The sequence below is a fragment of the Crotalus tigris genome, unplaced genomic scaffold (genome assembly GCF_016545835.1).
Source record: "Crotalus tigris isolate CLP2741 ecotype Arizona unplaced genomic scaffold, ASM1654583v1 scf7180000017614.5298720, whole genome shotgun sequence".
Classification (NCBI taxonomy): domain Eukaryota; kingdom Metazoa; phylum Chordata; class Lepidosauria; order Squamata; family Viperidae; genus Crotalus; species Crotalus tigris.
In genome coordinates, this window is record NW_024096513.1 from 3451775 (window position 1) to 4605207 (window position 1153433).

At 42.5% G+C, this 1153433-nt stretch overlaps 9 protein-coding genes across 32 annotated transcripts; 5 read left to right on the plus strand and 4 right to left on the minus strand.

The window, feature by feature from the left end:
- The first annotated feature begins 226931 nt into the window (after positions 1-226931).
- ADGRB2 (adhesion G protein-coupled receptor B2) lies at positions 226932-429642 on the plus strand. 8 transcript variants are annotated; one of them, XM_039329614.1, is made up of 30 exons: positions 226932-226950; positions 275261-276074; positions 301490-301573; positions 314189-314353; positions 336438-336602; positions 347084-347248; positions 348250-348351; positions 351850-351956; positions 356325-356519; positions 358332-358400; positions 358522-358630; positions 359341-359487; positions 360994-361069; positions 361166-361292; positions 363254-363297; positions 382166-382292; positions 384266-384369; positions 385679-385781; positions 393329-393479; positions 395067-395136; positions 395678-395744; positions 397974-398059; positions 406781-406952; positions 409673-409768; positions 412066-412105; positions 413356-414020; positions 417957-417992; positions 425530-425634; positions 427470-427523; positions 429376-429642. In XM_039329614.1, exons 2-30 carry the CDS (start codon positions 275276-275278, stop codon positions 429556-429558), a joined length of 4413 nt encoding a protein of 1470 aa, XP_039185548.1. In that variant the 5' UTR covers positions 226932-226950; positions 275261-275275; the 3' UTR covers positions 429559-429642. The 8 variants fall into 8 exon arrangements, with proteins under 8 accessions (XP_039185548.1, XP_039185542.1, XP_039185568.1 ...); XM_039329608.1 differs by lacking the exon at positions 226932-226950 and having other exon boundaries at positions 275211-276074; XM_039329634.1 differs by lacking the exon at positions 226932-226950 and having other exon boundaries at positions 275211-276074; positions 361190-361292.
- A 10136-nt stretch (positions 429643-439778) lies between these two features.
- COL16A1 (collagen type XVI alpha 1 chain) lies at positions 439779-732581 on the plus strand. 6 transcript variants are annotated; one of them, XM_039329689.1, is made up of 72 exons: positions 439779-439895; positions 480515-480648; positions 547167-547281; positions 565759-565833; positions 568324-568441; positions 585574-585697; positions 588009-588284; positions 595186-595266; positions 597019-597153; positions 610279-610329; positions 615489-615524; positions 625591-625617; positions 627534-627596; positions 630550-630591; positions 630706-630750; positions 635003-635038; positions 635485-635547; positions 636354-636398; positions 636539-636634; positions 639185-639223; positions 639359-639403; positions 642789-642824; positions 643323-643433; positions 643582-643617; positions 658433-658468; positions 659583-659678; positions 660840-660884; positions 661518-661553; positions 662484-662537; positions 662645-662764; positions 665431-665466; positions 668337-668444; positions 669368-669490; positions 672257-672310; positions 673367-673408; positions 673504-673539; positions 675301-675354; positions 678404-678472; positions 679758-679811; positions 682224-682250; positions 682472-682534; positions 682718-682771; positions 682905-682958; positions 686448-686501; positions 686804-686839; positions 688768-688872; positions 691787-691819; positions 693639-693713; positions 693801-693845; positions 694322-694366; positions 698255-698308; positions 700382-700435; positions 702166-702219; positions 706515-706559; positions 707664-707717; positions 709489-709524; positions 710468-710530; positions 713307-713378; positions 714982-715035; positions 715666-715710; positions 716047-716091; positions 719185-719238; positions 720777-720830; positions 723220-723270; positions 724120-724209; positions 724439-724474; positions 726036-726080; positions 726164-726352; positions 727255-727321; positions 728697-728873; positions 730146-730223; positions 731277-732581. In XM_039329689.1, exons 3-72 carry the CDS (start codon positions 547194-547196, stop codon positions 731477-731479), a joined length of 4842 nt encoding a protein of 1613 aa, XP_039185623.1. In that variant the 5' UTR covers positions 439779-439895; positions 480515-480648; positions 547167-547193; the 3' UTR covers positions 731480-732581. The 6 variants fall into 6 exon arrangements, with proteins under 6 accessions (XP_039185623.1, XP_039185613.1, XP_039185631.1 ...); XM_039329679.1 differs by lacking the exons at positions 439779-439895; positions 480515-480648 and adding an exon at positions 534511-534792; XM_039329697.1 differs by lacking the exons at positions 439779-439895; positions 480515-480648; positions 694322-694366 and adding an exon at positions 534511-534792.
- Positions 732582-739694: 7113 nt separating this feature from the next.
- Positions 739695-749414, plus strand: PEF1 (penta-EF-hand domain containing 1). 2 transcript variants are annotated; one of them, XM_039329752.1, is made up of 5 exons: positions 739695-739780; positions 741596-741878; positions 743166-743321; positions 746145-746288; positions 748251-749414. In XM_039329752.1, the coding sequence occupies exons 1-5, from the start codon at positions 739754-739756 to the stop codon at positions 748478-748480; spliced, it is 840 nt and encodes a 279-aa protein (XP_039185686.1). In that variant the 5' UTR covers positions 739695-739753; the 3' UTR covers positions 748481-749414. The 2 variants fall into 2 exon arrangements, with proteins under 2 accessions (XP_039185686.1, XP_039185677.1); XM_039329743.1 differs by having other exon boundaries at positions 739737-739780; positions 741569-741878.
- A 19666-nt stretch (positions 749415-769080) lies between these two features.
- Positions 769081-799939, minus strand: TINAGL1 (tubulointerstitial nephritis antigen like 1). 2 transcript variants are annotated; one of them, XM_039329763.1, is made up of 12 exons: positions 799728-799939; positions 795005-795338; positions 791081-791144; positions 784195-784287; positions 783416-783530; positions 779281-779404; positions 778552-778702; positions 777649-777832; positions 777485-777530; positions 774476-774599; positions 772567-772612; positions 769081-771556 (listed from the first exon to the last, which is right to left on the minus strand). In XM_039329763.1, exons 2-12 carry the CDS (start codon positions 795303-795305, stop codon positions 771410-771412), a joined length of 1395 nt encoding a protein of 464 aa, XP_039185697.1. In that variant the 5' UTR covers positions 795306-795338; positions 799728-799939; the 3' UTR covers positions 769081-771409. The 2 variants fall into 2 exon arrangements, with proteins under 2 accessions (XP_039185697.1, XP_039185706.1); XM_039329772.1 differs by lacking the exon at positions 799728-799939 and adding an exon at positions 797540-797688.
- Positions 799940-817522: 17583 nt separating this feature from the next.
- KCNQ4 (potassium voltage-gated channel subfamily Q member 4) lies at positions 817523-906753 on the minus strand. The gene is made up of 14 exons (XM_039329784.1): positions 905790-906753; positions 859778-859868; positions 851807-851933; positions 850036-850211; positions 847794-847919; positions 846048-846158; positions 844387-844482; positions 840760-840848; positions 835368-835523; positions 823912-824129; positions 823439-823541; positions 822096-822227; positions 821221-821356; positions 817523-820667 (listed from the first exon to the last, which is right to left on the minus strand). The coding sequence occupies exons 1-14, from the start codon at positions 906131-906133 to the stop codon at positions 820449-820451; spliced, it is 2124 nt and encodes a 707-aa protein (XP_039185718.1). The 5' UTR covers positions 906134-906753; the 3' UTR covers positions 817523-820448.
- Positions 906754-934815: 28062 nt separating this feature from the next.
- Positions 934816-984945, minus strand: NFYC (nuclear transcription factor Y subunit gamma). The gene is made up of 10 exons (XM_039329799.1): positions 984793-984945; positions 962895-963004; positions 958091-958162; positions 954376-954489; positions 949945-950040; positions 941748-941921; positions 940251-940409; positions 937942-938049; positions 936406-936465; positions 934816-935727 (listed from the first exon to the last, which is right to left on the minus strand). Exons 2-10 carry the CDS (start codon positions 962994-962996, stop codon positions 935608-935610), a joined length of 1005 nt encoding a protein of 334 aa, XP_039185733.1. The 5' UTR covers positions 962997-963004; positions 984793-984945; the 3' UTR covers positions 934816-935607.
- A 10273-nt stretch (positions 984946-995218) lies between these two features.
- RIMS3 (regulating synaptic membrane exocytosis 3) lies at positions 995219-1059194 on the plus strand. Of its 6 annotated transcripts, XM_039329893.1 has the most exons (8): positions 995219-995618; positions 1022435-1022699; positions 1038128-1038269; positions 1038569-1038681; positions 1040411-1040512; positions 1041339-1041478; positions 1044193-1044292; positions 1059132-1059194. In XM_039329893.1, the coding sequence occupies exons 1-8, from the start codon at positions 995550-995552 to the stop codon at positions 1059158-1059160; spliced, it is 960 nt and encodes a 319-aa protein (XP_039185827.1). In that variant the 5' UTR covers positions 995219-995549; the 3' UTR covers positions 1059161-1059194. The 6 variants fall into 6 exon arrangements, with proteins under 6 accessions (XP_039185827.1, XP_039185806.1, XP_039185845.1 ...); XM_039329872.1 differs by lacking the exon at positions 1059132-1059194 and having other exon boundaries at positions 995220-995618; positions 1044193-1048344; XM_039329911.1 differs by lacking the exon at positions 1059132-1059194 and having other exon boundaries at positions 995220-995618; positions 1041339-1041504; positions 1044193-1044323.
- SMAP2 (small ArfGAP2) lies at positions 1054811-1085082 on the minus strand. Of its 3 annotated transcripts, none has more exons than XM_039329858.1 (12): positions 1084981-1085082; positions 1083837-1083951; positions 1067588-1067721; positions 1065920-1066005; positions 1064700-1064778; positions 1063659-1063739; positions 1063136-1063214; positions 1060854-1060945; positions 1059482-1059647; positions 1058042-1058352; positions 1055932-1056045; positions 1054811-1055840 (listed from the first exon to the last, which is right to left on the minus strand). In XM_039329858.1, exons 2-12 carry the CDS (start codon positions 1083937-1083939, stop codon positions 1055445-1055447), a joined length of 1641 nt encoding a protein of 546 aa, XP_039185792.1. In that variant the 5' UTR covers positions 1083940-1083951; positions 1084981-1085082; the 3' UTR covers positions 1054811-1055444. The 3 variants fall into 3 exon arrangements, with proteins under 3 accessions (XP_039185792.1, XP_039185774.1, XP_039185784.1); XM_039329840.1 differs by lacking the exon at positions 1084981-1085082 and adding an exon at positions 1084783-1084932; XM_039329850.1 differs by lacking the exon at positions 1084981-1085082 and adding an exon at positions 1084156-1084437.
- On the plus strand, positions 1083944-1136083 carry COL9A2 (collagen type IX alpha 2 chain). Of its 3 annotated transcripts, none has more exons than XM_039329821.1 (33): positions 1083944-1084318; positions 1087411-1087518; positions 1090809-1090883; positions 1092612-1092647; positions 1094440-1094502; positions 1094685-1094738; positions 1095495-1095530; positions 1096944-1096967; positions 1098486-1098539; positions 1100485-1100538; positions 1101620-1101667; positions 1103213-1103269; positions 1105549-1105602; positions 1106253-1106306; positions 1108090-1108143; positions 1108425-1108478; positions 1109813-1109866; positions 1111904-1111957; positions 1112075-1112128; positions 1113160-1113213; positions 1114734-1114778; positions 1114900-1114953; positions 1117397-1117450; positions 1118654-1118707; positions 1120911-1120982; positions 1122803-1122838; positions 1124592-1124636; positions 1125651-1125683; positions 1127249-1127395; positions 1129491-1129545; positions 1131642-1131830; positions 1133397-1133474; positions 1134678-1136083. In XM_039329821.1, exons 2-33 carry the CDS (start codon positions 1087459-1087461, stop codon positions 1134875-1134877), a joined length of 2055 nt encoding a protein of 684 aa, XP_039185755.1. In that variant the 5' UTR covers positions 1083944-1084318; positions 1087411-1087458; the 3' UTR covers positions 1134878-1136083. The 3 variants fall into 3 exon arrangements, with proteins under 3 accessions (XP_039185755.1, XP_039185746.1, XP_039185761.1); XM_039329812.1 differs by lacking the exon at positions 1083944-1084318 and adding an exon at positions 1085420-1085514; XM_039329827.1 differs by lacking the exons at positions 1083944-1084318; positions 1087411-1087518 and adding an exon at positions 1087582-1087654.
- Positions 1136084-1153433: the final 17350 nt, after the last annotated feature.

Below are 1153433 nucleotides of genomic sequence, written 5' to 3' on the forward strand. Positions count from 1 at the left end.
AAAAGTTAGTGCCCTCCTAACCATATCCAAGCACTCCGAATTTATTGGCGAAGTCCATTTTGCTCTATGAGTTTAAGGTGACCTAACCCTAACCCTAAGTGGAATTTTCCCCCAATGGGATTTTCCCATGTATTTTACCAGGAAACATAGATAGGACAGGCTAGAAAAGTTAGTGCCCTCCTAACCATATCCAAGCACTCTGAATTTATTGGTGAAGTCCATTTTGCTCTATGAGTTTAAGGTGACCTAACCCTAACCCTAAGTGGAATTTTCCCCCAATGGGATTTTCCCATGTATTTTACCAGGAAACATAGATAGGGCAGGCTAGAAAAGTCAGTGCCCTCCTAACCATATCCAAGCACTCCGAATTTATTGGTGAAGTCCATTTTGCTATACGAGTTCATGGTGACCTAACCCTAACCCTAAGTGGAATTTTCCTCCAGTGGGATTTTCCTATGTATTTTACCAGGAAACATAGATAGGGCAGGCTAGAAAAGTCAGTGCCTTCCTAACCACACCAAGCATTTCAAATTTGTTGGTGATGTCCATTTTGCTCTGCGAGTTGATGGTGACCGAACCCTAACCCAAAGTGGAATTTTCCTCCAATGGGATTTTCCCATGTATTTTACCAGGAAACATAGATAGGGCAGCCTAGAAAAGTCAGTGCCCTCCTAACCATACCCAAGCACTCTGAATTTGTTGGCGATGCCCATTTTGCTCACCGACACATACTTACTGACACATACTTTTTAAGTGTATGACAAAAATCCAGGAAATGTGGGCTTCTGATTATTAAACAAATGAACTTGTTCATTCCTACAGTGTGGTTTCTTATTTATTCAGAAGGCAACATGCAGCAATAAAACATCAAAAATATCCAAGCCTCTGTAGGCAATGCGTACTGCAATCTCCTACCAGCTGCATCTTCTCTAGAGCTTTCGCCCACAGCTCTGTAGAGATTGCCAGCCCAGTCTCAAGCTCACAATCTATTTTAAGGGGAGGTGTGCCACCAAGCCCCCTGTGCAACATCCTCAAATTATAGTCTTGAGTTCTGATGGCGGCCCCATATCTACTTGACCCAACCCCCTAATTACCTTCAGTTTCTGCAGCTTTCAGGCCTTTCAAATACACACTAAAATGATGTTCTCTCTCTGACAGGATGAAATTAAGTTTTCTAGGGCCTACCTCATCCAGTAGGGATGCAGAAGGGATATCGTCCATCTTCGCTGGAAAAGGGCTTATTATTCTACAAAGCAGCGTTCCCTATATTTTTCTGTAGAGCCATTTTTATTCTTTAGCAATTCAACCTCACGGTTCATTTTCTTTGGGTTGTCATTTGTTAAGGTTGGTCCACTTAATTCCACATGTTTGAATAAACCTTGAAGTTGCCGTTGTTTTTTCCCCTTTCTGCTCCCCCCCCCAAGTTGGAAACAGCCTTAATAAAATGCCTGATATATTTTTTTTAGTACAAATGAAGGAAGAATTTGGGCTTAGCATGGAGACTGGTCCAAGATTTTCTTGGCTAATGTGCTTCATATAACTTGGATTTCATTGCGCAATTTCCTTGGATAGCCAGGGATGATGGCAGCCAGATATCTATCCTACTAAACAAGACAATTCCAAACTCTGACTTGTTTAGTTGGCTTTTAAAAACCAACTATGGCCTGTCTTAAATAACAATTCCTAACTTGTACAGAAGATTATAAATCAGTTCCTGTTGGCAAAGATGTCAGTGTACTCTCTGAAAGCTTCTGCCAGAAAACCCATCAGGTTTTACTGCAGGCTTTTGTGTGTAAAGCTGTAAGGACTTCCCTGAAATCTTCCAACCCATTTTAGGAGATGCGGCAGCTTCCATAGTAATGGTGTGTGTGTGTGTGTGTGTGTGTGTGTGACAGAAGCAAGGCAGTTTTTCTAACCACAAACAACAGCATTTGGGTTTCACCGAAACCAAATCAAGCTTTATGTCTGTCCGCTTCCCTAACTTCTTTTGAAATGCATAAAGCTAGACTCCCTACCAGCAACTGCCATGAACATTAAAAAAAAAAAAAGGAAAAAAGCCCCTATATAAAGAGAAGAAAAACGAAACAAAAGGAAAAGAGAAAGAGAAAGGGGAAATTGAAAACTGCATCTTGGGGAATGAGTTGGAGGAGATAATGCATATGTATCATTTTGCAAGTGATGAAAGAGAAGGGGAAGGGGGAGAGAGAGAGAGAGAGAGAGGAAGGGAGAAAGGGAGGAAGAGAGGAAGGAAGGATGGAAAGAGAAAGAAAGAAAGAAAGAAAGAGAAGGAAGGAAGGAAGGAAGGAAGGAAAAAAGAAGGGAAGGGAGGGAGAGAGGAAGGAAGAAAGGAGGGAAGGAAGGAAGAAAGGAAAGAAGGAAAGAAAGAAGGAAGGAAGGAAGGAAGGAAAGAAAGAAGGAAGGAAGGAAGGAAAACCCCATTTTGAAAGGAGGTTGAAAGAAAGAAAGGGAGATTATATTCAGCAAATATGCAAAATCATAAAATAAGAGAAGGACAACAAGACCAGAATTTGCTCCCCTGCCATGAAAGAGCAGTTCTGCCAAGAATTTTCATGCTTGTGCTTCAGCGCCATGAAATTAACATTTCATTCGGATGGATGTGCCCATTCCGTGGCATTCATTCTGTAACTGCCATTTTCCAAGATGACTGACCTGTAAATAAGATTGAATGCCTCTAGAAAGATTTTTCTGAAGGCCCCATGCAGTGGTTTATTACAGTCTATTCTTATCAGCAGAATGATCGAGTGGCACCAACTACAAATATCTTTTGCTGTACAGACCATCTTTCAGGTCTGTAGAATGACACAATGCTTGTAAGAAAGTCTAGACATTGTTGATGGATAGAATGTGTGGGAATCATAGTATTAGTGAATCTGCAAGGAATAAACTGGAATGAGACCGATTAGTGAAGGGAAAAACAAACTGGGTTGGGAGAGGGGAGTTAGGGATAGGAAGACCAGAGTTCATATTCTTGCTCAGCTATGAAACTTGCACCCAAATGGCAGTTTTTTTCTCTTCACCTATCCTACCTCAACAGGGTTATAATGTTGATAAGGAGATAAGGTGACTTAGAAGGTAGCAACATATGCTCAGTCTTGTCTGCTCAGAAACTAAGTAGGGTTGAGTCTAGTTAATGTGTTGCTGGCGTCTTCATGGAACTGAGAAATTATCAACTAACTTTGGAAGATGAAGAAAACTTCCTGGAAGAAAAAAAAATGGAAAATTGCATCATTATTGTTATTGCTAAAATATCTGATTCCCTAATCATGAGCGTAAATCTGAATTCACAGGAAACTTTAGGAGAAGGAGAAAAATATGGGCGTGCTGGACACACAATTACTGGAACTCAATTTGAGGGCATGGCATGGCACTCTACAATATATAGGCTTTCCCGAGTAGGATGCCAGTTACAACACACCCATTTACCAAAATATAGATTGGTAAGGTTCTTCTTCACCATCTCTTCTGATCTCCCAAGATGCTGTTTCATAATCCCTTCCCTTTGTCATTTTTTTTCTGGGCAACAGGGGGTACTTTAAAGAAACCATTGGATTGTAGCCCTGCATTATTTTGATTTTTAAAATAAAGGTGACAATGGAGACCGGTGGTTTAGTCTGGAACCTATCAGCTTCCCATTGAGTACTTTAAATAGAGCTTTTCAAAATATTAAACAGGATGGAGCAGCTAACCTTATGGAGCTAAAAATGATGCAGACGGGAATCCTATGGTCCATATCACTCTGAATTTCTTAAAGAAGTAATACACAGGTATATTTCTATAATATGAATTGAAATTAGGCATGATGTCCAAAGTGGCACATTCATATTGGGATGTGATTTAAGACACATGTGGACATTGTTTTACAGGTGCATAATATAGGCTGGTTTGGAGAAGTTGCAACTCCTTATATTTTCATGTTTCTATAGAACTGTTTGCACTCCTGAAGATCTAGCATTCTTCTAAAAAGCTATAAGGTCTTTGGAATTGGGACAGGAAACTAAGGTAGACCTCCAGGAAGTTCTCCAAGTGGACACAGACAAGGCTTTGTGCTTCAGAGATGGTGACTTTCAAAGAAGATTATAAATTTCTTTAGTCTTCCTAGTCATGTTATGCTTCCTTAATGGCTTCAGTTACAGCATTTATTGGCTTCCCACTCAACAAGTTGGGAAATTACTGGAAAGTGCAGTGATTTGGGTTGGAGGGTGTCTCATCAAAAAAGGGGCCTCAAATCACTCAGCTTGACTTCCACACTTGCAAAAAACCCCCTCCCTTCTGGGTAGCTGATCAATAAAGGAAAATAGAATTTTCTGCTCCTATCAACCCTCAGCCTGCCAATAGTATCAATTCCTGCAAATCTTGGTCATACTCTCAGCAGAAATCATTCAGCATTCCCTGACTCTTTTTCCTAATAGGGGGGGTCTGTCTCTTTGGGGCACTGTTTCTTTCTCCACCTTGGCAGCTTTAAGATGTTGGACTTCAACTCCCAGAATTCCCCACCCCACATGTGGGAGTTGGTGTCCATGTCCCAGGTTGAGAAACAGGGCTCCAGAGAGGGACAAATTGTACTATCAGTACAAACTACCATTCCTGCTCCAATAAAAACGTGAGCTGTTACTCAAACAATGCACAATTCAACTCAGAGCACCAGAGGCAAAGCACCAAATCGAAACATCTTTATAGCTCATTTCCACACTGAGCCCAAGATACACACACAGACTTCAAGATCCTTGGGTGCGTGAATGTCCCACGCAGGCATGCACGTACACACACAGACTGAGAGGGATCCAGAAAAGATCGAAAACGAATAAGATTCTCTTGTTATTTTAATTGCTTCTCATAAATCAAGAGTCAGGCAGCCGAGTGAGAGGGAATCAATGTGGTTTTCAGATCCAGTTATTATTATTTTTTTTTGCTTTCGGCCACAAGTTCAGGGCTAATTATATATAAGGGCTCTCATTTCTTTGTGTATGAAGCTGAGTGTAGCTACTTCAAATCTGCTTGTGTAGGTACAATACTTAGCAGGAATCAAGGCTTTTCATGAACTTGAGGAACCCTGTGGGCTCAGATGTTTTAAATCCTGTTTTTCAGAAGGTGGACATCTCCAACTTGTTATGCATACTTTGTTTTACTTGTCTATTCCAGGTTGGGGCCCATCAGACTGCAGGTGCTCTCCCTAAACCCCAATGACTCATTGGGTGGGGGAAGAGTTTAGGAATAAAATCCCAAAACAGAAGGACATTTCCCACACTCAAAGGGGGAAATTCTACGACTGGTTCTTGATCAGGTTGGAGAAATGGGCTAAAAAAAATAGCAATGGCTTTTATGAGAAGCACCAGAAAATTCTTCATTTAGGAAAAAGAAATGAAATGCATAGACTTACATGGTAAGGAATACTTGGTTTGGTAACCATACATGTGAATAGACCATTGATTGCAAACTGAACGTGAATCAATAGGGTTAACAAGGCTGCCAAAAAGGCAAATATAATTTCAGGCAGCATTAATAGAAGAAGAGTTTCCAAATTCTAGAAAAACAATCCTCTAAATTCTGCATTGATTAGATGCTGCCTGGAGTACTACATCCAGTTTTGGTCATGATGCATTTAAAAAAAAATATTCCTGCAGCAGAAATTTTGTCAGCCACACGTATCCATGGCCCCCACCACTTTGCCTAACTCTTTGTTTATACGTGCTGGAAAATAGAATTATTTTTCTCCCCCCCTGAGTTGAGAATTTCATGCTGGGAGTAATGGGAACATGTATTTTCTCTTATGTGAACAGAATGTCCTACATCTAGTAAATCAGCACGTGAAGGAGGAGAGTTTTGACCTTGTTTATTTTCCTGACAAGCTAGTTTTGAATGCTCATGCGGCTTGTCTTTTGTTTTCTTTTTAAAATACAAGCAGGGTATTTAGATGAATCTGGGAAGATTTCAGCGTTTCAGCCTAAAGGAATTGAGTCTGGGAAAGCTTAACACTCAATTTTGCTGATTGCTTCTTTAATTTAATTTAACTAGTTAGAGTTGTCAAAGGGCTGTGCAGAAACCATTGGATCCCTTTCAAGGGTCGGCTCTGAGGCTCTGAAAAACCTTGAGTTTTGTACTGAAGGAGCATTTCTGGAGCGGTCAAAAAAGTCATAATAGAGGCTGCAACAATGCAACTCAAACTGAAATCCTTCTTATCTGTGTTACGGATGCATTCCATATAAAAAAATGGGGTGGATTTTCGTAGCCACCATGCTGGCTTTTTAAATTTCCTTTGCAGATGCCCCTTTTGTTCCAAATTGGTCCAGAAAAAGCTGGTTCTCTTTTTTGGGGGGGCTGCGAGATTTCAAATTAAGTTTGATCTTGGGAATATTCTCCTGACAGTATTCTTTTCAGAACTTTCTCCCAAATTCCTGTCCTTTGACTGAGAAAGTAGTCCTTGAACCTGCCATCTATGATGCAGTCCCACCTACTCTTTTAAGCCTCTTCTTCCTAAACATTCTGCACTGAGCCCATTTATACAACGGACTGAACGAACACATCCTGAAGTCTCTCTAGACCTGAACCATCAAACAGATTAACTAACCATCAAGCAGATTAACTCATTGGGATTCACCCAATAGGCTAAGCCATATACCCACCTTGTAACCAAGATTAGCCTAAGCAAGCTTAACAGTTAGAACAATTAATCAGTGGAACAACTTGCCTTCAGACATTGTGTGTCCTTGTTGCTCTCTGAGCTTGGTTGGTTTTCGGCAGATATTTCATTACTCAAAATAGATAACATAATCACTACAATGTAAAAGATGTAAAAAAGATGTTGAGACTCTAGAAAGAGTGCAGAGAAGAGCACAATGAGGATTAGGGGACTGGAGGCTAAAACATATGAAGAATGGTTGCAGGAATTGGCTATATCTAGTTTAATGAAAAGAAAGACTAGCGGTGACCATGATAACACTATTCCAATATCTAAGGGGCTGCTACAAAGAAGAGGGGGTCAAGCTATTCTCCAAAGCACCTGAAAGCAGGACAAGAAGTAGTGAATGGAAACTAATCAAGGAGACAAGCAACCTAGAACTAAGGAGAAATTTTCTGGCAGAACAATCAGTGGAAGGACTTGCCTTCAGAAGTTGTGGATGCTCCAACGCTAAAGGTTTTTAAGAAGAGACTGGACAGCCATTTGTCTGAAATGGTGTAGGGTTTCCTGCCTGAGCAGGGGGTTGGACTAGATGACCTCCAAGGTCCCTTCCAACTTTATTATTATTATTATTTTTTGGCAACCACTTGAAGTTACAACAGTACTGAAAAACATGACTTATGATTGGTTCTCACACTTACAACTGTAGTAGATGCCCTATTGACTTACAACAGTTTGTTTAGTGACTACTCAAAGTTACAACAGCACTGAAAAAGTGATCTATGACTGTTTCTCACCCTTATGACTGTTGCAGCGTCCGCATGGTCATATGATCAAAACTCAGACGCTTGGCACCTGACTCAATTTATGACCTCCAAGATCCCTTCCAACTCTGTTATTCAGTTATTCTATAAACTTAATATATTCTGTAGAGGTGGAATCTAGGGCACTACTGCTACCGTATTATTGAACACTGGCTTATTGCCAAGAGAGATTTGCTTGCATTTGCCCCTAAAAGAGTATGCAACCCTCTCTTTCTCTCTTCTAGAAAGTGGGAGAAGGAAGATCCCTCATTCCAAGACAAGTTGAAGTCCACCCATCTTAGATTGCTAAGGTTGAGAAACACCGGTGTAGAGCATGGATATATATTCAGAAAGGAGTAACTTAATAGGAACTCATTCTGAGTGGAGATTGGATTCCACTAGACCTCAGAGGGTCTGTTATCAACCATATTTTGGTTTGGATTCTTACACTTTACAGTAGACTTTGGACTTTAATCAAGACTTAGGAAAGTAGTATGACCTGAAGTGATTTCTGCATCCAGGGCAAATGTCCTTCTCCATTTTCCATTGTGCCATTTTCACAACTCTTATCCCATCTCCTCCTCCTCCTCCTCCTCCTCCTCCTCCTCCTCCTCCTCCTCCTCCTCCTCCTCCTCCTCCTCCTCCTCCCCCCCCCCCGGGCTTCTCTTTTGCCAACCTTTGAGAGCAACAGATTGGGAATACAACTTCACAAAGGGTTTTGATTTTCACCAAGCCTGCCAAGAAGACCCACAGTGTTCTCATGTACATGGCAATCTGTTCCTAATTATCCTGAACCATCTTGAGCTTTGCATTTGGAATGCAAACCATATTTTGTAACCTTCTCTAATTGGGTGCTGGGAAGGGGAACAGCGCCCAAACTAAATCTAGTCCTGCTAAGTTTACAGAGAGTTTCTCTCCCTGTTTTCAGAGTTCTGAGGTTGGAGATTGTTCTGAGATGCCCAAAGGTAACACAGGCTTGGCCTAAGTAGCCAGAAGAACGGGCAAATCTGTCATTTTGGGTTGCACCACTTGGTCATTTTTAGGAATCTATTGATGTCCAGCCATTTATTTATTTATTTATTTATTTATTTATTTATTTATTTTTGCTGATCAGTTCATCCTGTTTGCATACAGGTAGTCTTCAGCTGACAACCAAAATGGAGACCAGAATTTCCATTGCTAAGCAAGGTGGTTGTTAAGTGAATCATGCCTCATTTTACCACCTTTTTTTCCCCCCCATGGTTGTTAAGCTGCACTTCACTGAATTTATTAAGTGATTCTGGCTTTCCCCATTGACTCTGCTTGTCGGAATCTGGCTGGGAAGGTGGCCAATGGACCCAGAACATCCGAACTATCCTAAATACAGGTAGTCCTTGACTTAGGACCACAATTGAGCTCAAAATTTCTGTTGCTAAGTGAGCAATTATTACCGTAAATGCCGGCGTATAAGACGACTTCCGCGAGCGCTGAAATCGGCGCCAAAGAAGGGGGTCGTCTTATACGCCGAGTCGTCTTATACGCCGGAAATACTGGTAGTTTCTGGCGTATAAGACGACGTTCTAGGAATGCGGCCCGGCTATAAAGACGGGGGTCGTCTTATACGCTGGGTCGCCTTGTACACCGGCATTTACGGTAAGTGAGTTTTCCCCCATTTTACGACTTCTCTTGCCAGTGTGTTAAGTGAATCACGGCAGTTGGTAATAACGAAACTGACTTCTCCGTTGATTTTGCTTGTCGGAAGGTCGCAAAAGGGGGTCACTTGACCCCAGGACACTGCAACCGTCATAAATTGAGTCAGGTGCCAAGCAGACGCTTGATCATATGACCATAGGGATGCTGCAACGGTCATAAAGGTGAGAAACAGTCACAGGTCATTTTTTCAGTGCTGTTGTAACTTTGAGTAGTCACTAAACAAACTGTTGTAAGTCAGTGGGGTATCGACTACAGTTGTAAGTGTGAGAACCAATCATAAGTCACTTTTTTCAGTGCTGTTGTAACTTCATGTGGTTGCCAAAAAATGGTTGTAAACCGAGGACTATCTGCGTTAACTTTAAGTCCAAACTACAATTTGCAGATATTCTGTATATATTTTTCTGATTGTGCACTTTCATTTATAATTTTGTCTAAATGCCTCTTTCTGTAAAGGGTTTTCAATGCTCAAATGCTTTTTTAAAACATTACTTCCAAGGATAAACGCTTCTTTGTGCAGACATTCCTCTGATGTTGTATTTTTGACTGGTAAAGCATACTGCGACATAGAGAAAACAAAAATCAAGCTCAAGAGATCATTGAATTTCACTTTTTCCCAAGGTTTAAAAGTTGCATGAGGCCACATTCAGAGAATTAAGAAAAGGGGATTTTTTTCCTTGCATTTTTTGTATGTTTATTTGGCAAGGCAGTTCCCTGACTGGGAACCTAATGCCCCTCATTATTTTTCTACTTTGCTATCTCAGATTTACCTTGAGGAAGATTACCCAGAGCCATGGAGGACCAAAGTTCATAGAATCATCGAAACAATGGCTGGAAGGGACCTTGGAGGTCTCCTAGTCTAAACCCCTATCCAAGTCAGGAGTCCTTATATCATCTCAGACAAATGGTTGTCCAATCTTTCCTTGAAAACCTCCAGCCATAGAGTACCCACAATTTTGGGACACAAGCTGTTCCATTGATTAATTGTTCTCACTGTCAGAAAATTCCTTCTTATTTCTAGACTGGATCTCCCTCTGACGAGCTTCTGCCCATCGCTTCTTGTCCTGCCCTCAGGTGCTTTGGAGAACAAATTGAGGTCCTCTTCTCTGTGGCAGCCCTTCACACATTGGAAGACTGCTATCATGTCTCCCCTAAGCCTTCTCCTTGTTGGGCTAAACACACCAAGTTCCCTGAGCCATTTGTTGTATGGCGTAGCCACTAGTCCCTTTATCATCTTTCCCTGCATTCTTTCTAGGGTCTCGTGGTGACCAGAAATGGACACAACATTCCCAATGTGGCCTCACTAGTGCAGTACAAAGCATTTAACCCTTCAGACCAAAGAAAAATACTTGGCCAGCAAATAAGCAAAATTTGTTTTCAATATTGGCACTAGCTGAAAACAAAATCGCCTGAGCATTCAGGCTTTGCGTATGCAGCCTGGACTGATTTAAGTACCAATGGATTAAACCTTCAAAAGAGATTGTCTTTATCCAAACAGATGATCTTTTCTGTTCCTTGATGCATTTTAGGCAATTCGTCTGCTATGTATCTCCTTGTCCTGATGACCCGGCTTAGAATTTACCCAGAAACTCTTTAACTGTTAGCTACTCATCCTTTGGCGTTTCCAGCTCCCTGTTAGAAATGTCATTCTTCAACCTGTTTGATAAGTCCAAGACCTTGGGATCAATGAAAGAGCATCAACAAAGGCAGTGAGGAGATAGAAAAAGAACAGGCTGTGATCAAAATGCCAGTTACGCTCTCCATCCTTCACAGTGACAGTAATTTTAAGCAGAACAAATAGAGTGATCATTTTTCCCTGATGGGGGAGGGGAGAAGTAGGGTATTGGAAGAATGGATATCTAAAGGGACTTGGAAAAAAAGAGGAAGTCTAAGAAAAAGACAGCTGAGAAAAAGTGAGGACTCCGGAAGGCGCTCTGTGTTCAAGTGAAAGGTTTTTTCTTTCTTTTTTTAGCACTCCACAGCCGCCCGGGCTGCATTTGCAACCAAAGCTTGCCAGATCTTTCAGTTAATTGCAGCAATAATTCATGCTCTAATCACCAGCAAAAGCACGAACAAAGCATCAACAGGCAAAACAAGCCTCATCTCCCGTCAACAAAGCATCTGTCAGATTCTCATCAATGGCTTGGTGATGAATTGATGCCTCAGAAGGGAAGAACCGTGTGGTGGACACTTTCCTGCTGTGATGACCAGAGGCAAGTCCCAGCTGAGGTTCAGGATGGTGGCTAAGGGGACCGAGGGAATAGCTGGATCAACGGATTTCAAATCAGCTCTTGGAGGAGGGTCATTTTATGCAATGCACAGACATGTGCAGTGCAGCTGCGTTCTTGAAATATATTTTGCCTGCTTATGGAATTTTCTGAATTGGCACAAGGCTCTCATCGATCATAACCGTACCAAGTGGGAGGAATTCACACCACATGCTAAGGTCCTGAAAAACCCTAAACAAATTGAAAACTAACCAAGCACTGCATTTGGATGAATGAGAGAGTTGAATTTGAACTGCTTTGAGGAATTATGGTGTCTGAGTGCAGCTAGTAGAGGGGAGGACTCCAGGATTCATTAGGTGGCAGTAACTGCTCAGCTTTGCTAGGACGAAGTCCTGTAGAGTCAGATATGGCTAATGTATAGATGGGAGCTAACCAGGGAGTCTCAGGACTCTAGATGATGACATTAAAATAAAATGTAATAAAAAGAAGAGAATGACAAACCACTTCCGTGCTGTTCCCAAGAAAACCACAAAGATGTATCCATGGAGTTACCAGGAATTGAATCTGACCCAACATCAAAAAGATGTTGAGACTCTAGAAAGAGTACAGAGAAGAGCAACAAAGATGATTAGGGCACTGGAGGTTAAAACATACAAAGAACAGTTGCTGGAATTGGGTATGTCAAGTTTAATGAAAAGAAGGACGAAGGGTGACATGATACACAGTCTTCCACTTCTAAAGGGCTGCCCCAAAGAAGAGGGAGTCAAGCCAAAGCACCTGAAGGCAAGACAAGAAGCAACGGATGGAAATTAATCAGGGAGAGAAGCAACCTAGAACTAAGGAGAAATTTCCTGACAGAAAATTAATCAGTGGAACAACCTGCCTCCAGAAGCGGTGAATGCTCCAACACTGGAAGTTTTTAAGAAGACTGCCTGAGTCTTTAGGGTTTCCTGCCTAAGCAGGGGATTGGACTATCTGACTTCTAAAGTCCCTTTCTACTACTACTACTACTACTACTACTACTACTACTACTACTACTATCATCATCATCATCATCATCATCATCATCATCATCATCATCATCATCATCATCATCATCTCTGTAGCCTGGAGGACCTATTTTGGTGGCAGTGAGAAAGAGAGGAGATTGAGAAGGATGCTGACCAGCAGCCAGATTAATCAGAAAATGCATTAAAATCAGCAGATGGAACCTTTGCATGAAAATGGTTACAGAACCTTCAAATCTGAGCTAGAGCATCATGGTGAGGAAAGAAATGCATTGAAACAAAAAACAAACTGATTTGGAAATGTTGTTGAAAACCTCTTGGGCTGTTCTTTTTGTCTGACTGAAACTTCTTCAAATATCCTATATCAAAGGCTGACTTTAATCCATGTGTTTCTTGTGTCCTGGATCTTGTGCTGTTAGATAGGTAGGTGGTCTGGTGGTCTGGAAGCTGAAAGAGCAAAAATGTGGCAGAGGAATAGTGCTCCAAGGGAAGGGAGGACTAGGCAGATAAGGCTGGTGTCAAAGAAGTAAGGGGCTATGAAATGGCCAAGGAGAAAATGCTCAGAACCTCCATACTGGATGTGGGTGGGGTTACTGAGCAAGATCATGCATTTCTTTGGACAAGAAACTCATGTGTGAGTGCCCTACGGACTACCCATAAAGTAGCCCTTGTCCCATGACACAATTGGGACTGAAACTTCTATCGCTAAGTCTTTGAGACTAGTTAGAATCTTGTTCTTTCCTTATTCCACCTTGCTCTTTTTGATATATCAGAAAATCTTTTGATAACAAGTCCATTTCCAAGGCATCATTTACTGATAACACGTGTATCTATAGCAGTATTTCTCAACCTTGGGGATTTGAAGATGTGTGGACCTCAACTCCCAGAATTCCCCAGTCAGCTTGCTGACTGAGGAATTTGGGGAGCTGAAGTCCACATATCTTCAAGCTCCCAAGATTGAGAAACACTGCTATAGATGCACATGTTATCAGAAAATGATGATGTTGACAATGTTGTAAGCCAATCATTCCCAACCATCCTACATACAACATAGAATAATAGGGATGTTGGAAATGTAATTTGACAAGTGGAACTTACTATCATATGTGGTGGGAATGCACGCGAGCTCATGATTTTTGGAACAGGATTAAAGTATGGTTGGAAGAAATATTAGAGCAAGTGGTAGAACCAAAACCAGAACTCTTTCTATTAGGTTTAACTACGCAAAAGCATGACAAAGGCATACTTTATTTAAGGCTACACATTTTAACGGCTTCCAGACTGGTTTTTGCTCAAAATTGGAGGAATAAGGAAACTCCAACGGAAGAAGAGATCCTGCATAAAATTTTATCATGTGCTGAGATGGACAGGCTTTCAATGATTATGAAAGACAAGACAGAACACGAATACTTCGAAATCTGAGGCAAATTTTACCGTTGGTATGAATTAAGGAGATCTGCTTGGACTTCAAGTTAATGGTAGAATTAAAAGATATATATAACTGTACATATAATTGTATATATAATTGTATTGTATAGAAGATGAGGCTTATATAGAGGTTAAGAACGATGTATTAAGCTTTTGTACCATGACAGGAACTGATAGGAAAATTCATTCTGGAATGTCATGTTTGTCCATTGTTGTTTTAATTGTGTTATGAATAAAAATATTTTTTAAAAAAAGAATAATAGGGATGGAAGAGACCTTGGAGATCTCCTAGTCCAATCCCTTGCTCAAGCAGAAGATGTTATACCATTTTGGACTGTTCAGTCCAATCTCTTCTTGAAAGCTTCCAGTGATGGAGCATACACAATCTCTTGAGGTAAGCCATATTTGTTAGATTTCAGTGCCTACAGAACCTGAGAAACTGAAGGGATTTGATCTAATGAATGCTCTTCATCTGCATGGAAAGTGGCCTTAAGCCCACAAGACACAGAACCTAGAACAGGGGTTCTCAACCTTGGCAACTTTAAGACTTGGGGACTTCAACTCCCAGAATGCCTCAGCCAGTTGCTGGCTGAGGAATTCTGGGAGTTGAAGTCCACAAGTCTTAAAGTTGCCAAGGTTGAGAACCCCTGACCTAGAACAACAGAGTTGGAAGACGCTGGAACAAGAGACCTTATACCATTCTGTACAAATGGTTGTCTAATCTCCTCTTGAAAACCTCCACTGATGGACAGGGCACACTCTGTCCCAGTGGTTATTCCCCAAAGAACTGTGTTTGTCCTTCAAGCATCTGGCAGCAATGCTTTTGTGAACAACACAGGTTGGGTGGAGTGTCAGAATTCCACTCTACCCTCACATCCCGATGCATCCAATTCTAATGGCTTGGCATTTTGAACATGACAAGCTGCGAGAACATTTTAACAGGAAGTCATTTATAAATTCCCCCAAGATTTCTGGCATACAATTGCTTTTAAAAAAGATGGAGAGAAAAAAAGAGTAGCACCCATCTCATACATATGCATTTTTCTGAGTTTCTCTCTCTTTCTCTCTCCCTTCCCTTCCTCCTATTTCCAACAAATCTATTATTGTTTTTAGCAGCAATGGGAGATCATGAGTAGCATTTTTAAGAGTACATCATTTATCACTAACACTGTAATTTATAATGTATGCAACCGGTTGTAATAGTTGTAATGAAAACCTGGAATTGGGTGATAGATGGCTTGGGGGGAGGTGTATTTAAAAGGTATCGTGTTTATATTCTTGTAAGTATATCACCAGAAAGGAGCACACAATTGTTTGAATAGAATTACCGCTCTACCTTCAATTATCTTTTTCTTCACAACTCTTCTCATCTCAGCCTTTGTGCTTTCAGAGCCTTGGGAAGACAGGAAGAATAACCTATTGATTCTACTTTCTGCATATTAATAACCCTCTAAACACCTCCTCTTAGAAATTTTGTTCAACTGGGGGCAAGCATGCAAGCGTACAAGCCTGTTTAATATAAGTTATGTGTGGTATCCAGGAAATTATTTGGCTGCTGGTGGTATGATCATTCTCCCATTCTTCCAAGTCAGTTCAAAACAGGTTCAGCTAAAAGAATATATATATATATTTTGAAAAAAACAAAAAATGGCCCTGTCCTGCCATTTTTCCTGATATACAATCACCTGCCTTGAGTTTTATTACCAAACAGTTTCTGTCCCCACCGTTTATCAGCAAAAGCCATTTCTCTTGGGAATCTATTTCTCAGTGAGTCCATTGTCTGTCATGTCTGCAGAAGGAACCTCAGTGTTACCCCTTATTGCCATAGAGGACCTCAAAGGCATCCCCATGCAAAATAGAATGGTCTTGGGTACCAAGTGAGTCCATGGGGACCCAGAGCCCTGTCTTGAAGAATGATTGTCCCAAAGGATAAGAAGCAAAATGTCTTCAAGGGAAAACAAAGTCCAGTTGTCTTTTGAAAAAAAGCACCTTTGGGACAACCTTGATCTGAATGCCTGAGCATCTCCATAGACGTGAAGAAAGGCTAGGTTCAACTTCTCACAGACAAGGATTTATGGGCAGAATTGGTGATTTTGAGGGAACCTGACCTTTGTTGCCATTAATAATGATGATCCAGCACTGACTGGGTGTACTGCGTAAATGGTCTCCTCCTTAACCTTCTCCCCAAGTGTCAATTGAGGAGTCTTCAAAGATGGCAAAAACAGTGAATATTCATAAGGAAATGTCTGAAGCTTTGGGAAACATCTTCTCCATCATGTTATTAGGATGGAGTACCCACTATCTCCTAGATGTGTTTGGTTCTCAGAGACCCTGAGCAGTGGGAGGATAGAGGAATAGAGAAGTGCAGAAGTTTGGAAGAACAAAGAGATAGTGGAAGTGTGAGCAGAGATGGGTTGAAACCAGTGGAGATTGGTGAGAGTTGCATTCCTTGGAGGACTGATACAACGCATGTGGGTGGAGTAAGGCCCATCACTTCATTACACGTGCCATCTTTTATCTTTATTTTTGTTCTTACTTTGCTTTTTTCTTTCTCAAAGAGGCATTAGAAAAACACCAACAATCTCCTGTGCTTGAGGAAACTGTTCATAAAGGAGGTCCATCTTGGATACTTGTAACATATGGAGAACTATGATGTGATCTTCCCTAATCCCCTCGTAACAATATAAATATCTTAAGACAAAAAACAACAACAAAAAATGATCAGAATGAAAGGGAGTGAATGAGTAAAACGGTAGAAAAATAAATAAATCAAGTTTTGTTCAGAAGCTTTTAGGCTGATACAGCAGTCTCACAAAGTGGCAGCTTAGGTACTCTATTCCTTAGGCAATATGGCAATTTGTATATGATTACCCATCATTCTCCCTGATTGCCTCTAACTGGAGAGAATATTGTAATTGGCAAAGTCTCAGAGAAAAAAAGGTGCTTACTGCTACTTTTGATAGGAGTAAAACAGGTTATATACATGATCTCCATGATTTTCCAAGATTACTTGCCATGCTTCCATGCCTAAGCAAGGCCACATCCACAGGAATAGAAATAATTTGTCATTTAAAAATATCTCGTTAGATCATTGGTGTGGCCACCCTATATGCAGTTATACGTAAGCCTTGAAGAAGTCTGCAATTGAAATTTATTTCTGAGAAACACAGAAATTGATGAGGTTAAAATATTAGGTTTTTTTAAAGTGGGCGGAATGTTTAGATTTTCATTTCATGCACAAATTCTTATATTATGGACAGCAAAGTTGAATTTCCCATCCTCAGCCATGTTTCTATGGAAATGAGACATGTAAAAAGGGTGGGGCTTCCATTGTATGGAATTATAGGGCTGGAAAGAACCTTGGATGTCTTCTTGTTCAACCTCCCCTCACCTGTTCAAAGCAGGAGACCTTATGCCATCTTAGACAAATAGTTATCCAATCTATTCTTGAAAAGGACCAGTGATGGAGCACCCACAATTCTGGGAACCAGGTTCCATTCTTTAATTGTTCTCACTGTCAGGAAATTTCTCCTCAAATCTAGGTTGGATTTCCATTGTTTCTTATCCTAGTTTGGAGAATAAGTTGACCCCCTCTTCTCTGTGATATCCCCTCAGGTATTGGAAGACAGCTATCTTGTCCCCCCTAACCTTTATCTTTGGTAGGCTAGACAAATGTAGCTCCCTCAACCATTCATCATAAGATTTAGCCTCCAGACCCTTTATCATCTTCGTTGCTTTTCTCTGCAGACTTTCTAAGGTCTCTTTTGTATTGTATGTAGTATTCCAAGTGTGGCTTCACTAATGTGGTATATCACTTCTCATGATCTTGATGCTATCCCACTGTTGATGCAACCCAGGACCGCAATCGCTTTTTTGACAGCTGCAGCACACTGCTGGCTCATATTTAAGTGGTTGTGCACTAGGACACCTGGAACCCTCTCACAGTTATTATTGTTGAATCAAGTAGTGCCTATTGTATATCTATGCATTTGGTTTTCCCTGCCTGAATGAGTCATTGTGTCATTGTGGCTATGAATATGGTCACCATCTTGAATTTTTAACCATTACTATTTGTGATCTTCCTCCAAGGTGCTAAGTCTCAGTGTTTGACAAACTGTGGACTAGCCCAGCCAAAACCCGAATTTGTTTTCCCTAGTGTGAAATAGTCAATTATCGTACAAAGTGTGATACTGCAACCTGCTTTTTCCATACAGCCCAAAGAAGTATGCTCACAGGACTAAAGCAGAAATTGAGAGGATTGCTGATACACAAATTAGCATACTTTTTATACTAGTCTATACTAGTCTCCCTTTAACTCTTTGTTGGCAATCCAAATTTAATATAGATACTTTTTATATACTTTAGGAAAACAAAGGCAAATGACCATACTTACACCCATGGTGTAAATCACATATTTCCACCCCTGGTTAGCCCTTCCAGAGGTAGGTTCATTCCTAAAATACTCCATTTCTCATCCTTTCATCCCTAACTGATAACATTGATCAATAACTATGCAAAAGTTTCTAGCTAGTTTATCTGTAACAGAAAAGTGGAGTTAAGCATGATTCGACTGCTAGCCTGGTTTGAGTTCTTTAATAAGGCTATAAAGTAGCCTTCCAGGAATTTTGGAGGGGATATGAATTCCAAGAGGAAAACATTGAAGAATAGAAGTGAACAAAATGAAGGTTGTTTTCAACAAAAACTGAGTTCCTGTGGCTAAAACTAATTATACCAGTCCTACATCAGGATCCCTCTGAACTCAGAAAATTGGATTTCTTAGGATGGGCAGATTAAATGGGTATTGATTAGGGATTGGTAATTATAAATTAGCTTATTAATCTTCATCTACTCAGACTCCATCTTTTCTTCATCAAATACTCTTCAGATATATGGTTGACCAACTCCCATAATTCCCAGCCAGCATCCTAAACACTGAGGTCCAGCATACACAGGGAACATGAGAAGGAGAAGATTGTCCTATTCCTTGACTGATGATAGAAGTTTCATTTTATGTTAATTCACCCATAAATCTTAAATTCATATCTTCCTGGATATTTTTCATTTGTCAACTTCATTCTGCTTTTCCTTTCAGATAACTAACCCTTAAATATTAAAAGTAGAAAGAAATACTGCTTCCAGGCAGCTGGCTGCCAACATTTAGAGTGCAAATTACATCACCATTGATTTTGGGGGCAAGAAATGAGAAGAAGTCAGCAGAGACACACTAAAAACTTCAAGCGTGTGTGCGTGTTGGGGAGAACAATAGACCAAGGTTATGAGTTTCCCACTCATGAGCTAAAGCAGATGTGGACTATCTTGCTTCTGTTATGACCGTATTTCATCACAATTAGTCAGGTGGGAGGGAGAGATGGCTGATGGGATTGAAACCAACGTTTTTTCTGTTTTTTCCCTCTTCCTCAAGTACTAAGCTAAAGGAATGTGATCAAGAGTTTTCCCAAAAGTTTGTTCTGATATCTAGCCTTGGGGGGGGGGTGTTATGTGCTGAAATTGAACCATATGTAGAAGGACAAGGGGGCGACATGATAGCAGTATTCCAATATCTCAGGGGCTGCCATAAAGAAGAGGGAATTAAGCTATTTTCCAAAGCACCTGAAGGCAGGACAAGAAGCAACGGGTGGAAACTAATCAAGGAGAGAAGCAACCTAGAACTAAGGAGAAACTTCCTGACAGTGAGAACAATTAATCAGTGGAACAGCTTGCCTCCAGAAGCAGTAAATGCTCCAACACTGGAAGTTTTTAAGAAGAGACTGGACAGCCATTTGTCCGAAATGGTGTAGGGTTTCCTGCCTGAGCAGGGGGTTGGACTAGAAGACGTCCAAGGTCCCTTCCAACTTTACTACTACTACTACTACTACTACTACTACTACTACTACTACTACTACTACTATTATTATTCCGGTCTCTGAATAAAACTTGAAAACGACATCCAAAAGCAGCAACAGAAAGATGTAGTTTAATACAATGGAAGTCAGTTGCTGGATCAAATCAAATAATTGGATCGGGTTAGCCAAACCATTGCAACAGACTTCAATGCAATGTCTAAAAATGTTTCAGCCATACAACATTTTTTTCTTTTCCTACCTGCCTACCAACTGTTCATGCCAACCTTTAGCTGGAAAGACCGGGCTCCTGTTCATCTGACATAATGTATATATTTAATTTAAACATCTCTATTCTGTTTTTATTAAAAGCACTCTCAGAATGGTTTACAATTTTTAATTAAATAAAGCAGGAGGTTTAAAACACTTAATGACATGTTATAAAAATATGGTACAAGCACGCAAAATAAAATTAGCACAGATTAACATAAAATAATTGCAAACATTTAAATAATTTTAGGATCACTGCAGGATTTAACCCTTTAGTCAGTGAAAGAAGGACTGAGAAAAGTTAAAAGTAGATGGCCTTAAGGTTTCTTAAAGATGTGTAGAATTCCCAGAATTCCGCACCAGCATGAATTCTGGGAGTTGAAGTCCACACATCTTTAAGTTGCCAAGGTTGAAAAACACTTTCATAAGATATTGGTAGAGTTATAAGACCTAAAATGTTGGGAGAATTAGATGAAACAGAATGACCCAAATTTGCTCCTACAGAAGAAGCCAGGTATATCTACCATCTAGCCAGTTGAAGAAATAAGGATGTCAACTTTGATATTTGACAAGGACTGGATGTCACTACACAGAAATCACATGCAGCAAATCACATTTGACCTAATCAACAAAAGGATGGCTGAGCTGATGCATAAAGAAGTGCATGATGGGATGCAATTGGCAAAAGCTAAAAATTATAGATGGACAGGAGATTAGTCAGAAGACTCCCAATTCACAACTATGATCTACAGAGTGCTTCTGAAATGAAAGAGAATCAAACATTCAGAACTAGCATTGGAAAAATGGGCAGGGCACAGAAAGTTTTGAAATAAAGTATGTGAAATTCTGGTCTCTCAGTTGCACTCTGAAGTTGGGGAGAGGATAGAAAGAACTAACTGGATATCATTTTTCAGCCCGCATCTCTTCTTCTCCAACCTTGCTTTCCTTATGTCATGGTTCCGACTAATGAAACACTTCAAAGAACTTCCAGGCATGTTTATCCTAAAGCCTTTATTAACAGTGTTACAAATTGACGGCACATCATGGAGGTTTATGCCAGAATCTGAATTCCTCTTGCTGGCATCTAACTTTTCTTGCTAAACCCCTCCCTTATCTTGCAGTCACAAGTCACATCTTCCAATTAGCCCAGAGGGCAGAGATTCACTTCCATTCCTTTTCCCGGGCTTTTGTTATTTCCTCTCCCTTTTCTCTGTCATCTGAATTAACTCTAAAAATACCAGACAGTTCTGCATATTTTGTCAAAGCAAGAATATTCAATATTAGCAGCATTGACACCTTAATAAATAGGGCTCGCATTTGATACATAGCAGTCTCTCGAATTCTTTTACAGTATAATAGCTTCATTAATTTAGTTCTTGCAGTATACTCACTTATTTTTTACTTATGCATCCTTGAATTTCTGGCTGTGATTCATTATGATGAATTTGTGGCCCAGCTGGTTGGGAAAGAGGGAAGTTGTAGTCCATAGATCTGCAAGGTGAACAACTGGACAATTTTTTTTAAAAAAAAAAATCTTCCCATTCCATAGCTTTAATATTTCTTGACCATTTCAAGATTATCCTTGAAAACTTGATTTGTTACATAAACCTGCCCTCTGCCAGGACAGTGCTTTTTTCAGACTACGATAACAATTTGGTAAACCTATGCCAGCCCATTGTTGATTCCTTGTAATATTCTCACAAGCAATTTCAAACTCAGCAAGCAGAGATCATTGCTTTGTAAAATCAGTGTGACTGCATTAGTCATGGATATCTTCTTTTGAAAAAGAGAAATACTCAAATCTGTTTAAAATATATTCCCCTCTTTTTTTGCATCTGAATGTGCCTTGTATTGTTCCGGGAAGCCTACTTCATCTCATGTCAGCTCTAATGTGTGTGCATCTTTCACAATGCCAACTAGAATCTGAAAGGGAGATTTGTGTGCCCAAATCTGGAAAGCTGGATTCTGGATGGGTTGTAAAATTCATACCAAGGAAATGAGATGCGATCTACTATCTCACCCGTATTTAAAATGTTTGTAATCCACACATTTAGTAGCTGGTCTAGATAGAAGACCTCCAGGGTCGCTTCCAACTCTGTGATTCAGTATAGGTCTCAATTCTGAAGATGATTCTTTGTCATTTGCATTGAATCAAGTGATTGCAGCAAAAGTAAAGCTAGATCTGTGTATTCCCATGCAAAAGTTACACTTTTCTCCTTTCCCTGGCCCTCCCCTCCTGACCAGTCCATCAGTGTCCCATAGTATGCCTTTTTGATGTTTTGGGAGCTGCTTGGATGTTTGGCCCTTCTCTATGCAGTTTTGCATTCTTCTGCTTCCCATGCCTGAACTTTACTACTCCGAATTCCTTCCCTGCTCCCCTGCATTTTATGGCAGGATGCCAGCAAAGCAAAAAGCTGAAGATGGCAGACCTGACAGCCACTCTCCTACTTTAGCCTCCCAGAGTCTCCCTGGCTAGTTTCTGGGAGGGGTTGGGTGGATGGGCTGTCCTAAGTAATTTTCCTCCACCCAGATCCAAAGGAGCCTTTAATTTCTATTCCAATCAAACTCTTTCTTCAGCAGCCAGACCAAAGGTGGATAGGAGGAGCTGGCTTCTCCAGGAACTCCATTTTGGTTTTAGTATTCAGTGAGAGTTGCTTCTGCTTTTGATATATTGTAATTCAAGCAGAGACAGAGAGACCAGTGAGAGCTTTCCATTTCCAGGTGCCAGAGCAAAGAATACACATATTTATAGGCAGAAAAGAAGACCTGAAAATGGGAGCTGTCACATCGCTGACAGCATCAAAGGACCATACTTGAAAAACTGAAGGGATGGGGGCGAAAGTGAAGCCAGGCAGCCAGGCTGTGGATGCAGATAGGGAGGTACCATGACAGGTCTGCCTTTTGTGGGACTCTTGAATGAAGTTGGAGTCAGTGGAGCATTGTCAGAGTGGAAACAGATGTATTTTCTACATTTCTTTGTGACTTGTATAGATGAAAAGGGGGAAAAGCAACAGAAAACACTTTGGTTGCACTTTAAACTCCTTACCTCTCATTATCCAGGAGATGCCCACCCAAGGCAGCAATATTATTTCTCAATCACATTCTATAAAATGTTTTTGTTGTTAGTGGCGAAGTCATGTCCAACCCATCATGGCCCCATGGACAACGTTCCTCCAGACCTTCCTGTCCTCTACCATTTTCCAGAGTCCATCTCAGCTCACACCTCCTGCTTCAGTGACTCCATCCAGCCACCTCCTTCTCTGTCATCCCCTTTTTCTCTTGCCCTCCATCTTTCCCAGCATCAGGCTCTTCTCCAGTGAGTCCTTCCTTCTCACTAGGCCAAAGTATTTGAGTTTCATCTTCAGGATCTGGCCTTCTAAAGAGCGGTCGGGGTTTGATCGCCTTGCAGTCCAGGGGACTCACAGGAGTCTTTTCCAGCACTAGAGTTCAAAGGCCTCAATTCTTTGGCGCTCAGCCATTCTTATGGTCCAGCTTTGTTCTTTACCATATTGGAAGTCACTACTCAATGTTCTTCCAGCAGGAAAAAGACTCTCTCATCTCCAACTTCTTGTAATGGGCAGCAGAGTTTTGTCTTCCCAGTTTGAGGGGATTTTGAAGTGGGCTTTTCCCTCCACATGTGCACAAAAGGGGTGCTGGACTCCCTAGCAATCTGGGAAGGAGAATATCAAGTAGATACCACCTCATGTGAAGCCAATGTCTGATTCAAATAGTTGGACCCAGGACATTGGACAACTCCCCAGAACCTTGGATAGTTCCTCGTCAGAGAAAATATTGCTGAGAAAGTCCAACAAATCTATCAGGTCCAAACTACTCCAAATAAACTGCTCAAGACGGTAACAACAAAGAGATGGAAGCAACCTGTGATCTGAGTTGGATATGTTTATGGGATCATGGCATGAGCTCTTTACCAAAAAGCTTATAAATAAAAAGCCAACCCTTCTCTTAGAAGGCCCAACAATTCCAGTTTAAGCTAAAACCACTGGATTCATGTGTGGCTGCTGGTGTACTTTGCTCTCCTATCACATGGCATCATATGATAAGGGCCTTTCTGCTGTTTTTCTCTATCTAGCTCAATGCACGCCCCTGTCTTTTCAAATCAGCAGAGGTCAGGCCACTGCACACTGAATGGGGCCATAAATGGCAGCAGGAGATATTGGCATTGAATTTGCAGCCAGAAATGAGTGTCAGGGCTCAGTAATGCTTCCTCCAAAACAGAGCCAGGCTTGATGAGCCCCCAAAGTCTTCTCTGACTCCAATTAAAAGGGAACATTCCAGCTTTCTCCCACTCAGGCTGGCTCTGAACAGCCTTTGGTGAGAGGTACTAACTCATAGCTAAAGACCTTTGGGAGCAGACTGGTGAGGTTGGGCCTGATGCAAATGACCTGGCCTGCATTCCATTAGCCAGCTTGCCCATCTTTTGGGCCCATTTTTCCTGCTCTAATTATTTTGCTCTCCTTTTAAGTGGAGTTCGCTTTTCCCAGCAAACTCCACTGCAGGCGCCATTGATCAACTTGTCAAAGGTTTCCCCACCCCATTGGAGAGAGCTGCCCTCCCTTTTTCTGTTTCCCTACCTTTTCAACAGAGCAGGGTAAGGAAGGGAGTGAAAGCCACCACAGAAGAGAACAAAATGTAATTACTCTCTCTAAACAATCCCAAGATTTCCAAGGCTGGTGAATGATTAATTACAGCCACAGCACAGGCAGGAGCTTGAGCAAATGGATGGGTTTTCTGCCTGGTTTGGAAGAGGTGGGGGCAGCAGTCCTCTGCAGGAATCAACAAGCAACTGGTAGGGAAACCTGAGATCCAGCAACTCTTTAAGAAGAAAACACAGAAGGAAGAGCTTTACCCAGAAATAATCAATAAAATATGTGTAACCCTTAATCAATGAGGGTTGGATTTCTTACATAGCTACAAAAAAACTATGCCAAGCCAGACCTTCCTGTTGTGTTTGTTGATCAATGTAAAGAGAAAAAAAATCTTCCCAAATAAATAAGTGTATATGGCCAGGGGTGGCGTGGGAGGTAATGAAAGATCATCATTTCACCTCGAATTAGGTTCATTTTCTTGGTTTTGTCACTTTAAAAAATAATAATAACAAAATCTTAACCATTGTTGATAAGAAAGACAAAAAAAAAAAAAAAATCTGGATAGTAGATGTGGCAGAACCTGGAGGCAGCAGAATAGAAGGTGAAGAATTGGAGAAAATGATCAAATACAAAACCATGCAAATAGAAACGGAATGACAGTGGCAAAAAAAGCAAAGGTAGCACCAAATAGGGATAGGTGCCTTGGGTGCAATCCCCAAACAACTGGATGTCAAGAATGAAACTTTGGCAGCTAGGTGCCTCTTTGTTGCAACTTGCCATTAGTGTAATGGGGGGGGGAGAGGTGTTGCTTTAGAATGGGTTAGATGGAGAAATGAAACTTCTACAACTCTGCTGAAGACTGTGAGAGCCTGAAACCTTTTCAAGGACACTGTAACAGGTGTATAGAGGAAGCAGATGGTACCCATAACAAAGTGAAATTGTTTATATGGACTACGTGAGAGATTGGGGATTTGGCTGGGGAAATTGTTGTTTAATTCTATGAACTGGTGTCTGGGAACCTCAGAGTTAGTTTTGCCTGGAGATTACCATGCAGTGTATTCAATAAACAGTAAGATTTTAGGAAATGGAATGAACCTGGATTTTTATTTGGATTTTCAAGCTGGATGTTGATATTGGAGCATCACTGGAACACCATCAGCATTGACAAAATTGCAAAAGGCAGGTTTACTTGGAACAGCTTAAATCCTCTCATGATACCTTTAAAACCATCACACATCAACATCTCCCTATCCTGGGTCCTTGGGAAGGACTGAATAGGTGAATAAAAATGCCATTTTGATCTTTTTATTTCAGTCAGTTAAAACAGCACAGAAATAAATCAAACACCCAAAGTACTCTGCTTCAACCATCTATTTTCCCCACCAGCTATGATTTGTGAGCAAATATCTTTGCTATTTCCTTAAGATTCTGCTAATATTAACTTATCCAAAGATCTACCAAAGTGAGTTGGCTAATTGCTCCAGTCAATAGTACTTGCCTTGCCATTTCTACTTAATCGGTTGCTCTGGGAGTGGCTGGATTTGATCAGAATCTTCCCACTCCCAGTCCAGCACCTTTACCACTACAACATCCTGGTTGTAGATGGCCAGAAGAGATACATAAATTTTCCAAGCCAATCTTATTCCCCTGGACCAGGGGTAGGCAACCTTGGCTCTTTTATGATTTGTGGACTTCAACTCCCAGAATTCCTGAGTCAGCATGGCTGGTTCAGGAATTCTGGGTATTGAAGTCCACAAGTCATAAAAAAGCCAAGGTTGCCTACCCCTGTCCTGGACCTTCAGAAAGCACTCATAGTCATTACGGTAGTCTTGAAAAGCTTATTTTTTCCATATATTTTTCCTGAGCAGTGATAAAAGTAGGGGTGGAAAGACCTCTGAATCTCATTGAGAAATTTGGTTAGCCTGCCTCCCTACAACATGACCCCCCCACCTTGTTTTCTTTGGGGAAGAATGTCCTATTCCAAAAGTGCTGTGGGAAACACCCTTGTAGCCCCAAGAATAAAAGGGCAGCATCTCAAGTCAGACTCAACTTCAGGTGATCACATAGATTTATTTGTGTCATTTTTGTGGCGCCACTGCAGTTGGCTATTACCGTCTTCTGGCATGTTTCTTTTGAGCCCCTCAGACTAATTTACTATCCAGAGATTTATTGAGGAATGTCCCATTCAAATATTAACGAGGTCCAACATTTTCAGCTTCTTTGAAATTAGCCAACATTAGCTAAATGTTTCCATCTAGCTGGGCAAAGGCCAGCTCTTCTCCAAGCTGAGCTAAACTTCAAGTTGAGACCAACACATGCTGGATTCTTTCTGAGAAGGGCTAGGTTCAGTTATATCCTCAGTTCCCTAGGTGACTTCGGGCTAGTCCTTCTCCATCAGCGGTGTTGCTCTGGACAAAAATGAGAGGAGAGGATAGGACATCTACCATCTTGAGCTATAAACAAACAAATGGAAAAAAACAATAGTAATTTTATTACTATGTCCATAGTAACACTGCTTGTCATGCCTCCATCTGAGCCTGACTCCGAGGAGGACATGGAGTTCCCTGTTGAGGCCCAGGAGGTGGTGTCTGTGGGTTCGGAGGACTGTGGGGAGAAACAGGCTGAAGCAGGCCAGGGCTCTTCAAGTTTGGAACAGAGAAGGCAGAGCTCAGGCGAGGAGCAAGGCCCCTCCCCACCAGATCCCAGAGCAAGGAGAGCAGAGAGGAGGAGGGAACAACGGAGGCAGGCTCACTTGCTCGGGAGGAGAGCGTCCCGCCCCACTCCACAAGGCACACCTGGGGAGTAGGTATTTAAGGAGATGCTGTGAGGTAGGGCATTTGCTGGGAACAAGCGTGACCTCTTGTGATGTGAGCTCTTGTACCTGGACTCTTTGCATTTTGGATCAAGTTTGTTTCCTGCTGAGTTTTCCTTGCTGTCTTCAGTTTTGCAGTTTGCAGGTTACAGGCAAGCTGGGCGTTGAAAAGATCATACTTTGTTTGTTATCTGTTTTACTTTAAAGACTGTTTAATTCCAGTGACTGTTTTATTGAACTTGTGCCAGCATATGTGGGGGCTGTTGGGTGAACGTTGGCAGTGCTTACAAAGACAATTGTTCTGACCAGCTAATTGCTTTGCCTCCGTTCGGGGCCCTGGGTCATCACAATGCTCAACTTACAACCATTCATTTAGCGACTGTTCAAAAATACACTAGCACTGAAAAAGGTGACTTACGATTGGTCCTCACACTTACAGCCTTTGCCAGTGGTCCTTTCACACTTATGGCCACAGTCATGTGATCAGAATTCAAGCCCTTGGCAACTGTCATGTATTTACAACAGTTGCAGCATCCTGGGGTCATGTGACCACCCTCTGTGACCTTCCCAGGCAGCTTCCTCACATGCTGTTGTTTTGAGGAAACTAGGAGGAAGGAGGAGTATCTGGTAGGTTCAATGCCTTGAGTCAGACATGTCAAACTCGCGACATCACATGACGTCGCGCAACGTATCTGAGCTTTTTCACCATTGCCGGCAATGGGGTGGGCGCGGCTCCAGTATGATGAAACTGGCCCAAGGGCCAGCAGTGTGACATCCCTGCCTTGAGTTATTTGTAAAGTAATAAAAAGTTGTGATAAAAAAATCTAATAAATAAATAAATAGCCAGGTGAGTTGTAATAATACCACTAATGGTGCCCTCTTTTTTTTTAACCCATTACATTAGCAGAATTCCTTCTCTGACTGACTGTAAAGGTTTATGGAGATGCAGTTGTATGACATGCTGAGCAGAGGTCTGCACAGATGTGGGGATTCAAAAAAGCTAAGATGGAGGCTGTTCCTCCCAAGAATTAGCGCTTCAGTCACTCAGTTTATTTATTTATTTATTTATGAGACTTATATACCACTTTAAGTGCAAGCACTCTCTAAGCGGTGTACACCAGTAAGCAATGTATGTATATATATATATATATATATATATATATATATATATATATATATATATATATTTACATTGCCCCCAACAATCTGGGTCCTCATTTTACCTACCTCGGAAGGATGGAAGGCTGAGTCAACCTTGAGCTGGTGAGATTTGAACCGCTGACCTGCTGAACACAGTCAGCTAAAGTGCCTGCAGTTCTGCACTCTAACTGCTGCGTCACCAGTTGTGACTGATGCCTCCATTTTTTTAAATCCCTCCCTACAGAAAGCCTAAGGCTAAGTTTAATTATCTGGAGGGCAATGAGTTTGCAAAGGTTGGCAGCTTAGCTTTGCTTTCAGATCCTTCCTTGGTCTTCTGCTGATGGTCTGCTCCACGTAGCAGCTCTTCCTTTGGTATCCTCTTTCTCTTGGCATCTCTCTCCGTTCTCTGCCTCCACTCCCCACCTCTTTCAACTCCTTCTCTTTGCAATCGAATTTCTACTTTCTATATATGCTGTCCCTGATGGTATCTCCTTCCGTCCTTTCCTTTGCCTCTTCCTAATCTTACTATTTCTGCTCAGATCATTATCACGAGTTCAATACACAGAGAGCAGGATGTATCGTTCTTCTGACACCCTTCCCACCCTTAAAACATTACTTTCTATCTCAATTGGTAACCTCGGTCCTCAGTATTGGTAGCATTTTAAGAGCTTGGATATTACCGTTGATCTTCCCCTCTCTTTTTCTCTGCTAACATTACTGCTGGAGTTAAGGACTGGTAGTTTCTGAATGGCCTCTCTAAAATCCATCTTTTCTTATCTGCTGATTCCACCAAACCCTTATTTAGACTCACATCATATCCTGCGTTGATTATTGCAATGTTTTGCCTCCTGTCTCTCAGTTGAGTCCTATTATTATCTCTGTTCCTGACTTATTTTGCTCACTTAAGTTTTCTTCCTTCATGCTTTAATTGTATGTACATCACTGTGCTTTGTTGCATTGCCTTTTTAAAAAAAATTACCCTTAATAACTTTTAAATGTCTTTCTGTAAGCTCAGTTGATCATATTTTTATCTCTGCTGTCTTCATTGGTTTCTCTCTGTACTCCTCCTGGCTCTCCTCATTCATCAAATGCCCATGGTTCTTTGGAAGTCTGAGAATAATTCTGACTTTGCTTGTGAGAAAGTACTTTTCTATCCCAGAAACTCACATGAAAGACAGAAGAAATAACCTCACAAGTCAATGAGAAAAAGATCTTCTCTGCATGCAAGAACATTTCCCATTGGGCTCTGAAAACCTGAACTGCCAGCATCTTTCTGGAAAATGTTGACCCAATCAGAAAAACACAACCTCTAATTTTTCCCTGGCCACAAAAGCCTTGTGAACCCACGAAAGCCACCTGAACTCTTCTCTTTCAAAGGATTTCCACTGATTAACTTGAAAAAGTTAACCAATGCAGTCCTTGGTTGCATCAACAGAGGGATAGCATCAGGATCACAAGAAGTGACAATATTGCTTTGTACCACAGTAGTGGGGCTACACTTGGAGTATTGCATGCTATTCTGCACCTAGAGCAAGAGCAAGCAAAATCCTACCCTGAGAAGCAATGCCGAGTTGTCTATTTTATGCATTGTTTCTTTTAATGAGATACGCTGAGTTCAAACCTGTCTGGAAATGATTCTTTTTTCCATATCTTTTAACATTAGTCTTCAATGCATGAAGTCTGCGGCAGTTGACTATGGCATGCAAATGTCTCTAGATGTGCTAAAAAGGCCCTTTTCTGAAGGAGAGGCATCCATTCATTTGTTTATTTGTTGCATCACACAGACTTAAGACAGGGAACAAATAACAACCTCATTCTTAAAGATCTCTTTCCAAACCAAATTCCTTTTGCCTGGTTCCTAAAAACAACTCTGGAAAATGCTTCTTCTGGAAGATTCTTTGCCACCTACTTTGGGGGGTATTCATGTGAAAGAATGCCATAGTGGAGATAGTCCCCATGGACAATTATCTTTACAGTTGTGATTTTTTTGCAGTGGACAAATGATAGACTCTATAGAATGCTAAGGGCAGCTTCTTTGGTAGTCTTCTTTAAAAGTTGAGGAAATAACTTCTGAAGTTGGCTTGGCTGGTCTTGGAAAATCAGCCAAGGGCTTTCTCTGCTTTAAGGGAAGGACATGATGGAAACTCTATAGGAGCATCCCTTTTGACTCAACCTGTCTTTATTGGCAGACATGAGAAAATCAGTGCTAGCTCTTTGTGTTGTCATTTGAAGATCTGTGTTGCTTTCTGGTGCATCTTCTTCCACCATCCAATGTTCTTTCTTAATCTGGGACTCCAACAAAGACATCTGAGAATGCTAGCAGGACACTTCCCTTTCCCATTGGCAGGAGTGGAATGAGACAACTTGCTCTCTCACCACAGCGAACTCACTGCTGCCATCTTTTTGCTGTTAACTCATTGTGTGAGAACGCACTGTGGGTCAGTTCCATGTTAGATAACTCAATGTAATAAATTTTATCTGCCACTATTTCTTCGACATTATTTCCATTGACAAAAATGGAAATACTGTAGAAGAAACAGTGGTGGATAACATTTACCATGTTGAGTTATCTCACGTCAATTGTCCCATGGTGAGTTTTCCTGAAGCAAGTTGGCCATGGCAAGATGGCCATGGCAAGTTGTCCCAGGCTCTGGAAGGAGTAACTATGACTCTCTTAAAAGAGCCAATTTACATGGCCTGGGTGCCTCCTCATGGCAACCAGTGGGGAAGACGTGAGAGGAGTCATTGCTCCCCTTATGCCTGAGCAGGCCACTCCCTTGCTGGGCCAATCACCTTTCAGGGGGTAAATTTCTGGTTATGTCAAAACAGAAGAAAAAGGCATCTTGGTCCCTGTGGATCCCAAGACCTCAGTAGTAAAGACTGCAATGCAAGAGGCATAGATGTTCCCTTAGTTCAGGTGTAGGTAATCTTGGCTCTTTTATGACTTGTGGACTTCAACTCCCAGAATTCCTGAGCCAGCATGGCTCAGCTTGGAAACCTCTCCCTTTCCCCTCAGTGTGGCTGGCTCAGGAATTCTGGGAGTTGAAGTCCACGAGTCATAAAAGAGCCAAGGTTGCCTAGCCCTGCCTTAGTTCGTCCATTCCAGTCAGTTCCTATGTTCTAAATGGACCTCTTTCCTAAACTTGGACTTCAACCAGACAACCTGGGACATACAGCAGGACATTCCCCTTTCCCACAACAAACCAAATCTAGTTAAGTTGGAATATGTGCTGATAATAGTCCCAAGCCCTAATATTTTTTCCTCCGAATAAATTGGATTACCACCACACCAATCATTTTCAGCAAACTTGGTCAGTTGCCATGCTGGAGGGGAAGTGGGTGGGAATTGTGTTCCGATCCATCTGAAAGGCAAAAATAATAATAATAATAATAAAAAAAATTGTGTAAGCCTACCATAACGTAAACCTGTTGTATAGTATTATGTGGTAGTATGTTCTAACTTTAATGCTATTCAATAACATTACATTACATTGATTGTTATTTCAAACTTCCCCATTGTTTCCCATTGTTGTTGTTGTTTTGTTCAGGGAAAGAAAACACGTAGCTTATTTCTGTCACAGAAGGTTCTTGGCCTCCTTTCAGAAGTTCTCAATAGATCTATTCCCGGACAAAAAAATTGTGTAAAAACTTGTTTTTCATTTTTTTTAAAGGACAAAATGTACGAGCATGGTTAAGAGCAATGGTTTTTGTATTATTTTTCTTTTACTATTGTTGTAACCCACTCTAATCCAAAGACTCTTGGTGGCATATTACAAAGGAAACATAAAAAATTAACCTATTAAAACTAATATCCTAAAAATAAAAGCCCTTCACAATTAAAAAGGGATCAAAGAATAATAGAATGAAATTGTTTTAACCAGTGTACAGAAAGCCGATTGTATGTTGTAAAGATGCATGAAGTCATTAGGGAGTGGGGAGGAATCGGCTAGCTTTCATTTTGTTTTCTGGGCCAAAATGCCCAGTATGGTCATAAAAGACTGGAGCTCTTGAAAGTTTCAGGTTCTTTATGGTATTTCTTGGTTGATCACCCAGCCCTTCTGGGAGGTTTTAGAAAGGAGAATTCTCTTCTAAGATGTGCCCTGTGAATCTGTGAGGGCAAACCCATTTGGTGGCACCTGTGCTGCAAAGATATCCTGATCCAGACATTCTCAGCCAGGTTATTTCCAGAGACATTGAAATGCAACTTCTATAACTCTGAACCAGCAATCCCATGTATCTGGAGAATCTCAACTAGGGTTGACCAAGAAGCTAGGAACAAATCACATAGCTTTAACTAAGCCAGACCACAGATATGTTGTGAAGTTGAAATGGGCAAAGAGAAGAACCATCAATACGTTTGGATGGGAGGAATGTGGGGCAGAAAAAAAATGTGCAGAATGGTCTCTCCTCTCCCCTCTCCCCTCTCCTATCCCCTCCCCTTCTGTCCTATCTCTTCTCCTGCCTTTCCCCTTCTATATCTTTTCCTGCATTTTATCATAACTACAGGAATGGGTGGAAATAAAACTATTCAGTTTCCCATTATGTAAATTAACAGTATGCTCAGGGAATGAACTCTGGCCAAGCTTTCTCCCCAAACCATTAGTTTTCAAAACCATTAGTTTTCAGTCTCTCTCCCTCCCTCCCTCCCTCCCTCCCTCTCTCCCTCTCTCCCTCTCTCCCTCTCTGTCTCTGTCTCTCCCCTCCCTCCCTCCACTTCCCCCAGGGGGGTCTGTCACCAGAAAGGTGATGCTACCTTAGGAGGTATAGCAGCAACAGGTTTCCTCTGCTGAGCCTGTTTATGCCAATTTCGAAGCTCCAGATCTTCCAGTAGCTCATTAGAAGTTCTGGAAGATGCTTCTGGACATACACATGCAGAAATGCCACTGTGGAGCCACAGCAGTTCTGTTGATAGTAATGAATCTCAGCCTGCACTTTTTCTTAACAGTTCAGAGCATTAGCTTTCCACAAATATTCCAAAAGAGAAGAGAATGCTGCACATCTATCTGGACGTCATGTTGAAATAGACAAGGAGCATGCATACAAGTCCTGCATTGGATTGCGCCATGACTTTGTCAGGGGTGTCCAGTCCCGCTGGCATCTCAGCCTTCCACTGGATAATCCCAAAGGATGAGGATGACCCAAAATATGGCCAGTGAGAGGCGAGCTTCAGAGTCCTAGAAAGGCATGCAGCAAAAAGCAACAATATCAGCAGCTGCATCTTCAGCCTCCTCCAACAGTTTTTTTTTAAAAAACCCTTTTCAAGAGAAAACCATTCATACATTCTCAGGCATGCTGAGATAGAGTAGAAAAACAAAACACTTGCCCTGAATCAGAGGGAAGAGCACTTCTGAGAAATTGCAAGAGTGATTTCAGAACAGCATCAATCCTCTTTCTCTAGAACACACTTGCTTCCAATTGTCACGACAGGATGGGCAGGACTCCAAAGCCAAGGGGAAGTCTGGAATTGCCACTAGCTGTCAGCAGACTCCAGCCAAAGGGTCGCCAATGTCCTTGACTGCTGCTTCCATCTCTAACAGCTTCGGCTCTGTCATGCTATTGTTAGGAATGTCTAATGAATCACCCAATGACGAGATTATCATGGTTCCGATTGTCATGGTTCCAGTAAAAGCAGAACTCCAAGGCAAGAGGTTTCCTTAAAGAACACGTTTATTGACTACAAAATATCGGAACAGTCAAAAGTGAAACCAAGTCTGGAGTTCCCTGCCAAGCATTACAATGTTACAAAGCTGAATTTCCCACCCCAGCACTATGCAATCAACTATGTTCCCCAACAGAATACTTTGGCGGGTTTTCTAACGGAAAGTTGCAGTGTTGAATAATCAGAACAGTGTTCTGTTAAATCGAAGACTTAGTTTACATTTCTCCCTCCTTATTTTTTTTATTTTATTAAAAAGGAGTTTTATTAGGTTGTTTACACTGCTGAATTAGATTAACTCCTTTTGAAACCAAGGCACTGGAGGATGGAAAATTTTATCTGTCACAGATGGGGAAAAAAAATCTGGAGTAAGGGGTGAAATCAACAGCAACATTACGTTAGGGTGAGTTGAAGACAGTGGTGGGATTCATTTATCCCCTATGGTTCTCTTCAGTTATAAATTTCCTTTCAATATTCCTCTTAAAGGGAAGGAGAATTAAGAAAAACATTCCTTGCAAGCGTGTGCGCCTCTTGTAATTCTTTACTTACTTAGTGACGAGCAGCCTGCCTGCATGCTTGTTCTGTCTTTCAACATGTCTCTGTAGCCTTGCAGTGTCCTCAACTTAACTTGCACTAATTAAATCCCCAGGGAAGACCTCAAGAGTGAATTTGTCCCAAGGCGCTCTTCAGACTGGATAGCGTAAACAGGCAGGAAGATTCACAAGGAATGAAGGATGCTGAGTAGAAAACAACTGGCAGTGTGTGTGTGTGTGTGTGTGTTCAGTGGGATTTAAAAAGCAGACGTGACAGCCATCACTATAAGAACAAAGGCTCAACCCAATCTTGACTTTTTGGACTGCTCTGTAGATAGCCCTGCCATATGCCGCTTCCAACAATAAAGAAAGGTCAAAAAACCCCCAGAGGTAAGGAGTAGAAGCAATTTTCAGACACCCAAAGAATAATATTGCAAAACACGAGAGTCTTTTGCAGAGGGGAAGAAAAGGTCTAAGTACCTGTGAGATGAATTTTGGTAGGCTGTTAAATCAAGGAACCTTGTATTATAGGAAGCATCTCCCTTTCTCTCTTCTGACTCTTAGAAAAAAGCTGGGTCTCGTGAGGAAAGAAGCAGCCTTACTTCTAGAGCAGTGTTTCCCAACTTCATAAACTTTAAAAAGGGTGAATGTCTATGGTGATTCTCAATCATCCAGGTCATGGTCGTCCCAAAGGTGCTTTTTCAAAAGGCAACAGGACTTTCTTGGTTATTTTTCCTTGAAAATATTTCCCTTCTCATCCAAGACGTTTCTTCAGTTCTGACTGAATGGTGGGGAATAGAAAGATTTATATGCTTTGCAGTCAAGCTGGCTGAGGGATTCTAGGAGTTGGAAGTCCACTCATGCTGGTTGAGCAATTCCAGGACTTGAAATCCACACATCCTGGTTGAGGAATTCTGGGAGTTGAAAGTTCACCCATCTTAAAGTGGCTGAAACTAAGCACAGTGGTCTAGCCTGTTAAACCACTCAAGAGAGAGTCCTGGAGGTTGAATAGGTGCCTTAGGTCAAATCACACCATTGCTTTATGCTGCCCAGTATTATCAACATCAGACTTCGAGAACCAGATGATTTGCAGATACACTGGGACTGCAATTCCCAGGATCCTCCATGAGTCTGATTAAAATACAAATCCTGGAAGACAACAAAGAATTCTAACATCCCTCCATCTCCTTCAAGATGCTATGATCGGGATGATGGACGATGGTTTGAACAAAATGATTCAAGGACAGAGTAACCCATTATAAATCTGATGCTTTCCCCTCCCTCGTTTCCCCTCCATGGCAATGTAATGCAAGCAACACTTGAAAAAATATATATTTGCTAGGGGTACTTTAATTTATGGTGCCTGGGAATAAAATCTCATGAAGGATTTTGATTTGTTATTGGATAGGTAAGAGACATTAATTTTTCATGGCCCTAAAGCAGTAGATTAGGTGGATCTTGGTTGCTTAAAAGAAGACCTTGTGAAGAAATTTCCAGCCAGGTCAGGAAAAGAGATCAACTGGGGAGTTAGCCTTGAGTCTTTGCACACTTGCAAGAGACCTAAGACTGACACCCTCTCCACCCAGTTCCATGGAGCCTTATCTGCCTGTTCCCAAAGGAAGGCAAGTAATCTGGGGTGATCTTGTAATCTCCATAAAGTCGCCAACTGGAATCTTTTACAAGTGAATTGGGTTTCTTGTTCCTGACAGATCCTTAGCAATGGACAGCAAAGCAGAAGGAGTTAAAAGACAGTCTTCTCTGAAATGTATTTTAGCCCAACCATGTGCAAAGAAGACAACTAAGAGGAGAAGACCGGGTAAAACATGGAAAGACAGTTGTTCTGCGTGTATCATTAAAATTTTCAAAGGCAAACCACGCTGTGCTAACAGAATTGGAATTTCCCATTAGTCAAACAAGCAGCTGTGAACATTAATAAGATATGTGCTTAACAAAATCTCTAGCCCCCCCCCTCTTGCTCCATCCTTTCCCTTCCCTGTTACAGAACCCGCTGCAATTACAGCCCTGTTCTTTCAGTGAGATTAGAGGAGGGGGAAAAAATTGTGTAAAAAAACCAAAAACGCCTGGCTTCCCTATAAGAGTCACGGTAATGAGGTATGCTTAATTGAACATTTTACAAGGGCATCCTTATTTCTCTTTTTAATTAGGTCCTTCTTCCCAAACAACATGGGACCGGAGGATGCATGCCGTTTATTAATGAAAGCGCCACCCATGAAAAGCAGCAAGGGGTTAAGGAAGCACCAAAGCAGGACTTTATTAGAGGATTTAGGAACCCATTAAAACTGAAGGGCAGGGCAAGGAAGAGGGGCGTCTTCATTTGGGGAGAAAGATCATCATCAGTAGCACTGGGAACGTAGAGATTGCGGTGAGGAATCAAGAAGGTGTTTCAAATAGGAGAGGTGGAATTGTGTTATTTATTATGTAGCACAATTATTTATATTCACTCTTAGGGTGACAAACTTTCCAAAGTGGCACCTAAAACAATGGAGACCACAAAACACAATCTATGATATTATCATGGGCATATGATATGAGGAATATATGGAGGGATTGGGGACTGAGAAGACAATTTTAGTCCACCCTCAGCTATCCTTATCCCCTGGGTGATTTGAGTCAGTCACTTTCTCTAAACTTGTAAAACTATATGGAGAAAGACTTTGAGAAATGCGACAAAGGAATGTTGCCTAAAGAATGGCTAAAACTGGAGCATGGCAATTGGAATCCACACACCTTAAAGTTGTGGAGGTTGAGTAACACTGCCTTACAATAAAGTAGAATTGGTTGTATTTCCTGTCTGGTCTACTTAGAAAGGCCAACAAAATCCCATCTACCACATAGGATTGCTGCTGAAGGAATAAAATTTGTATTAGCCACTACTATTTGGCAACACTGGGTGGTGTACCACAAAATGAAACAAAGGACAATTAATACAAAAATAAAACAATGCATTAGAAGGAACACAGAAAAATGTACATATATGGAGGAATACCCTCTGGACCAATCAGCTAGAACTGAAATCAATTGAAAATAAAGAGAGGGCATCATCCAAACTTATTATCGGATGCCCTGATGGCACAGTGGTTAGAATACAGTATTCTCTGTCCACAGCCTGGAGTTTGATCCTGACTGCCTCAAAGTTGACTCAGCTTTCCGTCCTTCTGAGGTTGCTAAAATGAGGACCTAGATTGTTGGGGTCAATATGCTGACTCTGTGAACCACTTAGAGAGGGCTGAAAAGCCCTGTGAAGTGGTATATAAGTCTAAATGCCATTGCTATTGCTATTATTATTCCACAATAAGAAAGAAGGCCTGCTACCTGCTACTGTCCAAGCCCCATGAAACTCTGAAGGAATTGTTAGCAGACCTTCATGACCTGACTGAAGCAAATTGGGTAGAGTTTGTGGAATCACAGAATAAAAAGGGATTTCAAGCATTACTTAATGCCACCCTCTGCAATGTGCAGGAAAAGCAACTAAGCCATAAATGAGAGCTAGATGAAGGTGTAACTGTGTCAAGGGCATGGTGGAACCCTACTGCTTCATTACTCCGAAACTAGACTACTCATCATTTTGAGTTATCATTGGAAGGGCAGGTTATAACTGCTCAATCAATCGATCGATCAATCAATCAATCTCATTCTGGGATCTTTTCAGAAGGATGTTGATGGTAATCCTGGTGAGAATGGGTAGGCAGACTAGAGCAGTCTTTCCACATGATTTTCCCCTGCTTTTCTTCCTTGATACTACCCACATTGGGCTTATGATGCTGGCAAGGGATGAGTCAGAATTTCTTCCAGGAATCAGGACTGGAAATAAATATTCAGGGGAAAAAACCCTTTTGATTAATAAGACATATTAAATAAGAGGTTAAGTTGAATTGCAACATGTCCTTTCATTTTCAGTGATGAATCTTACAACAGGAAGTTCAAAGCCATGCTCTTCTTGTTTTCTTTCTCCTACATTTTTGGTGAGAACCAAACATCAAATTCTCTTTGGAGAAGGTGGGCCGATCTGCACCTGTATATTGTTTACACAACTGCTGCTAGCCTCATTAACCGTATGTGAATTTACTGTCACAAGATGTAAATATTTTGCAGATTTAGCTTCCTAAAATGAAACCTGCATGGTTCCTAATGTGGGTGTATATTTCCTCCAGGAGATAGTTTGAAACACAAAAATCAGAAGCACTGGAAAACCTTTTCCTAAACTGGTGGGCTACAGTTTCCACCATCCTTTGCCAGCATGACCAAAGGCATCATCATTCAACACAGGAGGAGTGGGGGGGGGGCAATGCCATGTCAGGTGAGACTGTATTTAAAGTCCAATAATAATGGGAATCAGTCTACACAATGGGATAGTGGGCTGAGTGGCCTAGAAATTTAATAAATAAATAAACTCATAAATATTGCCATTTTTTTTTAGTCCAGGAAATGGAGGCAGAACATATTATTTCTGGTCTATAAAATGCATTGCAAACTTGCATTATAGTTTACATAAACTTACACAAAGCTTACATATAGACACAAAGCTTACACGATGACATAAATTTTACATCAATACAATGTAGCTGGGTGGAAAATTGCATCTTCCCAAAACATATCTTCTGTATATTTGGGGGGGGGGGGATATTTCCTGTGGAATACAAAAACCCTTGCTGTATCCTATTAGTTTACAGATGTCTTGTGGGACTATGTTAGTAATGTCACATTTGTGATTTCTAATATCAGCTTCAAGACTGCAACATATACAATCCACAGAGAGCCAACCATGAAAATCTAGTGCCATTGAATGGGTACACAAAATTTAGTTGGATCCTAAGCAGATTGTGAGGAGCAGTAAACACTTGTCAGCTTTAAAGACCACTTTTGGTACGATGCTATTAAAAGTGGATAGATTTTTTCCCCCAGATTTTTGTAAACAGTCTGAATAATTTATGTTTACACTATCTCTTAATATACAAAGCCTCTATCCACATCTGTTAATGCATATCATATATGAATCATCTCTTTGGTATAGTCCAAGAGCCCTGATTTGATTTATCATGATATGAATTCCCTGGTTGTTTTAAGAAATAATTTTGGAAACCAAACCTTCCATTCAGATGTTGATTAGTATTGACACACATCGAAAGGACTTAGGGAGTTAATTGTGCAATCACAACTGCTATCTTCATGTGTGTACCACACCCTGCAGAACACCCCTGAGCTAACTGGACATTCTCAAAAGCTCCAAAGAAAAATATCCCCATTTTCCAGTAGTGAAAACAAAATGGAAATTGTTGAAGCCTATTTTGTAATTCTACCTTTATTTTCTTTCTGATTCTGCTCTGACAGATACAGAAGAAACAGTCTGGAAAAGTGAAAGGTGTGCATTATCCCATAAAAGGCAGAGGAGTTAAAATTTAAAATTCAGCCCCAGGAAAAATTGACTTGTGCTAATTTTCACACATAGATTCATTCCTAGCTGTTTACATGCAAGTCCCTAAGAGAAAGAAGGGAGCTGAATGGGTCTTTTATGCTTTCATCTGCAGATTTGTCATATGATAGTATAAACATTTATGAGATGGTTACTAATGCAACAAATTAAGCTCCATTTAAGGTATGTATATTAATCGCAGCAGAATGGAATGCTGTGCATAGTCACAATCAGGAGCTCTGCTATTCTCAGTTGTCTTCCTATCTTCACTGACGTTTCAAGGACCGCTTCTCTGATCAGGCTACCAGCTGGAGACCTTCCTACCTTTTGGTGGGTAGGACATCCTGAGCATCTCTGAGGAGCACAATTCCATAAAAATGTGGAAGTCTGGGATCTTCTTCAACTGTAATGTACAACAGATACCAAAACTCATGTCCTTTCTCTGGGTATTGTAAAGAATAGGAAGTGGAAACCCATCATGGTCAAAAGAAGAGATATAAGAAAGGAGTTCATGCATGCTTAGAATAGGCCAAAGTACTAGTCTAATCCAACCCTACAAATACCTTTAAAATATAGATAGTCCTCCACTGCCAGCTTTAAAGACCACTTTTGGTACGATGCTATTAAAAGTGGATTGATTTCTTAGTGAGCTTTTGAAGTTATAGCAGACCTTCACAAAGCTACTTTTCACCCTGTTTCAAAGTTTCTGTGACTGCCACCTCCCTCTCCATGGTCACGTGATTGCATTTTAGGTACTTGGCAACTTGCCAGCACATACAACTGTTTGGAGCATCCTGTGGTCACTTGACCCTGTTTTATGAGTTCCTGCTGGAAACCATGTTTATTTCCAGTTTCCTGCAAAAATACCTATTGGGTACGATGAGTTCACTTAACAACTGTCATATCTGCTTAACAACTATGGCATTCAGTTAATGATCATGGCAAAAAAAAGTTATAACAACTTATAACCATAATTCCGGGCTCAATTACAGGTTGAGAACTGCCTGTAATTAAAATCCAGGGGTCTATTTCTCCTATCTTCAGGTCCGTTCCAGCCAATGTCCTTTGGCTACCCCTACTCCTCTGCTTTCACAATAACGTGACCTGCACACAAATTCAATAAATGGAAATGTCCCATAACCTGCTAAGAAAACTTTCAACAGTAAAAATGCTCCATAAGATTAAGTTGACATTCAAAGTTCAAGAAGAGTTGAGTCAATAAGAAGAGTTCTTAACACACTGAAGCCTGGGATTAAACACTCATTGAAGGCAACAGAGTCCATGTGTATTTAGGAGAAGTGCAGGGAGATTCACCCACAGAGCAAGGAAGGGCACATAACTGAATATTTGGTTAAGCGGAGTTCATGCATAGTACAAGTGTGCAAAAAACAAACAAACAAAAAAAAAACACCCAACACCCCTACTTGTATAAGAGATATATATTTGGGGGGAAAAGGGGGAAGTGAAGCGACAACAGCTATTTATTTCAGAGGTATAAAAAGGCAGGGCAAGTGTGCAGCATCTGGGTTTTTGCCATTCTTTCTCCCCCTTTCTTTCTGCATCTGGTTATATTTGCCATTTCTGCTGTCCTTTCTATTATGCCCAAGTGCACGTGGCTAGATTCTGCGCAGCAGCACTGGGGATTCGTTGGAAACACGTGATTAATCCGTCACTCCTATTTTACACAGTTTTACACAATTAATGCAGCAAACCCTTTTGCATTATTGCTCTTTTGCAATATAGTATTTAATGACCATGGGCCTCACCGTTTAAGGAGTGATGTTACTTATAAAAATAATAAAGATGGGAAATAAAATAAAGTAAAATAAAATAATAAATAAATAAAAAAATACAAAGAGTCAGGTGGTGAATTTCCATGTTCACCTCTTCAAACTATATTCTAAAATTGAACAATTTTTCACGACAAGGTTAATGCAAATCTGCTGATCAGAGTCCATCGCTTTTAGGTTATAAAAGAGCAGGTGAGGAAGAGTCCCATGTGTGACCTGAGAGAAACGACATCATGTAGCATATCAGAGTGTTTCTATTCCACAGAGTGTCTCTATTCTGCAGTTTGCTATTTTATTTGTTGCTTTTGACCCACTACTTCTCTTTACACGCTAGAATTTATTTTTTTTCTAGAATCAAGGAACTACAAGACAACTTTCAGTAACTCTCTGATTACTGATTTAGACAACCTCTCTGCTTCCATTAGTTGTAATCAAATCATGATGATCAGCGATGTGCACCTTTAATTAGTTGTGCTGGAATTGAGACATGTACTTAAGGGACAACTGGATTCAAGTGCAGATTCAATAAACCAATGCAAGTGTTGCATTGAGTCCTGATGCTTTTGTGCTGATTGTGCCCACTGGGGACAATGATCCAGAGAGGGGAGGAAATAAGTTCTCTCTATTTTTTTGGGGGGGGGGGTCCTCTTCAAATGGGATGAAGGGAGGAGAGCTGAGAGCGGAGGAATTAGTAGCATTTTGAGTCATTCCCTTTGGAAAGCCAAGGAAATTTTTTTTCTTGATGTTTCTCCCCTTCTCCACAGTCCCTGTCATGATCCAGTCCATTGACCATCTCAGCCTCTCTTTTGCCAGCTTCTTCCCCCTCCACACCAAATGGTCTCCTTCAGTTTTTTTTTTTAGAGAGTTACCTTATTGATAGACAATGTCCTGACCCCCTTTATATAATTTTTTTCCCATGTCCCCATGAGTTGGAAAGCATAAAAAGTGCTCCATTTGTCGTTTAGAAGCGGAATGCCTTTGCATATCCATTATCGTGATAGCGTTGAGCATCTGCATTTTAGTGAAGGTTGTGCATAGATGTTCACATCTATAGAAGAGTGACTAGAAACACATTGTGCTGGGGAAAGAGGAGAAATGAACAACTAAAATGATGACAGCAGATTGATGGAGCCTCTGTTTTGCAAGGAGTCGGTCTTACAGTTACGCCTTTACAATTTTAAAACAAATAAAATGGCCTGAGGAGAAGATATTTCTGGAGCAAATATGAAGATCTTGCATTGTTGACAAATTCACACAAACCGCAATTCTCTCTCTAACCTGTTTTTTTTATTTTATTTTTTTTAAAAAAACCTTGCAATTTGCTATGCCTACGTAACATGCTACACTATATGTTATGGTTGAAACTGGTGGCATACTTCATTTGTCTTATCAAGATCAAGGTTGGGTTTCCAACAGTCAGCTGAACCCCCAAGCCAACCACTCTCATTTTCATCTAACATGTTGTGTGAGTCCAGCCACCAGTAATGAGGTAGTAAGCGCTGTATGAATGTAAACAACCTATTTTTCAGGGAACCCAGAGCTTCATCTGAATGACTGCTAGCTTGGCTTAGGGCACAATAAACAAAGTCTTGAAAAAACCAGAAGATTGAGAAGGTTGAAAACCACAATGACAATGATCAAGACTGGACTAATGTGCAATTATCCTTTTAATATCTTTTTTTTCCCTTTTACAGGGAATTCTATACATGTTTTGCATTGGACCTAAGTCGAAATACTTTACTGTTTTCATGTATTTTTTTCTCTCAGAATAACAGGAGAGGAACCAAAACAGAGATTCAGTTGTCACAAGACCTCTGTAGATTATCCACCTTTTAATTAGGGCACTCTTCTCCAGCCTGAGCATCTTCTAGATCAGTGGTTCTCAACCTGTGGGTCGGGACCCCATTTGGGGTCGAACAACCATTTCATGGGGGTCGCCAAACAACGCAGTCCGCCAATTTTTTCCCCTTTTCCTTAGCTGTGCTACTCCCTTTGAAAGCCAATAGAGTCTAATTCTATTGGCTTTCAAAAGCCAATAGGAATTGTCCAGGCTGTCTCTGCCCTGCTGAGGCCGCCAAAAGTCCCCTTCTGCAAACGGTGCTGCACCAGTTGAGTAGTCCTCGACTTATGACTGGTTGAGTCTGCAGCGAAGGTGAGCTGTCTGGAAGTTTCCACCCCTCCCTGCTGAGCAACTACTAAAAATGTAAGTAAAAGAGGGCCAGGGGTGGGAGGTGGGAGGCCGGTGGGTGCAGGGAGGGTTGCTGGCACACGTGGGGCCCGGCGGGTGCCTTACCTCCCTTGGGCTGGGCCAGCTGGTGGCCCAGCCGGTGGTCAGCCTCCACCATCTCTGCCGCTTGCCAGCTATGCCTCGGCTGGCGCAGGGGGTGGCACCACGCATGCGCGGTGCTCCCGGGCAGGGAAAGTCCTCGACTTACAACCAGTTGGGTAGTCCTCGACTTACGACCAGTTGGGAGTCGCGGCATTAAAAAGGTTGAGAGCCACTGCTCTAGATAAAAGGGTGACTCCAAAAATTCACAACAGTAGTTGGTCAATCTACAAATTCTGGAAGTGACACCTGGAAGCTGCCACCTATATTCCCTGTTTTCATTTCATTTTGATATTAGGATGATAAGGCTGGTTTCCATGGGGATGGAGAGAGACATTTGAAGTCCAAGCTCTGTCTCCAACCTCAGATCTAATGACTCATTTTAGAACCAGTTAAAGCATTTTTTAATTTGTGTCTAGTCTTCCTAAAATACCAGCACACAATGCTTTGGAATTAGGTCATTCTGGAGTTTCCTAATGCCCAATTGGATCACCAGGAGCTTTGAAATCAGTATCAAAGGCCCTATAATGACCTAAAATCTGATACGAAGGAACTAGGACAATAGAACTTCTTCCCCACGGAGAGGTGTCTGGTCCCATTTTGTTCTTCTTTTTAAAGCATGAACTATAAGCTTCCCTGCTTTACAAATCTTGTTTGAAAAGTAAAATATTCCTAGCCTAATTAACAACCCTGGTTTTTGCTAATGACCTTCCTTCAACACATGAACCAGATACAATTCTGCTTAACGGTTCAAGATCAGTCAAGACTGGCTAGGTCAGTAGACATAGTTAGCTACAGATATTTTGGGATTGCAAGTCATGGTATTCATAGCAAGTCTGGATTTTGCCTACTCTGGGTGGCAACTTGGGAATTTCAGTTCCAAAACATCTGGAACACAGGTGTTTTGGGAGGACTCACCTGTAAAGCAAGCTTTTACACCTGGGCAGGAAAAGCCAAAGGTACAAGTACAGATTAGGTGAAACGTGGCTCAAAAAGAGTAACTGTGAGAAGGACTTTGGAGTCCTAGTGGACGATCACTTAAACATGAGCCAGCAGTGTGTGGAAGCAGCCAAAAAAGCTAATACAATCCTTGGTTGTATAAACAGAGACATAGAATCAAAATCACACAAAGTATTAGTACCACATTATAAAGCCTTAGTAAGGCACATCTGGAATACTGCATCCAGTTTTGGTCACCATATTACAAAAAAGATGTAGAGATTTTAGAAAAAGTGCGAAGAAGAACAGCTAAGATGATTAAAGGCTTGAAGACTAAAACATATGAAAAACAGTTGCAAGGTTTGGGAATGGCCAGTCTGGAGAAAAGAAGGACTATGAGAGACATAATAGCAGTATTCCAGTATTTGCGAGGCTGCCACCACAGCTTTAAGCTCCAGCTTTAAGTTCCACTTTGGATGTCTGTTTTGTCAGAATCAGTGCAGAAAGTAAAAGCAGCTATGCTGCATCTACTAAATAGCAGCACTCCACCTAGCCAAACCTCCTTGAAATAGGATATTAAACAGGATCAGGCCTCATGGGTACTTGAATTGGATTTATCCAAGGAATAGCAGGCCTGTAAGCTAGAGAAAGAAGCGTGAAAGTCCTTGAAGAAAGCAATGGCAAACCATTTCCCTAATGTTGTCAAGTAAATTACATGTCCATCAACTTTTTACTTTTACATAATAGTATAGCCCAGCGTTTCTCAACGTTTGTGTGACGGCGACCCCCGTCACACAAATGTGCTGCGCATGCGCACCGCGCATGCGCGGCACCGCCCCCTGAGGGGGGAAAATGGCGGATCACCTTGTTTGGTGACCCCCGTAAAATGGTCGATCGACCCCAAATGGGGTCGCGACCCATAGGTTGAGAACCGCTGGTATAGCCAATAGTATATTTTTCCTATATTATTTGTTTAAGTATTTTTCTATTTTACATTATAAATAATAAAAAGGACAATCTGAATTATAAAAAAAAGTAAATTACATATCCATGTAGTCACCTGGAGCTTTGATGTAATTGCTACAGAATGGCACATGTGTGGGGAAAATCAGATTTCAGATGATTGGGATTGTTTCATAGACCCATAAGGAATGTGGCCTTGCAGCTAATAGGGCCTGTGGTAAATGTTATAAGAACATTCCCATAGCAACCCCTGAACTCAAGATGCAAATGTTTCTTCTAAGACCATTGTTCTCTGCAGATAACAGAAGGGCAAGAAGTAACCTGAGATGTATTATGTTATTACTTATAAATATGCATGCATGCATGCATCATTTTTACCTCATTTCTGAAATGTATAAATATGAGTGCATCTCTTTATCTGCAGGGCTGTTTCTCCTTCTCTTATTCTGGAGCAGATCACCTCCAGTATGTATTGTCTAATAAACATTAAACTGAGCCTTGATTGTTTGCTTTGGCTCCCGAGTTTTGATTTCACAAATGCTAAGCCCAGGTTTTTGGAATAATAATAATAATAATAATAATAATAATAATAATAATAATAATAATAATAATAATAATAATGATGATGATGATGATGATGATGATGATGATGGAAGGGACCTTGGAGGTTATCTAGTCCAACCCCCTGCTCAGGCAGGAAACCCTATACCATTTCAGACAAATGGCTGTCCAGTTTCTTCTTAAAAACTTCCAGTGTTGGAGCATTCACCGTTTCTGGAGGCAGCTTGTTCCATTGGTTAATTGTTCTAATAGAATAGAATAGAATAGAATAGAATAGAATAGAATAGAATAGAATAGAATACAGAATACTGTAGAATAGAATAGAATAGAACAAAATAGAATAGAATAGAACAGAACAGAACAAAACAGAATAGAATGCAGAATACTGTAGAATAGAATAGAATAGAATAGAATACAGAATACTGTAGAATAGAATAGAATAGAATAGAATAGAATACAGAATACTGTAGAATAGAATAGAACAGAATACAGAATACTGTAGAATAGAATAGAATAGAATAGAATACAGAATACTGTAGAATAGAATAGAATAGAATGTAAAATACTGTAGAATAAAATAGAATAGAATAGAATGCAGAATACTGTAGAATAGAATAGAATGCAGAATACTGTAGAATAAAATAGAATGCAGAATACTGTAGAATAGAATAGAATAGAATAGAATAAAACAGAATAGAATGCAGAATACTGTAAAATAGAATAGAATAGAATAGAATAGAATAGAATAGAATAGAATAGAATAGAATAGAATACTGTAGGATAAGATAGGATAGGATAGTCATAGGGTTGGAAGGGACCTTGGAGGTCTTCTAGTCCAGCCCCTGTGCAAGGTAGGAGACTTTATATCATTCTGGACAAGCACAACACAATTGCTGAGTTGGTATGCTATGCGATGCTGAAGCAAGCAAACCATTCCTTGTGTGAAATAATAGACCACTTCATCTAATGACTGATCTTCCACTCTGCTGAACCATCCTTTGTCCAACCCCATTTTAGGCAACTCTTTTGTGTTGTGCGAATCCAACCAACGGGGGGGGGGGGGGAGGAGGGCTTTGATCTTGGGCCCGTCTCCCAACTCCGTTCTCCTCTCCATCACATCTTCTACTTTTGTCACCAAGATGGTGTCAGACCTGATTCCATGGTGCCATTGGTGCCAACAGCAGCCTGATTCCTTGGCAGAGGGCTTCACGTGGAACGTACCTGGAATAAAGTGGCTTGCAAAGAGAGACATTCTATCTCAGCCCACCCTTTGAAAAATTCAGATGCTAGCAGATTGCGATCAATTAAGAGAGAAAGGTGCACTTTCGGGCAGCCTCTCACCTAGATAACACTTGAACAGATGGAAGCTGATAAAAGCTTTTGGTAATGGAGGACATGACCAAAATGAGAATGTGGAAATGAAGTATTTCTCCCACTGAGAGCATAATAAAACAATGATGCCTATCCACTGACCCAGATCTGGGAAGCAATAAAATTTTCTCTGAGTCTGTGGAAATAGTTCAAATGTCTTTCGAGGTTCATTAGGGCTCTGACAGTTGAACAGGAGGCCAAGAGGTATTTTGCTCCCCTCCCCACATTTATTTATGATCTCTCCTCCCTTGCAGGAAGACAGATCTGCTTGCTACTTTTTTGTGCAGTGTGTGTGTGTGTTTTTTTAAAATAGTGCAGCCGAAGCACAAAGAAGTGATGTCCAGCGGCTTGGCTGTGGCAGGGTCAGGGTCATCTGTCATTGAGTGGAGGGGTCAAAAAAGGTAAGATGGGTGGGATTGAAGCCCTATCACTTTTTGATGTCTATTCTCTTTTCAAAAATATTTCCCACTTTTTCCGGGGAGCTGTGAGAACCTTAGCACCACATTGCACAAAGCAGCTGCTTTATGCAACCATTGGCCAGCCTTGCAAAATATTGCCTTAATTTTTTAATTAGGGGAGAGGCAAATGTTCCCCATGATGTGTTCACTGGTTTATTAGAACGATCTTTCAAAAATCACATTATTAATGGGGCATCTGTTGGAAAGGCATGTTTGAGAAAGATGTTTCGGAATGGTTGGAATTGGGCAACGTTTGGGAAGGGCAGAGACGGCTTTGCGATAAGTGATACCAAGTGTGTCGTAGGGATGATGAAAGGACAACATTGTGATGGGGCAAAAGAGCTGTGTGAATTGGGATTAGTGATTTTTAAGCCGTAGTTATATGGTAGTTTTCACTGTTCTTTTTTAATTTCTTTTTTTTTAATTTGATGATTGTTTTGTGCCATGGAGAGTTTAGTGTAAATTGATGAGGTTGTAACTGGCCAAGTGTCTTTTGCCTGCAGTTGGAAGAAAGGATATAAATAAATGAATAAGCAGAACAACCAATCAGCTTCATAGTGTTGTAGCTGTCTGGAGCTTTTCAGCCTAGGTCTGGCAGAACTACCGTACTCCAGATGTTTTTTCTTGAGGCCTCCGATGGTATATTCTAATTTGACTTCTCTTGCTTAATCTCTTAAACACCAAACATATTATTGTTTCCCTTTTTTTCTGAGGTTCAATATTTACGATCCTCTGTCTCTGGATTACACTCGGTTTTTAAAGGGTGTCTTTGTGCTGTCTTAGATAAGATTAATGGAATTATTTATTAAATGGTTAATTATTAACAACTGAAGGAGAGTGATGCACCCCATCAGGCAAAATACGTGAAGTCTGGCCTTAGTAGCTGGGTTCCCGAGACGTGCATTCCACTCTCAAAATCAATATCATACTTCAAATGTCCTCAGGCTTTCCTGTCCATTTTTTTTTCTTTTCTGTTCTTCTTCTTTTCACTAGGACAATCTCCTGCAGAGTCTCTCTTGCCTTCCTGAAGCTCATGTCTTCTGTAAGTCCAACAAGGGCTTCTTCACTGCTGCTGCCCTCTGAAATTCTCTTCTGGAGCCCTGCCATTCTGATGGAGGGGGAACATTCTTTGCATACTTTCACTTTTGTTGTAACCACATGGAAATTAGGGAGGGGGATCATTTTGGGAGACGAGATGGACTCCCTCTCAGCTGGTTCCAGCCTGACTCCAAGGTTGCTGGGCCCTGTGGATGACCCATTATCAAGCTTGTACCTCAGCGCTCTCAAAACAACCTTGTGGCCCTGTATGGGTTATCAGTGAACTGGTCAATGGGGTTTAGGGCTAAATTAGGATGAATAGCTTTGTGCTTTGCTTGGGGCCATCAGATTCTGTCTGTCTTTATACTGCAAACATTTTCTCTCTGTAAAAGTTCTTTTGATAACCACACGAAGTCAAGAGCAGACTCTCTCAAAAGTGGGCTCTCCTATATGTGGTTCCTCACTTCATTGGAAAAGCATAGTTCTGCTCTGCAAGAGGTATTTTCAAGCAGCCCAGAGAGTTTCTGATCAGTATTTCTTGCTCTTCAAACACCTCTTCCTCTGCCTGGGAGATTCTAGTAGGAATAGGATTTTAACAAAAGCTGGAAGAGGAGGGTTAAGAAATAACTGACTCTCCAAAACAGAAGGAATTAAAAAGTCCAATCTGCATATACACTGCCTTGCATATCATTTTGGGGCCTTTATTTTCTCTCTGAACACTCTCCCTAGTAGCTGTAACCCAACATGGTGTAGTGGTTAAGGCACCAAGGCTAGAAACCAGGAGACCATGAGTTCTAGTCACCAGCTGGGTGATTTTAAGCCAATCGATCTAGCTCAGCTCTATCTCAGGAAGGAGGAAGTAGCAAACCATTTCCAAAATCTTACCAAGACAACTGCTGGGACAGTCCAGGAAGTTGCCAGAGGGTCAACACTGACTCTAACACACCTTAAATAAATAAATAAAATTAAGCAGTAGGGCTGTGCATAGTTCCCGATTTCCTCTTTAGAGGAAAAAGTGATCCAGATAACAGGTGGGCAACACACTTAGCATTTGTCACCACTTCTTTAAAGCATCAATGTTTTCTTGAGATGGTGTGACTGTTGCCCTGACAGCTTAAAGCTCAGAGCTCAGAAGAGTTCAAAAAAGGCTAAATTTTCTTAAAAGCTGCTGTGAGGTGCGATGTGCACCATGTGACACTTAGATGACTTTGCCTGACTCTGAGAAACTCAAATAGGGTCCGACACTTTTTAGGTATTGGATGGGAGACGGCTAAGAAATGGAGAAGCTATAGGCTAGAGGTGGTAGTTGAGAAAACATTCCAAAAGAAGACAATGCTGAAGCCACTTCTCTATTGCTATCAAGGTCACTGAGTTTTTCTGAATACATTCAGTACCACGGACAGCTCACCAGAATGTTTTATTGTGCTGTTAACATGAAAGTTGTCACTCCAAACCCAAGGAGCTGAACTGCAGAAAAGCATTAACTACTAGAGCTTGGCAGAAGCAGCAGTGACAGGAACAAGGCTATTAAAAAGGATCCAGGGAAGAAGTTGATAGTGTTACAAGACCTTGGTAACCAAGAAGGCTGCAGGATAAAACAAGGCTTTAAAATGTTGGGCAACCAGTCATATCCTGTTCTCAGGATTTTGTTCTTTCTAGGATTTTGTTCTTTCTAAGGTGATCTTTCTTGAGGAGATTTTTTGTCTTCCAGGCCCATCTCGCCTACCTTTTCATTCCCCTTTCTCAGCCTCAGTGAGGAACTGGCACAGGGATAATCTCCAGATAAGAAAGCCTCATGAAAAGTGACTATTGTACATGCTCCACACCTATACAGAAGCTGTACCTGCCAAGAAAACCAAAGTGTCTGAATGGGGATAAGTGATGTTCATCTCATGGAGGACATCCAAGGGTCTTTTCCTTCAATCTTGGTTGAATAAAAGTGTCTTTCTGCATTTCAACAATGGTACAACAATTCAGAAATACTTTTTTGTACCTGTTCTCCAGAATTCTGCACTGAACCTATTGTGTAGGAGACAAAGCTAGACCTCAACTGTTCTCTGCTACCACATGTTCTTTGTTTATCATCAGGTGAGAAGTTTTATCATACGAAGGAAGCTGGCAAGGCAGCTGACAGAATTTCTCTGGAGGAATCATATTGAGTGAGTGAATCACATAAGATGGCCACATTTCCTAATCATTGTAGAAATGAAGACTAACAACTCCTTAAAACTCCTACTCCAAATTTGGACCAGCTTCAGATATAATTCCTCTTCCTTGAAATGGAAGGAAAGGCAGCCAAAAGCTCATCCTATTCTAGCGATGCAGAAATTAGGAGGTTCAAGTCCAAAGATTGCGTCCATCTCTAAAGATTGAGATTTCTCAAAGGCAAAGGGATAGGCAGAAAAAGAACTCAATCTTTATGGAGGCATTTTTTTTTTTTTGAGAAAGATTGATGTATTGGCTTTCATGATGTGTTCCTCTCTTTTGAAAGAAACCAAGGAAGCAAATTCTCTTTCATCAAATTGAATGTGGAAGAGTTGGGGAAAAATGCAAGAGAATTAAATGCATAGTGTTCAGCTATCCTTCTGGGATTTCAAACATTTATTTATGCTGCTGTAAGCATGCGGTAGCCTAATCCTGATTAAAAACATCATTCATGGGTGTTTTAAAAAGAAGATTTGGCTTAAAGTGCTTCTGTCACTCATAGACCCTGGTGCAGAGGCTTTAAAAAGGATGGGGGGAAGCCTTCTCCATTTGGAAAAAAAAGAGAAAACCTTCTCTTCGTGAGTATGTGTGTTTGTGTGGGTGTGTATGTGGGTGTAAGAGAAATGTTTAAAAGGAAAGTTTCAGCTCTCCCTTTCTGACTGCAGGAGAATAAGTCTGAATCATCCCCTTTCTATGCTTATAATCATGTAAACAAAAAACAAAACACACACAAAAAAACAGCTTTCTGATATACTTTTAATAGGGAGCTGTTAATGTCAAGGATGGGACTAAATGTCTCCATTTCTCCTGCTCTGCCACACAATTTTTGCATAAAAATGCTTGGCTCTTTTTCTGAGAAAAGAACAGCTCACCACTGAAAATGGTTCATTTGTTGCAGGACCTGGATAATCCTGTAAACTGCATCGTAGGGGGCTGGGCCTGAAGAGGGACTGTGGAGTCTGTGGGCTCGCCATCCCTGCTAGAGTGCAAAAAAGAAAAAACAAATGCATCCAGCTCCTTCCAAAATTCCTTTTTATGGGCATGCATGACACACAGATAAGGGGACACATGGGTGCCTCTGCCATCATGGCATTTTTTGAGCCCCTGGTGGATGCCTCCGATCACCAGCCTGGGGGAACAACTGGGCAGACCTGGTTGGGGACAGAGCAATAGTGGAATCTGGCAATGGAAGCCAAGAGATAAAGTGAAAAGACTTGGAACTGTTGACTAAGGATGTGCAATTTCTCATAAGGACCATATTTGGACATGGAGTGGTCTGCTGGGAGGGAGGCATACATTTTGGAAATGGGATTTGCCTAAGACATCAAAGTGGGCTGGGTTGGGTTACAAACTCCTTTGGGTATAATATAATCTAAACTTTATTTTCATCCATTTACTATTATCATTCCCCAGGGATATGAGAATTCTTTCCTTGCTGGCAAACTGGAAATGACTAGCTGGCATTGCTTTTAAATAGGGCTACCTCAAAGACTTCTGGGGTCTTATAGACCTTGTCTTATAGAGCTGCACTTTCATTTAGGCATACATATCCAAAGCATAAGCCATGATAGTTGATATACTGTATGTGTGATACTCTTTAAATGCCATAAAACCCAGGGGTGTCACCACAACACATCAGCATGGTTATGGGATCTCCCCTCCCCATTCTCCTCCTCCCCCCTCTTCCTCTTCCTCATCATAAGAAAACTAAATTAGAATTTGATACTCACGCTTGTATTTCCACCTCCCCCCCCTTTTTTTTGGTTCTAGGTCAGTCAAGCTGGTTCATGAAACCTGGAATGTGTTCTTTTATATCTGCCTCTCCCCATTTATTGCCTGTTATCTCTCTCACTCTAGCCTTCAGCAAGGTCACCAAAGCGTCCAAATGCCTGTTGACCATATTGCTTCAGCTTCAGCAGACTTAGTCCCCATTTCCAGGCCTTTCACCAGATGGGAAAGGATCCATGAGATCGCTCTCCATTCTGGCAAGCTCATTCCAGAAGTGTCCGGTATTTCTCTGGAGCAGATATCCTTTTTCTCAGGGTCCTGCAACTGCCTGCAGCTGTTCCAAGCTGTCTTGAGCAGGTTTACTTTTGATTTCTCTGGGTTGTCTCTGCACTACTTTCCATCTGCTGTATTACTTCCACATTTAATTATTTACCATGGTCTGTGTGGGTGGTGGCACAGAGGCAATTATCCCTCTATTGAGCTACTTGACTCCAAAACTGACACAATTAAAAAAGGGGAGGGGAGGGAAGAAATCCCTCAGATGACATCTGCCTTGCCAGCAGCAAAGCTCAGAGACTTTGAGGGCAACGACGGAAGGTTGAGTTGGCAGAATATTTTCCAGCAGGGCCAGCCCTACCAGTGGGCAAAATGAAGCAGCTGCTTACGTGGGTGTCCGTAGTGAGAACCAAAGTCAGATAATTTGCATCAGGGCCTTTTTTGTCACAGAACACCCAGAACGGAGTTCCGACACCTTTTTTAGATGGAACCTTGTAGGGTAGGCAAGGCAGGTTGTATGACGTGTGTGAGTTCCGGCACTTTTTTTTTTAAAGAAAAAAAAAGCACTGATTTGCATAATGACAAATGCCTATGATTCCTGTGAAAGGTAGATGAGGATAAGTAGTGAACTGGGCCATTACTCTCGTAATTCTGCATCTGCATGTACACTTTTTGTTATCCCATCAAGTGCTGGAAAACCTTTGCTTGCAGAACCATTTGTCCAGGATAGTATAAGGCAGTGTTTCTCAACCTTGACAATTTTAAGGCATGTGGACTTCATCTCCCAGAATTCCACAGCCAGCATTGCTGGCTGTGGAATTCTGGGAGTTGAAGTCCACATGCCTTAAAATTGTCAAGGTTGAGAAACACTGGTATAAGGACTCCTGCCTTGGGCAGGGGCTTTGACTAGAAGTCCTCCAAGATCTGTTCCAGCTTTATGATTCATTGGAGAAACCTAGAAACCCAGGTGGGATTCCTGGAAAACACTGCAAACCTGCCACTGGTTGAATGATTCATCAGTCAATGTCATCTCTTAGCAACCACATATAGATTTTTTTTTGCAGGTTATTCTTACATTAAGATGACCCAAGGATGCTCCCATCGTCATTTTAATGGTCCATCTACTTTGTTATTGGTTCCTATCAGCTCAGAGATCTGCCAAGCATTGGGAGCACAGCATGTTGATGGCTACATTTATATATTAGACAAGACCAGGTCCTGTTCCTGGAGGGAGAGACAGAAGTTTTAAGGGTGTGCAAGACACGAAGTGCCCACTTTGCCTCTTACAATCCCACCCTATTGCACTATGCAAAAACAGCTAAATGTTGACTCCTCTGTTTGGGAGGGGGAGAAATCTCCTATGAGGGAGAACCTTTGTAGCTCAGGGTTGAACTGAGGGGTCCTTGGTGCTCTCTGAGCTTGCTTGTTTTCTTGCAGACATTTCATTACCCTACCTAGGTAACACCATCAATGCTAGTAAGGAGTGCTGTTTGCTGTCAGTTTATATTCTGATGTCTTGCCTGTCTGGATGAGTGGGGGCAGTCTTAGGCCCCAAAGAGATAAAGACTCCAGCATCTGTCCACCAGTAATCAGCACTCATCAACATAGATTAGCTCCAAGGTCAACTTTAGACCAACAATCAAGTAAGCAATATTCCAATCAAGAAACTGCCAAAGAGCCATTAGTAAACAGCCCAACCAAAGAATCCCCACCTACCCAGACAGGGAAGACATCAGAATATAAACTGACAGCAAACAGCACTCCTTACTATGGTAGCACTGATGATGATGTTACCCAGGTAGGGTAATTTGCAAGAAAAAAAGCAAGCTCAGAGAGCACTAAGGACCTCTCAAATCTATGTATGGAGAGCTCTGGGGGCCAGAAAAAGAGAAGCCACAGTTTTGGCATCCCTTTCCTACCTACTCAAGCTACAGATTTACCCAGTTTCCCCTGTCCTGCACAGAACTACACGTCAGCTTATGGCTGGAGTGGGAAGACCAGAAGTTCACATTTCAGGTTGTTAAGAAGATTTGAAAGAATGGGGCTATAACCACCAAGTTCTTAATCTTGACCCTCTTTGATCCAGCAAACCTTTATCTGTTGATGCAGCAAGAGATGGGAGTTGGGGAAAATGTGGAGTTTATTACCATGCCTGCCATCTTGGCTTTTTGAACCATACCCTGCAGACACCTCTGACAATGGCCAATGCAAGCACCACCTTCATCTCCTCCCCACTCATCTTGAAATTGGGTGGTAGAGATGGCCACCAGATTCTGGAGAACATCATGAGGATGAATAAGGATGATAGGCAGGAAGAAAGCCTTGCCTTAGCTGCATTGCACTCAACTGAACATGGAAACATTTCCTTAGATCTTCATCATGGCTTATTCATGCGCACCGCCTAAGAGATAGCCAGAACTCTCCTCCTCAACCTGCCACTCTGCTTCTTATTGCCCTGAATCTTCTCCTTGTTCAGTTATCAGATCTGGATGGAAGAGATTTATTGAGCTATTAGACTCTCTGGGCAGTGTATGCCTTAGGTAACAACTCAGAGTGTATAAAGAATGGTAGTCATAAATATAGTCCTGGGATGTGATGACATGAGGATCTTTATCTTTATACTTGAGATCACTTACTTGACTCATGGGATCTGCCTGCCTCATCTACCTTGGGGCCAAGAGGCTGTTTTATTCCAAAGGCTGCTTGTTTTGTAGATTTCTCTGACTGTGCAGATACAGTCTCTTCCTTGCGTTACAAACCACTTTTTGGAAAAAAATTGGCTATCATTTTACTCTTCATACAACCAGTGACTTGAGCACAACACATGCCAGAGGCAAGGGAAGGTTGGTAGGTCTGGAAGCAGCTGAGAAACGCTCATCTCCTTCCCATCTCCATTTCTTGAAGTTTTTGTCAGCTCAGCAACTGAGGAGTGTTCAACAAGTCTTGGATAATACCATGTCTAAAACCTACTCCAGAGAGCAGTCTAATTGTCCCAGTCTGCACCATGGGTAGTTTCCAATGTGCAGGCCCACAGATGGCAAAAGCAGCAGTCTAGGCGAAAATATATTGCATGGGCTAGATAGTTTCCCACAGGTTTCGGCTCAGCTGGAAAACTAGCCAAAGGTGGGCAAATGGCATGTTGCTTCTTTCAGAAGAAGTAACACTCAACCTTGTGTGTCAGGTTGTCTTCTGTCCATGAGAAGGACTGTTTTGTCCAGGGATGCTGCAGGGCATGGACCAAAAAAGTTAAAATAGCAGCCACAATAGTGCAATCACACATAAAAGAATAGGCAAAGTTTTGATTGCATCTTTGAGCTGCCAGTGTGACTTTGGACCACACCTTGTGAACATTAACTGGATGAGAATTTGTTGAATACATCTAATCCATAACTGCAACCAAATGCATGTTCTGGATTTTCTCACACGGCTTGGTTTATGTAAAAAAATAAAAAAATAAAAAAAGGGAGGCAGAGTGAAACTTTATATCATGATGAAACTCCCTCCCAAACACTTAAACAATCATTCTGGAAGATTTATGCAGCTGCTGAAAAAGGAAAAGGGATAGAATAGAGTGAAGGATGAAAAGAAAAGGTCTTGGCTGGGGTCAAGACAAGAACTACACTTAAGATTTATGCGGAAGTACAAATTAAATATAATGAATATGATTACTTTCTAGTTATCTATAATAGGTTTTCCCTTGAAAGCATTTGGGGGAAAGCTTTTAGGGAGAAGTATGTGTTGTGGGAAACCAGATTCTACTCCCTACCATAGCCAGGGATCTCATTATAAGTTCTGAAGATTGCATTCTCATTTGTTGGAAGTCTTTTGATCATTGCATGGCACTATCAGATACACTAGTGCTTAACTGGATAGAAAGGGATTATCAGTGCCAGAGATTGGATATCTGTGCCCCAGGTAACATGGGAAGTCTCTATTTTTACCTGGACTAAAGGCATCCAAAGTTAAAATGGAGAGAGAAAGGAAATATTAAAGGGTGAATAAGTAGGGACAAAAATAAATGTGACTGGACAGGGAAGTTAATAAGGACTATTCCTATTTGTTCTTGGTGTCATCTGCTGAATCTGACACTCGAGAAGAAGCTCCAGATGAACCTGTGGTATGTCAGCCTCGGGAGAATTACATGAGGCTGATCAAACACAGGCAACACCTGAGCAGCTGGAAGACTCAGAGGAAGAGGGAAAAAAAATCTCCCAGCCCACGCATCTGACAAATAATGAGGAGAGCAGAACAGAGAAGGTCTATTAGGCTCCTTGCCAAACAGAGAAGTAACCCTCCTGATTAGGGGCAGCTGGCTGGAGTTTATAAAATGTTTATGCTGTGCCACTGCTCTCTTTGCTGGAAACAGTGTTTGACATCTTGAGTGTATGTGACAATCATGTGTGGATTCTGCTTCTTGGACCTCTGATCTTTGGACTGACCAACAACCTTGAAATCTTCAATTGATTCAAGATGATTCTTCAGCATGCTTCACTTCTCAAAGCAAACCTTGTAGGTTAGCTTTGCTTCATTTACATTCCCTGTTTTACTGTAAATTCTTCATCCTAGTAGTAAACTGATAATCTCTTGAAAAACTGTGTCTGCATGTGTTTGGCTGATGTTTGCACCAGGACACCTTGCAAGGAAAGTGATGATTAGTTTGCTTGATGCTCTACATCAGTGGTGTCGAACATATGGCACGGGTGCCAGAGGCGGCACTCAGAGCCCTCTCTGTGTGGGAGTTGCTCAGACATTACCCCTGACTTGTATCTGAAGAGGGATGAGAGGGAGGAAAGGAGAAGAGAGAGAAAAGAGTAAAGGAGGGGAGAAAGAAGTAGGAAGGTTGGAGGAGAAGAGAAGTGGGAAGGAAAGAGAAGAGGAGAGGAAGAAGAGGGAAGTAGGGAAGAGAAGAAAGGGAGAAAGAAGGTAGAGAAGAAGGAGTGTGGATACAGTGAAGGGGGAAATGGGCGAGCAACACCAAAAGTCATGTGTATGTATTTATTTCATTTTATCAAAAGTATCTTATATATGAATGTCAAAAGAATGTATGTTAACATCTGATAAATATCACGGTATATGTATGGGGGAGAGTTTGGAAAAATAAAAAAATATTTTAAAAAAAGAGCTCTCTCTGTGGGCATGTGCGCCGTCTCCCCAGTCCTCGGCCTTCAGCTGGGTTTTATAAAACCTTTTCACTTTAGGCCTCCGCCGCCGTGTGCAAAAAAAAAAAAAAAAAAGGTTCAATTTTGCAAAGTTGGAATTGATTGATTGAACTTTTTAGTCCCACCCAGTCTGCCGTTACCACCGCAGCCACGCCCACCCAATGGGCCACGCCCACTCAATGAGCCACACCCAGTCAATGGGCCACACCCACCCGGCACTTGACAATGCATGTGGGTTTTGGGTTGCAGTTTGGGCACTCGGTCTCTAAAAGGTTCACCATCACTGCTCTACATACTCATTCTCCCTGGGATAGCAATGTCCCATCGAAAATAATCTCAGGGAGACTTTTGAAACAGCCTAAGGGTTATTTCTGAATCTACTGTTAACATCGATTTATTTCACATATTTGTGCCCATTCTCAATAACTCTAAGCAGCTTAAAAGTTCAAGTCTTCAAGTTGGGCTTGTCCCTGTGGTTTTCTTAGAAACAGCATGGTGGGGTTTTAATCCACTCTTATTTAAGCAAAAAGATGACTTTCCTGCTGGGCAATCCAGACTTTTACCAGTCAGTCTAGCCAGCCTGCCCTTCAAAAGATGCTTTCCCCCTCCAGTTAAGGTCACTGATTTCTCCTCACAAAGGATTAGAAAAGCAGAAGTGGGGGGACTCCTGACGCCGCACAAGCACTCCTGCAATGCCCGCCATTCCTCTGTTCACCCAAACAAAGGTGTTTTTCCCACCCAGAAAATAAACTTTGCTTTTCTTTTCCTGAAATTCAAGGAGAAATACTGGTATGGGGAAATTCTCCAGTGATGTAAAAGTACTGATCATCTTGAACATTCCTGATGGATACATAAACTGTTCACCACCCTCCCTTCCAACAACAGAAATCCTGAAGCGAAACAGAAAAAAAAATCAGAACATAGAGAGGTTTATTCTATATAAATGATAGCTATGTGCCCTGAATTTCCCCCCCCTTTTGTATAAGGCTTGGTAGTATTTATGGGTTGAAAGCAAGCAGGTCTTTGGGATGGTGTGTGCTTAGTTGCTAAACACTAAGCAACTCCTATAAAGTTAATTATTTTGTTTTTACTGCGTGTGCTAATCCAGGCATATCTCAAAGCTTTAGTAAGACCACACTTGGATTACTGTCTCCAGATTTGGTCACCATAATATAAAAAAGATGTTGAGATTCTGGAAGGGTGCACAGAAGAGCAGCAAAAATGATTAGGGATCTGGAGGCCAAAACATATGAAGCATGGTTGAAGGAATTGGGTACGTCTAGTCTAGTGAAAAGAAGGACCGGGTGACATGAGAACAGTCTTCCAATATTTAAGGGGCTGCCACAAAGACGAGGGGGTCAACCTATTTTCCAGGACAAGAAACAATAGATGGAAACTTATCAAGCAGAGAAGCTACCTAGAACTAAGAAGAAATTTCCTAACAGTGAGAATGGCTTGTCTCCGAAGCTGTGGGTGCTCCATCACTGGAGGTTTTTAAGGACAACCATTTGTCTGATATGGTATCGGGTCTCTTGTTTGAGCAGAGAGTTGGGCTAGATGACCGCCAAGATCCCTTCCAATTCTCTTATCCTATTATCTTTCTTGCTTAGGGCCAGTCTCTAACTGGCACAAAATACAGGTCAGAGACTGTAACTGGAAATTTTCCTCTTGCGACATGAAAATGTTAAGCACTTGCCCGTATAAACCATGAAGCAGTAATGACAGCATTTATGTTACATAAATATCAAGCAGTAACAGCTAAGCCTCCTCCTTCCACTAGCTTCCTTGATAAAGCACAAAGGTTGCATTGTCTAATTATCTGACAGCTTTGGAAGTCCAATCCCTCCAAAGATTCTTGCTCTTTCTATTCAGTGGAACAGATGAGCTTCTCGCTATGCTTTAATTGCCCCATATGTTGTCAAAAGCAAAGGTGGGGTGTGGAATTCAGCTCGGGTCTTTTCCGGCAGAATTCCCATTGCCCAGAACTGGTAGAGTGAACAAGTTTTATTTTCAAGGTCCCGTATTTGGCCATAAGCGATGAACTTGTAGAAGAACTGTGGCACACACCTCTTCATTGGTTGCACCTTAGGGAGTGCTGAACCACACACTTTCAAGGTTTTCTCTAAGAATTATGTTGCAAGGGGGGGGGATCCCCCAAAGTTTTCAATTTGACTGTTTTTTAGGGGGGAGAATAAGAATAGAAATTTTACTGCTGCACTATTCTTTCGTTCCCCTCTTTGTTTCCTACACAAAGTCCCAAAAGTGTTTTTTCAAGAGGCAACTGGACTTTCTTTTTTCTCTTTGAAGACATTTTGCTTCTCACCCAAGAAGTACTTTGGGGTACCATGCCCACCCCCGAGGATTGAAAACAGCTCCCCACTTGACTTTCTTTTCACATCTTCTTGCTTACATTGTGGGCAGCCTGTGAAATGTACCTGGAAATGAAGCTTGTCATTCAATTTGGCATTTCAGAGACCCCTGCTGTCTGCAGCAGACGTCTTGTTCATGTTTCCGGAGTGGCTGAAGAAATAATATAATTTATTGATGCCTTTTATTTCCCTGCTGGTGCTGCATAAACATAAATCTGCATGTGTCTGTTTTTCTCCCTTTCAGTTTCTTTTTGTCTCTGCTCTGGCTTGCCCTGTCTCCCTCTTTTTGGTTTCTATTACCTGGTTTCCTGTATCTCCCTGCTCACCTACTCTTTCTCTCTCTCTTTCACATACACACTTATAGAAGGAGAAATGCTGCACGTGTGAGCCTGTGGCTTGCAGATGTATCTTTCTTTCCTCAATTTGGAGCTACGAAGGGCAATTGCAACCTGGATCTTCCTCTTTATGGAGGCGTCAGAGGGGAGAGAGGAAACTTACATTAGGAACATGGAACAGCTTAGACTGAAGGCTGAACTCAAAGCCCGGAAGTGACTTTGATAAGATTATAGTAATGGCCCATCCTTTATGAGAAAGAGTTCGCCAAGGAATCCTTGTGGAGAAAAAGAGAGAAAGCTTTAGTCCCCCTGGCATCATGGAAACTCATCTCAGAAGTAAAAGAGGTCCCCAGAAGAACTCAAAAATGAAAGTAGATTCTTTCACATAAGCATCTGCTGGTGAAGGAGTCATAAAAGTCAAGATGGCCACTACTAGCAAGTGATCAAAGACTGCACCTTTGATATATAGATTATATGCAGAACCCCCACACTCTCCTTCCTTCCTTCCTTCCTTCCTTCCTTCCTTCCTTCCTTCCTTCCTTCCTTCCTTCCTTCCTTCCTTCCTTCCTTCCTTCCTTCCTTTCCTTCTTTCCTTTCCTTCCTTCCTTCCTTCCTTCCTTCCTTCCTTCCTTCCTTCCTTCCTTCCTTCCTTCCTTCCTCCCTTCCTTCCTTTCCTTCTTTCCTTTCCTTCCTTCCTTCCTCCCTTCCTCTTCTTTCTTTCTTTCTTTCTTTCTTTCTTTCTTTCTTTCTTTCTTTCTTTCTTTCTTTCTTTCTTTCTTTCTTTCTTTCTTTCTTTCCTTCCTTCCTTCCTTCCTTCCTTCCTTCCTTCCTTTCTCCCTCTCCTTCTCCCTCTCCCTCTCCCTCCCCCCCCTCTCTTTCTCTCCCCCAGCTCTCAGTCCAAAGATGTGCCCTTTCACAGGTCACATGCATTTTCCAGGATTATTAGTCAGTCTATTCTTACATGCTCAGCCCTCGAGATCATTTATACAAGGTAAGCCATGTGGCAACTCCTGGAAGAAGAAACAGCTTTTTTGACAAGAACAAAGGCGGCAAAAATAGCCTTCTGTTCTTTTTGTTAAAGACATTGTGTGAAACTCTGATTGACACCCATAAGATGTAAGCGGTGACTAAGATGCTCAGCGAGAAGCGTCAAAGTGCACTGAAGTGCATGATGCTGTCATTCCGCTGGCTGTCACCAGAGGGGGCCATTACCGCAAGACAGAAAAGAATTGCCTGGAGGAAGACCTTGACGGGCAAAGAAAACACAAGTATTCCTCAGCTCAAGACCACCATTGGGACTCAAAGTTCCATTGCTAAGCGAAGTGGTTGTTAAGTGAGTCACGCCCCATTGCACGGCCTGTTTGCCACTGCTGTGAAATGAATTACAGCAGCTGTTAAGGGAATCTTGTGCTTGTCAAGTGAACCCAGCTCCTCCCATTGAATCTGCTTATCAGAGGTCATCTGGGATGGTCACAAATGGCAAACAGCTGACCCTGAGACAAGGCAACCATCATAAATGCCTGTGTCCAAATTTGGGTCATGTGACTGTGGGGGATGCTGCAATGTTCATAAGTGTGAGGATCACACTTTTTTTCAGGGCTGTTGTAAGTGCAAATAGTTGCTAAATGAATGGACTCCTTACAGAGCCATGGAAGCAACTATTGTACTCTGACTTATTTCTGCCTTTCCTGTCCGGCCTACTTGACCCTTCTTCGTCCTGACGTGAGTAGTAGATGTGATAGTTCCACCTGCACTGAATAAAACTTTTGTACAGGAAGAACAAAGTATGCAACAATTCTCAAAAGCAGATCTCTCTCTCTCTCTCTTTCTCTCTATTGAACCACTAGTGCTGTGGCCGAAAGAGCTGCAGGGGATGAGGTTCCTCACAATTTGATACCATTAATTTAATTGGGATTAAAGTAAAAGAGGCTGCAGCCCGCTGAAGAGAGGATTATGAAAATAAGGACAGTTCACACACACCTTTGGCTGCCTTGTCTTTAAATAAGCAGAAGCCAGACCTCTTCCTCAAATGCCGCTTTTGCTGGGAAAGAAACGTCAGAAAAAATACACATTCTATGAACTTTTAGGAGGAAAAAAGCATAGGCCCTGTTTCTTTTTGACCAGGGATTGGTCTTAAAGCAGAGAAAGTTCCCTTTAGAAATCTGTCCACTAGACAAATGTAGAAATTTTTTTTATAATATATTTTATTCATTTTTTAACAAGCATAAGTCACTCAATAATTGGTAAACAGTGTGTTGTCTGAGTTACATTTGTAGAGACACTCCTTAACAATTGATTGGTATAATCTGTATTCCATATATTAATTTTAGTTGATTTCCTCTTTCCTCAAAACATCCTTTTTTTGCAAACATTGAATTAATACAATTCTTATTGTTTTAGTAAATGACAATTAGGTATATACTTTTTCCAACATGCCTAAAAATAATCATCATATTAGTATATTTCTTTTCTTTTCAGTCATTTGGGTTGCCTTATCATCAATCCTGTTACAATCCTTATTTTAGACAAACGTAGAAATTAACTACAGGTTTTCCTTGTCTTAAGAGCACAACTGGGGACCAGAATTTCCACTGCTCCTCAAAGTGATTATTAAGTGAGTCTCTCCTGATTTCATGACCTTTTCCCCCCATGGTTGTTAAGCAAACCACGGTAGCTGTTAAGAAAATCACACTGTGCTCCAGCTTCCCCTTTGACTTTGTTTCTCGGAAACTGTCGATGAAGGTCACAAATTGCAATTGGGACCCAGGGCACTGCAGCTGTTGTGAGTACATATTGGTTGCCGAGTACCTGAACATTGACCACGCGGCCGTTGGGATGCTGCAACAGTTGTAAGTGCAGATCTGGTCATGAGTCACTTTTTTCAGTGCCACTGTGATTTTGAATGGTCACTAAATGAATGCAAGCATGAAATCAAATTTGGGTCAGTCACTGGGACTGGAGATTGACTCTTCCGAGCTTTTGGACGCTGGAGCCCATCCACAGGGAATTTCTCTACTGGAATACATGATTTGGGCTGTTCTGTGAGTCTTGTTTATGGGGTGCCTTCCTATTGGCTCATTGGTGTGTTAATGACTGGCGATTGGCTGTCATTTCTTTGGGCTGCCAAGCCTTTGGCTCCTAAGTATTTGATAGGCTTGTCAGATGCTATATTTTTCCTATCCTGCTCTATGGAGGGAGTAGAGAGTCGGTCTCTGACAGAAGGCCACCTGAAGAGACTAGAAGCATTTGAAATGTGGATTTACAGGCGGCTGTTACATATAAGCTGGGTTGACGAGATCAGAAATGAGGAGGTAATAAACCACCTGGGAAAGCCAAGGGAAATCATCAAAACAATTAAAAAACGCAAGTTAGAAATTTCGGACATGTGATGCGACGCCTAGAAAAATACGGCATACTCCATTTAATCCTCCAGGGAAAGATGGAAAGCAAACGAGGTCCAGGCAGAAGAAGAACATCGTGGCTTCAAAATCTAAGGGACTGGTTTGGACAAAACTCAGCAGCACTTTTTCGTGCGGCTGCTGATGAAAACAAGATTGCTAACATGATCGCCAACGTCCGATAACGGATATGGCAGAAGAAGAAGAAGAAGAAGAAGAAGAAGAAGAAGAAGAAGAAGAAGAAGAAGAAGAAGAAGAAGAAGAAGAAGAAGAAGAAGAAGAAGAAGAAGAAGAAGGTGATAATTCAGCACTCCTGTTAACTGACAAGGGGCCCATTTCCCAGGCTTCCATCATTTCCCTGGCCATCTTTGTACCTGCATGGCCAATGTCTTAGTTGCTGCAAAATTAAATGTGTGTCCTTGTTCATCGCACTAGGAGGCTACCAATGAGTTCAGGTCTCCTTGTCTGACTGCCCTATTGTTGCTTTTTCAGAAATTCAGCACTGTGTTTGTCCACGGTATGCAGGACTCTCCTTTTAATAATAATAATAAGGCACATTTCTTAAGACACACACACACACACACACACGCACACACACACACACACACACACACACACACACCAATTTCCCCAGGAAGAAATGGAGTATTAGTACTTCTGGCAAATCAGCCACTTGCTGTCTCTTCTTCTTCTACCTGTCCCTGCTTGTGAGTGCTTCTAATTCTGCTTTATGCTGCAGCCGAGAAGCAAGTTTATTTAGCCACCCCACGTAAAGAGGAATGAAATCAAAATGAAGTCCTGGAGATCTCTGCTTAATATTGTGTGGTTCAGGGAAGGCAATCTCCTTGTTTTATCTGGAGGGAAATAAAAGGCACTGCCAGGAAGTTCATAAGAGAGGATTGATGGTGCTGTGACTTATTGTCTCAGATAGAACTAAAACCCAGGCAGGCGAAGCAACGACTTATAGGCAAGCAGTAACCGAGTTAAAAAAGGAAGGGAAAAAAAAACCCAAAATATTTTGTTCCAGGGAAGAACCCATGTTGGTTTGAGAGGCCCTCCAATGTGAAGATCCATCTGGACAGAACACAATGGAGAATTCAGAGATTTGCATCTCTCCCACATCTCACAATACTATTTTTTTTCTGAATTAAAATTGGGCTGCCCTTTGCCTTGAGCAGAAGGGGGTTGTTCCTTCATGAACAGCTTCTGTAACAATGAGCAGGCATCGTCTTTGCATCCTCTGGAGAACTTAATTAACACCTAATAGAAGAGAAATGTCAACTGTCTGAATAGCAGATCCAAAAAAAGGAATCTTCAAGGCTTTGAAAGCCATAAAAGATAATTTATTGAATGCACATCTTGGAACTGAGAAAGCAAAACCAGCTCTGGTTTTCCCATGTGAAAATCTACCTACGCCCTCCCACCGGGTGTTCATGTTGTCCAATTATAGCTTTTCAGCTTGTTATGAGAACAGTCCACTTCTCTGTCAGACACCTGCGTTAGTGACCTTGGGAGTAAAATCCGCAGGGACAGCTTTACCTTTACCAGGAGATGGTAGGTTCTAATCCCACCTTAGATATGAAAACTACCCTGGGTGACTAACAGCCTCAGTGACTGATCTACAATTCTGGAAGATGCTGGATGCATGTTGGACTATTGGGCAAGAAAGACCTCTGGTCTCAATTGTATATGGATCTTTCAAAGTATTTGAATCAGTGTATGCATTTCAATCCAATTTTTTCTATCTTTTTTACATATTCTCTAAGCACGATAAAATGTCCTTCTTGTTCACATTGTCATCATGAATTTAAAGTGTCTTTATACATTCTAGACAGTTTCTCTGGTGACCTATATCAACAGTGCATTATTTTGCAAGAGGCCTGGTGGTGGAGTGGTTAGAACGCAGCACTGCAGGCTACTTTTGTTGACTGCCAGCTGCCAGCAGTTTGGCAGTTTGAGTCTCACCGCCTCAAGGTTGACTCAGCCTTCCATCCTTCTGAGGTTGGTAAAATGAGGACCCAGATTGCTCGCTGAGAGAGGACTGCAAAGCACTGTGAAGCGGTATATAAGTCTAAGTGCTATTGCTATATTTTATAAACATTCTCTTTAAGATCACAATATAGTGTAAATTTTAGTCCTGACAACCACCTATTTTCTCATTGTTCCAGGTGTAACCCAAATTTTTATCCCACATTCTTTTTTAGCTTTACATTCTTTCATTCTTCTTCTGTTTCAAATTTTGCACATTCATCCTTTCTACATCATGCCATTTCAAACTCTGTCTTACAGTGTTGAAAATTAAGGACTGTTTTTGCTTGCTTTGAATCTTAGTAATAACTGTGAAGAGGAAAACCTTTGGAAAAGATGTCCCACTGCCATGAAGTTTTTTCTCTTGATTTTATTTTGCACTCCTGTTGGCATGACTTCTAATTATGACATCATCAATCTAGGACAGAGGTCCCCAACCTGTGGGCCACAGTCCACTACCAGGCAATGGGCTGTTGGTTACTGGGCGGCATGAGTGGCTGGCCAGTGCATGCATGTATGTGTGTGCATGCATCCCCCCCACTCGCATTAGCGTCACGGTATCATGTGGGTGCTAGTCATACCATGAGCGTCGTACAGGCGCTAGTGTCACCATGAGCATTGTGCCAGTGCTATTGTTGCTGGGAGCGCACACTGTCCCTACTCACGCTAGTGTCGCGGCATCACATGGGCGCTAGCATCTCCCGAGCATTTTGTGAGCACTTGTGGCCCCGTTTGCATCACACGTGCAATCGTGTTCCTGTTTGTGTGTGTGCTTGCAGCCCTATTCGTGCACACATGCATGCACACGTAATGGCACCTCCACCCCCCCTGTACCGGGCCACAGGGGACCCTTGTTCTAGGATGTCACAATAAGCCATTTGTTTTTGCCTATTATTTCTTATCTATAAAATGTTTCTTGGGCTGAAATCCAGGAAGATGTTTTGGGGCAGAATCTGGATTTCTATCTGTTCATCTTACCAATATGGCACATCTAACATAACAATTCTTAAAACCCATATTAACCTTGATTCTGTCATACCGTAGATACCCAGGCCACTGAAGAATGGACTGTTTTTGAAAAGCACTGCATTTGCAGAGACTTGAAATTTCTCTCTGCAATCCTAGAACAGGGACCGCTGATTTGTTCGCACAAGCTATCACTCATAATTTGGGTGTGAGAAATGTACTGGGGCAGGTCACTTTACCCAGTGGAAAGATTGCATGTAGAGAGAAACAATAAAGTCAGAAAATTATATTTGTACAAACAATTCTGGAGCCTGGTGGCTATGCAAAAAAAGAAGCACAATATATTCTTTATTCAGGATATTGTGATAAGAAAGTCTAAGTAACCTAGTCTATCTATAGCTTAGAGGTGGGATGCTGCAGCCTCCATTATGAGACAGAGAGAAAGAGAGAGAGAAAGAGAAAGAAAAAGGAAGGGGGAGAGAGAGCGAAGGAGGGAAGAAGGAGGAGGAGGAGGAAGAGGAGGAGGAGGAGATGATTGAGAGAGAGGACTAGGATCAGAAATTGGAACATATCTCTAGGAACCTCATTCTAACTAGTAGTAAGCATATTATGTTCCTTAGGCAAAGAAAGAAGACAGAAATGCAGAATCTCTCTTGCCTTTGTGATGCAGACAGTTAATGCAAGCAAAGTTGAATCTTCCAATGACAGACATGTGTGATGGGTAAAATATGTTGTAGAAAGAAAAATCTTCATCAGGGTCCAGTCCAAGCCGGGAATAAACAAAATGGAGACTGCTTTAGAAAGAAGGTTGTAGTTTATTGAAGAGGAGAGCCAGACAGAAAGATGGCTATGAAAAAAAAATGACCACATGTAGCAGGGAGTGGTGGGTTTTTATACCTTCTTGGACTTTTGTTTGGAGTTGTTCCTGTGGCATGAACGTTGACCTAAATCTGAGTGTGCCTTTCTGATATTTGGATGGTGGTGGGTTAATCCTATTATGTCCCAAAGGTCACATCCTGCTTCCCTGTGGCTGGGGCTGATGACTGTTGGATTTTTGGTATGAGGGATTGTTGATTCTAGAGATCTTTGTCTTTCTAATCCAAGCTTCCTGGCTCCAATCTTTCTGACAAGATTATCATATCTGCATTTCTGCAGACCTGGTTTCTGTCTGGGGCAGAGAGATTTGTTGTGTGTGTGTGTGTGTGTGTGTGTGTGTGTGTGTGTGTGTGGTGTTGGTTTCTGCCTTTAAGAACCTTTGGGGTAATATAATATTCTGCCTTTTAATATTCCCAAAAATATTTCTTTCTCTGGGGGGGGGGGGCTGACTTTCCACAATGTCTAAGACACATATGTCTAAGATAAATGCGAGCTGCATTATATATTGATGCAGGCTTTCACAGTCAGCATCAATGCAATACTGTTGAGCTTCTGGGCTAATAGGCCATGCTCTAATTATTTGGTATTCTGACATTTGCTAGCAACCGTGGCTGACATCTTCAGAGGTGAAAATTGTCTGTTCTGTAGCCCACTACTTGACAGGTTATAGTCAATATATACACGATTTGCTGGTGAAAAGTCGGGAGAGAAAATAATTAGATCATGACCTATCAGCCTGGATGTTCATCTCTTAACTTTCCTTCCTTCCTTCCTTCCTTCCTTCCTTCCTTCCTTCCTTCCTTCCTTCCTTCCTTCCTTCCTTCCTTCCACTGTAAGAGAATACAAAAGATCATAGATCAAAATCAAATAATTACACAATAATCAATCTGTCCTCTGCAGTGTTCATTCTTTATTTTATTTTTTTTTGCATGAGTTTAGGCTGCATTTTTTTTTTTAAAAAAAAAGTTTTGTTACTTTCAGTAATCATGATAGGGTGAGTATTCATTTTTGCTGTGAATTGCAATATGGAGATTGCATGTAGGGACCCCTCTGGGTCGCACAGTGGAAAAGGCACTTTGTGTGGTTATTGTTTGCAGTAGTGTACCATCTGTGGAATTCTCTTCCTTTTGGGAGGGCTAGATGGGTACTGATCTCATCTGCCTTTCAAGGGCGGGAGAAGTTCTCTTCACAAATTTGCCCCATTCCGGATTCAGCCTTTTGCTTCTCTGCGAATGCAATTTGCTTATTCTACTCTCCGTTCTTTTCAGCTGTGCATCTTAAATGAACAAATCATTCATCTGATTTGATTTTTATTAGTTTATGTTGGTTTTTATAGATCATAACCCTCCATGAATTTTCTGGATGGTAGGCAGGCAAGAAATATTTCCAATAAGTAAATTAATTAATACCCAGCATTCTTTGCTCCCTTAGAGTTGTAATTCTAGTAGTAACAATACTGCAAGTTAAATCAGCCTAGCAGAGAAGTCTGATTTGTAACAGTCTATAGACAAGAGATTTCTTTTCTGCCAAAATTGATCCATGGATCATGAGTTTCAACTCTCAGTCAGGCCCGGTTGGGTCAACATAATCAAAAGGGATACATCAACATGAGATTTCTTAGACAGGGCCTTGTCTTAATTTGTCTGTGTTAGTTCCTCTCCCTTTTTTGATTGGAAATGTGGCTTTATGAAAAATGAAAATAAAAAAACAAACCAGAAGCTCCAGCAGCTGCTGTGTATTTGTGCAAGAGAGAAGGAGCAGAAACTTTGCAAATCCCGCCGATAGAAGTCTTGTGGAATTGGGATCCCATGACAAGAGGCGAATCCGATGCATTTCATATTTATGAAAAGAGGATCTAAACACAGAGCTACGTCTCCAGGCAAAATATTTCATTCTGTAATGGTGACAAGATGCTGTTAAGGCAGGATGACACTGATGAATTCTGAGGAACTGGTGGATTTGTAAGAAGGATAATTGTTTTCTGCATCTTCCTTTGGTGCATCAAACAGATGCTCAGAGTGGGGGGGGGGACGAGGAAGGGATACGGTCTACTGACATTAACTTTTTTCAGTACAACAGCCTGGCAGATCCTACCAAAGTTTAGCCCAATCAAGATTCTTTGCTGTTAGGTTAAAAGAAGCAAATATGGATTTTTTCTCTCTTCTTTCAGGGCATCCTCGAGGCAAAGGTATCCAAAAAGTCAAGATGGCCTCAGCGATTGTACGTTTGCAGTGGCCATCTTGACTTTTTTGACCACCTCCCATGCAGAAGCCTTGTTTCTTCTACATTTGACCTCCTAACCCAGCCTTCTTCCCCTATTTGGCATCTAAACTCTGGGGATTCCTAGCTACCCCGTGAATGGATTTGAGAGGACTGCATGACATCGATCACCCTTGACTGTGACTGACATCAGGTCTGCTTTTAGCCTTCTTAATGCTTTGCACAATATAGTAATGCTAGCTTATTTACTTAAAGCATTTTTATCCTGGTTTGCAATCACCAAGCCTCTATGAGCAGGCGAATAGAATAGAATAGAATAGAATGGAATGGAATGGAATGGAATGGAATAGAATAGAATAGAATAGAATAATTGGAAGGGATCTTAGAGGTCTTCTAGTCCAGCCTCCCGCTCAAGCAGGAGAACCTATACCATCTCAGACAAGTGACTGTCCAGTCTCTTCTTAAAAATCTACAGTGATGGAGCACCCATGATTTCTGGTGGCAAGCTGTTCCACTGGTTGATTGTCCTCACTGTCAGGAAATTTCTCCTTAATTCCAGGTTGCTTCTCTCTTTGACCAGTTTCCAACCAGTGTTTCTTGTCCTGCCCTCTGGTGCTTTGGACAATAGTTTGCCCCCCCTCTTCTTTGTGGCAGACCCTCAAATACTGGAAGACTGGAATTAACAACGTCACCCGAATCTGTAATCGAAGCCACTTGTCACCTGGGCCTGGTTCTCAACCACGGCTGCATTCAAAGGTCCTTTTGAAATGCTCAACCATTTCTTGTTGCAATCAGCCAGGTGCCAAGGCTAAGGTGGTCAATGGGCACTGGGGAAAGCCCCAGTCAAGTTTTTCAACTTAAGATGCAGGTTCCTTGGGTGTCTTTGGAGATTGTCTGAGCCCAGCCTACATGATATGATTGTTGTGGTTGGAGGAAAGTGGGGAGAGAGGACCCCTGAATGTGAGGTGCAGCATAAATCGAACAGAAGAATAACCAGGCTGAGGAGTTGCTTGAATTTCTGTAAGGGAAGAAGAAATTCTCCAGTCCTTTCTTCCAAGGCGAGTCTGCCTCCAGAGCCTTTCTATTATTTACTAGTATTTATTATTTAAATTACTTAAATAATTATTTAATAATAAAGGCGGGATATAAATCAATAAAATGTAAGGGAAGAGAAGTTGCTAGAGGAGTAGCGTACTGCAATGAACAGCATTTGCATACCCAGTACACACAAACACACATGCACACAAACACACACACACACACACACACACACACACACACCTGGCCAAAATGCAAGGATTCCACACACTTCCTCCAAAATTCTCCTGTCTTTTGCAAGAAATCTCAAAGGCAAGTTCTGCTTCATTCAACTGAATGAGAACTAGAAGTGATTTTTAAAAAAGCAGAATTTCAGACCTGGCTTTGTTTTCAGCAGCTATTCTCTTGTATAGATTGTAAACTCAATTTGAGAATTAGTCTTCCTTTTCCATCTATCCCACTCACTCATTTCTCTGCTCCAGGGAATGCTTCCCACCCCTTCCCCCCCCTCTCTCTGGCTGTTTTTTTTTTTAAATTTCTCTGTCTCAAATATAGGGTTATCTGTTGACTGACATAAAACAAAAGGGAGAGATATTTATTTTCTTCCTCTCTTCCCCCCTCCCCCCGAGATTTCCTAATCCAGCATTCCAGTTCTTAGAGACCTTGGGGAAAGATCACCCCCAGTATGGTTTCTGAAGTCCTCAAATGGGCAAACAGCTTAATTTAAGGACTTGATTTTGATCTCTCTGCGTTGCCACAACATTGTTCCCAATTTCCAGTAGGGAGAGAAGAGGATTGAACTGTGGGATCCTTGGTGCTCTTTGGGTGTGATTGTTTTCTTGCAAGTATTTCATTACCACACTAGATAGCAACATCAGTGCTAGCAGTGTTGGGTAATGAAACATCTGCAAGAGATCAACCAAGCTCAGAGAGCACCCAAGGATTCTACCTAAGGATTCCTTTCTTGCCTGTAGCAGCCACAGGAACAGAAAGAAATGGGGAGTGGGGGTGGGGATCACGCTGCAGAAGGCTCAGAAAGTATTACTCCAATATGATCCATAGTTTCCCAGTCAATTGGATTAGATTGAATACGATTTCCATTTAAAAAAAATACAATTGTGTCTCCGTGGGTTTGTACTACATGAATTGCGGGTTGAGTATAAGACTCACCTCCTTAATGCCACTGCTATTTGAAGTCCATAGTCATTGTCTTTTTAAAATATTTTGCATTGAAAGTTTTATGAAGAACATAAAAACTAACATAAACCAATAAACAGTAAAAGCAGGAGAGAGAGAGAAAGAGAGAGAGAGAGAGAGAGAGAGAGAGAGAGAGAGAGAGAGAGAGAGAGAGAGAGAGAGAGAGAGAGAAAATCTTGCGGGTCCCATGGTCTAAGGCAACCTTGGCTCTTTCACGACTTGTGGACTTCAATACCCATAATTCCTGAACCAGCCATGCTGACTCAGGAATTCTGGGAGTTGAAGTCCACATTATAAAAGAGCCAAGGTTGCCTGCTCTTGGTCTAAGGAGATATATCTGGTAGGACCCAGAAAAAAGGCCTTCTTTGTGGTGACTCCTCCCTCTGGAATATTAGGCTGGGCCCCACTCTAACACTCTTTTGGAAGGCCCTGAAGACGTGGTTCTGCCAGTGGGCCTGGGAAACCCAGAGCAAGATGGAGCCCATTAAATGGCTGGTATGAATGTGTATTCTCACCGGGGTGGGTGTGGGTTTAATTTATTATGTTTATTTCTTTTATATTGTGTTTTTATGTCCTGTAAGCTGCCTTGAGTCACCATATGAGAGTAGGCAGAAATATAAGTTATCTAAATAAACAAACAAACATATAAACAAATAAATAAATAGAAAGAAGCTTTGGATTTCCTTTGCAGCAAAATAATAATAATAAGTACAATTACAAAATTATCTTTTACTCTGTGATTACAAAAGAAAGCACACTCTTTTCTATTATCCAGTGTTTTTTTTTTTTGCTAATCATCAAACCCACAAATCATAAGTGAATTCTTTCCGTTTTATGAAAAAAAAAGTTTCTCGTCAGGCGAAAATGTAGATATTGTTTTTTCTCTAATCAAAGAGAAAAATCTGCCCCTAGTCATTCCCCAAGATTACACAAGGCTGATGAACACATGAACCAAACTGTGAAGACAAGCAACAACCAAATGTCGTAAGAGCCAGGAATGTCTATGCAATTGAGAACTAGATTTCATTTGGAGAAATGGCACTGAAGACATGAGAAGGGGAGCTGCAGATAAAGTGGAAGATGTTCTAATCTTCAAAGTCATCATTTTTTCTCCGTATGGTGCTTGGAGCAAGCAATGAAAAGATCCCATTAAGCTGGGAAGATTTCTTACTGTGGTTTCCCAGCTATTATAAGACAGCTTTGGAACATCATACAGAAAAACAGGCGGTTGAGTTTCTCCTCCAGAGCTTCCTGACAGTTTCCATCCTGGTTGTAACGGGGGAGCAAGCTGCTGCAGATCAGCTTGTGATGCTTCCATTTTCATTTCCTTGAAGACAAGTTAAATGAATTAATCGAGTCACACAAATGAAGGCAAATTACTCAAAAGATAGCAAATTTCATAACCTCAAACTGAGAACAGATGAGCCGAATTAAGGGAAATTGGATTATGAGGAAGAAGCAGGGATATTATTTTGGGTTTTAAACACCCGAGGTATGTCACAACTCGTTAAGAAAAAAAAAGGCATCATAACCTCATGAGATTAACTAGCATAATTTGAACCTAAATCTCAGTATTTAGATGGCTCGAAGGAAAGGATTTTGAAAAATTCATGGAGGATCAAGTTGTCAGTGGATATTAGTCATGAGAATTAAATAGCACCTCTGTTTTCAAAGGTCCTAACAAATGTGAAGGAGCTGTCATTCCCATTCTTCCACTTCTTTTGGTTTTCCTTGAACACATTTAGCAAGGAAGAGCTGATGACCTCCATGATTTATTGATTCTACTGTTGAAAACAGCTACCTTGCTTCATTTCACCCCACTTCAGAGACAGCTCAGCTTCTTTAACAGAGTTCGTGCCTCAAGAGAACACTGAGGAAACTTTATTCAAACTGGTTGGAAGAAACTAGAATTTAAGGCAGATCCTGGTCTTGGTGCCTTCAACACAGGCTGGAGTTAGGATCCCACAGTGTGTGCTGAAGGGGCTTCTGGATTTTTGGCATGGGGCGCTATTCACACACAACATACTGTATATCAGCCCTGGAGGTCTCTCAGCGTACACCAAGGAGATTGCAGGGCTTTGGGCCTCTCTGGTCCAGAGTTCTACATGCCTTCACCATAAATCCTCCGGGAAGATGGATTGATAGATGGTTGGATAGATGGATGGAGGGATTGAATTTCTAGTCCACTCTAGTCCAACATGATTCTGGGGGGGGGCTTACAGTTAAAAGAAATAATTGTTTAAAAAACAACCACTCTCCAAGTGACAACTTAACTTACAACTACATTGCCCCCAATTCAAAGTTGCCCTCCCAAGCCCCTAACGCAAAGCTTTGGGAAAACCTGAGTTTGTAAAGATTACTTGAAGAAGGACAAGGTAACGGTTGTATGAATACTGCTGTCCCAAACTGCAGGTGCTGCAATAGAAGAGACCCCTTTCCTGAATCCTACTAGATTAGTGATGGCGAACCTACGACACACATGTCAAAGATGACATACCATGATGTTTTGGGTGACATACCAGCATTCACCAACAACTATTCTTGAAAGCATGTTCCATTCTTAGGTGATTATTGGAGGCTGCACTCACACACTTTGGGGAATGGTGCAAGGTGTCCATTTTGAGTGGCGGTGGTGGCAGTAGGGCTGAAAGTGAGGTCCTGGGCTGTACTTCAGGCCCAGCTTTCGAACTGCTGCTGCATGATGCTGTTCAGGGTGGCTTAGATTGGGGTGGACGGGTGATATAGAGACTTGTTTTCTCTTTTGTTTGGTGTGTGTGTGTGTGTGTGTGTGACATGCCAGCAGAATCAAGTTAGGCATTTTCTGAATTTTTGACATTGCAAATTCAAAAGGTTCGCCATCACAGCACTAGATGTTATTGCTTTATTGACAGGACCTGAATCAAGTCAACCCTGTTAGAAAAGGGTGGGAGACTGCAAGAGTGTGCTAACATAGGAGAAGCTCCTTTTCATAACAGAGAGAAAGACAGGGAGAGAGAATGTGTGAGAGAGAATGAGAGAAAGAGAAAGAGAAAATGGAATCCATCCATAATGCCCCATTAGCTTAAGTTGATACCATTCTTTCCACTCTGGTTCCAACAAAATCATACAAGTAAATATATCGTGTCCTTCTGCAACTCTTGGGAGCCTCATTTAGAGCAGAAAAGGCCATTTGAATACTGACTCCATGTGCCCAGAGTCAGCTGCCAAGAGCAGGGAGCAATATCACCTGTGCTGGAAGCTGCTGATAGGTGCCAACCATGTGGACAGCTGCTGATCTGATTAAGATGGCCTCTAGGGGGATGGAGCTGTCTTCCATTGGCTTTCAGAGATGGACTTCAGATGTCCTTCTCTGTCTGCCTGGCAGGACCTTTGGTGGAAGCTCTGTAGAGTCACCCCCGGTTCAGCACCAAGGACAGTGCACACAGGCGATCAAAGAAGGAGACCAACTGGGGCCAAATTGATTGTCGTTCTCCGAAATTCCATCTGAAATATTTGGTTGTCTGACAGATATTCCAGCTGCAAATAGCTGGCAGCAGGAAAAGCAAAGAAAAATGTTTTAAAAGCATTGAATGATTCATCACAGGGACGTCTTTCATGGAAGCTTTGACTTTGAAGCAAGGATGGCTTTGAAGCTCAGGCCTTCTGCAGAGCTGGAAAAAAAAAAAGGATCCGTTTTAAATTCACGAGTATAATTTCTGGTTAATTGCCATCTTCATGAAAATGAACACCCAGCTTCACATCCAACCATCCATATGGAATGTTATTTCTTTCATTTGTTTGTGGTCGTCCAGAATCTTTTACAAGGGTTTCCATTTCTCAATGGAGGAAGTCTTGATTTGGCTTTTGCGCTGTGCTTAGTGAGCGGCTTACTGGCCACTGTGGAGAAGAGAGACAGAAAATGAAATGTTTAAACAAGCTTCACTCCCACTAAAATGGGAATCTTAGATAGCAGAAGAGCATGCAAGTTTCTAGAAATAGAAGGATGACATTCCCAAGTTCATTGGAAGAGCTAGAATATGTGGGCTGATTTACACACATTAAATATTAAACCTGTATTAACAAAACATGCTTGTTGGCCACCAGAAAATTCAGTCTAGGTAGAAGTCCCTTAATTATCTTAATCTGAGAGTCAGACCAGATTTGCATTTAAGTAGGAGACCATCAGAAAATATTAGCCTTTAGGTGAGGCAAAGCAATTGAAAAACATCTCAGAAAAAAGCAAATGTCAACACACTTTTCTACTGTTGCTCAGAAAATGTCAAAGATGTATCCATGAAGTTATCAAGACTTGAATGAGACATTAGCTTTATTAGACTTCAGAGAAACTTATTTTGAAGGGAGGAGATCTATCAGATACTTGAGAATCAAATATATAATCCTTGGAACAGATTGATACCAGTGTTTATTTATCTGATGTTTATGCCAGTTTATGACAGGCTCCAAATACCAAAAAAGACACATTGAGATTCTTGTAAGTCTTTATTTATTTCTCACCTAAAGATAGAAATCTTGCTGTAAAGTACACTACCAACACATAAAGAATATACTTTGGAAACTATTAGGGAGGAGCTGTCTTCACTCTCTTTCTCTCACACAAGCTATCTGAACTGCGTTGTCTCTTGCTTTCTGGAATGCATTCCCTTCTCTTCTCGTAATCCAGACAGCATTCCCCATTACAGTTTTGAATGCAACTGTTTTTCAATTTGAGTTTTATTTTTCAAAAAAGCGAAACCCGCAAAGTCAAGCAAAGACCATGAGGAATGGAAAGCTTTTCAGTTGCATGTGTATATCATTGACATCTTCAGATGATGACCCTCAGTGGCTTTCTGTTGATATTAAACAGTAGAAGAGAAAGAACTATGGAGCCATGGTTACTATAGGTATGAACAGAACCTTCATTTAAATGATTTAATTTATTATTTCAGCTTCAAGGCTGCCTGACTCCATAGCAACACTAGGTAGCTTACAATTAAAAGGTTAAAAAGAAAGCAACCAATGTCAAGGAAATCAAATATAATTAATCAGAAAGAAGATCCAGAAACCAAAGGGGCTCAATCATCATCCCAACCCCAGGCCTGGGAGAATCTCTGAGGGCAGGAGACATCAATGAGAAGGCATGCTTCTTGGCTTCCACAAGACGCTAGTGCTTAATTGGCAGAGATTCAGAGTTTTCTCACTCTCATTCATCTGAATGGAAAGGTAGAAATATATGAAAACAGGCTGTCCTCCAGGTAGCCAGGCTTCATGATAATGAGGGACTTTATAGGTGATCTCCCTGGTTACATCTACTTTTCCCACCAGAGTGGGTAGACAGTTATCTGGTGGATCCCATCCATTAAGGAAGTACACCTATGACCCTCGCACAGACGCAATGAAGTTGGAGAAATAATGTGATTTTGCTACCCTTATCCCCACCATGTAAACCTGTCCTTTAAATTCCAGCCCACAAGATATCCACCCATATCCACAATCAATTACATCACTGGCTACCGAGAGATCCACCAGCTCCCAGGTCTCTTTCCTGGAAGAGATCATTGATCAGGGCGATCAAATCATCATCAAGTTTGGAGAAGGATGGTCTTCTGCCTATGAGCTTGGGAAGAGCAGATCTGGTCACTGAGATATAATTTCATCAAGAATGAATTCACCAGCATTCCTAGCTATGAAACCCCAACAACAATTCTCGTCCTTAAAATAGTTCAGGATTCCACCCAGAAATATTTTCTCAAATAACTGATTCATCACATCCAGCACCACTGTGAGCTAATCTTGCCTGAACTGGAGACAAAACCCTTGATGCTTCATATACATTTGAATAGGTTCATTCAGACTTAATTTGGATTCACACTTGAATGCCCCCAACATTTTAGCCTTATGGCATTGTATACTCCCTTGTTTATTTTATTCTCGCCCCCTTTGCAAGTTGAAATATTTTCACACTCAAATCACCAGCACAGTATTTTACATCGTTCACATCTTACTTTGCTTTCCCCCCTCCCAACACAATTGGATTGCAAATTGCTTGTTTGCAGTTATTGTTGAAGTGTCTTGTTTACTAAAACCGGTGTGGTTTTTTTTTTTTTTTGGTTATTGTTTTCGATTTTTTTTTATTTTTGCAACTGATTGAAAATGCAGCTCAACATTTCATATGCAAAGTTTACTCTGAGGTTCCATGTTAAATATAACCCAAATAAGATGAAGTTTTTTTTCCCCCAGACAGGCTGAAAATGACATACCAGAAAATGGCTTTTTTTTTTCTCTTTTGAGTAATAAAAGATGCTTGTTTGTCGCAGCTAAATTAAATGCAATTTGTCCACGTAATTGCATTTTAATTGTAATGGGGCTGCAGTTGGTTGTAATTCAATTAGTGGCACACCTTCTTGGAAGACAGGTGAGCTGCCCTGGGGGAGATTTCACCAGATGTCACTTGTCTATAATCAGGGACCAACGTCTGGTTCTGAGTCCTAGTATCCAGTAATTCCTGGGTGACCTTAGAGATAAGGACTATAGAGATCAACATAGTAGATAGGTAGTTTATTAATTGACTGATCTTATGGCCATATAAAAAAGAACAAAAATAAAATAAGAGATCTAATTACAGGGTGGCAAAGGGGGATCGCCCCAGGATGCCTGCAACTGTCATAAATATGAGTTGCCAAGTGTCTGAATTTTGATCACTTGACCATGGAGATGTTGTAACAGTCATAAGTCGCTTTCTTCAATGCCCTAACTTTGACTGGTCACTAAATGAACTGTTCAAAGTCTAGGACTACCTGTAACAGGTTCTTAGATCAACTGCTTTATCTATAAACTTAGCAGCTCTGCTCACGATGTACAGATTAGAGTCCAAGCTGAAATAAAACAATTTGAGATTCAGATCCCGGTGAGCTGTTCTTTCAAGTAGGGATGTGAAGTATTTAAGCCTAACAGAGGCCTATAGTTGATAATCAAAGAAACAGGACAATGTGCTCAATGGCTGGGACAATGCATAATATACACACCCTCTCATGATATGGCAAGGGATGAAAGGGCCCATATTTAGCCATAGAATCCAGCTCTAGAATGGCTCCTTCTTATTTGCAACCTTCCCAGTCAGCTTCCAACAAAATCAATTCATTGACAGGTATAGTATTTTTCAAATTGGAAATGGAGATCAACATCTGAAGCTGGCAGATGCATATACATACATGCATATACAGATAGGCATATAAACATGTGAGAAATCTGATGATGAGAAGAAAGAAGGAGGAAGGCTTAGAATGGAGGACTTGATGGCTTCCTAAGCTGCTGTCCAGCTTCAGTCTTCTCTCAGAAGAATACGTCAGTATGTCTGTGGATTTTTCTCATTTTTTTTCCTGCTCCCCTAGCTACATCCAGATCACTTGTAAATTGAGGTTCTCCCTTCCACCTCCACCTCCAATCCTACATTGGCTGTTCAACCAGTGAGATTTTGAAGAGTTAACTTGCCGAGAGTGAAGATTCGTTCTCTGAGTTAAGTTAACCAGCTGGACAGACTTGAGCATCTTTATATGACTTCAGTCCAACTTTCTGTTGGGCTGGAAAACAAGGAAAAGCATTAAGAAGACAACAACTACTATGACAGACATCTTTCTACTTTTCTTTCCTTTTGTTTTGATATTTTTTTAACCATTTTTGCATTTTCTGAATGCTGCTTTGAGTGAATTTAATTATGAATCCCTGACTTGAGCTATGTTGAAAGTGGTGTCTTTCTACTTTTGTAAACTCAACAAGTCGTAAATAGTGCTTTCTTAAGCCTTACACCCTGATGTAGAGGTAGACTTCAGCATTTTTACTGTCCACAGGGAAGGGAAAGATTGTTGCTATGCATCTCACGAAAGAGTAAATAATTTGTATTTGCTGCTCCCATTATAAATAGCACTTCTCCTTTGAAATCTTGTAATATTCAAAAACTCCTGGGCATCTTCAGAGATTGCTACTAGGTTTGCATGATTGGAAATGTCAAGGAGAACATTTATAAATGAATGTATGGTCTCTAGAAATGCATTGTTCCCATTCCTATCGCAACAACAACAAAAAACCAAACATCTATTGAGAAGCAAAGATACGTCTGCAAAGGCAGCATTCATTTTCCATCCTCTCTCCCCACCTTTTCCATCAATAAATGTTTACAGCAAATGATCCATATTTTATTTTTGTAGCTACCTTGGCTGGAAAGAGATATCAGCTTAATGTGAGAACAAAGCAGAGAAGAGAAATGGGTTCAAAAGATGAAAGTATCAGGGGTCATCAATCAAATGTTTGATTCACCATTAACTGGGTAATCTCATGGGAACTGACGGATGGCTGAATGGATTCATCGGGCTTTCAGGAAATGTCAGAGAGGAAATGGAAATGGGATGAGAAGTTCCCTGGATGTGGTGGAATGTAGTCTGGATTCCCAGGAGGGAGGGGCTGCACTCCAGAGGGCAAAGAGATAATGAAGCTTAGATAGTTTGCTTGGGAGAAAGAGAGTTAAGAAGGCTCCTCTCTAGCAATGCTCAGTGTATATGACGCCAGTAATTGCTTTAATTTGGCAAGATTCTGTCTGTATGTGTGGAACAATAAAGTACTCAGAAGTAAATCTACTTGTCTTTCTTGGTTCTTGGACAACTGACACTAGGACGGACTCAGAAGCTTGGGACACCCTTGCTAAGGCCCATTAAGGTTCTCAGCAGGTCTCCTTAGCTGAGACCAGAAACACCAGGGATTAAATCTGTGCTTGGTTTTCCCCTGGTGGGAAGGAGACATTTTGTAAAGCCCTTTTATTCATTTTTTTGTGGTCTCCAAAGGGGCTTAGAACAGCAGTGGAATGAAATAAATTTCCCCACTTTATTGCATTGGGAGTTGGAAAAATAATCAGCCCAGTGAGAGACCCATCAATAGATTTATTTTAAAGAAATAAGTAGAAAGGGCACTACTGTAAATTAGAAGATCCCTTTTGAGTTTTGGTAGCTTGACTTTGATAGAACAGTTTTCCCAAAAGAGGGCATAGCCACATATCAAAGTATTTGAAGACGTTTTCCAATATTTCACTGGCAATCCCAATGGGAATGTTGTTTGGACATGCACACACACACACACACACACACACGCAGAGAGAGAGAGAGAGAGAGAGAGAGAGAGAGAGAGAGAGAGAGAGAGAGAGAGAGCAGCGAGCAACTTTTGAAGCAGCAGCTCCAAAAATGAACAAAGACACACAGAATTACTACTAAACAATTTCCTTTATTGTTCCTCACCTATAGGCAGAAATTTTGCCAAACTAAAGCTACTACTTGCATCATTAAAAACAGGCTCGGAGAACTTATAGGGAGCAGCTGTCTTGACCTTAGTTCTCCCAACCAAACTATCTGAACTTTGCTGATTCTTGGTCCTCTGGAATGCAGCCCCTCCCTCCTAGGAATCCAGACTACATTCTACCACACTGCCTGGCTTTGGAACAAGCATGGTTGCTTCGACAACTCAAAGATAGATGCTCTTTCACACTTCTGAGCATTGCTTTCAAGCTTTCTGCCCAGTCTTATCAAAACCTGCCAAAGTACATAGAATAATAGAGCTGAAAGGGACCTTGGAGGACATTTAGTTCATCCCCCTGTTCAAGATGCATATCCTAAGCCATTCTGGATAAATGGCGGTCTAATGATGGAGCACGCACAATTTCCAGAGGCAAGCCATTTCACTGATTAATTGTCCTCACAGTTAGGAAAATTCTCTTTAGTTCTAGGTTGGATCTCTCTTCAATGAAATAGTTTGGACAATAGGTTGACCCTTTCTCCTCGGTGGCAGCCCCTCAATATTATTAATAATATTAATCATTATTAAAATTAATAAGAAAGTCTTCTGTTTTTTGGGTGTAATCTCCATGCTCTATCACAAATAATGGCCCTTCCCAAATTGAGCCTGTGTATCCTGCAGACAGAAAATGCAGAGATCTACTCCAAGTAGGAGAGATTTGTCCATGTAGCAGAGAACGAGCATGGAAGAAATCTGATGTTCTAGTCAGCTTTCTCCAGTCTGGCACCATCCCCAGCATCAGCAAGGAAGGAGGACAATAGCTTGCAAATCCTCTACAGGGCATGGAGTGGAGGAGGAGGGCATCAACTCTTCAACCCTTCCCTTGCCAGAAGGAAACTTCCAAAACACAACCCAAATTTCCCTAACCCTGAACTCAGAATCTTTGGAACAGAAAAGTGGGGAAATGACTGGTGAGATGTACATCTCAATTTTTAAAGCAACTCCTCCCTTCTCCAACGCTGCAAATGGTTTTGGCTGCACAATTCCTGAGCAATTCCAAGACCCCTGAGAACAAAAGGCCAGAACTTTGATGAAATTCAAACCTTGAAAGAGAATTAAGAAGCTGGGAGGATTTCAGCCTGCCTGCCAACGAGGCTGATTTAGCTGCCTTAATTGTACCAAGCACAATGACAGTAGATCAGAGAGAGGAGAAAGAAGAGAGGAGAGAACAAAAGACATGGAGACAACTGGAGGAGATGCGTAAAGAAATAATGAAGCCAATAATGGGGCAGAGAAACGGGACCAAGAGATCACAAACACAGCCTTTTCTCTCCTAGGAGTTGAATATGTGAAGGAGTATTGTCCAACTCCATCACAGACAGCAAAGCAAAGTATAGAATACAAACCATCAGAATCCTTTCCAGCTTTGTGTTTTTCAAAGTTGAACTTCTCATCTGGGCATGGTGCAAACCACCTCCTCAAAGTGATGGAGTAGAAGCAGTGTACCAGTACTTAGGGCAAAGTGCTGGAATCAGACCAGGCAAGGCTGACTTCAGCCCAACCTTTTAGTAATGGAAGTTTTCTTGTAATTCTGAAAGATGGTTGGAAGATTACAACGGCTCAGGAGCATCATGAGCCGTGTTTTGCATCTAGGCTGCTTTAGAAGTCTACGTATATGTATACATACCATGTTTTCCCCCAAATAAGACCCACCCTGAAAATAAGGCCTATCCTGATTTTTTTAGAATAAAAAAGCCATGGGGGTGGGCATAGCCAACACAGGAAGTGTAGGGGGCCAACAGTGTCCAGCAACAGCATGACACAGCTGTGGGCAAGCCAAGGGACAGTGGGACAGAGGTTGAGAAGGAGAAAAATAGGAGGCAGCACAATGTCTTGAACTCCTAAAGGAATAACCAGGATAATAAATAAATAACCAAGTAAGTCCTGGTTTATAAATTGCTGTGTCTGTTCGTATCATGCACTTAGCCCAAGTACCAAGACATCCGTGTGGACTGTTCTGGTCCCGTTCTTAGAAGGGTAAGAACTCTGCTTTTTCTTCAAACAATGCCCAGGCATTCACATCGTTTGAAGGAGTGTCTCCCCACCAGTTTCCTCATTATGTCCTCTCTTCCTTTTGTTTACTTCTTAGCATTACAAAAACGGTTTGCCATTATCTTCTTCGGAGATGTTTCTTCAGCTTCCAAATTTAGCTCCAAACCTTGGGATTTCCTGGTTGTCTTCCATTCAAGTACAAATCAGGAGAAACTCTATTTGGCTTTTTTTTGGTGATCAGTCAGGGTGAACTTAGTGGGTGGCCACCAAGCAGTAAATGCTCCAACACTGAAAGTTTTTGAGAAGAGACTGGACAGCCATTTGTCCGAAATGGTGTAGGGTTTCCTGCCTGAGCAGGGGGTTGGACTAGATGACCTCCAAGGTCCCTTCCAACTTTACTACTACTACTACTACTATTATTATCGATCATCGCACAGTCAGCCAGATGTTCAGACTGGATTTGGCATTTTGTCTACCTATCGAGTCCTTACCCAGGACCTGGGATAGGCAGATGTGGATGTTTGATGGTATTACAGATATCGTCGCAGGATGGAAGCAGTTCCTAATAAGGCTGCCTTTTGCAATTGACTAATAGCAATTTGTCAATGCCAATGGTGTTCAAGTGGTGCTCCAGTTGTTTTGGGATTGCACCCAAGGAGCCTATACTATTGGTACTACCCTTGCTTGCTTTTGCCACAGTCTTTCTATTTCTATTTGTAGGTCTTTGTATTTTGTTATCTTCTCCAGTTCTTTCTCTTCTATTCTGCTATCTCCAGGCACTGCCACATCCACTATCCAGACTTTTTTGTCTTTCTTATCGACAATTGTTAAGTCTGGGGTGTTATGTTGCAGGTGCTTGTCTGTTTGAATTCTGAAGTCCCAGAGCAGTTTAATTTTATCATTTTCTATGACTTTCTCTATTTTATGATCCCACCAGTTTTTGCTTACAGGCAAATGATATTTTTTGCAGATCTTCCAATGCACCATTGTTGCTAATTTGTCATGCCGCTGCTTGTAGTCAGTCTGTGCAATCTTCTTGCAACAGCTTACCAGGTGGTCCACTGTTTCTTCAGCTTCTTTGCATAGGCGGCACTTACTGTCTGTTGCTGTCTTCTCAATTTTGACTTTGTATGCATTTGTCCTTAAGGCTTGGTCTTGTGCAGCCAGAATTAGTCCCTCGGTCTCTTTCTTCAATTTTCCTGCTCTTAGCCATTGCCAGGTTTTATTATTATCTGCTTTCCCAGCTATTTTTTTCATGTATTGGCCATGTAGTGCTTTGTCTTCCCATGCCTCTATTCTGTTCTTCATTTGGTCTTTCTTGTAGGCCAGTTTGGTCTCTCCAGTAGTTAGTAAGCCTTCCTGATATACTAATTTCAGTGCATCTTCATCATTGTTCTTCAGATATTCTTCCAAAGCCATTTTTTCTTCTTCAACCATCTGATGTACTTGTAGCATTCCACGCCCACCTATTTGCCTTGGTAGATAAAGTCTATCAATGTCACTGCGTGAATGAAGGGCATGATTCATTGTCATTATTTTTCTGGTCTGCCTATCCATTGCTTTTAGTTCTGCTTGAGTCCAGTCACTATTCCAGCTGTGTACCTAATGACTGGGATTGCCCAGGTGTTGATTGCCTTTATGGTATTTCCTCCATTGAGTTTGGATTTTAAGATCTTCTTCACTCTCTTGATGTATTCACCTCTAATCTTTTTCTTGACTTCAGTGTGCTTGATGTTGTCAGCTTGAAGGATACCCAAGTATTTGTAGTACTCTTCCTCATCCAGACTCTTAATGTTATTTTCGTGGGGCATCTTGATTCCTTCAGTTTTCATTATTTTTCCTTGTTTGATAGTAAGTGTGGCACATTTGTCCAAGCCAAACTCCATTACAATATCTTGGCTATATATACGGACAGTGTTGAGCAGCGATTCTATTTCAGATGATGTTTTTCCATACAGCTTCAGATCATCCATATAAAGGAGGTGGGATAGTCTGGCAGATGTTTTTGATGTTTGATAGCCATGTCCTGAGTTATTCAGTATTGTTGACAGAGGAAACAGTGCAATAACAAATAGTAATGGTGATAATGAATCTCCTTGAAATATTCCTCTCTTGATATTAACCTCTCCCAGCCTCTCACCATTGATCTGCAACTGTGTCTTCCATTGTGCCATCGATCTTTGCACAAATTTTCTGATGTTTCTACTGACTCCTGTTATTTCTAGGCACTTTATTATCCAATCATGTGGCAGAGAGTCAAATGCCTTTTTGTAGTCAATCCATGCCACATTCAGGTTGGTCTTCCTTCTCTTGCAGTTTTCCAAGATCATTTTGTCTATTAGGAGTTGATCTTTTGTTCCTCTGCTATTGGGGCGGTTTCCTTTCTGCTCAGGTGGAAAGAGATTGTTTTCAACTAGATGCTGTTGTACTGCATCAGCTACCACACCAGTTAGTAATTTGAAAGTTGTTGGTAAGCAGGTAATTGGCCTGTAGTTGCCTGGTGTTGCCCCTTTTGCTGGATTTTTCATTATTAGGTAGGTTTTCCCAGTTGTTAGCCACTTTTCAATTTCTCCTCCTTGTAGTATATTGTTGAACTGTTTGGCAATGAGTGGGTGTATAACAGTTAGATGTTTCAACCAAAACCCATGCAGTTCATCTTCACCTGGTGCTGACCAATTTTTGATTTTCTTTGCTCTTTTTTCTACCATTTTTGTTGTTATTACTAGTTCTTTCATTTCAACTTCTGTTTTATTTGCATCCACCTCTTTTAACCAAGCCGCATCCTTGTTGTATTTCTTTGGGTTATCCCATATCTGCTTCCAGAACTGCACTGTTTCTTCCTTGTCAGGTACTGACTGATTCCTTGCAGTTTCTCCATTGATGGATTGGTAGAAACGTTTCTGATTGGATTGAAATTGGAGGTTCTGCCTATAGTTTGCAATTCGAGCTTCATATCTACTGATTTTCCTGGCTATAGCTGTTATTTGTTGCTTTATTATTTCCAGTGCTTCCTTGATCTTCCTTGTTTCTAAGTGGTATTTCTTGATTAGGTATTCTTTGGTCTTCTTGTTCTTCAGCTTCTTTTCTTTCATCTGTTCTAGCTTGCTTGCATGTGATCTTAACTTGCTGATCTTATTTTCTAGTCTAACCTTCCATTTTTCTGGTGCACTGTTTGTTTGTTTTTCTTTTTTGTTGATTTTGCATCCCAGGTATTCTGTTATAACTGCAGCTGTGCTGTACATTAGTTGGTTTGTTTCTTGCAATGAATTGGTGCTTATACTTGATATTGCAATATTTGCATCTTTTAATGCTTGTGCTAGCTGTTTCTTTGGAACAAGCTTCAATGCAGGTAGCCTTATTCTGTTGTTTTTGTGCTGTTCTAGATGCTCAGTTATTCTTTGTTTCAATTCTTTTATTTCTTTAGTTAGAGGGTTTTGTTCTTCCTGAGGAAGAGGTGCCTGGTTTCCAAATGAGAACAGTTGTATATCTCTGCTAGATTCCTTCACTGCCAACTCCCCCTGGTTTGCCTCTACATTCTGAATTACTTCTGGTAAGGCTTTGATTTCTTTGCCCTGGGTAAACCTTTGCAGTTCGTCCAATTCTGTTTCTGTGAATATTTATTTCGTGTTATAAATCGGCGTTGATCTGCTAGTCTCTGTTCTGTTATTTCTGATTCTGGATGTTGTTCTTTCCAGAACTGGTGCATTCGTTTTAGATATCCTCTTCTTGTTGGACTTGATCTGTAGTAACAGATCATTATTTCTTTGTTTTCCATCACTGTGTATCTGCGACGGGTAAACACCTTTTCTTCCAGTAGTTCTGCAGCTGCTGGCCCTGGTTGCTCAGCCAACAGTCCTGAGTCCTGTAACCCATTTTTCACCAGATATCCAGGAACTCCAATATCTAGTGCGGACCTTGTTAACCCGGGCGACGTCCGAGCCGGTATGGCATTCTGAAATTTACGTCTCACCATATTTTTTATGGGAGAGACACTCTTTGTCTGACTCCTCTGATGAGACCTGTCCAGTATGGTTGAACCTCTAGCATAGCTCTCATCTTCCTCAGAGTACACAAGCCCCACAACCACGTCAAGGTAGTGCCTCACTTATTATTATTATTATTATTATTATTATTATTATTATTATTATTGAAATCTCCCTTATGCTGAATTTGGACCTTGGCGATGTAGTTGTCTTGGCAGTATTGCAGACATGGAATGCTTTTACCTTCTTCTAAGATGGTTTTGGGTATTCTTTTATTTATTTATTTAGAAAAATCCAGTCTACCTAGACAACAGTCCTGAAATAATAGAATCATAGATTCATAGGAACCTTGGAGGTCTTCTACTCTAACCTCTGCCCATGGCAGGAGACCTTATATCACCCTGGACGAATCTTTTCTTGAAGACCTCCAGCAATGGAGCACCCATATCTCTGGGAGGCAATCTCCCGATGACTCCCATCAATGTGCTAACCAAGAATAGTCCTGCTTAGCTTTGTGAACTCAACAAGGCCAGCCATCTGCTGCCACCTGCTGGCCCTTGTGAGTCTCCGAATCACTTCACTTTGTTGTGTTTAACCAAGCTGAGTGAAACAAACGTGCATGAGCACCTGGGGTGGGAGCACTGGAAGCCAATGTTAAGCCCATTGTGATGTCATGGCATATAGTTAATCATTTACACCACAAGGTCCTGACCCATGTGGGTCATTGTGGTTTCTAATGGACCCTTATGCCAAATTTGAACGAATGTTTTGGTGGCCCTGGAATGTATCTTCCACTAAGACTTTAGCTCCTGTTTAATATACACTGACCTAATTTGCATCTCTTAAATAACTGGACAAGCCAGTACGCAATTTCCCTTTGGTTTTTATACTTGTTTGGTTCTGGAAGGTAGTTTTTCCAATCAGAAATGGTGTGTGAAAAAAAGGGAAATTGCTCGTAAAATATGTATGGTAGGAGGAATGTATTCAAAAATAAGTACCGTCAGAGAAATGTTTAAAAACATAAATATCTGGAGAAATGAATAGAAAAAAAAAGAATAGAAATGTTCCAGCAGATTTGTTACCCGTCTCTACTCCAGCGTAAACCAAGGATAAAATAAGATGGGATGGTTGTGTGTGTCTACTAATGCTTAAAAAAACAAAGCCATAGAAGAAAAAACAAAAAAACAAAGTATTTATGACATAGGTTCAATTAAGATGATAGTAATCATACAAGGACAAAGCAGGGAACTGGCAGATTTAACTAAATATTCATGCCTTGATGGGCTTTCATTGTGCAGGGCTTTGTTTGAAATTAGTTCCAAAACTATACAGCAGTCAGGTGCTGTGGAGAAGAAGGTGGCTTAGACCAAACTAGAAACAAGGAAGCCGTGAGTTCTAGTCCCATCTTAGGCAAGAAAGCCAGATGTGTGACTTTGAGCAAATCACCAGGAGGCTTTGGGTTCTGGTTTTGCCTTAGGCATAAAAATCAACTGGCTGATTTTGGGCTAGTCCTCTCTCTCTCTGCCCAACTCTGTTCCAGAGGTTTGTGGTTGTGGTGGAAATATGAGGACGCAGGCATTTGTGTGTATTTGTGTTTTGTTGAGCTGCTTATAAAAACAATAAAGGCAGGCTATATAGATAAGTAAATACATAAATAACTATTTTAAAAAGCAAACCTTTATACCTTCCCTATGAATAAATGGTAGAAAGGGTAGCTCTCTTTGTTCTTTGAAAGAAAAGTGATTGAGAGGAGATATGATCAATGGGATATAAAATCATGCATGACGGAGATAAAGTGGACAGGGACAAGTTTCCCTCTCTCGGGATCAGCTGCTGGAGAAGATTGGAAGGAGATTTCCAACAGGAAAAAAATGAAGTACTTCTTCACGTCGTTCATAATGAACCTTTCAAATTTCATTAGGGTGAGAGGTGTTATAATAACAATAATAATAAAGTTGGAAAGGACCTTGGAGGTCACTGAGTCCAACCCCCTGCTCAGGCAGGAAACCCTACACCATTTCGGACAAATGGCTGTCCAGTCTCTTCTTAAAAACTTCCAGTGTTGGAGCATTCACCACTTCTGGAGGCAGGTTGTTCCACTCGTTAATTGTTCTCATTGTCAGGAAGTTTCTCCTGAGTTCTAGGTTGCTTCTCTCTTTGGTTAGTTTCCAACTGTTGCTTCTCGTCCTGCCTTCAGGCGCTTTGGAAAATAGCTTGACTCTCTCTTCTTTGTGGCAGCTCCTGAGATACTGGAACACTGCTATCATGTCCTCCCTCGTCCTTCTCTTCATTAAACTAGACATACCCAATTCCAGCAACTGTTCCTTATATGCTTTAGCCTCCAGTCCGCTAATCATCTTTGTTGCTTTGTTGCTTTGTTGTGTTGATGGCACCAACTGACCTGGATGTCTCAAAAATGGATGGGATGAATTCACAGAAGTCAGTTAGCTGCTTGTTCTTGAAGACTCTTGCTCTTGAAAATCCTGCCTCTCTTGATGGCGGAAACCAGGCCAGCAAAGTTTGGTTGTGGAGGAACAACAGTAGGGAAGTGATACGGATGGTCCTCGGCTTACAATCAGAATTCAGCCCATAATCACAGTCGTAAGTTGTGATAGTTATCAAATGGGTAATCACATGACCGATGTGACTGATTTCGCAACTGTTTTTGCTGCAGTGATTAAGTAAATGCTGCAAGTCATAAAGTGGACATTGTGGTTGGTAAGCAAACCCATAAACTTGCTATGGGGCATTTTTTTTTTTGCTGGAAAGCAGACATAAATGCCAGTTTCCAGCAAAACCATCATAAATTGAAATCATGTGACCATCAATGCAGCTGTGCCCTGAGCACCCAAACTGCAGTCACATGACTGGGGAGGGATGGGGAGGGTCTGGCCTGGTCATTGGAACTTTGAAACTGGGTCGTAAGTAGCTTTTGGGGGGGGGGTTGTCTTAATCTGGAATGGCTGCTAAGCAACCAGCCATAAGTCAAGGACTTCTTATATGTCTCTACCCAGTGGTGGGATTCAGCTAGTTTGCCCCACTTCAGCCGAACTGGTAGCTAATTTTTTGTTGCCCAGGCCCAGAATGGACTTCCAGAAGCGGCATCCACACAGAGAACCGGTTGTTCCCATATTTGAATCCCACCACTTTTTTTTACCTCCTGCTTGCAAGCAACCCATAAAAATCTGATAAAGAACGAAGGGATGGGCTAAGATAATCCTTGGGTGATCTATAGCTTCTTAGATTCATTTTTTTTATTGAAAGAGAATTTAACATAAGGTTAAAGAACTACAGAAATGTAAAAAGAAAACTGAAAAAGAAGAAAGAGATATAAAAGAATAAAAGAACAAGTGAAGGATGTGAAAAGACAGAGAAAAGGAAAAAATGTCTAAAGAAATCACTTCCCATCTTCATTGCAGCGGTTACAAACACAGTAATTGTCATCTCCACCCTCTGAAATTACATATCATCTGCTTCCAATAAACACATCTTTTAAATTCTGACATCACCTATTCAATGTCGTCCATTTTCAGCAAGAAGTCCATAAAGGGTTTTCAGTCTTTTATAAAGATAATTGTTAATTATCTTTATAAAAGATAATTAATCACACAAGTCAATTTAGCCATTTCTGCAAGCTTTGCCTTCTTTATGATCCATCCTTCCATTATGGTTCTTTCTGTGCTCTTTTATATTTATTCATATAATAACCTTGCTGAAGTTACCATGTATAAAATCAAATGCCTACAAGCCTTTTCTAATTGATTGCCCATTAGTTCTAATAAGAAAAAAAATCCATTTTCATCTGAATATCAATCAGTCTAAGTATTTGTGTCCAGTATCTTCTGCACAAGTCCACTATGGATGATAAAAATGTCCCTTTGTGTTTTTCACATTTCCAATATTGATTAGAAGTACCTTAGACAAGGTATCTTAGACAAATTTGCTGGTGTCATATACCAATAGTACATCGTTACTTTAAAAAATAAACAACAAAAAGCCCTCTTTTAAATTATAGGACGTGAATTTCAAATCTTTTAACCATGTTCTCTCTATTGATCCATCTGAATATTATAGTTAAAATTCTTAGCCCATTTTACCATACATTCTTTAACTTGTTCTTCTTGCTGTTCAGTTTTTTTTTCTGAGAATGGAAATCCTGTTACAGGAAGGAAGGAAGAAAGAAAGAAAGGAAGGAAGGAAGGAAGGAAGGAAGGAAGGAAGGAAGGAAGGAAGGAAGGAAGACCCTTAAAGTGACAACTATAGGAGAGGTTCTTATGGATTCTGATATATAACAACTAGCTTAAAAACATTTTTTGCCTAAAAAAAACACACTAACAATAATTCCTATCTGGGTTTACAAGTGTCTCTTTAATGGGAACTGGTTTAACATGACAATGAAAAAGGAGAAAGAGGGAAATCAACGACTAGAATCCTCAAATGGTATTGTTGAAACAGTTTAAATACCAGAGGGCAATTTGGATGAATACCATCATGGATAATGCCAGCTAAGTTCTTGTTCTTGGCATGTTCTTCCTAAAGAGCAAATCTGTGACTTGGAAGATGTTAGAGATGAGCAGGCAGAGCCTGAGGGAGGGGATAAATGCGTCATCAGTTTGGAGTCATTGCGCAGCCACAAGAAAGCGAAGTCCAGCCCTCCATGAATTCTGCTGAGCCTGAACTAGAGCCAATTTAGCCTGCACGGTTAATGGATCAGGTTCATGGGTACAGGTGGCAAGAATAAACTCTTAGTGCTTTGAACTCAACTCCTGTTCCTGGTTATTTGCATCTGACAGAAGGAATCTGGGCATCCATCTATCTCCAAGATGAAAGGGAGGCACTATCTGTTTCAGCATGACTCAATGGTGGAGGCTGCTGAGTGGAACAGCCTTGTTATGGGAACACCCAACACAGGAGCACTGCAGGTAGTCCTCAATTTACAGCCCCAAATGGGGCTAGAATTTCTGTTGCTAGGCAAGGTGATTGTTAAGTGAGTCACACCCAATTTTATGATAATTTTTTTTTTGCCATAACTATTTAAGTGAGTCAGTTTGGTCTATTGAGAGCCAGTTTGGTCTAGTGCAGGGATAGGCAACCTTGGCTCTTTTATGACTCGTGGACTTCAACCCCCAGAATTCCTGAGCCAGAATGGCTCAGTTTGGAAACCTCTCCCTTTCCCTTCAGCATGGCTGGCTCAGGAATTCTGGGAGTTGAAGTCCATCAGTCATAAAAGAGCCAAGGTTGCCTACCCCTGGTCTAGTGGTTAGGACACCAAGTTAGAAAGCATGAGCCTGTGAGTTCAAGTCCCGCCTTCACCAGAGAAACCAGGGAGTTAAACTCAATTATCTCATCTTATCTTATTCTTATCCTTTCCATCTCTTCCATTCAGTAATTCTAAACTGCCCGTCTGATGAAGTGACCCCACCTAGCTGGATGGATGGATGGATGGATGGATGGATGGATGGATGGATGGATAGATAGATAGATAGATAGATAGATATAATGGATGGATGGATGGATGGATGGATGGATGGATAGATAGATAATGTTTCTGTGCCTGTTTGAAGAACTTAATAGTTGTCCAAATCAATTCAGGTTAATTCAGTGATTTGAACTGAACTGCCACTCTGGGCATTTGCTTAAGTTCCTTTCAGATGAAATCAAGAAGTCAAGTAGCATCATTTTAGAATCTTACAGAATGTTACAGATTACAACTCCAAAACATTTCATTGCTTGAAGGGGAATCTAAGTAGTAGCTCACCATCACTTGGTCCATTCAGACACACTCAGGCTCTGAATCATCCTCTCTCAAACATAATTGTTTTACTCTGCTGGGTGGCAGAGGAAGTCCTGCCTTAGCGTTGCCTTGAAACTCAGGCACCCCAAGTTTGGCATGGAGCTGATAAGACCTTGATCCCCGAATTTGAGAGAGACCCTTTTACCTTTGCAAAGAGGCGTCTTTGCCCACCCAAAAATACAAATCACCAAGTAATTGGCAAAGCAAAATGTTTTTATTAAGGGGGGAGGAAGTCTTTTTATGGGGTACAGAAACAAATGATATATACAATGAGGACACATAACATATCAGAAGCAAGCGATCAAACAATAAAAGACATTGATTACAAGTGAGACTTGAACAATAGGAAACACTGATTCAAGATAGCATTCTACAAGCTGCAAATTTATGGGTTACATTACTCTTTCCCACCTGGGTTTGTTTCTTAATACTTGCCAGCACATTCAAGGACTTTCAGAATACCTTCTCTATTGTTTAGTGCCGAAAGGACAAGTTCTTGCATACCAAATGAAGTGGTCAAATGAAGTAGGCAAAAAACATGTTTTCCTGAAGTTAAAAAAGAAGTCTAGACAGCCACGTTAAAAATGCTAATATAAATCTTTTAAAAGGATGATGATGGTGAAGCCTAAAAATGCAGACAAACTCCAGGACTGAGTTTTGGTCCATTTTGGCTGAATATTATTTACTTTGATATCCGGTGCCTCCTTAGGGCATTAGCAGAGAATGAGAAAACTTTCTTATTCAGGTCCTTTTCTGGAGATAAGAGTGCAATAGCATAATCCTTGCTACCTCTTCCCTCCTCCTCATTACAAGAGAGAATTGAAACACTCAAACTAGTGGCTCAACCACCTTTCTACAAAACATCTCCTTAATTTCCAGGGTATCTCCTATGCCTCCTCCCAATATATCCTATTCTCCATAAGGTTCCCTCAAATATTGACTTTTGTTCCAGTTCAGGATATAATCCTTTTTGTGTGTGTGAGGTTAAATGGATGCTTAGCTGGATTTCTGACCACCGGAAAAATATCACATCAGAAGAATCTGGCTATAGATCTCTACGTGCAATTGTGTCGTCATTGGTCTCTCTGCAATGTACAGGACTCAACACAACATTCAGAAGTGACTGTTGCATTCCCATTGCATCAGTCCACCCTGGAAATAAAGAGGCTGGATAACTTTGGAATGCTAAGTTTGATGCCAAAGAGAAGGAGGAGGAGAGAATAAGGATGTCAGAAATGTTCATATCTCATACTAATTTTATACCAATCTAATTAAGGTTTTAGGCAACATCCACATTAATTAGCATTAGCATGAGGAAGACAAAAAGGCAATGACAGGTCCAGGGGAAAAATTGTGGTAAACCTTCTCATTTGGCTAGCGATGTATCAGGATGTTGACCCTATGAGACTAGGCTGAAGTGCCATACCTAAAGATGAAGCAGGCATGTAAGCAGGGTGGATAAAAGGCAGGAATCTGGTCAAAAAGATCCTTTCAGGAGACAGATAAGAAGGACTTAAGTCATTATGGAAAAAATGTCACCTAGGTCCTTTAGGTCAACCCTCTGCCCAAGGCAGGTCCTTCTACCATCCCAGACAAATGGGTGCTCAATCTTTCCTGAAAACCTCCATTGATAGAGGACCCACAACTCCAGGAGGCAAGCTATTCCACTGATTAATTGCTCTCATTGTCAGGAAATTTCTCCTTAGTTCCAGGTGGGAGCTATCTTTAAGGAGCTTCTACCTTATGCTCCCACCCTGGCTCAAGGCAAGAGGCCTTATACCATCCTGGTCAAATGGTTGTCCTGTCGATTTTTAATCACCTCCAATAATGAGGCACCTACAACTTCAGGAGGCAAACTGTTCTGTTGATTAATGGTCTCAAAAAATTTTTTCCCCCTTACTTCTAGGTTGAATCTGTCCTTAATAAGCTTCCACCTATTGCTTCTTGTCTTGTTCTCTGATGCTTTGGAAAATAAGTCAATTGTCTCTTCTCTGTGACAGTTCCTCAAGCACTGAAAGATAGTTATGATGTCCCATAATCCTTCGATAGGCTAGATAAAGCCAGCTCACCCAACCATTCACTGTATGTTTTAGTCTCCATAACGTTTATCATCTATGTTGTCTTCTCCGCTCTTTCACAACCCTTTTTCCCTGAGGGTCATATAATCTGCTTGCACACCTCTTTATATAGGGGAGATCTTTACCTGGGAAGATTAACTTGCTTAATGTTCACATTTATTTAGGATTTGGGTGTGTGGGAGAGAGTATGCAATTCAACATAATGTACACATTCGGTCTGTTTTGTTAGCTTATGGGTCACATTGTACAAACTTAGACAACTGGTTAATTCAGTAAGAAGATTAAAGGTGTTGTAAAAACATCACCCCTTCTCCTTATATGTGGATTCTGGGGGCTCAGATTGCATTTTGTGGGCTCTTGGGGATTTTTTCCTTCCAAGTTAAAGCCATCCCTTTCAAAGATAAGAATGAGAAGGAGGTTAATTAATTCCTATTTCTGGCTGAAAGCAGTGTGGATTTAGCTAAGAATTAGCCCCACTAAACGTAATTTGATTTAGTTTAGAACTCACATGCATAGAATTTAACTTACTCTTATGAAAATGTGACTTACCATGGGCATCTTTTGGGAACATCCTTCCTTATTTAACCAGCAAATAATTTAAACTTCTTTCCCTGTGTAACAGTAACAGCAGCATATGTTGATTTGAAATCTACATCCATTTGCTTCAAGAACCAGAGCAGAAAACAAATGTCATCTCCTCCCCCATTTTGTCTTTGTCTTCATGACCTTCAGTGAAGCATTATATTTCTAGCAGTTTTTAGCCGTGCCGGAAACAACATGAGGTGGGGAAGCATTAAACAAAATAACAGCAACAATGTACGGTAGCTAATTTGCTTCACTCATTGAATTTTATTCTACAAGATCAAATATCATCAATCCTTTGCGATTCTGGTTCTTTGCATGCACAATGGAATGATTATGAGTTCTTCAAAATAAGAAATATTTTTTTCTGGAGTATGTTTATGGAGAGAAATTGTTCCGGGAAGCCATAAACTTGGATTAAAAACCCAATTGTATAAATGTTTTATTTTGTTAAGGGCAGAGCTGCACATACATACAATTCAGCCTTGGAGAATCCCAGTATGACCTGGTTGAACTGTCCTAACAAACTCACCATGAGGCACTTCCTAAAGACTCATTTTTAAATTTTATTTATATTCATTTTTTTAAAAAAACACATGAAGTAAAAGACAAATCTAAAGAAAAAAGGAAGAAAAAAGAAAAAAAAAGATGTATGAAAAAAGAAACAAAAGTTATGAAATATAATCACTTCTGACCTTTCCCTCAACAGGTACATTAATTAAAATGTTATATCCTTCTCTTCTTCTTAGTGTTATACAAATCCCTTCAGCCCCTAACTTAGTCCACATCTTTTAAATCCTCAGACCCATAAATTATCACATCAGTTTTTTTCTTCTTTCAGCAAAAAGCCTATATAAGATTTTCACGCTTCCTGAGGATTCCAATGCAATTTAATTCCAATGCAGTTTAAAACTATGGAAGAAGATTTCTAAAGAAACTAATTTATTAAAATATTAATAAAGTGTTCTTTATAATTCAATCTCAAAGCATGGTATCAGTGAATACAAATGAGACAACTAGATGAAGCTAAAAACTATTGAAGGAACAAAGTGCATTTGGGAAAACATTACACATTTAAATGTGTGTTTTAACAACTACATGCATATCAATATTTGTGCTGACTTTGTTAAACCTAAATGCACAGCTTCCAGTGAATATAAGGGGTAAAATATGTACAAACAGGTTAAAAAGAGAAATATGGGTTGAAAAGGTGTCAATTTATTGATCATTATTTTCACCAGTTATGGCCCTTTTCCTAAAAATTTCCATTCCTTTGCATGATTTATTCATAAATTTCTGGTTTGCTAAATATGACGCTGATCAGGACAAAAATTAAAATGGTTAGGTCTTTTATGCATCTGACCATAAAATAGTCTTTCTCAATCTTGACAAATTTAAAATGTGTGGACTTCAATTCCCCAAATTTCTGAGCTAATCATAGGGATGGAAAGGACCTCTGAGGTCCTCCAGTTTAACCTCTTGCTCAAGGAAGGAGCCTTATACCATCCCAGTCAAACAGTTGTCCACTCTAGTTTTGAAAAACTCAAGATCAACCCGCATCGTTGCTTCTGTGGGTTTTGATAATCCCCAGATATTCACTGCAGCAGCTCCTTCAAAGACCTAATTTCAGAGAGTCGATTGAGCACTGACTAATAAAGCCAATTGTCATATTTCTTATTTCCTTCTTATTGGGAACTCAGATTTACTGTATGTCACCTTTCTGGCATATCCACCCATCCACAGTCCCACATAAAATGCATCAGACATCCAAACTCTGATTTAGTTTGGGTTAAGGTAGAACTATTGGGGATCTTCGTAAGAAACAGAGAGAATAGCTTGCTTCGCTCTCCACCAAAAATGAAACATAAAATTTCCATTCACTTAATTCCGAGGGCCATGCCTGTCTCTTGAGTGGCATGCTGCTTCATGAATTCCAAAAAGGAGAGGAGAGGAACAAAAATAATTTTGATTTCATTTAAATGCAACAGAAGTTCCATTCTGTAGGCTTACGTTGTCGGATCTGTTGTTCTATGGCGTGCATTATTTTATAAACTGCCCTAGATGAGGGCAGCATGTCAACTTTGTCAACAAACAAATAAATAAGTAGTAAATATGATTACACTATGTGTCATTGTTCCCCCCCCCCATTCGATCACATTAGAGGTGATGATTTCACAGCCGTTTTCATGGGCTTATTGCCAAGATTTGAAAGCCTCCAGGTTGTGAACCATCAAATTTTGCATTCATTGATTTAACACAAGCTTCCTTCCTTTCCTGCCCCAAATATACTTTCAGTCCTTGTTGAAGAGCACATGCTTGGTTTAATTTATTGGAAACAGGAATTATCCACGCTGATTATTCCTGGACTTGCTGACTGAAGAGAGAATCGTATTGATGCAGTGGTTAATTTCCAAGACTGAAACCTTTCACTAGCTTAATTGGCAGATTAACAAACTAAGGCCTTAGTTAATCAAATGGCGAAGGCAAATTTTACTCAGTGTATTTATGACTCAAAAGACCCACCTGCTTATTTGTAGGAATGTTTCTATCCCAGTGTGTTAATATTGTAAAGAACAAAACAGAAAATGTTAAATATTGCTTTACTAAAAATGAGTGGTAGCTGTTACTGTTCCCACGCTCCCACTGTCATCTCAAAAAAGCTGTTGACACTTTTACAACATTGAGATGTAGCGAAATGTGGGCGTCTTCGCACCTACATTTTAGGGAGGAACCATCTGAAATTTGAGAAGAACAGATAGAAAAATGTGATCGCAACCCCGAGAACGCCATTCCCCCCCAGCCTTCAGAACCCAAAATAAAAATTAGGGCACATAAAAAATCTTCCCCATCATTACTTGCTGAGGTTTAACCTGGAAATAAGTAAAAAAAGTTTTATTGTTGTTAATCCATGTCTGATCTTTTGTGACTTTTGGGACCTTCAATTGGCAGGACTGTTCTCTTTGGAAGGAGCTGTTTTTTGGTGTCTTTGTAAAATCACACTTGTATCATGAGTCAGAGCATTAAGTTACCTTGTGGGTCTCTTTTTCGATAACCTTCTACAATATTCTTTGAAGGTTGGTCCAATGACCCTTGCTTTCACACTATATGTCCAAAATTGTTAAGCTTTGGTTTTTGACAGTAATGTGGTCTGTTCTTCCTGCAGTCCAAATTATTCTCAATTATTTTCTGCAGCACCTCCACACATGGACATCACTTCATTCAGTTACTTTCGGATGGTTCAACTTTCACAGGCATATTTTCTAACAGGGAAAACCACCTCTTTCACATACCTTCGTTATCATCGTGATTCTATCTTGCAATCAGAATCAGAATAACAGAGTTGGAAGAGACCTTGTAGGTCATCTAGTCCAATCTCCCGCCCATGTAGGAGACTCTGCCTACACCATTTCTGACAAATGACTGTCCAGTCTGCTCTTGAAAGCTTCCAGTGATGAAACTCCCACAACTTCTGAAGGCAAGCTGTTCCATTGTTTGATTGTTCTCACTGTCAGAATATTTCTTCTTATTTCTAGGTAGAATCTCTCCTTGATCACTTTCCATCCGTTATTCCTTATCTGGTCTTCAGGTGTTTTGGAAAATAGGTTGACCCGCTCCTCTCTGTGACAGTCCCTCAAATATTGGAACACCGCTATCATGTCTCCCCTGGTCCTTCTCTTCACTAGACTAGCCATGCCCAGTTCCTGTAACCGTTATTCATATGTTTCAGTCTCCAGTCCCCTAATCATCTTAGTTGCTCTTCTCTGCACTTTTTCTAGAGTTTCAACATCCTTTGTATAGTGTGGAGACAAAAGACTCGTTGCCCTTCATTTAATCATTCATAGTTTTCCTTCCATGAAGCAGACATTCCTTTAAATTTCTGACCCAAGAAGATAAAGTCTGTTGCTGTTTCAGCATCTTAGCTGCCTATTTTCATTGGTCTGACATTTCCTGTTGACATAAACTTTTCTATAGGTTTGCTATAAGATAAAGCAGAAGAAGCCTTGGCAGTCTCTCTCTTTTTATTTTCACATTCAACTAGACATTTTTAAAGTCTTCATCATTTCCAGGCTTTTGAACATTATCATCTGACATTCTTGCTGTTTCTTCCAGCAATGTTAATTCCAATCTATTTCTTCTAGTCCAGCATTTCTCATTATATATCCAGCTGTTAAATTAATACCTCAATTAAATTAATTAGGTGGAATTCCTTTGGTGTCCTGCCTTTCCAATTCTGTATCATTTTGTAGCTTCATCTTCTTATTCTAACTTTTGTTTTTTGGCCATCACAGCAACTGTTTGATTGGCAGATGAGTTGGCCTACAATCTTCATGGTTTTAAGAACTATTCACAATTCGTTGCAGTATACTCAGCCAAAGCATTTATATAATCAGTAAAGTATACACACCTCACATTTTCCTCTGCATCTTCTTAATCAAAGTTTAATCAAAGTACTGATTCTGACAAAAGTAATCCTGGTTATGAATTCTGGAATTGCAATTCCAGTCCAGATTAGGCTGGTCAAAGGCCTTCATTTCTGCCTTACTGGTTAATGACTGAAATAAAATGGCCAGCTGATGGGTTCAGTAGGACTCTCATCGTTCTATTACTTTCTCTCTCAAGTCTTTCCAAGTTAGATTAATCAGTGGAACAACTTACCTCCAGACATTGTGATTGCTCTAACACTGGAAGTATTTAAGAAGAGATTAGACAACTGTTTGTCTGAGATGGTGTAGGGTTTTCTTCCTGGGCAGGGGGTTGGACTGGAGGACCTCCAATGTCCCTTCCAACTCTGTCATTCTGTTCTGTTCTGTTCTGTTCTGTTCTGTATCAAAGCTTCAAACTGAGGCCATAGGTGGTACATGAAGAAAAGGGAAGAATTCATAAACACAGAAGATGATTCATATTTAATAGTTGCATTGCTTCAAATGACTAAGCTATGGTTAGTTTCATAATGAATATTCATAAACCAAAGGTGATTGGGGTCACACAAATGAACTCACAAAAATTTTGCAAGGGAAAAAGGTGTTGAAGAAAAGTGAGACAAGCTTCAGCAGAAAGATCTAAACAAGTAAGATTGACTGTAGAAGGACATGATAGAAAATGTCTTGGGCTGAGTTGTAGTTACATGGCAAGACTCAGAGCAGCTGAAGGATGGAACTGACCTTGGGAAGAGGCAATTTTTATAGATTTCTGAGCAAGAAGACCCAGTCTGCATTATGACAGAAAAGAAGAAATGTTATTCTTCAGCCCAGTAGGGAAGCAAATAAGGGAATTTAGAGACTTATCCAGGTGAGAAAAAGACCAAAAGGACATTTCTCAAATTCAGCTCAGCAGCACTCTCTCCCTAGATATTACTGTGGCTTTTGATCAGTTATAATGCAATTAATTTGAGAGGAAGATTCTTCCCCCGGTGCTTCTTTCTCAGAAATTGAATTTCCCCCTTTTTTTTCTAAAAGAAAGCACACCAGAGATGATGCACAAATGGCAGACAAAAATACAATTTGGTATACGAAGTGGTAACTTCACCCACAGTGCCCTACAAAAAATGAAAGAAAGAAAAAGAACATCCAGGGACATTAAGTAGTTGCACGCACCGATAAAGCAAAGGGAAGGGAATGAGGAGCTATTTTCTGAAACGTGATTCTACATTCTTACACTTATCAGAGAATAAGCTGCACTGAATCAATATTTTAAACCCAGATTGCAAATACAAGACCCGAACCCCTTTACTTTCAATAATTCCCTTTGGCTTCTCATACAAACGAGCACTACCTGTAGGTTTATTTTAATGGTATCATGTGAAACTGCAGCTCTAGTTTGCATATCTTGGAATGAGCTAGAGTCAGAAGGCAGAGTTTGCTGTTATGCTAGAAATAAATCAGAGTGGTTCAAACACAGTGACAGACAAATTGCAGATGGCACCTTATGTGTTGCTTAATTATCCCAAGAAGAATGAGGCACAGTCCAACAGGAGTGTGCAAGCAGAAGGCTCTAAAGTGTTGAATATGGTGTGCTAAGTAAGTATTCTGCTTTGCCCAGGGCTGTGGGCACAGTCAGGCTGATGCAGGCACTGATTACTATACACCCAAATTCAGCTTTGCTCAAATGTTGCTCATAAACCAAGAATCCATTGCCATAGCACATGGAGGTAGATTATGTGCAATAGCACTGAAGATCCATCAAACCCCGATCGGCCAATATTCTATAATGCATCCTTTGTAACTATAATTCATTGAAATGTTAGAAATCATTACTTTGTTGATATTAATAGTTTTAGATACTTTTATTTTGTTGTAATTTTAGATGTTATCATATTTAATATAATTTTAGTGTTTACATTATATCTGTAGAAGAAGAGGCTGAGCTGGAAGGTGGGGTTAAATGTGTTATAAGTTTGGAGTCATTGCATTGTCACAAAAGACCTAAATGCAATCCCCAGTGAATTCCGTTGTCTCTTATCAAGTGCCAAATTAATTTTGACTGTTAGTTGACTGGATTCTTGCACTAGAGGTAGCAACAATAAACTCTTCTGTGCTTTGAACTCAACAAATCTCCTGGCTATTTGTGCCCGACAATAATTTAATGCAGGCTGTTTCCTGGATTTCAGCTACAGTTATTCGTTAGGTGGTCTAACACATTTATTTTAATTCTGTCTAGACTAGCACTGATGATGTTACCTAGATTGGGTAAAGAAAACAGCCAAGCTCAGAGACCACCAATGACTCCTCAATTCTCTTTTAATTTTTATTTTGTTTCTTATTTGTACTGGTCTATATTGAAATTAATTGAATCAATTGAATATTTACCAGAGATTGCCCCAAGCAATGATCACAGTGAGCACACCTGGCATGGAGGTCAAGAAGACTCTGCTTAGGAGTTAGAAGTACATTTTCCTGTTGGGGAAAGACAGATGCCCATGACCAGGTGCAGATCCCACCATTTCCAGGTAGGGCTGGGGAAGATGCCAGGCACAGAAATGAAGCACAAAACAGCTGCTCTATCATGGTTAACAAACCCAGGAATGCACTTCATCTGCTATGATCGTCTTGAATAATTAAGCAATTCTCAATGAGCAAAATGAAACTCTCAGATGAAATTGGTGTGATGATGAAACAGGCCTCTCCAGAGGCACTCAGACAGGACCGAAGAATCATGGAAAGAGATGAGGTAGACTCTTGAAGCATTCTTTAAAATGATAGAGTGCCTAACTGTCAATTTGCATGGTTCCAAGTGACCCAAAGATGGTTATCGGGCCCTAGCTGAGCTGATAAACTAGCAAAACATTCTTAGATGCATAAACCAACACACTTGAATTCAGGCCTATTTGGAGGACAGGAAAATGAACTGCCCTCCCAGATGCTGCACTGGGGGATGAGAAAAGCAGTTGGAAAAAAACAACAGCTGCTTCGAGAGTAGGCTGGAAACAGAGAGTTCAAAAAAAAGACCCTACACTATTGTTCCAACATTAATGGACCTGGATGACCCCATATCCTGATCTCCTTTCATTGAAAACAGCTGATTTCTCCTTAAAATTCCATAGAAAAACTACTTGCTTGGTTGAGGAATCTTGTCTGTTTCCTTACCGTTAAGAAAGGTTTTACAACTTTGCTGTACTACCAAGGGTGTTGAAAAGAAGGTTCCTGTGACCGTTCTAGAAAACATTGAAAAAGAAACTGCTGTTCCCTTTTTCTAGAGCTCTTCATAGCTTCCAGTAGAGAAAATATCAGGAGGTGCTTGATTAAAGCCATTGATATACTAAATTGCAATATACCTGGGCTTGCTGTTAGTACAGTGAAACTCAGCTAATCAGGGATTCCTGGCAAGTGTTCCTCTATGATGCAAGTGCTTGCAAACATCCATTTGTAGCATTTGCTAAGGATTTGCATGGTGAAGTGGTCCTTCAATTGAAGAGGCTCATGCAAGCTGTGGGCCTTTTCCTCAGAATGGTAGAGCTCAAGAGAACCTGAAGCTATGCTGATGAAATATGGCAAGGGTCTTCAAATTTGGCCCTTTTATGACTTGTGGACTTCAACTCCCAGAATTGGGAGTTGCCTGGCTGAGGAATTCTGGGAATTGAAGTCTACAAGTCATAAAAGGGCCAAGTTTGAAGACCCCTGAAATATGGGTACCTCAACCAGGAAGAGGCAACTTTTCTGCTGTTAGGACTCCAAGGGCCAAAGAGTGTATTATGATAATCCAGTGATGTTACTAGACAATGAGGGCCAGAAAGCTGGTGGTCCTCAGTTACTTTTTGACAAGGATTTGTGATGATCTCAAAAGAAAATGGAAGTGTTAAGTTACAGAAAGTCTAATCCAACTACTTAATTTGCTGGGTTTTTTGAAACACATTTAACATTTAATCTGTATTTTATTTAATATTTTAATGTTTTGTATCTTGGGGCTTGTTTGTTTAGTATGTTTGTAAACTAGCCAGAGTTCACAGTGAATGCGAGGCATATATTTTTAGGTGAAACCGGGCTCAGAAACAGTAACCGTAAGTGGCACTTTGGGGTCCTAGTGGACAATCACTTAAACATGATCCAGCAGTGTGGGCTTTGAACTCCAGATCCCATCTTCACCATCTTTCTCATCTTTTCCCTTGGATTCATTGCTTGTTTATCCATTTCCTGTTCTGAGCCTTGTCTCTGTTATGGATGCTGCCTTTAGCTCTAGGTAAAAAGGATCCTTTACTTCTCAAAGTTCTGCCGGAGTTTGCATATTTCTGGATGGTGGCAGGCAGGCAGCCAGCCAGCCAGCTATCTTGTGGGCTGGCAGCCAGCAGTTGCCTGCACAGAAAATCTGCTTTTGAAGTGGTTTTGGAAATCTGCAATTTCACTTCCTAATATGGAGAAAGCTGGGTGGGAGGGTTGAGGGGGGTGAATGGTGTGAACACTAACAGAGGCAGTAGTCAAAGGCAGTTACTACATCATTCGATTCTCTACCTATCAGAGCTCTTTGGAGTGGCTTTGTCTTTTTTCTCAATTCAGCCAGAGGTCTTCTCTTTACTCACTTTTGTGCTTATGGACTCTCTTATGCTCAGCTGCCCTCTCTGCAATCTGAGTAGGGCCCAAGGCAATCTTTGTGTTTATATTCTGCATGATTGAGGCTATCCTGCTCTATTCTGCTCTTTGGAGTAGAGAGTTGGTCTGACAGAAGGTCACCTAAAGAGACTAGAAGCATTTGAAATGTGGATTTACAGGCGGCTGCTACGTCTAAGCTGGGTTGACGAGATCAGAAATGAGGAGGTGATAAGCTGCCTGGGAAAGCCAAGGGAAATCATGAAAACAATTAAAAAACGAACATTAGAATATTTCGGACACGTGATGCAACACCCAGAAAAATACGGCATACGCCATTTAATCCTCCAGGGAAAGATTGAAGGCGAACAAGGTCCAGGCAGAAGAAGAACATCGTGGCTTCAAAATCTAAGGGACTGGTTTGGGCAAAACTCAGCAGCACTTTTTCACGTGGCTGCTGATAAAAACAGGATCGCCAACATGATCGCCAACGTCCGATAACGGATAGGGCACAAGAAGAAGAAGATTGAGGCAGGTTAAGGTGCTTGAAAATGAGTGTCATCCAACACATATAGGTAGTCCTCAATTTATAACTTGTCACAATGACTGTTCAAAGTTACGATAAATTCTGTGGGAAGAATCCAGACAAAGAAATATTTTGGGAAATATTAAAAAGGCAGAATATATTTCCCCAAAGGAATAATGGATAAGATCTTTAAGAAAGACAGAAACCAGCCCCCAGAAATCAGCCCTGGCTCCTAGGGTCGAGGCCAGCTTTTAGAAATGCAAATTCAATAATCCATTCAGGAAGGTTGGAGCCAGGAAGCTAGAAATTAGGAAGACAAAGACACCTGGTCATCTATGCCTCTGAGTCGTTTGATAATTCATTTGTTTGTCTTCTTGTCTACCCATGGTATTCTCAGGGGTCTTCTTCAAGAGTCAATTCTCCTTCTCTCCTGCTTCTTCTGCAAACTATATTCAGCATTAATTATGCATCATTAGTAGATAACTTCCACGTCTGATAGGATAGAATTGATCAGGGTCTTTGGGAATTTACTTCCTGGCTGTAGCTTCACTTACCAATATCTGCTAATACTGAGCCATCTGTTGAGTAATAGACAACGTGCAGATGCTGGGATACGACTCAAACACCAGATGCAGTATATTGTAATAAAGACCATCTTCTGCCAGAGAGACGTTTATCATGCACATAAGCAGGCCAAAATCAATCCTCAATTCATTGAGAGGTGCATCATACAAAAACCAATTATAAATGCAATAACAATTTCACTACATATGTCATCCGCCTATAATAGATGACTGCCTGCATGCAGAGTCAAAAATAAATATAATGTTGCAATTGTAATCTCTCTCGTCCACTATAAAAGAAATGAACATGAAAGAAAATAGGAACATGATGGAAATTCTGAGAACTTTCTGACTTCTAAACTTTCAAGATAAGGGATGAATTCTGTCTGGGATGAAAAACTGGAGGTGAACTTTTGGAATTCAATTCCTTTTGATATTCACAGGGAAAAAATTAAAGTAAAATGGAGTCCTCTACCTTTTTTTTTTTTTAAGAATAAAAGGAATTCTCAAATAATTTCTCAAGGACAGGACCTTTCCATAGTGAGGACAAATACAACACTGATAGTCCTCAACTTATAATGGTTCTTTTAACAATAGTTCAAAGTTACAGAACAAGTGACTTATGATCTGTACTCACACTTACAACTGTTGCATCATCTCTCCAGTGACTGCAATTTGGGTGCTTGGCAACGTGCTTGATTACGACCAATTACAGTGTCCTGCAGTCAAGTGATCATGGTGGGCAACTTTTTTTTTGCTTATTTTTGGCAAAAAACCCCCCACCCCTTGGTGTTTTTTCAAGTGACATCTGAACTCTCTTTGTTTTTTCCTTGAAGACATTTTGCTTCTCATCCAAGAAGCTTCTTTAGAATTGATGTTTTAATGTTTTTATTGTTTTAAAATGTTTAAAACTGTAATATATGTTTCTGAATTGTGAGTGGCTATAGAAATCAAATAAAGAAAGAAGTAATAAATTATTAGATAGATAGATAGATGATAGATGATAGATGATAGATAGATAGACAGACAGACAGATAGATGATAAATACATAGATAGATGACAGATAGATGATAAATGATAGATAGACAGACAGATAGATGATAGATAGATGATAGATAGATAAATAGATAGAGATAGATAGACAGACAGACATAGATGATAGATAGATGATAGATGATAGATAGATAGATAGATAGATAGATAGATAGATAGACAGACACAGATGATAGATGATAGATAGATGGATAGATAGATAGATAGATAGATAGATAGATAGATAGATAGATAGATAGATTTCACAATCTCTATTTTGAGGAAAGGGCATTTTCAATGAAAGGAGAGCATTTAGAGCAGAGGGTCACAGTGAGTCACAACAAACATCCTTTCATACCATCAAATTGGGAAAAATTATATAGGAAACGAGGTAGTCATTTTGGTGTCACACACGTACTTAACTGGTGTACCAAACTGACCTATTTCTTCAGCTTCCATAGTGGGCAGTCCTTGGTGCTCTCTGAGCTTGTTTTTTTTTTTGTTGCAGACATTTCATTGCCCCAATTAGATAACATCATTATCATCTTCTGATGTTGAGCACTGATGATGTTCCCTAGTTTAGGTAATGAAACATCTGCAAGAAAACAACCAAGCTCAGAGAGCACCAAGGACCCCTCAGTTCAGCCCTGAGCTACAAATATTTATTAGTTTTCATAGTATTGTATGTTGAATATAAAACAGCACACCAATCCATCTTTTCCTCCTACGTCCCAGGTACACATCACTAGGCAAGATATCATGTAGTACAAACACTGCTATTCTTTTTTCCCCCCTTCTGTTTTGTGAACTGAGCTGTTAATTCCTTCTCACAGTGGGCAAGCATGAGTAATGATCCCACCCCCATATAATCTGTGAGCCAGTATTGCAACTTGAATCTTCTGCCTTCCAAAATCATGACTCAGGCAGATCCTGAGAAAGGGAGGGGGGCTAGGACATGATGAATCACAATATCTGAGGAGTAAAGAACAATGTGAAGGATGGGAGTGAAAAGAATGCTTGGACGAGAAGCAAAAACTAAAGACAAAGTCTTAACAGCATATTTTCCCCTCTTTTTTTCCAGGGTTATCCACACATCCCATTACCATCCCTGTTTGACTTAGCTGATGGAAAGTTCTAATGCTTCATTTGGGCATCTCAGTCAGTATGACTCACAGACTTGGAGTTAACATCCTCATCATTCATTTATATTCTCTAGCATTGATGAAGAAAGAAGGAACACGCCTGCAACATAAAATATATCTCTACACTGTCTGGATTCATACACACATCCCATATAACCACATCCATTAGAATGCAATATTGCAGGCTAATTCTGCCAACTGCCAGCAGTTTGATTCTCATCTGCTCAAGGTTGACTCAACCTTCCATTTTTCTGAGGTCAGTAAAATGAGGACCCAGATTGTTTGGGGGCATTATGTCGATTCTGTAAATCCCTTAGAGAGAGCTATAAAGCATTATGAAGCTGTATATAAGTCTAAGTTCTAGTGTTATTACTACCAGCTAAAAACCAGGGAACTGAAATTCACACAAGCTTGGTTCATTTTAACTTTGGGTATTTCTTCCTTTTGTAATTGTGTGAGCAACTCAACTGTTTGGGTTTGTTTATAGTTCAGATTTGGTGTAAACCCTGAAAATAAATTGATTCAAGAACCAAGTTAAATGTCTTGTGTGAATCTAGCTAACAAGTGCTTTATGCTCTTCTGGCTGTGGAGAGGTCTTACTCACAGAGATCATGTTGCTTTTTAGGGAACAGTTGCTTTGCAGAGAGCCATATCAGCCAGCTACCACCGTCCATCATGATTACTTCCTTTATGAAGATACTCTTGGAGTGTACCTTCAGTGAGATGAAACAAAGTGTGCAAAACCGGCCCCATTTATTCCAATTAAATGCATGCTTTCCCATATCTATGAATAGCTTTTGACCTTGCAACTGCTTTTCATGGTTGATTGTAAGCTTTTATGATTTTATGTAGCTTTTCCTTCAGACCAGCAAGAGAAAGAGATTGACTTTTGAAGAGTTTTCTCACAAGAAGTCATTTTAGGAGCGGCTCTTGGCTGTTTACACATTGAGAGAGTATTATTTGAATATAGCATTCCTGGTAGTTGGTGTCTAGCAGAAGAAAAGTACTCTGTTGTTGTTCAGTTGCTAAGTTGGGTCCAATTCTTCACACTTCCATGGACCATAGCATGCCAGGCCCCTTTGTCTTCCACTGTCTCCTGGTTCTTGTCCAAATTCATGTTGCTTGTGTTGATGACACTATCTAACCCTCTCATCTTCTATCATTCCCTTCTCTTTCCCAACATCAGGGTCTTTTCCAAGGAGTCCTCTCTAATCATTAGGTGGCCAAAGTATTTGAGCTTCAGCTTCAATAACTGTTCTGCCCAAGAATAGTCAGGTTTGATTTCCTTTAGGAAATTACTGAGGAAAGTACTACTACATGCATTTGCGCATGTGTGGGGATGCTAGCACTGCCATCAGCATCACACAACCCATTTATGTATGCACATGCACGCTAGCATGGCCATTGGGAGTGCACACCTTTGCACATGCATGTGCCATGCACATGGACATTTCCCTACTGCTCCCTTACCTCTTCCTGACAGCCTTGAGTAGAACACAGTTCTAATCTCTGCAGCAAGGAGGCCATGCAGAAAATGTTTCCAAGTGGCTGAGCTAACAGTGGTACAAGTCGATGGTTTTATGCATCTTGTACATTTGTATTCAGGCCAGTGTTAATAACAGACAAGTTTTTTCATTACATATATTGAAACCTCATCTCTTTGTTTCTGGCTGCCTTGCTGAACTATGAGAACAATTTAAGGGCCAGAGTTCTACAGATGAATTCTGCGTTTTACGTAAGAGGAGTGTTGTAAGCTCATGTTTATTTTTAATTCATCTATTCATTACATTTCCTTTCTCTCCCAACCTGAGACCTTACTTCTTAATCCAAAGAGTTTTGAACATTGCACGAATAAACATAGGGAGGAAGAGGAGGAGGAGGAAAGAAGGGAGGAAGGAAGGAAGGAAGGAAGGAGGAAGGAAGGAAGGAAGGAAGGAAGGAAGGAGGAAGGAAGGAAGGAAGGAAGGAAGGAAGGAAGGAAGGAAGGAAGGAAGGAAGGAAGGAAAGAAAACCTTGGGTGTTCACAGGATTATACTGTCATCAACAAACAAATGTTGCCCATCTTGGACATGCAGGCAACATGACAATCCATGTACAAAAGAGGTGTTTCAGATCAAGGCAATATACCTTTTGTCAGTTGGAGTTGTGTGTCACCTGGTGAATGGTGTTGGTAATTTTTGATTAATGCATCCTATGATGCATTGCTTCTGTCCTTGATTAATTTCCAACAGTTGCTTCTTGTCCTGTTTTCTGGTATTTGGACAGGTTGACCCCCCCCTTTTTTTGTGGCAGCTCCTCAAATATTGGAATGCTGCAATCATGTCACTCCTAATCGTTCTCTTCATAAGATCAGATAGATCCAATTTTCTGCATCCGTTCTTCATATGTTTTAGTCTCCAGTTCCCTAACCATCTTTGTTGCTCTTCTCTGCATTCTTTCCAGAGTCTCAACATTTTTTTTATGTTGTCCTGGAATATTTATCTGGGGACTGCATAACTGAAAATTATGTTTTTCGAAGTTGAATTTAGAGTTTAGTTGGGTGAATGAAGTCTTAGAATGGAAAATGGGGGGTGGGGAATGAAAAACCCTCATCTTCAATATTGTGGCCACTTTCATTATTTTTATTATCATACTCTACAGACCCCCCCCCTTGCCCTCCTCAAACCATTTTAGGCTCCCAAAAATCAAGCCAATGTTTGGTAGTGGAGATGCTGCTGCTGGTGATGGTGATTGTTGTGGTGTGAATGTGTGTGTTGGTTGATGGCTGCTGTGACCAATATTTTGACTTTTTCTAACCTAATTTTAGTCCTGTATGAAGCCAATCTAAAACTAAAACTCTGGAATTATAGCTATTGTTCCCAATACCGACAGAGGCAAAAAAGGTGATTTTTCTATCTGAAGTTTGGAGAGAAAGAAAGAAAGAAAGAAAGAAAGAAAAGGAAAGAAAGAAAGAAAGAAAGAAAGAGAAAGAAAAAGAAAAAGAAAGGCAGCAGGGGATTTGATTGTTCAGATTTGAAATCTTTGCAAGTCCTTGGTGTTACTTTATTTCAATCAGGTCTTATGTAAATATTTCATTTTTGAAGTACATTCTCCAGGGTATTTGAGAAAATGAGCCCATTCTAGACAATATATTGGATGAGATTTCTGCCTAGTCTTTTACAATTATATTTGAGTGTGAGGGGAGAGTGGACATAGTATTAGGGCATTTGTGGCATCAGGTTTGGAGATCCTTAGAAATGTGAATCCTGCAAGATGGTGGTATTGTTCAAATGCTGATGGTTGGCATTCTCCAGCGTTCAGTTGTTTTAGCTGTTTCAACTGTTTTTAATGGCTTTTGATATTGTTGGTTTTGGTTATCTATAGGTGTTTTGGGGATTTTTTTTGTTTTTGTTTTTTGTTTTTTTTTTCATTTCTGGGAGCCACCAAGAGTCACACGTGTGAGATGGGCAGCTATATAAATTGAATAATAAATAAATAGTCATTGTACCACTTCTGGTAAATTGGGCTTTTGTGACTGTGGCTAATTAGTAGATTAGATAAGAACTAATTAGTAGTTGAATTTTAATAATTTTGCCATAATACTATACTACTTTATATTCTCTTTTACTTCCATTTCTTAGTTAATAAGCTTAGTCTAGATATTAAGAAAATTATATTAAGATCTGTCTGTGATATTATAGCAGTTTTGGCAATGCTAGCATATGTGTGTGTATGCATATGTGTGTATATATATATACACACATATATACTTTATATATATATCCTGTATATGGGTATGTGTGTGTATATATATATATATATATATTTATCAGTTTATATGGCTGCCCCTCTCCCAAGAAGCTACTGTGGGTGGCATACAATGATCAAGTAAAACAAATCTTGTAGATTTCAGTATTATTATTGTAAGGTTGTAATTCTTATTTTATTCCGGCCTACGACTGAAAGATTTAACTCAATAACTATTTCATGAAAAGGTCAGGCACTTATTTTTTTTGCAGAGCTGACTTTTTTCTATTTTCATTTTACATAAAAAGTCTTGTGTGCCCCCCCCCACCCCATCTGACCAATAATTATCAAATGTTGGAGTTGTGATTGTCTACTGTTCAGAGAAAACATGTAGGTGTAAGATGCAACTGAAAGATGCAACAATTTAGCTGGGGACAACTAAAAAAGATCTAGCCTCATCTATTTCATATCTCCCAAGCTTTGTCTCTTGACGAAATGACTCCTAATTCCTAAAAGTACTTGAGGGGCTGTCACAGAGAAGACGGGGTCAACTGAGGGCAGGACAAGAAGTAAGTAGTAGAAAATCATTAAAGAGACATCCAACCTAGAACTAAGGAGAAATTTCCTGGCAGTGCGAACAATCAGTCAGTGGAGTGGCTTGCCTCTGGAGGCTGTGGATGCTCCATCACTGGAGATTTTCCAGAGATTGGACAACCATTTGTCTGGAATGATATAGGGTCAATGAGCCATATCTTAACCCAAAGCACCAATGTAGATGTGGATCCCTGGCCCTCACAGAGAGGCAATGTCTAGCATTGATTTCTCCCTTTTGCTACTTCGAGTGGAACTGAAGCTTCTTGAATGCTAATGTGACAGAAGGTGGATTTAGCTTAGAATACTTATCTTGCCAAGATCTGATGGATTTCAAATGCAAAATTCGTTCCGGCGATAATAGAAGAGCAAACCAGCCAGGGAATCTGATTAAAGAATAAGTAGATAGCGCCTTTCGTAGCATTTGTTCTGCACTTATTTATCTGTAATTCACCCGCCTTAGTTCAAGTGTTAACTTACAAGCTCTGTCATTCATCCAAGCAGCTTCTCTGTGGGATCAGTTGTATTTGGGGCTCTCTTGGCCAGCTCTTTCCCTGAAGCCCTCAAAGGCTAGCAATGGCTAGCCCCTCTGCTCCCTACATATAAGCACCCCACTGCATGGTTCCCCCCCCCCCACACACAAACACTTGTATCAGGAGAATCCCACAAAAACTATATGAAGAGGGAGAAGATATATTTCAATGGCAGAAAGAGGAGCACTGTTTATATCTGCAAACCTGCGACGGTATAAATATTTATAGGCTGCATTATAGCCGAGACATTCAGCTACAATTGCCAGGATGGGATGCGTATCGCGGAGCATCCAGGGGGCTTATATTGTGAAGTTTTATAGCTCTGCTTTCAGATTGGGGTTATTGTTTTCCTTTTAAACAAAGACAGAGGCAAACCAGCACTTAAGAGGCGTTTGTTCCGATCGTAATCTCCAAAGGCCATTCTGGATCCTGTATTTTTCATGCAAGTGGCTGTAAAGAGAGAGAAACTGGCGGCAACCCATTGCACTTGCTCTTTAATGTTATGATAATTTTGAAATTTATGTTCCTCGCTTAACTGATTCTCTCTCTCCCACCCCACCCACCTCCACCGCCTTTTGCATGGCAATATTTTCTGGAATGCCGATGTCTTTCCATTCTTGCCTTAATTTCCATGAGTCTAGAATCAAAGAAAGGCAAGGAGTCTGGTCCTGCCAAATGGAAGAGCTTGAAATCTAGCTCAGGAGGGTGGCATCTGAGGGATTCTGCTAAGGTCAACTAAACATGCAATCCCGCTGATTTTAATGAGTCCTGATCCCCTTGGGCAGGGGTAGGCAAACTTGGCTCTTTTAGGATTTGTGGAATTCAACTCCCAGAATTCCTGAGCCAGCATGGAGGAACATTGGCCCCTTCATGACTTCTGGACTTCAACTCCCAGAATTCCTGAGCCAGCATGGCTCAGCTTGGAAACCTCTCCCTTTCTCCTCAGCATGGCTGGCTCAGGAATTCTGGGAGTTGAAGTCCACAACTCATGAAGGGTCCATAGTTTCCCCGTGCTGGCTCAGGAATTCTGGGAGTTGAAGTCCATGAGTCATAAAAGAGCCAAGGTTGCCTACCCCTGGCCTTGGGGAAATGCTTAGAATACAGACAAGGGAAGAAGGAAACATTGCTACATTTGTTGTCATAAATAACTCTCAGGAGAGGGCTTTTAGTAAAGATCTCCAGATCTTTTTCTTCAAATAAGATAGATAGACAGGTACTGGGCAAGAAAGGGCAGTTTTGAAAGTATTTCTGTTGAATATTCTCCTGATGCCATACTCAGGGATCACAGTCCCTGAGTATGCGCTCTAGACTGGGGCTTTGAAAAAATAAATTCCCGTACCATAAATAATCTCCAGGAAACATCTGGCAAAGAGAGCAGACCTTTCAACCTGGGAAGCATTCAACTGCAATCTTGTGTGCTAGTTAGCAACCTCATGGCTGCCTTTTGGCATAATTCTCAATTTCCAGGCTCATCTTGAGGAGAACTCCAGCTACAGTGCATTCAAATTAAGTACTGTTAACAGGATTAGTCTCCAAGCATGTGTTTAATAAGAGCCCTTTTTTGGCACATTAAAAATTCCAATTTGTAAGAACTTTTTGAGATCTCTGAAGAAAATATCCAAGGTTTAATTATCCAAATATCCAAGGTTTAAATATCAAAGATTTAATCCAATGCCTCAGGATGTGCATATCTGTCTGTCTGTCTATCTACTGTATCTATCTATCTATCTATCTATCTATCTATCTATCTATCTATCTATCTATCTATCTATCTATCTCTTATCATCTGTATTATTTTTATAAATACCTCAAGGCCGCAAGCATTGAGTAATACTCCTCCCTCGTCCTATTTTCCCGACCACAACAACTATGTGAGTTTGTTGTTTACTGGCCTGAAGGAGAAGAACTGGCCCAAAGTCACCCAGCCAATTGTTGTGCTTAATGCTGGACTAGAACTCACAATCTCCCACTTTCTAGCCTGGTGCCAAACTGGCTCTCTATTGGAAAGACGTTCGGCCCAACTTGAGCTTAATTTAAAAAAAAACAATGAACCAGAAATACAAGCAAGAAAATCAAATTTGAAGCTGCTCCTCTTCACACTGGTTACATCACTAGGTAAACGTTCCTTCTGTCGAGTTTAATGAAAAGAATGATTAGGATTACATGATAGCAAGATTCCAATATCTACAGAAAGAAGGAGGGTCAACTCCTGTTCAAAGCACTTGAAGACAGAACAAGAAGCAATGGATGGAAACTTACCAAGGAGAGAACCAACATACAAGTAAGGAGAAATTTCTGATAGTTAGAAGAATCAGTGGAACGGCTTGTCTCAGGAAGCTGTGGGTGCTCCATTACAGGAGGTTTTTAATAAGAGATTGAATGGCCATTTGTCTAAAATGGTATCGGGTCTCCTGCTTGAGCAGGGGATTGGACTAGAAGACCTCCAAGGTCCCTTCCAATTCTGACATTCGGTTACTAAGGAGGTAAAAAAGTACAAGATGGCAGCCATGACTGTGGGACGACATGGCCCCCATTTTTACTTCTAGGGGCATGGCTTCTGTCACATGGACAAGGCCACAATCTTCACTTTTTTGACAGCCCCACTTGCCTTAAGGCAGTGTTTCTCAACCTTGACAATTTTAAGGCATGTGGACTTCAACTCCCAGAATTCCACAGCCAGCAATGCCTTAAAATTGTCAAGGTTGAGAAACACTGCCTTAAGGCAAGCTCAAACCATAGGACATTTGATGGAGTCATATTCCTCTTCCTTAAAATTATACGTATGCTGCTTACTGCTTCTTGGGGTTTAGCAATAGAGTAGAAAATAGCATGTCATGGCTTCTTCCAAGTTCTGTTTAATTTCTCATTCTAACTTGCACTCCTGAGATGTCCTGAGGTCTTCCATCTCCAAAACAAAACAAAACAAAACAAAGAACATCTAATAATGTTTATGGCCTGCTTTGTTTTTTCAAGATCAATCAAAGTTGGCTAAAGGCTGTTAACCGGATGGTCTCTTCCAAAAGGCCCTCAATCACTCGGTACAATGGTGCTGCATATTTATTTAAAAAGGAGTCCTTATTTCTTAAATTTGCAATTTAAGTTTAAAATAGGAGAAAGGGGCTCCTTCCCTGAGGGCAAAGAGACTGCAAAGCTTGGAATGTCTGGTGGGCATGAAGAGAACAAGGTTGGATCCCCCCCCCCAAGTAACTTGCAGAATATATCCATAGCTATGCATATAATTGCTTTAGTCAGGCAAGATTCTGTTTGTAGGTGAACAACAATAAGGAATTTACTCAGAAGTAACTCCTCATGTTGTTCTTGGTTCACAAACAGTCGGGGGGGGGGGCAGGCAATTGCAGCAAGCCTGTCAGCCTGTTTGGGCTGCAAGGGAGAAGACTATCCACAGCAAGGTTTTCAGGAAGCAAACTATAGAAGGTCAAGTAAATGGAGTCGTTCTTCTCAATGAAAGATTGATGGGCGGCAATGTTTTTTTAAATAGAGCTTGCTGTCAGTGCAGACAATCAAGGGCAGAAATACCCTTGATGGGTGAGAAGCCATGCAGAATGCTTTTGCAGTCCACTGCATACTGTATGATGCACTGCCCAATTGGGAGGGGTCCTGGATCCGATCCCTTGTCACCTGATGCTACCAGGTACCTGTAGGCTCCCTGACTTTGTCATCCTTGGGTGCCTGGTAGCTAGGCTCTTCTTGAGACTAGCGCTTATCTGGGCTTCCGGAATGGTGTCTTTCAGCTTATCTTGGCATTCATTCATTGATTCATTGATTGATTGATTGATTGATTGATTGATTCACTCATTCATTCATTCATTCATTCATTCTAGGTTTTGTTGCAAGCATCCTCTATGCCCAAGCAATCTAACAAGGTTACAGGTAGTTCTCAACTTATGATCACATTTAAGTCAAAAATTTATGTAGCTAAGTGAGACATTTGTTAAATGAATTTTGCCCTGTTTTACAACCTTTCTTGCCACAGTTGCTAAGTGAATCACTGCGGTTGTTGAGCTGGTAACATGGTTATTAGGCAAATCTGGCTTCTCCATTGACTTGGCTTGTCAGAAGGTTACAAAAGGGGATCATGTGACCCCAGGACATGGCAACTGTCACAAATATGAGTCAGTTGCAAAGTGTCTGATGTCATGGTTCCGACAGATGGAACTCTTCAAAGAACTTCGAGGCATTGTTTACCTTAAAGAATCTTTATTCGAGTAGCATAGCATCAGCACATACATAGGCAAAGCCAAAATCTGAATTCCCCTCCCCTGAGCACATAGCATCAAAGCACAATTCCCTCTTCTAATTAAAAGTCATAAATCACATTCTTCAATTAGTTTGAATTGCAGGCTTTCCCTCCTATTCTTCAATCTGCCATTTCTTATCATCTCTTATTTCAAAAAACCTTGGTTACAGTATTGTTAAGTCTAACTAAACTCCCATGCACATTCCTCCTCCTCCACCCAGTATCATCTAATTCTAACTCTAATTCTAAGAGTAAAACCAACACTGCTAACATCGGATGTTCTTGCTTTGACATCTGAATTTTGATCACATGACCATGGGGATATTGCAATGGTTGTAAGTGTGAGAAATGGTCATAAGTCGCTTTTTTGGGTGCCATTTGTAACTTTGAACGGTTCACTAAATGAACTGTTGTAAGTCAAGGACTGCCTGAACTGTGCAGAAATCGAGGAGGAGAAAGGACTGTTAGGTACATTTGCTACCTTGAGTTATTTATCTTCTAATCAAGGTGGAATAAAATCTAATAAATAAATAAATGCACTGGTGCAGGAAGCAGACTTTTCCAAAGCTGAGCTGGCCGTGACACTTTCTTTCATTGTATTCCAGAAAAAAGTTCCCGTCTGCACAAATTTAATTTGCAACTAGTCAGGCAGCACCTCCCGTGTCTTCCCTTAGTAGGTCAGCCTATTAGGAAATGTGTTAAAGTTAAAATCCTTTTCAGAATGAGTGGGCTGATTCAATAAAGAACTTAAGTATTTTGTTATGTATATCAAGGATAATGAATTAACAGGAGAGAGAGAGAGAAGAAATGGGAACAAAGAACAAAAAGGAGAAATAGGCTCTCTTAATCAAGTATCTCTCCAGTCAGGAACATCCTCATCCACCTACCCCAAACCAGGGCAGAGAACAATAGGATGCAGAATAACAAATGGAAATAATGGCGAGGAAAGGTAAGCAGCAGTTCCGATAATTAAATCTAATCTAACTCGACTTAAAAGTTATGTATCTATTCTGCAATAGGAACATGGGGGAGAGGTCAAAGAGTCAAGATGCTGCTGCTGGTGGTGATAGCGCCCTGTCTCTTTTTTGAGATATGTTATGCTAAACATTATTGAGCTAGTTTGGTCTAGTGGTGAAGGCACCTGGCTAGAAGCTGGGAGACTGTGAGTTCTAACTTTTCCTTAGCCATGAAAGCTAACTGGGTGTTGTGATTCCTTGCCAGCCAGTGGACCCGGCAGCTAAGTCTGGGGAATCAGAGGAGGAGGAGGAGGGGCCTGAAGTGACATCAGAGTCAGAGGAAGGCTCTGAGGAGCTCCAAGACTTACAGTCGGACGAAGAGCCTGGCCCCTCCACTTGTGCTCAGGCTGAGACACAGTTGTGCTAGGAGCCTGAGCTGGACAGTGATGAAGAACAGCTGGGACAAATTCAGGATGTACAGAAGCACAGGCAAGAGAAGCGAGTAGGACAGAGGAATGCAATGGTGTGGTTCCAAAGGCAAAGGAGGAGGCATTAGGAAGCCATACCTTGGCTGCATAATAAAGGGGAAGGTGTGGGAGGTGCTTGTTTCTGAAGGCAACCATTTGCGTTAAGGAATCAAGTTTCACTGAATTGTGTTTTGTTTGCCTTTGGGCATTTTACTCAGGTCTGTAAATAATAAAAGGTTTTTTTTTCCTGTGGTTCCAGCCTGCTTGTTGGAAGAGGGGTTTCTCCTTGTGAGCTTAACATGGACTCATGCAGGCTGGGACAGAACACTGGGTGACTGTGGGCCAATCACCAGGAGACTGTTACTTTTAGTCCCAGTTTAGGCATGAAAGCTGGCTGGATGACTTTGGTTCAATAATCAGGCCACGGTGAGTTCTAGTCCCAGTTTAGGCATAAAGCCGGCTGGGTGACTTTGGACCAATCACCAAGAAACTGGGAATTCTAATCCCGCCTTAGGCACAAAAGCCAGCTGGGGTGACCTTGGGCCAGTCTCCCTCTCTCAGCCCAACCCACCTCACAGAGCTGTTGTTATTGTTGGGAAACTAGGAGGAGGAAGGAATATTAGATATCTTCACTGCCGTGAGTTGTTTATAAAAATAACAAAGGCGGGATTCGTAATAAATAAATAGTCAAGGCCATGGTTTTCCCAGTTGCATTGTATGGCTGTGAAAGCTGGACCCTAAGAAAGGCTGAGCATCAAAGAATTGAGGCCTTTGAACTATGGTGCTAGAGAAGACTCCTGCGAGTCCCCTGGACTGCAAGGCGATCCAACTGGTCAGTCCTAGAGGAGATCAACCCTGACTGCTCTTTAGAAGGCCAGATCCTGAAGTTGAAACTCAAGCACTTTGGCCACCTAATGAGAAGGAAGGACTCACTGGAGAAGAGCCTGATGCTGGGAAAGATGGAGGGCAAGAGAAGAAGGGGACAATGACAGAGAATGAGGTGGCTGGATGGAGTCACTGAAGCAGTAAGCGTGAGCTTAAATGGACTCCAGAAGATGATAGAGGACAGGAAGGCCTGGAGGAACGTTGTCCATGAGGTTGCAATGGGTCGGACACGACTTCGCAACTAACAACAACAACAAATGTTTTATTTTTGAGAATCACCTAAAAAGAGTGGAGCTCGCATTGCCCAGTCAGGACCACCATCTTGACCGGTTGGACCATCCACCGAGCATCATTCCTTAAAATTTCTGGAGTTTTATGACTTGGAGCTTTGCTCACCTGGGTCTGAATCAACCAAGAAAGAGCTGCTGGGCTTCTCCCGTGAGGAAGAAGCCTTCAACAAAGGCAAACTCGACTCCCCTCCCCCTTTTTCATCTCATGGGAGGGGAATTTTCTCGCTCCTGATTAATTCTTCAGAGTTTGATTTTCCTGTGCTCTGATCACGTCTGCCCACTCTCTAGATTGACAGGATTACTTTTTTTTCTTTCCCTCTTTCATGTTCAAACCTCTTGAGGTGGGATTTCTCTGCATCCCTACCGAAGCAACATACAGAAGAGCCCGCAATAAAACCTACAATAAAATACAATAAAAAAACGCGGCAGCTCGTCTTACTTATGCTTTATTGTTCTGCTGCAGATAATACAGAGAAATGACTAGAGAACTTTCTCCGTGAATATGTCAGTTTTCTTGCCACGAAATCCCAGCTTGTTCTCTTGAGGCGCTGGTGGGCTTTATTTTATTCTCCTTTAACCTCATGCTTCTTTAGTAAATCTCAATAAATGTGATTTCATGTGTTTTTAAAGAGAACGTCCAAAGGAGTGGGAGGGAAAAATGTGCATTTCTTCCCTGAACCTTCTTGCGCGGAAAATATATGCGAAGGAATTCCGCAGGGTCCCCCATTCGGCAGCAAGATTTTTAAAACCTGGGCAAAATCCAGAAAACCCAAACCTTTGAGCCATTTGTCTCATTTAGTAAGTCGTCCCACTTCAATTAAATTTTCAGTAAATTTCTACAATAGCCAACCTTCAAGAGTGTCCCATTTCTAGATTATAGTTTCTAATTATCAGCAGCAGGCAGGATCCAAGACATCTGAACATTCCTGTAGAAGGCTGATCTAAGGAATTAAACAGCATGAGCTATGCTGGAGGAGGAGGAATTGCACTGAATTTCCTGGTGCAATTCAAGTGCTGGTTGTTGTTATTAGAGGGATAGAAACAAGATCACGAGAAGTGATACCACCACTTTATAATGCCTTGGTAAGACCACACTTGCAGTACTGCATCCAATTTAGGTCATCACAATATTAAAAGAAAGATGTTGAGACTCTGAAAAGAACACAGAGAAGAGCGACAAAGATGATCAGGGGACTGGAGGCTAAAACATATGAAGAACAGTTACAGGAACTGGGCATGGCTAGTTTAACAAAGAGAAGGATGAGGGGGGGATATGATAGTAGTGTTCCAATATCTCAAGGGCTGCCCCAAAGAAGAGAGAGTCAAGCTATTCTCCAGGGCATCTGAAGGCAGGACAAGAAGCAACAGATGGAAACTAATCAAGGAGAGAAGCAACCTAGAACTAATGAGAAATTACCCGACAGTAAGAACAATCAACCAGCAGAATGGCTTGCCTTCAAAGGTTGTTGGTGCTCCAAAGCTGGAGACTTTTAAAAAGGGACTGGACAACCATTTGGCTAAAATGGTATAGGATCTCCTGCTTGAGCAGGGGGTCAGACTAGAAGTCATCCAAGGTCCCTTCCAACTCTGATATTCTGTTACCTAGAAAGCCGCACATAGCACAAGGCTTGGTAATCTGTGGGATCACTTGTCTCCCATAGTATCTGCCCAGCCAATCAATCCTGTAGGGTTGGTCCTCTCTGGGTTCCTTCAATTAAACAATGCTATCTATCAGATCTTTGAACCATCTTCTCTGTAGTAGTTCCCCTTGAGATTTAAATTCCCGTCCCACTGTGATGGGATGTAGTGAGGAGGTGGATCCCCAGGAGAGAGGGGGTGCATCCCAGAGGACTAAGGGGCAACTCAGCCCAGATATCATGTGTGAGAGAAAGAGGGTGAGGACAGCCTCTCCCCAATAGTTCCCAGAGTATATTGTAGATGCAGATGGTAGAGTACTCAGTCTGGCAATTTTTTTGTTTATAGGTGTGAAACAACAAAGAATTCAGCTTGGAAGAATCATCACACGTCATTCTTGGGCTTGACACCACTCGGGTAAGATTCCAACGGCCTTGAGAACCTGGCTTTTTTCCTAGAGTTAAAGTTAGGATCTCCTGTTTAAGATTGAAATGTTGTCTGGATTGCCGTTTTGCAACCATTTTGTAATGGGAGGAGGATTGATTTTATCGTATCCTTATTAACCTGCTGTTTTTTAAGTTGTTCTTTATGAGACACACAAAATCTTTTGCAGTTGGGCAGCATCTCCATCCCAATTTCCAGTGAGAACAGAAAACATTGTGTGTGTGTGTGTGTGTTTGTGTGTGTGTATCCTTCAGTATCTTGGCCCTTTGCTGCATATGTGTCCTCCTTGTCTTCCGATGTATTTACAGCTACAGAAAATTTCACATAGAGGAACATTTACATTAAGTTGGAGAGGGGGACAGTGTTGAGCTGATAGATCTGAAGGAACTTCAAGGCAGTAAACTCTCTTTCAACCACACAAGCAAATGCATTGAGGGAATTGTGTGCTTATCTCGATGTTCTCCCACTCAACCAAGAAGCCAATCAGTGACTTACAGGTCCTACAATGTATGACTATATAGCCGATCATTCTTAGGGCATGGATCAATTACCACTGGGGGGGGGGGGAAATGGTGCGTAGACACCACCTTCAACTGGATCACAGACACACACACACACACACACACACACACACACACACACACACACCGCTTGGCAAAGGAAAAAGGAAAGGCTGGCCAGAGATAGAATGTACTTTCCTGCTTTTCACTGGATATCAATTTCCCCTCTGTTGATTCAGAAAATAGCTTGCCTTTGAAATTCAAATTTGACCTGTCCTTCTTTCCTCCCAGCTTGCTTCTGAGATCTCTCTCTTTTTTTAATGTAACCATGATTAACAAATGAACCTCATGTCTGCGAGCACAAATTAAAATTCACAGCCAGAGATGACCTTTGAAATTCCTGCTTGAACATGTTTGTTCCTTTAACGCTTCCTTCTTCCAACTTTGTTGCAGAACAGGCTTCTTCCCATGTGGTTTTGGGGAAATGATCTCGCTCTGGAGAAAGTTTTTCTTCAGGCCTGAGATAAACCATAGATGTCTTTCTACCCGCCAGAACGCTATTTTTCCTTTATTCATGTTTATTTATAAAATTTGTATCCTGCGTTTTATATCGTGCATGTCTTCAAGGTGATATTTCGTCTGCCAATTTTATCCATTTACAGACGGAGCTAAAAATCTGTGTAACATTCAAATGTGGACTTGCTTAGGGTTTTTTTTACTTCTTTTTTTTCTTGAATCCAAAATGTGATTGTTCTTTTGATCTGTCACTCTTCTGAGTTTTAATTGTACTTTGCCAATTAAAAAAAAGTCGTTCATTGAGGAAAAACCTGGTGAGACATGCGAATATTCATGAAAGTATGGTACAGAATGCATTATAGTGGTAAACTTGGAAAAATGGGGCATATGGGGCAACATTTGCAGGCCTGGAAAAACCTGCCGCCAAAAGATACAAACAAAATGAAAACGTAAAAAAAACAAAAAAATCTCAAGTTTAATGATGTAAACTTGACAACTTTAGAAAAGTTCTGGCAAAATCCGCAATTGACTTAGTCCAGGGGTCTTCAAGCTTGGCCCTTTTATGACTTGTGGAATTCAGCTTCCAGAATTCCTCAGCCAGCCATGCATGGCTGGCTGAGGAATTCTGGGAGTTGAAGTCCACAAGTCATAAAAGGGCCAAGCTTGAAGACCCCTGATATAGTGGTCTTATTATCCACTAAGATCCTCCACAGGAGCCTATTGGTTTTACATTTGGGCGTTCCAACCTATTTCAACCTAGTCAGGGTCTTCCAGGCAGGTTAAGGGAGGTCAGATCCTTCGGCTATATGCTGCTTTAATGTTATTCCTTACTCAGTGGACTCCTTCCTCCATCTTTTCATTCAGTTTTGTTCTTATGTACCCTCAAGAATATTGTTCTTGCCATAAAGCTGTCCCTAGATCTGAGTAGGCAGGCTTGGGGCATATGTCCTTTCAAGGGATGTTAAGGATCATCTAAATGACATGCCACCATTTTTCCCATTCAAGAAGGTTTGGAGAGGTATCTTCTCCCATGGATACCATCAAACTCATAGCAAAGTTCTACAACGTCTGGCCAAACTCTTACTCGAAGGAAAACTGATCTAATGATGGGGGGAGATCCCTAGAATCAATAGCCCTGTCTTAAGTGCTGCAATATTCCCTTTTGCCTTGGAGGGCAAAGAGGTATGGTTCTCCAAGCCTCTTTAATGGACGGGTGGGTCAATGGAAGGTGAGTGAAATCAAGAATGAGGTAAGGCATATTTTCACCGATATGAACCCAGGTAAACTTGTTTCTAGCTCATTAGCAGGGTTCACTCGTCACCTGTTTGTGGCTGTTTGGTTGATGAAGCAGATGGCAGGTGGAACTTTAAAACTGATGGATGGCCCGGAAAGACAAAATATTTTGGCTTTTACTCATTATCAGAGCCACAGGGGGCAATCTTTCAAAAGGGAATGGTGAGGGGAATGAAGGCTGAGAATTGCTCGGTGCCAATTATATCGGTTACAGTGGGGTAGACATCTCTGCAAAGGGGCTCTTTTAAATTGGGTTGCCAACCTATTCCTCATCATCCTGCTTTTCTGCTTTCCCAAGAAGGTGTAGAAAGGAGAGAGAGAGATCCAGGTTCAAGCCACTGTATGGATATGACATCGTGAGGTGATTAAAGCAGAACCAAGGCAATTCAGGGACACAGAAGGTCAGATGCTGGTACTAAAACATTGGCTATACTCATGCTACATCTAACTGTAAAGTCCAGTTAAAGCACAACCGTGCAGAAGCAAGTTATTCCTCCTCCATTCACACTTCCCTAGGGCTATTAGGACTTTGACTTATCCTTCTAAGTCTGGCAACTAAGATGTGTGGAAGAATTCCCAGAATTCTCCAGCCAGCTTGGAAGATGAAATCCATACACCTTAAAGTTGCCGACACTTTAATAAATGATGGCATCTCTAAGTCCTGAATCTTTGCTTTCTGAGCTTCATTTCAAATCAAGTAGGATCTCCAACCTGCCTGGCGGATCGTCTTTGTCTTTAGATGAAGATTTGGTTAGAAGAACTTGGCCAAACGTAGCCATTAACACCCCTCTCAAATTTAATGTCCTTAGAATGCTGCAAAAGAACTGTAGAAGTTAGGATCAGGAGACCTGAAAAGCATAGCCACATCAGTCTGTGCCACTTATTTTGCGGTTCATTCTCCTTTTATGTATTTGTTTCTTTGTATGCTTGATTTAAGCACTGTCCAGCTCCAGATGGACTCTGGACATGACAAAGAGCCATAAAAATAATAGTCCATATAAAACAGCAAAAAAAATAAAACAAAATAAATCAATACCTAAACAAATAGCATGAATTTATGCGTACCCCTCTCTTAGGACTGAGTAAAGGATTTTCACAAAATCCTCCTTAAATGTTCCTCGATCCTTCCCCAATCTCAAGGTTACAAATCAGTTGGGGAAAGATGGTTGATACAGTCCAATTATAATCACCTCTGAATCTGCAAAAAGTCCTCATTTAAAGACTCTATGGCAATGGCCTGACCTTCATATCCCAGAGCACAGCCATCAAGTGACCTTCAGCAACAGCGGATGCCACCCAACCATATTCTGGCCTTCATCTGTTGCTATTCAGCCTGGCTGGGTTGGCAATTCCACTTCCTTCCACTGAACTTTGTTTAACCTCTGTTAGCAACACCTAAATAGTTTGCAATAGACAGGGAGGAGGCACGTTAATAAATGATAGTTTAATGAAGTGCAGATGAACCAACTGGGGAAGTAATAGAGTGCAAAGGCAAGAGAACCGGCATCAGAAGAAAATTCCTTGAAACAAACTCAACACCATCAGATGAAAGAGCTCTCTGGGGAAATTTCTATGGAGGATTTGTCAATAAAAGAATTAGAGGTGCCTGAAAGACTTCAGGCCACAGAATGAATCTCGTCGAGATTCCTGGGAGACTGCATAAAGGGAGAACTTGAACGTTATGAAAATCTCTCCTCTGCTTATTTATGAGTCTAGAGCAGCTGGCTGGGGCTTCACCAAACATCTCTTGCAGAGTGCATCCAGGCCAAACTATCAGATATTCTTTGGGCAGTTGGTATTAGGATTCTTAATGTTGGGAAACTGCCAGCTAAGCAGGAAGGAGGAGTCAAGTGGGGACTTAGCTTAAAGTTCTTGCGTAGCCACAAAAGGCATAGGTTTTTACCTCCCCCAGATTCCATGAAGCCTTGTCTGGTCATTCCCAGGGAAAAGGCAAGCAGTCTGGGGAGATTCTTGTAACTTGGAGAACAATAAAGTGGCTCACTAGATATTTCCACTCAGCTTGCATGGCTGGTGAACTTCGGGATCTGTTTCTTATCAAGATAGATTTGCAGGGCACCAAGCCAGGAAAGTCATTCCAAAACAGGGTTTCACTTTTAGCATTAACGCACCAGGAGAGGGTGCAATTGATTCTTTTTGGAAGCCAACAAGACAACCAGTATAAGGAAATGCTGTGACTTACAAAGCAGCTATTGGTGATGCAACAGGTCAACTGAGTTTCCCTTGGCTTCATAAGCTACTGTTGGTTCAAATTATGGTTTTGGGGGAAACTGCTGAGAACATCTTGCTGAAAGTAATGAACTCACAACTTCACCAGGATGGTACTGTAACCATGAAACAGTACCATTGTTACTGTTACAATTGTCCATGGTTACCACTTGGGAGAAAGATAATGACAGATCAAGACAAAATATTGCAGAGACATCACACTGGCCATAAAGACATGTATTGTAAAATCAATGCTTTTGAACTGTGGTGCTAGAGAAATGATTGAGAATACCATGGGCTACGAGAAGAACAAATCATTCATTGTAGATTAAAGAAAACCACCCTGCCCTCTGGAGGCACTAATGATGGAACTAAAGTTTAAATATTTTGGACACATAATGAGAAGGGAAGACTCGCTGGAGGAAAAAAATGGCAGTGCTTAAAGAAATCAAAGGCAGCTAAAATAAAAGCTGATAGAAGCCAAGGTAGCCAGAGATTATCACTGTTGGCACAAACATGAGCTTGTAGAAATTTAAAGAAGCAGTTCCTATCAGATAGTTGGGTGAAATGATACCATTGTATTATGAACCACAGTCAAGTTTCAGGTGGCGACGTCAAAACCAGGAAAGCTGCATTTTGACTCGATGAGATGTATAAAGCCAGTTGTCTCTGATTCCTACATGATCACCATCAGTAGTATGTCTGTTTGCTCACCCATTTCTGAATCCATTTCACATTCATCTGGCCTTTGACACAATTCAACCTATTGGGATGAGTCCACAATTCTTTCAGACTACCAAAATGCATTGTTTGGCAAGCTGAAGTGCTAAATATCTCAGCTCAGAAAGTTATTCACGTTGATTGCTAAGACCATCAAACATGTTTACACCTAGTTTACGTTTCTTGTGGCAGTGATGATTGTACGTGTGTGTGTGTGTGTGTGTGTGTGTATGTGTGCATGCTTGGTGTACATAACTCTGTGTTGTCCAAGATCATTTACCATTTCATAGCCCATTCAAAGCCAACAAGTTTCTGAATGATGAATCAGAAGAAGAAGAAGAAAACACAGCCAGGACATATCTCATTTCCTTTTGATGAATTGTCCATTATTAGCAATCTTGCAGAAGGATTAAGAGGGGAAGAGGAGAATGACTTCCCTTTAAGGCCTTGGCACTAACAAGTAAACTACGTGTCTTCTGTTTGCTGAAGGAAATGGGTCCCTGGGTGGTTGAAAAATAGCTTCTTAAAGGACTGCTTGAAAATTGCAGCATAAGGTTAAATCCTCCACAAATGCAATTAAGTTTTCAAATTAATGATTTTGGAGCCAAAAGCTTTCCCCACCCGTGAGGTGCCTGGTTTACAAATAAAAAGAAGGCCCAGACCTCTCTCCCACCCCCATTCTGAGTGCCGAGAAGACTTCCAGAAATAAGCAGATGAGTTAACCGCTAATGACTTCATGCAATTAACTTTTAAAGATGCTAACCCGCTTTCCCCATGTTTTCATAATATATTTCCCCCCCCCCTTTATGTAAGCCTCGTGATGGGCTCTGAAGAACAGACAGAACTGGCTCTGCATCCTTGTTTGATCATTTAATATAGGTATTGATTGAGCGAGGGCATAAAAAGCACTTGTGTTTTCTGCTAAGCCTAACAGGTAATTAAGTTTTACCATCTGAGGAAAAAATGTTTTCTCATTCAGCATTGCACAAGGTTCACTCTGCCATTGATTCCTTGGCAGTGATTCCAGATGTTCAATCACTCCCTTCTTGCTTCCAGTCCCAGGACAGCAGCTGCCAACATGGTGTCAATCTGCTGATAGAATCCTGGGTTGGTGATTTTTTTGTTTCTTCCTGTCTCACGGGAAAGATTGCCAGCTTTCAGTCCAAACAAAAACTAAGTTGCTACGTGTATGGAGATGCTGAAAAGTTGTACTTGTTTTTTTTCCCCCTTGAGCTGTTGTGTCACTCTCATTGCCAACACTTGGAGTATTAACTCCTTGGTCCTGGACCTGCCCTGTTGCTTATGAGGAATGCTTTGCATTAAATAAGGCAAAGATGATGATGGTGATGATGAGTCTATTGTTTTTAATGCTTGGGAAAGTTGAGACAGTTTGACCTAGTTGAGTCAACCTGTGCCAGTTTGGTCTAGTGCAAGAGTAGGCAACCTTGGCTCTTTTATGACTCGTGGACTTCAACTCCCAGAATTTCTGAGCCAGCCATGCTGAGGGGAAAGGGAGAGGTTTCCAAGCTGAGCCATGCTGGCTCAGGAATTCTGGGAGTTGAAGTCCACGAGTCATAAAAGAGCCAAGGTTGCCTACCTCTGGTCAGTGGACTAGCAGTTGGGGACCCCTGGCATAGTGGATAGCAGTGGGATGGACTGAATTTAGTTATCCATCCTTTTCTTTTTCTTATCTCATGTTTTAATTCCTTTGCCTTAAGATTTATTTCCATTGTGATGCTTGGTGTCTTTAGGTACCCTATGCAGTTTTATCTTCTGTTAACGTTGATGGTTGGTATTGTAGCAGTCTGTCTCAAACTGAGCATACATTTCTGAACAAAAAAGAGGTATCCAGCACCAAATAAATATATTTTTTGATTCTTTCTCATGATTCTTTCCCCCCTATATCATCAGTCATTTGACCTTGGGGAACCTTCACTGTACATGACGGTCTTACAGATATTCTGAACTGTAAATCCAGCTCCAGACGTCAAGTGGTCCCTTGAGGGAACGTCATCAGTGAGCTGAGCTTTTTCTGTCTCTTTTGATGGTGTAGAGAGAAAGTGATCCGGCAACACTTCTGTGGTTCTTTGGTAGCTTCTGTTGCTTGCTGGGACTTCATCCTTTGTGGGTAAGGGTATGCCAATTACAAAAGAAGGATGCCCATCTCTATGTGTAGCACATAGGTCCTACAGATATTCCAGAAGTCAGGGTTGTGTCCAGTACTAAGTTGTAAGATGCCTTCTAATTCCAACCCCTTACGCTGTCTTGTAACCAGTTCCAACAGTGGTTACACATCTATTGTAGACACTGAAAAGCTAGAGATGATTATTTAAAAATTAAAAAGGACAGACAATGTATCGGAGAGAATGATGTGGATTACCCTTTTAAAGTGGAGATCTTCTTGAGTTACTCCATGGAAATTACAGATGGACTTGGATAAAGAAGGCAAGAATTCTGAGACAAGAGATAAAGAGAGTAGAAGGAAATAGGATTTAGAACTATATGTATGGGACTTAAGGATGATTGGAAGGAAGAAGGAAAAAATACAAAATTGGTTTATTAGATTATGGTTAAATAATGAGTTGCAATTTCTGGTGATGCTTAACAGTTATCTTGACTGGAAAGAGGTTTTTTTTTTAGAAATGTTTAATTGGGTGTAATGGATTAGTTTGCAATATCTACATTATTATTTTTGATATGTAAATAAGGTAAAGTTTAATAATGTCTAATTTTTATAATGTTTAATTGTTAATTGGGATTAGATTTGGACTGTTAAAGAGAGGGGGATTTAAATTAAATGGAAAGAGGATTATAGACGTACGTTGTTAGGTATTTCAGTTATTTTTTTCACTGGATCATTGCTGATTAATAAGGAGAACTGACAATTTAGGGATGTGTTTTTAGAAAATGGGGTGAGATACGGAATGAAGATGTATATAGTCGTATTTTAACAGACAGTGATAAATTATTAATTTTGAAAATACCTCCTGGGATAAAGAGAGAAGCTTCTTTTTCTTACTACTTCCTTTTTTTGGGCAGGATATTTTAAAAATATTTTTAATACTAGTTTTTTCTTTTCTTACTTCTTTAAAATATACTTTTATATTAGGTTTCCTGTATTAGTTTTATCTGTTTAATATGATTCTTAATGAAATCCCTGGGGAAAAAAACCCCTAAGAGCCATAATCAATTGGCCACTATTGTAACTTTGTTCCACAATGACCAGCTTTATTAATTTTACAACAGTTCCTATTCAACACCATCAAAAAGAGAAAGAAAGCCATTGCAATGTACAGCAAAAGCATGTTTTTGGAAGGCATTACAAAGACTAAGGTTAATAAACAAAAAACAAAAAAAAACAGCTGTTTCCTCCCATAGAATGACATAATAAGGAATGAAGCTGTAGCCAGGCCAAAAACTAGAAACTCCACCCATCAGTTGACTTCAAGGCCACCAAATATCTGTGGACCCATAAAAGTAGGAGAAAAAAGCCTAGGATTTAAAGCCAGATCTATATAAAGGTTTTATCTTCTGTGGACCGCATTGGACATGTTTTCTGTGCAAATATGACTGGTCAGTCACTTGTCTGAAATGCTACAGAGCAGTGGTGGCGAATTTATGGCACGGGTGCCAGAGGCGGCACTCAGAGCCCTCTCTGTGGGCACACACACCATTGCTCCAGCCCTGCCTCCTCCCACAGCCCCCTCCTCACCAGCAGCCCCCTTGGAGGAGAGTTGCCCCCGGGCACAGCCCATATGAAGCAGCGCAGCCAAGAACATGGTAGCCGGGCAGTGGGGACAAGACTCTGCCCTTACGTCCCATCGCACACAGATGATGCTATGGGGCATGGGTGGAGGGCGTGGCCACCGTGGCGCTGCTGGGCTGCCTGGGTGATCTGTGGTGGGCCGTGGAGATGGTGGGTGGTCCAGCGAGCAGGGCGGAGCGGGGATGGGTGTGGAGGGGCGGTTTTGGGGCACTCGGTCTCTAAAAGGTTCGCCATCACTGATATAGAGTCTCCTACTTGAGCAGAGGGCTGCATTAGAAGACGTACAAAGTTCCTTCCAGCTCTATTCTGATTGTTTCTTTCTGCAGCCAGGTCCTTGACTCCTTGGTATCTGATAAGCTGATGGTAAATCAGTTCCCCTGTTGACTGACAAGGGGTCAGTCATTTCCCTGGCTATTGAAACCTGGGAAACAGGCCCCTTGTCAATCAACAGGCGTGCTGATTTACCACCAGCTTATCAGGCTGGTGACCAATCCAGACTGGAGCCTTCAAATTCTTGTATGTAACTGAGAGTCTGTTTAGCCCAGTGGTGTCTTTCAGCTTTCTGACAATTAAGCAAGTCCTCTGTATGTGTTTGAAAAATCAATATTTATATTTGAGCCTGGTGGTGAAGCTTGATAGTCACTATGCAGTGATTATAGCCACTGTATAGCGTTCTCATCTGGCTAATAATAGGGTAATATCAAATCATAACTGACTTCAATTTACAGGCTGCACAACTGCAGTTTTCACAAAGTATTGAATATTCTTCTTCTTAATTGTTGTATTTAAAAAACAGCCTTCTGTTTTGTGCCATGTGTTTAGAATTTATTGAAAAATTGTCATGCCATAAAGATTTTATTTTATTGGTAAGTTTAATACCTTGTGATATTGTGTAACTACTCTGCTTAGTCACAATCATTATGGTCGGCAATGATTATGCACAATGAGATGGATGAAGGCAACCTGGAACAAGTGAGAACAAGGGCTGCTGAAAAGAATAAAGAATGTTTCATTGCAAAATGTTTAATGTCCCAATTTGTAAACCTGTACTTTACTCTCCCATAGACATTAGGAGAACTTAAACAGTACCCTTCTCTCCATATTTACCTAAAAGTAAGTCACACTAAGCTTAACATCGAGGTAAGGAGATTAAATCTAGTAGTTTATATTTAGCAAACCAAATACAGCATCGTAGTCCTGTGTGTTTAATTGCTCATTGCTATGCTGTTTCTTACATAAAGATCATTATGATAATAATGAGTAATTAATTACTGCCATCTCAGTTTCTCAGTTGAATCATCAAAGTGAGTTCAAACAAAAAGGGAAAAATGCTAAGATGATGAACATTTGAACAACCCTCTGGGTTGAATTAAAGTAAGACAATTTCCATTGTTTCGAAGGTAATAGCTTCTGGTGTTTGATACAGCCCTGTGATTTGAGGTTTGTGTACCAGAGGTTTTTTTTTTATTATTATTTTTGCCAAGACATCTTTTACAATTTTTGACATTAATCCATTTGCAGAAAGTACTACAGGGATAATTTCAACTTCAGATAATTTATATGTAGATATTTTAATTTCCTTTGCTAGAGTTCCTTGTAGTTTTATATATATTAAAAAAACGCTCTGCAGAGCTCATTTTTATATTGACTTATTGCTCGTGTATTAACAGTCCTTCTTTCCTTCGTTTTTCTGAGAAGCCTTAATAAAACCAATTCTTAAAGAAAGATAGCATAAGCAACTTCTCCATGTCTCAGACCCCACCTGTGCTTGGACTGTCCTATTGTGGGCAAGTGATACAAGGAACGAGAATTCAAAATTTGAAGATAACTTAAGAGTTGCCCACAGACCTAGGCTTCTGCTGATTCAGGAATTCTGCAATCACAGCTTCCTTGACACCTTCTACTTATGACATCTTCTACTTAAAACCCAACAGTGAAGGAGAGACCTGTTCATCATTCAACTGCTCTTTTGTTGCTCCAAATTCATAATCTTAATTAAGTTAACCACGGTCTCAGTTTGTCTAACTGAATAACTATCTGATGATTCTGATTGGAGATATCTTCTGCTTGAAGGACTGTCAGCTCCAGAACTATTTAAAAATAGACATCTTAGAGAAAATAGCAGCTTTTAAAATGTACAGAGTTATCGTCCTAGAATAGTTCACTTTCTCTGAAATTTGATACTCCCTTGAAACATCTGGAGTCACATCTTTTAAAACTTAGGAAGACCCTTAATTCAGTTCTTTTCTCGTTATAAAATGGAAGAATCTCCTTTTTTCTACACTGTTAGAGTGTGCTTGTGTTAATATTAAGAAATGTTAACACTTATTAGGAAATACTGATTATTTTGTTGTTTTGTTGTCAATATCGGTGATATTGTAGATTTAACCTCCTTTAACTTCCAACAAATTTTTTTATGGAGGTTAGGCTGAATAATATTAGTTGGATTAAAATTATTAAATGTTCTATAATGTTCTAAACTATAAACCATGGTGAAATGTGACAGTGGCCAGACCCTGGAGCCTATCCCATCAGGTGGAGTATGTTGCAGCTCCATCTGCTAAAGAGTTCCATCTGATGGGACCCAAATAGCATGCCCTTTCTACTGTGGCTCCTGCCCTCTAGAACAGTGGTTCTCAACCTTTTTAATGCCGCGACCGCCAACCGGTCGTAAGTCGAGGACTACTCAACTGGTCGTAAGTCGAGGACTACTCAACTGGTGCAGCACCATTTGCAGAATGGGACTTTTGGCGGGCTCAGCAGGGCAGAGACAGCCTGGACAATTCCTATTGGCTTTTGAAAGCCAATCGAATTAGACTCTATTCAAGAGAGTCTATTCTATTGGCTTTCAAAAGCCAATAGAATAAAAGGGAGTAGCACAGCTAAGGAAAAGGGGGGAAAAATGGTGCATTGCGTTGTTTGGCGACCCCCGTGAAATGGTCGTTCGACCCCAAATGGGGTCCCAACCCACAGGTTGAGAACCACTGATCTAGAACATCATCCCTTCAAGGTGAAATTATCTTTTCAGAACTCAGTGAAAACTTGGTTTTCCCAGCAAACTTGGGGATCGCACGTGGAACACCCCCAATGGTTATACTGTGTTTAGATCAATGTTCTTCTCCCTCAATCTTGTTTTTATTTATTTCATCCATTGCTCTTTGTCCTGCCTTCAGGTGCTTTGGAAAATAAGTTGATCCTCACCTCATCCAAAAATGGCAGACCTTTACTCTGAAAGTGATACAACTTAATTCAGATATGCTTTAATTAAATCAAATGGGCTCTAGATGCCTAAGCGATCAGTGAGTACATTTTTTTTAATTTACATCTCAATCAGCAGCTTTAATTTATCCTCTTTAAGCGAAGCACATATACCTCTCTCTATATTCATTCTTAAGCACACAAAAAAGAGATAGCTGTTAGCTATTGACCAATCTCATATATTTTTACAACTTTCACCATCTCTCAGCCTCACGATAACACTAAGTATTCTTTTACATGAGATGAAACTGTAGAACATGCTTAGGCAATGTAGAAATTAAGTGCTTATTTTGCATCATTTCCATACATATTACTATCTTATCAGTTATCATTATCATATCATCATCAAACTGGGAATTTTTAACCTTGGAACATCACCTTAGACAACAGCAAAAAGAAAGGTGACTATGACCTGGATTCGTAGTGACGTTGTTTTAAATGCTGGTTGTATGTCACCCAGTGAGATGGGCAGTCATATACATTTGCTAAACAAATAAAACATTACTCTTCAATGTTCCTTCCAAGATCTGCATTTATGATAATTCCATCCATTGGTTCTAGTTCTGTTCTTTTTGTTGCAACAGAAAAAGATTCTGCATTGTTTTGCATAGCATGGATGGAAAAGCAATAATGTTACATATGTTACTGGACTATAACTTGTATCAGATCATTGGCCACGCTGCCACCCTAGCAAATTTGGTGGTCTACCAATCTCACATGTCCTGCTTATTGGAAGCCATGCCATTGCTTACCTAGTGATAAGCACAATAAAATTTGAAGCACATTGTTTGTTGTTGGATTAAAGAAGAATCAAATATTCTCATGCACATTTTGCATTATGAATTGTAGGGACAAATGTTCTCTGAATATTCTAGCATTTAGCAAATGCATTACATTTAACCTTACTATTTTCTGTTCACATCATCTATAATTCTTTTATCCTCATTCTTTAATGCATTCCTAGAGTAATATATTACCATGGCAATAAAATATGTTTTTAAAATGGCACAGAAAAAGACTAAAGTTCCACAGTATAAAACAAGTTGGTATATATGTGAAGCAAGAAATCAAAGGCAATGCCGTGCAATGTAGAAAATATTGTATAAGAAGTTGGGGAGATGAAGATATAATAATAATAATAAATTAAATTCATATTCCATATTTTTAACCAAACAAATACATATTAAAAACAAATGCATATATATGTATTGCAGACAACCATTTGTCTGGAATGGTATAGGGCCATGGTGGTGAACCTATGGCATGTATGCCAGAGGTGGCACTCAGAGTCCTATCTGAGGGCACGTGCACTGTCGCCCCAGTCCTAGGCCCTCAGCTGGGTATTATAAAACCTTTAGGCCTCCGCTGCCATGTGCAAAAAAAAAAAAAGGTTCAATCAATCAATCAGTTTCAACTTCTCACAGGGAGAAAAAGATCTCGCAAAGTTGAAATTGATTGATTGAACTTTTTAGTCTCACCCAGTCTGCTATTACCACCGCAGCCACGCCCACCCAATGGGCCACACCCACCCAATGGGCCATGCCCACCCAGCACCCGACGATACATAAGTGGGTTTTGGGTTGCAGTTTGGACTGTGGACTTTAATCCATACTGGCTGGGGAATTCTGGGAGTTGAAGACTGAAGTCTTAAATTTGCCAAGGTAGGACACCCCCGATTTAGAATTTTATATGTCTACTTTCTGAATCGGCATCTCCTGACTTGTTTTCATTTTTTGCCCTTTCCATTCTGCACATGCTTGTGGACTCTCTCTGGAACAACCAACCCTCCGAGTATCATACATCTTTTTCTTCAGGAACGCTTCAGAATTCTCTATCTCCTCTGTAAACAACCTCAGGCACAGCAAGGTCCTTGATGACTCCAGGCCTGCTTTTAATGTGTGCAGTAAAGTATATTAAAGAAATTAATTAGTCACTAACAGGGCACCTGCCTGGCTATTAGCAATCGAAAGTTCTCATGGTTAAAGAGAGACAAGTAATGGATAATGATTATTTCTCTTGAAAAGAAATGCAATGTCAGCAATATAAGGATTGCAGGGAACAAATACCCCAATTTTTTTTTTTTTTTTAGTAAGATAGACTGCCTGACATCTGGTTGGTGGATTGGGCTACATGTTTCAGACAAACGTATTTCCCCTCTTTGGTTTCTTATATCTCTGCCTGTTGAGGTCCCATCTGTGCAATAGCTATAGTAATAGCACTTAGACTTATATACCACTTCATAGTGCTTCACAGCCCGCTCTAAGCAGTTTACAGAGTCAGCTTGTTGCCCCCAACAATCTGGGTCCTCATTTTACCAACCTCGGAAGGATGGAAGGCTGAGTCAACCTTGAACCGATGAGAATCGAACTGCTGAACTCCTAGCAGCCAGCAGTCAGCAGAAATAACCAACCCCCTGCTCAGGCAGGAAACCCTACACCATTTCAGACAAATGGCTGTCCAGTCTCTTCTTAAAAACTTCCAGTGTTGGAGCATTCACCGCTTCTGGAGGCAGGTTGCTCCACTGGTTAATTGTTCTCTCTGTCAGGAAGTTTCTCCTTAGTTCTAGGTTGCTTCTCTCCTTGATTCGTTTCTGTCCGTTGCTTCTTGTCCTGCCTTCAGGTGCTTTGGAGAATAGCTTGACTCCCTCTTCTTTGGGGCAGCCCCTGAGATACTGGAACACTGCTATCATGTCTCCCCTTAGTTCTAGTTGGATCACTCTTTAATGATCTTCTACCTGTTATGTCTTGTCTTGCCAATTTGGTCAACAAAACTTTCTCACTAATCCATCATGCCAATCCAGCCACTGCTGTTGGAATTTGTGGCTTAATAGACTGTGTGAACCAGGTCACTATGACTTACTTGGCAAATTATGGCTAAACAAACCGTGCCTTAGCATGATACTATGTCTTTTTCAAAGCCTCTCCAGTGCGCATTGCAACGTGTTGTTAGAGAGCAGAGGGAATTGTTATCTTGCTATTGTAGCTGGAAGATGTTTTGTCCCACAAGCTTTGGTGCTTTGTTGCAGTCTGTGCAATCTCCTGGGTGTTGTCTGTAGACAAACACACACATCAGAAGCCAAACATCCAAGCTGTTGGAAAAAAAGCTGCTAATAAGCAGACACAGATGCTTCTTATTTCTGTTCCTCAAACATGTAGAAGTCTTATAGTTGTGTCTGTGAACAAGTCTTCCCTTACTTTGGTGTAAGAAATACTGAATAAAAGAGTGTGTGTGTGTGTGTGGGGGGGGAAATCTGGAAATAGTTGTGTGTTTGTGAAAGTCTTTTGGTTCCCATTGCAGACTCATGTTACTGACCATAACAGGGCCATGAAGTCCCAATGCCAGGTTTTGATTAAAACCTTGTGATTGTTTGTGGGTAGCTTCTGTGTAGACTGCAGTACTGGGGACTGTGGCCACCCTTGGAGAAACTCTGCTTTTGTTATTAAGGAGCTTGTGACAGCTTCTAAGAGATTTGAGTATTATCAAATCTTTTTATGTTCTGCTTTTAAATCTGTTTGCTTGAGTTAATAATCAAGCTTAAAAACTCTTCATGTGCTGGGCTGAGGTCCCTCTTGGAAGCCGCAGCTGCCCGCTGGCACAGGGGTATTTGGAACTGAATCTTTTGAAAGCTCCTTCACCAGGTTGACCAGCATCCTTTCAAGCGGCCTTGGGACTTCAACTCTTGAAAGCAGGGTGGAATCGCTTTCCTTCAGCTAGTAATAAAAGAAATTACCAGAGTGGAGGAGAAACCACACATGACCAATCTTTATCGGAGAGCTCCTGCGAAGCTTTGCAGAAGAGGTCAAAGAACATTTGCTGATGATGGTTGGGAATACATTTCCAGTGTAGCATCTTCTGTTCCCAAACAGAGAAGGTGTCTGCTCCTAAGGAGCCTTGGGCAAACTCTTTGTCCTGACCGATCCACAGAGGCCAGCTGTGCATACCTTTGTAGCACAACTGCCAGTAATTATTATTAATAACATTAAATTAAGATATTAATTCATCAGAGCCTCGGTGGACAGTTCCCATCCATTCTGAGCGAGCCCAGCTTGGACTGATTTTCCTTTCCTGTCAAATGTCTTGTCAAACGTCAACCTGCTCAGATGCTGTAGAATCCAGTTCAGCTCATTTTTATTTAGAAAAAAGAAGGGTGCTTAGCTTCTTGCCCAGAGCTCCACGCAGCTACATTAACCCCTTGGCAGAGAATGCCTTGGATTCCTACTCTTTCCTTGACATGACATCAAAGGATGGAACTGAAACAATAGAGAGAGCAGATGTCTTGGAAAGAGAGTAAAGCGGGGTAAGCCATTTTCCCGGCTTGCTGGAATGTGTTCCAATAAATCTGTGGCATGCAGAGTCTTTCACACCCAGTTTAAAATCATTAGCAACGGTTCAAAAAATATGGTTTCAATTAGCTACCCAGTGGCCTTTCTTGTCCCCTTCCAGGATGCTGTGACATCAAGGCTTAACTGGGACTCAAGGGCCAGCCCAGAAAAATTGCAGATTCTTAGAGGGGTGATACGATCAATTATAGATGGGCTTTGCTTCTGGGGACAGGGAGACTGATACCACCCATTAGTTCTCTTTTTATATCATATTTTTATTGAAGTTTAAAAATGTGAAAATAAAAAAAAAATGCAAACTAAGGAAAGTATATAAAAAAAGAAAAAATACTAGAAAGTGCAAAGACTAAAAAAAAGGAGGGAGGGGAAAAGAGGGAAATATATAAAAAGGGGGAAAAACAAAAGAAAAGAAGAATAGAAGAAATGAATTTCTTTCTCTAATATTTTAACCAACAATCTCTTCATCCCATATCTCATCTTTTATTCTTTGGTAAATCATAAAGCCTTGTATTTTCATCTTAATCCGCAAAGTCCATTAAATGCTCCCCGAAATAGCAATAGATATGCTTTAACTTTAAACAGGTAAAACAACTTCATATTTCTTTCTTTTACTTTACACAGTACCTTGTTATTTTCTCTAAAACATACAAAGGTAAAAAACATTTCTTCTTCCTAGGTCTTATATCAATAAACAAATATTTAAAAACTCATCGTTCAAATTTAAGAAAAAAATCTATTAGGAGCTACTAGAAACAATAACATATTAAAAATATTAATCTTTAATCCTTTCAAATTATTTCCCACGCCATTAATTATCTCTCTAATAACAGCTGACCAGATATGTATGCCATCTACTGTTGGGGAACAGAACATTCCAGGGAACTTCAAAACATCTCATTGGGTGTTGCTTAGCTATTATGTATGTTGCATACATAATATGGGGTAGGAATAGGACTTCATTCATTCATGACCACTCAGTTGACTTTTTTTGACACACATACATGTACAAACACACCCACACATTGTTGATGTCTCAGTTGACAGCACTGAAAGATGCTCTAGCTGGCCCAAAGCCAGAAGACTGTCACCCCACAACAGATCCAACACTAAAATAAGAAATCTGTTTCAACTGAGATCAATGGAAGGATTTATACTGAAAGGGGATGCAGGTGGTCAGACTGGCAAACAATTGGTGAAGGTAGCAATTCAGCTAAGCTTTATAACCCCCAACTGGCTGGATTTGCATCATGCTAAGTTATAAATCATGATTTGCAAAGCATTAGGGCTGAGTCACACAGAACAGAACAATTTTACTTTATTTCAATATGTAAATCCCATCTTTGAAGGGACCAGGATGTTGAAGAGGCAGGTAGAGATAATTGTAGTAAGAATAGAAAGGTGATCAGACACGGGCAAACTGTGACTGCAGCCTACTTAAAAATATTGATTCTTCTGACTTACAGCGATTATCAGTAAATAGCAGTCTTGGAAATCTTTCTTCCATGGTGCAACCCTTGCTCCTTTTTTCTGAGCTCATTATGACAGTTATGCAATCACAACCCTTCAGTTATTGACTAAAGTCTCTCAAGGCTCAATTTATGCTTATTCAGAACTCAATTTCCTTAAGATCAATAGAATTGACTGAAACGAAAACCTATTAAGACATTCCAAAGAACATGTGAATTTACAAATTGTTTAGAGAATATGGGGTGTGTCTACTATGACTCTGCTTTCCGTGACCAATACAGTCAGCTTCACCCCTTCCACTCTGACATTTTTTGCATTAACAATGTGCACACCTGGCATCCTTTGGTGGGCTCATACAACATTCTGAAACCTATATAGGGATTAACAAATCTTAATTGTTGAGTTCGTGTAACAGGCTCAAAGGATGGAAGCATAAATATAACTCCGTTTGAGATTCCGGTTAGTGTTTCTCAACCTTGGCAAATTACAATGGAAGAACTTCAACTCAGGAATTCTGGGGATTGAAGTCTACCCATCTTAAACTTGCTAAGATTGAGAAACACTGGTTCAGACAACAGCTAGGTTTCCATAGTAAAAAGGGAAACTACTCAAAAGCTATCCTATCTAATTTTAGCAAATTGTACTCACCCACCCTTGGAACTCTTCTCATGATCAGCAATCCATGAGTTCTATCTTGCAGGAAGAGATTTAAGTGCATAAAATGGAGCTCACTTAGAAACTCCTTCCAGATCTTTGTCTTTTGTTCCTTTGTTTACTACATAAACTTGCATGCTGCCCAATTCATTCCTCATCTAGGTAGTTATTAATTAACAGGATAAAACACAAATTGGAAACAGTCTCCAGATAACTGATATCTTTATTTCTGTTCACGGAGAGCATCACACATCCTATGCTTTCCTATTATGAATGATCCCATGTTGCAACAGATACCTACTGGGGTTGGTAGTCTGAGAACAGGCAGGTTAAAAAAAAGGTGAGCAGTTTAATTTGAATTAGCCAAATAAAGGAGTATCCATGAGACCATTATGGGATTCTACTTCACATGCACTAACTTTCTGGTTTTGTAAACCTGTTTTCCACGTTTCCTCTAAGTTAGACAGATAGCGTCAAGGTTTTTATCATTTTCTTCGCCTCTCAATTCAGCTCTCCTTTGCTTCTCACTGATTTTGCAGTTTGGGTTTGACTCTTGATTGAAGATAGACGTAAGTAATTCAAGCTTTCTTATCACTCTATTATTTCTTACATGAAGTTTATGTGTATCAGGCTCCAACATACTCTCTTGCAAAACTTTATACCCAATGCTGTTTCTCTTTCTAGATATTTTCCCCACATTGTGAAGCTGACAGTAGGCCAAAGATCACCATTATTGCATAAAAAACAAGGTAATTTCTCCTAGATTGGAAACAGCAGTTTGCTTTGAAGTGGATTAGTATCATAAGTTCAGGCAAACAGAATCCCTGCTTGCAGCTTGCCAGAATGGGTAGATTAATAGTCTCAAGCTTTATTCCCTATGAATGGGCAACAAGAGCCTTTTGGAAGCAGTGAAGGTCAGGAAATTCATCCCCTTTAGATCACCGATAAGTCAAGAGAGCTACATCCTGAACTTAAATATTTAAATGGAATTCTCTGCTCCTCTGAAAGGAACGTCTTGATGGTGGGAAATGCAGGAGGGTCTGCCTGAAGCCACTGCTCTTGAAATCCTTGGTAATGACCTGTAAGACCTTTTAGGTTTGGGGAACCTTGATGACCAAGGAAAGATGTCCATGTTTGGAGACCAGATGGTATCTTTGAGTTGATGCATTCCCCTTTACTGAAGCCCTTCCTCCTCCTTCCTGCAGCTCCTCCTCCTCCTCCTCTGATCAAAGAAGAAACGATCTCTTCTGCTGGACCTCCAAATGTTTCTCCACATAGAGAAAGTGTCTATTTTGTTATGCATGGAGAGTCACAGAACATCTTGAGTGTCAGAACGTGGAAGACGAATTTCAGGAAGGGAAATTGATGGGCTGGATGAGAAATCCTTATACAGGCAATCTTCAAATTGCTACCATTCATTCAACAACCATTTGAAATTACATGGCACTGAATGGTCTTTGGCGTTCTTTTCTCGACTGCACACCCTTTATGACTGCATCACACAGTGACAGAAAATCTGTCCCAGTCATTGTTATAAGTTGAGGGTCATGGTTCCGATAGAGGAAACTCTTCAAAGAACTTTGAGGCATTGTTTACCTTAAAGAATCTTTATTCAAGTTGCATGGCATCGGCACATACACGGTCAAAGCCGAAATCTGAATTCCCCTCCCCTGAGCATATAGTATCAAAGCACAATTCCCTCCTCCAATTAACAGTCATAAATCACATTCTCCAATTAGTTTGAATTGCAGGCTTTCCCTCCTGTTCTCTAACCCGCAAATTCTTATCATCACTTCTTTCAAGCTCTGAATTCACACACTAGTACAATATTGTTATGTCTAACTAACTCCCACCGCATTCCGCCTCCTCCCCCAGCATCATCTAATTCTGAGAGTAAAGCATAAGAAAGAAAAAGGCTGCATCTTCATATGTTGTCAAAGCAAGAACCTCCAATGTAAGCCGCGTTGACACAAATCTTAAATCAGCCAATATCCAGAGGTGTGGACACTCAATCTAACATTGCAACTCAACAGGAAGGCAATATGTTGGAAATGTCTGCTTTGGAACTTTTCCCTTCCTTTCCAAAAGTCTTATAAAGAGCTTTCCAAAGACTCCAATACATCAGCTACAAACAGGGAATGCAATATGGCTGAAATGTCATGGAGGGTTTCAAGCATTTGCAAATACAATCCAGGAGCAATTCTGCTCTTAGCGAGCTCAGAAGCTGTCCGAGTTGTAAAACAGTGATTGGCTGTGTTATAAATATAAATTGCTGTTTTAGCCAATCTCCAGGAATTCTCTACCATTGGTTCAACTGCCTACATAACTAACAAACCTGTGACCTTTATTAGTGTGTTTCCATTCCTTATTCTAAATCAGATCACTAAGAAGATAAAATAGAGTGGCCAGTGCAATATATTTCTCACTCTTCAAGTGAAATAATATTGCTTGGGGGGCGAATTTAATTCACAGTGCATGGCAATCCTTTTTCTGCTCACCTGACCAATGAATTTCTTTGCTTTCTGGTGCAGACTAGAGATTTCTATTTTTAGGAATGCAGCCAACAGCTCAGGAGAAAATTCATCTTTAATCATGATCATCCGGCATAAATTTGGCAATTGTTCTGTTTTGTTAGGATAACCCCAATTTGTCTCAATCAAAATAGACCTTTCAATAAAGATAGTTTAACAGGGGAACTGTCCAGGGTCAAGGGTCTGAGTGACTTTGCCTGGGCTGGGAAGCTAATAAAGGTTAATGCTTTGAAGGAAGATCTCTACTAAATCCCAAAGCTGAAGACTTAGAAGATAGAAGACATCCTGGAAGAAGGTGTGATAATTCATTTTCATACTATAATCACAAATTGTGTTCATTTATCAAATGTCTATTTTACTGCAACCAGATGATCCTTGGTGGCTTACACATAGGATAACAATTTTATGTCAAGTTAAAATATCCACAGTCTGATGAAACCCTTAGCTATAACTTAGCTTCCTCCATCTTCACAACCTTAAGACACGTGGACCTCATCTCCCAGAAATCTCTAGCCAGCATGTGTCTGGCTAGACACATGCTAGAATCTCTTATGTCTATAGAGATTCTCAGTCATCCAGGTTGTCATGGTTGTCCCAAAAGTGTTTTCCAAAAGGCAACTGGACTACCGGTTCTGCCGAAGGGGTGCGAACCGGCTGAATCCCACCACTGGTCTAAATGCATGATTAACTCTCCATCTTTCTCTGCCCATAATGAAATGAATGGGAAAGAACTTTGACCTGGATTTGAGGGCAAGAATGAGCAATTATACTTTTGCCTCCATAAGGGTGCAAAACTAGCAGAGTATGTGTGTTTGTATGTGTAGATATACATACATAGACACCCATACATATACACACCCTCCCCCAAAGTCTGAGTTATATTCTGCCTCCCTTTGTTCTAATGTGTAGCATATAATCACCCCAGAATTTCCACCTGCTCATTTTACTACCATAATCATAAGAATAAGAGAGGAAAGGAATTTATAGATTCAATTTCTCTGTTGAAAATATGCCTTTTTTTTTGGGTTGGCAGCATAGGGCTTCTTGGAGCAATGGGGGATAATGTTTGGGGGGGATACTGTCTGACTGAGGAATTCTGGGAATTGAAGTCCACAAGTCATAAAAGGGCCACGTTTGAAGACCCCTGCTCAAGAGCCTCACTTCTCCATCAGCCCCCTTTTGCACTCCATTGCATGTCTCTGCATCCTTTGTATCTCGCAAATCCGGGTGATATCATCCTCCTACTAATATGTAAGCCAACATATGGCTCTCCTACTAAGGATCAGATTCCTGCCCAACCTTTCCTTTAAATAGCTATGCTCAAATGGAGACTTCCTTGCTCATTCTGGTGGCTGCTTGCCAAGTTGAAGCAAAGCAAGGGAGAAAGAGCTGGGTTATCGGCCGTGGGTAGTGAAGAAGATAGATGAAGAATTCAGCCCTAATGGAATAACAAAATAGCAGGTGGACTAACTCTATCCTTGCAATTTCCCCTCCAGCAAATTCCAAGGGGATTTGGATAAGGAGTGGTCCTCTTCAAGGCAAACTCTACAGCAGTGGTTCTCAACCTTTTTTAATGCCGCGACCCCCAACCGGTCGTAAGTCGAGGACTACTCAACCGGTCGTAAGTCAAGGACTACTCAACTAGTGCAGCACCGTTTGCAGAATGGGACTTTTGGCGGGCTCAGCAGGGCAGAGACAGCCTGGACAATTCCTATTGGCTTTTGAAAGCCAATAGAATTAGACTCGATTCAAGAGAGTCTCTTCTATTGGCTTTCGAAAGCCAATAGAATAAAAGGGAGTAGCACAGCTAAGGAAAAGGGGGAAAAAAATGGCGGACTGCGTTGTTTGGTGACCCCCGTGAAATGGTCGTTCGACCCCAAATGGGGTCCCTACCCACAGGTTGAGAACCACTGCTCTACAGCTCCTTCCAAGAAACTCAGTTTAGCTTTGATGGGGGTTCATGAACTTTCTTGATGGGCTTCTACGTGGTTTGAGGTTAATCCCAGAGATACCTAGGTCAGAATTCAGAATGAATTCAAAAGGAAGCAGAATATTAGAAAACCTAGATGAAATTAAAAAAAGACACCTTCAGGTGATGACAGTTCTAAGCAAGGGGTTGTGGTGTGTATGGCTTGGTTTGCCCCATATCCTGGCAAGATTAAGATAGGATTGGCATGTAGTTCTATGTGTTGTGAGAATGGAGTACAGTTGACTTACAACTGTTCCTATATAATTTATTTAGTTATATGTATATCAAATTTAGAAACTGCCCAATCTTCCTTACAGGGCAACTTTGGGTGCTGTACAAGTAAAACATAAAAGCATAAAAACTGTTTATGATATTAAAAGGCAATTAAATCCTAAGTTAAAAAGGCAGCGGGAGGGACTTCAAGGCACTAACCAGCCCCATGGCTGCATGCTCTTCTATGGGCCCCAGCAGAGCCAGGCTTTCAGACATTTCTGGAAGACCAAGAGAGTGGGGAGCCCACCTGACCCGATGGAGAGAATGTTTCAAAGGGTGGGAGGCCACAGCAGAGAAGGCTCTCTTTCTGAACACTGGCAGTTAAAATTATTTGACTGACAGGTTCTGCAACATGCCCTCCCTGCCTGCCTGGATGGGCCAGGTCAATACAACAGGGCAAGGGGTGTGAATGTGAATGACCCTTCCCCAAACAGCGGGACCTCCCTTGCTTCTGAAAACAAAGCAAAACAGCTCCATTGCTTTGCTTCCTTCAGCCTCCCTAATCTCCTCCACAACTCCTTCCTGTGTTTATAGTCCTGGACAGGGCTTTCTTTTGTCATAGGATGCACAGAACAGAGTTCCGGCACCTTTTTTGGATGGAACCTTGTAGGGTAGGCAAGGAACCTTGTAGGGTTGTACGATGTGTGTGAGTTCCGGCATCTTTTTTTTTTTTTTTTTTTTACAAAAAAAGCAGAGTTTTCTCTGGAAGAGTTTTCTGCTGCAAGCTCTCTGTTTATGCAGAAGCCTTTTCCAGCTTCTGCAAGTGACAAAGCAGGCAGTGTGGAGCTGTTGAGCAACAATAAAAACCCAGCGGCGAGGTGATGTGTGGTTGCCCTGCCTCCAGGAAGCGAGCGGTGTTGTCTCTACAGCACGCACCCTTTTGTGGAGGCACATCTAAGCCATCTCCCAGAAGACTAGATGAGGTTGGGAAAAGAAGTAGATCTTCCTGGCTAATTTTAGATGACACAGAAGGGGAGGGAAGCACAAGGAAAAGGTAGAGAAGATGAATCATGCTGGTAATGCCAGATTAAATATTGTCAGTTATAAGTAGGTTCTGAGAGGCACTTGGCTACAGTTGATCTTTCTCTTGAGACATTTGTGATTCAACAGGGGGGCTGCAACTGGCCAAGACACCCTTTCTTTGGCCAAGGGGGAGAGAGAGAGAGAGAGAGAGAGGGAGGGAGGGAGGGAGGGAGGGAGGGAGGGAGAGAGGGAGGGAGGGAGGGAGGGAGGGAGGGAGAGAGAGAGAGAGAGAGAGAGAGAGAGAGAGAGAGAGAGAGAGAGAGAGAGAGAGAGAGAGAGAGAAGGGAAAATGCAGCCTTTGAGATTCAGGCTGGACCTGGGAACTGGGAAGATCCAAGCTGAAGTCAGCCATGAAAGCTTAGCAGATGATAGAATAGAGTAAAATAATAGAATGATTATTTTAGAATAGATGATAGAATAGAAAAAAATAATAGAATGATTATAGAGAGAGCAAAGCATGCATACTTGTTGGGGCCAAATAATTTCCCCCTGGGAAATATAGGGTGTGTACAGTGCCTTATAATTGGCAGAGAGCCTCTGAAGATGTTTTCCACCCGAGATGAAGCCGAGCTGAAAAAAAACAGCCAATTAAACTCCACTAGGTAGCTCAGTGATGGAGAACCTTTTAGAGACTGAGTGCCCAAACTGCAACCCCAAACCCACTTATGCATCGTTGAGTGCTGGGTGGGCGTGGTCCATTGGCTGGGCGTGGCCCATTGGCTGGGCGTGGCCCATTGGCTGGGCGTGGCTGTGGTGGTAACGGCAGACTGGGTGGGACTAAAAAGTTCAATCAATCAATTCCAACTTTGCGAGATCTTTTTTTCCCGTGAGAAGTTGAAATTGATTGATTGAACCTTTTTTTTTTTTTGCACATGGTGGCGGAGGCCTAAAGCAAAAAGGTTTTATAAAACCCAACTGAAGGCCTAGGACTGGGGCAACAGCGTGCGTGCCCACAGAGAGGGCTCTGAGTGCCGCCTCTGGCACCCATGCCATAAGTTCGCCACCTCTGAGGTAGCTAATCGTATGGTTCCCCTTACCAGCACCAGGAGAACCAATCCAAATTTAGAATTTGACGTCTCTAAGAACGCAAAGATATAAACAGTTCAGAGTTAAATGTCTGGCAGATACAGGAGTATTGTGGATCACAGGAAAATCTCAGAAGGAACCAGACTAATTTGAGAATAGTCCCTAATGCCAAATAGCCTTCCAAATTATCTAGTGCTTAATGATTAGAAAAATTTTATTGCGATTTCACAGCCAGACCTTTTTTTAAAAAATAAATTTTCTCTCCTCCATCTCCCCCTGGGTTAGTTTGATTGTTATTATTTCTATTGTTAACTGTTTTAAATATGAATGATGAAGGTAGGAATTGCTATCACTCAGCTTCCAGGGACGCAATTTATAACACACGTAAGATAAAATAAATAGTATAGATCCAAGGCTTCTGAAAGTATGCCTCATTTCCAACTCATTCTGAGTTCATTAGCATGAACTGAGAATCTCACTGCAGGTAGTCCTCAAGTTATGACCGAAATGGAGCCTGCCCCCCCTCACTGGTGGCAACTCATGATGATTGTAAAGTGGGTCAGTCATGTGACCGAACTGATGTTTACAACCTTTTTTATGGTGATTTGTTATAAGCACGGTTTTGTTGAAAGTAAAAATGAAAAATCCTTGTAAGAAGTGGTCATGTGCCCGTAGGACACTGCAAACATGCCTGGTTGTCAAACACCCAAAGTGTGGTCACATGACATTATGGGGGGGGAAGGAATCATTGAATCTGAGGTCGTCAGTACCTACCTAGTAAGTCCATCAGAACTTTGTATGGTTGCTAAGCAATTGGTCACAAAGTAGAGGACTACCTGTATTAGCATTTGAAAATAACCATCATCCTTAGGGATGTGTTTTCCCACTTCCCTCTGTTCTTTAACTGAGACAGGGGTCTTTTTATCTATCCCTTCCCCAGGCATCATAAGTATCCTTAGGGATACTTGACTCCCAGACCTGCCAGCACTCTAAGTAGAAGTGATCCTTGGCTCCATTTGCTGGGAAAGGTATATTTTTATTAGAAGTCAAGTGTATTGCAGTGCTGTGTAGCCAGAACTGAGAATCATGCACCAAAATCCCTACGTTCAATTTTTCCCTCTCTTAACTGCCTCCCATTGCTGATCCCCCCACCCCATGACCAATCAGGTTCAAGCAAGATCTTTTCAGAACGGTCACTTCAAGCATAGATTGGTATGCAGCTGCTTCTTCTCCCAACCAGGGTGACCTTGAAGCAGTATCTCAGGGAAATACAGCTGTTACTTTAATTTTCCCCAAGCATTCCTCCTTCCATCTACCCTCCCCAGAGTTCATGGCAGACTATCACCCCGTGGTAGTGAAGCACACAAGCAAGCATAAAGTGGCAGCTGACATGTGACACAGACAGCGACTGCCCAAGGCCTTTGTTTGTTTGTTTCCAAAAGGTCATTTTCCCCAAAACAATGAAATTTTCTGAACTGATTCCAACGTTTCAATTGGACATGCTGACTTTATATAGATGATTAAAAAGGTGTGTAACAATGCTGCCTCTGGCTAGTGCCTCACCTGATGATGCTAAAGGGGAATCAGGGATTACAGAAGGAAGACAACATCAAAAGGGCACTGTGTGCTCCATGAGCGAGACAGTTGTCATGCTAATAAGCTTTCTTGTTTATGTAAGTCCACTCTGGTCACCCAATTTTGTCTCTACAGATCGACACATTTTTGTGGGTTCATCCTGATGGTGAAATTGTCCTTTAGTGTTGCCATAGCTAGGGGTGGGGTCAGAAAAGATGGTGGGCACAAGCATGGGATCAAAGGTGACCAATTATGTGATTGAGGCCACCAACATGTCTTTTTGATGCCACCTCTGCAGACACCACAGCGCTTTTGCTGCTACTACTGCAGGCCTCTTCATATCCAGCTTGGCTTCTTTCCTTCAGCATTTCATGACAACACCCAAAGAAGCTTTGGGACACTGCAAAAAGTCCTCATCATTTGCTTCCTCTGCTCATTGCTCATCCTTGATCAAGCAAAGTGGATTTTAATGTTTCTTATTCAGAGCCCCTTGCCTCTAGCCAGAAAAGCAAGCTAAGTATCCAGGCAACCAGCACGGATGTTGGAACTAATGCCATTGTTTGCAGCAGGCGCTTGCAAATGACTTTGCACATACCAGCATGCCAGAAAAGGCTTCTGAGTATGACTAGACAATGCACCCTCTTGACACCACGTGCCACCGGCAATTATTTTTAAGTCATCAGCATCCTTCTACCATAACAGAGGAAAATAAACCCTTCAGGCTTGCAGCATTTGTTATGGTTCCGGCTAATGAAACACTTCAAAGAACTTCCAGGCATTGATTTTCCTAAAAGTTATTTATTGTTACAAAATGTTGGCACAGGCATAATGAAGGTGTGCCAAGATCTAAATTCTCTTCCCCTGAGCAATTAAATTATCAGCATGTTCCCTCCCTAAATTAGCTGTCATATATCACATTATCCAATTAGTGTGAAGGTCAAAGGTTTCCTTCCTCTCTCTTTCCTAAGCTTTTCCTTCCACCCTCTTCTGCTCTTCATTAACTCTAAAAATACCAGACAGTTCTGCATATTGTCAAAGCAAGAATATACAGTATTTGCAGCGTTGACAGCATTATTATCAAGGAGATCACAAACAACAATGCTCGATCTGACCTAGCGAATGGTGGATGGAGAAGATAAAGGCCAGGGTGGCTACATTTTTGTTTAGAGGGTGGCTTTTTGTGGCCTGGAGCAAGGACAACACATATAAAAGGGCATAGCTTCAATCATAGGATGGGATGGTCATCTTGCCTTTTTGACTTCTACCTACATGAAGATGGTCCAGCTGACATTTGCAGTTACAGCAGTGTTTCTCAAACTTTTCTTTACCACGGATCCCTTTGGAATACCTTTTGTGGCCATATACCATGGCTATGGACCCCTAAGAAGAATAGAATAGAATAGAATAGAATAGAATAGAATAGAATAGAATAGAATAGAATAGAATAGAATAGAATAGAATAGAATAGAATCTGGAAGGGTCCTTGGAGGTCTTCTAGTCCATCCCCCCTGCTCAAGCAGGAGAACCTATACCAACTCATAGGTGAATGTCTAGTCTCCTCTTAAAAATCTCCAGTGATGGAGCTCCCACAATTTCTGGGGGTAAGCTGTTCCACTGGTTTATTGTCCTCACTGTCAGGAAGTTTCTCCTTAATTCCAGGTTGCTTCTCTCTCTGATCTATTTCCAACCATTGTTTCTTGTCCTGCCTCTGGTGCTTTGGAGAATAATTTGACCCCCTCTTCTTTGTGGCAGCCCCTCAAATAGTGGAATACGGCTATCATGTCACCCCTATTTCTTCTTTTCTTTAGACTAGCCAAACCCAAGTCCCGTAGCCGTTCTTCGTATGTTTTAGTCTCCAGGTCTTTGATCATCTTAATTGCTCTTCTCTGAACTTTTTCCAAGGTCTCAACACCTTTTTTGTAGTGTGGTGACCAAAATTGGCTGCAGTATTCCAGGTGTGGTCTTATTAGGGTTTTATAAAGCGGTACTAATACCTTGCGTGCTCTTGATTCTATGCCTCTGTTTATAGAACCCAGAATTGTATTATCTTTTTTGGCGGCTGCTGCATATTGCTGGCTCATAGTCCCAGTCATGGTCACTAAATGAGGACTACTTCTACTAGTTCTGGAAGCCAGGATCTGCAACAAGAAGGGAGAAGGGAAAACAAGGCAGAAACGGAGGTCTTGCCAGTGAAGAATGACAATTCTTCAAATCACAGTTTTAACATTTAATGGAAGTCAGGGGGGTGAAGAGATATGTGTGTGTGTGTGTGTGTGTGTGTGTGTAAACACATTTAATTCTATTTCTCTTGTTGGCTTTCCATCTCTCTCTGGATCAGCTGGGAGGGTAAGAGCAATTTTTAAAAAAGCCCCCTTTTCTTCGGAGGTAAAAGAAGCTGTGCTTGCACTGCTAACATGCGTTTTCCTTCTCCCCCTCCACTGCCTTAAATTTAATGGATCCCAACTGTGATCTGCCTGGTTACCATCTAAATTCCCCATGCTGTAATGATCCAGATTATTTCCTTTGCTTTAAATTAAAGGTCAGGGGAGGAAAGATAAAGCCACTGCTGGATTTCATAAAAACCACGCAGCTGAGTCCTTCCCTCCCACCCCCCCCACCCCCCAGGGTAAATGGACAAAGCCGCTCAGACCATATTTACTCCCTGGCAAAAGGGATATTAACTTTCCCTAGAATACTTTGTCATGAGCTCTAGTTGTGATATTGGTTACATGCACAGGAGAAGGGACCCCGTGAAAAATGAGGCACTTTGCTCTTTATGGCCTCCACTCAAAATCCAATAATTCAAAACTCACCGAAGGAAGCCGAAGAGACAGGATTCATCTATATAACTCAAACCTCAAACTGGCAACAGTTCTACAAATGGAGAATGTCGTTAGAGCCCCCCAAAGGTAAGTAAGTAGATTTGTAGGAAGTTTCAGGGTGTGCGTTTGGGGCTGCTCCTGAGAAGTCTCCAGCGAACGTTTGAATGGAATCCAATTTCCAAACTGAACCCCTGAGTCTGTTCAAATCACTGGATTAAATTGGGGGTGGGGTGGGGTGGGGGAGGGCTCACTGGATGCTGATGATTCGGTAGTGGCTGCACGTGTACAGAAACATTTTTTCCCCATGAATTATTTCACATGACTAAATTGATTCAACAAATCACTTTGGAGGATCCAATCCAAACAAAAGGTCATTTTGAATTAGATCGCAAACCTTATTCAGATCAGATTTTTTTTCCTTATTTTACATATACCTAGATACAGAGAGACATTCATAATTGGGAAGTGGCTTCAGATTCTATCCCCATGCATAGCAACTATCTACTATATTTTAATATATATTTTTCCGACGGATTACTTGGTAGGAATCCCTTCCCCAATTATTTAAATACTTCCAAATTATAAAGTGTCTAGTCTGAAAAGAAACATGAATCTCCTTAGCATCTATAGATTCTCCTTCTTAATGTGAGTTCTGGTCCTATCTTAGCCATGAAAGCCAGCTGGGTGACTTTGGACCAATCAGCAGGAGATAGTGAAGATAGTGGAATCAAAGCTCAGTCTGAGCCTTTTTGTGCATTGCATCATCAATTGCTCTATCAAATATGCCATCTTGGCTTTTTAGACCACAATCTGTGGTGGAATGTAGTCTGGATTCCAAGAAGGGAAGTGCTGCCTTCCAAAGAGGCAGAGAAGTTATGAAAGTTTGATCAGAAGAGAGTTAAGCTGGCTCCTCCCCAACAATTCCCAAAGTGTATCTATAGTGATGCAAATAAATTTCTGTCTATAGGTGAAGAACAATAACAGTAAAGTAACTTCAGTGTCTTTTTTGGTTGTTGGAGCCTGATGGAGACTGATGGATCCAGACACACATCGTACTTGTTTGGAAACTTGGATTCACCGTGTTTCCATCTGTGATGATCAGCTGATTTCATTTGGTAAAAGCTGGAGCCACTGGAGTTGCCATAAGGTCTAGAGCAGGGGTCTTCAAACTTGGCCCTTTTAGGACTTGTGGACTTCAACTCCCAGAATTCCTCAGCCAGGCACGAATTCTGGGAGTTGAAGTCCACAAGTCCTAAAAGGGCCAAGTTTGAAGACCTCTACTCTAGAGTCTGTTAAAGTTACAAGCTTCTTTTATGGCAATTTTCCACAGAGGTATAAGCTACACACAGGAACTACCTTTGTCATTGAGAAGGAAGGAGTATAAAGGTCTTCTGGAAAACTGGTCTGAATCTGTTATCTGCCTGGCTACTTCAACTACATGTCAAGCAAAGATCATAAAATAAGGGTTAACAATCTAAATTCATCACTAAAGAATAATGTTTAAAATCTTCTCCATAGGCTTATTGATCTTAAAGAATGTTGAAGGAATGTGGCCTTGAAAAAACACCTGACATCAAATAGCCTATGGCAGGGGTCTTCAAACTTGGCCCCATGTGTGCCTGGCTGAGGAATTCTGGGAGTTGAAGTCCACAAGTCATAAAAGGGCCATGTTTGAAGACCCCTGGCCTTCCTCACCAAACTGGCTATGGCAGTACTTTCTCACACATTGGTGCTAAAGGCAACCTCTCTTCCAACAATTCTGGATACGAGCCCTCCAACAAAACCTCCCTGGAAACTTTTGAAAAGTTTTCTTCTTACAGGAAGGCTGAGTAGAGCTTTCACAGTTAGAAAATGGAGAATTTGGATCAAATCTGTAAAAGAGAACAGTAAGCAGAGATCTGCTCACTAAGATTGCTTTTATTGAGATTCCAGCATTTAGCTGGCTGGTTTAAACATTCCCTTTTAATATTATAATTTTAGGGGGCTGAGATGTAACTCCCCAAAGCCATATGGTTTTGCAAGAATCAAATGTTTGCTGTGAATTAAAGTCTCCAGTCTGGTGGGCAAAAATTGGGATGTGTGGATAGGGACTGGGAACAGAAGAGTTGTTGTTGACTGGATTTCCACCAAAGGCTATCATTGTCTTACAAATGTGAATTGTGCAATTAGTGCCAAGCTGAAAATGGATTTACTGTTTTTTCAAAGATTCTCAAAGCTTTCTGGCAGTGAAACAGAAAGACTTTATCATCCGCCTCTGAGTTTCTATGGCAAGAAGAGAACACTGATGACCCACTCCTGGGCAATTAACCAAGCTGATCAAAGCTCATGATTTGTTCCACAGCTTCTATTTCTTCCACCCATCCCATATTCACACAGAGTGTTTTGACCCAAGTTTGCCAGGGCCTGTTGCTTGGCCTTACTTGCCACTTCAATACAGAAGCAGAAGCAATCCCGACCCCTCCCCCCTGCATCTAAATGTTTAGCATGACTGTATTGTCATGCTAAACACTGGGTATAGCTTCTTGTTCAGCATTAGAAGTTGCACCCAGCTTTGGGCTAATCTACAGAAGGTGACCAAAATCTGGGCCCTATGATTCTCAAGGGAATGAAATTTGGGGTGTCACGGTTCCGCTGCTAACATTGGATGTTCTTGCTTTGACATGGGGAGGTTGTGGCTGCTTCAGCTGCAGAGTTGCTGTGGCCACATGATCCTCATTTTCAATGTTCTATGACAGTTTCCCAGCCACTCTCACAATCCCTCAATTCCCCATCCAGCAGCTGCCACTTACCTGTCAGAAGGGAAGGGAAAGAAAGGGAGGGGAGGGGAGGGAGGGAAGGAGGGAGGGAGGGAGGGAGGGAGGGAGAAAGGAAGGAAACCTCACACATCCTTCCTGATCTGTGCCATCCTTGCCCCATGTAGCACTTCTTGCATACCTACATGCATCCTTCCCAACCACCCCCACCCTCACCTACAGTGCCCAGATACTCATAGCACTTCTGGCACACTCCCAAGCAACACCAGGCATCCTTTCCTGCTCAACACTGCTACCCTCCCCAATTTGTGTGGCACTTCTCATACATTCCTGCAACCCCTTAGTGGTTCACGTTGCCCCACCCCCATGCCCTACCCAAACTCTGTGATATTTCTCATGCATCCTTGTGTACCATTACTGATCTGCACCCCACTGTTTCCTCCCCTACCTGGTATCAACCACCATTTTCCACATATTTCATTCCCTTGGCCATCATGGTTTCCAGATTTTGGACACATTCTGTAGGTTAACCCATGTGAGGTTTCTTGGTTCAAACATCATGATGTATCATCCAGTTAGAAGTCGTAGCAATGAGAGTTTAGTAACGTATGGATAATAACTATCATTTCTTGTCCTTCAGGGAGCTCCAGTAATAAAAGGGAGGATTGCATATATAAGTCTAGGGAAAAATAAATAAACAACTCCATCACAAGACATCTGTGGTGTCATTATTTGGGGAACATGTTCCACCCACGGTCCTCCTCTCCCAAAAGCTATTTTCAGTCTGAAAGTTCAAAGCAAGGAACATTTGGCTCAGCCCTATTACCTCACACTATGGATGGATCAGATCTGTCATTTCCAATTTCTTTAATTTCCTGATTTAAAAAAAATACTCAGAAACCAACATTTCCATCTCATTCATATGAAAAGATGTGTACACTGGAATAAGTGTTACCAAAACAAACAAACTAACTAACTAAATCCATTTTCACATTATCTGTGCCAGGCAATTTGGGTGGGAGTAGGGGGTGACTATAACTGGTCTTAATCCACCCTTCAAATACTACAAAAACCTCCAACCTCAGCACACTCCAGATGTGTAAGGGCCTATGGGGGTGTAAGGACCCACCCCACTTTGCATCTTAAGAAGACAGAACTCTTGGAATATTTCTTCCATCCTTTATTAAGAGAAAATGGTTGCAGGCGTTCTAGACAGGACCTGGGGCCCAAGGTTTTAAGGGGTCCCCAGCAGCCCCACCCCACCTCACCATCTTTCTAGCGACAATCCCAGGCATTACATTTCCACCCCCTTTTTCCTCACTGCTGGTGGAAGGGAGACTTCAGAGAGGAGTAGATGAAAGCTGATGGCCCCATTGTTATGCTTTAGTTCTTTTGGCATTATCCACATTCAATCCCTTTGAAGTTATACCAAAGGAAGTGAGAGCCATAAAACCCCTTTGCTCATCCCCCTTCCCCTTCGTAGTATGACAGAATCCAGAGAGGGCAGAAATGGGGTTTTCCATAGTTGATAACTAGAGATGAAATATAATTGGATTCTGACAGGGGGTGACCTTGGGAGATAGGAGGAAGATCTACAGTCCAGACAACAGTCAGACCTGTGGCAGCTGAGTCCATAGAAGTAATGAGAGTCTGGCAAACATCAAAGAGGAAATCATCCCTACATTTATTTTGGGCTGTAAAGATTGGGAAAGTTGTCATAGCTATGAAATACCAGGAACTTTTTTTTTTTTAAAGGAACAAGTTGAATTGAGATTGGCCCATCAATATTTGGGCAGATCATATGGAGCAGATGATAGAAAGCAAGCAAAGATCCTGATGCACATCTTTTTATCTTAGGTAGTTTTATTGCATTTTGAAAAATAATTAGAGATTTATGTATTTTATTATGGTGCTCTCTCACCTAAAAGATGTATTGAAAGTTTAATGATGGTACAACAACACCTTTGGGGAACGTCAATATTTAAGACGTGCAAGAATTGCATGCTCTGACCATGAAGATATGCATCGCGTAAGAAAAAAGAAAAAGCAAAGCAGCAGAACTTTCCTGCACATGACTAGCTCAGAACAAGTCCAGTTGGACAATCAAGAGCTGTAAGGAAAGACAGTAGCCTCAGAGTTCCTCTTCCACACTTAACAACAGAGCCGGGTGAAGCTTTGATTTAAAGATTCAAGTCAACAGCGATTCGATCAAATCATCCTTTTGAATCACATCTTCAAATTGAATTGTCAAATCGACTCAATGCATGAAATTGAATCAGGTACCTCTGAAATGAAGCACACGTTCAATAGACTTTCATGCATGTGTTGACACACTTTTCAGCTCAAATCTGATCACATTGAACCACACATTTCAATCGGACCTTGAATGAATCCCACACCTCTTGTTCATTTCTGGATGCAGCTATGAATTGGGCGCTCTGATTAATTGGTGGGTGTCTCCCCCTGTAGGGTGAGTTGCTTTGAATTTCTATTGAGTAGAGAAAGAAATTCCTTCTAAATTTATATCCAAATATATCGACACGTATTGGGGTATGCAAATATAATGCAAATTGGTGTCCTCTGTCGTGCTCCTATTTTGCTGGCATATATTTTCCTTTTTCAGAATGAAGGATGAGCCACTTCAATCCTGGAGCTTAATATTCCTTGGCAGCAATTCAAGGCTATGCTGGACCTCAGGGAATAAGAGAGTACCATATTATCGTATGTTTGGGAGGGACTTTGCAGGTCTTTTGGTTCAATCTTCTGTCCAGCGCAGGAATCCTCATACATCCTGGACAAATGGTTGTCTAGTTTTTTTCCTTGAAGACTTGCAATGATGAGCACTCAGGGGTTCAGGAAGCCAATGGTTCAATTGCTGAATACGTCTCCCATCAAGAAATTCCCCCTTAGTTTAAGTTTGGATCTCACACTATTAATCTTCAAACTATGAGTCCTTGCCTTATTCTCAGGTCCTTGGGAAATTAAACCATCTCCCTCTTCTCTGTATGGGAAGACTGATGGCCCTTGAAGACCTAAAGGTACTTCTTTTTCTCACAAGGCAACTGGACTTTCTTGTTTTTCTTTGAAGATGTTTTGCTTTTCATCCAAGAAGCTTCTTCAGCTCTGACTGAATGGTGGAGAATGGCAGGATTTATACTCCTTTCAGACAGCTGGTCAGAAGCTTGTCCACGCCAAGGATAAAACAACCAGACACAAATTGAGCAATGTGGTATATGCAGTTCAACGCAGTGAGCCATGCACCATCGATTGAAAATCCATGCATCCCACCAGTATCTGCTGATGAAGGAGGATTCTGTTTTCCTGAGGACCCTCAAATGTGGATTTGGAAATTTTGTGGTAGGAAGGATCAACTAAGAATTCAGCAAAGGTTAAAGTCATTTGTTTGAGATCTCTTATGCTTCAGATGCTGGCTTCCCCTAATGCCCTCATACTTTTAAATGTACCTTTTCATTTCCTTGGTTGATTTATTGATCCATCAACAGAACCCTGGCAAGCGAATGCATGCCTTTTAGAACTGCATCCCAAGCTGTAATGAAATGTGAGAATGGCCTTGGAAGGGTGGAGGGAAGGAAGAGATGCTGCTGTCAGATGCAAACAACCAGATCCATTTATGAAGGATCTAAGTCAACAATTTTATCATGTTCTACCTACATACCTTACAAGAATCTCCCCAGACTGATTGCCTTCCCTTGGGAACAATCAGATAAGGTCTCATGGAACTTAGGAGGGGTCAGGTTTATGGCACTTGTGACTCTGCAGGGACCCAAGACTAGTTCCCTGCTTGACATCTCCTCCCTGCCTGGCTAGGAGTTTCCCAATAACTGCCTAGAGAATGATCAGAGAAACGGGGGAGGAGTTCACAGTGGAGTAAAGGGCAAAAAAAGCTTAAAAAGGTGGAGTACTTGTGCTTTCTGAGATTGATGGTTTTCTTGCAGAGGTTTCATTGTCAAACTGGGTAACATGTGCTGATGATGTTATCTAGTTTGCTAAATAAAAGTCTGCAACAAAACCACCAAGCTCAGAGAGCACCAAGGACCCCCACAATTCAACTCTGAGCTGCAAACATTCTCTTCTATCAGTATTTAGAAAGGCTCCACTTGAATGTATAGGGTGATATAAAGAGATGGTGGAAGATTTGGACTTTGGGATTTGCAAGATTCTGGACCTTCTGTCATAATAATAATAATAATAGTTCAAAGGGATCTTGGAGGTCATCTAGTCCAACCCCCTGCTCAGCAGGAGACCCTATACCATTTCAGACAAATGGCTGTCCAGTCTCTCCTTAAAAACTTCCAGTGTTGGAGCATTCACAGCTTCTGGAGGCAGGTTGTTCCACTGGTTAATTATTCTAACTGTCAGGAAATTTCTCCTTAGTTCTAGGTTGCTTCTCTCTTTGGTTAGTTTCCAACTGTTGCTTCTCGTCCTGCCTTCAGGCGCTTTGGAAAATAGCTTGACTCTCTCTTCTTTGTGGCAGCTCCTGAGATACTGGAACACTGCTATCATGTCCCCCCTCATCCTTCCCTTCATTAAACTAGACAAACCCAATTCCAGCAACTGCTCCTTGTATGTTTTTGCCTCCAGTCTCCTGATCATCTTTGTTGCTCTTCTCTGCACTCGTTCTAGAGTCTCAACATCTTTTTTACATCATGGTGACCAAAACTGGATGCAATATTCCAAGTGTGGCCTTACCAAGGCATTGTAGAGTGGTATTAGTCTTACAATAAAGTAGAATTAACTGATCTGGTGAGGTTTCCTCTCTGGACTACTGACCCAACCCTTTGGAATGTTCCTTCAAAAAGGTTTGGTTGGTTGGCCTACTGATTCTTTGCCGCCTGCACTATGCTTGCTTTGCTTAATAAAGCATTTTAGAAATGATGTTGCTAATTAGGCCAAACTGATTTTAATGGCATGCTCAGTTGCTCCTGGCTTTTTCATTTGCCTTAAATTTGGAACATTTGAACTAATGGAAAAATGATGCTTTCCTTTTATATATGACTGAATATCCTTTCTTCCTCTCTCTGGATTTCCACCAGCCTTGAATTTGCCGTGAATGAGGTCAAAGGATACAGACCTTCACTGGCACACAGAGACCCAGGGCGACTACTTGGGAAATTATTTCGCTGCATTTTTCAGATATGGCAGGTCAGTTAACACCACAAACCAATATGGATCGTATGTTTTCTGAGGCAAAAGCAAGAAATGAATATCACAGAAGCGCAAAGGGCAGATAAGGCTTTAGTTAGCTTCTGGTCCTTTCTGTGTTTCCTGGGTTTGGATCCTGACCTCTGTCATGCCAAGGTCACGAGGTCATCAGACTTTTGCATTGAAGTTAGATGCTCAGGGATGGGAATTGCACCAGAGATGAGATGAAGCAGAGAGATTGGACTCAGCACTGGGAAGAGTCAAGCCAAGTCCAGCTACACTACATGGTGGAGTCAAACGAGCAGATCTTATCCTGGCAATCTCTGTGCCAACCTGGTTTACGGAAATCTTTTACGTTATCATGACTTTCCCAATAGAGCTGCAGCACATAAACTGAAACTGGGCCAGTGAGCAAAGCACTTTTGACTCTCGCCTTTTTGATGCTGTACATGTTCTTAATTTGCAACTGGACGCTTAGCAATTATCTGAATATAGTGGACCCCCCCTCCAAAAAAAAGCTAATTATGATCCAGTTTCAAATTTCTGACAGCCACCCCCATGTCATATAACTGCACTATGGATGCCTGGCAACTGGCCAACATTTACAATCATTTGCAATGCCCCACAGTCGTGTGACCACAATTTACCATGATTTTATGATGTTTAACTTTTAGTTTCCGGCAAAGAAATATCCCATAGTGAACAATGGGTTTGCTTAATGACCGTCATATTTGCTTAACAATTGCTATGAAACAGATAGTAAAATTGGATCTGGTCAGCTGGTGACCTGCTTTACAACAGTTATAACCTACAATCATAATTGCCAGGCTCAGTTACACTTGTAACATGACAACCTGCAGTTGTGGCATGCTTTTCTTCACGCTCCATGGTTCCACCCCAAAAAAGAGTCTTCTGCAGTTGGAGATCGGATTTTGGACTTTATTCCTTGATTGGTTACAATATTCCAGCAAGGGCTTTACTTTCCAATGAGATGCCCTTATATAGCTTATTTCAAAGTGGCAAAACACCTGTTTGTTTTTCTATGCAGAATTACTTCTTCTGAAGGAGGGACAGTCAGCAGCTGCTCCCTTTTTTGATAGCTATCATGCCCACCAGTGTGAGAAGTAATTCACATGCTGGACAAAACCCAAAGCTTCCTGAGAAAGGTTGACATGGCAGAAGTGGTTAGCACTTGGACTGTCAGGCTTGAAAGACCTAGAGCCCACATGAAGTTTTGATTAAACTGATCTATTGCTCATGCGTCCATTCAACTAGTGGTTAGTATTATTTTTGTGCTAGAGTTAACTGAATTCAAGAGAGGTTAGACTTAGTCTCTTTGTGACTACGTAGAGACTCTAGGCTGATTCCTCTTTTGACTCCACCCCCAGGCTTTGCCAATCCTTCTCCTATGGACACAAATAATGTCCAGTACTTGGAGTGCTTACTAATATTAAGAAGAGAGATGGAAAGAGGAGCACCCATACTGATCAGCCAGTTGGTTTGAAAATCTTTGGTTTAGCATAGGAGCTAATATAGTTAATTTGGGGGGATTATTCTCAACCTGCCCTCCCCATCTCCACCACCACCATACCCCACCCTCAGATTTGGATCTTATTACCCACTCAGGATCAGGCATTACAAAGGAAGTGCCTGAGGAATGAACAAAGGTAACAGGTCTGGTCCTTAAAAAGGCAATGGACAAATGTTTAACCGTTGAACAGGATCCAGAGAGAGAGAGAGAGAGAGAGAGAGAGTTACCGAATCTGCATTGTAAGATTCCAGAATATCCTAGGATGCGCTCTAGCTCTGCCTTAGACATGAAAGCCAACTGGGTGACTTTGGGCCAATCACCAGGAGGCTGTGAATTCTAGTCCCACTTGGCCTGAAAGCCAGCTGCATGATTTTGGGCCAAAATATTCTCTCTGCCCAACTCACACCTCACAGGATTGATGTTGTGGGGAAAATAGGCGGAAGGACTATTAGGTACGTTCACCACCTTAAGTTACTTATAAAAATAATACAGGTGGGATAAAGAAAACCCCAAAATTAAATCTAAACCACATTGGAATGAAAAATGGGGTCTCATTCTCTCCAGTAAAATCAAGATATTATAACCATGCTCCCTTGGCTTCCCGGAAGCCCAGATTTTAAGCATTATCTGATCCGTAGCCAAAATATAAATTGTACACACCTGCTGCAACATGAGAGCTCTTGACTATGGCATAATAAGCTTTATAGGTGGTTCAGTAGGGGGTAAATCTGAATCAGTGCTGCATCATTCTAGCCTTCATTAGAACCAAGCTGATATCTCACGGGCTGACATTCTGAAGAGATACATAACAATCGACTGCTCTCACTAATGGAACAGATGTGTGACCTCCATACAATTTGAAAGTGTCTTCTTTTAGAGGAGGAAAGTGGCTTTCTTTGTACTCACAACTAATTAAAGAGTGAATTCCAAGCTGTTCTAATGTACAAGTCACTGTCATCTTATGGCTTAGATTCTGCCTCTGTGCCAGCTCTCATTTAGAAATGAAAACACTTATTTAGCCCTCCACTATACCTTCCACTTTCACATATTCATCCCTTTGCTTTTCTCTCTCATCGGGCCTTGAATCCCTTGTCCCCCAATTCCCCACCCCTCTCGCTGCAGTGATAATTCTACCTATCACTGCCTCCATGTGACAACCCTGAGCTATAAAATCTTGGATTCTGTTTGATGATTAATTTACTAATTGCCTGCTCTTCTCCCTAGGCTGGCTGAAAATTAAGAAGAAAGGCAGGCAACCTACATCTGATGCAGTCAAAGCTAAAATCTTGCAGAGCCAAAGTCCAACCCAGAAGACTTCTTTGAGGTCACCTGTAGGAAAGAGAAAGCACATTTGGAGAGGAAAGGAAGACAAGAGGAAGCACAGCCCAGAGCTAAAGCAGAGAGGAGACAGAAGAAGAGAGCTGGGTTGCTACTCCCTAGAATCTCTCAGGGTATATCTGTCAGAGTAGTAAAGGTTTAGTCTGGCAAGATTCTATCTATCGGACGTAAGTAAACAACTGAATGTTGGCTGGATTGCTCTATGTTGTTCTTGGGCTAGTCCTGACACTTGTCCTTTTTCTGGCCTGTTCAGAGGTTGAGGATAAGCTGTCTGGTCTCCAAGTAGTCCCAGCTTGAGCCAAGTTAAAGAGTAGTCCAAATTATGATTTCTAGTCTCCTATTTTTAGGGCAATGAGTGTGAGATTTGTTCTGGACAGGCTCTAGTCTTGACATTCCACACATATTCTCTATTTTGCAGCATGCTATTTTCTCAAATATTAAAAAAACCCACAATACTAATATCCTTTCTTTGAAGAACAGAGTGATTTATCCTCAGAGGCATCTCTAAGCAAAATTCAAAGCAGATCTTCAGTTCCCAATTGGACTGAACTGGACTGTTTAAGGAAAACTAAACCAACGATAGATTTTAATTCAAGCAGTATTTAATTTGGTGTTTCTCAAAGAATAGCCTTGCAGATGTCTGAGAGAACTTCCAGGAAAAGCATTGGCCTTTTTCAGAGGTTGAGTTTGCATTTCCTAAATTATTCCACATGTATAGTGTGGGAAGTCAGCACCGCCCCCGAGAGAAGGAAATATTTTGGGGAATATTAAAAAAGCAGAATATTATATTTCCCCAAAGGCTCTTAAAAGACAGAAACCAGCCCTAGTCTCTCTCCCCCAGGCAGAGGCCAGCTCTGTAGAAATGCAGATTTGATAATCCTATTCAGAAAGACTGGAGCCAGGAAGCTTGGAGCTGATGGGATTAGAAAGACAAAGATCCCTAGAACCAGGGATCACAGGATCCCATCCAACACAGGACATAGTCATCAACCACAGCCCCAGGGAAGCAGGACATGACCTTTAGAACATAATAGGATTAACCCACCACCATCAGAATACAAAAAGGGCACACTGAACCTCAGGTCAAAGTTCATGCCACAGGAACAAGAACAACTCCAAACCCAAAAGCCCAAGAAGATATAAAAACCCACCACTCCCAGCACCATGTGGTCAACCACCCCCAAAACATGCTGCTGTCACTGAAGTTTCTGGCAGCTACAATAAATAAGAATCTTCTTTCCTAAAGCAGTCTCCATTTTATTTATTCCCAGATTGGACTAGACCCTGATGAAGACTTTTCTTTCAACAATGGTAAGAGATGAGAGGGAGAAAGAAATTTCAAGGATGAAATAGAATCGAACCAAGTCAAACTGGTTGACTTTGTCCCAGTCACTGTCTCTCAGCCCAACCCAGGATTACTTTTCTTGTACTGCAAGAGGACACAACCACATACCAAACAAAGACATTAACTTCAGCTCTCGTGACCTCTGCACACTTTCAGTTTTCTCATGCTGCAATATTTTGGGTTTCTGGTTCAGATCAAAACCGTTTCCTCTTAAAACTGACTGCTTTCAACGCATTTGGCAGTAAGCAAAAAGCAAATTCCTGAGACAAGGACGTTTTCTGTGGTCGTGTTGCTGGGTAATAAGGTTATATTATTTTTTATGGTAAAACCAATACAAAGTCAATTAAAAGCAAAGAGGTGGATGGGAACAAGGGCCCAGGAGGATTGAAGCTGCAAGCCAAGAAAAGCTTTCAGAAAGCGGAATGCAGTGTTGTTTTTTTTTGCAGGGATGATTTATGAGCATTCCCATCACACCTCCTCAGAAATCCCAGTGGGTTGTAGGAGAGAGATAAGGGTTCTATTGCATCCCAATTCTGCAGGCCAGCTGCTTAAACATCTTTCTGTTCAGCAGCAGCAGCAGCACCACAAGCAGGAATAAAAAGGATAGCTGATCCCAGCTGAGGATATGGCCCAAAGAATGTAAATAAGAAGAGCTAATTGGAAGAAAGAGAGTTTATTGCATATTTTATTTTAAATCCCATTATCTGGATAAGAGAACCGGAATTGTAATCCTGGTTTGGGGAACAGGAGCATCGTAGGCAGGGCTGTACAAAAAGGTTGAGATAGCAGTCAACGAGACTTTTTACATAAAACAGAAAAAAAGAAATTATGATGTGTGGAATTGACGATTAGAAGAAATGGCAGAAGATAGAAAAGAAATGAAAGTTAGGCTGTAACCTTAGAGTAAGAGGTTAAATTTAAACTTCAGACTGTTGTAAAAGAAAATCAGAACTACTTCCTTTCTTTTTCTTTTTCTTTTTCTTTTGGCTTTGTTCTTTCTTTACTATTTCTCTTTTTCCCTGTCTTAATTATTAGTTTCTCTCCGTTTTTATCTTTCCTGTTTAAAAATTCAATAAGGTTATCATTTTTAAAAAAGTTGAGATAATGGGCACAAGGGCAGAATCAAAACCCTGCTCTTTTTTTCTTCGTGCATTGTGGAAAGATGTTTGGTCATGTGGCTGAGGATGGCATGTTGAATTTTTTTTTAGTCCTGCTCTGGATTCCCTTTCATACGGAGGGCCTTGTTTTAATATTGTTCCTGTAATTGCTCCAGGAGGAAAAGTCTGTCTTTAGATGCTTGAAGACTAACAAAGATGATTAGGGGACTGGAAGCCAAAACATATAAGGAACGGTTGCTGGAACTGGGTATGTCTAGTTTAACGAAGAGAAGGACGAGAGGGGACATGATAGCAGCCTTCCAGTATCTCAGGGGCTGCCCCAAAGAAGAGGGAGCCAAGCAATTCTCCAAGGTGCCTGAAGGCAGGAAGAGAAGCAATGGACGGAAATTCATCAAGGAGAGAAGCAACCCAGAACTAAGGAGAAACTTCCTGACAGTTAGAACACTTAACCAGTGGAACAACCTGCCTCCAGAAGCGGTGAATGCTCCAACACTGAAAGTTTTTAAGAAGAAACTGGACAGCCATTTGTCCAAAATGGTATAGGGTTACCTGTCTGAACAGGGGCTTGGACTTGATGACTTCCAAGGTCCCTTCCAACTTTATTATTATTATTATTATTATTATTATTATTATTATTATTATTATTATTATTATTATTATTATTATTATTATTATTATTAATGGATGCACCAGGCCTCCAGTATTGTCTAAGAATGGAGACCAAACATGGAGGACATTAAATTTTCCAAGGAAAGGAAAACAGGATTAAATGCGATAACTCCACCTCACTGCAACTTTGCCTCATCCTAAGCTAATTTGGGATTTCATCATCGACAGCCCAACTGCCCTTGGATAACTTCTTTCTCTTTCAGTCCTTGGGTCTCTTGTCAGTTGCAAAATGGGGGGAAAGGGCCTTTTGAGGGTTTTAGAGAAAGGAATGTAAAAAGAAGCCAGTCTCCTGGTATTATACTTCCTGCCCCTTACAACTGTTCTTGGGAGCAAGAAGAAGTTGCTGCCGTGAAGCAATTCTAGGTGCACTTCAAAAATGAAAAATAAAAGTGCAATCCTTGCCTGTTCTTTGGAGAACTCCAAGAGAAGGAACACGATGTGAGATGGTTAGAGAGGATGTGCCAGAACGGGAACACAATGTGCTGGCCTTTGCGGTTTTGACTTTGTGGGAAGCGGAACAACTTTTTAATACCCAAGAAAGAAGCTTTGGAACAGAAACACTGGGTGATAATTTCCAACGATTTCCAAGGAGGAGAAATAACTGATAAACGTGCAATGGGGGATGAGATACAAATGATCCTCCACTTATGACATTGCTAAGCAGGGTGGTTGGTTAAGTGTGTCATGCTCATAGTATGTTCCTTGCACAACGCCCCAACTGGACATTTATTCTCAAGAGCAAATGTGCAAATATGGCACCACAGCTGGGAGAAGAGAAACCAAGAATCTTTCAAGCAAGTGTGTCTTTTCCCAGCAGTGTCCATGAAGTGAAGGTGGGTGGGGGTCCAAAAAGTTAAGATGGCCTTCCCCGTGGAAGTCCCACCAAAAGATAATTGAAAATTTTCCACACATAAATTATGTGCTCAGACTCTTCCGGTGCCCTGGTTTAAAATCTTCCCATGTTCTTGTTTTTTTTTCTAATATTTTAATTCATTTTGATTGATCTGACCACCCCTATTGCTACAGAGAAACCAGCAGAAATGGAAATCACACTATAAAAACATAAAACATGCAGTAGTAAATCTATAATTTTTCCCCCTAGCAATTCTCGCTCGGTTGGATGAAAGAAAATTGGCTTTCAGCATTTCTTTCAAAGGGGAAGATAATTTCAGAGAAATTTCTATTAGTTGAGCATGGATTCCAAAGAGTGCAGGTGAAAGAGACAAGGAGTATATGCAGGGAGTCAAACAAATCAAAATGGTGGCCACAATCATAGGATTGATGCCCTGCTCCAAAAGGACACAGCTTCAATCGCCTGATTGTTGCTCTCATTTGTTTGGCCTTTAGGGACAAGAAGTACAATAATGAGATCTACCTTTGTTGGGTCCAAGCCCAAAGATGACACAGAGAGATCCAGCCGAGTCCAGTTCTTTACTTCTTGAGTCCAGTTCTTTACTTCCTGTCCTTAACAGACAGAATCTTGCCAGAATCAAGCTTACAAACCTCTAGCGCTTACATATTCAGATAGAGAGAAGAGAGAATCTTGGAAGACTAACCTCTGGTTCCAGTGACCGATCCAGATTTGATCCTTCTAATCCAAGGGTCTTCAAACTTGGCCCTTTTATGACTTGTGGACTTCACTTGTGGACTTCACACTGGCTGAGGAACTCTGGGAGTTGAAATCCACAAGTCATAAAAGGGCCAAGTTTGAAGACCCTTGTTCTAATCTAATAGATATATCTGGGAGATTCCATGATATGGTTACCCTGAACTTCTTTTTCTCTCACCCATTCAATTCAAGACTGGACAGTCTCTTTCTTAAGACCCCTTCCTGGAATCTGCTGTCTCCTGCTCCTCCTTCAGCTGCAACTTCCATCACAATGTTTATTGTAAAGTTACATCAGGGGTCTTCAAACTTGGCCCTTTTATGACTTGTGGACTTCAACTTTCAGAATTCCTCAGCCAGGCACACTGGCCAAGGAATTCTGGGAGTTGAAGTCCACAAGTCATAAAAGGGCCCAGTTTGAAGACCCCTGGGTTACATTAACAGAATCCTGCAAATCTGAAAACAGCTCTCCTTTCTTCTCCTTTTACTCTCCAAAAAACTAGGGAGGTCCCCTTGAAATGCTTTCTATTCCTCTGTCCAAGGGCTGCGATATCTTTTGTATAATAATTGTCTCTTCTGCGGCTCTTCTGCCTGTCTCCCAAGGTCATTTGCACCTATCACTACACATCTTCACTTTTTAAATGATTTTGACCTGTGGACACTTCCGGAATGAGAAAAGACGTCAGCACAGAAAGCATTTGCATTGGTCCCCTCCAGCCACTCAGAAACACCGTCAAAATTCAAAATCAAGAATGTTGAAAGCATTAATCAAGTGCCCTTAGCATGAGACGTCAAAACAGAAAACTCTCCCGCGCTGCCACAGATTTTTTTTTGTTTTTCTGTTTGAGAGACTTCATAGCACACTTCAGCACAGCAGTGGCCCTTTCGGCCTTTGAAATATCTCAGGTGTTTTTCACCTGCTGGTAGAGTCACGTAAAAGACATCTTCCTTGATTGATCTTAAGTCTTGTAGCCAATTGGGTAATTGAGTAAATGGATTTACCTATGGATAAAAGCAATGATCCCGAAACCAACATCTCCTTTCTCTGCTTTCAGAGAAAGCAAAATCTGGTTTAAGGATTGCATCTCATTTGAAATCCTGTCCACTTTGCTTTCTATATACTATTAGCAAGGCAATCTTCCAACTGTGGCTTATTATCTGTAGATTGAAGAAAAATTGGAAAGTTTTGTAACTATTTACATTCAAGCTGTTTCACAACATATGGAGGCTTTGTATGCATTTCCCCCTAATTGATGTATCTTTTAATATAATTTGCTCACAAATTCCTATATTATTTTTTTTTAAATGTAAATCATTCTGCTCTCCTTCTCCCATACATGAGTTTCCTTGATTCAGGCATTTCAAATGCAAATGACTCCGCTGTAGTAAAATCTCTTCACTGCCACTTTTTGCACGCAGTTTTCAGGAGGGTAATCTTTTTTCTTTTCAACACGGGAAAGTTTGCAGCTGATTTTTTGACCCAGGGAAAAATGAACGTTAGTCAATGAATGGCTTTGCTGATGTTAACATTTTTCCCAGTGTAAAGTCTGGCGTAAGAACTCACAAATTCACAGCTGGAGGGATTGGTAGAACCTGTTTTAAGCAGGCATCTCTTGTATGGGAGAAAATGGCTCTTCTAGGGTAAAGCTAATGAGAAGCTGATCTTCATTATAAAGTATAGCATACATAAGTCTTTCGGAGTCTGGTGAAGTCTATCTGCCTTGAGATGGAAACTGTCTGGGAATTCTTCAGAGACCAGACTGGAAAAGGTTGGAATTTGTCATTAGAGAATCTTACATTCCACAGCCCTATATTCAATTTTATACCAGCTTTGCCCACTGCAATATTCTTCACCAGTTCCAGAGTCAAAACATAGCATGTCCCAATAAGAAGGAAGTTGAAATTCACATTGCAGTTGGGCTAATATCCGGATGGACCAAACTTCTTGTGGAATTTGTTTCTATATGGCTTTCTGCATTGACTGATGGATCACCACTTTGTTCCTTATCTTTCTTTTGTTCTGCACTTGGGTGATGCATACATTCAATAAATTAAACTGAAAATTGTCTTTATTAATTCTCTGAATCTGAATTTCTGCTAACAATGTGTGGACAACAGAGGAGGGGAACGGGGGAGGGGAGAAGAGGAAGAAGAAGACAGAGAATGAGAAATATATTTTTTCCACAATAATTGAGGAGGAAGAGAAGGAAAAGGAGGAAGGGTGAATTATCTTTGTGAAAGATCAGATTCAAGCCTGCACTCAGAAATGAAGTGGAAATGAAATGGCCTGTAACCCAAAGGAACAAAGATAGGAAGGAATCAATTAATTAATAACTGTCCAGGCTCACGTAGCACATGCTAAAAAAACCCAAACAGCTAAGAATCTATTTAAATGTGAAATTAAATTATACTCCCTTTCAAGAGTTTTGCATTCTCTTTTTGTTTGTCAGAGCAAAGTGGAAGGATTCTATTTAGTTAAGATTTAAATGCATTTGATGCTCGGTAATGGCTCTTGTTAAAAAATAAATATCAACTTAACAATTGGATTCAGAAGTGGCACATTATGTAAATACCAAGAAGGGATAAAGGAAAGAAAAAGAGAGAGAAAACTGTGTTGAAAATGATTGTCAAATTCTGTTTTCATCTGGAAGCATCAGGTTTAGCCAGACTTTTATTAAGCTTATTAAGTAATATATTATGATTACTATATATGTACAACAATGTGAAATCACAGCTGGCAGTTCTCTAGCTGATGTTGGCCTTCATTTGCATTGAGTTCTTCCCAAGAACCTAGGATATTGTGATGTGTTGGCATAGTATATGTGTGGATCCAAGCAGTGTGACCTTTTGTAATTGAGAGAAGGAAAAATTGTCAGTACCAATTTTCTAAGTGTCCTGTGGGACCATCATGGCTAGCTTAGGCCATAGGCTTTCAAGATCAGTTTTCAGATCTTGATACTTAGTGATCTTTGCAGTTCTTTGTCTTTTATTCTACTACCTCCTAGTATTGCCAGAGCAATTATCCATTATTATTATGGTTCCCCACACAGTCAGCTAGATGCTTAGAATGGATAGGGTACATTTATCCACCTACTGGACAAAGTTACAACAGACCTACCTACTTATCCCCCAGATTCAAAGTTCTGATGGTCACACAAACACACACACCCCGTCATCTAATCACCCTTCGGGCATTCAAAAACTGGGGTGCATTTATGGCTATTTGTAGTGTCTCCCAGTCACATGACTGCATTTTATGATGGCTTTGCTGAAAACCAGCATTTATTTCCAGCAAAACCGATCCATAACAAACCATGAGTTCATTAACAACTATGTCATTCTCTTAATAATAATAATGATGATGATGATGATGATGATGATGATGATGACAAAGTTGGAAGGGACCTTGGAGGTCATCGAGTCCAACCTCCTGCTCAGGCAGGTAACCCTATACCGTTTCGGAGAAATGGCTGTCCAGTTTCTTCTTAAAAACTTCCATTCACCACTTCTGAAGGCAGGTTGTTCCACTGGTTAATTGTTCTCACTGTCAGGAAGTTTCTCCTTAGTTCTAGGTTGCTTCTCTCCTTCTGTTCTCAACTCTATTTTCTTTGACAAGTTCTCAGCACAAGTCCAAAAGCTTGGAAGACAAAACCTCTGGTCCCAGTGACCAATCCAGATTGGATCCTGCAACATCATCCTGGGACACGTATATATGCCTTCATTCTATTTTCTTCAGGCTTTGTTGGCTTTTCCTATTGTTACTTCAGCATTTCTTAGTCTTAGCAAATTTAAGATGCACAAACTTCAATTCCCCAAAATCCCCAGCCATCAAGCTGGCGGGAGAATTCTGGGAGTTGAAGTCCATGCACCTTAAAGTTGCCAAGGTTGAGAAACACAGCTTTAGCTGACCTAAATGGTAGTACAGATGAGTTGCATGCCAGAGGTCCAATACAATTCCCAGCAACGTCACTGCACAAAATATTGAACTGTAAACATACAGAAATGGGCTCCAGATTAAACCACCAGAATCTAACCAACATGAAAATCTCTGTATTAGATGAATGCAACTGCTAGCTTGGTGACCAACTGGGTCATTCAGGTTGGGTAAACGGAGGCAGAAGAAGTCATTTCCTTCTGTTGTCCTATTCACCATTGAGTTTTGGGATTCTTAGCCACCCAGAGTCACTTCAGAATGAGATGGGAGGCAAAAAATAATAATAAATAAATTAAAATATTCTTAAGGGGCATCTACTTGAGGATCCACAAAAATGCAAGAATTCAGGAACAGAGAGGAGGGGATCACAATGGCTGAGGAACATGGTTGTCATGTCTGCATGTGTCAATAATACCAAGATTGTGGCTAGGACTATGTGACTGAAGAGCCATCCTGTTTACCTCTGTCAATTCAGTTCAGACTGAATTGTGGTTAAAGTGCCAGGCTAGAAACCAAGAGATGGTGAGTTCTAGCCCTGCCTTAAGCATGAAAGGTGGATGGGTGATTTTGAACCAGTTGCTCTCTCTCTCTCTCTCAGCTCAGTATTGTGTGTATTTTCTGCCTGATTTGTTGTAAAAATAATAAAGTCAGGTTACAAACAAACAAACACAGTTGCAACCATCACCTTGATTTGTTTTTATCATCTTAGACAGCCCTACTGGGGAGGGCAACACTGGCATCTTCTAAATTAAGTGGTGGGGAAAAGAAAAACAAATAACCCACCAATAGCATTAATTCTGAATTGAACAGAACAAACATTGAAAAGCAGAGCCCCCCCCACTCCCAATTTTAGAGGGAACCAGGCACAATTGAGTGAAAGAAGCCACAAGTTGAGAAAGGTCAATAAAAGAGCCAGCCCCCCTCCCGTTGAGCTTTCTGCATTTCCACATTAATATATTGCCTGTTTTGAAATGTCAGCTGTTGTTTCTCCTCATCTTTTGTTAAAGCTTGGCATCACCTGATTGGATGATCCAGATGATTTATTGGCTTGTCTTGGGATTATTAGGAAATGACACGGCTACTCAGGTGTAACACAGTTGGTTAGACAATCTTAATAGAGCTGTGAAGATGTTTGGGGACCAGAATCCTTAGCAATGGACCGTGGGTTCCCCCCCCCTTCATTCAAACAAGAAGATTTATTCTTTTTTTTTAAAAAAAAAAATAAGATCATTATTTGAGAGAAGATGAGAAGTGACAGGGGGAAGAAAAGTAACCTGCTGCTTTTGCAGTTAAAAACGGAGCTAGAAATCTATCAACAGGAGAATGGAATTCATTTCATTTACATTAATAATCCAAGCTATACAATATGCAATCCCAAAAATGTGATTGAAGCCCCACCCAGGGCAGGACTTTAATCATAGGATTATGGCCGTCATCTTGATATTTCCCACTCCTGTGGATATCCCTGCTGTGGATCGATCTTATTGATCAGGTCTTGCCAATGTCCAACATCTTGGGAATGTGGCAAGGATAAACCATCTCAAAACTGTTGAGATTTCCTTCCTAGTCCCCATCAACCACAATCCCATCTACAAAAGTAATTTGGTGTAGGGGTCATTTGAATGGCTTTTTCAGGAGAGGACTTGTAAGTTACAGGGTCATTTGCAGCAGGGATGGGCAAAAAATAAAAATGGTGGCCAAACCCATATGACTGAATTCCAATTCTCTTTTTGCATGTGTTACAATGTATGAATATATTTTTTTAAAAAAGGAAGAGCTTTGCTGACATGGTTGTGTCCACTATCTTAATTCCCTCATACATCTGACTAGGTCAGGGGTAGGCCACCTTGGCTCTTTTAGGACTGGTGGACTTCAACTCCCAGAATTCCTGAGCCAGCATGGCTCAGCTTGGAAACCGCTCTCTTTCCCCTCAGCATGGCTGGCTCAGGAATTCTGGGAGTTGAAGTCCACCAGTCCTAAAAGAGCCACGGTTGCCTATCCCTGGACTAGGTCATAACAAGGGCTGAGATGTCCACATGATTTTACACTCAGTGATTGTGACATTTAGCAATGGTGTTGTGATAGGTAAGTGAGGATTACTTGTGGTTAATCCTTGTAACTGCCTATGCTTTAACTAAATGCAAAATGAGACATATGCCAGTCCGGAAACATTCTTGCAAAGAAAGCTTTGTTGGAACCTGTTTTTTATTTTTTTTTTTGCTCTATGTTATACCAGTTCCCTGTTTAATTTGATTTTTTTTAATTAAAAATGTAAACAGCAGATGCAAAAGAAGACAGGAATAAACAGCACGCCAGCTGATGGCAGAGTTGATAGAAAAGGGGTAGAAGACAAGAAGGAGCTCTTCCCAGCTCCCAGGTGGTGTACAGGAAGTCCCCCTTTTTTTTCATCTTCCTGAGATGCAAAGCTGTTTGTTTTGTAGGAAGGGAAGTGGGAGCTGCTGGAGTCACAGCTGATCGCAGAGATATTTGTTCACCCCCCCAAATTTGGCTCAGAGAGCAAAGAAGGAGAAGGAAGCTGATCTAGAGGCAGAACGCTGTGAAAAATCAGAACGTGTTGCTAACCTCGCCGAAGAAGCAAAAACAGGAAGATGACGAGCCAAGGATTAAAGATTACTAATGAGCAAGCAGTAAAAAAAAATGTCGTTGGGCTGGTAATACAATGGAGTTTCTGGGCTTCAGCAAGCAAGAAGCAGATGAATAAAAGAGAGATTGGAAGGGGAAAGAAACTGAAAGCAGCCCCTGGGAATGGGAAGGTCATCCAAGCTACAGATGGGACCTAGGATCATTCTGAATTGAATCTGACCCTCCAATTCAGCATGAACATCAGGTGCTCAATACAGAGATGTGGTATCCAAAGTGCATCTGGAGCCATCCATCTCAACTCTGATTCATGGAAGCTTCTTTCTTCACTGAGAAGATGGAGGAGCTCCCAGCTGAATGAGGATAGGAAAATAGCAGTTGTTATTCCTCACCAGCCAGTGGATCTGGCAGCTGAGTCTGAAGAATCAGATGGGGAGGAGAGGCCTGGAGTGACATCAGAGTCAGAGGAAGGCTCTGAGGAGCTCCAAGACTTATAGTCGGACGAAGAGCCTGGCCCCTCCACTTACGCTCAGGCTGAGACACAGCTGTGCTGGGAGCCTGAGCTGGACAGTGATGAAGAACAGCTGGGACAAATCCAGGATGCACAAAAGCACAGGCAAGAGAAGCGAGTAGGACAGAGGAATGCAATGGGGCAGCTCCAAAGGCAAAGGAGAAGGCTGAATTATAAAAGGGAAGGTGTGGGAGGTGCTGGTTGCTGAAGGCAACTGTTCGTGTTGGGGATCGAGTTTCTCTGGACTGTGTTTGTTTGCCTTGGACATTGACTCAGGTCTGTGAGAATAAAAGGGGTTGGTTTTTTCTTGTGGTTCCTACCTGTTTCTTGGAAGAGGGGTTTCTCCTTATGAGCATAACAAGGACTCACGTAGGCTGGGGCAGAACAGCAGTTGTGCCATGCCTCCATCCGAGCCTGACTGAGGACAACATGGAGTTCCCTGTTGAGGCCCAGGAGGGGGTGTCTGTGGCTTCGGAGGACTATGGGGAGGAACAGGCTGAAGCAGGCCAGGGCCCTTCAAGTTTGGAAAAGGGAAGGCAGAGCTCAGGCGAGGAGCAAGGCCCCTCCCCACCAGATCCCAGAGCAAGGAGAGCAGAGAGGAGGAGGGAACAACGGAGGCAGGCTCACTTGCTCGGGAGGAGAGCGTCCCGCCCCACTCCACAAGGCACACCTGGGGAGTAGGTATTTAAGGAGATGCTGTGGGGTAGGGCATTTGCCGGGGACAATCGTGAACTCTTGTGAAGTGAGCTCTTGTACCTGGACTCTTTGCATTTTGGATCAAGTTTGTTTCCTGCTGAGGTTTCCTTGCTGTCTTCAGTTTTGCAGTTTGCAGGTTACAGGCAAGCTGGGCGTTGAAAAGATCATACTTTGTTTGTTATCTGTTTTACTTTAAAGAACTGTTTAACTCCAGTGACTGTTTTATTGAACTTGTGCCAGCATATGTGGGGGCTGTTGGGTGAACGTTGGCAGTGCTTACAAAGACAATTATTCTGACCAGCTAATTGCTTTGCCTCCGTTCGGGGCCCTGGGTCATCACAAGTTGTGCAGACCAGCATAATGGAATAGTGGGACAAATAAATCCAAACACAATCTAGATTATTCAGAATGATCAGACTTGGACAGTGAAAGAAGCAACTTGGTCCAAAATTAAGGACATGATCATCGGTAGAAATCAATGTTGTTCCCCAGATATGCAGAGCAGAAGAACAGATACATCAAACCAGTTCATGGAAAAGCAGACTGGAATAGATTTCTCCAAATCAAAACTCCACTAATACAATTATCTCCTTTTCTGTTTCCTTGCAGTCACATTTAAAATTCAAAATAATTAAACACCTGAAAGATAGATTTCAGTTTGTGTACAGAATCATGTCATATAAAGTGGATGATGCCGATTGGCTTTATATCTGCTATACTTCTGTCACTCTGTGCAACCTAGTTCTGAATATCCAAATTAGGTTGAGTTAGTCTACCATTGTCAATTCAATGAATGTCAAATCAACTACAAATTGACATTGCAATACTTGGTGTAGCTGATTTTTTGAAAAGCCAATTATCCTTGCATGTTTTAAGTTGCCAGCTGTTTATTGCTGGCTCCCAAATGAGTGCATTACAAGTTTTCCACTGCTTCTGTTGACAAAGGCTTTTTTCACGCTTCAGTTCACAACCTTCCACTGTGAACGCAATTTGTCAACAAGGCAATTTTTGGACACGGGCTTAGCCCATCTTCAAAAGAGGGTTCAACATATATTTAAATAAACAGGACTGGTAGCCTTCCAACTTGTTCAGAAATAGCCTGAATTTCAGGATGTTTGGTAGCTGCCTAAAACCCAAAGGGATTCTTTTTACCCACACTTCTTTCAGAGTTGTCTTTAGCAAGATTTATTGAGAAGGGGTTGCATTAGTATGGGAAATGGGAATTCAATACAACTCCAAAATTCAATTCCTCATGACCTTTGAGCACAAAGGGGCAGGAATAGTCTGCCTGCTTTTTATCTAAGTCTAAGACGTTGCTAATTTCAGATTACGTTCCTCTGTCTTCCCAGACACATTCGCTTGGAGGACGTGCTTTTTAATACTTCCTGGTAGGATGTAATTAGTTAGGTTTCTTAGTTAGCGTTGCTAGTTCCTGAAACACCATTATTTTAGTTAGGGAACTTGCTTTGTGAATGATTGCTCAAGTTAGTTTCCTATTAGAAAAATTCATCTGCATATCACACTTCAACTATGAACAATTGCCTATCAATTCATCTGCCTGCCTGCCAGCCCCCCCCCTCTGTCTATCTCTATCTCTGTCTATCTATCTATCTATCTATCTATCTATCTATCTATCTATCTATCTATCTATCTATCTATCTATCTATCTATCTATCTATCTATCTCTCTATCTATCTATCTAATCTCCTCAGATTGCCATTCAAAGGTAATACAAGAAAGAGGGTTGGGAAAGAGAACAGTCCATAATATTATTAGGAGACAGCGTTCAGATAATTTTGTTGGGAATCCTCCAGTTCCTGAACTTTTTTTTTACTAGATATAATTCCAGAAAAGATAGATAAACAAAGTATATACTTGATTTTACATGCGATAACAGCAGCAAGAATCATATTCGCACAATATTGGAAAAATGAAGAAATACCACCAGAGGAAGAAATAATTAAAAAAAATACTAGAATGTACAGAAATGGACAGACTTACCATGAGGTTGAAAAAAAAAGAAGAAACAGAATATTTTCAAACTTGGGACTTATTTGATCAAGGGTTGGAGAAAAGAATAAAGGATTAGGAACGAAATTTGTATTAGTGAATGATAAACCCAGACAACACGTTTGTTGAATAAATACTACTGAATTGTATGAAAAAAATTAACAAAAACTTTACAAAAAAAGTAATACAAGAAAGAGGGTTGGGAAAGAGAACAGTCCCTAATATTATTAGGAGACAGTGTTTAGATCAGGAGTCTTCAAACCTGGCCCTTTTATGACTTGTGGACTTCAACTCCCACAATTCCTCAGCCAGGGTTAGGGTTAGGGACCTTGGAGGTCATCTAGTCCAACCCCCTGCTCAGGCAGGAAACCCTATACCATTTTGGACAAATGGCTGCCCAGTCTCTTCTTAAAAACTTCCAGTGTTGGAGCATTCACCACTTCTGGAGGCAGGTTGTTCCACTGGTAATTGTTCTCACTGTCAGGAAGTTTCTCCTTAGTTCTAGGTTTCTTCTCTCTTTGGTTAGTTTCCATCCATTGCTTCTTGTCCTGCCTTCAGGTGCTTTGGAAAATAGCTTTATTCTCTCTTCTTTGGGGCAGCCCCTGAGATACTGGAACACTGCTATCATGTCCCCCCTCGTCCTTCTCTTCATTAAACTAGACATACCCAATCCCAGCAACCGTTCCTTATATGTTTTAGCCTCCAGTGCCCTAATCATCTTTGTTGTTCTTCTCTGTACTCTTTCTAGTGTCTCAACATCAGATAACAAGAGTTATCTGATCTGATAGTCCAAATGACCATTAGATAACATGTAGGGCTTCCCCATTGACTTTGCTTGTTAGAACATCATAAAAGGGATTACATGACCTCTGCAATGGTCATAAAGAGGAGCCAGTTGCCAAGCATTGAGGTTTTGACCCTGGGGAGGCTGCAATGGTCCTAAGTGTGAAAAATGTCATAAGTCACTTTTCTCAGAACCATTGTAACTTTGAATGGTCACTAAATGAACGGTTGTAAGTCGAGGACCACCTGTAAAAGGAATGGCTTGTAGAAGTCATTAATTGGCCAACAAAGCAGTTAAGCTACAGAACTGAGTTGGGCGGTCTGTGAATCCCTTTTAGGCTCCAGCACCACAACTGTGGACCTGGGAACAAGCCAGGATCCCAGACTGCAAAAATCTGTCATTTTTGGATCTCTTCCAGTCCAACCACCCACACCTCTTTGAAACTTTATGGAAGGTTTCAAAGGAAAGCAGACTATCATTTAATTAATCGGGTAATTTTCCCTTGGGGTGTGGGATGTTAAGAAGCCGGAGGACTGTTTTTAAAATGGTGCAATGCTTTCAGCTTCGGTGATGTCACAGAGGGGCAATGGGACACATTTTGCCCCCTCCTAGCCGAAATCCTTTATCAGAATCTCTGAAGTTTCTCCCATCATTCTTCTTCACTATGTTTGAAGTTCTTCCCACCAAACAGTCTACCAGGTGGGAAAAGATGCATCTTCAGTTGACAGTCTGTGAAGGACAGTCCAAATCCGTAATTCTAACTATTTTAAGAAAATAATTATGGCTTACCGCTTTCCTTTTGGCTGGAGATGACAAAACATTGGAAATCAAATGATATACTTCAGAAAGGGAAGTGGAAAATTGCATCAGATGAGAGAGGCTGATTGGAGATGATCAAAGCGTTCCTAACGCTGGTCCAATTTACAGGTATATCTCAAATACATGCAAAGAACATTTATCAAATCGGCCTTTAGCTCATCAAATTATACCACAGAAAGATTTCTTCGGAGATTGAAATCCATTATTTGTATGAAGAGTAGCGATTTCTTTTCTTCTTCTTCTTTTCTTCCTTGGGTTCCATTGCATGTTATATTTATTGAGATTTAAAAGAAGAAAAACCACTTCTGTCAAATTGTCATAAAGGGCCGCTTTTTGCCTCCAGAGGTATGTTCCTTTCTTTCAGAAGAAAAAGAAACAAAGGTCAGATTAAAAGAACTGCCACGTAAATTTTACAAAGAGGCAGCACTCAGAAAGAGAGCAAGGCCTGGCCCCCGCCTCTTATATTTCAGGCACCCGAGCCGAGGTTTTGAAAGGTACAGCCACTGATCCAATCAAGGCCGCTTTCTCCTGGCCATTCGTCTCCTCGATATGGCGAACTGCTTGCTTGTTCCAGCAATGCATGAATGGCGGAAGGTGGGCAGCGATTGGCAGCTGAGAAGGCAAAGCGTTAAGAGCAGAAATAATTTTACAGCCAGGAGCTTTAACAGAAAGGGAGATGAATCAGCCCTCCATTTCTCCAGGGGAAATAACCAAACCAGTTCAGTTAATCCAACATGTTTGTACTTCCACAAATGTTTTGTTACTAATAATATTTCAGCAGGACTCATCCATCTTGCAGATGTCTACAGGCTCCTGATAGACGGGTATGCTTCAAATTCGGGAACACGCTAACGAGAGAGTCACATATAATGTCAGAATGGTAAGAGGCAGGATCCAGATTCTCTGATTTTTTTTTTCTTCCCACTTTCATCCTGTCCCTGCAGGGGTTCTCAACCTTGGCAACTTTAAGACTTGTGGACTTCAACTCCCAGAATTCCTCAGCCAGCTGGGGAGTTGAAGTCCACAAGTCTTAAAGTTGCCAAGGTTGAGAACCTCTGCATTAAAGGCTGAATCCAAATAGCCCCTAACCTAGGTCAAACCAAACCAAATCAAATCTTGATTACTGTCATAGACCAAAATAACAGAATAACAGAGCTGGAGTAGACCTTGGAGGTCTTCAAGTCCAGCCCCATGCTCAATAGGAGACTTTATAACAGGGGTCTTCAAACGTGGCCCTTTTATGACTTGTGGACTTTAACTCCCAGAATTCTGGGAGTTGAAGCCCACAAGTCATAAAAGGGCCACGTTTGAAGACCCCTGCTTTATACCATCTCAAACCAATGGTTGCCCAATCTCCTTTTAAAAACCTCCAGGGATGGAACACTGACAAGTGCTGAGGGCAAGCCGTTCCACTGGTTAATTATTCTCACTGTCAGGAAATTTCTCCTTTTTTTCTAGGCTAGTTCTCTCCTTGCTTAGTTTCTATCCATTACTATAGGTTAGAACAGTGGTTCTCAACCTGTGGGTCGGGACCCCATTTGGGGTCAAATGACCATTTCACGGGGGTCGCCAAACAATGCAGTCCACCATTTCCCCCCCCTTTTCCTTAGCTGTGCTACTCCCTTTTATTCTATTGGCTTTTGAAAGCCAATAAAATAGACTCTCTTGAATAGAGTCTAATTCTATTGGCTTTCAAAAGCCAATAGGAATTGTCCAGGCTGTCTCTGCCCTGCTGAGCCCGCCAAAAGTCCCATTCTGCAAACGGTGCTGCACCAGTTGAGTAGTCCTCGTCTTACGACTAGTTGAGTAGTCCTCGACTTACGACCGATTGGGGGTCGCGGCATTAAAAAAGTTAAGAACCACTGGGTTAGAATACAGAACAGGTTGACACTCCCCCCTCTTCTTTGTAGTAGCCCTTAGATTGTTTTGAATTACTGTAAGATTTGGAGCCATTAATTAAAACGGTTCCATTTTATTTTGTTTTTTTTAAAAAAAAAAACTGGGGGAAGGAGGAATCAGAGATAAAATCAAGAGCAGTTTTATTAATTGGGAAGATAAGTAGCAGTAATTACAAAAATATAACATCTTCAGAAAGACAACGGATATTTGAAGCACATTCAGTGCCTCGATCAAAAGCGCTTTTGCACTGCTGACAGTTATTAAGACAAATATTTTTAATACAACTAATGTGTTGATCAGATCTGACTGAATTTGCCTTCTGTGATAGACATTGTAGGAGGAGACTCATGCTAGTCTGTGTTAGCCAAAAATCACAGAGTTTAATAGCAAAAGTGATGCAGGATTTAAACTGAGATTTAAATTTAAATCATCCCAATTTAAACCCTAGCCTAGATCAACTTAACTCTCCACACAATTAATGCAATCTGCTGCAGCTCATGAAATGTATGCTTTTCATATAATTTGTTACGTTAATCAGAAAAGCTGCTACTGGACTCCTTTTCTTTCACCATAGATGGTTGAAAAACTCTTCACTGTTATTTTAATTTTTCAATCCAAATATATCCCTGTCCCAAAAGCACATGCTGAGAATTGTACATATGGCAACACATGGACGTGGCAGGCAGTGTTTGAGCAGCTGGAGGAAACTTGCCATTGGTTTGCAATCCTGGGGAGGCTGGGAGAGGCTGGAACCAGGATGTGACAGCTCAGGAGCATACATGACTGGATTAAAGAAGAACCAACACAACAATGCCTCTCTCCATAAAAACAAGTGAACTACAGAAAGTGAACTTCATCACAAAAAGTTGTTTGAAAAAGTCATGAATATGAAGCAAAACTGCATACATAAATGTGTAAGTTTTTATTTGTTTAGTTAGTCAGCTATAAAATGTATATAGTCACTCATCTTCTGAATGTGATTTTGGATGGCGTACAACAAACAAAACAATGAAAAACAGACTTAAATGCATTAAAAAAACATTGAAACATAAACTAAACCACAGGACAGCATGTTCAAGATCCCATTTACAGTTCAGCCATTCTGTTGGCTCCCTATTTCCATGGGATCCCTAAGCCTGTGGACAAAACCATTTTTCAGGGGATTTCCAATAAAGTTGGAGCCAGTCTCAATTTGGGGAAATGGGGGTTTCATAGGGCAGATGCCATGGCAGAAAAACCACATCTCCTGGGACGTAGATGGAGCTTCTTAGCAGATGGAAACCTAATAACATGCCCCCCAACCCTGCCAGATCTGATGGGATGGTAAATGTAATTGGGGAGAGACGGTCACTCAGATAACTTGGTGCCAGGTTCAAGAACCAAGAACAACATCTGGAGTTACTTCCAAGTAATTTCTACTTTCTGGTTCACTTACAGACAGAACCTTGCCAGTTGATCAGATTCTGGTGTGGAGATTTGACTAAATCTTCTAGTGTATATTGCAGTTTTACAAATGATCTGATTCTTTGCACCTAACAGTCATCTGTTCTTCAAGGGAAATCTTTTTGGGATCATAAACAGAAATAAATAATTCAAATTTCAATGCAAAGTTGTTGTTGTTTTTAAAGTACTGCACATTGAACCAAATTTGATAGATTCACAAGATTGAGCAACTGAAGAAAATAGAAGTGATTGAATTGCCCATCCCAAGTGAGAATATTTAACAGAATAACAGAATTGGAAGAGGCTTTGGAGATCTTCCAGTCTAACCTCCTGTTGAAGCAAGAGACCCTATTCCAGGGATAAGCAACCTTGGCTCTTTTATGACTCGTGGACTTCAACTCCCAGAATTCCATGGCTGACTCGGGAATTCTTGAAGTTGAAGTCCACGAGTCATAAAAGAGACAAGGTTGCCTGCTCCTGCCCTATACCATTCCAGATAAGTGGCTGTACAGACTCTTGTTAAAAGCCTCCAGTGATGATCTGAAGGCAAGCCATTCCATTGGTTGATTGTTCTCATTGCTAGGAAATTTCTCCTTAGTTCTAGCTTGCTTCTGTCCTTGAATAGTTTCCATCCATTGTTTCTTGTCTTGCCTTCTGGTGCTTTGGAAAATAGGTTGACTCCCTCTTCTTTGGGGCAGCTTCTCAAATATTGGAACACTGCTATCATGTCACCCCCTAGTCCTTCTTTTCACTAGACTTGTTGTTGTTGTTGTTAATTGCGAAGTCGTGTCCGACCCATCGCGACCCCATGGACAATGTTCCTCCAGGTCTTCCTGTCCTCTACCATCTTCTGGAGTCCACTTAATTTCACACCTACTGCTTCGGTGACTCCATCCAGCCATCTCATTCTCTGTTGTCCCTTTCTTCTATTGCCCTCAATCTTTCCCAGCATTAGGCCCTTCTCCAGTGAGTCCTTCCTTCTCGTTAGGTGGCCAAAGTATTTTTCACTAGACTAGCCATACCCAATTCCAGCAACCGTTCTTCGTAGGTTTTAGCCTCCAGCCCCCCTAATCATTTTTGTTGCTCTTCTCTGGACTATTTCCAGAGTCTCTACATCTTTTTTATAATGTGGTGATCAAAACTGGATGCAATATTCTAGGTGTGGTCATACCAAGGTCTTAGAAAGCAGTGCTAATGCTTCACATGATCTTGATTCTGTCCCTCTATTAATGCAGCCGAGGATTGTGTTGGCTGTTTTGGCAGCTGCAGCACACTGTGTTTCTTGGGAAGAAATGGGTGCCTAGGAAAGAAAGACTTCCAAGGTCAGCCAAAGCAAAATAAATAAATAATAAATAAAATAAAATTCAGAAGCAAGGTGAAATTTACACGGAGGAGGGGACAAACAGCTGAAATGAAGCAAAATGACAGGCTAGGAAAATGACATCCATTTGCACTGTGTTCAGATTTCTTTTGCAACCATTAAGGCTTCGTGATCCAAGAGATTACATTTGCATTACAGATGATTTTCATGGATTGAACTGCCAGTCCTGTTGCTTTGGAAAGGGATGAAAAAATGGGTCAAGAAAGTAGACCGTCCCCTTTTCCTTTTCTTTCTTTTTTCTTTTTTCTTTTGCTTTTTATAGGAAATATTCAGTAGCAAAAAGACAAGGCAGGTCTGAGGACGTGATGGAATGCTTCTGCAAATAGGGGACGGTCTCATTGTGGCTTGCAAACAACACCCGCAGACACCAGAAGAAAGAGAATTGCAGGCCGGAATGAATCAGAAGCAGAGAGGGAAGCTCTGATAAACAATGGGACTTTTTTAAAAAATAAAAATCTGATCACTAGAGACTTTGAGCGAAGAGAAACATTCTTGATGGGGAGGGCAGGTGGATGTCATTAATATGAGCAATTCTGTTCACAGTTTTCTGCAATTTCCTTTAGTGCCACAGTAAAGACAACACCTGCTTAGTTACAGGTGCCCTGTAGCTGTCCATTCCCAGAACACAGCACAAATGAACTGTCACGCAGGCAAAGAGAAAGGCAGCTCCAGGCTATTCTGTTCCGGAGAACATATCTTCTCTTTATGTTGTTTTCCATTTGGGTACATCCTTACATTCCATTAAGAATGAATCCATAAGTGGTAGGGGAAAAAAAAAAATCTCTCTCTCTCTCTCTCTCTCTCTCTCTCTTTTTCTCTTTTTCTCCCTCTACCAGCTCTCATCTGATGGGATGAATGGGAATTTGCTTTGGAAAATCTTTTGGAGGAAAAGAAGATTTCAGAGAAATTCTTATGGCTGGGGTGAGAGATTTCTGCCCTTTAGAAAGAAGAGATACGGGGACTTTTCCCATATTCCAGTCCGGAGATTAGCCCCGCCAGGTAAACTAGACAGAAAATTAAGCCAGGTGAGCTAACTCTATTTTACCATAAAGTTACTTTAACACAGTGTTTCTCAACCTTGACAATTTTAAGGCATGTGGACTTCAACTCCCAGAATTGCACAGCCAGCATTGCTGGCTGTGGAATTCTGGGAGTTGAAGTCCACATGCCTTAAAATTGTCAAGGTTGAGAAACACTGCTTTAACACAAGGTACAGAAGATTGCAAGTCTGAATGTATGAACTTCCAGCTGCTACTTTTAACCACCTGGTCAGATTGAATGGGTCCTTCCTAAGTTTCTTCCTCTGACTGTTAAGCCATTGGGGGCTTCTGCCTCTCTTGTTTGATGGTTCCCTGGTCAGTATCACTTGCCCTTGTCCCCAAAATCATTTTCACATATCATTACATGAAGGAACCACCTCGGGATGGAGCTCCTCCTAAGCATATAGATATTTGCTAGAAAACATGGTGCAGTTACATGCACCGTGAGATCATTGTCCAAAGGTGCAACTGCTGTCAATTGCTTGAAATTTGGAGAGGTAAACCACCAGGAAGATTTCAGGTAGATAGAAAAAAAAGGCACGGCCCTTTTCTGCAACCTATAGGAATGTCTTTTGGATGTGTGTGTCAGAATCCAATTATATTTCATCTCTAGTTATCGACTATGGAAAACCCCATATCTGCCCTCTTTGGATTCAGTCTGGCCCAGCCTATCCCCTTAATGGCCTATCCCCTTTGCTCCCAATTAGAACTTCCTCCTCTGTGACCAGTGACTGGAAAGTCCTTGTTGTGAGTTTACGGTATGCAGCAAGAATTTTTCACCCCAACGTCTAGCATCTAACATGCTTCAAGGATTTTTCAGCATTCTTTACCATGCAGGACAGGTGACACCAAGGCATAGGTGAGGTGTTTAGATATATATTGTCCATAAACCACGTACCAAGATTGGCCTACAATGGACGTGCAAAGGTTCCTTTGGGATGGGAAACTATGTGAGAGTGCCTGCTCTCTCTGCCTGGGAAACAATGTGAGTGAGCCTGCATTCTCTGACTAAAATTGCTGATATCTGGACGTTTCTGATTGGAACTGGTATGCTTCAGTTTTATGAGGTAGGCCCCAGCCTCAGGTGGTCTCGTGTTCCATCCTTGGAAATTTTCACCAAAGTGTGCATTGGAGAGAGAGAGTGCATTGACCAAAATTTGCATTGTTGGGAACATGTTGTTAGAAGTTCTGTTTATATAAAGTATCCCAAAGCAAACAAAGGGTACTGTCACCATGTGCTTTACTGCTCAGCTATATATCTGTAACAGGAAACAGGAAACTCTCCTTTGAACAAAGAGCATAGAGTATGTACCATAGATCCAAACTTATATATATTGCCATCTATTGGCTGAATACCACTGTAAGTCGTTGCATAAAAATAGATGAGCCGAGGTGGCGCAGCAGTTAGAGTGCAGTACTGCAGGCCACTTTAGCTGACTGTGTTCAGCAGGTCAGCGGTTCAAATCTCACCGGCTCACGGTTGACTCAGCCTTCCATCCTTCCGGGGTAGGTAAAATGAGGACCCAGATTGTTGGGGGCAATGTAAATATATATATATATATATATATATATATATATATATATATATATATATATACACATTGCTTACTGGTGTACACCGCTTAGAGAGTGCTTGCACTTAAAGCGGTATATAAGTCTCATAAATAAATAAATAAATAAATAAAAATACATTCCAACATGCATTGGCCAAAGGGAGCCCTGACAAAAGTGTGAATTGGTGAGAGTGTATGCACTGACCAAAGTGCATTGGTGGCGTTGTGTGCCTTGATGAGAATATGTGTTTCACTGTATCATATTTTTGCATCCACTTTAATTCCAAGGCATTCTGAAGAAGGAAAAAGGGAGGATAGGAAAAGATCACATTATCCAAATTAATTTGGCTGCCTGGCTCTGAACTGGATCTGTTTCTGCCTCCCACATTCCAGATGGAGGCTTTGAAAGGAGCCCAGCCGAGCAAATGCACCAGGGCCCAGAGGCACCCTGTGAGAACAGGAGAGCCAGACAGGAAATATGCGTGCTGAGAAATTGTATTTTTATCGGTTCCTCTGTAGATGGTGTTTATTCATATGCTAGCTATTCGTTGTCTAATTTCTCTTTACAAAATGGCTTTCTTCCTTTGCCTTAAATTTGCTTACATAGATAGAAGCTGCTTTTTCTTGCTTTCAGCATTTCTTCTTCTAAAGAGCCATTTTCTTTGCTTTTTTAACAATAGTTTATTTTTTTTTATAATCACAAATCCTTAATATTTTATTGGCAACAAGTTGTCTGGGTTCCAATATTTAGCTTACTAATGCATGTTAAACTCCCTTCTCTCTGCCTCGTTTTTCTAGCCATTGATAAAATGTATCCCATGTTCTAAAGCAGTGGTTCTCAACCTGTGGGTCGGGACCCCATTTGGGGTCGAATGACCATTTCACGGGGGTCACCAAACAAGGCTGTCCGCCATTTTTTTTCTCTTTTCCCTAGCTGTCCTACTCTCTCTTATTGGTGGCCACACCCACTTGGGGGTCACCACAACATGGGGAACTGTATTATAGGGTCACGGCATTAGAAAGGTTGAGAATCACTGTTCTAAAGTATTGTGAATCTTCTTTCTCTTTCATTTTCTTCTGCACAGTCCAAGATTTTCTTAATTATCTCTTCCTCCACTGGTAATTCTTCATCTTTCCAGTGTTGAGCAAATACAATTCTCATTGCAGTTAGTACATGTAACATCAAATATACACATTCTTTCTCATAATTTCCTACAATTGTGCCTAACAAAAGTAATTCTGGCTTAAAGTCTACATGTTTTTTTATCATTTTCCCTAACCATATAAGTATTCTTGACCAAAATCTTTTGGCTTTAGGGCATGTCCACCAAAGATGATAGTATGTGCCTGTTTTTTGTCTACATTTCCAACAATTGCTAGACATATTTTTGAACATTTTTGCTAATCTCATAGGTGTTAAATACATCTGTAAAACATTTTATATAGGTTTTCTTTGTAAGCCACAGCCTTTGTTAGTGGCTTTGCCAGTTTTCTAACTAAAGAGCCATTTTCAATGATGCTCTGTATTTCCCAGTTAGACCTCTGAGCTGTTTGCATGATTCATATTAGCATGTTTCTCCAGTCTGGATTATTTTTCATCCCAAACATCTAAATGTGGTGGTTGGGAGCATCTGCTGTTCTCAAAAACTCAAGAGGTATGAAAGGTGTCAATCACTCTGGCTTCCCTTTTGTCCTTATTATTGAACCTGGTTGTAAAAAGGTGGGTGAAACAATCTGGGGTCTACAGGGAGGGCCAGCTATAAACCTAGAGAATTTCTAAGCCTTGGAAAGCTGCAGAGGGTCTATTTGGCAAAGGCTTATTAACAGGGAGGAAGGCTGTGTGCAAGTGAATGTTTTATTTATTTTTATTTTAATAGCCAGTATCACGGGCAGTTTGCAGTAGAGTACTCTAAGAAATACAATTTCAGTTAAAACCTATGCAATCAAATCACATACAAAATAAAGTAGGCATATCAAATCACGCAAGGCTCGGCAGCAGCAAGATGGCCTTTCAAAATCAAAGCAATATGAATTAAAATAGGATTAGGCTATAGTTCAAAATACAATTAAACATTCAAAACCCTGGGAAAATAGGAAGAGCTTCATCTGGCAACAAAACGATGCTAAGGCGGGCACTTTCAAGTCTGTGGGGAAAAGACCACAGTTCTCTCGTTTGATCCAAGATCACAAGATCTGGGTAGGTACTGATGGAGAATGTGCTCCTTCAAGTTACCTGGTTCACGATCATTTAGGAAGTCAAACCAGCAGCTGGACCCAACTGTCAGCCATGGTGGCACAGTGGTTAGAATGCAGTACTGCAGGCTCTTTCTGCTGACTGCCGCCTGTCTGCAGTTCGACAGTTCGATTCCCACGGGCTCAAGGTTGACTCAGCCTTCCATCCTTCCGAAGTCGGTAAAATGAGGAGCCAAATTGTTGGGGCAATGTGCTGACTCTGTAAATCACTGAGAGAGGGCTGTAAAGCACTGTGAAGTGGTATATAAGTCTAAATACTGTTGCTATTGCTATTTGTTTATCAAATTTATATGCTGCTCACCGTGCAATGTGAAATGACACTGAATGGCTGGATGAAGAAAAACATCATAATATGTTTGTATCCACCAGTCCCAGTAAGCAGAGCTAGCCGCTCTATTTTGAAGTATCTGAAGTTTCAGAATTGTTTTCAAAGAAAGTCCCATGTTGCAATAAGTCAACTGGGAATTTACCGGAACATGAATCGTGTTGCAAGTTTCTCTCTGTCCTGCTAAGGTTACCATTAATAAATCAGCCAGAGATGATCAAATGCACCCCATGCCACCAAGGTCACATGTCCCTCTACTGTTAGTGATGGATGTAGGATCACTTCCAAGCTTCTTCTAGATCAGTGGTTCTCAACCTGTGGGTCGGGACCTCATTTGGGGTCGAACGACGATTTCACGGGGGTCGCCAAACAACGCAGTCCGCCATTTTTCCCCCTTTTCCTTAGCTGTGCTATTCCCTTTTATTCTATTGGCTTTCGAAAGCCAATAGGAATTGTCCAGGCTGTCTCTGCCCTGCTGAGCCCGCCAAAAGTCCCATTCTGCAAACGGTGCTGCACCAGTTGAGTAGTCCTCGACTTACGACCAGTTGAGTAGTCCTCGACTTACGACCGGTTGGGGGGTCACAGCATTAAAAAGGTTGAGAACCACTGGTCTAGATGTACCACCCACAAACCGTAACTCCAACTTGTTGCTCTTAATCTCACTTTGCTGGCCTTCAACCAGTTTATTTCTCTGCTCAAACATTGGTTCAAAACATCAACCTGGCAGGAATGTGGCCAAGATGTACCCCAAAGTCCCAATTGGGTGGGGAAGGCTTACCTTTGGACAAAAGCCAGGAATCCAATAAGAAGAAAGCTTCTTTTAATCCAAAAATGAAGGATTGTGAACTTTGGGGCTCTTTGAGTCCCACTTTTATTCTGTGCACAAGAATTTACAAAGGTGAGAAGTTGCAGCTGATGGCTGATGTGAGCACTTGTTCCCAGTTTTGGAAAAGTCTTCCTAGCCCAGCCTCCTCATTGTTCCTCCTGCTTTTCTGGGAAGGTATTTGCAAATGAAATTGTGCTGACGGATCCTGTATCGCCCCCCCCCCCACCTTCCTCTTTATCCTTCTCTTCTGGGAGAGAATCTATACGAAGCAACATTGCCAGGATTAATGTTCCTCTACTTTAAAATAATAATAATATGGCAGATAAAAAGTCTGCAGGATTCCACTGACAGCAATTTCTTTTTCTTTTCTCTTGGTTGTAATTATATTTGTATTTTGCAGAAATGCAAAACACTTGAATAGCTGTCCCACAAGAATGAACGAGAGAAGCTAGACTCCATGAACAAGAAGGACAAATGGATTTAGACACACAGACACAGACACACACACACACACACACACACACACACACACACAGAGAGAGAGAGAGAGAGAGAGAGAGAGAGAGAGAGAGAGCAACCTTTGAGCCCAGATCCATCACCCAATTCCAATTTGCCTTCTGCAAAAGGGCTGTAAATCAGTTGATTGAGAATCTATTTTGCATGCAAAAAATTCAGCCTGAACTTTCCTTTTTCCTTAAGATTATGAAAGACTTTGGATTGTTCTCAATTGACAACATTTTTTTTCATCTCTCCCTCCCTCCCTCCCTCCCCCCCCCTCTCTCTCTGGCCCCAGTACAGTAACATTACTTCTAAAAATAATTACTTCTACCAAATGGGCAACATTTACGATGAACCTGGGCTGGATCAGTGGACCCACAGATGGCCAGCTGAATTCTGATTTTGATGGAGATTGTAAGATAGGCAACGAAGGTTGTGAGCGTTTTGACCAAGAGATTCCACACACGTCATTTGTTTCAGTGGAGACACTGGTGATTTCTGAGCTTGGTTGTTTCCTTGCACACATTTCAGTATCTGACTAAATAGCATCCTCAATAGTTTAGTAATGAAACCTCTGCAAGGAGACAGACAAGCTCAGAAAGCACCAAGGACTCCACAATTCAGAGCTGAGCTAGATATACCGGCAGTCCTCAGCTTACATCCATTGGTTTAGCTGTTTACAACAGCACTGAAAGGGGGGGCTTACAAGTTCATCCCAACCACATCTTATTATAGAACTTTTCCCTTCAGTGGTGGCAACATCTAGCTAACTTTGGCCACTCTCAGACAAGCTAAGCAAGGTTGGAGCTAGGAAAAGCTTGATGGGTGAGAGAGGGACTATCAGGAAGAAGGAGATGGCACATAGCTTTCATATGGCTGCCAAAAAAATCGCCAAGCATCACCCACCAAAATCGGAAGAAGATGTTACTTTTGCACGGCTGAAGTTTGGAGTAGTGCAGTGTTTCCCAAACTTGACAATTTTAAGGCATGTGGACTTCAACTCCCAGAATTCCACAGCCAGCGTTGCTGGCTGTGGAATTCTGGGAGTTGAAGTCCTCATGCCTTAAAATTGTCAAGTTTGGGAAACACTGGAGTAGTGGTTAAAGTCCTGGCCTAAAAACCAGGAGACTGAAAGTTCTAGTCTCGCCTCAAACACGAAAGCCGGCTGAGTGACTTTGGACCAGTCACCAGGAGACAGTGAGTTCTAGTCCCCCCCCCCCTTAAGCATGAAAGCCAGCTGGGTGACTTTGTGACAATCATTCTCTCTCAGCCCAACTCACATCCCAGTGTTGCTGTGGGGAAAAAGAGGAGAAGGGACGGGTTGTTATGTATATTCGCCACTTTGAGTTACTTATAAAGTAATAAAAGTAGGATAAAAATGTAATAAATGAATAGTAGTGAAATAAACGACCCTGTTATTTTCTGAGACTGAATTCCCTCCCCCATGGAGCTTTCCTAGGCTGTCTCTTCGGGGCAATTAATAAGACCCAATTGGAGAAGATCTCCCTTTGGGATTTAATGGGTATCTGAGGGGCCTGGAGTCATTTTTCATTAGGCAGCCTTATAAATTAAATAAATGAAGGGGTGGAGAGTATTGTTGGTGAGCTACAATCTGCTAGAGAGAACTTGGTGCAGTGAACAGCTCACCAGTTAATACAGTACACACATTTGCCACCCTGTAGCTAAAAATGGCACACACACACACACACACACACACACACACACACACACATTGCACTCCTGGGAACTTATTTGAAATTCTCTTCTCCTTTGAAAGGAAATTTGAAAAATCATTTCTCACCAAATTGAATAAGAATTCATGGGGGAAAAAATGCAGATTATTTTTACAATTCCCGTTTTGTTGCTAGTTCCCATTCCTGGCAGGTGTGCTCTTTCTTTCTCTCTCCATTCTTTATCCCCTCCTCTCGGCTTATCGCTGATTGCGTATGTGCGTGTGCATTTTAAAGACACAGCCTTGTGGAGATTTACAAAGCAGTGGGGAGCTGGGTTGCTGTGCATGGCCCAGATATAACTTGAGCTGACAGATTATTAGCTGGCTGAAAAATAAAGGGGAAAGGAGAAATGGAGGGGAGAACAAGCCATTTTTTCTAATTGTAAAGAAGGCCTGCATTAGTTCAACTGAACAAACAATAGAGAAGCTTTTAAGCATCCAAAAATCCTGCATCTGGCATGTTGGTTAAAACTCCTGGCGGTAGAACCTGACAGGGGACACAGGAGAGGGGACAGAATGGCAAAAGTTGCATCACAATAGCGTTCCACCTATTTTGCGAGTATTTATTTATTTATTTTATTTTTATTTTTAAAATTTATAAGCCGCCCCACTCCCGCAGGAGTCTGGGCAGCTAACAATAAAAACACCATAAAACATAACAAAACAAACAGTACAATAACAGTCATCCAGGGGTCAGATTTTATAAACCCCAGGCCTGCCGGAAAAGCCAGGTCTTAAGCAGCTTACGGAAAGCCAACAGGGTGGGAGTGGTCCTAATCTCCGGGGGGAGCTGGTTCCAAAATGTGGGTGCCATCACAGAGAAAGCCCTCCTCCGCGGCCCCGCCAAATGGCACTGCTTGGCCGACGGGACCTGAAGGAGGCCCAGCCTGTGGGATCTAACTGGATGAAGGGAACTATGAGGTAGTAGGCGGTCTCGCAAATAGCCTGGCCCTGAGCCATATAGGGCTTTAAAGTATGGGGCTTTAGAATATGCCCTAATAAAGCCCATATAGGGCTTTAGAGTATGCCTAATGTTGCATGTACAAAAAGAACAGACTTGGTGGCATGACTATCCAATGCCTTTGGACAATGGTCAGTTGTGTGCCAGTTATGACCATGCCTGGACTTCTCACAGTCACCCACACCCTGCTCACCTCAGGCTGCGCTATTGTAATGTGCTCTACATGGGGTTGCCCTTGAAGAGTATTTGGAAGCTTCAACAAGTTCAGCATGCACCACGGTCTGAACAGTTGTGTGCAAGCAAAGACTGGCGCATGTGTCACCAATTTTGTGGCACTTGCAATGACTGCCAATCTGCTTCTGGGTACAACTCAAGGTCTAGTTATCATCTTTAAAGCCTTACATGGCTTGGGCCAGGCTGTTTGAAAGATCACCTCTTCCCTATTACTTCCACTCAGCCAGTGGTGGGATTCAGCCGGTTCACACCACTTCGGCAGAACTGGTAGCTAATTTTTTGTTGCCGGGGTCCAGAATGGACCTCCGGAAGCGGCATCCACGCAGAGAACCGGTTGTTCACATATTTGAATCCCACCACTGCACTCGACCCACCAGAAAAGGTGGGCTGTTGCAGCTCCCACCTATTAGACTTGTACATCTGGTGGGATCATCATGAAGGGCCTTTTCCAGTGGTGGGATTCAATGTCTGAGAGGCCTGGGGCCAGCATCATTCTCAGCCCTTGGCCTCTTCAAACATTCCAGGGAAGACATACCATCCCCATTGGATGGCCCGGTTCTAACTCCTCCTCCGACCCGGGTTTCAATGGAGCCGTGACATAACTTGTGATTATAATATGGATAGAAATAAGAGGGCAAATTAAATTTGGGGGCTTATTGCAAAGTATAGTTTCCCATAGTTCTCCTGTTTTTTTTCTTGCATGTCAGAATGTGTTTCCCATAGTTCTCCTGTTTTTTTTCTTGCATGTCAGAATGTGTTTCCCATAGTTCTCCTGTTTTTTTTTCTTGCATGTCAGAATGTGCTCCAGGTTTTACAATGCTCCTAATTTATGCAAGACCTATTTCGGTGGCAGTTCTTTCCACAAGAGGAGCAGAATAACATTGCTTCTTTATCAGATGCGATTATAACAAGCACACACAGATCACATTCCAGTGTTGCTAAAGCCTAAATAATCTTTCTTAAAATAAGATCCAACATGTTTCTCACCTGTTCTATTTTAAATGGTTCTAGCTTAACAGTCCATATGCTGCTTGATAAAAATTAATAGCAAAAATTAAGTTTGGCTCTTGGTCACTTGTTGATTTGAAGGCTCTGTATTCCCTTTTCATACCGTAGTTCAAAAACAACAGACTTCATCCTGGGAGGCTGGAATTTGAATTTTTTTAAATTCAGGCTGGAAAATCTCCACCAAAAGTGTCCATAGGATATGGTAACAGAGTTGTTTATTTATTTCTACTTATTCATTAGATTGTTTCCTGCCTTTATTACTTTATAAGTAACTCAAGTCAGCAAGCATGAGAAAGGCTGAGAAAGTGTGACTGGCCCAAAGTACCCCAGCTGGCATTTATGCCTAAGGCAGGACAAGAATTCACTGTCTCCTGGTGATTGGCCCAATGTGAGCCAGTTGACTGTCATGTCTAATGTGGGAATGGAATGGAATGGAATGGAATGGAATAGAATAGAATAGAATAGAATAGAATAGAATAGAATAGAATAGAATAGAAAATATGGAATGGAATGGAATGAAATAGAATATAAAATATGGAATGGAATGGAATGGAATAGAATAGAATAGAATAGAATAGAACAATGAAAGAACAGAACAGAACAGAACAGAATAGAAAAGAACAGAATAGAAAAGAACAGAATAGAATAGAAGCTGGAAGGGACCTTGGAGGTCTTCTAGTCCAGCCCCCTGCTCGAGTAGGAGAACCCATACCATCTCGGACAAGCGACTGTCTAGCCTCTTCTTAAAAACCTCCAGTGATGGAGCATTTCTGGAGGCAAGCTGTTCCACTGGTTAATTGTCCTCACTGTTAGGAAGTTTCTCCTTAATTCCAGGTTGTTTCTGTCTTTGGTCAGTTTCCAACCTGTTGGACTACAACTCACTTTCTCCTGCTGATTGGCCCAAAGTCAGCCAGCTGGCTTTCAAGCCTAAGGCAGGACTAGCACTTCTAGCTCTAGTTGTGAAGATAATCGGTGGAAGTGCTTCTGATTTTCACCTCCGCCCCTCTGGCTCATGAATCCATTTTCACTTATCATGATCTGCTTTCTCCTCTCTCTCTCCCAAAGCTGTCTGCCTTTTAACCTGCTCCCCCCCTGCCCCCCATCCTCCTCCCTTGCAAACGAACACGTCATTGAATTAAGATTAGTTTATTCTGCCACTAAGAACTCTGCAATGTGTTAATTCTCTTACAAGCAATTAAAGGGAACTATTCCCCACCATCAGCTCCATTTGGATATGGAAATGATTTTTAATTACTTGGAGCTGGTATCATTTTATCACCCAAATGTGTTTGAACTAAGTTTACCCATATTTGTAGGATGTTCTAATAAGCTTCATGCAAATTTTCAATCTGATTCATTGATGTGTTTTTTTTTCCCTGCTATCTTTCACTGGCAACCGTGTTGTCCTTTAGTGGTGGCAGGACTATTTAATTTATGTGTTTCTTAATGAAGCATAAAATTCTGGGCTGGCAAGCCTTTTTCAGCTGAGGGGAGAAAGTACCTGATCATCTAAAGGAAAAAGGCACTTACACCTTTCTGATAAAAAGGCCGCTTAGACACTGCATCTCCACCACTGCTTTTCTTTTCTCATCCCACTTCATCAACTAAGTGGCTTAAGATCTAATAAGCATAAATTTGTCTTAATTAATGCCATTTAGATATATTTTGACTAGCATAGGTAAATATACATGGATGACCGATTTGGACTTGGTTTTTAAATAGGAAAGGTATGGATTCATTCCCTGAAGATTCAGAACATTTATAATGCTGGGACTGCATTCGTGCAGCAAGCAAAACTATGGCTTTTAATCACAATTTGTTGATTAGGGCATAACTAGATGAGTATATTCCAGTAAGGTCACAAAGAATGGCTTGGAAATCACCACAGTTGGCTTCACGCAATATATTAAATCAAAACCCAATAAATGGTGTTGGAGCATAGTGGGATGTGTGAATTAGGTCACTGAATGCTTTCCTCCAGAATCATGAAAACCAGTTTAGGGACACGTGTTCTCTGAGATGCCAAATTTCGTATCTGTCACCTATTGTGTTTTCCCAGTGATTCTGGAAGTAGATGAAATTTCCACACAGGTAAACAATTACCTTGCCTTGCCTTGCCTTACTTTATTTTATCTAATTCTGGCCACAATTATGATCATAAGTTGAGGGCTACTTGTACTTCTTGGGGATATCTATATCCACTTAGTAACGAAATTTTGTTCCAGCTATTAATGCCTGATATTTTCTGAGTTTGTAAGCTATCCATAGGATTGGTTAATGTGAAGGGTGGAGGATATATCTAGATAAAGAATTCCATGTCCTATTTATTATGATTAAGAAGAAGCAATGTCATTTGAATTAGGAAATGTGGAGTAAGGATGGATCTGTCAAATTAATTTTTCTACTATTATTTTTATGGGTTTATCAGACTGTTGACCAGATGTTTGACTTGGATGTGGCATTCACCTGTCACGTTCTCCCAAAGGATCTGAGATAGGCAAATGTTGTTGTTTGATGGCGTTAAAGATATCACCACAGGATGAAAGCTGTTCCAAGTAAAGCTGCCATTTGCAATTGACTGGTGGAAATTATGTCACTGCCAATGACATTCCAGTGGTGCTCCAGATGTTTTGGATTGTACCCAAGGCCCTTGTTACTATTGGTGCTTCTTTTGCTTTCTTCCGTTTGCAGGTCTGTTTTGTGATTTCCTCCCAGTTCTTTCTCTTCTGTCTCTAGGAAGTGCCACATCCACTAGCCAGACTTTTTTTTTTTTTTTGTCATTCCTATGGACAGTTGTTAAGTCTGGCTTGTTATGTGGCAAGTGCTTGTCTATTTGAATTCTAAAATCCCATAGCACTTAAACTTTTCCATTACTTGGTCTATTTTGGGTCCACCAGTTCTTGCTTGCAGGCAAATGGTACTTCTTGCAGATCTTCCAATGCACCATTGTTGTTACTTTGCTGTTTGTTTGCTTGCTTGTTGTTTGTAGTCAGTCTCTGTGATCTTCTTGCAGCAGCTCATTATTATTATTTGGCTGACCTGACAATGTTTCCTTAAAATTAGTTAGTTCACATTAAAATATGTCTTTATTTTGGTGAACATTTCTCCAAACACATGGATGTTTCTTTGCAGTCTGGTCTAGTGTAGAAAATTATGCAAATCCCTTTCTCTGATGTAATCTTTGGGGAGTTTCCTTTTGATGAGTATATATATGCTTGTGGATACTTTTTTTTTTTTAAAAAAAAGTCATAAATAATAAACAGCCCGGCGACATTCCAAGAATGGCAAATGTTGGCATTTCTAAGCCTACGCAATAAAATAACTCTGATCTCTTTGGCTGCAAATGCTGATCTGCTTTGGTTTGTTTCTGATTTTAAAAACGCAGAATTAAGCAAGTGGCTATTCTTTCCAATTCCTTAAGTAGAGATGGACACATTTCCACTGTCTACCCAACTGACTGTAACTCTGGGGCTCAGATCAAGATGTCATGGAGGCAAGTTCTGAGCTTGCTGAGGACACCTCACGTAAGTCCTAACTCAGTTTTTTCCTAACCTGTCACCTTATTTGGGATGAGTTCAGTGCGGTTTTCAAAATTCCACAAAGCAGAAGAACTGGGAGTTTCTTCTCCTTCTTCTTCTTGTGTCCTATCCATTATCGGACGTTGGCGATCATGTTGGCAATCCTGTTTTTATCAGCAGCCACGTGAAAAAGTGCTGCTGAGTTTTGTACAAACCAGTCCCTTAGATTTTGAAGCCACGATGTTCTTCTTCTGCTTGGATCTCATTTGCCTTCCATCTTTCCCTGGAGGATTAAATGAAGTATGCCGTATCTTTCTGGGTGTTGCATCACATGTCCGAAATATTCTAATTTTCATTTTTTAATTGTTTTGATGATTTCCCTTGGCTTTCCCGGGTGGCTTATCCCCTCCTCATTTCTGATCTCGTCAACCCAGTTTCTACGTAACAGCCGCCTGTAAATCCACATTTCAAATGCTTCTAGTTTCTTCAGGTGGCCTTCTGAATTAGCATCCTTGCACCTCTGGATGGAGAGGCCGGGCTGGGAAAGGCATTGCTAAACCTTCCCGTGAAATAATTCTGATCTCTTTGGTTACAAAATGCCTCCACACCTGCCTGAGGGCACTGCAATGCCTTTTGCAATATTTTGTAATGACAAAGCTACGGGGAGGCCCTGAGGAGGCAAATGTCAACAATGACTTTTGAAAGCTCATTCTGTTCTTCAGCAGTTGTGAGCATCTGCGGGGACTCCGTAGGGATGTGGCTGAGTTGGACTAAGAGCTCAGTCACATTAAAGCAACTGTTGGCTACGATGACAGGGTGCCATCACACCTCTGCAACCTTCTGCTCTCCTTCAGCTTCTCGTCATGTTTTGTTAGACAGAAGCTGTCATTCCAGATTTACAATCCGGTAGTCTTTTTTTTTTTTAAAATATCAGGATCTCTCTCCTTTTGAACCAGCTCAGTAGGGCTGGCCAGCTTCCTGCTAAATATGGAAAAGCTGTAAGTTTTGTAATAATACACAAACAAATTGTATTCTGCAAAAGGCAAAAGGAGTACTGGGCACAAATGAATAGCCTTTTAAGCAGGTCAACTTATATAGGAAACAAAAGGGGGGGGGGGGAGGAGAAAAGCCATGATGCTTCTAGGTGTCATGATTAGGCCAGTGCAGAAGCTGGAAGCCTGATGTTCTTATCATACTTCAGCCACAAAGGCAAAGAAATCTTCTGTCCCCAAACTGGCTCATTTCTATGGTCCATAGAAACAAGACAGGCAAACTTCTTATGATCCTTCTTTTGATGGGGAAAAGCACATCCCTATCAACGTCAGCCAGGATCCTGTGTGGAAGAGATTGTGGAAGTCTACCTTGATGGGTAACTTTGGGGTGGCCTATTCTTGGTGTGGCTCTGTCTGCACTTCTCTCCCCCACTTCCAAGGTATAAGGCAGGGATAGGCAACCTTGGCTCTTTTATGACTCGTGGACTTCAACTCCCAGAATTCCTGAGCCAGCATGGCTGAGCTTGAAACCTCTCCCTTTCCCCTCAGCATGGCTGGCTCAGGAATTCTGGGAGTTGAAGTCCACAAGTCATGAAGGTGGCCATAGTTCCCCCATGCTGGCTCAGGAATTCTGGGAGTTGAAGTCCACGAGTCATAAAAGAGCCCAGGTTTCCTACCCCTGGTATAAGGTCTCCCACCTTGAGCAGGGGTTGGTCTAGAAAACTTGTGAGGTTCCTTCCAGTCCTACAATTCTATAAGCCCACTTTCATTCTCTACGTGAGAACGGATGCAGGCAAGCCACAAAGATTGTCCTAGCATTTCACAGGGAAACGTAGGCAAGTCATGCAAATATCCATTTAGAGGCCTAGACCTCCAGTATCTACTTCTTTTTTCTTGATTAATCTGCTAATTAGGCTCTCCTTTCAGGGGAGACTGTCTCTGGAGGCTGGCGGCTTTTATTGATATTTTCTGTACAGGGGGAAGAGGCACTGTTAGCCTCATTCCTGCAAGGCACCCTTTCTCCCTGTCAAGCCAGCTGAGATGCACCACTATTGCATGCAAGCACGTACGTACACGTATACCCACACACATGCCTTTCCCCACCCAAGCTTAATAATACTAATAATAAAGTTGGAAGGGACCTTGGAGGTCCTCTAGTCCAACCTCCTGCTCAGGCAGGAAACCCTACACCATTTCGGACAAATGGCTGTCCAGTCTCTTCTTAAAAACTTCCAGTGTTGGAGCATTCACCACTTCTGGAGGCAGGTTGTTCCACTGGTAAATTGTTCTAACTGTCAGGAAGTTTCTCCGTAGTTCTAGGTTGCTTCTCTCTTTGGTTAGTTTCCAACTGTTGCTTCTCGTCCTGCCTTCAGGCGCCTTGGAGAATAGCTTGACTCCCTCGTCTTTGGGGTAGCATGACTTGACTTCACTTTAAAACTTTAAAATAATAAAGGTTACTTTATTATATAGTTAATAAAGTTAAAACAAAAACGTAGTGTAAAAAAGTATACAACGTAAACAATCAAAATGATACTACAACTACATAACAAAATGATCTGTTACTTTAAGTTTAAACAGGGTATAAATTTATAGGGTATAAATATCTAATGGGGTGAAATAATTTTTTCTCAGATTCTGACAATTTACACATAAATCAAGTTTGATTGTTTGAGTTACTGATACATTTTTTTTAAAAAAAGGTTTATACTAAATGGGCTTTGATTTTCGATCCATATTCCTGCAAATAATAAATATATTTATAAGCAATCTTGCTTAATGCATCCCACTTTTGCGATTGTCCCAAATATAATGCGCTGTGCATTTTTTTGTGAACATGTATATTTCTGGATTCTTTTACTTATTTTTGCTTTGTTGTTAACAGTGAGGACTTGATCGATAGGCCATTTGTGGGGAAGGGGTTTTATTCTTCCCTAATGTCCATTAAATATGAAATCACATTGCATAATGACATCATTGTGCAAATTGCCATTCTATGCATATGATGCAAATTTGATGCACAGGAGGTAATTTGCATGATTTACATAATAGCACCATTATGCAAATGATGTATATCATTGTGAATAAGGTATGTTGTACTTTTTTTCCCAGAAGTGACTCATCTGGACTACTTGACATGCAATGGATACATCTGATATTTCAGGGATTGTCCGAGAAGACACGCCGTCCGTTGCTTCCAGTTGGTTAAAACGAAGACATTTATGCATTACAATATTTGTGGAATTGGAAATTGTTGAATAATAGCTAGTTTTGGTCCTCCCATTCAAATATGAAGTAAATATACAGGTAGTCCTCACTTCATGACCATAACCAGGGCCAGAATTTTGGTCGTTGTCACTGCAGCCATTAAGTGGGTTACTACTACCACTATTACTACTACTACTAATAATAATAAAGTTGGAAGGGACCTTGGAGGTCATCTAGTCCAACCCCCTGCTCAGGCAGGAAACTCTATACCATTTCAGACAAATGGCTGTCCAGTCTCTTCTTAAAAACTTCCAGTGTTGGAGCATTCACCCTTCTGGAGGCAGGTTGTTCCACTGGTTAATTGTTCTCACGGTCAGGAAGTTTCTCCTCAGTTCTAGGTTGCTTCTCTCCTTGATCAGTTTCCATCCGTTGCTTCTTGTCCTGCCCTCTGGTGCTTTGGAGAATAGCTTGACTCCCTCTTCTTTGGGGCAGCCTGACTTGACTTCACTGTTTTTAGGACAGTTATGATCCTTAAGCGAATCCATTCTCAAGCATTGCAAATTGCAGTCATATGACTATGGGTTGCTGCCACCGGTCATAAATGTGAGCCAGTTGCCAGACCTGCAACGACATCATGATTGGTTGTGTTTGCAAGTCATAACTTTGAGATTGAACCATAAATAATTTTGGGCCGGGCGGGATCTGTCATAACGTAGAAGAGTTAGATGAGGACTACCTGTATTTCTTTCCCAGCTTGTTCCAGATTCTGTTTCAAAAGTTAGGGCTTCTGGATTGCTGGAGAGATGACTCAGCTTCTAGAAATGTATTTTAATGTTGATTCAGAAGGAATCTGTCCTTTGAATGTTGATTCCCTTGGATGAGACTTGTTCAACTCTTTCAATGCAATGAGTTTCCTCTACTTCTTCTAGTTCAAATAGGGTTTTGTTTCTACAACATGCAAACTCAGATGAATCACAATTCAAAATTGTGGGAACAGGAGACAATGCTTTGCTCTCAGCACACAAAGGACTGTTGTGACCCTCCTCTTGCTGAAGAACAATGATCAGCCTTCTGACTGGCTTGAGGGCTTGGACATTCATTTATATGTGACTAATGCATGAAGTGGTGTTCTTGGCTGAAAATTTAGTGCATACGTTACATCCCAAGGTGCGATTCAGGTTTGAGATGAGCGACTGAACAATGTCCAAAGCTACCCTTACCTACATGGCAATGTAACCAAACTCACTGTGAAGTGTAACTTTAACACTGATGATAAGGTCCTCTGTACTGTACATCCCAGCACAATGGCCTCCTCAAAATATTGCCAAATGGGAAACACCTCCAATATCTTACCTTATCCATATTGCTTCTTTCTACCAGCCGTCTGTTGGTCATTCAAACACCCCACATAGATGTGGTGGAATGTAGTCTGGATTTCCAAGAGGGAGGGCCAAGAGGCAGCGAAGCTTGGAAACTGTGATAGGGAGGAAATCTAGAGTGAAATGGAATAACTCAAGTTGTATTTTTAACCTACTCAGAGAGGGATGTGTGCATGTTACTTGATTCAAAGTCTTCACCTTTCAGAAATTGCTTGGGAATTCAGCTTGCTATATATAGAGGAAAATCAATTAAGAAGAGTGAAAAAATAAAGTAAGAACACGGTGGCAGATGCTATTAAAAACAACACCACCATCATACCCAAGTTCAACTTTTCTATTTAGTGTGTCCTTTTCCCTTATGTTCTACATTTCCTGCACCTTTTATCCCAAACTCATGAAGCACAATGTGCCAGATACTCCTCCCCCATGCTGATTTTCCAAAATAATGTTGCAGCATATTCACCAGTTGGAACAAGACCACTCTAGATAGTAAGGTGGACATCATGAGAGTTTCCAAACTATAGATCTGGGGAAGGAAGGAAGGAAGGAAGGAAGGAAGGAAGGAAGGAAGGAAGGAAGGAAGGAAGGAAGGAAGGAAGGAAAACATTTCAATGCTGGAAAAAGGAAGGAAGAAGATAGTTGGGTGAGTGCATGGATGAATGGGTGGATGGAAGAAGAGAAGAAGGAATTAATTTACCATGATGTTTCAAGATGCTCCACCATTAGCCAACCATGAGGCCAAACTGGGCTTCCCAGTTATGTGGGTGAGGTCAGAACCTTCTAAAGACTAGAAGCAGAAGCTTATTGGAATAATCACAATACAGTATCCTACCCATAAAAAATTTTTCCAGCGAAGGAGGAGGAGGAGGAGGAGGAGGAGGAGGAGGAGGAGGAGGAGGAGGAGAAGGAGGAGGAGGCGGCAGCAAGAAAATAGTAAAACTACACCTACACTCTAGAGACAAGTTCAAATCACCAGGACCAGATGGATTACATCCCAGAGTTCTGAAGCAACTGGCAGATGTGATCTTGGAAACACTGAACCTTTCAAAGTCCCTGGAGCACTGGGGAACTACCAGAGGGCTAGAAAAGAGCTGATATGGTTACCATATTTTTTTAAAAAGGGGGGAAATGGTCCTAGCCTAACATCAATACCTGTGAAGATCCTGGATAAAATATTGAAGCAACAGATCTGTAAATACCTAGAAACAAGCAATGTTATTACTAGAAGCCAACGTAAGTTTGTATGCCATATAAATCGTATTGCATTCTTCTTTTACAATGTGACTAAATTAGTGGACCAGAGAAATTCTATGGACACAATCTATTGGGACTTCAGTAAGGCATTTGACAAAGTAGACCACAGTATACTACTTGGTTTAGACAGCATCACCACCAGAACATATGAACTGGGAACGTTTGGTTTAACAAAGAGAAGGCGTGACGCGACAGTGGTTTTCCAATATTTAAGAGATTGTCACAGAGAAAAAGGGGTCAACTATTCGCCAAGGTACCTGAGGGCAGGACAAGAAGTAACGTGTAGAAGCTTATCAAAGAGGGTCCAACCTAGAATTCAGGAGAAATTTCCTGACTCTGAGAACAAATAATCAGTGCAACAGCTTGTCTTCAGATGTTGTGGGTCCTCCGTCACTGGAGGTTTTTAAGAAGAGACTAGACAACCATTTGTCTGGAATGGTGTAGGGTCTCCTGCTTGGGCACGGGAGGTTGACTAGAAGACCTCCAAGGTCCCTTCCAACAATTATTCTACAATTCTGAAAGATGCACAAAAGTTCCTACTCCCTCAGAAAACTTAAGCCATGTTTTTCTAGCTCTCATGTATATTAATTGCCATGAATATTTATGACAAACGTCCCTGCTCCAGAGCACTTTCCACACTTGTAAGAGCTTTTAATTTCTAGCCTTATCTTGGAAAGCAATGAAAAGCATGATATATTTTTTTTCATTATTAGAAAGTAGGCTTGATATGGTTCCTTGCTGAGGCATTCACACTATCAAGATTTGGATGGATATCATACAATAATGTATACAATTCAGGTATGCATTCTCTCGTTGTCTGTTCTGAAGATTTTAAGCTGGTTTGACACTAGGTTGTCTGAAGCCACTTTCTAACTGTTTTTATTCTGTCTAGTCCAGACATGTCAAACACAAGGCCCGGGGCCCAGATGCGGCCCGTGAAGTGGTTTCATGTGGCCCGCAAAACCATCCTGGAAACAGTGAGGGAATGGCCCCCCGCTGCCTTGGCCCCAGCCCAGGCTACCCGGGAGCCAATGTACAATTTTGTAGTGGCCATCTATGCTGAAACACATTCAATCTTAGCTCCACAAGGCTGTCTGGAAACAGCGAGGAACCAGGAGAACCATGAGCAGCAGCCTTGAGGAAGTGGGGCTCAGCTTGGTGCTCAAGGGCCAGGCTGGGCATTTGACCTCTGCTGCCCAGGCTCCGGGCAGCCCGCACCACCATCCAGCTCCCCCCCCCCGTATGGCATGAGAGGAACAGTGAGGTTCCTCCAGTGGACCATGCCTTGGCACTTGCCCTGGTCCCACCCCCTTCTGACAGAGACCCTCAGATCTGTCCCACTCCTGCCCAGGCCCCCACAGGCACCCTTGACACAAACGATGTAGGGCTGGCCACACCCACCAGTAGGCCACACTCACTCTATCCATGCCCACCCAGTAGGCTGCACCCACCCTGACCACACCCATCTGGCCCCCTGAGGGCAACCGCAATGTTGATGCGGCCCTCAATGAAATTGAGTTTGACACCTCTGGTCTGATCCAATGGAATCTCGGAAAGTATAGACTTTTTTTTCAACCTTCTGTTATTTTCCACAGAAGTTTAAAAAGAGTCTGGGGGCTGGGTCTGCAGGATAGCTCTCCAAAACCTCCAGAATGATGAGACCAAATGTGGTGTGGATGGAGAAGCCAGCAAAAGAAAGACTGAATTTAAAATCTGACTGGATAGTTGACCTATTTTCCAAAGGGCCTGAGGGCAGGGCAAGACGTAACAGATGGAAGATCATTAGAGAGAGATCTAACCTAGAACTAGAAGACATTGAACAGGGAGTTGGACTAGAAGACCTCCAAGGTCCCTTTCAACACTTGTTACTTTGTATTCTGGATCTGACCAGGGCTGTGGAAGAAACATCACCGCAAATTTCTCCCATGCATTCCTTTGAGAGTAGCTACAATTCTAGGAATTGGGGAAAAATTCAGAAGCTCCGCACGTGTTATCTACTTAGTATGACTGAGCCACTTCCAGCTAGGTTTCCAATTACACCAAACCATAAGTGATGCTTTGTGAATTACTATGGTTGCATTTGCACTTCAGTGGTAGAATTCGCTTGCCTTTTCTTAGTTTTCATTCAATGGATGATCATTTGCTTTTAAAATGTCTTTCAAAGCAGAGTAGAATTTTGGAAAATCTTCCTGGGTAGAATAGTATGCCCGTAGATCCTCCAAAGTTACAATGATACTGAAAAAAGAAGACTTACAGCTGCTCCTTGTACTTACCATGGCCACATCGTTCCCATAGTCATGTGATCATAATAGGGGCACTTGGCAATGTGTATATCTTTACAACAGTTGCATTAGGATGGGGGTCATGTGATCACTATTTGCAACCTCCCAGCCAGCTTCTGATGAGCAAGTCAATGGTGGAAGCCACCTTTGCTTATTAACCAGAAGATTCAGTTAAGAGTTGCAGAGATTTGCTTAACCATAACAAAAAAAGTCCTAAAATGAGACACACAGTAATGGAAATTCTGGTCCCATTTCTGATTGTAAGTTGAAGACCACCTGTATATTTTTGGTGCTGATGGCACAAAAGTACTTGTGAGTGTGCTTCCCCCCCTTTCAATTCTAAAGGGAAGCCCCCAGTAGGAAATGCCTCCTGATAGGGTGGGTTAGTTGTCAAGAACGGTTCTCTTGAAGAGCAGTTGGTGATTTTTTTCCTTTCACAGAAGAAATCTGGAGAAGCTATTTATTCACTTCTCTTGATTACAGACTTAGTGGATAATTTCAAAACACTTTTGCATTAGGCTGAAACTAAACAGACCAAATTATATCTTGATACATCCTCCAAGATAAAGAATGGTTGAATTAAGCAGTTTAGTGAATATGGCACCATTGTCTGAGGTCTTCCAATAAACTAAATTAGGCACCCTGGTTTGTTAACAGCAATAGCTGTGTTCATCTAATGTATGTGAACTGTTTTAATTCAGTCATGCTTTGCTTGGTCTGAGCTGTGTTGTGTAGTTTCTCCTCCCCACTTCTTCCCCCCCCAAGCTAAACTCAGGTGTATTGTCAATCAGGGTTTGTTTAATCACATTCACTTACTAAAGCACAACTATATTTATAACATATTAAGCTGAGGCCAAGAATCATCTATTGTTAATTAATCAATTAAATTTCTAAGCCACCCATCTCACTTTGCAAAGTGACCCTGGGTGGCTTACAGTTAAAACCTTTGTTTTGATTAAACCAAGATCAAATAAGTCACCTTATGACTACGTGAAACTTTGAGTACTTTTTTTCTCTTTTTTATACATTCAGGCTCAGCTCCCAAGCACCATTTGACCAGTTCATTTGCAGCTGATTTAGTACAACACATTACACTTACATAATGCTAAGCTTGTTTCTCTGTGTGTGTTTGGTTTCTGGCTGGTTTTCTGTGCTGTGTGAATGCGACTAACTCGGTTAGCTTCTGGCTCTGTGTCAGCTACTGCCTCGCCACCTTCCATCTGCTGGTTGCTTGGGCTGGAAGTGCTGCAAATCTGTCTTCTCTTTCCTTATCACTTCATGGCTTTCCTATCAGGGATGCCTGCAAGGTATGTCCAAGAAAGACAAGATGGCAGCTCCGATGGTGCAAAGAAAGCTCTAGTTTTTTTTATATATGTATCATGAGGTACATAATATAAAATGGCCAGAGGATTGATCCAACTGTCACAGCTGCCATCTTGAATTTTGGACCAAACCCCGCCGATGTCCCAGTCTCCTGTCTCTGCAGACTTTTCTTTGTCTGAACAAAATGGATTCCTGGTGTGAAAAGACACCTTTTCCCACCATTGCATAATCCCAGAGCCCTTTGTGAAACTACAGACATGTTTTCATTCAGCTCATCCTGTTAGTGATAGAAGGATGTGTACGTATTGGTTGCTACAGTAACCAGAGCTGGAGAATATAAAACTCACTACGATCAGCCAGCAGGAGAGATCTACTCACAACTTCTGTGGACCTGCAGTGGCAGTGATGCTGGCAGGCTGGAGGTCAGCTGGAGAATAGAGAGACATTGCTGTTTCTGCCCTCCTCCTTTTTTTCTCCTAGTTGGATTCATGCAACAGACTAAGCTTAGAGTTTCCCACAAGCCAAAGTGTGACCTCTTCAGTCCAGAATCTCCATGCCACCCTTGAACAGAGAATTGGGGAGTCCAGTTTGCCAGTCCTGAACTAACTAAACGAGTTAAGTCATTTCTACTCCTAAATGAGTCTGTCATTTGTACCTTGATAAACTGCCTCGTTTGGAACAGCAACCAAAGGGGACAGGTAGAGACTTCGACGTTAGGATTGCAGGAAAAAAACAATCTCAACCTGCCTGCCTCCCATTGAGGACCTCTCTACTGCATGAGCCAGAAAGAAGGCTGAGAAAATATCTACAGACCCCTCACCTCCTGGACATAATCTATTTCAACTCCTCCCCTCAGGACACCGCGATGGAGCATTGCATGCCAGAACAACCAAACATATAGTTTTTTCCCCCATGACATCACTCTGCTGAACACTTAATTCCCACAGCACTGTCTCATTTCTCATCTTTTCTCATCTTCTCATCTTTCCTACTGTCTTCTCCTGTTGGGTTCCTAAGATTTATCCGTTGTTGCCTGTAACTTACGATTAATGATTGTAATGATGATTATGACCTATTACTAAGGTAAGGTAAGGTAAGGTAAGGTAAGGTAAGGTAAGGTAAGATAAGATAATCTTTATTGTCATTTTTTTTTACTGTGGGCACAACGGCACACATCAAAAATGAAATTTAGTTGCCTGCTGTCAAAGTGAAACACATACATGACACACACCTAAACATACTATGTACAACATATGTATAGACCCACACTCCTACATGTACGTAGCAAATAAATATTAAATACTGTCCATCTTGAATATATAAAGGAAGGAAAAAGCTTAAGATTTCACAAAGCTGTATGGAATGAAACTCTGGCTGAATCTGGATGTTCTGCTGTGGATACCATGACGCCCCCCCCCCTCAGAAGGTAACAAGGAAAACAGATCGTGAAGAGGATGTGTGGTGTCCCAGATGATCTTACGGACCCTGCTCAAGCAACGCTTCTGTGCCGTGTCCTGGATGGGAGGGAGGGAACTGACAATGATCTTCTTGGCCGTCTTCACCACTCTCTGCACCGCCTTCCTGTCTGAAGCAGGGATGCTTCCAAACCAGACTGTGATGCTGTATGATGTTGTTTATATGTGAATTTATGCACCGGAGGCAAATTCCTTGTGTGTTCAATCACATTTGGTTAATAAAGTATTATTTCTCTTTTATTCCCCTTCCCATTCCATTCTATTCCCTATTCTGACCACAAAGATGCCTAGAAAAGGTGGACCATCTTTTTAAAGCTTCCATCCAATACAGCTGTTGGGATTTTGTAGATAGTCCTTAGCATCCCACCAGAGTTAGGACCAGAATTTTCATTGCTAAGGAAGCTGGTCGTTAAGTGAGACATGCCCAATTTTACTATCCGTTTTTTCCACTGCAATTGTGAAGTGACTCTCACAGCCCGTTTAGTGAATCCAGCTTCTCCCTTTGACTTTGCTTGCTAGAGGCCAGCTGGGAAAGTTGCAAATGGTAATCACATGACCCAGGAGGTTACAACTATTGTAGATGCAAGCACCTGAATTTTGATCACACGACTATGGGAGAATGCTGCAGCAGATCATATGTGCAAGGATCAGTTGTAAATCACTTTTTTCCCCCAATGTGGTTGTAAAAAGTCAATAAATGAACGGTCATAAGCCAAGGACTATCTATAATCATCATGTTGGAGAGTGACTATTTCTGAATTTTGGCTGGGAGGGTTTTAAACACAAAGGGAAGGCCAAGCATTGCCTTAAGCCTCTGCAAGTCTTGAAAATTATTTTGCTTCTTTCTGGGGCTTTTTCCCCCAGAAAAGGAGAACTGAAGGATGATATTAAGAGTGTGTCTGAAGTATTGCTTGAAGATGAAGCTTGCTCTAAGGGGCCTCATCACACTGTTGAAATGATAAACTCTTCAACCATCGACCCTCATTTTTATCTACCAGCATATTAATTAAAATTCAGCTCTTTTTTAAAAAAAAAATAATCAACAAAATGGAAAACTGCTCTGTCAGCCTGGGTAAGAAAGCAATCTATTTGTAGTGAGAGCACACCCTTATTTTCTTGAGGTGATGAAGGAGCCTCTGGCTGTTTTTGCAGGGGGGGGGGGGGGAGGCAGGTTTCATTTGCAGAAATTTACTCACACTCATCAAAACTAGCAAGTAGCTGACAAATGTTGTGATTTGGAACAGGGGAATCACCTTTCGGGAAGGGAAAAGGACAACACAACAACAAGCCCAAACAGTTATAGCTGGCTTGCAACTATCTTGTGCACAACAATGTCACAATTGCCCAGGTGTTATTTGAGTTTCTAAAATGCAGGAAAAAACTTGGAATATTTCATTTTCAGGCAGAGAACAGCTTTTGCTCTCTCTGAGTTTATAGAGCATCTTAATTTAGGCTATTGAATTATCTCATGGTCTGGGTTGGGAGAGTACTGTGAATCATCAATTAGCCAGGGTTTATGCAAACCTTCAGTTTGCAGATTGGGCTGATGGAGGAAGACATATGTCAACTAATCATGGCTAAGCCATTGTCTCCTCTTGCAGTCCTTGACCAGCCTTGCTGAAACTAAGCCCAAAGCCATTCTTTTAGGACAGGGATGTCAAACTCACAATGTCACCTGACGTGTTGCGACGTATTGCGACTTTTTCTCCATTACTGGCAATGGGGAGGGTGCAGTTTTGGCATGACGCATCTGGCCCGCGGTCCGGCAGTTTGATCAGCAACTGATGTATGTATGTGTATACACAGCCCTCACTTGACACATTTTTCACTCCTGATCCACCAACCAACTTTGAGGTAACTGCTAAACCCACCCTTTCGTTATTTGTCTCTCCCTCCAAAGCTTACTTCTTTGATGAAGCTCAAGACTCCATGATTTCAACTTCATTGCAGAGAAAAGAAGCATGAGGACAAGTCACTGCAATTAAACTGACATTTACCTGTCAGCCTGTGTTCTCTCCCTGTCCCCCACTGATGTTTGTAAGAGTCTGTGAATTCAGGTGGATGGGAAATTCTCAGAGGCGGGAACCTGTGCTTGTTCAATGCTGATGGCTGATCTGGATCTGAGAAACAATGTTGATACTCGTGGTGTCATGCAAGCATCACCTCCAGGTAAGCTATTTCAACCCACTATTTTCAGGATGTCACCATGAAAAAGCTGAGTCATCCCCTTCCACACACACACACACACACACACTCTGTCAAGAGAGGAGCAAAGTTGAGTCTTTTCTAATGCAATTCGGCAATCTTGCAGAGTTCATTTCCTTACTGGCAAAAACTCTGTTCTCCCACTGCTGTCTGCCATGGTTGGAGGTCCAGGAAAAGAGGCTGGCAAATTTGCCAGACTCTCTTTTACCCTCCACCATTTGCAAGGTTTCAAAGCAGGGAGAGATGTAGCTCTGTAGCCAGAAACCTTGTCCTCAAAGCCCTGCAAACACACACACACACCACACACACACACACACACAGGCTATAAGTAAATACAATTACTGTGTTCTGCAAATTCAACCCAGGTATTCCTTTTGTTCTGGATTATTGATCTGTCCTACCTTCCCCTCCTCAATAATGCCACGCCCCTCACATTTTTTTTCCTAAAGTGTGTTCATCCACATACAAAAAAGTTTCCCCTGAACGCTTTTTCCTTCAGCCCTTTGGATTAGGTTTCCAATCTCCCTATCCCCGCTTTGTAGCACAATAAGGCTAGAGCTACCATTTCTAAACTGTGAAAATATGGAATGCCACCAGAGGGCGAAAGAGCCTAGCATTTTTTTCTGCATCCTTCGCTGACATCTAGTGGTCATCTGAAGTTCTGACGTCCAGATATGGTAAGCATATTAGATGCCTACTGAACTTCCCATGAAAAGGTGACCAGGTTTTTCTCTGAAAGGATAATGGAATCACTCTATTTTCTTAGACTAATCTATTTTTCCCAACTGCAGCTGCCATCCTAATTACAACCTGTGTGTTTGGCCAGAGTTAAATCTGAGCCAGAGGAAAATCGAAATTTGTATTAATTGCTTTATAATGCTCTAATGGAATCTTTTAATTTCTCTATGTGCAATAAGAAGCATTCCTCGATAAAGGACACGGTCCCTCCGGCCTAACTTAAATATTTTTAAAAGGGAACTGTTTGTTTTGCAGAGGACAAGAATATTCTGGAAACAACCACCAGGGGTCATGTTCTAAGCATCTAGGAAACGTGTGCCTTCAAGTCAGTTTTGACTCCCAGCAAAAACAGCCAAACATAGCATTTCCTAACCCTTCCAAAAAGGGCAACTTAATGTAAATTGTCAAATCTTTTCAAGAAACTTACCCTTAAGGAAAAGCAACACACTGCTGCCTTATTCTTTAAGAACTAGTCTTGGCTAGGATATTTTCAAATCTTATTTAATAGTGTTAGCTTCTACAATCCGTACAAAATTTAATTTAGGCTGTTGTATGAAACCAGGAAGCTTCTCCAATAAGCATCAAGGAAGATTTAACTTTACGCAAGACTTTAAACACATTGCAAATCTTTCTAAGTGCTACAGTTACGGATGGACGTGCCCACTTTGCTTCCCACGGTGTTTAATATTTGGTTTTAAATAAAGTTGCTCTCACTGCCCTTACGAAAGAACGAGTACGGTTTGCTAACGCCTTTTTGGAATGTGTTTTGTTTGTGTCAAAAAAAAGAAAGCAAAGGGTTTTCCTCCATCCATTCCTTCAAATTCAATAGGCAGGGATCATTCCTATACAGAAAATATGGGTGCAATTTATAGCTTGATTTTGGGCAGCCCCCTCACACACCCCAGTTGCATACACTAAAAACATTGTTAATCCTTGCCAGTGTTAGCAGTACGTGTTAGGTTCATTTAGGAGGCCATTTTGAAAAGCTTCTGAGCGGCTTGAATAAGGAAACAGTTTCCTGGTCCTCAAGATGGGATTATCCATGTCCACATGTGCACTAATGCCATGGAGCACCAACTGCAGGGAACACCAGCTACCCATTGGCCACAGTAATGTGGATCATCAGCTGCCTGGTGAACTGTGATAAGAACGACATGGTTCGGGGTGAGGAAAAGTGATGTAGAAAGCCTTAAAAATCAACTTCACCATTTTGGGAAGTAAGTTGGAATGCCAACTAAAGTCACATGGCACCTCTATTGCCAGCACTTCAGTTCCATCTACCCCAACTGGATCAAAGCCAGATACGTTGGGACTAAAAAAAAAATCTAAGAATTGCCAACCAACTGTGGACAATTTTATAACAAATTGGCAGCCATAGGGGACCTCCCTTTGAACAGATCCCCCCCAAAATAGCTGTCAATGTATGAGATATAGACATCTATATTTTTTTTAAAGAATAGATCGCCGTTGGTCCTTCAATGCATGCAGCTCTTTTCCTGTAACCGTGTTCACACAGCTAACAAATGAGCCAACCAGAATTTATTTCAGTGTGCTGTGAGAACTTAACCACATTTGCTTAGTGCAGAGTTTTCTTAGCCAAGGGAGCCAGCATCGTCTGAAGACTCTTCCATGGTCACGTGGCTGGCATGACTGTACACCAAGGTGCATGGATTGTTACTATCTTCCCATTGAAGTGGTACTTATTTATCTACTCGCATTTACGTGCTTTTGAAATGCTAGATTGGCAAGATCTGGGGCAAGTAACGGTAGTTCAAACCGTCTTGTGGTGCTCAGGTCTTGAACACGGGGTGTCAGCTTTCCAGCTGACAAGCTCAGCATCTTTAACCGCTGAGCCATCTCACCCCACCCCCACATTAGTGATCATGGTTTATATAACCCTGGACGTGAGTGTAACCCTAATTAATTAAAATTCCCAAAGGTCATATTCTTCTCTTTGACCAGCTGAGGAGCCCCTTTCTAAGTGATGGTGGTGATGGTGGAATAGGGGAGAACTAGTGTCATCCAGCTGTTCCCCCCTTCCTTGTTTTGGGAAATCTCCTCCCTCCTCTTCTTTAGCAAGGATTTTGTTTTTATTAGCCTCTGTTCTCCGTTGTTCTGATTATTTTCTGTTTGTTCCCTGTGATGTATGGTTCTATTGATTGCCACAGCATTCTAGCTTTTGTGATTATTTTCTCCCCGTCGATGTAACTTGTCTTAAGCAGAGTGTGTCGAAGAAAAAAAACAGGGCAACATTTTTCTGCCACAGGTCAATCATGCCCTTTTGCTAATCAAATTGCTTTTGGAGTCGGTCTGAAAATTAAAAGGCTATGTCAGCGAGACAAAGCCGGAAGACGCAAAGTCGCATCAGTTACGAAGTCATGTTTGCATCTCAGAACTCCCACCATAACCGAGCCTGGTTGTCGCTTACCCGCAGAGTTATTATGGGATGTTTTATCCCTAATGCAGCTGCAGAATTTCAGCATTTGCATAGCATATTAATCCCCGGGTAGTGCCCATATTGGACACTTATTAATTGCATTTATGAGAATATAGCTGTATTATTGTATTTCTCTGCTAATTGCTTTTAATTACAGTTTCTTTCTTCCTGCTTATTATCACATAGACACTAATTTGCCATAATTGGTAGAATGCACTTAAGGAAGGGTGGCAGCTCAACTAATGGTGATCTCTCACTCGCAGTCATCAATGACAAAAAAAAAAAAAAAGTATTCCTCTTATAATGAACAGAGCCTTCAAAGCCAATAAATCTCACAGAAGCTATTCCAGATGTGCTGGGCTTTCAACCTTCCCAGCCAGACCTGGAAGGTTGGGAACTGAAATCCAGAACATCTGGTGGAATACGAAAAAAACAGCTCTCATGTGATCCACTAGAGGGCAGCAGTGCCTGGTTAGCCCAGCCTCCTGTTCCAAGCATAGCAAACTGCTCTTGTGGGGAGACTCACAAACAGGGCAGGACTGCAGATGTATTTATCTTTCTTTTTCTTTTGTGTTTGGCCTTTGTTACACCGTCTCTTAACGTGGGGGCTCCATTTATCTACAGCAGCAATTGGATCTGCTCACAGTGCATAAATAAGTTCAGTTTTTTGATCTGATAGGAATAAGCTGCTTCTGCTTACATCAAAGCAAGGCAACAGTAGTCTTACATAAGCACGGTGTGGTTTTTGTGTCTAGCAAACACACTGGACCCCTGACTAAGGTAAAGCCTGATGGCATGGCTCTTGACTTAATGTGTCGTGTCAATTTAATCACTGGACTTAGTTCATGTACTGCAGGGAGGGCAACTATGAACCCTTTACGACCTGTGGACTTCAACTCCCAGAATTCCTGAGCCAGCATTATCCCACCACCAAGAGCAGGGGTCTTCAAACTTGGTCCTTTGATGACTTGTGGACTTCAATTCCCAGAACTCCTGAGCCAGCATTATCCCACCACCAAGAGCAGGGGTCTTCAAACTTGGTCCTTTGATGACTTGTGGACTTCAACTCCCAGAACTCCTGAGCCAGCATTATCCCACCACCAAGGGCAGGGGTCTTCAAACTTGGCCCTTTGATGACTTGTGGACTTCAACTCCCAGAATTCCTGAGCCAGGCGTGCCTGAAGACCCCTGACCAAGAGGGTATCTTTTCCCTATCCCAAGAGACAATTTATTCCCCTTGCATCAGCTGTCCTGGTGGTCCATGTTTGACTTTTGGACCATTTCTTTCCATTTTCAGAGGAAGAGGTTTCTCTCCCCCATTCAAATGTTTCAGGAACATTCTCTGACATCACAGTAGCTTAGCCCAGGCGTCCCCAACCTTTTGGGCATCAGGGACTGGTTAAGTGGAGAGAGGTTTTCCCGTGGACCAGAGGGTGCGTGGTTTTGTATGCTGCCAGCATCCCACGGATGGGTCTTTGCTTGTTTGTGCGGACCGGTTGCTGACATGCCACAGCCCGGCGCTGGTCCATGGGCAAGGGGTTGGGGACCCCTTGCTTAGCCAATTGGCATAAATGATGGGAGGCAAGAGCTACCTGGGCATCTCTGGACGACATCATAGTCTGTGTGGGTGATGCCTCCCATGCCAAAAGATACTTGGCTTCAAGAAGGACACAAGAACCTTCACATCCTTTGCCTAGGCAGAGGTTTCTCATTTGAAAGTTGAGTCCTTGCTGGAATTTTGGCATTTTTAATTTAATCTTCTGAATAGTCTTACTAACCAAAGCTCTGTGAGATTGGCTCTTGAGATTAACAGGTTTCACTCTAGGCTGCCACTGGAGAAGACCAAATTCAGACTACGGATTTACCCGAGAAAACCTCCATAGGCTTGTCACAATTATCTAATCATATTAGTATTATTGATTATGCATTGGTCTCCAAAAATTGATACTGATGGAATCGGAGCGTAACAAACATTTATGAGAAGGAGGTGGCTGGATGGAGTCACTGAAGCAGTAGGCATGAGCTTAAATGGACTTCAGAAGATGGTAGAGGACAGGAAGGCCTGGAGGAACATTGTCCATGGGGTCGCGATGGGTCGGACACAACTTACAACATGGTCTTTAATTTCTAATCCATCCAATCATTTTTAGAGTGAATAAATACACAGCGCATGAAGGATTTGTTGCAACTGAAAAACTGCTTCTTGTTTTCTAGAGTCTGTGTTCATGGAACGTGCCTGAAGTTGGCCCAACTATGACTTAATGTGGTATCTATGTTTTACACAGTATTCTAGGACCATAGCTATGTTCTTAAAGCACATGGACACAACTTAAAGTCCTTGACCTATGTTTGTTTAGCAACCATTCAAAGTTACGACAGCTCTGGAAAAAAAAGTGACCTATGACTGGGCCTCACAGAGTCATGTGATTAAAATTTGGGTGTTGGCAACTGGCATGTATTTATGACAGTTGCGGCACAGCAGGGCCGTGGGATTACCATTTGTAACCTTCCCAGGGGGCTTCCAACAAGCAAAGTTAATGGGTTGAAGCCAGACTTGCTTAATCATCACCTGATTCATTCATTTAACCACGTGGTGATTTGCTTAACAGCCATGGCAAAAAAATGTTGTAAAATTGGGCGCAATTCGCTTAGCCATCACTTGGCTTCACAATGGAAATTGTGGTTGTGCCTTCAAGCACAACCTGTGCCCAAGCCCATTTTCACACTGGCTTGTCTGTTGTGCGGCTCCAGTATTAACAAATGCCCGAAGAAATCAAATGCAAAGAACGATGACCTTTAAAAGATGTAGAAAGGAAATATTGGTCATTTATGATAGAGAAGCAGGTGACATTTCCTCGACGTACCTCCTGCTTTTACCAAAGTAATTACGGCAATCATGGTCTTGATCAGTTGTCCCTTCTGCTCAGAAGCTCTAGGTTTAATCCCGCTCTCTCTTGTCTTGAATTTGCTTGGCCTTTCTCCTGGATGTTGTGGAAATGTAACTCCCACGTTCCACTTTAGCTACATCGACACTTGTAATTCCAACAGATTACAAAAGCAACAGACTGGAAAAGGACACTCCAGCTAAGCGGTGGAACGCCGGGTCAAAAAGATACAAGGCTGTGTTCACCCATCAAACTACAGATAGTCCTCCACTTACAACAATTTGTTTAGTGACCATTCAAAGTTACAACAGCATCTTACGACCACTGCAGCATCCCCAGGGTCACGTGATCAAAATTCGGGCACTTGGACACTGATTCATATTTATGAATTGCAGTGTCCCGGGTTCATGTGATCCCCTTTTGTGGCTTTCTGACAAGCAAAGTCAATGGGGAAGCCAGATTCACTTAACAAACGTGTTTTTGTTAGTTGCAAAGTCGTGTCCGACCCATCGCAACCCCATGGGCAACATTCCTCCAGGCCTTCCTGTCCTCTACCATCTTCTGGAGTCCATTTAAGCTCACGCCTACTGTTTCAGGGACTCCCTCCAGCCACCTCATTCTCTGTCGTCCCCTTCTTCTCTTGCCCTCCATCTTTCCCAGCATCAGGCTCTTCTCCAGTGAGTCCTTCCTTCTCATTAGGTGGCCAAAGGACTTGAGTTTCAACTTCAGGATCTGGCCTTCTAAAGAGCAGTCGGGGTTGATCTCCTCCAGGACTGACCAGTTTGATCGCCTTGCAGTCCAGGGGACTCGCAGGAGTCTTCTCCAGCACCAGAGTTCAAAGGCCTCCATTCTAACAAACGTCTTGCTAACTTAACAACTGCAGTGATTCACTTAACAATTGTGGCAAGAAAGGTTGCGAAATGAGGCAACAGAAATTTTGGGCTTAATTGTGGTTGTAAATTGAGGACTACCTGTTAGCCAAGGTTTGCTCAACCAGCTTCCTATCAGATTCCAGTTATGATTCACAGGGCTGCTTGCCAACTAAAAGAGCCTACACTGTTTGACGCTAAGGTTCTTTCAGGGCCAACTCCTCCAACAGAACTTGGCTAGCCCACCCCTTTTCTCCTTTTCTCAACAGTCACACTTATTTTATGGAGCAATGTCTGCTTAGAAATTAGCTTAGCCCTTACTTGTTTTCACTTTCTGCAAACTCCCGAAAACTAAGTTATTCCGGAGAACTGTGAGGAGTGGCACAGCACCCAGTTTGATGGTGTTAATGCTTTGGGAATTTTTCTGCAAGCTTCTCCCAAAGAGATTTTCTTTACATGCTAGTTTTGCCTGTAATTACTGTAAACTGCCAAGTGTCTTGTGATCATGGTGGTAAATAAAATAAATTGAACAAGCCACTCTCTGGCTGTGTACAAACCAGGGGTGTGCAAAATTCTTTAAATCACTCACAACATGAGTGGCGAGTTGAAGGCTGTGCAATAAGACTTGAGAAATAGGACACAGGAACAGGAGGGACGGGGGGGAAAACCCTATGACTGCTTTGGTTTGGTTGAAATTAATTAACCAGGATTTATTTCCTAAGTATTTCTTAATCTTCCTTTTATGACACAGTAAAAGTTATAATTTGCTGGCCATTTTCAAAGCAGCTTGAGGGCTTGGTTATATGTCTATGTCTCATATGGTGTTCATACAAGACATTTCACTGTTTCCTGAATACCCATTTTCTGGTGTTGTGCAATATATATAGGACCATCAACTAATCAACTGTCTGGATGTTCACACAACAAATTAAGTCACCAAGCAGTAAACCAAGTTACAAACAATTCAGCTTAGCAAATTATGCAAATGCAATTCCCAGCTGGGGAACTGATCTTGAATGGGTTGTATGAACTGGATTTCCATGGAGAGATTGGGGATTAACCTGGAGGATTTATCCTCTGCAGGCAAAGCTTACCCTTGCTAGCTTAGCTCTCACCTTGGTTCCCACAAGGTTTCCTAAAGAATGGTTGAGTTCCCACAACAAGCTTACTAATATCAGGTAGACTCAGCATTCTCACAACAGGTTAATTTTGGTTAGGTTAGATGTGGGAAAGTTTAGCATGTTATACACACCTTACCTCCATCTTTAAAGGGTGGAGATATGGAGTGAGGTTGACTCCAAATTTATTCAGAAGCAAGGCTACCTCACCCTTTGATTAGGATGGCAAAGGGAAATTCTGGAATGCCTGTCTACAACAGGGGTTCCCAACCAGGGGTGCGAGATGATATTCCAGGGGGTGCGAAAACTTGGGTTTTCAAAATTATAGTGTTTATGCATAATTCATTGCCATTATTTCGAACTTTCGTAAGGGGTGTGAGAATATATCAGAAGCATTCTAGGGGTGCAGGGTATAGAAAAGGTTGGGAACCACTGATCTACGAGGAAGAGATACTGGACAATTGGGGTTTTCATTTCTGCAACCGAATGCCCCAAAGAGTTTGGGGTTTCCTGCCAATCCTTTAGACCATGAGTCTTCAAACTGGGCAACTTTAAGACTTGTGGACTGACTGGCTGGCTGTGGAATTCTGGGTGTTGAAATCCACAAGTCTTAAAGTTGCCAAGATTGGAGACCCCTGCTTTATACCAGGATTTCTCAAACTTGGCAACTTTAAAATTTGTGGACTTGACGTGGATTAGGGATTGGATTACTTTGGAAAACAAAAGATGCTTATATTTAGAGGGCCATGACCTCCAGCAGTGCTGGCATGCCCATCTATGGACAGGAAAAAGTAGGAACCATCAATACTTCCTGAGACATAACGTTCAGGAAGAACTTATAAAAAGTTGGAGTATAATTAAATGCCAATACTATATAGAAGCTCCAGGTTGGCTCTCACCATTAGAAGTAGTTACATACCCCAACTTATACAGGCAAGATAAGGTTATTACATATAAAGATATCCTGTCAGAGGAAGGCCATCTAAAGCAAAGACAAGAGTTGAGACAACAGGGAATAGTTTTGGAATGGTGGTCCTATCTTCAGATGCAAGTGAGACACGTGAAAGATAAGAAAGAGTGGGGAATTAATAGACAAGATACAAGATTGACAAAATATTACTAGGTTCGGTGAGAAAACAAATTATATATATATATATATATATATATATATATATATATATATATATATATATATATATATATATATATATATATGTTAGAATATAAATTATATGAGGAACAAGTCAAAGAAACGATGGTTACCTGGGCAATAGATTTGGGACACGCTATAAATTTGGACCAATAGCAGCAAATTTGGGAACGTAACAATAAAATCACGTTGGCGACAACTTATAAGGAAAATCTTTATAAGATGCTTTATAGATGGCATCTGCCACCGGCTAGACTCGCAAAAGTGTGTGGTGGTTACTCAACACTCTGCTGGAAGTGCAAAAGGGAAAAGGGTACTTTTTTCCACGTTTGGTGGGCTTGTAAAAAAGTAGAGGTTTATTGGCTTAGGGTTTGGAAATGGATAACAGAAATGACGGGTCAAAAAAATCCCATATAAACCAGAGATGCTACTACTAGGAATATTAGAAAAAAATATAAACAAAGATGATATACAGTATACTGCTCAAAAAAAATAAAGGGAACACAAACATATAGGATACTATGTTTGTGTTCCTTTTATTTTTGTGAGCAGTATATTTAATTATACATGTGATAACGGTGGCAAGAATTTTGTTTGCCCAAAATTGGAAAGCAACTGAAGTGCCTAGCAGAGATGCGCTAATAAGAAAAATTTTGTATTGCGCAGAATTGGATAAGATGACTAAAGAATTAAAAAACCAAAAGGAAACAGAATACTACCTAATTTGGAATAAATTTTACAAATGGAGGGAAAAAAGTAGGAAGTCGATAGAAGGGATATAAATAGAGGAAGATTATCAGAAATGTATAGCTGCTTATAAATATATAATATTTACTCTTATATGTACAGTATGGAATGATTAGACAAAGATATATGTCAAGGATGATACACTATGTTCAATGTTTTTTAATTTCTTTTTCCTTTTGTACTTCATAATTTTTTTTAAAAAAACAAAAACTTGTGGACTTCAGCTCCCAGAATGACCCAGGAGAAAAACCCAAACCAGATTCTTCCAACCTGGCATGCTTTCTACAGGTCTCTGGGGGCATGAAGTTCCCAGGGATGAGACAGGGAGCTGCCCACTTGCCTCCTTTCTCAAAATCCATAGAATCTGTTTTTGTCCCACACCTGAAATCAGAAACCATACTAGATTGAAAGCTTAAAGTTACTTGTAATGGAGCAGTTGCTTATAGACACAGATTATTATTATTTGTATTTATTAATCAGGTAAGACTTTTCCTCAGGCATTTCACATGGACCCACAGCACACGTGGGTTCCAACTGGGAACAAATCCAAGCAACTTTGTTAACAAATAAAAGAAAAAACGAACACCAGGATATAATAAACCAGCCTGTTTAATATAAACAGGCCTGTGGTTAAGAAGACCTCACTAAGCTTTCGTCCGGCCAAAAAACTGCCGGCGTCATTAGAATTAGAATAGCAGGAGATTGGGAAGGCAGCTCATATAGCCTCCTGCCTCTGCGCCCGGCTCCTTGAGCACGTCATCGGCCCATTGATCATCAGATGTCATCGGCAACTTTGTCTGTCAGATGTTCCACAAATTCTTCTGCATGGCCCTGAAGACAATCACCCAAGCCCCCCATCCCAGGAGGGACGAAGTGATCCTAAACAAGGCCTCTGTCGACGCAATAAGGGCAGAGAAATAACAGTGTTTGACTGCTCTTACCGGGGTAGGCCTTAGTAGCAGCTCTTGAGTTGTGTCCAGTCGGCTTCTTTCGTTGTTTTCCTCCTGTGGTGCTCTTAGTCCTTTTCAGAACCTGCAGCTCCTATGTGAATCGTAGAGAGAGTCAGGGATGATGGGGGATGATGGGGGATTACAGCTATCCTTTACAGCAGGGGTCTCCAACCTTGGCAACTTTAAGATTGGCGGACTTCAACTCCCAGAATTGAAGACCACCAGTCCTAAAGTTACCAAGGTTGATGACCCCTGCTTTACAGAAACTGTGTGCAAAGCTGTAGGGGTGTATAGTGACTACACAGGCACACTGGGAAAGTGCTGGATTGATGAGGGAAGATTCCAGTTCTATTCCTCCTTTAGACACCAAAGCTGGCTGGGGGACTTTCGGCCATACTCAGTGTGCAAAACTGAAGTCAGAACAATCTGTTTTTACTACACACTCTGGATCAGCCTGGGAGATTATAGTCCCTAGTCTTCAGCGAAGGGGCCATAAAGCAGAGTGATACAGGCAGATATTGATCATTGTACGTACCACCCCTTCATAGTTCCAATTAATGTGGAATAATGAACAATCACTGGAATAATGATGTGTCTGCATAATTACTGAAATAGTGCTGTGTGACTAACCTAACACTCATTACACTTGGATACAATGTATGTAGCAAACTCTCCATTGTATACCCGTGAGAAACAAACCTAATGTATTACAATGTGTATTACAATGTGTATTCCTTTGTTCCTGAGAAAAGGAAAGTATAAAACTGAAGTCTGAACCCGCCCTCGGGGTTCAGAATTGCTTGTTGTTATTGCTTCTGAACCTGTGCAATAAATCTCTCTGCTAAAACCCTCTGGAATTCGTAAGAGTCCTTTCGTTTTCCAGAAAACAATGGTACCTCAGTACTCGGCGTTCATTGGTTCCCGGGAGATGCGACAAGCACTAAAAAGGATGAGTCCCCAAACAAAGCACGTGACTTAGTGTGTGACCCTTTGTTTTGGCCAGGAAGGACTTTCTGTCTGTCCTTTTGCCTATGTCCGCAGCCTTCCCAGAATGGCCGACTTCCTGTCCATCTTCTCTGGCCGTCCCTTCCTTTTGCTGTGGTCTTCCCAGCATGGCTGACTTCCTGTCCATCCTCCACAGCTGTCCCACTCTTCCTGTCACAGCGTGTCAAGTACTAAATGCACGCCAAGGACAACATTTCCCTGTCAAAATGCGTCTGGTCCCAAATTCGACGAGGTTTGAAGTCACCAAGTACTGAGGTACCATTATAATTTCCTCTCCCCCCCCCCCGTCAGAAAAATCTATTTTTACCACACAGTCTGGATCAGCATGGGAGATTATAGTCCAGGGGTCTTCAAACTTGGCCCTTTTATGACTTGTGGACTTCAACTCCCAGAATTCCTCAGCCAGCCAAGGAATTCTGGGAAATGACGTCCACAAGTCTTAAAGCGGCCGAGTTTGCAGACCCGTTATAGTCCCTAGTCTTCAGTGAAGGGGCCATAACTCCCTTCACCCCCCCCCTCAACAGCAGAGTGATTCAGGCATATATTGGTCACCGTACACACCTCACGTTATTTAAAATTGCCACTCGTGGCGTTTGTGATCTCTTGTCTGGGCTACTGCGAGTGCTTTACAGGGGACTGCCCTTGAAAAGCACTCAGAAGCTTCAAAGTGCTTCCTCATGCGCAGTAAAGGGTGTCAGATAATTGTCGTGTTAACACACTACCGTTGTGAGCTGCATTAGTTGCCTGTGTGCTTCTGGGTGCAATTCAAGGGGTTGGTTGTCATCTTTAAAGCCCTTCATGGCTTGGGATGAGGTTCTCCCGGTGACTTCTGCCCAATTTTGTCCTGGGGGCTAGGCATGTTACGGCCCCGTTCAGTCAAGGAATAATGGCTGGAGGGGCCATGAGATGTCCTTCCTTTGCTGTAGCCCCCCATCTTCTGGAAAATTCTCCCTTCAAAGCTTAACCTTGACCTATTGGCCTTGAAGACCTGGCTTTGTGCCTGTTTCCTGGCTACTTTGACATCTACGATGACCTTTTTTTTTCTTTGCTGCACATATATATTTAGATTTCTACTATACTATAATTGTTTTTGGATTGATCACTACGTTTGTTTGAAATGGGTGGCTGTAGAAATGGGATAAATAAATAAAGGCAAAAGGCTATGAAATCATATCAGCCATGATTTATATGCCACAGTGGGTTACAGTTGGCTAAGCCAAAACAAAATACCTTAGAGCTTAGAAAGATGGTGTGATTCACACAACAAAGCCGTAATATGGTTTGTTTGGTCTCAGCTTAGCCATCGTGGCTTATTAAGCATGTTTGGCAGCAATCTTCCTGAACATGGTGTGCTCCAGATGTGCTGGGACTCCCAGAATTCTCCAGCCAGCTCTGTGTGTGCAAACACAGCCTCTGATTTAACCGACTTTCCATTTTCTGTATAATCCAATTTTATGTATCTATCACTTTCATCTCCTTTTGGATTTTCATTTCCTACACCCTACAGTTTATTTGTAAAAGGAAATTTCTCCAATATATAAGTAAAGGCAGTCCTCAAGTTACGTCCACAACTGAGCTCAAAATTTATGTTGCTAAGCATTTGTTAAGTGAGTTTTGCCCCATTTTAGGACTTTTCCTGCCACAGTTGTTAAGTGAGTCATTGCAGTTATTAAGTTAATAATATGGTTGTTAAGTGAATCTGGCTTTGCTTGTCAGAAGGTCACAAAACGGGACATTGCAACCGTCATAAATATGATGTCAACTGCCAAGAGTCTGTATTTTGATCTCGTGACCATGGGGATGCTGCAGCAGTTGTAAGGATCATAAGTCACTTTTTTCAGTGCCCTTGTAACTTTGAACGGTCACTAAGTGAACTGTTGTAAGTCGAGGACTACCTGTAATGCTATCCAGGAGCAGCTCCAGGGGCCCTGTGGCCCTCCAGAGGTGCAGGGTTCCAGCTGTTGGGAGTCTTCTTCTCAAACACCTGTTTTTATCCTTTTGTGAGCTTAATGTCTGACATGTGGGCTGGGGTCATGCAACACACTAAACCAAGGTTAACAAAACAGAACATAAGAAAGAAGGCTAAAACAGATAAATCAGGTTATTCACATCTCATTTCATCCTAGTCTAGCAGGTTCCGTGAAAGCAGCAGTAACTTCTGAATGCAGTCATCTTGCTTGCTTGCAGCACGAGCAAACCTTTGCATAACAAGTGACCTGATCCTCGCTGACGCCTAGTTAACCTAGTGCGCCGATTCTTCGCAAAGGATCTCCCGCATCTTCCTGAGCCTTAATCAGCGCCCGACCAGCCATCCGTCCCTTACTAAACAAGCCACGATTCGAGGCTTAGGGCGATACGCCGGCCACCTTAAGAGCGAGTTTGGCCGGGCTGCCTTTCCCGCATCCCCGACCCGGAGAGCCCAGCTTCCTTGGGAAAAAAAGGGAAAACCGGGATTAAGAGCCGCGGGAGGCCTCCCTCCGAGCCAGGCAAAGGTCGCCTCGGACGCAGCTCCCGCCCCGCGTCTGAACGGTCCCGGCGCCGGCTTCCCTCCCCGCAGGTGGCGACTTTGATCTAAGCGGGGCTACCTTAAAGGCCGGGGAGTCCTTCCCGCGTCTCCCGCCCGCGCGGGCTCCTTCCGCGCAAACTCTTCGCCATGCCTGCCGCCGCCGCCGCCGCTCTCACGCGCAGCCGGGCGCCGACCCTGCAGGAGCCCAAGCAGCGCCAGGGCCGGCCTTGCTGCAAGCGGTTGCGGCGGTGGCGGCGGCGAGAGCGAGCGAGCGAGCGAGCGAGACGGCAGCCCGGGTCGGGCGCGCGTGCCTGCCTGCCTGCTTTCTGCCTGCAGGATGCAAGCCGGTAGCCGCTGGGCGCTCTCCACGGCAGCTCCGCGCTTTCAGCCCCAGCGTCCCAGCAGCTGCCGCCACCGTCCGAACTGGGAGACGCTGGTGCAATAGTTCGAGCGACGCACCGAGGGAGTAGGGAGGGGGGAGCTTCCCCCCCCTCCTCCCTATTTTTCCCCCTGGAGGGAGGAGGAGGAGGAGGAGAAGGTGGAGACTTTGCTCCCTTGCCTTTCGCTTCTCTCTCGCTTTCTCGCTTTCTCTCGCCCCCCCCCCCGAAATTAAGGCAAGAGCTTGGCGGGCGCCGCAACTTCTAAAGGAGCTTTAATATTAAAGGGCTGGCATCAACGCCTCCCCTCCCCCCACCGCCGCCCCCCCCCCCAGCCAGCCCCAAGGGATGGCCAACTTCAACTCTCTCGCTGCCTCGCCCGGGAAGATCTCCAAGTCCTGCTGAATGAAGATCAGGTAAGGAGCGGCGGCGGGAAGACTTTTCCCCGGGAAACGGGGGGATGGAGGGGCAGCAAGCCGGGCGGGGCGGGGGGGTCCAGGCGGTAGGAATCGCCTCTGGGTAACCAACCCAGCCTCCCTGCCCTTCCCCCGCGCCATCGCTCCCCGCTCGCCCGGCAGAGAAAGAGGCATTTTTTGGGGATGTAAAACAGGTGCACGGCAAGTTGTTCTGGCAGAAGAGGGGATCTTTTGCCATCCGTTCCCCCCCTCCTCCTCCTCACCATGTCAGCAACCTTTCCTTCTCGGTTCCCCCCCCTTCCTCCTACCCCCCTCCCCGTTTTCCTCCGGTTCGCCTTCCGACGACCCAGTCCTGGTGCCCAGAGAGAGAGAGAGAGAGAGAGAGAGAAAACGGGGCGTCGCGCCTGGCTGCAAAATCCCGGGCACTCAATCCGCCCCTCCCCCAAGAAAACGACCCCCCCTTTTACACATTCTTTCAGCGTTGGAAGTTTGGCTGCGCTTAAAGCGGAAAAAAAGGGGGGGGATGAAAGTCTCTCTCTTTCCCCCCCTCCCTTCCCCGGTCTTTTTGCTGTTTCCAATCTATTTTATGAATGAGTCACCCCTCCCCCCCCGTTCTCCCACGGATGAGTGGGACTGGGAAGTTTTCGCTTGGCTTCGGGATTTGGGGTAGCGGGGGGAGGCGGGGTGGGGGTGGGTTCCTCTCGGTCCGGTAAATACCTTCTTCTGCTTCCCCCCTTTTCGCTGGGGGAGAACCAGCTGGACAAGGGTCCGTTTCATCTCCCCCCCTCCCAACCAGCCCTCTTCCTCCCCCCCTGCCCCCCCCTCCCCTCCTGCCTCCTCCTTCCTTCCTTCCTTCCTTCCTTTGCTGCATTTTTGATTGTATCCGTGGCTGAGGGTTCTGTCTTTTGCACGCCTCCCCGCCTAATCCGAGCCCCCCCCCCCGCGCTTACTGGCATTTTTCAGGCGACGCAAAAGATCCCCAATAAAGTGGGGGGGGGCTTCGAAAGGAGAACGGTTGAAGAGGGTGGTGTTCTCCCTCCCTCTCTCCCACTCTCCCTCTCTCTATCTCTCCCTCTCTCCCTCTTTCTCTTTCTCTCTCTCCCTCCCCCTTTCCTCCCTCCCTCCCTCCATCTCTATCTCTCCCTTTCTCCCCCTCTCCCCTCCCTCCCTCCTTCTCTCTCTCTCCCTCCCTCTTTCTCTCTCTCTCCTTCCCTCCCTCTCTCTCTCCTTTGCATGTGTGGATTTATGGATGCCCAAACCGTGGGATGGGGAGGGGGCGAGGTGGATTTTCCCAGCCGTTGCCTTCCTCCGCGGGCATGCGACGCCTCCGATCTGTTGGCAGCCGGCGTGGGTGCGTTTTGACCACATTCTGTGTTCTGCCGAAATGATGGAGGGGGGGGGTATCTTAATCGGTCTTTGCGGGAGGGAGGAGGGGATGCCTGCGAAAGGAAGCAAGGAAGGAGGGACGGAGACCGGTGGGGGGGTGGGTTTGGCTTTACCCGGGCCAGGTGCCTCATTTTTGCCCTCCGCGGAAAGCGGCGAAGTGCCATTCGAGTCGGATAAGTAGGCGTTGGATTAGCCGCCTTGGACAGTTTAATTACTGTGTCTCTTTCGCCATCCTGTATCTTTTTACCGAGGGGAGGGTGAAGTCCCTTTCCCCACGCCCCGCCCGGGGCGGGTTAAAGCCGTGCCAGCCATCTGCTCTGAAAGGCTAGAATGGACCGTTTCTTGGAAACCTCACTACCAACTACTGATTTTTGTTTATTTATTTTTTTAGTATTTTCTCCCTTCCTCCCCCCCCCGCAGGTGTTCTGTGTTCTTTGGCGCCTGCTAGAGGAAAAGAGAGGAACTGCACCTTGTGCTCCTGTCCGAAACTCTGGTTCTGAAACGCCTGTAACCATTTACATCAGGGGTTCTCAACCTTGGCAACTTTAAGACTTGTGGACTTCAATTCCCAGAATTCCTCAGCCAGCAAAGCTAAGGTTGAGAACCCCTGATTTAGATTCTCTTGCGGTAGTAGACTATCCAATGTGTCAGCTTAGTCCGTCTATTTAAAGTGGTGTTAAAGGAGGGGGATGGTGGGAAATGACCTGTTGCCACCTGGAGTTGCAAAAGCATCGCCTTATGCTATATGCTAGTATTTTAGTTAAACGGTTTTGGAGATGTTGGGGGGAAAAGGTGAGGCTTGGTTGGTTGGCTGTCTTCTTCTTACCTGCCTTAAGTTTGGCCCGGGTGTCAATTTAGCAGCTTCTCCCATAGCCCCCCAAGTAATGGTGTGCCTGTGTGCCTGGCTGACATCTCAGAAGCCCTCAAATGAGGTCTTCAGACTGTATCTGGGGCTTAACTACAACCTTTGTCTCTTCCCATTGGAGAATCTGCAAGATCAAAGATTCAGCATTGTTGGTTTTTTTTAAATCCCATCTCTGATATTCCTATCTTTCTGTCGACTTTCAGAAGCCGTTCCCTGGAAAGGGAATCGGTAGGATTTGCTGTTGCTTCTCTTCCTATTTCAATACAAGGCGTTGCATGGAACTTCTTTGATGGATGCGCTGGTGGTTCACAGAGATTCTGGAGGAATAGGAAAAGGAGTTTTTTCCTGGGCACCCCGCCTTCGGCAGCTGTTAGCTAGAGAGGTGAGCAGCGTCGGCCGAGAGTCTGCGAATGTGTAAATAATCCAGCAAAAATGAAGATTTGGCTGCGGGCAAAGAAGGGTCGCGAGGAGTCATTTGTATGCAAGCTTTTGTCTCCCTTCCCCTGTTTGCACTCTTGGTTGTCATGCTGCTCCGGTTCTTTGCACACTCGCCTCTCTGCATACAAAGGTTTGGATCTGGCCGAGGCTTCTGGACACACTTCGGCAGCACCCAGGCGGTCTGGCTTTGGCTCGATTTGAGAAGCTGGAGGCACACTCTACTGAATTTTGTGATTACCCAGATGAATCGGAAGGAATGCCTCTTGCCATAACTATCTGGTTTGCTCTGTAGATATTTGGAGCAGCATTTGAGCTTAGAAGCAGGAGCCAAGCATCCTGCCCCCCCTCCCCCATTCAGATGACCTCTTGGCCAGGAGATAGTCCCTGTTGGTGGAGAGGACCCTGTCTCAGGTTAGCCTCAGCCCCTCTGCACTCCCGTTAAAAAAGGGGTTGTAATAACATTTTGGAGGATCGTTGGAAGAGCTGCTAAGACACGTGTCCATTTTGCATTCTCAGAGGTACTGCAGTATGGATGATGATGGTGAGGATGATGATGATCACAAGGGATTGATCACACAGCCAGCCAGAGGTTGAGATTGGATTTGGCATTTTTAAGCAACTATCCAGTTCGGGAAGCAGAGTTGTAGCTGAACGGATATAGAGCTGTTGCGTTGTCAGAGAACTTGGAAGCCTGAATGCTTTCAAGCTTAACTCTTTACTGACCTGAGGGTGTCACTACCTATGTAAGATATGGGAAGGGCTCTCATCGTGGGATAGCCTCCCCCCTTCCAAGCGTGTCCCTCAGCTGAATCGGTTTAGTGTCACTCTTTGTAGCTTTGCAGTGTGAGACATGCTGTGAGTGCAAGGCAGGGACAATATTGTGTGTTGAGAGAAGGGACGGAGCTTGGTAGACATCTGAAGTGGGGCCATGAGTCTGCGCTCCAACTTGATGGTGGTTGAAGCTGCCGGTGAAGCCCTAAACACATGCAGAGAGCCCTTGGCATTGCCATGGTTACTCATGAAGATGGAGAGGGGGAGAGAGATGGGAGAGAAAGGGAGCTTAGTATATTTTATGCAGCAGATTATGGGATGGCATTGGATGGTGTGGAAGGTTTTCAACCAAGGTTTTATTCCTGGAAGCTTTTCTTTCTGTATTTGAAGTCCTGGAGGTGGAACCAAGCTTTGGGTAGGTTTTGAGCATCAAAGGTGCTCAGATATACCAAGACTGCTTTCTCCAATATGGTGCTCTCTTGATAGGTCGGCTTGTGGTACCCAGCATCTCCCAGCTGGACTGGCTGGCTGTGCAAAGGGATTTGGGGCTGCTCTTGAAATCTCAGACCGTAATTGGTAGCTCTGTCTTGAATGTCGGAGAAAGGTACTGTGCAGTTACTTTTGGCTGAAGCCATGAAGAAGGGCAGAGGAGGCAGAGAGCAGAAAAAATATCCTTATTATGAGAGCTTAGGAAAATAATAAGTCTAGGAAACAACCATGGAAAGTAACATGATTTGGAAAATGAGAAAGTTCGTGTAGCCAGTAGCTGGGGAAACTGAAAGAAGGCATATATTGATTTGGAAAGAAATGCCCAAGACAGCTGTGTGTGTGTGTGTGTGTGTGTGTGTGTGTGTGTGTGTGTGAAATCTTTTTTTCCCATCCTACATAAAAAATAAGAACGCACAATACCCATTCTTGTCTCCTGGTTTTGTAGCCAGGAACTGAACTCTGCTATACAATTTCTCCAATGTTTGTTTTATTTAGACATATTTGTTTTATTTCTTGGAGGCTATTGGGAATCTTTCCTCCCTAGTTTCCCATAGGGGATGCTGTGATGCCTCTTTGATTGTTAGAGCTGGTGGGAGATCTACCGTGGCTTGGTACTCTGCTTTCTGCGATGCCTCTCTTGATGTCTCTGGAGCCTCTCTGGTGGTGCATATCCCATCCAGTCTAAAAGAGAGGCCCTCTTCCCCCCCCCCTCGCCAGCAATGCATTTCTCCTGATGACATGAGTGAAGGGTGGAAAGCCAAGAAGGAAGCTGTGCGCTGGAGGAGAGAGGAATTTATACAGTAATGAAAGACAGGATGTTCCCCAGCAATTCTCAGCCAACTACTCAATAAGTTTAAGAACACCATATTCAGCCAGGACAATTTCTCCTCAATTCTCTTCCCCGGTGACTGGAATGAGAATTGATGGAGAAAAATGCAGGTTGCCTTTCAGTCATGGCATTACGTTAAACCCAGGAATGTCTGCCTTAAATCCTTGGGTTGGAGGCCTCCAGTAGACGATATCATATGGTTAGTTTTTATAGGATTAGGAACAGGGTGGGGTCAGGAATTGGGGTTGGGATTTGGGTTAGGGTTAGGTTTGGGGTTGAGGTTGGGTTTTTTCCAAATAACATTCTCAATATTTAGCAACTAGTCCAGTGGTTCTCAACCTGTGGGTCGGGACCCCATTTGGGGTCGAATGACCATTTCATGGGGGTCGCCAAACAACGCAGTCTGCCATTTTTTTCCCCTTTTCCTTAGCTGTGCTACTCCCTTTTATTCTATTGGCTTTTGAAAGCCAATAGAATAGACTCTCTTGAATAGAGTCTAATTCTATTGGCTTTCAAAAGCCAATAGGAATTGTACAGGCTGTCTCTGCCCTGCTGAGCCCGCCAAAAGTCCCATTCTGCAAACGGTGCTGCACCAGTTGAGTAGTCCTTGACTTACGACCGGTTGAGTAGTCCTCGACTTATGACCGGTTGGGGGTTGCGGCATTAAAAAGGTTGAGAACCACTGAACTAGCATAATGTCTGGGTTCATGTGTTTAAAAAACCCCAATGAGTAATAGTTGATTGTCATGAACAATATGTTAATTAATCGCTCGATGGCCTTCTTCTTGCTAATATATATTCAAAATTACCTACCACATTCCTTTCTCTCTAAGTCATTTTTCTAGCCTTGATAAAAATTATCCTATGACCATTTGTTTAATGACTATTTGAAGTTACAATAGTGCTGAACAAAGTGACTTACAACGAGTCCTTACCGGCTGCACTGTCCTCATGGTCATGTGATCAAAATTCGGGTGCCGGGCAACTGGCATCCATCACAGCTTACAGTGTCATGTGATTTCCATTTACAATCTTCCCAGGGATCTTCTGACAGTCAAACTGTGTGTGGGGAAGCTGGATTGGCCTAACAGCCCCATGATTCTCTTAACAACCACAGGGAACAGGTCATAAAATTGGATGTGGCTCACTTAATGATGGATGTTAGAGACCCAATTATCACCATAGGACCTGTGTTGGCACAGTGGTTAGAATGTTGTATTGCAGGCTTATTCTGCCAACTGCCAGCAGTTTGATCCCAACCAGCTCAAGGTTGACTCAGCCTTCCATCCTTCCAAGGTGGGTAAAATGAGGATCCAGATTGTTGTAGGCAATGTGCTGACATTGTAAACCACCCAGAGAGTGCTGTAAAGTATATATAAGTATATACAAGTCTAAGTGCTATTGCTAAATCAAGGACTTTGTATGCTTGACTAAGGTGGGAGAGAGTCTGTGCAGCCTTAGTCTTGAGGTCTCCAGTGCTGCCCTTTGTCTTCTTATGAGTTATGGAGTCCCAGCAGTAATTTGACAAAATGGTCTGTTTTATCCAACTCCTGTAATTGCTCCTGGTGTGACAACTATTACAGAGAGCGTGAGGGATAAGATAAGAACACCCTAGTCACCTTATTTTGACCTAGACGTGAACCCAGCTGTAGAGTTGGCTAGGCTAGAATTGCGGAGACCTTGATTAAATTCACTTCTGATGTGAATTAAACCAATTTGCCCCAGGGTCCCAGGTGTCATCTCCACACAACCCTAACCTGGTGGCTCTAGAAGTGTGGAATATCAACTCCCATAATACTATTTCAATCTGATAGGCTTTGCCTCTGGATATGCCAGAGCCTCATTGCCACCTAGGCTCCTAGTTTCCACATCACTCTTTCTCATGGTGTAACTCTGATTTATAACCATGGTTGCTTTTGCATGACTCGCCACCATAACCTTGGTTTATGAACCACATCATCCTGAAAATGCAGTGTAGCTCGTCTTAGTTGTCCCTCCCAAAATGTTGGAAGACCACCCCTTCTGATTTTATAACCTCACCGCCCAAATGTAAATGAAATAATTATTTGTGTAACGTCTTGATGTGTTTGATGTCACTTGCCTCGATTTGAAGAAAAAATATATAACTCTATTACTGCATAGTGATATAATGATGTATCTCATGTCACCTGCTTGCCCCCCATCCAGTGAATACCCATGAGGTTTAGCAGGATGTGCGAACTCATCTCTGCCTTAGGAACAATAAAGCATCCCCTGCCATTCGTCTGGCAGCTACACAGAACTATTGAAATCGTTTTATCGAAATGTACAGTAGCGTTGTTTAATCTAACTTGCAGTGGAATTTTGGATCCAGGTCCAAAATCTTGGAGACAGATCTTTCACAGATATGCATCCCTAAATCCTTTCCCTTTTCTTTTTTGAACAAACATGGTTGGCTTTTGATTGGATTTCTTTGAAGAGTGTCCTATAATTCCCAATAAATAAGGATGCTTCATTTTCCTTGGACTGTGTACAGAAAGACAGTGATGTATTTTCAAGGCTGTTGCATCTCTGGCCAGCTGCCCTTTCTAAACCTCACTCTGACTTGTCATCTGCATCTTGAAAAACAGGTTTAATTGTTCTAATAACTGCACTAAATTTGCATAATTCAAGATAGTGTAATCATTTGCAGATAAGCCCATGAAATTGGAATTGATGCTTTTTTATACAGTTTTATGCATATCATGGTTGGTTGCTTCTCTCTGTTTAAAAGATGAAAAACAACCTTGGTGCCCTTTTCCTGCAGGCCCCTATTCTTGGAATCTACAATTAGGATACACCCTCCATTCTCCCCCCCCATCCCCTTAATTCTATCACTTGAGGCTTCGGATCTTGAAAAAGGTTTACGCCTGATATGTGCTACTTGTGAACAATGGAGTCACCTTAGTTGGTTGAGTAACATGCAGTTTCTTAGTGGACCCAGGAACACAAAAACCCAGGGGTTAATTTTCTCATGCTGTCCAGTCACTATCTAGGAGTCAAGTTTAATATTCCTTTATTATAGAAAATGTGAGGATGTGATGTCAAGGTGAACTTGCATAGCAAGCAGTTTCTTTACTTGAAATTTGCAAGGTTTGAGAATTCAGAGGAGTTTGGGAAACTAAGAAGGTAAGGAACAAAGCTGAAAAAGTGTGTGTGTGTCTTTCTCTGCATGTGTGTGTATAGATGATAGAGTAGATAGATAGACATAATGTAGATAGATACATATATTAGATAGTTTACAGATAGATACATAGATTAGATAAATAGAGAGATAGAATATGATAGGATAAATAGACACAGACAGACAGATAGATGATAGATGGATAGATGATAGATAGATAGATGATGGATGGATGGATGGATGGATGGATAGATAGATAGATAGATAGATAGATACTGTAAGATAGATAGAAAACATACTGTAGATATATAGATGTAGGTTGGTTTGTATGTGAATGTGTGTGTGTATATATAACAAAAAGATTGTTTTCAAAACATAAGGATAACTAGCTTCTATGACACTGGAAAGTCTAGCCAAGACCAATAATAATAGTAGTAGTAAAAGTAGTAGAAGGCACAAATGGGACATTGAGATAATAGCCTTGCTCTGTTTAGTCTTCTCTTACTAAGAACAATCTTTCCTGGGTTTATTTAATCCATCTTTCCTATCCACCTGCAAATGGAATCAGGGATGAGAGGGGAATCTAAGCAGTTGCCTTCCAACCACTTTAGAGAGTTGGTTTAAGCCAGGGGTCTTCAAACTTGGCCCTTTTATGACTTGTGGACTTCAACTCCCAGAATTCCTCAGCCAGGCACGATGGCTGAGGAATTCTGGGAGTTGAAGTCCACAAGTCATAAAAGGGCCAAGTTTGAAGACCCCTAGTTTAAGCCCTTGATTATAAACAAGTAAGCCATCAGAATGTAGCATCTCCTTAGGAAAGCCAGAATGTGGACAGCTAATGGATTTTCTGGCTGAGTCAGCCCAGGGGAGACTCAAAAACCATGGGAGGAGTAAAGGAGCAGAGGGGTGGACAGATGAAGTTTTGGGGCTATGGTTGCCTCTCTCCCCAGTCTATGAAACCTGTTGATAGGCAGAATTGAGTCACTTCGGGGTAGAACATTGGCTAACCTTGGATTGATCCAAAGCAGGACATGTTTCATGATTAGTGGCCCTCCGAATGGATTTCAATAACAATTTAACTCCTTAGTTGTGGAAACTGCTTATAGACAATTTTATAATGCACATTATAGAAATACTCTGTAGCCGAAGTAACAGTGTAAACAGCAGGCTGGTGGTATGGGATTCAACAGGTTTTAATATTTTACTCCTTGCTGTGATTCAGGTCTAGAGCAGGCAGTCCAACTTCTCTTAATAGTTAAGGGGTACTGCCTACTTTGAACCACAGTGCCAGGGGCATATGAATACTTTTCTAATACTTTTTAGGACCCTGTACTGGAGCATCCTTGCCACCCATGCAGATGTTAATTAAAGACACCGTTGGCGGTTGTTGGGCTCCAAGGGGGGCATTTGGGGATACGTGCAGGGGACAAATCTTCCAACAACCTTGAGGAACCATGGAGAATTCTAGAGTTCCAGAGATGAAAGGGAACCATGAGGCTCTCCAACTTTCTTGGTGTTTGAGTGAATGTAGAGAGCCAGTTTTTTTTTTTTTTTAGCAAGATTACTAGGAATGGGGTCGGAAAAACCATCCTTCCAGTTATTCCCTAAAACATGTCTGGTTTGTTGCTGTGCTCAGTGAGAAGCTAGTGATCATGTACAAGAACATTGCGAGAAAAAAGGAAGCCCCACGACTTCCTTTCAAACAGCCCAGGCAGTTTACTTCTTTCCCACTGTGATCAGAAGCTGGAAATCAGGCTTCTGTTTCCATTGACCAGCAAATGAGCTCACTGGAGGAAAACTGTGTTTATGTGTGGGGGAGTGTGTGTGTAACAATTGTTTGTGTGACTGAAGACCATGGATGGGCCACTTCTGTGTGAAGATTACAGGCTGAGGAGAGCCCTGCACCCTTATGATCTCTTATTAAGAGGGCCATCTTTATTTTTGAAGATCTCCAGTGGGGAGCTGGGGGGTTCAAGAAAAGCAATTTTTATTATGATCCCTAGCCAGAATAGCAAACTAAAACCCACCCATTGTAAGAGCCGAGGTGGTGCAGCAGTTAGAGTGCAGTACTGCAGGCCACTTTAGCTGACTGTGTTCAGCAGGTCAGCGGTTCAAATCTCACCGGCTCAAGGTTGACTCAACCTTCCATCCTTCCGGGGTAGGTAAAATGAGGACCCAGATTGTTGGGGGCAATGTAAATATATATATATATATATATATATATATACACATTGCTTACTGGTGTACACCGCTTAGAGAGTGCTTGCACTTAAAGCGGTATATAAGTCTCATAAAATAAATAAATTAATTAAAACTAAAAATGAAATGAAACCAAAACAAGATTAAATATGACCACTGAGGATGGGTTCATCGGTGGACAAGACAGGGTCTGCCCAATTTGACAGGCAGTGTAACCGTACCTCCCTACGATCTGGGAGACTAAAATGTATGATTTGATGACAACAGAAAAGCTCGTCAGCTTAACCACGCAGTCAAAATATCCATCAGACCAAATGCAGCCGTATTTATTTACTTCCTGCTTTTATTATTTATTGACATAAATGACTCAAGGTGGTGAACATACCTAATACTCCTCGTTTTCCTCACAGCAACCCTGTGAGGTGGCTTGGGCTGAGAGGGTGTGGCTGGGTCCAAGTCACCCAGCTGGCTTTGTGCCCAAGGCAGGACTAGAACTCGCCATATCCTTGTTTCTAGCCTGGCGCCTTAGCCACTCAAACAAACTGGCTCACTATAATAATATTTATACTCTATAACAATTCTATCAGTGCAGAGCAAATCCAGAAAGTGAGGGATTCAAAGTTTATTCAAGGGCAACAACTGTGAATGTAAGACGATTCTTTCTCCTAATCTTCCTCTATTATCATAATTTCACTAACTCTTAAGATGAACCTTCCATTATAAAGGTAAATTATTTAGAAGAGGGAAAAAAATGTAGTTCTACTTTCATTTAAAAGCAGTATGATTTAGCGGTAAAAATGACTTATGAATAGGTTAAACCTCTGCTCCGTCTTGCTTCTCCTATGAATTCATTATAATTTTCTTAGATGAATGTTTTCCTGTGCAGGGCTGTTGAGAGGGTACCAAGTGAATGTATGTGAGCTGCTTGAGCATTAAATGACTTGATTGTTTGATTATGTGCCATCAGGTTAGTGTTGACTCTTATCAAACACGTAGACCTCAATTATGATCTGTCCCTAACCTAGTGTTTTGAGTCTTCCATCACCACTCTAATTAACTCCATTCCACTTCCTGCTGGTCAGAACACTCCTCCTTTTTTTTTTCCTCCCACCCTTCCCAGCATTAGAGTTTTCTCCATAGAGCTGAGTCTTCACATAATGTGTCCAAAGTAGAGTAATTTGAGTGTGGTCATTTGTGCATTGAGTAACAATTCTGGGTTGGTTTATTTGATGATCCCTCTTTTGTTTTTTTGGCTGTCCAAAACTTTTAAGTATTCTCAGAAATACTTAATTCTTTGTCAAGCCCAAAAAAACAGGAACTGAGATGTGGAGTAGCTTCCTTTATTGCTTCAAAGATAAAGTCTCGTCTCCAGTTGCATATGGGTGGCTGGGTTAGGTGGGTCAGCCTGCAATCCCAGTTGGATTACAACAGGGTTTCCGCTGTTCTTCTTTTCCCACTCATAAACAGATTAGAAGCTAAACCAGGGGTAGTCAACCTTGGCTCTTTTATGATTCGTGGACTTCAATTCCCAGAATTCCTGAGCCAGCTTAGCTGGCTCAAGAATTCTGGGAGTTGAAGTCCACCAGTCATAAAAGAGCCAAGGTTGACTACCCCTGAGATAAACTTAGGTTTAAATCACAATTTGAGGGTCTGCTGTAGCCCCCATCTACGAAACTTCATGACAACATCTTGATACTCCTGGAAAGCCTTGGGTTTTATTCTTTCTTGGTTTTTAAAATTCTTGAGTTGGAGAATGCAAACTTCTGAATGCGGAGACAAATTTCCACGATATGCTTGTATTCCGTTATGCTATTATTTTTAATAATAATACTCAGCAGCAGTAGGAGTAATGATGGGGATAGTCAAGTCATAATATTTAGCTAGAGAGGAGAAAAGATATTATGTGGACTCCAGAGGCAATAGTGAAACCAAAATGAACGTTCAATTGCTAACAAAATTTAAACTGTTGACATGAATAGAAATGGCAAAGAGTTTTCTCGAATGATTCGGCTGGGCTTCTGTAATGTCATAGAATAAGGGGCATAGTGACCTAGTGGTTAAGACGTCAAGTGTTGTCATCCAGAAGATTGCCAGTTCGAGACCCAAGCACTACATGACAAGGTGAACTCCTTTTCTTGTCCCAGTTCTCTGCCAACCTAGCAGTTTAAAAACAGGCAAACACAAGTAGATAAATAGGTACCTCTTCGATGGGAAGGTCAGAATGTTCCGTGTGCCAGTCACATGACCATGGAAATGTCTTCAGACAATGATGGCTTCCTCAGCTAAGAAATGGAGATGAGCACAACTGGACAGGGGAAATCTTTTACCTTTACCTTTGATGTTATCGAAGTCTCGAGGTTCAAAGCAGGAAAGCAAATTTGGCATGTTCCAAATTGAAGGGAAGAATACAGCGGAAAGAGTTCATCTTGTAAGAAGTGCCTGCATCTGTTTGATGAGAAATCAATATCTGATTTGGGCCTAAAATAAGGATTGAAAGGATGAAAGCTGAATACAGGGAACCATTCATGGTTCAGCTGTCTTTGTGATTGCGCAAACATCAGATGTGGATATACTGTATGTAATCAAATCAGGTTTCTAAAGTAGCTCAAACCTTCTTAGGAATCTCAGAGAGTCAGAATGTGTCCCAGATCACACCCACACCTCACACTATTACTTTGTTGTGATCAGTGCTTCATCAGGGTAGTTTTCTTCCATTCCTTTTTATCCATGGAAGTCAATAGCTCATTAATTGGGTGTGCATAAGGAAACCTGCTTAAACAAAATAATTTTCTCATCATATTTAACTGATTACTTTTGCTGCCTTGATTGAAAAACATTGATTCCTCTGATTCGTGGTCCTCCTTTAAAAGGCCCCTCAGGGATTATGATAGCCTGTTTTCACCTCCAGAGACAATGTTTTAGGTGCACACGCTCAGAATATCAGTGAATAACATGGCGTGTTTGGTTGAACTGGCTCCTAAAAATGTCCACGGGTCAGTCTCTCTAGGGCAGGGTTTCTCAGTCTTGGCAATTTGAAGATGTGTGGATTTGAATTCCCAGCCAGCCTGGGGAATTCTGGGAGTTGAAGTCCACAAATCTTCAAGTTGATAAGGTTATGAAACATTGCCCCGGGGCAGCGGTAGGCAACCTTGGCTCTTTTATGTCTCGTGGACTTCAATTCCCAGAATTCCTGAAGTCCACGAGTCATAAAAGAGCCAAGGTTGCCTACCCCTGCCCTGGGGTATATATTTGCAAAGCTGAGATAAATGGCAGTTTAGCTTAGAGATCCCTTTGGTGAAGAGTGTGGGAATTCAGCTTCACCAAGAGGTTGGCAGCCTTTGCAGGCATGGAGGTCACTAGGTCACCGTCTCCCATCAAATTAAAAAAAAAGATTGGCAGAAATCTGCCAAAATCTTGCCAAGGCTTCAGTGATCATCCTTTTGCAAGCTTTTGCTTCTTCGTAGGAAAGCATTCTGAAATTCCAGAGAATATCACATAAGGCAGTGGTTCTCCACCTGTGGGTCGGGACCCCATTTGGGGTCGAACGACCATTTCACGGGGGTCGCCAAACAACACAGTCCACCATTTTTTTCCCCTTTTCCTTAGCTGTGCTACTCCCTTTTATTCTATTGGCTTTTGAAAGCCAATAGAATAGACTCTCTTGAATAGAGTCTAAATCTATTGGCTTTCAAAAGCCAATAGGAATTGTCCAGGCTGTCTGTGCACTGCTGAGCCTGCCAAAAGTCCCATTCTGCAAACGGTGCTGCACCAATTGAGTAGTCCTCGACTTACGACCGGTTGAGTAGTCCTCGACTTACGACCGGTTGGGGGTCGCGTCATTAAAAAGGTTGAGAACCACTGACATAAGGGAATCAAAATCTTGGGAGATTTGGATTTTTTTTTCATTCTTAAAGGAAATCACTAAATACTGAGGTTCTGTGGACTCCGTTTAAGGGTGCTTGGGGCATTGTGAAGGCTGATTTTTCAGTACCTTCCTTAGGCACTTAGTAACTCTTTCATTCTTCTGCCTTCCAGGTAATAACAGAGAGTCTCTCTCTCTCTCTCTCTCTCTCTCTCTCTCTCTCTCTCTCTCTCTCTCTCTCTCTCTCTGTCTTTCTGTCTGTCACACACACACACACCCAAGAGACCCACAAAAATTCCTGCAACTTCCTTTTGCCCCTAATTGATATTCTGCATCGTCTTGGCAAATTATAATAAAGTCATTGGAGAATGCTCCTTGTTTCCAGTTGCTGATATGCCTATATCAGGAAAATATCTACACGCTTTGAAAGAAATCTGTCCTGGGACAGCGAACCGATGGGGCTGTTTTCTCTGACATTGTGTAGTGCAAATCTGCTTTCAAAGTAGGGTTTTTTTTTTTGAAATGCAAAAGTGCATATATCATCAAAACCCTAGAACATTTTTCTCTCCTTGCCTGTCAAGTGGAACCCTTGGTAATTTGTAAATGGAGGATGAAAAAAGGGAATCCCAGAAAAATGTAATCTGTTGAGTACCTATTTTAAGGCTTGCATGTTTTGGTATTTCTTTTTCCCAAACCACTAGTCTGTTTTTTTTTTTTTTTAAGGGTGAAAGATATAATTAAAAGACTATAGTAGTTCTAATGCTTTCCTTGACATTTCTCGGGTGTTTTGCAACCCAAGTAGGCACCTTAAAATGGGTCTGAAGGTGAGCTTTATTTTGTTGCAGCTAGTTAAGGAGGGAAAAAATATTTAATATGAGTTGACCTCCAAAACATGTATAAAAGCTGGAATACTATTTATTGTCCTAATTCCTACAGTCCTGGGAAATAATTATTGAGTGTCTCCCATGTAGCTTTCCTTTGTTTATCATTCCTTCTTTCAGCCTTCTCTTCTCCAAACTGAATAGCCCCCATTTCCTCAGCCTATCCATTTTTAAACAAACAATTTGGATAAAGAGCATTAAGAGCAACAATAAAAGTCCAATACAAACTAAATTAAAACAGATTAGAATAAAGGGAAATAAGATAAAAAGCAAAGGGTGCAACAAGGAATGAAGAGAGGAATAAGTAGGAAAAATGGGCAAGACACAACAAAAGATACAAAGGTATAGAATCACATGACAGTGAGATGGGTGACTGATAAATATAAAATTGATTTAAATTTATAAAATATAACAAAGAAATAGAAAAAAATAAAGAAGTAGCTTCCAAGTATTCTTTGCAGCACTTACTGTATTTTAACCTCTTTCTCTAAACTTGCAACATGACTTTCTTTGATCTACAATCTATCCTATCTAGCCATCAAAACCATAAAGTACAAACTGATTTTTTTTCATTTTTATGCAAAAAGTCCTTTTCCAGTCATCAATACATTTTATCAGCCTATTCCCCCCCCTCTCCCCCAGGGCATATCCTCTTGCCCCTGTATCAGCTTTGTCCCTTTCCTCTAAATCCTCTCTAACTTTTTGAAATGGTCTTGGAAACATGGATCTCAAGGTACGGCTTCACCAGTTCAGAGTATAAGGACTTGAGACGTCTTTGGCAGAAGATCATGAAATTGGTTTTGATCTCTTGGGGCCCCCGAATGCATTTAGCTCCTTCATTCTTTATTTTGTTATGACTATCAGCACTTACGATCTGGAAAAGATGCTTGAAAAGGGTTGCCTTTATGGAACATGTATATCTGTGTATCATGTTAGCTCCTCTTGGGATTGTACGGTTGCAAGTTGAGGGCTATCTGCAGTTAGAAAAAGAGCTAGCACAGAGGTCCCCAACCTTTTGGGCACCAGGGACCATTTCCCTGGAGAGAGGTTTTTCCGTGGACTGGAGAGTGCGTGGTTTTGTGTGCTGCCTGCATCCCGCAGATGGGGCTTTGCTTGTTTGTGCGGACCGGTTGCTGGTATGCAATGGCCCTGTACCGATCCACAGACCGGGGGTTGGGGACCCCTGAGCTAGCAGATTTTCTGATTTTCAACAAAAGAAAGTAAGCTAAAAGCTTCCCTGAAAACATTCTAATAGAAGGGTAGAAAAAAAAGAAGCAACTTTTGCAAAAAAAACCCACTTTGGTGTAGCATTAGGAAAATCTTTGGTCCCAGGAACATCATGCTTACGACAGCTATTTCAGGACTCTTTCAGAGGAATCTGTTCCCTTCCACACAGCCAGGAAAGTATATCTAATTTGTTTTTGGAATTAATAGTTTGAAATGAATTGGACAAATTGAAGTGGCTCTCTGCTGCAAAAATCTTTGCTGCTTTTCTTTTTTAGCACGGTTGCTGCTGAGCAAGATAATGACAATTCTAAACAAAAGCTAATTTTGTGGGAGGCTGTTGGAGAGCTAATAGACTCTCTCTTGGCTCTGGAGAGATCTAGCTCGGTTTACTCTTGTCCTGCTAAGAGCGTGGCTTAGAGATCCAAAATAACCAGAGAGGGTATCTTCAGAAAGTCAAATAATAGTAATAGTAATAGTAATGATAATAATGATAATAATGATAATAATAATAATAATAATAATAATAATAATAATAATAATAATAATAATAATAATAAAAAAGTTGGAAGGGACCTTGGAGGTCATCAAGTCCAACCCTCTGCTCAGGCAGGAAACCCTATACCACTTCAGAAAAAATGGCTGTCTAGTCTCTTCTTAAAAACTTCCAGTGTTGGAGCATTCACCGCTTCTGGAGGCAGGTTGTTCCACTGGTTAATTGTTCTAACTGTCAGGAAGTTTCTCCTTAGTTCTAGGTTGCTTCTCTCCTTGATTAGTTTCCACCCGTTGCTCCTTGTCCTGCTTTCAGGCGCTTTGGAAAATAGCTTGACTCCCTCTTCTTTGGGACAGCCCCTGAGATATTGGAAGACTGCTATCATGTCCCTCCTCGTCCTTCTCTTTGTTAAACTAGACATTTGGGGGGCATGAAGATAGGACTCAACATAGAAGAGATCAGCATCTGCTCACATTGCCAATTATATGACAGTGGCTGGGGCCCACTTAGACCAAGAGTCCCCAAACACTTCAGATTTTTTATTGTCTCCTAAACATTTATTATATGAAAATAATTTAATGACCACTACCATAATTAATAGTGCCACGAATAATAATAACAACATCTGACTGACTGTGTGACCAAACGTAATACTAACAATATAGCAAAAGAAAGCAAAGCTAGTACTAATAGTAATAAGCGCCTTGCCTGCAATCCCAAAACAACTGGAGCACCATTTGAACATCATTGGCATTGACAAATTCGCTATTAGTCAATTGCAAAAGGCGGCCTTACTAGGAACTGCTTCCATCCTGTGACAATGCCTTTAATCCATCAAACATGCCCATCTGCTTATCCCAGGTCCTTGGGAAGGATTTGATAGGTGGATAAAAATGCCAAATCCAGTCTGAACATCTGGCTGACTGTGCAGTGAACCATAATAGATAAAAGAGGGCAGTAATAACTCAACAGCTGATGAGACAACTGAAGTCTACTCTTGCTGGTAGCTGGACATCCAAATGTAGGTAACACTGTTTGGCATGGAGTCTACAGAGACCCCAAAAGATTAATTGATCTCACTCAACCTTCCCTCATTTATCAACCACATATTGACCTCCAGCCATTTATCAACTCCTTAGATAGTCCACTAACCCATGGAGGTCAGTATTAATCACTTTGGGGAACCCTGACATAGACAGAACTTGAGGAGACCCACCACAGAAAATGGGAAGGTGGATGATATTCTCTCAGGCGTGCCTTTAGCACAATTTCCCCTAATTGTAGATGCCATCACCCACCTTGGTCTGGGGTGGTTGATGAGGGCAACGAGATGTTCTTCAGATCAGCCTTAGCAAAAGTCTCCCTCATTTGCTGGTCTGAAAGCGCATCAGCCCTTGAACAGGATGTTGGGGTCATTTCTGCAAACAGGGGTGGGTCAAGCAGAAGGAGATTTAAAAGGATGGGTGAGTAAAATCATCCAAATAAATATTACGGTATTGTTTTGATGATGTTATCTTGGCTGATAGCAAAACATCGGCAGGAAAACAACTATATTAAGAGAGCACGAAGAACCTACCGTAATAATTCAACCCTAGGCTTCATATCTTCTCAACTTGTGCAGCATTCCTTTAATTAGCACAATTATTTAATTGTTAACTCCTAATACATATTTATAGCAATCTCCACCCCTTTGTATCTCAGTTGATTCCCTTGTCTAAAACAAACACAAGATGCATGTAAGGAAAAAACCCATCCATTTTCCTGCCTTGCACGTGCATTCTGCAGATAGAGGAGCCGAGAGAGTTATAAATGGGCAGTGCCAATGGGAGAGTGGTTGTTGGCCCCACAGGATGCCAAAACAGCATTGTGACATCATGACAGAAGTCCCACTCCTTTTGAAATCAAAAGTCCCCAAGCGTTTTGGCACCAGGGACTAGTTACGTGGAAGACAATTTTTCCACAGACTGGGGGGGGGAGAAGGAGGAGGACGCAATCTAGATCCTGTGCACATGTGGTTTTGCTCACCTGCCACTCACCTTCAGCCGCGTGGCCCGGTTCCTAACAGACCATGAACCGGTACCGGTCCTTGGCCCAAGAGTTGGGAACCCCTGCTGTAAATGGCCCTGGGGTCCCACCTTATTGCCTGCATCAGCAAACCCTTGGCACAAAACTGACCCTGTTTGCCTTAGTTAAAAGCATCTGCTTCTACTCGAGGCTCGGGAAAAATTTTTTGATGTTACTTACCTATCATTTACTCCAGGGCTTTTCAACCAGTGGTACGGGTACCACCTGTGGTACATTGGCATCTGGCAGGTGATATGCAACCTTCCTAGAAAAGTGATAGTGGGGGAGGGGAATGAGCTGAACTAGGGACAGCACCGCACAAGCCTGAGCGAGAGATGTCTGGAGCTGCAGGGCTGTCAGGGCTCAGCGGAAGCGCCAGGATCAGTGCCAGGCTCCACCTGGAGCTTGGCGCTGATCCTGGCGCTTCTGCGGAGCCCAGAAGAAGCGCAATCAGTTGGAAAGCAGCACTGATTCTGGCGCTTCTGCTGAGCTCAGAAGCAGCACCGATCAGCTGGAATGTTGCAGCCTCTCCAAGGTCTTGTGATTTGCATTCAGATACTTGGCAATTGATTCATATTTATGACGGTCACAGTGTCCCAGGGTCATGTGAAGTGACCAAAACCTGCTGCAACCACCCAGCAGATGGGTGGAATAAAAACCAAATACCCACCACCCCACCCCACCTGCCAATCCTCAACAGAAATGCTCACAACAATGAAAACCTCGGATAGGAGGAAGAGCATGGCCGGGCAGGCAGGCAGGCTCGGCTGTGGCTTGGGGGGCACTTTTTTCAATGCCATTGTAACTTTGAACAGTCACTAAGTGAAATGTTGTAAGTCGAGGACTACCTGTACTTCATCACTTTTTTCTTTTTTTTTTTTGGTCATCAAATTTTTGACATCTTGCTAGGCGACTGGTGGTACTCAGATGTTGCCATATCCTAAAAGTGGTACAATGGGTGAAAAGGTTGAAAAGCCTTGATTTACTCCACTTCATTCCACCTATTGGTTGAGCTGGTCCTGCGTCCTGCCCTTGTTTCTAGAGCTTGCACCACTGTGAGGTGGTATCTGGCAATGTAGATTCTTTCCTCTTTGACCCAGTGCTTTCTGCTAAGGTAGGCAGAACCAGCAGCTTCGGGTCTGCTGTTGGGACAAGTTCACAATGGGGGGGGGGGCAAGAGCGCATCAAACAGTTTATATAGCATCTTATTTGGTAGTATTGCCTTTAAAGCAGAGATGGAGGTAGTCTTTTGATGGGGGCAAGAGTCAAAGAATCGGAGGGAATGGACAGATTTTGGCAAGAATGCCGTTTGGGAGAAAATCCATAGCATTGCAAAATCCTGAGAAGGGTGATGCCACCATTGGTTTGAAGAACATGGGCAAAGAGGGCTTGCTTCTCAATCATTAAAGCTACGCACAGCCCTTGGTGAGTATATTTAAGTCTGAAATAAATATGTAATCTTTCCTGGAGCAGCGAAGCAGCAGGGCTGTCGTGGCTGTTGATATACTTGTAAGATCCAGTCTCCTTGGTGACATCTTCTGTCAGGTGGAATATTTTCTTGTGGTGACTTCTGAAATCTTCCAGGGTGCAAGTAAGAGAGAGGATAAAGGAAAACAAAGCAATTTTTAGCCCGAGGAAGACTAGAGTCCTGTTTTTTTTTTCCATCTGACATAGGACCCGCTGATTGTGAGATTAATTTCTGTTGGCTCCTGTAATCTTCCAGGGAGAGACCTTAGCCGTGCTTCAAATACGTGGCTAAAAACTAAGGGACAGCCAATGTGCCGCTTGTGTATATTCAGAGCATAAAAATAACTTTGTATGAGTTATGCAAATTATACCAATTTACATAACTGCCATCTTGACTGTTCTAACATTATCATTTGGTTGGTTTTTTTTTTTTTGCTGGCTCTGGCTTCTCCAGATAGCATCAAGCCTAAATTTCTTCTGTAAGTAGTCCATTTAGGTGTTTTTTTTTTTAAACAACCCTTTGAAGCTACAACTGCACCCACAAAAGTGACTTAGAACTGGTATTCACACTTACAACCATTGCAGCATCCCCATGATCATGTGATCAACGTTCCAATGCTTAGCAATTGGCAGGCATTTACGATGGTTGCAGCATCCCAAGGTCACATGACTGCTGTTGATGACCTACCCAGCCAGCTTCCGACAAGATAAGTCAGGGATCTTCAAACTTGGCCTTTTTAGGACTTGTGGACTTCAGAAACATCATCCTCATAGAGCTGTTTCTGAGGGACATTTAATGAAGATCTGTCATCTCAATCTATAGAAATAAAAATGTAAATGTTCGTTTGTTCACAATCTTAAATCTCCGAAAGTTCTTCACCGATTGCTTTGAAATTTTGACACAACGTTGCATTCGAATGCACGCGTGTTTTTATATACCTGTATTATATAGATGTCACACCTGTGACAGATAAAAACATGCTGTTTTCCAAAAACAGCACCATCTGTTGGACGTAAAAGCAACACACGCTCTGTGCACTTTCTCTTTTCTTTCTTTTCCATTTAGCCAGACTGAGCCACAGCAACGCTTGGCCAGGTACAGCTAGTCTTTAATATTTTTTATCTGAGTGAATTATTAAGTGGATTACTGGTTTTCATGTATCGTGACACTTCTGTTTCTTTTGAGAGGATGACAGTTAAAATTGCCTGGCATTTTTCAATTGTCTATGGAGCTCCATGGATAAATGAGGCAGTGGGAGTGCTTTGGCACGAGGGGGCAGTGTGCTGCAAAGTCAGGATGAGGAATAACCGCTTGAGATGACACTTCCATGGAAGAAATGCAGCCTCAAAGCGGACGAGCTGCCCCTTCATTTCTTCTCCTTCAGCTTGGATCCTTTGGTCTTGGAGAGCTAGTGAGAGGGATTTAAAGACTGATTCTCTGATTCTTCCTCATAACATCTTTGCTCCTATCTTGCATTTCAGTCACTGTGAGTAGAACTTTCTGGAAACCGTCCAGCTATTCCCAGAACTGCTTCAGCTGGTGACTTGGCTGTTCCTCCTATTCTTCAAGGCCATTCCCTAGGCCAAGGGTAGGCAACCTTGGCTCTTTTATGACTCAGGATTGGCTCAGGAATTCTGGGAGTTGAAGTCCACGAGTCATAAAAGAACCAAGGTTGCCTACCCCAGGCCTAGGCCCTTTGTGATCATTAGTGTAGAAGATAGGGCCTTACAGAAGAGATTCTAATAATCCAGGAGAATGGAAGGATGAGAAAGAATCGAACACTAAGTCTAAGTTGTGCAGAAGAATTACCTTGGGAGGCTTTCAAGATTCTGTTACATTAGCTTTCCAAAAATCTAAGAGATCAGAGGTGTCCACAATGGGTGGTCAAGAAAGTCAAGATGGTGGGCACAGTGATGCAATCAAAACTCCACCTATTTTTAATGGGTGTTGCACATTTTTTGTGTCTGTGTGTATGTGTGCCATAGCATGCATAAATAAAAACGGTGAGTGCACCATCATGCCCACCATCTTGGCTATCTTAACCCTCCCCAAGGGCATTCATGCAACTGGTTCTTCCTTCTTGAGCTTGCCCCTCTGACAGACACATTCACCTGTCCAACATTTTGCATCATTGTGTCTTTCACTTCAATCTCTCACATGCCCCCAAAGTGAATATGACCTTCAGCCATCAAAATATTGCCTACTACTGGGATTGAAGAATGATATCTACTCTTGCGAATAAGATTATGCCAGGGCATCCCCTTCTATTGCATCATTGTTTGGCCATGAAGCTATGTTTGAATGAGAACATGGAGTCTCTCAGAGCTGGCACGAGGCGTTGCACCTCCGTTTCCCATTTCTTTTAAAAAATAAATGTAGACAATTACACTTTTCTAAGCAGGGAAAAATATGGACACTTTGACAGGCTCAAACTTAAACTAAGGTTAAATTCTGAAATACACTTTTTTTAAAAAAGTGTGTTTATTTATATATATATATATATTAAGCTATACACACATTCACACATACATATATGCTTATACATATTCCCTTCTCACATTTATGAGTGATCTGTGTCTTCCTGGTAGTCTGAGGGATCAGAGCAGCAACTTGGGTGATCCTAACACTCTACTCTTAGAAGGAGAGCTTTGATGTTCTTCCTGGAACCTGTTGGAGTCCCTCTCCCAGCCCCAAGTGTTCCTACCATCACTAGGACCACTTTGATTCTGACTTTCCCCATCTTCTCCAGTTCCTCCTTCAGGCCTTGGCACTCCAGCTTCTCATACACCTTCTTCCTAACGTTGCTGTCACTTGGCACTGCCACATCTATCACCACCACTTCTTCTGATTCTAGTCTACTACCAGGAAGACTGGTTGATTGGTCAGTAGCTGCCCATCTGTCTGATCTGGAAGTCTCCCAGGATCTTAACCTTGTTATTCACCCCACCCTTCTGTGGAATTTCCCATCTGGACTTGGGTGGCTCTCTAGCCTGTACACTGTGCAGATGTTCCTGTACTTATATGGCCAGCTGTGCCACTCATTGTATGCTGTTCCTGCCTGCATCTTATACTCTACCCCTATGTGTTACATCGTCTCTGAGGCCTCCCAGCATAGTCTGCACCTCAGGTGCTATCTAGTGTGGTAGATCCCAGCTTCTGTGGATCTGGTGCTTAGTGTCTGCTTTTCTGCCACTTTGATCAGTGCCTGGATGGAGTCTTTTAATCCAGCCCTTTACAGCCATTGGTAGGATTTCTCAATGTCTATGTGTTAATGGTGGTATATTCCAGGTATATTCCAGGCAAGGTCTTGCTGTGGTATTTCCTCTGCTAGATCTTCTTCCCAGGTCTGGTGCTGCCTCTGATATTCTCTCAGCAGCTCATTTATATACAGCCTACTTAACCAGCTCTAGGCAACTGAAAATTTTTTTAAAAAATGCCTAACAATATTCTACTGTAAGATAAACATATTTGAAAATGTTATCCTTAGATTTTATATATTGTGATTTTATAGAGATAGTTGGGTTTAAATACGTTCTTGGAATTCTATCAAAATTTACAAGCCATTTGGATCAGTTTTATCCTTTTCTGCTCTTATCACTAAGAAGGAATAAGTTGCTTTGCCCTCAGTGCAGTAAAATCTGTTTAATAACTTACAGCCTCTGATAGGAGATTGCAAGAAGTCTGCATGCCATCGTTTCTTGCAGGTTGGTGGAATATATTTAAAGTTTAATAGGACTATATTAATTTGTGATGAGGCATTTTATTTTGCTGGTTAACAGTTAATACAGCTGGCCTTTGGGCTGTAATAAAGATGAGCGTGTCTTGATAAAAAAATATAAATAGATTGCTGCCTTATTAAAACCCCTGAATCTAAAAGAGAACAAACTTCACCAGTTTTCCACAACTTCAGGGGTAAAGCTGACCTGATCTTAAGAGCCTGTTTTTCCTGAAAGAAAGATCCCAAACCCCCAGCTCCCACAGGATAGGTGCCCAAAGCACCCTGATTTGGTTAGAAATGTTGGATAGTAGAATCTACTTGGAGAAGATTGTTCCAGAGGTTGCCAGGATTGTTTGTTTATTTGTTTGATATTTAACATGTCACCCTTCTTGCTATACAATATAACATGTGTGACCACAAAGTAGGTATTGCTAAGTGTTGGACTGGACCTTGGTACTTACTATCCAAACATATACATGCTCTCCAGTGATGGTTTCTGGAGTTGTCCAGGAAGAATGCTTGAGAAGCAGCAGTTGTGTGGTTCACACCCTCATGCCACACATCTTTTGTTCAGCCATGTAGTTGAATAGGTGATTGCCACTGCACAAAAGCCTTTTGAGGAGGTAAACTAAAAAAGTACCATTAGCAGGTTGCAAATCAGCTTTGGCCTAGGTTGAATTGCTGGTTCCATGTGGATCATCAATCCAATGTGATTGAGAAATAGGGTTGGTTTGCTTCTGTTTTCCAAACTGATTGAGGGAGCTTTGGCATCATTACGTTCAGTTGCATTTGACGGTTTGATTCGAATCTCCCAGCTGAAAGATTTGTTGACAGGAGGAAAAGAACGAGGACTAGTGTTGTATTGGTTAAGGCGTAAGACCCAGTCCAAGGAGAACTTTCTCAGCTGACTCTAGCTTGGAGTGTTGTGAGGAGAAGACGGAGACCAGTCCCCATGTGAGCGACCTGGACCACCTGAGGAAGAGAGAGGATATTAATCAGATCCATCCATCCATCCATCCATCCATCCATCCATCCATCCATCCATCCATCCATCCTATTATGTTCATAATGCTGCCAGGGAAATTACATGGACATAACTCAAATTGTGGTTTGACATGCAGATGTTATTTTTTTTTTTGTCTTCATTGAGATACCTATTTCTGCCCCCCCCCATGATTCTTGAGTGATTTCAGAGTGGGAAGAAGAGCCAGCTTTAAATAATAATAATAATCATCATCATCATCACTACTTGGGACATCTTATATTTTAAGGAGGTACCTAGTTGACACCTAGGATGCTGGTAGCAACCCGTGTCAACCATCAGCGCCAGCCAATTTGAATGTTCAGTTGACTGAGGTTCATGTCTAATGATTAAAAGATAATAATAATAAAGTTGGAAGGGGCCTTGGAGTTCATCTAGTCCAACCCCCTGCTGAGGCAGGAAACCCTGTACCATTTCAGACAAATGGCTATCCATTCACAGCTTCTGGAGGCAGGTTGTTCCACTGATTAATTGTTCTGTCAGGAAGTTTCTCCTTAGTTCTAGATTGCTTCTCTCTTTGATTAGTTTCCATCCGTTGCTTCTTGTCCTGCCTTCAGGTGCTTTGGAGAATAGCTTGACTCCCTCTTCTTTGGGGCAGCCCCTGAGATACTGGAACACTGCTATCCTGTCCCCCCTCGTCCTTCTCTTCATTAAACTGGACATACCCAATTCCAGCAACCGTTCCTTGTAAGTTTTAGCCTCTAGTCCCCTGATCATCTTAGTTGCTCTTCTCTGTACTCTTTCTAGAGTCTCACAGCTGGTTTGGCTGCAGAAGGGACATCAGCCAAGACGCTGGAAAGCTCCTTCTCACCCTATCTAGCGAATTGTGAGTTCTGCAAGTCAGATGTCCTCATTTGACATACCTCCTTGTTTTTCTGGAAGTGGGGGATGAGGGGAGAGAGATTTATTTGGGGAAATTGAGTTTTTAATAGCACCTTTTTAAAAAATCCATGGGGAATTTAGCCTTGCATGCCTTCCATGGTTATTCTTGATGCTTCATTATCGCAACAAAACAGGCACAGGGGTTGGAGGTGGAGCTGGGCTGGGCTCCGTTTCCTCTCCCTTTTCTTTGCCTCTGGCTCTCAGAGGGGGTAGGAATTAATGGGAAGGGAGCTGGTGGGGGTCCACAGCCTGAGCCCCTGGCTGTTTCCAGCAGGGAGATCTGACGTGACTGTCTCCACCAGGTCTGGTGCTGCACATTGCCCGCCATTGTGAAGGAGCTTGGCGTTAAAGGGACTTCATCTCTATGTGGAGAAAATAAGAAATGCATATTTTTTTTTGTAGAAAAAAAAAGACTGCAAATATGGGTGATGTAATCTCTTATTTTAATAAGAGGAAGAAAAATGGAGGGGGGGAAGTACAATAGTCCATAAGTCATGCTTGTTCCAGTCTCTCAGTTTTACTGCTTTAATATAACTACGGCAGAGAAGAAAAACAAAATGGAAAACGCACGACACAAGAATATATGATACAAATAAACCAACCGAAGATGCAGACAAAACAACAACAACAACTAAGTGACAATAATTACAGCAGTGTGAACATTACTGGAGTTCATTTTTTTATATATATAACAAATCAAACCTTGTCTTCATGGAGAAGGCTTTCCTTAATGCTGATAGAGAGACAATGCAAAGACTGAGTTTTGACAACTTGAGCAAATCAACTTTTAGATCTGGTACACAACTGTCTTTCTAATAACACAGTGATCTTATTAGCAATAATCCAGGCATAGTAGCTTCAATTGTATGTAGTAGATTCCAGTTTCGTGGTATATATAATTCAGTAACACATTAGAGATAGTCCTTGAGATAGTCCTTTGCTTAGCAACCATTTGAAGTTAGGAAAGCAATGAAAAAAGTGACTTAAGACTAGTCCTCACACTTATGACCATTACAGCATCCCAGGGTCAATCCTTGGCAGCTGATTCGCATTTACAGCATTTGTAGCATTCTTGGGTCACGTGACTGCTATTTGCTGACTTCTGACAAATAAGTTAATAGGAAAAAACAGATTTGGTTAACAACCAAGGCAAAAAAAGTTCATAAAATTGGGTGCAGTCACATGATGACTGAATGGTCATATCACTCAGGAATGGAAGATCCAGTTCCAATTGTGCTTGTAAATCGAGAACTGTCTCTACTGCAGGACTTTTAAGTCTCGGCTTTCTTACAAGAACCTGTTTCACCATAATAAAAATGTCCAGTTAATGAAAGGACATGATTAAAGCATGTGTATTAATGCACCTTCTGGAACTTTTGGCTTGTACTACTATTACTACTACTACTACTACTACTACTACTACTAATAATAATAATAATAATAATAATAATAATAATATAATGGTATATGCAGTAAGTGTCTAAGGTATACAGACACTTACTGCATATTTACGTTCAAGCAGAGACCCTAAGTGGAATTTTCCCCCAATGGGATTTTCCCATGTATTTTACCAGGAACCATAGATAGGGCAGCCTAGAAAAGTCAGTGCCCTCCTAACCAAACCCAAGCACTCTGAATTTGTTGGCGATGTCCATTTTGCTCTATGACTTCATGGTGACCTAACCCTAACCCTAACTGGAATTTTTCTCCAATGAGATTTTCCCATGTATTTTACCACGAAACATAGATAGGGCAGGCTAGAAAAGTCAGCACCCTCCTAACCATACCCAAGCACTCTGAGTTTGTTGGCGATGTCCATTTTGCTCTATGAGTTCATGGTGACCTAACCCTAACCCTAAGTGGAATTTTCCTCCTATGGGATTTTCCCATGTTTTTTACCAGGAACCCTAGATAGGGCAGGCTAGAAAAGGCAGTACCTTCCTAACCATGCCCAAGCACTCCAAATTTGTTGACGATGTCCATTTTGCTCTATGACTTCATGGTGACCTAACCCTAACCCTAAGTGGAATTTTCCTCCAATGGGATTTTCCCATGTATTTTACCAGGAACCATAGATAGGGCAGGCTAGAAAAATCAGTGCCCTTCTAACCATACCCAAGCACTCTGAATTTGTTGGCGATGTCCATTTTGCTCTATGAGTTCATGGTGACCTAACCCTAACCCTAAGTGGAATTTTCCTCCAATGGGATTTTCCCATGTATTTTACCAGGAAACATAGATAGGGCAGGCTAGAAAGGTCAGTGCCCTCCTAAACATACCCAAGCACTCCGAATTTGTTGACAATGACCATTTTTCTCTCTGAGTTCATGGTGATGTAACCCTAATCCTTTAAGATCATTAGATCCAATCTAGAACTAAAGAGAAATTTTTCTAATAATGAGGGCAATTAATCAATGGAACCGTTTTCCTCCTGGAATTGTGAATGCTCCATCATTGGAGGTTTCAAGAAGACACTGGATAGCCATTTGTCTATAACGGTATAGATTCTCCTGCTTGAGCAGGGGGTTGGACTAGAAGACCTCCAAGATCCCTTCTAATCCTATTGCATTCTATGTTCTACTGAATGAGAACTGAAGTTTTGCTCTTGTCCTCATGAAAAAGTGATTTGTTGGAATTAACCTAATTTAAAAAATGCCGGGTCACCATCTTTTGGGGGAGGAGTGGATTGGGTATCCTGGATCTGCTACACGTTCATTTACCCATTACATTTCAACCTTTTCAATAGTTATTGCAAAAGGTTTAAGTTGACAAAAATAGGTGAAGAGCACTATATTAAATTAAAACATTTGTAGCGTTCTCTGTCTGGAATAGGAGTTTTGGCTGCCTCTGAAATCTCAGGGGAAATAGACAAAGTTTCCTTTAGAAGCCAAACAAGCATTTCAGCTGCTTAAACAGAATACTAAAATGGTTATAACAGAAACATGGCTAATTTACACGGAGAAGTGGAGTTTCACATTCTACAAACTTGGCATTTAAAGATATGTTCCCTGTGATCTTAAAATGAGGTTATTAATCCATCAAAACATTATTTGGGAGTTTTACTGAAACTCTGCAATAGACATTCAAACAGGTTGGTTTTTCTGGCTTCTGCTAAACCCCATAATTTGCATCACCGTGCAGCCCTCCATCTCTTCCTCTCCAAAGATTGTAACCCAATGTTGTTGTTTTTTAAGCTCTGGATTCAGAGAACCCAACAGGTCTTGCTACTATACTTTTCCTGACTTCCATGACAGCTAGGAAGAAAAGTTGATGAGGAAGCAAAATGTTGTCTTCTATGCCTTATTTTGTGGATGGAATGGTGGAATGGTGATATGCCTGAGCTACAGCACCAGCAGTTCCAGAACAGTGGTGGGATTCAGCTGGTTTGCACCAATTCGGCAGAACCAGTAGCTAAATTTTGCTGAGTTTGGAGAACCGTCTAAATGCACACTGCTTCCGGAAGTCCGTTCTAGGCCTGGGAGGCCTCCTCCAGGCCTCCCAGGCCTAGAACAGCCCACCGGAATTGTATGGGTGTCACTTCCGGAAGTCCATTCCGGAAGTGCTGAGGTTTCATTTGCAAAATCTTGTGATATATACATATACATATACATATACATATACATATACATATACATATAAATATACATATACATATACATATATACATACATACATACATGAGAACAACCAGGGAGATAGGGAGTTTGTCCCACCTATCCTAGAATCCAAGAAAAAGAAGACAAGCGATGACATACATGTAGATAAGGGGTGCAGGAAGAAACGGATCACCGGAGTGCAATCTACCCAATTAGGTCCGATAACAAGATCAAGGAGCTGGGCGCAGACTTTAGCTTGCTTATAAGAGACTCTCTCACTTTCTAGCATTTTAAGCCCTGATGATGCTGGCAGGTGACAGCGAAAGCTTGGCGTTTTTTAATTAAACTTTTATAGTTTTTAACTACCCTGGTGCTCATTTTATTTTATTTTAAACATGAATATAACCAGGGTTCATATTTTTAATGTTATTACACATACATACATACATACATACATACATACATACATACATACATATGTTATTTATAAAAGTTGGTTCTCTCACTCCTCCATTTTCTTCACCACATCCTTATGAGGTACTTCGTGTTGAGAGTTTTTTTTTTAAAAAAAATAGAGAGCTAAAATCTAACAAGTACTAATCATTTAGAAAGAAGAGAGAAGAATGAATAAAGAAAGCAAAGCCAAATCTGCAGAATGAAAAAAATACAAAGAAATGACATTTGACTTTTTTTTATAATAGACATCAGTATAAATTTACAATATAATTTTCATTTTTTTTCTATTATCTACTATTTTTCTGATCGACAAATCCATATCATAAGGGACTTTCAATGAGCATTAAAATTAGTCAGCATCTTTTGTTTGAATGAAGATGTCAAGTTTCACCATCTCAGCCAGCTCCATCAATTTCACCATCCAATCTGGCTTGATACCTATGCTGATAATGGTCAGTAAGGTAAAAAGTCATACCATCAACCACTCCCAAAAGTTTTGAAATAACCTTTTAAGGAATACGCCTCTTAAAAAGAGACCAAATGGGTTTCCATGGGGAAGATATTCCAGTGTTAGTACTTGTGATGGAAGAACATATAATTTCCATCCATACCCAGTTTTTCACTTTTCAGCATTACATTCATTTTGGTCTTTTTATGGATTCATTGGCCATGTCATTTTTTAAAAACTGCATTAAGTTCAATTTATACCTATTGTATGTGTTTATTTTGCTCACACTTTCTGTATGAGCCTTCTTATTTATTCTACACTGGAAAATTTGGAAAAATACACATTTTAGTTGATAGAATAATCAGCCTATTAGGAAAGTAGAATACATTTGTTTGGCATGCATTTTCATGAAAACATAGTTACTGTTGCTTTTCAAGAACAAAATATGGTTATCCTTCACAGTTCTTACTTCTCTAAATATCATGATGCTGTTCTGCCATTTTTTTTTAAAAAAAGGTTAATATTAGGGGGAAATGCACGACAAATGTATAAGAAGAAAAATAATACTAACATCTACTGTATTCAGAAACATTGCTCACCAGGAAAAGGAATATGAATTTTCATGTGGTGAAAGATAACAGATCGTTCCACCCTTAGTTATATATACTTTTGCCTGTCATTTTTATAAAGCTGATACCGTCTCAAAATGTTTCAATTTTTCAACATTTGGATGCCTGCAGGCAAGTAGCCATAGTGGTTATTTATAAACCAGCAGCCACTGATAATAGGGAACTGTTTAAAACCATATATAGCACTCTTAGAAAAAAAAACATGTGCAGTGTTGCCACAGTGAAATCATACCAGGAAGATCAATAGGTTTCCTTGCCCTTCATTGATTATATTAAAGTCTGAATATCACTGGGTTTCTATACAGACAGTCCTCAGCTAATGATTGTAATCAAGCCTGGAATTGTGATTCTTAAGTCATGCCAATAGTTAAATGGGTCCTCACGTGACCATGCCCAGTTTTATGATCTTTTTTGCAGTGGTCACTAAACCTGGTCATTAAGTGAATTCATAATAATGGAGGAGGAAAGAGAGGATAAAATTGTGAAGAATGCGTGCACTTCTTTAAGGAAAGGCACGAATGGGGTTTTGTCAGGATGAATTGTGCTGGCAGAGGTGCTGGTCATCTATCAAGTAGTTGCAGATTTTATTTATTTATTTATATCTCACCTTGATTACTTTATAGATTACTTAAGGGGGCAAATACACACAGTACTCCTTCCTTCTATATTGCCCAGAACAACAAAACCTGTAAGGTGGGATAGGCTGAGAAAGAGTGACTGGCTCAAAGTCATTCAACTAGCTTTTATGCCTAAGGCAGGACTAGAACTCACTGTCTCCTGGTGATTGGCCCAAAGTCACCCAGACAAGTTTCATGCGTAAGGCGGGACTAGAACTCACTGTCTCCTGGTGATTGGCCCAAAGTCACCTACCTGGCTTTCATCTCCAAGGTGAGACGAGAACTCGCCATCTCCTGGCTTCTAGTTTGATGCTTTCATTACTTAAGCAAACTGGCTTTAAATTCTTGCAAAAGGCAGAGGTTGGACTAGGTGAGGGATGGGCAATTAATTTTCCCAAGGGGGCAGCATGAGTAACTGGGTCTGTTGTGGAGGGCTATCGCCCATCCTGCTGCCACCCTGCTACTGACCCCATACCCCGTCTGCTCACAGGAATAGTCAAAGGGCGGGACGTGGCCCTTGGGCTGTGAAGTCCCCAGGTCTGGACTAGGTGACGTCCACAGTCCATCCAGCTCTTTACTTCCCATGATTCTGCTGCTCAGATTTAGGGAGGCACTTGGCCAGCGTACCTGGCTGTGTGTTCTCTTGAGCAGTGAGATCAATGTAGTCTCGGTACATTCACTCTCATTTTTCATAACCTATCCTATGACTCAGCCTCGGTATTAAATCAAATTTCTTGGCCGAGCCCTGGCACAAAGGAAGCCCTGGGCAATGTCCTATTTCACATCCTGACTGCAAATGATCACCCATGGCAGATCTACATAGGAGTCGGGTCGTTGCGGCATGATGTCGGTCACCGTTGGGGAGAGCACACAAGGCAGACGTCAACACCTACGCTGATGCTGTTTTCCTTCAAATCACCTGGGGTCCCCATTTTTATAGGAGGCCTTTCAATTAAGAGCAGCCTCTGTGTGCTGCCAGGGACGGTGTGTTCCAAAATTGCAGTGCTATTAATTTCACTTGTTTGATATTGCGAGGCACAGGTACACACTGTTAATATAACGAGGAAGATCAAGCCAGGGAATTATTGATGGGCACACAAAACTCTACCCCGGAGGCAGTGGTGGGATTCAGCCGGTTCGCACCACTTCGGCAGAACCGGTAGCTAATTTTTTGTTACCCAGGCCCAGAATGGACTTCCGGAAATGGCATCCACACATAGAACCAGTTGTTCACCTATTTGAATCCCACCACTGCCCGGACGTACTTCAATGTGCAGCTTGCCCTAGAGCAGGAGATCCCGACCCCTGGTCTATGGACCGCTAATGGGTTGCAGCCCATTGGCAACCAGGCTGTGCAAATGGCAGGCGAGCATGGAAAGCTCCATTTGCTCAAGTGGTGTGAGCACACATGAAACCATCCCCTCTTCCGCCACTGCCACTGACAGTCTACGGAGCCGGAAAAGTTGGGGATTGGTGCCCTGGAGAATATTTTTGGACCTGCTTTTGAGAACCACATGATCAGGGTGGGCTGAACAGAGAACTATGCTAATGAAAAAATGGAGAACAGCTTCTGCACAATAGCAATAGCATTTAGACTTATATAATGCTTCACATGCTTTACAGCCCTCTTTAAGCGGTTTACAAAGTCAGACTATTGCCCCCAACAATCCAGGTCCTCATTTTACCGACCTCGGAAGGATGGGAGGCTGAGTCAACCTTGAGCTGCTCAGAATCCAACTCCTGGCAGTGAGCACTGCCCCACCAAGGCTCTTAATTTTCACACGTTCGTGCTCCAGTGTGGTTGTGCTGCTTCTGCCCCTCAGACGGAAGCCTAAACGTTTATTTTTGGCTCCTTCTCTCTGACCTGTAATGAAGGCTTGTGAAAATGCTTTCTTTCTTCACCCATCAGCTTGTTATCTTGATGGGAGTCAAATTTCTGACTGGGGTCATGGAAGTCTCCTAGTATCTGGTTCTTGCATCAGTGGTGCTAATAGGCCTGTCATTCAGGTGTGGGTTGCCAAGAGAAATCTGAGCATCGTCCTTCCTGGTCCATGGAAGGTAAAATGCAGAATTCAGCACCATGTACACGTACCTCTGGAAAACACCACCGCCTGCCTCTTTTTTCACTGCTGCTTTTCCCTGCTTTTGCAGCAATTTATATGGAAAGAATTTCTGGGATTTGCCAGGGCAGATGCAGAATTTGGGGACTGGGTGTTATTTATTTATGCTATTTATTTGCTTCTGTCCCACTTTTATTATTTTTATAGGTCACTCAAGGTGGTGAATGCACCTAATACTCCTTCACCCTCCTATTTTCCCAACAATAACAATCCTATGAGGTTAGTTGGGCTGAAAGAGAGTTAATTGTCCAGGGTCATCCAGTAGGCTTTCGTGCTTAAGGCAGGACTAGAATTCACAGTCTCCTGGTGATGGGCCCAAAATTACTCAGTCTTTCATGCCTAAGGGAAGACTTTTCTTTTAAAAGCAATTCCTCCCTTGACCTCTCAATCACCTCTCTATCCTACAAACTTGGGTTTGTAGGAACCGACTTGGAGGTCTACAACTGTCTGTAATACATATGAATCAAAGTTGGAGAAAGTTTACAAAATGCTATGAATGTGAAATGGATGGCTTTTATTTTGAATTTGCAAACTGTTCCCATTTCCCAACCGGGGAGCTGAGTCTGGAAGGGAGGCCTTCAAAACCCAAAAGAGATGTTCGTGCAAAGCTTCTTATATGCTTGATCTTTCAGAGTCACAAAATGTGCTCCACGGTGTGCCTTTTAAAGCCCCTAAGTTACCAGCCACCAGGGATCTGAGTGTATGAAACAGTGTGCCCAGATGCATATACTGACACAAAGTTCACTCTTTATTTATTTCCCCTCCTATTGCTACAATTCATCTGAAATAAAAAAAACCCACTATTGATTTTTTTTCTCTTTGACAGTTGCTCTACATTTATCTTTTATAGCAGCAAATTGGCTCTGGGACCAGTACAATACTTGCAAATGTTTCCACTCAACTTGGTCGCTGAGTCCTACTTGCTGTGTGTCTCCTTCCTTCCTTCCTTCCTTCCTTCCTTCCTTCCTTCCTTCCTTCCTTCCTTCCTTCCTTCCTTCCATTTACTATTCGGAAACTGAAGAGACAGAAGTGCAGAAGAAATAAGATATCTTCTTCAAAATGTTCAGAGTCATCAAATGGGCACCATATTTGAAATCATGTACTCCCTAACTAATCAGGACACACAGGATTTGTCAACCCCAGTAGATAGATCAGATTGGGAAATCAACTCTGCAGGAAGGCTAAAATTATTATTTTTTATTAAGATTGACTAAAATAACAAAATCTTGCAAGTCTGATTATCCTCCTGCCCCTCCTCCTCCCTCCCCCTCCTCATCCTCCTCATTGGGGAGGCCTCTGTCTGAGCTGCTTCCACGTGTTATTTACTTCTAAGGACCTAAATATGTTTCAGCCCATTTTGAATAAGTGATGGTTCTCTCATAATTCTGTCATCTCCCTTACTCTCTTCACCAACTTGAAGAGGGGAAAATACCTGGCACACTGATCAGTTGTTCTACGGCTGGCAACATGGAGTTGTTGTCAATGGTGGTTCTAGGCACAATGCTGCTTGGTGGGCCACACATGATCTGCATGTCCGTTCTAAGTCATGGCCATGACCTACACATCAGCCTTATCCGAACTAAATCATAAGGTGGTTTGTCTGCTTTTGCCATAGTATGATCTTGGGACACAGCAACAGTCATGAATATGAGTCAGTTGCCAAGCATCTGTGTTTTGTTCACATGATCATGGAAATGCTGGAAAGGTCATAACTGTGAGAAACGGTCATAAGTCATTTTTTTTCAGTGCTGTGGTAAGTTTGAACTGTCCCTAAATGAACTGTTGTAAGTTGAGGACTATCTGTATATGATTTTAATCTCAGCTATATATATGGGAGTTTGTGGTTTGGAGCAACCCGTAAGCATCATCCAACAGTTCTACTTAAACCTGAAGGTAGTGGTGGGATTCAGCCGGTTCGCACCGGTTCAGCAAAACCAGTAGCTAAATTTTGCTGAGTTCAGAGAACCAGCTGAATGCACATTGCTTCTGGAAGTCCGTTCTAGGCCTACAACGGCCCGCCGGAAGTGCGTGGATGCCACTTCCGGAAGTCCATTCTAAGCCGCAGAGGCCTGGAGGAGGCCTCCCAGGCCTAGAACAGCCCATTGGAAATGCATGGATGCCACTTCCGGAAGTCCGTTCTAGGCCTCAGAGGACCAGGCCTGCATCCAATAAGAGAACCGGTTGTTCAGGTATTTGAATCCCACCACTGCCTGAAGGGAAAGGATTGGGGCATCGGAAAGGCACGGTCTCACATTCACTTTTCACTTAGTTCATAGTGCTGTTAGGAGCCTATCAGCCTCCCATGTTTCCTGCCTTGAACACTTTGGAGAAAGTGCTGGATATAAATCTGGCAATGTCTATGGGAACAATTATTTTTCTCTGGCAACTGGAACCAAAGGACTGCAAGTCCTGAGCTTCTACCCAGCTATTCCTCTGTAAATCCAGTAGAATCGAGCAGTGAATCTCTTCTCGGATTCCAGCAGTCCAAGGTGCCAATAGAAGAAGGTTTCTTTTAAGTTTAAATGCAGGCAGGTGCATAAATACAAGCAGGTTGTATTTGAAGCCCACTCTTAGAGAGCCAGCATCTCCGGCTGAAGATTGCCTGAACTTTGCAATATTATATAAGGTGACCAACCGTCCTCCTTTTTTGAGTTCTGTCCTCTCTCAAAAAGTGTCCTCCTTCATGTCCTCCTTTTTGATATTTGAAGATTAATCTGCAGGGCTTTTTTTTTCTCATAGAACGCTCAGAATGGCGTTCCGGCACCTTTTTTTGATGAGGTTTTTTTCAAATTTTGCATGAGCTGTGCTACTCCCCCTATTGGCTTTCGAAAGCCAATAGGAATTGCTGCTGAGCGCGCCAAAACACCCGGCCGGCAAACTTTGCATATATAAGTTGTCTGCAGCGAAGGCGAATTGGCAGGAACTTTGCACCCCTCCCTGCTACCCAACTACACCATCTCCTAGTTAGTCCCAAAGATGCCTGGAGGAGACTGGAGCGGCAACACCACGGTAACTTTCTCTTTATCTTCCGCCCTGCTACGGCAATAAGGACTGCGGGCGCAAGAGGCAGGGGCGGCAGGGCTGCTGCGGGCAGGGGTGTGAGGGGCGGTGGTGGCCGGCTGCCCCCCGTGCTGTGGGAGTCGCGGGGCCTGCTCTATATGGGGCTGTGCAGGGTGGGCGGTGGTGCTGGCGGGGCGGCTGCAGGCAGGGTGTGTTGACGGCAGGCTACCCCCTGGGGCCAGAGCCAGCACAGCTGGTGCTTTGGGAGCCGCGGGGCCCTCTCTACACGGCGGGGTAGCAGTGATGGCGGGGCGGCTGCGGGCAGGGGCATGGTATGTAAGCATAATTACAATATAAAATGTTATTGTTACAAATGTTTTTATTATGCATTTATCATATTATAGTGTATTCTGTATTATTGTTGCAATGAATAAAATGTTTCTTTTATTTACGATATGTTTTTCTTCAATTTATTTGTGTCCTCCTTTTCATTGTAAAAAAGTTGGTCACCTTACAATATAGGATGTTTGCTGGTATGGGGTGGTAACGGGTGGTGCTCAATTGCAACTTCATTTATGCCAGGTGAATTTTCTCCACATGACCTTACTAATTGAATAAGTCTTTCCCAAATTTTAAAAGTTGTAATCTGCGTGCTGCTTAGGGACATGAGGTGGAAGAAGGCTTCAAAAGAGTTAACTTCCAGGAAAGCAATACAGGTAGTTCTCAACTTTTTCTTTTTTTTTTTTTGCATGGGCTAAGCAGGCCTGAATGGAGGAAAACAATTTGTTTTAATCACTCAGGTTCATCTTCCTCTTCCTCACTGTGAACGTTCAGCCTCTCCTTGGCCTGGTTTCAGTTTTTTTTCACACAACAGCTTGGCTTCAAGGTGATCTTAAACCTATTCAGGATGTAGAGTTGTGATTTAATAAGGCAACTTCACTCCCATTATTTTATTACTGAATTACCAGACATCTCTTTGAAAACTTCACATCTTTCTGGGTTGAGTTATTCCTTAAAGACCCAATATTCTTTGCCCTAGATATCTTTTGTTTGATGTCTGTTGTAAAATAGTTGGTAGCAATTTCTGAACCATACATGCATATGCATACTATAGCATACATAGACCCTAGACCAGAATGTTGGGAACTGGTTTGCGTAAGCGATGGGCAAGCATGTGTAGCTTATTTGCACATGTGTGGGATTAGGTTGCATGCACAAAATCATCTCTCCCCACCCCCCGCTTGTCTGCCACTGCTGCCGGTGTATGGAGCCAGAAAGATTGGGGACTACTGCCCTAGACCAAGGTTTTTCAACCTTGGCAATATTTAGATGTATGGACTTCAAATCCCAAAATTGTGGACTTCAACTCCCAAAATTCCTTAGCCAGCAGGCTAGCTGAAGAATTCTGGAGGTTGAAGTCCACCCATTTTAACATCGCCAAGATTGAAAAACCCTGTCCCAGACCTTGTAAACTGGGATTCTTTTTAGTTATTCTTTTCTCTAATCCAGAAATGTAGAACTTCTCTGTTCAGGACTATAAGCAGCTTCTAGAAGTCTTTCTGTTTTCCCAATTATGATTTTAATGCTTCAGAAATGAAAAAGCAATCAATACATCCCTAGAGATAAACGCCGTGAACTTTATTTCATTTTAACCAATTTAAAAGCAAATGAACTGAAATCAGATTTCATTTTTATCCTGTTTTCACACGTTTAGTGGGCAGCATGGGTGGCCCCTGGCCTGTCATTCAAAGATCAAATTTGACTTTCTATTTCCCCTCCTCTATTTAAAAAACAAAAAAACATTTCCTTGTTTTAGTCTAAGGGGACATGATCAGCTAATTTGAGAGGAGCATCCTGGGTCCTTGCTAAATCAGCAAAGAGCTCTTCATTTATTCAAGGATTGCTGATTATATTTTACACATTTTTAATTTATTTAATTAGTGAGTTTCCCTGGTAGACAGCGGATTAGGCTTAGTCCCGTATCTGCACCAGTCTAGATCTCAATTGCATTTAAATCTTTGACTTTGATATTATTAGTATTAAAAGTAATCTTGGCTGCTTTGGCTCACTGTTGAATTAAAATAAATTTGCTCTCCAAAATATCCCTCTAAATGTTGTCTGCTCTTGGCAGTCTTGAATAGGAGACAGCTAGTAAATATTTCATATTCCATAATACACAGCACCTGGCATCCTGTATCCCTTAATGCTTGATAGTTGGCAATGTGACAGATTCAGATACCATGCCTTTTTGTTTAAAGTTAACATGTGAGAATGATTGCCTGTATCTGAAGAATGCATCTGTTTAACTGAAGAATATACTGAAGAAAAGGTGTAGGACAAGATTCTTGATTGGGATGTGAGGACATGCCCTCCTCTTGACAGCAACACAAGGATGAAACAGGTGGGCCATTTTGGATACGCTTCTGACATTTCCCAACCTTGTGGCGTTCAAATAATTCCTAGAGCTGTTTGAAAAATCAGCTTAGTGTTGATAAGAGTGAATCTCTAAACTGAATCGGCTTTTTGAAGTGGATTGATAGAGCAGGTAGAATTAAATCTCTTCGAATTGATTGTGTGATTTGAAGGCCTTTTGCAATTACATTTCCCCCCCCTCCAGATTGATTCAGAGTCCTGAATCAAACTGTCCTGATTTAATTGACCCCCCAGACTTGATTTTCAGAATCAAATTGATGCCTCAAATCAAGTCAGTCCTTTGAATCAAATAGACAGGATGATTTTTAATCACCACGTAATTTGTTTACAACTGTATGATTAGAAGTGGGTGACAATTTTGGAGGGAAGGGGAGCACAGTAAGCAGCTTGGGTGTATCTTGGCTAAGTTCACACAATACGTTAAACAGTGGTGGTTTGTTTGTTTGTTTTGCCTTTGAGTCACTGTTCACACCTGGCGATTCCCTGGATAAATCCCTGAAGTTTTATTGTCAAGCATTTTCAGGAGGGGCATGCCATTGCCTTCCTTCCAGGGCTGAGTAAGAGTGACCGACTCAAGGTCATCCAGCTTGAAACTAAGGTGGAACTACAACTCACGGGTCTCCCGGTTCCTAGCCTGATGCTTTCACCACTATTTCAAACTGGCTCTCAAATTCTAGTTAGCCCACCGTAAACTATGTTGTGAGGTTTTGGTCTCTTGCAATGACTTCTGGAATATAACGCAAGCATGTCCTATCAAATATGTCGCTTGTACAGTATTCACACCTACCATAGAGGTGAATACAAGCTGGATAAACATACCCCCCCACACACATATCTATATGGGAGACGCTCATTAAAAAAAGATCACAGCTGCCACATTATGCAGATGTGAATTGTTTTCATCTGCATAATGCATAATCCCTTCATCTGCATAAGTATATTCAGGGTTTTGTCTCCCGGTCACACAGTACTAAGCAAGATTTTGGGAACTTAGAATAGAATAGAATAGAGCTGGAAGGAATCTTGGAGGAGAATCTATACCATCTCAGACAAGTGACTGTCCAGTCTCTCCCTAAAAACCTCCAGTGATGGAGCATCCACAATTTCTGGAGGCAAGCTGTTCTACTGGTTAATTGTCCTCACTGTTAGGAACTTTCTCCTTAATTCCAGGTTGCTTCTCTCTCTGATCTATTTCCAACCATTGTTTCTTGTCCTGCCCTCTGGTGCTTTGGAGAATAATTTGACCCCCTCATCTTTGTTGCAGCCCCTCAAATACTGGAACACTGCTATCATGTCACCCCTATTTCTTCTTTTCTTTAGACTAGCCAAACCCAAGTCCTGCAGCCATTCTTCATATGTTTTAGTCTCCAGGTCTTTGATCATCTTAGTTGCTCTTCTCTGAACTTTTTTTCAAGGTCTCAACATCTTTTTTGTAATATGGTGACCAAAATTGGTTGCAGTATTCCAGGTGTGGTCTCACTAGGGTTTTATAAAGCGGTACTAATACTTCATGTGATCTTGATTCTATGCCTCTGTTTATGCAACCCAAGATTGTATTAGCTTTTTTGGCTGCTGCTGCATATTGCTGGTTCCTGGTCAAGGTCCCTCTCACAGTTACTGTTTTTGAGCCAGGTCTCACCAAACCTGTACTTATATCTTTGATTTTTCCTGCCTAAATGTAAAACTTTGCTTTTCTTTACATTAAAACTCATTTTGTTGGATAGGGCTCATTGTTCCAGTTTGTCAAGATTTTTTTGAATCCTGAGCTTGTCTTCTGGGTGTTGGCTACTGCTGCCAGTTTAGTGTCATCTGCAAATTTGATGAGTTCCCCTTCTATTCCTCATCTAAGTCATTGATGAAGATATTGAGAAGTACTGGGCCTATGATGGAGCCTTGTGGTACCCGTGCTTACTTCTTTCCATGTGGATGTAGTACCATTGAGGACTGCTTGCTGAGTATGGTTTGTCAGCCAGCTATAAATCCATCTGGTGGTGATGTTGTCTATTCCATCTTTTTCTAGCTTATCAAGCAGTAGATTGTGGTCTACTTTGTCGGATGCTTTCCTGAAATCTAAGTATACTATGTCCACAGCGTTTTGCTATTGTGCTAAATTGGTCACTTTATCAAAGAATGAAATAAGATTGGTTTGGCATGATCTGTTTTTAACAAACCCGTGCTGACTACCAGTTATAACTTTGTTTGCTTCTAGTTGTTCGCAGATCTGTTTTTTGATGATCTTTTCCAGGATCTTCCCAGATATTTATGTTAGTCTGATTGGTCTGTAGTTTCCTGGGTCTGTTTTTTTTCCCTTTCTTGAAGATGAAAACCACATCAGCCCTTTTCCAATCCTCAGGTTGTTCCATGGTGCTCCAGGATTTTTGAAAGATATGGATGGTGCAATGGTTCTGAGATAACATCTGCCAGCTCCTTCAGAACTCTGGGATGTAATCTGTTGGGTCCTGGTGATTTATATTTGTCAAGCTTGGATAGGTGTTCTCTTACCATTTTCTTGCTTATTTTAATTTTTGTTTCTAGTTTGTTTTTTGCAGTATGTTTTTTTTTGGTATATTGCGCTATAATTTCTTTTTGTGTGAAGACTGTTGCAAAGAATGAGTTAAGCAGCTCTGCTTTCTCCCTATTGCTTGTTACTTCCTTGCCGTCTTCTCTCTTAGTTTAGTGGACCTACAGATTAGGTTGGGGGTGGGGAAGGCTCCAACAGCACCAGTGAATGTTTATTTTGTTGAGATTTATGAATGTTCATTTGAAAATCCGAATGAATTTAAAAGCAATTTCAGCAAGTATCAATCCACAACTAGATTGTATCATTAAACGACTGTTGTCACAGCAAAAATAAACCTGCTATTTGCTGGGAAAGGAAGCGGCTTGTATAAAAAGGGCAATTGTAGACTCTCGCAAAATCTTTTTTTCAACTGGTGGTACAAAGATCCTTAGAAATTTAGATTTCTCAAGAATGAATCTTGACAGGTAGCATCCCACAGTTATCAGAATCGCTGATTGTGACCTAATACACAGCTTGTGTGTCGCCATGGCTGTTTAACCACAGCCGATTCACCAACTCCAATTAACTGTGTTCCTGCAATACATAAAAATATAAATTTCCAGCTTTTTCTTTCATCTGGACCATTTCATTGTCCTGAAAACCATTTTTATTGTAGATGATGACTGATGAAAGTTACATTTGTATAAGAAAGGAGAAATAAAAACAGAACTGTTTCCAGTTGTTTATTGTGCTCACTCATAAAACATTTCACTGATCACAGCAAATTTATCTGCATTGTTGTAAATTAGGTGAATATGGCATGGAAGATCATATCAATAACAATGATCACAATATGTTCCCCCCACTGCAGAACCCTTCTGGACCCCCCTGAGGTCCCTAAAGCCCAGATTCAGAGCCTCCCATAAATCATGGTTTAGAAGCCAGGGGATGTTTTGCAAAATGAGTGAAACATTAATGAAATTAGTTTGGGTTTTACCTCTCCTCTGACCTCACCTTTAGATCCATTCTGATGACCCCCTGCAATCCAATTCAGTGCCCTATGTGAACAGTGCCCTATGCCCCAACTCTTCCCACAATCCTTTGCCACCTGATATGTTGTTTCAGTGGAAGGCTGTATCCTTCTGGATGATTTGTGTTTTCTTATTGCCCGGGTTATTAATTGTTCTGAAATTTGGCTGTGGTTAACGAGACTTTCAAAACTCTTTGACCCCAGGGCCAAAGTCAAGATGTTAATTAAAGGCTGTCCTTCTTCCGGAGAAGCAGTAAAGGGCTGGATCGATAGAGCGGAGCGGCCATCACCTTGTGTCCTTGAAGGAACCCACAACTGCATTCTCCTCACGGAGAGAGGGAGGGGATGAACCTGGTAGTTTAATTAGGAATCTCCCCAGCCAACGGGTCCTCTGTGCAATTTCTACGGCTCTCTGAAATGTGAATGAGGTGGGGGAAGCAAGGCAGGGCTGCCGTTGTGACAAACAGAGTGTGTGAACCGTGACCTGGTGCTCTCTGGGTCTGCCAGGCCTTCCCCCCCCCTGAACTCTCAGCCCAGAGGTGGGAATTGTACTCCTTCCATTTCTAAAAGGGATCAGGCAGGAGGAAAAAACAAATGTTTGATTTATGAGATGTTCGACAACTTTGGGGAGGATCCTGGTTTAACCTCTTTTTAAACTGTGGAAAGTATTTAATGATGATCCAGAGGATTTAATTTAGGAGGGTGCCTTTCTTGACATCCCCAGTTGACCCTGGCACCCTTTTATGGGTCCATAGCATCCCCCCAATTACTTATTGGGGGGGATAGGAAGGGAGCTGGGACCCTGATTGCTCTCATCTACCCATTGTGCATGATCTACCTGGGATTTTGAAATCAGAAAGAAGAAGCTCTTGGCCCATGCTCAGTAGCACTTCTCCTTTTGTGGTAGCTGAATTGGGGGATTTTGTGCCTCCATCTTTTCTGGGATGGGCATTGTAGTTTCTAGCTTTCTCAGCAAGGTTTCATCCCAGGATGCCAGTGGGCATCGGATTGGGCAAGGCAGCTGTTTACAAGTAGTCCTTGATTGACAACCATTTAGTGACCATTCCAAGTTAAAATGGGCCAGTCCTTGGTTGCTTCCTTTTGCTGCTGTATCCTCCCCTCCTAAGTATCTGGTAAACTGGTGATAAACGAGCACTCCTGTTGACTGACTAGGGGCCTCCAGCCCCCCAATCAGCAACTCAAAGCCACACACCACCAGGCACCGCATAAGTGCTACTCATAGTACAGTCCAGTTCCCTCAGGATGGGCTCCAGCACATGTCCAAAAGCTTGGAAGAACAAACCCGTGGTTCCGGAGACTGACTCAGATTGCATCCTGCAACATTATCCTGGGACACATACGTTCGCCTTCATTTCCACACTAGCTTTTGTTTTACTTGCACCCCTTTCTCCAGCCCTCTGAGGTTGTTCCCACCTGCCCTTTGAGAACCATCCAGAAAAATCCATGCATGCAGCTCTTTGGGGAACAGCCTTGCTTTGTGGGTTCCTTCCTATTTAGCCTTAATGTCTGCAAATATCCTGAATCAGGCAGGAACTGTTGTTCCACTGTGAAAATTTGCTAGCTTTGTCTCCCCCCCCCCCTATTTCTGGTTGTTTATTCTCCTATGTATATGCAGATCTTTCCAGGCAGTTCTCTTTGTAAGAATGGGTCATTTGTCTTAGTGTGTGTGTGGGGGGCTGCCTTTCTGGCTCTGGAGAGAGAGTGGAAGGGGGGAAGGTTGGTGGGACACTGAACAGATCTGCACAGGTGATATTTTCCACACTCTAGCCATATTACACTTTCAGCCCCCAGCCATGTATGACAGCCACTGACAGCCTGTGACAGCTCATCAGGAGTCAGAAAGTCCCTGTGGGCCAACACCTGCCACCGTCCCCAGTTCCAAGCCAGCTTGGTTTTGCAAATGGCAAGGGGAGGGCTGGCTGAAGCTTTTCCTTATTTTTGATTCCTATGACTTGCTTTACAAAAATACACAAGAGTGGCATCCTTCAGTTCTTGATAGCGAGCCTGCTTGGATTAGAAGCTTGACCAAGAACTGGTCCACCTTGCAAAGGGCAGTCATCAATGCTGGGAACTAACCGCCTTTTGAAAAAAAATCTCCATTAGGGTTGTGGACCAAGAAAGTCTCAAATAACCCTGTCAATGATCCCACCTCTTCCCAAAGATGCTTTTCCAAAAAGCAACTGGACTTCCTTAGTTTTTTTTTTTCCTTGAAAATGTTTCACTTGAATCAAGAAAGTCCACTTGCTTTTTGGAAAAGCATCTTTCGGATAACCATGACCTGGATGATTGAGAACCTCCATGACATCCCAAGTCTTCCTTCTTTCTTCCTGGAAAGTCTAGTCTAATCTTTCATTCAAGGGTCCCATTTAGTTGATCAGCACCTCCAGCTGCTGATCCCATTTGCTTGGTAGCACAGTCCAGGTCAACATCTGTTGGAGGAGATTTAGTTGAGGGTTAGGATGTGGCTCTAGATTTATCTTCTGGCATGGTGACATCCTTGTTCACTTATCGTTGGAAGGAGGTTGGCTATAACAGGGCAGGGTGGGCCATAATCCAGTTCCCCAAGTGATTTCTCTGTAAGTGCAAGCTTCTGTGTCAGCTGATAAGTATTTACAATAGCTGGTAGGCAGCAGCCACCCAAAGAAACAGTGAAAAAGCCTCATTATGCCATTCGTGTATATTGGGAACACTTTCAGCCTTCAGCCAAAGCAATGTTTTTCAAGCTTGGTAACTTTAAGATGCATGGATGTCAATTCCCAGAATTCTCCAGCCTGCATTCTGGAAATTGACATGTTGCCATTCGTGTTACCTTAAAGTTGCTAAGCTTGAAAAGCACTGAGCTAAAGCCTGAAACCACAAAAGCTTTGTTAAAGCAAAAATGCCATAAATAAATAAAAAAAGGGCTAAGATTCTTTATCTTATAGACAGTTTTACGCTGGTGTCTCGGAATTTGTTCTATTTCTTTGTACAGCTGGCAATTCTGCTTGGGTTTCCACTCCCTTGTCAGGTTGGAAAATTGCCCAGTTCTTCAACTGTGTATCCTGTGGGGTTTATGAGGCCAAGGCCGGACTCTTTATGACTCTATAAACAGCACTTACCCGTGTCCAGGATGTTTGTGCTTAACGGCTTGGTAGATTAAAAAGAAAATGCAGCATGCAGGATTGGTGGGTGGAAATCTGAGCTTCCTGCAAGTCAAGCTTTTGCACCTTTAAGACGTATACTGCTTTTTAAGAACTCGGAGACAATATGTTTTCTCCCAGCGGGTTGAAATTCCTACCTTGCAGTCTCCCAGTTCACCCCGATTACCCCCCTCTTTAAGAGTCTTCTGTCGCTGAGACTGCAGGCAAACAACAAAAACTTGAGAACATCCACCGGGTAGTTAATAAAATGAGAATATCAAACCAGAACCGGTCCGTTGCACTTAATTTTCCATTTTGGAGAGCAGACGTCCAATATTTTGGGATCTGATTGGTAATTAAAATCTGCAGAAAATCTGGCATTGCAGAACATTTGCCCAACAACTTTAACATTGATTCCCACTAGAAAACCAAATGGGTCGCTTGAACAACCAGTCATAGGAAGACATAAAAATGACCCCACAGGGAAAGCGGCCATGCTTTGAACTCCAGTGTCAGTAATGCACAATCCTGAATAGGATTTGCATCTCACACAGTGTCTGCCGGGACTCTCTTTATAAATGGGGCCCACGTCAAACTGAAGGTCACATAGTAACTGACTGTAAGCTGAGGGCATATACTGGTCCAGTGTCTATTTATTTTTTAATATAAACAATGCTGTGCTTCAAATTCTGATCTCTATTGTGGTTATAAATCGGGGACTGCCTGCATTTCTAACCTGGTTCTTCTTTAGATGGGGAAGATCCAATCCTTCCATCTCCCCCCTGTTTTTCAGCAGGGTCACAATCCCTTCCAAAGCTGTACTGCATGACTTTTACCTGAATATAGGTATCTTCTCCTGCTCAGAATCAGGTATACTGGTTGTTATTTCAACCCTCTGGGCATCATTTCTATGCAGTACCTGTCTCAGTGTTTGGGAAAAAAAACGATATGGGCAAAGTCACCTTCTTTATAATAATTTCTCCGTTGCCGTGGGCTCTTCATGGATAATCTTTGATGATAGAACAGAAATTTTTAATTTAGGCAAAATGAGACAACTAATCTTCTAAGACTGTTGGCCAGTTGCTTTCATGGCACTCTTTGAGGTATGGTTTTTTTTCAGGTTTCAAGTTCTCAATAAGTTAGAATCAGACCATCAGAGGACAGACCGGTCGTAAATCTGAACTTCTCTGGGATCTGAGACCTACAGCAGTTCTTCTAGGAATGTCCGCTGGTTGGTCAGAAGGCCCTTCTGCATTGCTTTCAAGTTAGGACCATCCTCAGGGTTTTTATTTATTTATTTTATTTTTTTATTTTATGAGACTTATATACCACTTTAAGTGCAAGCACTCTCTAAGCGGTGTACACCAGTAAGCAATGTATATATATATATATATTACATTGCCCCCAACAATCTGGGTCCTCATTTTACCTACCTCGGAAGGATGGAAGGCTGAGTCAACCTTGAGCCGGTGAGATTTGAACCGCTGACCTGCTGAACACAGTCAGCTAAAGTGGCCTGCAGTACTGCACTCTAACAGCTGCGCCACCTCGGCTCTTTACCTCGGTTTGGTAAAGAAAAGTCAAGTTGTTGACCGCAACACTGTGATCGAAGCTCTTCACTTTTTTATGTGCACCAAGAGCTTGATGCATGTCACAGGGAGAGGTTCAATCACAGCCTCACAGCATATTTTGTTTTGGCTTATTTTATTTTTTTTACTGTCATGGAAGTATGATGAGTTGAGAAGTGAGATCATTGAAATAATACATCTGTATGTATTATTAAGAGCTGGGTGTGGAACTGTCCTTTGGGAAAATCAAGTCAGACTTACTTTCTTTATCTCTTTAAGGATGTAAGTGGGGTGGGAGGAACAAGAGGGACCCTGGAAAGCAAAGACATTGTTGAGTCTAATGTTCATGTAAGAAGGTCATGCTTTGCGTGTGGATCTCCAAACAGCCTCTAGACATGATCTGTCTTGCTTCTCCTGTGGGATCCATTGGTCTAGTTTTTGTTTTTTTTAATGAAAATAGAATGTCCCAAATTTGGAGGAAAATCTAGAGAAGCTGAAATGGTTTCAGAAGACTCCTCCTCCGAATTAGGGAGGCATCTGTCTGAGCTGCTTCCAAATGAAGAACCTCTGGGAGGTGAAGCATGGGGAAGCAAAGTATGTGGCAACCCCAGTAGATAAACCAGATTGGGAAATCAACTCCGCAGGAAGGCTAAAACTGTTTTTTATTAAGATTGACTAAAATAACAAAATCTCACAAGTCTGATTATGCTGTCCTCCTCCTCCCCCTCCTCCTCCTCCTCCTAGAATTAAAAAATAGAGGTAATGTCCTGATTTTTTTTAATGCAAACTTTAAAAAGCTTTGCTCACTCCGTTACAGAGGGAGTATTACGTACGCTTGCCACCTTGAGCTACTGTATTTATAAAGTAATAAAGGCAGGATAAAAACCTAATAAATAAAATAAACACACAAGTCCTACCTTTACACCTTGCAGGGCTGCGTTGCAGTGAGGAAAACGGGTCCTGCGGCAGCTTCTCCCCATCCTCTGGCGTAACCGTTTTCTCTCTCTTTCTCTCCCAAAGGGCAAATGTCATAGGATGAACCCTGCTGGACCATTCTTACTGTCTGTGATATCGTGTCTGGTGTGGCTCTCCTGGGGCTTTGATCCGGCTCCAAGTGCTTGCTCCGCCTTGGCCTCCGGGGTCCTCTACGGATCTTTTTCCTTGAAGGACCTCTTCCCCACCGTCTCCACCGGCTGCTCATGGACCCTGGAGAACCCGGATCCAACCAAATACTCTCTGTATCTCAAGTTCAACCGGGAGGAGCAGGTCTGCACCCACTACTCGCCCATGGTGCTTCCGCTGGACCATTACCTCTCCAATGACACCTGCAGCCAGCCCAGAGCCACCGCCCTGCCCCAGGAGGGGAGAGAGGAAGAGGAGGAGGAGGAGGAAGTGGGCTTGGAGCTTTGCCAAGGTGGGGGGCCCTTTGCCTTTTTTCATTTCGACAAGAACTTTGTGCAGCTCTGCCTGGCGGAAGAGCCCGAAGCGGCCAGCCGCTTGCTGCCCCCCGAAGCTGTGGAGTTCCGCTTTGTCGAAGTCCTCCTGATCAACAACAACAACTCCAGCCAGTTCACCTGCAGCGTGCTCTGCCGGTGGCTGGAGGACTGCCTTCGCCCGGGGGCCAGCCAGCCCTGCAGTCTCTCACAAACGGGCTGCACTTGCCAGACACCCCGAACCTTGCCGGCTCCTCCAGTGGTCAACCAGACACTTTCCAATGCCCTGACGCCCCCTGTGGCCCCCACCACCACCACCACCAGCAGCAGAAACAACTGCTGTGTGACCCAATTGCATTCTGGGAATGCGAATGATGTATATTCTCCAGAGATTAAGCACGGTAAGGACAGGCGGGGAGAGGAAGGGGACGGTTGACTCTCTGCTCTGGCCCTTTGGCTGTGGTGACTACAGATAGTCCTCACCGTATGACCACAAGTGAGCCCAACCTTTAGGTCAGGGGTCTTCAAACTAGGCTCTTTGGACTTGTGGACTTCAACTCCCAGAATTCCTCAGCCAGCATGGGGGAACTATGGCCCCTTCATGACTTATGGACTTCAACTCCCAGAATTCCTTAGCCAGCGTGCCTGGCTGAGGAATTCTGGGAGTTGAAGTCCACAAGTCATAAAAGGGCCAGGTTTGAAGACCCCTGAATTAGAGAGTGCTGACTCGTGCATGAGACAATCTATACTCTGATTGGTTGCTGTGGGTACGAAGGGGGCGTTTCCCTTTTCCCCCGCCTTTTTTCCTCTGTGTGTTCTATATACTGTTTGATTTACCTCAGGATATTCCTATGTGCCTGACTATCTTGTGTGTTTCCTTTCTGGATGATGATAAAAATGTAAATTTAATGTGCCTGGCTGAGGAATTCTGGGAGTTGAAGTCAACAAGTCATAAAAGGGCCAAGTTTGAAGACCCCTGCTTTAGGTTGTTAAGGGAAAAATTGGTTAAGTAAGTTTCGCCCCACGTTATGTCTCCTCTTGCCACGTTTGTTAAGCGAATCACCGAAGTTGTTGAATGAGTCACACGGTTCTGAAGTGAATCTGGCTTCCCCATTGACTTGGCTTGTCGGAAGGTCGCAAAATGGGGATTGCCTGACCCCGGGGCCCTGCGACCGTCATAGATATGAACCAGTGGTCAAGCATCCAAATGTAAATCATGTGACCGTGGGGATGCTGCAACGGTTACAAGTGCGAAAAATCATAAATCACTTTTTTTCAGTGCCATTGTAACTTTAAATGGTCACTAAAGGAGCTGTTGTAAAACGAGGACTATCTGTATTCCTAGCAAACATTGCTTGCTAAATACCAAAGGTGCTTTTTCATGAGGCAACTGGCCTTGCCTCCTGGAAAAGTCCAGTTGCCTCGTGAAAAAGCACTTTTAGGTTAACTATGACCTGGATGGCTGAGAATCTCCACAGACCACGGGTTCTCAACCTTGGCAACTTTAAGACTTGTGGACTTCAACTGCCAGAATTCCTCAGCCAGCAAAGCTGGCTGAGGAATTCTGGGAATTGAAGTCCACAAGTCTTAAAGTTGCCAAGGTTGAGAACCCCTTCCATAGACGTTTAGCTATGCACGTTGCTGGCTAAATACTCCAATGTAGGGGTCTCCTTTAGCTGAGGGGCATAGTTCATTAGCACGGTTATTTTTTCATGGAGACAATGTGCGTTGGCGTCACCTTATTCAAAGGATTTCCTAGGGAATCCTCTCCTCTATTTTTCCTTCTGCAGCCTCCTCTGTTTTATGCCTCTCATATCATTTGGTCTTGTCCTCCTCAACCAGCTCTTTTGCTCTAGGCCAGGTTTCACCAATTTCACATCCTAAAAAAATCATGGATTTTTTTGCATTCTCTTGCCTAGAAAACTGTGGAACTGGTCCTAGACAGAGGCTGGAGTCAACACTGACTCCGACACAATAAAAAAACGTATGATTAAAAAGACAGGGGGGAAAGGTCGGGAGGAAGACCCACAACTTCTGGAAGCAGGTTGTTCCACTGATTAATTGTTCTCACTGTCAGGAAATTTTTCCTTAGTTCTAGGTTGCTTCTCTTCTTGGTTAGTTTCCATCTGTTGCTTCTTGTCCTGCCTTCAAGTGCTCTGGAGAATAAGATTGACTCTCTCTTTTTTGTGACAACCCCTCAGATATTGGAACACTGCTATCATGTCATTCCCAAGTCCTTCTTTTCATTAAACTAGACATACCCAATTGCAGCAACCGTTCTTCAAATGTTTTCACTTATGGTCTCTTGAGTTTCCAGCCTGCTGTCTTAACCAGTACTCCGAAAATACCTCTCATGTGCTCTGTTAGCTTTATTATTTGTTTTATTTTATTGTTTTACTGATTTGGTGTTCTTTATTATAGTAGGTTAATCACTTTTATTTTATTTGCTACTTTGGCATCACCCTGGAATGGTTATGTGGAACATGGTCCAGAATATATCTTATCTAAATAATAACAATAATAAAAAATGAAGGCTACATTTAGGGATGCAAAACAATGCTGCCCCATATTTCCATGGAAACAGAGTTGGAAGTCACAGTCTCCAAGGAATTTAGGATGGGACAACTGCCTGCCAAAAAGACTGGCTGGTATTTTCCCAGTCAGCAAGCAAATCTACCGAGTGGTTTATTATTTTTGTTTTGTTGTGTTTTGTTTGCTTTCTTAAAAATGTACGCTGTGACTAAGGGACCTCATTTCAGTTTTGTTGAACTTTTATGAGTGTTTACAACACCAGCAGGCCAAGATTATTTTCCACAGCGCTGCCTGGAAAGACTTATTTCAGAGGAATTCCCTAGAGGTCCAAAGAAGAAAAAGACTAGCATAATCTGTGATACTCTTGTAAGCAATTCTGATTTTTTAAAAAAACAAAGGAAGAGATTCATTGTAAACAGTCAGGGAAACCTCTTCACGGAAAGAGAAGCTGTGTAGAGTACTAATACCTTGAAAGCTGGAGGATGGCCATGTTAGGTATAAGTTGGGAGTCTGATAGCACCATTTCTGGCAAACAAATTTTATTAAAAGGCATCAGCTTTTGTGAGCTTCAGCTGAAGACAAAATAGCTCATAAAAGCTTAAGCATGGAACAAAACTCATTCATCTGAAAAAAATGCTCTGGAATCTTTCTGGTCCTTCACTTGCAAGTACTGAAGCCAAGAGCTGGACTACAATCCAGGAGGGCATCTTGCATTGCAGATCCTTCAATGAACTACAGCAGGGGTCTTCAAACCTGGCCCTTTTATGACTTGTGGACTTCAACTCCCAGAATTCCTCAGCCAGGCATGTGTGCCTGGTTGAGGAATTCTGGGAGTTGAAGTCCACAAGTCATAAAAGGGCCAAGTTTGAAGACCCCTGAACTACAGTGAGGATTGACCAGTCCCTCATGGTCCCTTTCTAAAAATATTAAGAGTCCTGTTCCTGACGTTGCTTTGTGTTGACCGTCCTTGAATATGAGTTCATTTTTCAAGTAAGAAGCTGGTGCTTCTTGAAATAGTTATGGACTGAGTCGCTCCTAGGTTTTTCCCTGTGGATTGTCTTCCCAGTGAAGAATCAGTGAGCATAAGACTTTTCCTTGCTCTGCATTGGTAGAGAAGAAAACAATTTATGAAGCACTGCTCAGAGAGTGCTGTAAAGCACTTTGAGGCGGTATATACATGCTGTTGCTATTGCTATTGAGAATAGAAGTTACAGGTCCTGAAAGAAGGGTGTGAGAGAGACAACTGTGACCCAGTTGGATGACCAACTTTCCATGTTTTTCTGACCTTCTCAAGATGCCTTTGGCTGGCTGACTTTGAGACCATCCTCTTTCCAGGTAGAAAAATACCATCTATGATGAGTATTCTACTGGAGTCCATCTGAGAAGAATGACATGAAATTAATTTCCGTTGGGAAAGACAACTCATACGAGATGTTATCCTTGATGGACAGATGGAAGGAAGTTACAATTCATGCGTAGAAGAAGTGAAGTCTGCCCAGCTTCCATTGCCGACAACACTGTGCTCTCTCTATGGTGAGAGTGTCCTGTCATTCTGGTGAATGGCATGAGAAGGCGAAGGGTGAAATTTCTCATCCTTCTTTGCTACAAGCCTGCAAGTAATTTGCAACCACTGAATTGCTTTCTAAGGGCAGTATCTCAAACTCTCCGTTACCTTCTTCAAATTATGTTTGACATTCAATTAAAACCCCAAGGCACCTAGACATAAAATGTTAGTGTAGCTGGGTGGTTAAGAGGGTAATGTGTTTTTTCATTTGCAGAGTCATCACGCGCCGGGGCCCTGAGGGAGGGGATTGGACTCATCCATGAAAACTCATTGACCACAACCAAGGAAGGGCATTGGAGGGGGCAGATGGTATCTAAGCAGCATGGGAAAAAGTTGCCTGAGTTCTAAGAAAGAACTTTCGGCTTTCCAGTAACGTTAGAAGAATGTTGATGATCATATATTTTTTTTCTTGAAGTGGTGTAGCCGTATTCTCTTTTGAGAGGCCATGGTGGCTTAGATCAGGGATTCTCAACCTTGGCAACTTTAAGACTTGTGGACTTCAACTCCCAGAATTCCTCAGTCAGCTTTGCTGGCTGAGGAATTCTGGGAGTTGAAGTCCACAAGTCTTAAAATTGCCAAGGTTGAGAACCCCTGGGTTAGATAATCTAGAGATGGGATAAGAGCAGTCAGAGCTGGGGGACAGAGTGAAGAGCATCATCAGTTTAGAATCCTTGCATTATCAAAAGAGACCCAAATCCAGCCACTCCTGAATTCCATGGACCCTTATTTGGCACCAATTTATTGTTAAATTTTAGTTGACCATAATCTTGTTGTATAGGCTTGAGTAAATCTTCTATGCTGTAGCCTTATGAATGGTCCCGATTCTTTGTGCCTGACATTGAGGAAAAGTATGGTTTCAAAATAAGTTCCTATGTTAGCTACCACCTCATGCTTGCGCTTCGCAACCATTCACTATCAGCTGCCATGAACACTGGGGGGGAGGAGAGGAGGGCTGGATAGGAGAGGGGGATGCTTTGAGGGGAACGAAACTTTACTGTATCTCTCCGAGACGGGCTTCAAGGATGACCGGCTGGGAACGTTGTGCAGCTGCACACCAAACCTACACCTGAAATGACCATTATAAAAGCAACTTGTTTGAATTTGATTGAAGATTGGGGGCCCAATGATTGGAGGCAACTAAGGGAGGGAAAGGTTAAGCGTGTGCTTTCTCAGTTCTGCCTGTGCATTAGTGTAATTCACTTGACTTCTAATGTGCCATACTTTTCTCAATAAATGGAGTTAAGGATTGTTCTTACTTAGGAGTGCAAGCTGAGGCAGATCTGACATCCTAGACCAGTGGTTCTCAACCTTTTTAATGCTGTGACCCCCAACCGGTAGTAAGTCGAGGACTACTCAACCGGTCGTAAGTCAAGGACTACTCAACTGGTGCAGCACCGTTTGCAGAATGGGACTTTTGGCGGGCTCAGCAGGGCAGAGACAGCTTGGACAATTCCTATTGGCTTTTGAAAGCCAATAGAATGAGACTCTATTCAAGAGAGTCTCTTCTATTGACTTTCAAAAGCCAATAGAATAAAAGGGAGTAGCACAGCTAAGGAAAAGGGGGAAAAAATGGCGGACTGCGTTGTTAGGCGACCCCCATGAAATGGTCGACCCCAAATGGGGTCCCGACCCACAGGTTGAGAACGGCTGTCCTAGACCTAGATGGTATGTGCAGAGATGGGAGTACTTACATATGTCGTCAGTGCGAGAATCGATGGCGAAATTAATGGAGTTGGGCAGAGGTGGTGAAATCGACTGTTTTGATTCAAGAGGGGACTTCATCTAGCTTTGTTTCTACTTGGGAACCACTTCTGGATTTCTGCCCCTCCCCCCCTGGAATTGAAAGAAATGAACATTAGGTTTTGATGTTTAATGATTGGCTTGTGATTATAGAAGTACTGTTTGCTATAATTTAGTCTAGTTCAAAGGGCCATTGATTTTTTTTAGGGTTTTATCAGAATTAAAGCCAGAAATTACTTTTTTTCTACAGTTTTTTCCCCTCTTTCTGTTTGTTGTGTTTTTTTCAAGCCTTATTATTGCTGAACTGTACTCAGAATCATTTGAAGGATGGAGAGGGATAGATGGAGATAGATAGATAGATAGATAGATAGATAGATAGATGGATGGATGGATGGATGGATGGATGGATGGATGGATGGATGGATGGAGGGAGGGAGGGAGGGAGAGGGAGGGAGGGAGAGAGACTCTGAGAGCCTATAGTAAGGGTCTTCAAACTTGGCTCTTTTATGACTTGTGGGCTTCAACTCCCAGAATTCCTCAGCCAGGCACGCTGGCTGAGGAATTCTGGGAGTTGAGGTCCACAAGTCATAAAAGGGCCACCCCCTGGCCTACAGTTTTGCTGGCTTAAGTACCAGCTGATAGCAGATAGAAGCTTCTCCCAGGAGGCTGTAGAACAACAGAGATAAGAATTAGAAAGCAGGGAGGGAACAACAACAAGCATTCTCTACAGCACCTTGTGAGGTTGTCTAGACAAGAAGCAGAACCAGGAAAATTATCTCTATCTGTGCCCTATGTTTACATTGACAGACTCTTGCAAGACTGAAATTATTTCTCACCCCCCCCTCCTCTCTTTTGCTCTCCAGAAAATGAGGAAAGGCCCTTTCTGAGGTGCTTCCCATGTCCCCTCCGTTCTAATGGACTGAGATACTTTTTACCTGAGGTTTTTCCATCAGTGGTGTCTCCCAAGGTCTTCCCCACATACCATCATGCATAGATATGAAAGCTACCCAAAGTTTGGAGGTCTTGTATGTTTTGTTAATCTTGAGCCCTCCCTCTGAGTTTTGCAAAGGAGCCAAATTCTCCCCTGGTACATCTACCATTTCCAAGATTTTGCACAGAGAGGTCTTTTCTAGTAAGCAGAACTGCTGGAGAAGGAGGAGGCCTTGGAGGGACACAGAGTCTCGGATGAAGTAACCTGCAATAGGCTCAGAGCCTCCAGTTGTGTTGCCTGTACAATGCAGAGGGCCTCACTGAAGCCTCACAAGCCTCACCTTGTGTTGGTTTATTTGTTATCTCACGTTAATGAGATAAGCTAAAGGCCTCATTCTCAGGGGAGAGAAATTTATAGGAACCAGGAGAACTGATTACTGCATTACCCTCCAGGACTTGCTTGTATGCTAATATCCCGTAATGGCCAGGAGCCCAAGATACGATCTGGACTGTCACCGAGTCACATTTCCCCTTTGTTGTGAATTGATGAAGTTGACTTTGGAGATCTCCAAGCCCTTTGCTCCGGTCCTCCCCAGTGTGTAACCTGGAGACAGTCCTACTGAATCTTCTTTGCAAGGCTTCGGCACAGCTTATTTAACAGAAGACGTGCTGTGGAAGTGAGAAGCATTATTGTTTTAATCAAATCAATATCTCCACTCAAAGGAAAATGTAGAAAGTCTGAAGCCCAGCCAGGCCTTAAGAAAAGCTTTCTCTGTTGAGATAAGCGCCCCCCCCCAATCTTCTTGCTCATTGTACAAGAAACCAAGAGTCCATACAGGTAGACTTTGACTTAACAGCCATTTGTTTAGCGACCATTCAAAGCTACAACGACCCCGAAGAAAATTATTTTGTCATGGGCCAGGAGTCTGACTCTGAAGAAATTACTCCAACTCAGTGGTTCTCAATCTGTGGGTTGGGACCCCATTTGGGATCGAACGACCATTTCACGGGGGTCGCCAAACAACGCAGTCCGCCATTTTTCCCCCCTTTTCCTTAGCTGTGCTACTCCCTTTTATTCTATTGGCTTTTGAAAGCCAATAGAATAGACTCTCTTGAATAGAGTCTAATTCTATTGGCTTTCAAAAGCCAATAGGAATTGCCCAGGCTGTCTCTGCCCTGCTGAGCCCACCAAAAGTCCCATTCTGCAAACGGTGCTGCACCAGTTGAGTAGTCCTCGACTTACGACCGGTTGAGTAGTCCTCGACTTACGACCGGTTGGGGGTCGTGGCATTAAAAAGGTTGAGAACCACTGCTCCAACTGAACACAGGTGATGTCAGCTTCAAGAGACTCCAAGCCAGGAATTACCTAAGGTTTATCAAGTACAAGCACCATCAGAACAGGTGGAACACTCCGATGATGATATACCACTTCCAAGCCCTCATATTTGGAGAGCAGAGCAAAGATGCTCAATGAGGCTTCTTGCCAAGCAGGAGAGTAACTCGCTTGCTTAAACAGAGCTGGCTACAGCTTGATTTAAGAGACAGCCCTGGCCCACGTTACTCCATTTCAAACAAGCATCTGATCTTCTGTTCTGGTGTGTTGCTCATGTGAGTCTTGTTTGTGCAACGCTGACCTTGGGCTGGCTGACAAACCGGACTTTGGTCTCTGAACTTTGGACTGGGTTTTGCCTACAACATCTGCATACACCTATTGAAAGTGAAACTATCAAGCAAACTTTGTTTCTCAAGAGATTTTGGTTTACATTTCTTCCCTTGTCTGCTATTAGCTGTTCAGCCTTGAGTAAATTCCTTTCCTCGCCTAGCAACTATGGGTGAGAGAGTTTGAGATCTCAAAACGGACAAGTTTGGGATAGCACATTCTGAAAAAAACGGATCAAATCCTATCTAATCCTCCTCTCCCTATTTTTCATAGGCTGTATACATCTATCTTGATCAGGGCTACCTGGACACTTTCCCACCATAACTTGTAGCCCAGTAGAAATGATAGATGTCATCTATCATTCCTGGGATTCTGATCATTCAAAAATAGCACATTAGGATGACATCCAATGGGGGGAATCTGTTGTGAAGTTCCAAGCAAAGTTTCATGTTTACCCAGGGCATATGAGTGAAATAAATGGCAGGGGAACATGTTTCCAAGACAGATCCTTTGGGAATCAAGAAATGATGGACTCCAGTATTGTCTGGCTGCTGTTACTTGCTGGTATGCTGGGTTCCAAGCTGGCTGAGCCAGCATCTTCATACCCTTAATTCTGTAATCCTGTCACGGTTTCCAGTCACTGTTCCTCCAAGCTCTGGATATAACGTTGGCATTTCTTCTGGTTCATTTATCACTGCTACTTGCAGCTGTCACACAGTGCCTTCTCCAGCAGGACCCAGATCGCGCGAATGGAGCATTGTTTTCTTGATGCCCAAGTGAGTCTTTGGGAGGCCCTGCTGCCTTCTGTGGCTCTCAGATATACGTAGACTTATCGAAATGACTCTCAGGATCGTTGGAAACAAGAGAAATGAAAGGCAGTGTGAATTCTCTTTCAGTCACCAGCTTTGGAGATGGCAGCTCACTGAAGAGGTTAAAATGGAGGTAGGGGAAAAAAACAGCAGGTAGCTATAGCAACTGACAGCTGAAGGAAGTTGCCTTTAGCAAGGCTGACTAGGATATATTTGTGTATTTGCATGCATGTGTGTATGTGTGTGTATATACACAGACCCACACACAAATATAAATGTGTCTTTAGAAAAAATTTATCAAAAATATAGAAAGATAAAGCTAACAAATCTCATATACGTAGACTAATGAAAAGGAAATTATCTTTATAGATAATCACCATTTTGGTTATTAGCTTGCTGTTCTCTTTTCTTTGTCTTAGGGTTTTTAACCTATTGGACTTTGCCCAGAATTACTTGGGCAGTGGAGTGTCTAAATTGGTTTAAATAAATAAATAAACAGATGCTATTTCCCGGCTGGGCATCTTTGGTGTGTTTAAAGCACAGCAGGAAAAGGATCATGATCCCTAAGTAAGATAGGTCAGGGTTGAATGTAGAATCTTGAAGTTGGATCCTGGATTAACAGTGCTGGTGAGTTCACCATATACCTATGCCTAACAATATTTGATTTACCTGGCTGTTCTATTGCAAGCATCTATCTACTTGCCCATGCCTGAGTTCATACGACACACCTGCTCATTTACAAACCAAGTAACAGCATTCATACAGCAAAGGATAGTTTTTCTCCTGGTTTTTCTGAAGGTTTACTAGATTGTTTGAGTACAGGCCATTTAGCTAATTACAATTCAGTCTATTTTTGGGAATCCAAAATAGTAACCAGTTTCAGTAGAAGCTGACTTTGAAATTCTGACCTTGAAGTTTGCCCAAGTCTAGTGTGGTTCTGAGACTGGGGCAGCCAACTTTGCTTACAGTGACATTTTCTGTTTTGAGTGAGGAAAAAGGACAAATACTTTGACTTACCTTGATAGCAGTAATAAGCAAATGAAGGACAAAATAATCTATAGAAAATGAAATGCCATATAGACATTATATTTGGTTTGCAGCCAAAGTAGGTTGCCGTTGACTAGTTTAATATGGTAGAAGATGTGTGTTGAGCATAATGTCCAGTAAGAAGGCAGAAGAACTGGGAATAAAAAGCCATCCCTATGAAAGTCTATAGCTGTGGGTCCTCAATCTTGGCAACTTTAAGATGCATGGACTTCAGCTCCCAGTATTCTTCAGCTAGCATGCTGTCAGAGGAATTCTGGGAGTTGAAGTCCACACATCTTAAATTTGTCAAGATTGAAACACTGATCTATAGGTATGTAATAAATACTCCTCTGATCTCTGTTTTTGCTATCATCAAACTTCCCAGTCAGTCAAGTATGAATCGTTACCGTCTTTTCACCATCGCAAATCTGACAAAAAAAATATATGCTTACTATTAAAAAGTTGAACAACAGTTTTGGAAAGAGAATTTTATGCACATGGGCTGACCAAATGTTCAGAAAAAGTTGACGTTTCCACTGATATTGGGGGAAAGATTACAGGGGATACTAGGAAAAAAGAAAATGGTAAAATCAGTGGAGATATAAAGCATTGGATTTGGGTAAAAGGTGATAGTTATAGCAGAGATAAAAGTCCAACTAACATTTTACCACCCAAAGAATTGGTGAGTATTGTTTTTTTTAAAAAAAATATATATGAAATGAGCAGGACTTTCTGCCCACATGTGCAATGCATATTTTTTTGTTTTGTTTTTGCAGCACTTCCTGGAATCACCATGTAATTAGGCAGCAATGGTGCTTACATGGTCATTCCAGGCAGCATTGCTGAGAAGCAGCTTTTGGGGATATCTGAGTCATAAAAAGAAAGAAATCCAAAGCTTTGGGCACCTTGTACATTTTCAAAGGTAAGTAAAAACCTTCTCCATCCCTAAAAGACTAGTGAATTTATGTCTAGATATTTTATTCAAAATCTGGATATAAATCTCCTGGAATAGAATTCTGCCTTGCAAAATGAGCAGTTAAACAGATCTGATTTACAACAATCTATATATCTTTTGATACCTGCCAAGGAGCTAGGATTAGTAATGATGAGTTTCATCTGAACATTGCCAATACGTCTCTCCCCCCCCCCCACTCTTTATGGAGTCACAAAATTGGTATGGTGTAAATTTCGATTCAGCACTCAACTTTTACCAGTCTTCTCTCCAGGCCTGTAGCAAGGATTCCCTTTCCATGAGTGTCTATGGCAGTGTTTCTCAACCTTGACAATTTTAAGGCATGTGGACTTCAACTCCCAGAATTCCACAGCCAACGTTGCTGGCTGTGGAATTCTGGGAGTTGAAGTCCACATGCCTTTAAATTGTCAAGGTTGAGAAACACTGGTCTACAGAGATTCTTAGTCATCCAGGTCATGGTTGTCCCAAAGGTGCTTTTTCCAATTTTGTTTTTCCTGGAAGACATTTTGCTTCTCATCCAAGAAGCTCCTTCAGCTCTGAATGAATGTTGGAGAATGGAAGGAGAATGACTTCTGTCTTCACAACAAGGAAAAACAAAGTTCCAGTTGCCTTTTGATAAAGCCCCTTTGGGATCTTTCCAAGAGTGCAGAAATTTCAACCGTGGGATTTTTTTTTTCCCAGTGGCTAGTGCATCTTGGTTAAGTTATGGTGGAAAGGATGTGGATCTCTTAGCCTTGCTAGCACAGAGGTGCAAGGAAGCCCTTCCTCTTGACAAACTAGACTTCTGGGAGGTCAACCCAGCAGTCTGCTGGGGCTGTGGAATCTCAATTTAATCTTCCCTTCCTCCTGTGCTTCATCTAGGACTGCTGCGGCTGATAAGCATGTTTGCTTTTTTATTTCTTGCCATTTGTTTTCTTCTGATGTGAAGGACATGCTAAGTAAATGGCAGCTTCTGTTTGCAGCTTTTGGCAAGCCAAAAAAAACTCACAAGGAATGGGTAGTCAGTAACTGCCCATATCTACTCTAAGACAGTGGGAGATTTTGGGTACAGGAAGCAAAATTGCTGTGTGTAATTGTTAGACAGTTTAGCAGCAGTACTTTGGGGGGTGGTGGTGGTGGTGGTGATGATAATGATAATGATAATGATACAAGGAAGAAAAGGTATCACATTTTCTTTGATGGCTAAATAGAGCTAAAAGGAAGCCAAGGTTTGATGGATGGTTGAAAGATGGTTGATTGGGTTTGAGGAACAATTAAGGACAATTGGAGCAGAATCCCAGTTGATACCATGGATCTCTGCAAGGGAAGGGATATTATTTGCATCATGGTGTATCTGACATCATTGTGATTTGAAGCAAGACATTTGTGATTGATATGAAAGGCCTTTAGCTGTATTTTTCTTTCGTTTGCTTGCAAAGAAAATGCTCTGGATTTATCAGACTGAACGAGAGTCAAGGAGGAACGGGGAGTGTACTGTATATGCCTGATATTTCTTTCACCTTCCTTGTTCAATGCAGCTTAAGTGCGTTCTTATTGCACATCATTAGATCCTAGCAAAAAAATCAAGACCAGTGAAACACGCCAGTCTGAAAGCCAATACAAATTTCACTTTTCCATCAGAGCCTAGATTTGGAAGGGACCAATTTGATCCTAAAGTCCCATGCCCTACTTATTGCAGAAACTGGAATTAAAACACCCCAGACAAAGGGCTGTTTAGTCTCCTGTATATTTCCAATGAAGGACAGCCCGTCACTGTCAATGAGAGATGCCTCTGTTGAACTGTTACTACCATTAGAACATTCTTCCAGGATAATCATGACCTCATGACAAAAATGACTACAGATAATCCTTGATTTATGACTACAACTGGGACCAAAATTTCCACCGCTGAGCAAAGTGGTTGTTAAGTAAAATATGACTGATTTTACCACCTTTTTTTAACCATGGCTATTAAGTGAAACTTCCCCCATTGTTGGTAGCCAGCTGGGAAGGTCATATATGTGGTCAGATGACAATGGGACACTGCTACTATGGTAGATATATGTCAAGCATCTGAATTTTGATCCCCTGACTGTGGGGATGGTGCAATGGTTGTAAGTGTGAAGAGTTGTCATAAGTGACTCTTTTCAGTGCTATTGTAACTTCAAGGAGTGGATAAATGAATGGTTGTAACCATGAAGACCACATGTATCTTCTTGGATCTATATTACCAGCAGAGTTCTGAAGGGCGCAAACTCTAACTGTATATATTCCTGGCTATAAATACAGCACCGACAGAAGTATAAAAACGTCCTTAATAAGTCTGTGTAGATCTGTAAGTGGGTGCTTTGCCTCGTCAAAGATTTGAAATAAGCACTAGAGGTGTATAAAAGTGTTTGAATTAGAAAGACAGTTTTGAGTTTGAAACAGCTGGTCCAGCCCTCCTGGAAGCGCCTTGTGATTAAACTGTTCAGCTCAAACCCAAAACACCTGTTTCCAATTGAAAGATATGTCATTTTGAGCTTGGGACGGTTCCAAGATGCTCGGAGCAATTTTGGAAAATCTTGATAAGGTTAGAACAACCCATTTCGGACTCAGGACTGTTTAAGATTTGAGTCATATGAAGCTCTTCTTTAAAAGAATTCCATGAAATAGAGCAGGGTCCATTTATTGATCAAATGTCTGTTCTTCTGGAATTGTCATTAGCCTCTTGGCAGCTGACAAAAAGGCACTATCACCTATAATAAAAAATGTATATACTGCACACAATCCTCAAACAATCCCCAAACAGCCTGTGGAAAACTCCATCTTCAACTGTTTCTGGAAAGTGGATAACATTGAAACCAACTTAGCTGCCTGCAGGAGGCTACTGCATAGGTCCAGCCACATCACAGAGAAGCAATGCTTCTGGGCATCACCCCCCCCAAACTTCTCATAAATGTATCCCATGTCACGTCAAAACAGCCAAATTTCTTCCTGTACTCAATCCCAGAAGCTTCTGAAGATACACAGAACAGCCACTGGTTTGGCCAAGTGAAGTAAATCTTCCCTCCTTCTATTCATTGTCAAGGTGTTTGGTTGATCACTTAGAATACCTAGCCTTCCCCCCCCTTCTCAAGAATACCTTGACCACCTCCATTTTCTGAATGTTGCCCTTATGACTGGATGATCTCTGAAGTTTTCAGGCCTATTTTATTGATCTGGGAAGACTGAAGAATCTTCATTGGACTCCAGTCTGCACTCCAGAAACAGCTGGACCCAGTACAAACAAAGACAAAGATGAAACACAGACCCAAATGTAATAGTCATGTTTGAGGAAGGAAGACCTTGCTAGTCTCTAGGTAAATAGAGCATCTGGGAAGCTATAAAAGTTATTTCCAGCCCTAATTTTCAGAGAGTTCATCCAGGTCGAATCTCTCCAACGGATTTGAAGTTTTTCTTCCCAGGTTTCTTATTATCTGTGATGAGTTGCCATTTATGAGATAAATACCAACACATTTGCCCTCTGTCACTTCAGTGTTTATATCTGATCTTCCTGCCTTTCCTTTCTCAGCCTCTTCGTGATCTCTCCTACTAAGCCTAATTAATAAGAATCCTTTTGCTGGATTTAGTCATTGTCTCCTTCCATTGTCATATTAATTACAATTGGCAGCCAGTTCTGAGAACCTTGGAGGCCACATCCGATGTTCTGGAGGCCCACTTGACTTCTGTTAATGTAACCTTAAAATAAAATGAGCTCATCTGGCTGTCCTTCCTGTCGGATCTACCTTGCAAGGTTGACATCAGTCTTGCAAGTCTGAAATTACATCCCTCTCCTCCCCCCATATCCTTTACAGCCCAAGAAAATGAGGAGGTGTCAGGCCAAAACAAGAATGACATGGGACAGATTTTCCAAGCTGAGTTCTTTACTGTTTCACACATAGAAAAAAATCTTACAGACTGAAAACTCTGCTATCTGTATCTACAATATACTCTGTGAACTATTATGGAAGGGCTGTCTTCACCTCTTTCTCTTAGACATGCTGTCTGGGCTGAGTTATTCTTCCTCCTCTGGAATACACCCCATCCCTCCTGGGGGTCCTCCTCCTCCCTAGATGACATCTTCTGAGCCTCTTGTCCCACCTGCATTCCTGCTGCAAGTTAAGCTGCCTTTTATCTGACCATTTGCATGACTGCATCTTGTTGTTGTCCTGTTTCCCAAGGTCTGTCTCACATACCATTACATTTCCTCTTGGGAACCGGACTTTCTGGAGAACATCTCCATTTATATGTTATCCCCAGGTTCCAAAGGCATCAAGAGAGATCCCTCAGTTCTTGGCAAACAGCCTTGGAGCTGGGTGTTTTGCTTGCTGGTTTTCCATCTTTTTAAATACCCATATTTGGGACATTTAAGAGACTCATGTATGGCTTGGCTCCTAGCTGCATCCAACCATTTCCTGTAAAATTCAAGCATTATTAACTGCACCAACTCCACTTGTCTTGCAAACAGAGGAGGCTATTTTGAGCATGCAGTAGAGATTCAAGTCCATCTGGAAACTTACCATGTTACATGCAGACTTTCTTAAACACGACACCACAGGGCGCTCAATTCTTCAGCCGTCATATTTTATTTTGCTATTTATTGCAAATGGTCTTTAAAGTAGGTCAGTCTTGCAGGAGGGTATAGGAAATACCAAGAAATAATATTCACTGTTAAGCTGTCTCCAGTTGTCTAATTACACCAGAGATTCTTCTTCGGTACCTTCCCCAAATTGGTGTCCCGTGGGCATGCTAGGGCTTCAGCTTCCAGAATTCCTAGCCATCAAACTTAGGATTCTGAGAACTTCAACCCAATACAGAAGGCACCAGGTTGGAGAAAACTATTGCTCCTTGGACTTGACCACTGCCCTCATGCTTCAGTCTTCCTGAAGCTAAATTCATTTAAGATGAAGGTATTATGTGGAACAAATGGAATCATTTTTGTGGGGTGGCAAAGAGGGTCAACCATGTAACTTCTGGTGTGGATTCCTTACCTAGGTATTGATGGGCAAGTATGGAAAGTGTATTTGATTTAATTGAAGTAGGCAGATGGCAGAAGTTGGGTGGGAATAGTGTCTGCTCGATTACTCTCTCTCTCTCTCCCCCCCCCCTCTCTCAGTACTGTTGAGAGTTTCAGGAACACTTAGAGGGTTGACAGGGACCAGGACATCTATTCTGGAAGTAGTCCAGGAGCCTTTGAACCAACTAAACTCCATCTCAGCTAGTTGCTGTCATGGAGCTGAAACTGACAGAGGTAACGTCCACGTAGTAGGCGTCTCCTTAGCCATTGGAGAAAAGACAGGATCAAGATAGAATGCCAATAAATGTCCTAAATGCATTGACACTGTGGTTCATCTCTTCAGTAGATCTCATGCAGAATGCAATGCCTGTCATGGTTCCACAGATAGAGACAAATAAAGCAGAACTCTGAGGCTTGGAAATTCCTCAAAGAACATATTTATTGATGCAAAGTATCGGCAGGTCAAAAATGAAACCAAGTCTAAATAGACATGTAACAATCCCCAACACAAAGTTAAGAAATCCTACCCCTAAAGCTATGCAAGCTACTACGTTCCCAATACATCTTCTTCGCAGGCTTTTCACAAAACGCCCAGCCTGCAGTCCCGGGAGCAGCCGATGACCTTGGTTCCCATGGGAGAAAATCTGTTTCATCTAGCGAAGCACCTGGTAAACCCCCCTTCCTCCATGCTATGTGTCAGCCGAAAATGAGTAGGGAAAATGGCTGTAGCCACGCTCATTTTCAAAGTTGACAATATCCTTTAGAGGATGACATTTTGACCACCTCCCTTTAGATACCCTGATTGGCCATACATTTATCCCATTCTTTTATAGGAGAAGACCAGACTGAGCCCGAGAGAGGGGTCAAATACACCATAAGCCATGAGTCCCTGTGCCCCCGCAAGAGATCTGAGCCCAGCCCACCTTGCATGCCTTCTTAACTCCTGCATATTTCCCTTGACTGTTAGTAGCTCAGATTTTTGTAGAACGCTGAAGCTTGCAATAAATCTTTATGCTCATTTGAGCTGCCTGAATCTCCTGATTTCCTTGTCACTTGACACCTTTCTTGAAAACAGGGCGGGCATTTGTCAACATAATTCTGTTAGGTAGATTATTCAGGAGTTCCGATTCTCTTAAGTTGGGTCAGCAGTTTTGGGCAAAGTTGTAAAGCTATGTTACATTCTTCCTGTTGGTTTTATTCTTTGCTATCAACATTCCCTGATTAAGTTATTGTGGCCCAACGCTACTCCCTTGGCGCTTTGTTCCCTTCCTAATAGATCCTTCAGCTTCTGGGATGACCCTCTGTTGCTCTTTTCCTGGCTCATTTCCTTTCATCACTGCTCATTTTTGCTTCTGTCGATCATTGGGTGACACTGTATGGCCCCCATTACCTCTGCAGAGAGAGTCACATGGCTCTTCCAGTATTTACAGTTACAATCACCCTGTAGAAGCCAGGACCACATTACAGTGTTTCTCGAATAGAAAGTCAAAGGATGACTCCCGTTCTGTGAACTGGACTTTTCTTTTTTAACATGTCTGTTTATTATTCTGGCCAGAGATGGATTATTACAGATTTTTGAAGCCAGGAGTTTTGAACTTCTGGGATGGCAATGTGGTGTTCCTGAAATGGAATCGCTGCCAAGGTCCCTGCCTTTTATCCTCCAAATCTATCTCTGCTCCTCTTTGACCCAGCCAAGTTTCTGCTTAGAGATCCTTCTTCAAGAGCTTTATCAACTGGTTACAACACTTTTTTTCTCCATCTGGATGGGTCATTGTCTAGCAGCTGCAGAAATAGAGAGCAAAATTTTTGCTGCTTTTTTGGGCTGTGTTGGAAGATGGCATGCTTGCTTGCTTGATTTATTCTTCCAGATGTATTCATTTTAGTTAGATCTGGGAGGGTTTCTTGAGACCATCAAATCCAGCTTCTTACTCCCTTTTAACACTCCCTTTTGTACGACCCTGTAGTTCCTGTTTGGGGTAACATCAGGGCAACTGGATGAAGCTGAACATTGACTAGCTGGATGTCCTTCCTGACGCTTCTGTGGAGTTCACAGCAGAGAGGGTTTTTTTTCTTTGTGCCCTAGAAAAGAAACATCTGCCATTACCTAGGATTAAACTCTCAACCTTTCGAGAGGGAAGTGAACGTCTTCACCACTAGGCCACCATGCCACTCCAAATCCAGCCTCTTACTCTACAAAGGAATCCACATGAAACATCCCAGAGAGATGCCTGCACATATCTTGCAAAAGAGAGACCAACACTTCTCCGGGTGATTGGTTTCACCACCAGCCTGCTGTTCAAAACTGTTTTCCGCTATGCAGCCGGAATGCCCTTCCTTTCATTTAAACCCATTATTCTGGGTTTACACTCCGGAAGGATGGAAAACAGATCTGGAATGTCTTCTCTGTGACACTTTTCTACTCAGGTACTTGGAAGGAGCTGCCATAACCCTAGTCCCAGTTTGATCTTCTCAAGGCGAGTTTCCTTATTTATTTTTTTCAGTTTCTTGTCAAAACTCAGTACACTAGACTAGGGGCTCCTCAGTGCATGTTTGTTTGTTAGTTTTGGAAAATCAGTGAGAAATCACACAGCTGCTCTTTGGCAGTTTGCCAGCCAGTTTTAGTGGCAACAATTTTAGGAGGGCTCCCTGAGTGGCCAAATACGGTTTGAGCAGCTGCCTGTCTATCCCAGTTTTCTATGCAAAGCATCCTGGAATTTGTTTGCCATTTACTAAGGTCACACCTTGCCCTTGCATTAGAAAAAAAGAGCACTCAAGAGAGTGAACAATAAAAGCCTGATAAAGTAGCGAGGCTATCGTGAAAAGTTCGCCAATAAAGCACAACACATAAAATCTTAATGGTACCTGCCTCCACCAGCTTAAAGCACACAGGAGCAGCAGGACTGTTGAAATACCAGAGCTGTGTCTAAATAAAAATACTTTTATACTGCTGGCAGCAAACTGGAAATGGAGCTCCCTAGATCTCAGTGGGTGGACGTTTCAAAGATTTGGTTTGGAGCACCTATCAAGAAGGCCCTGTCTCATACTGCTGCATTGTACTGAATGGACCAATAGGCAAAGAAGCTGTGATAGTTGATAGAAGAGAATATTTGTAACTAAGGGTTGGATTTTGGGCTCCTTGGTGCTCTCTGAGCTTGGTGGTTTTCTTTCAGATGTTTCGTTAACCAACTCTCTTCAGTGCTAGAAGAGAGTGGGATCATTATAGCTGTTATAAGAAAGGAATCATGGCCTGTCCACATCAAATCCTTGTTAGGCTAAATATACTTTGTTTCCTTATATGTTCATTGCATGATTGAGCCTCCAGACCCCGTATCATCTTTGTTGCTCTTCTCTGCACTCTTTCTAGGATCTTCTATCTGTCTTTCTCTTGTCTTTCCTTGACTGATTCAGAATTAGAGATCTGGGTGGAATATAACACCAGATTCGGCTCCATTGTGCTCCAACACATCTGCACATGTACATTTTTTATGGGCAGTTGCTTCATCCACAAGATTGTTTCCCAAATGAAATTCAATGGTGAAAAAAGTAAGGTTCTACATTTAGGCAAGAAAAAACAAATTCACAGGTGTAGTATAAGGAGTACCTTTCTCAATAATAGTAACTGTGAGAGGGATCTCAGAGTCCTAGTGGACAATCCCTTCAATATGAGCCAGGAGTGTGCTGCAGCTGCCAAAAAAGCCAACACAGTGCTGGGCTGCATTAACAGAGGGATAGAATCAAGATCACGTGAAGTATTAATACCACTTTACAATGCCTTGGTAAGGCCACACTTGGAATCCTGCATCCAGTTTTGGTCACCGCGATGTAAAAAAGATGTTGAGACTCTAGAGTACAGAGAAGAGCAACAAAGATGATTAGGGGACTGGAGGCTAAAGCATATAAGGAAAGGCTGCTGGAATTGGGTATGTCTAGAGAAGGACGAGGGGGGACATGATAGCAGTCTTCCAATATCTGAGGGGCTGCTCCAAAGAAGAGGGAGTCAAGCTATTTTCCAAGGCACCTGAAGGCAAGACAAGAAGCAATTGATGGAAACTAATCAAGGAGAGAAGCAACCTAGAACTAAGGAGAAACTTCCTGACAGTTAGAACAATTAGCCAGTGGAACAACCTGCCTCCAGAAGCGGTGAATGGAAGTTTTTAAGAAGAGACTGGATAGCCATTTGTCCGAAATGGTGTAGGGTTTCCTGCCTGAGCAGGGGGTTGGAGTCGATGATCTCCAAAGTCCCTTCCAACTTTATTATTTATTTATTTATTATTATTTTTCCCCTCTGAAAGATGTTTCTAAAGCACATAAAGACATTTCTCTTTCATCCTGATGAATAAGCACCAATAGGTAAAAGTGCAGGGGAGTTTTTATCTGTGGAGCCATACACAATGCTGAAAGCACTTCAGGTATCTCTGGGATAGTTTAGCCTGAAGCCCTTTCAAGCTCCATAAACACGTAATAGTGCTGACACCTTTTGAACAGGAGCAAAGCAATCAACAGACTTTCACAGAGTAAGTAGTCCGAGATGTGTGGAAATAGTTTGGTGGCTTTAACCATGCCCAGAAGTGACAGTTCATTTCTGTAAAAAGCAGAAATATAATTTTCAACTTGATAGGGTTTTGTAAGTGGTTAGAATCTAACAAATAGCCATTAGAAAAAGCCCATTTGGCCATCCCGCAGAGACTCTTTTCAAAGGGGTGACGGGATCATCATAGAATTGTAGAATTGGGAGGCACCCTAAGCATCATTTAGTCCAGTGATGGTGAACCTTTTAGAAACCGAGTGCCCAAACTGCAACCCAAAACCCACTTATGCATAATCGAGTGCCGGGTGGGTGTGGTCTATTGGGTGGGCGTGGCTGCCATGGTAACGGCAGACTGGGTGGGACTAAAAAGTTCAATCAATCAATTCCAACTTTGCAAGATCTTTTTTTTCCCTCAAGAAGTTGAAATTGACTAATTGATTGAACCTTTTTTTTTGCACACGGTGGCAGAAGCCTAAAGCGAAAAGGTTTTATAAAACCCAGCTGAAGGCCTAGGACTGGGGCGACGACGCACGTGCCCACAGAGAGGACTCTGAGTGCCGCCTCTGGCACCCGTGCCATAGGTTCGCCACCACTGATTTAGTCCAACTCTTGCAATGAGTAAACTGGTACAGGAGTCTCTGTGGGTTTGCTAGTCCTAGCAAAGTCTGTGGAGGTGGTGCTTGTCTCCCTTTCTAGTAGGACCGTTGCAGGTAAAAAATGGAACATTCCAAACAACACTGAAATAACCTTTCCTTGAAATGGTGAGATTTTTTTTTTCCATCTCTAATCCTAACTATAGGAAGTTGCTGGCCAGAGAACTTGAGCAAAGAGAACTTCTTCTCCTACCGTAGACTCCATAAACTGGGAAAAGCGTCAAGGCTCTTCTTTCCCCTCCCCCCTTCTAGGCTTACAGCTGAGTGTGCATCTTTGTCGTGCTCTTAGATTTTCCTGTTAATTTCACGCAAAGTGCTCTTGATGGATCTCTTGTTATTTTTTTGTGAGCTATGCCATAAATTTGTGACATCTCACTGTAGCAATCTGTTAAGTGCATGTTAGAGATGGGGGGGGGGGAATGAAGAAGGACACGCTGCTGCTGAGCTAGACAGCCATATGCGGGCGAAGGAGTGTAACTCTGCTTTATGATGTGGTGAGCAGGTTCCTGTTTGTAGGTTGTGTTTCCATCTTATGCTAATTACCTATGGAGAGGAAGCCAAGAAAGAGGTTATACGCTGCTTGACACTCCACCAACTTGTGTTGATTTAATTTGCACATGTCTTTTTGCTGGCAGAGAGTGGCTGGTGGAGTGACAGTAGGGACAGCAAATGTCTACCTAGCCGGCTACTGTATTCAGATATAGCCAAGTCAGTTAAAGGTTGGCCATATTTACACAACAGACTCAACATGGTTAGATTTTTACCTTGATGTCTGCCCCCAAATAGGGGGCAAGATCAAAAGATGAAGAACTTCTCCAGTGTGTTTGTATAGAATCTTGTAACCTATCCAAGGAATTTCGCAAGCTAATTTTTAGTAATTGGATTAAGGTGGAATCTCTTTGAATCATCTGAAATGCTTCCTTAGATATTTCTGAGTTAAAGCATCAGCTTCCTGATTGCTTCTGTCTAATCTTCCTTCCATTTCTTTCCATCCTCCCCAGGATCACATGTGGTTAGTTATCTTGTAATGTAGGTTGTTGCGTGAACGCTGGCCAGTTGGTGACTTTGTGATTTAACTTCTTGTGCGAAACCGGAAAATGAATTAATTCAGTGACCAGGTTAAATATATTGTCTGAAACCAGTCTTTCTCTCTCTTTCTCTTATTCTGGTTTATTGTTTACTCTGCTGGTTGAATTAACTTTAGGAGGATGAGGGTGCTTTAATTCAATACTTCTTAAGAAATGATATGCAACTATCTAAGGGAGCTTTTTTCACAGTTGAAAGCTTTTTTCTCTCCCTTGAAAAGGAGAGGAACTGCTTTGGTGTGGTCTTCTGCCTCAACTAGTTCTGAATTTAGAATTGAACTAGGATCAATATAAGTTGAGGCTTTCCAAACTAGGAGAGTTTGTATTCTAGATCCTTCCATTTACTAGTTTCAGCTTATTGTTTATTGATCAGTCAAATAAACATATCAAATCATAATGTGCTATCAGATAGCAAAATAAGGCAAAACTAATATAGAGTATTACAGTACCCAAATATTTGACAAAATAATCATCCCCTTTGTCCGCAATCTGATCTACCCCCACAACATTCATTCAGCTATAAATTCTACTCTGGGCTGCAACCTTGAACGTCTTATCCAAGGTTGCATTATACAAGTTGATTGATATTCTCCCACAATCTTGGGTTTTCTATTTTTTAAAAAATTCTTCTTTGTGTTTTTATTATTGTTATGCTGTTTAATACTCAATATTGCACATTCTGTGAGATGGTCAGCTGTGTAAATCTGTCAAATAAATAAAATGGGCGTCCCAGTGCCTGAAGGGAGGGGGAACCCCAGCTCTTTCCCAAAAGCTAGGAGAGTGGGGGCCTGCCAGATCTTCCCTTTTGTGAGAGAGGAAGAAATTGCTGACTGTCCAAGGGCTGGGACCCCGAAGGAGGTAGGTTAGCCCAGAGGTCCCCAACCTTTTGGGCACCAGGGACCAGTGGAGAGAGGTTTTTTCCGCGGACCGGAGGGAACATGGTTTTGTGGACTGCCTGGGTCCCACGGATGGATCTTTGCTTGTTTGTGTGGACCGGTTGCTGGCGTGCTGTGGCCCAGTACCGGTCCACAGATGGGGGGTTGGGGACCCCCGGATTAACCTATTGAGGGCGTCCCAGTGAGCTTGTCTCTCACGGTCCAATCAATTTTAAAAGAGACGGAAACAGTCACTCTGCCTGACCACATTCTTCTCCCAGGGCAATGACCTTGAAGACTTGGTTGGTTCTCACAGAGAGCCACCGTTCAGTTTCACGTTCCCCCAGGCAGTGTTTCTCAACCTTGTCAATTTTAAGGCATGTGGACTTCAACTCCCAGAATTCCACAGCCAGCAATGCTGGCTGTGGAATTCTGGGAGTTGAAGTCCACATGCCTTAAAATTGACAAGGTTGAGAAACACTGCCCCAGGCCCTCATCCTCCCTCCCAGGCTCCCCCCAGGGTTCATGGCAGACTGGCAGTGAGTTGGCGGTTCTGACCGTTGGAAAAAGCAATGCAGTAGAACTGCAAAGCTCCCCTTACTGGCCTTTGGCTCCTCTGCCCATCATCCTGAGCTAGCTGGGGATTCTGGGAGGTAACGGGAACCCTGGCAATGAGTTTGCGGAAGGTTTTCCAAGGCTGGGCTATAAATACCTTGCAGCAAAATTATATTTTTGTGGTAGATTTGGCAGAGGTCCTTTTTCAAGTTCACCCGCAGCTGGCTTCCTCCAGGAAGGCAAGTGAGACTGGCGGGGGACTAATGGCATTATGAATAATTAATTATTAGTAATTAATCGTGGCAGGGAAAATTCCTGCATGGAGTGAAAAGTGGAACAAAATGGCCCCTTCCCAGCTCATCTTCCCACCGTAGGAATCAACGTGTCGGTTTTGTACTGTCCTGCGTGGAGCTCCTTGACATATTGCCTAAGCTGGACGTTTTCCTTGCTAGGTTTTGATTCAGAATTGAGACCCTGTATAATAACAACAATAATAAAGTTGGAAGGGACCTTGGAGGTCATCCAGTCCAACCCCCTGCCCAGGCAGGAAACCCTATAACCAGGGGTAGGCAACCTCGGCTCTTTTAGGACTCATGGACTTCAACTCCCAGAATTCCTGAGTCAGCATGGCTCAGCTTGGAAACCTCTCCCTTTCCCCTCAGCATGGCTGACTCAGGAATTCTGGGAGTTGAAGTCCATGAGTCGTAAAAGAGCCGAGGTTGCCTACCCCTGACCAAGACCATTTTAGACAAATGGCTGTCCAGTCTCTTCTTAAAAACTTCAGAGTTTTTAAGGAAACTGCACGTTCATCGTGGCCTCTGTTTTATGGCACACAACTCAGGGTTCCATTCTGTCCTTGCTGTGATGCTGAATGGACGAATGCTGCACAGCTTTCATTATATTTATATATGTCTTCATGTCCTGCTGTCTTATTTTTAAAAACAATTCAAGGGGTGGAAATTTCTAATGCTCCTCCCATTTTTTTTCCTCAACAACAGCCCTGTGAGGTGGGTTGAGCTCAGAAAGAGTGACTGGCCCAAAGTCACCCAGTCAGCTTTCCCGCCTAAAGTGGGACAACAACTCACAGTCTCCTTGTTCCTAGGCCAGCATCCTAACCATTGGTCGGTCCAAATGGTCTCTCAAACGGGCATTTTTGTAAACTTACTTTTTTCAGGCTACAGTGACCGAAGGAGTCTGCCTTGGGAGGTCCAGAAAGTCAAGATGGTTGCTGTGGTGACACATTTGATCAGTTCCACATGGAAATTGACTCTAACTAACACATCACTGTGAAATAAGGAATGCTTTCTGCAGCTGCATTCCTTTTCATTCCCCTTTCTCTTCCTCCTGCCATTTTGAGGACCCTCTCGGTTTAAAGATTGTTGCACTGAATAGCTTGGGCAGTGTCTTGTTTCATGTTTCAAAGAGCCGAGGTGGCGCAGCAGTTAGAGTGCAGTACTGCAGGCCACTTTAGCTGACTGTGTTCAGCAGGTCAGCGGTTCAAATCTCACCGGCTCAAGGTTGACTCAGCCTTCCATCCTTCCGGGGTAGGTAATATGAGGACCCAGATTGTTGGGGGCAATGTAAATATATATATATACATTGCTTACTGGTGTACACCGCTTAGAGAGTGCTTGCACTTAAAGCGGTATATAAGTCTCATAAATAAATAAATAAATGTGCCTTTTGCTAAAGTGCATGGACATTGCTGTGGCTGATGCGGATATCCTGATTAAATGCTAGTAGAACCGGAAGTATTTTGTGCCCCGAGAAGACATTTGCACAGACCCTCTCCCTGGTGAGAAAGTCTCCACTCGCTCCCGAAGCTCTGAGGCTTGCACACCCGCTCACAGTTCTCTTCCATCTTTTTAGGTAACGGTGTGCAAGAGGATCAGAAGGTGAAAACCCAGTGGCCACGATCTGCAGATGAACCAGGAGTGTACATGGCACAAACAGGTAATAAAAATCTTTCGTCAAGTCATGGTTGAAAATCTCACCAAATTTTTCCTGCGGAACTTGTAACACTTTGCATATTTTTGAACAAGGGGGGGGGGGAAATAACCCTACGGCATAATCTTAAAGAGAGGATTAAGAAAATAAAAGGAGCCTTCCTGAGTAATTACTGAGTAATTCCTTGCAGGGACTGGCTGTTTCCCTCTTCTAAAGTGCTTCCTCACCTTTCCAGTCTTGCCTACAGCATGGGGATTGCCTAACAGAGTTCCACGCGAGAGCCGACTAGCTCAGAGCAGTGGCTTAGGTGGTTTGAGAAGTAGCCAGCCTTCCCAATCCAACAGGTTAATCAAATGAAAATAAGTGAATCAGTCTGCTGAGGGCTGCTACATGCCTGAGTTGAAGAAAGGCGGGAAGGGAGGAAGAAAGGGAAGGAAGAGTGAAAGAGAATGAAATAGGAAGGAAACAGAAAGAGGAAGGAAGGAAAGAAGGGAGGGAGGGGAGGGAGGGAGGAAATTGAGTGATGGTATGGGAGAGATGGAGAGAGAAGAAGGAAGGAAGAAAGGAAGGAATGGAGAGAATTGAGAGATGGTATGGGAGAGATGGAGAGAGAAGAAAGGAAGGAAGGAAGGAAGGAAGGAAGGAAGGAAGGAAGGAAGGAAGGAAGGAAGGAAGGAAGGAAGGGAGAGAATTGAGAGATGGTATGGGAGAGATGGAGAGAGAAGGAAGGAAGGAAGGAAGGAAGGAAGGAAGGAAGGAAGGAAGGAAGGAAGAAAGGTGCAACTGCAATGTCATCCCACACAATTTTCATCTTCTCCCCACCCATTTCAGGCCTCACCGCCATCCCAAAAGGTCTGGAGCCATGAAAGTTGTTGTCTATGCTGGCCTGAACAATATGCAATACACATTTGAGGCAAAACATACTAAGAATTTTAAAGAACATGATGATGTAAAGATGAACACCATAATATTTCAGGCTTCTAATTGATCCAGCACATAGATATCCTGGATCTAATTACATTGAATAGCTCTACTAAGAGAGACTTAAATAGGGAAGAAACTTTTTGGAGCTCCCAAAGTGCCAGCGTGTTCAATTATATTATGATTCATATTTATGCTTATTTAATAACCTATTTCTGTATCAGAAATTGCCCTGACAATGACCACCTCTTATTAATCCGGTGGGTGAATCCTAAAGTGGTTGTAGTTGTAGTTCATTTGTCCCGTTAGGACAGTGGTTCTCAACCTTTTTAATGCCGCGACCCCCAACCGGTCGTAAGTCAAGGACTACTCAACTGGTGCAGCACCGTTTGCAGAATGGGACTTTTGGCAGGCTCAGCAGGGCAGAGACAGCCTGGACAATTCCTATTGGCTTTTGAAAGCCAATAGAATTAGACTCTATTCAAGAGAGTCTATTCTATTGGCTTTCAAAAGCCAATAGAATAAAAGGGAGTAGCACAGCTAAGGAAAAGGGGAAAAAAATGGCGGACTGCGTTGTTTGGCGACCCCCGTGAAATGGTCGTTCGACCCCAAATGGGGTCCCGACCCACAGGTTGAGAACCACTGCGTTAGGATCATAACAGAAGTACGGCTTTTGAAGAAATCTTTCTTCTAAACATTCATCAGAATTTTGGTTTGCTTTGAAAGAAATTTCCAAGGCTTCAGTGAGTAAACTTCCATCAGCCCAAGTTAGAACCAAGTCAGGAATTGTAATCATTTCTGGAAAACAGCTTGAATCCCAGCCAGAATTCTAATGGAATTTTAATCCTGATTGTTAATAGATTGTTCTGGTTTGACAGCTAATGTTAGGCAGAGAAATTCTCCATTGATCTCTACCAGATTTCTCTTCTCTTCTCTTCTCTTCTCTTCTCTTCTCTTCTCTTCTCTTCTCTTCTCTTCTCTTCTCTTCTCTTCTCTTCTCTTCTCTTCTCTTCTCTTCTCCTTCCCTTCCCTCTCCCCTCTCTTCCCCTCTTCTCCTATTCTCACATCCTATCCTATCCCATCCCATCCCAGCCCAGCCCAGCCCAGCCCAGCCCAGCCCAGCCCAGCCCAGCCCATCCCCTTCCGTCCCTCTATAAAACTATTTGATCTAAAAATGACATGTACAATTAAAGAGTTTCAAAGACATTCTGGGGACTGGAGCATAATTATCTTGTACTTATTTAGTCATAAAAGGATGTGCCTGACTGTCATGTCATTCACACTTTTTCTACACTTGTTCTCATAGCTTATCATTCCTTTCAAGATGTATTGAGACTGACTAGGTGAAATTCTGGGATTTGTCCAGATATATGTGGAAGGCAACAGAGGGGGAAGTAGTGGGAAGCATGCACTATTTTTTTTTCTTTTTTTTTTTTTTACTTTTTTACTCTTTCATTCCTAATGAATCCTAGAAACCTTTTAGAAGCATCAGCATTGTGAAATGCAGATTAGAGCATTTGCATTGCTAAGAAAATTAGTTTCCGATTCAGACAATTATGGAGTCTAGCAATTTCACTTGCTTTGATGAAACTGGTGACCTTTTTTTCAGATTGGTTGTCTCAATTTCAGGACCACTTTTTGTGGGCTCAGGACAGCTAGATGAATCCTCATTGCTCTGAGACCTGCTAGATGCAACATGCCTGGGTTTGAGGACTCAAAGAAAGATCTAATATTTCAGATGTTGGATTTTATCTTCTCAGGTCCTAAACAGGTGTGTGGATGGAGAAGTCCACCGGGGTGACTAAGGAGGTCAATTTGTATTAAACACAATCCCAAAGTTGCTTCGTCAAAAAGCAGCCTGGACTTCCCTTGTTTTTGCTTGAAGACATTTCGCCTCTCTTCCAAGCAATCTTCTTCAGTTCTGGCTGAATGGTGGAGAAGGGAAAAAGATCCATCATTCAGTCAGAAGTGAAGAAGCTGCTTGGATGAGAAGTGAAACGTCCTCAAGCAAAAACAAAGAAAATCCAGTTGCTTTCTAAAAAAAAAAAAAAAAAGAACCTTTGGGACAACCATGACCTGGATGACTGAGCATCTCCATGGACATTAGACTCAGTCAGACTCAAGCAGAGATGCTTAAAGTGAAGCTGCCCAATCTCACCTCTTCTTATGCATTGGATCACATTTTCTGTCGTGGAATTTAGCACGCGTTTCAAATTTAAAAAAAGGCATAAATTGGCATAGTCCAGGGGTAGGCAACCTTGGCTCTTTTATGACTCGTGCATTTCAACTCCCAGAATTCCTGAGCCAGCATGGCTGGCTCAGGAATTCTGGGAGTTGAAGTCCACGAGTCATAAAAGAGCCAAGATTGCCTACCCTTGGCATAGTCCATCCCCACCCCCCAAAAAAAGACAGGGAGAAGAGGTAAACTGGCTCTCTTGTAACTCTTCTAGCAACTCAGAGTTGTCCAAAGGTGACCACTTTGGGAGACAAGAAGAACGCCAACTCTTTAGCCTAGTAGCTTGCTTAGCCCTGGAAGATGCTCTTATGTCTCAGCGCCTCTTTGAGCTTTAATAATCAGACACAATTTAATTAAGAAGCAGCCTCCAATGGCTGAGAAGCTGCGTCTCATCTTCAATTCCGGTCGGTCCCCGGGGGACCATGATTTTCATGGCGACAGCAGATTGAGGAGAGGCGCTATCGCCTTTCTCCCTCGTTCTCCAACCCGCCTCTCCCTGGTGCAGCCGAGTTTAATTTGCTGCATTTATGCGCTCTCTTAGTGCCTTCCTCGGAGACCTATAAAGAAAACAAATGTATTAATTGTTTAGCTGCTATGTATTTATTTAGCAAATTCGTCTGGGTAATGTGAACGCCAGTCATTCTGCCTCTCCCCTATCCTTCTCCTTGTCTTTGATTTATAGTTTCCAAGGCATTGTGTGCCTTGCATTGGAAGACAAATGGAGCAGGGGGGGGGGAATCCAGGAGTTTAGCAAGATGGGCTAGGCCAGATGTGCAAATACAGATAGGGGCCGTTTTTTAAACCTTGCTATCTGAGCTAGCAGGATGTCCACGTTGACAGAAAGGTCAGACATCAGCTTAGCACACAGTAGCTCTGGATGAGGGATAGCTCTGTGGTTTTTCTGTGAGGGAGGGGGATAGCAAGGAGAGGATTTTGGGTTTTTGTTGTTGTTTTTTGTCCTCCTTATCAGTATAACAACAATTCTCCCCCCTTATCAGTACCAACACCAATTTCTAGTGTGTTTGGCTGCATTTTAGAATAAGGCAGAATAACAATCGTGAATAATTAAACCTGATTCAGGACGAGAATGATAATGAAATAAAGAAAAAATAGTTTTTTCCCCCCTGGACTATCCCAGCTGCATAGTAGAATCAGGACCCGATTTTCTATTTAGGGGGCCATGGAATTTGATGACGAATGCTTCATTATGCACCCTTCAAGACTACAGAAACTGATTTTAGAAAGAAGGCATGTGAGGAAATGAAGGCGAGCTGAATGTCTCAAGGTCTTGCTTAAACCAGGAGGTCTTTCTTTTTCATTCTTTCTTTCTGTAGAACTGTTCATGATTATAGAAATATTGTATATTATTGTTAATTTTACAGTAAAATTGCAGAGGTTAATGTATTTTATATTTGCATCTTACCCAAGAAAGTTGGAAACTTTTCTTTCCTTCCTTCCTTCCTTCCTTCCTTCCTTCCTTCCTTCCTTCCTTCCTTCCTTCCTTCCTTCCTCTTTCTTTCTTTCTTTCTTTCTTTCTTTCTTTCTTTCTTTCTTTCTTTCCTTTCTTCCTTCCTTCCTTTCTCTTTCTTTCTTTCTTTCTTTTTTTCTTTCTTTCCTTCCTTCCTTCCTCTCTCTCTCTCTTTCTTTCTTTCTTTCTTTCTTTCCCTCCTTCCTTCCTTCCTTTCTCTTTCTTTCTTTCTTTCTTTCTTTCTTTCCTTCCTTCCTTCCTTCCTCTCTTTCTTTCTTTCTTCCTTCCCTCCCTCTTTCTTTCTTTCTTTCTTTCTTTCTTTCTTTCTTTCTTTCTTTCTTTCTTTCTTTCTTTCTTTCTTTCTTTCTTTCTTTCTTTCTTTCTTTCTTGCAGAGGAGTGTTCTATTTTATGATACATATGAACTACCTCTCCCTTACCACACTGAGTTCAGCTTTCTTGATATTCTTTAAAATAAACTGTATTGTATCCACCCACAGGATTTGGGCATGTTATTTTCTGTGGCGTTCTGAATTTTGCCTTTCCTGGCCATATTCTGGCAAAAGAAGGCCTCCTTTCCTTAATAGTCATTTTGCCCTCCTATCTGAAGGTCAGCTTTCTGCTGGAATGGCTTCCTCACATAGATTTCCTTTCGGCTATTTGCTAATTCATTCTCCCTCTCTTTCGCTTTCTTTCTTGAGTTCTTTGGAAAATATTAGCCACCCACATCCCCTCCTCCTTCCTCCATCTGTTCCTCCATAATTTAAATGGACGTCCTTTACTATAGGCCTGTCCAATAACTTCAGATAGATCATCAAGTCTCATCAAGAAGCAGATTGTTGTAAATGACCTGTCTGCCCAAGGTGGACGGAAAGTAAAGACTGTCTGACTGAGATCCCCATTTGAGACTGGGGGCTGCCACAGCTGGAAATGTGGAGTGTAAATGTGGAGTGTATCTGTGACTGAGAATGTGAGAGCCCCCTTAGGATATCAGTGTACAGTATTACCAGTTTGTTTTGGAATCTGCCAGAACTCTTCTTAATGTTGTAAAAATGATTTAGAAGCCCCAGTGAAGGTATAGGAACGAGGCACAAAGAAAAAGCCCACACAGGAATCTCATTTCCCATAAAACCTCTCGTGGAAGGTGTCCAAAACTATCTGGCTGTTTTGTCTATCGGGAATTGAACTCTGGATCTCAGGGCACAGTGGCCTAGCAGTTGATACGCTGGACTTGTTGACCAGCCCCAAGCACTGCATAATAGGGTGAGCTCCTGTTCTTGCCCCAGATCCCACCAACCTAGCAGTTCAAAAACGAACAAACGCAAGTAGATAAACAGGTACCACTTTGAGAGGTCAGTCACAGCAGTCAGTGTGTCACAACGTAGAGTCATGCCATGCCAGTCACGGAAGCATTTTCAGACCACACGGTCTACGTTGGCTAGGAAACAGATGAGAACTTCTCCCCGCTAGAGACAGACACGACTGGGCAGGGAAACCCTTATCTTTTGCCTTTTTATTCTGGATCTATGCAGGTTGTATAGAAAACTGTGAAGTGGCTCCAATTTAATTTAGTTGTGTTTGTGGGAAGAAGAGGAAAACTATTCAACATTTGGAGATCACCCCAGCAGCAAAATTCATATTTGACACTGGGGCAGTCTCCAAGTTCACTCGGGATGTTGTGTTAGTGAAAATTCAGCCACAGGAAAAATAAAAGCCACCTTGAGTGTACCTGTCATTCAAAGAGCTGTCCATCATTGTGGTGCTGAAACTAGTAGTCTCCTTGCAGGGAATCCTCAATCTACGGTCGTAATTATCAAAGTAAGTCGTGCTGGTTGTTAAGTGGGTCATCAAAGGATCACATTCTATTTTACAACCTTTGTTTGTGATGGTTGTTAAGTGAATGCTGCAGTCATTAAGTACACCCATTGTTCATTATGGGGCACTTTTTCCGGAAATCGGAAGTCCATGCTGACTTCCAGCATCATGACCACGTGACCGAAGGACACTGCAAAAAGCTGAAATACGGGATGGTTGCTGAGTGCCCCAAATGAGGTCATGTTGCTCCAGGGGAAGGCAGCTGTTGGAACTTTGAATCCGGCTCATAAGTAGATTTTTGGGGTCCATCATAATTTCAAATGGTCACTAAGTAACCAGTCATAAGACAAGGACTACCTGTACTAGCCTTTCTCAATTCAGTGTTCTTTGCTGGACCACAATGTCCACAATACCAATAGCAGAGGATATTTATAACTATGTAGTCCTTGATGCTCCCTGAATTTGATTGTTTGTTTGCAGATGTTTCATTACCCAATTAGGTAACAAGTAGGTAGGTTGAGTGCACTGATGATATTATCTACTGAAGGAATAAATAATAATAATAATAATAATAATAATAATAATAATAATAATAATAATAATAATAATAGTTGGAAGGTACCTTAGAGGTCATCTAGTCCAACCCCCTGCTCAGGCAGGAAACCCTATACCATTTCGGACAAATCGCTGTCCGGTCTCTTCTTAAAAACTTCCAGTGTTGGCGCATTCACCGCTTCTGGAGGCAGGTTGTTCCACTGGTTAATTGTTCTAACTGTCAGGAAGTTTCTCCTTAGTTCTAGGTTGCTTCTCTCCTTGATTAGTTTCCATCCGTTGCTTCTTGTCCTGCCTTTAAGTGCTTTGGAGAATAGCTTGACTCCCTCTTCTTTGGGGCAGCCCCTGAGATATTGGAAGACTGCTATCATGTCCCCCCTTGTCCTTCTCTTCATTAAACTAGACATATCCAATCCCAGCAACCGTTCCTTATATGTGTTAGCCTCCAGACCTCTAATCATCTTTGTTGCTCTTCTCTGTACTCTTTAGGCAAATAGCCAAGCTCAGAGAGCACCAAGAATTCCACAAAATCCATAATTCTCAGACAGCAGACCCACTGAACATATTGAGAGGATACTAATTGTTTTTATGGCTGCAGAGTATAGTAGTTTAAACTCTCCCTGGGTGTCTTCGTCCCATGATTGTTCTGTTTGCATTCTTAAAATGCTCTCTAGTTAATGCCAAAATGCATTTAGCATCACACTAAATGTGTGACCTTTCCAACAAATTAATACCCCAAATGCCTTTTTTGCCACTTGAAAAATGTACATTTAAAAAGAAAAATCCAATTTGAGCCAACAGGCAATAGCGGTGTCTGTGTCACCGATCCTCAGAATGATATACAGGGCAGCGTGAGTTCAACAGTCTCGGACAAGATAAGTTGCAGATATGTGTGAAAATTCCAGGAAGTGCTTTTCTTCTGTGAAGTTTCAGTCAAAACACTTAAAAGCACTTCCAAAACTTCAGGGTTGTGAGGCCACACTCCTTTGGCAAACGACAGGGCTGGGCCTGCTCTGGAAAGCCAGAAGATCTCTTCACTGAGGTAAAATAGTCAACTGAGGTAGTGAGACTGATGCGCTGAATCAAAATTCAGCAATTGTTAAATGGTGGTTGGAAGGCAAACTGTTGCCCCCCCAATTCAAATCTGCATTATGAAGTAAAGTATAGAAAAAGCAATAGGACTTAGAGTTATATACTGCTTCACAGTACTTTATGGCCCTCTCTAAGCGGTTTACAGAATCAGCACATTGCCCTGTACAATCTGGGTCCTCATTTTAGCGACCTCGGAAGGATGGGAGGCTGAGTCAACCTTGAGCCAGTCAGGATCAAACTCCTGTCAGTGGGCAGAGTTAGCCTGCAATGCTGCATTATGACCACTGCGCCAGCACAGCTCTGAGTGAATTTCTCCATGGCTTCCTTAAGAGAAGAATGGCGGTGGCAGTGATAAGCCCAGATGCTATTCTGAGGGGAAATAGTAATTTCATAAATATACAGGTAGTCCTTGACTTATGACCAGCCGTTAAGTGACTGTTTGAAGTTCTGACAGACCTACTTAGAGATTACTTACAATCCAGATTTGAAATCTTGACAGTTGTCCCCCCCCATGGTCTTATGACTGCAATTCAGTTGCTTGGCAACTGGCCATTTGCAGTTAACAACCACCTGCAGAAAAAGGTCACAAAATAGAATTGGTTACATGATGACTTGCTTTACGACCAACATGACTTGCAACTATAATGGGCAGGCTCCATTACGGTCATAACTCAAGGACTCCCTGTATCTCGTTGGGTTAATGCCCTTGTGTTTGTGATTATCATTCTCAGACTCAGGCAGAAGGCTGAAAAAGTTGTTCTGCATCAGGCAGGCTGAAAAATATCTGCAAAATAAACATTTTTGTGTTTTTTTCCCCACATTTTGAGAGGTGAATTAAAATAAATTGTTTGTGGTTTATCACGCTTTGGGATTCAAACACCAGAACAACCGGTTCTCATATTTGATGCAGGCCTGGGCCTCCGAGGCCTAGAACAGACTTCCGGAAGTGGCATCATGCACTTCCGGTAGGCTGTTCTAGGTCTGGGAGGCCTCCTCCAAGCCTCCGATGCTTAGAACAGACTTCCGGAAGTGGCATCCGCACACTTCTGTTGGGCTGTTCTAGGCCTGGGAGGACTCCTCTAGGCCTCCGAGGCCTAGACTGGACTTCTGGAAGTCAGCCGGTTCTCCGAATTCAGATAAATTTAGCTACCGGTTCTCCCACCACTGGATTCTGTGCTTTGCGTGATCCAGGTCATTACATGATGCTAGAGTATGTTTTAATGCAGGGATGGGCAACTATGGCCCGTTTACGACTTTTGGGCTGCGAATCCCAGAATTCCTGTGCCAGCCATAGTAGGCCACCCCTGGTTTATTAGTATGAGTATAGTATATTATGTGGAGACAACTTTTGGCTTTGATTTTCCCATTTGCAGAATTTACTATTTTGTGGGAATTCAGCTCCTGTGTTATGATGTCCAGTGGTACCTCTGCCAAGAAAAAGCATAATAAAGTACTGTAATAAAACTGCCGAGTCATAAGCCATGATTAAAAGCCAAGCTGGCTGAGTGCATACCATGCACTGCTTCTGAAGAGGCAGGGTAAAAAAAAAATGGTGCTTGCAGCCACATGATTTGATCCCCACCTTTTTTTATATGTATTATTCATAACAGGCAAAGAAGAGACAGAGCTTCAAAAATGGCATAGCCACCATCTTGACCGACCCCCTCCCCCAATGCATGACCCTACAAAGCAAGCCAACATATATTTTATCCTATTGCATTAAAGCAGACCTTTCCTAGTTACTTCTATGGGGCTGTTTCTGCTTCTCATTGCTTGTGGCTGGCTAATAGTTTAGCAGAAAGGAGAATGTACAGTGATGGAAATCTAGTTTTTACCAGTTCAGTTGTGTTATAACACCACTTTATAGCTTTTTCTGTTAGAAAAATGGCAAAACCAAGAGAATTTGCACATAGAAAACTACCATATCAAATGAAACCAATTATAGCATAATTTTCACCTAGATAACCTAATTGGTTTCATTCCAGGGATCTCTCTCTCTCTCTCTCTCTCTCTCTCTCTCTCTCTCTCTCTCTCTCTCTCTCTCTCTCTCTCTCTCTCTCTCTCTCTCTCACACACACACACACACACACACACACACACACACACACACACACACAACTGGGACCAGAATTTCCATTGTTAAGACAGCCAGTTGTTAAATGAGAAATGCCCAATTTTAAGACCTCCGTTTGCCATAGTTGTTAAGAAAATCACTGCAGTTGTAAATGACTAATGCAATCATTAAGCAAATTCAGCTTCCCCCATTGATTGTGCTTGTTGGAAAGTGGCTGGAAAGATCACAAATGGTGATGACATAGACCAGCAAGGCTGCAACTATTGTAAATATTATCTACCTCAAAGCCATTTTAGAACTACCAAAAAACGTTGTCATCTCATTGGAATTTATAAAGCAAAATGTTGCAGTTCACACGATACAGGGTTGTGTCCACAATGACTGATCAATTTCTGTCGGTTTCACACATGCAGGCTTGTTTGGTTTCCACAGCAAAGACTTGGTTCTAATTTTTCATATATCAGGATTATTAAAGGCTAACATTTGTAGTCCAAACTTGCTCAGTCTTCTCGATAAACATTCCAGATCTAAAGTATAGATGGAGTTTTATCTTAAGAATCCCTGATTTAAAGCAATTTCTACAAATTCTAGTGTAAATGGAACTGACTGTCTGTGAATCAATCTTTAATTGCCCAAAGTCTTTTGCTATTTACACACTCAGTCTGACAAAATTCCTAGCTCCAACAATAGATCAAAGTACATTTAAAATGTATATTTTAGGGAGAAGGAAATTAATTTAGAAATATATTTACTTTTCTTTGGTAAGGCATTTTTTTTATTATGCCTTTCCCTTTGGAGGTTCAAAGGCAGGATAAAGAGGGTTTTTCACTTATTTCAACACATACCCGTACACATCAGCAATCTAGCAGGGTAGCTGAGTTGGAAGAAAGAGACTGGCCTGTGTCATCTTAGTCACGTCCATCGTTGACTTGAACCTGGCCTTCAATGAATCAAAGCAAACACACCTTTAAATGCTGTACTATAAAAGGGGACATTTTAATTCAGATTGAAAGAAAAACTCAAAACCACACACAGTCTTGGTGCAACTGACTACTTAATTGATCCACCTGTCTGCAGGGTCCAAGATAAAATTTTTCTTTTTGGGAGATGGCTGAATAAAATAGTAGAGTGTTGCATATAGCTCAAGGTTGAAAGGTTGGGTTCTTGATGTTTTCTGAGCTTGACTTTTTTTTCTGCAGATGTTCATATACCAGGCTATGTAATATCATCAGCGCATGGGTGCATAATTCAACTAGTTCAAAATGCAGTGGTTTTGTGTAGGCCTAGGTGTGCATATGTGTTATCTCTCCTGTAGGAACTGCATTGACTGCTGATTTGTTTCAGGATCCAATTCAAAGTGCTGGTTGTCACCTTTAAAACCCTACATGGCTTGCGACCAGGTTATTTGAAGGACTGTCTCCTCCTGGTTACGTCTACCTGAGCCATCAGAGAAGGGAGGCAAGGAATGCTAAGGGTCTCCTCTTCTAAAGGAGCTATATCTGGAGGGACCCAGAAGAAGGGTCTTCTCTGTGGTGGCTCCCTCCCTGTGGAATTATCATCCTTGCAGAAATAAGATTGGCCTCCACTTTGACACTCTTTGGCAAGACCCTGAAGATCTGGCTTTGCCAACCGGCCTGGGGAACCCAGAATGGGACGGAGCCCATCAAGTGGCTTATTCAATTGATTGTTGTCACCAAAGGGGTGGAGGAATTATCGCTTTCTATCATCTTATATTAGGTTTTTATCTTTATAGGTTGCCCAGAGTCACCGCAAGTGAGTTGGGTGGCCATATAAATTTTCATTAATAAATAAAGAGTTCCAGTCTTGTTAGGAATGTGGCTTCCTTGAATGTCCCTTGATTGGGTTATTATTTTTCTGATGCTATTTCATGCTTACTGTATCTGTGTGTTGGCTTCTAGGTAGGTTTTTTTTAAACTTTTGGTTGTACCTTTTTAAAAATTGTATGTAGATGGGTTTTAGCCATAGCAATAGCATTTTAGGCTTATATACCACCTTTGAGTGCTTAGAGCAGGGGTCCCCAACCCCCGGTCTGTGGACAGGTACCGGCTGTGGCATGCCCTCAACCGGTTTGCACAAACAAGCAAAGCCCCATTTACAGGATGCAGGCAGCACACAAAACCACGCCCAGTCCGGTCCAAAGAAAAACCTCTCTCCACTGAACTGGTGCCTGGTGCCCAAAAGATTGGGGACTTCTGGCTTAAGCACTCTCTGGGTAGTTTACAGTGTAGAAGCATTTTTTGCCTATGGCTCCAACAGTCCAGGTCCTCATTTTACAGACCTTGGAAGGATGGAAGGCTGAATCGACCTTAAGCCACATCAAGATCGAACGCCAGGCTACGGGCAGAATTTGCCTGCAGTACTGCACTTTAACCACTTTGCCACTTGCGTATCCATTTTTCTTTCTCTTTGTATGCTTGGACATACACGTCTCTCTTTCTCCCCAGGAGATCCAGCTGCAGAAGAATGGTCACAATGGAGTGTCTGCTCCCTGACCTGTGGGCAAGGCACCCAGGTGCGAACTCGCTCCTGTGTCTCCTCACCCTACGGGACTCTGTGTAGTGGCTTGCTGCGGGAGACCAGGATGTGCAACAACACCGCCACTTGCCCAGGTAGGTGAAGGGAAAACAGAGAATGGATCTCTTTCCTTCCTTCTTGCTTTCTTGCTGTTTCTTTCCTTCATTGTCTTGGGTCACTTCCCCCAGAGTTGTCGGTTGATCATGATTACAGGCACTTTTTGACTTTATAACCATTCCTTTAATGACTGTTCAAAATTACAACAGCACAGGAAAAAAAATGGAGCTATACCTGTCCTCACTCTTATGACTGCTGAAGCGGGCCCAGAGTCACATGATCAAAATTCAGGCCCTTGGCAACCGGCATATATTTTCAATAGTTGTAGCATCCCAGAGTCACGTCTTTCCCATTTGCAATCGTTGCTTGCCAGCCTGACAAGCAAAGTCAACGGGGGGAATCTGGATTCGTTTAATGACTATGTGATTAGTGAATCACTGCAGTGGTATGCTTAACAATTGGGGCAAACAAGACCTTAAAAATCAGGCATGACTCACTCAAATAATTGCCTTTCTTAACAATGGAAAATCTAGTCCCAGTCATGGTTCAAAGTCAAGGACTACCTGTGTTAGGGTAGAGTAAGGACTCGTGACTCCTGGCCAAGGAGCAGGAGGCAGTTGGGGCTAGGAGACCCCTTGCTCCACTTCACCTTATGCACCCGTTATGTCCTCTCCTGGATTGAGAAGCCCTTCTTACAATCACTCATACCCTTATTGTCTCTCATGTGGACTATCGCAATTCAGTCATGGGGCTATTTTTGAAGAGTATCCAGAAGCTGAAGCTGGTGCAGAATGTGACTGCATAGACCAGTGGTTCTCAACCTTTTTAATGCCACGACCCCCCCAACCGGTCGTAAGTTGAGGACTACTCAACTGGTCATAAGTTGAAGACTACTCAACTGGTGCAGCACTGTTTGCAGAATGGGATTTTTGGTGGGCTCAGCAGGGCAGAGACAGCCTGAAGAGTGATATGCACCTTTGTGGATGGCTTATGACTTCAGAAGGTGTCTCCACCTTTTTTATACCTCTTTACCTCTTAATATTTTAACCCTAACCTTTACAATTCTGTTTTGTTAACTTTTATATTACGATACCTTTTTTTATTACAAATTGCCCAGAGACACCTAGATAAGATGGGCGGGTATAGAAACATGAAGAATAAAGAAATAAAATAAGTCCTACTCACATGTTCGTATTAAGTCCTCTCGAAGCAGGAGATTGTCCATAAAACCCATGGCTTGCTTCCCGTTTTGATGTAGCTTTGTGCTGGCTTTGGACTAGCCCCAGAAACTGCCCTACCATAATTCACTCCTCCACTTAGCCTGTCCTTTGTCTTCCCCCTTCCTCCGCTAGTTCAGACCTTGTTCACAAATGGAAGGAAGTCAATAGGTCTGATTACAGGCCACGACCTGTGCTTACTATGGAGAATTAATGAAATAGTAAGCCCAAGGACTCTTAACAGTAAGCATGTTTCTAATCGGTGCTATTTCGTTAAGGAGTTTTCCACCCTTCATCTTCTAAGTTCAGAGCCTGCTGGGTGACAGACAAGAATTGTCCCCATCTCATTCTCTTTCACCTCCCGCTCCTCCAGAACTCTGGATGTTTATTGCATTTTTTTTATTGAAAAGTTTTATAAAAGTTACAATATACACCCCAAAGCCCACCCACCCTAACTCCCCCTCTCCTTCCCCCACTTCCCAGAGCTGAGTACAGGGTTACAAATATAATAATCATACTCTAAAAAACATTAACCAACTGTATAAATAACCAAGTCCATAATGCGCTTTAACTCCCCTTTAACATAAATATAAACAAATTAAAAGTAAACATAATAATATAAACAAGTTAATATCCTAATTATTAAACAATACAATATCCAAATTGTTAAACAATACTAATACTAGAAATAATAATAAAACTAATAAAAATTCTACTATAATAAACTATTATTAATAATAATAATACTCTAAAATTTACTCATAAACTAAATGGAACTTTTTAGTCCCATATTTATTCTGAATATAATCTATCCATCTTCTCCAGACCGAAATGTATCTTTCTTGTGAATGATCCTTCAGATAAGCAGAAATCTTAGCCATTTCTGCTAAATTTGACACTTTAAGCGTCCATTCTTCTATAGCAGGCAAGCAATCCTTCTTCCAATATTGCCCTACCAATAACCTTGCAGCTGTTACCAAATTCAACATCAAGTTAGTTTCTTTAGTATCACAATCTACAATAACACCCAATAAAAATAATTGTGGAGTAAACTTTATCTTTCTCCTGAAAATCTTTTGAATGTTCCACCAAATCTTAATCCAGAAAGCTTTTATATTTCTACATGTCCACCAGATATGAAAACAAGTAGCATCCAAGCTACCACATCTCCAATATTTGGGCTGTAAATTAGGATACATACAAGTCAACTTTTTAGGATCCAGACGCCATCTATAAAACATTTTATACAAATTTTCTCTTAAATTTTGGGATGTTTATTGCATTTTTAACTTAAAGCAAACTTTGCTTTGCTGTCTGTTTGGATAAGATGCTGGTCCTCTAAATTCCAATCTTGCTTTCTCCACCTGGGCTCCGCAGCACGTGCCAACTAATTTCTGCCTTGTGATCTCTCAGCTAGGCTGGGCTTTTTTCAAAGGTTCTTTTAATAAAAGATAAATGAGAAAATTGGACTGTTCCAAAAACAAGTGCCAAACTCCAGCACCGCCTTTGTTTCCAAGAATGTTCTGAGCCACATCAGCCCCTCAGACAATGTAAATGGCGCTTCAATGAATGAATGGATATTTTTTATTACAGGCACTGTCCTGAATTGCATACAAAAAATGCGTTAAAAACTAAATAAAAACAAAACAATACAAAATGTTACAACTGGTATTGAATGCATCGGTGGATAATCAAAGTCTGCCTAATTTTATAGGCTGTATAACAACTACATTCAAGGAAATGGAACGGATCACAGCACATGTATATAAAAAAGATCAGAATTTCCCAGATATTTTACCAGGTAAGGACTTGCAAGGTGAGCCCTGGAGTCTTTACACAGATAGTCCTTGATGTATGACCAGAATTTCCATTATTAAGCAAGGCAGTTGTTAAGTGAGACATGCCCAGTTTTACAACTTTGTTTAAAACATCTACCTGGAAAAAAAAATCAATCACAATAGAGCTGGAAGGGACCTTGGAGGTCTTCTAGTCCAACCCCTTGCTCAAGCAGGAGACCCTAGACCAGGGGTTCTCAACCTTGGCAACTTTAAAACTTGTGGACTTCAATTCCCAGAATTCCTCGGCCAGCAAAGCTTTGCTGGCCGAGGAATTCTGGGAACTGAAGTCCACAAGTCTTAAAGTTGCCAAGGTTGAGAACCCCTGCCCTAGACCATCTCAGACAGGTGACTGTCTAGTCTCTTCTTAAAAGCTTCCAGTGACGAAGCACCTACAACCTCTGAAGGCAAGCCGTTCCACGGGTTAATTGTCCTGACTGTGACGAACTTTCTCCTTAGTTCCACGTTGCTTCTCTCCTTGAGTAGAGATAGTGGATTGGAAAAATTCTGGGAAGCTAAAAAAAAAAAAGAAAAAGGTCACAGGGAGCAATCTTCCCAGTTTCCTTTCTGGGAAATGAGTGATTTGTGATTGACTACACCAGTGGTTCTCCACCTGTGGGTCGGGACCCCATTTGGGGTCGAACGACCATTTCACGGGGGTCGCCAAACCACGCTGTCCGCCATTTTTTCCCCCTTTTCCCTAGCTGTCCTACTCCCTCTTATTGGTGGCCACACCCACTTGGGGGTCACCACAACATGGGGAACTGTATTATGGGGTCACGGCATTAGAAAGGTTGAGAACCACTGGACTACACAGAGGCAGTTCTTGACTGACAACCATTTGTTTAGTGACCGTCCCAAGTTACAGGAGCACTGAAAATCGTAATGGTCCATCGGTCCTTGCCTTGAACAACCACTGCAGTATCCCCATGGCTATGTGATCAGAATGCAGGCAACATGTACAGGTAGTCCTCAATTTACAACAGTTCATTTAGTGACCATTCAAAGTTACCACTTATGACCATTTTTTCACGACCCATGGAGCATCCCCACGGTCACGTGATCAGAATTCAGACGCTTGCCAACTGGCATGTGTTTACAACAGTTGCAGCATCCCAGATTCATGTGATTGTCATTTGGGACCTTCCCAGCTGGCTTCTGACAAACAAAATTGGGGGGCACGATGGGGGGGAGAGCCAGATTTGCTTAACGGCCATATGATTTACTTAACAACCTGAAATAATTAACAATTTGTTTAACAACTATGGCAAAAAAGGGGGGGGACAAAATTGGGTGCAACTCACTTAACATGCTTAACAACACAAAACCTGGCTGTAAGCTGAGGACTTGTGTGTACCGAAATAATCTGCTTTCCACAGATTGGGCTTCTAGTTTTAAAAGGCCAGGGACACTGAGACAGAAGATCAAGGACACTTTCCTTCCATTGAGATAAGATGAAATTTCTACCCCACTTACCTTGTACAATATTTATTGCTCATTAATTGATAAGTGAGAACTTTAGGTGCACTGTTGACCTTCAGTAATAGAGTTGTACCAGACTTCATTCTCCATCCAACCTCTTTTATCTTGCCCGGAGAGCTTTAATTCAATTCTTCTCCTGTAGCTATTGTGGAGGCACGCCTGAAATTTTCTGTCGCTATTGTTTTGCCGAGATTTCATTAGGAATTCTTCGTGTCACCCTTCCCAGCGGAGAAGCCTCCTGAAAGCTGGGAACAGAAGTTCTCAAAGCCACTTTCTTCCTATTGCTTCGCTCACCTCTACATTCCACCCCCCATGCACACCCTGTCTTGTTTTTTGTCAATTGAAATCAGTGGTGCAGTAAACTAGAGTGTGAGCAGACGCCTCCAATACATGGAGAACACCGCAGCTGACATTTCAACAGATTAGTTGTCCTCAAAAGGAAAATACTAAACCAAAAGGGAAGCATGGGAAAGGCCTCTGCACAAAACAAAACATGGCAGCTTTGCCTGCACAACACACCAGAATCCGTGGCTTTTCACCTTGGCTAGGACCGTGGTTCTGTTGTCGTCGTTGTTTGAGTTGACTAGGATGTTGCATCAAGCAGCCTCTCTTGGAAGAATTCGTGATTAAATGCAGTGGGCAAAATCAACCGAAGGGTTTGGTTGACCAGCCAGGTGAAGTGGCCTGAGTTCCCACAGTACTTTCCTCACTTAATCATATTCTTCTGATTTTTTTGGGGGGGGGAAGAGGGGGGATAGGAGAGGTATTATTCTCACTGTGCACGAGAATTTCTTTTAGACAGCCTTTCGGAGTTTGCTTTATCGTTGGAGGTGGGGGAGGGCACACTGTGCAGTGAAAGAGAAGACCTTCAGCTACTTTCACAGCTTTAATTCCAATTTAATTTCTGTGTGGACCTCATCCCGTGTTTAAGAGGTTCCTAAGAGGGCCTGCATAAGCGCACTAACGCGCCTATTGTCCCTGTCACATTTTAGTTTTTTCTGTTTTGTTCATTTGAATTTGTAATTTTTGTTTGATGAATTAATAAAACAATAAAATAAACATAGCACAGTGCAACGCAGCATAGCACAGCACAGCACAGCATAGCACAGCACAGCATAGCATAGCATAACTACACGTCCCCTGGACTCCTTGTAACTAAACCAGTACAGAAACAGCGTATAGATAGTCCTCAATGTATGGCCACAGTGGGGACTGGAATTTCAGCCACTAATTCATAGGGTCATTAAGTGAGTTATCATGTCTACAGCCATTTTTACCATGGTGGGGAATCCAGCTTCCCCATGGATTTCTCTTTTGGGGAACTATTTGGGAAGGTTGCAAATTGTAATCAAGTGATTGCAAGATGCTGCAGTCATCTTAAATGCAAGCCGGTTGCCAAGCACCCAAATTGCAGTCATGTGACCACAGGGGCGGTGTGACAGTTGTAAGTCACTTTTTTCCAAGGCTGTCATAACTTCAAACTGTCATTAAATGAATGGTCATTACGTTGAGTCCTAGGGGAATTCTACCCCGAAGAATTTCTCCTTTGAAGGACATCTTGAAAGCTTTCTTTCCCCTGAAATTATTTCCTCCTTTAAAAGAAAATTATAAAATAAATTCTCAGGTAAAAAGGGAAAATGCTGGCTACTATTTTAATTGTTCTGATGGTCTTACTTTCAATTGCTCTTCAGTTGTGACAAGAATCCTGAGCAAGGTAAATCAGCAATCTCTCTGCAGCCTTCTTAGCAAATTAATGATTCTCGTGGAATGAACAGCACGGGGTAAATCCTACTTGTTCCCCCAGAGGTATTCTTAGGACTGTAGCTTTCAACCAAGATAGGAAAACTAAAAGAGTGGGGCTAAATGAGAGGGATGCTTGATCCCTCCTTATTTTTTTTTTCTAATCAAACTCCTGATAAATGAGCAGAGAAGCTTAATTCATGATTAATTCAATTACCTTCATTCAAGATAAACTGATCCTAGGGAAGAGTTTGAAGTTGAGTACATGGGCATAATGAAAGAAGTAAATATTCATTTCCTGCCTGGTTGTTCCCAGACCACAGCTTTTTATTTCTAGCAATAAACCACGCACCTACCTCTTAGTTATCGGTCTCCTGCAGAAATGTAGTGTGGCTGGCATTGGCATCTTCCTGTTTACCTGGGGAAAATGGGCTGCAAGGATTGACTTCCCACCGAATCCCCCACACAGAGCAAACGTGCCTAGCATTGCATTGTTCAGCTTGATTAGATTAGGTTCAAAAGAGAATGTCAAGGCAATTTATCAGATTTATCAGACTTCTACTGTAGCTAGCTTGGAAACCCAAACAATCTAGGAATTACAGATCTCATGATTTCCTTAAGGCATTTCCTTGGCATCTTTAAGAAAGGTGGACTTCAACTCCCCAATGCCCCTATCTGGTTGAAAAACGTTGCCTTAGAGAAAAGAGGATTCTCTTCTCTAGATTTGTGATTGGGGTGGTGGGACCTTAGCTCTTAAAGACCACATTCAGAGCTGCAGCCACCACAGCTAGGACCACAGCTCTTAAAGACCACATTTAGGGCTCCAGTCCCAAGACTACTGGAGGGACACCTGGTTGAAGATGGCGTTGTTGTTAGTTGCGAAGTCATGTCCAACCCATCGTGACCCCATGGACAACGTTCCTCCAGGCCTTCCTATCCTCTACCATCTTCTGGAGTCCATTTAAGCGCACGCCTACTGCTTCCGTGACTCCATCCAGCCACCTCCTTCTCTGTCGTCCCCTTCTTCTCTTGCCCTCCATCTTTCCCAGCATTAGGCTCTTCTCCAGTGAGTCCTTCCTTGAATTTTCCTCCTTAGGATTATGGCTTTGAAATCTGCTTTGTTGTGTAATACTTAATGCTCATCACTCTTTAACCATCCAAATCACGCAAAATGATTTAAGGAGAAGCAGTATCTAGTTATTTGCCAGTAGCAAGGTCAAAGCTCCTTCATATTGGCCTGTATTCATCCCAGAGATGGGATAATATAGAAGGGGATCCCTTTGCCATCTTCTGGGGCAGATACGATTGAATTAAGTATGTGTGTGGGAAGGGAGGGTTGTACCTATTTATTAAAATGTATTAACCTGCTGCCTATTGAGGTTTTTCAGCAATATGTAATTAAAAAACCAACATTAAAGGCAGCAATTTAAATGAAATATTTTTGAAAGGTGCATTTTTAGGTTGTGCGGTTGTTAAGGGACATTGTCAGGGAGAAGATTTATCAGAGTGGTTGCTAAGAGATGATATCAACTTGACGTTGCATAAATATTGGACTAGCACACAGAAGGAGGACTACATAGATATGTAGATAGATACGTTCACAAAGTCCTTAGAAATTAAGTTGCATTGGTGGAAATATTTTTAAAACGCACACAACTGCGAGAGGAAATAGTACAGGTTGCCCAGAATCATTATAGCGAAATGCGTAGTTATGTAAATTAAGCAAATATATAAATATGGCCATAATTCATTGTGCATCAACTGTGGCATCCTAATATATATTTTCTCACCGAGAAAGTCATCCAAGGTATCACATTGTGTCTCTGAGGATTTTGTAATTGAACTCTGGGAGAACGGAGGTGCTATGCATCAGCCTCTTCAGACTCAAAACAACTCAGCAGGCCATGAGTTTGCAGATGCAATACATGCTGGAAAAATGGCTTTTTTACTGCCTGTTGTTTCCACAGTGTAAGCCTTCAAATGGGCTTCATGCTGTGCCTTATCAGATTTGAGTTGATCTTCCTCTATCTGCTCCCTCATCATCCCTCTCACCTCTGCAGCTCCCATCCTTTGCGCATTACCAGTCCTCTTTCATCAAATAATGAAGGACCATTAAAGTCAGCGTTCAATCTCCTGAGGTAGGGACTTTGGGGTTTTAGGTCAAGGAGATCAAACCGGTCAGTCCTAGAAGAAATCAACCCCGACTGCTCTTTAGAAGACCAGATCCTGAAGATGAAACTCAAATACTTTGGCCACCTAATGAGAAGGAAAGACTCACTGGAGAAGGGCCTAATCCTGGGAAAGATTGAGGGCAAGAGAAGAAGGGGACGACAGAGAATGAGGTGGCTGGATGGAGTCACTGAAGCAGGAGGCGTGAACTTAAATGGACTTCAGAAGATGGTAGAGGACAGGAAGGCCTAGAGAAACGTTGTCCATGGGGTCACGATGGGTCAGACACAACTTCGCAATTAACAACAACAACAACTTGATGGGGTGGGGGAACCATCTTTGAAATGAGTTTAAGAGGACACCAAGGAAGAATTGCAGGGCTGTGTAGAAAGTTTTTAATGCCCTGTATCAACCAGGGCATCAGACTCACATAGAAAAGTAACAAGGACTTTTCCCAAATCCTTTTAGAATTCAAGTAGCATTTTGCAGGAGCCACCCTCATTGGTTCAGTGTCCCCAAAAAGAAAACATGTACCTAGTGATTCAACCCTCACTAGTGATGGTTCACCTTGAAGAGAACAATTGTCAACACTGCTAACATCGGATGTTTTTGTATTGACAACAGAGGGAAATGTGGCCATCTTTTACTTTTTGCTTTTAGAGTTAGATGATGCTGGGAGGGGGTGTGTGAACAAGAGTCCAGCTAGAGATAACAACACTAGACCTAGCGTGAGAAACAAGGTTATTGCAACCAGAGCTGATAAGGAATTGGTGGGTTGGAGAACTGGAGAGGAAGCTGCTTCAAGCTAATTGGGGGATGTGATTTATGACTATTAATTGAAGGAGGGAATTGTGCTTTGATACTATGTGCTCAGGGGAGGGGAATTTAGTGAGAAGAGAACAATTAACCAGTGGAACTGCTTGCCTCCAGTAGTTGTGGGCGCTCCATCACTGGAGGTTTTCAAGAAGAGACTGAACAATCATTTGTCTGGATGATACAAGTTCTCCTGTTCAAGCAGGGAATTGGACTAGAAGACCTCCATGGTCCAATCTTGTTATCTATGTTCTAAACCAGTCCCAAAGTGGTTATTAAAACCCCCCATAACCATCATCTCTCACATCAGCTAACAATTCCATGGGGAGACAGCTGGACACCCTTTAAGACTCCCACCATGTTACTGATTCCAAGACTGAGCAACGTTGTTCAACAGAGCTGATTCTCAGATATCTTGGTTGAGAAAGGATGGGTGATATGTGTGAAATGAACAACTTCCTAAAGAGGAGGAAAGCTTTAATCAGCTGGTGAGGCGGGAAAAAAAATACATCTACTGTATTTTTTCCCCACTTATTTTTAAGCACTTATACAGGGTTCTTTTTTCTTTTGATAACGTATTTTTGTGTTGGGTTCTTTTTTTCTGTTATCATTTTGAACACAATAATTTTTATTTTAAAAAGTTGGAGAAGTGGCCTCTTGAGACGGAGAGTTCAGAGTTTTAGGTTATGTCACTGAGAAGGCCATGTTCATCTCCCTCTTTGGGTAAAGTCATATGATCCCTGCAAGTCCTGAAAAGCTTTTTGTAGCTTGATCTTTAAAAAATATATATATATGGAAGAGTTTACCACTGATTAGTAGTCTGCGCTCACGATGGTGAATCCGTGTTAGAACACCAATGGATTGCCAAGCCTGAAAACATCAAATGGAGCTGATTTTGCAGGCATCCATCAGGGCTTTGTGAGAGACCTGGATTTTTGACACCATCTTGTTACTGGGATGCATCAAAGGCTACGTTTCTTCCATTTTCTCATCGGGCGTGCGCTGAGCAAATTATTCTTTTTGAACCCAGTTTTCAGTTTCATTTCATGTACAGATGAATAACAAATCGTGGAGCCTTGTTTGGAAGAACGGTTTGCTGAGGATTTGGAGGGAAAAGTGATTCACTACAGCATGCAATTGGCATGTCAAAAAGAGAACTCTGCATAAGAAACGGGAGGCTTCTGTAGGTATAATGATACCTTACCTTTATTAGACCTGATTGGAAATCAGGAAATAGCAAACTGGCATGCACGGTTTCGTGACACGTGGCTCGGCCAATGCTGTCAAAGCCAAAAGGTGTTCGGTTTGATTTAGAATAGTGCGAACTGCAGCGTGTAGCGCAAGCCAGCTGGCTGTGGCTTAGTGAACCATACTGAAGCAAACTGTGGCTTAGCTCAGTTGGAACACAAGCCACAGAATCTATCTTTGGACATGCTGTTAAAAATAGCCACAAATGGAGGAAAGAAGACCAGATTGTTGTGTGGTAAGCATTGTGGTACGTGCCAAATCCGCAGCATTCTTAATCATATTGTATTCTTCATGGAGTAATTATCCTGCCTTGGACTCAGTGCAAGTTCCACTTAGCATCCCGAAATGAGGAAGTTATGACCACTCTCAAGCCAGCAATTATTCAGGTGTGTTTCAACCATTAATCTGCCAACGTCTGGGTCTCTAGAGAGGAATTGAGAGATCAGAATTTAAAAAAACAAAGCAAGAGCAGAACGGAACAGAACAGGATAATCCTCGAGCAAAGCTGGAGTAATTTTAGAAGATAAGCAGTTATTGTCAAATTTCAGGAAAGCCAAAGTATTTATTTCTTTGTTTGTAAAGTTTATTGGCCGCCCATCTTACCACAGGATAACTCTGGGCGGCTTACAATATTAAAAAGACCCAACTATGAACACCTATAGACAATATAAAATGTTATAAAGACAAATACTAATTAAAATACTTCTAATTAAAATAACAGAATTGGAAGGGCCCCTGGAGATCATCTAGTCCAGTGGTTCTCAACCTGTGGGTCGGGACCCCATTTGGGGTCGAACGACCATTTCACGGGGGTCGCCAAACAACACAGTCGGCCATTTTTTCCCCCTTTTCCTTAGCTGTGCTACTTCCTTTTATTCTATTGGCTTTCGAAAGCCAATAGAATAGACTCTCTTGAATAGAGTCTAATTCTATTGGCTTTCCAAAGCCAATAGGAATTGTCCAGGCTGTCTCTGCCCTGCTGAGCCCGCCAAAAGTCCCATTCTGCAAACGGTGCTGCACCAGTTGAGTAGTCCTTGACTTACGACCGGTTGAGTAGTCCTCGACTTACGACTGGTTGGGGGGTCGCGGCATTAAAAAGGATGAGAACCACTGATCTAGTCAATGCCCTGCTCAGGCAAGAGGCCCTATCCACTCCAGACAAGTGGCTGTCCAGTCTCTTAAAAGCCACCAGTGATGGAGCACCCACAATTTCTGGAGGCAAACCATTCCACTGGTTTATTGTTCTGTCAAGAAATTTCTCCTTAGTTCTACATACATACATACATACATACATACATACATACATACATACATACATGCATACTAGAACATCCTCTACTTTCAGATTAGACCAATACACAAAAATCTAAATTTCATACATACATGCATGCATACTGAGTGCAATGAATGTCAGTAAACGAGCCACATCAATCCTTTGCACAATTGTGTCATATAGTTATATCAGTCTGATGTCATTGTAACTTCTAACAGATGTTACTACTGGTCAGTCACAGGACTGTGGGATTCTGAGTTAGGGTATGGAAAGTTGCTAATGCTGGCTAAGAACCCTTGACTGCTGGGTGTTGCCAAAATGATAAACGATTGACTGGACTTTGACAGATGTTTCTGGAAATTGAACCAGAGGCCTTGTGCATGCAATACACATGGTCTCTCCATGTGCATCTGGTTACCCTTTCACAATCTTTGAGAAGAATATAAAAGGCTGCAGATGTGAATGATGTTTGAGCGTTGTTTATGCCACTGATTTAATTTCACATCATGTTTTATCTTCATCCAGTGATATGGGTTTCAGAATACACATTTCACTAGGCTGGATAATTGTTGCACATTGCACGCACAATTGGCTTAATTGCACCACAATCTAGTTTGCCATAGACTGGTCTGTGTGTGTGTGTGTATGTGAGTGGGGGAGGAAGTTTTCTTTAAATTTGTTGTTGTTATGTTTCATCCAATTATACTCAAGCAAGATTTAATTTCACTGGTTTTTTCCCCCCAAAAAATAATGCTATGCTGTTCTAAGGTCCTTGAAAAATACTGTATGCTACTGCAGAACATGATTTTGATTTCATTTTGAAAAAGGAAAATTGTCTCTAGCAAAGCTTAACGCAAAGCTTTGCATGTTTGTCATGCTTTGTGCTATAGTTTTCCGATTGTTTTCTTATTCTTGGCAACCCAGTCTGCTTTCTTTCTACCCAGGGTTGAATTTACCTATAAAATCCCAAAGGGTAGGCCTGAGAAAGTGCTTATCTTTGAAAGCTGTGTTCATGTAAATGTTTTTTTTTTTTTTTTTCATAGCTAGAGGAAAATGGAAAAAGAAGAACTGCAAAGTAGGTTTTGGTTTTCAGGAATAGGAATGTTCTATTCTCTTTAAATGGCAATTGTAAATCCTTTAAATTTATAGATCCTCTAAATAAATATATAAATAAAATTGTACTTCCAAAACAGCTGGAAAGCAGAAGGTTTTTGAAAGGTTGGTCTAAATTGCTGGAGAGAGTCCCTTGCTGGCTTCCATTTATAAGACTTTTAGGGATTCAATCTGGGGACGTTGCTATGTATGCTTTGATGTTATTAATGTACAGTAGCTGTTGCTACCATTTTTTTTAATTCACATTAATTTGGGGGTCACTTTGGTCTCCCAAGCATGATGCTAAGAGAAACTTTAATTCTGCATCCATATCCAGCTAAGTCACAATTTTGCAATTTGTGGAAGAGCTGATGGAAAAGGAAAAATAATTGGTTCTGGGCAGAAGAAAGAAAGTTGATGTTGAGCATATAACTGCAGGATGGATATTAGGAGGGCTTTTTTTCTCATAAAATGCCCAGAACGGAGTTCCGGCACCTTTTTTGGATGGAACCTTGTAGGGTAGGCAAGGAGCATTGTATGACATGTGTGAGTTCCGGCACCTTTTTTTTTTTTTTTTTTAAGAAAAAAAGCACTGGATATTAGGATAGAACTATATTGGATTGACTCGAGAAAGAGCGTAAATAATTTACTGCCAATCTGCACTCAGCTGGATTTTTTTCCCAACATATCACCTATTTATTTATTAGATTTTTATCCACCTTTATTACTTTACGTATAAGTAACTCAAGACATCAAACATATCTAATAGTCCTTCCTCCTCCTATTTTCCTCACAGCAACCAGCTTGTGAGATGTGTTGGGCTGAAAGAGAGTGACAGGCCACACTGAATACAGATATTTCATTCAGCTAACAGGTATCCCTTGTCAAGTCCAGCTCAAGAATGACAGAGAACAATCCAGACAAAGTTCAATTCTTTATCTGCTTATACCCAATAGACAGAATCTTGCCACACTAAAGCCTTACTACTGTCAACCCAATGGATATAATTTAAGAGATTCTAGGGAGTGACTAACATAACTCTCTTTCTCTATGTCTTCCTATCCAACTCTGGGATATGCTGTCTTCTCTCCATCCCCCACCCCTTGGATTGTGTTTGTTCCTGAGAAACAGCAACTTCATTGTAGTCCAGTGGCTGTCCTCCAGCGGATGAGGAATTCTGGGAGTTGAAGTCCCTGAGTCATAAAAGAGCCAAGGTTGCCTACCTCTGGGCTAGACATACCTGGTTCCCTCAACCTTTCATCACATGCTTTAGATACCAGACCCTTTATCAACTTTGTTGCTGTTCTCTGCACACTTTCTAGAGTTTCAGCATCTTTTTTGTATCGTGGTGACCCGAACTTTGAAGTGTGGTTTCACTTGTGTGGTATAAAGTGGTATTATCACTTCTTGTGATCTTGGAACTTTCCCTCTATTGATGCAGCTTAGGACTGCATTGGGTTTTTTTGGCAGTTGCAGCACATTGCTGGCTCATACTTGAGTGATGGTCCACTACTAAGGTACCAAGATCCCTCTCACGGGCACCACCTTTGAGCCAGGCACCTCTATTCTATACCCATGAATTTGGTTTTTCCTGCTTGTGTGCAGGACCTTACTTTTCTCACCACTGAATTACATCTTGTTGGGTATCTAAACCTTGGGAAATAGAGCTTATCTTGCAAAAGGAAACTCTCAAAGGAGTGTTCAGAAATTGATCTTGGAGAAATGATAAAAGGTAGAAAATGGCCAACGCACATCATCTTGCGTCTTTCTTCTAAGGCACTGAAAGAGATACAATGTAAAATACTCATTTAACAACATAGTTGTTTAACAACATCAGTTTGGGTCTTTCTGCTAGAGCACTGAAGGAGATAAAATGTGTAATACTCATTGAACAACATAGTTAAATGTTATCAAGTTGGGTTCCATTCTTGACAATCTTTGGACAAATGCTTCTCATTTCAACTTGACTTCAACGGTAACTTATAGTTTTTCCAAGGACGTCACAGTGATCTTCATCTTCTCCATCCACCTCCTCTTTCTGCTCCCTTCAATCTTGCCAAGGATAGTTATCCATCATCTCATGTGTCCAAACTATGTGAGGTTCTGCTTACTGTTTGTTACCTCCAGAGAGTAGCCAGTTTTTATTTGCTTCAGGATTGATTGACTAGTTCTTCTTGCAGTCTATGGTGCTCCTAGGAACCATCTCCACATCCACAATTAAAAGGAGTTTATTCTCTTTCTCTTGCTCTTTCTCAGTGTCAGACTTTCGCGGCCATACGTTATCACTGTAAAGATCATTGTTTTAACTATTCTTGTCTTTTTTGTCATAGAACTATCTTTATCCTTCACGACTGTGTCTACATTTGTCATTGCCCTGAGAGTAATCTCCTCTTTACTTCTCCATCAAACTGTCCACTTTTAATTATTTTTGAGTACATGAAAACAAAGAGGCTAAATCAGCTTCTTTTCTCCACTGTCAACTGTAAGTTCACTAATCAAGTGGCTGATACTACCTTTGTTTGCTACCGTATAGTATTAACACAGATGTATTTATTTATTTATTTGATTTCTTTTAGTCGCCCATCTCAGGAAACGAGTCTGGGCGGCTTAATACAGATGTTCCACTTTCATAACGTTGTACTACTAGTAGTAGTTTATTAATTGATTAATCTTGTGACCTTAGCAATAAAATAAGGTAAAATAAAATGTAGCACATACATTCCGTAACAAAGTAAGTAGGAGGAAATAGAATGATAAAATACATATGTGGTAACATAAGAAGTCAGTAATCAGATAAATGACTCTCCCTTACAGGGTATCCCAATTTGTTCAATGTATCTCGTTCTTAGGATCACTGCCTTAGTTATAAACTTAGCATTCTGCATACAATATGAACATTTGAGCTTAGGAGGAAATACGACAGTCTGTGCTTCAGATCCCAATGGGCTGTTCTTCCCAACAGCTCAAAGCTGAAGAAGCTTCTTGGATAAGAAGCAAAACATCATCAAAGAAAAACAAGAAAGTCCAGTTGCCTCATGAAAAAACATCTTTGGGATAACTATGGCCTGGATGACTGAGAATCTCCCTAGACATTTATACCTCCCTGTCATTATTTTTCCATGTTTTGAATACTCTGTTTCTCCAAATTTACTACTAAGGATCATTTCTCATTCATTGTAAAAGTTTCTCAATTATTTTGACACACCGGAACTCAGGCTAGTTAGGAGAATGTAGTAGCAGCACTCACATAAGACAAAGAAATAATTGCTGGGCTTCTACAAAGTACCCAGCCCATTTGGCTCTCCTTTTGCGTATTGTACAAATGCGATCATTGGACTAAATTATATACAGCAATGTTAGATTAAGGGATGAGAACCAATTTAAACATTTCAGCGTGAGATGATGCATGAATACTTATTAAAAATTCATAATGAATATTCCATTTCCATCTTGAATTAATATTCCAAAGGATTTTGATAGGCTGGAACGCAACTGAAGCCAATGCAAGGGAAGTCAACCAAGATAAATGAAGGCCTTGCAATTCTGGTATAGATATAGATGGGAGAGATCAGACTTGGCAGCAGAAAATGCGAAGAAGATCCAACTGCTTCAGTGGATAAACTGAATATAAGCCAGCACCGTGATGCATCTGTTAAAAAAAAAGAAGAAGAAAAGAAACATTTTAGGCTGCATTAAAAGAGATGGCATCCAGTCTATTTCGAAACTTAAAAACCTACAAGAAATGTTTGAAGCAGCCAAATGTTTTAAGCCCAGAAAAGTGAAAATTTGGGAGAGATCTCCTCCAGGCAGAAGACGGAGCAACATTATTTTTGGAGTAGAAATGTCAGTCACACAGATTTGGGTTGAACGTTAAAAAAAAGCTTTCCAACCGAGGAAATTTTTCAGCAGTGAAACAGCCTGCCTGGAGAGCTGGCAGGGCTATGAGATGGATGGTCACTTGCCAGCAATACTGCAGTTTCATCCTTCATTGAAGATCCTGCAGTGTGCAAGAGGCTGGACTAAATCACCTCCAAGGCCCCATTATGATTTAATGAGGCATCTTTATCGGTTCCTACCGATAGTAGCAGAAGCAGATGATGGCAGACAGCAGCTTTTGCACAGCTTCAGTGAGGAGAGGCCACCATCCTCACCAGCTGCTGCAAACGGCTTGATAGATACTATCCTGAGCTTTACTTTCCCTCTGTTTTTGTCAACACTCATCTCGTCCTTTGGGTACTGGTGCTGTTCAAAAGAAGATGGCAGGCGAGGTTTGTGCAAGATTCACCAGCTCTGTTGACTACATGCAACTCACAGCCATTTACTTTGAGCTGCCAGACCTCTAAGGGAGGCCAAGCGGCACCATCTGGTCTACTGGAAAGGCTGTTTTTTCTTAGCTACTGATTTTAGATTTTTGTGCGTTAGGATTTGGGGCTTATAAGAGGATTCCAGATCTCTGGCTAATGAGAAGCTCAGGTCTTACCACCAAGGGTGACTAACTATGGGGAGGTCGTCTCAACAGCTGGCAGGACCTCATCCACCTTCTCTGGATTCAGAAGCTTGGGGATGAGTAGAGGGGTGCCAAAGCTCTAAGCTAAACAGAGAAGGGGGGGGGGAAACACCTTGGAAGAAGATAATGCCAACCATTTCACAATATTGCTGAAAAAGTTATAGTTCTGTGCAGGACATTGCCAGAAGTCGACGTAGGTTTGTTTTTAAGAACTGGCAGAGACAAATATAAAGGAGTCCAGATTAAGGAAACATCCTGACCGGTAAGGGGAGAAAAACATCATGAGTTAGACAGGGAAACCAATCTAAGTTGCCACATGTTGTTCTTCAAAAGTTTACTTTTCTACTTTCTTGGTCTAAAGTTGATTTTCATCGGAAACCTAATGTTGACATTCAGCCTACTACTTCACCAAATCCACCATCTCTCATTTATATCTAGGCTGAGCAAGACTCATGATCCTTTAGGTTTATAAAATCAAGAATAAAATGGAATCTTACTGGGAAAAAAATGTTCAAGCCTAAACCTGTTGGGGAGAAGGAATTAGTCAAAGTGATGAAGAAGAATGGGAAAGGGTAATGGATCTGTATTATCGTTGATGATGCTGTATTCCAATTTTTGGGGGGACCACTGAGGCTAAATCTAATCATCATAGGTCACCAATATACCGACAGCATCTTCTCTAAGATGAAGAGGAGAAGAAGGAGAAGCTGCAACTGCTTTCCAGACCCTTAATTTATCTCCTAGCATTGGGTTACAAAAGATTTTTCCCAGACCCACCACACTTTCCCCTCTGCTTGTCTTTCCCTCTTTCCAGATAACACAGGAAAAGGGAGAATTGAGGACATCCCAGATAAGTAACAGCTTTTGGACACCACAGATTGGAGGATTCTACAAGCAAGGAATACACAGCCTAGAATTGCTCTTAGCAGACTTAAAAAAAACAACTCCCCGGAAGACAGACTTTTTTAAAGACTTCTCTGAGTTTCAAAGCCTCTTCCAGACTCTCCTCCAGATTCTCCTCCTTTTCAGATATTTTCCTATGATGAGGTGGCATCAAGGCTTGCTTTTCTCCTTTGTCCGGTACTTGTTAAGTAGTACTTAGACTTAGATAAATGCATGAGAGAGTCCGTGTGTAGCTCTGGAACTGAAATGTCATCTTGTGCTTTGTTGCTGGCTTCATCTGAAACAACTTGTTCCATTACATTTGCTGCTTCTGCTGGCAAAAACAGCAGCCATGCAGTTCAGTGTCATAGAGCTGAATAGCAATTCTTCTTCAGAGCTGCTGTCCACAATGGCTTATTGCTCCATACGTTTTTGGCCTGTGGAGAGATGAAAAAGGATATTAAATTTGATCCCGAGGTTTCACTGCTGGATCTGTGTTCCTGAGCAATGAATTCATACTCCAATATTTTTTTTAAAATGTTAAAGTTTATTATAAATTAAAATACAAATGCGAACAAAATTTTAACGCAGGCAGGCAGGAAGGAAGGAAGGAAGGAAGGAGAAATAGTGATTTTTTTCATTGCAGTAGAATACAAAAAAAGTTACAACCTGCAATCTTTGTATAACAACACAAAATCATTGCAATCGTCAAAACCCAAAATTAGAATTTTATATTTTTCATTTTTGAGTACAAAACCCAGAAGTGGTTTCCCAATAGAAACAAAATTAGATTTTTTTTTCTCTTTTAATTAGCATAGTCAATTTTGCCCTCTCTGCCAATCTATCACCTTTACTGCCACCATCCATTGTACAAATTAGGATGCCTTTCTATATTTGTGCATATAAATTTTTTTGCTGCTGTTAACATACATAGTAAGTTCCAAATTTTTGTTCAAACTCTTTGTCCATCAAACCTAAGAGGAAAAAATAGGGGTTTGTTTTTATATTTAAAAATCTTCTGAATTAGTATAAAAATCGGATCCCAATATTTCTTTGTTTGTCACAACTCCAGCAGAGATGATAGACAGAACAGAACTTCACTAGAAAAAAAAAAACCTGCAGACAAACAGATTTAAGTTCACATTGATTTACACTCATGCCCCAATCTTGTTATAATTTGGGATTTTCCTTCTCACAACATTGGCTGCTACTGATAGGACCTGCTAGTGAGGAAATGCACAATGTTGTTGCCTTGGACTATCGCAAAATGTGGCTAGGAGAAGAATAGGAGATGCAGTTATCATTTCTGCATTAATGTCTTGCCCTTATAAAGGTTGCATTAAAGTAACTTTAATGCTTTTTTGGGAGAAATACAGTATATTTGCGTTGGTTTTTTTTTTTTTTTTTTTGTATTTAAATATTTGCAACCATAGGTTTTAGCAAACGACATCAAAAATTACAGCAATCATGTTAGTTCAATACATCCCCTCTAATGTTAACAGCTGCTATTTGTCAGTGTGTTCTTTCATATCTTCCTTACAGCCACTGCAAACAATGCAACTTGTTTTGTTACCTGTTCATCTCCATCAGGCAACAGAAAATAGATTTTTTTTTCTTCCAAACTGAAACTAATATAATTGAAGTAACAAGGGCGTAATGAATCTAGCTCTAAGTTCCCGATAAAGTTTGTTATGAAATAAGCAATGGGTCAAATCTTCCACTTGTAAGTTATTACAAATGAATAAAAGGTGTGCAATGCTCTATCCTTTGTAACTTCGATCCAGAGAGACTGTCGGCAATGCAGAACCCTAGAACCAAATTCTAAGGAATCCTCAGACTCCTTTATAACGAGTTAAGTCCATTAAGGCAGAGATTCTTTTGAATCCTTCGAAAAGCCTCTTAGCAGATTTCTTCCCGCTTGGGCTGAGCAGCCATTTATGAGATAAGCCCTCAATTGTGTTGTCTGCTGTTCTCTGTTCTCTCTTCCGTTCCTTTCCAGCCTTCCTGTAATCTCTCACCATCAGCTGCTTATTTTATTCAGTAGATACTTTCAGTTTGCATGCACCCTAATTTTATCTGTCAGTCTTTTGCATCTTGTCTGAAAAACCTGTCCGTGAAACCCCCCCCCCTTCCAAAAGGGACCTTCAGAGACCAACGTAGAGAAGGAGAGCCTGGGGTGGAGTCAAAAGAGGAATCAGCACAGAGTCTCTATGTAGCCACAAACAGACTAAATCCAACCCCTCTTGAATTCTGTTAATCCTTACTTAGTGCCAAAATACTGTTATCCATCAACTGAGTAGATTCTTGTACATACGTAGGCATAAGCAGTAAATCAGTTTAGTTGGAACCTCACACGTGGTCCTGGTCTTTTGCACCTGGCAACTGTTATTAAAGTTGAAACATTAACAAATGCGATAAAACACGGGAGGGGGGGATTTATTTATTTATTTATTTATTTATGAGACTTATATACCGCTTTAAGTGCAAGCACTCTCTAAGCGGTGTACACCAGTAAGCAATGTATATATATATATATTTACATTGCCCCCAACAATCTGGGTCCTTATTTTACCTACCCCGGAAGGATGGAAGGCTCAGTCAACCTTGAGCCGGTGAGATTTGAACTGCTGACCTGCTGAACACAGTCAGCTAAAGTGGCTTGCAGTACTGCACTCTAACTGCTGCGCCACCTCGGCTCATTAACAAGGTTAGGCAGAACTTGCTACCACAGCCCTCCCCATATATAAACAGTGAGGATTAGTTACTTTTAAATATTTATTTTATTTTATATATTTTATATATTTTTATATTTCTCCTATGCTCAAACATTTCAGAGATTGCTGTCCTTACGAAGTAGGTTTCACTCGTAACTCTGTCCTCTCTTCATTTCAATCTCTCTCTTCTATGTGAAGCTGGAAACTATGACCTAACCAGCATTTTTCAGGCTCGGCCACTTTAAAATGTGTGGACTTCAACTCCGAGAATTTCTCCAGCCACCATGCATCTTAAAACTGCTGAGGTTGAGAAGCACTACTGTAAACTACGGTGTACCATGAATCGAAAAGTCTGGTTTACATCATGTTGGTCACTGGATTTTTCTGCCTATTTTTCACCCCTTCTCATGGTGCGTGATGTGGTTGTTGGTAGGAGCCTGCTCAGTTGCATCGTTCTTCTTTGAAGGAAAATACATTGTAGAACTCAGACAGTGGTTCATCAAGACCAGGGGTAGGCCACCTTGGCTCTTTTATGACTGGTGGACTTCAACTCCCAGAATTCCTGAGCCAGCTTGGAAACATCTCCCTTTCCCCTCAGCATGGCTGGCTCAGGAATTCTGGGAGTTGAAGTCCACCAGTCATAAAAGAGCCAAGGTCGCCTACCCCTGGCCTAGGGCCTAGGCCACTGTTTCTCAATCTTGGCAGCCTGAAGATGTGTGGACTTCAACTCCCAGAATTCCTCAGTCCGCATGGGGAACTATGGCCATGACTCATGGACTTCAACTCCCAGAATTCCTGAGCCAGCATGGGGGAATATGGCCCCTTCATGACTTGTGGACTTCAACTCCCAGAATTCCTGAGCCAGCATGGCTCAGCTTGGAAACCTCTCCATTTCCCCTCAGCATGGCTGCCTCAGGAATTCTGGGAGTTGAAGTCCACGAGTCATAAAAGAGCCAAGGTGGCCTACCCCTGATCTCGACCACCTTGTTGTTCATTCTGCTCAAGATAGGTTTGAGGAGAAGGTTCATGAGGGATTCCTACTTTGGGAACTAAAGGGGATGGAGATGATGATGGTCTGAACTGAAAGAAGAACATCTTGAATTACTCAATCCTTCATTAAAGGACTTTTGCTTGTGCTTTTTTGTGACAGTGGAAGGCCAATGGCTGGACTGGGGATCCTGGAGCCGGTGCTCAGTGACATGTTCCAATGGGACTCAGCAGCGAACCCGCAAATGCAGTGTCTTGGCTCATGGCTTGGCAGAGTGCAAAGGAGCTCATGCTGATGCCAGGGAGTGTCACAATCCAGAATGTTCAGGTAAGGGAGCTACCTTTATTCACTGTCTTTAAAAAAAATCAGGCAAAGGCCTGGGATAAACCCAGCACAATGGCAGACGGGTGTGACCAGTTTGGCTATGCATATCATCCCCCACGCAGCCCAGCAAGGTTGAGGAAGCGTGAATTACAGGCTGCAGAAAGGTATCGCTAATGATTTTTTGGGTTTTTCATTCTGTTCTGTTGGGTCCACTTCTTGGAGACAGGTCCAGGATAACTCACCACGGCCAACTTGTCATAGCATCTCACCATGGTTGACTCACCCTTGATGACTCGCCACGGCCAACTTGCTGCGGAACAATTCAATGCGAGATAACTCAAGAGAGGGACAAGTGAATTACAGCAAACCTTGCTTTAGGTTTGAACCTTCTCAAGTTACAAGTGTTCAAGGCTGGGGTGAGCCAGAGCACGGAGTCACTTGTCCCTCCCGTCCCTCTATTGAGTTATCTCGCATTGAATTGTCCCACGATAAGTTGGCCATGGCGAGTTGCCCTGAAGCAAAACGGCTGGGATGAGTCAGCTACAGCGAGTTGTCCCGTTCCATTTGGAGATTGCCTGGGGAAGCCCCTGCAGTTCTCTTGACTTTTCAGGGCTGAGAGAAAACAACTGGCCTAAAAAGCATTCAGCAGGCTTCATGCTTATGGTAGATTTGGAAGTCATGATCTCCTAGTTCAGGGGTAGGCAACCTTGGCTCTTTTATGACTCATGGACTTCAACTCCCAGAATTCCTGAGTCAGCTATGCTATGCTGACTCAGGAATTCTGGGAGTTGAAGTCCATGAGTCATAAAAGAGCCAAGGTTGCCTACCCCTGTTCTAGATTCTAGCCTAATAACTCACTGCGATACCAAACTGGCTCTCATGTCTGATGCTAGTCTTGGATAAATACAGCTTCTTGGAAACTGCAAGAGGGCTTTGTAGCCCTCATTTATTGTCAGGTGGAATTTCTTTCACTGATTTTGAAAAGTTTCTTCCATCTGGGCCAAGTTGCCTCTTATGACAGGGTTTCCCAGCTTGTGGGCCATAGCCCACTACCGGGCCACTGCCTACTGGCCACCTGGCCACATGAGTGGCTGGTCAGTGCAGGCGTGTGCACAGCCCCTCGCACGAGCGTTGCAGGCATTCGCAGCCCCATTTGCGCAAATGTCACTGGTGTTTGTAGCTGCAACTGCATGAGCGTCGCAGGTGTTTGTGGCCCCATTCACACAGCTGTTGCATGCATTTGCTGCCCCTCTCATCCGAGCATTGCGGGTGTTTGCAGCCCCATTTGCGCGAGCGTCATCGATGCTTGCTGCCCTACTTGCATGAGCACTCACGGCCCCACACACGCGAACAACAGGTGTTCATTCACGTGCACGTGAGCATACATTCACACATCCCCAACGAAACCATCCCTTCTTTCCTCCCTGCCCCCCAATCCCCAAAGGTTGTGGAACTCTGTCTTTATGAGCCAGGTGACCAATGGATGTTCCATCTCCCTTTCGCTCCTTTTTCAGCCTGTTCCTAATTTCTCACGGGAAGAATCATTCAGTCAATTTGTTATTCAGGAAGTGCTACTAGGCATAAACTCTCAAGTGTTTGAAATCAACACCTCACGGTTTGTCCCATGTCAAAGCGGTAACCAGGAGTCATCTGGGTAAGGTCCTCAGTACCCTTTTAAACAGGAAGGAAGTTGGTGGTTCATACCACCAATATAGGCAATTGGCAAACGCTGACCATACGAAACCATTCTCCAGCTTTGATTGACCAGCACGTTGAAGATTTTGACTCACCCCTTCCTTCTAAGACTAAGCATCTGATAAATATTTGATTTCCATTTCCTGAAGTTGTTGCTCTCTCACTACAACTTTACCGTTTCTTCTTCACTGCCCAAGGTGATATATCTCTTAAAGGAGTCTGAGGTTGCTGAATTCAACAAATAATTTTTGAACAGCTTTTCCCCACTGTCTCATTGATCTCAGGACCTTGATGAGGAAAATGAAGTCTCCAGTCAAGCAAAAGCAGGGATTTATTTAGAGGTTTTTGTTGTTGTTTTTTTTTTTAAATACTACCAAGCTGATTTGCCAGTTTGGCCTACAGGCATTTTTAAAAACAAACAAACAAAGCAACTGAGATGAAACAGCAGAAAAAGAGATAGCATTTAGCTAGCATTTTAAATTCACCCAGGATGAGAGATGAATAGAATTTAATTTATTTATTTCACTTTCATCAAGCATTTGTTTTAATGAGCTCAAGTAAGCATGGGGCACCAGTTCTTGTTTTATTCTCCCAACCACAGGTGTGAGATAAGTTTGTGTGACCAAAAAAAAAAAAAAAAAACATTTGGCCCAAAGACATTCACTGGTTGAGTTTAGAGACGAGCCATATGCAAAATGTCAAATCTGAATTGTTTGACGTCCCAAACCACCTTGTTTTGACCTCAGAATAGTCGTTTCAGTGGCAAATGATCTCTTTGCAATTTAAAACAAGTTCATTTGATTAGTCTGAAGGTGTTTTGTGATAGGAATAGAGCTATTTCTTAATTGGCCCTGGCTACTTTGAACCTGAGGGAAAACATCTTTTGAATATGGAACACTTACTGATGGGCTCAAAATAACTCTTTCAATGCTCAGTCCAAAATGTTCCAAATTCAAGATATTTTGTGCCGTTATATTAACCCCTAAATCTCTCTGGCTCCATCCAAGTCCAGTTGTTGCCAAAAATATACAGGTAGTCCTCAAATTATGACCTCAGTTGAACCCAAAATTTCTGTTGCTAATCAAGACAGCTGATAAGTGAGTTTTGCTCCATTTTACAACCTCTCTTCCACAGTTGTTAAGTGAGTCAGTGCAGTTTTTAAATTAGTGACACGGTTAAGCTTCCCCATCGACGTTGCTCGACAAAAAGTCTCAGAAGGGGATCACATGACCCCGGAACACTGCAACCGTCATAAGTACATGCCAGTTGCCACGGGTTTGAATTTTGATCCTGTGATCAGGGGGAGGCTGCCACAGTTGTGAGTGTGAAAAATGGTTGTGAGTCGCTTTTTCGGTGGTATTCTAACTTTGGTCACTAAATGAACTATTGTAAGTTGAGGACTTACAACTGCATTAAGCAGAAGTAAGCTTTGCTAAATGCTGCATCTGAAGGCAGAACAGCAGCTTTGCAGTGAGAAAGATTTTTAACCAGGGGTCTTCAAACTTGGCCTTTTTATGACTTGTGGACTTCAGTTCCCAGAATTCCTCAGCCAGCCATGCTGAGGGGAAAGGGAGAGGTTTCCAAGCTGAGCCATGCTGGCTCAGGAATTCTGGGAGTCATAAAAGGGCCAAGTTTGAAGACCCCTGATTTTAACTCTGTCATGAAATGTTTTCATGAGGACTGAAACTCAGCCATGCTTTGATCTTGGAAAGTCTTCTGCTAAGGAGTGGCCATGATGTGGGACCCAAAGTCTTCCTTGCTACATCAGGAATGCCTGGAGAATGATTGCTGACCTAGATGGCAGCAAATGGGAAGAAGATAGCCTGTAAGGATTTCAAAATCCTGACTCCTTTCCTTGGCAAATAGTACACCTCTCAGTTTTTATGAGCCCGATTTCAAACTATGCCCCAGAATCCTGGCATAATATTGTCCAAACCCTGGGCTACAGGCTTAGCAAGTCCTGGTTAACAATTAGTTTGGAGCAACAGCTGTTCTTTGTAAAATCACAAGTCTTAATGCAGCAAGTTTGGAGATGACAGCCATCAGGCAGGAATGACAGATGGCTTTGAGCTGCTTCTGGCAGATTCTTCCCTCAGAATCAAGTTTCATTTGCCAGTTTTTACTGAAGAGTGACAGCTGGGTTTGGAGATGGCCACAGCATTTTAGTCAGCGTTTCTCAATATCCACCTCTTTAAGATGTGTGGCTGGGGAATTCTGGGAGTTGAAGTCCACACAGTGGTGGGAGGTTGAGAAATACTCCCTTACGTTCTTCCTCTCTGATTAATGTTATTCGTCTTTTTCTTTTCTTTCTTTCTTTCTTTCTTTCTTTCTTTCTTTCTTTCTTTCTTTCTTTCTTTCTTTTTTGGAGATTATTTGGTGTGTTTGTGTAGGCTGTCCTTAATCCTGCAAGGTAAATCATTGTCTCTTCCTGTTTCCAGTGATTGGATGGTCACCTCGTTCCTTTCTCAGATTATGTGAGGTCTGCATCTGAAATAAGACCAGAATCCAGATTTTTAAAGATTTGATTTTAGCTGGGAACAGAGTTGCTTTGGGGCACCTTTATCATAATTGCAGAACATTAATAGAAAGATGGTCTGCAAGCGGAAAGTCAAGAAGTGGAGTGTCTTGTCAAAAAGAGCTTATAATAGAATTAGCCTGGGAAAAGGAAGGGATGTATTCAGATATTGCAAAAGAAGAAAGGATGGATATTCCTTTTGTATCTTCTAAATCAGTGGTTCTCAACCTTTCTAATGCCGCGACCCCATAATACAGTTCCCCATGTTGTGGTGACCCCCCCAACCACTTATACATCACTGGGTGCCAGGGGCATGGCCAAAGAAAAGGGGGAAAAAATGGCGGACAGCCTTGTTTGGCGACCCCCGTGAAATGGTCGTTTGACCCCAAATGGGGTCCCGACCCACAGGTTGAGAACCACTGTTCTAAATAGAAAGCAACCTCCTCACACTTCCAGTCAACAAACTCTTAGAAAAAGAATCAAAGGCAGCAGGGAGGTTTTGTCTTCATATGCTCAATAATAAATGGGAGTAAAGTACATATATCCAGCTATCAAATCCCCTTTTCCTTGCAAGAAACCCACCTAATGAGATTGAGAATTTAACAGCTTTGGTTGTGAATTGCTTGATAGGTTGTGCCTAGACACAGAGCCAAGATGTGGGTGAGAATTCAATTTTGATCCTGTGCATCAAGGAGAAACTGTCTCCGTCAATGCCTGAATCCATTATTCTATAGAGGACTATTGAGGTTTCCTGTAGGTAGCCTTCTTAAAATCATTTGGCACTTATTATGGCTTATATGTCCTTGTAATGATCAGGACAGGGGATGTAGTGGCCAAGCTTACAACTTTCTGAGCCCCTTTGGCATATAGTCACGCTGGCCACATGACCATGGTGTCATGGTTCCGACAGATGAAACTCTTCAAAGAACTTCGAGGCATTGTTTACCTTAAAGAATCTTTATTGGAGTAGCATAGCTTCGGCACTAACATAGCTGAAGCCGAAATATTGAATTCTCCTCCCCTGAACACATAGTATCAAAGCACAATTCCCTCCTCTAATTTACAGTCATAAATCACATTCTCCAATTAGTTTGAAATGCAGACTTTCCCTCCATTACTCCATCCCGCCATTTCTTATCATCTCTTATTTCAAAAGCCCTGAATTCACACAGTATTACAATATTGTTATGTCTAACTAACTCCCATCACATTCCTCCTCCTCCCCCTGTATTATCTAATTCTAAGAGTTAGGCATAAGAAAGGAAAAAGCTGCATCTCCATATATTGTCAAAGCAAGAACATCCAATGTTAGCATCATTGACACACGGAAGCATCTTTGGACAATGCTGCCTCACTTGACTAGGAAACGGAGATGGGCACTGCCCCTTAGAGTCAGACATTGACTGCCAGGGGAAACCTTTACCATTTAAATGCCCAGGAAGGCTACTTTTTCTTGAGAGGCCAAAACTGAACCTCTTGCACCGGGAAATCCAAGGCTCATATGCCTCCTTGCGCCAGCATGAAAAGGACTAGTTGCCGGATCAAAATTGTAGCTATTTATGATTTTGAGTCCAGGAGACGATGATGATGATGATGGTTGACAGATTTTCCTATGGGAGGACTTTGCATCTGCTTAAAAGTTTTGTGAAGCAGGAGATTGGGCAATGGGAATTTCCCAAGGACCACTGAAGCAAAACTATTTCCAGGACCAAGAAGTTCACATTCTAAAGGAATCGGGACTTATTATACCTTCAGCAAAATCAGATGGTAGGATATTTCCTAGAAGATGTTTTCCAGACTGCTATGGACTGAAGGGCTTGTTATGAAACCCGCCAAATTCCCAATGATCATTGAAGAGACCCACCTTCCTACAAAGAAAAAATTCCTGACGGTGAGAAAAAAATAACCAGTGGAACGATTTACCTCCAGAAGTTATGGGTGCTTCAACACTGGAGGTTTTTAAGAAGAGTCTGGACAGACATTGGTCTGAAATTGTATAGGGTTTCCTGTCTGAGCAGGGGGCTGAACTAGATGACCTCCAAAGTTCCTTCCAACTCTGTTCTATTATTGCTGGATCATCAGGAGACTGTTTGAAAGAAAATCAAAGAGTCTTTACAGCCTAACTGGAGATAGATTGATTCTAAATGGGAAATGGTTCAGTTGCTGGGAATTCTTGTAACTCCATCTAGTTTTTCTCAATAAATCTTGCTAAATGCTCCCCAGGAAATCCTGCTTGGAATAAAAAAGTTTTAAGCAGTTGCTGAAAACCTGATGTCAACCCTAGGCTGTTCCCAGCCCCAACATCCATTCAACATGCATTCACAGCTGCCAAAAGCCCAAGGATTTTGCATTTTGAGTGGTCTAGTTAAGGACTGGAATGAGTGCCTGTATATTTGCCCAGAGTCAATACTCTTGACCACTTTAAAAATTTAAACCCCCATAAAAAAGAGATCCCCCCCTTTCTTTAGTATCTTATGCTGCATGAGATCTTTGTCATTACAAAAAGCAACTTGTAGCTCCCATTCTGAGTAAGCTGCCCCTTCCTCTCCTAGACCTTTGCAGCAAGAGATGATGAGATGATGTCACGGCAAGACCCCTACATTTTTAAAGCTAGCACTCCAAAAAGAAGACAGGAAAGCACGGGCTTTCTCCCCGGTGTGTTATCATTTTTGCACGATGACTTTTGTTGAATGCTTATTGGGGAGCATTAAAAAAATATAATTTCCTGGCTGGAACATGCAATGTTTCAGTCGAGCAAAATGTTAAGAGATCAGGTAAGGAAAGTGTGGAGCAGTCCTTTGCAATTTTTGCCGAGAAAAAGATAGTGGTGTGTCATAATAAATGTAATTAACAAAGGCTCCTTTGCGCACAAGGTATCTACCCATGAAGGATGTTTCCTCTTGTGTATCTGAATGATTCTCGGCATTAAACTGAGCCGCTTCTAAGCATTGGAATGGAAGCAGACCATATTTTTGCATTAGATGTCCATTGGATTGTTCCTGAGGCGAAAAGATAACTGAATAGTTGCTTGCGGTATTCCCTTACCAGTAGGCAAAGAGACCACAGTCAACTGCCAGAGAAACAAATCAATCAGTCATTCCTGGAATAAAGGAATTTGGAGTTGACCTTAAAGGCATAAAAAAGATGATAGAGATGGGTGAAAGAAACTCAAAATAGCCTGGCCTTGGTTTTGTGTAGTAAAAGATTTCATGATTCCATTATCCTACCCCAGTGGTGGCGAACCTATAGCACGCGTGCCAGAGGTGGCACTCGGAGCCCTCTCTGTGGGCACACCCACCGTCGCCCCAGCCCTGCCTCCTCCCACAGCCCCCTCCTCACCAGCAGCCCTCCGGAGGAGAGTCGCCTCCGGGCACGGCCCACGCAATGCTGTGCAGCCAAGGACATGGTAGCCGGGCAGTAGGGACAAGACTCCACCCTTGCACCCCATCACGTGCAGATGATGCTGTAGGGTGCGGGTGGAGGACGTGGCCACCATGGAGCTTCTGGCTGCTTGGGTGATCTGTGGTGGGCCGTGGAAGTGGTGGGTGGTCCAGCGGGGATGGGGTGGTGGTGGTTTTTGGGCATTCAATCTCTAAAAGATTCGCCATCACTGTCCTACCCTATAACCAGGGTCAGATTAAGGCCCACTGATGTGGGGTCCTTGATGCTCTCTGAGCTTGATTGTATTCTTGTAGATGTTTCATTACCCAACCAAGTAACATCATCAGTGCTAGAAGCGAGCAGGGTTTGTTCTCTGTGTACAAGTGGCTTGCCTTGACAGTGTTTGTGGGAATGGTCTTGGTCAGGGGTAGGCAACCTTGGCTCTTTTATGACTCGTGGACTTCAACTCAGAATTCCTGAGCCAGCCATGCTGAGGGGAAAGGGAGCGGTTTCCAAGCTGAGCCATGCTAGCTCAGGAATTCTGGGAGTTGAAGTCCACAAGCCATAAAAGAGGCAAGGTTGCCTATCCCTGGTCTTGGTGATTCCTTGATTAGAAGTTGTTTATTGTTAGCTTGTATGTGTAAATTGGTAGTTCCTTGCCTGTTGCTGCTTGATTGTTGTTCCAGTGTTAATCTTGATGTTAATCCCTCCTTATCACGGTGCTGATAGTCAATGAGGGGTATTTTGGTCCTTTTGTTTTCTTTTTAGTTTTTTGATTGTATCTCTTGAATGGTATTTAGATGTTTTTTATATCCATACTTTAAGCCCAGCCTATCACTGGTGCCTGTCATCCCTTCCATAGCCTAACTGACAAGACATTAAGACTCATTCAGTAATGAAAACTAAAGTTGAGTATGGTAGTGAAAGATAAGGTTCACAGAAGCATAGGGACCTTGGAGGTCTTCTAGTCCAACCCCCTGTCCAAGGCAGGAATTTTTATACCATCCTGGATTAATGGTTGTCCAATAAAAGCTTCAGTGATGGAGCATCCACAGTTCTGGGAGGCAAGCTGTTCCATTGATTAATTGTTCTCACTGCCTCTTTATTTCTAGGTTGGATCTCTCTCTGATGAGCTTCAACCAGTTAAGAGGAACTAGTGGTCTTTTCCCCCTCCAGTCCCTTGGTATCCTACTCACAACCTTATTCTGCTTAATGGTTAATCCATGGCTGCCTACACAAAGAAGCTACAATAATAGAGTAGCATCTCTATGGTGTCTGTTTCTTGACTTGGCCAACCTCAAAAGGGTGACACCCAGTGAAGAAAACCAATGACCCTTCTTCAGGGGCAGGACACTTCCTATGGTGTCATCTAGAGGAACTCTGGCTATGGATCACCTTCCTCCAAAGAAGATTAATTTTGGTACATTCTTCATGTACCAGGACATGAGGGATGATGTATACTTCCAAAACAAAATCTGAGACAAAAAAAGTGGTCCACTGCCATAAGAAATTTGGGGAGACTATAGTATTTGCCTATGTGAGAGACTCAAGCCCAACTCTTGTCTTGAGAAATAGCCAAACGTTCATGGGCGATTGTATTCTAAAATTTCTTGCTGTTGCATTTTTTTTTATTTTTGGGGGGCAATTGCCCTATACTTCAAGATCCTCTGGCTCTGATAAAGGTGTATCCAGGAAAACAGAATACCACCTGAGGGATAGGAAATAAATTCCATTTGTTAAGTTACCCCTTGTGATCAGAACCGCAGGTGAGAAGAGAGACCCCTGTAGTTTAAACGCGATCTGAATTATTGATAAATGGATTTCATCTTTTGTGGTCTATTTAATTAAAGCAATTATCAGCCAGCCCCGTTGCACCCCTCTGATCCAAAAGGTGTCCTTCTGTCTTCCTGGCCTTTCTAGCTGGTCCTCCAGCTAAGAGGAAAGCAAATTAAGAGAATATCTCTGCACACGTGTGAATAATCTCTACTTCACACCAAGCTGACATCTAGGGAACTGGTTTGGGGTAACTTACCACAATCTTATGATCTAGACAAAGAATGGCAATTAAAATGGGTCAGCTTTAATAACTATAACCAATCAGATCATGCAGATCCAAGGAAACCACTTCCAGAAATGCAGCTACCCCCAAATATATGGACCTGCCTGAATAGAATCAGGGCAGGCCATGCCAGAACTAGGTCAAAGCTCTTTAAGTGGGCAATGGTTGAAAGTCTGCAATGTGACTGTGGTGCACATACTGTATAATTTGAGAATCTCTCCTCAGGAAATTTCAGGGCACCTGGGATAGTCTCATCACAGCCACACCAGAAGCAGTTAGATGGTTAGCTTCCTTAGTTATTGAATTATAGCATCTGCCCTACTGTGACTTTATGGTGCCATATTTAGCAACAGCAATAGCACTTAAACCCATATAATGCTTCACAGTGCTTTATAGCCCTCTCTAAGTGTTTTACAGTGCCAGCATATTGCCCCCCCCCAATAATCTCATTTTACCGACCTTGGAAGGATGGAAGGCTGAGTCAACCTTGAGCCAGTCAGGATCGAACTGCCAAAGTGCAGAAATAGCCTGCAGTACTGCATTCTTACCACTGCGCCACCAAGGCTCATAGTTTTTATCATGGTTTTACCTTAATATTTTATCCTGTATATTGTAATGTCTATACATTACACACACACACACACACACACACACACACACGCACACTTGCTGATGCTCTACTTAAACTTATATTGTATTGTATATATAATGTGTATTATTAGTGATGTATGTTGTGTGACCTCTGTAGATGCCATTTGCTACACAAATAAATGTGTGAATAACAGGGGTTGAGACGCTCCTAATCCTCTCCACCTTCCACTCCTTTGTCTGCAGCTGCGAGCAAATGGGGTCCATGGAGTGAATGGAATCTCTGCTCCAAGACTTGTGACGCCGGTTGGCAGAAACGTTTCCGGATGTGCCAGGGGACAGGCGCACAAGACTACCCCTGTGAGGGCAGTGGGGAAGAAGTGAAGACCTGCAATGAGAAAAAATGCCCAGGTATTTGGAAGATAGCAGGCCAGCCCTCCCGGAGAGAGGGATGGGCAGAAGAATTGTCCCGCATCGTGTTCTACTGGTTTGTGTTCAGTTTAATGTGGGGTTTCCTAACCTTGGCAAATGGAAGATGTGTGGACTTCAACTCCCAGAATTCCCCAGCCAGTCATGCTCACTGGGGAATGCTGGGAGTTGAAGTCCATACATCTGAAATGCCCGAGGAGTAGAAATTGCAAATTGCGCAGAATTGAAAGAGGACCGTCCAGTGAAGGACTGAAATCAGGAGGTGTCTGGTAGCACCTGTTCTACCTTAATTTTTATTAAAATCTGAACAGATGCTATGAGACTCCTATTCCCCCTCCCCTCCTGCAATCTTATGCTAACACAGCTTTCCTCCTACGAGATGCGTGAGTGGGCATTCATTAGTGTCTGTGGCCATTTGGTCATCTCATAGAGGCAAGTTGATGCAGGTTGTCAATCTTGCGAGGTACTTCAGATAAGAGGCAGATCCGGACGTTTTAGCTTTATCTTTATTGTAAGATTACATCAACAGAATCTTGCAAGTCTGAAAATACATCAATACATCTCTCCCACTTCGCCTTTATGGTCCAAGATACTAGGGAGGGTCCATTCTGAGACAATTGCCCCACCCACTTTTATTCTGTGGGTTCAGCTGTCTCTTATCTGACCGTTGCTTAGTCTGCACCCCTTCCACCTGTTTTCCAAGATCTTTCTCAGGTACCTTACACAGCTTCATCCTTGGGGATATATTCTAAATCTCTTCCCTTTGAAAATAAATTTAAAAGCATATTTTGCTCCCTCCAATGATATGAGAATTGGTAGGAAAAAATATGAGATAATTCATCTGCACATCCTTAATTTGGTGATAGACCATCACATCTGCTGTGTCTGTTCTCCTTTTCCCCACCATCGTATCTTTGGACTAACTTTGCTAGGTGACTGTATTTGTTCTGCTGCCACACCTGTTCCCTCTTCTCTCCTCCCAGCCTTTCATGAGATGTGTAAGGATGAGTCCATTGCCCTGATGACTTGGAAGAAAGCTTCAGCTGGTGAAACAGTCTACAACAAATGCCCCTCCAATGCTACAGGTAGGTAGATATCTGGGTAGAGATTGACTATGTAGGTTCCCCAAACTGGAGCTTAAAACACTACAGAGGACAACTGAAAAAGGAGAGGTAGATTTATGAATGACAGACCTTTTCCAAATTGGATTTCACTCTGAAAACAGAGGACTATTTTAGTTGACATTGATAGCAACCAACCTTATGACCTCTGGATCTGTTGGACTGCTGGTCCCATCAATGCCAAGGCGACTGGGTTAGATGGAAGTTGGAGTGCAACATCAGAATTTGTTTCCTTCATTGAATACTTCAAAGAAAATTACATATGCAAGAGGAAATATAAAAAAAGTAAAACAATATAATACAGATAAATGAACTGGGGACTTTAAAATGTCAGGGAGGTCTTAAAAACCATTAACATTGTGAATAATTAAATATACCACATAAATCATTTTAAGAGACTAAAATTAGGATTAAACCTAAGCTAAAAATGATTAGCAAAGACCATAATCAACATAACATAACGTGAATAAAATTGCACATTGTAGTAAATTCAAATCCATCTTAGTAAAAATCAGTTTGGAATTAGATGAATTATACAATTGAAATGCAGATTCCATGCATAAATAAACCCCAAAATTGGATGTAGTACTACCCTTTCTTTTAAATCAAAGCCTCAGAATGCTTCCCACTCCTAACCATACTCAAGAACTCTGAGGTTTCTGGCGATTTCCATTTTGCTCTCCAAGTTCATGGTGATCTAACCCTAACCCTTAGTGGAATTTTCCCCCAATGGGATTTTCCCATGTATTTTATCAGAAAACATAGGGCAGCCTAGAAATGTCAGTGCCCTCCTAACTGTACCCAAGCACTCCGAATTTGTTGGCGGTGTCCATTTTGCTCTATGAGTTCATGGAGACCTAACCCTAACCCTAAGTGGAATTTTCCCCCAATGGGATTTTCCCATGTATTTTACGAGGAAACATAGATAGGGCAGCCTAGAAAAGTCAGTGCCCTCCTAACGATACCCAAGCACTCTGAATTTGTTGGTGGTGTCCATTTTGCTCTATGAGTTCATGGAGACCTAACCCTAACCCTAAGTGGAATTTTCCCCCAATGGGATTTTCCCATGTATTTTACCAGGAAACATAGATAGGGCAGCCTAGAAAAGTCAGTGCCCTCCTAACCATACCCAAGCACTCCGAATTTGTTGGCGATCTCCATTTTGCTCTCCGAGTTCATGGTGACCTAACCCTAACCCTAAGTGGAATTTTCCTCCAATGGGATTTTCCCATGTATTTTACCAGGAAACATAGATGGGGCAGGCTAGAAAAGTCAGTGCTCTTCTAACCATACCCAAGCACTCCGAGTTTTTTGGCGATGTCCATTTTGCTCTATGAGTTCATGGTGACCTAACCCTAACCCTAAGTGGAATTTTCCCCCAATGGGATTTTCCCATGTATTTTACCAGGAAACATAGATAGGGCAGCCTAGAAAAGTCAGTGCTGTCCTAACCATACCCAAGCACTCCGAATTTGTTGGCGATGTCCATTTGTTTTATCTCCATTTGCTGTTTGGAGTTTTCCTCATATCGATGGAAAAACTTTACAAATCTATTAAATAAAGAAACAGAAATATTCATGCTTCAGCTAAAAAGGAATAGGTTGGTTTCTATTTTCTAAGAGGGGAAAAAAACAGGGCATAATCAAATGTTCGGAGACAGTACTATAAATAAGGAACCTTGATCTGCCGTGTGGTAAGACGGTGATGCAATAAATTTAATAAATAAAAGAAAAACAAATGTGATATGAAATATAGGTAGTCTCCAGCAGTTCATTTAGTGAGCATTCAAAGTTACAATGGCAGTGAAAAATGTGACTGATGACCATTTTCCCACACTTATTGCTCTTACAGCATCCCCATGGTCACATGATCAAAATTCAGATACTTGGCAATTGACTCATACTTATGACAACTGAAGTGTCCTGGGGTCATGTCACCTTCTGACAAGCAAAGTCAATGGGGAAGCCAGATCCACATGTCAATAACTTAACAACTGCAGTGATTCACTTAACAATTGTGACAAGAAAGGTCATAAAAATGGGGTAAAACTCACTTAAACCTTGTGCTCAGTTGTGGTCAGTGCTGGAAAAATGAGAATATACCATCAGAGGAAGAAGTGATAAGAAAAATCCTGGACTGTGCTAAGATGGACAAATTAACAAAAGAGATAAAAGAAAAGGAAGACACGGAGTATTATATAACATGGAACAAGTGGTATATCTGGTTGGAGACTAGAAATAATAGAAGAGAATAAATATGGAAAGGTCAAAAGTAAAAATATGTGTATAATAATGTATAATAATAATATAATATGAATTATTCTTAGTAAGAAGTAGAACATGAAAGAAGAAAAATGTAAATAAGAAATAATGGGGCAATAAGGACAAATATTCTAAAGAAGAATAAGGGGGGAAATGTAAATAATAGATTACCGTTACGTAATCGCTGTAAAAAAAAGGGAGAGGAGTATATATATTGTGTGTATGTGTGTTATGTTTTGCTTTGTTTTGATTTGTTGATTAAAAATAAAAAAAAGTAAACAAAAAAAAACCAATTGTGACAAATTGGAGCAAAACTCACTTAAATCTGGTGCTCAGTTGTGGTCATAAATTGAGGTCACAATCTGCTCATTTTCAAACTCTCGCACTCTCCAGCGCCATAAACAGAATAAATAATAAACACTTTAAGAAAGCAAAGTTGGAAAAGATATTTTTGTTACCGTTACTGACACAGTAATGTGTCAGAATGGGGATGATGATTTAGAAAGGCAACAGACGTGTTAGCACAGAAGCTGGAAGTGGCCGGGGATTCGAAAGCTGTTGGGTTAGATTCTCATTTCCACCATTCCCTATTCTATACTTGAAGTTGAAAAGCTTCCCCCCCCCCCAAATAAAATGCTACACGTTGGGTCCAAAGAATTTAGATTGTCTCAGTGGCATTTCTTCCATTCACTTCCAAGAGGTTTGGGTTGAAAATGTAAGGCAATAGTGTGTTTTATTTTGTTATTTGTGGCCAGAAATGCTTTAATAAGGCAATTCCGGCAGAGAAAGGCATGCTAAACCTATCTGCCATAAAAGCAAAAGAATGTGCCCAATTTAAAACTGAGGAACATAAAACAGCTTTGGTCTGTTGCTAAGCCTTCTTCGTAAATGCCCACTAATGATCTGCAGGAGTCAAAGAGGTCCTCAGGGATTCAGAAGAAGTCAAGATGGTGGGTGCCATATAAAGTTGTGGCTGTTGTCTTGACATTTCTGATTTCCACACCTCCCTGCTGGGAGTCAGTGTTTCTTAATTCGTTGACATCTGGATTGCAGGGGAGGTGATAACCCATAAGGGTCCCTTCAAAGGCCTTGCTCCAGAAGCTAACCATGGAGGAATAAGTGACTGAATTCGGTGAGGCCAGATGTTCTGGCCTCTTGAGTGATGGGCACTAACCAATGACTTGCTTCTTTTTTTTTTTAGGATCTGCCAGCCGACAGTGCCTGCTCAACAACCACGGTGTGGCTTACTGGAGCCTGCCCAGCTTCGCCCGCTGCATTTCCCACGAGTACCGATATTTACATCTTTCAGTAGGTGCAAATTTTTGGCAAGGCAACTTGGAAATCTTCTGTGCCACCTGACCCACCCTCCTGTCTGGTTCAGAGAAGGGCTGGAGGAGGAACAGGACTGTGGGCAAGAGACATAAAATATGTAACAGCCAGCTGTTCTTTTCTTTTGCAGTAGTGCCAACATCCAATGTGAACTGAGTCGAGATGTGAACTGGAAGGAGCAAAGAATTTTTTCCCCTCCTGGGATCCAGGGTTTGGGGGCTACCTAGAAAGGAGGGCTAAAACAGCCACACGGCTATATTGGAAAGAGGGTTTTGTTGTTGTTGTTGTTATATTAAAAGAGAACTGAAAGTAAGCACATATGTTCGTATGTCAAAAAGAAATTAAGCCAGGAAGACTGCAGAGTCTCTGGAAGGAGAAATCTCCAAATCATAGGCAAGAACTTCCCCCAGCCACACTGATAATCTTTGACATGACCATGATTGAACCCACCATTTTGGTTATAAATAGTGATGGCCATAACGTTATTTTGCCTGATTTTGTGACCTTTTTCGTGTTGGCTGTAAAGCAAACAGCATTGTTGCTAACAATTAAGAGAAGAGCAACAAAGATGATTAGGGGACTGGAGGCTAAAGCATATAAGGAACGGTTGCTGGAATTGGGTATGTCGAGTTTAATGAAGAGAAGGACAAGGGGGGGACATGACAGAGTGTTCCAATATCTCAGGGGCTGCCCCAAAGAAGAGGGAGTCAAGCTATTTTCCAAAGCGCCTGAAGGCAGGACAAGAAGCAACGGATGGAAACTAATCAAGGAGAGAAGCAACCTAGAACTAAGGAGTAATTTCCTGACAGTTAGAACAATTAACCAGTGGAACAACTTGCCTCCAGAAGTGGTGAATGCTCCAACACTGGAAGTTTTTAAGAAGAGACTGGACAGCCATTTGTCCGAAATGGTGTAGGGTTTCCTGCCTGAGCAGGGGGTTGGACTTGATGACCTCCAAGGTCCTTCCAACTTTACTATTATTATTATTATTAATATCACGGTCATTAAATAAACACCACGGTCATGAAGCAAATATCATGGTTGTTAAATGAATCCATTATTCACTATGGGCGTGCTTTTTTTGTTTTTTGTTTTGCCGGAAACAAGTAAATGCTGTTTTCTGGCAAAAACAATGTAAAGTGCAGTCACATGGCTGTTGGGAGGGGGCAGATGTCAGAACTTCAAAACTTGGGCAGTTGTGACTTTGAACAGCCACTACGACCGTCCATAAGTGGAGGACTATCTGTAGCCTTCAGGCAACGAGAAAAAAATCATCAAGTCCTGGAGCTGTAAAACCACTCAGAGCTGAGGGATGGAGGAGGAAGGGAGGCGACTCTAGCTTCCTGTTGCTATCAGCTTACAGCTATTTCTATTCATATTTAATCTCTAAATCTCTTTCTCTATGTTCTGTTTCAGTGTTCCTATTCCCAGGCTTGTAGCAGCATGTTTCCTTATCTTAACTCTTTCTTTGCTCTTTAAATGTTTCCTTTTCCCTACAGAATCTTCAGCTCTTGTAGCCAGTCTCGGTCCCTTTGCACACGGAAACCCCTTTTCATTCCTTTATAGGTAGCCTTTTGTCCTCCCCCCCCCCTCCATCACTCCTAGTTTTTGGAGCTATGTCAGGTCCAAGGAACCTGGATGGGCACACAGAGTTACTTCTGTCTACTTTCTATATTGCGTTTGCCTATAGACGGAAATCTGGCAGGAGCAAAGCATTTATCTGCATAACTATTGTCTCCTGTGAATTGCTAGGGAGGGCCCGCCTTCCCCCTCTTTCTGCATTCCAGAGATTCCAAGTTTCTTTGTCTCTTTGCTCTCTTGGGAAAGACCCCCCCCCTCCTGCGACTCTGGACTACATCCCCCCCCCCATGCTAGTTTTTAGAGCTCTGGGCTTGATTGGGCTTTCAGGCTTTTGTGGGTTTCCAGGTCCCAGTTGGACTCTCTTCCTTCCCCGTCACTCAGTTCTGCCTCTCCATGGTCTCGCAGCTCCAAGACTTGACAGAATACCTAATAACAAGAGTTGGAAGGGATCTGGGAGGACTTCTAGTCAAACCCCCTCCTGAAATAGGAGACCCCCTACCATTCCAGACAAATGGCTGTCCAGTCTCTTCTTGAAAACATCCCGTGATGGAGCACCTACAATTTCTGGAGGCAAGCAGTTCCACTGGTTAATTGTTCTCACAGATAGGAAATTTCTCCTTAGTCCTGGGTTGGATCTCTCTTTGATAAGCTTCCATCCATTGCTTCTTGCCCTGCCCTCTGGTGCTTTGGAGAATAGGTGGACCCTCCCCCCCCCAGTCTTCTGTATGACAGCCCCTCAAATATGAGATGTTTTTTCTCTTCCTGCCTGAAGACCACCGAAGCCTGCTGAAATGTCTGATGTTGGGTTGGAGTTTCTCTGCTGTCTTTTTGGCTGCTGTCTTCTCTCTGCCATCTTCCTAGCTTAACTCCTTTCTCTACACACCCATAAACATGCTTGCTTTCGGTTCACTTTTTGTAAAACCAGCTTTACAGTGAATGGGGGGGGGGGGCGGCAGTGTTTAAGCCTCCAGATAGTACCAAAATCCTGGATCTCGGGAAGGAGAAAAAATACTTGCTAATTCCAAGCACAAGTCGACTCTTCCACAGATGTTCAAGACCAGAATTCCCTGAGCAGGGAGAGTTACCCCTTCCCGCCATTTCCCTCAAAATTCCACACGGATGCTCTGTCTTTCATGCACACTCTCACCCACAGCCACACCCCAAACTTTAAAAACAGGCAGAGGGTCAGGTTTGTCCCCCTCTTTCAAATCCTCACATGAAACCTAGGTCAATCAGTCACTGGTAGTTGGTGTTGAGATTGATTTTTGTGAGGTTTATAGCTTGCCTTTTCATTTAGAATCAAAACAGTGTATATAGTACTTCCTCCTTCCATTTCCCCCCACAACAGCCCTGTGAGGGAGGCTGGGTTGAAAGAGAGACACTTGTTCAAAGTCACCCAGGAAGTTCCATAGATGAGGGAAGACTTGAACCTGCCCCCCCCCCTCTCTCAGTTCAGCACCTCTCAGTCCATTTTACTGGCTCTCCTTCAGGCTTTGATAGAAAATAAGAATACCTTGGGGTCGTGATGGGTCGGACACCACTTCACAATTAACAACAACAACAAGAATATCTACAAATATTCTGGCAATAAAGATGAAGGAAAGGGTGTAAGGAATTATTTCATCAAATTAACATTGGCTGAGCAGTATAATCCTATGGGTGTTGATTCCTCAGTACATTCTCACAAGGGGAAAATTGAGGTTTGTGTTAATCTGGCTGAGCATGGAAGCTTGTGCTCCTTAGCTGAGTTGCCAAAAGTTGCTTACCTGGACAATCTTACTAATTCAGGTCTTAAAAAGTAGGGAGAAAAATAAAGATCTTGCCTTAGGGCAGTGGTTCTCAACCTGTGGGTCGGGACCCCATTTGGGGTCGAACGACCATTTCATGGGGGTCGCCAAACAACGCAGTCCGCCATTTTTCCCCCCCTTTTCCTTAGCTGTGCTACTCCCTTTTATTCTATTGGCTTTTGAAAGCCAATAGAATAGACTCGCTTGAATAGAGTCTAATTCTATTGGCTTTCAAAAGCCAATAGGAATTGTCCAGGTTGTCTCTGCCCTGCTGAGCCCACCAAAAGTCCCATTCTGCAAACGGTGCTGCACCAGTTGAGTAGTCCTCGACTTACGACTGGTTGAGTAGTCCTCGACTTACGACCGGTTGGGGGTCGCGGCATTAAAAAGGTTGAGAACCACTGCCTTAGGGAGAAAATGGAAGAGATCCAGAAACCTTGTATTTCTCTGTTTCTGCTGAATTATTTCCTTGGATTTTCTCTCCGTTATTTGTGGCTAGAATTTAAGAAGAGTTGCTTAAGCTTTCCTAGAAGCTCTTCTCTATGATCTTGAAAGTTTTAACCCCTGACCTATGAAGGTGTTCATAGAGATTTGAGGTTTTGGTATGGAGAAGTTAAGCCTGGCTCTTTCTCCTAAATGGTGCAAGGACCCAAATCAACCAAACAACTTTCAGGACATTAGGCTCAGCTCCTGCTGGAATCCAGTTCTCTTTATGGGCTTCTGTGGAGGGCCTCTTCTCAAAGCTGAGGAGAAAGAGCATCTGGTGCTAATCAGTTGGTGCAGAATCAGTTGGCTACAGAAGGAGCAAAAGTCCTGACTACCTTAGCAGAAATCACTCAGATCTTCATCATTATATTTGAGGAGCAAGTAGAAGTCCCAGGATGCTTGCAATGCTTTTTTTTCACGAGCAAAATATCTTTGGTGGTAATCCATGATCTGACCTTGTTCCCTTTCTCTCCCTTTCCATCTCATCCTTAAGCTCCGTGAGCACCTGGCTAAGGGCCAGCGTATGCTGGCAGGTGAGGGCATGTCTCAGGTGGTCCGTAGCCTGCTGGAACTTGTTGCCCGCCGGAGCTATTACAGTGGGGACCTGCTCTTCTCAGTGGAGATCCTGCGCAATGTCACAGATACTTACAAAAGAGCCACCTATATTCCTTCCTCAGATGATGTGCAGGTATTATGTTGACATCCAAAGGAGAAGAAACCACTCTTTGTCTCTACGTTCATGAGGTCATTGGAGCTGAAGAGACTGGTCACATTGCATAGGCTAAGATTGGGAGCATGGTGTCCAAAAAGCCACATGCTTGCTGACATCATTATGCAAAAACTATGACTCACATGCTTGCTTGTAATTGCAGCATGTGCATGATAATGTCATCAAGCACATTTTGTTACCGTATGTTGACATCAGAATATGTGACAACTACTGCTGCTGGATGGGCTTCCTAATATACCCCAACAACTTCATCTACTGATTCAGGTTTTCAGGAACCATGCTGTCCTTTACACACAGACACAGAAATATTCTCCATAAAGCAGGGATCTCCAAACTTGGCAACTTTTAAGAGTTGTGGATTTCAGTGCCCAGAATTCCATGGCTGGCTGAGGAATTCTGGGTGTTGAAGTCCACAAGTCTTAAAGTTGCCAAGTTTGAAGAGCCCTGCTGTAAAGGGAGAGCAGATCATTACCATTGGTGGCACCACTTTTTAAGATGAAGATTATTATGATTATTTATCCATCTAGCACGGCTTTATGTGTTCTGGGTATGGGGAGTTCCATTCCATGGAGTCTGTAATGAAGCCCGTTCTGCAGACTCTCTTCTGCTTTGCTGATTGGGCTCCAAAGCACTGGCCCAATTGAAGAAAGTGGGAGGTTACCAATTCCAGAATCACCTACTGCTTTCCCAGAGGTGGGAAGAACCAGGACCGTTTCTCTTGGTTGAGACATCACATCTCTTCTTTCCTCCATTGGGAAGATATGATGGCTGGAGTACTCCATGCAGGCTGAAGCAAGGCAAAATATATGATGTCTTCTGTACAAAGTGTTCTCCCCACCAAGCCCCAGCCCTATGTGGTCATCCAGTCCACTGAGATAATTAGGACGATGCCACTGAATGCCCTTACTCAGCCATGCAACATGCTTGACCAGATCAAAAAGAGATTGGGAAGATTGTGGGTTATGAAGCTGAGTTGTGGAGCCCAACCCCTTTCTATACGAGTTGAATGAACTAGGCCATCATAGGCAGACATTATATATTTATTTGTTTAGGCACCATGTGATAACAAGAACACATCAAATGGGCTTTTTAAGCCCAACCACCCAGTTCCCATTTGGCTTACAATGGCTAATGAGCAGTTGGTTTGCAAGAGTTTCTTCAGCTAAATCTGGACATGTTAGGGCTGAACTTGTATGCAAAGCAGTTTTTCTACTTCTCATCTATGCCTCACCAGGAGGCATTTTTAGAGAAATGCAAAAGAAACACATTACGATGTCTAGTGGAATATCTCAGGTGGGTTCTGCCTCTTAATTCTTGAGCTGGCTCAGAATGCAGCTTTACACAAAGACGGGAAAGAATAAAAAATTGCTTAATGTTCACTTATACACAAACAGACCCATTTCAGCCTTCAAAATAAATAGAAGACTTTTTTTTTTTTTTTAGAAAGCTTGCAATACGGGCATCACTCTGAATATGCACACACAATCGTGGAAGGGCAGATATGTACAAAATTCTACATTTAATAATGGCAAAAATGACTTGCAAACACAGGGGGTCCTAGAAAATGCCTGCGAATGATAAAAAAAATGAGCATGAATATTCAAGCAAATGATTTTCAGCCAACTATATAAAGAGATATAAAAATGGGGTTGAATGGAATTTTGCTGCTGGGAAATTGAGAAAACTGCCTGAGGCCAAATTGCCATAAATATTAACAACTGCTCGGCACAGTCTGGTCTCTACCCTTCACTTTCTCTTCTCTCCCTCCAGCGTTTCTTCCAGGTTGTGAGCTACATGATAGATGCAGAAAACAGGGAGAAATGGGAAGATGCCCAACAGGTGAGATGCTGGGCATGGACCTGTGCCTAGGGTGGGAATTGGAAGTCTCTCATTCCCACTGGAGTGGGGATTAATTAATGGAGGTCTCCCATTAATTCTCATTCCTCCATTCCCTGCACAGGTGTTGCCTGGTTCCGTCCTCCTCATGAAAGTGGTTGAAGATTTCATCCATCTGGTAGGAGGTGCCCTCAAGGCTTTCCAGAGTTCCCTTATTGTTACCGACAACTTGGGTAAGCACCTGGGAAGGACTGGACAGAGGGATAGTTTTTGGGAGGGTTGGGAATGGACTCTGGGCAATGACAGAGTCTTCTTCAGGCCCAGGCTCTTGCATTGTCTTGGAACCAGCTCCCCCCGAAGATTAGGACCGCTCCCACCCTGTTGGTCTTCCGTAAGCTGCTTAAGACCTGGCTTTTCCGGCAGGCCTGGGGTTTATAAAATCTGACCCCTGGATGAATGTTCTTGTACTGTTTGTTTTGTTAAGTTATGTTGTGTTTTTATTGTTAGCCGCCCGGAGTCCTGCGGGAGTGGGGCGGTCTATAAATTTTAATAAATAAAAATAAATAAATGGTGAACTTCTTGGCGGTGGCTTCTGGGGATACATCTAGTTATTTTTACAAATATTGGATGGCGGGATGTTCTGCCTTGTTTTTTCCACCTCCAAACCTTCACAGCTATTTTTTTCACTTAATGATATTTAGTCAGCTTTGCAGCATGTCCTCTGCGTTTTTAAAATTAAAACAACCTTTGTAACCCTGTGGTGAACCAGGAGTTTGATGTCCAGCAAGGAAAGTGCTCCACCCCTTTTCTGCCCCTGCTCCAGAAGGCCATGAAGTTAAGAGTGAGGATCAAGTGTGCTTTATTTCCTGAAATATCTGTCCCAGGGTGATGCCCACCCCTTTTTTTCCTGCTCTCCTCTCTCTCCCCTTCCCTCCCTTGGCAGTGATTAGCATCCAGAGAGAGCCGGTTTCTGCTGTGTCCAGTGATATCAATTTCCCTGTGAAGGGGCGTCGGGGCATGAAGGATTGGGCCCGCCACTCCGAAGACAAGATCTTCATTCCCAAAGAAGTGCTCAATCTCTCCTCATCTGGTACGTAGCCTCCACAAGGGACCGACTCAGTGATGGAGATGGGCGGAAAAGGAGTAGTGGTTAGAGGAGGGATGGGCAGCTTGAAGCAGACACGTGCTCCGAGATGCTCTTCTGCCATTGAGTTAGGAGGCAATGGGTGGTTCTGAAGTATGCTAGGCTTTAGAAGACCTTCTCACCAAACTGACTACGCCAGTGTTTCTCTCCCTTGGCAACTTTCAGATGGGTGGACTTCAACTCCCAGAATTCTCCAACTCAGGAATTCTGGGAGTTGAAGTCCACCCATCTGAAAGCTGAGAAACACTGGCCATTGACATTGCTCAGGCCCTGCTGACATTTTGAAGTTACTCCCTAATAGATCCATCAAAGGAATAAAGGATTACTTTATTACTGCATCATTACTTTATTGCTGCATCATAAAAAGGAAGCCTTTCTTAGATTTGAGCCTTCTGTATATTTCTCCTTAAGAATAGGAAAAAAAGGACAGTTCACTCTTTGAAAACAGCTTTGACCTGATAAAGACTCATAGAAATGATGTGTTTAAGATCAGCAAAGGAGAATAATCATAGAGGAATAATGCTATTCTCAAGAAAGAGAAGGAGGGATTGTAAAGTGTTCTGTTCAGGTTTTTTTTTTTAAAAAAAAAAAATCCAATCTTTATAGATAAATTGGAAAGAGTTCAGAACATTTTGGATTTATTTGCTTAGACATGACTGCCAAAACACTAATTTTTAAAGCCAGATTCTTTTGTCTCTGACATTATTGCTAATCTCTGCTTACAGACATTATTATATAGGCTGGGCTGAAGTGTTGTTATTATTATAACTGACTCACAGAGTTGGATGTGATATTTCTAATTTTGATTTGGCATTCCAGTTACGGATTCTGTCTCTGCTATTGTGAAAGTTCAGCCTCTTTCTCCAGATTTCAAATCAGAGGTGGGAATGTGAGGCTTAGATATTTATAGCCCCGTTTATATGTTGTGCATGCATATGTTATCAAGCTGAAATGAACGCATATGTTCAGCCTGCCTTGTGCTTGAATTTCCACTCAGCAACCAGAAAAATGACACCGCAGCATTTTAAAAAAAAAGATATTTTAAAATCCTTATTGATTGAGTTGTAAGGATTGGATTGTCTCTTGTACTCTACATTGGTTCAGTTCAGGCAGATGCAGTTTGCTTTGGTCTTTCACACAAACATTAGCCCCAGAAAGGATTCTCCAGACAGATATTCAACTGATGCAGTTTTCCTAGGAACACGATAGAGGCAATCCTACAGCTGCACAGTTTTGACACCACTTCCTTCTTTTTTCCAGTATAAAAGTCACTTAACCTATTCGTGAAATCTTATATATGTGTTCATTCTGTCAGTTGCAGTTTTGGGATCTTCTCATTGCTTTCAGTCTTGTTTAAGACAACAAAGTCCCGATTTCATGTCCCACAAACAACCCTTTAGCTGCTGTGTTAATCCCTGTGGCTCTTGTCCTTCTTTCTCCCTCTGTCTGAAGAAACAGATGACTCAGCTTATTTTGTCATTGGCGCCATCCTGTACCGCACCTTGGGATTAATTCTGCCCCCTCCTAGGTGAGTGGATCTACCAAATTAACAAGCCCATCTGGTAACGTGCTTGCAGCAATACCTTGGTGGTGTATTTGTATTCTGAATGCATTCTCATTCCAGTGACATTGCAAATTACACCAACAGAAGTCCTCTGGCAGTCATGTCCAAAGTTCTCATGGTGACGGTGAAGCCACCAACGAAGGCCGTGGAACCTTTGATTACAGTGGAGTTGTCCCATATTATCAATGTAAGTATGTCTAGTTTAATGAAGAGAAGGACGAAGGGGAACATGATAGCAGCTTTCCAATATCTCAGGGGCTGCCACAAAGAAGAGGCAGTCAAGCTATTTTCCAAAGCGCCTGAAGGCAAGACAAGAAGCAAGGAGTGGAAACTAACCAAGGAGAGAAGCAAGCTAGAACTAAGGAGAAACTTCCTGACAGTGAGAACAATTAACCAGTGGAACAACCTGCCTCCAGAAGTGGTGAATGCTCCAACACTGAAAGTTTTTAAGAAGAGACTGGACAGCCATTGGTCTGAAATGGTGTAGGGTTTCTGTCTGAGCAGGGGGTTGGACTAGATGACCTGCAAGGTCCCTTCCAACTTTACTACTACTACTACTACTAATAATAATATTAAGTGTGTGAGGGGGTCCCGTGGCACCTTAGCCTTTGAAGTGGGTAGAGTAGTCCAGCCCAGTATAATTAAAAGACAAACTTTTGACTTAAACATCCCATTCCTTCACTTGTCAGTTTACGCTACAAAATAACGCTCTATAGCTGGAGGTTGAGTAGCCAAGGCCGGGCCAAATCTGGTATTTGTTCAGAGGGAACCCTGGATGTAGAAAAACAGATCTTTTGATTTTTTGCTTTCTGGGAACGTAGTCAGGACAAATGTCTATTCAGGTAGTCCTGGACAGATGACCGTAATGAAGCCAGAACATTGGGGTCATAAGTTGTGATAGTCATAAAGCAGGTCACCTGATTTTATGACCTTTTTTGTGGTGGTAATTAAGCAAATGTCATTAACCAAGTGCAACAGTCATCAGCCAAACCAATAGTTTGCCATGGGCATGTAAACACCAGTCTGGCAAAACTATTGTACAACATACAATGGTCATGTGACAATGGGGTGCTGCCAACAGCTGTAAATTTGGCCAAGTTGCCGAGCAAAGTTGGGTCATCTGACTGTGGAGGGGACCCACCCATCGGAACCTTGAATCTAGGTTGTAAGTCCCCATTTTCAAATTGGTTGTAACTTAAGTACTACTTGTAATCTTGTGTTTTGACATTGAAATGGGACTTTGATTTCAAGGGTGGGTGAATTGCCCTAATGAGCAGCATAAGAGGATCATAGTCAACAAACATCTGTAGGATAAAAAGCTGCTGAGAGAAAGTATCAGAAAAATAAAGAGTATTGGTGTGTATATATATATATCCACTATTTTAGTTTTATTCCTGAAACACTGCTGGAGAAAAAAAAAACAGGAATTTTTTTTGTCTTTTGCTTTAGTTAGATCAGTATAAAGAGCTTTACCCCATCTGTTGTAATTAAGAGAGAAAGGGAAAAAAATTCTCCCTTGTGTATTTATTCTTGTCATTTATAGTTCATTTCTGCCCTGCCTTTTTGCAATACCTTACTGTCTAGCAGGGAATATAGGAAACAGCGACATAGTTTGACGTGCATTGAATACTTAGGCAGCCTCTGAAATCTTTACTAATATTCCCTTTGAGGGAGGAAAACCCACTTATTGTAATTAGAAATTAATATCTGAAAGTGGAAGGAAGGAAGGAAGGAAGGAAGGAAGGAAGGAAGGAAGGAAGGAAGGAAGGAGAAGGAGAGGGAGGAAGGAGGGAAGGAAGGAAGGAAGAATAGGAGAAGGTGAGGTAAGGGAAGAGAAGGAAGAGGGAGGGAGGGAGGAAGGAAGGAAGGGGAGGGAGGAGGAAGGAGGGAAGGAAGGAAGGAAGGAAGGAAGGATAGGAGAAGGTGAGGTAAGGGAAGAGAAGGAAGAGGGAGGGAGGAAGGAAGGAAGGAAGGAGAAGGAGAGGGAGGGAGGAGGGAAGGAAGGAAGGAAGGAAGAAAGGAAGGAAGGAAGGAAGGAAGGAAGGAAGGAAGGAAGGAAGGAAGGAAGGAAGGAAGGAAGGAAGGGAAGGCTAGGTGTACTATGCCTTGTTCCCCATTTACATCACTCTCTTTCTATTTGTCTTCCAGGGCACCTCACATCAACAATGTGTGACCTGGGAATACACTAAAGTGTGAGTATATTTGATCTTGCTGCATTAAGTGGATTGTGTAAGGAGACCACTATGCCCATGATTGACGTACATGCCTGTCTGCAAGTTACTCAACCAATACCCTACTTTCTTACTCAAGGCCCTTAACAAAAATGAAAGTACAAAACCCAGAATCAAAAGTTTCAAAACATAAACTAAACCAATTCTAAAGCTTAGTTGGTTGCCTAGTCAAGAGAGAGTGTGAGTTGATGGTGGTGGTGGAGCTCCTGGATGCCTTCACATGTTGTATCCCAAGCTTGCAAGATTTATCCCACTCCTTCATCCATTTTTTTTGTTCTTCATTTCCATCTGCCCAAGGATTGGATATCCTTCTAATGCTGGAAGGGGTTCTCCAGTTGAAAAAGGAAATTTGTCATTCATCTTTTGCTCTGTAATCCTGTAGATAACCTGAAGGTGGCTGATTATACTCTTGATTTACTCCCAATATGAGTGTAGGAGGACAGCTTTTGGTCTACAGTGGCAAAAAATATCAAAAATCTGGTAACGCCCTTTCTGATTAACAACTTTATTAAAAATCATCAGCTTTCTTCAGCTGCATCTCACTTCATCATATCCATAGAGCAGTGGTTCTCAACCTTTTTAATGCCGCGGCCCCGAACCGGTCGTAAGTCTAGGACTACTCAACCGGTCGTAAGTCGAGGACTACTCAACTGGTGCAGCACCGTTTGCAGAATGGGACTTTTGGCGGGCTCAGCAGGGCAGAGACAGCCTGGACAATTCCTACTGGCTTTTGAAAGCCAATAGAATTAGACTCTATTCAAGACAATCTATTCTATATGAATCAGAACTACTAACAGTCAAAGTGAATTGGTGATGGATAAGAGTCAGTGGAACTCAACGTGGGCTGGACTTAGATCTCTTGTGGCCGCAAAAAGACTCAGGACTGATGATGTGTTTGACCCCTCCCTTGGGCTCAATCTCCTCATCTCTCATAGCATTTGAGGGATCACCTTTCCCAGGTTACCTCAGCCCATCCCATTAGATCTGCCAGAGAGAGCACGTTGCAGGTAGCATTGGTTAAGAATCTTCACTGGGTGGGTCCCACAAAGCCTTCTCTTCTGTGGTGCTGGCCTTAGGGAACATTCCCTGTCCCCCCCCCCCGTCACCTCCCCAACATTAAATTAGCTCCATCCCTTTTGATATTCCAAAAAACTTGGCTGTGTCATCAGGCCTGGGGCTGAAACGGCTCTGTCGCTCAGGTGGCCATTTTTATCCTCCTGTATTTTTTTGCTTTTATCATTTTTATTAATATGGATTTTAATGTTTTTTGGGGTTGTTTCTGTATTTGTTGCTTTTTTATCTGATGATTGTGCACCACCCAAACTCGATTTTGGTGAGACAGACGGCTATATAAATTTGATTCATAAATAAATAAACCTGGTTCTTCAAAATTTATCTGATAGCTCTGCTGCCTAAGATGAAATGCAGGTTATTAGTTCTGGAGAAAAGCAGAGAATTTCTGCTGGCATGCTGCTCATTTTTTCTTCAGACTGAAGATTACAGATGGCCTTTGCGCTGTGTGCCTGGTTCTGCATTTCAAACAGAAGTGGGTGGGTCCAGGCCAGAAGCTAACTTTAATTTTCTTTCACTTATATTTAAATTTAATCAACATCCATCATAGCTGATATGATTACTCTCTAGTCATATACATAGTGATTTTCCCTTTCGATCCTAATTAAGCATTACAGTTTGGCAGCTATTTTTGCAGATTTCTGGGATCATCCCTCCAGGCTTTCAGTCTGCGTTCCTCTCCTTGACCTGGTTGCGTTGAGCTGGAGCATCCTGCTTTTCTGAGATTCTCCAGGGTCATGTTGGTCAAATGGCAAAACTCACTTCTCCACCTGTGAAATAAGTATAATATCAGCACATCTTTGTGCTAAGATATGATGAAATAGCTGAAGACATGACAGTAGTGACTTTGAAGGCTGGGACCTGCCTAGGGAAGACAAGGTAACCAAATCAACAAATCTTAGCTAATGTCAGCTCCCTTCCAGACTGATACTTGATCTCAAAGGCTCGCAGGCAGAGATTGAAGGACGCCGCTCTTGATAAGATAGTTTTTGTTATAGAAACTAGAAAAGCTGTTAATATGAAGAAAACCAACAGCTGCAAACTCAAGCCATATATTTAGCAAACCCAAAGTTCAATCTTGAAACATGGCTCTTTTTTAAATTCATGCCTTCTAGCACTCTGAGAACCAATTATTTTTCAGTAGAAGTGCACATTATTATTCCTGCTGATTGGCTTGTTCTCATAGACCTTCACTCCTGACCTTGCTCATGTTAACCCTGACAGCTAATTAATAAAATCAGGCTTCAGAATTAGTAGCTGACCAGAAGGCCATCTCCTCTGCTATTCTTATATGATGGGGTTTCTTTTTTTTTGCTTCTTCCCTTCCTCGGCACATGTATGTTCACAATATGGAGATATTCCTCAAGAATCTGTGCTGTTTTTGTGCAATAAGGTAACATGGAATAGTAATTTCCTCTTCCCATGGTAGGTCTAGAGTCTAGACAATTGTGCACAGTCCAGTTCTTCTACCATCCGGCTGCATTTTCTTCAAAGCAATGGAATCCGAAAGTTCGTTTTGGAGAAAATGTGATTTCTTCATTTTTGCATTGTCCAGCTCTGGAACTGAGATCTTGCCTTGCCCTCAACCATTCAGGAACAGGTGCCTCTGAAGAGGGAGAGCTGTCCATTCCTCTAGTGCTGAAATGTCCCTAATCTAGAGAGTCTCTAGGAATACAGGCAGTCCTTGACTTATGACCACAAATGGGGGCAAGAATTTCTATTGTTAAGCCGAGTGAGCCATGCCTGATTTTACAAACTTTTTTTTGCTATGGTTGTCAAGTGAATCACTGCAGTTGTTAATTGAGCCATGTGGTTGCTAAGCGAATCCTGCTCTCCCTGTTGACTTCGCTTGTTGGAAGCCAACTGGGAAGCCAACCATAAATGGTGATGACATGACCCTGGGATGCTGCAACCATCACCCCAAAGTCCCAAATTCTGATCCTGTGATGATGGGGATCCTGCAACAGTGGTAAGTGTGGGGACCAATTATATGTCCTTTTTTTCAGCGCCATTGGAACTTTGAATGGTCTCTAAAGGAAAGATTCTAAGTCAAGTTCTGTCTGTAATCTTCATTATCTACACTAAAAAGACCCCAGCGATATCTCTGCTGCATTCCTGCCTGGACTCAGCGGCAAGGGATCCTTTAACATGACTTCTCTGCCTCACACTGCTAATAATAGCTATTGATTAGCAGGCACATCTTACCTGCAAGCTTAATTCATAGTCCACCAGCTTGCAGGAGGTAAACAAAGAAAGAGAACAAAATAGCATTGTTTTTCCCCTATATATATGCAAGAAAACCAGCGTCCATCATTTAAGCTGCCTTTATGTTTTTGATTGGGCCTCAGAAACACAAATTAATCATTGCCAGGTAACAAGGTTTGCTGGTTCAGAGCTTGTAAAATAAGACTTCTGGTCCAATGTATCTTCAATATGTTTGACTTCAATTTTTATTATCTATTTCTGGCTAGAGGTTATGGGAGATTAAGACTGACACATCTAGAGGTCACCAAGGATTTTGCCGAAGCTCTAGGAATTGCACAACAACGTGAACTCATACAGTACCAGAGACGAAAGATACACAAAATGCAGTTGGTACAGAAAGGCACTCTATTGCAGCACCTGCCCTCTGGAGTAGCACTCAACCCCCAGAATCCATGTGCTTCCCCCCTTATTGGGGTTCTGTAAATCCCTAAAAAGCTGGTTCCCATCCCTGATTCCAAAACAGGGTGACCACTGAGATGTGTCATACATATTTTGTGCAGCATTGTGGTTTGTCTGTCTAGATCAGGGGTTCTCAACCTTGGCAACTTTAAGACTTGTGGACTTCAACGCCCAGAATTCCTGGCTGAGGAATTCTGGGAGTTGAAGTCCACAAGTCTTAAAGTTGCCAAGGTTGAGAACCCCTGGAGCTGGCTCTAGTTTCTTTTTATTTATTCATTAGATGTTTATCCCACCTTTTTAACTTGATAGGTAACTCAAGGCAGTGAACATATATCATACTCTTTCCTCCTCCTACTTTACCCACAACAATATTGTGTGGTGGGTTTGGCTGAGAAAGAGGGACCGACCCAAAGTCGCCCAGCCAGCTTTCGTACCTAAGGTGGGACTACAACTCACTGTCTCCTGGCGGTTGGCTCAAAGTCACCCAGCTGGCTCTCATGCCTAAGGCAGGGATATACTGAGCATCTCCTGGGGATTGGCCCCAAATCATTCCGTGAACTTCCATGCCTAAGGCAGATCTAGAACTCACCATCTCCTGGGGATTGACTCCAAGTCACCCAGCTGGTTTTCCTTCCTCAGGCGGAACTAGAACTTACCATCTCCTGGTTTCTAAGCCAGCACCTTCATTGGCTGGGGTTTGGTGTGTGTTTTGTGTTTCTTTGTCTCATAGTGTTTCTTCGGTTTGTTTATAATGTAAGCGACATAGAGTCACTCTGGGCTTGGGCAGCCTTAAATCAACACATGAGCAAAGACATAAACAAGCATTTAGTGGACAGCAGCATCTTCAGGCCTTCAGCCCACATTACGGGGCACCTTTTAAGAGCCGTTGTTTACTTTCATTGCGGCATGAAATGAATGTGCCGGTTGGCCTTCAAAACCCAACCGTTCTAAGAGAGCTTGTCAAAAGTCTTGACACTTTGACATGCTTGCCGCTGCCCTCCTCGTGTTCATCTTGGCACAGGGTGCATTGAGAGATGGGGAGGGGGGGGGAACTGCCAGAAAATAACATAATTAAGGAGAAAAAGAAGGAAAAGGAGCCACCCTGCTGGGGTGGCAGAGGAGCGGCTGGCTTAATTACTTGTGATTTCAAGATAGAATGTCAGTTTTTGAAGTGGCAGCTGTAGATCTTTTCTGATCTCCTCCTTTGCTGGAGGTTGCAAGCTCTTCAGTTGTTGTATGACTTTCAAGAGCTTTAAAACATGATTGTTTAAAAAAATTATTCTGCAAGTAAGATGCAGTAGGTTTTCTTTGCTTTAACAACTCCTCCTCCTCCTCCTTCTCCTTCTTCTTCTCTTTTTTCTCCTCCTCCTTTCCCTCCGCTTCCTCTTCCTCTCTCCTCCTTCTCTTTCTCCTCTTCCTCCTCCTCCTCCTTCTCTTTCTTCTCCTCCTCCTCCTTTTTCTTCTTCTCCTCCTCGTCTTCCTCCTTCTCTTCTCCTCCTCCTCCTCTTCCTCCTCCTTCTCCTTTCTTCTTCTCCTCCTTGTCTTCCTCCTTCTCTTCTTCTTCCTCCTCCTCCCCCCTCCCCCTCCCCATGTCCTTTCTCCTCTCTCCTTTGCATAAAAACTGAGAATGATGGGATTGCAGTCCAACACAGCTGGAGGGCATCAGACCAGCAAAGATTGATGTACACCAATGAACAATGAATCTTGGATTTTCTATTACAGGGTAATTCTGTTTTATATCAAGATAGAGAGGGATGCTTTTGGTAGTGGTTCGAATAATTACCATAATCTTCCTTCTTTGTGTTGATATAAAGGAGCACCGTGTCATGGGGGGGGGAGGTAATGCTGTCATTTCACTGTAGAAAAAAAGTAATCCCCTTTACTCATCCTGACTTGAATCGATGTGAACAGATTTCTGTTAAAAAAAAAAAAATGAAGCATTTTCAGTTCTGAGCTAAATAAAATTCACTGTTCCTTTCTTCTCTCTATTCTGTTCTTTATCTCAGGCTCTTCTTAAAACGACCTTCTCTCTTTCTGTTTTGGACCTTGTTGCTAATCCCCCAAAGTTGTTCTCAAAAAAAAAACAACTCTTGGTTAAAGAAAGAGGACGAGAACGAGAAGACGTACCTCTTTCTAGTTATGTCTTTTTTAAAAGAAAAAAAAATTGTGGGCTGGATGTGTAATGAGCTGATGAAGGAAAGAAAAGCACTCTGATTTTCTTTAATTGGGCAACTGTGTATCCGAGAAATTTGGTCTTCGTTTATCTCCAGATCATCCAAACCCTCATTTTGCAGCTTGCTCATCATCTGCAACAGTAATTAGTACCACACACTTAATTAGGTGCCATCAAGATGGATTCTAATTGCATGGGCAAATTCCCATTGCTTCCACCTGTGTCTAACGTTTCTCTTCGGAGCGTAATTCCACATGTTTTGGTTCCCATCCTTCCATTCTATTGATTATCTCCTACTACTACTTCCTTCTTCCTGACCAAGCATAATCCCTTTTTCCCATCCCTCATTTACCCTCACTGCATTCCCAGAGTATGCAAGAAGTGTTTGTCATGTGGAGGTTCACAAGGAAGATCTGCATAAAATGTTCTCCACTTATCCAGAGATGCTGGGCTCATATAAGCAAATGCAGATTTACAATTTTATTGATTCCTGCCTGAACAAAAAGCGTCATAAACTTTCTGCCTCACACATATGCAGAAAGGCACTTGGTTGTTTTTAAAATCATTATTATGTAACCTTTATACCTTTGTGACTGAGATGGCCTATAAATCAACCACATCAGTAATCCATCCATCCATCCATCCATCCATCCATCCATCCATCCATCCATCCATCCATCCATATACATATGTTCATATCTAGTTCAGAGGTCTAGCTGGCTAGGCTACATATGAATTTTGGAATTGAGGTGGTAGCACTAGCAATAGCCCTTAGACTTATGAGGGTGAAGGTTCATTTTCCGAGCTTGTGAGTTGGTTTCCAAATGTTTCATGCCAGGCTAGGTAACATCTTCAGCAGAGTTTAGGGACATTCCACCCCACAAGCTCAGAAAATGAACCTTCACCCTCATCCTATACCCAAACTATAGATATTCACCACTATTACTTAGACTTATATACCACTTCATAGTGCTTTACAGCCCTTTCTAAGCAGTTTACAGAGTCAGCATATTGCCCCCCCCCAACAATCTGGGTCCTCAGTTTATTGACCTCAGAAGGATGGAAGGCTGAGTCAACTTTGAGCCGGTGAGAATCTAACTGGAGTGAGCAGTGAGTTGTGAAAGCTGGACCATAAGAAAGGCTGAGCGCCAAAGAATTGAGGCCTTTGAACTATGGTGCTGGAGAAGACTCCTGTGAGTCCCCTGGACTGCAAGGCGTTCAAACCGGTCAGTCCTAGAGGAGATCAACCCCGACTGCTCTTTAGAAGGCCAGATCCTGAAGTTGAAACTCAAGTTCTTTGGCCACCTAATGAGAAGGAAGGACTCACTGGAGAAGGGCCTAATGCCGGGAAAGATTGAGAGCAATAGAAGAAGGGGACGACAGAGAATGAGGTGGCTGGATGGAGTCACTGAAGCAGCAGGCGTGAGCTTAAATGGACTCCAGAAGATGGTAGAGGACAGGAAGGCCTGGAGGAACATTGTCCATGGGGCCATGATCAGTCGAACATGACTTCACAACTAACAACAACAACCTAAACCTACCATGTACAGAATTTCGATCTATATATGTTTCCAAAATAGTATAGTTCCTATTCACTATTGTTGTTTGTAAGAAGGCTTGAACAATCCCAATTTGACTGGCTTTTCTTGCTTCCTACTACTTTTCCAATTGAGCGTCACTGCTTTACTATCATGTTTTAAGAAGCTTCTCTTGGGTCTTCATAAAAAATCTTCTCTCTGGTATTTTTCCAATAGCAGCAGAAAATGACATCAACCAGGACATTCTCTGGCTTTATGGTCTCTTTTGAGAGGGCCCACACATATTCCCCATTTCATCCATGACCATTCACGCTGTAGTACAAATACACATCACAGGGTATATTTATAAGAGCCAAACAGCTATAATCAGTGGGTGCGATAACTAAATCGTAACACTGGTAGCAGTATGATAGACATTCTAGCTGATAGTCTTCTCTAGGGAGCAGTCAGCCTTTATTTGATCTAGAACTAATTGACTGTTTCTTTCTGCAGTCTGCAGTACTCTTACTTACCACTTCTGCCACCATAATTCAGAGGCATCTATTTTCCCTCACTCTTTTTTTAATGCTCAGCTTTCACAGCCATAGATTAGTAGTGGGGAAAAAATACTACTTGAAGTATTCTAGTTTGCTTGTTACTGAACTGCCTTATCCATGTAATTCCTGACTGCAAGTGACAGCTTGGGTGAGTGGGCAAATACAGACCAGCTTTCTGGAACAGGACAGCATCATAACATTTCTGTTGGAGAAGGCATAGAAGCTCCATTCAGTCATTTTTAGTTGGGTACAAGTGGGAGATGTACTGGAATTTTTTTATGTCAAATTTTAATCTGAACTAGAGTAGAATTAGGTGGTTTGTGAAAATAATGTCTCTCTGAAAATCATATCCTTGAAGCTTTGGTCTAGTTTTTATGGCTCATCCTCATGACATCTTTCCCTTGAGTGACTAACTCTTTCTTGAGGGCAAAAACACACAATTTTGTCTCAATAGAAGATAATATTTGTAGCTCGGCATTGAACTGTGGAGACCTTGGTACTCTCTGAGTTTGATTGCTTTCTTGCAGACATTTCATTGCCTGATTTACTAACATCTTCAGTCCTAGTGAGTGTGGGGTGATTTATATACAAATGACTCGCTCGGTTACTGTTGGTGGGAGTGTTCTTGGTGGTTCCCTGATCAGGCTACTGTTTACTGAATTGGTAATTCCTTGATCAGGGTATTTACTGCTTGGTATTCATCTCTGCTTTCCTGGGCGTGGATTGCTGATCTTGTGGTCTTTTAGTTTTCGATTGTCTCTTTTGAATGGTAACACAACCTTGTCCTCATCTCATTCCCAGCCTACCACAGAGGCAGCCTTAGAAACACCTTTTCTTGGTCTGTCGTCAGAAGTTGTGTCTTCTGTTTTCTGCCGGCCTACTGGTGCTGTTCAGTTCATCTGCTGCATTCAAACGCTGAATTACGGGAGATTTATTTATTTGCTGGTAGAGAGTGGAATGCTGGCTGCATGAATAATGAACACCCAGAAGCCACAGAGAGATTTATTTATTTATTTGCTGGTAGACAGTGGAATGCTGGATACACAGATAAAGAACACCCAGAAGTCACAGAGAATCTGCTGAACTTCCTGGAATGGCACTTCGGAGAGGAAAACAGTGGTGGAGGCGGTGTTGTTACAAAAGTCCACTTGCGGAAACGTTGTGTCTGCAAAGACCCACCCAGAGAATACCCCAAAGATCCTTTTTCATGAGGCAACTGGACTTTCTTGTTTTTCTTTGAAGACATTTCATTTCTCATCCAAGAAGCTTCTTCAGCTCGGCTAGATCACAAATTTGCACTACTTAAGTGGCCCTGAGGACACAGGTAAACCTCCAAATGGCCTCAACGATTCTCTAAAAGAATGCAAATGACCAGCTGTCTGCAGGGAATATAAATCTTTCCATTCCCCACCATCCTGTCCAGTTGCCTCATGAAAAAGCATCTTTGGGATAACCATGACCTGGATGACTGAGAATCCCCATCGACACCCAGAGAATAGAAAGCAAATGGCACTTGCTTTCCCAGGATGGGTGGGAGCAAGAAACTCAGAAAGGGTTCTCTCTAAGAATTCCATCTGTAAAGGTGACAGTGGGAGAATTTACTTTCAGAGTTGCAAGAATAACGTTAGCTTTGTTAAGTAAACTAAGCAGGAAACACAACGAGATAAACGAATTGTACTTTATGGTAATACTGCATTAACAGTATTTTGCATGTCTCCCACTGTCATCTTCTGGACATGGGCATCAGGACTTCTGGGCAGCACTTGTAGCATTCTCAGTTGTAAGAGTGGTAGCCCTCTGCTTTTCTATGAATCATAAAACCTTTCTGCCATAAATTAGTGGCTCAATTGCTGAGGAATCCCTGAAATTGCCATGGAAACTTTAAGCCCTTCAGAGGATTCTGAGATAGGTTGCAAGGTGCACACTCAGATCTCATGAGCCATGCATCCTGGTCTACGGTGCATCCATAAACACAGCATAACATTCTGGCACAGCCTGCAGAGAAGAGATAATTTGGAGCTGGCAAATGTTTATTTCAGGAAACTTCATTCGGCCCTGCTTAATTTCTTTGACTCGGAATCCTAATAACTTCCCAAAGAACCACGTTATAGAGCCAGTTAAAACTTGGGGTATGAAGAGATGGATCAATGAATCACACAGTTTGATAATTCTGCATGTCTTCTTCTGCTTTCTTCTCCCTGGGGTAGTGAAGTTATCCAATCGTTATGTGGGGAGGTCACGGCTGCTTTAAATTTCCCTCACTTATTTATGGACAGGTTTGTTTAGCTAGGACATTAATCTTATGTCTTGTAGGAATTTTTTATGCAATGTTTAACAGAGACAGCAGAGATCCTGCCAAAGAATTCAACAACACTCCGAATAATTTTCTGACTCCTTTATTAGGATATTTTCTGCAAGCATATGCCATTCACATGTGCACAATATAGTCCTTGAAAAGGAAGAAAAACAGTGGAGAAGAGATAAAAAGACAACATTCTCCTCTTCCATTGTCCTAGTAGAGGAAAGAAATGTGGGAAATGATTCAGAGGTCATGTGAGAGAAACTCTCAATCTTTCCAAAGCTCTGTGTTCATCTTTTTTACTCCGTGGATCAAAGTATCAGTGCTGATTCTCAAAACAAGTGTTCATTTTCACACTTTGTTCCCGCTTTGTACATTTTCTTTTCTTATTTAAAGTTTTCAGTTCCTTTCGTTAAGGAGATGAAAATCTGCTTATGGTTATTTAGCAGGCAATCATGATAGACAGACAGATCTTTCCTTTAGCCTGTTTCTGTTTATCAGCTCTAAAATTGTGCCCGTTGATGATTAAGTCTGTATACTGTACTTCAGCTCACATTTTGTTCTTCCCTTTCTCGCCTTTTCTGGTTAGCAAATAAAACAAGGGCCTAGATGCAGCACTGTAGGATCCAGAGAGAATACAATAGGAGGATAGATATAGAATAAACAGAATAAACAATGAAAACATATACTTAACCACCCGTTCATTTGGTGATTGAAGTCAATACCAGCTCTGAAAAAAGTGACTTACAAAAGCCTTTACAACTGTTGCATCCCCCAGTCATATGATTGGAATTTGGGCGCTTGGCAACTGGCGTGTACTTGCGACGGTTCCAGCACCCCAAGGTCATCATTTGCAACCTTCCCAGCTGGCTTCCAACAAGCAAAGTCAAAGGGCAAAAAAATGTCATAAAACTGCCTGCGACTCATTTAACAACCACTTTGTTTAGCAGTGGAAATTCTGTCCCATGTTTGGTCGTAAGTCAAGGACTATTGGTACACTGTAAAAGTATTGCTCCTTGGAAACTACAGTTAGTCCAAAATGCCGTGGTCTGCCTATTTGGGGGCTCTGGAAAATGAGGCCTATAACACCCGTTTTATAGACCTGGCATTAGTTGCTGATCAGTGTCCAGGCACAATTTAAGATGCTAATTTAACCTATAAAACTCTTTGAAGTTCAGTACTAAGATATCTGGCCAGTTATTTAAAATAATGAGTGAGAAACTGCTGCAAATCTTACTTTTTTAAGGCTTTCTGGGGGCTGGAGTGAAAGAGCACCGCTCCAGCTTCTTCTGGCCCCATCCTTGTTGCCATTTCAGAAATGGTGGAAGATGGGATTGTTCTGAAGAGCCGTCTCCTAATTTTATAACCCCCATCTTTACCGTCATTTTCTTTTCATTTAGGTGGCTTTGGTTTCGTTATTTTTGTCACGATTCATTAGGTTTGCACATTTCTTTAAGGCATGTTACTGCGGTTGTTTGGATTGGCCTTTTTATATTCTGGGTAAACTGTTGAGCGTCTTTTTTTGATTGCGATGAGATACAAACGTGTTTACTAAACGATGCAGAAATATTGTACGGAGAATACATTTCACATCAGCCTTCTCTTCCCTTCGTCACTAATCTCGTGGTCCTTCAAGGTTGTTCTTGATTTGCAATTTTAGCTTCAGCGATGGATGCGGTATAAAGATGGTATCTCGTTTAGCTTTTGGTTCCTACTGTCTGCAACCCTTTCAATCGATGGGCCCTATCCCAATTCCCCTTAGCCGTTTTGACACGAGTGAGCAAACGGAGGATTTTTTGCGCTCATACGTGTAAAATGTTCTGGAAAAACAATAATGCCTTTGAAGTCTCTGCATCTTGTACCAGAAAGCCGCTTTCCCTGGGTGCGTTGTAGCAAGGACGCTGTGCTGATTAAACAGCACAGGAGTTTAAGAGGCAGGGAAATGGCAGTTTGCCAACTAAGATAGAAAATGTTTGCCTTTTGCTTGGCGAATGAGTGAACAGGGAGAGTTAACAAGGGCTTGGTGGGGAATTTAAGGGGCGCGCCGAACAAATGTTCTCTTTGAGTCAAGACTTTACTTGGATAAGCTGAGTGCCTGAGAAGGAAACAAGAAGGAATACAAGCTTTTTCGCAGGTGTTGTTCGGTGAAATCAAAGTTGAATGGCCAGGAGACTCTACATGCCATTTTATATGGGGGTCCTTGGTGCTCTCTGAGCCTGGTTGCTTTTTTTGCAGATGTTTCATTACCCAACTCGGTACCATGATCATGCTAAAATCTGCAAGAAAACAGCCAAGCTCAGAGACTACCAAGTACCCCCCTCCCCACCCCCCATTTCAACCCCAAGCTACAAATATTCTCTTCTATAAGCAGCAAAAATGGCAATTAAATTCCAACTGCCATTAACATCCGTGGAGCCCAAGGGATTCGGCTTCTGCTGTATATGCCTCAATTAGGGTCCAAGACCTGTTGAAATAGCTCAATCCAAAATTTCTAAGATTTATTCTTCAAGTACAGTACCTTGGAATATCCAGTGGTGGGATTCAAATAGGTGAACAACCAGTTCTCTGTGTGGCTGCCGCTTCCGGAAGTCCATTCTGGGCCTGGGCAACAAAAAAAATGGGTCTGCTGAACTGATGCAAACTGACTGGCTCCCACCACTGAGAATATCTCTTAACTCTTTACTGCATCTGGAATTTGGATTTGACTCAAGTGAAGTCTTTCAACTCAGATTCTGAATTCATTAATTTTCCAAGAGGGAACATTAGTCTCTTTCACCCTCTTGGATAAGGATACTGATCTTGACTTCAGGTGGCATGACTTCTCAGCATGTAAAGTAATCTCTAATATAATTCTGAACATAGCCATATTTTTAATCAGCTTTCTACAGTTCATGATATTGGAACACCATGCCACACATGGACTTTTATTTTTCTGACTTTTCTATTCTATCTTTGTCTTTTTATTCATTCTTAGCTTGGTGCTTGCTCATTTACATTGATCTTATTTATTTGGTCTCAGTCCATAAATAAAATGCAGACAATCAATAGTCTTGACTGTACGTTCTCAGTGCTTAGAATTTAAGAAATAAACAAGATGAGTTTCATTTCTTAGTAAGGAAGGGTAATATAGCAATAACTTTCACAGAGACTTGGTTGGGATGACTTCCATAATTAGAATAGAGCAATTAAAGAGTGCAATTTGTTCAAAGGAAAAGAAGCAATAGAAACAGGACAACTTGTTACAGTGTATTCTCTCTCTGTACATGTATATGTATATCTCTGATTTCATTCAAAACACGAATCCTGGGTAGAGCCATACTATAAAAACAAATAAAAATGAATACCAGGATAAAATTCAAACTAAAAATGTTTAATCAAGTGCCAAGCTTTCGTCAGTCAGCACTACCGACATCATCAGGGCTTGAAACAGGTTGATGGGAGTCTCTTTTGTAGCACTGGACCAATGACGTGGTCCAGGAGTCGTGCGCAAAAACTGGCCAGTGCTATAAAAGAGACTCCCATCGACCTGTTTTAAGCCCTGATGATGTCGGTAGTGCTGACCGACGAAAGCTTGGCATTTGATTAAACGTTTTTAGTTTAAATTTTATCCTGGTGTTCGTTTCTATTTGTTTTTATAGTATATGTATATGTATATCTATATCTATATGTTGAGAAAAGTAGTCAAACACGGGGATAAATATAAAAACAACTGTTTAATAAACTAGCAACTGTTTGATAAACTTAGCTTTATCAGTTTTTATATTTATCCCGGTGTTCGACTACTTTTCTCAACATGAATATACCCGGGATTTGCATGTTTAGTATAATTAGAGACAAATATGTATATGTATATGTATATAGGGTGTGTGTGTGTGTGTGTGAGGCAAAAGCATTTAAAGATTTATATACCTCTCCATAATGCTTTACAGCACCCTTTCAGTGGTTTACAATGTCAGCATAAATGAAGAGCATCTGGTCATCCCAAAAGGCAACTGGATTTTCAGTTCTTCAGTTCTGAACTGAAGAAGCTTCTTGGATGAGAAGTGAAAGAAAGTCCAGTTGCCTTTTGAAAGTTGTCTTTGGGACAATCATAACCTGGATGGCTGAGAATCTCTATAGACACAAAGAGCATCTGGGTTAAAATAAATCAAGAAACAATAGAACAGAATAGGTTTTGGTGTTATCTGGCATTAGCTGCCCAGCCAAGGAGAAGTTCTGTACAATGTCTTCCAAAATCAATCCTTCAAAAAAACATGAAATCGTCATAATGGGAGGCATCAATTACCCAACATCTCCCATACATGGTCCTGTCCTACCTTTCTTACAACTGTCTCTTTCTGGGGCAAGGGAGGATGCAAGGCAATCATGAGCTGTCCTAGATATAATGCTAATCATTAGGGAGGACTTAGAAGAGGAAGTGGAAGTATCAGAAAAGTGACTTAGAAGAGGAAGTGGAAGTATCAGAAAAGTGACCCTCCATGTCAAAGTTTTAAGTGGAACTACAACTGTGTGATCTCAAACATGTACCTTGGACTTCACATTTAGTGGCTTTCAAGCATCTCTGAGCCTTGATATGTTGGATCTAAAAACAGGAGAAGCAGGATGGGTAAGAATTCCCAAAGAAAGCAGGATTAGCACCACAATTGTAACAAGATCAACGAGGGAGAAGGAGTAAATGACAGCAAAAGCCAGTGTGGTCACACACACAAAAAAAAGAACTTAGTAAAAATCTAATTTTGTTTTTTAAAAAAAAAAAACACAGAGAGAAGAAATTGAAAGAAGGTCAGGACACAAAGAAAAAGTGCAGATTGGTAGCCTCGAACTGTAGAGCTGGTGTCAGGCAAGTGAAAGCTCAGAGTTGGATGAGGTTAACAAAGGATGCTAAAAATAACAGGAAGGGCTTCTTTAGATAAATTCAGAATGAAAGAAAAAGAGGGGAAAAAAAACCCCAGTATATTAGCTGCTCAGTGTCAGTGGCAAAATGTAAAAGCAAGAAGGGAAAAAAAAAAAAACAGCTACACAGCTCCCAAAAGGGGAAAAATAACACCCCCCTTGTCCAATCAAGAAGTATCAAAGGGCGAGGTGAAGGGTATGATTTTAAATTTCCAGAACCTGAAAAATTGTAGCTTAGATTGCTGAGAGTCAGTTTGGTGTAAGGGTGAAGGCATCGGGCTAGAAACTGGGAGACTGTGATTCCTAGTCTTGCCTTAGGCGTGAAGGTAGCTGGGTGACCTTGGGCCAGTCACTCTCCCTCAGTCCCAGGCAGCAGGCAATGGCAAGTTGCTTTTGAGAAAGCTTGTTAAGAAAACTGCAGGGACTAGTCCAAGGATCATTGAAAGAACTAGCTGGTAGTCTGGCCAAACCTTTTATACTGCATTATCTGCTAAATCCTGGACAATTAAGTTAATATCAGATAAACAGATGAGAAAAAAATATTGTCCTAGTTCAGTGGTTCTCAACCTGTGGGTCAGGACCCCATTTGGGGTCGAACGACCATTTCATGGGGGTCGCCAAACAATGCAGTCTGCCATTTTCCCCCTCTTTTCCTTAGCTATGCTACTCCCTTTTATTCTATTGGCTTTTGAAAGCCAATAGAATAGACTCTCTTGAATAGAGTCTAATTCTATTGGCTTTCAAAAGCCAATAGGAATTGTCCAGGCTGTCTCTGCCCTGCTGAGCCCGCCAAAAGTCCCATTCTGCAAACGGTGCTGCACCCGTTGAGTAGTCCTCGACTTACGACCGGTTGAATAGTCCTCGACTTACGACCGGTTGGGGGTCGCGGCATTAAAAAGGTTGAGAACCACTGTTCTAGTTTCAAAAATGGGGGGGAAAGAAAGATGTATCCATGACTCCATATACCAGTGATGGTGAACCTTTTAGAGATCGAGTGCCAAAACTGCAACCCAAAACCCACTTATCATCGTCGGCTGCTGGGTGGGCGTGGCTGCGGTGGTAACGGCAGACTGGGTGGGATTAAAATGTTCAATCAATCAATTCCAACTTTGCAAGATCTCTTTTTTCCCACGAGAAGCTGAAATTGACTAATTGATTGAATCTTTTTTTTTTTGTACACAGCGGCGGAGGCCTAAAGCGAAAAGGTTTTATAAAACCCAGCTGAAGGCCTAGGACTGGGGCGACGGTGCGCGTGCCCACAGAGAGGGCTCTGAGTGACACTTCTGGCATCCGTGCCATAGGTTCGCCACCACTGCCATATATCATAACCCAACCATGCCCAGGCACACAACCTATAAGCCCTTCAGTGTATCTGCAGGTGTATTTCTGAGATAGCCACCGTTAATTCTGGAATGGTACCTCATGAGAGCATCAAAAATGGAGACTACAAACTCTCAACTAGGAGTAGACAAACGTCCACTAAAACTTTGCATTTTCTTCTCGCTCCAAAGCAGTCAGAGTACGTCTTCTGCTCTGTGCTCCTGCCAATCCATCATGCTTTCTATAGCATACTTCTACCACTTTCTCATTTCCTCTCTCTTTTCTAAATCGACATTCTGCATTTGGTGATTAAAAAACGTTTATTCATTAAATGTCTTTTCCCATCCATCTCACTATCTAAAGTGATTCTGGGCGGCTTAGAATGCAATGATATATCCAGTCCTCAATCTTTTGAAGTATTTTGTCTTTGTATTTTTTTTTTTTAATTTGTTCTTCTAACGTGCAATTAAAATTCTCAGGAGTAAACATCTCAGCTTGCTAGGATCTTTTATTTGTTTGTTTGTTTTTGTTGTTGTTCTCTAAATGGCCTCCCTTTCTATTGCAACTTCCAACCTGAGCTCTTAGCAGTGGTGAAACATACGTTTCAAACTAAGGTTGATGAAGAGACCTTTACACGTACAATTTTCACCCCTCTGTTTCTTTGAGCCAACATAATACACTATAGTCCTGTTCTAGTTCATTCTGTGTGCACCAGTTTTGGGACAGCGAATACATTCAGCTAATCCTGCAGTACCCGCAGAAATGTTAAAAATGGGATTATAATCATATTCACATGAACATATGCTCAGTCTCTTAGGTGTCTGAAGTCTCAGTCTCTTGACTCTGCACTCTTTCAGTCAAACTGATTAAAATCCCCATTCCGCTGGAAATTGGGGGTTAGAGTTCGCAGGAATATGTGTCTGTGTATGTATATGCATAAGCTTATGTGCATGTGTGCTTTTGGAGAACAGCTGGGTTAAAATAAGCAGCTGGGTTATAACAAATGGAGAAAGAATAAAACTGATATGGTTGGTGTCATCTACTATTCAAAGGAAGGCATAGTTGCATATTTGCATTGGAAAACATGAAAACGTGATTTTCATTCATCAAAGAGTTTACTAGAAGACTATAGGTAATAATAAAAAAAGGAAGCCCTGGATTTAAGTCATAGTATGTTTTGCTTAGTTCTGGGATAATTTGGGCCTGGAGGTTTTTATTGGTCTTTTCCCATTTCACGAAAGTACATTGGAAAGGAATGTGTAAAGTGGCCTTGATTCAAATCAATTTGGGAAACGATTCAATTCAATGTGGATTTTCCAACTGATCCATGTGTCAGTGACCTTCCAATGAATGCATCCAATCGAGTCAAGTGAATCACATCATCTTCAAACTGAATCCCAAAATAAAATATACCCATTAACCTACTTTTTTAATGCCAGGTGAATTCACCAGGCTTAATACTACCAGGAAACGTGACTCTGTACTGAACAGGTCTTATCATTCGAGTCAACTTTCCTTTAAGTCAGTGTTTCTCAATCTTGACAATTTTAAGGCATGTGGACTTCAACTCCCAGAATTCCACAGCCAGCATTGCTGGCTGTGGAATTCTGGGAGTTGAAGTCCACATGCCTTAAAATTGTCCAGGTTGAGAAACACTGCTTTAAGTTGAGCTCAGTTCTTAGTGATGTCACATCCACACAGCTTCCATGGCAATTCCAATATGGGAATGGGTTCCCATTACATTCTTCCCGGATCTTTCTCCAGTAAGTCCAGCTTCAACCCTGGGGTGTATTGTGGTGTCCCGTCTAAACCCCAACCCTACTTAGCTTCAGAGCCCAAATATTAAGATCCTGCAAGGCTATAAACACACAGCAGCTGATGATCTTTCAATCCAGACTCTTCGGTCCAATCTCTCCGAACTGCCTGCGCTCATCACCCTTCCTGTTAAGTCAATCTCGACCTCAATGCAACACAACTTCCCTTCCCTTCCAATCTTCCCCCCTCAAGGAGAAGTTCTGCAGCAGTGGCAGGAGTAGAAGGAGGAACAGACTGGCTGCACTCTCTGCCTGAGGGTGAGGAAGGAGGAAGGGGGACTGCTCACCCCAACCTCTGGGCCAGGAGATCAAGGAGGCAACTCCATTTAGACTCCAGGGTCTGCCACCCATTCGCTACCCTCCTGCAGGAGTTGGCACAAAATGACACATGTTTAGGAGGGCGCTTGCAAAGGGTAGAAAACAGGAGAGATGTGGACTGTGAGCCCTGTGCTTGATCACTCAGATTCTCCCTTTCTCTCTTCCCCCCCCCCCTTTCTTCTTCGCCCTGGGCCATCAATCAGAGAGACTGGCACTGGGAACTGGGACACCGAAAACTGCCAGACGGTGGCAACCCTCTCTGCTCATACCAAGTGCCAATGCAGACAGCTCTCAACCTTTGCCGTGATAGCCCAGCTCCCCAAAGACCTGGTAAGTGGGGCTGAGAAAGTAGGGCTGAGGGGGGAGGATTGTCCCATGCTTCGAGGTGGCCACTGCCCAGATTTGAGCTTCTACTAAAGGAAAAGAGAGGGTGGAGAGACGAGATAATCCTAATCCTGCTCCTCAGCAGACCAGCAGGAAGTTTTGGAAACTGAATGGGAACAGCTCAGGAAATCCAGTTTGAAGGTGGTTGTTGAATTTTCTCTGATGGGAACAAGTTGTGCTTGTAGAGCTTGGCATGATTTTTGGTGTCTCTGCTCCCCATTCAGTTCTGGGCATATGACAGAGGAAGAAAGCATGCTTCTGTGATCTGAAGCTCTAAGACATTCAGAAGAAGCTATGTTTAATTTATGTCCAGCAAGGACATAGCATGCATTGGGATTGCCCACGTGCATTCCTCATACACGAGAATGCACACTGCCATTCTATATGCCTACACTGAGACTGTCCCATTCTCTTATCTTTGCAATCTGAGTTAAAAGAAATGGAGAAACAATAAAGCTGATATGGTTGTGCAGTCTTGGCAATTAGGAGTAGTATCTAAATGTGGGTGATCAGTTAATTCAAAGCTCATTGCCCTGGGAATTATCTAGCTAAGCTTGGGCTGTTTCCCTTCTGGGATTTGGGCAGAATTGTGATCACCCTTAAAGTTTTGTGGCGATGCTTGCTGTTACAATTGTGCTATGATAATATTATGCAGAGTGGTTACACATTCTAAAGCACTAATATAAATATTAGATATTTATTAGTAGTATGTGGCATGCAATAATTGCTGTAGTTTCTATTATGGATAGATAAATTTTCTGCATCCAATTTGGGGTCCTCTCTTGGTTTGCTTATAAATTGATTCTGCCGTATTTCCATATTAATCTGCAATTTTAAAAACCCGTACCATAACTGCTATTAAATAGATATTTTAATACATATTTAATGCACATAAACTGCATTTTAAAGAAATTATCCAAAGCATGCGCTGTTTCTTTTCATTTTTCTTGTAGCCAAGACTTAGTTTTGAGCTGTGTGCTTTGAGCCAGCAAACTAAAAGGGTCAGATGGTATTGAATTTCTAAATATCAGATACCAACACGTTCCTCTAGTGGCTTTCTTCTGCACAGGGACATATTCACACATATGCTTCACACTAGCTCAAACTTAGATTACCTTAGCTGTGCCTCCTCATTCCATTACTCTCCTCTCCCTCCCAAACTCTTGCAGAATACATGGGTTGGGCTCACCTAATATAATAAGCTACATTAATAATTATATAATTATATTTGTATATATAATATAATTATTCCATAACTAATACTACAGATCAACTGCACTCTGTAACTGTAGTTGTCATGGTTCCGACAGATGAAACTCTTCAAAAGAACTTCGAGGCATTGTTTACCTTAAAGAATCTTTTATTCGAGTAGCATAATATCGGCACTACATAATTGTAGCCAAAACTGAATTCCCCCCCCAGGCACATAGTATCAAAGCACAATTCCCTCCTCCAATTAACCATCATAAACCACATTCCTCAATTAGCTTGAAGCAGGGGCTTCCTCTCCAGTTCTCCAGCCTGCCAATTCTTTATCAGCTCTGGGCTCAATAACCTTGATTCTCACGCTAGGTTTAGTGTTGTTATGTCTTGCTAGACATTCACATCCCCCCCCCCCCAGCATCATCTAACTCTAAAAGTGAAAGGCAAAAAGATGGCTCCATTTCCATCTGTTGTCAATGAAAAACATCCGAAGTTAGCAGTGTTGACAATAGTTTCATACAGAGGAGGAAGGATTAGAGCCAGATCTCTTATCAAGCCAGTTTTGATTCTTCCGACTAAGGAGCAGATCTTAGCTTGCTTTTGGTCAGAACTGTTGGTGCAACATCGTACTGTGGTGGGCGTGACTTCCTTTGTACACGGAGTTCCTCCATCACCAGATGTCTCTTTTACAATAGAGCAATCCTCTCTTCTTACAGGCCATGGATTCTGGCAGTTCTCCATCAGTCCCTCTCATGATCGGCTGTGCAGTCTCCTGTATGGCTTTGCTGACCTTGCTGGCAATCTATGCTGCATTTTGGAGGTATGGTGGTCTAAAAGTCATAGCTGAAAGAAATAAGCTTGCAAAAAAACTACCCATGGTTAATCTCAACAATAGGTGCAGATATAAAGCAGAGCCACATGGACAATTGGATTTAAGGGATGGGAATGATTACTGTATAGTACACTGAACAAACAGACTATCAAACGTAGCCCTTTCTATACTCTGGTCTTTTTATTTTCACATTTGATGTTGAGAGCCTGCTAAGACATTTGGTGCCAAATCTGAAGACAGTGATTTGTTCTCCGACTTATTATTTTTTATCCGCTGGTCTTTCAAGACCTCTGTGTTCAGCAGCAAGCATCAAGAAAAATAGAGCAAAATAAAACCGCGTGGTCTGTAACAGGCACAAATTGTTTGCAGCGATTTGAGCTAAGGGTTAAATTAAAATTCAATTTTCATTCCATCCACAAAGGATGGTATTTTTGTTCCTGACTCCCACTTCTGAAAGTGTGAATCTCTTCCACATTTGGGTTCGAGAAGGTTCAGGCAGATGTAACAATTACCGAAGATTAAAGAAGAGCTTGGGAACTACCCACAGAGGCCTTCTTAAAGCATTATCTGAGCACGGTGGGGGATGTTCTCCTCTGAATCCATCCCACAGTTCCATCAAAGCTGGTGAAAGCTTTCCACCCTCAAAAACAAAACAGCTGCAGAACCACCAATCACCCACCCACAGAATCAACACCGTACATGATTGTGGTGTGGGAGGAGTGTTGCTAATTCTAAAAAAAGAACCCTACAATTGTTGGGTGGCCTTTGATTTTCCAGGAACACCAGGCAACAGATACATAAAATAATTTCCCCTCTACTTCAACTTTAGCCTTACTAAACCCATAGCCTGGGTACTTCCTTAGTTGCGACTTATTCAGCTATCGTTTGAACTTACGATAGCATGGAATGAATAGTGCTTACAGTCCTCATAGTTGTGGCTGTCACATCATCTCCAGAGTGATATGGTTGTGATATGGGCACTTGGTGGATTGTGCACCCTCTGATTATTTGCAACCTTGAGTGCCAGCTTCTGACAAGTAATATCAGTGGAGGAGCTGAGATCACGAAGGGTGACCCTGTGATATTGCACTTAGCAGTGGGGTGGGACTCACTAAACAGTGATAGCCAGACGTGCTAAAATTGCTGTCGCTAAGCAGTGTGGTGTTGTGACATTGCACTTTGTGACCACTTTGCTTAACAACAGAAATGTTGGTCCCAATTACCATCATTAACAGCTGGATAGAAGGAAGCCGAGATATGTTGAAAAGGCTCCCTCACCTGCTCTTTTGTTTTCCAGGTTTATCAAATCTGAACGTTCCATCATTCTTCTGAATTTTTGTCTCTCTATTTTGGCCTCCAACGTCTTGATCTTGGTGGGACAGTCCCAGATGCTCAGTAAGGTAAGAAAAACAAAAATGGAGAACATATGAAAGCTTCTGTCATACTTAGGTGTTCAGTCGTACTCTGCTTCATGATGTTTCTTATGGATTTTCCTTATTGGGCACTTTTATTTTTGGTGGAAAGCCAGAAAATAATAGACCAAATTGGAATCTAAAATGGTTCGCGTTCAAAATGTGCTAGATTTTGCCTTCTAATTTAAGCAATTTAATCCTAAAATGAGGGCGCTTAATTGAAAATAAAACCATTTCTCCAGTTATCCATCTACCTTCCTGGTAGTTTTCTTGTCAATCAAGGATTTGGCAGGAAATTTAGGAAGGCAGGTTTTTGTTTTTCTGAAGCTTTGTGAGTTATTGTGGACTATAATGCATTCACAAAGTAGATGTTTCATTGTGTTGTTTTAAACCTAAATGTCTTAGAGTTGTGTAGTACTTCAGACCCAAAGGTGCTGGGCAGTCATGCAATTCGAAGAAATGATGTGGCTGCTGTAAAGATGTGCTTGAATGGAAAGTAATAATTAAATTTTGAAAGAAATTAAAAAGTAAAAGAATACAAAAAGAATACCAAAAAAGAATGAAAAGAAAAAAAAGAAAAAAGATAGAATTATGCTTTCCACCCTTCTTTCTATCAATCAGTTATTATCTTAAGCCTTTGTGCCTTTTTACTGCACTGAAAAAGTCTAGTTTTACACACACACACACACATACACACACACACAAATGCTGTATATAAACATTATTGTGCATGTTAGTAATGATTTTGATCTAAACTATACAATGAAGAATTGGAATATAGCATTTTGGAGAATCAATAGGTCCGGTATTAACAAATTTAAGATAGGCTTCTTACAGTTAAAAAATAAAATTAATTCATCAGAAAATACAGTTTTGTGTTTAGAATGCTTAAACAAGAAGTACATTTTGGTACTGGATTTGTTGTGTTGTAGGAAGTTTAAAGGTTCTTTAACAGATCCAGGGTATGGATTTACAATCTCTCTCAGTTCTCTGTGATAAAAAAATGAAACAATATGTTGATGTGGTCTAATTTTTTTGATAAGCTTAAGAGTTTAATTAATTTTCTGTTTTAGTTCCTGTGTAGATCTTTTCTTTGCTATTTTTGCTTTTCTTCTGTTTTTTCATGTTTACTTCATTTTAATTGTTACAAAATACCTAGATACTTTTTTTTTTTGCTGTGCAATCAATTTCTTTTTCTCTATTGGAGATATAGGAAGGGATTTTTTTGTATTTAAAATTCAAAAAGAAAAAAAAAAGAGCTGCAAGTGAATACTAGTGTCCCTATGTGTTCCAAAACACTTTTGAAAAAAAAAATACAAATCTGAAATGCCATTATATATGCACACTTTTTAAAACTGTGCTAAATAGGTCAACCCCCGTTTCTGAGAATCAAGGTTACCCCGTATCCTACTTCTTGTTTTCCTTTTCCTCTCAACATTTCCATCCCAACTTATTCATTGCAATCAAGTTCAGTCTTTTAAGACCAGCAGCTTTTATTTCTTTGCTGGGGGAAAATTTAAGTGTTCACCAGGTGCAATAAAAAGCCTTGCTTTGCTAAGTTTCTGCTATGGGGAGAAGAACTAAAGCCTTGCGTCCGCTTGCCGTGATAACTTTGGGCCTGAACACAGCATGACTACCAACTCTTTCTTAGTAACTCTGTCAGGTTAATCTGACACGGGGAGACCAAAGACTGTTGAAGCAGCTCTTTCAACAGACCCATTGCTCCCCGACTCATTAACAGGTAGCCTGCTGCATAGTACATCACTGCCCTGTAGCTAGATAGTTAGTTAGTTGTAGTTGTTGTTCAGCCGCTCTGTCACATCTACCTCTTCACAATCCCGTCGACCATAACACACCAGCCCCCCCTGTCCTTCACTGTCTCCCGGAATCTGCCCAAATTCACGTTCATTGCATCAGTGATACTATCTAACCATCTCATCCTCTGCTGTCCCCTTCTCTTTTTGCCTTCCATCTTTCGTCTATGGAGACTCTTAGTCATCCAGGGCATAGTTATTCCAAAGATGCTTTTTCACAAGGCAACTGGACTTTCTTTTTCTTTGAAGACGTTTCGCTTCTTATCCCAGAAGCTTCTTCAGCTCTGACTGGATGGTGGGGGAATGAAAGGATTTATACTCCTTGCAGACAGCTGGTCATTTGCATTCTTTTAGAGAGTCGTTGATGCCACTTGGAGGTTTATCTGTGTCCTCACCTGAGTAGTGAAATGGGTGTGGAGCCTTCCCTGGAACTGCTGAAAGGACTGTGTGGTAGACCGAAGATAGAAGATATCGTATCCCTCCCCCTCTGTTGAGAGAGGGCTGTTCAGTTTTGAAACAGATGGCCTCTTTGACCCCTCTTTCAAACCAGTGGTCCTCTCTGTCCATCTTTCCCAACCTCAGGGTTTTTTTCCAATGAGTCCTGTCTTCCCATTTGCTGGCCAAAGTAGTTGAGCTTCAACTTCAGCATCTCTCTTTCCAAAGAACAATCAGGGTTGATTCCCTTTAGGATTGGCTGATTTGATCTCCTTGCAGTCCAAGGAACTCTCAAGAGTCTTCTCCAACATTGACTTAATTAGTAAACGTATCTGCTGCCCATCTCGCCTACATGCCAAACCCTTAAAGCAATAAATAATAACACTGAAAGGGATTTAAAATTAACAAGGTAGGAAGGAAACGAGAAGGATGCACAGGGAGAGGAGGTAGGATCTTATCTTAGTCTATGAGCCATTTTGAGAATGATGCCCTTCCATTGGTCCCCCAGGCCAACTGGCAGAGCCAGATCTTCTGGCTCTTTTGGAAAGCGAAAAGGATGGGTGCAGACCTCACCTTCGGGGGGGGCATGTTCCAAAGGACAGGAGCCACAGCAGAAAAAGCTCCTTGCCTGGAGCATGCCAGGCAAAATTCCTTGAAGGACAGATTCCACAGCATGCCCCTTCTGCCAGCATGGTGGGGCAGACCAGTCCCTTTGGGGTGAGATGGTTTCTCAGATAGCCTCAACCCCCATTTCTTCTTGTACCAGAGAAAGCCCATTACAAGCACAAGAGAAGCAAGGAAGGAATGAGTCTACCACCCCAAGAGCTGACAGTGGTCTTGAGTAGGCCAAATTTGTCTTGCTAAGGAAATATCTGTCAAATTGAAAGCATCACCACTTTTGAACAAGGGCAGGAAACCGACAGAGGGGTTAGTTATTCTGGGTTGTTGTCCCTGTTGTGAGAGTTTTGTTGGTGTCAAAAAGTGTAAGAGTGGAATGACAGCTTTTACAGAGCTGCTTTTAAAGCCTGTACCAGTTTGGCCCATCAAAGTAGACCGCCCACACAACCATTCTTTCTTCCCAGATACCTGCAGAATCTGTTTGAAAAGAGAAGAAAAAGCCAGGAAAAAAATAAAACGAAATAAAATAAATCAAGTATTCCGAGGATGAGAGATGTTCTATTGTACTGCTGCAGTCTCTTTACGAAACTCCATTTATAGCTGATAAAGTGGGTGAATGGTGGGAGAATGGAAAGCAATTTACACCCAGCAGCTGGTGTGTTTTTGAAGCAAGGTATGCAGGGCCCATCCAGTGGGACCCAGCTTTGATGTTTCCAGACACTGATAATGATGTGTATGTGCAAGGCACACACACTCACTCACACACACACACACATGGGGAAGAGAAAGGAGAGAGAGAAAAGAGAGAGAAAAATGAGAAGAGAGAGAGAAGAGAAGAGAGAAAAAGGGAAGAGGAAGGAGAGGAGAAGAGAGAGAGAAAGAGAAGAGAGAAGAAAGACAGAAAGGGAAGAGAGAGGAGACAGAGAGAGAGAGAGAGATTAGACTACAGGCACTTATGCGGACTTGAATCTCTATGTTGATTCAGTGGGACTTTTGGCCAGATTTGGACATTTTGATGCCACCAGAAAGATCTCCTGTCATAGAATGGATAAAGATACAAAGGAGAGGCAAGACATTTCTGGCTGAAATCTTACTTCACCCACATATTTACCAGAGAATCATTGTAATAAATAATAGACCCTGGAACTGGATTCCTGTGTAAGGAAAAAATGGCTTTGTTGCTTTTTGGGTTTTCTTTCCCTTTGTGTTCCTCCATGGACTCCAAGTTGGTTATGACAGGGCTTTTCAACCTTTTCACCCATTCTACCACTTTTAGGATATGGCAACATCCGAGGACCACCAGTCGCCTAGCAAGGTATCAAAAACTTGATGACTCCCCCCAAAAAGGAAAAAAGTGATAAAGTACAGGTAGTCCTCGACTTACCACAGTTTGCTTAGTGACTATTCGAAGTTACAATGGCACTGAAAAAAGTGCCCCCCAAGCCACAGCCGAGCAAGACACCTGCCTGCCCGCCCAGCAGCGCTCTTCCTCCTGTCCGAGGTTTTCATTGTTGTGAGCATTTCTGTTGAGGATTGGCAGCGGGGGTGGGGGCATGTTTGGTTTTTATTCCCCCCCCCCATCTGTTGGGTGGTTGCAGCAGGTTTTGGTCACTTCACATGACCCTGGGACACTGTGACCGTTATAAATACGAATCAGTTGCCAAGCATCTGAATGTAAATCACAAGACCCTGGGGATGCTGCAACATTCCAGCTGATCGGCGCTTCTTCTGGGCTCAGCAGAAGCACCAGGATCAGCGCCGAGCTCCAGCTGGAGCCTGGCGCTGATCCTGGTGCTTCCACTGAGCCCTGACAGCCCCGAAGAAGCACTGATCCTGGTGCTTCCGCTGAGCCTTGACAGCCCTGCAGCTCCAGCCATCTCTTGCTCAGGCTTGTGCGGTGCTGCCACTGGTTCAGCTCATTCCCCTCCCCCGCTACCACTTCTCTAGGATGGTCGCGTACCACCTGCCAGGTGCCAATGTACCACAGGTGGTACCCGTACCACTGGTTGAAAAGCCCTGAGTTATGAGACCCAACTTGGTCTACCGAAGCAGAGAGCTGCCATTCTTCCAGAAGGAATCAGCGCATGAGTAGTGGACACCTCCCAGGCATATGATCCTAACTTACCTTGGCTTTGGTTCCTTACTTCCTGGATGAACACATTCATTTTATGTCCCTCTCATGTGCGATAATAGCGAGGGCTCAGCTCCCTTTTTCAGACCATGGATTTGAGCTCGATGTGTCCTTTGGCCACCTTGCCCGCCTATCCATAAACCTAATCAAAGCATTGATTGATTAAAGCCAGAGGAGATGCAAGAGGGGGGAAGTTGGGGAAGCAGCCATTTTGCAACCCGTGAGGAAAAACAGGGTGGATTGTTTCCGAGGTTTGAAATTCAGCTCAATGATGTCTCGAGGGCCTGCTCTTAAATTCAATAAATGTCAGTCTGCAAACAAACAACAGCTAGGCCTCAGCATTATGCTTCAAGAGTTTTATATATACATTGGGGACAAAACCATTTCATCACTGCCCAGGGTGCTCGCGCATTGTAGGGACAAACTCCTTCTCGTGGCGTTCCTTTTTAAGGAGTGCCACAGGAACTCTGGTGCTGGAGAAGACTCCTGTGAGTCCCCTGGACTGCAAGGCGATCAAACCGGTCAGTCCTAGAGGAGATCAACCCTGACTGCTCTTTAGAAGGCCAGATCCTGAAGCTGAAACTCAAATACTTTGGCCACTTAATGAGAAGGAAAGACTCACTGGAGAAGAGCCTGATGCTGGGAAAGATGGAGGGCAAGAGAAGAAGGGGACGACAGAGAATGAGGTGGCTGGATGGAGTCACTGAAGCAGTAGGCTGAGCTTAAATGGACTCCAGAAGATGGCAGAGGACAGGAAGGCCCGGTGGAATGTTGTCCATGGGGTCACGATGGGTCAGACTTGACTTCGCAACTAACAACAACAAGAGACACTCACTCCAATTGCAGCAGGTTTCCAAAAGAAATATTGTGTCCTTGCCATCCTTCTCTAATTCATTTTCCTTTCTATCTTTTGCGCTCAGTGGCCACCAGCTTCAGTGACTCCCGTGGTTGTTTCAATCCACCGGGTTGCTGCAGTGATTCATTCATTTGATTTTTCTAGATCCGTGGTTCTCAACCTTTTCTTCACTACGGATCCCCTTTAAATACTTTTGTGGCCACGGATCACCAAGACTTAACTCAAGATTTAAATCATAACATTTCTTCAAGCCTTGGCAGATCCCTCTGGGATGACTTCACGGTCCCTCAGAGGTCTGCAGACCCCAGGTTGAGAACCACTGTTCTAGATGATGTCACAGCTCTTCTGATGAAATAATGTTGATGTTGTGAGCTAGGGAGAGAGCTTCCTTTTAATTACAATCAGAGATCAGAAACAAGCAGAAAAAAAATGCAGTTAGAGTAATGAATACTGGGCAAGTGAAAACTGAAAAGGTAAAAACTAAAAAGATTGCTCAGGTGAAGCAATAGCCCACTGTTTACAGATAGTTATAGCTGCTGTATAAAAAGTTGCAGCTTCATGTGCAATAGAAGCGTTCTCCTATTGTAGAATATTAAGACAAGGTTGATTAGATGGGCCTTAGGATTTCATGGAAGAAGATGCACTGCCCCCCCCCCCTAATGTACAGCAGCCTTCCCTGTGGTATGTGTCCTTCAGATGTTGGCAGCTGCACTTGGTCAGAACTGCCTCATAGCATGGACATGATCTGGGAATTTACTGGGGTTGCAGGAAGCTAAACAGATGGTAAGCTTGAGACTGGAAGTTCCTGGCTTAGAAGTGATGACTTGACTATAAACTCAAGGATGGCCTTTGCTAACAGTTAGGAAATGGGGCAGTCGGTTAGGAAAAAAATATCTTACAGGATGGTCATTACTGCATCATAGATGTACACTACCATTAAATATGTAAAATGAGCGGTATACAGAGTCCTCATCTTATGACTGGTCACTTAGAGACCATTCAAAGCTACGATGGACCTCCCCAGGGATATTCGTGACCCAGTTCTGGAAAAAAAAACAAACCACCTGCAGTTATATGACTGCATTGTGGATGCACCCTGCATTTATGGCCATTTGCAGCATCCTGTGGTCACGTGACAGTGTTTTATGACATTGTTTGCAAAAAAAGAGGGGGGGGAAAGACATTTATTTCCAGTTTTTGGCAAAACCAGCCTATAGTGAGTAATTGATTCACTTGATTCTGGGGTGTTTGCTTAACAACCTATGCAAAAAAAAAAAAAAAACCATAGAATTGGGTCAGTCACATAGGTGATACATTTTACAATCATCCTGACTTATGACCGTAATAGCCAGGCTCCAGTAAGGTTGTAAATCAAGGACTACTTGTAAAAACTAGTTGATATAATCAGTACGAATAGCATGGCTGTTATTATTGTTATTAAATAGACTTCCTTCTATGGCAAGATGGGTATTTTGTGGGAAATGCATAGGGCTCTGCAGGAAGGACGAGAGGAATGGGTGACAAAATGTGTGTTGCAATGCACCACAACTCAATGCAAGCTATACCTTTTCATGCTTGTGGCACACAGCGCCCGCTTTGCCATTCTGCTGTTCTCATCATTAGGAACAGACACCTGTTATTCCTCTTCATCCAGATGACTGCCGTTTTCTTCTTCCTCCAGGGCATCTGCACCATGACAGCTGCCTTCCTCCATTTCTTCTTCCTTTCTTCCTTCTGCTGGGTGCTGACCGAAGCTTGGCAATCTTATTTGGCTGTGATTGGCAGAATCCGAACACGGCTAGTTCGTAAACGCTTCCTCTGCCTCGGATGGGGTAAGAGAGCAGTTCTCATTCTGACCTAGAATTTTATTTTATTTATCGAATTTATTTGCCAGCCATCTTTGGGTGACTCTGAGTAGCCTGATTGCCCTTGGTTCATGACTGGATGGCACAGTATGTTTAACCCGTTCAGCAAAAAGCATAGCACAGTGTTTCTCAACCTTGACAATTTTAAGGCATGTGGACTTCAACTCCCAATTTTAAGGCATGTGGACTTCAACTGAATTTGCACAGTATGTTTAACCCGTTCAGCAAAAAACATAGCACAGTGTTTCTCAACCTTGACAATTTTAAGGCATGTGGACTTCAACTCCCAGAATTCCTCATGCCTTAAAATTCTGGGAGTTGAAGTCCACATGCCTTAAAATTGTCAAGGTTGAGAAACGCTGGCATAGCAGCTGCATTCATTCTCACAAGAGGCTAAGCTTAGTTGATGTTAACCATAGTTTATTTTGGGGTGTCTTTGCATCTTAGGTGAATCAAGGCCCATGTTAGCTTTTGGATCTATGCATTGTGTAAACCCTGAAAATGAGGCTACTTTAGGAACCACCTCAAGCAGGTTGTCTAAACATAACCAGGAAGTGAAAAAATCCATTAGGGACATAAACGTTCTCATGGATCAAACCATCAAATCATAACTGAGGTTCAAAGATCGTAACGTACTTCTTTAGGAAGGTAGGAAATCCAGAATTAGAGTGATAAAGTACGGCTTGGCCTTTGCTTCAGGATCTCCAACGATCACTCTTTAACTGATTGAAGTAGCAAACTGTTGTATTATTGAAAGTGTCTCCAGATGATTAACCAAGATCCTTCCTCCTGTAACTTGTTTGATTGGGGGGACAACATTTTTAAGTGGCAAATGCTCATGTTGTCAAGCCCTCCAAGGTTAGTAAACTCAGGAGAGAAGAACCCACTGGATTTGGGGCATGATCTCCTTTGCTAGAAAGATCTCCAAATAGAATCTTAAAAGGCTATTAAAGCAATTCCCAGATCAGCTGATACCTAGTGTAATTCAGAGTCTTTCTTTGAGTCTCTTTCTCACACTTCCCTCTTTCCTGGGCTAAACAAACTTTTTCTGTAGGGATCCTGTTCCCTTAGTGATCTCTGTCCTCCATAGAGCCATGTTGACACAGTGGTTAGAATGCAGTCTTGCAGGCTAGCTCTGCTCACAGCCAAGAGTTTGATCTTGACTTGTTCGAGCTCAACTCATCCTTCCATCCTTCCGCAGTTGGTAAAATGAGGACCCGGATTGTTGGGGGCCAGAGGCTGACTCTATAAACCACTTGGAGAGGGCTGTAAAATACTATGAAGTGGTGTATAAATGCTATTGCTATTGCTGTATTCCCAGGATCTAGACATCCCATCTCTCCCTCCCTCTCTATGTCTCTCTGCCTCTCTCTCTCTGCATGTGTGTATTTGTGTGTGCACACGTATACAGCCAACTCTCACTACTTCATGATATTTCCCCATTTCCCCCAAATCTTTTAAGATTTCAGCACCATCCCCTGAAAATTCTCACAATTTCTCAGACAGTCTTACAATGTCCTAAAACACTTTTGTGTCTATTTCTTTCCTGCCCAGGTCTGCCAGCCTTGGTGGTTGCAGTTTCAGTTGGCTTCACTCGGACCAAAGGATATGGAACGGCCAGCTAGTAGGTTTCGCTGAGAGAGAAGGGTTGGGGAGGAGCACAAAGTAGGAACTAACAAGGTGTTGAATAGTTACCCTACTTCCATTGCTTGTCAATTCCATGAAAGGTGAGGGTGAGGAGGAACTTCAAGGTAAAGAGATCCATGTTGGAAAAGGCCCCAAATCAAATATCATCTGATGATTGGAGGGATGGGAGGACACCCTACTGGTCAATGTCCAGTGAGCCTCATTTTCTGTTCCTGATTTTAAATAACACCCTCTCACATCTTTGGACTGTAGTGATTACCTCTTCATTTTTGAAAACCTAACCAGTCAGTTTTTAGGTGTCATTCCTGGCTGATAGTCTTCTGAACACCCTAAGATCTTTTTGATCATCCCAAGAATCACCATTAAAGTTAGAGGGAGATGGCTCTCTTCTTCAGAGGAGGTGGGACTAAGGCAAGATGGGATGGTCACTTGGGGAGTCATCAGAGATGCTAATTCTTTGGAGGCTTGTTCCTGCTCTTGTTCAGTTTTGAAACAATGAGTTTTCCTTTTCTCTCCAGCTGCTGGCTGTCCCTTGAAGGGGGATTGTTGTATGCCTTTGTTGGTCCTGCTGCTGTGATTGTTCTGGTAAGAACTCAGAGATTGTTCTAGGGTACCAGTGATCTTACTTACTTACTTACTTTACTTACTTACTTACTTACTTACTTACTTACGTATGTACGTATTCATTCATTCACTCACTCATTCATTCATTCATTCATTCATTCATATATTTGATTGATTGATTGATTGATTGACTGACTGACTGACTGACTGACTGACTGACTGACTGACTGACTGACTGACTGATATGGCTGCCCACTCACTCTCAGTGATTCTGGACAGCTTACAAACAGACTTGGGCTGGTCTCATTCTGTCCCATCTGTGGGGTTTCCATTTCATGCGATTCTGATGCAAAGAGTCATGGACCTATAAAGGTTCACTTAAAATCAAACTTTTTTAATTCTGCCACCTATCACACCTACAGAATAGAGAGCGGTAGCTCTCTTCCGATTGGTGCTGGGCTCTTTCCTCTCCCTAGACCAGGGGTAGGCAACCTTGGCTCTTTTATGACTCGTGGCCTTCAACTCCCAGAATTCCTGAGCCAGCCATGCTGAGGGGAAAGGGAGAGGTTTCCATGCTGAGCCAGGCTGGCTCAGGAATTCTGGGAGTTGAAGTCCACGAGTCATGAAGGGGCCAAAGTTTCCCCCATGCTGGCTCAGGAATTCTGGGAGTTGAAGTCCACGAGTCATAAAAGAGCCAAGGTTGCCTACCCCTGGCCTAGACGATTCTTAACAGGGTGAGGATGGGAGCAGGACAGAAGGCCTCACATCTTCTGAGGAATAGGAGGAGTTGTTTGGATTGGTAGAAGAAAAAAAGCCCTCCTTGGGGAGTTTTGGGGCCACCAAAAATTGAATGAAGAGCCAGTCATGCTAAAGAGTAGAATTTGTCCCATTTCCTCAGCTTTTGAGGGGGAAAAAAAGAAAGATATGTTATGCTCATTACATAGTAGAATTTGTCCAAATTGGATTCAGAAGGAGAGGTGCCTTCTGTTTTCATTTCCGTCCCTGGAAACTGTGATCAAGGCTATTAGACACAGAGACAGTGTGGATAATTTGCTCTTGAATTATCTAGTGCGCCATATGAATCCTTATTGCTGGTGCCTATTCAACAGACCAAACTGAAACAAAACTTAGCCCTATGTCTCCTTTAGCCAGGGTCTCACTGAACCTCGTGATTGTGTAGCTTAATCTGCTTTTGCAATATAAAAATGGCACCACTTCTCTGGAGATAAAGTTACAAACTGTTTTCTATGTTTGAAAAGGGCTGTAACATTCCCAATACAGATAATATCTTAAAAGTGTGATAAAATGTGTAGTAAAAATTAATGAGAACCAAGATATAAAAGCCAACATAAATACAACTAAATCCAGTTTGTCTAATTAACAAATTTACTTCCTCTCTCCCTCCTTTCCTAACTTCCTTCTCCTCAAAGTCCTTGAGAATTTAGTTGGAATTTCTTGTTGATTTTTTTAAAAATTTACTTACTTACTTATTAGAGGGGATGGGGGAGAGCTTCTTACAATGAATTCCCCAGAGTTGATTTATTGAGGAGATGGGCAGCATATAAATGTAACAAATAAATTATGTCTTTCCTTGCTAAATGTTGAAGCCAGAGAGACTGCAGACAGCAGAAGAGCTTATGGAGTAATGAAAAACAAGATATTCACACACATATATTGTCTACTTGCTTATTCAGAAAATACAAGAACAATGGTGAAGTTCACTGATATTCTCTTCTCCTGTGAAAGCAATGTCAGGAAGCTAATGTGGAGTGTTTGGCTTTTACGTTGTTATAGGATCTTGTTATAGAGCAAAGGTGTCCAACCTTGGCAACTTTAAGACTTGTGGACGTCAACTCCCAGAATTCCTCAGCCTGAATGAGATGACCAGGCTGAGTCCGATGGAGAGGTCAAATGTATCATCAGCCATGAGTCCCTTCGTGCCCACAAGAGATCTGAGCCCAGCCTATTTTGAATTCCTTTGACTCATATCTACTGCCAATTTGGTCTGACCATTAGTAATTCAAATTCTTGAGGAGAGCTTAAGCTTGCAATCAATCCTTATACTCTTTTCAACTGCCTGGATTTTCTGATTTCCCTGGGACTTGACACTGGCTGGGGAATTCTGGGAGTTGAAGTCCACAGATCTTACAGTTGCCAAGATTGGACACCCGTGCAAATTTAGAGCAAACCATGGTTTAGAAAGAAAAGAGTTCCCGGTCACTGCTTATCACAAATTTCTCTCCTACCCAGGTTAACATGCTGATTGGGATCATCGTATTTAATAAGCTGATGTCTCGAGATGGTATCTCAGATAAGTCCAAAAAGCAGCGAGCCGGGTAAGTTTCTGTGCAGTCTCAGCACCGACCATGGAGAGAGGGACTCGTTTTTGAGTTGAGACTTTGGAAAAAGTTCAGAGAAGAGCATCTAAGATGATCAAAGGCCTAGAGCAGTGTTTCTCAACCTTGACAATTTTAAGGCATGTGGACTTCAACTCCCAGAATTCCACAGCCAGCAATGCTGGCTGTGGAATTCTGGGAGTTGAAGTCCACATGCCTTAAAATTGTCAAGGTTGAGAAACACTGCTTTAGAAGACCTTCTCACCAAACTGGGAGTTGAAGTCCACATGACTTAAAATTGTCAAGGTTGAGAAACACTGGCCTAGAGACTAAAACATATGAAGAACAGCTTCAGGACTTGGGTCTGGCTAGTCTAAAGAAAAGAAGAAATAGAGGCGACATGATAGTTGTATTCCAGTATTTGAGAGGCTGACACAAAGGGGGGGGGCAAACTATTCTCCAAAGCCCCAGAGGGCAGGACAAGAAACAATGGTTGGAAACTGGTCAAAGAGAGAAGCAACCTGGAATTAAGGAGAAACTTTCTAATAGTGAGGACAATTAACCAGGATGTGGCAATTGTTAAAAAAAAAAAAAAGATGCCAGTTGCCAAATGACTGTAGGGAAGATGCAACGGTTGTCAGTGCAAGAACTGGTTGTAAGTCACTTCTTTCAGCCCCGTTGTAACTTCAAACGGTCACTAAACGAATGATTGTAAGTCAAGGACTACCTACATACAAAAACAATCAGACTAAGTAGGACCACTCCCCCCCCCCCCAAAAAAAATTCATTATAAATCTCATTTCAGTTGAATTTTGGTAGCAACTTGTAGGGGTCCAAGTCCCTTCTCCAACGCCTCCAAGCCTTTCCACAGGTTTGTGAAATGCTGCTCATATTAATGAAAATGATATTTTTAGCCTCCAGTGACGCTTTGACAAATGTATTCCTAAGAGGATTCTTGGAAGTCAGTTTATATTTTTGATTTAGGTAAAACTGAGTGGCGTCTGTAGGGTGGAACTATGCCTGACAGTGGAAAAATCAATATAGTTAGCACATCTTGTCCTATTATCTCCAAATCTGGGCTAAAATCAAAAGGATAGTCAATAGCTTGCATCGATTGCTGCATGTTAAAGAAGCATATGTCCTTCTGGGGTATGTCCCCAGTATTTGCTATTTATGAACACCAGGAATTAGACATTTTAAGCTTGTGGGCTGGATGAAGATTTATTATATTAAGTCTAGAACAGAACTGCGCTTGGCGGCGGAAGATCAATATATTTAGCATATCTTTTACGTATGCCCATGTAGGGACAGAAAATACAATGCAATTTTGTTCTTAACTCTTGCAGGTAATACAGGTTTTTTTTTTTTTTTAAAAAAAAAAAAATACAGGTAGTTCTCAATTTATGACTGCATTGGAGCCTGCCTGTTAACAGCTGTAAAGAGGATCACAATGCATTTTTGCATTTTTATTTTATTTTATTTCATTGTGAACTCCGCGGTCGCAGAGCTAATGCTACAATTGTAAAACCAGCCCATTGTTTGCTATGGGCTGTTTTTACCGAGAATAAGAAGTAATTATCAGTTTTCGGCAAAAACGTCATAAAACACAGTCACATGACCATGGGATCCTGCAAATGTTGTCAATGTGGGCCGGTTGCTGAACACCGGATGTGGTCATATGACTGTGGGGGGGGGGACTTTGGAACCAGGTCACAAGTACCTTGAGGAATGTTTATTGTAACTTTTGAACAGTCACTAAATGGCTGGTTACAAGTCAAGGGCTATCTGTAAGAAAAGATGCTTAAAAACTTTTTAGTGACCCACAGACTTCTCAGATTTGAGTTATTGCCATTTAATAATAATAATAATAAAGTTGGAAGGTACCTTGGAGGTCATCTAGTCCAACCCTCTGCTCAGGCAGGAGACCCTATACCATTTCAGACAAATGGCTGTCCAGTCTCTTCTTAAAAACCTCCAGGGTTGGAGCATTCACCGCTTCTGGAGGCAGGTTGTTCCACTGGTTAATTGTTCTAACTGTCAGGAAGTTTCTCCTTAGTTCTAGGTTGCTTCTCTCCTTGGTTAGTTTCCATCCATTGCTTCTTGTCCTGCCTTCAGGCACTTTGGAGAATAGCTTGAATCCCTCTTGAGGTAGGAACATCATGAAAGGTGCCATATAAACACAGTCACCTTAGCAGATATAAAAAGTGGATTTCCGCCAAAAACCTTATTTTCCACACATATTCCAAATAAGATTATAAGATTTCAAATAAGGATGAGCCGTGGAGTTGCAGTGGCTGGAATGCAGCATTGCAGGCTAACTCTGCCCACAGTCTGAAATTCGATCCTGACATGGCTCAAGATTGACTCAGCCTTCCATCCTTCTGAGGTCAGTAAAATGAGGACCCAGTTTGTTGGGGGAACAATATGCTAACATTGTAAACCGCTTAGAGAGGGCTGTAAACCACTGTGAAGCGGTATATAAGTTTAAGTTGCTGTTATGGGGAGATGAGGTAACATGCAGGAGCCTTTTTTCAAGTAAGAGCCATGTCATCGTCAGGCGTTTGCAACCCCTCTGTGTAACTGGCATCCCTTTTCTAGAATTTTCCATGAGATTATCTTCCTCAGTTTTTAAAAGATACGGCAAGTAAGTTTTCCTGCAGGAATGAGAGAAAAAGTACTATGTCCTGGAGGACTCCTAAAATTGGGAGATCCTCCTTGGTGGAAATGGCCCATTAAATATGGCTTCAGGTTTGCAGCCATGATGTCACTTTGATACGTTCATGAAAAAAAAAAAAAACCCCAAGAGCTAAGAACAAATGGCATTTACTGAAGAAAGTTAGAAAGAATAAATCAAAAGAACGTTGGCACCAGCTGGCATTCAATAAGTAGGCCTATTTATACAACCTAAGTTCAAACCTTCTTGATGTTCATGTTCCTTCCTGCCCTACATAACAGATCGCTTGGGGGCCTCTCTTTTGAGCTAGTTGGCGTGCTTCCATCTGTGCCTCTGTATGATCTTCAGATTTGCTTTTCTCTTATTTCTCACTGACTGTGAGACACAACTCTCCCAGGAGCACATGGGATGCCCCTTATGCCCTGTGGATTCCATGTTTAGATGTTAGCTTGGATTTGTTGCTAGGTACCTCAGATAGTGGTACAATTCTGTTACAAAAATCGAATTTTTTTACCATCGAGTTTAGAATGGTTTACTTTTAGTTTGAAACAATTATTTGCATGCATTAGGTTACAACTGAAACTAAAGAAGTCATTTACCAGTAAAACATTACTGTGCACAATTTTGTATGCGGTTGTTGTTGTTAGTTGTGAAGTCGTGTCCAGATCCTGGCTAAGACAGTGAAATTTGTCTTAGCCAGGATGTGGACTTTGGAGTCCTTTGGAGGGCTGAGATTCTGCAGAGGCAGCTCATGAAAATTCAAACTTTTCCCTTATTTTCAGAAACATATTGCAATAAGGCTGGGAGGGATGTGTTTACTGATGACTTGTAACTTAAGAGAAAGAAATTGGCAGGTGGATTAGTGAAGCAGACCAGCCTTCCAAAGAGTGACTTCTGGTCTCCAAAACAGAAGCCCAAACACAGACTTTGGGATCTGGTGTCGATCCATCCTCTGAGCAAAATGAAAAATTTAAAGTGTAACAGGAACAACAGGCACGTTAATGCACTTACTCCCCCCCCTTTTAAATATGGGGTGACATCCACTAAAGTTAAGCTGGAATTAAAACTATGAATCAGGTAAAATATTCCAGACTTCGACAATTCTGTTACAAAAATCGAATTTTTTTACCATCGAGTTTAGAATGGTTTACTTTTAGTTTGAAACAATTATTTGCACGCATTAGGTTACAACTGAAACTAAAAAAGTCATTTACCAGTAAAACATTACTGTGCACAATTTTGTATGCGGTTGTTGTTGTTAATTGTGAAGTCGTGTCCGACCCATCATGACCCCATGGACAACATTCCTCCAGGCCATCCTGTCCTCTACCATCTTCTGGAGTCCCTTTAAGCTCACGCCTACTGCTTCAGGGACTCCATCCAGCCACCTCATTCTCTGTTGTCCCCTTCTTCTATTGCCCTCAATCTTTCCCAGCATCAGGCTCTTCTCCAGTGAGTCCTTCCTTCTCATTAGGTGGCCAAAGTACTTGAGTTTCAACTTCAGGATCTGGCCTTCTAAAGAGCAGTCGGGGTTGATCTCCTCTAGGACTGACCAGTTTGATCGCCTTGCAGTCCAGGAGACTCGCAGGAGTCTTCTCCAGCACCATAGTTCAAAGGCCTCCATTCTTTGGCGCTCAGCCTTTCTTAGGGTCCAGCTTTCACAGCCATACATTGCAACTAGGAAAACCATGGCCTTGGGTCTACGCACTTTTGTTGGCAGGGTGATGTCTCTGCTTTTTAGTATGCTGTCTAGATTTACCATAGCTTTCTTCCCCAGGAGCAAGCGTTTTTTAATTTCTTGGCTGCAGTCCCCATCTGCGATGATCTTGGAGCCCACGAAGATAAAATCTGTCACTACCTCCATTTCTTCCCTATCTATTTGCCAAGAATTGAGAGGGCCGGATGCCATGATCTGGGTTTTCTTAATGTTGTATGCGGTACCTAAATCTAAAAACAAACGTTGCAGTTCTAAGCTATCCAAACCAAGAATTTTAAGCCTAGTAGTGTAGGGTATTCTATTATGGCTGCAAGACTTTCATTGCAAAATACTCCTGAACTCACTCACTTGTATTAATGTATTAATCTTGTTTGTGGTTTGAGGGGTTTATTTACTAACTCTCACATAGGAGGTGGAAAGTCCCCCTGATATTCTGCTGCAGAAAAAGAAGTTTTGCGCATTGTTCCTGCTGCTCCTTTCTGCCAGCTAAGCCGTTTCCTTCTAGGGGGAGGGGAAGGGGAGGGAGGGGCAGGGAAATTGGGAGGACAACAGTTAAATTGGATTTGATCAGAGCTCACACTGAGCACTTGAAAAGCCTCCAGCATAATGAACACTCCAAACTACAAATCTATTTAATTATGCAGTGTGAAGAACAGAAAGAGAAGATGAAGAGCAGCCTCTCCGAAATGAGCACTCCCCACACAAAGCACCCTGGTTGTGTGGACTGGGGACGGAGGCTGCGCAAGTAGGTTGGGTCCAACGGCAGAAAAGGCATCTTTGCCACCACAGTCAGGACTGTGAACGTGATACGTCTCACCCTTGCTTTTTTTTGCAGTGCAGGCAGTCCTCAATTTACGACTCAAATTGGGATGAGAATTTCCATTGCTAAGTATGGTGGTTCCCGTGGCTGATTTTTATGCCTCCCCCCCCCCCAGAGTTGTTAAGTGACTCATGCTTGTCCAAAGGGTCGCTAAACAAATGGAGCCGGCAAGTGATGTTTAAGAGGAGTTTAACTTTTAATTTAATTTTTAAAGGCAACTTTAAAAAAAAAAAAGCCCTGCTTGCTGAAAAGGCACTTTGGAAGAGGCTTGCAATGGCAGTTCTTTTGGCAGCAAGCTGAAACAAGTCACCCTAGCAGCCCAGGGGCTGGGAAACTTTCCCCCCCCCCCCCATTTCTCTTGCAAAGTGACAACTGCTTGTGGCCTTCCAAATTAGCCCCAGCAAACTCCTTGGCCTCCCGTGCAGATTGTGATGGCCCGGAGAACAGCTGTGCCCTGCTGGCAGCTCTTGTTTGTTTTAACAAAGCTTCTGCAGGAGACTTTGGTGATGCAATAAACTCGGGCTTTCAGCGCCTCAGCTCTCCCCCTCCTTGAAGAAACTGAGAAGATGCTTGAAAGAAAACCAATCTGATTCCCTTTAGAGAACTGACAATCTGCCCTCCTTGAGCACCACCTGCTTTTCCTTCACCGTGTTTTCTCCCATCTACATGGCTGGAAATGTGCCCTGTTGTTTCCCCTGCATTTCTTTTAACAAGCATTTAACAGCCAAGCAAGGACGCTGGAATTAAAAGTCAGTTAGAAATAATTAATCGCATGCATGAACTACTTCTCTCTCTCTCTCTCTCTCTCTCTCTCTCTCTCTCTCTCTCTCCCTCCCTCCCTCCCTCTCTCCCTCTCCTTTCCTTGCCTTTAATGCATGCAAAGGACAGAAGAGGATGTAATTCAGGCCCTTACATCTGGAAAAAGCAATTAATCTTTTTCAATCTTCATGGAAAAGATGAAGAGAATTGAGTGAAGAGTTGAGTAGGGACATCAAAAGGAATATATATATATATTTTCTGAGGTTTTCGCGGGTGTTTGTATGTAGGTCTTTGGTTATTCAGGTTTTCTCCCACTTCCACCCAATCAGAACACAGCCAAGCTCCCACCCAATCAGTTCATACCTCCACTGGCAGTTAAAAGGAAGAAACAGCCAAGACCACACATTGCTCCTCGAAGCATGAAGCTGAAAACACCAGCCTGAAGATGACGAATGGGACTTCGTCGAAATGTCGCCAAGACACGTCCAATTTTACGCGGGAGAAAACCCGAACAACCAAAGACCTACATACAAACACCCGCAAAAACCTCAGAAAACATACATACATACATACATACATACATACATACATACATATATATATATATTAGATTCTTCTCCAATCAACTTCCACTTCACTCCAAAAGCGGTCAGGTTTGCAATTCATCTAGGCAGGAGAGTAGATCTCAACAAGGGGCATTATAGCATTTATTGATAGAAGCCAGTTTCACTGCATGTCTGGCTGAGATATAGTGTTGCCATCATCTCAAAAGAAGACTCAGTTGAGCCTCAGCCATTTTGAAATGCAGGGAAATTTAACAGCAGGGACTTGGCGTGGAAATATCCTAGCCTTAAGGGTTGTTTTTGTTTTTAGCCTGGAGCAAGTAGGAGAAAAGAGAGTCATAGCAGATACACATAAAGTCATGCAGGGTGGATGTTGTATTGGAATTCAGGATCCATCCCTTAGAATGAACTTTGTGGGGATTTAGGACCATCTTTTTCACACCATGTAGAATTAAATCGTGACCTTCCTACTTTCGGGCCAGGGGTCAGCAAACAAAATTGGGCGGTTGTAAAAGTAGATTGCACAGATTCATGGCAGGTCAGATTATCAATGGTTTTTTTTAGTGCTTCTGGGATCAGAGATAGCAGCACTATTATGGACCAATAGTGGGGGCAGCCATCAAGCCCCTAGCCATAGTTGTAAATGTTCTGAAGGCAGCTGGTTGACCAATGTGTGATGCAAGATGTTGACCCAGATGTGATCTTGGCCTAATCTAATAAGTCTCATCTTATGTTCTGTTGCGCAGAACAAGGAATGAAAAGTTCTTTTGTAACTTCCTAGCCATGTCTGTCTTATTGGTAGTCTTTGTTCTTTTTTTTTTTAATGTGATTTTTTTGGGGGGGGGCATGTTGTCTAGTTGAGCCCTCTGCAGATTTTTGTGGAACTGCATGAAGTTTAGGAAGCAAGCAAATCCTTTGCCTCAAACAGAGTCTAATTTAGGCTATGAGAGAAGCAGTGAGTGTGTAGCTCATCTCAGATTTGAATAATTTGGTGCAGGATAGGGATGCTTGAAGGAGGAAAACCTTAATGAGGGGAAAAGAAAAAGAACTGAACGAGAAGCAAGAAGCAGGATATTGCGGGTGAATTCCTTCCTGCAAGAATCCCTCGTGAAAGTGGAGAAACCCTCATTTTGCACAACTGTTCCACCTTGGAATGCTGAAATTCTAGATGAACGTGCCTCTGGGTTCATTCACATTGACCCCAGAGACTGGCCACATTTCTTAAGCATGCTCATCTTCAACCTGTTGCCTCCTATATATGTTGAACTTGTGTTCCGGTTATCTTCAGTGCCATACCATATCGCCTGACTGATTGATCAGTTGACCATACCAAGAAACAATAAGCATCAAGCCACATTAATTTTTGAATAAATTTTGAAAGATAACATAGTGGGGTCCACGGTGCCCTCTGAGCTTGGTTGTTTTCTTTCAGATGTTTCATTATCCAACTACATAATACCACCAACGTGGTTTGCTGTCTGCTTATATACGGGTAGCTCACTCTGCCAGCTATTGTAGGAGTATCCCTGGTGGTTCCTTGATTAGACTACTGTTTACTGTTTGATTGTTAGTCTGGGTTGGTAATTTCTTGATTGGGGTATTGATTACTGCTTGATTGTTGATAAGATAAAATAAAATGAAGATGAGATAAAATAAGCCTGGTGCAGTGGTGGAATTCAAATACCTGAACAACCGGTTCTATTACGTGATGCAGGCCTGGGCCTCCGATGCCTAGAACGGATTTCCGGAAGTGGCATCAACGCACTTCCGGTGGGCCATTCTAGGTCTGAGAGGGCTTCAAGGCCTAGAGTGGACTTCCAGAAGCCAGACAGTTCTCCAAATTCAGCTAAATTTAGCTACTGGTTCTCCCGAACTGGTGCAAACCGGCTGAATCTCACCACTGGCCTGGTGGCATGGATGCTGTGCCTCTATCTTAACAGCACCAGGTTGAGACAGGGGAGTGAGAGGTAGACCTGAAGCGCCCAAAGCTGCTTTTTAGTCTTTGTTCATCCTCCAGTGCTGACCGACATCAGCCCTCCCATTCAAACTGCTTCAGCGAAATGGTCCCAAGGCCTTTATTCCAGCCAGGCTGTGGGCATTCCCCACCCTTTCTTCAATCCCAAATTCCCTGCGAATGGCTCCTGGGCCTATCCGTCTCACCTTCTCCACTCTCTCCCCCCCCTTCTAGGGCGTCCCTGTGGAGCTCCTGCGTGGTTCTTCCCCTCCTGGCGCTCACCTGGATGTCGGCTGTGCTTGCCATGACTGACCGGCGCTCCATCCTCTTTCAAGTTCTGTTTGCCGTCTTCAACTCGGTGCAGGGCTTCGTCATCATCACCGTCCACTGCTTTCTGCGCAGAGAGGTGGGCGCTTAGAGTTGTCGCCTTGCTGGATGTTCATTGGGGATGGAGGTGCTCCTGGGATGTCCTCAAACAGGCCAGTCCTGAGAGTGGGGATGGGTAGACCAAGTCATTGACAGTTTATACAATTTGCCCAATCCAGCCCATTGTTAAGCCCACTTTCTCAAAACTTGATTCATAACTTAATCAAACTTACTGTGGGCTTGTGCCGCAGGGTAACACACACACACACACACACACACACACACACACACACACACCGTTTTACAAGCTTTACAAAGCAGCCATCAAGGCTTTAACTGATCTAGTTAAGGGTGTTGGCCACAGGCACGAACCAGACAAAAACGAAAACAAATTTGTTTTGCCTTTTGTCAGAAAATCAACACTGCCACCTTGGAAAATAAGTTCCTATATCAAGGGTATGGGAAATGTAGGCTAGGTCCATCACTGCATTCCCAAGCCTCTCCCTGGTCACTTACCTGGTTCCCTGCCCCACCTGAACTAAAAGATAAAAACTGAGCATCATATTTGTTTACAGTAATGCTTGTCCTGAATTCCATACTGTAATGGGAACCCCAACAGGAAGGCTGGCCTGGAAAGGGATCCACAATATGCATTCCAAATTCCAGATGTGTCATTGTCTCAGGAATGTTGCTTAATCCTGTATGACCACACTCCCCATTTTGTTGCTCACAAAAAAGGACGACGAAATGGGAGACAGCATTTTTCCTAGTTCTGCCATGACATTTTTCAGTTCTACAAAACATTATATATGAAGGCTGCCTGTAGAGAAGAAATGGTGAGCAAAGATAATTCTAGATCACTGTTCTGGCTGGACTTCCCATTTGTCCTGCCTCTATGCAAAGGAATTTGCTGTGGGAGATATTTGTATCCTGAAACATGGGAAAACAAACCTAAATATAACCATCACAATGTTATTGCTGCCTGGGACAGATAACACCTGACTGCCCTTTTAGAATTCAGAAGCTAAGGAGGTTAAAAAATGGGGGGTTCTCCAAGACAGACTGGAAAAAAGAAAAATAGCACTCTGGAATAAGACTTTATCAAACCACTTCAATATTGCGATCAGGAAAACTACCCAGAAATGTCCATGAAATCCCCATCAGTTGAGGTTGATCTAATGGAGACTTCAGCGACAATAATTTATTTTCACCTTTGGTCAGAAAATAAATGTGCTGAAGCTATCCAACATCTGGAAAAGAGAATTGCCTTCGGAGCAGGAAGAATTTCATGCAGTGAAATCAATTTTGCTAAACGCCATTGTCTGTTCAATATTCCCCACCACATTTAAAGCAGGCAAATTGGGTCCAATATTTGGGCAAATTCCTCTGTGAAAATGAAGAACCGCTGTAAGGATTTCTGCAGGACAGTGTTTCTGCAGTGACCATCACATTGTTCCTAAAGACATCCAGGCCAGGAAATCCATCCTGTTGTCTGCCCTGAATGGAAGGGTGGGAAGCCAGGAAAAGTGGCCTGTAGAGAGCAGGACCAGACAGTTGCGTGCTGTCTTTGGCCAATTCACAACTTAAAAACCTTCTAAGAATTTTACTGAATTCTCTTATCGGTTGAAAGAAAATATGACAGCAATTTAGGGGTCAAACGACCATTTCACAGGGGTCGCCAAACAATGCAATGCGCCATTTTTCCCCCCTTTTCCTTAGCTGTGCTACTCCCTTTTATTCTATTGGCTTTTGAAAGCCAATAGAATAGACTCTCTTGAATAGAGTCTAATTCTATTGGCTTTCAAAAGACAATAGGAATTCTCCAGGCTGTCTCTGCCCTGCTGAGCCCGCCAAAAGTCCCATTCTGCAAACGGGGCTGCACCAGTTGAGTAGTCCTCGACTTACGACCGGTTGAGTAGTCCTCGACTTATGACCGGTTGGGGGTCACGGCATTAAAAAGGTTGAGAACCACTGTCTTAAAGTTACCAAGATTGAGAAGCACTGTCCTAAAGCCTATGGAGATTCTCAGTCATCCAGGTCATGGTTGTCCCAAAGATGCTTTTTCAGGAAGCTTCACACTCATTTGCACTACTCAGCCTGATGTCCTCTGCTGTTCCCCCCCCCCATCCCTTTAGGAAAGATAAAAGAAACACCTTCAGCCCAGTTCTTGGATTATTTGTGGGGGAGGGGGAGTGAAATGGATATTTTCTAGAGGTTTATGGAATCTTTTTATCTTATAGAAAAACCAGTTTTTCACATGGGGGAAATGTGCAGTTGAAAGCATCCATTCCATCCTTGCAATCCTGTCAACCAATAATTGGGCCACAAATGGTGGTGCCATGGGTCATTTTCCCTACATCCTTGGCAGCCTGCCTAACAGAAAATAACAGCTCAGAAAAACCTTCCCAAACTCAACCGGAGGGACACACGAGAGTAGGATCCTTTTGCAGATCCCTACGTTCTCTTCATACATTGACTTTTCTGTGTTAGGGCAATAAGAGAATGGTCAGGTATCCTGCAAAGGTCAACTGGCTGCTCTGTCTTGAACCCCAAACCAGGAAATCTCTTTGCAAGCCATTCACACCCCTTTCCACCTCATTTCCTCTTTTCCATAGAAGTTGGACCCAGGTGCTATCTAGGGTTAACTTTGGAAACGAGTCCGACTTTATCTTCCAGAACCTAAATAGAGAAAATAGGCAGTGGAGGAAGAACATTGTGTTGTAAAGACTTGGGGTCAAATGATCTGTCTGTCTCCTGCAGGTCCAGGATGTGGTGAAATGTCAGATTGGCGTGTGTAAAAGTGACGAAAATGAGAATTCACCAGATTCCTGCAAGAACGGGCAAGTCCAGATCATGGTGAGTGAGTGTGGGCTGTGTTGTGAGAAGAGAAGAGACAAGGTAGAACCACTGTAGATGCACAAAAGGTCAGAGTCTTACGCTACAGGCAATGGGGGTTAAACAGAATTGTGCACCTTGAAGACCTATGATTGAGTATATCCCCCACAAGATCTTCAGGATGGCCTGATACTTTCAAAAATTACCACATTTCTTGTGTAACAAACTAGAAAAGATGACAATATGCTGTTGTATTATCCTACCGGTACATAATTGTGGAATTGTTTGAATTGTATTTAATTTTAACCCCATTTAAATGTGGATGAAAACGTCTGTTGTCTCTTCTCACATTCTGGGGAGAGAAAAATTCCTTGAGGATGGGCTCCAGCACGAGTCGGGAAGCTCAGAAGACTAAACCTTTGGTCCTAGTGACCTGCCCAGATTAGATCCTGCAGCATATGTAGTTGTCCAGCCCCATCAAAGGCTGAGGATGGTCCTTAGGTGGAAAAAATTGCATATCTTTCTCTTGCAGCCCTTCAAAGCCAGCACTCCTGGCCTTGCTTTGATCTCTTCCTAGCTCTCTCCATGCCCACATTTCATCCAAGTGAGGAGAATGGGCAGACGTGAATGTCTCAGTCTGCCACTGCCCCGTGGCAGCTCACTGATCCTTGGATGTTAAACATTAACTGTTGTGGATCTGTGCGAAGTGTGTGTTGTCAATAGAAGCCTTCTACAGGCCTTCAACCTACACACATACTGTGGTTATGCCTGTGTTACCAGTTGTATATGTGTGGAATTACTGAACATTTCTATTATGATCAATCAATTTTCCTAACGTTCAAAGAACTGCAGGTACAGTATGTCTTCTGAATTATCTTTATGTGTGCTCTCAAAGATAGAGCTGACAGCAAAGGGGAAGAGATGATATTCATGACTTTGACCTAGTTCATGACTGGGGTTCTTTGGTCTTCATGTGCATTGAGTGAAGCCAGTTACAATGGTTTATATACTATGATTTATTTCTAAATGCATGTGTAAACCCAGCCATTCATTAAATCAACTGTTGTCCTACATTTTTCATGATGCTTGGTTTGACTTCATATTTGGGAGAACACAGCCATTGCAAACTTTAAATTATGGATTATAAGATAATGTGGAAAGCTAGACATTTTGAATGTAGTCAACAAACCATGACAAAAAAAGCAATCCAGAATGCAGTATGTGAACCCCGTGAAGAGCTAATAAGATCAAACTTAGTTGAGATTAAACTAAGAGGTTCCAGACTCACAGCACACACGTGTGTTTGTTTCAAGATGTGATCTGGTTGGCCTTTTTTATGAGATAGGCTTTGTCATTTTGGCCAGGCACATGTCCATCTTTGAGGTCACCTTTATGTGAGTTTTGTGCTGATCAGTCATCAAATATTAACTCGGCTATTGGGGGCTCAGCCAAGCACACATAATATCACCATTTGAACTTGGCTTTCCAAATAGACTATCTACTTAAACATGCAAACAGTGTTGAGGATTTGTTCCAATAGGACAGAGCTTAAAACATGTTGGTTATTCCAATATGGGGACTGACGGGAACTTATAACAACTCCTTATTTCTTCATTTTTATCCTAGGTCCACACTTGTAGGTGGGATGGTAATCCACACTAAATGCTCCTTATCTCAGTAAATTAGCAACTACCAAACAAACAAGCAGAAGGGCTGCAAAACGCATTCATTTGCATTTAATTGTTACTTTGTTTGTTTTTGGGGTGGGTTTTGATTTATTTTCTTAAATCATCCCCCTTCTTCAGCTTCGCTGTAGGTTGGGTGGTGAGTAGCATTCAGTGTTGGTAATCAACCCACTCATAGTCTTACATTGAAACTTGAGGATCAGAACTTGTTTTGAATTCCTGTTGTTCATTAGGGCAGAATACTCAGAACAATAAAGAAAGGAGATTTTTGTTTGATCCCAAGCTTTTTGACAAAAATATTATACAAGGCGCTTGATGAACAAGCTCCAAACACTCAGAACAGCCATTCAGAATATCTTGTGCACCCTTATTTTTTTTCCTTATCCCAAAAATAATTTAATCAATACGGAAAGTCCAAATGAAGTAATATAATGGAATCTTGTTTGCTATCCATGATGCATTCATTTCTCCACCCCACCTTCTTCTCTTCTCTTCTCTTCTCTTCTCTTCTCTTCTCTTCTCTTCTCTTCTCTTCTCTTCTCTTCTCTTCTCTTCTCTTCCCTTCCCTTCCCTTCCCTTCTCTTTTCTCTTCTCTTCTTCTCCCTTTCTCCCCCTCTTCCTGTGTTTTTATAGACAGATTTTGAAAAGGATGTTGACCTGGCATGTCAGACAGGTGAGGGCCTCTCTTCCTTCCTGTGTGAGAAAAAGAGGGTTTGACTGTGGAATGATCTTACTGCATGATGGAGAAGGGACCAGTTGTACTCCTTTCCCAGGGTGTAAAAGAAACTCAAGGTATTTTAGAATTGTGGAAGGCTAGGAGGTCAGGATTTGATGGGTTTGAACATATGGTGCAAAAAGAAGGACGTAGGTTGCAAGAGGCTTCCACTGCTAGGCTCAGCCAGCTTAAATCTAATGGTATGACCATGTCAGGCTATGTACTGTACACATGTACCAGTAATTATTACTGTCCAGTCCAATTTCTCTTTCCTTTCCCCATTATCTTCCATACCATCAATTCAGCCTGAAACTTAATGCCAATATTATGCTGAAACCAGTTCTACAATTTGTCCAATTTTTGTCTTCCCCTTCCATTTTATCCCCTTAACTTTAACGGTTAAGATTACTTAACCCTTCACCTTTACGGTTAAGATTACTTTCAAATTTCACAAAGCTGGTTTTCAGCTGACTGTATGGTTGAAAGACTCAGAAGAAGCTACCAAAAAGAGGAATTATTTTCCGTGACCTCCCTCTGCCACTTTTTCTGGCTGCCCACTCTTTCCCAGTTGGAAAAGATCCTAGCAGAGAAGTCTCTAAGATGGGGAGAGAGAGACAAAACCTGCAAAAATGGAGGATACAGCATCACGCCTTACCCCTTTTGTAGATCTGTATGTGTGCCTCTCATAAAAGATAGTGTACATCATCTTGCAGATTATCTCTTCTGGGGAGGAGGGCACTTGCCTGGAGGTGAGATGGTGCAATGGAAGACAAGGCCATTCAGGCAAGGACAGCCCTTGACTCTCTCCTAAGTGCAAGGGTGCTCAGAAGAATCCTGCCAAAATTCTCATTTTCTTTCTCTTTCGTCAAGCAGAATGAGAATCAGTAGAGGGAGAAGCAGATTTGTTTTCCCTTGCTAGCACTGCTTATTATTGAACTCAGCAAGAACTTAATAGTTTTGCTCAGCTCCACGTTTCAGGGTTCTCCACTCCTTCCTTAAACAATCAGATTTCCAGTCTCAGAAAAATCCATTTCTCTGTACCGAGGGCACTGTGACTTCAGTTAGGTGAGACAGGCACACTCCTACCTACCCTAGAAAAGCTTAAAGATAGAAAGCACTCCTGGAGAACTCCTTGACAAATTGCCAAAGCACTGGGGGTTTTGTTTCAGAAACTGTCTAACCTCTCCCCCCTTCCTCTCCTCTCCCAGTCCTCTTTAAAGAGGTTAACACGTGCAACCCAGTTACCATCACCAGCACATTGTCGCGCATCTCCCTGGATGGTGATGAGGATCCAAAGCTCAACACCAGCTCCGAAGGTGGCCTGGGCTTCTCCACCCTCCCTGGGAACATCCCGCCCACTTCCATCCTGGTCCAGATGCCGCAAATGACACACAACGTGGTGAAAGGGCTGAAGGAGCTCAGCGACCCCCCTGCCAAGAAGGACGTTAACGTGGATGTGGCCCATGGGCCGGTCTACCTATGCAGTGACAGCAACCTGCGGCAACTGGATTACGGTTGGCTGCACTCTCAGGAGGCTTCCCTGGAGAGCAACTACATGGTGCTTCCCCGGAGGACGGTGAGCCTTAAGCCTTTCAGCAGGGAAGAAGGCAAACTCAACATCAAGTTGGACGAACCTCCAGGCCCGCCTCAGGGCCGGCCATCCATGGAGGCCAAGGCTTACCCCAGCTTTGCCTCCATGGACCACCTCAACGTGAACTTGAACCAGCCCTATGGGACAGTCAAGCCCCCATACGGCCTTCAGTTCAAGCAACACCCCACGGTGCGGCAGATCCTGGCCTCAGAGTTGTCCGAGCGAAGCCGTAGCATGCCTCGCACCGTGCCCGGTTCGGCCATGAAAGTGGGCTCCCTGGAGGTAAGTGTCACTCTGGGTCTGCCCAGGCTTCTTGGACGTTGCATCGAAGCAAGGGCAGCTGATCTCTCTGGCCTGACCAGAGCTTCAGGCTCCTGAGTTTGCTTCTGCAAGCATGAAGTTCGTAAGTGGCCGGAGTGGGGTGGGGTGGGGTAGAGATTGGAGATAGTCCTTGACTTGTGGTCGTAATGGAGCCTGCTCATCGCAATCCTAAGTTGGGATGGTCATAAAATGGATTGATTTTTATGACCCTTTTTGCAGTGGTCATTAAGCAAGTGCCTGGTTGTTAAACAAAACCAGTGGTTCGCCATGGGCCTGGTTTTATCCAAAAATCGGAAGCAAAACCATCATAAAACGCAATCACATGACGGCTGGATGCTGCCAATGGCCAAAACTTCAGCCCACTTGCTAAGTGGCTGAAAGTCAGTCACATGACCACAGGGGAGGTGGCCATTGGTACTTCCCATCTGGGTGGTAAGCAACTTCAAAAGGTCACTAGGCAACCTGTTGCAAGTCAAGGATTACCTGTCACTAACCTAATGTGGCAGGATGAAAGGGCTATAGAATCCCGAGTGGGTTATTCTTTGAGCTGTTAAATACTTCTGCATGCTTGCTGAGAGGTAAGTCCAACTGAGTTTAACTCGATTTATTTCTGCTTCGGTGCACATTGAATGCTTGACTTTTCATCCTTATCCTCAGTCCACGATGAGAAATGGCCACAGAAGCATTTTTACTCTGATACCATCATATTTTCCAATGCTTCTTAACTTTTTCCTGCAGCTGGTGCAGGATCCAAAGTTGATAAGGGAATCTTCTTCCTGTTTCCTTCCCCAGATGTTCCATTATCTATGATTTTATCCTGGCTTAAGATACTGGTGATGAAAAGGACCTTAAGCTATATCGGTTGTAACAAGAAATTGTAGTTTAGATTAATATTACATCCATGAAACATAATGTTGGACATTGAAAAGAATGGCATGTTTGATGGTACAGTATTGTCTCCAAACCTGTTGTCAGCACCTAGAAATACAATATCTTTATGAAAAAGGTTTTCCAATCCAGACATCTCCTTCCAATGTCAGGTTTTCCATGTACAAAGTTTTCCCATGTATTTTATGTAAAGTAGTATACATCACAAGAGTTTTTCCTCATCGGCTGCATACGTTGGCTCTGAAAATGCTATAAATGCATTGGATGTGCGCAGGTGACCATGATGGGGAGAGATGGTAGTTGCAACATGTGGATCTCCATAAGGAAATTCAGGGAAAAAAAGTGGTGTCTGAATGTATAAAAGTTGATATTGGAGCCCAAGGGGGTGTTTGCATACGAGGTGATATGTGCACACCTTTGAAATCATCTGTCTGATTAAAATGGTTTGACTGGACAAAACTGGACAGGTCCTCTGCAACTCAAACTTATCCTGGGACTGCTAAATTTAACTCTTAGGGCTTTCTCCCCAAAGGCTCTAGAAGAGCTGTGGTGAAGGTCCAAAGTAGTGTTTTTCAAGCTTGGCTCCTCTAAGTTGTGGATTTGTCAGGCATAATCTAAAGACGACAGAGTGAAATCCAAATGAATCCAAATCTTTATTTGCTTACGTCTACTAGACAGATTCTTGCCAGAGTGAAGCTGTTACCTTCTAATCTAATAGATATACTGTATCCCTAACCTTTTCCTCCTCCCACCATCCAGTTTAGGATTGGGCTGCCTCTTGTTTCCGGGTCCTCTCTGGAACGTGTCATCTCCTCCCTGGTTAACCGCAGCCCTCTTGCCGCAATTCTCCCCCACTCCTTCTCCCATTCCAGATTCCATCACAGAACCTGGACTCCCAGAATTCCCCAGACAGACTTGCTGTCTGGGGAATTCTGGAAAATTGAGGTCTACGTAGGTTAAAAGTTGCAGAAGTTGAGAAAAATCTGCTCTTAAGGCTGCCTCTTTCAATAATGCTAGCTGCATTTTATTAGAAACAGAAGATATGACCATGAAAGGGGGGAAAAAAATCACAGATTCATAGACCTCAGCCGTCCCTATGAGTTGGCCAGCCAATCTCAATTTGAAAGCTGCAACAAAGGGGAAATCTACCCAGTGGTGGGATTCAAATAGGTGAACAACCGGTTCTCTGTTGAGGATGCCGCTTCCGGAAGTCCATTCTGGGCCTGGGCAACCAAAAATTAGCCACCGGTTCTGCTGAACTGGTGCGAACCAGCTGGATCTCACCACTGAGTCTACCATAATTTATAATATAATAATAATAATAATAAAGTTGGAAGGGACCTTGGAGGTCATCTAGTCCAAGCCAGTTTCGCTTAACAACCGTGTTACTAACTTAATAACTGCAGTGGTTCATTTAACAACTAGGTCAAGAAATGTCATAAAATGGGGCCAAATTCACTGAACTGTCTCGCTTAGCAACAAAACGTTTGGGCTCAGTTGCGGTCATAAATTGAGGACTGCCTGTATTTGCATCACCACAAGTAATATACTCTGAGAATAATTAGGGAAAAACCTTTAAAGCTCTCTTCTTCCTGACCAAACTTCCTATCTGTTGCTGCCTCTTTGCCCTTTGGAACGCAGCCCCTTCCCTCCCGGGAATCCAGACTTCATTCCACCACATCCGCGCCTCTCAAGACTGCCTTAACCTTTTTAAACTTCTGCACTCAATCTGATTGGGCAACCTTCCCTGGAGTTAAAGTGGATTGTTCAACCAGTTTGAGCCTGTGCCATGACTGTGTCTGTTTTCCCTGCAGATACTGTTGCCTGCAAGAAGTGGTCTGACTTTGAATTCAAGGGCAGGCATGGGGTGCCTCTGCTGTGAAAAGCAGAGCTTGTTCAAGAAGCATTAAAGCAGTCCTTTGCCCATATATTTCAGAATGTTTTTTTTCCTGTATCCTGAGACCACACAGGTCCCTAACTTGATTTAATCTGCATTTCATCCTCCATTTTTTTTTCCCTTTCTGGTGTTTATTGAATGCGCTGGGAGCTAAGGGTTCTCTTGCACCCTCCCCTTTGCTGAAGAGTTTTTATGCTTGGCCGTGATGTGGAAGCCACAGCTTTTGCATTTTCATCCTCAAATTTGGGTTTTTTTGTTGGTTGGGTGTTTTTTTTTTTTGTTTTGTTTTTGAGAAGTAAAAGAAGTTGCTTCAGACAAACTTGGTTGTAGGGATGACTTTTGAGGGGATTCGGTATGGTTCCAGAGGAAGGGAGGAAAGTGAATTTTTGGCAATGTGGAAGCGGGGGGGGGGGAGAGAAGAAGACCAAAATTGAAATATGGCAATGGGGCTGATCTCCAAGCTGGCAGTGGAACCAAGATTGACAGAGAAGGAGAAGAAAGGGTCTGCCCTCTGGATTCTATTCTCATGTCCTGGACTGCAGGAAAGGGTCGGATTCATTTACTATCTCCTCCAGCATTACGTGGAAGACCCCAAAATGGGAGAAATGCACTGAAATGCAATCAACTCCCTACCTCTGAGGTCCAATGTTAAAGGCTCAACTTCTTCCCTTCCGTTTGCTTTCCCAATGTCGGGGTACCAACCACGAAAGAACTTGCCAAGTGATATGAGCCCCTCAGATCTGGAGGCCATTGAAAAATGGTCAACTAAGAGCCTGTTAGAAGATGCAGCTAGAATAGTAGGTTTTCTTAGCGTAAACGGCTGTGGTTAACCCATATTCTATAGCCACAGACAGTTGGCCAAAGGAAATGGCCACCAAACTGCATGAGGGTTGACCCTGTTCTTTGCTCCTGTGATGCTTTGGAGATAAGTTTCTCCTCCTGCTTCTCTTCTCCCCTTTTCCCACACTTCCATCTCTCTGCGTTCTTTTGGGTGCCTTCCGACCACTTGCTCTCCAAAACTCCATCTAAGAACTAGACAAAGTAATGAAGGCTTTTCTTTTTTTCCCCCCTTCCTCCTTTGTGGTATGCTTACTTCATGCCTCCCTCCCCAGAGGAAAAGACTACGGTACTCTGACCTGGATTTTGAGGTGAGTGCCCATCTGGGGTATAATTAAGTGACACCTTTTGTGATATCAGAAATTCCAGTTGTGCCTGCTCTAACTGCTGGCCCAGACAGTTGTCTAGATTCTGTAATGATATCCCTGGGATGGGGAGTGTCCAGCTGACTTTGTTCTGATGAATTTGGGGGGCAGTGGTGTAGGTGGGGGCTCTGTCTTTATACCCCTAGTGTGGAGGATGGCTGGAGCGGTAGGTGCCCAGAATTTGTGGCACAGTGGTTAGGATGCAGTATTGCAGACTAACTCTGCCCACAGTCTGGAGAGTGATCCTAATGAGCTCCAGGTTAAGTCAGCCTTCTATCCTTCTGAGGTCAGTAAAATGAGGACCCAGATTGTTGGGGATAATATGCTGACACTATAAACCACTCAGTAAAGCACTGTGGACCAGTATATAAGTCTAAGTGCTCTTACTATTGTAAAAAAAAAATCTACTCCTATCTAAGATTGCGTTATCTCTTGGACAACCATGAGTCTGTCTGAAGTTATCATCAAACCAAGACAATGATGCTTTCATGGGTCAACCATCACACAGAGAAGTTAGGCATCTCTTCACTTTCCTTCTCCAGTAGGGAAGGGCATCAATTAAGATTATCAGTCCTGGAGTTTTAGGGAATTTGATGGGTTCTGGGATATTCTGGAAGAATTTTCAGAATCAGTGATCTTTTCTGAACCTCTATTCATTTATGGAATGGAAACAGAATAAGTCACCGATAACAATTATCATTAAGTCATCTCTCTGGGATAGTAAAGTTGAGTATCTGTCCTTTTTCAGGAAACCACTAGACTGCAGATACTGTAAGAGTCATTCATGCTTATGACTCAGTAGTGAAGGTTGCAGAGAAAACTTTCTGTACAATTTCCACTGGGTCCTTAAGAAGCTGTCCAGCAGGGCACTTTAAAGTGATTAAGGGTTTGTTGTCATCTGTTTTGAAAAACTTGATGTTAGAACCTTCAGGGATCTGTTGTGACAGATTTGTGAGGCATTTAGAGCATAAAATCACTTGTCTTTATATTATCATGAACTCTGGATTTCATGCCATATATAATAAGATGTCCTGGTCATACCAGGCCAGCCTCTATGAGATCACTTTACATTTAACAAACCTCAAGGAGACTCAAGTAAGAGGAACCATATGCCCTCCTAAATCCTGCCCATTATTTGAGCTACCCAAAGGGAGATAACTAGGTAAATCCAGAAAATGATGAAGAAATCTTGGTGTGATGGAATAAAAGAGACAAAAGAACCATTTCTGAAGAAGCTATTCCTAGATCCACAATATTTGTCCCTAAATACTTAGGCATAAATAACCTTTTTTTCCAATCAAGGAGAGGTTATCTATGTTACTACAGACATTCTTAGAGGACACTGATTATTTCAAAGCCTTTTGACCTGGTTTGAAGAGAGACTCATCAGCCATGGTAGATGACCTCCTGTGATACAGAGACGGAGGGGCTAATCCTAGTTCAGTGTTTCTCAACCTTGACAATTTTAAGGCATGTGGACTTCAACTCCCAGAATTCCATAGCCAGCATTGCTGGCTGTGGAATTCTGGGAGTTGAAGTCCACATGCCTTAAAATTGTCAAGGTTGAGAAACACTGTCCTAGTTGATCTTTCAGCGGCTTTTGATAATATCAATTAATATCCTCCTGGAGCATTTCTGTGAGTTGGGGTTGGGTCCTTAGATCCCAGTGGTTCCAGTAGGATCAGGAAGATTTCAAAGAATTATACTGCCTTATCTATGCTGACAGATGTCCACAATGGTACCTGCTATCTGTACAAAGCCATCGGATGTAGTCATCAATTCAGGGATGAAGTATCATCAATATGCTGATATATGCTGATACCTTCAGAAATTGATAGCGCTGCCTAACGCACAGGGCTCAAAGTGGTTTGCAATACAACCAAGAAAACGAATTTTTTTTAAAAAAACAACCCTAGTTCTAAGGCAATTATGAAATCCATTAGCAGTATTAGCTGTACATTCCCTTGCCTCTGAAATAGTTCAGCCTGAAAACTGAATCCAGATAGGATGGAAATCAAGGCCGTGGGGAGAATCCAAAAACTAGTAAGTTTGCTTCAACTAATGGGGAGGTGGTCCTTCCTGAAAGAGCAGGTATGTTATTTGAGGGTGATCCTAAATTATCACTGTCATTGGAGCCCAAAGAAATTTATCATGCATCGACTAAACTACTCCATGTCTTGGTGCGTAGCTACCAAGGCAGGCTACAGGTCTTAACCTTGATGTACAAATGATCGGGACACCTAATAGATTGTTTTGATTGCTAAGATCAACTGGGAAAGTCCTCCATTGGATGCCAAGAACCACAAGGCTCCTCTGAAACGTTCTCCTCCCCCCAAGTCCTCAAATTCCAAAATTCCTGCTCAGTAAGGAATGCAACTGTAATATCCCCAACGGATGGCCCTCAAGAGATTGTATCTGTTAGGCACTTTTTAAAAGTCTGCTTCTTCCTTGAGACATTCCTGTTATGTGATTGTTATGGTTTCATTTTTGTCCTGTCCTTCCTTCACTTTTTAAATTGAATAGCTTGTAATGTTTCTATCTGGTTTTTTTTTTTTTTTTGGTGTTTTTTTTGTATTTGAAGTTATTGCAAACTAATTTAAGATCAGTAACTGTGGGTAGCACTCAAATGAAAATAATGGAAACCTCTCTTGGCCACTGATCTTCCGAAATTTCAGGAATTAATGGGGGGAGGGTTTTACAAATGCCTATGTATTCTCGCCAATTTACTAATCCCAGAACTCATGGGGGGGAGGGGGATTGCGTCAGTGCAAGTGGCATAAAGGTGTTACCGACTTGGAGTGCAGAATACCCAGGACTCTGCTGTCAGCCTGCTTTTGACTCAATGTCAATTGGTTAAGAACAGGAATAGGTGAATTTGTCAAGTTTAATTTTGCTCAGATTCTCATTTCCAGATCAGCTGGGGGGGGGGGGGCAGCAGGCGGGAAAAGAAGTTAGGCCTCTATTTTACAGGGGCCCTTTTTTCTAATGTAGAAATCAGTATGTAGTGCCTTTTCTTTCCAAATGAGTTTCCTTTCTATAATACATTTCAGGGGGTTTTTTTTTTGCCAGCATAAGCATTTTGGGCTCATTTTCCACAAATACCTGCATTTCCTACCATCTGGGTTAGGAGACAGCTTTGCAAAATTCAGAAAAAAACATGAATATTAAAAGATGGCTGCCTTATAGTTTGTGTCTTGGTTCTGGAAATAAGCATTCAGGAAATCTGGAATAAATGCAAACTAAACACGCCAGGACTAAACATCGCCAGGACCAGACGGATTACACCCCAGAGTTCTCAAGGAACTGGCAGATGTGATATCGGAGCCACTGAACTATATTGTTCAAAGATCCTGGAACACAGGGGAACTACCAGAGGACTGGAAAAGAGCTGATGTAGTTCCCATCCTCAAAAAAGGAAAAAAAAATGGATCAGGAAATTACAGACCTATCAGCCTGACCTCAATACCTGGGAAGATCCTGGAAAAGATAATCAAACAACGAATCAACGAACACCTAGAGGCAAACAAAGTCATTACTAAAAGCCCACATGGGTTTGTCAAAAATAGATCATGCCAGACAAATCTTATTGCATTCTTTGACCAAGTGACAAAATTAGTGGATCAGAGGAATGCTGTGGACATAATTTACTTGGACTTCAGTAAGGCATTTGATAAAGTAGATCACAACCTACTACTTGACAAGATAGGAAAATGTGGGGTAGACAGAACCACCACCAGATGGATCCGTAGCTGGCTGACCGGCCGTTCTCAGCGAGTGGTCCTCAATGGAACTGCATCTATATGGAGGGAAGTGTGTAGTGGGGTGCCCCAGGGCTCTGTTCTGGGCCCAGTACTCTTCAACATCTTCATCAATGACTTGGATGAAGGGATAGATGGGGAACTCATCAAATTTTCAGACGACACCAAGCTGGCAGGAATAGCCAACACTCCAGAAGACAGGCTTCAGATACAGAAGGATCTGGACAGACTTGAACACTGGGCACTAACTAACAACCTGAAATTCAATGGTGAAAAAAGCAAGGTTCTACATTTAGGCAAGAAAAACCAAATGCACAAGTACAGCATAGGTGGCACCATGCTCAATAGTAGTAACTGTGAGAGGGACCTCGGAGTCCTAGTAGACAATCACTTAAACACATTTTTCTACAAGCCGTGAAAAGAGCAGAATCCTTCACCTTCAGCTCAGGGCTGAATGTTATTTATTTTCTCAAACCACACCCGCCTTGTTTCTTCCTCTCCCCCACTTCCCTTCTTTGCAGTTGCATTGAGCTGTGGCAAAACACATTTCTGGATTGATGCAGGACAGAAGGAGCTCTTTGTCTCAACCCCCATTACCAAAACTACAAATTATAACTCAACCAAAATGCAAAACCTTCAAAATCAGGAATAGCAAGGGTGGAGTTGATGCCCAGATACATTCCCCAGTAATCAAGACAATGACTAAGACATCCTTGCCCTGAATACTTCCTAATCTAGCCTGGCCTTGAATGTCTCCAGGAATCAGGCATGCCTTTGCATTGTTCCAGGCTGAAAGTAGCATCTCAACTCAACTGGACAAAGTAAAATGTTCGTGCATGCAAATTCTATGCATCCTTCTTACAATTCCAGATTGCTATGACAAAATCAGGGTCCAAGAACCAAGAACAACATGTGAAGTTATTTTAGAATAGTTTCCTTTACTGTTCTTTACCTGTAGACCAGGCATGTCAAACTGCCGGCCTGTGGGCCGGACACGTCATCCTAAAACCGCACCCACCCCATTGCCGGCAATGGAGAAAAAGCTCCGATACGTCGCGCGACGTCACGTGATATTGCGAGTTTGACATGCCTGCTTTAGACAGAATCTTGCTGGACTAGCTCAGCTATGCATAACTGCAAATATATTCTGGGAACTGCTAAGGTGGATCTGTTTTAACCTTCTCCCTGCCAGCCAAAGTTTCCAAGCTCCTCTGCCTCTTCGGCCTGTGGAAAGCAGCCCCTCCCTTCTGGGAATCCAGGCTACATTCCACCACAATGCATCTCATAATGAAGCAGAGTATGGCAGTGGCCCTTTCATACTTGCACGGGGAACTAACCGTTTGGAAGACTAAAATGAGATGGGTTAGAAGTCAAAGGATAGCAAGAAATTATTCTCCCTCTGCTTGTTGAGTGTTGCCACCTTTCTAGTGTTTTGATCCATGTTGTAGGTTTCATTTTGTTCCTCACTGCTGCTTTCCACATCTTATGTTATGATATGTTACAGTCTGCTGATCATTATGCTTTATGATGGGTGTTACTGTTGGCCGTGTTCTGGAAGATCTGTTTATTGATTGGTTTGTTTGCTTGTTATATTTGTGTGCTGCTGGATCCTTTCAGACTCCCTTCAGTTTACAACAAAAAGCATACAGTACAATAAAACATCTATGGTAAAGAATCCTCGCTGACCTTGATACTAATAGAAAATACAATATTATAAAAGTGAAATAAATCAAATGATACCAACTGTGGGTACACAATTCCCGAAGTACAGGTAGTCTTCAACTTACGGCCACAATTGAACCCAAAATTTCTGTTACTAAGCAAGACATTTGTTAAGTGAATTTTACCCCATTTTACGATCTGTTGCCACATTGACTTTGCTTGTCAGGGGGTCGCAAAATGGAACCATATGACTCTGGCACACTGCAACCATCATAAACATGAGTCAGTTGTCAAGCATCTAAATTTTGATCGTGTGCAATGGTCGTAAGTGTGAAAAATGGTCACAACTCACTTTTTTCAGTCCCGTTGTTGCTTCAAACAGTCACTAAACAAATTGTTGTAAGTCAAGGACTACCTGTATGATGGAGATCAATCCCAAAGTCCCTTTCTAAAAATTTTCAGCTTCTGGAGGATTGTTCTCAAGTTTAAGTTTCTGGTTTCAGCCCATCACCTCATGAAATGGCATGGATCCCTTTGAATGGCTTGAACAGATATATATTTGTATCTCTTAAAATCTCGTAGGCGAAGATTTCTGAGTGGTTTATAGACAAGTGTAAGGGTTTGTGGTTTTTTTAATAAAAAAAGGAAGAAAATCCCTCTCTAACCTTCAGGTTTAGAATCTGAAAAAGGCAGCACAGAGGAGAAAAAATTTGATGGGGAGGGGAGAGAAGAATAAGAACATGCTGAGGCCAATCTTTGATTCTTACCATTGCCACTTGTAATGCACCTGAAAACTATTCTTCTCCTCATCATCACCACAAAAGAAGATAAAAAGAGTTCAAGGAGAAGAAACCCCCAAATCTTTGGTCTTTCATCTCAGCCAGTATAATAGCCTAGTCTGATAGAGGAAGCCTAGCCTGATCAAAACCTTGGAAGAAAGGGGAAGAAATACATACGGGACCTATTTGCCTTCACATCCCAGTCTTCTCACTAGTCAGAAGCTTTGTTAGCTCTTTAAAGGTTCAGATCTCATTTTGCCAAAATCTTAGGAAGCTCATTGTCCCAGGGGATGATCTCTTTCTCAAATTCTCTGCAGACTGTTTCTGGCTTCTCCCAAGATACTCAGGGCCAGTCAGTTGTGTATTTTAATAATAAAAAAAAATCCCGTTGGAAAACTAGGCGGTCCTGTTTTGCTTCCTAGTTACTATCCAATTATTTTCTGCTTGTGCAACCTCACTTTTGGGAATTCACAACACTATAGTCCTGTAAAGTTGTCCTGGGTTGTTTACTCCCAGAAATAATAAGCAAAGGCTGCCATAATCCATGAGGGGTCTTCAACCCATCTGCAATCTACTAGCAAAAAAAAATCTCATCTCCAGCCAACAGCTGGCGAGAGGAAAACACTCTCCATCCCAATTCCAGATGTTGTTTGTCTTAAAAAAAATTAAAAGCTTGACATGTGAGAACATGTAGAGTAAGGGAAAGCCGTGAACGAACTGAATGGTAGGAAAGGGAGGGAAAGGATTAAGATTAAGATTAAAATTAAAATCGGTGCACTGATGAGGTTACCTAGTTTGATCATGAAACCTCTACAAGAAAACAACCAAGCTCAGAGCACCAACGACCCCACAGTTGAGCCCTGAGCTGCAAATATACTCTTCTATCACTACTTTGAAGTTGTTTGCTCACCATAAGTGCCCATGCCCATTTTTCATAGGCATCCCACAGCAGAGAACAGGGAAGCATGCTATGGGAGCTGTCTTGATACCCTCTTGAAGCTTAGCTCAGCCATCACCTTTCCAAGACAGGGGAAGCCTTGATTGAGTCTTGAGCATCTTGCATAAAAAATCAGAGCCTCCTCTTGCTTAGAAAAGTGATGGCAGAGCTAAGCTTCAAGAAGGGATCAAGAAAGCCCTCATACTTGATTCCTCTTTCATTTTAGCCACACATTTTGGGTGAGAAGATGTGGGGGATAGGGCTCTTCTAGCCAAACAGTGACCTCTCTTTTCTCTTCTTTCTCTCCCTCCTCTCCTCCTGGGGGTTACTGCTGTGAACATTTGCAGAAAGTTATGCACACAAAGAAACGCCATTCAGAACTCTACCACGAGTTGAATCAGAAATTCCACACGTTGGATCGGTATCGTGCTCCGGCCACTAACGCCTCAAAGGTAAGGATGGGAAGACAGGAAGAAAAGGCAGGTCCTCAGTGAGGTGAGGAAGGAGTCTCAAGAGAGCTTAGATGCAGGTTTGACACCTTTGAAAGGAAGTCTAGGAAGGGAGCACTTCCACTGACTCAGCCCAACCCTTGGCTCAGAGCAGGACTCCAGGTGAGAGCATTTCTGATGGTATAGTTTTCTTGCCCACAATGCAAGAAGACACTAGATGCTTAGTCACTATTAAGACAAGAGAAAAATGGCTGACTAGCCTCTTCTTGAACCCAACCAAGGTACGAAACTCATCATGTTCTCAGTGTAGGTAGTCCTTGACAGAGGACCACAACTGAGACCCGGATTTCCATTGTTAAGCAAGGCAGATGTTAAGTGAGTTGAGTCATGCCCAATTTTAATAACCTTTTTTTTTGCCAGGGTAATTAAGCAAATCCCTGCTAATTTAAGTGAATCCAGCTTCCCCCGTTGACTTTGCTTGTTGGAAGCTGGTTGGAAAGTTACAAATGATGATCACATGGCCCTGGGATGCCGCAACCATCATAAATGCATGCTGGTTGTCGAGCATCCAGATTTTGGTCATGCGATCATAGGGATGCTGCAAGGATTGTAAGTGTGAGGACTAATTGCAAGTCACTGTTGCCATTGTAACTTTGAATAGCTGTGTGCTGAGAGGTACTTGTAATACCTTTATGTGTAGACCTCAAGGTGGAGGAAATAATGCAATTGATGCAAAATATTCAGTTTAAGGGGTTGATTGCCTTTGTAGTTTCTAAGCTCCTTACACATACAAATGCACACCAGATCCTTTTATATCTATTAATCATGATGAAGAATCATTGCCAGGATAGCACCTCCATGTTGAAAGGTTCCCAGTCTCTGGATCAAGAGTATTCAACTTTAGCAACTTAAGACTTTGTGCTTCCTGGGAAATTTTGGGAATTGAAGTCCACAAGTTATAAATTTGCCAAGGTTAGACACCCCGATCCAGATATTCCCTTGTCATGAAGAACTGCAACTGACCAAACTCAGAAGTTTGTCTGAAGTCTCAAAGACCTCTCCATATCTTGTGAGTCCTTCTATTAATGCTCTTCTCTCAGCCCAAGTGTCTAGAATTTAGTTTGTTAAAGAATGATTTTAAGATGTGTTTGATCTAAATATAGTTCTTTGAAGTGTCTTGGATATTTCAAGGATGTATAGTAAGTGCTGGATTTCAGCATCAATATGCTGAGAGTGTAAAATAAAAGAAGGGAAAGATGGTTTAGATCTGCTCCAGAATGGTTTTTGATTCAATAACAATAAGTATGCTAATAAAGGAAAAGGAATAAGGTTTGCTAATGTGATATTGAATTATATATCAAATATTAGAGTTTATTAATGTATGAACAACTTGGGATTTACTGGACTTGGGCTATAACTAAAAAATAGGTAACTTTGATGGAAAACTCCACCTGATTTTAAAACTTGGATTGACGAATTGTGTTCAGTCTACCACTACAATGGTCACTATAATGTAAAAAAGATGTTGAAACTATAGAAAGATTGCCGAGAAGAGTAACAAAGTTGATAGGTGGTCTCAAGGCTAAACCATACGATGAACAGTTAAGGGAACATAAATTTGGGGCTCCATTGCGGTTGTAAGTTGAGGACTACCCGCAGATCGAAAACCAACGGATTGCACCCACAGCCACAAATTCACATTATATTTATGTGACAAGGGAATCAGATTTTTACAGCAAAACCTGACTAACTTTGTGTGACTTTGGTTGCGTTGATGGTGAAGTGCAGTGAAATGGGGTAAGACCTTAACACGACTTGTCTGGGCTCTTTTCCTGCAGAGAGAAAAACGGTGGAGTGTCTCTTCAGGAAGTGGCGAAAAGAATATGACCAGTGTAAGTATTCTTTGAAGAGGCAGAAAGGAAACATGCAACCAGGCAAGGGGAGATAGAGGCACCCTGAAATCAAACTCAATTCCCGCCGGCTTCAGCCAGGCGCTTTTCTTGGAAGTAGGACAGAAGTAATTAGCAATTTGCCTGGCAGGCTTTTTTTTTCATACACGGCTTCCCTACTATAAAGATTTTCACTACACTTCGCTTCGTGCAATGAGTGAAGCCAGCCAAAGAGCTTTCCCCATAAACTGTAGTTCAATGAACCTTGAGTTGTGCGGAGTCCTTGGTGCTCCCTCAGCTTGGCTGTTTACTTGCAGATGTTTCATTACTCAACTCAGTGAGTGTGGTGTTTGTTCCTTGTTTATATACAATAGTGTGCCCTGACAGTGTTGATGAGGCTGTGGGTTGTTTTTTTTCTCAGCAGTTTCTTGATTAGCATATTGTTTTCTGTTTTGTTTGTCTGGTGTTAATCCCTGCTTCTCTGGGTGTGTGGAATCCTTGCAAGCTTGGTTGTCTGCTTGCAAACATTTAATTGCACAACTACATCATTTTGCTCCCTGTTTATATATAGTAGCTTGCCTGCCAAGATTAATGGGGGTGTGGTTTTCTCCTTGATAGTACTTTGATGAAGGTATTGTTTTCTGATTTCTGCCGGAGAGCGCGTATTCTGGTTTTTTTATTTCCTTCTCAACTTTATTACTATCTCTTCTGAGTGGTGTGCAAATGTGGTTTATTTCTATGTGTCTGTTGATGGCTGACTGGTCTGAATTGCAAACTCCAGGAATTCCCAGCAGTTTTTGGATTTAGCTTGCTCTAAGATAAATGATGATTAACACCAGATAAGCAATTAAGGAGAAAAACCACACCCCCACCAACACTGGCAAGCTACGGTATATAACCAGGGAGCAAACTCCACACTCATGAGCAGTGATAATACCTAGTTGGGTAATGAAATATCTGCATGCAAACAAACAACCTCGGAGAGCACCAAGAAATCCACCAGTCAACCCTGAGCTACATATATTCTCTTCTGTTGAAATCTGATTTTTTGTAAGACTTTATTAACTTTCAACAAAAGATAAAATGTAAGAAACAGAAAAAAATAGAAAAAATAATATCAGAAAAAGAGCAAAAACAGAAGTGCAGGAAAGGAAAGGAAGGAAAGAAAGAAAGAAAGAAAGGAAGGAAGGAAGGAAGGAAGGAAGGAAGGAAGGAAGGAAGGAAGGAAGGAAAAGAAAGAACAGAAAGAAAGAAAAGGAAGGAAGGAAAAGAGAGAAAGAAAGGAAAAAAAAGGCAGGAAGGAAGGGAAAAAAGAAAGGAAGAAAGAAAAAGAAAGAAAGGAAGGAACGAGAAGGAAGGAAGGAAAAGAAAGAAAGAAGAAGGAAGGAAAAGGAAGGGAGGAAGGAAAAGAAAGAAAGAAAAAAGAAAAGAGGAAGGAAGGAAGGAAAAGAAAGAAAGAAAAGGAAGGAAGGGAAAAGAAAGAAAAAAGAAAAAGGAAGGAAGGAAGGAAAAGACAAAGAAAAGAAGGAAGAAAAAGAAAGAAAGGAAAGAAGAAAAAGAAAGAAAAAAGAAAAAGAGAAAAAGAAAAAGAAAAGTGGAAGGAAGAAAGGAAAGGAAGGAAAAGAAAGAAAGGAAAGGAAGGAAGGAAGGAAGGAAGGAAGGAAGGAAGGAAAAGAAAGAAAAGGAAGGAAGGAAAAGAAAGAAAGAAAGAGAAAGAAAGAAAGAAAGAAAGAAAGAAAGAAAGAAAGAAAGAAAGAAAGAAAGAAAGAAAGAAAGAAAGAAAGAAAGAACACCTCCAGGAGTCCCAGATAGTTGTGTTTCCAGCCTGAGTCTCCCTCCTCTTCCCCTTCTTCAGCAAGAGGTCACCAGCCCGGAGAGCCAGCGGCAGAAGCAGAAGTCTTGGAGCTCCTTCAAGGCCCTGACGCTGAGCTCGCTGCCCTCCAAGCCGCGGGAGAAGCTGGAGCTGCACTCGGCCGACTGGGAAAAACATTGCATGAGCCTGGACCTGTCCGAGGGCGACTTCCAAACTGAAGTGTGAGCCTCGTGGACTCTGTGATTTAGCAGCCTATAAATATATATAAATATAAATATATATATATATATATATTTTTCACACTGACACTTTGGAAAAATCAAGCAAATCGGGACAGACAAGAGTTTCTTCCTCTTCTGGTGTTTTTCTGGGGAGACTTTTTTTAAACTCAGCCCTCTCTTTAGACACACCCCAAGGGAGGAAGGCGAGGAGCACCACGGATGCTGGGCCGATTCTCCAGCTGTCAAGCAGGTGCAGCCACGTTCACCTTCCCCCCCCCCTTGCAGATCTTAGGGGACGTATTCCTTTCTGCATCACTGTGTCTCCTACCCCCCAAACACACACACTCTTCCCATTTCCCCACTGTGGTTTACTGCTGGGACACACAACTGCACTCTCAATCATGATTGTGGGTCTCCACTGGCCCCTCCCACAGGGCAAGGGGGGGCAGGAGATCATGCCCTTTTTAGGGGCTAGAGAATCCTTTTCCTTCCTTCCTTCTTCCCTCCTTTCTCCTCCCTCCCTCTTTTCTTGCTTTCTTTCCTCCCTTCCCTCTCTCTTTCTCTCCCTCCTGCCTACCCTACCACCCTCCTTCTTCCTTCCTTCCTTCCTTCCTTCCTTCCTTCCTTCCTTCCTTCCTTCCTTCCTTCCTTCCTTCCTTCCTTTCTTTCTTTCTTTCTTTCTTTCTTTCTTTCTTTCTTTCTTTCGCCTTTGTTTGTTTTAAATCTGGGTATTTTCTTCCACCATGCACTGTGTGCTCTAACAGCATTCTGGGATAAAAGTTATCACCAGACATTTCCTGTCTTTCCCAGTTACAAATCTCACTTGGAGAACAGAAGCAGGAAAGAAAACCTTGCTACTTTCTCAGTTCACCCCACCTCCTCTGTACACACACACACACACACACACACACACACACACCTTCTTCCCACCTGTTTTGCCCTACCCAAGTCCTCTGTTCATCCACAACCCCATTTCCTATATATCCCAGGCCAGGCGGGTGCTGTATTTGTTGGAAATAAAAAAGAGAAAAAAAATCACTCGATGCATTGTCTCTGCTATTGTCATCATCTTTGAATTAATGAGGAGTCACTAGAGCGAAGAAACCATACCGTACAAAATGAAATATAAATTCAACAACTTTTGCCTTTTAAAAAAGGAGTAAGTCTTCCATTCATCCTGGAGATAAATCAAGGTCAGTATTTCTCAATCTTAGGGCAACTTTAAAATGTGTGGACTTCAGCCAGCATGGAGAATTCTGGGAGTTGAAATCTATACCTCTTAAAAGTTGTCAGTGTTGAGAAACAATGATCTGGTGGTCACTAAGAGCTGATGCCAGCTTCAAGACAGATGCTGAATTCTTTTTTACAGCGTTAGGTATATTTTGGAGGAATCAGATGGTAAACTTCAACTATCCAGATAAAATGGACCCAAGATGAACGAGAACATGTATCTTTTTTAAAATGTAGGACCTTTTCCCATAACTACACTTGGAGCTTGGAAGTGTCCTTTGGACCTCAAGCATCAACAAGGTTCAAAAGAAGTTTCAAATAATTTTAGAGAGGTGGCTGATCAACTCAGCTAAAATTTCTACCCGGGGCAGAAGAATTTGCTTGCATTTTTTTTCCTATCAGATTTCATTCCATTGGATGAAAACGAAACTGCTTCCAAAACTCTTTCAAAGGAGAAGACAATCTCAGGGGCATTCCTCTTGCAGCATGTCATGGTCTGATGGGTTGTTTTTTTTTCAGGTTGGCATAACATCCTTCTCGTTACACAATCTCAACCTTCCTTGGCTACTTCCCTGCTTGTGTTCAATCCCAAACAGACGAGCATCCAATGTTAGCAGCGTTGACACGAAGCCATAGAAAAACTCTCAGGGATCTTTTCACAGATAAGATCCATAGGGCTAAAGAGTGGAAGGATGGATGCGTAACAAAAAAGGCACTTAACCAGTCTTTAGCCTGGCACCTTCCCTTCAATATATTCCCCCATCTTGTGAAATGAACTATGCATTGTCAAGAAGCCCGAGAGTAAAGTAGAAAAACGGAAGGCTTTTTTTTTTGCAGGGGAAGAAAACTAAGAAATAATAAGGTCAGTTTTGGCACTGAGTGAGACAGGCGGCATTTTGCAGAAGAGGGGGTTCCGTTTGTTTTCCGTTCAGCTTAGGAACATTTCTAAGGAAGCATAGGAGTACAGGTCTCTCTACCCTTTGCAAGTTCAGCTAAGCTATGTCTCCGTGGCAGTTACAGCACCTCTGTTGCCTGGAGTTTCTGTCAGTATTCCCAAAGCAGAAGTTAGCACAATCTGTGATGGTTTACTCAGCACTAAACCCCATTAGATCCAGCGGAATTTAATTGTGGAGCTGGCCAAGCGTGTAAGGAGCCCTGCTCAAATTGTTGCAAGTGTACTGAAGAAGGCACTCCACCTCTCTTCTGCTGACACCCTCAAATCTTCCTGCAACTCACCACCTTGTCCTTTTCTTCTGCGGAGAAGAATACATTAACCTTGGGCAGAGCGGGCACAGCGTGCAATTGATGTTAATGGAGGAAGTCTACGGGGCTCTTTTCTTCTTTTCTGGCAAGCGTCAATCTAAGAAGGGACTCTTATCCTCCTAGCTCAGTGTTTCTCAACCTTGAGCATTTTAAGGCATGTGGACTTCAACTCCCAGAATTCCACAGCCAGCATTGCTGGCTGTGGAATTCTGGGAGTTGAAGTCCACATGCCTTAAAATGGCCAAGGTTGAGAAGCACTGTGGACCTAGCTAGAGGCTGAGCTCCAAAGCCTATGATCCAAGGGGAAAGAAGATGCTAGACCTGCCTTTTCATTTAGCTAGGAAAGAGAAACAGCCACCCATCTCTCTCTTGCCTTCTTTCACCCCTGTTGATGGTACCTACAGTCTCCTTTTTATGACTCTATAGAGCAGTGGTTCTCAACCTGTGGGTCGGGACCCCATTTGGGGTCGAACGACCATTTCACAGGGGTCGCCAAACAACGCAGTCCGCCATTCCCCCCCCCCCTTTTCCTTAGCTGTGCTACTCCCTTTTATTCTATTGGCTTTTGAAAGCCAATAGAAGATACTCTCTTGAATAGAGTCTAATTCTATTGGCTTTGAAAAGCCAATAGGAATTGTCCAGGCTGTCTCTGCCCTGCTGAGCCCTCCAAAAGTCCCATTCTGCAAACGGTGCTGCACCAGTTGAGTAGTCCTCGACTTACGACCGGTTGGGGGTCGCGGTATTAAAAAGGTTGAGAACCACTGCTCTATAGAGTCATAAAAAGGGGACTGTAGGTACCATCAACAGGGGAGTCTAAAGGGCAGGAGGCCAAGTTCACAATTATAAGGATCCCATCTATTTCCTAAAGTCCAATGGGTTCAAAGGTTATCTACTTCATTTTGTTTTGTCCTTTTAAATGGGCATTTTATGTCATTACGGGAGGGGGGAGAATAGGATAGAAGGCAAATCCCTCCTCCCAAAATAAGCTGCAGGATTTTATTCTTCATGATGAAAGGCAGTAAAGAACAGAACCCCGTTTTATTAATGTCTAGTACTTCTGCTGATAAAACAATGCTGCATCTGTTTGACTCACTGTTTAATAGCTGAAAGAACAATGGGAAAGGAACATCATCAGAATAGCGGATCTGAAGTGGCCATTTGGGAGACTTTGGGGTGACACAGGTATCTTAAATTTGAAAAATGTGGGACGTGATGGGCTTGTCATTTTCAAATTCTGGGTGTTATTAATCAGAGGTAGAATGTCTCCTAACTATCCAATTCTTCTTCCTTCTATTTCATGCTAAGTTAACATTCCGTGAGAATCTGGAGCGCATACATTAGATTAAAAGAATCAGATGATGAATCTTTCCCCTTTGAAAAGCTGCAAAGTCCTTGCCAGAATTGCCGTGTGGCAACGTCTCCTGCTAAAACAACTTTTGACATCTAGATTTGGACTTATAAGCTTAAGTGCTCAAACCCCTTTATTTATAGAGGGTTTAACAGACCGTCTACAAAATAAAAAGTCTACAACGATAATTTATAAATGGTTGTGAAAGTATGCTAAATTACACATTCAGGAGTTTAGGTTGCAGTAGAACAGGGAATTGGAGTATCTAATAAATACACACTAAAGGAAAACTTGTATTTTGGCATCCAGAGGTTGTATTTCTTAGGCAAAGAATTCAAGAAAGTGGCTTGTGTGTCTGTGTGTGTTCAAAGTACAACATTGTTTCATACATTGGGGGTCTTACACTCTAGCGGTTCCCTTTCCTGGCTAGAAATTAGCATGCATATTAATTTTACTTTGAAAAGATCATTGTTTTTAAGGATGTGCATGCTCTTTGGAACATGTAGCGGTGGTGTGACAGTTAGCCAGAGGAGAATGATAAAGGGCACCGTGTGTTCTAGTGAATGCAAAAAGGTTGATGCTATAATAATAAAAATATGTTTATGTTTTGCCAAGTGTCAAGACAGTGATCAGGTCCCTAAGCAAATGGTTCTTTTGGATCCAGAGATAATGAATACTCCAGTAAATAAAGGGATTTTAAAATGTATTGTTAGCTCAAGCAAACAGATTCAAAAGTATAACATGAGGAGCATACAAATCAAGCAAGGGGATGGCCAAATCTCTTCCAAGCTGCCAAGAGCTCAATAATGACAGCAAAGATGCCCCAGAGGGATCCAATTTCAAAAGTACCCAGTGTTAAGTTTTGTGCAGAAGTTTCCCACAAACAACAACCCCAAAGTATTTATCAAACTCTGGCAACTATGACTTCATGGCCCTGCTAGGCCCGACTTTGACTGAATGGCCCATGACTTCGGGATGGGAATCAAAAATCTGAGACGTCCACAGTGAGAAAAGCTTTAAAGGTACTTGAAGACTTTATTCAATAAAGGGATTAAGAAAAACCAATCAGGCTAGCTCAGAATGAGCTCAAAACATCTAGACTTTTCTTAATATGAAGGAGAAATCAAAACACATCCCTAAACGCCTTAGAATAACAATTGTCCTCCGTACTGCCACTAAAATCTATTCTCTGCCAATTGCACAGTAGTGAATAAAGTCCCCTGGCTCAGGGTAGCTCATTGGTGAATATGTGGAAACTGTTCCAGACAAAGCCTTTCACAGTCTGGGGGTTACTCAATCAGCTGAGCTTTCAACGTCTGGAATTTGCAGTTCGTATTTCTGTATGTGACCAATTTCTTACAATGCCACATCCCTGCAAGGAATGGCATAGACTGCCCTGGTTACTCTCAGGAACACTTGCATCCCAGTTGTGCCAGTTATGACTCAAGGCCGTGCATCATCACCTTCTTCTTGTGCCCTATCCGTTATCGGACGTTGGCGATCATGTTGGCGATCCTGTTTTTATCAGCAGCCGCACGAAAAAGTGCTGCTGAGTTTTGTCCAAACCAGTCTCTTAGATTTTGAAGCCACAATGTTCTTCTTCTGCCTGGACCTCATTTGCCTCCAATCTTCCCCTGGAGGATTAAACGGAGTAGGCTGTATTTTTCTGGGCATCGCATCACATGTCTGAAATATTCTAACTTTCATTTTTTAATTGTTTTGATGATTTTCCTGGACTTTCCCAGGTGGCTTATCACCTCCTCATTTCTGATCTCGTCAACCCAGCTTATACATAACAGCTGCCTGTAAATCCACATTTCAAATGCTTCCAGTCTCTTCAGGTGGCCTTCTGTCAGAGACCGACTCTCTACTCCATAGAGCAGGATAGAAAAAAACATAGCATCTGACAAGCCTGATTTTCAGTCTTAGGCTTATGTCGTGACTGCAGAAGACCTTTTTTATTTTGAAGAATGCTGTTCGGACTTTTTCTATCCTTGTCTTTACTTCAATGGTCATGTCCCAGCTCTCATGTAAATAAGGCTGTGCATAGTAGCCATGTATTTAAGAAAATGTTAACCCTTAGGAGATCACCTCAATGAACTCTATTATATTTGCAGGTGGAAATCCATAACCTCCTTGCAATGTTCTTCCTCCAGGAGGCTCTCTTTAGTTTCAGGTATTTCGTCATGTCCTTTCCATCAGGTTTGACCAAAGACACTCAGAGTCTGAAATCCAACCAGACAGGCAGCAGAAGCTTTCTTCAAATCCTCTGTCTCCCTTGAGGACCTCAACTTGGCTGGAAGAACCAGGGAACATCGTGATGGAAAAGGAACCCTGTCCCACTCAACCAGTGCATGTTTTACCTGGCTCCCACACAAGGAACTTCAAAACTGGTGATCCAGGACCATAAAGCACGAGCAGGTACATCATCACACAAGCAAAGTCTTTTCTGAACAGGCACAACTCTGGATTGTGGGACAGCATCTGATGGTCATCTAACCTACTTACCTAATCAGAGGCTCATCCAAAGCCCTGCGACCTGTTGGAAGAAGCCAAATAGGTAAAAAAGCGGATGATCTCAAGCCATCAATGGCCTTTGTAGTTCTGGATGATTTTATTTTTGGGGGGGAGGGGAAGGTACTACTGTTCTGAATGACAAGATAAGGGAAGAGCTGCTGCTGTCGCTGTCTTGCACGCTGCCAGAGGGAGCTGTCCCACTCTGCCAAATGACAGAGCTGGTCTTGCCCAAAACCGCCAAGTATTTACCCAGGGCTTTCTGTTCTTCCCTGTTTCCTCCTTTCCCCACCTCTCTGCTGCCATCTCTTCTCTGTCTATTATTCTCCTCTGGCTTCAAGTTTATTCGTTGCAATCCCATTAGTGATCTGAAAATCCAAAACCAAAAAAAAAAAAGAAAGAAAGAAAAACGAAACAAAACAAAAAAACAAACCGAGAAACACCCTCTGACTGCAAATGGGTTCATTTTCTGATGGAAAGAGATGCCAGTTTAATTGCTTTCAGAAGCAGACTGAAAGAAGGCTAGTTTACAGCTGCAGGAGGAGGAGACACCATCACCCAGTGATTTTTCCTTCAAAGCCGTTTCTGATTATAGCTGCTGGGGTCTTTCTCTCTCTCTCTCTCTCTCTCTCTCTCTCTCTCTCTCTCTCTCTCTCTCTCTCTCTCTCTATCCCTCCCCCCCCACAGCCTGCACCCCCCAGGTAGAGATGCAGCATTCCAGGTGACTACCTGATGGCAGCAAGAAGATACTGTTTGTTGCCATTCACAGTCATCGGGATTTCTGTAGCCTTATTTCACTCTCCACCATTCAAAGGAAATATCTTGCAACTATTAGAGGTGTTCAGAACTTCTACAGCAGTGGTGGCGAACCTATGGCACGGGTGCCAGAGGTGGCACTCAGAGACCTCTCTTTGGGCACGCATGCCATCGCCATAGTCCTAGGCCTTCAGCTGGGTTTTATAAATCCTTTTCGCTTTAGGCCTCCGCCACCGTGTGCAAAAGAAAAAAAAAAGGTTCAATCAATCGGTCAATTTCAACTTCTCATGGGAAAAAAAAGATCTTGCAAAGTTGGAATTAATTGATTGAATTTTTTAGTCCCACCCACTCTGCTGTTACCACAGCAGCCACGCCCACCCAATGGGCCACACCCAGCCAATGGGCCACACCCACCTGGCACCCGACGATGCATAAGTAGGTTTTGGGTTGCAGTTTGGGCACTCGCTCTATAAAAGGTTCGCCATCACTGTTCTACAGGGTCTTTGTAATGAACCTTAAGTCAACTTGTATGGATAGCTAAAGATGTATGAAATACATGCATACTGGGAGCACTTCCAGAGGAAGGTGATCCAACTAGCAATTGCTCATAGAACCCCAGAGATGGAAGGGCCAATTTACACCTTTAAGTCCACTCTAATCAGTGTAGGAAACCAAGTTTAACCATTCCAAATAGATGGCTGCCCACCTTCTGCTTGAATGTACCCAGCCGAGAAAAGTTACTTTAACCTTCCATCAAGGAGAGAAGCAACCTAGAACTAAGGAGAAACTTCCTGACAGTTAGAACAATTAACCAATGGAACAACCTGCCTCCAGAAGCTGTGAATGCTCCAACACTGGAAGTTTTCAAGAAGAGACTGGACAGCCATTTGTCTGAAATGGTATAGGGTTACCTGCCTGAGCAGGGGGTTGGACTTGATGACTTCCAAGGTCCCTTCCAACTTATTATTATTGTTGTTGTTGTTATTATTATTATTATTATCTTTGAGGGATGTTATAACATTATTATGTATTATCGATCCTAGATTGAGAAACAACTGAACCAAATTATTTTGGCAGTGGTTTGCTCTCCAAGCTTGTTTCAATTTAGTTTCTGAACATTTCGTTACCAAACTAGATAACATCATCAGCAGGATTTTCTTGTCTTATTTTCCTTAGCTTATAAATGAAAATAGGCCAAGAAAACCCTGCTGCTGGTGTTACCTAGTCTGGTAACAAAACATTCAAAAACTAAATTGAAACAAGCTTGGAGAGCAAACCACTGCCAAAACCTAAGCTACAAATATGTTCTATTACTTTAAACTGAATTCAACCCCCAGAAATCCCTAGTTAGACACCTCTTAAATAATGCTGGCTGGGAATTCTGAGAGTTGAGATCCAGACATCTTAAGTAGCCAAGCTTGGAAAACACTGTTTTAAATTCTAGAATTCTAGGATACCTTGGCTGTTTTGCCCAAGGGTAAACCCTTAGATAGGGCCTAAATGAAATTCAAGGTAGCTCTTAATGGCAGCTTTATAATTATCTGTGTTAATAGCAGACACAGCCCAGCGAAGATATTTATACCAGCTTTCTCCAGAAGAACAAAGAAACAAACAACTCACAGACTTTAAGCACTTGGGTGTTTCAAACTTCCCATTCCCTGATCCAAGTGTTCCTTAGGAAAAAAATGTTGTGAAAAGCAAAAAGATTGACTTTTGGCAACTGGGGAAAGTGCTGTGTAATGGACTTTAATACAGGCTCAGTGCGTGCCAAGAAAATGTAACGCATCTCAAATACAGCCACTTGCCTTGCAGAAGCTATGCAAGAGATGCTTTTTGGAAATACTTCATCCAATTCTGGTCATCGCAACAGAGAAAAAGATGTTGAGACCCTGGAAAGTGTGTAGAGAAGAGCAACAAAAATGATAAAGAGTCTAGTAGCAGGGGTGTCAAACTGCTGGCCCATGGGCCGGATGCGTCAGGCCAAAACCGCACCATTGTCTGCATTTGTCTGTTTACTCTCCCTTTTGGGGTAGAACGGTCTCATGGTAAATTCATCCTTTCAGCTCAGTTGTGTGTATAGATAAAAAAGTAGAATCTGTGCTGAGTTGAGCCTGATGTATGGTGGTTACATGTGTAAATAAAGTCCTCAACATACAATCGTTTGCCTGGTGCCCATTTCAAGTTACAATGGTGCTGAAGAAAAGTGACTTGCAATTGATCCTTGCACTTACGACCATCGCAACATTTGTGTGGTCCCCTGATTGCGATCTGGACACTTGCAACCAGTTCACCCTTAACAACGGTTGCAGTATCCCAGGATCACAGGGCTGCCATTTGTGATCTTCCCAGAGAGCTTCTGATGAGCAGTGTGAATAAGAGAAGCTGGATTTGATTAACTGCTGGGCGATTCACTTAACAATCCTGGCAAAAAAAGATAATAAAATCAGGCATGGTTCACTTAATGATCACATCACTTAGCAATGGAAGTTCTATTTCCAATGAGGATCATAAGTTGTGGACTACCAATTATCTATATAGCTTTCCTGGCAGAAGTAGATATTTTGCCTTTGCTGTGTTCTTGGATTTTGTTTGGTGGGTTGTGTGTAGTCTTCTTTTTATTTCTTCATCTGACCTCTTGGTGGTCTTCCATCCAGACTCAAACCTATTCTCTTAGCCTTTCTCAGCTCAGTCCAGTTTGGCTTTAAAGTGCCATTTGCTAAGGTGGGCTAGATATTTCTCCTGGATTTTTGAACTATCTTCTGAGAGTCTGGAGCCGAGCCCCAGGATGACCTACACATCTTTGTTACACAGATAAGAGGTGCTGCAGTGTTGGGGTGGGGGAGGATATATCACAGAGAACACCCTGCCCTCTGCTGTCTTTGCTTGAGACTGAAAACCCCTCTTTATCTTATGCAGGTTCATTACCTCCCCATTACAGCGTCTCTCATCACTCATTGGGCCAGACACGGCTGTTCCTGGAGAAGCCAATCCCTCTAAATTATGTCTCCTGCTGTTGCTGTTGCTCCCTTCACCAGTCTTATCTGCCTAAGGTGGAAACGGTGGGAGGGCAGCCAGCCAAGTCTCTGCTCTTTTTCTTGCATGTAGTCTGCCCCAGTGGGGTGCCTCCAGAAATGCTGGATCTACAACTTTCAAGACTCTCCAGCCAACATGCTGGGATTGTGGTCCCAATGTTTCTGAAGAGCACTCGGCAGAAGAAGGCTAACATGCAAGTAAGTGTCGGCTTTCCTTTCAAACTGGAACATTAGAATTCCCAGTAACAGGCAAAAACAGAGCCAGGAGAAACCTGGAAAGATGAAGGGTGGAAGATTAGAAGTGGGGCCAAGCAAATTCCAGGAGGCAGGAAGTAATGTGTAGTTTTGCCATATTTAGTCAATGCTAAATATGGTAGGTTTGTTAGAACAGATTTCTTAACCAGTTATCTGACGGATGTTCCAAGAAGGGGGAGAATGGATGGGTATCCTTAGTGGACACATTTTACAGATGTTCTCATTTTCCCACTCACCCTGAGTGTAAATAATAGGTCAAATTCAGCCGAGACAAGGAGCCAAAATAAGGTAACTAAACAAAGGCAAACACATTGCAGTGAAATGCTTTGCCTTAACTCCAATTTATCCCACAATATAATTCCTGTATTCAAATGGCCGGGGCAATGGGGTGGCTTAGCAGTTAAGATGCTGGGCTTGATGGCTGAAGCCATGTTTGAGGCCTGTGCATCATGCAACGGAGTGAACCTAACAGCTCAAAAGCATGAAAATGCAAGTAGATAAATAGGTACCACTTTAGTGGGAAGGTGTTGTTGTTGTTAATTGCGAAGTCGTGTCCGACCCATCGCAACCCCATGGACAATGTTCCTCCAGGTCTTCCTGTCCTCTATCATCTTCTGGAGTCCCTTTAAGCTTACACCTACTGCTTCAGTGACTCCATCCAGCCACCTCATTCTCTGTCGTCCCATTCTTCTCTTGCCCTCCATCTTTCCCAGCATCAGGCTCTTCTCCAGTGAGTCCTTCCTTCTCATTAGGTGGCCAAAGTATTTGCGTTTCAACTTCAGGATCTGGCTTTCTAAAGAGCAGTCGGGGTTGATCTCCTCCAGGACTGACCGGTTTGAACGCCTTGCAGTCCAAGGGACTTGCAGGAGTCTTCTCCAGCACCAGAGTTCAAAGGCCTCAATTCTTTGGCGCTCAGCCTTTCTTATGGTCCAACTTTCACAGCTGTACATTGCAACTGGGAAAACCATGGCCTGGACTATACGCACTTTTTTTGGCAGGGTGATGTCTCTGCCAACAAAGGTAATAGCACTCTATGACTTCATGCTGGCCACATGAGTGTGGAAATGTCTTTGGACAGCGCTGGCTGCATCTGCATCAGTGCTGCTAGGGTTCTGAGTTCTGTTTTGGCTGTGTTTGCAGAATATGCTTAACAGCCACCAAAACAACTTGTTTTCTAAATTTGCACAGATTCCGAGAGTGATAATGCACCAAATGGGCTACATCCAATTTATACAATGTGGTGAATGACCAAAATGTTAAGCTAAGCAGCTGCCAAAAAGGCCAACACAGTGCTAGGCTGCATTAACAGAGGGATAGAATCAAGATCACGTGAAGTGTTAATACCACTCTTCAATGCCTTGGTAAGGCCACACTTGGAATATGGCATCCAGTTTTGGTCACCACGATGTAAAAAAGATGTTGAGACTCTAGAAAGAGTACAGAGAAGAGCAACAAAGATGATTAGGGGACTGGAGGCTAAAACATATAAGGAACGGTTGCGAGAATTGGGTATGTATAGTTTAACGAAGAGAAGGACAAGGGGGGACATGATAGCAGTATTCCAATATCTCAGGGGCTGCCATAAAGAAGAGGAATTAAGCTATTTTCCAAAGCACCTGAAGGCAGGACAAGAAGCAACGGGTGGAAACTAATCAAGGAGAGAAGCAACCTAGAACTAAGGAGAAACTTCCTGACAGTGAGAACAATTAACCAGTGGAACAGCCTGCCTCCAGAAGCAGTAAATGCTCCAACACTGAAAGTTTTTAAGAAGAGACTGGACAGCCATTTGTCCCAAATGGTGTAGGGTTTCCTGCCTGAGCAGGGGGTTGGACTAGATGACCTTCAAGATCCATTCCAACTTTACTACTATTACTAACCTTAACTTATTGTATTAATGCATCCATTAGGTAAATTACCCCAGATTGGGTAAAAGTGGTTTCTCTTTGGGTAACAGCACATGAGCCTATTATCCAGCATGACAGGAACATTCAGATTGACTCAAAGTTTGCCACGAGTACTAAAATGTATTCAGAAATCTCCCAGAGTGTTTCTTTTGATGAACACAAATGGCATCAAGATCATTCAGTGATTGTTTTTCATAATATAGCAGTCCTTGCGTTGTGACCATTCGTTCAGTGACAATTATGGCGGTAACAAAGGAAGGAACTTGCAGCCAGTCATTCAAACTTAATACGACTTTCTGATAAATGGTTTTGGGTAATGAAGGAAAAGGTCTGGAAAACTCTGCATTAGGTCTGTAACTGATGGATTTGGTTAAAGGTGTGGAGTTAACTCTACGGATGAGCACCAGAGGGATTATCCCTTGCTGATGAGTAAAAAGTCACTATTTTTGTTTTTCCCCCTTTTTTCTTCCCAATGGCTCTTGCCTTAGCAAATTACTTGCTACAGAAGGTTGAGTTGCAATTCCATGACCCTCCTAGAAGGTGAAGAGTGCTGAACAAATGGATCACTTACTCTAGCAAAGACTTTTTTTTTAAAGGCATAATGGATTGCTCTCATCTCTGCTGAGTGAACAAAAGGGGAATTATTTAGATGGGAGCAGGGGAGACCCTATGTGCTTTTCAGATCATCCTTTCACACTGAAAACTTAAAGCTACTAGAATATAACCCATTTAATAATGTATTAGCCATCTACTGAGAATTCAACTTGTGCACCCGCTCTAAGCAAAATGTTCCCTGTTTGCAGGAATTTTCAAGCAAACACTGATGTGGTGATGCGTTGTTCACACACAAACACATATTCACACACTATGCATAAGGGGTTCCAAGTACCTTACACAGCTGGCTCAGTTTATACAACTGAGAAGTACAGCTTGGGTTTTCTTTTTCCTTTCTTTTCCACAAAAGTTAAATATCCCATAATTATGTTTAGCTGCTGCCCGTATTTGTTTGTTTGTTATTTAACTGCGTTTTTCTCCTGTTTAATCAAATGGCAACACTGAGAGTTTAATCTTTCTATAGCAGGGGTCCCCAACCCCTGGGGTTGATAGTGGGCTGCAGCCTGTTTGAAGCAGGCCGCGCAAGCAGTGGGTGAGAACGCGAGCATTTGCAGTTCCACTTGCACAAGCGGCAGGTGCTCACACTTGTGTGCAAAGTTCCATTTGTGTGAGTGGCGGGCTGCTTGTGTTGAACCCCTCTCCCACCCACCTCCATCACCCATACCAGTCAGTTAAGCTGGAAAGGTTGCGGACCACTGTTCTATAGAATCTGGAAGAGTTCTATTTTGAATCTTGACTTATACTTAAGGCTTGATTGATTGATTGATTGATTGATCAATTAATTAATTATGTTCCATTAGATATCAACTCTTAATGACCACATAGATCAATTTCCTTTAGGACTTCCAATAACGCCCCCATCGCTGCTATAACTGAATCCATCATCTTGCTGCTGGTCATCAATTAATCAGTTGAACAACTTGCCTCCAGAACTTGTGAATGCTCCAAGTTTTAAAAAAGAGAGTGGACAGCCATTTGTCTGGAATGGTATAAAGTTTCCTGCCTGAGCAGGGGGTTGGACTAGACGACCCCCCCAAGGTCCCTTACAACTCTATTACTCTACTCTACTCTACTCTACTCTACTCTACTCTACTCTACTCTACTCTACTCTACTCTACTCTACTCTACTCTACTCTACTCTTCTCCTTTCAACAATTGAGAATTAAGTATTATTTATGTTGAATTCTAAGCATTTCACATCTGTTCCAGTACAGCCCAGCACAAGTCTACTGGTAGGATGGACCTAAATTATTACCTCCCTTGTGCCAATAGTGTGACTCAGGTTGAGACTGCTTAATTATGGCCAATGAATGAGTTCCCAAATGATTATTGAATATATAATTTTATTGATTTTCTAAAAGAATGCAAAGTTAAAAGATAAACAGAAAAAAGGGTTCAAAAAAGAAAATGTACCAACAGATGATAAGCACTTTTGAAACCAGTCAACTTAGTCTTCTCTTCCAAAATGTTCCTGATCTGTCTTTTGCATCACTTTTCTTGAACTTCCGTGGATCATTGTTTGTGTCTTCTTCACTGGGGCAGCCAAATAGCCTGTCTTGGCTAAGTGTTGTTGGGGGCAATGTACTGACTCCGTAAATGGCTTAGAGAGGGCTGTAAAGCACTAGGAAGTGGTATATAAGTCTACGTGCTATTGCTGTTCTTTCTCTTTCTTCATTTTTTTTCTTTTTTGGAGGAAGGGAGCTATATATAAAAAAAATTGGCTGGACATTCACATTCATGTGAAGCTTTTTAGTTTTAAAAATGCATTATTTCTTTCCACAGCAAAACATTAATTCCCAAATCAATGTGTCCAGAATTTCTTTTATAGCTTTGATCATGAATATGCAGTGATTTAAGTGAATGTGAACTGTCAAACCGCTGCACATGTCTGTGCACTGCAATTTATTTTACACAGAGCTGCTCTGTTTTCCTGTAATATATACAGGCATTGACCTGTACAACATTAATTTCTTGGTCTGGTCTACCATGTTCATATTTTTACCATCATGAACAGTCCTTCTGGGCCCCCTGTATTTAATCATCTCCTCGGTATATGGTGTTGGAGACTTTTCATTTTCAGAAAGAAATGAGCCAAATAACCTTTTGGCACTTACAGATTAAAAGATTTTCTTTTGTGGTTAAGTCTTATCATTGTACAAATGGGCAACATTCTCCATTGGGCCTAAAGATAAAAGCTTACAATGGAGTCAATGAGTCTCTGCTCTTTGCATCTCCATAGCTGTTGCCTGAAGTAGGCTTTCCTTTGTCTTTCTTTATCTGTCTTGATCTTTGGTTCCATCCTTTCAGCCTCAGTTTTTTCTTTAAATTCAGACCCTGCCCAGCTCCTAGTTCCCTACTCCCACTTCAGTTGACAACACCTTGAATAAGAGGAAATGTAACCATGATGCTAAGAAAGTCACCACTGCAAAGAATCAACATGTGTTCTACATTCTGAACTTCTGAATTATCCCTTCAGGGGAAAAAAAAACATCTTTAAGAAAAATATAAAGCTTTTCCTCTCTCTCCCACAATTTTATTTTGCCCCATTTCCCCTTCCCACCCCCAAATCCAAACAGATTCAAACTTCATAAATATGCTTAATAACCGAGCACTTAGCACTTAATGGAAATTTCTTTTTGCTCTCATGATTAGTTCTGGGTCAGTAAAATACCATTTACAGCTTACAGAAGCTGATTGCTTTTGACGTGGTGGGTTTCTTTCCTTTTCCCAATTTATAAAGTTGGGTTATAAGAAAAGAAGTAAAAATAGACTACTAGAGAGCCTGCAGCTGGAGGATGGATAAGTTACATAGTAAGTGGATTCCATGCCTAAAGAAAGGGTAAATCTGTGAGTTGGGACACCACTGAGTACACTTTGAGCTATAAGGGAAGCCACAAACTCAAGTGAGACTCCCTGGACCTCTTTTTAGACATGTAAATGAGACTTCCATTTCTCTAATAAGGATTTCAGTAAAGGATTATAGAATAGCAACAGCAATAGCACTTAGACTTATATACCGCTTCATAGTGCTTTACAGCCCCCTCTTAAGACAGTGGTTCTCAACCTTTTTAATGCTGCGACCCCCAACCGTTCATAAGTCGAGGACTACTCAACTGGTCATAAGTTGAGGACTACTCAACTGGTGCAGCACCGTTTGCAGAATGGGACTTTTGGCAGGCTCAGCAGGGCAGAGACAGCCTGGACAATTCCTATTGGCTTTTGAAAGCCAATAGAATTAGACTCTATTCAAGAGAGTTTATTCTATTGGCTTTCAAAAACCAATAGAATAAAAGGGAGTAGCACAACTAAGGAAAAGGGGAAAAAAATGGCGGACTGCGTTGTTTGGCGACCCCCGTGAAATGGTCGTTCGACCCCAAATGGGGTCCCGACCCACAGGTTGGTTTACAGAGTCAGCATATTGCCCCCAGCAATCTGGGTCCTCATTTTATCAACCTTGGAAGGTTGGAAGGCTGAGAAAGGCAGGAAAAGGAAGGAAAGGTAGAACAGATGTAAAGAAGAGAGAGAAGAGATAACCCTGATGTACAGATAGAATCATGGAGCTGGAAGGGATCTGGGGGGGTCTTCTAGTCCAACTCCCTTCTAATACCATCCGAGACTAATGGATGCCCAATCTTTTCTTGAAAACTTCCAGTGAAGGAGCATCCACAACTCCAGGAGGCAGGCTGTTCGATCAATTAATTGTTCTCCCTGACAGAAATTTTTCTTTAGTTCCAAGTAGGATCTCTTTCTTATTGCTTCTTGTCCTACCTTCATGTGCTCTGGGAGAATAAGTCAACCCCCTTTCTCAGTGACTTCCCATAAAATACTGGGAGACAGCTATCATGTCACCCCCTAATCTTTCTCTGGACCATTCATCATACAGTTTAGCTTCCAGTCTCATCTTTGTTGTCCTTCTCTGTACTCTTTCTAAGGCCTCAGCATCTTTTCTGTATCATGGCAACCACAAGTGGATGCAGTATTCCAAATGTGCCCTCACTAGGGCAGTGGATCACTTCTTGTGATCTTGATGCTATCCCTGTTGATGCAGTCTAGGACTGCATTAGCTTTTTTTTGGCAGCAACAGCACATTGCTGGCTCATACTTCGGTGATGGTCCACCAGGCTACCGAGATCCCTCTCACCGTTATTACTGTTGAGTCAGGTACCATTTTGTACCTATGCATTGGGTTTTTCAACCGTAAGTACAGGGCTTTACTTTTCTCACCACTGAACTGCATCTTATTTGATAGGACCCATTGCGCTATTCAGTAGACTTTCAAAGGGACACCATCTTAATGATCTCACTATCCATGAAGGTGGGAAAATCCTTTTGTGGTTTCCAGGAGTCTATATTTATTCTAAGAGGGAGCAGCTAACACACTTTCCCAAAGTTTGTGTTGGTCTTGTTTGATCTCAGCCAACTGGCTGAGACTGACACTATCTTCAACTTTTCTTGCTTGATCCAGGCTTCCTTAAGAAGCTGGGAAATTTTGGAGCAGGGAGGATATATGTTTCTACCAGCAAGTGTTTTTTTTATAAAAGGAGAAGTCAAGTTTTTCTCTGTCTGTGGCACTCCCCTCTGACTTTTTCTTTGCCGAAGGCCTACAGAAAGAATTCTGTGGAATGCAAACAATGGACGTCTTCGGTTGGATATCAGAGTATCCTCTGTCTCTGAAATGCATTTTGTTGAATGAGCAAGAGCTGAAAAGCCCAAGTCTTCTTTTACAGTGGTTACAATAGATGTACCTGGGCATTATGGAGTAGATTTACATGCTCTGTTATTCCCAGCCATCTTTTTTATATACTGGGAAAATCAGCAAAAATTAGTATTTAGTTATTTACTACTACTACTACTACTACTACTACTACTACTACTAATAATAATAATAATAATAATAATAATAAAGTTGGAAGGGAACTTGGAAGTCATCAAGTCCAACCCCCTACTCAGGCAGGTAACCCTATCCCATTTTGGACAAATGGCTGTCCAATCTCTTCTTAAAAACTTCCACTCTTGGAGCATTCACCGCTTCTGGAGGCAGGTTGTTCCACTGGTTAATTGTTCTGTCAGGCAATTTCTCCTTATTTCCAGGTTGATTCTCTCCTTGATTAGTTTCCATCCATTGCTTCTTGTCCTGCCTTCAGGCGCTTTGGAGAATAGCTTGACTGCCTCTTCTTTGGGGCAGCCCCTGACATACTGGAACACTGCTATCATGTCCCCCCTCGTCCTTCTCTTCGTTAAACTAGACATGCCCTATTCCAGCAGCCTCCAGCTGTGCTTTAGCCTCCAGTCCCCTAATCATCTTTGTTGAAATTAAAATAGTAGATTTTCATACTCAAATATGTAGTTGTCACGCTGAACACATTTTAAACATAGAAACCCCAACATTACAACAAGAGGGTGCATAATAATCTAAACCTAAATTTGGGGGGTGGGGGAACCGAAGGCTCTGCTTGAAATGGCTTCAAGGGAAATTCTCCCCTCTGTTCAATCTCTTTTTCAACTTGAGGAATGGAGAAGGAAACCACCAGTAGCCATTGGAGTGAAATCAAGGGGAAGAAAGTCTAGGCAAATAAAATCAAGTCAACCACACATGATTGCAAAGGCGAGGCAGAAATCCCTCCTATGCAGAAGGCAGATAAAAATAGACCATCTGCCTTTCAACCCCAAATGAAGCCAGAGCAGGATATTTCAGGAGCTAAAACCAACCAAATCCTTAGATAACATTGATAAGATGGGCACCGTTCTTAGCTCAGAAGAGTTACATGGCTCATTTTGTAGGCTGTGGCTTTTGTAAGACTGAATGGAGGATGATGGCAAGAGAGAGGCCATCGTCACGGGAAGCTCCTAAACAGAATATTTATAGTTCTTCCCCAAGGATGCAAAGTCTTTCAGGAATGGTTCATGGGATGAGAACAGGGCCACAATGTTCTGCCATAAAAGTTGCTCCGTGTGTCAATCTGGGAAGTGCAAATCAGATTGCTTTCTTGAAAAATATGGATCCAACAAGATTTTCAGCATCTCTAATCATTTACCCCTTTTCAACTCTGCATGTGTGCCTAATTCCAACAGGGCTTTTGCAAATGATGCACCTGGAACCTTATCTTAATTCTGCATTTCAAAAGGGCTGCAAGAAGGAATGCTGTGAATCAAAGCAAAACCTGGAAATAGAGTATTCTTAAAAATAGTTCAATACTGGTTCTTTCTCCCTCTGCAGCCGAGAGTCACACAGTGAAGAGATCAATGTCCAGTCATGGATGCTTCAACTATCTTTAAATGTTACCGGATACAGGGATTATTATTTTTTGCCTAATTTTTGAGCCTTCCTGCATATTTTTTTAAAAAAAATCAAATCAATGCCTTTTGAAAAAAATGCCTTAGAACTTTCTAAATGCTAATTGTCAGCTTCTGCTTTTGAAGCTGTGCTGGGGAGAAGAATCCATTTAATAATTCTTCCTAATAAAGAAGAAACCTTTTATAGAATTCAGCCAAAACGTAATTGATAGGGTCCAATGTTAAACCATAAGAATGCAAGTGTTTAGGTGTCTCCAGTTATCAGCTGCCACTGCTGGGGGTTCAAGAGAGAGAGAAATCTTTCTTATGCTAAGAACGAAAGAAGGAGGTCTTTCAATCGAACGACAAATGCAATTCAATTTGTTTAAGAGGAAAGTGATGCACATTGAGGCAATTGACCCTCGACCTTTTGCAGATGCCAGGGATGGGGGTCTGTGTTGCCTGCAACTAGCCAGGAAAAAAAAATGCTGGGGGTCATAGCTGACAGCTCAATGGAAATGTCAGCTCAGTTTCTGGCATCTGTGAAAATGGCAAAAAAAAAACTTGGCTAGGGATCATTAAGGGGAAGGACTGAAAATAAATCTTCCCACAATATAAGGCCCTTATGCAAATATATGGTAAGTCTGCATCTGGAGCATGTGCATATCATTCTGCTTGCACAGCTGGAAAGGGGTAGGGCTGAACACAGGCAGAAGAGGGAAATGAAAAGAATCAGGGGCTGAAACATCTTCCTTGCCAAAAAAGGTGCGAAGTTTTGAGGGCATCTTCTAGAAGAGGTGACTGGGGAGGGGGCAGGATTGGGGGAGAGGATCAAATCAAACACAGCAAGGAAGAAGTGGGCAGAGAAAAAAAAAATCTCTCTCTAAAGATTTTCCCCAAAAGTCAGTGGAGATTCTTAGTCATCCAGGTCATTAATAAATAATAATAATAATAATAATAATAATAATAATAATAATAATAATAATAATAATACCACCAATAGTCATAGGCTCCTTGGGTGCAATTCCAAAACAACTGGAGCACCACTTGAACACAATTGGCATTGACAAATTCGCTATTAGTCAATTGCAAAAGGCGGCCTTACTAGGAACTGCTTCCATCCTGCGACGATATCTGTAATACCATCAAACATCCACATCTGCCTATCCCAGGTCCTGGGTAAGGACTCGATAGGTAGACAAAATGCCAAATCCAGTCTGAACATCTGGCTGACTGTGCGATGATCGATAATAATGATGATGATGATGATGATAATAATAATAGTTGGAAGGGACCTTGGAGGTCATCTAGTCCAACCCCCTGCTCAGGCAGGAAACCCTACACCGTTTCAGACAAATGGCTGTCCAGTCTCTTCTTAAAAACTTCCAGTGTTGGAGCATTCACCACTTCTGGAGGCAGGTTGTTCCACTGGTTAATTGTTCTAACTGTCAGGAAGTTTCTCCTTAGTTCTAGGTTGCTTCTCTCTTTGGTTAGTTTCCATCCGTTGTTTCTTGTCCTGCCTTCAGGTGCTTTGGAGAATAGCTTGACTCCCTCTTCTTTGGGGCAGCCCCTGAGATACTGGAAGACTGCTATCCTGTCCCCCCTCGTCCTTCTCTTCATTAAACTGGACATACCCAATTCCAGCAACCGTTCCTTATATGCTTTAGCCTCCAGTCCCCTAATCATCTTTGTTGGTTGTCCCAAAGGTGCTTTTTCAAGGGGCAACTTTAGTGTGCTTATTATAGATCATATTCATTTTATATTCCTCAAGCATCATTGATCAAGTCACCTATTTTCAGAGGTGCACTTCTCATGGGATTTTGTTTGTTTGTTTGTTTGTGTGTGTAAAAAAAAAATGCAAAATAGAATAATTTTCCATTTGGCTTCCAAGCAACCTGCCCTTAATAATCCCCAGGTAGAATGTAAAAAATTGATATTTTTGGGGTCTCCCCCACTTTTCAAAGATGTGATTTGTCACTCTTGAGTTCCCAGGAGGCTGAATTTAAAAAAAAAATAAAGCAGCCACAGCACAAAAGGTTACCTGTCCCTGTTTTAAATGCTGAGTCCTTTCTTTGCTTCTCCATCGTATTATGCCTCTCGTAGTCCTGCTATGCCCCAGCTTTGTAATTCCCTCCTGGCCATAACTAGAAGTATCATTGTTCAAACATCAACTGACAAAATTTCCAATTCCTGTAGGAGAGAAACTCTCCCTTTCTCTATTTGACCTTCTGCTTCTCAGTCCCCTTTCTCTTTCTTCCTCTCCTTCTCTGAAGAAACTCAAAATCTATACACAGACTTAGATAAAGGCTTCTATTGTTCCCTAAAAACAGCACTGGAAAACTAACTGGAGGTTGTTAGGAGTTCATATTTCTTTAGCTTTGATTCTTTGGTGGTTCCTGTAGGTCACTTTCCAGCTTCTGAGCCTTGTGAAACATCTTTGTACATTGTCATCCCCCTGTGATAAATCCCAGCCCTGGAAAAAAAAAAAACGCACATTTGTGTTTCTTACTGCCTCTTTGATATATTGGCAGGTTGGAAAACCTGCAGGGCTGATAGAGTTGGTCTTCTTAACTTAGTAATTGGCTGGAGGTCATGTTTTTATTTGCAAAGCAGCTTGTTTTGATGCATCCCAGTTCGGGAAGTTGAATAAAGATGGTGTTTTGTACTGTTTGCCTTTTGCAAGTGCAGTGGTTATAAGAGGCATTGGTTTTATTGACAAAGTAAATCGTTCTTCTCCTTTTAATGCCAGCAGTTTGATTCTGACCAGCTCGAGGTTGACTCTATCTTTCATCTTTCCAAGGTTAGTAAAACGAGGACCCAGATTGTTGGGGGCAACGTGCTGACATTGTAGACTGCTTAGAGAGGTGTGTAAAGCACTATGAAGCGATATACTGTAAGTCTAAGTGCTGTTGCTATCCAGTTTCTGGAACTTGAGTTAGGAGACGCACCATGGAACGCAAGGAATGAGAGGGCATAATGTGATAAAATCCAAAGGCTTGCATGATATTGTAGGTCCTGCATATGATCACATGACCTTTTTGGACCCTCAATTTCCAGGGTCATTCCTTACATGGAACCTCATAGTTCATCTTCTAGCCAACACTTTATGATAACTCCAAATCTTACTGTGAAATTTCATAATTACTGTTTTTCACACCTATTATAAAGACTGAACAAATCAGCTGTGTTCACAACACATGGATAATCTGATTACTGTAGGTTTGTACAACACATTGAACCATCAACTGATGGGATAGGTTTACATAACGCGCTAAACATCCCCAACTGAGCTTAAATCTAACCCAGTTTAGTATACTATGCAAACAGAGTGAGCAGATTTGTAACTGATCTTGTCAAACATGAGTAAATCCAGACACTCTAATTGGTCGCATAGATACTAGAGGATTCCCCAGGGTTTCCATTTTCTATTGGTGTCCTGTACACAGGGTATGGGATGTGGTAGTGCACATTTTTGTTGATGTGAAGGATACATGCTATTGGTAGTAACCAGTTAAGTTCAGAGAATAAGTGTATTTCCCTCCTTCTTCATTATAGAACAGTAAAGTTGGAAAGAACCATAAAGATCATGTAGCCCAATCTTTTTCAACGTTCAGAAAAATCAACTAATCATCTATGATCGGTCATTGTCTAGTTTCTTCTTGAAAATTTCCACAGGTAGAGACCTTACAGTCTCCGAGATTGTGCCGTGGTTGTGCGGATCAGGAAGTTTTTCTTTATACCTCAACGAAATCTTTGTAACTGCAACTTATTCCTGTTATTTCTGATGACCACAGAAAATTGTTCTTGACTATATTCCTTGTAGCTTCCCAGTTATCATGTTGCCTTCTTTTCTCCGGACTGGCCTTCCTGAGGTACTACAGCCTGTCCTCATAGGCCACATTCTCAAGTCCATGAATCATTTTTATTAACATCCTCTGAACTCTTTGCAACTCTTGATATCTTTCTGGAAATGTGGAGTTCCAGAATCATTCACCTATGCAGGGGTCCTTCCTTCCTTCCTTCCTTCCTTCCTTCCTTCCTTCCTTCCTTCCTTCCTTCCTTCCCTCCTGCCTTCCTTCCTTCCCTCCTGCCTTCCTGCCTCTGCCTTCTTTCCTTCATTTCTTTCTTCCCTCCTGCCTTCCTGCCTGCCTGCCTCTGCCTTCTTTCCTTCCTTCCTTCCTTCCTTCCTTCCTTCCTTCCTTCCTTCCTTCCTTCCTTCCTTCCTTCCCTCCCTCTTGCCTTCCTGCCTCTGCCTTCTTTCCTGCTTGCCTTCCTGCCTGCCTGCCTCTGCCTTCTTTCCTTCCTTCCTTCCTTCCTTCCTTCCTTCCTTCCTTCCTTCCTTCCTTCCTTCCTTCCTTCCTTCTTTCCTTCCCTCCTGCCTTCCTGCCTTCCTGCCTGCCTGCCTCTTCCTTCCTTCCTTCCTTCCTTCCTTCCTTCCTTCCTTCCTTCCTTCCTTCCTTCCTTCCTTCCTTCCTAGCAAACATTTCTTGCCACGATTCTGAGTTAATTGCTTGCTTAAGGACATCTGAAATTAGGGCAAGGGTCAAGTGTAGCCCTGGGACTATAAGTTGCCAATTTCAGCCCTATGATGATCATTCCCTTTGAAGCTCTGAGAAGTGGGACAACGCAAGAGCTGGTCTTAAGTACCAAGGTTAAGAAGACCATAAGCCGGGATATAACTCGAAGAACTAGCAGCTGACTTCAAAGGCAGATGAAATATATTATATGCAAAGATGTTGCAGTAATGGAGAAAAAGAGATGTGTGCAGGGTTTAAAATCTGAGAGCCATTTTTAACCGGGAGACAACACAGCACAGGTTCCCTGTCTTCATTATTGGAATTTTCTTGGTGGTTTATTTAAACAAATGTGTGTTAATGAAGACAAATGCAATGAAGGCTGCACGGTGGGAGGAAGCACTTGTGGAAGAGCGCAGGAGTGGGGGCAAACTAGTTTCAGTCAGATGTAGCTTGTTTCTCCTCTGGATTTGGGGGGTGGGTAAGCAGAAGCCGCCTGGTTTTTTGAGGAGCTTTTTTCACTGCAAAAAAAAGAAGAATGCTGACTTAATTAAAGTTGGTTTCCGTATTTCAGCAGCTGCCACAGGGCTTTCTGGCAACGGCAAGTTTGAATAGTTTTGCTAACTTCATTGTCTTGAAAGGTTTTTCTTTTTTCTTTTTTTTTCCCCCCATGTCTGGGCTTTGAATCCCCAAGAGTTTGGCTGGAGGCTGATAGATTGTGATTAGTTAACCAGGGCAAAGCTTTAAGCTTGCAATTTTGGAATCAGGTTTAATGCTGGGATCTAAGCTACACAAAGAGCGAATGTAGCTATGTATGCACATGACAGCAGGAAGGAAGGAAGGAAGGAAGGAAGGAAGGAAGGAAGGAAGGAAGGAAGGAAGGAAGGAAAGAGAGAGAGAGAGAAAGAAAGAAAGAAAGAAAGAAAGAAAGAAAGAAAGAAAGAAAGAAAGAAAGAAAGAAAGAGGAAGAAAGGAAGGAAAGAAGGAAGGAAGGAAGCCAGGAAGGACGGAAGGAAAGTTTAATTTATTGTTTTGCACTGTAATCGTATTTATGTGCATTCATTTCTACATTTTGTGAAGTCTGCTCCCTCATCAGTATCTTGTTGACAGGGAAGAAGCGACCCCCTTAGACCAGGGGCATCAAACTCAATTTCATTGAGGGCCACATCAGCATTGTGGTTGCCCTCAGGGGGCTGGGTGGGTGTCACGGCCAGGGTGAGTGCAGCCTACTGGGTGGTGTGGATGGAGTGGGTGTGGCCTACTGGGTGGGTGTGGGCAGTTCTACATCGTTCGCCTCAAGGGTGCCTGTGGGGGCCTGGGCAGCAGTGGGACAGATCTGAGGGTCTCTGGCAGAAGGGGGTGGGACCGGGGCAAGCACCAAGCCTCACTGTTCCTCTCAGGCCATGTAAGGGGGGCTTATGTAGCTAAGACTGAATGCGTTTCAGCATAGATGGCCACCACAAAATTGTACGTTGGCTCCCAGCCGGCCTGGGCCAGGGCCATGGCAGAGGGGGCCGTTCCCTCACTGTTTCCAGGATGGCTTTGCCAGCCACATGAAACCACTTCGTGGGCCGCATCCAGCCCCCAGGACTTGTGTTTGACATGTCTGCCTTAGACTCACTCCATTCCTTTCCCATAACTACAGTCAAAATCACATTTCTCCTTCCTATTAACTCGAAGGTGAGGGAAAAAGTTAAATAAATGGATTGAAAAGAAGATACTGAATGATAAATACCATTTTTTATCTTCTCATCAGCCATTGTAGAAGGGAATTTTGTCACTTCTAGCACGTGGTAAAGCAGTCAGGAAAGCCTTGGAAAAGAGATTCAAATGTCTATACCTACAAAGATCAGAATAGTGCAGTCCATGGTATTGCATGTAATGCACTATGGAAATGATAGTTGGACTTTGAAGAGATGGTATTGATGCCTTTGAAGTTTGGTGTTGGAGAAGACTCCAGCAAATACCATGGACAATCAAGAAAACAAACGAATGGATCATTGAACAAAGCAGCCCAGAGTTCTCATTCAAGGCACAAATGACCAGGATCAAATTTATCCTATTTCAGGCATGTTATGAGAAGACCTACCTCTCTGAAGGAAGCTTCAGTACTGGGAAAGATGCTGGAAGGAAAGAGAAGAAGATGATCAGAAGCAAGGTGGATGGTCTCCATCACAATGCTGAGGGCTGCACCGTTGGAAGACCTAAAAGACAAGTTAGGAACAATTCAACAGGCGAGATATTATTAGGTAGCTGCTAAGAGCCAAAACAACTTGAGAGCAAATAATCAATCAATCAGAACTAGGTGTCAGCATTTTGTTGTTGGAGACTATCAGGCTATAGAAAGGACAGTCTGATATCCATCAATATTTTAGAGGCTATAGGTCTCTATGGGAAAAAACAGACATATTGGTGGTGAAGTCACAGAGATTTTGAACCAGGAATGGAAAATGACCAGATAAAAAAGATGGAGAGGGGAGTTGGCTGGAGATGGACTAAATAGTACATACTCTTTAGGGATGGAATTAAGTACACGTGCATTGGTGGTGAAAGCCTCACAGATTTTTAAGAGTGGATTTGCAAGTGCCCTGGCCACAAATTGTGTCCCACTGACAGCCTAGAATTGTCAAAAATTTACAGCAAAATTAAACTGCCTCTCTGTGAGCGGTTCTGCATATTTCTGAAAGCTGCCTACGACAAACAGTGAGGAAAAAGGGACACACATCAAAGAAATCCATCTTCTAGTGATTTAGAACAAATGCATGACAAGATTGCAAATGAAGGTCTTCTTGCAAATATTGAAAAACCAAACTGGAGTTCTTGTAGAGATATAGTTGCTTCGTGGAGTTTCTAGCTCCCTGTACATTGGAAGAATGTCTATGGGGAAATGGGAGGGGGGGGAGAAGTGCATGAATCAATCCACCTTCTCCTGTTTATATGTTTCATGGAGATAAGTCTCTACTATTATCAGCTGGTTTGGGTGGTGAGGTCTGGAAACGGAAAGTGTTCATATTCAAGCCAAGCCATTCCTAGGCTGCATCAACAGAAGGATAGCATCAAGATCATGAGAAGTGATAACGTCACTTAATATTGCATAGGTAAGACCACACTTGGAATACTGCATCCTGTTCTGGTCACCATAATGCCAAATAAATAAATAAAAATCCTACACCCTAGAAAAAGTGCAGAGAAGAGCAATTAAAACGATAAGGGAGTTCTGCAGGATAAATCGTAGGAGGAACAGATAATGGAACTACGTATGTTTAGCCTAAGGAACAGAATAATTAGGGGTGACATGAAAGCTGTCTTCCAGTACTTGAGGTGCTTTCACAGAGAAGAGAAGGTTGACTTATTCTCCAAAGCTCCAGAGGGCAGGACAAGAAAAAATAAAATGGGGAGAAGCTGGCTAAAAAGAGATCCATCCTGGAATTAAGAAGACATTTCGTAACGGTGAGAACATTTAACCAATACAACAGCTTGCCTCCTGGAACTGTGGGTTCTCCATCGTTGGAGGATTTCAAGAAAAGATTTCAAGAAACTTGTCTGGGATGATAGAAAATCTCCTTGTATGGACACGGGGCTGGACTAGAAGACCTCCAAGTCCCATCCTACCCTATGATGCTATAACCAGAGGTAATTTCTCATTTTCAAAGCACTCGTGAGACAGAGCTAGCTTTCAAGATTCTTCTTCCACAGTGTTTTTTGCTGCAGTTTGCCAACAACAGCAACAAACAGGAATTTCTCCATGGACATTGCTGTTTATAAGTCCGTAAAAACAATGCAGAAAGTACATTTGGTAAATCAGTCTGCAAAAGCTATTGTGCGTTGGGCAAACAAAATGTTTGTGTGGGAAGAACTCTCTCTATAAAAATGTTAGCGCCAATGATTTTAAAAAAGAACTTAAGTGCAACAGCCACCTGTTTGGCAGATTTGCCAAACCTGCCATGTGAGAAATTTCTGAATAGAGGTTCGCCTCCATCCCTGGTCATGTGGACCAAATAAACAATTAGAAGGAGGAATTCTCATTAGCAGTCAATCTATGACAGCCTTTTTCAACCTTTGCTGGCTGAGGAATTCTGGGAATAGAAGTCCACATATCTTAATTGCAACAAAGATGATTAGGGGACTGGAGGCTAAAACATATGAGGAACGGTTGCTGGAATTGGGTATGTCTAGTTTAACGAAGAGAAGGATGAGGGGGGACAGGATAGCAGTGTTCCAGTATCTCAGGGGCTGCCACAAAGAAGAGGGAGTCAAGCTATTCTCCAAAGCTCCTGAGGGCAGGACAAGAAGCAACGGCTGGAAATAGAACCAACCTAGAACTAAGGAGAAATATCCTCACATTGAGAGTAATTAATCAGTGGAACTCCTTGCTTTCAGAAGTGGTGAATGCTCCATCACTGGAGGTTTTAAGAAGAGATTGGACAGTCATTTGTCTGAAATGGTATAGGGTTTCCTGCTTGAGCAGGGGGTTGGACTTGATGACCTCCAAGGTCCCTCCCGACTCTGTTATTCTGTTAACGTTGCCAAGGTTGATAAACACTGCTCTCTGGCTTTGCTAATATCAGGAAAAGAAAGACGGTCTCTGCAACTCTCCTACATATGGACGGATTGAAGTCTAATGCTCAGTCAAATAGAAAAGTGCCTTGCGCATGCGTGTACCTGGCAAGGCTGGTGGCTCTTGTGGGAGGTGCTGGGTCTGTTGCAGAGCAGGCTCAAGCAGACACACGGCACACACACAGAGAGACCAAAAAACAAACAAACAAAAAACAAAACCCCCAAAGACAGAGCGTTGATCACCCTATTTCAGACTAGACCCCGCAGAGACCTCAGTGCCCCTACTAATAATTTGCTGTGATCCATTTCCTTAACGCAGACCTTTCCCGGAGAATTTCCTCAGCATCTCTGCCTAGCGACGTAACACAAGTCCTTTTACACAAAGTGGCATGAGCTGCCGTCTCCTGTTCTTTCCACCCGATTTCACGGTATAATCTGCAAAATGAAATGGAATGATATTTAACCACAGAGCAACTGTTTTTGGAAGTACCAAAGATGCATTTAATGAGGGGCCGGAGCCAGATAAAGCTTCCCTGAGGATCTGAAGCCCAGCAAATGCACGATTCGTGTTCCTGATTTTTCTGCAGTGTGCATTTTACTTAACACACTTGCACTGGTGAGTTATTCAGTAGGTAGGTTAAGGGCGTCTCTCCAAGATGTATGTCTCTTGAGATGCAATGTATGTCTCTTGAGATACAAGCATTGCATTTCCTGATAGACGGATGGCAACGAGGGAATCGTCTCTGTCTAAAATAAGTGATTTATTTGTGATATTTCTATCTCATCTCTCCTCTGGAAACAGGAGTCCTGTCTGCTCCTGACGCTAAAATAACACTCCAAGCTTTACTGAAAAGCCAACCACTCCCAATTAAAAATTCATCAGAGAAGATAGTAAGAGATCAATAACACCACCATTAGCTTCAAGCTTATTTGGTAAGAAACATATTTAAGAAGAAGCATTGGGTTTTTATTTTTGTTTTTTTTTTAATTTGTTTGTCTGCCAGAGGAGTTGTTTGCAGGATCACAGATGGGAAATGAGCTTGGTTTCCTGTGGCAAGGAATTCCACAAGCTATGCCGATCTCCTGAAGAGATCTTTGCTTATACTCCTGTTCAGGGAGATGATACATCTCCTTCAGGGAGATGATGCTTCTCAGCTCCCAGAGAGATAGAGAACCATATTTAGTTCAGAAGTTCATCAGAGTTGTCTAATTACACACATAGGGTTGTAGGGAATGCATATCACAAAGTCAAGATGGTGGTCAAAACAGTGAGATCAAAGCCCAACTGTGGTTGTTAAATTGAGGATTATCTGTATTGGATTGGACCATGGAATGAATGAAAGGCTTTTGAGCAAGATGCACATTGAATGGACTCAGTTGCATCACTTCTTATTGATATTTCTATTATTCCATTGCCCTGTTATACCATTGCTTTTTAAAATGTTCCAAAGGCATTATATTTCAATTTGATTCAATCCATATGTCAACATCCAGCTCGAGAATCCAAATAAAACTCCAGGTTTCATTCCATTTCCAAAAATCTTACTGTTTATTGAATACATTGCATGATAATGTTGAAGCAAAAACTAACACTGGGGTCCCCAGATACCAGTTCATAGAATGTAACAATAATTTCCCCAGCCAAGCCCCCCCAATCTCTCACATAGTTCATGTAAAAAATTTCACTTTGTTATGGGAACTGTCTGCTTCAACTCCGCACCTGCTGTTGTGTCCTTGGAAAGGTTTCAGGCTTTCATGGTCTTTAGTGGAATCGTAAAGGCTTCATTTCTCCATCTAATCCACTCTAAAGCAACACTTACCCCCCCCCCCTTACTCTAAGGGCAAGTTGAAATGAAGAGGCACGTAGCTGCCAAAATTTCATTCTTGACATCATATTTTAATTTAATATTTTAATTCCTTGGAGGTTTCTTTTTTTCCCCTATTTCTTCACATTTCAGTTCCCTAGAGTCATGCTTGCGAACTAGGTGGCCCTGCAAATCTAAGCAATGAATTGAATTGTGAGCCACCCAAAGTCAGTTGCTGAGATTGGCAGCTGTAGAAACCAAATGACAAAATAAATGCATAAAATAAAACATTCTCTAGTTCAGCACATTGTCTCCTTACAATGGCCAACTGACTGTCCAAGGAAGCCTACTGGCCTTCTAGGAGAGGGCCTTCAGAATCAGTCTCACTGCAATCCCCGCTAATAACTACTCATCCCCATGAAACCCCTCCCCCACTTCCATAAAAAATCGCAAAGAAAGACCTCAAGAGGCAGCTTCTCTTGTTTTTCTGTCTGCTTCTCCTTCCTCTCTGCCCACTCCCCCAAGATAGGGAATTGTGGACAGATAAGGGATCGTTACAGTAATAATAAGTTGTGGAACAGATAATGCCAGTATTCCTTCCCTCCACCATCTCCTAAAATAAATACTGTCATACAAAATAACAGGAATAACAGAATATAACAGAAGAGCAAGAAAACCCAAAACAAATTAAACTAATTTTTCATGCAGCATTAAATAAGGATTAAAAAAAAACTTGTTGAAGACTTAAGAATCTGAAAAGGCCATCAAAATACTTAATACTTTTTACTAGAAATAAATTTAATTCTGTTGGTAGCTTAAACTATAGAATTAAACTATTTCCTACAAGTTTCAGCTTAACCTGGGAAGTGTTTTAGAATACAGTTCATTACATGGATGCTGATACATCCAAGATGAGGGATCATCTTAAGGATTCTAGATTCTTTAATTATGATGGTTCATTTTTATTACATAGGTCTCTTAATCGGCTTAAAGTCTAGTTTTAATAAATACAACAAGAAGTGTCGAAGTGTTAAACTGTCACAAAATTATATTCGTTTTAATCCAAGCTGATCAACTTTAAGCCTTAGATGAGAGGTTTCTTCCAACAGAAGAAATTTGCAGTTTTTTAAACTTTAATCTTATATTACTCTGCAAACCTTTTCAATTATTATTTGCATTCTGTCATTTCTATTTATTCTCTTTTTTGATTGCTTATGTACCATCAAGTCATTGTTGACTTCTTACTGATTTGATAGCTTGATTTTCCATCATGACACTCTGTACCTAACCTGGTCCTTCAGGTTGAGCCCATCAACACTAACTGAGTCAATCCACATTGCTGCTGGTCATCCTCTTCTCCTCTTCTACCTTTCCCAGAATCAGAGTTTTCTCCAGATAATTGATTTGATTATAGGTCATCAGGTTGATGCTGACTCTTTGGTTTTTTCCAGGAGGTTCTGTTCCCTGTTCTGTTCAGGTCTTCCCATAGTGCCTCCATCACCACAGTAATTGGTTCCACCTTCATACTGGTTGTCATCTTCTTCTCTTTCCTTCCACCTTTCCTAGCTTGCAATGGAGGTTCTGACAAATCATTAATATATGTGTTAGTTCTGAAAAACTGGAGGAATTTCCTGATTATGGGAGCTATGATACAACATGAACACCCCCTGGTGTCATGGAGACTCCAACATTGGAGATTTTCAAACAAAGTTTGGACACCAAATGTACACCCAAATGTAAACAAAGTTAGTGCGTGTTTGTTTTTTAAGGATCAAGTTCTAGAAAAAAAATTGACCTATTCACAAAAATGTGAATGAGAGAGAAAGCTCAATTTCTACTTCTGTGTGTCTTGGTAGAAGAACCCTGCTGATCAAGGGTGTGGTCAAAAAAAAGCCAAATGACAGCAATGATAGCATCCTTGCTTCCGATTTGGATGAAAATATCCAACTGCACTCATAAGAGGTCAGTATTCTCAGGACATTTGCAAATCTATAGCAAAGGCAATGGGCTCCCCTCCTCCCCAGATTGCCTGATGTGTGTCAGATTATTGTAGACTCAGTGGTCACAATCCTCACCTGAGGGCATTATGCCTATGGACAGGTGCTGGGTGGTGGTGGTGGTGATGGAACAATCACATCCCATGATTTGCACCAGGAAATATGTAATGTCATCTTGCCCTCTCCTGGACCTCTGTGGCCATGGTCTTTTGGCCTCACGACTACGTTACTGTGATGCCCATCAATGTCTCCTGGCCTGTGTTCAAAGGGATACCGCTTGGCTGTACTCAATCTGCAATACTCTGCAGTACTCAATCCAGCGCATGTAACCTGCAGGAATTGTAACCTGTCTGTAATTAATATTGGAAGCAGACAGGAAAACAAAGAGTGGCAGGTTTAATTTACTCCTGGCCTCCTCCAGAGCAGTGGAGCACTAAAATAAAAGATTTCAGTCATGATTCATTGGCTGGCCAGCCTGCACGGCTGTTTGGCAGATCTCTGGAACCTTCTGATAAGCTTGCTTTGAACTCCTTCCTCCAACGTGGCCCACCTGCCTTCTTGACATTGACTGTAAGATCTTTCTTCAAAGGCTCCTCTGGAAAGACACAGCCCAGGTCCAGGCTGCCTGAGATGGCTGTAGGAGATGGCAATTCCTTCAGAAAATCACAAACCTACAAAGCAGGGGTTCTTGTATAGATAAAAAGTGGGATGACTTGTCATGTTGTTCCATTTAGACCTTGTTACCCTTCCTTTACCGTTGGACTTGTTCATGCTTTAATCTTTGTGAGGAGCAACGGTATGTTGTGTAGGGTCTGTTTTTTGTTTTGTTTTTTTGCATCTGTCACTGATCCTTTGGAATATCAATTACAGACTGGGTTTTCTTCATTATTCACTTGCTCTGGATACCTTTTTCTGTCTCCAACAGCAGGAACTTTCCAAATTCCAAAAGGAATTTGGTGTCTACTGTCCCAGTAGCTTAGTTCCCATCCTGTCTCCCCCAAACACTCTTGCTACCCCAGAGTATTTTGTAACGTAGTAGTCGTGCCTATCAACAGTGTGATTTAAAGCCTTCTTTAAGTTGAACCTGGCTCACAATGGTATGATCAGTTTTCTTGAGAATAAATCCAGAAGAGGTTGGCCATTGTTTCCCCCTGGGATGACTTTTATTTTGACTTTCCATTTAACAGCCCTGTGATTGCCTAGCAAAGTTCAACTCTTAGCTGCCCACTTTGCCCCAATATCACTTCTTAATTCAATCCTCCAATATGAGGAGTTTGTCCTCAGCAGTAGGTAAAAAGCAATAATAGTATAATTCGCCATTTGGTGGAACGCTTGGTGCCCTCTCAGCGTGGCTGTTTGCTTGCAGAGTTTTCATTACCGGATTAGGTAATATCGTCAATGCTAGTGAGTGTGGAGTTTGTTCCCTGTCTATATGTAGCCAGCTTCCCCTGCCAGGTAGATAAGGTAACCTTTATTGTCATTTTTTAACTGTGGGCACAACGGCACACATCAAAAATTGAAGTATAGTTGCCCGCTCTCAAAGTGAAACACATACATGACACAAACCTAAACATACTATATACAACATATGTATAGGTCAGACATGTCAAACACAAGGCCTGGGGGCCGGATGCGGCTGTGACGTAGTTTCATGTGGCCCGCGAGCCCATCCTGGAAACAGTGAGGGAACGGCCCCTGCTGCCTGGGCCCTGCCCAGCTGGGAGCCCATGTACAATTTTGTGGTGGCCATCTTGGCACTTGCCCCAGTGGACCATGCCTTGGCACTTGCCCTGGTCCCACCCCCTTTTGCCAGAGACCCTCAGATCTGTCCCACTCCTGCCCAGGCCCCCATAGGCACCCTTGATGCGAATGATGTAGAACTGGCCACGCCCACCCAGTAGGTCACACCCACTCCATCCATGCCCGCCCAATAGGCTACACCCACTCTGGCCACACCCATCCAGCACCCCCAGGGCAACCGCAATCCTGATGTGGCCCTCAGTGAAATTGAGTTTGACACCCCTGGTATAGACCCACACTCCTACATGTATGTAGCAAATAAATATTAAATACTGTCCATCTTGAATATATAACGGAAGGAGGAAGCTTGAGAGCTCATAAGGTTAATGCTGTATGGAATGAAACTATGGCTGAAACTGGATGTTCTGCTATGGATACCACAAAGCCCCCTCCTCCCAGAAGGTAACAAGGAAAACAGGTCATGAAGAGGATGTGTGGTGTCCCAGATGATCTTACGGACTCTGCTCAAGCAGCGCTTCTGTGCCGTGTCCTGGATGGGAGGGAGGGAGCTGCCAATGATCTTTTCGGCTGTCTCTCATCACTCTCTGCACTGCCTTCCTGTCTGAAGATTGATGGGGGTGTGGTTTTCTCCTTAATAGTTCCTTGATTGGGCTATTGTTTTCTGTTTGATTGTTTGTCTGCTGATAATCCCTGCTTATTCTGGATGTTGGCTGCAGGAGAGGAAATGTGGAGCCTTTGGTACTCTTTGAGCTTGGTTGTTTCCTGGCAAATATTTCAATACCCAACTAGCTAACATCATCAGTGTGAGCAAAAATGAGTTTGTTCTCAGTTTATATATATTACCTTGCCTTGCCAGGGTTCGTAGGAGTGTGGTTTTCTTCTTAGTGGTTCCTTGATTAGAGTATTGATTAGGGCTGGCTTTCTCAACCTTGGCAATTTTAAGATGTGAGGACTTCAACTCCCAGAATTCCCCAGCCAGCATATGAGAAACACTGCATCAGGTATTGTTTTCTGCTTGGAATTATCAAGGAACTACAAAGGGGAAAATAACATTCCCACCAACACTGGCAGGCAACACTGGCAGGTATAAAAACAGAGAGTAAACCCCACACTCACTCACACCAATGATGTTACCTAGTTAGGTAATGAAAGATTTTCAAGCAAGCAACCAAGCTCAGAGAGCATCAGGGACTCCACATATTCTCTCCGTCAGCCAATGCACAGATAAGCAAGGATTAACACCAGACAAACAAATAAACAGAAAACAATATTGTACTCAAGCAACTACCAAAAAGAAAACCACAGCCCCCTCAATTCTGGTAGGGCTAGCTGCTACATATCGACAGAGTGCAAACTCCACACTCACTAGTACTAATGATATTACTTAGTCTGGTAATGAAAGCACACAACTTAGTACTCGGAGAGTACTAAGGACCCCACATTCGATCCTGAGCTACATGCATTCTCTTCTATTAGAATTCATTGTACATTTTGCAAAAACATTCAGTTGTCCAGAACTAGGACACTATCTTGCAATCTCCATCTGGGACTGGACCTGTCCAGTGACTGGGGAGAAATCCCATGTTAAAATGTTCAGTCGTGAAAGAGTTACAAGAAAATCTCAATCTGACCTGTCAATCAATCCTGCCCTGTCAATCCCCGTACAGGGCAAAGATAATAAAAACACAGCAATTAAAGCTGAACTGCTAATCAAGACTGAAAAGATTTGCCTGGCAGGTGAGGTTTCAAAAACAGGAAGAAAGGGAACTATCCTGCTTTGGTCTTCAGTTGTCCTTGGAGTGTTTCTCTAAAACTAACTAAATATTGGGTAAGAAAAGGAACCCCAGTCCCTGAGTAGAAAATTATATAGCAAGATATGGAACAAAAGATCCCAGATGCTTCCGAGAACTATATTGAAATGACTGAGAACTGTTTTGATGAAAATGTTAGTACCGATTGCTCTCTATACCAAGGGTGTCCAACTTTGGCAACTTTAAGACCTGTGGACTTCAATACCCAGAATTCCTAGGACTGGCTGGAGAATTCTGGGAGTTGAAGTCCACAGGTCTTAAAATCTTAGGGGCTGCCACAAAGAAGAGGGAATCAAGCTATTTTCCAAAGTGCCTGAAGGCAGGACAAGAAGCAATGGATGGAAACTAACCAAAGAGAGAAGCAACCTGGAACTAAGGAGAAACTTCCTGACAGTTAGAACAATTAACCAGTGGAACAACCTGCCTCCAGAAGCGGTGAATGCTTCAACACTGGAATGTTTTAAGAAGAGACTGGACAGCCATTTGTCTGAAATGGTATAGGGTTTCCTGCCTGAGCAGGGGGTTGGACTAGATGACCTCCAAGGTCCCTTCCAATTTTACTATTATTATTTAAGTTGCCAAGGTTGGATATCCCCACTCTACATTTTAAGATTCAAAGTTTCTGCTATATTAACAGTACTCAACTTCTTTATCTCCATCTCGCTATAACAGAATTACTCCCAGTCTAAACCAACATCTGTTGTTGGCAATGAGCTGGATGAGGAACAACTGAATTTTACCAGTATTTAAGCTTGGTCAGTCAAAAGGGGCTTTAAGAGATACAGCTTGCCAAAAAGACCAAGTTGGTGATTGCAAACATGCGGCTGAAATCCTTGTGTGTTGCATGTACAATGCCGGTTAAACAAAAGGGATGGGGTTTTAACTGTATGTAGCATGGCCACCATCTTGACTTTGACTGCACCTTCCCATGGACACAACTGAAGATTTTATACTTTGGGAATAGTCACCTGTCGGCCCCGATTTCTTGGTTTTGGCAGTAGCTGAGAGGGTATTTCCGCAACTAAAACTAGGGAATTGCAGCCATTGCTGGAGTTGTCATTTCCAATCTCAGTGGCACGGATCTAAGCACATCCCCTGGCAGACTAGATGTTTCCATCTCTATTATTTTCAGCAATGTTCCTATTTAAACGGCTGCAATATGTTTTTCTAGCCATTAATGGCTAAATAAAACTGAACAGCGCGCACCAAAATAAAAAAAAAGTATGCTCATTTCGTTATGTACAGTTTGCACATTTCTTTTTTGCGAGTTCTTTTCTTTTCTATATTGTGTGGTGTTTTTTTCTCCCGTATTGCATATTAGTTCTTTGATGCGTTCAATAAAAAAAATATCTTTTCTAAGTTGTGCACATTATTTTTTTTAAGTCTGCTCATGACTCAGACATTTGTTGAACTCTCTAATCTATTTCATAAACAAGGCCAGGTGTTTGTAGATAGATGCAAAAAAGGGGGAAAAACACACACACACACAAAAGATGAAACGGGGGAGCTCAAGATTTATTTTTAAAATGAAACCGGCTTTTTGCGTTATATGATTTATCAAATGGGGATGCATTTTTCATTTCAGAACATGTTTGTAAATACAGATATAGTAACCGTTATTTCACGAAGTTAAATTTGTTGTTAACAGTCTTGGGTACACCGTCTGCAGGGGGGCGGTATGGAGAAAAATGGTAATGGTAGAAAATGGAGATTATTAAGTGGGACAGTTCATCCTCTCTGTTTGAATCCGTGGATGCAAATCCAAGATCTTTCGGGCTCAGTTGTACTATGGCATTTTCTTTGTCACTCATGCTCTGGTCACCTTGTGGTTTGACTACTACAAGTTCTACATAAGGGTGCCATTGAAAAGCACCCAGAAGCTTCAGCTGGTCCAGAATGTAGTGGTCGTGGTCACTGAGTATGCCTCAGTATGCCAATTTAACATCTCTCTTTTGCAAGCTTTACTGCACGTTCAAAGTACTGGATGTTACTTTATTAATCCCCACAAGGCATAGGGTCTAGCCCAGGGGTAGGTAAGCTTGGATCTTTTATGACTCGTGGACTTTAACTCCCAGAATTCCTGAGCCAGCATGGCTCAGCTTGGAAACCTCTCCCTTTCCCCTCAGCATGGCTGGCTCAGGAATTCTGGAAGTCCACCATGAACTCATAGAGCAAAATGGACATCGCCAACAAATTTGGAGTGCTTGGGTATGGTTAGGAGGGCACTGACTTTTCTAGCCTGCCCTATCTATGTTTCCTGGTAAAATACATGGGAAAATCCCATTGTAGGAAAATTCCACTTAGAGGATACATCAAAGCAGATAGAGGAAATGGTCTACATGCACTACAAGCCCCTGGCTAACCCCCTCCCCCGTAGGAGAATGGCAGAACCCAAACATCCTAAATCAGAGGTAGGCAACCTTGGCTATTTTATGACTCGTGGACTTCAACTCCCAGAATTCCTGAGCCAGCCATGCTGAGGGGAAAGGGAGAGGTTTCCAAGTTGAGCCATGCTGGCTCAGGAATTCTGGGAGTTGAAGTCCACAAGTCATGAAGGGGCTGTTAAAATACCCAAAGAGGAGCCAATTACTCCTTCCTTGTCAATTCTTCTTCTGCTGCTGCTGCAGGGCGACCTAAACAAAATAGAAAAGGAGGAAGAATTTTCTGCCAATGAGAAGGGAGAGTTAACTTTTGTTCTCTAAGCTTGTGCTTATTCTTGAAAAGCCCTCTATTGTTGCCTCTCAAAGCTTGCTTTAGAAGCTTAATTGTTACCTGCTGGCAGGGATTTTCAACAGAGCCAACCCAAAGAGTGGGTTAATCCTTCTTTGTATGTTGCAATTAGGCACTATGAAATTAGGGGTGTGGGAACGGGAAGGCAGAGGACAAATGGGGAGAAATGCATAAATGCATTTCCCAGCCATTGGCGGATGCAGAGATATCAAGAGTTGGGTGGATGGTTGAGAGATAGTTAAAAAAAACAAAACCACCCCTCACCACACAATGAACAGAAAAACGGAGTTGGAAGAGACTTTGGAGGTCTTCTAGTCCAACCCCTTGCTCAAGCAGGAGACCCTATATCATTCCGAACAAGTGGATATCCAGTCTTTTCTTGAAAGTTTCAGCTGCCTTAGAGCTTAAAGTGACTTCCAGAGAGGAATAGGACTATCAACTTCCTTCTCAAAAACTAATTTAGTATTGCTGTTTCATGTAATTATCAGTTGCGCTTTTGAGTTACCCAACAACTGAAGTTCTTGGGACAATACATGTCAGTATGGACACCATAAGAAGTGCGGATTTGAAGCAGACGGTTTCCATAACAAAGTGAACTTGTTTATATAGACTACGTGAGCCAATGCGGGGTTGACTGGGACAATTATTGTTTAAGTCTATGAATTTGTGTCGGAACCTCAGAGTTAGTTTTGCTTCAGCAATACACCCTGCAATGTATTCAATAAACAGTAAGATTTTTTGGAAATGGAATGAACCTGGAGTTTTATTTGGATTCTCGATCTGGATGTTGACAACATAGGGCTGGAGGTCTTCTATTCCAAACCCTTAATTTCTCCTTACTTCTAGGTTGGGCATCTCTTTAACAAGCTGCCACCCATTACTTCTTGTCCTAGAGCAGAGGTCTGCAACCTGTGGGCTGAGGCCCACCAGGCCATGTGCTCTTGGGCACTGGGCCACATGAGTAGCTGGGCATGCATGGATGCGTGTGCCTATGCTCATCCCTCCCTCATGTCACTGTTGCTGCAAGTGTTGCGCAAGTGGCAGCAGTACTACTAGTATCGCACGGGTAGTGGCATTGCCATGAACCTTGTGCAGGCAGTGGCAGCGCTGCGAGTGGCAGGTGGGCAGCAGTGGCATTGCCATGAATCTTACATGGGTGGCAGCATAGGAGGGTGACAGTGTAAGCCTTGAGCAGGAACCTTCAAGGTCTCTTCCAATTCTATTATTCTATGTTCTAAACTGCTCTTCTTTCCCCAATTATCTTCTCCTATTTCTTGGTCTTCCCCACTACTACTGTCTTCTCATGCAGAGAAACAAAGCAAATAGATATCATTCTCTCCGTGGTGCCTTTGGGTTCTCTGTGATCCAAGGACCCAGGTACAGTTGACTCCTGCTCCAAAAAGGCCCTGGACAGATTGACTATGGAGACGCTCTTGAGAGGATCCTCCTGTCTACCAAGGAACTTTCTTAGATCTGGTAGAATCCTTCTGACGGAGGTCAGCCTTTGGATTTCACCCATGCCACAAAAGACCAGAGAATGAAAAGTGTGGACATTGGTCCCAGGCCAGCTCTGCCATCTGGCAAACTCAGCCAAGCTCCTCAGATGACAGATGCTAGGAAATGATAATGGGGGTCTTTCTTTCATGGGTCATGTCACCCGCCCTCACCTTTCCCAGAATAACCTCTGACCTCGGTTACAGCAAGTGTAGCTTTTGCACATCCCATAATAAGACACGTTGTTGTGTTTTTCCTTCTCTGTCCTATTTTTCAGTGCACAAAAATCATCAATGGGAGATTCTGAGGAGGGCAAGCAGCCTTGTGCAAGAACAATTGGCCTTTTGCTCTTCCCGGGAGTGAAAGTGCAGATCCGCAGATAACCTGGTTTCTTTCTTGGACTTTTACTCTGTTCATAGACTTGGAGATTTCTTCCCCATCTTCTACCTTGTGGCTGTGTTGCCTTCCTCTAGTAGATGTGTTGTTTGTGGCTGGGGTACAGGGAAGATAAGTGTGATTTTAGTACGGTACACCGATCGCAGAAGCAAATGTTTGTGTTCTTCCTGGAATAGCTACTTCAAATGACAGCAGCATTTGCAAATGATGGCCACGTGTGGTGGTCACATTGGTTCTTGTGCCTCTCCATCTAATAAGCACACAGTTCTCCCCGTGACCCAGCCAGCTGCCACCACTGCCTCTCCATTAATTAGTCTAACTCAACACAATGACTCAGTGGCACGGCATGGGGACATGTATAAATAATTATAAGAACAGGAGTGATTTTTTTTAAAAAAACATAAAGATCCGTTGTGAGTGGAGAGCTTACCAAGAGAAAGCAAAGGGCGTTAGAATTTTTTCCATGGCTGGAGAGAACAGCTGGGCTATCTAGGAGGGCAGGAAGGGTAACTCAGCATGTATGTCGAGCACATAGCTCGCCATTATGCAGGTCATGGGCTCTGTTTTTTGCAAAAATATAAGTGTTCTAGGGAAAAGCTACATGGTTTGTGCAGGAAGCATTTTTGATTGTAGAAAGCCAGCTATACAATGCCTCTCTCTGGTCCTCAATTACTTGATAAAAAGGAGTGAATAAGAAAAGGAGCAGGAAGAATAATGAGAGATAAATAAAAAGGAACAAATATCACCTGCTGTTGGCTTCCGTGGTTCAGTTCGCCATTACTATGACACCAGCATGTAGTTCTGATTAATGCTAACAGGATGTGTTCACATGAAACAATTCAGCTGGATGTTGAATTAGCCTCATTTTCTGCCTTGCACAAATCACTGAACAATAAAGTAACCCAACAAGCTGGGTACATTTAAGCTGTTTTTTCAAAAGACACAGATAAAGTTAACAATGCTTAGTAAGACGTACAAATGCAGCTGCTATATTCATAACTGGACTGGTAAGTATATTGTGTGAACAGTGAAAACGTTTAATGGATATGTGAGGACTGTATGTGAGGACTGCAGAAATCCATCAGATGGTAGAAAGGAAACATTGAAAACTTTTAACCTAGATTTTTTTTTTTAGGGCAGATAATCTTAAACTTTTGTCTTTTTGTTCAATCTTGCATAAGTAGTTCGGTCCAATCAATAAACCATGCACCCCAGAGTGTGTGTCAGGATATATCATATATTGTCTGGTTCATGAGTTATAGACCATAATGTGTTGGATTACAAAGTTCTGTAGTACTCACCAAAATGCCAACTGGAAAGGAGTTCAAGAATAGAGGTAGTTTTTGACTTATATCCAAAATTAAACAGACCTACCTGGGCAGCTACTTAGAATCCGGATTTGAAGTTTTGACAATCTGGGCCTCCATCCTGCAGACACAGGAACAAACTTGGGATATTCAGCAACTGCTCTACATTTATAGGTCATTTGCAGTATCCTGTAGTCACATGACTATGTTTTACTATGGTTTGTCAAAAACCAGCATTTACCAGTTTTGGCAAAACGGCACCTAGAGGGAATCACTCATTTGCTTAATGGCCATGACAGGTGCTTTGCAACCATGGTGTCCAGTTTACAACCATGGTGGTTACTTTACAACCACGGTGGCCACTTTACTACCACAATGACTGCTTTATAGATCTTTGCTTAGAGACCACCAAAATATGATCACAAAATCAGATCGGTCATGTGTTTCATCACCCGTCATGACTTCCAATCATGGACTACTTGTAGTATTTAGCAAATTATCAGCTTACAGTTAGACTCTGAATTCTTGTACCTGGATTCTTGTACCTAGGCAAGCCGAGAGGAAACAACCACAGAAAGACAGAAAAGTGCTTTAGAAGTGGAGCAAACAGAATAAAACCAATGAAACCAAGAAATTACTTATATGTCACAGCAACTTTAGCTCAATAGTCTCCTGCAATTATATTTGATTGGGAATTCTACAAAAAGTAAGCATCTTGACCTAGTAGGAATCAAATATAAAGCATATTAAATATGCAATCAAATGACTGCAAATATGAGATGGATATGGATCAAAAAGTCATGAAAGAAATATGAGAGGATATTTTCTAGTGGAGGCTCTGCTAATTAACATTATTATAAACAACTCTAAATAGGTACAAAGTATGAATAGTCTAATCTTCAAAGTGCAATTTCTACTTCTTTCTCAATTTCATTATATTTAGGGATATTTTTAGACTAGAGATCCTAGGTTTCATTGGATAGCTTGAAGTCGCTTAGGTAAAAAAAAAAAAACAGGTTTGTATTATGTTTTGTGGCATCCTGGCTAAAATGTGACTAAAGCACGGATGTCAAACTCGCCACGTCACGTCACGACTTTTTGTTTTGCATTGCTGGATCTGGGGTGGGCATAGTCTCCATATGATGAAACTGGCCCGTGGGCTGGCAGTTTGACACCCCTGGACTAGATCAGTGGTTCTCAACCTTTCTAATGCCGCGACCCCATAATACAGTTCCCCATGTTGTGGTGACCCCCAACCACTGATACATCACCAGGTGCCAGGGACGTGGCCAAAGAAAAGGCGGAAAAAAATGGTGGACAGCCTTGTTTGGCGACCCCCGTGAAATGGTTGTTCAACCCCAAATGGGGTCCCGACACACAGGTTGAGAACCACTGGACTAGATGGACCGACATTGGCCTTACCATTAGATAAAGCTATATGAAGAATGGTTGCAGGAACTAACAATGAGAAAGACAAGGGGTGACATGATAGCAGTGTTCCAATATCTAAGGGGCTGCTACAAAGAAGAGGGAGTCAACCTATTCGCCAGAGCACCCGAAGACAGGACAAGAAGCAACAGATGGAAATTAATCAAAGAGAGAAGCAATCTAGAACTAAGGAGAAACTTCCTGACAGAGCAATCAATCAGTGGAATCACTTCCCTCCAGAAGTTGTGGATGCTGCATCACTGGAGGCTTTTAAGAAGAGACTGGACAGCCATTTGTCTAGAATGATATAGGGTTTCCTGCCTGAGCAGGGGGTTGGACTAGAAGACCTCCAAGGTCCCTTTCAACTCTGTTATTCTGTTAAATCTGCAGTATCATTTGGTCACATGACTGTGATATGGCATTGATTTGATTGATCTAAATGTACCTCCACTATCTTATTAATAAGTACTATGGGAAAGTACCATTTGACCAACACATGATAAGGGTTGGTCATCAGTATCTAGGAATCCATCTGGTGATGATCACAGTATTATAGTAGATTGTGACTTTGAATGCTGGAAGAAATGAATGGATAAATGGATCAGTGAATGAGTGAATAAAAATATGTGTGTGCATACAAGACTAAGAAAAGGAGAAAGGACATCATTAAGAGTTGATGAAGAGAGGAAAAAGTGTAGGTTTAATTCTGAATAAAAAGTCTGAAATGTGGGAAAAGAGGGTAGAATGGCGCCAAATGAATGTAAACCAAAACAAAAACTCAATGACTAATCTGAAAGAAGTCCTTTCATTATATCAAGGGAGTGAAAGAGGATTGAACTGCAAAATAAATATACATAAGAGGCTCTTGGTGGTCTCTGAGCTTGACTGTTTTCTTCCAGATGTTTCATTACCCAAACTAGGTCACATCATCAGCGCACTGATGTTGGTTAATGAAACATCTGCAGGAAAACCACCAAGCTCAGAGAGCACCAAGGACCCCTCGTTTCAACCCTGAGCTATAAATATTCTCATTTATTGGTAAATATACATAGGTAGACTGAATTGGTGAGCAATAGGAGAAGATCAGGAAAGTCATGGTTGAAATGGAGTTAATGAGCTCCTCAACAGGTGAAAAGTTTAAAAACTAGGGATGATGTATGAACCAATGTATGGACACGTAGTACTAAGGACAGAACTATGTGGAGAAATGCTGGGAGTTGCAGCTCACAAATATTAGAAATAGTCAAGTTTGAGAAACATTGCCTTACCCTGACTAATCACCCTTGTCATTTCTGGCTGGGGAATTCTGGGAGTTGAAGTCAACACATCTTAAAGTAGTCAAGGCTGAGAAACACGGTCTTACACTGAACGTGTATGCTAATGTAGCAGAGGCAAAGCCGATTGAGACCGCCTTACTACGCCCAGATTACTTTTTCCACTTTCAACTCCAGAAAAACAATTGCTCCTCTTCCAACCCTTCTTTTTCACTCTGGATCAAAAGACTTTAGCGTTTTCCTTGTTCCTGAGAGACTGAATCTGTTTCAGGGATTAAGGCAAGGAACAAGTCAGAGCGAAGGGGGGACCATTCATCAAATGGGTGCAGCCAGGCACACACAGTGCACATTTTTTAAATCTCTTTTTGGAAGCAGGAACAGAAAACAGAAGCCTGGTTGGCCACAGTCTATATGAAAAAAAAATAGAGCCATCAATCTCATTCCAGAATTGTTCTGGAATTCTAATTCCTTTTTTTGATTTGGAACCAGTTAGATGTCCAGATTTTGGAACAGCTGTGGATCACTTGATGCTGAATTTTAACATTCCTCATTGGTACTTTAGAACAACATTTAGTTGCTTTCTCTGGCTCCCCCCTCTCCTCTCCCAATTTCCTCCAGTTATTTTGTTTACACCGCAGAGTTGCTCAACTCCTTCTCCTTTGGAGTTTTGATCTGAATGGAGAGACATTCTAAAATGAATTTGGGAACTCAAATAGTGAGAGATTGTTGTAAGATTGCCTTTGCATCTACAAAAAAAGAAATCATTTCTTTCTCATTGACTATTCAACTATTGGGGATAACATGAAGACATGTAAAGAAGCTTGCAAATTATTTTTTAGGTGGGGTGTCTTTATAGCTGCAAACTTTGATATTCTGTTGTTGTTGTTTAAACCTGCTCCCTCAACTCCCCCTAGCTAACAGGACAGGTTTAGTTTACTCACAGACATAACCAAAATTTTTTGTTTTTAAACCCTACACTTGAAGCATGCCCAAAATAACACACCCCCATATTTCATTTTTCTTCATGGTAGTCTCTGGAAAATTTTTCAAGCAAGGTCACCACCCGTGCAGCCTAAGGCCACCGTGAGAAGTTCAAACCCAGAAAAAGTCAATATTTAATTTCTGCAGCATATGAAACCTCATTGATCCATGCATTGGTTAGCATAGCGAGCAGGATAAGGTGGGCACCATTTTTCTGGCAAAGCTTGATAGAATCAGGAAGATAGACAGAACTCAAATTAGACTGAGCAGCTTCTGGCACGTGGTGGGGCAAAGGTGGGGAAAAAAATTTAACCAGGTTTAGGACAGCTTGAAACTTACAAATATGGGTTATATTTCTGTTCCTAAGAAATGCAAACTGTTCGATCAAATCCTACACTCATGAGCCCGCATACACAGACAGACACATCTGCAGGTGTGTTTTTCATTATGCAAGTTGCACTGTTGGCATCTGTGCATTTAAAATATTCAGAAGCTTTGGCACTCCATGGGCAGTGGCTTAATTGACACTCACAGACATTAATGCATGACATGCCTTGTTTTTTGTTTTTTTTTTTACTTATAACAGGGAGAGGTAGAATTAAAAATGTCCTGGTTGGAAAGCTTATTTAATTGTCCCTGGAATCCATTCCTTCAGCAATTGTGAAATGTGTGTGTGTGTGTGTGTGTGTGTGTGTGTGTGTGTGTGTGTGTGAGAGAGAGAGAGAGAGAGAGAGAGAGAGAGAGAGAGAGAGAGAGAGAGAGATGTAAACCTGTTAATGTAAGGCCAAGACAGAATGTTCAGCCCCTTTAACTATTTGTAAAATGAATGATTTTCAGGGACGTGACATATTTCTTGAAACAAACACTGTAGTTTAGGAGAGGAGACAGAAGGGGAGGGAGATTAACAGAGATGGATGGTTAAATGGATGGATGGAAGAGTTTCATCTGTTGGAATCATGACATGGCTCAGTGGTGAAGACACTCGCCTCCTTCTTGGAAAGTTTGAGAGTTCAGTCCTAGTTAGTGGCAGATATTTCTCTCCTAGGGTGCAAAGAAAACCTATTTGCTGCAAAATCCATGTGGTGTCAGGAAGGGCAACCGGCTAGTAACTCCCCAGCTTCATCCAGTCCCCCTGACTCTACCCCAAATTAACAGATTATAGGGTTGTAAAAAAGGAAGATTTAATATATATTATTGGTGCTTTTATCTCTGTTCGCCACCCAGAATCTCTTGTACAAGATGGCAGCCATATAAATGAATGAATTAATAAATACACAAGGTTTGTTTTAAACCACAACTTGTAAAGAAGCTGCCTGGCACACATGTAATGCTACAATTTACAATCTACAATGGTTGGGTTTATTTGACACTATGTTCAGGATACATGGAACAGCAGAAGTGACCAAATAAAGTGGAGTATAATTAAAGAATTAACCAGGCATATGGAAAAACAGCAGAAGGGAAGGGGAGGGAAGGAGGGAAGAAATAAGATAGAACAAAGTTCTCTTAATTTTTTCCTAGGCCAGATTAGGGAAGATTAATGGACGTGTTCAGATTTTATTAGCTTCCCCCCATTGCATCAAGTGGGTTGAAAATAATTTGCTGCTCGAGGGGGGTGAATTGAGAGGGGTAAAACCACTGACTTCTCCCATCGAGTCCTTCAGAAACCGAAGGAGACATCAGGGGGGCAATGCCATCAACTATGCTGAGCCATCGTGAGAAATAACATGGCTGCTTTAATGAGTTCCTGATAGCCCCCTTGGCATACATACACAGGCTTAAAGTATGCTTTTGCCTTAAGCACTGCATAGCCCTCTTTGAAAATAATTCCGTGCAAATGTTTTTACCGATGCACAGAAACAGATGTTTCTCTCAATCAAACGCCTCCCAAAAAAAGAGCAAATATTGATAAAGCTGCATGAAAAAAGCAAAGACGTTTATTGCAATGTTGATGTGCACCTGAACGGGAATGTAACAAAGAGTCAGGTACATAGCAAAAAGAGAGCGAGAAAAAAAAAAAAACAACCTGGCTTGGGAGATGCTCTCCTCTTCTGTACATGCTCCAGTTCAAGAATTAATTTTAGGAGCTCTACCTGGAGAGCAATTAGAAGAAGTGAGACACTGGGAAGAGCAAACACTAAGTGCACCATTTTATGATGTTTAATTCCTAAAGGAATTAGGGCGATTAAAACAAGAGCATTTAAAGTTAACAATAGCCTTCAATTCACCTCAAATTAATGGCACAATAAGAAAGAGCAGATTACAAGGAACTACTTAAAAGCTGATAGAAATGGACAAATTGTCGGATTGAGTTTTGCTCAGTTCCTCATTTTTTCCTACCTTAAATTTGTTCTGTTCCGCTTTGATAACACGCTGGTTGCGGCAAACATCTCACACATCTGAATGGCACCAGGTTGGGAGTGCAGACACCTCGATTTGGCATGTGGAAATTGGATAAACTTGCATAAAATGACAAACTATACAAAATGAGGGCTGGGCACTTCTGATTTAATTTGCACAATGAGAATTTGCAGCAGCAATGTTTCCTGCCCACCCACCCGCCAAAGTGAAAAGGAAAAATGGAAGTCACCTTTTTGAATTAACTTCTCTAATTGCTCTATGCAATTTCTCCTTTATCTTATTTCTTCTTTCTATCTTTTCGTTATATATTTAATATCATTCTCTATATCAGGGGCGTCAAACTCGCAACGTCACATGACGTGTCATGACGTATCACGACTTTTTTTCCATTGCCGGCAATGGGGTGGGCGTGGTTTCGGCATGACACATCCAGCCCACGGACTGGCAGTTTGACACCCCTGCTCTGTATAAACATCACCCATAAAATATATATATATATATATATATATATATATATATATATATATATAAAAAAAGTAAAAAAAAATAAAGAGAATTTCATGAAAATGTCCAGGATGTAGCTTAGTTGCTAAGACATTTGTGTGTGAATATCCAGAATTGCACCAACAAAAGTCCAAAATCCAAAATTCATCTCAGCAATAGTACTTTGAAGAGGCTGTATTGTTCTCAAAGAATGAGGAAGGGATTTACTGATTCCATATTTATTTAGCAGAGAAATTGGAGCGGCACAGTGGCCTAGAGGTGAAGACGTTGGCCTCCCACTCGGAAGGTTGAGAGTTCAATCCTAAGCAATGGTAGATGTTTCTATATCAGGGCGCAAAGAGAAAACGATTGCTGTGAACGCTGCATGGTGTCAGGAAGAGCATCCGGGCAGTAAATGCTCAGCTCCACTCAGTCACCCCAACTCCACCCTGATGCAAGGGATTTAAGGGTCGTAAAAAGAAAAAAAACCCCATGTTTATTAGAGAAATCAAAGGAATGTATCAATTCAGGAGAAACTGTCTACAAAAAAAATCTGTGCCTTGGAAACACAGGAGTACGGAAGCGCATACATTAGGACGATACGCACACAAGCACACGCACATACAGAGAGAGAGAGGAATGTCCCAGTGATATGGAAAAGCCAAAAACCTGACTTAACTTTTTGATAAATAGCAAAACCAAAGAAAGCAGAACTGGTTGAGTCATTCCTCTCCTCTTCAGGACATCGACCTGACGGTAGAAGGAATTTAAAAGGGCCGCGTTGTATCTTGGGCTAGTGCTTTGCGTTGGATTATTTCCTTTAGACGCTGGATTATTTCCTTTAGACGCTCTAGCATTGGGGAAAATAAATAAATAACCCAGAATAATTTCTTGCATGGTTCTACCCTGGATCAATTCCACGAAGAAGATTCTGCCTTAGTTGGTGGATACGCAGCACCACTTTTATTAATGTTTTATTAATATTTCAAGATTGGGCTGGGAGTCCAAGCCACTTTCTGTAATAACGTTTTAGAATACATAACAGAAATGCATTCGTTGTAAATCACTGCCTGAACGCTCCTTGGCAGGCTGGCTTCGCTTATGGCTAATCAGCTATTGACAAGGTTTTAACAATTTATGGAGAGAAAGTGTGCCGGCTTAATCAAGAAGTTCGGTTCTGGACAAATGGCACGCTTCGCCTTTGCTCCCAAATTCTGGCATGCCCAGGCTTGATGTGTTTGCAGGGGAATTCAGTAGAAGCTATGATCTCCAGGTCCCTTTTTCTCTCCTGGAACTCCCCACTGTCCATTTGGCAGGATCCAGAAAAAGAAACTTCTGGAACATTATTTGACCCAGAGTATAAACTTTACTGAATAAAGCATATTGGCACAAACGAAGCAAAACCAGCTCCGGGTTTCCCACACAAAAGCTTGCATAGTTAATTCCCCTCCCCTTTCCCTGTGGCCCACCATCCACAATCCATTACGTCCACCAATCACTTCTGTTCATTTTTTTTATGGGAAACCAGTAAGCCAGGCTACTCCACCTGCTCAATGTGTCCTTGGGTTGGGGCACTCTCTCACGGGAACTGACAATGCTCAGATTGCAATTCCCCCCACCCCATCCCACTCTGGCATTCCATCCCACCTCATCCCCCCCTTTTTTGTCAAGCTGTGAGCGAAGGGGATTATAGGTGAAGGTGCAAATCTGTCTTGACAGGAACACGGTGTTTATTGGTGTTTAGTACATCTAATTGCTTTCAAATCCTACTTTTCTTCAAGCTGCATTTATAGGTCTCAAAAGAAACTCTGACCTAATCTAGAGACAAGGTACATTAGAGAACTAGATGACTCCCTTGCAAGCCAACGCACTCTTGTTCATGTCACATCAACTTGGAGGTATAGGCAGGACATTCACACACACCTCAGCTAAGGACACCCTACTACAAAAGTAACATGAGAAATCTAAAAGTTAAAAATCAGGGTGGGGGGAATCATTCCATGGATGAAAATCCTGGAGGGAAAAACAGTTCTGGATGCACGGGAAACTCTGAAAAATGAGATGATAATAATAAATGCCCAAACAAAAGCAATAGAGAAAGAAAAACAAGAGACACTAAATGAGACCAGCACAGCTGCACAAAAAGCTCTCTGACAAACGGAGGGACAAAAAGGACAAGTATAAAAAAGTGGAAAGAAGGACATATCACCAAAGCAGAATATCAGCATATAGCCCAAATCTGCAAGGAGTCAGGAAGGCTAAGACTCAGAATGAACTAAGATTTGTAACAAATGCCAAAAATAACAAGGAAAGAAAGAGAGAGAGAGAGAGAGAGAGAGAGAGAGAGAGAGAGAAAGAAAGAAAAAGAAAGAAAGAAAGAAAGAACATGAGAAACATTAAAGTTAAAAATCAGATGCAGTCTGGTAGCAGTTTTTTGAACTAAGAAATTTTATTGAAAGGCACTAGCTTCTTTTTTGAACTGCGGCTCACTTGATTTGATGTGTGTGTTGGCTAAAACTAAAGTAGAATTCAAAAAGAGGACAAGGCAAGGGAGATGGGAAAGAAAGGTGTAAGCGCAGGTTACATGTAAGACATATTACAAGTTCCTCAGCAGTCAGCAATTACATTTAAAAACCCTCTGTCTTTGTTAAGGCCTTCTGTGACAGCCTAAAACCTGTTAATGTATGTGACTTCTGCCATCTTTCCTCTATGACACCAGTGTAGTTTCAGTGTTCTAAGATGGAAACTTGATGTCTGCCGTTGAGAGTCTTGGGAGATTAAAATGCTCCAGTGTTGTTGTTGTTGTTCTTTTGCTCCTTGTTTTTTGAAGCCCTGCTGTCCAAAATTTAAAGTCCTTTGATTCTTTTGTAGGAAGTGTGACCTGTTTCTTTAACACCCAGTCAAGAGGGACACTGATGGCAGGTGATGACACTTTGGAAAATGAGCATGTGATTCTGGTCTGCCATAGAGTAACACAGCTCTCCTTCTACGATGTCTACAGAAAAGTAAGTTGATGGCAGAGGGGAGAGGTTAATAAGAAGCATGCCAACAAGCAGAGTGGAGAAGGTCAAGAATGAATGGATGGCGAATGAATGCAGGTCAAATACAACAGTAGGTGGCCAGGATGAAACAAGTCAGTTGAGATGGTTCAGTCATGCAGAGATAATGGAGGAGGATTAAACCACACCACAAATATCAAAAGGGGAAGGGGAAGTGTTGAAGGAAAAGGAAAGTTTGAGAAAGTCATGATGGGAAGCAGTTAATGAAATCCTGAGAAAGGAGGAAGTAAGAAGTTTAATGGACAAAATAGAAGATTTGAAGCATGACTGGGCATGATGGAAGGTAGAATGGAAGGTTAGAAAGATAAAGGGCAGGGGTCTTCAAACTTGGCCCTTTTATGACTTATGGACTTCAACTCCCAGAATTCCTCAGCCAGGCACGCTGTGCCTGGCTGAGGAATTCTGGGAGTTGAAGTCCATAAGTCATAAAAGGGCTAAGTTTGAAGACCCCTGATAAAGGGTGTAGTGAATGGTATGAGTGTAAACTATCCTTAGCTGGGTGTTTTGTTTTTTGTTTTGTTCTTTTCTATTTTTTAATCTCATGCCTCTAACTTCCTTAGCTGTCTCTTTCATTTGATGAACTCTACACAACCCCAAAGGATATCTTGTGATGGTGTAGATGTGCTAGGATTAAGACCTAAAGGAAGGTGGGCTGGTTAAAAGGTGTCAGTCCCCAGAGCTTTTGCAGGATGTGGTTAAAAAAATGTCAAGATGGTGGCCACAACAATTCAATCAAAGCTCTGCCTATGTTTTTGTGTATGTCGGATATAAACGCTAACCCCACTGACCTCCCTGGATGTTGAAATGATGTCAGCAGATGGGCTGGTATCAGGACATTCCATTTTAACCTTCCCAGCTGAATGCACATTGTTTGTGAGTGCAGAGCACTTGGCCTAATTATGGCTGTTCTTTCAGCAGCCCTTTCAACTATGCGGAGATGCTTAAGCCCATCTTACAGAATGAAATGTCTACGGAGATTCTTAGTCATCCAGATCAGGGCTGTCTCAAAGGTGTTTCTTCAAGAGGCAACTGGACTTTCTTTGTTTTTCCTTGAAGATGTTTCACTCCTCATCCAAGAAGCTTCTTTAGTTCTGAACGGAACGGAAGAAGTTCTTCAGGAACCGAAGAAGCTTCTTGGATGAGAAGCGAAACATCTTCAAGAAAAAACAAAGGGAACCCAGTTGCCTCTTGGAAAAGCACCTTTGGGATGACAGGGTGGAAATGAGCCAGAGACAGAACTAATCACTTAAAACAATCTTGTGATTTGCTGGGAGTTTCCAGGTTAGCCTCAGGCACAGGGTGCCCCACCCCTGACTGAGACAGATGGTTGGCATCTTAGCTTTGTGGGCCACACTTGCAACCCACATTTCCATTTCCATTTGCATCTTTGCAAGAGCTTCTCTAACAGACTTACTTAGAATTAAGGTTCCTTACATTCAAGGAGACTTTCTTGTAAGAAAATGCTTATCAGACTGCAGTTGTAAATCTTTCTGGCTTCTCCAGAGGTTCTTAACGGAACCTCTAAAACCACAATACCAAGGCTGCCTAAATAGATCAAGTAGGATGGCCATCTAAGGAGACATCACAAATGACTGGAGACTGGCTGAAGCTCCTGTTCAGTTGTGTCTCTTGCCTTGTAATAAAACCAACCAGTAGAGGAAGTTCTTGACTTACAACCACAATTGGGATCACAATTTCTAATGCTAAGCCATGCGGTTGCTAAGCCAGGCCCAAGTTTATGACCTTTATTTGCCGCAGCTCTTGAGCAAATGTTGTTAAGCGAATTCAACTTCCCCTCTTGACTTGGCTTGTCAGAAGCCATCTGGGAAGGTGGCAAAGGGCAGTCACATGACCCATTGTCCAGTGGCCAAATTTTGACGATGTGACTGTGGTGATGTTGCAATGGTCGTAATAGCAATAGTACTTAGACTTATGTGTCGCTTCACAGTGCTTTCCAGCCCTCTCTAAGCAGTTTGCAGAGTCAGCATATTGCCCACCCAACAATATGGGTCCTCACTTTAACAACTTCGGAAGGATGGAAGGCTGAGTCAACATTGAGCCGGTCAGGATCAAACTGCTGGCAGTGGGCAGAGTCAGCCTGCAATATTGTATTCTAACCATTGTTCATTATGGATGTATCGATGGATGGATAGATGAATGGATGGATGAAAACAATAGCAATAGCACTTAGACTTATATACTGCTTCATAGTGCTTTACAGCCCTCTCTAAGCAGTTTACAGAATCAGCATATCGCCCCCAACAATCTGGGGTTTTACCGACATCGGAAGGATGGAAGGCTGAGTCAATCTTGAACCCTGTCAGGATCGAACTGCTGGTAGTTGGCAGAGTTAACCTGCAATATTGTATTCTAACCACTGTTCTTCATGGATGGATGGATGGATGGATGGATGGATGGATAGATGGATGAAAACAATAGCAATAGCACTTGGACTTATAGACCACTTCACAGTGCTTTACAGCCCTCTCTAAGCAGTTTACAGAGTCAGCATATCACCCCCAACAATCTGGGTCCTCCTTTTACCAACCTCGGAAGGATGGAAGGCTGAGTCAACTTCAGCCAGTGAGAATCAAACTGTTGAACTGCTGGCAGTCGGCAGTCAGCAGAATTAGCCTGCAGTACTGCATTCTAACCACTGCGCCACCAAGCCCAGTGCAATAGGACCTGTTGTAAGTCCTCTTTCCCAGGGTTGGTGTAATTGAACGCTCACTAAACAAATGGTTGTTCAGGACTACCTGTAAGGCCAACACTGAAACGTTTGTGAGGTCCATGCCAGTGTTTTAGAAAAGACAATAATGTCAGTGGAGGCTTCGTGACTTCAGCTGTCATGTTAGTGAGAAAAATTGCAGGAAAAAAGTGACTAGAGGGAAATTCTTGTTTCCTCTTCCTACGTGCAAGATGGCTCTAATCCAGATCAGAGCTCCTGGCACAGATTTCAGATCCAAGCAAAACAAAAATGGCAGCTCCATGTTCATTAATCATTGTTGTATGAATCTATATCTAACAGGCTTTGTACATCTAGAACTTGCCCTGTTTGAAAGCCTGCATGGATTCTGCACACACAATGGAGCTGCCACATTGCTTTTGTTAGTATCTGCACGTCCACAATAAATGTGAGACCCTCGGATTGCTCGTCCACGAGACTGAGGCGGGCTGAGCTCCAGCAGAGCAGCAGAGGATCTGCACTTCTTAAAAAATCACCTTTTAGGGCCTAAATGTTGGCTTCCCGGAGATGTTTCTGATGGTCTTAAAAGAGAACTGGATCCAAAGCCTTTAATAGCTTGATGTTTGATTGAAAAAGATGGCGCTGTCTCCTTTACTCTCAGAGCTGAGCATCAGCTTGATTTCACATCTCAAAATGCTTTGTTGTTTTACAGATACCAGCACCTGCCAATTTGTAGGGTTCCCAAGTGTATGAGAGAGAGAGAGAGAGAGAGAGAGAGAGAGAGAGAGAAAATGGGGTTGTGGGTAGGGATGGGTGAAGAAATCTAATTTTATATGTACTGTGGCTTGCATCAGTATCATATCAGCTCTGCACATCTAGGTCAAAAGCTCCCATTTGTCTCCTTTCCAATCACAATGCAATTGATCAGGACAGCAGCAGCCCTCAATTTTATGGAAAGCTCCTCCACCAAAAACAGAGACTGCATTTACCCCAGACACTTAACCAAACCACAGGCTTGAAATGGGTTCAAGCTCTATGGCTACATTCCTATAATACACTAAACCTGGTTAGTATTGACCACAATGAGGGCATGTAGGCAAAGGGGCGTACTATGATTTATGTGAGACTTAATGTACTGCACTGGTGAGGCCACACTTGGAATACTGCACCCAGTTCTGGTCACCATGATAAAAAAAGGAAGTTAGAAAGAGGACAGAGAAAAAACAACAAAGATATAAGGGATTAGGAGGCTAAACTGTATGATGAGCAACTGAGGGAACTACGTATGTCTACTCTAACAAAGAGAGCGACTGGGGTGATATGAGAGCAATCTTCCATTACTTGAAGGGCTGTCAAAAAGCAGAAGGGGCGGATCTATTCTCCAAAGCACCCAAGGGCAAGATAAGATGTTGAGACTCTAGAAAGAGTACAAAGAAGAGCAACAAAGATGATTAGGGGACTGGAGGCTAAAACATATAAGGAAATGTTGCTGGAATTGGGTATGTCTAGTCTAATGAAGAGAAGGACAAGGGGAGAATAGCAGTGTTCCAATATCTCAGGGGCTGCCCCAAAGAAGAGGGAGTCAAGCTGTTCTCCAAAGCGCCTAAAAGCAGGAAAGGAAGCAACGGATGAAAGCTAATCAAGGAGAGAAGCAACCTGGAACTAAGGAGAAACTTCCTGACAGTGAGAATAATTTACCAGTGGAGCAACCTGCCTCCAGAAGCGGTGAATGCTCCAACACTGGAAGTTTTTAAGAAGAGACTGGACAGCCGTTTGTCCAAAATGGTGTAGGGTTTCCTGCCTGAGCAGGGGGTTGGACTCGATGACCTCCAAGGTCCCTTCCAACTTTATTAGGATGATGATGATGATGATGATGTTATAATAACTGGTGGAAAGTTATCAGAGATCCAGCCTAGAACTTAATCAGTGGAACAGCTTGTCTGCAGAAGTTGTGGCTGCTCTAACACTGGAGGTTTTCAAGAAGAGATTGGACAATCATTTGTCTGAAAAGGCATAGAGTCTCTTGCTTGAATAAGGGGCTGGACTAGAAGATCTCCAAAGTCCCTTGCAATCCTCTTCTTCTATGTTCTATTTTGTTCTGTAAATCCAGAAAATGGTCTAATCTGGGCTAGATTATACATTTTGATATGATTTAATTATCTTTCTTGCTCTTTTCTCTTTAGCCAGTGCCTACAATGGCCATATCCTTCCCCCCCCCCTTCATCTCTACTGCTATCTTTTCAATTCTGGTTCCTTCTGCACCTCCTCTTCACATCCCCCGCTAACAAAAATCAACAAGTCCCTGATGCCCCCTTGTGGCTCTAGGTAACACTACTGGGAGAAGAACCAGAACTCAAGATTATTGCCCAGACGGTGGAGTTTCACTTTGTCCTTTGCCATCTTGTCTTGACTCAGCTCAAGCCAGGCACGGTTGCGCAAACTGTGCTTTCTGGTTACATTGCTCAAATATACAGGGCAGATAATATGCCTCAGGTGTAAAAGAAGCAGGAAACCAAACGGAAAGGTTTACGCCGGGGCTTCAATCCAAATTGTTTGGTATGTTTACGAGTGAGTGAATGAGTGAAAGGAGAGAATGGAGTGTCAGGCAGCCAGAATAAAGGTTTTCAGGACTCTGTGTGAGATGCAAATCTGGCTCGCTTAAGGAATTCAGCCATGATACTTTAATGTGTGGAATTAAGGCCATCTATTGTGGCTTGTTAACCTTATTATGCCTCAGAGCTAGGCACTTTTCTTTCTTACTTTTCACTTGTAATGCTCCGTGGAGTGGCAGGTGTTTATGGGGAAAGGAGTACGTTTTGTTTAACGGGTTGGAGAGGAAAGTTGATCTGTTTTTTTTACAGGGCAAAACCAATCATTTAATAAGCCTTTGCCATTGAGGGAGGACAGCAACCCCCCCCTCCCAGAAAAAGAAATATTTGGGGGGATATTAAAAAGGCAGAATATTATAATTCTCCCAAAGAATAATAGGAGAAAATCTAAGACAAAACCAGCCCCCAGAAACCAATCCCCTCTCCATGCCCCAAGCAGAAACCAATTCTGTAGAAATTTGGAGCTGATGAGATTAGAAAGACAGAGATCCCTAAAATCTACATACCCCACCCAAACTCTAAAGACATAACTTTTAGGACATAATAGGATTAACCCACCACCATCAGAATATCAAAAGGACATGCTCAAAAGCTCAGGTCAAAGTTCATGCCACAGGAACAGAAAACAACCTCAAACACAAAAGCCCAAGAAGACATAAAAACCCACCACTCCCAGCTACATGTGGTCAGCTTCCCCAGAGCCATATGCTGCTGTCGTTCTGCTCTTCAATAAACTACAACCTTCTTTCTAAAGCAGTCTCCATTTTGTTTATTCCCGGCTTGGACCGGACCCTGATGAAGATTTTTCTTTCAACACCATCCTTAAGCCATCCCTTTGATACCATAACCCCAACCTGAATCTCTCCAAGTCAGTCCTCAGTGTGTAATCAAAGCTACACAAAGCTACACAAGTGTAATACAATGTGTAGTCAAAGCTTGACAAAAATGTCAAGACTCAGGCTGCCTCAGCAAGAGAAAGCATAAAGATCACAAGAAGCAACAGTACTGCTCTATATTGCACAATCAAGGCCACACTCAGAGTACTGTATCCAGTTCCGGTCACCACAGTATGAAAAAGATACTGAGACCCTAGAAAGAGTATAGAGAAGAGTAACTAAGATGATAAGGGGTCTGAACATTAAATTGCATGATGAATAGTTGTGGGAACTAAGTATGTCTAACCTAATGAAGAGAAGAATTAGGGGTGACATGATAGCCGTCTTCCAGTATTAGAGGCGCTATCACAATGAAGTGGGAGTCAACTTACTCCCCAAAGCTCCTGGGGGTAGGGCAAGAAGCAATGGGTGGATGCTCATCAGAGGGAGATTTAACCTGGAACTAAGGAGAAATTTCCTGACAGTGGAAACAATGATCAATGGAACAGCTTCCCTCCCACAATTATGGGCATTCCATTGCTGGTGGTTTTCAAGAAAATATTGGACAAGCACTTGTCCAGGAAGACATAAGTTCCCCTGCCTTGGGCAGGGGGTTGGACTAGATGATCTCCAAGGTCCCCATCAGCCCTAGGATACTATTATTCTAAGTTAATATCTGTCAGATGTTAATGTTGACCCTATATACTATTCCAGTTGTGCTGTAAAATGGGTTCCATTTGGAGGAGCGAAAAAGGGGCACTGGGGCGCATATGTAGCCCATGTATCACAGCTTGCTTAATCCTGGTCTATAGCTCAGCATTTTATATGAATCCAGCCAACTGCATTTTATTTACCAAAAAAAAAAAAAAAAAGAAACAACCTGCATTTCAGCAAGTGACGACTTCACTTTAAAACGATGTGTGAACCAAATTGCCTTGTCCTATTCAGATCTTTGGATACTGCCATTGAGACATTGGACATGAGATTGAAATCTAGATGTTATCAACGTGGATAGAGATGGACAACAGAGCGGGGCACAAAAATGACTGCCTAATGACACTTAATGGTCAGTTAATACCTTTTTGTAGGCACTGACTTTCAAAACTCATTTCCTAATGCACAGATCATGCCTAGAAAAAGAACAGCTATCTTCTTGAGCTGAGGTCTTGTCCTCCCCCAAAACCATTTAAGACCAGGCATAGGATCTAAATCTGACAGACTGGAATTTTAGTACTTTTGGCACATTAGAGAGAATGATAAGGAGACAGAGAGACAGAGTATAATATTTCTTTCTAGCTGGCCAATTTGGGGCTAAAAGATGTGTAAGAATTCCATTTGGTTCATTTTTCAAACATAGGTATTTACTTCAAATCTCAAATACCTTTATTAATGGACAGAGAGGATTTGAGATGGATTCTTTTTTAAAAAAAAAGTAAAGGGAGAGAAGGGAGAGGGGAGGGGAAGATAAGAAGAAAGGAAGGTAGGAAGGAAGGAGGGAAGGTAAAAAAAAACATATGATTTGCCCATTCTTACATGCAAAAGCTATTTAAATCCATGCTTGCTTGTTTATTTAAATTTTTGTAAGCACAGCACATGTCAACCATCTTCAATCATCTCTTCTCCAGAAGGAAAGCATATTTTGGACATCCAGCTCTGGAATACTCAAGGGGGTGAGTCAGAGTATATAGACTCCTGCAAGTTTCACAGATATTCAACCCAGTAGCAGAATTTCACGAGTGCCTTTTGCACAGGAGCAGGGAATGGAGTGTATAGAAAGAATCCCTGTCTATTTTAGCCTATGTGGCTGCTGCAGCTATGCTTTCGAAAGAAGGCAAAGCAAGGGTGCTGCAAGGCTAGAACTACAGATGGTGCATGAATACACTGCAAAAGCTTTCTGGCATGCATGCAGCTGTCCGAAAGAATCTGCAGTGGCAAATACAAGAGAAATGCACACATGTTCATCCACATGCATGTTGAAATGGCTTTTTTTTCCCATTCTTTTCATGGAGTGACTTGATGTCTGGAAAGATTAGCAAACTTTAACAAGTGGCATGCCCAAATAAATAATAATTAAAAAAAAAAAAACAGAACTGGACCGAACCAAACAAGGACATTTTTTTAAATTTCCTGTACTCATGAAATCTCACAACAGGTTGGCCAACTCACTCCAAAATCACGCTTGACCACTTAAAACAATGACAAACTATTTTGTGAGCGAACACCACCATTTTCCAAGCTTCAGTGATTTCCGAAGAGTTTGTTTGTTTGTTTGTTTGTTGTTTTAAAAAGCCTATTAACTCCTTCCTTATATTTAGTCATTCCTGGGGGGGGGGGGAAGAAGTGTGTTGTGACATGCCTGACAATGGGGATGTCATTTGAGTAAGACCATTTAGCTTATTTCTCAAGTTTTCTCAGTAACACATCTAAAATTAGTTGGTGTTTCTTTAAGTGTGAACCACTATGAATCATTTGCTTTTCTTGGTATGCAACTGAAATTAGTTAAAGAATAAAGGCTGTTGGTTTTTCTCTGGGAAATAGAGATACTTTACTGGATTTGTTTATTTAGTTTTTCTGAAGAACTTGCAGCCAAAGAGATCTGGAAAAGCTAATTTGCCAGTGGGATAGTGAACAGTAGCAAAAGTGAAATTTCATCAGGGTCTTACATTTGCTGCCATTGTAGCCAAAGTTGCACCTGTCAGATGCAAAGGGTCAGGCTAAGCTCCATCACAAAAGAGTTATTCAAACCTATAGACAAGAATTTGGTCAACTAAAGTTCAGCAGTAAATCGGCACCAAATAGGGCAGTGGCACGCAGAGTCCTCTCTGCAGGCACACGTGCTGTCGCCCCATTCCTAGGCCTTCATCTGGGTTTATAAAACCTTTTCGCTTTAGGCCTCCGCCGCTGTGTAAAAAAAAAAGTTCAGTCAATCAGTCAATTTCAACTTCTTGCAGGAAAAAATAAGATCTTGCAAAGTTGGAATTGATTGATTGAACTTTTTAGTCCCACCCTGTCTGCCGTTACCACAGCAGCCATGCCCACCCAATGGGCCACACACAGCCAATGGACCACCACAGCCAGCACCTGACAATGCCTAAGTGGGTTTTGGGTTGCAGTTTGGGCACTCAGTCTCTAAAAGGTTTGCCATCACTGAGATAGGGGTTAACGGAATTCAGGCTGACTTGGTTTGTTTGTGTCAACATGAGGACTCTAAGCTGCTGACATGTTTGACTCCGATCCTCCCAAGTCTGCCTGCTCTTCGCCTACAGCACCTTAAGTCAAAATGCTTTCTTTGTTCTGTGACTAACACTGTGACTTTAATCTCTGGCACTGAATAATTCCTTTTCTGATCATGCTGATGACACTTAGCCAAATTGCTCATATCTTGATTGGCACCCTTTCTTTTGGCAGGAAAAGGGATACACATTTGAGTTGATTTGCAAATATGTAATTTCTAGGAGCCAGAATTCTAATTCAGTCCTTAATTTGGGTTGTGCTCCAAAAGGAAAAACTAAACAGGATATTGGTATTTAGTAAAGATGATGAAGAGCACTGCAGAGAAATGATGCACTTCATTTATCATCCTTATTATCATTCTAACAGCCATCCTGGTTGGAGAATGCTGGTAAGATTGAATGCAAACTACACACCCTGACAATCATGGTTTTCAGAATATATATATATATTCTGAGGTTTTCGCGGGTGTTTGTATGTAGGTCTTTGGTTATTCGGGTTTTCTCCTGCGTAAAATTGGAAGTGTCTTGGTGACGTTTCGACGAAGTCCCATTCGTCATCTTCATGCTTCGAAGAGCAATGCGTGGTCTTAGCTGTTTCTTCCTTTTAACTGTCAGTGGGGGTATGAACTGATTGGGTGGGAGCTTGGCTGTATTCTGATTGGGTGGAGGTGTGTTCTGATTGGTTAGGGGCTTGGCTGTGCTCTGATTGGCTGGGGGGTTGGCTGTGCTCTGATTGGCTGGGGGAGTGTTCTGTTTGGGTGGGGGCTTTGTTGTGCTCAGGTTAGTCTGAGTTGCAGGGGGATTTAAGATGGTGGGCTGCCTTGCTATTTTTTGGCTTTGTGTTCGTGGTCATGCCTCATCTTCATGGTAGGTGTCAGTTTGCTTCATGTATGGATTGGAGGGGTTTAAAGTGGCTAATGATGCAGCTGTGGTCTGGCTTCTTTTACTACAAATAGTTCAAATGAATAACGAGTGAAAAATTGCCCTACTTTTAATTAAAATGAATCCCTCGATTAAAGAACAGATGCTGGCCTAGATGAAAGATTCCGTTGGTCCCAGGACAAATATGTTAGTGGCCTTCAGATGTTTTCTGCCAATGTTCCTCTCATCATTGACCACTGGATTTGCTGGGTGGAGAGGGAGAGGGGTTGTCAGAACGCTCAATTATTAAGCATGCATATTCTCTGGGTTTAGGTCAGGGATAGGCAACCTTGGCTCTTTTATGACTCGTGAACTTCAACTCCCAGAATTCCTGAGCCAACATGGGTCAGCTTGGAAACTTCTCCCTTTCCCCTCAGCATGGCTGGCTCAGGAATTCTGGGAGTTGAAGTTCACGAGTCATAAAACAGCCAAGATTGCCTACCTCTGATTTAGGATGTTTTGGTTCTGCCATTCTACTACGGGGGGAGGGGGTTAGCCTTGGGCTTGTAGTGCATGTAGACCATTTCCTCTATCTGCTTTGATGTATCCTCTAAGTGGAAGGGCAAAATGGTGACTAACTCTAAGTGGAATTTTCCTCTAATGGGATTTTCCCATGTATTTTACCAGGAAAGATAGATAGGGCAGGCTAGAAAAGTCAGTGCCCTCCTAACCATACCCAAGCACTACGAGTTTGTTGGCGACATCCATTTTGTTCTATGAGTTCAAGGTGATCTAACCCTAACCCTAAGTGCAATTTTCCCCCAATGGGATTTTCCCATGTATTTTACCAGGAAACATAGATAGGGCAGGCTAGAAAAGTCAATGCCCTCCTAACCATACCCAAGCACTCCAAATTTGTTGCCGATGTCCATTTTGCTCTATGAGTTCAAGGTGACCTAACCCTAACCCTAAGTGGAATTTTCCTCCAATGGGATTTTCCCATGTATTTTACCAGGAAAGATAGATAGGGCAGGCTAGAAAAGTCAGTGTCCTTCTAACCATACCCAAGCACTCCGAATTTGTTGGCGGTGTCCATTTTGCTCTATGAGTTCATGGTGACCTAACCCTAACCCTAAGTGGAATTTTCCTCCAATGGGATTTTCCCATGTATTTTATCAGGAAACATAGATAGGGCAGCCTAGAAAAGTCAGTGCCCTCCTAACCATACCCAACCACTCTGAATTTGTTGCTGATGTCCATTTTCCTCTCCGAGTTTATGGTGACCTAACCCTAACCCTAAGTGGAATTTCCCTCCAATGGGATTTTCCCATGTATTTTACCAGGAAACATAGATAAGGCAGCCTAGAAAAGTCAGTGCCCTCCTAACCATACCCAAGCACTCCGAATTTGTTGGCGATGTCCATTTTCCTCTCCGAGTTCATGGTGGCCTAACCCTAACTCTAAGTGGAATTTTCCTCCAATGGGATTTTCCCATGTATTTTACCAGGAAATATAGATAGGGCAGCCTAGAAAAGTCAGTGCCTCCTAACCATACCCAAGCACTACAAGTTCGTTGGCGATGTCCATTTTGCTCTATGTGTTCATGGTGACCTAAACTTAACCCTAAGTGGAATTTTCCACCAATGGGATTTTCCCATGTGTTTTACCATGAAAGATAGATAGAACAGGCTAGAAAAGTCAGTGCCTTTCTAACCATACCCAAGCACTCCGAATTTGTTGGCAATGTCCATTTTGCTCTCCAAGTTCATGGTGATGTAACCCTAACCCTATGGGGTGTGAAAAGAATGCCTCGGGGCCATCTGCCTTTTCTCAGTTCACAGGGAGGAACTGGAGAAGACCAAACAACCTTGAGAGTGGTGCCTTATTGGTTGCTTTCCCAAAGCCCGATGTCACCTGTGGATTGGCCTGTTTGAACCGACCGGATGGATAGTTCGGGTGGGGTTATTGTTTTGCGGGTTTAACCTATTGATTTGGGCGGGAAGTCCTCAGATCCTGCCTAGCTTTCCTGCTTTCCATACCTGCCAATAAAAGTTCCTTTTGAAATGATTCCAGTTTCAAGAGTTCTGCTTTCTTGGTAGAGAAACAGAGGCAGGTCCTTACACGAGTGTTGACTCTAAAACACACATCAGGCACTGGAAAAGTTCCTGCTAGAGAAATAGCTGGACACATTCTTGCTACATGCCATTTTTTTAAATTATAGTTCTCCTCTGAGGATCAGATTCACAGGCAAACATAGGCAGTTGCATATAATAAATAGGAAAAGAATATTTTCAAGAAGAGTTTTGGATGTCATGCATTCTCCTCTGAGTTTCAGTTATTCAGTTATTCTGAACCTTGGTCATTAGTGCAGCATTATGTATAATTATAGGTGTGATTGTATGGTTTTTGGTATTGTTCTTGTTGTTTGTGAACCATTATAAACATGCAATTAGATATTAGTCTGGTTCATGCCAAACAGACCTTAGTGGATCATGAATGGTCATGCCGCGATAGGGAGATTTAAGACATTGTGTAAACAGGAAAATTGAGTCAGCCCATGAATCTGAACAGCAATAGTTCAAAAACTGTTTAGAATTAAACTAATTCTCTTCAATAAGCCATGTTGATTAATTAAATCTTCCTCCATCTGTAGTGGAGACGATGCCATAGGAATAAGGGCAGACAAGGGAACAGCCCTGACCCTATCAGAGATGGCCCCAATTTGATTGTGCCATCACATTTTTTTTCCCATGCCACTGGAGGAAAGGATTTTAAAAACAAGGGAATGGACAGGAAGTTAACTCTTCCCAGCTGGTATGGCAGAAGGACAATTGATCCAGGCATTCTAACTTTGACCTAGCATATGGAAATGAGGGAGTAGGCCACGGGAGAAGAATTAATAGATTGGACATGTTGTGTGAACAGGGTCATTCTTTTTGAAGTTGCACCAGATATCAATATATCTTCATTTCAGGTAATATCCTAATTGCAAGCCCAAATTAAAACGACTTATTTAGCCAGAAGTAATTCTATGCATTGAAAAGGAACAGGAAACATTCAGGCTGCTGGTTATTGGTGGTTTGAACTAATATCAATTTTGTACTAAATAGTCTCTCTCAAACTTTACATTGGGTTTAGCTGTAAATTTCAGCTCTCCAGACATTTAACATTCAGAACTTAACTCGGAGCAACAAAAGAACTTGGGCTAAATTAGTCTAGCTTTTTATTTTCATTTACAGTACATACATCTTCTTGGATGAGAAGTGAAACATTTTTTAAACACAAAAACAAGAAAGCCGGTTGCATTTTGGAAAAAAGCATCTTTGGGATATAGAAAATGTATGCACATAGAAGATGGGCAACCATTTGAATGGGATGGTATAAGGCAGGGATACCCAACCCTGGCAACTTTAAGACTTGTGGTCTTCATCTCCCAGAATTCCACATGGTTGGCTGGGGAATTCTGGGAGTTGAAGTCCATTAAGTCTTAAAGTTGCCTAAGCTGGATACCTTTGGTACAATATTTCTTGCTCTGAGCAGGGAATTGAACTAGAAGATCTCTGAGATCCCTTCCAGCCTATGCTGTATATGCTATGTATTTACTGCAATGTATGTAGTTCAGACTTTCAGTGTAGGTCCAGGGTTAAATTCTAGCCTTTTCTGCCTATTTTTTGGAGTTCAATAACTATTTGGCAATACTCTGCCTGGCGTTGAAAGGCACCTGATCTATGAGGACACAGCAGCTCTTTCTAGCTTGGGAACCAGTGGTTCCTCCCTTATCAGCCTCATATCAGCAGTTTTCAGCATATATCCTAGCTCAGGGTAGGCAACCTTGGCTCTTTTATGACTGGTGGACTTCAACTCCCAGAATTCCTGAGCCAGTCATGCTGAGGGGAAAGGGAGAGGTTTCCGAGTTCAGCCGTGCTGGCTCAGGAATTCTGGGAGTTGAAGTCCACAAGTCATAAAGGGGGGCTATAGTTCCCCCATGCTGGCTCAGGAATTCTGGGAGTTGGTCCACGAGTCATGAGGGGGTCATAGTTCCCCCATGCTGACTCAGGAATTCTGGGAGTTGAAGTCCACAAGTCATGAAAGGGCCAAAGTTTCCCTCATGCTGGCTCAGGAATTTTGGGAGTTGAAGTCCATGAGTCATGAAAGGGCCATAGTTCCCCCATGCTGGCTCAGGAATTCTGGGAGTTGAAGTCCACGAGTCATGAGGGGGCTAAAGTTTCCCTCATGCTGGCTCAGGAATTCTGGGAGTTGAAGTCCACGAGTCATAAAAGAGCCAAGGTTGCCTACCCCTGTCCTAGCTGATCTGGGTAATGTACCATAACCAAGAGAAGGTCCTGCATCTTGAATTCTTTTCCCGTGTTAGGATCGGTGTGTTTGTGCGATTTCTGAGGCTTAAGAAGATAAACAACTTTTGTTCTTCCAGATACTCATCATCTCATGATAACAACTAGAATGGGCAAAATGTCTGTGCTTAGGAAGTGCTGGGGCATCTTAGGCCTTGAGATTTAATATTGAAAAGATGGGCACCAGTCTCATTTTTTTTTCCTGCTGCCTTCACATTGTTGTAACAGAGAACCTGCATCAGTTCCATTTTGCCGTGGAGGGTGTGGTGGAATGTAATCTAGATTCCCAGAAGGGAGGGGCTGCCTTCCAGAGGGCAAAGAGTCTGTGAAGCTTGGATAGTTTGGTCGGGAGGTGAAGAATTAGGAAGGATCCTTCTTAGCAATTTTCAGAGTGTATCTGTAGTCTTGCAAATGATTGTTTTATTTTGGCAAGATGTCACTGATCGGTTTGATCACCTTGCAGTCCAGGGGACTTGTAGGAGTCTTCTCCAGCACCATAGTTCAAAGGCACATAGTATCAAAGCACAATTCCCTCCTCCAATTAACAGTCATAAATCACATTCTCCAATTAGTTTGAAATGCAGGCTTTCCCTCCAGTTCTCCAGCCCTCCAATTCTTATCATCTCTTATTTCAATAACCTTGGTTCATATACTAGGTCCAGTATTGTTATGTCTAGCTAAACTCTCATGCACATTCCTCCCCGCCCCAGCATCATCTAACTCTAACTCTAAAAGTAAAACATAAGAAGAAAATTGTTGCATCCCCAACTGTTGTCAAAGCAAAAACATCCGATGTTAGCAGCGTTGACACAAGATTTCTGCCTATAGGTGAGGAACAATAAAGGAAGTGGCTCAGAAGTAAATCTGTGTGTCTTGGGGTTTGAATGGAAAAATGCAAGCTCTCTCTGCACTGAGGAATGAATGCCCAGGAATGATGGCTGATACTTCATGTTCAGTCATAAATCTATAGAATACATTAAACCCATTTACGGTTTATATTACAAGTTCCTGGCTCAAAATGGTGGGAAACTATAATTTAGGGAAGTTCTCTCAGGAGTAACCAAAAAAAAAAAAAAAAAACAGTGCGTGGGTACAGAGATTTTGCCAATGGGCTGTGAGCTGCCCAACCCTACCATCAATCCCATTTCAAACCACAAAGACTGAATTTGCTCATTGCACTAAGCCAAATTCAAATCATTCATTCTGGCTTAATTGCTAAGCCACCTACTGTAGTTGCTGATGGGCCAATATCTGTTCACTACAGAGACTTCTTCACATCCACATAGTTGACCCATTATGGAAAAACAGGAACTTGCCGTTCCCTGCAAGCCAAGGATAGTCTACAGAGGTAAAATATTGTTGTGTGGCATTATAAGGATTTGTTTACAGAGACATGAACTTTTAGTACAATAAGTGGGAACTGAAAGTTTTAGTAGTAAAAGAATCAGTTATCACCCTAATCTGTGCTTTGAGTGGTTTGTGTTTCATTATATATATTTCAGGATAAATGGACGGGTTTTTTGGATCCTTCCCTTTAAAAAAATGGAAGTACATTTATAAATGAACCAGTACAGGAAGTCCTCAACTTATCACCACAACTGAGCCTGGCATTACGATTGTAAATCATACCAGTCATTCAGCAGGTCATCATGTGACCAACCCACTTTTATGATGTTTTGGGAGAGCAGTTTTTAAGCAGACACAGTGGTCATAAAGCTAGCATGTCACCCATTAAAGTGAAGGCTGTGGTCATCAAGTGAACTAATTGTTTACAATGGATGATTGTTATTGTTGTTGTTTTGTATGAAACCAGAAGTAAACATCAGATTCTGGCAAACGATGTAAATCATGGTCATGTGACCATGGGATGCTATAAAGAGATGCAAATATGGGTTGATTGCCGAGCATCCAAAATGGACGACATGACCAGGGGGGAGGAGGGCACCCATTGGAACACCCAACGGAGCTCATAAGTACTTTTTTGGGATCCATCGTAACTTTGAATGGTTGTTACCAACTGGTTGTTAAACGAGGACTCCTTGAATTTCATTGCTCGGATCTGTTTGACATCCTCCTCCTCCAGATATATTGGACTTCAGCTCTCCCGGGGGAGCCTCTGAACTCCGCAGAGATTTCCTTTGGAGCAGGTGACCTTAGACCCGGGCATCCAAGGTGACTCTGAGAATTGTCCAGAGTCATTGGTCCAAGCCTTCTCCTTCTGTTCCAAATCTGCATTGGATCCAGGATTCCTCCAAAAGCAGCATTTACAGGCTGAACAGAAAAGGATCAGGCAGCATGAAAAAAGGGCAAAGCAAGCTGCCTGGAGATGTTCATAGAGGCATCTGTTAGCAATTAGCATTTTGAATGCTTTACAAAGATGCCATCTGTGGTGAGAGGATGGAGCCAGGGCGGGAGGACACTGAGAGAAGCGAGGGGGGGGGGAGAGAAGGATCCAGTGACTTATAGTAATTTCTCCCCCCCCCCAGTTTTGGAGAGATGGATGGAACATTAAATATAACCTCCGAAAGAGGGAATGTGGTAGCATTGGAGGCTTTTTTTGAGAACCTTTCAAAATGAGCTTTGAAGCAAGAACCTTTTGCCTGATAGCCTCCAGCCTGTTTATAGGGAATCCTTCAAGGCTGAGGTCCCCACTTCCCACCCCAAAAAAGCAGGATTATATTTTCCAGGTTCAGGTATATCTTCCTCCTGAAGGATCTCCCCAATCTACCTGTCTAAGAAAAGATCAAGGGGTTGGACTAGAAGACCTCCAAAGGTCCCTTCCAACTCTTTTATTCTGTTAAATTCTGTTAAGTCGCTTTAGTTCTTGTTAGGTGCTCTTTCCCAGCCTATGGCTGATTTGCAATCTGCCTCTTCTCCTGCTTTTAGCTTGCGTTTGAAGGGAAATATAACCTTCCCTTGGAGCTAATCCGTGAACCCAAACTTCAAATTTCGTATGAAATTTACACTTTCTCAAATGCTGCATTTGCTGCTGCTCATTCTTAAGAGGTATATTAGAGGAAAGATTTAGGCTACAAGGCACATGATCCTGGAAAAGGGAAAAAGAAACAGGGGGAGGGAGATTAAAATAACCTCAAGTTGAATTTCTTGGTGGCTCCAATGACAAAACCCTGCAATTTTCTTGGGAATGAAGTGGAAACAGTGTTGTATTGTCTTTGTTCTAGATAGTTTTTTTTTAAAAAAATCTTAATGTAGCCTGCAGCTCTGCTGTGCTGTTCTTATACTAGGATGCAAACTGGGTAAAATTGTTTACTACGTAGGACAAAGTCACACATGCAAATATATAAAGTGGGAGAAATGTGTGTGAAAAGATGCATTTGAATTTTAGCTCATTTTTTTAAAAGGCTCAAGTTGGAGAATCTGGAAAAAAAATTAGAAATGACAGACACTTAAGCTGAGATATTTGTCCACCCCTAAGCTACGCCCTTCCCTCCCTTAAGCTTGCTCACATAATCTTTTTTTTTTAATAATTTTTTATTTTTCCAAACTCTCCCTCATACATATACTGTGATATTTATCAGATGTTAACATACATTCTTTTTACATTCATATATAAGATACTTTTAATAAAATGAAATAAATACATACACATGACTTTTGGTGTTGCTCGCCCATTTCCCCTTTCACTGTATCCACACGCCTTCTTCTCTACCTTCTTTCTCCCTTTCTTCTCTTCCCTACTTCCCTCTTCTTCCTCTCCTCTTCTCTTTCCTTCACCACTCTCCTCCCCTTTCTCCCCACTTCTCCTCTTCTTCTCCCACCTTCCTTCTCCCCTCCTTTACTCTTTTCTCTTTCCTCTCTTTTCTTCCCTCTCATCCCTCTTCAGATACAATTCAGGGGTAATGTCTGTTGCTCACATAATCTTGACCCCCAGTTGCCAGACTGTCACCTGGAGCACACAAATCCACATTTGACCTAGCCACAAAGAATGAAGGGCAAGGCTCAGAGAGTTGCTTTAATGCAAGAAATTCTATTGACAAAAATGATCAGGTTCTGCAGAACTTGAAAATCAAGCCCCATCTGAGACCAGGGTTAAAATTCCACATTGATTTCTCCCACCCTTATATAGTACAGGTGGTCCTCATCTTATAATAGTTCATTTAGTGATTGTTCAAAGTTACAACGGCACTGGAAAAAAAGTGACTTGTGATCATTTTCCACACGCACAATCTTTGTAGCATCCCCATGATCACGTGGTGAAAATTCAGATGCTTGGCAACTGCTTCGTACTTACGACCGTTGCTTTTTCTCAGGGTATTGCTATCCCCTTTTGCGACCTTTTGACAAGCAAAATCCATGGGGAAGCCACTTAACAACCACGTTAACAACTTAGCAACTGCAGTGTTCACTTAACAACTGTGGCAAGAAAGGTCGTAAAATGGGGCAAAAATCACGTAACAAATGTCTCACTTAACAACAAAAATCTTGGGCTCAGCTGTGGTTGTAAGTCAAGGACTACCTATAACGGGCTTCTTGGGGTTCATTTCTCAACCTTGGAGCTGGAAAGCATCTGCAGAGTGTTTGATGAATAGCCCTGCCTGGTGTTAAGTTCTTTGATTCCAGCTATGCCAACTTTAAGGAGGTGGGGGTGGGGTTATTGCTTTTATTTTATTGTTTCTTTTTGGATTTTTATCTTTGTAAGTCACCAGAGTCACTGAGAGTGAGTAGGCAGCCATGTACATTTTCCTAAGTAAATAAATAGGCTCACAACAGCCAATCATTGTTTGAGAAGTGCCTGTTCTCTTTAATCTAAACTTAACTCCTAAATTTTTCCTTAACCATTCAGCTGGTGATGTCAGGCCCCAAAAGCCAAGGACAACAGGTGGAGTTACTTCTGAGTAGTTTATTTATTACTGTTCACCTAGAGACAGAATCTTGCCAGACTAAAGTATCAAAGTGTACAACCAGTGCTTTTTTTCTTAAAAAAAAAAAAAAAAGGTGCCGGAACCCACACACGTCATACAACCTGCCTTGCCTACCCTACAAGGTTCCATCCAAAAAAGGTGCCAGAACTCCGTTTTGGGCATTCTATGAGAAAAAAAACCCTGTGTACAACTTTAGATAGTGAGCTGCTATCTATAGATAGTGAGCCCTGTGTATAACTATAGATAGTGAGCTATTGTCCTCTTTCTGCCTACCAGACTTTCCAAACTTCACTATCTGTTTGCCTTCTGAGAAGCAGTCCCTGGGACTTCAAACTACATCCTCACATGTGGCCTTTAATACTCCATAGTTACGGAAGCCTCTGATTTTGTTAGTGTGCTGCCTTGACTTGTCTGCAAGCTTATGCTAATGATATGAAACATTGGCAAAAACATGTGGCACTTGGGGAAAGGCCTTCTTTCTTCCTTGAGCTTAGATTCAATTTCCAGTAAAACATTGTCTCCTCCCGTTGCTGCTTTAGGATAATAATAATAATGATAAAGTTGGAAGGGACCTTGGAGGTTATCTAGTCCAATCCCCTGCTCAGGCAGGAAACCCTATACTATTTCGGACAAATGGCTGTCCAGTCTCTTCTTAAAAACTTCCAGTGTTGGAGCATTCACTGCTTCTGGAGGCAGGTTGTTCTAACTGGTTAATTGTTCTAACTGCCAGGAAGTTTCTCCCTAGTTCTAGGTTGCTTCTCTCCTTGATCAGTTTCCACCCGTTGCTTCTTGTCCTGCCTTCAGGCGTTTTGGAGAATAGCTTGACTCCCTCTTCTTTGGGGCAGCCCCTGAGATATTGGAACACTGCTATCATGTCGCCCCTCATCCTTCTCTTCGTTAAACTAGACATACCCAATTCCAACAACCATTCCTTAAATGTTTTAGTTTCCAGTCCCCTCATCATCTTTGTTGCTCTTCTCTGCACTCTTTCTAGAGTCTCAACATCTTTTTTTTTTTTTTTTGCATCGTGGTGACCAAAACTGGATGCAGTATTCCAAGTGTGGCCTTACCAAGGCATTGTAAAGTGGTATTAACTCTTCATGTGATCTTGATTCTATACCTCTGTTAATGCAGCCCAGCACTGTGTTAGCCTTTTTGGCAGCTGCAACACACGGCTGGCTCATATTTAAATGATTGTCTACTAGGACTCCGAGATCCCTCTCACAGTTACTACTATTGAGCAAGGTACCCCCTATACTATACCTGTGCATTTGGTTTTTCTTGCCTAAATGTAGAACCTTACTTTGCATCCTGATGCAAATCTGTTCTAGAAGAGCCTGGATTCGTCCCGAAATTTCAAACACTGTAATATGGTTCTGCTTTCCTACATCCAAAAAGGCTTCCTTTTGCCTCACAGGCTACAATGCTGTGTGATCCTTCTCATTTCGGCCAACAAAAAGTACTTGTGTAGTGATCTAAAGCCATCAGTGAATGGGCAATTCAATGTGAGGGGTATTATCATTGCTTTGGGCCATATTCTATACATTCTTAATGGCTGCAAGGCTCAGTCATATGCCTGGGCAGACTGCCAAGTCAACAGGCGAACAGGTGGGAGGATGAGATAAGGCCGGCCACCTAAAATGGCATTTTGTGTAGGTGGTACATTCTGGCCCACCAGCATGGAGTGGGTAGGAAAAGGATTGAAATGACAGCCAAACTGCTTTTATTCCAGGGTAGATGATAACATATTTATTTATTTAGCACATGGCAAGATTACAGCATGGGTCCAATAGTTGAGACATATATCGGTGTATTTGTGTGTGTATAAAAATGTATTGGTATTTATAGGCACGGTAGTTGTTTTGAGAACAGAAGAGAGGATAAGCAATTAACCCTGGGTTAAGTTGCATATCCAGAAGGCTGCAGAAGAGAAAAGAATCAACCTCCTCTGTTAGAGGAACAGGAAACAAACACATGGGCTAATTCAATTTTATTGTAAGGCTTCCAAATTTGAAACTTCCAAATTTGAAAGTACAGATCTCCCGCCATCTCTTTTTACAGCCTGATAAGTTAAAGAGGTTCATTTCCTTTCTGAGCTCCTATCTCAGTGGTTCTCAACCTGTGGGTCGGGACCCCCCATTTCACGGGGGTCACCAAACAACGCAGTCCGCCATTTTTTCACCCCTTTTCCTCAGCTGTGCTACTCTCTTTTGTTCTATTGGCTTTTGAAAGCCAATAGAATAGACTCTCTTGAATAGAGTCTAATTCTATTGGCTTTCAAAAGCCAATAGGAATTGTCCAGGCTATCTCTGCCCTGCTGAGCCCGCCAAAAGTCCCATTCTGCAAACGGTGCTGCACCAGTTGAGTAGTCCTCGACTTACGACCGGTTGGGGGGGTCGCAGCATTAAAAAGGTTGAGAACCACTGTCCTATCTCTGCCCATTGTGCAGTTTCCCTACTCTTCTCTAAGCAGCACTTTTTCCCCAACCCCCTGCCCCCCAAGGCCATGACCACATGCCATTATAACAGAGAACGCAATGGAAAGAGAAGAGCCTCTTCATTTCAACACGCTTGTATCTCAGACTAGGGACAGATTTCTCCAGAATGGAGTTCAGATGAAGCCAATTCTGCACGGGTTAGTGAATAAGATATTTGCCTTTCCCCTATTTCTTGTGAAATCGATCAGTCATCAGCGTCTTAGCATGCCCACAGTTATGTCATCAGGAAAGGTACACAGAGTGCTGGAGCCATATTCTAGACAGTATGTGTGTGGGAGGATCTTCAAATGCGAGAGAGGAGGAGGATTACATGTACAAGGAGGCCACAGGTACCCATTTTATGTCTAGTGTATTAGGAATTCGTTCAGACTTGATTGCCTCTTTCACAATTGAAGTTCCCAAGAAGCAGTGGCTCAGAAACACCGCATGTCCTTTACCTGTGGAAATTCCCACAGTCCAAACCAGACATCTGAAGATAAATCTAGAGGGGGTGGGAAATCACAAAAGAGGTACAATAGTGCAGATGATATGGGGGTATGTGGTCAAAACTGGATCCCAGACAAATTATTCCCCTAACCCAGGGGTAGGCAACCTTGGCTCTTTTATGACTCGTGGACTTCAACTCCCAGAATTCCTGAGCCAGCATGGGGGAACTATGGCCCCTTCATGACTCATGGACTTCAATTCCCAGAATTCCTCAGCCAGCATGGGGGAACTATGGCCCCTTCATGACTCGTGGACTTCAATTCCCAAAATTCCTGAGCCAGCATGGGGGAACTATGTTCCCTTCATGACTCATGGACTTCATTTCCCAGAATTCCTCAGCCAGCATGGGGGAACTATGTCCCCTTCATGACTCTTGGACTTCAATTCCCAGAATTCCTCAGCCAGTATGGGGGAACTATGGCCCCTTCATGATTCGTGGACTTCAACTCCCAGAATTCCTTAGCCAGCATGGGGGAACTATGGCCCCTTCATGACTCATGGACTTCAATTCCCAGAATTCCTCAGCCAGCATGGGGGAACTATGGCCCCTTCATGACTTGTGGACTTCAACTCCCAGAATTCCTGAGCCAGCATAGCCAGCATAGTCATAAAAGAGCCAAGGTTGCCTACCCCTGCCCTAACCTATCTGTTGGATAAACCTATCTTAGATCCACACCATTACAAAAAAAAAAATCCTTTCACTGTCTCTTTTATTAATTGACTTTGAATTGTGGGGTCCTTGGAACTCTCTGACCTTAGCTGTTTTCTTGCAAACTTTTCTTTACCCAATTAGGTAACATCATCAGTGCTAGAAGAGAGTGGGGTTTGCTGTCTTTTCATATACTGGTGGCTTGCCCTGTCCATGTTGGTGGGACTGTTCTTGGTGATTCCTTGAGTGGGCTATTGCTCACTGTTTGACTGTTTGTCTAAATGGGTAATTCTTTTATTGGGATATTGTTTACTGCTAGATTGTTGGTTTAGTATTCATCTGGGTGTTAATCTCTGCTTATCTGGGTATTCGTTGCTCTTGTGAAGTTATTTGGGTCTTTTCATTTTATTTTTACATTTTTGACTGTTCTCTTTTGAACGGTAAGTACATGTTGTTTACCTCTTTGTGCCTTTGATAGCTGATTTATCTGAGTGCCAGGTTTCCAGAAATTCTCTAGTGTTTTTGAACGCGGCTTGGTAGGATGCTCACAATTTCCCAGTTGAACCTATAGTTAATTCTGTCCATATGTTGTGCAATTAAGAAGTTTTCATCATGCCTTCAGACTGCTAGTTGGTGCTCATGGATGAACTCTGCAGGTCTTTTGCCTGTTTCTCCTACATAATGGCTGTTAGTCCTTACACTGTATATTGTAGATGACGCCTGGATTTTCTTCTGGGGCTGCTGGTGTCCCATTTGTCCTGCTTTGTTCCAACACATGACAAGGTTTCTGGCTGACTTTTTCGTTTCTCCAGTGGTCAAACTTGTAGGACTTTAAACTAAACTAAACTCTGGTCTGATATCCTTCAGAAGTGATATTTAAAGTGATATTTTAGAAGAATCCCCAGCTTTACTTTGGTTTGACTTTAGGAACTGAAACCAGGAGACATAATTGGTTCCTTATACTGAAATTACAAAATGTTCTGGCCTGAACAGTTGCCTTGATACAATCCAAATCTCTGTGTCAGACATTAGTTCAGAGTCACAGCCATTTTCATGGTCATTGTCGATAGAAACCTTTCTCTACACAAAAGCAATAGGTAACAAATGTCTTTGAGTCAAGCTGCCAGTTCTTAAAATTCTGGGTTGGTATTTTCCGCCTCCTAAGATTTCCAAGAAGAAAAATAAAATAATTGTTGTGAGAAAGCAGGATCTTTTCTAAATTCTATCAAATGGTCAGTTTAGAACAGTGGTTCTCAATCTGTGGGTCGGGACCCCATTTGGGGTCGAATGACCATTTCACGGGTCGCCAAACAACGCAGTCCACCATTTTTCCCCCTTTTCCTTAGCTTTGCTACTCCCTTTTATTCTATTGGCTTTCAAAAGCCAATAGGAATTGTCCAGGCTGTCTCTGCCCTGCTGAGCCCACCAAAAGTCCCATTCTGCAAACAGTGCTGCACCAGTTGAGTAGTCCTCGACTTATGACCGGTTGAGTAGTCCTCAACTTACGACCGGTTAGGGGTCGCGGCATTAAAAAGGTTGAGAACCACTGGTTTAGAAACTCCAACCATAACAAATTCAGTCCCTCTTTTCCCACCAGGTCCTATCTACCCAGCTTTTTCCAAACGTTCAGTCAAAATTTGCCCACAGAGAAAGCCCTTCTCCTGAACCCTGCCAGCTGGAATAATCAGGCTAACGGGGCCCACAGCATGCCTCATCTGCCAGCAGGGTTGGGATGGGCCAATCCCAGTAGGACGAGATGGTCCCTCAAGTAGCCTGGATCCATGCCAGTAAAGGTACTTTTATTGAAATTGGATAGAATGACAAAATCTTGCAAGGCTGTTCCTCTTTCCCTGTCAGGCCTAAGCCCTACGATGACATGGTGAGATCCAAATTGAATCCAGATCTTTATTTGCTTATGCCTGTGAAAGTTGGACCATAAGACAGGCTGAGCGCCAAAGAATTGAGGCCTTTGAACTATGGTGCTGGAGAAGACTCCTGCGAGTCCCCTGGACTGCAAGGCGATCAAACCGGTTAGTCCTAGAAGAGATCAACCCCGACTGCTCTTTAGAAGGCCAGATCCTGAAGTTGAAACTCAAATACTTTGGCCACCTAATGAGGAAGGAAGGACTCACTGGAGAAGAACCTAATGCTGGGAAAGATTGAGGGCAATAGAAGAAGGGGACGACAGAGAATGAGATGGCTGGATGGAATCACTGAAGCAGTAGGTGTGAACTTAAATGGACTCCAGAAAATGGTAGAGGACAGGAAGACCTGGAGGAACATTGTCTATGGGGTTGCGATGGGTCGGACACAACTTCGCAATTAACAACAACAAAAAACAAATAAACAGAATCTTACCAGACTAAAGCTATAACCTTTTAACCTAATAGATATACTCTGGGAGATTGTAGAGCATAGCTACCCTGGACCTTTTCCTCTCTCTCACTTCCAATTTAAGACTGTGCAGTCTCTTGGGATAGACTTCTCTCTGGAATGGAATGGAATGGAATGGAGTAGAGTAGAGTAGAGTAGAGCAGAGCAGAGCAGAGCAGAGCAGAGCAGAGCAGAACAGAACAGAACAGAACAGAACAGAACAGAATAGAATAGAATAGAATAGAATAACGGAATTGGAAGGAACCTTGTAGAGATCTCTTCTTTCCCTAGACTGTGTCCTCAGATATTTCACTGACTCTTCTCTCACCCCCAACCCATAAATCCTAGCTAATGGAAATGACTCAGACTGTCTTAAGTCCTCCAATCAACCTTACTATGGATAGAATCCCATTTGCCAACACTTTCAATGGTGGATTGAGACTTCCAGCCCATTTTATACACCGTAGAACATCTAGTGGCCAGTCAGAACCTCGATTCCACAGTTGCTTCTTTTGTGGCTGCCCCCTCCTCCCTCCCTCTCTTTTGCAATCATTTTATATACCTATTTGGGAAGCGGAAATTGTGCCTATAAATCCATCAGTAGAACACGATGAACCGAGTGACTGCAGACTCCGGAATCGGCCACTTCACAGCATTTTCTCCACAGAAGCCCAAGGCACCAGTATAGAAAAACACAGGCTCCATTTATTCTTTAAAAATAGGGTTCTAGCAATTTCTGGAGAGATGTAGCTACTGTACTTGCACTGTAGAAAAGTAGAACAATTGAATTGTTTTCTGTTCTTCCCTTCCCTTTCTCTCTTTCCATGGACATTGGTAGATTTGCTTCCTCTCTTTAGCTTTTTATATACAGTTTTGCTTGCATTGCTTTCACGAGTTCTGTTTTTATCCTGATCTGTACTTTTAAGAAAATTGATTGGATTATTGATAGTCCTCAAGTTACAACCATAACTGAGACAAGTGTTAAATGACTTTTGCCCCAATTTATGACGTTTCTTGCCCCAGTTGTTGAACAAATCACAATTGTTAAGTTAGTCACACAGTTGCTTAATAGTGAATCTGGCTTTCCCCCATGCAAAAGGTGATCACATGACCCTGGGACACTGCGACCATCATAAATATGAATCAGTTACCAACTCTCAGAATTTTGATCACATGACCATGGGGATGCTGCAATTGGTCCTAAGTATGAAAAACGGTCATAAATCACTTTTGGGTGTCTTCAAACAGTCATCAAATGAACTGCTGTAAGTCAAGGACTACCTGTATTTATGTATGTCTCGCCTTTATTATTTTTATAAATAACTCAAGATGGTAAACCTACCTAATCCTCCTTTCTCTCTTTTCCCCACAACAACAGCCAGGTGAGGTGGGCTGGGCTAAGAAAGAGTAACTGGCCCAAAGTCACTCAGCCAGCTTTAGTGCCTAAGGCAGGACTAGAACTCACCGTCTCCTGGTGATTGGCCCAAAGTCACTCAGTCACTTTCATGCATAAGGCAGGACTAGAACTCACCATCTCCTGGTGATTGGCCCAAAGTCACCAAGCCGTCTTTCATCCAAAGGGCAGGACTAGAACTCACCATCTCCTGGTGATTGGTCAAAAGTCACTCAATCACTTTCATGCATAAGGCGGGACTAGAACTCACCATCTCCTGGTGATTGGCCCAAAGTCACCCAGCCGTCTTTCATGCCCAAGGGCAGGACTAGAACTCACCATCTCCTGGTGATTGGCTCAAAGTCACTCAATCATTTTCATGCACAAGGTGGGACTAGAACTCATAGTCTCCTGATGATTGGCCCAAAGTCACTCAATCATTTTCATGCACAAGGTGGGACTAGAACTCACAGTCTCCTGATGATTGGCCCAAAGTCACTCAATCACTTTCATGCACAAGGTGGGACTAGAACTCACAGTCTCCTGGTGATTGGCCCAAAGTCACTCAATCACTTTCATGCACAAGGTGGGACTAGAACTCACAGTCTCCTGGTGATTGGCCCAAAGTCACTCAATCACTTTCATGCACAAGGTGGGACTAGAACTCACAGTCTCCTGGTGATTGGCCCAAAGTCACCCAGCTGACTGCCATGCCTAAGGTGGGATTAGAACTCATGGTTTCTTACACAATTTCTAGCCTGCTGTCTTAACCACTAGACTACACTGATTTTCTCTCCTTGCTTTCCCCTTTCTCTCTTTAGTACATTTGCTTCTTTTCTTTCGCTTTTTATATACTGTTTTGACTATATTGTTTTCACAAGTTCCGTTTTGTTTTTATTCTCACTTGTAATCCCAAGAAGACTAATTAGATTATTGTTTACAAAAGAGGGAGATGTGAGAATTACAACCAGAGAGTTTCCAGTGCATAATATACAGAGCTTTGAAAAGAATTTAATAATGGTTGAGAAGAGAATACGATACAGACAGCAGAAGACCGCTGATGTGACAGGAGAATTTTGTATGATTCCTTTGCTCTCGTTTTTTAAAAGAACTTGCTCAGATTCACCAATTCCTTGACACTGGCATCCACAGGAGAGTCAAAACAGGAAACATGGATTTGATTTCATGATACGGCTGCCATATCAATTTTATACACACACATTTTACACACACACACACAGACACACACACAGAGAGAGAGAGAGAGAGAGAGAAATCCCTGAGAAACAGAGAAGGAAACTTTGACGATTGTCATTCCATAATGATGTCATGTCCAGGGAAAGAATTAGACCTTCACACAGAGAAGATGCTTTTGATGACACCCTCACATTTTCAGCAGGATCTCACTCTGACCTTGGTTCTTAATGTCAACTAAATTTTTGATAGGAACTTGCTAACCTTTGCAAATATTAAATGGACAGCGCTTGTGATCAAAACTCTGGAGTGGTGAAGAAAAAGAAACTGATACGGTTGTCCATCCAAATAGTAGGTCTTTAGGAGATCTTTAGAAAAGGTGATGTGTCATTTGAAGATTTGATTTGAAAGCAGCTTTGCAACTTTCCAGAATCAGATCACTGGTTCTAAGTGAATCATCAGATCAAATCCATGGAATCTATTAAATAATGTATGTACCAATTTAGGTTTTGGATGTGCACATTTGTGTTTTAGTATCCAAATCAAATGGAATCAAATTGCTCCAATTGAGACGATTCAATCTAATAGGAGCACTAAATTGAATTGATCTGACTCAGCAAATCAACAATTGCACCAAAATCTGAAAATGGATCCTCTGATTTTAACTTTGTTTTGCCACCAAATTAGATTTGCCATGGGCATTTTTTTTTACCTTGATCAGTTTCTTAGCTTTGCCACCATCAAACAAATTGTCAACGCTACTAACATTGTATGTTCTTGCCTTGACAACATATGAAGATGCAGCCTTTTTCTTTCTTATGCTTTACTTTTAGAATTAGATGATGCTGGGGAGGAGGCAGAATGTGGTGGGATTTAGTTAGACATAACAATATTGTACAAGTGTGTGAATTCACAGCTTGAAATGATAAGAAATGGCGGGTTGGAGAACAGGAGGGAAAGCCTGAATTTCAAACTAATTGGAGAATGTGATTTATGACGGTTAATTGTAGGAGGGAATTGTGCTTTGATACTATGTGCTCAGGGGAGGGAAATCCAGATTTTGGCTTCAACTATGTTAGTGCCAAAGCTATGCTACTCCAATAAAGATTCTTTACGGTAAACAATGCCTCGAAGTTCTTTGAAGAGTTTCATCTGTCAGAACCATGACACAAATATTTGTTACTCTTTATGTCCTAGGATAGAATAGCAAGATCTATTATTCAGACATGAACTACCCAAGACTCCAGTCAGACTCCTGTGGCCTTTCAGTTGAGATACATCTCCTGGCTAATGCAAAACACTGAGAATCCATCTCATGGTGCCGTAGTCCTCCTCACGCCTTGCTTTGGTCTTCGCTGGATTTTGTTTGGAAACTTTGCACAGTGTATAAAAAGTAAGTTCAACTTTAGCCCATTGTTGTAGGCCTTTTAATTAAAAATCAATTCCATTTTCTCTCAGGGGAAGGAGGATTGATGCTGTTTGACATTCCCTACTTTTATGCATTTAAGATGAAAAATGAAGGCTAGTCAAAAGGTCAGCGCTTGAACATTATTCCATCAAATGAAGTTGGTAGTGATATAGATGAGGCTTTGGGGCTATCCTATTTAGTCGCAATAGTTCAAGTAGCCACTAGAAGGCAGCAAAGAGAACTTGTTTTGCTGCCATCTGGTGGTTGTCTGGATATCTTCTTTTCTTGTGCCATATCCATTATTGGATGTTGGCGATCATGTTGGCGATCCTGTTTTTATTAGCAGCTGCACGAAAAAGTGCTGCTGAGTTTTGTCCAAACCGGTCCCTTAGATTTTGAAGCCACAATGTTCTTCTTCTGCCTGGACCTCGTTTGCCTTCAATCTTTTCCTGGAGGATTAAATGGAGTATGCTGTATTTTTCTGTGTGTTGCATCACATGTCTGAAATATTCTAATGTTCGTTTTTAATTGTTTTGATGATTTCCCTTGGCTTTCCCAGGCGGCTTATCACCTCCTCATTTCTGATCTTGGTCTGGATATCTATAACCCAGATATTGTAATCCTAGTCTGATTTCCAGAACACAGCTTCCGACTTCTTTTCAAAAACACAGCATGTTAACCAAATAACCTTTTATTAGACAGAAAGTCTCCATGAAGCGCCTTGCTCAGTGCAGGCTCTGCTGAAAATCTGCGCCGACTGCCACGTAAGATAAGAATTGGCCTTATGTTTTCACCCCTCCCATGCATCTTCTTCCTTGCCAGCTGCTCCTCCCCACCCATCGTTGCTTGTGGGTTCTCCCCACCAGTAACTAATTATTCGTAACTGAAGCAGCTGTTTTGGGATTGTTCCAAGGGGCACCAGATGGAACGTTAACCCTCAAAACAGCCCTGGAGACCCCCCACCTCCAACAAATTGACTTTTTTAGTAGAGTGGGAAGAGGCAGAGGCAGAAAGGGAACAACACAGATAAATGAGACCCCATAAATTGCTTTTAAGTGACACTCAGATTCCAAGATCAGGAGATGGGAAAAATTCAATGACTGCATCTTTTAAAGCTGCAGGAAGAGTTACTCTTCCTGGTTCCTTCACTGACAAATCTTACTCTGCAAATCTGTATTGGAGCAGTGAAACTGTCCCGCCCCTTTCCTCGGCTTTTGGTTATTTTTATCTGGACGGTTCCAAAAGTCTGGGGTTTCTTTAATCTTGGCTGGCCTAAAAGATTACATGAAGATGAATGTTTTCACTTTGGCGATGGAGGCGCTTTCAGCGTTTTGTCAAAACAGATTTGTAACTGAATCAGGCCAGCAGCCAAAGGGTTGGTTCCCATTTCTCATCCACAAAACCTAGAACATGTCATATACCCAACGCACAAAAGCAACAGAATCTGCATTTTTGGGGAATCTTTGAATTGCACCAGCCAGATGCAGAATCTGGAAAATGCACTGAATGCTCGTGCAGGCTTCCCTGTTGATTTATGTGGGTTTTTGCCTACATTCACACTTAAATGGGAGGAGGCAATCAGTAGTGTCCATCTATAGGTAGTCCTTGACCTAGGACTACAGTTGGGACTAGGAAACTCATTGTGAAGCATTATGTCATTGAGTGAGACATCATGCCATTGCATCCAATTTCAAAGGGAGAACATCACATTTAAACCTGACCTCACTAAAGTCCTTGTTCTGTGTGCATCTAAGGCCAACTAAAAACCTAGAACAGCCAGAGCTAGTGAATTTGGGGGCCAGAATGAAACCCCAGCCTTTTATTTTCCTGTGTGTGGCAATTCCTGACAAGGCCTCCTGGTATCAAAGGAATCCTGGCTTCTGATTTGAAGAAGTTGTACTGCAACTGGATCCACATCAAAAGCAGTGGGGCCATTATCTCAATCAGATGCTGAAATCTGCCTTATAGATTCGCAAAAGCTCCCTTCCCTTGCAAAAAAAAAAAAAAGAGCTTTTGTGTGTCTACCATGATTCTCTGGGATCATTTCCTTGCAATTTTGTTTGATGCTGCTCTTCAGATGATGCAGGGGAGAAGGGCTATTTCCTGGAACACATCTTCCCGGCTTCCTGGAGTCCCCCTGGCTGCCCTTACTTCTCAAACTGAAGAAGCTCACGGAGCAATTCCAGGCTGAGAGTAGCATTTTGGATTTATTGGAAGTACGGAAGTCATGGAAGCTTCAGGGGAGAAAGACAGGACTCTCTCCCATAGCTTTTCACCCAAAAGATGTTTCCCTAGAATCAAATAAATATGTGCCACAAATTTATTTTGAAGGCTGTGGCAGCCTGTGGATGATTATTAGTCATCTGTCAGTCTTTTGCTGCCATATTTCAAATGTAGCCATGAAAAAACCAAGATAGCTTTGGCAGATTTTGAGGAAAACCAAACAAAACCAAGCTGGGTCTTGGGAAAATCACCAGCAGGTCCTGGGGGGGGAGGGGTGAGTTAGAGTTAGATCAGGGTTTCTCAACCTCAGCAATTTTAAGGCCTGTGGACTTTAACTCCCAGAATTTCCTCAACTACAGGGAATTCTGGGTGGTGAAGTCCATGTGTCTTAAAGTTGCTGAGGTTGAGAAACACTGGGCTAGATTGAAAAAAACCATCCTGGATGAAAGCAAAGCGCTCCCGTTTTGTGGTCAACAAGTCTGTATGAACATGTGCTTCAAGTCACCAGTTCAGCTGAGTTTGACTCAAGAGAGCCTTTACTTCCGCCGCTTATTTCTTTATTTGCAAAATTTATAGGCCACCTTCCACCCCCAAATAACATCCAGAAACTTCACCTTAAAAACCATTTCCTGGCATTGTAAATACTATAAAACACATAAAAAATTAGTAACCACTAGCCAAAAAAAAAAAGCCACCAACATAAATATATTTTTTCCCAGACTCTCTCAAATAGGTAGACGGGGGGGGGGGGGTTTGAAGACAGGGAACAAATGTCTGTGGACTGGGTGAAGAAAAATATTCTTTGGCAGAGAGATCTATGCAAAAATCTCACAACCCCCATCAACAACAATAGTGTTTTACAGCTGCTATTTTGTCTCTAAAATAAGTTATGATGCAGCAGTGATGGGGAGTAGAATTTGCCCAATAAAGAAAGAATTGCTGAAACAAAGTGATAGCTCATAGCCAGCAGTTTTTATTACCCCCATAATTATAACCATGTAGCCAGCTATGGAATAAATTCCTGGTGGCCAAGTCTTTGGGGTTTGTCAGGAAACAAATATGCCTGATTTGAATAGAGCGCTTGTGACTATTTTGCTGTAAAATCATTTTGGCCACTGGAGAGCAGTTCTTCTTCGTGTGCATGGAGGGGTAACCAACAGGTGTTAATTAGGTGCCTGCTTATTGAGACATATCTGTGCATAGTTGTTAATGAAACAGTAACTAAAAGCAACAGAATCCCGGAAAATAGATTTGTCACCATTAAGAGATGATGTTGTGCAGAAAAGAAGCACCGTTTAAACATGCAAAGAGGCACCATTTAAACATGAAGTAATTTAAGGGCCTCTAGTAGACTGTCTTGAGCTTCAGGAAAGGGTTTCCCCCTTGATGTCACACTAGGGAGGCCACACTTGGAATATTATGTACAGTTCTAGTCACCGCGATGTAAAAAAAAGATGTTATGCACGATACGTAAAGAATGCAGAGAAGAGCAACAAAGATGATACGGGTCTGGAGACTAAAACATACAATGAATTGTTAAGGAAACTAGGTATGTTCAGGGGGTGACATGTTAACTGTCTTCCAGTACTTGAGGGACCGTCAGAGAGAAGAGGGGATTGACTTATTCTCCAAAGTTCCTGAAGGTAGGACAAGAAGTAATGGGTGGAAGTTTGTTAAAGACACATCCAACCTAGAAGTAAGGATAAAATTCCTGACTCTGAGAGCAATTAATGGAATAAGTTGTGGGTGCTCAATCACTGGAAGTTTTCAAAAGTAGACTGGACAACTATTCAACCAGGTTGGTATAAGGTCTCCTGCCTTGAGCAGGACATTAGACTAGAAGACCTCCAAGATCTCTTCCAGCCCTAGGATTTTATGTTCTATGTTGGGATAAAGTATTGTTACCCCTTTAAGGTTGTCCAAATCAGGAGCACAACCTGGAACATCAATACTACTTTTTTGCAAGGTTACATTAAACCAAAACTTGCACAACAGAAAGTATTACTTCCCTTCTCTCCCCTTTTAATCTTCAGACAAATTAAGAAGGGACCTTTCTGAAATGCTTCCTATGGTTTCCCCCCACATGTAGACTGAGCAGTCATTGATCAGACCCTTGCCTAAGGTGCAGGTCTTCCCTCTATCTCTCAAAGTCGTTCCCACATATCATCCAAGGGCCCTTCAGCAGTCCTCCATGAAACTTTCATGAATTCCTTCAAGGACTTTATTACAAAGCCAAGGTGGAGATAGTTGAATTACTAACCTTTAGATGTTTAATAGGCAGCATTTTGCAAAATAACAGTAGGAAGTGAAGCAAAAAAATTCACGTTGTTGCAGAAAGAATAGGCACACTACCAGTAACAGTGCTAATAATAATAAATGTGGATTTCTGCTGTTAAAGAATGTTTGAGAACTCTGGAGAAATTTGATTGTGGAGAAGGTCTGAGTTTAGAGCAGTGTTTTTCAACCTCAGCAATGTTGCCTGGACAATATTGGGAGTTGAAGTCCACCCTTTCTTAAAGTTGTTGAGTTTGAGAAATACCGGTTTAGAGAGCTGAAAGGAGATGTTTAAGACAATATTTGCCCTTTTTCAGCAGAGGATTGGTGTTCTCTTATTAAGTGTTTCTCTAGACAGTATGAATAGGGACTGAAGTTTTGTTTCTCCAGTCCCCCACCGTGGGATTCATGTGAATTTATAAACACCAGATCACTTTGTGTTTTTCAATTTTGCCCAAGCCAGCTCAGCAGTGGAGCAAGGGTTGTATATATGGGAAAGGGGTGATGTGTATTTCTACCCATCCTGAAATATAGCCTGCCTTGAGTTTTAATTTGCATATCTGTCAAGGAAGATCAGTACATAGATGGCTGAGCCAGAAGATCTTGTCCACTTCCTCAAGAGTCACTAGCTCAAATTTATCCCAGATCACATCACCAGATCATGGCTCAGGTACTTTGGCCTGCCCTGCCCAATCAAAGTCCAAATCGGAGCAGATCTTAGTCACTTTATTGTTCCAGATAGCCTGAATAATCTTCACATCGGCTGAGGATGTCCCTCTCTACTCATTAGGGACCAGGACAGCCTAAACAAGGTCACTGGACAGCTATTTGTGGATGCAATAAAAGTGGAGACATATTGATGTTTTTCTACCCTTATTGCCACAAAGTCATCCCTAACATCGCATTGGCTCTTACCTGTGTCTGGGCAAACTCATTTTGAGTCTTCCTCCAACAGTGTTCCAGGTGTCTCTTCTGGCACTTCATCTCTATATTGAAGAAGGAATATAGATAGCCAATTGAGTCTTCATCATCTCCAACAATAGCAGGACTGTAAAAGTTATTGACTTTGATCTTGCAGACCTGCTGGCAGGCAAAGTGGTGAGGAACAGCAGGCTGAACGCTAGCAGGGGTGAAGTCTGGTTGCTATTCATCTTCTCTTGAAGAAAGACCATCACATGGTCTCATGGTCATTCCAGGAAGTTATTTAAAGAAACTCTCTCTGGAGAACAGTCTTGTGCTGTTCCAAGCATGTGGGAGATATTTACTATTCAAAGAAGGAAAGAACGAAGTCCAGAATGCCTTTAAAAAAAAAAAAAAAATCCATCCATTTCCCCTAAATAATCCAGTTAATCATTCTATGGAATTTTTAATAATAATAATAATAATAATAATAATAAGTAGTAGTAGTAGTAGTAGTAGTAGTAGTAGTAGTAGTAGTAGTAGTAATAAAGTTGGAAAGGACCTTGGAGGTCATTGAGTCCAACCCCCTGCTCAGGCAGGAAACCCTATACCATTTCGGACATATGGCTTCCAGTCTCTTCTTAAAAACTTCCAGTGTTGGTGCATTCACCACTTCTGGAGGCAGGTTGTTCCACTGGTTAATTGTTCTCACTGTCAGGAAGTTTCTCCATTAAGAAATATGGGGATGGAGTGGAGACTTGGACTAAAATTCCTCTTTAGTATTTGGCCACCTAAAGTTCCTCTTGGAGGGTTATAATCTGCTCAGCCATTAAATCAGTATTTCTCAATTTCAGCAAATTTAAGATGTGTGGACTTCAACTCCCAGAATTCCCTAGCCATCCTTCCTGGCTGGGGAATTCTGGGAGTTGAAGTCCATCTTAAGTCACTGAGGTTGAAAAACACTTCATTAATTATACTGTACTTTGGGCACTTGGCAACCAGCTTGTCTTTATGACAGCTGCAGCATCCTGAAGGTCATGTGATCACCATTTGCGACCTTCTTAGCCAGCTTCTGACAAGCAAAATCAGTGTGGAAGCTGGATTCGCTTAAGGACCACATGATTCCTGTTGAGTCCTCGAGTCAACGGCGAAAGAAGAGCACACATTCTGTTGATTCTAACAGCCTTTATTCTCAGCAGCTCTCTCCGACACAACTCAGAGGCTCGCAGGCCTCTCTGCCTCCTTTAATAGAATCCCAGGGCAAGAAGGTAACAAACTGGCATGCTTCTGCGCCTTGCGCATGCGCGCAGGCCGGCACCACTCAGTCTGTTTCCTGGGCAGCTTGCAACAGCCCGGGACCATTGCAACGTCCCTTAACTGCAGTGATCCATTTAACAAAGGTAGCCAAAAAGGTTGCAAAACTGGGTGACATTCATTTAGCAACTGCCTTGCTTAGCAACAGAAATGTTGGTCCCAGTTGTGTCAAGGACTACCTGTAGATCCCTAGATAAACTTAATATCCCAAATAGGCAAGCTGCATAAGATGAACAAGCCTCTGGAAAATCAGGCATTATCACCTATTAGTCGACTTTCCTGAAATTTTCAGGAAAAAAAAAATAATTCTCATCCTCCCTTGCATTGTTTGCTGCTTTTAGAAGCATTTTGTTCTTGGGAAATGGATCTTTTTTTTTACCCCTCTCTTTGACATCCTGAGCTATCAGAAGTGTATCTTGGTCTAAGATCTAACAATGGGGATAGTGTCTTCCCTTGGCTGCAGCTTCAGGCGTCTGTAGCTTTTAGCTCATCCACCGACATGCGAGCCAGAACTGCATCCCGCTTTTTTTCCCATAACTGTGTTGGCTGGGGAAACCAACAGGAAAAAAAAACACACACACACACACACACACACACACACACACACACTAATAACAGCTATTTTAGTCTCAAAATGTAGGCTGAAATTGGCTGCTCTAGAAGCCCCTGGCAAATTTTGTGAAGACTTTTATTTTCCTCCACTACCACCACCACCTCCTTCTCCTCCTCCTCCTCCTCCTTCTCTCTCTCTCTCTCTCTCTCTCTCTCTCTCTCTCTCTCTCTCTCTCTCTCTCTCTCTTCATTTTCCTGCATTTTAAGCTAACACTCTCCTCCTTTGCTTGAGGCCAGCCTCTGCCCTTTCAGAATCCAGTACTGTGCATTTTAGTGCTCCTGTGTTGTTGATGAAGGCAAGCAAAGACATAAGACGCATGTAGAAGCATACTAAGAATACAAGATGAGCTGTGCAGTATTGGACCAAAGGCATAACCCTTGTGGGGAGTAGGATATAAGTCCCCCTCCCTCTTCATGTTTCTAAGCAAGAGGCACTAGGGGTCTGTCTCCGATTCTGGATGCTGAATCAGTCCTCTGAGAATTTTCCTGCCTCCAAATGTATCCAATTTCCTTTTAAAAGTATTTGATTTGGCAGCCATTGCTGCATCCTTGGGTAGTGCATGCCGATGGCTGGCCTGTGGATGAAGCCTCTCTTCCTAAATCTCCTGAAGGTTTTGGTAGGAGAAATCCTTGGTCTAATCTGAGCCAGGTTTTCCAAAGGATACAGAGCAAATTGCTTGAAGCAGAGATGACATTTATTGGAGGTCATCTAGTCCAACCCCCTGCTCAGGCAGGAAACCCTATACCATTTCAGGCAAACGGCTGTCCAGTCTCTTCTTAAGAACTTCCAGTGTTGGAGCATTCACCACTTCTGGAGGCAGGTTGTTCCATTGGTTAATTGTTCTAACTGTCAGGAAGTTTCTCCTTAGTTCTGGGTTGCTTCTCTCTTTGGTTAGTTTCCATCCGTTGCTTCTTGTCCTGCCTTCTGGTGCTTTGGAGAATAACTTGACTCCCTCTTCTTTGGGGCAGCCCCTGAGATACTGGAAGACTGCTGTCATGTCCCCTCTCATCCTTCTCTTCATTAAACTAGACATGCTCAATTTAGCTTACTAATATTTATCAATTTCACTTGTATAAATAGTGCTTCTTCAGTTTCAGCCCATGTGAGGGGACTTTTGTTTTACTGTCCTGGATTCATTGGAAAGTCAGTTAAGAAACATAATAAAGGTGATGTGAGGAGTGGGTTTTCTCCCCACACTTTCCACAGGATGGTCCCAGATTCTGGAATAGAGGATGAAAAACATTCCACCCCTGATTCTGCTATGAGTAATTTGCACGGTCCAGTTTTCCCCAGACGTCCCCAATGCTTATTAGCATCAAAGTTTGCTTATACAGATAGTCTTTGAGTTACAATCCATCATGGGGCCTGCTCATTTCGGTCCTATGTTGTGATGGTCATAAATTGGGTCACCTACACCAACAACCTGATTTTTATGACTCTTTTTGTGGCTGTCATTAAATAAATGCCACAGTCGTATAATGAATGCCATGGCTGTTATGTCCCGAGCCTTGCAAACGGCTCGGGCGTTTGCAGGCAGTCCCGGGCAGGTGCAAAGCTGCCCGGGACCAGACAGGCTGTCGCCAGCGCCGTGCGCATGCGCGGGTGCTGGCGCGGGAAAGTAACCCATTTACCCGGGAGTTGCCTATATAAGAGGCTGTGAGGCGTTTGGGCTGAGCTGAAGCCATCTTCCTGTAAGCTGAACGCTGAATAAAAGAACCTGAGAACTCCAGCTGCTTCTCGTGTCTGTTTTCCCGCCAAGGACGCAACACTGGCGACGAGGATGGGATGCCTTGCACTACCTGGAAAGGAAAAAGTGTAAGCTTACCCAAGGAGTCCTGAGCGGCGGAAGAGGAACGGTGTTGACTCAGCAGCTGCCCGCCAATCCAGTGCGCATTCGGGGGTAGGCTGGCTGATAGACCCGTCTCCTGAAGATCCGAAGATGGCGAAAATCGGAAGGCTTGCGGAATTCGACGTCTCACATCCAGAGCGGTGGGAGTCCTACGTATCCAGAATGGAGAACTACTTCAAGGCAAACCAAGTGAGGGAAGATAGCTTGAAGGCTGCCACCCTGCTTTGCGCTTGCGGCCAAGACGCCTTCGAAATCGCAGAAAACCTTGCAGCACCTGTTCCAGTAGAGTCTGTAAGCTACGCAGACCTGAAGAAGCTGCTGAAGGACCACTTCCACCCCAAGGTGTCCGTTATCTCATGGCGCCACACCTTCGAGCAGAGGGATCAACGGTCCGGGGAGTCAGCCAAGGAGTACATCGCCGCGTTACGGAAGGCCGCCAAGCCCTGCGAGTTCAAGGACCTCGAGGAACGACTGAGGGACCGATTCGTGTGCGGGTTGAGGCATCGAGAGCTACAACAGAGACTTTTCGCTAAGGAAGAATTATCCTTCCAAGACGCTTTAAGGGAAGCCACCGCGGAAGAAGCAGCAGGCGGCGCCGTCAAGAACATGCGGCCGATCAGAAGCAGTGCAGAGGGTGCGTCCGTGCACCAAGAAGACGTCCGACGAAACTCCGAGGAGGATCCGGACGAAGAAGTCGACCGTCTACACCCCGCGAAGGGAGAAAATCAGAAGGAAAGCTCTTCAGCTCCGCTCAAGTGCATCGGCTGTGGAGGTCGCCACAGGAGAACCGACTGCAAGTTCCGCTCCGCTACCTGCCGGGCATGCGGCAAACTAGGGCACATTGCAGCTGTGTGTCTGGGCCGACGAAAGGCACAACCTCAAGAAGAACGCCTGAAGGGTACCAGAGTCCCCAGCCAGAATAGGGTAGGTTTTTGCGCTTCGCGTAGAAACATTTGTAGGACAGGCACACACAAGCCCATGAAGAAAAAGCTGTCACTCAACGTGAAGCTACAAGGGGTTCCATTATCTATGGAACTAGACACAGGGTCTGCCCTTTCCATCATTTCATTGCATACATTTAGGAAGATTTGTTCCAGTAGTGGGACTAAGGCCAAGTTAAGGCCTTCTGATATTGTATTAACTGATTTTCAGAACTCAAGAGTGTGTGTTAAGGGGGAGGCCACCCTTAACGTGCAATACAAGAGTTTTGAAGGTCCACTAGACTTGTTAGTAGTAGGGGGTGAAAGAACGAGTCTCATAGGACTCGATTGGTTTGAGGCCCTGGGGATACACGTCACAGGACTCAACAGCTTACAAACACTCGACCTACAGGAAGTCTGCAAGGAATTTGCAGATGTTTTCAGCCCCCAGCTGGGCACATTCAAAGGACCACCTGTGGCCTTAAAGCTAGACCCCACTGTCACTCCCATTAGGATTAAAGCAAGAAGGGTCCCTTTTGCTTTAAAAAGTAAGATTGACACTGAATTAGACAAACTAATCCAACAAGGAATCCTAGAACCTGTTGATTCCAGCCCATGGGCGACCCCCATTGTCACGCCTCTAAAGGCAAATGGGGCCATTCGCATTTGTGCTGATTACAAATGCACACTCAATAGGCATTGCAGCAACATGCCTATCCTGTTCCTGTGGTCCAGTCCACATCCTGGCCTTCCTAAGGGGGGCGTGTTTTTGCAAAGCTTGACCCTGCTCAAGCATATCAACAGCTGCCTGTTGGATATGATGCCTGCTGCCATAGCTCAGACTATTGTGACCCACAGCTCAGACTATTGTGACCCACAGGGGAGCCTTTAAGGTAAAAAGGCTGCAGTTTGGAGTGAATGTCGCTCCTGGGATTTTCCAAAGCGTAATGGAAAACACACTACGAGGTATACCAGGGGTCTGCCCCTACTTTGACGATGTCTTGATTGCAGGAGACTCCACACACATTCTAGCTGAAAGGCTTAGGGCTGTCCTGTTAAGATTCAGGAAATCAGGCCTTAAGCTCAGAAAAGACAAATGCAAGATTGGGGTGCCTTCTACTGAATTTCTGGGATTCAAAATTGATGCTGCTGGGATTCATCCTGCTGAATCCAAACTAACTGCTATTTTAGAAGCACCCAGGCCAAAGTCTAAGGCCGAACTTCAGGCCTTCTTAGGCCTCCTGAATTTCTACAATTCTTTTCTTCCACATAAAGCTAGTGTAGCTGAGCCTCTTCACAGGCTACTAGACAAACAAGCTGTGTGGCTGTGGTCACAAGCACATGAGGCTTGCTTTAAAGAAGTCAAGGCCTTGCTCACTTCTAACAGTGTTCTTGCACATTTCAACGAGTCTCTTCCTGTGTGCATCGCTTGTGATGCATCCCCCTACGGGGTTGGAGCTGTCCTGAGTCACCTCAGGTCTGATGGAACTCAGGTTCCTATTGCATACTACTCCAGAACACTGTCTTCTGCCGAGCGCAACTACGCTCAGATAGACAGGGAGGCTCTGGCTGTTGTTGCTGGAATTAAAAAATTCCACGATTTTCTATATGGCAGGCATTTCACGGTCTTCACTGACCATAAGCCTCTGCTGGGACTGTTTACCACACGTAAGCAGACTCCCCACATCATTTCCCCTAGAATGCTTAGGTGGTCTATTTTTTTGTCTGCATATGATTTTTCATTACTCCACAAGCCTGGGAAAGAAATGGGCCATGCTGATGGCCTCAGTAGGTTGCCTCTGCCAGTAGTAGAAGCTGACCCCGCGCCAGCTGTCAACATTCTATCAATCCAAGCCTTGCCCGAGCTTCCTCTTAGTGCCAGGGATGTTACCGCTGAAACAGGTACAGATCACACACTTTCACGTGTCCGCTCCTGGGTCCTGTCCGGGTGGCCTGAGCACTGCCCTAGTCCTGAGTTTCAGAGTTTCTGGTCCAAAAGGAACGAATTGTCCCTTTCTCAGGGTTGTTTGCTTTGGGGAAACAGAGTTGTCATTCCCACCTCAATGAGGGCTAGGGTCTTAGAATCCCTCCACGAGGGTCATCCTGGCATTGTTCGTATGAAGGCTCTTGCACGCAGCCACTTGTGGTGGCCTGCTTTAGATAAAGATATTGAGGCTAAGGTACACGCATGCCACATGTGCCAACGATCTCGCCCAGAGATGCCCCAAGCTCCTGTGCATAAATGGGAGGAAACACAGTCCCCATGGTCTAGGGTGCACATTGACTACGCTGGGCCCTTTCAGGGCCAGTTCTTCTTGGTCCTTGTTGACAGCCATTCAAAATGGCTTGAGGTTGTGCCTGTCTCGTCCACCACCACTGCAAAGACTATTCAGGTACTGAGGGGGATTTTTGCTGCACACGGGCTGCCAGATGTCATTGTGTCTGACAACGGCCCTCAATTCACCTCCTCCGAATTCCAAGCTTTCTTACAGGCAAACCTGATTCGTCATGCCACATCTGCGCCTTTTCACCCATCCACCAACGGTATGGCTGAACGCATGGTGCGCATCGCAAAGGACGCCTTGAAGAGACTCACCTACGGGGACTGGCATCACAGGTTGGCTGACTTTCTCCTTTCTTATCGCACCACACCGTCCACTTCTACAGGGAGAAGTCCAGCTGAACTTCGTTGGGGGCGCCAACTTACTACGAGACTTGACCGGTTGCATCCGGACAGACTGCCTTCATCTACCTCACATCCTAGGGCACCTAGACAACTACTTGTGGGTGCCCCGGTTTGGGCTCGCAATTACGGGCCTGGTCATACATGGGTCCCCGCTTCTGTGTCCAGGATCACAGGTCCTCTCTCCTACGAGGTTGCCCTGGACAACGGTCGTGTCCTGCGTCGGCACATCGACCAACTCCGCTCTAGGCGGGACTTTTCTGCTGAAACTCCTGGGTCTTTTCCAGGGGGGGAGGGGGACCCTTTGGAGCAAAGGGAAGGGCAAGAGCTACTGCCCATCGCCACTGAGGGAGCCACAAACGGCTCGTCCCAAGGTTCTGCAATTGCTCCGAAAAGGAAGTCTTGGAGCTTACCCACACAACAGGCACTCACGCCTACTCCAGCCAGGGAGTTACCCCGGGGGCATACTCACTTTCCACACACAGCACACAGCACTCCAGCAACGGAGGATACCCGGGGGCATCCCAACAAATCATTCCCCGCAAGAGAGCTGGCACACAATGCCCAAGGTTGGCCTGACCTTACCCCAAATCCTACAGGGGGTCAAACATACACAGAGCTAGTCGAGGAACCAAGTCCCGACTACAACACCCCTAGCACAAATCAGGGGACACCTGAGTTTTGGGAGAGTACAGAAACCCACACGAGCCCAAACACAGAATGGGGTTCAGGGAATAGACAGCCTCCTGACAGGTCTTGGACTGACCTAGGGGGTTCTACAGAGACGCCCAGCAGTGGCTATCACTTCAAGGGGCCTGAGGGTCTACAGCTAGGTAGGACAACCAGGTCACAAAGCAACAGAAGCCCTGGCCTGACGAGCCCGGTGGGCAAGCAAGCAGGCCAGGCATCGGGGCACAGTCCTTGGAAGACACCAGGGCACAGTAGAGAGAACAGGCTCATGCCTCCCTCCAGTCAGGGGACTTATGCCAGTAACCCAGAGCTAAGAAGGTCACAGAGAGCAAAGAAATCTCCTAAGTACCTAGAAGATTACATAACATTGTTGGCAAGACAGAAGCCAGTAAACAGTGGGAACACTGGGGAGCAAATTGTCGTGTAAAATAAATGTTGTATGTTGATAGTAGTTTTAGCCCGGGGGAAAGGGGTGTTATGTCCCGAGCCTTGCAAACGGCTCGGGCGTTTGCAGGCAGTCCCGGGCAGGTGCAAAGCTGCCCGGGACCAGACAGGCTGTCGCCAGCGCCGTGCGCATGCGCGGGTGCTGGCGCGGGAAAAGTAACCCATTTACCCGGGAGTTGCCTATATAAGAGGCTGTGAGGCGTTTGGGCTGAGCTGAAGCCATCTTCCTGTAAGCTGAACGCTGAATAAAAGAACCTGAGAACTCCAGCTGCTTCTCGTGTCTGTTTTCCCGCCAAGGACGCAACAATGGCCATTATGCAAATGCCACATTAAGTAAGCCAATGGTTCACTCCTGGTCAGTTTTGCCAAACAACAGAAGTACCAGTTTTTGGCAAAAACTGTTATAAAACGTGGTCACATGACCGAGGGATGCTGCAAAGGGCCATAAATGCGGGCAGGTTGCTAAGTGCCCAAAATGCAGTCATGTGACTGTGAGGAAAGGTGACCATTGGAATTTTGAATCCAGATTGAAACTTTTTTTGGGTGGGGTCAGTTATAAGTTCAAACGGTCCCTAAACAAGACTTACCTGTATTTTTCTTTCTTCAGTGAAAATTCCAGAAACACCACTAAAAGTTGTTTTCAAATAATGGAAGCTGAATTTAAAGGAAAAACTTTGGTGATTTGTATTTTGTGACCTTCTTTTGCATGAAATTTTAAAATACGAGTGAAAAACACGTCTTCCAAGTGAAAAGATGGATAATTTACCCAAAGGGATTTATTAAAATTAAAATATACGCAAGTTATTACATAAATTAAGGGGAAGTGCGTAAAAAGCTTTCTCTTTTATAAGATGTTGTGATGGCAAATCGTTACAAAACTATTTGTTCTTTTTTATTCCTAGAAAAGAATTATTGGAATATTGCCCACTAATATGGACAGTTAAGCAGACTAGGGGTTTTTTTTTTTTAGGGCTTTGTGTGTTCTTTGTGGGTTTTTAAAATAAAAAAGGAGACACTGAGATAGACTGAGGCCCTCATTCTGAATAGCAGCTAAGCATATTGAATTATGCCTTTGTTGGGACCTACCTCTCTCCTTGCCCTGTCGTAAAGTTTTCCATGAAGAACAAATGTAAGCTTTAGGAATTTTAGAGCCCACAAATGAGCAGGGCTCATTGATGTGTCTCAGAAAGCAAACCACAGCCTCAAGTCTGGATGACAAACTGTACAACGAGGCGCTTTGGGTTAGGAACCAAGTGCCTTTCAGAACAGCTCCCACAGAGCGAGGCCATTCCTGCTTCTCTGCCTATTCTTCACAGGGGGGGGGGAGAACTGGGAACTGCTTTCGGTGCCCTAATTCCCATCTAAAGAATTGTGCCTCTTGTCATCTACTGACAGGCCACCCTTGGCTACATTTAGACTCCGGCGCCATTAGCTGCATTGATCTTCTTCCTGGGATTTAACAGCCCAAATGGATGATTAACCAAATGAACACACTTGAAAACATCATTTTTCTACTGTAATTGATAGACTGTTTAAAATACTGTAAAGCTCAGCATCTGCAGCCTGTGAAAAGAAGGTCCTTAGGATGCCCAGCCACGTAGTCACCTGCCTGCTTGCTGAGTGTTTCCCCACTCAGCCGTTCATAGAGGATTTACATAGCTTGCAAAATGAACCCCTTCTGAGATAGTTTCAAGGTGACTAATGACAGGCAGTTGGATGGAGCAGCTAAAGCCACTAGAGCAGGAGTCTTCAAACTTGGCCCTTTTGTGACTTGTGGACTTCAACTCCCAGAATTCCTCATCCAGGCACGCTGGCTGAGGAATTCTGGGAGTTGAAATCCACGTCTTAAAAGGGCCAAGTTTGAAGACTCCCTGCACTAGAGTAGAAACTAGGAGATGGGAATTCCTTAGGCCTTGAAATGCGCTGTTTTCTAGTGCAAGGAATAAATTAAAAAAAAGAAGAGACAATAAATTGATCAGGGAAGCATTTTTATTGCTCCTGGCAGATTTACAAGAATCTCACCAGACTTACTGCCCTCTCTTGAGAAAAAACAGATAAAGACTCCAGGGATGTGGGGTGGGAAGGCCATATCATGTCTCCATCACTTTCTCCCCTTCATGGACTCCAGGCTAGCCTTAACTCCTCCCCCTAGATCAGCTGCAGATTCCACCATCATTTGGATGATCAAACCCTCCTGAGCAGAGGGTTTGTTTCAGAGCTTTACCTATGCAGCTGCTGTGAGGAATAAGCTGGATAAAGCTGCTCAGGTTTGTGCTGGCTTTGACTCTGGCCTAGGAGCTGATCCAGTGAAGGTAACTGGGGCTGACTTGATTATTTGGGAGAAGTTTGATCTTGTTAGTTCTGAGGAAATAGACAGAGTTCTTGTGACCACTAGCTTGGCCACCTCTATAATATGCTATATGCTAGGTTATGTTATGTACTGCCTTGCCAAAATTCCCTGGGCCTGTCCAGTTTGTAGAATGTAAGGTTTTTTGAATAATAATAATAATAATAATAATAATAATAATAATAATAATAATAATAATAATAATAGTAGTATCCATTGTCATTGGGGCACTGGAAACTATGTCCAAAAACTTTGCAAAATACTTCAAGAAACTGCAGCTCCCTGCAATAACTCCAGCAATGTTACAAAAAACTGCACTACTTGGAACATCTTATATTTTAAGGAGATACCTGGTTGACACCTAGAGTGCTGGTAGCAACCCGTGTCAGCCATCAGCGCCAGCCAATTTGAATGTTCAGTTGACTGAGGTTCATGTTTAATGAATTAATAATAATAATAATAATAATAAGGTGACCAACCATCCTTCTTTAGGGAGGACAGTCCTCCTTTTGTAAGTTCTGTCCTCCCTCGAAAAGTGTCCTCCTTCATGTCCTCCTTTCCGATATTTGAAGACTAATCCGCAGGGCTTTTTTTTTTCCTCATAAAATGCTCAGAATGGCGTTCCGGCACCTTTTTTTAATTTTTTTTTTCAACTTTTGCATGAGCTGTGCTACTCCCCCTATTGGCTTTCGAAAGCCAATAGGAATTGCTGCTGAGCGCGCCAAAACACCCGGCTGGCAAACTTTGCACATGCAAGTTGTCTGTATTTATTGTTGCAATGAATAAAATGTTTCTTTTATTTACGATTTTTTTTTTCTTCAATTTATTTGTGTCCTCCTTTTCATTGTAAAAAAGTTGGTCACCTTAATAATAATAATAATAATAAAGTTGGAAGGGATCTTGGAGGTCATTGAATCCAACCCCCCTGCTCAGGCAGGAAACCCTACACCATTTTGGACAGATGGCTGTCCAGTCTCTTCTTAAAAACTTCCAGGGTTGGGGCATTCACTGCTTCTGGAGGCATGTTGTTCCACTGGTTAATTGTTCTAACTGTCAGGAAGTTTCTCCTTAGTTCTAGATTGCTTCTCTCCTTTATTAGTTTCCATCCATTGCTTCTTATCCTGCCCTCAGGCACTTTGGAGAATAGCTTGACTCCCTCTTCTTTGTGTCAGCCCCTGAGATATTGGAATACTGCTATCATGTCCCCCCTCGTCCTTCTCTTCGTTAAACTAGACAAACCCAATTCCAGCAACCGTTTCTTATATGTTTTAGTCTCCAGTCCCCTAATCATTTGTTGCTCTTCTCTGTACTCTTTCTAGAGTCTCAGCATCTTTTTTACATTGTTCCTTGGTCCTCATTTATCAATGGGTATGTTAAAGTGCTTGATCTGTTTTCTAACCAAGTCTTGGTTTAATAGGATGCTACCTGTTTATTTGATAAGTTAAAACATCCATCTGTTCTTGTTCTGCCATATAGGAAATCCTCAACTTATGAACATAATTGAGCTTCACAACTATGCCTGTAAGTCATGACAGTTGTAAAGTCATGTCAGTGGGGTTTTTGCAGCAATTGTTATGCAAATGTGACAGTTGTAAAGCAAAATTTGTGGTTATTAAGCACTATGGGGCAAGTAAATGCCAGTTTCCAAAAAAAGACACTAAACCATGATCAAAGGGTGCTGCAAATGGTGGTAAGTATAACTTCTGAACCTGATCATAAGTAACTTTTCAGGGGTCTGTCATAACTTTGAGCAATTGCTAAGCAACCATTTGTAAGTCAAGGGCTACTTATATTTCGGGAACATTCATTTTCATTCCCAGAATCGGAGAAATCCATCATCCCCCTTCTCTGTAGGGGCTGCCATGATCTGGTGCAGGATCACATCTTTCCATCCAGGTGAGGAGTTCTGAGATTTCTTTTCATTTTTTAGGTCTAGTAGTAACGGCACCATAGTAAAAGGTAGTCCACAAGTAAGATTATCTAGGAGTAATCTTAGCCGTGTTTCACCATGCCTTGCTCTTTTGTTAAGGTTGGCAAAACCCCATCCTTGCAGAAGAAAAATCCATCGTTTGTGGGCAGGAATCCAAAGTGTCCCTTCTGCTCATTTTTACTGTTTGGGCATTATTCTAATTCTCAGCTTTGTTATATTTCACCAAGAATATCACAACTGGGATGATTCTACAAATATTGCTATACATTTAACTGAAAGCTGATGATGTTAGCAATCCAGGCTAGCATAATTTTCACATAAAAGTGGGAAAAGAACAACAGCTTACCTGGAAAAGCAAAAGCTGATTCCCTGTGGAGATACCAGCTTACTCCATTTCATGGTCCAGTTTGCAGATTATGAAAGCAGAATGAGCTGCCAACACTTTGGTTTGGGGGAGGGGTATTAGGTTGGTGCGAAGGACTTGTCCCACCAGCAGACTTCTAATTTTCATCCTTTCATTTTTAGCCCCACAACAACAATCCTTTGCCCCCAATTTGATGCCTACAGCTCCATCCTCTCTATCATGCATGTTCTATGACAGCCCCATCATCGCTAGCTGGCATCCCCCGAAGCCAAGGTGGCTGTGAATGATGAGTGTTGCAGTCTGTCACATTGGAAAAGTGCCAGGTTGACAAAGACTGTGTTCCATCATGATGTATTAGCGCTTTATGGAGTTGGGGGAGGGGAATAATACAATGATAACAAACAAAATACGCCACAGAGTCTTTCTTTCTAGCTATTATGTCCTTAACGCTTTGTCATGCTCAATCTGAGTCTCCCCCCCCCGCAATTGTTCTTATCTGCTATGTTTGATTTTAATCTGGATTGTTTAAAACAGTGGTTCTCAACCTGTGGGTCAGGACCACATTTGGGGTCAAACGACCATTTCATGGGGGTCGCCAAACAACGCAATCCGCCATTTTTTCCCCCTTTTCCTTAGCTGTGCTACTCCCTTTTATTCTATTGGCTTTTGAAAGCCAATAGAATAGACTCTCTTGAATAGAGTCTCATTCTATTGGCTTTCAAAAGCCAATAGGAATTGTCCAGGCTGTCTCTGCCCTGCTGAGCCCACCAAAAGTCCCAGTCTGCAAATGGTGCTGCACCAGTTGAGTAGTCCTCGACTTATGACCAGTTGAGTAGTCCTCGACTTACGGCTGGTTGGGGGGGGGCGTGGCATTAAAAAGGTTGAGAACCACTGGTTTAAAACAATATGGAGGATTGGGGTTTTTTTTGGCAGGGTGAGAGATTAAAGCTTGAAAATCCGATGTCACATTTGATTCAATCTCATGACATGTGATGCTTCTGACAAGGGACACCACTATTGGGTGAAGTTAAGGCATCAGTTGGCCTTTAACCCAGCCTTGTTGCTTCTCACCTGTCTCATTGATTATTAGTAAAATGAGTCTCTGTTAAAGAAACAAAAGGATTTTTCCTTCTCTCTCATTTTGCTTTGTTCTTCTCTTTCTTCATGATGAAATTTGGATAGAGGCTTTTTCGATCTTGTATATTTCTTAATGAATCCCATTTTTCCTTCAAATACAGTTGGGCTAAGCCATATCCAAGACAATTATATCATGAATATTTTTTATTAATCTGAGATTCTGTTAATTATCTATCTTCTTTCATCACTCCTACTGAATTCAAATATCCAGGAGAAACTCATTCTCTGTTCCTGAAAAGTCAAAACTACATTTTTCTTGCCATCTGCTTTGCTCCTGACTCTCAAATTGATCAATTACTGTTACATGAGTATTGGTGAACCTTAAATGAAATACAGTGGGGAAAATGACATATCAAAGATGTTAAAACAGCCAAGAAGTATACAAAGGGCAAAATTGTCCTCTTTCTGGTGCCCTAGAAATAGAACTTTCCAGTCTGAACGATCCTTATTAAACCAATTGTCTAAATTTGGAGTCAAGGAGTTCCTTGTATTCACATGAATGTAGAAAAAAAAAAGGCTTCAGGGAAAACCAAGTTCTAGTTTTGGCCTTTCCTTTCATGTTGATGATTCCTTAGCCAAGGAAAAAAAATTATTCCAGTATGGCAAAAATCATTACTTTTTAAAATATTTATCCGGTCCAAGTTGCATTTCGCTGAATGTTAGGTCTGGACTCTGGAGAGTAATATCAATACACATGCAAAGTATATGAGTTCCATTGGGCACTGCTGGGCTTCAAGCTTTAGTAACGATGATTTAGACAATTGATTTCCTGATGTTTTACCAGCAATGGTGGCTGTCATCTTCAGAAGCAAGGTGGTCTTCTCAGTCCACAGGCAAAGAGCAGGGACTGACTGGGCTCCTGTGTAGGACTAAAGCCGTGACCCCCAACTGGTCATAAGTCGAGGACTACTCAACCGGTCGTAAGTTGAGGACTACTCAACTGGTGCAGCACTGTTTGCAGAATGGGACTTTTGGCGGGCTCAGCAGGACAGAGACAGCCTGGACAATTCCTATTGGCTTTTGAAAGCCAATAGAATTAGACTCTATTCAAGAGAGTCTATTCTATTGGCTTTCAAAAGCCAATAGAATAAAAGGCAGGAACACAGCTAAAGAAAAGGGGGGAAAAAATGGCGGACTGCGTTGTTTGGCGACCCCCGCGAAATGGTCGTTCGACCCCAAATGGGGTCCCGACCCACAGGTTGAGAACCACTGGACTAAAGACTGCCATATAGAGTAGGGACTGCCTAATCCATCTTAGTCTATCTCTAGCTTTCTAACTTGTCTAGACCATGGTCACTGACCTTGAAGCCCAACAGATACTGGCCATGGAAGCTGACATCAATATATATGTATTCTTTTCTTTGATGTGTTATTCTAGTCTGGCTCCCTACAACAGGAATGATTGAATTGGTGGTGTCATTGGAGATGAAATGTTGACTAGAATTAGTGGTGCCCAGTTCAGATCCATGCTTGTGTGACCTTGTTCAATCATTCTCTCTGCAGAATCCTTGTGCCCTCTGAGCTTGGCTGTTTGCTTGCAGATGTTTCAATACCTAACTAGGTAACATCAGAGCTCAGTGCTTGCAAATGGGCAAACAACCAAGCTCAAAGAGCATGAAAGATTCCACAGTTCAACCTTGAGCTGCATGTATTCTCTTCCATTGGCATTCTGGGTTAAGATTTGGGAAACTTTGCATTAGTGTTAGATGTGAAAGACCAGGTGAAGGTTCAATTTGGCTAATATATTGCTGAAAGCCTATGCCCAGGAATCTTAATTAAGCTGGTTAGAGTTAGATAAGGGTCAATGGTAGTTAAAGGGGGGTTGCTTATGACGATGTAGTAATTCTAGGCCAATCCCTCTTTTCACACCTCCTCCTGGTTCTGCTAGTCTTTTTTCTACAACTAGTCCTCCAGTCTTTCTTTCCCATCTCCCCACATACCTGTCAAGTGTTTCGGTTAGGATGCAAAAAGCAAGGATTCTTTGGGCTGAATTTGCCTGAATTGCTTCTACAAATTAGCATCAAAACAATAGCGAAACTCTTTGGTTGTTATTTGGCTCTGGCACATGGCCAGTCCTGTCATCCTTTGCAGCCATGCCAATTTCCTGGAAGGAAGAATGGAATTTCAACAAGAATCACAATGAAAGAAAGCTGCATCTCCTTTCTTAGACAGGGTTGTTTGGGAGTTTTGCATCTGAGTTTCCAGGTTTGGGCTGCGGTCTTTGTTTTTCGGTGTCCTCTTTGCTCTTTTCCTACACATTTCTGGCACGTTTCTGTGCTTGAGATTGACAGGACTGTTGCACGATGAGCTGTACAGGATAGTCTCTGCTTCTGTTTTTTCCTCTTCTCAAGGGCTACATGTGGTGTTACAGGCAGCTGAAATGCATTTGCAGGGGTTCCCAGCAAAACGGGATGTGGGGAAGGGGGAAGAGAAATTTTGGCATTATGTAATTCTCCAGTAAAATCCCTTCTCAGCTGTGAACTCATTGGGTGGCCACTGGTAGTTGGCTGGCTGCAAATCATGAAGAGTCAATTTGTCTGTGCACTTGTGGCCCATTGCTCCATTCATTAATAGGAACAGGACTACAGTAAATTAAGCTCTGATCCATTTCCCACACTGAGTCAGTTCTCAGTTCAGATATGTATCCTCAAAATCAAGCACAGTTAACCACAATACATGACTTCAGTTGTATTTTGCATGAAGCATCTACATTAGAAGGTGGAGATGCAGGGTTAGGCACTATACCCCTTTACACACACAATCCTCCATCTTGTCGAAGGAGATTCTCAATCACGGTTTTCCCAAAGGTGTTTTTCAAAAGGCAACTGGACTTTCCTAGTTTTTTTTTTCCTTGAAAACGTTTTGTTTCTCATCCAACGAGCTTCTGAACTTCTTCAGAACTGAAGACGCTTCTTGGATGAGAAGGAAAACATTTTCAAAGGAAAAAAAAACAAGAAAGTCCAGTTGGTTTTTGAAAAGCACTTTTGGGCAATCCTCCATCTTGCTAAAATGTGTAAGAAGCTGTGGTTCTTTAGAAGCTAGCAGCACTCCTCCCCAGGGTCATTGAAGCTCAAGCACATTTGGAGGCCCCCTCCTAAAAGCAAGGATAACTTGCATTAATAGCCTGAGTTGGCCTAATATTCTGTCTTCAGCAGAGCTGTATTATCTTAGTCCTCAGGATATCCTGTGAAAGGAAAAATGAAAGTATACAATAAATTTCTAAACAGGTGTAACCTCCCATTTCCAGACATCTTGGATTTCTAATCCCAGAAGCCTCAGCTGCCATGGCTAAGATACCCCTCATCCTTTAAAAGGTAACCAGGCTGGAGGAGAAGGCTTTCCAGAGTGATTAAAAATTGAGGCCAATACATACCAAGGTCCACCAAGATCACATTCCTACAGCCCCTAAGGTGAGATTTAGGCTCCATTCATATTAAAAAAACTCTTCTGGGTTTGAGAACTTGGTTAAAAAGCTCAGCTTTGGATACATTTAAATGTTTATTTCCTGTGGGAACTGGATTCTTCCCTCTCTGATCCAGAATAACTATTCTGAGCCAATTTTTTCCCCTTGATAAGCCCAACTTAAAGTACTTTCTAGCTCTGAGATCCCAGAGAGAAAATGCAAACATTGTTTCCTGCATTGATGCATTTTTTCCTCCATTGTCTTTTATTTATTGAAGTCAATGGCCTGATCATCAAGAAATAATTGGGGTTAAATTTCATTTGAATAGAATAGAGCTGGAAGGGACCTTGGAGGTCTTCTAGTCCAGCCCCCCCGCTCAAGCAGGAGAACCTATACTGTCTCAGACAAGTGACTGTCTAGCCTCTTCTTAAAAATCTCCAGTGATGGAGCACCCACAATTTCTGAGGGCAAGCCATTCCATTGGTTAATTGTCCTCACTGTCAGGAAGTTTCTCTTTAATTCCAGGTTGCTTCTCTCTCTGGTCAGTTTCCAACCATTGTTTCTTGTCCTGCCCTCTGGTTTGGCTAGTTTTATTTTTACCACTAATGAATTGTTTGGGTCACAGAGATTGGGACAAGTTCTAAAAGAACTTGTTTGGTTTGCCTGCCAAACCTCTTGCTTCCATATCTGGTCCTCCCACAAAAGGACAGGGAATTGGAGATGGGAAGACCACTTATTCTCGAGACCCCAGAGAACTACATCCAAGCTAGGCAGAGCCCACCAAGCGAGCTGTACCAATGGCTCCACTCAACAGGAGGAGAGTTTCTGCGTCACTGCGATAGCAAGAGTTGGACACGTCACATAAGCTTGGCTCCTCTTTGTGGCAACTTCTGCGCCCGGCCAAATCTCATTAAGATTCATCCAACCTTCCAAAGGTTGAGAAACAGACTGAACTAGACACAGCAAAAAGTCGGGGAAGATCTGGCAGAGGTTTTCTTGTCTCCGGGCCTTTGTTCCCATCCCAGCTGGGCTTGATTAAGTTCTCTTGGCATTCCGGCACGTTTGTGAGCTGCTCTTTTCCAGCTCGGGGGCCTGGCTCAACAGCAGCCCTTCTTCACTGAGTCAGCCTGGAGTTGCAAGGGTGGTGGTGGTGGGGGGGGAATCTTCATTTTTCCACCTCTGGAGAGCCCAGGGAGGGAGGGGGCGAAGGAGCCAAAAGTCACTGTGAGCTGAGTTCTCCTGGAGTTCTAAGGATTCCTCCCGTTTGCTTTGCAAGAGAGATCGGAAGCAGCTTTTTTCTGTCTCTCCCCATTCCCTGCCTGCGGCTTCTTGGAAGATCAGAAAGAAAGGGGGGAGTTCTAAAGAACGTGAAAGTTGGAGCTGACAGTTGCCAGATCCAACGGTGACGTAGGCTGCAAGCTCGCTCGCTCGCTTGCTGGGGACACAGTTTCTCACACGCCTCTTAGAAACATGGCCAGCTGTGTGTAGCACCTCCAGCAGGTAAGAGAAATAACTCTCTCCCAGCGTGGTTTGCAGTTAGCTTTCTAGCAACTGTATTCCGGGCAGCAGGAAGTGTCCCTTTGCTTTGATCCTTGTGAAGGAGCAAGTGGGGGTTGCTAGAAGGCCCCTTTGGAGGGGCAGATTAGCAGCTCAGCAAAAACAGATGAGCTCAGAAGTTGTAACTTTTCTTTCCTGATGTGCATCTTGGGCACTGGGTTCTTAAGCTGTTCAAAAATTCTCCCTGTCTGGAAAATGGTTGACACACAGTTCTGCTGAATGTTGGGAGTATATGATGTGTGTATGTGCTGGGGGAAGAATTGTATTTACTAAAGACCCACAAGAGGGCCCAGGAAGATGTGGAAAAGTCAGGCACTCCTTCTTGCATCTTGGACTATTTCACAAATACATCCAGATGTGTTTTACGCACAGTCAGTCTTATCTAAAGAGATTAACAGAGCAACTCTGCAGGAAAAGTGAAGTTTTGGAACCAGATGGTTCAGTTGCATCATTCTAGAAACACCCCTCTCAAGAGGAAAAATTGTATATTTTGTAGGATGTAGACTTACTATGTGCTTTCATTGCATGGATTTCCAAGAACATTGTGGCAAAAGGTTTGTGGGACCCATTTTAGGACTTTTTGTTTTTGTTGGTGAAGCTCGTGTCTTTTCCACTGAAGCTTCTAGCCATAAATCATCAGTTGGTGAACTCCAAGTTCTTCTTAAATTCAGGTTTCTTGGTGATCAAGCAAAGCTTTTTAAAAAATTGGCTAAAACCATCTAGAAGATAGGCTCCTGCTGCAGTTTATAACTTGGCTAAGTTCCTCAAGTTATTAGAGATGATCTTTTCTGTAGAAGTTAAGTTCTATAAGCTATGAAATCATTTCGACCTGACATTTTAGCCTTTGAGAGGTTGTTACTCAAATTATTTCAAGCGCTGAATTATCCAGATGGTTCATAAATGGCTGGATAAATGCTGGAGGGCAGAAGAACCTCACAACTTCTCATCTTACATTTATGCCACACAACAATAAGTTTCTGTTTCTCCTCTAATAAGAGTCAGCAAACTCCTTGTGGTCTTGTGATTGGATCTGCATTGTGGAGCTCTTTCCTTTCAGTTTGGGATCTAAGGGTTGCCACCATTAATTTAGTCTACGCTTTCCATCAGTACAGGTAGCTCAAACCTAAATGTTTCTCCTCCTCCTTGGTGGCAAATACTAGCTATTCCATCACTCTCAAGATACATTGGGATACAGCTTCCCACATCTTCTCCCAACATGGAGAAGCCTGCTCACCCTACACCAGTTTCAAGAGAAGATGGGACCACCTGATGAGGGAGCAAGGAAGGAAACAAAAAGCACAAGTGCACAGGACTCCTTCCTTATCTGGAAACATGAACACAAAGTGTGTGACAGTGGAGAAAATTAGTGCACATCTCATTTCACTCCAAGACCGTTGGGGCAATCATCTTGTGACTCCATCAGAAGGATAGGAGTTGGAATATTCCAGCCCAGTTTGTCCCCCCCCCCTCCCTTCATAATATATTGATTATGTCAAGTGTCAGGGCACCTATTCCCTTACTTCCCATCTGAAAATCATTTAGCATTTCTATTACTGTAATTCAAGTTTAAAACTGAATTTCACTGGTACAACCCTGGTGTGGGGACCACGTTAGGCTCTAACCCTGATATTTTTGCCCACCAATTCAGGGTTAGAGCCATTTTAAAACATTTTTAAATTGTTTACCTCTCAGAATTCAGTAGCAAGCTAAATTGAGCCAAATACACCAGCTTCTGGTTTCTCTGTGGTTTGAAGGGTTGGTATTACTTTCAAAGCCATAGATACTGCATCCAGTTTTGGTCACCACAATGTACAAAAAGATGCTGAGACTCTAGAAAGAGTGCAGAGAAGAGCAACAAAGATGATCAGGGGACTGGAGGCTAAAGCATATAAGGTATATCTAGTTTAACGAAGAGAAGGACGAGAGGGGACATGATAGCAGTGTTCCAATATCTCAGGGACTGCCCCAAAGAAGAGGGAGTCAAGCTATTTTCCAAAGTGCCTGAAGGCAGGACAAGTAGCAATGAATGGAAACTAAGCAAAGAGAGAAACAACCTAGAACTAAGGAGAAACTTCCTGACAGTTAGAACAATTAACCAGTGGAACAACCTGCCTCCAGAAGCAGTGAATGCTCCAACACTGGAAGTTTTTAAGACTGGACAGCCATTTGTCCAAAATGGTGTAGGGTTTCCTGCCTGAGCAGGGGGTTGGACTCGATGACCTCCAAGGTCCCTTCCAACTTGATGATGATGATGATGATAATGATGATGATATGTTGGACCAGGGAATATGGAAGCTTCTCATTCTGTATAAGCTATTCCTGCCTGATCCTTTGTCTCCACAATTAGTCCTCAACTTGTAACCATTTGTTTAGTAACCGTTTTAAGTTACAACAGCACTAAAAAAAAAAAAATAACCAGTCCTTGCATTGCAGTATCCTAAGGTAACATCATCAAACATGATCAAAATTTAGGCATTTGGCAACTGGCAAGTAGCTATGATGGTTGCAGCATCCCGGAAGAGAGTGCGGTGTCTCACATGGTTAGAAGGCTGGGTTGACAATTTGCAAGCCTGTGTTTGAAGCCCGAGTGCTACTGTGTGTCAGAGTGAGCTCCCGTCTCTAGCTCTGGCTCCTGCCCGCCTAGCAGTTTGGAAGCATGCAAACCCAAGTAGGTACCACTCTGGGTGGGCTCATTAACAAGGACATGAAAGCAGCCCCCCAAATGAGCATCCCTTAGGCAACGCTGATGTCACTGGCTAATCCTTTCACCACAGAAGCACCTTGGTGCTTCAGACATGGAAGCAATAGTAGTCATAGTAGTAGCATTCTGGGCTCACGTGATTGCCATCTGCAACTTTCCCAGCCAGCTTCTGCTAAGCAGAGTCAATGGGGGAAGGTAGATTTGCTTAACGACCCTTAACTTAGCAACTGCAGTGAATCATTTACCAACAGTGGAAAAATGGGTATAAAATTGAGAGTGACTCATATAACAACTGCTTTGTTTCGTAGTGGAAATTCTGGTTCTAATTGTAGCTGTAAGTTGAGGACTACTTGTGTCTTGTTGGAAGTGAAATCAAGGCGGAAGGCTGAACCCGTTTATTTCAACTTCACACCATTTTCTTTGACTGCCAGTTTTCCTTATTCATTTGCAAATCTCCCCTCTATGCGTGGACAGTGGTGTGTGCATTTTGGTATCCCTTCCGTGAAACACCTTTTTGTTCACTTTTCTCAGAGAGACACTTTTCGCAAGTCATCTTTCTATCACAGAATGTGCTTTTATAGTACTTTTTAATAAAATGCATTTTTGGGGTTCCTAGATAGTTTTTGCATATATGAACTCGGCAAGTTCATATAAAAAGTGAAGCCAGTTCATTTCTCCAGGAACTGAATCCCAATTCATAGAACAGTGGAATAAGGAAAGGCCACCAAGATCTTCTGTTCTAACGCTCAGCAATGTATGGTTAAATTGATCAAGCCAGCATTTCTTGATCTTGATCTTAAAATGTGTGCACTTCAGCTCCCAGAATTCCCCAGCCAGCATGGCTGGCTGAGGAATTCTGGGAGTTGAAGTCCACATATCTTAATGTTGCTGAGGTTGAGAAACACCAATTTAAGCCATCCATTAAAGGTGGCTGACCAGTCTTTCTTTAAAAAATGTAGAAATTAAAAACCACGGGCCCCTTAAATTGACGGGTTTACTTTACTATAAGAAAGATTTTCTTCTTATATTCAACCAAGATCTAACCAGCTGTAACTTCGATCCATTATTTCTGGAAAATCCATAACAGTAAAAGCTAGCATTTTCTTGACTGTGGCATTCTCCCACAAAAATATTTCTTTTCCCATTGTATTCATTTATAGCTACTTTTATTTATTTATTTTTAAAATTAATATACTTTTATTTAAGATGCATTAGATTCCCTGTACAGTACTCCCCTCATTTTAGAACGGCAATATAGAACGTAGTTTTAAGTAAATAATTTGTCTTTGCTGCATAGTTTACACGAGCCAGTTCTTCAAGTCTGTTGAAACGTTTGCTTCTAGTTGATTTTGACGCTGAGAAGAATTTCTTTGGTCTTATCCAGAATGGACTGTCTTCTCAGAGATCAGATTGTTCTTGTTAGTATGAAAACACACAGGAGTTGGGGTTTTTTTTTGCTTTTAACACTTTTGAAAATGTTAATAGCAGGTGGCAAAGCAAATCTGGCTTTGAAGAAGTGTATCAAGATCCAGAAAATGAAGGCATTTTTGCCAGAAATCAGCGCAAGTCTAAATGAGAGTTGCTGCTGAATTTGCCTTGAGGAAATTTAAGATAAATATTTTCATTTCCAATGAAGTGTGTGCTGTCCAGCAGGAATTTTCGTAATGGCTGAAAGAAAAGCCAATAATTTTCAAAAGGCGTTCCATTCATTTCCAAAACCAGATTTGACCCAAGTAAAGCCGCTAAACCAAACTGAAAATGGAAAGAATTTTTCTAAAATAAAAATTTCCCCAAATTACAAAGGAATATTACATTTAAAAACATTCACAAATGTCTTTTTTTTTTTTTTTTTGCTATGGAGGGCTCATTGTACAAGGACAGGCAAAGCCTAATGGTGGAATCTAGAGAGGAATCTTCCTGGAATCATTATGTTGCCACAGGAGATCGAAGTGTAACCCCGCTTGAATTCCATTAATTCTTAACGAACGTCAATTTAGTGCTGACGGTTAAATTGACTAGATGTTTTTGTATAAGCATGACCAATAAATCAGCTTAACTGGAACTTATGGTGTCGTCAAATATTGGGACACTGCTATCATGTCACCCCAGCTTTTCTTCATATGTTTTAGCCTCCAGTCCCCTAATCATCTTTGTTGCTTATCTCTTCAACTTCCCTGTGATGGCTGCCATCTTGACTTTTTAAACTTTGCTCCATGGACCCCAATTGCTATGTATGTAGCAATAGATTGAGGAGTATGCAGTAAGGACAGGGTAGGATTTGGTGAAATAAGCCAAAGGAACAGCATTTGTGAGGCAGGTAAAAGAGAAAGAGATAACTTGGGCAGCGATGAGCAATTCCTATTATCCATGCAACTCATCCACTCACTCCAGCTTTGTAATGCAGCTAGTCCTCAACTTAAGACAGGTCGCTTAGGATCAATCAAAGTTGTGATGCAGGTGAAAAATACCACTTACCACCCAGATTTGAAGTTCTGATATCCAGGCCCTCCCACAGTTGTCTGATCATGCGTTACCATGTTTTTGCCAAAATCCAGCATTTAATTCCAATTTCTAGCAGAAAGCACCCATAGCAAACAATGACTTTGCTTAACGATCACACCATTCGCTTAGCAACTATGGTGTTTATTTTATGACCATTGCATTCACTTAAGAACCACCGAAGAAATATTTACAGTCAGTTACATTGATGTGGCAACTTGCTTAATGACTATCATGACTTACGAAACTCTGGGCTCAGTTACAGTCGTAAATCGAGGACCACCCGTAGGTGGGAAATTCAGTTGCCAAGGGGCTAATTATGGCTCTGGATCTTGTTGTTATTTTGGGGACAATTTAAGTTGCAGAAGTAGCAGCTCTGGGAAAATGGATGCTCCCATTTTTTTTTGTAAAAACAGCAACATACCCCAAAACTAAACAAAGCCCCTAATTCTGGACCCTGTGATATTATAATATGGGCCTCCAGAAGGCTAAAAATAGTGTAGGGTGGAAGAGGACAGCTTTGGCCCAGCTAAAAAAACACTGCTGGCTTCAGAGAACGCTGATTTGAGAAGAATTGTCTCCTCTTCTCGTGGACCCCCGCCCAGATCTTTGCTTCATAGGCAGGAATCGGCATCCACAAAAGGGGTTCGGAATAGTTACGGTGGCCGCTCTGAGTACAGTACTGAATCTCAGTCTCTTTTCAATGTGCAGCGTGCCTAGGAAAGTGATGGAGCTCCACTCATCTTGACTTTTTGATCCTTCCCCATGGGTGCTTCTGGAAGAAAGACAGCCCGTTGGATGGCTGCTCTTTACGGTATCACGATACAGGGAAACTATGACTCGGTTGTGTTCTCACAAACTACACAGAGGACCCAGAAAGAGACAGTAGCTATGCAGGAGAAGCTGGGATGAGTGGTGGGAGAGGTTGGCTGTGGCTGCTCTTCTCCTGAGAAGATAAGAAATCCAGTACGTGAATAGGACAAAAGCAGAAACTGTTCCCAGCACAGGAAATGTTGTGAAAGGAAAAAATGAAAGTGGGAATGATGAAATTCATCCAGAGGATGGATGAAACATTCTTTAGGAATGTTGTTGCTAACTTCTCCTGTTGCCATTCTGATAACTTTGCAACGTTCAAAGACTTTTCCTGCCTGAGCAGGGGGCTGGACTAGATGGCCTCCAAGGTCCCTTCCAACTTCTTCTTCTTCTTCTTCTTCTTCTTCTTCTTCTTCTTCTTCTTCTTCTCTTCTTCTTTCTTCTTCTTCTTCTTCTTCTTTTCTTCTTCTTCTCCTTCTCTTCTCTTCTCCTTCTCTCTTCTCTTCTTCTCCTTCTCCTTCTCCTTCTCCTCCTCTCCTTCTCCTCCTCCTTCTCTCCTCCTTCTCTCCTCCTCCTCCCTCCTCCTCCTTCTCTCCTCTCTCTTCTCCTCTCTCTTTCTTCTTTCTCCTTTCTCTCTTTCTCCTTCTCCTTCTCCTTCTCCTTCTCCTCTCTTCTTTCTTCTTCTTCTCTTCTTACTACTACTACTACTACTACTACTACTACTACTACTACTACTACTTCAAAATTCAGTAATACAACCATCCTTCTGGGATGGTTGAAGACTCTACTAGGTCTAGTTGTTGGTGCACAATGCAGGTAATCCTTGACTTACGACCACAACTGAGTCAAAAATAATTTGTTGTTAAGTGAATTTTGCCACATTTTACAACCTTTCTTACCACAGTTGTTAAGTGAATCACTGCAGTTAAGTTACTAAACCTAGTTGTTAACTGAATCTGACTTCCCCATTGACTTTGTTGTCAGAAGATCACAAAAGGGGATCATGCAATCCTGGGATACTGAAACTGTCATAAAGATGAACTACGGTAGTTGCCAAGCGCCTGGATTTTGACCATGACGATGCTGCAATGGTTGTAAGCGTGGAAAATAATCATAATCACTTTTTTTCCAGTGATATTGTAGGGTCTGAACAGTCACTGGATGAATTGTTCTAAACTGAGGACTACCTGTATGCTTTCTTTAATGCTCTTGATGTTAAAGCAAATGCTGAATTAAATCAAATTATGTTTTGTGTAAGTGGCAGGGAAGTGGAAAGGCCAATGGGGTGTAATGGTTAAGGGTAATAGTAATAGTAATAGTAGTAAAGTTGGAAGGGACCTTCGAGGTCATCTAGTCCAACCCCCTGCTCGGGCAGGAAACCCTACACCATTTCGGACAAATGGTTGTCCAGTCTCTTCTTAAAAACTTCCAGTGTTGGAGCATTTACCGCTTCTGGAGGCAGGCTGTTCCACTGATTAATTGTTCTCACTGTCAGGAAGTTTCTCCTTAGTTCTAGGTTGCTTCTCTCCTTGATTAGTTTCCACCCGTTGCTTCCTGTCCTGCCTTCAGGCACTTTGGAAAATAGCTTAGGGGTTCAAATAGGGTTCAAGTCTGAGGTGGCTTGGGCTAGTCAGAATCTATCAGAGCCATCAGTGGTGGTTTTAGGAAGACCTGAGGAAAACATGCCATGCAGCAAATTCTTGTTTAGTGACCATAATGGGGATCAGCCACCTGGTCATTAAGTAAAGCAGCCAGGAAGTGAAACCGACTGAAATTATGATCTGATCTCAGCTTTCCTTTGCTTTAGAGACCCGCAAAGGTCATAAATGCAAACACCAGTCACAAATTACTTTTTCATCTTCAGTGCAGTTGTGCGCTGTTGCTGAATGAGGAAGTCCCTAAATGAGGACCTCCTCTCTGCACTATCTGGAGCTCTGAAAGGAAAGTCTAAATCTAACTCTACATGGTAGCCATACGGAAATATTTGAGCTGTTACTGCTTCTCGAGAGCTAGGAATTAACTTTGGTACATCTATTGCAAAATATTTAAAGATATTGCAGTAAATCCTCAAATCTGTCTTGGGTCCCGCCCTCGTCATTATTTTACTAGGATTCCACAAATTGGATCCAAGTTGATTCCACTGCTTGGAACCATTCAGAAAAAAAAATCTTCAGCCAAGTTCAGTCTCCAGCTGCAAGTCTTTGGACTTAGATTTATTTGGCCCAATAAAATGCATATGCATGAAAGTACCCAAACTGATATAAATCAATTCAGAGACTTAAAGCAGGCCTCCACTGCTCCTCCTGTAGATTGTACCACCTTATTCACTTGCAATCGGAGATTCCAGTATCTCTGTGTCTGCCGCTAGAGATTAAGAGCTTTTTTTTTCATTTCTTTTCTCATAATTTGGTTGAAAAATTCAATCACAGTTAAGCATATTAAAATTCCATTGATTTCACTGGGGCAATTAAGTTGGGTTTTAATAAGAATGGGTGTTCCAAGTACTCCTTAATAAAATACACTCAAATACAATCTTGCATCCAGTTAGCTGAAAATAATCTCCATTAAACTGAGCAAATCTATTTTGAAAAAAGCATCTGCAGGGTGATGTCATAAAAAATGATGTTTTTGTCTCTCAGCAATCCAGGGCGAGGGATAAAAACAATCCCAGTTACATAATCTAGCAAACTTGATATTCCATAGATCCTAACCCCACCATCACATTCCACTTCTAACACATTTCTGTTGCATTTCCTACTCACTGACACATACTTTTTGGGGGAACAATTGCACCTCACTTCTTTATGGGCTGTATTCATACAATCTTTGTCAAGTTGATTGTGGAATTCCCCTGTTTTTTATGTATCCATGATCCCACCATAGACTAGCCAAAATGACTGAGGTTAAAATTAGACAAGCTTAGCAGGCCTAGCCAGGTTTTAAGTGGCCTGGTTAAATTTAAATTTAAAGTGAGAACAATTAATCAGTGGAATGTTTTCCCTGTGGAAGCTGTGAGTGCTCCATCACTGAAGAGACTGGACGGCCATTTGTTCAGAATGGCATAGCGTCTCCTGCTTGAGCAAGGGGTTGGACTAGAAGACCTCCAAGGTCCTATCCAACCTCATGAGTCTATGACCTATGTACTAAATCTATTGGGTGAATCTGTTCATTCCTTGCGAAACTTCAGCAGAGGTATAGCTAGTTAACTCTCTCATACAAACATACCCACACATAATAGAGTTTGATCTCTCATTCTATCTATCTATCTATCTATCTATCTATCTATCTATCTATCTATCTATCTATCTATCTATCTACTTACCTACCTACCTACCCACCCATCTCTATCTATGTCATCTCACTTTATCACATTTAAACTTACACAAGATAATAGTTTGATTTGTGTATTCTCTCTCTCTCTCTTTTTCTCTCACACATAAACATACACATACATACCCACATAATAGACAGGGTTTGATCTCTCTCTCTCTCTCTCTCTCTCTCTCTCTCTCTCTGTATCTATCTATCTATCTATCTATCTATCTATCTATCTATCTATCTATCTATCTATCTACCTATCTATTATCTATCTATCTATCTATCTATCTATCTATCTATCTATCTATCTATCTATCTATCTATTATCTATCTAGTTATCTATCTATCTATCTATCTATCTATCTATCTATCTATCTATCTATCTATCTATCTATAGCTATCTAGCTATCTAGCTATTATCTATTTAGCTATCTATCTATCTATCGATTTATCTATCTACCTATCTATCTACCTATCTATCTATCTATCTATCTCTCTATCTCTCTATGTCTATCTCTCTCTCACATACACACATGCACACAATAGACAGGGTTTGATTTCTGTGTTTTACAGTAGACAAATTTTCTACATAAATATTTCTTTCTTGCCTGCAAGGAGCAGCTTATCTGGTTGTATCAAGTTTGTCAATCTTCTGCTGATATTGAATGCACGGCTGAGTTTCTCTTGCAAAAGAGATTTATTTCTCGTCTGCAAAGTCTGATAGTGTGTGATATCAATTGTTCCCGGAATGAGATGGCATTTTAGATTGCCTATTTCTTTGCTTTACTGTAATGAACTTTGTTTTAATTTGTTGCATCCATATACTGAAGCACTGTTGGTTCCATTGCGGCTTTATTTATGACTGCATGTAAAACAATAGTAAAAACAATATCACTGATGACAATGTGACTTTTTAATAGAAAATTTGAAATGTGAAATGCATCCATAATGTGATATCTTTAAGAAAAAGCATAATCCAAATGAGCACAGATAGCACTAGGCAACGTGTTGGGTGCCAAATGTTTGCCAAAGGAAGTGGTTCTTTATATAACTCAGAATAATATTCCGGCAATGTGCTAAATTCATCATATGAAAAATCTCCAAGCGTTGAAAATGCCAAAGTGCTTCTGGATACAGCCAAAGAAACTTAGAGCGGGACAGACTGCAGCTCATTGGGGACAGTTCCCTGATTCAAAGCAACTTTGAATCAACCGTGCTTCAAAAAAGATTGAAAATCAATCTTTCATCTTTCCAGTCAGCACTTCCTCCAGCTGCTAATTTGACATTTGAAATGCCATATCTTAACAAAAATAGAGCAAATCCTGCTGATTTCACTTAAGTTCGAGAAAGAAAGAAAGAAAGAAAGAAAGAAAGAAAGAAAGAAAGAAAGAAAGAAAGAAAGAAAGAAGGAAGGAAGGGAGAAATAAATTTGCATTTTTTCATTTTGTAAGTTTAACATTGACCACTGTGCAAAATCCTTAGCTCCCTTTCTCCTCAAAGTTGGCAGTTCACTCTGAAAAGATCCAAACAGTTAATCGTTTTTCCTTAAATCACACACATACATAGACACACATACATACACATATATGAAAAAAGTGAGTTGTTTTCCCTTGCCTAGTTAAGGCAGAAATCTAGAAAGAAGGGGATTTCTTGAAGTGAGATTACATCAAAGTTGGTGGCCCCTGAATGGGGGCTCAATTTTGCAAAATGGGGTCCAAACTAAACCATCACACATCCTATCACAGCAGGAGGAGCTTTTTAAGTTTCCAAGATGCTGCTGCTAGATCGCTTTTTAAACAACCCCATATGTACATGCATAGATATAAACATTTCCATCTCATTATATCCAGTGGTGGGATTCAAACAGGTGAACAACCGGTTCTCTGTATGGATACTGTTTCCAGAAGTCCATTCTGGGCCTGGCAATAAAAAAATAGCTATCGGTTCTGCCGAACTGGTGCCAAGTGACTGAATCCCACCACAGGAAGGAAGGAAGGAAGGAAGGAAGGAAGGAAGGAAGGAAGGAAGGAAGGAAGGAAGGGATTCAAATATGTGAACAACCGGTTCTCTGTGTGGATGCTGCTTTCGGAAGTCCATTCTGGGCCTGGCCAATAAAAAATTAGCTACCGGTTCTACCGAAGTGGTACGAACCAGCTGAATCCCACCACTGAGTATATCCTAGATCATGTCAACCTTTCCACTATATTTTTTTCCCTGTTCCAATAAACAACTTTACCACATTTGGAGCCTTATGAGAATTGCTCCCAGGCGGGGTGGGGGGGTGTGGAGCAGGGCAGGATAGGGGGGAGTGGAGAGGTGTAAAAAAAATCAAAATGACAGCCATAATCATGTGATCAAAGCCCCACACTCTTTTAACATGTGTTGCATGCAAAAAAGGGGGACAGAACTTGATGTGCGTGGCTATTGTGACATTTTTACTCCGCCCGCCCAACGTAGACGGTAAAAGGAATGTCTTTGAGGCACACAAGAAAGAGCTATTACCAAGACTATGGTCAGATGAAGAAAGTTTGAGTCTGGGCCAAAACTGTAACCTGAGAAAGCTTGTCAGGCCTGACCCTCCCAAGTTCTCATAAAGTTGGAAAACACATCCAGACTTGCAAGATTCTGTTACTATAATCTCATAAGAAAGGATACATCACACTGGATTCCTACTTGGTATTAGATTCTTAATCTGATCTACTCATCTAGAATTGTCTGGAAGTTGAGTCAGGGCAATTAGACTTATTTGTCCAGTTAATTGACTCTGCCATTCTGCCTTAAGGAAATTCCCTGGATTGGTGCCTTGAACATCTGTTAAAGGCTGCTAATCAACGCTGCTTACCTGGGTGGGAAAGATCTGGGATAATTACATGCAAAAAAAGGGGGGGGGGGAATTATTGTTCTATTCGTGACTTATCCTGATTCACCTGTTCTGGCACATCAATCTTCTCGATGCACTGAGATAATCGAATCTCTGCTTCCCTAGATGCAAGATCACAGATCGTGACGCACAATGTGGAGTGCCCTGTTTTCCGCTTTGTACCTGCTGGGTGTTTTCTCGGAGAACTGCAGAGGACGGAAGCTGCCAGCGTTTCAAGACGGTAAGGGAGCTACAGTGCCAATGGGGAGGTATCACGGATCTAGAGAGCCGATGTCTTAACAGGCTAAAGATTGATTGCTCCGAGGGTGCTGCCTAGAGCAGATCAATGCAAGTGTTAATGAGTGGATTCAATGCCGGGGCAGTTCAGATCCCTGATAAAGGTGGCTTTCTTGGCACTTGGTGGGTATTCTTAAATGCAGCTTAAATTCAGATGGGTGTCTCTCTTCTACAGCTGCAGGCCATTGTACCAGTTTATACACGAACATGCACACGTACACTGCCAGGCAGACACAAAATTGAAGCCAGCAGCTTCCTTGGAAAAATGTTTGGCATCAAATGAATGAAAGCCGAGCACTGCTCTTTATTAAGGTGCCAGCTGCAGAAATGGAATGGTGGGCAGTTGAAAAATTCACCCAAGCTCCCTGTATTTTCAAATTCCAAAGTTGACTGGATGTGAATTCAGAAGGGAGAGAACTATAGGCAGTCCTTGAATTATGACCAGCCGTTTAATGACAAACAGCCTTGACAATGATGCTTTAAAGCTCATAAAGCACTCCCGGCTGTTGTAAAAAATTTTTCAACTAACAGACACTGGATGCCAGTATAGTATAGAAGGGATGTAGTATTTTGTGTTAACCATCAACCTGTTCCAGAGTTCTCAGAATACCCTAGTTCTTTAACATAAAATACCTTTCTCCTACCTTCTTTCTGTTGGAACTGATTTTATGTCCTGTTAATATCAAATATATTATTTTGGGCTGGGTCATAGTATGGAAATTAGATATACAGAAGTAAAATAAAAAATAATACCTTAGTATATTAAAATGTCTTCATTTTTAAAAAAAGGTAAAGATCGTTTTTATTTTATTTTCCCAAACTATATTAAAAGAATTTTTAATTATTTTTGAAACTGTAACAGCTAAATGTTGCAAAATAATCAGTATCATTATAGAAGAAAATATGCTTTATATACTTTGTTGTTAATTCCTGTTGCATTATAAAATAAGTATGTGTTGCCAAATAATTAACATCAAATAATTAACATGTGACCCTGTGGTCACATGACTGTGTTTTGGGTGCTTGACAGCCAGCTCACATTTATTATTGGGGTTTTTTTTTCTGCTGGTTCCCTATGTTTTTTGCCAGTTTCTGAAAAAAAAAAAAATACCCATTCAGGTGAATGGATTCAGACATACAACTGCATGATTCCCTTCATGACTGCTGTAAAAATGGTCATAAAATCTGGTCCAGTCATGCAAGTGCCTTACTTATGACCATCATGGGTTACATCTGCAGTTGGGGTCCCAATTGTGGTCGTAAGTCGAGGACTACCTGTATGGGCCATGTTTCCTCTTGGCAACTCTGGGTCCAAATTCTGGGACCTTCTGCCTTCTCTCATTAGCACTGGCCCTCTTTCTCCTCTTCCTTTGTTACAACAGCAGCATCTTTGCTGCGTCTGTTTTTTGGGTTTGTGGCCCTGGGCCCCAGTCCTTCTGGCATTAGAGAAAGATATCTATGAAGGATTTTAGAGTTGATCTTGGGAAAGGATGAGTTAGACGGGTTTTCAAGATCCTGTTTGGATATCCTAAAACAATACAGTAACATTCATGGGATCCTTGCAGTGTCTATTTCTTAACTTCTTCTACTTTGAGAGGCTAATATATTGCTTGTTGGCACGATCAAGAATTTTATTGCGATGATGTGCTTTTAATTAGGATCAGCAATAGACTCCTTTTAGTCAATACTATGAAATGGAGAGATCACTTAGCAGTGACTTATTTAATTGTCCTGGGGTAGTAGAACACAATCCAGAGTTGCAGGAGGGAGGGTGTGAGAGAAGAGTAGGCAGAGCTAGGAGGTGGGGTTAAGTGTATCATCAGTTTAGAGTCCTTGCATTGCCACAGGAGACTCAACTTCTCCTGAACTCCATTGATCTTTATCAGGCACTAATTTAGTGTTGAACTTTAATTGTCCAGATCCTTGTGCATAGGCTTAAATAAATCGTCTATGCTACAACCTTATGAATGATCCTGATTCTTTGTGCCTGACAGAAGGGCTCCTTCCCAGGGAGCAAAGAGACAAAGAAGATTGGAAACTTGTATATGCAGGAAAAGGGTGAAGGCGAACCCTTGCCCCCCAGCAGTTTGCATGGTCTATGTAGTAGTTATATAGATAAGTACTTTAGTCTGGCAAGATTCTGTCTATAGGCAAGCAGCAATATAAAAAATACTACTTAGAAGTAACTCATGACATTCTTGGTTCCTTGAACCTCACACCTGCCCTTGAATGGTCTTAGGGGGTCCACAAGTTACCATAGCAGAATCCTGATTAAAGAAAAGGAGCATATGGGATCATGTACTTCAAGGACAGTTGCAACAGGATTGATCAATTTTCTGGGTTACAAACCTGAATGGGAAACCACCAGGAATCCAGACATTCTGGATTATGGTAGGGACAAACCTTTCAAATTGTTGCCCAAATTCCCTGCTGTAATTGTCTAGCAATCAAGCTCAGCTTGATGGAGATTCACGTTTTCTTAAAATCAAGGATTAAAAAAAGGTTTTCTTTCCTGCTATCTCTAAAGAATGGGAAATGAGTTTCAGCAGCTCCCAATCCTGCTTTGATTTTTTTTTTTCTGAAGCATGTAGAATTGATGGACTAGGCCTAATTTAGGATAGCGCTCATCGTGGCTTAATGACTGGATGCAATTATATAAAGCTCTTAGCACTCATCCTGTTTTATAGAGTGCAAGCTGGTCATCGGCTATAAAATAAAAATACTGTTAAAAACTACAAACGAGAACAAGAGGTTTTTGCCCCAAGGAAGCAGAGAATCAAAACGTGGACCCAATTGAAATAAGATAAGAAAGAGAAAGGAAGGTGCTGGAGGTCATTAAAGAAATACTTGAACCACGGAGCTCCATGCTTGAATCTACAAAGAACAATCAAAGAGAAAATGCCACTGAGCATTTGAGAAGCATCTTTTCTTTACCACTGATAATCAGTCTTCTCAAATTGATCTCAGAGCCCAGATCTCACTCTCTCTGCTCCTGTGCTCAGCGGATTAAAATGGGAAACCTGCAATGAATCATTCCAGTAAAAAGAGAAATCCAGAGTTCCCATGAAGTTTGGTAGCCGAACATTTGAATTCTGGCTTACGTGCCATACGTCTTCCAAAGAGGGTCAGCTCTCCAAGAGCATTCAGGCAACTTTCAAAGAGAACCTAAGGCAGTGGTTCTCAACCTTTTTAATGCCGCGACCCCCAACCGGTCGTAAATCGAGGCCTACTCAACCGGTCGTAAGTCGAGGACTATTCAACTGGTGCAGCACCATTTGCAGAATGGGACTTTTGGCGGGCTCAGCAGGGCAGAGACAGCCTGGACAATTCCTATTGGCTTTTGAAAGCCAATAGAATAGACTCTATTCAAGAGAGTCTATTCGATTGGCTTTCAAAAGCCAATAGAATAAAAGGGAGTAGCACAGCTAAGGAAAAGGGGGAAAAAAGGGCAGACTGCGTTGTTTGGTGACCCCCGTGAAATGGTCGTTTGACCCCAAATGGGGTCCCGACCCACAGGTTGAGAACCACTGACCTAAGGTAAATTAGCCTGGAATTAAAGAGAAATTTTCGGACAGGGAGAACAATTAATCGGTGCAACAGCTTGCCTTCAAAAGTCGTGGGTGCTCCATCGCTGGAGCATTTAAGAAGAGATTGGATAACCATTTTGCCAAATGGTAAATACCTCCTGCCATGAGCAGGGGGTTGGACTAGAACTGTGGTGGTGAACCTATGGCACGCGTGCCACAGGTGGCACGCAGAGCCCTCTCTGTGGCAACGTGCGCCGTCGCCCCAGTCCTAGGCCTTCAGCTGGGTTTTATAAAACCTTTTCGCTTTAGGCCTCCGCCGCCATGTGCAAAAACCCCCCAAAAGTTCAATCAATCAATCAATTTCAACTTCTCGTGGGGAAAAAAAAAGATCTCGCAAAGTTGGAATTGATTGATTGAACTTTTTAGTCCCACCCAGTCTGCCGTTACCACCGCAGCCACGCCTATCCAATGGGCCACACCCACTTAATGGGCCACGCCCACCCGGCACCTGACGATACGTAAGTGGGTTTTGGGTTGCAGTTTGAGCACTCGGTCTCTAAAAGGTTTGCTCCTCACTGGACTAGAAGATTTTAAAGGTCCCTTCCAATTTTTTAATTTTGCCTTCTGTGCTCTGTTCTGTATTATGTAGAATCCAGAGTTAAAAGGTGATAATTGCTGGGCTTTCTCCATTGTCTCTAGCACTGGAAGGGCAGTTCCCAGCTGCAAAATATAAACCAGATGTGAACACGTGCATCACCCCAAAGCACTCCAGATTGTGTTATGAAGGAGCTGTGGCATAACATCAGTTTTTCAGTGGTGTGATCCCTCCCTCCCCTCCAGGGTTAAAATAAGGGCTACTTTACAATCTTATCAAATCCCAGATTTGCCCTGGAAATGAGCTGAACAGTTTCAACTCCTGCCATTCGGGTGACATCATTGCTGCAACCCTCAGAAGGAAAAAAAAAATAATAAGAAGAACAAAACCCTCCAAACCACAAAATGATTGCCTGCCTCTGATGTAGACCTTGGCCAGCTGCTGAACTAATCCTCTGCCAGTTCTGATTGACAGGAAGAAGGCTCCTTGGAGCTGCTTAGCTCAGCAGTGTTTCTCATTGACAGATAGCGGCCTAAACAGCTCCTGGCAGTTTGCTGCAGGCCACTGTGAGAGACGCTGGCAAGCTGGCGAAGGGGCTGCAAGCCCTCCATCTGGGCTCCGAAGCATGGTGATCTCAGCTGTCAATTCCATCTGATCCTCAACTCCATTCCCCATCAAGGGGATGGTTCTATCAAGCCTGGAGATGGCCTGTTGTTGTTGGGAGGCCTCTGAGTGTGCAATTCTTCTCCTTCAGAATGTCAGGTGCTCATCATACAAGCAGTGAATTTGTGCTAGGGGCAATGTGAGAAGTCCAGAGGCTGTTGGCAACGCTATAGAAGAATGATGTATCTTAATGGGGAAGGTTGCCTGCCTTGTGTTTTGCAAGGAGAAAGGCTGAATTTGAGATTCAGACCTTGTAAATGCATAATGCAGTGTTTCTCAACCTTGGGAACTAGCTGGGGAATTCTGGGAATTGAAATCCATACATCTTAAATTTGCTAAGGTTGAGAAACCACCAGTATAGTGTATATACTCACAAATTCATCTCAGTTTCTTGTCCACAATGCTGAACTGACTGACAGTGGTTATTTACCAGAATGCTTTTTGAATCTCAGTTGAGTTTTCAAGCCTTGCAATTCATTGAAAGCTACCCATCCAAGCACTGGCCTGGCCTGACCCTGCTTAGCTTCAACGAGCCCAAATTAGGTCAGGCAGATGTTCTCACCTGCTGCCATCAAAAAAATAAATAAATAAACTCAGCACATGAGTTCATATATCAAGCTGATCTTCAGAAGCCAACCAACATTAACCCTAGCCTAGGGTAGACATTAAGCAAAAACTGCCTGTCATGGTCTTCCTTGTCATTCTGTGTAAATCTAGCTAGAGAGGGACGTGTCTGGTCAGTACAATTCAAAAAAGATGCCGAGACCCTAAAAAGTGTATAGAGAAAAGCAACAAAGATGATAAATTGTATGATGATTGATTGAGAGAGCTAAATAGGTCAAGCCTATTGAAGAGAAGGATTAGAGATGAGATGATAGTTGTCTTTCACTACTTAAGGGGCTGTTACAAAGAAGAGGGGGGCAAACCATTCTTCAAACAACAGGGGGCAGAACAAGAAATAATGGGTGGAAGCTTGTTAAAGACAGATCCAACCTTGAAGTAAGAATTTTTCTGACTGTAAGAACAATTAATCCATGAAAATGCTTGCCTCCTGGAATTGTGGGTACCCCATGACTGGAGGTTTTCAAAAATAGGTAGGGCAACCATTTGACCGAGATGTATAAGGTCTCCTATCTTGAAGTAGAAGACCACTGAGGTCTTTTCCAGCCCTATGATTCTATGTTCTATATGTTCAGAAGACCCAGTGTCTTCTACTTGTACATATACTGCTTCTTTCACCTTTCCTCTCTCCTTCCTTCTCTTTCTTCCTACGTTTGAAATATTGAGCAAACTTTCATCATAACTTGAAGCTCCTCCAGAGTCACATGAAGTCATTTCAGGGAAAGTGCCGGTCTCCCAATTAATCAGCCCCTACAATGTGCTCAGAGTTCTAGGAATGCTCTTAATGTGCATAATGACCTTTGAAAACAATTTGCTCAGAGGTTCAATGGGGACAGCTGGCCAGTCGCTCTTCGATCATAGTGGCTACTTTTTGGTCTTCTGCCTGCTACCCAACACGATGCCCAACAATGCCTTTGCCTATATATGTCTCATAGACCATCTTCCTTTTCTGAAGTCTCAGAGCAGGCAGATACAGATGTTATCCTTGTCATGCCCACATTTACGAGGTGTCACATACCTCCTGCTGGCCAAAATAAGTAACAATGTCTTTCTAGGAGCAGCTTCTCTTTTATATGCGCCAGACTCCTACTTTGCGGGGGACACCCAACTGTGGTCAAATATGTTGTCCCTTCCCAGGGTTGAGAAGTTAAGAAAAAGTCCTAGAACAGGGGTCCCCAACCCCCGGTCTGTGGACTGGTACTAGTCCGTGGCATGCCAGCAACCGGTCCACACAAACAAGCAAAGTCCCAGCTGTGGGAAGCAGGTAGCACACAAAACCACGCACTCTCTGGTCCATGGAAAAACCTTTCTCCACGGAACCGGTCCCTGGTGCCCAAAAGGTTGGAGACCTCTGTCCTAGAAGAAGACAATAGCAAGCCATTTCTATATTATTGACATACTCACGAAGTACCAGGAACTGGGCTTAACTCCATGAAGTCTTTATTTTAGATCAATTTGATGGCAGCACCTTCCCTTCCCTTCTCCTAGTTACAACTATTGAGCCAGGTACCACCTATTCTATACCCGAAGATTTGGTTTTTCTTTCCTAAATATAGAAGCTTACTTTTCTCACCATTGAATCTCACTTTGTTAGATAGGACCCAGTGTTCCAAATGGTCAAAATCCTTCTGTATCTTGAACCCAACACCATCTTCTGGAGCGTTGGCTATCAGATCTAATTGTTGGTGGTCCTCAAATACTCTTATTCTCTCCTTGGTTTGGGAGCTTGGTATTTAGGGATGTTGTAGCACAAAAAAATTCATGTGTGTCAGGCCACAGTTCTAACGCTTCAATGTATATCATAAAGGTTTTTGTGCATTGTAGTTCCACAGGTTTGGAAGGTGTTGATCTTCCCAACGTGTCTGGGCAAATTCTCCATTGGGAGGGCACCTTGTGGGGTTAGCAGAAAGTTAAGAGGAACCATTCTCCTGTGGTTGTCCTCCATGCTACCATCACCCCCACATACACCCCAAACCCTAAGCGTCCTCTTCTGATCTCCTGCAGATCAGAGCCAGCACAGTTGAGCTAGTGTTAATAGGCCAGGCCCTCCAAAGGGAAGAGCAGGAGAAGATGAACTCGGAGGCAATCTGTTCTGCTTCCTTGCACACCGTTGCTCATTTGTGCATCTGTCTTTGCTCAGCAGCAGATGTACTTATTCCAGGCACATCCGTGGTTCCTGCTAGCTGTGTTTCAAGTCTCGAGAGGGTCTCAATTGCTTCCCTGAGCTGGGGAGAATGGAAAAGAGGGCCTAATAGCTCCGCTTATAGCTTCAGATCCTGACTTTTGCTTTTATTTTGTTTTGCTTTGCCAGACTCTTTTAATTGGATTGGCCATTTGCCACCTGGCCTTCCTCTCTCCTCACTGAGTGTATCATGTTCTTTTCTCACATTCGTTCTTCCTGTCAGATCGGCAATACAATATCTGTACATTTTGTGGCAGCTCCATATTTTGCTAGAATGCATCTGTGCACCAACACACCAGCACAATTGATAATACCGGAGCTGTGGGAGGAGGCAACGTTGGAAGGGGTGAAGCCTCAAGGAAAAATGACTAGCATCGTTGAGAAAGATCCCTGTCTCCTGCTTGTCTATAAACTGCAGCTTTGGGGGGGGGGGATTTGTTTTTTTAATGCAGACTAGTGTTTTTCCAACTTGGCAATTTTAAGATGGGTGGACTTCACATCCCAGAATGCCGGCCAGAGAATTCCGAGAGGCAGACGTCCACCCATCTGAAAGTTGCTAAGTCTGAAAAACGCTGATCCAGACTCTTTTCCTTTTCGCTAGACTTTTTATTAGACTTTATTTCATTCTGCAGGGGCTGGTTCCTCACTGTTTCCGGACGGCCTTGTGGAGCTAAGACTGAATGTGTTTCAGCATAGAGGGCCACCACAAAATTGTACTGGCCTGGGTCAGGGCCAAGGCAGCGGGGGCCGTTCCCTCACTGTTTCCAGGATGGCTTCATGGGCCACATGAAACTATGTTGCGGGCCGCATCTGGCCCCCGGGCCTTGTGTTTGACATGTCTGGTCCAGGGGTTCCCAACCCTCAGTCCATGGACTGGTCCCAGTCTGCAGCACGCCAGAAACTGGGCCGCACAAACAAGCAAAGCCACATCTGCAGGATGCCGGCAGCATGCAAAACCACACCTCCTCTGGTCCATGGGAAAACCTCTGGTGCTTGGTGCCCAAAAAGTTGGAGGCCACTGCCATAGCAACCCAAAAGGTTGGAGGCCTTAACTGGCCCTTCCATTCACTCCCAAAATAGGACAATGGGAGGGGGACGTCTTCTAAGATTCCCCAACCCATCACCTTCTCTCAGTGGCCCTGTGGCTGTCCTTGCTAAGTGGGAATCCTATGTTGGAAAAATTGTTGGAGGATTCTCCATCCTCTGGAAAAAAACAACAACAATGTGGAAAAATCAATCCCCCCTTTTTTTTCTGCCCACAAAATTTGAAAGGCCAGTGGTGACTTCTTCAGTCTGAATGAATTATCCCCATTTAGATAATAGGCAGGAGGAGGCGAGCTAAAACACAGGCTCTGGGGTAGAGAAAACAGGTGTTATCTGGAGAGTTTGTAAAATTGCTGCCAAGGACCATCTGCCGTTGCATATTTAAAAAGTCCATCTGGACCCTCCGCTGCACACAGAGATGGCCTTTTGAAGTTCACCACCAAATTTCTGGGCAGAGAAATTGAGTAGATAGTTGCTCTGAAGTCCTCCAGGGGAAAGAGATGTTCTTAACCTACTTTTCAAGGACACGACTCCTTGTGGAGCGTGGCACAAATACCACGAGGGGGATTTCCTCACAATATTATCCCTGGGGGTTGAATGGAAAAATGGACAGCCAAGGCAGCTGTGGAACATTTGAGGATTGCCTAGTGACAAAAGAGAACATTCAGATCTTCGCCGGGAATGCTTTAAATTAAATAGCTAGGTTTCAACAATGTATCTAGCCTGGTCCTCAAATTAGCTCATTTCCTGTGCTCATACAGCACGCTGAACCGTAGATTAGACTGAATTAGGCTTTGATTCAAGCAGAATGCTTGAAAGTAGTCAGAGTTTAAGCTAAATAAGATTAAAGTCATTGCTTCAGCCTTGATGATTGAAAGAATAGAGCAGAATTTAAATAGGGGTTCAAGCAGCTTCCTCAGCTTTCAGTGAAAGGGAGAAACAGATCAAAAGCATCCTGTCTGTTTCTCCTGCAAAGGATACAGTAGCTGGCCCTTTGGAGTAGAACAGTTCAAGAAACAACAACAACAACAACAATAACAACATCAAACATCCACATCTGCCTATCCCAGGTCCTGGGTAAGGACTCGATAGGTAGACAAAATGCCAAACCCAGTCTGAACATCTGGCTGACTGTGCAATGATCCATAATAATAATAAAGTTGGAAGGGACCTTGGAGGTCATTGAGTCCAACCCCCTGCTCAGGCAGGAAACCCTACACCATTTCAGACAAATGGCTGTCCAGTCTCTTCTTTAAAACTTCCAGTGTTGGAGCATTCACCGCTTCTGGAGGCAGGTTGTTCCACTGATTAATTGTTCTCACTGTCAGGAAGTGTCTCCTTAGTTCTAGGTTGCTTCTCTCCTTGATTAGTTTCCACCCGTTGCTTCTTGTCCTGCCTTCAGGTGCTTTGGAGAATAACTTGACTCCCTCTTCTTTGGGGCAGCCCCCCTCGTCCTTCTCTTCATTAAATTAGACATCCCCAATTCCAGCAGCTGTTCCTTATATGTTTTAGCCTCCCGTCCCCTGATCATCTTTGTTTCTCTTCTCTGCACTCTTTCTAGAGTCTCAACATCTTTTTTACATCGTGCTGACCAAAATTGGATGCCGTATTCCAAGTGTGGAACTTCTTAAGTTAGTAACACGGTTGTTCAGTGAATCTTGCTTCCCCATTGACTTTGCTTGTCCAAAGGCCGTAAAAGGTGATCACATGATCCTGCGATACTGCAACCGTCATAAATATGAGTCAGGTGCCAAGTATCTGAATTTTGATCACGTGACCATGGGGATGCCACAGCAGTCGTAAGTGTGAAAAAGAGTCATAAATCACTTTTTTCATTGCTGTTCTAACTTTGAATAACTAAATGAATTGTTGTAAGTCAAAAGACTACCGGCAATAGAATCTTACAAGACGGATTCTGATGTTCTTCCCCTTGTTCTTATATCCCAGTGAACTAGGGTGGTGTTTGCACAAGTCCATTCTGAACATTATCTTGCTTCCCAGGACTTAAAGCATGCTTCAGCTCTCTTTGCTTATATAAGGATTTTTTTGTTTGTTTGTTTCCCTCAAGGTCACCTCTCTGATGCTCTGGAGCAGTGTTTCTTAAACTTTGTCCTTTCACTTTAAAAAAATTATGCAGGACCCCAAGAGAACTTTTGTTTGTATGGTTCACATTGAATGATGATGATTATTATGGTTCATCACCCACTCAGCCGGATGGTCAGATTGGATTTGTCATTTTTTGTCCACCCATCGAGTCCTTCCCGAAGACTTGGGATAGACCGTTGATGTTTTATGGTGTTAGGGTTATCATTGTAGAATGTAAGCTGTACCAAGTAAAGCTGCCTTTTGCAATTGACTGATGGTCATTTTGTCAATGCCAATGATGCTCAAATGTTGCTCCAGTTGTTTTGGGATTGTACCCAAGGCTCCTATTACTATTGATGCTACCTTTGCTTTCTTTTCTCGTTCTATTTGGAAGGTCCCTTCCAAATCTATTATTCTGTATTCTTAAACTTCAAGGCTATTCTCATAGTCCATTATTCTTACCCTCTAACCTTACCTGCTCACTGCAAACATATCCTGGTGAGAAATTCCACAGGTTAATTAGGCACAACTTTCTATGTGTCTGAAATCTGGTCCTTGGGACTTTGGCCACAAACATGGCTGTAAGATGGTGTAGTAGCTATCCTTGTCCTTCCTGTTACTATGACTGATGTCCATGGAGTCTGGTAGTGCCTTTTCTGACTAATTCAGTTTATTACAGGTTCTGTGAGCTACTACTACCTTTAATAGAATTGATTAGTTGGAAACAGTGCTAGCAAACTCCTGATTCTTGGCTGTCATGGGCTAATAGGTCCCCCGTACAAGGACATCTAAGGCTGAAGTTCTTGTGCTCCATTCGGCCCTCCGAAATTTTTCTTTGTTGGCTGGCAGAATATAAAACAGACATTCCATCCTTCATGACTTACAGACCCATTATTTTTTAATTGGCTAAGGATTGTTGTAAACAGCAGACGCCTCTTTCTTGCTGCCCTCTTTGTGTTTTCTCCTCTTTTACTGCTTTGTGTTGCATCAGTGGCTATTTTTAGAATAACAATAATAATAGCATCCTCCTCCTCCTCAATAAGCGCCCAGGTACTGCAATGCCCATGCTTGCTCAAAGGAGAAAATGCTGATGGGCTGGGATGAGAGCAGCAAATCAAGCACAAAAGGGATCACTTTCCAAGACCAGTGTTTGAGAGCTGGGTCTGTTTTGCTTTGTTGTTCTTTCGGCTACATCTTTATTGATTTCTGTAATAAAGGTTGGTTGTGCTTTCCCTTGAATGCAGCAGATGAGAAGAAAGTGAGTTATCCTTTGCTTGTTTAAAATAAATGAATGGAAATAAGTGAACCGAGTGGAACAATTGCATTGGTTGTCTGTTCGGATGTTCACGAAGGAAATGTAGTAAAGGTGTTTTAGCAAGGAATGTATGACAGCGAGGAAGACGCAAACAGGGCATTCAGGAGAATCAATTGAAGTTTTGAAGCTCCATTACAAATGTTCTGTTGTGACCCGATCATGTTACTTTGGACACTACAGAGCAGGGGTGTGAAACTGGCGGCCCACGGGCTGAATGCATCATGCACAGGCCACGCCCACCCCAGTTCTGCAAAGGCAAAAAACATCGCAATATGTCACGATACGTCACATGACATGATCAGATTTGACACCTGTGCTATAGAATAATGTTTCTCAACCTTGGCAACTTTTAAGACACGTGGACTTCAATTCCTGGACTTCTCCAGCTGGCTTGGGAATTCTGGGAGTTGAGGTGCACATGTATACATACTGCATTCCTTATTCAAATTATTCGTTGCTACTTTTCTATGGTTGGGAGATGCACTGAGGCTCTTTCTTATAATGATACCCCTCCGTACTCTGTTCAGGCAAATTTTTCTCCATGGATCTGCTCTTCTTGCCTTCTTTTTCTAGGCTTGTTCTCCTCTGTGTCGCAACCAGGATTTGGTCAGAGAAGAGGGACAAGCAAAGTGACACCAACTTTTTTCTTCTACTCTTCTCATACCCGTGGAGTTCTTTTTTGAGGTCTGGTCAAAGGACGTTATTGATCAGTGATGCTCACTGGAAATCATGCGCTTTGCAGATGTTCAACATTACTCATCTCTGGTGCCAGCCCTGCACAAAAGCTTCCCATCTAGGCTTATTATACATCTAACAATGTGTTTGCTTAATCACGAGTTGCTGAAAAATTAAAGGAAGCCTTTCTAAAGACAGAAACAAAAGAAAATAAATGCAGTGGACTAGATGCCTCCAACCTCAAATTTTGCCTGTTGTTTTAAACCAGTCTCTAAATTTCAGGCATCACGTTTGTTGGCCTTTACTTGTATGTAAGGCAGCAGTTGCTAGGGAGCAAGTAAAATCTGAAGAGAGCTGTATTCCTCCTGTCTGGGTATGGAAACCTCCCAGATACATCTGGTCAGCCAGAATGCAGAAAACATTTTTATTTGTTGAGAAAATATGCTTCTTTCCCATTCATCCTTGCTTTTAGAGCTACAGTCCCACATTCTTACATTTCAATGCGGCTTTGTATTTTATAATGGAGAAAGCAGCTATGTCTTTTGTGATGAGATATTCTATCACTCTGTTGTTGTTTTTTTCTCTCTGTCCACTTTAATCTCCATCCGCTCCTGATTCAGTATTGGCAGCATTTTGAGAAGGCATGCAGTAGTACACACAAGTTTGTCAACTCTGGTATTTTCATAAGATTCTGGAAGGCCGTGATTTTGCTGGACGTAAAACTAGTCGCTGAAGCAGCAGGTGGATTCAGCTTGATAGGAGATAAGACAGAAAAATTAAAAAGAGAGATGCCAGCAGTCGCCATTGAGATAAAAACTGTCCCATTAAAACCAACCACCATACGTCATTGCAACTCTATGAAAGGGGCTTCCACTTTAGTCCTTTTTAGTATAGCACATCACTGGAGAAAGGCCTAATGCTGGGAAAGATTGAGGGCAATAGAAGAAGGGGACGACAGAGAATGAGATGGCTGGATGGAGTCACTGAAGCAGTAGGTGTGAACTTAAATGGACTCCAGAAGATGGTAGAGGACAGGAAGACCTGGAGGAACGTTGTCCATGGAGTCGCGATGGGTCGGACACGACTTCGCAATTAACAACAACAATAACAACAACAGTACAGCACATAATCCCTGCTTTGATAAAATAGGGACGCAAAATAAGCTTTCTGTCATGGTTAAGGTGCTGGACTCTAAATCAGGAAGCTTTGAGGTCTGGTCCCACCTTAGACATGAAAGCTACCTGCGTGACTTTGGGCTAATAACCAGGAGAGGGTGAGTTCTAGTCCTGTCTTAGGCATGAAAGCCAGCTGAGTGACCTTAAGCCAGTCACTTACTTATAAAATAATAAAGGCAGGATACAAATCTGCTAATTATAAAATAAAGTGGTTGCTATAGAGCAGCGTTTTCAGGTGACATCATAAAGCGGCCAGCATTATGTGCCAAACGGGATAGAGTGCCAGAGAACACTGGCCTACATTGTAACTCCCAGCCTCAACACACTGTTTCTCTTCTCACCTTTTTGGAGAAGTTCCAAACAGTCAATATGGTTCAAATGATGATAATAACCTTGCAGAGCATGGGGCTTTGATTGCATACTATGTGGACTTTTTTGGATCCCTCCTGACTTGCTGATCTTCCTCTATGCGTTTCTCCTCCGAACGGTTCCTGCTTCGAAATATATTAAGGTTTTCCAGGAATTTTCAAATACCTCGTCTTAACATACCCCAAGGCCTTTCTTTGTTCCTTGTAACGGCAATAACTTCAGATCCTCCGTGAGCAATGTGTTTATTCTGACAGTTTCTGCCTTGGTTTTTTTTTTTTTGTTGTTGTTGTTAACATATTGAAAATGTGGTTATTTCCATGGGAACGTTGATGATCTCTAGCAGCTTGCTTGTTTGTTTATTCATTTATTACATTTGTGTCTTGTCTAGAGATGCATACATTTTGTCAAATATTTTGCATAAGGAGGAATCTTCCATAGATGTTTTTTTCAGGCCAGCTTTTGATGGCAACTGAATGTTCTTATCTGAAGCTGCTCAGCTTCTCTTGCAGTATAGAAATAATCCACTGATTTATTCAAGAGAATCTCATAGCCTATTGCTTCTCAACCTTGGCAATGTTAAGATGTGTGGACTTCAACTCCCAGAATTTCCAGGTCAGATGTTCAAAAAAAGAAAAAAGAAAGAAAAGAAAAGAACCAGTCTTGTCAGCTTCCCAGTTAAGAAAAGAAAATGTAAACAAGAAAAGCTAGAGGTACTCAACATGTAGTCTTCTCCAACAAAAGAAGTTTGGGTTCCACACTTGAAGAATATGAAGAGTTTGAACAAGAAACTTTGAGGCTTGGAAGAAATATATGCAGGGAATAGCTGAATTCTGATTGGGTTTAAATCTCCTGGTCAGATAAATTGCAGGACAATGTTTCTCAACCTTGGCAAGTTTAAGATATATGGACTTCAACTCCCAGAATTCCCTAATCAAACACTGCATTATACAGTACATTTACAAGGTCTGAATCTTCCTTTCCCCCTTTTAAAGATAGGAAAGTCATTTGCCCATCTCCATTCATCTGGCATCTTTTCTCCTTTTAGAGACCGAGTGCCCAAACTGCAACCCAAAATCCACTTATGCATCATCGAGTGCCGGGTGGGTGTGGCCCATTGGGTGGGCATGGCCCATTGGGTGGACGTGGCTGCAGTGGTAACAGCAGACTGGGTGGGACTAAAAAGTTCAATCAGTCAATTCCAACTTTGCAAGATCTTTTTTTCTCCACGAGAAGTTGAAATTGACTGATTGAATCTTTTCTGTTTTTGCACATGACAGTGGAGGCCTAAAGCGAAAAGGTTTTATAAAACCCAGCTGAAGACCTAGGACTGGGGCGATGGCGCATGTGCCCACAGAGAGAGCTCTGAGTGTGCTGCCTCTGGCACCCGTTCTGTAGGTTTGCCACCACTGCTCTAGGACATCTCAAATATAATACCTGGAACAGTGTTTCTAACCCTGTGCAGTGTTAAGAAACGTGGACTTCAACTCCCCAGCTGCCTGTGGAATTCTGGGAATTGAAGTCCACATATCTTAACATTGCCAAGGTTGAGAAACACTGGACTAGGCTAAGCTGTCAACATCTCTGCCATGGCCCTCCTCAGCTTCATAATTGAAGCCTATTTGCTTTTTTAATGGGCTTGGCAAGAAGAGAAAGAGCTGAGACTGCAGTCTTGGATGCCTCTAAAGGGCCCCCCAGGGACCATTTTTCAGCAGCTGCAAAGTCCTTTGCAAAAATGTTCTGTGGCTGAACCATGATAGCAACTGGTCATAACTGGTAATTAGGGGACCACTCTGGGGATCTTGTAATCCACACATTCTTCCATGGGGAAAACGTCTAATTTTTGTTTTGTTTTGTTTTAGAGCTTACAATGACACACAGGAACATGAGGAAAGGCTTAATAATTCAAGCTGTAGGTCATTTCCCCTCTGTCCCTCCCACTGCAAGGCTTTATTCGAGAGAGATTTACAGTTAAAGCAGGAAATTGGGTTGTGTTCAGCGTCCCAAAGCATCAACTTTGCTACCGAGTCATCATTAAGAAAGTTAGCAATAGACCACAGGAACTCCATCAATAGTTGAGCTACCAGATCTGGTGCGCAGCAAATGGTCCTTTTGCTGCCGTCTATTTTTCTAGTTCCAGTCAAGAGCCAAGTAAAAGAGAGTGAGCCTAAGAAGCTGAACTGCTTGTGATTAAAAATATGCAAAGGGCCTTTTGTTAAGTTGCAGCTGTGCAAGACCTCTTACGCCATTCTGACCTAACCCTGTCTAGTTTAAGGACAGTGATCAGGTGCCAAAGCAATTGATCCAGAGACAATGAACTATCTACTGAATAATGAGATTTTAAGTTTTATTACTAGCTCAAGCAAACAGATTTAAAAACATAAGATAAAAAGAGTTGAAGATACTGAAATATAAGCTGGCAGGAACTCCTTAATAACAACAGCAGAAATGTCCCAAGAATGGTCGGTTTCCACAGTAACCAGCACTAGGGTCTGTAGAGAAGCTCCCCACAAACAACAGTTACCACAACATTTTTATCAAAAGCTGGTACTATGACTTCATGGTCCTGCTATGGTCAGGAGACTGCAAGGCTGGAATGGGAATCAAAAGACTTGAGACTTTCACAGAGGGAAAAGCTTTGAAGCTACATGAAGATTCCCCCCAGCTTAAGGACCATGGTGATTAACAACAGGCAAAAAAATACTGTAAAATCAGTCACGACTTACTTAACAAGCTCATTGTTCCAATTGTGGTCATAAGCTGAGGACCTCCTGCAGGGCAGAATTGTCTTGCCTCTTACAATCATTGCAAAGTTTTGGGTGAAAGTCGTCCATCCTTTATGAACCTCATAAGCATATTCACAAAGGAGATAAATGATTGTTGTCTCATTTGGAAACCAGTGAGGGACCAACCTAGATTTTAGCAAATTTGCCCCTCTAAAGAACCTCTGCAGAGGTGTGTTTCTGCCAAATAAAAAAAAAAAATCCTCCATTCTGTATTTTTGTTCTTTGCCATTTGCAGCATTTCAATACTTTGATAAAATCTGAGTCTGGAATAACTTGCCGCAAAATGCAGAGACAAATAACCGGAGAGTCAGAACTTTGAAAGGGTAGCAGAAATTGCCGAAAGAATAAAAGGGCTGATGTACCATTGTATCCATCTTATAGCCATTATGGTAGTTCTTATATTTATTCCTCCAGACACAGATGAAAAATACGGATTTCAACCCAGGATGATGATGATGTTCTGGTTGTTAATTATATGTGTTTTAGCTGATCAACTGAAAGCACATAGGCTCTCTCCACTACCCACGTGACACATTCAAACATTTGTGTTCATTCAGCAGGGTAAAACCACAGTTAATGTGAGCAAGCTAGTTGATTCTGTCTCCTTTGAAAGAAATTTTTCTGCTGAGATGCTGTTCCCCATTCCACAGGCTCCACACATCCTAATTCTTGCATATGAAAGAACCAGCGAGTTGGGTCAAATTAATCTACAACCACATAATTCTCTGGATGTCACTATCTCACGAGAGAGAGAGAGAGAGAGAGAGAGAGAGAGAGAGAGAGAGAGAGAGAGAGAGAGAGAGAGAGAGAGAGAGAGAGAGAGAGAGAGAGAGACTCCAACAGCAAACAAATGTCTGTCCAAAGATGAGTCATTTTTCTATTTTAGAACAGCTATCTTATTATTTATTTCTATCATTTCCAAAACAAAATTCTGAGAATGATCCTGGCGAGGCAGGACTGGCCTCTGAGTCGGAGTTAACCTCTCTGCCAGGAAAAAAAATCCAAACGTTGCTTCAGCAACGTCCCTCAAGTTGTGTAGCTAAGTCCAGTCTTCATTCCTTACTGAATAGGAACTTATTGTGTCTCTTTGTACAGCTGAAACCAAGTTGTATGATGATACTTGGGGGTTTAATTCACATGTTAATGAATGTCCGTTCTCCGTGGTGATAGTTGGAACAGGTCTTATCATCCAGTCATAGAATCGTAGGCCTGGAAGAGACCGTGGAGGTCTTCTAGTCCAACTCCCCTGCCCATGGCAGGAGTCCTTATACTTCCTGAACAAGTGTTTGTCTAGTCTATTTTTGAAAACCTTCAGCAATGGAGCCCCCACAATTCCAGGAGGCAAAGTTCCATTGAGTAATCATTCTTATTCATCGTTCTCTTACAGGGGAGAAGTGTCCGCTACTGGAGAAAGAAGGTCTCCGGCTGGACCAGAGCAGCAATGAATTCGTAAATATAACTGGTAAGTGGGAAGCTCAGGTTCTCCTCCTCCTCTTTCCTCCAGATTGGTGGGATTGAGCCCCACCCATTGAGGTCCAGCTAATATGCAGCCCTCTTGCGCTGAAATCTGCTCCCAACTTACCAAGCATCCAAACAGTGTTTTCTTGGCATTGTCCACCCCAGATGCAGATGGGGTAGGGTGGGTTGTGGCAGCTGTAGAGTCACTGGTCAAATACTTTGGCCACCTAATGAGAAGGAAGGACTCACTGGAAAAGGGCCTAATGCTGGGAAAGATTGAGGGCAATAGAAGAACGGGACGACAGAGAATGAGATGGCTGGATGGAGTCACTGAAGCAGTAGGTGTGAACTTAAATGGACTCCAGAAGATGGTAGAGGACAGGAAGACCTGGAGGAACGTTGTCCATGGGGTCGCGATGGGTCGGACACGACTTTGCAATTAACAACAACAACAAGAGTCACTGGTCAGATATCAACCAAAGCCTGCCTCCAACCTAACCTGGAGCACAGAGGGAAGGAGATACCTGCTTTGTCTGAAACCAGAGGTCCCATAACTTCTGTGTCCGCCTTTGGCTTGCTAACATCCCCCTGTGTCTATCAGGGATGTTTTCTACAGCAACATCTCCATATGGGGTGTTATGTTAAGGCAGCATTTCTCAACCTTAACAACTTTAACGCGGGTGAACTTCAACACCCAGAATTCCCCAGCTCTTGAAGAGATGTAGAATTCAATTTCCAGAATTTCCCAGCCAGCAGAGGCTGAGCTGAGGTCTAACTATTTTAAAGTTGGCTGGGAAATTTTGGGAGTTGAAGCCCGCCTGTGTGAAAGTTACTAAGGTTGAGAAACACTGTCTCAATGTAACATCCTTTACGGAGATGTTGCTGCAAAAGACATCCCTGCTAGACACAGGGGCACATCAGCAAGCCCAAAGGTAGTGCCACAGAAGTTATGGGCAAGTTTGTTTTCAGGCAAAGTAAGTGTCTCTTTGCCTCTGTTGCTAAGGTTGAGAAACACTCTTTTAAGGGATGCTCGGGGTATGGTCCAGAAGATACTCCCAGCATCCTTTGCAATGGTACAGACAAAAGAGATGATGTGCTGAAATGGGGACAATGATCAAACATTTTGGGTTTATCCCCCAAAGTTTTTTTGAGGAATAAGATCAGGCAGATTTTTTTTTTCTTGATCTTAATGTACCAAAGGACAGAGCTAAATACATTCCAGCCCTGCTATAATGATATTATATACCTCTGTTTTTACAATACCCAATTCTTTTTATCTAGTCCGTGTGCCTTTGCCTAGAAGGGGATTTATATCTTAGGATCCCTATCCTGGGTACCATTGATAGGAAGATGTAATCGTATCCCCTTTTCAGAAGCATTCATTCAGATGTTTGGACACTGAAGGAGAGATAGCTGATTATGCACTCCTTTCTATCGTTCCCTGAGGACTGAGCTAATCTCATCACATATTATTTGGACAGCTTCCAACAGGCAATTGTACACTTCCTATGAGATGATCAGTACTGTAAAATCTCCTGAAAAGTCACCAAACATTGTGTAATAGCAGCAGTTGCTAGATGAGATGGATCAAAATGTAATTTAAGTTTTGGTTATTTATGGGGGTGTGTATGTGTGCCTGTGAGATGCTTTATATTTTAACGGTGACTTTGGGACTATGACCATAAACAGACACTTAAACGATGGGTGGAAATGGACTCGGAAGCGTCAACATTTTGAAGTCCTTATTTTCTGAAGGAAAAAGGCTACACCTTTTCTTAATTTATACCAATTAAAGGAGTAGCCAATCTCAATAAGGACTAGAGATGCACCACACTAAAAAATGGCCTTTCAGGCATTCTGACTCAAATATATATTTTTACCTATCAAAGACCCACGTCGATCCTTTCTAATGCCCCACAGCTTTTTATTCCCCTAAAGTAGTGGTTCTCAACCTTTTAAATGCCGCGACACCCAACCGGTCGTAAGTCAAGGACTACTCAACCGGTCGTAAGTCGAGGACTACTCAACTGGTGCAGCACCGTTTGCAGAATGGGACTTTTGGCGGGCTCAGCAGGGCAGAGACAGCCTGGACAATTCCTATTGGCTTTTGAAAGCCAATAGAATTAGACTCTATTCAAGAGAGTCTATTCTATTGGCTTTCAAAAGCCAATAGAATAAAAGGGAGGAGCACAGCTAAGGAAAAGGGGGAAAAAATGGTGGACTGCGTTGTTTGGCGACCCCCATGAAATGGTCATTCGATCCCAAATGGGGTCCCGACCCACAGGTTGAGAACCGCTGCCCTAAAGCGATTAGTCTTTATTATTCTGCACTGTGAATAAGGAAGATATTATGAACCAACACAGAAAGTTCAAAAGACAGATGCTGAAATCAGACTTCCCAACATGGTGTCCCCCCCATTCACCCAAGATGCATTGCATTACAGCACCCCAAATTCCCAATAGATTCTCAATTTGCCTTCTTCTCTCTTTTCCAGGATTTAATCTAATCAAAAGGTTTGGTCTTCTGAAGACCTTGTCGGTTAAGAAAATACGCAATCCCAAAGGTCCGATGATCCTCCGATTAGGCAACACTTCCTTGGTTCATCCGACGAAGTGAGTGTTCTCTTCTCTTGCCTCCAAACGTTTCTACATAGCCGTTTCTTGTGGGTAACCTGTTTTCTGTGTAAATTAAGGCCATGCATCAATTTCCGTTCTAATTCTTTGTCCCAACTGTGCGCTGGAGGAATTTGTTTTGAGGCAATAAATAATATAGCTGTAAAAACCTATCTTCTGAGCCAGCAATTGAGAAACTGACCAGATCTTTGCCGGTCTAGAAGCTTTCTTTCTCCCCATTTGTCAGTGGGGAAGTGAAGGTCTACAAGGAAGGTGGGAAAAAGCAGCCTTTGCCAACTATGATGCCCAGATTCTTCAGACATGATTGCTAAGACAGATATAGGTAATCCTCAGCTTACAACCATTCATTTAGCGAACATTCCTAATTCTATTGATTATAATTATTCACTATGTTATTAATAGGCTTTGTTTTTATTCTGTTGAGTATTTTTTAACTTGACTTTCATATGTTTGGGATATATGCTACTTAAAGTCATTCACAATTAGACTATTGGGCTTAGAAGCCTAGTAAAATAGCAATAAATGACAGAATAACAGAATTGGAAGGGACTTTGAAGGTCTTCTAGCCTAACCTCCTACTCAAGCAGGATACCTCATATAATTTCATTCAAGTGGCTGTCCAATTGCTTTTAAAAACCTCTGGTGAAGGAGCACCCACAACTTTTAGAGTCAAATCTTTCCGTTGATATATTGTTCTAATAAAAGTTATCCTTAGTTCTAGGTTGCTTCTCTCCTTGATTACTTTCCATCCATTGTTTCTTGTCCTTCCTTCAGGTGCTTTGGAGACTAGCTTGACTCCTTCTTCTTTGTGGCAGCCCCTTAATAAATAATATGCTCATATGCAGTTCTGTCTCCCATGTGAGCAGTGGTTGGCAGCCATAATGCACTATTCTTATCAGCTTATGAATAGTAGTGAGCTTTCTGTGCTATGATGAGGAGTAAAAAATGCACTATGTATTGTGTGACTCTAGCAATTGTGGTTGGCTTCAAATGATAAATTTGGGTAGAATTTGTTCTTAAGTGAATGGCCAACACAAATCCCAGGGAAATTGAAAAATTTCATAGGAGCTATAGTATTTATGTATTGTTGCCTGGAAAACAGTATGGGTGTATCTATTGGTCACTCGTTGGTATTGAACCAAGCTAGGAGTCATGACTTTCTTTTATATTAATCACCCACACCAAGCTGCCGCTCCCAAATAATTTATATTCTAAACCAGTCATCACCAACTTGAGGTCTTCCAACTGAATTGTATGTTGCCAAGGAAGGCTATGTAGACCTATCCAATTCATCAGGAGTCAAACTCAACTCATAAGAAACTTTACCTTTATCTTGTCAATTCATAATTTCTGGCTTAGAGTATTCAGTTTATCCAGCCAATTGTGGTTCATTCAATAAGCCATAGTTAATGAATGGTTTAGTACACTATAAAATTATGCCAATCATTGAGTCCAAACAGAGTTTGGAAAGCAATATTTGTAAATAGGTCTCAATGTCTTCCCTGATGGATAGTTGTGTAATTTGACCCATCATTTTAACTTTAAAATAAGTCATGCTAAGACTCCATGCAGTGGGCAGGTTCACACAGCATGGTGGACCACAATCTACCCAACCCCACTTTAACCTTGATCAGCATATTGTGTATATACAAACTGATAGCTCAGAGGAGAGCAGGACTTCCACATTGGCCTCTGGAAAATCATGGTGGGGAGGAGAGATAGCCTTCCTCAATCAATTAACCCTTTAATCCCTGATATCCCAATGCAGAAGGGTCTCTACAAAGAGTACCCAAAACTGAGCAAACCAGCCAAGAAACTCCTCCATAACTGCAATCAAATAATACAACTATGCTGTCCACTTGTCTGACTTATTTTCTGAGCTCGTGAAATATATTGTAGCCTAAAGTAGTGAAATAGTTTGAATGCACACAATGTATTAAGCCAGAAAAAGATATCCAAGTTAAAATTAATCATCTTTAACCTCTCTGAGAGCAATGGTTTGTAATTGGCCCGGTTTGTTTTGCTGTGTGTGTGTCCCCCAGCGAAGAGTGCTTGGGCTCTCCAAATGAGGGGCTTTGTGGGTGATTTAGCTTCAGCTGAATGACTGAAAGGATCTCTCAATCCTGGAAAGTCAACCACTGCCCAAAAGCAACAGAGGCTTTGAGCCTTTTCCAGGACCTTCAGCCATTCCTTCTGCTTGGCAGGCATTTTTCTTACTCCAGCAAAACTTGGCATCCAGTCAGACAGGACTAGACTAATGGGCTGAAAATGCTGAAGCTGTTTACTAGCTGGATTGGGCTGCCCTTTCCTGGGGGCTCGGACAAGGCAGAAAAGCCAGGGGGTGGGTGGGGAGGAATGCAGATGTCCCCTCTTCTCCTGCTTATGTACAGAAGGCAGCTTAGTTTCAAGCACAGCAGTCCAAATCTCACAAGGTTACCCAATCTTGTGAGCCTTTGTTCCAGGTCTCTTGGGAGTTTAAGTGAGAATTGTAAAAGCTCTGGAGGTTTCCATAGGTTTCTCATGCTTCCATCTCCCAAAGGCGGTTTTCCAAAAGGCAACTGGATTTTCTTTGCTTTTTCCTTAAAAAAAATGTTTTACTTCTCATCCAAGAAGCTTCTTCAGCTCACGAAGATGTTTACGTCTCCTTTCATATTGTTCAAATGATTTAAATTGGGGGTGTGTATGGATGCTACCTAGTAGTGTTGGGGAGACTGTTTTGCAGGAGGAGACATGGCAGAGAGTACAGTCCCCTTTATAAGCAGGGATGGGAGATCTGCGACCCTCCAGACAGTAATAGATGACATCTTCCTTCCATTAACCATGCTTGTTCGGATCACTGGGATACAGAATCCAGCAATGCAGCATCTGGAGGGTCTCAGCATCCCCATTGCTGTAACCTCTCTCTCCAGCCCCCTTCAGGACATTCCTGCTTTGTCCCCCACCGTTGCACCCAAGGACTGTTTCTCTCTCAGTTCAGAACTCATGCAAGACAGAAATGAAACTGCTTGCAATGAGATGCTGGTGGTGACACAGGCATCCAAGACAACTATTTTGAGATCTTGAATCAATGTTTGCTTGGTGCTCAGCTGCAGACTGTGAACTCTCTGATCAGGGCAAGAATTCAGGATAAAACATCCCAGACAGAGAACTGTCCAGCCTTTGTTTAAATAAGTCCATGGAGATTTGCTTATTGTCTCCCTTGGCAACAGGGTTAACTACTCCACCATTCCTACTATTAGGAAGTTTTTCCTAATATTCAATAGGAAGTGACCATCCTAATTTAGAATCATAGAATCATATGACTGGAGGAGACCTTGGAAGTATTCTAGTCCACCCTCCAGCCCAAGTCAGGAGTCCTTATACCATCCTGGACAAATGGATGTCCAATCTTTTCTTGAAAACCAAGAGTGATGGAGCACCCACAGTTCTAGGAAGCAAGCTGTTCTATTGCTTAATTGTTCTCACTGTCAGGAAATTCCTCATTTCCAGTTTGGATCTCCCTCTGATGAGCTTCCACCCATTGCTTCTTGTCCTGCTCTCGGGTGCTTTAGAGCAGTGGTTCTTAACCTTTTTGAACGAATCGCCCCCTTGAGCCAATGAGGAAGTTGTCATCGCCCCCCCTCCCCCAACATAACCTCTCAATCACAACATAGGAAATAATTCTTCCATTTATGCAAACACTTTTTTTGTTTTCTTTAAAATTGTCATCAGGACATATCGATGCAAATCATTTATTTTCAGTCTTTTCCCCATATCTCCCATATTCTGGCCAATGGTGTGCCACTGTATGGGTAGAGGCTGCTGTGCAACGTGCATGAAGATAAGCGATGCGTCTTCACATATGTACGGTGTTCTATACTGGAGCTAGCTGGAGGAACATTTGAAAACACAATTCAATCCACTAATAGCGAGCGATCTGATGTTTTTATACGACAGATATACAGCTATTCACTGTATGAAAAAGTCTCAAAAGTGTCCCCAAAACTTCTCGCTCCATCGCCCCCATATCGCCCCCTTTTTGTTCCATCGCCCCCTTGAAAAACGAAATTGCCCCCTGGGGGGCAATATCGCCCAGGTTAAGAACCACTGCTTTAGAGAATAGCTTGACTCAATCTTCCCTGTGACAGTATTGGAAGAATAGCTCCATTATTCTCCATGTCTGCTGTTTGGGATAACAGAACGTGACCTTGATCAAGCCAAAAACCTGACCTGACCTGAGCTCCTCTCCCCATGAGTTGTTTGAAATATACCCCTATCATTTTTTTCTCCTTGCTAAATATACACTTTTCCCTCAAGTTCTCCTCACAAGATTTTACTTCTAAGTCTTTTAATCACTTCATTGACTTTCGCTGTATCTCGTCCAGCTCTGATGAATCTTTCCTCAAATGTGTCCAGAATTGGACACAGTACTTGAGGTGGAAATTGACCAACACAAAATAAAATGGAATTATTACTTCCCCAAACTTGAAACTGAACTTCTGTTGATGTAGCCTGAAGCTGATTGGCCCCATCAAGCTGCTAGTTCATATTCAGTTTATAATCATTAATACATTTCCAAAAATACTACTACTGAGCCAGATATTCCATTACTGTGCTTTTTTCCCCCCCTCCTGTGTGAAAGAACATTTGTCTTGGACAAATTCTATTACATTAAGCCTATTTCTCTAACTTCTCAAGATCATCTTGAATTTCATCTGACTACTGCTCTACTCAATTTTTGGTCATTGAGGGTTGAATAAGCATTCCCTTCATCTCTTAAAAGTCGAAGTGCATGAAATTCAGGGCTGAACTTCCTGGCACTTTAATCCATGCTTCATTTCAGTTTGATGAGGAAGCATTAATGAGGGACCATTTTGAACATAGTCTTTAAGTTGCCCATGTATCCACTGTCAAGCCATCCGGCCCATGCTTAACAAGCTTGCTAATCAGAATTTCACAGAGAACAATGTCAAATGCTTTGCTGAAATAAAGACATATTATTTCATAATGTGCAATGGGAATTATCTATTTCAAAAGAGGGAGAAGGTTAGTCTGGTGAGGCTTGTTCTGGAGACAGCTATGCTGACTGCTAATCATGGAGGCATTACTTAGAAGTGAGCATTGCCAACAAAAGTGTGTAGAGTCAAGACCATGGTTTTTCCAGTTGCAATGTATGGATGTGAAAGTTGGACCATAAGAAAGGCTGAGCGACAAAGAATGGAGGCCTTTGAACTATGGTGCTGGAGAAGACTCCTGCGAGTCCCCTGGACTGCAAGGCGATCAAACCAGTCAGTCCTAGAAGAGATCAACCCAGACTGTTCTTTAGAAGGCCAGATCCTGAAGTTGAAACTCAAGTACTTTGGCCACCTAATGAGAAGGAAGGACTCACTGGAGAAGAGCCTAATGCTGGGAAAGATTGAGGGCAATAGAAGACGGGGACGACAGAGAATGAAGTAGCTGGATGGAGTCATGGAAGCAGTAGGCGTGAGCTTAAATGGACTCCAGAAGATAGTAGAGAGCAGGAAGACCTGGAGGAATGTTGTCCATGGAGTCACGATGTGTCGGACATGACTTCACAATTAACAACTTTCTCTAGAAACTTCACAAGTATTGAAGTCAGCTTGGCTGGTCCGTGGTTCCTGGGTCTTCCACCTTTTCACACGTTCATCTCCACTCATCTGTCATCTGCTCTCCAGGACCTCTCAAACATAGTATCTAGAGCAGCGTTTTTCAATCTTGGCACTTTAAGAGGCCTAGACTTCAACTCCCAAAATTCTCCAGCCAACTCTGATTGCAACTGTTGTGCTCTCAGTACCTTTTTAAAAAGAATTTCCATCCATCAGAATTTTCCTTTTTCATCAGCTTCTCTTACAATGGAATTCTCCTTATCACTCTGCTGAACTGCTTAAAATCTGCCTTTTTGGACTGCAGGGTTCTGTTACTATCAATCAAAGTACTGGAAACGGCCACAATCGTCATTGCAGTTTGACTTTAATTTATTCCGCGGCTATCTGCAAAAGCTGTGTATTCCTCAGCTTGGTGAAGCTGCAGTTAATCCTTGGACCTTGGCATCTTTGCAAGACTGATTGCTTAGGATTGCAGTACATCATGTTTTGCAGCCACCGCCACCACCTTCCCTGATCCTATCCCAGTTATCTCAGGATAAAACTGGAAAAGTCTGAAGTGGATGAACCAGTGGCAATATCACGATTTCTGATATTTGGGGTTATCTCAAGGTAGGGACCTCACTCAGGGTCCTCGCTCAACTACTGCTAAGCTCTATACCTCACCTTATTAAATTAAAAAATGGGTGGGAAAGTCTTCTGCAAAGCATCAGTCTGTACCCTTATCTCTCTGTTCAAGAATGCCAAAGAGCTCCACGTAAGCATTTTTAGAATGTGTAAAAGTCAGGTGGCTTAATTCGGAAAAGATTTGGGCAATCAGCTGAGCTTGGCTTCAGGACTTGACAGGATGCTAGGTCAGGCAATGGAATGTGAAGTATTAATACCACTTTACAATGCCTTGGTAAGGCCACACTTGGAATACTGCATCCAGTTTTGGTCACCGCAATGGAAAAAAGATGCTGAGACTCTAGAAAGAGTACAGAGAAGAACAACAAAGATGATCAGGGCATTGGAGGCCAAAACATATAAGGAACGGCTGCTGGAATTGGGTATGTCTAGTTTAATGAAGAGAAGGACAAGGGGTGACATGATAGCAGTGTTCCAGTATCTCAGGGGCTGCCCCAAAGAAGAGGGTGTCAAGCTATTTTCCAAGGCGCCTGAAGGCAGGACAAGAAGCAATGGATGGAAACTAGTCAAGGAGAGAAGCAACCTGGAACTGAGGAGAAACTTCCTGACAATTAGAACAATTAACCAGTGGAACAACCTGCCTCCAGAAACGGTGAATGCTCCAACACTGGAAGTTTTTAAGAAGAGATTGGATGGCCATTTGTTTGAAATGGTATAGGGTTTCCTGCCTGAGCAGGGGGTTGGACCAGATGACCTCCAAGATCCCTTCCAACTTTTATTATTATTGTTGTTGTTGTTATTGTTGTTGTCCAGAGTTGCAGGAGGAAGGGGCTCTTTTCTAGAGGGCACAGTGGAGCTTGGAATGTCTGGTGAGAAAGAAGAGAGCAAGGCTGGATACCCTTAGCAATTCACAGAGTGTGTCTATAGTTACTGTATGGCAGATTAATTACTTCAGTCTGGCAAGATTCTGTTTGTAGGCACACAACAACAAAGGTACTCCTCAGAAGTAACTCCAGGTGTTGCTCTTGGTTCTTTGGCCTTAACAAGTCAATCCTATTACCATCTGGCTGCTTTTGGCTGCTTTGATGGGCAGTGCTCACTTCGTTTCAGTTGAAACAGGCCTGCCTGCTTTTTTATTATTATTATTCTTATTGCATTTCCAAGCAATAACATGTAGGATTTTCTTTCTTGCAAACTCATGCCCTCTATCATCGAGTAAGACACTATCTGCATCTACCATATAACACCATTCAAAGTGCATTTCCAGTGAAGTTGTGGACACCATCATTGTAGCCTCAATATATCTCTCGTGCCTTAGGGACAGATGTTGTGCTAGGGGTTCTGCTAGTTGCTGACCTGTAATTAAAAGGGATTATTGGATGTCTGGAGCAATAGCTTGGAAAGCTCAGGTGCTTTTCTTGTTTTAGAAATGAAAAGCTGGCTCAAAAACCTTTGATTGCATGGGGAGGAGGTTATATCCTGACTTAAGGTGTACTTTAATAGGATCAGAATTATAAATATTGATTTTGGACAGAAAAAGAAGAAACTGTAATCCTTGTTGCCATCTTGATTCTAAGACATTCAGAAACAGAGTAAAGAGGCCTTCCCTTTACATTATAAGTGGATCCTTGCCTGCTTAAAAAACAGCAATTTTTTTTTTAAAAAAAAAGCTTGGATCCCACTGCAAATTAACGCCATCTTCTTAGAAGCTTTATATAAAATTGGTCTAGCTTTATAAGAATGAACAGCATTTTGCACATGCCCAATGGCACGTCATTTTTTTTTATTATTCTACTACTTATTTCACCTGGAAAACAGCCAATATTGAACTTGCATATATTTGAAGCCTTCAGAATATACTACACAGGTTAGCTTTGTAAATCTTAACTTTCTGTTGGTTGAGCAAGAGAATTGTTAGCGTGAGAAAATAGGGATTTGTTTAATGCAGTGTTTCTTTTAAAATGTGTGGACCTCAACTCCCAGAATTCCCCAGCCAACTTTAAGATGTATGGATTTTAACTCCTGAAATTTCCAGTCAGCTTTAAAATACGGACTCTTCAACTCCCAGAATCCCCCAGTCACATGCTGAGCTGAAATCCACACATTTCAAAGTTGGCTGGGAAATTCTGGGAGTTGAAATCCATACATTTTAAAGTTGGCCTAGGAACTCTGGGAGTTGAAGTCCACCTATCTTAAAGTTACTAAGGTTCAGAAACACTGTGATAAGGGATGCTCATGATATGGCCCAAAAGATACTCCAAGCATCTTTTTCAATGGCCCAGACAAAAGGGCCAAGATATGATGTATTAAATTGGGAACAATGATGGAGCATTTAGGACTTATCCCCCAATGTCTTTTCTCCGTGGGACCTGGAAAAAGATCAGGCAGAACATTTGAGATTTTAATGTACCACAGAATCAAACTAAACATCTCCCACCTCTGCTTTAATGAGAGCATGCGCCTGTGTTTTTACTATAGACATACTGGCTAGGAAACTCTAGGCGTCAGATTCTACACATCTTCCAACTACCAAGTTGCATATAGGCTTCTTCAGCTCCATCATTTCCCTCCCAGTTCCTAGTGGGGACCTGAGGGGTGAGATGGGGGGAAAGATTGGGGCAGAATCCTTGCTCAAATTAGGCTATGGGGTAATAGGAGAAGATCCGAAATATGAACATGAAGGACCCTATTTTTGTTTCCACTTTGTGTTCCCCAAAATCTAAGCATCCCTATCAAGTCCCTTAGAGTTTCTCTGCCTTTCCTTTGATTTCCTGGCCATTCTAAAATTGCTTATTTAATTGAAGCCAGTGGTCCTTGGGAATAGGTATATGCACTTTCAGGCTTGATTAGTCTGGAGAATGCTTTTGCTCTGGTCATTCGGGGTGATTCATGAGCCCAGGAAACCGAAACAGGCCCAAGTGGAAGGCAGACAATGAGCCACAGCAGATCTCTGAAAAGATAGCAATGAGATCAGTTTGCATCCAGCTCCACAACGGTGGCCTAGATGGAAGGGCCAAGAACTCTCCGTTCAGGTCTCCTTCATTAACTGGCTAAGAAGTGGGTAGGTGGACAAGAGAAAAATATCCACCCACATACTGAGAGTAGCTGATGTGGAAACCATTTGAGCACAGATACCTTTTGCAAAGATTTATTGTTGTGGCTGTAGTCTGGAAAACACTTCTCCAGAGTTATTGCTGCAATCCAGCTGCAGAAAGAATCCTGTGCGTCCTCTCCCGTGATGTGAGGAAACACATGTGGGTGGCAAAGGCACAACTGGCCAAGCAAAATGTGAGTCTGGCTCCAGCCAGTTCTAAAAAAGGGACTCATTCTTGCGAGCGAGACCTGCAAAGCAGAAACCAGGTGGAAAGGCCAACCGGATGTTTGGTGATTGCTAAGCTTTCAGCTGCATCTGCTAGCCTGGGTCTTTCAGTACCCCTTCTTAACTACAGTAAACTAACAATCAACAATAATCTAATGAAGGATCCACCAAGAACACTCCCATCAACACTGACAGGGCAAGCCACCAGTATAAAAAAAGAGCAAACCCCACTCCCTTCTAGCACTGATGATGTTACCTAGATGGGTAATGAAAAGTCTGCAAGAAAACAGTCAAGCTCAGAAAGCATCCAGGACCCAACCCTTCTTAACTTTGATGCATTACAACTCCCATCATTCTCAGCCGGCCCAGCCAGAGGCTTGCTGAATAGGGGTGTGAGGAATTTGACTACAAACACACATCAAGGACACCAAGAGGGAATCCCTGAGACTTGCCTGTGTGACTCCTACGTACAGATAGTCTTTGAGTTACAACCATTCATAGTCACAACAGTACTAAAATAGTGATTTTTTTTTTACAACCAGCCATCACCCTGCCAACAAAAGTGCGTACAGTCAAGGCCATGGTTTTCCCAGTTGCAATGTATGGCTGTGAAAATTGGACCATAAGAAAGGCTGAGCGCCAAAGAATGGAGGCCTTTGAACTATGGTGCTGGAGAAGACTCCTGCGAGTCCCCTGGACTGCAAGGCAATCCAACCGGTCAATCCTGGAGGAGATCAACCCTGACTGCTCTTTAGAAAGCCAGATCCTGAAGTTGAAATTCAAGTACTTTGGCCACCTAATGAGAAGGAAGGACTCACTGGAGAAGAACCTAATGCTGGGAAAGATGGAGGGCAAGAGAAGAAGGGGACGACAGAGAATGAGGTGGCTGGACGGAGTCACTGAAGCAGTAGGCGTGAGCTTCAATGGACTCCAGAAGATGGCAGAGGACAGGAAGACCTGGAGGAACGTTGTCCATGGGGTCGCGATGGGTCGGACACGACTTCGCAACTAACAACAACATCACACTTATGACCACGGCGGCGTCCCCAGAGTCACATGATCAAATTTGGGCAACCATCATCTATTTACTAGGGATTGCCTTTTGCCATCTTCCCAGCTGACTTTGACAAGCAATGTCAATGGGCAAAGCTGCATTTACTTAATGAGCACGTCGTCCACTTAACAACTTGTGATTCGCTTAACTGTAGCAAAAAAGATCATAAAATCAGGCACAGTTCGCTCAACAACCACCTTGCTTAGCAAGGGAATTCCTGGTTCCAATTGTGGTCGTAAGCTGAGGACTACCCCTACCCTCTGTTCTTTTTGCCCCCCTCCTCCTACTCCTCAGTAGCCATTGATATTCACAAGGTCTCTCCAAGCGCACAGGGTTGATAAGTGCATCTTTCCCTCACAGGCAGAACTTCGGCAGGCTTTTTAAATGCAAATTCCCCCAGCAGCTGCTCTCTTTCTCAACGTGACCACTTGTGCTGGCTGCGTATAATTTTTACGTTCTGCACCTTTCTTCCCCAGATGGGGAGGGTTTTTTTTCCATATGGATATTTGATAGGAGAAAGAAGGCTTTAGCGCTGCTGCTCATCTATTTGCGAAGTCCACGGAGAGTTGAACAGGCAAGCTCCCATCCAGTGGAATTTGCGGTATAATTCTTGCACGTGGCATCCTCTGCCATTCCAGTGTGGCCACAACTGGGTGGTTTTTGGTCTGGCAAGTACCTGCTCTACTCCCCCACCATTTTTTTTCACCCTCTTAGGCTGAAAGCAAAACAACTCTTTGGCGACCGGTTCAAATTCTCCATTCTTTTATTATCCCTCTGATTCAACTGGACCTTGTTTTTCATTCCTGCGTTCCAATTTCACCAGGAGAACTTGTAAAATTAATTCCAGAAACTGAGAGCATGTGCCATCTGACCTGGATTGCCACTGCTTCAGTTCATCACTGCCCTTTCCCCCTCCGTCACCCCTCTTTTGCTTCTCTCTGTCCCGCTGGTCCTTGGAGGAAGATGGATCGTGGAGAAAAAACGGCAAACAGTTTTGTGATGGCTTTACCTTGGCTTTTTGTAGCCCTGTTGTTCTTTGCAATCCATATTGCCTGAACGTCACGTAAAAAGACTTTGACAGAACAGATACAATGAACTGCTTATTTGAAAGTGAGTTTTTCCAGCTTTCTCATCCCCTGAAGTGGCTTCTAGGGCAGCTTGCGAAGATCTGTCATGAAGCCATTTGTGCACTCACAATCTGAAGCAGTAGGTGGGTAAGGAAAGGGCTTTGGAAGGATTGGGTGAGTGGAAAAAAAAAGCAGGTTCAGGGCTAAATGCGTACCTGTGAAAGGGTTTTGTCTGCAGCTCTTTCTTGGCTTAAGTTGGGTAAACTACTCAGGTGCCTACTAGAATGTTCTGGAAGAGCAGAGGGGCTGGTCCTCTGATCAGAATGGGCCCAGCAAATCTTGTCCTTCAGCTTTGCAATCTTGGACTGGCATTTTATCAAGAAATAAAGAAAAGGGAAAAAGAAATGCAGCCCTGTTTCGGGTGGGATGTAGTCTGGATTCCCAAAAATGAGGGGCTGCATTCCAGAGGGCAAAGAGGCCACAAAGCTTAGATCAAGGGTAGGCAACCTTGGCTCTTTTATGACTCGTGGACTTCAACTCCCAGAATTCCTGAGCCAGCCATGCTGAGGAGAAAGGGAGACGTTTCCAAGCTGAGCCATTCTGGCTCCGGAATTCTGGGAATTGAAGTCCAGGAGTCAGGAAGAGGCCATAGTTCCCCCATGCTGGCTCAGGAATTCTGGGAGTTGAAGTCCATGAGTCATGAAAGAGACTTAGATAGTTTGGCCAGGAAAAAAAGACTTTAAAAGGCTGCTTCCTAGCGATCTCAGAGTATATCTATAATGATGCAAACAGTTGCTTTCATCTGGCAAGATTTCTGTCTATATGTGAGGAACAATAAAGGAAATTGTGTTTGTCTTACTTCTAGGGGCTGCAAACTAATTAAAGTCCCCTCAATCATATCAAGATTGATAGCTTGCTGCAGTTTATTATCTGTAGGATTCCGAAGGGCTAACAAATTGCACGTACATTGTGCTCATAGAGCCTTAAGGGATTAAACATGGAATCCTTGGTGCATGGATTGTCCTTCAGAAGCTACAGGTGTTCTTGAGTTCTCAGCTAACCAATTGACCTATCCGTGCAGTTTTCTCACCACAACATAGAACTGGCTTGTCCCTGCCTTTATCTTGGAAGGATTTTCATTCTAACTTACAGCTCAGATATTTCCTAATTATCTCCCATGTCATTATTAACATGGCATAACCCCACAACTTTAGGATAAACTATGATTGACTAGGTGCTGCCATCTTCTACAGTTGTAAAAGAGTTGAATCTTGGTCATAGTAGCCAAGGAGTATGCCATTGCCACATTTCTGCATGTTATCTCAGCTTCCCAGTTAAGTATATGGCAGTGTTTCTCAACCTTGACAGCTTGAAAACATGTGGACCTCAACTCCCAGAATTACCAGTATCTCGTCAACTTGAAGATGTGTGGACTTCAACTCCCAGAATTCCCCAGCCAGTCATGCTGGCTAGGGAATTCTGGGAGCTGAAATCCACACATGTTCAAGTTGCCAAGATTGAGAAACACTGGTGATATTGGAATTCCATGGTGGACAAACCCAGATAAGATTGGCCTGATGAGACTGTGTTCTTCCCATAATTTCCAAGTGCTAAACCTAATTAGAATTCAAATTCTATTGGAGTTTATATTTTGAGGTTGTTTTAATCCTGTTTGGATGGTAAGATGAAGAGAGCTGGTCAAGGACCAGAGCAACATATACAACCTAATAAATATATATTTTGGCAACATCTTTCCCATGGAGACCATAATCCATAGCTGTTACTTTGTGTACTGTTTAGTGGGTGATAAGCTTCATGAGCCACTGGCAGAATTTTATATCTTAAGAGTTCTGGCTTCTGAGGAACAGCTTATTTATGATGTCTTCTATGTCAAGGTCAGGTGGTGCTTGGGATGTTTTGGTGTAGAAGCTTGGAATAAATATTGGGTGGTGATCGTGTCCCAGGATGGATCCTCGCTAATTGGTAATGTTGCAAGAGAAGGAAATGTTCCATGGATGAAATTGATCCTTCTTCACTTTGGCTTCCAAATCTTCCAATTCTGTCTGGTTTTCAACGTATTTTGAATGTCTGGAGAAACAAACACAGATGTTATTAGCTGCAGTAGCTGCTGGAGCAAAAAACAAAACACAATTGGATAGCATTTTAGAATCTGAGCTGCCATGACCTCATCATAATCGTCTTTCAAAAATATTGTTTTTTAGATGGGAAGGGGGGGAAAAGGCTTCTAAATTGTTTTTGGTTACCAAGCACAAAAGGGACTTTCATAATATCCTGGCATAACAATGCAGTGATGAGAAGGGAATCTATTTCTCATATTCATTTCTGAATGTGTCTCTCTACATATATCACCTTCCAGAGCTAACTCACATGAGGAATGAAAGCAAATGCGAAATGCAGGATTATAATTCAATAGACATCAAAATCCCCAACAAAAAGACAGATCTGAAGAGCAGAGGAAAACAAGGAAATCGGATAGCCTGCCGTTGCAGGAGACTGACCTGGGAAATGAGAAGACAACCTCGTCACCTTCTCAGATGTTGCTCCAGACCTCCTGTGAACTTGGCTCTGACACCATTCCAAGTTTAGAGAGAAAGAGAGAGAGGATTTGGTGGGGCAGAGTTGTCCACAGGCTGTTGTCGGAAAAGTCAGGGGAGTAGTCAAGATGGAGCAGTTAAAGATTCATCACTTTTTTATGTGGCTCGGTTGTGTGATGCACATAAAAATATGGGTGTTACCTTGTTCACACTCTTACGACCATCATCTTAACTTTACTGACCTCATCCAGTGATGATACTTGTCTCAGGGCAGTTTACTGCACTTCCTTCATCCCTCCCATTTAGAGTGGATTCTTGTATTATCCTGGTAGTTATTAAATACAGCTCCTCTTCCTTTTCCCGATGTACTTGTTAAATTTTGTTATTGCCTCTCTCAACTTTTCGCCTTTGGCCTTTCTGTTCTGTTGGCTCCCAGAACATATTGATCACGTTCAGTTGCAAAACTAACAGCTGACATTTCCACCGTTGACTCAACTCACTTAGTCTAAACCTTGGGTGATAGGAAGGGCCTTCCCACGTGATTCATACATCGCTTTTGGTTCTTGCATAACTGTGGGGTTTTCAACACTTGCATGGCCTAGAAAAATAAAAAAATAAAAAGCAGCAGGAATATTCTTCTGGTTCCCCACTCTGGACAATTCCATATTTAGGTGAAGATTAGCTGTGATCCAGACCCTCTGCTAGTAGAGGTTAAAAGAAGCAAGATGGCAGATGTGCCTCATAATTCAATCCCTGACCTCTTAACATATGTACACAGGGGGGAGGACTTGCATCATGGCATCACATTTGCCATATTGCTGCTTTTTTTTTTAAACCTTCTCTGTGGTCAAAAAAGAGTGTTGATAAAGGACCTTCTGAATGAATGAAATATCCCTGGAATTAAAGACTTGGTTGAGAGAAAGACATGATTGGATGGGCAGATCAGAAGTATTATTACAGGCCTATGATGGAATGTAGTCTGGATTCCCAGGAGGGAGGGGCTGCATTCCAGAGGAGCAAGAAGTTTAGATAGCTTGATTTGACAAAAGAAGGTTAGGACAGCTCCTCCATAGAAGTTTGCAGAGTATATCTTTAGCTATGCAGGTAGTTGCTTTATGTATTGGCAAGATTTCTGTCTATAGGTGAGGAGCAATAAAAGAGACTGTTTAGAAGAAACTCAGCCTGTTTTTCTTGAGTTTTCGAGCTTGACATGGCCAGCCAATGAGATGGTACATGGATGAATCAGCATCTCTCTTTAAATAGATTTAATCCATTTTATTTAACAAAATTGGCATGTTATCCCTGGGTGTCCTGTCTTTAGGTCCCGAAGAAGAAGAAAGATGATTTGCCATTAAGCAAGGAAAGCCCACTCTTGATTAAAAGAATATACCCTCATTCATATTAAACGTTGGATTTCTTCAGTTGCCAGAAGCAGAACCGTTAGCGAAGAAATAAACAAGTGCGTCCTTCATTCGCAACCTTGACAATTGAAAGGGGCCTCCCAGAATAAACTCAGATTGTTCTTGATTAATTTGAGAACAACATTTTTTTAAAAAAAAAATAACTTCCCCTCTAACAAGCGGACGTCACAATAAACCAGTGAATATCTTTCCTTGCATCCTACATGGCTGATCTCCTTATAATGGAAGACGTTTGCTCGAGGCTTCCTAGACAGAAGGTGGCATCCGGCCGAGTCATGGATAGAAGCAGAGGGACAAACTGTGTGCATTTTGTCACATGATCTTGGGTTTTCTTTCTTCTCATGCTTCCTCTCTGTGGTTTTGAAGGCAGGAAAATTCCCTAACTGGACAGACAATGTCCTCGTGACTCTGGACACACAGGAACGATATAATGCTTACTTCTCTGAGTGCCTATACTACAGAGATATTCATAGTAGCCTCATTTCACCAGTACTATATAAATACCCTGGGTGCACAGGACAATTTTATACCCTCCTGCTGCTTGCAGGCACTAATCCTACTACAACATACAATCAGGCCAGGTGTTATGCAGCAGTGATTAAAATCCACCAGAGGATGACCTGTGCCTCAAACCAGCCTTAATGAGTATTTGACTTGCTTAGTTGAGAGAGTTTTGAATTATGATAGATTTAGTTAGCCATATAGTAACTCTTACGGAGTCTTTTTATATTTAACAGAATAATAGATTGGGAAGGGACCTTGGAGGTCTTCTAGTCCAACCCCCCCCTGCAATAGCAGGGCCCCCTACATTATTTTTTGACAAATAACTGTCCAATCTCTTCTTAAATACCACCAGTAATGGAGCCCCCGTAATTTAGAAGGCAAGCCATGTGACTGGCCCAGAGTCACCTAAGGTGGGACTACAACTCACCATCTCCTGGTGATTGGCTGAAAGTCATCCAGATGACTTTCATGTGTAAGGCAAGACTAGAACTCACCGTCTCCTGGTGATTGGCCGAAAGTGAGTTTTAGATCCACCTTAGGCATAAAGGCCAGGTTGGTTACTTTGGGTCAGTCACTTTCTCTCAGCCCAACCCACTTCACAGGGTTGTTGATGTGAGTAAAAATTGGAGGAGGAAGGAATATTAAGTGTGTTTGCCACATTGACTTATTTCTAAAAATAATAATGGTAGAATATAAATAAATCAAATTTTAAAATTTGCACAAATCCATCTAGAGGACTCTTCTCTGTTGATTCTCTTGTTGAAGCATGTTAGGCTATGAGGAAAGAGATCTTTTCTGAGACGGTAAAACAACCTTTGGAGATATCAAAGGCTAATCTAATAGTTAATGATTGGACTTGACCAGCAATTTGGGTGTATCCTCTGAGTGACTCTGCAGATGATATGTTCCAAAAGAGGAAAGACCTGTCTACTCACATCTCTGTCCTCTTCTTTATTCCCAGACAGCTGTTCCCCCGGGGCTTGCCTGATGAATTCACTTTGATCATCACTCTACTCTTGAAGAAGCAGACTACCAAAGAGAACTGGTATCTCTTCCAGATCACTGATCCTCAAGGATACCCCCAGGTATAGCCAACTAACTTGGTCCAGTCTTTCCATCGCCTCTCTGCTCTATTGTTTTCCTGTTATTTCCCCTTCCTTCCTTCCTTCCTTCCTTCCTTCCTTCCTTCCTTCCTTCCTTCCTTCCTTCCTTCCTTCCTTCCTTCCTTCCTTCCCAGAATTAGCTCACCCAAGGCTTGATCTGCTTCGTACCTTGCCCTTTCAGCTAAGGGTGTCAGTGGGATTGCGTTTGCATACATGAAAATATAGTCAACTCTAAACTCAAGTTAATAAGGTATGGTCTCTGGGTTCATTCCACATGCGGTGGATCCAGAAAGAAAGGTGGCCGCTGAGTGTGGTGACCCCGTTCACATTACACACCAAAGCATTGGCTGAGTTCCCACAAGTTGTTGAACCACCAATTATCACCCCAGCCTGCTTCCTCAAATTGAGACATGGAGCAATGTACTGTCTTGACCTCCACAGGATGGAGAATTCTCCAATTATATGATGCAGAAGGAATATTCTCTGCGTGGGGTGGAGAGCCTAGCCCAGCTTGCTGTCTTCCAAGTCAGTTAAGCATCAAATAACCTTCAGATGTGTCAGGTACCAAGTAACCTTTTCAGAATGTTGCAAGGCAGGCTGAACACTAAAATATGCATTAACATGCATTATATTAAGGAAAATGAGTAAATGAAAGCATTATATAAAGGAAAAGAGCCTGTAAGCATGCATATATTAAAGGAAATTCATGTAAATCATATTCATTTTTACATAGTTTAAAAATGATGCAGAAATGTAGAACAGTCATCTATCCTTACCTGTTATTACCACATATTTATGACTAGATTTATAACATTTAGACAGGTTAAACCAACTTAATTTGCAAGAAAAGTGTTCAAAATTTCGTCCGGATAATATTGTCATCGGAACAAAACTCTCCCTTTGTTTCTAAGGATATTTATTATTACTGAAGATCTCATTTTTATTATAATTTAAGATCCATTTCTTTAACAGCAAAATATCACTACAGATAGTCCTAGAGTTAAAAGCATAATGGAGCCTGCCAATTACAGTTATAAGTCATAGCTGTTGTAAAACAAGAAGGTCACATGACACAATTGTATTACTTTTTTGCAGTGGTCATTAAGCAAATGCAGTGGTCGTAAAATGATTGGTGCGGTCATGGGCATGGGTTTGCGGAAGGTGCCAATACCATTATGCATATATACCCACATACACACACATATATGACCCAGAGAAACATCACAGCCTAATTTGAATGTATACATATACATGGCGAAAAATAAAGAATCCTGCAAATTTACAAGATTGCATGGCATAAGGAATTAGGCTGTTACAGAGTCTAGTAGTTCTGCTATAAATACTTCAAAACCTCCTCCCAGAGGGGAGCAACAGGAACAGACCGTGAAATGGGTGTGTGGGGCCTCTAACAATGCGCCGAGCTCTAAGCACATATAAGTGCTTATAAGCAGTATCCTGAATAACAGGAAGCAAGCTTCCTATAATCTTCTCAGCTGTCTGCACCACTCTCTGTATGGACCTTCTATCTGAGGTTCTGTTACCACCAAACCAAAGAGGGATACAGTTTGTTAAAATGCCCTCAATCATGCCTCTGTAAAAAGTAGCCAGGACAGAAGGAGAAAGATGTGCTCTCCTCATCCAACGCAAGGAATGCAAACGCTGGTTTGCACCCAACCATTTGTTTGACGACCATTCAAAATTACAAAGGCCTTGAAAAAAGTAACTTGTGCCCAGCCTTCCCAGGACTTTTTACAGCCTCCTCATTGTCACATGGTCAGGATTCAGGCCCTTGGCCATCGGTATGTCTTTACAATGGTTGCAGCAAGGAAGGTTCCTGGCACTTACAACTACCATAGCATCCCCACAACAATGCGATCATGTGATCAAAATGCTTGACATATAATTACCATGGGCTTCGGGCTCATGGGATGACCATCCACAACCTTCCCAGCTGGCTTCCAGTAAGCAAAATCAATGGGGGAAGATGGGTTCATTTAACAACTGTATGATTCAGTTAACAGCTGCAGCGATCCATTTAACAATCACCGGGGGGGGGTGTCATAAAATTAGGCAGGGCTCATTTAACAACCACCTTGCTTAGCGAAGGAAATTCTGGTCCCAACTGTGGTCATCAGTTGGGGACTACCTGCAAAGCCTTCTGACTGGTCACCTCTCTCTCCACTAACAACTCAGCCTTCATTTTCAGCTTCCCTGCTTCCCCTCCTACATCTCTCTCTCTTTTTAGGAACATCTTTCTATTCAGCACCTTCTCTTCTTCCTTCTACTTTTTCAGCTCTCCCTGGGAATCAACAGCAAAGAGCGAAGTCTGGAGTTCCAGGCCAAGGACCGTCACGGGGAATTGATTGGCGTGGTCTTTGCTGGCAAAGGCATCACCTCTCTTTTTGACTTGAAGTGGCACAAAATGGCAGTCAGCCTTCAAACCCAGGTGATCTCCGTCCACGTTGACTGCAGTTACATCTCATCTAAGCCTCTGCAGCTGCGCCAGCAGTTGGTCAGCGAAGGCAACGCATTCGTGGGGCTGGAGGCAGTGCGTGGGACTCCGGTGATGGTAAGTCATGGGGGGCAGCAGTGGCCGTGGGCACACGTAAGCGTCCTGTGGCTAGGAGGTACATCTCCAAATTGAGCTGAGCCCAGTTTTCCAAGTTGACCTGACTGCTGGGCAAGCTATTTTGCTTCCCCTCCAAGAAAAAAAAAAGGATAACTTGCAGCCACAGGCCTCAGTGTAGCTTCTCTGGCACTAATGTTTAAATTAAAGAAATGGAGCCAAAACAATTGGAGAGATTCAAATTGGTTTTCTTTATTTGCTAACAGAAATACCGTAATCATTAGGCTCCTAGCCAGCAAGAACTAAGAGCCTGGATATTAGAGTACTCAAGCTGTATAAAGTGACAGATTAATTGAATAATGAGTTTACAGCTACAGATAACAGACACAAAGGATTGAAAGAAGCTGGGGGCGTTTTTGTCTTATCTCTTGGCAGACCAATGTTAGCTTTACAAAGACACAAACTCTATAGTTGTTAATACATTGCTTATATAGGTAGTCCTCAACTCACAACCATGTGTTTAGCAGCCGTTCAGAGTTACAATGGCACTGAAAAAAAAGTGCCTTTGGATAAGGCCTCACTCTTACAACTATCGTAGCCTCTCCACAGTCACATGATCAAAAATCCTGCTCCTTGGCAAGCAATTACCATAGTTTCAGCATCCTGGACCATTTGCAACCTTGTTGACCTTTGCTTAACAAGTACATGGTTCACTTCATAGCTGCAGGGAGCAATCATGGCAAAAAAGATCATAAAATTGGGCAAGACTCATTTAACAACCTCCTTGCTGGAAATTCTGGTCCCAATTGTGGTTGTAAGTTGAGCACTGCCTGTATCTCCTCTGAAACAGTCTTCAAGAATACCTGGAAGACCCAACACATTGGCCAAGCATTCCCATTTTCTTGGATGATTCCCACTTCCTTTTGGAAGCGAGGAAAACTCTTCAAAAACATTTTGTGTCTTGCCGTATCTCCTTAGAAAGTTTCAGGAGAGGTAGCATCTGCCGGCAATCGTCTTTCTTCAAGCTCTGGATTGCTCTGGATCAGGGGTAAGCAACCTCGGCTCTTTTATGACTCATGCACTTCAACTCCCAGAATTCCTGAGTCAACTATGCTGACTCAGGAATTCTGGGACTTGAAGTCCATGAGTCATAAAAGAGTTGAGGTTGTCTACACCTGCTCTGGACATTTTGTCAAACCTGAGGAAGCAGGTCCATATTAGCTGCAGTTTTTCTTTTCTTTTTATGATGCCTGAATTGTAGTGGCAATTTTTCTTGGTGCAAGATCAATTTCCAAAGGAATGTAGCTCTAGAGAATGTGAGTCAGTGTGAAGCCCTCAGCTACTGCAGTGGTAACAGAGTCAGCTCTCTTTGTGTGAGAGACAGCTGGGAGGCATCAGTCCTGCTGATTTCAGTTTGGTGGTGTGTGCTGTGATACACTAACACGCTTTAGCTTCTTGTTGTTCTGTCATCCTTCCTCAGATGTAGTGGACAAATATTGCAAATATTTACCTGATTTCTGGACTTTGTCCTCACCTTCAAAGAGAATGGAAGAATATCACAGTGGTAGCCAAAACTGAAATGTTTTTTTTTCCTCCTCTTAGTTCCAAAGTTTTCTTTTTGGGGGAGAAGAATCTGGATACGATGTGTTCAGTATGGCTCTTAAAATAAACCGCACAGCAATAATAGCCAATGAAGACAGAATAACCCATAGAATGACTGTGCACTTTTACAATGTTCTTAAGTATCAAACATACACTGAGACCCATCACATGAGATAAATAAGGCATGTGTGAGATATTTATCTACATAATACCTTTGCTCTAAGATTGCAACTTTCAGAATTCCCATTTAGTATGGACAAGGGCCATGTTGATTGGGAATGCTGGACTTTAGTAGTCCCAGAACATCTGAAAGTTGGCCAACTGAAGGAAGATGCCCAGCATTTCAATATTTTGTCTGGAACATTAATCCATCTAGTCCAAAGATTGGCCAGACTTCAAAAGGAGATATCCTTTTGTCATAACAAATTAATTTTTACTTTACTATCATGCTAGCTATGTGCCATTGAGCTGGGCTTGATTGCTGGTGATTGTGAACGCCCAACATCTCAACCTGTCTCCAGTGACAACCAACAGATTTGGACAGTCTTGTAATCTTCTTGATTCTATCCATCCACCTAATCCTACCTCTTCATTATTTCCTTCACTCTTGTCCAGATATTTTCTTTTCCTAGTTAATTGTCTTCTTGCATCACATGCTCAAATATTTAAGTTTCTGCTTGTTGATCATCACTTTCCAGGCACCATCAGCTTTATTGAATCCAGAATTGATTGACTGGTTCTTGTATTTTATGTTATTATTAATAATTGATTTCCTAATTCATAATTTGATGGTATTTAATATCATCACGTAATATACTGTATCTACATTTCCCTTCTCATTCTTATGGGTGGCCTGTGTCTGCCTCAATCTTGGATCATGGTAGTGTGAGGGCTCTCTGCAGAATCTTAGCTGTTCCTAGCACTACACTCTTCCGGAGAAGAGAGCTCTGATGTTCTTCCTGGGATCTATTGGAGCTATTCTCCCAGCTTAGAAGTTACAGTCCCGAGTACTCCTACTAACATTGAGACCTCTTTGGCCTCCACCTTCCACATCTTCTCCAGTTCATCATTCAGGCCCCAGTACTTCTCCAGTTAGTCATATACCTTCTTCCTAATGTTGCTGTCACTTGGCACTGATACATCTATCTCCACCTCTGTCTTCTGATTCTTTTCTACCACCACAATATCTGCTTGATTGCCCAGTACCTGCCTGTCCATTTGTTCTAGAAGTCCCATGGGACCCTAATCTTGTTAATATCCATAAACTTCTGTGCAATGTCCCATCTGGACTTGGGTGGCACCAGACCATATTACTGCATATGTACAGTATGTGCAGAAACCATGGACAAGTCCAAAACACAGCTGAGTGGAAGCAGGATCTTAAGTGCTTTGAATGGTAATAGTTAGACATCTATGAGAGCTAAATTTCATCAGGAATTGCCGTCACATTTTGCTGAACATTTTAGAGAAATCTAGAGGTTTCTGTGCAGTGTTAGCTTCCCAAAGTACACACTAGCAATGTTGTTCTGTAAATCTTTTAAGGTTGTGATAGAATCTTGCTTCAGCAGAAATTTAGGTGAATCTATTTTGTTTCCTGAAGGAAAACAAAATACCAGAGGAATTTCAAGAAAAACTAAAACTGCTAAAATAATACTGATGAAATTCCTTCTAGGGGAATTCGAGCATTGCTAAAATGCACAAGAGGCTAAAAATGGGTAAAATAATTGCAGGGAGTTGATCCAAAGCTGCAGAAAAATTGAAAGAGTAAGGCAAGGGAATCTGCATAATTATAAAGACAAAAAAAACAAAACAAAAAACAAATCCAATTGCACTAACGGTGTGGTTCCAGGAAGCAATTGTGAAAGCATTTGAGCTGATCATCCAATGCATAATGAACGAGAAACTAAGCTATTTTGGTGAGAGTGCATTCTGAGATAAATCAAGCAGATAAATTCAAAAAGCTTGTTCTGGGCCAGGCCTCTGACTTGGCACTATTGTACCACATTCTCTTTCCGTAAGACCTTCCCAGCCCTGGATTAATGCAGCATACTAAACTCAACCCAAGTTAACAAAACACGGTTGGTCTGGATATGCACAATGCATTAAAAGAGGCCCCCAAGGCCCCCTTTACTTCCACCTGCACTTTGCTGAGTATGTGCTCATTTGTCTGTGGGTATTTATAGAACTACATACATTATTTTATATATCTGTAATTTTATTCACACAACCAGGAAGTTACAAAACTAGCAGTTTAATTTCCACATCATTCTAAACTCTGCAGTTTTAATTGTGGGGTTTTCTCTCTTTTCTATTTTCTTTTTTTAGTGGATGGCTGTGAAAAGAAAGCAGCCTTTGGTAGTTGTCAGCCTGGAAAAGGGGTGTATTGTGCTTAAGTGTGGAAATAGCTTGAAAGTATTTACATGTGAGAATGTATGGGTAAAGGTGAATGTCTGATTGGGTGTCTGTGTGTGTGCCTAGCTCTTTGTCTTGTTCGTTTACTTTGAATGGGCTTGTCCACTTTGGCCACACCCATTTTGGGAGAGCCTCTCAGAACCAAGGGTAGCTCCTCAGGGCACCAACCTTCAAGCTAAACCCAAGAACTTATGGAAGAGCAGGCAGAGCTGTGGAGTGAAGTGCATCATCAGTTTAGAGTCTTTGTCACAAGAGACCCAACCAGCCTTGCCTTGACTTCCATTGACCCTTATCTAGTACCAATTTAGTGCTGACTGTTACTTGATCAGATCCTTATGTACAGGTCTGAATAAATCTTCCATGCTGCAATTTTACAAATGATCCTGATTCTTTGCACCTAACTGAATGACAGGGAACAACTCAGCCAGAGTTCGGTTGTTTATTTGCTTACGTATGGCAGACCAACTCTTGCTAGACTGAACTTTTATTACTATTACTAATGGCTATGCCCTGGGAGATTCTAGAGAGTGGGTGCCTTTAATCTCTTCCTCTGTTTCTTATCCAATTCTGGGCTGTGCTACCTCTTGTCTTCTTCCCCTGTCTGGAATGTATTGCATCCTTCCTGGAAAACTAACCCCTCCTGCTCCCCCTCTATGGGCACCATCTCTCACACCAACATTAGGTAATTTATCATAGGTAAACATGAAATATGAGCCGAGGTGGCGCAGCAGTTAGGGTGCAGTACTGCAGGCCACTTTAGCTGACTGTGTTCAGCAGGTCAGCGGTTCAAATCTCACCGGCTCAAGGTTGACTCAGCCTTCCATCCTTCCAGGGTAGGTAAAATGAGGACCCAGATTGTTGGGGGCAATGCAAATATATACATACATTGCTTACTGGTGTACACCACTTAGAGAGTGCCTGTACTTAAAGCGGTATATAAGTCTCATAAATAAATAAATAAATAAATAAATAAATAAATAAATAAATAAACTTGCCAGCACTATTTAGCTTATCTTAGAAAGTTGTTACCAAAACCAAGAGAGTTAAAGCACCAGGCTAGGAAGTAGGTGAGTGTGAGTTCTATATAAAAATTTGTATCAGACTAATTAGCAGAAGATAAAAGTGTACTTACAACAGTATTAACAGCATAGCCTCAACATTAATTATAAGAATAATTAATTAATCTAATAATTAATTAAAACTCCTGCCTTGGGCTGGAAGTTGGACTAAAAGACTTTCAGGGCCCATTCGAGCCCTACAATTCTATGATTGTATGTAGTTTTTAAAAAATGGGTAATTATGTGATAAATTGGTAACGCCAAAACATTTGAGGATAGTACTCAGAAGTCAGTTTCCTTGTCTCTCCATCCAAAGAACCCTAACTTCATTTAATCATTGGTGAACAATATATTTCAAAAATCCACTCTTACAAAGCTGATTTCTTCTTCTAGAATTGTATGATCATACCTTCAGCCATGTCTCCAAAACCCAACAATTCTTGATATCTTAATAGATTCCAAATATTAGGTGTACAACAAAAACAAAAAAAAGAATTCATACACAACCTTTTTTTCCATCCTGTGGCTTCTGTTAGGAGAGCTGATCCAAATCTGAGGCTGGCTCACCCATAGATTCTACAATTAATTTTTATGGTGGTCAACTTGGCAAGAGGTCACAAATCCTGGCTAGTATACTCTTACGTATGATGGACAGTTTCATGGTACTCTCCTACCTGATGTCATTGCTACCTGTTGAGGGTGCAAATGCAGGACCCTCTACAAAATTTACCAGGCATCCCATAGAAGAAGCCTACTACAAGTGATGGCTGAAGAACTGTAGTACAAACGCTGTGTAGGGAAGCAGTAGAAATACAGGCCTGTGGAAAAGCATGGGTCAAAGGTGAGGGAGGTAGGGAGAAGAGATCCAGTGTAATGGTTAGTTCTGAGATCTATAAAGAAAGTGGTTTAAACAACCAGATGCACCCTCCCATGTTAACAGTGAAAAGATCCACCACTTCCCTGGTACTGAGAAAAACAGAAAGAAAATAAAGATCTCTCTACTCTGGAGATGTGTTGGTTGTAGATGGGAAATAGCTCAGTTGCTGGAATTCCTTCAGTCCCATCCCTTTCATCCCAGTAAATCTTGTTAAAGAGATTCAATAGGATCACGCTGGGGAAAGACTTACTTTCGATTTTGGGCAGATCCTGAAGAGCCCCTGTCTTGTGGCTTGTGGTGATGGTTGGAAGAGAAGAAAGTGATGGTGCATATGATGCTCTCATTTGGCAATCTGGTCCAGAAATCTCCTTGCCAGAACTTGTGCAGCTTATAATATGAGTGAAGTCATGGTGGGGAGGTTCATGACTCATGGGCTGCTGACCCGTATGAGACCACGCCTGATATCTAGGCAGCTTCCAAAGAGATGTGACTCAAGCACTGAAAGGATGGAACTAGAGAGAAGAAACAACCAGGCCTGTGTTTTTTTCTTTCACTTTGGATCAAGGCCATACTCCCTCCCCAGAAAATCAAAAAAAAGGAAACCAGGGGAGGAAATCAACATACTTTCATCACTATCAGTGCTCCTCTGATTCAAAGCAGATGTCCTGCAAGCCTCCTGGAGCCAATATTTCAAGACATCTGAGATTAGCTGCTAGTCCTGAGATGGAAGCCATTGGCCTGATGCCGTGTCTGCAGCCCACAAAACCTAGGATTCAGGGTTAAGACTTTGCTCCCAGCAATTCTATCCCAAAACGGTGTGAGGTGTAGAAAAATGTTTCTCACATACTCAGTGTTGAAAGTTGGTTTAGGATTCTTCTCCGGGAGCTGAAGGATGCAAGCTTTCTTTCCGGGATTTTAATTTTGACCTAAAACCATGCTTGTTTATATTTCCTAGTTTGACATTCAGCAGCTGCACATCTACTGTGACCCAGCCATGGCAATGCACGAGGGATGTTGTGAGATCTCCGACAGTGGGGTGAGTAATTGTTCAGGCTTTGCGAAAAAAATAAAATAAAAAAATAAAAATGACACTTTTAATTATGAATGACTGGGAGGGTTATGGAATGTTCCTGCGTCTTTCCATGTTACCCTAGAATCACCAGATGCTTATCTGCAAACATAAATGGACAATCTTCCGGGAGTATTATGTCTGGGCGTGCAAACACATCCATACCCACACCCACACCCAAAAGTGTCTGAATGATTTGTCTAGGTTAAACATCTATTACTTGCAGCTTAAGCAGCATGCTTTTATTCAGCTATCTAAACCAGGGATTAGTATTCCTGTAACTACTAGATGCTCGGGAATAAGAGTAGAAGAGATCTGTCTTCTACTGCAGATGCTCCTAGCAGATTAACATGGGAAATGGAAAGCTGACCAGATCACCTTCATCCAGCAAGGCTGTTCTCCAGCATTCACGTTCTCAACTTAATGTACAGATAGTTCTCGAGTTAGGACCACAACGGAGCCCAACATTTCTGTTGCTAAGTGAGACAGTTGTTAAGTGAGCTTTGCCCCATTTTATGACCTGTCTTGCCACAGCTGTTAAGTGAATCACGGCAATTGTTAAGCTAGTAATCCGGTTGTTTAGTGAATCTGGCTTCCACATTGACTTTACTGGTCAGAAGCTCACAAAAGGGAATTGCATGAACATTGCAACCGTCAAAAATACATGCATGTTGCTGAGGGTCTGCATTCTGAACACGTGACCACAGGGATGCTGCAATGGTTGTAAGTGTGAACAGCGATCTAAGTCACTTTTTTCACTGCCAATGTAATCTCCAATGGTCACTAAATGAACTGTTGTAAGTCAAAGACCACCAGTATAAGCAAGAATTTCAATTCAATGGAAATCTGAATTCATGGGCACATCATTGCATTCATTGTGGTCTTTAATGAGAATAGAATAGAATAGAATAGAATAGAATAGAATAGAATAGAATAGAATAGAATAGAATAGAATAGAATAGAATAAAAGATAGAAATAGAATAGAATAGAATAGAATAGAATAGAATAGAATAGAAGATAGAAATAGAATAAAAGATAGAAATAGAATAAAAGATAGAATAGAATAGAATAGAATAGAATAGAATAGAATAGAATAGAATAGAATAGAATAGAATAGAATCTGGAAGGGACCTTGGAGATCTTCTAGTCCAGCCCCCCCTCCCCCCCGCTCAAGCAGGAGAACCTATACCATCTCAGACAAGTGACTGTCTTGTCTCTTCTTAAAAACTCCAGTGATGGAGCGCTCACGATTTCTGGAGGCAAGCTGTTCCATTGACTAATTGTCCTCATTTCTTAAGAAGACCAATTCGTATTTTGAACCGCTGCCATTTTCAAAGTGGACCTCTGGATATTTTGCAAAACTGCTATTGATCTCAGAGATGAATCAGAAGTAAGCCCTAGTGAGTTTTGTCAATAAGTAGAAAATCAAGACATTCATGGTAATTCTACTCATCCTTAAATGTTGTCAACGGTTTCTAACCCATGACAATAGCTGGGTTTATATATCATATGGATGCACCATAACAGGGTTTGCTTTCTCTTTGGTGGCTTGGGAGTTATTAATAAACCAGACAACTCTGCCTTCTTAAAAGTGTTGTGAATTAAAAACCCTGAATCCCAAAAATGTAGCCTCTCATTTCCAAAGCCACTAGGAACATACCAACTTATAAATGCTTTCCATCTCTGTATTATTTTGATCCTTGATTCTATTTCAACAGTGTTTTCCGGAAGCCTCCAAAACACGTCGGGATGTAGAAGTTATGGAGAACAATGAATTGATTGAGATCAACCCCCAAACGGAAGGCAAGGTTTACACGCGCTGTTTCTGCTTGGAAGAACCTCAAAGCAAACAGGTTTGCTTTTTCAGGATATTCAGGATATAAAGTGTTTTGATTTTGTCTCAGGTCCACTTGCACGGGTGAACTTTTATTAATCAAAAGGGACCTTGGAGGTCTTCTAGTCGAACCCCCTGTTCAAGCAGGAGATCGTATACCATTTCAGACAAGTGACTGTCCAGTCCCTTCTTAAAAACCTTCAGTGATGAAGCACCCACAACTTCTGAAGGCAAGCTGTTCCACTGGTTAATTGTCCTCACTGTCAGGAAATTCCTCCTTAGTTCCAAGTTGCTTCTCTCCTTGATTAGTTGCCATCCATTGTTTCTTGTTTCGCCTTCTGATACTTTGGAGAATAGGTTGACCATTTCCTGTCTGTGCCAACCTCTCAAATACCAGAATACTGCTATCATGTCCCCCCTAGTCCTTCTTTTCTCTAGCCAAACTCAACTCCTGCAATTGTTCTTCATATGTTTTCGTCTCCAGGCATTTAATTATCTTAGTTGCTCTTCTTTGCACTTTTCCCAAAGTCTCAACCTCTTTTTTGTAATGTGGGGATCAAAACTGGATGTAGACTGTTTACTAACCAGAAAGCTTCTGAGCCTGGCCCAAACTCCACAAACTGGCTCCTGTAATGGTCCCTGGGAATGACCTTGGAAGACGGGAAGGGAGAGACACAGACTGGAGAATATATCTCAGCCCTATTAAGATATTGATGAATGCTAGAAAGTTATTTTCTGTTTGATGGGTAGAATAAGAATTGTGTTGGTTTGAATATGAGACAGTATATATTAAGGGGGAAAGAGAGGGAATTAGTTGTCGTAATACTTTGAGATTTTTATTGATGATATTTAAATGGAATGGAATTATTGTACTCGGCTGCCACGTTGCTTTTCAAATATGCAAATGTAATATTAGAAAATTAATTTTAAAAATGTAAAAAAATTACATCTCAGCCCACAGAAACAGGAGCTATTTCAGAAGGGGCCCTCCCTGGTTTTATGGAGAGTAAAAGGAAAGGAAGGCAGAAAGACTTTCAGACTTGCAAGATCTGTTAATGTAACTTTATAGTACATAGTAAAGATGGAGCTGGACACTCCTAGTTGGGTTTCCTATCTGGACTACCTCACAGGGCGAACAGCTCTGCTTGCTGGCTGGGGGAATTCTGGGAATTGAAATCTGCATGTCTTCAAGGTGCCAAGGTTGAGGAACACTGCCCTAACAGCTGCTATATAAAAACCATGTTGACAATCATGATTTGTTGTCGTGGAAATCCAGAGCCTTTGCTTTTGGGCCTGGCAGAGTGAATGTTGGGATGTCTGTGCACAAAGAGCCAAGATGTCGCTTTGATTTATTTTGACCATCATGAGGTTAAATCAGACCGAATTATATTATATGGGAAACATTTGGTTATTTTGGCCTGCCCAGCCCTGCTTTTCCATTCTTTAAATATTCAGCCTCTGCAGTATGATGGAAGCAGCGCTGGCACCCCTCTATGGAACTAAAACATCCCCCTTTTTTTCTCAGCCTCACCTTCTCTGTGATTTTTATAATTAAACATGAAATATGTTCCATTTCTCTTTGAAATTGCTTTCCATACATTTCTTTAAAAAACCTAGGGGCATCATTACAGTTCCACTATTTAAAAAAGAAAGGGCAACAGGGCAATTTTGTGGCTGTTGGAGAGTTACAAAGGGTGGAGTGTTGATGCGAGATAAACAAAAGCAGGATTGCGGGGTCCTTGGTGGTCTCTGAGCGTGGTTGTTTTCTTGCAGACATTTCATTACCAAACTAGGTAGCAACGTCATGAGCCCTGGTGGCGCAATGGTTAGAATGCACTATTGCAGGCTAACTCTGCTCACAGTCTGGGGTTCGATCCATCCTTCCATCCTTCCAAGGTCAGTTCCGATTGTTGGGAGCATTAATGCTGACATTGTAAATCACTCAGAGAGCGCTGGAAAGAGCTATAGAGCGGTATATAAGTGCTATTCCTATTGCTATCATTGGTGCCTGGTAGTTCCTTGATTACGGTTGTTTAGTGTTAGCTTGGTTATCTGAGTTGGCAGTTCCTTGACTAGAGTAACGAAATATCTTTAAACAAACAACCAAGCTTAGGGACCATCAAGGACTTCACAGTTCAACCCTGAGCTACAGCCAGGATTTCCTGGGTTCAAGAAAGTTTGCAGATTATGGTAAGAAAAGTCAAGATGGTGGCTGTGAGGCCATTGCGCATAAAAAAAAAACAGCCAAAGTTTTAACTTTATTCTTGTAGCTACATTTTCATCCACCCAAGGACCCAGGTGGGGCAGATGATGTTGTTTGATGGTGCTAAAGGTATTGTCACTGAATGTAAGCTATACCAAGTAAAACTGCCTTTTGCACTTGGCTGTTATTGTTGTTGTTATTGTTTATTCAATTTATATATTGTCAAATTCACTGATACCGTGAATCTGAGAAGCTCACAAATGGTAAAAAGATGAATATAAACCAATTTAAAATTATATTGAAATTGAATTAAAAGGTTCTGTATAAATTTCAGGTTACTATGATTTCCCACAGAGGTGAAATTTGGGCTTCAGCTGAAAAAAATTCAAGAGCTAAGAGATTTATCTAAACCAGATGCCCTGTGCCCAGTTACTAAAGACTGGGGTTAACTTTCATTCAAACCAATTGTACAATGTCTCTTTAATTACATCATCCCTGATTGGACAGAATCACCCCTATCACTAATTCGTATCACTTTGGGGACAGAAAAAAAAAGTTCTTCCGTCCCCAAAGATTCGAGAAGACTTATGGAACCTTAATTACAACATTTACTTTATGACAGCATCCATTTGTCTAATTGACATTTCTCAGATGAAGAGGATCCACAAAATCTCATGTGATAGTATAAATAGTTTTTAAAGCAGTGTTTCTCAAGCTCTGCAACATTCAAATCTCTGGACTTGGGGAATGCTGGCTGGGGAATCCTGGGAGTTGAAGTCCAGATATCTCAATCTCAAGCTGAGGTTGAAAAACATTGCTTGAAAGTGACCCAAAACCCTTGGTTGGTTTTGCATTAAGACTCACATGGCCAACAGCTGCAAGGTTATTGGTAGGGCAATATTGGAAGAAGGATTGTTTGCCTACTATAGAAGAATGGACGCTTAAAGTGTCAAATTTAGCAGAAATAGCTAAGATTTCTGCTTACTTGAAGGATCATTCACAAGAAAGATACATTTTGGTCTGGAGAAGATGGATAGATTTTTTTTTGTTGTTGTTAATTGCGAAGTCATGTCCGACCCATCGCGACCCCATGGACAACGTTCCTCCAGGTCTTCCTGTCCTCTACCATCTTCTAGAGTCCATTTAAATTCACACCTACTGCTTCAGTGACTCCATCCAGCCATCTCATTCTCTGTTGTCCCCTTCTTCTATTGCCCTCAATCTTTCCCGGCATTAGACCCTTCTCCAGTGAGTCCTTCCTTCTCATTAGGTGGCCAAAGTATTTGAGTTTCAACTTCAGGATCTGGCCTTCTAATGGATAGATTATATTCAGAATAAATATGGGACTAAAAAGTTCCATCTAGTTTATGAGTAAATTTTAGAGTATTATTATTATTATTAATAGTTTATTATAGTAGAATTTTTATTAGTTTTATTATTATTTTTAGTATTAGTATTGTTTAACAATTTGGATATTGTATTGTTTAATAATTAGGATATTGATTTGTTTATATTATGTTTATTTTTAATTTGTTTATACTTATGTTAAAGGGGAGTTAAAATGCATTATGGACTTGGTTATTTATATACTTGGTTAATGTTAGTTAGAGTTTGATTATTATATTTGTAACCCTGTACTCAGCTCTGGGAAATGCGGGAGGGAGAGGGGGGGTTAGGGTGGGGGGGTTTTGGGATGTATATTGTAATTTTTATAAAACTTTTCAATTAAAAAAAAGAGACTCACATGGCCACCTCTTAGAAAAACAAGGAGAGTTATACTCTGGAAGTGTCATGGCAAACACCCTAATGGAAAAACAATAAACACTTGCAGCGGGAGGCCATTGCTTCATCAAAATAACTTGTTTTGATTCAAAAATCTGAAACTGGTATATATTTGGCATACGTTTAATCCACCGCTGGGTACATTTTGACTTAATGGCTCTTTTGATAGAAATCTCATTTTCAGCTCTCCCAACAGTTGGGTAAATAGGCTAATAGGGAGAAAGAGCTGGAATTAAATCACTTTCAGCTGTATTATTTTGTGGGGAGCACATTTGTGACCAATTTGGAGATATTTTATATTTTGCTGTCAAATCTGAGGGAGAGAAAAAAAATGTGCCTTTTTTTTTTTTAAAAAAAAAGGATGGAATGCAAGGAATTGGACGCAGAGTAGAGCAAGGAATGTCAGTCCAAACCCAGCAGTCTGAGAACCTAATTCCACTAATATGACAGATGAAGGAAAGCTACCCAGTTGAAAGAACAGATGAAAAACAGCAACGTAATATATGAATCTATGGCATTCGCCGCATTTAATGTCTCAGCATGCCACGCAGTTGCTGGAGGCAATGGGGTCATTTGGTGGCAACTTCACTTTCTGGCCGGCCTTGTTGTTGGGAAGTCTATTTCCCATTAATGGGATTAGAAACTACACAAGGCCCCTTTAGAGAGAAGACCTTGGGGTGGGGGGAGAACAATGGAAGTCGCCATGTAACATTCCACTCTGTACAGATAGCCCTTGACTGATGACCACAAACTTTCTGTTACTCCCATTAAGTGAGACATTGGTTACATGAATTTTCTCCCATTTTACGACCTTCTTGCTACCGTTGTTAAAGTAAATCGCTGTCGTTGCTCAGTAGCAATAGCACTCAAGATCACATGAAGTGTTAATACCACTTTACAAGGCCTTGGTAAGGCCACATTTGGAATACTGATTCCAGTTTTGGTCACCGCGATGTAAAAAAGATGCTGAGACTCTAGAAAGAGTACAGAGAAGAGTAACAAAGATGATTAGGGGACTGGAGGCTAAAGCATATAAGGAATGGTTGCTGGAATTGGTATGTCTAGTTTAATGAAGAGAAGGACAAGGCGGGGCATGATAGCAGTCTTCCAATATCTCAGGGGTTGCCCCAAAGAAGAGGGAGTCAAGCTATTCTCCAAAGCGCCTGAAGGCAGGACAAGAAGCAATGGGTGGAAACTAACCAAGGAGAGAAGCAACCTAGAACTAAGGAGAAACTTCCTGACAGTTAGAACAATGAACCCGTGGAACAACCTGCCTCCAGAAGCTATGAATGCTCCAACACTGGAAGTTTTTAAGAAGAGACTGGACAGCCATTTGTCCGAAATGGTGTAGGGTTTCCTGCCTGAGCAGGGGGTCAGACCTCCAAGGTCCCTTCCAGCTTTATTATTATTATTATTATTATTACTTGCATACTGCTCCAAAATATTTACAGGTGTATCTAAGCAGTTTAAGGGGTCATCATCTTGCCCCCAACAATCTGGATCCTCATTTTACTCACCTTGGAAGGATGAAAGGCTGAGCCCACCTGGCTGTGAACTCCAGGCTGTGGACAGAGTTTGCCTGCCATGTTGCATTCTAACCACCGTGACACCAGGGCTCAGTTTTCAGGTGAATCAGGCTTACCAAAATGACTTTGGTCGTCAGAAGGCCGCAAAAGGAGATCACATGATCCCTGAAACACTGCAACTATCAGAAATACGAACCGGTTGCCGAGCATCTGAATTTTGATCACATGTGGATGCTGCAATAGTTGTCACTGTGAAAAATGGACAATAAGTCACTGTTGTAAGCCGAGTCACTGTCTGTATACAGAGCCCGTGCTAAAGAACGTTTCAACCTTGTAAATGATAGGGTGAATCCATGCTTTCTACTCAAGGCTGACCCGCTGAAATAGAATGCCAAGGTTTGCTTCACCCACTTCTGTTGACCAGCCCATTGACGTCAATGGGACAGTGGAAGAAATAAAATATCTATTGACCGGGGAGGCAGAAAGCCAAGACCTGAATTGGATAGTCATCCTCAAATCTCAAGATTTGAAAGTAGCCTATTAACAATGCTGAGCTCACTTCTGCTTCTGCTGCTGAGTATCTTTCTAAGAGTATCTTCAGGGAAGCAGCGTGCAACCGTTTTTCAACTTGCAGATCTTTGATGTTGAGTATTTTGACCCCGTAACATTCAGGCTTTTAATTTGGCCCAAACTCCCAAGCAAAGAATTCCATTGGCAAAAATCTACCATTTTGCTTCTGGAGGCAGAAATGTGTGTGCTTGAATTGTACACATCCGTACAAAAAGGCAGAGCTTTGAGGTTCTTGCAGACATTTTATTACCAAACTCGATAATGTCATCCGTGCTAGGAGGGAGTGGGGATTATTCTCTGTTTATATACAAGTGGCTTGGTTGTTGGTGGGAATGTTTTTAGTGGTACCTTGAGTAGGCTATTTATTATTAGCTGTTTGTCTGAGTTGGTAGCTCCTTGAGTGGAGTATTATTCATTTGATTGTTGGTCTAATATTAATCTCGGTGTCGATCTCCGCTTATCTGGGTTTTGTTTGCTGGTGAGCAGATGTTTTGGTCTTTGTATTTACTTTTTGGCATTTTATTGTCTCTCGAATAGTGCTGTAGATGCTGCTTATCTCTATGTCTGCTGATGGATGATTTGTCTGAGTGCTCAGCAAAGCTTGCATCATGGAGGTGTAACACTGCTTCAGCATTTTAAGAAATGCATTGAGCTCTGTGGATGTCTGTGGCTGGGGCCAGTAGGTGGCTTATGTGTTGCTTGCACTTGCTTTAGGGAGGTGTGCACTGGATTGGAATTAAAGGAAACCCAGTCATTCCATACTGGCCAATTTTGGCTTGCTTTGAGGACTGAACCAAAACACTTGAGCACAAATGTCCTTTTAATTAATGGGCAAGGGAAGTGAAGGGAGATTTCTTCAAATTTCTCCAGTGGGGTAAAAATATCCTGAGACCATTTCTCAATGACAGGATTTTCCAGTTAGCAGAGAGGATGGAAGTTAGTCTTGGTCTCCATTTCACTTTTGTTTTTTTCATCCTTGCTGTGCATTTTTCCTGTCTCTCCATCAAGTTTTGAAACGTCTTATAAAAGCCCATTCAAAAATCTGTACGTGTTTTGTGTGTTCAGCTATCTTTGTATACATAGTTTTATGTGTTCTTTTTCTGATATTATGCATCAGTGAATAGCTGTATTGTGGTTCAAGAAGTCATATTACCAAATTAGGGGGGGGGGAACTATGTTGACTTGCAAGAAGCAACTGAAGCAACTTCCTAATAAACTGCAAAGTGAATGAATTTCTGTTTTACCTTTAAATGTTCTCTCTCATCTTTACAACTGCTATCCTTTATTCCAGAGTTTTATTAATGATTAAAAGGTCAAAAGTGCAGTGTTGATTATTCATTTGCTCATAACCACAATCCAATGCTATTAAAACTTGTCCAATTTAATTCCGAAAAGATTTCAGGATTTTGAGATGGTTCTTCTTTAATAGTCCATATGTCGCCTAGTTTGAAATTGTTTGGATTATTTGAAAACTTTTCAACATAGAGCTGATATGAAAACACACTAAGTCTGCAGCTTGACACAAAGGGCCTTTTAAAATTCTCCACCAAATCTGGGGACAGAGAAATCAGATGGAGTTCTGAATTTCTCTAAGAAAAAGAATATAGTTCCATCAATCATACTAGGGGAAGATGTCCACATGCACAAACACGCAAGACACACACACACACACCTAGTGGGGTCAAGAATATCAGAATTGAAAAGTCCAGAGTTTGATATTTTTCCTTGGAATTTATTTGAAACAAGGGAAGCCGAATAATCTGTAGCTTGTTGAAGAGAGGATGGTACAAAGAAAGTGTGAGTGATTGGAAAGAACATCAGAGTATCCATTAATCCATCCACTCATTAAAAGATCTCCAAAATTCTCTTTTCCCTTGTAATAATTTTGAAAGCAAATTCTTTTTCAAAAATTAAATGTAAAACAGCAGATGCCAATCATCCCAACTTAGTCAGTTAGGAAAGAAAGACTCCTGGCCAATGGTTAGCCAAAAGTATACTTCACGAAAGCCAAAGTGATTACAGAAGAGGCAAAGCTGGGTCTGAGATACAATTAACTTTCCCTTGTTCCTGGCCAGCCCCCCCTTGCTTATCAGTCAATGTCCAGTCAGGTGTTAACAAATTGTCCCTGTCAGGAAACGGTCCCTGTCTTCGTGCATTCTTTTGTGTTGACTTGAGATGGCTGATGCTTCTCATGGAACGGTACTGCTTGGTTTCAATTCCTCCTGGTTTCTTCCCTGTGTCCCTACCCCCACTACTCCTTTCCCCCATTACGGATGTCAGGCTGTCAGTTTGTGATGCATAGCGTAGCAGAATGGCAGTCATGACAGCAGACATTACTAGGAGTATCCATGGTAAGCAGGGAACGGGGTATAAAATGAGGTCAAGGCCATCCAAATATCTGATGGATACTGCCCCATAAAGACATTACTGTCACAGAGAAGGCCCCATCCTGGATCCAACCCAGTGATCCTGTTTAACAGAGAGGTCTTGGAGCAAGTCTACTTGGCCAGATCTGGTGGGATGGGCAGGGATAGTGACAGGGGGTCCTGCAAGTGATGTCCTACGCTTTGAATTCCCTACTAGAAACCCCTGCAGCTTGCAAAGCCATGGTGTTGTTACACAGATGTACTGTGTGCACCCAAAACTGCATGTGCCATTGTATTCTTGAACAATTACAGCTTCTGAACGCTCTTCAAAGGCTGCCCCATGTACAGGGTGTTGCAGTAGTCCAACTGGGAGGTGATTTATTCATCCCTAAAGAAAAACAGACTGATTTGGCAGAATTTTAGAGCCGCTTTAGCAACTCTGTTTTCCGGTAAGCTTAACCCTTGCCCTCCTCCTTCTTAGATGTTCTCACCAAGGAGGACAACAGCTTCATTCATTCGCTGTCTGGGACCAGAATCAAATCTGCCTCATTTTTCCTCCCCCACAAATCCACAAACCTGAAGAAAGCTGAAGAGCTAAAGGAGAGAAAATCTATTTGTTAGGAAGGAACGGGAGACAAGCTGGAGAAAGAAAATGCATGTGATTGATGTGGTATGTGGGAGACCCTGGGTAGCAAGAGCATCAAAGTATGACCTGATGGATAGAGAGCGGGTGGACCGCCTGTTGTCTGAAGAGAAGCATAAGTCAACTCTACTAACAAGCACCTCCCTGGGATGGCAGGACAGAGACACTCGGTGAATAAAGAAAGTGGGCCTGTGACAGAGAGAGAATAAAAACAGGGGAGGGGAATGCTTTGCTAGAAGCGAGGATGAGCAAGCAATTGAGAAGTGGGCAGAGGTAACAAGATTTCTTGTAGAGCTCACCTGATAAAGAGATTAAGATTTTGGGCAAGCCCTGGGAGATCCTCAGCCATGGAAGCTATCTGTGTGGTTTGAGCTACTCATTGTCTCCCTACTTAGCCCACAGTGTAGTTGTTTGGGGGAGACAAAGAAGAGAAGGGTGGGCTATGAAGAGCCCTGGTGGCACAGTGGTTAGTGTGCAGTATTGCTTCAGGCAAACTCAGCCCACACCCTGGCGTTCGATCCTGACAGGGTTCAAGGTTGACTCAGCCTTCCATCCTTCCGAGGTTGGTAAAATGAGGACCCAGATCGTTGGGGGCAAAAGGCTGACATTGCAAAGGGCTGTACAGCACAATGGGGTGGCATATGAGCCTAAAGGTTATTGCTATTGCTATGCAGACCCCTTTGGACCCTGGAAGAACAGTAAGATAAAAATCTAATAATGAAATATTGTTAGAATGCTGCCATTCACACCTTTTATATTTGGCCCTTGTTCTGGATAGTTTTTCCCCCAAAGTCTGGACTGGGGAAAATTCATAAAGCTATGTCCATAAGTCATCTGAAGATACCAAAGATTTAGAAGGCACTTACTTGGCTGACTTGGGTATGATCTGCAGTATTTGCTCACAACAAGCATCCAGTTTAGTCCTTGGATGCCAAATACCTTGCATCTATCTGCAGTTTAGAGATGGCAAGTGGGGTTCTAGGTTCAACAGCAGATTGGTAGTGAACTTGGAAGTCAATGGACGCCTTTGTAGATGTTTCCTCCTAAGATTAGTTATCATTCCTTGAGGGATCCAACAGATATTTCCAATTAATGTCTTCTCTCCCTGCCAGGTAGTTTCCATCTCTGTTGGGTTTTTTTCACAATCTTGTAAAAATCTAGCTGCAACTCTCAAGTGTTTCTAAACTTTGGCAACTTTGAAATGGGTTGACTTCAATGATGGGATTCAAATATGTGAACTACCGGTTCTCTGTGTGGATGCCGCTTCTGGAAGTCTGTTCTGGGCCTAGGTAACAAAGAATTAGCTACTGGTTGTGCCGAACTAGTGCGAACTGGCTGAATCTCACCACTGGTGAATTCTGGGAGTTGAAGTCTACCCATCTTAAAGTGGCTAAGATTGAGAAACACTGAAGTATTTAGACTTGTCAGTAATCCCATTAAGCTCAGCATGAGGCGTATAGCTCAGTCTCCTAATGTGTTTTTTAAACTATTTTTTTTAAAAAAATCAGGAAAAAAATATTCCAAATATTCATATGTGTAGCATCCTCAAACATATGGAGACTTGTAAATATCTTTTCTTGTTCTATGTAATTGAGAACATAAATCGCTGAGAAACAGTTTTATTAACACAAATTATCCTGCTTCCATTTCCAGACTGGTAAAATTCCCCTGATGTAAGTTTCTTTAGCACAAACCTTTTCATTCCAAGCTCTCTTTTAATTGTAAATATTGCTGTGTGCATGCAGCAGCTTTCCAAAGGTGCTAAGATGCTTTGTGGGGAGATATGTGACATTTTGAAGGGCCAGCTAAGCAAATTTACCTCCACTGAAAGCAAGTACAGATAGACCGCGACTTACAACCACAGTGGGGGACCAGAATTTCCATTGGGAAGCAAGGTGGTCAAATGAGCTGCATCCAGTTTTATGACCGCTTTTCCTGCAGCTGTTAAGTGAATCATGGGGTTGTAAAGCGTCCCACTCACATCCCACTCATGTCAGAAACACCAAGGTGTTTCCAGGTTGAAAGGAGTAGCTGGTGGCATCACCTGAGGATGCCCAGTTGGGGGGGTTCCTTTCATGTTCTCAGCAGGAGCTGGAGTGAAGAACAGGAGCTTACTCCATCCCACGGCAGCACTTGGGTCTCAAACTTGGCCTTGCTGCTTGTCAATCCAGCATCCTAACCAGATGAGCCACAGCTCTCCTTTCTCCCATTGACTTTGACGCAAGCCAGATGGGAAAGTCACAAATGGCAGCAGCCACGTAATCTGGAGGAAAATTGCACCAGAAGTGTATATTGAAAGCAATCCCCAATGTCCCAAACCCTCCCCCTTGTGAGATTAGTCCAGTCAGATTCCCAATGTTTTGGGAACCTGGTGCTTCAGGTGCCGCTGTCAATTCCTTTCCCAGGGCCATCGTCCTTGAAGGTAGGAAGTTGGCTCGCTTTGACATCTCTGGTTCCTGTTAGTGTTCATACTCCCTCAAATTCCCACAGTGTTCTTTCACATCTCTGACACTCGTCCCCTCCCAAATGCCCCCTCTCCCTCAGTTAGGGCAATTTCTAGTGCATGTCAAAGCGATGATAGGCATATGACGGCTAAACTTCCCCTTCTATCCTGCAGCCCTGAGATTCCCTCATGGTGTCCCATCCAATTATTAGCTAGATCTGATTTGCTGAGCTTTCTCAAGATCAACAAAAGAAAGTGTGAAGAATCTGAAAGGCCCACTAAAAGAGTTTTTGTTTAGGCCCAATCTGTTTCGTCAACTGTGTTGCTTTTTGGAGGGTGCTGTGACAACAGAAACAATACAACTTCAGATGCTAAAATGATTTGCAACCTCAACGTTCTTAAAAATGAGCAGTTTTATTTATTAAAAGAAAAGGGGGGGAAAGAGAGAGAGAGAGAGATCCTTACATTTATTTCCTGAACTGACAAGGACAATATTACTATAATGAACACAAAAATAATTATGCATCAGCACAGAACATTAACATTGTTTCTAATGCAAAGAAAGAGATAAACAAACAAAAAAGATTACTGCAAAGATGAAATAAGACAGAAAATTGTTCTACCTAATGGAAAGTATGTGAATGACTCAACAGGCATGTACTGCAAAACCAAAGGAGATGTTTACTTTTTCAAGTTCAACAAAGATCAGCCAGCAATCAACCTGCCGTCTGCTGTGACATATTCCAGAGAACCCGGAGGGGGGGGGTTTAAAAAAGTCAATATTTTAGTCACAGCCATGTAATTGAAGCTCCGCCCACCTTTTATGTTTATTGTAGGTGGGCTTTCAATTTTTGGCTGTGGCTACCATGTTGATGTTTTGACCCACTCATGTAGACACTAGCAGCTTGCACTTTTGGGGGGCAGGAGGAATCCTACATTCAGAGAAATTCTTTGGTTTCATATTGTGCTAGCCCATTGCTGGCTCAGGAATTCTGGGAGTTGAAGTCCACGTGTCATAAAAGAGCCAAGGCTGCCTATCCCTGGGCTAGCCTATTGTCTGAATTGGATCCATCTATCTAATGTGAAGGAAAAGAGAAATCTGTCTGTCTGTCTGTCTCTCTGTCCGTCCCTCCATACATCCATACATCCATACATCCATCTACCTACCTACCTACCTACCTACTTACCCACCCGTCCATCCATCCATCCATCCATCCATCCATCCATCCATCCATCCATCCATCCATCCATCCATCTATCTATCTATCTATCTATCTATCTATCTATCTATCTATCTATCTATCTATCTATCTATAATTTATCTCTATGCCAAATCATATTATTCACTCTGTTTAGTTGCTAAACAGAGTTTAGCTGATGTTCTGCTGTTCTGCTTTTTGGCCTGAATACATGACACCCAATTTTTTCTTCAAAAAAAGCTTCCAATTTCTCCTTTGCTCCTTGTGGGGCTGAAGCAGTTAAACTCATTAGGCTCAACTAATTTCTCTGACTACTTGTTATTTTCTCTGGAAGAGGAACTGCCAGAAGCTATGGTAAAGAAAGATTTTATGACTTTTAGCCTGTAATGTTATTTCTCTCTTCTTTTCCTAGGAGGTGAGAGCCTCTGGGAAGATTTCTATGAAAGGAGATCAAGGAGAAAAGGTGAGCTATATAAGGAAGATTTAATGGAACCTCCAGTTGTCATATTAATTTTATTTATTTATGTACTGCAGCTTCTACGCTGTTCCATTCAAACGGGAGTCTGAGCAACCTACATTATTCGATACAGGAAAATTAAAATAATAATCAATACAACAAAAAAGAAACAGCAGCCCCAATGCCTGAGGAGTAACCATCAGCTTACTCAAATCAATATCAGGAGAGTTCTCATAATAAGTCTGCTTCCAAGTTGTCTGAAACAGCCAGGTTTCAATACCCATCCATTCCTCAAAAAAAAAAAAAAACAATAGAGTTGGATGAGCTTTTTCAATCTAATTTGGGAGGAGGATCTGCCCTAGAAAAAGGGGGTGGATGATTGAGAAGGCTTTTCCCCACGGTCCCCAAAAGAGAATGGAAACAGATCATCCTTCCCAATTTTATTGGGTAGACAAAAGTCACTGGCAGAAGGTGGTTCTACAGTTATCCAGGTCCCCAAAACAGTAGTTGTGCCTTTGGAAAGAGAGTTGATATTATCTGGTGGCTTAAAAAAGATCTCCAAGCGAGGATATATCCTTCTTATTTAACATAATAATGGAATAATAGCTATAGCAAGTGACTATACCATTTCAGACTAATCTCCAGAAGTGGTGAATGCTCCAACACTGGAAGGTTTTAAGAAGAGATTGGACAACCATTTGTCTGAAATGGGATAGGGTTTCCTGCCTGACTGTAAGACCTCCAAGGTCTGTTCCAACTCTGTTATTCTGTTATTCTCTTATTAAATGATGGTCCAATCTCTTCTTAAAAACTCCCATTGATGGAGAACCCACAGCTTCTGAAGGCAAGTCATTCCACTGGTAAATTGTTCTCATTATCAGAGAATTTCCTTTAGTTCTAGGTTGGTTCTCTCCTTGATTAGTTTCCACCCATTATTTCTTGTCCTGCCTTCCAGTGCTTTGGAGAATAGGTTGACCCCCTCTTTTTTGGGGGGGGACACTACTATCATGTCACCCCTGGTCCTTCTCAGTCCAGCTATTTGCTTGGCTATATGGCAATAGCAACATGGGCCCATCTCAGAGGATAGTTGTGCTTTGTATGTACATGATTTTCTGCTTCCATCTTCATGACACAATGGAACTAGGCAGAACACACACACTCTTTCTCTCTCTTTCTCTCTCTCTCTCTCTCTTTCTCCCTCCCTCCCTCCCTCCTTCCCTCTCTCTCTCTCTCTCTCTCTCTCTCTCTGTCTCTCTCTCTCAGCGTGGATGTTGTCAGTGGTTTTTCTGCTGAATACACTTCATCTTGAGCCCTGCCTTGAGGTAGCCACGCAATTCTCCGAAATCACGTTCTATTAAGTGCATCACACTTCATCTCAAAGGGAGCTTTCTGTGCCCCGGAATTATTCTCTTGCTCAGGCTGAAATGGGATTGCAAGAAGAATTTCCAGCTCCATTTCCATTTCCACTCTCAATTGTAATAAAGTCATATTGTTCGGCAATACTCAGCACGACAATATTAGATACTTTGTGAATGAAGTTTTAGTAGAAAACAAAAGCTATCAGAAGAAATTGCTACCCATCCATTCTACAGTGGAGTCTAATTTGGAAGGCTGCGAATTCTAGTTTCATTAAAATCCCTGGCCATTTTATTTTACCACTTGACGATTTTACAAAATGAATTCTCATTTACATGGGAAGAAGCTGAATAAGATTCTAGCATGGGGTGATATTTTTTTTCAGGACCCCAGATTACAAGAACTCTGCTTTTGATTTGATATTGCTTTATAAAATGATCTGAAATGATTTCCAAGTTAATCCAAGTAACATTTTGGAAATTTGAGCCCTACCAGATTTACTTTCTGTTAGGAAAACAACAACCTTGTCTGGATGTCTTAAGTCTTAAGACAAGTTTGCCAGCCTGGTGTAAGTTACCGATGGAAAATGCATCTGGAAGTACTACAGATTCTACTGAAAATACAACTAGTCTTCATTTAGTGACTGTTCACAGTTATGACGGGGATGAAAAAGTAACTTTGTGACCAATTCTCACATTTGGAACCTTGATAGGTCTATAAAGCAGGGAAAAGCTGAAATCAGGTCATAAGCAATCATGGTTTCACTTAGCAACCACTTCGTTTAACAAGTTGTAGTTGCTAAATGAGGGCTACCTGTACAGATGAGAACTTGAGTTTGGATGTGCTTCCCATTGGGTGCATCTGAATGCACAATCCAGTATATCTAAATCTATGTTGAAATTTGCATCTAGTATAGAGGTAATCCTCTACTTACAATCGTTTGTTTAGCATCTGTTCAACATTACAACAGCTCTTAAAAAAGGGGATTTGCGACCCATCCTCGCCCTTACAACCTCTGCAGCATTCCCACAGTCATGTGATCAAAATTCGGGTGCTTGTCAATCAGCATCTCTTTTTTGGGGGGGGGGGGATGGTTGAAGTGTCCCAGGGTCATGTCTTCACCATTTGCAACTTTCCCAGCCAGCTTCCGATAAGCAGATTCAGCGAGCAAAGCCTGATTTACTTAACGACCAGATAATTTGCTTAACAACTGCAAGGATTCACTTAACAGCCACGATAGTAACATCCTAAAATTGGTTGTGACCTACTTAACAACCACCTTATTTAGCAAGAAAAATTCTGGTCCCAGTTGTGTTTGTAGCTAAAACTGTAAGGATTGAAGATAGTCTGCGGTCTTTCTGCAGAAAAATAAAAGAAGAAACACAGAAGCAGGCAGCCTATGATAGGGAAACCCCAGAGAGATGTTGCTTCTCCAGGGTCTGCCACACAAGCTTTCTAGCACCAGGTGTGTCAATGGGCACTCTGAGCCAGAGGATTCCAAACATGGCAACTTTAAGACTTGTGGACTTGCTGGAATTGGGTATGTCTAGTTTAACGAAGAGAAGGACGAGGGGGGACACGATAGCAGTGTTCCAATATCTCAGGGGCTGCCATAAAGAAGAGGGAATTAAGCTATTCTCCAAAGCGCCTGAAGGCAGGACAAGACGCAACGGATGGAAACTGATCAAGGAGAGAAGCAACCTAGAACTAAGGAGAAACTTCCTGACAGTTAGAACAATTAACTAGTGGAACGATCTGCCTCCAGAAGCTGTGAATGCTCCAATACTGGAAGTTTTTAAGAAGGGACTGGGCAGCCATTTGTCCGAAGTGGTATAGGGTTTCCTGCCTGAGCAGGGGGTTGGACTAGCTGACCTCCAAGGTCCCTTCCAATATCATCATCATCGTTGTTGTTGTTGTTGTTGTTGTTGTTGTTGTTATTATTATTATTATTATTATTATTATTATTATTATTATCAGAATTAGTCAGGCAGCTATGCTGGAGTCCACAAGTTTTAAAGTTTTTTTTAGTGCAGTGAAATTTTCCCTCTGATGTTCTGGTTTTGGCTTCTAGACAACTGCCCCCCCCCTTGGGGAAAATCTTCCACTTTATTGGTTTGGTAGGAGGAAACTGTGGTTAAACCACACCGCCTCGCTTTTCACAGGGGCCTTTAGCAGCAACCAGAAGTTGGCCAGGAAACAGAGCTGGGTTATTTTTATGACATCTCTAATGGAGCCATCCTACTGAATCCCACTGAATCGGGCAGCACTCCCAAAACAACACCCTTCAGGAACTTAGTGACAGGCTGAGTTGCCCGCGTTTCATTTTATATCTAGGAAGAAAAAAAATTGGGATTCGAGAGAAAAAAAAAATCATAATGTGTTTTATTTTTATTATTTTGACCCAGGGGCTTCACTCGACCATCTTAAAAAGTGCTCAAACAGCCCAAGGCTGATAGCTTGGATTTTATTTTATTCTTATTTTAGCACCCATTATAAGAATGCCCTTGTGGTCCATAGGTGGATGGACAAGTTAATAGTTCCTGTACGTTTGTACACCTCTAGGAATGGATCACGCAATAGACATCTTTTTTAAAAAAAAAAATGAGGGCCAGAGTAAACAGCAAACAGCTTCTTAGACAAGGTGACCGAAGATCTTCCAAAAGGCAAAATAAGTCTGTGCATGGAGGAGGAGGAGGAGGAGGAGGAGGAGGAGGAGGAGGTGGTGGTTGTTTCTCATCACAATGGCTTTTGGGGCTTTGTATAAAAGACAATTTGCTCTAAAAATGAAGGATTGGAGTAAAAGGCTCAGTAAATTGGGACATTGCTTCAAATAATCCACGGCTTTAAATGCAGAGATGTATAAAACGTTGATGATGGCTGCTGGCCTTCATATTGTCAAGTATGTCTCAAAGGTGCTTTTTCAAAAGGCAACTGGAATTTGTTTTTCCTTGAAGATGTTTTGGTCTTTCATCAAAGAAGGTTCTTCAGTTCTGACTGAAAGGTGGAAGATAGAAGGATTGGCTTGAAAGAGGGGCCAAAGAGGCCATCTATATTAAGATTGAACAGCCCTCTCTCAACAGAGGGGGGGGGATATGACACCACTTATCTCCTGTTTTACAACACAGTCCTTTCAGCTATTCCAAGAAGGTCCCACACCCTTTGCACTATTCAGATGACCCTGAAGGCACAGATAAACCTCCAAGTGGCCTCAACAACTCTGAGAAAGAGTGCTAAGGAACAGATGCCTGCAAGGAATATAAATCTTTTTATCCTCCTCCATTCCACCAGTCAGTCAGAAATGAAGAAGCTTCTTAGATGAAGATGAAGATGTTTCATGGGAAACATCTTCAAAGAAAAGACAAAGTCCAGCTGCCTTTTGAAAAAGTACCTTTGGGACAACCATGACCTGGATGACTGAGAACCTCCACAGACGTATCCTCCAGTAGGCAAAAGTTTTGAGTAACCACGAAAGATCAATCAAAACCTTGAGGAGATGCAGGCCAGTAACCTGGTCAATTTTTCTTTGACTTTGCTTGTCAGAAGGTCACAAGATGTGATCATGTGACCCCAGGACACTGCAACCATCATAAATCCATGTAAGCCAGTTGCCAAGCATGCAAATGTTGATGATGCGACTTGGGGATGCTGCAGGTGTGAAAAATGGCCATCAGTCCTTTTTTAAATGCCATTGTAACTGAACGATCATTGAACGAATGTTGTAAGTTAAGGACTACCTTTGAACATTGCAGTAATTCCATCCAGTTCATTTCCTGTTTTGTGATTGCTGCTTTTTTTTTTCCTTTGTGCAGTGTCTTCCATGTGACAAGAGGTCACCATATGCAAATGTAAGTAAGAGGCCAACGTTCCTCCCATTCTGAGATTCCGGCATACTTTTGATGAAGAGCAGTGACCAATCTCTTGGACGTTAGCTAGAACTGCCCCTGAATTGAACTTGTAATTTCAATAAGCAATGCTTGGCTTTTGAACTCTCAGTGGTCCTTCCCTTAGAGATAGCCCTCAACTACAAGCAAGCTCCAGCATCTTCAGTCGGCATGGTCATTGTCCAGGCAAGCTGGGGATTCTGAAAGTTGGGATCTTAAAGCAGTGTTTCTCAACCTTCGCAATTTGAAGATGAGTTGCCTCTTAGAATTCCCCAGTCAGAATGCTGGCTGAGGAATTCCGGGAGTTGAAGTCCACCCATTTTAAAGTTGCCAACGTTTAGAAACACTGCTGTAGAGAGTAGAGAAGCTGTGATCCCAAAGAATCACTTAATGGACATTCTTGATGAGACAGGGCAGACGATAGATGAGGTCTCAAGAAGGAAGAGGAAGCAGGTAGATAACAGAATAACAGAATTAGAAGGGATCTTGGAGATCCTCTAGCCCAACCCACCTTCAAGCAGTACACCCTATACTATCTGAGGCTAATTCAGACAAACAGTAAGTGGAAGGCACTCCTGGTTTTGTGACTGAGGCCACAGAATATATAGAACAGCTGTTAACTGTCCCAACTAGGGCTAAATTCAAATCATGGCCTAGAGAACTTGGGGAGAGATGCTGATTGCAATGCCAGGAAAGTGACTGGAAGAGTAAGAGATAATGAAGGTTGGGGGAGAGTTGAGCATCTTGGAACATAGGCAGAGTGCTTTTCCTTCATGACTGAATAACCTTAGCTAATCTTCATGAGATTAGACTCTCCATAGATAATGAAGACAGTAAGGCTTTCTGAGTCAGAAGCCTTTTATGTTGACAAGGTTTTCTTCCTGGCAAGTCTACTGTAGGAGTGGACCATTTTGGATTGCTCCAAGGAATTCTTATTATTTTTGGACCACTGGGCCTCCAGAAGATGGATGGGTAATGAAATGGGTATTCTGGGATTTTCATTTAACGTATGTTAGGGCTCGCAGCACAAAATGTTAACGCTCCTCATCTCCAAAAAAGCAGGATAATTGGCCACTGACTTTCAGCCACTCTGCTCAGCAGCTGTTCCAAGGTCCTGTCATTGCTTGTAGTCCACTCCTTCAAGAAAGTCTTCTCCTGCTTAATGTGTTTGATTCAGGTTGGAGCTTAAAGCAAGACACGGGACCAAAGGAAGAATGGAAACTCTAGGGAAAAAGCAGGGAAAGCAAACCCAAGCTTTAAAATAACTTGGGGTGGGGTTGGTAGGGGGAGAGGAAAATGATCAATTACTAGTGCAATGCAATTCCAGAACAGATGTTCTCTGACCATTAAGGGACATTAGCCAGCCATTCACATATTCACAGGGTCAACGGGGGTCATTTATGCCATCCAGCGAAACCGACTGTTCCGTACAGAAATCCAAATTAAAGGTTTTCGACAGATGGCTGCCCAGCCTTAGCTTAAATACATTCTGCGAAGGAAAGTCCAATGCCTCCGTTAGTGCTTCGTTTCAAACGGTTTTTACTAATAGAAAGTTTTTGTCTATTGCGGAATCAGAACCTCCCTACATAATTATGCCATGTCCTGCGTTCTGACGTAGAACAACCCCAGTGATTATTCTTGCGACATTTTTTTTCCAAGAATTTCATAGTGTCGTGGGGCTTTGAAGGTCTTCCAGACCAATTCCCTGTCTAAGGCGGGAGACCTTATGCCATCCTTGATTGTCCAATCTTTTCTTGAAAATCTCCAGCAATGGAGCAGCCACAACTCCAGGAAGCTGTTCCCTTGATCAATTGTTCTGAGTGTCAGGTAACTCCTTTCCAGGTTGGCTCTCTCTCTAATGAGTTTCCACCCATTGCTTCTTGTTCTGCCCTCAGGTGCATTGGAGAATATGTCAACCCTCTTCTCTGTGATAGCCCTTCAAGTATTGGAAGACTGCTATCAGTCCTCCTCCAAAACTTCTCTTAGGCTAGACAAGACTAGTTCCCTTAGCTGTTCATCATGTGATTTAGCTTCCAGACCCCTTCTCATCTTTGTTGCTCCTCTCTGCACTCTTTCTGGGCGTCAGCAACTTTTCTGTATCATGATGATCAAAACTGGATGGAATATTCCAAGTGTGACCTCACTAGAGCAGTATAGAGCAGTACTATCACTCTTCATGATTTTTTAAGGGTTCTGTAATATCCCTCCATGATCTTCTTGTCTCGTGGCTGAAAAAGCAGAGCTACTTCAGTCTCTCTTCCCAGAGTTTATTTTCTAGTTCCCTAACCATTCTTGCATGATGCGTGACACCAAGGTGCTCAAGTCGCCATTTGCCCTCCTTATCTCCCAATATGGACATTGCTGCTTAGACATTCTTCCTTGAGAATGCTAGGCTAGAGAGTTTTTTTCTTCCCTGGTGTTGCATATTTTGGGGGTGGGTGCTCTCTTGTTTCAGTAACATTATAATTTGCTTTATAATTTGTTCAAGAACTTTAGTGCTGGGCAGTGCAGGCAAATAAAAAACACTGCAGCCCTTCTCCAAACAGTCTCCCCCCACTAGTCAGGACCCCCACCCAGAAGCGATAAGTGGCTACAACTGACCAAGAAATGAGGTTGAGCAATCAAGTGAATCGAATAATGTTGAAATCACTTGATCTCTCCATACACAGACAGGGTGTCACAAGACCTAGCAGTGTCCTTAGAACTTTTTTCTCTTTTGGCAGTTTGATTTGCTGACTCAAAAGAATTAGCAACAGCTGCAGAGCTGTAACCCTCAATGGATCATTGATTCATCCATTGATCCAATTGTGCCTGCATCCCAGTCATGTGTCTCTTTCCCGGAACTTAGATTTCTGTCTTCTTCCCTCCCTGGAAGTTGACTTGATTTCTAGCAATTTTTCACCTTCGTATGTTTGAGGACATATGCTTTCCATAAATCACTGTCCACATCCTTCCACCCTCACCCATCTCTTTTGTTCTTCTCTGGCTTGCATCCATCAGAACATCTGGATGACTGAAGAAAATGAGGGTGGCTTCCAGATGTTAGCAAGCGTTCCTATGGCAACCACTGAAGGATGACAGGAGAAAGTGGGAAAGGGAGCTTGCAGGAGGACTCATCTTTGCATTGCCCACTTCCCTTCCACGTCTGGTGGCTGCCTAGTGGTTGCACAAGCATTTGTGAAGGGGGAGTCCCACTGACAAGGTGGTGTCTTCGTGACTTTCCTAACGACCTTGGGATTATCTTGGTAGACATAGTGACATGGATCTACCCCTGCCTTAGGGAATAGTCAGATTAGAGAAGACATAGTCTGAAGATGGATGGAGAAAGAAGTTCTGGAGGGATACCCCACTAAGTTCTTAGGCTATAAAAGAGACAGTGGGAGATCTGTACTTTTAGACTTGCAAGATTCTGTTAATGTAGCCTTACAATAGCAATAGCACTTGGACTTATATACTGCTTCATAGTGCTTTACTGCACTCTCTAAGCCAGTGGTTCTCAACTTCTAATGCCGCGACCCCATAATACAGTTCCCCATGTTGTGGTGACCCCCAACCACTTATATATCACCAGGTGCCAGGGGCGTGGCCAAAGAAAAGGGGGGAAAAATGGCAGACAGCCTTGTTTGGCGACCCCCGTGAAATGGTCGTTCGACCCCAAATGGGGTCCCGACCCACAGGTTGAGAACCACTGCTCTAAGCGATTTACAGAGTCAGCCTATCACCCCCAACAATTTGGGTCCTCATTTGACCAACCTCAGAAAGATGGAAGGCTGAGCCAACCTTGAGCCCATCGGGATCGAACTCCAATCTATGGGCAGTGTAAGCCTGCAATACTGCATTCTAACCACTGTGCTATCTTGGCCAATAAAGTAGCATTAGCTCATCTGGTCAAGTTTTCTGTCTGGTCTACCTTGGAAGGCTGATATCATTTTCCACCCATTAAGCAGCTTGTGAGCTTTGCTCTCTCTCTTATCTGACCATTTCTTAGGCACCATCCCCACCCCAATCTCCCAAGGTTATTCCCACATATCACTATACATTACTAAAAATGCAGTTAATTAAAATGGGCAGAAGCAGCAGATGATGCATTCAATAACGTGTTTTATTATTTATGAAGTCAGTGCCTGACATATTGTGATCCATCGGTGAAAGGCCAGAGAGAAAAGGCTATTAAATTGGCTGCCAGGGACAGGGAGTCCCAATGATTTAGAAGCAGCCTCTGGTGAAAGCCCTTGCTCTTATTCCAATGAAGCCAATTCTGCCATAATGGGATGTAGAGTAGTGCTTGTCCATTAGAAATTAAGGTTTGAAGTGAAAGGGGTAGGAGGCATCCTAGATCCTAGTCCATTGTCAGCTAAGCCCCCTAGGTGGGGCTCATCGCCATCTCTAAGAAAACCCAGTGAAATTAACCAGATGACGATCTGATAAGATAAGCACCTTTTGCAAAATCTCTGGAAGTACGTCTGCATGTACGGTGTGTGGCACATCCTGTGAAAGTCTCCAGTGATGCCCTATTTTGGGTCTTGGACAGCTCACTGCGGCCAACTTGCCACAACCATCTTGCTATGGCCATCTTGCCATGGCCAACTCACCACAGCAAGATGGCCGCAGCGAGTGGGCCACGGCAAATTGTCCCATTCTGCCCCTTCCTTGCGAAAAGCTGCTGATCTTAATTAGATCTGCCAAGATACAAGCCGTCCTCAACTGAGATCAGAATTTCTGTTGTTAAGCAAGGCAGTTGTTAAGTGGATGGCACCTAATTTTGTAACCTTTTTGCCATAGTTGTTAAGCAAATCCCTTCAGCTGTGAAGAGAATCTGGCTTCCCCCACTGATTTTGCTTGTCAAAAGACGGCCTGGAAAGTCGCAAATGGTGAATGCAGCTGTGAGCTTTAAGGTGTTTACCTTAAAGAATCTTTATTCACGTTGCATAGCATCTGCACGTACATAGTCGAAGCCAAAATCTGGATTCCCCTCCCCTTAGCACATAGTATCAAACACAATTCCCTCCTCTAATTAACAGTCATAAATCACATTCTCCAATTAGTTTGAAATGCAGGCTTTCCCTCCTTTACTCCAACCTGCCTTTTCTTATCATCTCTTATTTCAAAAGCCCTGAATTCACACACTAGTACAATATTATTATGTCTAACTAACTCCCATCACATTCCTCCTCCTTTCCAGCATCATCTAATTCTAAGAGTAAAGCATAAGAAAGAAAAAAGGCTGCATCTCCATATGTTGTCAAAGCAACAACATCCAATGTTAGCAGCATTGACACCCAGGTTGTTGCAACTGTTGTAAATACATGCCAGTTTCCAATTGCCTGAATTTTGACCATATGACTGCGGACGCTGCGATGGTTATAAGTGTGAGGACCGGTTGTAAGTCCATTGTACAATGCCATTGTAGCTTCAAATGGTCACTAAAGGACTGTGACCTTGTGATATTTGTATCCCCAAAGATTTAAGTATTCTTGGTAACATAGAGATGAACAGGGTAATAACCTCACTGGATTTATATTATACATCCTCACCAATAGATTCTGCATACTCACCAATCTTCTTATTATGTTCAGGACCAATTGTAGTTTTCAAAGGATTTTTGCAGATAACTCCATGTAGATAAAGATACAGTTTACTAGTTCTTTTATAAACACATTTCTATGGTTTTTCTCAGCAAAAAAGACACAGCTTTTCGTTTTTATTTTCTTTCAGCTTTTTAAAAACTTTTAAACTAATTTACATTCCTGGAACTTGCACACAGACACTCATGCACGCACACACACACACATGCACACACACACACACACACACAGAGAGAGAGAGAGAGAGAGAGAGAGAGAGAGAGAGCAAAATATACAAGACAAACAAGCATAAAGATAGAAAATAAGAAATAGCAATATAAGAAAAAACAAATAAAACACACAATTGTGCCTTCCACCCTTCTTCTATCGAGGTCTTATCACCTTAAAATATTTCTGCCGCCTTTTCATCTCATTTTTAATCCCCTAATCGCCAAATCATCTGTTTGTTCTTCTCTTCTTTCAGCAAAAAAGTTCAGATAAAGCTTTGAGGGGGAAAAAAAGTCTTTATTGTTTTTGCTCTGATCAAATTGGCCACCTTTACCATTTCTGCAAATTCAGTTAATTTTATCATCCAGTCTTCCACTGCAGGCATTTCACTGCTTTTCTGACTTTTTGCATAAAGTAAGCTTGGGAATTTCTAGAGCTTCATTGTTTCTCCATCTAGAAGTGGTTTGGGATCAACATTGCTTGGTTCTTTTGAGATCAGCCAAGAGCAGAGAAGTGCAAAGCTCCAATCCAGATGTTACTAAGGCATTCAATGTAGACATGGCTTCTCTTTCCGCCATGCCACAGAGGAAAAAAAAATGTACCTTTTTCACAGAGGTTCTCCTGCAAACATCTGGCTGGCAGTTGCAGCCGGAAAAGAGAACCATTTTGGTTCAACCCCACAAAATTACACTTCCGTTCCTAGTCTGACAGGCATTCTTTAAAGCAGTGGTTCTCAACCTGTGGGTCGGGACCCCATTTGGGGTCGAACGACCATTTCACGGGGGTCGCCAAACAACGCAGTCCATCATTTTTTTCCCCCTTTTCCTTAGCTGTGCTACTCCCTTTTATTCTATTGGCTTTTGAAAGCCAATAGAATAGACTCTCTTGAATAGAGTCTAATTCTATTGGCTTTCAAAAGCCAGTAGGAATTGTCCAAGCTGTCTCTGCCCTGCTGAGCCTGCCAAAAGTCCCATTCTGCAAAAGGTGCTGCACCAGTTGAGTAGTCCTCGACTTACGACTGGTTGAGTAGTCCTCGACTTACGACCAGTTGGGGGGTCGCGGCATTAAAAAGGTTGAGAACCACTACTTTAAAGCAAGGAAAAGAATCATTTCAAAAGTTAAATTAAACCTGAGCTTTCTAGCTGAGTCAGTGTAGCCAGCTTGAGCATTTGCAAAAGCAGCTGCCTCAGGACCTGGTTTTCTTTGGGCAATCAAAGGTTAGTCAGTTAATTTATTCTTTCTTTTTTGGAGGGGAGCAGGCAAAGAGAGGCAGAGTTACGCTACTGTAGCTCGGCAAAATATTTGAGCCCAGCTTTTTGTCGGTATGGATGGGCTGTGACTTCTTAGCGGAGGGCAAAAAACACACCAGGAAACAGAAACCACTTGAACTGCTGGAACTCTGCTTTATTGATACTGACACTAATAGCAGAGTCTTGAAAATAATAATAATTTCTCCCTCTCTCTCCTTTTCTTTTCTTTCTCTCCTTTTATACCAATTTTGAGTTTCTTTCTTGTACGTTCTTGGTTTTCTGAGTGAAGATTTGTGTTTTATTAATATTTTCCCCATAACTTATTTTAAGGCAGCCATCTCAGTACAGTAGTCCTCAACTTAAAGCATATGAAATTCTGACTCTATGAAATTCCGATGGACTTACCTGGGGTGTACTTATGATCTGGATTTAAATTTCCAACTCTCATCTCACCTTAGCCACGTGACCACACTTCAGGTGCTTAGCAACCAGACCGCATTTATGGCCATTTGCAGCATCCCACGGTCACATAAGTGCATTTTATGATGGCCTTGCCTAAAGCCTGCTTCTACTTCCAGTTTGGGGCAAAATCAAACCCACAGAGAACTGTTGGTTTGCTTAATGACAGGGCATTGGCTTAATGTTTTTGACTGCTGCAAAAAAAGCTTATAAAAGCTCATAACATCAAGTTAATCATGTGATCAAATGTCCTGAGTTACAACCGTGATAGGCAGGCTCCATTATGCTCATAACTCAAGAACTATCTCTACTCCGCTATAGTTTATGGAGATTCTCAATCATTCAGGTCATGGTTGTTCCAAAGCAGCTTTGGCAAAAACAACTGATGAGAAGCGAAATGTTTTCAAAGGAGAAATCAAGACAGTTCAGTTGCCCTGTGGAAAACCACCTTTTACTCTGCTATAGGAATGCACGCCAGACATGTGCAGAGCAGTAATTTTATGATCATATCCAGAACATTCATGCTCATCCAAATCAAGCTCCATCTGGTCCTATCTGCCAGATGCGTTGGTGAGACTCCCATCCATTTCCATGCTGAGTGATGCTGAATGCAGTTACTGTCCTTTGCGACCTACTGTCTACGCCGTCCCCACAAATAGGGACCCCAAAGAGGTAACACTTGGCAGGGCCTCCTGCATTCACCTTCACAGCAGCCAATTTTCCAGGGGTGCTTTTTCAGCCTCCCAAGTCGAAGCAGGGAATCACTTTCAGCGCTGAGTCTTCTCCTCTGCCTTGGCTGGTGGCTTGCTTGCCTAGCGGACTCTCTGGTTGCCAAGAGTGCCTGCCATGGGTTGTGAATCCTCCACCTCCCTTTAGGGCATCCACACAACCACCCTTCTCCCAGGGATAATTTTTGGTCAAAAGGGGAAACTGCAAGAGGACCAGACAGCTGTGCTGAAATGTCAGACTGAGTAACACAAGGGATTTTGTCTTAAACCATCCCAACTGATACCTCTCTAAACTCTCCATCTAAGACACGGGGACCAACAGCTGACTCTGAGGTGTGGAGTATTCTTGGGGGGGATGGATGCTAGAGCAGAGAATCAGACGCCCCTCTTTCCCAGATTGTCTTGCTGCAAAATTGGAAGTCTGCAGCCAAACAACTACTGTCCCTTTCACGCGGGCTCAACGAACGCATGCCCGAAGCTGCCCAAAGCTTCTTTTCTGTTAAATCAATCAACCAACCCCAAACTTCCCAGAAATGAAATAAAAGAATTTTTTTTTCTTCCACTCTGTCTTCTTCTGTTATCAGTCCTATCGACACCCTACAGTTCTTGGAACTGGCCTATCCTAGCCTGCAAGACAGCCAGGTTACTGTAATGGCTAAAGCATCAGGCTAGTAAACTGGGAGATCATGAGTTCTAGTTTGTCTTAGGCACAAAGGCAGCTGGGTGTCCTTTGCCCAGTCACTCTTACTTAGCCCTCAGAAGTAGGCATTGGCAATCATTTCTGAAAATCCTTGCCCCCCCCCCCCAAAAAAAACCAACCCTGCAGGAATCTGGCCAGGCAGTCTCTGAGAAGCAGACACAACTGAACAGAAAATAACAACTGAACAGAAAAAAACCCTATTACTACTACTACTACTACTACTACTACTACTACTACTACTACTGTTATTATTATTATTATGGATCATCGCACAGTCAGCCAGATGTTCAGACTGGATTTGGCATTTTGTCTACCTATCGAGTCCTTACCCGGGACCTGGGATAGGCAGATGTGGATGTTTGATGGTATTACAGGTATCGTCGCAGGATGGAAGCAGTTCCTAGTAAGGCAGCCTTTTGCAATTGACTAATAGCGAATTTGTCAATGCCAATGGTGTTCAAGTGGTGCTCCAGTTGTTTTGGGATTGCACCCAGGGAGCCTATTACTATTGGTACTACCCTTGCTTGCTTTTGCCACAGTCTTTCTATTTCTATTTGTAGGTTTTGTATTTTGTTATCTTCTCCAGTTCTTTCTCTTCTATTCTGCTATCTCCAGGCACTGCCACGTCCACTATCCAGACTTTTTTGTCTTTCTTATCGACACTTGTTAAGTCTGGGGTGTTATGTTGCAGGTGCTTGTCTGTTTGAATTCTGAAGTCCCAGAGCAGTTTAATTTTATTATTATTATTATTATTATTATTATTATTATTATTATTATTATTATTATTATTTATTTATTTATTTATTTATTTATTTATTTATTTATTTCCTATTTCCCTGCAAGTTCATATGAGCCACGAGTGTCATGCAACTGCTAAAATGGCAAATACAATTTGGGGGAGCATTCAGAGAAACCCAGGGTCAACGTTTTGGGAAGTAACCATTCTCATCTACTCTATTCTGCTCAGACCTTGTTTAGAGTATTGTATTCAGATCTAGGCGCCGTCACTCCAAATGGATAGTGACCAACTGGTTGGTTTGCTTTGGGGTATCTCGACCAGATGCATTCATTTTGCTTTTTTTTCCCTCTCTCTCTCCACAGGCTACCTTGGGTCCCCCTGGTCTGAAGGTATGTTTCTCCCTTTTCTTGACCATTTCTGCAGCTTGAGGCACCTGAATCCCATCGTTCTCCTGAGTTGCTTTTTCTGTCCCTTGCAAAAAACTGACCACTATCCCCAAAGCTGCTATTAACCATGGTTGCTCAGGGTTTAGAATGCAGTATCCCAGGCTAATTCTGCCGACTGCAGCAATTTGATTATCACCAGGTCAAGGTTGACTCAGCCTTCCATCCTTCCAAATTTCGTAAAATGAGGACCCAGATTTTGGGGGGCAATATGCTGACTCTGTAAACTGCTTAGAGGGGGCTGTAAAGCACCTGAAGGCAGGACAAGAAGCAACGGATGGAAACTGATCAAGGAGAGAAGCAACCTAGAACTAAGGAGAAACTTCCTGACAGTGAGAACAATTAACCAGTGGAACAACCTGCCTCCAGAAGCAGTAAATGCTCCAACACTGGAAGTTTTTAAGAAGAGAGGAGTGGACAATCATTTGTCTGAAATGATGTAGGGCAGTGATGGCGAACCTTTTAGAGACTGAGTGCCCAAACTGCAACCCAAAACCCACTTATGCATTGTCAAGTGCCGGGTGGGTGTGGCCCATTGGCTAGGTATGACCAATTGGCTGGGCATGGCCCATTGGGTGGGCGTGGCTGCCGTGGTAACGGCAGACTGGGTGGGACTAAAAAATTCAATCAATCAATTCCAACTTTGCAAGATCCTTTTTTTTCCCGCAAGAAGTTGAAATTGACTGATTGAACCTTTTTTTTTTTTTTTTTTTGCACATGGTGGCGGAGGCCTAAAGCGAAAAGGTTTTATAAAACCCAGCAAAGACTGGGGCGACAGCACGCGTGCCCACAGAGAGGGCTCTAAGTGCCACCTCTGGCACCCACGCCATAGGTTCGCCACACTGGTATAGGGTTTCCTGCCTGAGCAGGGGGTTGGACTAGATGATCTCCCAGGTCCCTTCCAACTTTTTATTATTATTATGGATCATCGCACAGTCAGCCAGATGTTCAGACTGGATTTGGCATTTTGTCTACCTATCGAGTCCTTACCCAGGACCTGGGATAGGCAGATGTGGATGTTTGATGGTATTACAGGTATCGTCGCAGGATGGATTTATTATTATTATTATTATTATTATTATTATTATTATTATTATTATTATTATTATTATTATTATATGGTATATAAGTCTCAGTGCTATGGCTATTGCTATTTTCCATTTTCCTCTCTGATTGTCTCTGATTAGATTTTGTTTCTTTGCGAAACATATAACTTCCATTACATCAAACAGTTCAGAATCGTTGCGGATTGGTTCCAAAATCAATAATGTTTCCCAAGAGTGTAAATAGACTAAAATGCTTTCTCCAGCTTTAATAAACGTATTGTACCACCATTATTGCTAATCTTGCAGATCTTACGGGCAGACATACATAATTTAACACTACTTTACTTTTGTGTATTTACAGTAATTTCAAGAGTGGGGTGGATTGTGTGTCCTAGTCATTAATGCTGTTTGATGTACCCATAAACCTTGTTTCGGCCATTGTTAGAACCTCTGCTAACAATGCTCAGTGTGCCGTCAATCTTCAGGGCAGCAGCCCTCATTCTCTCCTCATTGGATGGGTGTTTCCTCCCACCAGTGTAGCTCCTTCCTTCTCCACCATATCGACCCAATTCTCCTCTTCTTCTTTCCTGCTGATCCCACTTCCCTATTCAGGTATCAAGGAAAGATGAAGGAAGTGAGGTCATGTGACCACAAGGACATACTAAGACAATTGACCAAAGGCAGAGATGATGGAATTGACTCAGCTTGAGGGAGGATCTGTTTTGGACAGCTTCAAGAGGGAATTCTACTGAGCGCTTGTCCTGAGGCTGTTCTTCTGGCTGACATTTTCTTAAGCTTTGCCTCTTTTCCTTGCAGGGTGGGAAAGGTGAACAGGGATCTCCAGGAATCTATGGATCCAAAGGAGAGAAAGGTGATCGTGTAAGTTGGCTCTTTCTTAAGCTTCCTGGGATGCCTGTCCACTTTCAGGCTTCGATGTCGTGAGGTAGGATCTGGGGATTGAAGCAGATTTTTTTAATTTATTTATTTTTCACGTATCTGAATTGCCCAAGTCCCTCAAAGAGGGATGCTGGCTTACGAGATTTGGAACATTCAACTAATGCAAGAGAGGTCTCAGGGCTGGGACACAAATGAAAGCATCTCAAAAAATTTAACTCACGATGAGCAGAGGAATATTTCAGGATCAGTCTTGTCTGGAAGAAAGATGACTAGCCTTTCAATATTGTATTTTTGGAAAAAGAGGCTCAAACGGCCTCTTAGCGTCTTCGCTTTAATGAATTCATTAATATTTATATATAAGAAAAGAAAGAAAGAAAGAGAGAGAGAGAGAGAGAGAAAGAGAGAGAAGGAAGGAAGTGAGAGAGAGAAAGAAAATGAAGGAAGAAAGGAAGGAAGGAAGGAGGAGAGAGAGAAGAAAGGAAGGAAGAAAGAGAGACAGAGAGAGAGAGAAGGAAGGAAGGGAGAGGGAGGGAGAGAGAGAGAATGAATGAAGGAAGGAAGGAAGAGAGAGAGAGAGAGAGAGAGAGAGAGAGAGAGAAAGAAAGAAAGAAAGAAAGAAAGAAAGAAAGAAAGAAAGAAAGAAAGAAAGAAAGAAAGAAAGAAAGATACTGTCCACTTCACCAGTACAGCAACTGTGGGCGGCTTGCAAATGATACAAAGATAAAACATTAAACAAAAAATTAAAAGAGTTATGTAAAAACTAAAACAAGGGGGATGGGTGACATGGGGTGAGGTCTTCTTACCCCAACCACATCCAGCCAAGAGAGGGCTCTTAGGGGCCCCATGCCCAAACCAGGTTTTGAGGCCCTTCCCGAAGGCCAAGAAGGTGGAAGCAGATCTCGCCTCCACCAACAGTATGTTCCACGGGGCAGGGATCACAATGGAAAAGGCCTTCTCCTTGACCCCACCAGCTGAGATTCCTTAGCAGGCAGGCTCTCTTCTGTTGGCATTAGTTGGGCAGGCTAATCCCATTTGGGTTGAGGTGGCTCTGCAAATATCCCAGACCCCAGTCACAAAGGGCCCTAAAGGTAATGACCGACACCTTGAATTGGACCTGGAAGCGAACTGGTAACCAGTGCAGTCTGTACAATTAATAAATGAGCTGTGGGTTCCTCAGTGCTCTCTGAGCTTGGATGTTTTCTTGCAGGTGTTTCATTTACCCAACTAGGTAACTTCATAAGTGCAATATGTATTAGCTTCTTTCTATGAGTTGGTAGTTCTTTGGGGGTTTTTTTGGTTTTTTTTATTTTTATTTTTTAAACCCAGCAAAACAAGACAAAACAAAACATGACACACATACACACACAGTGTGTGCTCCTCCTTTTTTTTTTTTAACAGCAATTTCGTAACGGTAATCTATTATTTACATTTTCCCTCCTTATTCTTCTTTAGATATATTTGTCGTTGTTGTCCCGTTGTTTCTTGTTTGCATTTTTCTTCCTTCATACTATACTTCATACTAAAAATAATACATATTATTATTACTATACATTATTATACACACATTTTCCACTTTTGACCTTTCCACATTTATTCTCCTCTATTATTTCTAGTCCCCAACCAATCGTACCACTTATTCCATATTAAATAGTACTCTGTGTCTTCCTTTTCTTTTATCTCTTTTGTTAATTTATCCATCACAGCACAATCCAGGATTTTCTTTATCACTTCTTCCTCTGATGGTATATTCTCATTCCCCAAAATGTTGGAAATGTAAAAAAGTATATGGAACATATTATCATTTATGGTGGACATGCCCAGTTGCGAAAAAATACTGGACTAAAATAAGAAGATGGATCAAAGAAATAATGGACCAACCCATAGATTGGAAACCAGAGATCTTTTTGCTGGGTATTTTAAACAGAAAATATAGTAAAGAAATACGGTATTTAATTCTACATATAATAATGGCAGCAAGACTAGCATACGCACAGTTCTGGAAAAATGAGTTGGTAGTTCTTTGATTGGGGTATTATTTACTTCTTGATTGTAGGAAATTGATGGGTGGCTAACAAATGTAATCAATAAGTAAATAAATGAAATAAAATCTTGGTGCTAATCTCTGCTCCTATGGGTGCTGATTGCTGGTGAAGAGGTGCTTTGGTCTTTGGGTTTCCTGAAGTAACAACAAAAAAGCAGCCTAATCAAGGAAACACTAAGGCCAGACTCACCCTGACAGGGCAAGCCACTTGTCTATTAAATGAGAGCAAACACCACCCCTTCTAGCACTCACTGATGATGTTACCTAGGTCTGAAAGAAAAGAAACAAGCTCATAGAGCAGTGGTTCTCAACCTTTTTAATGCCGCGACCCCCAACCGATCGTAAGTCGAGGACTACTCAACCAGTCGTAAGTTGAGGACTACTCAACTGGTGCAGCACCGTTTGCAGAATGGGACTTTTGGCGGGCTCAGCAGGGCAGAGACAGCCTGGACAATTCCTATTGGCTTTTGAAAGCCAATAGAATTAGAGTCTATTCAAGAGAGTCCATTCTATTGGCTTTCAAAAGCCAATAGAATAAAAGGGAGTAGCACAGCTAAGGAAAAGGGGGGGGAAATGGCGGACTGCATTGTTTGGCGACCCCCGTGAAATGGTCGTTCGACCCCAAATGGGGTCCCGACCCACAGGTTGAGAACCACTGTCACAGAGCATCAAGGACCCCACAATTCATTCCTGAGCTACAAATATTCTCTTCCATTGATAAACGAGCACTAGGCGTTTAGCTTATTTCCTTCCCAAAATTTTGTATGTTAACTTCTTACCGCCTTGACCGTAAGTTTATTAAAGAATGTATCAGTGAATCTTTCTTTCTGAACTGACCTGGGCTTTAAATGGCTTGACAACTGAGGATTGCTTTATCTTCTGATCTCCCTTTAGGGTGCTGACTGTGTCCGGATCTCACCTGAAGCTCCGTTACAGGTGAGGCCCTTTGTCTCCAAGGAGACTCATGAGAACTTGGCATCTTCTTGCTTTTTCCTCTTTTCCTTCTGTATCTGCCTTGCCATCCTAACCCTTCCTTGCTTCTTTTTCAAGTGTGCTGAAGGCCCAAAAGGGGAGAAGGGAGACCAAGGAGAAAAGGTAGGTATGCCTTTACCAAAATATGAGAAAACCAAACAAAACCAAAACAAATGTTTTATTTAAGCCTCTCCCTGTTCTTTCTCTTCGCCTTGAACAGGCCTCCAATTTTCACACAAATCCCTCTCTGCATTCCAACAGATTTAACTCAGGAAGGATTTGGCCAATATTGGCTTAAGATATTATGATTTACTTTTGAAACATACTCTGCTTGTAAAGCAAGCCTTAACTTGGGGGGGAAGTATGAGGAAGAAAATCCCAAACATTCTTCGGGTGATGTTGGCCCAGACATACCTGCGAAGATCAACAGCTCTGAAAAATAGGCTGCAGAACCTTGATTCTGTGGAACATGTGATGTTCCGGGAAGGGGAAAATGGACTTGTTTCAGTCCAAATGAAGCCCTGGCATAGGAGAAGAAGGCTTCAGCTTGGCCAAGTTGCCTTCTGGGGCTGCTTTCTCTTTTTTATGTCTTTTCTTGTCTTTTTTTCCCACTTTACCTAACAGCATCCTTGACTATGTTCACACAATATACCTATCATGTAATCACTGAACATTCTGGGTTTGCAGACTACCTTGAACCATAAACTATACTATCCAAAAAGGCTGCTGTCATACAACATAATAAGAGTGTCTCTCTCTCTCTCTCTCTCTCTCTCTCTCACACACACACACACACACTCAAAAGCAACCAAAGTTAATCAAAGTAACTTGCAGAATGAAGGAACATCCAGCTTTGAAACTGACTTCATAACAACCGTTGTGTGAACAGGACTTGTTTGCGTGTTCTTTAACTCTCTCATACATATCCCTGCTTAGCCAGGACCCCTGAAGCCTGTTTGTCTCTTTCACAACAGTCTAGATGTCCTTTATTTACCCAAAAAAGCCTTTAGGATGAAGGACAGAGGGAATGATTAAAGAAAGGAGACATAACTTTGTCCAGTGCTGTTGAACATAGGGCCCTCCTAAAGGGAGACCTTTAGATCTGTCCCCATTAGTCTAATCTGATGAAGACAGAAAAAAACATATTAATAATATTTATAATTTGCTCTGTACCAGAGAGCCAACTAGGAGGCCATTGAAGTAGTCTAGACAGAAAGCACTAACCGTGAATGCTAACACTATCCTTATTGTAAAGTTACTCTCAGATGTCCAACTAGCGAATCCAAGAAAGGAACTCCTGGGGCATTGTTCTTCCCACAAGTAACACTTTTATTGAAAACACTACATTTGAATAGAACGAGCAAAACCAGCTCTGAGTTTCCTGCTCAAAGGTCCACATAATTAAATGTTAATTCCCCATTTGGCCATCCCTTTCTGCCCATTGCGATGTCCAATCACGTACACTCCTTTTGTTATGGGAACTGCCTGGATCAGTCAAACACCTGAGCAGAGTGACCTTGAAGGGAGAAACAGGATCTCATGATCTTCAGACGAATCCTTGGCATTCCATTCCCGACCCAATTCAACCACCCCCCTCCCGTCAGTTGTCAAGTTGAGATCGGAGAAGAAACTGGGTGAAAAGCGAATCACTCTTCACAGTTACGTTACAGAGTCTTGCAAATATGAATGTACGTCTCCCCACCTTACTTTTACTCTCCCCATAACTAGGGAGAGTCCCATCTGAGTCCCACCTCATCCCTTTGTTTATCACACTATTGTCTCTCTTTCTCCTGTCTCCCAAGGTCATTTCCAAACACCATTACGCCCAGCTTGGATTAGATGAAAAACATAAAAATAAAACAGGATTGAATTAGGATGAGCTGGATGTAATTAGGATGAGAGACCACAATAAAAGACGCCATTAGAAGCTGGACTTGAAGTTGGAAAGACATTGGGAAAGAAGATAATGACATGCTTAGGCATTATTTCTAAAAATGCCAACTGGAAGAGTCCATAAAATTAGCAGAGGTCAATTCAGTTCAAGGGAGATTAAACTTGACCTATTCTGGAACTTGCTATCATTTTGAGGGACAGAATCTTTTGTAGCATCTGTACTTGTTACGTGCGTCTATCCAAGGGTAGGCAAGTATATACATTATAGCCATATAATAAGGTTCTGTCAAAAAAAAACAGCCATGGATGGGATAAATGCAGTTTCAAATGACACAACCCTAAGGGTCTGCTGTGATTTCAGTTGTTTAGGATTAGAGCAGGGGTTCTCAACCTTGGCAACTTTAAGACTTGTGGACTTCAACTCCCAGAATTCCTCAGCCAGAGTGACAAGGCCAGGATTGAAAGGACAACATCAAAGTGTTGTGTAAAGGAAGAATCAATCACACCAAGGGTGTGAGTGCGTGTGAAAAGTCAAGGTGTCAGGCGCACCCACACAGTCAAAGCCCCAACAGCTTTTTATGTGGACACATTAAAAAGGAATGGGACTTCCATTGCAAAATTGCAGCGTGTCGTCTTGATTTTGATGACCTTCTCTTTCAGCTACCCCAGATACCTCTGTTTGATACTTCTGCTATCTCTGTTGTCATATAAACCGATGCAAGCTTGATCTAGAAAAGTGATGGAGGGCTCAACACTGTCACACTACCATCACCTCAGAGAGAGAATTTCTTTATCGTCCCAGAGGGCAAGATCTAGACCAAGACAGAAGCTATCAAAATGACCAAAAAAAAGAGGTGGTTCAGAAGAATATTTCTTACAGTTCCAGCTATCAGGCTACTGCATGGTGTAGAATAATTCCCATTCTTTGCTGGAGATTTTCAAACTGTGAACCCTTCAAAGAAAACCAGACTAGGAAAGCAAAGTCATGCAGGCCAATACTGCTTTTATTATAAAGTTATAGCATCTTGTAAGTGTGGATGCACTTCCCCACTCCTCCTCTTTTAACTTTGTGAGAACTAGAAGGTCTTGTCGGGGGCACCGTCTCAGATTACAGTTCTGCTTTGAACTCAGATTTCTTTTATCAGATCACTGTCCTGGCTACTGTTCTTTCTCTTGTCTCTCAAAGTCATTCCTTTTGCCCATTACATCAACAGATGCTGGATGGTTAACTGTTGGAGACTCTGCAGATTCTGCAACAAGCAGTGGGGGGGGGGGGTTGGATTTGATGACCTCTCCATTCCCTTCCAACCTTATGATTCTTTGCATCTTTAGAGAAACATCACTTGGCAGGTGTCCTTGCATCTGAATCTGAATCCAGCGGGACAATGTCTGTCAAGTGCAATCTCAACAGTTGCCTCAGCTAGTAAACTTCCTGTGACCTTCCTAACTCTGGGCAGAGCCTTGTGGCCATCTGCTTAACCCATCTCCTCTGTTCCGTTTTGCAGAGATGCTGAGGTTTTCCCCTTCTCCCAGTTAATTGGAACTAAGGCTAGGGAGACAGCTCACTGCACACAGCCAAAGCTTATATTGTGAATGATAAATATTTAGTTTCGCTATCCCAGAGCCAGGCCTATGAAGACACTGTAGCTCTTCTCTGGACCTGGCCAGATGTCTCCTGCTTTATGTGCACAAAAGCCAACCTAGAAATGTAACAAAATAAAAATTTTGGCTGGTTGTTACAAAACAATATTGTTTAGCTGACTTTCCCTTACCTTCTGCTCTGGTCATCTTCTCCTCATTCCTTAGGACCTCTTCCTCTTTCACATCTCTTTTTCTTCTCCCCACTGCACCAAACCATTGGAAGTAACAGTTCCACTTAGATGATTCATGCATTTGAAGAAATGGTTAAGACTGAAACTGAGCTGAAAAGATGATATGCAATCCAATATACCGCTCATTGATGGTCAACCCCCAGGCCACTAAGAAGAGAAAACATATGCAGGTTTATCAAGTAGAAAAACATTTATCAGGAATAAATGTTGGCTGTTGGCCAGCTCTGAAAGCTCAACTTCTTCTATCATGTCCTTACAATGAGTGAATTTTAGTCTCTGAAAACTCTACATATTTCATACCATAGCTTCTCTGAACACATGAATATGTTGGATATAGATGTGTTCCAAATAGCACATTTGTAAATCCCTGAACCAGCCTTCTTTTCCAATTTGGTGTCCTTTAGTTAGGGTGGATTTTGAATCCCAGATCATAAACCAACACTTCTGGATAGTGGCTGTTTTAGGGATATAAAATTAATTGTTCATGATAAACTGGTTCTTAAGTTTTATTATAGTTTAGACCAACATGTTGGCTGGGAAATTCTGGGAATTGAGGTCCACGTAGCTTAATTCTGCCAAGGATGAGAAACACTGGTTTAGACTATAAATTTCTACATTGCTAATTAATGAATACTTTTTTTTGTTTCTAGGGGCTTCAAGGACTGATTGGAGGTCTCGGGCAGAAAGTAAGTTTTTAATGCCAAAATTCAGTTCAGGGATTGAATTAGTAGGGGATGCAACTGAGCCAGTGTTCAGAAACCAATGTGACATGATTCAAAACCAAAGCAAGACAGACTTCCTAAATTGATTCAAGGCATCTGATTGGATAAAATTGACAAATCCTAGCTTTGGAGAATAAAGTAGTTGGTTCATGGAAAGATGATCCACCTAACTGTTTCCCTCCCATTTCAAGATAGGAAATTACTATTTTCTTAACACATGATTAAGGAAGTATGCGGTGATTAAGAATAGTCGTTCACTGTTTGGTTAAGAAGCCCTAACGCCAATTGGGAAAATAGCAGATCAATGAACTAGAGTCAGTGGTGAAATTGTAGGTTTAGAAAACTTAAATTGTGGCTGAAATACACTGAATTGCCTACTAAATTCTGTCATTCTTGGTCATTTTCTGCAGGGACAGAAGGGTGAGAAAGGAGACTTAGGACTTCAAGGAAAATCAGGTGCCCCTGGGCGAGATGTAAGTTGCACAACAGGCATCCTTCTCTTTGGTGACATCGCTGTTGCTGATTTCCCCTTGATTCCTGAATTAGATGATGTTCTAATGATTCCCTGAGAATTACATCAATATTCAAACACCATTTTTCCTAGGATCTTTGTATCTTTGAGGAATGGGGTAGAGACAGGTTTTTTGTTTAGTTTTGATATTTATGTTTAATAGCTGTTCGGCTATTTTGCTATCCTGTACAGAGAGAAATAGATATAGGTAGTTGCATTTGAGGTCAAGCCATTGCATGACTTGAGAACAGTGTCCAAGCTGAACCATATTCCACTCATAAGTAAGCAAGGTGTGCCAGGTTCAGCCAATCCAAAGGCTTAATATTCTTGGCGAAGACCAATTTCTGTCTTGCTTCCTACTCTTTTCCTAACTAGAGGGAGAGTTGAGCATATTCAGGCTTAAGTAAACCTTATCCTCAGCCTATAGAGTAACAGTAACAATATAACAAAGTTGGAAGGTTCCTTGGAAATCTTCTAGTCCAACTCCCTGCTCAAGCGGGAGACCCTATACCATTTCAGATAAATGGTTGTCCAATCTCTTCTTAAAAACCTCCAGTGTTAGGGCACCCACAACTTCTGGAGGCAGGCTGTTCCACTGATGAATTGTTCTCACTGTCAGGACATTTCTCCTTAATTCTAGGTTGCTTCTCTCCTTGATTAGTCACCATCTAATTATTTTAGTTTCAGAGTCCATCTTTGAGGAAGCTGATCGTGAACTGCATGAAATGTAAGGAAAGCTAACAAAGTCTGTTTTTTGCTATTTTCTAGGGCCGACCTGGAGAGCTGTGCATAGTAGGGCCCAAAGGCCAAAAGGTATTTATTAATTTATTTCATTAAATATATACGCCACCCATCTCACTGTTATGTATTGTGCTAGTTGAAGACAGGGATGGGGTGGGGTGGGGAATTCTTCTGATAGATAAACTTGACTAATGGCTGTGATGTTATCTTAGGGGGATCCAGGTTTCGTTGGCCCTGAAGGGCTTGCTGGAGAACCAGGACCTCCAGGGTTGCCAGGCCCACCTGGAATTGGCCTTCCAGGAAAACCAGTAAGGATTATTTTCTGACTTACCACTACTACTCTTCTTGGAAAATAAATCATCTGTAAAAGTGGAGCCTCCTTCCAATTTGATCTCTGATGGTCTCATAGACATATCCATGTACTTTTCTTGGGAACAGTAACTTGTCTTTGCCTTCTTCTCTTTTCTCATCACAGTCTAGTGCAGTGGTTCTCAACCTTTTTAATGCCGCGACCCCCCAACCGGTCGTAAGTAGAGAACTACTCAACCGGTCGTAAGTCGAGGACTACTCAACTGGTGCAGCACCGTTTGCAGAATGGGACTTTTGGCGGGCTCAGCAGGGCAGAGACAGCCTGGACAATTCCTATTGGCTTTTGAAAGCAATAGAATTAGACTCTATTCAAGAGAGTCTATTCTATTGGCTTTCAAAAGCCAATAGAATAAAAGGGAGTAGCACAGCTAAGGAAAAGGGGGAAAAAATGGTGGACTGCGTTGTTTGGCGACCCCCGTGAAATGGTCGTTCGACCCCAAATGCGGTCCCGACCCACAGGTTGAGAACCACTGATCTAGTGTACAGCCCTGATATTCCCATAAACCAATCTGGTGTAGTGGCTAAAGTGCTGGCCCAGAAACTAGGAGATGGCGAGTTCCACCTTAGGCATGAAAGCCAATTGGGTGACTTTGGGTCAATCACCAGGAGACTCTGAATTCTAGTCCCAACTTAGGTATGAAAGTCTACTGGGTGAATTTGAGCCAGTCCCTTTCTCTCAGCCCAACCCACTTCATAAGATGGTTGTTATGGGGAGCATAGGAGTAGGAAGGAGTATTAGGAATGTTCACTGCCTTGAATTATTTATAAAGTAATAGATGTGGGTCAAAAACCTAATAAATAAATAAATAAGGATCTCCCATCTACAGTAAATATTAACCAAGTTCAACCTTGTTTGCCTTCTATGCACAAACTAGGTCAGCCAGATACTGCCACCTGCTGATACTTTCTCTACTCGTGCATTAAACCTGTAATTCAGAGAAGACCTAAATTACTTAGGAGTTGATGGGAACACCATGAAGAGGTGTTCTACTTTTACTGCTGGGCTTATTTTTCCAATTCCAGAAAATAGATGGAGGTTGAGGTAAAAGCAGATAAATTGCAGTAAGGGAGGTGAGGGCATTTAACCCTTCTCCACTTCATCATTCTTCTGGCCTAAATATCTCATTTCCCCAAACTGCTATTTCATCCTTTCAGAGGAGATATATGTTCCTGGAGATGGGTTTTAGATTGAGAAAATGTGGGCCTAGACTAAATTCAAAGAACTTTGAATCCAACAAGAAGATTCCGTTAATACGTCTCCCTGATCACATCAAAATATTGCTTTAGCTCTGGGGAAACTTTTCAATTTTTGTAAAGGGTTTATCAAGATTCATTTTGATGCTCCTGAAGAGAGAATGATAAACATGCCTTGATGATGATGGTGGTGGTAGTATGATGGTGATTATGAAGACACCTATGTTTGTGATGATAAGGATGAGGGTTTTCTTGGGAAAATCTAGCCATAAGGGATAGGTGACTATTTTTGACTGAGCAAGAGTCGTTGTCCACCAATTACATCCAGTCAGATCTTAGACTTTTCTCCTCCTCTTGCAGTGCTTCCTTCCTAGGAGACCTCTTTCTCTCTCAACACCAACCTCCAACTGTCTGTTGGTGACAGATGATTGTTCACGTTCTTCACATTTGTGCTCTCCCTTTAGCTAATTCCTCCAGATCAGTGTTTCTCAACCTTGACAATTTTAAGGCATGTGGACTTCAACTCCCAGAATTCCACAGCCAGCATTGCTGGCTGTGGAATTCTGGGAGTTGAAGTCCACATGCCTTAAAATTGTCAAGGTTGAGAAACACTGCTCCAGATGGAGCAGGAATTTTCCAGCCCTTTAATCCTGAAACTGATAGGGAAGCTTCGGATAAAAATCCATCCTAAAATAAAGTCGAAGGTGGACTGAGCTAAAGATTTAAAATATGGAGTCAGTTCATTGCCTTTTCCTGTATGAACTTTATTGGCTGGTAGATAGGTACAACCTCAGGTTTAATGTTTTTGCCCAGGGTACATTTATTTTGAGTTTTGTTACAATCACAGTTACCTGTGATAGAGTTTTGATTTCCCTGTGATGGACAGATAGGCTAACATCTGGGGACAGATGCTTTATTACAGTTGCTTCTTTCAGTCAATGCACTTTTTGTAGCATCCCTTTGAATGGTTCACCACTATTCCAGAAGTCATCATACTGATAAAATACCTATGGAGCATAAGTCTAGACTAGGGGTAGTCAACCTTGGCTCTTTTATGACTCGTAGACTTCAACTCCCAGAATTCCTCAGCCAGCATGGCTCAGCTTGGAAACCTCTCCCTTTTCCCTCAGCATGGCTGGCTCAGGAATTCTGGGAGTTGAAGTCCACGAGTCATAAAAGAGCCAAGGTTGACTACCCCTGGTCTAGACTTTCTTGTCAGGTTGTGTTTCCTTTCATTAACAGTGCTTTTGATGGCTCATTTTTGAACAACTTTAACAATTTGGTTTTCATTTCAGGGTGATCCCGGTGGGCCCCCAGGTTTGACAGGAGAGAAGGTATGTTATGAAACTTTAAGAGCTTTTGTGATCTCCAATGGTTCTAATCTTGAAATGAACATCACGTCTTTTGTTCTTAACAGTGTTACTACTGGGCTAAATTTCATTGCCATCAATTTTGTTCTCTATTTCCAGGGAAATTCAGGACCTCCAGGGGAAAGTGGATCTCCTGGGAAGCCAGTAAGTCCTTTCTCCAGCATACAAATCAATGAACTAAAGGTCACAATATCTAAGGAGCTTCTAGTTGTCATTGACTTCCAAGCTCTTGACTGGGCTGTCTTACCCAAGTCATGGGACCAGAGAAAGATACTTGGAAAGCGGGATGATCCATTGATGAGTTTATCTTAAAATAGGCATCTTCAGCCTGCTTCCCTCCTGTTGTGGTCATGGTCTTCCATGGCTTGAGATACCTATCATCAAGCAGAATCAAGAATTTCCTAGCTGTAGGGAACTAGGTGAAAAGAAGGCCTTTTCACGATGGCAAATTAATCCCTCTATGAGTTTTCAGCAACATAGTCCCCATTCTGTTGGCAGAATAAAGGTCTATTCCCAGGTTTTTGAAGCAGGAGATCTGCTCAATCTTGTGGCCATCTATCCTCCAGGAATGGCTCTTGGGCCTTTTGGCAAATGCCATGATTTTGGTTTTCTGATAATTGACTATTAGTGGACTTCCATGCAGTACTGCGTTGATGCTCTCAATGTTTTTTAAGAGTGTTCTGAAAAGTATTGCTGCTTTGTCCACACAGAGTAGAACAAAGATGTGTCTTCCAGAAAGGTTGGTGGGATGAAAGTTCAGATTGAGGACATGGCCCACCATGGAATTGCTATAAAAATTGAATAAAGGTGGGGGAAGACAATATGCAGTCTTGCTTGATGCCTGTCTCGGTTTGAATGGCTATTTAAACAGAAGAAAGGCAAAGAAATGAAACAATAAAGGAAAAAGAAAAAAAAACTAGAGGAGAGTTGTTTTCATTTTGCTGTGATTTGGAAAGAAGGAGAGAGATCTTTCTTTCTTTGTTTCTCCCTTTTTTTGTTTCTTTCTCACTTTCTTTTTCCTTCCTTCCTTCCTTCCTTCCGTCCGTCCGTCACTTTTCTTTTCCTTTCTTTCTTATACACATATATAAATATATACTCATTTTACACAACTGTTCAGTAACGGCTAACCATTTTTTCTAAATCTGGAACTATTTCCTCTGTATTTGCTTTCCCTTTTGGAGAAATGCATGTCCCAAAGTCCCCAGTGTGCACTGAATGTGCACATTTACACAGCGTATCCCTGCCTATATTAACTTCTGACATGTTTTTTCCTATGAAAGAAAGTCATATAAATGCTGGTTGTGTCCTGTTAGTTGGTGTTCTGAATATGGGTCCTCTAGCTGTTTATCCTTGGGAAGCAGTCCAACTTTGCTGCTGTCTGTTTTCACATTCCATTGTGAACACTGCAATCTTAGAAAAACTTGATTTGAATCCTTGTCAGCTCTCATTCCTTTTGTTTAGGGTTTAGGACAACAGATTTTGTGGAAAATTGGAAGCATTTGCTACCTCCTCCCCATTGGTTCCTTTTGTTAAATTTTGTTTTTAGGTCCTTGGTGTGTATGTGTGTGTGTGTCCTAATGTCATAAAAATGGACTTTTCGCAAAGGCTACTTTACGTCCCCAGTTCATATGAAGCTAAACTATATTGGCCCTACTAATATTTTGTGGCTCTGGATGATAAAGAGGCCATCAGGTTATTTGGGTAAAAGACTGGCAGAAGCTGAGAAAATGTTCTTCTGATATTGCTTTCCAAAAATGAAGCTCACTGGGCCTTTGGCTTCAGTATATCTGGCAAAGAAATTACAAAGACTTTCTCTCACACACCATTCTGTTATTGATTCTTACATGCCTAATTCTGACATCTTAATCTGTCATGGAGGACAGTAATGTAATGAAAGCTTTCTGTGTGTTTTCAAATAAACCTTTTATGTAGCATTCGGTGAATCCGGAGGGGTCCTTTGATGAGGTTGGAGGAGGAAACGAAGGCAGGGAGGGAAGGAGTATGTTTCATTCCTTTCTCTTTCCTACACACTTTACTTAATGTTGTGATTCTGTGCCAGCCTGTGCTCCCAACAGCAGAGTCTGAGGAATCTGAGGAGGAGGAGGTGGAGGAGGGCCATCAGGGGCAGAGGGAGGCTCTGGTGAATTACAGGACTCACGTTTTGATGCAGAGCCTGGGCCTTCCAGTCGTGTTCCTGATGAAGCTTAGCTTTGTGAGGAGCATGAGTCAGACCCGGAAGACCCACACCTCATGGACTTGCTAATTGACACCTGCACACGTCAATTAGCGAAAGTAAATCAGCAGCAGTCAATATGGCAACTCCAGGGTAAAAGGAGAAGGCACTGAGAGGCAACGCCTTGGGACTGCTGTATAAAAAGAGGAGGTGTGGGCGGTGCTGGTTGCTGAAGGCAACCGTTTGCAAAGTGCTTCTTGGAATCCTGGTCTGTTCGTCTTGCTTGTGACTATTCTGTTTGCATCGTGTTTCCTGTGGACTATTTCCTTCCTTTGGACTTGAGTTTTGCTGTTTGTGTTTTAGACTATTTGACAGGTTTGTCACCCATATTAAAAGGGGTTTGTTTTGTTTTAAAGTCTCCAGCCTATTGTATCAACAGGGGTTTGGTCCCTGTGCCTTTAATAAGGACGGCAATAGGCTGGGATAGAGCACTTAATTTCAACCCCAAACATCTACTCAGAGTAAGCTGGCTTCCAAACAACTAGGGCTACGATCTTCTCTCCTATTCTGGGCTCTGGACTCACTTTCAGAAGTGAGTTTCTCACAAAAATGGAACACTATTAGCAAACATCAACTTAAAAGACAGTGGCACCTGGAGACAACTCAAGGAAGTAGTAACTATCCATCCTTACTTGTGAGCGTCCTGATTAGAAAAGCTAAAGCATTCTTCTATCTGTGTTAAGCAGCCCAGGTTTTTGCCTTTTGGTGATAGTGAGATCAGGATAGAAAAAGAGTTAGCGAGCAAACACCATTAGATATTACTCGCCTCCTTTACAGAAACCTTTCCCAAACTTAATGTATATATCTCAATTCCATTTGGCTGGAATTTTAAGAGGATCGATCCACCACATCTAAAAAATGTTAAGTAGTTGAGGATGGCCATGGAACAGGTAAAACCTGCCCCGCTGGTCTTTGGAGGCAGCCCCAAAATTTGGCAGGGGGTGCTTGTTTGAGCCGTTCTGGGCCATGTCATGTAATAAAAAAAGCATAGCGGTCAGCCACCCTCCACCTATGCTCTGGGGAACAGGACAGACACCAGAAGAGTCACCACCATCTTATTCTGTCTCCAATCCTACTTTTCTCTGGGTTGAGAAAACTTTGTCTTCTGTTGAGATGAAGTTCCTCTGGACTTAATGGGACTGTCTTTGTGGGTGAGTAAGGAAGTGGTGAGACTTCAAGTAGGTTCAGAAAGCACATTGTCACAGTTCTGATATCTCTGTACACATGCTGGATAGTTAGGAGATGGTCTTATTAGCATTTTATCAGCCAAATTAAACCATTCCCCTTTCTCTGCAGGGCAAACCAGGGACCCCAGGCCTGAAAGGTGTAAAGGTAAGTATAAAGAAATCAGGATCAAGGCAGAGTTTCAGAGGGGTTAGAGGTTAGAGCAGGGGTAGGCAACCCCGGGTCTTTTATGACTCATGGACTTCAACTCCCAGAATTCCTGAGTCAGCATGGGGGAACTATGGTTGTCTTATGACTGGTGGACTTCAACTCCCAGAATTCCTGAGCCAGCATGGGGGAACTATGGCTCCCTTCATGACTGGTGGACTTCAATTCCCAGAATTCCTGAGCCAGCATGGCTTAGCTTGGAAACCTCTCTCTTTCCCCTCAGCATGGCTGGCTCAGGAATTCTGGGAGTTGAAGTCCATGAGTCATAAAACAGCCGAGGTTGCCTACCCCTGGTTAGAGAATGCTAGGATGGGTTATAGTTTTTGTTAGTACTTTTACTCTTTGAGGATTCGATTCATGTTTCCTTTTCCTACTGTTGTTAGTTTCCGGTTCCTTTGTGTTCTTTGTGTTCAATACATCTTTATGCTTTCCTAACAGGGTGATCCGTGTGAAGTTTGCCCTACTATTATGGATGGAAACCAAATTGGCCTTCCTGGGAATCCAGGAGCCAAGGGGGAACCTGGACCACCTGGGAAACCCGGCAAATCAGTGAGTGCATGGATTGCTTTGTTCTTTGAGCTCATGGTGGAGAAGCCATCCAGATGCTCTTGGAAAAGGGGAATTTGCTGGATTGATGAGCTAGTGGAAATGACTTCTGACGCCTTCCATGGATTCTCCTTTCTTTTCCTTTTTGCAGGACAAACCTGGGCCTCCAGGAACTAAAGGCAACAGGGTAAGTGTGGGATTCAACTCCTGCAGGGAAAAGAGAAAGGGAAGAAGAGATTATAGGTGTAGTTCTATGGTACACGCAAGATCCTTGATGGTGCAGTGATTCGAATGCAGTTCGACAGGCAAATTCTTCCCACAGCCTGCAGTTCGATCCTGAGGGGCTCAAGGTTGACTCAGCCTTACACCCTTTTGAGGTCAGTAAAATGAGGAGCCAGATTCTTGGGGGCAACGTACTGACTCTGTAGACTTCTCAGAGAGGGCTGAAAAGCACTGTGAAGCAGTATATAAGTTTAAGTGCTATTGCTGTCTGCAAAATGAAACCCCCAGATTTAGCCTCTTGTCTTTGGTAGTTCCAGTTTTACAACATATGGTGTAGCTAGATCAGATCAGACCTTTGACTCCAATTTAGGCTGAGAGATGGATTGAGTTATTGAATATTCCAATGGGTACTTAGCAAAATCCACCTTCTCAGCCCAAGGCACAAAATGGAAGTCTCGTTCATATATTTTGTAAATTATAATACACATTTTTCCATTTAAAAACAATACATTAGGGGAAAGTCTTCCTAAAACGCATAGGTTTAGAAACGAATGCATTTGTAGGCCTTATACTAGAGAAAGTTGTGATAGGTGGCAGAGGTTACTATCTCTGGGCGCAACTTGGCACGTAAAAAATGGTGTATGGAATTTAAAGGGAGCAAAGAGTAGCAAGCAGGAATTGACAAATATAGTGAAATATATTTATGTATTTATGTGTGTGTCTTTGAAACAAAGAGAAAGGTACAAACTAATAGTTCAGAAGAAAAGGGGGGGGGCTGATCTTGTGGTATGTAAATAATGAATGGATGTGGGGAATTTACTGATGTGCATTTTAGCCTTTATGCTTAATTATGAATGGGAGAGCTAAAAAGGATGTCCGTTGGTATGAATTAGTGGCATTTTGGTGATTATGGAGGCATATGAAAGTAGAAATCGATAGACTGCTGATCAGTGCAGTTTATGCTCCGGTGAATAGTAATAGTGGAAGAATTGGAGATAACTTTTGAGGAAAAATTGTGCAACATTCTGAATGTATATGACCCAGGACGGATAAATATTCATTTTAGTGACTTGCTTGGATGACCGGGAATGAGCTGAGAGAGAACAGAAAAAGTGATTGTGCCATTAGGAGACCCAATAACGAAGAAGTAAGGTGAATGTTTGGTGAGCAGAGACATGGGTCTATGTTTCAAAGACATGGTTTAAGTTTAAATCTCCATGCATACACTTGGCATAAGAAGAACTGTAAATCTAAAGCAATGGCTGGTTTCATTTTTTTAAATGGTTATTGGTTGATTAGACAGATAGAAATAAAAATAAGGGCTACAAAACCCAGAAGATAGTAATAGGCTGTTGTATATTAATATTTGCCTAGATCCAAACATTAAATCTTGATCACAGAGAAGAATATTTATGCTGTTCTCTTTACTTAGTTAGTGAATAATGAACTATTGCATGTTATTTACCCCAGACAGAAGCATCTGCAGGGAATGGTAGTGGGTGGGTGGGTGCGTGTTAAACTGTCAACATGACATCCATAACCAAGGAATCAAAGCCCCACCTGGATGGCCCTGATTTCAGATTATAAATCTAATATGTATATAGGAAATGACCAGGCTGAGACGAGGCAGGGGTCAAACACGTCATATGCCACGAGTCCCTGCGCGCCAGCAATAGCTGTACATCCAGCCACCTTGAATGCCTCTCTTATCTCCCACTCATTTGGTTTGACCGTTAGTAGTTCAGATTCTTGCAGAGAGCTTGCAATAAATCTTTATACTCGTTTGAAAGGCCTGGATTTCCCGATTTCCAGGCGCTTGACAGTGTGGCTCCATAACAAAACAAACACACCAAATAGGCACGCCATATTCCTATATTGAAGAATTTCACATTAATTCAAAATCACATTCACATCTTCAAACCGTATTAATTTCCCCAAAGCCATGGTAAAAGTACTTAGGGCTATGAGACCCGCGTAGAATAATCATATGGTAAAACCACCTCTCGCGTATAAGTGTCCCCTCTGTTGTTTTATATTTTCTGCACTATTAACAGCCAATCCTATTTAAATATTTTCTGAGGTGTCAAATAAATATGAAAAAAAAATATTGTGCTGATCTAGGTCACTTCTGCAGCAATGACTCACAGTGTCTTCTATTACGGCCACGTGATGTCTCGCTTAACGATTTTAGGTGTTCCCTTTACTGTGGCAAAAAAACAACAACTTATTACTTATTTATTTAAAACATTTATACAGCTGCCCATCTTACTCTGGATGTCTCCCAATCCAAAGTTAAAACTTAGAAACCATAAGAAAAGTATAAAACGTAAACACATTAAAAACAACATGTCTCATTTCCTGACCGCACTACATAACGATGAATTTTCTGATCCCTGTGGTGAGGACTACCTGTAAGACTGAGGAATTCTGGGAATTGAAGTCCACAAGTCTTAAAGTTGCCAAGGTTGAGAACCCCTGCTGTAAGAATAAGGAGAGGTAAAGGACATATTCTTGACCAATTCCATGAAATATGTTGGCAGGCCTGATGCTATGTGCAGAAATTCTCTTCCTGACTACTTGGGCATTACTTATTAATTAAGATAACAGCTGCCTGGCCACAAGGGAGCCCCACACTCTGAAAAGGCTCCTGACTTGGCAACTTGCATGATGGATTGGATTCTAAAATGAAAGCAAGCCAACTGCTAGATTCTCTGGAAATTTTTCCTCTCCCCTTTCAATAAATCCTGTTAAACTCGGTGAGAATCTACTTTCTCTTGAAGACGGTTGCCAGGAGCTTCACAACAGATGAGGCAATAATTCCATGTGAATATTTATGCATTTATTTGTCAAAATTTATGTAGCCACCCATCTCACAAACAAGTGGCACTGGACAGCCTACAGCAACGGAAAAACAGTTAAATTAATGACTAGCAAAACTATTGTCCTTGTAATTGTTTTATAAAAGCATTTAAAAACTATAAATGACAAAGCGGAAAAGGAAGCAATATTAGGTGAAGATACACATGTTAGTAATAACTAATAATACCATCAAAACTGACACATTCACCATCTCTCAGTTGCAAAAGATAGGTTTATTGGGAACAACTTACATCCTTCAGTGATTCCAGAAGCGGTGAATGCTCCAACACTGGAAGTTTTTAAGAAGAGACTGGACAGCCATTTGTCCGAAATGGTGTAGGGTTTCCTGCCTGAGCAGGGGGTTGGACTCGATGACCTCCAAGGTCCCTTCCAACTTTATTATTATTATTATTATGGATCATTGCACAGTCAGCCAGATGTTCAGATTAGATTTGGCATTTTGTCTACCTATCGAGTCCTTACCCAGGACTTGGGCTAGGCAGATGTGGATGTTTGATGGTATTACAGATATCGTCGCAGGATGGAAGCAGTTCCTAGTAAGGCCGCCTTTTGCCATTGACTAATAGCGAATTTGTCAATGCCAGTGGTGTTCAAGTGGTGCTCCAGTTGTTTTGGGATTGCACCCAAGGAGCCTATTATTATTATTATTATTATTATTATGGATCATCGCACAGTCAGCCAGATGTTCAGACTGGATTTGGCATTTTGTCTACCTATCGAGTCCTTACCCAGGACCTGTGATAGGCAGATGTGGATGTTTTATGGTATTACAGATATCGTCGCAGGATGGAAGCAGTTCCTAATAAGGCCGCCTTTTGCAATTGACTAATAGCGAATTTGTCAATTCCAATGGTGTTCAAGTGGTGCTCCAGTTGTTTTGGGATTGCACCCAAGGAGCCTATGACTATTGGTACTACCCTTGCTTGCTTTTGCCACAGTCTTTCTATTTCCATTATTATTATTATTATTATTATTATTATTATTATTATTATTATTATTATATCTATAATCCATCAAACATCCAGATCTGCCTGTCCCGGGTCCTTGCGAAGGACTCAATAGGTTGATAAAAATGCCCAATCCAGTCTGAATATCTGACTGACTGTACAATGAACAATGATTAATAATAATTAACAAGTCACTGGTCCCTGGGGTACCCTGTGGTACCCAGGCCTGATGGCACATCCAGACTTTGAGGGACCTTTTGAGGTAAGGATACTCCCATAAAGCAGGCACCACAGCAGATAAAGACTTGGCAAATGTAACTGATCAGTAGAACCCTCTCTGCTGGATTTGGTGGGATGGGTAGATGTCACTGGGGAGAGGTAAACCTTCAGATAATCTGATCCTAGACCATGCAGGGCTTTTAACGTCCAGTTTGGTCTAGTGGTTAAGGCATCAGGCTAAAAAGCAGGAGACACTGAGCGCTAGTTTTGCTTTAGCCATGAAAGCCAGATGGATGACTTGGGCCGGTCATTCTCTCAGCCCAAGTCATCTAAAGGGGTTGTTGTTGGGGGGAGGGGAGGAGGAGGAGGAAGGTGTGTTGAATATGTTCACCATCTTGAGTTATTTGTAAAAATAATAAAAGGCAGGATACAACTTAACAACAGTTCATTCAGTGATCATCCAAAGTCACAAGGTCACTGAAAAAAAGTGACGTGTGACTTAATCATGGCAGCATCCACGTGATGAGAATTCAGACGCTTGGCGACTGACTCACATTTATGACGGTTGCAGTGTCCTGGCGTCATGTGATTCCCTTTCGCGACCTTTTGACCTTTCGCAAAGCCAATGAGGAAGCCAGATTCACTTAGCAACAGGGTTACTAACAACTGCAGTGGTTCGCTTAACCAAAGTGGCAAGAAAGGTCGCCAAATGGGGCAAAACTCACTTAACAAATGTCTCACTTAGCAACTTAGCATGTTGACAGCTATCTGTAAAACATACGGCGTGCAGTATAATGTTGCTGCTGTTTCAGTCAAGAGGCCAATTATTTAGCAGGTCATTTAGTTCGTTGCCAATCTCTTTGCTCTGTGTAATTCAATCAGTATTCTATATTAAGTCCATAAAGAAAAATTAAGTTCCAATATAGCCAACATAAAAGGTTTATAAAATTTGATCTAGATTGCTTTGAAATGTGGTCAAGAGTTCCTTAACTTTGATCTCCAAATTTTCTTTTTTCTTTCTTTTTCCATGAAGCACTTGCGTTCATAAGTCCATAAATATGTGTCTTGAAATATCTCAAACAACCGTTACATTCCCAATTAAAAAAAACTTCAAAATACTGTTTAATCTATTTTGGTAAAAAAATATCTTTGATAATGAGGTTCTATCTAAAATGCATAATGTTGCTGGAGGATGATCAGATATTTCAATAGAATCAATATTGCATTTATCCATCCAATTAGCGAAGATCAAAATAGTAAAAATTAATTGAGTTGGGAACAAGTCTAAAATGGAATTTTTTAAAAAAAGAATATTCTTACTGTGAAGGATTTAATACTTGGCACACACTTACAAAGAAAAGAAAGAAAAGAGAAAATTAAACGCCAGCATATAAGATTGTAACATTAAATGAATAAGAGGTAAATTTAGTTGAGCTATATAATGATGTGAGAAAGGATCTAAGACTTATTAAAATCTTTAGCTATAATTATCCTATCTCACCAGTAAACTAAATATATATTAAAATACCTATACACTACAATGGGTGGTCCTCAGTAGTGCCATAATAATTAATAGATGCAGTGTAATTAATGCAACCTTTGTCCATCAATATTTTTTAAAAAATCCTTCTTGTTTACTACAAAGTTTGAAGATTTCATAGTTAACACTATAGCATTTCTGTCAGATTTTGAATTCCACTCATATATGATTAACAACTCTTTCTCTAGCTAAACAATCTCAGCATGGAACTGACTGGCTCAGGAATTCTGAGAGTTGAAGTCCACGAGTCATAAAAGAGCCAAGGTTGCCTACCCCTGGTCTAAACAGTATGCTTATTGACTTACATATTAAACTTGCATGTTTAATGGAAACAACCTAATCAGCCCACAAGCAGCATGGCAGAAAATGGGGAAGCCGGGAAAAGAATGGAAGAGAGGTTAGGAAAACATAAACCATTGAGACATAGAAGGTACAGTTAGTCCTTGACCTTTCCATCATGGTTGTAAGTCATGACAGTTGCGTGATTTTACGAGCTTTTTTACAGGCGTTGTTAAGAGAATGGGATGGTTTTAAAGCAGCCACTGCAGTCCCTAAATCAGGGGTAGGCAACCTTGGCTCTTTTATGACTTGTGGACTTCAATACCCAGAATTCCTGAACCAGCCATGCTGACTCAGGAACTCTGGGAGTTGAAGTCCACAAGTCATAAAAGAGCCAAGGTTGCCTACCCCTGCATTAAGTGAACACTGCAATTGCCAAGTGAACTAATGGTTCGCTAGGAACAGTTTTGCCAAACATTGGAAGTAAATGTTGGGTGGTTGTTTTTTTTTTTTTGCAAAAGTTATAGTACTGCAGGATACTACAAACAGCCATAAATGCAGTCCAACTGCTGAGCATCCCAAGTTCAGTCATGTGATTGCAGGAGGTGGTCACCATTGGAACCCTGAATCCAGGTTTTAAGTAGTCCCCTGATAGGTCCACCATAATTTTGACCAATCACTAAGCAACCAGTCATAAGTCAAGGATGACCTGTAATACATTGACAGCCTACCTCAGTGATGGTGAACCTTTTAGAGACTGAGTGCCCAAACTGCAACCTAAAACCCACTTATGCATCATCGAGTGCTGGGTGGGTGTGGCCCATTGGGTGGGTGTGGCCCATTGGGTGGGCATGGCCAATTGGGTGGGCGTGGCTGCAGTGGTAACGGCAGACTGGGTGGGACTAAAAAGTTCAATCAATCAATTCCAACTTTGCAAGGTCTTTTTTTCCCCGCAAGAAGTTGAAATTCTGATTGAACCTTTTTTTTTTTTTTTGCACACGGCGGCGGAGGCCTAAAGCAAAAGGTTTTATAAAACCCAGCTAAAGGCCTAGGACTGGGGTGATGGCACGCATGCCCACAGAGAGGGCTCTGAGTGCTGCCTCTGGCACCGGTGCCATAGGTTCACCACCACTGGCCTACCTTATAAATGACAATGCCAGTCCAGATGGGAAGATACCTTGAAGAAATCATTGGAAGAGACTCCGCCTTAATGTCCTCACTATAAATGAGGGAGGAATAGGATTAAGGCTTAATACGGCAGGTGCGTAGTCTCCTCTGTGCATGGGAAAAGCTCTCCTCTTTACGGTGCTCTAAAGCAGCCAGTGTGGCATATTATGGAACAGTGTCCTCCGAGCACATATCAGGGAAAGCTCTGAGACTTTCTGTATGCAACTCCCTCTTGACTATATAAATAGTCTGCCTTTGAATTTGTAAATAGACTAAAGAGTTTTGTGTTTGCCCATTGAGAATGTGAATGTAATTTGTGCCACACACTAAATACCGTATTTTCCGGCGTATAAGGCGACCCGGCGTATAAGATGACCCCCGACTTCGGCGCCGAGTTGCATGCCTAGAAAGTTGTCTTATACGCCGGAAACTACCGTAATTTCTGGCGTATAAGACGACTCGGCGTATAAGACAACCCCCAACTTCAGCGCCGATTTCAATGCTTTAGAAAGTCGTCTTATATGCCGGAAAGTATGGTAAATAAATAAAACGAGCGCTCGAAATTCCTCTTGCAGTCTCCAGGATGCTGTGTTTACCCCCAAGAGGAGCATGGATGAAACCTAAGCCTTCCTGAAGTCTGCATAGTTCTTGTTTCCTCAGCTTTGCCCAGCTGGATATTGCCTTTACTTGATATTAATCTTGGAAACTGCAAGAGAAATTCCCAACCTTCCCTTTTTATGAGTTCATCAAGGTACGGTGTCTTCAAATTTGAAATGCTTCTTGGAACAGGGACCTGGACGGGGTCTCCTCTTCCATCTCAGGGACTAAGTGGTCCTGAGGGCCTGCTCTGTGCAAGTCTTTAAAGCTGATAATTAGAAACTTAAATTGCTTTCAGAAGCAACGTGATACAGATAGCCCTAGGTTTATGGCCACTCATTTAGCCACTGAAGTTACAACAACACTAAAAAAAAAAAAGTGACTTATAACCAGCCCTCCCACCTAATAATAATAATAATGATAAAGCTGGAAGGGACCTTGGAGGTCATGCAGTCCAACCCCCTGCTCAGGCAGGAAACCCTATACCATTTTGGACAAATTATTTTGGCAACTGTGTTATGGTGGTTAAAGCATTCCCATAGACATTTGATTGGGATTTCAGTTCTTGGCAACCATCATGCATTTACAGTTGTCGCAGTGTCCTCAGTCGCATGATCACCATTTGTGATGTTCCCAGAAAGTTTCCCACAAGCAAAGTTGGGTTCCCCCCCCCCCGGGAGGGAAGGTTGCAAGTCACAATCATGTGATGCCTTACATAACAACTGTGGCATAAAGTGTTGTGCAGTCATGTGATGCCTTGCTTAATGACTGCACCATTTAACAATAAATGTGGGGGTCCTTATTATCATAATTCTAGGACTACCTATAATCCATATGGTCCTCAAAACAATGGGCCATAATTGCTTGAACTTCTGCATTCTGGCCCAGATGAAGCTTTCAGGTGAAAGGATATGTTACATAGAGTAATACTGTAAGTACTAGAAAAACTAATAGCTGTGATTTTACATTTTTGTGTATATAATAATAATAATAATAATATAACAATGGCTTATACTTGGAAATTTAAAAAAGGACTGAAGACTTGATTTTGATTGCTCAAGACCAAACTATTCAAGCTAATGCAATTGAGGCCAGAATGGAAAAATCATCAAATGATTCAAAGTGCAGATTGTGCAAAGAGGCAAAAGAAATCGTGGATCATGTATTCACCTCTTCCAAGACTGTTGCACCAACTGATTAGAAACAATGACATACCACAGTTGCCAAAATGATTTATTTATGTAAAAATTATCATGTTCCATTAATGAAAAATTGGTAGGAACCTAGAGTTGGAAAAAGTAGTTGAAAATGAGCACGTGAAAATATTGAGATTTCCAAATAGAAACTAATTAAAACTTGGCTCAAAACACCCCAGATTTAACCATGGTTGAAAAGAAGAAAATGCAGACAATTGATGTGGCAACACTAGGATAGGATAGGATAGGATAGGATAGGATAGGATAGGATAGGATAGGATAGGATAGGATAGGATAGGATAGGATAGGATAGGATTAGAATGGAATAGAACAGAATGGAATGGAATAGAACAAGAATGGAACGGAACAGAATGGAATGGAATGTAGAATGGAATAGAACAGGAATGGAATGGAATGGAATGGAATTAGAATGGAATAGAACAGAATGGAATGGAATAGAACAAGAATGGAATGGAACAGAATGGAATGGAATGGAATGTAGAATGGAATAGAACAGGAATAGAACAAGAAAAGGGATGGGATGGGATGGGATGGGATGGAATAGAATACCAAAAAATCTTGGACAGCACTTAGAAAATCTGTGCACTGAGAAAATTTCTATTTGTCAATTGTAAAAGGCCTCAGTGCTTGGACCCATACATACGATACAACAACGTATTGTGACATCCTAGGTTCCAAAGATCCTGCTAGCCAAGATAAATGCAGGATCTGACCCCACTGTCATCTTAAACATCTTATCACAATAGTCAAAAGTGTCTCTACTGAACGGAAATAGAAACTCCTTGCTAACTTGTTCCAATTTCTATTTAATATTATGGCTGCATTGAAAAGACTTTGTATATAAAGGAAGAATATGTTAGCCTGCAATACAATTTGCATTGTCAGGAATGTTTAAGAATGGTATGATGTAGAGCTTGTAAGTGGTTCACTTCATCTTGAACCTGCTTGTTTGCTTTCAACACAATTTTGACCTTGATGGCACATTGCTGATCAGAATTCTTAAGCTAATTTCGTCTTGTGTGAATTAATCACTAAGGCTTTGAACTCTGCCGGTTCCCCATCTAAAAAAAAACAAAACAGAAGGCCTGTTTCACCTTATTTACTTATTGTCTTTATGAATTTTACTTTTTCTAAAGAAAGAAAAGCTATAAATCATAAGAAAGGGCTTCTCAAGAGATAATTATTATAAGCTGCTCCTGTATTACCATCTCTGCTATGCTTTCCCATAGCTGCAGCTGATTAGAATGCAGTAGTACCATCAATTACGGTTTTATTTCATCAGGGCCATGTAGCCCCTTTGCCCTATGGCAGCGTTTCTCAACCTTGGCAACTTTAAGATGTCTGGATTTCAGCTCCCAGAATCCCCCAGCCAGCAAACATTTTTGTGACAACTAAAACCTGGATGACTGAGAATCTCCATAGACAATCAGACTTCAGATGTCTTCATCTGTTGCTTTTTTTTTTTTTTTTGACCATCTGACTCTAAGCTAGCCAGTCTCTTTATTCCCCCTCTTCTACACTAGCTGGAGATTTCACCACAGTTATCCAAAGAAGCCCCTGTTTTTCATGGCTTCTGCAGAGTTGGCGTGCTCTTTTTCAATTAAATTGTACATCTAGTGGTACCCCAGGAAGCGTGCTTTTTCTGTTGCCCTCTGCAACACCATCTTCCCTGAGATCTTACCACTATCCATGCTCAAAACAGTTCTGAAAATCTGGCTGATTCTCCAGCCCTTGGGTTTAGGATGAGTGGCAGGTCTTGCATTCCTTATTGCATTTCTCCTGGCAATTGGGTTTTATTTGTTAGTTTTAATTGTACTGTACAATGATTTCAACTGGATACTGCCCAGATTTGTCACAGAGCGGCCTTGCACATTTCTACAATAAATAAATAAAGGTAAGGAATAAATATAGTTGTTGACTACTCTTCAGCTTGAAGAAGCTGTACTTGCTTGGATGGAGAGCAGTATGGTGAAGTTTCTGCTTTCTCGGTATTTTTAACCTCTGCCTCTTCATTTGTCAACCTAGAACTTAGTTTAAACAAAGGGAAAGAAGGGGAGTTTTTGACTTAACAATTAATAGAACAATCCAAAGATCACACGTACAACCGTAGCAGCATCCGCATGGAAACATGATCAGAATTGAGACACTTGGCAACTGCTGTGTATTTGGCGCCACATGGACAGGGGTAGGAAACCTTGGCTCTTTTATGACTCGTGGAAGAACCAAGATTGTCAAGTCAGCACATTGCCTTTTTCAGCTGGAAGGCAAAGAAATTAATATAAATCTAAAAAGCATGATTGATTTGATGGTCTATGGTGAAAGACTGAGACAATTAGCTAAGCGATGCTGAGAAAAAAAGTTATTCTGGGGGAAAAAATTAAACATGGAAGGAAACTGAAGAAGGAGAAGTAACAAGGGTGAAAGTAGAGGTGATTACAAGAAGAGAAAAATAGAAACCAGGTATTAAAAAAAAAGTTTTAGATGCAAAGAAAGAAATTGTGGAAGCTGCACAAAACAAAATCAATTGCCTTACAGGATGCCACGGCAGGGTGTGGAATTACAGTAATGGGAAGTGTGAAAAAGAATAATGGCATGAATGAAGCAATATAGGTTGTAGATGAAGAAAAAATGCATATAAGAGAATGATTGCTGCAGAAGAGGAAACCGAACGATGTTTAATAATGTGTGTCGAAAGAGAAGAGTTTGCAAAAATACAGTTCAGAAAAGCAAGGAATGGTTAAGATTAAAAGAATCCAAGAAAACACAGGGTGATTTTGATGGAAATCAAAATGCCTACTGTTTTGCAAGTAGGGAGAGAGGACTGAACAAGGAATCTCCTGCAGGGTGCATGGAATTAAAAATAAAAGTGATGAAATGAAATGCTCCTTCAAAAGGGAAATGAGAAAATGTTGGAAGGAATATTTTAGAGAGCAACAAATTGGAAGAGAGGAATCGAAATACTGTAAATACTGTTCAATTTTAGTGTCTAAGGAACAAATACTGAAAAAGGAAGACCTGTTATAAGGATGATGAAAAAAGGCTAAGGCTCCGGAGTACATGGAATTACTGGAGAACCAATAAAATTTGGATGCTGTATGGTCTGTTTACTGTGTGTGCACAGAATACATTTACGTCTGATGATTAAAGCCGTATCGTCATTACTGCCTACACAAAGGAAAAGATTTCAAGGGCGAATATAACATTACAGGGGAATTAAATTTATTAAGTGTATCTGGGAAGCCGTTTGGTAGAATTTTGACTGAAAAAGTACCAAAAATGACCATTTGGAAAGAGCACCATGGCTTTATGGTAGCGAGATGGGTGGCAAATAAATTTAGTAAGTAACTAAATAAATAACATTGGAGCACGAAAAGTTTTGTGTGAATATGGAGTTGAAGCTTGAAGGCTTAATGAAATAGGAGCAGTGTATGACAGAAATAAAGGCTGTGTACAAATGAACAAGATATTTAATAAACAGTTAAATAATTCAGCAGGGAATAACACAAAGACGTCTGATGATTTAAAATATTTACTGATAAAGTTATATGAAATGCTTGTCATGATGCTAGAGTCCTGACTTATAACCATTCATTCAGTGGCCGTTCAAAGTGATTTACAACCCAGGCCTCACACGTACAACCGTAGCAGCATCTGCATGGAAACATGATCAGAATTCAGGCACTTGGCAACTGCCGTGTATTTGGCGCCACGTGATCGTCATGGTCAGGGGTAGGCAATCTCGGCTCTTTTATGACTCGTGGACTTCAACTCCCAAAATTCCTGAGCCAGTCATGCTGAGGGGAAAGGGAGAGGTTTCCAAGCTGAGCCATGCTGGCTCAGGAACTCTGGGAGTTGAAGTCCACGAGTCATAAAAGAGCCAAGGTTGCCTATCTCTGGCCATGGGCAACCTTCCCATCCGCTTTCAACAAGCAAAATCAGTGGGGGAAGCCAGCTTCACTAAATGACCACGTGATTCATTTAACAACTGCATTGATTTGCCTAACCATAAAAAAATGTGGTAAAATCCAGCGTGACTCGCTTAGCAACCCACCTTGCTTAGGAAAATATATTCTGGTCCCAGTTGTAATTATAAGTCGGGGACTACCTGGATACTGGTTGGAGATATAAATGTAGCTGATAAAATGTTCTTGGCTGAAGGCCCAAAAGATGTGCAGCAAATGTTGAGACAGCAGGAAGAAACACTCTTCTAAAAAGGAATGTTTCAAAGACCAACTTAGTTGTGTTTCATGGGGAAAATGGCGTAAGGATTATAAATCATCTTGTGCATCAAAGGAAAAAAAATACTGCAAATAGATTAATTGGTACACTTCAGTGGAATGCTTATTAAATATAGGGAAGCTAAGACATCCAAATACTGGGAGAAATGATGATGGGTAATATGTAGTCATCAAAAGAAGCAAAAGGGCCGATGTACTAGACTATATTTCTGCCAGTTTAGGTGCATGGAAGTTAATACTGGGCAGGTCAGAAGAAACGTAAGAGTCTGCTGAATGCAGCAGGACAGGATTTTTAAGAAGTGTGTGTGATGATAAAACAAAAATGAATAAGTAATGAATGCATACGGTGTGAATGCAGAAATGTATCTCCTCTATGGAAGAAGTACATTTCAGCGGCTTGGCCAGAGAAGGAAAATAAAGTAGGATCAAATTGCACAACAAGTATAAAAAGGAAGGAAAATGGGTTGAGAGGGAAGAACAGGGAAACTGAGAAAGTCACGGTTGGATGGAGTTGATGAGATCTCCACAAAGAGAAGTGAGAGTTTTAAAGAACAAAGGAAATGTACACAGCAATGGATGGACATGAGAGAAACAAGATGAGTGTGCAGAACAGAACTGCATGGGGAGGGTACGGCAAAAGCTGTCTGTGTTAAATATTTATTTATTCAGCTTTTATAGCTGCGATTCCAGGTGGTTTACAATAAAATAGATAAAATGCACACGATAGTAAAACACACAGCAGGTGGCCATCATCCAAACTATGAACACAGGCAGGAGATGGGCTCTGCCACACACACAAACACAAACACACAGAGGGCCCCGAGCTCCACACAAAACCATGTTTTCAAAGTCTTATGGAAGACCAGCAGAGATGGGGCCAATATAATCTCTTAGTTATGTCCTTTTTTTTTTTGTTCTACCGTCTTCCTTAGTCATTACTTATCCTGAAAATAAGTTGTTTCTTTGCATGTAAAATAGTTGTAAAAAAAACTTTTCTGTCTTAGGCAGAACTGCAACCCAAAGATACAGCTTTGAGAACTAAAATTCTTGTAAAATTAAAAAATATATATATTTAAAAAAATGTGCCTCTCAGATTTGCAAACTGAGCTTAAGAAATTTGCAAAGCCCAGGTGGGGAAAAAAAACACCACATTTTCCCAGTCCTAATTTAAGACTGCCTTTGGGCTCCTTCTGAGATCCCTTAGCTGGGGAGAAAAGATTTCTGACTTGCTCGAACCAGCTGAACCCAGAGATCTAAGGGGCACAAAGGAAAGTAACCACAAGGACCATTAAGCAAGCAAATAGCCTGATTCCAGCACACTTCCAGCATTGGTGAGTGTCTTTGCCTGGCTACATTCAGCTCCACTCATGCTGACTATGGCATGACAGAACGAGAGTCACCTCTGAAATTAAGCATTGAACCAGTTCTGGGATGTTACTGACAAATGCTCAATTGGGCACCGATCCATTCAGCCCCCAGTCTTCTAAGTTACCAGGTGGAAGCGCTTGGAAGAGCTGTCACTGTGTACACAACAGCTGTTTGGAACCACTTTCAGACTTGTGTCAACTGTATTTACTGTCTGGATTCCCAGATGTAGCAGCCTTGCTATGGTGAACAAGTCTCAGCTGGAGGCGAGGTTGTTCATTTGCTTTTCTGTTCCCAATTTCCATTTCTTGTTATTTTTTTTTTCTTTTAGGGGGACCCTGGGATTAATGGCATTAAAGGAGAAAAGGTAATTGGCAATTTCTCTGGATAATCCCTTTCTTATCTCTCTTTGGGCCTATTTTCTCTTTAATTTTAGGTCTTTTCCCCCCCTGCTGCTGACTTCCTGGCTTCAGATCCTATTCAACAAATCAATGCTATGATGCTCTCTCTGCAGCCTTCTCCCCTTGGTAAATTCCTCTCTTTTGCTGATGTTACTCACAAATCTGCTACAGATACTAAGCATGTGTAAAACAATAATCATAATAGCTCTGAAACCGAGATTGATCTCTTTTCCTATATACTGTTTAGTATATACTATAAACTGCCTTGGTGACACTTGGAATACTGCATCCAGTTTTGGTCACCACAAAAAAGAGTTTGAGATTCTGGAAAGAGTCCCAAGAATAGTAATAAAGATGATTAGGAGGCTGGGGGCTGAAAAATATGATGAATGGTTGCAGTAACTGGGTATGTCTAGTTTAACAAAGAGAAGAACTAGGGATGACACGATAACAGTCTTCCAATATTTAAGACACTGCCACAAAGAAGAGGGAGACAACCTGTTCTCCAAAGTACTTGAGACAGGACAAGAAGTAATCGATGGAGACTTATCCAAGAGAGAGTAACTGGGTATGTCTAGTTTAACAAAGAGAAGAACTAGGGATGACATGATAACAGTCTTCCAATATTTAAGACACTGTCGCAAAGAAGAGGGAGACAACCTGTTCTCCAGAATACTTGAGACAGGACAAGAAGTAATGGATGGAGACTTATCCAAGAGAGATCCACCCTAGAACTAAGGAGAAATGTCCTGACAATGAGAACAATTAATCAATGGAACATCTTGCCTTCCGAAGCTGTTGGTGCTCCATCACTGGAGGTTTTTAAGAAGAGATTGACAACATCTGTTTGGAATGGTATAGGATCTCCTGCTTAGGCAGCGAGTTGGATTAGAAGATCTCCAAGGTCCTCTTCAAGTCAGTTGTTCTGTATTCCTGAAATTAAGTCTGTTTACTAGAGATTAACTCAGTCTGCTTCTGCTTTCCTTTGACACCATCTCTGGTGGAAGCTTTACTGACTTAGAGCCAGCAGAACTGAACTGGCCCGATCTAAATCTTGGTTTTTGCTCTCTATGTCTTCAGGGTGAACCATGTTTGTCGTGCATCCCACTCGGTTTTCATTTACAAGATCCTCAGAAAAATAGGTCTGAAGAAAGCAGTTCAAAGTTTGGGCTTCCCGTATGTATAAATCCCCAAACTTCTTTTATGCCTTTAAGCCTGTGGAGAGATGAAGAACAATAAAGAGAATGTGAAAGAGAGTTTTTGGCCCTCATGGATATAACACAATGCTCTGAACATTTCCTGTAAAGAGTGAAGTCCATGATGTTCACATCACCTTCTGGCCTATTTTTTGCTCATTGCCTCAGCCTTCTTCTGCAAAGTTGCCTGTTCGTATGTAAGGGCACCAAGTACTGTACATTAATATCCAGGTGGGGCTGATGGGGCAAGGGGTGGGCTGTTCAAGAATGTTCAACTGTTTTAAACTATTTAAATGGGCCACCCAATTAAGTGGCAGCATCTAGGATCCAATCTAGGTTGGTGACTAGGACCAGAGGTTTAGTCTTCCAAGATTTCAGACTCATGCTGGTGTCTATCCTCAGGAAACATCTTTCTCACCAGCATGTGTCATTCTGGCTAAACGTCTAGTCCCAGTGACCGATCCAGATTGGATCCTGCAACATTATTGTGGGATCCATCTATTTGCCTTCATTTGTGACAGTATCATTTGAGCCATGGTTGGAATGCAGTACTGCAGGCTAATTCTGCTGACTGTCGATTACCAGCTGTTTGGCAGTTCAATTCTCACCGGCTCAGGGTTGACTCAGCCTTCCATCCTTCCGAAGTCGGTACAATGAGGACCCAGATTGTTGATTTTGTAAATGGCTTAGAGAAGGCTGTAAAGCATTGTGAAGCGGTATATAAGTCTATTGCTTTTGCTATCTAGTGGATATTAGTTGATCTTGAAAAGCTAAGTCAAATCAGCCCTGGTTAATCAGGATTGTAGGCTAGAATGAAAAATGGGAAGAGTCACTAATACAGTGTCAAACCATTTCTATATTGTTACCAAAAACCCTGCTTGAAATGGGCCTGCAAGTCTGGATAGTCTTCAACTTAGAACCATTTGTTTAGTGACCATTTTAAGTTAAACGACACTGAAACAAGCCATTTGTGACCATTGCTCATATTTAATGACTGTTGCAGCATCCCCATGGGCACATGGTCCTAACTATGGTCGTAAGTTGAGGACTACTTTAACTTTTGATAAATTGCCTTGATAAGTATCATATTAATCGTTTCCTCACTAACGTTGGCCACTGATTTTTCCACCTGACCGCACAGGGTATGCCTGGCTCTCCTGGGACGGCTGGACTCAAAGGAGAAAAGGTAAAATGTTCAGCATGCACAATTCATTTTCAAGTGTTTGTTCATTCAGAGTTTAATAAAATTGTGTATGTAACTGTTGACAAGTGTATCTGCGTGCTTCCATAATATGTGTACACTGTTTTTACTTGCTGGATGTCTGGATTATTTACTGAGTTATTCAAAGAACGCATAAATCTACAGTCTTGGATTTAGTGTCATAAACTTGAATCGTTATTTTCTTTTACAAGGCAGAGATTCCAGTGGCATGTTCACAACGTACGAACATGTAAACTTCCTCTCTTGGGGAAGGCTACAGATTTGTAGGTTTAACCTAATGATCTTCCATAGCAATCTACAAAGTTTTCTGGGAACTTATGATCAACACTCAGGCTGCACTTCACTTTCAGATTCTTTATATGAGCAGCAAAATCAATTCAGTGTACCAACTTTGAGCTGCCAATAGTACTTAATATCATATTATTGTTTGCTTGGAATGAAGAAACATTGCCTCCCTGAGCTGCTTTCACTTATTCCTCTGCCCCCCCCCCCATTTCCAGGTTAATCCTTTGATCAATAGGCTGCTTTTATGTCAGAAGTCCCATTATGGCCCGTTTGCTTCTTTCAGTAACCTGCCTGTTTTTCTCTCTTCCTTAGGGAGACCGTGGACTTTTTGGGCCTGTAGGCAAACCTGTGAGTAGGACCAGGCAAGAAAGTTTTGTAACGGTGCTGGTTTCTCTCTAGAATCATTCTGTGGTCTGGATAGTGTGAACATGTTGTGAAAGCAAATGGAAGCCATGTGAATTGTGAGAAACCACACTAATGTCCCCATCTCTGAGTTCTCAAAAAAACATAAGTCTTTCAGATCACCTTCCAGGTACTGGTCAGTCTGGTCTAGTGGTGAAGACACCAGGCTAGAAGCCAGGAAATAGTGAGCTAGTCCCACCTTAGGTATGAAAGCCGCTGGGAGAATTTGGGTTGAATGGCTGACTTTGGACCAATTACCAGGAGACAGTGAATTCTAGTTCCACTTAGGCATGAAAGCCATCTGGGTAACTTTGGGCCAATCACCAGGAGATGGTGAGTTCTAGTCCTGCCTTAGGCATGAAAGCCATCTGGGTAACTTTGGGCCAATCCCCTTCTCTCATTCAACCCACCACAGATTTGTTGTTTTGGGGAAAATAAAAGGAGGAATAGGTATGTTTGCCACCTTGATTTATTTATAAAATAACAAAGGTGGGATTTAAAAACATCTAATAATATTTTTTAAAAAAATGCTAACCAAAAAAGGGAGGGTGCATTTTTGTGTGGGAGTAGAAGGAGTGATCCTTGCAGCAGAGGATAGTAACTCTGAATTCCAAGAATGAACTGCAAATAGTTAGGCTCTCCTTGGGATTTTTTTTTTCCCTTCTCAGAAATTCTGTTCCAGATGTTACAACGCAGACACTCACACACAAGAACCCAGAGAGCTGTTCAATACATTCTAATGCTGGACAATTAACTTTAATGATTGGGTTCATTATCCAACTAAACTACAATGCCAACAAGATTAAAAGAACTCTTTGGCTTTTCCCCTTTTCCACGCCCTTCTTAATTGCATCTGAACCTCTTCTCTGTTTTCAGGGAATCCAGGGCAATAAAGGGGACACTGGCGGTCCAGGAGTCAAAGGCGAGAAGGTGAGCAACTTGATAACAAGAGATGAAATGAGCATGACTTACCTGTTCCTGTAAGACAGCCATGAATGTTGACAAGTCTTTTTTCGTCTCCCACCATCTTTTCTCAGGGCGAATCATGCACATCCTGCTCTTCTCTAGAAGGTGGAAAAGTTACTATCAGTGTCCCTGGGCCTCAAGGTGAAAAGGGCGAACCAGGTGTCCCTGGGATTGGACTTCCTGGAAAACAAGTGAGTGGGCTTCTCAGTTAGGTCTCATTTAGGGGGAGGAGAAAGAGGGGCTATTATCCTAAAAGGACTTGCCGGAAGATGGTCTCTACATGTGGAAGGAAATCACCATTTCCTGATACAATGGAATGCATTCGTTTATTTTGCAGTTGAGGCCCACAAATGGTGCCTCAGAGTTGAAATGATATTTATATCCATTTGTTTATTTTCTTAAATGCATACGTCGCCCATCTCACCGATAAGATGACTCTGTCAAGGAAAGAGGATCGTATTTAAGTTGAAAGGATTTCACTTTTGATTTTAGTTCCATATAGTGAATACATAAGCTTGCTCATAATAGATTTGGCTTACAAAGGTGCTTCTCAAAAAGCAACTGGACTTTCTTGGTTTTTTTATAGTAATAATAATAACAATAACAATAATAATAATAATAAAGTTGGAAAGGACCTTGGACTATCGAGTCCAACCCCCTGCTCAGGCAGGAAACCCTACACCAGGGGTTCTCAACCTTGGCAACTTTAAGACTTGTGGACTTCAACTCCCAGAATTCCTCAGCCAGCAGCTGGCTGAGGAATTCTGGGAGTTGAAGTCCACAAGTCTTAAAGTTGCCAAGGTTGAGAAACCCTGCCCTACACCATTTCGGACAAATGGCTGTCCAGTCTCTTTTCAAAACATTTCTCTTCTCATCCAGGAAGCTTCTTCAGTTCAACTGAAGAAGATAAACTGAAGAAGCTTCTTGGATAAGAAGTGAAATGTTTTCAAGGAAGAAAACCAAGAAATTCCAGTTGCACCTTTGGGACAATCGCGACCTGGACGACTGATAATCTCCATAGACCATTGGCTTACAAAACCTCTTCCTAGTTTAGTCTCTTTGTCTCCTTTGGCTGCAGTGACCGCCTGGTGTTCTTCTGAGCTCACTTTGTGTATTCCTTTGCTTTTACCCCATCATCATCATAAGAAAGCAAGTGCTAATCATTTCCCCTTTCACTGGAGGGTCTTGAAGAGCTTGTGGTTCCCCTTTCTACTTTCTGATGACCCCCTGTGGATTTTCAGTCTGGTGTATCTATTGGTAGATTGGTAAAAAAAAAAAAAGGAAAGTAGGAGTTCTATTGTACCATTCAGGTGGAGTAGAATGGGAAACTGGCAGAACTGTTGCCAATTTCATTGGGAAGGAAGGAAGGAAGGAAGGAAGGAAGGAAGGAAGGAAGGGAGGGAGGGAGGGAAGGGAGGGAGGGGAAGGAAGGAAAGAAGGAAGGAAGAAAGGAGGGAGGGAGTGGAGGGAGGAAAGGGGAGGGGGAGGGAGGGAGGAAGGGAGGGAGGGATGGAGCGGAGGGAAGGGAGGAAGGGAAGGGAGGGAGGAAGGAAGGAAGGAAAGAAGGAAGGAAAGAAAGGAGGGAGGGAGGGAGTGGAGGGAGGGAAGGGGAGGGAGGGAGGGAAGGAAGGAAGGAAGGAAGGAAGGAAGGAAGGAAGGAAGGAAGGAAGGAAGGAAGGAAGGAAGGAAGGAAGGAAGGAAAGTTGGTTCACCATTCCCCCATTTATAACAGAAAAAAACATACATTTAATTCTTCTACCAAAGAATTTCTTTTAAAAAAAAGATTCACCAGTGAAGGTCTCCTTTGAAGAGGGTACACAACAGAGAAAGTCAAGACAACATAGCTTGAAAGCAGTGACCAGTGATGGGGGCAGGCGAGTTCTGCCACAGCAACCTACATGAAGGAATTTGCTTACTAAGAATTGCAGCGTAGCAGGCAACACCAATCTTACCAAGAAAACAACTCCGCAAAAAGGCAAAAACTACTTTAATTGAGCTTGGCAAAAATAACCACATTTTGCAAGCCTCCTTGAGTTGTACTTCGTGGTCTTTCCTGTAGTGAAAGGTTTCTGTCTGAGCCAGACTGAAAAGTTATCTGAACACTCTGAACTCAGAAAATGTTTACCGCTTGCCACTGAAGCTTGCCTATCTCCATCAAGGTCATTTTCCTTACTTTCTATGAGCTGGCCCAACTTGGAGAGTGCTATGTTTGCAGTGTTACTGGAAAAGATAGGTGGGCATTGACATTTTGTTAGGCTGAGCCCTTGGGAAATGATCAGTGAGCTGTACTGAATCAACCTGCTTGTGCAAATTAGCCCAGAGAGGACCAAAATATGATGGATAATCCCACTGGTGTAATTGAACAGTGTATCACCCAAATTTGGCCACCATTGATTGACTATTAATGAAAAGAGTTTTCCCAGATCAGTTGGAAATGTGGAGCGCATGAAACAGTATGTTTTACAGAATATCTGTAGCTCAGGGTTGAAGTGTGGGATCCTTGATGCTCTTTGAACTTTGTGATTTTCTTGCAGACATTTCATTACCCAATTAGGTAACATCATCAGTGCTAGAAAGGAGTGCCAATGATGTTATATAGTTGGGTAATGAAACCTCTGCAAGAAAACCACCAAGCTTTAGAGCGCATCAAAGACTCCACAGCACATCTTGCTATGATTTGACAGCCGATGCCATTGTTCCATGCAAAATAGGATTGGAGAAGATACTGCAAACAGCTTCCTTATTAGATTGCCTGAACAAACCTCTATAAAAAGAATTTCCGGCTGCCATAAGGTAGTTCCAATGTGTCAGTCTAGGTGGAAAAGTGTTCAGTTCATATTTGCTTTCTCTGCTTTAGGGAATACCTGGAGAAGCTGGAATAAAAGGACAGAAGGTAAGTTAAAGCTTTGGTTTCTCAGCCCCAAAGTAAACAGGGTGAGCTTCTGACGGTGGCCAGGAACTTCATTTGTTTCCCCAAACACTGATGTGTTGCAAAGCAAGGGCATTCATTTTCATTATTAAGGCTGGATCATGGGAAAAGGGCATAAATTGTATATTGACATGATCTAATTGTGGAAGAAAAGTGCAATAATTTGTAATGCAATCAAGTTATAAAAACTACAGAGAAAACACTGGAAATATTCGCAGATATATTCCCTTTGTTTGCCTGCTTTATTAGTCTGTTATTCAAACCATTTCTTAACCATCACCCAGCTCTACAATATGATGTGAGTAGAAAATTGCTCCTTCAGTGGAGTCCACCTCATTATTCTGATTAAACCCTTTCTAAATAAACCCTGGCAGAAAATGAGTCCACTCATCCATTCTTTATTCATGGAAAACAGATTGTTTCCACAATCTTTATAGGAATAATATTGTTGCACACATAGTGCATCTTTTAAAACTGAGCACTTGGGATGCTGCAGGGTAAGTAAAGATGGAGATGGGCCTGCCTTTATTCTATCACCAGCAGGGAACCAGTTCCCACCAGTTGTATCATGGCTACAACAGGAAGTTTGACTAGTTTTACCAAGAGCGAGATGCAATTGGACAGATTCATCTAGTTACACCAAACCAAGATTTTATTCATTATGTTCTGTTGAATATGAGCTGGTTCACACATCATACAAAGCCTGGAAACAGCAGTTGAGTTCACACATTATTCAAAAATCAGTGATCCTTGTGATGCATTCACTTTATAGTGACCCTAATTTGTTTTTTTTGGGGGGGGGGGGCATAAAGGACAAAGCAGAAAAGGGGAAAAATCTGAAAAAAGTTAATAAGGGTATATACACGCATACATACCGATGTACGTATACATATATACATATTTATTTGCCAAGGGCCAAACCAGAAAATAAATAATTAAATTAATCTAAAGGGCAGCCTTCTGAAATAAAGAACGGCACTTTATAATAAAGGTTGACAGGTCATTCTAATTTACCTAAAGAGGTAGTTTTTGACTTATCACCATTCATTTATTGACTTTCAAAGTTACAATGGTGCTGAAAAAGGGACTTATAGTTATAACCGTCACAACATACATGTGGTATGACAGTTGCAGTATGTCCTGGTGTCACAAACATCATTTGTGACTTTCCCAGCTAAGGTCCAACATGCAAAGTCAACAGGGGAACCTGGATTCACTTAAGGATCACAGTGATTCATGTAACAAGCATGTGGCATAAAAAAATGGCAAAATCAGAGGTGATTTTGACTTATTTGACCAACAGACGTTCTGCCCCCAATTGTAAATTGAGGACTACACCTGTATGGGTGCAAATGCATGTACAAACACAAGTTAGGCCAGAGCAAAATGAGAAGAAGAAAAAAGATTCTCACATTGTTCAAGAATATAGATAAAATAATTTCAGCAGAAGCAGATTGTTTTTCAGAACTGAGGAATAATTTAATTCTGGACATTCCATTTTATGCAGTTCTGAAAGGCACACAGGCCCTGAGGCTCAAGAACTAGAATTGCAGTTGCCTAGCAACCCTTACCAAGTGGGCCATCTTGGCCTGTGCACTTGCACACCTTTCCTCTCAAAGCCACCTTCACCTGAAAGCCTTTGGGTTGCCTGGCAACCTTGCACTGGGTTCCTGAATATCCGTAGCCATTTCCTGGAATAAGCATTAGGAATTAGAAAGATTTCTTAGAATTTAGAGGAAATGATATATGAAATTGTGGTGAGAGAACTTGGCACTGTGTTAACTGACACCCAGCAGACAGCTGTAACCTTGCTGCTACGGAGATAAAATAAGCACACCAGGAACTGACAATTATTAATATATACACACAAAAAAAAATGTGAAATCACAGCTGCCAGTTCTTTAGCTGGTGTTGGTTTGCCTCACGTTCTTCCCAAGAACTTGGGATGTCATATCAGCATAGTATATGTATGGATCCCAGCAGTATGGCCTTTTGTAACTGACAGATGGAAATGTTGTCAATTCACAGATTTTCTAAGTGCTCCAGGATTTGTTGGTACGGCACCCAGTGTGTCAATAACTACTGGGACTATCATGGCTGCTTTTTGCCGTTATCTTTCAGCGTTGATTTCAGATCTTGATTCTTCGTGACCTTCTCCATTTCTTTGTCTTCTGTTCTGCTATATATCTGGGGTGGCCACATCAAATATTCACATTTTCTTCTAATCAGTAAGGCTTCTCACTTAATCAGTCAGATATTTAGTCTGGATTTGGCATTTTTGTCCACCTATCGAGTCGTTCAGAAGGACTTGGAATACGCAGATGTTGTTGGCCTTCTAGTTATTGCTATCCTATCACTCCAACATCTCTTACCATGGTACTAAGTTCTAGTCAGTGTTCATGGTTCCTTCCCTTCTTATTACTTCCAAATTAATTGAATTGATTGGCCCACAGATAAAGCTTATTTTGTAGCTAAGTGGAGACTCCTATCTAATTTTCCCAAACCTAATTGGAAAATTTATCACTGTTTACTTTTGCTACACTATTAGTACCAGCTCTATGGCCACAGAGGATCTGCTACACTATTAGTACCAGCTCTATGACCACAGAGGATCTGCCTTGTACCACATTGCTCTGGGTATAGTGTGCTGTCATATTGTATAGCACCACAGACATAACATATACAGAAGCATAACATATACACTTAGGAAGTTGTGCAATTGCAACTATTATGTCTGTAACTCACCTGAATGAGTGTGGTGTGTGAACACAGACATACTCTGCACCAGACCAGAGAGTTTTCATCTCTCTTCTCCTATCTTCTGTGCTTTCCAGGGTGATGCAGGAAACCCCGGTGATCCGGGCACACCTGGTGAAGCAGGTTTGCATGGCCTTCCTGGTGAGCCAGGCATCAGAGGACTAGCAGGGGTGAAAGGTGAAAAGGTGAGAGTCTGCTTTTTTTGAAATACTGGGAACTCATAAGAAAAATAGCTTAGACACCGTCCAGGTCCAATTAAACTGTTTCTCATCCACCTAACTTGCACCTTTCTGCAAGTAGAAGGGATAATTTTAACACATTTGTAAATCTATAGGAACACAATCATTTATAAATAGAGTTGGCACAGGTGTCAACAACTATGGTCAAAAAAGTCAAGGTCCAGTACATACGACACATTAAAAAAGCAGAGTTTTGTTTGTACCATCATGACTGGCATCTTGATTGTTTTGACCATATTTTATGGACATCCCTGGTGGAAGGAAGGAAGGGAGGGAGGGAGGGAGGGAGGGAGGGAGGGAGGGAGGGAGGGAGGAAGGGCTGACTGCCTCCCCTGAACAAAAATATGACATCTGAGACAAATTGATTATTCTATACTCAAACAATAAAAATAATATTTAAACCAGAATCTCTTTAGAGGTCATGTCCTAATGAAGAAAGTTCCCGAGAAGCATTTTTACTCTTACAACTTTTTTAAGGCACAAACTGCAATTTCATACATTTTCACAGAGTAGTGGATTCCCCTGCTAACATTTATTAGCACCTTATTCAGATGGCATGGGGAGGTTTTAGAAAAAGAGTTTCAAGGATGTCTATGAGCCTCTGGTTGCTTATTCCTCTTTCTGTGAACCTTCTTCATAAGTGGTTTAAACAATCTGTTTGCACAAAGCTTGAGCCGTGCACTTTGGCCACACTGTTGTGGATGTTGAGAGCATGACCAGTGAAGAGTTTCACATGTTCCATTCCAGTTCTATAACTTTCTGTAGCCAGTGGCTGTGTGATATGTTGTATGAAGAAATAACATAGCACTTGTATCAAACTTGGAACTGACCTATCCGTTGTTTCTCACCTGCCTTCTCTCATCCTACAGGGAGAGGCTTGTGAGTCATGTCCCATAATCAGCACGGACCAACCTGGAGTAGTTGGTGTCCCAGGCAGACCTGGTCAAAAAGGGGATCCTGGTCTTCCAGGTGTAGGTCAGCCAGGCAAACCTGTAAGTAACTTTGAAACAGTCCAACCAGTGATCAGTTATGAGTTTGTTTTCTTATTATATATGTTTATCCTGTCTTTTTTATACATAACTCAAAGTGACAAACACACACAATACTTCTCCCGCCTCCTAGTTTCCCCACAACAACAATCCTTTCAGGAAAGTAAAGTCCACCAATTGGTTTTCATGCCTAAGGCAGGACTAGCACTCAATTTTTTCATTGAGAACTTAGTCTCATATAACCAAGATTCATTCTTGTTCTTTCCAGTTATTTGTATAAAAAAGGCAGAACATTTCAGCCTGCATCTTTAGCAACCCATGTCACTCTGTATTCCTGGAACTGAACCGCTAGCTTGTCAATGGATCTTTAAAAATGCCACGGTGCTCTGGACCAACTTGCCAGTTCATCCAGAGCTGGGTTCAATTTTCAAGTAGTAGAATTTCTTTGAGTGTCAGATTGCAGAGTCCCATGGTTCCCACTCGAGTAGGTTGTCTAGGGATTATGGGCCTTGTAACCAGGAAGGCATCAAATTGGAGAAGAGTAGCCTACTGCTCTCGTGGCTAATAGCTGTTGACAGAATTCTCCTTCTCTGAATCTTTCTAACCCCTTAAGACAAGAGCCATCGCCAGAGCGTGCAGAAATGACTTTCATCAGTTAATTACACATTGCATGAAGATACATTTCCTCTCATCCGCTGCGAGCTTTGTTCCAATCAAGTTTATTTGAAGGCACCGTGTTAACTGCTGGTTTTCATTCCTTTAATTAACTGATTTGATTTACATATCAGAATACCTTCGTCAAGCAGCTTTTCTGAATAAAAGGTGACCATTGTGGAACAATAAATGTCAAATCATTAATGTCCCCAGACTTTGATTAACAAAAGAAAATCTATCTGCATGAGATTTTTTTTTTTTAATTAAAGCTACAAAATAAACCAAGCTGTAATCTTATTAAGTTGGGAATATATCTGATAATGTTGAGGATAACTTACAGTAATAGCCCTACAGTTACATTCTCACAAATATTGCTCTTTAACCTTAATTTGAGAAAGAAGCCCTTATTCAGGCTGGCAGAGTTGACCTCATCTAATTCTCTGTGTATTTAGTAATTTCACTCAGGCACAGAAGCAGCCTAGAATTTCCCACTGGGATTCAGAGTTTCGCTTGTTCAAAATCTCCATGTTGATTTTACTTGAAAAGAAGAAATGCATTTCTACCCTTTAGATTCTTAAGTAAAGCTTAAAAGGACGAGGAGAAATGAAAGCATCTGGGTCTGTTTTAGCCTTGAGAAGATTGAAGATTATATTAGAGCAGTCTAAATACCTGAGGATATCTTACAAAGGACGCCAAGACTGTTCTCTCTCATCCCAGGGTGCAAGACAAAGAATAATGGATTTAAGTTGTGGAAAGGCAGGTAGTCAAATGTGGTGAAAAGTGGAACCAATTACTAAATGAGGTGAATTTCTCTGCACTAGATTTCTCACACCGAGACTAAGGGGCCATCTGTTGATAATGCTTTAAACTGGCGTCTTGCCTGAAGTGTAAGATTCATCTTGATTATCCAAATAACCACTTCCAAAATTTAGAAGTGTAAAGGTTTATATAACTGTTCACTGTAGCTCATCCTTTCCAGTGTAAACACATATTTTATTCAGTTTTGCCAAATCAACCATAGGGTCCTTAGTTTTCTCCCTCAGGATTATCTGTCAACTGGAAACTAGTCAAGTAGGGATGGGGAACCTGCAACTACAGCTACAACTCCTAACAGTCCTCATTATTAGCTAGGAATAGGGGGATGATGCAATCCAACATCTGGAGGGCTTCAGATTTCCATCCCTTTGATAAAGCAAACTTCTCAGACACACAGATGTGTGGGATCCTTGGTGCTCCCTGAGTGTCATTGTTTTCTTGCAGATGTTTCATTACCAAACTAGGTAACATCATCAGTGCAGTGATGAAGTTGCTTAGTTTGGTAATGAAATGGAAAAGCACCAAGTCTGGAGAGCACCAAGGAGAGTTCGATACAAATATAGATGTAACTTTGACCATACAGGTGGGGGATTGGGGCAGGTGGTCCAGTACAACTAGAATATGCTGTTGTCAGAGATGGAAGACAAATAATAATAATAATAATAATAATAATAATAATAATAATAATAATAATAACAATAATAATAATAGTAAAGTTGGAAGGGACCTTGGAGGTCACTAATCCAACCCCCTGCTCAGGCAGGAAACCGTACACTATTTCGGACAAATGGTTGTCCAGTCTCTTCTTTAAAACTTCCAGTGTTGGACTATTCACCACTTCTGGAGGCAGGTTGTTCCACTGGTGAATTGTTCTCACTATCAAGAAGTTTCTCCTTAGTTCTAGGTTGCTTCTCTCCTTGATTAGTTTCCATCCGTTGCTTCTTGTCCTGCCCTCAGGCACTTTGGAGAATAGCTTGACTCCCTCTTCTTTGGGGCAGCCCCTGAGATATTGGAACACTGCTATCATGTACCTCCTCGTCCTTCTCTTCATTAAACTAGAAATAAACAATTCCAGCAGCCGTTCCTTATATGCTTTAGCCTCCAGTCCCCTAATCCTCTTTGTTGTTCTTCTCTGCCCTCTTTCTAGAGTCTCAGTATCTTTTTTACATCGCGGTGACCAAAATTCCATTTCTCTGGAGTTTTGTCCAGGATGCCATTGAACTAGATACCTTCAGATGGGAAGAGTTGAAAAGTTCTAAATGCGTTGAACTAATTCTTTGTTCCTCCTCCAATTCTCAGGGAAAACCAGGACTTCCAGGTGTTCAGGGACCTCCTGGCCTGAAGGGGTTGCAGGTGAGTAACCATCAGTGTTGTATTCATTCAAAGAGCTTTTCTCGGGCATCCATTTTCAGCTTTCCTGGAGTGGTAGAATAGACTCACAGAAAAATGAGTGGCTATCGTTAAGTAGTTACTATGAGGTCCAGACCAATTTTAGGGCAAATAAATAAAGCTTGTGGAGCTCATCCCCTGCTCCCTGAGCTTTATTTATTTGCCCTAAAATAGGATGGGTTAAATACAGGGGTAGTCAACCTTGGCTCTTTTATGACTGGTGGACTTCAACTCCCAGAATTCCTGAGCCAGTCAACCTTGGCTCTTTTATGACTGGTGGACTTCAACTCCCAGAATTCCTGAGCCAGTCAACCTTGGCTCTTTTATGACTGGTGGACTTCAACTCCCAGAATTCCTGAGCCAGTCAACCTTGGCTCTTTTATGACTGGTGGACTTCAACTCCCAGAATTCCTGAGCCAGTCAACCTTGGCTCTTTTATGACTCGTGGACTTCAACTCCCAGAATTCCTGAGCCAGTCAACCTTGGCTCTTTTATGACTCGTGGACTTCAACTCCCAGAATTCCTGAGCCAGTCAACCTTGGCTCTTTTATGACTCGTGGACTTCAACTCCCAGAATTCCTGAGCCAGTCAACCTTGGCTCTTTTATGACTGGTGGACTTCAACTCCCAGAATTCCTGAGCCAGTCAACCTTGGCTCTTTTATGACTGGTGGACTTCAACTCCCAGAATTCCTGAGCCAGTCAACCTTGGCTCTTTTATGACTCGTGGACTTCAACTCCCAGAATTCCTGAGCCAGTCAACCTTGGCTCTTTTATGACTCGTGGACTTCAACTCCCAGAATTCCTGAGCCAGCTAAGCTGGCTCAGGAATTCTGGGAATTGAAGTCCACGAGTCATAAAAGAGCCAAGGTTGACTACCCCTGGGTTAAAACATTGGTTCTGATTCCTCGGAGGAGGGAAGAGGAGAAGAAACATTAAGCTACTTCTTCTCAAGACTTGTGGATTGAAAGTTTCTTGCTAAGAGTCGTGTTTCCACTAACATAACTTTTGCAACTTTTTAGGGAGAACCAGGCATATCTGGCATAGGAATCCAAGGGCCAGAAGTGAGTAACTCCCTTTTCGATATCTTGTGGGCCTTGCTTCAACCATGCATCACCATTAGTATCAACCCCAAATGTTTATCTATGCTTTTTTGCAGGGAGAAACTGGGCAAAAAGGATTACCAGGAAATCCAGTAAGTATCAACCCCCTGGACACCTTGCTACCCTGTTTGACTACACAGGGGTCATCTTTTTTCAAGAGTCCCAACCCATCCAACCAGATCTAGCAGAAGGGGCATTATTCTGCGACCGTGAACTGAGATGCGTTATATTTCTGATCCAGATAGCGTAAACTCCACGGACATGGTTTTAAACAAATATTTATTGTCCAGGAATTCTAAGCAGAGACTTTCTGTGCAGCAGATATATCTGGTCATATTCATATCTGTCCATTCTCGTAGGTAAAAAGGAATAATTCCCCATCTCAGCTAGGCATGGATATGGACGCCAATCAATGTGTGCATGATGCTTGATTAAACACAGGCTTTTACAACCCTGGCACTTAGCCAGGACATCCTGTAATAAACTTTAAAGCCCCTCCCACTGACTAGATAAGATATGAGCCGAGGTGGCGCAGCAGTTAGAGTGCAGTACTGCAGGCCACTTTAGCTGACTGTGTTCAGCAGGTCAGCGGTTCAAATCTCACCGGCTCAAGGTTGACTCAGCCTTCCATCCTTCCGGGGTAGGTAAAATGAGGACCCAGATTGTTGGGGGCAAAGTAAATATATATATACATTGCTTACTGGTGTACACCGCTTAGAGAGTGCTCGCACTGAAAGCGGTATATAAGTCTCATAAATAAATAAATAAATAAATATAGGACTGACTAGACTACATTTCCCAGAGGCCATCACTTAAGGCAGTGATTCTCAACCTTTCTAATGCCGTGACCCCATAATACAGTTCCCCATGTTGTGGTGACCCCCAAGTGGGTGTGGCCACCAATAACAGGGAGTAGGACAGCTAGGGAAAAGGGAAAAAAATGGCGGACAGCATGGTTTGGCGACCCCCGTGAAATGGTCATTTGACCCCAAATGGGGTCCCGACCCACAGGTTGAGAACCACTGACTTAAGGAGACAGCGTTTGACCCTTTAAATGCTAAACGCTCTAATACAGTTCTTAATTCCTAAGCTAAATACATGCTCTGGCCAGAGTTATATACTGGTCCAGCACAGGCATGCTGCAGATCTCATCAGCCAAAGATTGTCAGCTGACAGGGACTAGAAGGGAAGCTTTTTCTGAAGTGGTCCCTGTTCCTGTGGAACAAGCTCTCTTCAGAGATTAGAATGGCCCCAACCCTGTTAGCCTTTCATAAGACCTTAAAAACAGGGCCATCCTCCCGAGACTAGGATGCTGAACACCTTAAGGCTCCCTTTTCCGGACTACATGGTTCATTGGTCAAGTATCTCAGCTGCTATGTATATTTATTTTGGAGGTGTCTGCTGTTTTTATTGCTTTAAAATATTTTTAATATTTTGATTGTTATATACTTTTTGAATTATGAGCCACCCAGAGTGATTGACCAAGATGGGCAACTGTAGAAATTGAAGGAACGAATGAATGAATGATAGCCATCTCTCACTGCATACCAGACACTTGATGCACAGGAGAGCTGACCCCAATTATTTGGGCAATTTTAGGGCAAAAAAAAATAAAGCTCATGGAATAAGTTGGGGTAGGGTGGTGATCAGAGACTCTCGATAGGATAGTTTCGTCAAGGAGTCCATGATTTTATGGCATGAGGGTTTTGCAGACCCTTGGGATTCCATATGGATTTGGAGGCATGCAAATAATAAAATAAAATCTGGCACTCACCTGGAAATTACAGCACCTTTGCTTTTGCTCTAGAGTAATTGCTGTGTTTTTCCCTGTTTTCTTTTTTTCTCACCTTCAGGGGCCTCCAGGACCTCGTGGTCCAGTAGGAAATCCTGGAATAAAAGGTGCAAAGGTGAGCATCTGCATGTGGAAATGTGTAATTTCCTATGGTTGAAGAATTAGTTAGAAAGAGCCGTGATGGTCCAGTGCTTAGAATGCAGCATTGCAGGGATCCCTGCTCACTGCCAAGATTTTGAGCCTGATTGGCTGAAGGTTGACTCAGCCTTCCATCCTTCCGAGGTCGGTGAAATGAGGACCCATATAATAATAATAATAATAAAGTTGGAAGGGACTTTGGAGGTCATCAAGTCCAACCCCCTGCTCAGGCAGGAAACCCTATACCATTTCAGACACATGGCTGTCCAGTCTCTTCTTAAAAACTTCCAGTGTTGGAGCATTCACCGCTTCCGGAGGCAGGTTGTTCCACTGGTTAATAATTCTAACTGTCAGGAAGTTTCTCCTTAGTTCTTGGTTGCTTCTCTCCTTGATGAGTTTCCATCCATTGCTTCTTGTCCTGCCTTCAGGTGCTTTGGAGAATAGCTTGACTCCCTCTTCTTTGGGGCAGCCCCTGAGATATTGGAATGCTGTTATCATGTCCCCCCTCATCCTTCTCTTCATTAAATTAGACCTACCCAATTCCAGCAATTGTTCCTTATATGTTTTAGCCTCCAGTCCCTGATCATCTTTGTTGCTCTTCTCTTACTCTTTCTAGAGTCTCAGCATCTTTTTTGCATTGTGGTGACCAAAACTGGATGCAGCATTCCAAGTGTGGAATATTGGGGGCAATGTGCTGACTGTATAAACCGCTTAGAGAGGGTTGTATAGCACTGTGAAGCAGTATATAAGCTTAAGTGCTATTGCTATGGCTATCTAGGAACTTCCATTTGAATGCTTAATCGGGCTTTGTGTTCTCATTCCCGTCTATATATTCTTGTGAAATGTATCTGAGAAGCAGTTAGTGTCAGGTGCAAGGAATCAGAATAACACCATGAGCCGATAGAGAAATTTCCACCACACCAATTTTCCTTTAGCTCTAGAGAGAGAGAAATGTTATATTCTGACAAGCCCCCATGGATGAGGTTTAATATGACTTCCATCTATGCTCTATGGGGGTGGGAGGTGTTCCATTTTTATCCAGTATATTTTCTTTGTGGCATTTTTAATTAGATTGACCACATGAACCATTGCATTGCTGACTTTATCCTTACTGGCAATAGTCAGGCGTGTGTAATCAGATGTTATTTTATAGGGTTCAAATCCTCTTCTGGGCATTGAACTCTCATGCATTATCAAACTTTAGATTAGTACAATAAAGCACACTAGCTTTAGGAGTTTATTACAAGTTCTGGTGCAGGAAGAAATGTATATGAGATGAGATGAATAGTCACTTCAGCTCTCAGAAAGAGAACCCCATGTTATGTCGATGCTGAATCTGGGGCTGGGAGGTGCTGTTTCCCATGGAACTAAAAGACAAATTAGTCTTGAATCCTTGGTTTGCAGATAGAGGCCCAGAAGGGACTCTTCCTATAATCTTCACAAGACTGAAAGTTATGCAGAGTGTGCTTCATTCTGGCAAGATTCTGTCTATGGGCAAACAGCAATAAAGAAGCTACTCTGAGCAATTAATCATGTTCTTTTTGGTTCCATGCACCTCACAGTCAAGCCCCCACATACATAAAATAACAGTCCTGGCTATCCAAGTCTGATGAGGCCAGTGGTGGGATTCAAATATGTGAACAACCGGTTCTCTGGGTGGATGCCGCTTCCGGAAGTCCATTCTGGGCCTGAGCAACAAATAATTAGCTACCAGTTCTGCTGAAGTGGTGCGAACTGGCCGAATCCCACCACTGGATGATGCCCAATAAGGATAATACTAGCAGTATGGTGCTTTCTGATGTTCTACGAACAGTAACCATACAATTGAAAGTTTGCCATTCAGGTATTGTTGGACTCCATCGCATAGCTTAGCATGGCTAGTGGCCAGCTCAGGGCTAATAAGAGTTGTAATAGATGGCTACAGGTTGCCCCTACTTCTTTCACTGAGACATGTGACAATTAGCTTGGTATCATTTCAGTGCAAAATTCTTTTCTTCCCCTAGTTTTTTCATGCCTCAGTTTTTTTGTGGGTTTTTTTTTTTTTTTTTGGTCTCTCTGATGACAGAATGTAATAATACTGCAGTACACAATTACATCTTTTGTTTTCTGGTCACTGAATTTAAAATTGTTTTACTTCATGTTGAGAACCCTTCTGAGAGATTGGCTGTCGTGCTGCTAATAAAATTTAAATAAGAATCAATATGGAAGCTATGAGCTTCCCTGATTAATTATTTCTTCTCCATTCCCCATATTTGTTACCATAAATAAGGCTCTCAAATTAGCTGCAGGTTTGTGAATATTTTGGGATACTTTGGGTAGAAAAGAGAGCCTTAATTGCAGAGAATACGCCTACCAACTAGAATGAGGATGCACACGGATTCAAACCGCGTTTAATATTTTAAAACAGGAGGGGGGACATTGCACCATTTCAGATGATACCAGAGATGCCTCATTTTGGGCAGCAGAGATAAACAGTTGTGAAAGAGAAAGGATGAGCGTCATATACACCTATTCATTTATAGTAGGAAACTAATTAACAAAGCCAAGTTGGAAGCTTTAGTGTTCAGATTCGATTGAGCATGTCTGGAATCTGGGCATAACACAGGTAGAGTCAACTTATAACCGCAGTTATGACCAGAATTTCTGTTGCTAAGCAAGGCAGCTGTTAAATGAATCACACCCAATTTTACATGTTTTTGCCAGAGTTGTTAAGTGAAACCCTGCAGTTGTTAAATGACTCATCTAGTCATTAAGTGAATACAGCTTCCCCCGTTTTCAGAAGCTAGCTGGGAAGGTCGCAAATAGAGATCACATGACTGCAGGGCACTGTGACCATCATAAATACATAACCAAATTTTGGGCCAACTGCCCAAATTTTGATTACTTGAATGTAGGGGTCGAGGCAACAGCTGCATGTGTGAGGACTGGTTATAAGTCCGTTTTCAGTGCCATTATAACTTCAAACAGTTGCTAAACAAATGGCTGTAAGTCAAGGGCTACCTGTAATGTTTTTTTCTCCAATATAGGGCTCGCTAGGTGTTAAAGGTGCCATTGGTCCCCCTGGGCTTCCAGGTCCATCCATTCCTGGCCCACAGGTAAGTATCAAGAATCTTTCTCTCTCCAACTATTTTGATGTTGAATTTTATAACAGCTGCAAGGTTATTACTAGGGCAATATTGGAAGAAAGATTCTTTGCCTACTGTAGAAGATTGGACGCTTAAGGTGTCAAATTTAGCAGAAATCGCAAAAATTTCTGCTTACTTGAAGGATCACTCACAAAAAAGATATATTTTGGTTGGGAGAAGATGGATAGATTATATTCAGAATAAATATGGGATTTAAAAGTTTCATTTAGCCTATGAGTAAACTTTATTAATTAATAGTTTCTTTTTTAATTTTTATTAGTTTTAGTATGGTTTAACAATATTGATTTGTTTATATTAGTATGTTTATTTTTAATTTTTTTATATTTATGTTATAAGGGAGTTATGGACTTGGTTACTTGTATAGTTGGGTAATGTTTTTTTTTAGAGTTTGATTGTTTATTTGTAACCCTGTATTCAGCTCTGGGAAGTGGGAGAGGGGGGAGGGGTGGATGGGTTTTGGGATGTATATTGTATAAAATTTTTCAATTAAAAAAAAAAAGAATCTTTCTCTCCCCCTCGCTTTTGTCTTAAACCCTGGACATTTTAAGCTGGCCACTGTCCAGCCTTGTCCACTTTCTGTAGTTGTAGAAACTCTGGCTGGAATCTTCCAGTTCTTTTCCTGTTTAACAGAGCCTAAGCATGTACAGTAAGTAGGAACAAGCTAGCAAGCTGATGGTGGGTATGTAAAGAGGGGTGATGAGTACGACAGCCAAGGTTTCCGTGCTGGAAATTTGACATCTGTGAGCTGCAGAGGAGGAAAGAAAGAGCTGCCTCTTTCCATCAGAAGCTGAGTGAATGGTTATAGTGGTATGTGAGAATGGCCCTGGCAGACGAATGGAAGAAATGCTGGAAGAAGAAGAGACGGAGGAGCCCACAGACACTCAATGGTCAAAGGAAGAAATTTAGGAAGACCCACCCAATCAATTAACCAGTTCAAACTGAGGGCAGACTTGCAACATTCTGTTAATGCAGACTTATAATAAAGTAGAATTAACTTACCTGGTCGTGTTTTCTGTCTGGTTTACCCAGGAGGGGTGACTATGGTAGAGTTTAAAAGGATCAGTTGTTCAATGGGGGGGGGGAGACAAATGAAAAAACTAAGAGGGAGTCTCGGGCTCTTGGCTCCCTTTCCTCCTGGTATCCCGTGTGGAGAATTGGCTGAGAGTGGCCAAAATGATGCTTCTGGAGCTACTTCTCCAACAGTGTCTTATCCCCTTGCTATATTTCTTTTCAGGGTCCAGAAGGCCAGCAAGGCGTGCCCGGAGTTCCTGGTTCCAATGGTTTAATGGTAGGTAAGCTGCAACTTGAGTTCCTTTGCGGGAAGATTTGTTACAAAACTCCCAAGATCTCTTCTAGTCATCCTCCTGCACACCCTCTTGAATTACCCACAAAGATCTCAAATCGCAAAGCTCTAGCAAGAGATAATCCTACTCCAAAACCCTATTGGATTTCAGAATGGCGTCAGGAAACACTTTTTCTTTGGAAGAGGTTGGCCTACTTGGAAAGCTACTAAAGCACCATTTTTCTAGCCCTTGCCAAACTCTGCAGTTCTTTGGAACAAGCTCCGAAACAAAAGTACAGTGTTTCTTAACAAAACAAACAAACAAAGAATCGGTTTCCTGGAACGACACCCATTTCAGCCTTGACACAACCCAGGTGTGAATATTGGTGCAAACTAGAGTGATCAGCTTTTTCCAGGCCATGAGGCACATGCTCTGAGTTTTGAATAGAAAGCCCAGGTCTATGCTTCCAAAATTAGCAAGGCCAAAAATAGGGGAGCTGGACCAATTTAATTTTACATGAATGTAAATCAAACCCCATTGGATTAATTTAGTACAGGGAGTTTTCTCCTTGTGCCTCATACAAAGATTGCAGCTTTCTAGCAACGTTTAAAGGGACTGTAGAGACCCCACCCCATGCTTTGGGGATCTGGATAGGGCACTTGGATTGCACAATCTTTGGTTTGCACTGCAAAATAAGTCTGACATAACCATGGTTAAACTAGCCAGGTGTCAGAGAGAAAATCAAGTAGAATGCAACATGCCTCCTCATTTGCAAAGCGCAGGCAATTGTTCATGGTGATTGGGAAAGTGCAGCTCAAATGTTCACTGCTGTTCTAATAGCAAGCTGTGTTTCAAAGGCCAGCATACAACACTGGAAAAACAAATTGGATTTGGGCCTTTTTTATTATTTAATAACTTCAGAATGTGATCAGCCACTGAGATAAAGAGTTATTAATTATACATTCTCTCTCACAAGGGGAGACTTTTGACTCTTTCAATCCAAAAACCATTATGCAGGGTCTTCAGAGACCTGTTCTTTGCTTATTAAGTAATTCCAATTGATTTTTGCATGTATCTCGCCTGTTTTTTTTAATGCAGCGATGCTGTTCAGGGGCTGGGTGGAATGTGGATCTGGAGGCACGTCTCTGCTGAAGCCAAGCTAGAGATGGGATTTTCTTTGCTTCTCTGAACTGCAAATGAAAAACTGTAACCTGGCAAGTGTGCCTGCTTGGTGCATCACACTTTAAAAAAAAAAAATAGGCAGAATGGGATTGTACTGTCATGACTTGCCATACTAATTTTCTGACCACACCTTCAGATGCCCTTGTAACCTCCTGAGATGGTGATAATCCAGCCCAAGATGGCTTTCCCACCAGCATGACCTTCTCTATGGATAAAGAGAAGGAAAAAGGACAGGGGAAAGATAACTACATTAAATTGTGTACACATGATATCTCTAGACCAGTGGTTTTCAAACTTGGCAACTGTAAGATATGTGGACTTCAACTCCCAGAATTCCCCAGGCTGGCTGAAGAATTCTAGGAGTTGAAGTCCACATATCTTTAAGTTGCCCCAATTGAGAAACATGGATTGAGAAAGGGCTGAGAGCTCTCTTTGGTGATTTTAGAAAGCTATTTTCTTCTGATGGATGTGTTAGCTCCTTGATTTGACCCAGGAATCAAATCCACGTTTAGATCTGAGAATACAAGTAAGGAAATCATCAGAACAGGAGGGAAAGCCTGCATTTCAAACTAATTGGAGAATGTGATTTATGACCGTAAATTATAGGAGGGAATTGTGCTTTGATACTATGTGTTCAGGGGAGGAGAATCCAGATTTTGGCTTCGACTATGTAAGTGCCGATGCTATGCCACTCGAATAAAGATTCTTTAAGGCAAACAATGCCTCGAAGTTCTTTGAAGAGTTTCATCAGTCGGAGCCATGACACTTTTCTTCAATCACCTAAGAGAGGCAGCTGAAAGAGAGGCATCTTCTTGTCAGGAACTTCTAGCTGCCTACTTGCACAGGCTTTTTCAAGTGAGATGCAGAGCAGGGAGTCTTCCAGGGCCCTTGTTTCCCTATTCCTGATGTAGAGGTTCCTCAGCCTCATTGCCAGTAACTCCAAAGAGTTTGAGAATCAGAGTAAATCTAATGACCTGACTGAACTTGAAATCTGCCCCAGTGAATGATAAATTAATACATTTTGGGCAGAGCGGAGAGTGGGCCTTAGAGAAGGACTAGAAAAGGGGATAGGTCTGACATATGCTGGTCGAGAGACTGAGTCAAGGCAACTTTGCAAGATTTCAGGATTGGTTCCGAATCTCATCTGATAATGATCTCAGTGACTTTTTTAATATCAACACCATGATGAACCCATGACTGATTTTGTTTTCTTTCCTTTTCTGTTTTTTGTCTAGGGTGAAAGAGGTGCCAAAGGCGAGAAGGTGGGTCAGCCTACTCATCATATTACACCTTCAGTTTGGGGCATCTGTTTGCTTTTAACCTTAATTTTGAGGGCCTTAGATGCCATCGGTGTTGTTTTATACAAACCCCTCACTTTGGTTCACACACCAAGCCAAACCTTCATCAGCAAAGGATGCCCTCTTCCCCACTCCTGTACACAATAAGTACTTGAAGACCGCATACCTGTTTTTTATCTTCCCAGGGAGATTCTGGTGAATGCACCTGCCAGCCTGGCTCTCGCCCGGACACAGGCCATGGTCTTCCGGTAAGCGTCGCCCCACACTCCCGCTTCCCCACAGCCCTGGGGATTTGCTGCCAGGCTGGATGAGAGTTCAAGCCTCCCGTACCCCATTCTTCGCTCAACTGCTCAACGCCTTTGTTGCTCCGGAACCTGGAACCCATGTCCTGCTTGGCCTTTGCTAAATGCTCTCCCCTTTTGGACCCACAGGGCGCTCCGGGACTGTGGATCGGGAATCCCTGGCAGCCTCAGCCAGGCCCTCAGGTGTGTGTGTGGGTGTATGTGCATGCTTGCTCCTCCGTATGTGGCGACTTTGGCTCCTCAATCCTGGGATTGGTTCCATGCTCTCTGAAGAGCCTTTTCTATCACTTTTTTTCTTTTAATTTGCGGCTCACAGGGACCTCCAGGTGCTCCAGGACCCCCAGGCCCACCAGGAGCCCCGGGAATTCAGGTAAGTGATTGGAAGAGAAGATTTGCTACTCTCTGACAGACAGGAACAAAGGTACAAATTATCATTATTATCACCTTTGGAACTGAGGAGGCCTTGTGGACATAGCACAACTTCAGTGGTCCACATTAAAGTCAGAAAACTATCCCTGATGCTCTTGGCTGCACAAAATCCCAGTCAGTAGCATTTAAACCAGTCTTAGCTGAATTCTAGCCCTCCAGATGTTCTTGTTCCACAACTTCCTTTATTCCTGACCATCAGCTGTTTTAGCTGCACCTGATGGGAGCTAGAGGACAATCACATCTGGAGGACCACCATTTTCACCCAACAGTGCTTTGAAGAGATAGGTTACATAGGAGATTTCTCATCAAGCTCCTAGTTGCAAGATTTCAGAATCAACTTTAACCAGATTGAAGAGAAAAGGAATTTGGTTTCAGAAAAGTTAGCAATTGGATACTTTTATGTTTAACACCCAATTTCTTTTGCTAAATGTTCATTGGCCCAACGAGGGGGCTACCAGTTTTGTTGATAAAAGAAGACTGTGCAGACATCTGTGCTAATAATAATATTTTGCAAATGGCCAACCTATTTCTCAGGCTCTGAAAAACCCAGTACAATACTGCTGCCATGATTTTTTTTTTCTACAAGACACCCTTTCATTGGAATGATTCATAATGGACAAGTGGTATTCTCCAGCAATCAATAATGCCTTTGGTGGGACAAACATATTGAGAGTGCTGTTCCTTCTCAATCATTCCTGGTCAGTTCAGGAATACTGGTCTGAAAATAACTGGACAGACCAGCTCTTCTCTTCACCAAGAAACAGCAGAACAATTGACTAACGGTATGGAGGGAAAGCAGTAAGTGAACAAACAACAGATATGTTTTCAACTATAGTCCTTTGGGTTCTCCTCATCCCCATGACAGCTACAAATCTAAACTTTAGCGGGATAGTATTAAGATCACATGAACTGTAATACACTTTATACTGCAGTATATGGTATAGTATACACTATATACTGCCTTGGTAAGACCACATTTTGAATACTGCATCCAATTCTTGTCACCACGATACAAAAAAATATGTTGAGACTCTAGAAAGAGTACAGAGAAGAGCAGCAAAGTTGATTAGGGGCCTGGTGGATAAAGCATATGATGAATAGTTGGAGGAATTGGGTATGTCTAGTCCAGGGGTAGGCAATCTTGGGTCTTTTATGACTCGTGGACTTCAACTCCCAGAATTCCTGAGCCAGCATGGCTCAGCTTGGAAACCTTTCCCTTTCCCCTCCGCATGGCTGGCTCAGGAATTCTGGGAGTTGAAGTCCACGAGTCATAAAACAACCCAGGTTACCCACCCCTGGTCTAGTCTAACAAAGGGATGATTGATGTGACATGATAACAGTCTTCCAATATTTGAGCAGTTGCCACAAAGAGGGAGTCCACCTATTCTTAACCTGAGGGCAGGACAAGAAGTAATGGATTGGAAGCTTATCAAAGAGAGATCCAACCTAGAATTGAGGACAAATTTCCTCACAGTGAGAATAATCTAGAAGTTATGGGGCTTTTAACAAGAGATTAGACAGCCATGTGTCCCGACTGGGTATGTGGTCTCCAGCTCAAGAAGAAAGTTGGACTGGAAGACCTCCAAGGTCTCTTACAACTCTGTTATCTGTGTTCTCCTTCCCACCGTCCTTCCGGTACTCTGCCATTGCAGCTCACTTCACAGTCAAAAACAATATTTTGTTCTTTCTTCGCAGCCACAATGGACAAAGTCATGATGAAACACAGAGAAGGCTGAGGAAAATCACCCCCCCCAAAAAAATCCAGAAAGTAGCTTTCTGACTCTCAAATAATCATTTGTGCAAACCACACTGGTTTTCCATGCAAAGTCAGGCTGCCAGGTTTTGCCAAAGAAATTGCTAGAAGGCTGGAAAGTACAAAATGGGAAGCTGAGGGCTGGCCAAATGCAAAGAGACAAAGGAAAGAAACATTTCCTTTGTCTCATGTAACCCTGTGCAGCATCATGTTAAATGTCAGCCAATCTTGGGAAACAGTGAAATATAATACATCTTGTAAATGTAATATTATGTTACCCCTGGAGATCCTGGCCCAGCACAGGAAATCAGGAGAGACGTTCCTTCTGCTTGGTGCCACTTTAGGTACTATCAGCAGCCAAGTAAGTATATTGGAAAGAAAAGAGAGATATTTTTTTAAAGATCGATGGCTAGAGTTATAGAAGCCAAGTGGACGATATGTATGTACAGTAGGATGGAAGACTGAAGGAATTTAGAAGATTGGAAGACTTGATGTTGCCTTCTGCAAAACTTCAGACAACCACTAGGGGAAGGCTAAGAAATAAAGCAAATGCCACTCTTTGCTGCCACTTTGTGGTCTTCTAAATTTTTGCAGACTAGCTATGAGACCCCTATCTCATTGGCTCAAAGAAATTTCCCAAGATATAAGAGAATTGTGTCAATTCATTTTCCAATAGGGATTATAATTATCCCTTATGGATGTTCCCCAATTCCTGTCCATGGCTAAAGGCAGTCAAAACACCTTTTGCTTTAAGATGGTTCAGGTAACTCTAAACAAACATCTTTAGAGATGATATATTAAAAAGGGGAAATCTTTTCTGGATCTTGCCATGAGCTGGACAAGAACATCAGTGTAAGAAAGAGGAGCAGACAATCAAAAAATAGTCTTTGCCATTTGGCACCATTGATGTATCTGATGGATGGTGTCGGTAGATATTGATCAAACTTCCAACTCAATTAAAAGCGTTCCCAAATCTGATTAATAGAGGAGAAGGTCCTATCAAGCCCTAAAAAGGATTTTTTTTATTTGAACAGGCAGATTTGAGTTCAGTTTTAGGGCCAAGACATTTTTCATACACTTCCAAATATTTATCCTGTATCTCAGAAAGCTGGGCATCATAAATCATGAGGAATCAAACCAAGGAAAGAATAGAGGGGAGTGGGAAAAAAAGAGATAAAGAGAATCGGATTCCCTATAATTTGACAGGAGTGAAATTTCAAAATTGGGTGAAGGGAGACTTTTGTCTGTCCAACTTGGGTTCTCCTCAGAGGTAGAAGTTATAGAGACATGGGAGTTCACCACTACTGCTATATCTCCAGTAGTTCCTCTTCTTCTACACCAGTGTTTCCCATATTTGACAATTTTAAGGCATGTGGACTTCAACTCCCAGAATTCCACAGCCAGCGTTGCTGGCTGTGGAATTCTGGGACTTGAAGTCCTCATGCCTTAAAATTGTCAAGTTTGGGAAACACTGTTCTACACCACCAGAGCCCGGTCTTTTTAGGAAAATGGCTGGAAAAATAGGTGAAGGATCTGGAAAAACACGGAGGGGAAAGTTTTGGTAGGTGTTAGGTGAAGGGGCACAGGACCTTGAATCCCATTGGGTGGCAACAGGATTCCTTTGAAAGACAGCAGTCAGGGAGGACTCACATATTCAAAGTTTCTCCTTGCCTTTAGGGCATCCCAGGAATCAATGGCTTGTCGGGACTACCTGGGCCACCGGGTGAATGGGTAGGTAGAGGACTGCAGCGTCCGCTATTCCTTGCGCTTGCTCAGGCTGACCGCTGTCCTTTTTGTGCTGCCATCTTCCATAGTGCAGAAGAGCATCCAAAGCCAAGCAAAAAAAAAAAAAAAAAAAAGCAGAGCAACATCCATCAAGAACTGGTTAGGAACTCACACTGCTTTGGGCAAGCAACCCTAGAAGCTCATAACTCCATTGTGCTTTTTTTTTTTTCTCCTATGAAAGAAACCAAAACTAGAACTACTTTTTTTCCATGCACCTTTATTTCTTTTGCTCCATCTCTCTATTGCAGGATTCACAATCACTAGTGGGACCTACTGTAACACAGGTAGGACAATCATCACCATCATCATGATGCTTCTTTTGTGTAGTACAGATGATACTTGAACTATGACTGCAATTAGCAATAGCATGTAAACCCTTTCACAGTGCTTTACAGCCCTCTCTGGGCGGTTTATAGAGTCAGCACATTGCCCCCAACAATCTGAGTCCTCATTTTACTGAAGGAAGGATGGAAAGCTGAGTCAACATTGAGCTGGTCAGGATCAAACTGCTGGTGGTTGGCAGAGTTAGCCTGCAATACTGCATTCTAACTAGTGCACTGCCACTGCTCTGAGTCAAAAGTCATTGAGGTCATTCAATTGGTCACCATGTAATGAGACCCAATATTATGATTTTTTTTCTGTGATGGTCCTTAAGTGAACACTACGCTTGTTAAGCAAATCCACTATATCAATTGGCACTCTTTGCTAGAAATTAAAAGTAAACATCAGAAACCAGGAACAAAAAACATCAAAAATCTCGTCGTGTCACTGTGGGACCCTGGAAATAGCTGTAAAGGTGAGCTGGTTGCCAAACACCAAAAATGTGACCATGGGGAGGTGTGAGTGGCCGCTGAAACTTCAAAATTAGGTGATTATGAGGGCTCTGTCATAACTTTGAATAGCCATTAAGGGACCAGTCATAAGTCAAGGACTGCCTGCAATGCAAAAATTCAGTCCTGAATTTCCTTATATGGAAATGATTATACTCCCAAAAGTTGTATTATTTATTTGATTGATTGATTGATTGATTGATTGGAGAGGGGTTTCCAGAAAAGTCATCCTGTCTCAGGTTCCAATCATTAAATCTGTGTTATATTCAGTGGTGGGATTCAGCCAGTTCACACCACTTCGGCAGAACTGGTAGCTAATTTTTTGTTGCCCAGGCCCAGAATGGACTTCCCAGAAGCGGCATCCACACACAGAACCAGTTGTTCCTGTATTTGAATCCCACCACTGGTTATATTCTTCAACTGATTCTAAACACTGATCCCAGTAACTGGGATCATGGAGGAACATGGGAAATTATTGATTTATCAAGGGTTCAGAGAAACTGGAATTGCATAGAAAAGGGTAAGAATGATAATCAGAAGATTGGAAACTAAGTCTAATAGAGATACTGGGAGTTTTCCTTGAGAATAAAACGAATAAGCAGGAGATATAATAATGATGCTCTGAGTTTCTTAATCTTGGCAACATTAAAATATGTGGACTTCAACTCCCAGAATTCCCCAGCCAGCATGGATGGCTGGGGAATTCTGGAAGCTGAAGTCCACATATCTTAAAATTGCTAAGGTTGAGAAACAACAATAGCAGTCTTGAAATCCTCTAAAGCAAAACATAATCCTGACCAAGGCTGTATAGCTATATGCATAAAGGCTGTATAACTTCATCCAAGTATTATAGAGCATTATAGATTATTATAAAGAATATTACAAAGCTGAATTGCATTAGAAAGGTACAAATGGCTGAAAGACAATAGAAATTGCTCGTGTGAAAATGTGACCCCATTCTCTATGATTTCAGAAGACAGAATGTAGACTGATACTAAGAGTTGCCTTATTGGGGAGATGGGTGGTATACAAATTAAATTAAAGGAATAAATAAGATCAAGCAAAATTCAGCTTTATATGAAGAAATATTTCCAGTCAGAAGAACAATTCGCTAGTGGAGTCAGTTATTAAAAGAGGTAGTAGGACTGTCCTTCATCCAGCAGGTTCAAGTATACATTGGATGGTTATCCATCACGGATGCTTTAATTTAGATTTTTCTAAACCTGAGAGAGAAGGTTGGACTCAAAGGTCCTTCCAGAACGAGGCATATATCTATGCTATCACTCTGCCTGATCCAGCTTACTGTATGTCTTTAGATGAGAAACATTCTTATTGCACAAGGTAAACCTTACCAGACTTACAACCTTTCTCTTCTCTCATAGGAGAACCCCTGTGAAACCTGCAACTCCCAAGGCTCTAACGGGATAAAAGGAGAAAAAGGAGATCGGGGCCAACCTGGAGCTCCGGGCATAGATAACTGTGCAGACGTGAGTTACCTGTGAATCTCTTCAGCCACAAAAGCAGGCTGCAAAATCAGTAACCTTGCAACAGTGTCCTTCTGTAATGCCCACGCTTTCAATCATTTTGTAGTCACGTTGCATGTGTGATGGAATCTCCAGCTAGCTTGGAGAGGGCGGTGTTAAGAGGGGGCCAAGCTTAGAATCCTTGCGCTACCAGAAAGCAGCACAGGCCTGACCTTCCCCAAAATGCCTGAAGTCAAGGACTACCTGTAATGAATTTTCTTTATTTCTGGGATCCTAATAAAAGGTAGTGCATGACCACAGCGGAGCCCAAAATCTCTGTTGTTAAGTGAGTTTTGCCCCATTTTAAGTGAATCACTGCAGCTGTTAAGTTAGGAACGTAGTTGCTAAGTTGAATCTGGCTTCCCTGTTGACTTCACTTGTCATAAGTTCAAAAACAGGGGATCACATGACCCCTACAATCATCTTAAATACATTCCAGTTGCCAAGCTTCCGAATGTTTATTATGTGGACATGGGGATGCAAAGATCACAAATGTGAAAAAAATAGTCATGAGACACTTTTTTCAGTATCACTGTAACTTTGAATGGTCTCTAAGCAAATGGTTGTGAGTTGAGAACAAGATTGTGCAAGATTCTACCCTTTTCTGCCCATTCAGTCCCAATACATCCCTCATATTGCTATACCTAGAGGTGTATGTTGGCACCTGTTTTTCATACAAGTGAAAGTTTAGCATTGTTTGGGCAAGAGTATAGCAATTTTTTGAACTTTTTCCCAAATCCATAATATTCACATGTGGGTAATATCATAGTTCTGACAGATGAAACTCTTCAAAAAACTTCTAGGCATTGTTTACCTTAAATAATCTTTATTAGAGAAGCATAGCATCGGCACTAACATAACTGAAGCCAAAAACTGGATTCCCTTCCCTTGGGCACATAGTATCAAAGCACAATTCCCTCCTTCAATTAACAGTCATAAATCACATTCTCCAATTAGTTTGAATTGCAGGCTTTCCCTCCTGTTCTGCTACCCGCCAATTCTTATCATCTCTTATTTCAAGCTCTGAATTCACACACTAGTACAATATTGTTAACTCCCACCACATTCCGCCTCCTCCCCCAGCATCAACTAATTCTAAGAGTAAAGCATAAGAAAGAAAAAGGCTGCATCTTCATATGTTGTCAAAGCAAGAACCTCCAATGTTAGCAGCGTTGACAGGTTACTTAAAGAAATGCAATCCATTACAACCCATCTTGGTTTTTTAGATCTTGTATAGCAGGGGGCATTGCCCAATTGCAGTTGACTGATCTCAAAAGCTAAGCAAGGTTTGCTTTGGTTAATATTTGGCTGGGAGGGATGCCAAAACCCTAGACTGAATGATAGATAATGAATTTTAAAAAAAAATCCAGTAAAAGAGTAGCAAAGTATTTCTGTATCCTTCCCAAATAAGCTATTAGATATACCCAGCAGTCATGAGAAGCTGAGTTCCAGTTAAGGACTGCTTGATTTAACACACTGAGTTTTCCCAACCAACTGAATCATATTGGGGATACTGTATCTCCATCAGTTTCACTGATCTGAGCAATTCATTTCTGTGATTCCATTAATATATCCAGGTGTCAAGTGTTAATTGGCGAATTCAGAAAAAGAAACTCCTGGGACATAATTTTACCAAGAGTATAAACTTTACTGAATAAATCCAGTTTTGGTCACCACAATGTTAAAAAGATGCTGAGACTCTAGAAAGAGTACAGAGAAGAGCAACAAGACTGGAGGCTAAAACTTATAAGGAAGAGTTGCTGGAATTGGGTATGTCTAGTTTAATGAAGGGAAGGATGAGGGGGGGACATGATAGCAGTCTTCCAATCTCTCAGGGGTTCCCCCAAAGAAGAGGGAGTCAAGCTATTCTCCAAAGCGCCTGAAGGCAGGACAAGAAGCAACAGTTGGAAACTAATCAAGGAGAGAAGCAACCTGGAATTAAGGAGAAACTTCCTGACAGTTAGAACAATTAACCAGTGGAACAAGCTGCCTCCAGAAGCGGTGAATGCTCCAACACTGGAAGTGTTTAAGAAGAGACTGGACAACCATTTGTCCGAAATGGTGTAGGGTTTCCTGCCTGAGCAGGGGGTTGGACTCGATGACCTCCAAGGTCCCTTCCAATTTTATTATGGATCATCGCACAGTCAACCAGATGTTCAGACTGGATTTGGCATTTTGTCTACCTATCGAGTCCTTACCCAGGACCTGGGATAGGCAGATGTGGATGTTTGATGGTATTACAGATATCATTAACCCATATTGGCACAGAAGAAGCAAAACCAGCTCTGGGGTTCCCATAGTTCACCCCCCCCCTTTCTCCACGGGCCACCCACAGTCCGTTACATCCACTAATCACTTCTGTTCATTTCATTATGGGAACCAGCCAGCCATGCTCTGACATCTGCTCTGGGTGTCCTTGATGGGGGGGGAGCAATGTTTCACGGGAACCAGCGATGAATGGATGCCACTCCCCCCCCCCATCCTTGCATTCCAATCCACCACCACCCTTTTCTCTCTCAAGCTGTGAGCAAAGCAGAATATAGGTGAAAGGTTTGAGTCAGTCTTGATACCAGGTCTCATGTGCTGCCATATATCACAAAGGGGAACAAGTCTAAGCGCAATGCCTGGTCCACAATTTATACCTTACCATCTTAGGGATGATCATAAGGAGTCCTGGAGCATGCTCCTCAGTTGCCAATTGCTTTATTGGCATCCTGGAAAATATATCTGCTCAAAGGAAAACTTGAGCTGGATTCTTCAATTGAACTAGTCCTGAATTTGATCAAGCAAATTTGGTATCTGCAGAACCTTAGTGGTAAAGCAGGCTGTAAATTCTGGAATAGGAATTAAACTCATGAAATGTTTCTTCTACTTTCAGTGCCACCGTCAGCACCCTGCAGACCAGACCCAGGTGAGTAAATCTCTAGGCTGGATATTCATCCAGAAGGCGGCAGAGGAAAGAGAAAGACATAACAAATTGGTATCACTTCATTTCTACCAAGTAGTATGCAAAAACACATCCACTTCTTTGGCAAATTTGACTAGGAGCTCATGTGCTGCTGTACTTGACCCAACTGGCACCATTTATTTACAACTGAGAGCTTCCATCCTCAGGAATCAATTCTCACTGGAATTATACTGGGAATTTGATTGGTATAAAAGCATGCCTTTTGCATCGGCCTTTGCGAAGCTGGTTTAAGTATTAGTCCTTCAGGCAAAACTGGACTGCTGCTTAGATAGACATTTCAATGGTTGTTGTTTTTAAAGGATATTGGTCAATCACATTTCTGAGGCTCTGTGTTTTAATTGTGATCTTAAGTTGGATAGGAGTGAGTTATTGTATCAATTCTTCATTCTGTTGATACCATATATTATTATTATTATTATTATGGATCATCACAAAGTCAGATTATTATTATTATTATTAATCATTGCACAGTCAGCCAGATGTTCAGACTAGATTTGGCATTTTTGTCTATCGAGTCCTTCCCAAGGACCTGGGATAGGCAGATGTGGATGTTTGATGGTATTACAGATATCGTCGCAGGATGGAAGCAGTTCCTAGTAAGGCCACCTTTTGCAATTGACTAATGGCAAATTTGTCAGTGCCAATGGTGTTCAAGTGATGCTCCAGTTGTTTTGGGATTACAGCCAAGGCGCCTATTACTATTGGTACTATCCTTGCTTGCTTTTGCCACAGTCTTTCTATTTCTATTTGTAGGTCTTTGTATTTTGTTATCTTCTCCAGTTCTTTCTCGTCTATTCTGCTGTCTCCAAGCACTGCCACATCCACTATCCAGACTTTTTTGTCGACAATTGTTAAGTCCAGGTTATGTTGCAGGTGTTTGTCTGTTTGAATTCTGAAGTCCCAGAGCAGTTTAATTTTATCATTTTCTATGACTTTCTCTATTTTATGATCATTATTATTATTGCTTTTGTTATTATTATTATTATTAACTGTGTCTAGCTATCAGCTATCAGCACTACAACAACTATCTGGGAGCTGAAGTCCACAAGTCTTAAAGTTGTCAAGGTTGCAGATCCCTGCTCTACAGTATATGGTTCAGTTAAGCAAGAGTTTTGAGTGTTATTGCAATCTAGGTGCCTGGCAAGTGCATTTTCTATTTAAGAAAAGTGGGGTGGGAGGTTGGCTACCTAACAATCTCCTGGTGTGGCATCTAGCCTGGCCTTCAGAATAGTTCTAAGCCTAGAAATATTGTGTTTGTACTGAACAAGGCATGTAAATATACAATGTAAATCAGCCCTGACAAAATTCACTCACACCATTTACTCTGGGCCAAGAGAAATGGAGGGTCCTCTACTGAATCCTGTTCACTCATGCAATCAGCCAGGGGTTCTGGCATTCTGTTCCACCAAAGATTGGTCCCAAAAAAATCTCATTTGACTCCTTCTTAAGTCGTGGAATCTTATCCCTGGCAATCCCCAGTCTTAATCCATGGCTATCCAGCAGTCAGTTAAATGAGATTTCAAGCAAACAATGGATGTTTGTAGGTAGGGTGGAAATCCAGATTTGGATGGAGACAGTTTTAATGGGGAGAGTGCTTCATCCTCAAGATTTAATCTTAAATAGTATTTATGTTTGGCCTTTTGGAAAGCTTTAGAGTGAGTAGAAGCCTGGAACGAGGGAGAAATCTGTCAGGAAACGGTGACCATTAGAATTATTAACTACTTGGAAAAAACAGAACGAGACATCTTGTCTTCTCTTCCAGTCCGACAACAATGATCCTGATTGTGCTGGAGGACATCCTGGAAGCCCTGGCTATCCTGGACAGAGAGGCGAGCAGGTAAAGCCATTTGGAGAGATCAAGCAGCCATGATGGTATTGCAGATCCTTGAATTCAGAAATGAATGTTGTCTTGCCTTCTCCTTAGGGTCCACCAGGCTTAAGAGGTTCTCCAGGCCCTCCTGGACCAACTGTGAGTATATCCTTCATGCCAACTTCTGCTTAGATCTTCTCCCGTAAGCCTTTACCACCACCACCACCACCACACCACGTGTTAGTATAATCTGATGCCTGTCTAAGAAGATAAAGCCAAATTAAGGCCAGCTTTCCCCTCAGTGTGTGATCCATGGGGAACATTATGCTTGTACAACTGGACAGGGTTCAGTTGGGTGGCTACCATCCATGCTCTTCACCAGCCACCCAGCCAATTCTGGTCCCACCAATGTCCTGTTTATCCCCCCCCCCCAGGAAGGGAGGGATGAGCCACTGTTTCTTCTCTTGACAGCTGTTTGGAGGAGTAGAACTTGAAAGTTTACTTTTGAATTAAGAAATGCATAAAATTTTGTGAAAGATTGGCCTTCTCTTCAACCATAGCTTCCTTGTTTGCCTGCTTTCCCTAGTCCAGCCAATATGATGACTGAGTGATGACCTCCCTGTTTCTTCCTGTAGGGCCCCCCAGGTTTTCCGGGAGTGCCTGGCCCACCTGGATTACCTGTAAGAACCGATAAAGCACGCGCTCTGTGCAGTCCTTTGTTGCTGCTGTTTGTTTGGCTTCTCATCCTACTTCCTCCCTTCTTCTCCAGGTTCTGGGTCTAATATCTCAGCCAGCCTACTCTCCCACATGCTGCCACTTGGTCTGTAGCTCTTCCTCAGCATTCCTCCTCCTGGCTCAGGGATGCTATCTAGAACTTTTCCTTCAATTAGCTCTTTCCCTTCCAAAGTTACCTGAGATCAGTGGTGATATAAAGCTGTCTAGTTCCCACAGGCAACACGGGGTTCACTTGATCTAGAGAATGCCCATTTAAGGGCGAGCTCTCAGTCGGGATCCTTCTTCAGCCTTCCCTCAGAAAAGTAAACTAGAAGATTCCACAATCCCAACTTGTGATATGGGTATTCTGGGTTCGGGACAATTTATCAGGCAGTGAGAAGACTGATTACTTCTAGACAGCTGATATTTCTCCCCAAAGATATTTCACATAAAGCTGATTCCAACACACAATTTTTCCCTCAGGGCTTAGCTTATCAGTCAAACCCTAGTCATGAATATCTACTGAGCTGAATCCCTTCAGAAGAAGCAGCTGGACCCAGGTTCAAATACATACCTGAGAAAGAATCTGTGGACTTGAGAGGAAGCTGTCACTTTTCTTAACTAAAGAGCCTCCATTGTCATGTCTGTGAGTTGTGCTTTGGGGTCTTGAAGCAGTCATTGTACCCTCACTTGACTATCACCACCATTCATTAATTTCCTAATTCTCATCTCACTAATGACATTGTAACTCCCAGTCTGTGTGATTAATCGCTCCGTGATGTGGCCCTGTCACTGTCTGGTGTCAAGAGTATGTCCAATAAATGCCATCACCATGTAACCTCAACTAACTCCACCCTGCAATGGCTCGTGAAAGCCTCCCACATTTGTGGGTGATGTAATTAATGGAGATTCACTCTTGTATTATAGGTTGTGTAGATCTTTCTGCACTTAGCAAGCAATTATAGTTGAGGGATGCTTGTGATGTGGGATGTCTGGATACTAAAGAGTCTCTGGAGACATCTCCATTGACTGGATGAATGCGCAAACTGGGTCCTACAAGCAATCATGTCAACCGCAAGCATTGTTTTCTCTGACAGTCACCAGAAGTTCTTAGGGGAGATGGCAAATTGGGGTAGTCCTTGCATTTAGTAGGAAAATTCAGAATCTCTTTGGATCTACAGATGAGGAAGTAGAACTGAAGCCTTTCATGGCTGAACTTCTTCAGGGCGCAAAGGGGAATGAATACAATGTTGGCCAAAATGCTTCCATTTCCAATGGTTTAGCAAGAAAAGTATAAGTCATTTTCTGTCTTGGTGCTGCAGGTAGAAAGACTGTCCAATTTTCCTAGTTTGACTATCTGCAAGTAAGAAAAACAGTCTCAGCCCTCAAATCCTTTCATTGTTAATTGGCACATCAAAATATGAAAATAGAAAAGACATCTGTAGGCAGCCTTTGTAAAAAAAACAGTATTTCATAATTGTGGTGCAGAAAAAAAACACACCTTAAGTTAGTAAAAAGTGATTGCCTCCTCCCCTTCAATTGCATTCTTCAGTTACACAATGAAAAACCATATTCTAGAAGGATTTTGGGAATATTTGATGCCGTGATAAAACAAAACTCCATTCCTCCCTGACACAACCATTTTTTTCCTACAATAAACTTATGGCATGAATTATTTGCTGACTCTATTAGTGGATCCAGTTCCAGGCCTTGGACCCAAACTGACTGGTATCCAGGATGAACCATCATAAGAAAAAGGAGGGGAGAATTATCAAAATATAATTGTCTTCCAGATAAGTCAATGGGGTGTGGTCAAAAAAGTAAACTTCAGGCCATAATAATGCAATCAAAGCCCCATAATATATATTTTTTTTACATGTGTCTCATGGTTGTGTCTTTTTGACCCACGCTGAAGAAATCTTGCCTTCTTCAGCCTTTTGCTCAACATAAAAATGGGTGTTTCCTAAAGAAATAACATCTTGCATCATTTTTGATCCATCTATTTTTGCTAACTTTTTCATGGTTCATATCTTCAGTCAGAACTTGGTCCTATGTTACAGCCTATTTTCTAATTCTGTCCTTTTAGTGATGCTTCACATGTAGTCCTCATGGTCCTGTCATGATCACAGAGGAAGGAGCTGGGTGAAGGGCAGAGCCTCTGAAGGAAAGAATTTATCCAGCATCAGAGGAAAAATTATTATATAGTGGAAGGACCAGATGGAAGTTGGTGAAGAAAATTAGTGATTGTGCACTTACAATATTAGAATGACAGAAAGAAAGAAAGAAAGAAAGAAAGAAAGAAAGAAAGAAAGAAAGAAAGAAAGAAAGAAAGAGGTGGATGGATGATAGGTATGTAGGTAGATTATCTAAATCAATCGGTCAATATTATAGTCAGAGACCAACAAAATCTATCTACCTTTGATGTTTGTGTGTGTGTGTGTGTGTGTGTGTGTGTGAGAGAGAGAGAGAGAGAGAGAGAGAGAGACATTGATAAATGATAGATCAATGTAGATGATAGATAGATAGATAGATAGATAGATAGATAGATAGATAGATAGATAGATAGATAGATAGATAGATTTCTCTGAGAGAAATTTTGTACTAGATTGCAACCTAAGATTGAGTCCATTATTTTCTGTTGGAACTAGTCATCAGTTCCCATTGAATTATGAATTATAGCTGAATTGTGACTTTAATCTGAAATTGTTGGCCACGATCAGTAATGGAGACTGAAGTGGAATCTAATCAGATTCAATGGTTCTTGTGTAAGTAGTAAAGAGAAGAAAACAGTGAAATAATCTGATAACGAATTCATCTTCTCTAGAGGTTCCAAGATGCTAATGCAGGAAATGTAACAGCCACATAATACCACTCATTTTGTCTTGGAATTTAGATGTACACACTAAACATTTGAAGATATTTTTTTTTCTGCACCACATGCTGCCATGAATATTCACAGAAAGCTTTTCCTAGATCCCAAGAAGACATCCAGAGTTAGTCCTTTTCATCTAGCAAGGTTTCGGAAAGTGCTTTGTGGGGATTGGGATCTGTCTTCAGGGGACAATTCAGACCTTATACAGGTGGCCTTCGCTTACCTTGATTATCTCATTTAATGCCCATTCAATATTACAGCACTGTAAAAAATAACTTTATGGCCAATCCTCGCATTGAATCACCACTGCAGCCTCCTGCAGTCACGTGATTGCCATTTGGATGCTTTGCAACCAGCTTGCAATTAGAGTTAATAGAGATGGCAGAAATAAAATTGTAAGTGCAATCATGTGGCGATTTGCTTAGCAACTGAAGCGCTAACGGAGTCTGAATTTTGGGCACTAAGCGAGGACTACCTGTATTTGGAACAAAATGTGTGTGGAGGGGTGTTTTGTGTGTGAGAGAGAGAGAGAGAGAGAGAGAGAACATTTGCAAATATTCTGTCCTCTAGATATTGCCCAGATCATGATCCAAACCCATTTTTATTGTGCCTTGTCTCAATTAGCAATGTTGTGTGTGCTCAGAATTGTTGCTGCAAACACTGCCCTTCTAAAACCTGGCTAATCGGGTGTCTAACCAATAAAATCTGTGTGAATTTTATTGATCTATAAGCCTAGAAAAAGCTATGGAAAACTGTGTTCCAGATGCTGATGGTAGCTTTCCAGGCACCAGTGATTAATTAAAGAAGTGGTGACTACCTCAAGACTACTTATGCTGTATTCCTCTTTCTATAACTTATTCTCCATCTGTTCCCAGCCTGTTCCCAGGTACATAGCTAGAGAGGCCAGCCTCGCAACTGTGGTTCAGTTAAATGGAAGGGCAGAAGACGTGAAACATATCCTGTCTCTTTTTTCTTTCCGAAGGGACTCCAGGGCGAACGTGGGCCAATTGGAATCCATGGATCCAAGGGAGAGCCAGTGAGTGTTGGATCCAACTGATAATTTCAGAGAAGCCTTGAGCTATGCATGGAGCTTGTTGATTGAGACCGGGGCTCTCCAGCGTGGCTCTCTACAGATCAATTGAGACTGCAATTTGTCTGTAAGATGCTAGGTTGAGAAAGACAGGTCTGAAACTCTTCAATTGCACGGCTTAGAAGAGTGATGAAAAGTCTCATGGATGGATGCCGTTGGGACTGATTGAGAACACTTCGGTGTGATCATGAGTCTGAATGCCTCAAATAACAAGTTACAGATGATTTGAAGCAGGAGCTGGAATGCCCAGATACTTTTTTTTTTTAAGCGGGTGATGGAAAATCTGAAAAGTATTTCCCTTGTAATCAACCACAAACAGATGATATCAGATCTGGAAAAACCTATAATTAGAGGAGCATCCCACTGTTGTTGGGCCCCTTCTATCTCTGATTTAAATGAGTTAAATAGATTCTTCTAATTAGCACTAACAAGTAAATGGAGAACTCTAGAGGGATTTATTTCCTTTGAAGATGCCACGAAAGTGACAATATTCCATTGAGTTCTTTCAAAGGGTCCCTGTCTGCCTAGAGGGGGGCAAAAAAATCAAACAAGAATGCTAGTGAAAGTTGGAAGGGAAGACATTTAAATGGGTTGGTGAAGAACATCTCCTTGTCTTCTGCGAAGTGAGGACGTTGTAACTAGCCACATTCGAAAGAGAAATTATTTTGTGAAAACACTTGCGACATGCTATCAAAATACCCAATCATCCCCAAAGACTTAACCCTCCTGATTTAAAGTGATGGCTTCAGTCTGCTTAATGATAGGGAGGCAAGGCCAGGTAAGCCAGGAAAGGTCTATAGAATGTCTTAGCATGCTTAAGCTTGTTACTGAATTAATCTGCTTAGAGTTTGCATAGTAGGAACTATGAGCTGAGTAACACCACCTACTGCCCCCAACTCCCCTGAAATAAAAGCTTAATGTGTTGCATCAGAGTAGCCGGCAATTTTGCTGCTGATTTAGTTAAGCCTATCATCTGAACATAGTAGCTACACAGTGTACACATCTAGAGAGGTTTCATGCATTCAGGGCTCCCTTTTCCATGCTACAGTAATCTCTCTCTCTCTCTCTCTCTCTCTCTCTCTCTCTCTCTCTCTCTCTCTCTCTCTCTCTCTCTCTCTCTCTCTCTCTCTCCTCCCTCCCTCCCTCCCTCCCTCCCTCTCTCTCTCTCTCTCTCTCTCTCTCCCTTAATTTGGTATTTCTCAATCTTAGCCACTAGCTGGGGCCAGTAGTTTCCCTTCCTAGCTGGGGAATTCTGGGAACTGAAGTTCACACACCTTAAAGTGGCCAAGTGGTTGAAAAACATTGCCTTAGTTCCATGACTGCAATTTTAATCTAAGAAATTCTTAGGTTTAATTTAATCTAGATCTAAGAAAGTCTAATCTGGTTGGAATCCTCATTTGATCTATAAGGTTGAAGGAGAAGACAATGGCTACCCACCCCTTTATTATTCGGAACGAGGACCTGATAAGATGACCAAGAAGTACTTTAGGGCCACCACTTCGTGTTCTAGGAAATTGAGCACAGGGACACTGATTCTGCTGCATATTGCAGAAGGGCTTAAAGAGCCGAGGTGGCGCAGCAGTTAGAGTGCAGTACTGCAGGCCACTTTAGCTGACTGTGTTCAGCAGGTCAGCAGTTCAAATCTCACTGGCTCAAGGTTGACTCAGCCTTCCATCCTTCCGGGGTAGGTAAAATGAGGACCCAGATTGTTGGGGGCAATGTAAATATATATATATATATACATTGCTTACTGGTGTACACCGCTTAGAGGCAATGTAAATATATATATACATTGCTTACTGGTGTACACCACTTAGAGAGTGCTTGCACTTAAAGCGGTATATAAGTCTCATAAATAAATAAATAAATAAATAAATGAGAAAAAGATGGCTTGCCTGTTCTAGCTCTACCTGAACATCAGAAGGCAATTGTGCAGATGCCATAACCTGGTTCTATCAGGTTAACTTGAAGTCTCAATCCTAGCCTGAGTTGAGATGTTTTCAATGTTCCTCTCTTCAGGGTCCTCCAGGTCAGCCCGGATATCCTGGATCGGTAGGACCCCCTGGGCTCCCGGTGAGTATGACCTATCTTTGTATCCCTTCTTTCTCCAGGATCTCAAGAGGGTGTGCCTTGTACTCCATCTTCTAATTTGTCCCCATTGCCACAGACCAGTGAGGGCAGTTCAGCTAAGCAGAAACAATCCTTTTAGCCGTCAGAAGGGTTTCAAAATCTGGCTCTGCTAGTTAGCTTAAGTGCTGATGGGAGCGCTCCATGTTGAAGGTGACTGATGGATTGACAGGGAAGAGGCCAACACTGTACCGATCTTGCCTTGTGTTTCTCACCTTTGTATCTAATGTTTTAAATATTTTTATATTTATTATTTTAATTGTATGTCACCCAGAGTCAGTTTGCAGAGTGAAATGGGCAGCATATAAATTAGAAAAATAGAGATAGACAGACAGGCCACAGATCATCCTTGGAGTTCCATGGCTCCAGATAGGCCTGGACCTGGGTCTCCTAGCTCCTGCCAAAGAGATGGTCTGCGTGGCTACACAATCCTTACCTTTGGACTTAAGAAGGAACTCAGTGCCACCCAAAAACTATTTTCTGAATCCCATGAAAGACATTGGGTGATCAACAGCCATCCATAGTGGAGCAGAATTGCCTTGTAGAAAAAACAAATTCAAAGACTTTCTTCTGACCCAAAGTTTGCTCACATTTCTCTTCTTCACATGTGACTCTCTTTAGTATATCCAATTAAGGCCCTATTGGGTTTTCATTGGATGTAGGGGAAAAAAGTTGTCGTGACACATCATGTGACATTGCAAGTTTGAACCCGTGGTGTTAAACTGTTCATAAATGTTAATTTTGTACCATTTTAGAATCAATATGTCATGGTTCCGACAGATGAAACTCTTCAAAGAACTTCGAGGCATTGTTTACCTTAAAGAATCTTTATTCAAGTTGCATAGCATTGGCACGTACAGTCGAAGCCAAAATTTGGATTCCCCTCCCCTTAGCACATAGTATCAAACACAATTCCCTCCTCTAATTAACAGTCATAAATCACATTCTCCAATTAGTTTGAAATGCAGGCTTTCCCTCCTGTTCTCCAACCCGCCAATTCTTATCATCTCTTATTTTAAAAGTCCTGAATTCACACACTAGTACAATATCGTTATGTCTAACTAACTCCCATCGCATTCTTCCTCCTCCCCCAGCATCATCTAATTCTAAAAGTAAAGCATAAGAAAGAAAAAGGCTGCGTTTTTATATGTTGTCAAAGCAAGAACATTCAATGTTAGCAGTGTCGACACAATATTTGGAAATCTAAAATGTGGGTTTCAAAAGCAGAGTTTGCTAAAAGTCGTTTGAACTTTTATAAAAAAAAATATTTGCAAAACTTTTATTATTTTATTATTATTTGCAAAGCAGGAGAATGGAAGGAAGAGAGAATTCTTGGTGTTACCGCCATGCACCCCTGACAGTTTTAGCTGTCATTAATTGCTAGTTTAGTGTAATGGTGACGCCACCAAGCCAGACATCAGGAGATTGGGAGATCTAGTACCAACCTGGACACAAATTTAGCTGGGTGACCTTGGGCCAATCGCTCTTTCTCAGCCCTAAGAAACAGGAAGTGGGAAATCACTTCTGCAAAACCCTATCAAGAAAACTGCAGGGACATGCATATCCAGGGAGACTCTGAGAATCGGAAATGATTGACTGGAAAAGGGGGGAAATTGCTCTCGTTGTGCTGCTGGCAATATTTCTCTTTTCATGTTTATGTGTTTGCCTGCCACTAGGGTGCCAAAGGGGAACGGGGCTATGTTGGACCCCCAGGAGAGAAAGGAGAATCGGTAAGTAACTGGAAAAAGTATCTTTTCCTGGACTTTTTTCAGAGTTCATCCTCAGAGATTGGGAGATTTGTGGTTGGAGAAGAAAATCCTTTTTTTTTTCTTATAACCCACCTCTCTTTTTTTGCAAAGCTCTCTCCTATCTTTGCAGCTGCAAGACTCATATATCCTCAAGAGGATTTTTTAAAATATCATTGGTATCCATTTTATTCCATAGTAGCTACATCTGCATTTTTTTTTTTAAAAAAAAGTGTTTTAATTTATTGCTTTAACTGTTTAACAGTGCTATAAATCAGCCTGGAAGTGGGAATACGAAAGGGCAAGAAATGCATTAAAATTCATATTAAGTTAGGTAAATATAAAATACCTTGACGAGGTAAGCTGCTGCACTTTAAGAGCATTGCTAAACAAAGAGGCAGCCCCGGTTTTATTGTAACATTTCTCAACAATGACATCTTGAAGATGTGTGGATTTCAACAAGCTGGGGAATTCTGGGAGTTGAATTCAAGCTGTTTTAGCTGAAGCAGATTTCCTGGATATCAAACAACATTCTGATCAAAAGCCTGCCATTCCATAAATTCTTGATGTATTCTCCTCTATCATTTCTGTGGATAAGGAATGTGTTGACATGACAGCTGTCTTCCAGTACTTGCGGGAGTGTCAAAAAAGAGGGCATTGACTCTCCAAAGCACCTGGAGGCAAGACGAGAAGCAATGAGTGGAGACTTCCGGTTTTGATGTTGTGGCAATGCAGATGCAGGAAGATGGGTCTCCGTCTTTTGTGTTTGATTTCGATCTGCTAGGGGACCCTGAAAGGGTTGAAAGTCACCCTGTAGAGGTGGCAAGCAAGGAGGGGACCCTCGTTGATCGCAGGGGGTGGCAGCCCTCCCGTTTGATCTGAGGAAGCCCTCCAAGCCGGTGGGAAAAGACTAGCCACATCTGTGTAGCCAGTCCAAAGTTGCTGACAACGGAAGACAACAAGCACTATCAAGCAATCTTACAGCAACGTAAATGAAACTGGGTGAGACCTGATCCTCTCTTTATGATTTTAAGACCTCTTCCAGGAAATCTGCCCAAAGCACTCTCCCCGATGAGAGAGGGAAAGGGAATTTCCGCACCATTCCCTCAGAAAAGAAAAGCAGCTAGTTAATTACTTTATCTTATAGAGAAACCTATAAGACTAATACAGCTTGGAAATTTGGGGACTAAAAGTGTTTTTAAGACCTTTTTTTAAAAAAAACTTGAAAAGTTTACAATATGTTTTGGATTTAAAAATTGAAAAATGGCATTGATGACATCTAGTGGTGAATTATGGCACTACAACTTATTTATGCCTAAAAGAAACCTGGCTTGAAGCCCAGAATTAGATAAGACTTTGGCTGGCCTTGGAAGCTTTTACTATTGATAATTGCAGCTGAGAAAAAAGGAACAGACTTGGGGGCTGATTACCTATGTGGCAGAGATGATAATATTACTCTAAAATTGGTCCATCTGAATTATGAACACAAATACTGACTTTCAGGACTGTATTGTGGAACTAGTTTCCTGTAGAAGAAACATATGGAACACTTTGGATTATAAATCTTGATTGTTAAACAACCTTTAATGGTTCTTTTTTCTGCCTGGACAAAAAGAATATATTTCTCATTGGACAGAAAAGTTTGAATTTTACTTATATATGCTTAGAGGAGGTTTAGGAACAGCTAGTTGGTTGGATAAATTTATAAAGGCTACTTATATAAAAAAATGGATGTTCCATACTTAGCTCTAAATAGTAAAAAGCCATCCTTAACATCTGTTCCCAGTAGCCTCAGTTTGCCATATCCCCAAGAAAATAATGATGAACTACAGAAAGAAATTCTCTCCATGTTGAAATTAATACAAGAAACAATTGCTTTAGCTTGTGATCAGGTTAAAAATAACACAAAGGAGATAAAAGAACAATTTTCTAATTTAAATCTACAAACTCAGAAAATAACTACAGAGAAGAAACCAGCAACCCACAAAATAGAAGGAAAACTAGAGAATGCTGACACAAACATTGATGATCTAAAGGAAGAAACTAATGACCAGACTCAGATAAATGTAAACTTAGAAGACACAATGATAGTATTGGAAACGGAAAAGACATTTTACAAATCAAGGTTACAGAACATACTGGAGGATAAGGAAGGAGAGCTGATGGAATGGAAGATAAAGCCGTTAACAGAACTGTGGGGAACTGGAGAAGGAGGGAGGCTGTTTAATGATTATCAATGGTCTAGTTCTTCCAAAAATACTTTGACTAAATTGTTTCTCTTGTTTCAAATAATATATACAAAAATAGAGGAAAACTTATTTGATGATCCAAATGCACTGACTTGGAAAGTTAGTTGGCAAAGGAAGAAAGCTAGAGTAAGACTGAAGGAAACAGAAGCGTTGACCTATTAGAGGGGATGCTATATCGCTGATTAGATGTTTGAATATGGTTAAGAATAGATTGTTAGAAACAGAAGTGTTGTTATAACTAGATAGCTAGGATTTGTAATCAGAATATCGTATCTTCTTATGAAAAGGAAAAAAAAGAATATTCTAAGAACTTTGAATAAGGGAAGCTTTTGGTTACCCAAATATAACTTGTTATGAAATTATAAATGATTGGGATACTTTGAACATGAATGGGAAATTAAAATTGAAAAAAAGTGAAAATAGGATATGGACCAAATAAATGGAAATTGAGTACAAATGCATTTAAGATAGGGGTGTCAAACTGCTGGCCTGCGGGCCGGTTTCATCATACCGGAGCCGCGCCCACCCCATTGCCTGCAATGGCAAAAAAGCTCCGATGCGTTGCACGACGTCATGTGACGTCGCGAGTTTGACGTCTGATTTAAGATATGCTTTGGTTAGAAAAGATATTTTAAACTGATATTATTGCCACTATTAGAAAAATGTAACAAATGTTGATATGCAATTGTATATTTATTAACAACAATAAGAATTGTATTTGCTTAGTGTGAAAAAATGGTTATTACCAGAAGAAAAAAGGGTTACTGGAGAGTGTTAATACTGGACTTAGTTTGAAGAACCTTACATGTACCATGGAATCACTAGTGACTCCGTCATCATGTTGTCTATTGGGCACTTGATTTTGAAAATAGAAAATTAATAAAACATTTATAACAAAAGAGAAGCAATGGGTGGAGATCATTAAAGAGAGATCCAGTCTAGAAATATGGAGAAATTTGCCTACATTCTGAACAATTAATCAATGGAATAGCTTGCCTTCTAGAATTGTGGGTGCTCCGTCACTGGAAGCTTTCAAAAAAAGACAATAGACATACCATCCCAAACAGACAACCATCTGTTTGGGATGGTATGAGGCCTCCTGCCATGGACAGGGTGTTGGACTAGAAGACCTCCAAGGTTCCTTCCAGCCCTATTATTCTATGGTAGTCACTCTCTCTGAATCAAAGAAACCATGACACATACTCAAGTTCAACCCAAAACAAGTTATGGAGAAGAACAAAGCTCACAGGCTGCCACCTTGCATGCCAACGTGTCTCTTGCCAAAAGAAAAGGACAATTCCAGTTTATCGCCCAAAAAAACCCAGATAGTTAAAGGAGCTAATTAACATCATTTCCTACCCATTCACTTCATGTGGGCTACAATATGTGTGGGAAGAACTGAAAGGAAGGGTAGGCAGGGACTAGATCACCAACAATCAAAAGAGTTGAGATCCATCACGGGTGCATTGTCTGAAGAAGACTGATGAGTTGAGAGAGTGTGTTTTAATTCCGAAGACCATCTCACTCAAATTGCTATATATTAACCTTTCCAAAACCTGACCCTTTTTAGAGGTTTTTGCCACAACATGTACCATCTCCTGCCAGAATGTAAGTCAAAGATCGACCTACAACAACTGACTGTGGTTCTTTGAGGTTTAAAAAAAAAAGGACTTTAGAAGCTCTCCTGGCAGATGTCACAGTTCAGTGTTGATAAAACAATTTTTATGAGCATCTCAGTAAGGCATAACTATCTGTGGAATGATGTCCCATAAATTCTACCCCACTCTCACCATGGATGTCAAGGCTCTCGTAGTTTTTATTTGTATATTACACTAGATTTATTAAGTCTGCAATTTAGTAAATAAAAATAATAAACATTATTTTAAAAATAATCTTTTTAAAACTATCTTACTCTCTGAAGGCATTATTGTTAGGTCAACAATTGCCAATTCAAGGAATTATCTCCTCCATTTCCATCCTCCACTAATGTCTGGGAATGCTGCTGATGAAATGTCTCCTTTTGCTCTCCAGGGACCCCCTGGCACAGATGGACCTATAGGACCCATGGGACCCTCGGTAAGCTCACCAGCTCAGTTACGTATGGCGTGAAATGACCCATCGGACCTTTGGTTGCAACCAAGGCATCTGGTGGGTGGAAATTCTGGGTGTTGTAATCCACAAGATCTTGAGGCCTCCACCACCTCTGAGCACCTGGAGCCTTGCCTTCTGTAGCAAATGGTTTGATGGGAACCTATTTATGTTTTGCAAACAACAGGTTTGATAGGTCTTTCCTTGAGGGGTTTCCAATCTAAATTCGACTGTTTCCAACAGTCAGAAAGGAAGGGGCAGTGTCAAAGGTTGAGTATCAGAGGTTGAGTAAACAGGGCAAGCTTTTGTGATCTCCTTAGATATATATACTTGTTAGCATTTTTGAGAATGCAGGAAGGGAATATACTGTGTGTACTGTCATGGGTTCCAAAAGAAGAAGCTTTTCAAAGAACTTTGAGGCTTTGTTTTCCTTAAAGAATCCTTTTATTGCTACATAGCTTCAGCACGTACATAACGAAGCCAAAAACTGAATCCTCCCTCCCCCAATCACCTGTAACAAAGCATAACTCACTCCTTCATTTTACAGTCATCAATCACGTTCTCCAATTAGTTTGAAGTGTGAACTTTCCCTCCCGTAACTCCTCTAGTTACAACTGACCTTGGAAATACTGTACTGAAATATTGTTGTGGCTAACTATCCCCCGAGTACATACTTTCCCACCCGCTATTCTAACACTGTCTGACTTTAACTCTAGAAGTGATATACAGGTTAAATAAAACATGCTTGCTTCTTGATATATGTCAAGCGAGAACATCTGATGTTAGCAGTCTTGACATGTACTTTATATATGATCTGGGGTCCTAGTTCTCACTAAGGCGGTGAACCTGACTCTGGAGTTTATCACACTGGGCTGGTGGTGAGGGCTCTGATTATCTGAAGGGTTCTCTGGATTCAACGCTGCTCTACAAATTGAAAAGGAGCAGGTCAGGGACAAAGGTTCCAGCTTCCATTCATCCATCACCTAAGCCTGCCAGACACTGGCTAGCCAGCCCAGGGAGAACTTCAGGTCTGCCGAAAAGTTGCAACAGCTACAGGCAAAGAACGCCGTTGTTATTCTCTCCTTACATCAGGGTCCCAGAGGAGAACGAGGATTGCCAGGCAGCTCAGGAGAAAAAGGAGACCAGGTAAGATATTCTGGGCCAGGAGTGTTTTCCATTCTGAAAGCGGCCACCGCTTGGGGCAACGTGCCCACAGGCTACATCCAGAAGGAGAGAGGGTGTCCTAGTCTTCTGGCACTGCAGTATTGTCCCTGTGCTGAACCGCCTTGAGTGTTTATCCCTCTAGTCTCTGCTAGAGGCTTGATCTGGAGCGCTACAAGAGTGTCTGCGGGGCATGGTCGAAAAGGTTGAGTACAGCTCAGCTGGTGCAGTTGAAATTCTGTCTGTTTTATGTCAACCGTCCCACTGGTTAAACTCTCTCGAGACATTCTTTTTACCAAGAGTAAGCCTTTACTGAAAATTCCATATTGGTACAAGAGTAAAAAAGCCAGTTCTAATGATTTCGCCTGTAATAGCATAGGACAGTGATGGTGAACCTTTTAGAGACCGAGTGCCCAAACTGCAACCCAAAACCCACTTATGTATCGTCGGGTGCTGGGTGGGCGTGGCCCATTGGGTGGGCGTGACTGCGGTGGTAACAGCAGACTGGGTGGGACTAAAAAGTTCAATCAAGTCCAACTTTGCGAGATCTTTTTTTCTCCCGCAAGAAGTTGAAATTGATTGATTGATTGAACCTTTTTTTTTTTTTTTGCACACGGGCTCTGTGTGCCACCTGTGGCATGCGTCCCATAGGTTCGCCACCACGGGCATAGGAAAACATTCCCTTTTCCCCCCTGGCCCTCCCATTGTCCACCAATAATTTGCACTTTTGTTGTTTTGGGAGTGGCCTGTCTGCCTTGGATGTTCCCAGCTGATGACTTTGGGGTGTTGGGTTTGTTTCAGGCTTCCAGTCGGCATTCCACATTCCCCTCCCATGCCTCCCTTACATTCCAATACCTTCACTCTCCCCTTCCATTACTGTTGTCTGGTTGTGAGTGGGGCTGCGTAGCGAGTCAACCGTGACAGTTTTTTATGGCTTTGGACATATAACGCCCATAAAAAATGGGTATAGCTTTCATCGCCCCATCATGGCCACCATCTTGACTGTTTTGGCCATAGAGGTTGTCCTCAACTTATGACAATTGAGCCCAAAATTTCTGTTGCTAAGTGAGACATTTCTTAAGTGAATTTTGCCCCATTTACCACCTTCCTTGTCACAGTTGCTTAGATCAGAGGTCCCCAATCTTCTGGGCACCAGGGACCGGTTCTGTGGAGAGAGGTTTTTCCATGGACCGGAGGGGGCGTGGTTTCATGTACTGTCTGCATCCCGCAGATGGGGTTTTGCTTGTTTGTGCGGACCGGTTGCTGGTCCATGGACCAGGGGTTGGAGACTCCTGGCTTAGATGTTTAAACTTATCCTTCCAAGAACTGACCAGGCTTAGTTCTTCTGAACTTCAAAAACTCTATAGAACATTTTTGTAACTTCAAATTCCTTGACCTAAGTGCCACTTAGCAACATCCTAAAGTTTTCCTTGGTGGAGGGAAGGGGAGAAGAGCAGAGGGGAGGGGAGGGGAGGGGAAGGGAAGGGGGAAATAAGGAAGTCTCTTAAGAGCTTGATGCCACCAGAGTAAATGGACATAATACAGAAATCCAATACGGAAGTTATTTGTCCTTGCTTTCTTCTGAGAGCGTTTTCCAGCTTCCCTGAGATTTCATTGTGGTCTCCCATCCAAAATGCTAATCTGGATTTATTCTGCTTAGCTTTTCAGATCAGCACAGCTTGCATTCAGGGGGTTATATTGCCTTATCTTGGGCGTTGCTGAGTATTAATCTACATTTATTTTATTTTATCCCCAGGGTTTTCAAGGCCAGCCTGGTTTTCCGGGGGCACCGGTAAGTTTGGTACATCCCAAAATATTTTGTTCTGGAGTGTCAGTCTCCTTACACAATCACACTTGTAAAATGTCTGTGAGCTGAAACAGTGCAAGGCCATAAATAAAGAGTCACAGAGCCTCTTGCATTAGATCTCAATGACATTATTTAAGATTCTCTTTAAGGATAAGATCCCCAGGAGAAATATGTTTAAGAAAGGCAAGACAAGTGTGAGAAAACCAAATGTACTAACAGAAGAGAATATGTGTTGAAACGTGGGTTCCTGGCTGCTGTCTGAGCTTGGTTGTTTTCTAGCACACATTTCATTACCCAACTAGGTAACATCATCAGAACACCAATGATTTTACCTAGTTGGGTAACAAGCATTTTTAAGAAAACAACCAAAAAACAAATGTCTCAGTCCTTTCTCTGGCAGTACAGACATGGAAAAGATAGACCACAAACTAACTTTTCACAAGCTTCCAATCATCTTTCTCCAATCTGGTGCCCTACAGATATAATTTGGACCATGCTAGTTGGGAACTAGTAGTCCAGCATAGCTGGAGAACGTCAGCATGAAAAATTCTGCTTAAAGCTAACCAAAGGCACAACCTGTGAAGACTGTCATGGTTCCGACAGATGAATCTCTTCAAAAGAACTTTGAGGCATTATTTACCTTAAAGAATCTTTTATTTGAGAAACAAAGTATCGGCACTACATAGTTGAAACCAAAAACTAAATTCCCCTCCCCTTGGCACAAAGTAGTCACACCCAATTCCCTCCTCCAATTAACAGTCATAAATCACATTTCCCAATTAGCTTGAAGCATGGACTTTCTCCCCAGCTCTCCAGCCCCCCAAATCTTTATCAACTCTGGGCGCAATAACCTTGGATTCCCACGGCTGAGTTATTATTGTCATGGCTAGCTGGACTCTTATCCACTTTCCACGTGTCTTTTTTTTAGGGTCCTCCAGGTTTTCCAGGAAAAGCAGGATCTCCTGGGCCTCAAGGACCACCAGCTGAAAAGGTGAGTGACCAAAGTCAAATATTGAGAGGAAGGGAAGATTAAAAGAAGCAGAACCAATGTGCAAGGAGCAGCAAAGATGTAAACATACCTGCCACCCAATTTCAATGGGAGCAAAATTGCACCATCCAGTGAAACGCCGTTTTTCTTTTGTGTTCTCATTCACACTGAGAAGTTGTTTGAGAAAGAAGATTACATATATTAGGGTTAGTTGAGCTGAAACGATACGGTAACATTTCTGTATAAAAGCATGCATGCAGTGTGTTTCTCAAATATATATTAGGGAAAGTCACATATAAAACGACACACATAAGGTGCAAACAATTCTCGTACAATTGATTTTCCTGGAGGGTTTTTTTTTCCTCAACTGTAAAAATATTGACGAGGGGAAAGAATGCATGGAAATCCGTGCGGCTAACGCATCTGCAGATTTAGTGCTGATATAAACTGTTGAGGGAAAGGAATTCTCTGGGCTTCTGGGCTTAAAGCAGTGTTTCTCAACCTTGACAATTTTAAGGCATGTGGACTTCAACTCCCAGAATTCCACAGCCAGCAATGCTGGCTGTGGAATTCTGGGAGTTGAAGTCCACATGCCTTAAAATTGTCAAGGTTGAGAAACACTGGCTTAAAGGGTGGGTTATGGCTTCCAAACCGGAAGAACAAGCTCCAAAGAAGCAAAACATGGTCAACTTCTCTGCTGGCCTTGAAATTTTATACCAATTGCAGAACAGTTGCATGTGTAGTGTCCCAGATGATCTTACTGACCCTGCTCAAGCAACGCTTCTGTGCTGTGTCCTGGATGGGAGGGAGGGAGGGAGCTGCCAATGATCTTTTCAGCTATCCTCACCACTCTCTGCACCGTCTTCCTGCCTGAAGCAGGGATGCTTCCAAGCCAGACTGCGATGCTGTATGACAGGATGCTTTTATCTCCTCTGGAAGCAGCTGGGGGAAAATGAAGGCTCTTCTTCCCCCAAAGTTACAAATTCATATGCTTCTATCTCAGCTTGCTGTCCAACAAGACCATGGATGAAGGGGGGGGGGAGTAACCTCCAGAAGAGCAAGGGGGGGAACTGGGGTGTTTTGCTCAAAGGAGGCGTTTCTGCAGGGCTTCCTAACAGATACACACTATTGGAGAGCTTTATCTTCATATTACTGGTCACGGGAACTTTTTCTGCAGATAATGGATGGAGAAGGCATTGGCAGTATAGATCGGAAAAGAAGCTCCTTTGAGAATGCCAAGGGAAAAAATAGCTATTGGGTTGCAACAGGGAAGACATTAGGAGAAGCAGGGGGGAGGTGTGTGTGGGTGTGTGTCTGCCAATTGCTGGCTTTTGCTGACATCTGCTGCGTTCCACAAGGACTGCAGCCTGGAGGTTTTTCTTGGCTCTTGGGAAATCGGACGGGAAGGGAAGTAAACCTTGAGCCTAAATTCAAGAAGGATTGTCTATGGAGATATTTCAATCATCCAGGGTCAGGGGTCTTCACACTTGGCCCTTTTATGACTTGTGGACTTCAACTCCCAGAATTCCTCAGCCAGGTACGGGTGCCTGGCTGAGGAATTCTGGGAGTTGAAGTCCGCAAGTCATAAAAGGGCCAAGTGTGAAGACCCCCAATCCAGGTCATAGTTATCCCTAAGGTGCTTTTTTTTTCCAAAAGGCAACTGGATTTTCTTGAAGGTTTTGGGAAAAAAAAGGGCCTTTGGGTTTAAGAAAGATTGTACATTGTGGTGCTCGGATGGGACACACACACACACACACACACACACACACACACACACACCCCTGGGAGGGCTCCCAAAGCATAATTTTAATTTCTCCCAGAAGCAGATCAGCTTTCTGTCATCCAGAGAGCGGGACAAGGAAATATTTTACAGCTCACTTGTAAGCTGCCTAGAGTCACCTTGTAGGGCAGATGGGTGACATAAAAATTTAATACAGGTAGCCCTTGATTTACAACCACAGCTAAAGCTCAAGATTTCTGTTGCTCCATTTTACAACCTTTGTTGCCACAGTTGTTAAGTAAATCTGGCTTCCCCATTGGCTTTGCTTGTCAGAAGGTCACAAGAAGGGATCACGTGGCCTTGGGACACGGTCACGGTCATAAATATGAACCAGTTGCCAAATCTAGACAGCATACTAAAAAGCAGAGACATCACCCTGCCAACAAAACTGTGTATAGTCAAGGCTGTGGTTTTCCCACTTGCAATGTATGGCTGTGAAAGTTGGACCCTAAGAAAGGCTGAGCGCCAAAGAATGGAGGCCTCTGAACTATGGTGCTGGAGAAGACTCCTGCGAGTCCCCTGGACTGCAAGGCGTTCAAACTGGTCAGTCCTAGAAGTGATCAACCCCGACTGCTCTTTAGAAGGCCAGATCCTGAAGTTGAATCTCAAGTACTTTGGCCACCTAATGAGAAGGAAGGAGAAGAGCCTTAATGCTGGGGAAGATTGAGGGCAAGAGAAGAAGGGGATGACAGAGAAGGAGATGGCTGGATGGAGTCACTGAAGCAGTAGGCGTGAGCTTAAATGGACTCCAGAAGATGGCAGAGGGCAGGAAGGCCTGGAGGAACGTTGTCCATGGGGTCACGATGGGTCAGACATGACTTTGCAACTAACAACAAGTAGAGGACTGCCTGTAAAAAAATGGAAAGGGAGAGGCGTGGGAACTAACCCCATTTCTCCCCAGCCCAGGCTGTGTCCTCTCCTGGCTTCTTCTCCTTTGCTCTTCTTTCCCACGGCAGCCAACAGGAGCTGAATCACTGAAAGAGGTTTTCTTCTCTGCAGGGCAGTGAAGGGATGCGCGGGTCTCCTGGCATGGCTGGTCCCCCCGGGCCTCCAGGACAACCTGGACTACAGGTAAGTCAGGTGGAGACACATAGGTTAAATCAGAGTCTCCCAACCTTTCTGGCTTTGCGGACCGGCAGGAAGGGAGAGAGGAGAGGAGATGGTTCCGCACAAGCTGCTGGCAAGCGCGCGGGGGCACAGGTCCATTTGAAGGGTGTGCATGCACACCCACCACTTGCCCAAGTGGAGCACACATGCACACTCTTTTTTTTTGTAAAAAGTTTTTATTTTCAATTTTACAATACATTACGTTCTTAAAAATACTTCAGATAAAAAATAAAACAAATTAATACACACCATTTTCGGTATTGCTCACCCATTTCCCCCCAAACTGCATCCACCCTCTAACCAACTTGCCTCTTACCCTCTTCTTCCCCTTTCTCACTCACCCCCTCTCCTCCACCTTCCTACTTACTTCTCACCTTCTTCTATCCTCTCACTCCGGATGGGATCCAGGGGAAGACATGCACACTCTTGACCCTTGGTCTAAATCACCCTACAGTGAAGGTGGGAAGACCGCTGTTTCACCATAGTGTGAAATCAAGCAGCATTTTCCCTCTTTCCATCCCAAGAAGTCACTTTGAGAAGCTGAAACCAACTCAGCCCATCCTGTTCTTGAACTACCAAATGTAGCTTAAGATTTGCTGTGTGTCCTCATCCCCTATCTAAAACAAGAGAACTGTGTCAACTTGAAGTTGGAATTTAAAAGATTTAAAAGTTCCGTCCACTGGGGCAGCCAGTGGGGGGCAAAGACTGGGGGATTAAGGATCAGGAAGATGCTTTTATTATTTTTGTAACAGAAACTATGGCTGCTGTCCTTCTGTAAAACATTTATTATGTGTGTCACATATTCAAGCCCTGCGTCCCCGGATACTTTTGTACTAAGAGCACAAGAGTCATAGAGGTGTGGTGTGACCTGAATGCCAGGAAGTTCTTGTTTCAAGATATCAACCACTTGCAAGATTGCCTTAGATAAAGATTAGGAGGAGACTTTTAGCCCTTTTTCAAATGGACCAATTTTATGAAAAGGCTTGGAGAAGGGCACTTGGTTAAATTAGATCTCATTAGAAGCCATGGCTTATACAGCCATCCATTTAGATTCTTTAGCCGCGATCTGCTCAAACAAGCAAATGACAGTGTAACAAGCAGAACATTACGTAAATTTGCTTGACCATATTCACTTTCCATTTTAGCTTCAGTGGCTGATATTGCAGCAATTTTCAGATGTGGGTTCCCAGTTCTAACTGTGGTGCGCTATTTCCCCATTACACAGACTCCAATTTAGCATCAAGGATATTTTGCAAGTCTACATCCAACCATAATTTCTGATTCTGTAGGGCGATCAATTACAAACTCTGCTTGATCATCATGCCGGATCATTACAGTGAGCCATCATCATTTGGCTCATTTATTTTCATCTTAACAACTACGGTTAAAATGTTCTGGCTTAAAGATAGGTATGAATCCATCCATAAACCAAACTTCAGCACACTAGGCTCTCTTAATACTTACAGTACATTAAATAAACATAAAGCATTGACCGTTGCACTTGGTTTTTTTTTTTCTCTAGGCAGTTCAAAGAAAGAATGCACATGTAATCTAAGTTTATTTTTAGGGTCCACCTGGCCTGGAGGGACAAGATGGAAAAGATGGAAAACCAGGGTCACGGGTAAGAATGTGTGTCCCAGTCGCAAATTACACTAGTCTTACTTATAACATTCACATGAAAAGTGCCCTTGTAATAGGTGATCAAACCGGTCAGCCCTAGAGGAGATCAACCCTGACTGCTCTTTAGAAGGCCAGATCCTGAAGTTGAAACTCAAGTACTTTGGCCAGGAGAAGGAAGGACTCACTGGAGAAGAGCCTAATGCTGGGAAAGATGGAGGGCAAGAGAAGAAGGGGACAACAGAGAAGGAGGTGGCTGGAAGGAGTCACTGAAGCAGGAGGCGTGAGCTTAAATGGACTTCAGAAGACGTTAGAGGATAGGAAGGCCTGGAGGAACGTTATCCATGGGGTCGCGATGGGTTGGACACGACTTCGCAGGAACAATAGGTTTCATCCTACAGTCACTGCTGGCTCTTTAGGATTGAAAAGTGGCCCACTTTTGATGTCTTCTGGCCTTCAGCTTCTTGAGAAAATTAGCAAAGTGGTGGTTGTACTGTATGCCTCCTGGGAAAAGAGACCGGATCTGTTTATATCTGGATGGGAAGTAGGGGGAGAAGGCAGATTTAGTATGCTGAAGACTTGGGATGTTGCCGTTCTCTTTCTTTAAGTAGGACTAACTCTTGACTTCTCCTAGGGTGACTCAGGACCACCCGGACCTCCAGGAATGATGGGCCCTCCAGTAAGTTGTTGGCCATCCCAGATTTTACTAGACATTGGGAAAGAGGGGAACAGAAATGTCTTCTTCCATTGATCCCTTAGTCTTTTGAGAGATCTGATGGTGCCAATTTTTTATCAGCTGATGATGCCCTCTTAGCTTTTTCTTGGCATGCAGATGTGTATCAGCCATTATCAACAGCAATGATTGTTGTCTGATACTAATTCAAGCCAGGCTCTTTTGTAAGGAGGTATTTCTGCTCTGTGGGCAGCCCTGAAGCTTCAGTGCTCAGGGCCTGCCGACTTTGATCTAGTAGCCAATTTTATAGCCTGCCTGTTGTTTTCTTTTTCTTCTCTCTAGGGATTCAAGGGGAAAACAGGTCATCCTGGTCTGCCAGGACAGAAGGTTAGCCTTGCCATTGATTGCAAGATCAAAATGTGATACATGTTCCTTCTCATTTACTCAACCTCAGGTCAAATTGCTCAAATATATTGTCTAGGGGATGGTTTCTCCTTGCCTGAAAATTGGAAAGCAAGGCTGAAAACTGTAATTCTCACTGATATAAACCAGTGACTGTTAATGAGCTCCTTAGGAACAAAATGTGCATTTGTTTGTGTAAACGTATTCTTCCTCAGCTGTCGATTCCCCACTCCCAATTTCCCATCATAAAGGTCTACAGCAGTGATGGCGAACCTTTTAGAGACCGAGTGCCCAAACTGCAACCCAAAACCCACTTATGCATCGTCGGGTGCCGGGTGGATGTGGCCCATTGGCTGAGTGTGGCCCATTGGGTGGGTGTGGCTGTGGTGGTAACGGCAGACTGGGTGGGACTAAAAAGTTCAATCAATCAATTCCAATTTTGCAAGATCTTTTTTTTTCCTGCAAGAAGTTGAAATTGACTGATTGCTTGAACCTTTTTTTTTTTTGCACACAGCGGTGGAGGCCTAAAGCGAAAAAGTTTTATAAAACCCAGCTGAAGGCCTAGGACTGGGGTGACAGCGCACGTGCCCATAGAGAGGGCTCTGAGTGCCGCCTCTGGCACCCGTGCCATAGGTTCGCCACCACTGGTCTACAGCATTATTGCCCATTTATTCCCCGCCCCCTCTCCCTTCCCCATTTGATGACAGAACACCAGGTGCCAAGCCAAAGCTGGTGGATCTGACATAACCTATCAAGACTCTTCACAGCTTATGATAAACACAACAATACAGTTAGCTAGAAATATTAAAAACAATGCTCGGTTAAAATCAACAACTAAAATCCTTTTTTTAAAAAAAAAAGTGCTTGGTCTTAAAAGCTTTTAAATCAAGACTTGTTATAATTCAACAGAAGATGCATCACCCCCAAAACTGGGTGACCACAAGGAAAACACTAGTAGACTTTAAATCACAGAGCAAGAGAATTGTAATACAAACCACAGACATCTTATAGAAGCAATAACCAGTCCTTTGTATTTTGCCTGGAAAGAAATAGGCAACGCATGATGGTACTATCAGCAAAAGAGAATATTTATAGCTCAAGGTCTTTGGTGCCCAGTTGTTTTCTTGCAGGTTTCATTAACATCATCACTGCTTAACCGATGATGTTACCTAATCAGATAATGAAACATCTGCAAGAAAACAATCAAGGATCCCACACGATGATATGCTTCTACCCCAGATGAGTTCTGTCAGACCCACAGAGAACACATTGCAGATGTCATCAGCACCATAGCATCAAGGTCATTATTTTTCCAGTTGGCCAGTTGGATCAATGATACTTCTCAATGTTGTCTGGGGAAAGTGTGAGAGTTTCACATCTAGGAGCAACTCCACGCTACACACTTGCTTCTTCGTCCAGAGCTATGTCACCTCATTCCGAACAGAGAAATCTATCACTTCTCTAGAAAGGTGACCCACTCAGTCAGCATCCCTGTCTTGTGTGGTTGCATTTTCCATATATTATTCTATACGCAACCCATGATCTATGGAAGGAAAAATATTTTTGCATACATTTGGCTATACTCCTGAAGGTGAGCATCTAAGCTGACACCGCAATTTTAATAATTACAACAGAAAGGAGATTTATTTCAGGAGGAATACGATATGGATAGGCAAAGCCTACATTTTTCCAGAAAGACGACGAGAGAAGACAGGTTCTTTAGGTGTGTATCTAGGAGAAAAGGCAGAGAGGTTTGAGATAAGCTGCGTCAGAGATCAGGAGCAAGCAGAGTATTAAAGAGAAAGACGGAATAAGTGATTAACATAATTTATGACCCTTGTCCTTGTGTTCAGTAGGTGACAAAGTGTTGAAGAATCTCCAGCACTGAAGTCACAGGTCCAATATTATTAACTGCAGACCGGTGTTCAAGTTCATGACCATTGTTTTGCCAAGTGCCAGGGCAGTGATCGGGTTCCTAGGCCGTTGTTTCTTTTGCATCCAGAAACAATGAACAAAGCAGTAAATAAAGGGATTTTATTATTAGTTCAAGCAAACTGACGGAAAAGCATAACATAAAAAGCATACATACCAAGCAAGCTAATACTCAGATCTCTTACAGGCTCTCAGGAGCTCCATAATAACAACAGCAGAAATACCCAATTTCCACAATACTACTGCTAGGTTACGTGCTCCAGAGTTTTGATCAGAACCTGGCCCTGTGGCTTCATGGCCCTACTATGGTCAGGAGACGGCAACCTTGCTTGGTGGAACATGACTCTGGGATATAAATCAAACGTTTGAGACTTTCACAGCCACATAAAGCTCTGAAGCTACAGGAAGATTCCCCTCCTCCTTCTCCTTTATTCAATAAACGAGAAAAAAAAGGCAAGCAGGTTACCTCATGAGCTCTAAACTGTTCTTAATAGGAAGGGGAAATGTCACTAAGCTCCCCAAAATAACAATGGTCTTCTACGTTACCACTTCAATCATTTCTTGACAGTGTTATGAAAATAGATTTCAGGGTCATCAGCTCAATGATCACGCAACAGCAATCCAGCTGGTTGCGTCAGAAACTGAAAAATATTGGAGACCGAGAGACGTTGTAAAGGCCCCCGTTTTGAGAAGCAGTTCTTTCTAAGAACTTCTAAGAAGTTCTTTCTAAAGAACTTCAGTAAAAAGATCTCAAGTAGACTCCTGGAGAACTGCTGTCAATTAGGGCAGACCCATCTCTCTCAAACAGGAACCCCTTGAATTCTCACTCTGAGAATTGTGGGGCTCAAAACCCAACACTGGAAACTTGAAAAATAGTGAAGGAGCCCGCCCTTGGGCTGTGTGAACCACAGATTTGATCTGGCTCCAGGCAGCTTCACACATCACTTCAATCCCAAAGGTGTGTTTGGCTGTGACAAAGCATTCAGAGATTAGGGCCCATCGGGACGGGGAGGAGGACAGGCTGATCCTCACGATCATCTGTCACTGAGGCTGGATGAACAAGTAGACCAGGAAGAAGATAGGCTTCGATAGCTTTGTAGCTTCCGTAATACAAACCTTCTAAGCCACATCTCCTTGACTTTCTAGGGTGATTGTGGAAAGCCAGGACCTCCTGGAAATACAGGCCGGGCTGGAGCTGAGGTGAGTTATCAGCATACAGCCAAAAGTGAATTGCAAGGTCAGAGGTACACTCTCGAGTTATAATTCTGCACCTGTGTTTGTCTGGATTCAGCAGAGGGGGGCCTACGAATATATACAGAAGTCAGTTATAGAAGGGTTTTCATTCACTGTCACAGTATGCCATGAGTGGAACTCAAGTGGAGAATGCAGAGTAGATGAAGGATGTACAAAATGGTATGGATGGCTAAATTCATTATACCTTGGTTTCTGTTCCATGGGACAAAGAAAATGAGCTGGAATTAGCAAGATGTTGGGAGGAGAGCAAAGTTAATCCACAAGATCAGTGGTTCTCAACCTTTTTAATGCCGCGACCCCCAACCGGTTGTAAGTCGAGGACTACTCAACTGGTGCAGCACCATTTGCAGAATGGGACTTTTGGCGGGGTCAGCAGGGCAGAGACAGCCTGGACAATTCCTATTGGCTTTTGAAAGCCAATAGAATTAGACTCCATTCAAGAGAGTCTATTCTATTGGCTTTCAAAAGCCAATAGAATAAAAGGGAGTAGTACAGCTAAGGAAAAGGGGGAAAAAATGGCGGACTGCGTTGTTTGGCGACCCCCGTGAAATGGTCGTTCGACCCCAAATGGGGTCCCGACCCACAGGTTGAGAACCGCTGCACAAGATTAATTCCTCTACTAGCTTACCTTAGTTCACTTGTACTTGTTGAGTATAGGTCTGTATGTATTTGGAGAGAGAAACTGAATAACGGACACGGATGCAGCAACAATCTTCACAATCAAACCTCCCTCCCAGAGAAGATTGTGCCATGCAGATTATGATGTTACGTAAGCACAGAATACTTGCTATGCCAAGGAGAAAGGTAGTCCTCAACTTACAAGTCTAATTGAACCCAGAATTATGATTGTAAAGTCATTGCAGTTGTTAAGCCGCTCACCAGGTGACCAGATTCAATTTTATGACATTTTTTTTTTTTGCAGCAATTATCAAGCAAACACAGCTTAATTGTTAAGTGAATCCATTTTTAAAAAATGGGCATTTTTTTGCTGGAAACTTGGAAATGAACCTTGGCAACTGGCAAAAAAAATGTCAAAAATTGCCATGGGAGCACAGGACACTGCAAATAAAGGTGAGCTGGTTGCCAGGGGCCCAAAATGTGATCACATGACCACTGGAGGGTGCTGTTGTGGTCAACCTGTTCACCACCTTGAGTTGTTTGTAAAACTAACAAAGGCAGGATACAAAAAAATACATAACTTGAAAATTGGATCGTAGGTGGTTTGGGGGGAGCCCATTGTAATTGCAAACAGTCACTAAGCAACTAGTCGTAAGTTGAGGACTACTTTTAGATGCAACCAGGGAACAGTAGACAAGGCACAGTCCTATGTATACATCCCAAAATACGTGTGTGTCAATGCTATAGTATTGATTACCTTAGTCATAACTTGCCTAGATTGTCCCTGGCAATGCATTTATGTAATTTGCTCCAAGAATAACCTAACCCAGACAAGTATTTGGTCTAATATTATTTTTCTTCTCCAGGGAGAGCCCGGTCTTATGGGGCCTCAAGGTCGACCAGGACCTCCTGGACATGTCGTAAGTCAAAATACTCTTTCCTGTATTTTGTACGAGCAGATTCATAGCTGGGTTGCAAATATGTCTATAAAGCTTCCAGGTCAGGCTTGTGAACCGGTGATAAAAGCAGGTGCCGCTTGGCATAAAAGCCCAAGTATAAATGCCAACTGTTCCAATTCTCCCTTTGTGTCATTTTGTCCCTTTCTGGATTCCTCTTTTTTTTAAAAAAAAAAATGCAATTCAAAACAACAACAAAAGCACCATTCACATTCTGGTTTTAATACTAGCTAAGCTGGAAAAAGCAAGCCCGCCAAACATATTCCACAGTATTAACAGCAGACGATCAGAATAAATTATTCCAATTGCCAGTTGCTCCTCAACCCAAGGATTGAAGATTGGCACTCGAAAGCTGTATGGCAGTGGTTCTCAACCTTTTTAATGCCGTGACCCCCAGCCGGTCGTAAGTCGAGGACTACTCAATCGGTCGTAAGTCGAGGACTTCTCAACTGGTACAGCACTGTTTGCAGAATGGGACTTTTGGCGGGCTCAGCAGGGCAGAGACAGCCTGGACAATTCCTATTGACTTTTGAAAGCCAATAGAATTAGACTCTATTCAAGAGAGTCTCTTCTATTGGCTTTCAAAAGCCAGTAGAATAAAAGGGAGTAGCACAGCTAAGGAAAAGGGGGGAAAAAATGGCGGACTGCGTTGTTTGGCGACCCCCATGAAATGGTCGTTCGACCCCAAATGGGGTCCCGGCCCACAGGTTGAGAACCGCTGCTGCATGGAAACTATTGAACTTCAGTTATTGCAAGTGACCTGTAGATTTTTTTTTATTAATAATTTTTTATTTTTCCAAACTCTCCCCCATACATATACTGTAATATTTATCAGATGTTAACATACATTCTTTTTACATTCATATATAAGATACTTTTAACAAAATGAAATAAATACATACACATGACTTTTGGTGTTGCTCGCCCATTTCCCCTTTCACCGTATCCACACTCGTTCTTCTCTACCTTCTTTCTCCCTTTCTTCTCTTCCCTACTTCCCTCTTCTTCCTCTCCTCTCCTTCACCACTCTCCTCCCCTTTCCTCTTCCTCCAACCTTCCTACTTCCTTCTCCCCTGTGACCTGTAGATTTTGATGCATTTTATTCTCAGTCTGGACTGATATTTAGAAATGTATGTTCCACTTTATTGAGTGAAGAGACCCAATGTGGTCTAGTGGTTAAGGCACCAGGCTAGAAACCCGGAAGCCATGAGTTCTAGTCCTGCCTGCCTTGGGCATAGAAGCCAACTGGATGACATTGGGCCAATCATCAGGAAAATCTGATCCCGCCTTGGGCATGAAAGCCAAGTGGGTGACTTTGGGCCAGTCACCCTCTCTCAGCCCAACTCATCTCACAAGGTCCCACAAAGGAGGATATTGGACATGTTCCCCACCTTGAGCTGTTTATAAAATTAATAAAGCAGGGACATAAATAAATTAAATAGTCTTTGCCAAATCTTAATTCTATAACTCCCATCCGTCCATAACTAGGCACCAACTGGGCTGAAACCTTTTAGAAATTCTTTTGTTTAATAAGGAAGAGAAACCTTAACATTGGTGTTCTCCGAGTTTGATTGTATTCTTGTAGACGTTTCATTACCAAACTAGGTTAACATCGTCATCGTTAGCCTAGTACTGACTTAACATTGCACATTAGAATTTTAACCAGAGCCAAACTAGATGGCACAGACCAGTGTGTCTGGTTACCCAGAGCTGCCATATTTGTCATTCATATCTGGGGAATTCTGATCCCTACACTGGAAATGTAGCAGGAAGCTTCACAGCACCTTGCCTTCATTTGTTATGTGTGTTATGCTTCTCTGCAGCCCAACTCGTGAAGCAGGCTGGGAAAAGAATATCTGGGCAGATAAGAGCAAAGATTTAAGGATGGAGAGACCAAGTTCCCTCTTGCTCAAATAACCACGATGATGTCAAGATCAGATACCTTTTGAGATCAGACTTAACTTATGAACAAGAAACAGGAATACTCACGATTTATCTCCCTTGGTCTCTATTCAGCAAGGATTCTGACATGAATTGATGAATATTTCTGAGCTTTTCAAAATGCACCCAAGAGAACTTCGTAAAGAGTGCTGTTCTAGACGTCCATGGCTAACTCCAGAATATGCTTTTCTGCTAATAATTCATTTTGGATTTAATTTTTATACATGAAAGGCAGAGTCAATCTTATTGGGGAAATACTCAGTGGGGATAAGTATATTCAGTGTTTCCAAATCTTGGCAACTTTAAAGAGTTGGCGGTGGAATTCTGGGAGTTAAAGGCCAGACCTCTTAAAGTTACCAAGGTGTTTGTCTATATTCTTACATCCTTCTACAATTTTTCTCTGTCTCTTCAGGGTCCACCTGGAAGCCCTGGTCAACCTGGTCCATCAGGGCTTGCTGGAGTAGTGAGTATCCTCCTTTCCCTTTCGGCATTCTTAGGCTCTGGTCCTCTTGAGTCTGATCCAACTTGGATCTTCTTCACTTCTAAATGAAGCCACAGTGTAGGAACCATTCGTTCTTGAAGCTTGGAAATCTCTCTCCGCTGGATTTTCCCATTACTTTGTAAAAACGGTGAATCCCTCCCTCCAAAATCATGTCCAACCAAAGAAGAAAATGGTCTGATTGTCTCCAGGAACCATCCATCGAATTGTGAATGGTTAAAATGCCATTTTGGAAGGTGACATTGTGTAGATGGGTACTAGACTGCAGAGTGTGCAAGTGCGCCCAAGAACGTCTCATCCTTTCCAAACCAGGCTGTGTCCAGGATCTTGGACTGTAATGGCCACCTTCTTAGCCACCTCAATCCTAGGAGCCAAAGGAAGACTGCCATGTGCGAAAAAACTACCATCTAGCAAAGTAGAAATCCTCTCTGCTACTCAGTCAACATTTTTTTTTAGAACTTGACTAAATATTTGGCCGTGATTTTTTCTGAATGTGGGGTGGGATTGGCTCAAGAGATGCAGAAGAGAAGATCTTGGTCTCCGTCTCCATTATCATTCACCTCTGCTTTCTTCCCAGTGAAGAAGCAGATGTGTGGAGAGAAACATGCCAGAAAGTTGCCCACTGTTAGTCTATGTCTACAAAAATAGCTACAACTGGAAAGGGGTCCTTGGGGTTCTCCCACCACAATGAATCCCAGAGCACATGCATTGGGAAGAACATGGTGGGGCTGGTCATCTGGAGGAGTTGCCACAAAGCTTTGCATTTCCTTGATTGTCTCCAACAGCTTCTGATGCCATCTCTCCTCTTCCCAGGGTCTGAAGGGTGAACGGGGGTCCCCTGGAGAAAGAGGTCTCGGTGGGCTCCCAGGCCAGCCAGGAACACCTGGTCATCCAGGTCCACCGGTGAGTATCACATGATGGAATCAGCATGCTTCAGAATCAATCATGAAGAGCTTGGGGGAAGACCCCCTTGTTGACAATGGGTGGATGGTCTGCAATGGTCCCTAGTCTTAATTCTTTGTTCATTGTTCACATAAAGAATTAATAACAACACCAGGATTTGAATTTGGACCCTTTAGTAGAGAAATGAAACTAAATCCTCTTTTTCCCTTATTTTCCTTTTGGTTCCTAGGGTGAGCCAGGCTTGGATGGACTGCCAGGAAAAGAGGTATGGTGGTTCTCACCTGTATCGCCTTCTTTACCCCCGTCTCAGAACCAAAAATAGGAGTAACCCACTGTAACAATGGAGGAAGCCACCTGCGTCATCTTTCTTATGCCCAAAACAATCTTCACATTGTTTATTCGAACACCAGGGCGATATGGACCAGGGACAGAAAGAGAAATGGACTTGATGGGACGGCTTGCACAGTTTTTTTTTTTCCTTCAAATTCCAAAACTTTAAGGCCATTTCAGTTAATAATCGGGATTCACCTTGTGGCGGCAACGTTTGTGAAATAAATTGTGCATTCTGCCACAGGCAAGCTGTTTCTTGGACGGCAGCCCCTGGCCCACCTTGCATGCATCTCCAACTGTTGCATTCCCTCTCTTTGCACACTGCTGTCTCTGCTTCCTGGGAGCTGACTTCCAAATGCTTCCTTTCTAATGCAGGAAGTCCTCAAGTTATAACCATAACGGAGCCTGGAATTATAGTTGTTAAGTTATTGTGACTGTTAAGTCGAGGCACCCAAGCAATCAGAGGTGGTGTTTTGTTTTTTTTAGCCTTTTTAGCTGTGGTCATTATTTATTTATTTATTTATTTATGAGACTTATATACCGCTTTAAGTGCAAGCACTCTCTAAGCGGTGTACACCAGTAAGCAATGTATATATATATATATATATATATTTACATTGCCCCCAACAATCTGGGTCCTCATTTCACCTACCCCGGAAGGATGGAAGGCTGAGTCAACCTTGAGCCGGTGAGATTTGAACCGCTGACCTGCTGAACACAGTCAGCTAAAGTGGTCTGCAGTACTGCACTCTAACTGCTGCGCCACCTGGCTCTTAAATAATTAAATTAAATAAAAACGTTCGTTTGAATAGGTGGTTTTAGCCAGGGACCGGCAAAAAACATCGTGAATGGTGCTCACGTGACTGTGAACACCACCACAGGTCTAAAACTGACCTACCTGACACGTGGTCATATGGCCACAGAGCATGGATGGGCACAAGCATTTATGATGGCCAGGGGTGCTTTAGAGACCGTAAAGCAGCTATTCCCTGGCCGTCGTTACTTCAAACAGTCATAAAACAGCCGGTAAATAAGTGAGGAGTACTTCTATTAAACAATAATGGAGAGGAGTAATGGATAAAGAGCACCTCCCATCCAGGGTAGGTGAACGGCCAAGTTAAATGGTAGGACAAGGGCCATTTGACGGGACAAAGTAACCTTAAGCTAATACTCTCTTCCACTCAAATGCATTACGGGTATTTATTTATTTATTTATTTATTTATGAGACTTATATACCGCTTTATGTGCAAGCACTCTCTAAGCGGTGCACACCAGTAAGCAATGCATATATATATATATTTACATTGCCCCCAACAATCTGGGTCCTCATTTTACCTACCCCGGAAGGATGGAAGGCTGAGTCAACCTTGAGCTGGTGAGATTTGAACCGCTGCCCTGCTGAACACAGCCAGCTAAAGTGGCCTGCAGTATTGCACTCTAACTGCTGCGCCACCTCGGCTCACTGTGCTGAAGACTTATTCTTATTTTTCCACAGGGATCTCCTGGAAAATCAGGTTCCCCTGGTCCTTCCGGACAGAAAGTAAGTGGGCCACCGCGGGGCGTGAACGTCAGCCTCTTCTCCTAAGACAATCTTTCATGGCACTGTCCTCTTCCTTCTTCCAGGGGGACCACGGCACTCCCGGGGAGACGGGTCAACCTGGAGAGAAAGGCAGAGCGGGGATGCCAGGAGGCCCAGGGAAAAGTGGTGAAATGGGACCCATGGGACCGCGTGGGTCCCCTGGGGAGAGAGGACATCCTGGCTCACCTGGTCCGACAGGAAACCCTGGGAATCCAGGCCTGCCGGGGACGTCGGTAAGAGCTTGAGCAAAGACACTGAAAGGCGTGCAATGTAATGGGGAGCTGAACGGCTCAGTCCTCTGACATCCCAACATTCTGGGTCAGTCTAAAAGTAGATGCAGTTAGAAGGGACGTCTGTCTTCTGAGATGGGCTCTAGGGTGGGCCACCAGCGGTTGACATCCACTCGAACGAGATTTTCATACCACTTCACGGATGCGCAAGGTGCCAAAACATGCTTGGCTCTGCCGTCATGGGCCCCAACCTTGCCTCCCAGCTTCTCCTACAAGAACTGCTGGGGGAACCCAGTGCAGTCCAGAGCTTCTTTCATCCTGAACTGCAAATACAACCTACCCAGAACACAAAGTTGCCGAATCCTGCAAGGCGGAGGGGCTGCGTGTCCAGGATCCGTGTCTGAGGAGCTCCAGAGGATCCCACAAAGCATGGCTTCTCAGGGATGGGAGGAAGTTAAAATAAGCAGCATGCTGGGAGATTGGTTATTGTGACCCTCAGCAGCCCACTACTTCAGCTAGGGCAAGGGTAGGCAACCTTGGCTCTTTCATGACTCGTGGACTTCAACTCCCAGAATTCCTGAGCCAGCATGGCTCAGCTTGGAAACCTCTCCCTTTCCCTTCAGCATGGCTGGCTCAGGAATTCTGGGAGTTGAAGTCCACGAGTCATAAAAGAGCCAAGGTTGCCTACCCTGAGCTAGGGAAGGAAGAAGTGTGGAACGAAGAAGATGCTGATGGCGGGGCTGGAAGGTTTGGTCCTGAGAGATTTTCTGGAGCTTGGGGGAACGGCTGCATGTGGGGCACGAGGTGAAGCTGAGCATGTAAAAGCGGTTGAACGGGACAGCTTAACATGCAAGATAAGGCAGCGATTGACTTCTGCTTTCCCTCTTCTTTGTTTTTCTCACCAGGGAGATGCCATCAGCTATGACCAGATCCGGATGTTCATCAGAGAAGAGTTCCAAAAAATGTTTGATGGTGGGTGATGAGAGCAGATTGAGGGCAGGGGGAAGCACAAAGTGGGTTTCAGGGCAGATGGGACACTCAAGAAAACCAAGTAGAGGTAGTCAGAAACAATGCTAGAACTGGATATTTCCTACTCAAAACTCTACCAAAGAGAAGGTCATTTCAATTCTGATCTGTTTGTTTCATTCATTCATTCATTCATTCATTCATTCATTCATTCATTCATTCATTCCATTTCTATAGCTGTCCATCTCATTCCATGACGCTGGGTGGCTTCCAATTCCAAAACTGTTAAAACAATTAAAACAAAAAAGGCATTTTTAATATGATTGTAAGCAGCCCATAGTTACCTTGAGTTAAATTTTATAAACAAACAAACAAACAAAACATCCAAAATAAATATATACTGTGGCCAAGATACTTAGTTAACAATAAAGCCAGACAAGACTTTTAACATACTCGGCATCCCAAACGCAGGAACGTAGCCAGGTTTTAAAGCATATATAATGGTTGGCACCATTCTAAACTCTGAAGGGAAGATATTCCACAGGGCAGGGGCCACTGCAGAAAAGGCCCGTCTTTATCCCCGCCTGACTCTCTTTGGCTGATGGGATCTGCAGCTTGCCCAATCTGCTAGATCGAATTGGGCAGGTAGAGACTCTTGGAAAAAGGCCCTCAGGTAACCCTGTCCCAAGACATGTAGAGCTTTAAAGGTGACAACCAGCATCTTGAGTTGTCCCAGGAATATGCCGGTAACCAATGCCACTCACATAGCGGTGATGTCACATATGCCATATATCTGACACCATTTACTATCCGCACAACTGCATTCTCATTAGTTGTTCAGACTGGATTTTGCATTTTTCCCGACCTATCAAGTCTTTCCCAGGGTCCTAGAAGAGGCGGATGTTGTGTTTAATAACATTAAAGATATTGTTGCAGAACGTAAGATGATGATGATGATGATTGATTGACTGATTTATGTTTGTTTATTTCTTTGTTTATTGGAACCAGAAAACCCCCAAAAGTTGCAATGGTATCTGTTAAGAATAGTTTGGCTTGAACGTCTCTCAGAAAAACCACCCAGAGTGGCTTCTCAGAGTGAGATGGGCAGCATGCAAATTTAAATGAAAAGTAAAATAAAACAAAATGCCACTTTTTAAGTTATCAGAATAACCGGAACAACTTCTCAATGAGTTTCTCAAGGGAATATATCTGCTTCCCAAGACTCCTTTGGGGCTTATCTTCACCCTGTCTCTGTTCAACTGCTACAGAGAAAGTCCCCATCTCAAAAAAGCAAGCTTCCCTATTTCCTCACCCTACCAATTCCTGTCCATCCCCCCTTGAGCAGGACGGCAAATAGCTGGTTCCTTTCTCTTCCCTGCAGAGCGGATTCGGTACTATACTTCCCAACTGCCCTTACCAGTAGAAGTCCTTTCCCAGCCAGGGAGACCAGGACCACCTGGCAAAGACGGAACGCCGGGACGGTCAGGTCCCCCTGGTTCTCCGGGATTGCCTGGACAAATTGGAAGGGAAGGCCGGCAAGGTCTGCCCGGCATGAGAGGTAAGTCTTGGTACTCCTCTTTCTGATAGAAGTAGACTTGGAGATGTGTATCACAGACCAGCCTTTCTCCACCTTGGTGACTTTAAGACGGGTGGGCTTCAACTCCAGAAATCCTCAGCCAGCTTTAAAGTTTCCAATCTTGGAGAAATTTATTTATTTATTTATTTATTTATGAGACTTATATACCGCTTTAAGTGCAAGCACTCTCTAAGCGGTGTACACCAGTAAGCAATGTGTATATATATATATATATTTACATTGCCCCCAACAATCTGGGTCCTCATTTTACCTACCCCGGAAGGATGGAAGGCTGAGTCAACCTTGAGCCGGTGAGATTTGAACCGCTGACCTGCTGAACACAGTCAGCTAAAGTGGCCTGCAGTACTGCACTCTAACTGCTGCGCCACCTCGGCTCATTGAACCTTGGTTGAGTTTTTTGATGGCTCTGCAAATCCAGCCAGTATGGCTAGTTAGTGATACAAAGTTTTGGGGTTTTTTTTAATATATTTTATTGGTTTTATAGTTTTAACAAAAAGTATTTAAGACACACGGTGGTGTTTGGGTAAACAAAGATTCCAACATAAAATCACACAAAAACAGCTCAACTTAATACATCTGCTATCATCTCTCTACTTCCCTCAAATAACACAATAAATTTAATATATTTCATTTCTATCGTAAATTTCTATTACTACTAAACCTGTTTTTAAAACTTTTTATCAATTTCGATTACCATAATCAGATAATGTTTTACATCAGCATATTAATGATGTAAAGTTTGATGTTAATTTAGGCAACGGGCAAAATCAGAAGCCAGGATCGGCAGGTGACAACTCAGCCAGTAGATTTATGTCATCTAGAGCAGGGGTCCCCGTGGACCAGTACCGGGCCGCGGCACGCCAGCAACCGGTCCACACAAACAAGGAAAGCCCCATCTGTGGGATGCAGGCAGCACACAAAACCACGCCCCCTCCGGTCCACAGAAAAACCTCTCTCCACGGAGCCAGTCCCTGGTGCCCAAAAGGTTGGGGACCTCTTATCTAGATGACGCATCAGCAGGGCTCCCCAAATTTGGGGTATGCCCGGGTTTTATTACTTTGTCCCATCAGGTTCCTGAGATGAGTACTTGATCCCAGTTGGGCAAGAATGTGGTCACAGCTCTAAAGAAGTACAAAAAAGACTCTTCACAAACCCATTTCAGAAGGAGCCTGATGTCATTAAGTGGCTGGAGCCTTTGGTCAATTCACTTTCATGTTTTCTCCCTCGCTGCAGGTGAGCCCGGAATCAAAGGAGAGAAAGGAGACAAAGGGACTGGAATCATGGGGGAGAGTGGACCCCCAGGCTCTCCAGGTACATTTGCTTTCCCTCTAAAGCAGTGGTTCTCCACCTGTGGGTCGGGACCCCATTTGGGGTCAAACGACCATTTCACGGGGGTTGCCAAACAATGCAGTCCGCCATTTTTTCCCCCTTTTCCTTAGCTGTGCTACTCCCTTTTATTCTATTGGCTTTCGAAAGCCAATAGAATAGACTCTCTTGAATAGAGTCTAATTCTACTGGCTTTCAAAAGCCAGTAGGAATTGTCCAAGCTGTCTCTGCCCTGCTGAGCCCGCCAAAAGTCCCATTCTGCAAACGGTGCTGCACCAGTTGAGTAGTCCTCGACTTACGACCGGTTGACGGTCGCGGCATTAAAAAGGTTGAGAACCACTGCTCTAAAGTTAAATCTGCTGGCTTAAGTCTGCTTGCTTTCATCAGTCATTTGCTTTGATCAATCACCAAGAGCCCCAGCATGCATAGAGCTCCATCTTTGTAGAGCAGAAGGCGGAAATATTGTTCTGCTTAGCCAAAATAGAGGTGGTTCTTAAGTCTTTCTTGTAAGAACAAAGAGCTTGTTCTTAAGTAGTTTGTCCTTTTGAGTTCCCAAGAGTTGCTTTGCAGAGTGAGATGGGCGGCATTTAATAAATAAATAGGCAATGGAACAGGGGATTTCCTCAAGTGTTGCTGGTAGGACTACAAATGTTCAGGGAGTGCTGGAGGCAGTGCTGCTGAGGACCGAGACCTTCAAAGCAAGACCAGCCTATTTGGCTCAGCGGTGAGGCTTCTACCAGGTTGAAACCTACATCCCCCTGGAAGGTTCCTCACAGAGAAACAAGGCCTTCCCAGCACACCTTTCCTCAAACCTGGAGACTTTCCAGGTGTGTGGGCTTCACTTCCAGAATCCTTCAGAGTGGAGAATATTGGCAGCTGAAGCCTATCAGTCTGAAGAGCATCCTCATGGAGAAGGCTTCTCCGATGCCTCCAACCATTTCAGGAAAGGAAAAACAGACTACGGAATATAGGAGTCTCCACAGGGCTTGACTCTCACACTACTTCCCTCCCTTTCTTGTTTTCCGTTCTTCTCTACAGGCATGCAGGGGCCTCCAGGCTATGGGAAAATCGGCCTTCCAGGGCCCATGGGGCAGCAAGGTATTCCGGGCGTCCCGGGACCACCAGGAATCACGGGCCCTCCTGGAAAAGCCGGTCACTGCAACCCTTCAGACTGTTTTGGCATGATGCCCAGGGAGCAGCCTATGTACCAGCCCAAAAACATGAAGGGGCCTATGGGCTAAAGAATGTTCTCCTTTCCCACCCCACAAAGGACTCCATTTGGAATAGCCAAAGATCAAGTCTTCCATCATGACTGGCTGTGATGATGATGATGATGCTTTTATTGTTGTTAATATTTTGACTATATTTTTCTCCAGTGGAGTTCAACTTCTTATCATGATGGCATTGATGTTGTTGTTTTTTTTTTTTAAAAAAAGAACTACCAGGATATCTGTGTGTCTGCGTGTGGGAGAAAGAGAAGATTTCTGTGTGTGAATGTTTTCATATTCTGACTGATTTTTACCCCCAGTCAGCAAAATGTATTCAAGACAAAAACTTCAGTTTTCCCTGGTGGAGAGGAAGATTCTGTTCATTACTTTCCCTGCCTCGTTAGGAATTATTATTTCCACAATGCAGATAGAGTCTGTTGAAAATTTTAAGAAAATATGCAAAGGGGGGGATGAGAAAGGGGGAATGCTGTGGTTTAATTTCAGTTTTTTTATTGGGTTTTCCCTCTTAGCATGAGTTATAATGGATCCGGGAGGCGAGAGATAAACAGTTCTAAATTGGTAGAACAAAATTGCCTCAGTTTGGAATCTCACCGGCCAGGCCATTGCAAATCAGGAAATTGTCACCTATCACATCTCAAGAGTGCGCGATGAGAAAGGCTGCCCTACCTAGTATTTACACACCTCTCTTGGAGCAAATTGCACAAGTAAATCCAGCGGAATTTACTTCTAGTAGATATACGTGAAATTGTACTGGAAAAAAAAAAGTCACTTCATAGCTCGTAGACTTTCTCCCCTTAAGTGAAATGAAAAAAAAAATGGGAACAAAAATTAAAAGTATTAAAAGTTGCGTTGGGTCTTTGGAGGTGAAAAAAAAAATCTAAGGAATTCCCGAAACTGAAAACAAAACAAGTTGTGTGATATTTAGGATGTATGAATGGGAGTATTATCTTACGGTGTAATTACTTTTCCAGACGTCCAACATTCTGTGTTCTTCCTGTTGTATGAAATGTGTGGGACCATGTACCTTCTGGAATTAATTAATTTTTCTTGAATGTTCCTGGTTTTGTTTTCTTCATTTTTTTTATCAAATATATTGAACTTCATCCAAAGCAGACCTAATTCTAGTTGCTCATACATCTGGGCATCAGAACTGGGAGATTTTGAAGGATTGGGAGAAGATATGACCGGGGTGGGAGGGATCACTGTCTATGGCTAAGATGCCCCTTCACCTCCTAGAGCAGGTATAGGCAATCTTGGCTCTTTTATGACTCATGGACTTCAACTCCCAGAATTCCTGAGCCAGCCATGCTGAGGGGAAAGGGAGAGGTTTCCATGCTGAGCCATGCTGGCTCAAGAATTCTGGGAGTTGAAGTCCACCAGTCATAGAAGAGCCAAGGTTGCCTACCCCTGCCATAGACAGAAACCTTTTGACTGTATCTTTGCATGAGCTCTGATAGAACCCCAAACCTTGCTAGTCAAACACGCTGTGAGATTCCTCCCCTCAGCTCTGCATGGTGTCCATAGCAAGTTCATCCCACACTCCACCAAATACCATGATCCCAAGTGCTACTAAGTGGTATGTTGGGTCCTACACAACATCACCAGTATCTCCTCTTTGTGAATGTCCATCTCTCTTCTCTGCCTCATTCTTGGAAAGAAGCAAGCTGCTGCTCACCATTTTTCAAGGGCAGAAGATACATTCCCGAGGAATCTGGTGAACAGCTTTTTCTCCCGTGACAAGGCTCCTGGACAAAAGACTAAGTGGCCCCTCTCCGATCTCAGTTTAGGGAAAAGAAAGAGCAAGAGTAAGATAGCCCTGCTTCTATGTCAGATAAACACCCACAGAACAACATCCAGCAGAGATTGTCAAGCAAGAATATACTTCTAGTTCCTTCAGAGGGGTGTCAAGAGGCTGATCCATCAAGCCAGAAGCTCTCTTAAAAATGTGGCTTGCTGCAAACTGATCAAAGTAAAACACACACACACACACACACACACACACACACACACACACACACATAAATTCTTGATGGTCATATTTTCAGAGCTGTCTCTGGACTGCAAGAAACATATGATTTGAAAAGAACCAGAGACAGATTTTTTAAAAAATGTGAATTGGCAATTTGGGAGGCAATGATTTTATAGAAGTCACAGGCATTCTTTATCTGTCTGCTCAGGTTTTATGACTTTTCTTCTCTCCTATTTTTCTCTCTCTCTTAATGGGGAGTATCCATTTAGTTGGAAAGGTCCAGAACAAAACTGCAATCATCCAGCGGTGTGGATATTCCGTAGCACTTCATTTCCATAAACTCAGAGGGAAAATTGCCTCAATGGTGATAATGTTGCTAGTTTCTCCATACTCCTATGACACCATCACAGCTTTGCAAATGTTTATTAACTCGCATTAGAAACCTGCTATTTTCCCACTTCACCTTTTTCTCTGGGCATTCCCTTTGCCTTTGTAAATAAAGAGAGTATTTGTCCATGTGTGGGCAGAGGTGACAAATAAATCTGCCTCTATCTGCTCTTAAAATATTGCTCCTATAAATGTACCTGTGCAGACTGTGAGGAGAGGAACGAGCTACAGGAAGCAATTACTAACTTCTAGCAGATAACATCCAAATTATTATTCTTGGTAATGTTCTGGGACTATTTCCTCACAAGGTCCCTTGCTTGAGCTCTATGACTCCAGGCAAAGATTTCGCTGCAAATGACAGCTTATTTCAGTGTTGTACAACTCAAGAACAACCAACACTCTGATAGGACATCTCAGCACAAAATACTTAATATACGCAAGTACCTTGGTTTGTATTTAAAGGCTACCTTCAGGCGTATGAAATACCTGCACTTTGATGTAGTGATTAAAACCACCAGGCTAAGAATGTGAGATTTTGAGTTCCAATCCTGACTTGGCATGAAAGCTGGCTGGGTAACTTGGTTCAATTCCTCTTTTAGGTCCAGAAAGAAGAAAAAAGAGCAACGCTTCTGAAAATGTGTTGGCAATAAAACTAAGCCCTTCCTTTCTTTTCTCCATCCATCCATCCATCCATCCATCTATTCCCTTTTTGTTTTCCTACCTTCCCTTCCTTCTTTCCTGTTCATTTGCATTTTCATTTTGCCTTCTTCATTCTTTTTTCACTTTTCTTTCCTTCCTGCTTGCTTGCCTTCCTTCTTCCTTCCTTCCTTCCTTCCCTTATCTTTTGATTCTCTATTTCACACTTTCTCCCTTCCCTTCTGATTCTCTATTTCACATCTTCCTTCCTTCCTTCCTTCCTTCCTTCCTTCCTTCCTTCCTTCCTTCCTTCCTTCCTTCCTTCCTTCCTTCCTTCCTTCATCTTTTGATTCTCTATTTCACATTTTCTCCCTTCCCTTCTGATTCTCTATTTCACATCTTCCTTCCTTCCTTCCTTTCCTTTCCTTTCCTTTCCTTTCCTTTCCTTTCCTTCCTCAGGGAAAACAATAACAGCAAAAGAATTTTCCAGCCTTTTCAGTAGTAAAATGAACTCTCAAACAAAACCAAGGAATATTTGAAATGTTGATGCGCCTCTTGCAAAAGAAGTAAACATTTGAGAAATTGCAGCTACCTTTTGGCACAGCTATCTGGACAAAGAGAAAGTGGGGCTTTCAACAGTAACATAAGCAAATGAAATATCGGCAAATTATACTTCTGGGCATCAAGGAAGAATAGGGAAAATATTGCAGGATGATAATGGTCTGTTTTGGCACACAACCTGTAACTATGGGAGCATCACAGAACCTCAACCGATGGCGTCATTTTGTTGTGTCTCGGTAAACGATGTCTTGAAAAGAGTTTGCTCATCTCTCAGGATCCGGCACCTTTTTGTCAGTAAAATTGTTTCTTCAAGTCAAATTGTTATCTACGGGTTTCATCAGCCTTCTGGACTGGCTTGCTTATAGCTCCTGCTTGTTGAACGAAATAACACCCTGTGCTACCCCTGTTATTTGCTCCCATTCCACCAGATAGTAATTCAGACATAAAAAATAATGCCTGTGTAGCAGACGCCTTTAAATGCGATCCCACAAAGTTATTGCGATCACAGGTTAATTTTTTCTTCTTCTTCCTAGTATTTCGCTACAGGGTCTGCTATTCAGATCGGCCAAAGGGAATGACAGATCATCCTTACCAAAACTCAAGCCCCCCGGAGGCCTTTTTCCAATTCTGTTCGGTTGAGCCCACCCTTGCTCTCCTCAAAGTTGCCCTTTCAAACTTTTGCAAACGTTGGTTTTTTTGTGTGTTTTTTTATAGCCGTAACTGAATTGCTCTAAATTAAACTTAAGATGGAACTTGGCCCCTTTGCCTCCAGGATCACAACAGGAGGCAGCACCTTGGTGACCTTGGCTGATTTTGAAAAGAAGGGTTGAATTTAATTAGGAATGGAAACTGCTCAAAAAAAAAAAAAAAATCCCAAGCTTACAGGCTAGATTAAAAGAAGGCAAAAGTCAGCCACTTCCTTATTGTTTCCAAAGATCTCTCCAAATTCTGCACTGATTCCAAAAGGGGAGGGTACAAGTAGTCCTCACTTTATGACTACAATTCAGCCCACAGTTTCCATTGCTGAGCAAGACCATTTTTAAGGGAATTTTGACCCATTTTATGACCTTTCTTTCCACAGTTACGTCAATCACTGCCGTTGATAAGTTAGTAACATGGTGATTAAACGAATCTGTTTTCCCCATTGACATTGTTTGTTAAAAGGTCGCAAAAGGGCACCACACGTGATCCCCCGGGACACGGCAACCCTCATAAATACATGCCAGTTGCCACGGGCCTGTAATTTTGATCATGGGACCATAGAGATGCTGCAGTGATTGTGTGAAAAAACGTCTTACTCTTTTCAGTGCCGTTGTAACTTTGAACAGTCACGAAACAAATTGTTGCCAGGTCAAGGATTGCCAACACTTAATGATGGCAATTGGCATTTCCGTTGCCAAGCAGTGCAGTCGTAAAGGGTCCGCTCACGTGACTGCATCATTTAGCAATGGCAATGCTGGCTGTCCCTGTTGCCATTGTTAAGCACGGATCACACAGCCGGGCTCCTCGGGAGAAAAACCTAAGGGAGTATGAGCAAATTATCCGGCAACATGCAACCTTTTCTGCCAGCTTCCGGGAACAAAAGTGGCGAATGGCAATCACACAACTGCAGGCTGCTGCAACTACAGTGTGAGCCAATAGCCAAGCACCTGGTTCACGATCACAAAGAATCGTCATAGGGCTGGGAGGGACCGTGGAGGTCTTCTAGTCCAACCCCCTGCTCAAGCAAGAGACCCACTACCGGGGTCGGGCAACTATGGCCTCTTTATGACTTATGGACTTCAACTCCCAGAATTCCTGAGCCACCTGACTCAGGAATTCTGGGAGTTGAAGTCCACGGGTCATAAAGGAACCATAGTTATTTACCCCGGCCTTATACCATTCTGGACAAATGGTTGTCCAATCTGTTCTTGAACACCTCCACAGATGGAGCCCCCGCAACTTCTAGAGGTAAGCCATTCCACTGATTAGTTGTTCTCACTATCATGAAATTTCTCCTTAATTTTAGGTTGGGTCTCTCTTTGATAACCATCCATCCATTACTTCTTCAGGTGCTCTGAAGAATTAATCCCTCCTCTTCCCCGTGACAGCCCTTCAAGCATTGGAAGATGGCTATTGGACTCCTCTAAGCCAGGGGTCCTCAAAGCTGGCTGAGGAATTCTGGGAGTTGAAGTCCACAAGTCTTCAAGTTGCCAAGGTTGAGAACCCCTGCTCTAAGCCTTCTCTTCGTTAAGCTGAGCATAACTATTTCCCTTAGCAGTTCATCATATGATTTAACCTCCAGATCTTTGTTGCTCTTCTCTGCCCTCTTAATCTAGGGCAGGGGTAGGCAACCTTGGCTCTTTTATGACTCCTGGACTTCAACTCCCAGAATTCCTAAGCCAGCATGGGTCAGCTTGGAAACCTCTCCCTTTCCCCTCAGCATGGCTAGCTCAGGAATTCTGGGAGTTGAAGTCCACCAGTCATAAAAGAGCCAAGGTTGCCTACCCCTGATCTAGGGCCTCATCACCTCAGCCCACGACTATGGAGGTGCTGGGATGACCAGAACTTTGAAGACCAGTTCTAAATCCTTCTTGTTCACCACCCTCATGACTTTGAACGGTCGCTGAATTAGGGGTCATAACTCAAGGAGCATCCGTGCTTCTCTCCTGACACCTTCCCTTGAGATTTATTGAGAATATAAGATGCTAGAAAGGCTGCTGAAAGCTAGAGAGTACAATAGAGACACTTGGCCACATTGCTAAAGACATCTTGCAACTAAATCACTGGAATTCATTCTCCTCTGGGGAAAAGAAATCACATTCATTTTCATCAAATTGAATGGAAACGGGTAGGAATAAAATGCAGGGTATTTACTCGTGGCGCTAATTCAGTTCCTAAACAAAACATGACAGGATTTTTGTTTGAAAATTACTCAGTAATTTCCAATTTAGTTCCCACGCAACACCCTTCCAGTCAGTCCCTATATTCTGTTCAGAGCAAGCATACATACACAGTTCAGATCAGCCAGCAAATACAAAGCTCCTTGTTTATTTCTTACACATCAGCCTTTGTTTATTCCAGCCTTAACCCTTTTATTTCTACAACAGCAACAGGATAGGGTGGAAAATAGGATATCAGGTGATCCCTCCTGTTGTGCATCATGAAGGAAAGAATTTGGTGACAGTGATAATATATCTAATAATTTTTTTCTTCTTAATTTTTGACAAAAGCAAAACAGTGGCTACTTTGGGGGCACAGATTTACCAAGTCCAGTTAGTTCTTAACTTACAACTGTTTATTGACCTGCATGACTGACCTGCAAAGGGGGACTTACAACCCAGATTCAAAGTTCTGACAGTCATGCCCCTCCATGGACACATGACCGATCTCAGCAAGGGGGCTGCATTTACAGCTATTTGCAGTGTCCCACATTCACTTTACAATGGTTTTGCCAAAAACAGCACTTATTTCCAGGTTTTGGCAAAATTGCACCCCCATACCAAACCATTGGCATTTGCTTAATGACTGTGGCACTTTATGACTGCCATATTCTATTCTATTCTATTCTATTCTATTCTATTCTATTCTATTCTATTATCGTTCCTCTATTCTACTCTATTCTTCATTCCCATTCTATTCTATTCTATTCTTCATTCCTCTATTCTATTCTATTTCTATTCTTCATTCCTCTATTCTATTCTATTTCTGTTCTTCATTCCTCTATTCTATTCTTCATTCCTCTATTCTATTCTACATTCCTCTATTCTATTTCTATTCTTCATTCCTCTATTCTATTCTATTTCTATTCTTCATTCCTCTATTCTATTCTATCCTATCCTATCCTATCCTAATTCTACTCTATTCTATACCTTATTCTATTATATTCCTATTTCCATTCCATTCCTTATCTGCCCAAAACCCAACAATCTCTGGATGGCTTACAGATGTATTTCTCAACCTCAGCAACTTGGAAGACGTGTGGACTTCATCTCCCAGAATTCCCCAGCCAGCAGGGATGGAGTTTGATTCTGAGACTTGGTTGAGAAATGCTGGCTTAGTCTTTCAAGTGCCCGAAGACTTGGTTGCTTTTTCTCTGAATTTACCCCCAAAATAACCTATGCATGTTTTACCCAAAGAAGAAAAGGTGAAAAATAAAAAAATAAAATAAAAACTTTTGACTCAATAGCGAGAGCAGCTTTTGGAAATCTGCCCAATAAATGCAGGTGATTGGAGCCTACCTTACAGGGCTGGTGTGAAGCGGAGGGGAAATAACACACACATTCACCCAAGCCACTGCTTTGAGTTCTTCGTTGCAAATCAGAACAGAAATACACTAAATCAGTGTTTCCCAAACTTGACAATTTTAAGGCATGTGGACTTCAACTCTCAGAATTCCACAGCCAGCATTGCTGGCTGTGGAATTCTGGGAGTTGAAGTCCACATGCCTTAAAATTGTCAAGTTTGGGAAACAATGCACTAAATGAACAATCGCCCAGCTATTATGAGAAGCCCCATCTCGACCACTTAAAAAAAGAAAGGGGAAAAAAAAAAATGCGATTTCTCCTTTTATAGGCTTCGCGCCCACGAAACCCCGCCCACCAAAATGAGTGACAGCCGATCCGCCCAAGTTCGCGCTCTACGCGACGGTCCTCTCATCCAATCACTTAGAGCGGGGGTGGGAGGGGCGGAGCGAAACGGGAAGGGCGTACCCGCGCGACAAGAAGGACGGGGGGGCGAGCGACGAAGAATCCATGGCGGCCAGTTACCCGTATGGACAGGTGAGGCGGCGGACGCGCGCGCGAGCGAAACAGGCGTCTAGCTCATCCCCGCCGCGGTGGCTGACGGGAGCCCCCGTAACTGAGGCGACGTCGAGGGGGCTCTCTATTGGAAGGGCTGGGCGTTGCCTAGGCAACCGGGAAAGGGTAGGGAGAGCGGAAAGGAGAGCGCCGGCAAGGAAACGAATCGCGCTTTTCAGTGACGCAGGGTGACGTCACGACCAGGCCAACGGAATAGTGATGTCATGGGAGGGAAATGGAGGTTGTTGGGGAGGGAGGGGAAGGAAGCTCCCCAAAACATAGTGAAGAAGTGTTTTCATGGGCTGGGGAATTCTGGGAGTTGAAGTCCACTTCTGCTTGCTGGAGCATTCTGGGAATTGAAGTCCGCCCTTCTTAACAGTTGCTAAGGATGAGCCTGGTCAGGATGTTGTGCAAGCTCTGACTTAAAGAATCAAAATTGCCTTAGACTTTTTCCAAGAGTCTGTTTTGCAGTGTTTCTCAATCTTGACAATTTTAAGGCACAAAGGATTTCGTCTTTTTTTATATTTAATACAGTGTTTCTCAACCTTGACAATTTTAAGGCATGTGGACTTCAACTCCCAGAATTCCACAGCCAGCAATGCTGGCTGTGGAATTCTGGGAGTTGAAGTCCACATGCCTTAAAATTGTCAAGGTTGAGAAGCACTGTGTTAAAGGATCTCCTTGATACAAAGTATTGCATAAAAATTAAGATTCTTATAGGCCCATTTCATTCCTTAAAAGACTATAAACTATACACCAAATTGTCAGCTAATCGAGAAAAATGATTATTGGCAAAATTATCTCTATGATTCAATCTAGCTTTATCCCAAGTGGAAATATACCTACCCATCAGGAAACAAATATACAACTTAATAAAATTAATATGTCTTCCCTAGACATTAGATCTTTAGATATATTTAAAAGTTTTTTGATTCTCTGGAAATAACCAGTTTTAAAACAAATATTAATTAAACCCGAACTTGGAGCTGGTATTTGTAAGATGATAAAAAAAAATATTTATGGGCCAACTGAAATTCAGACAATCCACATTGCTATAGAACAGTGGTTCTCAACCTGTGGGTCGGGACCCCATTTGGGGTCGAACGACCATTTCACGGGGGTCGCCAAACAACGTAGTCTGCCATTTCCCCCCCCCCTTTTCCTTAACTGTGCTACTCCCTTTTATTCTATTGGCTTTTGAAAGCCAATAGAATAGACTCTCTTGAATAGAGTCTAATTCTATTGGCTTTCAAAAGCCAATAGGAATTGTCTAGGCTGTCTCTGCCCTGCTGAGCCCGCCAAAAGTCCCGTTCTGCAAACGGTGCTGCACCAGTTGAGTAGTCCTCGACTTACGACCGGTTGAGTAATCCTCGACCTACGACCGGTTGAGTAGTCCTCGACTTACGACCGGTTGGAGTCGCTGCATTAAAAAGGTTGAGAACCACTGCTCTAGAAAGAGTATCCTATCCTGATTTCTCAGCCTTGGCAGCCAGTTCAGAGATTGACCCTGACACCTTCTACCGGTGAAATGTCTGCTTTATAGCTGCTCTTGTATTTTCCTAAGCCCCAAATGGTTTCTCTTTTCTTGTGGAGTAAGAGGAGCTGAAGAATTCATTAGCACCAAAAAGTGGTTTACCCTGATAACTTGATGAGGAGATAGAGAGGAACAAGGAGCATTTCACAACCATGGAAGTTATGAAGAAGGGAGAAGGAATATTTCACAATGAGAAACCTAAGCCCTGTGATGATTCATTGTCTGCTTTTTTACAGTTCCTTCCTTCTTTCGTTCCTTCCCAGGGCTTCCCTGGAAATGCAGGACCGGCTCCAGGAGCTCCTCAAGGCAGCTATCCTGGTGGACAGTATGGAGGTGGACTGCCTTCCGGGGGATCGTATGGGAGCCCAGCACCTGGAGGCCCATATGGACCACCGCCACCCAGTGGAGGACCATATGAATACCCTTCCTCTGGCCCTCCGGGTGGAATGTATGGGGGTGGCCCAGTCCCAGGAGGGTCATATGGACAGCCTTCTAATCCCGATGGTGCTCCCCAACCTGGGCCCTATGGGGCAGGTGGTCATGGAGGTGAGTGGTAGGACGTTTGTCTCAATTCAGTTGTCAGGTTGTGATGGAATCTATGCACTGTTGAACCAGGATATCCTCATTTATCTGGAATTGCTCTTCTGGCCATCCTTTTTTTTCCCTATTGGTTGCAATATTCACTCTTTTTTTTTAAGCTAGCGAACATTTCAAATCAAGTCTGTTATCAAGTTTCCTATCTAAGAACTGGTTGATCTTGACCCTCAAAAATTGGCCTTTTTGCACTGCGGCGTTTTGCTGCCCTTCTACAAAAAACTGTGATTACCAGATCTGTCAAGTTATAGTGAGAAATGTGCGGTTGTCATTTGTCGGTTTGTTCTAACTTTGGAGCATTTCCCATCTCCTTTCTGGTGCTGATCAAGAGCTATAAATGTGTAGACAGCTGAGAAACTTTTAGAAGACTGGATTTTCAATTCACATTTAAACCATAACCACCACCACCACCACCACCACCACCCCCAGTATGGCAGGTTGTGAGCCAAGTAGCATTTTTTTTCCTGGACTAAGTGACATTTTGTAAGCGTTGTTGGAATACGGTAACGCCTGTGTTTTGCAGACATTTTGAACGCCTTTGAGGTAAAAGCATCTCTCAAAGGAGGGAAACTTGCCTGTAGCTCCAGGGCTCCCTTGGCTACATGTTAAGGAACAAGATGATATCTGACATCTATCACTTTGTGGACTGGTTCTGCAGCTGCAGCAGTGGATGCCTGTTTTGTGTTGCAGAATTGGAGAAACCCTCTTTAATTGAACTATTCATCTCCGTTTAGAGCAGCGGTTCAGAAAGGCATTCCTGTTGCATTGTTTAAGGTTCCAAGGAGAGAACTGAAAACTATCAAAGTTGCCTTCCTCAGGAGATGGACATAAAACTATATTGCTGTGCAGAAACCTCCTCAACACAATAGCATTTGCATCCTGCTGAAGCAACATGCCTTCTCCATCTTGGCCATGAGCATTACAAATCTTTGGAAGAAGACCTCATTTGTTTCCCTTCTGTTTTTACAAGGTTTTGCATCCCACTGCCCAAGTGAACTTTCTTCCCCTGGGCTCACATTTAACATATCCCCCCTACCCTTTATTTGTTTTTTTGGTGTGTGAGGAGGCGAGAAAGGCTGATTCAACAAATGAGAAGATTCGAGTCTCATCTTACCTTCTCCAGTTGTCAGAAGCTTGCTAGATGTCTCCTGTCAATGTTGGCGGGTACTTGGCATGCTCTGGTCGAAGGCTCCGCAGTTCTCTGTATATGTTCTTTATATCTCATTGTTTCTCACACAGGCCACGTTCCCCCTGGTGTGGATCCAGAAGCTTTTTCTTGGTTCCAGACTGTAGATGCTGACCACAGTGGCTACATCACAACTAAGGAGCTCAAGCAAGCCCTGGTCAACTCCAACTGGTCTGCTTTCAGCGATGATACTTGCTTGATGATGATGAGTAAGTAATGAGTAATTCTTTTGGGGTAAAAGAATGTATACTCAGTGTGGTGAAAAGCATGTGGGGACCCTGTAATACTGTAGGTCTGATTCCCCATCAGAGTTTCTGGAGCTATTCTCTATTACAGTGGTTCTCAACCTTTTTAATACCGCGACCCCCCACCGGTCGTAGGTTGAGGACTACTCAACCGGTCGTAAGTTGAGGACTACTCAACTGGTGCAGCACCGTCTGCAGAATGGGACTTTTGGCGGGCTCAGCAGGGCAGAGACAGCCTGGACAATTCCTATTGTCTATAGAGTCTATTCTATTGGCTTTCCAAAGCCAATAGAATAAAAGGGAGTAGCACAGCTAAGGAAAAGGGGGAAAAAATGGTGGACTGCGTTGTTTGGCGACCCCCATGAAATGGTCGTTCGACCCCAAATGGGGTCCCGACCCACAGGTTGAGAACCACTGCTCTATTAGGATGTGGCCGTCAGAAGATCAAGTACATCCGCTCTTGACAGTTCAGAAAAGTCCTGCGCAATATTTTCTCAAAAGGTGCTTGTATTTGAATGTGAACAAAATAGATTCTGTGGCTTCTCTTATAATTTGCTTTTTTTTCTTGAGACGGTATGAATACGTTTTTGTTTTTTTTTTGTACCCAGGCTATATCTTCACGATAAATCAAATCAACTTTTATTATGGGCAAAGACCAGCATTAAGGGTGTGAGCTACAAAGAATTTAAAAACATAAACTTAAAATAAATAGGAAAAAAATTACATAAAAGAACCCCTAAAGAATATAAAACAAGAAATAAAATACTCTAAAAGGAGGGGCAAAAAACATTAAAATGGACATAAAAAACCTGGCAAACGAAATCCATTTAATACAAATAATATAATAAATCTAATACACACATTCTGTAATAATGGCCTGGGGTTTGTTATAGCGAGGATGGTGTGCAAGATTAGCAGGGAGTTGTAAACGCATCCTGTGCGCCTTGGGTATTTGTGCAGTAACGGTGAAATGAGACTCATACGAATGTCTCTATAACGTAGGCACCGGAGAAGTCTTTTCAAGATGTCATTCTGAAGGAATCTAAGCTGCTGGTCAATCCCTAGTTCAGGGGTAGGCAACCTTGGCTTTTTTATGATTTGTGGACTTCAGCTCCCAGAATTCCTGAGCCAGCCATGCTGAGGGGAAAGGGAGAGTTTCCAAGCTGAGCCATGCTGGCTCAGGAATTCTGGGAGTTGAAGTCCACGAGTCATAAAAGAGCCAACGTTTCCCTCATGCTGGCTCAGGAATTCTGAGAGTTGAAGTCCACCAGTCATAAAAGAGCCAAGGTTGCCTACCCCTGCCCTAGTTACTCATCCCACTAGAGTCTCAGCAATTTTTTTACATCGTGGGGACCAAAACTGGATGCAATATTCCAAGTGTGGCCTTACCAAGGTGTTGTAAAGTGGTATTAATACTTCACGTGATCTTGATTCTATCCCTCTGTTAATGCAGCCTAGCACTGTGTTGGCTTTTTTGGCAGCTGCAGCACACAGATGGCTCATATTTAAATGATCTCTTACCTTTGTCACTAGTGAAAGCTGGGAGAGTCTTTTGACCAGGTTTAATTGCTGGAGGAGATGCTGGTTTGGGCAAGTGCTGTTGGAGAAGACCGCAAGGAGACCCACCCTCCCAGCCTTCCCTGCAGAAGCTTCTGTGAAGGTCCTGCAGCTGGGCAGAATGTCCTTCCAGCTGTTGCAGGGACCAGAGGCTGATGAACAGCTGCCAAATAAAGCCACATGGTTATTCCTCTCCATTAGAAGGGGTCACTTTGCTTCACAAAGCCATTTCAAAGGAAATTTCACTCACGTTTTCATCAAAGCAAAGATGATTCCTCCCCCCTCCTTTGAAGATTTGCACAGCCCTGGCTCTTACCATTAGGGCATTTTTTTTTCCCCTTAGCGTGCAACCAGAAGCCATCTTCCTATAATTTATAAACCATTTTCTGTCTGCATGGTGGGATGACGGAGAATAAGCTTTGTTCTTTGGACGATGCCCCTTCAGGTTTTTGAAGATCGTTCTCTTCTCCCTCTCATCGCCTTTTCCTAAGGCTCAAGTTTTTCCAGCTCCTTTTCAATCTCTCCTCTTTGGAGAAAAAAAAATCTCAAAACTGGAGGCCCATGAAATAGTGAAGAAAACAAACGTTACAGGCTGTTTTGCGTGTAATAGAAAAGAGAGCAGGAGAATCGTATAATAAAGCGATTCAAATGTAATGGAATACGAAGGATAATTACAAGCATAACTACGTTTGAAGTTCGTGGACTTTGATGCTTCGCTCCCTCAAAGGAGCTGCTCCTTGCAACAGCACATTATTCTTTCCCCACGTAAACAAGGGAAAATGGGTTTTTTTTCTCCACTGCTGTTCTGCGGCTGGTCATTTGAAGCCCAAAGAGGAGCTACAGGTCTGCATGCATATATAGCTTCCTCAATATCTAAACCAGTAAACTGGGTTAAGGGGCAAACCTAGCTTCCTAAAGATAGTCCACCATTGCCTTCAACGTTTTTCAGGGAGAATCTTTTTCCCAATTTCAGCCAAATCTTCTGTTCTTTCTCCTGCTGTCGAACTGATGGCATTCTAAGGAACAGGATAAACTTGGAGACACTTCTTCAATAGGTTCAAAATGGCATGCTAGGGCTTGTAAAAAAAACCTGCAAACCTAATTAAGCAGCCTCCAAAGCGGTATGACGCTCTCATCTCCCTTTCAGCTTTGGGTTGGGAAAAATAATTGCAATGTAGGCAATGCAACATCACCGTTCAGTGCCTCCTTCTCATCTTTCTGTCTCGGCAGACATGTTCGACAAAAGCAAATCTGGTCGGATAGACCTCTATGGCTTTTCAGCCCTGTGGCGTTATATACAACAGTGGCGGAATCTGTTCCAGCAGTTTGATCGGGACCATTCAGGAAACATTAACTGTAACGAACTGCATCAAGGTGAGATATTGGAGGTGGCAATGTTTTCCGTTGATTGTTGACTTTCCCGTTTGGAAATGAGATTGTGGAGTCCTTGGTGCTCTCTGAGCTTGGTGGTTTTCTTGCAAACAGATCATTACCCATCCAGGTAACGTTGTCATTTGCATCGTTCCCTTCTAACACTGAAGATATCACCTAGTTGGGTAATGAAACATCTGCAAGCAAACAACCAAGCGCAGAGAGGATTGCATACATCCTCTCTATCAGCCAACACTCATATAACCAGGAATTAACACCCAGACAAACAATACTCTAATTGTGGAATTGCCGAGGAGAAAACTACACTGCACTGACATTATCGGGGCAAGCCACTATATATAAGCAGAGAGCAAGCCCCACTCTCTTCTAACACTGATGGTGTTATCTAGGTGGGTAATAAAATACCTGCAAGAAAACAACCAGGCTCAGAGAACACCAAGGAGACCACAGTTAAATTCTGAGCTGCTTCTATTAGAAACGAGATGTCCCATGGATCAGATTTCTAAGAGCAGTGCTGGCACTCCAAAGGTAGGTTCCATTTTTTTCCCATGATTCCTCAGCTTGGAAATCTTCTCCAAGGCTGGATCTACCACTGGCTCAGCCCAGTGTTCTACAGCTGTTAGTGGCCTGGATCAATCCCAAAAAGCTTTGCACTGAACAGGATCATAGGTTCAATTCCTGGCATTTAAAAATCTTCTGACAATCAGCAGATTACCTGGCAATTAAAGTAATGCTGAGTTGTTCAGCCATGAAAAAGACAGCTTCTTCTATCTGTCTGATTCAGTTGGTCAGAAGGCCTTGCCCCTAAGATGGATGTGGACTTTCTTGAGCTTGGAGAAGGAGAAAGAACTGGACTAAAAGGGCTGGCAGCTGTGAATCCACCCAAAGCAGAAGATGGGAAAGAAAGCAAAAATTGTGTGGGGGGAAAACCCTTAGTTCCCCAGAATTGTTAGGTCGTTCTTCCACATTGGAATTTAAAAATATCAGGTCGTGCCATTCTATCACCAATTATTTGAGTCGTCAGCCTGGTGGATTTTTATTAGGGATTGAGTTATGTGAGAGTTAGTTCTCACTTTGCCAGAGGAATACTGTCTGATATCCAATCTTGCTAAGACAAGAATAAATGTTTATTCATTTAACAAATGTATATAGCTTCCCATCTACTCAAGACTGCCCAGAAATAAAACATAATAAACTATACAGATCCAGTTCAAAAGTATTTGTCTCAAGGATTCTAAAAACTACATTATTAACATATCAAACAGAACTTGCCAGAGCTTGATCAAAATCCCAGTCTCGGTGTCTAGGAGAAAAATCTTTCCTGTCTTCTGAAAGGCTAATAGGCTTGGGGGTTGTCAGTATCTTAAGAGGGGAGGTGCTATAACAGAGAAACTCTGTGGCCTGGGGTCTACCAGAGGCATTGCTTCATCAATAGGACCTGGAGCTTGGCCACTTTTGCCAGCTCTATGGGGATGGGCAGAAACCATTGGTCTTAGGCCAGGGGTAGGCAACCTTGGCTCTTTTATGACTCATGGACTTCAACTCCCAGAATTCCTGAGCCAGCTATGCTGGCTTAGGAATTCTGGGAGTTGGGGTCCACGAGTCATAAAAGAGCCAAGGTTGCCTACCTGTGTCCTAGGCAGTCTGACAATGAGGCTTCCAGCTTCCCGCAAAAGAGAGATTGATCTGGGCCACTCCATAGTTCAGGCAGAAGAAAGAACTGCAAAAATACAAGCATTGATTTCCCTATAAGCAGGGCTCCCTTTTGATTCACAGCAGTGACTAAGATCCTTCCTTAATGGCTTCTGAGCTCTTCTGCGATGATCAGGAAAAAAAAAAAAAATCTTAATACTTGGGAGCCAACTCGATTGATTTCAGCCCAGCCTTGCTGGGGAGAGAACTTGACAGATTTCCTCCGTCACATTTCCATTGCCTTCCTTCTAGCTCTTTGCCAAATGGGGTACAATTTGAGCCCCCAGTTTGCCCAGCTGCTGGTGTCCCGTTATGCGCAGAAGGGCTGCGCTCCTAGCATCCAGCTGGACCGCTTCATCCAGATCTGCACTCTCCTCCAGAGCATGACCGAAGCATTCCGGGAGAAGGATACCGGCATGACAGGCAACGCGCGGATCAGCTACGAAGACTTCCTCATGATGTCCATTACTCGCATGCTGTGAAACCTTTCCTTCAGAAACAAAGGAAGGGGGTGGACATTGAGGACCCTGCATTGGACCGCTGGCTTTTCCAGCAAGACAGAGAAGGGAAGGCCACCTTGTGCACAAGGTGTTGTGCATGAAGGAAATGGAAACCACCCTCCTTTATTTCTGTGAAGCCAATGCCTCAGTTCCACCAATGGACTCTTTTGACATTGTTCTACAGTTGATAGATTTGGTCGTTATGGATCATTGTTGCTTATGTAACTCCTTAAGGAGGAAATGGCTCACGCTATCCGATTTCCCCAGTGAGGTCCTTCCAGATGCACTGGAATTTAATTCCCAGAATCCTTCAGCCAGATTGGTTGAAGATTGTTTGAGTTGAAGTCCAAAACAACTGGAGGCCCCAGGTGAGGAAAAAGCATCCCTAGGACACCTGATGCTCTTTTCCCTAGAGTTTCCTCTTTGGCCCCAGGTATAAAAATCATATAAACGCTTCAGTGTAGGATAATCTTCCGGCTTCAGAGCAAGTAGCCCAGCATATCAAATATTAGCTCTTCCTTCTAGAATTTTCTACCTGCACGTCGCTATGAATTTACATGGGTCTACCTTGAACAGACCTGAATTCCACAGCAGAAAGTGCTCCATAAGGGCAGACCGAGGCTTCTGTCCCTGCTGCTCATTTCAAGTCCAGCTCCCAGTTTGCCATTAGGAGGTAAGCAGCTCTCCACCCACCCATCCTGCCAAAATTTCTTTTTTGAGTGGGACATTCCTGGTAATCTTCATCTCCAGGTGATCCCTCTTCGCCAAAGGTCCTCTTGCCAAACATTAAATCAGGTGCATTTTCTTGCCAATGTAACTTTCATAGTGGCCCAAATCATGGTTAACGATGTGCCAGCCAGAGATTTATGATTTATACTTGAATGCAATATACAATAAACAATCCCAAACACTGTGATTCTTCTTTTCTTCCTCCTCCTCCTCCTCCTCCTCCTCCTCCTCCTCCTCCTCCTCCTCCTCCTCCAGTGTAATAAATCTCTAGAGCAGTGTTTCTCAACCTTGACAATTTTAAGGCATGTGGACTTCAACTCCCAGAATTCCACAGCCAGCATTGCTGGCTGTGGAATTCTGGGAGTTGAAGTCCACATGCCTTAAAATTGTCAAGGTTGAGAAACACCGCTCTAGAGTAACATAGGGACAGCCTAATTTAAAACTCTATTAAGTTTCTTTGGGGGAAAAAAGCTGAAATACAGATATGATAACTAAAACAGGGTGAGAAGCTGGAGACCTAATTGAACAAGCATCCTTTTGGTAGGAGATCTCTAAAGACTTACCAAGTCAATAAACGTGAATAGAAATCTCATATGAAGAACAACATCTATGTCTCTTCTTAGAAACATAACGTTAATCTTTGATTTCTGGGGCTTGTCGTTGCCAGAGAGGAATTTGGAAGTATTCTGAGATACAGAAGTAGATCACAGACTGTGTTTTGAGTCAAGGGGCAACATATTAGTGTCCTTCCCATGCTTTTTTTCTCATAACCAGTTCTCTGTATGTTTATTTATGTGCTTATGGCACCCTTATACCACCAACTCGACACAGATTGATCATTTCGCGAAGCTACACAAAATCCATAAAAATGTAGCACTAGCCTACTGTAGCCTGCATCCCATGAACATCTTCCTTACTTCCTATTTATTAGAAGCTCTGAAGAACAGCTCAGCTGTTCATTGCCCTCTGAAAGGCTGTCACTGTTGAATATGCAATATCTCAGTTGTTTTCCAACACTGGCATATCTGGAGAAAAATCATGCTGTTATGACCCTCTTCCCTGTTTTAATATTCACTCCAGTTCTTTCAAGATTACAAATTAGCTGAGTTGGGTCTACCTAAAGAAGGTTGTCCTTCAGATGCCAAGTCATAAAGACCTTTATTGGTGTAAAGTAATACTTTAAACTCTACTGGAAGAAAATGTGGCACCGTCTATACCAGGGGTAGGCAACATTGGCTCTTTTACGACTCGTGGACTTCAACTCCCAGAATTCCTGAGCCAGCATGGCTCAGCTTGGAAACCTCCTTTTCCCCTCAGCACAGCTGGCTCAGGAATTCTGGGAGTTGAAGTCCATAAAAGAGCCAAGGTTGCCTACCCCTGCTCTATACCAATGTTATATGACCCTGGCAGTTCACAGACACCAGCAGGCTGGCTACTACATTCTGCATCAATGGAAGCTTAGGACAAGAACACAATTCAAAATGTTTCTCGCTATTTTTTTGAAAGATTCCGAAGGTAGAATCAGTTCCACACTATACCAAAGTTTTGTTTTTACTGGTGTTGAATAAGGTTGAGCTCACAGCAAAGTAGCCATGGTTTATGGTTGATTGATTTCAACATGCCATGGGAAAATCCAATTAATTATAGTTCACTGCAGAGTGTGAATGTATCTAAGGACCTATAAGGATCTTTGAAGGGGCATCATTTGAAGGGGAAATTTCTTATTGATTCAGGAGAGCATATATTTTACCTGTCTCTAATTCTTGGATCTCTGTTGAGCAGGGCCCTTATCCTTTGCATTCTGCTCCTAAACATGGAGGCTCCATCTAGGAGTCAGAACTGACCTATCAGGGGGATTGTTTAATGGAGATTGAATATGTTTTAGGTCAAGTCATACTATTGCTCCCTACTGGACAGTATTATTAACAGAGAACCAGATGTCTTCCAGATATACTGGGACTGCAATTCCCAGAATCCTTATGCTGGCTGGGAAATTCTGGGGCATTGAAGTCTAAACATCTTAAAGTTGACAAGGTTGAGAAACATGCATCAAAATAGTGGAATCTTTGCCTTTGCATAATGTCTATATCCAGTGGTTTTCTTGGGACTGACCCAAGAAAGTCAGTCAAAATACGAAGCGAAAAAGCATTAATTGCTCTAAACTCTAATGTACTTTGATTGTACTGTTTCACATTATATGCATACCAGCATCTATCCCATTTTCACTCAACTAATTTGGCAGTGGAATGGGTTTAATTAAATGGTGGTGCAAATCCAGCCATTGTGTCTTAAGACACTCTGGTTAATGACTTCATGCAATATGTTGAAGACATTGAATGCAACAAGCCATGGCTTACACAGCGATGCGCTCTTTGTTCTGCAATTCTGATTGCCCGAAAAGGTATCCCAAAGGATTGTGTTTTGCAACATTCCCATCTCCCAGATCAAAGGGCACTTTGATATACCACCCAGTTCTAGTTTCCAGCTGTTCATGTACAACACTGACTATAATCAGGTCTTTGCTGCATCAGCTGCACTCTGTGATGTCCTTCTGGGCTTGTGGAACACATTACACTACTCAGCATGAGGTGGAATTCTGCTAAAGCTGCAGAAGTTTGTAGTACTGGGGTAGGGAGAATATAAACTCATCCATTGTGATGCATTATAGCTGAAATTCCTTTTGTAGTGGCCACTACAAAAAGAGCTGTCAGAAAAGATGGACAGAGATTTAGTTGGTGAAAACTGAGCCTGGAATATCATAAAATCCACTCAGTGAACTATAGTGGAAGTGAATACAAGGAGCCTTCAATCCTGCTCTGTTTCAGCAACTTTAGAAGGGGTGGACTTCAACTCCCAGAATTCCACAGCCAGTTGATCATTTGAGCTTGGTCATGTGGAAAGTCAGCCACCCCTCCAGAGAAGGGAATATTAAAAAGGCAGAATATTATATTTCCTCAAAGGATCTTAAAAAGGCAGAAAAGCATGCCCAGTTTTTCTTAATAGTCCCAAGTCTCCCTCCCCCCAAACAGAGGCCAGCTTTTAGAAATGCAAATTCAATAATCCATTCAGGAAGGTTGGAGCCAGGAAGCTAGAAATTAGGAAGACAAAGACACCTAAAATATACATACTGCCACCCAAATTCTAAGGACAGGAGACATAATAGGATTAACCCACCAATACCAAAAGGGCACACAGACTCAGGTCAAAGTTCATGACACAGGAAACACAAAGCTTCAAACAGGAACAGGAAACAACCTCAAGAGCCTCAGAAGGTATAAAAGCCACCACTCTGCTCCTTGTGGTCAGTTTTTCCAGTTTTTCCATCTATCTGTCTGGCTCTCCTCTTCAATAAACTACAACCTTCTTTCTAAAGCAGTCTCCATGTTGTTTATTCCCGGCTTAGACTCGACCCTGATGAAGATTTTTCTTTCAACAGTCATTTGTGCTTTCAGTGAGAACTCTGGATTGAGTTCTACAGTGCATTTGTTCTACAGTGCATTTGTTTGTTGCCTTGGCAGCCCATGGTATTGACAGGAGTCTTCCCCAAGATCGGTGTTCAAAACACTTTCTAACGTGCTTCGTCAGAGTCCAGCTTTCACTTCTAAGGAAACGGAGAGAAACATTCCCTGCTATGCTGGCTGAGGAATTCTGGGAGCTGAAGTCCACAAGTCTTAAAGTTGCCAAGGTTGCAGGCCCCTGCATTAGAATCTCTTTCTGAAGGCCTTCATTGTTGCGCTACCCAGTGCTCATTTGCAGCGTAATTCTTGTCTGCCAATTTCTTTATGCTTACTGGTTGATCCTAAAAGGCAGAAGCTGTCTCCCACTTCAATATCATCATCATCATTACAAAGATATTAAAGTTGATTGTTAAACCCATTGCCAGTTAGCTTGGTGCATATGTTCCAAAGAGCTATAAATCAAAATATATGGCATCAATTGTAGTAACCTTAGTAACAATAACGTGAAAATCTCAACGACTTGCTCTGCCTACACGAGTCTATGAAGAGATCTGGCAAAGGACCAGAAACCCTGTTGACGCAGAAAAGGGTCTAATAGAATGAGTTCCTCCTGAATCAAACAAGTAGACATTAAATGTTGCTGAAAGCCTGGAGTTTAACTAGCGGAGCTAAACACACACACACACACACAAAACCATCCTAATGTTTTTCAGTGTGGAGTTCCGAAAAAGCACCAAGTGGGAGAAAGGTGGAGAACCTGCATATTTCCTGAACCTTAAATGAAGGAGGGAGGGAGAGAGAGAGCTCCTTGCATTAAGAATGAGAGCTTTAAAAATGATCGTGGAGGTAAAGCCTTTGAGGAGCACCAAAGCCTCCCAAAGGAAGGCAGAAATGATAGCACCTGCCCAAAGCACCTGTGGTCTGAATCATTTCCCCAGGGCTCACAAGGGACATCAGAGAAGAAAGCACCTGACATCTCCATGGGAGCCGTACTTTTTCATCTTCAGATGTGGCATGCTGACAAGCTCACAACGCAGAAGGTGTGGAAGAGCAGGTATCCTGGGCCGACAGTTAACTTGACCGGAGATTTCTCCGCTGCATTGAGATGAGGTTAAGAACGATCTGGAGAGATGACAGACTCAGCAGCCTTCAAGGTGCTGGGGATGTTCTTTATATATATATATACACACACGTGTGGAGAAAGGATGCAGAAGACGAAAGAAGGGGGGGAGGGGCATGATGACTGTGCATGGCCATACTTACGAGGCTTTCCACATGGGTAAACAGCTCATCGAACCACCCCAGTTTACTACTGCAATCCAGCCAGCCCAGAATGTCACACAGGACCATCTCAATAGCAACTGGGCACGAGGGGGAGGCATTAGGGAGGAAAGGGAAAGCACTCGTAGAGAGAATAGCTGCGTGGATGTGGACTGGAAAAAGAAGAAGGGGAAATGCAAACCACTACATAAACCTGAGGGAGAGAATGGATCAAAGGATGGGGACAACCAGGGAGGTAGGGAGGTTGCCCCACCCATCTTAGAATCCAAGGAGAAGAAGGCAAATGAGGACACACACGTAAATAAGGGGTGCAGGAAGAAACGGATCGCCGGAGCACAATCTATCCAATTAGGTCCGGTAACGAGATCAAGGAGCCGGGCGCAGACTTTAGCTTGCTTATAAGAGACTCTCTCACTCTCTGGCGTTTTAAGCCCTGATGATGCCGGCAGGTGACGGCGAAAGCTTGGCGTTTTTAAATTAAACTTTTATAGTTTTTATTACCTTGGTGCTCATTTTATTTTAAAGCATATATATATATATATATATATATTTGTGGTTAAAAGGTTTGCAGTCTATAAACTACTTCTGGCAGTCATTTGGATGTGCAGTGATTCATCTCTGAAATGGGAAATGTACTTCTGCTCACTACACCCACACTAGACTCAAAGTATTGTTTCCATTTCAAGTCCAAAAAGCTGCACTTTCCCATTTTGTGGTTGGAAGACTGAACCTGTGTGTGTGTGTGTGTGTGTGTGTGTGTGTGTGAGTGAAAGACAAGTTCTACATTATCTCATGGGTTTGAGTCTTCAGAAGATCAAGTGTCGAGGTTTTTCCATGGGTTGCCTTGGCAAAAGTAAATTGTGAGTTATCTTAGCGAAAGTAAATTGATCTCTGCAGCTCTTAACGTCAGCTAAGGCTGATACTTCCGTCCTTCACTCCATTTAATCTTTTCAACGTGTTTGAGCAGAGCTTCTGTCTCAAAAGGTTTAAAACCCATTTATTTCTTTTTTTTAACTAACTTGTTCTGCTCTTCTGTAAAAAGGTTTATGAACTCTCTGTAGCAATTTTCAACCCAGAAAAATAGCAGGAAAGAAAAAAGGGATGGGACACACACACACACACACACACACACACACACACACGCGCGCGCGCGCGCGAGAGAGAGAGAGAGAGAGAGAGAGAGAGAGAGAGATTAGACTTTAATGTTATAAAAGTATTCCAACTATCAGCTTGAATGGGCAGAGAACAGGAGAGAAAGGAGTGGTTTTCAAACTGCCACTCAGCCAACCCAGTTAAGTTACATTCCAGCTAGAGGATCCAGGTTCAAAACTCTAATAATCCTCTGGAGCAGTCTTATCTTAGCAAGGGTAAGGTGTGCGGACTTCAACAACCAGAATTTTCCAGCCAATCATGCTGGCTGGGGGAATCTGGGAAGTGAAGTCCACACATCTTCAAACAGAACGAACAGTTGCAGGAGCTGAATATGACTAATCTAATAAAGAGAAGGACCTGGTTGACATGAGAGCAGTCCTCCAATATTTGAGGGGCTGTCACAGAGAAGAGAAGGTCAACCTCCAAAGCATTTCAGGGCAAGACAAGAAGTAATAGATGAAAGCTTATCAAGAGAGCCATCCAAGCTAAAAAGTTGATGACAGTGGTAATAATTAATCAGTGGAATAGCTTATCTCCAGATGTTGTGAGTGCTCCATCGCCAGTTTTTGTAGTTCTCTGTATTTCATTATTAAAATGCAATTTAAAAACTCTTTAAAAAATGTCCGCGCAAAGGTCCTAAAAAAGTTCCTTATTAGCATATTAAAAAAATACACCCAGGGCTGGTGAGCTTAGCTAATTAAGTCCAACCACCTGCATATTGTAGGAAGTTAGCCTAAGCTGCACACGTCTTCAAGAAATCAGGGAGGAGAGATGAAATATCAAGAAATTCTCAGACGTATAAGTGGTTTTATGGTATAGACGCAGCTTGTTGGATATTAGCAGCCATGGTTGATTTGGACAGGGCTCCCAAGCCTCCAACTTTACTTCTGTGCAGAAATAAAAATACTGGATGCCAGGTTCCTCTGTCAGCGTGATTATTGGCTCATCGTGCTGGGTAAAATGAAGTGATGTTGGGCTGGCCCAACCATGCAGTTGGCCTTTTTTAAGGGAAGATGCTTAAGACATCATAAATGAGGTTGCCCCCACCCCCTCCAAGCTGAATGCCATTATTGCTCAGCAGTTCCAACGGAGACATTAACGAGCTGCCTTCCCATCACATTGGAATAAAAGCAGCAGAAACCTGCTTAGGAGAATGCTGTGCAGAAAGGACCCAGCTTATGAAAATTGCATTTTGCTTAGATAGCATTATCGTCAAGCCCAACAGGACAGCTCTGAAGCAGAACGGAGACTGGTGGCGAGAGCCCACCGTGGGCAACCTCCTCAGAGGGCAGGGAACCACTGATGAATGGCCTGGCTCTGTAGGAATCCAAGACCTTTGCCCTTCCTCCCAGCCAAACAAATAAAAGGCAGTGCAAGGCTCAAAGTCATGTGGAGCAGCAGCCTGAAGCCTTATAGGAAACTTTAATTATGAAACTAATGTATAGCACGCTAGGATACCCCCAGAATACAATTTTGGGAGTTGCTGCTAGATGAGTTAACCCTTAAAAGCCCCCTGGAGTCCATTCCTGGTTATGCAGTTTTCGTGGCACACTATGTAAGGGATCTGCCCTTCCTTCTGGAATGCCATTTGGACTTCCCAGCCTAAAATTCACCTGCAGGATTTCCTCAATGTATCCTAAACAAGACAGATAGAGAGAGAAATTGGGAGGATAGATAAATAATAGAGATGGATGGATAGTTGGATATATGGGTGATAGATAGATAGATAGATAGATAGATAGATAGATAGATAGATAGATAGATAGATAGATAATAATGATGATGATAGATAGATGATAGATAGATAATGATGATGATAGATGAAAGATAGATAGATAGATAAATAGATAGATAGATAGATAGAAAATGATGATGATAGATAGATGATAGATAGTTATGATGATATAGATGAAAGATAGATAGATAGATAGATAGATAGATAGATAGATAGAAAATGATGATAGATAGATAGTTATGATGATGATAGATGAAAGATAGATAGATAGATAGATAGATAGTTAGATAGATAGATAGATAGATAGATATAGATGATAAATAGATATAGATGATAGATATAGATGATGGATGGATAATAAAGAGATAGATTAAATAATAATGATAGATGAATGAGTGGATGGATGGATGGATAATGATAGAGAGATGAGAGAGAGATAAATAGAGAGATGATGGATGAATAAATAGGTAGCTAGATCATAGGTAATAAATAGAGAGCTAATAGAGAGATATAGTTATAGAGAGATCGATATGGAGAGATTATAGAGCTGATGGATGGATGCAAAGAGATATACATAGAGTGAGATATATATATCTCACTCTATGTATATCTTCGTGCTCCTAGAAGCATGAAGCCGAACACACCAGCCTGAAGATGATGAATGGGACTTGGATATATATAGTACCTATGCATGCCATAATCAGAAAAACCCAAAGCACTGTAATTTTCAACAGAACAAAGAACTTTCAAGTCAGGGGAAAACAGCTTACAAAAATATGTGTCCTGGCAGAAATGCTTAGAGATTCCTTTTGTATTTATACTGTGAATCGAGAATGAAAAGAAATAACTGTCACGTCAGATTAAGGGAGAATTTTTTCGTCCATCTCTCCATCTATGAATCATCTTTATGAACCCAGACAATATTGTCTGATCAAAGAAAAGCAAGCCAGATCCTTTCAAAGAAAGGAATGGATGGTTGTTTGAACCTCCAGCCGTCTTTAGCTGGATCACAGCCTTAGATCAGTGTTTCCCAAACTTGACAATTTTAAGGCATGTGGACTTCAACTCCCAGAATTCCACAGCCAGCAACGCTGGCTGTGGAATTCTGGGAGTTGAAGTCCACATGCCTTAAAATTGTCAAGTTTGGGAAACACTGCCTTAGATCATGGATCCTTTTTCTGTGGGGTTTTCCCTGTGTTCAAACACCTTCAGCCCACACTAATACACCCCACTTTCTGTGGATTATTTTGCTTTTGGCATCTTGACATGTTCTCTTTTGGGCCACAGACATCTCCTCCTCGCTTCACTTATAGAACATATCTTAATTTTCAATCCCAAATCCTGTTTCTCTTTCCCCAAAACGCTCTCAAAATGTGAGCTGAAACCCATGAGAGGCTTCAGTGTGTCTCCAGCCCCACCTTCAGGACAGAGGCTGAACTGCACGTCTTGGACCTCATCAGAAGAGGCTCTGACCTTCCATAAGGAACAAAATATGATTTGTACCCGTGCAGGCTGTCAAAATAGTATAAATCCCTAGTAGGCAATTAGGGGTTGGGCGTAAATTTCAGTGACTGGTTTCCGTAAGCTCACACAAACCGCTATTGCATTTATATTGAGATGGCCAATGAGAATTAGGCAGCAGGAACGGGTGTTTCAAGGATAAGCAGTGATTTTTGTAATAAAAATGGAGTTTAGCAACTTTGGGGAGATTACTTGGTTGTCTGAAATCTATCCTGGGTTTGGAAAAGTGTTCCTCACCAAGGTGTGTTTTCTACTGCCTGCTTCCTTGCAGCCCTCCCCGGTTCTTCCCTAGGGTTCACACTATACAGTTACACAGGAAGTTGCGAATTTAGTTTAATCTCAGTTTCTAGATTGTGGTGTGAACCAGACTTGGGAGGGGGGGAGGGATAGTTAATGATTCAGTGTAGTGTAGATAGCCAGAAAATGTATTGTATAGAGTGCAAAGCTGTGAATAATAAAGTGTAAACACAGATTTTAGAACTCAAAAGAGGGGCCATTTGCCCAGCTCATCCCCCTGATATCTTTCTCTAAACTCAGCTTCTTATTTAGGGTGCCTGTTGAACAATTTTTCCTAGTCTGGTGTGTGTGTGTATGTGTGATTTCTACTGGTTTGCTCTGTTTTAACTGCTGATATAGCTAACTAGGTAGTCAGTTTGGTCTAGTGGTTAAGGTGCTGGTCTCAAAACTCACTCAAAGGTGAGTTCTAGTTCCACTTTAGGCATGAAACCTATCTGGGTCACTTCTGGCAAATCACCAGGAGACCGTGAGTTCTAGTCCTGCCTTAGGCATAAAAATCAGCTGAGTGGAGATGGACAAATTAACAAGAGATAAAAGAGATAAAAGAAAAAGAAGACACAGAGTACTATATAACATGGAACAAGTGGTATGACTGGTTGGAGACTAGAAATAATAGAGGAGAATACATGTGGAAAGGTCAAAAGTGAAAATATGTGTATAATAATGTATAATAATAATAATATGAATTATTCTTAGTAAGAAGTAGAACATGAAGGAAGAAAAATGTAAATAAGAAACAACGGCAATAAGGACAAATGTTCTAAAGAAGAATAAGGGAGGAAATGTAAATAATAGAAGATTACTGTTACGTAATCACTGTTAAAAAGGGGGGGAGGAGTATATACTGTGTGTATGTGTGTTATGTTTTGCTTTGTTTTGTTTTGTTGGTTAAAAAAAATCAGCTGAGTGATTATGGGCCGATTACCAGGAGATGGTGAGTTCTAGTTCTGCTTTAGGAATGAAAGCTGGTTTGGTGACTTATGGGCCGATCACCAGGAGACGGTGAGTTCTAGTTCTGCTTTAGGCATGAAAGCTGGTTTGGTGACTTATGGGCCAATCACCAGGAGACGATGAGTTCTAGTTCTGCTTTAGGCATGAAAGCTGGCTGGGTGACTTTGGACCAATCGCCAGGAGATGGGTAAGTTCTACCCCCAGCTTAGGCAAGAAAGCCATCTTGGTGATCTTGGCTCACTTGCCCTCTCTCAGACCAACCCACCTCACAAGGTTGTGGTTATGGGAAAACAGAAGGAAGAAGGAGTATTAGATAAGCTTTCTGCCTGCAGTTCTTCATAAAAAAAATAATAAAGACAGGATATAAATAAAAATTCAAAGTGCTATGCTTGATACATTTCTAAAGAAACTCTAGAGCAGTGTTTCTTAATATCAGCCACATTAAGGTGGGTGTCCCAAAGGTGTTTATTCAGGAAGCAACTGGACTTTCTTGTTTTTCTTTGAAGATGTGTCGCTTCTCATCCAAGAAGCTTCTTCAGCTCTGACTGGATGGTGGGGAAGGGAAGGATTTATACTCCTTGCAGACAGCCGGTTATTTGCAATGTTTTAGAGAGACACTGAAGACATTTGAAGGTTTACCTGTGTCCTCGGGGTCACAGGGAGTATGAAATAGATTTCCAGAAAACATTGCAAACTACAGGAACCATTTGTGCTTCAGTTTGAGATGCAGATAACACAGACTCATCCCCAACGGCCTGCGCCTGTCTTCAACGGTAAAGGGACACAGGTCAGAAAACATCCTGCAGCCAAGAAAGCTCCACACATCTGCACTATTTAGGTGACCCTGAGGACACAGATGAACCTCCAAATGGCTCAACGACTCTCTAAAAGATTGCAAATGACCAGCTGTCTGCAAGGAGTATAAATCCTTCCCTTCCCCCACCACCCCGTCAGAGCTGAAGAAGCTTCTTGGATGAGAAGCGAAACATCTTCAAAGAAAAATAAGGAAGTCCCGTTGCCTCTTGAAAAAGCATCTTTGGGACAACTACAACCTGGATGCCTGAGAATCTCCATAGACATTAAGATGGGTGGACTTCAACTCCCACAATTCTCCCAGCCATGAGGGAGAATTGTAAGGTGGAGAAAAACCACTCTAAGTGCATTTAGCAGGGTAGATTACATGTTCTCTGCAAAGAGAGATGTCTCTGTCAGTGTTTAAAATGTACAGTAAGGAGATTAAGTGACACACAGAAACACACCCTGGGAAAATCTGGACTTCACATCAATTACTGCAGACATTCCAAGCCATCCCCAAGGCAAATCCTCCTCCTCCTTATTCATGTGGAGCCACACATTTATTTAGGATATATTTAATTGTCCTTTAACAAAAGCCCCTAGAGCAACATAAAATAACATGATAAAAGTAATAAAGAGCTAAATGGAAAGAGGCAGTCAAAAAAAAAAAGAAGTTAAAATGAAATCAAACCTGCAGGACAGATACAAGGAGTGGGACATCTGCTGGCATTAAGACCTACGATATTCAGGTAAAATAATCAAAATGACATCAAGGTGGGTGTCAGGTGGGTCTGGCTGAGAAGAGGCTGGGTTTCTCCACCATCTGGACTCAACAAAAGGGTTTCTTGCCTTACTGTCTTTGGCCAATCATTCAACAAGAATAGAATTAGAATTAGAATGAATAGAATAGCATAGAATAGCATAGCATAGCATAGCATAGCATAGAATAGAATAGAATAGAATAGAATAGAATAGGATTAGAATTAGAATAAGAATAGAATAGAATAGAATAGAATAGAATAGAATAGAATAGAATAGAATAGAATAGAATAGAATAGATTAGGATTAGAATTAGAAAGAATAGAATAGAATAGAATAGAATAGAATAGGAATTAGAAATAGAATAGAATAGAATAGAATTAGAATTAGAATTAGAAATAGAATAGAATAGAATTAGAAAGAATAGAATAGAATAGAATTAGAATTAGAAAGAATAGAATAAGAATTAGAATTAGAAAGAATAGAATAGAATAGAATAGAATAGAATAGAATAGAATAGAATAGAATAGAATAGAATAGAATAGAATAGAATAGAATAGAAGCTGGAAGGGACCTTGGAGGTCTTCTAGTCCAACCCCCAGCTCAAGCAAGAGGACCTATACCATCTCAGACAAGTGACTCTCTAGCCTCTTAAAAATCTCCAGTAATGGAACGCCCACAATTTCTGGAGGCAGGTTGTTCCATTGGTTAATTGTCCTCACTGTCAAGAAGTTTTAATTCCAGGTTGCTTCTCTCTTTGTTCAGTTTCCAACCATTGTTTCTTGTCCTGCTTTCTGGTGCTTTGGAGAATAACACCACCTCCTTGTCTTTGGGGCAGCCCCTCAGTGGATGGGTGATATTTTCAAGGAAAGATAAAAAAAAGTGTTCCACTGCAACAGGCAAGGCATCAAAACTTTAAACATCCATATTCTACTAAAAATGGATCTTTCCAGGAATGTGTGGCCTCAGTTCACAACAAAACTGCTGCCTCTCCCGCCTATCTGCCTATTGAGAGGCTCATAAAGACGTGTGACCTCATCTTGCTTGGACTGTTCTCCATCCAGCTCTGTTTCCTTTGGATGCTGTTTGATTTGGGAAGAAATAATGGATTCTTTCTTTCATTATGCTTTTTTAGAAATGTATGGGGCTGCTGCTATCCATTGCCTTGCCTTATTTGGCAAGGGTGGGCTAAGTTGAGACGTCTTTTTCTACCTGGTGTCAGAGTGAGAAACTCAGTTTTCCAAACTATCCCCTTATCATCTGGAGAAAAAAGCTCTTATAAATTCAGAGGGCAAGGAATTCATTGTTTCATTTGCACATAACGAGCCAAATCCTGTATGATGAATGCATTGCCCTATTTTCTGCAGTAAGCCTCTAATATGCAAAGGAACCACTAGGGGCAGTGTGTACTATAAGTTCAATTCACTGTTCTATTTTCCCTACTCAGCCTAGATAGAATATGCTAAATACACACCGTGAGGTAGTTACACCTTCTATAGCTTCATTATTTAGCCTATTATAGCTCTGTAGCCTGCAATATCCATGTGGTTCATCAGGGGGAAGCATTTCCATAGGATAAATATTATTTTGCCTATTTTTTTCACTGAACTGGCAAAAGGCGAGTGAGAAATAATAATAATAATAATAAAGTTGGAAGGGACCTTGGAGGTCATCAAGTCCAACCCCCTCCTCAGGCAGGTAACCCTATATCATTTCGGACAAATGGCTGTCCAGTCGCTTCTTAAAAACTTCCAGTGTTGGTGCATTTACTGCTTCTGGAGGCAGGTTGTTCCACTGGTTAATTGTTCTAACTGTCAGGAAGTTTCTCCTTAGTTCTAGGTTGCTTCTCTCCTTGATTAGTTTCCATCCATTGCTTCTTGTCCTGCCTTCAGGCGCCTTGGAGAATAGCTTGACTCCCTCTTCTTTGGGGCAGCCCCTGAGATATTGGAAGACTGCTATCCTATCCCCCCTCGTCCTTCTCTTCATTAAACTAGACATACCCAAGTCCAGCAACCGTTCCTTATATATTTTAGCCTCCAGTCCCCTGAGGAAACGAAGAAAGTCCAGTTGCCTTTTGGAAAAGCACCCGTGGGCCTTAACCTATGATCTGAAGTCGTCCAATTTTGTGATCTTTTTTTGCCACAGTTCTTTAGAGACTCACCGCAGTTGATAAAGGAATCATGCGGTCATTAAGCAAATTTGACTTCTCCCGTTGACTTTACTTTTTGGAAACTAGCTGGGAAGGTCACAAAAGGTTATTAAGGAACCCTAGGACATAATACATGCTGGTTCCCAAATGCCCAATTTTTGATCATGTGACCATAAGATGCTATGGTGGTCATAAGTATGAGAACCAATCATTTTTCAGGGCTGTTGCAACTTTGAATGGTCACTAAACAACGGTTGTAAATCGAAACACGTGATTGTAAAGAAATGGAAAATGGTTGTCCTCCTAACAAAAAACATGGAACTTGTCTCTCCAAGATGGCCTAGCGCCAGAGCGTGGGAATTTGGCCAAGTTTTAAAAAGAAAACAATTTTTAAAAGGAAGACAAGGAGAAATCTAGGAAATTACAGGCCAATCATTTTAACATCAGTTCCAGGAACATCAGGAGAAACAATTACACTTACAAAAATAACTCCTACAGAGGAAGAGTCTTTTCTGATGGAAAACCATCACTGAACGTTGCAAAGACTGAGCTTGCCTCGCAGGCAACGGGCACGGGAGTAGAGGCAATCCTATCGGTGTAGGATGGTTTCATTTTCAAAAGGTCTTTGAACTGAGTTTGCCTGGAGTGAACTAAATTGTCCATAGCTGGGAGTAAAAAGAAACCGAATCTGCTGAAAGTTTCAGTGCTTCTTAATTTTTGTGGGAATTTTATTTATTTCTTTAAAGCATTTCTGTAGCACTGCATATAACATACAGTGATATATAAAGTGAAATATATCACGTTTTATATATATATATATAGAGAGAGAGAGAGAGAGATTTTCACGGGTGTTTGTATGTAGGTGTTTGGTTATTCTAGGCAATTGCTCCTAGAAGCAGGAAGCCGAAAACACCAGCCTGAAGATGACGAATGGGACTTCGTCAAAACGTCGCCAAGACACTTCCAATTTGACGCGGGAGAAAACCCGAATAACCGAAAACTTAGCTTTCACCAGCATCTGCTGGCATCGTCAGAGTTTAAGTCAGGATTGAGGGAACACGTTCTTATAGTCTCTGCAAAGCCAATTGTTTAGCTAACTAGCGTGTTACGGGTCTATTCAGCTCCTTCAATCCTGGCTTAAACTCTGACGATATCAGCAGATGCTGGTGAAAGCTATGTTTTAAATAAATTTTTAGTCTTGGTGATCTGTGTTTTTTTTATTTTGAATATGAATATACCCAAGACTCATATTTTTAAGACTATCTATCTATCTATCTATCTATCTATCTATCTATCTATCTATCTATCTATCTATCTATCTATCTATCTATCTATCTATCTCTATATCATCTATATCTATATCTATCTATCTATCTATCTATCTATCTATCTATCTTTGTAAAATAACATTGCATTATATGTAATGTTATAGCAGTAATGTTCGAACCTAGAGCCATTTGTTTAGAGGCCATGCAAAGTTACAAAGGGCCGGGAAAATGTGACTTATAGCCAGTCCTCACGTAACTGTCCCAACATTCCCACGATCACATGTTCAAAATTTGGGCACTCCGTCCTGGCATGTCTTTACGGCAGTTGCAGCATCACCTGGTCACCATTTCTCACATTCTCAGCCAGTTTCTGACAAACACAGTCCATAGGAAAAGCGAGGTTCGCGTAACAAGGGCAGCGATCCTCTTATCCCCCTGGGCAAAAAAGATCATAACATCAGGCAAGACCACTTTGCTTAACAACATAAAGTCTGGTCCCAGTTGCGCTCGTTAAGTTGAGGACTACTTGTGTTTGTGTTTGGGCCTGCATGCACGTACATGTGCATAGAGAGTGATGGGACAAACAAACTGTGACTCCTTGCCTATTTGTGTTGGCTTTGTGAGCCCCAATTAAGTGGTCAGCGTTCAAAATTACGCTCAAGAACAAAACAGATCCTTCCCTGCAGTTTGAAACAAAGTGGAGAGGAGGAAGGGGCCTCTGCAGCCTGCCAGAACACACTAGCGCACACGTAGACACATACATGTACATATGCACACACAGAGAAACATGCACAGACCCACACACATGCATGCACATAAACACATCCCTTTGTATTTGCACACAGATACACACACACAGCCCCAGATACAGCCAATGCTCCGGGTTGCCCTCTTTTGGCACTCAGGGCTGCAAAGGAGGATTTCCAAGCATAACAGGAAGTGAGACAAAGGCAAGAGACTTTATCTCGGCGCCCAGCTTCCCAGACCTGGACTTTCCACCCGTGCAAAGCATTCCAATGCGGAGGAAGGGGGCCAGGTTCGCAAGTCCCCCCCCTTCCTAAGGGAGGAATTGAACCGGGCGCGAGGTGTGCAGGGGATGAAGAAGCTGCTTCTGAGCTTTCACTGGTGGTGACCCTTGCAATTTGGTTTATTGGCAGAACCATGTTTGAAGTTCCTCCTAAGACACCGTGGTCTGCTCTAATCCACACTTAGAATACTGCATCCAGTTTTGGTCACCACGATGTAAAAAAGATGCTGAGACTCTAGGACAGCGGTTCTCAACCTGTGGGTCAGGACCCCATTTGGGGTCGAACGACCATTTCACGGGGGTCGCCAAACAACGCAGTCCGCCATTTTTTTCCCCCTTTTCCTTATCTGTGCTACTCCCTTTTATTCTATTGGCTTTTGAAAGCCAACAGAATAGACTCTCTTGAATAGAGTCTAATTCTATTGGCTTTCAAAAGCCAATAGGAATTGTCCAGGCTGTCTCTGCCCTGCTGAGCCCGCCAAAAGTCCCGTTCTGCAAACGGTGCTGCACCAGTTGAGTAGTCCTTGACTTACGACCAGTTGAGTAGTCCTTGACTTATGACCAGTTGGGGGTCACGGCATTAAAAAGGTTGAGAACCACTGCTCTAGAAAGAGTACAGAGAAGAGCAACAAAGATGATTAGGGGACTGGAGGCTAAACCTTACAAGGAACGGTTGCTGGAATTGGGTATGTCTAGTTTAATGAAGAGAAGGACGAGGGGGGACATGATAGCAGCGTTCCAATATCTCAGGGGCTGCCCCAAAGAAGAGGGAGTCAAGCTGTTCTCCAAAGCACCTGAGGGCAGGACAAGAAGCAACGGATGGAAACTAATCAAGGAGAGAAGCAACCTAGAACTAAGGAGAAACTTCCTGATAAATAAGAACAATTAACCAGCGGAACAACCTGCCTCCAGAAGCTGTGAATGCTCCAACCCTGGAAGTTTTTAAGAAGAGACTGGACAACTATTTGTCCGAAATGGCACAGGGTTTCCTGCCTGAGCAGGGGGTTGGACTAGACGACCTCCAAGGTCCCTTCCAACTTTATTATTATTATAATCCAGATGTAACAGTGGCATTTTCAATTATTTCATTTATCCTATTTTTATTTATTTTATTTTTTTGCAAGCCAAACATTCCAGTCTGGATAAAAACAGGCACATCGGGAGTTTTAGCCTTTCTTTCCCTTTTGCGGCCAAAGAAAATGTACCCTTGCATTCCACTGCTTGTGTTTGACGAAGGGAGCCCTGACGTGATGGGAAAAACTCGAAGCTTGGAATCCTCATCACAAATTTATCGCGCTCCTGAGGGAATAAGCAAACTATGAACCGAATGCCAATTTTCCTAAGGCGAAGCTCTCCTTACGTCTCCCACTTTCACTTCCTTCGCCCTTTTTATTTACAGCAGGTGGCAGCACTAAGTCAAAGCGGCCTGAGCCTCAAGCAGGGTGACCAGCAAAGAACTGTACAAAAATTTGGAAAGCATCCTAAAAGGAAGGCGGGGAGAAGCACATCTGAATCACCAAGAAAGCTACATAGGTATGTCACCAGGAACCAGCTCAGCTCATAGGGCTTTCCCTTTCATTGCATCCACGATCTATGACAAGCCAGGATCTTTCTCTCTCCCATTCTCTCTTGCTCACTCTCTTTTAAGTAGCGTCTCTATTTATTGTCTATCTCTATTTATCTATCATCGTTCTCTCTCATTCTCTCTCTTATTTATCTATCATCTCATCTAGCTTTCTCCTCTCTCTATATCTCTCTATTTCTATCTTTATTTATTCTCTCTCTCATTCTCTATCTATCTATCTATCTATCTATCTATCTATCTATCTATATCTAATCCACAGGTCTCAAACTCGCACATGATGTGTTGCGACGTATTGCAACTTTTTTTTGCACTGCTGGAGCTGGGGTGGGTGACATCCCTTATCAAATCTATTTATCATCTATCTCATCTCTCTATCTAGCTTTCTCATCTTTCTCTCTCTCTCTCTCTCTCTCTCTATATATATATATATATATATACATTCCCTTTCTCATCTCTATCATCTCTATATTTTTCTTTCTCTCTCTCTCTCTCTCTCTCTCTCTCTCTCTCTCTCTATCTATCTATCTAACTATCTCTATCTATCTATCTATCATCTTTATTATCTCTCTCTCTCTCTCTTAATATTTCTACTTCTGCCATCTAATGCTAATCTATATTCATCACATTTTCATGCTTCAATGCTTTTGTAAAAATTCAGTAGTTCTTCAGGGAGAAAAGGAAAAAAAAATTCTTTACAAATAACTTTCCCAGCTCATCAACTACTAATTCTATAAGCTTTAAAAAAAACCTTTTAGCCTAATCATCACATTTAATTCAGGAAGGGACCTAGATAAAACTTAGCTGGGAATCTAGGACAGGGTTAGAAACTAATCACACACAATCCTTGCAACATCTTCGATGCGCTTTATTCACAAGTAACAAGTAAACAGAAGCAAAATAATAAATACCGAAAGGAGAATTGAACTGCAGATGTTTCATGCTTAGCCAAGATAGCAATATTTCTCTTTTCTTAGGAATGAAGAGTTTTACCCAATAAAAAAGGTTTTTTTTTTTTTTTGGAAATGACATTTACTACCTGGGGAATTTGGAAGAGGGGAATTATGTTGGAGATTTGCTTATTCACTCAGGTGTCAACTTTGATTAGTGAGCAGGAAGATTCAGACGTTAAGTGAGGTTAGTCCCGGGGAGACGTGAGACTTCTAAAACATCCAGGGTTGCAGACATAGACTGTGAAGTTGAAAATAAATCTGAAAAAGGTCAATTGTCAGCTACTTCCATAATGTAGCCAAGGAAACTACACAGGTACATCCTAAGGGTCAGATCAGAGCTCAGCTGAAACGATATTTTACCCTTTGGACACAAACATTGATCCAAACTTCTAGAGTACAGCAATGGACAGAATAGAGCAGTAGTGGTGAACCTATGGCACGGGTGCCAGAGGAGGCACTCAGAGCCCTCTCTGTGGCCACGTGCGCTGTCGCCACAGTCCTAGGACTTCAGCTGGGTTTTATAAAACCTTTTCGCTTTAGGCCTCCGCCACCGTATGCAAAAAAAAAAAAAAAAAAAATTCAATCAGTCAATTTCAACTTCTTGTAGGGAAAAAAAGATCTTGCAAAGTTGGAATTGATTGAACGTTTTAGTCCCACCCAGTCTGCCGTTACCACCGCAGCCGTGCCCACCCAATGGGCCACGCCCACCCGGCACTCGACGATGCATAAGTGGGTTTTGGGTTGCAGTTTGGGCCATCACTGGAATAGAGAGTTAGGCTACCATGAAGGTGCTTACTCCTTGCCAAACTAAGTGGCTACAAAACCAACCTAAAATGGAATTATGGCTGCCTATGGATGGGGGTTGCATGTCTGCAGCCCTGTTTCAATTCACCTGAAGGAAATTCATCTGGATTGTCAAATGAAGGCCAATTAGATGAAACAATGTTTTTTTTTTTTTTAAAGTCATAAAAACGCCCCTCACTGGAAAAAGCTATATACTAGAACAGGACAGATTCAAGCTCAGCCTGAAAAGCTAATTTTCTACCTCGGCTTCCACAATTATGCTTCAGCAGATCTGTTACAAATCCAGCAGCTGCATTTTATGGATCATGCTTCATTGGATTTGTTTTTCATTTGATATTGTTCTTAGCATAGGGTGCAAATCCAGCCTGTGGGCTTTCCACCTATTGTTCCAATCCATAAAATGGGTGTTTTCAGTAACTAAGTTGAAAGCATCAAGTTCTTCTTCTTTTTTTTTCAAATGCATGCAGCTAAGCAGCCCTTCAGACCAGCTTCTAATTGCAGCCTTGACTTGTCCGTTCCTTTCCCCCCCACCAGGACAACTAGGCTGAGATTCCCCTAATCTCTGCTTTGATCAGGTATTAGGAGAGGAAGCTCCACTTTCTCCCTTCATCCTCACATAAAAGAGTTTTCCGGCTCCATGGAAGGGCTGCTAACACAGGCACTTCTTCCAAAGCTCCCCGCCTCGGTCATGCGTGAACACGCGCCTTCTAATGCGCTTTTTTCCGCTTCTTTCACACAAATGACAGCCGTTCGGTGTTGACATTGGCGCCTGCAAAGCTTGCAGAATGGGACAAAACCAGCCTGCCTAGCTGGCCGAGGGCCTTCCCTTTCAACAGCCTTAAGTTCTCAACAAAGGGCCCATAAGCCAAGGAAGGCTTAGCAGCGAGAGAGTCTCACGCCCGGCGCGGAAGGTGCAAAGACAGGCATCAAAAGCCAAAAGAGAGAGAGAGACAGAAAGAGAGGAAAGGCAGTAGACCAAGAGTGGCTTCAGGCAGGAGGATAAAAGTTTTCACTGTGGATCAGTGCCGGGATGGTGCACCAGATCATTGAAGTGAGCAAAAGTTGGTGTTTGGCTGTGCGGCAGGGAACTGGAAAAAAAAAATCCATGGGAGTTGAACCCAGGCAGAGGAGACAGAAGGAAAACAATTCCCTCCTATTTTCCAGTTTAGATGGGCCTAAAACAGCTGGCCTGGGGGCTGACTTCAGCTTGTCCTTGGAAAGTCAACTGAGGGACTTTCCACTCAGCTGCCAATACCGTGATGGAATTGCATTGTTTTCGGAGCAGCAACACCTCACGGTGGGCTGAACAAGGAAGCTTAAGAAACACAGGAAGTCCTCCTTCCATTGTGGTGGACACACAAGGCAGCTTGACCTCATCCTGGTGCTCTCCAGAGATTTGTGCCTTCACGTCCATAGATGGCCACGTTAAAAGTTATGGGGCTCAGAAGCCCAACATATCTGAAGAGGACTGTTGGAGAAAGGCTGGTGTTGCCTAAAAGGTATCTCAGATACTTACTTCACTTCGATTACTTGGATTATTGCCTTGAGCAGAGATTAAATTAGAAGACCTCTAAGCTCTGTGATTCTAGGTTCTAAGATAAGATGGGCAAGAAAGAACTTGTAACACAATGGTGGGGAATCAAAATCAAGCCTGTCTCCCCCAATCTGGTCTCTCTCCAAATGGGTCGATTTCAGCCTACATAGCTATTCTTGAGAACTTAGTACACATAAAATGAGGCAAGGTTACTTTTATCTAGTTGTGCCCGCCATTTTGGAGACAGCGGCCATTGCTACACACATGCCTGCTAGGATCAGAAATCCACTCGTCTGTAGATGTACTACCTGAGATGTTTGAAAATTTGGCCCAAGAAGATGACAACTCTTTATTTTACCACGGTTGCCTCTGGGGAAGGTCAGACCAGAGATGTCATCACTTCCAAGAAGGTTCTGTCAAGTGGAATCACAGAAAGCACTAAAAAAAAAAAAACCCCAAAAATGTTGGTTGGTCTCCCAGTCAGAAAGTTACTTCAGATCACCTGCAACTTTCCATCCTTGGTAGAGAATCCTGGCAAGGTTTGCTTCTGATATCTCCAGGATCACTCTGGTTGTGAGCACCTGAGCCATGCAGAACAAAATTGGGTGTCTTCTCTTGGTCCCTTTCAAGAAACTGCAGGCATTTTGGTAGTCATTCCAGAAGTTCTCAGGGTTTTTTTTCCCCCACCACCTGAGGAAGAACTTTCTGGGTCCAAAATCCACGTGAGGGTTCTAGGCTTCCCCAGAACAACGACAAAGGCTGCTGTCTTTGGAGGCCAAACCCATAGTCGTTACGTTCTGTGACTGTTCTAGATACCAGATGCTTTGAGGAGGAGGAGAAGAAGAAAACATAGGGCCAACAGAAGGAAAGACGTTCTTCATGGTATCATAATGCAAGGCTGCAGAATCCAGTCTCCTCATTTCTTGTGGTGGTGCATATCTTCCATTCCAACCCGGCCCCAGACACCCACCACGAAGGATTCAATCTCGCACTCATTGGTCCCTCTGGCAATGCGGAAGTAGCCGTGCTCACCCCACGCCTTGCCCCAGGAGTTGGCTGCAATCTGAAGACAGGGATAGAATAGGCTATGAAAAGGGGTTTCCAGCAGAAGAGCATTGGTGTTTGTCTAATATTGGAGTTGTATACTTTTGTAGACTTTTTTAAAATGCTTACGACAACCCTGGAGCACAGGTCACCAGGGAACATTGGTCACTGGTGAGAGGGAGTTTGACCGAGTGGTTAAGGCAGCAGGATAGGAAGACGCAAACTGTGAGTTTTGGTCCCACCTTAGCTAGTTGGATGGCTTTGGACCAGTCCATCTCTCTCAGCCCAACTCATCTGACAGAAGAGAAAGATGTGTTGTGTATGCTTGCTCTCTTTTGAGTTATTGGTCGAAATAATAAAGGCAGGATATAAATAAAATAACTAAATAAACTAGTGCAGTATTGTGTCTATGAACATGAATTTGGCCAAGCTGTAGGAGACGGGAGGACAGGGGAGGCTGGCATGCTATGGTCCATGGGGTCACAAAGAGTTGGGCGTGCCTTAGCAATTGAACAACAACAAGAATGATGCTGAAGATGCTGGATGTCATCTCAGCTGGGGGGTGTTGAGTAAGAGGAGCAAGGAAGAAACACATAATAGCATGTGTGTGATGATCTCATCAAGCCATTACCTTGATTTGTGTAATTACCTTGATTTGTAGATACTGGGACCAGTATGTAATGGTCCATAGTATCTTTGAACAGTCGCTAAGCAACCAGTCATAAGTTGAAGCTAAGAACAAGTTCTGCTCACTAAAGGAATCCAGTTAGGATAATAGGCCAGATTTTTTTCAGAAGTGTAATAATTTCCAGATGTATGGCCCTCAACTCCCAGAATCCTTAGAATTGCCTATGCTGGCTGAGGATTCTGGGAGTTGACGTCCGCATGGCTTAAAGTTACCAAGATTGAGAAACACGGATCTAGATGGAAACCACTGGCTGACCTGATTAAGTGAATTGTGTTGAAGCATGATATTGTGAACTTATTGACAGAAGAAATACATTTACTCTAGTCCTTGGTGGCACTCACCCAATATTTCCGATTTGACCCATCCAGCTTCCGTTCTTCTCCCCATCTGTGGTTAAAAAAAAAAAAAAACCACACAAAACATTTGTTCAACTGCTAACACATCTGTAAGGTTGCAAGATGGAGAAGACAATCATGGAAAAAAGAGGAAGTAGGCAATCTAGTCTTCTCGGGGCTGCCCCAAAGAAGAGGGAGTCAAGCTATTCTCCAAAGCGCCTGAGGACAGGACAAGAAGCAACGGATGGAAACGAATCAAGGAGAGAAGCAACCTTGAACTAAGGAGAAATTTCCTGACAGTTAGAACAACTAACCAGTGGAACAACCTACCTCCAGAAGTGGTGAATGCTCCAACACTGGAAGTTTTTAAGAAGAGACTGGACAGCCATTTGTCTGAAATGGTATAGGGTTTCCTGCCTGAGCAGGGGGTTGGACTAGATGACCTCCAAGGTCCATTCCAACTTTATTGTTGTTGTTGTTGTTATTATTATTATTATTGTTATTATTATTATTATTGAAAACTATACATGAAAATATGGAAAAGAAACCAGAATGAACATAGAACACAAAAATTAAAAAGAAATGCAGACTCAACAGAAGATATTGACAATGTGCCATCATCACAGCTTCAAACTCCAGCAGCTACATGGGTTTTCTTCATGACAATATGTCTCCAATTCCGGTCCTTCAGACCTTCTAACATTGTACCCATCAACCCTATAATAAAGTCCATCCATCTGGCTGCCGATCATCAATTTTTTCCTCTCTTCTTCTACCTTTTCTGGAATGACTGACTTCTCCAGAGACCTAGGACTTCACATAATGTGTTCAAACGAGGAAAATTTGAGTCTCAAGTGAGAATTCTGGAATAATTTGTGATCAGAGGGCCCAACCATTTTACTGTGTGCCCTTAAAATGTAATCATTTTCAGCAAGTTCAGTTGCATATAAATTCTACTAATAAACACAGGTAATCCTTAGTTTATGACCTTCTCTAAGGAAGATGGGTGGTTAATAGGATGGATGGATAAAGAGAGAGAGAGAGAGAGAGAGAGAGACAGACAGACAGACAGACAGACAGAGAGTGCTTACTGAGGGTGGCAAACATTATGTTTCGTTACAAAACTGACATTTGTGGGTGTGTGTACAGTGATTGACTATGTGCAAAGGGTAAATGAAAAATTAATAAGATGTGAGTTCCGGCACCTTTTTTCTTACAAAAAAAGCACTGACAGTAGCTATCTAAAATGAACATGTTGAGATAAATTCATCATGGTGACCAGGAACATAGAGGAGCGAGGGATAAATAAGTGGTTTTACTTTCAGTTGTCAACTTGTCATACAGAAGAAGCAATAGAGCAGGGGTAGTCAACCTTGGCTCTTTTATGACTTGTGGACTTCAATTCCCAGAATTCCTGAGCCAGCTTAGCTGCATGCCTGGAGGACCAGAGCTGGCTCAGGAATTCTTGGAGTTGAAGTCCACGAGTCATAAAAGAGCCAAGGTTGACTACCCCTGCAGTAGAGGAACACATCTCTCAAGCTAATGGTGTGCTGTGTAAGAGGAAGTTATTTATTTTGCCTGTCTGAAATCAGCATTACCACCTGATTCTCAGTCTGGGTAATGAGAAAAAAGGATGAAAACCTCACCTTATGTTTTTACTCCATTCCATACATGACTTGACCCATTTCAATCTTCAGTTGACTTTTTTCCAAGTGGAAGGATCCCATACTTTCTAGTCTTTTCTTAACTGAAAGGACTATCTATAGTTTTCCGTTTTCCTCACCCTGTTATCTACTGCTAGAACCACAGGGCCAAAACAAACACAACTTTTACATTTCTCATTAGACAAAGTATTCACTCACAAAGGAACACCTGGGATTTGGGTTTCTCATTGATTTCCAGTGATCTTACTCACCCAGTGATTTTGACGGAATGGGTACCATGTCGTCGGTACTGTTCTGGCTTCCCAGCGGCTACAGGAGTATGCTGATAAATCCCACTCTGATATACAAAGAAGTCTTCATGCACTTCCATGATGGCTGCAGAGGGATGGAAAGGAGATCAACTGTAAATCTAGGCTAGGAAAGAGTCTGACGTGAACACTCCATTCCTCATAACGCAACTACCACAATACAAAAGTCTAGAGCTGAGCAGAAAGAGCTCATTGAATTCTCCAACCAGTTTCTACACTTCTTGCAACAAAGAGGACGATGCACAAGCTCATGACATACAGAAACTTTGTTGTACCAATGAAGGGAAATATTTGTAGCTCAGGGTAGAAATGAGGAGTCCTTGGTGCTTTCTGAGCTTGCTTGTTTTCTTGCAGACGTTTCATTAACCTGATTAGTGCTGATGATGTTATCTAGTTGGGTAATGAAATGTCTGCAAGAAAACAAGCAAGCTCAGAGAGCACCAAAGACCCCTTGCTGGAACCAAGAAGGCCCTTCTTATGATCAGGAAACTTGGTCTGTTGATGGCAGTTGTGCGTTCCTGCCTTCCCCATCAAGCTAACCAAGCATAATGATACTTGACCAGACACAACACTTTGCACTCTTCATTCATGCAGTTGTAGAAAGCTGAAGAGCAGAGTTTAGCCCTCTCAAGATGAACCACCGCCAAGCTTCTAAAGATCAGCCATAGCGGCACCTTAGGGCAGGGGTCCCCAGCCTCTGGTCTGTGGACCAGCACCGGTCCATGGCATGCTAGCAACGGGACCGTGCAAACAAGTGAAGCCCCATCTGTGGGATGCAGGCAGCATGCAAAACCACACCCCCTCTGGTCTGCGGAAAAATCTCTCTAGACCAAACCGGTCCCTGGTATCCAAAAGGTTGGGGGCCGCTGTGGCATTTAACCCTGAGAGTTTTTTGGAAGCAAGTCTGGGCTGTTTCCTGATTAATTCTTGGCCTGGACTACCAAGGCTGCAGATTATTGTCCCGAGACAGTGTTGCTCATTTTCCTTTTCCTGGTGACCTCCTGGACAAGTCCACACAAGTTTTTAATAACATTATGGAAAAGTTTTCTTATTACTGTCTTCCTGGAGTGTTTGTTCTTTGAGTTTCCTTGGTATTTCCTTGGAAGACAGCCCTGGTATTTTCCATTCCCCATTGAAGTGATAACCAGTTAAATCCTGGTTAATTCTGAGCTCAACCAAGCTTTGCTAGGCGCCACCACTTTCTTCCCCATCCTGCTTAAAACTGGTATGGAAGAAGCTTTGTGGGTCAAAGGCAAACTCGCAACTCACTTCAGACTGACTGAATTTACCCACTTTCTAGAAGAATAGAATAGAATAGAATAGAATAGAGTAGAGTAGAGTAGAGTAGAGTAGAGTAGAGTAGAGTAGAGTAGAGTAGAGTAGAATAGAATGTAGAGTAGAGTAGAGTAGAGTAGAGTAGAGTAGAGTAGAGTAGAATAGAATAGAATAGAATAGAATAGAATAGAATAGAATAGAACAGAATAGAATAGAATACAGAATGAAATAATAGAATGGAATAGAGCGGAGTGGAGTGGAGTGGAGTGGAGTGGAGTGGAGTGGAGTGGAATAGAATAGAATAGAATAGAATAGAATAGAATAGAATAGAATAGAATAGAATGTAGAGTAGAGTAGAGTAGAGTAGAGTAGAACAGAACAGAACAGAACAGAATACAGAATGAAATAATAGAATGGAATAGAGTGGAGTGGAATGGAGTGGAATGGAATGGAATGGAATGGAATGGGATGGGATGGGATGGGATGGGATGGAATAGAATAGAATAGAATAGAATAGAATAGAATAGAATAGAATAGAATAGAATAGAATAGAATAGAATAGAATAGAATAGGAGAATGGAATGGAATACAGAATGAAATAATAGAATGGAATGGAAGGGAAGGGAAGGGAAGGGAAGAGAAGAGAAGAGAAGAGAAGAGAAGAGAAGAGAAGAGAAGAGAAGAGAAGAGAAGAGAAGAGAAGAGAAGAGAAGAGACCAGGTGAAAAGTTTGTCGCTGAATGAATTGTGAGAAGCAACCTTGTATTTTAACTTGCTATATGAATCAGATCCTCATGTTAAGTCACCACATGGTTCATTTTCTTTGGTCACTGCCTATTCTGTGATCACAGCCATTGTTCACGGCCCAACAACACTGCCTTTGTTTGCTCAGGTTCAGGCTTCAGCATGTTGTGGGAATCCTATGATAGTCAATTATCTGTGGCTAAGAATGGCTCCTTTAAAAAAAAACAGATCTCCTTTGACTCCGTCATTTATTTTATATTATGTTGTCTTTTCTGTCTTCTATTGTAGACCGATTCAAGGATATTTCCTTTGGCCTGCTTGAGAACAGACAAGTGGATTGTTGCTTCCTAACCAGCTGAAGATTTGAAAGACCGCTGTGTAAACAGCTAGCTGCAAACTTCTCCATTATTAGTGAGCATAACTTCGTCAGATCATAAGCACGCTGTTACGAAGAAAATTAGAAAGTCTGTATGGGAATCAATAGGCTAAATACAAAAAAAAAAATTAAAATATGTTGCTGGAATGAACTTCCTTAGATTCTTTCCATGCACGATTCTCATGGAGTTTTCTTTAGCAAGATTTATCGAGATGAAGTCAATAGGTTACAAGAATTCCAGCAACTGGCCTATTTCCAATTTAAAACCATTACATCCCAGTGAACATTAGGGCAGAGACCTCCTGGTTTTCTTTCTGACAACCTTCCTCCGATCTCAGGAGGGATATGGTCTGCTCACTGACACCGGGGGAACTTGCAACAGATTGTTTACATAGCAATCTCCTGATTCTTAGTAGTCTGGAAATAAATCATTTCAAAAAAAAATGCAGACGTTAGATACTAATAAAGCGGGCAACTCAGCCACCACCTTCCAGTACATATCATTTCTCTTTTGTGTGACTTCCCACCCTGATGGGGATTTCAGAGAGTCCACCTCACCTTGCAGAGGTCCATTTTCCATTAACTCCTTCATGATCTCCTTCTCCTACAAAGAAAAAGCAGATGTTAGGTCAACAGAGAATCAAAAGCAATTGTCCCTTAGACCCTGGCTCCTCCTCGCAAACTTTGCCAGCATGGTAAGACGAAGAAAAGACAGAACTTACATTTGAGGAGAGACGATATGCAGGCGTGGATTGGTAAATCTCGTTGGAGTCCGTCTGTGAGTTGGGGCAACGTGCTGTGGCTTGTCTCTTCCCCCGGCCAGCGGAGCGGGTGTGCATCATGCAAGGTGGGCTGGTGAAGGAGCTCTCCTGGCTGGTGAACGGGTAGCATTCCTCAGTCACCACCCTAGAAGGCGCAAGGGAGAAAAGAGAATGGTTTGGAGGTGGCTTGGAACTCAGGACCTGCTCCCAGGCTCGCTTCCCAAGATCAAACTGCTCATGAGCTAGCTTGGCCCTGCTTGAAGATGGTGGTGATAAATAGCGACCTAGAGAAATGTGATCCAGATTGTTGACTAACGCAAAGGCATTGAATCAGAGAACCATGGAGTCATATGCTGCCCACCTTGTTGTGTTTCTTGAATCCAACTCTCCTAGACAAATGTGATCCAGGCTGTTGGCTAACACAAAGCCACTGACTCATAGAATCATATGCTGTCCACCCTCTACCCAATGTATCTTGAACATCTTTCTACTAACTACTGCAGGAAACCAAGGATTGTCATACAAGAATAAAAGAGTTGGAACAGACCTTGTAGATCTTCTAGTTCAACCTCCTGCCCAAGGCAGGAAACCTTATGCCATCCCGGACAAATAACTGGCCAATCTTTTCTTGAGGATCTCCAGTGACGGATCACCCACAACTCTTGGATGCAAGCTGTTCCATTGATTAATTATTGTCACTGTCAGGAGATATCTCCTTTGTTCTAGTAATAGTCTAGTCAAATATCATCGTAGGTTGTACCCTTGGAAATGAAAGTGACTTTCACTATCCCCATGTTGCTGGCCTTGTGGGAAAGTCCAAATTGTCCCAAGCTCATTTGCAGAAAAGGACCATTGGCCACTCACCCCTTCCTGCGCAGGAACCACCAGGCTCCGTCCACACGGCCTCCATTGCAGCCTTGTTGGTGCCGAGTGTTGCAAGACAACAGGTTCTGGGGGGACAAGGCAGGTTTCATGTGTCCCATGGAATGGATGGAGATCCGGTCAGAAGCCACCGCTGGAGAGAAAAAAGAAACCTGTGGTTAGAAACCTGTTGTGTTGCTTGCATCCAACTGTCCAGCTGCAGATCCAGGGCTGAAGAAGGGGAAGAAGGGGACTGAGGGCCAGGGAAGACAGGGACAAAAACATTTAAGGGCAAGCCCATAAGCTCGAGAGAAAGGAATCAGATCATCTTGAGAAGGTTGGTGCAAAATACATCCCTATCTATCTCTAGAGCAGAGGTCTGCAACCTTGACAACTTTAAGACTTGTGGACTTCAGCTCCCAGAATTCCTCAGCCAGCATAGCTGATCCTTCTGGGACTGACATGCTCAATCTGGTAATTCATGCTTTAAAGAGCTAACATGCCATCAATTGGCTGGGGTCATATTGCCTATGAAGTTGGAATAGGTTTGGAGGATATACGCAGACAAAGAGCTTGAATACCACAGTGGAAGACCACCTTACCCTGGACAGTCATTTGTCCAAATGGCATAAGGACTCCTGTCTTGGGCAGGGGGTTAGACTAGAAGACCTCTAAAGTCCCTTCCACTCCTATGATTCTACGACTATCCCCTTTGCATCCAAGGCTTGCTACCTGCTGTGGAAAAGGCCCAGGATCCCGCACAGTTGCCTTGATCGAGCGGCTCATGGATCATTCCAGACCACTTGTCGGCAGCATTGAAATGAGAAGGCAGCACTTCGTTGGTGGCCATGTTGATCTGCAGGAAAGAGAGGAAATCAGAAAGAGAATCACCCAATAAGCACAACAACGTTCCCAGGAGTCATAGGACATTCAATGCGATTGAATTCTGGGAGCTGAAGTCCACCCGGCTTAAAAGTTGCCAAGGCTGAGAAATACTGATCTGGTGGCAAGATTAGCAAAAAAATGTTCAAAAATGTCAGATAGATGTTGGAAATGCAAACACAAGTCAGGTACTTATTAACATGTATGGCGGACATGTGTTAAAGCAGTGGTTCTCAACCTGTGGGTCGGGACCCCATTTGGGGTCGCCAAACAACGCAGTCCACCATTTTTCCCCCCTTTTCCTTAGCTGTGCTACTCCTTTTTATTCTATTGGCTTTTGAAAGCCAATAGAATAGACTCTCTTGAATAGAGTCTAATTCTATTGGCTTTCAAAAGCCAATAGGAATTGTCCAGGCTGTCTCTGCCCTGCTGAGCCCACCAAAAGTCCCATTCTGCAAATGGTGCTGCACCAGTTGAGTAGTTCTCGATTTATGACCGGTTGAGTAGTCCTCGGCTTATGACCGGTTGGGGTCGCGGCATTAAAAAGGTTGAGAACCACTGTGTTAAAGCAAAGAGATATTAGACAAAAATACATACTTGGCTAGAAAAGATGTTGGGAAAACATGTAGATTTTAAACCTGAAGGTTTTTTTTATTAGGCATAATGCCAGAAAAGATTGATAAACAAAGTATATACTTGACGCTACATGTAATAACAGCAGCAAGAATCATATTTGCACAACACTGGAAAAATGAAGAAATACCACCAGAGGAAAAAATAATTTAAAAAAAAATACTAGAGTGTGCGGAAATGGACAGACTCGCTTTGGGATTGAAAGAAAAAGAAGAAACAGAATACTTTCAAACTTGGGTCTTATGTTATCAATGGCTGAAGAAAAGAAGAAAGGATTAGGAATTAAATTTGTATTAGTGAATGATAAACTCAGCCTTGTCAGATGCTGTATTTTTCCTATCCTGCTCTTTGGAGTAGAGAGTCGGTCTCTGACAGAAGGCCACCTGAAGAGACTAGAAGCCTTTGAAATGTGGATTTACAGGCGGCTGTTACGTATAAGCTGGGTTGACAAGATCAGAAATGAGGAGGTGATAAGCCACCTGGGAAAGCCCAGGGAAATCATCAAAACAATTAAAAAACAAAAATTAGAATATTTCGGCCATGTGGTGTGACACCCAGAAAAATACGGCATACTCCATTTAATCCTCCAGGGAAAGATTGAAGGCAAACGAGGTCCAGGCAGAAGAAGAACATCGTGGCTTCAAAATTTAAGGGACTGGTTTGGACAAAACTCAACAGCACTTTTTCGTGCAGCTGCTGGGTAAAACAGGAAAACAGGATCACCAACATGATCGCCAACGTCCGATAACGGATAGGGCACAAGAAGAAGAAGAAGAAACTCAGACAACACGTTTGTTGAATAAGTACTACTGAATTGTATGAAATAAAATAAAATAAAAACTTATATAAAAAAGAAATACTGTTCAAGCAACACTGTTGTTTTCTCTTTTCCATTTCTCAAAGCAATAACAATTTTCAGAATAGTTGTTTAGGATTTAGCCGGACCTTGAACAAGTTTTATTGGTGAAAATGCAGGTTGCAAGAGGACAGGCAGTTGAGCCCACGCACATCTCCATAGCCCGAGGCAGCAGCAAGGGTGGCGGCAGATGCCCAAGGCTGCATCTTACAAAACATCTCAGCGTTCAAAGCATTTTCCCCTATCATGGGACAGATTCCAAAACATGATATTTTTGTTCCAGACCTTCTTGCCAGTTCTATTATTGATTCAAGAGATTTCAACCAGCATTCCAAGTTTTGCAGAGATGCCAAAGCTGAGGGATCTGTTTGTATCTCTGTGTGTGTATGTGTGTGTGTTCCCTTCCATTTGTACAGTGCAACAGTCCGGCCATTCTACTGTGTCAAATGCCAGAAGTCAACATAATGGAACAACACACTTGCAATTTCTTGGATATCACTGCTACAAACGTAGGGTGAAATATTAACTATATTCCACTTAGATGTGACTTTTCCTCCAACGGACTCAAAATACTGAAGAGCAATGGGGGGCACTTGGTGTACACTGTACACAACACAGCAAAATCCAAAGCTGGATTTTCTGAAAGGACCCAGTTCCTTCAATTCCCACAATAACCACTAAAGCAGTGGTTCTCAACCTTTTTAATGCCATGACCCCCAACCGGTCGTAAATCGAGGACTACTCAACTAGTGTAGCACCATTTGCAGAATGGGACTTTTGGTGGGCTCAGCAGGGCAGAAACAGCCTGGACAATTCCTACTGGCTTTTGAAAGCCAATAGAATTAGACTCTATTCAATAGAGTGTATTCTATTGGCTTTCGAAAGCCAATAGAATAAAAGGGAGGAGCACAGCTAAGGAAAAGGGGAAAAAATGGCGGACTGCGTTGTTTGGCGACCCCCGTGAAATGGTCGTTCAACCCCAAATGGGGTCCCGACCCACAGGTTGAGAACCACTGCACTAAAGTGTTGTGTTAATCAACCAATGTTTATCTCCTCTCCTTCTTGTTTTTTTCTGGAATTCTGGGAGTTGAAGTCCACTCCTCTTAAAGTTGCTCAAGTGAGAAACACTGGTCTACAGCCCTAGGGTTTTCCAGTGGTCTCCTGTTTACTCAATCTTGCTTAGCATTTTTAGGTTATCCGAAATTGCCCAGGTGTTTCCATTGGCTCCAGATGTGTGTCCTTTGAAGATTACTTTATGGCAGTAGTGGCGAACCCATGGCACGCATGCCAGAGATGGCACTCAGAGCCCTCTCTGTGGGCATGCATGCTACTGCTGCCAGCAGCTTGCGCAGGTCTATTAGGCTGCCACCACCCAGAGGGGCAGCCCCACCCAGCACAAAGGAGGCAAAGCAGCCAGTTAGCAAGCTCGAGTAGAGGTGGTAGAACACGCCCACGCCCAGCAAGCCAAAGGCCACCCCGAGCAGGGAAAGCTGGATCCCCATCGGCGTCATGGCCCCCCAGTCCCAGCTAGGATTGCGTGCCTCTCTCCCATCTATGCTGGGCCTCCTGTCCACCGCCCCACCTGCCAGAGACCCCCTGGATCTCCCCCAACCCTGCCTGGCCCCACAGGTGTCTCCCCTATGAGCAATGTCGAGGTGGCCATGCCCACCGCAGCCATGCCCACCAGTCTGCCATGACAACCGCAGCCATGCCCACCCAGTGGGCCACACCCCTATGCCCCCCAAGGGCACCACAATGCTGATGCGGCCCTGGCACTCTGCAATAAATAAATGGGTTTTGGGTTGTGGTTTGGGCACTTGGTCTCTAAAAGGCTCGCCGTTGCTGCTTTATGGCATTGGGGATGGCTGGAATGGGGCTGAGCCCTAGTAGTTGCATAAAGGACCCCTGTGACTTCATAGCAGAATGCAGCTCAAATTGGAGTCTCAAAAGCAGAGTAATCTAACAAAAGAGCCGAGGTGGCGCAGCAGTTAGAGTGCAGTACTGCAGGCCTCTTTAGCTGACTGTGTTCAGCAGGTCAGCGGTTCAAATCTCACCAGCTCAAGGTTGACTCAGCCTTCCATCCTTCCGGGGTAGGTAAAATGAGGACCCAGATTGTTGGGGGCAATGTAAATATATATATATATATATATATATATATCTATATATATATATATATATATAATATTTTTTCTGAGGTTTTTCGCGGGTATTTGTATGTAGGTCTTTGGTTGTTCGGGTTTTCTCTCCACGTAAAGTTTGGAAGTGTCTTGGCGACGTTTCGACGAAGTCCCATTCGTCATCTTCAGGCTGGTGCTTTCAGCTTCGTGCCTCGATCAGCAATATTATATATATATATATATATATAATATATATATATATACACACATTGCTTACTGGTGTACACCGCTGAGAGAGTGCTTGCACTTAAAGCGGTATATAAGTCTCATAAATAAATAAATAAAACAAATAAATAAATAAAATGAGAAATGCCCTTACTTGAAGCTCATTCATATTCATGACAGAGGTCGGAGGCTTGATGGTACCAAGACGGTACCGAATCCCTTCTTCCAGTGACATCCCCCAGAACTGGCTGTAGTTGGAAGCTCTCCAGCTAAAGAAAGAAAGAAGACAATCTGCTAAAAAGACAACGCTTGGCTTTGCTAAGTATACTCAGCCCTAGCAATACTTCCATCTCAGGCTGTGGCTTTTGGGTCTGTTGTGGGATGAATTTAGTTTCCTCTTCCCCAGTTGCAAATTAGCTCAGAATGGAAAGCAAAAGCCCAACTCTTCCTGGAGCCTGAACTTGTGAATGGGTTAAGCATCTAAGGCAGGGGTCCCCAACCTCTGGGCCACAGCCCACTAGTGGGCCAGGAGGTGTTTGCAACCGGGCCACAGAAACGGCGATGAGTGCGTGCATGTACGCATCCCTACTTGCACGACCAGTGGGCAAACACATGCACACAAACACAAGCACACATGCTCCATTGGCGTGAGCAGCAAATGGAGCTACATGCGCATGGGCTCACGTAGAACCATCCCTTCTCCCACCACCACCACCACGCTGGTCCACAAAGCCAGAAAGGCTGGGGAACTTTAATCTAAGGCAGCTGATTTGTTGCAGCTGCTTCAGAAAACAAGAGCCGTTGTTCACAGTGACGGTTTTTGCAAATACCCGCAGAGTTTTTATTTTGAATTGGTCCACTACAGTATCTGGAGGTGACCCCAATTCTTCAATTCAGCCCATGCTCCGTCAACTCAAGAAATTTTGTTCTTACCCATAATTCCCTCTGTTGACGGCATCGATCATGTCCCCACTGATAAGGCAGACGTGGCTTTCACACTCCCATTTGCCGTGTCCGTTGCAAGTACTACGGAGAAAGGACACAGAAAAGATCACTACAGACTCAAAAGGAGACTGAGTTAATCACAAACTCAGTTCTGAGATCTGCAATGATGTCATCCTCAGTTTAGGGCCAAAATGGGGACCACCATTTCCATTGCTAAACAAGGGGGGTTGTTAAATCAGGTGTGCCCAATTTTACAACCTTCCTTGGCACAGTTTTTGAAGCAAATCGCTGCTGTTCTTAAGCAAATGTGATTTGCCCCATTGACTTTGCTTGTTGAACGTTGCCTGGGAAGGTTGCCAATGATGAACACACGATGCTGCAACCATCATAAATAGAGGCCAGTTGCCAAGGGCCCAAATTTTGATCACGTGACCGTGGGGATGCTAAGATGGTTGTAAGTGCAAGGAGCAATTGGAAGTCACTTTTTCAGTGCTGTTGTAATTTCAACTCATCGGTAAATGAATGGTTGTAAATTGAGGATTTTCCGCATATCTGGCTGATGTGATTTTGACCTGCTGGTTTGGAAGCATCAGGTAAGCCTATTCCTGGTGTTTCAAGTGAGTCGTGATAGGAGAACAGAGCAGTCTGAGATGGGAAAAGTCTCAAAGAGTGGGGATAGGCTAGGCTAGGCTAGGCTAGGCTAGGCTAGGATAGGGAAGGGAAGGGAAGGGAAGGGAAGGAAAGGAAAGGAAAGGAAAGGAAAGGAAAGGAAAGGAAAGGAAAGGAAAGGAAAGGAAAGGAAAGGAAAGAAGGAAAGGGGAGGGGAGGGGAGGGGAGGGAAGGGAAGGAAAGGAAAGGAAAGGAAAGGAAAGGAAAGGAAAGGAAAGGAAAGGAAAGGAAAGGAAAGGAAAGGAAAGGAAAGAAGGAAAGGGGAGGGGAGGGGAGGGAAGGGAAGGGAAGGAAAGGAAAGGAAAGGAAAGGAAAGGAAAGGAAAGGAAAGGAAAGGAAAGGAAAGGAAAGGAAAGGAAAGGAAAGGAAAGGAAAAAAAGAAGGTGGGCAGTGAGGCCAGACTGAGAGAAAGCCAAGACTTTGTGCCAAACTACATGTTATACAGAACAGATTTTCATCTGACTTTTTCCATTGGCTGCATTCACACTCTTGTCCTGATTACCAGATTAACCCATTCTCTGGCTTTGCACACATCAGACTGAGAAGGAGGGTGATTGGTGTAAAAACACCTTTACCATGATGAGACTGAACTGTTCAAGATTAAAACCAACCAACCAAATCTAGCATATTGTGCAAAGCAGCTGCCTGGGTTGACACTGATCTTCTTATGGGGGTTGAGTGAAATCAAACCCCATACCATAAAAAAGGTAGAAAAGAACCAACTTTTGGACTACTTAAACAAGCGTTCTTCAAGCTTGACAACTTTAAGACCTCAACTCCCAGAATCCCCCAGCCAGCATATTTAGACCAATAATACAAAAGTCACAACTCAGGGACCATGTGTGATCTGGCAAGTATCCAGAATGCCCCACAACATTCCTAGAGCTTGGAGATTCCTGCACCATTTGGTGAGGCCATCTAACAGTAATCAAATAATCTCCTGCTATTTGTTTCCAGGAAACCGAACCAAGAAGCATGAAGGAGGTATGGGGAGTGTGAGGAGGGATCAGCTAGAATGAATTATTTTTTAATCTTTTATGGGGGGGGGGAATATTTTTAAAAAATAAATGGATATTTTTAAAAGCCCGTTCCACATTGGATCTCAACTCCACCCCCCGTTTTGAGGGCAGACCTTGAATTGCTGTGCAAGAAATAAAGTCCTAATTATGAATTGCTCTAAAACCTCTTTTGTGTGTTTGTTTCCTGAGTGACTCTGTCCATGTGCTCAGTTAGCAAATACACTGCAGAAAAAGCTACTTGGGCAAGAACGGGAGTGCAAAGGTTTAACAGCAGGAGAAATAATTGGAGTTAGAAAGGATGACTGCATTGGCTTGCAGGAGCTGCTGCAAGCTTTTCAGGCCAACGTTCTGGGTCAGACATGTATAAGGACACACACAAGCTGCAACATTCCTCTTTATTCCTATGTGTTTGATGTAAGTTACTAAAAAGGGAAAAAATGACATCAGCCCTTTCCTGTCCATCAATAATCTCTTGAGAGAAGTGGAGACAGGAGCACCCTTCCTTCCCATCTTCTCCTCGTGTTTTGCCATTCAAAGTCTCCTTCTAGTCAAGTACAATTCCTGGTGACATCATGAATTGAGTGAGGTAGTTTTCTTGGCAGCCGTACAGAATAGGTCAGCCATTGCTTTCTCTCAGGAAGTGTTCTGACTTCCAGCATGCAGCCTTAACAATCCTTGAGAGGCTTCCATCCACGTTCTTCCAAGGTCTTTGAACCCTCCTTGGTTTTTAGGGATCCACCAAGCTCAGCTAATTGGACATTCACTAGCCCAGGGGTAGGCAACCTTGGCTCTTTTATGACTCGTGGACTTCAACTCCCAGAATTCCTCAGCCAGCATGGGGGAACTATGGCCCCTTCATGACTCGTGGACTTCAACTCCCAGAATTCCTCAGCCAGCAGGGCTCAGCATGGAAACCTCTCCCTTTCCCCTCAGCATGGCTGGCTTAGGAATTCTGGGAGTTAAAGTCCACGAGTCATAAAAGAGCCAAGGTTGCCTACCCCTGCACTAGCCCTTAGATAGCACAAGGGGATCTAGTCAATTTCATAATTCTTTCATCAGTTTCACCATGCCCCAAGTTAAAATCACTGTGCTTCGTGTTCCCAGGTGATGTTTTGGCGTGCTTTCCCCTAGTAGCTTCCTAGCAGGAGTAAACTAGTGGTGGGATTCAGCCAGTTCGCACCAGTTCAGCAGAACCGTTAACTAATTTTTTGTTGCCCAGGCCCAGAATGGACTTCTAGTTTTGAAGCCTCGTTTAGTTTGGACTTGCACAGCTTAAACCTATTAGAGGAAGGTATTAGCTGGGGAGCAGAGCTGGAAAAGAGAGCCAGTTTAGTCTAGTGGTTAAGGCACCAGAATAGAAACCAGGAGACTGTGAATTCTAGTCCTGTCTTAGCCATGAAAGCCAGCTGGGTGACCTCTATTCCACTCTCTCACCCTAGAAAGAAGGCAATGGCAAACTACTGCAGAGATCTGTCCAGGCAATTGCCAAGATCAGCACTGACTCCAAGGCGCATGTACACACACACACACACACACACACACACACACACACACACACACGCAGTAAGATAATAAGCAAAGTTCTACTGGAGCAGACTAAGGTATCTACTAATTTAGAAATTTATTCCCGTGGCAATCATATGTTTTTGGGAGGTGATACTATAGAGCAGGGGTAGTTAACCTTGGCTCTTTTATGACTCGTGGACTTCAACTCCCAGAATTCCTGAGCCAGCTTAGTTGGGAGTTGAAGTCCACGAGTCATAAAAGAGCCAAGGTTAACTACCCCTGCTATAGAGGAAAAGTAACTCCAACCTGGAAGTACCGTTGAAACTTGAAAGCCTTTAATGGGCCTTTTCCTCCGTGAATTTAACCCTGCCCCTCTCAAAGCATTCCAAGTTCACGGCCATCACCAGGATGTGCAGGAATGAGCAGTCCTTGGTGCCTCTGAGCTTGGCTGTTTTCTTGCAGACGTTTCCTTACCCAACTAGGTGACACCATCAGTGCTGGCAGTGTTAGTCTGGGTAATGAAACCTCTGCCCGAAAACAACCAAGCTCAGAGAGCACCAAGCGCCCCCCATTTCAAGCGACAAAGCTATTCTCTTTTTATTGGCGTAGTAATGTCTTTTACAGAATAACGGCGTGGAAATTCTGACGTGATATAAATATCTTCTACGTCCGCCTGCCTTGGAACGATGCTGTCCAAATTTGGCTTGGCTGGCTGAGAATGGAAGTCACGATCCAACACATCTGAGAGGGGCAACGATTGGGAATGACAGTTGTGCATCTGGGGGATGGAGCTGCATTTAAGCAGCCACCTTGGCTGTGTGGAATATAACAGTCCCTTTCATAGGAGGTTAAGAAACACCGATTAAGAAATGTTTGCCTCCTTGACAGGCAGCCACAAGCAGTATTAGCTGCCCTTCGTGCAATGCCTGGCATTTTCTTTCGGTCCAAAAATCCCCCCCCCCTCTCCCTAACCCTCCAGTGACAGCAAACATTTCTCCTTTTATGGGCTGCCTTAGCAAAAGCAGCTCATACATTTTTGAGTGATGGTGCTTGGAGAGGCCCGTTTCTGGAAGCAACCCAAGATGGGAAGTCCTTTAAGAAAAGGCCAGCTGGAAACCAGACTTTCTGAAGGTGCTTCTCAGGATCAAGAGGCCGTCCAGCTGGGCCAGCTGGCTGGCTGAGCTTCTGACTTGCAGATCCGAACCCTCCTGACACCTGCTTCTAAGGACAGCCTCAAACTGAACCAGCAAGGAATTGTCTCCCGTCATTTTAGTAATAGTAATAGTAGTAAAGTTGGAAGGGACCTTGGAGGTCATCTAGTCCAACCCCCTGCTCGGGCAGGAAACCCTAAACCATTTCGGACAAATGGCTGTCCAGTCTCTTCTTAAAAACTTCCAGTGTTGGAGCATTTACTGCTTCTGGAGGCAAGCTGTTCCACTGATTAATTGTTCTCACTGTCAGGAAGTTTCTCCTTAGTTCTTGGTTGCTTCTCTCCTTGATTAGTTTCCACCCGTTGCTTCTTGTCCTGCCTTCAGGTGCTTTGGAAAATAGCTTAATTCCCTCTTCTTTATGGCAGCCCCTGGATATTGGAATACTGCTATCATGTCCCCCCTTGTCCTTCTCTTCGTTAAACTAGACATACCCAATTCTAGCAACCGTTCCTTATATGTTTTAGCCTCCAGTCCCCTAATCATCTTTGTTGCTCTTCTCTGTACTCTTTCTAGAGTCTCAACATCTTTTTTACATCGTGGTGACCAAAACTGGATGCAGTATTCCAAGTGTGGCCTTACCAAGGCATTGTAGAGTGAATTTTGAAAGAATCATCCCACCTTTTCGGAAGTGATTGTTGAGAAAGTAAGATTGCTGTTTCCATTGCATCCACTTTAGTCTACGGTTGCCTTCGCACAACTCTCTGAACTGGGGCAGTGAATAATCTAGCTGTGATTCAGTTTCTGAAACCTAGTTAGTTTTCACTTGGATTGGTTTTTTTTGTGTGTATGTTTTTTTTAAATGCGGCTCAGTGGGACTGTGAATCCTGGCTGTTCCTTAGCTTAGGGATCAGCATGTTGGCTAAACCCAGAAACTGGTTCCTCCAGGAACAGTAATGAGCAGGTTGTGTGAAGGCAGCCGGTGGGAACGAGAAGGATCGCAGCTAAAACTCCAGTTTCAAGGCTGACATGCCCAGTTTTGTTCCGTGTATCCGTGTGGCTCAGAGTAGACAGGAGCCCCCGGGCACTTGGAAACGCACATAGTTCAAATTCCTCTCCATTCCAAAGTTTCTCCCCTTTGTCCCCAATCATAAACAGACCCACAAGCCCTACTTGGAAGAACACCCTGCCCTAGACCCTGAAGGCAGCCATTGGCCTCTTGGCCTTCATTCCTTTTATAGGACCTCTAAGCTCATTTTGGAGGGGGAAGGCAGTGGAAACAAGGGTGGGATGAGAGTTGGAGAAACGGGAGAATGAAAAGAATGGAAAAAGAGACGAGGCGATGCGCCCTGCCTTCATTTTGTCTTTTTTTAAAAAAATACTGGGGAACTACAATACCCAGAATCCCCACCCTTAAGAGTTGGTGGGGAATTCTCAGAGCACAACTTCCAGATCTATTCTGTAGAGACTGGCAACTCTGCAGCACTTCAAACTCACGGGCATCGCCCCGATTTTGATAGGACTGTCCTTGCTACACACAGTATTTTCCAGGTGTATTGAGTTACAACGCCCATTATTCTTCAGCCAGCAGAGTCCCTGAATGGTGGTGTAGTCCAATACCTCTGGAAGGGATTCAGATTAGAATCTTGGGACCGCATATCGATCCATTAACCCACAACAAGCCCAAGGTTAGAACCTGGTTTCCCTGAACAAATGTTGGGCTGAGAAAAGTCCTTGTAGGATAAACCAGATTTGTCACATCTCCTCAACCCTTATTTGACTGAGAGGTGGGAAGCTACTATGTTAAATTTTCCAGAGCATCCAGCATCACATAACCCTGAGGCATGATAGGGGATTAGGAATGGGGACATTTAAATCAGGGATGTCCAACCTTGGCGACTTTAAGAAAAGGTGGACTTCAGCTCCGAGAATTTTATACTGGCTGGGAGTTGTACTCCACAAGTCTTAAAGTCACCAAGGTTGGACACCTCTGATTTAAATGTTCCCATTCTTAACATCCATGCTAGCTGGCTAATTCTGGGAGCTGAATTCCACAAGTCTTAAAGTTGCCAAGATCCCCCCCTCCCCGATTTAAATGATGACTTTCTAACCATTTTTGCCATTTTCTTTGACCTGGGGGACCCCAAACACCTCCAGAGCTGGCCCTGATCCAGAGCATTTGAAGTTTTAACCACAAGGAGTCCCTTTCTATGTTTCCAAGGAAGCACTGCAGCTTTTCTTCTGGTGTATTGTGAGAGTCTGGCTCCTTTTTTTTTTTTTTGGCTCTTGTGAGACTACAGGTAATCCTTGACTTAGTTCCATTTGTTTAGCAACCATCCAAAGTTACAACAGCACTGGAAAAAGTGACTTACAACCAGTTGTTGTGCTTACAACCATCACAGTGACTCTGCACTCACTGATCAAAATTCAGCACTTGGCAACCAGTGTGTATTTACCACAGGTGCAGCATCCTATATGACAGAGCAAAACTGATAGAAGAAATAGACTGAGATCCCAAAACCCAAGTCTTACCAGAGGTTGCAATTATCCCGGTAAGTTGCTCCAGGGTGGAACTTGACACCATTGCGAATGCAGTCTGGGGGAGAAAAAATGCCAGAACAAAAAGGGTTAGTCTACAGAGCTCTATGTATTGTAAGATGGCTCAGCGTTTAGATCAGGAGTGTCCAACCTTCGCAACGTTAAGACTTATGGACTTCAACTCCCAGAATCCCCCAGTCAGCCATGCTGGCTAGGGTGTACTAGGGGTTGGAGCCCACAAGTCTTAAAGTTGTCAGGGCTGGACACCCTGATTTAGATTACATTTTTGAAGTGGCGGCAAAGACCTTGTTTTGTGATTAACCAAAATCACGGGTGTGTGAAAAGAGGAAAAGCCAGTGGCATCACATGCATCATGTAATGCAGTGGTTCTCAACCTGTGGGTCGGGACCCCATTTGGGGTCGAACACCCATTTCACGGGGGTCGCCAAACAACGCAGTCCGCCATTTCCCCCCCCCCCCTTTTCCTTAGCTGTGCTACTCCCTTTTATTCTATTGGCTTTTGAAAGCCAATAGAATAGACTCTCTTGAATAGAGTCTAATTCGATTGGCTTTCAAAAGCCAATAGGAATTGTCCAGGCTGTCTCTGCCTTGCTAAGCCCGCCAAAAGTCCCATTCTGCAAATGGTGCTGCACGAGTAGTCCTCGACTTACAACCGTTGAGTAGTCCTCGACTTACAACCGGTTGAGTAGTCCTCGACTTACGACCGGTTGGGGGTCACGGCGTTAAAAAGGTTGAGAACCACTGATGTAATGGCACAAATGGCATGTATCATGTTGTTGACATCAGCTGGAATGCAGATTACACCAACTGGATGACTTTTGCCATGACGTCACAATGCAAGTGAGGCCACCACAGTTTGTCCTGAAGGCCTATGATACGATAGCTTGCAGAACACCTGGCTTATGGGGTGATCTTTCATTCAGGGCAAATAAGAGATTGGAGACGTTCGCCTTTGGCAGGCAATCTCTCCCCTCTGCGTCTGGAATGCACTGTTCCTTAGAATGGTATTTGCCCAGGTGGCAGCCTCCAGACCCTCTTTGAGCTATCCCTCCCAGGATTCCCACCCACAGGCCCTGGACATTCCAGGGGTTGCAAACACATCTGGAAGGAGCCAGGTTGGGAAAGCCTGCAAAAGAGATGAGAGGTGAGATGGAGCAGCGCCAAAACCTTTAGAATTACAACCACGCAGCTTGAACTTTTAAGAATATGGTACAGGAGAGAGAGAGAGAAGAGAGGAAGAGAGAGGACAACTGAGGTTGACAAGGCTGAGCATCAGTTTCTCATTTGAGGAGTGGAAAAAAGAAAGGTGCAATTACTTTTACTGTGCACTTTATTTTATTAATCAAATTTATACGTCCGCATCTCATGGAAAGTGATTCTAGACAGCGTACAACATTATTATGTTTTGCTTGAGTACTTTTCAATAAATCAGAGGCTACAAATCCCGTAACATCTTCCCTGGAAATGTTTTGTTGTTTTATTTGCAGGCAGTTAAAGAACTGTTGTGTTTTTACACGTGCAAGAGAACACAATACATTCACAAATATGTGCCCTGCAGTTGCTCTCTCCCACTCCCTTTTTCATCTGCACAATTACTTATAGTTTCAGGACCCCACTCCCTTATAAATATACATGGATCAGACAAATGCCTGGCTTTTAACCTCTCCAAAGGGTGGTGGAAACTTGTAGAAGTTAAACTGTATTTAAACCCCCACCATTATTCAACAAGGTTGGGTGGAAATGGGTCTGAAGAGGGGAAAGTTTGATTTTATCCAAGACTTCTGCCCAGAACCCATTTTGAAAGTTAAATGTTGAGTCTTGAAAACGTGAAAAGTTGCGTTGAGCCCTCAGCTGCATGGAACAGGAGACCTGTCAATCAGAGAATATTCAAATCCAATTTAATTTTAAAAGTCCCTGGCATAGCTTTTGGGATTAAAGCTCTCAGAAAGGCAGTGGTAGACCAGACAGGCATTTCTTTACCTGCGGGATTTCTTTACCTAATAACTTATTATGGTTTGTCGCAAAGTCAGTCAGATGTTTAGATTGGATCAGGCTTTTTTATCCACCTACTGAGTGCTTCCCAAAGGCCTGGGCTAAACAGATGTTGTTGTTTGATAGCAATAGCACTTAGACCAGTGGTTCTCAACCTGTGGGTCGGGACCCCATTTGGGGTCAAACGACCATTTGACGGGGGTTGCCAAACAACTCAGTCCGCCATTTTTTCCCCCTTTTCCTTAGCTGTGCTACTCCCTTTTATTCTATTGGCTTTCGAAAGCCAATAGAATAGACTCTCTTGAATAGAGTCTAATTCTATTGGCTTTCAAAAGCCAATAGGAATTGTCCAGAATGTAGCTTCTAAAAGCCCTGCTGTCCGGCTGTCTCTGCCCTGCTGAGCCCGCCAAAAGTCCCATTCTGCAAACGGTGCTGCACCAGTTGAGTAGTCCTCGACTTACGACCGGTTGGGGGTCGCGGCATTAAAAAGCTTGAGAACCACTGACTTAGACTTATATATCACTTCACAATGCTTTACAGCCCTCTCTAAGCGGTTTAAGGAGTCAGGATATCGCCCGCAACAATTTTGGTCCTCAGTGCATTCTAACAAGAATGCAGCTTGGATGGAAAAGATGGTACCTGTATAGAATTCTGCTTTTTGCCCTACCTCTTCCTCCTTTTCTGAATCCCAGCTCCATAAAAACAACCCAGACGGTGGCTCAAAGCAGCGTTTGGGTTAATATCCTGGGTTTAGAGAAAAGGCAGATTGCTGAGGGCATCTCTTCCAGCCTCTCCATAAGAGGTCCAGAGAAAAGGCAGCTATTGTACTGAAGGAAGAAAATCACATTTTCCTTATTGGGGGCCAAGGCAGGAGATGAGGCTGCTGCAGAGAAGTGACTGTATCCATGGCAGGACTGCTTGAAAGGCTGTTTCATAAACCCAGGAATGACCTCTGAAATGTGGGCGGGTTGGAAACCCCTATGGATTTCAACAAGCAACAATACGACCATACATTCACACTGCTGAGTTTTTAAAATGTATTTATGAAGGTTTAAAATCCTAGCGGTTAACACTTCTTAAACAAAAACGAGTGACCAGTCTGTCATATTACGTATCAATTAAATAATAGTTGCGATGCCCTTTCCCCCCCCCCACACGTCAGTTTCTCTCATTGTCTTTTAACGGATGTGTTATTTATTTTCAATCCTTAGTGAGCCACCTAGAATTGTTCCCAAGTACGAGGCCTTAAAAGTTGAAATAATAAATAAATACAAAGCTATATTGCTATATTACTATCGCAGGGGGGGAAAAAACCACTATGGACCCTTAAAAAAAGCCAAAAGAAAACAAAAAGGCAAAAAGAAAACTTCTAAAAAAAAGTACACACACACACAGAGGGCGAAAAGTATTTTGAAGTGAAATTGTGGAATTCTTGGTGCTTTCCAAGTTTCTTCTTGGTAGACACTACCAAGAAGAAAACCACACTGAAAGAGCAAATCTGTTATATATAAACAGAGAGCAAACCCCACTCCCTTCTAGCACTGATGATGTTACCTAGTTGGGTAATGAAACGTCTGCAACAAAACAGCCAGGGTCAGGGAACACCAAAGACCCCACAGTCTTCTTCTTCTTCCTCCTCCTCCTCCTCCTCCTCCTCCTCCCCACCCAGTGAAAGAAATAAAGGCATGATAACTGGGGGGGAAATCTATGGTGCCCCTTTCTCTTGGTATCCTAAGCACATCCTTACTGAATGAATCTTAGCATCTGGTCAGTTAACCAATGGAAGGGCCAAAGGGCGCCATTGTTGGGCTGGGCTCAGTTGGCCTAAACCAGCCCTGATTCTAATTCAGCAGGCATTTCCTGCAAGTCCTTCAAATCAGATGTAACTTCAGATCCACGGCTTACCTTTCTGCTGTGAATACGGTGGTTGAATGCCCAAACAGTATTCCCAAAAATCAGGGCAACAGTCAGAGATGGTTCGGTTGCAGAAGAGGTCACAGTAGCAAAGGGTATCAAAGTAGGGGATGGTGCAGGCATCATCCCTCCCGCGACAACACGCATCCTGCCGGCCACAGTACGAGCCTTCTGCATCCCGTATCCCCTGTTCGTGCAATCCGGGTGCCAGTTCCCTCCGCGTACGATGCACCCGGGCAGGAAGAGTCTCGCCCAGGAACAGCAAGGTGCACAGAAGAATCCAGCTTTTCATGGTGTCCTTCTGAGCGACTGAATCTCAGAGGTTCTGGAGAGAGGAGACAAATACATCTGGAATCACATAGCACAACGTCTCCTTTCCACCTAGCCCGGTCTGCTAAGAACAGACTCCCATTGGAAGGAGATGAATTGCACCATCGGTATGCTGGAAAGCACTAGGAGAAACATTGATTTTTCCTGAAGCAACAGGCGTGAGCTTAAATGGAGTCCAGGAGATGGTAGAGGAAAGGAAGGCCTAGAGGAACATTGTCCATGGGGCCACGATGGGTCGGACACGACTTTGCAACTAACAACAAAACTGGGTCATCAGAGACCGAACATTTTCCTAAGCTAGGAATTTTGCTAACTATAATCACATACAACCTGAGGTAAATCCTTCAAGATAGATCAGACTAGAACATGCCTTAAAATGGTCAAGTTTGGGAAACACTGGACTAGAAATTCACTATCATGCAGGTCAGAACTACTTTTGCTGTAAAACTATAGGAACAGAATCTTTCTGTCTGAACGTGCTTTCCCCTCCCTTCCCCTTTATTTTTGTGAGAATTAGGAAGGGTCTTGTGTGAGGTGCTTCCTTAGGTTACATTCCTGTTCAAACTCAGGTTTCTTTTATCTGGACAATGTCTTGGTAGTGATTTTTCCTCCTGTCCCTCAAGGCCATTTCCTCTTTCCTCTACCCCTGGTTTTCACTTGAATTAGAAATCCCAGGATAATAGGGGAACTAAGTACCTGGAAGATAGCACTAGCCCATCCCTTGTGTACTACAGTCATCAAAACTACATGAAGGTGTCCATGTCAGAAACAAGCACCCAGATCCAAATCTGAAGGGTTCAGCTTTATTGTACCCAACTATAATATGAATCACTCCAGATTACTTGCCCTGTCTTGGGAATAAACAGATAAGGACCCATGGAACTTAGGGGGTATCAATCCTAAGCCTCTTGCTGCTATGCAACAACTCAAGACTAACTCCCTGTTTGATCCCTCCTCTTTGCCTGACTGGGAGTTTCCCAACAGCGCATGAAGACACCAGGAGTTGAGGTCAAGAATAACTTTGCTTCTTTCCAAATATTCTTCAAGTCCCTCTTGGAGTCGCTTGTCCTGCCCTTTTGTAGCACCTTAGCATGGGTAAGTGTTTGTGAGTGTTTTACCTATAAAATTCCAAATCTGGCCTAAATAATTTCTGTTACATTGTCATGTCTATTGCTGGCCCCACCGTGTCTCCTGAGCACAGCCTTCCTAGCCAGCTCTCAGGAGCAAAGATTGTGTCCGGGACATTGTCCTGTTTACATGGCCACCCAGAATGGAGAAAAGCAAGCAAAAAGTTTGAACTCTCGACCTGAAAGAGCTCACTTGAATTGGGAGGGGAAAGGATAACCATCCCACATCAGTGGAGACTCAGAAGCAAGTTAATTCCATGACTCTTAGGCTCCTTCAGTTTCTCACTTTAGTCTGCAAAGGAGATTTGGTTAAGGGCCACCCCATGTCCACATTGCCACAGCCACATCCACATCTTTCCTTGCTGCACTTCACAAGTGACATTTTCCCACTTTGGCTGGTCCAAAGCTCAACCGAGCAGTCAGTCTGTGGTGAATTATTTCAGGTAAACTTAAAGGCAGAGATGGGTTGGGGGTTGGACCCTCTGCTCCTATTGTCCTGCCAATACTAAGTGGGCAGGCCCCAACTCTGATTCTTTGCTAAGTGGGGATGAGAAGAATCCCAGGATGCTACAATATCTTCTTCAACTATACCAGGACTATGATTGAGGGACGCCTAGAGGTTATCCAGCTCATTTATCTGCTCTACGAGCCAAAGATGATCTGCTTCACACAACATGCTGAAATAAGGCCAGGGGTCTCACAACACCCTGAGCCCCAGACTACTCAATCCTGTTTTCACCTGGTCTGTCAAGTTGTGGAAACCCAGCCAATGTCAAATGGTTTTCACTTTTTCTTCCCAGGGAGCTAGACGCTAACACTACACATATATAGCTTCTTCTCTGGAAGTTTTTTCTCTTGTGCGTGTGAACTAATCAAAAAGGGGGAAAATACAAACCTAGAACTCCCAAATAAACCCGCAAGGGGGGGGGTTCCTACAGAAGAAAATTGGGGCCTTAAAATCCCTGCTCTGTTCCCTGCTTCGGACATCATGTGCCACCATCTCCACCCCTTTGCCAGGGAAACCTCTCCCGCCCTTTGGAAGCTTATTGCAACTCTCCCAAACCTTCACCTCTCCAGGAATGAAGATCTTTTGGATGATCTCAGCCTGCAGCAATGCAGCAGATCATCATTTCCAAAAGCAGCAGCAGCAGCAGCAGCGCTGGCCACCAACTCCAAAGGAAGGAGCCGGAGGTCAAAAGCCAAGGAAGGAATTTCCTCTGTCTTTTCCCGTGCACCTTTCACTCGGTCTTCCGGGATGCGAGGCTGTCCCACTGAGCTTCGAGTTTCATTTTTGATTAACTTTGCTCCCTGACCTCTTCCAGCAAAGTCCAAGGCAGGCTTGCTTTTACACACATGTGCCTTATCTGCCCTGAACAGCTGTGTGAACTGTGGGGTCTCTCTAGCTTCAGAGGTGTGTCCAAGCTTCTTTCTTTCATCTCATTTCAGAAGCCTTTGGACAGGGGCGCCAGGGGTATGCAACGATCCCAGAAGACATTCCTAATCTACTAGATCCCAGATCCCTCTGGTAACCCAAGGACGGTTTGTAGAGTTGTAAAAGCTGCGTTAGTGACCATCTAGTCAAAAGGTCTGTTGCCGCCCCACCCAGTTACACCGGATGAAGGAAATCCATGCCTGGACAGCCACCCAAACGCAAACCTCAGCCGCACGTTCTAAGCTGAATACGTGCCAATCAGTCTCAGTGCTCAGAGTACAACTCTACTTGAATGCTTAACTAATATGGATTTTTTAAAATAATAACAATAATAATAAAATTCTGAAGCTTCAGAATAGCACTGGGAAAATTGTCTATAAAATGGAGCAATGCCCTTCTAAAATGCTTTGCATGCCACGTCTGTCACCTTGGGAGAAAGGTAAAGGTATTCTTTCCAAAATGGTTTTCCTAACCTTTTTTTTTTTTTTAGAGCTTGACAAGCTTCCTCTGGCAGAAAGGGGATAAAAATCAAGTCCATCATCATCTAGGGCTGATTAGTGGACTGCTCAATCAATCCATCCTTTTATTTCAGTACTCCTGAGTCTTAAAGAAATGCACGAGGCATTTTTAATCAATAATGGAGAATATGTGTTGCTCAAGGTTGAAATGAGAGGTTATTGCAACTCTCTGAGCTTGCAGATGTTTGGTTACCCAAACTATGTAACATCATCCACTACCTAGTTTGGGTATAATGAAACGTCTGCAAGAAAGCAAGCAAGCTCAGAGAGTTCCAATAACCTCTCATTTTTATTCTTGTAGAAACGCCTTTTCCAATATTGCGCTGGCAAGAAGTAGCACTGCATTCTTTCTTGCCTGTTCTGCATTTTAATCACCTGCTGTGCCCACTTAAGCCAGTGCCGCTTGATCAAACACCAGGGCTGTGTTCACACACTGCCCTTCACCTGCTTTCTGAATTAACCCATTTTCTGGAAGGAGAATCACCCGAACCATCCAAATTGCTGGAGTTCACACAAGGCGTGCAGCTATCTCAAAAAAAAAAAAAAAAAAAACCCAAACAGTTCATATTCCCCAAGCTTGGCATATGGCAGGGGGAAAAAAAAGCAAAAGTAGTTTTTTTTTGGGGGGGGGGCTGTTTTGTTTCTTTAAAGTGGCGTGGTTAGGCATGCTTGACTCCAGCCAAGAGACCACACCTTCAAAGCTCAGGAAGGAACAGAGATTTCAGCTTTGGGGGTGGGGGAGTCCCAATCAGAAAACTTTGCAATGGAAGCACCTTTCCTCATTTTATTAAAAAACGCATCGGCTCTCTGCTCGCTTCACCAGATGCCTCTGCGAGGGGCAGTTCCTAAAAGTTTGTGCCTTTTAATAAAATGTATCTGGGGGGGGGGGGAAACGGTGCTGTCAGACACGCCTCGGTTCTTTTTTTTCCCCCTCTTCCCAGGTAAATTAACACCGCTCTCCTTGCAAAGGAGTTCTCCTTTTGGATTGGGAAGTGGGTAAGAAGATGCCGACCCAAAAGACGACTTGACATCTCTGGGAGGGCGATGTCCTTCTCACCTTTCGAAGCGGGGAGCATCAGCGGGTGCCACCCCCACCCAAAATCTGGGGCGCCCTGCCTTCCTCTTCCTCCCGGCTCCTGGGACTGCATTGCCCATCATCCCCGGCCCCCCGACCCTAACCTGCCTGTAAGCCTCAGAGGAAGCCAGGTGGAGAAGGCGACAAGGAAAGAAAGTGAAGTGGGAAGAGGGAAGGAGGGAGGGAGGGAAAGAGAGAGAGAGAGAATTTTGCCCCGCGGAAACGCTTCTACCTGGCGCGCCTTTGCGCAAACGGAGCGGCCGGTCTCTCCGCCTCTGCTCGGGCCAAAGTCAGGCGTCGCAGGCGCGCGTCCCTCTCCCCTCGCCGTCCCGGCCCTCGTCCTTATATGGAGCCGGGGACTCCCAGCCCACCTCCCCTCCCTCGGGCCCTCCCTTCCTGCCTACTCCGGAGCCCCGAGCGAGGGAGTCAGGTAGGGCTGGCGGGCGGATAGGCAGGCTGACTGGGCTCGCTCCTGGGATCCAGTGGACGAATCCGAGGCTCCTGCCGGAGGGCGGCTCGGGGCCAGCCTCGCCCGCTGCAAGCCGCTCGAAGCAGCCGCTCTGCAACTTCGGCTCCTCCTGGAAACCGCTGCAGCTGCGTTAAGCTGCTGCTGAGGAGACGGTCACAAAAGTCAGGATGGCGACCGCAACGGTTTTTATAGTCCCTGCGTATCTTGTGGACGTTCTACAAGTGGAAGGAGCATCGCGTGAACCTCCCCAATGGCAATAATAATAATAATAATAATAATAATAATAATAATAACAACAACAACAACAACAACAACAACAACAACAACAACAACAACAACAACATCTGGCTGACAGCTATGATGATGATGATGAAGAAGAAGAAGAAGAAGAAGAAGAAGAAGAAGAAGAAGAAGAAGAAGAAGAAGAAGAAGAAGAAGAACAGCAGCAGTAGCAGCAGTAATAGTAGAGTTTGAAGGGGCCTTGGAGGTCATCTAGTCCAACCCCCTGCTCAGGCAGGAAACCCTATCACATTTCAGACAAATGGCTGTCCAGTCTCTTCTTAAAAACTTCCATGTTGGAGCACTCACCGCTTCTGAAGGCAGGTCGTTCTACTGGTTAGTTGTTCTAACTGTCAGGAAGTTTCTCCTAGGTTGCTTCTCTCCTGGATGAGTTTCCATCCGTTGCTTGTCTTGCCTTCAGGCGCTTTGGAGAATAGCTTGACTCCCTCTTCTTTGGGGCAGCCCCTCAAGTATTGGAAGGGAGGGGGGATGGTTCCGTGCAAGCAGCAGGCATATGCGCTCATGTGCGCCGCTGCATTTGTGTAAGCTGGCTGCGGCCCAGGGATTGGGGACCCCTGCACTAGACCAAACATGCATATATATCCTATATACTGCTTAACTCCTAATGACTCTGGACAGCGCCTAATAATCAAAATAAAGCAATGTATTTATTTAAGAAAATGTATAGGGCCAGTGACTCCAGACAGTTTACAACAATAAATTGCAGCACGACTGGTAGAAAACGGCAAGGACAATGAAGCAAAGGGTGCCACTGTTCCTTCCCAAAGCCAAGGGGAAGAGCCCGGTCTTCTTGGCACTTGTAAATAACAGCAGGGAGATGCCCATCTGGATCTTGGGGGTGGGGGAACCTTGTTCCAGAGTGCAAGGGTTGCTGCAGAGAAGGTGCCCTGCTGGGATTCTGATGAAGGATATGGTTTAATTGAAAGCTTAAGGCAGACATGTCAAACACAAGGCCCGGGGGCCGGATGCAGCCCACAAAGTGGTTTCATGTGGCCCGTGAAGCCATCCTGGAAACAGTGAGGGAACGGCTCCCGCTGCCTTGGCCCTGGCCCAGGCTGGCCGGGAGCTAATGTACAATTTTGTGGTGGCCATCTTGGCACTTGCCCTGGTAGACCACGCCTTGGTACTTGCCCTGGTCCCACCCCTTTCTGCCAGAGACCCTCAGATCTGTCCTGCCCAGGCCCCCACAGGCACCCTTGACGCGAATGATGTAGAACTGGTCATGCCCACCCAGTAGGCCACACCCACTCCATCCACGCCCACCCAGTAGGCTGCACCCACTCTGGCCACACACACCCCCGCAGGGCAACCGCAATGCTGATGCGGCCCTCAATGAAATTGAGTTTGACACCCCTGGCTTAAGGAATAATCAAAGGAACCCAGAGTGCGCTGTGGGAGCCATCCTGAAAGTCAATGGGCCCTGTGCCATGTAGGGGCTTTTCCAGGTAGTAAATCTCAACCAGAAGTAACCTGGCAACCAAAGCAGTGTGTTTCATGGACACACTGAGGCAAGCCCATAACTGCCCTCACTGCTGCATTCCACATGCTGGACTAGCTGAGCAAATGAAATATTTTGTGGGCAGAGTTGAGGAGTGGTAAACAGGGAGCAAAGGAAACACCTATTAGCTCTTGGCAGACCCAACTCTGACTTCCACTGAGCAAATTCTTTTCACGGGCATTTTTGCTTCATTCAACAAACTTTTCCTTCTGTTAAGAGACCACACACTATTCCTAGCCTTCCTGCCAACGTTTGCACGTCTTGAAACTCTTCCCCATCTTTCGTAAATCCATTCTCCCTCTCTACATGGTGGTGAATTCAGTAACTCGATTAAATAGATTAAGGGATGGGCTTCTCTTCTCCAGCTGGTTAAGTCACTTTTTAGATCTGGACTTAATATTTTCAAGAAGGGATCTTCCCAAGATGAAAATGTCTTTTAAGGTAGGGTGGTAAGGGGATTAGGAAGCAGACAGAAATTCATTCCTGGAGATGTGATGGGTGAATAGGCATTAGTTGCACCGTTCAATGGAACCTCCATGTTTGGAAACAGTATAACTCAAGTTAACCAGAAAAAAAAAGTTGGAAAAACCCTTAAGCTCCGTGTTCTCTTTTTACCTGCTTCACTGAATGGTCCAAGTGGATTCTCAGATGTAAAAGTGAAAAAATGTGGGTGGGGTGCAGTCTGAAGGACTGAGAGAGAGAGAGAGAGAGAGACAGACAGACAGACAAACAGACTGCTAATTTCAGTTGCTTTTCACCTGTTTTTTTGGGGGGGAGGTACAAGATAATATAGGGGTCTTCAAACTTGGCCCTTTTATAACTTGTGGACTTCAACTCCCAGAATTCCTCAGCCAGCATGCCTGGCTGAGGAATTCTGGGAGTTGAAGTCCACAAGTCATAAAAGGGCCAAGTCTGAAGTCCCCTGAGATAATCCAATTCTGCTCAAATTTCCATTGTCCCCAGCAGAATTCAGAGGCAGTATCTATGTTTCAAGGCCAGATTTCTTCCACAAAGCGATGTTTTAAAGGAAGGATTCCCCCGCCTAGTAGTCACACCCTCATTTTGCTGAAAAGCTGCACACCACGTGCCGTCCTAGAGGACACTCTATGCCAAGTCAGAATGACACAATGCCTGACGGTGTGAATGCAAGTGCAAACCTCGCGCACGGAGACCGGGCATTAGTGCCATTTAAAATTAAAATCTACAGGCAGGCTGCCAACAGTGACCTCAGGAAGTTGAAGGGAAGTCAGACAGGCTGATGGTTGCTGGTTCAGGCTGGTTGGAATAGGAAAAGAAAACCCTCTCAATTCCTGGCAAGTAGATGGGGAAGAAATGGAGGTAGTGATAGATTTTATCTTCCTGGGTTCCAAGATCACTGCAGATGGGGACTGCAGCCAAGAAATCAAAAGACGCTTGCTCCTGGGGAGGAAAGCTATGGCAAATCTAGACAGCATACTAAAAAGCAGAGACATCACCCTGCCAACAAAAGTACATATAGTCAAGGCCATGGTTTTCCCAGTTGCAATGTATGGCTGTGAAAGTTGGGCCATAAGAAAGGCTGAGCGCCAAAGAATGGAGGCCTTTGAACTCTGGGGCTGGAGAAGACTCCTGCGAGTCCCCTGGACTGCAAGACAATCCAACCAGTCAGTCCCAGAGAAGATCAACCCTGACTGCTCTTTAGAAGGCCAGATCCTGAAGTTGAAACTCAAGTACTTTGGCCACCTAATGAGAAGGAAGGACTCACTGGAGAAGAGCCTGATGCTGGGAAAGATGGAGGGCAATAGAAGAAGGGGACGACAGAGAATGAGGTGGCTGGATGGAGTCCCTGAAACAGTAGGTGTGAGCTTAAAGGGACTCCAGAAGATGGTAGAGGACAGGATGGCCTGGAGGAACGTTGTCCATGGGGTCATGATCAGTCGGACGCAACTTTGCTACTAACAACAACAAAACTGGCCAGAGCTTGGACTACTTTTTTTTTTTTTAATCCAAAGTTTAGATAGCAGAAGAACACTTTTCTGAATGACGAAGGAAAACATGCTTCGTCTGGAAAGGATGGTTTGGGGTAACCTGTACGTGCAAGTTCAAAGCCAAGAAAAATTTATTCTGAGTCTCTAGGAATCTCTTTTCTGGAAATATTTATTCCTGAAAGGATGGAAGCCAAACTACAATAAAGATTTGTGGAAGCAGCCAATAAACCTGAGCTTTACAATGTTCTTTTAAAGCTCTTTTGAATGGTGCAAGAATTGAACACTATTGAATAAAAGGTCTTTCTGGCCATGAGTAATGTGGAGGTTATGGGTTTGAATTAGGAGCGTGATTTGGCTGCACTTTTGGGGCTGAATAGTAAGAGTCGTTTGTCTTCTTTCTGATTCATGCACTATGGTATCTCTCATTTTAGAGGGAGGTTGAGTAAGACCGTCAGATCAATGGCACGTGGATGCACTTAGAACATTTTATCCTCACTTGTTTAGATAAATGGCCAGCAGAATCAATACTAAATTGTGAGAATTTGCATTATTTTGGTGAAAAGAATATCTTAGAGGAGCCCTTGTATATAAGAGATTTTAAGGATTCGGAATATAACTGGGCAGGTTTATGTGCTAGTTTCTCAACCTTGACAATTTTAAGGCATGTGGACTTCAACTCCCAGAATTTTTACTAAAATTATTATAAAATTATTATAAAATTATTTATTAGTAATAGTAATAGGCTCCTTGGGTACAATCCCAAAACAACTGGAGCACCACTTTTACAAGGTTGTAAAATTGGGTTGGTCACAGGGGTGATCTGCTTTACAACTATCGTGACTTATGACTGTAATGGGCAGACTCTGTGTGGCCTACTGTTCATCTGCCTCATTGCACTCTATTCCAGGGGTGTCCAGTCTTGGCAGCCTTAAGATTTGGGGACTTCAACTCCCAGAATTCCCAGCATAGAAATAGTCCCACAAGAGCCAAACAAAAAGAGCCAGATTCTCACAATACACCAGAAGAAAAGCTGCAGTGCTTCCTTGGAAACATAGAAAGGGACTCCTTGTGGTTAAAAGTTCAAATGCTCTGGATCAGGGCCAGCTCTGGAGGTGTTTGGGGTCCCTCAGGTTATTGGCTGGTCAAAGAAAATGGCAAAATGGTTAGAAAGTCATCATTTAAATCAGGGGGGGGGGGAGGGAACCTTGGCAACTTTAAGACTTGTGGAATTCAACTCCCAGAATTCGCCAGCCAGTATAGGATTCTGGGAATTGAAGTTCACAAGTCTTAAAGTTGCCAAGGTGGGACACCTCTGCTCTAGTCTCTTTCAACAATCACAGCTATTTCCTCTGCGTGGCCTGGGATAGACCTGCCAATGTCCCATTGCACAATTGTAAATGTGAAGCTCCTATTGCAACAATGTTCTTGTTGCACAATAGCACAACTGTCACTTTTGCATTACGAAGGAGAAATTAAGGAGAACTGAAAGCCAGCTTTTGTAAAGAGCTGAGGGACCGTCTTCTAAGAAAAGGGCAGAGGAAGCCACCCGTTATGACTAAATCATGATGGACCAGCCTTATCCTGGGCTGGTGAGCCTTGGAAAATGCAAAACAGCATCCCTGAGTCAACGCCTGAGGTCAGGTCCGAACAAACGCTACTGAAGCAAATACTGTCTCTCTCCTTCCACTTCCCTTCCTCGCTCTCTCTTGCCAGACAAAGAAAGAAAATGCAGAACACAAAAGTCAGAAGTGGCTGAAAAATGCAGTCAGATAACCCTTTGTGTATTTTCCACTGGCTGACTTTACAATATAGAGGAATTGCTTCCTGAATTAACCCATTTTCTGGATTCTCCAATACATGGGATGGTAAATTGATCAATCATGCAGGCTCCATATCCTGAGTCACCAGGTACAAACCACAATGACCCAAAACTGATAAAAACAGGTATTGTGACATTGCAAGTCACCTCCACCCCAATGTACTTGCACGGGACATTACAGTTTACCTCACAATTTACACTTTGTCATATGCTGTCCATCTCTACCCCATGTTCTCTGAATATCTTTCTCCTGGGCTTCTGTGGGAGACCAAGGATTGTCATACACAATACAGAGTAACAGAGATGGAAGGGATCTTGGAAGTCCAAGCTCTTGCCCAAGTAAGAGATCCTATGCAATTCCAGACAAATAGCTGTCCAGTCTCTTCTTTAAAACGTCCAGTGATGGAGCAGCCGCAACGTCTGGAGGTAAATGGTGATTAATTGTTCCCACTGTCAGGAAATTTCTCCTTAGTCCTAGGTTGGATCTCTCTTTAATGAACTTCTACCCGTTACTTCTTGACCTGCGCTCAGGTGTTTTGGAGAATAGCTTGACCCTCTCTTTCTTGTGACAGCCCCTTAGACATTGGAAGACTGCTATCATGTCACCCTAGTCCTGCTCATCGTAGACTAGACCAGAGGCCCCCAACCTTTGGGGTACCAGGGACTGGTTCCACGGAGAAAGATTTTTCCGTGGACCGGAGGGGGCATGGTGTTGTGTTCTGCCTGCATCCCGTGGATGGGGCTTTGTTTGTTTGCGTGGCCTGGTTGCTGGCATGCCACGGCCTGGTGCAGGTCCACAGATCGGAGGTTGGGGACCCCTGGACTAGACATTCCCAATTGTTCTTCATATGTCTTAGCCTTTAGACCCTTAATCATCTTTGTCACTTTGTCACGGGCAAGATTGTGTGGATTTATCCTCTACAGTGCCCGAGAACAGAACTAGGTAATCTCATCAGTGCTGCGAGAAAAGAACCGAGCTGAGAGAACTCCAGGGATCCCACAGAAAAAATGCAACATTGCCACTGATAGGTTAGGCTTCCACTCCTTGGCCAAGAGAGAGTCTCCTTGGATGTGTTCATTGCAAAGGGCCGTTAGTTGCCCACGCGAATTGTGAAGGACATCCGCCTCTTGTTTTTGACCGTCACTTTAATAGACTGTCATCCTGGCTCTCTTCCAAACTTTATTCCCCTTCATCTTTTCACTCCTGTTTATTTAACCAGCCACACTCTTTGCTGGAGCCTTGTCTGCCTTTCACGCTACAGGGAAGATGCTTAACAAAACATTTGTTGAGTGCCTCAAAGGAAGCCTCCAAAGCGGAAGAATGCTGGCTTAGCTGCTTTCTCAGCGAGATGGCATGGCTGGTAGGTACCCACCTTATTTTCTTTTTTCTTTTGCCAGGCGAAAAACACGCCCCTCCTTCATTGTTTCAGACCCAGCTCCATTTCCAGCGGGCAATTTGCATCACACCAGAAGGCAGCATACATTCTATGGTTTGCCCCGCCCCAAAACTATTTATTCTGCTTTGATATTTTCATAATGTTGTCCTTTTCTTCAATAATAATATAAAAAAATCAGACATCATGATTCCAAGAGAGTTTATTCATTGGGTGGCTTAGAAAGATAATCAGGCAATCAGCCAGTGATGCACAAGCTTGCTTTTGAAATGTTAAAAATGTTCTCTGGCATAAAGCAGACGAGGTCTAACACAGGATATCCGTGCACTCCTAGCTAACTAAGCTTCCTCTGCTCTACCTGGCTGACTGGTTTAGAAGATAATAATAATAATAGTAGTAGTAAAGTTGGAAGGGACCTTGGAGGTCATCTAGTCCAACCCCCTGCTCGGGCAGGAAACCCACACCATTTCGGACAAATGGCTGTCCAGTCTCTTCTTAAAAACTTCCAGTGTTGGAGCATTTACTGCTTCTGGAGGCAAGCTGTTCCACTGATTAATTGTTCTCACTGTCAGGAAGTTTCTCCTTAGTTCTAGGTTGCTTCTCTCCTTGGTTAGTTTCCACCCTTGCTTCTTGTCCTGCCTTCAGGTGCTTTGGAAAATAGCTTGATTCCCTCTTCTTTATGGCAGCCCTGAGATATTGGAATACTGCTATCATGTCCCCCTTGTCCTTCTCTTCGTTAAACTAGACATACCCAATTCTAGCAACCGTTCCTTATATGTTTTTAGCCTCCAGTCCTCTGATCATCTTTGTTGCTCTTCTCTGTACTCTTTCTAGAGTCTCAACATCTTTTTTACATCGTGGTGACCAAAACTGGATGCAGGATTCCAAGTGTGGCCTTACCAAGGCATTGAAGAGTGGTATTAATACTTCATGATTTTTCAAAGAAAAAAGATATTGAAACTTCAGCTTCCAGCTCTATTTTTATTTACACAGATGTTCTCCAGAGGCCTCATGGACATCTTGGGAAATGAACAGCTGGATGGTAGGAGGCCAAAGCTTTACTGGGGAGGACACTCACTTGTCCTCAAAAGGTGAGAGCAAGCTGGGGAAAAAGAAGCATCATGAAATGTTGTTATATGGGGAGTATCTATACCAGCTTGTCTTGTCTTCTGCAGGTGTCTGTAGGCCCGTTTTATTACTCTTTTAGAAATACTGGTAGTTTCAACTTACATCCAAACCGGTCAGTCCTAGAAGAGATCAACCCCGACTGCTCTTTAGAAGGCCAGATCCTGAAGTTGAAACTCAAGTCCTTTGGCCACCTAATGAGAAGGAAGGACTCACTGAAGAAGAGCCTGATGCTGGGAAAGATGGAGGGCAAGAGAAGAAGGGGACGACAGAGAAGGAGGTTGCTGGATGGAGTCACTGAAGCAGTAGGTGTGAGCTTAAATGGAGTCCAGAAGATGGTAGAGGACAGGAAGGCCTGGAGGAACATTGTCCATGGAGTCATGATGGGTCGGACACGACTTCACAACTAACAACAACAACAAAGTTACAATGGCTCTAAAAAAAAGAGACCTGTGACATTTTTCACACAACCATTGCAGCATCCCAAGGGCACATATCAAAGTCTGGATGCTTGGCAACTGACTGGTACTTGTGACGGTTGCAGTGCCCCAGGGTCATGTGATTCTCTTTCTTGACCCCCCCAGACAAGCAAAGTCAATGGGGAAGCCAGATTCACTTAACAGGTGTGTTACTAACTAACACAGGGATTCACTTAAGAACTGTAGCAAGAAAGGTCATAAAACAAGAGGCAAAACTCTCTTAACAAGTGTCTTGCTTAGCAATGGAAATTCTGGACCCATTTTTGTGGTTGTAAGTCGAGGACTCCCTGTAGAAGATTCCTCTCTAATCAGGCCATTTTTCAAAGAGCCCCAATATCTTATTCTGCAAATCTGCCTACAGGTAAATTACTTGCTCCTATAATAGAATAATTCCTGTCCCCCCCCCCCATCCCCAGCTTTGAAATAATTTCAGCCATTGTTTCCTGAAAACAGGAAAGTTATACAGGAAGGCCATTCTTTTAACCCAGAAAGTGCTGGTCCAAGCGAGAACTCTCCCTCAGCTTAACCGTGTCAGGAAAAAGGTGAAATATCCTACCATGGACCGATTGGGGTGTAAGACTTAGACCGGGTTTCATCTTTGCTTTTGCTATCAAAGAACTCTTGATCTTAATTTCCAGCTGAGAATTCCAGGGAGAGTTAAATATTCACCAGAATGACTTGTTGTTAGAGCAAAAAAAATGTACAGAATGCTAGGAAATATGACTCATCGCTGAAGGGTAAGTGCCTCTTAGACACGCTTATCTGCAAGAACAAGGAGGATGGGGTGGGGTGAAAAATGGAGATACCAAAATGGGCCTTGATTTCTTCCTTCTTTGTTCTCTGTGCCAAGTCTGTGCCTTGTGAATAATTAACCTCTGTAACCCGGTTGTTTTTTTAACCTGTTGGTCCTGCAAAACCTTCTCAAGGCACCTTCCTAGTGGTTTACAAAATGTCAAGTGCAAACAGAAACCGCCTTCTGCTGTTCAGAATGAGCTGTACTGTGATGCCCCATCTCCTCCATGGATACTCTTATCAAAGAAGCATTTTTTACATTCATTTTTGACCTACGAACATGTTGTAGCAGGGCTGAGCCCAGAATTCCTGGAAAGTTTGAATAGTCAGCCACAGTTTCACGTGAGCAGTCTGAAACTATTTTTAAAAAGACAATGTGGGACAATCCTGCCTTCCTATCAACCATATGTCAGTGTCAAATATGGTATCAGAAGTGGAGGGGTTGGAGAATAGTTGAAAACGTGTTGAAATTTGACGAAGTCCAGGGGAATCTCTCAACGGGGTTTCCTATTTTTGGACATGTTCTAGGTGCATTGATTTCAAGTCCTAGAGTATTTCCTGATGACCAAGCTTTCTGTTGTCCACTTCTGATTTCAACTGAAAATGCAAACTGGGAGTGCTTGGATATAAAGGTAAAGGTTTCTCTGTCCAGTCGTGTCCAACTCTAGGGCATGGTGCTCATCCCCATTTCTTAGCCGGGAGAGCCAGCGTTGTCCAAAGACATTTTCTGTAGTCATATGTCCAGCATGGCTATATGCCAAAGATGCATGGAGATGCATCTTCCCACCGATGTGGTATCTATTAATCTACTCGCATTTGCATGCGTTCAAACTGCTGGTAGACAGCAGCTGGAGCAAGGAACAGGAGCTTATCCCGTTGCACAGCACTCAGGACTCAAGCATGGGCTGTCTCCCTCTTTAACTGCTGCGTCATTTTGATGTGTGTGTGTGTGTGTGTGTGTGTGTGTGTGTGTGTGTGTGTGTTTTCCCAACATTGGCAAGTCAGACCTTAGAGTCTGGAGCACCGTTGTCCCAAGAAGTTGACTCTTTGATGGGAAGAACTTCTGAATGTTGGACTGGCTTGAGAGTGACCAGAGAGAATTTATCTTGCCTGCATGACAATGGCTAAGGCTAATTCCAGGAAGAAATGTCCTTATTGCCAGAGGGGAGTTTTGCTTTTCCCCAGAGGTCCATGAAAAGCACAAGAGGCGAAAGACTTCCCATCCGCTCTCAGTTACCATCAAAAATACGTGAGCTGCGGATGTTAGTCTCCAAGTGGTGAGACCTTCCTGAAAGACAAGCCAACGCCTTGTCTTCTTCCAAGGCGGTGGGATTGCTGCTTCTACATCTTCCCATTTTTCCTGTGAAGAAAAAGGAACCTTGCGGATTAGAGTTCAATCAAAATAGTATAAACATTACTCATGATGGTGACCTTTTTTAAGGACGAGGCCGTTGGAAAGCTTGGAAGGACACTAAAGCAACAGCCGCAGGGATGTCAAATTAAATTCCGTTGTTGATTTCTGCAGTTCCTTTGACAAAGACAATTCTTCCAATGCCATTTTTAGGACCAGCTTTATATAACTGAGGGAGGAAGTAATCATAAGTATCCAACACTTGCATAGGTTAGGTGATAACATGGAAAAACACTGCCCAAACATATGTCCAGAATTAAATGCCAGTCCAAGTTTTTCGGGGGAGTGTAGTCAAATTATATTTGTCCCACAAGTGGTTGTCGTGCACTTATTGCTATCACACACTTTGCACCACTATATTGTTAGGAAGGCACACACGCAAGCAGAACACAATTTCTGAGAGCTACAATAAAAACATACAGAAAGCAAAGAAGGAAAAATAAAGGCTCAGGAATTGCATATTGATCATTGTAAGTGGTCTTATCAGGCAATGTGCTGCAAGGACCAAGCCCTCTCTTAGATTATATCTACAGTAAATAATGACTGAAAGCATCTTGCAAAACCTAGACTGAATCATTACTTGTGAAGAGAGATGGAGCAGAAATTAATGTGCTTGGAAACGTTCCCCACTGAATTGATCGTGCTTGGATTGAAAGGACCATGATTAGGTTTTCACGAGTTCCAAATATAAGCTTCTTAACCACATTGTCCTTCTTCTTACACTGATCATTAGGAAATAGTATTTCCTCTTCACTGGAACTCATCAGATATACATGGCTCAATCTTATTTTATGAGGTTCAAATCCTCTATGGGATATCATTGCACTTTAGATGACTATATACAGTCATTAGCTTTAGAGGTCACGTGATCACTTTTTGCAACTTTTCAATAAGCAAAGCCAGATTCACTCAACAACCATGTTATTAACTTAACACCTCCAGTGATTCACTTAACAAAGGCAGAAAAAGAGTCATAAAATGGGGCAAAACTCGCTTAACAAATTTCTCACGTAGCAACAGAAATTTTGGGCTCAACTCTGATCATAAGTTGAGGACTACCCGTGTTCTCTTTTGTCAGCTCTTCAAATGATGTGCATTTTGTGTCGAACGGGATAGGGGAAATGGTTTTCCCCCTCCGTGGCATCTTTCTGTCGACCAAAGATGGACCCAGTGACTGCCCCTCCCCCTCCTCCCATGGTCCCAAAGACGCCCCCAAATAGTTCAGGCATTCACAGACAGAAGCTCTGAACTCCCGTCAAACAACAGCCCTGTTCTTCTCCTGGCTAACCAGAGGAAACTCACGTCTGCCCAGAATGGTCGCACAAAACCGACTTTGTCCCGATGCACATTTTCTTGAGATGCTTCTGAAGCCAAAGCCCATGGAGTGAGTGCGTGAATGTGACTTCTTGAGAAGGGGGGGGAAGGATGGGTGAGAGCCTGGACGTTGGCACAGGGATATTGTAATGGTATGTGAGGATGACCTTGGGAGACAAGGGAACAATTAAATAAGAGAGGCAGGAGCCCCCAGTGGCTAAAAGGCCAGAGGGAGAAACTGAGGAAGGACCTTATCTAATGGGTCAAGTAATTAAAAGTGCCAGTGGGAAGTTTGTACCTTCAGATATGTGAGGTTCTGTTAATGCAGCCTTACAATAAAGTAGGATTAGCTCCTCTAACTGTGTTTCCTGTTTAGCAGGGCCGATATCAATCTTGCAAGTCTAAAAGTACATACCTCCCACTGCCACTTTTAATTTTCTAGTCCAGGGGTAGGCAACCTTGGCTCTTTTAGGACTCGTGGACTTCAACTCCCAGAATTCCTGAGCCGGCATGGCTCAGCTTGGAAACCTCCCCCTTTCCCCTCAGCATGGCTGGCTCAGGAATTCTGGGAGTTGAAGTCCACCAGTCATAAAAGAGCCAAGGTTGCCTCCCTGTTCTAGTCCATGAGGGCAAGTGTCTTCCTCTGACTATTAAGCCACTGGGGGCTCCTCCCTTTTTTTGTCTGATTGTTTTATATGATTGTGGGTAAGGCTAAAAAGTAAGCATAATAGGGAGTCAGTTTGGTGTAGTGGCAAAGCCACCAGCCTAGAAATCAGGAGACTGGGAGTTCTAGTCTTGCTTTAGGCAAGAAGCCAACTGGGTGACTTTGGGCTAGTCCCTCTTTCTCAGCCCTGGGAAGAAAAAAACAATGGTGATCCACTTCCAAAATCTTGCCAAGAAAACTGCAGGGACTGGTCCAACAGTCACCCAGAGTCAACACGGATCCAAAGGAATAAAAAAAAGCAGCCAAAAAAAGGAATAAAACTACATAAGCATAAAATTAATATAACAATGATATAAATAACAGTGACAATCACTAAGATTAGGTGTTATTATCAGTCCTAGATGGGACAAATACTATAGAATGAATAGAAGCACAACGTTGGACAATGGAAGGATACATCAGAGGCAGCAATACTTTTCAACCAAAATATCTCCAAGAAATATGATTCTAGCTTTCAGTGATATATATATATATCTCAACCCTGGCAACTTTAAGATGCATGGGCAACTCCCAGAATTTCCTAGCCAGCATGTATCTGCAATTTGCCAAGATTGAGACAGTCCTTCTTACTAATTTCTTCAGCCATCTATGAAAATGTTTTTATCTGCTTTTTTATCCATTGATTTGTTTTTTATCTTTTCTTCATGCTTGACCATTTATTACCTTTTATCTAAACTGTAGGTCTTTGCACAATTCTTTGGTCCCAATTAACTTCTGTAGAACTTCCATTTTCCTTTTCAGGTTTGGTCTGGTTTCAGTTTCACTTTAGAATATTTTCTTGTTCCTTTGAGCTGGCGCTATCTCTTTGATAAATTGTCTTATCTTATTAACATTGTGTCTATTCTGCATTCTTAGTTTTTTGAATGGTTTCTGTTGCACTGAAATAGAAACATCCCAACACTGAATGAGCTTTCACTAAGAGAGGACATATGAGATGGAAACCATAGTTATCAAATGTTCGAATCAGTAAGTCAGTAGAATTTTAGTAACCCCTGTGGTATTTGCAGATTACTTTCTTGTCAATTCCACTCTTGTCTATTTTTAACATAGAGATGTTTTCTGTAGGAATTCCCCAAAGACATTTGTCCCAGCATTTCCTGTATTTGCCAGCAAAATCGAAGCAAAAATGCATTGCACTCTACTCTTCATTTTAGTGATGTTTATGTCTTTATTCTTTTTAAAAAAAATTGTGCTAGCACTTTAGCCTGCCTTTCTTACAGTAATGTAAAGAAGAGAGACATGTTTTTTCTCTCCTCCCCTTGTTTTACTGGACAATGTAACCTTGGGACGTCGGTGGGTCCTTTTTCTTGAACTGAGACAAAGTGATGAACCCAAAGACATGCAGGCTTAGTGACCACTCAAAGTTCTGATGGATCCAAAACAAGGTACTTATGACCAGTATTCCAAGTTCTGACAGCTGCTCCTTCCCCCCTCAGGTCACATGATTGCATTTTGGGTGCTCAGCAATTGTCATATCCCCACAATTTTTTTGCTGGACTTCTGGTTTCCGGGGGGGGGGGGGGAGAATTGCCTGTTATGTGGAAGAGATTTGCTTAATGACCATAACATTTGCTTAATGATTGCTCCAAAAAAGTCATAAAATCAGGTGCAATCATGTGGTGACTAGCTTAATGATTGGCATGATTTACATGAATTATAAGTTATAAGTCAAGGGCAACCAGTACCATGCCTGAGCTTCATATGGTTCATGGTTTATTTGGGTCCATTTAGCTGCTGTTGTTGTTCTTGCAGGTCTAGCGTCATTATTTCCTTCACTGCAGAATCCACACTGAGCTTCCGTGAAATATTTCCTCTGATAAAACATCCCCAAGGGACGTGCACAGCTCTCTCTGGCCTTGTTTGCAGAATGAAGCTTGCCCAAGGGCAATGTGGGTGATGAAACACCTGGCTGGACCAATATAGAAACCACTGGGGGTAAACAATTTGAGTCCTCCTGTCAGAAAAGTCCCAAAAGAGAGGGAGGGGCAGAGCAGAAAAGGTAGGCAGAAGTCCCAGTCAAGTGTATGCATTGCTGGCTGTGGAATTCTGGGAGTTGAAGTCCACATGCCTTAAAATTGTCAAGGTTGAGAAACACTGGTATGGATGGTGGTGAAAGAAATGGAACACTTTAGCAAAATGCTTTTTTTTCTCCTTTTTCCTTTGGAATACTGTATAGGATGGAAGGCAGTCTTTGAAAACCTGGCTTTGAGAGATAATAAAATAATAATGAAATAATTAAATATAATAAAACAAGAATAACATAAAATAAGTGTTGTGCTAATCACCTGTTATTTGAGCTTTTATTGTTGAACCAAGGGGAAGTCTGCTCTTTTGCTGATAAACCGCTTTATCCCCAGTAATCCCCCCCCCTCGTTATTTTACCATTACCGCAGGGCTGTCAATAGTTTTATTGCAAATTTTATACCCTTAAAACATTCCATAATTAGTAACTGTCACAAACCAACTCCTACAGCTCAGTAAGTAAGAGAGAAAACAGGGGAACGGTCCTCGCATCAGGATCATTCGTGTTGCTTATAAAGATTTTAAAAAAAACCATATTTTTATAGGGTATGTTCCCTAGTTTCAGACATTTCCCGCAGCAAGTGGAAAAGCCAGTTAATTTAAATAAATACTAAAATTAAATAATAAAATTAAAAGGTGCCCAAAGGACAACCGCGCGCAATGATGTCAATACAACCTTCACGGTGCCAATGATATACAGTAATTTGTATAATTCCACCCATGGCTTGGGGTATCTATGAAAGTACTACAAGCCCTGAGTGGAGAAAGGAACTGAGCTTCTCACGAGGCTAAAAGCCTTTTTCACACCAATAAGAAATGCACTTCATTTCACCTTGGGAAAAAAAAAAAAGATGTTCCCATTTGTTTGCCAGAAATTCCTAAATCTCAAATTAGGATGCCTGGGATCACTCAGTAGAGAAGAAGAGAACAAGACATGAAAAAGATACCAAACCTATTTTTGCAAAGTATATATTACTCTCCCCCCCCCCCCGTGTGTTTGTGTGTGTGTGTGTGTGTGTGTGTGTGTGTGTGTGTGTGTGTGTGTGTTCCTTTTGTCTTTGCCCGGTGTGTTTAAAAACAGAGTTTAGAAAAGCAATAGCTCCTCTTAGAGGCAATGAAAAGGAACAACCTTTATTTACTTTTGCTAAACTGAAAGGAACCTTTTATTGGCGGGATTCACATAACAGCTAAGAGGGCGGGCAGGGGAGATGGTCTACATAAGAAGTAAAACCTAATGGGAAAATAAATAGGTTATATATATGGTAGACCAGCGTTTTTCAAACTTAGCAACTTTCAGGTCTTTAGATTTCACCTCCCAGAATTCCCCAGCCAGTATGGGAGGAGTTTGCTATCTGGGTATTTTGACTAGGGTAGCAAGACCATCCCTTGTCAAAGACTTTTAGGTACTAAACAGCCCCTATTGGCAAACAACGCAGCACCCACAATATTGGTAGCTGTGCTAAAGAGATTCCCATCCACCAACATGCTGGCTGTTCCTCCCCCCCCCCCCTTTTTATATTTTATAGTCTTCAGGGGCAGCCCCATGTAGAACTCTTTGAGGTACTGCAATAATGTCAAGAAGGAATGAGGGTGTAAGTTACTCTGGCTAAAGCCTCCCTCTCCATATATTAGAATATAATATATGGAGAGGGAGGCTTTAGCCAGAGTAACTTACATCCTCATAGGTTGTTAGATATTTGTACAATATAAACATAAACCAAATACCCTGGGTTCATTGAAGATAGCCAAAGTTAGCATTAACCAAGCTACACATGTTAGCTATAAATGTTGCTATTGGGTCTTTGTCTGTCCTGGTTAAACAAGATGTGAGCACAATGTGAGCCAATGAAACACACACCCAAACTGATAGGCGTTTTGGCAGAACTGTATTACGTCCCGCTCAGATCTTTGTCAAGTAACCCTCTATTTATTTTGAAAGAAGAAGAAGGAGGAGGAGGAGGAGGAGGAGGAGGAGGAGGAGGAGGAGGAGGAGGAGGGGAAGAAGAAGAAGAAGAAGAAGAAGAAGAAGAAGAGAAGAAGAAGAAGAAGAAGAAGAAGAAGGAAAGAAGCAGAAGAAGAAGAAGAGGAAGAAGAAGAACTGAGGGAGGAGGTAGGAGGAGGAGGAGGAGGAGGAGGAGAAGAAAGAAGAAGAAAGAAGAAGAAAGAAGAAGAAGAAGAGAAGAAGAAGAAGAGGAGGAGGAGGAGAAGGAGGAGGAGGAGGCGGAGGAGGAGGAGAAGAAGAAGAAGAAGAAGAAGAAGAAGAAGAAGAAGAAGAAGAAGGAAGAAGAAGAAGAAGAAGAGAAGAAAAGAAGAAGAAGAGAAGAAGAAGAAGAAGAAGAAGAAGAAGAAGAAGAAGAAGAAGAAGGAGGAGGAGGAGGAAGAAGAAAGAAGAAGAAGAAGAAGAAGAAGAAGAAGAAGAAGAAGAAGAAGAAGAAGAAGAAGAAGAAGAAGAAGAAGAAGAAGAAGAAGAAGAAGAAGAAGAAGAAGAAGAAGAAGAAGAAACTTTTTGTTTTGCCACCCAAACATCGTGTCTTTCCTTCCCAGACAACTTCCTCAGCCTTGTAACAGCAAGTCAGAGAGGACACCTCTTCTTCTCCGGCCCTTCCCTTCACTCTAGAAAAGTTAAAGGACCATCCTTTCCCCGAGATTCATTTCTCCCAACACAGGTCCCATGGAATCTCCCGAGAGCAAAGAAGTAATGAGACACACAGGCAGCCATCTACTGAAAATTTTAATGAAACAAATAAGTTAATAAGTTAATAAAGTGAGGTAACTATGCATTGTCTCAGAAACAAAATTTATTAGGAAAACTACCCCGAGGCCCACTTTATTGTCTTTGGCTGTCAAAGCCATCCCCTGCTCCCTTCCTTTCCCTTATTGCCCTTCACCATGCAGCCCCTCCCCTATTTCTAGAGATGACCATCCTGGATGAAGACTTGGGAGTGCTCTCCAAGGAGGGTGTGTTCAGTGCATTGAGAGAGAGGAGAAGAGTCATAGTTTGATGGGGGAAAAGCTGGGAACAGCTCTCACCATTTCTTCAAGACACATGCATGGACATGCAAAGTGAAGGTGCAGTTGGGCAAGTGGGGGACTTCGGACATGCAGCCTAAAGGAGGTGTGAAATGGAAGCTGGGCATGTTCTATGGGACAACTCACCCACCACGGTGTTGGTGGAGCTAGCTCTGAGAATATGGGAAAGTCTTCCAGATTTCATTCTGTTCTCTCCCAGTAGGTTAGCCTTCTCCCACCAGACACCCTCCAGATGTGTTCTATCACCATTCCCATAATGCCCAGCCAGCTGCCATGCGAGCTATAGCTCAATACAATTGGAAAGCCAGTTTCTATGCAGCAATCATAAAGGTGGGAATGACAAATGAAGACATTCAATAGAAAAACAGGACTTCTGTTGGTTCTCTTGTTTGAAGTTAACCAGACAACCCACCCAGGAGCAGATTTCGGTAGCTAATCAGAGACCCAAGCAAAAGAACTGGAAGGAAGGGACTGTTTGGACTTAGAACTTGTTCGGGGATGGGTCTGTGGTTTAAAAAAGTCCAAGTGAATGACCTTTGGGAAGAAAACCGTAACCACACTCGGTCCCAGGAGCAAGAGTAGAGACTCAACAAAGAAGTCACAGACAATCCTGGCTGTTGATCTACTCATACATATCACACCGTGTTCAATGTAAACCTAAGAGTTTTCTGTTTTTCAAATGCTGGGCTCCCAAACGTAGAATGTGTCAAGAAGGTTCTGCTTGTGTCATTGATCTTTCTCAAGACCAAAGTACAGCATGAAAGCTGCAGAAATTAAAACTAATGTAGAAGGGCAAGGAGGAAGGTGAGACCTGATGTGTATCACCAGAGAGGCAGGTGGAATAATGGAACGATTGGAATAATGGTGCTTCATATGTCCCTCAACCTTAGCTACTCTACGTTGTGTGGACTTCAACTCCCAGAATTCTCCAGCCAGCATGACTGGCTGTTGAATTCTGCAAGCTGAAGTGCAGATCTTACATTTGATAAGGTTTGAAGAACGTTATCCTAGAAGGACTGCACGGGGGAATGTCTCCAGAGAAACCCTGGATGGAAATAATAATCCAAGGGTCTTCTGTTAGCAATAGAAGGGGTGTGCTCACAGCTGGTAGGGAATTGCAGTCTAAAGCAATGGTCCCCCAACCTAATGACCCCAGATAGGTTAAATTTCCAAAGCTTTTCATTTCAAGCCCAAGCAGTCAAGATTAGAATCACCGTCCAAACCCATTGGAGGACCTCTGCTTGAGGTCTACTCAAAAGCTACATCAGAGCGCTGATAATTCTACAAGTGTATAGGACCTGAGCCAAGCTCTACCTTAATTCACTGCTGTTGAACAAATGGGAAACTCACACACACACACACACACACACACACACAAACACACACACGCAATTCCCTGGGAGAGAGCAAAATTCAACTCTCCCCCCAGAGACGGCAAGCTGATAAAATTCCCCCTGAGAACACCAGGCCCCATTCTACTCTTGGCTACCTAAACTGGGTTTCCTTCAAAGGTGCTCCTGAAGAGCGCCAAAGGGTCCCCAATCCCTGCTTACTTCCTAGGCAGAGAAGGCACCTTAACCGCTGCTGAAGATTGGTTTCAGGTTGCATATTCAAGAATAGTTGCATATAGTGATGCCCATCTCCCCCTGGCCATGTTTCCATTACATGGCAGGTTCCACTCTGTGCTCATGAACCCAGGGGCCATAAAGCAATGCCTGCTACCTGGTGGAATGGGGAGCTAAAAGAGAAGTAGAAAGGTGCTTCAAGGCTGCCAAGAGTAGGGTTAGGCATTGCCAGTCATTAATTGCTTCTAGATGCAAAGGCAAGAAACCACATTCAGTCAAGTTGCAACGTCCCTTGCCGAGCACGGCTTGAAGAAAAGAATAACCTAGCTTTTGCATAGCTGAAAAAAAAAGCATCTCCAACCTGGTTGCCCAGTGAAGTCAAAGTCCAGAGTCGGTGGCTGTCATTCCATGGCTGTCACCATTTGCATGGTTTTCCTTGATGAGTTGGCCATCACAATGACTCAAGAGTCCAAAGTGGCCATTTCATCTTGGCTGCTCTTTTTCAAAAGAGAATTGAATTATTCGGTAAGCCTGGAGGCACCTGAAAACGCTGGAGTTAACTGGGAACCATGGCAGATGTCTACAGGAGGCTGAGAGGCTAAAGACAGATTCCTCTGCCCATTTTGTCAGACTAACAAGACTTGTCTCCCAACAGAGAAAGCTGCTGGCTGACTTTTACATTCTATCACGGCCACCGTAGGAAGCCCAGAAGCACTGTCGAAGTTACGACTGACAACTGATGGGTGCTGGGACCACCGTTTGTCTACATTTGCTCTAAATGCTCTGGTGCTAGTGGCTTTGCCTCCAATTGGAAGACTTCAAGTATAGTTGAGGTGATCGTTCTGGTGCAAAGGCGATGAATCTGATGAGGAAAGACCAACAGGGTGAGGCTGGAGAAGGTTTCGGCTGAGTTGAGCACGCTCCGTAAGAGTAGTCAGGAATTGTCTCCCAAGTCCTCCTTCGAAGGAAAGATTCCCTCCCAGCCTCTCCTCCCTGCATGTAGCTGGTGTGTTGCTGTTACACAGCTAGTCTGGGGAGGCCATGTTAGTCAATGTTGGTGCTAGCCGATCGGGAGATGTTCAGGGTCTGAGCAGAGACAGAGATGTCTTCATGGTCCACAGGACTATGATAGTCAGAGGTGATGTCCCGTTCCTCAGTGTGAACTGGTATAGCGGTCAAACTAATGGAGTTGATGGAACCCTTCCGTAGGCACTGGGAGTAAATGCCTAGCAACAAGTCCAGCTTGTGCTCAATAGACTCAACCTAGAGAGAGAGGGAGGGAGGGAGGGAGGGAGAGAGGAAGAGAGAGAGAGAGAGAGAGAGAGAGAGAGAGAGAGAGAGAGAGAGAGAGAGAGAGAGAGAGAGAGAGAGAGAGAAAGGAAAGCCTCTAGTGGAAGTCACAGCGAAGTCACATATGACATGAAATAATGATGCACACAATGCAGATTACTCGATATATGCCATCTGCATGAAAATGTCATTGTGCGCTTGATGTCACTTTGAGATTACCTCCACAGATGCTCACCATGCTTTAAGGGGTTGAACTAGAATTGGGGAAGGCCAAGTTCAAGTTCCATCCTTAGCTATGGAATCTCCCTGGGGGATAAATCACCCACTTTCAACTCAACTCATTTTAAAGGGAGGAAAAAATGAAGGAATGCATGTTAGGAATACCACCAAGAGATTTTAGACAAAAGGGGGGGTGGAAATCTAATAATCAGAGAGATGAAATAGAAGATCCAAGCAGTGGCCTGATCACATCATGTATAAGGAGCCCACCTCCCTCTCCCCACTTTCCCTCCAGGCCAGGCCTCACCTGCTTTTCCACCTTTACCACTCGGCCCATCATACTGAGTTCATCCACCAGGTCAACCTCCAATGGTGCTTTTTCCCCTTTCTCCCGTGTCTTCTTATCCATGGTGATACCTCCCCGGCCCACAATCTGATCCACACTGGAAAGAGTGAAGAGAGAGATGCAGGGGAGAGAACATCAGGTGAAACAAAATGAGGCTCACTTGGAGAACTAGATCAAGGCAAGGTCCCCCTCTGAAAATTCCACCTGAAAGAGTTTTTTTCTGTCTAAAAATTAGAGGTTTCCTTCACTTCCTAATTTTAATATACTCTAGAACTGTATATCCCCAACATTTCTGCTTAAAAATAATTGCAACAGTTCTCCTGAAACCTAAGTCTCTAATAGCAGAAGATGGGCAAGGACCAACTGCTTTTGCTTTCCTGCCCAAGTGGTTGTGCAGATGTTGACCATCTTTGTCATCGGGACTCTTCCAGTCTCTCATAGTATCTTGTCTGCAGCAGCATCATAGCTGTATGAAAGAAACTCAAGTCTTCTAAGTCCAACTCAACCAATGCTGGCCAAAACTGTAGTTCAGGGGCCCCCAACCCCTGGTCCGTGGACCAGCACTGGACCGTAGCACGCCAGCAACCAGGCCCCGCAAACAAGCGAAGCCCCATCTGCATTATGCAGGCAACACATGAAACCACGCCTCCCTCCGGTCCGCGGAAAAACCTCTCTCCATAGAACCGGTACCTGGTGCCCCACAGGTGGGGGGCCTCTGCTGTAGTTGTTTCTGAACATGGTTGAGGTCTTGCCACCACTAGCGGCACAAGTTTCGGCTTTTCAAGTTGCTGGGACAATAACCCCGAGCTCCATTGAGCTCCCATCTTTGTCCTCACCGTGTCTGGAGACTTTTGATTCTGCCAAGCATATCCAGGTGGCCAGCTGAGTATTGCTCAATCACATCCTTAACATCATATGGTCTCAGGGTCTCCTTGAACTTTCTTTTGGCTACCAGGAATTTAAGAATTCTGCAAGAAAACATGCTTTTTTTAAAAAAAAAAAAAGTTAAAATGAAAGGCACCAAAGTCTGGAGGAGAGATCTAGGTAATCTTTTACTGCTCCGGGTAACCTTGCATGGCATACTCCCATTTAGTAAGTGCTCTTCAGAACTGCTGGTGGGGAGGGAACTCCTTAATCATAGTTGCCAAAAATGCATCCTGAAAGCAGGAGATGCTATGGCCCAGTCTTCTCCAAACGCAGCGTCCACAGATTTAATCACCCATAATTCTGAGCCTATAGAACAGGGGTAGTCAACCTTGGCTCTTTTATGACTCGTGGACTTCAAATCCCAGAATTCCTGAGCCAGCTTAGCTGGCTCAGGAATTTTGGGAGTTGAAGTCCACGAGTCATAAAAGAGCCAAGGTTGACTACCTCTGCTATAGAACAAATAGACTTTCATATTTAGAGTCAACCACTTCAACTGAAATTCAACAAAGACCACAGCAAAACCTAAGATGTTAACTAAATGATTCAGTTATAATCACCCAACCACTTTGTTCTCCATTTTAAAGGCCCACAAGGCAAAAATTGCATCAGTGTCAACACAGAACATAGAATTTGTTGGGCTCTCCTACTTAAAGTTTCTCCTACTTGAAGAAAAGCAGGCACAATTTTTAAGAGCTGTTCTGGGGCTGACCTGAATACAGTGGTGGCAGCAATCAGAGCTGAAACAGGTACCCACTCCATCTATAGCCTAAGTCTTTAGTTACTGGTGGAGCATTCTCCCAACGGAAGCTGATAGGCTACCAAAAATGCCTTGAAGGACAGATGGGCATAGGGCAACCCATCTCATGGATCAAACAACTTCAAGGAACAAAAGAGAGACCATTACATCTTCTACTGGTGAATTTCATTGTCATCCTTTTCTTACTGGAATCTTCCTCTTAGTTTGCAGGGATTTCTCCAAGGAAAAGTATATATTCAGCCATGAGACATTTCCCTTTCTTCCCTTAAAGCCAACTGTGAGTGGCTTTCATTTCAATTTCTTTAATCTCAAATTCTCTTGAGAGCAACATCTGGGCTGCAAAAAGTCTACTCTATTTGGCTGTGCAATCCCAAATGCTGAGACTTTGATTTGAGAGGACCAGATGCCTCAAACTAAAGGAAGTTTTCTCTGGAAGCCACCTTGTGGACCCAAAACTGGAGTTCTTGGCTTTGATTCCAACTTTACAACTCTCACCTGACTGCTCGGATCAAGGTCTTTACAGCAGGCATGATGTCTTCAAAAGTCAAGTCACATTGATAGGTCTTCTCCTCGCTGCTTTCCTCTGCAGGACCATCAGCTGTGGATGGAAACATGACTTGGTGGAAGGACTATCCTTTAGTCATTTCAAGATGTCTGGACTTCAACACTCAGATCTCCTCAGCTGGGAAATTCTGAGACTTGAATTCCGCACATCTTAAAGTTGCTGAGGTTGGAAAGCACTGTCCTAGGGGAAATGTGTGGAATATAAACTTAAGAAAGTATTAAATAAAATATACCAAATAGTAAATCTACCACATGTTTTGAACTCTTCAGGAACATGAGAAGAGATGGAATAAATAGAAATAGTTCTTAGCAAGCTTGGCTGATTTCCTCTTAAGATCAGCTACTATGAATGAAAACCAAATGAAAATTTCCAACCTCCAGCTTTGGCTGCTTCCAAAATTTACCGTCCACTGGCGTCCGAGGCTTCAGCCTCAATGAGGCCCGGAACTTTGTCCTGTCATTGAAGCTCCAGCTCTTCTGGACCTTGGTGGGGCTGATGCCTTCATTGACATTCTCTGTACTGGGGGACCGGTGGAGTGGAGGCACCAGATGCTGCTTCCCCCGACTGCCTTGCTTCTGAGAATTGCTCACTCGGATGCGGTCTTTGAGTCCCATTTTATTGCTGGAAAGGGTGTAGAGTGGAAGTCAACTGGGGAACATGTGAATTGGGGAGGATGCAAAGCAATAGCTGAAAGGGGCCCTAGACTCAAATCTGCTGCCCTCCTCTGCTCACCCTTTGAACAGGTTACAGTTTGGATTGTGGGCTTTCCTTTGATCAAGGCAGGGTCATTGTCCCTGAAATCCTATCCAGTTCAGACAGTCCTCAACTTACAACTGTAACTGAGCCCAGAATTCAATTATAAGCCATACTGGTTGTTAAGAGGGTCACCACATGATGTGCCTGTTTTTATGACATTTTGAGCCAGTCATTAAGTGAATCTTAGCAATAGCACTTAGACTTATATACCGCTTCACAGTGCTTTACAGCCCTCTCTAAGCGGTTTAAGGAGTCATCTTATCGCCCCCAACAATCTGGGTCCTCATTTTACCAACCTCGGAAGGATGGAAGGCTGAGTCAACCTTGAGCTGGTGAGACTCGAACTGCCAAACTGCCGGCAGTCAGCAGAAGTAGCCTGCGGTATTGCACTCTAACCACTGCACCACCATGTTATTAAATGAGCACAACAGTTCATTAAGTGATCTATTGTTTACAATGGGGCGTTTTTTGCTGGAAATTGAAAGAAAATGCCAATTTCCAGCGGGGGGGGGAACATCATAAATCACAGTCACATAACTGTGGGGTCCTGCAAATGGCCATAAAGGAAGATGCCAAGGGTTCAAAATGCCATCCCACAACTGCAGGGGGGAGGGGCATTATTGGAACTTTAAATCCAGGTTGTAAGGAGCTCCATGGAGTCTGCCACAATTTTGAATGGTCGCAATTTGAGGTCTTTATGTAGCAACCCCTACATACGGATGAGAATCAGAAGGAAAGTTCAGTCTCCAAACGTGGTTTAACCATTTGGAATAAAATAGCTAAGTATTTTATCAGATCAGCGTTCAAATTTTAAATGATACTTTAGTCCAGTGATGGCGAATCTTTTAGAGACCGAGTGCCCAAACTGCAATCCAAAACCCACTTATGTATCGTCGAGTACCGGGTGGGTGTGGCCCATTGGGTGGGTGTGGCCCATTGGGTGGGCACGGTTGCAGTGGTAACGGCAGACTGGGTGGGACTAAAAAGTTCAATCAATCAATTCCAACTTTGCAAGATCTTTTTTTTCCCCACGAGAAGTTGAAATTGATTGATTGATTGAACCTTTTTTTTTATACACGGCGGCAGAGGCCTAAAGCGAAAAGGTTTTATAAAACCCAGCTGAAGGCCTAGGACTGGGGCGACGGCATGCGTGCCCACAGAGAGGGCTCTGAGTGCCACCTCTGGCACCCATGCCATAGGTTCGCCACCACTGCTTTGGTCGATGAGAGCTTCTATCCTGCGATATATTTTTTTCTGTATAAACGGGCAATATTGTCGTATGCGCATCAGCTGCTACCTCACACTTGCTTCTGTTTTGCTTCTGTTTTACTCTCCCCAGAGTTCTGTTTTGAACAAAACAGAACTCTGGGGAGAGTAGCCAGGAGGGGAAATGATTGAGGGGAAATGAATCTGACTTCTGTATCGCCCTGAGATGCTGCTTGTGCTGGACCAGTATAACTCTGGCCAGAGCATATATTAGTTTAAGTACTATGTGAGAACGTTTTACTGTTTTTACCAATGAAAAATGGTTATAAAACAAATATTTATTCCAGGAATTCTTAGCAGAACTTACTTTCTGAAGATGCATCCGGATGTGTACATTGGTCCATTTTACGTAGATAAAAACAGTAATTCCTTCATATCAGCTTTAGCATGGTTGTAGACAATGTTCCTGCATGCTTCCCCATGCTAGTTTTACACAAAGGCATTTCTTTCACAAGCTAGCACATAGCCAGGATATCCTGTGATGAACTTAGTAGCCCCTCCCACTGACTTGATAAATATAGGATTCACTGAAGAGCTAAAACTACATTACCCATAAGCCATCTCTTAAGGAAACAGTGTTTAACCCTTTAAACGCTAAAAGTTCTAAAATAGTACTTAAGCTACTATATGCTTTGGTCAGAGTTATACTGGCCCAGCACACTGCTTCAAGGTCAATCAGTTGGGAGAGGAAGACAGCTACATACCAACCAATGCTTGAAGTGACTGTTCTGAAAACATCTTGGTTGAACCTGATAGGTCATGGGGGGAAGAGGGGTCAGCAATGGGAGGCAGTTAAGGAAGGGAAAAGTTGAATTTAGGGATTTTGGTGCATGATTCTCAGTTCTGGATATGCATTATTGCCGTACACTTGACTTCTATTAAAACTATATTTTTCTCAACAAATGGAGCCAAGGATGGTTTCTACTTAGAGATTTAAGTGGTGGCAGATCTGAGAGTATGTGGACCTGATCCTCTTGGAGGAATCTTGGGGGATTAAGCTAGGGACCTTGGTTTTGTTTTTTCTGGAGATGTGCCCAATGATTCCTCTTCCAATTGAGGGGCCAAGGGTTGTTAAATGACGTATATCTCTCCCACTACCAATTTGTCTTTGGGGATAGAAAACAAGCATATAAGGAAGCTAAGGCTTTCCCTGATGCACTAGTTTTCTGGAAAAGATTAAAATAAACAGTCTCAATAAAAGATTTAAAAAAAAAGATTTAAAAAAAAGTCTTAGTGCAAATCCACACCAAGCTCTCTGCAGCACCCACCTCATTGTAGAATTTATGACCTTTGGTGCAGTGTGTTCATTATCCATTTGTAAGGTCTACAGGCTGGATCACAAGTCAAGCAGCTGATTTCAGTTAAAGAAATGAGAGGAAAGGGGCCCAAACTAGCTCATGCCACAACCCCATTCATAGTCCGGAGCCCTTTCCAAAATACTTACAATAAAGATTGAAAAGGAAACAAGCAAACAAACCAAACATGAAACGTTAGAACAATCAAAAGATGAAAGAGACTGAAAGACACAACAAGACCAGGGATGCCTGCAGAGGAGATGTTTGGAAGCTCAGCCAGTTCAACGCAAGATGAGCTGGCTAAAATGAGAGTTTTATTTAAGATAATGTTTTGGCCAATAAACCAAGAACATCTGCTTTGATAGTAAGGGAAGGCCTACAGCCCAAGCAAAGGGGGCTATGGAAGGAAGAAGCCATTTCCCCCCAGATAATACTTCTCCTTCCTTCCTAACAAGATATTTGACCCAATAGAAGAGAATACAGTGTAGCTCAGGGTTGAACTGTGGTCCTTGATGCTCTCTGAGCTTGGTTGTTTTCTTGATGACATTTCATTACCTGAATAGGTAACCTCATCAGTGCTAGCTTTCTTTTGCTAGAAGAGACTGGGGTTTGCTATCTATCTATGTAGAATAGAATAGAATAGAATAGAATAGAATAGAATAGAATAGAATAGAATAGAATAGAATAGAATAGAGTAGAGTAGAGTAGAGTAGAGTAGGGTAGGGTAGGGTAGGGTAGGGTAGGGTAGGGTAGGGTAGGGTAGGGTAGGGTAGGGTAGGGTAGGGTAGGGTAGAGTAGAGTAGAGTAGAATAGAATAGAGTAGAGTAGAACAGAACTGGAAGGGACCTTGGAGGTCTTCTAGTCCAGCCCCCTGCTTAAGCAGGAGAACCTATACCATTTCAGACAAGTGTCTGTCTAGCCTCTTCTCGAGGGGGGACATGATAGCAGCGTTCCAGTATCTCCGGGGCTGCCCCAAAGAAGAGGGAGTCAAGCTATTCTCCAAAGCGCCTGGAGGCAGGACAAGACGCAACGGATGGAAACTGATCCAGGAGAGAAGCAACCTAGAACTAAGGAGAAATTTCCTGACAGTGAGAACAATTAACCAGTGGAACAATCTGCCTCCAGAAGCGGTGAATGCTCCAACACTGGAAGTTTTTAAGAAGAGACTGGACAGCCCTTTGTCCGAAATGGTGTAGGGTTTCCTGCCTGAGCAGGGGGTTGGACTAGATGACCTCCAAGGCCTCTTCCAACTTTATCATCATCATCATTATTATTAATAATAATAATGTTCTTGGCAGTGCCTCCTAGGTTATGATCTTATCCAGTTGGGTAATGAAATGTCTGTAAGAAAACAACCAAACTCAGAGAGCACCACGGATCCTATGCTTGCCCCCAATTTGCTTATTTCTTCAAAGTAGCCAGGAGGATTCAGAGCTAAAAAAGTCAAGATGGCAGCTAGAAGCATGTGATTGAAGCCCTGTGTCCTTTCTATATGCATATCACTTGCAACTGTTAGGTAAGTAAATATTTTGGTTCACGCAAGTTCAAGAGGGATGGAGGAGGGGTCAAAAATGTCAAGATCACAGCCATATCAGTACAAATAAAGTCCTGTCCCTTTTTGAAATGTGAAATGATTTTTTTTTTAAAAGGAGGGACTTCAATCACAGCATTGCAGACATCTAACCATCTAACCATAGTTAATTCTAATCAAAATTAACATATATTTCAGTGGCTAACTTTAGCTAACTTTAACGTTGGCTAACTTTCACTAACTCAACTGAGGTGGTTTTGCACTCTCAAGAACCATCAAAACCTTTGCTCTAACAGAGCATCCAGCTTTATGAATTTGTTTAACTAACCAAACCACTTGGGTTCATACCACAACCCTAGGTCACTGGAAAATTAACCAAGTTAAACCTAACCAATAGCAGCCTGTTTAGTAGCCACAGCCAAATTGTATGAGGTGGGACATCTTTATGATATGCCATCTCCAGACGATGTCTTTTTGGGCAAGGGCTCCAGAACTGAACTGTAAATCACAGGAAAACACCAAATTGCTTCTCCTTCTCAAGGCTGGCCTGTGAGTTCTGCTCAAGAGGAGTATCAGAAGCAAAGAGAGAACTCCACAGATCCAAATGGCATTTGGCCTAACAGACCCAGCAAAGGTTTGGCCAAGAATCTGACTTCAGCATCAGATTCTTTTTCTTCCCACCCAAGCAGAAAAGGGTATTTCTGACCCCAGTTTTAAATTTATTTGCTAACTATTTCCCACATGCCTAAGCAAAATATAAATTACAGTCCCTTGCTCGCAACCATTGTCTCTGTCCCACTCAGCTTCAAGCATGCATTGTATAGCACTTTGTGTTCATGCCTTCATCAAGGGTATCCACCAGGTATGATCATAAAAGTGGCCATAATAATAAAATCAAAGTTCTGGGTGGACCGTTGCACCTAGAACACAGGCAAACCTTCATATCACTGTCATTAACCCCCAGCCTGTGCACATTTATCTTTCTCTTCCTCTTGAGTTGGACAGTTCTGCTTCCAACTGGAAGGTTCCAGAAACAAAATCTAGTGGCTATCATCTCCCTTTTTCTGTTTGCTTTTTGCTTACCATCATTCCTTTTGGCAGAGAGAAAAAGCATAGCTTTAAAATGCGGATTGGTCAACAAATGAGAAGAATCAAAAATCTACAGCGGTGGGATGAGGAAAAGGGATTGACACAGTAGACCAGTGTCTTCGTGTGAATGTGTCAGGGGTGGGGAAATCCCAGCATCTGAGAAGGAGGAAGGACAGGATTTTACCATTCATGGCAAACTGTTCCCTATAGCTCCAGAGAACTGGCAAAATCAGAAGCCCCTGATTTTGTGGACGTGGAAAGTTGTGCAATGTCAACTTAGCCCCGATGTAGAATTATCTGTGATCCAAAGGAGATGAAACCGTTCTTACTGGATTGAAGAGGCATCCAAAGAAGCAGGAAAGGTTGCCCCATCCATGCCTAGTGTAAAAAAAAAAAAAAATCACCGCATTGAGGACCTCAAGACCATCTGTAGCCCAGAGCATGAAGAAATGCCTCCAGATTTATAGAACTGCAAAATCCAGGAAGTTGATTCCTCTTTTCAGCAAGGGTCTGTGACTGGTGAAATGAAAGCAAGATAAAATTGGCATACAGAAATGCCAGTTGCCAAACGTGGCTCAGAGAGCCAGTTGGTGTAGCAGTGAATGCATCGGTCTAGAGACCAAGAGTTCTAGTCTCACCTTAGGCACAACAGTAACTGGATGATCTTGAGCCAGTCCCACTCACTCAGCTCTAAGAAAGGATGCAATGGAAACCACTTCTGAGATCTTGCCAAGATAATTGCAGGGACTTGTCCAGGCAACTGCTAGGAGTCAATCTTGGCTCAAAGGCACCACCCTCACCACAAAAAACCTTGGTTAGTTATCTTAAGAGCCATTAATGGGCATAATTCTCCCTGCTCAGCTGGCCAAGCAAGGAATCAGAAGCGGCCTTTTTCTCCATATTTTGTCCAACAAAATATCCTGTTTGCAATGGGGTTTTAAGCTGCAGGTATGACTTGAGCTTAAGGAAATAGTTGATATTTCAGAAGTCCCTTCCCGTTCCCAAGTACCACCCAAGCAACATTTTCTGATCAACCCTCCAACAAGCACCAGGCTTTTATTGGATACCTTTCATGGGTTGTTCCCCCAACTTGGCTTCATCCAGCTGCGTTGGACTACAGTGGCCCACAACCAATGGTTTAGGGGTGAAGGACTGTAGTAGAAGAGATTTGGAGGATAGCAACTTTGGGGAAAATGCATTAGCACTTCAAAAAGAGAAATTAACAAGAAGAACTGAACTGCTACACTTGCTTTACAGAGGTGACTCTATTTCAGTTCAGGAGCCGATGGATTGATTCTTGGGAATTATTTTCCTCACTCCCCAAAAATACTTTTGTCATGCTGCAGCAGCTTTCATAATTCCAGAAGATGCATTCCTGCATTCTAAAGCTACCTAAAGCTGCCCACATGCCTGGCTTGCTTTTGCTACTTTAGCCATGTGAAGGTCTGAGCAGACCTGGGCAGACCTGAAGCAAGTTGTGAAAAATAAGGCAGCAGCAACAACACTGGTCTCTGGCCACAAACACGGCCCAGCACAGACTCCCCAAAAGAGGAGTGAAGACTTTTTTTTAAAAAAGAACCACAGGCTGATAGTTGGTTATCTAACTTGTAAGGATGTCCTCGCACAATGGCTGGAGGCCTTGTGAAAGATCACTCTGGGGGGCACCAACAGTGAAAGCAGAGCACTGATCATTGACCTGATAATTTCTCACCATCTTGCAAGAATGCACCGTTGAGATCATCCACAGGAAAATTGACAGCTCTTTTGGGGCTTTCTTACTGGGCAACATGGTCATCGGTGTTGATTTTCTTGAGGAACTTCAAAGCAACTCTGCATTCTCAGGTGAGTTTCCTTTTTCCAGGAAGGGCGGAGGACCCTGGTTTTTCCACCTTGGATTGGAGATTGTTCCAACGGCCAGGTTTCAATCTCCAGAATTCCCCCTGTTCCTTTAGTCTTTCCCCCATGCAGCTCAATTAAGAAAACTGGAATAACTTCAGGGCCAGCCCTAGGGTAAAATTCCCAACACATTCGGATTCCTTCTTCAGCTGGACATTGTTTGGGTGAGATTACTTCCATGACAATCACCAAGTCTTAATGTCACGGACAGAAGAAAAAGGGCATGAAATTGTACACCATCAATTGTACACCTTCTATAGTTCAATCTGACAAACCAATGGTCTAAATCTAAGTCTTTCTAGAATTGCTAGGTTATCCAACCAAGGTTTTCATGGATTGCATCCAAATCTCAAATCAAAATCTGTCCATCTGTATGAAGTGGAATCACTCTACTAATAGAATCTCTACATCTTCATGCATTCGTGTTTCCAAGTGGCTACCACTGGCCCTAAGAGTTATTCCAGACCCAGAATATAATCACGCAGCTACAAGAAGGTAAATCTCCAGCACAGCTTTACACTTTTATTTAAAGTAGAACCTGAGTAAACCAATCTTTCTGATTTGAGATCAGAATCGGAGAGAAACACAAAAACTCCCAAAATAAACTGAAGCAAGGTTGAAATGGAGTAATACTGCAAAGGTATAATGTGTCATAATGGTGGCCCCCAGATTACTCTCTCGGCCCAAAATGATTAATTGCATTCCATATTAGACTAAACCTTCAACCATCAGGTACCATTTTCCATTAGGTTCAATCCCCAAGACTCAAGGAACATAGAACCCTTTAAAATCATCTCAATGTTGGTTGCTTTGGAAACCTGGATAAATTCTCTTGTCCTATATTTTAAACATCCTAAGAAATCTATCGCATGTCGAAGTGTTTTGATTTCTTTTAATTAATCCAGCTATTCTCTTAGGGTCATCAGAGGTCAGCATAATGTGGCTTGGGTGGTTGGGGCAAGGATGAAGAAGAGAAAAGAACAGAAGGTTTTAGAATAAAGGAACAATTGAAGAAGTATTAAGTAGCAATAAGGGTCCCTGGTTTCTTTATCTCCCATTCCTGTGTGGTCCATGTTGAATCCATTTGTGCATTTGTTTTGACTCTTGCTCGAAAGCTGCACTGGAGACATACCTTTTTTTTTTTTTTCAGGAGAGCAAACATATCTCCCACCCTGGAAGGGCATCATAGCAAATGGGAAGGAAGGACATCCCCATGCATTTCTCCATTGCACATGACTGTTGCAGCATGCCCTCTCTGATACTAAAAAGGGGAGGGTTTGAATCAATGGGACAACCGTAATGCAAATAGAATATGAACATCAAGACAAGTCCCCAAACATCTCCTGGACAGCAGATCCAAAGCCTTGGTACCTCGGTTTCCAGCCGGTGGGAATCCGAAAGAAATTCCTTTTACTACTAAAGAGCTGGCTAGAGAGAGGAGAAGGAAAACACACACAAAAAAAACAAGAACAAAAAGAAGAAGGGGAAGAGAAGACAAGAAGGAAAAAGGAAGGAAGAGAGGGGAAAAGGTTAGTAAGGGGAAGGACAGAGGCGAAAGCCATGCTGAGGCCAACAGGACTTGATGAATGTTGTGAGAGCATCATCCACAGAACACCTCACTCAGGGCACCCCAAAATTCACTGTGATTTCCAATCCCATCCCCGATATGGACGAGTCACTTGACCTCCATGAAACAAGCTGCCATCACCAGAGCTTGCTAGAGGGACACTTGGTTTAAACAATGACCAGTGTAGTTCAGATATGGAAATGGACATATGGCTAAGAAGGTCAGATTGCTCATGTTCTTCTTATCTATTGATAGCTCTTCCCAACACCTCCATTAAAGGGTCTTCCTCTTGACTGCGAGGGAAACCAAAATAGAATAAAATTTGCTGATCTCACTGTCGGTCCCAATTGCTTTTATTACAGCTTACAACTAGTCTTCAGCTGGGAGACTTGGCGGCTTTGTAATATGAATTTAACAGGTCTTCTGCACAGGGAGTGGGCAAACAAGATGTCTCTCTGTTGCTTCAGTGGGTAACCATTCCCTAGACCTGTCAACTTTTCTTCAGGCTTCTTTCTGAACATAAGTTCATTGCTCTTCTGGAAGAGTCTCAGAAGCCTTAGGACCACAGATGATAGGTGCTGGGAGAGCTAATGCTAGGGAGCAACAGAGAAGCACCTCTCATTTCCACTTTCTTATGGGACTTCCATACCACCACTGATGGGGAGCTGCTATTCAGGTTGATCTAAGTTTCTGAGTCAGGTGTAAGAGGTCACCCTACTTTGAAAGCCTGTTGCCCAAATCAAAATAGTCCTGGAAGACAATTCCCATGGAGAGGAGGTACCCTCACCAACCTAAGATGTTCATCTGACTGCACCAACAGGATGATTGGTGAAATGTATCAGCTTGGGTCCATGCTAGGAGGACAAGCTATGGTGTGGTCATTGCAAGTTTTTCCAGAGAGAAAATAGAACTTGTTGTCTTGGTCTACAAAGCAGTACCTTCCAGGCTACTGAGTGACACTTTGAGCCCGAATCACCATTTCCATAGTCTGCAAGCAAACAATATTCTTTTTTATAGGTCCTAGAATACCTCTGGAATGCCCAAAGTGACTTTTAAACTTAGTTTGAGGAGAGGAATTTGGGAGAAATTTAGGGGACAAAACCTGACCCTCTGTCGTTCTTCCAAGGTCTAACAGCCTAACATTGGGCCAACCTGCGGGTTGTACTGTTAGAGAGTGTAAGACCTTGAATGAGATATGTAGGTTGAGTTTGGTTGCCCATGATTGTTACTTCGGTTGTTACCGTTGCTTTTGTTATTATTGTTGCCCTGCTGTTTTCACATTCCAAAATCCTTGTATTATATTAATTATATTGTTTCTTGCAAATTGGGCAGACCTATACATCAAAATAAAATAAATAATGTTTAAACCTTATGGAGGCTTAAGACAAGCTTTCGCCCTTAAAAACCCTAGTCCTTCAAGAAAAAGCAACTTGGTGGAGACTTTTTTTCCCCTACTTGGAGAAGTGAAGAGAGAAAGCATACCCTTCCCCACATCCCTGACTGAGATGTCTGGTCTTTCCATTTCCACTTTCCACTTCTGGTGACGCCAGAACACGTACCGCTTGAGGAACTAAGGAATCACTGCAAAAAGTGGCCCCTGGTTTCCTGGGAAATCTACCTCTCTTGTCTCTAAGCATTGATGTAGCAAACAATTCCCTTGGTCAATCTGTGATAGTTCCACTTTCAGTGCTGTTTCTCCTTTTTCCTTCCCAGAATGCCAGGATATTCCCCCTACCAGCACCTCTTGTAGGAAAACCTACCGTCCCGCTGCCTCCCTCTCTTTGACGAGGGAATAAAAGCAGACACCACCATTTTAAAGGGAAGGGTTACCTTAGACGCAAACACTTGGGTGACGGAGCTTCTTCTTCTATCCAGCTTCCGGAAATGAATAGGAAATGGAGAAGTGATGAGAAGATGGACAGAGAAATAGGAATCAAGGGAGGCAGAGAGGAGGAGAGAGAGAAAAGATGATGAAATGAGGTGGACTGCAAAGGAGACTTGGAAGGTGGAAACCGTCCAGACCCAGCCATACTGACCCTCTTTCTGGAAAGAAACTGGTGCTGAAAATGTTTTGCCACAAGTCCTGCTAGAAAATGAGATCCTGGGTTAGCCACGACATTGGGTGTGTTGGGTTAATGCTTTTGGCGGCACCACCTAAATTCCTCCCTTGAAAATGCAACTATGAACATGGTCCACAGGTGGAGGGGTGTAATGATGGCCTCCAGTCTGAAGAGGGAGATAAAGAACCGTGCACGGTTGTGCCTTTCTTTCAAGGGCTAAAGAGGAACCCAGATGAAACCAACTCAACTTGTACCACATGTAGAAACAAACAAAGGAGTAAAACCAGAGGGAGCAGCAGCACAAGACAGAGTCCACACACCAGAGAGAAAGAGAGAGAGAGAAGGGCATGAGACACACCAGGGGCACGAAAACGTGCAAGGAGGTGGCATCAACCCTACCTTTCTCCTGTGTAAAAAGGAGGAGTGGAGGCTTTCAGGCCAGAGGTGAAGGAGTGATACGACGGTGGAGCTCCATCAGGGAATTTCCTCACCTCAGAGATCCTAAGCCCTCCGTTGCGAGCTCGGTGCAAGTGGTCAAACATAAGGACCAGTTCTCTAGGGTTGGGTTCAAATAAAAACATGAAGGAATTAAAAGCTTTCAAATGGCAGAGAGAGGGGGCAAAACAAGCAAGCAAGCAAAAAAGTAGAAGAATGTCAAGGAAAGTCTTGAAAATAGAAGGGGATTAAAAGAAAAAGAGAGAGAGAGAGAGAGAAAGCAGGAAGGAGAAGCAATGAAAAACCTAGCAGAAATTTAACAAAATTAAGACAAACACATTTGTGGACCACTGCCCATAAATTCTTTATGGAGCACCTTGTTTTTCTCCATAGGAGAAAAGAATATGGATCACCTAATTGTTTTGTTTTCTTGATTGACTTATCTGGATAGACTAAATTGATTGGTGTTGTTTATAGAATTGGGGCGCATGGCTGATGAGTTACACTGGCCTTCGTTCACACATGTTTAATCTAACTCCAAATCCAACTAAGAAATCAGTCCATTTCTTAGTTTGTGGAATATGTGGAACTACACATCAGCCAAATGGCTTACATTCATAAAATACATTAAGCCACAAAAAATGAGTGATCAAAGGGTCTAAGCTTAGCACATGAAACCAAATGTGTAAGTAATTCGGTTAAGTGTGTTGTAGGAACACTAATTTATGAGCATGAGTTCCAATTTTGGGAGGGCAGGTGAAAACGTCATCACGGATTATCGTAATTTTATTTTGAGTGCACAAACCAGGGGTTCTTCTTCAGATCTGTAGAACATTTCATTCAGCTACAATCTGTAAGTCTATGGAGGGTGGAGCAGAAAAGCAGCTAAGGCCCTGCTGACTGGATCTCCATTGCATTTAAACTGCATTTAAAGCAACAGTACCAATCACTGAATCTTACCATTAATTGACATATTCAGTCTTCAGTGCTAAACAATGCCCCATGGGTTGTTCACCCTTGATAGTGTTCAGTGATTAAACATGATTGAATGGCTATGAAACTTATTCCCTATACGTCTCCCAAGGGCAGGTAAGCATACAATAAGAATACATAGCAACTGAAATTAGTCCAAAAGGTTTGCAAAAAGAAGAAGCAAGTCAAAAGGGATGAAAAGCTAGTGCTGGTCAGACTTCCATATTGGACTTTTGTTTGGAAAATAATAGCAATTTGATATGGAACTAATCACATGGAACTTCTTCCTCGTTGGAGGTCTTCAAGCAGAAGATGGAGTGCTGAATTGTTCTACCAATTCTAGATTGTGGGCTCCTTGGTACTCTCCAAACTTGATTGCTTTCTTGTAGATGTTCCATTATTCAACTAGGTAACATCATCAGTGCTAGAAGGGAGTGAGTTTTGCCTTCTCTTTATATACAAGTGGTTTGCCCTTTCAGAATTGGTGGGAATATTCTTGGTGGCTCCTTGACTAGGCTGTTGTATCTTGTTTGACTATTTGTTTGAGTTGGTATTTTCTTGACTGGGATATTGTTTACTTCTCCATTGTTGGTCTACTGTTAATCTTGGTGTTAATATCTATTTATCTATGTGTTGATTGCTGGTAAGGTTTTTTTTATTGTTTTTTGTCTTTTTTTGAGTGGTACGTAGATGTTTATCTCAATGTGCCTGTTAATGGCTGCTTTGTCTAAGTACCAGGTTTCCAGAAATTCTCCAGCATTTTTGGACTTAGTTTGGTTTAGGATGCTCAGTTTCACAGTTGAAATTATGGTGAAGTCTGTTCATATGTTGTGCAATTAAGGAGTATTCATCATGTCTTCTGACTGCTAGTTGGTGTTTATGGATGCACTCGGTTAATCTTCTGCCTATTTGTCCTACATGTCAGAGAGCACCAAGGACCCTACAGTTCAACCCTGAGCTACAAATATTATTTTCTATTGATACAACTCTTTAGATTCACTATACTCAACAGCAACAAGAGGGCTAATAAGATCTCCTCCAAATCTAACTCTATGGCCAAGCTGAATCTGAATTTAGGAGTCAGAATCAAAGAACACTGGACAGCCAATACGCCTTGAATATAAAGGGTACAGCCAAAAAGTGATCTTCTAAGAATTACGGCAGATGGATAGTGGTCTTTGCTTATAAGCCTAAACCCCAGTTCTAAAGTTGCTAGTATTGACTTTCAGAGCGTTACCGTTAAGCTCTAAAATTATCTGCACTGATGGGCCAAGTAGAAGGTAATTTGAAGCAAAGCTAGGAGGGTCTTCCTCTTTCACAATAATGCTTCTCTACTGAGGACACAATAGAACCTCCAACTCATAAGACTTCCTATTTGGATCAGTGAAACTGGGGTGGAGACCATAGTTCATCACTAACACATCACTACTCCAGATCAGTGGTTTGTCCATGAAGGAAGAAAATAAAAAATAGGTCTCCAAACCATGGCCAGATGCTCTGGACTATCCTTTATATTGGGCGGGGGGGGGGGGTAGAGAGAAAGAAAGATGGCTTGCAAAGCAATGACCCAAATCCTTGAACAGGGAAAGATGGAATTTCTTCTCTCTGAAGTTTGGCAAAGGTTAATTTTTGGAAGCTTCCACTTATGCCATATTAACCATCATAAAGGAGGCAGGTTTTGCATAATTTATTCTTTCTCCTTAGTGCAGAAACTATAGTTTTCCAGAAATAAAAATATATTAAGTTTTCCAACAAATTTGACCAAATCCACCAGAATTTGCACTGCATTCAGCATTGCAATTCAAAAAGCTTCACAATCCAGCTTCCAAGCCTATCTTATGTCACATTCAGACAGAAGCTCTTGAGGCAAAGATGTTTCGCGCCGTATTTGTTTTTTAAATGTCTCTCCCCTAAAAAAAGTCAAATATTTTGAAACTGGAAGAAAACCGAAATGACAGCACAAGCCTTCTGAATGCCGATTCTTCTTTTAAACCATCTTTCCACACCAGGGAAAGGTGTAGCCAGGGATAATAAATCCCCTGTAAATCTTCTCTTCCCTTATTACACTGCCTAATACAATTTGTGATTCACCTAGCCCAGGGGTAGGCAACCTTGGCTCTTTTATGACTCGTGGACTTCAACTCCCAGAATTCCTGAGCCAGCCATGCTGAGGGGAAAGGAAGAGGTTTCCAAGCTGAGCCATGCTGGCTCAGGAATTCTGGGAGTTGAAGTCCACGGGTCATAAAAGAGCCAAGGTTGCCTACCCCTGGTCTAGCCTCACAGTGTAGTTGTGGTGGCATGGAAGTGTATGGAAGTTAATCAAGGGTGTCATCGTCCTGGTCTCCTTGTTTATTAAAAAGGGCCATGGGAAGGGCCATGTGCCAAAAGCGTCCAATCATGAGCTATAAAAACTTGTCATTTTTTGGTCCTTGTTACCACATTTTTTTTCTCACTTACTTTCCCCCTTCCGTCTTCCTTTCTATCTCCTTCTCCTGGTTTCGGAGGAGGATCTAACGTCAAGATGTCTGTCATGCCTGCGATGATTCGGGCACCCACCCCTTTTTACAGGCAGAGGCCATCTTGACATTTTTATTTCTCCCTGGGTGGACACTCATACCCTCCAAATACAGGTTTCCCCTTATTATATAAAGGACACAGCCATGAGTTTAAGTAATTGTGGGTTCCAATTCTAGTAGGAATGAACTGGTCAAGTGGGGTTGAAGTCCCACCTTTGGGGGAGGACATGATTTGGTGTCCTTTTGGTGAGATCAGCCTCCTGCATATAATGTTCTCAAAGTCAATTAGTACTCTCTGTCTGGGAGGTGCTAAACCAACCCCCCAATTAAATATAAATGTTAAGGCAAGGATGACCGTGGGAGGAGCATCACCACCTGCAAGATAGTAGGGGTGGTATGCACACATTCTATTCCATCGTGATGCTGCATCAGCCATTTTGCAGTTGTTAGACTCCCCACAGATGCCTTTCGGTGCTCCTCAAGGTCTCATTGAAATCCCCAAGTGTGCCCACTCAGTGCTAGTTGCTTTTGCATGTACAAGCCTCAATTCCCCCCCCCCTCAAATCATCATTTTTAATAGTTGTTTTGTGCTGCTTCTGCCCGTTTGGTCTTTAATTTTGCTTTGGTTTTTTGAAGATGATCGCTTGATTCCACAGAAGTTGTCTCCTTTGTATTTTCATCTTGTTCTCGGATGAAGACAACTGAAAACCCTCTTGTGTACTAAACATTAGAAAAGTGGGTTATGCATTTAGAAAAATAAGACGCAGAGACCCCCGGGGGCTGCCATAGGCCTTTCCTTGAGACAATGAAAAACTGGTCAAAGTAAGTCTTGCAAAAGGGCAGCTTTTTGACCGAACAATTTATGCTTAACAATAACATTTCTACCCTGCATGTATATATGCATGTGACCCCATGCGTGTCTACATGTACGCAAAGGTCTAGAATCATGCCCCCATTAATAGCCCAGCTTCTATCCTCATACCTCTCCATTAGTCTCCATTGCAGCTTCCACCACCTAGAAGATCCTGGAGCCCAATTTGAGTGGAGGAAACATCACACGTTATGAAAGATGTGGATGGAATTATGATGCCTTATGAAGAGGGCATGGAAACTGAACATTCAAAACCCAGCAAACATGTTCAGAGGAAGTGGTCTACTAAGCATCAGCCTCACTGGTTAGTCCTTTCACCATGGCCAAGTACTGTCCTGCAATGATGCATAATTGTTCTACCACCTTCTCCTGATGGATGGGATTAAAACACTGGATTGGATAAGACTGATTTATCAAAGTAGGCCAGATGGAAGGTACTTCTCTATCTGGCAAGCAGGAAACAACATGTCCCCTGCATCAAAAGGTAGTCAGAAAGCCGATCAAAGAAGCTAAAGGACACATGCATCCATTTTCCACGATTCTGTAATCTAATCCAGCTTTCCTTTCCGAAAATTAATGAGACTCTGAGAGAATCTAGCATTCTTCATTGTGGGCAACTGCTAAAGCTGCCTGACACTCACCTTGAGCCAACACGAGAATATTAGGCACTAAATATCCACAAACTGCCACGGAATAGATGCCAGGCCACCATATAATCCCCATTGATTTCTTCGCCCTGTTCTCCCATAAAGTGACTCACGCATTTCCCTGGAAATGTGGCAGCAGTCAGAGTAGGCAGAAGAGGCATATTTAGCCCTACCCATTACTCACACACGTTGGGTTCTCTCTGATATGTTTTCCCTACTTTGGTCCATCTCGTTGCAATTTCCATCAACTTCCTCTTTCCGTTTCCTTGGTCAGGGCTCCCAAGGAACACCTCCCTCCCCCCCGCTCCAATTGCCATCCCTCCAAGCCCCCAATGTAACTTCACACATACCTAAAAGAGGGAAGCATGCTGTCATAGTAACACCAGGTAGCAGTCAGGTAGGATCGGTTGACGTCTGTGGAGTAGAGGCGCCAAGCAGCCTATGTCAAGGAGGAAGGACAGGAGAAGAGAGAGAGAGAGAGGTCAGAGCTGGACCAGCTTAAGAAGGCTTCCCCTACTGTCTCCACCCAGCCTTAATGAAACCAATAAGTAGAGTGCCTTGGATGGTGGACCCCCAATCCCACCCCTTGCATTCCTGGTTTGATGCATCTCCCTGCTGAAAGAGGCTCAGACAATCCAAGGAACAAGGTCCTATGCACAGCACAGCCAAAGACAACTGGAAAGTCAGAACTTGAAGGAAGAGATTAAAAAGAATTTAATTAAAAGATGAAAGCTTCAAATGCAAGCATAATTGCTTTCGCTTGCCAAACTCTAACCCCATCTATAAAATATAAGCAGTATTTTTCCCAATGAGCTGCTTTTTGTCATCATCAGCCACCATCATCCTTAAACAAATCACAAAGGGAATTTTACGAAGAAATCACATAAGTAAAGATGACAAAAATACAACCCATAACCATGACAAATTTCAAAAAGGTACGATAGCTTAAAGCAATGGCAGAATCCAGTTTCATGGCCCTGAATATATACTTTAAGAACATCAGAATTAAATATTGCTATAGTTCCCTTTGCTGGTTTTCCTGTCAGTACAGAGAAGCTGGGGCTGAGAAGAGAGCTGTAGGAAATTGTGAACTGGCACTTAAAAAATCAAACAGAAATGGTGTAGTGTTGCCGCTCATCATATAGACCTAGTGAACACATGACCATCTTCATGAACCAGGGTTCTGGTGCTCTGGTTGTGTCCCCCCCCTGCCCCCTACCCCGTTCTTCTAATCAGTATCCCACTTTTGGTGAATTAACCAGGCTGATCTTCATCCTAATGTTGTCACTGTAAATCTGGGGCTATGGCTACGGTAGGAACTGCCACACCAAAACATAGTAAGAGAGAACTTGGCATCCATTGGCTAGATTGGGTGTCAGTATATATGTGAAACCAAGTTAAATACCAGGAAGGGAAAGGAAATTGCTCGGAGAAGTCCTGTAATGAAGGGAGAAATATTCACCAGGTTGCATATTTCCAAGTCAGAAATCCACAAAATGTGATGCAGGGTCCACATTGGTTAAAAGAGGAGGCAAGCTTTTTCCCTTGAGTTTGACAACACCCGCCTGACCTTGTCAATTCCTGTGTTTTCTGAGTTGGACTCGAATACAACGCCCCTTTTTAAGTAGGTTTCATCAGCGAGATGGGTAAAGTTGGTGCATCTCCTGAAGGTTTGCCCTACAACCCGCATCTTCCCCAACCGCCAAGAGCGGCCATGCCTGCTTCATTTCTTTGAACATCTCCGCACTCACCAAAACAAGAGCCGTGGAGAGGATCGGGCTTGGGGTGCTCCACCTATAGGATTAGTACTAGGAATGTCTGGAGATCTTCTCTCTCTCCCTCTCTCTCAAGAACGCTCAAATCACAGCAGCTCTAAACGTGGAGATGTTCCTGCTAAGCTTTTTCTGGGTGACTAAGAGAAGGTGGGGAGAAACTCCATTAGAGATTAATTATCAAGGAGAAAGCGCAGGCAGACGTATCCTGACCTTTCATTTGCTCTGGAAAAGAAGGCTGTGTGAATTGACCAGGGGTATCAGATGGGAAGAGGACAGCATCCTCATTCAGGAAAGAGGAGGCCAGAGCTGTGTCTCCAAGATAGTTTTGTGTGCCAAAACAACTGCGTGCATCCTTTTTGTCTTGCCCACCATCCATTTCCAGCTGTTGTTGGAGGCCTCTCAGCCCAGGAGTTGAATGGCAGGGCAAGGCTGCGAGAAAGAGACCTTTTGTTGCACGGATCCTCTGGACCACAGAGATAACGTGGTGTCAGAAGCTTCATCTTTCTGACCACAATAGCAAAGGAACCAATCCAGACAGCAGGGCAGAATGTTGCTGGATCAGACGTGATTCTGCAACATAAAGTGCACGGCCAACGATGCCAGAAAAGAAGATTTGGACTCGTGCTTGTGGCTGGAAAAGGAAGTTGGACTGGAAAGGAGGTCATGGCTTAGGATGGGGCTGGGGTATGTGTGTGTGTGTTATATCTACCCTGAACTGCACAAAGCACAATTCAAAGATAGAAGAATACAGAAGTGCTCATAATGGAACAATGGATTGTGGCAGAGCGAACAGAAAAAGCAAAATGTTTGCTTGTTTGACTAAGGAGTGAACAACAGTTACTTTTAGAGACAACTGGAAACCCTTTATGGACTTTTTCTGCTGAAACTGGACAAAAAAGAATTGGCGACTTTGGGATTTATTGATGAAAACGTTTGTTTATGGGGGGGGGAAAGAACCATGATGCACAATTTTGTAACAGTTGTAAAGAAGATTGGAAGTCACTTCTTTAGTTATCTTTCTTTTTCTTTGGTTATTGCCCCTTGTTCTTTTGTTCTTTTATATCTTTCTTTTTTTCTACTTTCTTTTTTATGTTTCCATAGCTTTCTAAATCTTACGTAAAATGTTCTCTTAATATTTTTTTTTTTTAAGAAAAAAGAAGAAGAAGAAGCAAACTGCTAACTCAGAATCTCAGCTACGTTTGGAGGAAGGCAGGGGGTCAGGAAGACTTCCAAGGATTTTTTAGAAATTTACTTGCTCAGCAGTAGAACAGTACGCTTTGCAATTATTCTTGCAAATGCTTGGAAAGGTTGTCAAAAAAAAAAACAACCCAGTTTTTTTTTTTAATTTGTGATGGTCGTGTGATATCTCCTTGATGATTTTTTTTGCAAAGATAAATTTCTTCACTAAGCAAAGAATTGAACGCTCTCCGGAGTTAAGTTTATTAAACTTTGTTACAGGACCAAACTATACACTTAAAAATAAAGACCTTATTATCTCTTGAATTTTTCGCAGCAGCCAAAACAATAATTATGCAACATTGGAAAACTCCAGATAATGATTGAGTTGTGGATTAGCAATGCCTCTTCAATTGCCACATTAGAAAAAAAAAATCTCAGATAAAGTAATGAGATTTCGGGAACGAAAAATTAGGAGGAGGAAGGTCCGTTGGATACGCCTTGAGTTATTTATAAAAATAATAAAGTTGGGTAGAAAGAAAGAAATAATAAATAAAACCCCACAGTTTTATTCAATTTTATTGGATTTTATGATTTACCTTAACAGCAATAGATTATGTTTTAGTGTATTTTTTTATTTATGGCACATTTTTATATGTATAGTACCTGTCCTTTTATTCTCATTGTAATAGATCTTTTTATTCTACTGCCCTGAAGAAAAGTCCGAAGCCATCACTTTTTTTTCCTCTTTCCTTCTTGCACTGCTTTCTTTCTTCCGTGATGGCGAACCTATGGCACGGGTGCCAGAGGCGGCACTCAGAGCCCTCTCTGTGGGCACGCACACCTTTGCACTAGTCCTAGGCCTTCAGCTGGGTTTTATAAAACCTTTTCGCTTTAGGCCTCCGCCGCCGTGTGCAGAAACGTATTCAAACATTCCTTGGCTTCTAGCATTGGTCACATTCTTTAAGCAGGAAGGCGGGAGGAAAAGAAAAAGAAAAAAATCCAGGATATTTCTTTTTTACTCACCTGGATCAAATTTGCTGCAGGTGTCCTTCTCTTCTCAAAATGCTTTTGTCGATGTTGCTCTTGGACTTTGAGAGCAAACCCTGAGCCTAGAATTCCCTGTGTGAAAAGACAAACAGCATCAGGACCCTTCCAGAACAGCACTTAAGTTCCAACTAAAAGGAAGGTCTAAGAAATTGGAGAAGTTGTACTATTTGTTGAGGAAAAAGCCAACTATCTAGGATGGGGAGAGACCAAAATGCCTTTTTAATGCCGCAACCCCCAACCGGTCATAAGTCGAGGACTACTCAACCGGTCATAAGTCGAGGACTATTCAACTGGTGCAGCATCGTTTGCAGAATGGGACTTTTGGCAGGCTTAGCAGGGCAGAGACAGCCTGGACAATTCCTATTGGGTTTTGAAAGCCAATAGAATTAGACTCTATTCAAGAGAGTCTATTCTACTGGCTTTCAAAAGCCAATAGAATAAAAGGGAGTAGCACAGCTAAGGAAAAGGGGAAAATAAAATGGCAGACTGCGTTGTTTGCCGACCCCCGTGAAATGGTCATTTGACCCCAAATGGGGTCCCAACCCACAGGCTGAGAACCACTGGTCTAAACCAAAGAAAGTCCCAATATTTCAGCATCTTCTCAGTGGCTTAAAGACCTTCCAGATAGCCAGTTCAAAGGGACAACAAGCCCACAACTGTGCAATTCTTTTTCTCCTCCTTTTTGTGAAAAAAGACAGAAACTACAGATAATTATCAGCAGCTAGCTAGCTTGGAGAGAGCCACTTTGGTACCATAATGAAGGCACCAGGCTAGAAACTGGGAGACTGTGAGTTTTAGACCTGCCTTATACACAAAACCAGTTGGGTGACCTTGGGCAAGTCACTTTCTCTCAACCCTTGGAAGGAGACAAGGGCAAACCATTTAAAAAAAAAAACCTTGCCAAGAAAATTGCAGGGACGTGTCCTGGCAATCTCCAAGAACTGGACATTATTGAGAAAACTATCTTAGGCTGATCTCAAAAAAAAAAAACTAAGTTGGGTCTAACTTGGTTACTACTTGAGTGGCAGAATTCTTGAAAACCCCAAGGATATTAAAAAGTTTTTAAAATATCCCAGAAAGAGATTAAGGAGACAGACCATTACACACATGCGTTCATGTAGTCATGCATTCTAAGAGAGTCTTTCTACTTTTCTCTGACCAGCTCAGGATTGTGTGAGTCAGATCACAGCTCATTTTTATCCCCAAACCACCTTTGTGAGTTGATTATAACTGAGACTGATGGGGTGGTGGAATTACTAACTAAAGGAGAGCCGGACATAAAGAAGCACGTCACATAGATTTGCTCCCTTGGAGGAAACATCCTAGATCGGTCTAATAATGAAGCCTTATCTACTGGTTCCCAAGGGAATGTAGCCAGTCTGACCAGATTCTTGTAATATGGGTGATCAACAATAAAGAAATTGCTTTGGCTTAATTCAGGAAATTATTCCAGTTTCTTGCACCTGACAGATGGGCCAGAAATTACCTAGTGAGATTTCGTGGTTGAATGAGAACTTGGATCTAGATGCCCATGTTCTCTGTCACAATTCACAGCCAATCTACTGCCCTGAATCTGGCCTAGGAGAATACTAGTTCCCTAAGGAGTTTGGGGTTCTTGTTTTTCCTGGGGGACTCACCGCAGGAAGGGCAAAGAAGGAGATTCCCAGCAAGGCGAAGCAGGCTGTCAGCACCCGGCCCAGCCATGTTTTTGGAACCTTGTCCCCATAGCCGATAGTGGTGAGTGTGATCTGAAATCACAGAAGGAGATGCCAGATAAATTTTATAGGAACCGTCTCCTTCAGCCTTCATTACAGGTGCAGTAGCTAAATTTGGTGTTGCTGCAATGAAAGCAAGATATAACTGGTCAAAGACATATTCATCTTTGTTTTAAATATTACCTTGGGTTCAGGACATCTTAACTAATAAATTATAGGGGATATATAGTTTTTATTTTTATTTTCTGAGGTTTACACGGGTGTTTGTATGTAGGTCTTTGGTTATTCGGGTTTTCTCCCACGTAAAATTGGAAGTGTCTTGGCGACGTTTCGACGAAGTCTCATTCGTCATCTTCAGGCTGGTGTTTTCGGCTTCGTGCTTCTAGGAGCAATTTTATTTTTATTTTATACTTATGTTTTCGATTTATCACTGAAGGTAACAACTGTATTAACACAGTAATAGAGGAGTGAGTAAATGCTATATTTTGTGATTCATTCTGCTACTTAGTAAACTATTGTATGTTTTTGTTCCTTTTAACTTTTGCTGGTCAGTGTCCAAATCAATATTATTGATTGGTTGATACCGTGACCATTTCTTTCCTGGCATCTTCCATCCCTCTAGGCCAACAGCAAAATCCACTGCTCCTGATTCTTGTCCCAATTTATTTATCTGTATAAAAAATATACCTGCATGCAATGGTGGGATTCAAATACCTTAACATCCGGTTCTCTGCGTGAATGCAGGCCTGGGCCTCTGAGGCCTAGAACGGTCTTCTGGAAGTGACATCCACGCACTTCCGTCAGGCCGTTCTAGGCCTGGGAGGCCTCCTCCAGGCCTCCGAGGTCTAGAACAGACTTCCAGAAGTGACATCAACGCACTTCCGATGGGCTGTTCTAGACCTCAGAGGCCTCCACCAGGTCTAGAATGGACTTCCGGAAGTGACAGCCACGCACTTCCACTGGGCTGTTCTAGGCCTCGGAGGCCTCCATCAGGCCTAAAACAGACTTCCAGAAGTGACATCCATGCATTTCCAATGGACCATTCTAGGCCTGAGAGACCTCCTCCAGGTCTCTGAGGCCTAGAACAGACTTCCAGAAGCAGCATGGGTTCAGCCGGTTCTCTGAACTCAACAAAATTTAGCTACTGGTTCTACCAAACCAGTGTGGACTGGCTGAATCCCACCACTGCCTCCATGGCACAGGGTTCTTGACAGAAAAAAGAAAACTATTTTACAAAGGAGATACACTGTTTCTCTTCCTATTAGGTAACGACAGTACTAGTTTCTGGTTGGGTTACAACCTTTCAGTTTACACAGTTTGTTTCCCAGTGTAGCTACCTATCATGTGTCCATATCTTGAAGATCAGCCATTCCCAACTTGATGTTCTACTGACGAGTTGGGATACCAACTTAGCATTGGAGGCATCTCCAGGAGTTCCGTTCCAACACAGCTGGAGGTCCCAAATAGGGACACAGATATCCAGTTCATACAGGGTCTCTGGATAGCCCTGAATCAATCCTATGCCAATCCTGATGTTTTGGTGGCTTTCTATTATTCATTCCCATGTCAGTTTGTTCTTAGGCTTTCAGTTCTTCCTCTTGCTTAGCAAAAACAAAACAAAACGGGGGGGGGGGAGTTTTTTTTTAAAAAAGGGGGAGGCACACTTACCGTACCCCACCACAGGGAGTCTGCATAGGTGAGAAAATCATCATTGGCATCTTTTTCCACCAGGTAAACCAGGAAAGAGGAAAAGATAAGGACAAGGAACCCAATGTACCATGCTGTGATCAGCTCCTGCCGGAATCCACCAGAGAAAAATAGTTTTCAGCAAACAAAATCAAAGAGAGAAGACAGAAACCTAACTAACGACTACCATCGCACCAAAACAGAATATATAGTTCTCCTTCTTCCAATGTTATCCAGTAGCATCACCCCGGTAAGGCAAGTTGCTCTTCCAAGCTGTGGATGGATTTGAATGTTTCTGGTCCTGTTGACCAGTTTCAACTCTCCACCAGCCTGGCCTACTGGAATAGCTAAGGAGAAGGCAAAAGCTTCATTTAGGTTCGGTCTGCATACCTGAAAGCTGAGGGGACAAGGGAGCTAATAAACCCCATTTAGTCTCTATTTTCCTACACTGTGGGAAAGCACCTGGCTTGTGCATGCATTTGCAGGTAGATAGGATGCAAGTAGAAGTGACAGGGTGATTAGACAGCTAGGCAAAGTTGAGAATCGGACATGAATGCCAATTAATGGACCCCTTTCATCCCTCATGCTAATATGGGATTGATGACACGGGGCTAAATAAAATGCCAAGAAAGGTCACTTTATCAGGAAAAAAAAAAAGCACCATCTGCCTGAATCATGGAACCTTCTCGTATTACCACAGAGACACACACCAACACCAACACACGAACACACATCTGCTGATTCCCTGGGGCATTTGAGAATTGCAAGGTTTCCCTGGCGTGATGTAATGTTACTCACTATACTTTCATCTGTCCCTTTCTAATTGCTTCCACTTTGTAGAGAATGCCACACTTACGGAGAAAGCCTTTCAGAGCTGCACAACACTTGCACAATCCCTGTTCGCTCCAGGTTTTCCAGTTGCGCTTTCTCAAGGTGCCGCAATAACTGCCTGCCCATCTTTTCTTGGTCCCAGGGCACCCCTCAATATTTTCCACCACACAGCATTGGGTTGGGGAGGGGGATAGTTGGGGAAGAGAGTTAAATTGAAAGCTGCTTTCTTAGAAGAAGGCAGGACCTTGTTAGAGGTACCTCCAGGAAATTTCAACAATTTCCTCTCAGGAACTTGGTGCTGTCTTGCAAAATCAGGACCCGGATGGAGCAAATTAAGTCACATCACTGCACAGAAAAAGCAATCTGGTTCTGAGAAGGACTACACAGTAATAGCTTTGCTCCGTCTGCCATCCGTCTGGTAAACTTGCAAGATTCGTTTTTCTCGCCATGCACGTGGATACATAACCTGAACTGGGCCGTGTTGTTTCTCTATGTCATATATTATATATGGGTATATGTATAATTATGTATTTATTTATTTATTTTTGTCATATTTACGTAGGGTACATCAGAGGTGGTGACTCTTTGAGAGCTGTAGGCAACAAAATTTCATTTTAATGTATGCCGATTAGTGAACATTCAAAGGGACAAAAAACTTTCTATTCTATTCTATTCTATTCTATTCTAATTCTATTCTATTCTATTCTATTCTGTTCTGTTCTGTTCTAATTCTGTTCTAATTCTGTTCTATTCTAATTCTATCCTATTCTTATTCTGTTCTATTCTATTCTATTCCATTCCATTCTATTCTATTCTATTCTATTCTTATTTCTATTCTATTCTAATTCTATTCTATTCTTATTCTATTCTGTTCTATTTTATTCTATTCCATTCTATTCTATTCTATTCTATTCTATTCTATTCTATTCTATTCTATTCTATTCTTATTCTGTTCTGTTCTAATTCTATTCTATTCTAATGCTGTTCTAATTCTATTCTATTCTTATTCTATTCTGTTCCATTCCATTCCATTCTTCCATTCCATTCCATTCCATTCTATTCTATTCTATTCTATTCTTATTTCTATCCTATCCTATCCTATCCTATCCTATCCTATCCTATCCTATCCTATCCTATCCTATCCTATCCTATCCTATCCTATCCTTATTCTACAAAGGTCAGCTTCTACAGCCAAGAAGAATCTGGTCCATATGCATGCAGAGGTTGAAATCTTTTTTTCTCCTGCTCTTTCATAATGTGTATTCGGTTACTTCAATTCCCTGCAATTCCCTCTCCCAAAATAGAAACAGAAGAAAAAAGCAGGTGTCTTTATTCCCATCTCTGAGAGCAGATTCCTGTGCCTTGCTTGGGCTGACCTGCCTCCAGGACTCACCTTGCTATGGGCATAGACCACTGAGCCAAGAAGCTTCCAAGTACCGCCACGGCGGTCCATGCGCACCATGCGTAAGATCTGCAGGAAGCGCATGCTGCGTAGGGCCGAGGTAGCAAAGATGTTCCCCTGGGTGCCAGCTGCAATGACGGCCAGAGAAGCAATAAAGACGATGAAATCTGAAGCACAGGAGGAGAAAGGAAAGAGAAGGCAACTTACAACCTGTGGTCTAAGCAGTAGCTTGATGGCTGCATTGCACAGACATCAGTTCCTCGGGTGCAAAGCAACGAAACCAACTTCAAAGAAGAACTAAAAGTCACCCTTGGATCAAGCACCCCTTTAGACTTGTTGTCCCCTATGGAAGTGGAGAAAAACGTGCCTTTGAATTACAGAATCAGATGAAATATATGATGTTCTCCACAATACGAGGTTGCTCTTCTGTGCCATTTGGCTATTTCTCAAATCCCTAGGGAACCTTAAAACATATATTAGCTGGGTAGACTTAAAGTGTCAGTCAAGGGTTCAAAGTCAACAGTCAAAAACAACTGTGGTCTGAAATAGCCTCTGGGTATCCAGAGAACCATGGCTAATCAGGAGAGGAAAAAATGGCAGCTAGGAGATGAAAGGCACCATCTCTATAACCATATCACAGAGTAGAGCTATCTGAGATTACATCAAGGTTTTTTGCACAACAAAAACATCCAGTCTTTTAAAATCTCGTCAATGGCTGGGTAGAAATAATTAAGCCTTTTCTTAACGATTATGCACCTAACTATCAGAAGGACAAGCCCAGGTTTGTCCCAGGCTTGAGAAGAAGATCATTCACTTGATCTTAGGGGACCAGGTGTGTTTCTGGCATCCAGACTTTTCTGATGACCACAACAATGGGCCGAAGGTGTCTTCCCAACTTGGCCCCAAGAATATCCCACTACCAGTCCTGTCCCACCTACTTTCTCTGATTTAAAGAGAACGTGGTATTTCATCCTGGTAACCTAGTCAATTCTCCTTCAAGCACATCTTCCTGGAAGATTCATGGATAAGCTATGTCAGTGTTTTGGTGACAGTTCAGAAGTGGTTTTCCATTGCTGTCTTCCAGCAAGTTTTCCTCAACATCTTTGCCTAGCCTTCAGCCCTAATATTCCCTGGTCCTGTCCTAGCCAAGTCCTAAATAGATCCAACCCCATTTAGTTCCTATGCAGACCAATTTGCCCAAGTGCTTTCATCTGTTACTCAGATGGAAAAAGGGAACCCTTGTCAGATGCCTGCTTGAGGTTATATAAATTCCATGAACTACATAGTTCAGATGACTTTGAGTGAGGGAGAATTAAGTGATATAGCTTATATATCTGGTGAGCAGACAAGAAAGTCTGCAGATGGGCTTTCTTGGTGTTGCTGAATTTAAACACAAGCAACTTTTTCAAATGACTGGAATTGAAATCTTACAAACTTTGAAGTCATCAGTCTAGAGGTCATCTCATGTACCTGGAAGTCATCATGCTAATTATCTAAACACCAAGCTGTAGTCTCTGTTTAGGGGTTGTGTTTATCAATATATGGTTCAATGCATTGAACGTATCCAGAAAATAGGACAACTCCATGTGTTGTGTGAATGTAACCAATATAAATCTACAACTACAAATGATAGATGTCACAGCTGTCTGGAGTACAGGATAATGGAACTTTTCCCATTCTTGTTCCTCCTCTTCCCCCCAATAATGATGGGGCACAACAAGAATCCTTCTGACACGCCTCCCCATCCCCATCAGGTGCTTACCGATGACACAAAAAGGTTTGCGGGCAAACCGGAAGCGACCTTGCCATCCTCGATAACGACAGCAGCAGCCTGCCGACCAGATACGGACAATGTATTCCACTCCAAAAACAACAATCATGACAAATTCCTACAAGGAGAAAAGAAGGGCAGAAAAATCCAACATGAGGTTTTATGCACGGAGGGCGAGCAGAAAGAGTGGTCACAAAAACCCCAATTTACTTGAAGGACTTTAGAACAAGAACTGTGCAGCAGGAACAGCATGTAGATAGATAGATAGATAGATAGATAGATAGATAGATAGATAGATAGATAGATAGATAGATAGATAGATAGATAGATAGATAGATAGACAGACGATGATGGATGATGGATGGATGGATGGATGGACAGACGGTCAGACAGACAGACAGACAGACAGACAGACAGACAGACAGACAGACAGACAGACAGACAGATAGATAGATAGATAGATAGATGATGGATAATGGTTGGATGGATGGATGGATGGATGGATGGACGGACAGACAGACAGACAGATAAATAAAAGATGGATGATGGATGGATGATAGATAGATAGATAGATAGATAGAAGATGGATGATGGATGGATGGATAGATAGATAGATAGATAGATAGATAGATAGATAGATAGATAGATAGATAGATAGATAGATAGATAGATAGATAGATCTGTGGGAGAGATAGATAGATGGTAGATAGTTTCTTCAATCGGCAGTATACTTTAATATATATAAAAAATATTACTAAGAGATTATTTGCAAGAATTCTGGAACAAAGAACTGGACTGTCCCGTATTAACAAACCAGTGGCAAATATTGTTATAGAATGTTCAGAATGTTTCTTATGATCATAAGAGAATAATTCAAACAAAAGGTTTTTTGTCCCCCACATTATCCTCATGAGAACTTTTTAAAGGCCTGGCTGTCGACCTGTTGGCCCTTTGAGGCAGTCCGGACAAGAAGCACCACAAAGATCCCTAGCCCTATCTTTATTGCAGAGTTGCAACAAGAGACTGAACACATTTCTCTCATCCTTTCCTTTTACTCTCTCTGGAAAAATAGAGAGAGTCCCTTCTAAAAAGCTTCCGGTGCCCTCCCTCCTTCTGTGGACTAAGATACATTACACATGCAAGTTGTCCAGTCTGTGACTCTTTCTCCCACTGCGCAACCTCCTCATTACTGAAAGTGTAAAATGGCTGACAGAAGACTTACTCCTAGGAGATGGGTCTATCCCAACATTGCCCTGTTTCGATTCAAAATCCATCAGTGAGTTCAGCTGGTCAAAAAAAGATCAATACCTTTAAAGATGTGGGCATACTTTCAAATTGTGAGGGGAAGACTTATGGATGTATCACTGTATGAAGACTTGAGCATTTAATTGGGGGCAACAATGGGCTTATTGTTCAATGTCGGGATGACAGCGTGAGCTCAGATTTAATATCCAGGATGGCTAATAACAGGGTCACTTTTTGCTTACAAACTGACTCTGCATTGATGTAGCACAAAGACGAATCAATATTGTTCGGTGTGCTCAAGGTTTTGTCTTGAAACATTAGGCAGAATAATTTCCCATACCCAACATTATGTTTTTGCTGTTTTCTTTTTAACTTTTCTCCTCGTCCCTCCACCTCTTCGTCCCTTTCTTTTCCTTTTGGAAATATTTTCTGCATTTTAAAGGTGGCAAATAAAACGAACTAAAAAGATAAAGGGGAAAGATATTCTACCTTTGAATATTAAAGGCTAGGTCGAATAAACCACAAGGACAACCTGTGAATTTCACAACTCATTTGCCCGTTTCCAAAGACATTCAGCAATCTGAATTTCCACTGACTTGGAAAAACTTGTCACAGGAAAGGTCAGATAAAATTCTGTTCTTCTTGTCAAGGAACTCTTTTCCTTTCTCTTCTTCTTTTTTATAGTTGCAACCGTGGTGTTAATGACCCAGCATTTTGACCGGACCGCATAGAGGCCACAATCAGAAATGAAGACTCCAAAAGGGCAGGATAGCATAAGGAACTGTTTGCTAAATATAAATGTGCTCATTGCAACCCCATTGATCCTCTCCACACAAAGGCAGGACCTCAGCAAAGACATCTATGGAACAAAGGGTGGCATTTCATGTTGCTGCTATAAATTCACTTTTGAACAGACATTTTGGGGACACGTCAGGAGAAAACCTGGCATGCAAAGCCTGCCTTGGGTGCCACGTTCCCTGGGGAACAATAATTCCTGACGTGGCCTTTTCAGAAGTTGCCTGGGGCTAATACCAACTGGTCGGCCGATTATGAGGTTTTGCCTTGCCTTGAATCCCTGGGAAATTACTCAGGTAAACTGCTCGGGGTAAATGGGAGGCTACAAAGGATGGATAATTCAGGTCCGATGAGACAAAAAGTGACCATTTAAGGTGGGGAAGAGAACATTGGAGAGAAGTGGGGTGGTGGGAACAGGAGAAGGCAACAGAGTTGAAGGAGAATCCACCACACCTGAGGGATCAACTCTCTTGTTCCTGAGTTCTCTTTCTTATCTGGTTAGCTAATACAGTCTGTGTTTAAGGATGATGGGGGGTGGATTCTAAATGAGGGTCAATCAATCAATCAATCCTTTTGATGACAGCGTTAAATTGATGCGCTAAATCCAGAAACTGATTCTGCAATCTTCCATCTCTCGGGCTAGTCTGGCATCTTTTTTAAAATCTCTTAACGTGTTTCTATTTATTCCTCAGTTTTTTATCACAGGTTAACACTACGATTTGATTATTACCATATTTGATTCTTTCTGTATGTGCATCATCTGATTATTTTGAACAGCAGATGCTTCTTATTGTTTTTATTCTTAATGGCGCCATCTTCCCAGCCCTACCTGAAGCTGCATTCAAAGTAAGGGCTCCACCAGCGGCTTTTCTCCTGGATGGCGGGCTCTGGCACAAATGTCCATCATTCCTGGTCCAATGGGAAAAGCAAAAAACTGGGCCTGCAGTCTTGCCCCCCAACTGGTCTCGCCACATCCCTCTTTGCATGAATCAGAAAAGGCCTGTTTTCCTGCAGTGTCAGCTGTGGCCTCCTTGTCACCTCCCTCTCTATTTTTGTACAAACAGGTACCTATTTTGCTTACTATGGGAAAGTCACACGGACCTTCTTAATTTAGTTTTCATCTCAGTTAGAAGAAAACCAGCGTCAGCTCTTTTTGAGAGTTTGGGGGAAAGTTGCTAAAAAAGAGAGATATCTTTCTTTCTGAGATTTGCCTTCCTCCTTTTTTCCTTCCTTCCTTCCTTCCTTCCCTTCCTTCCTTCCTTCCTTTCTTCCCTCCCTCCTTCCTTCTTTCCTTCCTTCCTTCTTTCTTTTCTTCCTTCCTTCCTTCCTTCATTTCCTTTCTTCCCTCCCTCCTTCCTTCCTTCTTTCCTTCCTTCCTTTCTTCCCTCCCTCCCTCCTTCCTTATTTCCCTCCTTCCTTCTTTCCTTCCTTCTTTCCTTTCTTCCTTCCTTCCTTCCTTCCTTCATTTCCTTTCTTCCCTCCCTCCTTCCTTCCTTCCTTCTTTCCTTCCTTCCTTCCTTCCTTCCAACTGTCACTTGTTTTTTTTTCCCTATGCAGATGAAAACAAGCAAGTTGTGCTGATGGCTGAAACGTTCAAATTATTTGTCTTTCTTCTTCCAGCCTGTCCCTTCTATGAAACAGGACTGTCCTTCTTCCCTTCCCAAGACATAGTAAGAGATCATCCTATTTCGAACAGGGAAGGCTTCACTGAGTGTTTCTGAACGCTGCAGGGATTATTATTATTATTAATTTATTGTTGAACTCTGACTCCTGTCTTCGTGGATCATCCCTTGTCTCCTCGCTGGTCTCTTCACCTTCTAACCCTGACAGGTCCATCTGGTGTCCTTCCTCTGCCTGCTTGGCAGTGCCTCCTCCTTAAAACCTTATCCCAGTTCCTGGTCCCTTTATTGCAGACCGAGCTTCCTCCCGTCCCTTCATCCATCTCTCTGTTTTTCCTGGCGCCTCCCCGCCAATTATGTTCACTTTTCCAGCTTCATCATCCAACTAACTCCTCTCTGAGGAGTTCTCCTTCCCCAATCAGTACCACCTCATTGCCCTTGCTGCTTTTCCTTGCAGGGGCTTTAAAATTCTCATTTCTGCAGGAGCTTCTTAAATCTATCTGCAAACAAGCCCAAACTCAAACTCTCGCTGTCTTTAATCGGTCAGTTGGAGCGTGCCCCTTAAACTGCTGCTTTCTGACAAACACGCCAGGCATCCCTTTGATACTAGAGAAATAAATCAATAATTAAAAAATCTAATAAACAGTTATATTCCTCTCCTTCTGCCACAAAGTATGCCTTTTCTGCCAGGGGCTGCAACACGTGAGGACAGAGGTTTCCTCCCCCCCCCCCAGTCTTGCCAAATCAGTCTTTCCCTTTTAACTTTCTCCCACACACAGCTATTAATCCCAGCCATAACCTTTCATTAGTGTCAATGGGAGATTTCCTTTTTGGGGCTAATAGCAAGGGGGGGTGGCTGCACTGGAGCGGAAAAGGGTTATCTCGTCCTTCCCAAATGCTGTACAGGTAGTCCTTGACTTACGACCATTTCTTCAGTGAGCATTTGAAGTGATGACGGCATTGGGGGACAAAATGAATTATGACCAATTCCCAGAGTTGTAAGCATCTCAGCATCCCTGTGGTTACGTGATCGAAATTCAATGCACTAGGCAAATCTAGACAGCATACTAAAAAGCAGAAACATCACCCTGTCAACAAAACTGTGTATAGTCAAGGCCATGGTTTTCCCAGTTGCAATGTATGGTTGCAAAAGTTGGACCCTAAGAAAGGCTGAGCGCCAAAGAATTGAGGCCTTTGAACTACGGTGCTGGAGAAGATTCCCGCTAGTCCCCTAGACTGCAAGGCAACCAAACCGGTCAGTCCTAGAGGAGATCAACCCCGACTGCTCTTTAGAAGGCCAGATCCTGACGTTGAAACTCAAGTACTGCACAGATCAGTCCCTAAAGTTACCAGAAGTCAAGCTTAGCATCTGATTTTAGCAGCAGAATAGGCATCCTGCAAACCAAACTCTTCAGGTTAAATCGGTGTCTCAGGAAGCATTTTAGAGGCCAAGGAGATGGGCGATGGAATAACTGAGTTCATCCAATGTTCTCAAGGAGTTCCAATGAGTGACCATTCAGGATCTCTTTCTTTTTCCAAGGCCAGCCAAGTCTTTTGGCTGGAATTTCTAGGAGTTTGGTAGAGTCTCTTATCAACTCCAAGCTCTCTCTGTCACCACCTAGCGGGATTGCCCCAGTTTGAGAAGATCTTCTTTCATTTCTTAAAGAGAGGACCTCACAATGGAGAGGTCCTCAGTCCCAGATGGTCCAAAATCCATCAGGAAAGTGGTGCTTCCACTGGAGAAAGGGACAAGCTCTCGTATGCATTCATTCAGAGTTTGCATCACAAAAAAGCCTAGGTAACCCCTGCAAGACTACCCCTCCCTCCAGTCAATAGCTTCTGTGGCTATTTCTGCTTTAGCTTCCAGAGTGTCCATACCCCAGCAGGGTATGGCCAAAAAAAGTCAAGATAGAGCCTTGACAGTGTGAAGCTTTGTCCATTTTTGTGGATATCATAGCTACAGTCGCTTTTTTTATTTTAATTTGTGTTTAAAAATTCTTAAAATAATGCCATACGAAAGGGAAAAAGTCTACTCTTAACAGTAATGATGCATTGCAGAAATACTCTTTGGAATAATGGTGTAATGGTATGTGGAAAAGACCTTGGGAGAAGGAGAAGGGAGATTCTCTAGGGAGCTGTCAAATAAGAGCGAAGGAGCCCACAGCTGCATAACGGCCCGAAAAAAGAAATCCAGAAAAGAACCTTGCTAATTTCTCTGGCTGTGAAAGAGATGGCAGGAGATGCGTGCTTTCGGACCGGTAAGATTCTGTTAATGTAGCCTTACAATAACACTGAATTAGCTCATTGTGTCCGTTTCCTGTCTGGTTTACCTGAAGAAGGATGACAGGTTATTTGAAACTGAATGATTTGGAACTGATACCTCTAGTCTCCAGAGGTTCATTTTGTCCTAGCTCTGCTGGCCTTTTATACAGCATTAAAAACCTGCTTTTCCCTCAGGCCTTCAGGCTAGGATGCTAAATGCACCCATCTTGGAAGAGGCTATGATATGGCTTGACAAGGCGATGGTATGTCTGGGCTTTTAAAATTTTTAATGATCCTTTTTATTGACTGTTTTTACTGTCGTGTTAGCTCAACAGAGCCACTCCAGCAAAATAAATAAATACTACACACACACACACACACACACACACACACACACATATATATATATATATATATATATATATATATATATATATATATATATATATATATATGTCTTTGGTTATTCGGGTTTTCTCCTGCGTAAAATTGGAAGTGTCTTGGCGACGTTTCGACAAAGTCCCATTCGTCATCTTCAGGCTGGTGTTTTCAGTTTTGTGCTCCTCGAAGCACGAAGCTGAAAACACCAGCCTGAAGATGACGAATGGGGCTTCGTCGAAACGTCGCCAAGACACTTCCAATTTTATGTGGGAGAAAACCCGAATAACCAAAGACCTACATACAAACACCCGCGAAAACCTATACACACACACACACACACACACACACACACACATATATATGTAGTATTATGTAGTATTTATTATTTATATATGTATATGTATATGTATGTGTGTATATATATATATATATATATATATATATATATATATATATACAGGTATGTAGGTCTTTGGTTGTTCGGGTTTTCTCCCGCGTAAAATATGTCTTGGCGACGTTTCGACGAAGTCCCATTATCATCTTCAGGCTGGTGTTTTCACATGTGTGGTCTTAGCTGTTTCTTCCTTTTAACTGCCAGTGGGGGTATGAACTGATTGGGTGGGAGCTTGGTGTGTTCTGATTGGGTGGAGGTGTGTTCTGAGTGTTTGTGGCTGTGCTCTGAACCTCATTGGCTGGTTTCTGTTTGGTTGTGCTCACAGATTGTTTTGGATATGCAGTGCTTCATGTATGGATTGGAGGGCTTTAAAGTGGCTAGACTTTAAGCCAGATGCATCATTAGCCACTTTAAAGGAAGCAAACTGACACCCTCCATGAAGAAGGCATCGCGATACAAGGCAGCCCAAAATCTTAAACCCCTCTGCAACTCAGACTAGAGCACAACCAAACAGAACATGAAGTTGAGACAACTTCAGAACACACCTCCACCCAATCAGAACACAGCCAAGCTCCCATCAGTTCATACCCCCACTGGCAGTTAAAAGGAAGAAACAGCTAAGACCACACATTGCTGCTCGAAGCACGAAGCTGAAAACACCAGCCTGAAGATGACGAATGGGACTTCGTCGAAACGTCGCCAAGACACTTCCAATTTTACGTGGGAGAAAACCCGAACAACCAAAGACCTACTATATATATATATATATATATATATATATATATATATATATATATATATATATATATATTAGAAGTTTATATTTTATATGTAAATATTTCAATGGTTCAATCAGTGTTTGTCAACCTCAGCGGCTTTACAATTGTGGATATGCTGGCTGGGGAATTCCGGGAGTAAAGAAATCCATACATTTTAAAGCAGCTGAAGTTGAGAAACTTGCCCAATCTCATCCCTTCTGTAGCAATCAAAAACAATGACTATAAGAACTTCTCTCCCCATACTTACCTACAGAGAAGTTGGGTTCACAATGCACTAAACTGTAAAGCTCAGTTACGAAAGCAAAATGCATATGAGTCACTTGCCATGCAATGCTCAAAGAACCACCATTCAACCAACAGGCTGAGACAATGGCTGGTTTCTCAGAACATGTGGAACCTCAGATGACTCAGTCTGGCTTTAACCAAACAACATAAGGAGAAAAATCCCAGAAGGCTGCTGAAGAAAGAAAGAGGAGCGCTCCCTTACCAGGATGAAGAGATACTCATTGGCAAATGTGTGATGCTCGGGAATAGTTGAAAACACAGATAAAATCAGACAGCTGAAGACCAGGATAAATCTGGAAGAACAAAAAGGAGGAGAACATGGGTTAGCCCAAGCCAGAAACCCCAAGAATTCTTGTGTTATGTGAACACAAGACTTTCTAGTACCACAACTTGTTTGAGAATCAAATCTTGCAGTGAGTTAGGCCAGTGTTCCCACTCAAACTGCGCAAAGCTGATTTTTTTTTTTAAAAAAAAAATGTGATTCTGCCCTCAAGGCTTCTCATGATCCTCTGGGGATCCCAACCCATAATTGGAAAAAACAAAAACAAAACTCCAAAGGATCTGAAGAGGTTATGGAAATGTCCTGAAAACAGCAAAGTGAAACTTGGGAGACACAAATGCAAACATCTTCACTTGGAGGAAGAAGTCAAACCCACAACTACAGCTGGACGCTAGTTATGCACAAATAGAACATTACAAGTGCATTTGATCGAGGGCTGAATGTGAATCAGGAATGTAACCCGGCTGCAAAAAGATGTCAGTTTTAGACTGTAATAACAAAAATATGCTTGTAAGATGGATTAGCTCTACTTTATTTGGCATTTGTTGGCTCCCGTCTTGAGTACTTGTCCAATTCTGGACACTGCGTTTTTTGAAAGATACTGAAAAAAAATGCAACAGCTATAGAGAAGATCGGGAGCTGTGGAATTGGGCATGGTTTGCCTTAATGCTAGGACTTTCCATAGATAAATTACTTGAAGGGATTTTCCATAGATAAATTACTTGAACGATAATGCTTCAACCTCTTTTTTAACATCCCAGGAGCACAGAATTTGGAATGCCAATCTTGAAGTTCCAGAAAGGGATATCTAATTAAATGCTAGGGGGTGGGGAGTAAGATCTTTTGGATAAGAGAACCATATCCCCAGACATGGAACAGACTTCCCTTTATTGAATGGATTCAGACAGATGGATAGCCATCTCGGTGCAGAATAGGACAACTTAATGTGGCCAAGTAGGATGGCTAGGCTGAGAGAGAGGAGCTCCATGACTGAACTTGGTCTAGAATGATCAGTGTTTTTCAAACTTGGCAACTTTTAAAATGTGTGGACTTCAACTCCCAGAATTCTTCCCCCTGGGAATTTTGGGAGCTGCAGTCCACACATCTTAAAGTTGACAAGTTTGGAGAAACAGAGATAGATGAAGGTCATGCTTGAGGAAACCCACACCAGAGCTGTGAAATGTACTTTATCAGGCAAATACTGATGACCAGAAGGGCAGAAAAGTGAAAGCGAAACATGCAACATACAATCAAAGCACTGCAAAGATGCTGCAATGACTACTATTAAAGAAGTTTTTTGAAAAGTAAAAATAATACAAATTTGCAAAAAGTGATAAGAAAGTAATAAAGAAAAAATAGAAAAAAGAAAGAAAAAAATATGAAGGAGTGACTTCCAACTAGATAGTAGTTATAAATACATTTATATTTTCTCTCTTCCTAAGTTTATATCACGTCTCCCATCAATCATAAGTCCATTTTTTTCCATTTTCAACAACAACAAAAATCCATAAAGTGTTTCCAGTCACTAACAAATGTAGCTATTGTCTTTTCCTTAATCAACAAGTCAATTTTTTTTCCATCTCTGCAAATTCTGTCAACTTCACCAACCATTCCTCCATTGTAAGTAAAGATCCGGTAGTGGCCGTTAGCTATTTTTTTAAAAAAAAAAAATCCACAAACTGCTGGAAAGAGGATCATTGACAATGGCATTTTCAGTCTGCTTGTTACAAATGGTCCCTAGGGGAATTACATGGAAAGGATAGAATAGAATAGAGCTAGAAGGGACCTTGGAGATCTTCTAGTCCAGTGGTTCTCAATCTTTTTAATGCCGTGACCCCCCAACCGGTCGTAAGTCGAGGACTACTCAACCGGTCGTAAGTCGAGGACTACTCAACTGGTACAGCACCGTTTGCAGAATGGGGCTTTTGGCGGGCTCAGCGGGGCAGAGACAGCCTGGACAATTCCTATTGGCTTTCAAAAGCCAATAGAATAAAAGGGAGTAGCACAGCTAAGGAAAAGGGGGAAAAAATGGTGGACTGCGTTGTTTGGCGACCCCTGTGAAATGGTCGTTCGACCCCAAATGGGGTCCCGACCCACAGGTTGAGAACCACTGATTTAGTCCAATCGCCCGCTCAAGCAGGAGAACCTAAGTTTAGAATCCTTGCATTGTCACAACAGAGTCTAATCCAGCTCCCCCTTAAAAATTTGTTGAGCCTTATTAAGCACCAGTTTAGCGTTGGTTGTTAGTTGACTAGAGTCTTGTGTGTAAACTTGAATAAATCTTATGTGCTGTAACCTTACAAATCATCCTGAGTCTTTACGTCTGGCAGAGGATTTTACAAATACTAAACTAGATCAGTTTTCATCTTGGCTTAATCTTTTCATTTTCTGATTCAGCATGTTGAGAGAATCCACCTTATCTGGTTGGTTGATTTTCCAAGTACTCAGCAAATCCAGAAGGAAGGCTAATTGCAGGAACCAAATTAAGTGTGAATGCAAACTTTGAGCAACTTGGGAAACCCCTTCCAACATTTCCCCCCCCCCAGATAATAAACTTTTCACCGTTTCAAATCTGCCGTATGAATCTTTTCTGAGCTGAGGTATGTTTTTAATGACTCATTTGTTGAGCTTTCCAGCCTGTCTGCTGGCTATTTTACTAGCTTCAATTGATTAGGTGAGTTATTGTTGGTTCTATCTCTTTGTTACAGTTAACTGCTTTGATTTCTTTTTTTAAAGCATTTAATAATTTTAAAGAATAAGGAAAAACAACATTCCTCCCCATGACTGGACCCAAAAGCTTTTTGGTTTTGAATCATATTTGGAATGTTAAAGAAATATTTGAGTGTTTCAAGTTATGGTATGGAAAATGTCAGGAGGACCTAGCTCTTTCTTTCTTTCTTTCTTTCTTTCTTTCTTTCTTTCTTTCTTTCTTTCTTTCTTTCTTTCTTTCTTTCTGTCTTTCTTTCTCTTTCTTTCTTTCTTTCTGTCTTTCTGTCTATCTGTCTTTCTTTCTTTCTTTCTTTCTCTCTGTATCTCTCTCTTTCTTTCTTTAGTTCTTTCTTCTTCTTTTTCTTCCTTCCTCTTTCATTCTTTCTTTCTTCCTCCCTCCCTTCCTCCCTTTCTTTGTCCTTCCCTTATTCCTTCCTTCTTTTCCTTCCTCCTTCCTTCTTTCTTTTTCTTCCTTCCTCTCTCCTTCCCTCTCCCCCTCCCTTCCATAATAATAATAATAATAATAATAATAATAATAATAATAATAATAATAATTGGAAGGGACCTTAGAGGTCATCGAGTCCAACCCCCTGCTCAGGCAGGAAACCCTATACCATTTCAGACAAATGGCTGTCCAGTGGCTGTTCTTGAAAACGTCCAGTGTTGGAGCATTCACCACTTCTGGAGGCAGGTTGTTCCTTCCTTCCTTCCTTCCTTCCTTCCTTCCTTCCTTCCTTCCTTCCTTCCTTCCTTCCTTCCTTCCTTCCTTCCTTCCTTCCTCTAACAGTACAGTATAAACAAAACCAGGCAGCAGCATTCATTTTGTTGGAAATACTAAAGAAATGTGAGTCAGATACTTTGGCGCCTGTGGAAGGCATCTTGCACCAAGTTGGAAACTGAAGCCCAGGCCGAAAGGTGCTGAAAAAAGAGATTTGAAACTCATTTCATGCTGAGTCGGAAAAGGCCATGCCTGAAATTCAAACCCACCGGATTTCAATTCTGTCGATACTGGTTGTTTCTAAAAGCTGAGAAAACCTGCCGTCAAGCAAAATAGATCAGTGTCTTTGCATTTCTTTTGGACAAAGGAAAGAAGGGGGGATCCCGATGAAAGGCAGGAAAAGGCAGCCAGGAGAAACCTCCACGCCTTTAGCAGGATGTGGAAACAGAGACTGCAAAAACTTCTAAGATGGACAAGAAGAGACGAAAGGACAGAGATTGTGGAATTAGAACACTTTTTAAAATAATAATTTTGTTAAAGTTTACCAGTACAAGGTATTTGTAAACTTTAAAGGTAAATGATTAGAACACTAACACAAAGTAAGAAGAGTTTAAAAAGCAAAGAAAATTAAGGGAAAAGTGCAGAGAAAAAGAAAAAAAGAATAAGAGAAAATATATTTAAAAAAATAATTTTCTCCTCCATTCAGACAAATATTAAACGATCTCGGTAGCTTAACACCTTCTCTAGTTTTTTAATTTAAAAAATTCCCTTCATCCATCTCTTATCAATCAAAACAATTGTAAAAACATATTATTCAGCCCTAACCAGCAAAACTCTTTTAGGGCTACCAGAAAAACAACAAGAAGATAGATAGATAGATAGATAGATAGATAGATAGATAGATAGATAGATAGATAGATAGATAGATAGATAGATAGATAGATAGATTTAACCTTAATCAAATGAATCCATTTTGTATTCCAACTTATCACTTTCACTAAGAAATAAAAAAAAAAAATTTCTCCAGCTACATCCTCTGTTATTTCCCACCCACTTCTATCAAATGCTTGTTCTCCAAAAAATCTGAATTAGCCATGCCAGTGATGGCGAATCTTTTAGAGACTGAGTGCCCAAACTGCAACCCAAAACCCACTTATGCATTGTCGGGTGCCAGGTGGGTGTGGCCCATTGGGTGAGTGTGGCCCATTGGGTGGGCGTGGCTGCAGTGGTAACGGCAGACTCGGTGGGACTAAAAAGTTCAATCAATCAATTCCAACTTTGCAAGATCTTTTTTTTCCCCATGAGAAGTTGAAATTGACTGATTGATTGAACCTTTTTTTTTTTTTTTTTTTTGCACACGGTGGCGGAGGCCTAAAGCGAAAAGGTTTTATAAAACTCAGCTGAAGGCCTAGGACTGGGGCAACAGCGCCCGTGCCCACAAAGAGGGCTCTGAGTGCCGCCTCTGGCACCCGTGCCATAGGTTTGCCACAACTGAGCTATGCCAAATCCCAGGGTAGAAATCTTGACTTATATAGAACTTACAGAAAACCAGAGTTGGAAGGGACTGTGGAGGTCTTCTATCCAACCCACCTGCTTTTTTATTATTATTACATTGTGAATCCCCAGGCCATTGATTAGTTCCTAACAGCACCAAAGGTAGCTTGAATTGCCTGGTCTGTGTCTTTTCATTTAAGATTGCAACTGCTGTCATCCTCATCCATCACCAATGTCTTTTCAATGCTGCCCAGCATCCATCGTATTCTTCCAGCAACTCATGGCTCTTAATGGCACAGAGATATTTATAACTGCCTTCTACGAGAACACTTATTTGCAATTAAAATCACTGTCTTTACTGTTCTGCCATTTTTATTTTGTCCTTTAGTAGAGATGCTTCCTCTCCCCCCCTTCCAGCTTTTGCATTTTAGTATTTTAAGCCCTCAGCCTTTCTGTAGCCATCTCATAAAAGGCAAAATAGAAATGCTATATATAAAAAACAAAGGCACTCCAGACATGGATTGAGATAGGAGCCAACTCATAGTTGTGGGCTGCTGCCAACATTGTGGGGTTGTGGCAGTCCAGATCACTTGCATTCCCCCCCCCCTTATGCTACATACTAGAAAATGGCATTATTTGATTCCGTACACTGAATACCTCCCCCATCAGTCTCTTAGAACAATTAATCATAAAGGTGCACAGTTCCATGCCATCTGAATAAAGCCTTTTGCTCAAAAAAAAGGGGGGGCGGTAATATCCCAAACTGGACTAATTTGATGTGTCAAAGGAAAGCCCTGTGAAAGTGCTCGCTTGCTTTATTACCCAGGTGTCCTTAAAACAGAAAAGTATCTTTGGCACAATTAGTGGCGAAAGGAATAAAAGAGAAAACAAAGATTGCTGAAGACAAAGAAATGAGATGTGTGCAAAAATATATTTTCCCCCTGATTCAGCAATTCTAAATATGGAACATGGAAAGATTAGGCCAGAAGCTTGCATAACGGCTTACAAAGACCATCCATCTCCCAGGTCACCAGCCTGCCTTATAGACTTATCAGTAATAACGCTAACTACATGCGTGCATTAAAATTGGGCATATTTTTTTTTTATAGATGATGAGGGGACAACACAATGCTGAAGACTTTGACCATTCTGGAGGACTTTGGTTGTCCTTCCTAGCTTAAGACAAGGAAAAACAACCCAGAACCCTTACAAAGGAGAAATCTAGCATTTTTTGACATTTGCCCATGTTGGCCGTGTTTTCTAAGAATCATCAGCCAAACGTATTGGAGATTTGTCCATCCTTACTAAAGCATATGACGACCTGATAATCCTTGCTAAAAGATATGATCCAGCTTGATCAACATAGGCATGGTTTGTAGAAACCTTCTCCTTTCCCCATTTGATGCTACAGCTCAAACTCAACTGGGATATTGATTAGTCCCACATGGACCACAGGAAGCTGTGTTACCCCAAGGCAAGATGATCATCTCATTTAGCCCAATATTGTTGCTCTTTGCCAGGAGTCTTCAAACTTGGCCTTTTATGACTTGTGGACTTCAACTCCCAGAATTCCCCAGATGAATATTAAAGTTAGGAGATGGAGGTTTATTCAAAGGAAAGTTACAAAGATGATTAGGGGACTGGAGGCTAAAACATATGAGGAACGGTTGCTGGAATTGGGTATGTCTAGTTTAACGAAGAGAAGGACGAGGGGGGACAGGATAGCAGTGTTCCAATATCTCAGGGGCTGCCCCAAAGAAGAGGGAGTCAAGCTAATTCTCCAAGGCACCTGAAGGCAGGAGAAGAAGTAACGGATGGAAACTAATCAAAGAGAGAAGCAACCTAGAACTAAGGAGAAACTTCCTGACAGTTAGAACAATTAACCAGTGGAACAACCTGCCTCCAGAAGTGGTGAATGCTCCAACACTGGAAGTTTTTAAGAAGAGACTGGACAGCCATTTGTCCGAAATGGTGTAGGGTTTCCTGCCTGAGCAGGGGGTTGGACTCGATGACCTCCAAGGTCCCTTCCAACTTTTTTATTATCATTATTATTATGGATCATTGCACAGTCAGCCAGATGTTCAGACTGGATTTGGCATTTTGTCTACCTATCCTTACCCAGGACCTGGGATAGGCAGATGTGGATGTTTGATGGTATTACTACTACTACTACTACTACTACTACTATTATTATTATTATTATTATTATTATTATTATTATTATTATTATTATTACATCAGCCAAGTACTTTATCACTCTCTCACCAGCATTTAGAAATCTACCAGAATATACTAAGAGGCAAACAGCTAATTCAATTCTTGTTATGGTAAAGCAAGCTCATCAATTTTATATACAAACTGGGTTTTTTTTAATCAGTTACAAAGTTTGTCTGGGAAGTCTTGAAGTCTTCAGTTTTGATGAATCTCAACAGACCTCTTTCTGGCAAGGAATTCTTTTTCAATCCATTTCAGTGAATCATCAATAGATAATAGTAATCATTCACCAATGACATTCTAGTTCATTAAATTTTCATTATATTAAATGAGTAGTTTTTCTAGATTGGGTTGGCCAAATAGCACATATTTTCATTTGAGTGGCAATGTACAATTAGCCATGTTTTTGTTTTTAATCATTTGTTTATATATATTTTGAAGAAATCACACAAAACAGCCTTTGAAAAGGAATCGCCCAGCAGGATTAATGCATATATATTCTACAATAGAAAAAAAATCTGCATAAAATTTTATTCAGTTTCTAATTTAAGAAGCCAGATGGCCTCTGGATGAAATGTGTTCTAAATGATGGGAAATTATATTGGCAGGAAACTAAATTCAGCAATAAAAACATATGAAAAATCCCGTAATGAAAAATAGAGTTAGTTAAATTTGGACACCATTTATTTCATAAATTTAAAAGGTTTTCCTTAATAGATTGTCCGCATCGGCACAAATGTGATTTTGGACAAATTTATTTAATGTTGATGATTAATATGTATTCTTAATTATAGATACACTAAATCCCCAGTTATAAGCATTTGTTTATTTATTCTTTTATTCCCCCCCCCTTTTATTTGCTCTTATTTTTGTTTCTGGTTTATTTTTGTAACTTGTGTGTGTGTTTTCTTCCTGCATGCAGGAAGTGGTTGTTGGTTTTGAGGGTTGTTGTTTTGGCTGTTTTTTGGATCAATCAAATGGGACCCATTCATTGCAACAGGAATTTGATAGACACTCAACAGCAAGATGGGCAGCATATAAAGCAAGCAACCCTGGCTTGGACTGGACTGTCTGGAGGAAAGAAAGAAAGAAAGAAAGAAAGAAAGAAAGAAAGAAAGAAAGAAAGAAAGAAAGAAAGAAAGAAAGAAAGAAAGAAAGAAAGAAAGAAAGAAGAGAGAGAGAGAGAAAGAAGAAAGAGAGGGAAGGAAGGAAGGAAGGAAGGAAGGAAGGAAGGAAAGAAAGAAAGAAAGAAAGAAAGAAAGAAAGAAAGAAAGAAAGAAAGAAAGAAAGAAAATCAACAAATGGGTTTCAGTCCTGGCAAACATCCAAAGCATTACTCAAAGTGGATCTTTTGTACCAATTGACAGCTAAGATTTCTGCAACTATTGCAGTGCCTTCTAGATTGGAACTGTCCTTGAAGACTACTCAGAAACTTTAACTGGCCCAGATTACACCAGCATTGCCCACGATGAAGGCTTCACATTATGTTTGTGTGGCAGTTGCATTTTTTTCTTGGAATATTATCTGGAGTTGCAGGGCACACTAAGTGGTGAACTAATAGCATGACCAAAGTTGTAAAACAACCCAAGGTTAATACTCTTAAGTGGATCAAGATTAAGTGATTAAGAGCTGTGGTGGCGCAGCAGTTAGAATGCAGTATTGCAGGCAAACTCCACCCACAGCCAGGAGTTCGATCCTGATGGGGGGAGTCAAGGTTGACTCAGCCTTCCATCCTTCCGAGGTGAGTAAAATGAGGACCCCGATTTGGGGGGACAATATGCTGACTCTGTAAACCGCTTAGAGAGGGCTATAAACCACTATGGAGAGGTCTATAAGTGCTATTGATATCAAAATGTTGTGAAGTGTAGCGAGTGCGGTTGTAATTGATCCATGTTTAAGGCTGTTGTGTGAATGCAGCAAAGTTTTCTCTAAAAAATAGCTGGGCATCCTTAGGTTGCTGAAGATAAATGAGGGGCAGACAGAAAGAGTGGCTTTCGATGCTCCTCCAGAAGGAGGGAGGGGAGGGGGGGAGGGCTCCTGGCTGAGGTAATTAATTTCTCTCTTTCTCTTTTTTTTTCCTTGCTGACCTAAGGACTTACAATCAAATCAGCAGTAACCAGAGTCGTGGAGACATAAAACCAACCAAGCCAAGTAGGAATATAAAACACTTCTTCAAATAGCAACTCCTTAGTTTTTCAGAGCTCATTGCTGGCTAGTGGAGAACCATCATGCGCCTGGTCAGATCACTTCCTTCGCCATCTGCAGAATTCCTTGTCTGGCTGTAAGCACAACGCCATCCCCTTCAGCCTTACTGTCTCCAGGAACCTCTGGGCAAACATCCTGAGCTGACTTTCTCCATCAGACTGATTGATTGATTATGCGCCATCAGGTCAGCGCTGACTCTTAGCAACCGGATAAATAGGTTTTCTCCATGGGGACCTGTCCCTAACTTGGTCTTTCAGGTCTTCCAATGGGGCATTCATTGCCACTGTAGCTGAATCGATCCCATAGCGACAGGTAGATAGCATCATAGAAAAGTCTGGAGTTATCACTATCACAATATTCAGACCCAACACAGCCAATGGCAGTTCAGGAGTGACATCTCAACATCTCAACATCTGAAGGAGGCCAGGTTGAAAGGAGGCCCTCTAAATCTAAGACCTTTCCATATATACAATGACCAAGATGGGCATCCATGTCCTGTGCCCGTGCATTTGACTTCTTTTTCTTAAATTAAGAACTTTGAATATTTCTGTCACATTCCACTATTTAATTTTCAGATATTTCTCTACCCTGTCAAAATCATTTAGGGTTATGGTTTGTATGCAGGAGACAAACAAACTAAAAGCTAAAAATAAGCCAAAGAAGGAAGCTGTCAGTAGAATCAGCATCCTTCCACCTTGGGGAATGGTCCATGTCATGGTTCTCCCAGTTTTCTCCAATTTAGAAGAAGTACAACTTTTCCCCCCCTCAACCAGCAGGGCTGTGATATGACCGTGGGCAATGGGAGTTGAATTTGAGATTCCTACAAGATGACAGGTTGGAAAACTCCAATGCAGAGAAATCTATTCCTTTCTAACTTTAAGGAATAGCTCTGTGCTAACATGGGGAGGAGAGAGGCAGTGGATGGAGGGAGGGGTTTAGCAATATTCAACCTGTCTCCGTCCTTCTCTCAGACCTATCTGCGTGCCTAGACCAAGACCTAATTCCCAGCAGTAAACAACAATGACATCATCTGAAACCAAAGGATAAAGAAGTAAATTAGAAAGTTTTTCCACCGGGATGAGCATCGCCTGAGCAAAAGTTGCCTTTTATGGCTGCCTATTTTTTTTCACACGGGGGCTCCTTGCATTGTCAGGAACTTCACATTCCTCCAAACCACATCAAAAAGAGGAAAAAAAAGATATCCGTGTAAAGTTTCAGATGCTACCTAAGACCAAGATAACATCTCCCTGGAGTCAATCTCAATTCCTGGGGACTATATGAGCCTGCCCGCTTGTGTGTTTTGGAGAGTGTGTGTTAAAGATAATACTGTAGCTTTGTTACTGTCTTCTAAATATAAAGAGCAAAGCCATCACGTTAATAACAAAAGCAAAATATCAAGAGTTTTCCAGTTAGTTCATGATTCCTACTATTTTGCGCACACAGCAGAAAGACTGCTCTGATTTAGGTCAAAAACTCAGTTGAGTTCCAATCTTAGGAGCCTTCTTCAAGCGTACAGTTTCAGGCAAGGTCTTCTAATCCTTGATGACTCAAGAGTAAAATTGGTAGAATGTTTGCATATTGGTTATTCTTCCGCTATAATGGCAGGAAGACCCATGCTTGTATAAGGCCTTCTTCTCCTACTTGTTCTGTCAGCAGAAGATGCAAAGAATATGGCTTTAAGAAGCCAACAATTCCTACACATAATAAGCTCCCATCATTCTCAACCAGCATATCTGGGTAAACTGAGGTGGTCTTACATCTTGCCTTGAGTTAGCCTTCACAACCAACCATAAGACTCTTCCTCAGACCTTGCTTGTCACAACCCAAGGATGGTTTGTCAGCCATATTTGAAGATCCTCAAGATCGCACCTCTACATCATCCTGGTGACCTAAAAAGAAGTATTTAGCTGATCTAGTTTGGAAGTGGCATTTTCCGTCTTCTTTAGGCCCAAAACTTTCTGTGAGGGCTCAGAGATGAATCTGGGATGTTACTGTCAGAGACGATGATCTACTTAACTCCAAGTGGTCCATCCAGTTTCTGGACATTGTGTCTCTCTGGCCCTGTTGGCTTTGGCTGTAAGAGAGACTGGACAGCAAGTCTTTTTTCCTTTACACTAGAATATTGAACAGTCAGGAGATCGATAGATCTGTCAGCCAAGAACTTTGCATTTTGGTATCCAGATATATCAGGCCTCTCTCTGTGAGTGTTTCTGAGTTGAGGGTGAGTTAGCAAAGCAGGGAAAACATGTGAGATACACCTACACACAGTGGTGGGATTCAAATATGTGAACAACCAGTTCTCTGTGTGGATGGCACTTCTGGAAGTCCGTTCTGGGCTGGGCAACAAAAAATTAGCTACCAGTTCTGCCCGAAGTGGTGCAAACCAGCTGAATCCCACCACTGCCTACACACACCAATCTGGAATGGAGTGGTGGTGGTGGTGGGGGGGGGAAGAAGCTCTTAATCTAGAGTGTAAAAGCAAAGAGAACACAATGATACAGGATCCCCTGATTATATTTCAGCTCAGCTCTTCCTTTAATATGATCAAATGACTAAATCAATAAAGATTCTATTCTATTCTATTCTATTCTATTCTATTCTTATTCTTGGCATTTACAATCATTGAGACAGATGTTTTCTTTGCAGGAGCTGGGGAAAGGGTTATTTGACACAAGTATATTGATTTTTTTGTTTTTCTGACAGAACTACTGTCAAATTCTCAAGAGACTGATAATCCTGTCAGAAGAAGCCATGCATCCCAAACAGTGTTTCTCAACCAACAAGTTTAATAAGTGTGGACTTCAATTCTCAAAATTCCCCAACCAGTCACATAGGCATGAAAGCATCCTAGAAGACTGTAGGTCTATCTCTCTCTCCCTCCTTCCCTCTCTCTCTCTTCCAAAATCTACATGACTTTGGGTGAAGAAGGGGTTGAGTTTGTTGGTTCACGCTTCCCCCTCTCTTATCTCTTGTCTCTAGCATTCATGAGGACAGTTTCCACTGATGGAGAAGGAGGGATAGTAATTGCACTGCCTCATCACTATGGGAAGAGCTGCTTGGCTGAAACTCCTGGACAGCTTAATGCTCCCCTTAGCAATGCAGGACTTGCTGGCCTGCTGAATTATTAAAGAGCACCCTGCCATCTTCCCATTCAGCATTTCTGCTCTTAACCCTTTTGAAACAAGAACTCAAAGGCAGGATGGGGATGTGAGAAGCGATGAAACCTCCAGAGACAGACACCTCAGGTAGGCAGACAGCAGCTGCAGGGGAAAGTGGACAGGGAGAAGTCCACAACATGATAAAGTTGCTGAGTCTGACAAACACTGACCTAGATCACTACACCAATGACAACAACCTATGACATGCATGTCAAAGATGACACACCATGAAGTTTTGGGTGACACACCAGCATTCACCAATACCTGACAGCACCTATTCTCAAAAGCAGGCCCTGTTCTTGCACATTTTCAGAAGCTGAGGAGGCCACACAACAAGGGGATGTGCTCCCACATCGCCCCTGGACCTCTGGAAGTCACACGGGGGGGGGGGGGAACGACAGGCTTTTGCATGCCCTTCAAACCCTCTGAACATAAGTTTGTTTTACTTGTATTTCATTTTTGCAATTATTCGATGTGTCTTTATATAATACCTAGCAGCACCCATGAGTGGACTGGATTGGATTTCTTAAAAAAATAATAAATGAATATGTAAATAATTCTAAAAAGCAGAGACATCACCCTGCCAACAAAAGTACGTATAGTCAAGGCCATGGTTTTCCCAGTTCCGATGTATGGCTGTGAAAGTTGGACCATAAGAAAGGCTGAGCGCCAAAGAATGGAGGCCTTTGAACTCTGGTGCTGGAGAAGACCCCTGCGAGTCCCCTGGACTGCAAGGCGATCAAACCGGTCAGTCCTAGGGGAGATCAACCCTGACTGCTCTTTGGAAGGCCAGACCCTGAAGTTGAAACTCAAGTATATTGACCACCTAATGAGAAGGAAGGACTCACTGGAGAAGAGCCTAATGCTGGGAAACATGGAGGGCAAGAGAAGAAGGGGACGACAGAGAACGAGGTGGCTGGATGGAGTCACTGAAGCAGTAGGCGTGAGCTTAAATGGACTCCAGAAGATGGTAGAGGACAGGAAGGCCTGAAGGAACATTGTCCATGAGGTCATGATGGGTCGGACACGACTTCGCAACTAATAACAAAATAATTGTTTTTCTTTTGTTTGAGGGTGGGGCGGTGACATGCCAGCAGAGTTAAGTTACGCATTTTCCTAATTTTTGACATGCTAAGCACATAAGGCTCACATATCACTGAACCATACATTGCCTCATCCCCTTCAACCCATCAGAAAACATGACTCAGTTCTTTTTAACTGCCCTCTCTTTGGTATCCAGCATACAGTCTCTCCGTCCTCCCATTGGCCTTCCTCTCCAAGATGTGTTTAGCATGTACCAGGCCACCTTAAATGTCCTCCTCCAAAGTCATTCTGCTATTCCATGCTGCCCATAATGTACATTGTCCTGACCCAGATATAGCATTCTAGGTATTGACTAATGAGGAAGAAAATAGAATTTTCTCCTCTCCAAAACTAGGGAGGTGACTGGCAGTCAAAGAAGCAAAACAAAGCAAGCAATTCTGATGGCTTAAAATAAAAAGGAGAGAGCTTCCTAGAGAATGGTTATTTTATGTGCTCTGATTAGCTTTGCTTAACCCAGCATTAGCAGCAGACAAGCTAAGAATTATAGCCCCGGCAAATCCTGGGTTATCGAAAGCAACTTGGACGTTGGGAGAGCTTAAGAAGAATTTGGATCTTCACGGATGCATGCAATCGATCTGAGGACAAAGAGCAAGCCAGGATGCCAATAGCATAGTGCTTTGGCTCTGAGTCTCCATCAGGGTGGACACCAGTGAGAGCAGAACCATCACAAGAGTTGGAAGAAAGCTAGGAGCACTCTTAGGTCACTGAAGGATGTCAAACTCAATGGTTCTTCCATCTGGGCCTAAAAAATTTTTTCTTTGTTCCCCCCTCCCCCTCTTCCCATCAGCCAACACTGGGAAGAGCAGCTTTCAGAAAGAAAGGCATAGAACATCCAAGATTTGAGCACTCTTAGACATCTTAGACATTTCCCAGTTGCAATGTATGGCTGTGAAAGTTTGACCATAAGAAAGGCTAAGCGCCAAAGAATTGAGACCTTTGAAGACCTGGAGAAGGTCTGGAGAAGACTCCTACAAGTCCCCTGGACTGCAAGGCAATCAAACCGATCAGTCCTAGAGGAGATCAACCCCGACTGCTCTTTAGAAGGCCAGATCCTGAAGTTGTAATTCAAGTACTTTGGCCACCTAAGGAGAAGGAAGGACTCACTGGAGAAGAGCCTGATGCTGGTGCAGATTGAAGGCAATAGAAGAAGGGGACGACAGAGAATTGAGGTGGCTGGATGGAGTCACTGAAGCAATAGGCCTGAGCTTAAATGGACTCCAAAAGAGGGTAGAGGACTGGAAGGCTTGGAGGAATGTTGTCCATGGGGTTGCAATGGGTCAGACACGACTTTGCAACCAACAACAACAAGAAGACGACATCACAAGACCAGGTAAAGATAAAGGTTTCTCTGCCAGTTTGTCCATCTCTGTTTCTTGGCCAAGGGAGCCAGCATTATCTGAAGACATTTTCCAGGGTCATGTGATCAGCAAGGCTATACGCCAGGGCACACGGGACACTTTTACCTTTCCACCCAAGTGGTACCTATTTATCTACTTGCATTTGCCTGCTTTCGAACTGCTCGGCTGGCAAGCGCTCAGGCAAGTAACAGGAGCTCATCCCATCGCACAGCACTTGGGTCTGAACGCCAGGCTGTCAGCTTTTGACCTAACAGGTTCGATGTCTTTAACCGCTGAGCCCCCTTACCACACAAGCATCTTAAGAAAAAAAAAAAAATCTGGCATCATTTGGAGATTTTTAAAAAACACTCACCCACCCAGACATACCAAAGCAAAGTCTGGGTGAGACTACCATTTATAGTTAGACTGAAGAAAGGACAAGGATTTCACGTAAACCTTTAATCAGATCAGCTCTAAGCCCCATGTCGTCAACGCCCGAGTGAAAATTATCAAAACTGAAAACTTGGGCAATTCTGAAAGGAAGGAGGGAAAGCAACCAAGCGGTTACCGCTCCACAACTAAAGATGTGGGCAGCTCTGCCTGGCTCCTGAAGATAGCCAAGCACAAAAATCCACTACCCATAAATGTTTTGATTCCGTGTGAACATGTCCCTCACAACGCAAGGCGCCTGCTGCAATTCACTGCATGTTTCCCACTGTTTCTTTGGAGAAGGGCTGGCACAGATTCTTAGGTCCTCATCCAGAGCAAACTAAGAGCCTAGCCCTCGTGGTTGCAGAAATACAGTACGACGAGAAAAGGGCACGTCCAGCCTCCTTCCATCTACCTGCCTCTCAGCTCAGGGGTAAAGGAAGCCAGTCACTGCTCTGTGAACCACTGAATGCTATGCATGCATCTCTTCTGCTGGCAGGCCAGTATCTGGGCTAGGAGATCTCCATATATGGCAAGGGAATGTCATTGCATGACACAACCAAGCTGTGAAACTTATTCCGTAGCAAAACCGGGAGTCTTTATTTACTCTGCAAACACTGAATACACAGTACCGCCTTCATTGATAGAGTCTGGAGACTGTGATCGAGAAGGTGCCAGTTATAAGTTTAATCTCCGTTTGCAGCTGGGAACAGAGCAAATAGAGCAGCGTGTGCCTTTTCCAACCATCTCAATGTTCTCAAAGATTCTAACTGCAGCAGTTATTTCATTCCAATTGTATTTATTTATTTGTTGATTTATTCATTTAAAACATTACTGTAGCGATCCGTCTTATGTCAAACTCTGGGGCAGCTCCTGGCTTTAATGCTACACATGATATTTCAGTTTTATGGGCGTAATGCATTTTTATTCTCTTTCTGGTAGTCATTAATACAGATTGCGCAAAGGCTGTTTCTATGGATTGTGCTATGGAGCAATCCATAACGGAGGATTCCTTTTGAGGTTGCAGAATTTATAGACTTCTGAATGTGGACCCAACAACTTTTCTATGTTGTCTGTCATGATGAGTCCTGTGCTGTAATATTAGAAGCAGTAAAACAGAAACTGTACGCAACTTCAGCTTAGCCTGAGGGCAAAGTGCTTAAATAAGACATCCTTGTTTTTCCATTGCCATTGTATGCAGGATTCAGCTTTCAGGAGAGAGGAAGGGAAGGAAGGAAGGAAGGAAGGAAGGAAGGAAGGAAGGAAGGAAGGAAGGAAGGAAGGAAGGAAGGAAGGAAGGAAGGAAGGAAGGGAGGGACAGAGGGAGGAATAGAACGGAATGGAATGGAATGGAATGGAAGGAGAGAGGGTGGGAGGGAGGAAGGGATGGAGGGAAGGAGGAAGCGAGGGAGGGAGGAAGGAAGGAAGGAATGGAATGGAATGGAAGGAGAGAGGGAGGGAGGGAGGGAGGCTCCACAACTTTTATGTCGTTACTGGTTGTGCTTGGTTCTTGTTAGTTATTAATCATGCTTTAGCCCCACATTTTGCCACGTTCTCCAATGTTCTGGGTACTAAATCCCTAATAAGAATTACTTATCGCTCGATCTTCTTCCTTGGTCTTAGCAAAGAAAGGAATGATACTTTCTGAGCACAACTCTTGACAGACCAAACAAGGTGTTATTTGTGTTAGGGCAACAACAGCTTCTGAACAGAGCTGGTTTCCCACCATGGAGGGAGGAGGGTCACCTTTCCTCCTGTTCTCCAGGCACTCAGTCCTGGAGCTTCTGGGCTGGCATCAGCAAATGCCTTTGAGGAGGTGGGGAGATCCTTTGCCCCCCGAAATTGTGCTGCTGCTGTGTTTTCAAAGGCTGAGTAGAGAGATGTCCCATAATTTGTGGTGAGCTGAGTTTGGATGCAGCTGGCTTCTGTTCATGGACCGTGAAAAATGCCAGATCGCTGCTTTGCTGTGCTTAGCAGTTAGGAAAACTTTTACAACTGATTCACATGAGCTGAACTGAACTGAGCTAGTCAAATAACAATTCCAAATTACTACTTCAATTTGGGCAGATGCAATCTGAGACTTTGGCAGATGACATCCAAGTACGTCTACGGAAATGCATTAAAAGGCTAAGAAAATCAGTCACGTATCTAGCAGAAATTCAACTGTCTAGAATTTTAGACTTTAGTTCATTGGGCACCACAGTTCTACAAATTTGGCTATCAGCGTATATATTTTTTTCTGCAGATTAAGCATTTCCTTAATTTTAATGACTCCAAAAAGTAAGATCAAGTTTTATCCTTGGTGACTCACCCAGACTTTCCCCAAAAGACCCTTGTGCTCCACTGTTCTCCTTCAATAAGTTTAAAGGGTATTCCAGCTTCCACTATAATTTATTAGAAACATGGAAGTGACATTTGAAGAGATTATCAATGGTACCATGGACTCAGCCATGGAGATGGTGGAACACCGATAACAGAGATGGTTAGAACAGCCCATCAACTCAAGTGGCAGTGTTTTATCTCTTCATTGGGACCCAGGAAATGATCACTATTAATTCACTACAAAAAGTCTCTCCTGAATTATCTTCAGCTTGTGATTCTGATCATTGAGATCTCCTCTCAGTGGATAGGACTAGATTTAGATCAGATACAAGGAAACGCCCATCTCCTTTCTAATCCTTTCAGCTCCTCCATCCCAACCTCCCCTATCTCAAGTCCTGAGATAGTTCAGCTGGTCCCTAGACTGACATTTCTCAACCTTAGTAACTCTTAAGATGTGTGGACTTTAATTCTCAGAACTCTGCAGCCAGACACGCTGGCTGGGGAATTCTGGGAGTTGAAGTCCACAAAGATGATCAGGGGACCGGAGGCTAAAACATATAAGGAAAGGCTGCTGGAATTGGGTATGTCTAGTTTAATGAAGAGAAGGATGAGGGGGGACATGACAGCAGTGTTCCAATATCTCAGGGGCTGCCCCAAAGAAGAGGGAGTCAAGCTATTTTCCAAAGCATCTGAAGGCAGGACAAGAAGCAACGGATGGAAACTAATCAAGGAGAGAAGCAACCTAGAACCAAGGAGAAACTTCCTGACAGCTAGAACAATTAACCAGTGGAACAACCTGCCTCCAGAAGTGGTGAATGCTCCAACACTGGAAGTTTTTAAGAAGAGACTGGACAGCCATTTGTCCGAAATGGTATAGGGTTTCCTGCCTGAGCAGGGGGTTGGACTCAATGACCTCCAAGGTCCCTTCCAACATCATTATTATTATTATTATTATTATTACTAACATTACTATTAACTTTATTATTAACATTATTATTATTATATCTTAGAGTCGCCATGGTTGAGAAACACTGCTCCGGACCATCAGCCTCTATTCAGAACATCCATTTGTTTTTCAAAAGAGCAGCTCCTGGTTCTATAAAATCTTGAAAAGAGACAGATTTTCATCCAGGATAAAAAAAATAATAATGTCTCCTTCAAGGTACACAAATTCTAGAAATTATAGGAGCATACCCAGGTGGGTGGATGGGTGTCTTGGCAGTTCTAGGAAATCAATTTATCTTAGTTTTCTTCCAAGATTTTTTTTTCCTTCTTAACTTTCCATTCTAGCTTGAAGCTCTGAAATTTCAACCAGTTACCCATCCCTGGACTAACCATGGCAACCAAAGTTAAATGCCTGAGATCAGCCAAGGTCAGCAACATGGAGAAACAAACTGGCATGATTATGTAATTTACAGTAGTAGTCGAAGTGTTAGAAAGTCAGAGTCAAGTGACATTTAGCGTGCATTTTAATGACTCCAAAAAGTAAGATCAAACTTTATCCCTGGTGACTCACCCAGTCTTTCCCCAAAAGACCCTTGTGCTCCACTGCTCTCCTTCAATAAGTTTAAAGGCTATTCCAGCTTCCAATATAATTTATTAGAAAGATGGAAGTGACATTATCAGTGGTACCATTGACTCAGCCAAGAAGATGGTGGAACACCGATAACAGAGATGGTTAGAACAGCCCATCAACTCAAGTGCAGTGTTTTATCTCTTCATTGGGACCCAGGAAATAATCACTTTTCCTGGGTCCCAATCACTTAATTCTCTTACACTTAATTCTCTTACACTTTTTCTTCCCTGTTTCAAATACGCTGAAAGAGAATCTGCTTTCGAAATTATTTCCAAGAAGCAACAAATGTTGGAAATAACCCCACGGTTAAATTGGGTGTGTTTGCACTAAATGGGCGGCACTTCACCCAAGACCTTTCATCTGCTCAGGTATTTAGCCTCTTTTCTGTGCCCATGCAATCCACTGAACCATCGATTAAGCAAAGTATTTTATCTCACCCATTTGACTGTGCTGTTGTGTGGTACATTTTTAATCCCTGTATATTTTTAAACCACTGACCTAATAAAACATTAGGGCTAAGTAAATGGGCTGGTTTCACACCACACAGTAAGGCTCGGGAAACAAACAAGCTAATGTTAAAATTAACTAGACAGCCTGTGCTCCATGGGATCATCATTTCAGAGATGTTTCCTTACCTAAACAGACCAACGGAATGACCACAAAATTGACTGAAAAAAAAAAAAAAAATCAGTGGGAGCCAGAGCAACTTCTGATTTCCTGTTGGCTTCCCCATTGAGTTTCCTTGTGAAAAGCTGACAGTATGCATTAGAAATCTTTATTTCCTTCCTTCCTTCCTCCCTCTCTCCCTCTCTCCCTCCCTCAAATTCCTGCCAGCTGTGAACTGGGAAAGTTATGTGTGGGTGCACAAGAGGTGCCATTCAGGTCAAGAAGCCTGTGTGGGTGTGCACAAGAGATGCTGCATAGCTCTGGGAGGTCACACGGATGAATGGTGTGAGTTGGGAAGGGTTCTTGGAGTAGGTGAGTGGTGCTGTGTGGTTAGGGTAGCATGGGAGGGGTGGCCCAGGTCAAAAAGGTTGTGTGGGGATTGTGGAGGCGTGTAAGAGACACTGCATGGGTTGGGAAAGGTATGGGGGCAGCATGGGTTGGTAAGGGTGTCTGGGGGTCCTTGGGAGTGCCTTGGAAGTGTTGTGCAAGTCAGAGAGGGCATGTGGGGGGCCGTGTGGGTCATGTGCATGAGGGTGTCCAAGGGGTGGTCAAACAAACCGTTGAGTTTTTAGACTGGAACTTTGAAGTGTTTAATTAACTAGGAGATTTTTGTGTATAATAATATGATTTGATAAGCTATGATAATTAATTGGATGGAATTTGAAGTTTGTGTAATGAATTGAAATGAATTAAGGTGTAACATTGTTTTTTTTTTAACTAAGTTATTATTGGAAGAAGAAATAAATGAGATTGGTGATAAAAGAGGGATGAAAGAGATTAAGCGTTTGAATATATTTGGAAGAGATACGTGAAGTGATAATTTGCTGATGTAAAACAATATTTGATTATGGTAATTGTAAATTGATAAAGTTTTAAAACAGGTTTAGTAGTAATAGAAATTTAAGCTAGAAATGGAATATATTTAATCTATTATGTTATTTGAGGGAAATAGAGAGATGACAGTGAATGTACTAAGTTGAGCTGTTTATGTATGTTTTTATTTTGGGATGTTTGTTTACCCAAACACCACGGTGTGTCTTAAGTACTCTTTGTTAAAATTAAAAAAACCAATAAAATATATTTTTAAAAAAACAAACAAACCAGGGAAGGGGTAGCTGGGGCTGCATTGGTGTGCAAGATGGACTGTACTATGCAGATTGGGGAAGGCACATGGGGGTCATGGCACAGGTCAAGGAGGGTGCATGGGAGAGACCATTCCCTCTCTGAACATTTCCAGGAGTAATGCTATTATTCCAGCTAAGGAGAGAATAAGTTCCAACATGCCATTTTGTCCTCAACAATAACCAAGACATCTGAGAACCATCCAGAGAAAGGTCTAAAAACGCTTCCCAACTCTAGACCTCTTGATCCCTGAATTTTGCCGAGAGTCAACCCGAAGGAGAATTCACAAGCTCTTCCTCAAACAAAAAATACAGGAACTGCACAGAAGATGGTCAGAGTGGGAGATGGCCAACTTTACTCATTTCGTTTTTGTTTATTGCTTCGTAGCACCAGTCACCCTTCTTCTCTCTCTCCCCCCCCCCCCAGCCTTCCCCTGCCAAAACCAGTGTGAACAAGTTCTCTTAGCTCAGATCCAGAAAGTGCTGAATTGGAGCTGTTAGACAGCGATGTTGTTTGCAAAATTATGCAGCTAAGCGATGTAGCAGCAGAAATCTGGAGCATCAGTGAGCTACAAAAGGGCTCCTTTCTTCAAGTATTTCCAAGAACTGTGAGCAGTTCCCAAGAGGGCACTTTAGTATGACTTCTTTATGACATGCTTATGCTCAGGTTGGGCGCCTGCCTGTTTTTCTGCTTTTGCTTTAGACTCTCCAAATGGGATTAGCATCCCAAGAAAAGCATGGGGGGGGAGGGAGGAGGAATGCTCTTAACTAGATCATTTGATAGGCATTAATGTCTAAAATAATAGCTGACTTTTTTTATGGTTCGTTGCACAGTCAGAAAGATGTTTAGACTGGATGGAGGGCATTTCTGTTCACCAATCAAATTCTTCCCAAAGATCTGGGCTAGGCAGAATGTTCTTATTTGATGATATTAAAGCCATTGTCGCAGGATGTAAGCTGTTCCAAGTAAAGCTGCCTGTTGAAATTAACTGGCGGTGATTTTGTCAGTGCCAATAGTGTTCAAGTGGTGCTCCAGTTGTTTTGGGATTGCACCCCAGGCACCTATTACCATAAGTATTATCTTTGCTCTGCTTTTCTTCTTCTTTTTTGTTTTTTGACACAGTCATTTTACTTCTACTTACAGCTCTTTGTATTTTGCTATCTTCTCTGGGTTTTTTCTCTTTTGTTCTGTTACCTCCAGATACTGCCATGTCCACAATTCAGACTTCTTTGTCTTTCTTATTGACAATTGTTAAGTCTGGGGTGTTATGTGGCGAGTGCTTATCTGTTTGAATTCTAAAGTCGCAGAGCACTTTGTCTTCTTCATTTTTCTATAACTTTGTCTATTTTATGATCCCACCAGTTTTTGCTTGCAGGCAAATGGTATTTCTTGCTGGTCTTCCAGTGCACCCTTGTTGCTACTTTGTCATGCTGTTGCTTATAGTCCAGGGGTGTCAAACTGCCGGCCCATGGGCCAGATGCACCATAGTGAAACTGTGCCCGCCCCATTGCCGGCAAGGGCAAAAAAAGTCGCAATACGTCGTGACACGTCACATGTCGTTGCGAGTTTAACACCCCCGTTGTAATCAGTCTGTGTGATCTTCTTGCAGCAGGCTTACCTGGTGGTCCACCATTTCCTCAGCTTCTTTGCAAAGGCCGTATTTGCTCTTGATTGCTGTCTTCTTTTTATTATTACTGGTAATATTAACTTCTGGGCTAACACACACTACCTTTACACCCTTTATCCAAAGCAGTTCTAAGCTGCTTAGCAAAAAGGCACATGCAACAATGGGCAGCTAAATGGAAGGAAAGAGAACGGAATGAATAAAGAGGTTAAATCTCAGGCAGGGCTGTCTCTGAGGTGGGGATAAAAATAATAATAAAAAAGATGTGGCTGCACTAAAAAGAGAGGTAAGCTTTCAATCAATACTTACAACCACAAATTCATTTGTTTGAATTCTGCCTTCCTTCCAGCGTCATTCATGCTTCGTAAACATAGCTAAATCTTGACAATATTCAGTTGTCACTCATTTGTTAGAGTCCTATCAATGGTAGTTCTTGTTGAAAGGATCTGGGGGTCCTGGTAGATTACAGATTCGATATGAACCAGTAGTGTGTTGCATCTCCCAAAGGAGCCAACATAGTTTTGGATTGCTTTAACAGAGGCAGAATGTTGATAACGTGGGAAGTGATTGTTTTCCTCTGTATTGCAGTAGCCAGATCACACCTGGGTTAATGTTTCCTATTTGGGTCATCTAGAAAGTTGCCGAAGAACTGGAAACAGTACAAAGAGCAAATGCACAAGTTCAAAGGCTAAATTCTCCAATGAACAGTTAAAAGAACTGCATATAGCAATAGCAATAGCGCTTAAACTTATATACTGCTTCACAGTGCTTTACAGCCCTCTCTAAATGTTTACAGGATTAGTCCATTGCCCCCAACAATCTGGGTCCTTCTTTGATTCTGGCTTTTCAAAAGATCGTGGACACATACTGTGACCATGATATAATGATAATAGAGAAATGAATAATGTTTCACTAATCACTTGGCCAGGATTTTTTTAAATGATGTTTTCTGGAGATAGTGGATTTCAATTCCCATCATCATTTGCCAGGTCAGCATATCTACACATCAGAACAGGCCTCTCAAGATAAGCCCTCATCAAAGCTGGGCTGCTGTGTTTTTCTCTTTTGCAACAGGGCATAACACTAATATGGTTTATTTATGTAGCTTTGTAGCAGAACTTTATAACTTTCTCTTAACAGAACATGGAACGTAAAGTTTAGACAGCAAGCATGCTGGCTGTCTTTTTAATGTACGGTAATTATAGTATAGTATGGGATGTATTGTCTGCAGGTGAAAAACAGAAACAAATGTATTGCATATCAAGCCAAGAGAAAACCTGTTGCACCAAACAATTCTGGTAAATTAGGCAATGGAGAAGAGGAAAAAAAAAAAGATACCCAAATATGACTACCCAGAAACAAGTCATAAGACCTTAAGCAAAGTTAAATAAGTCACCAGATGAATAATTGTCAAGGAGATTGCAAAACATAGGAACACATTAGGAAAAAATGTCCGAAGGGAAAAAAAGAAGCTGTCTCAATCAATCAACCATCAAATTGGTAATCCTGTTTTGGTACATTTCTATCACTGAGTTAGCCTTGCTCAAAAGAAGGGATGTTTTGTTTGGCTGAAGTTCCTCTTTTTTCCCTAACAATTTTTTTTTAATTAAAAAAACTTGCTACCCAATGGGGGGTGGGGGAAGGCCCCAAACTTTAGCCTCCAAAACATAGAGAATGTCAGAAGTGACCATCTTAGTTAAAGTTTTTTTAATGTGTTGGGTGAAGCTAAAGATTTCTGAAGCAAGGAAGTAAAATTAAGAACTGGTGCAGGAATGGTAACACTTTTTAAAGCTCTGGCTTTGGAAAAGCTCTTTCAAGCTCTCTTGGAAACAAAACCAAAACGTGGAGCACTGTTCGAAATTTGATGTCCACCAAAAGTGAAGATCTACGGCATTAAAAAATTTCCTGCTTACATAAATCAAATAAGAATTCCAAATTACACAGGAGCAGCATGTAATGGAGAAGAAAATTGTTCTAATGGACTCAAATGTGCCAACCAGGCTCTTTGTCAAGCTGTATTACAGGAACTCCATCAAAACTTTTCTCCAAGACCTAATTGGGTAAAACAAAAACATCACCCTCTGCGTATATGTGAAACCTGGAGCTGAATTTAAAATTCCTTCTCATCTAAGTCTAACATTTCTTAGAGAGAACCCACATTATACTGAGGCCTCGTAGATTTTCAAGCTGCGATCCAGTGAGATCTCATAAAGGAGCTCATAAGAAGTTCCATCAACAAAAGTAGGGATCTGACAGAAATAGGCTGAAATTCCTTTGAAGACATCTTCAGTCATCTCTCTGTCATAGCAATTACAGAGGCATCACTAGGCATGTGTGTAGCTGCCTCTCCGAACTCGGAGCAGTAATATGGAAGTGTCAAAGGACAAACCAGCTGGCGGTGCTGGACATGCCTAAAAATGGAATGCAATGGACATTGAACGGTTAGGACTTCCTTAGAGTTCTTCAGGAATCTAGAACCATAAGACTAGAAGATAGAGCTCACTCAGCTGCCCAACCCCTGGCTTGCAAGACCTATCACTTCAGTGTCCCTGTCCCCCACCCCACTCTCCTTATTCCTCAAATAAACCCCCCAGAAGAAGATCAGCTTTGCCAGCATTTGGATTCATGTTCTTTGGTCCAAACCCAACCCATATTCACCTTTGACATTCCCAAGCGAAGGGGGTAGGGATTTCTTGGCTGCCTCTTAAGTCAACACTCAAGTCCTATGAGAATTGGAAGGGCTGCTTGCCGCTTGTATAAACAGCGTGTCTTATAAATCCACCCATGTCCTGGATATAAATACCCTCCCCACTGGTGGAGCAGCACTTGTTTTCATGGGTAACCATGGCAAGGGCTGGGAGCTGTTGTTTTCCTTGCCCGTGTGTTACACTCCAGGCCTGACTATCTCAGCACTGCAAATGCCAAGGCAAACCTGCAAATCTGCAGTCCCCTGGGAAGGCTGGCTGTAGGCCCAACTCCAGCCTTACTATCTTACAGTCCAACAGGCCAGATTTTATAATACTCTGTTAACTTTGGAGCAATTAGATCCAAACATTAATCCAAGCTACAGAACTGCCCCGGGCATAACCTTCTGCAATTATGATATTCCTTAATTTCTTGTATCTGGAAGAAGGATCATATCTATAGATCAGTGGTTCTCAACCTGTGGGTCGGGACCCCATTTGGGGTCGAACGACCATTTCACGGGGGTCGCCAAACAACGCAGTCCGCCATTTTTTCCCCCTTTTCCTTAGCTGTGCTACTCCCTTTTATTCTATTGGCTTTTGAAAGCCAATAGAATAGACTCTCTTGAATAGAGTCTAATTCTATTGGCTTTCAAAAGCCAATAGGAATTGTCCAGGCTGTCTCTGCCCTGCTGAGCCCGCCAAAAGTCCCATTCTGCAAACGGTGCTGCACCAGTTGAGTAGTCCTCAACTTACGACCGGTTGAGTAGTCCTCAACTTACGACCGGTTGGGGGTCGCGGCATTAAAAAGGTTGAGAACCACTGCTATAGATGGAAATCCCAGGCTGTTAAGCGGAGGAAAACACTGCAAATCTGGAGAGGAAAACCTCGACAAGATAGAAGTCATCTATTATGTCCGAGGGATTATGATATTAAGTTTTTATTAAATTAAGCAGAAAGTTCATGTCCGTTTCACTCAGCCAGAAGAAAGGCTCAACGGGATGTTCTGTTTTCTTGTAAGCCATGGGAAGGCAAGCTAATTTTCCCATGGTGCTATAGATACTCTCTCTCTCTCTCTCTCTCTCTCTCTCTCTCTCTCTCTCTCTCTCTCTCTCTCTTGCCTTCTGGCCTACCAGCTCGACCTATTTTATTTTTAAATAGAAGCTTCAAAGAAGGACCATCATCTTTGTTTATATACAGTAAGGTCATCTTTGGGCTACCCAACAATGGATATTTTTAAGAAGTGAAAGTGGTAAATAGCTAATGCCCACTTTTGTCCATAGAACACACAAAACCCCTAAACCCAGGGTTTAAAAAGCCCCACAGTCACTATGGTCATGTAACAGACTATGTCTATACAAATAAGCCATCTTCTGGCTCAATAAGATGGTCTGGATCAGATAATACATACGGTGATGACCAGATTTCTCACAATGAAAGCCCAATGACCAAATCCTACTTTTGTCTAGCTAGATTTCATGCACAAACTCAGCTCTAAGATAGAGCATCGGGGAGGAACAGAAAGAGAATAGAATATAGAATCATAGGGCTGGGAGGGACCTCAGAGGTCTCCTAGTCCACCTCCTTGCTCAAAGCAGGAGACCTCATACCATCCTGGTCAAATTGTTGTCTAGCCTAATCTTGAAAATCTACAGCAATGGAGCACCCACAATTCTGAGAGGCCAGCTATTCCATTGATAAATGGTTCCCACTGTCAGGAAAGTTCTCCTTAGTTCTAAGTGGGATCTCTCTTTAACAAACTTCCACCCATTATTTCTTGTCCTGCCATCTAGTCCAACCCCCTGCTCAGGCAGGAAACCCTATACTATTTCGGACAAATGGCTGTCCAGTCTCTTCTTAAGAACTTCCAGTGTTGGAGCATTCACCGCTTCTGGAGGCAGGTTGTTCCATTGGTTAATTGTTCTCACTGTCAGGAAGTTTCTCCTTAGTTCTAGGTTGCTTCTCTCCTTGATTAGTTTCCATCCATCACTTCTTGTCCTGCCTTCAGATGCTTTGGACAATAGCTTGACTCCCTCTTCTTTGTGGCAGCCCCTGAGATATTGGAACCCTGCTATCATGTCATCTCTAGTGGTGTGAGACAGTGAGACACCACCTTGACAGTGGTGGAGGCACCCTGATGGAGGCAAGCAAGGAAAGGGCATTTCAAGCTGAATCTGGCACAGATTTAGGAGGACTCAGCCTGTCCAACCTAGACTAGCCTAGAAGGCCTTCAAGAATTCGTTCTCAGCTGACCTCATACTAATAACACCACTCCAAAGAACCCCATGGATTGTGCTATCCAATCATCTGGGAGTGGCTACTCCAACATTGTGGTACATGTGCAAAGAATATAGGGTGGCTCTCACCATCACATGGGGGTCAGCAGACAATTCAAAGCCAAACAGGAAGAAAAGCTGGAAACAGCATCCCTCTGCCCATAGTGAACTAAAGCCATCCCTTGGGTCTTGGGGATTTTGAGACAGGAAAAGTTGAGAGGGTATTAATGTATTTTATGTATATAGTAGATAAATTACCCTACCCTTCCCTAGTTGAGCTACAGCTGCATGTCCCCTCCATCCATCATCTGACAATATCTCCTGACAGAACCTAGCTTGAAAGAGCCAGCAAAAGTCAATAAAACTCTCCAGGGTGACTGCAAACTGATGTAAATATTTCATGACGAGCCTCCTGCGTGACTTTTTGCTGGTGCCCACCCCATCCATCAAAGAGCAAGGCGAATTATACCAGTGCTGAGGGCACTGATGAAGTTTTTGTAACACTTAGGTCAAAAGCCTCTGGGGAACTTGCCCTTTCTCAAAATAAGAAGTGAAAATTCATCTACTCTGCAGGTAATCTACCCTGTGTGTCTGAGAGAGAGAGAGAGAGAGAAAGAGAGAGAGAGAGGGGGGGAGGGAGGGAGGGAGGGAGGGAGGGAGAGGGAGAGAAAGAGAGAGAGAGAGAATATTAGATCCTAGAGTTCTAGGATGTTCTAGTTCAACCTTCTTCCCTGTGCAGATATCTTCTGGACAGATGGTTGTCCAATCTTTTCTTGAAAACCTTGAGTGATGGAGCACCTACAATTTCAAGAGGCCAATAGTTCTCCCAATTAGTTCACTGCTAAGCTTCCACTCATGAATTCTTGTCCTGCCTATCAACGCAAATATGCACGTGTATACCCACACACAAACACAGGTCCAGACGCACAGAGAAAGAGTGGTACACACCATTCAGTAGAAATATCAGAAAATGACTGCTTATCTCTCCAATGGTAAGCCTCCATCCCCCAAAATAAAAGCGATTCCTGTCCCTCCCACTGAAGTGGATCTGGACACGGTTAGGAGAGTTGAAATCCAGAACAGCCAGAAGGTATGAAGACTGGGAGAACACAAATATATCAATTCTCCAAAGTGCAGAGGGGGTGGAAAGTGAACCGGTGTTGGAAGTAACACATCCTTCTATCTAGCGATGAAGCTGTATCTTTAAAGATGGAGAAAAACAAAGATGAAATTCTTTGGCACTCGGCAACCAGGGTTGTTGGCCAGCAAAGGAAAAGCCATGATTAGACAAAGTACGGAGATGTTTCCACTGTGATTAATGCTCTGTAATTGATACACTCTCGTTCCTCCGGTATACTTTTATGGATGCATTTCCTATAGACCAGTGTTTCTCAACCTTGGCAACCTGAAGATGTATAGATTTCAAGTCCCAGAATTTCCCAGCCACTCTGGGAATTCTGGGAGTTTGAACTCCACACATCTTCAAGTTGCTAAGGTTGAGGGGGAAAAAAAAACCTGCTATAGACACTCAACACAAGCACAAGATTTGTCTGCTTGTTTGGTCCGAGGTTTCTTTCCCACAGTTACATACCTTTCAATGCTCTGGCAAGGGATGGGGAGGCTAAGTTGAACAGAGAGGCAGGAAAAAAAAAAAAGTGACAATTGGCTTCTTTCAGATTGATCAACGTGTACATGGTGGTTGGGTTTATGCAACAGCTAAAGCCTGGTTGTTTCTGGGTTTTCTGTCCTGCAGTTGACTAGACCAGTTTCCTTGGAAAGAGTTTTGAAAGAGGTTCGTGGTTTGTCGTTGCCCTCTTCTGAAAGAGCGTGACTGGCTCAAAATCACCTAATTTGCTTCGTGCGTAAACCGAGAGAAGAACTCAAGATCTTAGCAGGTTTTACAGCACCAGGTGAATTTTCTTCAATCCTTATTAAAAGAAGTTTTAAAGGCAAGTTTAAGGGCATTTTTTTTTTAAATCCTCTTTTTGGAAAGAAAAGAAAAAAGAAAACCAGAAACATCGTGAAAAGAACTTCTGAGACATTAAGTGCACTGGGCAATGAGAAATTTTGGAAACCTCGGGCATAACTTTGTTCAGCTCCCCTACACCAACAAGGGTTTCCTCTTACAATGAGAGCCCCTTGAGAAGCTTTTCCTGGCCAAGTTTCTACAGACATATTGAAAGGAAGGTAGGAGAGGAACTAAGATGATCAGGGGCCTGGAGACTAAAACATACGAAGAATGGCTAAGGGATTTGGCTCTGGCTAGTCTAAGGAAAAGAAGAAGTAGGGATGACATGATAGCAGTGTTCCAGTATTTGAGGTGCCGCCACAAAGAAGAGGGGGTCAAATTATTCTCCAAAGCACCAGAGGGAAGGACAAGAAACAAAGGGTGGAAACTGACCAAGGAGAGAAGCAACCTGGAATTAAGGAGAAACTTCCTGACAGTGAGGGCAATCAGCCAGTGGAACAGCTTGCCTCCAGAAATCATGGCGCTCCATCACTGGAGGTTTTTAAGAAGAGACTGGACATTTACCTGTCTGAGATGATATAGGTTCTCCTGCTTGGACAGGGGGCTGGACTAGAAGACCTCCAAGGTCCCTTCCAGCTCTATTCTATTCTATTCTATTCTATTCTATTCTATTCTATTCTATTCTATTCTATTCTACTCTACTCTACTCTACTCTACTCTACTCTGTTCTATTCTATCATTGATGATCCAGGAGAAGAGTCAGAAAGTTTAAGGTCAAAGATCTCCCCGTCACATCCCTATTAACTGGCTGGACTAATAGGGATCAAATTCTAACAGTTTATTGGGAAAAAAAGATTGCAGGAAACTGTATTGTTTATGCTTCACCTTTTTTTTTCCTTTTTGTACTGCATTTTCCAGTTATAATCTCTTCTTAGGCTCTTCTTCCACACTCTTCTAGGAGACTTTTGACCTTCCAATCATCTTGGAAGCAACAGGTGAAATGAAAACAGGAATGATTGGAGAAACCTGGGCTGAAGTCTTCTCAAACACCAAGATAGCATTGGTGAATCTGAGACACCACTTCTCCTTCTTTAGCCATCTTCCCCAACCTGGCACCCCTCAAATACCAGGTCACCCAACTCCTAGCCCATAGATGAAGAACTGTGCTGTCCCAGAAAAGGGGATCCTAGCCCAGCATATTCTGAAGGACACCAACTGTGGGAAGATTGCCTTAGCATAGCACTACCTAGGTAGCCATGCTGAGATGCCGTGCGGAGCTCCTGGGAGAAAGAACAGGACAGAATTACCCAAATCTTTATGTTCAATCAGAATTTTAGCAGAATCAGAGCAGTTTTGATATTATCTAACCAAAAGTCCCCATTCTAAGCCTGTCCACAGAATTCAAAATTCCTTGACATTCTGAGCAGATTTCACGTTCACTTTTCTAAGTTTCTAGCCTTGCTAGCTAGGAGGATGTATTTTGAGGTGGACAAAAAACACCTCCTGGTGTATCCAAAGCAATCAGCCTACATTCCATTGAGTTCAGCATCTTCTGTTATTTATTACTTCCCCACTGAAGCCCCATGAGCAGATCACAAGGCAGCAGAAGCAAACATACTTCGTAATTTAGCCAACAATTGTAGAATTGAATTTTTCAGGCCACCTTGTTTTAAGGGCGATGCAACCCAGATCTATCTTGATGCCACCAGCAACACACACATTCTTGCTAGAACCCAGCTGGGCACAACCCTACAATCTTCAGTGTCACAGTTCACAAGCAGGATGTGAACACGATGCTCTTTGCAAGATCACCAACCGGGCCAACCTCTTGCTCTATGCATCCAAGGGTCACAAAACCTTGGTGGGGTGGCTTCCCTGCTGTCCAAGCCCTTTTGAAAGAGCAGATGCCACAGGCTCAGCCCTGAATCACTTGTGTGCGAAGCACGTGTCCTGACGCAGAGAGACAACCTCTGCTTTCTCCGTCCCCCACCCCTGTGGCCTACGCTATCCTCTCTCTGCTCATCCACTACCTTTTATTAAGTTGCAACAGTGGGGCAATTACATTCCACCACGTTTCCTTAGCAGGCACTAGCCCAAGGGTTTTCATAACTATTTCAAAAGGGATTTTGAGCACCATTTGTCATAGTTTTGGCAGCCCAGCTGCCAGGTGGCTCTTTATAATTAAGCATCCTGCTATTATCAAAACACGCACCAACCCACTACAGGCAAACTCTGCACCTCTCCAACCTTCTCTATCCTCACTCACCATCACCCTCCCCCCCCCTTCATTGCTGGGGGAAGGTGGGGGAAACGTTCCCTTCTGAAGGTGCTTCCTGCTGACAAAGCAGCTTTTTATTTTAGCTTCTCGAAAATGGGGATGCAAACACTCAAGAGTTTGGCTACCTCTCTCTGCACTGTTTGAATCTGGAGCTGGGCACAACCTCTAGATCAGTGGTTCTCAACCTTTTTAATGCTGCAACCCCCAACCAGTCATAAGTCGAGGACTACTCAACTGGTGCAGCACCGTTTGCAGAATGGGACTTTTGGCGGGCTCAGCAGGGCAGAGACAGCCTGGACCATTCCTATTGGCTTTTGAAAGCCAATAGAATTAGACTCTATTCAAGAGAGTCTATTCTATTGGCTTTCAAAAGCCAATAGAATAAAAGAGAGTAGCACAGCTAAGGAAAAGGGGGAAAAAATGGCGGACTGCGTTGTTTGGCGACCCCCGTGAAATGGTCATTCGACCCCAAATGGGGTCCCGACCCACAGGTTGAGAACCACTGCTCTAGATCATATGCCCCCTGGCTGATGCCATTGTCAGAACATCGTGCTGGACACCCGCTGCTTTCCGCCACTGCGCTGAAGCATGAGGCAGCCTGAATTTCTCCCTTTAGGCTAGCAGAATATTATAATAATCTGGATAAACCAAGCCAAGCATGCTTTGAGAAAAAGGCAATGACCAAGAAGACAGTCATCACAGGTGAGAAGAACCCATCCTCTCTTGGAGGCACACACCAGGGTTAGATCAAGTGCTGGTGGCTGTAAAGCACTGTGAAGCGGTATATAAGTCGAAGTGCTATTGCTATTCCAATGTATGTATGTCTATCGCTTGATTATTTTTATAAATAACTCAAGGTGGCACATATATCTAATACTCCCTCCTCCTCCCACAACAAAGGCTCTTTGAGGTAAGGTGGGCTGAGAGAAAGCGGCTGTCCCAGGATCACCCACCTGGCTTTCATAAGGTGCAACTAAAACCCACCGTTACTGAATTGGCTTTGATGCCTAAAGAGGGGCTAGAACTTACCCTCTCCTGGTTGCACTATGGGAAGTACCTCCAGGCAGTGGTGGGATTCAAATATGGGAGCAACCGGTTCTCTGCATGGATGCCACTTCCGGAAGTCCATTCTGGGCCTGGGCAACAAAAAATTAGCTACCAGTTCTGCCGAACTAGTGCAAACTGGCTGAATCTCACTGAAGGAAGGAAGGAAGGAAGGAAGGAAGGAAGGAAGGAAGGAAGGAAGGAAGGAAGGAAGGAAGGAAGGAAGGAAGGAAGGAAGGAAGGAAGGAGTGAATGGTAGGATTCAAATACGTGAACAACCGGTTCTCTGCATGGATGCCACTTCTGGAAGTCCGTTCTGGGCCTGGGCAACAAAAAATTAGCTACCGGGTCTGCTGAACTGGTGCGAACTGGCTGAATTCCACCAAAGGAAGGAAGGAAGGAAGGAAGGAAGGGAGGAAGGAAGGGAGGGAGGGAAGGAGGGAGGGAGGAGTGGTGGGATTCAAATACGTGAACAACCAGTTCTCTGCATGGATGCCACTTCCGGAAGTCCGTTCTGGGCCTGGGCAACAAAAAATTAGCTACTGGTTCTGCCGAAGTGGTGCGAACCGGCTGAATCCCACCACTGCCTCCAGGCACTGGAAACAAAGCAGCCCCTTTATGTGGCTTATTTTCTGCTTGCTGCCATCCAGGATCTCCTGGATGAGAGCGATTCTCTTTTCCCAAATTTTGTTTACATAACGCAGTATGCGGAGGGCACCATATTAATAACTCTTGTATAAACTACCTATACAGTTGTTCCCCGAGTGCTGTTCCTTTTGTAGCTAAAATATTCCTAGGCAGGCTGAGCGGGAGTGATATTGACAGCCTTTGAGAGGACTCCGACTTTCTGAAAGATATAAAAGCTTTAGGAAAGAAGCTGTAAGGGGGAAGAGGAGGATGGAACCTCCAATGTCAACATTTTGATGGAGAACAACTAGGGCTATTTCTTCTCTCTCTCTCTTTTTTATAAAAGTTTTATTAATTTTTTAAAATTACAGTCTTTAGTGCTTAGTAAACAACATGTTGTCTGGGTTCAGATATCTAACATTAACTTCTTCAATATAAATCTGTTCAGGACTATTTCTTCTCTTATTCTTTGGGTGAAGCTGATAGAACAGGCAGCTGCATTTTATTAATTTTATAATTTATTAATTTTATGCATTTTATTAATGTGGGGTCCCTATGAATGTTTCCAAGCCCCAGAATCTGGCTGGCAGAGAGATGGGACATGTCCTCATCACACCTGTTAACCTGAAAGAGAATGAAGGCCAAGTGGATAAAAAGATGGATGCAACTTCTACAGCAAAGGTCCCCAACCCCCAGTACGTCATGAGGAGGCCATAGTTTCCCCATGCTGGCTCAGGAATTCTGGGAGTTGAAGTGCACAAGTCATAAAAGAGCCCAGGTTGCCTACCCCTGCCCAAATGCCTGAATTTTGATCATGTGACTGTGAGGAAAAAATATTTAAATATTTCAACCAGGGGTCTTCAAACTTGGCCCTTTCATGACTTGTGGACTTCAACTCCCAGAATTCCTAAGCCAGCCGTGCTGAGGGGAAAGGGTGAGGTTTCCAAGCTGAGCCATGCTGGCTCAGGAATTCTGGGAGCTGAAGTCCACGAGTCATAAAAGAGCCAAGGTTGCCTACCCCTGCCCATGGTCATGTACTCAAAATTCAGGTGCTTGGCAACCAGCACGTATTTACGACAATTGCAGCATCCCATGGTTACATTATCACCATTTGTGACCTTCCCAGTTCGTTTTCCAACAAGCAAAGTCAATGGGGGAAGCCAAATTCAGTAATAGCAGCATGGTTTCATTTAACAACTTCACTTAACAACTATGGAGTAAAATTGAGAATGTCTCGTTGAACAACCTCCTTGCTCAGCCACAGGTAAGGACTGCCTGTCTTGCAAGTCAATGCGGTAAATCTCGAATCTTCTTTGCTCAAATGCCACAATACAAAGAATTCTAACTCAGCCTAGAAAAATTTGATAGGAGTGCTTGCCATTTCTGCTTCCCTTTGCATTAAAGGCAGCATATGGGCCGGGAATTCAAACCCAAGGATATAGGACAGAGAGCAAACAGTTTTTCCAGCTCATTGCCCCGATCCATGTCTTTCACCAACACAGCTGCTTTGAGACAAAGACAAAAACAAGGTAAGGGGTAATCTTTGGCCCGACGCCTGGATAAACAAGGGAAAATCCAATTCAAATAACTGATTTGATTTGGAAAATCAGTCAGCGATTCAGATTGATTTTTGGAAAGTCAACCCAGTTCAATCTAGATCCACTTCACTGTAATACTGGGTTGCTTTGGAATAAGGCCAGTTCCACACAGGTGGAGACAGCTTCAAAATCATCCAGTTTGAATCAGCTTTCTGATTCAGTCCAGAGATCTGGCTGATTCTCCTCTGCACTGTCATTTCCTTTCCCAGAACTGAAGCCCAATTCATTCTGTCTACCTCATCACATTATCTCTCTATGCTGCAGGAAGCCCAGGGACTTTTCTGTAGAAAATAAAGGCCAGAATTAACACAGGAGGATAGTGTCTCCTTGGGTTAGGGCCACAACTCCCAAAATTCTAATATGAACAAACAAGAAAGATTCACAATTTGGGGAGCTGCGATCTTAACACAATGCAAAGGCACCAGATCAACAACCTAAAGGTTGACCAACTCTAAATGGCCCAAAATAACACACTAACTCAGGGGTAGGCAACCTTGGCTCTTTTACGACTCGTGGACTTCAACTCCCAGAATTCCTGAGCCAGCATGGGGGAACTATGGCTCCCTTCATGACTCGTGGACTTCAACTCCCAGAATCCCTGAGCCAGCATGGCTCAGCTTGGGAACCTCTCCATTTCTCTTCAGCATGGCTGACTCAGGAATTCTAGGAGTTGAAGTCCACAAGTCATAAAAGAGCCAAGGTTGCCTACCCCTGCACTAACGTAACGTTTGTTTCAGAATGCGGTACCATTTCATTGATTATCAAGCCACTGTTGTTCTTGGGTTTGGGATTGTTTAGCTATGGCGGCACTTCCCAAGCTGCTCAGAGTTCTGTTTCGTACTTCAGGACAAAAAGTAACAGATGGAAGATCATTAAAGAAATCCAACCTAGATCGAATTGAGAAATTTCCTGACAGTGAGAACAATTAACCAGTGGAACAGCTTGCCTCCAGAAGTTGTGGGTGCTCCATCACTGAAGGTTTTTAAGAAGAGACTGGACAGTCATTGGTCCACAATGATATACAGTACAGTCTTCTGCTTAACCAGGGGGTTGGACTAGAAGATCTCCAAGGTCCCTTCCAACCCTATTATGTTCTATGTTCATGTGCTAAACATGCCCTTGCATTAACTTTGTATCTGCCCTGGTGGAGTATGCAGTGTGAACACAACCTAACATTTGTTAGCTTTAAACAATCTTTTTAAGCGCACACCAAACAGACGATGAGAACTAAGAATCTTGTTGTTAGTTGCGAAGTCGTATCCGACCCATCGCGACCCCATGAACAACGTTCCTCCAAGCCTTCCTGTCCTAGACAGTTGCAATCAACAAATCATTTTTCCAGACTGCACATTTGGATTAGATACAAAACTGTTTGAAAATTTGGGGGGGGAAACACGGATTGTGTTGAGTTCCTCACCTATGAAAACCAGTGAAACCAGTTTAAAAAAATGTGCTGCCTATCCCAACATCTAAATGTAGAATCCACGGTGGGACAGCTAGAGCAGTGTTTCTCAACCATGACAATTTTAAGGCATGTGGACTTCAACTCCCAGAATTCCACAGCCAGCAATGCTGGCTGTGGAATTCTGGGAGTTGAAGTCCACATGCCTTAAAATTGTCAAGGTTGAGAAACACTGAGTAGAGCATGACCTAAATTTAAATGGAAAACAAAACTTAGCATGAATCCAACCAGTGTCCAAGCACCAGATGCCCCTAATAAGAAAAGACCAGTCCCAATTAGCACATTGTATTGACTCTTCTGCATTTCTACATTAGTTTCCTCCACCTTTCACCAGATGGAGAGAAAGGGAGGCAGAAGACCTCCTGGCAGGAGAACAATTAACACCTGCTTTTTGATTTATAGCCTTCTTGCTTTCTTCAAAGCTTGCAGTGCTTACAGACATTGAGCTAACTAATTAGGTGGAAAAGAGACACCAATTGGGCGCAGCAATTCAGTCTCCAACCTCTTCAAATTAAGGTGGTCTGTACAGACCGTCTCCCCACCTCAGATCCAGAGGGACTCAGAGGCCACCAGCAGTCAGCCGCTTGTCCCTTTGGCTGGCTAACCTTTCTGCCAGTCCTGGCTATTAATTCAGATCATTAACGCTTGTTGGTACTTTGTAGAACAACAGTACTCACTACTTGCTTATTTCTCATTTATTTGCTTGTTGGTTCTACACGGCATCCTATCTCACAACGGTGACTCTTCGCAATATTTTTTTTAAAAAAACAATACAAGCAACATAATATACAACTCATCTAGATAACTAACCAGCCACATCATTCTCAGGTCCAGGAACACATCCATCACTTGAAAAGCCAACAGGATTGTGTCAACCTGCCTTTGGAGGGGGATTGTCCCCCAGGGATGGTGCAGCAACAGAACACAATGTTAGAACAAGAGTTCTGGTGACTGTCTATGGCAGTGTTTCTCAACCTTGACAATTTTAAGGCATGTGGACTTCAACTCCTAGAATTCCACAGCCAGCAATGCTGGCTATGGAATTCTGGGAGTTGAAGTCCACATGCCTTAAAATTGTCAAGGTTGAGAAACACTAGTCTATGGAGAGTCTCGATCCACCAGGTCATTTTCGTGCCAAACATGCTTTTTCCAAAAGTCAACTGACTTTTCCAAAAGTCCAATCGACTTTTGAAAAAAGTGCTTTGGAGAGTTCTGGTGATGTGTCTCCAGTCCAAAACTTCAGACGGCCATTTGTCTGGGATGAAATGCCCCATCTCCCACTGATCAGTTGCTGAGAATACAAACCGTGAAGGGGGGTCAAACCCCCTGAGATGTTTCTGGGAACAGGCAAGAAGTTGCAAGGAGAAGAATTCCAACAGCCCTTTGGGTTTCTTCAGGACCCTTCAGACATCTTGAGAAACACCCTGCAAGGTTGACTGATAGCATCATGGCCCAGAGGGGAAGGCACAACTAGAAATGGCAGCTTCACTAAGACCATCTTAGCAGCTTCATGGCATACCCAACATTGGAATGAAAATGTCCTTTTCAGGCTCTTAACTCCACTTATTTTACAGGCATCTCTCCACTTATGACCATAATGGAGCTTGTAAGTCATGACAGTCCTCATGCCAGGGTAGCATTCAGTAATAAAACTTAACAGAATAACAGAGTTGGGAGGTATCTTTGAGGTCTTCCAGTCCAACCTCTGCTCAAGCAGAACCCCCTATACCATTCCAGACAAATGGCTGTCCACTCTCTTCTTTAAAACTTCCAGTGATGGAGCACCCACAACTTCTGGAGCCAAGCAGTTCCACTGATTAATTGTTCTGACTGTCAGGAAATTTCTCCTTAGTTCTAGGTTGCTTCTCTCCTTGATTAATTTCCATCTATTTCTAATTGTTCTGCTTTCGGGTGCTTTGGAGAATAGGTTGACCCACTTTTCTCCTTTAGATATTGGAACACTGCTATCATGTCGCTCCTGAAGCTTCTTTTCATTAAACTACCCCTATCCAATTCCAGCAACCGTTCTTCATATGTTTCAGCCTCCAGTCCCCTAATCAGCTTTGTTGCTCTTCACTCAACAACTTCTAGAGTTTTTTTTTTACATCGTGGTAGTGACCAAAATTGGATGCACTTGAGACAGAAGCTTGCTGTGACTTTGACCAGCCAGCTCAATCTACTTTAGAGTGTAGTCAATAAGACATTGGAGGAGAGAATGCTGTCCACCTGGATCTTCTGGAAAGTTCAGGGCATCAAACTAACCAAAAAGCAGGGTGTAAAACTCAGCAAATAAAATGAATTGGCTATGTATAATACAAGTATGTAGTCCTCCATTTATAACCCTTCATTTAACAACCATTTGAACTTATAATGGCACTGAAGAAAGTAATTTATGACAGGTTCTCACACTCATGAACATCATAGCATCTTCCCAATCCCACGATGAAGATTCATGTACTTGGCAACTGCCATGTATATATGATGGCTGCAGCATCCATAGTCTTGTGGTCCCTATGTACAGATGATGAGGGGACAAAACAAAATGATGAAGACTTTGACCATTCTGGAGGACTTTGGTTGTCCTTCCTAGCTTAAGACAAGGAAAAACAACCCAGAACCCTTACAAAGGAGAAATCTACCATTTTTGACATTTGCCCATGATGGCCATGTTTTCTAAGAATTATCAACCAAACGTATTGGAGATTTGTCCATCCTTACTAAAGGATATGATGATCTGATAGTCCTTGCTAAAAGATATGATCCAACTTGATCAACATAGGCATGGTTTGTAGAAACCTTCTCCTTTCCCCATTTGATGCTACAGCTCAAACTCAACTGGGATGTTGATTAGTCCCACATGGACCACAGGAAGCTGTGTTACCCCAAGGCAAGATAATCATCTCGTTTAGCCCAATATTATTGCTCTTTGCCAGGAGTCTTCAAACTTGGCCCTTTTATGACTTGTGGACTTCAACTCCCAGAATTCCTGAGCCAGGCATGCATGCCTCACTGAGGAATTCTGGGAGTTGAAGTCCACAAGTCATAAAAGGGCCACGTTTGAAGACCCCTGGTCTATGGGATACTATTCTGGGGAAAATACAGAATCATGTAAATGTCTTTGGAGATTCTCAATCCTCCAAGTTATGCTTCTCCCAAAGATGCTTTTTCAGGAGGCAAATGGACTTTCTTGTTTTTCTTTGAAGATGTTTTGCTTCTTGAATGAGAAGAAAAAAAATCTTGTAAATGCAGGAAGGATATCCTTAACTTCTTTATAGTGAGTTCATTAAGGTGGGATCTTGTTGAACGATTTGAAATGTTTTTTTTCTTAGATTTCTTGCTACCTGCATTACCATTTATGACAGTGTTTCTCAACCTTGACAATTTTAAGGCATGTGGACTTCAACTCCCAGAATTCCACAGCCAGCATTGCTGGCTGTGGAATTCTGGGAGTTGAAGTCCACATGCTTTAAAATTGTCAAGGTTGAGAAACACTGATTTATGAGATAAGCCACCAAGAAAGGAAGCTCCTTAGATTCTCAGGCTATAAAGACGAGACAGACGGAGATTTCTACTTTCAGATGTGCGAGACTGATGTCAGCCTTCCCAGTTATACCAGACAAGAAACAGACCAGATGAGCTACATCTACTTTATCGTAAGGCTATATTAACAGAATCTTGCAAGTCTGAAAACATAAATTGCCCGCCGTCTCCTTCACAGCCCGAGACGTTAAGAAGTCTCCGAGTCTCTTTCTATGCCTCTAATGCAGGTAAGCAGCATCTCTTCACCCTTTTTCTCAAAGTTTTTCTCACATACCATTACACTTCTGTGGTTGTTGTTAGTTGCGAAGTCGTGTCCGACCCATCGTGACCTCATGGACAATGTTCTTCCAGGCCTTCCTGTCCTCTACCATCTTCTGGAGCCCCTTTAAGCTCACGCCTCCTGCTTCAGTGACTCCATCCAGCCACCTCATTCTCTGTTGTCCCCTTCTTCTCTTGCCCTCCATCTTTCCCAGCATCAGGCTCTTCTCCAGTGAGTCCTTCCTTCTCATTAGGTGGCCAAAGTACTTGAGTTTCAACTTTAGGATCTGGCCTTCTAAAGAGCAGTCGAGGTTGATCTCCTCTAGGACTGACCAGTTTGAACACCTTGCAGTCCAAGGGACTCGCAGGAGTCTTCTCCAGCACCAGAGTTCAAAGGCCTCCATTCTTTGGCGCTCAGCCTGTACACTGTACAGGTAGCCAAAGCAGGGTGGGGTGAGTGGTAGGAAACGTCAGCGATGTTACATGTCTCATTGTGCAAAATATGCCATTATGCAAGTGTGCCAGTGCATGATTATTATGAAATGTGTGATGGCATCAGGTCCTAGATGCATCTGGCCAGCCCTTAAGAGGCTTAGTTCTAAAGTGTAGTTATTGTATAGTTCACATAGCATCTTTAACCTGGTTACTGAATTGTTCCCTTTTCTGGTCTGCACAGTCAGCAGCCAGTTCAATGGGCTGGATTCCACATTACACGCTGACTCAAACAACTAGAATAAAAACGAATCAAGTTTATCAAACTGATATGCAACTTTAATGGCTGAATAAAGACTCTGAGATTCCTGTTTTTCCCAGACACTAGGAAAAGATGTTAACATCAGGGCCAAAACATTCCGTTGATCTTGGATTATATCATATTTAACCCAAAACAATATTTTAGATTCCTTGGACCCCACTGAGTTTATATAGCAAAGGCTTGTGTAAATCACCAGGAGATAAAATGAGATTAATGCTTTATTCAAAGATATGTTTGCTTGGTCCTATAGGGAGAAACATGTATTATCTCAACTTTCAAACTTGATGTCGTATTTTCAGAGGTTTGAGTTCTTTTGAATTATATTCCTAATGCCTGGAAACTGGTATCTGGACAGAGAAAGCAGATTCTCAGTGCCCTATTTTGTACTAAAAGATTTGTTCTTCATTGTTTGAAGAACATAGGGCTCCAATATCATTGTCTGCAGAGAGCATGTGATTAGCAACTTAGGAACAAATCATGTTTCCTTGAAATATGATGACAGAGTATGGCTACGGTTAATTGAAATGCTTATGTACAATTTGTATATATATCCTGGTATAGATCCTGTTTTTCTCTTCCTTCCTTCCTTCCTTCCTTCCTTCCTTCCTTCCTTCCTTCCTTCCTTCCTTCCTTCCTTCCTTCCTCCCTCCCTTCCCTCTTTGTTTTGCACCCTTTCTCTTTCCTTTATTCCTTTCTTTCCTTTTTTAATTCCCTTTCTTTCTCCCTTCCTTCCTTCCTTCCTTCCTTCCTTCCTTCCTTCCTTCCTTCCTTCTTTTCCTTCTTTTCCTTCTTTTCCTTCCTTATTCTTTCTTTTCTACCTTTCTTTCCTCTCTCCCTCTCTTTCTTTTCTTTCCTTCATTCTTCTTTCTTTCATTTCCTTCCTTCCCCCATTCCAGTCTTCTTCCTCCCCTCCCTTCCTCTTCCTCCTCTGCCTCACTCTCTAGGCTTCTTTCCATCAGCCACCAAATCTTGAACTCATTATTGTATCTTAAATTCAATTTCTGGAGATAGCACTAGAAAATGAATGAGGTAACTAACCAAAGGCGAGCTGATTTAATTTTAGAGAAGGTCGGAAGGAATCAGAATGGGAAATGAACTTCATCCCCACTGCCTATTCAATATAATTTTTGGATTAGTGCTTGTTTAAAACTTTGAAATCATTTGGGTGCAACGATTTAATTTTTTGAGTAGTGATTTTTTAAGAAAAGACTTGGCAGGGGAGGAGGGAATCTACCAGGCACTGTTTTATGTTCTTTTTTTTTTTTTTTTTGCACTTCTTCATATTCACTACAAATTAATTAACTATAACTGAAGGGTTAGCAACGGAGTCAAAATTACCTAAATTTTAATTTGATCAAGGTTATTTTGGATGGGTCATTAGAGGTTAATCTCCTTGAAATTTAAATAAATCCTAGTAATTATGTCTAAATTTAAATTGACTGCTGTAAATGAGCCTATGCAGATTTGCATCTACCAGCGTGGGTGCACTTCAGATAAATATTTTTTTTTTATTATGAAGCTACAGTACATATCTGGAAATTTCTGAGCTGGAGATTAAATAGGAAAGCATCTGGGATGCTACAGGAACCACAAGGCCGCAGCAAAATGTAAGACCAAATCCATCTTTAAAGGCACTTTTTAAAATGTAAACGAAACACTGTGGGAGAATCTGAGTAGCTTTTTTTTTTCTTTCACCATCTTCCATCTGCTGAAACTTGTTGGAAAGTTCTTTGGTGGGGAAAAAGTTGGAGCATCTCAACGCAACCAAGTTAACTTGGCCACTGGATTCATCAATGTGGACCCACAACCTAACCCAGCCTATTGAGTTCATACCACAGGTTAAGCCACAAAGAAAGAAGCGAACCTGTCAAGAGCAATCAGATTAGCACAGTGATGGCAAAACCTTTCAGAGTAGTGGTTCTCAACCTGTGGGTCGGGACCCCATTTGGGGTCGAACGACCATTTCATGGGGGTCGCCAAACAACGCAGTCTGCCATTCCCCCCCCCCCTTTTCCTTAGCTGTGCTACTCCCTTTTATTCTATTGGCTTTTGAAAGCCAATAGAATAGACTCTCTTGAATAGGAATTGTCCAGGCTGTCTCTGCCCTGCTGAGCCCGCCAAAAGTCCCGTTCTGCAAACAGTGCTGCACCAGTTGAGTAGTCCTCAACTTACGACCGGTTGAGTAGTCCTCGACTTATGACCGGTTGGGGGTCGCGGCATTAAAAAGGTTGAGAACCACTGTTTTAGAGACCGCGTGCCCAAACCACTACCCAAAAACCACTTATTTATCGCAAAGTACCAGGGCCGCACCAGCATTGTGGTGCCCTCAAGGGGGTGGGGCATGGGGGCGTGGCCCACTGGGTGGGCATGGCTGCAGTTGTCATGGCAGACTGGATGGGTGTGGCTGGGGTGGGCATGGCCACCTCAATGTTGCTCTTGGGGGGGACGCCTGTGGGAGCCAGGCAGGGTTGGGGGAGATCAGGGGATCTCTGGTGGGTGGGGCGGTGGGCAGGAGGCCCAGCATAGATGGGGGGGAGGCACACAATCCTAGCTGGGACTGAGGGGCCATGGTGCCAATGGGGATCCGGCTTTCCCTGCTCGGGGTGGCCTTTGGCTTGCTGGGTGTGGGTATGCTCTACCACCTCTACTCAAGCTTGCTAGCTGGCCACTTCGCCTCCTTTGCACTGGGTGGGGCTGCCGCTCTGGGCAGCGGTGGCAGCCTAGTGGACCTGCAGCGCGCGTGCCCACAGAGAGGGCTCTGAGTGCCGCCTCTGGCATGCGTGCCATCGGTTCACCACCACTGGATTAGCATGTTGAGTAAAAACAGGGTGTGGGTTTGTAACGGAGCCGGTGAAGCACATGGCGCAGCTGCAGACCGAGTCACTCTCTGGAACTTACACAACTCTTAAAGCACAGGGCATCTTCCCAACTCAACTCTTCTCCATTAAAAGCCACGAGAGCTTTAGAGAGATATAGAATAAATCTTTATGCCAATGAGTTCTTGACTCTTTAATCAGCAAGAAGAGATGCTTCTGGGCTCCACATTTTCCAGGGTTGACCGTGTCCCCCGTGATGAGGACTCCAGCACTCAGCAGGGATTTGTAAGCTCCTAAACCAGATTATCAAGCTGGGCTCTCCATCCCCAGGATGACAATCTAGATCTGATTATATGACACAAATGTAGTTTCTTCCTTGAATTGTCTTGTCACTTTGGCAGCTAGCTAGACAGAGTAGAAAAACCATGGTAGTTGCTTGCATGTAGGAAGCACTTCAGGATGGGGTGGAACATCACTTATTTATAATTTTTATTTATTTATAATTTTTATTTGCCACCCATCTTGTATCCAGCGACCCTCGGTGGAACACCATACAAGATTATGCAAGCAAAGATAGTAACCAGGGGCATCTAGGTAAGGATGGGCACAGGTAAGCATCTATAAGGGTCCTGAATGGAGGAAAAAAAGGAAGATGTACTTTGACAAAAAAGAAATCAATCTTTCCGTGCACTGTGATTTATCTTGCTTCAACAACAAACAAGCAAGACTTTGACTCTTGCTTTGGGCAGGGGGCTGGACTAGAAGACCTCCAAAGTCCCTCCCAGTGCTATGATTCTAGTGCTTCTTATAAGTTGGAGGGGGGGGAACCAAGACAAGTGGGGAGAGAGAAAGGGAGCAGGCATTTTACTCTTTCCTTTACAGTGCTCAGAATGGATTTTGGATTTTATCAAAGTGCAATTTGGGGAGGGAAGGGGGTGGGGGAGACCTTGCTAATAAACCTTGTCCAGTTTGATGATCTCCAGATATCTTGGCTAAACATTCTAAAGCAGTGAATCAAGCACACCTGGTGAGCATCTTTTTAGGAAAGGCTGCATTTCAAGGATCCTCAAATCAGAAGTGCAGAAGTTTAGCATCTTCTAAAGCTGCCTTGTGACAGCCTCAGAGGCACCACACTCACACCCAAGCATGCCGGCAAAAATTTGCCCTGTCTTATTTGCCTGATTTATTGGACAGGTGTGGACGTATGATTGGCCCAGCTAATCTAATACATATGGACCTAACAGAAACAATCGGCAAGCACATCTCAATAGTCTTGGGAACCTTTGGAACCACCATTGCACAAGCTTTTCTACAGTTCATCAGACAGACGGAGCACCGTCTTAAGATAGAGTGTTTAATATATACTTACTCAACATTTAACCGTGAAATTAAACAGGCATAAAGTTTTTTGTTGTAATGTTTCTTTATAGTAGTCCAAATTGCCACCATTCTCCGCCCTCAAAAAAAAAAAAAGTTCCTCTCCCAAGATTTAAACTATATGGTGGAATAATCTGACTTTTCATTTGGATGGGGACAAGGGACACAGAGGAAAGATAAAGATAGGAATCTATGTTCTTGCAAGGCTACTTAACAACCTAAGGACAATATTCACACAGGCTAAGTTTGGCTAAGACGAACCTTGGTTGATTTCTTTAAGGTTTAGCAAGGGCACGAACTCAACAAGCTGGGCTGGTTCGTTGCACTATACCAGGCTTAGGAAAAGGGTCTGTTCAGTAAGCGGGTTCCCTGCGTTGTGTGAACAAAAGCATCGGGGACGCCTTCTCCTTAACCACGGCCCTCTTGACAAGACCAAAAAGAGTTTCGATGACTCTGACGCGCGGGGCGAGGGGGGAAGCATTTGCTGACAACCCAAAAGAGATGGCAGGGACCGACTGGATCCCTTGAAACAAAAGTTCTGGACCGGAGGAGGAAAGACAGGCCAGGACTTACATGAAAACGTGGTAGATGAACGCCCAGCCTCGGGGTCTTTCCAGCAAGTTGTAGAGGCAGTTCTGCAGGCGACGGTAGCGCTTCTGCGAGGCGGATCGAGCTCCAGAGCCCCCGCGTGGGACCGGTAAGGGTGTCCCGAGCAGTCCCAGACGCCTGGGGCTGGATACTCCGCCGCCGCCGGCGCCTCCGGCGGGGGTGGCGTCGATCTTCTCGGTCTGCACGGCGGTCAGAGGTACGAATTCCACGCGCTGGGCTTCTCCGCCGCCTCCTCCGCCGCTCCCGCCGCTGCCGGAGACGGAGGACCGAGGCAGCCCGGAGCGGTCTCCGCCGGGAGCCCCGGCCATCGCGCTGGGCAGGAAAGGCGACCGCCCTCACGGCATGGAGAAGGCTGAGTTCCGCGGCAGGTCAGCCCGGCATGGCCCGGCTGCCGGAGGGCTGAGGGGCTCCGCCGCGATCCTGCCCGCTGGCGCCAGCCCTCCGGAGCTGTCCTTCCCTCGGCAGGGAGGAGGGAAGGTTGAGCCTCGCTAGTTCGCTCGCTCGCTCGCCCGAGCTCAGGCTGCAAACAGCGCCCGGGACTCCGCCGCGGAATGCGCCCAGGGCGCACGCGGGGACTTTTGGCTAGCAACCTGGCGCGCTCCCCGCCGCTTCTTTAAGCCACTCGGAAGAGGCGTGGGGTGGGGGGGGGAGAGAAGAGGCCGCTGGAGGGACGCGGACCCCCCTCCCCGCTTCCTCGGCTGGGCGCTGCTTCTCCGCCTACGCCCAAGTTTAGAAGAGTTGCCGGCTTCGCGGGGCGCTGCGCTTTGGAGAGCTGGGCAGCGTCAAGAGCGCGGCCGGCGAAAACAGAGGTGGCGGCAGCAGCAGCAGCAGGAAGAGCACTTTCTGCCGCCGCCGCCGCGGGCTCTTTCTCCTCCTCTTGCCTCGGCCCCTCTCCATCCTGCTGGCTTTTCCACCTGCCTTTTGCTTCGCCGACTCACATGGCACCCTTCTCCACCCACCCACCCACAACCCCCGCCTCGCCGGCTCGTCTTTCCAACGACGCGGCAAACCCTCGGCGCTGAAGGGGCCGGGCGCCCAACAAGTCAGCCACGCCTGCCGCTGCCCCTTTTTCTCTCCTCCTCCTCCTCCTCTTCCCGGGGTGGCGACTGATTAACCGCGGCTGGAAGGAAGCGCGATTTTCAATCTCCGACGTGGGCGCTCAGCTGCGCCTTCTTCTTGCAGGCGCGAACGAGAATGGAAAAGTTCCTTCCAACAAAACGTCGGCCTTCTCCCCCCCCCAATTTTTTCCTGCCTGGAGGGGGTTTCCTTCTTTCATTCAGCCGGTCCTGCGCCCCCATTCGCCGCAATCAACTCGCCCCGGGCAATTCGCCTTGGGCCAAGTCGTCACGCGACCATTCGCCCGCGGAACAAGACTTAGACTTAGACCAGTGTTTCTCAACCTTGACATTTTTAAGGCATGTGGACTTCAACTCCTAGTTGGAATTCTGGGAGTTGAAGTCCACATGCCTTAAAATTGTCAAGGTTGGGAAACACTGACTTAGACGCTAATATCGAAGAAATGATGGAATAGAATCATTAAAGAAAGGACGCCCAAGGAGGGACAAAAGGAAACGGGAATGACCAAAAGGACAACATTTTTTTAAATTATTTTAAAAAATAATAATAAATAAAAATACAAAAGAAGAGGCAGTCAAGCAAAGCACCTGAAGGCAGGACAAGAAGCAAGGGATGGAAACTAATCAAGGAGAGAAGCAACCTAGAACCAAGGAGAAACTTCCTGACAGCTAGAACAATTAACCAGTGGAACAACCTGCCTCCAGAAGTGGTGAATGCTCCAACACTGGAAGTTTTTAAGAAGAGACTGGACAGACATTTGTCCGAAATGGTGTAGGGTTTCCTGCCTGAGCAGGGGGTTGGGCTAGATGACCTCCAAGGTCCCCTCCAACATTATTATTATTATTATTATTATTATTATTATTATTATTAATTATTATTATTATTTATTTAAATTGTTGAATTGTTCCTCACCGAGTTGGCCATGGCAACTTGTCCCATTCTGCTTGAAGTAGGCCTGTTTCCTGCAGTTCCAAGATTCGGCTCAGCCTGATGGGTCTCTTGGTTCTTAACTTCCAAAATGCATTTCCAGGGTTTCGGGTTTCGGCCCCAGGCTGGCCCTTCCAGTCTTTTTGGTAAGGGCAGGGAAGACAAACACTCATGTGACTTAATTTTATTCAAGGAAATGTCTTTGATTAAAGGCAGTTGATTTAATTGCTTCCTCCTTGGCCATGATTAATTACAATTAACTGCCAAGTTTGGAATGAGGATGAGGGCTGTTGAAGGTGAGGGCTACTGGTTTGTGTACCCATGAGGTGTGGGAAAGCAAGGCACAAAACAAAGTAAACAAAATGGGACTTAAAATTAAGTATAAAGGAGACCAAGCTAATGACAGCAGGTAGAACAACCAACCTTAGAATTAACAGCTAAGGAAATGACTGATAGATTCTGTTCCTTAGGATCCACCATCACCTGTAAAGGAAAAAAGAAGCAGTCAAGAAATATGCCGCAGATCAGCAATTGATCACACAACTGCAAAGGCTTTGGAAAAGATATTCAAATGATGTGATGTGTTTATAGCTACAAAGATCAGAATTGTTCAGGCCAAGGTGCCCTCTGTGACTTTCTAGGGATGCTTTTTGGATAAGAAATGACTGTGGAGATTCTCAGTCATCCAGGTCATGATCATCTCAAAGGTGCTTTTTCAAGAGGCAACTGGACTGTCTTTGTTTTCCCTTGAAGATTTATCCAAGAAGCTTTTTCAGCTCTTCAAAGAAAAGAAAAGAAAGGAGGAGGAGAAGGAGAAGGAGAAGGAGAAGAAGAAGAAGAAGAAGAAGAAGAAGAAGAAGAAGAAGAAGAAGAAGAAGAAGAAGAAGAAGAAGAAGAAGAAGAAGAAGAAGAAGAAGAAGAAAAGAAAGAAGAAAGAAGAGGGGGACTGTGGGGTCCTTGGTGCCTTCTGAGCTTGTTGGTTTTCTTGCAGACGTTTCATGACCCAGCTAGGGAACATCATCAGTGCAAGAAGGAGGGAGGAGGAGGAGGAGCAGGAGGAAGAGGAAGAAGAGGAAGAGGAAGAAGAGGAAGTGGAAGAAGAAGAAGAAGAAGAAGAAGAAGAAGAAGAAGAAGAAGAAGAAGAAGAAGAAGAAGAAGAAGAAGAAGAAGAAGAAGAAGAAGAAGAAGAAGAAGAAGAAGAAGAAGAAGAAGAAGAAGAAGGAAGGATTACTTTCACTCTGCATTTAGAATGGCAGGACTGGAAATCACTCTTTAGATGGGTGTTTTTTCAAACTTGACAACTTGAAAATGGGCGGACTTCAAACTCCCAGAATTCTCCAGCCAGCATGAATTCTGGGAGTTGAAGTCCACGCATCTTAAAGTTGCCAAGTTTGAAAACAACAACAACACAGCTTTAGGTCCTCAAGTCTGATCCCTGCTTAGAAAAAGAACTCTCGGTTTAAGGTCTCCAGCCAATGTCTTGCTGATCTTCATTGAAGGTGTCCAATAAAAAGAAGACCAACACTGACAGGGCCACTAGAATATAAACTGAGAGCGAACCCCACAGCTTAATAGCACTGATGATGTTTACCTAATTTGGATAATGAAATATCTGCAAGAACGCAACCAAGCTCTGAGAGCACCAAGGACCCCAATCTGTCCCTGACTTGGTCCTCAAATCTGTCTATGGTCCCTCCATCATCACTATATCTGAGCTTCATTCTCTTCTTGTCCTTCCTTCCCCCTTTCCCAGCACTAGAGCCTTCAGCAGAGAATGAGGTCTTCACATAAAGCATCATATAAAAACATTTACCGTGCTCAGCGCATTTCTCACTTTATTCCCCATGCATTTTTCCCCCCAGGCAGCCTGCAATGTTCTAAAAGTGCAGTTGAAAATTAAATTAAAAAGAACTTTACCTTAAAAGAGCAGCTAAAATACACACACACAGTATACAGGCAATAAATCAGCAGGAAAATGTCCTATAAAAAGCTCCATTGCAGCATATGTGTTAATTGCCCTTAAATGCTGCAATGTGCGCTGAGAGATGCATCAGAACAAGCATTTGTAAAAATTACAATAAACAGTAACGGGGTGGCTTTATGGCCCTTCCCAGTGGGCTTTAGCCCTTTCATTTTGTCTCTCTTTTCAGAGTGCTAGTAACAGGAGTTGTATGTTCCTGTTGTTTTTTTCCCCAAAGGAGCTGATATCAAGATCTGGGAATTTAAGAATCAGCCTCTTTAGAGATACAGTAAGCTATGCACAGAAGGAACTGGGTTAGCTAGTTCATTAAATGTCTCATATGAGCTACTGAACCATTCCTGGCTGAAGGACCCTTTTCCAAATACTGAGCATTTTTTTTAAAAAAATAAAAATAAATGGAATGCAACTTCATCTAGAATCACACAATCATTTGGCTCCAGGCTGGGGTCCTCACCACATCTCGGGGCAGTGAGTTCCAGAAGATAATTTTTAGATTTGATGGGAAATTGTAATTTAGTAATCCCTTGTATCTGCTATTAATTTGCAGAATTAGATAACCGAGAGACAAAAAAAAAATCCTCCCCTGTTTATGTACTGTACAGAATTAGTGAAACACACACACACACACACACACAAATATGTGCATACATGTATCCTCAATTGTGGTCATAAGTCAAGGCCTATCTGTAACTGTATATATTAACAGACTAGGCCATGGGTCTTCAAACTTGGCCATTTTATGACTTGTGGATTTCAACTCCCAGAATTCCTCAGCCAGCGTGCCTGGCTGAGGAATTCTGGGAGTTGAAGTCCATAAGTCATAAAAGGGCCAACCTTGAAGACCCATGACCTAGGACAACTAAATAAACTAAATGTGAGGGGAAAAGATCCAATCTCATGCCATGCAATATTTTATAAATCACTTTTCCCTCAGTTGCTTTCTTCTCTTTTTAAAAATGCCCCACAAATTTTAGTCTCTGTGCACTTGCTTTTGTCCTTCTACATCTCTTTTTTTCACCTTCACTGTTCAGAATTATATGATGGCGACAGTTTTATTTCCAGCATATTTTTTAAAAATCATCCACATAAAATTTGCCCTTTTCACAATTATCTGGAAGTGGGCTGATGTTTTTATGTCCCAAGATCTTGCTAGCTAAAAACTACAAGTTTCATACCCAGATTAATAAAGTTGTTTTACCACTGTTGCTAGGCCCAAAGGCTGTCTCCTCACACTATTAATATTCAACAATTTTGCTAGTCTTTGTTTTACATTTTTTTAAATAAAACCTGGTGATGTACAGCAGATTAAAACTACCAAGAAAGTAGTTTTACCATTTGCCATTTTTAAAATTGTTTAATTTTTACCTCAGATAGAGGAGCAAATAAAAGTTGCTTTTGTGTATCATCAAACTAAAGTAGGTTAACTTTATTTAAAGAGGCCTTTATATTTTTATTCCGTACGTTCTTTGGTTTGCTAAATAATTCTGAATAAAATTTTAAACAGTCAACAATTTATATATTTCATCCCTTTCACCTCCATTGGCCTCTTTCCAAGTCTCTGGCATCTTTCCTTCATGTAAAATAGAATTCATCCCGTTTTGCAGAGGTTTTAAAAGTTCATCCTCAAAGCATTTGCTATAAAAAGCTGATAATCCATGTGGTCCAGGCACCTTTGCTAGTTTAATCTTTTTTTTTATAGCGTCAGAAACTTCCCTCATGGTGATGGGTCCATTCATAATCTGTCTCTGTTCCTCTGTAATCCTTTGTAAGTTTTGTTTCTTTGGATATCCATCAATTCTCTCTAAAGAGATGTCATTGCTTTATACAAATTAGAATAATATTGATAAAATGCTTTTGGTACGGCCAGATTGTCCATTAATATCTGCCCATTTGTAATTGCAATATCATTTTCTTTTCTTTTTGTAATTCATGTCAACCATTGACCTGGGTTGTTTGCTAGCTCAAAGGTTTTTTCCTCTGCAAAGTTCATTTTTATTTTATTTTCTCTTGTAGTTAACATACTATTAGATAATGGCCATTGTAAAAACTTAATTTGTTGAGAAATACTTATCTAAACATTTCTTTAATTCTTCTTTTTGCTTTATCTTATCCAAAACAGCTTGTGTTTTCTCTTGGCCCCCCTTTTTTAATTCACCATTATGTTGTATAAAATAAATTGTGATAAAAGTTTTACTTGCATCCCAAGCCCTTCTTATACCCTTATCTTTATTTAAATCATTTTCAAAAAAACATTTTTATTTATTTTTACTGTTCTCCACAATTTCTTATTTCTCTAACAATGTTTCATTTAGTCTCCGTCTAAAAGAATTGGTCTTCATTTTATAAACCAAAACTCACAGGATTATGATCTGAAAAAGTCTTTGGTAATATCTCTCGAAATTGTAGTAGCCAAATTCTTTGGAATTTGTATCATATCTATTCTTGAAAAGGATCTTATATCTTTCAGAAAAATAGATGTACTTTCTTGAATTGCTGTTTTTCTCTCTCCTTATGTCTCTGAGCCCTGAATGGCATCCTAAATGGCACTTCGTAATTACAGTCAAAATCACAGTCTGGCTTATACTACTTTTATCTTTTGTTTTGTAAAATTCAAACTGCACTCTTTAATAATAATAATAAAAAAACATTCTCACAAAGGTCCAGCTTGTTTGTCTATTCAAATGCAATTTAGTCAAAAACACTTTCACCCCAATTTGTTTTCAAAAAAACCTGTCTCCTTTATCTGTTTTAAATTTTCTTGTTAAGCTTTTTGCCAAACGTTTTTCAATCTTTAAATGCCCCTTTTTTTCTTTTTAATCCATAAAGAATAGTGACCCACTGAGTTGAATTCTCTTATCCTGCTGCTCAAAAAAAATCTCTCTTTACCTGCAAATTAATTATATCCAAAATAGTTTAAGAAAGTGAAGTTTGCATGAACCTTATGTCCATATAGGCTGCATCACAACTGTGAGCTTGATTGAAATCCCTCAATTCTCAGCTGCTCAACTCATGAGTTGATCACAAAAAATCTCCATTTTTGCCATCTACTTACTAGGACCAGCTGTACAGAGTGCAGGTGGATAATCTCACAATCTTCCCTTTAGCCAGAGAATCTGCACCAATCAGAATTCACCATCTACTCTCCTTGCTCCTTCTGGGATGTCTAGTATGGCAAACCCCTCATATAGGGTGGTTTGGACAACTTTGCAAAATGCCAAGAATTAGATATTTTTCCACAAAATTTCAAGGGCAAGGAGTTCCACACTATGGGGTCCAGAACTGATTTAGCAGTAATTTCTGCAATTACCCCATCAGTCATCAAGCTCCCTTATTCTGGACCTGTTGCAGCTTCTGGATTATCCTCAAAGACTGCCTCATGTTACTATAATCCAACTGAGTGATGATCAGAGAAGAAGTGATAATTGCCAATGGAACCTGGTGCAGGTAAGGACATCAATAACCAACATGCCACCTGAAGCTGGGCAAGTGCCCCATGACTAGTGATGGTCTCTTCCTACTACTAATACAGCAGTGCAAGTCAAGAGGATTTCCAGAACTCCTTCAAGGGAAGCCCCTAGATCAGTGGTTCTCAACCTGTGGGTCGGGACCCCATTTGGGGTTGAACGACCATTTCACAGGGGTCGCCAAACAAGGCTGTCCGCCATTTTTTCCCCCTTTTCTTTGGCCACGCCCCTGGCACCCAGTGATGTAAAGTGGTTGGGGGTCACCACAACATGGGGAACTGTATTATGGGGTCGCGGCATTAGAAAGGTTGAGAACCACTGCCCTAGATCTTTATTAGTAAAAAGCAGTTTGATGGAATTTCCTATTGAGTCTCTTAAGAGTTTCCCAACACTGTTCAGAGTTACCATGACATCTGTGGTCCATCCTGGGTGAGTGTTATCTCTATGCTAATGGCATCTCACCCCAAATCAATGGATGATTGCAGAGACTTCATCTAGAGCAGTGGTTCTCAGCCTTTTTAATACTGCGACCCCCAACCGGTTGTAAGTCGAGGACTACCCAACTGTCGTAAGTTGAGGACTTTCCCTGCCTGGGAGCACCACGCATGCGTGGTGCTGCCCCCTGCGCCGGCCGAGACGTAGCTGGCAAGCGGCAGAGATGGCGCAGGCCAACCACTGGCTAGGCTACCAGCTGGCCCAGCCCAAGGGAGGTAAGGCACCTGCTGGGCCCCAGTCACGCCAGCAACCCTCCCTGTGCCCGCCGGCCTCCCACCTCCCACCCCTGGCCCTCTTTTACTTACATTTTTAGTAGTTGCTCAGCAGGGAGGGGTGGAAGCTTCCAGACAGCTCACCTTCGCTGCAGACAACTTGCAGCGTGGTTTGCAGACTGGGGCTTTGGGGGGGCTCAGCAGGGCAGAGACAGCCTGGACAATTCCTATTGGCTTTTGAAAGCCAATAGAATTAGACTCTATTCAAGAGAGTCTATTCTATTGGCTTTCAAAAGCCAATAGAATAAAAGGGAGTAGCACAGCTAAGGAAAAGGGGAAAAAATGGCGGACTGCGTTGTTTGGCGACCCCCATGAAATGGTCGTTCGACCCCAAATGGGGTCCCGACCCACAAGTTGAGAACCATTGATCTAGAGGTTAAGATGTAAATTGGAAAATTGTGCAAAACTGGCCAATTTGATTATTTTTCAGGTCATGTTATCGTGCAACCCCAGACTGCGCATTTTATTGTGCAAACCCAAAATCAAGATAGCTTGATTTTGAAACTCAGGTCTGATTGCTTGTATGCAGCCCCTGAATCATAATTAACCCTGCAGACAGTACACTGGTTTGTATATTGCCTACATATCTTTTTGGCACCCTCTAGATGAATTGAGCATGCCCTGGGAATTGTTAGAGCTGCAATCCTAGCACACTGGGGAGGGAGCACTACATTCCAACTAAATTAAGGCAATAAATTGCAATTACATTGTGGTTTCTTGTCCTCCCATTTTGGAGAGTTCTCCAGCTGGGCTTTTGGCATGCCGAATAACTTGACCACTTGCAGTCTAGCCTGACCTTGGTAATAGGTTTAATGCAACTCTCCCTGAGGCTAAGAAGTTCAGGTAGCATACTGAACCCCAAAACCAGGGTTCAGGTGGGTGCATTCACACGAGACACTGTGGCTATACAAATACATCATACAGATAGACCTTGATAGTAGTTCTGGATTACAATCATTCATTTAGCAACTGTTTGAAGTTACAACATACTGAAACAAGGGGTTTATGACCACTTAGGACTATTGCAGCATCCTCACAATCATGTGACCAAAATTCATGCAATTGGCAATCTATTTATGACAGTTGCAGTGTCCCAAGATGATGTAAACTCCATTTGCAATTTTCCCAGCTAGCTTTCAACAAACAGAGTCATTGGGAGGAAGCAGGATTTGCTTAATGGCCATACGATTCACTTAACAACTGTGGAAAAAAGGTCATAAAATTGGGCAGGACATACTTAACTGCCTTACTTAGCAATGGAAATTCTGTTGAGGACTATCTATATTTTGGCTTGATGTAGTAGCCTGGGTCACATGTTGTACATGAAGATAATTCTGGAGTTTATCTACGTATCACCAGGTCCATCGTACACCTAGTTTCTGCATTTGTACAACATGAGAACCTTTACTTTATTCACGGCTTGCTATTTTGTGGCTGTAGCCCCATTGGTTAATTTAGAATAAGGGTGATGCAGAAGTGTAGGAAGTAAGCAACTCAGGTTATTTCAGTAAACCTGGGTTGGATGGAACGCAGCCAGGGGCTGAGTTCCCAGATCACATTGAACTAATCAGCATCCACGCACATCTTAGGCTGCCTGACTGTGTTGCATAACGTCAGCCATTAGATTGCCTTGGCACTGACAAATCCTAATTTGCTCTCTCCTGCTCCCATGGAAGAACCACTCTGCTCAGTGTGGACTGAACCCAAGGTGGGTGGGGAGTGAATCATCTTTGAGAATGGCTTAAGCTTCCTCCAGTGCACCCAGGAGAGTAGCTTTCACCAAACCACAAGGAAGAAGCGTGAGAATTAAAGGCCCGTGTGCTAGTGAATTATTCAGCAGGTGGTGGAGGACTCTGGCAGAGTACCCAGCCTTAAGAAGCACCACTGCATTCAGAAAGCTGTAGAAACACCACCCATAAAACCACCACTAAGTAATAGATCCACCACCTCTTTTGACCTCCGTGCAAGCTGCAGAGCTGGGGGCAAACATGCAAATGATGCCGTCTCCCAGTAGTCAGGGGGAAATGTACCGTTCTAAGACACAGTTTGCTTATCTGTTCCTGGGGTGTCCGCAAGGTCTGGTCAAAAAAGGCAAGGTAGCAGCCAGGACGGTACAATCAACTGAATGGGGCCCAAGCTGAATGTGGATGGATGGACCTTTTCTTTCCTGGTTCCTTTTCCCCCCAACCTTTTCAGCTCTCTCAAACTACAGGCTCCAGAGCAAGAGTTGGAAGTTCTACCCGATGCGGAAACAAACTTATTTGGTTTTGACAGCATGCCCGAGTCCCACATCTAACCTTCAGGTTACCTACAGTCTGGGGGTTTCAAATTACCCTCCTCAATCTACTCTCTGGGACCAGCAACTGAATCCAACTTGGTCTGCTGATGCCTACAGGACATGTATCCTTGTTGTCAGCTAAAAGAATGAAATAAATAATGGGGGTGGGGGAGGAACCTGCAGTTCTTCTGATGTACTTGCCAGCAGACAGCGTAAGAGAGAAGACGTGGCGCCTCCGTTTCTGAGACTGGCCTTAGTGCAGAGCAACTTGCTGATGAGGAGGGTCTCTTGGTTGAAACGGCGTAACCCGACTACTGAAAATAAGAACCCTCCCAGATCGGATTCTGCAAGCAGTGACTTTTTGGAAAGCAGAGAGGATGGGAGTTGTGGGGGGGGGGGAATAAATCCCACCACATTGACTAGCTAGGCTGGTTTTGGGGGGTTGTTTTCTTCTGGCATCTGGGGTGAAGGGGCGGGGGGGGGAGACTCCAAAGGACTCCACGTCCCCTCCAGAAAGGCTGAAATGGATATTGGATCATGGCGCATGTGCCTGCGAGGGTGCCGATTCAGGCATTTTGTCGCCAGTTGCTAACCCTTATGCTAAAACCACTCCAAGCAGAGATTACTTAAGGCAGAGGTAGGCAACCTTGGCTCTTTTATGACTCGTGGACTTCAACTCCCAGAATCCCTGAGCCAGCATGGCTCAGCTTGGAAACCTCTCCCTTTCCCTTCAGCGTGGCTGGCTCAGGAATTCTGGGAGTTGAAGTCCACAAGTCCTAAAAGAGCCAAGGTTGCCTACCCCTGCTCTAGAAGGCTCACTGCTTAGAGCAGGAGGACTTAGGATAGGGGTAGGCAACCTTGGCTCTTTTATGACTCGTGGACTTCAACTCCCAGAATTCCTCAGCCAGCATGGGGGAACTATGGCCCCCTCATGACTGGTGGACTTCCACTCCCAGAATTCCTGAGCCAGCACAGCTCAGCGTGGAAACCTCTCCATTTCTCCTCAGCATGGCTGGCTCAGGAATTCTGGGAGTTGAAGTCCACGAATCATAAAAGAGCCAAGGTTGCCTACCCCTGCTCTATATGAACAGACAAATGACTGTTCAGTCTCTTCTTTAAAATCTCCAGTGATGGAGCACCTACAACTTTAAACAATCAATCTCAGCCACAAGCAAACAATCAAGCTCAGAGAGTACCAAAAACTTCACAGTTCAACCCTGAGCTACAGATATTTTCTTCTTTTGGAGATTTTCCAAAGTCTAAGCTAATCAGAACAGGGCGTTCCAAGAGCTCGGAGCCCATAATCCTTCTGGGAATCAGGCTACAGTTCCTGGCAGTTACCTCAAGAGAACATTGGAATCTTCCTTAGAAGACTCAGGACACAAAACCAAAAGGCCAACGAAGGACCACCATCTTCTGCTGGAAAGAAAGCAGAAATGGGTTCCTAGCCCTGGAGAGACCAGCTCCTACTGTCTTTGTGGTGCAACGAGCATGAAGTAGATTTAAGACAGTTCTGAAATCTGCCTTGGGAATTCTTCAAAAAGGTTCTTCCCTTCTCCAAAGAGGCTTGAGGTATTGTCCGCGATCTCAAGAGTTAGGATGGTTCGTTTCTTTGAGGGCTGCTTTGCGCTGACAAAGGAACGGAGTGAAGCATCTCCTCCAAACTACTTCATGAAACTTGGTCTCCTTGTTTCTAACAGCAGAGCAGCTATTTTAGCCAGCTATTTGCACGACCCTTTCTGTCAAGGATGATGCTGAACTCATTCAGAAAATTCCAAGCAACCTTACAGTGACCTACTGATGATGGCTTTTGCGTTTCCATTGATGATGTTTCTGAGCTGGCTTTAGAGGCAGCGGAAAACAGTGCTAGTTGGGATGGCTTCATTTTTTATTAACTTATCTTTCAATATCTTTGAGGTTTCCCTGACTACAGTACCCATATTTCTCAGTTTGCAGAGCCATTTTTGCCTTCTAGTTAATGGAAGGAAATGGGATGGTTTCAACTTTCAACAGAGTAAAGAGCAACTACTACTTCATGTCTTCTCTTGGGATTTGATTGAAAATCAGGAAGCTAGAGAAATGCTGAGAGAACACTATGTGATGAAAGTCTTCCTTCCTTCCTTCCTTCCTTCCTTCCTTCCTTCCTTCCTTCCTTCCTTCCTTCCTTCCTTCCTTCCTTCCTTCCTTCTTCCTTCCCCCCCCCCTCTCTCACACACACAGACACACACAAATCTTCTTGGCTACATCTTCACTAAATAAGTATAAGAATGCCTAACTCCACCCATGGGAATATCTCTTGGATTTTTCTCCCCCCTTGAAATTTGGTTCTCTTTTCAGCCAACTGAATGTGACAAAAATGCAAGAGAAAGTCTTTGCTCAGCATGCAGAAAATTGGATTTCAGTTTCTCAGGCTAATGCCAGCAATGACAATATCTGAATTTGAACCTAAAAGATTGGACTCTCCAACCGGAGTCAGGCTGAAGAGGTTGGACAGCAATTACAAGTTTTGCTAAGTTGGCTAGACAATGGGGCTCCTGAGATGTCTACTTGGATTGGCCATCCAGGAGTTCAGACAGTCAGTAATTACAGGAATTCCAAGTACTTACAAATTCACAGATGAGAGTCTACTTCAAGTCTACAAGCCATTACAAATTTGTAGCTGTCCCTCTATCTTGGCATGCTCCAAGTATGTTAACCTGTAATTCTTCACATTCCTGGTAATTCAGGAGATTGTAGCCCAACACACCTGGAAGATTCATTCATTCATTCATTCATTCATTCATTCATTCATTCAATCAATCAATTTTTATAGCCATTCAACTCAACCAATTGACTCTGGGTGGTTTAACAGTTCTGAAGTTGTAAAACAACTCAAACAATTTAAAAGACATTAAAATGATAACAACATCCACAAAATGAATAAGTACAAGGAACAGCCGTGATGATTAATCAACTAATAGTAAAGTCAAATAACAGGCCCCACCATAGGCAAGTTTTTAAAACTTTGCAAAAACCTAACAGGGTTGAGCCCATTCTAATCTCCAGGAGGAGAATAGTCCACAAAGCAGAGGCTACAGCACAAAAAAGTCCTTCTTCTATTTCCCATCAGTTGGCAATATTTGGCTGATGGGATCTGCAACATGCCCAATTTGTTGAATTGGATGGGTAGAAACTCTTGGAAAAAGATGGTCCCTCAAGTCACCTAGACCAAGATTCCACCCCTGACTAATTCTCTCTCCAACTTGGTGCCCCCTGGATTTCAAATCCCAGATCCTTTAGGCTGCACAGCCAGTAGCCAGGGGTCCTGGAAGTCCAGGGTGGGGAAAGGAAGGGTGCTCTACAGCTTCTGCAACCTGTGCCGTAAGCAGGATGTCACAGTGTGGTGCAATTCTTATGCAAGAGTAAGTACAGAAGGGGAACACTAGAGAGAAAAGACTTTTTACTCAATTAAGCTGACTTTCCCCCCTTGTTCTTCTCTACCTTGCTGGACCCTGATGTATTTTGCATTTATGCACAGCTCTATTAAGCTTTGATGGGGAAATTCTGTGTAGTCATATCTGCTCGGCGGCTTACCCTCTCTAATAGCTGCTCCCTTGTAACAATTCATTCCATAAATTAATTTTGCATTGACAACCCAAGAATGATTTCTGTATGGTGACAGAGCCAAAGAGAACGGCTAAACCAGTGGTTCTCAACTTTTTTAATGCCGCGACCCCCAACCGGTTGTAAGTCGAGGACTACTCAACCGGTCGTAAGTCGAGGACTACTCAACTGGTGCAGCACCGTTTGCAGAATGGGACTTTTGGCGGGCTCAGCAGGGCAGAGACAGCCTGGACAATTCCTATTGGCTTTTGAAAGCCAATAGAATTAGACTCTATTCAAGAGAGTCTATTCTATTGGCTTTCAAAAGCCAATAGAATAAAAGGGAGTAGCCCAGCTAAGGAAAAGGGGGAAAAAAATGGCGGACTGCGTTGTTTGGCGACCCCCGTGAAATGGTCGTTCGACCCCAAATGGGGTCCCGACCCACAGGTTGAGAACCGCTGGGCTAAAGGAACCAAGTATGTGTAGCCTAACAAAGAGAAAGATTAGAAATGACATAATTGCTGTCTCCTGGTCCTTGAGGGGCTGTCACAGAGATGATTGGCTTGCTCTCTAATGCACCTGAGGGCAGGACAAGAAGCAATGGGTGGAAGCTTGTTAAAGAGGGATCCAACCTGGAACTCCGGAGAAATTCCCTGACAGTGAGAACAATTAATGAACAGAACAACTTTCCTCTCCAAATTGTGGGCACGCCATTGCTGGAGGTTTTCAAGAAAAGATTGGACGGCCATTTGTCTAGGGCAGGCAACCTCGGCTCTTTTATCACTCAATCATACTGGCTAATGAAACATTTCAAAGAACTTCCAGGCAGTATTTTCCTAAAAGTCTTTTATTGTTACAAAATGTCGGCACAGGTACAACGGAGGGATGCTAGGATCTAAGTTCTCTTCCTCTGAGCAGTTAAATTATCAGCATGTTCCCTCCCTAAATTAGCCGTCATATCTCACATTATCCAATTAGTGTGAAGGTCAAATGTTTTCTTCCTCTTTCTTTCCCAGACTTTACCCCCAACCCCCCTTCTGCTCTGTATTAACCCCATAATTACCAGAGAATTCTACATATTGTCAAAAGCAAGAATATACAATATTTGCAGCGTTGACACATACCTTCATAGCCACTACCTTGACTTACTTGATCCTATCCTACGGACACCTGTAGAGTACAATAAAGAGAAAAGTAGAATCCTTGAGTTTTCAGTTGCATGAAAAGAAGCCCAAAATCTAGTTGGAGAGGACCACGTGTCCCAAATCTGACCTTTAACATTTTAGACTTGGCGAGAACACAGAAACTGAGATGGATGAGTTTCTCCTTGTTCTGCCTTTGTGCAGAGAAATAAAATAGCCTTAAATTCAGTTCCGTGGTGCTCTCTGACCTCGGTTGTTTCCTTGCAGACATTTCGCTACCCAGTTAGATAGCATCTGGCATTGATGATGTCAGCTAGTTGGGTAATGAAATGTCTGCAGGTAAACAACCAAGCTCAGAGGACACCAAGGATCCCTGTTTTGAACCCTGAGCTATGGATAAAGGTAAAAGGTAAACGAGTCCCTGTGGGTTTTATTCCGTTGACCAAATTTAAGAGGCAGTGCTCATCTCCGTTTCTTTGAGCCATTGAGCCAGTGCTGTCTGAAGATGTTTCCACAGTCATCTGGTCAGCATGACATCACATCACAGCATAAAGTGTGCAGGGAAACACAGAATGCAACGTTACTTTCCCACTGAGGTGGTACCTATTTATCTACTTGCATTTACACACTTTCAAACTGCTAGGTTGGCAAGAACTGTGGCAAGTGACGGGCGCTTATTCTGTCACATGGTTGTTGTTGTTAGTTGCGGAGTGTGTCCGACCCATCGCGACCCCATGGATAACGTTCCTCCAGGTCTTCCTGTCCTCTACCATTTCCTGGAGTCCCTTTAAGCTCACACCTACTGCTTCAGTGACTCCATCCAGCACCTCCTTCTCTGTCGTCCCCTTCTTCTCTTGCCCTCCATCTTTCCCAGCATTAGGCTCTTCTCCAGGGAGTCCTTCCTTCTCATTAGGTGGCCAAAGTACTTGAGTTTCAGCTTCAGGATCTGGCCTTCTAAAGAGCAGTCAGGGTTGATCTCCTCTAGGACTGACTGGTTTTGATCGCCTTGCAGTCCAGGGGACTCGCAGGAGTCTTCTCCAGCACCAGAGTTCAAAGGCCTCGATTCTTTGGCACTCAGCCTTTCTTATGGTCCATCTTTCACAGCCGTACATCGCAACTGGGAAAACCATGGCCTTGACTATACACACTTTTGTTGGCAGGGTCCGTCACATGGTAGTAGGACTCAAACCACTGGAGTATAGACCTTCTCTTGTATCCTTTAAGACACTCTGCCATTGTGCCTCTCTAAGCTACAAATATTCTCTTTTAAATTCAGGTTCTTCTTCCTTTTAAATAATCATAAACCATTATTTAATAATCCACCTTTACTGCAATCAATTGGATGGAGAACATACACTAACAGGACCCCACCCCAAAGTATTTGGTGCTACCAATTCACAAAATTTGCTCAAGATTACCCTGGATGTCTGACTCTGCCCTCTGACCTGGTTACTTAAGCCTCAGAGAACGAAAGCAATGCCAAGAAAAACAGGGTCGATATTATAATATTTGCATTTGTTAACATCATATGTACCTAAATGCACGCTGAAAGCAAAAACATTAAGCCTTAATGACCAACTTCTGAATGATTAAGATGTTTCATCTCTCAGTGTTTTTAAGCTAAAGAATACTTTCAGTTTTTATTTCTCTTCCCTCTCCAGTTTGCTCTTATATATCTCTGCCCTTGGATGCAAATGGCCTCTAGCATATTAATTGCTCCAGAAAGCAAAGATCTGGGAGGAGAGTCTTAACTTCAGGTTAGTAAACCACTCAGGTTCTCCCAAATTTATCTTCATTTACAAACAAAGAAATTGTTTTTTGAGGATCTTGATAGCAAGGTTGGGCCTGCCTTAATTTCATTAGCTGGGAGATGACATTCCTGCATTGATTCTCCAGGAACTGCCCTTGGAAACTTTATCCTAATTCAGAGCACTGAATGTTGTTGAAGAGACCTTAGTGAGGGCAATGTCTAGGCTAGAGAATATGTTTTGAATCAGGAAAGAGAGGAAATCAGCCTTAAATCCATGTGACTTTCAGTCAGATGGGTGATCAGCAAATTCAGATTTCTGAGGAAGGCTGCCATATTGATAAGCCAACTTCTGCAGGCAATGTCCATGTGTAGGAAATTGAAAACACCAACACTGTAAGTACCAATGCAAAACAGTTACCTCTCAGGGACTTGCTATTCACAAAAGAAACATCCATTCTTCAGAAGATAAACTGCTGAAGTTGCTCCCCATCCACCCCTGAACCCACAAGAAATGCTTTTGATCAACTTGGGACCATCATTTTTCTTTGATGTTGCTAGTCCACCTGATTGTTTGAACCCTCATCCTTTGACCTGGTGGTTTAAACAATAAGTGACCATAATGGCAAGGAAAAACACAACCGATATTTTAATATTTGCATGTGTTTACATCTTACCTACACACTTGCCAGTGTGCCTACAACTAAAACATCTATGGGAGATTCCAAAATGGCAGGATGAAGGCCATAACTGTGACTGTCGTCTTGACTATTCAGACATGAATGCTCCTGATTGCATCATCCACTCTTTCTGCTTTCAAGCACTGCCTATAGGCCCACGATGAGTCTTGAGATGTTCTTCCCAATATGCTGATACTGGAGGTTGCAACCATCCTTTGCAGAAATCCACCTTCCTATTTGTTGATTGGACTTAAGAGTTGGACAGGTACTTAGAGCAACACCCTGGCCATCAGAACTACGTTAACTGTGCACAAGATGCACAGATCTCCAAAATAACCAATCACATGTTAGCTTAACTTGTTGAGCAAATCCAGACTAAAAAGTTGAGAAATGGTACCAGGGGTCCTGCAGAAAATAGCACTGGGTAGACATGGTTCTGTTAACAGAACGTATCTTGAAAACCCAGATATTACTTGCTCCTAATTTTGCACAAGGTAGCTGAAATAGACAAGAGCGCCACCTGAAAGCACAAGGCACCTTAATTTTAGCTTAGCTATCAAATTAACGTATCTTCCAGATTTGTTCAATATATCAGATCATTAGAAGAGACTATTTGTAGCTCAAGGTTAAATTGTGTGATCCTCGGTGCTGTCTGAGCTTGGTTGTTTTCTTGAAGATGTTTCATTAACCAACTAGGAATATCCTCAAGGACACTGATGATGTTACCTGGCTGGGTGAAACATCTGCAAGAAAATAACCAAGCTCAGAGAGCACCAAGGGCCCCACCTAATCAAATAATAAAAAACCCTAAGACTGATTCAACCCAACTTGTTATTGTGCCTTCAAGACTCTTGTAAACTTCTTCAACATGTCCATGAAAGCTTCTTGACAAGATTTTCAGAAGTGACTTGATGTTGTCTTCTTCCTAATGTTATGGTTGAGAGAGAGAGGGATTGACCCAAAGTCATCCAATCGGCTTTTGAACTAAGCTGTAGGAGAAGAACAGGTAGAGCTGGGGGGGGGAGTTAAGCATGTCATTAGTTTAGAATCACTGCATTCCCACAGGTCCAACCTCTCCTGAATTCCATTGACCCTTATCTAATGTCAATTTAGTGTTGAACTTTAGTTGACCAGATTCTTGTGTGCTGTAACCTTACAAATGGCCCTGATTCTTTGCACCTGACAAAGGCAGAACTAGAGCTCAAGTCTTCCTGCTTCTGGTATAATCCTTTAATCGCTAAAGGCAACACTCTAAAGCACAAAAAAGCAAACCAGAACTAAAATAGCCCCATTCCACACGTTTTGCAAATGCATCTGCTAGGTCAGGTGCTGACCTGGCTAACTATATCATATAAACACAACCTCTACTTTATTGATTTACTAGATTATATTCTCTCTTCAAGAGCTCTCTATATAATCCTTTTCTAAAAACAGCATCATGAGATCAGAGTGGATTAGAACCATGGTCTCGTAGAAGTCGTTCAACTCCTTAACCATTACATCACACTGCCCCTCCCCAGGGGAACTTCTAACTTTCCTGCCCCCTTGTGAGTTGAGATGTATCAAAACCAGCCTTAGCTAATCCAACTGGTGTCTCAATAACAAGTGATATTGGTGAGTTTAAATGGATATTAATGGGGCCTTTATCAAGCTAGACTTAAGAACCTTGGAAAGCTCCCAGCAGCCATTTTTACCCTGAGGGTTTGTGGCATGACTGACCTCTTTATTCTTCTTTAGAGAACTTTCCCTTTCATAGATCAGGAATTCTTCCACTTTTTCTGCCCTTTTGAAAATCTGGCCAAACGTAACGATTTCTTCTCCAGAAAAGATACTTGTACGCATGAAATAAAATACAGATGAAATGTATTACAGAAGAAACTTGTTACGAAAATGTTTTCAAATAACTCATGGGTAATAGATGTGCTTTATTAATCCATTCAATCAACAGCAAGACAAAAAAAAATACCTTTAAAAGACTGACAGGTTAACATAATTATTTCCCCCCCCCATCCAAGTCCACAGACCATCTAAAATATATCTACAGATAGGTTAAAACCCCAAATTAAATAAGAATTCGTTTCCATTGCTAGTTCTTTCCCCTCCGTTATCAGAATCCTAGCCTAAGCTACTTGTAATATGTCCGTCTCAATTTTTAAGCTGGGAATATTACTCAAATGTTAAGGGCCAACATTTAGCCCAGAAATTAATTTTACATTAAAACCCTTGTAAACCAAACTTCCTGTATTCTGAGCTCTTGCAGCCGCTGAGGGTTTGGTCAACTCAAGAATCCTGAAGGCTCAACCCAAGGAAGAAATAACAGGGGCCCATGATGTTCAAATCTGAAATAAGCATATCTTGAATTTTTCGGAACCTGAATGGCGCACTTCCAATTCATATTCAAGCATGGATACTTAGCTGTAGCAGAGGTAGAGCATCTGTTAGCCCAGGGGTAGGCAACCTTGGTTCTTTTATGACTTGTGGACTTCAACTCCCAGAATTCCTGAGCCAGCCATGCTGAGGGGAAAAGGAGAGGTTTCCATAGTGAGCCATGCTGGCTCGGGAATTCTGGGAGTTGAAGTCCACGAGTCATAAAAGAGCCAAGGTTGCCTAGCCCTGGGTTAGAGTGATGGAAATTAAGACGTTGGTCTCCTAGGCCAGGGGTAAGCAACCTTGGCTCTTTTATGACTCGTGGACTTCAACTCCCAGAATTCCTGAGCCAGCCATGCTGAGGGGAAAGGGAGAGGTTTCCAAGCTGAGCCATGCTGGCTCAGGAATTTTGGGAGTTGAAGTCCACGAGTCATGAAGGGGCCAAAGTTTCTCTCATGCTGGCTCAGGAATTATGTTGGCTCAGCCAAGGTTGCCTACCCGTGTTAGCCTCTCCTTTCTTTGCAGAGAAAAGCCAATGAACTGTCCACTCTCTCACAGAACTTCCCAGGGATCAGTCAGAAGGGCCCCAATCCAGTGAAAGGCAAAGAAATCCCAGGAACACACCTAAAGACTAATACCCTACACCCAGGAGTGCCCTTTGGTTATCAGAAACCTAGCATGCAAGCATTGCTTGCTGGACACTAAGGAGCTATAAGACTCTTACCTGGCCCTCAGCTGCAGACAATCCCAATGAGTTGGAGCCAGTTGCACCTCTGCAACTGAACAGCCCTTTATTCATGAAGAGGTCCACTCCTCCCTGGGCCCTTGTCTGCTGAGCCTGAACTTTCATTCCTCCTGAAGAGCTGAAACAAATCATGGGCAACACAATGTCACCGACAGGTGATGCCATTTGTTCTCCAGGAACTCATATATGCATTCACCTGTCCTTCTGAAGATGGATACGTTTCCATCTCAGACTTATTTCTCTCCACACTTCCCTTTGTCTGAGAATCTGGAAGCAGAACAGAAACTTCAGAAGGTCTAAGACAGGGATGTCCAACCTTGGCAACTTTAAGACCTGTGGACTTCAACTTCCAGAATTCCTCTGGAAGCTGAAGTCTACAAGTCTTAAAAGTTGCCAAGGTTTGACACCCCTGGTCTAGGACATCTCTAACTCCAAATCTGAATGCCTAAAAGTGCCCATCCTTCGGGAGCACTTTTAAGTCCAGGAATTGGATTCCTTCTGAAGATTTCTCCAGAGGTATCACAAACTACAAGGTGAACAAGCCAGCTTTGTGGGTACAGGTGGGGTAACTCTCGCCAATGACTACGTACTAGACTCTTCAGTGAGATACAAAAATCAGTGGCAAAGTCTGTAAGGGACTATAGGAGGAAGGGAAGGATAGGAGAGAAGAGTTCTCCCTCTGCCCCCAACTCAACCTCCATATTCAGCAACGGTAGCAAGTAGAAGTTCCAAGGTCAAAAATGTTGAGTTTGTGAAGAGGCAGCTTGCCAACCTAATACCCAGATAGGAAAAGATGTGACCTTGATCCTCCGAGCTAAATTCCACAGGGAGGTGGGGGGAGATTAGCATGTGATTCTTTTGGAAACAGGTTAACTGAGTGGCAACGTCATCATGCAAAGTGTGCCCTCTGCTGCAAGAAAGGAGTGGGTGACCAAGAAGCCAGCATTTCACCAGCCGGCCAGTTAAATGGTCTTCTGGTAGGAAAATCACCTTCTGATGATTTTCTCATCATCTTGAGAAGGCAACATGTTTAAAGGAGGGCAATTTGGGGCTTCAGAACTGAAGACATTGCCAACTCTTTCTCTCCTAGGCTTCTTCCTGGTCATGACTGCTGAAAATTGCCCGTCCAGCTTCTTATCATTTGATGCACGGACCCTAATATTATGGTTTCACCAGGGTTGAAGACAAAATTTCAACTGTCTCCCCAAACCCAAGTGAAAAACTCTAAAATATTGACACCCCCCCCCCAATGCTTGTGATGTAACTCTGTTCCACACTGCATCAATAGTTCTCTTGATCCCACCCCCAAGTGCAGTTCACAGAATTGAGAATCTGAGAGTTAGAAGAAGTTCTTCAAGATCATCCATTCAAACTCCTGCTCAATTCATTAGACCATCTCTAAGAGAGGACTGTCCAGTCTCGTTTGAAGACTTCCAGATCCAGAAAACACGTCACTTTGCGTTGACAGTCTATTCCACTGGATGGTAGCTTGTACAGTCAGGAAATTTCTCCATGCATACATTTTTTTTCAGGAAGCTGTAATGCAGTGTTTCTCAACCTTGACAATTTTAAGGCATGTGGACTTCAACTCCCAGAATTCTGGGAGTTGAAGTCCACATGCCTTAAAATTGTCAAGGTTGAGAAACACTGCTGTAATGGATTGGTTCTCATTCTCCTGAGACAACAGAGAATAGGTCAACTTCGGTTTGATAACTCTTTTGAGATATTTGAAGATTTCTACTGTATCATATCTCTCCTCAAGTTAGATATATCTGGATCAGGGGTCTTCAAACTTGGCCCTTTTTTGACTTGTGGACTTCAACTCCCAGAATTCCTGCAGCCAGGCACACTGGCTGAGGAATTCTGGGAGTTGAAGTCCACAAGTCATAAAAGGGCCAAGTTTGAAAACCTCTGATCTGGATCCTTTATCTGTTCCTAATAGGTCTTGATTGCCAAACTGATCATCATCATATTTATGTCCCCTGAACCTCTTCCACCATTTATCACCCTCCTTTTTGAATTGTGATGTACAGAACTGGACACAGGATTCCACGTGGGCTCTGACCAGAGCAGAGTAGAAAAGCCATTTATTTCTTGTACTCCATTCCTAGTCCTGTTTTCTCACTCCATTTTTTAAAAAAAATTGTTCCAAGACCAGTCTTCCTTCTTGTCAGCCACGTCTTGACCAGTTTTGTACCTGGGTCTCCTACCCAAAGTGCAGTCTGGCATTTTAGAAAGAGAAAAGGAACATTCAAGATCCAGAGACTTGTTACCACGGTATAAGGGTCAAATTCTGTTTATAGTTCTGGCTTTTTGGGGGAGGGGGCTGCTCTTTTTAAATGCTAGGCCACTGAGAAGGGAGAATGAGGATCACCCATCAAAGCTCCAGACCCACCTCAGGAGAAAATACCATCACTTTATCACTTGTCCTATTTGCTCCTTTATCTTTCTCCTGATTGGATGGCCACTCTCCTCTTCTGAAAACAAAAAGTGAAAATGAAAGAATGAATGACGTATCTTTCCTATCTACAAATTGTGTTGATAGGAGAACTAGCTACTGTGTCCATACGAAATCTCTAGAATGGAGAAAGTGATCCATAGGAATTATTGACAGGGAGATGGTCCATAAATGGAACCGTTCCCATTCCTGTGAAAGTCCACAAGTTGGTCCAGATGAACTCTTGAGTTCCTGCACCATCCTAAGCCAAAAAAGTGCTTACTCCTGGTTTCTTCAATAAACCACATTTGCCTGAGTTTGCTAAGTTCACAAAACAGGGTAAGCTGTCTTCTAATTAACACTTTCTCCTTCTCCTCCTTCTTGCTGGGTTTTTACACCGCTCTAAGCCAAGACAAATCACAAGGTGTGGATTCACACAACCAGGCGAGCCAAGCCAAACCAAATGGCTTGGTTGATATGAGAAGCCCAGCCAATTCAAAGAGCCCAATGGTAGGATTCCAACTAGCAAACTCGTTACATTGAGTTCACTGGCCCATCTTCTCTCTATTCAGAAGCCAAACAGAACCAGGCCTGACTAGGGCTCGGATGCGAGACCACAAGGAAACCACCAAGCTGGGACATCAAACCCACATCCTAGAAGAAGGCAATGGCATCCACCTTCTGTGACACAGCCACAAAACCTGCCGTGATGCACGTACAAAGTTATCAGAAGTGGTTCTTCACTGGAAAAAAAAAAAACTGTCGCTTCCTTGGTGCAATTTCAAAATATTGTTGCTTTAAAAGTAAAAAAATCTTCCCTGAACACTTTGCATTGCTGTTCTCTGCTCGTGGTCTTTTGCTCCTTCCCTTCCAACTAACAATTCCTAGCATCCCTTAGGGGAAAGGGAATGGCTGCCAAAGCTATTTAAAGCGGTAGGATATATAACATTTCTCTTCTGGAAATGGGAATTGGCAAGTAATGGAGGGGAAAAAAAAACCCAGAAGAGACACAGAACATGGTTATTGCTGGTGTTGCTGTTTGGCCCAATAGTAGCTGTATTTGAAAGATTTGATTGAAGGAAAAGAACTTGTAGGAATTTAGAGGAAGTTGATCCAGTATCAGCAGTATATCTGGGGGAGTATATCTCAAACCTACACCAGTTGAGAAAATGTATCTTCTCACTACAATTGACCCACCTAACACCAGGAGAGAACTAAGCAAGAGAACAATGTTCACGTGGGGACTCTTAGTGGATAACATGCTGTGTGAATGTGGAGATATACCATCTGCTGGTATGTCATCTACTACCATCAACACATAACATATAACAATGACTTATTTAGGGCCAAGGTCAAAACCAAGAAGGTGGCTTCATTTGAGGAGGGGGAGGAGGAGGAGAAAGAGGAGGAGGAATCTAAGAGAAACCAAGGTCTGACTCTTGTGATGAAGTATCAAAGCTCTGAAAGCCCAACAGGTGAATTCAGAGGGGGAGGATTCAAGCCGGGCTCCATATGAAATCTTCCTAAAATCAGGCTGAGTTATTTTGTTCATAATACAGGTAGTCCTCAGCCGATGACAATTCCAGCTGGAATTTCAGTTGCTAAGCAACTAAGTGATGTGGTCGTGAAACGAATCATCACGTGACTTGACCTGATTTTATGTCAATTTTACTGCGGTCGTTAAATGAATCACATGGTCATTAAGGGAACCCAGCTTGACTTTTCTTGGGGAAGTTTGTGAACACATGACCACAAAACACCGCAACTGTTGTAAATGCGAGCTGGTTGCCAGGTGCCCAATTTGTGATCAGGTGCCCAGAGAGAGGGTGTAATGGTCTTAACTGGAGGAAGGGTGGTAAGTTGCTGTCGTTAAAAGAATGGTAATAAGTAAGTTGAGGACTACCTGTAGTTTGATTAAAGTTTATAATTACAAAGACTGAAACACACTAGGAAAAACGTAGGAAGTAAAGGAGAGATGCAAAGAAATAGCAAAAAGAGAGAAAAAGAAGAAGTCCTCCATTGAGAGGAGCTGCTATTACTGTTTTCACTAAAGAAGCTAAGTGTGCTGTTGCGTGCTTCTTCAGCCGAACCCCACAAACGTCCACATTGCTATGGGTTCCAATCTTGCTTTCCACATTGATTTATTCTACAACCAACACTCAGGCAATCTTTATAATTTAGTCTGCTCTACCTCCGTTAATGAAAAGAACATAGAAGACAAGTTCAAATGTTGCACTAATGTATGATGTGGATGGTTTTGCTCTCGCTTCACCGGTCGTGCAGTATGTGAATTTAAGCACCGGTTTGTAAGCCACAGTTTACAAGCTGTGCCAAAGTTCAAATCCCAGGCAGGCCTGAAGTCCATATTCCCATGATAACTATGACCCTTTACTCTGCATCGGTTAGCTTTCACCTCAAATTTACGGTTTGGTTAAACCCCTGGGGGTTGGACCCTTTCCCAGCCACATGAATTACTTCTCTGAATTTTGCTGTCTTCGGGGCTCCTCTAGGAATCCACAGAATAAGAGAGTTGGAAGGGATCTTGGAGCTATTCTATTATTCCTATCCCATTCTTCTAGTTATTAATTCTGAATAATTCTCTCCAGCACAGCTAGGAATATTACGAACAGCTCCAACTTTCAGAATTCGTAGATCCTTTTGAGCCCATCAATTTCTACTTATGGACGTGTCTCATCAATTACAGCAGAGCTGGTGGGAGGTACGGCTACTAGAGAACCAATCTGGACTCTCCTACGCACAGTCTTCTGAACTTATGGGAAAGGCCATCCAGGCAGACTTTTTGCCAACCCTTCCATTCCAAGTACTGGTTAAAAAAAAAAAAAAAAAGTAAGAGAAGATCATAGCAACATTTTAAAAAATCCAATTTCCTGTGATCAGCAAGCAAGAAACATGATTATTGAAAGAGCTGCTCATCCTCCCTTACTAACTTGTTTATTGGTCTGACAAAAGTTTGACTGTTACACAAACCAGATGCAGATTAACACAACAGGCCTTACTAAGAAACAAAACACACACACACACAAAAAAAAACCCCGGATCCAGAATAGAGACTCTACTGCCCTCTGGTGGTGCACACAAGATTGCTTCTGAAAGAATTTATTCCAAGTTTACTGCAAAACACAGCTGGAGACCTGTTGGTTGGTTCAGCAGGAGAGTTGTGTTGACATTATTCTGAAAATACGCAAGAGGTTGATTTGGTATAGCAAAGGCTTCTGGCAGACAAAGAAGAGGCTAAGCTTTTATGGGGAAATGCTAAAGCACACCTACCCAACCCAAAGAAGAATCCAATGAGACCGAATCCCAATTAAATGCTCACTGGTTTGGAGTGAATTCTCTTGGGTTTATGATGAGAGTCACACATTGTGCTTAACCACCATTTATGTACAAAGGACAGCTAACTAAGGTCACACGCTAAGGACGAGGGGGGACATGATAGCCGTGTTCCAGTATCTCAGGGGCTGCCCCAAAGAAGAGGGAGTCAAGCTATTCTCCAAAGCGCCTGAAGGTAGGACAAGAAGCAACGGGTGAAAACTCATCAAGGAGAGAAGCAACCTAGAACGAAGGAGAACCTTCCTGACAGTGAGAACAATTAACCAGTGGAACCACCTGCCTCCAGAAGTTGTGAATGCTCCAACACTGGGAGTTTTTAAGAAGAGACTGGACAGCCATTTATCCGAAATGGTATAGGGTTTCCTGCCTGAGCAGGGGGTTGGACTAGATGACCTCCAAGGTCCCTTCCAACTTTCTTCTTCTTCTTCTTCTTCTTCTTCTTCTTCTTCTTCTTCTTCTTCTTCTTCTTCTTCTTCTTCTTCTTCTTCTTCTTCTTCTTCTTCTTCTTCTTCTTCTTCTTCTTCCTTCCCCTTCCCCTTCCCCTTCCCCTTCCCCTTCCCCTTCCCCTTCCCCTTCCCCTTCTGATGTCTAACCAAAGCCACAATGCAAATCCTGGAGCTAATCACAAATTGCCTCCTTGTTTTGTCCCTCTTAATTTGTTGGGGGACAGAAATCTGCCGGTCCTTTGGGTAGCTTTCAAGATTATTCAAGAGCAGCAATTGGCCACCAGCCCCCCCTTTCCCTCAACTCTTGAAGCAGCTCCTTCAAGACATACCGGATGCCTGCAAAAAACATGCCAGTGTGGGGAATTCCTCACCCTTTCTTCTCCCTGTTCATCACAGGGTTCCCTCAGTGAAGACACAGCAAGAAGAACTCTACGCATTTAAAGCTACAACTGTCCAACCCCTAGTAAAGTAGGGAGAGGCCGTGCACCCACTGGCAGCAGTGCACCTCTCTGTTCATAACATCCTCTGCCAAGACCCCCAATTTATTAAAGTAACTTTAATTAAATGGCTGGAGGTGAAGTGAAAAACTAGCCTCTAGATCAGGGCTTTTCAACCAGCGGTACGGGTACCACCGGTGGTACATGGGCACCTGGCAGGTGGTACGCGACCATCCTAGAAAAGTGGTAGCGGGGGAGGGGAATGAGCTGAACCGGTGGCAGCACCGCACAAGCCTGAGCGAGAGACGGCTGGAGCTGCAGGGCTGTCAAGGCTCAGCGGAAGCACCAGGATCAGTGCTTCTTCGGGGCTGTCAGGGCTCAGTGGAAGCACCAGGATCAGTGCCGCTTTCCAGCTGATCGGGGCTTCTTCGGGGCTGTCAGGGTTCAGCAGAAGCGCCAGGATCAGTGCCAGGCTCCAGCTGGAGCTCGGCGCTGATCCTTGTGCTTCTGCTGAGCCAGAAGAAGCGCCGATCAGCTGGAATGTTGCAGCATCTCCAGGGTCTTGTGATTTACATTCAGATGCTTGGCAACTGATTCGTATTTATGACGGTCACCATGTTCCAGGGTCATGTGAAGTGACCAAAACCTGCTGCAACCACCCAGCAGACGGGGGGGGGGGAATAAAAACCAAACACCCCCCCCCACCCCCGCTGCCAATCCTCAACAGAAATGCTCACAACAATGAAAACCTCGGATAGGAGGAAGAGCACCGCCGGTGGGCGGCAGGCATCTTGCTCGGCTGTGGCTTGGGGGCCACTTTTTTCAGTGCCATTATAACTTCAAACAGTCACTAAGCAAACTGTTGTAAGTCGAGGACTACCTGTACTTTATCACTTTTTTCCTTTTTTTTTTTGGTCATCAAGTTTTTGACACCTTGCTAGGCGAATGGTGGTACTTTAGGATATGGTACTTGCCATATCCTAAAAGTGGCACAATGGGTGAAAAGGTTGAAAAGCCCTGTTCTAGAGCAAGGGTAGTCGACCTTGGCTCTTTTATGACTCGTGGACGTCAACTCCCAGAATTCCTGAGCCAGCACAGCTGGCTCAGGAATTCTGGGAGTTGACGTCCACGAGTCATAAAAGAGCCAAGGTCGACTACCCCTGCTCTAGACAGTTGCCACCATTCTCCCTTCAAGGCATTAAGAGTTATTCTTAAAGATGAAAGCAACCAGCTACCACTGCTTCACTCTGAAGGATTCCCCCTTTCTATGCACCCCCAAGAAGAGATTTTTTTATTGTTCTCTCAGGAGAGAACTTGCAATGCAGTGAAGGAGCAGCTGGTGGTGACCCAAAGTTAGGTAACAAAGAAAAGGGGAATAAAAATGAGGCTGGGTTTTTACCCACTGGCCAGCGGATCGACCTGAGCACTAACCTAAAATATATTAATCCATAGGACTTGGGCGGATTCTGAAGCATTTAGGCAAGTCTAAATCTGGCAAAGCAGAACCTGTTCTGGATCAGGATCAACTGGTGAGCTGAGCTGAGAAAGACACAGAGATGGAATACTATAGGAAAAAAAAAACAAAAGGTTTATTGCATTTCATGCATCTTTTAAAAACATGCATCGGCTGAATTGTATACTGTTACCCAATAAGTTGCATTTGCATGTCCAAATCTCCTTATGTCATTCCAAAATAGTTTGAGGCCGACTTTAAAGTCTTTAGAAAATAGGTTTTCTGGTTTTTTCCTGTTAATTTCACACTTGGAAGCTGCAGTTAGCAGCACCTGAATTTGGGACATAAAAAAAAAAAAAAGAGGAATCCCTCTGCCCATTCTCTCTTACACACACACACACACAAACAGACAGTATGTACACATGTACACGCTAACACACGTTCAGATTTAATGATAATAATGCGATATGCGCGGTCAGGGCTGAAACAGTATAAAGATCTTTTGATTTCAAATGTAATGGACGGGAGGACAGAAAAGACAAAAAAAACCCATCCCGGACCGCAGAGAAAGGAGAAGGCGTTGCCCTGCCTGGCAGAGCCCTCTATAAAATGCTCAACTTGGAACTACTGAGGAACGCAGGATTCAAAATTTATATATATATATATATATATATATATAAAAAATACACATATTGCATTGTAGTCAGTTCCTGTGGCATCCTCTCCTCCCAGCCAACATAAGCAGTTGATGTGATGCTGATCACAACATCTTTCTATCAATGAAGACACACCGTGGGGAGGGAATGGACTAGTTAAAGGCTGCTTCTGGACTTGATCAGTAGAACGTTAATCAAGCCGCTATGAATTCCGCCGCAACAGGAAAGCTTCTGGCTGGAGCTGATCAGTCTCCTGTGACCTGCGGCGCCTGTCCATCTGTGGTCTGATTGGTGGACTGGATGAACATGGGTTGGGTGATATCTTGACCAGCAGGCATAGTCACTTGTTGGATCTGGTAGAGTTGCTGGGAGGGAGGAAGCAAAATGAGACTTGTGAGACTGTTTTTGGTGGATCCTACGCCCTCTTAGACAGAGAGACAGCAGTTCAAAACATTTACACACCTTCCATAATAGTCCTCAAGCGGGAAAAACTCACGACTCGAATCGGAATCCCCTGAACTGCCAGGGAGCATCCAAAACAGGAAACTCCATGCTAGTTCTTCTCTTTTTTTAAAAATTAATTTTTAATATAAAATACCAAAATACAAAAGAAAATAGTAGGAAAGATGATAAGGGTGGAAAGTTTAAGAAAAAGAGGCAAAAGAAAGAAAAGGCATTCTCTTCCTACTCATCAAACCTCAACTTTTTACTGTTCGTAGTAGTATAAACCAACCCTTTCTATAACCGCAAACCTATCGAATCAGTAAAATCCAAAATCAAAGTTTCATTTTTTTCCACCTCAAGCATGAAGTCCAGAAGCAGATTCCAAGTAGAAACAAAAGTAAATTGTGGTTTTTTTCCCCCTTTAATCAGAGCAGTCAGTTTAACCATCTCTACTCCCAAGCTAGTTCTAAATTAGCAGAATGAATTAATAGGGTGAACATCCCATAGAAGAATGCCTCTAGCTTCTTCCTGTCAATTGACCATGCCAAGCTGCTCCAGCAACCATCCCTTCGCCCTGCCCCAAATGCAAAAACATCTACCTGTCCATCGGTAAACTGGCTGAACTGCTGCTGCCCCTGTTGAACGTCTGTCTGTGCAATCTGGAAAAGACATGCATGAATGACATTTGCAATTCTCTGATCAAGAGGGAAATCGGGGTTTAAAATAAATGCAAAAGAGGAACTGCAAAACATAAGAGACCGCTTGAACCTCTGGCCTGCCCTTTCTCCTGTGAATGCCATGCAATTTATTTATTTATTTATTTATGAGACTTATATACCGCTTTGTGGTTTTTGTTATTTATTTCCCAAATGAATTAACCTACCCATGGAAATAAAATATCTCTCCAAAGGAAGTTGAAGATAGATAGATAGATAGATAGATAGATAGATAGATAGATAGATAGATAGATAGATAGATAGATAGATATAGTGTGTGTGTGTGTGTGTGTGTTGGACCACTAGTGTTCTTTTTGCTGGTGCAATTTGGGACAATGCACAAGCCATTCAGACAGTCCACTGAGCAACAGGCCTATTTGCAGATATGGCTGTGAACTTTTCCAAATAAATGGCCTTCAATAAACACGGTCTGAAGTTCCATGACTGTAGAAACTGGGTGACAGGGACACAGATATAATTGAAGGCACACCCTTCTTAAGAAAGTAGATTGTCGGTATTCGTTGGGAAAGGCAAAGAGGAAAAAGGGAAGACAGACAGAGAAAAACAACCTGATTTGATACTAATCAAGGCAAATCCCAGGTTGCATGCAATGAAGCATCCAAATCTGACAGAGGTGAAGGCTACCCTTAGCCAGGATCTAAACAAAAGTACTGCTTTTAATGAATGCATTTAGCAGTTACTAAAAAAGGTTTTGCAAAGCAGGGGAAATTAGATACGGCGCCTGAACACAAAGAATGGCAACATGAAGGCTGGCAGGTGGCTCAAACAGAAAAGCTGACCGATAACAAAAGCCTGGGGGGGGGGGGAGAGAGAGAAAGGAACCAAGTTTCACTAAATTTGCAGAAAGCTGAATAAAGTTTTGAAGGAGGAGAGAGATTTCAGTTTCCCGCTTCCAAACACCAGGCCTTTTAGCATACTACAGAATTATCTCATTTTTAACGTATGTGAGGCATTTCTTGAGAATAGTGATGTCCAAGTGGGAGAGAGGATGTCAAAAAAGTCAAGGCGGTAGCTGCATCTCCATTTTTTGACACCCCACATAGATGCCCCTGAAACAGAGTGTTTATAAAACAAAACACAATTTATATTTTTCACAGCTAAGCAAACAAAAATGTGTCTGGGCAGATTTATGACAATAGCTCTGAGCCATATTTTTTTTTTTTTTGTCCTGTTCCATATGCAAAGGAGAGGGGCTAATACAACTTCTCCAAATAACTGAGGTTTTCTTTTTAAAAAAATGGGTGGTGGGGGGGAATAGTCAGCAAAATTCAAATCAGAACCTTCTGCCACTCCTGATTTCAATGGTTTTATATATATCTGGAGAAATCAATTCCTTTCTCAAAAGGCCAGGGGTATTTGAACAGCTCTTCTCAAGAAATCTGGGAGGTCAGCTAGTACCTGTTGCGTGTTGGCTGCAAGCGTCTGGATCTGACCCTGGACCACCTGGGTTCCAGACACAGGCTGAGCTAAGCGGATATACTGCAGCTGGCCGGCGTTAAGTTGGACCTAGAAACAGCAGGAGGCAGAAAGAGGACACAGAATTGGTCACCAGAGATGCACGGAGAGATTATACAGGAAGATGACATAGTTAAGACCAAAGATGTAACCATAAACATATATCCTTGGGGTAGAAAAGTGTTTCTTCCTGCTATCTTAGCTTCTGATTTTCTTTTACGGCAGCTGTAAGTATAAATCTAAATTAACTCGATGCTCTAGGGCCGTGGTGGCGAACCTATGGCACGCGTGGCACTCAGAGCCCTCTCTGTGGGCACGTGTGCCGTCGCCCCAGTCCTAGGCCTTCAGTTGGGCTTTATAAAACCTTTTCGCTTTAGGCCTCCGCCACCGTGTGCAAAAAAAATAAATAAAAAAATAAAGGTCCATCAATCAATCAATTTCAACTTCTCATGGGAAAAAAAGAGATCTTGCAAAGTTGGAATTGACTGATTGAACTTTTTAGTCTCACCCAGTCTGCTGTTACCACCGCAGCCACGCCCACCCAATGGGCAACACCCACCCAATGGGCCACGCCCACCCGGCACCTGATGATACATAAGTGGGTTTTGGGTTGCAGTTTGGGCACTCAGTCTCTAAAAGGTTTGCCATCACTGCTCTTGGGTCACACCTTTCATTTTTATTTCTATAATCCACTGTACATTTTTGCGGTTCATCAAAACCATAAATCACAACTTCCAACAATGTAAAGACTCTGGGATGAAATTAAGTGGAAACTGGAATGAAGGACTCCCACGGTGTACGTATCCACACTTCTTTTTCAAACCCTGCCCCATCGTGACACTCCCCACCCCACCCGCTCCCCCAGAATTGTGCCACCAAAATACAATGTCTAATGGTTGATTTTCAGTGACATAATGAAATTTTAAAAAGAAAAGGAAACAATGTCATTTAAAAAAAAAAGTGAAGATGGAGGCATTAAAAATCTGGTGTATGCTTAAGGCAATGATTCTGATGCCAGGAATCTCAATCTATCCCTTTTGGTGATGTTATGGTGTGATTGTTGGATCTCTGAGGCCCTTTAAAAAAGTGCAGCATCCAAAAAAAATGCTTGCTTGGCTCTGTTTTAGAACAACCTCACTACATTTAGAGATAGTTAACCTCCTGCCCGCCCTGCTGTATTTATACAAAACACAATTATATTGTGCTCAGGACGGCATCTTTTAATCAAGGAACAGGTGGGGAAGATCTTTTAGACAATCTGTCATTGATGCTCCAAATCTCCTGGAGCAGAAATTACAGCCTTTTGGACCTTGTCCCTCCACTGATTTCTCTAACGTGTGAGATTTTTTTTTCTCCCCAAATAACCAGTCCCTGAAGGCAAAGGGCAGCCCCCCCTGTTGCAAATACATACTTTCTGCAAGCAAAAGCTTCTTTACAGCTGTCTTTCTGCAGGAGGCTGAACTATGCCTGCAGGAGGAAAAGCTGTTTGCAAGCAGAGAGGGGCCCTGGTTAGACTTTAACTAGAATAACTAACTTAAAACGGACAATGCAGACATTAAGGGCTTAGACTTACTGCTCTGGTGCACACCACCGTAGAACGTCTGTCTGGGAAACCACTTGTTAAAGATAAGAGTGGGAAAGCTGGAAGGGTCAGTTTGGAGAGAGACCTTCAGAACCGGCCCGATTGTGAAAATAAGCATGGCATGTTTTGCAAATATCTGTGCGGCCCTGGTGAATGTGCGACTTTAAAGTGTTAACTCAGACTGTAATGCAAAACTGTTTCCTAAGATGAGAATGAAGGAGGGGGAGAAAAGAAAGTCAAGAAGCCGAATTGATGAGTGTGGAGGGGAGGGTGGCTTTAGCAAAGTTTTGAACGAGCTGCTTTTTAGAATGGGCTTTCTCTCTATAAAGGAGAAGGTGTCCAGCTGTGGCAACTTTAAGACCTGTGGGCTTCAACTCTCAGAATACCTAGCTGAGGAATTCTGGGAACTGAAGTCCAGAAGTCTTGAAGTCGCCACGACTAGACACCGCTGCTCTAGAACTTGGCAGTCAAGATGCAGACCCCGCACACGCAATTGGACCTGAACCCAAACCAGCCAGCAAAAAAAAAAAAAGGACTAGTGCTGGTCATCCAGAGGTTTCTGCAGGAGAGGATTACCATTCCCTTGGGGACATCCCTGCAGTGATCCACGACTCTCTCCTCAAATGGAGCCCAGGGCTTCTGCAACTTTTATAGCAACTTTGACCCTCACCGGTATTTGCTGGATTTCGCCCGTGTTGGTGATGATTTGCTGCATGACTTGCATGGTGGGCGCGGTCCCGCTCTGCGCCGGCTGCGTCTGCCCCTGTGGCTGGGCCTGAACGATCTGGACCTGCTGCCCTTCGCCCACCTGCATGGTCACAGGAGTGGTCTGACAGAAGAGAGGCAGACAAGAGAAGATGGAGGACGTCTCAGAGACATTGGTCAGCTGCACTCGTGTCCTGCAACGTGGCCAGGACCGCTCTCACAATCCACAAGCAAGTGGAAATGATCCCCTCTGTTCAGCGTCGCAATCTTTTAGACAGAGAAGGCCCATATATATATATTTGTTTTCTGAGGTTTTCGCGGGTGTTTGTATGTAGGTCTTTGGTTGTTCGGGTTTTCTCTCGCGTAAAATTGGAAGTGTCTTGGCGACGTTTCGACGAAGTCCCATTCGTCATCTTCAGGCTGGTGTTTTCAGCTTCGTGCTTGCTCCTCGAAGCACGAAGCTGAAAACACCAGCCTGAAGATGACGAATGGGACTTCGTCGAAATGTCGCCAAGACACTTCCAATTTTACGCGGGAGAAAACCCGAACAACCAAAGACCTACATATATATATATATTCAGATGCTAATACTTAGAAAGCAAAAGATAGCCCACGTTTCATTTTTTTAAAAATTCAAATTATATCCTGTTCCTTACTCCGGTGTTTCAAGGTGGCTTCCTAGCCCCTTGAGAATAACCTTGGCAAGCAATAATAGTGGCCAAACAGCCAAAGGTGGACTTGAATGAAATGAAATGGAAGCTCCAGTCTGACCTTGTAAAACAGGGGCAGCCAGGATTGCATGTCCCAAAATGACTGCCAACATTAACAAAGAGAGCATGGTTATTCCTATAGATACAGCCTACGGATCTGCTCCAACTACTAAGCTCCAGGAAACACAGACAACATACGGCCAGCCAGATGTTGCTGGAACTCTAACGTCATGTAATCCCAGTCAATATGACCGGGGAAAGAGAATAGGTTCTGCAGCAAAGGCCATCTTCTTTCTTTGCTTCTCACTTAGGAAGGCAGTGAGAAATCTGACCATATTTCCATTCCCATCCCCGCCCTCATTGGGCAGTTCTTCCATCTGCAAGTCTAAGGAGTTGACATGAGAGTTAAGATGTTTTGCAGTTTGGCCAACCTCATGAGGTCGGTCCTTATAACACACTAAGGCTAGCCTAAAACAGGGCTGGGTAGTTTACAATTCAGCACATTGTAGGAGTGCAACCACAGCACGTTGGAAGAACCTGGTCTATCTATTAAGCCACAATACCTTGAGGTTTTTTTTTTTTATTTGAATGCAGCAAGATACCCCAATGTAGCATATTGCATTTTGTTAACTTTAACATGCTGCCTGATCTCAGCCCATCATGCCTCCTTCGCAAATCAGAGGGCAGCTGATGCCGCTTTCCACCTGCTCCCCAAACTCAGCGTGCAAGCTGTGAAAGGCCAGCATACCAACCTGCCCTTGCTGAGGCTGGGCGATGATAATCTGCCCGGGCTGGATTGTGGTGGTGGATGTGGTTGTCTGCTGGCCCGTCTGCTGGCCCTGGACTTGGACAGCTGCTGGCTGCTGGGCCAGAGTGAAATAGTACTGGACGGGCTCTGCAGGAGTCACAGCCTGGCGTACCTCCTCCTAGCCGAATGGAGAAGAAGGTGGTTAGGTACAGTAAACTAAGCTTGAAACATGGATTCCAGCAGAAATGCAAACAGGCATGGAAAAATTAGGATTAAAGGTATACAAATGTCAAGATTTGCTTCCCCTCTGACTCATATTTTAATATTTTTTTTTTTTTGGGACACTGCACATCAACCATCTCTTCTGCTCTGTTTTACTTTCTCCCATCTTAAGAGAATATTCAGGCCTGGTGGCTGAATCTCCATTCCTTTCTTGAAAGACAAGGAGCATCCAAGAAATGAACAGGTCTGCTATTTTGGGGAAAAAGCTTTCCGGGCCAATGAAAGAAAAGAGGTATTGTTAACAGTGAGGCCAACGAGCTGATGAAAAATGTCATTTGCTTACTTCAGTGAGATTTAAAACTACAGGCGGTACTCAGTTTACAACCATTTATTTAGCGGCTGGTCCAAATTAGAAGGGCACTGAAAAAGAAAAAAGTGACCTATGAGCAGTCCTTGCATTTACAACCATCACAGTCTCCCCCCAAGTCACATGATCAAAATGCGGGCCCTTGGCAACCGGGCATTCGTTTAGGATGGTTGTAGCCAAAATCTGGGCACTTGGCTACTGGCATTTGTTTAGGACGGCTGTAGGGACACATGATCATCATTTGTGACCGTCCCAGCCAGCTTCTGACAAGCAAAGTCAATGGGAGAAGTTGATTTGCTTAATGGCCATGTGATTCACTTAAGAGCTGTGTGGCAAAAAAAAAAAAAAAGGTTGCAAAATCAAGGGGTGACGCGCTAAACTGCCTTGCTTTGGAACAGAAATCCCGGTCCCAACTGTCATCAATCCAGAGCTCCCTGTATTTGGGGTTCTTGGGGCAAATTACGAAGGCAAAGAATAAAATGCAGTCATAGCACAGAAACAGGTAAGGATAACACCTTAGTACAACGGCTACAGCAGTATAACAGGAGCACTTTTCGTCTTAAGTGCCTGCCCAAACTCTCCCATCAAGACCTCTCCCCCCACCTACCCTTCTGGTGCTCTGCCTCCCTCCAAACGGTGAGCTGAGAGGACAAGCTTGGAGACACATTTTTGAGTTCCCCCAAGTCATAACGAGGAGCTACAATTTCCGAGAGGACCAGTCCATGCCAGGAGGCGTAAACAACCTTCCCCCAGCCACCACAAAGTCACAGCTGAGAGTGTAGGATGTTTACACGCACTGCTACATGGTTAGGGTTAAATTGGCGAAACACACACACACACGAGGGCTACTGGCAGGTTAACTTCCACCACCTTCTATGCAAAATGGCTGAGGCAAAAAAATAAAATAAAATAAAAATAAAAGGGTACAGAGGATGCTCACCTTAACTGGGACTGAATTCAGTCTTAGTGACTCATTTTTCAAAGGCGATGCTAAGATCTAGTGTGGGGGGGGGGAAGTCTCTCATCTTCAAAGGTTTTAAATAGCAAATCCAGCGGGTTATTTTCTTCTTGGGACTTTTTCCAAAAGACAGGCGTCATTTTCTTTATTAGCACGTCCCCTAAACCTTTCACGATTTTAAAAAAGTCATCTGGCACTTGGAACGACTGCTAAGTCTGAATGAATCACGGCTTCAAAAGCACTACCCAAACTGTTGTCTGGCCCACTTGCCAGCAACGATGTCAGTGGGCACGGCCAAGAGACGCTGCTGCCAAAAATGAATCCCCTCCATAGCACATAAGGACCTCTTGTGAAAAGCCACTGGCCTGCGTCAAAGCAGCTGACCCTGGACCTACAGGGTGGGGGAGAAAAACCTTTCTGGGAAAGAAAATCCTTTGCTGACTTCAGTAGAGTTGGAAGCCGCTGCCCAGACAGAATGGAAGCTGACGAGAGTCGCCCCTCTTCCCTTTTCATCTAAAACCAGATTCATGTCGCTGCAAGACGTGAGCACTGGACAGATTCCTGTTTGGAAGCTGGAAAAAGAGGAAGCTGACATAATTGGCTTCCTGCATTTTTCAGGGCACCCTTAGACCTGGGGGGGGGGGGTTTAAGGCTCTGTTCAGCCTGAAAAAGGCAACTGCGATGAGAAAGATCCAGCAGGAACCCCATCCGGGCTCTCTTAAGCTAGACCAGGGGTAGGCAACCTTGGCTTTGTTATGACTCGTGGACTTCAACTCCCAGAATTCCTGAGCCAGCATGGCTCAGCTTGGAAACCTCTCCCTTTCCCTTCAGCGTGGCTGGCTCAGGAATTCTGGGAGTTGAAGTCCACGAGTCATAAAAGAGCCACAGTTGCCTACCCGAGCTAGACTATGGTAGAAGGCTCAAGATTTTAGAGGTCACAGCACGCAACTATGGATGGTTGTATTGGACAAATCACTACGTCTAGCACAAGATGGGAAATGTACTTCAACACCACCTGAAGGGCACCAAGAAAGATCCTTTACGTAATGGCTGGAAGGGGGTTATTTTTAAAACAATCTCCAAACTACAGGAAGAGAGGTGACTGCTACCTCCAATATATCAAGCAATCCAAGTGCTCTTTATATATTTCATCTCTTCATTTCCTGGGAAGATGAATACTGCAAGATTGCTCTCAACATCTTGAAAAGTCACAGCTCCGCGAGAAACTGTTTTTAACTTTTCTTCCCCAAGTTTCTAATGTGGATACTTGATATGCTTTTGTGCAATAAGGAGTCAGATGGTATGTGGAAGCTCCTTATTTCAATTTTAAGCAGCTCTATTTTGTTTCCAAACTAAAAGTTGACTAGCGGGGCGTCTATTAAGGAATGACAGGCTGAAAACAAGAAGCAGCAGAAGCAACCCAGGGCTGCCAAGATGGGAATCCCAACAGAATTGTTTTATTGCAATATGATTTTCATCCAGAGTTCTGCAATGTATGACTCAGAAAACATGGTAAAAGCATGATAAGGTAGTGCCATAGTGAGCCAACATATTTGTAGAACTCGGTGCAATTAAAAGAAAAAAATCAAGACATCCAGGCATCAAAGCTGTCTTCATTAAATCTGTTTCTTCAATCTAACCAATCACAGAGATACGAAACTCTTCATTATTCTCTTTATGTAGCTATAGTTGTGATCGCTGCGTTCTCCAAATGGCTACCAAGGATTATCTCAAAAACACAAAATAGTCACAAAACATAAACATTAATTTAAAAATGTTGCTAAAGTGGTCTGTGGTAGTTTCATAAGTTATAGAAATGTCCACAAAGGAAAAGAATCATTAATACCTAAAGCTTCCTGGAAGACTTGGGAATAAGGACGTGTCTTTCTGTTCCTCTTCTTCAAGACCTCAAGTCAGTCTGTATGCAGACCTAAACTTAATGGATGTCTACTCCTTTTTTTATTTTATACTTCTGTATTTTTTTCCCTTTGTTAACTCAGTATGGATACCTTATTTAATACTGTTATATAATAATAATGTTGGAAGGGACCTTGAAGGTCATCGAGTCCAACCCCCTGCTCAGGCAGGAACCCTACACCATTTCAGACAAATGGCTGTCCAGTCTCTTCTTAAAAACTTCCAGTGTTGGAGCATTCACCGCTTCTGGAGGCAGGTTGTTCCAATGGCTAATTGTTCTCACTGTCAGGAAGTTTCTCCTTAGTTCTTGGTTGCTTCTCTCCTTGATTAGTTTCCATCCGTTGCTTCTTGTCTTGCCTTCAGGTGCCTTGGAAAATAGCTTGACTCCCTCTTCTTTGGAGCAGCCCCTCAGATATTGGAAGACTGCTATCATGTCCCCCCTCGTCCTTCTCTAGACATACCCAATTCCAGCAGCCTTTCCTTATATGCTTTAGCCTCCAGTCCCCTGATCGTCTTTGTTGCTCTTCTCTGTACTCTTTCTAGAGTCTCAGCATCTTTTTTGCATCGTGGTGACCAAAACTGGATGCAGTATTCCAAGTGCGGCCTTACGACTCGTATTTGTTGTATCAATAATGATGCATGGTTTTTGTTTTTTTTAGTGAACCAAGAATGCCAGCTATTCAAAGCCACAGAGAATTACTTGAATCTGCTCGTGAAGTCTGGAGATCAGTAACACTTGAAACCTGATGGTGGGGAGCACTGGAGTCATTCCCACATGTGGCCCCAAGGGGCAACAGGAGGAGGACAGATACAAAACAGTGCCTTGCTTGTTCTATATTTGTAGTCAAGGCTCCTCTGAAACCAAAGCAAGCCTGTCTTGGCATTTACCAAGGAGAGAAAGTGGAACAGACGTCAGAGCACTGCTATCCACCCCGCTGCTGGGAACGTTCATACAGTGCAGTGTTGAAGAAATTTGCTCCCTCCCCCCGGCCCTTCGTGGCACACCTGGATCCTTTAGGAATCCTACATTACTGGCAAACTCGAACGCCGCTGAGCTTGCCCCGGAGACAGAAACCTTAAATCTTAGTTACCTGCACAATACTGTCATTCTGCTGTGGCAGAAACAGATTTGCAATGCTTTTCAAGTATACTGTTGTGAACGTTCAGAAACGAGCGCTTGCAGTCAGCCCTTTTCATTACAGGGCGCTTTGGAACTGCCCATTCTATTTTTAATGGAAGGAACAGTGTAAAAAAAAAAAAAACACCATGTAGCAGGAGTGGGAACCTTCCATTCCCCCCCCCCCCGCCATCCAAGCCGGAGAGGCCAAGAACAGCAGCTGAATAACATCTGGAAGATTGCAAGTTCCCCGCTTCCAAAGCGAGGCCCCTTGAGGGACACTGCAATGCATTTGTTATATAGATACTTCTGCAAAGCCACATATCCCTTCTCTGATCCTGCAGCTGGAAAGGTCTGCCTTGTTTTAAGGGGAGGGGGAGATTTAAACCCATGGAGAGCAAACACTGTACTAGAATCGCTGTTCTTTTTACATCCTCCCTACAAAAATTGCAGCCTTATACTTGCTATACCAGCAAGGAATAACATTGACAATAACATATTTGGACGAGGCTTCTCCGGAGTCACTGAATGTCACAAGTGGGAGCCGATGCGTAGACATCAGACTGTATTTCAGCGGCACTAAACCGTTCACTCAGCAGCAATCCTGAAAAGTCAATTTCCCCAAACCGGGGGGCGGTGAGGCTTCTCCATGGAATGCCTTAGGCCAGGGGTTCTCCACCTGTGGGTCGGGACCCCCTTTGGGGTCGAACGACCATTTCACGGGGGTCGCCAAACAACGCAGTCCGCCATTTTTTTCCCCTTTTCCTTAGCTGTGCTACTCCCTTTTATTCTATTGGCTTTTGAAAGCCAATAGAATAGACTCTCTTGAATAGAGTCTAATTCTATTGGCTTTCAAAAGCCAATAGGAATTGTCCAGGCTGTCTCTGCCCTGCTGAGCCCGCCAAAAGTCCCATTCTGCAAACGGTGCTGCACCACTTGAGTAGTCCTCGACTTACGACCGGTCGGGGGTCGCGGCATTAAAAAGGTTGAGAACCACTGCCTTAGATAAAGGACAGGGGCAAACATCAGGCTTCAAAGACCTACCCGGTTTTCTGTGTAAACATCAAGACCCGGAATATAAAGCAACGGCTGAAGAGCCAGACATATGATTAGGATTCCAGAACTGGGTATTTTTGGAGTACATTTAGCAGCTGAAGAATTTGTTTTCAGGGCAATAGTTAAAGCTCACCGGTTCCTCTTCCCACCATCCTCCCGCAACCACAACCCCAACTCCTAGTTCCCCAATTTTCCCAGGCATTTTTGTACTTCGGTGACCTAACATAGGAGGGAGAAGTGTGCTTGGTTTGTTGCTCTTGTGAGTCAGAAGTCCTGGTTATCTTTTAACAGTCTTTTTTTTTAATTAATTTTTTTCCATCAACATATGTTAATTTTTCCAATCGAACAAGTTGTCTGGTGTTTGCTAAGCTAATACATGTTCACTTCCTAATTAAATTTTTTAAATTAAAAAATAATAATAATAAAAAAAGAAGTCCTGATTATCAGCTGAACTCCACTCTGGAGGTCTTCCAAAGGTAGATCACCATGCCCTAAGAAAGCATGTTTCACTCAGAGGCAAAGGAAAGAGACCACATACCTTATCTTGAGGTCTCTGGAAGTAGATTACAAGAGCACTCGATGCATTTGCAGAGGTTTTAATTGTCCGATTTTCTTCTGCATTCTAAGGCTAGTCTGAACAGAAAGCAGCAACTGAATGGATTCCAAATCCGAAACCTTCGCTAGCCCGGTGTCAGCCAAGGCCCCGTTCTGTCTCAGGAGGATGGTGGCAGCCTGCCGCTGTAAACATCCGACTGAAAGCCTCTCCGCCTGCACAGCTTCCAGTCAAGGATGTTTACAGGGGCAACAACTGCCCAGATAGATTCGCAACGAGGCTCCCCCAACCTGATGGGGTCCCTCGGGTGCAAGAAAACCATGGTATTTGCACACGTGGGCCGATTCCCACGTCAAATGTCCTGGAAGACACGGAGTTCTAGGGAAGATGTAGCTCACTAGCAGTGTGAATTCTCCATTCAAGGAGGCATAGGTTAAGTTACCTTTATTAAATCTCTGGCTAGTATTTGTCCAGTCAACTGGGAAAGGTTTTCTTGACCAGGCAAAATACAGACGTCGCAAATGACCCGTTGGAAAAAAAGTGTCCCGTTCCTATGCACAAGGCAGAAACCTGTGACATCATGCACAGGCTATTGCTTATGTAACAGGAATCCTGTTGGGGAAGCAATCAAGGACCCAGTAGTGAGCCCAGGGCAGGGAGGAGGGCACACACAGCCTTTCAAATCCATCCTCACGCTGCTTTACACAACCCCTAAAACATTCAATTATCTGAGTCGAAAGCAGCAGCAACACCACATGTTACATTTGAGAAAAGAGCAAAAAAAAAATAAAAAATAAAACGAAGGATTCTGCAGAATAAACTACATTAAATTCAACTAGCAGACTAAAGAGAACCATGTTTGTTATTTACATAACATCTGAAAAGAGGAGGATTGCCAGAGCTGGAGGAATAAGCAGCTCCATTCACCAGACAGAATGTAAAGTTTGGCAGGCTTTATATTTAGGACAGTCCTATATATTTATATTTGGCAGTCGTATATTTAGGACCGCCGCACCCAGGCCCCCTACGCCCTGATCCCTGTTGCGCTGCTGCCCAAGTTCTTCAGCAGCTGCATGCTATGTGGCGCAACGCGCCGCTGCCACTTGCGGCAGGAGGCCACGTGGCTCGTCGTGCTGCTGCCACTGCTCACAATCGGCACAACGAGCTTCGCAAGCCCCCATGGGGAACTAGAGTTATATACAACAAAGTCACAATATACACACAAGCCCACTTCACTAGTTTGCTGCAGCTGAACCCTCATCTAGTCTTATCAGATTGCAGAGCTATGGAGAAGGAACAGAAGGCCATCCTTATACCTTTAGAGGTGTCATATTAGATGGCTTTTAGAAGAAAGATAACTGAAGAAGGTTCACACCCTTGTTCAGCTGATAGACCTGAATTTTGGAGTGCTTCCTTTGTTTGAACTGCTTCCATTTCAGCTGGCCAAAAGACCATGGTCTATGACCATCAATGTTCGTTTCGTTGCAAGAATCTTCCATTGGTGTCTGCATCTTTTACCTCTGGTGTGCTGTCTTTTTAGATTGCAAATCTAAGACACCAATTTTCTTGCATTTATTGGATCTATGAGTTGCTCTAGGGAGCTTTTTCTCTGGGGAATAAGATATAAATCCACCTGGTGTCCCATAATACAGTACAGAAATAAGATGGAGCCTGAGCTTTTAGCTTGGTTTACACAAAATATTTACACATCTTGGGAGAAGAAAGAACTTTCCGACTGCAAAAAACAGTCCCCACATTCTTTTCCATGGATAAAATTACATTTCGGACTGTGCTGATCTGTTTGCACAAGTCTTAACCAAGAAAAAAAGCTTTTTCTTCTTCTCATTAATTTCCACTGACCACGATAACATCACAAAGTTATAGTTAATCAGATCTGGGCATGTTACATCATCATCAAGGGCAAACAGTGCACGTTCCTTCTGGATTAATCAAGTCCAGATTGCAAACATATAAAGAGAACACACACACATAGATTCACTTTCACGCTCACCTGTCGCTTTGGAGGTTTAAGTTCATCCCTCGGAACGATGTCAATGAGAAAGTCAAATTGATCAAACTTCGTGATGGCCATAGCAATATCATTTCTCTGTAACAAAAAAAGGAAGCACAAGGAACATTTGGTTTCTGTAACTCTAGCTGAATGAACGCTGTTGACACTGGCCTTGATCAGCTTAACAGGAAAGGCAGAGAGAATAATAGGTGATGAAGATGAAGATGACATAAAATCTTAACAATCTGAAGGTACACTAAAACTCGTACAGGAAGACTATTTTCAAACTTCCCAGTTCCCTGAGGTTTTTTATTTATTGCGCTGCAAGATCAATCAATACGAATGCTTTGTATTATATAAAGTTACTCAATCCCAAAGATATGAAACGCTGTGAGTTGTATTTAGTACAAGTAATCCTTAACGACTGAAATAATAATAATAATAATAATAATAATAATAATAATAATAATAATAATAATAATAATGTCCTGGTTAAGGAGTCGATAGGTAGACAAAATGCCAAATCCAGTCTGAACATCTGGCTGACTGTGCGATGATTGATAATAATAATAATAATAGTAAAGTTGGAAGGGACCTTGGGAGTCATCTAGTCCAACTCCCTGCTCAGATAGGAAACTCTGTACTATTTCAGACAAATAGTTGTCTAATCTCTTCTTAAAAACTTCCAGTGTTGGACCATTCACCACTTCTGGAGGCAGGTTGTTCCACTGGTTAATTGTTCTAACTGTCAGGAAGTTTCTCTTAGTTCTAGGTTGCTTCTCTCTTTGGTTAGTTTCCATCCGTTGCTTCTCCTCCTGCCTTCAGACACTTTGGAGAATAGCTTGACTCCCTCTTCTTTGGGGCAGCCCCTGAGATAATGGAAGACTGCTATCATGTCCCCCCTCGTCCTTCTCTTCATTAAATTGGACATACCCAATTCCAGCCACTGTTCCTTATATGCTTTAGCCTCCAGTCCCCTGATCATCTTTGTTGCTCTTCTCTGTCCTCTTTCTAGAGTCTCAACATCTTTTTTACATCGTGGTGATCAAAACTGGATGCCGTATTCCACATGTGGCCTTACCAAGGCCTTGTAAAGTGGTATTAACCCTTCACGTGATCTTGATCCTATCCCTCTGTTAATGCAGCCTCCCTAAGAGGCATTTAAAGCACAATTCTGAAGGCTGCCCTCCCTGATCATGTGACTGCATTTCGGGTGCTTGAAAACGAGCCCACATTTACAGCTATTGGCAGGGTTCCATGACTGCTTTTGACAATATTTTTGCTGAAAACTGACATTTACCTGCCGTTTTTGGCAAAATCAGCCATAGAGAAAAATCAGTTTGCTTAACAAACATTCTCTTAACAACTGGGTGGGTCATGTACCAGGGAGAATGCAATGAGGTTTTAAATCTCCTTCATCCTGATTGTCCTGGATTCCTGGGCTGATCTCATCTTAAGCTAGCCTACTAGGTTGTTGTGAGGCTAAAGAAGAGAGCGTCCCCCCCCCAACCTCATTCGAGACAGGTGGGAAGTTACACGTTAGGTATGTTTATTGCTTGTTGCTTCAGGAAGTTGTCTACACTGTTGGATGGAACAAGGCCACTGTTCTCCGTTGATTTGATGGGCTCCATAAAACAAGGGGGAGAAATCTGGCTTTAACAAGCTTTTACCACCAGGTGACATTTCCTGAAGCAAAGTGGGCTGTGTGTGTGTGTGTGTGTGTGTGTGTGAGAGAGAGAGAGAGAGAGAGAGAGAGAGAGAGAGAGAGAGAGAGAGAGATGGGCAGGGTTCATTACGATAGTAAGTCGAGGACTTCTTGTATCACGTAGATTTGTTCTTGTATCACGTAGATTTGTTATGTTTGTTTATAAAACTTATAGGCCGCCTACCTTACCTCAAGGTAATTCTGGGTAATTTAAAACTCATGTATCTTTTCTACAGCATACTGGATCACTGCCCTTGATCTAGGACTGGAGGCGTGAAGGATCTTCTATGGCAAAGGGGAGATCAATCTGCCCTCGTCCGCAGGAAACAACTGCAGTGTGCAGAGAGTTGGCTTTGCCCTTTCTAGTCAGAAAGAGCAACTATTTCAAAAATTAAACAAGCTGACTCTACTCAGGAAAAGGCATTTCTGCTCTAATGCTGCCGTCTTCTTCCTGCTGCCTCTGCATTGTGGTTGTTAGATTGTGAATCTACAGCAGAGGCTGTTATCTTTTATAATCTGCATGACACTTACTAAGCAGTTAAAAATGTCTAAGGGCTTACCAATGATGCCATTAATAATTCCAAAATGAATGAATGCTGTAAAGTACCCACTACGAAAAATTGCCACTAACGTTTCTTCTCATCTACTTTTAATTAAAGTTCTGAATGCTTCTTTTTTCTCCTGTGTGAAATACGGAGCTCAAGAATCTCCATTTTCATTTTTTCCCTGTATACAAGGAATAGGCAATGTTAGGGTGGCCAGCTAATACTTTGCAAGATGGCCTGGACTACTTCAAGTACTGTAAATCTTTGCTCTTAACTGTAATTAATTCATCTTCTAGCCGGTTAAAACAATTTCTATGCAGTTTTCATTTCAAGTGTGATAAATGTGCCGTCAGTCTTCAGCAAACAGGGCTACAGTGCCACAAAAGGCGGGGGGGCTAAGACAGCCCACCTTTGTTTTATTCCAAGGTACCAACACTTGTTGCAAAATTGCAAAGTCCTCTTGGGAAAGGCAAAAGATGGGAGCAAGGGACATTTGAAACGCCCGCTGGTGATGCCCATAGTTATGATACAATATCAGCAACAAAGGGCTTTTTTTCCTACCCACTTCAGAGATAAGGGAAAGCAAAGTCATCCTAGGTTTGTGGCATGAAACAGACCGGGATTCTTAAACTGGGCAATTTTTAAGATGCGTGAACTTCAGCTCCCAGAATTTAGCGTGCTGGGGAATTCTGGGAATTGAAATCCACACAGCTTCAAGTTGCCAAGTTGAAAAACATTGCACTGGACCTCTGACACACCACCCATCCTGCAATATGTTTCGCAATCTAGGTCAAGAGAAGCAAATTTGAGTATGCTGGTTAAAAGAAAGAAAAAAGGGAAGATTGTCAACTTGCTGGCTTGCAAGATCTGCTGAGCTAAAATCGTGCACAAGGGTGCTGGAATGGTGACATACTGGAATGTAGGCTTTTTCCTCTCCGCCTGTAATTGTTTGCTGACTTGCAAAGTGCTAGAAGTTTTTGGGACAGAGGAGTAAATAGTAACTGGGTAGCTTCAGGGCTCAGCTAATCAGTTAGATAAGCCGAAAGAAGCACAGGCTAAGTGGTGAACGTGTTTGGGAAGCCCAGGTGGCGAGGAGAAAAAAAAAAAAACGGGAAGAGGTACATTCAGGAAGTGAGCACGTGAGTCAGGATATAATGCAGCAAAATTAAAAGTGTATAAAAATCAGAAGGCAGCGTGCTGGATGGCTTCCAGAATTTTCCCCTGAACTTGTTCAGAGAAGGTTAGGCTGATGGAATCCACATTGCCAGTCAGTCTGTTAGTCTATCTGCCTTTCCCAATCTAGTGCCCTCCCGATTTGTTGGGACTACACCTCACAAGATTCAAAACTAAGATGGGTGGCATAAAAATTAATAAATAAAAATATTAAACTTTCGCAATCTCTAATAAACCTATTTGCTAACAATTCACGTGTCAATGCTGCGAATACTGTATATTCTTGCTTTGACAATATGCAAAACTGTCTGGTATTTATTGGGTTAATACTTGGCTTAGAGTGGGGGAGGAAAAAAGCCCGGGGAAAGAAAGAGGAAGTAAACTTTTGACCTTCACACTAATTGGATAATGTGACCTGTGACTGCATGAGAAGGGAGGGGTTTAGCAAGAAAAGCTTGATGCCAGCAAAGGAAGTTCAGATTCTGGCATCAACCCGTCCATCATGGTGACCGGCAAAACTGTAGCTCTGCAATAAAGACTTTAGGAAACATGCCTGAAAGTTCTTTGAAGTGCTTCATTAGTTGGAACCTGTGACATCACGGGAAATTCGATAAAACACACAAAGCCAAAACCCCCTATACCCCCGCAATTCAATGTTTGTTTCAAAGATGCCTCTAAATGAATACTGAAGCCAATGCTCAAAAAAAGACATAGCTCGTCACCACTGCTCTATCTTCCCCCCCCCCCCTGGGATGCTGGATCTGTGTCTGCAGAGACCGAGAAATAGAAACTGGAGGAAGAAGAGTTAAGTTCCTGTTTGATGCTTTTTACTGTCAACTGGCTTTGCAGGGGAGATGCTAATCATCAAGCATTTGCATTCCGAGACTGACTAGTAAAAGCCTTGCTTCAATCTAGTCTTGCTTTGATCTAGGCCCCCACCCCTAAAGCAGGAGCAGGCAAAAAGTAAAGAAGACAGCACAATTTCAGGATGGTAAGCAGTCGTTTTACCTGCAAAGTCCTGCGTTTGTTGTCTTCTGTGTGTATCCAGGCTCGTAGTGTCAACTCCGTGATGAATATCTGAGCAGCCTTGGCGAACAGAACAGGAGCTTCTGCGCTGATCATCTACAGAAATGAAGGTGCATTTAACCTACTGACTGTAGTAAAACAAGACAATTGCGGGACCCTGTATTCTCCCCCCCCCTCACCCCAAAAAAAGAGCAGAGCTTTCTTTGGGATAAGCGAGAGCTATTACAACTTACATCTTGGGAAATAACCTATAAATAAGAAACTTTATCTTCCAAGAATGATACATAGGGAAAGTTATCCCTTTGGTCCTCACAGCAACCCCAAAAGGTCAAACAGACAGAATTAGAGGCTAGTTCGAGGCGACTTGCTGATTGTTTTGGATTAATTGAAATTGTTACCTGAAATTCCCCAATTTTACCACCCGGTCAAATATGTTAGGACTGAAACATGCCATTTTCCAGCCAGAGAATTCAAGCTTTTAAATATCAAGGATACAAATATGAAAGGGCTTCACCTCTGGGGCCTCAGCTCAAGCCCAGGAAAATGACAGAGAAGACAAATGTTCATGTCTCGACATTTAAGAACAAGCACATATCAAAATAAGTAACTAAGTAAAAGGCAGAGTTTGTCCTTGGCTCCCAGACGTTTCGTTACCAAACTGGATAACATCTTCAGCAGAGTTTGGGGTGAAGTGTCTTCTTCATTTATATCAGGTCCTAGGTCAGAAGTCTTGACAACTTTAAGACTTGGGGACTTCAGCTCCCAGAATTTCTCAGCCACTCCACAAGTCTTAAAGTTGTCAAGGTTACAGATCCACCCTAGGTGGTCGGTTAGTCTTGTGACTGTTACCTTGTTTGGTAATGAAACGTCCAGGAGCCAAGCAGCAAGCTCGGAGGACAAACCTCTGCCTAAATCTATAATCCAAGCTACAAATATTCTCTACAATTTCCGAATAAGAACAAGCATGGCACGTTCCAAGCCTTTGGCAAAGACTAACCAGCTTCCTCTCTCACAAAAGGAAATGTCTCTTTTAATTTTGACTGCACTGCTGGCCTCAGTGAACTTCCTGTTGCTCTCAGGCTACAATCCCAAGCACGGTCCAAATAACAAATAAATGCCGTCATATAAAAACATCTTGATCCTGGAATTTTGATCAGTGAAATAGGACATAATACCATCACTCGGCATTATAAAGCATGGTGAACCTTGTTTTCAGATGCTTTCCCGAAGAAGCATTTTCTCAAGTGAGTAAAGCTCCTTCAAAGATTGCACCAAGCATCTTAAAGAGTTTTTATGTATTCTCATTAAAAAAAAAAAAGTCTGCTGTCCATTTTTTTTAAGTGGTCACAAAACCTTTTAAACAAAATACTTTTAATGAAATAATGGACTAAACGTTGATCCCTTAAGTTTTAAGATGGAAGTGAAAATAATCTCATCTGGTATTTTAAGAAACCTGTTTTCAGGAACCTCTTTGAAGAATTCTAGCTTTGCACTGCAGGGTAGACATTAAACATGTGCAGCCTTTGAAATCAATCCGGATTCAATTTGTAATTCGTTAGAAATGGAACAATATTTCACACACAGCTTACTTCCCAGACAGCCAAGTCTACATACAAAACCTGGCCAATTCTCAAAAGGAGTAGAGCAAAAACAACACTCAGTTTCCCATCTTTAGCCTAGTGAGGAAGAGAAGTTACAGCTTCTACTGCAAGCCTGAACAATGGTCCATGTAACCAGATTCAATATCTACATAAAAGAGGAGAAATTATCCCAATGAACCATAGGTCATCTGCAAAGAAAAGTTAAGAGGGGCACAGAGACCAAGGTAAAAAAAAACACAAAAAAACCCACCACTATCAAATGTGTCTGTCAGGTGAATCTGTTTTTATCAACTGGAACAATTTGAAAAGTGCCCTGCTCCAACCAATGAGGATTTTCACCTTTGCAAGGGTGTCAGTTTCACTGACCCCATTCCCATCCTGTGAGAACTACAGTCAGCCTGGAGGAACCTAATCTTGATACTAAGAATGGGAGGGGGGAAGAAAGAGAGAAAGGGGGAGAGAGAGCAAGAGAAGAAAGGAAAATGGGACTAGGTTTGCTGTTACAGGTTAAAACATAAGACCGTTGTGCCTTTTACAAGGTGGGATGGACACGAGAAGGTTTAAAAGAAGTTCACTTATATTCAGAAGTGAGTATCAAGAGCAAGCTACCATTAGAAACTTGTTTACTATGGAATGTCAGTTGCTGGGAACAGCAACGACCAAAGAATGCCCTTATTGTAGACTTCTTAGGGGACCTCACTAGCACTTGTAAGGACTAGTGGCGCTTCTGCTCGATTGAGCAATTTCTCAGATGTGCCACAAAGTTATGATTTAAACCAGTGGTTCTTAACCTTTTTGAACGAATCGCCCCCTTGAGCCAATGAGGAAGTTGTCATCGCCCCCCTCCGCCAACATAACCTCTCAATCACAACCTAGGAAATAATTCTTCAATTTATGCAAACACTTGTTTTGTTTTCTTTAAAATTGTCATCAGGACATATCACTGCAAATAATTTATTTCCAGTCTTTTCCCCATATCTCCCATATTCTGGCCAAGGGCGCGCCACTGTATGGGTAGAGGCTGCTGCACAACGCGCATGAAGATAAGCGATGCGTATTCACATATGTATGGCGTTCTGTACTGAAGCTAGCTGGAGGAACATTTGAAAACACAATTCAATCCACCAATAGCGAGCGATCTGATGTTTTCGTACGACAGATATGCAGCGATTCACTGTACGAAAAAGTCTCAAAAGTGTCCCCAAAACTTCTCGCTCCATCGCCCCCATACCGCCCCCTTTTCGTTCCTTTGCCCCCGCATCGCCCTTTTTTGCTCCATCGCCCCCTGAAAAATGAAATCGCCCCCTGGGGGGCAATATCGCCCAGGTTAAGAACCACTGATTTAAACAATGCCCATAGTTCCAGTTTTAATAGCATATAACAATAGCATATCCACTTAGCACACCACACTGCTTTTCACCTACATTGCAAAAACACATATATATGAAGAGAAAGAGAGAGAAAAAAAAGGGGGAAATAAAAAGAAAGCAGCTCAGTCCTTTCCAGAAAACAAGTGGAACACCAAACTGGAAAAGTAAAAAAATGGACAAACAACTTTAAAATGGAAACTCGCCCTCTTCAAACCAAAATATAATCCTCACTTGGTACCCCACCTATCGCCGCCACCCCGCAGCTGCCATTGCCCACCCTCATTTGCCAATATGTCTCTCTTGCCAGTATCAGCACAGCAGCCTATGCTGCATCTTAAGTTTCCGTTCAACTCCACGTCAGTCTGTGTTTAGCTTCTAATTTGAAAAGATAAGATAACCTTTATTGTCATTTTTTTTCCCTGTGGGCACAAGGGCACACATCAAAAATGAAATTTAGTTGCCCGCTCTCAAAGTGAAACACATACATGACGCACACCTAAGCATACCATGAACAACATATATATAGACCCACATCCCTCCATGTACGTATCAAATAAATATTAAATACTGTCCATCTTGAATATATAACGGAAGGAGAAAGCTTGAGGGTTTCACAAGGTTAATAAAAAGACAGCCTCCAAGGAAGCATGCAGGGAAGTCAAATAGGCTTAGAACAAATTTTAGGGGTTTATATTTTTTTAAAAAAAAAGTTGCCAGAAATTTTACCTTCACGTCTTCATCTAATTTCATGATCTTCTTAATGCGTGCCAATGGGAGCTCCTGAACTCTGAAGTCTTTCTGCAGAGAGTAACATAAGAGAAATCTGACATTATTCCCCCAAACCCGCAATCGGTAAAGGATGAGGCAGCTATCCAACTGTTATGGTGCAGGATCTTGCACAAATCTTCCCTAGATATGACGAAGTCTCATGTGTTGCTGCTGTTCCTAATCTTTTTCATTAGTGATCCATTGTTACAAGTAGACCTCAGGACTGTGAAGAACAGCATGATTTGCTGCAACACCATCAAACTCTCCAGAGACGCTTGGGTAAATATACAACCAGATAGATTGGCAATGGTTTCCATGGAAGTTCAACCCAAAGTCTGTTTTGCATTGAAATCTATTAAAATGTACATTGGCCACCATCCAATTAAACAAACTTCTCTTGACAATTCTTTGTCATTCTTTTCCCAAATTAGGTAAACTCCATTAACCTTCAAGTCTCTGTATCAGCTCAGGAACCTTCACGTCTCACAGACAGATCTGTGCCCTTAAAATTTCAATCTTTCTCTCTTCCCAGAACGAAAATATGCAGCATAACCCAAGGTCTGATACCACAGAGTCAACCGTGCTTGAAGAAATAACATGCTGCCCACTTTTCCCTAAACGTTAGAAGAAGAAAAAAAACCATTCCAAAAGTCTGTGGGGAAATATTGGGCACACAGAAAAAGCAACTGCTTTTTTGTTGATAATTACCAAGGTAATTGGCATGCGGCTATCCCGTTCCTTCCGACTGTGGCAACTCAAAATGCGGAAACCTCAGTTAAGTAGCATAAATAGATCAGAGTCAAAATACAAATACAGTTCAGTTCCCTCTTTAAACCATTCCCTGGATAGCTGAAGTGAGGGATATAACATGATCGGAGGGATATTTGCCACTTGAAGCTCAGCTTAGGTTCAGCTTTTCCTGTTCTTTTGGCAGGAGGAAAGATGAAAAGCAAGATGAAAAGCAAGAGGGGATTAAAAGCCGGTCTTCCCATCTTGTATTTGTAGCCACTCTTGTCCTTCACCTCTAGCGGTGAAAATATACAAGAGTGCCACAGAAGGAAGAACTTGGTTCTTTATCATCTCCATTTTTAATGAGGACCACTTCCGTAAAAATTAATAGGTAGGGAAGATCATATTAGCGTGTTGGGCATTTTAAAGAGACATAGAAAACTCAAGCTATGAGGTAGGCTTTAAAAAAAAAAACTATCTAGAGCCTTGATCCAGTCCTAGAAATTAAAAGGGCTGTTTTAATAATATCAACTATTTGCATTTCCTTGTTCTTTTGTACTGGCTGGATGGAGTCACTGAAGCAGCAGGCGTGAGCTTAAATGGACTCCAGAAGATGGTAGAGAACAAGAAGGCCGGGAGGAACGTGGTCCATGGGGTCGTGATGGGTCGGACACGACTTCGCAACTAACAACAACAAAAAGAGTTGTTGTACTTCCCAAAGTTTCCAATTCACTTGGAGAAAAAAGGTCATAAAGGCTATGGTCTGCAGGAAAACAAATGTGGCAGAACCTTCTCCAGTACGGGAGATGGAGAATCCACCAATGGGTTTTCTCTATCTGCACCTGAGCGGAGCACTCTGCTTGGGCTCTGAAATCAGAGATGGGTGAAGTTCTTTGCTCCACTAGCAGAAACAAACGACAATTACAACAACAACAACAAAACCCCACCAGGCTACAAATAACACCATCCTGTGGCAGCAACTCCCTCAAGCTCCTATTATGCAAATTCTGGTTACTGCTAATCCAGGGTAGAACACCGATGAAGTAATCAAACCAAATCTGGTGGCTCCATGCTGTTGGGACATTTAAGCAGGGATTCTTCTGTTCAGAACAGTCTCTCTCAAACAGAGAACTTCTCAGATATATGGACCAACTCAACTCCTCAGCAACAGCTATGGTGACGGAAAACTTTGGGAGTGGAAGCCCACCTGTCTTGTCTGGTGAATGCTTGAGCTAAAAATGTTGACTTGAAAGAAGAATTACAAGATTCCCCCCCCCCCCCAAGATAGATGCCTGCGACCTTCAGGATGCTCCTTCCATTTTTATGAAGACATTGCCAAGTGAGAGGAAGCAGGGAAACTGCTATATGGTCTCAGCCAAGAAACCTCCCTCATGCAGGGGTTTCTAGGGAAGACAAGTCAGTCTGCAAGAGAACACTAAAACAAGACCAAGTAGGAAATGACTGGTCTAAGAAATACAAGGTGTTCCCTTATTCTCAAAGCGGCAGCAGCCTGCGAGCACTGGCCAAGAATGCCTGTCTCATTCAGATAAGGTATTCCTCTAAGTCAGTGTTTCCCAAACTTGACAATTTTAAGGCATGTGGACTTCAACTCCCAGAATTCCACAGCCAGCAACGCTGGCTGTGGAATTCTGGGAGTTGAAGTCCACATGCCTTAAAATTGTCAAGTTTGGGAAACACTGCTCTAAGTACACCTCTCTTAGATGGATTACACACAGCTCCAGAATGAACACCAAGGTCACTGCAAATGAAAGGAAACCTGAACCTCTGTACTCTGGCTGATCACTTGGCACACAGCTACAGCAGAAGACAGGATTATAAACATACACACACATACACAAAATCTAAATTCAAGACATCATTTCAGAAGTTTTTCCCCCTTTTTGAGATAAATATCTTTTTTCCATAGTGCTAAGCAGAAAAGTTACGGCTCGGTTTTCAAGATGGTACTTAATCAAGTGTAGTGCATTGTTTCATACATAAAAATTGCCCAAAGTTTTAAAAGCTGTCCTTCCCTGAAAGCTTGTAGAATAAAACTCTTGAAATCTCAAACAGCTGAAATCTCAAAGCTTCCATGTGGTAAACTTCTGGGAACCAAGCGATCAGAGTAATTAATTCTACTTTGCATGTTCTCTACTGGGCTCCAAGCGTCACATGAAAATGCAAAAGCTTTTTTGATAGCATGCTAGTTTTGTGCCCGGTTCTGAGATGTAATATTTCATATAGTTTTTTAAACCTAGCAGCTTTTACCTGGAAAGGGGGGGGAAATGATGTTTAATTAAATTGGACTACATTTAATGATGTGGAGATGCAATTCTCTTAGAAAATCTTCTTAAGAGTTTCCACACTGAAAAGTTCCAGTTGCTTATTTTTAGCCTCATGCAAGCATTTTAAATAAAGCTTGACAAAACCAGTAGTGCTTTGCGGAGGAGGATTTAATAGATATTATTTAGTTCTCTTCCTTGCAATTAGATGCTAGCTTGGCTTTTCTTGTCTTTTTTCCTCCAAAGAGCTCAATATTCAAGCCCTGGGACGGAAACCCGCAGAACCATGCAGAAAGTCCCATCCTACATAAATCTGTCAACAGCACAGAGAATAATGATCCAATCAACTTGGAACAGAGATAGTAGTCCTTGATTTACAAGAACCAGAATCTCAGTGGTTGAATGGAGCGGTCATTAATGAGATGTCCACATGGCTGTTTCATTCAATGACTGCAATCTCAGCTCTCCTAGTTGTGGTTGTTAAGCAACCACACAGGTCATTGGGTGAATGGAGCAGGACACTTGGCATAACCTATTTACACTATAAGTGTAAATAGGTCGCCAAGCACCCAAATCATAATCATGTCACTGCAGGTGGGGGGATTTTAATGGTGGTTGAAAGTAATTTACGAATTGTAAAACATCCTTTCTGAGCCAACATATGGTTTCAGCCATCATAACCGTCTAATGGTTGTTAAATGACTGGTTGTCAGTTTGGGATTACCCGTATAAAAGATCCCTAATAAAACACGACAAGGACTTACCTCGTTCCCAATCCAGTTTTCAACAGAAGTCTTTACAAAGGCCCCATAGTTAGCTGTCTTTCCCCACCGTTATCCTTTAACATCTAACACTCAAAGTCACACTGCCTCTGGACATAAGAATTCCACTTAGTTGTTCCAGTTAACAGCTAATCCACATATATTCTCCAGGACAGTCTGCTCCAATCTGGGACTCTAAATATGGTTGGGGCGGCAACTTGGCAACTTTATAAAGAACATATAAAATTTGTGTGAATATTAACGTATACAATACCAGCTAAAAAAAATTTTTTTTGAAGAAATGTATGGTTTAGTGAAGTTTAATAACAAATATATATCTCAGGATGAAATGGGACTAGAGTTTTCAAAATGTGTTCCATTCTACAATGAATTAATTTCTAGTATTATTGGGCTTTGTAACATTGTAGCAAGGAACCAGTTTGCTTATTGCATTTCCAGTATTTCACGGAAAAGGAATTGCTTATTTCAACAATCCTGATTGGAATAATGCGCCAGCAGTAAATATTTTATACTACTAAGCTTAATATTTGAGGTAGATATTTTTTTGTATTGAAATCCCCATTGTTCCATCTTTATGATTATATATGTAGCTTTCAGTTGAAGATACTAGAGTCCTGACAGGAAGACTTTTATAGGGTTCAAATACCTCTAATTAAAATATAACTACCAGTCCTTCTTAGGAGTACCTAGAGAATATATTCCGTGTAGAAAGAGGTAGCTGATAAACATTTTTCTCTTGTTGCAAAATCAGAAAAGGGTGATTTTTTTTTCTCACTCTAGTTGCTCTAGTAACTAGCAACCCATGGAGGAGATTGTTAAGGTTTGAAGTTTTACAGTCATTAACATTGTAAAAAGTCTGAGCCTTCTCTCTCCTTCAAAAGCACAACATGAAAAATGCTTATGGACATAGCTAGTAAGAGGTCTACAAACAATTTCTCTGTGGGATGGTATGAAAAAAAAATATCTTACCACTGTTAGGTTTCGAATCTCGTCCATGACCCGAGGCCAGAAAGACTGAAGACATTGCTGGGCATCGCTGTTGCCTCCTGCAAAACCCCCATCCGTGGACATTATGGTAACTGGAAAGAAACCAAGTAATATATTAAATGTAAGCAGGTGTAGATAAAGTTTGGGAGTGTATATGTTAAAACAGGGGTAGGCAACCTTGGCTCTTTTATGACTCGTGGACTTCAACTCCCAGAATTCCTGAGCCAGCTTGGCTCAGCTTGGAAACCTCTCCCTTTCCCCCCAGCATGGCTGGCTTAGGAATTCTGGGAGTTGAAGTCCACGAGTCATGAGGGGGGCAAAGTTTTCCCCATGCTGGCTCAGGAATTCTGGGAGTTGAAGTCCTCGAGTCATAAAAGAGCCAAGGTTGCCTACCCCTGTGTTAAAAGTTATACATGGCGAGTTGTAAAGTAAAATAAAGATGTTCCATAAAACTTCCGAAGCAAAAACCTGGAGGGGATCTTCCTCAAATCCCTCTCAAGAACATAGATTTTATTCCAAACCTTGGAACAAAGCAATTGTTTGGGACAAGGATTTTGTAAGGTCTGATTATATTCCTATTCCCTATTCTACTTGGTATTCTTTAAGACATATTTTCTCTACGTGATCAATCCAGGAAGTAACTTTTCTCTTAGAATTTTTTTTTACTGTTTTATAGATATACTTCCTGATGTTCCTTTTTCTTGCACAAGGCGATGAAGATCCTTCTCTACCAAGCATTTCTCTTTACCATAATCTATCAAGGAACTTCTTCCTCCACTGATTTAATTCAGATACTTTTATTAGTTTAAAGACGAGGTTAAACTTATTTCATATGAGGATGTTATCCTCAGCTAAGCACAGCAGGACTCCTTCAGATAATCTGTTTGCCTAACTTCTAAGTTCACCTGTACTGACTTGTTATGTGTGTGCATATGTGTGTGTGTGTGTGTATGTTACATCATCATGCATTTTGAATATTACTGTTTGAAGCATTAGTTCTGACTGCAAATTAATTTCTTTCTATAATGCTCTGGGCAACTCATTATGACATCTGTTTCCAAGATTGTATAGCTCCTCCACAGAACAATAGTAGGCATGAAATCCTGGGAAAAGGTATGGTTTTTAAAATGTGTATTCAAAAAGGCAATTTCTTGGGAGTCAAATCTAAAGTTCTGTACAACCCTGCTATGGAAACACAAGGACATAGAAGAAAGGATCCTAAATCTCAATGTTTTGCTTTGGTGTGCAGTCTTTTATCTTATTACCAATAAACTGAAGTTATCTTTCGAGTATTAAATTCTGAACAATCTAAAAGAAAACATAAAAAAATTAATTAAAGACTGTGGTTGGTCCGTGATTCTTCTCTTTTCCCTTCTTTTTTCCTTTTTCAGCTTTTCCTGATATGAATAATTTATTTTTATTTATGTATTCAATTTATATCCTACATTTCTACTCATAGCAGCAGGTGTTCCATTCTACATTTCTCGATATTTGGTGCAGGTTAAAGTGAACGTTCCAAAACAGAGATATATTTTGGCTATTGAACCTCAGAGGATATAAATATATCCAGATTCAGAGGATACTTGTAACTTCCCTGTAAGGGTCTGGGCTTGACTTTTTCCATTCAGAAGCCCCATCAAATGGAAATGCATTCTAAATCCACCAAGCTAATTCCTTTGAGAGCAATTATAAACATTCTTAGCATGGATTTTTTTTTGGGGGGGGGAGAGGAGAAAGAGTAAGAGCCTTATAGCCTTCATTTTTCTTTAGGAACCATATTAGCAGCAATTAGGATAGAGGGATTCCCAAATAAATCCAGCTTTTATTATGGGAAAACCTTCTGCCAAATGTAGCAGCTTCAGAAGCAAACATACATACAAAGAGTTCTCCAAGTGCACATTGTATGAACTGTTGAAAGCAGTTTGATTGTAGCAGCATACACATCTAATAAAGGATGTGGACTGATATTAATCCAGGAAGCAGGCTGAAAGCTGTAGCACACATAGCTAACCTTTGAGGAGAAAGGGTCATCAGTTAACACTGTTGATGTTACCTAGTTTGGTAATGAAACGTCTGCAAGAAAACCAAGCTCAGAGAGCACCAAGGACTCCAAAAATCGGTACTATTTTGGACTGGTTTTATTTGATCCTCTCCATAACAACACAACGAATACTCTATCTAGCTGGATTCACAAAATATACTATAACCCAAACTTGTTTAACAAAACACAATGGTTTGTTTATCGTGTAGTGGCATAGGAAACGTTGTTACATTTATTGCTTGCTTTTGTTCAGGAACTCACTGCAAAATATATGGGTGGATGTTCTTCCCCGTTTCCTCCTGTGAAATAGGGTAGGTGAATGAGTGTGAACGGCCCTAAATTGCGTAATTGCCTAAGAACTGGACACCTAAGCCAGTAAACCACAATATTTATTTATTAAAGTGGTATAGCTGTCCATCTCACCACTAGTGAGTCAGCAAGCAAATAACAAATGGATAAAAACCACAGCTATATAAACAACAGACGTAAAAATATGAGACATAGCATACACCATACCATCACTTAAGGTGATTGCCTCATTCATATCACACGCTAAAATAATGGTGGTGCTTCCCCCAAGAACCAAAAACTAGCAAACCATATTTTACCATAATCATTGCAGAGTAAATTTAATCTGATAAAGATTATAACTTTCCCATATTACTGTAGCTCCAAATTTAACCATGAAAGGACATCTGCTAACATACAAGGTGAGTAGAACCTAAGAGTTGTTCACTCAACAAACATGTCAGCTCATCATCCATTACTGATCTGGATTTTTAAAAGAAACATGACAATTTGCTTTCCAAAAAAATGCAGAATGCTGACCTTGCTTTGTAGCCATACAGAAAATATTGTCGAAGGACTACTTTGTCCTCACCAATGATATTCTAGTTTGGATGGACGGGGGGGGGGGGGAAATAACAAGCTATCTACCTCAACGAAGGAATATTTGTGACCAACGCTTCCTTGACAGTGAGCTCTTCCAATGTACCACAACTGAAGAGTCAAAAGGCACAGCTGAAAGTGCAATGGAAAAAAATCTGAAACGCATCATCTTTGCAAGTAATCCTAGAGTCGTGGGTATTTTCCTCTGAAGATAGAATGGAATGGAATAGAGCTGAAAGGGATCTTGGAGGTCATCTAGTCCAACCCCGTTCAGGCAGGAAACCTTATACCATTTCGGACAAATAGCTGTCCGGTCTCTTCTTTAAAACCTCCAGTGATGGAGCACCCACCATTTCTGAAGGCAAGCTGTTCCACTGGATAATTGTCCTCATTGTTTTGCTTCTCGTTCAAGAAGCCTCATCGGTTCTGGCAGGATAGTGGGGGCGATGGAAGATAGATCATGCCATCCCCCTACCACCATTAAGCAATGAAGCTTCTTAGATGAGAAGTGAAACACCTTCAAGGAAAAACAAAGAAAGTCCAGTTGCCTTTTGAGAAAGCACCTTTGAGATAACCATGACCTGGATGACTGAGAATCTCCATAAACAGATAACACCCTTTTTCTCTGACATGCTAGGATGCTGGTTAGGGTTGCTATACAGTTTATGATTAGAGCAACATAAGAGTTTTTAATAACACCTGGACTTTCTGTGGGAACTAGGCCCCCATAGGAAGGATGGGCTAGAAAAGGAGAAGAAAACATCAAATTATTTAAAAAGAACATTTGCAGAACTCAGAATTCTTTTTAAGAGCAAAACTGAAAGTCTGCTTCTATACAGAAACAGTCTGGATCAAAGTGATTATTTGCTTCTAAAAGAAGACAAAAACAAGGTTCAGCCAATGAAATTTAAATCTGATAACTGTTCTCTTCAAAAATAACACTAAAGGTGCTTTTAGAAATGACTGTGTTAACCATATCATTCAGAGTTTGCATAGAAGAGTGAGAGAAATGAAAGACTGCTTTATTTTAAAGTTTGAATGCCTACAATCTTTTTATGCAGTGGTGTAATGGGAAATGGCTTAAGGCCAAGAACAATTCTAACATAAGTGGATATGATTCCCACTGACTTATGATCCATTGTGTGTGGTGGATTTTATTTTGGCCTGCTCTCCCTCCACCTCCTGCCACACACCCACCCACAATATAAGACTATTGTTTGGAACAAAATTGTCCAGAACCAATTACTGCATGAATTTTGAGTCATGCGGTGTAAAACAAAAAAATACTTCTAAATCATCTTATGGGAGAATTAATAGCAGTTGGGTTGCTTATATGCATTAATGAACAACAATTATCCTCATACTTAACTTTTTTTAAAAAAATTATCTACAGTTAGTTAAATTTTCTAAGTGTCCAGGTTAAAGAAGTTTTGATGAATATTCTTTAATATGCAAAGCATCATGGCTTGCAGAAACAGGAATGCTGTTGAGGATTTCTGGAGAATAAATACACAAAATGTAGCCAAGTCTTTCAAAGATATGTTTAGTTGACAACTGTGATACAGGAAGCAAAGAAAGATAATGTATATCTGTATTTTTTACACTGTAGAACAGTGTTTCTCAACCTTGACAATTTTAAGGCATGTGGACTTCAACTCCCAGAATTCAATTCTGGGAGTTGAAGTCTACATGCCTTAAAATTGTCAAGGTTGAGAAACACTGCTGTAGAAGGCATGAGAAATAAGCCAACTCACAACAGAAGTCCCCAACCTTTTGGTCACCAGGGACCAGTTACGTGGAGAGAGGTTCGTCTACGGACTGGAGAGTGCGTGGTTTCGTGTGCTGCCTGTGTGCTGCCTGCATCCCGCAGGTAGGGCTTTTGCTTGTTTGTGTGGACCGGTTGCTGGCATGCCACAGCCCGGTACTCGTCCACGGACCCCTGCTCTAGCTGCTAAAGTTAATTAGGCCCAGATGCAATGAAAAGACTTTGTAAATCGTCATAAGGGAGGACAGGCCGGGTTTTTTGATTAATTGAAAGCCCTTTAAAATATCTCCCTACCTTCCTTCTGCAGTAATGTGCTAGAGCAGTGTTTCTCAACCTTGACAATTTTAAGGCATGTGGATTTCAACTCCCAGAATTCCACAGCCAGCATTTCTGGCTGTGGAATTCTGGGAGTTGAAGTCCACATGCCTTAAAATTGGCAAGGTTGAGAAACACTATGCTAGAGTTTCATAGCAATTGCACATGGATTCATCAGCATAAGCTAAATTGGAAGTGATTCTAATGAAGCCAGAGGAAATCCACTAATTTAAAGATTCTTCTTCTGCACTCCACCGTTAAATTCACCGAGGGATTTACATTTTTTCGTTAGAGCCTATTTGCAGTATTAACCTGCGGGATGCTTGAGAGCATCAGACTGAAATGAGCACCCATTTATTTCCTATGTCAAAATGTCCAATATGGATTTTGTAGCGCGAACCTATCCATCAAATCTGCTTTGACCTGGCAGGAGTTGGTTATATAACCAAACTTCCTATATTAGCTATTAACATAGAATTTTCTTCTCCCAAGCAGCAAAGCAATTGCCTTAAAGGACAAAATTAGGCTACAATGTCTCACTAACAGTAATTCTGCCCTTTGTCAAACCTATTTTGCACCTTAATTTGGTTAATTCAAATACTATGCTTACATAGAAAGCAAAAAATAAGACAAAATATAATTGTATTACTTAGACCAGCAACCCCCAATCTTTTGGGGCATCAAAGACCGGTTCCTTGAAGAGAGTTTTTTTTCCAGAGGGGGGCATGGTTTCACATGCTGTCTGCATTTCACAGATGGGGCTTTGCTTGTTTGCGCAGCCCAGCGCCAATCCACGGACCTGGGGTTGGGGACCCCCTGACTTAGACCTACACAACCATCCATTCAGAAAGACTCCATATCTCAATTGTCATTGCTTTTCCACAGGATACATATCACATCACTGAAATGTACAGGGCACTTCTCCCAAACACTGATATGATTTGTATAGGTGTGGTAGGAAAGGATTCTAAAATAATAGCCTATGGGCAGCAAGTATTCTCAAGTAAGAAACAAGGTTCGAGAAAGAGTTTGTTTCTGGTTTATTATTCTGCCCCTTAGTCACTAGTCTTTTATCCAAGGAGTAGTGCAGTTAAAGGCTACATTTCTTAGCAGGCATGCCTTAAAGTAAGTTCTTAAGCCACTAGAACATTGATGGCGAACCTATGGCATGCGTGCCAGAGGCGGCACACACAGCCCTCTCTGTGGGCACGTGCGCCGTCGCCCCAGCCCTGCCCCCCCTGCGGCCCCCACCTCACCAGCAGCCCCCCCCCAAGAGTCGCCCTGAGTGCAGCCCACACGGAACAGCGCAGCCAAGGACATGGTAGCCGGGCAGCTGGGACAAGACTCCGCCCTCGTGCGCCATTGTGCGCAGTTGATTCTGCAGGGCGCAGGCAGAGGGTGTGGTTGCCATAGCGCTGCTGGGCCGCCTGGGCAATCTATGGCAGGCTGTGGAGGTGGTGGATGGCCCTGCAGGCAGGTGGGGCAGGGGGATGGGGTGGGCTGGGGGCGAGGTGGGGGTGGAGCAGGCAAGGTGGAGGTGAAACAGTTGCTAAATGAGGACTACCTGTAATTGAAAGATCATCCACAACCTTATCGGTCACCTTACTAATATAATCAGACGCTTTCTTCCACAAAACTTTGTTTCTGGGCAACAAGATTAAATTATCTGAGTTCTCATGGTCGCACAGAGAAGTTGAAGAATCTGCGTTAGGAACAAGAGCCAGAATAAACTCCGATAGGCACAACCTATTAATGCAGCACATCAAGAACGTGGGTACCTACGAGAACGTCTACTCATCGACTTTGTTCTCAGCACATCTATTTTTAATCTCAGAACCTTTACTAGTTTGTTGTATGGCTGTAATAATAGCCACTGCTGATTTAACTTACCCCTGTCAAGGCCTACCCACATATGTTTGTGGTGAAATATATGATGAGTAAGTACCTTCCAGCATTTGACAATTCTTGTCAACGAGAATTATCATTTCTCCCCAGTTGTCAGATCAGTATCAGAATTATTAAATAACATTGAATAAATACATCTGTGGCTCATCAGAAAGTCTCTTTTTTTTGCTAGCTTGTCCTCACTAAGTGTTCACAATCTATGTATTTTAATTAAGGCAGAATGCGCAGAATATGATTTGTAGCACACAAAATTAAACAAAATTGAATATCGGAGCCCTACATAACACTTTCCCACTATTAAAGTTTTTTTTCCAGGGGACAAGGGAACAATAGAGCTATACACCAGATAAGGCCAGCAAGCAACCATGTTCCAGAAGGAAGGGGGTCAGTTGCAGGCCAAAGAAGAAATGACCTTTCCATCATGGCCCACCTCAATCACCAGTCGTTTGGAAAATGCTTCACTTACTGGTTTTAAAAAGTAATGTATTAAGAGAGGAGTAAAACACATTGGCATTGCTATTTCCATCAATTATTGTGCTTGCCTTTAAACCAAGCAGTTCAAGGGCATATTTAAAAATGGTACTTTAAAAGTTAAACATTTACTCTGGCTGATTTTGTTAAAGGCGTCACTAGGTTACATTAGATTTTCGTACTTTGCAAGTTTTCCTCGGGGAGCAAGTTACTTTCCAAGTGCAGAATCAGTGCAGAAAAAGAAGTCAGTGTTAACCACTGTACTTCAGAGCCACGATTAAAGGCAGCTTCAAGAAGACAGAGACAGCGTAACACAGATCACACCTTTTCAGATTCTATGGTGAAGGCTCTGACATTTATTTATTTAGGTGTTTGTTATTTTTATAAATAACACAAGGAAACAAACATACCTACTCCTTCTTCCTCTTATTTTTCCAACAATCAGCCTGTGAGGTGAGCTGGGCTGAGAATGAGTGACTGGCCCAAAGTCACCCAGCCAATAATTGTATTATCAATTAAAGTGATATAATTCTGACATACTGTAAACTTCAGTCTCCAGAAACCGTCCCTCGTTCAATCTTTACTTTACCTTTTGTGATGCTAAAGGATATTTAGTTTTGAAGATGCTACAAAACTTTTAAAAGCAGTCCCTTTGGATGCTTAAAAATGCAGAAGGGCACAATATATACTTTTCAACATTGTAAAATTTAAAATGAAGAATGGCCACTTTTCCAAATATGGGACAAATCACAAGCCCGTGGCAGAGCATGAAAGTAGAAATCCTTATTATTTCATAATAAGTTTAAGAAAGAATATCGTAAAAACGATCCATTATGAAACACTGCCATCCTTTCGGGAAACACAGACAGGGAGAATGTTCTAATTTTTCCCATAGTCTAAATTACAATTGCGAGGAATCTTGGCAACCGACGTTTATAAACCTCATTTATTAATGTGTAATCAGAATTCACAGGATCGTGATTGAAACGAGGATAAAGACTTATATCTACCTTCCCAAATTGAACACCATGAAAATGCACTCCCAGGGTAATAATTCTACACACAGATGAGAGGGAATATTGCAGTGAACTTTGGAACAGGAAGAAGTCCAGCACAATATATCATTTTGTGATAATTTTTTTGCCTTTTCCCTTCTGAGTTTTCTCACAGATTTCTGCACAAAATAATTTAGTGGATCTACAAAACACAGCAAGCTTGTGAACTGCTATTTTGCCTATCACATTCTTGAGTTATTAGCTAGGCAGTTAATTCATACTATTTCCAAGTGCAAAGTTATCATCCTTAAGCTCTTTCCTTGTTTATGCATTGATCAAATTTATATAGCCCATCTCACCAAAAGTGACTCTGGGTGGCTTACTATGATGCAGTTGTAATATACCTTTTTTACTGTATGCCAGTCAAAGAAGAGACAGTTCACAGAACTATTAGGAAGCCAGTTGTATACATTTTGTAAAGCTATCCTTGTTCTCTATCAAGAACCATATAATCCAACATCATCACTTATTCTTATTCTTTATTGGCCAAGTGTGATTGGATATACAAGGAATTGTCTCTGGTGCATAAGCTCTCATTGTATATACAGACAGCAAAGTGATAAGGCCATAGATCACAAATCATAATGACTTTTAAGTCATATTCAAAAAGCAGATTGCTTTATGAGAAGCTACAAAACAGTACATGGAAATTTGGAACCAACAAAAAGAACACTTTTTACCCAATATCCCTTTTAAAGGCAAACAATTGTGGATTCCTCAGAACTTTTAAGAAACATAGAAAATAATTCATTTTCTCTGCTTAAAGTTTGGGTTTCTGCAACTGTGGCATTGGACATGCTCCAAGCACCATCCTCAACAAATGTGGATTTTCTCAGCTTTTAAGAACTTGTTAATAATTATTTATATTCTGTTATCTAATAAGCCATGGTCCCTAAAGCAGGGATCCCCAACCCCCAGTCTCATGGACCAGTACTGGGCCGCAGCATGCCAGCAACTGGTCCACACAAACAGGCAAAGCCCCATCTGTGGGATGCAGGCAGCACACAAAACCACACACACTCTGGTCCGTGGAAAAACCTCTCTCCACGGAACCTGTTCCTGGTGCACAAAAGGACCTCTGCCCTAAAGGTAGTGGAAAGTATGTATTTTATTTTATTAGTATAAACCAGTTTAAAAGCCAAGATGTTTCAATCAGGATTAACTAAGCTACTATAGAAAAGTTTATATGTCCAATGGCATAAATTATGGTATTTGAACAACTATACCTAGATTCACACAATATGCCAAACTATGGCTTAACAGAACATACAGTTCCATACATATCACATGTGTATGGGACAAATCTTTTTTGAACCACCCCTGGTGTTATATATCAATAATTTGACTCCTAATACCTACATTTGCAAATATTTTTGGTTAAAATCTTGCTCAAATAAGAGGATAAGAAAAAAAAGCATTGGTAGATTTGTATATTCTGATCCTTATGTTACATATTATATAGCATGCAATAGTTTGCTTTCATTTCCAGATCATAAATATGAGCTAGACATCTTGATTGTTCATTTATTTCTAAAATAATTGTCCCATAATAAGGTAGAAAAGCATTTAAGCTGGAGGGAAAACATCTGAGATTCTGAAGAACAGTCACTGGTTTTACACAGTGCGCTAAACCATGGCTTTACTTATGTTTATTAAAACAAATTACCAGTAGCTGATTTACATAACACTAATCCATAAACCACAATTTACTAACAAAAGTGGTAGTTGAGATTATGTATCAAGATTCTGAAAAAAGAGAGGTTAACTAAACTGTGTCAAGCCAGTATCATGGTTGTGTTCACAGATTATATTAAATTATAACCATGGTTAACAAACCACAGAATTTAAGTTAGCTACTGAGTTGGAAAAGGGAACCAAATGAAAACAATTCAACAGGCACAACTGTACTACATGAAAACAAACCAAAATTTACATATTGTTACACAAGGCCTATGCAAATGTGTCAACATGCAAGCACACATGTAAGATCTTAATTAGAATGCTGAACAGATAAAATGAAAGCAAAAATCATGGGATGTTTGTTTGAAAAAGTGGAAGACATAGTTTAGGGCCTCTGTAGTTATCAAAAATAGGTTTTGGGCTGAGGGACAAAAAAATAATTCAGCAAAATTGTATGGCAAGCCAGCTTGTTTGCCATTAGTAATAACACCCATAATAAAATATCTAAAAGTTGCTAATGAAACCAAGCTATCTGACAGAAATGAACATAGATGTCTAGAAATGGTGTAGGAGAAAATAGAGTAAACAATTTTTAAAAACTGGAACAAGGGGATGGAAGCAACCAGGTCTTATAAACTCTGGGGAGGTTCACATATAGCACAAAGGCATAATGGATTTGATTTTGACTTAGCACATTTTATGAAGCCAAGTACTATGGTTGCTAAAATATTGATCATACAGTAGTGTACATCAAGTATTTTGTCTGTACAGGCAAGTTAATCTTCTACTTTCTAATAAATCTGGTAGTTTACCTGTTTACATGAGAGAAAGCATACCTTATGGGTCACAATGGGATTTCATGAATCCTATCAAATCTGAAACTACCACTTGCACAATAAAAAGAGAAAAAGAAAATAAGCTTCAAGATGTAACCAAACGACATGAAAAGTAAAATCTAAAAGGAAACTCAACCACATAATACCTAGTGAAATAATGACTTTGTACAGTTCCCATTAATCCAAAGAGGCACATAGAAAGCTTCAGCTGGCTGTGCACTACACATTTTTTATATTATGAAAAATAATGGATAACTTGGTTTTCCAAAGCTTCAGGGGCCAATGGGAGACCTTAACATACAGTTAGAGCTCTCACAGTAGTTTACTGAAAGATGCTATTAAAAGTGCAGCATTTCTTTGTAAGACTGCTTCCAACAATAGTGTTATTTCCTGAAAATGAAAAGGAAAAAAGAGGAAGTGAACAACAGTCTGACACAAAGCAGAACAGATGGAGGAAGGAAGATGAACCTGCTTCCTGCTCCCTTCAGCAAGTCAGGTGAGCGCCAAGGCCAGTTTTGAACGACTATGAGGCATAGATTATTAACTGAAACCTTTCTTTTGGCAGTCAGCATTTGGCGAAGCTTATTCCCAGCAGGCATTCCTAAATAGTGATGGTGCTTAATAAGCACAGCAAAGATTTTGCAATATTAAACAATACTTCAAAGAAAAAGAACAGATCACCTATTCTGAGCTTTCAAAATGTTGCTCAAGGCCAGTAAATGAAAGTTATGGATGAGAGAAAGGTATAAATGTAGGGCCTGTGTCATTTTTCTGGATTTTGGAAGTTAAAATACCCTACCCTCTTGAAACCTTTGAGAATAAGGATAATAGTGGGGCACACAAGACATAAGGTAGTTCAAAGCTCTTCATTAAAATGGCTTTAGTTTCAGCTGTTCGTGTTATTCAGAGTGACTTTCTCAGGTACTAGTAACCCAGGTTCCAACTCTGCTTCCTTTCACTAGCTCCCGAACAGCATAAACAAACTTCGTCCTTCAACCGTTAAAACCCAGAGAAGCTGTGCTTCAAGGTCACTCTTGCTTGCACAGGCAGGCCTTGCTTCAGCAACTTTGACTGCAACACTATTCCACTCAGATGAAAGGGAAGGGAAAAAATGTAAAGAACTCAGGTGTAACTCTTTACTTAAGGCAAACAGGTAAGTCCTTTGCTATAAAAACATTCCAGAGTACACTTATGCACTTTAATCCATTAAAGGATGAGATATCTCAATATCAGGATCATTCCAGTGACCTTCATCATTAATTAAAAAACAAACAACCAAAGCAGGCTTATACTTATGAAAAGACACAGCAAGTTAGGAGAAGAGAAGTCTTCAAGTATCCCACACAAACTTTTCTTCAGTTGTTTGTCAGGTTTCCCTTTTACTTAAAGTAGATCTAGAATGGAACTATAAGGGACCAGATGAGCTCTTTCCGTCCCACCTTCCAAACCCAACACAACGTAGCTACTACAAAGGTCCAAAGATCACACGGGGAAATCAGCTTTGCGATAAGTAGCATATGACTCATGCTGCTTAAAACATTTTAAGAAAGAACCCTTCCCATCCTGCAGACCCATCAATCAAGCTCCATAATATTGAGATGTGGGTGGAGACAAGGAGGAAAAAGGAATGACAGATGAAACAGATGTCAAACATGCAAGAGGTGGCATTTAATTCGAATGGGCAAATATATATATATATATATATATATATATATATATCAGTCCAAATTCTTCGCATGGAAATGGAACATCCTGGTTTGACACCCCAGCCCTTTTCCCAAGCTGGTTGCCAATGCTCTCTTTCCTAAAATCAAAAGGGAAGCTGAAGAACCATCTGCTTGCCTCTCTGTACAAATTTCTCTTAGTTTTCACAGCTATTAAAATGGGGGAGAAAGAGAGAGAGAGAGAGGGAGGGAGCATAAGCCAAGGGCAGCAAGGTAAGATAGGTGCTCCCTTAAGACTGCCAAGGGGCCATTTTCTAAGACAGTTTCAACTTATCAGCACTTTGGGATTCCGTTGACCACTCCGGTAACTGCTCCATTAGGAAAGCAAAACAAAAGCAATGCAAAAAAACCCCAAAACTTACCAGGGATTGCGTTAATTTTTACAGGCAGCTAATTATGCCTCCTCTGACAGGGCTCATTTAGCCATTTCTAGTCCTTCCCCACACACAAAAAGAGAGGGGGGGGGAGAGAGAGAGAGAGAGAGACGTGGAGGCAGAGGAAACAAAGGCAGCAGGGGAGGCCGGCCAAGCTCTCTGGAGTGTCCACCGTGGCCCAAAGCTGAGCAGCTGCCCTCCCAAACTCTTCGCCATCTTCCTTTGTCTTTCAGCTGACCCCTGCCCGCCTCGGTGCAAAACTCCCAGGGACTCCAATGAGACACGGTGCAGCCTCCTTCCACTTTAACGCGGAAAGGCGTTCAACCTAGCCTGCCGCTCGACGACGAACCTCCCCTCCGCCGGCAACTCATTGGCTCAGCGCCTTCGCCGACCAGCTTCCCCGCGCTTGGATTGGCCGCCGCGCTCGTCACTCTCTCTCTCTCTCTCTCTCTCTCTCTCTCTCTCTCCCCCCCTCCGCACACTTCCTGTTTTAAAGTTACCTTGAGAGGAAGAACAGGGGTCAGACGCGGAGACTTCCAAGCCAGGAGCAACTTATGTAAAAGGCGGCTCTTCCTTCGCGCGGAGGCGCTCCAGGGTCACCAGGGGGTGCCAAGGGGGGGGGGGAAGCAAAAGGGGGGAAGAGAGCCTCTTTTAAATGGGGGGGGGTCTTTGGCGTTTCTGATCCTGGGATTTTGGGTTTTTTGGATTTTTTTTTCTAAAGCAGGTTTCATTTTTTTAGGTGGGGAGGGGGGGTTTTAGCAGCATTGCCATTGGACCCAGAGCTGTGGGTGAAAAGGCAGCCAAAAGAGGCCAGGTCTAGGGATCTGAATTTACTGGATGTATTCAAGACAACTGAAACTCAACATTAAAACCAAAATCCAAAATCATGGCATCCGTCCCTCTCAATTCCTGGCAAATGGATGGGAAAGAAATGGAGGTAGTGAGAGATTTTATCTTCCTGGGCTCCAAGGTCACCACACATGGGAGCGGCAGCCAAGAGATTAAAAGACGCTTGCTCCTGGGGAGGAAAGCTATGGCAGATCTAGGCAGCGTACTAAAAAGCAGAGACATCACCCTGCCAACAAAAGTGCATATAGTCCAGGCCAGGGTTTTCCCAGTTGCAATGTACGGCTGAGAAAGTTGGACCCTAAGAAAGGCTGAGCGCCAAAGAATGGAGGCCTTTGAACTCTGGTGCTGGAGAAGACTCCTGCGAGTCCCTTGGACTGCAAGATGATCAAACCGGTCAGTCCTAGAAGAGATCAACCCCGACTGCTCTTTAGAAGGCCAGATCCTGAAGTTGAAACTCAAGGACTTTGGCCACCTAACGAGAAGGAAGGACTCACTGGAGAAGAGCCTGATGCTGGGAAAGATGGAGGGCAAGAGAAGAAGGGGACAATGACAGAGAATGAGGTGGCTGGATGGAGTCCCTGAAGCAGGAGGCATGAGCTTCAAGGGACTCCAGAAGATGGTAGAGGACAGGAAGGCCTGGAGGAACGCTGTCCATGGGGTCGCGATGGGTCGGACAGGACTCCGCAACTAACAACAAAGGAAAGGAAGCAGGAGCCTTGGGAGTGCTGAGGTTTCATTTTTAGAGCCTCATTTTGCCATCACGAATAATGGGGGGGGGGTGCAAATGCTCAGTTTCCCTCCCCCCCCCCTTTAAAGCAGCCTTTAGGCGCTCCTGGGATTCCTCCCCCCAGGGCCTTTCTTTTTCTCAACCACATCTGTGTTGCTTAAAAACTGCAAGCCGGACAGTTGGGTTTCCATTGGCCAGGCAGGGTTAGAACAAGGGATGGGGCTGGCCGTTGGAATGAAAGAAGAGGGAAAGGGATGGAATGAAAGGAGAGAGAAAGAGAAAGGATAGAGGAGAGGTGGGGGGAGGGAGGTCAGGCCATGAGAGGGCTGGCAAAATCCGCAGGGGTGGCTTTAAGGCTTCCTCTCAAAAGCTCTTCCCAACTCTCTTGAGCAGAGGGTCCTCAAACTTGGGCCACTTTTTAAGACTGGTGGACTTCAACTCCCAGAATTCCTCAGTGCTGGGGAATTCTGGGAGTTGAAGTCTTAAAAAGTGACCCAAGTTTGAGGACCCCCTGCTCTTGAGGGATTGAAATGTAGGTTTTTTCCTTTACAAGCCAAAACAAAAAAGGGGGTGGGGGGGGGAAGTTAAATGTATTGCCAAATGCAGAATTCCTTGCTTGGGCGCGAACCTCAAAATTGCAAGTATTCAACCCGTTCAGAACAACACCGTAAAACACGCATACGTTTCATACACAAAAACGCCCTGAGATTATAGGTGTTTTTAAGGTAGGAATCGCCTAGGGCTCTAATTTGAAACCAAAATTGAGGGGGAAAGAACACATCAGAAGAGTCAGGTGATTCATGTTCATCTTTGTTTTAAAATCTGCATTTTTTTAAAAAAAATATCCGTACTATTATATCAGTTGGTATAATGTAGAGGCTGCATTGGTACAGCCTGTAGTCTGCATCAACTTTTCTAACTTTGAAACTTCAGGAATCCAGTTCAGCAAGAGGTCAGGGAAGCTGTTCTAAATCTAAATCACGAGTCTATTGGTTTCCCCTCAAAAATAAGGTCCTAAGTTAGCGAAGAAATATTATGCAACTCCTCAACATCTTTTGTAGTTGAGAAGTCAGCTAAATCATAACTAAGCCTAAATAGAAGATTGAAAAGGCAATCTGTAATGTTCACAAAAAGGGCAGCAAACAAATAGGTCGTTCTAAATTAAGGGAAAGTGCCATAACTAAGAAGGCAGTCCAAGACACACACCTTCATTTCAATAGCAAAAGGTTATCAGGAAACAGGGAATCCCAGGCTTCAAGGAAAACTGCAAATATATAAGAAAATCGTTCACAAAAATGGGGAGGGGGTGGTGATAGTGATATCTTTTCAGTTGTGTGACTAGTTGGGGGGGGGGAAGAAACCTAATTCTAAACTTGGCAACTTCAGATGTGTGGACTTCAATTCCCAGAATTCCTCAGCCAGCTCTGGTGGTTATTAGGGAATTCTGGGAGTTGAAATCCACACATGTAAAAGTTGCCAGGTTTGAAAAAGACCCGATTTGCTGGAGGGCTTACATCTAGTCCAGGGGTAGGCAACCTTGGCTCTTTTATGACTCGTGGACTTCAACTCCCAGAATTCCTCAGCCAGCCATGCTGAAGGGAAAGGGAGAGGTTTCCAAGCTGAGCCATGCTGGCTCAGGAATTCTGGGAGTTGAAGTCCACGAGTCATAAAAGAGCCAAGGTTGCCTACCCCTGATCTAGTCCAAGCAACGCTTCCAAATAAGTAGCTGAAGAGACTGTTTTGTCATGTTATCAGTGACCTGTCTATAAATAGTTTTCTAAAACTCAAAACATTTGGAGTGGGGAGAAAGGTCATTTTTAACCCTACCTTTTGGATCAAAAGTTTATTGTGGAAATAAACAATACAATGACACAATACAAACATAACTAAAGGTGTTACAGACTCGGAAGAGGTCGGGAAAATTCAAGACTTTCTCCAGCACTCCATGGTGACTGCAACTTGATTTGGCTCAGTGTGTGCGTGTGTGTTTAATAATTCTTCATTGAAACAGAAGAGACAGCATTACCAGCTCCTGTAAAGAAGGTGGTGTGGGTTGTAAAGCCCTGACAGTAGCCAGGAGATACTTCCTTCATCTAGCACAGTGGTGACGAACCTTTGGCGCGGGTGCCAGAGGTGGCATCAGAGCCCTCTCTGTGGCCACGTGCGCCATCGCCCCAGTCCTAGGTCTTCAGCTGGGTTTTATAAAACCTTTTTGCTTTAGGCCTCCGCTGCCATGTACAAAAAAAACAACAACAGGTTCAATCAGTCAATTTCAACTTCTCGCAGGAAAAAAAAAAGATCTTGCAAAGTTGGAATTGATTGATTGAACTTTTTAGTTCCACCCAGTCTGCCATTACCACAGCAGCCACACCCACCCAATGGGCCACACCCACCCGGCACTCGACGATGCATAAGTGGGTTTTGGGTTGCAGTTTGGGCACTCAGCCTCTAAAAGGTTCGCCATCACTGATCTAGCACCAGAAGACAAGTCACTTACCCATGGCTCATGCCAAACTGACCTATTTGCAGATTGTACAAGTATGTTCCTTGTCTTCCTGATGTTAACAGCATCCCCACTTTTCCGGCCAAACTGATCTGTCTGATCTGCCTGTTATCTAGTCCCACTTTCCTGGTCCTTCTTTGCTTGTGCCAGAATCGGCACTTAGCTGTAACCTTTGTTGGTGCTTAATCAAGTCCTGACATAGGCCTTCTCTTGAAATTGCTTAAGCTTTTAAAAGGAGCTTTGCATTTCCTCCTTTTAAAATCCTGAGAGATATTATGTGAACAATAGCTTATATTTTGTGTAAAGAGCATTTTGAGTTCTCCAATAGCAGAGAGAAAAGAAAAAAAAAAGTTGAAATGAGTTTGACGTACAACAGTCAAACATTTGGAAAGTAGTGATATTTCTGTAAACAGTCCAATTCAGCATTAATTCTCATTGAACAATGGAATAAGTAAAGATGTACTGAACAATTGCCTACATAATATCTATTGTTATTTTTAAAATCTTGCAAAAATTACTGATAGAAAACACTATCGTTAAGGGAAAAAATCCTTTTGAAAAAGTGTATTGCCGTAGCCTATTTAGATAACCATAGTGCTCACTTCTCTACATAACTGTAATGTTTACACGTATTTCAGGCTCATAACACTTTGCAAGATTGTATGCTGATAATGGTCACAGGAAGACAGAATGAACTTTGAAAGTAGTATGACCAGGCTATGGCATGGTTTCAAAAAGTTTCTCAACCTTGGCAGCCTTAAGATAGATGGAGTTCAGCTCCCAGAATTCCCCAGATAACTGTAATGTGCTAGCTGGAGAATTCTGGGAGTTGAAGTCCACCTATTTTAATCAGAAACCCTGCTTTAAAATTATGGGCAAAACTCTTTTTATTGCTCTGGACCACAGTATAAAAATAAAGCTCTCCATGTACACAAAGGATACTGGACACACACACACACACACGCCTCAAAAAGGTGCCACAGTGTCTGAAGACACTATTAATTACACAAACACCCACAGTCTTTTCTCCATCCTGATAAACTGTTCTGCTTTGATGCAAAACAAACGACAGATATCAAGTGAGCGATCTGGTCTACAGCTAAGATGTAATCTTACCTCTAAAGAAGAATGGAGAACTGGAAGAGATTCGGAGAAGTGCTTATGGAAAGAGAGATAGGAATGGAATGAAGGGGAAAAAAACTAAAAGGAAGGAACCCACCTGAAGATGACACATGAACATGAAAGTAGAAAAGCCTTTTGAATTAGAATACAACTCAACGTATGTTTAATTGGAAATAAATCTCATATAGTTTTAATTGTAATTAGTATAGAGCTGTGTTAAGAAAAGGCAAGGAGGGAGTTATGTGTCACCGCTATTATATGAGCTGAACTCGCTTCCAGGCAGAGTTGATATTTATTATTTGATAAATAGCCCATTTTCTTTTATTATTTTTGCTGTCTTAGATTATTTTGGTCCGGGTTGCATGAGTCAATGTTATTAGCTGTTTTATGTTTTCCTTAGTTCTGTATGCTGCCCAGAGACCACTGGGGTTGGGCAGCCAATAAATTTAAATAAATATAATAAAAAATTAAGCATAAGCTCTCATGAGATGCATCTATGTAACTGCCATGTCTTCCTCACCACTCTTCTCTTCCTCACTTCACCAAATGAAATTAAATCCCACATGTCTTAAGGCATTCTATGCATCTGATGAAGGATGGGAGGCTATCACTCTCCACGACAAATGGATCCAGAAGAATTTTGGAACACCTTGAATGTTCCCAACAAACTGAACTATGTGCATTATTCATTTTAAGCATTATTTTCTTCAGTAAAGAACAGAAACTCTTAACTTAGACCAGTGGTTCTCAACCTGTGGGTCGGGACCCCATTTGGGGTCGAACGACCATTTCACGGGGGTCGCCAAACAACGCAGTCTGCCATTCCCCCCCCCCCCTTTTCCTTAGCTGTGCTACTCCCTTTTATTCTATTGGCTTTTGAAAGCCAATAGAATAGACTCTCTTAAATAGAGTCTAATTCTATTGGCTTTCAAAAGCCAATAGGAATTGTCCAGGCTGTCTCTGCCCTGCTGAGCCCGCCAAAAGTCCCACTCTGCAAACGGTGCTGCACCAGTTGAGTAGTCCTCGACTTACGACGGGTTGAGTAGTCCTCGACTTACGACCGGTTGAGTAGTCCTCGACTTACGACCGGTTAGGGGTCGCAGCATTAAAAAGGTTGAGAACCACTGACTTAGATTATGAAATTCTTGAACTAATGCCTAAAGTAAGGGAGAGGAAAACGTAAGACAAATGTAAGAGCACATTTCAGGGTCTACTCCATAGCTCCCTGGTCAGGAAAGATATTGTTCTTCTCTGCCTCTACTTACTGGTAGATGTGGATTATACATTCAATCAGCAAGGAGGGCTGGTTTTGAGGGGGAAAAAGAATTGGGCAAGGCATAATGGGTCCTATTGTTTCCATCACATTTCTTTCTTATTAATCCAATATATTCCTTCCTGAGATATAAGGAAGCAAGTGATCTGTGAGAACGTGTTTAACTCCCTTTCTGTACAGTATGCTAAAACCAAAGGGAATTAAGAAATCAGAACATTACCCAATTCTGTTTTAGGATAGTCTTGGTCTTGGTAGATGCATAAATTGTATATTTAGAAGTGTTTAAAAACTAGAATTGAGCTAAAATGCAACATCTGCAAAGTTAGCTGACACACACTTAAGGTCATATATGAAGCAAATTCAAATTTGTTTCTGAATCCAATTCATTTTTCTGTTAAAGACTTATTTTTAGATTCACATCTCACCTTTATTTTGTATAACTCAAGGCACCTAATTAATATTTATATCTCTTATTTTCCCACAACAATACTGGGAAGTAGGTTGGCCTCAGTGAGCGCAACTGGCTCAAAACTTTTTAAAAACTGACTTTCCTAGCTAAAGGACAACTAAAACTCATGGTCTCATGGTTTCTAGACCAGTGCTGTTATAACTACACTAAACTGTCTTTCTCCGTTATGACTTGCCTCTTCCTATGATCTATGTATTCAACGGAAATCCATTAAGAAAAGTTGTAATTATTTCTTAAAGAAACAGCATTTTTTGTTCATTGTATGCTACTTAAAATGGATATGCAACAAATCCAAAAATAGAAAGCAGCTTTCCATTAGGAAACAGGCTTGGAAACTGCTTAAATGATACTTTTCTACTAAACAGTTGCAGTTTAGAGTTAATAATTTAAAGAAGCGACAACTATGAGACAACAGTGGAAGTCAGCAGAAAATAATACATAAGGTAAAGAGCTCAGAACAAGAGAACAAAATCAAATCATCAATTTCAACCAAAATCCCAACTCAGCCAAAAAAGGGCAAACTTTGTTTGGGGCTTCAAACATAAATTTTAATTCCTTGGAGAAGCAATTCTTTAAGGCAGGATTCATAGTTCTACAGTATTTGCCAGTTACAATTGGCATTATTTTCTGAAACAACCATTGCTTTTTCAACAGAAAAACATGATATAAACCACTTCAATAATCGGAATGTAACCACAAAAACGCCAAATAATGGAGGCCTTTGAACTCTGGTGCTGAAGAAGACTCCTGCGAGTCCCCTGGACTGCAAGGCAATCAAACTGGTCAGTCTTGGAGGAGATCAACCCCGACTGCTCTTTAGAAGGCCAGATCCTGAAGTTGAAACTCAAGCACGTTGGCCACCTAATGAGAAGGAAGGACTCACTGGAGAAGAGCCTAATGCTGGGAAAGATTGAGGGCAAGAGAAGAAGGGGACGACAGAGAATGAGGTGGCTGGATGGAGTCACTGAAGCAGGAGGCGTGAGCTTAACAGGACTCCAGAAGATGGTGGAGGACAGGAAGGCCTGGAGGAACGTTGTCCATGGGGTCGCGATGGGTTGGACACGACTTCACAACTAACAACGACAAACCACAGAAACTGGAGCAATGAAACAGAGGTTTAAATGTTTCTTTTTTTTTTTTGTGGGAGTTGAAGTCCACATGCCTTAAAATTGTCAAGGTTGAGAAACACTGTTCTAATCCCAACTACAGCCGCAGGAAGTAAAAGAAACAGAGTCTGTACGAGTTTTGATCAACACCCCCAGTTCTTCCCGAGAGTCATGCAATGCCACGAGATGAGAAACCCACACTTTTGCCTTCTTAAGAGGGTACGGGCACAGAGTTTGTACGAAAAGCTTACCACGATTAAACGAATCATGCTTTACTGAATTAACTAGGGCTCCTGCAATACCCACACAAGCATAAATTAGCGGCCCGGGGCAACGTGAGAACCCAGCCAGAATTCTGCCTTTCTTAACTGTTTGGACCCCAAGAGAAATTCAGGTTCTTTCCCCTTAAGCCCCGCCCCCGACTGAACCCTGCCGGCCTCTCTGCTCTCCTCTATGGAAAGTTACCCTCGGCCACAAGCCACGCCCTTTCCGACGAGCGCCTCGAGGCTTGGGCTAAAGGGGCGGGGAAAAAAGGCTCTTTCCGTTGCACGCGGTTCTCTCCACGGTCCGCCCGCCATCGTTACCCAATGGCCTAGCGATAGTGCCGTCCATTCGTCTACCCCGCCGGCGGCCAATCAGCAACGACAGCGGGGGGGGCCTTCCAACCAATCAGGAGGACGGGCAGGGTGAATGGCGGCGACGGGAGAAGGGGGAAGGGAAAGAGAAGTCCAACAGCCGCTCCATCGTGGCGCTGCCCTTCGCCCTTCTTTAACTCACCGTCCAGTTCCGAGTCCGTGGCTCCCGTCGCGCTTCGGCTGCAGCGGAGAGTGCCAGTGGTTTAGCCGCAGCTCGGGCGCTTCCCACCGAAACGAGCGGGAGGGGGGGCGGGGATGTGAGGGAAACGGAGCGAGCGCGAAGTGGCGGTGAAACAAGATGGCGGCGGGGCCGAGACTGAGGAGAACGGCAAGCCCCGCCCCCTTCTGTTCGCGACCTGCAGCGAACGCGCAGGCGCGACGTTCCAACTTCGTTCGCCGCTCCCTCCATGCTCTCGGAAGCGCGGGTTACCGCGAGAGTTCACAAAAGGGCGAGATTTATTATTTTTTTTTCCTTGTCCCTGCAAGGAGGAGGTCGTTCACCCGCGGAATTATGGGAAGTGTAGTTTGGGCTGACTTGGATCCGCAGATATAGTGTACAGCAGTTGAACGGTGCCAACTACGGTGTGTTGCTGCTGGGTTTTACCCACCCAGTGCAAAGATCCTAGAAGAGGCTCCCCCGAAAGCCTGGGCTGGGAATGAGCAGCTGCACAGCCCTGATCTCCTTTGCTTGCCATTTGCCTTGGAAAATGGGAGGACCCTTTAGTTAAGGAGCAAACCAGAAAACACGTGACCATACAGTAACTCCAGGAATGGAACTGGATAGTCCTCCACTTGGGACCGAAATTGGAACCAGAGCCTCCATTGCTAAGGATGGAGGTTGTTTAGTGACTCATGCCCCATTTTATAACCTTTTCTTGTCATGCTTTAGTGAATCACTGCAGCTGTTAAGCCAGTGTTTCTCAACCTTGACCATTTTAAGGCATGTGGACTTCAAGTCCCAGAATCCCACAGCCAGCAATGCTGGCTGTGGAATTCTGGGAGTTGAAGTCCACATGCCTTAAAATTGTCAAGGTTGAGAAACACTGTGTTAAGCGAATAGGCCAGGGGTGGGGACCCTTGGCTCTTTTATGACTTGTGGACTCTGGCTGGCTCAAGCTTGACTCAGTTTTCCCTCCTTCCACAGTGACTAAGATGAGGGCCCAGATGGTTGGGGGCAATAGGCTGACTCTAAACTGCTTAGCTATCAACAACCTAAGATATGCAGATGATACCACTCTAATGGCAGAAAGTGAAGAGGAACTAAAGAGCCTCTTCATGCAGGTGAAGAAGGAGCGTACAAAAGTTGGCTTGAAACTCAACATTAAGAAATCCCAGATCACCACATCCAGCCCTCTCAATTCCTAGCAAATAGATGGGGAGGAAATGGAGGTAGTGACAGGTTTTATCTTCCTGGGCTCCAAGAGCACCGCAGACAGGGACTGCAGCCAAGAAATTAAAAGACGCTTGCTCTTGGGGAGGAAAGCTATGGCAAATCTAGACAGCATACTAAAAAGCAGAGACATCACCCTGCCAGCAAAAGTACATATAGTCAAGGCCATGGTTTTCCCAGTTGCAATGTATGGCTGTGAAAGTTGGACCATAAGAAAGGCTGAGTGACAAAGAATTGAGGCCTTTGAACTATGGTGCTGGAGAAGATTCCTGCAAGTCCCCTGGACTGCAAGGCGATCAAAACCGGTCAGTCCTAGAGGAGATCGACCCCGACTGCTCTTTAGAAGGCCAGATCCTGAAGTTGAAACTCAAGTACTTTGGCCACCTAATGAGAAGGAAGGACTCACTGGAGAAGAGCCTGATGCTGGGAAAGATTGAGGGCAATAGAAGAAGGGGACAACAGAGAATGAGGTGGCTGGATGGAGTCCCTGAAGCAGGAGGCATGAGCTTAAAGGGACTCCAGAAGATGGTGGAGGACAGGAAGGCCTGGAGTAACGTTGTCCATGGGGTCGCGATGGGTCCGACATGACTTTGCAACTAACAACAACAACAAACCGTTTAGAGAGGGCTGTAAAGTCCTGGGAAGTGGTATGTAAGTATAGGTGCTATTGTTATTGTTATTTGCTGCACAAGCAGTATTGGGAACCATTGTGCTTCCAGGTCCAATTCATGATGTTGATCATCAACTTTAAAGCCCCTCATGTCGTGGGACAAGATACCTGGAGAATTGTCTCATCCCAAATACATTGACCTGTCCCACCTGGTCAGGCAGGAGGCCCTGTTGGGCATCCCATTGGTCAAGGTGTTTTGAGTAGCAGGATCTGGGAGGAGGGCTTCTCTGCTTTGTAACATTTTACCCCCAAAGGTGAGGTGATCCCCTACTCTTCTGGTTTTCCAGAAAAATGCAAAGACCTGCCTATGCCGAATTATCATGAGGGTTTAAGAGTGTAATGTGATCCTAGGGATGGTTGGTGGCTTCAAGGCATTCCTGCTGCCTTGTTAACTTTTTCAGCTTTCTGAATTTTTTGAACACTTATTCTTTACTTTTAACTTCTAGGTTTTAACTTATTCTTAACTCTGTTTTTAATCTGTGCTTTTACCCAGGTGTGTATATTCTATGCTGCTGTTAAGCACCCATAGTCACTTACTGCAGATAAGATAGGTGTTGTAGAAATTTAATCAATAAAATGGGCAGGAACTTTTTCCCAGAAGAATAATCTTAACCCAGTTAATGTGACAATGTATTGTAAAAACTACTGAAAAGATTTAACTGGGTTAAACACCCATTGGATGAAACGTTCTTTGGAAAAAGGGCCACTATCTTTAAGAATCAGATGCCAAGGGTAACAAGAAAGGAAAGTTATTGTGGCATACACTGTTGATATTTTCCAGAAGCAATTGGAAAATCAGAAATATATATATATAAATTCTAACAAGGCAACACCTTGGCTCTTTTTCCACAACATGCTTAAACTGGGTCAATGAGGGATCAAATGTGGATCCACTAAAAGGCGTTAACTGATCCAACTGACTAAATTTGGCAAGATTCAATTCAACCTAGTACAAACCCAGTCAAGATGAAAATAAATTCACTTCGCTTGCCGTCCATGTCCTGGGAACACCTAAACTCAATTGACCCTGTGGTTATAGCCCATCTGCCAAGGAGAAGAACTGATCAACGTTTGGAAAAGCAGCAGTATTGACCCACAATCCTTTCAGACCTCCGTGAAGATCTCTGGTTGCAAGACAACTGCCGGCTTTGTGCTTTCAGACTCAGTTTCTGCCAGCACTTACAAAACAGCAAACACTCCAAGTGAAGAGAAACTTTAGCGATGATAAATTATGACTCAGCTGCTGGAAATCCAAAGATAAACAAAGAGGACTCAAAAAGAGAATCTGCCCTAGCTTCCCAAGAATGGCAACTTTTGGCCTCGCGTCTCTGGAAATTCTGCCAGCTGCTTCCAGGATCCTCTAGAAAGATTGATCCATCCCATATTAACTGTAATTGTGCCCTCCAGGGAATCCATTACGTGAACCCATGGGGATAACCAGTCATCTTACCATCTGTTCACCCTCAAGATTGATGAAGTGCCAACGTTCTTTGAGTAAATACATAAACAGACTTTCTCCTGGGTTCACGCTGGCTTTTGAAGTAACTCAGTGAATTAGATCTATTCACTTTGCTACTGGTCATCTTCTTCCCTTCTGCATTTCACCCATTATGGACTTCTCAAGAGAACTAAGTCTTTATGTATGGTCATTTGTGTCTCTGAGTTAAAACTCTGGTTCAGTTTGCTTTCTTTGATCCATTTGTTTAACTGGCTGTCTTCGGTATTCTTCTCCAACCTTAAAGTTGAAAGGCATCAATACTCTTCTTATCCAGCTTCTTCAGAGTGTCCATGTATGTGTGTGTGTGTGTGTCAGCTCTATCGCTTCTCGGCCTTTTGGCTAAGATCAGTGGTTCTCAACCTTTTTAATGCCTTGACCCCCAACTGGTTGTAAGTCGAGGACTACTCAACTGGTGCAGCACCGTTTGCAGAATGGGACTTTTGGCGGGCTCAGCAGGGCAGAGACAGCCTGGACAATTCCTATTGGCTTTTGAAAGCCAATAGAATTAGACTCTATTCAAGAGAGTCTATTCTATTGGCTTTCAAAAGCCAATAGAATAAAAGGGAGTAGCACAGCTAAGGAAAAGGGGAAAAAAATGGCGGACTGCGTTGTTTGGCGGCCCCCTTGAAATGGTCATTTGACCCCAAATGGGGTCCGACCCACAGGTTGAGAACCACTGGGCTAAGATCAAGTGTACTATCAGCTTCCATTGTGACCCATCCTCACAGTTCCTCAGAAGGTGTTACCACTGATAGGCAACCTGAACTAAGTGCAGTTACATAACAGGGCATTCTTGAAGAGAAGAGAATAGAAACTTTATTGTCACTTTGAATGTACACTAATCGGCATACATTAAAATGAAATTTCATTGCATAAGTAAGTGTGTGTAACATGGGCTACATCTTGATGGCATCGGTATCTGCACTGTTGAAAGGGGCTTACAGAACCACAGGAGGGCCCATGCTTACCACCTGCTAGAAACAACTGGACTTGGACAATGGCTGAGGAATTCTGGGTGTTGAAGTCCACATATGTTAAAGTTGCCAAGGTTGACAAACATTGCAGGATAGGAGCTCTTACGCTGTGGTCAGAAAGAGGCACCTGCTCTCACAGATGCTCAGATATGTACATTTCCTATCTTGCTGAGCATCCCTGATCTGAGAAGCTACTGAATAGATGTCTTGGTGTATCTCTAGAATCTGCTTGTCCAGGTTAGCTGATTCTGCTCACCTCTTTTTCATCTACCCCCTCTAGCTCAATTGAACTCAGTTTCATTTTCCTCCCCAGCAGCCTTCTCATCAGAAAAAAAAAAACAAGTACTAAGAACGGCTATTTTACAGTACAAAATATTCCCATCCTTTTTTTCTTTTTGTAAATCAAGGAGCCTGGCCCCTTCCAATGGAGGCATAAGTGAAGTTTTCTGCCTTCTGAGCATCTGAACAGAGTTGCAGAATTGCTGACCTCCTTTATTGTGGGGGACAGTTGCTGAAATCTGGTGGTTTGCAATTTGCTTTTAAAAAGATGCAAAGTTCAGCAGAGGAAAACCACCCTGCTGAGCAGGTTTTTGGCTGCTATCTTCTGTTCTTTGTAATTACTATAGTAAAGAAAATACAGTTCTAACCAAGTTGTGGAAAACTTTAAAAACGAATGGCTGGCAGGGGAGCAGCTGGTAGCTTTCCTTCTGTTTGTCTGGCTATCTGGGATATCTGCAGGGATTTTTTTTTTAAAGTCAAGATGGTGATACCATCAAACTCCACCCATTTTTTTCAACTTTATGTTGGAAATGTGCACAACACTGTTGAAGGAAGTTTACATCATGGTTCAGTCCAAGCCGGGAATAAACAACATGGCGACTGCTTTAGAAAGAAGGTTGCAGTTTATTGAAGAGGAGAGCCAGACAGAAAGATGGCTCTGGAAGAAAAGAGAGTGAACACATGTAGGGAGTGGGTTTTTATACCCTCTGGAGCCTTTTGTGTGGAGTTGTTCCTGTGGCATGAACTTTGACCTGAGTCTGAACGTGCCTTTCTGGTATTCTGATGGTGGTCCGAATATAAATCACCATGGGGATGCTGCAACGGTCGTTAAGTGTAAAAAAAATGGTTGTAAGTCGCTTTTTTCAGTCCCGTTTTGTAACTTCAAACGGTCCCTAAATGAAGCACTGTAAGTTGAGGGCTGCCTGTACTGGATCCGTCGCTTCCGTCGGCTTTTGCTCATCTCTCTGCCTTGAAGAGATTCCGCAGCTGAAGACGGCATCGGTGTTCAATATTTTTGCACTGCTAATGGATTTCTGTTCGAGATGTTCTTTAGCCTCTTCTATTTTAAGGCAAATGTTCTCCATGTTGACCGTAAAGGTTTTCGTAAAGGTTGATGTTTCGTCCTTAGGGCTGTAACTAAAAGCTGCTGGTATGTAATTCTTCCAAGAAAAATATCAGGACTTCTGGGTGGTGTTTATCCACGTGCCTGGAGTGGAAGGTGTGTGCATTTCATGCTGTATTTCTCTAACGCTGGAGCCGTACACGAGAGCTGATGAGGGGCAAACTGTACAATGAAATCTAAGTATAGGTCACGTTTGAAATGCAGAGTTTGGTTGCTGGATTGGCATCGCACCAGAGGAATACATTATGAACTCTACAAAAGACAAGGTGCCAGTGGCTAAATTCTTTAAAGTGTATAATTACGGTGCAGGGTGAATAGAATGCCTGAAACAAGGAGATCTCAATTTTTTTTTCCAGTACCAGCAAAGAGAGAAAGTATAACTGGGTTATATAACTGAAATGCAAAAATGGCTTACTGGGCAATGCTTTGCACAGTACAAGTATAGGTAGTTCTCAATTTATGACCATAATGGAGCCTGCTGATGAAAGTCATACGTTATATTGGTCGTAAAACAGGTCACCCACATGAACGTGCCTGTTTTATGCTCTTTCTTGAAGCAGTTGTTAACTGAACACTGCAGTCATTAAACGAACTAATGTTTCATCATTTAATAATAATAAAGTTGGAAGGGACCTTGGAGGTCATCTAGTCCAACCCTCTGCTCAGGCAGGAAACCCTACGCCAGGGGTAGGCAACCTTGGCTCTTTTATGACTTCAACTCCCAGAATTCCTGAGCCAGCCTGGCTCAGGTTGGAAACCTCTTCCTTTCCCCTCAGTATGGCTGGCTCAGGAATTCTGGAAGTTGAAGTCCACGAGTCATAAAAGAGCCAAGGTTGCCTATCCCTGGCCTATACCATTTCAGACAAATGGCTGTCCAGTCTCTTCTTAAAAACGTCCAGTGTTGGAGCATTCACCGCTTCTGGATGCTGGTTGCTGGTTAATTGTTCTCACTGTCAGGAAGTTTCTCCTTCGTTCTAGGTTGCTTCTCTCCTTGATTAGTTTCCATCCGTTGCTTCTTGTCCTGCCTTCAGGCACTTTGGAGAATAGCTTGACTCCCTCTTCTTTGTGGCAGCCCCTGAGATACTGGAAGACTGCTATCATGTCCCCCCTCGTCCTTCTCTTCGTTAAACTAGACATACCCAATTCCAGCAACCGTTCCTTATATGTTTTAGCCTCCAGTCCCTTAATCCTCTTTGTTGCTCTTCTCTGTACTTTGTTTCTTTGTTTCATCACCATCATGAAAGTTGTTGAACTTGCTACTCAACTCATTTGGACGTGAAAATGTTCTCCCGGTCCTCATCGTTTGATTTGGCATTCAACGCACAAGCTCAACTTGTCAGCATCGGCTGCCTTGTGACTTACTACATTATTCCTTACGGGGGGCGGGAATTGTTTGGTACTCATCGTACCTTCCAGAACCAATTAACGATGAGTCCCGAGGCACCAGTGTAAGTGCAAATGGTCACGAAACCAGGCAGTTGCTCAATGAGAACTACTCGTCCTCTCGTGATCTCTCAGATTGTAAAGTCTGCCAACTCTCTTTGTGCCTCTAGGTGGAGGCAGAGAGCAACCATTTGGTGATGGTTGGCAATGCTTAAAACTGAGAAATTGCTGTGAAATGCTACATCAGGGATCAGCAGCAGGAATCTTTGCTGCCTAAACAGAGGAACATCTGCTCTGTAGTCAAGGAGGAAAGTTGGCTAGCAGAAGGCTACAGACTCCCTCTGGGTTGCAGTAACAGAATACCCAGAATTGGACGAGACATTGAAGGTTTCGTAGTCCGACCCCTTGTTCAAGCAAGAGAGCCTATACCAGGGGTAAGCAACCTCGGCTCTTTTATGACTCGTGGACTTCAGCTCCCAGAATTCCTGAGCCAGCATGGCTCAGCATGGAAACCTCTCCCTTTCCCCTCAGCATGGCTGGCTCAGGAATTCTGGGAGTTGATGTCCACGAGTCATAAAAGAGCCAAGGTTGCCTACCCCTGGCCTATACCATTTCGGGCAAATGGTTGTCCAATCACTTCTTAAAAGCCTCCAGTGATGGAGCACCCACCACTTCTGAAGGCAAGCCATTCTACTGCTTAATTGTTCTATATCTCACTTTCTCCTTCTTTCTAGGTTGGTTCTCTGCTTGATTACTTCCCATCCATTGTTTCTTGTTCTGTCTTCAGGTGCTTGAGAGAATAGGTTGACCCCCCTCTTCTTTGTGGGCAGCCCGACAAATACTGGAACACTGCTCTCATGTCACCCCTAATCCTTATTTTCAATTAAATTAGACATACCCAATTCCTGCAATCATTCTTCGTATGTTTTAGCCTCCAGTACCTGCTTAGTGGATGGGGCTTGATTTTCCAGATTTGGGGGGCTGGTTTGGAAGGAAGGAAAGGAGTCCCTGTGGATTTTACTCCGCTAGTCGTTGCCGGTTACATACAGGGTGGGGCTCATCTCCGTTTTAAGGCCATTGAGCCAGCACTGTCCAGAGATGTTCCTACGGTCCTTAGCCAGCATGACGTCATGGAGCGCTGTTTCTTACCCACCAAAGTGGTACTTATTTATCTACTCACATTTGCACGACATAAGCCTAAGACTGAAAATCAGGCTTGTCAGATGCTATGTTTTTTTCTATCCTGCTCTATGGAGTAGAGAGTCGGTCTCTGACCGAAGGCCACCTGAAGAGACTAGAAGCATTTGAAATGTGGATTTACAGGCAGCTGTTATGTATAAGCTGGGTTGACGAGATCAGAAATGAGGAGGCGATAAGCCGTCTGGGAAAGCCAAGGGAAATCATCAAAACAATTAAAAAATGAAAATTAGAATATTTCGGACACGTGATGCGACACCCAGAAAGATACGGCATACTCCATTTAATCCTCCAGGGAAAGATGGAAGGCAAACAAGGTCCAGGCAGAAGAAGAACATCGTGGCTTCAAAATCTAAGGGATTGGTTTGGACAAAACTCAGCAGCACTTTTTCGTGCGGCTGCTGATAAAAACAGGATCGCCAACATCCGATAACGGATAGGGCACAAGAAGAAGAAGAATTTGCACTTTCCAACTGCTAGATGGGTAGGAGCTAGGCAAAAACGGGCGCTCACCCCATTGCACGACACTTGGGTCTCAAAGTGGTAAAGCATTGCAGTCACAGCCATCACTAACTTGAAAACCTGTTTCGAAAAAAAGCTAATAAGCTTCTTTCAGTGTGTGCACAATCCTTTGTAGGAAGATAAGCGGGAAGCCATGCCATCCCTTTTGGACGCTGTAGGAAGCTCTGAGATGGCATCCAAAGAAGGAGATCTGGGAACCCCAAATGGACAACCGCTCTAAAGCTCATTTTTTTGAAAGCCCATCGTGTCTGTGATATCGTATCTAAACAAAATGCCAACCCTAAAAAGTCTGTTGTGCAATTCGGAGCCTCCTAAATGCTTTGGATGAGAGACAGTTTGCTGTAGTGGTTAAGACAGAGTTTCTCAACCTTGGCAACTCAAAGATGGCTGCCTAGCTGAGGAATTCTGGGAGTTGAAGTCCACCCATCTTCAAGTTGCGAAGGTTGAGAAACGCTGGGTTAAGGCATCAGGTTAGAAACGGGGAGATTGTGAGTTCTAGTCCTGCCTTGGGCACCAAGCTAGCTGGGTGACCTTGAGCCGGTGGCTTTCAGCCCAAGGAAGGAGACAATAGCCAACCGCTTCCAAAAAGTTTGTCAAGAAAACTGCAGGTCCTCTTTGAAAAATGGACATCCTTACAGGGGTTCTCAACCTTGGCAACTTTAAGACTTGTGGACTTCAACGCCCAGAATTCCTCAGCCAGCTGCCTCTCAGTAAGAGATTGCTAACAGTGCTAGCAGTTGTCCCTGCATGAGTTGCTAACATCCACAGCATAATCTAAGGCAGTGTTTCTCAGTCTTGGCAGCTTGAAGATGGGTGGACTTCAAGTCCCAGAATTCTCTGGTTCCACATATGCTGGCAGGATAATTCTGGGAATTGAAGTCCATCCATCTTCAGGTTGCCAAGGTTGAGAAAGTCTAGGGCAGGGGTTCTCAACCTTGGCAACTTTAAGCTTTGCTGGCTGAGGAATTCTGGGCGTTGAAGTCCACAAGTCTTAAAGTTGCCAAGGTTGAGAACCCCTGCTCTAACAGAAGGGGGAAAATGCTTCAGACAGGATGCCGGACACTTCCAATCCAAAGGTTTTCCATGTTTTGTTTTGTTTTTTCTCTTTTAAATGGATTGAGATGTATTCTTTTCTGGTAAGGGAAAAAAATTGAAGCCCAGAAGCTTTCAAGTGGAAGATGGCATCTTCTGGGACCTCCAGAAAAATACTATGAATCAGCAGGGCAATGCCCTGATCAACATCTCTGGATTCCCAAATCCTGCGAAGTCCCGCTCCATTGAAGCTCCTGGACGGTTGACCGAGGCACCAAAATAAGAGGGGCTGCATTTGCACACCGCCCCCAGCCCAAGCAGAATGTCCTCACGGGCAGCGGGACGAACGAGGCTACCTTTCTGACTTAATAAGCCGCCTTCAGACAACCCGAGGAGGATCTTTCTCACCCGGGGCGACCTGCCCCAAGCGGGCACGGATCCACCTTCCCTGCGCCAGGGAGAAAAGGAAGGGGGCGCTGCTTTGGCAGCGCCAGGCTGAACCAGGCTCCCCTTGACTCAGCCCTGCATTCACACAGCAGCGGAAGAACGCGGCGCGTGTCAGTCTCGCCAACGGGGCTCCGTCCAGCCGTCCAGCGAGGGAAAGCAGCCCCAGGTGCGCGTGGGGACCCGGGGCTGGAGCTGCAGCCCGCCTCCGCCGCGCGTCCCCCACCCTCCCGGCGTGGCCCAGCCCTTCTCCAGCCCGGCTTGGCTGGCCGCCGCCCCGGCTGCGGGAGAGGCCAGGGCCGGTCCCCACCCCGCGCGCTTAAAGCGGCCCAGCCGGGCGCCTGGCGGCATCTTTCTCCGCGGCTGGCCAGGGCGCCGGGTGGGCGGATGCAGGAGGCCGCGGGGAGCAGCTCGGCGCCGCTGCCGGCGGCGGCGGCAGGAGCCCAGCGGCGGGAGGTGAGTCAGCGGCTCCGGCCGCCCTCCAGGAAGGCAGCGCCCCGGGTCCGCAGCCCGGCCGTCTCGGGGCTTGGCACCAGCTTGGACCGGCAGCTCTGGGAAGCCTTGCCCTGAAAGAGCTAGAGCTCTCCGGGCGCCTTCTTGGGACCCCCCCCCCTTCCAAGCCCATCCCCCTTCTTGGGACTCCCCCCTTCCAAGCCCATCATCCGCAGCGCGCCAAGGCTAAGCTGGGGGTGCCTTCTTGGGACCCCCCTTCCAAGCCCATCATCCGCAGCGCGCCAAGGCAAAGCTGGGGGTGCCTTCTTGGGACCCCCTTCTAAGCTGGGGGGCCCTTCTTGGGACCCCCTTCTTGGGACCTCCCTTCCAAGCCCATCCCCCTTCTTGGGACCCCCCCTTCCAAGTCCATCCCCCTTCTTGGGACCCCCCCTTCCAAGCCCATCATCCGCAGCGCGCCAAGGCTAAGCTGGAGGTGCCTTCTTGGGACCCCCTTCTAAGCTGGGGGCCCCTTCTTGGGACCCCCCCTTCCAAGCCCATCCCCCTTCTTGGGACCCACCTTCCAAGCCCATCAGCCGCAGCGCGCCAAGGCTAAGCTGGGGGGTGTGATGGGCTACGACTTGGCCCGGGGTGGGGTGGGGTGGGGGGGTGGCTGGGCTAATGCCGGTTAAGGCTGGCGGAGTTTATCCCCCGTTCTCCCGTTCCCCGCTGGCTCGCGCGATCCGTATCTCTCGGATTGCCTGGGCGCCGCTCGGAAGCCTCCCGTCGTATTTGAAGCCGCGCGAGGGTCGTGTGAATGCTGCACGTCTGCGTCCGCTTCAGGCCCTTGTCCCTCGCGCCAATCCTAGGCAATGGGAAGAATTTAGGAACCTTTCTTGGCTGTCTTAAAACGGGGGCATGCGTCTCGGATAATTGAACTCCGCTCGCTCTTTCTTTCTGTCTTTTTTTCTTGACTGGGCTTTTAGGACTTGTCGCTGCAGTAAGAGAAGCGAGCGAGCGAGGGCAAATTGCAGCCTCACGCGTAAGTTAGTGGGGCCGTAGTTTATTCTGTTAGCCTTGATTGCAGCTTGCTAAGAAGAAATAAAGTTGATCAGTTTGTGACAGGTTTGCCGAGCTAGTAACACACCTTTTACCGCGTTTGCCTGCTAATTTTGGTTAACGTTTACCTGGATTTGATTTTTGGGTCCTGGGGTGGCTGTTGCAGGCACTGAATCAGGCACAACTTAAATATATTTCAGTTCTAGTTAGATATTCTGGAGCTTTAAATCCTCTTTATTTTCAAGGTTCACTTCCTTTCTCTAACTGTAGGAATGATCAATTGTTGTACTTAATGCAGCATTTGCAACATGAAATATTGAATCGCCTTTTTCCCATTTTAACAATAAACAACTTAAAATTCAGAGTAAAAGGCAGGAGTTTGGTTAGAGAGGATGACTGCCTGAACTCAGCAGTGGGGTTTTAAGTTTTTGATAATGATCAGTCTTAAATAAAGGCTTGGATTTCACCTGTTTCTGGTCACAAACTCCAGCAGTACGTTCCATTTAATTCTCTTGTCTTGACTATAAGAATTGTGATACCGGTAGTTATATTTATGTTGCTCATTATCTTTGCTGGGAGCAAGACTGTTAAGCACTGTTGAGTGCTTTAATTGTGCTTAAAGTAGTTGAAAACTTTTTTTTAAAAAAATGCCCCAGGTTCTGTAAGTTCAGTGTAATCTAGTTTTACGTGTATGACTGCTTTGTAACTGTTATTTGTCTGACTCTGGATAACTGAGTCTGAAAAACCAAATAAATATACAGTCAGAAATAGAGCATTCTGCTGTCATTACAAAATGCTTGTCCAGATTCAGATCAAATTCTCAAATTAGGAGATATCCCGCCTACCCACTCTGGTGGGCGAGGTAGATGTAATTGGGGAAAGGGGGTCCTTCAAACCACTTGGCTATAAGCCATGTAGGTCTTTAAAAGTAACAACCAGCCCCTGGAATTGCAACCAGTAACCAATCATCACAAATGAAGGCATGGCAATGTTTACTCAATTTGATTCCTGAATTAATCCATTTTTAATGGTTTTGCCCAATATGTGTAACCAAGCAGGAGGTGGGTTTACACAATCCCCACAACCAAATCAAATCAAATGGTGTTTTTTTTTTTATCCTATTGCACAAATGCAACTGCTAGATTTCCAACTGACTTGGTTAAACATTTTTGTGTGTGGATGCAACCAGCGTATTTGCTGGGAAACGTGCAGCTGCCTTTGTCTCTAAGGGAAGGTGAGGGGTGTAACAGACCAGGATTGTCCAGGATCCAGTGAGACTCTTTTGCCAAAGCTTGGCCAGCCAAGGGTTAACACGTTACCTTTAAACACCAGAAGTTCTCTTCCAATTAGCTTTAATAAGGCTGTAGCAGTTGCTTTGGGGATATGTGGCCAGGGCTAAGTGGTGGCAAGCTGAAACTGTTTGCCCTGTTGCTGTGATCTTAAAACCAAACTGGAGGGAGGGAGGGAGGAAAAGAACAGGAAAGAAAGGAAGAAAAGGAGAAAAGAAGGAAGAAAGAAGGAAGAAAGAAGGAAAGGAAGGATTGGAAGGAAGAGCCAAGAATGAATGCTGGAAGGTCTCTGGGCTCTAGTTGGCACTTTCTTTCTCTGGCACCTTCTTTAAGGCCAGCAAACAGTTGCATACATGGCAAGGATCGAACAGGCTGAGCTGTCACCTCTCCAGAGCTTGTTGGATTGTTGCATCTCTGGCCTAAGAATGTGTCTTTCTAGGTTTGATTTCTCGAAAGAGACGTGCTGGAAGCTTTAGTCTCTCAGAGTGGTTGGTAGGGAAAACAAAGTGGTCTGTATATTTTAGGGTTAGTAGAGACTAAGTCAGGGGTCTTCAGAGTTGGTCCTTTTATGATTTGTGGACTTCGACTCCCAGAATTCCTTAGCCAGGCAAGCTGGCTGAAGAATTTTGGGAGTTGAAGTCCACAAGTCACAAAAGGGCCAAGTTTGAAGACCCCTGGACTAAGCCCTCTGTATATTCTCCAGGGCACTGCTGGCTGAGGTTTATATGTTCTAGAATGGGTTGTATACATCTGAATCTCGGGGTTCAGGGTCTTAAGCCATGCAACCCTCTCAAGGTTTGCATTGCATACTCCTCTTTAGATATTGACTTGCTTGTCCAGAACAGCTGTTGCTTTCCTGTTTTTGTTAGTTGTGAAGTCATGTCCGACCCATCATGATCCCATGGACAACGTTCCTCCAGGCCTTCCTGTCCTCTACCATCTTCTGGAGTCCCTTTAAGCTCACGCCTCCTGCTTCAGTGACTCCATCCAGCCACCACATTCTCTGTCGTCCCCTTCTTCTCTTGCCCTCCATCTTTCCCAGCATCAGGCTCTTCTCCAGTGAGTCCTTCCTTCTCATTAGGTGGCCAAAGTATTTGAGTTTCAACTTCAGGATCTAAAGAGCAGTCGGGGTTGATCTCTTCTAGGACTGATCGGTTGGATCGCCTTGCAGTCCAGGGGACTCACAGGAGTCTTCTCCAGTTCAAAGGGCTGAATTCTTTGGTGCTCAGCCTTTCTCATGGTCCAACTTTCACAGCCATACATTGCAACTGGGAAAACCATGGCCTGGACTATACATACTTTTGTTGGCAGGGTGATGTCTCTCCTTTTTAATATGCTGTCTAGATTTGCCATAGCTTTCTTCCTCAGGAGCGTCTTTTAATTTCTTGGCTGCAGTCCCCATCTGGGGTGATCTTGGAGCCCAGGAAGATAAAATCTGTCACTACCTCCATTTCTTACCAGCCCTAAACCATTGTAGCCTCTTTCAGACTTCTAGTGGGTATTCCGGAAATCAATTGCATTCTGCTAGATTACTGTTGAGCAGGTTTGGCGAAGGTTATACCCTTTTGCTAAAACGACAGGGAAGATTCCATGGCTTAGCTCCCTGTCTATGTTTTGAAATAACGAGTCCCTTGGAAAACAGAGTTTGCTGAAAGGGTTCCTCTGCAACATGAAGTCCAACAAGGGATTGGACTTCAGGACCCACCATCTCCCCAACTACCATTAATGCTGGCTGGGAAATGATGGGAATCGGTCCAAGGTATATGGAGGAGGAGCAGGAGGAGGAGGAATTTGCAGCGCTTCTTCCAAGCTCTGCTAAACAAGCAATTAGTCCAGCGCTGGCTTACATCACCTGCTGCCCTGGGAGAGCATCTCGTGAGTCCAAGTGGCTGATTTCATTAGCACCAGAGAAGGGTTGTAGCATGACATCTCCCAGATACAGTGCTGCTACTTTCTTTTATTTCAAAGCAAACATATCCAGTTCAGCAGATACAAATGATCGGAACTAGAAAAAGGCCAAGATCTGGGTCGCACAATATCCAAAACTCTGATTTATTTAACCACAATTTGTTCAAGTGAGACAGAAGTACTACTGGATTGTACCTCTCACAGAGCAACAACATCTCTGGATTACAAACCAGTTTTGTTGGGTTTACACAACAGACTAATCCAGAACTAATCATATATATATATATATATATTTGGGTGTGTGTGTGTGAGAATAATATCAGTAAAAACATGATTCCTGGGTATATCCATACCACAAAGACAAACAAAACTTGAACACCAGGAAAAATCTGCTTAGCCTAAGAACTTGTGATGAGGGGACGAACAATGATGCATATATAGGAAAGGGAAGTAGGAAAAGGATGAATATTGGTGCTGAGGATACGTCCAGAATGCAGCCCAATCAGCTAGGACCGGTAACGAGGTCCAGGAGCCAGATGCAAGCGCTGATTAATCCTATATAGGTTTCTCACATTGACTAGCATTGAACCCTGACGATGTCGATAGTTTTTCGACGAAAGCTTGGTAATTTATTAAATTTTTCTAGTATTGTATTTTTCCTGGTGTTCACGTTTTGTTTGTCTTTGTGTTTTATGTATGTATGTATGTGTGTGTGTGTGTGTGTGTGTGTGTGTGTGTGTATGTATGTATGTATATATATATATATATATATATATATATATATATATGTATGTATGTATGTTGAAAACTTGTACTTCCTTTTCATTCCTGCCAAATTCCTGACTGTGTTCATTCTGACTGTGAGAACTCTTGCAGGAAAGTCAAGATCTTCCCTAAAATAGTCAACTGTACGTGGTCATCCATAAGACAGGTGAACCACTATATAGGATCCTAATTTGCCCGAACCTCTGACATCAATTGCTTTGGAATCTTCAGTAGATGGTTTACCTGAAACTCAGAGTAGATATGGACCTTTTTCTGCATTGTAGAACAACTTGCCTCCAGAAGTTGTGAATGCTCCAACACTGGAGGTTTTTAAGATGAGATTGGACAACCACTTGTCTGAAATGGTATAGGGTTTCCTGTTTAAGCAGGGGGTTGGACTAGAAGACCTCCAAGGTCCCTTCCAACTATCCTATTCCTATTCCCATTCTACTCTACTCTACTCTACTCTACTCTACTCTACTCTACTCTACTCTACTCTACTCTTCCTCAGTGCCCAATACAACCTGCCTAACCTTTTTTTTTAAATGTATTTTATGCTTTCCTGCAGATGAAATCCAGCTTGGCATGGATTAGATGCAAACTTTGCACTAATTTTGCATTTTGGCTTTGGACGTTTCCTGAGCCAACAGATAGTTCTCGCCTTACGACCGCAGGCGAGACCAGAATTTCCATCACTAAGCGATGCAACTGTTGATTGAGTTGTGCCTCTTTTTATCGCCTTTTTTCAGCCCTGGTTGGTAAGCGAATCACCTGGTTGTTAAGCAAATCTGGCTTCCCCTGTTGACTTTGCTTGTGGTAAGCCGACAAATGGGGGATCCCCCAACCCCGGGATGCTGCAATGGTTGTTAATACATGCCTGTTGACAAGTGCTCAAATTGCAAACAAGTGACCTTTTTACAGCGCCATCTTAACTTTGAATGGTTGCTGAACGAAGGACCGTAAGCCGAGGACTGCAGTTTATCCCTAGTTAATGGTAATGCGCGTAAAGCCAGTCAATTTTTAGCACCTGAATCCTAGCGATATTCGGCAATAAATCTCCTGCCTTCTCCACCCAACACTACCATTGATCTAGACTGGTTGCAGTATTGCATATCCAGAGAAATCGGGAGATGAAGCAATTAGTGGCACTAATTGCCTCCGGATTATGGAAGGAGGTGTCCCCTGGAGTGCTTTCTTTTTAATGCATTCATGTGATCCTGATTACAAGAAGTGTTTCCTGGCACAGCTTTTGTTTCCTGGCCTCATTCAGAACATTTGAGAGGGGGAAACTCAGATGCTGAACTCTTCTCTTCATAGCCTACCGAATTTTCCCACAATGACTTCTGGCTCCCCCCATCCCCCAATATAAATAATCCATGAAGCAGAGGAAGATGAAAGAACTCTGTAATACCTGCTGGTCTGGAAACACCTTTGAGCATCTGATCCACTAAACAGCAGCAATCAGTTAAGGCTGGAAAGAACCATTCCCCTGTACAAATGTTCTTCTTTTTTTTTTTTTTCCGAACCAGTTCTTCCGAATCTGAAGGAAGCCTTGCATCCAAGCATTCTTTCCAAGGAGAGAGATGGGAGGTTCTCTCGCGTGTCCTGCAAAAAATTTTTTTTTTCTCATGCATATTTAGTGACCAAAGTAGCAAAAGGGTTTATGAAAATCTTGTTTTCCGTTGAAGAATGAGGTCTTTGGCCTCCCTGGATGCCTCCAAGTTAAGCTCAAAAGATTGGAGATATATTTTTTTTCCCTCTTGGAAAAAAGTTATTCCCACAAATCTGAGAGATGATTTTGAAAGGCTGTTTGTGGCTGGTTCTAACTGGAAGTAGTAGTAGTAGTAGTAGTAGTAGTAGTAGTAGTAGTAATAATAATAATAATAATAATAATAATAATAATAATAATAATAATAATAATAAAGTTGGAAAGGGTCTTGCAGGTCATCTAGCCCAACCCCCTGCTCAGGCAGGAAACCCTATACCATTTCGGACAAATGGCTGTCCAGTCTCTTCTTAAAAACCTCCAGTGTTGGAGCATTCACCGCTTCTGGAGGCAGGTTGTTCCACTGATTAATTGTTCTGTCAAGAAGTTTCTCCTTAGTTCTAGGTTGCTTCTATCCTTGATTAGTTTCCATCCATTGCTTCGTGTTCTGGTCCTTTGAAGAATAGGTTGACCTCCTCTTCTTTGTGGCAGCCCTTTAAATATTGGAACACTGCTATCGTGTCACCCCCTGGTCTCTCTTTTCACTAGACTAGACGTACCCAGTTCCTGCAACCGTTCTTCATATGTTTTAGCTTCTAGGCTCCTAATCTTCTTCATTGCTTGTCACAACCCAGCGCCCTTTGGTATTAAAATGAGGACCAAATCTATACCATGAACGGTATTCTGCAATAGAAAAATTAAGAAGCGCGGTTTTGCCCTGGGTACGGCCTGCCAGAAGAATTTAATTATACCTCTCAGGGTTGCCAGCTAGACAAACCATGGAGAATGATGGAAGTTGTAATCTGGCAAATGTCCAGGAATGGAAGCTTCTGCAGGACGTGGATTGGGTAATTGGAACTTAACTTAGAAGCAGTATTTCCTGTAAAAATGTATTAAAAGAAAATGTGCTTAGTGCACTGCGCTAAGCCATAAATTGGGTTTCTCTGATTTTGGGTTAGCATGATATGTGAAACTATAGATATATCCTGAAGTTGATTGATTATATGACTGCTTCACTTTTCTTGACTTATAAAGTCACTGCTTAAGTTCGTGCAATTCCTAAGCAGGTTGTTCTCAACCTTTTTAATGCCGCGACCCCCAACCAGTCGTAAGTCGAGGACTACTCAACCGGTCGTTAAGTCGAGGACTACTCAACTGGTGCAGCACCGTTTGCAGAATGGGACTTTTGGCGGGCTCAGCAGGGCAGAGACAGTCTGGACAATTCCTATTGGCTTTTGAAAGCCAATAGAATTAGACTCTATTCAAGAGAGTCTATTCTATTGGCTTTCAAAAGCCAATAGAATCAAAGGGAGTAGCACAGCTAAGGAAAAGGGGGAAAAAATGGCGGACTGCATTGTTTGGCGACCCCCGTGAAATGGTCGTTCGGCCCCAAATGGGGTCCCGACCCACAGGTTGAGAACCCCTGCAATAGACCCTTCCCATTCCAGTAATAAAATCAGCCAATTTTATGAGTTTCTGCTGAAAAGGAGAAAAATTATCCTCTCTTGGTCTTTAGCCATCTGACTCATGATGGGCAGGTGTAGCACTGTGGCCAAGCTCCATAGCATGTTCCCAGCGCAGCTAGATGCCATTTGAGCACTAGAGCGGGGGGGGGGGGCTTAGACAACCTGATACCTTCCCCTTTTCTATTCTCCAAATATTATTGCAGCAGTATAGGATGCAGCCTCATGGAAGTGCCATCAGCTGAATTAGGGGAGGCATCAACCGGAGCCCACTGTGGAATCACCTGATGTACGGGTGATACTCAAGCAAGCAACTGGTAGCCTGTTCCCCTCCCTACTTTCCCCTCCCACCGCCTTGAAATTTGGGGGCATGCCTCCCCTGCTTTCAAAACCTCCCTGATTTGCATTCTTCTCTGTGATTGGGCAACCGATGCTGCAGAGTACAAGCGGGTGGCAGAGAGCCGGGTCAATTGCAATGTCTATTCTAGTCCCCACATCCAAATTCTCCCACCTTCTTTATGTATCTCCCCGCTGGAGGGTCCAGTCCTCTCTCTCCATGTGCCCTCACTATGCAGACCTTGCTCCCGGCTGCTGTTTCTGCTGTTAACTGGATTAGGAAGGTTAATCAGCCATTTCATAGAAGTCCCAGCCTTTTCTGCTCCTGAGGTTAAGGAAACTCCTTGCAGAGATGTCAGCCACTGGTCGGACATCATAACTGCGGTTTAGCTGCTGAAATATATCCTTTCTTTATCTTCCTGTCTCTTTCTCTCTCTCTCTCTCTTTTTACTTTCCTTTCTGGGTGGAGGAAGAAAGAGTCATGGAAGAAATTATATTGTTTGTTGATAAAATGTGCTGTCTTGGTGGCAAGTGGGTGGGTGGAGGCCGTTCCTTCACAAGAAGAAGATGCGACGATTTCATTTATCCTTTGATAAACCACGTTGCACAACTTGCGTAGATGCCAATTGCAAGATAATAGTTTCGAACGTTCGCACTTACCTTGGGAATAGATTTGCCTGGAGGATGGGGAGCCACAATCAAGCAAGTAGTTCCAGTGTGGAATTTAATGTCTGAATATCGAGGTAAATGAAATTTCTGAGCAGTCTTCAAGGGTGGCTCTAAGCATATAACACGTTGCAAGAAGCTGACTTTTCAACTTTCCACAGCACAGTCAGATCTGCCATGTTATATAGAGGGACATTTTCCACAATCCTTATTTGCAATAGATCTTGATTATCTTTTTTTTTTTCCTGAGAAAACGGAGATTATCGGAAACCACAGGAAAACAATCTTTCTGGGCTTCACCCCATGCTACTACTGGCCCTGGAATAACACGAGGTTTTTTTCTTTCCCAGTCTACACAAAATCAGAGAAAAGACAGTTAGTGCCACCGTCTCATCCACATTTTTCTTCATGTCATGTTGCTATGAAGGGGAGCTGCTAGACTGAAAAGACCCCATTCCTTTGTTTTGTTGAAAAGAGGCCCTGCAACAAGATCTGCCTGGTGGGATAAGGAAAGACTCTTGCAAATGAGAAGAGGGCCAGTCACAAGCTCTGCAGAATTGTGGCAGGCACAGAAAAATAAGGCCTTCGCTGACAGTCAAGACGCATTGCTTCTAACCCAGAAATCACAGCCAGTATTGCAAGATCAAACGGATCCAGAACTGATTATAAGTTTATTATTTATATGCCTTTGTACACTGGCCAGGTTCCAAGATTTCAGCCTGTCAAAAGTTAAATACCAGTGATTTTATCAACCCAATTAAAAATGGCAGCCCAATACAATGCACTCGAACAAGAATACTAATCAGTCACTGAATACCCCTGAAACAGATCCATTTCCTGGCTCTGCAGAAGGCAGATAAGGAATCGAGGCAATGTAAAAAGTGTCCTACGTCTTGGTGGGCCTGCAGATAGCATAGATGTCTTTGCCAGTTATACGTACTCCAAACCATTAAATTTACAGCTTGATTAGACCCTCTTTCCCCGGCCTCCACTGCAAACCGGATAGTTAGTGGTGGAGTAGAAATCTGCAACCCTTAGCCAAATGTCATACAGTGCTCAATTTCATTTGACAAGGCCTCTGCAGGAAACGACGGAGATCCTTATTAAGCCTAGTAGAACTTGATTTGCATGAGTCTCATCAAACAGTTTTTCTGCTGTGCTTGTGGGTGTCTATATGTCTTTAGGCTAGAGCAGTGTTTCTCAGGCTTGGAGACTAAGATGTGTGGACCTCAACTCCTAGAATTGATGGCTGAGGAATTCTAGAAGTCCACATAGCCTAAAGTTGCCAAGGTTGAGGACCACTGGCCAAAGGAATATCCTGGATGACAATCTATTTACCAGTAGTATCTCCAGTTAGTCTGTATGGAATGTCAGGTATTGGATCTTCGTCTAGTCTGGTTGGTCACTGTCTATAACCAAACATGAAGCTTTACATTCGCAACTAGCTCCCAGGAACCCATGGAGAATAATTAAGGGTGAAGAGATCATAGAATTAAGGGCCATAGCTGTGTGAGCCAATCAACAATGGAACGATTCTGCTGTTTCGAGGGGTCCTTGGTGCTCTCTGAGCATGATTGTTTCCTTGCAGACATTTCATTACCCAAACTAAGTAACATCATAAGTGCTAGTTTCTTTGGTCCAGTGGAACCACTTGGTCCTTCATAGCGACCTGTTCTGAATGGGCTTATGGAGGATTTGAATCAGCTATCAAGAGATGGAGGGGAAAGGTGGTGATAAGTTTTCAAAAAGAGTCAATAAAAAGTCCTGCCTCCAAACTTAGTTCAGAAACTGGAGTGTTTAATTACCAGATCTTGTTTGTCCAACAAAGTTCACAACTAGTGTCTCACTGATTTTTGTTTTGGAGTTGTTTTGGTTGTTTTCAGGCTGCTGGCTGGCTGTGTTTGCCAAACCAGTTACAAGTTTAATGGCTGCATTTACACACCTGAACTATGCATGGATAGTTTCCTCATGGCTTAATATGTTTATTGTGCAAACTGAGAAAACTGGGTCAGTTCAGAACATTAGCAAGAATGAAGTCAACATCTTTCCACTTTACTGAATAAGCTGAAAAGACGCCAACATTTTCCTACGTTCTTAATGTTCTGTGTGAACTCAGCTTTGTAAACTACGGCTTAGATCATAACATTTCATATAAGCCAAGAAACTTCCGCGGGTTCGGTAAATTATTGTTAAAAGAACCAAAAGTCTTTGCAATGTGCAAAAATCAGCCATTTTGTGCGTTGATTAAAAAAAATTGTACCATGGATACAATTGAAGATCAGTAGTTTTGTTTCTACCTAGTGAGAAGGAAGGACTCCCTGGAGAAGAGCCTAATGCTGGGAAAGATGGAGGGCAAGAGAAGAAGGGGACGACAGAGAAGGAGGTGGCTGGATGGAGTCACTGAAGCAGTAGGCGTGAGCTGAAATGGACTCCAGAAGATGGTAGAGGACAGGAAGGCCTGGAGGAACGTTGTCCATGGGGTCACGCTGGGTCGGACACGACGTTGCAACTAACAACAATTTTTGTTTCGTGTTGCTGATTTCATTAACACAGAGGAAGAATGCAGAGTGTCAGGCACCTGGTGTTTCAGACAAGTTCCCTTTGAAAGTTTTAAGCTTAAATTTAAGGAAGAATAAAAACAAACTGCGCATCCAACATTGACTTTTAGCAGTTGATGGAGTGAAATGCTAAGAGCCTAAGAAAAGGGGGTGCAGTGGAGAGAAAGCACAGAAGAAGAGTGAGATGGCTCCGGTTTTTTCATCTGCAGGGAACAACGTGTGCTTGCGTTACTGAGAGATTGTTATGTCAGTCCAACAACTCTGTCTCTGGCATTTGACCTGTCATTCTTGGTTCATACCCAAGGAATCTGCCTGATGGAGTCATAGTTAAAAGATGCACATTTATGAATCAAAGCAATTTGTCCACGTAGCCCACCCGTGGCTGACATAGTGGCATCTCTCCAGCCTTTCCGGAGCCAAGTTTTCCCGTCCTTCTAGGAGAGAACAGACTTCCAACAGGCGTTTTCTTCGCTCCAAATTCTAGACGTAGCTCAGCACCAATCGTACTTAGTGCTCTAGAATCTTTGCTGCTCTCCGAGTTTGGTTGTTCTTTTGCTGATGTTTCATTACCTAAATAGGTAACATCGTCAGTTACCTTGGAAACTTGAGCACTGATGCTATTACCTAGTTGGGTAATGAAACATCCGCAAGGAAACAGCCAAGCTCAGAGGGCACCAAGGACCCCTCATTTCAATCCTGAGTGACAGATACCCTCTTTGATTGGTACTGAATGCTCTGACCTGAAATATGAAACATCTGGCCTGATGTGTGGGCTTCTTGACTCTTCCCCATCCCCAGCTTTTGGTGATCAGCTTGCACGGCCAAGAATTCTGGAGAATTCAGAAATGCACAGGCTCTTTTATTCCTCTTTCATTATTTCCTAATCAAATCCTTCCCCCGATTGTGGATTTGGGGGGAGGAGGGGGCAGGCTTCCCCTCTTGAGGACCAAGACTCCTGTGATTACATTATTACTGCTGTAATTGAATCCAGAAATTGTCTCTCGTACTGGAAGCCAGACTAAGCTGATCTTCCTGATATCATGGCGACGTTGGTCCTACTCGTGCCAGTTTGTGGAATTGCCCTCCACATTAGTTGACGGGACCTCTTGTTATTCCCTCTGGTGGGGCACTAAAGACCAACACATTTGGAGGATGCTACACTGTGCAAGATGGCTGTATATTCCTTCCCCTCAACGCAGAAAAAGGACCACTAGACACCATGAGAAGAAGGCTTTCTTTGCTTGCTCCTGGATGCTGCTTCTCCCGTGCCCACTATATTCTTCTTGTCTATCTTATTTCCCCCCACTTCTGTGGCCCCCCCTCCCCATCTCTCTGCTTTTGGGTGTGACAAGAACTGGGTCAGGGAAGTAACCATGGCAATGCTTAAGCAAAGACAGTCTCCCATATCATCCACTTCCCCCCCCCCCGCCCGCCTGTCTTCTCTCCCTATTCTCGCCATCCAGAAGAAACCTGATGTTACAGATGGACTAGATTCATCAGCCTGAAGATCTGAATCCCAGTCCTGGGCGTGGGGGCAAAGCACTGCCTGTCTGTCTGCTTCGGCAGGGGAGGTGTGTCGGTGGCAGAGGGCTGGTGGATGAGCCGATTCCATGTCTCCTCGGCTGGGTGTCTCTTGGTAAGGAGACTGTCCCTTCTCTTGTAGCAGAGGTTGATCTTTCTCCAGGATTGGGTGAACGAGGGAGGGGAGGGAGAGGCAAAGGATCCATGCCCTGGGTTCTAATCTTTGGCAGGTACCTTTCTGGATTGACAGGAAGCAGGAAAATAGCAGTGTTATCATGCAAGGAGATCAATTAAGTCATTTCTTGTTTGCCAGAGCATTGCATTCCTGCCAGAGCGCTGCATTCTTGTTGCTAGAGCATTATTGTTTGTGTGCTGCATGTTGCTATCGCAATGAGGAGGGAGGAATATTTCTGTGCACCCCCTCCCCCCTTTCTCTCTCTCTCTTGTTTTAGAAGACTAGCCAAGTGACTCCCACCGATGTAAAGGCGGGCTTAATATCATCATTATCCACTTCTTTTTCATCATTGCAAACAGAATGTAATAACAGTATACTGCTGTTCTTTCCAGAGGGAGGTCTAAATATCATTTGCTTGTTTTCTGAATGGTGGTTTAAAATGGTGGTTTAAAGAGGGTTTCAGGAATAATATCCAGCATTACGATCCTCTGCCTTGTTTAAGTGTCCATAGTTCCACGGAGGCTACTCAATGGGGATAATCTCAGGCATTTCGATAGGATGAAATTAGTTGGTTAGCTGTTTGTGACCCTGGTTGTGAGTCCATCGCCTCCTCCATTCCTGAAATAAGCTCTTAGCTGCTCGCAAGACGATGCCCTCCAGATTGCTACTCCCATCGTGTCCCAGCCTTGGTCATCCCGCCCAGAGCTGACGGGGATTGACATCAAGCACATCTAGTGCGGAACAAATAGGAAAAAAGCTTAGTGTTACACCACAAAAATGGACAGAGGATGCTACGTGGAGAAATATTCACTGAGACCAGACTGAATTTCCCAACTCTTGCCCTCTACCTGGAGCAATGTTTCTCAGTCTTGTGAACTTTAACATGTTTGGACCTCAACTCCCAGAATTCCCCGGAATTCATGGAATACTGGGAACTGAAGTTCTACCTCTTCAGGTGGCCAAAGTTGAGAAACATTGCACTAGCACATGGCACAGATCTATCACCTACGGATGAATTCTTACTTTGATGCACGCCCACTGCAGCCTAGCTGATGCATATTCCCACTTTCTAACCTGCATTTTGACTGCATCCGTAATTTAATATGATTAATAATAATTTAGCTTGTAATTAAATGTAATTCATAATTAATAATTTTACTCATGATTAAACAGCAAGGGGAGTCTGGGAGCTGAAGTCCACATATCTTCAACTTTCCAAGGTTGAGCATTCCAGTATTTGAAAGGCTGCCACAAGGAGGAGGAGATCAATTTATTTTCCAAAGCACCAAAAGGGAAGGCAAGAAACGATGGATGGAAACTACTCAAGGAGAGAAGCAACCTGGAATTAAGGAGAAACTTCCTAACAGGGAGGACAATTAACCAGTGGAACAGCTTGCCTCCAGAAATGGTGGGTGCTCCATCACTGGAGGTTTTTAAGAAGAGACTGGACAGCCACTTGTCTGAAATGATATAGGTCCTCCTGCCTAAGCATAGGGCTGGACTGGAAGACCTCCAAGGTCCCTTCCAGCTCTATTCTGATGCTGAGAAACACTGCTCTAAAGACACCGTTCTAATATTACTTTGTTGAACATTGCTGCACAATAGAAAAATTCTTTCACATTGGTGTGAGCAATGTCTTCAAGTATTTGAAGCTTCTCTTAAGTTCACATCTAAAGCTGTGTGACATGTCAAGCTCATTTCCCCTTAAAAACAAGGGGGGGGGGGAGAAACTACCTTTCTCCAGGAATATTGTTCACACATCCCTGTGGTTCTCTTGAAAACAGTATAGAGCAGGGATGTCCAACCTTGGAAACTTTAAGACTTGTGGACTTCGATTTCCAGAATTCCCCAGCCAGTTGGGTGGGCAGTTTTGGGAGTTGAAATCCACAGGTCTTAAAGTTGCCAAGTTTGGATACTCCTGGTATAGAGAGAAAATATCTCTGTTGCTGCTTTCTGGTGAGGGAAGTTAGCCCAGAGAAGGAAATATTAAAAGGGCAGAAAAATATATTTTTCCTCTAAGGGATTTTTTAGAACCCAAACCTGGCCCCAAATCTATCTCTCTGCCTCAAGCAAGAGCTAGCCCTATACAAGTGCAGATGTAAAACCATCAGAAAGTTGAAGCCAGAGCAATCAAGAAGACAAAGAGAAAATCTGCCTGCCCCACCCAAACTCTAGGAGTCATGAGCCCCATCACCTGGGAAGCAGGATATGATAATAGGATTAAACCACAGATATCAAGGCCTGGAAAAACACTCAGAAATAGCTTCAAGGTTCATGCCACAGGAACAGGAAACTATTCCAAACAAGGCTAGAGGGGGTATAAAAACCTACTGCCCATGTGCTCAACTCCTTTCTTCTCCTCTGCTCTTTCTGGCAAGGACCATCTTTCTGCTTCTCCAATAAACTGTAATCTTCTTCCCAAAGCAGTCTCCATGTTGCCTATTTATTCCCAGCTTGGATGAACCAGGATGAAGACTTACTTCTGACACTGGATATATTCTTTTAACTTCCCAGTCTTGCCTACAACCCAGGGATTTTCTGATAGGCCCCTGTTCAAATGCTAACTAGTTTGGTGCTAACTCCTTAAAATGATTCATCGCTTAAAATCCCTTTTGTGTATAAAAGCTGCTAAAAGGTTTGGACTTTTTAAAATCCTCTCAAGAGCTTTTTTTCTCCGTAAGGAACTTCAGACACTATAGCTCTGAGATGGGATAAATGACTTACTAACAGAGAATTCTCAATGCTTTTTCTAAACTAAAATAACTACCTTTTCCTCTGCAACTACAGCCGGTGAAAATGCTGCAGACAATGGATGCCTGTGTTATAGAACAATGTAGAAGGCAGTGCTGGCTGAGGAGTTCTGGGAACTGAAGTCCAGACATGTTACAGTCACCAAAGGTTGAGAAACGTTGATGTATAGCTAGAGGTGCATGTAATGTTAAGCTGTTGAGTTTGGATCTAGGAAATTTAGGTTCAGAGTCTCACGTGACCGCAGAGTTCCATGGGTGATCTTGAGAGAATCCTTCACTCTGTTCCACTTTATAGGCTTTTGCTGTAGGGAAACCTGGGTATAAATGGAGGAAGTCATGCATGGATTGCTGCCACGTCATGAAAATATATTTGGACTCTGTTGTTCCGTCACTAAGTCGTGTCTGACTCTTCACGGCCCCATAGACATAGCACGCCAGACCCCCCCCCCAATTCTCCACTGTCTTCTGGAGTTTGCCCAAATTCATATTCATTGCGTCAATGACACTATCTAACCATCTCATCCTCTGCTGTCCCCTTCTTTTGTCTTCAGTATGCTTGGACTAACTTCTTCCATTTGTTGGTTTGGTTTAATGTGTTACTTGTGCTCAGTCGTCCTATTTTATAAACCATTGTTGATATTTTAGTGTGGGAGGTTAATCTAGACCAGTGGTGGCGAACCTATGGCACGGGTGCCAGAGGCGACACTCCGAGCCCTCTCTGTGGGCACACACACTGGCCACCCAGTTGGCCACACACTGCCAATGGGCCACACCCACCTGGCACTCGATGATGCATAAGTGGGTTTTGGGTTGCAGTTTGGGCACTCAGTCTCTAAAAGGTTTGCCATCACTGATCTAGACCGTGGTACATTCCTCAGCAAACCATTGCTTACCGCTAATATTTTCACCAGTGTGATTTCTTCGTATTTTTTTTTAAATGTGCCCTTGTATCAGTGTTGACTTCTGCCATGGATAAATCCCTGCAGTTTTCTTAGCAAGTTGTTTTTGGAAGTGCTTTGCCATTGTGTCCTTCCAAAGGTTGAAAGGAAGTGACTGGCCCAAGGTCCTCCAGCTGGCTTTGGGCTTCAGGTGGGACTAGAATTCATGGCCTCTTGCTTTCTAGCCTGGTGCCTTAATCACTACACCAAATTGGCAATTGTTTAACAAGCTATGGTTTAACATGGAGTATAAACCAGGTTTACGTTTTCCTATTATCGATTTGTACAGGAGATGACCTCATGATTTAATAACAGCTTTGTTGAGCTTGACTGTCTACAAATGTGTGGATTACAGCTCCCATCAGGCCAGGCTAGTTGTGGTTGTTGAGAACGAAAATTGACTAATTGGGTAGTTCAGGCTGAGGAGGCCTATTCCACATCTTCCTATTTGTCTGTACCTTTAAACCAGCTTTGCTGAATGGCTGAGCAGCGCAGGGGATGAGAGATGGATGCCAAAAAACTGTCAATTACGTTTAAATGAAAACCAACGTACTTCTTTCAACGGAGAGCGAGCTGAAAAGTTACCAGCCTCATTATTTGTGTTACTGTTTAATTTGTACCACTGTGCTAAGTATTGCTTTGACATTTGCCACGGGTGTGGGGAAAGAAACTCCGGCTTTGTGTTCTGTTCAGAGAACAGAAACAGTGCCCGCTAATCTATTTTGCTGCTGGTTAACCCTCTGGAAATGCAGTGAAGTCTTTTGTTTAAAAGGCCGACAGGAGAGGTCGGTTGGTCTAGAACAGCTGATTTACCTGCTTAATTGAGGCTGGAGTGGCATTGGTGATGATGGCATTTCCACATAGTTTTTCCTAATCCTTTTAGGAAAAAGTGAAAAGATTGTTAGCCCACAATGTGGAGCCACTGCAGGTGACAAAGGGCATTCTAATTTTATGTCCCGAGTGAAGAAAATATGAATTCTCTATCTCGGATAAGGGGTGCCAATCAGGTAAAAAAGGATTCGCCTCAAATAGTAGGGGAAGGAAAGATCCTGTGCAGCCTCAGTCAACTTTCAAAAAACAGTTTTAAAGAAGAGTTTGAACCACTGATCATTCTAATCGTCAAAACGTAAAATTAAAGTTTCATTTTTTTCCAGTTTAGAATGCAAAATTCAGATGTGGTTTCCAAATGGAAATAAAACTAGATAGATTCTTCTTTTAATTAGGACGGCCAATTTTGGTAGCTTGCTAGAAAACATTTCTGGAAGATAATTCAATGACTCGATTTATACCAGCCCCAAATATTTGTGTTTTTCTACCTATCAGATCTCCATTTCAGCTTCATTGGGAATTAGATTTCTAGTACTGATATAATTTTCTTATAGCTTATATTTTTAGTTAGCCATTTATGCTGCGTTAATCATGTCTCCTTGGTTTAAAACTTAATAGTGATTTTTAGTTTTTCCTTTCAAAAGTAATAGAATGCATTTCAAACTTTCATCAGTCCTTATAATGTATCGAACACGGGTAATCTCCATGACATTTTTGACCCATGGTTTGCTTGCTTGCCTATTTGTTTATCACATTTATATGGCTACTCATCTCACAAAAAGTAACTCAGTGAGTGTGTTTTCTGTAGCAATAGCACTTAGACTTATATACCGCTTCATAGTATTTTACAGACCTTTCTAAGCCGTTTACAGAGTCAGCATTTTGCCCCCAACAATCTGGGTCCTCATTTTACCAACCTTGAAAGGATGGAAGGCTGAGTCAACCTTGAGATCAAACTCTTGGCAGTCGGCAGAGTCAGGATGCAATATTGTATTCTAACCCCTGTACCACCACAGCTCTTATTCTTACAGTAATTTTCTTTTGTACATTAGCCATTAATCTTGTCATGAGTTTTAAAAATCTCTCCTTGTCTATATTTTTTCTCTAAATATTTAATTTTTTTTAAAAAAGGATCTCATCTGTCCTTGCACCTGCTACATGGGGATGAGAGGAGGGCATCAGACAAACGAGAAATGCAAGCTAGAGAGAGAGAGAGAAAGGGAGAGTGCCAGAAAGAGAGTGAGGGACTTACTCCATCATTAGCATGTAGTAAGACCCGCTCCCCCAAGTTTGCACAGGTAGAAAATCAGCTTGCTTTTCTGGATCTTACCGTTGTCTATGTCTTCTTATGCTCCACATCTTTTCAAGTTGAAATCTGTAACTTAAGAGACATCAATATTGTGAAAGTTGGCAGGTGAGAGGATAATGGAACAAGTCAAGGAGTATATTGTATACAAGGTGTACTGCAGTGTTTCTCAAACAAGAGAGCTAACTTAGAACTCAAGGAGAGAACCAACTTAGAACTAAGGAGAAATTTATGGACAGTTAGAACAATTACTCAGTGGAACAACTTGCCTCCAGAAGTTGTGGAGCTTTTCAAGAAGAGATTGGACAACTGTTTGTCTGAAATGGTATAGGGTTTCCTTCTTAAGCAGGGGATTGGACTCCTTAGTCCTTTCCAACTTTGTTATTCTGCTTTGGGAACTTGAAGTTGCATGGTCTTCAACTCCCCACAAGCTGGCTGGAGAATTCTGGGAGTTCAAGTCCACACATCTTCAGGTTGCCAAGGTTGAGAAACACAGAGCTACTGGAAAGGTCTATTGCATAAGCTCATGTAAAATAGATAGGGAACAATTCATGCCCTCAACTGAACTTCTGCTACTAGATTCAGCAACTCATGCAAAGGATATTTGCCCTTCATTCACGTATCCTGAGACTCAGTTGACCCATCTCTCACTTGGACAGTTGGGCTTGGCTTGGCAAAATGGATTGATTTCCCCAGCCACTACTTGGAGATTAAAATAACACCGGTTCCCTAAAAGAAAAACCACAGAAGTTGCTAGGGAAGAGAAGAAAAGTTTCTCCCTGTTTCATTCTGATCAGCTATAGTTAACAATAATAATAGTAAAGTTGGAAGGGAACTTGGAGGTCATCTAGTCCAACCCCCTGCTCAGGCAGGAAACCCTATACTATTTTGGACAAATGGCTTGTCCATTCTCTTCTTAAGAACTTCCAGTGTTGGAGCATTCACCGCTTCTGGAGTCAGGTTGTTCCATTGGTTAATTGTTCTCACTGTCAGGAAGTTTCTCCTTAGTTCTTGGTTGCTTCTCTCCTTGATCAGTTTCCATCCGTTGCTCCTTGTCCTGCTTTCAGGCGCTTTGGAGAATAGCTTGACTCCCTCTTCTTTGGGGCAGCCCCTGAGATATTGGAAGACTGCTATCCTGTCCCCCCTCGTCCTTCTCTTCGTTAAACTAGACATACCCAATTCCAGCAGCCGTTCCTTATATGCTTTAGCCTCCAGTCCCCTGATCATCTTTGTTGCTCTTCTCTGTTGTTGAATGCCACTGTACGGTTCTAGTTTGACAAGCTGGTGGAAGGTGTGCCACAGTCAAGAGTGGTGATTTTTTTCCCCTTTGCCTCTCTTCTTTTCCTTTTTTCTTCTCCACTTCCTCCATCTCTCTGTGGGCCCATCTCCCTCTTTCCTATCACTGGTGTTCCTGGAAATATTTTCCCAGGTGTTGCCATTATCGTCTCCCTCTGTTGCTGCAAAGTGGCTGGGAATGAATAATTTAGCTTCCTCAGGAAGAAGGAGGTATCCATCACCCTGGAAGGCTGAATTATTCATAGCAAGGGGAGAAAAAAAAAAAACCAAAGCTAGTAAGTAATCCAACTGGGCATTTCACACTTTTTCTGGCAATGCCCCAAATCAGATGTCTGTTCTGAAAGATCTAGGCCAGTGTTTCTCAACCTTGACAATTTTAAGGCATGTGGACCTCAACTCCCAGAATTCCACAGCCAGCATTGCTGGCTGTGGAATTCTGGGAGTTGAAGCCCACATGCCTTAAAATTGTCAAGGTTGAGAAACACTGATCTAGGCTGACCCAAAAGGAGAAATGGTCCAAGAAACACTCTGATTTTGGAATCTGGGGGGGGGGAGGGGGAAAGTCTCTTCAAGGTCTCCAGTTGCAACTGCCAAGTTACCAGACAGAGGAAATCCAAGGAGCAAAGGTAGACAGACGAAGGCATGTTTTAACATTCCTGTTCTCCGTGCAAGTATGAATAGTCGAAAAAGCTGGTTTAAAAGATGCTCCAGTTCTTGCATTAAGTTAAGGGGGAAGACTTCCGCTTGGGAACTTGGGAAGTTGTTGAGAGGTCTTCCAAGGAATATGTATCTGTTTTTCAATCCCAACAGCTCACTGGGGTATTCTGGAAGTTGACGTTCCATTTAGCTGAAAGTTGATGAGGTTGAGAAACACTGGTTATAGGTTTTTGTGAACGTTTGTCCTGAAAGTTTCATAGAACATCTACAGAATAACAATTATGCCCTGTAAATAGAAATGTAGCTTTTTCTATTTTGCTGTTTTCCAGCAAGCATTTTAATAATATTGAGGCCTCTTGGAAAAATACTTGTAGCATGACGCTGGTGTTGTTTTGGAAAAAAAAAAAAAAGCAGCTTTGGCTTTACGATTAGAAGTGAATAGTGCAATATGATGTGTGAGTTTTCTTCTCTTCAGTTGCCTTTGATCACATACATACCTTGCCAAAAAATGAGAGGCCGAGCTGCTTTGTGATGTTTTCTCAATCAAGATCTGGCTTTACCCAACATGCTTAAGTAATAAAATAAAATAAATAAATAAATGCAGGTTAACCTTACCCGTGTAGAGGGTAATTTGAGCTAACAGAAGTATGATGGACCCGATTTAAGTGTGCCACGTGAATGCAATCAGTATATCTTTCTTGAATAGCTTTTGCCCTCCACGTGATCTCCAGTTGTGTTGGGGTACAAGAATTCAACTAGAATTGTAGTTCTAAGAGACCTAAAGCAGAGCTTCTCCATCTTTGCAACTTGAAGAGACGTGTAGACTTCAACTCCCAGAGTTCTAGGAGTTGAAGTCCACAGATCTTCAAGCTGCCAAGGTTGAGAAGCTCTGCTCTAGAGCAGGGCTTTTCAACCTTTTCACCCATTTTGCCACTTTTAGGATATGGCAACATCCGAGTACCACCAGTCGCCTAGCAAGGGGTCAAAAACTTGATGACCAAAAAAAAAGGGAAAAAAGTGATAAAGTACACTAAGCTTACAAAAGTTCGCTTAGTGACTGTTCAAAGTTACAATGGTACTGAAAAAAGTGTCCCCCCCAAGCCACAGCCGAGCAAGATACCTGCCTGCCTGCCCACCCGCCACGCTCTTCCTCCTCTCCAAGGTTTTCATTGTTGTGAGCATTTCTGTTGAGGATTGGCAGCGGGGGTAGGGTGGGGGGGGTTGGTTTTTATTCCCCCGGTCTGCTGGGTGGTTGCAGCAGGTTTTGGTCACTTCACATGACCCTGGGACACTGTGACTGTCATAAATATGAATCAGTTGCCAAGCATCTGAATGTAAATCACAAGACCCAGGAGATGCTGCAACATTCCAGGTGATCGGCCCTTCTTCTGGGCTCAGCAGAAGCGCCAGGATCAGCGCCGAGCTCCAGCTGGAGCCTGGCGCTGATCCTGGCACTTCCACTGAGCCCTGACAGCCCCGAAGAAGCGCTGATCCTGGCGCTTCCTGGAGCCCTGACAGCCCTGCAGCTCCAGCCGTCTCTCACTCAGGCTTGTGCGGTGCTGCCACCGGTTCAGCTCATTCCCCTCCCCCACTACCACTTTTCTAGGATGGTCGCATACCACCTGCCAGGTGCCAATGTATCACAGGTGGTACCCATACCACTGGTTGAAAAGCCCTGCTCTAGAGAATGGAGGTATTAGTAAAGCAGCAGTAACTCAGTGAAGGAATATATGGACAAGGTTGGAGAAGGTAAATACTTACATTAAATGCTTTTCAAGGGAGGGGAGATGTTTCTTGGAGAAAATGTAATCAGCTCCAAAATAATGATAGAAGAATATACCAGAAATAGGGCCATTTTTTAAAGCTCTGGATCTAGCAAAACTGCAGCAGATGTATTTATGGCAGCGTTATTGTTTGTTATCTCAGTAATTGAGTCATCTGGGTATGCTAGCTCTTGTTAGTTTTCGGTTTCAGGCTGCCTAGCTAATTTTGCATAATATTTTAAGTTCAAAGCTTTTAGCGAAAGGAACAAATTTATTACTCCGGCTAGCAGGATTCATTCCCCAAAGCTAGGAAAAAAAAAACAAAAACTAACCAGTAGGACAAAAAGTAGGGTCATTCTGAGAGTGAGATAGGCACTATCTAAATTTGATAAATGCTTAAAGAAACAAACAAAATAAATCATTTTCAGCTAAAGCTTGAGGGGTTACCAGCTGTCAGGCCCCAAGGACCAGGAAGGACATGAAGAGTTAACAAGAGCAGAGGTGGCACAGCAGTTAGAGTGTAGTACTGCAGGCCACTTTAGCTGACTGTGTTCAGCAGGTCAGCGGTTCAAATCTCACCGGCTCAAGGTTGACTCAGCCTTCCATCCTTCCGGGGTAGGTAAAATGAAGACCCAGATTGTTGGGGGCAATGTAAATATATACATACATTGCTTACTGGTGTACACCGCTTAGAGAGTGCTTGCACTTAAAGCAGTATATAAGTCTCATAAATAAATAAATAAATAAATAAACTCCTGAGCCATTTCCTTTATTGTCCCTCATCTCTACAGAAAACCTTGCCAAGCTAAATCTATATCACTATAGATATACTCTGGGAATCGTTAGGGAGGCGCCTTCTTAACTGTCTTTCCCCTGACCAAACTAACTACACTTTGCTGTCTCTTGGTCCTCTGGAATGCAGCCCCTCCCTCTTGGGAATCCAGACTACATTCCACCACATCAGGGAGCCTTTGGAAGTACCACCACCACAACTATTTCCCCCACATAGTAGGACTAAGCTTTTTTTTTAATGATACAATCATTGAGTCAGCTATGGAAACAAGAGATCGTAATCAGTGTAGCTAGAAGTCCATTTTTGTGGCTGCAGATATTGTATTGATAAGGAGGGGGTCAAGTCCATCTAGATGCCATATGAAAGTCATTCAGACATTCATTTGAGCCAGGGCTTTAATCCTAGAACATACTTTTATTATCCAGACATGTCTAGAAACACAGACAAGCAATTTTGAACAGGTACAGAATGCTCTTTCACACTAGCAGTAGTTCTCTGCGGTTTTTGTGAGTGTTTCCTAGCCCTAGCAAGTGATACTATCTGGTGCCTTTGGTTGGAAAAGACATGGTCATAATTTGGCTGGTTTTAGTCATACTTGATTTTGTCTGAAGTGAGTGTGCTACATGAATGGATTCTGGTGTCAAATGATTGATCCCTCCTGCTGATGTTGCTGGCAATTGGCTGGGTTCATGCAAAGCTGGATTACCTGGCTACCTTTTTCTCCGCTCTTGAGGTAGGCCAGGTCAGAAAACAACTCCACAAGGTTTGCTAGAACTTTCTAATAAGAATATCTTAAGGCTGAGATTGTTTTTCCTCCCATCCTCTTAATATCAAGAGAATTAAGGTGGAGCCAGTTTAAATTTCTAATTTTCTCTTCCTGTCCCAGGCTTAACTCAGGTTACTGTGGCCATACTCTTTGTGTAAGTTCATCTGTGTCTTGGCACTATATGGTGCTTCTTTAAGGTTTTAGAAAGGGTCTTTCCTTGCTTTTTCAGAGACTGAAGGAGGAGTATCTTCAGATGAAGGTTTTGCTAAATCCTAATACTTCCTCAACCAATGTGATGGAATGTAGTCTGGATTCCCAGGAAAGAAGGAGTGCATTCCAGAGGAGCAAGAGACAACTCAGCTCAGATAGTTTCTGTGAGAGAAAGAGGATGAAGACAGCTCCTCCCTAATAGTTTATGAGGCTGGTAATTTGCTTTAGTTTGGCAAGATTCTGTCTGTAAGTGAGGAACTGATTCTGTAGCACGGATTATGACTTCCAGGAAGGTGTTCTGCCACCCACTGAGCTGTTAAAATGTAGGTACCCCTGAATTCATTCTGAATTTTTTTGCATTTCAAATCACTTCTTCCTGAAGCAGTGCGGAATGTTTGCTATGTCTACTCCGGCATTCTAGAAAAGCCCTTTTGAACATTAAATATGGTTTAGCTCTCCAGCAGGGCAAGGATTGGCTTTCACTGTATCTGGTAGTTGGTACTGGTTATCCAACTGTACAAACAGAACACTCTGACATGAACTTTAACAAGCAGAGAGGGCTGGCATTTATAAACCATAATTATTTTTAATGAAACAAAAAAACAACGAAACAAGAAAATTCACCAGCAGAAGCATCCAGGATGCATTTTCAGTAATGGGCATTTTGACCTTTTCTAAAATTCAGGCAATCTCTTGTTCATTTTATCCTCTTGGAACAGAACAGAAAACAACAGACATCTTCCTGCCAGACAGGCTCAAATTCTGGGGAGAATAATTCTATTATAAACTTATAAAATATATCTTCCATTGTATACTATTTTATTGTGGCATACTATCATTGTGATGTGGTGGTACAGGTGTTGAACTAGGAGTGATAGACCAGGGGTAGGCAACCTTGGCTCTTTTATGACTTGTGGACTTCAACTCCCAGAATTCCTGAGCGCATGGCTCAACTTGGAAACCTCTCCCTTCCCATCAGCATGGTTAGCTCAGGAATTCTGGGAGTTGAAGTCCACGAGTCACAAAAGAGCCAAGGTTGCCTACCCCTGGGATAGACCAAGGTGCAGGTCCTCCCTCAGCCTGGAAAGTCCCTGGAAAACTTGGCATTAGTCAAACGTAAATGGGTTGTAGTTGTAAGAATAAAAAGGTGGGACATTTCCCTTGCTTCCCCCTCTCCCAACATAGCTACAAAGCTTCCATGAGGAATAGTCTAGTCTTCTGCGGGATAAAGTCACTTGGATCTCTTCTAGGCTCTGACTGGGCAGGTTCTGTTGAGTTACTCTTTTCCTGTTGCCTGGAAAGAGTCTTACAGAAGTGGACAGGATATTCACGACTGTTAGTCTCTCCACTGTCAAAGTTCTGACTGATGAGCCCAATGAAATAAGCACAGCTGAGGCATTCCAATCTCTAATGCAAAACTTTATTGAGTACAGCATATTGGCACTGATGAATAGAAAAACAGCTCTGGCTAAAATGGCACCAGGACAGTAAATTAAATGGTAGAACTTCCCTTACCCCCTAATAGTGCAGGTCACATTCCCCAATTAAGTGTCAGACATTTGTTATGAGAAAATCTTCAGTTCCCAGCCAACGGCTCTCGATGATCTTGATTTTTACGAGGGACCGCTCACACCTGCGATGAGCATTCCAGTCCTCCCGCCTCCCCCCCTGTTGGCAAGCTAAGAAACAACAATGGCTGAAGCAGAATAAGTTTCTTTGGAGCTTGACATCCACTTGCTTATTAGATCCAGGACCCTCCTGGTTGATGTATGGTGCAACCATGATGGTAAATTCATACCCTACAGTACTCTGAAGGTGGGTGGTGGAACCCCTTCCTCAAGAAAGCATTGCTGGATCTAACAGTTCTGGACAAAGTTCATTCAGTCTCCATTCTTTCCTTTTGGGCGTATGGTTGTCCAAGTATAACTCCAGGGAATTAGTTGGACCCATGTTGATAGGGTTTCAGGTCAGGGCAAAGTATAGAGAGAGTATTGATCACATCATTTTTCAGCCCAAAGCAGTGTGCCTGCCTCTGTTATTAACAGAGGGACCAACGCCTCCTGCTTCATGTCTCCTGGTCTTCTTTTGCAGCTTCACCCAGCTGGTCCGCAGCCCGTGAGGTCCCTCCAGGTGGCCATGCTGAATGGGGAGACAAGCAACTCTGCCGCCAGGAATGTGGTCCGCAGCTCCAGCATCAGTGGAGAAATGTACAATATCGAGAAGAGTAATGGTGGCCATTCCGATTCAGCAAGTCTCTCCTCCACTAAGAAGCGGCGATCCAGCCTGGGGGCCAAGATGGTAGCTATTGTGGGGCTGTCACAGTGGAGCAGGAGTACTATGCAGCTCAATCATCCTGGTAAGAAACTTCACGATCTGATTGAGTCTTCCTTGTGCCGGAAAAATTCTCTGCTCTGCAATTGTCACCCGGTCTCTCTGTAGGTCTTTAGATTGGTTGATCCAAGAACTGGAAGCACATGTAAACTCCAGCCATGGAGATCTTCGTTTGGCTTTGGCTTTGGCTTAGGAACCAAGCTAATCTGGGTACCTCTGAAGGCACTGACACATGGAGTGTCTTTGGTGGGCTTCACGTGTAATGTCAAGCCATCGTGTGGTTCCTTCAAGCTTTGGCTTAGCAAGTTGTGTGAGCAAAACCATTGGCATTTTATTAGGAAAAGCTAGCAAACCGTGGTCTTCTCAGTAAACTAACGTCAACCCAATTAGGACAAGATGCAGTGTAGACTCATCTTGCGCAAGCATTTTCCATAGTCCTGCTTTCTACCCTTTCTGAAAGCCAATGGAATATGCCCAAAATACACCTGAATTTTTATTTATTTATTTATATGTCAAACTTTTCAACTTTTTAATTTAAGGTGACTCCTGCATTTCGCTCTGCTAGATAAAATAAGACAGAAAAAAAAGAAGATGAGCAATATAGAATGTTTGATTCACATCAAAAGGTTTTAGGAAATCTCAGAAAGTCTCAATAAATGTAACGGGTTTTGAACACATCGTAACTGTTAATTGATAAGGCACTTATAATCTGTCTCACATGCATCCTGCATCTGTATAAGCAACCTTTCTTCTCATCGTTTCCTCCCTTCCTTCCCCCACCCAGTTTAAATCCTACATCAATTTAGCCTCTTTAAGCATCTGATCAAATGAGCTGCAGCTCAAGAAAGCTTTAAGCCATTTAATAAAATTAGTTGGCTGGAAAAGGAGCTACCAGACTCCCGTTGCTTTCTTTTTGTCCCCATAAACCAGGGGTCTGCAACCTTGATAACTTTAAGACTTGTGGAATTCTGGGAGCTGAAGTCCACAAGTCTTAATGTTGTCAAGGTTGCAGAACCCTGCCTTACAGCACTCTCTGAGTGGTTTACAATGTCAGCATATTGCCCCCAACAATCTGGGTCCTCAGTTTACTAACCTTGAGCCCCATCATGATCAAACTCCAGACTCTGGGCAGAGTTAGCCTGCAACACTACATTCCAACCTCTGTTCCACCAGGGCTCTTGGCAATTAATCTTCCAGCTCTACCCCAATCTTCTCGCAACTCCATTTGGGAAGTTCAGCACCTTGGACAGGGCAACATACAAGTCTTAAGGTTGTCAAGGTGCAGGTCCCTGCCATAGACCAACTAAGTTCTGCCCCTACAAGGCAAACCTAATCATATCCCTTTAAAGGTAAAAATTTAGGGGAGCAGAGCTGTTTTTCTTTGAAGTAACTCCTGTATTAGCAATGGGTTCTGCAAGTGGAATGCCAATGAGATTCAGCAGATACTCAGTTATGAAACTCATTAGGTTTTTTTTCTGTTATTGCTTATGCCCAGTGATTGTGTTGTTTGGTTTATGACAGTACAATTATTTTTGGTAATTGAGTCTTGATTACGCTTGAGAGCAGACATTTAAATCTAGCTCCCAATACTGGCCACAAAAACAGTGCCCCTTTTGAAAATGGAGCACAGAATCAACTATAAAAGCCACCAGCAGCACATTGGAGGAGAAAAAAGGACGCCTTGAATGAAAAGAGAAATATCCTTACATTTCCCAGGAAGACCAGTCCAGAAGCTTTGGCCTAGATGACGTAGGAAATGAACAGGTTGAGCTGGAAGACAGGATCAAATGCATCATTAGATTGGAGTCACTATGCTCCCACAAAAGACTGAAGTCCAGCCCCCTCCCCCGCCCCAAATTCCATTGACCCTTATCTATCACCAATTTGGTTTGACTGTTAGTAGATTAGATTCTTCCGTATAGGTTGCACGTAATAAACTTTTAGGGCTTTGAACTCAACGCCTTTTCCTGGTTACTTGCGCCTGACAGATATTTTGGAAAACACAAAATAGCTTATTGGAATGCCTGGATTCAGATGACATATTTAGCCTGGTTACCGATTTAACTCATTTTCTGGATTTGTGCAAAGACCATCATGAGCTAACCCAAAGGTCTCAAGGCTCACAATAGTCTAACTTACAAAATATTAGCCAAGTTTATAAGGAACCAGTATTCATTTTCTAATTGGTAGTATCAATGAAGACTCTCAGTCATCCAGGCAAAGGTATCTGAAGGTTGAATCATGACAACTGGACACATTTTGGTTAGCTTGAGACTTTTTGCTGCTCATTCAAGCAGTTTCATCAGTCAAAGCCAGCTAGGCAGAGAGTCATTGGAATGTACCAACTCTTCAGGGGTTTCATCTCCAAAATGCCTTGCAGAGGAAACTCCTGAGATTGCTGTAGCAAGAGTTGGTACATTCTGATGACTCTCTGCCTAACTGACTTGCTTTGACTGCTGCTTGGATGAACAGCGAAATGTCTTACGCTAACAAAAAAATTTTCCCAGTTGCTACAATTCAACCTTCAGACACCTTTGCCTGTCAGGATTCAACCTTCAGACAATTGCTAGTACCCATTATTTTCATTGGAGGGATGCAAAACTCATCGCTCCAAATGTAATAATAATTTTTAAAAAATCACACAGGTCATTGGAAGGAAGGAGGCAGGCAACATGTACAAAGCAGTTGATCTTTTTGGTTTGGAAATGAGATGAGACATACGGTAATGCAACTACGAACGATATTAGAATTTCCGCGTGATTGTGTGTATGTTTTCCTTCCCCCCTCCCTCTCCCAGGGTGTATTTCCTTTTCACACTAACAGAACACTCTTTGCATGTGGGGTCAGAAAGAAGACTCCTCCAAATCTTAGGAGCAATGGCTAGGATTCAGAGTCCAAAGGGCCCAATCTGTCATGTTTTGCCATGAGCCCTGGTGGCGCAGTGGTTAGAATGCAGTACTACAGGCTATTTGTGCTGACTGCCGGCTGTCTGCAGTTTGGCAGTTCGATGCTCAGCGGCTCGAGGTTAACTCAGCCTTCCATCCTTCCAAGATGCAGATTGTGGTGGGCAACAGGCTGACCTTGTGAATCACTTAGAGAGGGCAGTAAAGTCTAAGTGCTATTGCTATTACTACACTTTATCTGTCCTTTTCTTAACTGTGTTTGCATTTTGCCCCTTTTTCCCCACGTGCAATGCTTCTCCTTAAAAAAAATTAAAATCCATGCTGCTGTTTTCTATCCAGCAGACACTGAAAGTGTTTCTGTTCTTGCTGAGAGGTGAGCATCAGGATCAACTGACACTAGTTTGGCACCTTGCTCAGCAAAGCTATTGCTTTCTCCCAGGACATTTGGCAGAATCAGAAGGTTAATTGACAGCTCGTGTTCCCACCACCACCTGCACATCTCTTGCCAGAAGAGTGATCAAATTATGATCATCCAAGGAAGCTAATCCTGTCCCTCTTGTAACCACCAAAATTTGATAGTTAACCTCCGAGAGCAATATTTCTATTGCGGCTTTTGTGATTTTTAACTGATTCTTAACCTGCCCAGAGTTTTTTCAGCTGGGCAGGCACAAACAAAACATAAATAAAATGAATCTCAGAGCAAGTATACGGGATGTGTAAGTACGTGACTATCCTGAACAATTTACTAGGAGAAACGGAAGGCCTATTGTGCACCCCAAAAAAAGTACATGATACGTTTTGAATGTAGAATTCTGCCATGTTGGTTTTGAGTTTTGGACGAGCTTCTATCACATTCTTGGGGAGTTTGGGCAATTTGAAATGTGGGATGATCTCTTTGTTTTGATTGGGATGGTGGTTAAGCATCAGAGACATCTCATATAAAAAGGTGCTGTCAACGCTGCTAATATTGAATCTTCTTGCTTTGACAAAATATGCAGAACTGTCTGGTATTTTTAGAGTTAATTCAGATGACAGAGAAAAGGGAGGGGAAATAACAAAAGCCCGGGAAAAGGAAGGGAAGTGAATCTCTGCCCTCTGGGCTAATTGGAAGATGTGACTTGTGACTGCAAGATAAGGGAGGGGTTTAGCAAGAAAAGTTAGATGCCAGCAAGAGGAATTCAGATTCTGGCATAAACCTCTATGATGTGCCATCAATTTGTAACACTGTTAATAAAGGCTTTAGGCCAGTGGTTCTCAACCTGTGGGTCGGGACCCCATTTGGGGTCGAACAACCATTTCATGGGGGTCGCCAAACGCAGTCAATCATTTTTTTCCCCTTTTCCTTAGCTGTGCTACTCCCTTTTATTCTATTGGCTTTTGAAAGCCAATAGAGTAGACTCTCTTGAATAGAGTCTAATTCTATTGGCTTTCAAAAGCTAATAGGAATTGTCCAGGCTGTCTCTGCCCTGCTGAGCCCGCCAAAAGTCCCATTCTGCAAACAGTGCTGCACCAGTTGAGTAGTCCTTGACTTACAATCGGTTGGGGGTTGCAGCATTAAAAAGGTTGAGAACCACTGCTTTAGGATAAACATGCCTGGAAGTTCTTTGAAGTGTTTCATTAGTCAGAACCATGACAGGTGCCTTGTTGGAAGGAATGGGATGAAAAGCTAAAGTATTTTTATAAAAGGTGACATCCTGGTTTCTGTTTGACTCCTCTTTCCACCAGCCACTGTTCCAAGGGAAGGTCTTGATACCCAACTTTGCATTGGCTTTGAGGGTGAATAAGAACGACAGGGTGGCAAACAGAAGTTGTAGTTATGCGTTCTTGTGTGGGGAATACAGATGAACCTTGACTTACGACAGGTTGCGTAGTGACTATTTGAAGTTGTCACCTACCTAAAAAAGGGAACAGACAACCTGGCTCCAAATTTCTGAAGGTTGGGCCTCTCGCTGGGGTCATGTGACCGCACATTGGGCGCTTGTCAACACGGCTGCGTTTACAGCCATGTGCAGCATCCTGCGTCCATGTGATTTTATGATGGTTTTTCCGACATTCGGCACTTTTGGTTTTCAGCAAAAGAGTGCTCATGGCAAAGAGGGGGTTTTCACTTCTGACTATGGTGTTGATATAGAATAGAATAGAATATTTATGACAGTTGCAGCATCCTTGGATCATGTGATCACTTCTTGCAACCCTCGGGCAAGCAAAACCAATGAGGAAGCCAGATTTATTTAACAACTGTGTTACTAACTTAACAATTGCAATGATTAATAACAGTGACAAGAAACGTCGTAAAATGGAATTAAAGCCCTCTTAACAGATATTTCACTCAGCAACATAACATTTGGGCTTCAATGTGGTCGTAAATCGAGGATTACCCGTAATTAGTATTATTAATCTGCAAAAGAAATCTTTATATAGAATTACTGAAGAAGGGGTTTGGGAAATGCTCTTTCAAAACTAAAAAAGGTTTGTCAGCTGTGGAAGCTTGAGGGAAAATTTATGTGCCCAAGAGGGGGAAAAAACCCCTCCTCACTATGAAGAGACAATTATAATCTTGGTGACTCGCTTTGCATTATTTTGTTCTGGTTCTGTTAGGCAGTTTATGGCTCAGCTGCTATTTGAAAAGAAGTTTATTTGGAGCCCTATTAGACTTGTGCATTTGAAATGCTTCAAAAAGGTTGTAATTATGTTCAGAAAAGCTAAGAAAAGAAATAGGGAAAATCATAAATAGAAAATAATAAGAATCCATACTAATTCAACTAGATAATAATACTGGAGAAGAGTTTGGGATATTAAACAAAACAAAAAAAAACATTGTGACTGCATGGAAGAAAGAACAGAGAAAGTTGCTATTATATATATATATATATATATATATATATATATATATATATATATATATATATAGTTTCTATTAAAAGTTTTAAAGAGAACATAAGATGTAGCAAAAACTTATATAGAAGAAAGAAAGGACAAGAGAAGAAAAAAGGAAAACATGCAGAGAAAAAGATAAAAAGAAATGGAAAAAAGCTCTCTATTTCCTTTGCGAGAAATATAAGTATGATTGTGAAGTTATCTTGCTGTGTGAATGCAAAAAAGCTCACTTTTCCTGCAATCTAATTTTTTTTCTAATCATCAAAACCATAAGTTATGTTCCATCTTGAAAGTCTAGAATAGATATAAAGTAAGATTGACTCCCAAAATTCCTTTATGTTTGGAGGCCATAAAAGAATTTCTGTTAAAAAAGGCCAAGAGGCATTTTTAGAACAGAAATGATCACCACACAAACTTGGTTCATGTCTTCTGACTTCTCAACTTTCTCTGAAGGAGAACCTTAACATGATTGTTAAATTGTATAAATTCCTGTTGAAAATAAATATGGAGGGGGATGTAGGGAGATGAGAAGGCTGAGGCTTGAGGGAGGGGTCAAGCATGTCATTAGTTTTGAATCCCTTTGTCCTCACGAGAGATTTAAGTCCAGCGCACCTTGGATTCCACTGATTCTTATCTACCGCCATTTTGTTTTGACTGTTAGTAATTCAGATTCTTGTAGAGCAGTGGTTCTCAACCTGTGGGTCGGGACCCCATTTGGGGTCGAATGATCATTTCACGGGGGTCACCAAACAACGCAATCCGCCATTTTTTTCCTCCTTTTCCTTAGCTGTGCTACTCCCTTTTATTCTATTGGCTTTTGAAAGCCAATAGAATAGACTCTCTTGAATAGAGTCTAATTCTATTGGCTTTCAAAAGCCAGTAGGAATTGTCCAGGCTGTCTCTACCCTGCTGAGCCCACCAAAAGTCCCATTCTGCAAACGGTGCTGCACCAGTTGAGTAGTCCTCGACCCCGACTTATGACCGGTTGGGGGGTCGTGGCATCAAAAAGGTTGAGAACCACTGTTGTAGAGAGTGTTAGCTGCAATAAACCTGTAGTCATTTAAGCTTCCTTGCTTCCTGATTTATTGCACTCGACAGATGAGTATGTTAAAGATTGTAAGATCAAATGGGAGAGAAACTTTGGTTATAGCATAACGCTTGATCAACAGGGGAATATGTGGAGTAAAGACTGAAATTTACACTGCATTATAAGTTAAAAGAGAATTTTGAAAAGATGATGTATCGCTGGCATCTAGCACCTGATAAATGGTCAAAGTAGTATGAGAATGTGTCAAATGTATGTTGGAAAGATAAACAGTATGAAGGGCTTTTTTATCATCTCTGGTGGACATATAAGGAAGCTAAGACTTATTGGAATTAGATATGTATTTTAATTCGGAGAATTCTTAATCGGAATGTATAACTTTTAGGTTTGATGGACATACAGCTTGAAAAAAAATATAGCTTTGTTTTTAAACATGACAAGAGCGCAAGGCTTCTGTATATGCACAGGTGGAAGGACTCACACACATTCACAATGCAAGAATTGATGGTGAAAATTAATGGAGTTGGTGGAGATGGTGAAATTGTTTGGAATAAACAAAAGACTTTATCCAGCTTCGTTTCTACTTGGAAACTTTGTTGGAACTGAAATAAATGAAAATTTCACCTTGGGTTTTAACAATTAGACTTTTTTATGATGATAGAAATGCTGTTTGTTATGGTTTATACTAGTTCAAAGGGTCACTGATTTTTAGATTTCTGTCTGTACTGAAGAAAACCAGAATTTATTTTTTTTCTATAACTTTCCCCCCCATTTGTTTGCATCCCTTGTTTTTGTTTTTTCCCTACCTCTTCCTTTTTCCATTTTTTTTTTGCTGTTTGTATTTTATACTTTTTTTGAAAAAATCTATAAGGGGCTTCCTATAAATGTTAATATTGTCTTTTCTTTAATCAAGGTAGTCAATTTAGCCATCTTGGCAAGTTCCATCGTCTTCACCAACCATTCCTGTGTTGTGGGTTGCCTTGAACTTTTCCACTTTTGAACATATTGTAATCTCATTGTGGTTGTCATATATAAAAACAGAGTTCTGTTTGTCCATTTTCCCAAAAGAAAAATCTCTGGTTTTGTTTATCCTCAAAAGATTTATAATTGGGTCTAATCATCCATCTGGTCCAGCCGCTTTTCCTGCCTTACAGATTTTAATAGCTTTTGAAATTTCTTGTTATACTTCATCATTTGTCTCTGTACTTCTGTAATCCTTGGTAGGTTTTGTTTTCTGAGATATTTCTCTCTCTTTTTCACTGAAATATCATGTCCTCTGTATAACTGATTAGATGAATATTGATTAAATGTTTTTATATACCCACATTACAGGTTAGTTTACTATTTCCCTCTTGTAATTTCAATATGATTTTCTTTCTGTAATTTATAAATTGACCATTTAAATGGTTTATTAGCAAATTCAAAATGAATTTGTCTCACATAATTCAATTTTCTTTCCATTCTTCTTATTGTCAACAATAAGATAGCTGTTGCTGTAACATCTTAATTTGCTGAGAATACTTGTGTTCCCTGGGAAATCTTTAATTCTTCTTCTCTTTTTATCTCGTCCAAGAACAGAGGAAGCTGTTCTTTACTATCTGATGTATATTTGTCAGGTCTCTTTTCTGCAGCAGGCATTTATTGATCACAGCAAGAGGCACCCCCCCCCCACAGTAACTGAAAAAAACTAGAGGAGGCCGATTTAAACAAATAAAAAAATCCAGGGCTTTAGACTAGAGGGAAGAATTGTGGGGGGGGGGGGGAGAAATGCAGAAAAATGCAATGGTAAACCAAAGGAGCACTAGAACTGTTAGCAGAATTGTTAAGACATAATAAAAGAGAAATAAAAAATATTATTATAAAAATTATATTAAATTAATAAATATTTTCAATTTTTATAATTAGAGATGTTAAGACCATTGTAAGCAATAGCACTTAGTCTTCTATATCACTCCACAGCACCTTACAGCAGGGTTCTGCAACCTTGACAACTTTAAGACTTGTGGACTTCAGCTCCCAGAATTCCTCAGCCAGCATAGCTGAAGTCCACAAGTCTTAAAGTTGTCAAGGTTGCAGAACCCTGCCTTACAGCACTCTCTGGGTGGTTTACAATGTCAGCATATTGCCCCCAACAATCTGTGTCCTCATTTTACCATCTCTGAGCCCCGTCAAGATCGAACTCCAGACTCTGGGCAGAGTTAGCCTGCAACACTATATTCCAACCTCTGTTCCACCAGGGCTCTTAGCAATTAATCTTCCAGCTCTACCCCAATCTTCTCGCAACTCCATTTGGGAAGTTCAGCACCTTGGACAAGGCAACATACAACCCTATTGAGAGGTTGGAGAGATGAGTAAATAGTCTATTTTTTAAAAAAATGCTTAAGATGATGGGAGTTCAAAACTATTGTCTGGCTCCATGTCAACGGGACGCCTCCTCACCTTCGCAGCCCATCGAATTGGCAGATTCAAAATATCTGCAGCTTACAGTCACAGCAGGAACTGAATGATATCATAGATCTTATCCAGAGGTTTTGTAACTGACCTAGTACATGAGAATAAAGATGGAATATACATGATATTAAGCATCCAGGGATTTTACTTCCAAACTGACTTTCAAATCTGTCTAAGCTATAGCCATTTTTTTTCATGGCAGCAGAAGAATTATGTATTAAGAAACCTCCTTGTTTCTTGTTCATAGGAAGAGGATTAAAATGTCTTCTCCCTGGCAGCTCCCAATATAAATCTGTAGTTATGCCAATAGTTGCTTTAGTCTGGCAAGATTCTGTCTATAGGTGGGGCAGAGTAAAGGAAACTACTCTTAAGTAACTCCATGTGTTGTTCTTGGTTCTTGGAGCCTGACAATCCAGGAGTGAGCGAATAGATAAAAGGGTTCTCTTTCAGCAGAATCCCATATCTTCCTTCCCTTTCTCTTCAGAGTCCGGATTGATCCCTTATGCTTCGTGTCTTTCCATCGTCTTTCCTGATTCTTAGAGTCAGATGAGATTTCAGAAATTGAAGGTGCCTAAATCCACTCTCGATGTCTCTTTCTCTCTCTGGGTGGTATCCGATCCTGCAAGTCTGCAGCTCACACCCTTTCTCTGAGCTGTAGGAGCTCTGCCAGGTCTCTTTCCTTCCCCTGGGGACTGACCTGCTGCAGGATGCAGGCACACAAATTAGTATTAGTGGTGGCAAGACAAAGCAGCGAGTCTGGTTTTGCAAAAAGGACAGAAAGAAGAAATGGGTTGGGGGGGGCAAGAGGAGGAAGAGTTGCCATGGAGACCTGTGAATGAGACACCAAGGCGCATGTGAAGTGTTGATTAGGAAAGAAAGCGAGTGCTGAAAGGAGCTAAAATGATATTACCAATTGCTTTCTTTAGCAACACTACATCGCTCCGCTTGCTTTCTTCCATAGGTGTTCCTCACTGGACGGCCTGTAAGGTCTTGTGCCTTTGGAAATCAACCAAAAATAGAGTAGAGTAGAGTTTAGAGTAGAGTAGAGTAGAGTAGAGTAGAGTAGAGTAGAGTAGAATAGAATAGAATAGAATAGAATAGATTAACAGACTTAGAAGGGACCTTGGAGGTCTTCTAGTCCAACCCCTGCTCAGGCAGGAAACCCTATACCATTTCAGACAAATGGCTGCCTAGTCTCTTCTTAAAAACTTTCAGTCTGGGAGCATTCACAACTTCTTGAGGCAAGTTGTTCCATTGATTAATTGTTCTAACTTTCAGGAAATTTCTCCTTAGTTCTAGGTTGCTTCTCTCCTTGGTTAGTTTCCATCCATTGCTTCTTGTCCTCCCTTCAGGCGCTTTGGAGAATAGCTTGACTCCCTCTTCTTTGGGGCAACCCTTGAGATATTGGAAGACTGCTATCATGTCAGTCCTTCTTTTCATTAAACTAGACACACACAATTCCAGCAAATGTTCTTTATATGTTTGAGCCTCCAGTGCCCCAATAATCTTTGTTGCTCTTCTCTGCACTTCAGCTTCACCTACTAAATTCTTAACTAAGGAATGCTCAGGAACAAGTCTGTATGTGTGCAAATATAACGGCCATGGGGAATCAACTCATCTGGCCTGATCTTCCAGGGAACTGATTTCTAATTCTAAGCTAGCTAGTATGATGCATGCGAAATACAGAGTGTAAACCTCAGAGTAGGTTTGCTGGTGTTAAAGGGGTGCTGACGATCATGGAATGGATGCTTTGATTGGTGGAAGACTGACAAGATTGTGCCCTTGAAAATCATAGACTGGGAACCATTGCTTGAGAGAATGCATTGGTTGGGAAGGAATGGTAGCAATGCACAGTTGTACACAGTGAGTTCTAGATAACTGATGGTTCTAATTTAGATGTTTTTTTTTTTAATTGCTGTGAGCCTAAAGGGGAGATTTCTATGTGCCTTTAAGTTAATTTTTAACTCCTGATGCCTGGACATGTCTCTGCATGATTTCTTGGCAAGATTTCAGAAGTGGTTTGCCACTAATTCCTTCCCAGGGCTAAGAAAGAGGTACAAGGTCACACCCAGCTGGCTTTGTATCCAAGGTGGGACTAGAACCCCCGGCTCCTAGTTTCTAGCCTGATGCCTTAACCATTACACAAACTGGCTCTCGAAATGCATTGTAGAATGACTTAAACATCCTTGGATAGATCATTACTTCTTAAAACATTGGACTTTAATGCAAGTTGAAGTCATAGAAAATGATCAACCAAACTGGGCCTCCAAGTTATCACAGTAGAACCTTAAAAAAAGCAAACATTTTTTTTTTAAAATGGCAAAATCAGATTTTATTGATTTCTATACTTCCCATTTCACCTAAATGATTTTGGGCATTTTACAAAAATTATGTGTTTCTAGTCCTTGTAACATTAAAGTTGGAAGACAGAAATGTGGCAGATATATCAGAGATCTGGCTTTTTGCACTTTGCATGTCTTTTGCAGCTGTAGATTCATGTTAGCAATTTGGCTGTCATTAAAACCTTCCATCTCTCTCTCTCTCTCTCTCTCTCTCTCTCTCTCTCTCTCTCTCTCTCTCTCTCTCTCTCTCTCTCTCTCTCTCTCTCTGTGTGTGTGTGTGTGTGTGTGTGTTTAGTGCAATTGTTTGCATGAATTAGTCTCATTTGGAATTTGTTTGATATTGAACCCTCTGATTAATGGAATGATTCTAAGAGCCACCTAGGGACCATCTGGCAAGATGTAATTTCATTTGCCAATTTTCTCCTGTCTAAAAATTAGCCATTGCTTCTGCTGTGGCAAAGAGTGGATTTGCTGACTTGGAAAAGACCCCTCAGTTTGAGTCTCCCACTTTCTATAATTATAACCTCAGAAGCTGAGTTAATATCGCAAAAACAAGTTCTGATTTGAACACACAACTCATGTCATGTCTAGCTTACACTTGTTCCAGAGGCTAGTCTAGGTATGCTATTGTTAGGTTTTTTTTTTAAATAGTCTTTTTTGGAAAGTTGGTTAAATCTCAGTGAATCTGTAACAACTGGATGGCAATATGGGGACCGTTCCAAATCTCTTTGGAACAGGCAGTCAAAAAGCACCGCTCTTTAATCAAATGCTGTTGTCCGTTCTTCCATTCTTTTCCAAAAGCTGGTTTTGCAGAACAAAGCACATTTTGGGGGGGGGGGGATTGTCAGTCTTGCGAGGTAGTCCAGACCAAAAGCAGACCCAGAAGTACTAATTCTGTCTTTATTGTAAGATTACATCAGTATTTCTCAACCTTGGCAACTTGAAAAAGCATGGCTGGCTGTGGAATTCTGGGACTTGGAAGTCCACACTTTTTCAAGTTGCCAAAATTGAGAACTACTGGTTTCATTAACAACATCTTGCAAGTCTAAAGTATCTCTCCCCCCCCCCATCACCTTTACAAACCAAGATACTAGGGAGGGTCCCTCCTGAGACATTTCCCCCGCCCTCATTCCTTCTGCAGGCTCAGATGCCCCTTATCTTCCTCTTGTCTCCCAAAGTCCTTCTCATTTGCCATTAAGGGGATTGGCCAACTGGAGTTCCTATCACCTTTGCCAAAGAAAAGATCACTTCTAATGCTCTCGATAGCTGAACTATAAAACAGAACTGCAAAGAAGTTCTTTGCTTTCCTGAGCGATCAGGAGGATATTAGTGCAGCTATGCAAATTAGACCCAAGAGTAGGAGAAAGCTCCGAACAGAGACAGATTTACTGCTCCAAGTTCATTGCTGCAAATTCTGAAGTTGGCTCTTAGTGTGATTGGTGGGAAAATCAAGTTGTCTTTGGCATGTTGGACTACCCACCAGGCATGGCGAGGTCAGTCTTGGCTTTCCAGAAAATTAAACATGCATCAAGGAGCTAAATGCTGATAGATGATTTGCTTTGGATGGGTCTCCCACATCCAGTCGGAATTAAGCCATGTGCAACTGGTGGATGGGTGGATGTCAGCATCAGGGCTTAAATCCTAATCCTCTTCTCCCACTTTTTACACAGTAGACTTTTAGCTGTTCTTTTCTTGGCCTTGGAAGTCAGAGAAGCCTGTTCCATGTTTAGATAATATTCTGTCTGGCCTGTGAATTGTGGCTTTGCTAATGTCAGCCTTTACAGCACACCTTGTATTTTATAAAGCAATCTGACAGCCACAATCAGGAGAAGTCATATTTATGTCAGTGCCCTGAAGAACATTCTTCCTCCCTATCTAGGTGTAAGAGAAAATCAGGTGGTGTTTTTCTGTCAGCACCACTGTATGAAGACAGTGACGTGTGAGCCAGGAGGAGCCAGAACTCACTCAATAGGCTTTGGAATAGTATTGTTTTGGGGGTGAGCAAGATGGTCTACTTGGGTGTACCAGGTACCTTGATCACCAGGAGGCAGCTAGGTGACCTGTTTCATTCTGATTAGTGGCCAGAAAGAGTTTGCAACTTCGCAGGATCATGTGACCGACCAGTCTCTTATCACTGGATGCATTTTAATTTGCTAATTATGCAAATTGAATAAGTTGCACTTTGTTGTTGTTGTTCGTTGCAAAGTCGTGTCTGACCCATCGCGACCCCATGGACAATGTTCCTCCAGGCCTTTCTGTCCTCTACCATCTTCTGGAGTCCATTTAAGCTCACGCCTGCTGCTTCAGTGACTCCATCCAGCCACCTCCTTCTCTGTCATCCCGTTCTTCTATTCTTTACCTTACCTCAAACTGCAACATAGGGATGATAATGATGATTGACATCAATTGCATTTTTATGGCAAAGTTCAGTTCGCTTTACAATGTCAGGAAGTTCTTTTTTGAAACATCTCTTGTAAATGGATTGTAATGTACAACCCATATCACCTGGCTTCTGGATTAATGACTTTCTGGGCTTAAAATGACAACTGGCTTCTCTTGTCTCTCTGTCATCATCACTCCTTATATGCTTTAGCCTCCAGTCCCCTGATCATCTTTGTTGCTCTTCTCTGCACTCTTTCTAGAGTCTCAGCGTCTTTTTTACATCGTGGTGACCAAAACTGGATGCAGTATTCCAAGTGTTCTTTATTCTAAATGACTTATACACCTATTGTATTTATATTTCACTGGAGTGGGCGTCTATCCAAACAAAACCGTAAATCACAAACAAAAAACAACTGCATACAAGTATTTCATCACATGAGGAGCAAAAACATTAAAAAAAAGGTTATACGGAAGCCTGCAGAGACCATTAGTGCTAGTCTCTGGGTTTGGGAAGCCCAGGGGTGAGATGTTTCTATGGGTCCTGCTCCCAAGGGCAGCCATTCCCCCAGCGTGCTACTGTTTCTGTCACAGTATTTGCTTTTCTCTCCTTCTGGGTCTAATCTGCTCAGCCTCCCAGAGGTAAGAATATGTGGTAGTGACTACTCATCCTTGCTTCATTGTTGGCTTGCAGACAGAAGGCAGAAGACTTCTGGAGTTGTGTCTTACTGGGACACAGGCTGTGCAGAAACCCAATAACACTATCTGCGCATGCTAACCGTAAAACAGACATAACCGCCCTCTTCAGATTCAATCTCTGATTTCCAAAGAGAGACGAAGGGGGGGGGGGAGGGAAGAGCCAAATCAGCATTTCTGCTTCACTCAAAAGGACTTACTTTCACTTGAGAACGCAGAAAACTGGGACCTTTTGCATCCATCCAAAAGCTAGATCAGGGGTAGGCAACCTTGGCTCTTTTGACTCGTGGACTTCAACTCCCAGAATTCCTCAGCCAGCCATGCTGAGGGGAAATTGAAAGGTTTCCAAGCTGAGCCAGGCTGGGTGAGGAATTCTGGGAGTTGAAATCCTCGAGTCATGAAGGGGCCATAGTTCCCCCGTGCTGGCTTAGGAATTCTGGGAGTTGAAGTCCACCAGTCATGAAGGGGCCATAGTTCCCCCATGCTGGCTGAGGAATTCTGGGAGTTGAAGTCCACGAGTCATGAAGGGGCCATAGTTCCCCCGTGCTGGCTCAGGAATTCTGGGAGTTGAAGTCCACGAGTCATAAAACAGCCATGATTGTCTTTCCCTGGGCCAGAGGTAGACAGGAAAGAAACTAACCAGTATCAGCTTGGCTCTCACTGAATGTATTGTAGGACAAGTCCTATCCTTTCCTGGCTGTGAGATGATGCCTCTGGACTGCCTCACCCTCTATTCATGTCGTTTCTCCCCCCCCCCCAGATGGTGGCTTAAAGAAACTTCGAAGTAACATTCGTCGCAGCACTGAGACTGGGATTGCTGTGGAGATGAGAAACAGGGTCACCCGTCAAGGCAGTCGGGAGTCAACCGATGGAAGTACTAACAGCAACAGCTCCGATGGCACGTAAGTCCTCCTGTTGGTTAACAAAGTTGCTGAATAAAGAGTAGACATTGCACCGAGAATATAAAAACAAGTGCTATATTTTTTAAGGAAAATGTCCTGATAATATTAACTCATAGATAGGACCCCCCCCCCCAAAAAAAAACCCAGGATGCATGAAAATGTCTTTGATTCAGTTGGGTTATTGACTCAAGTCTCATGTAAAGGCAAAAAGATGCCCTGGGACAAAATGTAGGAGGAGAAGGATTTTCAAGCTGTGTCTTCTTTTTCTCACACACTGTCTTTCTCACCCTTTCCTTCAGATTTATTTTCCCCACAACCAAGCTGGGAGTTGAAAGCCAGTTCAGTGACTTCCTAGATGGTCTTGGACCAGCCCAAATTGTAGGGCGACAAACACTCGCTACTCCACCAATGGGTGAGTGAACCTTTGGTGACCCTCTCAGCCCTTTAGGTTCAGGGTTACTTGATGGAGGAGGATCTCATGTGGATCTTTCTTAATTAACCATCTCCCTGGATTCATGTTTTGTGAGGGACTGTGTAGTGTTTATATATTGAGCCATAATTCCTGTAATGTAGAAATCATGCTTTATGGCTGAGTGTTTTTTTGAACCTATCTAATTGTGATTTAACAAAATCTTCAGTGTAAGCATGATTCCTGATGTCATCTGGCTGGGGAATTCTGGAAGTTGGAAGTCCATACATCTTCACCTCTGTCAAAGTTGAGAAACGCTGGTTCATACTATACACTTTTGTAGCAAATCCCCAAGTATTGCATGAAATTCGTGACCATAAAGGCTATTGTAAGTCCTAATAGAATCTGTCTAACAATAAGTCCTTGAAAATCTTCCTACCTAATTGAATAAATTTGACGTGAGTCAGGTTTGGCCATCTACAAATTTCAGAAGGTCAGCGGGACTCAGGTTGTTAAAATTGCTTCAGGATATACACAATATTCTACCAGGAGGACTCTTTTTGATTCGTCCTTCTTTTATCCTTAAGATGTAAACAGATCAAGGTCAATTGCAATCAATGCCTTGGTAAGGCCACACTTGGAATACCGCATCCAGTTTTGGTCACCACGATGTAAAAAAGATGTTGAGACTCTAGAAAGAGTACAGAGAAGAGCAACAAAGATGATTAGGGGACTGGAGGCTAAAAAATATAAGGAACGGTTGCGAGAATTGGGTATGTCTAGTTTAACGAAGAGAAGGACAAGGGGGGACATGATAGCAGTATTCCAATATCTCAGGGGCTGCCCTAAAGAAGAGGGAATTAAGCTATTTTCCAAAGCACCTGAAGGCAGGACAAGAAGCAATGTGTGGAAACTAATCAAGGAGAGAAGCAACCTAGAACTAAGGAGAAACTTCCTTACAGTGAGAACAATTAATCAGTGGAACAGCCTGCCTCCAGAAGCAGTAAATGCTCCAACACTGGAAGTTTTTAAGAAGAGACTGGACAGCCATTTGTCTGAAATGGTGTAGGGTTTCCTGCCCGAGCAGGGGGTTGGACTAGATGACCTCCAAGGTCCCTTCCAACTTTACTACTATTATTATTATTATTATAATTTTTCATGTTGATTTAAGGAGAGTAATTCATTTTGGTTAGAGCTTATGGATAAAGAATATGTGATTCCCCAAGTGCTACTGAATTTATTTATTTATTTCTATTTATGTGTTAAATTTATAGGCTTTCTATAACCATTGGCCATGTTCCTTCGATTTCTTGGAAAGTACGATTTAGCAATATTTGGAGAACCATAACATCTCCATCACATTTCCTTGGGTTCCATTACTTAAAAAAGTCTTCTAAATATAGATCTACCACAAAACATTGAGATGAGTAAGACACCACAATCACACATGGAAATGGGGGAAGATGTTGGCGTGAAGGGCAAAAAGCTATTCTTTATTATATCAAAAAAATCCAATTGAATTTTGAAAGAAGGCCTTTTTTCTCATGGGAATACTTGTAATCAAGCAGCTTGTTAAAGATGGATGCACACAAACTGTTTGGGACTTCTAAAAAAATAAATGATACTTCCCCCCCCCCCACACACTGTTTTCTTCTTTGTTTTGCACAATCACATGTGGACAGCACAAAGCTCTGGAGTTGTGTCCATGCTGACTTTACTGCTGTTTTCCTAGGTGATGTCCATGTTGGGATGATTGACCGGAATGGACAGCTAGAGGTAGAAGTGATAGAAGCCCGAGGCCTCATACCCAAACTAGGATCCAAGTCTTTTCCTGGTAAGTAATTGCTTTGGAATAGGACTGAGTAGAGATAAAGTGAAAAGCTGGCTGGGACAATTCTTGGTATATACAGGAAGTTGTTTGTATACTTTATGTCTGTTCTTTAAAATATCTCTTCTTCTTCTTCTTCTTCTTCTTCTTCTTCTTCTTCTTCTTCTTCTTCTTCTTCTTCTTCTTCTTCTTCTTCTTCTTCTTCTTCTTCTTCTTTTTCTTCTTCTTCTTCTTCTTCTTCTTCTTCTTCTTCTTCTTCTTCTTCTTCTTCTTCTTCTTCTTCTTCTTCTCCTTCTCCTTCTTCCTTCTTCTTCTATATCCCTTATCGGACGTTGGCGATCATATTGGCGATCCTGTTTTTATCAGCAGCCGCACGAAAAAGTGCTGCTGAGTTTTGTCCAAACCAGTCCCTTAGATTTTGAAGCCACGATGTTCTTCTTCTGCCTGGACCTCATTTGTCTTCAATCTTTCCCTGGAGGATTAAATGGAGTATGCCGTATTTTTCTGGGTGTCACATCACATGTCCGAAATATTCTAATTTTTATTTTTTAATTGTTTTGATGATTTCCCTTGGCTTTCCCAGGCGGCTTATCACCTCCTCATTTCTGATCTCGTCAACCCAGCTTCTACATAGCAGCTGCCTATAAAATACCGCAGCTGCCTATAAAACCCCCACAGCAGGGGGTTGGACTAGATGACCTCCAAGGTCCCTTCCAACTTTATCATCATCATCATCATCATCATCATCATCATCATCATCATTATCCCAGCCTGGGGCAGAATAGCCATGATTAAGCTCCCTGTTTCTATTCCCTTCTCTCTGCCAATACAGCCACCTACGTTAAAGTGTATCTGCTGGAAAATGGGGCTTGCCTGGCCAAGAAGAAAACCAAGACGGTCAAGAAGAACTATGACCCGTTGTACCAGCAGGCGCTTCTGTTTGACGAAGGCCCTCAGGGTAAAATGCTACAGGTGAATGCTTTCCTCCTCTTTGAAGGGTAAGAGGATCCTCCTTCTGCCCATATGCATTTTACAGCCGTAATTCAGCCACAGGCCTACTGAGATGCCCTCACAGCATTGTCCCCTGGTGTCCCCATGGGAGATAGCTTAGACAGGCAACCTATATGGGTCCAGTAGAAGTTCTAGTCAAGTTTCCCTGGGGCCTTTATGGGAAGGTGATTCTGGTAGCTATTAAGTAGACAATCGGTACGGTTACTGTAGAACAGACATGTCAAACACAAGGCCCGGGGGCCGGATGCGGCCCGCAAAGTGGTTTCATGTGGCCCGCGAAGCCATCCTGGAAACAGTGAGGGAACGGCCCCCTCTGCCTTGGCCCAGGCCCAGGCCAGCCGGGAGCCAATGTACAATTTTGTGGTGGCCATCTATGCTGAAACACATTCAGTTTTAGCTCCACAAGGCTGTCTGGAAACAGCGAAGAACCAGGAGAACCTTCAGCAGCAGCCTTGAGGAAAAGGGGCTGGGCTTGGTGCCACAGGTGCTCAAGGACCAGGCTGGGCATTTGACCTCTACTGCCCAGGGCTCTGGGCAGTCCGCACCACCATCCAGCCCCCCCCCGCATGGCCTGAGAGGAACAGTGAGGCTCTTCCAGTGGACCATGCCTTGGCACTTGCTCCGGTCCCACGCCCTTCTGCCAGAGATCCTCAGATCTGTCCCATTCCTGCCCAGGCCCCCACAGGCACCCTTGACGCGAACGATGTAGAGCTGGCCACACCCACTCAGTAGGCCACACCCACTCTATCCATGCCCACCCAGTAGGCCACACCCACCCTGGCCACACCCGCCCGGCCCCCTGAGGGCAACCACAATGCTGATGCGGCCCTCAATGAAATTGAGTTTGTCATAGAGATTTCTGTTGGGTTGTCCTCTGAAAAGGTCTCTGGTGTCCTCATCAGAATTAAGATGTTTCAGCTGGGGAACTTGTAGAATCCCCCCAAAAGATTCTGAAGGCCCCAGAAGGGAAGTTGGATGCTATGAAGATACTTGAAGAAGAGGGTTATCATGAATTGCCTCAACTATTGACTTTAAGATCTAGGGGTTTTTTTGTGTTGGAAGTCCCAATTTAGATAAAAATGGAGATGTTTGGCTTCAGGAATATGCTGAGTTCAAAGTTCAAGTCAAGAACAAATGGCCTTTCAGATATTGCTAAGGAAATCTTCCAGAAATCAAGATTGTTCAGTGCTAAACCCGGAGAAACACAGATTTCACATTCCTGAAGGAGGAAATAGTAATTCGATAGAGAATCAGGAAAATGTTTTCCTGAGATCTTAATTGAGATCTTGGTGTAAGCAAGATTTTTATTTTGAGCAATGGGATTTCATCGGGTTGGCCGTATGGCACCCAGAGTCACTTTATGTGAGATGAATGACCGTGCAAATTTGATTATTAAATAAAGTCAATAAATAAAAGGTAACTTTCTATAAATGATGAGCTAAAATTATTGACTCATTTTTAGTTGAAAGAGCAATTTATGATATACTTACTTTCCATCTCCTCCTTTTTAGGATCTTTATTGCTCAGGTAGGGAACGCCAAGAATTACAGATCTGATTCTAGATTTCAGAAAGGGTAGAATCCTGACACCTTTTGTTGTTGGATGGTTGTAAGATATTAAAAGGGTACCAGGACCAGGGTGCTTCTTGATTTACCGATTGAAATGATCCTTCTTCTGGTTTTGCACACTGACAAAAAACCGATACTAGGGGGGAAAATGTTATTAACTAATTGAACCTGGTCATGTTATGTGGATGCATTCGCTAAATCTTTAAATGAATGGAAGAAGCATGTTCGGCTATTTTCAAACCATTGGGTACTTTTAAATAGCCCCTAGCTAGCACTACCCGTCAAAAGATATTTTAATATCTCCTAATTGTGTATAAATTGGGATCCACATCAGCTAAGCAAGAGCACATATTTTCCCATTTCCAGGATAGTAAATGATTACAGAATGCAAAACTCATTTTTTAAAGGCTGCAAGGTTTATGCTAAATGCATTTAAAGGAATATCTTTGAGAGGCAAAACAGACCCGCTCCTACTTTACCTAAGAGTAACTTCTGGAACTCAAGGAAAGGTTAGTTTAGAGCAGGGGTTCTCAACCTGTGGGTCGGGACCCCATTTGGGGTCGAACGACCATTTCACGGGGGTTGCCAAACAACGCAGTCCGCCATTTTTCCCCCCCTTTTCCTTAACTGTGCTCCTCCCTTTTATTCTATTGGGTTTTGAAAGCCAATAGAATAGACTCTCTTGAACAGAGTCTAATTCTATTGGCTTTCAAAAGCCAATAGGAATTGTCCAGGCTGTCTCTGCCCTGCTGAGCCCGCCAAAAGTCCCATTCTGCAAACGGTGCTGCACCAGTTGAGTAGCCCTCGACTTACGACCGGTTGAGTAGCCCTCGACTTACGACCAGTTGGGGGTTGCGGCATTAAAAAGATTGAGAACCACTGGTTTAGAGTCAACATAGGTAGGACTATGCTGTTAATGATTTATGGTAATAGTATGAAGAACCAGGGTGTTAGCCAAAAAATAGAAACAACCCCAAGGATTAGTTAGTTATGGGATGTTGGTAAAGGCCTTCTGCTTTCCACCTGACTCTGTAGGTCTTCTAGTCTTCTAATTCTCCTGTCTCGGATTCTCGTGGCAATTCAGCTCTTCCTCCTTTTCCCCTTTAGGTGATTGTCTGGGGAGACTATGGCCGCATGGACCACAAGTGCTTCATGGGGATGGCTCAGATTGTCCTAGATGAGCTGGACCTGTCCAGTGTAGTGACAGGTTGGTATAAGCTCTTTCCCACTTCCTCGTTGGCAGACTCCACCATCGGACCCCTTACTCGTCGCCTTTCTCAGTCTTCACTAGAGAGTTCAATAAGCCCTTCTTGTCCTTAAAGAAGACAACACAACAACAACAACAGAGAATGCCTTGTTCTACCACGGCTTCTGGAAGTATGGTTTGTAAATATTCCATGTCTTTTCCTCCCATCACCCTTTCTCCTCCTCCGCCTCTTCTTTCAAGGAAATTGTTCCAGTGACTTTAGACGTGTCTGATCCTCCCTCTCTGGGGTGGACAACGTAGGAGAAATCCAAAAGGGTGATGGGGGAGGAATTGAAAGGGAAAGAAAAGAAACACGTATTAAGGAGAGGAAGAAAAAAACACCCCGATTAACAAATTGCCAGTTTCAAGACTGTTCCATCACCCCAAAGAAAATGGCCTGTGAAAAAGAGTAAATCGTTTCTCATGCTGGAAACATCTTAGGCAGGATCTCAACCGTTAAACCCACTTCAAAATAGCATGTTAGGTTTTCTTTCTCCTCTCAGCCCTGTTTTCTTTTGGCATCTCTGGAGGATAAGCTTTGATTTCTCCTAGTGTTTCTTTAGACGAAACAAAAAAGGGGAAAAAAATGGAATGCGGCACTTAACGTCTTTTTTTTTTAAAGGAATGTAGCATTTTCAGACATTATGTAGCTTGCCACGTGCTTATGGATTCCTCTGCAATATTTGTACAGTACGGTCACCTTCCCACCTGGCAGGAGCTGTCAGCATTTCACTTCCTGCTTAAATCCTGGGTTTGGAATCCTGGAGAAAGCAATTTCGTTTGCATTGTGCGTACCTGGAGAAGGATAGGAGGATCTGCCAAAGGTGCGGAAGAAGAGAGATCTCCAAAGGGTGCATCTGACTGTTAAGTTCAAAGAATACTAAGACTCATGATTTTGCTTTGTCATGCTTAGAGAAATTTAATTGTGTCTCCTCCTTTAGAGACTCCTGTTTTAGATGCTGGATCTTTGATGCTATTTTAGCAAGGCATATGCAAAGAACACTCTTATTGAAATGGGCCCTTTGTTCAGTTTGTCCTCATTGTGTCTGGAACAATTTGCAGCCTGAAAGGCAAGATACCAAACCAACCAATTTTCAAACAGAAGGTAAAATATAACGAGAAGAAATTTACTGGGCAAACATGGAAGCTCTTCAAAGTTTCATAGGAGAGCCTATGAATTTATCAGAAGGATGAGTATGGAGTCTCTCCATTTATTAACTGTTTCAGTTTAATCCAATCTGGCTGCTATCCAAAACCAACTAATTTGTTTAAAAAAAAATGGAACATTTGATGGAATTTGCTTCTGTGTAAACCCGCATGGGCTGGATTGTTAGTTGTACGAATATGTGTTTTATGTAGCAATCTGGTCTCTCAGTGACGGCCAGTTCCCGTAGCAAAATTGAGAATTACAGAAGCTTTTCATGAAGGTGCCTACTAAAATTTGTTGCAAATACTCAGGGGAGATACTACTGAAAATCACAATTTCTTTATTGTTCCTGTTACTATTATTTTTTAAAAAATTTCCCATAGACTATAGGAGCAGTAAAAGCTGGCGGATTGAGTGTTGACATGACAGCAGCCTGAAAGCTACTGGTTAGTTTCTGGATACTAGACAGCCTTGGAAATAGCTCTTAAATTGGAATGCTCATTTTAGCTATCCACACTTGATTTTAATGGAGGGCCAAGAAACTGTTTTACTTCTTAGGTGTTTTATAATATAAGTAAAGTAAACATGGATTCTTCTGTAACTTCAGTTAGGATGAAACACAAGGGAAGTTCTCAAGAAGAAAATTAAGGGGAAACAAAACCGATAGCACTTAATTTCTCCCTTACAAGGACAAGTTTCCAGCGGATGTTTTGATGGGATCCCATCACACCCTTCAAAAAAGCACGTGTAAATATATTAGTAACGTATTTCAGTAACATTAACCTGCACCAATTTTTGAATATGGAATTTCTGGAGCCACCAATTTGGCCCCACAATTTCACCAGACCAAACCATCTACAGCACAGGTGTCAAATTCGATGGCGTCACGTGATGTATTGTGACGTTTTTGCCTTTGTGGAGCTGGGGTAGATGTGGCCTGCGCATGATGCATCTGGCCCGCGGGCCACTAGTTTGACACTGACCTGATCTACAGATTCCAAAGCAGGGAGTTGATGAAATTTTCTTGGCTTTGTTCTCCTTGAATGCCCTGTCGTTCTGTTGCTTCCTACATGTATGGACTGTTGTGACATTTTCCAGAATAAGCAATATATTGGTTTTGAGTCTACACTGGAGACACTCTGTCTTGTTCATTTTAGAAAGCCTTTTTTGACAAAAAGACAAAAATGTGTCATCTGGCATTCACCTCTAGACCAACAAAATGTTGCCTGGTTTTACTGCATCCTGAATCGAAGTTGGAATAAATGCAATTTACAAAGGATGTTTTAAAAAACTGCAGAGCAGGACTAACTCAAAGTTTGCCTCTAAGGACAAAATGTGGCCAATCGCTCGGTTGTCTGTTTTGCAGAAAACCGAGATCTGCTTCCAAGTAGAAAAATATGGATCACGAAAGCCTTGTGATAGTTAGTCTTGTGGAGTCAGCACAATTTGCCCCCTAAAACACGATTTTGAGTGAATCGCCGAACTGTGCCTCAAATTATGACTCTGAGATTTGAGGAGCCACGGTGACAGTTCTTCTAAAGGATATCACTTAGCACAACAATTATGTAAAATATAAGCAAGGAAGGCAGTAAAGATTTTGCGCAACCGGGGACGGGCTTCTCCTGAAGGGGCTCTTTTGAAAAAAATGGCAGAAAATGAATCAATGAAGTGCCTGCAGAAAGTACAACCGTCAGTAGAAGCTGGTCCAGATCCAAGAGGTTCTGCCGCAGAAAGAGCAGCTACTCTCACGAATCCTCTCTTCTGATTCCTAAACCGAGAAGAGTCCTTCAAAGACCAATTGCATTCTTGAGACTGAAGCTTTGCTTATCCAGGGATCCTTGCACATTTTCCTACATGGTTGGCGACTTTTGCCAATATAGATACCCTCTTCTCTAAGGCATAGAAGCATTGTTTGAACCAATCCCCAGTGCTCCAGATAGCTGCGCTACAGCCCCCAAGCTTGCCATGAACCCAGATTCTGGGGGTCTCTGAACTTTCCTACCTCGACCTTACACCACTCTGGATATCTGCTTGTATCATCTCTTTGGCTTGATCACCTGAACTTGTTTTTGTTTTTTTTCCAGTGTGTTGATTGCTGACCCTCAAAATGGTCTGTGCTTGTAAGATCTTGAATTGTGTTTCATCTTAGCTAAGCAGCTCCTTGACATATATTTTATTGCCAGATTCAAGCCATGGTCTACACTGAGCAGTGCCCCGGCTTGCTTAGCAAGTAACACTAGTTATAGGAATACAATGGCGTCTTTTGGTGGCGGATAGGCAAAGGACGCCTTATTTATCCATGGATGAGACACTACCACATCTGGAGACATCTCACCTAGTTTAGCAATGGCACCGTCAGTCTGAAAGAATGGAACAAGGTAGCAGATAAATAGAAATCAAATTAATTCTGTTCCCAGGTAGTGAAATTAAGGTACTAGGGATTTCTAAACAGCTTCCAGTATTTTTATAACAGTTCAGACAAGAGTGATATGATGTGATCCTAAGGATAGCATGCATGATATTGCAGTCAGGCAGATATGGAAACCAAAGTTGGAACCGCTAAGACATTTCACATGTTTTTCTAAATTCAGCAGTGAAGGAAAGAGGTACAAAAAGGTATGTCCCAACGTAAGAACTACAAATCTAGATACAATATGTAATTAGTCCATTTCCACCTCAATAGAAAGTTTTGGGTTTGTTGGGCAGCCCGTAATCATTTTGATAGAAGTCTTTACTTTGTTTTAAACAAAGTATTCTCACAGTCAGAAGCTTATGTTAAGAGAGATGATGAGGTTTCAGATAGAGTTTTATGTCTAAAAACTGCTCCCAAATACTAAAATGCATTTCATGGGAATAAAAAAAAAAAGCAACTAATTCCAGGCCATTAAAGGAGCTTTAGGTTTTTATTTCATAAGCATCAATCCTCTCTTTTGTGCCAGAGCTGATGGTATCTCCCACTCTGAGGATTTGATGTGAGCAAAAGTCCCAGGAAGGAATCCCAAATGCCTTTGAACGTGCTAAGAAAGAGTTCTCTAGATCTTGGTTTTTTTATTTGGGCTGTGACCTCCATTTTTTAAAAATGATTTCTCTGCACAAAATAAAACAAAAATTCCCAATGGCAAAATGTAAAAAAATTCCTGTTGAAATGTTAGCTATTTTTGTTTCAAAAATGGGGGGGGGGAAATAGTTATACCCTAAAACCATTACATTGGCTTCAAATTGGGTAGATCCAGAGAACATTTATCTCACGATCTGCATTTTGAAGTGGACCACTGGCATTGCCATATTTCCAGATGATGCTGTTTTTCGCTCTCTAACATTGTTTCCTTGTCTGCTGTTTCCGACAGGAACCACTGAAATGTATTTTATTTATCTGGCATATTTATATCCCGTTTTTTCTTCCCGCATGGAATTCAAAGTGGCATATATAAGTTTGCCAAGCCTCCCACAAACCTTTCATTTTATCAGAGAGGCTGTTTTATACACATTATTGTAAAGAAAGGGCAGGGAAGTTTAGAAAACAGCCCCCGTTGCAGTTAAAGGTTTGCCTCTGAGCATAATTTGCCAGAATGATGGAATGGATGGGACTTGATCCAAATGAACAAGAACTCTGGTGAGTTGTCCTCTCTGAATTTTAATCCGCGCTAATTCAGTGCAGAATAAGAGTTAACAACCCGCAAGCTAAAATGGAGAAATGAGCTAAGCAACATTGGGATTGAGATAGAATTTGTCGAAAGACTAAAGAAACATGTAACAGGTCATCTTTACAGGAAAAAAAAAGAAAAGTGCCTCTGGATTTCTTCCAGTACAAAAGGCAATTTGATCGATTTTACAATGGAGATGCATGCTAGATTCAACACTGCCACCTGCTGCTCGGAGAGATCCTATGAACAACTTCAGTAAAGGCTAAACAGGAGCAGCCCACATCCTAAAGCCGCACCTCCCTCCAGGTAATCGGACTCTGCAGAAATCTTGACTCGTGCAACCCTAAGTAAAGAATGAAGAAATGGATCGTTTTTCTCCACAATCCATGAACGGAAAGTATACGAAGATGGGAACAATGGCTGGAATTGTTTTTACCAAACTATTTGTACTGGAATAGTAATGAAGGGTGCGAGACAAGCGAAGTGCAAATTGTTGATTGTATACCTCATGATTTTATAACTAGTATGTTGTGACTTGTTTTGTCTGTTAGTCTAGTTAGTAGCAGCAAGAGACAGCAAGGGACAGGGATGGTAGGGCTTTTATTAGCACATCTCTTTTCTTTTGGCCTTCTCCTTCAAGCGTGCAAAGGAATTACCTGGGAGAGCTTCTCCGGAATCAGGTATTTATTTTAATAATGCATATCTCACCTTAAAAAAAATAATCAAGAGTTGCTTTGCAAACTCAGAGCAGAAATAAAACAAAGTCATAGCTGGATCAGTGTTAAGACTATTAAGGATTCGGTCTGAAGCAGTGTTTCTCAACCTTGACAATTTTAAGGCATGTGGACTTCAACTCCCAGAATTCCACAGCCAGCAATGCTGGCTGTGGAATTCTGGGAGTTGAAGTCCACATGCCTTAAAATTGTCAAGGTTGAGAAACACTGGTCTGAAGAGAAGATAATAGATAATAGAACAGCTTATTGAATTCCAGCTGTTCAAACAATTAAGTTGGATCCATTTTTATGAGAATCTTTTCCACCCTGTGCATGGGAATTCTGGGAAATGTAGCTCAATACCACTGGGATCCTCCAGGATACAGGCAGTTCTGATTTATGACTTGATAGCCTTGAATATTTATTTTGCCCCAGCATTTCCCATAAAAATGTTTTTTCTTCAACCCAGAACTTAGCTGTTCCCTCAATATGAAAGCTCCTTTCAGGGTGTGTTTTTTTTTACATCATCAGTACGATGAATATAGAAAACAATCATGACTGGGTGATGCACCAGTCTGGCTGTTCTGATGCCTTCCTGCCCAAGTTACATTTCAAAGTGGAGAAGCTACAGCGCTTACACAACGCATGTGATTATTAACGTCGCCCTTGCACCAGGATTCAGGAAAAGCGTGCACAGTTGCAAAAGGTGTTTTGAGGTCTGCTGTTCTCAGGGGACACTATACTGTTGCACTCTTAAAGATATGGGGTTGAAATGAGAAATAGACGAGATGGTTGGAATGCAATAGAGCATGGGGTCCTGGGCTGAGCTTTTGAATCTCCCTTAACTGCAATCAGCCAGAGTTGGTGAAATCCATATTGGGACCACCACTGTAGGATCTGTTGCCTGTTCTGGAGCTTTTAAAGAAAAAAAAATAGTATATTTTTTAAAAAAACCTTTGGAGATGATGACTGAGAAAAGAGATGTGTGTGGAGATGGCGTTGATTTAACATCTCTAGTTAAGGCAGGGGTGGGGAGAGAGTAGGATGTTGTGTCTCATTGGACAACCTTGTCCCTATTTGAGGTTCTTGGGATGTGCTGGGAATCTGTCAATCATGCTGGTTGGGAATTCCAGTCCTAAGACACCAATCGGAGGAGTTAAGCTGGGGAAGATTAGCTTAACCATCCCACTTGCTGCTGGAATGAAGGATCTGTTCTTTGTATTTGTAGTAACGATGTTAAAGCAATGCTCTTCTGATGCCAGAGTACTTTTCAGTCGGAGTGTGGGTGCAATAGGCTGTCTTGAGTTGGACTGTTTGGCTCATTGGATAGCAAACCCCTCTGGATTGTAGCACTTTTGATGTTGGTGGCCTTGTTGGTGTTTTCCTTTTAAAATATAAGGGCTTATATGTTTTCATGTTAACAATGGATAACTTTCTTCTCCCCGCCAATTAGTTCTTCCAACGCCCTCCTTTCCCCCCAAAAAGAATGTTGAACAAAGCAGCTTATTGTTCACTGTGACATTGTGAATTTATTCCCCAGAGACAGTCACTAGAAACTGAAGGCAATGCTACCTCTAAATTTTCTTTGGCCTGGAGCCATTCTGGAACTGAACTCTTAGTAGGGGCTGAAGATGTATTTGTATTTATTTATAGGGATAATTTATATCTAGCCTTTCTCCTAAAAACATGGTTTACAAGGCAGCAAGCAAGAGCTTTGTAGAATAAAATGAAAAGACTGATATGCAGTGGGAGTAATGTAAACTTGACCTAGAAGCTTAGGTTCATTGTCCTGTTTTAAAAAGGTCTACCGACAGGAGGAATCAAACACTTCAGCTATGATGGGGAGGTCTTCTTTTACATATTGAAAATACATCTTTATAGCAGCCTTTCAGAGCAGAGGGCCCCAAACGATACAGAATATGGGTCAGACCGTACGATAGTTTTTAAAATATCGTATTTTAAATGACGCAACATCAACAAATGGAGAGGCTTGGAAAAAACAACTGGATCCATAGAGCTCCTTGAAACCATAGCATGAGTAGGTTCTAAAAAGATTGTGAAAAGGAAACCAAAGTAGAGTGGCAAGATTTAAATAGGTATGATTTATTTAAATGAGTCTTTGTTAGGAAGACTTAAAATCTGGGTGGCCATCTCAGAGGTGCTTTTCCAAAATGTTTTGCTTCCCATTCAAGAAGTTTCTTTGCTTCTAACTAGCTTCTTGGATGAGAAGCGAAACATTTTCAAAAAAAAAAAAAAAATCAACAAAGCCCAGTTGCTTTTTGGAAAAGCACCCTTGGAACAACCATGACCTGGATGATTGAGAATCTCCACATCTGGGTGGTCTGTCATTAAAAAAGATTTCCTCACAGCAAAGACCCATTCATTATGGCATCTTGGGTTAAAACCAGCATCCTGAGCTTGAGAAAGTGACAGGCAAAATAGATGGCTCCATTTTAGATTCTTGAAGTTGAAGTAGCTTTAGCTGCTAAGTTATCTTCAAGGCTTGTTCTAGTAATGGGGATGGGTGGGGGCCTAAACAGGCCATCCACCTGGCCCAATTTTATTTAGAAGCAAATTCTAACTAAACTAATATTCCCTATGTTCCTTCTGTGAACAGAGTAATCAGGGATCTTGTCATGCAGAAGAATATCAACAGAAGAAACTATTTGTAGCTCAGGACTGAACTGTGAAGTCCTTGGTAGTCTCTTAATTTGTTTTCTTGCAGATGTTTAATTATCCAACTAGGTAACATCTTCAGTGTTGTTCACTGAAGATGCTATTTAGTAGGGTAATGGAATGTCTACAAAAAACAACCAAATTCAGGGATCACCAAGGGCTCCATAGAAGAATGTGGCAAGGGATGGAGTGATCCTAGAATAGGAGTCATTGCAAAACAGTAATTAGATATTATAGTAATCTTGATCAAAGCATAACTAAGTTTCTAAACTGGGGTTTAGAAGGAGTAAATCAAGGTTGTCCAAGCCAACCAACTTGCGTCTCAAGATTATAGTATAGCCTTGGCCTTAAGTAGCAGATTTTCTGAGAAAAATATGAATGGGGATCAGAATAAGAATTTCAAAACTTCCAGTCACATTGAGCACAAGGGGTTGTCTTGCAATGGGCAGCGGAGAGAACAGTTACTAATGGACCAACACACACACACACACAAACACACACAGACAATTTTATACCTGTGCTCTGTAATGTTTTCTATGTGATGTGGTCTTTCCTAAATGTAAAACTCTTGTATTTTTCTGTGGATTTATATATGCAGCAGGACTGACAGCTTTGAGAGTGCACGCTCAATTTTGTAAATTATTATTGACAAGATTTTTTTCCCCTCTTTACAAAGGAGACAAGATGGATTTTCCAAAAAAAAAAAATAAATAAATAAAAATTAATGTTTCTCCATTTGGCTTGTTAACTGCATGTACAGTATTTGGACTGCAAGTAAAGATAATTAAAGCCAGTTTTGAAAACTGTTTTGTTTCAGGTGTTACTGTTACTAGTTTTTAACCAGTGACGTTTCATGCACACCCTACAAAACACAAAGGTGTACTATAGTTGAGTTTCTGTGGTATGTATGTGCATTTGATTTTGATATGAGTGTACCTTGTTTACATCATTCCTCTGAATACAGGGAGGAGAACAATTTATCCAGTTCCCTCTGTAACCACTAAAAGTATATTTAGCAGCTTGTTGAAGGTCTGAAATGTCAAGAGATCTTGACTATGGATTTGCCGCAGCTGCAAGACCCAGAAATTTCCAGTGATAGCTGTGTTTCTCATAAGGCTGCATTTGGCACACGGCTCTCCCAATGGGTACATGATATTTTTAATGCTTTTAATACAGGGAGCTTATTACTTTGGATTAGATCAGTGTTTCTCAACTTGATCCACTTTTAAGAGGGATGGACTTCAATTCTCAGAATTTCCCAGCCAGAGTTGAAGTCTACACATCTTAAAGTGGATCAGATTGAGAAACCTTGGGCTAGATGAATAAGACTATTGCTGTGATTGGTGTGTGTGTGTGTGTGTGTGTGCTGTGCTGTGCGTGTGTGCATGCATGTATGCCACCTGTTCCCAGAGACTCTGGGTGCCTATCAGTGTCAACATACCCAAGACTCGAAATACATATTAAAAATTGACATAATAAAAAAAGATACAGCACCAACCACAGAAATGCATGCACCATGAACTTCACCTTCAGTGATAACATGCGGCAAGGCAGAAAAAGTAGGTTTTCACCATTTCCTTCTATTTCAAGAAAGATGAAGCTGACCAAGCTGTCTCCTGGTGGAGAGTTTCCAAAAAAGAGAAGGCATCTATTCTGAAAGCCCCATCGGTTGGCAATCTCAAAGAGATTGCAATCTCAAAGAGATTGCAATCTCAAAGAGGATCTGCAGGGGACTGGTCCTACTTGATCTGGTTGGGCAGATAAATACAAAAGGTACGGCCTCAGGTAACCAAGTCTAGAGTCATAGGAGGCTTTAAAATTGACAATCGTCTGCTCTATAATCTTTATAACTAAGTATCTCATACTGGGATTCTCTATTTTTGTACAGTTGCAGAGTGATAGGTGGCATGCAAGTTTAATAAATTATCAATTTAACCCAAGAGACACGACGGTCATAGATGACTATGCCAGTTTATTATTGAGAAACCTCATATCTCTTCCTCGTATGATGCCCTCCAGTGCAGCAAAGGGATTTACTAGCATAGAGTAGTGGAAGTGGATCACTTAGTGCTATGTCTTTGAATCCTGCAACTCCTAACTTCATCTACTTCTGCCTAGTAGATGAATCCAGCAGGCAGAAATTCAGAGACGTAGCACTGCAAACAACAGACTAGATTAATTCCATAGCAATAAGTTAAAATCGAATGGCATACGCAATAAAGTCTTTCAATAACTTTTGAGAAAAAAAGGTTATCTCCATTTGTTTTAACACAAGCATTTAATACAAGGACAAAGAAGGTAAAGAGTTTCACTGCAGCATTTTATTAATGAATTTACATATACACAAGATAAAAGTAGGTGGCCTGGCTTCAATTTGTGCTACAAAAACCTTTCAAAATTATGGACTGGGTGATCACTGCTTGTGTGAAATGACTGAGATGGGAGACTGGCCCCATCTCTGATGCTTCCCCCCCCCTCCGATAAAGTCATCATGCGGGCAAGCTGGGTGCTTGTGAGAGTTACACGAGGGAAAACAAATGCAAATGAAAACTTGCCAGGATTCTGGACCTTCAGCATCAGCTAAAGCAGTGTTTCTGAACCTCAGGAGCGTCAAGAGATGGACTTCAACTCCCAGAATCCCCCAGCAAGCACTGGGATTCTGGGAGTTGAGATTCACACATTGTAAAGTTGCCAAGATTGAGAAACGCTAGGCTAGATCTTTCAAAGGTTAAAGTGGGGAGAAAGGGGGAAAAAAAGCATTTAAATATGCCAGGACTAAACAAGCAGCACTTGCTTTTAAAAGAGGTATGTCTCCTCCCAACTCTCAACTTTCAGAAAAGAAGCCTAATTTGTGCTTGAGGGCTCATGGAGCTCCTCTCCAGGGATAACGCATTTCAAGCTCATGAAGTAGTTTCGTAAAACACCCACCAAAATCATGGAATGTATTGGTGGAATAAAAAAAAACGAAGAGTATTTGGTGCCAAAGTCCTAAAATACAAAGTGCCTTGAGGTGAAGAAGCCTCGACTAAAGACGCAGAGGTCACACCAGCCATCGTGATCGCTCCTTTTGCAATCCCAGAACAGGCTTTGAAAATGATGGTCACATCTACCGGAAGGGCCAGCTGCCATCTTTGGTCCGCCCTCCTTAAAAAAAATGCTCGCCTATGGACAGGATGAGCCAAGGTGGCAAAGACTCCGTCGGTGTTTTGAACATGAGGTGGGAAACTGGCAGAATGGATGTCCGTTCGCGAGAGGAATATCCGTCGGAGAGTCAGCAGCAAGGTAAGTAAAAACAGAACATCAGGGAATAACCGATGCTTCATACAGAACTGGGAAAATAAAACCCAAGAGAGCCGAAGCTAAAAATGAACGAGAAAATGGTCCAAATCGGGTGTGTGTGTGTGTGTGCTATTTCCACACCTGGGAACTGAGGGCTTGATTGGTTCCTGGGGCACCCCCTCTGCCCATTGACTGTCCATAGCGCATCACCCCGTTTGTGCCACAGAAGTTCATCCCTGCCATTTGCTGCGTGACCTGAAGGAGAAGGCAAGGAGGGGTCAGGTCAATTCTTCGTATACCCATCGCTCAAGCTTACCTGCTGCAGAAGAGGCTTCCACTGGCTTTCTATACTCAGGGACACCTTTCGTGTCCTCACTGCATTGGAGCTGATCAGCCACCTGGTGACAATCCTGGTGCTTAGAAGCTTGAAGAGACCTCATGTTCTTATTCTTGACAGGCATGGCGCAATTGTTAATGGGAGGAAAAAGCTTCTACATCATGTTGGAAATTACCACGTGGGTCATCCATGCCAACAAGAGGTGTAAAACAGTGCTGACGGACATGGCTGGCTGTGATTAATGGGAGCTGAAGCCGAACACATTTAGAAGGCATGAGGTGCTAGAAAGATTGAGAATCTGGTACCTATCAGCACTCAAGGGAAAAGATAACATCAAGACTTAATGTTGACAGATGTAGAAGTTTTCTTTAAAAGGGTAAACTTAAAAGAAAGCCAGACACGTGCAGAAGAAACGTTCTTCCTTCCCACAAAGAATTTAGATGGAAACAGATTTGAAAAAAATACATAATGAATCCTAATTAATCCAAATCATCCACGTGTCCATTATAGGAAGCACTGACCTCATGTACTGCTTTGACGTATTCACATAACATTTTGTGGCAGGTCACCAATTTACCAGAAAACTAGACTTCCCTCACATCCCAGTGAGCTATGAAATGTTCTTTTTGGAAATGAACTGAGATTTGATTGGAGTTTGATTTAGGGTACTTAGGAGAGAGAGTTATAACTATATATGTATGTATGTATGTATGTATGTATGTATGTATGTATGTATGTATGTATGTATGTAGGTCCTTGGTTATTCGGGTTTTCTCCCGCGTAAAATTGGAAGTGTCTTGGCGATGTTTTGATGAAGTCCCATTCGTCATCTTCAGGCTGGTGTTTTCAGCTTCGTGCTCCTCGAAGCACGAAGCTGAAAACACCAGTCTGAAGATGACGAATGGGACTTTGTCGAAACGTCGCCAAGACACTTCCAATTTTACGCGGGAGAAAACTCGAATAACCAAAGACCTACATACAAACACCCGCGAAAACCTCAGAAAACACACACACACACACACACACGTGTATGTGTGTGTGTGTATATATATATATATTAGGATGATTAAAGAATGAATGCCATTCCTAAGGTCTGTCCTTGAGTCAAACTTGTATATAAGTCACAATGGTATAATACTGGGTAAATAATATTGGTTAATGAAATAAATCAGTGTAATGAACTTGAACCATTGTATATTTAACTTGAATCACCGTGTACTTAATTCAAATTTTGCTAGAGTAGGTTCTATTCTTAACTATGGGTTATCCTTAAACTGGGCTACTCTTAACCCATAACAGCAATTCAGATTTTAGGTGCTATGGTTGCCACTAAAAAAAATAGCTGTATGGATGTGAAATTTAGAGGACATCAGAGAAGAGGTCTATGGAAATACTGGTGCCTGTAGGCATTGTGTTAAAATTAAGCCCATCTGCATATTATCCTCTACGGGAAGATTTTTGAAATGGAAGAATATCAAGTTGATTTATTTCACTCAACTTATGGGCTACATCATGAAAAACTGCTGAATCACAGAGAATATGAACATGATAGGACTTCAGAAAATATTTCATCATTTCATCAAATGAGTCTCAAAGTGGCTTATAAAAAACTTTGGAAAGCATTTTAATGGTGGTTGCTGGTCATTCAGCATCTATCATTTTCACTCTTTATTGTTGACTACCAGATCAAACTCTTTGAGAAAAAGGACAAGGAAAAAACGTGTACATTAGGACTAGCAACTTGATACCACTATTTTTTAAGTATATCGCTATCCCTATCCTTAAGTTCAGTACCCAGCCAGCTGGAGTTGGCAGGCATGAGATTATCTACCGGTAATCTTTAAGTGCACATTTTCCCCTGTCCCCAAGGTTTGAATGAGGCCTCACTCAAGACGCACACCTGTTGGCTCTTACCTGAGCAAGGTTCCATTGTAATTGGTGAGCTGGTTGTACAACATACACTGGTGGTGGGACAGGTGCCATGCCAGGCATGTACCCAGCTTGCTGTGTTGCCATCATCCCAGTGGGGACCCCAATTACTGCGGTCTGCATGCCGCCTACATAACCTGCTGGGATCGCCATAGGTGCTGTCATGCCTGCTGCCGCTCCTGGCTGCGCCATCACCCCCACTGGTGGTGCCATCATGCCACTCGGTGGTGCCATGCCTGGGAAATTGGGATAGGCGGCTGGGTAGCCCATTTGGGTTGGCGCTAGGAACACGGTTCCTAAAGAGATGTGAAGAAGGGAGAGGTGCAAATGAAGATGTCACCGTCTGCCATAAATGCTCTCTTAAGCTACCTCCTCTACAGTAGTGACCAAAATTGTGGAAACCTTTTGGGGAAAGTGTGTTTTTGAGGTTTGATGGCTAATAACACCACTTTTTGGGGGGAGTAGTACCATAAAATTATATATCAATGGAAAGATAATTTAATCAGGAACGTAATGCAACATAGTTTGTTCAGTTATCTGTGCTGTATTTTATGCAGTTATAGCCAAATAACCCAAAAAAGGAAGCACAACTTGCTTAGGTTGATCTCAGGTAGCTTTCCTGCATCCGATTGTAGCCAATGAGCACGAGTATTTAGAGAGCCAATCGGGTGTCATCTTGTTTTGCCAATGAGCCAATCAGATCACAGTAGGATTCAGTGATGTCATGTATTGAAGCTGAGAGGAGGATATTTGTCAGTGTGTTGTGTGATGGCTATCAAGTCGGTTGGGGTTTTTTTGTGTTCTTTCATTTAGTGAGCTTGTAAAATATAATAAAATTAAAGTAATGGTGCAGAGAGTTGCCTGATTGCCCAGAAAGCGATGTAAAATAGTATTACTAGATGAACAAGGATACAGTTATAAAGAAATTAGAAGAAATATTGGTGGAAACTTAACCAAAGGTGGCATTTCTATTGTACACTTTTCCCAAAAGGTTCCCATAGTTTTGGCCACAGCTGTACAATGGCCCTGAAAACAGTAACTTATGACCATTTTTTCACACTTACGGCCATTGCAGGGTCACACGATCAAAATCTGAATACTTGACAACTGTTTGAATTTATGACGGCTGCAGTGTCCCGGGATCAGGTGATCCCTTTCTGTGACCTGACAAGCAAATTCAACGGGGAAGCTGGATTCACTTAACAACGGGGTTACTAAGGGAACAACAACTGCAGTGAATCACTTCACAAGTGTGGCAAAGGAAGGTCGTAAAATGGGACAAAACCTACTTAACCGCCGTCTCACTTAGCAACGGGAATTTTGGACTCAACGGTGCTCATCCCTCAAGGACTACCTGTATTATGAATCCATTCCCGAGTCTAAAAACCCACCAGGTGTGTCTGCCATGGTAGGTGGGGTGCATACCTTGTGCAGGGATCTGTGGCGTATGGGAGCCATATAAAGAGAGGATGGAGTCCTTGGACAGCTGCTTCTTCCCCGTCTCCTCGGCCTTGCTGTCTGCCTCAGGGAACAGGTTCAGCTTTTCAGGAACAGAGCCAGCACTTCCAGCTGTGGGCATTGAGCCAGCAACCTGGTGAGAGAATACACTGTGCTTATTTCCAAAGGTGGAGGCCAGAGAACTGACACAGCAATTTTCCTAAAGGTGCCGGTTCAGATTTTCCATTTTTCAAAGTACTGCATAAACTAATTTACCACCTTAGGAGAATTCTGCAAGGGAGGCGATCTCTATCTCCTGACTCTCAAACGGGAGAGAAAGCCAAGTCGAAATGAATCAACCCAATCGGAGACAGATCAGCCCAGACTCAAGGGATCAAGAAGGAACAAGAGCTGAGAATGCTCTACAATCACAGGAAATAAAGAACGCGTTCACATCTTGCTAAATCAGAAATGAAGAAGCGTATCTTCTTCATACTGACCTATTTTACACAACGATCTGTAAACTTGGCTGCTGGGTCTAACGCGTAATGAAGATCTGCATGTTCTGCGTCGCATGAGAAAAGCACATTTTCCTTCCCCTGTCCTGACCACTTTCTACAGGGGGACGATCGAGAGCATCCTGTCATGCAGCATCACAGTCTGGTTTGGAGGCATCACTGCTTCAGGCAGGACGGCGGTGCAGAGAGTGGTGAGGACGGCCGAAAAGATCATTGTCAGTTCCCTCCCTCCCATCCAGGACACGGCACAGAAGCGTTGCTTGAGCAGGGTCCGTAAGATTATCTGGGACACCACACATCCTCTTCACGATCTGTTTTCCTTGTTACCTTCTGGGTGGGTGGGGGGCTTCGTGGTATCCATAGCAGAACATCCAGATTCAGCCAGAGTTTCATTCCATACAGCATTAACCTTGTGAACTCTCAAGCTTCCTCCTTCTGTTATATATTCAAGATGGACAGTGCTTAATATTTATTTGCTACGTACATGTAGGGATGTGGGTCTATACATATGTTGTTCATAGTATGTTTAGGTGTGCCTCATGTATGTGTTTCACTTTGAGAGCAGGCAACTAAATTTCATTTTTGATGTGTGCCGTTGTGCCCACAGTAAAAAAAATGACAATAAAGGTTATCTTATCTTATCTCGTTGACTGAAAGATTAAGCATGACTTGCATCTTATTGAACATTTCAATTAAAATTTAGAACTCTTTATTTTTTTTTAAATCATGCATTTGCTTACATCGAAGCGTGGTTTTAGATCTATTTCTTTTCCTGTGAGATAGGTTGGGATGAGAGTGAGAGTCTGGCTCAAGGTCTCCCACCATTAATATAACTTTCTCACCTTTCTCTCAGTGCCCAGGGATCCAAATAGGTCCAACTCTTTCTCCAAACTGCTGGCTCTTCCATTGGGGAGGGCAGCTGAAACAGGAACATCTGGGAGAAATGGGGGGCAGGAGAGGTAGTATCAGCTGGATTCTTGAGATCACCCAAGGGATCACCTTCCCCAAATTAGTACCCTCCAATGTGTTGGATTGGAACACCCAGAGTCAAAGGCTAAATTTGGTAAGCCCAAAGATGATACTGTGAGGTCTAAATCATTATGAGTTCTTTATTTGCTTATATCTAATAGACAAACTCTTGCCAGGCTAAAGCTATATAACCTAACCAAATAGATATACCCTGGGAGATTCTAGGCTGTGGCTACCCTGGACCTTTTCCTTACCTCACCATCCAGTTCAGGAATAGGCAGTCTCTTGTCTTGGGCCTATCTTTGGAATGTGCTGCCTCCCCCCTGAGAAGCTGGGGTGTGATTGCTAAGATCCCCCCCCCCAAATCTTTTATCCATCACAGGATGGATGTCTTGGCATTCTATATTGAATGGTCCTCAAATCTTGCAGAAATCAACATGGAGCTGCTAGGGTAGATCTGGACAGCAGAGAAAGATCTAACTTTTCAGTTTTAGGTTCTGCTTCTCTCCCCAACCCCAACCCTTTCCCCATAGCGGGCTGTATGCAGTCTATTGTTAATAGATCCCATTGATTCTCTTCAAGCTGTATAAATTGCTATGCTATACTCCTGTTTTACATTTCTTCGCTTGTGTTACTGGTACGGAGGACAAGAAGCTGTAACTGAGTAGTATGAAGTCTCATCATTCTTCCCCTGAATACTTGTTCAGACCCAACTCCTGTTTTTGAGATTTCATCCACCCTACAAGTGTGACTTGGCAGCCATCACCATCACACCTGGCAGGCTGTTTTGGGTTTGATGGAAAAGACAAGATTCCCGTACAGCTAGACCATTGCCACCATCCCATGTGCATGGATGTGTCTTGATGCAGGAGTGGAATTTGCTCATTTTCAGTTTTATAGGCAGAATTCAGCTCTTAAGCTATAATGTACAGATTATCCCTTACCTCTGCCCTTTTCACACCAGCTGAGCTGTTACTGGCCTTTAACGGCAATCATTCTGGTGGCCTATTTCCCCTTTTCAGCTTCAATTGTTTACCATATTTCCTTTGCACAGGAAATAGTGATCGGCCCAGCCCTCAAAACGCAACTGTTGACGGGCTGTCTCTGATGAAAGAGGAAATGAAAAGCTTTCCAGCCCACGTGCATCTTCTGCCACTGTTGTGTTATGCAACTTTAGGCTAGGAAGGTCAGGACTGCTATTTGTGATGTTTTTGTTCCGAAAATGTTAAAGTACTGCCTTTTCAGTGGGGCTGAAATCCCCGTCTTGTGGAAATCCATCTGCCCTCTCATTTTAAGCTGCAGCCTTAGACTAAGCTGATCCACTAATTGAAGAAACCACTGAGCCAAATCATGGAAGTCTAACTTACTGCAAAGCATTCTGGGACGTTAGCAGGAGTACAGGTAGTCCTCACTTAACAACCAGTGGCTTGGTGACCACTTGAAGTTACAGTGGACCACCCAAAAGATACTTACGACCCAATTTCAAAGTTACAGTGGCTGCACACCCTCTTGGTCATTTCACTGCATTTTGGGCATTTTGCAACCGGCTCAACTTTATGACCATTTGCAGCGTCCATATAACTGTGATTTTTTTTCTTTTTCTTTTTTTTTTTTACTTTTTTGCCAAGTTCTGGTGTTTACTTCTGGTTCTGGCAAAAATCTCTCATTGGATAAAACAGAGTCAATTAACAAACCCCATGTTCACTTCATAACCGCTGCAAAAATGGTCATAAAACTTGGCACAGTCATGGTGTGTGGCCTTCTCAAAGACCACAACAACGTACAACCGTTAATTCCAGGTTTAATGATGGTTGTTAGTTGACGGCTAGTTGTAATTCTGGGCCTCCTTTTCCTCCAATGTAAAATTAGGATCAACATTTCCCTGCATCTATGGTAACTGAACAGATCTTGCTACACAATACACAATTATTTGTTCTTAGTGACCTCCGTGAGAAACCTCCGTGTTCTAGAAACACAAATAACTGATTTAGCAGGAAACCGTGAAATCACAGCCAGTTATTTTGGTCCTTTGACTCTTCACAGGTGATTTGATTAGCTCTCCTCCCCCAAATGGAAAAAGGACGGCTTACGATTTATTCAGCAACCACACAATAAATATTTTGCAAAGAAAGGAGGGCATCAGCAGTGCTCTTACCGAGTCCCAGCAGGTCTATGACTGGCTCTGAGGATCTGGAAAGGGGTTTTGTCGTTTGAGCCTCCTCTTTCTTCTGAGGCTGAAGGAAGCAGAAACCACCAAAATGCTTTGATGCATATTTCATGAAAACAGCACGTTTCTCATTTTTGTGTCTTCAAAAATTGTTTCCAGAAATGCTGGTGGATTTTGAAACTTATTCCAAGGCCCGTCCCAATGATTCAGCCAGCCAACTAAGACAGTTGGGCTTAGTCTTCTCAACCTTGGCAACCTGAAGATGGATGGACTTCAATTTCCAGGATTATCCTGCCAGCATATGTGGAACCAGGGAATTCTGGGACTTGAAGTCCACCCATCTTCAAGCTGCCAAGGCTGAGAAACACTGCCTTAGATTATACTGTGGATGTTAGCAACTCATGCAGGGACAACTGCTAGCATTGTTAGCAATCCCTTACTGAATACCTCTAGCCCCCTTCCTCCCCACAAGACACCAGAAGGAAACCAGAAATAACCATAGTCCCCTTACCAGTTTGACTTTCTCAAAGACAACTGGCTCCATTTTCTTTCCAGTAGCTGCGTCCTTCTTCCATTTTTCATCCTTTTCTCTCTATGAGCAAAAAACACGCAGAACGGTGAGAAGGCCAACCAATTCGTTCAGTGGAATAATTTTCCCTCTAGGTCAGTGTTTCTCAACCTTGACCATTTTAAGGCATGTGGACTTCAACTCCCAGAATTCCACAGCCAGCATTGCTGGCTGTGGAATTCTGGGAGTGGAAGTCCACATGCCTTAAAATGGTCAAGGTTGAGAAACACCGCTCTAGGTCAAAGGGAAACTTTCCCTGCTCAACTTCTAGGGATTGTCAGGGCAAAACACTTCCTTTCTCCCAACCTAACAGTGCTGTTTGCACTGTTTGCCTTTTCATTTGGACCGACCCATTTTGGGGGGTTCGCATAATACTTTCAACCATCGTTTCTCAAACTTGGTAATTTTAAAATGCATGGGCTCCCAGAATTCTGGGAATTGAAGTGCACAGATTTTTAAATTGCTATGGTTAAGAAACACCGCCCTAAACCCTAAATTAATCAAAAGGACTGGTTTTTTTCAGAATATGTTAAACTCCTCCTCCCACCAGGGATCAAAGTTAAAACCAGACAAATCTCATGAAAATGCATTGCCAGGCCTTTCATTAACCTGGTAGATCTCTCTCTCTCTCTCTCTCTCCCTCTCTCTCTCTCTCTCTCCATCCATCCATTCATCCATCCATCCACAGAGCTCTTTTCTGATTGCTTCAGTCTAATTTGTTTCTTCTCTGTACAGTAAGCAATTCAGACTTCTCTTTTCCATAGCAAACTTCTTAGAAGAAAGTGATGATATCATAAAAGATATTTTTACCTATTATGGGCTCTGCCCCATTCACTATTTCCTATACCCCCTCCCACATGACCTTGAAATAATGGGATCCTTCAGGGAATAAAATTCTTCACCTCATCTCAAGACAGCTCCTGCAGGTCAAAATGCTGGATGGAAGCAAAAGAGCAAGCTTTTATGCATTTAGAACCAACCAACCCGTAACATGTTGACGTCGAGGCTTCTGTCCATGTACTTCTTCTTTTCATATTTGTCTCTGATAAAGCTCTCCACTGCTCTGGAAGGAAGCTGGATAAGGATGAATAAGCCAAGAGCAGATAGTTTTGCTATCAAATTAAATACTACAATAACTTTGGAGACAACCATCAGGAGGCTGAAGTTAAGCTAATCAGAACTGGGGGGGTGGGAGGGGGAGACATGTAGTTGTTTTCACTGTGATAAGTGTAAAATCTGGACTGCCATTAGATTGCAGCACAAGTTATAGCAGACTCTAAGCATCTGCTGCCATCCACCGGTCTTTGTGGATTTTGCAGCCAAGATAACGGCACATTTGCAGTTGTGCTCCAATCCAGAGAATATGGTAGTTTTGCTTCTAATATGCAAAGCATGACAACAAATTATAGGATAGGATAGATTAGGACTGTCGATAGATATCAATCTGTGGCTGTGGGCAGATAACTTGCTCCTGTCAGCATAGATGTTGCTGGTTTTATGAATTACCTGCCTCCATACAGAGCAGCGGCCAAACTTCACAATATTAAAATGTATGGACTTCAGCTCCCAGAAGTCCCCAGCCAGTCATCTTGGCTGGAGAATTCTGGGAGTTGAAGCCCACACATCATAAAGTCACCAAGTTTGAAAACACGGACCTAGAGCCATCCTTTTGTTCCACACAAAACTCTTTTAAGTTATTTCTAGCAAATCCCAGCGGTGCTGACTTAACGGAGGGGAAAAAACCCATCGTAGATAAAGGCAACAGCAATTCCCATTCATACTGTTGCCAAAAAGCAATATGCAATCTCCAGGAGTGCATAGACTAGAACAGTGTTTCTCAACCTTGACAATTTTAAGGCATGTGGATTTCAACTCCCAGAATTCCACAGCCAGCAATGCTGGCTGTGGAATTCTGGGAGTTGAAGTCCACATGCCTTAGAATTGTCAAGGTTGAGAAACACTGGACTAGAAGGAGAACACTGCACACTGCACCCCCTAGTCAGGGTTGACCTATGAGGTTTGGTTTTCCAGAAGATGCTCATTAACAGGAAAACCTCACCAAAATTCTGAAAAAGGCTACGGACGCTAAAAGGGTTCATGCAGAAATTGACGTAGAGATATCCCCTTCCCACACTCCCACCAGTGACGCTAAGCCTTTCAAAGGCTTCCATCTTCTTGTGGGGAAAACAGGCAGAGAAGGATGCTGGTCTGTCTGGGGCCGTCGGAAGTTCTCAGGCAGGTAGCCCTCGTAAAGGCGGTTCGCTTTCCCATTTCCCATTTCTTGCATGCACTGGAATGTAAAATTGTATAATTAGGCTTTGCTTGCATTCGTTTCATTTGTTTGAATTAACTTCAGGAAGTAAGCTTTTTTTGGGGGTTGGGGTTTTTTTTTTGAAAAACTGACAACCAAAGCATCAGTGTCTGCCAGAATATTTCTAGAATCGTGTTTGGACATCAACCTACACAGTATCGAGGGTTATGATGACTTGGTAGTTAAACGCATTATCAGCTTCTATCAGCTCAGCAGAAAAACTGCATTTGGATCTACTGGAAGGAGCAGTTATGTTCCCTCACCAATCATGGTGCTTTTATTGGATAAAGTGACAGGTCTAATATAGCCCTCTCCTTCTGAAGCGATAGTTGCTTATTCTGAATCAACTGCTCTGAACCTTAAGAGGAATGGTGAAGCAAGGGGTCCTTATGGGCCCCGTCAATGTGTTTCCTTACTAAATGTGTATGCAGATTACTCCAAATTGGTTTTGTGCGGAATAAGGAAACTTTGAAGGTAGAAAACTAGCATTTAACGTTAGTTGACAACTAGATTCTCCACAACTCATATAGTTATTAGAAATGAGGAAAAATGAGATCAGAAATAGAGATGCCAACTACCACAGGATATGTTAGATTGGGTATGGAGGAGACAATAAAAAACTTGTCAAAGAACTTACATTAAGGCCTGGGGTTACTACTGGGATATAAGACTACAATTTTATTTTATTTTATTATTTTTAATATTTTAATGTCCTAATGCAGTGTTTCCCAACCTTGACAATTTTAAGGCATGTGGACTTCAACTCCCAGAATTCCACAGCCAGCAACGCTGGCTGTGGAATTCTGGGAGTTGAAGTCCTCATGCCTTAAAATTGTCAAGGTTGGGAAACACTGTCTAATGATTAAGGCATAGAAAATGGGAGATCATGCGATCTAGTCCCATCTTAGGTATAAAGCTAGCTGGATGACCGTGGGCTCAGGAACAGCCTTTCTCCACTTTGACAACTGTAAGATACGTGGCTTGGGAATTCTGGGAGTTGAAGTCCTCATGCCTTAAAATTGTCAAGGTTGGGAAACACTGTCTAATGATTAAGGCATAGAAAATGGGAGATCATGCGATCTAGTCCCATCTTAGGTATAAAGCTAGCTGGATGACCGTGGGCTCAGGAACAGCCTTTCTCCATTTTGACAACTGTAAGATATGTGGCTTGGGAATTCTGGGAGTTGAAGTCCACACATTTTAAAGCTGTCAAGGTTGAGAAACACTGATTAGGAAAGAGACAAGGACAACATCGCTTCTGGAAAACCTTACAAGAAAGCTGCAAGATACTGCCTAAGCAATCTCCGAAAACCGGACACAATTTTTGAAGAATACTAAATGTGTATACCGATTACTCCAGATTGATTTTGTGGGGAATGAGGACACTCTGAAGGGAGAAAACTAGCATATAACATTCGTTGACAACTAGATTCTCTACAACTCGTATTGTCTAACGGGCATTTGAGGACAGAAAAGCATTCCACTAATTTTAAAACTGCACACACACACACACATCCCTATAACCTTTCACTTACGCTGCTGGCAAAAAATCTATACTGACCTGTATTTGTTCTTGTGTCCATTGGTCCAGATTGACGGATTTTACCCGGGAAATATGAACTCCCAAGTTCCGGTGTATTCCAGCACAGCGGATGCAAATGAAGACACCGATGTTCCACGAGGCCCATCTTGGCCCTGCAAAAGTGTAAGGGAAAATGGTCATGAGAATGGTTGTGAGCTGCTGTGCAAGATCTCTCTTCCAAGAAACTGCTATAGGTAGTCCTTGACTTACAACCGGCCACTCAGCGACCATTAGGAGTTATCATGGACATTTGCAAGGGCATTAACGGCTAGGATTTGAAGTCCCATCAGCCACTTCCCCTGGTCATATGATCCCATTTTGGGTGTTTAGCAACTGGCCTGAATTTCCAGCTGTTTGCAGCATCTCATGGTGGTGTGATTGTAATTTATGATGTTTTCATCTGAAAACTGTCATTTACTTTTGGTTTCGGGAAAAAAAATGCTCATTTACTTAACACCCACAGTGATTCATTTAATGGCTTCTGCAATAATATGGTCACCCACTTAATGCATGACATACAACCATAATTCCAGGTTTAATTACCATCTTAAATTGAGGATGACCTGTACTGTATAAATAGAGAAAAAGTCTGGAGCTTCCAGCTACGGTACAAAGTGGTTTTTAAGTATTCATATCAAGAAACAAAGTCATAATCTTATCAGATGAAGAAATAATTAAAAAAAAACTAGAATGTGCAGAGATGGACAGACTTACTTTGAAGTTGAAAGAAAAAGAAGAAACAGAATATTATCAAACTTGGGACTTATTTTATCGATGGCTAGAGAAAAGAATAAAGGATTAGGGATTAAATCTGTATTAGTGACTGTAAAACTCAGACAACACGTTTGTTGAACAAGTACTATTGAATGAAAGAAAAAAATCAATAAAAAGTTTATAAAAAAAATTCAAGCAAAGCAAAAACATTAAGGGGGGGGGGAAATCATGTCTTTTTAGAGGGTACAGAAACAAATGTTACATATATTCAGTAACATGTCATATGTCGGTAACTTTGCAAGTTGTTCAAAATAACCACGATTTGTGGATGATGAATCCTGCTAAGTTTATAAATCGTTTGCCAGTGATTTGCATTCTCTGAAAAAAACTCTTTCTGAATCGTTAAGCTATCAGCATTAGTAAAGAAAGCAAGTTGCTTAAATAAAACAAAATAACCCCCCCCCCCAAAAAAAAAACCAAAGAAAGGATGGAGAAACAATCTACCTATGATACTGTTGTAAAGCAGGGGTGGATCAAGAACAAGAAAGAGGGGGAAAAAACTACACCTGCTTATTGTCTTTTTCAATATTGAGTCCAAAATCTGCTCGTGAATAGATCATCGTTACGTGTGCCAACGTTAATTAATCTGTTATTTAAAGCTTCAGTTTATTTGAACAAGGAGAGGCATCATTCAACAGAGGCAAAATTAGAAGTCTTATTTAAATGTCTGACTGTTTTACAAATGTCAAAAAGTGGGCACAGGATGACACCCAGAAGACTATTATCCTTTTCATACTTAAGTGGAGTTTTTCCAGTTGGGTGAGAGGCTGAACAGAGTGTGCCAATGCAGACTGCAGGCAGATGAATGCTCTTTGCTTGCCCTCTCACCACACTCCTGCAAATCTGGCATTTCAAGGCACAGAGGAAGGAAAACCACTGTCAGAATCCAATTATATTTCATCTCTGGTTATCGACTATGGAAAACCCCATTTCTGCCTTCTCTGGATTCTGTCATACTACGAAGGGGAAGGGGGATGAGCAAAGGGGTTTTATGGCTCTCACTTCCTTCCTCACAACTTCAAAGGGACTGGATGTGGATATCACCAAAAGGACTAACCATAACAATATCTACTCCTTTCATCTACTCCTCTCTGAAGTCTCCCTTCCGCCCGGGCCGTGAGGAAAAAGGGGGTGGAAATGTAATGCCTGGGATTGTCGCTGGAAGGATGGTGGGGTGGGGTGGGGCTGCTTGGGACCCTTTAAAACCTTGAATGGGAGGGCATGGGCCCCAGGTCCTGTCTAGAACACCTGCAACCATTTTCTCTTAATAAAGGTGCCTGTTGGAAGAAATATTCCAAGAGTTCTGTTTTCTTAAGATGCAAAGTGGGGTGGGTCCTTACAACCACCTTTGTTACTGGTGTTCTTCCTTGCACACCAGTAAAGAACAGCAGTGCGGATGGAAAGAAATAACTACATGAAGCCACAAGGTGCCATTGCTTTTGTTTCGAATGGCCTTAACACAGAACATTCCATTGTTTGCCTTGAATATGGGCAGCAGCCACAAGATACAATGCAGCTCTTGCTGAGGCTTTTTGGGGCTGCCAAGTTCTTGAAGGCGTGCAATCAGTTCTTCAAGTCCACAGGAGAACCGTCGTACTTGCAGGAGTGGGTGATTAAGAAGCAGAGAATCCAGAATACTCCGTGCCAAACTCGGGTGTAAATGTCACTGAAATGGTTTGCTGTGCTTCAGTTTGGAAAAACGTCGCTTAAAATTCTGAGAGTTGGAGCTCTCATACCCGCAGAAAGCTCCAAGGAGAGGAATCTAGTTAAGAATATGACGCGTTCAAACAAGCGAGATTCAAATAACAACAACAACAACAACAATAATAATATTGGAAGGGACCTTGGAGGTCATCTCGTTCAACCCCCTGCTCAGGCAGGAAACCCTATACCATTTCAGACAGATGGCTGTCCAGTCTCTTCTTAAAAACTTCCAGTATTGGAGCATTCACCGCTTCTGGAGGCAGGTTGTTCCACTGGTTAATTGTTCTGTCGGGAAAGTCCTCCTTAGTTCTAGGTTGCTTCTCTCTTTGATTAATTTCCATCCAAAGAGAGAAGCAACCTAGAACTAAGAAGAGGTTTCCTAACATTATACAGTGTTTCTCAACCTTGACAATTTTAAGGCATGTGGACTTCAACTCCCAGAATTCCACAGCCAGCAATGCTGACTGTGGAATTCTGGGAGTTGAAGTCCACATGCCTTAAAATTGTCAAGGTTGAGAAACACTGTATTAGAGGACTCTGGAAGGCTGAATTATTCATAGCAAGGGGAGAAAAAAGCCAAAGCTAGTAAGTAATCCAACTGGGCATTTCACACTTTTTCTGGCAGTGCCCCAAATCAGATGTCTGTTCTGAAAGATCTAGGCCAGTGTTTCTCAACCTTGACAATTTTAAGGCATGTGGACCTCATGCCTTCAAATTGTCAAGGTTGAGAAACATTGAATTAGAACAATTAATCAGTGGAACAACCTGCCTCCAGAAGCTGTGAATGCTCAGAAATCAGAGACAGAAGATCTGATAACAGCTACTTCAAGGCACTCTTCCCATGGGCTAGAAACAAGTCTGAAGGGCAAATGAGTCGGTTTGGAGAAGGCTGCAGTGCCCAATGGCAGCTTAAGGTGAATTACCGGAATTGGTCAATTGTGGAATTTCCAAGCCTGACTTGGCTGTATGAACAAGACTGGCAGGACCGGAGTAAGAATTATATCATCTGCCAAGCACCATGAATGCAAATGTCAGAGGAGAAGACCTGCATAGGAGAGGTTCAGTCAGTGCCAGAGTCACTTCTCTGTTTTTGTAATCTTATCTCACACACCACCATTGCGGCTTCTGCCTCTTTCAAAGAGCTGCTCTTCAAGGATCATCCGACAGTGTCAATCCAACCGCAGAGCGGCAGAGAGGAAGTGCCAAAAAAAGGAAAACTGGGATCCCACTCCCAAGAACTCTCACATCAGACCTGGCAGGTCAAAGGAACAAAGAAGAGAAGAGAAACTCAAAATTTAACACGCTGAAGTTGTACTTCCAGCTTCAAGAGCCAGCCAGGAATCAGAAGGAGGATGGTACATTTCAGATTTTACGATTTAAAGATTAGCCACAGGGATTAAACTCTGATGCGGGCACACCTGCCGACACTTTTAAATTATGATATTTGCTCCTTCCCAAACTTAAATATCTGCCCTTTCCCCCCCCCCCCAATATTTTAGCAGACTGGATTTATGACATTTCAATGAGGAATTTCAGGCTGGATGCCAACATTTCTCCTCTCCCCCCCCCCCATATGCACAGATCTTGTAGCATGGTTAAATCAGCTTTGCATGCCTGCAACATGCCTTTATGCGCGTATTCTCTCCTGCTTTAAAGTGCCTCTACCCAGCTCAAGTCCCAGCACTTTGCAAAGCAAGATCAAAACTCTTGAGGAGCAATGTGGATGCTAATGCTGGAGGGGGGGGGCTGCACCTGTCACGAAGTCCCACCGTTGATAGCACATCTCAAGACAGTCTTAATATGGTCCTCCCAGCCCATCTTCCATTTGTCTTTTTTTTTTGGATGGGGGTAGGGGGGGAGACAATCCAGGATAGTTCCAAATAAATTTCTGCATTGCAGATACTCATTGCTTTTATTTTCTCCAAATGCCTGTGAGGTTTAGAGGTGACCCAGGGATATTGCTGCAGAGAAATCAGGTTCTAGAGCAGCGTGTCTCATAATTGACTGGGCTTAGCTTAAAGGAGGTATGGACCTCGACTCCCAACTCTGTTGGCTGAGGAATTCTGGGAATAGGAGTCCTTGCTTCTTCAAGCCGCCATGGTTGAAAAACACTGTTCGAGAAATTCATGCTTTGTCATGTAGCGGCCCTTCTGTCATGCGCTTTGCAGAATTTTGTTTTATTTTGCTGGTGAGGGCCTGGACTTCCATCTTGTTTGTTCATTTTGTACTGTGTTATTATGTAAGTGTTTTATCACTTTCAGGATTCATTATATGCTAAATTGTGAGCCGTACAGAATTGTCTGGGCGTTGGGCACCACCTATAAAATACACTGGGTGATAAGAAACGAGAAATGTTCTGCTTACTTGAAGGATCACTCACAAGAAAGATATATTTCGGTTTGGAGAAGATGGATAGATTATATTCAGAATAAATAGGGGATTAAAAAGTTTCATTTAGCCTATGAGTAAACTTTAGAGTATTATTAATAGGTTTTTTTTTAATTAGTTTTAGTATGGTTTAACAATATTGATTTGTTTATATTATTATGTTTATTTTTAATTTGTTTATATTTATGTTATAAGGGAGTTAAAGTGCGTTATGGACTTGGTTACTTGTATAGTTGGGTAATGTTTTTTTTTAGAGTTTGATTGTTTATTTGTAACCCTGTATTCAGCTCTAGGAAATGGGATAGGGGGGGTAGGGGGGTGGGTCTTAGGATATATATTGTATAAAACTTTTCAATAAAAAAAAATAAGAAACAAGAAAATGTATGATGACATGATGGATAAAAAATGTTTCACATCTGAAAGAAAGCCACCAAGCTCAGAGAGCACCAAGGACCCCACAGTTCAAACTATTCTCGTCTATTAGATCTATTTCTTGTTCATCATCCTCATCATTTCGGGAATATTTTGGCATCTGCTGTGATTTTAGTTGAAGGAAGAAAGCTCACTTACAGCCACACGCGGGTAGTCCTTGACTTACACCAGTTCATTTAGTGAACATTTCTTAGCCGTCTTTCTCAGCCTGCAACGAGTCTTGCAGCCTTCTGAGTCTGGATTTGGGGAATAATTCTAGGACTTGCAGTCTACTACATCTGAAGGAGACCAGGCTCCCAGGCCATCCCACTACCCTGAATTGCTGGGATGATAAAAGACAGTTGAGGGACAGCATTAAATGCCACAATGAGTCTGCAAGAGGAATAGTTAATACAAAAAAGTCATCCAGAAATCCGGGGTCCTCTGGCTGCAGCCAAACGGCACAGCACTTATTTCACCCTCTCTCATTATAAAGGGGAGACCCTGACCTGTCCATGAGCCTGCTGAAAGCCAATTTATTTGCACTGTATTTATGAAAACCCAGCCTTCTTTCTGCCAGTAGTAGTCCAGATTCTGTCAATTTAGTCTCTCTGTTCCAAGAGAAAAATGGCATTCCCGCTTTAGATCGGCATGTGGGTTCCATGAAGGCGTTCTGACATCTCCCAAATGCATTTTACAAGGCAGTTCCCATAGCAACCAGAAGTCATTGCATTGTCAAAAAAAAAAAAATAAACGGAAAGTTCGGTTTTCTGTAGCAAAAGCTGCCCGCCTTATACACAAACCGCCAGGCTTTGATTTTATAATTCAAGAAAGGTGCTTGTGACGTGAACCCGGCAAAAAAAAAAAAAAAAAATGTAAGAAATGCCATTGTCCATCTCTAGACAATTTAAGTCTGCTGGCCTCTAGGTGGTTAAAAAAATGTCTTGATTTTCACCAGTACAGTATTTAAAACACATGGACAATGTTTGGAACTAGTTGAACTTCTACAATTTTTTTCCAGTCAGCCAGTTTGGTCCAGGGATTAAGACATCAGGCTAGAAACTGGGAGACTGTGAATTCTAGTTCTAGAAAACTAGTTCTAGAAAAATGCAGGGATTTGTCCAAACACTGTTTGAGAATCGGACATGACTGAATGGAAGAAGAAAAAACTTGTTTCTAGACACTTTGCAAATTTGGAGTTCTAGTTATTCTTACAGAATAATTTTTGTAAGAATATTTGAGGGGCTTCAATATTTGAATATTTGAGGCATTCCAATATTTGAGGAAGTACATATAGTCAAGGCCAGGGTTTTCCTAGTTGCAATGAATGGCTGTGAAAGTTGGACCCTAAGAAAGACTGAGCGCCAAAGAATGGAGGCCTTTGAACTCTGGTGCTGGAGAAGACTCCTGCGAGTCCCCTGGACTGCAAGGCGATCAAACCGGTCAGTCCTAGAGGAGATCAACCCCGGCTGCTCTTGAGAAGGCCAGATCCTGAAGTTGACTCAAGTCCTTTGGCCACCTAATGAGAAGGAAGGACTCACTGGAGAAGAGCCTGATGCTGGGAAAGATGGAGGGCAAGAGAAGAAAGGGATGACAGAGAACAAGGTGGCTGGATGGAGTCACTGAAGCAGTAGGCGTGAGCTTCAATGGACTCCAGAAAATGGTACAGGAAGGCCTGGAGGAACATTGTCCATGGGGTTGCGATGGGTTAGACACGACTTTGCAACTAACAATGACAAACCACAGAAACTGGAGCAATGAAGCAGAGGTTTAAATGTTTTTTTCTTTTTCTTTTTTTGCATTCTATCTACCCTCCTTCTAATCCCAACTACAGCCACAGGAAGTAAAAGAAACAGAGTCTGTACGAGTTTTGATCAACACCTCCCGTTCTTCCCGAGAATCACTGAAGAAGGAGGCGTGAGCTTAAAGGGACTCCAGAAGATAGCAGAGGACAGAAAGGCCTGGAAGAACGTTGTCCATGGGGTCACGATGGGTCAGACACGACTTTGCAGCTAACAACAACAAATGTGCATTAACACATACACACACCCAGCAAGACGGACAATTTGCAATCCAAGAATTATTCATTTTTCCAGCTGGGTTTTTCTCAGCCTAATTGGCAGTACCCTGCAAGATATATTCAGGTCTACCTGTTCCAGGGTGCAGGTGGAGAGATCAGAAAGAGGAAGGAAAGGAGGGCCAGAGGGAACCAGTGCTGAGCGTCAGGAAGACGACCTTGACAGAAATAGGCAAGAACTGTCAAGAGAGGCTCAAACTGTGGTGATTCTTGCAAGCTGGGTTTTTTTGTGGTGTAACACCTAGAGACAAAATCTTGCCAGAATATGCATCACTCTAGTATCTGCATCCATAATATATTCCGAGGACTATCAGGAACTATTATTTCCCTCGCAGGTAATATCTGGGCTGAGTTGCCTCTTACTCCTCTGGAATGCAGCCCCTCCCTCCTGGGAATCCACATCTCACAATATTTCATCACATCCACATTGCTTAAGTCTTGAGAAGTGAACTAGTATTGGGAACTGACTCAGGCAAGAGGCCTTCCTTCCTGTGGCCTATTCAGAATTGTGCAGGTGGCTGGTCAGAGTGCACGCAGCTCAACTTACACAAGCGGTGGGCCGGTGGCCAATTAGGCACGTGTGCTGGCCTGTCACTTGTGCAAGTCGAGCTGTATGCATAAACGCTGGGCCGCCACTCCCACGGCCCAGATCCCCTCTCCCCACCCCAGCCGGGCCGCCAAGCTGCCAAGGTTGGGGACCACTCCTCTAAACCAACCTTCTTGATCACTGTCATCCCAATTCTGCAAGACACATGTGGCTTCACAACGTTGTGGCATTAGCCCGGAGAGACTATTCACTAACCTGGCACTCTTTAGATGGAGAATGCAGCCCTTCCCCAAATGAAGCAGGTCTCTTGATATACAAAAGGTCCTATTTTCCAAGCTAAAATGGCATATGCTTAGAATTATTCTTCGTACAAGAACGAAAGCATTGCTCAACTACAGAAGCAGCGTGTTACTCATTTAATCTCAATTTCCATAATCATCAGAGTTGATGTAACTGGTAGTTTCTAGATGATACAGGCCTAGTGGAGAATGGACATCATGTCTCTTAAGCTCAGCAAAGAACCTTACAGGTTTTTTTTAGCCAGAATATCTAGTAGTTTATAGTGATATATCTCAATTGGGGGGAAAAAATAAAATTATCAGTTCATTTTTTTTATGGGGAAACGTCTGACAGAATCGATGCAAAGACTCTACGAGAACAAGCACTTACCATCCAACTAGCATCTGAGAGGTTTATATTTAGGATTTGAAGAAGCTTGTATTCTCAGCCTTCCTCAAGAGATGCAATTTATCCTGATCAACACACACAGAGACAAACCATACACACACAGAATGAAGATGCAACACAAAGGGGGAGAGATTTCTCAGGAAAAGATGAGTAACATAGTACAAAGTTGTGGCCTAGTGAAGAAGTCTTCCCATACAGAAGTCTTCCCAGCTAACTATAAAATGAAAGAGGATAGGGTTTGTAACGGCTGTTATTCTGAGAATCCGTACATGGAGCAACAGAAAAGAAAGCATTACAGAAAAGAGAGTTAAAAGACAACAATTGGGTAGGTGTAAAAACCAAAACAGTGAATATGAGCCGAGGTGGCACAGCAGTTAGAGTGCAGTACTGCAGGCCACTTTAGCTGACTGTGTTCAGCAGGTCAGCGGTTCAAATCTCACCGGCTCAAGGTTGACTCAGCCTTCCATCCTTCCGGGGTAGGTAAAATGAGGACCCAGATTGTTGGGGGCAATGTAATATATATATATATATATATACATTGCTTACTGGTGTACACCGCTTAGAGAGTGCTTGCACTTAAAGCGGTATATAAGTCTCATAAAATAAAATAAATAAATATGAGAGTCTGCTCTGCATCCACGGGAAGAAAGAGGAGGCAGTAGCCAACCTCCTGCACAGATCCCTGCCCTCTTGAAGAAGTGGCAGGTGTATCAGTCATGCCTCTCTAGCAACTGAGCCTCCAGAGAACCAGGGAAACTAGAGGGCATCCCACTGAGTAAATACTCATTAGCAATAACATGTCTGATATTTGACTCTCCCACGTGAACTGAAACCGAAATAGTTGACTGATACACGAGGTGAAATGATTACTGAACTGTTGTTGTCCACAACTGAAAAAAAGCAAAATAATTTTCCTAGTTGCTCAGCCTAAACCAGTGGTTCTCAACCTTTCTAATGCCGCGACCCCATAATACAGTTCCCCATGTTGTGGTGACCCCCAACCACTTATACATCACCGGGTGCCAGGGGCGTGGCCAAAGAAAAGGGGGAAAAAATGGCGGACAGCCTTGTTTGGCGACCCCCGTGAAATGGTCGTTCGACCCCAAATGGGGTCCCGACCCACAGGTTGAGAACTACTGGCCTAAACTAAACAAGCAAAACGGCCTGTTGGTTCACCATTCTTTTAGCGATAGTTTAAAGTTACCACACTCCTTCATGGATTACTGCCTTGTGGTGGCGAAGGGGCTTGCATAACTCAATGAAGCTATGAGCTATGCTGTGCAGGGCCACCCCAGCCGGACAGGTCATAGCAGAGAGTTCTGACAAAATGGGATCCACTGCAGAAGGAAATGGCAACCCACTTCGGTATCTTTGACATGAAAACCCCATGGACAGTACCAAAAGGCAAAAAGATATGACGCTGGAATATGAATCCCTCAGGTTGGAAGGTGTCCAATATGCTACTGGGGAAGAACAGAGGGCTAGTACTAGTAGCACTAGAAAGAGTGAAGCGACTGGGCCAAAACCGAAAGGACGCTCAGCTGTGGATGCATCTGGTGGTGAAAGTCCAATGCTGTAAAGATCTTTTCTCCATAGGAACCTGGAATGTAAGAAGGGGACGACAGAGAAGGAGTGGCTGGATGGAGTCACTGAAGCAGCAGGCGTGAGCTTAAATGAACTCCAGAAGATGGTAGAGAAGAAGGCCTGGAGGAATGTTGTCCATGGGGTTGTGATGGGTCAGACACGACTTCGCAACTAACAACAACAACAAAGTTACCACCAGCCCCCTTACAACCATCTTCACATCCCCATGATCAAAATTGGGGGGAGGCTGGCATATGGTTAGGACAGCTGTCGTGTCCTGGGGTCATGTAATTGCCATTTGTGACTTTACCAGTGGGTTTACAACAAACACACTCAAGGGAGGAAGCCAGATTTGCTTAACAACTACACAATTTGCTTAACAGTCACAGTGATTTGTTTCCTGACCCCAGAAAAAGGGGTTGTGAAATTGATTGCGTCTCACTGAACCACTTCATTTAGTAATGGACGCTCCGGGGTCCAACTGTGGCTGTGAGCTGAAGAAGACCTTTATATTTATCAGAGCAAACAAGTTATAGAGGAGTGCCACTCTATACCAAAATGTCATGAAAGGTGCAAGATAAACCTTAATATAAGGAATAAACTTTGAAATGCTAAAGAGGAGTTTAAAAAGAAATTCGATCAGGTTGTCCTCTACCTTCAACCATTTGTTTCGTGATCATTCAAAGTTAGAACACTACTGAAAAAAAGCAACTAATGACTGTTTTTCACATTTATGAAGGCTGCCACATCCCCATGGTCACATGATCAAAAGCCAGACACTTAGCAACTGGCAGGTATTTATGACAGTTGAAGTGTCTGGGGATCATGTGATCCCTTTTTGTGACCTGCTGACAAGCTAATGGGGAAGCCATTTAAGTCAGGGGCATTCAAACTTGGCCCTTTTATGACTTGTGGACTTCAACTCCCAGAATTCCTCAACCAGGCACGCAAATTCTGGGAGTTGAAGTCCACAAGTCATAAAAGGGCCAAGTTTGAAGGCCCCTGACTTAACTGGCTTGCCAACTCAACACCTGCAGCGATTCATTTAACAACTGTGGCAAAGCTCATTTAACAACTGTCTTGCTCAACTGTAGTCTTAACTCAAGGACTGCCTGTCAAGCAAGGAGGAAAAGAGGAAAATCTTGCTTAGCATAATGGAAAGCCGTGGTCTTCTCTGAGTGTGAGATATGACAAGGGAAGCCAACACTGAATCTTTACCAATGAAAAGGATGTCTAAAATCATGCCTGCATCTCCCTCTCCAGCGCAATTCTCAGACATGATATCATTTCAATGTAAAAAAAAAAGACAAGACTCTGGCAACTGTTTTATTGATGATAGCTAAGGATAGTTTAGTCAGGATAGTGTCCAAATATTTTTCCCCCAACAGTATCTCCTTCCAAATTTTTTTTTTCCCTCTTCCCTTCAATCATCTCTGATTCTCGGAGATTGCATGGAAAGTCCCTGACATTTTCTTGACAAGCTTTTTCAGAAATATTTTGCTACTGCCTCCTTCTTAGGGCTGGGAGAGTAACTGGACTAAGATCTTGCCCACTGGCTTTGGACCCAAGGTGGGACTAGAATTCACAAGCGCCTGGTTTCTAGCCTGGTACCTTCATCAGCAAAATGCCAAACTGGCGCTCAAAACATAAAGTCTGGAAACTATTTTTATATTAGCAAAGGGCAAACGGTGGATTTCTGCAGTTTCCATTGTAAACTAATGGATGTGAAATGGTGGAAACATCTCATGTTTTATATCCATATTATAAACTTTTCCAACTGAAGTTTAACGATTAACTCTTTAACCCAGATGTTTTCAAACCTCAGGAAAGGTACTACAAGGCTATCCCAAACAATGCAGCTGTTGCATTGCTGTTGAGGAGACAAACTCTTGTCTACTGAAATATTGGCTAATCTGTTTGGTTTCGCTATTATTGTGCAATTAGAAACAAGCTAACCCGCCTGATGGGTTATCGTATGTTCATAATTTATTGCAAGGAATCGTTGATAAAGCAACCTAACAAATCAAAGCCTTAATGATCCCTCTCTCCCTGTCTCTCTCAGTTGGGTCAGACCTATCTTATTGGACTCAATTGTTGTTGTTAGTTGCGAGGTCGTGTCCAACCCATTGCAACCCCATGGACAACTTTCCTCCAGGCCTTCCTGTCCTCTACGTCTTCTGGAGTCCATTGAAGCTCACGCCTAGTGCTTCAGTATTAGATTCAATACTGCCAGTTATATTTTGCTAATGTTGTTCTTTTTATTATTTCTGATGTAATTTAATTTTAATGTCTTGTGAGATATCCAGCCACATCTGAGATGGAGTGCTATATAAATTGTTTAAACGAATGAATAAAACATATCCCAAGAAACTGCTTGGTTCTAAAGGAATTACAAGAACAAAGTTTATAACACAAACCTCAACACGTTTATTGGCGTCTATTCTAAATGATTAGTGAAATACTACTCAGAAATCATTGTATTTGATTAAATGAATGCAAAATTGAAACAGGACAATTTATGCGCAAAATAGGAATGGCACTAATATTTAAATGTACTGCAGATATTATCCCTAATGAAAACTGGAATAAGATGTTTTACACTGGCATATTATTCCACTACTAATATCCAGCATTATTTTAATAATACTTTTTTTTCTCCAAATTCACCATTCTCCATTAAATTATTTAAGAACATCGACCCTGCCTTCACCTGAACTTGGATAGGTGCCTGCATAGTTGACTGATTTACCGTTTACCATCTTCATTTTTATTCACTCTTCTCCTGCTGGTAAATCTCTTTTGTATTTTTTGTTTGTTTTCCAGTGTTCCTTGATTACGCTCTTAAATATCTGCTGCAATAAAAAAGTATAGTGTGTATACTCTGGATAGTTTGGATTTAAAAATTATGATCTATTTTTAATTCTCATTTTAATAACATAAGACAGTTTTACATCAATTAAAAGTGCAATTGCAGACCCACTATGGTTTTCAAATAAACTTTAGGAAATGTTTAGAAAGTATTTCCAGCTGTCACAAAAGCAAGTCAAAATTTGGCTTCTTAGGGAACTATCATAGAAATCTAGTCTAACAAAAAAAAAAAGGACTAGGGCTGACACGACAGCAGTTTTCCAACATTTGGGGGGCTGTCACAGACAAAATGGGGTTGACCTGTTCTCTAAAGCAGGGCAGGACAAGAAATAATGACAGGACGTTTATACAATCTAGAATTAAGCAGAAATTTCCTGACAGTTAGAACAATTAATTAGTAAAATGGCTTGCCTCAGGAAATTGTGGGGGCTTCATGACTGTAGGTTTTTAAGAAGAGACTGGACATCCATTTGTCCGGAATGATATAGGCAACCTCGGCTCTTTTATGACTCATGGACTTCAACTCCCAGAATTCCTGACTCAGCATAGCTGACTCAGGAATTCTGGGAGTTGAAGTCCATGAGTCATAAAAAAGCCGAGGTTGCCTACCCCTAGGGCAGTAGTTCTCAACCTTTCTAATGCCGTGATCCCATAATACAGTTCCCCATGTTGTGGTGACCCCCAAGTGGGTGTGGCCACCAATAAGAGGGAGTAGGACAGCTAGGGAAAAGGGAACAAAATGGTGGACAGCATGGTTTGGCGACCCCCATGAAATGGTCGTTCGACCCCAAATGGGGTCCCGACCCACAAGTTGAGAACCACTGCCCTAGGGTTTCCTGCTTGAGCAGAAAACCTCCTACTTTGCTATTCTATATTCTGTAAATATCATCCAACAGAGGAAGGCTAGAATAGTCAGCACCACAAATACACAGGAAAACATGCAAATAAAGTCAAGAAACTTTTTGGGAAATGGGACCGTTTGATAAAAGAACAGGAAGACTGAATGTCAAATGAGCCATCAAAAAGCATTACGCAGTGCTGGCATTTACAGTCTCTCTAGTTATGCTGAACTATCCACACACAAAAAAATCCCTTTTTTAAAAAAACAATTCTTCCTTTAATGAAGCAACATAAGCTTATCTCTACCAGAAACTGAAATCTGGTATCTGTTGTAACTAATCCTGCAGTTCAACCGCTAAAGCTATTTGCTTCTCCATTTGCAACCTATTGCAGGAGGAAAGTCTATAGTAATAAAAAAACCAGAAGTAGTCTGGGACAGCATCTTTTCTACCAAATGTTATTCAATTATTAAAAGGCTAAAGCACTTGTGAGTCACAGTTCATCTTATCAGATGGCTAGAGTATCTAAGAGATATTCTATAATTCACAGACACAAACACACTTACTGAATTTCTACGGCTGCCCAGCTCAAGCAAGTGACTCTACATAACCACAACCTCTATCTACAACCTATTTATGCATCTGATGAAGTTAGTTGCAGCTAAAAAAAAAAAAAAAAAAAAACTTAGGCTGTTTAATAACATTTGCTAGTTGAATCAGGAGCTACCAGATTCTTTGAAACCGAGCAACGGATAATGAGCAAATGGCCCTGAAGAGAATAGGAAGTTTATTTTTATTTTTTCAGTTCCTCTTTAGGACAAAAGATGAGAACAGCATTATATGGGGAGCCAAAGATACATATTATGGAAATTTAGTTAAAAATTGACTCAAGGTATCACTTAAACCAATTATTTCCTGTGTACAAAAGCAGGTACTGTACTGTAAGTTGAATTCACAGAGTTTACATAGCATTTTTAATGACTTACTTGACTTTCAAGTAAGCTGGAATATACATTTAATTTTACAGGACTCTGAACAACTGCATGTCATCTGTACTTTTCCTCTTAGATGGAGGCCAAAGGCTGTGTATTCACCATGAGCATGCAGAGCAGCTAGCAAGGACCAGGTGTGCCTCCAAACAGTAAATGCAAAAGCAAGTCATCACCAGCCAACTCAAACAAACAAGCCAAAATATGCAAGAGGCAAAATAAACAAACCAACTAACAAACAACAAGATTCCATTCTCCAAATATGTTTCATTTTTGGACCCCAGAGTAGAGTAATTATATCATAACTAAATGCTTCTGACCTATCTTCTAAAAAGAAGTTTAGGTCAATATCTTTAATCAGCCTTCCTAAGACTCTTTGAATACACATTCTGAAAATCACAATTAGTTCAAAAAGAAAAACCAACCCTTTCTTGGTCCAAAGTTTTCAAACTTGCCTGCAATCACGTTAACTGGAAAAGTATGGCATTTATGGATAGGAAGCTGAAATTTTTTTAAAGCAAAAAACCCCACCTGGGCAGAGAGCTATAGGCAAAAAAAAAAAAAAAAAAAAAAAACCCTCCCAAAAACTCACAGCGGATTTTTCTATTTGATTGAATCAAATATCTGCCAAGTTCAACCCACCCATTTCTTTTCTGATGCTTCTCTACTTTACATTGTTTGTTATGTTTTATGTGTTTTTTTATTGTTAGCCGCCCAGAGTCCTTCGGGAGTGGGGCAGCTTATAAATTTTAAAAATAAAAACAATAAATAAATGAGCCAAAGGTAAAGCCAAGAATTCAATGCCAATTTGCTTTCTCTGGGTAGAATACCTGTAACCACAACAGGTGCCAACTTTTGATGGCATTATGTAACAAACTGCAAGCAAGCACCCCCTAAATTACCAATGGGTTCCTTCCCTTCTCATGAAAGCCAGCAACCTTTATATTTCTGCACCCACTCTAATTCTCAACGCCAGCCGCAAATCCTTCACGGCAAATATTACCCAGAAAGGAACCTGCATTGCATACTATTGCAGAGTAGAGCATTTGAACAGTTACTAGGTTCAGGGAAGACAACCTGAAATGCACTGCGCTTGCGGCTAGAACCAACACTATGACGCTGCTTACACAAAGCAAAAGCTTACCTGTGTGGGAGTTTGCGTTATTTCTTGCTATCGGCAAATGCCCACCTTTCAACAATAACAACAAGAAAAAAAAATATGCCAGCCAGTATAGACACTCCTCACGTCTACTCTTTCTATGGGAAGACCAAATTCAAGGGCCATTCTGGCCCCAAAGACACACACACACACACACACACACACACCACACTCACCACACTTACAAGCCACACAGGTTACCTTTCGCCTGACAGTCTGCACAGTATCTGTTCTCTTCTTCCAACAGTAGGCTGGTAAGGACAGCCTGGTATCTGTCCACATCCCGCACGGATTTCCCTGTCATTGCAGATCCAAGCTGGCTCCGGAGAAGTGCAAAGAAATAAGGGGAGGGGGGGATAATGTAAAGGGAGGAAGACCCTTTCCTTCCTCAATGCTTGCAAGGAGCGCCTCTGGCCATGCAACTCAGAGAGAGGCTAGAGAGAGAGAAAGTCAAGAACAGGCACCCAGGGCTTCCCTACTCCCTTCTACATAACCAGTGGTGGCTGCTTGAGAAGATAACCTCCAGGCAGGATTTCCTCTTTCGGTTCTCAGCAGATGCTCTGCTCCTCCTCCTCCTCCTCCTCCTCCTCCTCCGAGGTTGCCCCACAGCCTTGACAGCAGCCTGAGCGCTTCTCCGTTGCCTTCATGTCAACGCCAGACCCAGGCTGGCTGGCACAAGGCAGGTTGGTGGAGGTTTCCCCTGCAAAGCCCTTTCTGGGACCCCCAGATGGCAGCCCCCCCCAGGGCAACTCCAAGAGGCCGAGCCCCCTCCTCTTGCCCAACCTGGGGGTCTGCAGGGTCAGGATCTCCCACCCCCTCTTTTGCAGGACCCCCACCCCGACAAGCACAGTGGCCCCCTTCTCCTCTCTCCACCACCCAGGCCTGGGGGGGGGACCCCAGGGCACCCCCAAATCAGTGGGGACGTGTCCCCTCCCCTCCAGAGAAGCCCCCTTCTAAGGTGCCCCCCACCCAGGCAGGGTCCCTAAGACCCAGCTTGGGACCCCCAGCCTCTGGGAGAGACCCCGCCCCAGCAGGACAAAGGAGGAGACCGAGGAGGAGCGCTGCCCCCCCAGGCTGCCTTCGCCCCCCCCCGCACCCCACTTTTCTCCAAACACCGCCCTCTCCCCCCAAATTGGCCGCTCCCAACCTCCTAGGGTCCTAAGACGAGCCCCTCCACAGCCCCCATTTGACTCAGCCTGGGAGTCTAAATAAAAGAGGAAGGGGCGCTCAGGAAGGGAGACACCCCCCCCGGCCCCCCCTCTTCAATGCGCGGGGGAAGGAAGGAGAGAGAGGAAGAAAGGAGGGAGGGAGGGAGAGAGGGAGGAGCGCGCAGGCGCCCGCCTACCCGCCCGCGTCTCCAGGCAGCGGCTGACCACGGCTCCTCCCCTCTCGCCGCCTGGCGCCGCCCACCGGCAGGCGCACGCGCCCTCTTTTCTCCTCTCTCTCTCTCTCTCTCTCTCTCTCGGCCGCCGAACGCGGGCGTAGGCGGGAAAGCGAGGGGGGCGTGGCTTGCCCGTTAAGGCCGCCTCCTTCCTGAGGCGAGAGGGCGCGCCAGCCATGGAGAGAGAGAGAGAGAGAGCGAGAGAGAGAGAGAGAGAGAGAGAGAGCCAATCCGAGGTCCAGGAGGAGGGCGAGGGGCGGAGCGAAATAGGCCCGGAAGGGCTAGGCCATGAATGGAGGAAAGGATGAATGAAAGAAGGCGCGAAGCGAGGGGGGAATGTGGGGGGGAGGGGCAAACGGGAAAAGTCCGGGCTGGGGGCGATGGGGGGAAACAGACCCGGACATTTCCGGTGGTAGGGAGGAAGCCTGGAAGGGAAAAGGACTTTCCCTGAGCAGGAAGGCCTGCGAGCTGGCTGGAGTGAGCACCTGGCATCTCCAGGTACGGCCGGGGAAGCCCTGGTGGACGGTGCCTGGCAGGGTGAATTGTAAGCTGCTTATTATCTCTTGCAGAGAGAACCCTGGAGGCAAATGCAAATCTCATTTCTGGGAACTGTGTTGGCCACTGAGGGGGAAGCTGAGAGCTGGCCTTGGCAAGAAAAACCTTGCAAGCCCCAAGAATAAAATGTGCCCCTTTTAAACAGAAGAATCTTAAAATGGCTGTGGAGCTACCTTGGGCCACACTTGCCTGATAAAGAGAAATATGTGCTCCAAGATAAACCTGCAATTGCACCTCAAGATATTTATAAATATGTACCTGGTCTGTTGGGCTCCCATTAATTTGCCATTTATGTAACCGATTGTTGTTTTGTGCAAACACTAGCACGTTTCGTTTTTGACTGCAAATTGTTCTTTTCGGCAAAAGGATGCAAAATGTTTTCAGTGCCCTTCTCCTTCGCACCTGGGAGTCAAACAGAATTACTACGTGATTTGCTGTGCTGTGCTGTGCCTCATTGCCTGACATGCATTTTTTTTTTTTTTGTATTCTCGCCTCCCTCACAGAGGGGAGAGATTGCTTGGACAAGCTACTTCTTTCTAAATTGCTTTACTTTGCCCCATTAGTTAATTAGCACTTTTGAAGGTTTGCCCTTTTGCTCTTTTGTAGGGCAAAATAGCTCTTTTGCTATTTCCTTTGGTATCCTAAGCTGCTAGGCCAGAAGCAGACTAAGCTTACTGGTGCCAACGGTTTTCCTGTTGTGTGCTTGCTTACTCTCTTGTACTTTCTTCCTTTTCAATGAATGTAAATGCAACGTTGATTTTTCCCTTGCTAATAATCCCAGAACAGAGATGAGGATTGCAAAGGGTGGGGTGAGCGGGGGAAAAGGGCTATAATAGTTATCCCTTTTTCCCAGCTTCCCCATGAGTCAAGTTCTGGAATATGAACCTTTCCACCATTAGGGCTCACCCGGCTAATTGGGGCTGTACCTTCCTGACATCGTAAGAATTAAGGGGCAATGTCTTAATAAACCTCTTTAAGCTGTACGGGTAGTCTGTGACTTACAACAGTTCATTTAGTGACCATTTGAAGTTACAACAACACTGGAAAAAAGGGACTTAAGACCATTTTTCACAAGTAAGACCTTTGCAGCATCCCCATGGTCATGTCATCAACATTCAGATGCTTGGCAACTGACATGCATTTATGATGGTTGCAACGTCCTGGGATCACGTGATCCCCTTTTGCGAACTTTTGCCTGGCTGAGGAATTCTGGGATTTGAAGTCCACGAGTCATAAAAGAGCCAAGGTTGCCTACCCTTGCACTAGACCCAACTGGCTCAAATAGTAATAGTATTAATAGGAATAGGAATAGTAGTCTGTTACAGAGAAAATTGGGTATGAATGGAATATGATAGTCATTATATTGACTGTAGCTGTGTGCTCATTCAATATATTAGCCTTCTTTAACCGTAGCTTGTTGAATAAGCTATCAGTGGCTAAGTTCATGCAATACCAATACACTAAATGAATGGCACTCTTAATGCATTGTGTGAACTCATACATAAAAGAAAAATAATAACAATAATATTAAATGTACACTATTTGTGGTTACTTGTGTGACTGTGCAAGTGATGTATAGCCTAATCTTGCAGCTTCAAATCTCTCTAGTGTCAATCACTGTGACCAATGTACCATAACTGGAATTTGGTAGCTGGCAGCTCCACGCTTTCCCATCTCCTCCTCCTCTCTCCCTTTCTAAATATTTGCCTGCTTCAACTCCCGCCTGCAGTCTATGAGAAGACCTGGGTGATAGAATAGCCTCAGTCAGTGGCCCTCCCCCTTTCCCCAAATGCTAAATATTAATGTTCCCACCTCCCTGACTTTCTCCGCTCCTCTTAGCTCTTTTCATTCAAAGGCTGGCTGTGTCCCAGCCTGAAGCTTCTTGATATGGCTCGATTACTGGAATTGTGCCTCCTCCAAAGCTTTGTCTTCTCCTTAGGGCAGTTGGTAAGTTCTTCTTTCTTTCTTTTTTTTTTGGAAATGTATTGGGGGAGACATAGAAGGTGTAGCTGATGACCTGACAGGGAACGTTTGGGAAACAATGTCGATCCTTGTTGAGGATGCAGTGTTGATAAAAGAATGGGTCAGTGCAAATGTATATATCTCAACATCCTTTTCTGCATGCCTTAGAATCAGTATTGTGTCACTGGAAAGCCCTGGGGATTCTCATACTGTGAGTTTGATTGTTTTTGTTTTGTGTTTCTGTGTGTTTTGGGGGTGAGAGGAGAAAATTCTGTAGATCTAGTCCATCTTGGAAGTTGGTGTCTTCTGACTTAATGGACTACGTTTCTTTAGGTTTCAGTCTTTATATGCGTTCGAGATGGCGGCAGTCTCTATGTGCTCTTGGTTGGGAATAAGTTCCATTGAATTCTACAAAGTTTGCTTTTAAGCGGATGTGCACAATCTCACTGCTACGGTGAAACTTTTAATCAATCGGGTGGATAAACTACTTCTCATTTAGTGGGAAAGAAGTCCCAATAAACTTTACGGAGCCAATTTTGAGTCCTAAAATATCTGCATAGTCCAGGGAAGAATCTAGGTAGGTAAGACGGGTCTCCATCCAAAATCTGGGTTGGAGAACCAGTCCCATCAAAGAGGCAGGAAGGATGGTGGTGACGATGGGGTGAAATTAGGATGAACTTATTTTGGAAAGCCATAAAAACATCACTTTTAGAACAGGATGGTGCTGACTTTCTTATCTGTTCCCCAAAGGCAGAACAGGGGATGAGAAAATACAGGAGGGCTACAGTTTTCAATGTTTTCTCTACACATACCTTCTGCAATTCAACAAAAAACATGGAGTCTCTGTCCAGTGAAATTACTATCTTCCGACTGCAGTTTAGAAGCAAGTTGGCTGTTGCTTTGATAGCAACCAAGAGGTTGGAGTCAAATTAAGATTGCATTACATTTGAGTTCAAAAGCAATCTTCTCCAGGAGGAGTAAGGAATATGAAAGTTACTGCTTTCAAGAAAGAGAAAGTTGGTTTCAGGATATCTATGCCCATTTATACGATGCCTTCAGTCCCTGCTAGAATTGGCTGTTGCTTTCTAAAAAGAATAAAGTACTGTTAGGTAGCCTTGGAAGGACAAAGAGGGCCATTCTCTCATCCAATACCTTCTGGAAACCTTGACTGCAAAGGTGGTATTTTAAGTTCAGTAGTTCAGTTTTTCTTCTTGGAACTTGCAAGCATTCCATACTCAAAATGTCACCTTTAAATATATTTATTCATTTAAAATATTCACACAGCTGCCCATCTGCCAACCGACTCTGGGCAGCTCCCAACCAAAATTAAGCAAAAGAGGAAATATGAAAACCGTTTCCTCAACTTTTTGAGGGAGGTAGGCATTAGGTATTTATTTGAAACTTGTGGCATTTTGATTACCCTTGAAGGGAGATATTCTACGATACATGGCATTAATTAAAGGATTGAATTAGGAGTGAAACATTCTAGCTGATGACCTCCCAAGGTGAAACTTGAGAGACTTGTGCCTATATTTTATGACAACTTGTTCTTATGTCTTATGATATCTTGGACCTCATTTTAGCAATTTTGCTGCCCCCATCCGTATACATAAAATCATGTTTATGCTGGAAATAAATTGCTTTAAATTCTTAAAATTTAAATTTAATTTCAGCTCTAATTTAACTTAAATTCAGTTTGTCTCAGGAAGGTATTGACTGTGCAGTCTTCTAGAGGTCCATCGTGGTTCCTTGTTTGCAACTCATTTCTGTTTAGTCTACATATCTGTAGACAAGCATGCAAACGTCTCTTTTCAAACCAAGAGAATCAAGGAGAGACAATTATACTTTGCTTTGACATGTCCCCAAACAATTAGGATTCTTAACCCGGCATTTCCCCCTTATTCTGCAAACAGGTTAAAGGTGAAAGACACAAAACTTTCCAAATGGGTTCTCAGTACAAGTAGGTATGACATTTTAGATTTTGTCCACATATCTACACTCTAGAAGACTTAAAGATGTTCAATGATGGGGCAAACTAGGGTTGGAAGTCTATCTATTAGATGCAGGGGTTCTCAACCTTGGCAACTTTAAGACTTGTGGACTTCAACTCCCAGAATTCCTCAGCCAGCTTTGCTGGCTGAGGAATTCTGGGAATTGAAGTCCACAAGTCTTAAAGTTGCCAAGGTTGAGAACCCCTGTAATTAGAGATATTTCAACAGAGGCTGGAGATCCTTTGCCAGAGTCTGTAAGAGCAAATCCAGTATTGAACAAAGAAGGGTCCCCATGACCTTTAGATCTTTCTTAATCAGTGAATCTGTGGAAGTAGATCCCATGGAGTCTAACAAGAGTAAGCATGATATGCCCAGAAGGCAATAAGAACTGTTTTGAGTCTTTTTTGTTACGTGGTAACGTTGATTTCTTTTTGCCTGTCCTTTAGAGTAGGTAAAGTAACAGAATAACAATAACAGAATTGGAAGGGACCTTGGAGGTCTTCTAGTCCAGCCCCCTGCTCATTTCAGACAAAGGGTTGTCCAATTCCTTCCTAAAAACCTCCCAGTGTTGGTGCACCCGCAACTTCTGGAGACAAGCTGTTCCACTGATTACTTGATCAAGAAGCAGACACAAGCAAAGATTTCAGGAATGCTACTTTTCTGTTATAGGATCCAACTTGGGAATCTTGAAAGCCTACCAGAATGTCAGTCTATCTGCTCTTATTCCAAACGGAATCAATGTGGAGTTACTTTGAGTTTCTTTCTCGTGTCTTCTCCTTTCCTGGGACTGAGTTTTCATTTAGTTTTTCATTTAGCTTCAGACCTCCAGGGCCTCATCAACTATCAGATAGTCCGAATTCAGAATATATTTGGCGGTCCGAATTCAGAATATAGTTGGCCTCAGGCAGTAGTCTTCAAACTTGGCAACTTTAAGACTTATGGACTTCAACTCCTGGCTGGCTGAGGAATTTGGGGAGTTGAAGTCCACAAGTCTTAAAGTTGCCGAGTGTGAAGACCCTGGCCTAAGGGGTTCCCCACAGGTCTGCTCTGGGTTGCAGTTTGCCCTTCAGTCCCCATCCTTGCACAGCCCTATAGATTCCAGCTCCTTCTAGGAGAAAAGGTCCCAGCAACTGCAATCCAAAGATCCTTTCCATCACCCATATCTCTATTTTATCCCCTCTTGTCTTGCAGTTGTGGAAGAAATGCCACGGGTTCAGCTCTTCTTCTCTTTTCCTGGGGTTCTTTCCCTCCACTAAATCACTTTTTCTTTCTTTCTTTCCTTAGCAAGGTCCGCCAGGAGAACCTGGGCCACGGGGCCCTCCAGGCCCACCCGGTGTGCCAGGATCGGACGGCATTGATGTGAGTCCACCACTGAGCTCAGGAGCCGAAGCACGCAGGGAGAGCACCTCTGCGCACAAAGATGGGCATTGTATCTAGAAGGAAATGCAAGGCTGTGTCCCTCCCGTGTGGCCCAAGGTTGCAAGGAGGAGGGGGAGGAGCTGCTGTTGGCTTATTCTCTCCCCTCCCCAACTGGCTTCAGCTGCAAAATTATCCAGAGCCAGCACACCCTATTTTTATTTTATTTTTTGCAGGGAATTTTGCAGCAAAATTGGGAGAGCAGCAGGAGGGGAAGTTTGCGATTGGCCCTCAGCAGCCTTCATTCGTTTACTGGTTTTTAAGCAGAAGCGTTAACTTTTTTGTTTTTTCCCCAAGTGAAGGTAGAAAGGATGCTGTGACTGTGGGAAAATATTCCTGCTGGTTACTTTTGGCAGATGGAGTGGGGGGAGAGGGAGAAATGGGGTGGGGAAATAAAACCGAACCAATTTGCTAACTTGGAGATAAAATGTGCAACCTGCAGCCCCTGTCTTAAAGAGAGCTGGAGTCTAATGTAACCCGTCTCTCTTTCCTTTCTTAGCAGTGGAACATGATTCATAGAGGTTTTCTCTCTGTGTATGTATTGGCAGTATATTGGCAATGTAGTCCTTGACTGACAGTGATTTATTTAGGGACCGTTTGGGGTTAACAACAGCACTGAAAAAAAGTGTTTTTCACACGATTGTTGCAGCATTCCCCACGGCCATGTGATCAAAATTCAAATCCTTGGCAATTGACTCGTATTTATGATGGTTGCAGCTACAAATATTCTCCTTTATTTGTAGGCTGAATGAGTTTGGATTGTTCAGGATCTGTTTTATTGGGTTTGCTGTCTCCTTAGAAGTAGGCAGAGCCTAACTCAGTGGTGGCAAACCTATGGCACGGGTACCAGAGGCGGCACTCAGAGCCCTCTTGGTGGGCACGCGCGCTGTCCCCCCCAGCCCCACCACCTCCCGTGGCCCCCTCCTTACCAGCAGCCCCCCCAGAGGAGAGTCACCCAGGGTGCAGCCTACATGCAGCAGTGCAGCAAGGACATGGCAGCTGGGCAGTGGGGACAAGATTCCGCCCTTGCACCCCATCGCCTGCAGATGATGCTGCAGGGTGCAGACAGAGGGCTTGGCTACCATGACACTGCTGGGCTGCCTGGACGATCTGTAGCGGGCCGTGGAGGCGGTGGATGGCCTTGCGGGCAGGAGAGGTGGGGTGGGGCAAGGACGAGGCGATTTTTGGGCACTCGGTCTCTAAAAGGTTCGCCGTCACTGGCCTAACTGTTGGTATTAGTATTTTCTCTGATGAGGCCTCCTAAAGCCCAGGGCCGCCTCCCTGGCTGCTCAGCTCCCTAGTCTCAGAAGCGTCCAGAAGAGGCCTTCTCTTGGGGTTGAATGGAAGGGTGAGAAGCCAGGGAAGCTGGAGACAAAATTGTACCACGAAAGGCGGGACGTCTTGCCCTCCCATCATCCCCCACGCGTCACTAAGCCAATGCAAGAACATCTCATCCCAAGACAATTTTCCCTGGATTCTTCACTCCAAAGGACATTTTGCAACCCTGGCAGATCTTTGAGCTTTGAGAGGGAAAGGGGCAGTCTCTAAATTAGATAAATAAACAAAATATTGCCGCTCCATCAGATGCTTTGTTTTTCCCAAAAGGGGGCTGAAAAACCATCAAACCGATTAATAATGACTGTTCTTTTTTTTCTCTCTCTCTCTCCATAGGGTGACAAAGGTCCACCCGGTGCAGCAGGTGTTCCGGTAAGCATGCTGACTTTGCAAGCCACGATTTGCAGGTTTCTTATGCCTACATTAATATACAAGGCTCAGGATATGGGGTATAAACGCCAGAGGGAGTCCTGCAGCTATTTTCAGGGTCTCGGTTTTTGTTAGGTGTTGCAAAACATGGTGTATTTTGAAGACACTCTTTGTGGACAACTAGAGTATAAGTAGTCCTTGACCTGTGACCAGTTGCTTGGCAACCATTCAGAAATTATGACGCACCTACCTTGAGCTACTTACGACCCATTTCAGATGATCGGGCTGCTTCTGTAGTCACGTGGCCAAACTTCAGGCGTGCGGGAATGCAGGTGACTTTAGGAGCAGGATCCTACAGTCATGTGACCGTGTTTTGTTTCCATTTTATTTTATTTATTTTGGCAAAACCAGGCCCATAATAAAACATGGGTTTGCTTTATTATACCAAAGCGTTTGTTTTATGACCACTGTGGTCACATAATAACTGCTGCAAAAAGGGTTGTAAAAGCAGGTCAGTCCCCTGATGCCTGATCCATTTTACAACAGTCACAACTTACAACCACAATGAGCAGGCTCCATTACAGTCATATGGCAAGGAACTCTTTGGCCTGCAAACATTCGTTTAGGGACCAAAGTAACAACGGCGTTGAAAAAAAGTGACTCAGACTAGTTTTTACACCTGGACTGGACTAGGATAGGATAGGATAGGATAGGATAGGATAGGATAGGATAGGATAGGATAGGACAGGACAGGATAGGACAGGACAGGACAGGATAGAATAGCAGATGTCTTTAAATTAGACATTCCCAAATCCTGTAACCATTCTTCATATGTTTTAGTCTCCAGTACCCTAATCATCTTTTTGCTCTTCTCTGCACTTTTTCTAGACTCTCAACATTTTTTATATATTTCTTTACTTGGCTCTTTGGTCCTAGGCAGCTAATGAAACTGATAAAGATAGAATAGAATAGAATAGAATAGAATAGAATAGAATAGAATAGAATAGAATAGAATAGAATAGAATACGGAGTAGAGTAGAGTAGAATAGAATAGAATAACGGAGTTGGAAGGGATCTTGGAGGTCTTCTAGTCCAACCCCCTGCTCAAGCAGGAAACCCTGTACCATTTCAGACAAATGGTTGTCTAATCTCTTCTGAAAAACTTCTAGTGTTGGAGTGCCCACAACTTCTGGAGGCAGGCTGTTCCACTGATTAATTGTTCTAACTGTCAGGAAGTTTCTCCTTAGTTCTAGGTTGCTTCTCTCCTTGCTTAGTTTCCATCCGTTGCTTCTTGTCCTGCCTTCAGGGGCTTTGGGGAATAGCTTGACTCCCTCTTCTTTGTGGGCAGCCCCTGAGATATTGGAACACTGTTATCATGTCCCCCCTCACCCTTCTCTTCATTAAACTAGACATACCCAATTCCAGCAAATGGTCCTTGTGTGTTTTAGCCTCCAGTTCCCCGATCATCTTCTCTGCATATACATACAATAGTTTTTCAACCAACGTGCTGAGTTTAAATACGCTAATATATATTTCATTCCTAATCCTTTATTCTTTCCTCTAACCATCGGTAAAATAAGTCCCAAATTTGAAAATGTTCTGTTTCTTCTTTTTCTTTCAGTCTCATAGGCAATCTGTCCATCTCTGCGCATTCTAGTGTTTTTTTAATTATTTCTTCATCTGATGGTATTCCTTCATTTTTCTAATATTGCGCAAATATTATTCTTGCCGCTGTTGTGACGTGCAAAATCAAATATAGGCTTTGTTAATCTTTTACATCATTTCTTTGCAATAGGGAGCGAAAGGAGATCCAGGCCTGCCAGGACCAGATGGAGCTGCAGGAAAACCCGGAATAGATGTGAGTAGTTGCTCAACCCAAAATATGAACTGCATATTTATTTTATCATTGCTTTTTTCGTTCTGTCTTCCACCCTGATTGCAAAGTCTAACGCTCTATTCTTCTGGTGGATACCCACAAGCTGATCCCTCTAATTCTCCTTCTTATCTTTTTTTTTTCTTTTTGTTTGTTTGTTTCGGCAGGGCGTTACGGGAGCGAAAGGAGAGTCAGGCCGTGTTGGGGGACCAGGTCTCAAAGTGGGTAACTGTTTCTCCACTTGGGGGAGATATTTGGATGCATGTAATGTGTTGAAGTGACCAAAACGCCCGTCCTCAGCTTTGAAGAATGAAGGGGAAAGGTCCCTGTATCTAGTAGGCATGGAAGAAGAACTAGGTCAGTGATGGCGAACTTTTTAGAGACTGAGTGCCCAAACTGCAACCCAAAACCCACTTACATATCATCGTGTGCTGGGTGGGTGTGGCCCATTGGGTGGGCGTGGCTGCAGTGGTAAGGGCAGACTGGGTGGGACTAAAAAGTTCAATCAATCAATCAGTTCCAACTTTGCGAGATCTTTTTTTTCCCGTGAGAAGTTGAAATTGACTGATGGATTGAACCTTTTTTTTTCTTTTTGCCCACGGCAGTGGAGGCCTAAAGCGAAAAGGTTTTATAAAACCCAGCTGAAGGCCCAGGACTGGGGCGACGGCGCACGTGCCCACAGAGAGGGCTCTGAGTGCCACCTCTGGCACCCGTGCCATAGGTTCACCACCACTGAACTAGGTCATCACTACAACCTGGGACAGATTGCCAGGTTCTCTTCTTTTCCTTGCTGATGATGGCAGTTGTAAAAAAATATCCAGGCCTCTCAGATCAGGTTTGGGACCTTGATGCTCATTCTCTGCATCTGCCCCAAGAAATGAGCCTTTGGGAAACCTCCGAAATGGGAAGTTGAATCAAAAGTCTTGTTTTGTGGCTCCTGCTACATCATTTTTCTCTTTTCTGTTGCCATGATATAGGGCCAGCCTGGGCTTCCAGGACCACCAGGGCTTCCAGTAAGTGTCTGCTTTTATTTGCACGTGCCGGATGAAAAAATACCAAGCTAAAAGTCCTCCGTTGTACACATTAATGCCAGATTTAACGCAACTAGGGGAAATCACAGTTTTCCAATTGTGACCTGATCGTTTTGATCTAGCCGGCAAAAACCAAGCTTTTGTGTATGATCTTAGATTGTTAACCATACAAAAGATTGTTGGATTGTTAGATTGTTAAAGAGCCATGGTGGTTAGAATGCAGTATTGTAGGCTACTTCTGCTGACTGCCGACTGCCAACATTTTGGCAGCTCGAGTCTCACTCAAGGTTGAGGAGATCAATCCCGGCTGCTCTTTAGAAGGCCAGATCCTGAAGTTGAAACTCAAGTACTTTGGCCACCTAATGAGAAGGAAGGACTCACTGGAGAAGAGCCTGATGCTGGGAAAGATGGAGGGCAATAGAAGAAGGGGACGACAGAGAATGAGGGGGCTGGATGGAGTCACTGAAGCGGTAGGTGTGAGCTTCAATGGACTCCAGAAGATGGTAGAGGACAGGAAGGCCTGGAGGAACGTTGTCCATGGGTTGTGATGGGTCGGATATGACTCCGCAACTAACAACAACAACAAGGTTGACTCAGCCTTCCATCCTTCTAAGCTGGGTAAAATGAGGACCCAGGTTATTGGAGGCAATATGCTAACTTTGTAAACCGCTTAGAGAGGGCTGTAAAGCACTGTGAAGCGGTATGCAAATCTACGTGCTATTGCTATTGCTAATACATCACGCAAGAATGCAAATTTCTCTGAACCTGGAGAAAAGCAGAATTTTCTGATTTATTTGGCAGCGGGATCCCCGAATGGAGCATAGAAGTGGGCTCAGGTTTTGCCCAAACCCCTTTTGGTCTCAGAACAATCCTATGGAGAACTAGAATTGAACCGTAAATATCTAATGCAGTGCCACTAGGCCCAGCTCAGATCCCAGAGGTATTGTTACAAAATTAAGCCATGGGTGGCTGCAGCCAGGTAATTAATTTCCCTCCTGCCATAGAAATGTTTCATGGTTGGCCATGCCCAGCACAGTGATAATTTTGTGAGAGTCCCTCTAATACAGTGTTTCTCAACCTTGACCATTTTAAAGCATGTGGACTTCAACTCCCAGAATTCCACAGCCAGCATTGCTGGCTGTGGAATTCTGGGAGTTGAAGTCCACATGCCTTAAAATTGTCAAGGTTGAGAAACACTGCTCTAATACGTTCTCAACTTCTACACGTGTGCCATTGTTGAAAAGCTATGACCCCCCAATTCAGTGAATTCTGATTGGAGAAAAGCAGGATGTTTTATGACTCTTGGAAATTTTGGCGCCCATGCTACAGCGCTTAATTTTTCAGCAGTGGACCTGCATTGAAAAAATGACAACCTATTGTATCTTTCTGTTTCAGGGACCCGGAGTTCCAGGGCCTCCCGTAAGTGTGGCTTGTGACATGTTGGGTTAGACTAGTGAGAGGTAGTGTGTGCTTGATGACAATAGAGAAAAAAAAATTGCTTGGTTCTCATTTAAATGCAAAATAATCAGGTACTCCTGAACGATGACCATTCAAAATGACGACGGTGCTGAAAACTGTGGCTTGTTATCGATCCTTGACTGTCACAGCATCCCCATGGCCACCTGATTACATGAACCGGGCTCTTGGCAACTAACATGCATTTATGACGGTTGCCATTTCCCAGGGTCACTTGTGACCTTCCCAGCCAGCTTCCAACAAGCAAAGTCAAGTGGGGGGAGCTGGATTTGCTTAACGACTGCCTGGTTTACTTAACAACCGCAGTGATGCCCTTAACAATCGTGGCAAAAAAAGGTCATACAATCAGGCACGACCCGCACAGCACAGCACAGCACAGCACAGCACAGCACAGCACAGCATAGAAAATACGGAATGGAATGAAATAGAATAGAGTAGAATAAGAATAGAATAGAATAGAATAGAATAGAATAAGAATAAGAATAGAATAGAATAGAATAGAATAGAATAGAATAGAATAGAATAGAAAATATGGAATGGAAGAGTAGAGTAGAGTGGAATAGAACAGAATAGAATAAGGAATAGAATGGAATAGAATAGAATAGAATAGAATAGAATAGAATAGAATAGAATAGAATAGAATAGAATAGAATAGAATAGAATAGAAAATATGGAATGGAGTGGAGTGGAGAGTGGAGTGGAGTGGAGTAGGGTAGAGTAGAGTAGAGTGGAGTGGAGTGGAGTGGAGTGGAGTGGAGTGGAGTAGGATAGAATAAGAATAGTATAGAATAGAGTAGAGTAGAGTAGAGTAGAGTAGAGTAGAACAGAACCAGAACCCTAACTCTAACCCTAACCCTAACCCTTTGCTCAAGGCAGGAGCCTTAGACCATCCCAGTCAAGTGGTTGTCCAGTCTACACCCTGCAAGGATGTTAGGGCAGCATCTAGATTTGCATAAGGAAATATGGCTTTTGCCATATTTCTCCCATGGCAGCCATTGTGTGGGTATATTTGCTACCTTCTTTGATGTGCTCCTGGCCCAAACGATTTGCTGTCCCTGTTATAGATAGGCATGATCATAATGCAAGGTTGGTTTTAAAGGATCATGGCTGAGTAACACGGGATCTGTCTAGCACGTAGAAGTTTGCAGCATCAGTTCCTGCCTCCAGGTAGGACCAAGAAAGACACCATACTGAAACCCTCAAAAGTTACCAGGCTAAGTGAAATGAAACTCTTGTATGATAACAGGCAGCTTTCCGTCTTCCTATCACCCAAAAGAAGAGCCCTCTAGTCTTCGTTTTGGAGAGCTTCCAAAATATGTCTTTCATTCTTTAACCAAGCAAATCTTTTCTGCCAAGGTGAAAAGCATGGTGAAATACGAGTGTCCTTGTTCTGTCTTATTCTTTCATCTAGAACACATATGATGAAAATAAAGCTCCCCCCTCTCTTTTTTCATGTCTCAGGGACCCCCAGGTCAAGTTGGACTTCCTGGAGAAATGGGACCTTTGGGACTTAAGGTGAGGGTTCAGTTGAGATACATGCCTATTCCTTGGGGTGACCGAGTTGTCTAAAAGTGTTCTGGAAGCAGGTTCTGGGTACATATTAAAGAATGATGAGGGTCCTTGTAGAAAAAAGATAGAAAGATGGATATGGAATGGATGGATACAATATTGGTCGGATGGATGGGTGGGTGGATAGGTGGGTGGGTGGATGGATAAGATATTGGATGGGTGGATGCTTATGATATTGGATGGATGGATGGAAGATAGAGCAGTGGTTCTCACCCTGTGGGTCGGGACCCCATTTGGGGTCGAACGACCATTTCACGGGGGTCGCCAAACAACGCAGTCCGCCATTTTTTCCCCCTTTTCCTTAGCTGTGCTACTCCCTTTTATTCTATTGGCTTTTGAAAGCCAATAGAATAGACTCTCTTGAATAGAGTCTAATTCTATTGGCTTTCAAAAGCCAATAGGAATTATCCAGGCTGTCTCTGCCCTGCTGAGCCCGCCAAAAGTCCCATTCTGCAAACGGTGCTGCACCGGTTGAGTAGTCCTCGACTTACGACCGGTTGGGGGTCGCGGCATTAAAAAGGTTGAGAACCACTGAGATAGAGGGATGGATGGATGGAAGAATGGATATACTATATATTGGATAGATGGAGCAATGGATAGCTGGAGGAATTGAGGGATGCATGGACATGATATTGAATGGATGGATGGAGGCGATTCAGAAACTTCTCTGGAGCTCTTCATTGGACAGAATGTTCCAAGGAGAGAGCAAAGTTTGCCAGAATGAGGGAACAAACAAACAAAGAATTTGTTTCCAATTTCCTAAGTCTTTTAGCCATGAAATTTAAAGTTGGTCGCTCGGTGGACATTGTCAGCCTGAATGTCTTATTTCATGGTGGATGTTGCCCATGCTCCATTATATTAAACAGAGGTAATAATGATGGCTAATGTACTTCATTCCAGGTCTGGAAATAGATTTCCTTGCTTTTTATCTGGAGACAAGATACATGATTCTTATATCAGGATATTTGTAGAAATTGTCCAGAAAATACTATAAATAAAAAAAATAATCTGATACAAAATATAATCTGGAGGCAACATGTATATGTAAACCTATATATAACTAAGTTATATATAGTTACTGCCACCATATGGCTGAGGACACTTGCATCTTTGAGACTGGCTCAACAAACAAGGAGAGAGAGAATGAAAGATTCAAAAAGAGACCCACATTAGAAATTTAAAAATGTAAGCTGCCCTTTCTTTTTTCCCCCCTCTTTCTTTTCCTACGATCAGGACTATGCATGCTAAATGAGTTAAATTAAATTAGATAATGCAAATCTTGTGTTCAGAATAGGGCGGTTCTGCATCCTGCATAATTTACCTTCTCATATCCGTATTCTAAAAATAAACACTGCACAAGTTATTCTGTTGTTGTTGTTTTAAATAAATCATCCATTCAGCAAAACTTTGCTCCATTCTGGGCAGAAGGAGGCAAAAATAAAGCAGAATTGAAGACCGTCCCTCAGAAATCGTTCTTTTCCCTCTCCACCTTGCTTAATCATTCCATTTTTTCCTTCCTTGTTTTCTTATCTCTTCATTCTCTGCACTCCTGGTTGCTTTTTTGGCTACCTGCTTCACGGTGTAGCTTAACACAGCTCAGGTAGCAATAGGAGAGCCATCCTAAGCAATATATCTCAACCTTGGTAACCTGAAGATGGGTGGACTTCAACTCCCAGAGTTCCCTAGCCAGCTAGCCCACACATCTTCAAGTTGCCAAGGTTGAAAAATGATGATTCTAAGAATTATGACTATTGGTACCCACTCCTGATGCCCATTGTTAAAGACTGTGGATGCTCACAATGGAAGTCTTGCTGGAGAAGTCGTGAGTGGGAGATTGTCTTTTGGACTTTGCTGCTGGAATGCTTTTGTGATTCCTCTTGTGTTTTTTTAGGGGGAACGTGGACCAGATGGACCACAAGGGCCTCCAGGACCTCCTGGAAAGCCAGTAAGTTCTTGTCAAGCTCCCCAAAACCAAGAAAGACACAGTGAGATTCTCCCAAGCAGATTACTTTATTGTTCCTTACCCATAGACAGAATCTTGACAAACTAAAGCACGCTAGCACCCCCTAAAGCAGTGTTTCTCAACCTTGACCATTTTAAGGCATGTGGACTTCAACTCCCAGAATTCCACAGCCAGCATTGCTGGCTGTGGAATTCTGGGAGTTGAAGTCCACATGCCTTAAAATGGTCAAGGTTGAGAAACACTGCCCTAAAGGCATATACCTCTGGGAACTATTAGGGAGGAGCCATCTTCCCCCTCTTTCTCTCATACAAATGATCTGAACTGAGTTGTCTCTTGCTCCTCTAGAATGCAGCCCCTCCCACCTGGGAATCCAGTCTACATTCCCTCACAGCTCTGTTGCTACTGATTTGGCTGATTGACACAGCAGTTTGAGGATGAGTCATTTATAGATTTGAGAATAACATCTAGTGAACAACTCAAATACACCAACACCCGTGATGTATCCCAGAACTGAATTCAATCAATGTTTTGACCAGGCATGCTCATTCTTATGTCTGGCTATAAAATGGGTTATCAACTGATGTGCATATAGCCGTCACTTACTTCAGGGGAGGCTTTCACTGTTATATGAAAGGTGGTGGGATCTTTCCTTTGTATTTCTCCTGTTTTCCATTGCCAGTCCCTCCATCATTTCCATTTATCAGAAAGAAAAAAACCCATTAATGGAGAAAGATGAATCAATTTCATGGTGCCTTTTAATCGGAAGTGCTAAAAGCCTTCGGTCTGGATAGTCATAGCCACAAAAACTTTTCTTTCGGTTAATAATGAAAAATAACCTTTTCTTTCTTTCTTTCTTTCTTTCTTTCTTTCTTTCTTTCTTTCTTTCTTTCTTTCTTTCTTTCTTTCTTTCTCCTTTCTTTCTTTCTTTCTTTCTTTCTTTCTTTCTTTCTTTCTTTCTTTCTTTCTTTCTTTCTTTCTTTCTTTCTTTCTTTCTTTCTTTCTTTGTTTCTTGTGAGAATGTTCTGCATTTTTGACGGCTTTCTGCTTTGTCATGTTTCCCAAGGGCCCAATTGGTCGCATCCAAGGAGCTGAGGGCAGTGCTGATTTCGTGGTAAGGAGGACTGCATTAAATTCCCATTTCAAAACAAAGCCCTTCGTGTTTGGGGCAAGTTGAAAAATAGTAATAAGAGGCAAAGAAACTCTTCTCATCTTCCCATGCTTGGTTTTTCTTGCACTTCGTGATTGTTATTTTGACTTTTATTTTTCATAGCTTTACCATACTGGTAAAGCTGAAGAAACGTCCTCTGATCTTTATTGGAGGCTGGCAAATGTCCTAAGCCAGTCAGAGGCTATTTGGAACATAAATATACTAATGTAGCTTTCGTTGGTTTGAGTTCGCATTCACACTTTAATAGAAGGAAATTAAGGTGGGGGAGGAAAGAGAGCACAATCAGGCTTGCCAGTTTGTGTTGTTGTGGCCATTCTCAATAAAAAAAAAAATAGCTTTAACCCTGATGTGGAGTTGATTCCCTGGCCTGGCCTACCTAGTGGGAGGTGAGATCAGTCTTGCCTATCTGATTGTGCCGTATCTTCTCCCCCTTGTTATATCTGTGTGAATGAGAGAGGTGCCTGTTTAAGCCTCTTTGGTATATTTCCTGTTTATGATGGACTTTATGCTTCACCCCTCATCGCTTGGGTAATGTATCTTATATATCTCATGTTGCCTCCTTCCTTCCTTCCTTCCTTCCTTCCTTCCTTCCTTCCTTCCTTCCTTCCTTCCTCCCTCCCTCCCTCCCTCCCTCTCTTCCTCCCTCCCTCTTTTTCCTTCCTTCTTCCACTATTTCTTCCTCCATTCACTCAGCCTCCTTCCTTCCTTCTTTCCTTCCTTCTTTCCTTCCTTCCTTCCTTCCTGCCTCCCTCCCTTCCTCCCTCCCTCTTTTTCCTTCCTTCTTCCACTATTTCTTCCTCCATTCACTCAGCCTCCTTCCTTCCTTCTTTCCTTCCTTCCTTCCTTCCTCCCTCCCTCCCTTCCTCCCTCCCTCTTTTTTCTTCCTTCTTCCACTATTTCTTCCTCCACTTACTCAGCCTCCTTCCTTCCTTCCTCCCTCCCTCCCTCCCTTCCTCACTCCCTCTTTTTCCTTCCTTCTTCCACTATTTCTTCCTCCATTCACTCAGCCTCCTTCCTTCCTTCCTTCCTTCCTTCCTTCCTTCCTTCTTTCCTTCCTTCCTTCCTCCCTCCCTCCCTCCCTCCCTTCCTCCCTCCCTCTTTTTTCTTCCTTCTTCCACTATTTCTTCCTCCACTTACTCAGCCTCCTTCCTTCCTCCCTCCCTCCCTCTTTTTCCTTCCTTCTTCCACTATTTCTTCCTCCATTCACTCAGCCTCCTTCCTTCCTTCCTTCTTTCCTTCCTTCCTTCCTTCCTTCCTTTCTTCCTTCCTTCCTTCCTCCCTCCCTCCCTCCCTCCCTCCCTCCCTCTTTTTTCTTCCTTCTTCCACTATTTCTTCCTCCACTTACTCAGCCTCCTTCCTTCCTTCCTTCCTCCCTCCCTTCCTTCCTTCTCAACAAAGTGTCTCTTGCACTTATTGCTCTCCAAATGGTTACTTGGTTGAAAGATCCCTCAGATTTTTCTTTTCTTCCTTTCCCTTCATGGTCTGCAGTGTCCAACCAACTGCCCACCTGGACTCAAGGGGCCTCCAGGTTTACAGGGGTTGAAGGTAAGGATTTCTCTGCTCCACGATCTGTGGAGGTGGCTTTGTTAGTGATAATTGCCATACAGATTTTATAATCATGAAGAGTTTCTCTAGGTTAAGCACCCATGGCTAAACTTAATTAGCTCCCACCCACAATTCTGACTCTTGAACAGCAGGAAATATGAATCTATATTACTGAAACTGCCAGTAATATTAATACAGATTAATATTTCCTGCTGTTCAAGCGTTAGCAGAAAAAAAATAGCTATATCATGTTGGGAACAAGCAAGGGACATTGGTTAATTTTATTAATACTGTATTGTTTTGATAGACAGATAGATGGACAGACAGACAGATGCAATTTTTATTGAAACTTTTGAACAAGATAAAAACTAATGCAAACTAATGTAAGGTAAGGAAGAAAAAAAATATAAAAAAGGCAAAACATGAAAGAAAAAAAAAAGAAATATAGGAAAGGGGAAAATAAGGGGAGGGAAGTAATAAAACATAAACAATATTTTTCATAACAGTTATAAGAAGAAACATATTTTAACCTCTCTCTCTTTAAAGTTACATCATGACTCTCTTCTTTCCAAAATCTATCTTGTCTCATCCCCAGAACCATAAATCACAAATTCATTTTTTTTCACTTTTACGTAAAATGTCCATAAGAGGCTTCCAGTCACCAATAAATGTAGGTAATGTTGTCAAAGAAGTCAAAGTTAATTTTATTAGTATCGTATTGTGCAGGAGACAAAAACCAAGTGACGCAATCTTCTCCTTTTCATATAACTCCAACCTCTTTCGTTATTACTAGCTAATAGTCAGCTTCCATTTTAATTAAAAGGGGCCTTCTCTAGCTTAGTTTTTTGTCTTTTTATTTGTTTATATATTTTTATTTATTTGTTTGTTTATATATCACATTTAGAGCCCACCCATCTCCCTCACAGAGCGACTCAGGGCAATGTGCAAGTAGGCATAAAAAAAAATAAAGGCTATATATAAAGATTAGACTAGAAGGCACTTAAAACAAGAATAAAGTATTTTAAAAGGTGGAGAGGCATTCAGCAGCTCCAGGGCTGCATTCTCCTCTTTGGTCCCCAAGGGAATTGGCAGAAACAGGTCTTCAAACATTTTTGAAAGGCCAGGAGAGTGGGGGGGGGGTGTCCACCTCACCTGGGGGGGGGGGAGAACGTTCCGAAGAAGGGGAGCAACTGCAGAGAAGGATCTCTTCCTGCACCCTGCAGGTCAGTATTCTTTAATTGATGAGGTTTACAACGTGCTCTGCCTGCCAGATCCAGCGGGGTGGGCTGAGATAATGAGTCAAAGATGGTTCCATAGGTGCCCTGGCTCCATGCCAGATGAACAGATTAATAGAATAACAGAGTTGGAAAGAATCTTGGGGGGTCTTCTAGCCCAACCCCCCTGCTCAGACAGGAAACCCTATACCATTTCAGACAAATGGTTGTCCAAGCTTTTCTTAAAAACCTCCAGCAAAGCAGCACACATACATTCCAGAGGCAGCCTGTTCCACTGATTAATTGCTCCACTGTTAGGAAGTTTCTCCTTAGTTCTAGGTTGCTTCTCTCCTTGATTAGTTTCCATCCGTTGCTTCTTGTCCTGCCTTCTGGTGCTTTGGATAGGTTGACCCTCTCTTCTTTGTGGCAGCCCCTCAGATATTGGAACGCTGTTATCACTTCTCCCCTCATCCTTCTTTTCGCTAGACTAGGCGTACTCAATTCCTGCCCAGCTACCACCTCAGAAGGAAACCAGCACCCAGTGCAGCTTGAGCTGCAGAGGTGTTACTTGCATCTTTCCTTTTATGATGGTGGTTGCTGACCCTGATGAATTGTAATCAAGGAGAGAAGCAACCTGGAACTAAGGAGAAACTTCCTGACAGTGAGGACAATTAACCAGTGGAACAACCTGCCTCCAGAAGCGGTGAATGCTCCAACACTGGAAGTTTTTAAGAAGAGACTGGACAGCCATTGGTCTGAAATGGTATAGGGTTTCCTGCCTGAGCAGGGGGCTGGACTAGATGACCTCCAAGTCCCTTCCAACTTTATTATTGTTATTATTAAGTCTGAATGTGCTTCCCTCCTCCTCTTAGTTGCATAAGAACTAGGGTGGGTCTTGTCTGAGTCACTTTCTCAGATTATAATTCTGGCCCACACTCCGATTTCTTTTATCTGACTGTTGTCTTGGTTGTGTCTCTTCCTTCTGTTCCTCAAGGTTCTTCCTTCTGTCCATTACAAACTGTTGATTGACATTTGTTTTGAAAGTTTGATTCGCTTTCCGTTTAGGGACACAGAGGCCGATCAGGAGCTTCTGGAGAGCCTGGAAGACAAGGCCGGCCGGTGAGAATGGAGATGCTTCACCTTCCCTTCGTTTTTGTTTTTTAACGGATTGAACATTAGCTAGGAAAGATTAAGGGGCTGTACTGTTTTCTCAGCGCTCTTGGGAAACAGTAGCTATGAAATTCCATCCCAAAATTTATTGCCAACCAAACTAGTGGATTAGCATGTAAGAAAGGCTCATTCAAGCCAACCAGGTTTGCCAGCTGAAGAACTCTCAATCATGTAACCCAATGTTTCTCAACTTTGGCTAGATTAAGATGTGTGGACTTCAATTCCCAGAATCCCCCAGTCAGCAATTCTGGGAACTGAAGTCCACACATACCTTAAACTGGCCACGGTTGAGAGGCACTAATGTAGCCAACCTTGCCTGCCTGTTAAACTTTGGGGGTATGTTGTATGTTAGCTTTCCTTAAACTGGTGGCCCCTGAGAACAGAGCAGCTGGCATTCCCAAAGTCATTGCCAACAGGATCACCGGCTCCATTTGACTGATAATTTAGAAGTGGTGTAATTCTGACAATGGGTAGGGTACCAGGGAAACCTAAATTGGCCTAAAGCAGTCAGGCTGACTTCCTAATTCTCTGATTTAAAGCGCATCTCCAGAAGTTTGTCCTTTCTACCACTTTGATACACGTCTGATTTTATTTCCTAGGGTCCAAAGGGTGATGTGGGCCTGTCTGGGGAACAAGGCATTCTGGGTCCTCCGGTAATGTATTTAATTCTTTCTACTTCTTAATCTCATTCCCTTGGCTCCCGAGATTTTATTACTCTTGTGCCATAGACCCTCCTGTAGCCTTATTCTCTTTTTCCAGTCTCCCTCCAAGGCTTGATAAGGACAAACAAGAAATGGGAAAAGCCGGAGATGTATTTTTTTTTTTTTTACTTTAGGAGCGTGACAAGCAAGCATAATTATTCAACTTTCTGACAATTTCTAAGCTTCCATATCTGATCATCTAGACGTGATCATTATGTACAATATAGGACATCTCTCTTCATAATTACCTGTGTTTTCCCCAAAATAAGACCACGTCTTATATTAATGTTTGCTCCAAAAGACACATTAGGGCTTATTTTCCAGCTAGGTCTTATTTTGGAGAAAATATATATCTGTCTGGCTGACGATCTTAACTGGGGCTTATTTTGGGGGTGGGGCCAATAATAATAATAATAATAAGACGACTGTGGCAAAAGCAAGCAAGGGTAGTACCAATAGTCATAGGCGCCTTGGGTACAATCCCAAAACAACTGGAGCACCACTTGAACACCATTGGCATTGACAAATTCACTATTAGTCAATTGCAAAAGGTGGCCTTACTAGGAACTGCTTCCATCCTGCGACGATACCTGTAATACCATCAAATATGCACATCTGCCTATCCCAGGTCCTGGGTAAGGACTCGATAGGTAGACAAAATGCCAAATCCAGTCTGAATATCTGGCTGACTGTGCGATGATCCATAATAATGAGGAGGAGGAGGAGAAGGAGAAGGAGGAGAAGAAGGAGGAGGAGGAGGAGGAAGGGACCTTGGAGGTCATTTAGTCCAACCCCTTGCTCAGGCAGGAGCATCCTGAAAAATCAGGCTAGGGCTTATTTTCCAGTGGATTCTTATTTTCAAGGAAACATGGTAGGTGCTGAGAGCTCATACATGCAAGTAATATAATTTTTATTATACCATATATCAGTTTTTCTCAAGACTGGTAACTTTAATGTGTGGATTTCCACTCCCAGAATTCCCCAGCCAGCCTGCTGATATATATATATATATATATATATATATATATATATATATATATATGTGTGTGTGTGTGTGTGTGTGTGTGTGTGTGTGTGTGTATGTGTGTATGTATATATATATATATATATATATATATATATATATATATACACATACATACATACACATACATACATACGTACATATATATATATATGTCCCATTCGTCATCTTCAGGCTGGTGCTTTCAGCTTCGTGCTTCATGCTCCTCGAAGCACGAAGCTGAAAGCACCAGCCTGAAGATGACGAATGGGACTTCGTCGAAACGTCGCCAAGACACTTCCAATTTTACGTGGGAGAAAACCCGAACGACCAAAGACCTACATACAAACACCCACGAAAACCTCAGAAAACATATATATATATATATATATATATATATATATATATATATATATATATATATATATACACATACACATACACATACACATACACATACACATACACATACACATATATTGATATTCCATCTCACAATAGGACAAACAGGGTCAAAGCAGGAAGGTCCCCTCATGGGAAGAAGATAGGTGGAAGTCAAGATGGTGGTCATGGCCACCCCATCCATGCCCTCTCCCTTTTTATGCAAACCGCACATTTTAAAATACGCCTTCAGTGACCCCTTCTGGGCCATGGGTGATGATGGTTCGTGGGATATCGTCTTCCCAGGTTGCAGATTACATAATCCATTCTTGGTTTACTTTTCTTTCCTAGGGCGCAGAAGGACCCCGTGGACATCCAGGAATGGCAGGGCCAAAAGGGGAGATGGTAAGTGAATTGAACCCTGGGGATTTGGGGATTGAGGTTACAATAATGCCATAGTGGTGTCCCGTGAGGTCTAATCCTACCTTAGACCTGAGAGTCCTCTGGGTGACTTTGGGGCCAGTCATTCTCTCTCAGCTCAACCCACCTTGCAGGCTGTTGTGGAGAAAGTGGGAGGAGGGAGGATGACTAAGTATGTGTCAGGCTTTGAATAACCCCTAAGCAGCAGGCAGAATAAAACCGGCTGAAACTTCAGATGTAACTTTTGGCTGTTTTCTTTTTTTTAGGGTCCTCAAGGTTACAAAGGCATGACTGGGAGTATTGGAGCTGTTGGTCCCCCGGTAATTTCTTTCTCTTTTATGTTCATTTCTCTTTTTTTCATTAATTACCCAGCCCCATGGGAAGAGAGAGAGGGGGGGGAGGGGGTCCCTATCTATTTTAGAAAGTGAGGGAGTGGAGAGAGGAAGGTGAATGGAGGGAGGAAGAAAAGAGGATTTATGAGGGGAGGGAGGAAGGAACAGAATGGAAGAAGGGAGGGGGTGAGTAAAGGAAGGTAAAGAGGGAGGGAGGGAGGGAGGGAGGAAGGAAGGAAGGAAGAAGGAAGGAAGGAAGGAAGGAAGGAAGGAAGGAAGGAAGGAAGGAAGGAAGGAAGGAAGGAAGGAAAGAATCCGTACTCCTTTCATGATAGCATTTTGAATTTGGGGGCGATCCCGAGAATTTCCATCCTAAAAACCCTCCTGTACCCATTTATAAAACCTGATGATCAGCATTCATTACCTCCTGTAAATTTGATTCTTAGAGAATATGGGATGCTTAAGTGTAAGACGCTAAGAAAAAGACGCAGGCATCTCTTGAGCAGAGGTTTGAAGCTGCAGGACACAGCTTGACAAACTCTGAGTTTATTACTTCTTATATACTTGTTACATACACCAGCTTAACCATTAGATGCTGACAAAGGTTTCTTCATTGGAAAATGTCTTCATGTAAGCAACTATTTTCTAGTAACACATTACACGGTCAGAGACCAGGTAAGAACAAATACAGGTAGATCAAAAGGAGAAAGAACTGACAAAGACAGGAAGAGATAGGAAGGAACTTAAGCATATTATCTGTTTAGGTAGGTGAGGCATTAAGTCAAAAGGGGATGACCTTCTGGCTGCTTCACCGGGACAAAGGGTATCAAAAGGTTATGAGGTTTGTGGGGGGGGGGGAAGCACGGCAGTTTGCTGTGTGTGCATTTTTCCCCACACTTAAGCAATTTTGAGACTAAGGTAAGATCTGAGCGATGGATTTCTTGGTCTGCAGCGCTCAAGGTTACAGCACGTGAAGTTAACTGGGCCCATCTCCAGTGCTGCTCACCTCTTAGCCATATATTTTCTCACACTTTCAGAATTTAAGAGTAATGGTGCCCAGAATGTCCCCATTTTCCTGACCTGGCAGCTTTTTCTGATGTGCTGGGATTATTCTAGTGAGAGCTCAGGAACTTCAGTTCCTGCCTCACGCGAAGCCTCAAAGAACCCAAACTGGTGTAACTGGTATGTTAAGCAAAAGTGGTCACTGGTTTGCAATTTGCCCATTATGCATATTGAGGGGCCACAGCCAAGATGGATTTGCTCAGGCCAATCCTGTCGCATAAACACTTTTACTCATTGTTTTCTCTGTAACCATGATTTAGGGTGAAGATGGTCCCAGGGGCCCCCCAGGACCAATTGGAGAGAAGGGAGAACTTGTGAGTAATTTTTTTCCCCCTGAAGAACTGCATTAAATCTTTGAAAAATGGAGCTCCATGCAAAAAGCACTTAATGGCACTCTACAGATAGTACTCAAGTTGGAGTTGACCCAAAACAGGAGTTTATGTCCCGGTTCTGATGCTCCTCATTCACATGACCAAACTTTGGGCGTTCAGCAATACGGCTGCTGTGGGACCATTTGCAGTATCCCACAATCTTGGGGCTGCATTTTTTATGACAGTTTTGCCAAAAATGGCCCTTCCAATTTCTGGCAAAACTGTGCCTGTAGCAAACCATTGGCTCACATAATGGCCACCGTGTTCACTTAACAACTACTGTGGCTGCTTTAGGACTACCACGTTTGTTTAACCACCAACTGCAAAAACGGTCATAAAGTCGGGTGACGCATGTGGTAACCGTTACGTCGTATGACCATAATGGGCAGGCTCCATTACAATTGCCTGTCCAGAACTACCTGTGGCGTAGTTAATTTATTTGTTCCTTCTCCATTCCTGAATGGAGAACTGAATAGCTCCCACTACACAATGGAGTAATATGTGTGTGTATTAGAGGTGGCAATTCTACTTCCTCTTTCTTTCAAGGAACTTGCAGAACTTGAATACTCTTCTGCAGGAAATACTCTTCTCCATTTATTTTTGGGAATTACTTATTGAAGTAAATAAAGCTGAAAAATAAGAGTTTTCAGAGCTGAGGCCTCTTTGACTTCCCAATCTGGATCTACAGTCCTGGGATGTCTGAGTGGTCTCTTATTCAAGAATTAGCCCAGTCCGGTCTTGTTTGTGTGTTCTGACGCCTTGATTCATGAAGCAATTAAAGCTCTGAACTTGGGAGATTAGTGTTCAGTTGATTTCCTGGACTCACCATATTCCCCCAGAATAAGACTCAGTTGTTGTTGGGTTTTTTTGCCTCCAAAATAGGCACCAGGTCTTATTTTCGGGGGGGGGATGTCTTTTCCCCTGGGTCACCTTGCAGTGGCGGTACCGACAGCCCAGTCGGTCCACTTCTTCTGCGGCCGCTTGCTGCCTCTCACACGTGTTGGCCCCCCCCCCGGCCTCCATTTCACCATCAGGGGCCTTCAGGAAAGACCTCTGCAGCCGAGAATGGAGCTCCAGATTGATGTGTGTCACCCCCGGCCTCCATTTTGCCATCAGAGGCCTTCAGGAAAGGCCTCTGCAGCCAAGAATGGAGCTACGGATTGATGCATGCAGTGCCCCCCGGCCCTTCTCGGTTCTCGGCTGCAGAGGCCTTTCCTGAAGGCCTCTGACAGCAAAACGAAGGCCGTGGGTGACGCATGTGAGTGGCCACACAAGAATTGGGGGTCAGGGCATGAGAGGCCTGGCTGTGACGGTAAGCAGGTATGGGGTATGTGAGGCAGCTCCACCCCCCCTGCCCTAGCTTGATTTTTGTTGTGTGCCTTACCCCAAAACTAGGGATTATTTTGGGAGTAGGGCTTATATTAGGCCTACCCCCCCAAAATCAAGCTAGGGCTTATTTTCAGGGTAGGGCTTATTTTCGGGAAAACACGGTAGTACATCGCAAGTACTTGTTAGTATTGTTAATGGTATAGGGCAGGAGTAAGCAACCTTGGCTCTTTTATGACTCATGGACTTCAACTCCCAGAATTCCTGAGCCAGCCATGCTGAGGGGAGGTTTCCAAGCTGAGCCATGCTGGTTCAGGAATTCTGGGAACTGAAGTCCACCCATCTCTGAGTGGCCAAGGTTGAGAAATATAGGCCTAGGCCAGGGGTAGGCAACCTTGGCCCTTTTATGACTCATGGACTTCAACTCCCAGAATTCCTGAGCCAGCTACGCTGAGGGGAAAGGGAGAGGTCTCCAAGCTGAGCCATGCTGGCTCAGGAATTCTGGGAGTTGAAGTCCACAAGTCCACAAGTCATCAAAGAGCCAAGGTTTCCTGCTTGAGCAGGGGGGTTGGACTAGAAGATCTCCAAGGTCCCTTCCAACTCTATTCGTGATGGTTGTTATACTAACAGAGCCTTTGCTTTCTTCTTTTTGAGGGTCCTCGTGGATTCAGAGGTTCTCAGGGCGAAATGGGCCCCAAAGGAACACGGGTGAGTACAATTTCTTTCCAGCCCAGCGAGATTTGGGAATAATCACCTAGGGAAGCTTGCTTAATTTTCCATTAGAGGTCAGAAATCATGTCTCACTCTTTTTTTCTCTCCTTCTAGGGGCTTCCTGGGATTGATGGCAAAGATGGATTTCCTGGCACTCCTGGGGTGAAGGTAAGAAGATGCCCTCAAGAAGTGCAACATCTGGCTACTCATGGTTAATCTTAGAAAGCTGAGTAGGGTCAACAGCAGCACATCTGGACGGAGAACCCCCATGACCATGTTAGTATGGGTGCTGTTTTTTGACCAGCCCTTCCATTAGCCCACCTTCACCTAGGGCAGGGGTAGGCAACCTTGGCTCCTTCATGACACGTGGTTCAACTCCCAGAATTCCTGAGCCAGCATGGCTCAGCATGGAAACCTCTCCCTTTCCCCTCAGCATGGATGGCTCAGGAATTCTGGGAGTTGAAGTCCACAGGTCTGCAACAGTCATAAGTTTGAAAAAACGTCATAAGTCACTTTTCAGTGGTGTGGTAACTTCCGACGGTCACTAAATGAATGTTGTAAGTCGAGGACTACCTGTATTTGCCATTCTAATAAGAGAGTTGGAAGGGACCTTGGAGGTCTTCTAGTCCAGCCCCCTGCTTGAGCATCATGTCAGACAAATGGTGGCCCATTCTCTTTTTGAAGAGCCCCAGAACTTCAACCTTAATCAGGAAGCTAAGATGGTCCTCACCATGGAGATGGAGGACAACTGAAAGTTCATCAGCTCCTCACGCTTGGCTACCTTACTCTTGAGGTTCTGGCATCTCTTAGACTTGTTTTATATGTATTGTTTCTTACTCCCTTCTATGAAATTATCTTACTGAGACTTCACAGCAGCCTGAAAGCTAGTCCAGAAAAAGGGATTTTCAGCTTAGCAAGACTTTACGGGACTGAATGTTTTAGAGACACGGGAAGAGAAAATCAAGTGGTAGCAATAGAGAAGAATATTTGTAGCTCAGGGTGGAACTGTGAGGTTCTAGGTGGCCTCTGCTAGACCCCTGATAGATTCCAAAATACAGCCAGCCGCTTAGCTCCAAAGTCATAAACCTTTCCCACTGAAAACTCAATCGCTTTCACGCAGACATGCACACCCCACAGCCACGTTGATTGAGACATAGCGACGTCCATTATTCCCTCTCTCTTTATTTTTTGTCATATAGGGAAGTGTGGGTCAACCAGGCCTTCCAGGGCCTCTGGGACATAGAGGAGTGGCTGTAAGTATCGTGTTGTTCCAAAATATGTTCCATCATCCCAAACTAGACTTGCATTGTGCCAAAGTTTAAAATCAAACACCTGCTGCTTAATTTTCTTCCAAACAACAACAATGACCAAAAAAAAAAAAAAAAAAACCAAAACCCAGCCCAAAGGCCGCAACATCTCTGGAAGCCTTTTTTGATATGAAATCACCATGTTTTTGTTAAAAATGGGCCTGGTATCTGCCCCAAATTGTAATTGCTGCAAATTGGCGATCTAATGGAAAATTATGTATTGTGGACAAGTTCTGGAAATCTCCTATCAAAAGTGAAAAGGCCAGACAAATGGGGAATTGTCGGGAATCGCTGCAGAAATGGGTTCCTTCCAATAAAACAGGAGAGTCACTTGTGTTCAGCGAAATAATTGCGTCTGTAATTGTTGCTGGATTTCAAAACACTGCTTATTTTTCCCAGGCTGGCAGAGGTTCCAAAGTGATGCCAGGGCATTGGGACAGGACAATTGGTAGAGTAGTTAAAAGCACTGGAATAATAATAAAAAAAACCTTCTGTTTCTGTTTAGAAACAATGCAGATGACCTTCGTCCAGATCTCTTCCAGGTCCTGGAAGGAAAAAAGATTTTCTGAAAATGTTGCCAAGAAAACGACAGGAATTTGTTCATGTAGACCGAGGGTATCTTACCTTGGCAACTTTAAGACTTCCCCAGGTGGGGCATTCTGGGAGTTGAAGTTCATAAGTCTTAAAGTTGCCACGATTGGACACCCCTGATGTAGACACCAGAAGTCAAGTCTGACTTGAAGGCCAAGTTTGGTGTAGTGATGGTGATGCTGGATTAGAAGCCAGGAGACCATGAGTTCTTCTCCTCCCTTGGACACAAAGCCATTTGGGTGGCCTCGGGCCAGTCACCCTCTCTCAGCCCTAGGAAGGAAACAATGGCAAACCACTTCGAAAATCTTGCCAAGAAAACTGCAGGGACTGGTCCAGGTAGACAGGTCTGACTTGAAGGGACATCCCAGGACACCAAGGTATTGTTTGGCTCAGCAAGAAGCACCAATGGGCTGGAGGGCGGCACTGATCCTGGCGCTTCTGCTGAGCCCTGATAGGCCTGCAGCTCCAGCTGTCTCTCGCTCAGGCTTGTGCAGTGCTGCCACCGATTCAGCTCATTCCCCTCCCCTGCTACCACTTTTCTAGGATGGTTGTGTACACCTGCCAGGTGCCAGTGTACCACAGGTGGTACCCGTACCTCAGGTTGAAAAGCCCTACTCTAAAATATTATTCTGTGTTGGAAATTAGAGAAGCAGGAACATTTATAAATTGGTATTTGTAGCAACAGTTCTTATGCTTGATTCCACTGCTCTCCTCTCAATAAAATCCATTCATTCATTCGTTCCAAAAAAAGAAAGAAAAGAAAGTGATTCTGGACCTTCCAATTGGCTTCTCTGCAGCCAGATCACCGAAGGAATCCTCCTATAGGGAGGCTTGGTGTACAGCAAATAATTTGGCTTTTTCTTGTCTCCCCAAAGGGTTTGCCAGGCACTCCTGGGAGCAAAGGTGGTCCTGGAGAGAAGGTATGGACTTGAGCTTCTTCCTGTTCTTCTTACTTGAATCATTAGCTTCTTTTACCCCTTCCAAGTAATTCTGATGAATTGGGAGTGGATTATATGCATTTTCTTCTTAATGTCTTCCCAGGGCCAGCTCGGGGCACGTGGTCCATCAGGCTTACCTGGGCCATCTGGAAAAATTGTAAGTAAAAGAGGATTTCAATCTCTTTCTCTCTCCTCTCAACCTCACTTTGGAGAGCATTGGAAAAAACGTTTGTTTCATTGCCTTTCTTGTTTCCTATATCCCCCCCACTTTTTTTGCATTATTCATCTTTTTTAAAAACCAAGATGATTCCCAAAACAATTCCTTTCTGTTTGGCTGTCCCTCCATCTCACTGTTTCCAGGTTTCAGCTCACGGTCATGAAAGGCGAGATTGTATCTGGAGATCTTAGAGGCCCTTGCAGATGGAGAAGCGGGCCCCAAATCTTGAGTGTCCTGCCTTTTCAGAGGGCGTCCCCCACATTTGCTGTAAAGCTTTGGGGAAGTCAGTGGTCTGAACCCCTTGAAGTGACCCCAAATCATATTTCCGCAGGGAAATTGAAGCTTTGCTGCTGCTTAGATGGATCTGCACGGTCAAGGCATTCTGTGGTGGTTTTTTTTCCCCATATTGCAAATAATTTTGTCTAAGTAGGGCAATAGTAAAGTTGAAAAAGGGAAAACATAGACGTTCAGACTGGCTGTGATGACCCAGGGCACAGCATAGAGGCAACGCAGTCAGCTGGCAATTCAAACCACCCTTTAATTGCTCCAAATTTTCCCCAAATGCTCCCACGTTTCTGGCAAGCCTCCAAACAAAGGAAGACACACACGCCTTCAGCCGCCTCTGGCGGCAAGTAGTTTCACATACAGTCTGATTAGGAGAGGAATTTACTCATGGCCACGGAGATAACAAGGAATGACACCTACATCATAAACCTAACGAGTCTGTGTGAGTACACGCTTGCCTGAGCAGTTTCCAAAAGGGAAGCCAAAATACAGTCCGAGATCTTTGAACATCCAAGCAACGTTGTCAGCCAGTCCAATGGTCAGAGTTTCCGGGTTTCCAAGCAGAAGTCACAGAACAAGAGATCAGCAACAACACACACAAAACTCCAAGGAATCAGCATTTGTTCCCGACAAATGTCTCTCCCCACAGCGTCTCCTTAAGTCTCAGTCTCCAGGTGTGCCTTGCGGAGAGGGGCGGGACGCTCTCCTCCTGAGTAGTTGAGCCTGCCTGCGTTGTTCCCTCCTTCTCTCCACTCTCCATGCTCTAGGATCAGGTGGGGGTGGCCCTTGCTCATCGCCTGAACTCTGCCTCTCCTGTTCCTCCTGTCCCAATCCTGGACGGCCCTGGCCTGCCTCGGCCTGCTCTCCCCCAAATTCCTCTGAAGCCACAGACCCCTCCCCTCGACTTCCGCAGGATCCCGTTCCAGCTCATTTCCCTCCACAGATTCAGGCTCCAGCGGAGGCACGACGCTGGCTGGCTAAGAGGGTCTAAAGCAGGAAATCCCTTTAGTAATAAGGATAAGTGATCTGCCATTACTTTCATTCAGGCCTTTTTAAAAATTCCTAATAGAAGGTAGTCCTTGACTAATGCCCATAACTGAGCCCAAAATGGTTGCTGTTGCTAAGTGAGATACTTATGAAGTGGATTTTGCCCCATTTTACGACTTTTCTGGCCACTGCTGTTAAGCGAACCAGTGCAGTTGTTCAGTTAGTAACACACACGGTTGTTAAGTGAATCTGGCTTCCCCATGGACGTTGCTCGTCAGAAGATCACAAAAAGGGACCCTGTGATCCCCGGGACACGGCAACGGTCGTAAGTACGAACCAGTTGCCTAGCGTCTGAATTTTGATCACGTGACTGTGGGGATGCTGCAACGGTCGTAAGTGTGAAAAATGGCCATAAATCACTTTTTTCATTGCCGTTGTAACTTCGAACAGTCTCTTAAGGAACTGGTACAGGTCAAGGACTACGTGTCTGTTATTGTTTTATTATAATATTATATTATTACTGTTGGTAATATATTATGATTGGTCACATAGCCAGATGTTTAGGCTGGATTTGACTTTTTTTATCCACTGGTTCAGTATTTGAGGAGGAGGAAGAGGAGGAGGAGGGGGCAGGGGTAAGAGTAGGGGTAGAAGGACATTTAATACAGCTGCCTTTCCCAGGGGATTCTACAACCTGTTGTTGTCTCCCCAAGAGCTATCCAGGCCATTTAGCCCAAGCCACCTAAATGTTTATTTTCTAAAGCCATCTTCATGTCACCTTTCTTGTCTATAAACGTAGAAATAAAGGAATCCAAGAAAGAAAAGCTTGAACTTTGTACAATTCCCTCTGTGGGGAGAAAGTCTGGCATTTTTTGCTGATTGTTTCAAATTCCCCAAAAGGGGATGGCTATGATGCCTGCACTTCCTATTTGCTGCCGGAAGGGGGCAGCATTGCCCTATGAAATAATGCAAGCAATTCAGCAAAGGTGAGCTGAACAAATCATAATGTAAATAACTTTGCTTTCATAGCATGCATGTTTTTCTTTTAATTCAGTATTTCGTTCTCCTGCTACATATTTTTTTGTCTTTTTTTCCTCATTGCCTCTTTTAGGGAGAGCCGGGTCCAGCAGGAGCAGTGGGTCCCCAAGGCAGCGCTGGCTTGAAAGTAAGTCTGCAAAGAATTGTGAGCTTACAGTCCCGACAACTTACAACTCTCCTATTCTAATATTCCAACTTTTTCCCTGTGAGGTGAAGTCTTTCTTCCATCACGTGGGTGATAGAGAAAGGATTTCAGCTGTCCATTTAATTTCCCCCAAAAAGTCTGATTTTTTTTTCTAAGACTTTTGAGGGGATCCATCCTCTCCTCTTAAGATGCAGTGTTTCTTTTTTGCAAATCCTGCTCTTCCATTCCGGCTGGAGTTACTGTGCGTTACAAGGATGGAATGACAACTTGGGGCCTCTCTCATCATGGGCCTGGCTGGCTGGGGCTTCTGGGAGGTGTAGTTCCGCCCTTTGGGGGGGAACTCAGGTTCCTGAACCCCTGTTTTGTGTTCAAAACTGAGAGTGAATGGCGAATTGGACCTCCTGGTTTAGTCTTTCAACGTAGACTCAACTAGGAAGTCATGCCTGTTAATAACTAATTTTATTATCGTGTTATAGAAAGAACCTTGAAAAGCTGAATATGCTCTATCTTTGAGAGCAAAGGAGGGGCTTTTTTATTTATTAAAAGTTTTATAAATTTATTACAATATAAACCCCCCACCCCTTCCCCCCCTCCCCCACTTCCCAGAGCTGATTACAGGGTAAAACAAAATAAGGAACAAATATAATCCAACTAACATAAACCAACTATACTTTCAATTAAAACCATAAGATAAACTCCTTCTCAATACAAATGTTAACAAATTAAGTCAATAATAATAATATAATTAAAACTATTAATAATTATCTAAAACCTACTCAAAAGTAAAATAATACTTTTCAATTTCATATTTCTTCTGAATATAATCAATCCATCTTCTCCAAACCATAATATATTTTTCTTGTGAATGGTCCTTCAAATAGGCGGAGATCTTCGCCATATCTGCTAAATTAGACACTTTAAGTATCCATTCTTCCAAAGTAGGCAACAAATTTTTCTTCCAATATTGCCCCACCAATAATCTTGCAGTTGTTATAAGGTTCAACATCAAATTAGTTTCTTTAACATCAAAATCTACGGTAATACCCAACAAAAATAATTGCGGGAGTCACTTACACAGATTACAGCTCTCGCCTGGATTCAGATTTGATTGCAGCTCTTCTTCCTGTTCCTCACAGTTATTCCTTCTGCTCATGACCATCTGATCTTCCACCTTCTCTTTTGCAGGGAGATCCGGGTGAGAGGGGGCCCACAGGACCTCCAGGGCCACAGGGAAAAGTGGTGAGTATGAACCCTTGTATCCAAACAGATCCCTTTTTCTTTCCTCCAAGAAGAAGGAAATGGAGACCCTTGGAAAACCCAACTCCTCCAGATGACAGTCTCTTCTATCTGCACGGTTGTTCTCCACATTCTTATGACTCCTGTGCTAGTAGACGATGTCTGTTGCTTGGTTCAGGGAGGTACATTGATTCAAAAATGGTTACCCTAGGGCAGGGGTAGGCAACCTTGGCTCTTTTATGACTGGTGGACTTCAACTCCCAGAATTCCTGAGCCAGCATGGCTCAGCTTGGAAACTTCTCCCTTTCCCCTCAGCATGGCTGGCTCAGGAATTCTGGGAGTTGAAGTCATAAAAGAGCCCAGGTTGCCTACCCCTGCCCTAGGGTGCACCACTGCATCCAACCGAAGGTTACAAATAGACAAACACAGATAGTATGTCACTGTTGTATGAGGTTTACATGACTTCCACCATACCTCTTGGTTTACACAGTGTAGGGATATACTTATTCTGACACCAGGAGGCAGTACATGACCAATTTCATTCTTTTGGAAAATCATAGAGCATCGAACAACAGAGTTGGACGGGTCTTCTAGTCCAACCCCCTGTTCAGGCAGGAAATTCTATACCATTTCAGACAAATGTTTGTCTAATCTCTTCTTAAAAAGTTTTTAAGAAGAGACTGGACAGCCATTTGTCTGAAATGGTATAGGGTTTCCTGTCTGAGCAAGGGGTTGGACTAGATGACTCCAAGGTCCCTTCCAACTTTATTATTGTTATTATTATTATTACTATTATTACTATTACTATTATTATTATTATTATTTACTACTACTACTACTACTACTACTACTACTACTATTAGTATATTGGACCCAGCTCAATGGAAGGAAAAAAAATTACAAAAATCTTTGAGGACGCCCCTATATTTGGAAAAAATGGAACCAGCCACGATCAGTGGTTGATGCAAAGGTTTATATTGTAATCCTTAAAACGAATTTAGATCCTTTCTGCCATTTAAGATGCAAAGCACAGGGGCTATCGGCCATGTCAGACTTAAGAGCTGTCTTCCCCATCCTTAATTTATGGCTTTAGCGTGTATCTACCAGGCAGGGTAGAAGTTAATGGCTGTTTAATTAACAACACTTTGCTTTTATGAATTGTATATCTTTCAGACAGCCAGTGAAAGTAGCTAAGCTGTTCCACGTAAATTCCTTGCCAGCTATTCTTTCGTGGCCTGCAGATACAGTAAAACTTTGATTTTTATGGCCCAACTGGGAGGAAAGGATGCATTAAATCCAAATAGACTCAATCTACAGACATTATCTGGACTGATTCACTAAAATTTGTTCTTTGGCAAATTCAGTTTTGTCCTTTACATCCAAAACCTATTGAGAGGACCTTGGTGCTAGTCTGAGCTGGGTTGCTCAGACAGCATCATAATTACTAGCCCTGATGATGTTACCTATTTTGGTAATGAAACATCTACAAGAAAACAACCAATATCAGAGAGCTCCAAAGAGCCCTCATTTCAATATTTGTAAATATTCTCCTTTATTGATTAAAACCTATTGAGTGTAAAATTCAGGCTTTATTGTAGGAGAAAGAGACTGTTTTTTTTTTTTAACGCGTCAGCAATATTTATTGAAATTACCGTAACAGATTTAGAACAGCACGGCAGGTAGTGTGACTGCAGAGAACTGGCTCGTACTGAATGGGAGGCAAATCATGATGCTCTTTTAGTGGTGTGAAAGAGAAGCAACTGGAACCACCATTCTTGTGGCTTCAAGACAACTGGAAGGCCACACATTCCAGCTGAATCTAACACCATCTCTATCTTCATTTTGTTGAATGAACTCCAAGAAGGTTGTCATTGTGAAGCTCTTGTATCTCAGCTCCAACCGCTTCTCTCACTTTGCCCTCGTGCACACAGAACCCAGCAGGCTGAGCGCCGCCAACGCAACAATCATGGCTGGGGGGGGGGGGGTGACACGTCAAAGGGCAGAGAGTGCACGAGAAGGGCAGGGCCATGAGCGTGGGGCAGGTCTGGAGCCGAGTAGCCCGGCTCTCACCCGGCGGGGAAAAAAAAGCAGAGTGAAGCCGGCGGAGAGGAGAAAGAGACTGTTTGTGTGCATGTGTGTCTGTCTTTGTTCTCTTCCTTTTTTTCTGCCTCACATTTTATTTTCCTTTTTTTCTCTTCCCTTCCAGGGCCCTAAAGGCGAGCAGGGCCCGCCTGGAATTCCGGGGCCACAAGGCCTCCCTGGAGTTAAAGGCAGCAAGGTAACATTTTGACCTTCCTGACTTGAGGTCAATTTTCTGTGATCAGCAGTGGTCAATTTGAAATCCCCTGATTTTTATTTTTTATTTTTTTTTAAAAAAAAAAAACACGTTCTGCAAGATTTTTGTTTCTGCAATCCCCATTTTTCCTGGCAGCCAAATTTTCCAGCAGTGTTGCATGACTTCATGTAGCATTGTGAAGTTTGAAATGTTAACCGATTCACAAAAACAGGGGGGAAAAGCAGATTTGATAATAGCTTATACGTTCTCACAGAACAGATCAGATTCAACAATGTAATGAGATTTTGGCCACTTTAAGTATTTAATTAAAATGTTTTGATTGTGGAGATGTTTGAATGCCATTTAGTACAGTTATTGTGGTCACAGCACTCCTATGTGTTAAGTTATTGATCCTCAGAATACAGGTGCCTCCACAAAAGGTTTTGTGTGTGTGTGTATGTGCGCGCGCGCACGAAGAGGGGGAAATTTGACCTTGCCCAATTCTAAGGGTATGATGAGAATGGCCTCGGCAGGCAGAGGGGAAGAGAAGCTGCTTAGAGAACAGATTTATTGTTTTATTTTTAACAACCCTGTAATCCCATGCATCTGGATGGAGTCGGGGTGACTGAACAGAGCTTGAGCCTTTACTGGTCGGATTCCCTTCCTGACGCCTATGCGGAGTTCACAGTAGACAATTACTCATTGTGCCCAAGAGAGAAATACCTGCCATTGCCTAGGATCAAACTCACAGCCTCCTGATTGTGAGGTGAGAGCTCCACCACTAAGCCACCACGCTGCTAGGCCTAGAGAACAGATAGGAGAGGGAATAACCCACAGCTGCATAAAGGGTGTAGAAATAGGGTCAGCAGGGACCCTAAAGGTGATGGCAGGAGGTTTGTACTTTCAAACATGCAAGATTCTGTTTAGACAGCCTTACAGTAAAGTAGAATGAGCTCATCTGGTCATTTTTTTTCTTACCTGGTCTAGCTGGGAAGGCTTACATCAATCTTACATTTTGCAGCTGCGGGCGATGCCCTCTCTTAACCTGACCATTCCCTAGTCAGCTTCTCTTACCTCCTAGGTCAGGGGTAGGCAACCTTGGTTCTTTTATGTCTCATGGACTTCAACTCCCAGAATTCCTGAGCCAGCATGGGGGAAACTTTGGCCCCTTCATGACTCGTGGACTTCAACTCCCAGAATTCCTGAGCCAGCGTGGCTCAGCTTGGAAAAGTCTCCCTTTCCCCTCAGCACGGCTGGCTCAGGAATTCTGGGAGTTGAAGTCCACGAGTCGTAAAAGAGCCAAGGTTGCCTACCCCTGTCCTAGGTCATTCTCATATAGCGTTATATCACTTTGGGCTGTAGCTCTGCCCTCTCCTTTATTCAGCCTCACCACCATTGACATGCAAGGCAGTTTTTAACACTCTTTATCCCTCACTGAAACCCTGAATGAGCCAAAGGGCGGCTTGTCCTGATCCGGATAACATTAAAGTTGATGGCCCAGAACGGAGACTTTGGTTCCTAATTAGAAGGCTGCTAGTAACAGCAAGACAAGAACCTTTTTCAGATCAGATGTATTTGTCCAGCATTTAATTTTCTGCAGTAGCCAACCAGGTGATCCATTGAAATCCCGTAAATTGGCATTGTTTGGTCATTCCCAAATGACATTGGTGGTGATTAGATTATCTAGTTTTCCTGGATATTCAATTTGGGAATTCTGTGCTCCCAAACCATCTGGAATAAACCCATTGAAGACCTTCAACAGAGTGCTACAATAGATTGAACATCTTCTATATTTCATTTTTTCCCCCTTTTCCTCCCTGTAGGGCTTCCCAGGAAAAAGTGGGTCCAAAGGAGATGTTGTAAGTACATCTGTTGCATTTTTTTCCTTTTAATCATCGTTACTACCTAGCTAGCCCAGTGAAGCAACCAGCAATTTATTGTCTACTCTTTTGATCATATTTTATTTCTTTAAGTTTTGATCTGGCGGTGCCTTCGGCATAAAATATTCCCTAGACAGCCAACAAAACATACAAAGAGTTGTAAAATTAATCCATAGAAATCAATGGAGAAACAGCAACAGATTCAGCCAAATCAATAACTATGAAATAAATAAGGAAAAACAGAAAGATTTTCGTGAGCTGAGACAGTCTCAGCAAATGTGGGCAAGTGGAAGGATTAAATGGCCTGGGATAATGGAGAAAAATAGGTGTCAGGCTCCTAAAACTGCAGTACAAGCTCCTAGAAGCAAGAAGTGACACGGACGCCCTTTAAGGAGTTTTAAGACCAACAATTCAGGATTAAAATACAGAGTCTTGAGAAGGATCTCTCTGAAGCTTTTTAAACGTCTTTTCCCCCAAGCAATCTGCATGATCAGCTAAGGATCTGTTTTTGTAAAACAAAATCAGCAACACTCTCTCTGATCTGCTGATTATTTGAGTCAGCTCAAAGTGGGCTTCAACAATATGGATTAGGGGGGGCTTCCTGCGTCCCTCTCCCCTCAGCATGCCATTTCTGCCTACCTCCCACTCCCCAGGATTCTGAAATTACATTGCTGGTTTGCAATAAAATGGCTGAATTTCAGAGGCTGGCAGTTGACTTCTCTTCAGATGGGGGGGGGGGAAATGAAGCAGGAGGGAACACCCTTCTACTTAGCCATCCCCCTCCCTGAAAAATGGGCTGAATGAATTAGACCCTACCCCTCCCACCAGCAGATCTAAAGACTGACATGTATAAAAGGGGCACAATCAGTCATTGCAATGACTGATTTAAGTCACTCTGTTGACTTAAAGCAGCAGATCCGGTGGATGTCTCTGTCCAGAGCTCAAAAACTATCTCCAGACTTAGCAGTTAAGAACTATGTTCCCTCTGGTCTGGTAGCTAGAGGGCCTCTTTTCGTCTAGGATCTTCCAGATCAGATCTAGGCATTTTATGGCCCCTGGGTCACCTCTGGCTCTTCGGCTGTCCCTTTCCGTTTCACGTGAGGTCACTTGGAAGTTAGAAATGAAAAGTAAATAAGCGAGCCGCAGGATGAGGAAGAAGAAGCTGAGTCGTGTCCGAATCTGTGTAGTTGCGGTGCACGCCTTCACTCAGCTGGCGGTCACTGGTGGGCAAAGAGAGAGCATTTTTTTCTGCCTACGCAATGCTTGCCCTGTCAAGGTTCCAACTATCGAACCCAACCAAGCAAACATGTTCCAATCGCTTAATGTAAAACTTTATTGAGTACATCACTTCGGCACTAATGAAAGCAAAACCAGCTCTGGCAAGACCCCTTCCAACCCCATATAGTAAAAGCATAGAATTCTCCCTCCTTCCTCTTGATCAGGTCACATTGCCCAATTAGGTGGGTAAATATTGTTATGAGAAAGTGTCTCCGGGTCTGGGCAGACACCTGGTGCACTGTCCTTGGTTCTCACAGTCTGGCTTTTTGATCTTGGAAGTCTGTCTTCCAAACCCAAGTTCGTTGGCAAGCTGAGAAGCAATCATTGTCACACCAGCAAAACTGTGCTTCAAAACTTGACACACATCCTGCCTGCAGGAGGCAGTGGTAGTGGTAGTGGTCATCCCAAGATGGGACATGCCTGACTATTATGGCTTTTTCTTATTTTCTCCTAGGGGGATCCTGGTGTTGAAGGCCTTTCTGGAGAAAAGGGGCAGAAGGTGAGATTGTCTAAAGAGTTTCTAATCTCAGCCCTTTAAAGAGGGCTGGACTTCAACACCCAGAATTCTCCAGCCAGCATGCTGGAGTTGAAGCCCATCCCTCTTAATTATTAACAAGCAATTTCCAGAAATGATGAAGAAAGGAAATAGGAGAATCCAGTATCCTTTCAAAGGGGCTGACTGTTGTTTGAGTGAAGATGGTCTATTCCCTTGGTTCCCAGAGCTCTGAGCCTGCTGGAGACCACTGTCTTGCAGTCTCCTGGTGGAGAGCTGCTGTATGGAGTGAGTGTGGGTGATCCTGAGTCCTCTCCCTGTCCAGAGAGGAATTCTGAGAAGCTGGTTAATTTCCCAGCTCCTTAACAGAATAAAAATATTAAAAGTTAAAATGGTGGAGAGAACATCCTTACAACATCAACCTTCTCCAGGGTGGCCTAACATGCTTTGACCCCCCCCATGCCAAAAGTGGGATGAGCCGAGGTGGCGCAGCAGTTAGAGTGCAGTACTGCAGGCCACTTTAACTGACTGTGTTCAGCAGATCAGCGGTTCAAATCTCACCGGCTCAAGGTTGACTCAGCCTTCCATCCTTCCGGGGTAGGTAAAATGAGGACCCAGATTGTTGGGGGCAATGGAAATATATATATACATTGCTTACTGGTGTACACCGCTTAGAGAGTGCTTGCACTTAAAGCGGTATATAAGTCTCATAAATAAATAAATAAATAAATAAAGTGGTGAAGGTCAAAAGAGTAGAGGCCTGCCCCACCTTTGCTGGTAACAATAACAGAGTTGGAAGGGACTGTGGAGATCTTCTAGTCTAACCCCCCCTGCTCAAGCATTCCAGACAAGTGGCTGTTCAGTCTCTTCTTAAAAGCCTCTAGTGATGGAGCCCCCCCACCCCCCCCAACTTCTGAAGGCAAGCTGTTCCACTGGCTAATTGTCCTTCCCCAGAAATCTCAAAATCTGTTATCTATTTGGAGCCTTAGCTCAACATTTCTCTTTGTTCTTTATTTTTAGGGTGAATTGGGTGAACCTGGACCAAAGGGGCAGGTGATTATTTGCGACTATATCTTTGTTTTGAACAATGTGGTTTATCTTGGGTATCTATCTATCTGTCTGTCTGTCTGTCTGTCTGTCTATCTATCTATCTATCTATCTATCTATCTATCTATCTATCTATCTATCTATCTAAATAAATAAATACAGAAAATATATATAATAACTCTTTTGATTGGGGATGAGAAATAATTGTTCTTATTAAAAAAAGACTTGAATAATGGGTTATTTATGCTAAGAACAAAATGATAATTTTGCTGGATCTGCAACTTTATATCAAAAACAGTTTTTATAGCTCTATAGCTGATCCCTTGCATATGCCGTATAACTAGGCTATTTTACATTTTTTAATGCCTTCAAATAGCAAAGAATAAAAAAAATTGATAATGAATGTTAAGGCAAACATCAGGCAATTTTCTTTAATATGATACAAAGCCACGTTTGTTACTCTCTGGAAGATTTTTGCATCAATGTTTTTCTTAAAATAGCTAGATCTTAAATTTCCTCCCCCCCCCCCAGGACACCTTCTCACTTTTAAAAGTTATGGAGGATCCCGACAGAGGTTTTGTTTGTGTGCGTTATATTTATTGATATTTGCCATATTAAACATTAAAATGGACGCATCTGCTGCTACCTCTGCTTCTCACCGTTTGTTGGGATTTTAATACAGGTGGTTCTCAGTTAATGACTATAATTGGGTTCAACCACTCACTTGCTAAATGTCACGGTTGTCAAGTGAAAAATTATAGGATGATGTCAACTTACAGTGACACTTCCAGCAGTTCCACTTCTTTTTTTTTAATATTTTTTTATTTTTCCAAACTCTCCCCCATACATATACCGTGATATTTATCAGATGTTAACATACATTCTTTTTACATTCATATATAAGATACTTTTGATAAAATGAAATAAATACATACACATGACTTTTGGTGTTGCTCGCCCATTTCCCCTTTCACTGTATCCACACTCCTTCTTCTCTACCTTCTTTCTCCCTTTCTTCTCTTCCCTACTTCCCTCTTCTTCCTCTCCTCTTCTCTTTCCTTCCCACTTCTCTTCTCCTCCTCCAACCTTCCTACTTCCTTCTCCCCTCCTTTACTCTTTTCTCTCTCCTTCTCCTTTCTTCCCTCTCATCCCTCTTCAGATACAATTCAGGGGTAATGTCCGAGCAACTCCTCTCTCCAAATTTCCCTATCTGTATTATATACAATAAGATTAATTTTCTCTTACATTAATACTTCTATTTATCTAACCTTCTCGGTATATATGTCTATAAATATTTATACAACCTCCAGTTATTCAATACTGTGTCGCCTGGGTCTCCCTCCTTATCTGCTCCTTCTTCTTCCATCTATATTGGTGTTAACTATCTTTTAACCGTATTCTCTTTTCAGCCAATCATAAAAAGTTCCCCAGATTTCATAGTAGTCCAGCAGTTCCACTTCTGATTGTTAATTGATTCGTGGGCACACTGGCTGGGGAATTTGGAGAACTGAAGTCCGCATATCTTAAGGTTGCTGAGGTTAACAAAAACTGCTGCTCATGTCCTTTCACAGCAAGGTATCCGTGGGGAGGCTGGTTTTCCTGGACCTCCTGGAGACATCGGAGCACCTGGAGTCAGAGGTTTCCCAGGATCTCCTGGCCCTCGAGGACCTAATGGGGAACGTGGCGTACCTGGAATACCTGGGTTGCGAGGTGCCCCAGTAAGTAAATATCATAATAGTTCCATGTCGTAGGATGCCACCACCGAGCTGGCATCTCGGCAATTTTGAAGGCCAATCAGGATGTTCTCCAGACTTCAGAATTCTCTATCCTGTGTGGCCATTGTGGAGAATTTGAGGGGTTCATTTCCACACCTCTGAAGGATGGTGTCAACCTGGTATATAGACCTCGCTACAGAAGGGGTGATCTTAGAGAAAAAAAGATCTCTAAAGTCTTTTTTTTTTCCCCTCTTAAGATCTATTGAGAAGATTTCATTATGGGTCTGTACATGCAAATTCTGTCTTCTAATTAGCCTCATCCTGGGCAGGGCTTTCCTGGCATGGAATTAGATCAGTGATCCTTCCTGGAGCAGAATAGGAGAATTACTGACCTTACGTGGGATGCTTGTCAAAAATCAGTGGGGTACCGCTTTGGCCTTGGCCTTCTAATTGTGTGGTGTCTCTTTCACTGGGTCATTCAACCATTCTCCCTTCAGAGGTTCAGTACTAGAAGAGGCTGCCTACTCCAGCGTGGAATGAGTCCCTTGAAAGGAGTCTGCTTTCGAAGATCTTTGATCCTTGACTGTTGAGAGCCATTTCATTATTGTGAAAAACAGACTGTGTGGTAGATCTCTTCTGAGGTGCCTCTGCACAAATCTCACTGAGATAATCTGCTATATGCAGAGACACTCCTCTAGACTGTCACCATTGTAAATGCAATTTCACTTTTATGAAAGATATTCTGCTGAAGCACCGGTACTACAGTTGCGTAAGGACCTTCAGCTTACATGGTTGCAAGGAGAATTCTAAGAACCCTAATTCCCTACTCCTGATTTTTTGGGAATGTTTTAATTAAGCCATAGCAATATGTATGTGAGTGTACATACATACATACATACATACATACATACATACATATATACACACACAGTATATATACACAGTATATACATATATACAGATAAATACGCATATATGTATATACATCTTTGTAAGAAAGGCATACTAAACCAACGATCTCCAGGACAAAAAGTTTTATTAAAATACTTTTAAAATACCAAACTTTCGTTAGCAACTGCTAATGTTGTCAAAGTGTAAGCAGACATTGGAAAACCTGTCTGTATAGCTCTTCCAATGTCCATAATTTGGCCATTGAGCGTGTTACCGGCCCATAAGACGAGAGCTTCCCAATGTCTGCTTACACTTTGACAACGTTAGCAGTTGCTAAAGAAAGTATTTTAAAAGTATTTTAATAAAACTTTTTGTCCTGGAGATCAGTGTTTTAGTATGCCTTTCTTACAAATGAATATACCTGGGACTTGAATTTTTAGAATTGTTGCAGACATATGCATATACATATACATATACATATAATCTTTGAGATTGTGCTGACTCCTGGAGACTAGTCCCTACAGTTTCTTGGCAAGATTTTGGAAGCATTTTCCTGTTGCTTCCTTTCCCAGGCTGAGAGAGAGTGACTGGCCCAAGATCAGCCAGCTGGCTTCATGCCTAAAGCAGGACTAGAATTCACAATCTCCTGGTTTCCAGCCTGGGTGCCTTCCCCACTCTTCTTCACTCTGCTGGCCTTGATGTTGGCAGGAACATCAAATACCAGTCAATTCTCTTTCCAGCCAACCAGTAGGAAAGTGCAGAAGGGGTTGTTCAGCCAGGGCCTCGTACCTTACAGGGGAGGATATTCCCCACGGAAAGGAAGGGAAAAAATAAATGCGTTCCTGCTTGTTTTAATACATGTTATACACATTTCTCCAGGCATTATTCATCCTGCATATAAATTTCCACTCCAAGCTGCATCTGTGGCTGAAGGTTTCAATGCAAGAGTCTATCTCTGTTATGTGTGTGTGTTGAGGGGGGGGGGGGAGGGAAGGAGTGACAGGCATGAGCCCAGAGGCTGGCAGGCAAGTGAAGATTGCATGAGAACTGAAGCAGACCAGCTTTGGACAGACGCTGCTTGAGTATAATAACTCGAAGCCTCCCTGCAGAATCTTAGGTCCTGACAAACTGATTTAAGAGTGTTGTGATTGCTGGCATTGTGACGTAGGAGAAGATCACCATCCGCGCCTTCTCTTCCATTCTCCAGGGCAGGGACACCGGAGACCAGCATATTGTTGAGGTCGTGGTCAAAATGCTGCAAGGTCAGTGTATCAAAAGGTCACTGCTGGCCAAATCACACACTAACCAGTGTGATGACCCAGGGACAAAGGAAAATTAAAGCTCACGAATCAAATGCCACGAGCTTGGCAGTGATTCATCCCAGTGGGCCTGGCACTTGGCTGTGGACATATTTGGGGGCTGCAACTTGGTGTCCTGGTTGACACTGTATGACATCCCTAGAAATGTGTGTCTTTTTTAGTAGGTTAAAATTAAAACTTTTAGGGCGGGATTGTGTGAACAACCTCACAATCCTCGCGCTTAAAATCCGTCCCTAACTACAGCCTGAATTTTTGACCCATTGAAATTCTGCTGGCCGGTTCTTACTATAGGTAGGACCCCAGCTGAGCCCAAATGTTGTCAGGTGAGACATTTGTTCAAGGAGTTTTGCCCCACTTTTCTTGCCACAGTTGTTAAGCAGATCACTGCAGTTGTTAAGTTAGTAACCCAGTTGTTAAGTGAATCTGGCTTCCTCCATTGACTTCGCCGGTCAGGAGCTCACAAAAGTTGAGCACGTGACCCTGGGACACCAACTGTTGTTAATTTGAGCCGGTTGCCAATCCCCTGAATTTTGATTACGTGACCATAGGAATACTGCAACAGTCATAAGTGTGAAAAACGGTCATAAGTCACGTAACTTTGGACGGTCACTGTCGTAAGTTGAGGACTCCCTGTAGTGTGAAGTGGGGATGATTGGAGATGCAAATCAGATGCAGATGGCCTGTGGGTGGTCTGACATGCAAGTCCCATTTAGCCTTAATTAATGGCCATTCATTGACCCTTGTTCAGTAAAACGGTCTAAGCCAGGGGTGGAGAACGATGGCCTCTTGATGACTTCTGAACTTCAACTTCCAGAAGTTGGCTCAGGAATTCTGGGAGTTGAAGTCCACAAGAGGGCCATCATTGCCCACCCCGATCTGAGTAGAAGCAGCCCCTAAACCACATTGCCTGGACTCAGAAGCTAAGCAGAATCAAGACTGATGTCTGTGGAGGTTCTCCGTCCTCCAAGTCATGGTTGACCCAAAGGTGCTTTTTGGAAGGCAGCTGGACTTCCTTGTTTTTCTTTGAAGGCGTTTCACTTCTCATCCAAGAAGCTTCTTCAGCTCTGACTGGATGTTGAGGAGAGGGAGGATTCCCCACCAGCTGAAGAAGCTTCTTGGATGAGAAGTGAAACGTCTTCAAAGAAAAACAAGAAAGTCCAGTTGCCTCCTGAAAAAGCACCTTTGGGACAATCAAGACTGATCAATGCTTGAAAGAGGAACCACCATGGCAGGGGTAGGCAACCTTGGCTCTTTTAGGACTTGTGGACTTCAACTCCCAGAATTCCTGAGCCAGCATGGGGGAACTATGGCCCCTTTATGACTCGTGGACTTCAACTCCCAGAATTCCTGAGCCAGCATGGGGGAACTACGGCCCCTTCATGACTCGTGGACTTCAACTCCCAGAATTCCTGAGCCAGCATGGGGAACTACGGCCCCCTCATGACTCGTGGACTTCAACTCCCAGAATGCCTGAGCCAGCCTGGCTCAGCTTGGAAACCTCTCCCTTTTCCCTCAGCATGGCTGGCTCAGGCATTCTGGGAGTTGAAGTCCACGAGTCATAAAAGAGCCAAGGTAGCCTACCCCTGCCCCAGGGAATACCAAAGCTGTAGGCTAGACTGGGAGATTGAAAAAAGATAACGCACAAATATTCCATGTTTGTATCTTCAAAATCCCCGGGAATCAAGCAGCAGCTACAGAACACATTTTATCTGGTTATGATTGAATCCATTTTCCAACTGTCTACAATAACTTGAATCGTAAGCTAACAAACTAGCCGGGTTCATATAAAACATTAATCTAGAAATCGTTGAACCGAATGAAAACTAATCCAGCTCATCACGTTGGGCAAATACAGCTGCCGGGCTGGTAATTAACGCAGTTTTGTAAACACAGCTGTTGGGGAGCAGCCGTCTCCATAAACCGGAGTACATTTGTGGAGAAACGTGTCTTCACTGTCTGTCTGGATACTTCCTGAATTTGGGAAGGGTGCCGACCCCTGGGAGACAATGCACTGCTTTCTTTTCATCTTTGCCTTCCAGAACAACTGGCTGAGTTAGCTGTGAGTGCGAAAAGAGAAGCTTTGGGTGGAAGTGGCACGATGGGACCACCTGGGCCACCAGGGCCTACTGGATCACCTGGCCCCCAAGGCCCCCACGGACATCCAGGTTCCCGTGGTCTTCCAGGAATCATAGGAGCTGTTGGACAGATAGGCAACACCGGGCCCAAAGGTAGGAAGCCTGGACACGTCATATAAGGGCTTGTTATCTGACTGATGAGGGTTTCGTAGCCATAAATCGACACCTGCAAGTTCATTCATGATCCTCGTGAAGAACTTTATCCTTCAAGTTCCCAGAGAAGCCATTAGCAAGAAATTACAAAAGGCTCCATCCTAATTCTTTAGGAAACATGTGGGTTCTAAATGGGGAATGCTTCCTTTGCCAAAATTCACACAAACTTTCAGCAAATCTTGCTAAAGAAGGCTTAATTCATGCTGGGGAAAGAATTACTCTCAGCTAGAGTCAACCCCCCCAAAAGCTAGATACCTCATGTCTAACTCTACTTATCAGATACCAACAACATCTGGAATTAATAGCATGGAGAATCTTGCCAGGAACATCTGTTCAATCCCCCAATATTTTAAATGGTGGACTTGGTGTCAGGGCCTCTATAGTCATTGTGGATCTTCCCCTTCTCCCTTTTCAGCCTCATATGCTGTGAAAGTTTCATTTTCTTTTTCCATTAAAAATCATGTTACTGGTAGTAGTTATCTCAGCATAGCTGCAGGAGGTCAGATTTGAGAAAAATTTTCTAGAGTGTTTTCTTGATAGAATATACACGGTCCATTCCAACCCCCTGCTCAGGCGGGAAGCCCTATCCCAGTGTTTCCCAAACTTGACAATTTTAAGGCATGAGGACTTCAACTCCCAGAATTCCACAGCCAGCGTTGCTGGCTGTGGAATTCTGGGAGTTGAAGTCCACATGCCTTAAAATTGTCAAGTTTGGGAAACACTGCCCTATCCCATTTCAGACAAATGGTTGTTCAGTCTACTCTCGAAAGCCTCCATTGATGGAGCACCCACAACTTCTGATTAATTGTTCCCACTGTCAGGAAGTTTCTCCGTAGTTCTAGGTTGGTTCTCTCCTTGATTAGTTTCCATCCGTTGCTTCTTGTCCTGCTTGTGCATTGCTGTGGATAATGCCTTATGTGTCAGTAACTTAGAGATAAGGGCTAGTGTCAGCCCTTTGAGGTGGGCCTGGTCAGAAAATAAGACTCCACATTTTGGAATTGTAGTGACACAGGCTATAATAACAGAATCTTAGAGAATTCGTTTGGTGTGATGGTTAAGGGACGAGGTTAAGAAACTGAAAACCGCTAGTTAGGCACAAAGCCAGCTGGGTGATCTTGGGCCAGTCACATTCTCTTAGCTCTAGGGAGGATGCAATGGCAAACCGCTTCTAAAATCATTGCCAAGAAAACTGCAGGGCCTTGTCCAGACAGTCATCAAGGAGTCACAACTGACCAGAAGCCACCAAATCACAGAATCTTAAATGCCTGTTTCCTCCCCTTCCCTTTTCCCTCTCTTACACTCCAATAAGTTAGGGTGGAGCCAGTCTGAGTATTTTCTCTGTGTCCTGGATTTAAAGCATTTCAAAAAAAAAAAAAAAACACTTCTCCAGTCCCTCCAAGGTCATCTTTGTGGCTTTGTTAACTGGAAAGGAGGTCCAGTCAAACAGTATGTCTACAAAATATGAATCTAATAAGGGTTAATTTTTGTGGTTTCCTTATCCTACAGGAAAGAGGGGTGAGGAAGGAGACCAGGGAGAACCTGGCCATGGTCATCAAGGGATGCCAGGGCCTCCAGGCATACCAGGTGAGAAGATCTTTTGGAGTTACCTTGAGAGAAACAGACATACAAGACTGGGTTCCACCTCCCAGTGTGGAAGAACTTCTAGGGTTCCCAGTCATTCTAGCTAGGCACTGACACGGGATATCTTTGGAGGACAGTCAGAGCCACTCAGGGTCATCTTTTAGGGGAGATGGTGGCTGGCATAAAAACATTAATGAATAAAATAAAATAAAGAGTTGTGGAAAGTTCCATCTCCAGACACCGCACAAAATAAACCATCTGTGAATCTTTTACAGTTTTAGAGAAGGTGCTGATATGTTTACAGCTATGGGCCTGAAGTTATAAAAGCAGTGCAGTGTGCTCTCGCTTTATAGTTTCCCTTGAGAAAGATTTTGGAATGATTCAAACGTTTTTCATAGTGGGAAGGATGAAGCAGTTGCTGCCAAAAAAAAAGGTCTGGAGGAGATCACTTTGGGGAATGTTATACATCTTCATTTAGTTATGGATAAGATAGATTTTGTACTCACAAAAAGGAAGTGAAAGAGCTATCTCTGGAGAAGTAAAAAAGTAACGGCAGAAGAGACTTTGGGGTATAGAGACTTCACCACTACGCTGCTTTCTAAACAATTGATATCAATAGTCTCCCAGGTCTAGGTCTTGTAGAGACTGTTGGAGTTCTCAAGGGACATCAGTGTACAGTCTGCATTGTCTCTTTTCCTGTGGTGTTCCCTCGTCACTAGATCTGAAGCCTTGGCCATTAGCATCTAGCTGACCTCCAGTTTGTATCAGCTTGGGTGTTAGATTTTGTTTGTTGCATGTCCAAGTCCTATTGTTCAGGCCTTCTTTCCTGAAAGGTGATGCTGGCAAGTAGGTGGCTAATAAAACGTGAATTCTGAGACTTCACCCAAGTCTTTTAGAGGTGTTGTGGGGAAAAAAAACACCAATGGAAAAGACAAGAGACAGCAACACAAAACAATAATTCTTACTTTAAGATTCAGAGGTTTATTTTGCTAATAATTTGGAACATAGCAAGCGTAATAACTCAACATCACTTACATTAATAACCCATTGTAATGACCATATAGCCCTATCTTATTATACCAGAAGGGGGCTATATTTTCATCTCCCACAGAGGTGATAGGGTCTTTAGAACTTCGAGAAGCAACGGTGGTTGTGGAAGGGGGTCTGGCACGCAATTATAAACTGTATATTGTTTCATTTTTCCAGGTCCCCCTGGTCCCCCTGGTCAAGCTCTCAATGGCAAACATGGAGAGCGAGGTGTTCCAGGTGCTCCAGGAGAAGCCGGACGTCCTGGTTTACCTGGACCTCCGGGCCTTCCTGGGTTTTGCGAAGCAGTTGTCTGCCTTGGGGCCTCTGCCTCAGCTCAGCTAACTGAAGTAGGTTCCGTCAAAGGACCTTCATATTGAATGTTCTCAAGTGAAAGAGTTCCATGGTTGACATCACTGATTCATCAGAAGCTTCACTACTTGCGTTAAGCAATGAACACACCAGGATTGGGCCCAAAGAGATGTGAAAGCCACCAATCCAAAACCTCTTGACTGATGAGAAACCTTTGCTTGGATCTGAGCATCCATGCATATCCAGTCACCTTTGTTGGTGAGAAGACGCTTAGACAATTCTGAGTGGCGCCAAGTGGACATCCATATACATGCCAACATTGCTGGTATCTTGGATCAAGCTTGAGTTTCTCATTGAAAAGATTGCTTCTTTTTTATTTATAAGAAATAGTAGAGTCCCCCGCAAAATTATACACTACCTTGAGAAAAGGCGGGAAAATTCTCATTTTGGGCCCCGATACTTTTTTTGAGGTAAGAGTTCCACACGGTAGCATTTTTATGTTTTTGAGATCCTGGGTGCTTTTTCTTGGAGATGTTTCATTACCCATCTAGGTGACACCATCAGTACTAGAAGGGAGTGGGACAAACCCCACTCCCTTCTAGCACTGAAAACGTTACCTAGTTTGGTAATGAAACGTCTTTAAGAAAGCAGCCGAGGTCAGAGAGCAGCAAGGAACCAACAGTTCAGCCTTGAACTACAAATAGTCTCTTCTGTGTTTCAGTCTGTTAAGGATTATGAAATATTACTATGTGGGAGAAATTCAAAATTCAGATCGAAAAAAAAATCCTTGAAAAATGATGTCACTTTTGTTTCGGTCTGTTGATTTTTTTTTTAATCACTTGAGGTTTATTTCTGACAAGCACCTCATCATGAAAAAAGAACATAGTAAAATATGTTACAAGGTGTCTCCTTTCTCAAACAAAAAACCTCATGAGTGAGTTGAGATAATTCTTGATTTATTGCCCTCCGTGGCCCCATCATTTCAGCTGCTTTTGTACTGAGTGCCCAATTTTTTTTTAATGTTTTGGGTCAATTAAATATTATTATATCAAGTTGGTTGATGGAATTGATCTGTCCAAATTAATTGCATTTTTAATTACAAAATTAGCCTTTTTGATCTCCCTTTTCTATTATAGTTATTATTTAATGATGAATGATACTCTGCCAAAAGCTGTAAATCTTTGTAAAATAAGGGTTTTTAATTACTAATTAAAAATATTTTTTCTCCACAAAAGAAAACAAACAACATAAAGAACGAATATCGGTGAACTTAACAGTTGTGTCCGATCCTCTTGATTGAACAGACTTGTAAAAACAGTTATTCTTCAGTAATTATTTTTGTAAGTTGACTAATCATCTTCATGGGGGGAAAAAATCATTGGATCTTGATATTGTTCTAGATGTCTCCTTGGAGTCCTCTGCAGGAAGCCTTTAGTCCTGTGAGAGTTAAGAGAACTGACCACAAGGCAAGATTTGAAATAACTGTTAATTTCCTAACTCCAATTTTATAACCCATTTGGGGAGCAAGTGGTGTTTCTCACAACTCAGTGCCAAAGCTGTGGCTCTCCATACATTGCAACAATCCTGTGTTCACACATCCCATGTAACGTGCCAACGTGAAGTTTGAATTAGACTGACCCATCACTGCACATCAGGGAACATAGACACTGCACATTGCGATGGTTGCACAGTCGTTGCATTAACAACAACAACAACAACAATAATAATAATAAAGCCGACAACGTCAAGCACACTGAAGTCAAGAAAAAGATTAGAGGTGAATACATCAAGAGAGTGAAGAAGATCTTAAAGTCCAAACTCAATGGAGGAAATACCATAAAGGCAATCAACACCTGGGCAATCCCAGTCATTAGGTACACAGCTGGAATAGTGGACTGGACTCAAGCAGAACTAAAAGCAATGGATAGGCAGACCAGAAAAATAATGACAATGAATCATGCCCTTCATCCACGCAGTGACATTGATAGACTTTATCTACCAAGGCAAATAGGTGGGCGTGGAATGCTACAAGTACATCAGATGGTTGAAGAAGAAAAAATGGCTTTGGAAGAATATCTGAAGGACAGTGATGAAGATGCACTGAAATTAGTATATCAGGAAGGCTTACTGACTGCTGGAGAGACCAAACTGGCCTACAAGAAAGACCAAATGAAGAACAGAATAGAGGCATGGGAAGACAAAGCACTACATGGCCAATACATGAGGTGGCGCAGCAGTTAGAGTGCAGTACTGCAGGTCACTTTAACTGACTGTGTTCAGCAGGTCAGCGGTTCAAATCTCACCGGCTCAAGGTTGACTCAGCCTTCCATCCTTCCGGGGTAGGTAAAATGAGGACCCAGATTGTTGGGGGCAATGTAAATATATATATATATACATTGCTTACTGGTGTACACCGCTTAGAGAGTGCTTGCACTTAAAGCGATATATAAGTCTCATAAATAAATAAATGAAAAAAATAGCTGGGAAAGCAGATAATAATAAAACCTGGCAATGGCTAAGAGCAGGAAAATTGAAGAAAGAGACCGAGGGACTAATTCTGGCTGCACAAGACCAAGTCTTAAGGACAAATGCATATAAAGTCAAATTGAGAAGACAGCAACAAACAGTGCCGCCTATGCAAAGAAGCTGAAGAAACAGTGGACCACTTGGTAAGCTGTTGCAAGAAGATTGCACAAACTGATTACAAGCAGCGGCATGACAAAGTAGCAACAATGGTGCATTGGAAGATCTGCAAAAAATATCATTTGCCTGTAAGCAAAAACTGGTGGAATCATAAAATAGAGAAAGTCAGAGAAAATGATAAAATTAAACTGCTCTGGGACTTCAGAATTCAAACAGACAAGCACCTGCAACATAACACCCCAGACTTAACAATTGTCGATAAGAAAGACAAAAAAGTCTGGATAGTGGAAGTGGCAGTGCCTGGAGACAGCAGAATAGACGAGAAAGAACTGGAGAAGATAACAAAATACAAAGACCTACAAATAGAAATAGAAAGACTGTGGCAAAAGCAAGCAAGGGTAGTACCAATAGTCATAGGCTCCTTGGGTGCAATCCCAAAACAACTGGAGCACCACTTGAACACAATTGGCATTGACAAATTCGCTATTAGTCAATTGCAAAAGGCGGCCTTACTAGGAACTGCTTCCATCCTGCGACGATATCTGTAATACCATCAAACATCCACATCTGCCTATCCCAGGTCCTGGGTAAGGACTCGATAGGTAGACAAAATGCCAAATCCAGTCTGAACATCTGGCTGACTGTGCGATGATTCATAATAATAAAGTTGGAAGAGACCTTGGAGGTCATCAAGTCCAACCCCCTCCTCAGGCAGTAACCCTACACCATTTTGGACCAATGGCTGTCCAGTCTCTTAAAAACTTCCAGGGTTGGAGCATTCACCGCTTCTGGAGGCAGGTTGTTCCACTGGTTAATTGTTCTCACTGTTAGGAAGTTTCTCCTTAATTCCAGATTGCTTCTCTCCTTGATTAGTTTCCATTCATTGCTTCTTGTCCTGCCTTCAGGCGCCTTGGAGAATAGCTTGACTCCCTCTTCTTTGGGGCAGCCCCTGAGATATTGGAAGACTATCCTGTCCCCCCTCGTCCTTCTCTTCATTAAACTAGACATACCCAATTCCAGCAACCGTTCCTTATATGTTTTAGCCTCCAGTCCCCTAATCATCTTTGTTGCTCTTCTCTGTACTCTTTCTAGAGTCTCAACATCTTTTTTACATCGTGGTGACCAAAACTGGATGCAGTATTCCAAGTGTGGCCTTACCAAGGCATTAAAGAGTGGTATTAATACTTCACGTGATCTTGATTCTATCCCTCTGTTAATGCAGCCTAGCACTGTGTTGGCCTTTTTGGCAGCTGCAGCATACTGCTGGCTCATATTTAAATGATTATACATCTACAAATGTTCATTCTGGCTAGGGGGCACTCAAACAGCAAAGCTGGACCAGCCAATCAGCATGCAGGATGTGCACCTCTGTGCAACACACAGTTGGGATTGGGGAGGTGTTTGCGTTGGCCTCTGCAGCCCTGCGTGCGATGGTTATGGGCAGTTCCAGGCAAACTCTACATCAGCCTACAGTTATCAAGCTGACATAGGATTCTAACATAGTTTAACACTGGCATGTAAATGTTACCTAAACTTTGCTCACCCAAGCTTTTGATGTCCGTTCTGTTTTGATTTGAAAATGTAGTGTTTGCTTTAAAAAAATTGGAAACGTTACATAAAGAAAACACTTTATTAAACCTGGGATGGGAGTCAGTAATATACAAATGTAGATCTTTACTTGTTGAGTCTCCTTTGTTTGTGGCTATTCTATGGCACCCATTGACTGTCATAGATCTGTTAATTGGCCTCCAGCAAATTAAAAAAAAAAAAAAACAACCTCATAATCATGACTCCCCCACCCCCTTTTTAGAAAAAAATGTCCGTTCTTTTTTACCCCACTTTTCTCTCCTCATCTTGGCTAAAAAGGCATGTTAATTTCCAAATTTATATCTGTAAGATGGAATTCAATCAAGAAATTAAGCCACTTGAATACTAACCAATCTCGATGTATCTGTCAAATGGCAAATATGAAAAAAAAAAACCCTTTCCTCATCTCTTTCCCTCCTTCCCTTGCGTGATCCCATCTTCTTCATTAAGGACCTTCATAAATATTCATTGAATAAATAGAAGATAGGATGTTATTAAAGCGATGGGGGGGGGGGAGATTGAGCAGGAGGAATGAAAGGCCAGCCGATCTTCCCAACAACGCCTGTCTGAATAGCAATAAATCACCGGGATAAGCAAGCTGAGAAACAGCCCTGTCATAGCAGCGTCATCATCACAGCCTTCTGGGGAAATCAGAATAAAGTGCAATAAAAATTCCTTCCTTCCTTCCCTCCCTCCCTCTTCCTTCCCCTCTTCCTTCCCCTCCCCTTCCCTTCCTCTCTTTTCTTTCCTTCTCCCCCTTCCTTCCTTCTTTCCTTCCTTCCATCCCTCTTCCTTCCTTCTCTCCCTCCCTCATTATAGACAAAACAGCTAGGTAGTGACTGAGTTGTATGAAAAGAGCTGGGTGAGTCTCCAGGAACGCACTGGTTCTGTCCCTTAATAATTGGAATAACTTAACTGGAAGTACTGAAAATAGATGTTGTGTGACTTTTCACGCCTACCCTGTGCCCTGCCAGCAAGATCTTTCTCTTCACTCTGCTTAGGCGTGGCCAATCTGGTAGGTCAGAAGGCAGGGTCACAGTGACCACCTGGGGGTGGGATAAAGATTGTCCAAGCTGACCTCAACAGGATGAGGAATTCATGCAGGTGGAGGTAGTAAGAATGAAAGAAATGGTTCTTGACCCACCCATACTTCATAGATAAAGGCCAACGGTGACCGACTTGCCTTCTGCTCTTTTCCAAATGCCTCCTGAGAAGCTGGTTTGGAGTTCCTCCTCCAGAACTGAAATCCCAACTAAATTAAGAAGCCCTCAAAGGTCAGTTGTCCAAGCTATTGCCCATCAGAAGTCATTTCAAATCTTTATTCTGCTCAGGAGGGGCTTTAACCTGATGTGAGTTTTTTGTTTTTTTTAAATGCAAACATCACAATGTTCAGGTTCAGATTAAAGCAACAGTCAGTCAAAACCCTAGTGCAGGGTAGGCAACCTTGGCTCTTTTATGACTCGTGGACTTCAACTCCCAGAATTCCTGAGCCAGCATGGCTCAGCTTGGAAACCTCTCCCTTTCTCCTCAGCATGGCTGGCTCAGGAATTCTGGGAGTTGAAGTCCACAAGTCATGGCCATAGTTCCCCCATGCTGGCTCAGGAATTCTGGGAGTTGAAGTCCACGAGTCATAAAAGAGCCAAGGTTGCCTACCCCTGCCCTAGTGGAACGATGTGGCGATTATTGCTCATATAAAATTTTATTACAACTGTGGAACAGCTGCTGTCCATCACTCTTTGCTGTGTTGTTCTTCACCCACCAATGTGCATCAAATTCCTCTTCGCCTCAGAATGACCAAACAGCCACTGGCCATTTTGTGAAACAATGACATTGAATACAGGTAGTCCTCAATTTCCGGCCACAATAGCCCAAAATTTCTGTCGCTAAGCGAGACAGAAGTTTTGCCCCATTTTACGACCTTTCTTGCCACAGCTGTTAAGTGAACCCCTGCAGTTGTTAAGTGAGTAACACGGTTATTAAGTGAATCTGGTTTTCGCCCGTGGACTTTGCTTGTCAGAAACTCACAAGGGGATCGCCTGACCCCCGGACACAGCGACGGTCATAAATCTGAGTCAGTTGCCAAGTATCTCAATTTTGATCACGTGTGGCCTGGTCACTAAATGAACTGTTGTAAGTCGAGGACTACCTGTGTTAGTTCCCAAGTGACCACATGGACGCGTCAATTCCTTGACCCCTACAGGAATAAATTGTAGCTGCTCTATAACAAATCCCAGGTTACCATTTCAGCTTAAAAATTAGCTTCTTATTTGTTCCTCTTCTTGAACACGATGGCCTTGAAAGTCACTTTCCGGTCTTTCCGTGGCCGGAGGGGCTTCTGTGAAAAATGTCTACCTTGACTTTCACACAGCACAAAACATCAAAACGGCAACGACCCTTTTTGCTTGCGCTCATGCTTCAGATCCAAAGGGTGCTTTCTCCCCTTCTACCACCAGGGGGCACCATTTGCTTTCCAAAGACTCTGCTTTTAAGAAATTTCACAAATCGGAGAAGCATCTTCATTTGTCTGGCGTCCAAAAGAAGAAGAAGGAGCATCAGAATGAATTGGTAGACAGAGCAGATGTGAAATGGAGAATGAATTGGCATATGCTCGTGTGTACTGTGCTCTCATGCATGTCTGCTGCTTGTGTGTGTCCTGGGAAGGCTTTACTGGATAGTTTCCATTTTAAAAAATATAATTGCTCTGAGACCCCCGCGTTTTAATCGTTGTGGATTTTGCTCAAAAGTTCTAATTTCTGGTTTCAATCTATAACTAAGAAATTAGGGCCCAAATAACACAATGCAAGTTAACAGAGATGCACATAATATTCTATATATTTGTTTGAAAAAATAACGGGTGGCGCAGTGACTCGGTGGTTAAGATGCTGGACTTGTGGGCTGGAAAGCTGGCAGCTCAAGTCTGAGCACCATGCGATGGGGTGAGCTCCCATCCTGTTGTGAGTCCATGCCAGCCACTGGACCCGGCAGCTGAGTCCGGGGAATTGGAGGAGGAGGAGGGGCCTGGAGAGCCATCAGAATCAGAGGAAGGTTCTGATGAGCTCCCGGACTTATAATCTGATGAAGAGCCTGGCCCCTCCAATTGTGCTCAGGCTGAGACTCAGCTGTGCAGGGAAGCTGAGTCAGACTCTTGAGGACTCACAGCTGGAAGACATCATAGACGCTCTCAAACGCAGATAGGTAACAAGAACAGGACAGAGGGAGGCAATGGGGCGACTCCAAGGGAGGAGGAGAAGGCATTGAGTAGCCACGCCTGGGGGCTGCATAATAAAAAGGGAAGGTGTGGGTGGCGTTGGTTGCTGAAGGCAACTGTTTGCAAAGGAATCAAGTTTCATGGACTCCTGTTTTGTTTGCCTTGCTTGTGAACAATTCTCCATTTTAATCGTGTTCGGTTTGCCTTGGACAATTCTCCGTTTGCATCCTGTTTTGTTTGCCTTTGCTTTTGGGACATTTTGCAAGTCTGTGCCTAATTAATAAAAGGGGTTTGTTTTTCCTGCATTTCCAGCCTACTTGTTAAAAGAGAGGTTCGTCCTTGTGAGTTAACAAGGACTCACATAGGCTGGGACAGAACACGGCCTCACCCCAGTTGCTAGTAGTTCAAAAGCATGCAAATGCGAGTAGATAAATAGCAGCACTCCATGATGTCTTTGGTGAGTTTTGGTTGATGTTCCCCAGTCTAAACTAGTGAAAAGCAACAAGCTGATATTTAGAGGGTCCCAGGTGGCATGTCAATGGCATCCTATGGAATATTCTCTCCCACCACCCCCAACTTAGATTAGTTGCATCTTTTTTGATGTTCTAGAAATCCCTCAGCACCTGGTTAGGTTATCAGGCCTGGGGGCCCTCAGGAACTGGAAGCATGTGTAGGTGAATCTACTATTGAGATGGTTGTATTCCTTCTCTTTCTGCCTGGGGCTTGAATATATTTTAGTTAACGTTTCATTTTTAATGTTGACTTTTTCTATTTTTTTTCTATTTGTAATGCTCGTTTTCATAGATATGTGCATTGTTCTTTCTTTGATTATATAGCATGCCACCAGAATAACTTTGTGTGAGCTGGGGCAGCTATATAAATATGATGAATGAATGAATAAATAAATAAAAAATCCAGAGATGGAGCAATTAAAAATAAACTACTATACCTTTTCAAGGCAAAGGCAGCTGAAGAGAATTGCAAGAGCAAATTGAAAATTATTTTAAAATAGCTGTTCAGGTCACACTGTTGTTCAACCCACATCTCAGAGTTGTGAGATTTCAGCTGAGTTCAGGGAAAATAACCTCCCATTCAATTTAGCTGCCTCCTCCTTCTTTTGTTGTTGTTGTTAGTTGCAAAGTCGTGTCCGACCCATCGCAACCCCCTGGACAACGTTCCTCCAGGCCTTCCTGTCTGCTGCCATCTTCTGGAATCCATTTGAGCTCACGCTTCCTTCTTCAGTGACTCCATCCGCCCCCCTCCTTCTCTGTCATCCCATTCTTCTCTTGCCCTCCATCTTTCCCAGCACCAGGCTCTTCTCCAGTGAGTCCTTCCTTCTCATTAGGTGGCCAAAGTACTTGAGTTTCAACTTCAGGATCTGGCCTTCTAAAGAGCAGTCGGGACTGATCTCCTCTAGGACTGACCGGTTGGATTGCCTTGCAGTCCAGGGGACTCGCAGGAGTCTTCTCCAGCACCAGAGTTCAAAGGCCTCAATTCTTTGTCGCTCAGCCTTTCTCATGGTCCAACTTTCGCAGTCATACACTGTAACTGGGAAAACCTCTTTTTTTCTGTGGCCAGAGAAAAATGCCTTCCCGGCAAGATTTCAAAGGCCTGTTTCTCATCAGTTGCCTCAACATATTAGTAAGAGGAAGAATGACTAATAAGGATAGGAAGAAAACACGTTTAGTTCATATTTAAAAATAACCTTCTGTACCTTCACATATTTTAATCAATATATAAACTCAGGCTATAGAGTCTTTGGCGCTCTCTGAACTTGGTTGTTTTCTTGCAGACGTTTCATGACCCAACTAAGTTACATCTTCAGTGTAGTGAAGATGTTACCTAACTGGGTAATGAAATGTCTGCAAGAAAACAGCCCAGCTCAGAGGGCAGCAAGGACCCCACAATTCAATCCTGAGCTATAAATATTCTATTGGAATTCAAACTTGCAATGCTGCTCATCAGTTAAAGTTCATTTGGGAATGTCTCTGTAAAAACAAAAAATATTGGTGAAAATAATTCATGATATGGCTAGAAACTGTTTGCATAACGTACATTTGATGAACTGCAAACAAAAATATTTTTTTTAAAAAAAATATGCATCAAAATGCAGATAAATTTTAGCACATATCTTTAAATGACCGGAAAATGAGTATAACCAAAATTCAGCCATTCTTCAAAACGAGTGTTTGTTGTGGTGGAAAAACCTGCCTCCAAATCACCAAAACTTGATCCAAAACACAACTGTATTAGTCCCAAAGCCAACAACTTACAGTGAGTCATTATCATGAGTCCTTGGTCTCCTGCACCAGAAGTATCAAGAGCCAAGAGCTTAAAATTACATACCGTAGATCCTAAACAGAACATCGATCAAAGATCGTTTGAGCAATATAAACTCTAGCAGAAGTTCTCCAGTACAGAAATAATTGCTTTACACTTGATGATGACACCAGATAACTACAAAAAGGGATGATGAGGGGGGGGGATTACAGACATATTCCTAGTACATTTGATGTGTGAATTGAATCAAGACTCTGACTGTTATTCCAATGGACTGAGCATGCATGTAGAGCAGGAGCCATAACCTTGAAACATGCTACTTTCCTAAATTCTATAATCAGCTAGACTACCTGTAACCCATTGGATCATCATCATTTCAGATATATTTCCTTACCTAAACAGAGGGCAAAAAATACACTAGGAACAGAAGTGACCTCTGATTTCCTGCTGGCTTCCCCAATGACTTTCCTTGTAAGAAGCTGGCAGGGAGCTTTGGAATCGGCAATCACATGATTGGGGCTGGCTGTGGCAGCACAGCGGTGCAGCAGCACTGAAGCGGCCACAACTTTGGCAAATTTCAATCCCACAGGAGTCATAGATCCCGGATTTTGGATGCATTCTATACGTGATTCAAAAATTGTTGCCTTATAATGCACTGCTTTGCCCAATTGCAGGTTATAAACAATAAAACAGACAGCAGAGTTTTAGAAGTATATAGATTAGTCACTACACATTGGCACAATAGTAACAATTTCATTCTTAAGTCTGCTACATGACAGATACAAGAAAGGATCTCTGTCCCCCTGGAAACAGACGTGAAATGCTATGCTTATAGTTACACAATTGATTCAGTTTGAGTTCTTATTCAACTTTCCACAGTGAGAAAGAAACAAATTGAGATACCTACAAAAACAAGAAATGGAAAGAATCAAAGTTCACACACAAATGAGAAAAGAAGGCCATCTGATACGGATAGTCTGTTTCCTCCTAAGTGTAAAGCTATGTACACTCAGAATTAAAATTAAATTAGAATTAAATCTATGGCACCCATTCACACTATCTACCTCCTTACATACTCTTCCTTTCATATTCATTCTTTCTTCCAACATCGGTACTCCTTGGGTTACGGCCACAATGGAGCCCCACATTTATGTTGCTAAGTGAAACGTTTGTTACGTGAATTTGCCCCATTTTACGACTTTTCTTGCCACAGTTGCTAAGTGAATCATTGCACTGGTGAAGTTAGTAACATGGTTATTAAGTTATTGACCCTAAGACCCTGCAGCCATCATAAATATAAACCCATTGCCAAGCATCTGAATTGTAATCACGTGACCAAGGGGATGATGCAATGGTCGTAAATGTGAAAAATGGTCATCAGTCACCTTTTTCAGTGTCATTGTAACTTTGGACGGTCCCTAAGCGAACTATTGTAAGTTACAATAGTAGAGAATATCTGTGGCTCATTGAGCTTCTGAATTGGTGTTCTCTGAGTTTGGTTGTTTCCCTGCAAACATTTCATTACCAGGCTAGATAACATCAGGGGTGGTGCAGAGGCTCAGAGGTTAAGGTGCTGGGCTTGTTGGTTGGAAATCCAGCAGGCTGGGTCCAAGCCCCAAGCGTCATGCAATCGGGTGAGCGCCCATCCTCTCCAATCCAGTTCCCGCCAATCCAGCAGTTCGAAAGCATGCAAATGTGAGTAGATAAATAGGTACCACTTTGATGGGAACCACGCTCCGTGAGGTCATGCTGGTCACATGACCACAAATCGCACTGGCCCAATAGCTTTGAAATGGAGACGAGCATCGCCCCCTAGAGTTGGCAATGCCTAGCGGAGTAAAATTTGCTGGGACTTCTTTTACTGGATAACATCACCAGTGCATAAGTGATGTTTCTTAGCCTGCTAATGAAACATCTGTAGCAGTGGTTCTCAACCTGTGGGTCGGGACCCAATTTGGGGTCAAACGACCATTTCACGGGGGTCGCCAAACAACGCAGTCCGCCATTTTCCCCCCCTTTTCCTTAGCTGTGCTACTCCCTTTTATTCTATTGACTTTTGAAAGCCAATAGAATAGACTCTCTTGAATAGAGTCTAATTCTATTGGCTTTCAAAAGCCAATAGGAATTATCCAGGCTGTCTCTGCCCTGCTGAGCCCGCCAAAAGTCCCATTCTGCAAACGGTGCTGCACCAGTTGAGTAGTCCTCGATTTACGACCGGTTGGGGGTCGCAGCATTAAAAAGGTTGAGAACCACTGATCTGTAGGAAAACAGCAAACTGAAAAAACACCAAGAATCTAATCAATATTATGTCCCAAGTGATGCAAAGGGATACAGGAAAGTTCATTTCCTTCATTCATAATTCTCTTTGATGTGTGTCTATAGGTTTTTTGTTTTTTTTTCCAGGAGAGGCAAAGCTGTGGTTGCAATGGCAACGAAGGGTTAGACTCTTCTGCTTCTATTTGCATCTGGATTTTTGCCACCCAGATCGGATAGATGTCATAATGCATCTGATTTCAACAGAGTAGGTTTGATTTTAGCTAAAGTTAGGGTACCGAATTCAAGTAGATCAAAATACAGTTGTATTCCCCTTGGAGCTTTCTAAAACAATCTGTGCCCTTCGCAAGGTCATTGAAAGATCTAGCAAGTTCTTTTGTAAAAAGTGCTAAGCTTAGTGACTGCTAATCCTGCATAATAATCATAAAGTTGGAAGGGACCTTGGAGGTCATCTAGTCCAACCCCCTGCTCAGGCAGGGAACCCTGTACCACTTAACGACTGTGGCAAAATAAGTCATAAAAGCAGGCATGACCCACTTAATTAGCACCTTGCTTTGCCGTGGAAATTCTGGTTGTGATTATAAATCAATGTCTATCTGTAATGCTGTAACCATTGGACTGTACTTTCAACTGAAAACTGCCCAATTGAGGCTTCTGTGCAGATCCAGGTGCAGTTAATCGACACCATGCAGAAAAATGGATCTGCAATTTGAGACTGAACATATTAAAAAAAAAATCCACAGTACTTAAATGCTTTATTTTGATTCTGGCCCATCCTTCCAATAATTTTCCTTTATTAAGCGCCACGCGCTGCCCTTTTAAAATTTAAATGACCATTAGCCGAATTTATCGCGGATGGCGTGGGATTGCCTTCACATCATATTGCCTGTTCCATTCAATTTAGGCTTGTCTTTTCTTTTCTCCCCCCCCCTCCATTTCTGTAATGAGAAAAGTAATGAGGAGAGAGAGGAGACTGTCACCTCTCCAACTGCAAATGTGTTTTTTAAATGCTTTGCCCCCCCCCCCGGTCCACTGACTGCATCTTCCATTATTCTGATCAAATAGTCACCAGAGTTTATTTTTCAAACCAGCAGAGACAAAGGTCTCTGGGGCTTCCCCTCAAGATAACAGCTTCAGCACTACACAACGCAGGACCTGGGTGTCGTGGTGACTGCCCATCCCAGAGTAAATTTCATCCATCCAATCCAGGCAATCACAGGACGCCTAATAAACGTCCCCAGCTGTAATGGGGTATGAGAAGCAGCCTGGACCAGAGGTCCCCAACCCCTGGGCTGTGGCCTGTTTGGAACCGGGCCATGCAAGTGGCAGGCATGCCTGCGAATCTCCATTTGCCTGAGCGGTGGGCACCAGCGTGCGCATGTGAAGCTCCATTTGTGCGAGCGGCAGGCATACCTGCCGCTCGCACAAATGAAGCTTCACGCACACGTGCATGAGTGCCCGCCACTTGTGCAGATGGAGCTTTTGAGTACAAGTGTGTGTGCCTGCCGCTCACATGGAACCATTTCCTCCACCCTTCCCCTGCTGGTTCGCAAAGCCAGAAAAGTTGAGGACCACTGGCTTAGACAAAAGTCTAATGAAAGAGATCTGAGTCCAGAGCAGCAACAGGGATGGAGAAACGCAGAATTTGTCCTCTCTAGATCTGTGGCAGGGGAGGGGGGGGGGAAGCATTGTCAGATTTGCAAGTTTTTGTTACCATAACCTTACCACAAAGGCAATAGTAGTACTCTTGGTTTTGGTTTCCTGATCTGGACTACCTTGGAGGGCTGCAAGAAAGACCAACCAAGAATATAAGCTTCACCTTTATAGTAAGGTGACACTAACAGAATCTTACAAGACTGAAAGTCTTTCTCCCCTCCTTTTACTCTCTGGAGAACTAGGGAAGTTGTCTTCTGAAATGTTTCCCATGCCCCCTTTCCTTCTGTGGACTGAGATACCTCTTCCACACCCCTTGTCCAGTCTGTGGCTCTCTCTCCAGTCTAGCATTTTCCTCAGGTTCCATCACCAGTATGGACCACTCCCTGCTTCCTGAGGCCAGAAAGGGATGACATGGCCCTCAGACCCCCAGTCCACTGCAGATGCATTCCAGATCCTTGTTTTCCGGCTGTGATTCAGAACATTTTCTGACCTGTGCCATTCATAGTTCACCAGTGCATTATCATATAAAAATAAAATCATAATTATTAATATGATTACACTACAACAGTGGTTCTCAACCTGTGGGTCAGGACCCCATTTGGGGTTGAACGACCATTTCACGGGGGTCGCCAAACAACGCAGTCCGCCATTTTTTCCCCCCTTTTCCTTAGCTGTGCTACTCCCTTTTATTCTATTGGCTTTTGAAAGCCAGTAGAATAGACTCTCTTGAATAGAGTCTAATTCTATTGGCTTTCCAAAGCCCATAGGAATTGTCCAGGCTGTCTCTGCCCTGCTGAGCCTGCCAAAAGTCCCATTCTGCAAACGGTGCTGCATCAGTTGAGTAGTCCTCGACTTATGACCGGTTGAGTAGTCCTTGACTTATGACCGGTTGGGGGTCGCGGCATTAAAAAGGTTGAGAACCACTACACTACAAGGAAATGAAGAGGGATCTCAGAGCATCAAAGATTGTCTTAATAAAAACAGGGCACTTGGATAGGAAATGGCCATGGCTAGAAGTCAAGCAGATATTCGTCACAGCTCTCCACAGGTCATTTAGTGGCACCACCAAACACATCCACGTTATTGTCGACCCACAGAATGATGTTGCCAGGCATGTTGATGGAACAATTAGCAATCTTCATAATATTGTCCAGCTTTAAGACTCTGTCCCAAATATTGAACTGGCTCATTTCTCCAACAAAAGCTTGGGTGGCTGTCAGGAAATTCCTTCTTATTTCTAGGTTGGATCTCCCTCTGATGTGCTTCCACCCACTGCTTCTTGTCCTGCCCTCAGGTGCTTTGGAGAACAAATTGAGGTCCTTCTCCAGTGGTGGGATTCAAATATGTGAACAACCGGTTCTCTGTGTGGATGCCGCTTCCGGAAGTCCATTTTGGGCCTGAGCAACAAATAATTAGCTACCAGTTCTGCTGAAGTGGGGCAAACTGGCTGAATCCCACCACTGTCCTTCTCCCTGTGACAGCCCTTCAAGTATTGGAAGACTGCTATCATGTCTCCCCTAAGCCTTCTCCTTGTTAAGCTAAACTTTAATGGTTCCTTTAGCCATTCTTCATAGTACTCATCTTTCAGAGCCTTACCTCTTTGCGCGTCTCCTCTGCACAATTCCTAGGATCTCAACATCTTTACAAGAAAGTTGGTGATCAGAGCAGAATTCCATGGGTGGCCTCACAAATGCAGCATAAAGCGTGGCCAGTTTTACTTGTTAGTATTTAGTGGTCTAGCTGATGTTAAAGACCCGGAAATAAGGCGAAATTTCAATGGTGAAGTGTTTCTAGGAGATATACAATCAAATTCTGGACCATGCCTGTTTGCAACTTGGCAACGATAGAGACCTCTTTAGCCTATACATCTGCATATGAGTGTTCTCCATGTAGGAAAATGAAATGTTTATGAGCCATTATAAATTCACCATTTTCATATTTAATTTATGGATCATTTAGTAAGCTTGAACCGAGTTAATATGGATCCCCAAACAGCTCTCCAGCAGAAGTCTGTGTACCTATACTTTGGTAATGAGTTAAAATTCTTTTTCAGCACGTTTTATCTCGCTCTTATCTTTAACTCCCAGCAGAATGCAATATGCTAGCAATTTTTCAGCGCCTGATGAACTTATTGACCACCAGACTGGTCTGAAAAAATGCCACATCCAAAATTTAGGATTAGAGTTCAGTTAAAAGGAGCATGTTATTTCTGAGGTAAAAATTGGAACTCTCCAAAGCAAATAGGTTCAATTTAAAGGCTGTCTCACCTAATGTTTGCCTACTGCCCTATGTCAACGTCTTCCTACTATCTTATAATTCCCTAAAATGGGGTGTTAATCTTTTCCTCAGTCACTAGCATAACCTGACTAGCCTTTTCTTCTGGATCAATCTTGAAGACCAGATCTAAGCTTGCTGACAGAATGACTACCAACGTTTGTATCTAATGGAGGTGCTGCTTTCCACTTTGGCTTCCTATTTTCTATTCAAGTTCAGGATATGAGGGTAAAAGGATGAGAGAGAGAGAAATCAAAATAATTTATGAAGAAAAATGGATGTCCTGGAAAACAAAGCTAGCAAGAGGTGGTTTAAAAACTTGGGCAGTTTCATTGTCCCTAAAGCTTCTGGATAAAGTAGGCTTGTAACGCATCCCTAGATCCATTGGCTTGATGGGAGATTCAGTGAGAGACACTTGTCGTCAGCTATTTCACTATAAATATATGGCAGTCTAAAAAGCAGAGACATCACCCTGCCAACAAAAGTGCGTATAGTCAAGGCCATGGTTTTCCCAGTTGCAATGCATGGCTGTGAAAGTTGGGCCATAAGAAAGGCTGAGCGCCAAAGAATGGAGGCCTTTGAACTATGGTGCTGGAAAAGACTCCTGTGAGTCCCCTGGACTGCAAGGCAATCAAACCGGTCAGTCCTAGAGGAGATCAACCCTGACTGCTCTTTAGAAGGCCAGATCCTGAAGTTGAAACTCAAATACTTTGGCCACTTAATGAAAAGGAAGGACTCACTGGAGAAGAGCCTGATGCTGGGAAAGATGGAGGGCAAGAGAAGAAGGGGACGACAGAGAATGAGGTGGCTGGATGGAGTCACTGAAGCAGGAGGCGTGAACTTAAATGGACTCCAGAAGATGGTAGAGGACAGGAAGGCCTGGAGGAACGTTGTCCATGGGGTCGCGATGGGTCGGACACGACTTCGTAACTAACAACAACAAGAAGGTACTGCTGGAAATGGATTTCCAGCATTCTAAAGCCTGGATCACAAAGTACAGAGGTGAATGTCATGCATTAGGAGTAGGGAGACCCAAGTTCAATTTCGCCCTTAGCCATGGAATCTCGCTGGATGATTATAGGTCAATGTCCTTCACAAGGATTGTTGTGCTGGTACAAATGGAAGGAGGGACCACTAGATATGCCACTTGGACTTCCTGAACAAAATATGGAATATAAAATCAACAAAATATAAAATTAACAAATAATTAAATTACAACCCCTCCCCTCGTGATCATGGTTTTCCTCGTTGTGAGAACCTGGGGGTTGCATTAGTCCACATACAGGATTGCGATAGAAAAGATCCAGGTTCAAGTCTCCTTCAGGTGGGAAAATTTTCAGGGTGAATTTGGGAAGGAGGGGGGAAGGAGGGAGGGAGGGAGGGAGGGAAGGAGGAAGGAGAAAGGGAGAGGAAGGGGAAATGAGAAGGAGGGAGGGAGAGAGGGAGAATAGAAGAAAGGGAGGGAGAGGGGGAGTGAGAAAGGGAGGAGGAAGAAAGGAAGGGAGGGAGGGAGGAAGGAAATAAATCCAACTACTTTCTGTGATTTTGATTCTAAATGCAAAACTGTTTTACATTCATCATTATGCCTTGCTCCTTCAACTTATCATTTTGAATCTTTGCAGCCTTCTTGATTAATTTTTTTTTTAATTTTTACAAAGTAAGCTGTTTCCGCACTAAGAAACTTTTTCTTAGTTTAATTCTCATACTTCTTTCCCTTACATCTCCCATTGTTTAATGAACCCATGACGTATATTCCCTAGATGTGAAACTGGGAAACCATTGGTTATTGACATAAATTGACATCTCTCTCCTGACCAGCCTTAGGACTCAGTTAACTCTTACAGAACTTTATACTCAACCAGAGAATCAAAAGACCTGGTCCCATCATTTTTAGGCAATTGGTCAAGTTCCAGGCTGGAAGCTAGAACTCTCTTGAGGTACTCTGAATCATTTGTATATAACTCTGGTTTTCTTTTTCTTTTAATGACACTGTAATCCCTTGCATCAGGGTGGAGTTTCAGTGACAGAAGAGAGGTCAATGTTTACTAGTGGGATGCCCTTCCTCACGCCTACACGGAGTTCACAGTAGACTTACTCTGTACTCTAGAAAGAGTACAGAGAAGAGCAATAAAGATGATTAGGGGATTGGAGGCTAAAACATATGAGGAATGATTGCTGGAATTGGGTATGTCTAGTTTAACAAAGAGAAGGACGAGGGGGGACATGATATGAGCTGAGGTGGCGCAGCAGTTAGAGTGCAGTACTGCAGGCCACTTTAGCTGACTATGTTCAGCAGGTCAGCGGTTCAAATCTCACCGGCTCAAGGTTGACTCAGCCTTCCATCCTTCCGGGGTAGGTAAAATGAGGACCCAGATTGTTGGGGGCAATGTAAATATATATATACATTGCTTACTGGTGTACACCGCTTAGAGAGTGCTTGCACTTAAAGTGGTATATAAGTCTCATAAATAAATAAATAAATAACAGTGTTCCAATATCTCAGGGGCTGCCACAAAGAAGAGGGAGTCAAGCTGTTCTCCAAAGCGCCTGAGGGCAGGACAAGAAGCAACGGGTGGAAACTAATCAAGGAGAGAAGCAACCTAGAACTAAGGAGAAACCTCCTGATAGTTAGAACAATTAACCAGTGGAACAACCTGCCTCCAGAAGCGGTGAATGCTCCAACACTGGAAATTTTTAAGAAG

Coding starts and splice junctions, on each gene's coding strand:
- NFYC (XM_039329799.1), bottom strand. CDS start 962,996: ATGTCCACGGATGGGGGTTTTGCAGGAGGCAACAGCGATGCCCAGCAA. Junction 940,410..941,747: donor CCCAGCCTCAGCAAGGGCAG/GTTGGTATGCTG, acceptor CTCTTCTGTCAG/ACCACTCCTGTGACCATGCA. Junction 935,728..936,405: donor GCCAGTTTACCGATGGACAG/GTAGATGTTTTT, acceptor CCTCCCTCCCAG/CAACTCTACCAGATCCAACA.
- COL9A2 (XM_039329821.1), top strand. CDS start 1,087,459: ATGGCTCGATTACTGGAATTGTGCCTCCTCCAAAGCTTTGTCTTCTCC. Junction 1,094,503..1,094,684: donor CAGGAAAACCCGGAATAGAT/GTGAGTAGTTGC, acceptor TTGTTTCGGCAG/GGCGTTACGGGAGCGAAAGG. Junction 1,105,603..1,106,252: donor CTGGAAGACAAGGCCGGCCG/GTGAGAATGGAG, acceptor TTTATTTCCTAG/GGTCCAAAGGGTGATGTGGG.
- KCNQ4 (XM_039329784.1), bottom strand. CDS start 906,133: ATGGCCGGGGCTCCCGGCGGAGACCGCTCCGGGCTGCCTCGGTCCTCC. Junction 851,934..859,777: donor ATGAGTATCTCTTCATCCTG/GTAAGGGAGCGC, acceptor TTCTCCTTGTAG/GAATTTGTCATGATTGTTGT. Junction 847,920..850,035: donor TGGTCTATGCCCATAGCAAG/GTGAGTCCTGGA, acceptor GGATTCCGGCAG/GAGCTGATCACAGCATGGTA.
- TINAGL1 (XM_039329763.1), bottom strand. CDS start 795,305: ATGAAAAGCTGGATTCTTCTGTGCACCTTGCTGTTCCTGGGCGAGACT. Junction 777,531..777,648: donor CATATCGTCTCTCCTCAAAT/GTAAGTTCTGTC, acceptor TTTTCTTTGTAG/GAGAAGGAGATCATGAAGGA. Junction 774,600..777,484: donor GGAAAATGGACCTCTGCAAG/GTGAGGTGGACT, acceptor ATCCCTCTGCAG/CCATCATGGAAGTGCATGAA.
- SMAP2 (XM_039329858.1), bottom strand. CDS start 1,083,939: ATGACAGGGAAATCCGTGCGGGATGTGGACAGATACCAGGCTGTCCTT. Junction 1,063,215..1,063,658: donor TCTTTGAGAAAGTCAAACTG/GTAAGGGGACTA, acceptor TGCTTCCTTCAG/CCTCAGAAGAAAGAGGAGGC. Junction 1,055,841..1,055,931: donor ATCAAGCCCTCAGTTCCCAG/GTGTGGAAATAG, acceptor TTATTTTCCCAG/TTCTGTATGAAGCATCGGTT.
- COL16A1 (XM_039329689.1), top strand. CDS start 547,194: ATGTGGAGTGCCCTGTTTTCCGCTTTGTACCTGCTGGGTGTTTTCTCG. Junction 565,834..568,323: donor TGAATTCGTAAATATAACTG/GTAAGTGGGAAG, acceptor TCTCTTTTCCAG/GATTTAATCTAATCAAAAGG. Junction 643,618..658,432: donor CAGGAACTAAAGGCAACAGG/GTAAGTGTGGGA, acceptor TTTTTCTTTTAG/GGGGACCCTGGGATTAATGG.
- ADGRB2 (XM_039329614.1), top strand. CDS start 275,276: ATGAACCCTGCTGGACCATTCTTACTGTCTGTGATATCGTGTCTGGTG. Junction 359,488..360,993: donor GCTCAATCTCTCCTCATCTG/GTACGTAGCCTC, acceptor CTCTGTCTGAAG/AAACAGATGACTCAGCTTAT. Junction 406,953..409,672: donor ACTGCTTTCTGCGCAGAGAG/GTGGGCGCTTAG, acceptor TGTCTCCTGCAG/GTCCAGGATGTGGTGAAATG.
- RIMS3 (XM_039329872.1), top strand. CDS start 995,550: ATGCAGGAGGCCGCGGGGAGCAGCTCGGCGCCGCTGCCGGCGGCGGCG. Junction 1,038,270..1,038,568: donor AGCAACAGCTCCGATGGCAC/GTAAGTCCTCCT, acceptor CCTTTCCTTCAG/ATTTATTTTCCCCACAACCA. Junction 1,040,513..1,041,338: donor AGGATCCAAGTCTTTTCCTG/GTAAGTAATTGC, acceptor CTGCCAATACAG/CCACCTACGTTAAAGTGTAT.
- PEF1 (XM_039329743.1), top strand. CDS start 739,754: ATGGCGGCCAGTTACCCGTATGGACAG. Junction 739,781..741,568: donor CCAGTTACCCGTATGGACAG/GTGAGGCGGCGG, acceptor GCTTTTTTACAG/TTCCTTCCTTCTTTCGTTCC. Junction 743,322..746,144: donor TACTTGCTTGATGATGATGA/GTAAGTAATGAG, acceptor CTGTCTCGGCAG/ACATGTTCGACAAAAGCAAA.